Genomic DNA, 1,153,433 nt, shown 5'->3' with positions numbered 1-1,153,433 from the left:
CTCTGGATTTACAAATATGCATTATTTCCAAATAAACATAATTGTCTTTTTCTGTTGATTCTTTATTGGTACATTATAATTATATTTGTTGAACATAATGATTCTAACTAAAATTTCAGAATACGATAAAAGATTTTTCAAGGCAAAATAAGAGAAATTTCCAAATAGATTTCTATATCCTTAATAACTCAAGCTTTTTTTTAATCTAAATGTCCACATGTAGAGAACATTTTTATGTTTAATATGATCACTTTCCATAGGTATTTTTCCAATGGAGAATATTTTTAAAAGAAAGTAAATAACTGAAAAATTCACAATCTGTTTTACTAGCAGTCTCCTTCATTTTGAACTACTTTTATCATAAATTTTTAGAAAATTACTTTCAAAACTTACATTTTCCAAATATTGCCATGTATTTAAATTCTGATTTAAGTATATTTTCCATCTAAATCCATTTGTTTGGTTACCAATTGAAGCTTATAAAATGTATGCAAGACAGGCTTCATAAGCTCTCTAATAGCAAAATCTTAACAGTAGTGCAATTAATTCATGAAGAGCAATTCCATTTTGTCCTTTTAAAGTTCACATATTCCTTAAGAAATTAAAAGGGATTTATTTTAAGATGAAAATTCAAATCTTCATTATGCATAATATTTGCAAAATAATTGTGACTTCCCACATTAAGAAATTTGTCATATCAAAATTAGCACTTCCAAATTGAAAAAAGAATTATTCCTGTTTTGAATCAATTTATTCACTTACAAAACTAATTTCTTCCATTAGTGTATTTAATAAGTGATGTGTTAATTTATATACATTATTAACTACTTAGGAATAATATAAGCTTAAAAATGATAGGATAAATGACTTTCAGAACTGGGGAAAATTCCTAATGACTGATTTGTTTTACACAGTTTTGTTCAACTATTACTTTTCATAGACACAGAATATAAAATGATTTATGCCCATTTTTAGGTATGTTAAGTATTTCAGTGTAGTATTCATGAACTCTTTTTTAAAATTTTAAACTTCTAATAGACAATTACCTAGTGTCTTAATTTAGGACCCCTTAAAACAGCCAATGACAGACAACAAAGATTTGGGTGCCCTTATTGTATTTGAAGTGAGAAAATAAGGAAAGTGAGTTAAGAAAGGAGGAAAGAAAATGGGAAGAAGCGTTAGCAAGTTTTCTCAGGTGAATGCTGTCAGGAGTACCTGGGAAGCATGCAGAACACCTGTGTGAATTGTTCACCTGAAGGACAGGGGCCAATGGAAATTGGCTCCCTCTCCCATGTGAATGTTGTCATTAGGGATATAAATTCTTCCACATTCTAGACTGAGCTTGAGCCCAGGTTCAGTGGACAAAGCACTGGAGGAGACCCTGGGTGCAAAATGGAAAAAACAGCTGTGTGAACTTGATCAACAATGGAACAAGGTCAGCACAGACTGAGTCTGAGCTCCTCCACACCTGGGCCCGCAGCAGTGACCAAAGCAGAGACAAGTCTAGCTATTATGATGTACGAGGTCTGACAATTAAGTGTGCACATTTGTTGCAATGATGTTGCTAACCTTTTTTGATATCAGAGGGATGAATCATTATGAATTTGCACCAACTGGACAAACAGTTAACCAAGTTTACTATTGGGACGTGTTGAAAAGGCTGCACAAAAAAGTTAGAAGAAAATGACCTGAACTTTTTGCCAACAATTCATGGCTCTTACATCACTACAATACACCAGCTCACAGGGCACTGTCTGTGAGGGAGTTTTTAGTCAGTTTTTTGGTCAGTAAACAAATAACTGTATTGGAACACCCTACCTACTCACCTGATCTGGCCCTCAATGACTTCTTTCTGTACCCAAAGATAAAGGAAATATTGAAAGGAAGCCATTTTGATGACAGTCAAGATATGAAGGGTAATAGGACAGCTCTGATGGCTGTTAGGCCGTATATAGGCCAGGAGCAGAAAACTTCTTATCTTAAAAACCGTCTTGTCATGCATTGTACTTTGTACCTGCTGGCTTGTGTTTGTCTCCTAGGGGCTTCTGATCAGCAGGCCTGCGCAGCCCAGATGGTAGCGTGAGGGCCAGGATATGGAACCGGAGAGCTTAGTCATGTCCCGAAACCCTTAGGTGTGAGGGACAATGCAATGAAAACCCCCTGAAGCATGGAAGGGGGAACAACTTCCTTCACTCCCTCCTATAAAACTCCATACCCCTGTTTGCTCGGGGAGGTTATGGTGTTTTCTAGCCTGACCTCTTGCAGCTCAAACATGCCAAATAAATGCTAATAGACCAATTTTGGTCTCCTAGGACTCATTCCTCTGGCCGTGACTACCAATTTGGTCGCCTGTACGGGAGCCACCTTTGTCTACCCTTCGGCGTATGACTTAGGTAAGTCTTCCCTCTTTCACCCTCCGACTTGGTCAGATTTGCCGGCGGGATACAAGACTGAGTGCTAGGCTTGACTGTGTCCCGGGGCCAGGCCCCTGGATCAGCCATTGGCAAGGCTGCCCCGGTCTGCACCCTTCCCCTTCTCTGGACCTGTGGAAACCGACAGTGGGACGCCCTGCCATTTCCCCTTGTCCTCTGGGTGATTAAAAGGGTCTAGACTTTACCTCCGTTTGCCCCCAATTCCCTTCCTCCATTATGATGGGCTCCGGCTCCTCCTCTTACCCCAAGGTCTCCCCTTTGGGGATTATTTTGGGCCTCATTAAGAGAAGACTTTACCCCATTTTAAAGGCTAAACGTCTTATTTTATTTTCAACTGCGGCCCGGCCACAATATAAGCTTGATAACGGCGAATCCGGGCTGCCTACCGGAACTCTTGGTGCAATCCCCTACCTCCTGGTTTTCTTTGTGCTGAGACGGACTTGTCCCATTTCCCACCTAAGGGCAAATCACACCTCTTGGGTTTAGCTTCAGCCTCTTCTTCCCCCTCAGCTCCAGAGTCCTTACCCCCTAATCCTGATCCAGATCCTTTTGACCCCCCTGATTTTCCTTATCCTCCCCAACCTCCGCTAGTTTAAAATCCCCCACTATATCAACCCGCTGCCTCCTTGTCCACCACCCGATACTTCCACAATGCCCGATACTCCTGCTTCCTCCACTACTGCCCCGCCTGTTCCCGACCTTTCTTCCCCTCCTCATACCCTATCTGGACAGCCTTATGCACCCCAGCCACCCAGATGCCTCTCAGGGAAGTTGCAGGCACTGAAGGCCCTGTTAGGGTCCATGTCCCTTTCTCGATGACAGACCTGAGTCACATTGAATCTAAGCTAGGCTCCTTTTTTCCTGATCCCTTCTGCTTTACTAAAGAGTTTGAATATGTAACCCTTAGCTATGACTTTACTTGTGGGACGTCTATATTATTCTCTCCATGTGTACTAACTTTGATGAAAAGGATCGTATCATTCAAAAAGCTAGGGAAATAGCAGACTTCATGCATCGCCAAAATAATAATAATAATAACACCCACCCTCCTGGGGATACGGCTTTTGCTACCCAGGATCCTAACTGGAATTACCAAACTCACCCCCAGCCCAATCCTGACCACCTAAGGGGAGACCATATGATTAATTGTCTCCTTCAGGGCATGAAGGCAGCCATTCAGAAAGCTGTCAATTACAAAAAAAGTTAGGCAAATCTACCAAGACCACCATGAGAACCCAGCTGTTTTTCTCTCCCACCTTTCAGAGGCTCTAGAAACCTACTAACATTAATCCTGACTCTCCAGATGGCAGACCTAGCTGTCTTAGCCATGCATTTCATCTCCCAGTCGGCCCCTGATATTCACAGGAAGCTTCAGAAACTAGAGAGCGTCCTAACACCGCACAAGCAGATCTTTTAGAACTGGCCTTCAAGGTCTTCAACAATTAAAATGAGGAAACTAGACAGGCCCATACTCAGGCCTCACAGATGGTTGCTGCCACAGTTTCTCAGGCCGTTAGGCCGGGTCGGCCCCAAAGTAAAGAACCAGGACCTCAATCCTCTGCACAGCTTAATCAACCAGGCGCCTGCTTTAAATGTGGCCTCCCGGGACATTGGAGCTGCTCTTGCCCTAACCTAAGGCCTCCTACTAAGCCTTGCCCCCTATGCGGCTGTGGTGGCCACTGGAAATTAGATTGTCTTCGAGCAGCTCAAGTCTCAGGAACATCCACGCCCTGGCTCCACCAAACACCACGCCTGCCACGTCACTAGCAGATGGGAATAATCTTTCCCTCCTGGAGATCCTAGACACCGATGAAGATTGAAGGGGTCCAGTCCTGTCACAGGCTTCCACCTCCACCATGTGCATGACAGAACCACGGGTAACTCTCCTACTTGCCGGTAAGGCCATTTCTTTCCTTCTGGACACGGGGGCCACTTACTCGGCACTCCCCAAATTTTCAGGCAAGCTCTCTCCCTTTCTCTATTGTTGGCACTCACCACCCACCTCTTATCATCTCACTCAGAGATCCCATGTCGATGACCTCCTTTGTAGCCCTACACCTAATATCTCCACTTCTCATACCCGCCTGCTTCTTAATTATCTGGCTTCCCTAGGTTATCGTGTCTCCCACCATAATACCCAACTCTCCACCCCAACCATCACCTACCTAGGATTTCACCTTTCTCCAGGTCGCCAGGAAATCATTACACAGTACAAAACACTCATTTACTCTATCCCCTTCCCCTCCACTAACGAGGATCTTCTCTCTTTCCTTGGCTTGGTTGGATATTTTCGCATCTGGATCCCCAACTTTGGCCTCATTGCTAAACCCCTTTGCCAGGCCATGGCTGGCCCCCTCCAGGAACCTCTCCTATCTCTTTCAGAGAGCACCTCTGCTTTCTCTCAACTCAGATAGCTCTCATTTCCGCCCCCGCCTTGCTTTACCTGACCTGATCAAGCCTTTCTTCCTATACACCCATGAATCTTGGGGGCTCATTCTAGGCCTCTTGGGTCAGAAACTGGGCCCCAATCTCAAAGCCGTCACTTACCTATCCAAACAACTAGACCCCATTGCCTGTAGCTGGACCCCGCCTCTCTGCCCTTGCCACCTCTGCCCTCCTCACTTCAGAGGCTTCCAAACTTACTCTCAACCTATCAATATTTTCTTGCCCCATTTGGTAATTAATCTTCTTAATAATAAGGCCCGTTCCTTTCTTAGTTCTTCTTGCCTTACTCATTATCAACTTCTTCTGACCTCTTCCCACATTACTCTTCTTCAGTCCCCTGTCCTCAATCCCTCCACAATTATTCCTACTTCCCACTCTGTGTCTCTTTCTTGCATTGAGGAACTCAAATCTTCCCAACTTCTTCTCCCTGACTTTTCTGACAACCCCTTTCCTGATACCGACTACACCTGGTTTGTTGACAGGCCCAGTTACATTCGTAATGGAGAGCGCTATTTAGACTATGTTGTTACCTCTGACCATAAACTCATAGAATCTTCCCCTCTCCCTTCTAACACTTCTGCTCAGAAGGCTGAACTTATTGCCCTTACCCCCACCCTAAACCTAACCAAAGGATGCTCTGTCAAAATTTATACAGACTCCAAATATGCCTTTCATATTATCCATTCCTATGCTGCACTCTGGGCAGAATATGACTTCCCCTGTAGCCTATGGCCACTTAATCCTCAAACTTACTGAGGCTCTCCAACTCCCTGCTCATATTTCCATTATACACCGCAGGGGCCACCAAAGGGGCTCTGGCCTTGTAGCCATTGGTAACAATAAGGCCAATAGAAGGCATGCTGGGCTGCCCTCCTCAGCTCTCAAGAGCCTGTTACCCAACTCCTTGCCATCCCTAACCTTCAACCCACCAGATGAAATGACTTCCCTTACCAGTGAGGAAGCCATTTGGGAGGGCCCCTGGCTTACCTCCACCAGCAAACTAATCCTGCCTGATAGCCAGGCTTTAGACATCCTTACGGCTTTCCACAACTCTCTTCTCATTGGACATAGATCCCTACTCACTTTCTTACTTCCCTTTATTACTCACCCAAGTCTTTCTTCCCTTTCAGCCCACCTCACCAGGCTTGCTCTATTTGCCACCTTTCCAACCCCCAGAGGGCCATTCGGCCTCCCCCATCCTTCCTGACCCATCAGGCCTGCAGCCACATCCCTGGCCAAGATTGGCAAATTGATTTCACTCATATGCCACTCATCCACCAACACCGCTGTCTCCTCACCTTCCTGGATACTTTCTCTAGATGGCTTGAAGCCTTCCCCGCCACGTCTGGAAAATCCTCCGTGGTCTCATATGCCCTTCTCCACCACATTATCCCCTGTTTTGGCCTCCTGTCAACCATCCAGAGCGACAATGGTCCTAGTTTTATTTTCCAAATCACCCAAAAAGTCGCCACCTCTCTTGGTATTCAATGGTGACTGCACATCCCGTATCATCCCCAAACTTCTGGGTAGGTACAAAGGGCTCACTTTACCCTCAAAATTCAGTTAACCAAGCTGTCCTTAGAACTCCGTCAGGACTGGATTTCCCTCCTCCCTATGGCCCTTTCCCACCTCCACACTGCCCCCCATACTCCAACTTTCCTCAGCCCATTTGAATTCCTGTATGGTTGCCCTTTCCTCTTTGGCAACATACTCCCTTCCTCCTCACTTCTCCTTGGTGATTACCTGCCTACCCTTTCCCTCACCCAACACCCCCTACACTATGATGTTGATACCTTCCTCCCCAAACCTCAGGCTGGAAGTGAAATTCCAGCAACTCCTCTAGAATCGGGAGACTGGGTCCTCTTGAAGGCACTCCCAGACCAAGTCCACCTCCTCCATCCCAAATGGGAAGGACCCTATCAGGTCATCCTAACAACCCCCACAACAGCCAAACTGTTAGGAATATCTTCTTGGATTCACCTATCTAGGCTTAAAAGGGCTCTGGAGCCAGCAATCCCGGACATAGACCAACAAAAACAATAGAAGCTAGACCAGCCAGAGGGACCCCTGCCAGACATCCCACCAGACAATTATACCTGCACTCGGAGCTGGGACATGAAGGTGACAATACATAAGCAACAGACCACATGAGTAATAAGACCTCACAGGTACGTGCTGGACAAGTTTATGATATCATCTTAAAGGATTCTGACTCAAATGCCCCCGGATAGTTTAAGGGAATTAACAGACACCCAGGTAGAAAAAAACGATCTGGGAATTGGCTTTTGACAAACTGTTACAAGGGGATTTTATGGACTGTACACCAACTGAGCTTAAGGACTACTTGGAACTCTCACTATAATCCCCAAACCCTTTATTCCAGCCTGTCAAAATGCACCATCACCCTCCCTTGTCTTCCTGGGAAGACAATTTTTTAATTAACACCTCTTGTATTTTAGCTACAGGTGAAAATTTAACTAGATGCTGGATCTGCCATACCAACCCTGAGACACTTCTAGATACAATACCCATGTTAAGGCTTATCTAATTACTATTCGCTCTCTAATCTAAGCAAGGAACTTCTCCCTCCAGGATGAGAGGACCCCTTTTCCTTGAGGGTTCATTGGGAATGTAACTCACCCCTCTGCTTTCAACTAACTCCCTTACAACATAGGACTTTCAACTTCTCCAAAACCTCTCCCACCTGTATCGCATCCCTAGGCTGTACTCCCTGCTTTAATAACACCCATACATCCAACATTGACCTCTTTCAGGCCCTTAGTGCCTTAACTCAGGGCGGCTCCGCTGACTTAACAACTGGAGACATCCTAAAGTCTCTCAATTGGTCTCACCTCCTCTGCCAACCTATCTCCATTCAACCCTGCACCCCTAATGACATCCATTGTTGTCCTGAGGCTATTACAACCTTGGATCAAGCCAAATCAACTGGCTGCAGACCATGGAAACTGGGCAAATTCCTTCACTGGACCTTACCCAGGTTTAACCCACCTCCAGCTTCCCCCTACAAATCCAAGCTTGCCAACCTAGGTCCTTTCAAATCTTGTGTCTCCCCTTCATCCCATATACTCCCTAGCCAATATAACTCTACCAATAACACATCCCTTCCCCGCCAGGCCTGATGTGGCTTTGTGAGACCCCTAACAACTGGCTCACTACCCAACAGGAGCCCCTAGAGGCCATAGCCCACCCCCACCTTGATAATTTCCCACAGGGAAGAGACTGCACCCTGGGCACCTTGGCCCCACAGGGCCTTACCTTTGTAAACCTCACCCAGAGCCCACCTCCACGTAGACAGAAGAGGGATTTAGGACTCATGGTAGCAGGGGCAGCTGCAGTGATAGTGACAGTCCCTTGGGGAGGTTTTGCCTGTCATGAACACACGCTAAGGGAGCTCACTAAGCCCAGAGAAGACACTTCCCAAGATACAGCAGATGTCCTGGCAGAACTCTCCAGGTCATTAGATTCACTAGCCAATGTTGTCTTCGACAACTGCCTTCGCCTTGCTTCAGACTACTGCCTAGCAGACCAAGGGGATGTTTGTACGATCATTAACAAGACCTGCTCTAACTTTATTAATAATTCAGGACAAGTTAAAACCAGTATCAAAAAGATTTATGAACAGACTGAATGGCTGCACAAATACAACAGTCAAGGGGCGACTAGTTCCCTGACCTCCTGTCTTCCGAGCCTTTCTTGGTTACTCCCACTCACAGGCCCCTTAATCATCTTACTTCTCTTACTTTTTGGCCCCTTCTTGCTCTGCCTGCTCATTAACTTTATTCAGAAAACCATAGCTGAGGTTATTGGCAGGCAAATAGCTCTCACCAAGCCCTTACAAATGCACCGCTGCAGCCCCCTCAGCCAAAACTCTACTTAGGGATCCCGATCAATGCCCCCCTCAGCAAGAAGCAGTTACAGAAGACTGACAACTACCCCTTTTCCTAAGAGTAGTTACCAAACACAGAGGGGGAATTTGTTAGGCCATATTTAGGCCAGGAACAGGACCCTTCTTATCTTAAAAGCCATCTTGCCATGTATTGTACTTTGTACTGCTGGCTTGTGTTTGTCTCTTAGCGGCTTCTGATCAGCAGGCCCGGGCAGTCCACACAGCGGCCTAGGGCCAGGAGGTAGAACCGGAAGGCTTGGTCATGCCCTGAAACCCTTTGTTGCCAGAGACAATGCAATGAAAACCCCCTGAAGCATGGAAAGGGGAACATCCTCCTTTACTTCCTCATATAAAACTCCACACCCCTTTTTGCTCGGGGACGTTATGGTCTTTTCTAGCCTGACCTCCCACAACTCAAACAGGCACAAAATAAATTCTGATAGACCAATTTTGGTCTCCTACAACTCATTCCTCTAGCCGTGCCTAACAACGGCCATTCCAAAAAGTTCCAAAATTGCTTTGAAGGGTGGACTAGGCACTAGCATTTGTGCATAGCTTCCCAAGGGGAGTACTTAGAAGGTGACTGTAGTGATATTCAGCAATGAGGTATGTAGCACTTTTTCTAGGATGAGTTCGCAAACTTCATTGTCTGAACTCATAGGGCTCTGGTGCATCTTAAACTAGAGACATCAACTCAGAAATGGATTGAAAAAACATTTCTTCCTTCCTTGATTTACTCATCGTAAGCAACTGACTTAAGCAGACACTGTATTAAGTAATATTCACATATTTTCTCTCTCAGCTTTTTCTTATAAGGCTATATTTATGTTTTGTGGTCACCAAGATATATTTTAATATACTACTCTAGAAATGTAGAAAATATTCAATAAAATTACGGAGTTAATTAACTTTCCCAGGTGCCTTCAAATTTCTCAGCTGTGTGATTCACTATTTATTGAACTTCCAAGGACATGCATACATTTTTCTTATTATTCAAAAATAATAGTACTAATGGGGATTGTTCTCTCAGTGACTGAAAAGATGGATGTGTGACTAATGGTCCTTTCCATCCTACATAAATGCATACACTGTCCTTCAGCTATGACTTGCCGTGTCTGAGGCTATTTACAACTAAGTCTCTTATACTCACTCTCTTCCCAGCACCTTCACTGAAACAGAAACACCCCATTTCTAATTGCATTGTGTAGGTCTAAATTGATGTGCATTAAAAAGTAAAAAATTCTCTTTTAAAGAAAGCACTCTTCAGTTTCCATTTTAATGCCTAAAAACATTAATCTGTATTCACAAAGCAAAGCATACAAAAGGTGGGTGGGAGTTGCTTTTCTCATCAAATGTACAGAAAGAGACCTGTATTTTAAAATTGCAAATGCCTTATATGTTACTTATATTACTGTTTATTTTGGTCTGTGTTTTTCCAACAGTTATGTGCTCTTAGAATTTTTCTGTTGTTGTTAAAAAAAAGTTATTGGAGTAGAATTATTTTTTAAAAAGATGATAAGTCAGCTACCTCTAGAGTCAGCTCTCTCTACCCTGAATCCTCACCACAGGCACCAGTCCTCTCTTTTATATCTTATCACTTGCCAAATCCTTTGGGATTTTCTTTTATCACAAATCTCTGATTTCCATCCTGTGTTTTCCAGTCTTATTGCTACCACCTAGCTAGACTATCTTTCTGAATTTATTCAGTATATCCCATGGAGTAGGCATTGTACTAGGTATAACACTATCCTAATAATTGCAGATATCTATCAGTTAATACCTCTTGCTGCCTCATCTAGACATTTTTAGCTTGAAGTAACAGTAAATAACTCAAACTAGTTCCAAACTAATACAAAGATTAATTTCTAGAACAGAGCGTTGTCGCAGAGCACCCAAGGGCAGTAACAGCTATCTGTCTGTAGGAGAGACCAGAACCCGCAAACAGAAATTCATCATAAACTCAGGTAATTACAACCTTTTTTCTTCTGAATGTTTCTCATCTCTTCTTCTCTTTCTGCAACTACTGAATTCTTCTAACTTCTTTGTACACTAGTTGTCTCTGCCTCTTTAAGTGCTCATGTTTAAACATAGATAACCAACTTCTCCAAAATTTATGTGTTATAACTAAATGAATATCACAATAGATGATTAACACATAAAGGTGAACTCTCCACACTCACACTTACTCATTGAAACTTAGCAAACCTGTATCTTAGCCACCTTGTGTCTTTTAAAATGGTAATTAGTTAAGAATGTACATATTAGTATTGCCTATTGAAAAACTAAAATAAAGCTTCAGGATTTTCCTCCAGCCTCAGTTAATATGTGTGGACTGTAATAATGATATTCTGAATGCAAAAACTAGAAGTTGTCTAACTCAAAGAATTAATCAGGAACATCACATTAAATCAAAAGGAAAGATAGCATATATGGCTAAGGAAAAAAAAGTTCTTGGAAAGGGCAAGCCTCACAGTGCCCTGTAAAATCATGCTTTTTCAACATCAGCTCACATAAGTGCTAACGAACAAGAATTCAACAAAAGGACTCTTTTAACCACCCCCCCTCCCTCTCTCCCCCAGGAGGAGGGAGATGGCAAGACAGAATCTCATTGGCAAAAGCTTTCTACAGAATTCTCCATTATCTAGTGTGGTGTATTGACACCAAAAATTCATCCCCAGAGTATTTCAGGTGAACCTTCCTGCTGAAAGGGAGACAGAGGAGGTCACCTGAGCTTACCTAGTGTTAATAGACATGGGCCACACTGGGCACAAAGACAGGAAGAATGGTTATACACCTACTTTGTATCACATCTAAGGTGGTCTTATTCAAACGATTTTGCTCAAATAAAAAATTCTGAGAAGTGTCAAAGCATGCCCCTCCATCCCTTTCTCTCTCGTAATGACAATAGCTGAATCATCTCACTTCTTTGGGAAGGTGCATACCTGTGGTCTGTGATAGTACATTAAGAATCCCCGTGGATATAGAATTAATATCATTCTGGGAAGAGGTAGAGATTGGAAATAAAACTGCATAATATTTTGGCAAAAAGTCTCTCTCTTTGGGTCACTGCAGGTGAAAGTGATGCAGGACTGCAGCCACTTGGGATTTGGACCCAGTCAGCCATATTTTCCCCGACAGCATTCTTTTCAAATCTGACAGTAGGTAGGTATGTGCTGCTCCTAGAATGGGGAGGGTAGTGTATTTGTGCATGCATGGCTGTGTACCCTCTCAGCCTCTGATCTTCCTGGGAATCTCAGGGTAAGAACTTACTATGTGAACTGTGTTCTTTGAAGTATCAGGAGCACCAAAAATCTTTAGCTGGAAGGTCATACATTTAAGACAATCAGAAAACTCCACCCATACCCTGCACAGTGGGACCTGAAACAACTGTTGTATTTTTCTACTGAAACTATTGGCTCTAATGAAAAGAACACAGAGGCTATAGTCATTTAAAGAATAACTGTATATTTATATTACATTGCTCGTGACCTAAAGTCACCAATTTATGTAAAAGTTCCTAGTCATGGAAATAATTTGCTTAATTACATTTAACACTAAACTATAGCACTTAGGAATGTGGTAAAATAATTTCTTAGGAGAGTTTTCAAGCTGACATAGACTATTTGCATATTCCTTATTCCATAATGCAAGCCCTTCATTAATTGCCTTCTCTAAAGAGCATTTCAGCACCTTTTCTAAGCCTAGTGAGTCCTCATCTAAATAATATGAGCAAGCTTCACCGTTCTGCTCATGAAATGAGGTCACTTTTATCAATATCCTATATTGCAATGGTTAATTAACGAACAGAAATTCTGTCTTTTCAAAGAGTTGTCTTCTCTTGATAGCACCAAAGCTCCCCAGCGAGCATTTCTCATAGAATCTAATCTTTTCTCTACTGTAACTTGTCTCATGAGAACTCAGAGGCACCTCTCAAGGCCATACTCAGAACTCACTAGTTCCTTTGATTTGACCCACTCCTGCTCACCACGAAACCTCTTCCTTCTTGTTTCGACTGCATCAAAACACTGCATTGAACTATATCATTGGAGGAGTCAGGTTCAGCTGAAGCCCCTACCACCTAGAGAAACTGGAAACCAAATACCAATTCTGTTGCATCGACCACAATCTCTCCAACTCCTACTTGGTCCAAATGAGAAATATCCCACGAAGTTGAGAAAAAAATATTTCCTCTCTCTATGTTAATGCTTGGTCATGTGTATTCCACAGAAAAATAAATAAGCTGAGTCCCAAGTATTACAGATTTTAATTATCCAGCTTTTCTAAATTGATAAACCATCCCCCATTGCGTCCATGTTGAAGCTTCGCTGATTTCAGAGCAGAAATGAATGCCTACCAGTTGCACGTTTACACGTGTTGTGTGTAAAACACAGGGCCCTAGTGTTCTATCCAGCAATCAGGTCTCAGTCAAATCGACCCCACTCACAAGGTGCACATTGTTTCTGAAAAGAGAAAGTCCCAGTTCTAACCAGCAATCATGTCTCAGCCAGATACACTCCAGTCCATCAAACTCCTTATCATATCATTGCACTCACTGGAGAAGAGGGCGAGGGTGGGGAGAGAGAAGATAAATTTCTAGAGGCAAATAAGTATTTGGAGAGAAAGGGCACCACTACAAAACACGCAGCTTTAAACATCAAATACTGACAAATGTTTAGAGCAAGGAGTGACAGTAAGCCCTCCTAATAATATGTTGTGAACAATAAGCTACAAATCCAGACAAAATATCCTGATATACATGTTTTAACATGTAAATTTTTTCTAAATGTCTTTTACCCAAGTCTAGAACTAAAATTCTACAGATAGCATGGTATTCCCACAATAAAAAAGCTCCTACATGAGAAACTCATGAATTTATTTTTGTTACCTGCTTACCCAGGTAGATCATTATGTATCTATCTGAAGAATATATAGATTAACATAGTTTTATGTCTATTCTATTATGTCTGAACAAAACCTTTCATTTCTTCTAAATGCAATCGCAATTAAATGAGCTTCCTATTGTGCTGAATCTCTTTTATCCCGTATAATGCAGAATGCACCTAAAATGCTTGTATGCCCTTTCCTTGAATCCAGAGCGACTCATAATATTATTTCTTCATTTACCCTTCTGCTCTGCCCACTAAAGATTGGTGTATACTGTGTGAGATTACTGAATAGTTGAGAAGGAAAAGCGTAATTATTAGGTTGGTGCAAAAGTAAACGCGGTTTAAAAGTTTAAAAATAATTGCAAAAACCGCAATCACTTTTGCACCAACCTAATATTTCTGAAGCTCTGTGAGAGTCACATCTGCCCTTAGGTCAATTGTCCCTAAACCTGGATGATCAGCAGCATTTCCTGTGATTTATTTTGCAATTCAGTCATCTGGGCTCCATCGTGAGAAATTCTGATTTAGGGGACACAAGATTTTCTTTTGTCAAGTTAATTCTGATGTTCAAGATTGCTCTATCAGAGTGCAATCTCTCTCTGAACAGAGTGAAGGACCACCCAGGCCACCCCGGCTTCCTTATCTGAGTATCTGTTTCCCCCAAATGCTAACAATGCTGCTGGCAGAGGCCTGCATGCCTCCTGAAGGAACTGACTCAGCTAAAGTGAACTGTATCACCCAATGGAATGCCTGCTCAATCTTGAGCACCAAGGCCCAGCCCCTCATCCCAGCTGTGGGCAACTGTGAAGGGCCATCTCACCTTCAGCCCTCCTGGTAGGGCTGGCGAAAGCCTGCAGTGAATCTGCTTTACAGCTACAGTCTCCCTGAGCCTGGCTACTTCCAGGCGCTCATCCTGAGGACAGTCCCTAATAAAGCTGCATACTGTTCTCCCTTCTAAGTCAGCCTCCTGCCACCTCCAGACCTCCTCCCCACCCCCGCCCCATGCTGTGACAGGTATTTCATTAGTTAGTATGCCAAAAGGGAGCCCTCCCAAATAATCATACATATATTTCTCCTCAGGTGGAATATAAACCCAATTCCAAGAAGGAAACCATATTTTATTCCCATCCACCCACCCCACCAAAGAAACACAGCTGGCTTCGCTGCTTCCTTTTGTCAATTATTTACTCATAGCACCCCATCTATCACTATGCATTCTTCCCCACAATGAACTGCTCTCTCCTTTATTACTCTAATCCAAACCCCCATTGTCATTGCTACTCAAGATTACAGTCTTCCTTGAAGCTCTGCCTCTTAATTTTCTCAGTACTTATCTATACATGTATATACAAATCTCTAGTATAATTATCAATTTCCTTATATATTAGCTTGTAATCTAATAGGTAATATGTTCCTGGAGAGAAGGACCCAAGTCTTCTGTTTTGTTTAACGTTTGCTTTTGTTTTGCTTTGTTTTAACTAGTATGGCTCTTGAAAGAATTGAAAGCAATAAAGAATAATGATTCATGTTCTAATATAATGAATTATATTAGCCACCAATTTTACCAGGATTTCTAGCTACCAATTTTACCAGGATTTCTGAAAGGTCGAGGGAGGGAGGGAGGGAGGGAGGGAGGGAGGGAGGGAGGGAGGGAGGGAGGAAAGGAGGGAGGGAGGGAGGGGGGGAGAGAGAGAGAGAGAGAGAGAGAGACTTCCAACTGTCAGTTAATATTGAGTGTTTTAATTTTCTGTATGGTAAATTAATTTTAATTTCTGTAATGTTTTAAGTGTGATTAATCATTCTTTTCCTTAATATCTGGGTTACAATTGCAGTTGTGTTTTACCAATAATGTGCATTGTTGAGTTGTACTGTCCTTTGTTTGGAAGAATCAAGGAATGATTTTTTTTTTTTTTTTTTGCCTTAAAGAAAAAAGGCTGGACTTACATTGAAAGATTGAAAAGATTTGAATCTGCTCATTATTTACAATCTTTGGCACTTTAGATGGTTATTTGTTCTCTCTGTGTTTTCATTCACTTTACTGTAAAATGTGAATGAAAATAATGCTCGTCACTTAGGGCTGTTGCATACTTTGAATGCATGTTTGTAACAGAGCAACACACTCTGGGTTTGAAGCTTTTTCTTTTTCCATTTTTTTAAGTGTTTTTCTTTTTTTAATTCTAAATTAATCCTATTATTTATTGTAAGGGATTTAACTCATAAAGTACAGTTACACACGTATTACTTAAAACTGCCAAATGGAGCAAAAAAAAAGAATGGAGAGGTTCATGGATGTAAACTACCTGGTAACTGGTACATAGTCAGCTCATGATAAATTTAGCTCTTGTTGGCATTTAAAAATTATTTCCACTCAGCACCCTTCATCATGGTTAATATGATGTTTTAGTGTATTTTAGAGAAGGAACCCAATGATAGTACATTTACTCTTATCTCTCAGAAGTGGAAATAGCTGTGGTCAGAAAAGGAATATATCAAACATAACAGTTGGATACTATAGCCGATTTCCTCTTATCCATGCAAAAACTTATATACCTTGGTAGTTGAGTAGCTGAGTCAAGTCTATAAACTAGTAGTTTTAACCATGGTGGTTCATCAGAATAACTTTTGGAGATTTTTAAAATTACACTTTTCCATTGTACTATGAAATTCTAATTTCGTTTGGAATAGCATGAGTCCCAGGTATCTGTATTTTTACATTTTCTACAGGTGATTCCTATGTGTATCTATGGTTGAGAAACCATGGTAAAATTATCAGATTAAAAATGATTGGCATTATTAAGCATGTCATAGGGAAAACAAAAGTAAGGTGATTTGAAAGAGAATATCATCTTCTGAAAGTTAAACTACAAGTAGACACATAATATATTGGGGCCAAGAGCTGACTGTACCTTAATGAAACCATTATTGCCTCTAGAGAAAGCATATATCTACTAAAAAGAAAGTGCTAATAATTAATAGAAGAATAAAAAAGAAAGAGTAATAGATTAAAGGCATAGTATCCTTCCAACAATGATGCAGGAGAGACATCATGTTTACTAGGACCATCAAAAGCTGGAATTATATTGATAAGGTATATCTTTCAGATTTATAGGCTATGACATTTACCAAAAACCTCACCTCAATGTCTAATCTTAACTAGATATCATTGAAAATTCCAATTCTGTAACCTACATTGTTCTGATTCTATGATATCCCAGTACACTGATATTTGGTATGCTACAAGGAGAATGTTCTCATGTTGAACTGATGTGAGTAGTTTTTCCACTTGATAAAATTCTCAGTGTAAGTAAAGACACGGACATTCACAATGCACATAGTTGATCTCCCATGAACTTGGCAAATCTAAGAATTCCACCTTCTCATCAAAATTAGGAAACATACAAGATGAGTTCTTAGGCCTGAAAAGGTGAACTTTTCAGTTCACTACCAGAACTCAGATAGCAGTAAATCTCAAGTTCATGGTCTCAGCACAGAATGAGCTTCTCTGTTCACCAAGAGATAACTCTCTGCTTTATAACCACCAGACTTTGTTGTGAGAGATTTATCAGAATTGTCAAATAACTTCCTGAACAATAAGAAAGACTCACCTCAATGTCTAATCTTTTAGAGCAAGAAGTTTTATAAAATGATTACATATTTATAGTTTTCCCTCAATCTCTAAATTGGTCTAAAAAAATAGTTGAAAATACATTTTTGAAAACTTCAATAATATTGTGTTTGACAGTGATGTGAGCAAAATCACTAACCCTGTCGCCAGTGAGCAACAAAAGAAGCTGGTTTGATTGATTAGAAAAGCATGTGTTGGCTATATCCCAACATCTGAAAAGCTGACTATATCCCACTATCTGAAAAGTCAATCTGCAAAGTGTTATCAATAGAAGAAGTAAAGGAGTGCTGAGTGAGAGGAAAATAGCAGATTCAAAAGTACCATTTAGTAATTCCTTAGGTGACAAAGAACCACAGATATGCAAAGTGAGGAAAGTATATTGAGCTACTTCAGAAATATTTGGAGATATTGTTCTTAAGCACATCTCTTCTGATAGCTGTTTTGATAGTAATATAAATACAGGCAAAATCAAATAAAAACTTCACAATTAAAAATATAACTGAGTAAATAAAAATGGAGACATCTGAACTGAGGTTCAAAGAATGTAAATACAGAATAATATAGTTTCAAATGGAAAAAAAAAAAAATGAAACCATTGTAAGGCCAATAACAACTAAACTCTGAAACCAAATGACTGTTCATTTGGGTAGGAGAGGAGATAAAGCTATTTTAATACCTCATTCAGTCACTTACCTTTGTCATTTAAACATCTTCTATAGAAGAAAATGTGACAGGCAATTTAAAAAAAATTATGGTCTTTATTACCTTTTATAAGGAATGTATTCCTTTCTGTTTGCTCAAGTTGACAGAGCTGTCCAGAGTTCCTTCTACCTATGTTTCATCATATAAAAGCTAAGAGAAAAAAATAACTTGATGTTTGCTTTGCTTTGCTTTCCCATACAATGTGACCCAAGGAACAATATCATTTTATGGATAAACAGATGAATATGTATATAATTTTGTAGAAAATGAAAGACATAGAAAATAAAAATAATGGTTTGTTTTTTAGCCAGGTTTTGTTGTTGTTGTTGTTGTTATAATGAATATTTTAGTGAAATTACTTCCACACTTACACACACACATATACATATAAACAAATACATACCTTTTTATATATATAGATATGTGTGTATATACATATTTTTGTTCAATTCAATAGCTCTTCACAACCTACCACACCCCACTCCTTCTATCTTTCCTCCCAGTAGTTGTTAGTCAGCTTTCCACCTATATTTGACATTTTTAAAGATTGTTAATATTTTTGTATTGTAAATGATCTTTGTGAGGATAAATATTATCTTGTGCTCACTGAGTTTATATAAACTTCCTGGCAAGTTTTCCTAAATAGTATCACTCTATAAATAGAAGAAATTATTAGTTCTATATCCAAGATCAATAATAGCATGAACATTTAGCACATTGATAAAAATATAAAGTAGATTCTGCTTTCTAAAGTGGTTTTTGCTGTTATTAATGTGTTACTTCAGTTCAAATTGATGAGTTTGTAAATACCAATAACTGATTCTCTATTTGGACTCTTTCACTCTGATAAGGATAATTCATCATTTAAGACTTTTAAGGTTCTCTCTAAAAAAAAAATGTTTCACAATTGGAAGAAAATGTAACAAAATAAGTACATGCACAATTATATAACTATATTACATATTATGTTAGTATATATTTTAATATATTCGTATTTTATAATTTTTTCCCTTTTATAAGATAATCGTCATGAGTCTGAGGTTTGCCACACAGCTCCCCCACCTTCGTTCCCCCAACTACTGGGAGTATTGACAACTAATAGCTCTGAGCCCTTGTCTGAAGAGTCATTTTGTGTAAGTTTATGCCCCAGAGGAAACCAAACCCAATGAGTGATCAGCACAAAGGATAAAGGCCTGACCTCCTTGCATCAACTTGTGATAACTCGGCTGAGACAACCCAGCTCCAGAGCTGCCCACGGGCTTGGCTTGCTCACGTCTTTGTTGTGACCGTACCACAGTTTAACATCTCCCTCTGCCCAAGTCAGCTCCCTCCAGACCCCTTACAGCTGCCAATCCTAACAGAATTCCTCAATTACTTTATGGCTGCTGATCTCCCTCTCAGCATCCACTTCCTAAGTAACCTGACCTGGAGTAACTTTTATCAGACAGATTAGAGCACTCCAAAGTGGTTCCAACCTTTGTAGAACATGTTGTAATCTGATTACATAATTAGGAAGCGTAATCTTGGTGTTTAGGATTTTATCCTCTACTTGCTTTTACTGTAAACAGTAACATTAGTTTTCAGGGTAGCACAAAATCTGTGGTCACCGATGGATCATTTTTTCATCCCTATTTGATACAAACATAGAGCAAATACACTGTAAAAATAGCACATCAAAATAATTGTTTCTCAGAATTAATTTTCTGAAGATGGAATTTAAAAGCCCGTGTGACCCTCCTTTTGACACAAATAAAAGATACAAAATGCAATGCTATATAACCCCATTATGAATATACAGATAACCCTTATTACTTACTATAAACATCTAGTTAAAGGCAGCTGCCACAAGGAGAAAGCAATGCTGCTGGCCAATACAACACTATACTTTATACTCCCAGTGTTGATTCTTTGGTTACAAACTTTTATATGACCGACTGACATAATAAAAATGGCAGCATGAGGTGAGCCTCTGGAAATCTTCCCTGGAATTTACAACAAATTGAACAACTATAACTCCACAAAGGACTCCCTGCGCAGTAGACAGGAAAGACAAAGAGGATCACTACTGAAATCACCTAAAGGTGGGCAAATTGCATGAGCAGGGGAGGAGGGAAGGGAGAACAGTGGATACGGGACCTCGTGGGAGCAGGATGCAGACTTAACTCGGTGCTCCGAGCTCGCTGCATCCCGGAACTACCATAGCTGTGGGAGAGGGAAGAATTTGGACTGCTAGGACTCCATTTATGGCCCACAGAGCTGAGGGGACAGCATATAACACAGCTGAACCCAATGCTCACAGCAGAGACCTCGGAGAAAAGACTGAGGGAAGAAGTCTGAAAATGGTGGTTTAAGCCCTCACTCCTGAGCAGAGAATGGAAGCCTTAGGCACGGAGCCCAGCTGTCCTCTCCCTACCCTCCCAGAGCCCACCCCGCCCCCACCTGCCCAGTGCTAGAAGTGGAACAGTAGCAGTGTCAGATCAAAAGAAAAGAATGTTTACAGTTCTGATAACTGTGGTCCACAGATATGGACTCGCAGCCCAACTAGGACCAGAAAAGGGGAGGGAGCTGTGGAAGTAGGACTGGCTGTGGTGGTGGTCACTGCCATTGCTCTGGCCACCTCTCACAACACACCCCAGCCCTATCCCCACCTATCTGGGTGGATCCCTGCAGGAGTAAACAGAGTTGCTGAAACACACAGGCACTAAATCTGGGGCAGGAAGAGCTTTTGAACCTCAGAAGCTATCCACATCCCTCCATGGAGGTGGTGCCGTATGACCAATGCCAACTGTTCACAGAGGAGAAGCCCGCCTTCCAGGGAATCCCCCGATTATGTGAAAAGGCGGAGTACTGCAGAGAAAACATAACACTACGTGTGAGAGAGAATAGAAGGCTGCATTTGGAGAGAAAAATAAAACATTCTACCAACACCTACAGGAAAACAAAGGAAAGACCTCTTTCTGTAAACCTGTTGCAGAACCCACACCTGTAGATGTCTAGGAAGAGAAATAATAAATTATTAATGGTCATGAATAAACAAGGCAACAAGACAGCTCAGAAAGAAAATTAAAAGTCTCCAGAAAAAGAACTTAAAGATAAGGAAATACGTGACTTAAATAACAGAGAATTCAAGATTGCAGTTCTTAAAAAACTCAATGAGATGCAAGAAAACACAGACAGGCAGTTTAATGAACTCTGAAACACAATCAAGAAAAAAATGAGTATTTTACCAAAGAGAGTGAAATTTTAATAAAGAACCAAATAGAAGTTCTGGAGATTAAGAACTCAATAAAAGAAATAAAGAATGAAATAGCCCGTTTAGGTAGTAGAGTTGACCAAATGGAGGAAAGAATCACTGACATGAAAGATAGAAATCTGGAAATGACACGGATGGAAGAAGAAAGAGACTTGAGACTTAAAAGAAATGAAAGAACTTAATAAGAACTTTCTGACTCCAACAGAAAGAGCAATATAAGAATAATGGGCCTACCAGAAGGGGAAGAAAGAGAGAAGGGAACAGAGAGTATATTCAAACAAATAGTTGAGGAGAACTTCCCAAACTTGTGGAAAGAACTGGATCCTCAAATCCAAGAAGCAAATAGAACACCTAATTACCTCAGCCCCAACAGGCCTTCTCTAAGGCACCTTGTATTGAAGCTGTCAATAATCAACAAGAAAGAAAGAATCCTCAGGCAGACAGGAAAAGAAAACGATAACCTACAAAGGAAAGCCCATTAGAATATCATCAGATTTTTCGGCAGAAACTCTACAAGCCAGGAGGGAGTAGAACCAAATATTCAAACTATAGAAAGAGAGTAATTGTGAGTCAAGAATAACATATCCAGCAAAGATATCCTTTGGATATGAAGGAGGAATAAAGACCTTCACAGACATACAGAAGCTGAGGGAATTTTCTAACACATGACCTGCACTACAAGATATACAAAAGGAGGATATTCAACGGCCATCAACGGAGACAATTTGTGGCAACCAAAACATCGAAAGGGGGACAATAAAGGCCTGAACCTGAATACGGGAATGGAGAACGTAAGCATGCTGAAGAATATAGAATACTCTAAATATCAAACTTTCCTTTACATAAACTTAATGGTAACCACTCAACAACAACAACAACAAAAATCCAGAACCATAATAAAAGAAGAAACAGAGGGAAAAATTATAGAATATCACCACACAGAAATAATAGACAACAACAAAAAGGCAAAGAAACAATGGAGACACAGTCTCCCCAGTAAACTAAAGATAGAATGATAGGAAATCCTCACATATCAATAATCACCCTAAATGTAACCAGACTGAACTCACCAATGAAAAGGCCCAGAGTGACAGATTTGATCAAAATACTAAACCCAACCATATGCTGTCTCCAAGAGACACATATCAGCTACAAGGAAAAACATAGACTCAAAGAGAAAGGATGGAAATTGACACTCCAAGCAAATGGTATCCAGAGAAAATCAGGTGTATCCATACTGATAACAGATGAAATAGATCTCAAGGTAAAAAAGGTAACAAGAGACAAAGATGAACATTTTATAATGGTAAAGGGGACTATACAACAAGAAGACATAACAGTCATTAATATTTATGCCCCCGGTCAGGGAGCACCAAAATATACCAAGCAACTACTAACAGAACTAAAGGGAGAAACTGATGAAAACACAGTTATACTAGGGGACCTAAATATATCATTGACAGCAAGGGATAGATCATCCAAACAGAAAATAAATAAAGAAACAGCACCCTTAAATGACACATTAGATGAAATGGACATAATTGACATTCATAGAGCACTTCATCCTAAAATATCAGATTATATATTTTTTCTAGTGTACATGGAACATTCTCAAGGATAGACCATATGTTATAAGATAAAACTAACCTCAGCAAATTTAAGAAGACTGAAATCATACCAAGCATATTCTCTTATCACAAGGCTTTGAAATTGGATATTAACTGCGAAAAGAAAACAGGAAAAACCACAAATATGTGAGGATTAGACAACATACATTTAAAGAACGACCAATTCAAAGAAGAAATAAGTGGAGAGATCAAAAGATGCATAGAAACAAATGAGAATGAAAATACATCCAACCAAAATTTGGGGGATGAAGCAAAAGCAGCTTTAAGAGGGAAATTTATATCACTACAGGCCTGTTTCTAGAAACGAGTAAAAACCCAAATAAATAATCGCATGTTACACTTTTAAAGAACTAGAAAAAGAAGAACAAATGAAACCCAAGGTCAGCAGAAGAAAGGAAATAATAAAAAAACAGAGCAGAACTAAATGAAATAGAGAACAAAAAGACAATGGAAGAAATTAATGAGACAAAGAGCTGGTTCTTTGAAAACATTAACAAAATTGACAAACCCTTGGCTAGACTCACTAAGATAAAAAGAGAAAAGACACTAATAAACAAAATCAGAAGTGAAAGAGGGGAAGTTACCACGGATTCCACAGAAATACAAAGGATCTTCCAAGAATACTATGAAGGACTACATGCCAGCCACCAAATTCAATACCTAGAAGAAATGGATAAGTTCATAGAAACATATAGCCTTCCTAGGCTGAACCATGAAGAATTGGAAAATCTAAATAGACTGATCACCAGTAAGGAAATTGAGTCAGGCATCCAAAACCTTCCCAAAGGCAAAAGTCCAGGAACAGATGGCTTCACTAGTGAATTCTTCCAAACATTCAAGAGGATCTAATACCTGTCCTGCTCAAACTCTTCCAAAAAATTGAAGAAGAAACAGGACTCCCTAACTCATTTTATGAGGCCATTACCCTGATAACAAAACGTGGCAAGGATAACACAAAAAAAGAAAATTACACATCAGTATCTCTGATGAATACTGATGCAAAAATCCTAAGCAAAATTCTAGAAAATCGAATGCAACAATACATTAAAAAGATTATTCATCACGAACAAGTGGGGTTTATCCAAGGGGCACAAATATGGTTCAACATACACAAATCCATCAATGTGATACATCACATAAAAAAATAAAGTACAAAAATCATATAATTATATCAATTGATGCAGAAAAAGCATTTGACAAAACACAACTTCCATCTATGATTAAAACACTTAGTACAATAGGTATAGAAGGAAAATACCTTAACATAACAAAGACCATATATGATAAACTCTCAGCTAATCTCATTATTAACCCTGTAAAACTGAAGCCCTTTGCTCTACATTCAGGAACACGACAGGGCTATCCCCTATCACCTCTACTTTTCAACATGGTGTTGGAAGTCCTCGCTAGAGCAATCAGGCAAGACAAAAAAATAAAAGGCATCCAAATTGGAAATGAAGAAGTTAAATTGCCACGCTTTGCAGATGACATAATGCTATATATAGAAAACACTACAGACTCCACCAAAAAGCTATTAGAAACAATAAACGAATACAGTAAAATTGTTGGCAACAAAATAAACATACAAAAGTCCATTGCATTCCTACATACTAACATTGAAATCTCAGAAAAAGAAATTAAGAAAACAAAAAAAAATTCCTTTCGCAATTGCAACAAAAAGAATAAAATATGTAGGAATAAACTTAACCAAGGATGTGAAAGACCCATATGCTGAAAACTATAAGACATTTTTAAAAGAAATGGAAGAAGACACAAAGAAATGGAAAGATATTCCGTGCTCATGGATTGGAAGACTCAGCATAGTTAAAAAGACCGTATTACCCAAAGCAATATACAGATTTAATGCAATGCTCATCAAAATCCCAATGGCATTTTTTAAAAAAATAGAACAAAACATCATCAGATTTGTATGGAACCACAAAAGACCCTGAATAAGCAAAGCAATCCTAAGAAAAAAGAACAATGCTGGAGGTATCACACTCCCTGATTTAAATTGTACTGCAGGGCAACAATAATCAAAACAGCATGGTATTGGCAGAAAATCAGACACGTAGACCAATGGAATAGAACTGAGAACCCAGAAATAAAACAACATAAATATGGACAGATAAATTTTGACAAAGAAGCAAAAAACATACGATGGAGAAAAGATAGCCTCTTCAATAAATGGTGCTGGCAGAATTGGAATTGGAAAGCCACGTGCAGAAGAATGAAACTAGACATGCTATCTGTCACCATGTACCAAAATTAATACAAAATGGATAAAAGACTTAAGCATAAAACTTGATACTGCATAGAAGAATAAACTGCATAGAAGAAAACATAGGTACTGAACTTATGGACCTTTGGTTCAAAGAGCATTTTATGAATTTGACTCCAAAGGCAAGGGAAGTAAAAGGTAAAATAAATGCATGGGACTATATCGAACTTAAAAGCTTCTGCACAGCAAAAGAAACCATCAACCAAATAAAGAGGCAAACAACAGAATGAGAGATTTTTGCAAACAGTGCCTCTGATAAGGGACTAATATCCAAAATATACAAGGAATTCATACAACTCAACAACAAAAATCACACAACTCAATTGAAAAATGGGCAGAGGACCTCAAGAGACATTTCTACAAAGAGAACTTACAAATGGCAAATACACATATGAAAAAATGCTCAACATCACTAATCATCAGAGAAATGCAAATAAAAACCACAATGAGATACCACCTCACCCTGGTTAGAGTGGCTATCATCAACAAGACAAATAGTAACAAGTGTTGGAGAGGCTGTGGAGAAAAAGGAACCCTCATACACTGTTGGTGGGAATGCAGACTGGTGCAGCCACTATGGAAGGTAGTGTGGAGGTTCTTCAAAAAAATTACGAATAGAATTGCCATATGATCCAGCAATCCCTCTCCTGGGGATCTACCCAAAAAATACTGAAAACATTTATCCATAAAGACAAGTGTGCTCCAATGTTCATTGCAGCTTTATTTATGGTGCAAAGACTGGAAACAACCAAAATGTCCTTCTATAGATGAATGGATAAAGAAGTTGTGGTACATATACACAATGGAATACTATTTGGTGGTAAGAAAAGATGAAATAGGACCATTTGTGACAACATGGATGGATCTTGAGATTATAATGCTAAGCGAAATAAGTCAGACAGAAAAAGTAGAGAAGCATAGGATTTCACTGATATGTGGTATATAAACCAAAAATAACAAAAGAACAAGACAAGCAAATGAGAAACAAAAACTCATAGACACAAACAATAGTTTAGTGGTTACCAGAGGGTAAGGGAGGTGGTAAATGAGGGTAAAGGGGATCAAATGTATGGTAATGGAAGGAGAGCTGACTCTGGGTGGTGAACACACGATGTTATTTATAGATGATGTAATACAGAATTGTATACCTGAAATTTATGTAACTTTACTAATTGTCACCCCAGTAAACTTAAAAAAAAAAGAATGACACACCTTAAAAAAAAAGTTTTATTTATTTCAATTAAACATCAGATCTTATAGGTATGCTGTGGAGTTTTGCAGTTAGTTTAAGAAGTCACAGTAGGAAAATGAAAGTAAGGAAAACACTTTTGCCAATAAGAGTGAAAAGTAGAGAGGATCAATGAGATGGCTTCTTAATCTTCTAAATTCTTTTCTTATTAGAAAGTATAAATAAGTCATAATCATTACTATAAAGTATTTTGTGGCAAATGTTAAGCACTGGACAACATTCAATTTGATTTAAAAGCATTATTGAGTGTGTATTATTTACAAGGCATTATGTTATATTGTATAAGAAATGTAAAGGGTCTGACAAACACATTTGGGAACATAAAACAAATGCTTTATCAATCTAATGCCAGGTAGTGAAATACCTGGGGACTGTCCAAGGGCATTCAGTGGAAGCAGAGAATGTCATGGGGCAGGGGCTCACAGAATGCTCCATGTTGATAATGTCATTTAATAGAAGATCAGAGGAATGGATTATACTGAGAGTGGAGAGAGTGGTCATTTCAAACCAGCAGTATAAGTGAAAGGGCATGAAAGTAGGTGAGAATGAAAGACCTGTGCACGAAAGGCAGAAATAGACATTATTATTTTTTCACCTTCTACTTTCCGGGAAACTTTGATTAGTCACTCTTTTTCTTATATCACTTTAAACCCAATCTAAGAAGAAATTAAATAGTAATATAATAGCTAGTATAATTAACTCCACTAGTGGCAAGGTTTTCCAAAGCAAGATATGAAATCATTCCAATAAACATTTCTGGAAAGAGCAACAGTGAGGTTTAAAAACCCAAACCAGAATTACTTTGTTGGAAGTTGTAAGATACTGACAAAAAGGAATTTCTGTCTATAGCAAAAGGAATGAACCCTGATTATGCTAATGAAAAATCTGCAATTTCTGTTCCTACTGCTATTGTTGGATATTTCACTTTTTTGTTTTCAATTAAGATAGACATTTTTTGTTGTTTCAGCAGGGTGCAAAAACAAAATGAGGGTTTCTTTACACTCTTGTATGATAAAGGTTGTCTCGAAGGAAATTATTGCTGCTATTGTACATGGTTTACATCTTTTTAACTCTTAAAAATTACTTTGCAATCATTTTATTAGTCCTATAGTAAAATAAATTATATAAGGTACACTAGTATTATTTCCTCATTTAAAAATGAAAAATTGCTGCAATAGACTGAAGCAGCACTATTTATGGTATACTTTTAGGGTCTAGAGTAGTGGTTTATAGACAAAAGAAGTAAATTGTAACTTTAGATTAATAATTTTAAGTCACAACCTGCTGTAATACATTGTGGTATATTATTGATAAAATAACGATAAATTATTTTTACTGGGACATTGAAAGTGTTCAAACTGCAACTCCTGCTGTTCAACAAGGTTGGATGGCTTCCTGTGGCTAACCATCAGCCCATGGCTGCCTGCGTCCCTTTGATTCCCAGTTACTCTGTTAGAACACCTCTATTTAAACAGGCCTGAATCTGAGAGGAAGTTACAGTCCTCAGAAAGTTAGTCTATTAAAAAAAAAAATACATACATATATATATATATATATATATATATTGTTGTTTTTTCCTCTATCTACTACCAAATATCTAATTTTGGGTTTTTTGAGGATTGCTACAAAGTATGAAAAAGTCTAACCATAGCCTGTGTAGATTATTAAAGAACAAGATCAGACCTCTTATAATATAGAGAGTGACTTTATTGTCATCTACACTCCTGATGAGAGGCCCTTTAGATCCTGTCACCCACTCCTCCCTGTCCACAGAACAAACTCATACCTTATCATATGGATCCATGGATTCAGAAATATTTTATTAATGTTCAGAGTATTTGATATCTAATTTAATATTTAATTAAATATTCAGGAATATTTAATTAGCACCAAAGTGATGCCAGGTACCACTCTAGACATTTAGTGTTAAGATCCAGCACTTAGCAAGTACGTGATCTAAAAGAAGAGACAGGATTTAAACAAGTAAATTAGTAGACAACTATATGCATTAAAATGTTCATGAGTCCTCCCAAGGAAAAAGGAGAGAAGACATATTAGCATGGAGTCCCTACTTTAGATTATTTGTGGAAGACCTCGCCATATAATATGGGTTTAAGCTGAGGTCTGAAGGATGAGAAGGCTCCAGTCATTCCAAAGTAGACTGAAGACTGTTAAATTCAGAAGCAACAGTTGTGGATGCCATGAGGTAGGAGAAGCTTGACAGTCTGCAGGCTATGAAAAAAGGGTATTGTATGGGGAGAATGGAATATGAAAGGGAGATCTGAAAACCAGCAGAGCCAAATCCTGCAGCAGTACCATGCCAATCAATGTAAGGTGTTTATTCTGTTTCTGTGGGAAGTTATGCTAGGGTTCTAATCAAGGGGCTACACTATCTGTTTAAATTTTAAAACATTTATCCACTTAACAAAAACAAAAAGCAGTTTTTAAAATGGCAAAGGAATTTAATGACATTCCTCTAAAGAAGATACACAGATGGCCAATAAAACATATAAACATATGAAAAGGTGTTCAATATCACTAATTATTAGGAAAATACAAATCAAAATCATAATGATGACATACCACTTTATGTCTATTAAGATGGTTATCATCCAAAAAACAAAACAAAAGAAAGCAAATGTTGGCAAGGCTATGGAGATATTAGAACCCTTGTGCATTGCTGTTGAGAATTTAAAATGGTTCAGCCACTGTGGAAAACAGTATGGCAGTTTCTCAAAAATATCATAGAATTATATGACCTGGTTAATTCTACTTCTGGGTATATTCCCAAAAGACATGAAAGCAGGAACTCGAACAGATACTTGTATAATTGTATACCAGTTTCATAGCTGCATTATTCACAGTAGTCAAATGTCCACGAATTAAAAAAATGTGATATATACATACAATGGAATTTTTTTCACCTTTGAAAAAGAAGGAAATTCTGAAACATGGTACACCATGGATGAATCTTGAACACACTATGCTCAGTGAATTAAGCCAGACACAAAAAAACAAATATTGTACAACTCTACTTATACTAGGTACCTAGACTAGGCAAAATCATAGAGACAGAAAAGTGATTAGAGGCTCCTAGAAGATAATGGGAGGAGGAAATCATTGTTTAATATAGTTTCAGTTTGGGAAGATGAAAAAGTTCTGCAGATGGATGGTGGTGATTGGACAACAATAAGATTGTACTTAATGTTACTGAAGTGTGCACTTAAAATAGTTAAAATGGTATTTTTCACATTATGTATATTTTGCCACAATAAGAAAAGATAGTTTCTGAAGAAAGCTCCAGATTTTTTATGAGGTCAAGAATAGTAACTGTATCATTCAAATTGTAAGTTTATAGAATTTTTTTGATCAGTTGCTGTATTAAGTACTGTCTGCCAGTTTACTTACTATCTCTTTGTGCCATGTTAAAGATATATATGTGCATATATATATATATATATATATATATATATATATATATATTTAATTTGGAATATTTCTAACTTGTTGATTAATCAAGAGGTTTTTTTTATAACCTTTTTAGGAACTTAAACTATACTTATTTTAACTATTTACTTTTTTCATTGCACTAGGAATTTCTTCTCTCATTTACTGAGTTTGTGAGCTATGTTTCGTTCTTTTGTTAATTTTCTACCTCTTTTTTGAAATATTCATTTTGCAAATTTATTTTGAATGGGAAATCGGTTTTAGTTTATTTTGGAAATTTATTTTCCTTCCTCTTTGCCCCGCTTCACAACTGGATACCTTTGTGTTGCTTCAGTTTAAGATTTGAGGGACCCCAGTTTTGAATAACATTTTATTTTGCTGATTTTAATCTTTCCAACTCATAGAAAACTTCCTAGACAGTCCCAGAGTGGGCCTCTCTCTCTCTGTAGTGCCACTTTTTCTGCTTTCAAACTTCTCTCCAGGCAAAGAGCTCTTCAAAGACCACAACTCTGGGCAGTTTTCCCCCCTATTTTTAGCCTCTAGCCCTGCCCTAGACCTACTTCCATGCATTTATCTTCATAACAGATCCCTAACCCAAGTAGGCCCTCAACTTGGGTGATTTGAGCCCCTGGTTACTTCAGGAGTGAACTCTCAGAAAACCATTGGCCATTTCTGTCTCTGGATTCCACAGACTCAGTTCATCTCAGTGTGTTTTTATTTATTTTCTGTTACATGTAAACGTTTTTAAATGTGTTTTTGTTCTTGTTTTTCAAACATGTTGGGCAATTTGCATTTTTTAAAACCTTTATGTTCATCACATAGAAAAATCTGGAAGTATATACAGAAAACCATAATGTTAATAGTGCTTAGCTCTAGTTATAGCATCCAGATTCCTATGTCTTTCAGTGACCGATGTCCTTCCACTTTCAGAGACCTCTGGGAAAGGAAATAATAGAAAGATTGTAGGGCTATGTAGTTCCTGACTTTCACCATCCAGTCTGATAGGCATAAATTACAAGATTTTATAAACTTTGTCTTCAGGACATTCACACATGAGAACAACAGTGATGACTTCTCCAACTGTTTCAGGATTTTGTTAGGTAAATCAAGGACTTTTTAATTATCTGCCTCTTGTTGCTTTCTCCTCCCATTTTTGCCTTCTCTCATTCTCATTTTTTTGTTGTTATTTTCTTGCTTTGTTTTAGTTTTTATGTCAAAAATACAGGAAAAAATGTAAGTGAGTTTACCATGAGGTAGCCAGAGAAATAATTAAAGAAAATTCAACAAACAAGAATAGTGACCATACCGTCCAATAAGATCTTTCTTTCCTAGATCCGGGTTCCCATATTGGAGCTATAGACTGACTGAAGAGAGGGATTTCAGAGAAAAGAAAAATCCCTCTGTCCTGAGAGAAACCAAGATGGAGGGACCCTCTGTCAAAGCCAAAGCTATTGAATTAGCTTTACATAAAACATTCTAGTGGTATGGAATACACCAGGGGCAGCATAAAGAGACAGAAGCTGTTAAACCCAAGAGCTACCTAAAGTGTAGAAGCACTAGGAATGGGTGATGGATTGAATAGTGTAAGACAAGAAATCAGCAAGGGATAAAATGACCACTACATATTTGGCAATTATTTTGGAATGGAATGAAATTAATAGGAATGGATACAGGAAGATTTTATTTTTTTTAAGAGTGTACAAGTATGTGATATAGTTGAGAATTTCTCTCTGAGCCAGACTTGACTGGGACCTTCTTTAAGTGCTGTAGGGTGGAGATTCTATGATATATCAGGAAAAGTGTGTCCCTATTTATCATTGAAAGTGGTTTTTAAAATTGAAAGTAAGAGGGTCAGAGGACCTAAGTTCAAGAAAAAGCTCTACCATGTTAAAACTCCATATCTCACCTAAATTTTCTGAGCCTTGTTCTAAAAATACATAAATCAATAAAAGGCAATTATGTTACTTATTTTAAAGTTCTCACAATGTTTCTGTGAAAATTGAATGAGGTAAAAAACTTCATTCACAACTATGATCTTAGTTATCATTGGCACTGTTATAATTATGCTCTCCCCTATGCTTTTCCTACCTTCTTTTTCCCTTGCGTGATTAATACTGCCTATGTGTTCTGGGGGGGGGGGGGGGGGAGAGAGAGAGAGAGAGAGAGAGAGAGAGAGAGAACATCTGGGGAAAAGGTTATGGATATATGTATATTTCTTTATGAATGGTAAATTTAGCATAGTAAAGTACAGTTTGCCTAAGTAGGGAGAGAAAAGTTAGTGTTTTTGTTGTTGTTGTTGTTGTTGTTTATAAATGGCAAGAAATTAGGGAAATAATATATTACTCTGATTACATAATAAGAATTTTTTTAAAAAATCAACAGAGGATCAACTTGTAAAAATTCTTGACCACCAAAAATGTCTAACAAAAGGTTGATATACATTATATTTATCTCATTTCCTCTCTCATAACTGTCAAATATTTTAAAGAACAGTTCATGCATTAACTGTATCATTTTCTAACTTCTTGTTTTCAGGAAGAAAAAAAAATGATTGAAATTCATCCTGAGATAAGCAGCTAAAACTGGAAATGCCCAGTTCGTAGTTGTTTTCCTTCCAAGACAGAGATAGCAAATAAATTTAGAATGATTTCAGAATCTCTGATAAATATAAAACAGTCAGTTCTCCATGGTTTATCTGTCAGTTTTTTGCTTCAATGCCTCATGAAAACCACACAAAAACTCAGTGGCATTTTTCTCATGCATACGGTCTCCAGTTGCATAGCAATATAACTCATCTAGACAAGGTAGGTTTGCTAGCTCTGGTTCAGGCTGAAGGTCAGCTTGGTTTGGCTCCAGACTGCAGTTCAGTTCAACTTCATTTCACATGTGTTTGTCTGGGCTTCATGTAAAGTGGCAATGGCTCCTTTTCTCTTATCATGATAGATCACTGGAGCACAAGAAGAAACTATGCTAGACAAATTTGAAACTGATACTTGTGTCCCACTGCCAATCATCTCATTGGCCAAAGCAAGTCAGATGGCCAACCCCAACATCAATGGATTTGTGAAGACCACTCTACAGTGGTAAAAGTAGGGACTAAATATTTGCCAAATATAGTCCACACTGAATGTCTTGGTTGCAAAATTTTTGCTTTTATTGTGTGAAAACAATAATTCTTGTAACTTTATGTCAGTCTGTAAATCATAAAATGAAGCCTTGGTATAACATAAATATGGTGTCAATGTAAGATCTATTTTGAAAACTAAGGAAACCTGGTCCTAGCCCATAAGTAGTAAAATGGTGTTCCAATTAAAAGATGTTTCAGACATAGGTACTAAACTTATGGACCTTGGGTTCAAAGAGCATCTTATGAATTTGACTCCAAAGACAAGGGAAGTAAAAGTTAAAATAAATGAATGGGATTATATCAAATATAAAAGCTTCTGCAGAGCAAAAAAAACCAAAAACCATCGACAAAATAAAAAGGCCACCAAATGAATGGGAGAAGATTTTTGTAAACAGTGCCTCTGATAAGGGGTTAATATCAAAATATTACAAGGAACTCATACAACTCAACAACAAAAAAACAAATAACCCAATTGAAAAATGGGCAGAGGACCTGAAGAGACATTTCTCCAAAGAGGACATACAAATGGCAAATAGACATGAAAAAATGCTCAACATCACTAATCATCAGAGAAATGCAAATAAAAACAATAATGAGATATCACCTCGCCCTGGTTAGAATGGCCATCATCAACAAGACAAATAGTAACAAGTGTTGGAGAGGCTGTGGCGAAAAGGGAACCCTCATTCATACACTGTTGGTGGGAATGCAGACTGGTGCAGCTGCTATGGAAGAAAGTTGTGGAGGTTCCTCAAAATATTACAAATAGAATTACCATATGATCCAACAATCCCTCTACTGGGTATCTACCCAAAAAATCTGAAAGCTTTGTCCATAAAGACAAGTGTGCTCCAATGTTCATTGCAGCTTTGTTTACAGTGGCCAAGGCATGGAAACAACCAAAATGTCCCTCAATAGATGAATAGATAAAGAAGTTGTAGTATATATACACAATGGAAAACTATATGGTGGTAAGAAAAGATGAAATAGGACCATTTGTGACAATACAGATGGATATTGAGATTATAATGCTAAGCAAAATAAGTCAGACAGAAAAGGTAGATTATCATATGATTTCACTGATATGTGGTATACAAACCAAAAGAACAAGACAAGCAAATGAGAAAAAAACTCATAGATACAGACAATAGTTTAGTAGTTACCAGAGGGTAAGGGGGGAGGGGGTGGTAGATGATGGTAAAGGGTATCAAATATTTGGTGATGAAAGGAGAACTGACTCTGGGTGGTGAACACACAATGTGATTTATAGAGGATGTAGTACAGAATTGCATACCTCAAATTTATGTAACTTTACTAACAATTGTCACCCCAGTAAACTTTAATTAAAAAAAAAAAAAAAAGATGTTTTGGAAGATAATAATTTTGTTTTATATTTTTGTATTCCATCAAGAGTGTATATCAAGAAAATACCCAGATATTTTAACATTTTGAATTATGTGTATATTGCCCTCTAATGCATGTGAAATTAATATTACATTGATGTATAATAAATGAAAAAAATATTTCATTACATGGTCCACAGTTGGCCTGTGGGGTTAATTGTCACAGGAGGTCACTGAATCAAATACTGTGGCTAGAATTTTGAAAGCTGTTGGAAAATTTTATGATGACTAATGGCATTCATTATTATTCATGTCAAGTGCCAGGTAATGAGCTCTCTCACTTGAGGCTCTGACTGATCACCTCAGGGGGTCAATGGAACCATCCCCTCTGTGTAGCTAAACAACAGGCCATTCATGTGGGGACATCTATAAGCTTAAAACACAAATAAAACCCAGTTTAGAGACCTCCAAAAATCATATTGTGCCTCAACATTTCAATGTGGTAGAAATAATCCTATATCTTACTATCAAAACTGATTTTGTTATTATATATTTACCCCAATTGGTTTTGATCACTCTGAAAAGAAACAAAATTGAAATTGGAGCTATTTCTCAACTGTATAGAAACAGATAATTCATTTTCAATGCAAAATTCCAGGCAAAATTTTAAACTCCCAAAGAAAAACTAATGTCATTGTTTTTCCTTACATGTTCTTATTTTAAGACAGGTTCTGTACCCTAGAAGGCACAAAATGGGAAGGATTGAAGAGACTGATATCTCATTTTCTCCCATTTTTCCTTGCTCCCCAGTAAACTCTCCACTCCCCAAGGAAATGCAGAAAAACTGCAAATGCTAATATGAGTCTTCAGGTTAATAATATATCATTTCTCCATTTGCATTTTGCAGTGAAAAAAATAGAAATGAGTTAAGTGAGATAGAGATAACTTTCCAGTTTCTTCTAAATTGTTTTTTCAGTATTGTTTTTATTCTTTTTTTGTATTTTTAAAGATTGTATTTTAGCAGAACAACAGATATATTTGGTTTTTAATACAAATAGAAAATTTGCCCATAGCCAAAATACACATGTTGTGGGAAATTTTCTGTTACTTTGAATTATGTAAGCACTTATTATATACCTTAATCAAAGGCATACACATCTTTAAATCAGTTTTATTTTAATAAAAGTGTTTTCATAGGTGTGGCAATAATTCCATATATGTGTGTGTGTGTGTGTGTGTGTATATGTGTGTGTGTGTGTGTGTGTGTGTGTGTAATATTTCAAGTATTTTTAATCATTTGTCATCAACAATTTCATGAAAAGACAAAGGATAATAAATAGTTCAGATGATAAAGGTTTGCAGTAAATTATGAAGGAAACAAGACAAATAAAAGAAAGATTGAGGAGGTCTCTAGTCTTAGGTGAAATACAAAATACAAAGCAGAGATAAAGTCAGGTCACAAAAACTAAAGCTGACATATAGCTGGAAGTCTGTGAAGATTCACAAGTCTATTCTTAGGAATATTTAAATAATTTTGTGTGTGTGTGTGTGTGTGTGTGTGTGTGTGTGATTATTTGTTGTTTCTTGTTTTTCAGATGCAGTGCCAAAGAGTTTACATTTTAAAACCTTGGTAGAATTTTTTTCTAGTTATATATTCCAAGCTGTTAAGTTACTTCTTTCTGACAATATAGAAACCTATTAGGAATAGTAGTTAAATGTATTATATTAGTTTTTTTAAAGTAGAAGGAAACGTAGTACTCATAATTCAAATTTGTATTGGAATATAGTAGATGCTTGCCATTTAAACCTATCTATTTTATTATCCAAGTGATCACAAAACTCCATGGCTTAAAGGAGCTTGTAAGTTTTCTGAGACATAATTTTAATAAATGGGATGTAGTGCCACCAGTAAGTGAGATACCAAGCTGGTGGCTGTATATTTAGGTGACATTGCCTGGGAGTGCCAAATAAGTTGCAGGTTTAAGTCATAGCAGTTCTTTGCTGCAGAAGAGTGACTGACAGAACTGGAATATGAAAAAAGTACCTTCTCCCCTATTCACACCCTCAATATATAGCTTATTTCTTCCCATCCTCTCAATCAGAAGTCAGCTGAGAAGGAAGTTCAGGGAGAACACTTTGTAGAGACCCAGCTTCAGCATCACAGAAAGAGTGTAAAATGTGTATTTGGATATAATAGGTAAATAACATCCCCACAATTTTATTTGTTTCTGTGAAGAAAAAAAATCCATTACTAATATTACAGATATAGGAAGTGAATGCATGTAAAAAAGTAATGGTATTCATAAATGTATGGATTTAGTAATGTCTTCCTTAACAAAATTATACCACTGTTTCTGATCCATATTGTACTTAGACAGAGCATCCACAAACATTGTTACTTTTTCTTGAGATAAAAAATGACTCTTGGACTTAATTTTTGGCCACTTTTACTTTAATTGTTCTTAAAGTTTTTAAACTACTTGTCAGGCTCTGATTTGCCACCAAATGTACATGAAATAATCTTTTGACATTTGGAAGTGAATTATATCTTCCTTATCTACCTATTGCTTCAGAGCTTTATAATTAAAATAATTTTCAAAATATATATTTTGAAACACAATTGTTGAGTATGATTCATCTATGAGCAGCTAAAGTGTGCCTAAGACTTCAAGGATGGTTCAACATATGCAAATCCATCAATGTGATACATCACATAAACAAAATCAAGGACAAAAATCATATGATTCTATCAATTGATGCAGAAAAAGCATTTAACAAGATACAACATCCATTTATGATTAAAACACTTCATAAAATAGGTATAGAAGGAAAATACCTTAATATAATAAAGGCCATATATGACAAACCCTCAGTTAACATCATAATTAACAGGGAAAAACAGAAGCCCTTTGCTCTATGTTTAGGAACACAACAGGGCTGCCCCTATCCCTCTGCTTTTAGACATAGTTTGGAAGTCCTTGCCAGAGCAATCAGGCAAAACAGAAATAAAAGGCATCTCAACTGGGAATGAAGAAGCTAAATTGTCACTCTTTGCAGATGATATGATGCTACATATAGAAAACCCTAAAGACTCCACCAAAAAGCTATTAGAAACAATAAATGAATACAGTAAAGTTGCCAGCTACAAAATCAATGTACAAAAGTCCAATGCATTCCTATATACTAAAAATGAAATCTCAGAAACAGAAAAAAAAATAAATAAAATAAGTAATTGCTTTTGCAATTGCAACAAAAAGACTAAAATGCCTAGGAATAAACTTAACCAAGGATGTGAAAGACCTATATGCTGAAAACTATAAGACATTTTTTAAAGAAATTGAAAAAGACACAAAGAAACGGAAAGACATTCCGTGCTCATAGATTGGAAGAATCAACATAGTTAAAATGGCCGTATTACCCAAAGCAATATACAGATTTAATGCAATCCCCATCAAAATCCCAATGGCATTTTTTAAAGAAATGGAACCAAAAATTATCAGATTTGTTTGGAACCACAAAAGAACCCGAATACCAAAGCAATCCTAAGAAAAAAGAACAATGCTGGAGGTATCACACTCCCTGACTTTAGCTTGTACTGCAGGGCAACAATAATAAAAACAGCATGGTATTGGCAGAAAATCAGACACATAGACAATGGAATAAAATTGAGAACCCAGAAATAAAACCACATATTTATGGACAGGTAATTTTTTATAAAGAAGCCAAAAACATACAATGGAGAAAAGACAGCTTCTTCAATAAATGGTGCTGGCAGAATTGGAAAGCCACGTGCAAAATAATAAAACTGCACTGCTATCTGTCACCATGTACCAAAATTAATTCAAAATGGATCAAAGACTTAAGCATAAGACCTGAAACAATAAACTGCATAGAAGAAAACAAGGGTACTAAATTTTTGGACCTTGGGTTCAAAGAGCATTTTTTGAATTTGACTCCAAAGGCAAGGCAAGTAAAAGTTAAAATAAATGAGTGGGACTATATCAAACTTAAAAGCTTCTGCACAGCAAAAGAAACCATCGATAAAATAAAGAAGCCACCAACTGAATGGGAGAAGGTTTTTGCAAACAGTGCCTCCGATAAGGGGCTAATATCCAAAATATACAAGGAACTCATACAACTCAACAACAAAAAAACAAATAACCCAATTGAAAAATGGCCGGAGGACTTGAAGAGACATTTCTCCAAAGAGGACATACAAATGGCAAATAGACATATGAAAAAATGCTCAACATCACTAATCATCAGAGAAATGCAAATAAAAACAATGAGATATCACCTCACCCTGGTTAGACTGGCTATCATCAACAAGACAAGTAGTAACAAGTGTTGGAGAGGCTGTGGAGAAAAAGGAACCCTCATACACTGTTGGTTGGGATGCAGATTGGTGCAGCCGCTATGGAAGGCAGTGTGGAGGTTCCTCAAAAAATTATGAATAGAATTACCATATGACCCAGCAATCCCTCTCCTGGGTATCTACCCAAAAAATACTGAAAACATTTATCAATAAAGAAACGTGTGCTCCAATGTTCATTGCAGCTTTATTTATGGTGGCCAAGACATAGAAACAAAAATAAAGAAGTTGTGGTATACATACACAATGGAATACTATTTGGCGGTAAGAAAAGATGAAATAGGACCATTTGTGACAACATGGATCGATCTTGATATTATAATGCTAAGCAAAATAAGTCAGGCAGAAATAGTAGAGATTCATATGATTTCATTGATATGTGGTATATAAACCAAAAACAACAAACGAACAAGACAAGCAAATGAGAAACAAAAACTCATAGACACAGACAATAGTTTAGTGGTTACCAGAGGGTAAGGGTGGAGGGAGGTGGTAGATGAGGGTAAAGAAGATCAAATACATGGTGATGGAAGGAGAACTGACTCTGGGTGGTGAACAGACATTTTGATTCATAGATAATGTAATACAGAATTGTATACCTAAAATCTATATAACTTTACTAAAAATTGTCACCCCAGTAAACTTTAATTGAAAAAAAAAAAGAGATTTCACTAGATGTTATGAGAAAAACACACACCTATTAATACCAAATAAATAAATAAATAAAAATTGTTGCTTTCAAAATGTTTCTGTTCCAGTTAGTGAGGCAATGAGAGCCATTACAAAGGAGTCTTCAATAAAAATACTAAGCAATTATAATAGTTAATACTTATTGAGTGTTTACAATATGCTGATTATTAAGTTTTGCATAGATTATAATAAATCTTCACGTTTATCCTTTGAGATAAAGTTTGAAATTATGTAGATGATGAATCTGAAGCCTTAAAAAGCTTGAAGTACTTGCCTAAGTCATGCAGCTAACACCTAGGCCAGCTTGGTTAAGAGTGGAAGCTGTCTGAACTAGAATCTTCTTAAACATTGTGTTACATATTCCTCTGAGAACTTAGAAAAGAGTGTCACTTATATGATAATAGGTCATGACAGTTTTATGGAACTTTCAAGGATGATGTGGTATTTTGAGAGTGGAGGACATTCCAGACAGTCCCTCTAATGGGATAGTGGTGTGAAGAGGTCAGGACTTGGGAAAAACAATAATTAGATCAGTCAGACTAAAAGAGACAGTGAATAAAAGAGAACCATGAACTTGGACAGATTGGCAAAAATCGTGAATGCTGACCTAAAGACTTCTTTTTATTTTATTTTTTATCTTGAAAGCGATGAAAACAATAGAAGAGATGGAACAGTATGAAACAGAAACCACATACAACAACAGTCCTTCTAGATTTCTTTCAGCAGCGATGTTAAAAAAGGAAATTAAAGTATTTCAACCTAAGGAATTATCCAGGAAAAGAGACCCCAAGAAATGACAAGCAGCAATAATTAAGGCTGAGAAAAATATGACATACAAAAATGAGCTACTTTGGACGTAGTGAATACTTTTTTTTTAAAACCTACTGCAGCCCCAAGGCCAGCAGTCAGGAGGAACAAAGCCTTGGGTTCAAAAGTCCCCATGCAATTTCCATCTTCAAAATTCTGTCAAACTGAACTGAAACTATTTTTATCCAAATCCTCCTAAGATTTTAGGTAGCCTCCAGCTATGCTGAACCACTTTTCACACAGTTTCAAAACTCCCATTCCTTTTATGGCTGAAATATGGGTTTGCCTTATCTTAAAACACATGTGCATGCATGCATACTCATTCCACACAACAAAAGTCTATGGAAAAGAAAAGTTACAAAAATCTTCAAGAATATCAGAAAATATTTACTTCATATCCTGGTGTGAGGGCCTTATTCACATTTATATCACTAGTTTGTTCTTCCATAGAAATGACCTTAAAAACAGGAATATGTTATAAAGCTCTATGCTAAAACACATTTTAATTGACTATAAATTTAGAATGACTCCACTTTTAACCATTTTAGGATTTTTAAAAGTCTGATGTATTTTTCATCAGTTAGCACTTTACAGCTAGACAATCCATCCTGCCTTATTTAGTCACATGTGTGATGACTGGTAATAAAACTATTTATAATTACAATAACAGCAAAAGGTCCCCTACTTCTACTAAAAATTTTAGCTGCCTCAATCCATATTTCCATGTGAAAAAGGACATTTGCATGATTAAATCTGAGAACCACATTTTAGTCATTTTACAAATGTTCACCAAGAATAATTTAAACGTATGTGTTAAGTGCAAAATATTTTTAGAAGATGGTGTTGAAAATACAGTGAGTGACTGATGCCAGATAAAAAGTTTAACTTTATGAAAATTCAAATTTTCAATGTGTTTTATCTACTTTGAATTTATTTTCAGATAGTTGGTTGAGGCATTATAGAAAGCAAATAGAAGTTACGCTCTAAAAGCACTGTTACCCAATTGAACTTTGTAGTTAATAGAAATGTTTTATATCTGTGTTGACACATTTATTATAAGTATTGATCATTTGAAATGTGGCACGTGTGGCTGAGAAACTAAATTTTAAATTTTATTTAATTTTAAATAAGTTAAAGTTAAGTAACCTCATGAAGTCAGTAGCTAATGTATTGGACAGTACAATCTCAAATCTGCTAGTAGTTGAAATATATTATCAGTGTATCACCTTTCTGACAAATAGGTGTTATTACTTGTGTATGTTGTGCATTATCAATGATCGATAAATATAATACACAAAGGAAACAACATAATAACACGTTCATATATATGTGTATATATGTATTCATACATATATATTATATCTATCAATATCTATATACAAGCTTAAAACAAATAATATAATTAAAATTCCTTGCTGCTGAATAAGAAGAAAATCTTGTGACCAGATGGTCACATCTAACAGGTGAGCTCTGTTTCTCCAAAGACAGATCTCAACTAAATGTTTGATTTGGGGGGAATCTACACAAAAGGAATTTAATACTTAATAATATATCAACATATTTTCATACATTCCCTATCAGTTTGGAGCTTTAGAAATGAACCATTCACTTCTTTTCTGGCTAATGTCATTGAAAAGAGTGTCTCTCTCTCTCTCTCTCTCTCTCTCTCTCTCTCTCTCTCTCTCTCTCTCTCTCTCTCTCTCTATATATATATATATATATATATATATATATATGTATGTATGTATATACAGATAGATAGATATGTTATATATAGAGGTATATGTTTTATATAGATATATATAGAGAGAGATATACATATACATATTTATTTTAATTGGTTAAATATACATTCTTCAAACACCCTACCTCTGTGTGTCTTTTCAGTGTCTTAAAAATATCCTCAAGACCTATTTCTTTTACTAGCCCTACTTAATGTACAGTTATAGCTGTTACTGGTGGATGTGTGGCCTCACACAACATAATAAAGAAATTGTAGCTGTCACATAAAATTATTTACCCCCTATCTTTCCAAGAGACTTACTTTTATGGGGCTATCACTGCCTATACCCCTTTCTTGGTTTTCCCCCATTTCAACTGATTTTAGATGTTTTCTTATTTCTCCCTCTCTAATGTATCACCTACTTGTAGGTGGTATGTTTTTAAGTGAATCGATAATGAAGTAGTTGAGAGCACAATCCTCATCACCCTCTTCCTGCTATTAGTATTAGACTCCCAAGGGCCAACTGTGCAGTGAATCATGGTAATGAGGTTGATAGTTCATAAAGGAGCTGATGTGACAAATTGCCAACCTGCTGCAGGGACAGCCTCCCGAAACCCTCCAGAAGGGCCAATGTTACTCTAATTTTCATCCAGTTTTGCTCTCCTTCTAAATGTGCCAGTAGTAAAACAGTATTTCAATGGTAGAGTCCCCACCCTATACCCCTTGCAAAAGAGAGCACCGGTGTCATGTACATTTATAATCCCCTTTTCAAATTGACATGCTCTCAGGGTGAACTGAATCAGCATTTGTTATACATTTTAAAGTACAAATGGATGTTCCATTGTTCATGCCTTAGTTTGGAGACATTTGTGAAAACGAGTATGTTCATTTAATGCTGTTCTGGATCCATAAGAACTTTTCACATCTATTATTTTCTCTCTCGATAGTCACAGTAACTGACTTTGTTATATTCTCTCATATTTGAAGGAAACACCTTGCAGGCATCTTTTTATTCCTTTTCCCTGATTGAGTTTGTAATCTGGAAAAGAAGGTAAAACTCTCCGCTTATTGAAAGATAAGTGTTACTCAAGTACTATTGAAGCAGGTGAATGTCTTTTTAGATTTAAAAACAAACAGATTTTTTACTTTGATCTCTTCACCTTATCTTAAAGGTAGTTTTTTCTTCACAAAGTTGTTATTGTTCACAAGGGAACAATGAGAACGAGTCATTTCTCACTTTTAGGGAGAATTTTAGCCTGATTGCACTGTCTGTGAAGCTAGCCTTTTATTGGACATTTATAAGCATTTTAAATAAAGTTTACACTTAAGAGAATGGTTCCCAACCACCGCTGGCTTGTCCTGCAAAGAGGTGGCTGGACATCATAAGCTCAATTTACACAGTGAAATTAAAAGGTTTTTAGAGGCAGAGGTGCCAAAATAATTTTATTTAGTACCTGAGATGCTTCTAAAATTCCTGTTTTTGATTGGTACCCTCCCAAGGTTAATAGAAATTAATTGTACTTTATAAATTGGAACTCTACTTCTTCAGCCTCTAGTTTCCAGCTTCTGTGAATCATACAGAGTAGAGCTTTGTTTCCTAACCTTAAGGGACCCAATTTTCTAATCACCACATAAATCAGTCACCTCAGGCCCATACATTTTGAACCTATGTTGTTTTACCTTGCATTTCACCATGTAAAACACTGAAATTATTCTCCTGCCATTTCTTAGGCACATGTTTTGTCTTCTTATGTAAACTCCTTGGCACATGTTTTGTCTTCTTATGTAAACTCCTTGAGGCTAATGAAAATGTGATGCCTTTTGTCAGACCCTGGCTATAAAGTCAATGCTGATTAATCGTGACCTGTATGTTATCAGTTGCTCTTATTATTCACTCTGGAAATCTAATCATCTTGCAGGTTATTACTAGGATGAACCACTTTTTTACTTCACAGTGCTCAGAGGTTACAAATCAGCAGTCCCCTAACTAGATTTAACCGCTAGACTTGTTTTAATTGGTCAGTGAAGTGATATTACAACATTAAAGCGTAAATGCTTTTAGGAAGGGCATTTCCAGTTTTATTCAGCCCTTTTTGCTCTTTACTCTCTCACACTACAATAATCGACTCTTCAGCCAGAGACCCTCCTCGTATTTATTTTTTTGCTCCATGTGCTTCCTTCATTCATTAAACATCTATCTGTTGAGTTTCAACAGAAGCCAGGTACTGTTCCAAAAACAGGTAAACAGACACAAATCTCTCTATTCATGGAATTTATGTTCTGGGGAGCTGCACTGTGGGATCTGATAATTTCTCACTAAATATTTGGGGAAAAAATGAATATAAAGTAGTTGTATTAGTCCAGGTCCTCTGAGAAGCAGATACCAAGAGGAGATTAAACATGCACAAGAATTGTATTAAGAAAATGTCTATGTGGAAGGCTATAGGGCCTGTTCAAGTTATGTCTGGGCTTTTGTAATTAAATCCAATTCAAAATGGATAAGTTGGTGTGCTGTAGTCAAGAATTTCATCTCTACCAGGGTGGGGTAACAGAACTTTGTTCCTCAAAGGAAGTATAATCTTGTTTCCCTGAGGGTATGGTCTTGCTTCTGATTCCCAGGGGATGCTTCATGCTTTTCTCAACTGGACCTTGCCACAAACTCCATACTTCATCATGTCCTCCTAGTGACACCTCCAACACCATGGGTCCTACTAGATGAAAGATAAGGCCCAAGGAGTAGGGCTTATTGTACCCAGCCTGGATCTACAACACTACTCTTTCCTGCTCCAGGCCAGCCCTCCATATTACCTGGAATACAGGTGTATAGCTGTGGAAAGAGCCCAAAGTGGCCTGAACAATGTGCATTTTTCTTTGTGTCAAGGAATACAAGATGCATTTGTAACCTATTCCACTGGCCCCTGACCACTGGATCCCTAAAACTTTTGACAGGCCAAGCCTCTTTTGCTTCTCCTCCTACCTCACCCATATGGTAATCGTGAATCCTAGTTTCTAGTGTTTAAGCCATTTGGCTTCTATGACTTCTTCAAGGCCCTTCACCCTTCAGATGTGCATGAGCTCAACAATATGAATGTCTCGCCTACTCTCATGCCTGGACTTCAGAAAGAATACACCACTGACTTCTTAGTGACGTTGGTGCCCCTCTCATCACCACATTCCTGATGGACCCTCCCATGGATCATTTTCCTCTCCTGGATCTTCTGACCTCATCTAATATATCAGGTTGAATCTAATAGGTAAGCATAACCACTTACTTCTCTCAGTCCTCATATTCCTGTTTTTATGCTCTGTTAGGCAAACTCAGGTATTTGTATTTCACTGAAAGTTGGCCATTGTTTACTCCAGGTTTCTAAGAGCCACCCAGCAGTGAATTTAATCCATGCCCTAGTGTCCTTGCTAGGATGTTAAGACTCTTGTCAGAGAAAGTGTCCTCAAGTTCATAAATTTTGCTTTCCAGCCTAATAGTCCAGTCCCTTAATCAAACACTCTTAACATGTAGAGCTCAGAGTACTTCCCTGGTTCCTGCTGGTAAATGCCAGTTAGTAATTATAATCCTTTAGAGGTATAGTCTCTTTGCCAGTAGGTCACCAGGTTGGGTTATACTGGAATTTAATCCTATTTATCAGTATGGGAGCTGGGAGAAAAGGTGGAAGTTTCTGATGGGAGTCCTTGTTGCTTTGTGGGGGAGAGGCTTCTACAGAACTATTGTAATGCGGGGTCTCAGCTCCCGCTCCCCACACAAGAACGCAGGATGTGGTGAGGCCAAAAAGGAACACCCACAGAGCCATGGATAGGGGGTTCACACTACTATATTATCACTGGCACCTGGGTTAGAGATACAGGAAGCAGGATCCACACAATACACAATCCTCTGTCTGCTTCTCTGCCAACCAACCAACCCCACTTGCTAACTGCAATCTGCGCCTGCCAGCCTAGCCACGACAGTTATATTAGTGGCTAATGGCTAACCGGTTACAGCTGATGGCCAACTAATAACCGAGCCAGCACCTTTCCACATGAGGCTGAGAGCCTGGAAACTGCTCTCTGGGACTCTGTCCCCACAACTATCCATGCTACCTCTTATGAGGGAAAGGTGGGCCACCTCTGCAAGCCTGGTGACCAGAGGGCCTACAGAGTCAAAATCCTCAGGGGATCCTTCCAGATGTCTCCATTTCCGTCTTTAGGATTCCAGGTTTTCCTTGCCAGGGCCCTTATTTTGGCATAACAAACCTGCCTCGGTTGAGAGTTCAACTACCCGTGAACTCTGCCATTCTCACAATTAGATCTTCAGGCTGCCTTTGAATTATGTCTGCCCTTCTAGTACAGGTGATGACAGCCTCCTTATAAGCCCCCACTTGGGCTTTCTCCTTTTCCAACTTAGCAATTAAATGTTAGTAAACAACCCTCATTCTTTCATTATCCTTGCAGAGCATCAAACAACTTAATAGTTGCTGACCAGTCTACTGTCTACTATCTTGTTAGGCAGGGATCTCCCCTTATTTTCCCAAAACCGACCTAACTGCAGCAGGCACAGCATTCCCCTCCACCAGGATATTTTCAAAACACATTGTTTTCAGTTTGTACACTAATATGTGACCAAAAGTTAAAATTTTAGGTAAAAGGATATTTTAACTTATATAGACATTACTAGATTTCATTCCTGCTCTGTTTCTGTTGTGACCATTCATGTTTTCACCAGCAATCTACGAGACTACATAATACCCACTATACTCTTCAATATTGGATATAATTTTTTTTTCATACTTACCAGTCTGGTACATGGGAAAAAAATGTTCTTATTGCAGTTATAATTTGCATTTTCCCTACTGCCAATCAAGAAATATTTTTATTGCCCATCTGGCTTCCTTTTTTTCTGTTCATATATTTTGCCCACTATTCTATTTGCCTTTACTTATCAGTTTGTAGAATCTATTTGTATATAAGTGTTAGAAATAGTTCCTTTGAATTTTTTACTTTATGTATTTTTAATATGGAATACTATTTCTTTACAGCCTATGTGTTTTCAGTCTTGCAGCTCTCTATACCAGAAAACAATACCAATATTCTCAATTTTATTCTTCTAAATGTATATTTTTTAATTTCATAGGTATTTAACCTAAATTTCAAAACTTGAAATTTATGCTCATATGGGTTATAAACAAGGTGTCAATATTTGTTTTCTTTCATCAAGAAAGCCGCTGATACCAGGACATTTATTAAATAATCTTATCAACCATGTCCAAACTTGAGCATGCCTAATCTACTAAGGTTTTTCTTTTTTAAAAAAACTATATTTTTAATTTTCAGGAATTACAAAATACTATCTTTTCATATCTAACAATAGTGATTTCTTTTCTGGCTTTTTTGGTTGGTTGTCCATTGAATTCATAATGTTTTATTATTATTCTCTACAGATTGTATCCTGTCTTTCACTACCTAAGTACATATTTCAAAATCATTTTTATTCATTCATATACTTGAAAAGTTTATTTGACAAAGTTAGCTTAGCCATTTGCCTCCACCCACTCCCTTGGGACTTCCAAGCCACCAGTTTCTTCCTGTATTCAGATTGGAGAGACCACAGATCCAGTTATGTCTACTTGTGATGCCCTACATCGCACTAGGAGGTGTGTGGGGGGCCCCTAGCACCTCTAGAGTGCAGGGTCACACAAACTGTAGCTCTAACTTTTTTTGGCCTATGTTTCAGGTATGAATTTTAAGCAATGAGCCTAACTCCAATCCCTGTTCCACACTCTGTTCAGTAGAAGTTCCAACCATCCTTGCTAGCTTCTGACACAGAGTCCTGTAGTTTTATGCCTATTTCTACATTATTTTCTCTTCAATTTCTAATAGAGATATTTGTTAAGGTTTGAGCAAAACCATGTCTCCTTAGTTTTCCTGGGTTGTATTATAGGTATTCTTCCTTTGTCTTTCTTGTGGTCACAAAGGTTGACACTGTTGTAACCAGAAATCATTCACTTGCACCAAATTAAAATGATTTCTTAAGTTCCCATTGAAGTTTGGATCTACTAATGGAAGTTATTTTACTCTAATACTATTTTTAAAATAGTTGCTGCATAATAAGTTAAAGTGTTTTGTAAATCACTATCACTATACATTTTCAAATTATTCTTATTTATTTCATCAGCTTAGTTGCTTAGATATAAAATATACCATCAGGATACTGATTGGAATTGCATTAACTATATGTCAATTTTTAAAGGTTTCACAACTTTAAGACATTACCTTTCTACTGTGTTTCCCAAAAAATAAGACCGGTCATATTAAGTTTTGCTCCAAAAGACGCATTAGAAATGATTGTCCGGCTAGGTCTTATTTTCGGGGAAACACGTTGGCGTCTTGAGGAACAAACCAGTGCTATGGGTCTTTGCTAGTTTTTAAGAACATTAGCTTCAGTTGAGGATCCTGGAGAGGGTGATTCTCCAACTGAAACAAACGTGAAAATGAGTGAAAATCCTTCCTTAAGAATTAGACTTTATGAGTAGGTCTCATTCCTGACAACACACAGGAATCTCCTGGAGAGATTTTAAAAGCAGGGCTATCACAGACATCCCCCCCCCAGAGATTCTGATTTAATTAATTTGGGGTAGGACCTAGTCATCAGTATTTTGTAAACACTAGCCAAGTAATTCTAATGTGCAGCAACAGTTAAGAACTACTGTTTTATAGTCCTAAGCAAGCAATCTCAGCTCTGGAGGTACATTAGAATCCCAGAGAAAGCTTTTAAAATATATCCATCCCTGGACCCAAAGCCGGAAGGTGAGGTATTTTAGCACAGCTCCCCCAGTGATTCTAAATCACAGCCCGACTTGAGAAACAAGGGCTCAAGAAGCTACAAAAATCGTTGGCAGCAGTCCCTGATCACAGACTAAAAAATGCCTACTCACAAAACCTTTTGGAGATTCTTTCATGCTCATTTGAATATGGAGATGCCAGAAACACAGGGCTCAAATGTGATATGGAAATTCAAAGATTTTAAATATCCAAGAAAGATGTTTCAATTAGGACCTAGGTGACTGAGGGTGCCAAGATTGTAAAGTTCTAACCTGTGGAAAAATTCTGCAATATCCCAAAAGCCATTCTTAGAGAGAAGAGGCAGTATATATGAGTAGATTTCCACCTAAATAGAGTACATCTTTGATGACTAAGAAGCTATTGTAACTGATTTTTATTCACTTTTTGAGTGTTTATTGCTTGTATTAGAAAAATAACTAATTTTTGTACAATGACCTTGAATTCAGTAAACATGCTAAGTACATCTATTCATTTTAATGATTGATTCTATGTTCAAAATCTTATCTATGAAACATGTCACTATTTATTCTTTTTGTATCCATATATTTATTTTTCTCCCCTTATTGTACTGTCTGGAACTTCCATCAAACATGTTAATTAGAAGTGGTGATAATGGACATTTTTCTTTAGGTCCTAGTGTCAAAGTCAAAACTGTTTCATCTTTAATTTTGATGTAAGCAGTAGGGCTTTTAGTTTGCTTATTTGAAAGCAGAACAGTTTATCAGGTTAGGTGTATTTGTTTTCTATTGATGCATAACAAATTACCTCAAATTTAGTGGTTCAAACACCTCAGATTTATTAGCTTACTGTTCTGTAAGTCCCACTGGCTAGCTTCAGCTAGGTTCTCTGCCTAGGGTCTCACAAGGTCAAATTAAAGTTTTGGCCAAGTGGGCTCTTATCTGGAGACTCTAAGAAAGAATCAATCAGGTTGTTGCCAGAATGAAATTCACTGTGACTGAAGTACCCTTTCCTTGCTCAATGCCAGCCATAGCTCCTATCAAAGACATCTTTAATCCTTGCGGAATTCCATTTCTGTTACCAGCTAGAGGAAACTGTTTTCAAAGGCTTTTTGTAATTATATTAGGTTAGGCCCCACCCTTTCCCCATATAGTGTAGCATAATCACTGGAGTGACATATCATCAAATTCACAGTTTCCCCAACATGCAAAAGAAAGTGTATTATACAAGGGCCAGGGTCACTGATGGCCATTCTTAGAATTCTGCCTACGATACTGTGACAATTTCTGTATCTTTTTACTTTGTCTTCATTTTTATCATGAATATTTCCTATCAAATGCTTTTTCTGAACATGTGAAATAGCATACACATTTTTTTAATTTAATCTAGTCAATTACTGAGACAGGTTAGTATGACATCAGGCAGTTAAAGACTCCTTGGTAGACTGAGCAAAAACAGAACAAAAACAGAACACAGGGCAACTGTATCAGGACCACTGTCCCAGGACAAAAATATCATCAATCATACTCTGGGACAAATGGGTTTGTTTCAAAGGCCTCCCCCAAGCTAAGCAGTAGAGTGAGTCTGGGAAATAATGTATCCATAGACACCCACATCCCAACATCCCCCTCCCAGGCAGAAATAAAGGTATATAAACACCAGCTTTTTGCCTTAGCTAGTGGGCATCTCAATTTCAGATACCTCCTCCCTCTCGGGAGCTGTAACTCTTTGCTTGCTATAATGAACTATCTTCCTTGTGCAACTTTATGCCTCTCCCTGGTCTGTGTATCCATTCTTAAACTCCACGAGACTACGAACCCTGGCACTCACTAAGCAACATCCTACATCATTACTATGACTGATTTTTGAATTTTAAACTATGTTTGCATTCCTGAAATAAACATAATTTGGTCAGACATCATATGTGTTTGTACACATATTTACATATATGTAAATATAATAATGAATTTAATTTGTTGAATAGATATATGAGGATTCATACTTTTCATCTGGTCTTGTGTCACCTTTGTTCATTTATGTTTTTGAGGAATTTGTCCATTTTATTTAAATTTTCAAATTTTTTGACATTACTTTTTATTACCCTCTTAATAGTGTTTTAATAGCTGTAGGTACTGTAGTGATGTCCCCTTTTTTTATCTCTTATAGTATATTATCCCTTATGTAAGGCACTTATGCACTGGTGCTCTCTCTGTCTCTCGCTTTCTCTCTCTCTCTTTTCTTTCTGTCAATCTCTTTGTCTGGACAATATCACTAATTGCTTATTAGCTCCATTAGTAGTCTTTTATTTTTTCTACTTTTATTGTGTTTGTATTGCCATTTGTTTCCTTTTTTGAGATACATGATAATTGATTTTTGATCTTCATTCTTTTCAAAGATATGCATTTAATGCTATACATTTCTCTCTGTGCTTCAGTGAGGTTGTTTATATATTTGTAATACAGTCAGATTGTTTGCTCACAGTTTGTATTCCTTCCTGGGATTCCTCACCCCACCCCTGCCCCTAAATGACTGTGTGTTTTTTTTTTTAATTTTCACACATTAAGATCTAGGCTTTACGTAGATCTTAACTGTAACATTCCACAGATTTTGACAAGTGCATAATGTAATTATAAACCATTACAGTATTATACAGAATAGTTTCATTTCCCTAAAAAGTTCCCTGTGTTTCACCTATTCAAACCTCTCCCACTCTCCAAGAACATTTTCAGCCACAAATCTTTTTGTTTCTAAAGTTTTGCCTTTTCCAGAATATCATATAATTTGAGTCAAAGAGTATGTAGCTTTTCCGGATTGGCTTTTTTCCTACTAACAACATGCATTTAAGGTTTAGCTATGTCTTTTTGTGGCTTGATAACTCATTTTATTACAAAATAATATTAAATTGCAAGGATGTTCTATAGTTTGTTTATTCATTCACCTATTGAAAGACATCTTGGTGGCTTCCAATTTTGGGCTGTTATGATAAAGCCTCTATAACCATTTATGTGCAAGTTTTTGTGAGGACAAACATTTTCAAATTTGTTGAGTAAATACCTAGAAGCACAATTGCTGGATCTTATCTTAAGAATATATTTATCTTTGTGAAAAACTGCCAACTGGTCTTTCAAAGTGGCTGTACCTTTTTGCATTCACACCATCAATGAATGAATGTTATTTTTGCTCCACAACCTCACAAGTATTTGGTTTTGTCATTTTTTTTTTAATTTCATCTTTCTCAATAGGCTAAATAATACGGTGGTATTATTATTTAAATTTGCAATTCCCTAATAACAAATTATGTTGAATCTTGTCATAATTTTTTTTGCCATCTGTATATCTTCACATCGATGTGTCTTCACAAATCTTTTGACTATATTTTATTTCAGCTGTTTGTTTTATTATTGTTGAGTTTTGAGAGTGCTTTGTATGTTTTAGACATAAATCTTTATGTGATTTACAAATATTTTTTCAGTCTGTGGCTTGTATTTTCTTAATCAAAAAAGTATCTTTCACAGAGCAGATATTTTTAATATTAAAACTGTTAAACATCAGTTTTTTCCTTCATGGATTGTGCTTTTGTTATTGTATTTGAAAACTAGTGTCCAAACACAAATTTACCTAAATATTTTCTTGCATTCTATTCTAGAAGTTTAAGTTTATGATCCAACTTGAAGTAACTTTTGTGAAAGTTTTAAGTCTTGTGGTGTAGGCTCGCTTTTTGCATATCAAAGTCCAATTATCACAGCATCATTTATTAAAAAAATATTCTTTCTGCATTAAATTGCCTTTACTTCTTTGTCAAAGATCAGTTGACTATACTTGTAGGGGTCTATATCTAAGTTCTATATTCTGTTCCATTGATTTATGTATCTATAGTTTCCTCACTATCGTTTTGTCTAGATTACTATTGCTTTATAGTAAACAAAATAGAGTAGTGGTACTCCTCCGCTTTGTTTTCTTCTTTAGTATTTTCTATATTTTACCTTTTCACATAAATTTTAGCTCAGCTTATCTATATCTGCAAAAGAGTCACTGGGAATTTTACAGGGATTGTGTTGACTATAAATCAAAAGGAAAAAATTGACACTTTAATGCATTTATCCTTCCAATCCTTGAACATGAACTATCACTCCAATTAAGTTTCTTTTTTTCTTTAATATAGTTTTATAGTTTTCCACATATAGATACTATTTATGCTTTCCAATAGGTTTATATCTTGGTATTTCATTTTTCCAACTCTTTGGAAGATCCAAATCCAAAGAATTGGCCTATTACAGCTAAGTTATCACATTTGTTGGCATATCGTTGCTCATACTATAACTTTACTATCCTTTTAATGTCCACAGGATGATCCTTCTTTCATTTCTGATACTGGTAATTGGAGTCTTCTCTCTTTTTCACTTGGTTAAAGTGTCTAGAAGTTTGTCAATTTTATTAATCTTTTCAAAGAAAGAGCTTTTGGTTTTGTTGCTTTTCTCTATTATTTTCCTGATTTCAATTATACTGATTTGTGCTCTATTTTTAATTATTTATTTCTCCTGCTTGCTATATGTTTAAACTGCTCTATGTTCTCTATTTTCCAAAGATAGAAGCTCAGATTATTGATTTTAAATCTTCCTTCTCTTCTACCATATGGATTTAATGCTGTAAATGTCCCTCTAAGCATTGCTTGCTGCATTTTACAAATTTTACTAAATTGTATTTTCTTTTTTATGTAGTTCAAATTACTTTTTAATTTCTCTTGAGACTTCTTTGACCAAGGTGTTTTTATATGTGTTAAACTCAAAATTTTGAGGATTTTGCAGCTATCTTTCTACCCTGTTTTTAATATAATTCCATTGTGCTCTGAGAAAATATGTGTATGATTTCTATACTTCCAACTTACTATGATATTTTTTATGGACCAAAATATGTTCTGTCTTGTTTAATGCCCCATGTGATCTTGAGGAGAATGCATATTCTGCTCTTGTTGAATGGATTAGTCTATAAATGTTACTTAGATCAAGTTGATTGATAGTGTTGTTCAGGTAAACTATATCCTTACTGATTTTCTGCCTGCTTGACAGAATTTACTGATAGAGAAGTATTGAAGTCTCTAACTATAATATGGTTCATCTATTTCTCCTTGTAATTCTATAAGTTTTTGCCCCACATATTTCATCACTGTGTTGTTAGGTACATACACGTTAAGGATTTTGTGTCTTCTTAGGCAATTAACTGTTTAATAACTATCTAATGCCCCTTTTTAAACCTGATAACTCTCCTTTTTTGAAGTCTGATTTGTCTGAAATTGCTATAATTACTCTAGCTTTCTTTTGCTTAGTGTTAACATAGTAACAAGTATCTTTTAACTTAATTTATATTTAAAGTAGTTTCTTGTAGATAGCATACAGTTGGTTCTTCATTTTCCCCACTCTGACAATCTCTTTCTTTTAATTGGTATTTTTAGATCATTCACATACAAAGTAATTATTGATATGGTTGGAAGAATAACTACAGTGTCTGTGACTGTTTACTATTTGTTGCTCTTAATCTTTCTTTTTATTTTCTTCTTCTGCCTTCTCTGGTTTTAATTGAGCATCTTAACTATTTAATTACACTTTTTTGTTTTCTTTTTATTTTTTTTAATTCTTTTTAGATTTTATTGGGGAGGGGGAACAGGACTTTATTGCGGAACAGTGTGTACTTCCAGGACTTTGTTCCAAGTCAAGTTGTTGTCCTTTCAATCTTAGTTGTGGAGGGTGCCATTCAGCTTCAAGTTGTTGTCCTTTCAGTCTTAGTTGTGGAGGGCGCAGCTCAGCTCCAGGTCCAGTTGTTGTTGCTAGTTGCAGGGGGCGCAGCCCACCATTCCTTGCGGGAGTCGAACCGGCAACTTTTGTGGTTGAGAGGACACACTCCAATCAACTGAGCCATCCAGGAGCTCAGCGGCAGCTCAGCTCAAGGTGCCGTGTTCAATTTTTAGTTGCAGGGGGCGCTGCCCACCATCCCTTGTGGGACTCAAGGAATTGAACTGGCAACCTTGTGGTTGAGAGCCCACTGGCCCATGTGGGAATCAAACCGTCAGCCTTCAGAGTTAGGAGCACGGAGCTCTAACCACCTGAGCCACAGCGGCCTGTTCTAATTACACTTTTAATAAAATTTTGTAGTTGGCTTACAATTTGCAATTCATTTACAACTAATCTAGATCTCTTTTCAAATGGCACTATACCACTTCAAGTGTAATGCAGGTACTTTATAACCAAGTTTTATGTGTTGAATTGTGTCCTCCAAAAAAAGATTTGTCGAAGTTATAACCCTTTTCTCCTTTACATTTTTATTATATTCATTTTTTCTTTGCATTGCATTTTGGGATTTTTCCATTATGTTTCCAAGTTCTTTGACTCTTTTCTTGGCTGTGCCAAATCTATTGATGAACCCATAATAGGCATGCTTCATTTCTGTTACAGTTTTTTTGTATTTCTAGCATTCACTGTGATTTTCATTTAGAGTTTCCTTTTCTCTGCTTACATTGTCCATCTCTTGCATGTTGTCTGCAATCTCCTTAACATATATAACTTTAATTCATTAACCTTAACATAGAGCCAACATATTGATTAGAATTATTTTAAACTCCTTGTTTGATATTTCCAAAATCTGTGTTGTAAACCAAAATTAATTTTAGATTGTAATAAAGAATCAAAAGCATTCATTTGAGCAAAAAAGAGCTGCAGGGTTGGAGACACAGAATCAGGTAGCAACCTAAATTGTGCTCCACTGAAACAAAAGGGAGGCTAGCCTGTCTTTTATAGGGAACATTCCTGCCCAGGTTCTCAATTAAGCCCATTTTATGTAAATGAGGTTTCCAAACTGCAGATCTGATTGGTCAATATAGATGCAGACAGGGATGCAATTTGTGTAGTTCTGATTGAATGAGATAAGTCTCATTCAAATGGAAAAAAGCCAAAAACCAGGGTTTCCCTGCCATGGTTGATTCAGATGGGATAAAAAAGTGGGGCACAGTGCAGATAGCCGAGAGTTCAGTCTGAGGTTCTTCCCAGTATACAGAGTACATGAGGAGCCACTGTCATCAAATAGCCTTTAGGTTCCTATTATTTATAAAATTTGGGCCTTGGTTGACCATCAGGTAACCTTCTCAGCAGATAAATTTCTTAGGGTTTGCATCAAATAAATCTTTCTTCTTGGGATCCATAGTATAATATTTGAGTCTGGTTGAGATACTTGTCTGCCTCTACAGGCTGTTTTCTCTTACTTCTTAGAATGCCTTACAATTTTCTGTTAAAATCTTCATATGATAAGTCAGGTCATAGGAACTTAGGTAAAAGTTCTTTAGTATAAGATTTTATGTTAATCTGGCTAATTTGGGCTTGTTTAATATTTGCTCTAGCTGTAGGTGCCCAAGATTAATTTTTTTCTTATGTCCCAGCGTCCTGTTTTCTTCTCCCCTTTTGTCTTTGTGTTTTCTTATTCTTTAAATACAGCCCATACTTTACAACTGTTTTTTAACTGTACTTTCCTGCTATAATACTGGGACTTTGTTGATGTGGTGGTAAGGTTTGGGGGAGGAGAAGCATTTTCTAATCTTATTTTTATATCTCAGTATTTATATGACAGTATTATAAGAATATCATACTTATTCTTACAGAGGAAGAAGTAGAAAATTAGAATGTATATGTAATTTTTCCATGATTTCACAAGTATTAACGAATGGGTGGCTAAATTTAATACCAGATAGGTCTGGTAGTGAAGATAATACTTCTCAACATTACTTTCCACAAACTACCCAAGCATCTTGACTAAATGAAATTACTGGTATGAGTTTGTACATTATGGTTCATATTAGACTTTACGTGTTATCACACTCTTCCTAGAAGACTTTGGTTCTGATGAATGTCTGCCCATTATTTATTTACAGACATTTTTTCCCTAACAACATTTTATAGAGACCTATGTGCCAAGCACAGCCTAAAAACCTTAAAAGATTATTTTTCAACTCTTATAATGATTTGAGGTATTTCCTATCAGTATTTCAATTCTACTTGTGAGAAAACAGGTTAATAAAGATAAGTAATATTCCAATGATCACTAATTTGTGTGAAGGAGCCTGGATTTGAACCCCAGTCATTTTGTCTTGAAGTTCATTAAGTTAACCTCAGCATTATATCATTTTCTTTGATAAATAGTTCTGTTGACATTTTATTTTGATAGATTAATGGTAGTCATATTTTGTCCACTTATAAATCAAACCATTCAAGTTTTTTCCCTCAATGACTATCAATATGTAACAGATTCTAAGCTATTGTAATCATGACTAATCGATTTATCCATACAAATAAAAGTTAATAAAATTTATTTTGCTACATTGTATACTTAATGCACAAGACCAGCCAAGAAGTCCTATTTCTGTACCACCTCACATCCTCAGCTTTAATCATCATGTCCTTTTTCTGGAAAGACATCACTGCTATGTTAGTTCCATTTGACAGCTGTCAGCATATCCTGGAAAATCCTAAAATTTCCTTCAATTACACTACCTAAAATATGCAGTATTTCACATTTATATTATACTGCTTATAACTCTTTTCCAATCAGGGATAATCACTTCTTTCAGAAGGAAACATATGTCATGAGAGAAAACAGGTATCTGTGGGCTTTAAAAAAAAAAAAAAATCATAAAATGGAGTTATAATACTTTGGCAATTAAAATGTATGCTTATTGATTTTTAGGTACATCTAGAATAATTTTTAAACTGTTATCCATATATGGGCATAAAAATTTTTAAATGTGTATTAGAAAGCTTATATTTGTAAAATATCAATTTTACAATACAAACTTGTAACAGGTAGAGATATTGCCTTTGTGCAAGTTACTTAGTTATTTGTTTCCTTTTCATTTTTGATATCTTGTACAAATTTCTGAAATTCTAACTGAACACTCAGAAGAAATTAACTGAAAATTTTCAGAGGAAAATTCACTCTTGAAGGAAATTGATAATGACGTATGAAAATGTTTACCTCTAAATGAATTGTGTTCTGCACAATGTTGATTAGCATACATTGGACATATTATAAAGTCAGGTAGTCATGCTTAATAGTTGAGATCTGTCCAAACTAATTACTTACTACTGCAACTATTACTAGGGAAAAAAGTGTCATGGCATATATTCTTGAAATATTTCAACTCTTGAAAAAATAAACAGATGCACATGAATTAAATATTCTGTGTTCATGGACTGGAAGAATCACCATAGTTAAAATGGCCATATTACCTAAAACAATATACAGATTTAATGCAATCCCCATCAAAATCCCAATGGCATTTTTTAAAGAAATAGAACAAGAGCAAAAAGTCATCAGATTTGTTTGGAAACACAAAAGACCCCAAATGGCTAAAGCAATCCCAAGAAAAAACAACAAAACTGAAGGTATCACACTCTCTGACCTCAACTTATACTACAAAGTAACAATACTTAATACAGCATGGTATTGGCAGAAAAATAGGCACACAGACCAATAGAATAGAATTGAAAACCCAGAAATACCGAGTTTCCCCCAAAATAAGACGGAGTCTTATACCATATTTCCCCAAAAATAAGACCGGGTCTTATATTAATTTTTGCTCCAAAAAACACATCAGGGCATATTTTCAGGGGATGTCTTGTTTTTTCATGCACAACAATCTACGCTTATTCAAATACAGTCATGTCATCTTCTTCTGGAACATTGTCATAATATACTAAATGCGTCTGTGTGGCTGATGATCTTAACTGGGACTTATTTTGGGGGTAGGTCTTATTTTCAGGGAAACATGGTAAACCTACACACACAGAGAGTGCCAAAAAAAAAAGTATACACATTTTAAGAAAGGAAAACTGTATTAAAATTGTAATACTCAATATGTACCAATAACAAAAAATGAATACAAGTCACGTTTGACTTCTGCAATTACAAGAGGTGTTCAAAGTGGTTACCATCAGCATCCAGACACTTCTGATGACAGCAAACTACCACTTGAGCAACGTTGACCAAAGTGTCCACTTGTGTACATTTTTTGGCACCCCCAGTATATATGGGAAGATAAATTTTCAACAAAGGAGCCAAAAACATACAATGGAGAAAAGAAAACCTCTTCAAAAAATGGTGCTGGAAAATGGGAAAGCCACATGCAAAAGAATGAAACTAAACTGCTATCTGTCACCATTTACCAAAATTAACTCAAAACGGATCAAATACCTAAACATAAGACCTTAAACAAAAAACTACATAGAAGAAAACATAGGTACTAAACTTATGGACCTCGGATTCAAAGAAAATTTTATGTATTTGACCTCAAAGTCAAGGGAAGTAAAAACAAAAATAAATGAACGGGACTTTATCAAACCAAATAGCACAACAAAAGAAACCATCAACAAAACAAAGAAACAACCAACTGAATGGGAGAAGATTCTTGCAAATGATGCAAGAATCCTTATCAGAGGATAAGGAGCTAATATCCAAAATATATAAAGAACTGGTACAACTCAACAACAACAATACAAACAATCCAATTAAAAAATGGGCAGAGGACCTGAACAGACACTTCTCCCAAGAAGACACAAATGGCCAAAAGATGTATGAAAAAAGACTCCACTTCATTAGCTATTAGGGAAATGCAAATCAAAACCACAATGAGATATTACTGCACACCTGTTAGAATGGCTATCATGAACAGGAAAAGTAATAACAAGTGTTGGAGAGGCTGTGGAGAAAAAGGTACCCTCATACACTGTGGGTAGGAATGTAAATTGATACAGCTGCTATAGAAAACAGTATGAATGTTCCTCAAAAACAGAATGACCTTATGACCCAGCAATCCCTTTCCTGGGTATCTACCCAAAAAATCTGAAAACATTTATCCATAAAGATGTATGTACCCAGACATTCATTGCTGCATTATTTACAGCAGTTAAGACATGGAAACAACCAAAGTATGCTTCAATAGGTGATTGGATAAAGAAGATATGATATATATATATATATATATATATATATATATATATATATATATATATATGCAGTGGAATACTACTGTGCCATAAGAAAAGATGAAATAGTGACATTAGCGACAACATGAATGGATCTTGGGATTATTATGCTAAGGAAAATAAGTCAGGCAGAAAGTCAAGAACGATATGACTTTACTCATACGTGATATATACAAGTGAAAGCAACAAAGAAACAAGAGAAACCAACAAAAATTCATAGACACTGACAGCAGTTTAGTGGTTACCAGAGGGTAAAGGGGGAGAGGGATGGTAGAAGAGGGAAAAGGGAATCAAATATATAGTAATGGAAGGAGAGCTGACTCTGAGTGGTGAACACACAATGTGATATATAGATGATGTATTACAGAAATGTACACTTGAAACATATATAATTTTACTAACCATTTTAACCTCAATAAATTTAATAAAAAAAGAAAAAATAGTAGTAATTTTAGGAAGAAGTAACAGAGTAACAAATACACATGTATATATAGAGACACCTAGTCATATTATTCATACAATTCTAAATAAAATTAAGTCAAAAATTTAAATATATTGTAAAATATCGTGATCATTGAGAACAAATATTTATTAATTTAAAAAGGCGTGAAGAACCTATTTTTCAATGCAAATTTCTTTTAAATAGATGTTCATATATTATATTAAAGAAGGAAAATGGAATAACATTGCTCATCGTAAAATAAGGTAGGATATTACCAACACATTGAGGATAAACCTTGATCCCATAAAACTAGTTCTCAGAATTAAAAAGAAAATATACTTATCATATCTTCAATATAAAGAAAAGATCATATGGGGTGTAATAAAGTAATAAAGAAGGAAATTAACATTTATTGAACTAGATGCCCACTTTTGAGCTGCACACTTTAATGCATATAATTATGTGATAGCCTCAGAACAACATGAACTTGGAGGCAAGAACTGTATTTTTTAAAAATGTATACATCTACTGCCCTTAAGCATTGTTTCCCAATAAATGCTGGTTAAATCAATTATTACATAAAAAACGTGAACTAATGAATAAATGAATATGCAAATACAGTTATCTCTGAAAGGAAGAAGTCTTTGGAATATAGAAAACCAAGTACTTCTTTAGAACAGGAAAGTTTTATTTTATTATTTGTTGTAGTTTTTTTTTTTTTTTTAACTACTCTGCTACCATTTTTTCCATCTGTACCTTTTATTTTAAGATTATTGGATCTCATGTATATTCATGTCATTTATAACTTATTTCTCTTTCATATTTTCCACTGCAGTCTTGAAGAAACTCCTTATTTCTTCATTGAATTTTAATTGCCATGTATTCAACTCTAACCATGTTTTAAAATTCTGTTTCTCTCTTGAGATTTGTTCATTTCCCAAAATCATATTTTAAGGATTTATGGGTGTTTTTTTTTAATATTCAAGAACTATCTCCTTTACAGTTTTACATTTTTTTTATTATAGCATCTTTTTCATTAATGCTCAAATCTCATCGAAATTGCTAATGAGACCTTAGAAAATTCTCTTCTGGCATCTATTATGTTTCAAGGGGAGCCATTTCCTCCAAGTGTTGATTTTCCTGGAATAGTAGTCAGTTTCTCTTGTTTATATTTATAAATGAAGATGTATCATGGTGTTCTGCCACAGTTTATGCTGAGGACCCAGAGACTTTCACTCCCTCAAGTTCGTTTCCTCTGCTAATGGGCTCATCCCTTTGCTCTTTCTCTTCACTCCCAAGGCCTCTCAAAATAAAAATGCCTTCGACTGTTCTGAGTGATTCAGCTCTGCCTTCAGCTTGAACATATCTCTCAGTACCAAAAAAAAAAAAAAAAGATCTTGGAAGTTCAGCCAAACTTCCAAACCTACTCCTACGCCCCAATCCTTCATCTACCGCATCACACAGAGGGGGCTCTGAATAAGAACAAAAATGGTTCTGCGGCTAAAGCAAGTTTGACAAACATTCATCTAACACTTGACATCCTTCTGGAGAGAATGTCATGTGAATCCCATCCCTGCAGCTGGGGCCAGCACTGCACGGAGATGCAGGGGTTTTCCTTGGGTTCTGACTTGCTTGCACTCCACCTCGCTGACTCTGCTGTTCTACTGAGAAGCGCCTCTGGGTCAGACAGCAGGGGCCAAACCGACTGGTTAGCAGGATCAGTTCCTGCCTCCTTTCCCCAGCAGAGATCTTTTGTCCAGGGGGCAAAAAGCTAGGAATTGTACAATATAAATTCGAAGAAAACAAACCACACAACAAAACTCATTGAAACAAAGACGATGATAGGTAAGAGAAGACACTGACGGTGTGCCTTATGGAACCCTCCAGCTCTGCACTGTTCTGGAATTGGCCTCGCCGTACAACTGTTTCTGCCTGTGATGTTGGGGTCACAGCCTCCTCCTTCTGTGCCCTCCTTATGAAGAGAGCTGTAGCTGACAGTGGCCTTCCTACATCTTATGCCAAACACCCAGCTCCCCCACCCGAAAAATCCCACTGGCTGTAGCAGAGAATATTAAAACAAGCTTCTGTTTTAATCACCTTTTATATTGTTTAGTTCCGCGAAGACCACCTTCATATACCTCCCTCACGCCAAAAAACCTGTTAACATTGTCTTAAGGTAAAATAGCTGTAAAATCAGTATTTAACTAATTTCTCTATACTCCTCTTTTAAATCAATGAATCCATTGTGGATGGAAAAGGGGCCATATATTAAACCTAACAAGCTCAGGAGACTGAAAATAACCACATTAGATGGTGTGGGCATAAAACAGGGCATAACTAAGTGGGCAATGGCGGGAAGTCATATCTTTAGCTTCCTTCATAAAATTAATCTGTGCCTTTAAGTGAGCCTGTCTGTTGTGTTTTTGCACCTAAGAAAATATCTTTGGAATATCAGTAATCCTTTTTCTGTACCAGAGCTGGAAACTGCAAAATCCCTCATTATTATGCTTGTCTCCTGATTACCATCTCTATGTGCTGTAAAAAGCGAACTGTTAACTATCCTGCACCCACCTATGTAAAAGAAGTATGTGTCTTTCCAATTTACTTTTATCCAATCCCAGAGATTTTCACACTTTGCTTTCTCCCACCCCCTTAATCTATCACCAATGGATTTCATGTAACTTTCCTCCTTTGATTTTATGTATAAAATAAGCTGAAAACCGCCATTTCGCGGAGCATTTTGTCTATCTGTTGAGATTTTGCTTCCCGGCAATTGTCGGCAGTTTGTCTCAAATAAACTCTTATAAGCTGTCTCTTCGGCTGGGTGTTTTTCATCAACACAATCAGAAACTAAGGACACTCACATCATAAAGGTAAATGGTAAATTACTCAATAGGAACAGGTAATATAAACAGTAGTATTTTTTTTTTTTTGTCTTTAATTTTCAATCTATAAAGAATGGCAATTGCAGTATGAAAAGAGAAAAAAAAATTACTGACATTGTGATTTATGTACTGATGTGAGGGAGGCCTTTTAGCTAAAATAGATCAGAAAAGCTATGGGACATATCCAAAATTTTATTCTGGACAGGGGAAGGACAGTCTATTTAAAGTGAAATTGAAAGGACAATGGAAAAAAAAATAAAGCAGTGCACATCTTACTGTGTTCACATCATTAAAAAAAAAAAAAAAAAAAAAATACAGAAGTTGATTAATGTGAATAGGCTCTTAAAGACTTCCTGACTTGCTATGGTGGTTTCTTTCGGGTTTTTTTGTTTGTCTGTTTTTGTTTTTCTATACTGGGTAGCCTTACCTCTGATACAAAGATCCTCAAAAATCTGCCCTTGATAAAGCCTTCTTACTCAGCATGCTCTGTGCTCTAAGCTTATTGAGAGATAAACCAATACACTTTAATTAAAAAAAAAAAAAAAGAAAAGAAAAGAAAAAAACAACACATAGCCCACTGCACTGTGTGAAAGCTTTATAGCATCCCTTAAGAGAAGTCTTTCCTGTTCTTTCTCTCCAAGAGTCTCCCAAGATGTCTGGGGACCATCCTCCAAGTTACCTTGCTCTCTTAAAGTCCTTGCTTTTAAGCCAGTGGTTTTGATGTGACCCTGGGGCACAAGGTTACAAAGATTCTATTGATGATCTATGAACTGATCAAAAAGTACACATCAATTTGGGAGAGAAACCACCACAAAGTTCTAGAGATGTTAAATTTTACATCTGACTAAAGACTTTTTGCTATAATTATAGATGCACTGACATTAAGTTTCAGCCTGTTTTGTCTAAAACCTACTTAACTTTTCAAATTAGCTTAGGCCTTTTTCCAGCCAGTCATTTTCACTTTGTAATCATATGTATTGTTCATTATTTTTTCCATTAATTTTATAGTCTATTGAAAGGTTCTTCATGCTAGTACTGTATAATTCTTACTGCGTTTTCAAGTTATTTATTTTGTCCATGTTATGCTCATATATAGAATGATTTCTCCATTCAAGTTTTACCATTTTTTTCCTTTATGTAGAAAAAATAGTTCCTTTAGAATACTCATTTTGAAAGAAGACACCATCTTGAAGTTTGTATTATATTATAGTTTCCAATGGTTTTCACTTTCCTTTGGGCATAAACTTTGCAGGAAAGTATTTCTAAGTATTAATATGTTTGTTTTATATTCTTTTTCACGTCCATAATTTACATAATTCTTGCTACTGAATTCTATGAGCCTCTATATTACCACTATCTTCTGACTAATAAACATCAAATATCCATTGGGCAAACAGAATGAAATTTTGGGAACACTGAGATAGAAAAATCAAAGGCACACGGAAGAATGAGTTTCTCCAATTGCAGAAACTAGTGCCTACTAAAGGGCAGACTGAAAAAGAAAGAAAAAAAAACAACAAGAAAAACAAACAAACAACAAAAAACTGGAGCAGTAGAAAATGGCCTGGAGGAAAAAGAATAGAAACACGGTGTTCTGAAAAGTTTTTCACATCGGCATTAAGACGAAAGGCGTAGAAACCATAGTGCCAAATGAAGAGTAAAGAAGAGCCATGGACTTTATGCCCCGTCTGAGCACATGTTCAACAAATCCTTTTCTCATGAATGAGTGAATGATGTTCAGTATGAAGAGAAAATACACAGGACATGAGAACTGTTTTCAAAAACTTAGAAGCTTGTTTGGTGAAAGAAGAAGCAGACTTCTTTGAATGATTCAAAGGGTTACTCTTAGATTGAAAAGAAGAAAATTAATATGAAGAGCAACTTTTTTTTGTGGGGGGAGGTGCAGAATAGCTTTTTAAAAATAAGAGATCTCCAGTAATGGAAATCATTCATTCACCAAATTTGCCCTTAATAATATAGGTGATGGGTAAAGTCTGGGGTTTTAATGGTGGCCATTATTAATCTTGAACTTATAGAGATGGAGAGAGTAGGGAAGAAGGGAGACAGATACTGGACAATTAATTACACTATAATTTAATTCCAGTTCAAATAGTTATGATAAGACGAACTACATAATTCTCTGAGTATTTTAACCAGAGCACTTCACCTGGTCTCTGGAATTTAGGATTCCCTGAGGAAGTATCATCAGGGTTATGAGTTTAATGATGAAAAATTCTAAATTAAGGAAGGGTGGGGAAAGAGTGATGGGTCACCAGGTAGTGAAAAAGTGTAAAAAAGCTCCAGGTAAGAAAGAGAAAAGTCAGTTTGGGGAACAAAGAGGAGTGTGGCAAGAGAGGTGAGTGAAATACAGTGCATGGTGCCTGACATACTAGATTAGAGAAAATATGCTTAGTGATGAGTACCAGGGAGCTGGGTGGACACTGCCACAGTGACGTCACACCGAAAAAGCCATCTTGACGACCTCCAAGGAAGAATTTTCAGCCCATTAGCCTGACTGAGTGTGTGAGTTAGATTGAAATCTTCAGTGTCCCACAATCCTGTATAAACAGTCACTCTCAATACTTAACGCTTTTAGTGCGGACACTATTAAACCCTGCGGAATAGATAGTGCAAGACTCAGACCTCTTGAAGGATGATTCTGTTGTAAAGGAAAATCTTTGCAATTAAATCATCTGCACAAAATGAGGTTTTTCTTTTCTTATATTTTGTGTAATATTTCTTTTTCTTTTCTAGTTGCAATGTCTTGTAGTCCCAGTAGTTCTTGTATCCTGTTAAATAATTGTGTTGATAATGGACATTTTACATTTTCTTGACTTTCAGTGTTCCAGTGCTTCTTCATTAAATATTATGCTGCCCTTGTCTTAAAACACATTTTTCAATTGAATTAAAATTCATTTATTGAATTACAGCTTATTAAAAGTTGTATTTTAAAACAAAGGCGTGTTTCATTTTTAAAATGGTTTTCCCACGGTGCTACATAACTTCTCTGAATCAGGAGACACATTTTCAATTTCAAGAATAAAAAGTTGTCTGGTGGGGTAGAGGATGGTAAAAATAATGTGGTGTGCTGGATAGAAACAGAGAGGCTGTGATAACTTAACAAGAATCTGCACACATCTCTTTTTCAGTGTTATTATTATTTGTTAAAGAATGTTTAAAAATACTTGCCAAAATTACTCATACTTTTTTAGAAGTTCACGTAAATTTGACTCTAAGATTTCTCACTATGGTGAGAATAGTCTGGAGCACAAAATATAGATAACTGCCTAGCAGGTGCACTGCGTTTCCTAGAGGGAACCCCACAGATCCTGTTTAGTCCTTTCTACAAGTCAAATCACTCAAAGCTAATAGTTCTCATTTCTTCTCCTGTATTGTCTTCTGGCTCCTTTACTGCACCAAGATTCAAACTTGCCCCAAAGATAATGTTTTTAACCATGAAGAAAGACACCTTATTATCCAGTGTAAGTCGAGAAGGTAAGAAACACTCTCCACTTCATTCTTTTTTCCCTATTTGCCAGACCTAAAGACTGTGCTGAAAAATGGTGTATGATCAAAACCACAGACTTGGAGTTTTAGTTGAAAAATTCTGCTATAAGTCACATAGCTTCTCAAAGCAAAGCCAGTGTCACTTGTTATAGTGCCTTTTTCTATATCTTTGTCACAGAAATGCGATAAAGTTACCCAAGGCAGAGTTTCTCCTAGTATATAGCTTCCTTAGCTGGAAACTCTACCAATGTGGCATAAGTTGAAAGAAGAGCAGGCGAGTTATAAATTGTACACCATTGTAATTAAACGTGAAATTGTCACTCATTAGGTGGCCATACCATTCATAAAGTCCTTCCCAGCTCATTGCACTGGACTTCTTAATTTGGTTCTTGTAAGGTAGTTAATTTTCTCTGTAATTGAAAGAATATCCATTGTGAATGATTTCTAGGAGAAAGTGAACATGATGATTTGCTTAACCAGACAGTGGGTGTTGAACTATTTTCATTTATTAATTTACACTGATTTCTTTGTGTCCACTGAAATTCTAACTTTATGCCAAAAAAGGTCATGCATTGAAAACTGAGCCTTGTAGTTGACTATAATGAGTCATCTTGCAGTCAGCTTAAAGGGGAGTTGGGGGGGAAGGGCTGGCAGATCAGCTGGATGAAGAAGAAAATTAACCCAACATAACCTTAGTTCATGACACTGAAAAGCTAGTTAAGTGGGGTATGGGCTGTGCATTGTAGTAAAACACTTCTGAGAGTTTAAAGTAAAATAAAAGCCCTCTGTGGAAATGCTACAATAGTGCCTAAAGCAAACTATTTTATGTTTTCTCCTGTGGGAAAATGACTATGATTAGGTTTGTAAGACATTTAACTCTGCACAAGAAATATTGTTTGATGACACTTTCTGAGGCTATTGACAGCAGTGATGAATCTTTTAGAAATTGATATCAATAATTTCAAAATTTCAACAAATATTTCAATCATCTGAGTTAGAGTTAAGTTTCCTAGTCTTTCAAATAATTACCTGACTCTTAATATAATGACTTCTTATACTGTTACCTTAAATTTGCATAGCACCTCTCAAAGGAGCACAGAGCGATTTTCAGACCATATCTCATTAATTCTTTTAAAAGCATTGCCAGGGGAGAAGACCAAGAGAAATTAGAAAAGACTGTTTCTAGTTAAAAAAAAAAAAAAATCCACCATCCACACCGAGTCTCTGTATGTGTGACCACAGCTCCTATTGTTAAGCAGCCGGAGATTTCTTGGACGTTCTTTAAGTTTGCTTTGTATTTGTAACAACAATTTAAAAGATATTTCTTTCTGATGTATTCTTTGAAATAACAAGCAATGGAAAGAAAGTAGCCTTGCTTATCTTGAATAAATAAATTAAAGAACATGTATACCATCTTGAAGGGCTTATTCAAGCTGATCCACAAGAGGACAAATGCCAGCCAAAGAAGTTGATCAGGATTATTGTAAGTCTGGAACTGATGAAGTTCCAGGGGAGTTTTCATTGTTGCACACACACAAAAGAGGTTTCAGTTAGCTTATTAAGAGGTAGGTGGAGCACCTGCGTAGGTTCTGAAGCCATTGTTAGTGGACAAATGGAGTGGATGCTATCAAAGGCAATGTCTCCCAACATACTGAAAAGGAATCAAACGCAAGTAGGAGTTTTTGGCTTTTTAAATGTCAAGGACTTGTTTATGGGGGAGACATGGAGGCTTGAGGACAAACTTGGTAGTCTGCCATGCACTTCTCACCAGTTCAATAAAGAATGCAATAGAGGGTCATCTGAATCTATTTTGGAAACAACTACGAGAGCCATCAAAGTGGCAGCAATGCTGTGGGATATTCATTGGCCTCAATGCAAGTAGAGGAGGCACCCAGGCTGAGTCATCCAACACATTCTGGGTGTAATAACTGGTTCTCACCACAAGTACTTGGAATGATTCTGGACCTCCCTGAGGAACATCCCTGAGTTTGGGAGGATCAAGGGATGGAAATCAACAGAATAAAATAAATAAGAATAAGGTCAACAAGACCAACAGAACAAGAGCCTTTTGAAATTCTTTTGGTTATGATTAGACAGTATTCAGGCAGTGTTAATAAATGGCTAAAAAAAGTCAAAAACAGGCAGGTGGACGCAGCCGAAGCAAGTTCCTCTTATAGAAAGATCCTGTTGTTCTTCCTCCCAGCAGGACCAGAAGGTAAGAATTACTAAGACCTCAGTCACCCCGGCAGAGTAGAAGTGAATAGCAATGAAGTAAATAGCTCTTGTCTGGAGTTATTAGTCCAGAACTACCTGGAGTAGCTGCGGCACTAGACTTTGGCAGAGGCAGCCAGCATGGCAATGAGAAAGCGGGAAGACCAGCATCTGGAGAAGGGGTGTCCATAGCCATTCTTCATTGAGAAGCCATCTGGCAAACTCCATCCCCAAGAAAAGCACAGGTCTTCCTACACTGCGAGAGATGCCCAGCAGTATGGAGCTGGTACCCAACTCAGCAGCTTCACCAAAACCAGAGGGAAACCATGCAGAAAACAAATTTCCTCCCTCAGAAGCACCCATGGGCCAGCACACTCAAAGAAACACAAATTAGAACAATAACTCAAATGTCACAGATGTAAAAAGAGAACAGAATTGAAAATCAGAAGAACTTTCTAAAAAAAAGTGCAAACTTTTCATATGTATATTTTCTTTATCTTCAACATCCAATGAAAGGGATCAAAGGAGGTTTTACCACCACTTTAGATGAAAAGATCATCACAGAGAAATTAATTAAACTGCTAAAGTCATTCAACCCCCTATTAGAAATCCCATCTCTTGGTATATGAGTAGGAGGGAAATGTATACTTCTTTTTTCCCCCCACACAGGCCTTTTAGCTCATTTATTTAAAAGATCAAAAGATATCATGTTATAAGATTGTCTTCATGCTTACCCATTTTTTTCCCAAACATCCCTGTAAATAAGTTAGGTCCTAAACCTACTTCACTACAATTTGTAAATCACTGTAAAATTTTACATTCATTTTAGACTTGTAATTAATATGGCTGTGATTGAACTAATCTTAGCCTTATCCCTCTAAGTTTAAATACTTCCTAACTAGTCTCCACGCATCCACTATGGACCACGCTGTGGACCGGGCTCCAAAGAAGAATAAGAGCAAATCTTCCTCTTTAGGAATTCACTGTCTAGTAGGGGAGAAGAGACTAAAACCACAGTGGCGAAAAGTGCTAAAATCCACCTAGATGCAATGTGTTGTAGAGAAGTGAACAATTTAATCCTGAGTGTTTTAGAATGTTTACACATGCTTTATTATAGCCTATAAAGTATTTCTAAAAATCATACTTTACATTATATTCACAACTGTCAGAGAAGTTCCATATGAAAAGTGAAATGAAGCTCAGAAATGTTAAATGAATAACTAATATGAGGAGTAAGGAGCAGACCCAGGACACAGATTTCAGACTTCTGACTTCAGATCCTCTGCCCTTTCCACCATTAGGACATTTGAACTTAATGCCAAAGGAGGGATACGCAGGGTTAAAGGAATGGTAACAGAGAGAATATATGATTAAAACTTCTGTAAAATGCAGAAAGAAGAGAAAGGAATGGTCTTAACTTCCTCGTCTCCAGAGAGGCAAAAATATAGGTATCCTACCTGAGAGCCATTATGAAGATGTGGTGATGGGGCGGGGGCAGCACATGGGTCTCCGAAGGACCTCATACCTGGAGCTGTTACTATTGCTAGAGTAGATGATAGAAGGCTGGGGGTAACTGGAAAATTAGATTGTTAAAGACTGATCTCCTGATCAGTGTCATGACGTTACTCTAACATCAGATCATTGTTAATTCCCTGTGCCTGAAATGCCTCCCATTTTCACATGATTCTTCCTTTGAAATCCGTGGTACTTTATCGGTTCTTCTCTTAGTAAATCAATTCCACTGTTTTTTTTTAAAATAATTAAGTCCAATTTCTCACCTTACTCTAATGGTTAGGTTAGCAAGAGCACTTTAATAACCCTTATCTGTCTAAACAATGAACACAGTGTTTAACAAGTGGAACATGCTTAAACATGTTCATTTTTTTATATTGTTATATATGAAACATAAAATGTAAGACTTTCTTGGCCAATATTTATAGCTCTAGTGCTTATTTGCAGTACTCAATATATATTTAAATGAATGAATGCGTGATACCTATTTGGTGATGGATTAATGTGTTTGAAGTTGCAGAGAGCTACATTTGACAGGAAATACCTTATTTTGCATTCTGTTGTATGAGATATATTTGGAGGGTTTGGGCATATTTTAAAAGCAAAGCAATTTGTGTAAAGCATATTTGTAAGTGAATGACCCGACATACTAAATGTATGTATAAGTAGTTTTTGGAGTTGTCTGAACTCAGTAGGGTACAGTCTAGAAACAGTATTTTTTCTCTTTCTCTTACAAATGTCTTCAACATAATTTATTGCACCTCTTTTTTCTCACTGCAGATACACTTGGGCTGATTCTATAGACTTTTTCAGTCATTTTCACCTCTTAGAAGAGTATTTGAACAGTTTTATTTCCAGGGTATTCAGAAGTTCAGTCTGATCTAAACAAAAATTATAATCTCAAAATCAAATTAAAGACTGTTCGTACCCTACATATCTGAAATGAGTAGTGGCTAGCAACATAGAATAATGTATTTTGGTCTGTAAATCATTCTCCGTCTCTCCTGTCTTGCCTATTAGGGTCAGATAAAGGGGAGGAAAGGTTAGAGAGGAAAAGTTATAGGCTTGCTTACTTAGCTGGTGCATATTTCTTGAGTATAAAACATCCTCTGTCATGGAAGATGCTCTAACAGGCTCTTCACAACCTAGAGGATGGGAGAGGGGATCCTCACTGCACAGTTAGCTCCCTTTTGCACGGGATACAATCTGGTTACTTCCCAAGGCTTCCCTACAGTTGTTACCTCTAGTTGCTGAGTTGGTGAGAAACATTCTCACATATTCCTAGTAAAGAACTCTTCTTTCCCATAAACCCCTAACATCCTCTTTTACTCCTTTAACATATCTAGGACCCCACTTCAGAATATGCATGTTTATCCCCCATTTTCTCAACTTTGTGGCTTAACTCAGAAACAATGAAAGAAGCAATGAATGATGGACCAAGAAGTTGAAGTCATTAGTTACGATAGATAAATAGATAGATAGATAATTGATAGGTAATTAAAGACAGAAAGATTACTTATTTGCTCTATATCTTATTGTTAGTGATTTCGCTTGTGCACATGCACAAAGTGAAAGGGTTAATAATAGGTGAAAGGAACTGTCTTTTCACCTATTATTAAGAGACTATAGCCTTCTCTGGAATCGCATGAAATTTCATGCATTGTGAGGTTTTCCCTATGAGTATTCCAGTCTTCTCAGCATTTGGAGAATTGATGACAGTTGACTTGTTACCAGACTATAACTTCAGACTTGTTAACTTGGATATAAATAGACACATCCCAAGTATCATGAAGTGGAACTCCTTTGCTTGCTTCCTTCTAATATTTTAATTAAAGTTTATTGGGGTGACAATGGCTAGTAACGTTACATAGATTTCAGGTATACAATTCTGTAATACCTCATCGATATATCACATTGTGTGTTCACCACCCATAGTCAGTTCTCCTTCCATCACCATATATTTGATGTCCTTTACCCTCATCTGCCACTCCCATTCCCCTTTGCTAACCACTAAACTATTGTCTGTGTCTATGAGTTTTGTTTCTTTGTTGTCCCTCTAATATTTTTAAAACACTGCATTTGACATACTGTTATTTGGATAACATGGAATGAATAAATTATATTCCTAGGTGTACATTTCATTTCAAGTGAAACCACCTTTTTTTATTTTCCAATTGGAAAATAATGGATGATTAAAAAAACTTTCTAGCTATTAAACTGCCAAATTTCAAAGTTTACAAAATAAAAGTCAGTTCAAAATGATACTATTGTATATATTTTCTCTCAATAAAAGTGTCATGATTTTTTTCTCCACCCATGGCTATTCTTATAAAATAATATCTTTATAAAGTATAATTTCAATGACTTTTTATCTTTCCATAGTATGAATCTATTATAATTTAAGAAATCCTAAATTACTGGGTATCTACATTTTCTCTTAATTGCATATAATTATAAAAGCTGCTTTAATAAACATCTTTGTAACATTTTCACAAACTATAATCATTTTCTTAGCATCAATTTTGGAAATCAAATTTATGAATAAATATGTGTGCCTGTTATAAGGGTTTTAATACATGTCACCCAATTACACATTAGAAAGGGACCCACTTAAAACTCATTATAAATGTAGGAGAGTAGCATTTCCTCATACTCATTCCCTTTAATCCTTTTAAATCTCCAACTAATACATTAAAAATGGTATGGCATTTGTTTGATTCTTTTAAGGTAAAATATGATTTTCATATGCTTACCATTTGTATTTGAAATTAATATTATAGTATATTTTACCCATTGGAATATTTATGCTTTTACTTTATCTGTATTATATGAAATAGCATTATTTTATTTCTCATAGATGTTGTAGCTTTTGACATCTGATATTTGCTTTTGTTATATTTTGATATACCAATTTTTATGGAGCAAACTCTACCAACTTCTCATTTTCTGGTTTCTGCCTGTGCTAAGTATCGATAGTTTATGTGAGGGAGAGGTAAACAAGAACAATGCATTAGAAGAGATGGCAAAGAAAGAGCAGCATGTTAAATAAATGTATGTATAATTTTTAATAACAAAAATTCAAAGGATTAGATATCATCCCCCTCCTAAGAGCTTTCAAAATCTTCCTTATTGAAATCTCCTTTAGAAGAAGTCTCAGATGTTACAATGCTTTAAAAAAAAAAATAAATAAACAATATCCTAACTAGGGTTATGATTTCTCCTAAGATAGCCATAGCAAACAAATGACTTAATTATGTTTTGTTTTAGTATGGTAGTTAAAGTAGAGCTATTTCTTTGATTGTTTATCTTATACTGTTAACAGAGATCATCTTCAAGGGACAAGATGAGATATTTTATTTTCTTCTTTATAAATTCATAAATATTTTCTTTATTTTTAAATAGACGTGCATACTCTTATAATCAGAAATATAAGACGTTTTCATTTTGAATTAAAAAGATATAGGATTTTGCTTTTAAAATCTTTGATATATGCCAATAAATTTCATAGTCAAGAAAAAAATGACAATGTAGTGGGGGAGATTTCCTGTCAAATCGAAAGTGCACAGGAAACAACCTTGGAACTTGCAAAATACAGACACTTGTGAAATATATTTGCAGTGGCCCCTAAGACTCTTCATTTCTAACAAATTTCTGAGTGACGCTGATGCTGTGGAGTTGCAGACCGCAATCTGTATAGTAAGTGTACAGAGATCGTTATTAATTTCGGCAGCAGAGAGAATTAGACTTCTGTTGCAATGTATTTTGTGTGAGAGTTTTGCTTTGCCTTGTTTAGGTTTTTCATGTGCCAAACTCAGTGACAATTAAATGAGATATTGACTATAAAATCCTTTGCTGAAGGGCAGGCAGTAGCAAGAATTCTGCAGCCTGTGATGTTAAAATTACTTTGGACTGTCAAACAACAACAAACATTTATTCTTCATCTATAATTAGACAGATAAGCCAAATAAATGACTCATTAAAAAGAGATGTAACTATTCACTAATTTACCAAACATATTTTAAAGCAAATAAAGCCAATGAAAAATTCTACAACATGAATACTGATAATTTCACTTTTACCTTCCCCTTCTTTTAGGATCCACTGATTTGGTACTGAGAAGTTTTAAAAGTGGTAAGGTTCTTGATACTATAGTAAAATTTCATTCTATTTTAGAACCCTCAAGGGTAGCAGCAATAGCAAAATAATGCAGCAATAGAAAATTCTAAATACAGTATACAATCTCAATGACCCTTTTTTTCTTGAGATGGAGGAGAAATGCAAGAACAAGTGAGGGGCCTTAATGTGAGCCCCACTGATCTTGAGAGATTGTCAACAGTTTCTGTAACTATGAGGTGTGATTACAAAGCACGGTAGATGTTTAAATTTTAAAAAGTTATTACAGTAAATGACACATTGCCATAAATCTCCCTCAAAATACTCTCTCTCACTTCAAACACAATTTATCCTGTCGTTCTTGCCACTTTCTGAAGCAGTTCTGGAAGTTGTCTTTCGTGAGTGTCTTTAGTTGCGCTGTTGTGGCTGGTTGATGTCCTGAATTGGTTCAAAATGTTTACCTTTCGTGGTCATTTTGACTTTGGAGAAGAGCCAGAATTTGCATGGTGCCAGATCTGGTGAATAAGGTGGATGAGGACACACCATAATGTTTTTACTTGACAGAAATTGCCATACTAGAAGTGATGTGTAACATGGAGTGTTGTCACGATGGAGGATGAAGTAAAGACAAATGAGGACTTCCAGAACTGCTTCAGAAAGTGGTAAGAACAATGTGTTAAGAGTATTCAAAGCAAAAGGGGGGCTATTTTGAGGGGGATTCATGGCAATGTGTCTTTCACTGTAATAATTTTTTTTTAAACATTCACCGTATTTTTTTTAAATCACTGCTTTATATATTCCCTTGGGCTTGGCAAAGCTTCAATTGAACAGCTAAATGTTGAAGTGGATATCGGAACTGAACCTCTGAACTTTGGGAGGTTCACCTGTCATCCCTGAATGTATAATCAGATCATCTCTTTCCCTTTCTGCCTTCCCTCTGGCAAAATTTCCAGCATTAATTCCTGCCATTTTCTCATCTTTCAGCAGTTTTCTCTACTGTAGGCAAGGCAGCCACAGTCCAATCAAGAGCTCATTTACATAGCGAGTTCAGGGACACAGGGACAGATGACACCCTACTTTATACGCTTACAATCAAAATAGACTACCTATCACCCTCCCCCTAGAAATAAAACAATCCTGCTATTCTTTTTGTGGAAATTAACATTTCTGAAGGATTGAGTTTAGCAGGCAAAGCTTCTTGACCTAGTTCTTAACATATTATCTTCTCCCTGTAGAGTTGTCAGGCTTACTGTTATGATAGTCCAAAATTGACTCTATTCTATTAATGGCTCTCTGATTTTCCTTCCCTAATAAATGGGAAATAAAGTGAGGAACAAAGAGGTTTGTTTTTTGTTTATTGTTTTGGTAATTTGTTTTTTGCTTCCTTTTGTTTTTATCAGAATCTCAAATGATGTTAATTCAGCAATTCTATCTTTGGATAAATTGATAAAGTCACCATAAGTTCAAAACCTGCTGCTCTCCTTCTAGATATTGATCTTCATGGGCAGTTTCAGGAGAAAATGCACGTGAGATTCCTCCCTCCTGTTGTGGACACATTCTTCACTTGCATAAAGTGGGATAGTTTAATTTTTATCTGCAGACTTAGAAATCTTGAAGTTCAATTTCTGAACTAGTTGTATAGTGTGGAAAAGTGAAGCATAGGTGATGAATCTACTAGTAGCTTTTAATGTGGTTTCATAATCCAATAACCAAATTCATAAAGTTTTCTACAGCAAAAGAAAATGATGCATGGAACGCTCTGAATGCACTGTAGAAGTGGGGTATTGATACAGTGCCTAATATTTGCACAATTCGAAATGCAGATATTCAGGGGCCATGCTATTTTAACTGCCTTGCCACATGCTTTACAAACTTTTTGTGAGGTCTTTCAGCAGCAGGGCCTTTGCTCACCGATGTGTCCCAGTACTGGGCCTCGTACTTATATGATCCCCACCTCAAAATTCACTTTTTTCACAAAATAGTTACATTGGGGAGTTATGAAGCCTCAACATGGGTGCATAGCAACATAGAGAGGAGGGAGACAGCAATAGAAGCTGTTGCCTAAAATAGCTAAATCAGTGGTGTAAAACACCAGCTTCCTCATGGTATCATGTTTCCCCAAAAATAAGACCTAGCCAGACAATCAGCTCTAATTGGAGCAAAATAAATAAAAGACCCAGTATTATATTATATTATACCCAGTATTATATTTTATATTATATTATATTATATATTATATATATATATACACACATATATATTATATTATATTATATTATATTTTATATTATATAGACCCAGTCTTATATTATAGTAAAATAAGACCGAGTCTTATATTAAGTTTTGTTCCAAAAGACGATTAGAGCTGATTGTCCGGCTAGGTCTTATTTTTTGGGGAAACACGATAGCAGCAGTTCTAGCCACACATGCTCTCAAACTCAAGAGTACCATGAGAGAGCGCATTCCCCTTCGGTCACTTTAGCAGAAGACTTGTGATTCCAATGCCGGTTGGTCCTTATTGTCATGGCTCGAATCACATGTTTATCCCTGGCCAGGGAGAAAGTTAGGCTCTGATTTTAGTTGGGTTTTAAACATATGTTCTACCTTCAGGATGAAGCCCTCCCTGGATCACACAGGGGCAGAACAGAGAGGAATAGATTCTCTCCCCACAATTTTCTGAGTGTTATTACTGGTAGTGGGATAACTACATACAGAGAGTCTAGACGTACAAACAGGCGCACACATACACACACACACACACACACACGTAGACACACTAACACACACAAATGTCCAGAACAATTAGCTACTCAAGTCAAGCTGATGTTTAACCTCATGTTCTTTCCTCTCAAGTAAGAGGCTGTATCATGTGCTAACAAGAAGTCAGATCAGGAGAAAGAAAACCCCAGTGCTTATCAGCTTCTGTCTTGATTTTGGTTGCCAGATCTCTGATATAAGGAGAATGTCTTATCCGCCTAAAATCAGTGAGCTGTATTTGATTTTAAGAAGAATGTGATAGATCTCAGCTATAAAATACTATACATGTTTGTACTTAGAGTCCCTGTGGCAGCATTCTCCCAGTTACATTAAAAATAAATTAGTTTACTATTCCCAACCCTATGCTAATAATTTCACGTGAATAATCTTAATCCTTAGAGAAATGCTGTAAGAGATGTGTTTAATAGGATACTTTAGGTTCAATTTATTTCAAAAAATACTATCTCAAACAGGCATAAACAATAAAGTCATTTACTATCTGAAGGAGCCTAAATTCAGAACGTAGAGTGTCCTCAGGTGTGTGGTATGAACACGGCTCTGGGGATTTTCTTTCCTTTCTTTCTTTTTTTTTTAACAGACAGAGAAATACAAATACCATATAATCTCACTTGTATGTGGAATCTAAAGAAAAGAATAAATGAATGAACTAATCAGAAACAGTCTCAGAGACATAGAGGAAAAACTGAGGGTTGCTAGATGGGAGAGGGTAGTGAGGATAAGGGGGAAGGTGAGGGGATTAGAGAACACAGTCAGTAGCCACAAGATTGCCACAGGGATACGAAAGTCAATTTGGGGAATGTAATCAATAAAGTCAAAATGGCTATCATCAATAAATCAACAAACAAAAAGTGTTGGCGAGGATATGAAAGGGAACACTTGTGCACTGTTTGTGGGATTGCAGATTTGTGCAGCCAGTATGGAAAACAGTACGGAGGTGTCTCAAAAATCTGAAAATGGAACTACCTTATGACCCAGCAATTCCACTCCTAGGTATCTATACAGAGAAACCCAAAACTCTAATTCAAAAAAAAATTATGCACCCCTGTGTTTATTGCAGCACTATACACAATAGCCAAGACCATCAGTAGACGACAGGATTAAGAAACTGTGGTACATTTATACAATGGAGTATTATGCAGCCATAAAGAAGAAGGAAATCTTATTATTTGCAACAACATGGATGGACCTAGAGAACATTATGTTAAGTGGGGATTTTCTTAATTTGCCTATCTCAGGGTCAGCTTTGTCTTCCAGCAACCTGCCCTCATGGTTGCAAGATAACTGCCCTCATGCACTGAGAAAATATCCATCCCTGTTTATTTCCATAAGAGAGAGAAATCTTTCTCCCTTTGCCAACTGTGAAGTTTTTGTGGGTTTTTTTGTTTGTTTGTTTTGTTTTATTTTTCTCAACTTAGATTATACCCCCACCATTGGATTTAAAGTATCCCCTGGGGAATGGCATGTGTGTTTAGATAAATTAGAGCAGGAATCCCCAAACCCAGCACTGGATTAGATATATCAGGACCCACTCCTAGAGACGGAGGGAATCACTTTCCCTGACTCCTTTGAGCTACGTGGAAAGATGGCAGGATCTGAAAAAAATCAGTAAGAAGGACTTGAGAGCTGTAGCAAAATGTTATTTGTCACCAAAATTTGAACACTTTTGAGATTGACACATGTCAAACCAGACAGAATGACATTCTACTAGACATAAACAGAATTATCCCATGCAAACCAGGATATATTACATGATTGCCCTATTTTGTGTATTGAGTTAACAATAAACATTTTGTACTACAGGAAGTATTATCATAGCCATTTTAGTAATAAGACATAGAGGTTAGAGCAGTCAAGCATATGTTCAAAACTACTTAGTAAGTGGTGATGTGGGGTGAAAACAACTATTTCCTACTAGCTTTTAGATTACTTTGTAAACCACAGAGCAGTGTATTCAGCTTCTTGTCTCAGGACTGTAGATAAGTGGCACATTTCATGTGATAAGTTTCTCAAATAGATGCATTTATTTTCATTTACTGTCCTCTATGCTAATACTACTATGTTAAAAAAACAGTGATTTCTAATATCCAATAATTTAATCCACATAGCAATTCTTTCTAATCTAGAGAAGAAATACAGCTCAGTGGGAGATTAACAACAACAAACCAAGCTGTAGGTTGGTGGCCTCAAAAAGAGTATCATAAAAGATGCTGGGACACTGCACCATCCATCTTCCACTTTTGGCCACATGGGCACATTTGCCCTCCAAGAATGGATCAGGTAAAAACTAAAAAGTTCATATACCCTGAAATGACATGCATAACAAGTGCTAATAAAGTGTTAAACTTAGAAATCCAATTAGAAGTAAAATCACACTTTTTCCTTTACTATTATATTTGAAGGGAATGGTTCAGCCAAATCCTCTCTCCTATATAAGACATTATTTTAAGATTCACAGAGTAAATTGCTAGTTTAATAACCTGGCCTGCTTCCTTAGTGGATGTTAGCACACCAGATTTTAGAGTTTCCTTTAAAAAATTTACACCCAAATGTGTGCCTATAGAATAGCTATACCCTACCAGATACAAATAGAAAGATTCTTATAGTTGAGAGAGATTTCTAAACATTTCAGGGCATTTCCAGTTCTATCGTGAGACTGAAAACTGTTATTTGAAAACACTTTAGAGCGTAACAAGTATTTCTCCAAATATTGTGGATGTTTCTTGGGTCAGCTCTTTTTTACAAGCCATTGAACACACAACAAATGCAATACATGTGATGAATTATAAGTGATATATTGCAAAGACGGCACCTCCCACTTGAAACTCCAAGTATACCCTAAAGCAGTATAAGTAGGAGGAAATAAATATCTTTCTATTTTCAAACCAACTGTGGGCAGCAGTTAGTATTTTTGCCAATCAGTGTTACTTCTGTATCTCTGAGACCTTGTCTAGAATGTGAATTTTTAAGATATTGTTTATAGCCACCATGACACAGTTTATGTGCAAAAAATGAAAGAGAGGAAGAAAAGGAAGGAAGGAAGGAAAGGAGGGAGTGCAGGAGGGAGAGAAGGCAAAGAGGGAAGGAGGGAGGGAGGGAGGAAGGAAAGGAGGGAAGGTGGGAGGGAGGAGAGAGAGAGGTTGGAGAGAGTGTGAGAGTGGAAAGGAGAGAAAAAGGGAAGGAAACTAGGGAGGAAGGCAGGACACAGGAAAGAAAAAAAAAATCACAAAAAAACAGAGACAAATATGTTAACAAGCAGTTCTACTGCTCATTATACTGCTTGAATACACCATTAATTTCACTTGATCTACTCCATCAGCTTCTAACTGGTCTCTGGACCTCACTCTTGATTCTTTGCTAATCATCCTTCCCATGCTACCACTTCTTTGTTAAGCATTAACCAGATCACAAGTCTGACTTTCCAAAATTCCTTTAATGCTCTGCTACTATACCTCAATGTTTCAGTCACACGATTGACAAAGGCTTAACCTGCCTGTTTTTCTTGTTCCACCATCACCGACCCCAACCACACCTGGTGACACTTCCCCTTCACACACCATGCTCTCTATATTTTGTTGTTGTTGTTTTTTGTCTTTCAGTCACTACCATGTACATTCCCATCCCAGGTCTTTTGTATTTGCTGATTGCTTCCCGCCCCCCCCCTTTCTCTTTCCAATGCTATATCCCTAAATATTTATGATGATGCCACCCTCCTTCTCATCTCCAGGTTTCAACTTAAATATTAACCTTTCACATATACTATTGGCAGCCAAAACCTTCCAGGTTAGTCTCCAGAATACAACTTTACGTTATCTTCTTTGAAGCATTTCTCAGTTCCTGAAATTATCTTATTTATGCTTATACATTATTATCCCTGTCATGCAGGAACTCAGCTTCTGCTCCCTGCATAAGAACGCAGGATATGGTGAGGCCAAAATGGAACAACAATGATGCAATGGATAAGGGGTTCTTACCAGTGTATTCTCGCTGGCGGCTGGGTTGGAGATACAGGAAGCAGGCTCCACACGATGCGCAATCCGCCGACCACCTCTCTGCCAAAAACCAACTGCCTAAGTAGCCACGGCAGTTTTATTAGTGGCTAATGGCTAACCGGTAACAGCTGATGGCCAATCAGCCGCAGTGGATAGCCATCTACTACCTGAGCCAGCACCTTTCCACGTGAGGCCGAGAGCCTGGAAACTGCTCTCCTGGCTCTGTCCCTACAATCCCCCACCCACAAAAATGTAATCACTCTCATGGCAAGAACCTGTTCACTGTTACTCCCCAGTTGTAGAATATTACAAAATAAGTTTAATGAAATTCTTTTTGATTGACTATTGATTGACCACCACTTCTCAGCCCCATTTAGCAATTATAGTTAGTATTTCAGAAAATATCCCATCAGTTCTTTTTTCAGACATGTATATGCTTACAGATGGCTTTTGTGACTTTATATTCAATGATGTAGGACTACATCACTTTATTTAACTGATACATAATCTCGATACACTATAAACTATTAATCATTCTATTGATGAACATTTAGGTAGATTCTAATATTTTGACACTATAGAGATTTTATGGCATAAATAATATTGATAACCTACTTTGCTTTGGTTATTGTTGTAAGTATTGTTGTAAGTATTGGGAACAATCAGTAAACAAACAAAAACATCTACCTTCATGGCGTTTTTTCTTATGAAGAGAATTATATAATAGACATTAAATGTAATAAATATGTAAATTTTAGACTGACATAAGTGCTATAAAAAACAAAATGAAGTGAAGAGACAGTAAGTATTTGAGTCCCACAATTAAAAAGTTTTGTTTACTCATTTTTTACCTCTAGATTAAAATATGTATTTACAATAAAAATAATAATAAATGGAGGAGACGAGTTTTCCAAAATCTTCTTTGGAGAGATCATTGCAAAACTTAGAATTGGCTGCTTGCAAATCTATTATTTTTTTGTTTGGTTTCATATTTATTCTGGATGTTTTTAGGATTTTCTGCTTTTCCTTGGAGTTATAACATTTTATCAAGCTAGTCTAGATGTTTGTCTTTTTCACTGTTATTGCTTGGCTCTCAATATGAAAACTCTTTATTTTGTTTAAATTTTTTTGTTTCCCAGCTCAGAGTGTTGGTTTTTTGTATCACTATTTTATCCCTTATATTCTCTATATTTTGTCCAATTAGAGAACTAAAAATCTGTTGAAATTCTAAAATATACATTTTGAAATTCTTGGCTGTATTGTCCATCTCTCCATGCTTTTCATCACTTTGTCCTTTTAGTCCATGTTCTGGAAGAGATTCTGTTGTGCAGGAGACCCTGCTCGCTGCTCCATTTGTCATGCGGGGTGGCCTGCAGTGTCTCTGCTCCTGCTCCCCACATAAGAATGCAGGATGTGGCCAGGCCCAAAAGGAACACCCACGGAGCCATAGATGGGGGAGTCATACCACTATATTCTCGCTGGCGGCATCCGCCTCACTGCAATCCGCTCTTAGCTCAGCCACCATCTTCTTGGTAGCCCCCATTTTCTGCTGGCATAGCCACAGCAATTATATTAGTGGCCAATGGCTCACTGGTTACAGCTGACAGCCAACTAGCCACAGCTGATGGCCATGCAATCACAGTTGATGGCCATTTACTACCTGAGCCAGCACCTTTCTATGTGAGGCCGAGAGCCTGGAAACTGCACTCCTGGCTCTGTCCCCAAAGATTCTCAATTCAGTCTTTCAAGTCACTTATTTATTCTTCTTCCATGTATCCCCTGCTATTTCACCCATATATTGAGAGGTTATTCTTCACATAGTTGCTTTTAACTTTCAAAATGAGATTGTAGAGTCACTTACTTCCTGTGTGGCATTGAGAAATTTTTCCATCTATAAAATGGGAATAAGAATTACGAGGTGTGTGACAATTAAGTTTGCGAACTCATTCTAGAAAAAGTGCTACATACCTCATTGCTGAATATCACTACAGACATCTTTGAAGTACTCCCCTTGGGAAGCTATGCACCAACACCAATGCTTAGTCTATGCTTCAAATCAATTTTGGAACTGTTTTTCTGGAATGGCCATCAGAGCTTTCCTTGTATTATCCCTGATGTCTGAATATCATCAAAATGTCTTCTTTTCAATATTTCCTTTATCTGCGGGTAAAGAAGTCACTAGGGGGTAGATCAGGTGAGTAGGGAGGGTGCTCCAATACAGTTATTTGTTTACTGGCTAAAAACTCCCTCACAGACAGTGCTGTGTGAGCTGGTGTATTGTCGTGCTGCAAGAGCCATGAATTGTTGGCGAAAAGCTCAGGACGTCTAACTTTTTCATGTAATCTTTTCAGCACTTCCAAATAATAAACTTGGTTAACTGTTTGTCCAGTTGGTACAAATTCATAATGAATAATCCCTCTGATTATTCATTACAAAAAATGTTTAGCAACATCATTGCAATAAGTTTGAAAACTTACTTGTCAGAACTTCATATGATTATTTCATAAAGCTCTTATATAACAGTAACACTCAGCACTGAATAAATGTTACGTTTCTGTTAAAAAATAAAATTAAAAACCATTTGGCAGCTCGCCAAAAATATTAAATTCCCTCTTGATGTAAAAGAAATCAGGCTGAGTGAACAAAAGAGAGCACATTGGAGCAAAGTCTTTAAAATCTTTAAAGAAAATGTGATCCAATGCCTTTATTCCCAGCCATTCAACTATAAACATAAGACAAAATTGTTCTGGCCATATAGCAAGTCAGTTCCCATGAGTCTTCTTGAAGAGACTATTAAGGAATAAAGTTCAGCCAACTAAGAGGTTCATGGTAAAAATAACAAAAAGAGTGCAAAGCTCTAGGACTAAAAGAAATGTAAGCAGTATGGTTAGTACTATGCTTAACAATATTGGCAATGTAACACACCGATAACTAACAAAGTTTAAGAATTCAAAGGTAACAAGAAGTTTTGCAGTAACGTAGGTATGCCAACTCTTCTTTTATAAGCCAGATTTCAAAAGCTATTTAAGTCTGATAAATCAGGGCAGCTGGATGGCTCTACTCGTTAGAGCATGAGCTCTGAACAACAGGGTTGCCGGCTTGATTCCCACATGGACCAGTAAGCTGTGCCTTCCACAACTAGATTGAAGACAACGAGCTGAGCTGCCAGTGGGGCAGCCGGGTTGCTCAGTTGGTCAGAGCCAGAGCTCTCAACAAAGTTGCCAGTTCAATTCCCATATGGGATGGTGGGCTACGCCCCCTGCAGCTAAAGACTGAAAACAGCAACGGGACTTAGAGCTAAGCTGCGCCCTTCACAACTAGATTGAAGGACAACAACTTGGAGCTGATGAGCCCTGGAGAAGCACACTGTCCCCCAATATTCCCCAATAAAATTTATTTAAAAATAAATCTGATGAATCAAATGGTAAACAATATAATTATAATTATATATAAATAACAAATATATAAAGTAAAATACAAATATAATTAATGTAATCTAATAAAAATGGGAAGTGAAAGGAGGGAAAGAAAAGACAAAAAAAACATCAAAACGTACAGAGTCAGAATTTACTCATGGTGGGGAAACAAATTCTTTCTCAAGATAAAGAGATTTAAATGTGATATACATGATACACATGCCTCTGCCACAGTGGACAAGCCATACCTCACTGGTGCAGCTGAAGCCCTGTGTACCTTACTTGGCTACAGCATATTAGTTAAAGATCATTGCCTAGCAAATATACAAAACACAATGGTTTAAAAAGAACCATAATCATGTTTTTGTGAAGCAGGAATTCAAGAGCAGTTCAGCTGGGCAGCAGGGACTTGGGGGTTTCTCATTAAGTTGCAGTCAAATGTCACCTGCAGCTGCTGTCATCTTTAGGTTCACTGGGTCTGGAGGATCTGTTTTCAAGGTAGTTCAGCCACATGGGTGTCAAGCTGGTGCTGGTTTCTCTCCATGTTGAACTCTTCATGAGACTGCGTGAGTGTTCTCCTAACATAGCCGCTGGCTTACGCAAAGCACTATTCCAAGAGTCTAAGGCAGAAGCTCCAACATCCACCATGACCTGGCCTAGAAGGATAGATACTATCTCTTCTGCTGCATTCTGTTCAGCACACAGGCCAGCCCCATTTCAGTGTCAGAGGGACTACAGAAGGGCTTTTAAAAAAATGAGGTGAAGGTCACTGAAACAAAGAAGTACCAAGGCCTGTTGAGATCTGTTCAAAATCACATACAATTGATTCCATTGAATTGAGTTGGCCAAACCAGATCATGAGGCCAGCCCAGATTTAAGTTGTGGGTAAATAGACTCCATCGTAAAGGAAGGAGTGCCAAACTCACGTTACAAGGAATGCGGATGACAGGAAAGGCATAGTTACGACCATATTTACCAAATAAATCTATCAGAACGTTCTACATAATTTTTTTTAATTTAAATTAACACATGATAACTCAGCTGATAAAGATTTTGTAAAAAGCGAAGAGATGGAATATCCAGTGGTTAGTTTATACAACTGTCCTGGGTTTCTCTTCTGTGACTTAGGTTATGCTCTTTAATGCATTTTCATTTTTCAGTCCAACAGTTTTACAGCAAATTGATGCTTTAATTCTCTTCCTCACAATGCTGCAGTAAATCCCAATTTTCCTCTTTGTGAAACATAAGTTCTTGATGGTAGATATTAAGGTCTTTCACTAATTTGAAAATTGATAGTTCATCACTTCCCAGTGGCTACTTAATTGACATTTTAATTCTTTGAAAATGACACACACAAAAAATAAAACACATTTTTGAAGCATCAGTCCAATACGAATCCTCCTTTCTAATATATAATAAAACTCGATCCTTCACTATTAGTACACTCTATCAATTAATGTAAATGCATGTGTGCACTCATACATACACACACACATTTTTATATGTACCTATGTTTTGTTTTATATGAGTTTATGAATTTTTGTCACTCATATTTCCATTTTATGTTTTTTCTTCCATTTCTGATTGACGAGTATGGCTGTGATTTAAACTACTCAACATGGATGAAAATGGACTTTGAATAAAGGTCTCCCAATAAATGTAGACTGCTTTAAGGTTAGGCTATATCTCTTGTAATTAAAATGACAAGATTGAAGCATTGAAAAATGCACAAATTGCTAAAAGTGTGACTACCACTGGGTTTAGCAATATGTCTTCAACAGATTATCACTTGAGACAATCCCACTATTTAAATGGACTGGGTTGATTTTTGTCATTTGATTCATGGAGAAGAATTTCAGAATAGAACACTAAGTTATTTAAAATTTTTACCATCATGCTTGGTAGGCAAACTAAAAGTTTGTTTCCTACCAAAATCTTGAATAATAATTACAAATATCTGGAAAGGACCTTATCGGTTATCTAGTTCAGGATTGACAAACATTTTCTTAAAGGTACAGACTGTAAACATTTATGCTTGCTGGCTATACAATCTTTATCACAACTATTTGACTCTAATGATGCATTGTGAAGCAGTTGTAGACCTGGCATAAATGAATAAGTGTGAATGCGTTTCAACAAAGCCTTATTTACCAAAACAGGTAGCTGGCCCGAAGGCCTTAGTTAGCCAACCTGTGACCCAGTCCAACATTTATTTTCACTTTTTATGTGAGGAAAATGTTTCATAAAATAGTGAAATGAATTACCCAAGTTTACTTATAAAAGAATGAGGAAAAGAATATAGTTTTTTTGGACTCCTACCCAGGGCAATTGTCAAAATGAAATGCAAAAATTTGCAGATAAAATAAATGTACACAGTGTATGTATATATTTGTGCCAGTGAGCACGTGTGTGTGCACATGTGATGGAAGCAGCAGTAGCAGTAACAGTACTAGAAGTAGTAATAGAAGGTGACATGTAGCTAAAGCATCCCATAGGAGTAGAATATAAAACTAACATAACTATGCAAGCTTAAAAAACATTGTCCTTGAGCGGCAGCTCTTTTGGAGAGATATTGTAATTTATCTCTTGAGATTATTATAGATACTAATTTTTTTATGTTGGCTTAATTGGTATTATTTTGGGAAGTACTAATTTGTTCTGCACACTAAACTGAGTGAATGGCTCCTTAAGGGCTTCCATAGCTGCTAATTGACTAATCCCAAGCAGTTGGAAAAGTGAATTCAATTTTCTCAGAATAAATGCGTGGATTAAAATCCTTTTAGCTCTAGAAATCACAAAGGAAAGAAAAAAAAAAGACAAAATTTTCATAACAGAGTAAATACATCAGAGTCAATGATAAAAAATTTTGGATCAAAATTTGTTGGTCAAAATTTGTTGGATCAAAAGGCAGAGTGGCAATAATAATTTAAAATTTGTGAGTAATATATAATGTGATTGTTCCAGAATTGTATAATCTGATCAAATTTTGATAATGAGCAATTTATGTTTCAGTTATTAGGTGAATGTGTTTATGCACAGAAATATTTGATTAGTAATTCTCACTTTTCTCCTTAATATGCTAGTAGAAACCATGCCTTATAATGAAACTGATTTCCCATTAAAAATTTATAATTAGATATTGCCCTCCTAACCAATATCTTGGCATCAAATAAATCATATATACAAAGGTCTGACATTTAAGTTCACAAACTCATTCTAGAAAAAGTGTTACATACCTCATTGCTGAATATCACTATGGTCAACTTCAAAGTACTCCCCTTGGGAAGCTATGCACCAACGCCAGCACCTAGTCCACCCTTCAAAGCAATTTTGGAACTCTGGAATGGCCATCAGAACTGTCATAGTATTACCCTTGATGTCCTGAATGTCATCAAAATGTCTTCCTTTCAATATTTCCTTTATCTTTGGGTAAAGAAAGAAGTCATTGGAGGCCAGATCAGGCAAGTAGGGATGGTATTCCAATACAGTTATTTGTTTACTGGTTAAAAACTCCTTCACAGACAGTGCTGTGTGAGCTGGTGCATTGTCGTGATGCAAGAGCCATGAATTGTTGGCGAAAAGTTCAGGTCATCTTACTTTTTCATGCAGCGTTTTCAGCACTTCCAAAGAGTAAACTTGGTTAACTGTTTATCCAGTTGGTACAAATTCATAATAAATAATCCCTCTGATATCAAAAAAGGTTAGTAACATTGTTTTGACTCTTGATTTGGACTGACAGAAATTTTTGGTCGTGGAGAACTGGCTGACTTCCACTGTGCACTTTGACGCTTTGTTTCAGGGTCGTATTGGTACATCCATGTTCCATCACCAGTGATAACACAGCCCAAAACATCTCCTTGCCTCTCCAAAAGGTTTTGGCAACTTGAACTTTCCTTTGCTTTTGTTCATTGGTGAGCTCCTTCAGGATCAATTTTGTGCACATCTTTCTCATGACAAGATTTTCAATTAAGATTTTCCAAACTGTTTCTCTATTGATGTTTACTTGGTCTGCTATGCTTCTCCCAGTCAGCCAACAATTTTGATGGAGAATTCATTGAATTTTTGCAATGTTTTTGTCAGTTCTGCTCATTACTGGCCGCCCTGGCCTCTCTTCATCAGTGATGCATTCTCTCCCCTCAGAAAAACATTGAATCCATTTGTACACTGCTGTTTTCTTCATGGCATTATCCCTATAAATTTGGACTCACATGTCCCTGCTTTCACTTCCACACTTGCTAAGTTTACCAGAAATTTAATGTTTGTTCATTGCTCTAATTCAAGCTCTGGCATTCTCACGAGGGCACACAAAAACACACAACAACAATAATAAACACCCCTGAGCAAGACACCACCACACGTCGACATAAACACAGCTGTGAGTCACTGATATACCAAGCTTGTGAAACCTTACTGAGCTGTTTGTCCAGTGCTGCCAATGTGAGTGCATGGTGGCAAGTTTGCAAACGTAATTGTCAGACCTCGTAACTCTAACAAAGTTCAGTTTATAAATTAGGCACAGTAAGAGATTAACACCAATGATTAATAATAAAATAGAATAATTACAACAGCACACTCTAATAAAAGTTACATGAATGTGGCATTATTAAGTAAAATAAGGGTGACTTGAACTCAAGCACTGTGATTGATCCCAGGACAGTTGATCTGATAACCAAGATAGCTGCTCAGTGACTAACTGGTGAGTAGTGTTACAGCCTGGAGATGCTGGACAAAGGGATGGTTCATGTCCAGAGAGGGAAGGAGCAGGATAGCACAAGATTTCTGAATGGCCTGCAATTTAAAACTTAAGAATTGTTGATTTCTGGAATTTTCCATTTAATATTATTGGACTTCAGTTCCTGTAGGTAAATAAAACTGCAGAAAGCAAAACCACTGATAAGGGGGGATTACTGTATAATCTACTCTTCTAGGTACGAAGTGGCCCTGCTTGAAAAATAAATTATACAGAGGAAAAGAAAGAGATAAATTAATTTCTTAGAGATCAATAACAATTTACTGAAGGAATGGTGTCATTTGAGGATTCTATTAGTCAGAATTCTCCAGAGAAATAGAATCAATAGGATGTATATAGATATATGTAAAAGGAGACTTATTATACAAATTGGCTCATGTGAATGGAGGCCGATAAGTCCCACAGTTCACTGCCTGTGAGCTGGAGAACCAAGAAAGCTGGTGGTGTAACTCAGTCCAAGTCTAATGGCCCAAGAACCAGTTTGAGTCCAAAGGCCCAAAAAACCAGAAGCACAGATGTCCAAGGGCAGGAGAAAATGAATGTCCCACCTAAAGCAATGAGCCAATTTGCCTTTCTCTGCCTTTCTGTTCTATTTTGGCCTTCAGTGGAATGGGTGACGCTCACTTGCAGAGGTGAGGGGAATCTTCTTTACTGGGTCTACTGATTTAGTCTACTAGTCTCTTCTGGAGACACCCTCATAGACACACCCAGAAATAATGTTTTAACAGCCATCTGTGCATCTTTTAGCCCAGTCAAGTTGACACATGAAATTAACACTCACAAGGGGGAAATAATTATATAGTTTTTATTTTGTAAGTGCTCATTTGTTCCAGGTCTAAATGTAATTTTTCCCCCTCATGACCACTCAATAACAGTTACACTATTATTCCATTTCAGACATGAGAAGACTAAAGAACAGGTAATTTTTTCCCCTCATGACCACTCAATAACACTTACACTATTATTCCATTTCAGACATGAGAAGACTAAAGAACAGGTAATTGAGTAGTGAAACTTGGACATAAACTCAGCTTTGGTCAATCACAAGTCCCACAGTCTTAACATCCATGCTATAATCCACACCACTGTCCAATACACTCCTCACAATAGTAACTGAGGACAGCTAACAAATGTTGTGGAGCCAGCTAGGTTCCAAAAAAGATACTACTCTCTGACCAATACACTAACATCCCCCCAACTTAATTCTATTCTACACATAACACATACCAAAGAGTCAGACAGAGAGGAGGAAATGGAAGGAACTCTACCCTATTTTTCACTTCATTGTTAACCATAATAAACAAAATAATATTTTTTTCATGAAAGTAGACATGACAATTTTGCCACATTTTAGCAAAACAAAACAAAACAAAAAACAAACAATTCTGTCCATCCACAAAATTGTTGACCTTCTTGAGAGTTTGGCAATCACTCCACTGAGTACTTACGCCTACTATCAAAATTTACAATCAGATGAAATATAAGTGTATATGTATCTAAAATATGAAAAAATCCATTGCATAATGCAGTTTCATTTAACTTTTCTGGTGACTGCTTTATGACAGTGACCTACATGGTCTGAAAATGTAATGTGACAAAAATATATCTACTTTCCATCCCAAGGACATTTTTGAAAATGAGATGTAATATTTCAAGAGTTTTATCCTTCTGAGCAAAATGTTAATAAATAGATAAATCTTTAACACTTGCCAAGTCATGAGCTTGTATTCAGTATAACTAAAAGAAGAACATGATGTCTTAGGGAGCAAGACTAGAATATAAAATGTTCTAATGTTGTCACCACCATAGAGTTTAGTCCAATCTGGGAAGTTATTCTTGCTCATATGTTGAAGGATATCACAATTGGAGTGAGTTATTGGTATGGATGCATTAATAACCAAATAAACTACTCATACCAATAATGCAATGTGAAACCTACACCGAAATTCTCTCTAGAATGAACTGGAGGAACGAGGTGATTGGCTGTGAGCCATTCTTCTCCTTACATACTTCCTCACACTACAGGACAGAGTATAGCCATTAGGCTAATGAGAAAGTCTCAGAAAAGTGAAAAATGCTCATCTGTGTGCTTACTGACAGACTATTTGAGAAAACTAGTCAATAAATATGATATTATTAGTTTTAAAAAGAAGTTTGTCTAAAAAATTGATTTAGACTTTATATTAGTATGCATATGTGAGTTTTATATGTTTTTGTTATATTTGAATAGTATTTGCTTGGCAAAAATAACTATAAAAATAGTATATAATATTTATTTTGACCTTGCTACGTATACTAATTTTATCACATTGAATACTCTCCACAATGTATGAGTCAGGTACTATTATCATAACCATATGTAATATCTTTACCTACGTGAAATCTCCATAATAATCTAATGACGCAATCTTATTTTCATAGCCAGTGTTTCAAGGTAATCAAACTAGGTTAAGAATGATTAAATAGGTTGCAGTAAGACTCATGGTATATAGTGAAGTAAAACTCCATCCCAGGGTCACCTGACCTCAGAACTTTTGCTCTTAACCACAGTGCTTTCCATCACTTCATCCTCTATATTGTTAAAACAGTGACATTTCTCAGGAAACTATTGATAAGAAAAAGTCAGGGGCCATACTGCAGCCACTGCTTTATTCATACAAACCAATGCTTATGTGTTTCTCCTATACTGTTTGTAGGAACTCACACACACACACACACACACACACACACACACACACATCACATGTTCTCTCTTTCAGAGAAACTATCAACATATCATTTAGTAATTTTTTGGATGATAGTCATAAGTCAAACCATCTAAAGTAAAATTCTTGTTTACCATAGACACAATATTATATATTAAATTTGCAACACTGGAAACCCTTTTGAACCACTAAACATATTTAAACTGCCCCTCCAAAATAGATGAGAGTAAAATAACATACAAATACCTGCTTTTAAAAACATTTTAGAGTAAGCATTTAATATAATTGTTATGTCAAAATATGTCTGCATAGGTTGGATTGGTTCAGACTTAAAAAGGTAGTTCACTGAAGTTTGTTCTGATGACACAATCCTTCTGATAAATCTTACAGCAAGTTTACATGTCCATTGTTCCAACAACCAGCAAAACTTATTTAAAATCTTCATTACCAGTTTCAAATTTCTTTAGTTTCTGATTCAGTGGACGTCAATGTATTTCTCTGAGAGTCTTTGAATGGTGTTAGGATATGTTACTTCTGTGAAGACATGTTGAATTATCTCTGCAATGAAAGTTAGTTGATTATCCACTGACTTACACCAGCTTGTTACCTGCTTCACTATTCAATTATTTATTCTACAAGTATTTATTGAACATCTACCAGGTGCCAGGAATTATTCTTATGCTAGGAATATAAAAATAAAAGATCCATCCTTCTTATAAATGTTATATTGGTCATAATCAGGGATTTATAAATATGAGTTTGGGTAATTACTATGAGGACTTTTTAAGAGTTATAATTTCATGACTTTCTTTTTATTCCTTTTTGCCCTATACTAAGATTATTCTCACTCATTTATAGAAACATGCTTCTTTTTTTTAATTGTTACTTTTTAAATTAAATGTATTGGGGTGACAATGGATAGCAAAATTACATAGGTTTCAAGTGTACAATTCTACAATACATTATCTATGTATCACATTTTGTGCTCACCACTCAGAGACAGTTCTTAACAACTCCCGTGTTTAAGGTAGCCAAAAGCTTTGAACAGTGGTATATGAAACACAAAGAAACAAATTGGGAGATGGGGACAGGAATGGGGCAACCTTAATATCTAAAATAAATCACTGTATTGTATGCCTTTCTACAGTTCCAACAGCTTAATGAAAATCTAAGTTCAGAGACAATCTTACATATCAAATTATTTAACTCTGTTTCAGACAATCTGTAGTTTAGTAATCGCATATATCATCTTCATGTCATTGTCAAAGGGAAGAGAAGAAAGACATGTATATTCATCAGCAATAATTATTAGAGCAAAGATTAATTTTTACCAATAATAATTGCTTAAGTTGATAATTAATAACCATAGTGTGCCTATCATAATATTAAAAGGCAATTATGTTACTCATTGCTACATCTCATTTGTATTACCTAATAAATTACAATTGTAAATGATTATACATTTTGAGGACTTTATTGCTGCATTATTAATTGAAGAAGTATTTGTAAGCCATGACTGACCCAATGGTTTTATGAGAAGGACATAATCTAAATAAAGAATATAATGTAAATTTATTGCAGTAATTTGCTACAGTAAACTGAACCATCCTATCTCATGTTAGAAAATGTATATAAATGTACTTTTTAAAGTATAAAGACGTAGCTCTTATTCCATCTAGAATTTATAATTGCAAAGACTAGCAAGAAAATAATTGCATGAAATTCATTTTTTTCCCGAAAACCAAATATAGAACCAAGTAGCATTTAAAAGGCAAGAACACTGAGAAAAATGATACTAATAAAATATAAAAATAATAGAACTCACTTAAATAATAAAATCATAAAATGTGAAAGTCAACTATAAAGTAAAAAATTATGTAATGATACATCTCTTACACTTTCACAAAACATATTTTACTAGGGAGAGGGAGAGAAGAGTCTTAATAAATTTCAAAATGGAAGACCATGATAAATACAAATTTTATTTGAAAATGCAGGTATCAAGAAGATGCGTAGTGAATAGTAGAAGAGAAGCTAACAGAGATGAGATAGTAAACTAGATCAAAGTGGTCCTTTAAAAAAATGTAATGCAAATAGACTTCTGGAATAATGGAATGAGGACCTCTGTGAACTGTCTTTCCTGCTGAAATTATGAAAATATAGACTATTTTCAACCATTTCAGAATTCTGGAAATTAACCAAAGCCACAGAACAAACTGAACATCTATCCGGGAGAAGCTGCTAAGTGTCTATAAAACAGCATAGTCTGTGACATTTTTTAATTGGTGCTAGTCCCACCTCCCTTCCCTCCCAGAGCAGTGATGTGGTAGCCAAAAGTCTGCAGTTTTGCAGGCACCAGTGAGGGGTGAGGTTAGACCTCTTTTGGAGTGACTTTAAAAGCACAATCCCCAGAGCACAGTCAATATTTTGTCTGAAATTGCAGCTCACTGGAAAATCTTTATCCCCCGGGTGTTGTGGCCATTTGATTTGACTGGGAACTCAGATAAGTGGGTTAAGGGGGTGCCCCAGAGCATTCCTAAAACAATAGCAGTGTGCTGGCAACATAGCTGCCTAAAGCTGAGTTTCAGTTGGAGTAAACAGAAGCCTAGTAGGGCTGGGGGCTTAAAAAGAAATTTTGGAGAACCAGATAACCACAAAGAACTTTGAAATGTTCCAACATATTCATGGGAATCTCAAAGGCTGTGCCCAGGCCCAGGAAATACATGGGAAAGGAGAAGGTAGGAATTATTCACATCTGACTGACCTTAAAATGATGCAGAAGCAAGAACTGAAAACTAAGGATGTCTTGTGACTGCCTGAAGTCTGGATGTGCCTTCTCATACACATACAGATCCACTTGGCAAAGGTGGAACATATACAGGAATTGCATTTAAGGAAATTTTCTGATGGACCATTGCAGACCACTAAATTGTACTGATCTAGATGTGACCTCCTAGGAAGCCAAACTTTAAAATAAAAACAAAACATACATATATATATATATATATATATATATATATATATATATATATAATATATACATATATATTATATACATATATTCTTTATAATTTATATATATTCTTTATATTATATGTGTGTGTTCTTTATATATTATATACATATATTATTTACATATTATATATATATATACATATATAATATGTATATATATACATGTATATATACACATATCCTGAATGCTCAGTTTTGCACACTGCTAGATACAGAATCTACAGAATTAGTCCATGAAGGTCTCTAAACAGATAAGCTAAGCAGATGCAAGAAAAACAACAATAACAATAAAAATGTAAGCAACAACAAATTTTGAGTGTGGGGGGTCTGATACCAGAATGGCTACATATCTAAACCACTCAATGAAGGTAAACACAATGATCTCACACAAAATAGAAAACATCAAAAAAAATTATTTTTTAAAAAGGAAATCTTAGACTTGCAAGAACGAATAACTGAAATAAAAATTTCACGTGTCTCAATAAGAGATTCAAGATGACAAAATATAAAGTCAATCAACAAATTTTAAGAATGGAAAAAGAATAAATAAAATAAACAAAGCTTCAAAGAATTGTGGGACACCATCAAGTTTACTAAAACAAACATAACAGAAGTTCCACAGGAGTGAAAAGAAAGGGACAAATATAATCTGTGAAAAAAAATGGCTGAAATTTTATGAAAAATATTAATCTGCATGTCTAAGGATATCAATGAAACTCCTAGTAGAATAAACTCAGAGACCTACATTTAGACAGAGCATAGTCAAATTGATGAAAGTCAAAGACAAAAAAATCTCTTCAAAACAGCAGAAGATAAACAACTTTCTCAATTAGAAGAAACAGAAGACATTGCAGGTCAGAAGACATTGGGATGATATCTCCAAAACGTTGAAAGCTGACCAAGAATTTGATATCCATCTAAGCTCTTCTTCAAAAATGAATGGGAAATTAAGACATTCCCAGATTTTTTTTAAAAAATGTGGTGTGTTGGGGGATAATTTGTCCTAAAATTAAATTGGATTGATGGTTTCACAACTCTGAATATCCTAAAAATCAGTGAACTATACACTTTAAGTTGGTTAATTTTATAGTATATGAATTATATCTCGATAATGCTATTTTTTAAAAAAATCAACAATGAATCCCCTGAAACAAGGAAGCTCAACTGCTGGAAGAGCCTCAGGTGGTATAGGAGTTGGGTGGGGTGGGGTCTCAGGGGAATAATTTTAATATTGAATATGTTTTTAAAAACTGAATAAATAAGTAATGAATAGTGTGTCATAAACCATTTTTCATCATGAAAACATGTATGGTCATCCATTAGTTCAATTCATCAAATTTTGTCACTTAAAGTAGTTACAAGGACATTCAGAAATTCAGAAAGTATGCCACTAAGAGAGAGAAAATGACAGTAACAATTTGACTTAAGAAGAAAGTCCGTTTGGTGTTTGGTATTCAGTATTTTTAAGAGAAGCATTTAATGCACGAAAACTGATTGCTTTTGTGTATTGCACATTGGTAAAATGCTGAGTGGTAAAGTTTTCATACCCATGGGTCTTTCTTTTCAGAAATAAATAGGCCCAAATTCCCATTTCTATCATCCTTGTAATGGGAGGTAGCCCTCTGACAATTTGATTGAGATCAGGACCATAAAGAACAAAGGGAAGAAAATCTAAAAAATTAAAACCTTTTTAGCTCCTGAGAATCATTGTCTGTCTAAGTTCAGTATTGGGTCTCTAAGAAATTGTGATAAGCTGCCAGTGATCCATTCAGAATGGGCAGGCATTGGCCTTAATATGCACAGGTGATTTCTAGTTCAATTTAGTTTCCAGGCTGTATTAGAATACTTCATATCTAGCCTTATGATAAATGCCTTCAGCTTTTTTAGTTTCCAGAAGAGTTTTGAAAGAACAAAGAACAGCAAGGTCAAACTGAAAATAGCCTCACAATGCAGGACAAAAGGAGGGCATGTAGATATAATCTGAGTTTGAAATCAGCTGATTTGTATCCCCTGTTTGTGTCATTTACTCTCTCTCCTCACTCCTGAATCAACTTTGGAACTAGGTTCTATAAATTCTTCTTCATACAAAAGGTTAAAATAATAAATTCGTTCAATTTCCATTATCCTAAATGACCCTAAAACCTTTTTCCAACCTCCTACTGTCAATATACACCTGGGATTAATTCATCACGTTACTTAATACCTTATGAAAATAACTGGGTTATGGAAATCAATTCTATATGTAGATCATTTCTATGGTGGTAACAGAGGAAGATAAAACATGCTTCTAATCCATAATGCAACAATACACAAAAGAGAAATCTGTTAGTAGTCACCCAAAATGCCCTCACTTATAAAATGATAATAGCTAACATATATTGGGCATTTACTGCATGCCATGCCTTATCATAATCTTTATAAGTATGAGTTAATTCTATAATAACATTAGAAACGAAAGTGACACATAAATCGGGAACTGAGGCATACAGGGCTTCAATAAATTGTTGAGGTTACTCAGTATGTTACAAAGCCGGGATTCCAACTGGAGCAGTTGGACTTAAGAGCCTGAGTTCTTAACCACTATATCTAGTCTTGTATAATAACAGCAGATGGTGTGGATTGCAATAGAATGTTAACCTATTTTTTAAAAATATATCAGTTGCAAATAGCTAAAGGTCACTCTATGCCATTTGGGTTTTCATATAGTTACAGAATTACATATACATATATATATATATACATATACATATATATATATATATATGTATATGTATATGTGTATATGTATATGTATATATATGAAGTAGTTACAGAGTGACATATATTTAAAATTTATTGGGGTTGTTAAATCACTTAATGGAGAATAAAGAAATTTAAATTTTATCTGTGTCTCTCTAGACTTGTTTCCTCATTTACAATGAGATAGGTGGAAGATTTGAGTTCAAATACTCCTAAGAGTATTCTTCCTATGAGTTACTTCAATACCCTATTTGTTTCTATGATTTACTACAATATCTTACATTCAGATCCTCTGCCTATTTTTCTCAGAAGTTGTTTACTTCTTTTTTCTTATACATTTATAAGAGCACTTAATGTATTAAAAAGTATAATTAGTTATTTGTGGTATGTGTTAAATATATTTATTTCCCATTCTATTTTTCATGGTTTATTTTGCCATTTAGAAATGTAAATAATTTTATATAGTCATGTGTTTAATTTATTTTCTTTAACTCTCTGGTTTCTGATAGATGTTTCAAACATAAAATATAAAAATGAATTACTCAGTCTTTTCTTCTACTTTATAAGTTGAATTAAAAACATGATCTTTTATCCATTAAGGATTTTTGATACGAAATGTAAATTAATTACAGATTAACCTTTCTTTCAAATAGCTGGCCAGTTATCTCAATATCACTTATTAAAATTTCTACCTCTCTTTCAACTGATTACCTATTAAGGAAATTCAACCTTGAATGTAAATTACATTCTTAAGTGAATTTAGGTCACATTATAAACTCTTAATTCTGTCTCATAGAATTGTCCATCAGTACCTGCACGAGCATCATATTGACCAATAAAGATAAAGATCCTGACCATAATTAAAATAACAAAGTTTAAAAACAAAGAGAAAATCTTAAAAGCAGCAACAGAAAGACAGATAGTGACCTACAAGAAAGCTCCCATAAAACTGTCAGCTGATTTCTCTACAGAAACTTTGCAGGCCAGAAGGAATGGAGAGAAAACTTTCAAAATGATGAAAAGCAAGGAACTACAACCAACTACTTAACCCAACAAGGCTATCATTTAAAACTTAAGGAGAGATAAAGAGCTTCCCAGACAAGAAAAAGCTAAAGGAATTCATTACCCTCAAACCAGTATTACAAGAAATGTTACAGAAACTTCTCTAGGAAAAAGATGGGAAAAATATACTTGGATATGAACAGTAAAATGGCAATAACTACATATCTATCACTAATCACTTTAAATGTCAATGGATTAAATGTTCCAGTCAAGACATAGGGTAGCTAAATGGATGAGGAAACAAGATCCACACATATACTGTTGACTAGAGACCCATTTCAGATTGAAAGACACACATACTAAACGTAAAGGGATGGAAAAAGATATTTCATGTAAATGTAAATGAAAAAAAGCTAGGGTAACAATACTTATATCAGACAAAGTCAATTTTAAAACAAAGGCAAGAAGGACATTTTGAAACAAAAAAGACATTTCATAATGATAAAAGAATCAATCCAACACTGGATATAACCCTTGTATAAATGTATACACCCAACAAACAAGCACCTGAACACATAAAGCAAACATTAACCAACATAAAGGGAGAGGATGACAGTAATACAGTCATAGTAAGGGACTTTAACACCTCATTGACAATAAGGGATAGATTTTCCAGACAGAAAATCAACAAGGAAAGAGCAGCCTTAAATGACACATTAGATCAGAAGGATTTAGTTTATATTTTTAGAGCATATCACCCCAAAGCAGAAGAATATGCATTCTTTTCAAGTCCAAATGGAACATTTTCATAGACCACATGTTAGGCCACAAAACAAGTCTCAATAAATTTTTTAAAAATTGGAATCATACCAAGCATCTCCTCCCACCACAAATCAATTACAAGGAAAAAAAACACTGAAAAACACACAAACACATGGAGGCTAAATAACATGCTACTAAACAATGAATGGGTTAATAGTAGATCAAGGAAGAAACCAAAAGATACCTTGAGACAAATGAAAATGAAAACACAACAATCCAAAATCTGGAACACAGCGGCAGCAGTCCTAAGAGAGAAATTCATAGCAATACCAGTCTACCTTAAGAAATAAGAAAAATTTCAAACAAACAATTTAACCCTATACCTAAAGAACTAGAAAAATAAGAGCAAACAAAGCCAAAAATGAGTAGAAGGAAGGAAATAATAAAGATCAGAATGCAAATAAACAAAATAGAGTAATATATATATATATATATATATACACACATATACATATATATATATATATATATATATATATATATATATATATATATATATATATAAAAGATTATTGAAACCAAGAGCTGATTCTTTGAAAAGATAAACAAAATTGATGAACTAAATTCATCAAGAAAAAAAAGAGAGGACACAAATAAATAAAATCAGAAATAAAAGAGTAGAAGTGCCAACTGACACCACAGAAATACAAAGTGTTATAAGAAACTACAAACAACTATATGCCAACAACTTGGACAATCTGGAAAAAATGGATAAATTCCTAGAAATATACAATCTCCCCAGACTGAATCAAGAAGAAACAGAAAATCCAAACCAACCAACTACTACTAAAGAAATCGAATGAGTAATCAAAAAATTCCCCACAAACAAAAGCCCTGAACCAGATGGCTTCACAGGTGAGTTTTACCAAACAGTCAAACAAGAATTAACACCTACTCTTCTCAACTATTTCCAGAAATTTCAAGAGGATGGAAGGCTCTGAACCACTTTTTATGAGACTACAATTATCCTGATTCCAAAACCAGACAAGAAGATTACAAAAAAAAGAAAAGAAGGAAAATTATAGGCCAACCTTCCTGATGAACATAGATGCAAAATCTTCAACAAAATATTTGCAAACCAAATTCAGCAATACATTAAAATGATCATGATGGAGTGGGATTTATTCCTAGGATGTAAGGTTGGTTTATATCTGCAAACCAATGAACATGATCCTAAATGAACAGCATTTCCTTCCTTTCATTGTTTAATTACCAAAGACCCCATTACCTTCACTAGCAGGAAGGTCTTCAGCCTTACTTCCAAATTGCTGTAGTTCAGAGTGGTAGTGAGATTAAAGCTTGATCAATTTAGCCACCAGTTTCATTGTTTCTTCTTTCTTTGACACATCGATTCCTTCTTTAACATATAGCTTTTTATATTATCCCATAAGGATTTCAGTAATAAAAGTGTGTTTTAAAACACTGTAAAAATTAGTGGCAAATCACACTTGAAAATGTAAAACTCATATTCTACTTAGTAAAATGTAAGAAAGAATTACATTTATTTTTATTTAATGCAAATAGAGTTACTTGATTCCTGTTTAAAAATAAGATAAAAAATAATTTAGCATTGCTTTAAGGCTGACTTTAGGGATCTTTGGAACCCTCTGGGCTCTATCTTGTCTAACTTCCCTAAGTGATGTCTTTCAAGAAGATTGCTTTACAAAAAATCTACTTATGCATACAGTCCTTTCAGTAGATGGCAATTATACTTTAATTTAATTCATTGTATCCCTGCCCACTGCATTGATCTTTTTGTCTGTTTCTGTGCAAGTTAACTTATTTTGATATTTTATGTCATGAATCACTATAGGAATTTAATTAAATTGATATATTAACTGTGCTGTAATTGCCACTGAAGTATTACAGATGTCAGGCCACTCTACTTTCATCCCAGATCATGACTGGAAATAAGATGCTGCAACTCAGATTCTTTTCTTTAGGAAAAGGTGTATACAAAAATAAATAACCCACTGCTATGCATTTTTACCCAGGATCTGGAATTAGACTTTTATCTTTTAGAAAGAAATGATGAATACTTTTGCAGAATATTGGATTAATTGCCTGTAATTATTTGTTTCAATTTTTTCTAAATTTGCCATGTTTAATGCCCTTATACGTTCATGATCTGATCATTGATAAATTGCCTCTCAATATTAATGCTGCTGACTTTTTTAGACTCTAATTTATTCAGCTGTTTTTTTAATATGAAAGTTTTATTTCAATTTTCACTGAGTTTATTTTCAAAATCTCTCCTGATAATTTATTTTTAAAAATTGCATACTACTTCTTCTCAATATATAATTCTTATAAAAATAAAATACCCAGCTTAGCAAATTGATCATCAGAACACACAGCAGCTTCTGCACCTCGAGGTCCTTATCAGTGTGGGAGCCACGATACTATATAATGGAACTAACTGAGCCAGAGTATTTAAGATAATTAAACTTGCATTAATAAGAGAGAGCACTTCACACACTATTAATACGTACTTAGTCTAAAACAATAACATCATATCTTGAATAATAAATGTAAGTTTAAATATTTTGAATGTTTAATATTTTCACTTATTCAAAATTTATACTATTGCATGCAATCAGATACAAAAGTAAAATCAAATTAAGCAGTAAGTTATATTAGTTTGAATCAACTGCATATTATACCAAAGGTCATATTTACTTATCATTTTATCCAAAATTAACTTAATTCCTTTCCCAAGTAGATGGATTATAGACAAGAGATTTAGACATTGAAAAGTATTAATATATATAAAGCTTAAATTAACCTTTAATGTCTTAAAACCTTTTAGTATCCTAAAATTCTAGTTGGCTGGCATTTTCCTATTTACCCTTAAAACAAGCCATCAAATATAAATTTGATGATGTTTCCTCTACCTTAACACCCCAAACAATGTAATATATAGTGCCATAAATAAATATTTGGAGAATTAATTAAACATTGGGTTAATAAATAGGTACTAAAATATATTTTTGGATTTGAAGATCTATGAGAAAGTCCACTTCTTAAATGTAGAAAGTCATCTGTTTTTAAAAATTATTAAAATTTTAAAAATTAAAATATTTAATAATTTTTATTACACTTCAGAATTTTCAATAATCTTAGATTTACAAAAAAATGCTGACATAGTACAGAGTTCCCATATACTTCACACCTAATTTTCCCTATTGTTAAAATCTTCTGTTAGTATAGTACAGAATTCATGAATCAATAATAATGAAATAATAATAATGAAACATTATTATTAACTCATGTTAATACTTGATTCAGATTTTCTTAGTTTTTATTTAACGTCAGTTTTTTGTTCCAGAATCCCATCCAGGATACCATTATTATTAGTCATCCTGTCTCTGTAATCTTCTCTTGGCAATTTATCCGATATTCCTTTCTTGGATGATCTTGATAGGTTTGGGAAGTACTAATCGGATATTTGGTATAACATCCCTTAATATGTATTTGATGCTTTTCTCATGATTAAACTAGGATTACATGTCTAAGGAAGAAGACCATGGAGTTACGTGCCATTTCCATCACATCATTTCAATGGTACATACTATCAACATGATTTATCATCGTTGACATTGAACTCAGTCTCCTGGCTTAGGTAGTGTTTGTCAGGTTTCTCCACTATCAAATTACCATACGTGCCTATTTTCAATCTATATTCTTTGGAAGAAAGTCACTATGCACAGCCTACATTTAAGGAGCAGAGAACTGTCCTCCACCCACTTGAGGGTAGACTATGTACAGAAATTATTTGGAATTTTTTGACACGGGAGATTTATTATTTTTGTTTTCTTGTTTGTTTATTTATTTATTTATTTATTTATATAAGTATGAAGGAAACTCTAATTTAAATCAATAACATCTAGTACTAATGATAATTACTTAAATGAAGGGAAAGCAAAAAAATGATTATGTCTGAAAAGGGAATATGATGTTCGATATGATTTGTGAGTATATGGCTTGCCCAGTTGTCCCTGGTACTATTACATACTAATAATGGTCAAAATAAAATAGTCTTATGCACCATTCCCTTTGATTCTCTTTCATTTTTCAACAAAACATATCTTTATTGGTAAAGAAAAAAGAAAACTTATTCTCAGTTCCTCTTTGGAACTCTTTAGTAAAAGCCAGATGGAGAAATCTGGTTTTACTTAAGAGTAACTTCTCATCTTCTCTTTTTCTAACCTATGTATCCAGTTTTCTCCCTGTTTTAGTAAAACTATATATTTTCTTTATTTACTCCTTATTTATGGAACACTTACCATGTGTTCTGTCCTGAGGATAATGAACAAGTTTGCTATGTTTAGTTTTCACATAGCATTTATTATAATTAACTTTGGTTCATTCGTAGTTAAATTGAGGAAAGCAGAGATTAGATATAGTCAAACACGCTGCGTTTTTCTAACCATGTGTCACCTAGGAAGCACATCACTTTCCTCAGTTCTTTTTAAAATATGTAAGATACTCTGGTTCAAATACTACACAACTTCCAGAAAACCTTAGAAATGGTCAGTTCAACAGCCTAGAAGGACATGGAAACCATAACTGGCTAGTCACAGGTCAGAAATCAAGGAAATGTTCTTGGTAAGGCACAGATATCCCAATACCGCCCAATCATAATCGAGTGGTATTGACCTCAATTTCTGTATAATTTGCACACATAAAATACTGGCATAGGTATAAAATGGAAAGATAACGCAACATTGTGATTACCTTGCATCTTGTATGTATTTGCCACCTTCAAGAAAAATGGAAACCATAAAGGTGATTACATGTGTTTACCATCAGAGTCCCATATTTTAAAATAGCAATTCAAGTCAAATTCTCTATAGATTAAAAAACAATTTCGTTTTTTAAAAATGAATTAAGTGGCTTTGAAATCCTGGCCAAAAAAAACGGATCCTACCTTAGGAATTTATGTTCACTATTATTTAATGGTATCTGCAAAATCATGCTGTGACATATGATTGTTAATATCAACTTATATTTCCAAGAATTCTCATCCAAAATTGTTATAAAGATAAACAAATGCAGTGAATTTTGTCTGCACTTCACTGTTCAAAAATTAATCATCAAATGCTGGATGAACCAATCTACAGAGAGTGTAGCCCATTTTGAAAGAGCAGAGAAAAATTTAAATGTAGTAAATCTCCAGAAAGATGAGATCAGGCAAGTTCAGGGTGGTATGGGCATAGACACACTCGAGAAAAATATTTTTAAATCAAAATTTATGTTATTGAAGCCCAGTATTTGGCTTCCCAAAAGTCCTATTATAGATGAATATCCTGATCAGAAGTGTTTTGACCCAATTATGTTAAATCTATACAACACAATTATATTTGATGTCTGAGACTGTTAATTCAAACATGTGTCTCTTTTATTTGTAGTGTTGTGGCCTTGTGTATCACTTCCTTCTGAAAAATACCTTCTTAGTAGCTTAGGTAAAGAAAATGCTGAAACAATTAATGATACTAAAAACTGATATTTGCAGAATTAGGCTGAATTGCATAGAATATCAATTAGAGGAGAAAAAAAACTTTACCTAAATATCCATGTAATCACTGAGAGCTATTGTGAATGGATATAAAACCACAATTTCCAATTTTTATTACCAAGCTGTGGTAACTAAATAATACTGTACTTCTGTTTACAGTACAGTAGTGTGCTTTTAAAGAAGACATGTAAAAAATCAAATGACAATAACAGCTGTTTACATATCCTCAAGCTATCCTATGTTTAAATAAAGATTTACTAAATACACATACTCTTTTACAGGCATGCACAAAGATCAATTTATAAAAGAAGAGGCAGTCTTGAAGCAGGACATAATTAACTAAAAAATGTAATTATCTATCTGTCTGTCTGTCTGTCTATCTATCTGTCATCTCTCTAATGATCTATCATCTATCATCTATCCATCCATCTAGCTACCTACCTATCTGTCTATCTATCTATCTATCTAAATACTGATAATTGTTTCATCTTACAGTATAGTATATCCCTAATTATAACTGCAAAGAAAGAACAACTTACTCAGCAAACAAAGACTATCATTCTATGGGACAGAATAGGGCCAGCAGGTGGACATCTGTGAATTATGCAAATAGAGGGATAGAAAACAACTAGGTCCTAACAAACAACTTCTATTCAGATGGAAAAGAGGAGCAGAGAAAGACTCTTCTCAGATAATTATTAAAGTTGGGAGGGCATTTATTCCCAGGGTGCATCTCAGGGAGGACTATTTTGTTTTGGCTTGCCTCCTCAAGTGGAAATTTAAGTGTGAATTAAAAAATGGCATGCTGAGTTTGAGGAGTGGATTCTTCTCTCTTTGCCAAATAGCAGCATTGGATAGAGGGCAACATGTCATTGATTTCATGAATCTCCAATGTGCATTTTATACCCTTATGATGAATAGTAAGTAGTTTAATGCTGTTTATGATAAAAACTTTATGAATAATATTAATAGAGTGTTTGCACTACTGCTCATTTAACTTGACAGAATGTTGCCACCTGCTCCTTAATATTGATTAACACTAAAATAAAGTCCTTATTAAGGAATAAAAATAGCAAATTTATTTTCAAAGGAAACATTTACACACATGTAAAGCTTATTGTGCATATGACAAATTTCTTTCTAAATTAGCTAACATATGTTAGATTATAGCATTTTAGAGGTTTGAAAGTTTTCATACTAATAAAAATCTTTATGATAAGAGCTATACTTCATACAAAACTTTGACAAAATACAACGTGATGGGGTATTAGAAAATGGGGGCGCTCAAAATGAATAAGTAGTCTGGATAATACGGATAGGCAAGCCACACTCTTAGCAACTCATACCTACACTACATATGTAGTAAACTCAATTTATAGATCAGGTGACATTTAAATTTTCCACTGGTGATGTGTATAATGCAATAAGAGCAATGCCTAGTGAGTTTCAGGTATCACTGAATAAAAATCATGACTAAGGTTTTAGAATGATGGATTCAAAATCTAAATGACATTTGGGAAAGGTAAGAGACAAATGAGATATTCTTCTGTAAAAATATGTGACAAAAATTAAGCCTTAAACATAAGACAGGACATGAAGAAGAAGGGGAGTAGAAGGGAATATATAACTACTCTTTGGAGAATCTAGTATGTGACAAGCACTAAGGACTCTATGCATGTTATTTCCAATCTTCACAACAGCACTACAAGGTTAAGTGTGACATCCTCCTTTTTACAGAGTAGTAAACAGTGACTCAGAAAAGAAATTAACTCACCCAATATCACATAGCCAGAAAGGAAAGTTCTGGCTATGAGCTCTGTTGGGTCTGACCTAAGGTATAATTGAGTCTCGTTGCCTACGATCTAATAAGAAATCAGCTCTTTCCTGCAGCACAATTCAGTGAATAAATAAAATCCAGATAGTGAAACTGCGTTTCCAATATCTTTATGCCTGTTCAGAGCTTTATTTTTGGAGAGTTCTTGGTTTTAATCTCAACAATTCAGAAAAATTTAGGAAAACATAAAGGGTTAAGACTACCAAAGGCAATGAGAGAAATGACAAACGATTTTGGAAGATACGTTTAAATCACAAGAAATATGCCACCTTCACAAGAACTGAGTTCATAATATGCTTTCATAGTGGTTGTAAACTGTAGTGCTTTGGTTCCAAAATCTGTGATATTCCACATGACTTCTATACCCTTTTGTCTAAAGGAAGCTGTAGATCTCAGTGAAGGAAAAAGCTCTTCAATTCTTGGAACCTAGATGTACCCCAAGGAAGTGCTAAGCTGCTCACTCTGCAGCACTGCCATCCATACGGACTGTGATGGAGAGACTCTCTGGGCACTGTTGGCAAGTCACTCTGAGTCTCTAATGGAAGCCAATTACATCGGACTTTCTAAAGTGACAGTATCACTCTGGTAATGTGGAGATTAAGTGTTTCAGTGAAATCTAATAGCTCAAACTCGCCAGTAACATTATTAAAATAATTACTTCCTCCTACTTTTTTTCTACTTTTTTTTGGCAAAGTGCTACTTCATGTGGCAGCAGGTTTTATAAAGAAGGTAACATAAACTATAGCAGGACACAGAAACTATAAAGGCAGTGTTCTCCCTCTTTAATAATTCTGACGTATGACTGCTGAAATAATAGTGCGGCCTGAAAAGCTGCCTTCCAATAGAACATTTGTGGATAATTGAACTCCTGCTCATTGTTCAAAAGGTCATGAGGTTTGAGTGGGCTCTTTTTCTTTTGGTAAATTATTCAGCTTGAGTATTTATTGGCATGCCAAAAGGATAGTATTGTATGAACTGTCTTTGTTGCTCTTCAGTGTTTCCTAATTTAATTGTGTTGTTTTCTGTGCATAACCTCAGCAGAAAATTTCCATCTCTCTTTCTCAAATTCCAGTACAGAGATCTCTCATCTTTGCTCTTTGCTGTACAGACAAACCTCATGCATCAAAGAGACGTGAAGTAGCCAAAGAGAAAGAATTATAATACTGATTGAATGGAGAGTTTTGGTTGGATTTTGTTTCACGCTTGATGAGATCCCTGCTTTTATTAATATATGGGAACACTTCTTAAAAGAAATCTATAATATAATAGGAAGAGTGGGGCTAATTTTGAAGAAATTGCGAGATTTAGAATATCTACAGTGGAATGGCAAAATTTGTATTTCCCAGACCTGATTCTACCAAAGTAGTATCTATACAACATCTACATGCTTTACTATAGTTAAAAGATAAGTAGAGCTCAATTTTGAACAAAATTTGGGTGCAGATTGGGGAGTTACATTACTCCTATATTGTCTTACTGTCCAATCTTGTTGGGCCTTCATTACTATTTTTGGTATCTAATGCTAACTAAAGGAGAACTACTGAAGACAATAGTGAGAGGGTCATGAGAAAACAAAAAGTGGATGGATTTATGAAAACATATCCTATATGCAGCTCTCATTTTCTTCTGATCACAGCAATCTCTGCACTTACCATTCTTCCCCAAAAATAAGACCTAGCAGGACAGTCAGCTCTAATGTGCCTTTTATAGCAAAAATTAAAATAAGACCCGGTCTTATTGTACTATAAGGCTGTGTATAATATAATATAATATAATATAATATAATATAATACCGGGTCTTATATTAATTTTTGCTCCAAAAGATATTAGGGCTGATTGTCTGGCTAGATCTTGTTTTCGGAGAAACAGAGTAGCTACCTACATAAAACTGAAGGGTTTTTGTTTGTTTCATTTTTGTTTGCTTTTTTTTTATTGCTTTCAGATAAGGGAGAGTGGTCTTTTCAAATTTTAGTCGTTTTCTCAGTAAACAGCTCTCCTCCTATGGACCAGATCATCTTGGGTTTGTATGGAACTAAGCTAGATATTATTTACTTCATTAAAATTTTACAACAGTCATATGGAGCAACCTCATTACAGATGAAGAGGAGATACAGAAAATTAAGTCCCTTTCTTAAGGTACCATTTCTCATAGATGACGGGGCCATGATTTGAACCTAGATTTAAATGACACCAATTTATTTCTACGTCACATAATTACTGGATTGCTTTAAGACCAAGTGATACTAGACAGGAAGCATTAGGTTCTAAAGGGCCTGTTAATACATAAGATGCTACTGGTTCAATTCACCCAATAGGTATCGACGTCTATGATAACACAAAGGTCACCAAAATGCTAACCTACTACTTCTAGTTCCCTTGCCCTTATTTGTTACATATTTCCACCTCATTGTCCGGAACTCTGGTTTAGTCTTCTGTCTCTCTCCTGTCTGTACCCACCAGTTTGTCTCAGTTCTTGACTTCATTCCGGCTTTGCCTCTCTGGTTCTGTTAATCCTCAGTCCTTAGCTGCCATGATTCCTCTTCACTACTTGGGTAGACTGGTCCCGAATAGCTGTGAACTCCCAACGATTTGCTCACAAACTGCCTTGGCATTTCAAGTGCCATCTATGACTCAGCAAGGCCTTATAGTCACCGATCAACAGAAAGCTTCCACCGGGACTTTAGACAAGCCCCAATCAGTGAATTTGTACATAGAATCTGAGTGTGATTCTCGATCTATTGTTGACAACACTTTCCTACTATATCCTGAAAACCTAGTGTTTTAGGTACTTTAGTTCATCTGAAAAACAGGCTCAGGTGGTGGGAAAATATATGTTAAACAGTTGTAGTTTTGTTATTAGGTTTTCTTATTTTTATTGGAGACTTGTTTCCTCCTCTGGGTTTTCTGCTTTTGAGTTGTTTTAGTAGTCCTCACCTGTTCTCCTGACCTGTCTGGCTTGGAGTAAGCAATATAACTTTCATTTATGCTGAGTTTTACCTCCCTTTCTATTCTGGTTATCTGTTGCTACATTACAAAGTATCTCAATCAATAGAATCTTATAAGCAACCATTTTGTTTTTCTTGTGATTTATGCATTAAGAATCTGGGCAGTTTGACTGTGCCTTCACTTTTCCTCCAGTCATTGTGGTCACTTTTTGGCTGTCAGTGAGCAAATGAGCTATCTGGAGGGCCCAAGATGGCCTTCATTCACATATTTGTGTGTGTGTGTGTGTGTGTGTGTGTGTGTGTGTGTGTGTCTTTAGGTTTGGCTAAAAGACTAAGCTCGGCTGGGACTGGTGAGAAAAGTACCTTCCCATATACTCTCTAGCGAGGGTTCTTGATATATTTGAACTTAAATGGAGATCGTAACTCCCAGAGATAATATTCCAAGAGACGTGAAGCAAAGTCTGCCTGTTTCTTATGTCTTAGGCCCTGAAAATGCAGAGCATTATTTCTGCTACTTTCTATTGGTCAGAGGACAGATGGGCCCACCAGATTCAAGGGGAAGGAACATAGCTTCCACTTCTCAGTGAGAGGAGTTTCCCAGAATGATGTGTGGCTTTCTTTCATCCCCCTTACTTCCTGTACCCTAATGTCTGTTTCCCTCTCAATTTTAGTCTTTAGTTTATACTCTAAGCTGGAAAATCTGAACTCAGTTTATAGTAAAGCAATTGATAAAACCCCTTGGTTCTAGTTTAATTCCACTCATTCATTCATTAACATACCGTTTTTGTTTTTTTGTTTTTTTCACCTGTTATAAGGTTGAAGATTACATGAAGTAATGATTAGAAAGTAGTACAAAAAAGTAATTTTCAAAATATAGACTTTGTTCACCAGCTTTGAACTTTGCCTTCGTTATTTATAAATTGTGAAATCTTAAGCAACTTAATTAACTTGAGCCTCAGTTTCCTCTTTTGTAAAGTGAAGAATAAAATGCCCATGTTATGTGCATGTTTCAAATATTAAGTGTAGAAATGTATATTAAATACTAAGCATATTGTCTTGCACTCAAGCAGTCTAACAAAAAAGAACAGTAGCTATGATTAATAGCTATCACTACCACTCATTATGTGAGCTTGAATTAGTCATTTAATATTTCTAGGACTCCTAGATATATTTTTGTTCTGTGTAAGCAACTTGACTTGACTTTTTTTGGTTACGCTTATGGTTATAGTTTACGACAATAAAAGATATAGATCAAAATCAGCAGAAGGAAAAAAAAACAAACACGAGAAGTCTAGGAGAAACCAGGCACAAGATTCCAGGTATCTCTTCTCAATGGAGTAACATGGGGACATATTATTACGATAAACTTATCTGGACAAATTACTATAGCATGGCTCCAGGTCTCAGACATGCAGAAATATTCTTATCAGGAAAATATCCCCAGGGTTCAGAAATCATTTCCTAGGAGTGTGAAGACAGGCTGTTCTTTGGGATGTGCACGGATTGAGGCACCTAGGCCAGCTGGGATAATCCCCTCCTTCCCACATATTATTCTAAAGTGTTTGCAACCAAGGGAACTGGGGGCAACGCATAAGTGAATTCTGTTCCTTGTCCTCAATTTTTCTGTAAAACTAATAAAATTGTTCTAAAAATTAGTCTATTAAAAATCAATATCTAAATTGGAAGAATAGATCATATAAGCTGATAAATATTCAGGCTGAAAATGTTTTAACACTTTTTAACACTGTCTTCTAGTAATTTTATCTAATTGAGGTGATATTGTAAAAAAAATCTGTTGCATTGTTTTTGCCTTCTTTAAAGGTAGTGATTTCTGTTGCATTCTTTAAAGGTAGCAATTTCTGAATGTTTTCTCATCAATAATAGCTTTTATTATTCTTAGTTGCCAAAAAGCAGAAAAAAATCTAAATGTCCACCAACCGATAAATGGGTAAATAAAATGAAATGTTATTCATCCATAAAAAATAATATAGTCCTGACATATGCTACAGCAAAACTTGAAAACATTATGATAAGTGAAAAAAGACAGACACAAAAGAGCACATAGAGGTCGGATAATTAAGTTTGTGAACTCATCCTAGAAAAAGTCCTACATACCTCATTGCTGAATATCACTACGGTCACCTTTGAAGTACTCCCCCTGGGAACCTATGCACCGATGCCAGCACTAGTCCACCTTCAAAGCAATTTTGGAACTCTTTTTCTGGAATGGTCATCAGAGCTGTTGTCATATTACCCTTAATATCCTGAATGTCATCAAAATGTCTTCCTTTCAATATTTCCTTCATCTTGGGTAAAGAAAGAAGTCATTGGGGGGCATCAAGTGAGTATGGAGTGTGTTCCAATACAGTTATTTGTTTACCGGTTAAAAACTCCCTCACAGACATTGCCATGTGAGCTGGTGCATTGTCGTGATGCAAGAGCCATGAATTGTTGGCAAAAAGTTCAGGTCATCTAACTTTTTCACACAACCTTTTTAGCACTTCCAAATAGTAAACTTGGTTAACTGTTTGTCCAGTTGGTACAAATTCATAATGAATAATCCCTCTGATATCAACAAAATTTAGCAATATCATTGCAACAAGTTCACGAACTTAATTGTCAGACCTCATATGTAATTTATGTTAAATTTCCAGAATAGACAAATCCAGAGGTAGAAAGTAGATTAGTACTTTCCAGAAGATGAAGAGATGAGGAAATGAGAATTGACTGATAATGGGTATGTGTTTTCTCTTTTGGGTGATGAAAATGTACTGGAATTAGATAGTGAAAAAGACTGCACAACTTTGTGAACACTATCTACTGAATTGTACATGATAAAAAGATGAATTTTTATGGTATTTGACCTATATTTCAATTTTTAAAACTGGCTCTTTCTCACAAATAAATTTTCAGGTTAAATTTCATGAACGTGTGCTCTGTTTTTTGTACACTAGATTAGCAGACCTATCGATTTTTAAAAATAAGCACAATTCTAATATATCTAAGTATTACCTTTATAAAATTTTCTTAGCCTCCTTTCTTTTTCGTTTCATTACACAGATACACACACAATCCTTTACCTTTATAGAATATCATAAATGTTTAGATAATAGGAAATTTTACTTTACTCAGACATTCTAGCATTGTCGCAACAGTGATATTCTTATTATGATCATCATGGCTTATTAGGTCTACTAATATGTGGATAAAATAGACTGAGTAGTATAGACAAGAAGTAGAATCCAACTGTTATTAATTTATTGCTTGACCTAATTGAAAACAACAGGGGGTTTTGTCTTGGTTCTTATTTTTAATTTTATTTTGTTTTGCAAAAAATACAGAATTGTGCACAACCAGTGATATGATAGTTCCTGAATGTGCACATAAAGGCCTGGATATAAATGAATATAGAAAACATTGAAAACTCCCTGCTTTAATGGAATTTTAAAATGTATATTGTGACAAGTGTACTTTATTTCTCTAATATAGTAAGACTGGATTGTTTCCTGAAACGAAGTATCTGTGTATCTTGGTTTAGTGATGGTTTCATTTCTAATCAATTATTTATATCTTAAATTTTACTGATATTAAAAGAATCTATAATATAAACAAACTTTTAATATGATTTCTGCATATTGTATACACAAAATAGCTGTAATTGAGCAGCTTATCTTCCACTTGCAAGTTTATGAAAATATAAGTATGTCAAAGTAAATAAAAATGAAATACTTCTTTAGTTTTAATGAAAGGAATCCAATCAACTTACCTCTGAACTGAAGCTGCATAATCAAAACATATTAGCTAGGGATGTCACTGATTTATAAACAAACCAATGCTTTTCTCTGCATTCTGAATTTAGAATAGTAAGCTTATCTTACTTGTTTAAACTTGTTTGGTGAAAGGTATGAAGAATAAGCTAGTACATATGTGTACATATGTTCATGCACTCACAGACCTCTAAACTTGGTTTTCTGTTAAGAGTTCTTAGAAAGTATCTAGTTTTCATTTGTAGAAGTAGATGCTATACAATAAAGAAAAGCTTTTAACATTTTCTCTAGTAAAACGTAAATGGCAGATAATGGAATATTAGTTTCAGGTGGATATAATGATTTGATATATGTACATATTATGAAATGATAACCAAATAAGTTAGTGAATATTCATCACCATGCATAGTTACAATTATTTTTTTCTAGTTATGAGTTTTAACCTTTAACAACTGATTCTTCTGGTGTTTTCTACAAACTGCTTCTTAAATCACTAGCAAATTCTGATTTCTGATTTTAGTGAGTCTATCTCAGAGAAGTAAGACAGGCCAAACATCACTCAATAGTATTTTTAGGTCAATAGTCAAATATAACTAAGTAAAATTATTTTCACAGTCAGACTTGCTAAATGACATAATGAAGAACTGTGGGTCCAAGCCAGATTTTCAGTTGAAAAAAGTTATCTGTGAATGTTCAGTTCTCGCTAAGGCAGATTTTACTCTCAACTTTTTATTAATACCATCTCCTCTGCTTAAATTATTTGATGTTACCACATCTATTCATTCATTTTTCAGTCTGAAATTTACCCCGATAGTTCTTTATGTAAACATAAAGATACAAATGGTTTGTAAAATAAGAGTAGCTTTAACCTTAAAGTAAAATCTAGGGAAAAACTGCATTTTAAAGCAAATGCAGTTTTTTCCCTAGATTGTACTTTGTTTATATTTTCCTTTAAATTAGTATACTAAAAATATTGCAATAGAGTACAACATGATAAAAATCCCATGTCCTATCTTCCTATGCCCTGTTATATATCATGTTTCATTGGAAACATGGTCTGTGTTAATTGGTTTCAGCATCGATATAGAGTATATGCACACACTTGTATGTGTGTGCACACGCACACTGTTATAGCAGGCTGTGTTACTGGTTAATTTAAGTCAACTATTGTAAGTTGCACAGCTGTAGGGGTCCTGATACCTTGGTGTGGCTTGAAATTACCTCTCTACCTCAGGATGGAGACTTTACACAAAAAGCCCTGGCAGGATGGAGGAAGAATTAAAGAATTATTTTTCCTTTGAATGTTTACTAAAATAACATAAAGCTAAATGAAATTGAACTATTACAGCAAATAACATGGGGTGTTAAATGATCCTTTCCCTGTTTTTCCTGTTTTAGACTTGCATAAATGTAAAATAATCTTTAAGATATTCCTACTGTTTAAGTAATTAAACAAGGTGGCCCTCAGACTAGGGTGGCTCTAGTGCCTTGGTTGCCAACCAAAATTGTAAGCAAACCAAAACCTAAATCAGAGTCAATGCACTCAAATCTAAGAAAATGAAACTCAGGAATAACCAATCACAAATGGCCAACGAGGCTTTCCCAAATAAGGCAACCACTTAAGCTATAGGCAATCAAATAATCTTTGCTTCCCTTCTCGATAAAAATCTCTGCCCTAGTTCCTGTTGGTGATGGCTCCTAACTGCCTTTAGTTTGGCACTGCCTGATTCTAATCAATATATGTTCAAATAAAGTCTTGAAAATTTTAATGTTTCAGTTTATGTCTTAAGAATACTAAATGATTAGTATCATTTAAAATAACAATGTACAGTTGAATGTGATATCCCTTTTAATTGAGTGTACATATTTTACTGATCTCTTTTAGTCTCTTTTAATAGACTCTTAATGATCTCAACTTCTTTTAATAAAAGTTTACAAGACTTGTTTTGTGGGGTTTACTTATTCTTTAACAAAATTGGGCACACGTTTTCTTAAAGTTGACCATAAATATTCCTTTGAGGGACTGAAAATTAATCTACATAGAGTCTCCCTTTAACTGATGGACTTAAACTTGATCCACTGGTTTGCACCACGAACTTCAAAAGGTGGACTACTACTGTAGATGTGATGGCCTATTTCTTCCAAAGGTGGTTCAGGATCTGTTGTAGCAAACTGGGCCGCATCATCAATTTCTTTTCTCACTTCAACGTCAATTTCCTTTAATTCTTCAATACTGGCAAGCTTGTTGCTTACCATTCTATCTTTGAGAAGCTTAACAGGATCACTCATATTTCTCACATTATGAATTTCTTCTCGAGTACGATAACTGACTCCAGGATCACTCATGCTGTGTCCGTGATAACGGTAAGTCAGCAGCTCCATCACTATGGGCCCTTTTCCAGATCGGCAATAGTCAGCTGCAAACTTTGTTGCCTCTCGAACACACAGAATATCCATTCCATCTACCCTTAGTCCAGGGATAAAATTGCCTCTCTTGTAGTAATCAGTGCTGGCTGCTGCTCTCTCAACGGCTGTTCCCATTCCATAGAGGTTATTCTCACAGATGAAAATACAAGGTAATTTCCACAAAGCTGCCATATTGTAAGCTTCAGATATCTGACCCTGATTAGCAGCGCCATCCCCATAGACAGTCAAAGCGATCTCATCGTTTCCCTTGTATTTACAGGCCAGAGCAATACCAGCTCCCAGGGGTCCCTGAGCTCCCACAATGCCGTTGCCCCCGTAGAAGTTCTTGGAATACATATGCATCGATCCACCTTTTCCTTTAGCACAACCTCCTCTTCTTCCTGTAAGCTCTGCAAGAATTGACCGGACAGAGAGTCCACGAGTATAGCAGAAGCCATGAGCCCGATAGGATGTGATGACATGATCGGTGGGATTTATCCCAGCCTCAAGGCCCACGCAACAAGCTTCCTGACCATCACACAAGTGACAGAAACCACGAATAAATTTCTGTTTATACAACTGATCTGCCTTCAATTCCATTCGGCGGATAGTCTGCATTGTCTTATAGTATTTGAGCGCATCATCCCGGGTGAGCACTGTTGCGACAGGGGGACCTTCTGCCAACCGATAAAGATCACATTTCTTAATTTCAAATGTAGCATCTTTGGAATAGTTACAGGATGCCACCAGCACTCTGCTAGTGGGCTTCTGGGGGACACCCGACAGCACGCGGGACACGGCGGCAGCGAGCATCTTCCTCATGGAGGGCGGCTGCGGGCGGCAGTTGCGACTCCCAACTGCCCAGAGTCCGGGCTGCCCTTCTTGTCACTTTCTGAGCCTCCTTCCAAGCCCTAACGCACGTGGCGCCACAATGGCCACGCTGGTGACAGAGGCCACGTCATGCGCACTAGGTCCCTGGCCGCCAGCCTGGATTGATTGATTTTTACAGGGCCTTACAATTGTAAAATTAAGAATAAAGGTCGTTTCTAATATAGGAAGACTTGGCAGAACTACAATCCTAATTAACTCCATCATCGTTGCTAAATCATAATAATCTGAATCCTTTTTCCCTGCTAAACACTATAGCAATGCTTCTCAAATGTGTATCTATGAAAGAGAAGAACAAATGCAATCCTAAAGCATATAAGAATTCTGATAAGTTAAGCAAACGGTATTCTCACCAATATTTATTTAAAGTTTTTTTTAAACATAGTTATGACTATTTTATCCTACTCCATAATATACAAATTTATTTTAATGTAAAAATAAGATTACATTATTTGTAGTTTCAATACTTAATTTAAAAACAAACACTTTTTTTTTTTTTTTTTTTTAAAGTTGGTGCTCCAGAAGACACCACATTTATCTTTTTGGTTTCTGGTATCTGTGTCACCTGGGTGGAGGGCAGGTGGTAGTACACAAATTCCAGAGTGAGAATAACCATCTAAACCACCTGATGTCGGAAAAATTAGAGGCAGGGTTGAATGCAGATTGCCATAACAACTAACAAGTTTTTGATATGGTACCTTTCTTAAAATCCTGAATCCTATCCAAACAGTTTTATGCCTATTTTTCTGACCAATTTACTTCTTTTTTTTTTTTTTTTCCAATAATGTCTTCAATAGGTTTCCATAGAAAACATCAAGATTCAGGTGGCTTTGTTTTTTGGCTTTCAAATCAATCTAAACCAGTTTTATTCTGGGAAATTGAGAAGCGTGTTTTTATAATACCTCTTTATAAAGTAAACATTTGAAAGCATAACTTCTGGTAAAGTGACTCACTCAACAGTATACAGTTTGGTCTGAAAGAGAGCAATAGAGTTTATTTAAGCAACTCATAACAGTTCAGTCATAGGGCAAAATAATCTGAGGCCTATGGTTACAAAGACCACATATTATTTTCCTCTTTTATAGGTTTACTAGGAAGGTGATTTTTGTACCCCAATAAGCCAACCATAAGCAGGGATCCTGTTCTATTTAGACTATTAAGCAATTCACCTTAATACATGTTGTGTTTTATTTCCACTGCCGGTTTGTAAATAAACATGCAAATAAAATACAAAATCCCAGTTGGTAAATAAATTCTTACCCAAATTTCCCTAGGACATATTCAAAGCAGCTGCCTTCTCTGTATTTAGCTGCAAGTGTTATTTTGGACACTTCTTTTGATATTTAGGCAAGAAGGAAAAAAATAAAAAGTTATGCTATCTCTTAAAACTTGATTTTTCCCCACCTTCCCAACCAAGCCATTATAACAGGCCTAATTTCTTTACTCAATTTAAAATTCTGCTGTTGGAATTCATGGTCTTGCTGTGCTGTTTGCTCCTCCTTTGATAGTTAGCCTGTCTCTGCTGTTCTCTTTCATTCCTGCAGGTCTTGGAGATCTCCAGGGAGCATTATCTCCATGAGAATGAGAAAAATGACACTGCAGGATGGAACAGTAGTGTTAATGGGTCACTGAGTGACAGCTGAGCCTTCTCTCAGAGGTATCAGCCGGGTACCACTGCCAGGAACACAAGAGCTCTACAATAAAGTGTGCCAATTTAATCTTGTCACACATAGCCTCGGCTGCAAAGATAGAGCTCCCCTTAAAAGTCCAGTGTGACAAGGCTAAATCCGACTCATGCGAGAGGAGAACATGCAAAGATGCTAATTGGGAAATACCTGTGCTACAGGTACCCACAGAAGATGGCCATATTTTTTGCAACAGTCTCTGGTTAAGATAATAAACAATAAAATGTGAAACTTCCAGGAACCTTAGACATCAGGTACACTATACCTCCTAAATTTGATTTAAAGATACACAGATGAAATCATATTTGCAGAACATGATGACAAAGTATTTCCATTAAACTTATTAGTTCTGATAATTTTTGGAGTTTTTATTATGTTACCAAACCCATTCACATATTTTTTAAAAAGTGAAATGTTCAGATGTCAGCGGAAAAGTTTAAAACTCTCAAGGAGACCCTGAGCTATTGAACCTCTCCTCTTATCAGCCCCTAGTTAGAGAGGATTGAAGATTGCACATAGACAATAGAGTTGATGATGGTGTACTTTTCTTCAAATGATTTATTTTTGGTCTTGTCATTGTCCAGTAACAGGTTTATTACCAAACAGGACCAATAATCATCTACACACTCAGCACTCAAATGTTGTTTGCAATTAAAGTCCCCATAAATTCTAAATTTTTGATTAACACCAAATCTCACTTTTAATCTATCTGAAATTAAAGGAAAACAGATGAGTTCTTTTATAAGGCCAATGTAATTAATTAATTACGTTTAATTGATAATAAAAAAACTAATAAAAGAGGAGCCAGTAATTATAGTAGCAGTCATTCTTGTCAATGTGACAGAATTTCACATTTCATGTCTAATGATTGATTCTACAGGGACATTTCTGAATTTATCTTAAAAATATCACCCCCATTGCATCAACAGCATAGAAAAATTTTTTAAATAAGTGACAAAGAAATGTTACAGAAAAAAAAAGAACAGCATGTTTGAGGGGTATTTAAATTCCTTCAGTAATAATTGCACTTTTCACCAAATGTTAACTGAGAAAAGCTGTTAAAAAGTGAATATGTTCTAGATAAATAATATCAGATCTCATTATATGATTAGTGACAATGTATTTTTTTCATAGTTCTAAGATTTGGCAATTAAGAGTGATGAGTAAGAAAAAAATTGAGTTATATAAAACTCAGAAAAAAATTTTCCCCATTTGGTCGATTACTTTCCCTTGGAGAAAGGGAAAATGTCAGTACCATATATTCTGCAAAATAATGACAATCAAGCTAGGATCCTCTTTAATGTTATGATAAGTGAGGTTATTACAGAACAGTTCAGAGCCCTTGGCAAACAATTTTTTTTGTTTCTCCTCCTCAACCCCCATAATAATTCTGAAGATTCCTTAAATAAAAATTCAGGACAAATTACCATGAAGATAAGACTTGATTGAAAATGACAGGTAAAGTGAGAGTGCTTTTCATTTCACCCAGATATTGATGGTGTAAGGAAAGGAAAGACATTATGGGTTAATTTTCAGTAACAACTGGTGGAGCCATCATCTTTCTCCTACTGGGTGGCCTCAGTCATCTGAGTCATCATGTTCATAGTAATCAACCCTCTATAACTAGAGATTGGGACCAATATCTAGCAGATCATGATAAAAGGGATCATAACACAAAAGCATATTAAAAACAAAACCATAAAAACTTTCCAAACATTTCAATAAGCTCCCTATAATTAGGGCTGTAATTGAATCTAGCCAGATGAAATAAGAAATAAAAATGTATATATGATATAGTGTCAAGATTTGCTAATGCCTGTATTTCAACCAATACAGGACTAGTATAAGAATCAAGAGTTGTGCCCTGATATTTGTTCAGTTCTTTGAGTTGTTTTATAAAATCATAAACTCATTCAAAATAAAAATCATCAATACATGTCATTAACAGACCAAAGCAAAGTCAAGAAAGCTCAAGTCAGAATTAGGTCTATTTGCATTTCCTTTAAAAATTATTATTTACAATTCTTGGGAAAGTGTTTGTTCAGATTTTAATTTTCACATACTTGCAAGTTCACGTCTCAAATTTGTATTCTTTAAACAAACATATGTTTATCCCTAGTAACCTTAATTTTAATAGTAATACATTTGCCAGTAATAATGTATATATTTACTAGTAATAATGTATATATTAAGTGTGATAGTAAAAATAAGCTCTACATATTCAATAGTGAAATGAGGGTGTCTTGCCTTTGTAAAGTCTTTGGTAATACATTAGTTTCTCTTAACTGTACAATTTTATGATGTTTTCTTTATAAATGGCCTCCAAGCACCCTTCCTTCTAACAACTTTGGGTAGACTACTACCTTTTTCTAATATCAGTATGCAATAACATAATTAGCATATTTATTTCTTTTGATTTGCTTCTCTGAAGAAGACCCGAGTCACTGAACTAAGTTTAAAGGGAGACAAAGGAATGTTGGCAAATTCCAAAGCACTGCTGCTGCCTAGAAGGAAGTTTGAGCAGCACACTTGACCATCACAGAGAAATCTTGGGGAAAGGAGACTGAGGAAGAGGCAACTCTTGTTCCACACTTTAAAAGCATACTGTTGGCCACATCATCGGTTTTCATGGCTCTATTATGGATCTAAGCTTGGGCACAGTCTTGCCGAACACACCGTAAACTGAGATCCTAATAGATCACATGGCTCTCTCAGGAAACCTCTGCAAATATAGCAAATATGTGCAAACAAACAAGCGGAATATTCTTGACAAAATAATACATATATTTGTAAATAAGGGAGATGAAATTTCAAGCTATCATATGAGTTCATTTGAGATTTAAGAACATGTTATAAATATTTCCCAGGTATGTGATAACCTTGCATCTCTTTGCAGGAGATACAAAGTTTACTCATCTACTTCTCACAGACACAGGTAAAACTCTCTCTATCGTTCTCAATTTCTGCATGAAGAAACTGAGGCTGAGAGAGTTTAGATAAAAGGCAAAACTTATAGAACTGGTAAAAATTTTTAAAAACATAATATTTATTCTTCACTTATACTGCACGTATAATGAAGTGACTTCCTTTTATATGGCCCTTTTAGGATCTAAAGAGTAAAAACACAATGATGACATACAATTATATTTCCCTCCACTTAATCCAGTTCACATGGAGGTGTTATTTTGTGAGTTCTCCCAGATTTTCTGGCAGTGCATGTGGAAAAGGACACATCATTATTGAATGACAAAGGAAGCGACACATGAGCAGCTGTTACAGAGGCAATAAAACTAACTTATTGCATTCCAGGCAATGGTTACAATGACAGTGTGTCTTTATTAGGATCAATGATGAGCAAATTAAAAATAGAGTACCGCCAAACTGCAACATACGAAACAGACCATTTTAATTTTGTAAAGTTGTGGTGTCTCCTTTAATTTGATAATACAGCAGAGCTGGAAAGCCACACTGGGAAAAATGAAAATCAAGATCTCATAATTATGCAGTACATTATGAATATGAATGCATTTTCTCCGAGCAACCTAAGACAATGCTATAGAAGTTTTATGGAGCTTTTTGTGCGTGAGAATCTTTCTGTTCCCACAGACCCACTGTGCATCTAAGATTCTAAGATATTTCCATAGTACCCAACACTGTAAATCTACAGCCACCATGAAAAGCCTCAAAAAGATTTTGAAATAAGAGAACCAATAAACACCATCTTCACTGGTAAACAAAGATAGTGTACAAGAAGAGTTTTTGAGCTCAGACCTGTTAGGCACTCATCAATAGCATCATACTCAGGAAGCAAGATTGTTGGGCAATTGTCAGAGGAATTTAACATGCTCTTGTCAGCGCCATCAGCTGGTTAACCTGCTTCCTTCTCTTAGGTCGTGATCACTACATTGAAATTTATGATGAATTTCTCTGAAACCTCCTAACTTCTATTTGCCGTCACCCCACTTCATTTCACGATAAAATTCACCATCTACTTATAAGAATGCATTGCAACTTAAAGGGATTTTCTGAATTTAATGCATTTTCCCATATTATTTGGAAAATTATGTAGAATGTATCATATCCCCATTGATTTAAGGAAAAACAGACCTGGCGTGGTTAATAAGCCCCATAAACATTGAGCATGTCCTCAGGTCACACATCTAATTCATGGAGAGCCAGTCTCATCTTCTGCGCCAATGCTCCTTGCCTGCACATACTGCAATGTTCCTCCAACCCAGCTGCCTGTCTCCTGATGAATTTTTACATCTATCAGAACTTCCTTCCCCCTGATCTCAGCGGAAGAGTTCTCATCTTATCTGAAATCTAACCCCTCAGCCTTGCTGCAGAACCCTCTATTCCCTCATAATGAGACACTGCTCTCACTCATATACCCCCGCCCTCACCCCCCACCAGAGAATCATCAATTTTGTCTTCTCCTTTGGGTCTTTCCTGCTCATATTTCCTCAGCTCTGAAAGAAGACACCAGAGTCCCCGTTGCCTCTTTTAGATCTCATCCTATATTGTTCCTTTTATCTAGTCAAGCTTCACAAACATACAGACTGTACCCTTAGTCTCCATTTACTCTCCTTTAATTGCTTCCATATGCTTCTGCAATCTGTGTCGTCAACAACGAACTAAAATTTCTCACATCAAGGACTTGGCTAAATTTAATGACAACTTTAGCATTATCACTCTCTGGAACTCTTCCCCACATAGCCTAAGTGTTTCTCCATGGATATTCCCTTTCCCTAACTTCAAAAAAAATATCATGTTCTTATGCTGGTTATACCCCAAACTTCATTTCCTGATATATCAACCTTGACCCTAAAAATAAATGTGGGTCTAAAGTTTAATACTATGTGCTCTATTCTTGCCAGCTTCAATGATTACTCACAGAGTCTCGCGTGATTTATTGGTTTAATTCTCACCAGTAGGGAGCTGCCAACTACATTTTCAACATTAAGTTTCTTTCATGCTTTCTAATCTATAAGGGGGGGAAAAGTGTGTTAAAAGCCCTATAGTTATTTAAACCTGAAAATTTCTAAAAAGAAAGATTTTCTACCTTCTACCCATTTGATTAAAAATATCTTCTCTTCCCAATTTTCTTGTTATCATTAGAGACCTACATTTATAATCTTAACATACACCTCGACTATAGTGTCTTTTGAAAAATTTTATACTGTAAATGCAGAAAAGCAAAGACAAAAGAGTTAAATCATCCAATGATAACTGCTGTTAAATTTTTATTTCTTTTATTTTTAAAATTTCTGATATAATTAGGATTATGTTACGTATTTTTTTAAACTCAAGTTTTTTGCATCATAATTGTTTTCATAATAATCAAAACCTATTTAAAAGATGATTACAGTGGCTGCAAAAAAAGAATCTCCATTATATAGATGTGCCATAACTAACTAAAATATTCCCTTAAGACTGCACACTTGTATTATGACTGAGTGCACACTATGTTCCAGTAACTATGCATTGCGGAGACTACTGATTTTTTAAATTTAGATAATAGTGATTTTAACACAAGAAAATAATGTATTTAATGTATTAGTCTCTTTTGTCGTGCTTCTACTCCTTTTTTGCACACATAATTAGGATACGTGTGTTAACATATTCTAATTACTTATTTTTAGTTGTTTTATTCTTTTATATTTAGTCTTTGAGACATCTGAAAGTTACTGCATAACACAGATGTGACATTGCAACTTAATTTTGTACACTCAATTCTTCCACTATCAAGCCCTGAGTACTCTATATCTTTATTATTTTGGGATATTAACTTTATCTTTGTATCTATATATCTATGTGTATATCAACATCTCCATAAGCTAAAACTTTTGTTTCTAGGCTGTTTAGTTTTAGGATTAGGTTGGTACAACAGTAATTGCAGTTTTTGTAATTATTTTTAAACTATTAAACAGCTATTACTTTTGCACCAACTGCACCAATCTGTCCATTGATTCTTATGCAAACACTTCCAAGTTTTAATTATTAAAGCATTATACATAATTACATATTTGATAGACCAAGCCCTTTCTCATTACATTTTTCTCCCAAAAATGTTAAAGATTTTTTAGTCTATATACTATTTCATAAAATCAGAGTAATTTTATTAAATTAAAATATAATTTGGAATGTGGCCTAGAATTCCATTAGAGATATAAAATAAATTGGAGAGAATCCTGTCTTTACAATATTTGGTTTTGCCATCCAAGACTATGCATCTCTCACCTTATTCACAACTTTATACACTGACGTTGTATGGTTCTCCTTCTGAATATCCTATCAATTGTTTCTCAAATTTTTTCTCAGCTTGGGTGATGATTATTTTAATAGTCAATTATTTATCAACTTCTGCTATGTTCCAGGCACCTTGCTAAGTGCATTGCAAGCAACATTTTACTTAACTGTTATGACAATCCTGACATAGGTAAGATCTCCTCATCTATTTTTCACTGATAAGAAAACCAAAGCTTGAATAGTAAGTATTTCCTGGAACCAAAAGCCTGTAAGTGATAGATTTGTCTAACTCCAAAGTTTCTAATATTTCCTCGATAATTATGAAGTTAACTCTGAGATTGAAACACGTTTTATTAAGAAAATGTTTTCAATTTATTTTTTCTCTACATATTTAACAAATACCTTAAAATTTTTCAATATTTATTGAGGTAGTCATATCACATCTTTTTGACTTAATATATTGGCATTGAAGGCTAACTTTATGGTGTATGGGTCCCCAGGCAAATATATCTTTGCAGAACTCCAAAATGCAATACAAAATTCATGTATCCATGTAGGGTATAGATATTTATCAATGATAATTTGGAATAATGGGTAGAGAAGAGGTAATTACATATGTATTGTCCAATCAGAGTTTAAGAAGGTTCTTGATAATGTTCAAAAAGAGCAGTCTCTTGTTAGTGTCCAAACACCATCCGTTTCCATTCCTTATGGCCAAATGCACGATTTCTAGCTAATTTGAAATCTGCTTCCTCAAGAACAAGATAGAACCTGTTACTAATCACAAAGCAGTGGTTCTCCAGAATCTGTTTGTATTGAAACAACATAGATATTCTTGACTTTGTAGTTCCCTAAAACCATTTATTTAATTGTATTTATATCATTACTCGTGATGTTGCAACATACATCCTACCACCCATGAAGGCTACCTTCTTAAAGGTTGTTATTGTGCTTTATTGATGATGACCATATATACAAGTCTGATCCAGAGTATGCAGGTAAAAATAAATGATCATTCTATTTCTGGTCATGATCAATTTACCTTTAGGATAGTTATGGCATAAATGTGGAACAACACATCTTCCAACCATGTCTTTTCTTGAGCAGAGTAGGCTGAAATCACTGCATTTCTAGAATGTAATTTCTTTCCATGTGGATTGCATTCCTGTCTTCCACACAAGTACACCAGCAACAGAGGCCATGGAAGGGTTGAGATGAGCAGTCCTACCATGTAAGAAATGGTTCTCCTGTCTGTGGCACAGCATAAGACCAATCAAGAAGAGCATGATGTCACAACATCAATTAGATGCAAAAGAGGAAATCTGTAAGTAGGGCCTGTTGACATTGTGGAGTAACTGTATAAAAGTTCTAGGAACAGGTAGGCGTCAAGTGCCTATTACTGGTTAGGCTTGGTAACCACTCTTCTCCCAGCCTCCCACAGCTTTAGTTTACTTATTTTTTTTCTTATTTGTCAAGTAGTTTTTTTGTTTGTTTGTCTTAAAAAAACAAAACAAAAACAAAACAAACAAATTTAGGGTGTGGCGCCACCACAGGGAAGGGAGAAAGGGATGTAGCTCATCTCTGCTACATGCAGTATGGTGGACTGGCTAATCAGTAGAAGAGCAAATAGGCATCACTGGTGCACATATGGTTGGAGGACATGGGTGTGACACTGGAGTCATTGAAATTGTGCCATTTTCCTGTCATTGGACTCTGGCAGTAGGACGTATAATGGCTGCCCATGGAGGTCCCATAGTAACTGGACACAGTATAGGTTGTAAATAGCATTTTTGGTATTTTCTGAAGCAAATTCTCTCAAGTCCAGGTCTCTTAGTGGGAAATTCACAAATGTTGTGAGCATGCTAGCTCGTATTGTGTTTTCTGAGAACCACTTCAGATGGAGCACCAAGATCTTTGAGAACCTCTGGATGGAGAGATGCTTTATATACCATTTCCTGGCTTGGCAGCAACAGCATGTCAACTGTTCATGACCAAAAAGTACTTTCCCTTTGGTGAAGAGCCTTATGCAGTCCATTAAAGGTCACATCAGGAGGGCTCCCTGATCAGTGAAGAGGCGTTTGTAGAGTGGGGGAGTGATCTCTGTAGGTAGTACTTTGCATTAAATTCAGTGCCATACAAGCTCCACTCTTTTGTGATTCTGAGAGTTTACTACATATATTTGCTGTTGTTAAAATTTATTAAAACAGCACAAGTTAACACGTAGTCTGTTATAAATGAAGAAGAAATATACATGACAAAATTTTAAAGGGTATTATGTATACATTTGCTTTAGTAGTTCAATGTTATTAATTTATGGTTGAACCACAACACAATCTTAAATAATGAAAGATTTGAGGCCTAAAATATGCAAATATATATGGCTTCCTACCATCAACAATAAAATAAAACAACTGACAATGGATGCAACAATAAAAGAAAATGAAGATGATGCTAACCTAAGAGTAGTTTGTAAATAAAAGGGAAAAATATCAACTACTGAACCACATGTGAACTTCAGACAACATAAATATGCCAGATCAGAACCTTCAGTAATCTTTGTGCTAATTTGGGATTATGAATATAAAATTTTAGTAGTCACAAATATCTGAATTAGGAAGTTAGTAGTAAGTATCCCTTAGTTACATGTAAAAATGGGTCTCCAAAACTTTATTCATTATCTTGTAGAATAAAATAAAAGATTTGCACCTTTGGATCAAGTCTCAGTCCATTGAGAAAACCCTTGTGGCTTTTCAGTGGGCAATTAGATCATAATTTAAACATTCTGGCTGAGGAGCAGGGGCTTCAGAAAAGAAAAAAGGAACACTGCATTTGGGGGCTGTTTCACCATATACTCTACCTGGTTAGTGGGACTAGAATATAAAATTATTCATTAAGAAGGTCATTTCTTTTTCTCTCAAGCTAGTTTGGGAAGCAATTTCTTCAGAGGAAAAGAAAGAAAGAGAGAAAATTAGTCATAGATACAGAGAACATTTTGATAGTTGTCAGATGGACGAAGGGTCTTGGGGATAGGTGAAAAAGGGGAAGGGATTAAGATGTACAAATTGCCAGTTATAAAAAAGTCACAGGGATGTATAGTACAGCATAGGGAATGTAGTCTATAATATTGTAATAACTATGTATGGAATCAAATGGGTAATAGACTCACTGGGGTGATTACTTCATAAGTTATATAAATGTCTAATCATTATGTTGTACACCTGAAACTAATATAATACTGTATGTCAACTGTAATTGAATTTTTTTTTAATTTAAAAAAGAAGACAAAGTCAAAGGAAAATGAAAGAAAAAGAAAGAAAAGGGAAAAGAGAAGTGAAGTGAAGAGGAGGGGAGAGGAGAGGAAGGGAGGGGAGTGGAGAAAAGAGGACAGGAGAGGAGAGGACAGTAGAAGAGAGAAGAAGAGAAGAGAAGAGAAGAGAAGAGAGGAGAGGAGAGGAGAGGAGAGGAGAGGAGAGGAGAGGAGAGGAGAGGAGAGGAGAGGAGAGGAGAGGAGAGGAGAGGAGAGGAGAGGAGAGGAGAGGAGAGGAGAGGAGAGGAGAGGAGAGGAGAAGAGAAGAGAAGAGAAGAGAAGAGAGACGATATTAAGAGAAAAATAAGGAAAGAAAAATCTGTATTAGGAGACACTACAAAAGCTTCATGCAGGGGGAACTCCAATTATATACCTCCCAGTTCCTACTGTTTGCTAAAAGAAAGAATGTTTAATGAAACAGAGCATTAATATAAGCAGTTATCTGTGTTACTTAAGGCAAAGGAAGGGGTATGACTAGTGAAAACTATAAAGTGATCTATAAAATCACCATGACACCTCAACTCTATCAAATTAGTTTAGTGGTTCCCAGTCTGGGGTGATTTTCCGCCCAGGGAACATTTGACAATGTCTGGAGACATGTTTCATTGTTATAACTTACGGATGCTACTCACATCCAGTGCATCTGGCCCAAAATATCAGCAGTAGTAAGGTTAAGAAACCCTGACATAGGCCTCTGCACAGTTTCATTAAATGAACTCAATTCAGTAAGCTGCAAGTATATATAATGACTTCATTCACTTCTTTTTCCCATTGGACATAATCCTAGGACTACTTTTTCCCTGCTCATGGATAACTTGTCAGACTAGACTAGGATAACCAGTCTAATCTTTTATTTAAAAGACAGCCCCATTTCAAAAATTAAATGTCCAATTCATGGCAGTATCAAAACTCTTATCAAATTTAAGGCTTTGCTCCTTTGGAAAATGTATGCAGATAACTTCTATTTGTCCCTTCAGTTCCATACCACTCTTTTCTCCACTGTGCTGTGTTCACCCAGCTGTTGACATGCATGGTCTATTTTGATGGGTTCCCATGCCTTCTGCTTGGGTTTGGCTAATAAAAAGCATTGGCAGGAGAATGCAGGGTGGGAGAAGAGTGATGTGGGGGTATTTATTTCCCATTTCCTTCCCGCAGGGTGGCTATAAGCTGGCAGATTCTCTTGACCAAAAGTCATGGTTACTATCTTGCAGTTCTCTCCCCAAGACTGTCAATGGCAGGTTATAGTGACCAGTCCCCTCCCTTGCCGCTTCAGACTAGTGGTGGTAGCTCTGACCCTCTATGACTGTCCTCAAGGAACTGTGCCCTGCTTAGTGTCTTTCATTAATTTCTCCTCCTTCTACCCAAGTCAGCATGTTCTCCAGATTTCCGATACAGCAACTTGGAACTGTTTGGAGCCTGGGCCCTTGAGACAGAGGGCAGAGGAGCATGGTCAATTCTTTCCTGTTTATTCTGCCAGCTCTCTAAAAATTTGCTACTGGCTTCAATTTTCAACTCCTGAGTCTGTCTTTGCTACTGGAGAGATTCAAAATAGCAGCCTTCTTCCCTCCCTAAGTTCTGAACTAATGGAGAAAAAGAGGAAACAAAGTGGCAAATGAAGACAAAACAAAAATCACCTTTATTACTGACAAAGTCTAATTTGAACGTTGCAAAAGTCAAATGGATCAGCTAACTGAACCCCAAATAAGGCAAATTTTTAATCCAGTCACAGGAGGATCTGCCCAGGGAAACTTGCTTCTTGGAAGAAGCAGAAGAGTACTCCACCTTCCCACAGGCAGCACACTCCCAAGGAAAAGGAGAAGAAAGAAGCTCAGCTAAGCAAGCCCAAAGTCTACTCCATTTCTGAGGACAGAGTGAGTACACAGACAGAGGGAGGCTGGGAACACTAGGCTAGTTGAACACCAACTACCACATGGAAGGAAGTAGCAACAATGGGGAAGGAGCATTCTCTCTTAGGTTTTCTTTTGTTGTTGTTTTGTTTTGCTTTGTTTGGTTTCTTTCTTTTTTTTAAATACTTAACTCATTGGGTTTTACCATTAAATCTATCATCAACAAACCAACAGTGACTTTTTTCTTTGAAAAAAAGTCTATTAGGACAGACCTTATCCAAACTTTAGTAGAACATTGCCCCATATAAGTGGAACAAAATAAACAAACAAACAAAATGGAGACAGCCTCATAGATATAGAGGACAATCTGATAGTCCAGATAGGAGGGGATTTGGGGACTGGGTGAAAAAGGCGAAAGTATTAAGAATTACAAATTGGTCGTTACAAAATAGTCACGGGGATATAAAATACAGCATAGGGAATATAGTCAGTAACATTGCAATAAATATGTATGCCAGGTGGGTACTAGACTTATAGGAAGGATCATTTTGTAAATTATATAAGTACCTAATCATTATGCTGACATCTGAAATTAATATGAAATAATATTGAATGTCAGCTGTAATTGACAAAAAACAAAAACATCCAAGTTCTCTAGGCACTCTTCTTTTTTAGAATCTTTCTCAGATTTTTCCTCCGAATTTTCTGAAATGACCTAAAATGTATGAGTTAGAGGTAAGTTAGCTACACATTTTAGAAAATCCACATTGATGGTTGTTTGCTGTGATGATTAATTTTACCTGTCAGCTTGATGGGGCTAAAAAATGCCCACATAGCTGGTAAAACATTATTTTTGGGCATGTCTGTGGGGGCATCTCTGGAAGAGATCAGTATTTGAATCAGTAGAATAGAAAGACTGCTCTCACCAATGTGGGTGAGCATCATTCAATCCATTGAGGACATGAATAGGAAAAGGAAAGAAAGAAAGAAGGAAAGAAGGAAAGAAAGAATGAAGGAAAGAAGGAAAGAAGGAAAGAGAGAAGGAAAGAAAGGAGGGAAGGAAGGAAGGAAGGAAGGAAGGAAGGAAGGAAGGAAGGAAGGAAGGAAGGAAGGAAGGAAAGAAGGAAGGAAGGAAGAAATAGAAAGAAAAGAAGAAAAGAAGGGCAAATGCTGTCTTTCTGCTTGAGCTGCAACATCCATCCTCTTCTGCCTTGGACATCACTGTTCCTGGTTCTCAGACTCAGGCCAGTACTGAACACCATCAGTCCCTGGTTCTCAGGCCTTTGAACTCAGACTGAATCACAAGCTTGGTTCTCTAGCTTGCAGACAGCAGATTGGAACTTCTCAGCCTCTATAACTGCATAAGCTAATTCCTATAATAAATCTCTTTGTATCTAGATCTCTACATGTATGTGTGTGTATGCCAATGCCTATGCCTACACCTACGTCTATCTATATCTATATCTATATCTATCTATATGCATAGCTATATCATCTATATCTATACTTATACCTATATCTGCATTTATATCAATACCATCTATCCCATTGGTTCTATTTCTCTAGAGGCTAATACCCTTATATTAATATATAAAAACTTTCATTCTCTCAAGCAGCAGAAGTCGTCAGGAACCCAGTCTCCTTCCAGATCTCTGCTTCCCATCCCTGATATGCAGCCCTTACTTTCATACTTCAGTATGGCTGCTTGATCTCTAACCATCACATCTGCTTTAAAGGGAGCAATATGAAGAGGTAACAAGAAAAGACAAAAATAGGCGAAGGGTTCTGCCAGACATCTTCTAAGAAATTTTCCTTGAAATTATATATTTTTCGGCTTCCATTCCATCGGTCTTTAATTAGTGACAAAGCCACACTTAATGAATGGTAGAGAAACTGGAAATTATCATCTTTTTATTAGGCAAATACATAAAATAGGGGATTTGGTTATTAAAGAAGAAGAATACATTTTTATCAGTTACCTATTAGTTTGTCACAGAATAAATTAACACTAAAGGCTACTCTATTACCAGGGTTAACTATTTACTCATCCAAGTTATATTCTGCACCTTTCCAATATATCATATCACAGGTTTTGTAATGAGATTGAAAGAAGACAATGAGAAACTCTGAAAAAAACAAACAAACAAACAAACAAAACAACTGAAACAAATATGAGGACAAAATGAAAAACCTCTCCCTCAATTTGGGTCAAAAAATGCAGAAATACCTCATGAGCATCTGAGAAAAGGAGGTTAAGTAGAGAAAAGTATTTGAGTTCAGCCTCACCAGAATGATAGTAACTTTCCCAGAATTCTGTGCACTTAAACTAAATTTGGAGAAATGCCTAGGTAGAGATGAATTTTGGCACTGTACTTTTAACATAGCAGGAGAGCGGGCTGCTGGGAGTCTCCTGTGTCTGTCATATCCTCTCTCAGACAGTGGCTCTTGAGAAAGTTTTAAAGCACGGATGGACACAGTCACCTGGTCTTATTTTGCTTTTCTTTCCAACTCGGTATATTCCAAAGCCTTGTGACTTCCATTTCCTCTCAGCTTTAAGTCCCTAGCACTTGCTGTGGCATTTGGTGTGAGGTTTATCTAGGGGTATAGCTACCACATTTCTTGTCAATCAGTATTTTAGTCCCGTGGCCAGTGTTGCAGCCACTGACTCTCTGAACTGAAGCTGCTGCTGATGCTTCTTAGCAGAAGCCTCTGGGGTTGGGGAGGGACAATGCCACAGGCTCATACTTCTGTAGACTTTGCCATTTCCCCATTTACGACTTCCATGAAGTTCTTGGGAAGGTTCCATTAGAGCACAGATAAAACCTGCAGGCCTAGTTATAATGACAAAATTACCCTGAACCACACCCAGAAATCATTTAAGTAGTTTCCATTCTTGATCCAATGGGTAAGCTATGTGAAATTAAGAACTGTTTGTCATGCAGGGCAGCCTGCGGGGTCTCTGCTCCCGCTCCCCACATAAGAACGCAGGACATAGTGAGGCCAAAAAGGAACACCCACGGAGCCATAGACAGGGGAGTCATACCACTGTATTCTCGCTGGCAGCTGGGTTGGAGACACAGGAAGCAGGAGCCACACTATCCACAATCCACACTCAGCCGCTTACTAGCTCAGCCACCATCTTCTTGCTAGCCCCCCATTTGCTGCTAGCGTAGCCACAGCAGTTATATTAGTGGCCAATGGCTCACTGGTTACAGCTGATGGCCAACTAGCCACAGCTGATGGCCATCCAATCACAGTTGATGGCCATTTACTACCTGAGCCAGCACCTTTCTATGTGAGGCCGAGAGCCTGGAAACTGCTTTCTGGGGCTCTGTCCCCACACTCTTCCTCCAAAATTTCTTTCTTGGTTCTGAATTCAGAATGGAATTTGGGGCAGCCGACCCAGTGCTATTTATCTAGGCCTTTCTCCAATAACTTTAGTCTAGAGACTCCCTAAGTCTCTCCAGAACATAAGGAGCTCCACCATGTTTGAGATTAAAAATAGAAAGCATAGTTCCTTCCTCTGATGTTTAAAGGACTCATAACCAGAAAGACTCTCTTTCACACAGTTGGAGCTTTGCCTCAGCTGTGAATGCCTAGGAAAAACTCTGCCTGTAAAACACCTTGAAGCCTGAAACCCCTACATCGTGGAAAGACAGCAGTTTTGCAGAGGTTCATGCTCTGGCTGATTCTCTAACCCTTGCTTAGGCCTGTACCTTTGCTGAGGCCCATGTCCATATGGCTTGAGTTCTATTTGTTGGGCTACTTGCACCTGCCCATTGGCCAACACCCAAACATCCCTTTGCAAGATCATGTGGCTAGCTGAAAGCATCCTGTCTAGCTGTAAGTGAAATCTAACTGCCCAAATGGAAAATCCCAAATCAAACCACTTTGTTCATATCCAAAGGCATGGCACACCAGAAACCTATATTTTGTTTATATTTTGCTCCCTAAAATTTTGTTCCCTATAACTTATTTCTTTGTAGATGGTCTGGCCTAAAACTGAAATGATGGGTTTTCTTAGCATGGGACAACAAATTAAGAGTTTGAAAAGGTATCGGATAAAGGCTAAACATCATTTTTATTACTGGTAGCAGCTGTAGTTTAGCAAGAAAAGTAAATGGGTTTGGTCATTGTACTCCACAATTAGGCCGACTTGCCCACCAAGACACAAGCAGGACTGGGAAGTCTCCCATGGGAACAGGTAGTGAGTAGCTCATTCCCAAAGGAGCAAGTAAACTGAACTGGGTACCTGGGTTATATTTTCCAAATTTGCAAGTTAAATAAGCCCTTCCCCTCCAGTGAAATAGAATGAGTAAAGGAGTATTCTGGATGATGAATGAGAGGTCAGGATGATGAATGAGAGGTCTTTTCAATTCTACCTGGAAGAACACATCAGGAAGGAAGGTCCCTGCCCCTCATCCAGTTACTTTATTGGGTCTAATATTAAATTACCAATAAAATTATTTATTTAAAATTGTAATAATTGTAGAGATCAGAAACCTAATAGACATTTTAATACAAAATTTGATCTATTTTCTCCACCAGTATTTCTCAATGGGGACAGTATTTGCATTTTGAAAGAGACAATATTTCAATGTGAAAAATTAACTTCACATTATGGATCATTTAGCATCCTGGTCCCTGAGCACTAAACGGCCCCAGCACTCCTCCCATAAGTCACTATTACAATAAAAAGTGCTTCTACATGTTCTTAAATATTTTCTAAGTGATGGCATCTCCCCCATTTGTTAATTACTGCTTCAGGTGATCCAGAAGAATTCTCAGAGGAGAAGACTCCACTCTGAATTCTGAAATATGTGTAAAAATTGGATTAGCGGAAGAGGAAGAAACTGTGTTCCAAGAAGAAAGAATGTTAGATGGCCTTAAGGCCAGGAGGAACATAGCATATCAAAGAACTCAAAAAACACTTTTGAGCTTGGAGTCCAGACAGTGGGAGAAGTGCTGGCAGAGGCGGCGGCTGGCGATGTGTGCAGGGACCCACCCAGGCCTTATTAGTGTTAACCACTGGCGCGATTTAATAAGGGATTGGCATGTTGAGATTTTTGTTTTAATGTCAATCATTTTATTGCACGATTCTCACTTGCAATAAACTCCTTTTGAGTTAATATTCATTATTTGCACTAACTTGAGCACCTTTCTAATTCTTATGACTTTTCTGTTTTGTGTATACATTTTTTTGGGGGTCTTTATTTGCTTGTTTGTTGGTTTTGCGGAATTGTTTTTATTGTTTTTGTTTTCAAATAGAATAAAGGCATTTCATATAAAATGGAAATAAAGCATATTTTAATTACCCATGCCTTCGCTCCTCATTTATTTCCACACCGTTTTTGCATATAAAATGATAATAAATCCAATTGTTCTATACGACATACACTGCACAAAACCCTTGTCCTCACATTGCTTCGTCTTTAAAATTTCACGAAAGCAAGCTGATAGATCTGCTGATGAAGGTGTTCAATTAATTAACAAACAGTAAAGTAATAGACTGATTTTAATTGTGCATTTCCCACACTCCCACCCTGAGGACTGAACCTTTTTATAAAAGAACATAGGTGCTGACAAAAAGGAAAAAATAAATCATAAAAGATATAATTGCTCTAAATTGTGTAGAAATAGACTGGACATTACACATTCCTTCATTTAAACATTTAATGATGGCAAACCCATTTTATTTTTAAGACAAGAGATGGTGATTAACCAAGTAACAACATACACCTTTATACAATTTGTATAGAAAAGCCGGAGTTAATGCTGCTTATAGAATGAACTCATTATGTTCAATGGAGGGACTATAATTTCAGTACATCTGGTATACCATAGCAAGCTCAAGGTTAATTTTTTGCCCTCCATTTAACTGAATTCATTCTAATTGTTTGTAATATTTCTCTTGGAGTTTCAGAATTTATCTTCTTACTTTTAAGTGATTAGATGGAATAAAGAATTTCCCAAAATGTACAAACCTATTTTCAAATAAATACCTGACATAGCTTTCAGTATTCATTATATGAGTTTTGAGGAAACCAAACATATAATTTTGCAGCAAATTTAGGGTTTAAACTTAACTTAAAATATTTTAATGCTCACCATATGCTTTCTCCATAGTAATTACACAGGACATAGAAAATTTACAAAACATGTATTTTGGAATTGTTATTTTGAGATGTTTTTTTTTTTTTTTTCTATTGCAAAGGAAATACCTAAGACTGCATCATGCTAAATAGATGCCTGAAACCAGCAGCAAATGAGATCCATGGAGAATATAAGCAATTATTACTTTATCTGAGAAATACTTCAATGCAATTTCATGCATTGCCTTCTTGAGAATCCTGAAAATATAATATATTAAACAGTTAATACATTCAGTAATATTTATTGAGAGGATGCTATATGAAAAGAGATGTAATCAGAGAAGGAACAACAAGTTAAATCCTTATGGCATTATAAACTATAGAGAGTTTGGATTTTATTTTTAATAAGCTGGGGCCATGAGAAATTTGAGGAGAAATGTGGCAAATTGAAAGTTCATTTTACAAAGTGTATTTAAATTACTGATTATGTGGAGGCTTAAATGTAAAAGGTAAATTAATATCAATTGAAAAGAATGATAATGCTTACAGATTTGTGCTGAAAATATGCTAAGAGTAATTATCTGTAACTCTTTGAATTTAGAGAAAATAAAATAATTTCTTAAATCATTTTTTCTTCAAGAGTAACTAACATCACAGCCTTGATCTCTACCAACTACATTTTAAGTAGGACTAGATTTTCCTTCAAGTTCTTCCCACATTATTTAATAATTAGAGCGACCAATTTTAACACTTTCTACATGTCAAGAACTATTCTAAGAAGGATGCTGCAGTTTAGAAGGAGAGTTTTATTAAAAACAAAACAAAACAAAAACAACACTTTATTAAGTTGTAGTATGAAAATTGCTTTAAAAGAGGTGTTCACCTGAACATACGGGGGTTTAATAGACGACCTATCCAGACTTGAGTGGTTTTGTCATTTGAGAATCTTCTCCAAGACTTTGAACTGATTTTGAAGAAACAATTATATTTATCTAAGTAAGTGGTATATGTATGTGTATAATTAAGGAGGGGAAAAAGAATGTTAATCGAGGTCAGAAACAAAAAGTATACTAGACAGAGGGAGCATTGTACACAAAAACATGGAGGACAATTTACTCCTATATGGGACTGCAACATTGTGTTTATGGAAGTAGAGTTTGAAGGACTAGGTGGCAGGAAATTAACAAAGAGTTGCAAATTCAATGTGAGGAGACTTCTATTATACACAAAGTTATCTGGAAGTTATTCTAAAAGATTTGATTAGTCATACAGCATTGGGAAAAAAAAGAAATGACATGATCATATTTGCATTTTGTGAAGATCAATCATTCTGACATTATTATGTCCTCGATGGCACAGCTAAGAAAGTGGAAGACCAGTTAGGAGGACATTCAATCATCCACGTAAGAAATTGTGAAGACTTTAATTAAGGCTGCTTGATAAAGGGGGATGCAAAGTAATGGACATTACCAAGAGCCATCCGAAAGGAAAATCTGACAAGACATGATGCCTGAATAAATGTGGGTGGTGAGGGTAGGTGATGGCAAAGTAGACATCTAGATTTCTAGCATATTTCACTAAGTTGTGTGGTGGTGTCACTAATTGAGATTAAAAAAAAAATTAAAAAGGAGAGGGGAGTTTTAGGCTATAAAGTCAATAAAATTAAGGATTTGCTTTTAGAGATGTTAAGTTTGAAGTGTTATGCAACAGTTATATTGTCCAGTAGGCATTAGATCTCAGGAGAAAGATTTGAGTTGGAACTAGAAATCTGAGTTTTAATAGCATGGGGACAACAATGAATTGAGCTGGAAATACAGACAAGAGTTTAATAGCATGAGCATAAGACTGTTTATCCAGAGTGCGTACCACAAGAAAGAGAAGAAAATTGAGGCTAGAAACATGGGATAACCAATATTAAAAGTGCAGGAAAAGGAAAAGGAGTACTGAATAGAAGACTCTCACCCCCCGCCCTGGACTCCCCCCTGAAAAAAAAGAGGGAGGAAAGAGCAGGAGACTATGTTGCTTTACAAATGAAAGAAGAATGTACAATTATAAACAAGGAGCAAGAGGATGAACCCAATCACATGCCACAGAAGGACAGCCAGGATAGGGTCAATTTTTCTTAATGGAGAATCTTGTGTTTGCAATTAAAGTCTATCATTCTAGGGGCCAGATATCTTGTTTTTACAGTTTTGTTTTATGCTACAGAATGCATAATACATTATGTATGCATTTAAATGTTTATCATGATGATAAGTGGAATATAGCCTCCATCTTTTTAAGGCAAATATTTTTAAACACTTTCTTTAATTATACATATCTTTTGTATATATGGATCTTATGGCATGAATACTTTAAATTTTTTTCTTACAAATTAAAAACCTTAACCTTACAAATAAATATATATTATGTTTTATAATATATGCTATATAACATATATTATATTTTTCTGACACTTAAACCTGGAGATACATTATATATATATATATATATATATATATATATATATATATATATATATATATATGATAGGGCAAGCTAGTTACATTTATCTCAATAATAATAAGAAACTATTCACTATTCTTATTAGGATTATCCTCATTGATATACTGTGATTTGTCATATTTGCATCTTATATTCATATATACATGGATTCTTTATTTTATTATACATGTGTATATAGACTCTGAATGTATTATACTTACTTATTAAATAAACATTAACTCTAAATTGCTAATAGTTCGATCAGACTTCACAGCAGATAATTAAAAAGTTATGATTCATCAAACTCACTTTTAATAAAAACTTTATATCAAATGAACTGTCAGCTAATAAATCTAGCAAAAACATTCACTAGCATTTTAAACTAAGTATATTTGTGTCACCACTTATTTAATATTTAAACTTGCAGGACTTATTCCTGCAGGTAAGTATTATTAACAGGATTGAAAGTGACAATTTCCCATTTAGACTTATTTTATCCTTGATATTTCTGCTCTTGATTTGGGTGAAGAAGCTACAAAGAACATCTGATGATAGGATTGCAATTAGGGTCGGTAATCTTAAATACTCAAAGGGGCTTCTACAAGAGCAAAGCAGTCTGAGTGTAATACAATAAGCTGTGGATCAGACCGGCATACCGGGGAGCTTGTGTCCAGCTGAAGGAGATAGTCAGCGGTAGGCACATTTGTTTTCCCCATGCTATGTTTTAAAAATGATATATATGGAGTCACTAATGGTTACAAAAGTCACTAATGGTTACCAAAGAGAATAGGACTATTTATTTGCAGTATAATTCATGTTTATACATAATGTCAAGTATTAGATGCGTGGTTTGTCTTTAATATAACCTCTATCTTCTATACTTATGATAGGCTTGGTTTTCCTTGTGGATTTTGGCATTTGGTATTTTAATCAGATACCTTTTTTCATTCTGTTCTAACAAGAGAAAAGTTTGACTATGTAATTGCAGGGCTCCATTTTATTTTCATTGTTTAGATTACTACTTTATTTTAATTGTATATCTTGCAGAAAGAATTATAGGAATAAGTTTGAGATGGTTATAATTACAGTGGCATTTAGGTTAAATAGTGGAGAATATAATTTCCAATTTTAAAAGCACATTCAATTCTCCAAGGGTTGGAAATTTATAGTATTGGACTGCAACGGATATAGTGCTGTTTGATATGTTGTTGTTGTTGTATTTTTGCTCAAAAATTAAAAAAAAAAAAAGCTATATTACTGAGAAAAATATTGAAACCATAAGTTTAAAGCATTTTTAATACACAAAGCCAGAATCTGGAATATAGGTAGCCTCTAAGACACTCATTTCTGACTTTGAAATGCCTGGTACTCATCAAGAGCTCATTGCCAGTCCCTCAGTTCCGTGCTGAAGAATAAAGGAGAAAGTACTGGTTTATTTTAATCAGTCTGTTTCTGGGTCTCATTGCGAAGTCATGGGGAGATACTATGCTTTCTAGTTCCCAAGAGGGAATGTGGAATTGTCTACTGGGAATGTTAAATAATGCTACATAGGAGTCTTGCTCCTCCATGCCCTTTTTCTAGACTGGGATTAAGACTGAGAAGCTGTGCTTCACTAGAAAGGGTGCACTGATGCAATCTTCCCTCAGAGCATTTCAAAGTTTAATGTTTAAGGATTTGTTTTGGGATTTACGTGAACTGGGTTCTTTTCCCCAGTCCTCCCTGATAAAATATAGGAAACATATCCTTGGATCCTTCCCCCTCTCTTTTCCACTCCACCTTGGATAAACCCTGTATCTTCCTGCTTTTCCCAGATCTGCTCAACATTAGGTATTGGAAATTTTTCATTCACTCAGACTTTTTAAACATCAGCTTCCGTCCTTAATTTTCAGAGGTATCACACTTATGCTTGGGGCATTAGAGAGGGGATGGATTTGGCAGGTAATCTCACAAACCCAGACTACTCCAAACCTAGCAAGTTGCAGCCTTTTTATTACCCTCCCTCCTTTCTCTCATCCTCCTTGTCATTAGGACTTGGCCAGAGAAGTAGGTTTCTTCTCATTCACTGATTTGTATTTTAATTCTCCTTCCGGGACAAGACTTCTGATGAAGTTTAGGCTTTTTGGCTGTGGTTTGCACAACCTAACTACTGTCCCAGTTTTTCTATAGGGATTATTTATTGCACCCAGTCACTGGCTCTGGGACTGCTTTGAATAGGAGTCAAGTTCCTCAAATAAAAAAAGATGCTTGCTGCCTGACTCTTAAGTAGGAGATATTGTTGTTATCTCCTAGTCTGTCACAGAGTCTCACTTTACACTTCCCCAGATTGAATGCCATGGTGTAACATAAGGCTCGATGATTTCAAGTCCACTCAACCTTGATAGCCACCATTTAGATTGGTAGCACACTCACACTTATGTTAGTGCTGCAGGTGAGGTGGGCCTTCCATCACTGACCCACGTGCATTCCTAGCTAATTTCCTGCATGCCCTCTGTTGAAAGTATACCGGACTATTGGCCAAAGCTTCACTGGCTGTGCTCGTGTTAGCCACCAAGTTTTTGATAAGAGAAGAGCAACTAGCTGAAAGAGCACACTAACAGAACACATGAATATGGGTACTTCATCAATAGGCAGAAGGCATACCATCTGAAATATATGTAATTTAAGATTCCAGAACTCTTCAATTTAGCTTTAAAGTAAATGTATCTCCATCTTTCCTCCTTTCAGCCCCCAGAGGATTCCTCAGAGTCTCCTGTCATCACAAAATTGAAGCCTTTTCACTTTTCCACATGCCGAGGACACATATTATTGTTTTTCCCCTATCACAAATTTCTATTCCAAAACCATTGGGTATGATAAAGCCTAAAATATCCTTTAGAGAAGCTGCCTTTTAGAAAAAGATACGGCTTCAGAGAAACTGATTGGCTAACTTAGCTGATTGTTACCTAAGCTACTAACAAAATGACATTCATGTATGTTCACTCTGTACATGGCAGCATACTTACAAACTCAATGCTAAACAGAACTGAAGAGAACACTGCTTTACATAGTGGACAAAATACAAATAAAATAAATATTAACAAGTGTCTTAGGAATATCTATATGTATATCTCTATCCACACACACACACACACACACACACACACTCACACACACATATATAATTATGTATATTATATATACATATATAATATATATATATATATATATATATATATATATATATATATAATATCTATCCATCCTGAATCTAGATAGATTTATAGATAGAGATATATAATTTCAGAAACTTCTGGAAGAATATGTAGTTACTGCCCATGATCAGAAATAAGAGTCTTACCAGTCAATGATCACAGCCAAACTCAGAATCCAGAGGATGGTGCAAAATAATTAGTTACTGATCCCAATGAGTTGTTAGAATTTGGACTGAATCCAACTTGAATGGGTGCCTAGAAACAATTTCTCCCTCATTCTCCCTTCCCCTTTTTTGGCCAATCCTCTGCTCTAGCCTCTGTGTCATAATTCCATCAGACTACAAAACCCTGAAATTAAGGCTAGAGTGACAGATTTATGGTTCTATCCTAATATAAGGTAGTGAATTCCTACATTTTTCAGATTGGAACAAACACAAGAAAAGTAATAAGCTAAAACAACAACAACAACAAAAAAAAACAGAACAGAACAAAACCAACAAACAAAAGAAATCACCATTAAAAAAATCAAAGTTTCTCCTTTGTTCATATTAATCACCTGCCTTCTATAGAATCACATTAAATTGATAACTTATTGTTCTAAAAGGCTCTCTGAATGAATGGAGGGAAGCTGATGTGGGAAAAGAGAGTAAGAGAAGATTCTGTGTTGCTCAGTTACCTCTCTCTCTCTCTCTCTCTCTCTCTCTCTCTCTCTCATCACTCTATCTCCATATCTTTCTATCTCTGTGTTTACATGTAAATGTAAACCTTTTTTCCACCTTTTCTTCCACTGTGGTCTTCTTCCCTCCAGGAGGACCTATTAGGCAGGACAAACAATGTCCTCCCAGCACTTCTTTCTTCCTGTTGGCTCACTCTTGTGCCCCAGAAATACAAATGCATCTCTTCTCCAGACAAACTAGAACTTCAGACCAGCAGATCCCAATAAAGTAGTACCCTCCTTACTTAGCCATCAAAACATATAGTGTTTTTCTTGTCCTTTACGTTTCCTAGGCAAAAGTCAGATCCCAATTCACCATCCATTCCACTTTTCTTGGGTAGGGTTCAGGCTCCAAACCTGTGTGTCTGCCAGTTTTAAGAAATACATTTCAAAGCTCTCCAATTGTCTTTTCTTAAAGCTTTCTAGCTTTCTAGCTATAGTTAACACTAGAAGGTAGCTGTACTCCCACTCCCCAGCCCCACCCCCACCCAAAAAAAATGTGTGAGATGGAGTGGGAAAGCACAAAAATATAACTGCTGTCTCCAAGCAAACCTCGTCATTGATCACAAAATTGTTCTTCTAGAAAAATGAACTTTACATTCTCCAAGTGGATATAAGATCTCAAAGCATGAAACAAGCTCTGTCTAATGCTTTTGAAATTCTGTATGAGTCCCTTTGTGGCTTTTCAGTTGGTCTCTCAAATTGGTATTACTGTCAAAAAACGAGGCAGACAAAGTCCCAGTCTTAAATACTATTAAACACTCTTGGCATGTGTATCAGTCAGAGAGAGAGAAAAAATAACCCCCAAATCCCAGTGGCTTAAAGAAACAAAGATTTATACCTTGCTCTTGTTTCATGATCGTTGGCTAGGGCTCTACTCTGCATTGTCATCGACAGTTCAACTCTTATCTTGAAACACTGACAGGTTCAGTGGTGGAGGGAACAAGGAACGTGGTACAGTACAAGGTAAGTCTAATTTAGCTGGCCAAAGAAATGCACATGGACGCCCTTGAGTCCAACAGGTAGAGAAACATAATTTTCCTGCAGGGAGGAATCTAGATATTGGTAAATAGTTATAGTCTTTCACACCACATTAGCCACTCAAGTCTTAGAGGAAAACTAGAGAGGAGTTAAGTGTTCTAGTAACTGGTTACATGACAGAATGACAAATGATCAGATATGAATCAGGAAAGAAAAGTTTACTCACCCATAGTACTTGGGGCTTACATATTTGATAAACTGGATATTGAAGTTCCTTTTACAAAATGTTCCTTGCTTTTATATATTATAAATATGCTTATTTCAATGGTTATGCTGCCTGAGTACTTAATGAGATTAGGAGAGAACATATTGGCCAAAGGAAAAAAATAACATTTATTAAAGACCTACTATGTGCTAGGCATGGTCATAGTCATTTCACATGGTCAATATAGTTAAGTATTCTAAGGAATCTTGTGAAATAGTAATTATCATCCCTGTTTACATATAAGGAAACTGAGGTTCATAGACATTAGGTGATTGCTGAAGATCAGTTAATTGGTTAAAACAGAGGGATAATTCAAACCCAGCTCTTAATGCAAAGCCTTTAGTCCTTCTATTAGATCACCTCTGGTTGTTTTACTGGGACATGCTCTCTTTTGTAGTAGTCTAATATTGTTCCTAGAAGATTCTTTAAGTTGCACTTCCTAATCAGTATTTAGTAAATCAACTTAAATACAGGAGGTGGAAATAGTTGTTTTGTTTTTAAACATGGCCCAGCCTACTTTATGAACCAGCTGATGAACATTTTACTATTCAAAAAGCTACTTATGTCACTTTGGAATATGCAGAGCCATCATATAACATACTTTCAAAAAAACAAAGAATCATTAAATGGAATAGAAATTAGTAGGAGGCTGGAAAACAGAAGATTCCAGATGACTCAACCCTCTGTCCTTTACATATACTCTTTGAGAGACAAGCTGAAGAATAAAATCATGAAAGTTTAGAGTCAGATGTGAACTTGAGCTCATACAGTAAAATTTCCATATTTGACAGGTGAGAATAATGAAAGGTTAAATGTCCAAAGACACTTAGTGATCATGGTAGTCAGCAATCATCCGATATTTTTGTCCTCTCTAACTTGTCTCAGGTTTTGTTATGTTTAAACCACAAACTAACAACTGATGATAATTGAGGGTTGCAATTTAAATAGGACTTTTCAGTCTTCTTAGAAGCTATTGATACTCAGCAATGAAAGTTTAATATGTGAGAAATAATAGTTTGTGGCATGTAGTATATGCAACTTTCATTTTCTGGCCTATAATAGTTTAGGAACATTAACTTTCTAATTCTTCTAACACCTCCTCAATGTTAATCATATCTCTCATGAAATAACTTAGTTTAGGATATTTTTATTACGCTATTCCTCAAATAATATGAATTTTTAAAACTTAAGGTGACACAAAAATCTGTCAGAAATCAGTTTGTACATTTTGCTCAAGGTATAATTTTGCTAAGTGGTAGAAAGTGATTTTTTAATGATTATTTTTAATTTGGTGGGACAATGTGCTTTTGGAAATTTTCAGTTCTAATGTTTTGTTGGATATAAATGACCAATTCAGTAAACAAGGAAAACATCAGCTCTTTCTTCTCAAAGACTTATTAAATATATATACTTAATTGATATTTGAAATAATATGTTATGCATCTAAACTACAACATAATAGCAATAATTTGTAGGATGCAGCTTCTAGATTTGGAGGCTAAGTATTAGGCAAAAGTCACGATGACCATAAACATCTTAGTTTGTGTTTAACCCATATTTTGTATGTTTTTTATTTTGCTATTATGGAACTTTTTAAAAGACATTTTAAGGGAATTTTATATTTTCTGGATATTTTAAGATAGATATATACTCTAGTTGTAGACATTTATTGAACAAATACTCTCAAGTTACTATCAAGTGTGGCTTCAGAATTGTCATTAATTTTGTATAACATACAATGAAACCACTGCTCTTGAAATTTTCCCAGTGAGGTATAGTGACCAAAAAAAAAAACCCAAACTTTTTAGCTTTACCCTACAGCTAATTGTGATATTAAATAAATCTATACATTTTTATGTTGACAAATAGTGATTAAGTCACAGTGATGGTTAGCTGAGTGCAAGGCAAAATTAAAGTTAAATGATCAAAGAAACTCATGTTAACACTAATGTCTTCAGAAACTGAGATTCTACCTAAAGCAAGACTTTCATAAAGTAGAAGATACCTTAAGTTTATCTTAAAAGAAAGATTTTAAACTCTACTTACCAGAAATGTTCAGGTAAAATCCAAAATAGATTGTTCCTCTTTTTTTAAATAAATTTAATTGGGGAATATTGGGGAACAGTGTGTTTCTCCAGGGGCCATCAGCTCCAAGTCATTGTCCTTCAATCTAGTTGTGGAGGGCGCAGCTCACTGAACCATTGGGAATTGAACCAGCAACCCTGTCTTTCAGAGCTCGTGCTCTAACAAACTGAGCTACACGGCTGCCCCTGAGATTGTTTCTTTTTCCTTATTAAATGTCTAGGTAGATGTCTCAGATGTTGATTTGCATGCTAGGTAACATTTGATCAATTTATGGGAACAGATTTGCTCATCCCAAATATTTCAATATGTCATTTATTCCTTAGTGAGGTAGAAGCTGCCACCTCATATTACAAAAGGAGCAACTAAGATGAAATGAGTTGCCCAACGATACATACTTGGCTAGAAGCAGGGGCAAGAATCTGGCTTGAACTTCTGAACTCGGATCTAGAGCCCTTTACTCAGCCTCCCAATTGTTTCATGATGATCCAGGACTCTGATGTTGAGACTGTGCCCAGTAGGAAGTAACAGAAAAATGCAAAGCAGTAATGGCTTCAACAAGACAGAAGTGTCTTTATCTCTCTTCTGACAAGTGTTCTGCTTTAGAGAGTCCTTGGCTGGAAGGACCACTGCTTTCAGTTCCAGAAGCAGCAGCAAATTCCCCTTTATTGCTCTGCTTGTGCATGTGGAGAAGTCATCATTATTCTGCATAATTAGGTGCCAAGCTCAAAATATAGAAAGAAAAGCTGCCAGGGTAGGAAACCTGTAGTCTCTGACACAAAGAGATATGAATGGATAGAGATAGATGATGATGATGATAGATAGATAGATAGATAGATAGATAGATAGATAGATAGATAGATAGATACAAACAGACAGACAGATAGATAGATAGACGATAGAGGCAGAGAAATAAACCTTTTTCTTCTGTGCTGTAGACTTGTTATATCTATTATATGTTATATATATATATATATATACACATATACATATATATGTATATGTGTGTATATATATATATATATATATATATATATATATTCTGAGCCATATGTATCTTTATATAGCTATATATAGCTATATGGATAACTTGGAAGTTATCTACTTTCAAGGTTTAAAACTAGATATAGTTTTATGGTTTTAGTTGTAATGAAATAAGCTCTTGCATTATCCTTTACTAAGATTCAAAATAATTTTTCCTTGAGACAAACGAAAGTCCCCAACTTCTTTTTACAATCTTTTTTTTTCTTCTTTTTTTTTAATGTTGCTTCCATTTTATTTGCCTGTCTTGGTAGAATAAAGCAATAATGCTTCCAGGAAGATAAGCAGCCCACAAAGCCAAGGCCCACAGGGCAGCCTCTCCACTTCAGCGTTCATAGTCCATAGACAACACACAGAAGGCAGCCAATCCTCCCCAGTGGCTCAAGGAGTGGAAGCTGCTGCTCAGCTAGCCCAGGGGCCCAAGATGACCCCAGCCTCTTCTAAATGTTGTTTCTGTTTGGGAGCTGTGTATTGCAATGTGTTCCTTAGTCCTAAAAATGCAAAAAAAGGTTAATTCCAAATAGCAGGGTCCATTTTGTTAAAGCCCCATAGGAACATGCGGGGATGAGAATGAACAATCATCACACTTAAAAGACAATTATGTTTTTCCAAGTCCACAATACGTTTTTCTATCCCAGTGCCAGCTCTTTTTTCCTTCATTTATGCTGTAGGACTTACATGCTATACTGGTACAGTGAGAGCAACTTTTATGAGACAGGGATTGTGTTGCTTTATAGAAATGCTTAACTTTTTAGATTAAAAAAAAAAAAAGCGGGCCTTCCTTAACAATTACTGACTGGCAATGAAAAATGAATTAAACTAATCTAAAAGAAAGTAAGCAGCAATAATAGATTGTATCTGACACCAGGTTACAGTCTCTGCTGGGCATTCTAATCAAGAAATTCATTCCATGTAGTCATGAAAATAATGTGGTCAAGCAAATTTTGTGCTAACTTCCATGTGCCATGAGAAGGCTGCAATTAACCTGTCTTGTGAGTCACTGAGCCTTTATGAATTCCATTTATATTGCATAGTAGAATATGGCATTTACTTCTTCAGACCATTTTGACTTTTTTCAATTATTGCCATGACAAAAACATATTGAGCAAATGTCACTGCAAAAGAAGCCATAGCATAATAGTGGTCATTCCTCCAATTGGCTGGTATTGACTGCTAAAAAAAACAATATAAAGAAAAGGCCTGGAGTTCCCTAATATGACCTTTAACACCCAGAAACGGTATCCTGATCTTGTTAATTAAGTGAATGAGAAACACACCGCCAACACCAAGGAAAAAGCCAGGTTGGTCATTTATAAAAATCTCAGAATTAATTTTTATCTTTGAATTCTCTAGAGCAGCAGAGTTATTTTCAACCATTAAACACCAAATCTACATTTTCTTGATTTTGACTTTCATAGCATAAAAGATGTCCATCTTAAGCTTGATTTCTCATAGGTACAATAATATATGTCAGTGATCAGTCAACTTATTGTGTCAAAACCATCTGCACGGTTCCAATTCCCTCAGCACCTGATACAGAGGTTACTGTTTATACATCCAAAGCCTGACAATCTTTCAGTAATTAGGACAACTTTTCACTGCTTTGTGGATGTTGAGAAAAGGAAAATATTGTGAGTGTTTAATGAAATGCACCATGACTTTGCACTAATATAATCTTATTTTCTTATAAGATAAAAAGAAAAGGCACATAGATTTTAAAGAGGTAAGGTATGGGCAAATCTCCAAGCAATGAACAAAGTAAACATCAGGTGAAATACAAAGACAGGAATAATTGATTATGCCACTTGGTTGCTCTTCTGAGGAAGATAAAAGGATCAAGGACATGCTCTTTTACTGCATGCATGTAGAAGTTGGACTTGGAAACAATATACTGACATCTCTGCCATGCAGATAACTCCAACAAGTTAATGTGCTGAATCAACTATTATTATTTAGGAACTTTCTGGGTCTACTGATTGACAGCTACAGAGTATCTTAATGGTCTTCTCTTTGCAAGTCAATTTTAATGAAAAAGAAATAAAATTACATGGAAGAGAATGAGGATCAAAGGCTAAAAAGAAAATGGGACAAAAAAAGAGAAAGACGATAAAATGTCAAAATTGCTTTACCAAACGTGAAATAGTGAGGGGATTACTCTAGTACTAGTTCGATGATAAAAAGATTTAAAAAAAAAAAATGTGTGACCACTACCATGTGTTTAGACAATTCATCAGAATTGTGTAAACATATACTGACAAAGTATATGTAATTTAGATGTTTATCAGTGTTTTTTGACAGCTTCCATAAATAGATCACAGCCATCCTCATTGGCCTGATCTGAATACCATTTAATAAACTAGATAACCGCAAGCTCTCTGACATCTGACTAAATAATTAGTAATTCCAAGTATGCATATCAGAAGGGAGTTGGTTAGCGACTGTATTTGTATGTTACATCCACGGTTGCTACAATTCCAAACTCATAAGCTCTTCAGCTCCCATATAAAAACAAATACTCTTTCAAGCAAATTCTGCTCTGGATTCCAAAGCTATTTCATGCTTTAGGCCATAGCAAGCACTAATACATTTTAAAACCCTGTTCAAAGTTATCCATATTTATATATTTTAAGGAAAGTTCCAGGAGCATCAGAAGAGGAGAGAGGGTAATTGAATTTTCTGGAGATTTTTAACTTATTAATACTTCTTTCTTAGTAATTTTAAATATTAATTTTAATCACAGCATGAGGAGTTTCAGGGGTCTTGATGAAAATGGAATTGATGGATTTACTTTAATGATATTCTATTTTCTGTAACTAAAACAAATATAAGATGTAATACTGATAGTATTATTAATTTATAATTTATGTCTCACTTACTTCCATTAATAATTTTGGTACTTCAAAGAATAGAGTCAGTGTCAATATACACAAGAACAGAATATCCTATCAGAAGACAACAGAACCAGACTGAGATGTACATACTTGGGGAAGGCTAATAATTTGACATGCCTTGAAAGTGGTTTTCTTTAAATATTTATTAAACATTTACTAAGAAGAATGGCTGCATGCTTTGTGAGAAAAAAGTATTAGTTGAAGTGCTTATCTCTCCCTTATCATCCTTAATAATTAGATTGAGGCCCAAATTCACATGCCTCCTCCAAGCAAAGTAAAGATGAGCAGTTAACTGGACCCATGCATTATACAAGGCAGTTCACCATCTGTGAGATAATAGAAAATATACATAGGTCTCTGCCCCAGATTCCTGACATGGAGGTCTTAAAACCCTTGTAAATGCCTTTGTGACTAGGTATTTACCAAGTACTAAGAGTATGAGGAGCATAGTTTGTTTTAATGAGGCAACTTTCAGTGGGCTACTAGATGGCTCTTGGAGAGGGACTACCAACAGAAAGACCAAGCCATCATCAGAAGCTTGGAATTTTCAGCCCCTTCCCTGCCGCCAACTTTTCCAGAGAAGGCAGAGGGGCTGGACATGGAGTTAGTAATTATTGTGCCAAGCGAAGAAGCCTCCCTAAAAACCCCAATAGTATGGGGTTTGGAGAGTTTCCAGCTGGGTGAATGTATTCACACTAGGAAGGTGACACATCCCAGTTCCATGGGAAGAAGCTCCTGTACCTGGGACCATTCCAGACCTTGCCCTACGTATCTCTTCATCTGGATATTCACCTGCATCCTTAATCGTATTCTATAATAAACTTTTAAATGTAAGTAACTGTTTTCTTGAGTTTTATGAGTCACTTCAGCAAATTAATCAAACTTTAGGAGGGGATCATGGGAACCTCTGATTTATAGCTGATGGGTCAGAAGCCCAGGTAAGAACCTGGACTTGTGATTGGTATCTGAAGTGGGGTGAGGGCAGTCTTATGGAACTGACACTTTACCCTGTGATCTGATGCTATCTCTAGGTGGATATTGAGTTAAATTGAAGACACCCAGTTGGTATTGCAAAGAATTGTTTGGTAAAGGAAAAAGCTCTCCACACAGTTGGTGACCAAAATTGTCAGAACATTGTGAGTTTGGTACTCATGTGAGAGTAAAGGAGACACACCGAAGGAAGACGAAAGATGTTTTCTAATACACCATCTATTATTATTTGACTGTCTCCCTTGGGTGTCTACCTTCCTTCATACCCCAAATACCTTATTCCTTACAAATGTGTACTATATTCTACTCAACAGGCTCACCATACGTTCAATTATTGCTACCTTATGTTTGTACCCAAGTGATGCTTTGCCACCATTTAGATTATCTCCCTGGGCAATTGGTCTGTATCAACTTTATTAATATAGGTCTGAGTTCCAAACTACAGATCTGGCCACCCATCAGGAGAGCCCTGTTCCTCCAAAGGGATGCAGAGCTAAATCTTTACTAGCGATTTTACTTTTCAGTGAGTGCTTCACCCAATCTACCAATACTTCCCTATACTTTCCAGGTAAACTTTCTCATCCTGCCTAGTACTCCCATACACTTCTTTTTTTTTTACCTTGAACAAACATTAGCCAGATGCTAATACCTCTTATGGGTCCCATCCAGAAAAGTCTCCATGAAAGGGCAGGTCCTGAGGTGAGAAGAAATGTAACAGCTGAATTTATATGAGGACACCACCATGCCCCTCAAGACGAACACTCAGTAGAACATGAGCCTAATCAGATGTGTGAGAGAAAGATAGAAGCATTTCTTTCCCACAGCACATCAAGCTGGGCAGTAGGGAAGGCAGTTGGTCTGGAAAGGAAACACACATTAGAGAATGCGGATGTGAAACAAGGAAGGGAAAACAACAAGAGGAGAGCTGCATTACCTAGCCAGCCACCACTGCAGGTAACTGAAGCTTAATCCTTATAACGGCACTTCAGAGCCAATGTAAAACACCTAACCTTAATGTTAATCTCTCCAAGGAGAAAAGAAGGAGGGATAATTGTATATCAACTCTTCTCAGTTATTGGTTGAGGCCTGTTCCCAGGGCCGCTCATTCCTGTGCACTTGCAGCATGTCAAACAAGAGATAACATGGGCTCATAGATGAAAGAGAAAGCCCACAGCAAAGTAACACTGCCCAACCAAGTGATAAGGACACGGGAAATTCATGGGATACTAAAGGCATCTTCCACCGAGGCCTCATAGGACTGAAGCAAACATTAAACAGAGTCTATCGAATACTCTAATTATATTAACATGTTAAATGTTGGAATTTGTATGTATTAAATGTATTAAATGATGGAATTTGAAACTATGAAATGGAAATATTAATTAGCCACACTCCACCGAGACTATGTTCCTACTCTGTGCCACTGAAAACACATTCTTACTTTATAAAAATATATTTAATATTTAGTGGAATAAAACATATACGCCTCATCAGAAAACATATAATACATGTTTCAAGCCCTATGGTAAAAGAGATGAGGTCTTCAATAGATCAACGAGAAAGAGACCCCTCAACTCAATTTCTTTCATTACAATTAGGTAAACAAAATGCATCTAGGTAAATTAGCCATTTACTTCTCAGCCCTTGAGCATATAAACATGTGAAAACGAAATGGTGGGTGGCCTAACTTCAATTTCTGGGGGATCAAAAATCCTTAAGTGCTAAAATAAATGCCTATTCCTGTAACCCCAATGGAAAGCCAAGAGTGGGGTAATGCCCCAGAGCAGAACAGTCACACAGGATGTTCAGAGACAGGACGGTGTGGAGGAGAGTGTTTCACACTCCCAGAGTTACAGCTGCTCTCAGCCTAAAAACAGAACTGCACCTACCACTTCTGTCCATCTGGTACCTGCAACAGGACGGAATTTATTTCAAAATGAGACATGTACATTCGCATAATGGAAACAATTAGAAAACTAATTAGAGAAAAATAAATTTCTTCAATAGGATTTTGTATTTTGAAAGAGACTTTTGGAGGCTAATACATATAAATATATCAAACTAAAAGATCAAATGAAATGTTCAGTGAAATTATTGAACTTAAAGGAAAATCTTGTGTTGAAAATATGATGATAGCTGACGTGTTGCCAAAAACATTCACTATACTTCTTCATAATAATAACCTCAAAGTCATTTCAGGCTCAGTAACTTTTGCATGTATGCATTCCAAGCAATCTAAAGATTACTTTGTTTGATGTCTTTGTTTGCTTGTTGGAATGTTCAATAAGGACAACTTTCAAAAATATCCATTGTTTGAGTACTATCAGAACAGTTATCAGTATCATATTAAAATGAGCAGACAAATCAAAGTGTCCTTATTTAGCCTTCAGTGTCATGAAGCATCATTTCTGCTGCATTCTATTGGTTGAGGAATTTACACAGGCCTGTCTAGGTTCAAGGGGAAGAAACACATACTCCACCTCTCAGTAGAGGAGCATATAGGCTATTTAAAGAAGAAAATGTTGGATGCAGTCATTTTAGGAAAGTGCAATTTGTCACACAGCAACACATGATCCTACACCAAAAGGATGTTTCCCCTCATTACCAGACTGTGCCTAGCATCTATCTTTTAATGTTTGGTTATTCAGTTGAATGAATCGGAAAGCCTTTGAAGGATTTTCACTGGAATTGATCTCTTCCAAAAGTTTGAAGTCAAAAGAAAGCAAAGAAACAAAACAAGTAGAAAGTACTAATTTTAATTAAAGTATGCATTCTACCATATTTGCCTCTCCAGATTATTACATTTCTAATAACATCTCATCATACCTTTAAAATTACTCCAGAGCCGAAATAACTAAAAGTTACTGTGTTCCAGGTGTGCTTTGTTTAAACTATAAAGGAAATACCACAGCAAATCACAGCAGAAATCTTTGAGAAGCAATATTTTATTCTCTGAATTTCTAAAAACGAATAAATTCCTTCCCTTGAGGAATTGCTCAATCTACCCATACCCCTTCAGTATGATCTAGGGTCCATTACAAAAAAACAATTTTTTTTTTTTTTTTTTTTTTTTTTGCATGACTCTTCTTCCTCCACAAACAAGTTTTAAGGAATTTTATGGCTTGGACTCAAACCATGTTTTTGATTCTTGAGTGAATTGAATTGTATTGGAACATTTCTGATATAGGTCTAGAAAAGTCATAAATTAGAATTCAGTTTATGATTCTTATTGATTGTAGATGAATAAAATATGATTCCATGTTTCCTCAAAAATAAGACCTAACTGGACAATCAGCTCTAATGAATCTTTTGGAGCAAAAATTAATGTATGATGTGGTATTATATTGTATTATATTATATTAAACCCGGTCTTATAGTAAAATAAGACCTGATTATATTATATTATATTATGTCAGATTATATTACATAAAACCCGGGTCTTATATTATAGTAAAATGAGACCGGGTCTTATATTAATTTTTGCTCCAAAAGATGCATTAGAGCTGATTGTCCGGCTAGGTCTTATTTTCCGGGAAACATGGTTGTTTTGTTTTGCACATTTTCTTATTTTGCATTTCAAAATGGTAATAAATATCCCCCAAATAAAATCAATTTAAAGGTAGATAGTTGCATTTTGAAGACAATAGAACAATGAATGTTGAAGAGTGAGTTTCTTTAAAAATACGAGTTTTAAGCTATTGAAAATAGGACAATTGTTTCTGTCACCATGTACCAAAATTAATTCAAAATGAATCAAAGACCTAAGCATAAGACCTGAAACAATAAATTGCATAAAAGAAAACATAGGTACTAAACTTATGGACCTTGGGTTCAAAGAGCATTTTATGAATTTGACTCCAAAGGCAAGAGAAGTAAAAGCTAAAATAAATGAATGGGACTATATCAAACGTAAAAGCTTCTGCACAGCAAAAGAAACCATCGACAAAATACAGAGGCAATCAACTGAATGGGAGAAGATTTTTTGCAAACAACACCACTGATAAGGGGCCAATATCCAAAATATACAAAGACATACAACTCAACAACGAAAAAACATACAATCCAATTGAAAAATGGGCAGAGGACGTGAAGAGACATTTCTCCAAAGAGGACATACAAATGGCAAAGAGACATATGAAAAAATGCTCAACATCACTAATCATCAGAGAAATGCAAATGAAAACAACAATGAGATATCACCTCACCCCAGTTAGACTGGCTATCATCAACAAGACAAATAGTAACAAGTGTTGGAGAGGCTGTGGAGAAAAAGGAACCCTTATACACTGCTGGTGAGAACGCAGATTGGTGCAGCTGCTATGGAAGACAGTGTGGAGGTTCCTCAAAAAATTACGAATAGAATTACTATATGACCCAGCAATCCTTCTCCTGGGTATCTACCCCAAAAATCTGAAAACATTTATCCATAAAGACAAGTGTGCTCCAATGTTCATTGCAGCTTTATTTACGGTGGCCAAGACAAGAAAACAACCAAAATGTCCTTTGATAGATGAATGGATAAAGAAGTCGTGGTATATATACACAATGGAATACTAGTTGGCAGTAAGAAAAGATAAAATAGTATCATTTGTGACAACATGGATGGCTCTTGAGATTATAATGTTAAGTGAAATAAGTCAGACAGAAAAAATAGAGAATCATATGATTTCATGGACATGTGGTATATAAAACTAAAAACAACAAAAGAACAAGACAAACAACTGAAGAAACAAAAACTCATAGACATAGACAATAGTTCAGGGGTTGCCAGAGGGTAAGCGGGGAGGGGGTCTCTAGAAGAGAGTAAATTATGTCTAATATATGGTGATGGAAAGAGAACTGGCTCTGGGTGGTGAACACACAATGTGAGATACAGATAATGTATTACGGAATTGTACATCTGAAATCTATGTAACTTTACTAACATGTGTCACCCCAATAAACTTTAATTTAAAAAAAAAGAAACGAAGGCAGTTGTCAATGTTTATGTAAAAAGGAAATAGTTGACCAAATTATTAATAGGCAAGAAAATGAAGAACAATTGTTTGGCACTTGAATTTAAAAGTATGGTACTCAAATAAATTGTATTTGTGACAAACCCAGAAACAATGTAACAGACCCAGGGAAAAATGATCAGTACAGAAAATTTTCTGATTTTTCACACCTAATCCCATTTCTGAAACTGTATTTTGACTATTCCCAGTTAATTTTTAGTTTTGCTAGCCAGATTGTGCCCAGCCTTTTCATATTCTATGCTTCACCCTCATTCTTCGAATCAAACTTGTTCTGGATTTTCAACAATCCTCACTCACCCATCCAATACCTCCCTAAAGGTCATGGTTCTTGATAATTATGAATGTTTCCAAGCTTTGGTCCCTTTTCTCCTGGTATAAAATTATGAAAACATGCTCAAACCATTTTTGTAACCCCATAAAAGTGATTATTAAATGCTTACTGTTTCTATACCACTTGTTCTTACTTTCAGAATGAGTCTTAGAGCATGGGCCTCTGTGTTTGTCTGAATAGATATTAGGCTGATCTAAGAGACCCCAAAATAAAGTGTTCATAAGCCTGGTGGGTTGTCCAGTGCTGATTTGGCAACTTGATTGTGTCGATGGTCCAGTTATCTTTTGACTTATTACTCTGCATCCTAAACATGCAGATTTAATCTTGATGTCCAAGCAGGCTGTGATGGCTCCCTCCTTCATACCCATATTCCAGCCAATGACAAGGAAGGAAGCAGTAGAGAAGAGTACTCTCTCTTTATGGTCATGGCCCAGAATTTGTGTAGCATGTTCACTAAGTGGAACCCAGTCACATGGCCTCTCTTTATATAAAAAAAGAGAGCTGTTGTATAGTCACTCGTATGAAATTCCCATTAATATAGAGAAGGGGATGTCAGATGATAGGGAGCAATCAGCTGTCTCTTCCAAAACTTTAGAACCAGAGAGATGTGAGCTTTAATCCCGAATCCATTTATTGACTATTAGGTATCATGAATGTCTAAAAGCTTCGGTACCCTTGTCTGATCTGACTTATTTCAAAGAGGTATTAAGAAGGGTGCATCCAAAATGAATATAAAAGGTTTAACCTTGTGTTTGGAATATAATATGTGCCCAATAAATGAGAGCTAATGTAGACAGAAAAAGAGTACTAACACAGAAATATACTATTGAAGATTCTGAATGGGGTCGGATTTATACTCACTGAAATCCTGCAAATAGGAACTATGCTTAGGAGGCTAGGTTGGAGAGATAAAGACAGGTAAGAAAGATCTTGATTACCTGAAGCATAGGTGAATATGCCAAGAATATAAAGACTAAAAGTAAAGCAGATAAATGAAATATTGAGAGTTAACTCAGGGTTGAAATATATCCCTACTTTCTTCATTAATTTTGTTTTTTTCTAGTCATTTGTAACCAGTCGTCAGAGGTCAACATTTTCCCCACTTACACATATTGAACACAACACTGCATAAATCATGATTTTCTTACACCGATTGAACGTAGCAATTGCCAGCCAAGTTCAAAAGTTCAGAGAAGAGTTAAAACTCAAACTAATTATTCTCCTCCCACAACTGCTAACTCTTTTTGAAAACTGACTTATCTGAACCCTCACCAATAAGGATATTAAAGCATGATATTGAAACATCATACATCCAGGGTTGGTGGCAAATAGTTGTTTTCCTGCAAGTTCTTAGCAGGTAGCCCAGTGAAGATTCTAGGTAAAAGGGGAAAGCCATGTAATCAAGACTCTCTGTATGCCTTTCAATCGTACTTTAACATATCAGAGTCTCCCTTTGTTTTCTCAAGTTAAAGGCTTTAATCTCCTTTTAGAAAATAATATGATATTCCTAGGTATACCTAGGAATAAACTTAACCAAGGATGTGAAAGACCTATATGCTGAAAACTACAAGACATTTTTAAAAGAAATTGAAGAAGACATAAAGAAATGGAAAAACATTCCATGCTCATGGATGGGAAGAATCAACATAGTTAAAATGGCCATATTACCCAAAGCAATATACAGATTTAATGCAATCCCCATCCAAATCCCAATGGCATTTTTTAAAAGAAATAGAACAAAAAAAATCATCAGATTTGTTTGGAACCACAAAAGACCCCTAATAGCCAAAACAACCTTAAGAAAAAAGAACAATACTGGAGGTTCACACTTCCTGACTTTAGCTTGTACTACAGGTCTACAATACTCAAAACAGCATGGTATTGGCAGAAAATCAGACATGTAGACAAATGAAATAGAATTGAGAACCCAGAAATAAAACAACATAAATATGGACAGATAATTTTTGACAAAGAAGCGAAAAACATACAATGGAGAAAAGACAGCCTCTGCAACAAATGGTGCTGGGAGAATTGGAAAGCCACGTGCAAAAAAAATGAAACTGGACTGCTATCTGTCACCATGTACCAAAATGAATTCAAAATGGATCAAAGACTTAAGCATAAGACCTGAAACAATAAACTGCATAGAAGAAAACATAGGTACTAAACTTATGGACCATGGGTTCAAAGAGCATTTTATGAATTTGACTCCAAAGGCAAGGGAAGTAAAAGCTAAAATAAATGAATGGGACTATATCAAACGTAAAAGTTTCTGCACAGCAAAAGAAACCATTGACAAAATAAAGAGGCAACCAACTGAATGGGAGAAGATTTCTGCAAGCAGTGCCTCCAATAAGGAGTTAATATCCAAAATATACAAGGTACTCATGCAACTCAACAACAAAAAATCACACAACCCAATTGAAAAATGGGCAGAGGACGTGAAGAGACATTTCCCCAAAGAGGACAAAAGGCAAACAGACATGAAAAAAATGCTCAAAATCACTAATCATCAGAGAAATGCAAATCAAAACCACAATGAGATATCACCTCACCCCCATTAGAATGGCTATCATCAACAAGACAAATAGTAACAAGTGTTAGAGAGGCTGTGGAGAAAAAGGAACCCTCATACACTGTTGGTGGGAATGCAGACTGGTGCAGCCGCTATGGAAGACAGTGTGGAGGTTCCTCAAAAAATTAAAAATAGAATTACAGTATGACCCAGCAATCCCTCTCCTAGGTATCTACCCCCAAAATCTGAAAGCATTTATCCATAAAGACAAGTATGCTCCAATGTTCATTACAGCTTTATTTATTTACAGTGGCAAGACATGGAAACAACCAAAATAAAGAAGTTGTGGTATATATACACAATGGAATACTATTCGGCGGTAAGAAAAGATGAAATAGGACCATTTGTGACAACATGGATGGATCTTGAGAATGTAATGCTAAGCGAAATAAGTCAGACAGAAAAAGCAGAGAACCATATGATTTCACTGATATGTGGTGTATAAACCAAAAACAACAAAAGAACAAGACAAACAAATGAGAAACAAAAACTCATAGACACAGACAATAATTTAGTGGTTACCAGAGGGTAAAGGGGGAGGAAGGTGTTAAATGAGGGTAAAGGGGAGCAAATATATGGTGATGGAAGGAGAGCTGACCCTGGGTGGTGAACACAAAATGGGATTTAAGATGATGTAATACAGAATTGTACACCTGAAATCTATGTAACTTTACTAACAATTGTCACCCCAAAAAACTTTTATTAAAAATAAAAAATAAAAAGAAATGAAGAAAGAAAGAAAGAAAGAAAGAAAGAAAGAAAGAAAGAAAGAAAGAAAGAAAGAAAGAAAGAAAGAAAGAAAATAATATGAAACATTTTTTAACACAAGATTCAGGTTCTAAGTGTTAAACAGACTCATATCAATTATTTCTTATATCTTTAGTCATAAATATTAATTTGCATTAGCTACAAAAGATATTTTCCTCTACAAAAACTTTTTCATCTCCCACTAATTCGCTAATTTCTCCCCAATTATTCACTTCCTCCTTTGTTACACCTATTCTGCTTAACGCGATACCTTGTATATAAAAACCTCAGTACATTTTACTGAACAAATGAATTCAAGAATGAATAAATATTAACTTTCACCGACTAAATAAACCATTATCAGAGGAATCTCATTAAGGATCATGCCATCACTAAACTGATTTAGGACTCTTGAATGGAAAGAACTCTGGCCTTGAAGTCCAAAAAAGAAAAAAAAAATTTTTTGGTTAAATTTTTCACTTCTGAAACTCATGAGTTCTGCCACAACAAACAAATTCCTGGCAAAACTTTAAACAATGCTGAGGCTCACTGTCTTTTTCTGTAAAGTGGAATTATTGCCAATAAAAATATAAGTGAGCCAATATACATAAGAACACTTTGTAAGTTATAAATTGCAAAGAAAAATTAAGACACTGTTATTCAATATAAACTGGAGTAATTTTCTATTGTAGTTGCACAGATCTTATGCTGATGTAATGCAGTAAAATACGTTTTCCTTTACAAAAGACTGTGTGTGCTTGGTGCTAGGACAAGCGTGTGATAACATATCCACCTGAGATATATTTTTTTAAATGTCCACACAAATTCTTATTTGTGAGAAACTGATGTTCATGCAACTAGACACATGAGTAGTGAGACAATAAAACCAATTGAAGAATGGGAAGAATTATTTTACACTTGAGGTTATTGTTTCACATTTCTGTCTCTAAACATAAGATGTTTTTCCTCTCTGCCTTCCCCATTGTTCTTTTCCATAAAGAGATCCTTTTGGTATCAGCAAGGAGTATATAAAATACCTTAGGGGTTAAAGTTGGTCTTTTTTTATAGCATTTTTTTTTTATTTATTCAGTTCAATACTAAGCAAAAACTTTTAATGGTACAATAAAACCAATAGGGGTATAACAAAAAGTTCCACTGTTAACATTTTAATTATGTTTTGTTTATGGGATGTGGAGAAACACTTCAGTTCTTTCTCAACACATTGCTGCTGCGGCTTGTTTCTTGCCTTGCTTGTAATGAGAGTCCCTGTGGCTTTGAGGTCACACAGACATCTTGACTCTATCAAAAGCCAGTTTTATGATCTTGAGCACATTGCTTAAATTTCAGAACTTAAGTTTCATCATCTGTGAAATGATGGCAATCATCCCTATGCCATCATATCTTAGCAAAGATTAAGCAATTTTTTTAGTTTATAAAAGCCGATCAATATAAGTAGCAATTACAACGGTGCTCTGTAATGGTGGGAACAAGAGCCAAAGTAAAAGCTACATGGCAACAAAACTGTGGCATTGCAGTGAAAATTAGTATGTCCCCAAAACATGGTTTAATTTGAACAGCTTTATCAGAATGATTAAACCACTGAGTAAGAATTCCCAGCCCAGAAGGCAATCAGATTGAACATTTGTGATTCTAATATAAATGCTATTGCCCAGCATATAGTATTACTTTATACCCAGAGAAACTTTCTATTATGCATACAATGGGTATCATATATCATTATTCCACTTATTCATGACTTATTCTAGCTTAATCTGGGCAGAACCCTTATATTGAATTAAACTGATTAATTGAATTTCTTTTTTATCCAAAGATAATATTTACCCAATTATAAACATTTTATGATGGATGAAAATCATGAGACATAAGCACAGTAATTATAAATATTTTTAAGCACAAATACAGATGGATAAATATAACTAAAGTGTTTTAGATTAGCTTCCACTTTTGTAAACTCAGAAAAATTGAAAGCTATCACATAACTCTTCTTCTCCATCAACAAATAATTCAATATTCATTATAGGCTTTTGTCTATTAGCTCTATAGTGATGCCTATAGATGCCTCAAATTTTAGCAGTGTATTGCTGCTATCTTAATTTTACGTCCTGGTTTGTTCATTATTAATTAAAATTAGTTGTTTTTAAAATCACATGATCACACCTAGGAATGGCACGTCCGAAATGCTGGAAGAAGTCATTCTGGTTTTGTATGAAATCCTTTGTACCTCATAACAGCACTTTTATTTTTTCTCCCGAGATTCAGAACAATTTCTTCAACAACACACTTTAACTTTTTATAAGTTCATATCTACACTAGTCAAAAATCCTTTCTAGAATGGAGATATATATTTCCTTTAAAGGTAAAAAATGCTGTGCTGATGAAGATTTTATTCCTGATTACTAACTTCAAGTTTGGGCTAGACATATTTCTGTATGTTTCTTAGATAACAGTACAGTCTCAGCCTTAATCTCAGAATTTAGCTGACACATACACTATACTCGAATATGCCCCATTACAAACATATGAGTGAATTTGGATGGGTGAATCAATAATTTTGTATGTGAAATAGAAAACGAAGATCTGTTTATTTCCAATAAAGATACATAATAAATGTTCTTTCTTGGTATTAGGTTCTCTCTATTGTGGAGTGAGTGGGGTGAAATAAAATGAAGATATAAAATCAGATATACTCATATTTTTCCATGTAAAGGAAAACAGACTCTCTTTGAAGGATTTACTACCATCAGCAAATTTGGTAGCAACTTCTCAAATATTTAATATTAAATCAATGTTCAAAAACAATATAAGCAGAAGATACCTTGCTTTTAAAGACAAAACTAAATACAATCTCTACATTGGGAAAGAAATTATGTAGTTTGAAGATTTCATTTATTACAGAGCAGAGGATTTAGTTTGTTGATGAAATAATTATTTTTACCTATAATGACCGTTAAAGCCTCATTTTCTTTATGCCATGTTAAACTTACTTCTTTAGTGTAGGCCAAACATCAGGTCTTCGTTAAACACATGAGTTGAAAGATCGCTTGCAGGAGCGAGGAAGTAGAGATTATCAGGTAAGAATGGACACGAAGCATGTTAAAAATTGCTGAATTTGTCTCCATGCAGGAGAGTCACTTACAGCTGCTTTCACAATAGATATTAACTACCATATGTTTATTGATTTTTCAGCTGTAAGAAGAGAATAGTCATCTAACAATTCAGATCAGTTGCAAATTACTAATTTTTTATATGTTTATCCATTTTATGAGTGATAAGTTATCAAAGAAACATTACCAAAGCTTTGTTTTTTCATATAATAGCTACACTAAAAACAAAACTAAAACTAAAACAAATTAACATTGTCTACAAAGTCCTTTTGATTTGAAATACGGTTCTTGAGGAATTAGGTAATTCCTCTGCACCCACCCTCCCCACTACTGGGTAGTTTTGAATACAGAGAAAGGAATGTTTGTAAATTGTTCTGAACTTTATTCCCACCACAACGGTACAGCTTATTACTATATTTTACACAAAGAGTGCTCTGTGGTCTCAGAACACGATAGATACTATATTTTTGTTAGCTGCATAGATATCTAACTAAAGCCACATTGCACAAACCACTTTACTCAGTGAGAAGAGTGAAACCAACTAATGTCTTTTTTTTCCCCTCTCTTCTTCTACTGTGACCACAAAGTAATAGGTCTCTTTTACCTGTTCCTTCTGATTTCCTCTTTCACCTTCTCCAGAGTGGCTTTTTCTAGTCTAGGTTAGTATTGGGCCAATTTTCTCAGAAATTCAATGACAGAAGTCTTTCTTGTAAGACACTGAAACTGTTTTCTTTTTCTTGGGATCATTGGAGATCCTGGTGACTTGACACAGAGGAGTGAGAGAAAAGATAGAAATTGGTGAAATCTTTTAGGGGTTTGGTGACACAATTTTTCCTAAACCAACGTTCTCTTCAGATGGTTCATATCCATTCATCCATTTAACAGCTAGATATGGCCTTTAAGTCTTCATAGAATATGAAACAGATGCATTATATTCACATGATTACAAAAGTAACATAAACTCTCTGCTTTACTTAATATTATTAAATTTACATGGAGAACATACACAAACATAAGGAATTCATGTCAAATATTAAGTGAAAGTATTGATTTCACTTCACTCATAAAATGAGCTCCTTTTCTAGCACCATAATTTTAGCACCTTATGATTAATTATATGCTGAATCTTTTGACAGAAAAAGTTTCATATTTTTTAAAAGAATAAAATGTATATGAATTTTCTCTTCATTTCAGATGCTTAATGATAGAAGAATTAAGGGTGAACTATCCTGAAAGTTCTATAAGAATACTGAAAATATAAAACAAACAAATAAACAAAAAGACAAGTCAATATTGAGATAATATATAGGCATAATATTGATTAGAATGAAAAATTCTAATAATGGAATATTATCAGTCTTACAGGTAGCCTCCACTCTCATTTTTCAAACCGTGGACTAATATACAAATATGAAAAGTCATAAACATTTAATCATGGCTTTTAAGAAGAAATAAACCACATGCTACAGTAAAATGCGTATAATAAGATCATTATGCTCACAGTTTAGGATAATTTAGAAAGTGGTACATAGAACTAAGACTCTTGTGATTCTTAAGAAATGCTTTTAAATTCTTGTCTTCCTAGCAAGGTTAAAAGCCTTCAGGATGAGAGATTGAGTCCTGTGCTAATTCTAATCTCCCATTTCTCTTGCACTGTGCTCACCAAATCAAAGAATAGATATCAACATATATTTGTCAAACACTTATTATTGCTTCTGTTACATCATATGAGGGATAGAATAAAATTGTATTTTGTCTGCCAGAAATTTACAGTATCTCAGGGATGTTAGTTGTTTCTTTACTTTTTCTGAGCTGATCAATTTACAGAAAACCAGGGACAAACTGTCCAAAAAGAGATAAATTGAAGCAAGCTCAAGTTTTATGTTGCCATTACCTAGCCTGACTTAGGACATCCACACTGTGCTGCCTTCAACTCATCGATCAGAGAATACGCTTTTGTTTCACCAAATTGCAAAAATATATAATATACATTACATCATAAATATGACAGTTCTCATTTCCTAGGCTTTTAAGTGTAGAACTGTGTTCCTGATTTCTAAACCTTTACTATTTCTTTGATGCCACTGAAATTGAATGTTGGTGTCCTTCCTTAGATAGTAATGAAAATATGCCTCTGGTGAAATACTGCATAGCAAATTTCTATCCTTCCCTTTTCCAGCTCTGGCCCTTAGTTAAGATTCTAGACATACAGAAGAGTTATAGTTGTCTTAATCTGGAATCTTTCCCTTTTAAATTCTAATTTTAAATTCTAATTTTAAATAATTTCTAAGAATTAATCTTTACTGTGGCTATATCTAAGGCACAAGGTTCTAGAAATGCAGAGTCAAAACAGGATTTCTCACCTAAGTTAGGATATGCATGACTAGAGAACAAGTTACAAGACATTAAAGGATGAGTAATGAACCCGGAATCTAGGCCACATAACAAAAAATGCAAATGCAGAAGCCTGGATTTGGGCTCAGGAAGTCTGGCTACAGAGCCTGTGCTCATAGAAGCTCTGGCAACATCAAAATAAAAGATCTACAAAGAGAAAAGTTTGCTATCATAGTGAAATATTGACATTTTTAAATTTTCAAAGCTGAACGAAACTCAAAATATGACAATATATTAATCACAAAGATTAATATGGTACAAAGTAAATTTAATTACTTGGAACATTACATTGACTCATAAACGTCACCATCCAAATACACCCAACTTCCATATACCCAGAATGTAGACAGCACATGGGTCTGCTTCGGATATCTCTCTTCTGATACGCTCACTAGTCCTTCATGCCAGATTTGCTGATTGCGAGTCATCCTTTGCATTTTCTTCCTTATTTCTCCCAAATACCTCTCCCAAACCCCTGTTATGTGACCTCAATATACTTGGAGTCATTTCTGTGATCCTCTGAACCTCACTATCTAGTTTCTCAGGTTGGTTGGCTTAATTCTAGGTGACTCCCCCACAAACGTGTACTAATTTGTGTTCTTACCTATAATCTTCTGCTTCAGGTGGTCACCTTTGTCATATTTTATCCTAAATTTTAAAAAGTAATTTTCCTTACAGTTCCAAATCACATATAGGTATTATAGTCTATATTTGTTGAGAGGGAAAAAGAAAGAATTGATATAGAAATCATTTCCTTAGGCATGGCTAAGATTTGGAAAATAGAATGATATCTTTTCAACACTATCGTACCATACGAGTATATCAGCATACAATTGAGTCAATACTGAAATGCTGAAATGATCACAAAGATACAGTCATTTTTCTTGTGATTCATATACTTTGGAGAAACAAATAAACAAATAAAAGTAAATTATGGGGAATTATCTTGAGAAGGAAAGTTAAATATAATGAATAGTGGTCATAGTAGAGATCTTAATAACAGGGATATTCTCTAGAACACATGTAACATCTTAGAGCTGGCTAGACTACAGTTCTGGGATGTATAGACCTTAGAGGTTGGTCTTTGCTCAATGTCTCTTCAGTGATGAAAATTTTCCATCCGGTTTTCCCCCAGATCTTTATAGTTATCACTTCTAGGAATGTGTAAAGATCCTTCTGTGTTCTTCATTCTCTCTGTAGCTTCCATCTCAGTTCACCAGTATTAAATTCTCTGGGATTACAAAGTGTAAAGAATTTGTCCCAGTGGGGCTTCTGGAGAATCAGCTTTCCTAACCTGTGGGAAAGTGGCTACCTGAACATGAACCCAACACTAAAGAAATTATAACATAGAGATGGAAACAGAGGAGCCAAGTCATAACATACTGTTTAAGACTGAATTTAGTGCCAGATGAAGTCAGACATAATTCTGTACTTTTCAAGTAAGTTAACTGAGAAACTCCTTTATGTTATATATTATGAAGTAATATGAGCTGGATTTCTATCACTTGTAATTGAAAAAAATCTTGAATATATATAGCACCATACCATGCTCTTTAATTGTACTTACTATTTATGACAGTTTTAATATTGTACTTATACCTATGATAGTTTTTCTTCTTCCAGATGGTAAGCTGTAAGAAGGATCTTTTTATATTTGTTTTGTTCATCATTTCTATTTCTATAAGATTTTGCATTTTTTTCTCTCCAGCCTTCAGTAGCAGCACCTAGTTTAGTGAATGCCCCACTGTGCATAGGCTTATGGGAAGCAGAGCCCTATAGAAAGTAGATGGGGTTGAGGCAAATTCTCCTTCTTCCTGCTCTCGGAAAATCAGTGTGAAATGGGTGACTTAGATCGGGCCCATCAGATGTTTCTATTCTCATCTTTGAATCTTGACTTAGTGACACAGAGACAAAGGGTGAGTTAGAATCTATTTAATAGCATTAGCGACGATATTCCTTAGGAGTCATAACATCATCCTGACCAAAATTTTGTTGTGTCTTTGTAGCCTCTTGGGCAGCCTTGGTTACTAATTATTTTCCAGTCCCAATCCTACAATGTTAAGTTTGTTTACTCTGTGTTCTCTTGTACTTCTTGCAAGTTTCCTTTTTGTCTGAGATAGCCTAAGTTTGTTAACATTGCCTGCCTTGAAAAAATTCTGACTGGTAAACTAGTAAAACTTCTGTGAAGGAAAATCACAGATTTTTTTCCTTTCCATATAGGGAAAAACACAGGTCTTCCCTAGTGCCCCCCCAACCCCCCGTGAGTCTCCTTTACTATCACACAGAACACTTATTTCTGATGCTTCTGGTTAACATATTTTTTCCATCACCACCCGATACTCTGACACCAGCTGGGTGTCCTATAATTTAACTCAATTGTGACACTATCTACCTGGAGATAACATCCAATTCCACAGATTAAGGCCTCGGCCCCACGTTACTGCCCCCCCCCCCCATCATTGCTAATCACAAGTAGGAAGTTTCTAAGTTACCCACAACTTCTGTCAGACCTACCCTTGACCTCCTCCCCATTGGATGTGATTAATTTTCTAGGGCACCTCATAGAACTCAGGGTAATGCTTACTTATGTTTATTGGTTTATGATAGAAAGATAAGATAAAGCATACATATGAACATCCAGATGGAAGAGATGTGTAGGGTGAGGTATGTGGGAAGGAAGGGGTGCAGAGCTTCCATGCCCTCTCCAAGCATGCCACTCTCCTAGCATCTTCATGTGTTCACTCATCCAGAAGCTATCTGAACCCTGTATTTGGGGGAATTTATGGAAGCTTCATCATGTAGGTATGACCTCATGAGATTCGCAGGGGCGGCTGAATTCCAAGCTTCTAAGTATGGCTTGGTCTTTCCGGGGACTAGCCTCGTCCCGGAGCCATCTAGGAGCCCACGTAGAGTTGCCTCATTAGAAAACCTTTTCCTACTGATCTTATCACTTAGGAAATTGACAGTTTTAGGAGCTCTGTGCCAGGAACTGGGGGCAGAGATCAATATATATTTGTTCTATTATCTCACAACTTCCACGATTAGCACAGAATAGGCAGTCAACAAATAATTATTTAAAACATAAATTTTTGTAAAGATGAAGATTTGGGAAAGAAAATATTATTTTTCTATTTAGATGGATTTTTTTTCTTTGCATTGAATTCAGGTCTATAAATGTGTATGAAAAGGCACTGTAATGAGCTCTCTCATCTATACAGACATGGGTAAAACACAGGAATTTATTTCAAAAGGCTTATATTATAATTAAGGACTTCTAAGAGTAAAACACAAGAGATAAAAGATAAGGCAACTAATAGTTAAGTTCCCCCAGAATTCTATTTTTGCCAGAATTACTAATATCCAAACATGCTATACCTACAAATATTCATTCACTGAAAAAGAGTTACTGAGCATCCCCTAGGTACTAAGCACATGCCAAGCCCTGGAGCTACAACACAGTACAATGTAGTCAAAACTGTGCCCTAATAGAACTTCTATTTTGACAATTCATTTATTTACCAAAGAACAAATTTAAATACAAAAAATAGACTTATATTTAAAATTATTAAAACTATTTTAAATGGCAAATGACAAACTTGAGAAAACATTTGTAATAGTTTTTTTTTTAAACATCACTTTTTTTTTTTTTTTTAATTGGGGAATATTGGGTAACAGTGTGTTTCTCCAGGGCCCATCAGCTCCAAGTTGTTGTCCTTCAATCTAGTTGTGGAGGGCGCAGCTCAGCTCCAAGTCCAGTTGCCATTTTCAATCTTTAGTTGCAGGGGGCGCAGCCCACCATCCCATGTGGGAATTGAACCAGCAACCTTATGGTTAAGAGCTCTCACTCTAACCAGCTGAGCCATCTGGCTGCCCCACTTGTAATAGTTTCGAGTGATAAAAATTAACACCTTTAATATATAAAGAGAACTCAGAGATTCATAAAAACAAATGCTAATTCTCAAACTGAAAAATGGTCATGCTCATAAATAGATAATCCACAGAACTGCAAATTACAAATAAATATATGAAATCTTATTAGTAATCAAATAAACATAGCAAAAAAAGAAGAAGACATTTTATTTATCTAATTTGCAATAACTTTTAAGTAGTAATGCTAAATATTTATGACTATGTAGTCAGGCATTCTCAGCTACAATGTTGGTAAGAAGTTTAGCAACATTTTTCTAGGCCACATATAGATCATTGTTCTTAACGACAGAACAACAGCTCTAAAGTTTCCTTTAATACAATAATTCTATTTCTGGAAATCTGTTCTAAGGAAATATAAATTGGAACAAAGTTTATGTGCAAACATGTAATAAAAAAAAAAAAGCAAAAACATTAAGACAAACAAGCAAAATCTTCTCATCCAAATCTCCAAGCTAGCACCTTTTCACAGAGCTTTTCCAGATTTTTTTCTTTCTTCTCAGAGTCTCAGATTAAGTTCCCTTCTCTATTGTCATTTTATCTAACATCATGGGCCCATATTTTAGTATGGGTCAACAGGCTTTCCTACATTGAAAATGACTCGCATTCTAATTTATATTTATGCTAATTATCAAATCAAAGTCCTCCTTCTGATTTCTGATACATTAAAACTCTTTTCAAACAGGGCACACTTCTTTTGAGTGGATTTTCTAGTTTCTTGTCATTTGAATTCAAATTAAAGGGGACACACATTTTTTTTTCCCAAAAAGTACTGTAAAAACCAGTACCAACTCACTATCATGAAAATATCACCTTTCACTTATCATTGTTTTTCAAAAACTAAAGTGATCAATCCAGTTATATTCACATATTTCATGAGAGAACTGTTAACACTATGTAATCAAGAAAAGGTTAAAGGCCCTTTCCCTGTGAAGTGGCCTATTTTTGAGAAAGCCCAGTAATGAATCTAAGCTATAAAGATTTTTAATGCTAAAAATATCCTTATCTCTTCCTTTTCTTTATGGAAAATGGAATTTTGCTCTCTTTCTGTGAAAATAAAAATGTTAATAAGAAATAGTGCGCATAAGAATACAAAATGTGGAAACAACTTTTATCCATTATGTATAAAGGGGAAGACAGGAAATGGTAAGTCAAAGAGTAAAAAAGTAACACAGGAAATATAAGGTCAGCTGCATCAAGAGATATTTCTCAGAGCACAGGGCCTTTATTAAGAATTCTACATTATTCAACCGTGGTACAATGAAGATGTTTTTTGAAGTAAATAACATTCTTGTTCACTTTACAATTCAAAAATCACAAAATTACTAAGAGTTCTAACTGTGCCGTAAAACAACCTTTATTCCTTCCTCCTTCTTTTCATCATGTAATGGTTTCAGTACACCCTGGAAGTCTGTGTGCCCAGTGCTCAAAATGAAGAGTTCCGCATTGTGTGTACAAAGCAAAGCCTCGCCAGTTGAAGCCTGTCCTCCCATCAATGTTCTACTATTTTCTGGGCTCCGTCCTTTTTCCTTTTAGCTGTTATGCTCCAGACATTTAAAAAATATTATCTTATTTGATCACTCCATTTTACAGATGTATAATCTGAGGTTCAGGAAGCTCACGGACTATATTCAAAGTCATACATATAATACATAGGTTTCTCTGACTCAAAGCGTCTACTACTTCAGTGTGACCAGGAGGAAATGATTTTCATGATTGTTTCTTATTGTGATGGGTTCCATTGTCTTGGTGTTAGAATGAACATTTAATCGCGAGTAAACCAGTCTGGTGTAGTTTTCCTTAACATATGTTTTGTGGAAGTTGAAAACACAAACACACGTCACGAATCATAGGAATATTACAAGGACTGCAAATAATGGACAATGAGTAAAGCAAATCTGTTGTCAAGTTCATACTTGGGAAAATTAATCAAATCAAGACAGCTATCAGTAAGACTAAGTTTGATAGAGCTTGATTCTGATATGTGTTCAATATAATGTTTATTGAAAGGAAAACAACCTCAAACATAGAAGGATTCTGACAAACGTAAAACAAAGAAAAATGAGGCTTGACAGCATTGCTGTGCATCTAGAAACAGGTACTTGGCTTAGATGTTTGTCAAAATGAGTAAACTTTTAGAACCACAAGCCTTTTGTAATCAAACACACCCATTATTTAAAATGCTGAGTACAAGTTTTAGTTTACAAAACATCGTCTAACAATATTTTACTTTAAATGTATATTAACAAGGTACAATAGTTGAACGTCATATTGTTCCCCCGTTTTGCCCAGTAAGTTTTAAATTCAAGACTTCCTGGAAAGGCATGAACACCATGAATAAAATCTGTCAGCACATTGGTTATGAAGTGCTCTTTCTTGATTTATAAAGCAAAACCAAGTTCTCAGACTATAGAACATAGAAGAATTACCTATGAAACTTGCAAAAGCTGCAAATTCCTGGATTCCCCTTAAGGAGATTCTGATCCAGTAGAATTTCTTGGAGGCCAAGGGGTCGGCAGTTTAACAAATATCCCAGGTGATTCTGATGAAAGTGGTCCTGGAACATATTTTCTAGAACTCTGCTTTATAAAGCACGGACTGCTTCATGAAATATTAACCTAAGTGGCACTTTCTTCCACATTCTTGGCACCCTTGGCACGCTTTCAATGTCATACTAATCTTTGCAGTGAAAGTTTCATGTAGTCGCCAAATTTTCAATTAAACACAATTCTACCCAAATTTAAATCACACACACACACAATTTATCACAGCTGCTAAACCTGCTGGCTAAATAACTTTTATGTTCCAGTCCAGACGTGGCTCATTTCAGGGATAAATTAAGAGACCCCTATGAAGTAGTAGCCTATCTGCCTGTTGCTAGCTGTCATGAGTGTGTAAGGAGTACTGTATGATCCTCAGGTGCTGGTTTTGAAAGTGAGAGCAGAGACAGAGATATGAGGGGAAACCAACCGGCTGTCTAGGCAAACCAAGCGAAGCTGCATTCTACCTTAGGGTAATTGCTTGAAGTCTTATTCTCAGATTTTCAGATTAAAGAATTCAAATTTGTTAGAATGCCACAAATCAGGATGGAGATGGAAAGCGGTTCAATAACAACAAAATAATTATATCAACAACATGTCTCAAGAATTAGTGACTATTGTAAGGCATTTTACTATGCACAACCTATACATTTCATCGCTTATTTTAATTTTCAGCCAAATGTATAAGGTACGTAATGATATTACACATATTTGGCAAAAAAGAAAAGTAGGTTAACCAAAGGCACAAGAAACTGGTGAGTAAACCAAAATGCAAATCTACAAATACCATGAGAACTCTAACTAGCAATGTGACCCTAGAGTATTATCTCTCCGCTTAAAAATCTACATGGGAAATAAAATTAATCAGAGCAAGGAGAATAGGTTAGCTGAATGAACCTAACCGTTAATGACATCAAGCCATGATAGCCTGAGGCATCCATGGAGAGTGCTGGGGAAATGCTAACATATTATTTTTCTCAGAGTCCCGTTTCTTCATGGTTTGGCTAACTATGCTATCTTCAGGAATGTTAATGTCATTGATCCACCTGTTTTTCTTTCATATCAATTCCATTCCAGCTGTGCACTCCTGAGCCCACTCCCCACTCACCTTGATTAGGTGAACTTTTCTCAAATCTCCTCCAGTATAACTGAGAGACCATTTCACAGGGTGAATTGCTTTATCGGATGACTAACCTACTACATTATTTATTGATTCTTCCTAGTATGGTTTTCAGGGATCAGTATTTTCATATTTTAAAAAGCCTCTCACTTATACCCATCTACTTATTACATAGAAACCAGAACAAAGCAATAAGTACCTTCAGCCAAGATGAAAAATAATTTACAATCCTATTCAATCAATTGATAAATATTTATTGAGGGTTTCCTTTACACCAGGCAATGTGCTGAGAGCTGTTTCACTTACTCCATGCTATAAACATTCCTTTCTAATATTGGAATGTGCTGAACAACGAAAACTGGAAACTCAGAAAGAGTTTACTCAGTAATACATTAAAAAACAAAACAAAAACAAAAACAAAAAGAACCTCTTCTAGCTTACAAAAAATTTGGTTAGGACTACAAAAAACTCTAGTAATCTCCTTGATATTTTTTGGATATTTTTCATAAAGTTTCTCTTTTAGATAAGCTTCATCTTTACAGAAATATTTCAAAGTACAGAGAGCTCCCATATATCTCTCACTTGGTCACCCTTATTGTTAATATCTTATACTACCGTGCTTCCCCAAAAATAAGACCAGGTCTTATATTAATTTTTGCTCCAAAAGATGCATTAGGGCTTATGTTCAGGGGATGTCATCCTGAAAAATCATGCTAGGGCTTATTTTCCAGTTAGGTCTTATTTTCAGGAGAACATGATACTATGGAACATTTGCCTCAACTAAGGAGTTGAGTACATCCAAAATGGGGATGTACTTACTACCTAAACTCCACACTTTATTTGGAATTCACTAGTTTCCACTCATGTCCTCTGTCTGTTCCAGGACCCCATTCAGAATACCTCATTACATTTGGTCATCTTGTCTCCTCTGGTGTGTGACAGTCATATTCCCTTGCTTTTGATGACCTTCACAGTTTTGAGGAGTTTTTGGTCATATACTTTAAAGAATGTCCCTTCCTTTGGTTTGTATGATGTTTTTCTCACGTTTAAAAGGGTTATAGATTTTTGAGAGGAAGGCACAGAGGTGAAGTGCTGTTCTTATCATATCACCTCAAGGATGCATCACTTAACATTCATGACATTCACCCTGATCAACTGGTCAAGGTGGTGTTTGCCCACTTACTACTATAAAGCCATTTTTGTTTCCCAACTGTTTCCCACTGTCCCCTGGAAACAAGTTACTAAACAGAGTGCACACTGTAGCAGAAAGGGAAAGAATGGGGTGTCAATATCCATCTCTTGGAGAGATGTCATCAATCTACATAAATTAGTTGGAATTGTTCTATGTAATTTGTCTCTTCTTCCCCATTGATTTAGTTTATCATTTATTATAATATATTAGTATAGATTTATGCTTTATGGAAGTTTATTTTCTATTATGAGGTATAATACAATAGTATGTTTTTTTATTCTACTGTTAAAATTATTCCAGCATTGACTTTTTGGAATTTTTTTCACATTGTCTCCCATATCCCTTTGACGTGTGACCATCCTTTTGTTTTTATTTTTGTTTTTGTTTGAATACTTGCCTACTTTCTGCAATCCCTTTCATTTTGTTTCTGAATTGCTCCCTAACATTGAACAAATCAGTTTACTCCTATATGCATTGACATGAATCTGGTAAATTAAGTTATTTGTCATATTAATGGAAATCACAATGTAGTAAATCTTAAAAAAAAAAAAAAAAAGCTGAATTCATTTTAAACTTTAGTTCAGACGAAAAAGAAACCATACATGGAAATGGAGTTTCTTTCTTAAAAAATAAAGTGGCAAAATTATAGAAAATGAAAGAAGGAAAAGGTAGAAATTACATTTAAATGAATTAAAGCATCACTAATAATTGCTTATTAAGTGGGTCCTCTGATCAAACAGACTTGCTGATTGTCGGGAACTCAACTCAAAAGTGACTATTTTTGCAGCTTCTTAGATAGATGGCATTTATGCCTTTCACGACACAATTTAATCTGTCCCACCCCCAGCCCCATGGAAGTATGGATCATGATTTTCTGGGGGGAAAAATGAATGTCTTATTGTCAGTTTCCCTGTTTGACCCTCTTTGGTCAGATTTCAGAAGAAACTACAGGCTATGAGCCTGATTTCTACACTGTCATGTTGCTCCTTAGGAAATGAGATATCAGTCTGCTGATTGTATTCCATTTCTGCTCATGACCATTTATTTGTACCATGTGACGAGACAGCAACTATTAGACTCTGTATACCTAACAATGATTACTATAATAAAAATAAACATAACAGTCAATAGGATGGGTTAGGAAATATTTTTGAGGCATAATCTAGATTTCCCACATAAAACCAGTAAAATGTACCTTATTTCTTCATCAGATTCTTCATATCCAAATAGTGGGTTACCAACAATATCCCTAAGTTTAAAAACTCATATTGGCTCTTTCTCTATTTTGAGTGGTGCTGTTAAAAAATTCTAAAAGATGTTTAGAGAAATAGGTGTAATACACTTCTTTCAATAGGGAACAAATTCTTTTGTGAGACAAGTATACTAGTGAAGTGACTCCGCTGCTAGCTGTTTAATCTCACAGAATGATTAATTTGGGGACAATATGTCAACCCTTGTGAATCACCTACCTAGCAAGTTGGAGGCAACAAAAGGATTATGGGTTTTAGGAAATAATGCAATTAGAGTTTCTTGCATATGTGTTGAGAATGTCATGCAAGCAAAGAATGGAATTTTTGCTTATTTTTATTACATACCTCAAAATTTATAGCAAGAAAATGAATGGGATTTTGTTTATTATACATGGTGGTATATTATTAGAGATCTAGGTACAAATCCCTATGGCACTATTTACTGTTTGTTTCACCTCACCCAGGTAACATCTGTGATTCTCTGTATTCTTTTCTGTGAAACACTCTAGGGTTAATATTGTGTTTCCCCTGAAAATAAGACCTAACCTGAAAATAAACCCTAGCATGATTTTTCAGGATGACATCCCCTGAACATAATGCATCTTTTGGAGCAAAAATTAATATAAGACCCGGTCTTATTTTCAGGGAAACATGGTATGAGGACGAAAGTGAAATAAATATAAAATGCCTAGCATAGTTTCTGCTGGATAATTCAAGTTCAATAAATGGTGGTTGTTATAATAATTATCAGTCAACAAATATTCACTGACTACCTTACAAGTATCCACCTCAGTATTAGGCCTAGATGAGATAAAGATTTGTACATAAGCATTCTCTGGGCCTGAGTGTTGCAGGAAACAGATTTCTGCTCAGGTGGTTTAACTGAACAGAGTTCAGCGAAGCACTATTTAAAGAAATAGACTTAGGGGAATAAACAAAAAATGACCAAGCATCCAGGTAAAGCAATTCCTTAAAACAAATCTGTGTGTGTGTGTGTGTGTGTGTGTGTGTGTGTGTGTGTGTGAATGTGTGTGTGTGTGTCTGTGTGTGTGTGTCTGTGTGTGAATGTGTGTGTGTGTGTCTCTCTGTGTGTGTCTGTGTGTGTATGTGTATCCTATTGGTTCTATTGCACTGGAGACCCCTGAATTTTGCTCTGGATACCACCTCTGAATTTTCTTGAGTTTATTTTTTAACCCCTGCATGCAGGTGTTTTTCTAAGAGCTCTACGATACTTACTAGTTTCTGATCTCCAAGTTTCATTAGTGTCATTCTATTAACTTAAGGACTAGTGTGATGTTCTTTGGGTTATCAACATTAAGATACCTGCAGACTCTATACTGACAGATTTCAGAATATTGCTACCACTACAGGATGAAGGTAAACTACTTCCTGTTGTCTTTGTTAAATGGAATTGAGGAAGCATATGCCAATTAATGGTACATACCAGGTGTCAGGAACTGAGTTGATTTTCTCTGAAAAATAGATGCCCTATAGTTGACATTGTTATCGTCATCTGACTAAGTTTGTGATTATTTATAATTTTCTCAAAATCTCATCTAGCTTTCTCAGAGTTCAATCAGATACATTAAAGGTGATATAATAGGAATTATCACCTCTTTGTCTTCAAAGTTTTTACGGTGAAACTGATCTCTAAAATTCCCCTAAGAAAACAAGAATAATACTGGTTTATTAATTTGAAGAGTTTGTGGGTGGAGGCAGCTCCATATACTTACACCTGGCTCTTCTCCCATTATAATCATTACTTCATAGGTCAGGGATCTAAGGTAGAGGTCGTGTTGCTAAATTATTCCAAATATGCATAAGGAACTGGAAAAGCAATGACAGGCTATCTGTGGGTCCACTATACTCATCTTACAATGAACTTGAGTCAAGACTCCATTTACCACTATACTACCGTAATCCACTATGTCTGATGGTAGTATTTTGGAGCCCCAGAAATTAACATCACCTCAGAACTGTGTTTCTAATAACTGCTGGAAGATTTGGGTGTTTTCTTTCCTCCAATAAACTTTCGTCTAAATAAATGTCTTTTCTGGTGAAAGTCTAGAGGAAGATTTACAACATACATTTGGCCAAATTGCAAGATCTATCTGAAAAGAGGTTCAACCCCTTAAAATATCAAGCAATACTATGATTGTTAGTTTTGTGCTAATTTTTCTGAGGTGTAACACTCATTTAGTCAATCATGAATCTAGGTGTTGCTGTGAAGATATTCTGTATATATGATTAATATCTGCAACGTGGTTAATTATTTATAATCTTTTCTGTGAAGGCGGTTACCTTCACAGAAGAAGAAATTATGCCTTAAAACTGCAGTATCATCGCCTGCCTGAGTTGCCAGTCTGCTAACCTGCCATACAGATTTCAGATTTGCCATCCTACAATTGTATGAGCCAATTCCTTAAAACCTCTCTCTCTCTCTCTCATATATATACATACATATATCTGTCTACATATAGATAGATATATATGTATATACATATGTTTATACATACATATACATATACATATATGTATATATGTATATATGTATATATGTATATATACATATCATTGACAAAATTCCTAAACATAGGATGAGAGTGTCAGGCCCATCTTACCTGAGATACCCAAAGGAAAACCAAAAATGAAATAAAGTTCTGCTAGCAAAGGAAAAGGTGAGAACGCCTTTTCAACTAGCCATTTGTCTCCGATACAAGTACCATATAATACAAAGACACTATTAATAAACATAATGTAACAGATAGTCATTATGAAAAACTGCTAAATATTATTTCCAGTCTTTTAACAAACTATTTTTGCTTAATTAAAAATGTTTTAATGTAATGAGTTTTGGAAAAATCCAGTGTGTGTGTGTGGGGGGGGGGGGGGGAGGTGTTGGTCCTTTATATTAAAAATATAACTTAATAAAGGAGGCTGGTAAATAATACCCAAGAAACTTTCCTTTCTCAGGATCTATTTAATTTCAAACGTTTTATATATCTATATATATTATCTCATCAAAATTTGACCCCTTCATAATTGTTACTAAATACAATATATTCATTTTTATAAAAGCAATGATTTTTTTTTCCTTGTCTCTTTAAAGTACAAATTAAAGTTTTGGAAGTAAAAGTAAGAAAAGCAAGTGCTTTAAGGGGTTTATTTGTTAGGATTTTAGACTACTTGAAGAATGCTATAAATTTCCTGGGGGAAAAATATCTATGAATTAAGAACTTTCATTTTTCCCAAATATGTTTGGGAAAAAAGGTTTTAAGAAAGTATTATCTTTCTTTAAACACAAATTCACATTATTTTTTCCTGGAATAAATCTGACATCCCTTCATATATTGTTCTATCTAAAGTCAAACATGCAGATAGTTTTACAGTCTCACATGACTGAGAACTCAAGGCAAAATCATCCTTTTGTTGTGTAATAAGAAGCCTTTAATTGATGACCCTTGGAAGACCCTCAGAATTGGGCTTATCACCATCATTATCTTTTACATCTTTCAAATTAATTGTTTATCTACTATATTCAATGCTTGGCTCAGAGAAGCTTCTCAATAAATATTTAGGTATGGGGAGGAAAAAGAAGGGAAGGAGAAAAGATAAAATATTTCGCAACATTTCTAAGAATTCTAACCAGCCCACATGCTGGACAGGACTGAGCTGTCGTGCGCTCTCTCTTTTCATTTTTCCTCCCTCACAGGGGTCGGATTTAGAGAAGACATGTTTATGAACACCTACACACCCTTAAGTACATATTTCTCTCTCTCATGATTTAATCAGTGGCTGGAATTGTTTTAGTCCACTATTGGAAACATTCATTAATTCATAACTGATAGTTTCCAGAGAAATTATGACATTCTTCAAAAGGCAGAATTGAGCAATACTTAGAGATATTCATGTAAGATGTTTTTGTTCACAGACATGAAAATCTGGCAGCTATTATTGAACAACTTGGTAAAGCAGGGAGACACCGCTTAAATGTACCCATCAGCTCTCATAGGCCTTCTTGACCTTGTCTAATGGTTCCTTAATGACACTACTGATAAAATCGCAGTCTGGTTTTTCAAGTGTGCCAAAGCTCCTAATAGCCTCCTCAGCTTCAGAATGCATGATTCTCTAGTTTGTCTTCTTGATTCCCTTCTCTCTGACTTCTGTCCCCTCAAACAACCCTGCCTAACTAACCTTGAGAAATATAATTATGCCCTCACTATTGATTAGGAAGGCTCCATACTTAATTATGTGTAACATGTTCCACTATCAAACTTTCAGCTTGATTCACCAGTGTCTAGTGAGTCCTGTTGCCATATGCTGTATCAGTCGCCTTGGTTAATGAGCTTCCTTATAAGATGTTGAATTTTCCCAAGTCCCTGTATTTTACAGAAAACACTATCATATCTTAAGATTATAGTTGGACCCTTTCACGAAGCCTGCCTTAAGGAATGTTTCCTTAACGCCGAGGAAATCATTACTGAGCACATTGTGGATGTTTTTGCAGCAGCCCTGAGTGATTCATATGTGCCATTAGGTAAAATCCTGAGATCACACAGCGCTTAAAGTTCAACTACTTGTTGTAATCAGAACCAGTTGCAAAGTGACTTATTCTGCTAAATCATGAATACGGTCAGTTTATTCAAGAGAACTGCTTCCTGTACTACCTTTTATACAAACATAATATTACTGCCAGTGCTTTCAACCTTTGAATTGAAATTTCAGTTTTCTTTACCTCTAGAATTTTACTTCTAAATGTTATTAGTGTCTTTTGATGAAAGCTTTCAATGAAACTACCAATAATGGTTTACCTGTAATGAATACATAAATATGTTCAAATAACATAAGATGTCATACTTTTTGAGTTGTATAATATTAATGACATCATCAGCTCTATTCTTGCTAAATAATAATTTTCCACTGATGATAATTATTTTCAATGCAGTAGTCATTGAAAATGTCCAAAGTAACGGATGGGTGGGGTAATATACAGTAAATCAGAATGAGCAAATGAATTCATGTATGATATTTAAAATTCTGAGAGTAAATTTCAAATAAATCAGTCTATTAAGATTAGTTGTTGATAGGGCTAACGTAAACACAGAAAATGAATAAAAATTAATAAACAAAACTTTGATAAAAGTTCTGTGATTTAGCAGTGTAAGCCTTAAAAATGTATTACTCAGAAAAGTTCAATGTTAAACTCTTCTATCCTATGGTTGTATTAATCAAAGCTAATTATATGCTGTGATTCCTTAAAAACTACTTTACACTTAAATTATTGTTACTAGGTCCAGTTACACAATGGATTGTATTCAAGCTTATTTAACTTTTTCTGATAATTCTTTGTGAACCATTTGACTACGAGTTAACTGGAAAGATTAATTCACTTTAAAGATATGAGCCCTTCACTTCATGTTTCATTTCTATATAACATCAAGTATAAATATGACAATATTCCTAACAAGTTGATCAATTTAGGCAATTAAAATTTTATGTTGGAAGAACCATCTTATTGAACTTCTCACTCATCTAATCTGACAAACATTTGTCAAATAGGAATCGACTGCTATGAATAAAATGAAACTCAGTGTTCAAATTTTAGGAATCTCAGTTGTTAAAGCTATGAAGATACTGTTTAACGTCATCTTTCCCTATCAGTATGTTTAACAAAAGTGTAAAGCTTCATCAGCAGTTTCATAAAACTTTAAAGCTTCTCAAAAATTATCTTTTGATCTTTAGACATCTTACATTTTCTTCCCTAATTTTCCCCCAGGGTGTATCTATCTGTGCCTTTTATGGCTTCTGAGAGTTGCAACATGCACCTTCTTAACTGAAAATTATAGAAAGCGTAAAAAGCCTTTGAAAGCACCCAAGAGTGACACTGCCATGAGTAGTCCTGCATATTGTGGCCACAATGCACAGACACCACAGTCATGGACTCCTGGTTCTTCCATGACCACCACGGATTCTCTTTGTTGCTCAGGACTGAAAACCCCTGGTAGAAACACCCGATTGGGTAAGCAACATACCCTTGCCTTGGCTGCCAGGAAGCAAGGAGGGGTATTATTAATATTTGTCCCATTCCAGCCCCCACAGTTGAAGTTGAGATTCTGCTCAGACTGGTTGGGATTCCCCAAAGCTATCCGGTTCCGCATTGACGAAAAACAAACAAATATCCATTCCAGGTACCTCTCAGCAGGCACCTTAAAAACTCAGCAATGCCCCCCATCCCTTACTTAAAATTAATCCCTAAAAATATAGGTATGGTTTTCAAGACTACAAATAATCTGGGATATGATGATTTCTCCCCTGTTTCTTACCTTCCAATTTCTCTAATCTCCTATCCCATGTTTCAATCCTATGAACTATGTGCAGTTTTCCAAAATCTTCATGATTTTTTATGTCATTCCCTATGCCCAGAATGTTCGACTCATCTCTGCCCATTTTCTTCTCTCTCTCACCTGCTATTCCTCCCCAGGAACTTCCCTTTCACAAATCCTTCAGACCCAAAATTGTTGATGACATCTCGTTCTTTTGAACAGATTAAGCATTTTATCCCTCATATTGCAATTTTTTATAATAGAAATGCTGACATTATCGCATATTTTCTGGTTCATCCCCTTATCATATTATAGTATAATACAATGTTGGTTAAAATGACATTTAATTTCACAAAGCAGAAACATCCTTTTTCTCTTTTTTCACTACCTTTAATCACAATGCCATTGTTAAGGCTTCAATATTTTACATATAAAGGATTCACTCAGTTAACAACTATTCTTTGTCTGTGTCTATGTAATAGGTTGTTCTGGGCACAGGGGATTAAAAAAAAAAAGTAAACAAGATAAGTACTTACTCCGAGGGAGTTCATATTCCTATGTGGAAGAGAGACAATATATTAGGTTGGTGTAAAAGTAATTGCGGTTTTTGCAATTCTTTTTAACCTTTTAAACTGCAGTTACTTTTGCACCAACCTAATATAAGCTAGCAAATACCTCTATGATACAATGTTAGTGATAACGCTGTGAACAAAAGCATGGCAGGGTAATATAGTGTAAAATTGAGGACAGAGAATCATTTAAATAAGGTAGACATGAAAAGACATTCAAAGGAAGTTATACACCCACCGAGAGCAGAATAAAATGAGGAAAAGAGACATGATGATATCTGGGAGAAGACATCCCAGCTGGAGGAAACCATAAATGCAAATCTCTGAGGAAATGCAAACTCAGTGTGTTAAACAGCAAGAAGGCCATGGCGGTTGAAGCTGTAGAACTAAGGAATAAGTGTGGGATATATTGCCATGAGAGATAGAAGATCCTGGGAGCCCTGGTAAGACCTTTGGGTTTTATTTTAAGCATGATATCCCTTGGAAGATTTTGAGCATGACAGTGGCATTTTCTGATTTATGTTCTTACAGATCACTTAGGATCACCATGGGAAATTTACCACATAGGGCAAGAATAGAGGCAGGGAGTTCAGTTAGGAAACTATGGCTATTGTCTAGGCAATAGGCGATGCTGATGGCTTGAACTGGAATGGTAGCCATGGAGTTGGTGAGAAAATGTGAGATTCGGGATATAGTTTAAGGAAAGTTCCAGCGGACTTGATAATGGGTCAGACATGAAATGTGGAAAAAGAAAAAGAAAAAGGAGGATTATTACTAGGTATGTGGCCTGATAAAGTGAGGGTGCCATTACTCAAGATAGGTAAGACTAGAGGAAAACACATTTGGGTTAGGGGTTCCCTTTTAAAACAGAAGCATTTGAAATTCCCTTTAGACATGAAAGTAGAGATTTTTAGTAAATAGTTGAACATACATGTGTAAAGTAAAAGAAAACGAGAGCCGTAAGGAGATAGATAAGTGGAGGTCTAATTACATGGATGATTAACTACTATTTCAAAGAGTATAGAAGGAGGGAAAAGAAAAGAGGTCTATGTTTTGGAGAATTCAGTAAAGTAGGAGAAAGAGAGACCTACGAAGCAGAAGAAAATGAATACTGGGCGGTTTCTTAGGAGCAAGGGAAATTCAATGTTTTAAAGTGGGTGATCAATTTTTTCAAATGCCACTGAGATGTACTTTGAGAATTAGTGAGGTGGGAAGCTGAAGATCTGTGATAACCTTGACAAGACAGAGTTTAGGAACACAAGCCTGATGGAAGTAGACTGAAAGGGAAAGGGAGGTAAGGATTAGAGCATCAGTCTTGTAACAGGTCTTGTGTCTTCATTTTCAATCCTCTCTTATCTTCATAGCCATCAGCATATTCTTTGTAAATGTAAAACAGATTGTGAAAGTCTGTGCCTTGCAGCTAGATACTTCTGTCATGTATAGCAACAATTCTCAAATCTTAAGGTGTATAAAAACAGCCTAGTCGTAACTATTAAAAATGAAAATTCTTGTCCCCTGTTATTGCTGATTGTGATTGACTTGCTTTGGGACAAGGCACAGGAACCTCATTTTTAACAAACACCCCATGTGATTATTCTATACATAATCTGAGATCCTAATGTAATGATTGGACACTTTATTACTTCTCCACCCTTTTTGTCTGCTCTTTCCTCTTCCTAGAATTCTGATATACCTTCATATTTCTGAAAAGTTCCTATTTACCTTTCAAATCTCTGAGGTCACTCCCTCTTTCAAGCCACCTTCATATAGTCAATCATTGAGCTCAGTAAATATTTGATAAATAAATGGAATATCCACAACTAGCTTTCCTTTTATCAAAGCACTAGGTGGTTGGTAAGTTTCTGCCTGCCTCAGGCATTCACATCATTTGGTAAACTGAATTCTATTTATATTTATTATGTCAGTAAGTTTCCCCAAATGGGCGTGATTAACATTCTTTACATAGCCAGGAGAGAGTCACGGTTGTTAAATGAGGCTGTTTCTAAATAATTCCAAATATCTCTCTGTATTTCTGAAGGAAATGTCAAATGAGTTTGTCGTGAAGTACATTCATGATCACAGCATCTGAATCAGATTGGTGTCATGAGTAAATCAAGAAATCAAGGGACACCCTTCCTTTGATTCTGGCCTATTTTAAAAATGAAGCTTTCCTCTGTTCTCATATAAGAACCTAGTAGAAATCCTGTTGCTTAACTATACTCACGCCACCATCCTGAACTTGGCTTCTTTGGACTGTTTACAACAGAGGAAATTGCCCAACTTAAATTCAGTTTTCCTCTTGTTGAAGCAAGTTTTGTTTTGTTTTCTTCCCCAGTTTCTTTTTGTTGTTATTTTTTTTCACATAAAAATGTCAAAACAAAGAACTGATGGTTCAGCAATCATTTACTGGACCTGAATTTTCCTTGCCACTAGCTTTTCTATTCTGATGCCCTTTGATTTCTATTTTATTTGCATCTTTTATGGCTTTAGTTCAGGCATGTGGAGAAAATAATAGTGTAGTCTTTGCTCAAAAAAGTTTTATTCCATCCTATCCCCAAATCTCAGAAAATGAAATAATTTCTCCAAATCTGAAAATGCTTTTAGACAGAAGCTTCAGACACAAAAATTAATAAATCGATATTGTAATTCTAAATAATTGAACTTTCAGTAGCCAGGCTTCCGAATAGACAGGGATCAATTTGATCAGGGATATTTCAGACCAAACATCAATGGTAATGCATACTTCCTGTGTTTCATCATCTGATTTAGACAAACACTTGTTAAAACAATAACAAAGTTAACGCAGGCTGGGCAGAAGGCAACACAATATAATGACCAAGATCTTGGTGTTTGGTAATAGACCTGATCCTGTTTTTGCCACTTCTAGCTATAAGCCTAATAATAGTCTCTTTTTTTCCTTTTGTAAAATGGGAATAATAATATGGCTTATTTTGCGTGTTTTTATTGAGGTGATGTAAGATAATTTGTATGGCTCAGTACAGTCCCTAACTCATACTAATTTAACAAAGAGTAACCATCATTGTTATTATTAGTAGAGTAACCATCATTGTTACTTTTAGTAGTAGGCTTTTGCTGAAATTGTGTGTGACCTTGTTGCACTGCTGCATCTACAGGACAATGCAAAGCCCATAGCTGCTGCTGTAGCACTCAAGAATGTCCACTGGGCAGCAGTGAACCCCTAGACATGAGTCACAAAAGGAATGAGAAAAAGCTCTATGACATTTATACCTTTGCAAGAGCAGTAGATGACAACATACCCAGCCAGCACTATTATTCTCTAAATTGTGATTCACAGGGCGATGTTCTATGTTGTTACGTATATCTACGGTATATATGATAAACATTATTAGATCTATGAGCTACTGCTGTGAATTCTACTTGACAAATTCTGCTTGACTAGGTCTCTTTGAGCCCAAAACAAGCCCAGCAAGGAAGTGCAAGATGTCATCATCCTCATATTTCCCTTATGGCATCTTTTCCTCTATCTTATCCTCAGAACTAATAAAATAGAATTTATACAGAACTCAAGGATATGAGTCAGCTCCCAAGTTTATTCTTCATGCCCAACAGTTATTACTATTATTAATAGTGATACATAATAGTAATCAGTTTTAAAACCAAGAGTTTTGGTTTTCTTATAGAGTATATGATTCTAATGGAGAGAATTGTCATAAATTAGATGTGGATCTTAGCAGCTATTAACAAAGAATTTTAAGTCCAGAATACATGCAACTCCGTGTCATGAATACACTCTGCATATTTTACCAAAAATGGTGAAATAAAGGCACAATGGGGAGGGGCCACTGAAATTTGGGAAGAATTAAAAATGTAAATATCAACATGACCTCTGAGGTCAAGGTATAAGATAAAATGAATATAACATATGGTTAGAAAATAATTCAGGAAATCTAATTTCTACATCTTATGATCTTCTCTATCATTACTTCAAATGGCAGATTCTCTCAGATTACCAGTTATTGAGCCACAGCTACAAACAAAGCACTGTTGGCACTTTGATTTAAGTCTTTAATTCTCACATATATGGTGATCCTAATATAAATACATTATATATTTATCATATAAAGTTAGGAATTTATGGCTCTTGCCCAAGATCTAACAGCTTGATGGGCACAGCCTGAAAGTGAACCCATCTCTACTTACATTTAAGAATCCATGTTAGCAGTTTCAATATTCTGCATGTAATTCAAAGAAGCTGATTTACATCACTGGGTTGGCCTTTATTCAGTTGACAAAAAACCAGACTTTTGGTCTTTATGCCAAATTTTTTTGAGAATGTTATTCAGTTCTTTTTCACTTCAGGTCCCCGTCCCCTCCCCCGCAACAACTTGTCCAATAAAGAGGTTAGACTCAATTGAGTTAGACGTGCCTTTTAGTTTGAAATTGATGTCATCATTGATGAGTGACCTCTTTGACTGGAATAATTAGTATAAGAGCAGTAAGGGACTATCTGTTGGCTTATCTCATATAGTGTATTTAGGTTTGTCATGTTACGCTCATTTCACTTAATCTGTCGTTAATTATGTTAACCCATGTTCATGATAAATGAAAATATTTGCACAAAATATTTATGTTTTATTTTGAAATATTGAAGAGTAATTTTGTCCTTTCTAAATTTCAAATTTTGAAGAAAATTATGTTTTTAAAAATGTTTCTTTCAATCTCCCTATCCTCATAAATTTCATTCTCAGAAATACTTAGGGTAAACTTAGCCTACATCTTCCTGCTCCACTACAAATCATGTTTGCTTGTAGTTTTAGTGTAAAAGCCTGGAATATGTGAAGGTGAGATGTGCATTATATTTACTTTCAAAGATACTGATTTTAAAACCTCAGTTTAATTCAAAATTGACAGTGAATTTGGATATCACTTTGGCTAACTGAGCCAGAAATAATAGGTATTATACATTTTTATGAATTAAAATTACATCAGTAAACAGTTTTGTTCTCCCAGAACTGCTTGAGCAAAAACAAGCATAAAGGACAATATTATAATTCTGGTCCAGGTGTTTTAGTGTAATTTTAGTCATTTGAAAAAGTCACAGAAGAAAAAAATATATATATACATCTATTTATATGTAAAGATTTAGCTAAGAAAATAGAGTATTATAATGCAAAAAAAAAGCCATACATATACCTACAGGTTTAAAATTAATATACAATGGTGATATGGAATCCAGCTACCAAATTAATTTCAAAATAACCTAAATATTCATTCAATAGCTAAAATAACTAAAATTGCCATAAGTTAGCTGTTGTAGTCATATAAAATATATAGTTATAAAATGGAAATTACTGGGGGAAATTTCTATAGAAAATAATTAGGTTTTTGCAAATGATGAAAACATATAAGTATTAAAGTAAATTTTAAAAAACTAAAATATTCGCTACAATTATCTGTCCAGCTACTCAGATTTTGTTTATAATATATGCATTTGCTAGTCTTTTCCTTCACATGATTACAAATAAGTAGCATAATTCAAATAATGTTCATACTGTTGAGAATATTACCAAATATAAATGTTGAGTGTAAAATGTATTATAAAAATAATATGCACTAACAATATTATATATAAAATATAATACATGTCCATAGTAGTTTCAGGGCACACTTTTTCTATATACTATCTCAATGGTAAAAACAGTTTTTATCAGCTAGATGATGGTTACAAACGCTAGCATTTTTCATTTAAATATACTCAACTGCCAAGTTTTAAATTATAAAAAGAATCTCAAGTGTCAGGCTCAATGCAATGAAGAATAGTTTTCTCCTATAAAACAGCTTAATGGCACAGAGCTAGCATGAGTCATACATATCCAGACCTTGAACTCATTGGTGCATTCAGAAGAAGCCAAAGATTAATGCTTAATAAAGAACGGGTCAGCTCTGGCCATTTTAATTACAGGATGATGGTTTGTGATCATTTGGTGCCGTAAGCCATTGTGGAATTCTTGACTACTCCACAAAAGAAATCAATCTTGCTTTTCTAAACTATTCCAATAATCAAGGGTAGAGGACTAGATTTTTAACCAAATTAGAAATTATTGCTCAATAGGATATCATGTCATACCTTTGTAAATATTTTTTTCAAAACTCACACACTGGGCCATAAACCCCAGGAACAATCACTGTAACTTGGTTTGAATTTTATTTTCAAAGTGATTAAAAACAATACAGTACTGAAACCATATGGCTAATAATATTATAACAGCTAACGTTTATTGAGCATGTACTATGTACCAGTAACTGTTCTAGTGAGTTTAACATTTATTAATTTGTTTAATCTTCACAACATTTTTTAGGTAGATATCACTAATATTATCTTATTGATGAGAAGATTAAGCATAGGTTGGTTAAGTAATTTACCTGTCTAGTAAGACGGGGAATTAGGATTCAGTCTATGATGTGTGACTTTGGAGGCCATATTCCTCATGTAAACCATGCCTTAGATATGTGGCAATAAACAAATTACTTATCCTTGCTGAGTCCACTTTTGTTTTCTGTAAAATGAGGATAATGAAATCACATTTCTTTTTCCTTAATGATGCTAAGGCCACTTGTATTTGGGATTTTTTTGTTGTTGCAATGAACAGGAGCATACTTCAGGTAGGTAGTTGTGGTACAACCAAAAACAATTCTACGTGTTTAAATCAGATGGAAATAGAGACTTTACTGCCCATGGAATAGAAAAGAGCTGTGGAACAAACCAACATTAACATAGCAGAGCAGGTACCACAGCTAGGCTGGCAGGACTTAAGGGGCCGGCCACACTGCTGGAGCTCAGCCTGTGGGAAAGGCAGATAGGAGCTCAGGGAACAGAGGAGAAGCAGCTGCTGCTGAAGACACCACCCAACACAGACAGAGAGAGAGAGACATGTTTTCCCCTTCCTTTCAGCCTCCTCCAATCTCTCCCTGCAAGTCAGTTGACACAACCTTCAGAAGCAGAGGGCTCACTCTAATGCTAAAATATTGTCAAAACTGTACGATAGAGAGAGGGAGGAATTTGAAATCCTGGAGAATGACTGCAAGAAAAATAGTTGAGACTTAAAAGACTTTTTTGGGTCTTATTTGGGGAACAGAAACCCCTTAGCATGGCCTAGAACAAAAATGTTAAATGGAAATCGTATAGTGGAATTCTGTGTACTGCATTATAGTGTCCCTCCGCAACCTCACACATTTTTGGCTAAGACTATAAAAATCATGAAATACTTGGTAAAACAATATTTTGGAAAGATGTTGAGAGGCTTGGTCCTGAACTGCAGAAAATCTAAAGTAGTCATCGAAAGAGAATGAGAAGGGGGTAAGAGTGTATATTTATTATTTAGTGCCACCATGGTTGCTAGTAACGTAGTGCCATGTCAGTATCCACGAAGATCTTGTGAAGGATATTGCCTGGGATCTTGTAAGTTTTGGGGGCCCAAAAGCTGGAGTTTCACCCAGGGAGACAATAAAGTTGTAATGAAAATGTATTGCGATTATTATTAGTAATATCATTACCATTATTAATATTGTTATGGTCCTAGTAGTAATACAGTGCCTGTGTCAATATCCACCAAGAATTTGTAACTATGGCCAGAGAGATACCACAAGTTTTGAATATCCAGAAGCTGAAGAGATGCCCCAAAATGGGCAAGAAAATCATAGTATAAAAAATCTCTAACAACTTCAGCTAATTTAGCAGAATATAGTCAGTCAACAACAGAGATATTTTATAAAAATAGTATAACCTCATTCCATTTTACATGGGATTTAAGTATAATATTTAGTTCAACTAAATATCTAATCTCAACATAATTCAGCAGTTAAGAACTGAGAATGGAAAGGAAAAAAAATGAAAAAAAACTGAAAAGCCAACCCATATGACTGTACTGGGCCTGCATATTTCTGTTTCCCAGGAGGGTCTTTTTTAAATTTTGGTATGACCCACAATTTTATCCTTGGTCGCCCTTTATAACTGCACTGCTCAAGACTATCTCAAAACCTTTCAATGAGCATCGATGTAGGAAAAAAGAATGATGAAATAGTGAACATAAATAGAAATTATTAAGGCAATATCCAATACAGCAGGCAATGAAATAGTACCTGAAATGGGAGACAATCTAAATGAAATATAACAGAAGGGCCAGGTTTGCAGGAAGAAACAGTTTTGATCTTTAAAATTCTGACAGCAAATACTATATTTTCAACAGAACTTCAACTTGAGAGGACAAGGTTTTGATTTCATTCAATAACTGTCTCTCTAAGTACCTTGTTTACACACTTGCTACACACAATAAAGGATAAAGATCTGAATAACTTTCAGCTGCCACCTCCTAAGAACCCACAACCGTGGAACTTCGTGGAGGTTTCTGAATGTCAAGAGCTGAAAGATTTCCAAAATAAGGTTCACTCTTAAAAGGAAACAAGAACAAATTGTTTAACTTAATAATTGTTTGTAATAATGAGAATAATTTACACAAAACGTGACTAAAGGGCAAGCAAGGTGTTTTAAAATGAAACAATGTAAACAACTTGGTAGGTATAACAAGCAAAACAATGATCAACGAGGATGCTTATAGTCTCTCTTGAAAGATATGAAGGTAATGATCATCTTTAAAATGATTTCAAAGTAGTAGAAATAAGGCAGGACTAGAAACAGCCACATAAAATTTTGCAAAAGAAAATTTAGATTAAGAACCTTGGTATATTTCTGTACACTAATGTGTCAGCCTATGGGGACACTGCTTCAAGAGAAATCCTCAAAGTCCCTATGGCTGAGTGATTTAAGCATAAAGTGGGCAAAGGATCCAACAATATACTATAATGAATACCTTCTCTTTAGCAAGGGAATATATCGGATGACTTCATGACCGTCTCTGATGCCACAACTGCTACAATTTCAATGTGGTACCATAATGAAACACAAAGAAAATATAAGTTTCGTGCAAAAGTTATCGTGGTTTAAAAGGTTAAAAATAATTGCAAAAACCGCGATTACTTTTGCACTAACCTAATAGCAATGAAACCAGGGATGTATGAGAGTGTGTACTAGTGTGTATATACATCTATATGACATATGCTATGTTAATATACATATATGTATATTATATATGTGTATGCATATATCATAATTTTCTCTTTCTTAACTCACTTTATAATTTGAAAATTAATAGCCCAGGGAAGAAATATTTTGTTGAGATTAGTGTTTCCAGAGAAACACTTCAGGAATATATATATATATATATATATACTGCTGAATTTAAAAGGAAATTTTATCCCTTTTCTTGTCTATTTTTCTGAACCTCAAGAAAGTCTGTCTAGGATAGCTAATTTAAGTGACTGACTTAAAGAGTTTTGATGTTTTCTACTTGTTTCTCTTTAAACAATTACAAAAAGAAGCAAATGGTACTTTTTTTGTAATTTCTCTTTCAAAAGTCTCAACAGCTCTTGTGACAGTTCATCCTGAGGTGAAGAAAAGGGTGCCTAGGGGCCAGGAGTCAGCTAAAACCCCACTGCAGGTCTAGGCTAGAGAGCAGCCCAGGCAGAAGCTAATGGGGCCATTTCTCTGCTCGGTGCTAAGCACAACCTGGGTTTTTCTTTGGGACGCAGGTTGAATTGTTCTTTTTCTCCATTCTTAACATACTTCAAGCTGAAAGCTATATTCCTTTGGAAGAAATACAGTGCAAGAGGTGAAATCATTAACAGAGACGTATTGTCACTGGCTCTCCAAATCTGTGTCAGTGATGAATGTCAGCTGTTGGTACTCTTTCATTGCAGACCTAACAATGAGTTCTAACTTTATAAATTAAAAAAAAAATAAGATAAATCAAAGGTCCTCTTCATTTAATTTTATATTTCTTTAACAAATATGAATAATTAGAGGACAATTTTAGTACATTGTCTGCTAGTTCTAAAAAGAAAAAAGAAAGAGTGTGGGAGAGATCCTATATCATTTGTGTCATTGGATCTGCTGCACTAAATTGCAGTCAGATTGACTCCAAGTGTGTATATATATATATATATATATATATATATATATATATATATATAATCTTATCATTGATATAAAAATGCAAATAAATGACCTTGTTTGTACAGGAGATCAGAGTTGGAAAAATAATATAGTATTCCTATGTCAGAATTTAACCAGTGATATCACTAATGCTTAAATTTATTTACAATATTACCTTATTTTTCCCAGGGAAAATTCACCCAAATCAAAAATCAGTGAATATAGAACTGTGCTCTTACTAATTGTCTCTAGTGTGAATTTTACAAAAAATTTAACAGTCAAGGATGGCCGGATGGCTCAGTTGTTTAGAGCACGAGCTCTCAACAGCAAAGTTGCTGGTTCAATTGCCACATGGGATGGTGGGCTGCGCTCCCTGCAACTAAGATTGAAAATGGCAACTGAACTTGGAGTTGAGCTGTGCCTTCCACAACTAGAATGAAGGACAATGACTTGGAGCTGATGGGCTCTGGGGAAACACACTGCTCCCCAGTATTCCCCAATTAAAACAAAAAAAAATTAAGTCAAATGGAATTTGGTAAATTGAGAATCTAAGTTATTTGTTAGGTAGCTAAACTTTAAGCTTCGGAATTAGATGGACAAATGCTTCCAGTTGTAAGAGAATGTTTATAGTAGTTGGAGCACTGTCTTTTAGTCCTTGACATCATTATTAAATTCTAACAATATCTCATTCTCTGTTTGCATGATTCTGTACTGATCCTTTTAAAACAATCAAGACTAAGTCTAGCTTAAGAGCCTCTAGGTCCTAATTTGTTGACACCCTCTAAAATTCTTATTGTTCTTTGAGATTGGTGTTCCCATTTGCTTAAGTATAATGAATCGCCTAGTATTACATAATAGTCAGCAACTTTTATTTCATTTTTCTTTGTTACTGCTGAGAAAGAAGTCCATAAAAGTGTTGTCACCTCATATGTTTGTAAGTGACACTCCAGGAGAGGAGGTGGTTTTCTAGACACTGACAGGACTCCCTTTCCATTCGAGTTTTTGGTGTGGTATTACAACATTATTTTCAAGACGAGTCAAGCATTTGCTTCCTAGAGTTCACTGCTCTACTATTCCAAAAGGGCTAGAGAAGAACTGAGTTGGGAACAGAACCTGATTTTGCTATTTTCATTCTTAATCCCAAAAAGCAGGAGAATGGTGATGACAGGAAGGAAGGAGAACCTGGCAGTGCTGTATAGCATAAGAATCAGTGGAAGACGGTCCTGCCCCCATCTTTCCGATGCCCTATTTCTGTATAACTAAAGTTCTATGCATCCTGAATGCCATTGCACACAGGGAAAAACTGGATTTTGTCTAGGACAGGTTTGAAAAATGGTGGTAATTGATTTCCTTATTGGTCACTGTATTCTACCAACCTAGGAAATAATTCACGTAGCACAGATAGATAGATGCTCAATAATTACTTAATGAAAGAATGAATGATCTCAAAAATGAAATATGTTCCACTTAAATATAGTTATTTTAACTTCCTGGACAGCTAGAATATATGCTCTCTGAAAATATGGACAGTTTCTGTCTTCTTTATTGAAAAACCAACAGCTAATACAATATCCTGGCACATAGTAGTGAAATGAAAAAAAAAATTATCAGATGAAAGAATTAATACTGATATCAAACAAAAAGAAAATTATTTGTATGAAACAGCATTTCTTTTTCCTCAAATTAAAATGTGAGAAGTTTCCAGATAGAATGATGAAAATAAATATGCTATATAAAAGGACATATGTGTTCTTATTTTAAAACATGCATATCACATTTTGGGGGGAAAAACTAACAGGAAAATTACATGCCATTTTTCTTTTTCCAACTCAAATTTTTCGTCAAAAATTATGTCAAAGTGAGAATATAATCTCAATGTTTACCGTAACCATTAGAATATGGGATAAACAAAGGCACGGATTTATCACCATTTATCCTATGGATTTATTCTTACAGATGAGAGGTTACTAAATCTGGTATATATATATACCAGATTTAGTAACCTCTCATCTGTAAGAATAAATCCATATATATATATATATATATATATAGAGAGAGAGAGAGAGAGAGAGAACAAAATATAGAAATTACCCCCAAAAAAATAAAGATCATGATGATACAATAATATCACTTATACTAGGTATAAATAATTTACTTTCAAACTGTTGCATCTCTCATGAAGATGTGAACAGAGACCAAGCTGTGTGGAAGACAGTGCTGGGTAATAACCAGCACACTCTGAAGGCAGAGCCAGTGACCTAGGGAGGGATCTTAAATCAAAGAACAGTTTCAAAAATTGGGCCTTGTAACTGCAGTCCATTGGCAGTCCTTGTTGAAATAGCTCGTCTGACAGGAGGGAATGGGGTTGACTGTGGGAACTGTAGTAAAATAAGGAAAAGAAGCACATGGACTCAGTCTGGCCTCCAGAAAGAGTGTCACAAAAATGTAGTTGGAGAGCAGGCACCAGCTGGCTTTCAGGGATTCACAGGACAAAAAGCTAGGAAGCCCTTGTGAAAGCTAAGCTTCCCCCCCAAATTAAACAGAGGGACCAATCTCCTACAGAGTTATTTAGGGACTTGCATTTGATAATGTAGATGAAACACCATGTGGAAAATTAAATTTCAAACATTTCAGTCTAAACTGAGAACTGTTTTCTGGAAACTACTAACCAGTGGAATAGAAGGTTTCAAAATATATGTATATATCTATTTACAGAGAGTGCCAAAAAATGCATACATTTTAAGAAAGGAAAAACTGTACTAATATTGTAATACTCAATATATACCAATAACAAAAGATGAACACAAATCACGTTTGACTTCTGCAATTACAAGAGGTGCTCAAAGTGGTTACCATCAGTGTCCAGACACTCCTGATTATGGCAAACTACTGCTGGAGCATAGCTAACATCTGTTAAAATGAGTATACAGTTTTTTGGCATCCAGGTATATATAATATTAATACTATTACTACTAATAATAATAAGGTATAATATGATTGAACAGTAACCAGTGTCAGATTTTTGATAACCACTGTGCATAGATTACCTCATTTATTTCTCACAGCAACTTTATATGAAGAGGTATTGTGATTCCTGTTTGATACAAGAAAACAACTGAAATTTAGGGAGTTTGAAGAACTTGCAAATTTCCCAAGGAGTACAGCTGGCCTCCCAATTGAGGTCCACCTGACAATATGGGCCACCTTAATAACTGTTAGGCTTTATTTGAGGCTGGGTTTCAGAGCTATTCAAGAGAAAATGGGGCTACCAGAAGGTGGCAGAATGCTTGTCACACACAGTAGGACAAGCATAGAGTAGGAGTTAGGGAGAAGTAGATAGCAAAGCACATTGTGAACTTTCGGACTTGTCAGATTTGATTAATATTGTTCTCTTTCTCACAAATTAGTATTACTAATAATTAGTCCTCATTCCTAATTTATTTTTCCTGTTTGCTACTAAAAATACAATTTGTACTCCTTTAGTCCCCTATACCTTTCTTATTACAAGGCAATGAATGCATACACACTGAGAATACAGATTATCCGAAAAATGATGAGCCTGAAAATGCACTCTTAAAGACTCGTGAAACAACACCGAAGAGGAATTTATTTATAGGACTGATTCGACATGTCATATTCATCCACCTCCATACAGTTTCATTTGGACCATCTGTAATTCTATTTCTAGAATACTTAATTGCATTTTTCTATTTGTGCAAACTAATGGGGAATTATTCAGTTATGAAACATGAAATTGTAATAATTGCCTTAGTGTATGCTTAATTTATTTATATTATGTTATAATAATGTATATACAAATATTGTAGGTACCGTTCCTCCTAAAAGCATTAGTTAATGACTATTTCCTGTACTTGCATAATGCCAAACAGCTGGGGGGAAAAACTGAGAATTTCTGTTACTTTTAGAATGTTTTCTACTTGATGCCACAAGTGCTGATAGTTGATCATTTTCGACTGTGGTAGTGATGGCCAGATGTATACCAGGGTCCACTCTCCTCTTTTCCTAGGTGAATGTAGCTCAAGTGTATTTTCCAGTCTACTTTGCAACCGGGTCAGGTCAAGGAACTGAATTGTAGCCAATAGAAAGTGACTGGATCAAACATGTGCCATTTCAAGGCCTTGACCACAAAATCTCCCATATGTATTTCTCCATGTTTTTCTAACTTTGGTAGTGACCACAACCCTCACTCCAGGAGAAACCTGGAAGCCACATACTAAAGCTAGAATTACTGTTACTTGTGCTTCTCCTCGTCTGTGTAGAGCAGAGAAGAGAAATTCCTCCCCCTGGCCTCCCACTCTCAAGCTTACTATCACCAAACTGCCTGTGAGAAACAAAAGCTTCCATTGTATTAAGCCTTTACATGTCAGGGTTGATTTATTTTCACAGCCTAGTCTATCTCAACCTATATTCTAGATGATTGACATTTTTTTCTGTTCTTGTACAGATATTTGCATTTGGTTTTCTTTTCTTTCAAGGACTGAATTCTTCATCAGTTCTTCAGTTACTCCAGCAGCATCTGTGCGGGCCATGAGACGTTGCCTCACAGACCTCCTCCTTCAGGAAGCGGAATTAACCCAGGGCCCCAGACTGCCTTTGCAAATCTCTCACCTCTGAGCAGGGGACGTGCCTCCCACAGCTGCTCGCAGTCATTGAGTAATATGGCAGGGATACGAAGGCCCACCTGTTCCCAGAAACCCCAACACATCTCTGATAGCTGACTTTGACTTGAAGACACCTCAATGGCTTTGCCAAACTGAATCTTCATTAGATTACAGGACAATCTAGGAAATGTCCATCCATTATCCTCTCCATGTTCCTTTCACCCAATGTCAGACTTACATGTAAACTGATAGCTCTCCTAGCCTTACCCAGATGCCCCAGCTTTATCTGGCCCCCTCTCGCTGTTTTTCTCACAGGCATTTCTCCTACTAAGAAGCCAAATCCTTTTTTGGTATCTGTTTCTGAGGACCTGAACTAATGCAGACAGCCTCTATGAACAAATATGTGTCATTCATTCCTTGGGATACATTATTTTATTAGTTTCCAAAGGTTGCTGTAACAAAATGTCGCAAACTGTTTGGCTTAAACAACAGAAACTTATTGTCTCATAGTTATGGAGGCTAGAGGTCCAAGATCAAGGTGCTGGCAGGATTGGTTCCTTCTGAGGACGGTGAGGGAAATTCTGTTCCTTGCATCTCTCCTAGATTCTGCTGGTTTGGTAAAAATCTTTGGTGTTCCTTGACTTCCAGATGCATCATCCCAACCTCTGTCTTCATCTTCACATGGCATTCTCCTTATGCACATGTGTGTGTGCAAATTCCCTGTTTTTACGAGGACAATCAGGCTCATTTGTATATTGGACTAGGGCCCACCCTAAGAACCTCATATTGACTTGACTATTTCTGGAAAGACCCTATTCTAAATAAGGTCACATTCTGAGGTGCTGGGTGTTAGAATTCAATATATCTTTTTGAGGGTATCAGAGAGGGACACGATTCAACCTATAACATAGCTGTTAATCAGTTACAGACTAGGTTTCCCATATGCTTAGAAAATAGTAGATGACACGCTCATGGAACTGCCTTTTTATAGCAGATATCTCAACATGATAAAAAAAAAATCTGTAAGTTATCTTTCAAAGTACTTTAAATCCTATGGGAATATGGATAAATAGTTCATCACCCACTAAAATTCTTTCCATGATACAATTTTCACTACAACACAATCCAAATATCAATCTAAGAGTCAAACCCTCACAACTAGACCAACTTGCTGAAGAAGCACCTGGGGCTACCAATTTTAACTAGATTCAAATTTCTTATCAGAATTTTATTTGAATCAGTTAGGTAACTTGGAACTTTAGTGGAAATTTGAAATGTTAAAAGTGATTTATTGCTTAATTTTTAAAAATGAATACATGTTATTTAACAAGACAATCCTGCTTAGAGGAAGTTATAGGCAGCCTAGTATGTGTAAGATGCTGCTGACACTATACTTTGCCTTTAGGGTGTAATCATCAAAATAGACAAAGCAGAACAAATGGTTATGTGTGTACTGCCCTATTTTTTCATAACGAAGTAAAAGTTTGTGAGGATACCATAAATCATCACATTATTTCTGGCAAATAAGGAATTCTACTCATTCATTGAAAAACACCTTGGGATTATTTTATAAACCCGTCTCTGGGCCTGACAGTGAGGATAAAGAGACTAATGAAACATTTTCCCTCACTGAGCTCATAGTTCCAGTGGAGAAGAAAAACACTATATTATAACCTGGTAAATGTGATTTTATAGGATTGCACAAGGATCCATGTGGGACAATTAAACAAAAGGATGAAGATAATAGTATCAGTTTCTGCTAGTTTAAAATTGCATTTGTTTGTCATATCTCTACAATCTGTCCAAGTTTTCCAGTAAAATAACAAATAAAAATAAACACAAAAAGCTCACACGAATACTTAATACTAACACCAATGGTTAATTTTCCACAAGAAATGATGGAGAATTATGAACCTTAAAGTAGATGAAATTGGCCTATCAGAGTGTTGCAGTTATATAAAAACAAGCTCCATAAATATTTGTTGCTTTTATTTCAATAAAGTTTTCCAATTTGTGTATGTGTGTGTGTGTGCGTGTGCGTGTGTTTTCTTTCTAGAGGATTAAGAATTGTTAATTATGTAGTTATATTGATATTTCATTTTGTGATCTCCTCAACAGCTATTTAAACTTGTGATTCCTTTTAAGAGCTAACTTCATGTTTCTTCTCAGAGCAAAAATATATTAAAAAGTACCCTGCTTATTAAACGTACTGTGCCCCGACTATGCTTCAGGTATTGAGTTAGAACTAGAAATAACATTTGCAAAACATAATCCTAGCCCTAAAGTTCAAGTGCTTGAGACAAAGAAAGCAACAACAATAATATAGAGTCAAAAAGCCTTCAAAAATGATACATTCACAGAGGGGCACATTAATTTAGAAGAGTGTTCTATAACTTTGGGGATTGATATTAGTGCTTTGGAAATATCACATTAGGTGTGGGGAGTAAGATACTTTAGTGAAAAAGAAGTGGGAGAGCTACATGATAAGCACCCATTTAGGAATTAGGCACTTAAAGATTGAGAACAAGGGCCATTATTGGCAAAGAAGATATAATTTTCACAAGGGAAGAAGAACGGAGAGAGACAGAGAGAGGGAGAGAGAAGGGAGGAATGGGAAGATAAGAAAAGCAAACACAGTGAAACTAGTGAGTTGGAAATGATTTGTAGACCTGAGAATAATTGGGTGAAGAGTATAGAGGAACCTAAGATGAAACCGGAGAGACGTGTTGAAGCAAAATCCTGAACGTCCTTGCATATTATGCTAAGGAATTTCAGGTTATTCGTGAAGATACAGGGAGCCATGGACTGCTTTAAGGCCAGAAAATAACATTGTTCCTCTGGTAAATGATTCGTTTGGAGAAGTCTGGAAGCAGGGAGATCAGGAAAGGACAATTGTCATCATGAGTTAGGTGAGAGGCGGTGATGGCCAGAACCAAGACTGTGATGGTAGAGAAGGAAGGCGTATATTTTAGTATTAACACTATAGAGTTGACTGGCTGAATACATGTGGGGTTAGAGAAAGAACATGAGAATGACTCTGGAATTCTAACTTAAGCAATGGACAGATCACAGAAGCATTTAATGAGACAGGAAAGAAGAACAGACCTCTATGAGGAAATCATTTATTTTGTTGGTTATTATTCACCTGCAACATTAGTTTTTCTGAAAATGAAAATGTGTCTTCTATTTATTATTGAATTTGTCATAATGATTCTTTTTTATTTTCATTGTCACTAGGATAGGGAAGGATTAAATATGTTTGTACTGTTGTGTGTGCTTGTACCTAAGCAGGAAAGAGCCTTTTGTGTAAAGAAGAGCAAAATCTCCCTGAAAGACCTCAGAGATCTTTGTTATGTGTAAACAAATTCTCAGTTCTAGAGAATGCTTTCTCTAGAATATATTCCAATATACTTCGGACTACTTACTTTTCATAGCTAGAAGTAAAATTTCAGTAATTTGATAATTTATCATAAATATATTTTCTTTCTTAAAAAGTAAATACTTTTATGATAAAATGTTTTGAAGCAAAAAGCAACTTTTTAAAGCCAGAATTTCTATTAGCACATTCAAACTAGCTCATTTAATGTTCAACAAAGAGCAGAAGAACTTTCAAGGCTGTTAAAATAATAACAATAATAATAATAATAATAATAATATAAACAAACAGAATATAAGTCATAATAAAATGTTAAAATGCGTGCAATATATTATATGGTTAGGGTTTATTTTTCTATAATCTTTAAGCAGAAGGACTTAAAACACCTAATGTGTTAGTTACCTACAATACAAAAAGCTCAGAAAAAAAAAAAAAAGAGGTAATTATATAGGGATAGAAAATATTCTTGGAAAAAAAGACAAACCTCAAACTATTTCATGCAGAGACAGGGACTGAGTGCATTGCTCTCATTATTTTAAATTAATTTTGAATGAATGCACAGTGTATTTTTTTAAACACTAAGTATTCAGTTCAGATAAAATAGTATTTCTTTTTTTTTTATCCATATAGATCTTCTATAGCAGACAGAGTGCTGCTTATGGTAAGTTAGAGCTAAAATGGCATTTTTCAGCTGTTATCAATTGCACTTCTATGACTAAAATGTGTTCCTCAAAAAACTAGGTATAGTTAATAGAGTCTCTAATGTGTATATTTGAAAACTCCCAATACTGGAGAGAAACATTGCCTCAATTTATGTGAAAATTCTCCCATCATTGAAGCCTAACTTTCAAAAGACCAGTCAATAAACTTTATAAATAAATAAATAAACAAACAAATAAACCATGAAACAAAGGTTCATAAATAAAAGCTGCCCTATTGCTCTTAGCATCAGAGAACACCTGGAAGTCACTATGAGTCATGGTCTATACATAGTAAGAAAATCGGCCATTTAGTCAGTAATTATTGTCATCAGCAGCAGCAGCCAACTGACAGAGGTTAACCACTGGGTGTGATGTCAACAGAGGCAGACAGCTTAACAGAGAGATAAGGGAGAGACACTAAAAGAGAACCTTGCAGAAACCACTGGTATCCCAGAGAGATTAAACATATGCCCCAGACTGTGTCTTCTGAGGTACGACATCAGGGGCTGCACACTGCAGGGGAAACAGACTTTACCAAAACAGTTCACCCAAATCACTGAGCAAACAAAAAGAAAACAAACAACAAAAACAAGTTTCTGAAAGAGGAAAGTGCAATTATCCAGAGTTGCTACAATATATTCCCTAAAAGCCCAGTTTTCAACAACAACAACAACAACAACAAAATTATAAGATGTACAAAGAACAGGAAAATATGACTCCTACCAGGGGGGTGAGAAGCAAACTATAGAAATTACCTCTGAAAGGGTCCACTTTGTAGACTTAATAGGCAAAAACTTCAAAGCAGCTATTATACATATGTTTAAAAACTAAAGAAAACCATGTTTAAAATAAGTAATGGAAGGTCTGATGACAATGTATCATCAAACAGAGATTATCAATAAAAAGATACAAATTACTAAAAAATAAATGAATGAGGGGAGGCCGGATGGTTAGAGTGTGAACTCTTAACAAGGTTGCTGGTTCAATTCCCACATAGGATGGTGGTCTGTGCCCCCTGCAACTGAAAATTGAAAATGGCGACTGGATTTGGAGCTAAGCTGCACCCTCCATAACTAGATTGAAGGACAACAACTTGGAGCTGATGGGCCCTGGAAAACACACTGTTCCCCAATATTCCCCAATAAAAAAAAATAAATAAAAATAAATAAAAATTAAAAAATAAACAAATGGAAATTCTAGAGTTTAAACTCATAAGAACAGAAACAAAAACTTCACTATAGGGATGAAAAATAGACTTGAGTTGGCAGAAGAATCAATGATACAACAATAGAAATTATGCAAACTGAAGAACAGAGAATAAGGAATCAATGACAAATGAAAAGAGCTTCAGAAAATTGTGGGACACCATTAAACACAATCCCATATGCATATTGAGAGTACCAGGAGGAAAGGAAAGAGACAAAGTAGAAGAAAAATATTTAAATAAATAATTGCTGAAAATTTCCCCAAATGGGTGAAAAACAATCCACACATCCAAGAAGTTCAATGAATTTCAAGTAAGATAAACATAAATTGATTTACCCCCAGACTCTTCACAACAAAAATGTTAAAAGTCAAAGACAAAGAGAAAATCTTAAAAGCAGCAAGAGAAAAATGATTCATTACTTATAAAAGAAACTCAATAAGATCAATAGGTGACATAATCAGAAACAAGAGAGGCCACAAGGCAGTAGAATGATATATTCAAAGTTCTGAAAAAAAATAAAAAATAAAACAAAACACCTGTGAATCAGAAATCTTATATCTAGGTAACTACTTTTCAAAACGGAAGATAAAAAGAGACTTTCAGGTAAACAAAAATGGAAAAACAAATGTTGCTGGTAGACTTACCTTAAAACAAATACTGAAAATATACTGTGGGATGAAAGCAAGCAATTCCAGACAGTAATTCAACTCTGCCTGAAAAAATTAAAACTACTGGTAGGAGAAATGAAAGCATATGTCCTTGCAAAAGCTTGTATATGAATATTCAGCATTATCAATAGCAACCAAAAAGTTAAGCAATACAAACTCACATCAACTAAAGAATAGCGAAATAAAGTTGATATATTTATATAATGGAATATTATTTGGCAATAAGAGGGAATAAAGTACCAATAAACACCACAACATGTATGACCCTTGAAAACATATATATATATATATATATATATATATATATATATATATATATATATATGTATATGTATATGTATATGTATATATATATATATATATATATATATATATATATATATGATTCCATTTATATGAAACATCCACAATAGGCAAATATATAAAGACAAAAATTCTATTGGGGTGGAGGGATAGGAACATTGGTTGATGATAGCTAAATTGTACAGGGTTTTTTTTTTTCTTTTTTTCTTTTTTTTTAATTGGAGAAAGGGAACAGGACTTTATTGGGGAACAGTGTATATTTTCCAGGATTTTTTTCCAAGTTGTTGTCCTTTCAGTCTTAGTCGTGGAGGGCGTAGCTCAGCTCCAGGTCCAGTTGACGTTGCTAGTTGTAGGGGGCGCAGCCCACCATCCCTTGCGGGAGTCAAACCAGCAACTTTTTTGGTTGAGAGGACACACTCCAACCAACTGAGCCATCCGGGAGCTCAGTGGCAACTCAGCTCAAGGTGCGATGTTCAATCATTAGTTGCAGGGGGCTCTGCCCACCATCCCTTGCGTGAAATCAAACTGGCAACCTTGTGGTTGAGAGTCCACTGGCCCATATGGGAATCGAACCAACAGCCTTCGGAGTTAGGAGCACGGAGCTCCAACCGCCTGAGCCACCGGGCCAGCCCAGGGTTTCTTTTTGAAGTGATGAAAATATTCTAAAATTTGATCATGGAGATGGTCTCAAAATTCTGTGAATACACTAAAACCCTTTGACTTGTACACTCTATAATGATGAATTATGTCTCAATAAAGCTGGGAAAATAATACCCAAGACAGGAAAAATAAAATCAATCTGAGATTTCATGCTACTTGAAAGCTAAAAAATTAGCCTGCCGTGGTCTCAAGGATACTGACAAAATATACAGGCTTTCTGGGTCAAAGACAGAGTTACTTTACTCACAGTGCAGAAGTCAGCATGAACATCATCATATTTACCTCGATTCTTCCTGCCACTGAGTTTCATGGGGTGATTCAGAAGGACCTGATGGATACCTACCAATATAAATTACATGAGTGGAATCTTGAGCTCAGGAAGCCTGAATATTTTATAATTTTATACTAAACCTTCCCTCTTTGCTCTAAAGGAAGACATTATCACTATCACCCAAGGCTATAGGCAAACTTGCTGTTTGCTCTGGAGTGAGACACTAGCTACAGGTTCCAGGGCTATTTGCTGTACAAACATACATGAAAAGATAGTCCAAAACAAAGGGCAATCAGTATCTCATTCACAAGACATGCAGAAATATCAGAGACCCATGGAAAATTGTTCCCAAATAAATGGTAACTCAAGAATTGTCCATGTCAAGAGAGAAAGTTAAAAACTGAGTCTGGAGAGAAACCCAGAGCAAAAGCCCAAGAGAGTTTTATATTGACATTAAGCTGACACATGAGGCAGATGAATAGCTGAGTAGGTTAGTAAGAGGCAAGATGTAGCAAGGAATTGTGAAAGTTAAGAGAGGAGAATAAAGAGCGTACTATGCTGAAAGAGTGGTTCTGGATATCAAGTTGGTTGCTATTCTTTATAACACCTGTTGTATTATTTCTGAAGCTTAGGCTGTGACTCCCCAAAAGTACTGTACAGTGGAGAGATCCAAGATGGCAGAGTCGGTAAACATTGTGTATGCTTCCTTCCATGAACACATTAAAATTACAACTAAATTACAGAGCAATCAGTCTCGAGAACCATCTGAGGTCTGGCTGAACAGATGTTTTATAACTAAGGATATAAAGAAGCCATGTCGAGACTGATAGGCAGGGAGGAGATGTGAAACGGGATGATCTGAAACCTGTGTGGCGGTTGAGAATCAGGAGGGATATCTCAGCCGTGGAGGTTCCCCCTGGAGAAGAGAGGGGCCCCAGCCCCAGGATCCCCAGCCTGGAATACTGGTGCCAGGAAGAGGAGCCTCTATAACACCTAGCTGTGAAAAACAGTAAGGATTCTGAACATCGGGATGAGATAGAGGACTGAGGGAAACCTAGATGGCCTTTTAAATGGCCTGTGCACAAACTCTTTCATTTCCAGGCACTGTCCTGGGCTCTGGCAAAGGGACAGTGACTCGGGGAGGCATTCTGGGGCAGACTGTGGTGTGTGGCTTTGAGGCAAGAGTTGACGAGAGTCACCATTTTCCCTGTGTGGTGTCCTCAGCCTGTGTAGCTGACAGGAAGGCACCATCTTTCCTTGTTGAGCCCTTCCCCTCACAGCCAAATCTGAATCTGATTGGCCTGGTGAACTCCTTGGACCCCCTCCCCACCCAACTCCCACACACATTGCACTCTTTCTTGGAAAACTACCATAGTTGAGGCCCCCAGCAGGTGGTGACTCCTCAGTATGCTCTGAGACTATTGCTGAGCAGCTCCAAGCTCAGCACTGACATCAAACCAGAAACTACTTTACCCTGGTGACCACAACTCTTCCCACTCTAGTGACTTCTTGAGACCCTACCTAACCCAACTCATGTACCACTCAAGGCTTTATCAGTGGCTGAACCTTAAGAGACCTGGCAGGTGGCAGTAGGCCCAGGGATGTCCTGGCCTTTTGCAGAGCTACCCCAGACACGGTACTGGTGGCAGCCACTCTCAGTTCGCAGTGTGGCCTCTCCCACGTGCCTTCAACTTTAGCACAGGCCATAAAAAACTGTGGATTGCTTTGTAGCTCTTGCCAGCTGGTTCCTGACCAGTCACAAGCAATAGCTGACCTGGGCCTGCACCAGACCTCCTGGCAAGAGGCCTCAGAACCAACATACTTGAAGGTTGGCTTCAGACCACAATAGAGCACCGCACAATTAGCCCCACAGGGGGCACACACAAAGGGAAGTCTCAACAGGCACCAGAGCCCACTGGGGCGAATCCCGCTCAGTGGGGCAAGCCACCAACATAGGAGCCCCTAAGCTGTGGATATGGTCAAGCCCCACAGCCAATCAGCCTGAGGGTCAATCCCAAAAAAACTGTTACAACTTTATGATGAAGATATCTGTAGATCAGAGCCTTAAATAAGGAATCAAATTTAGCATATTCACTGATAATTCTTCTGGATATGATATAGTATGGAGTATATATATAATATCACTTAACCTAATATTTGAAGGTAATTCCTAACTATGTCTTATTTTCTATTTCACTATTCCCTGCATACTGGATAGCCCATTTCCCCTGAATATATATTAGAAATGGGAGTACAATAAACTCCTCATTATGAGAAATTATATTTCATCTAATGGGCAATCACCATGCATTCCAATTAACTTGTAATACACAGAGGCAGTAGAATTTAAAAGAACATTTCCCAGTCTCTCTTGCAGTTAGGAATCGATATAATTTATGTACTGCCAATTAGATCACATACATGAGACTTTAATTCAAATTAACAAGGGGACAGGGGCAAGATATAACATGCCTGTTTGTTGGCATGGATTATGATTTGAAGTTTGAGGTTTTTGAATCGGTTGTGGTTCTCTGATTCAACAAGGAGCTTCTATTTTCAGTAGCTCTGGCTGAAGGAATGGAGGAATGTAGCTAACAAGGCTCTGGAGCAGAAGGGCTGGTGGAAGTTTCTGCTTCTAGACTTACTGATCATGGCAAAAGAAATAGCAACTTTAGTGGTTTAGTTCTGTGATATGGTGTTGAAAACACCATGAAATTACTGTTTTACTCCTGGGTTTTTTCCTGATATTATGTAAAGTCATGGTTAGCCATGAGGCTAAGTGAGGTAAATAAAATCATTTTTTTTAAATCAACTATGATTACATAAATTTCATAATGTTCAGAAATTTCAGAATAATAAAATAAAGACACACTAATCATACACAGTGTCATCAAATAAAAACACCATTAGAAATTTAGAATATTTCCTCGTCTATTCTTTATTTCAATGTGTCTATCATACAGCTATGATTATATTGTAGAAACTATTTTATAAACCATCTTTTTCATAAAACTGTAAGAATTTATCTTGTCACTTAAACTCTTCAAAAATTATATTTAATTGCTGTGTAATATTTTATAAGAGGGAATGTCTCTTTACACTTAAACAGTATTTTATACAGTAAGTGGAACAGTTTTCTAAAACACTCATGTCATTTTGAAACACCCCTGACTTACTCTTCCCCAAGGAGAAGGAACAAATTACCTGCCTCATTCTCTCATTCACTCACATCTTCATTGCTTCAGTTAACAGACATGTTTTGAGGATCTGTACAGCATCTGTACAACGGTCTCAAGTGCTAAAGACAGAGTAATGAAGAAAACAGAAAAACAAACCAAAACAACACCCCCCCAAAAAAAAATAAAAACCTCCTAGCTTTATGTTGCTGGTATGCTTTATGTTGTTGGTATGCTTTGTGTTTGTAAGGCAAAAGACACACAAAATAAATAAGTAAACTATGGTAGGTTAGATCATGTCAAGTGCTAAGGTGAAAAATAAAGCAGGTCAAAGCGACAGTTTCAGATGTGCCAACTAGATTTGTTTCCCAGGGCCACCACATCAAAGTACCACAAACTGGATGGCTTAAGACTACATGAATTGATTGTGTCACAGTTCTGGAAACCAGAAGTCTGAAATCAAGGTGTCAGCAGGGTCATGTTACCTTGAAATCTGTAAGGGAGTCCTTCCTTGCCTCTTTCTAATTCTGGTAGTTTATCTGCAATCTTTGGTATTCCTTGGCTTACAGCAGCATAATTCTGGTCTCTGCCTTTGCCATCACATGGTGCTCTCTCTGGACTCACATGTTCCTTTTCTTATAAGGACACCTGTCATATAGGGGTAGAGGCCACTCTACTCCAGTATGACCTCATCTTAACTAATTACATCTACACTGTCCCTATTTCCAAATTAGGTTTCATTCTGAGATACTGGGTACAGGGTCTTCAACATTTTTTTTTTAGGGGGACACCATTAAACCTATAACAGCAGCCAAGGGAGATCTCATGAAGAAACTGATATTTGAATAATGGCCAGAAAAAAGGTAACAGGATGAGCCATAGGGATATTTTGGAGAAGAGTTTTCCAGGCAGAGAAATAGAAAATGCATAAGTCCTGAAGTAAAGGCATTTCTGGTATGTTCAAAAAGCAACAAGGTGGTCCAGAATGGGAAAAGATGGTCTGTCTTTCAGACCATGGGTAAGAACATTAGCTTTTACTGTGAAATAGATAAGAAGATGTTTGGGTGTTTTACATAGATGAGCAACATGATTTGTTTAGTTCTTAGAGAATCACTATGATGAGAATGGGTTGAAAAGTGCAAGAGGGATGGAAGGAACTCAGTTAGGACATAATAGCAACATGCCAGGTGAGAGATGATTGTGCATGGAACGGGAGGATACAGCAGAGGAGGAGGTAAGGGGTAGTCAGATTCTAAATATATGCTGATGCTAAAGATATAACAGAAAAGGGTGAATTGATGATGCTGGAGAAAGACACCCCAGGGTAGGTTAGAGGATAGTATTTAGCTCATAAGTAGAAGCATTAAGCTTTGCCAAGAGCATGCTTGGTGGGTGACTGCTCTTGGCTCACAACTTTCAAGTGGGTAAAGGTGATCTATCAAAGATCAAGAGAGCTGGTTTTGGTCCCTTTCTCCTTCTCCCCTGTATTAGCTGCTGAGGCTGCTATAACACCGTCCCATAGATGGGGTGGCTTAAACAGCAGAAATGTATTTCTCACAGTTCTGGAAACTGGAAAGTCTAAGAACAAGGTGTTGGCCAGATAGGTTTCATTCTGAAACCTCTCTTGGCTGGTAGGCAGCATAACCATGTCATGACTTCTTCATGAACAAGAATGAGTGTGGGGTGGAACACTGACTCTCTGGTCTCTGGCGTCTCTTCTTATAAGGACAATGATCCTTTCAGTGAGGGCCTCACCCTTAGGATCTTATTTAAGTTTAGTTACTGCCTTAGAGGACTTACATCCCAAAACAGCCACACTAGGAGCTGCAGCTTCAACATAGGAATTGGGAGGCTGGCGGGAGTGGGGGGGGTGGGGGTATTTACATACACTGACACTCAATGAGTTCAGAGTTCAGAAGGGAAGGTGGTTGTTGAAGCTCTCTAAGTCCCAATATATTCCATTGAGTGGATATGCCAAGTCAGTTAGCTATTTTCCTATTACTAGAAATTTTGGTATTTTCAAATCTTCATTCATTTATGAAAAAAAACTTTACAACTTTCCTCACATATATTGTACACAATTTCCTGTTAAATTTAATTCTCAGAGTTTTGTACGTTATGATGTTATTATAAATGATTTTTTAAAATGTTTTCTAACTAGATGATGCTTTTAAATAAGAAAACTATTGTTTATTATAATTCACTAAATGCTTTACTGAATTTTCCTTTTGTGTCTATTCTCTTCAATTGAATCACTTTTGTTTTATAAATATATATTAATATACCCTGTAAGTAATGATCTTTTTTCTCCTTATTTCATATATATATATACATACATATTTCCAAAATTATATATTTTTTTCAAAATTTTACATATATATGTATATATAATAGCTTTCATTTCTATTTCAAATCTAATTGTATCCTATAAAACCTACCTGCAAGAAATTGATAAAAATAATAGCATTATTTTCATTGATTAAATATCTCTGATTTTATTGGGGATGCCTTTAAAGTTGTACTATTAAGTATGTCAGTTTTTTATTTAAAGTAAATACTTTTTATGATGTTAGTTTACAATCTTATTCCTTGGTTTATTCTTTAATACAATGTATTTTTTTAAGAGAAATTGTTTGAATGTTATGAAATATCTTTTCAGGATCTCTTGAAAAGACTTTAAAGATTTTAATGTATTTGATCTACAGATTAAATATGTAATATTCTCTTGACAGTACACAACCTTTTCATTCCTTTGCAACAATAAGGGAAATCAAATTATTAAACATAATGAGTAAAATAAATCGTGTGAGCAAAAGAACTAAAAGATTGAATTCTTCATTTTCCAAGGTTGTCTAAATGCTTATATAAGAAAATATATGTGAGTCTCCTTAAGAATGAGGTTTGTTTTTCTTTCCTCATTCTCTAAAATGTGCAAAAGAAAATTTTAATGATATGAATTACAGAGATGCATTGATTAATTCCTTTGAAATTTTTCATCTTTATAATTTAAGAAAGCAAATTTTAATTTTTAGTTTACAAATCCTATGAAGACAATCACCTATATTACTATAATACCATTTTGCTACTAAGAAATGGAGTGCTGTCTGTTTTAAATTAAAATTTTGCCTTCTCCTATTTTGATTTGTTTTGTTTTATTATTTTTTATGACATTGTGGGGGTTTTGGCTTAACATCCAGGCCAATTGTTTGTAGAGTGCTCTATATTCTAGATTTTTCTACTTCTCATGATTAAATTCAGTTTTAGTATTTTGGCACAAATATTACATACGTGACATTACATACTCCTTACTGTACCATATCAAGAAGAATTATCAGTACATATGCTGTTTGATTGCTTATTTAAGTCTCTGATCTATAGACATCTTCATCATAAAATTGTAACATTTTCTTTGTATTTAATAAATTATCTGTTGGATAATACTTTGACTCCCTATGAATAGTCTATTCCCAAAAAATCTTTCACCCCATGATTTTAATATCCACTGGTCACCTATTCCTGAATCAATTATTATAGACAATGTCTATGTTCATAGAATTTAAGAAAACTGGTTTAACATCCAAGCATGCCTTATTTATAGCTGTCTTCTTTATAGCACCTCTTGGTACATTGTAATAATTAATCACATAGCAACCCAGGAATTTATCACATCAACACCATAAAACACACAACAGAAGTTTTGAAATATTTTGTTAGTTTTTTAAAATGCTTTTATGAATTTCTGTGAACAAAGTAAGCTTTATATAAAGGGTTATGACATGCTAATAATGGTTTTCTCTTAAACCATGGCAATGAAAAATAAACAACAGTTTACTCTTTCCCCACTTCAAAGTGCATGTCCTACCTTGGGGGAAAACATTTACCCTTCTTATTTCAGTGGCTTCATCTGGGACATCATTGTTTACATGGCTATTTAATCAAACCAATTATCACAAAGTGATCCCAATTTCTTCATTACAGTCCCTCCCTTTACTTTATAGTGCTCAGAATTTACATCCACTTGACAATTAAAGCTCGAAAACAGTTACTAAAGCCTTTTATATCTGGTTTTCATTAGTTCATATTAAACGATTCATTGGCTTGATTTTCACTTCAGTGGGCCCTCTCATAAAATCTGGTTAGACACAATGGTGATATGGCACGTGAAAGGAAATGAATTAATACATCAGCAAAAACACTGCCAAGCAGACTATTTTAACACATTTCATTATCTCATGTATGTATATACTTGCCACTCATATGAGAGATAGATCAAAATGAGAAGAGTGAGGACTCTAAGAAGTTTTAAGATTGAAGGGATGAAATGAAGCACAGGTCCTGCTTTCATTTACTGAAACAGATGCACAGTCAGCAAGTCTCTCTGGAGAGGCTTTATTCAGTGGACAGTTTCCTAGCATTATAGCGGTTCCCATTAACACCCCTGCAGTTATAGTTTTTATAGCATTTTACTATTGGAAGCCATAATTTCAGTTTGTACATGGTGTGTGTGTGTGTGTGTGTGTGTGTGTGTGTGTGTGTGTGTGTGTGTGTGTGTTATATAAATGCATGCCTTTTATATTTAAAATCATACATGTGAACAATTTAGAAATTCAGTAATTCTAAAGAATATATTTTCTTAAGTTTCATTAATTGGAACTTAGAGAATGTATCAAAACCTGTACTTCTTCAAAAGCATTTAAAGAGGGAAAACTAGAATGATTGGATGATCTTCTAAATCTAAATAAATACTTTCTTATAAAGAGAGTCAGTTATGAAGATGATTTAAATACTTTTGCTGATCCTTGATTTTATCCGACAATATTCCTGAGTAATATGGAAAGCAGTACGAATATAGAAACACAGGTCCAAGAAACAACATTCTATGAAATGTAGCAGCCATATCCATTATCCTCTAATTAAAAAAAAAAAAATCTTTAGGATGACTAGGTCTTCAAGTCATTAAAAACACACCTAGGCTAATTTCAAATATCCTAAGAGACAGATGTTTTGTTTTTGTAAACCCCCAAATGCAATTGTTACCATAGGCAGGAAGAATAGGGCCACAGGGAGAGAGGGGTTTGGAATGGAACGAGAAAGTAAGAGGCAGAGGAGGAAGGAAATGAGATCATCCTTAAAAGTACAGCTAGACCAGCCAGCACTAGATTTCAGTGGCTGAGAGCACATCCAGGATACCATCTTGCCTCTCAAAGTGAACTTTAGTTAATTATAATGGATTATAATATTATTAGCATGGCAGCCAAGAAAAATTTCCACTCCTTATGTTGCCAGGACAGTTCCAATAAGAGTTAAATAAAGACCAAAAAATCCCTCTTCTATGGGAAGGAGTGGTCAGAGAGGACTCACCTAAGGAACACCTATAATGCCTGCCCTAAATCTTGAATATTTCATGCCCTCATTTAAAGTGCAATAAATTCATAGGCTTCGTAGCTCTTCTGGGCCGCATTTCTCTGGGTCTATCCGCTTTCTCTATCTTGAGAGTGTACTATCCTTTTAATAAATCTACGGCTTGCTTGGCTTCTTCGGTATATCATTGAATTCTTTCCTGCAATGAATAAGAACCCTTTTTCCGGCAACACTATGAACATTTATAAGACTACATATACCAGGGGCTCCTGGTATGGATACATTAACTCCTTAAAGGTAAATTGCTTTCACATTTTCCAATCAAGAACACAACAGTGGTTTTTATGTACGTAAATTGAATTCAGCATAATGGTAAAAACAAGAGATGCAACTTCATTTTACAATGATGTGAAGGTATATCTTCCTCCCTGTGAATGACCAGATGTAAATATGTTGTCATCAGTAGTTGATAGTCAGACTGAGGTAGATGAAAAGCAAGCTGCAGAGGCAGGGCTGGCTGTGGGGGAAAAAAAAAAAAAATCTACCCTCTGAAACTTATCACCAGACCCCTAGGCCAGACCTCAATGTGGAATAGACAGTTGGTGGTCTAGGAGCTGGCTAAGACTGGCTATAACCACCTAAAACCAACATGGTGATGAATTGCACCTAACAGTGACCCCAGGACTTATTATATGCTCATTACAATGCATTAGCATGCTAAAAGACACACCCCAGGCCGCCACTGTCAGAAATGGAAAGACCATAAAAGGATACAAAATGGCCGACAGAGTCCTTCCAGAAATCTCCACCCTTCCCCAGAAAACCCCAGAATATTCCTCCTACAAATTTGAATGTACAGCCCATAATTAAAGGGACATGAATAATAGGCTTAAACCCTGGCAGGAGCGTGGTTGCTCTGTTTATGGAGTACCCTGCTTCTTGCCTCTCCTCTGCGTGAATAAACATACCCTTGCTTTATTTTCATTTTTGCTCATGCTTGAATTCTTTCCTGTGGGCTACCAAGAACCCACTAGTCCAAGCCCCTTCTTTGGGCCTACCAGGGCAAAGGCATCACCAGGCCTCCTGCAACAAAACTAGCCAGTTCATTAATGAGTGCTAAAAATCTAAAAGCTGTTTCTTTAACATCTCTAGAATATAAGATTCTTTGTGGAGGCCATTTTTGTCTACCTTTTTTACTCTTCATACCAGGCTGTTAAATAGCAGGTGTTCAAGAAATATTTGTTGAATGAGTATTTGTTGTTTTTTTCTCCTGTTATAAATCCTCCTATGGTTACTCCAGAATTGAACTAAAGTGTTCATTAGAATTTTCTGGCTGCTCTACTCTCTGTAACCACTCTTCGTTAATATTCCCATCAACTCACATAGCTTCCTCCAACTCCTCTTTAGATATGGGACCAAAAGATCCATCTCTAACCTTAACTTCTCCTATAAGTTCTAATTCCTCCATTAGCTGACTCACTTTACCTCTGTGTCTTTCATGGATTTACAACTTGGTATAGCCATAAAGAGCCCTGGAATTAGAATGAGATTTCGTGTTAAGTCATAGATTTGCTAGCTACAAATTCTGCACTGTAATTTAATCAATTACTTTCTGAGTCTGAAATTCAGTTTTCTTTTCTGTAAAATGGAGATAAAAAAAACAACTCTTTAAATTTATAACAAAATTAAATCTATATGAAAAGCTTTTTAAAACTACAGAGCATTGTACAAACGCAAAGTTGTTGTTGTTTTTATTTTTCTTTTTTGCCATCATTATTCTTATGCCAAGGCTGTGCCAATTTTTCCATTGGTTTACAAGATCAGGTTTCTTACTTTACTTCCTACTTGATTGGAAATAAGAGACTGTAACAGTCTCCTAATTCATACTCTGAACCTGTTATCTTTCTAATTCTGTCTTCTGCAGATTACTTTTCCTAAAACACAAGTGAGATTAGGTTACTCTTTTATGTAAAATCTTCTCATGCCTCCCCCTTATCTACTCCAAAGCCCACAATCCTTTGCATGGCATGGAAAACCACACCCTACTTATCTTATTCCTATTATTCCTCTTCCTATTCATTCTGCTCTTGTCAAATGTAATTCTGTACATGAGTCTTCAAGCTTTCCCTCTTTCAAGACACTCTGCACGTTATCTGTTACCTTGAATGCCATTCCTCCTCAAGTTGCTCAAATCCATTAGCATGCTAAAGCACACATTGTGTTAATTCTGCTCCTCTAAGAAACAAATTCCAAATGTGATTAGATATGCAAGAAATTTTTCTTTTCTTTTCTTGCTTGAATGACTATGAAAGCTAAAAACAAGGGAGAAGGCAATGACGTACAAATAGGAAACGTGTGAAGGAAAGGTAGAGGGAAGGAATATGAAGTAGGAAGAGAATCATACTACAGAAGAGTTCTGTGAAAGTTTCAATCACGCCACTGTGAAATCCTCAATTCAAAGTCTTTCATTTGAAGAGTTGCACATCTCAGACAAATGGGCCAAAATTAGTACCCCCATCATGCTCAGTCATTAGCTGGTTAGAGACAAAGGAAAGGGTGCCCTAGCTCCAACACAGCAGTGGACCCAGAGGGTGAGCTACTGGAAATCACAATCAACTATTCTCTTCTCAGAAGGAGATCTGTTGTCATGGTCACCTATGTTACAATTTTACTCACCCTCTACTCAACCATGGCCACCTATGTGACAATTTTACTCACCCTCTACTCAACCATCATAGCACTTTACCTCTGAAAGTCTCAAGAAACTTATCACATTCAGCCTCAAATTTAGTTACAAGTGTCCTACTAGATTATAAGCTCCTTTAGAGATAAACCATCTCTTTTTCATTTTTGTTTGTTATAAAGTATATATTGCATTTCAAAATACAGCTGTAGGCTAGGTAGTCTGGCTCAGATGCTCTAAGGAATTAAATCTTGCTGTGGGGTAAAAAAAAAAAAAAAAAAAGGAAAATACCATACCGTGTTTTGGTTATCTATTGATGTGTAATAAACTAATCTAAAACTTAATGTTTTAAAATAACAGAAATTTATTAGTAGTAATGATTATGTGGGTTGGTGGTTGACCATGAATTTCCTTTGTTTCATGTTGAAGAAGTTCAGGACATGTCATCCCAAAATATGCTACTTTGGCATATTGATTATTTTGAGCTGAAGACACTTGAGAAAGAGCAGCTGCAGGAAGGGATCTCTGACCAACACTTTCTACCTAAACAGGCCATAAAATTTCCCATGAGAAAGGTGCTCTTCCTATACTAGGAAGAGAGAACATCCTTATCACCAGAGACAGGGAGTTGCTGCTGAAATGGGTCTATAGAAATTTACTAAAATGACCCCTATCTTCCACTCCCCCAATATATCTCTTAGTCATTTTCCCACAATTTACTGTCCCTGTCTCAAACCCCTTTGTTTTGTTATTTCTTCACATGTTTATTGTTTCTTTTTCCAAAAGGTATAAAAATGTTCTGTTCTATTCACTTCTTCAGTAGAAGAGAATTTTTTCCTTTGCCTACAATGTGGTATCAATTAGGCCCTCAGGCAAAATAAGAGCTCTAATGGCTTCATTCACATGGTTGACAGCTGAGACTGTCAGCCAGAGGCACCAGTTCTCCTTCATATGGACCACTGCACGTGGCTATTTAGCATTTTTCATACATCATGGCATCTGAAATCCATGAAGAATGTTCCAAGAGGACAGATTAATGTCTCATGTTAATGTTGCATTCGTCAAAGATTGTCATATGGCCCTACCCAGAGTTGATATGGGAGGGAACTCACAAGGGCATGACAATCAAGGGGTATGTGTCACTGGAGGCTCCCAAATTTTAGCCTTCCACATGCCACTGAGACAATACATGGGAAAGTAGTCTAACAAAATTATAATCCTGAAGTAACTGGATCAATAGAATACAGAGATAGGTGAAATAGCAATAAAGATAGAAGACATTGAAATGTTTTTGAAAAAAAGAGGATAGGCTATATGATGTTGACGGCCACTATTTTTTTATTATATACAACATTTTTATACTAGATAACTGATTTTGCATGACAATGACATAAATCTCAGTCAAGAGGACTTAAATAAAGAACATGCTTATTTGGGAAATGTCCAGAGTAAAGATAGAGTTTTGTCAAATTTTGTCAATACCCTTAACACACACACACACACACACACACACACACACACACGACAGGTGCACGCACAGTTTTTCCCTTAAGTATCTCATCCTACATTAATATCATGCACACAATTCCTATGTAGAATGATTTTTTTAATTGTAAAGAATAAGAATAGCATTAACAATCGAGAATACCATGGAAAACAGGAAGAGAAAATATGACATATTAACATGAACAATTTTAGAGTTATAGTGCCTTTGTACAATTTCAATCCTAAGAGTGCTCAGCCAAATATAGCAACTATATAATTAAACAAATAGACTAGAAAATAAATCAAGATAATAAACTTCTGTCAAATGATCTTAGTTTTTAAAATCAGCAGAGTTTCAAGCTACAGGGAAATTGCCCCAAAGGGATTCTCTGCACCTTCAGGTGCCTGAACTTAGTAATGAAAGGCTGTTGGGCTATTTTCTAAATTTAGAAACGTACAACAGATACTAAAGGAAAAACAAAAAGCAAATCACCAAGATATTTTGCTTTTGCCTGGTGTTATATCGAGACAGAATAATAGCTTTAGTTTAAAATTAATGATCAGAAGCTGTTATAAATTTGTTTATGTCTTTGATTACTATGAAATTGGGAAATATTTTTAGCTATAGGAGGGGAACTGTGTCTATAGCACCTAAAATAGCTCTTGATTTATAGCTGGCAATCAACAGTATTTGTTTACAAACAAATGACTGCAAATTAATCTGGTAATTTGGTAGAGAAAACATCTTCAAACACAGGATTCATGATGGAAAAAATACAGATGAAGTCTGTTATTGAGAAGATAACAAGTTCTATATTATCCAGATACAGAAATATCCCACAAAATATCACTAGAGATGTGACTAAACATGAATCAAATTTAAAATTAACTAGCATTTCTCAACAGTTTTAAAGAGTGATATCCCTCATATACTCCCAAACCAATGACTTAATGTCTACCGGGAAAGACGCTAAATGTTATTTGGGGATTACTGAACAATGAATAACAGTAATTACTATACTAGACATGATTTTATGATTCATGTTTAATGTGCTGATGTTGTGGAAGTAGAGTAGAAGGCTGCCTATACTGCAACTGTGCATTAACTGTGGTCTGGGGTTAGTCTCTCTCCTACGTGACTATTACTAAGGTCATGGGATTGTACCACCTCCGCCTCTACACATAGCGACTGGATCATTAAAGGGTATTTTACATGTGAGAATATAAACGTATATTTCCTTTTCCTCTAGGAGACCAAATTACGGCAAAACATAATTCCTTATATTCTAAAATACCCATTTACAAGGCATTTACAATGCTTTTGAGGCAACATCTTATAATATCTTTGCAAGAGAGAGGTAACATACTAGTGTCCTTCTCATATAGCTTGAAGATATAGTAAGTCATTCATGTAAACGAGTTGAGAACATAGTTTGTTGGCCACAAATCTAAACCACCTCTTTTAGCACAACTGTCATAAACCCCAGATATTGAAAGCACTAAAAGGCATCATACCTGTAATTTTTATTACCCGTTTTACTAATATTACTCATTTTAACTTAACATATTAATTCATAATGTATGCATTTCAAGTATTACATCAGATACCAGTGATAAAACATAAAAATCAATAGCCAATAAATATTCTTAAGTAACAAAAATATGCTTTACTGAACACATAAATTCTAATTCTGAGATATCGACAATATACATAATACATATATTTTTCTCAATTAAATTGTGTAGGCAAACAAAATGTAACCAAAACATTTCATCAGATACCTAATATGTTTATAAAATATGTAATTGCTTATATGTATATTGATATTTATCCTATATTACATGAGAGGTTGGAACAGCTCTGTCAACAACATAACAGTACATATGTTAAACAATACTATACATTAAAAAGCTACAATTATGTACATTACCAGGAGACAACTGCTCATGTATAAAAGTCTGGATAATAATCTACTAGTCTAAGTCTTAAATATATGATGATATATTGCTCCTTTTATAACTTTATGTGCAATATTTAAATATAAAAAAAGCATTAAAACATGTAAGTGATTCAAGGACATATCCTTGAAACATCTTAAACATCTTAGCAAAAATCAGTGTGAAAATGTTTGCAGGCTCAGGCATAAACTCTTCTGATAAATAAGTCTGTTCATTCAACATGTAATATTAACTCTAGTAGAACATGATTAAACATAATTAGATCCTCTTAAGAGCATAAGCTGGGAATAATCCTTGTTATTTCTTTCAAATTGTTAAAGCATTTGAAATATTAAATTTTGTAATGGATTATTTTCAAGTTTTGATTCTTATATTTGGTATTAAGACTTTAAATATCATTGGGAAGGAAAGCTACCTAAATGAAAATCACTCCTTATCTGTGAAAAACAGTTACCAAATTGATAAACCAGAGTTCCACTTTAAAGGATAATTACTTTTATGTCAATTAGGATTCTCTAACTTTGTTAGCTGTGAGAGTACAGATTTTTTCAAATAAATATGTATACTGAAAGGAAATACAACATTTGTGAATATTAATACATTTGTGAATTGTTTAAAAATCAGTTACTAGAGGCATTGATAATATAATTGAAGGTAAATTTTGTTTGAGTAATAGGAGTCCCAGTTCCAGACAAAATGGAATACATTCCTTTGACAACTATTTCTTCTACTAAGTACAGGTAAAAACTCTGGACATAGTACAGCAAATTATATAAGAAGCATCTGAAAGGTAGAAAGAAGGCAGATCTTGGGATTTGAGGAATGGATTATCTTTTCGCTTCTCCCACATTCCAGACTGGGGGCTTGAGAAGCTGGCAATTTAGAAATGCCAATAGACACAGACCAAAAAAGGCCCAAGCAAAGACTCCTCTCTCTAGCCAATGAGTCAGAAAAAGAGTGACGTGGAAGAATAGAAAACTTCTTCAGCCAGCACCAGAAGAAAACACATGTTCTCACCACCTCACCATCATTCAACCCTCCTTTCTCTCCCACCTCTTCCCGATCTCCCCATCAGAAGCCAGGTGGACAGCCTGGATTAGCAAACCTGCACAGCTTTAGCAGGTGACACTACACTCCCCCAATCATGCTAGTGTAGGTAAAGACCAAGTGGAGGAGCCTCCTGCATTGGTAGGAGGAACGCCCTACCCTCCCAACTAGAGTTTTGAGGTAAGGAGCTAGTGAAAGGGATTCTTTAGACCTATATATTAAGTCTTAAGCTGACTCCTGAATAACCTAAATAAGAAACTGAACAGATTTAGTATGCAAAATATTGAAGAGCTAGACCACTATTAGGAAAGCCACTGACTAGACTCTGGGTACCACACAAACAAAGCAGAGCAGAAGACTGCTGCAAAGACTGGAAATTAAAGAGAACTTGTTGCTAAACCTAAACAAGATGACCGTCTGATAAGATTTAAATAGGATGTGGAGTCCAATAACATAACACCCAAAATGTGCAGGATATATTTGAAAATCTCTTCTCATACCAACTACCAGATATCTCACAAATAGATAAGAAAAGACTATTAATTGACATCAACTCCAAGGTCACTCAGCTCTCAAAACAACCTGACAAGGATTTCAATGTAGTCATCTAAAAATATTATAACAAGCAACTACAAAACTCTTGAAACAAGAGGAAAATTAGACAATTTCAACAAAAAAGTATAAGGCTAAAAAAGATAAGACCAAATGGAAATTATAGAATGGAAAAAACACAAAAAGCTCATTGGATGTTCTCTATAGTAGAATAAAGATGACAGAAGAAAGACTATCAGTTTGAAGATCAATCAATAAAAATTATCTAATCTGAACAACATAAAGAAAATAGATTAAAAATTAAAAATGAGCATAGCTTCATTTATATGTTAATTAAAAATGGACATATAGCCAATGAAAAGGATTTAAACTTATGTCATTAAAACCCACCAGAAGAAGAGAAAATGCGTTAGTTTCAAACAGTAATTGAAGTAATGGTTAAAAATTTTCCTAAATTGGCAAGAGGCATAAACCTTCATACCGTGTTTCCCCAAAAATAATACCTAGCTGGACCATCAGCTCTAATGTGTCTTTTGGAGCAAAAATTAATGTAAGACCCGGTATTATATTATATTATATTATATTATATTATATTAGACCCGGTCTTATATTTAGCAGGTGACACTACACTACCCCAAGCATGCTAGTGTAGTGTAGTATAAGACCAGGTCTTACATTAATTTTTGCTCCAAAAGACGCATTAGACCTGATGGTCTGGCTAGGTCTTATTTTCGGGGATACATGGTATTCAAGATAAATGAATTCCAAAGGACATAAATCCATAGAAACACATACCCAAATATACCATAATCAAATTTCTGAAAATTAAAGACAAAGAAAAAAATCTAGAACTAATACAATATGGCACATTACCTGTAATGAAGCAACAGTTCAAATCACAGTGGACTTCTCATTTGAAACCATGAAGGCCAGAAGGAATTGAGAAAACATTTTTCAAGTGTTGAAAGCAAAGGACTTTATCCCCAAACAAATTTCATTTTTTTTTAATTAAAGTTTATTGGGGTGACAATTGTTAGTCAAGTTACATAGATTTCAAGTGGAGGAGATGTACAATTCTGTATTACATCATCTATAAATCCCATTTTGTGTTCACCACCCAGAGTCAGTTCTCCTTCCATCACCATATATTTGTTCCCTTTTACCCTCATCTACCACCTCCCTCCCCCCTTACCAAACAAATTTCTATATATTTCTAGAGTTAAGAGGAAATGAAAATATTTTCAGATGAAGATAACTAAGATAATTTATTGTCATCAGACCAAACTGAATGATTAATGAAAGTTCTTCAATCAGAGAAAATGGTAACTTGGAACATCAGGGAGGGAGAAACAACAATAACATGGGTTAAAATAGGGGATTATGTAAGAGACTCTTCTCATCTTGAGATTTTAAAATTAAAGGCTTTTAAAGACTTAGAACTGCACTGTCCAATATAATAGTCTTATATGTTTATCAAGCACTTGAAATCTACTCTGAATGGAGATGTGCTATATGTGTAAAACACACACCTTGAATTTCAAATACGTAGTACAAAAATATAAATTATTCCACTAACATTTGTTGTTAATTATATGTTGAAATGATAACATTTTGGATAAATTAGATTTAAAAAATAGGTTATTAAAATTGAAATTAATTTGATTGTTCTTTTTTCTTTTCCTTTTCTTAGTGTGGCTACTAGATAATTTAAAATTACATAATTGCTCCCATTTGTGGTTTTCATTGTATTTCTATTGGGCAGTGCTAACCTAAAGGGCTTAACACTCACATTGGCGTAATATTTTATTTCATGAAAAACTACTAGAAGATGCCTTTCCTTAAGAAGAAAGTTGAAACTACTGGTATCCAGTAAAATGCAATCTTTTGTTAAAACATATTGGTATATGTAAATAACTCTTGATATAAAATTTTAGGAGAGTAGTTTTAGGAGAGTGTGATAGGAACTGCTCACTAGGCAGCATGTGAATTATTCTAAGTTAGATGTCTTATTCAGGAAAAAAACCTTGCTGATTAAATATAGGCCTTTTTTTTTTTTTTAAAGAAAACTTTTGGTAAAGAATTTGTATTAAAAATTTTAGGACAACCTCCAAAAGAACAATTATACAGCTTCAAGCCATTCAAGGAAAAAAGAAGGGGAAATACAGAAAGCTTCCTTAAATCCAAAGAAATGAAAGACAATAGACAAATAGAAAAGAAAGGAAAAGGATTACAAACAGGAATTTTTAAATGCTATGTTAAAAGTAAATATAAATAGAAAAGTGATGAAAAAATAAATCCACTTATTAAAAGGTGGAGCATATCATATAAGACAAATGACCAATAATCATGCAAAAACATTTCAATTTTACCTAATCAAATGAATGCAAATGAACAAATAAATGAAATACCATTTTTACCTATAAAACTGTAAAAATGTTTGGTCTTGTTTATCAAAAGTGGACTTACTTAAACAGTACTAGTTAGAATATAAATTATCTCTTTAGAAAGAAAAATTAACAAAAAGATGCTCATTACACTGTAATATATAATACCTAAAAATCAGATGTCATACAAATGCCTAATGATGGGAAATGGTTAAATAATTGACAGTACATTTATATTATTAACTATTAAACAGTCATTAAAATCATGTTTTCAAATAATATGTAGTAAGATGGGAAATGCTTAGAATTTAAAAATTAAATAAAAACATGATACATAATTTAATCACAAGATTGTTAAGAAAACTATATATTTCATTAACATAAACACTGTGTTCATTTTTAAAGCTAATATAAATACATTGTTTTTATATGTATTTAATAAAATAGAAATATTTTCCTTTAGTTTCTGTTAAGAACAAAGAAAACAGATGCTACTTTTCAAAATGAAGTGTGAGACCACCATGTAGAATTTATAAAAGGAGGCTGTGGAAAACCATTTGTTTTCAACCTCTCATTCACATCAAGAGGGGAAGTAGAAGATTAGAAGTTGGCTAGAGTGGTAGGTGTGCTGGTGTGCATGGAGTCTATTCACACTCCTCCCAAGGAAGGAGAATGAATGAATTTTTCTCTTCATCTCAACTAATGACAGAGGACAATGAGGAAGTACTCAAGGGTCTTAATATTTGTCACTTGCAGTTGGTGTACCTTGTGGACAGATGTCAGAATGAGTTTGAGAAATCTGAGGATGAGTGATTTTGTGACATGCTAATCTGCTGAGAGAAGTACTTCTGCATTGTTTTCTGCCTGTTTCCTCAAGATTGTCCTGACAAAGTATTTCCAGTGTAACAGATGTAGGCCTTATGTGTAAGCCTCTCTCATGAGGCCTACATCTGTTCTACTGGTGGGTTGGATTGATTTTGCCCAGGATTGCCACGTAGACGGCCAATAAGAATCTAAGAGGAAGAGAAAATTTATGTGGCAGTGGAGTACTGAGAATCAGGGAGAAAAAAAGCAAGAGGAAGTGGCCATTATCTATCTGGTGAAGGGAACTACAGGTGAAAACTCCCATGAGGCAGAGAGGTCATGCAGAGTAGTCTCCAACGAACCAAAAAAAGTGACCCATGGTGGAAAAGTTAGTTTTAAATATCTCCCCTCCCAAAGAGCACGTTCCAGCTCTGAACAGTATTAGTCAAATAAAAAAAGTGTCTGACTCCCTTCCTCCCCTCTCTCGTGCCCCTGCAGGGGTCAGACACTCTGACTGACAAGGTAAAGAAAGTGGGGCACAGACGTCAGTCAGGGAAAGAAAAGCGAGCACGCCTCTCTCCTACTGTCATTGCCCAGCCTACAAGCGGGCATAATCTGGGAAAGGAGGAATACCTAGTCGTTGAATGAGGTTAAAATGTTGAATATTACAATGTACTGAAAATATTAATTGCTGTTTGGATGATATTTCATTATCTGAACATGACTAGATAAGCTTGGGGATGTGCCCTAAATCCCATCCAGAAAAAGAACTAAGAGTAGGAGGAGAATTAGTCAACAAAATAAATGAAAAAAGGCAGGAAGAGGGAAATAAATATGCTTTGTGATTGTATCCCACAAGACGTGTTTGATCCCCATAGCAGCTACCTCAGGAAGAAAGAGGAAAGACTAGAAGGAAATCTACCCTTATTAGCAGTAGTATTTGGGATAGATAGTAATGGATTACTAGTGACTTTTCTTTTCTTTCTTTTTGATTTTTATAAAATCAATAAGATGTTTTTATCCTGTTACCAAATGGGTTTTATAGTGCATGGGCTCCTAGATCATAATGAAACGTGTCTTTCTAGTGAAATGCATACCTAAGTTACTTTCAGAAAGACCAGATATTTTCTCACTGAAGAGCTATTGCAGTCCTTCTAGAAAAATGTTAAGAACCATAACAAAACTAAACTTTATTTCTTTTCATATCTTTCTGTGCCAATTAGTCTACATTGTGCAATTTTTAATAAGTTAAACCAATATTATAAATAAAAGTAATGTGAATACACATTTTAATAAAGATGAAATATATTTAAAATTCAACTAATATTTACTTAGTTTTGTTATTTTCCAATCGATTGTGTACTTTAGTAACAGAACCAAAAGCCTCTCCTTATTGCTCAGGATAACCAGGAATATTGTCAGGTTCATGTTTTATTAAAAGCCTAGGTGTCTAAATGAAAAACCAAATAAAATATTAATTTGGATTCTTTCAGATAAAATATTTTGGGTAAAAACAATAGGAATAAAATACATGATTTCAGGGGTGGCTGGTTAGCTCAATTGGTTAGAGCATGCTGCTAATAACATCAAGGTTGCTGGGTTGATCCCCACATGGGCCACAGTGAACTGCACCCTCTTTAAAAAAATAAATAAATAAAATAAAATATATATATATATATATATATATATATATATATATATATATATCCTGCTTCCCCAAAAATAAGACCTAGCCAGACAATCAGCTCTAATGCATCTCTTGGAGCAAAAATTAATATAAGACCCGGTATTATATTATATTACTATATTATACTATATTATATTACATTATATTAAAGACCCAGTCTTATAGTATAGTAAAATAAGACTGGGTCTTATATTAATTGTTGCTCCAAAGGATGCATTAGAGCTGATTGTCCGGCTAGGTCTTATTTTTAGGGAAACACGGTATATATGTAATACATAAGTCAGTAATACATAAGTCAACTATACATAAGTCATTCTTTCTTAATTGTCACTAATGATATTTATTATTTTATAATACTATAAATACATTGTTTTCAGTGCCTGGTGGAAAATTCTTATTTATTCAATATTATTGAATACATATTTATGTTCTCTTAAAAAGCTTGGTCTGTCTGTCTCTTTCTGTTTGCTATTTTAACTATGCTCATAATATATCATGGACAAAACCTGCTCTAGTTCAAAGAATGTTCCATTATAAAAATGTCTAAAAATAAACAAGTAAATCCTTTAGTGAAAACAAATCATACAATAGGGTTTTTTTTGTGCTAAACAGGGAAAACTGTTACCTCAAGTCAAGGAATGCATACAATCAGCTCAACAAATACCTGTGGTCCGAGCCACAAGCAATCAAGAAACACCTATCAACCTTTGAGAACATCAGATTATACACTCCAAACTAGGTGGGGCAGGAAAAAAACTGTTATGTATTATGAGATTTACTATATTTAAAATATCCAAGTACTATCTTAGAGGAAGACAAATTTTTACACTAAGACTGACATGATCATTATAAACAATGCTCTAGTTTGCAATCTCTAGCAATCTCTAATGAATGTGGCATGGCTTTTTGTTTTCATATTCATTTGGTTGCTTTTTATTCTAATTCTGCATTATATCTTTTTCCTACATTAATGCAGTTTTGAAATTTGAAAATACTTAATGAGACTATATCAAAGGACCTTTAAATCTATAGTTTAGCTGGATTAAACAGCAGAGTAGAGTTATCGTTCTCAGAGTAATTATTGCTATAGCCCCTTCTGTGTTCAACAACCATTGGGTTTTGAGCAGTGTACTGAAGATGTTAAGACCAGTAAAAAAGTTTCCCTGCCGCTCCTCCCCCTGAGCGTGTATGAATTTATCGGGGCACTTAAGGGCAGTATTCTTTCAAGATTCTCCTGTGTCTAAATAGGTATGCAGTTCTGTAATATAAGATAGTTGGCCAATCCTAAGTCAGGTGATACATCCAACAGCTCCCAAGAAATTTACTTATCCAGAAATCCAGAGTATTACTATGGTCCTCTATAACTCCCAAACTTATACAATGGCATCCAACTACAGGCAAGTTCCAGGGGTTTAGAGTTCTCCAGAAACTCCTGGGATATAAAATAAAATAAAATCATATTTGATTACATCTGACTCACTATATTTCGACGAGTTTGAGTGTTTCCCCAAAGACAGTTTTCAATCTCACTTAAGTTAATATGAATTATACAGTGTCATAAGTTTATTATGTACATTAAATGAAAAGTAGGTATTAAAAAATGCCTAGCTCATGGCTACTGTACAGCAGGGATGTGGAGTAAATACTGTGAATTTAAACAAAAATGTACTACATATCTGATCATATATATCAAAAATATATATTGCTCTAACATACCTCCCAATTATGTGTGATTAGGTTAAAAATGTTTAGCCACACATTTCTAACACCATAAATTATCAACAATATACATAAAATATGATTAATGTTTGCTGTGCACTGAGACACATACAATAAAGCCCTAGTACCCAATGTGACTGTATTTGGAGACTGGGCCTAGAAGAATGTAATTAAGGTAAATGAGGTCATAAGGGTGGGGCCCTGATCCAATGGGATTAGTGTCCTTATAAGAAGAGACACCAGAGAGCTCTCTCTCTGTCTTTCTCTCTCTCCACATTCAGAGGAAAGGTCATGGGAGTACCCAGTGAGAAGGTAGCTGTCTGCAAGCCAGAACAGGGCTCTCACCAGAAACCAAACTCTGCTGGACCATGATCTAAGATATCCAGCCTCCAGAAATATAAGAAATAAATGTCTGTTGTTTTAGCCACCCAGTCAGTGGTATTTTGTTTGGCAGCTCAGGTCAACTCATATAGTGTTGCAATTCACTATTTGGTTCTTGAGAACTAAATATACTTGTATATGCCTATTTCAAATTTTGCCTCATTATAATTTTTCTTCATTGGTTAAGTCATTGTTTAATTCCACTTTGAACATCATTTTATATCATAACTCTATGGGCTCTTTCCTACTTTTTCTTGGGATTTCCCATTTTATGTAATAGCTTTATGGGTAATATAATACCACTGCTTTTTTTATTGACTCGACCCTAACTCATTTACCCAAAGCAGCCCTATAGTTTCTACCAACAATGTCAAATACTTTCAGAGAAAATTCTTACAAAATCCCTTTGACTCAGCCACAAACATCTTCGGGCTTCTCAGAAACTTTGTCAGATCAACAGACTATTACCTTGTGTTATTGCCTATGATTTCTCTAGTGCTTAATAGGCACAATGGATTGTATATGATGTTAGCTAAATCAATGAATGAACAAAGCAGTATGCTTCTTCACCCTTGTCTTGTTATCTAGGCACTGATAGGCTAGCCATCACTTAACCTCACCCATGAAGCTCATCCTGTTGAGGGCTCAAAACTTTGTGGCAAAGGTAGCCTCAACAGGAACGAGTTTTCAAAAGCAACAAAGTCAAGTTTCCTGCAGTAGCATCCAGTGTTGGTGATACAAGCCCTAGATGGGCAACAACATTCTGCAATGTGTTTGCTGCATTCTTCTGAACTACATTAATTCTCTGACCCACCCAAAGATTCTGTGAGCTACTTATAATCCTTTAGTAATCATGTTTCTGCTTGAGCCAAACAGTGTTGGTTTTGGCTGTTTTCAGTGAATATCCTTGATTGACATTGTGCTTTCACCTAGGTAGATAAGTCACCACTTTCAATAGTTGTCAAATAGGATCAGTGATCCAACAAAGGATAAAAGCTACAATTTAAAAGAAAACAACTCTCTTGAGAAAATTGTGGTTAAAATGTTCCTCCAATTAAACTGAGTTTTAAAATTTTGAATGTGAAACATTTAAGTAAGGAGCCTATAGAGACATAATGGCAGGCTATAGTAAAAAGATTAATACTGGGATATCTTCTTTATTTTTACCAAATGCCTTTATTCTTTTAATTATGAAACATTAAAATATAATAATTTTATTTTATATTCACATTTTTATTCATTGTAAAACTCCTGCCTATGTTGTATAATACACGCTTTGTCTTAGATTTGACCCTGAATATAGATCAGAGTACTATTAGGTTGGGGCAAAAGTAATTGCGGTTTTTGCAATTATTTTTAACCTTTGAAACCGCAATTACTTTTGCACCAGCCTAATATATATACATATATATATGTGTGTGTGTATATATATATGTATGTATATATATGTATATATACGTATATATATATACATATATATGCACATATATATACAAAATACCAATATACATGAAGTTTTATAATATAAATCAATAGAAGTCAAATAAATTATTGATCTTTACATCTTTAGTCATTTACAAGTGAGCTTGAGTCAAATGACAGGAGCTACAAGAACTTGACAGGCATTATCTCATTAAGGTTCTCACTAATCTTAGTGTAATATTACCATCCTCATTTTAATATTGGTGCAACTGAAGGAAGGCAAAATTAAGCATTAGCCCAAAGTCTCACACACACACACACACACACCCATACTGCCAAAAATAATGTCTACTGCTCTTAAATCAAAGCTTATAAAGAATAAAAGATAAATAAAAATGATGAATATTTTCTTCAACATCAGTTAGTACGAGTGTACATAATGGTAAGAATGAAAATTAACTGCTCTGAAAACTTGAATTTTATTCTGCTAAATTTTCAACTCACTAACTGAATTATGAGACTACTCAGAACATATCTATCTTGCAGTTAATTTAAGCTTCTTGTATTCTTGTTCCATAACCTCTCCTTCCATCCATCTATGGAGAACAGAAATCAGCAGATAGTCCAATAATACCCAGAGCTCTTGATGTGGTTCCCTGTCTTCTTGCTTATCATAATGGATAAGCTAGCTAGTCCACAAAGCTAAAAGTTTTCTTTAAGCATGTGTAAAAGTTCATGGCACAGTGATTGGTATGCAGTTAGGGTTTTTTGTGTGTGTGTGTTTTTTTTTCCCATAAATTCACAACTACATCCAAGCAGTTAGCTCCTCATTTTATTTTAACATGATCAACTCTAGCTAAAAAGATGAAGCCATCCCACCATACATTATATAAGAAAGCAAGACAGGAAAATATTGATTTGTTTTTTTTAAGACCCTGATACTTCATTTAATAGATAAAGCAAACACAGAAAATTCAGCAGGATATTTCAGGAGGGTCATGTGTGTGCTTCAAAGACTTGGATATCAGGAACAAAAGTGAAGAATAAGAGAGAAGGCAACAGGGTGATGGGAGGAGCAGTTTAAGGCTAACATCTCCTCCAACAGTTTTCGTCATGCTTAGAAGTCAAAAGGGAGTTCTAAGTAAGAAGGACAAGGTAATTCCAACAATTTTGGTTTGAACCTCAAGAAGTAGCAAAGAGAGCTGCCTTGTGTCTTGTGTTAGACAGGAGTCCCTCAGTGTCTACTAAATGTGACAGATGAGTAAACCCTGCAGAGGAGAGGGAAGCAGAAACAAAATATCAAGAACAAAACCCAGGCCTCAGGGTTTGATGATTATGGGCAGTAGTGTGGTGGCAGGGCGTGTAGAGAAGAGAGGGACATGACAGTAATTTACATACTCAACAAATTTCATAAGCAGACATCAACATTAGTCATCATGCCATTAACAGGATATTTTTGCAGTAAGTGAAGCTCATGGGTTTTTGCTTCCTCTTGTTAAAATTCTACAACATTTACACTACAACAAAACAAATATAGGTGTGAATTAATCTTTCACAATTTCACATTGTCAACTTTTGGAATATTAGTATTTATTTTCTCCTCCTTTGGAAATGGTCAATATGGGGGAATGGATTGAAGAGAGACTGAAAGAACAAAATTGTGATAAGCAGATGACCCCAGGACTTTAAGAAATTGCAGTGAATGTGATACTCTTAAAGAGATAAAGAAAAGTCATGTCAACTCAAGTACTTTAAAGACTCTTACCATACAGCTGTCTATCTCCTGCAGCAGTTACATTATCTAACCATCTCAATAGCCCCTGGGTTCCAATGAATAACAACAGAAGGATCTCATTTATCACTACCTAATCCTAAGGATAATTCATAAACAGTATTGTACACTCTTCTTAGACTCATCTTCTTGGACAAAGGACTTCTCCCCTTGAGACTATTAAATTTAGTGATTACTCACACATCATTTATGACTCTCCATAATCAATCATACTAAGAATGGAGAAGTCACTCATCACTAAATTCTTTATGTTTCTGTTCATGATTGCACAAGGAAGCTTTATGCCTGTTCTAACACTTAGCAAATCAACATCAATGACTTGTTTTTGGAAGCCCTGCAGCTATATTGATATAGCAGAATCTCGCAACCTTTGCCCATAGAATCAAATTTTAGTAATCAGAAAGGGGTTTAAGCATACTAGCCACTTAAACCTACAGAAATACATCTTGATGCAATGTCAGTTTTCTATTTTCTACCACATTTTTAATTCACCTTTTTTTTAACCATGTAGATGCTAGATTTCTCCATAAACACAATATGAATACAGTCAGCTCACCTCAAATGTTCTTCAATTTACTCCCATTACATATGGGAAATGTGTGGGCTCTTCATGTGCAGTTAGGTATAGCTTGAAAGTATGTTATACCTAATCCTGAATAGATACTGCAGAGCTACATAGAAAAAGAGAGCATATCGTTGGAGTCTTATAAACATTGCTTGAATCTTTGCCCCTATGATTTTGCACAAGATCTTCACCTCTATGAGCCTCGGTTTCTTTAACACAGAGATGATAACATCCAATTTTCAGAGCAGTGAGAATGCTGCGATACAATGTATATGAAGTACATATCCCATAATTTTTGTTTTAAAGTTTATTGCCATTTTTATTAATAATGCATATTTCAGATTCATTGTTTCCTTCTGTGATATTCTAAGAGATCAATTTTCTCAGAGCAAACAGTCTCATTAAAAGGATAGGAGTCATATAATAATGCAAATTATTTATATATGTATATATAAATACAATTTTATATACATAAAACTATAAGGAAAGGAAGTGTGGAGAAGAAAGGGACGTGACAACAGTACATGTATGGACAGTATGCACATGTAATACATGTAGACATTATATACTGGGGATGCCAAAAGTATTTATGCACATTTTAAGACATGGGCAACGTTGCTCAAGCAGTAGTTTGCCGTAATCTGAAGTCTCTGGACACTGATGGTAACCACTTTGAGCACCTCTTGTAATTGCAGAAGTCAAATATGACTTGTATTCATCTTTTGTTATCAGTATATATTATTACAATTTTAATAGTTTTTCCCTTTCTTAAAATATGTACACATTTTTGGCACCCTCTGTATGTGTGTTTGTGTGTGTGTGTATATAATGTATATCCATACATATGCATATAAATGTACATAATATGTATATATAAATGCATACAAAGTATATACATATGTAAATAAGTATATATGTATAAAATATGTATATATATAAAGATCTATGTATGTGAATATAAAATATATACATATGTAGGTATAAAATGCATATAATATGTATATATAAATGTACATAAATATAAATTATATTTTATATTTAAATATAAATTATATATATATATATATATATATATATATATATATATATATATATATATGCCAAATCTGGTTTAAATATTAGTAAACTCAGGTCTACAAAACTAGCCAGAACAATGAGGCAAGGAAAAAGTATTAAAAAACTTCCAGATTGGAAACGAAGGAATAAAACTATTTATATGTACAGATGACATGATCTCTATATAGAAAATCCTAAGGCATCCACTAAAAAAATACTACTAGAACTAATAAGTGATTCAGCAATGTCGCAGGATATATCAACACACAGAAACAATACAAAAATCTGAAAATGAAATTAAGAAATATATTTACAAAAACATCAAGTGTAATAAAGTACTTGGAATAAGTTTAACAAAATAAGTGCAAGACTTGTACACTTAAAACTGCAAACATGATTGAAAGAAATTAGAAAAAGAAAGAATATCTAAAGACATGGAAAGAAATCCCACATTCATGGATAAGAAAACTTAATATTGTTAATATGGTAATATATCCCAAATTTATCTAGAGATTGAACACAGTACTTACCAAAATTTCAGCTTTTTTGCAGAAACTGACAAACTAATCCTAAAATTTATATGAAAATGTAAGCAACCGATATTAGCCAAAACAATCTTTAACAAAAATAACCAAGTCGAAAAACTCACACATATCCTAGGTCTAATCTTACTACAATGTCAGAGAAAACAAGACAGACACAGAGACCATAAAGATAGACATGTTAATACAACAGAATTGAGAGTTCAGAAATAAATCCTTACATTTATGGTAAATTGATATTTTAAAAGGGTGTCAAGACAATTCAATGGGGAAAAGAACAGTCTTTTCAACAAATAATGCTGGAATCATTGGATATCTACATGCAAAAGAACAGAGTTGAACCCCCTATTTATACATACAGAAAAATTAACTCAGAAACGTATCATATATCTAAATGCACAAGCTTAAACTATAACACTCTTAGAATAAAACACGGGATCCAACAGTGGTGACCTTGGGTTAGATAAAACATTCTTAGATATGAACCCAAAATCACAAGTGATAAAGGAAAAATTAATAAATAAATTGAACTTCATCAAAATTAAAAATTTTGTGTTCCTAATGATACTACCAAGAGAGTGAAAAGACAGCCTAGGGAATAGAAGAAGATATCTGCAAATCATTTATCTATAAAGGACTTGTGTCCACAATATATTAAGAAAAACAAAAACAACTCATTTGAAAAATGAACAAAATATTTAAATAGATATTCCTCTAAACAAGATATACAAGTGGCCAATAAAATATAAAAATATGTTTAACATCATGAGCCTTTAGGGAAATGCAAATCAAAACCACATGAACTATCAGTTGACACTCATAATGTCTATAATCAAAAAGACAGATAATAGCAAGTGTTGCCAAGATGTGGAGAAATTGAAACCCTCATACACTGCTGGTGTGTACCTGAAATCATGCAGCCGCTTTAGAAAGACTGACTATCCCTTAAAATATTAAATGTGAAGATACTATATTACCCAGCAATTTCACTCCTCGGGAAATAAAATTATACATTCATACAAAAAACCTTATAGATTAATATTCATAAGAGTGTTATTCATAATAGTCTCAAAATGGAAATAACCTAAATGCCTACTAAAATGCGATATTTTCATACGTGGAATATTATTCGGCAAAAGAAAAGGAATGAAGTACTGACATATGCTATGATATGGATGAATGAACCTTGAAAACATTACGTTAAGTAAAAGAAGCCAATCTCAAAAAGAACACATATTGGATTATTCCATTTATATAAAATGTCTAGAATAGGTAAATCTATAATGTCAGTAAGCACACTATCAGTAGCTTAGGGCTAGGATCATGGATGGGGTTTGAAGGAAATGGGGAGTGACTGCTAATAGGTTTACTTGGGCGGTGATGAAAGTTGGGCGGTTCTAAAATTGATCAAGGTGTTGGTTGCAAAATTCTAAAAATATGCCAAAATCCACTAAACTATACACTCGGAATGGATAAATTGTATGGTATGTGAAATAAGGATATTAAAAGGAAAAACCCACATGCTACTTCCACTGTGAAATCAATGAGCGATCATCCCTAAGTAACAAAACACAAAGGCGGGGCCAAGGCGTCACTGCTGAAAGGTCTGCAGGCAGCAGCAACAATTTGGTAGGACACAGATGGAAGGCAAAGGGACTTGCAGTGGCCCAGAGAGTCAGAGACACCATGAAGTGAACTGTTAACAAGTACTTATTCCCAATAGAGAGATCTCTGATCGTCATGCAAAGTTCAGCAAGACAATTGAGAACATCAGCTGAGCCTGGAAGAGACTAGTTTACAGGTGAATAAAGGAGATACTGAAATATGTGGTCAGCAAATGGCACTCTGGGCCCTGTAAACTCTAGAAACCAACCACTATAACTGGTTTTCAGGACTCAGTCCATCCTGAAAATAAACCACTGGAAGAGAAACTTAATTGAGAAGGAAGGAGACACTGGGGCAAAAGAACAAGAAGTTCGAGATAAAAATGGGGAGAGGAGTAAATGACACAGATCTCAGAGGACACAGTCTATGCCATTGAACACCCAGTGTTAACATCAGAGGAGGGAACCCTAGAGACGTAAAACTGGAGAACATCCCCCCCCCCCCCACTCTGAGAACTGAAAAGCCAGTAACTGGTGTGCTGGTCACTTACCTATAAACCTTCAGTTTCAAATCTATCCTTCTATACTCTGTTCTATGGTACTGTATACTATTTGCCAGCTGGCATCCCATTAGGTTCTGCCAATAGTAGGACTTACTAAAGTAGGACTTGAAGGCAGAGGAAGGGAGAATTAATTCATTATTTTCCTATTTTCATACTGTTACTGATAGTAATGCCCCAGCCAGGACATTTCAGCACAGTGGCAGCAGTTGGTCCCAGCCTCTAACTGCCATGAGCATTCCCAAACTATTGTATTATTCCCTGCCCACCATTATCCTTGGCAGCTGGGCAGGCCTCCCATAGAAATTCTGAGATACAGATCTGTGACACCTTCCCTTAAACTTCTATGTATTAATAACCCCAACTTCTTCCCCACGTTACATCAGGTTTAAACGTGGTAACTTTTCCCACAGTTATCACCATGTTACCTAAGTATTCCCTGTTTACTCATTCAGACTTCCAACACTTGTTTAATCAACTCGTGTATTAAATTCCCTCTGTTGAAATACCTAGTTTGGTTGCTTTATTCCTCTATAGATCCTAACTGAGAAGATTCTTGGGTTGGTTGTCAATGTTTTTGAATGCAGGCTAGATTTCATGCCAATGTGAAATAGAACCCTAGCAACCCACAGCATTCAGAAGCACCATGGTCAATTAAATTATAAGCAGCTCTTTGTGACAAAGTGCCTGTTAAGTACCTTGACAGATGAAATGGTTGTTGCACTTCACTATTGTAAAGTGGTGGTAATGATAACTTTAAGAGCTGTGAGGATGAAGCGCAATTTCTCATTGCATTGGAGAGCTTTACAAAGAGAAGGTGGCAAGATTGGGCCTCTAAACTCTCCATTTAAGTCACAAAGAACCAGAGCTTATATGGCAGACTTAATGGAATCACTTATTCCTTATAGCCATAGAGACAAGCCTGCTAAAAGTGAGACCCAACATTTAATTGTTCAATTTGAAGAAGTACAACATGAGTTGAAATTACAGATTCATCAACTGGAAGAGCACTGATTAGGAAAGATTGAAACCCTGAGAAACACATGGGAAACTTGAATAACGCTGAACATCCTGAACCCCCTAGATTTTCTAAGTCTGCCAGCAAAAGCTTTCCCTCTCCATGTCTGAGGAAACTAGCTGTGCCTTGTTTAAACACCATATAATAAACTTACTGAGTTAGTGACAATGGTAAGGAAGTACTGTGTACATCAAGAGCCACCCAGACCACCCATTATTGCCTCTAATCTATATTTACTGTCGTATCTCAGAAGGCTTGAGAGAAATAAGAGTAAAGCCTAACCAAGAAAAAGATGGTTTATACTTCAAAATAATTGCAATGTTTTGTTCATTTATATCACCAGAAACTTTGGGAACTATATGTGGTAATGAATTATGAGTGTTAAGCCATAGAGAGCAGAATGTAACTTTTGATTATGCCCAAAGATTGATATGGATATACCTAGCACACACTCTGGATTTAATGTGGTGGCTCCAGCAGCTCTAGCAGTTTGCTTTAAACTAAAACATTGACTTCAGAGTAACCTGTATCAATAAAGTTGATTTTGTTCAGTATGATATAGAGGAAGAAATCTGATGCTTAAGAAGACACTGATTTGAAAGTAGACTTATGTGCAATTGCACACTTAACAGTCAATTCTTTGAGAGGGCCCAAAGGATGCACCACTTAATAAACTATAGAGGAATACATTAGACATGGTGGCTGGTTGCCCCACATGAGTGATTCAAAAGAAGAAGTCTAAAGCTACAATGTCTTTTATGACCTATCCTTAGAAATCACACATCATCACTTCCAAAGTATGTCATTGGTCATACTGATTAACCCGATTTGATGTGAAAGGAAACTGTGCAAGGGCATGAATATCAGGAAGCAAAGATCTTTGGGGACCACTTTGGAGACTGGCTACTACAATTTGTTTGTGAATTTGACTTTAAAATAATGAGATTATTCTAAATAATTATTATGGGAAATTAAAATGACATAGAAATATCTTGAAATATGAAGCTAAATTTTAAATATTTACATATTCTAATTATTTATTAGATTGTTAGCATAACCACAAAGAGAAACGATTTCAAGTGAGTGAACACAAAATTGAGCTATCTATTTCTAGTTAGGTATATCCTAAATACAAAAAGAATTGAAAAAAATAATAATTTCAAAGTTTTTTGTGTGATCATGTTGTTGGTGATAATGCTGACAATATTTTTCTGGTTGTGTTTTTCTGGTAGTACTGATAGTGTTATATGTGTATTATAGAATATAGTCAAAGAGTAATTATATTGGAGCCTTTAGGAACATGAATTTTCAGGACTGGTTGACAGGAGGTACACATACAAGATCAATGAGGTTATGTATACAATTCTAATTCAGTTGGTACTAAATCTGAATTCAAAGAGTGTAAATGAACTCATTTAGTGTTGTATATATATTTGTTAGTTCTCCCACTGAAAATGCCTAGAAACTATGATAAACCTAGTTGCATGAAGCCAGTAATACTCAAATTGTAGTCTGAAAATATAATTTCCCATAGAGAGGAATCAGGGGTTCCTTGAAGAAGTGTCTGATTCCAGTTCTGGGGAAGAAAATGTACAGGATAAGTCTGGAACATTTTGCCAACCAGAAGGAAAAGGAAATCATTAAAGACAACTGGGGTTTAATTAAAAGGACTCAGTAGCCAATGTGAAACATCTCCCATTGGCCAGTAAATTAAAATACATCAAATATGAGAAAATCCATGGGTCGTTAAGGTTCTTTTAAAAATAATTTTAAAAACAGAAAAAGGGAAAGAGAAGAAATAGAAAAAAACAGTCATTGTTCACCTTTGAAAGATGCAAGGTCACCAATTCATTATTTTGAAAACTGATTAATACAAAAAGAACTAAGCATTTATCTACATTTTCCTATACCAACTGTATCCCAGGGTAACCAAATATGTCTTGAGAAGTTTCTCTTTATAATTGTGTTCTAGCTAACAAGTGAAGGAAATATAAAACATCATCATCATTTTATAATCCTTAATGAATTAATGGAGTTAGATAATGATAATAGTTTTGGAAAGAGAAGCATCAGTGTTTCCTGATAAAAATAAACAAAACAACCTCTGAAGTATTTTTCCTGAAAATCTAACCTATATGACAAGGCCCATAGCTCTAACTTCTGTGTTTCAGGAAATACAAGAATCAGAAAAATACGAGTGCATTATATGATTCCACAACAAAATTCAAACTTTAATTAGGTCAAACAAATGACTCTTTTTCTTCAAAATATAAATTGCAAGTGAAAAAACAGAGAAGAAAAGATTTAATATTTTAAAAGTGAGAGCTTAAAGGTATATCTTCTAATTACAATGTGTGAAATTCATTTGGCTCTTCATTTGATCACTTTTATGAGACAATACAATATTTGAACATGGAATTCCCTAGTATTAAGAAGTAATTATTATTTTTAGTGTGGTAATGATATTAATTATAAAAACAACTTTATATGTTAGATATATGTACTGAATAATTACAGATAAAATAATATAGATAAAATTATAGATTTGCTTCAAATAAATTCTAGGAAGATGAGTGTGGATACAAATGAAAGAAAATTGGCATTGAGTTGATTATTGTTGAGTATGGGTTAACAGGCATATGGCATTAAATTATATTCTTGTATTTACTCTTATATTTGGAGTTTTTCCATAATAAAATAAATTAATTAAATATAAATCTAATGAGAAGAAATTCAAGATGGTGGAGTAGATAAACACTGTACCTGCCCTCTTCCGTGAGCACATTAAAACTACAGCGACATATATTATAGAACAACCAATCTGGAGAACCATCTGAAATCTAGGTGAACAAAAGTCCTATAACTAAAAATATAAAGAAGAAGCCACCCCAAGACTGGTAGGAGGGTCAGAGACACAGGGCAGGCCCCACACCTGCATATGGTAGTTGACAATCAGAAGGGATATCTCAGCTGCCTTGGTTACCCCCAGAGGAGCGAGGGACCTCAGCCCCCCCACAGTAGGCTCCCCATCCCAGAGTACTGGTGCCAAAAAGAGGAGCCCCCACAACATCTGGCTATTAAAAACAATGGGGGTTCTGAAGGTTCAAGAAACCCAGACGTCCTCTTAAACGGTCTATGCACAGACTCATTAGGTCACAAGCACTCACCTTGGGCTCCAGCAGATGAAAAGTGACTCGGGGGGGGGGGGGCTCAGAGACTTATGGGGGGGCAGACTGTGGTGTGTAGTTTTGGGGACAGAACTGGAGAATAGTCAGCATTTTCCGGGTGAGAGGTCCATCTTGCATGCAGCCAGCAGACAGGCGCCATCTTTCCTCTTGAACCCACCCCCTCCAGCCAATTCTAAATATGATAGGTCTGGGAAGCTCTGTTGCTCCACCCTGCTAACTAACTGGGATCCTGCCCCAACAAACTGATGTACCACTGGAGGCACTTTCTCCGAGAGCAGCCAGTCCCACCTACATTGCATCCCTTCTTGGAATGCTATCAGAGTTCCATAGGCCCAAGGTGCATGGCAACTGCCCTTGGTGTGCTCTGGGACTTTTGCTGAGTCTCTCTAGGCTCAGCACTGACAGAAAGTCAGAATTTACATTAATCTGGTGACCACAATTCTTCCCACTCTAGTGACCCCGAGATCCTACCTTACCCAACTCACGGACTGGGAAAGGCACTATCGGTGGCTGAACCTTGGGAGAGCTGGCAGGGGTTGGCAGGCCTCAGGTGTCCTGGCTATTTGCAGTGCTACCCTAGACCCAGTACTGGTGGCAATCATCACCAGTTCACAGTGTGGCCTTCCCCATGTGCCTCCAGGTCCAGCACAGACAGTTAACAACAGGGGTTCGCTTTGCAGGTCCTACCAGGTAGCCCCTGGCTGGACACAGGTAGTGGTTGACCTAGACCTGCACCAGAGCCACTCCCAAGAGGCCCCAGAACCAACACACTTGGAGGTTGGCTTCAGACCACAGCAGGGCACCACCCAATTATCCCTACAAGTGGCACACACACAGGACAGTCTCAAAAGGCACCAGAGCCAGCTGGAGCAAATTCAACTCAGTGGAGTAAGCCTCCCACACAGCAGGCCATAAACTATGGATGTGGCCAAAGCCCACAGCCAGTCAGCCTCAGGGTCAATCCTTCCCACCGATGAACCAAAAGCAATCTAGGCTCAACTATAACACAACGGCACATGCAACCCATTCAAGGGATACTCTTGTAGAACCCAGCTCAGATGACCAGGGAAATTGTGCCAGGGATGGACAGGGCTCCTATTACATAAGGCCACATGGCCAAGACTGGGAGACATAGAAGATCTACCTAACACGTAGAAACAAACTCAAAGAGGCAGCCAAACTGAGGAGACAAAGAAATACATCCCAAATGAAAGAACAGAAGAATAATCCAGAAAAAGAATGAAACAAAATGGAGTCAAGCAACCTACCAGATACAAAATTCAAAACAATGATTATAACAATGTTCAAGGAACTTAGTAAGAACTTCAATAAAGAAATAGCAAGCATAAAAAAAGGACATAGAAACCATAGAAAAGAACCAGTCAGAAGTAAAGAATACAGTAACTGAAATCAAGAATGCACTAGAAGGAATCACCAGCAGACTAGATGAAGCAGAGGATCAAATCAGTAATTTGGAACACAAGATAGTATAAAACACCCAATCAGAGCAGCTAAAAGAAAAAAGAAAGAGAAAGACTGACGCAATGTATTTCGCTTATATCTGGAATCTAAGAACAAAATTAACAAACAAAACAGAAACAAACTCATAGATACAGAAAACATTTATGGTTGCCAGATGGGAGGGGGTAGGGAGTGTGGGTTAAAAAAGGGGAAGGGATTAAGAAGTACAAATTGGTTGTTACAAAGTAGTTATGGGGATGTAGGGTATAGCATAAGGAATATAGTTAATAATATTGAAATAACTATGTATGCTGTCAGATGGGTATTAGATTTGTTGGGGTGATAAATGGGAGGGGGCTTGGGGGTGTAGGGTGAAAAAGCTGAAGCAATTAAGAAGTACAAGTTGATAGTTACAAAATAGTTATGAGAATGTAAAATAAAGCCTAGGGAATATAGTCAATAATATGGTAATAGCTATGTACCGTGTTTCCCCAAAAATAAGACCTAGTGGGACCATCAGTTCTAATGCGTCATTTGAAGCAAAAATTAATATAAGACCCGGTCTTATTTTAATATAATATAAGATCAGTCAGGTCTTTAATATAGTATAATATAATATAATATAATATAATATAATATAATATAATATAATATAATGTAATATAATATAATATAATACCAGGTCTTACATCAACTTTTGCTCCAAAAGATGCATTAGTGTTGGTGATCCGGCTAGGTCTTATTTTCAGAGAAACATGGTATAGTGCTAGGTGGGCACTAGACTAAACAGGGGTGGATCACTCCTTAAATTACATAAATGTATAACCCCTATGTTGTACACCTGAAATTAGTATAGAATAATATCGATGGTCAACTGTAATTGATATTTAAAAGGGTAGGGGGGAGAATGGGAATAAGTGGTCCAAAAATCCAGGTATAAAACAAATAAGTCATGGGGATGTAACGTGCAGCATAGGGAATATAGTCAATAATATTGTGATAGCAAAGTATGGTGTCAGATGGTTGCTGGACTTATCATAGTGAACACTTCTTTGGGTATATAAATGTTGAATAACTGTGGTGTACCCCTGAAACTAATATAATATTGTATGTTAGCTATATTTTTAATAAAAATCCTTTAAAAATGAACTAAACAAACAAATAAATAAATATAAATTTATATGTGTTACATTTTTTATAAGGCCAATGAAAGTATGACTTAATATTGATAGCTAGATATTATCATATCTTCTATAGACCCACATTACTATTTATTTTCTCTCTGGCAACGCTTATGATTAAAGTATCTACCCTTTGATCTGTTCTTTTTCCTAGCACTTCAGACACCAACAACCTTATAGATTAGCACATGACTTTAGTCCCAGGCTTTAAGACATGAGGCTAGAGCTAATGATTAAAGTAATAACTAAGCACTTTCTATTATTTACCTTCAGCTAGATGTTTAAAGGGCTTTAAATTCAACAATTAACCAAATTATACTTGGCGGTAGATAGTCACTTAATTTTTTTGACTTTGAAAGTCATAAAACACCATGGACTGTAGAGCGAATTGACATAGGTAAGGACGAAGTGACTGGATTAGGGCCTTATTACCCTTGTATCTCCAGTTCTTGCCATTTGCCTGGCACACAGCAAAGAATGAACCAATTTTGATTTACCATTGAAGGAAGAAAGAAAAAGACTGAGGGAAAGAATGATAGAGATGGGAGGGAAGGAGAATTAAAAGACACTGCACTATTTAACTATTGCTGCCCTAATACTTTATGAAAAGAACCACAAAACCTCAATGGTATACAACGATAGGCTTTCAATGCCCAAGTGCCTGGGCTGCTTTCTAGTTGGATCTGCTGAATTTTGCTGTGCCTGCTCTCCTGGCATTGGGCTTACCTGGACATAACTCAGATGGGACAACTGAAATTATCAACTTTACTTCATGTCTCTTATCCTCCAGCTGGCTTTGACCAGGAATGGTGATGGCAGCGATGCAAGAGAGAGGGCCTGTTTGTTCAAGCACATTTTCAGCTTGGTCTTGTTTGTTACATCCCACTGACCCAAAAAAGCCACATGGCCATCTTGGAATACTGCAAAGTCAGATAACAAAGACCATGGATGCATGAAGCAGGAAAGAATTGAGGCCATTTTTTACTATCCATCACAAAAGAAATAAGGATATTAAATACATAACAGGACAAATTGGAACTCTGAATATTGCTTGTTTTCTTCATCTTTTTCCAATCCCTAAACAAAGATGACTGGAATTGTGGCACCAATTAACTTTAACTTTGATGTATAGTAGAAGCTGTTATATAATTCTTTTATTAATTCAACAATATTTATTGAGATTAATCTCTTTGCAAACATCTGTATGAATCATTGTTCTTTTAGTACATGCCAACTACTCAAAAAATATTGATTAAAATATCAGATTTTGCTCACAAATTCCTTGTCTGCTTGGCACCATTCCTTATTTTGCACCATTATCCTATATACAAGAGTTTTTTTATGTGAAGCAAGGTTTATCCTGCTCCTCCACCCTTGATGCTCCCTTGAATGTCGAGAAGCCCCCATTATTTAGTATTCTTGCCCTCTCTATCCCCATCTCAGGTGGAGTGATTTTTCTAACTAGTAAGTATGAGGGGGAAAAACTGGGCACTTGTAATGTCATCCCTCTGCTTCGCTTTCTCATAGAAGAACAGACCCTGCTCCTCTCGGAAGACTCTTTCTCATTATGGCAAGTATCCCACCTAATTTGGGGTTGAATATTAAGCAGCCCACTTGCCTTCAGATACAAGCAAAGTCCTCCAAGATTCACTATATCAATAAAAGAGATATTTTGGTTTCTATCTGCTTGATTCTTATTCAGAACTTGTGTGTGGAAAATGCATGCTATTTCTGGCTCTCTGCCTCTAAAACACCTGCAACACTTCCTATTTCATTATTCTCTCGTGATATATTCTATTTGTGACTAGAGAGTTGGTAGTCATGTGGATTTGATGTAATCCAAAGGAAAACACGTTACCGACAGCACATAATCTGTGGCCTCATCAAAAGTTTTTCCAGAATGCCAATGCATATACAATGGCAAACATTTAATAGATAGTGAAAAATATAATTAATTATCTGATCTATGCAATGCTCAATATCTAGGACTAGAAAATATTAAACTGACTGCATTTCTTGTGTTTCTTACAATGTCAAATTTTGTCTGTAGAGTTTAATTCAAAGTCACTTTCAGGCTGAAAATTTAATAACCTCCATTTCTGATAACATGTTTCTTTTTATTTCCCAAATGTTCTACTAACTTTAGTGCTATATAATGTATTTTCACAAGTATTTTCCCAAACCATTTATATAATACCAAAAAATCAAAGATGGCTAGCTAATCTTGCAAATAAAGATGTTGCGTATAAAAATGTAAAGTGACATCAGCCCTGCCCTTTGTTTGAAAATAAAGAATAGTTAATTTCTGTGATTCAACATGATTTACACTTGTTTGCTAACAACATTTATTAAAGCTTATTTTTAATCATCAAAAAGGTATTTCCCAGTGTGTAATATAAGGGTTTGTCTTAGAGCAGTGAAGTTATAATTGAGCTCAAAGATTACTTATTTGGATCCACATAGTAATGTGTACTAATAAAGTGAATTAAGCATTGAGTTGTACTGTACTTTTTCATGACCTACCGCACTTTCCAATGGCAAGCAAGAAATAAGAAAGATAAGATCTATTATGTTATGCTTCACAAACCATCTCCATAGAAATACAGAGTTCATTTTCTCTCCTGGTCAAAAAGTGTTTGGATAGGGTTCAGTACTGATTTGAAATTTAAGTAAAATTTTACCCATAAATGGAAGGATTTTGTTAGTCATGCGTGTATTTTCTTTTGTTCTGATATGACCTCTGTTTTCAAATGAATGTGACTTGTTCTTTCAAAAGCTGATGTATTCTGTGAGGGGGAAAATATAAAATAGCTTTGAAAGACAACTATTTTCCTTAAGTGCTTATTTCAATATTTTTTGATGCAAAAGCTAAGCTGCATCAAAAACAATTTTCCTGGTTTTATTTGTATCAGGTTTACCATTTTGGAAATGTACTAAGTATAGGCATTTAATGGAAGGATTGTGGCTTTTCATGTAGTTCTAATTGCTCTTAATTTAAATATACTGAAAGATGTGAATGTGAGATAAAAAGTAACATCGTTTGCCTACATTATACTATCTAGTAGGTTTCTATAGTTGTACTACATGGCTGAATAGCAAAACAAATATATACAGTAGTTATATTACATATTACTTTTATAGTATGAAATGATTGTCTTTGATTCACCCAATTTCAGCATAAAAGGAGGCACAGCTTACTTGATCTAAAAATGGTTCTAAATGCCAACTCCAACCCAATGTGCAAATGCTGTTACCTAGGTACTAGAGATGCAAATTTCTTGTAGCACAAGGAAATAGACTCGTTCATTTCATGAAATAACACTCATGCTGCCTAGGGAGCCATGAGGTTAACAAAAAATAACTATGGATTTAACATTTATCATTTATTTTTGTTCATAGAAAGTTATATTTACAGAGCAAAGATTTACCATTTTAATCAGTGTTGTTCTTAGGAATATTTTGTTGTTGTTGATGTTTTCAATTCACAACTGCTATTATGTTCAGATTATTTTATAGCTCAGATAATGCAAAAGATAAGCATAAATTTAAAACGCTTAACCAAGGTTTATCATTTAAAAATTCTGTAAGTGTTTATGTACAGTGGGTAAAACTGTAAAACAAAAATCACTTCTTGAAAAATAATGTATTGTTCTTTTACTTAATTATTGAACAAATATTAAATGCCAACTCATTATATGCTGGCTACTGCCTTAAATCTATAAGAAACAAAAAAAAATATGTATGAGCACATTTAACCTTTTTTGTACTTATTTTAGGATACAGGATATAATCTCAATTATAATCTCAATTTTATAGATGTGCACACTGATGTTTAGCAATGTTATGTAATTTTTCCAGACTACACACTAGAAAGTGGCAGAAAATGAATCTGGACTCACATTTTTGTCACTATATCGAAGACACTTCTTTTTTTACTGTATGCTTTGTTCGTCTCCTCCACTTGACTCTAATCTCCTTCAATTTTGAGATTGTATACACATTTTTCTCCTCTTGCAAATGTCTAATGGCGGCACATTATCTAACACTCATTAAATGCAATATTCACCATAAATGCTTGAACAGTCTCAGTTAAAAGGTCATTTTATCAGTGGACTACTAAAAATCATACCTCCATACCACCCCACTTCACTTTTTCATAAACTTCAACCCTGCTTATTTTTCTCACTCTACTTATGACTATCCATTATATGTATATTTTACCGGTTTATTATTGTCTTTCTTCTTTTACTAGATTCTAAGGTCTATGAAATAAAGTGGTTTTGTCTGTTTTGTTTACTTTTGTACCTGTTGAAGCAAAATAGTGCCTGGATCATATTAGACATTCAATAAATATTTGTTGAATGAATGAACGATGTATTTTGAGAGTGTGAAACAGACATCACTGAAAAACCAGCTTGGAAGCCAATGCAAAAGTCCAGATGCTTGGCTTTACAAATAAAGTGGTGGCAGTGAAAGAAGGAGAGTAAATACTGAATCTAAGAAATATTTCATTAGATAAGGAAGCTCAGTCTTGCTTACCAAGTAAATATTAGACATCTCTCTTTTAAGTGTGCCAAGACTTATGTAACTTCAGGTCTCTTTATGGAATCTTAGAGTTGAGAAAGCTTTGATTCCAAAATATCTCATTTATCCCCTCAAAGTACAGAGGAAGAGATTGAGGGTCTGGTTGGTTAAGTAACATATGCAAGGTACCAGTCCCAGAACTCTCCCTATATGAGATGGTTCTCTGGTAGAGAGCAGCAAATAGATTTATAATATATCACTGTAATTTTATTAAAAGTTAAAATTCAATGGGAAGCTTTGGTTAGTTTTGGTGTATAGCAAAATCGGTTGTGAAATAATGACTCTTCCTAATTAAGTCTTATATGATACTATCCATTTAACAACTCCTCTCTAATCAAAACATCAAAATGTTGAATGTAGAACTACAGAATAGTAAAGTCTAACCTTGAACAACATTCTTATTGGTAATGAAAAAATAAAATTATAAGCTATAAAATGCAGGGGAATTCCATATCAAGAGTTTGATGATATTATGTTTTTGTACTTGCAATATGTTTATTATATGTTAAAAATTGATCTGTAGAGCCAACTAAGTATAATAGCTTTTTTTAATATTTAAAATGTTACCAGAGGAAAAGTCTCATTTTAGCAAGACTGTAAATGAAATAAAAAGATCATTTAAGAGTCCAGATTTACAACACTCACCACTCACTACTTACACATTTTTCCACACTCCTCACACTGCCACTATAAAGTGGTGACACCCCATGATCATTTCCCATAAAGAAAAAGACACTAAATTTGATTGACTTCCATGCATTGGGAGGGTTAGAGAATCAACAATTATTCCAGAGTCAGGGGGTGTCACTCTCTACTGAGGCCTTTCAAAATTAGCACAGGTGCTTTTTTCTGCTGTTAAAGGAAGAGCTCACATTGTCATGTAAGTGTTCACGTTTGCATAGCTCACTCTAGTTAATCATGCAGCATCACGTGAATCTGAAGCTTAATGGTGGTCTGACCACACGTGATAAGTATAACCCCGTTGGGTTTCTGTCTATCTATACCGCTGGCAGGATCATAGCCCCATAAACAGCTACAGTGATCTATCTCCTGATCTGGCCCCAGCTCCCAACCTGGTTTTTACCTAGTTCACACTCATTCCACAATCACTCTTCAAGTCTGCAATGTTTTCTCCCCAATCCTCCTTCTTGGTTGATGACCCTGGTTCCTATTTCACTAACAGAATAGGAGCAATATGAAGAATTTCCACCCACTCTTACCACTACATTTCATGTCTAGCTATATTTCTCCATTTGTCATGGATGCACTCTTCATGATCCTATCAAAGGCCAGTCCCTCCAATCTTTGAGTATCGTGCATTCGGAGGCACTATTCCAGCCAGTGGCCCTTTTCTTTTCTGCATTTTAAATAATTCCTTCACAGCTCATTCCCATCAGCATCCATATATACTAAAATACCTCCCTTTAAAAATGTTTCCCTTGAAGGTATATGCCTTCTAGTTGCTAGCCAATTTATTTTAGTTTCCATTACCATAAAAAAAATCCTTTAAAGAGAGATTTATTCAAGAGAGTAATTGGCTTCATACTATCGTCTCTCATTTTTTGATAAACCCACTCCATCTTACCCCTCTCTCCACCAAAGATTACTGATGGCCACAACATTGTCAAATCCAATGTTCATTTTATTCCACATTAGCAGAATTTGACAGATCGGTCATACCTTTCTTGACATATTATCTTCACTGTTTCTGACACCCATCTCTCCTATTCTCCCACCACTACTGGCTGCTTCTTCTCAGTCTCTCTTCCTGTTCGCCACATCTTCTACTACTACAACCCAGAGCTCAGTTCTCAGACATCTACTCTTCTTCTAAGCAAACTGACTCCCTGGGAGAATCTCATTCCATTTCATGTCTTTAACAAAATATAAAATGACAACCCCAAATATACATCAAAGCCCAGACCTCTCTCTGACTTACACATTTATCTGTGTTTTCCACATCCCCACTTAAATGTCTAACAGGTATCTCAAAATTAACAAGTCCCAAACCACGTCCCAAACAACAAACCCAATTTGCCCCACCAAACCTGCTTCTTCCACATTTTTCTCCATCTAAGGAAATGTTAATTTCATTATTCTATTTATCCTGGACAAAATCTTTGCAGTCATCTTTGACTCTTTCTTTCTCTCAGACCTCACATCCAATCCAGCAAAACATAAGCAACTGAGGAATGTTCTAGCCAACTTGCAATTAGTAGCAGACAAGTTAATAGAAATTATAAGTGCAAACTACAGTTAAATTATACGGAATGTTATTTCAAGTGGCCCAACAAGAGGCATTGGATGGAGATTTAACCAGGTGAAGTATGGTTATGGTATAAGATAGATGTTACATCGGGAAAATAAAGAAGATGTGAGAATCGGTATTAAAGACATGAATGTTATTTCTAACCTTTTGAGAAGAATGGTACACACAGATTTGCCTCCTAGAAAGAGCCCACATGAAGTAGTTTACCAGGTACGTATGTAGCTGCCATTTATTCAATGTTCCTATTTTACTGAAGACCTAGCACATGCTAGCTACTTTTCTAGGTACTGCAGGTGCAGGTATAGCAGTAAACAGAGTAGACAAGGTCCCTAGAATCACGAAGCTTCCATTCAAGTCAGGAAACAGAGACAGTAAACAAGACCAATAAGTAATCAAGATCATGTCAAATAAGGACTAGTTCATAGTATTAAGAAATCAAGTATGGAGGTGGTTGATTAGGACAAGTCAAACTGAAGGTAACAGTCAAGCCTGTATTCACTTACTGTAATAATTCAAGCAAGAGGCAAAAAGTACCAGCTCACCAACGTTTTATTTTTCCCATGCAGATGGGACAAGGTGAGGATCAGATGGATGAAACACAGATAGGGGAATCGTTCACTGAAGAGGAGTCCATACAAAAGGCCCCTTTCTCTGGCAGATCCAGGGTGGGGAGGAGGGACAGGAGGAAGGGCTAAGAGGAGGAAGTTGCTAAGTCAAAGGATATGTGCCTCAACTAAGGTCATAAGGAGTCTCCGAATGGAGGAGCTGGGGCTGAGAATGCAGATGTGTGTGTGTGAGAGTCTGAGAGTGGTTACCTGGTCATGGGAGGGAGGAGCTGCACCCTGAGGGCAGACCCCTCCGGAAAACCACATTGCACCAGCTGTGGTGTACAGAGGGCAGTTCCCCCCATGAGGCCTGTCCAAGAAAGTCTCGTAGTTGCCTATGGTTGGGCCTGAAAGATCACACAGAAGATCTGGGCCAGGAGTGACTCTTCACTTAGAAGGAAGCTGTTTACATATAAATATAACGGGGAAGGCCTCACCAAGTAGGTAGACTGTTAAGATGGCACCCAAATCACAAGAAAGAGGCCATCATAGGAAAAGCTGTGATACTAGCATTCCAGGAAAGACAAGATCAGTACCAAGTGATGCAGCAAGGAGCTTGAAAGTTTCAAGGAAAAGAGGGAAGGCCAGTGTGTCTGGAGCATTATGAGCCAGGAGAAGCCATTATGAGATGAGACATCTCATCTCCTGAGTTCCTGCCATCTTCTCCCAGGCATTTTTCTGGGAGCTGAAAGAAAATAGAGTCTTTGCTAACACCACAAACACTTTCAGAGTCAGGTACAGTTGTTGCAATTAAAAAGAGAAGGCAATAAAGCACAGACATTTACTGAGCTTCACTCTATCAGAGACTGTGCCAAAAGCATTAGGATACTAAGTCCTCAAAGCAACCTTGTGAACAGGGTTTAAAATACGTATTTTTATCTATAACGCAAATAAGTCTCAGAGAGGTTAAGAAAATTGTCAAGTATAACCACTTATTAACTGAAACTACAGCCCACGTCCTTGCTTCTCGACCACAAGTGACTGGAAGTTAGGAGAATGGTCATTAGGAACTAGGGCTCAAGGCCAGGGAAGGCCCAAGACTAGGATGACTCCGTTCCTAGGACTTTTTATCTACCTTTGTCTAAGGAGTGCTTTAGTTGAGTCTTAGATGACGCTGACTGTGGAGCTGTTGTCTAAGTGGCTGATGCCGCATGTGCTAGAAGCTACCTAGACAAGTTGGTAAGCAAATCACGATTCCAGTGGACCTCACAACACCCCCCAACAGCCCCAGCCATTGCCTAGTGTGTGAGGAATACATGCCTCACGTTGTGCCAAAACTAGACTTTATATCTGTAGGGTTTCAGAAACATCATTCTCACTAACATCTTACACTGGAACACAGTCCTTTCGTAAGAATTGATGGTTGCTTGAAACAAAGAAGTGGTAGGACATGACAAAATAAGCACAAGCCTGAGACTCAAAAGCTCTGTATTATTAGCTTGGCTCAGAAATCAATTTCTGCACCTTCCTTGGTGATGAATTTCATTTTCATTTCATATTTAATTTTGGTTCAGTTTTGCTAAGAATATTAATGTCAAGTTATAACAAAATAAATGTGTGTCTTAGTGTTTTTATCTTTGAAATGGGAACAACATGTACCCACAACGGAGAATCTCAGTGGGGCAATGGCAATGTGTATTGCATAAGTACAGAGGAGTCTGATTATATAATAATTAGAGTCTTTTTCTGGTCTGAATATTTTTCCCCATTGCTGAGAACATTTCCCAAGGCTCAAGTAGAATGTCCCTATTATCACCTGCATTTGTTATAATGTCTCATCATTTGCATGTCATCTTCCAGGTCTACAAAGAGAATGATTAATATTTGAAAGCAGCAGCACAGGGTATTGTTAGAGGCTGTCATTCTAGCCAGGGCTTTTTAATGCAATTGTGCCATGCTGCCGGAGTGGAGACCTCAGGTTAATGTCTACTGTCTTTCACTTTCAATTTAAACAGTAGATTAAAGATGATTTGCTCTTTTTGAACATGACAGAGACCTTTTGAGATGAAATGTCTTTAAGCCAATTTGGTTGCTGGAGTTGTTGGGCCCAAATCCCTGAGGGTAAACATTATGGTGACTGCTGAGAAATACCTCTCAAGTTCTTAGAAATGACTGCTTTTTAACCGCAACAATGACAGACAGGAATACCAAAACAAAACTCAGCACCATTTCCTTCTTTAACCAACTTATGTATTCTCCTCGAGAGAACATTTTCTTTAGCAAAGGAAATTAGAGTGTCTCTCCATTCACCCTGTCTTTTTTCCTTTTATCGATTGGTGCATCAGTGATTCCTTTTCCTTTCCTGCAAATATGCTACACATCCTTATCCATCATAGTTTTTAAAGGCTGCATCATCCAACCCTGAGTTTGTTCAATTCAGAGCTACCACAGGCTGTTAAGCATGTCTGATGCAAGTCTAGGCAATTAACCCCTCTTTTGTGTTGTGTTTTTCCCAATTCTTTCAGTGGGGTGAACCAATATAAACCCAAAAAAGAGAAACGTCAGATGCCAAGAAGTGGATACAGTCTGTGTTAGAAAACCATAGGAAAAAGATTCATTCTTCTAGCCATTCATATGCAGATGGATGTTTTCCTGCTCTTGCAGAGCTGTTCACATACTATGCTCAAAAATATTACTTTTTGCTTTATTTTGTTTGTTTTTGAGGACTATGAATGAATGATGCATTTCAATCAAAATTTCTCTCTGGAATAATTGTAATAAATCTAAGCATGCGTACTCGCTGGAAAGATCTATGAGGTTTTAGTTATTATCAGCATAATCAGCAGTGACTAAGTCACTTACCTTCATAATCTAAAAATCCATTAGAAGTCTCAAGTTTCAGGACAATATACAAAGCAGCCTTTAAGCAAAATATTGACAGTGCTTAGAACAGCAAATAGGAGAAAACAACTTTAGAGAAAGTACTCTAAAGAATTACAATGAACGGGGGAAAGTTAAATCTATGTGATATCTAAGACTAAGATACTCTCTTCTAATCTTTTCCAATTTGTTCTGTGAGAAATGAGAAATTTCAGCAGAACTTGAGTATTAAAGATTCAGTAAGGAAAAAAAAGTAAAATGTGTCATGTATCTGCATTCTATCTTAATCTCTTTCTTGTAGTACGTTTAATATGTTGTCTGTTGAATCATGAAAACACCAAAATAAATTTTACAATTGCTTTTATACTATTTTTAATTTTAAAGATAACTTATTTTAAGGAATCAAATGTTGATTAAGAGCCCATATTAGAGGAAACCTACACTAAGAAAAATAGGTAAAGATTTAAATAATGTTCTATTTGTTTTAAAGCAGTTGGTGACATTATTGCTCGTAATTCAGTCACACGTTCAGAGGTATATCCTTTGCTATTCCTGCTTCTAGTTCAAGAAGCATTAACTTCACATCACACGCAAGTCAGGGTGTTTTGTAGTGCAGCTCGCAGTTGGAGAGCATACATAGGCTTACTTCTTGACCACCTCTTCTGGGCATGCTCCTCCTACTGAGTTTTGACTCAGTGAAGTAAATGGCACTGTGACCTTTTTCATCCCAGTCCCTTGCGATCAGAAAATCAGCTAGTTCAGAGCAACACTTTGGAGCACAAAATCCCACACTTAATTTCAACTTCATCTTAAAGAGTTGTTTATTTGAAAAGAAGCTGACAATATCATTGTGACATTAGAGCACACAGTATTGAATAGCACAATACCTAAAGGTAGAAAAAACATTCTCTAAATTATCTATGCTGCGATTCTCTTTTCTACATTCATTCTCTCTCCTCCTCCCTCCTTCCTCCTCTCACTCCTCCAGAAATCCTAAAGGATGCTGAAGGCACACACAGCTGGGCCTAAGGAAGTTGTATGCATATATGGGCCGTGTGTTAAACTATTTACACTGGTGTGTAGGAGGAAGAGAGAGATTTTGTTGCCCGATAAAGATCAAGGATAACACAGGAATGGGAATTGAGAATAACAGACGTTAAGAGCCTCAACAGCTGACATTTAAAATGTTTACAAACCACAAAAATTTCCATTAACATAAGCAGTGTTATTATAAAGCAATAAGAGACAACATAAAGAGACACAGACAAAAATAATCTCTGTGCATTTCCTGCATCAGAACAAATGGTACCACATGACCTCTGAGATTCTTAAGGGATGACTCTAGTCTTAGTTCATGTGTAGTTCGGATATTGGTAGAGTTCAGAAAAAGCATAAAGAATGACATTTTCTTTTTAAATTGCAACTAATTTCTTTTACAAAACATTATGTGTCATTGTTCCCTAATGGCACAGTCAACCCCTACAAAGTAGTTATATTAAAAGATTAAGCTCTAGTAACGTGTTTAATTTTTTTTTTTAGTTCTCAACAAAGTACATTAGTTCAATGCAGACTCCTTGATATTTCTAATCATGTTTGCTAATCTGCAAAATTTAGTAATTTGCAATGGATCTCCCAGTCATTAGTGTCAATTAGGGAGACTCTTCCTTGTACCAGATGGTACTGAGGGAACAGAACAAGAGAATGGAAATAAAATGTGTTTTCTGAAACCCTCCTACATGCCACTTTAAACAAAAACTGTGATTTTTTAAAAATAAAAATATAGTAAGAATTGAGAACATAATGCCTTATACTTACGGAGCATCTTAAACCCACAAAAAAAGAACTCACTAATGACACCCTTATGAGCTGAGTGTAGAGTCCATATGGCAATGATTTCCCTTTGCATATGAAACAAAAATGGTACTCTGTGCAGGCAGGGTCCTGTCTTAGCTCTGCCCTGTGCTTATTTTTAAAACCTCCATCATTTGTAGATGAAGACTTAGCAAATCTTTGTTATTCCATCCTAGTCAAGGTTTTGTTTCTAGGACAGAAAAAAAAAAAAAAATTGAAATAGTCTCAGTCTTTTAAAGTCCTATGAGCTCCCCATGAATGGAAACCAAGTATTATTCATCGTTACTAAGTCTACCTTAGTTATGGACACATTGCAGGATCTCTCCAAGTAAATGTTGTATGAATGAGACACTGAACAAATCAATAGGGTCTACCCTTATCCATCAATTACTCTTTCTGATCATCCTAACCACAATGCTTCTGCACTTTTCATAACTTTGCATGTTAGCTTAGGTTGTCTCCAGGAAAAGAGCTGAAGATAATGATTTGAGTGAAATAGTTTATTTGGGAAGTAATCCCAAGAAGCCTAAGTTCTGAGGTGAGGGAATAAGATAGGAAAGAAAGTTTATACAGAGCATGTGCATAAGTGAATTATCAAGTATGAGGCACAGCTATAGCTCGGACCTGTCGAGGACTTCTGGAAGACTCCACGAAGTAAGCTGCACAGTCATCCCACCCAAGGGGTAAGGAAGGGGTTGTTTATCCATCAACTTGTTTCCACCGTTAGTTAAGGTCTACTCCTGGAATTGTTAATAATCAGGCACTTCCAGTTTGCCCCACAAAAAGCTGAGAAGTACAAGAGTCACAGGTGCTGATAGTCAGAATCCACTGAAGTGTACAAATGGTGAGCACTGACATATGAGCAAAGTATCCACAGTAACTGGTACACTCCCATACTTCACCAGACTTTGAAGCCTTTTCCACTATTCTATGACAAAAACAGCATAGACTTAAACTGTGGCAATCCAAACCAATTACAATGTCACTGCTATTTTGAGACAAATTACTTCGACAGGTATAAATATGCATGCAGGTAGATGCAGGATTCTTTACGCCTTAATAAGCAAACAACTTAAATTCATAGCTTCTTACTTTGTTTTCCACTAAGATCAACTGAATCAGGGCCCAAGGTGTTAAAATGGTAAAAAATAGAAGAGAAAGACCATTCACTTTGCCATCAGTCCTGTTAAAATCTGTGGAGACTATATGAAAAAATGGGCATCTCATCACAATTAGCGCGGAAAGATCACATTCACAGATTCAGCCAATATGGGTGACATTTCCTGAACCCTTATTAGTTCAAGACACTCAAGACACCCCCAACCAATTTTTAGAACCCATCACCCCAACACACTTCAACAAGATATTTAATTAGTATTCAAAAGTGAGAAATCAAATACACTTTGGTATACAACTGACTTCAGGATTGTCTGTCCCCATCCAAGTTGTTTACTAGAATTGCATGTGTAATAACTTAATTTTCTCCCACAATTATCCCACATATCTTCATACTTCACCATCCTACTGAGAAAGTTTAGAACTCTCAGCATGAAATAATTTATGTGCTATGGTTTGAAGGAGAAATATGCATCAAGTAGGAGTTTTTGGATGGAGAAGGTTTCTTAGCATGCTATTATACTTAAAGTCCACAGGCCCATATGGCCTCAACAATCTGTCTCTGCCCACATAGGAGCTCCTGATGTGCTTCAGAAGGTAATCAAATGTTCCCCCCAAAACATACATAATTAGGGCATTTGTTAAAGTCCAAACAGTAAGAACAACCACAGAAGGGCTTATTAGTGTAGTTACTGAAGGATATAACAGCTTTTCTCAGTTACAAAGCCTGCCGCTGAATCTTAAACCTGATCAAAATCCATGTTACTATTCTAAAACTCACTCCTTTTGCTAATTGCCATCAAGGTTATTGCTATGAACACTCCTTTGTAAGATAGTCTAGTCTCCACTAGTCAAGGTAAATTTTATGATTCTCTTTTTTCTGTTTCCTTTCTCTCTTACTCTATTCTAAATTGAAAAACACATTTTACCAATTAGGAAAGACTCAGGCTGAAAATGGTTAATCGTGTTTCCCCAGGACACACAGCTAGTTAGTGGCAGAGTCCGGATGCTCACACATGACTGACAGCCAGAACTTCAGCCATTGTCACCATGTAGTCTGGCTCCTGTGTTATATTTGCAGCAGCGACATGTCAGTACCCAACAGAGATGCAGGAGATTTATGGTAGAGGCAATAAGAAAGTAAAGGAGAGAGAACTCATGAACAACTGGGAAGAAAGGAAAAGATCACAGGAGAAAAATAATAGAGCAATAAGAAAATAGTCAGAGAGTTGTAATAATATTTTGCATGTAAATGGTAATAGCTTTTGCCTCGATCTTATCAAAGCATTTTGTACATGTAAATTATCCTACATTCATACCATATTTGTTAGTACTTACTATATTCCAGATACCATTCTAGGTACCACAGATACCAAAACAAAGCCCTAGGCTACGTAAATTTTCCGTTGTTTGGGGGCAAAGAAACAACAGGCAAAGAAACAAATAAGTAGCTTAAATAACATCAAGTAGTGAGTGGATTATGGTCAGAGAAGAAGAAACTATTGAATTATGCAAAACTATAGAATTAATTATGTAATTTATTTAACTATTGAATTAAAACTGCTGAATTGATGCCTCTAGTTCATTTTTCTAATTCCAGTTCTAGTTTAAGCATCTAGTTTCAAACTCTAGCTCATTATTGAATTAATAAACTTGACATTATTTCAGATAGGCAGGCTTCACTAAAAAAATGAACTTTAAATATCACTTTGTTGTTATTGTTATTACAAACACTGCTTCTGGGAGGCAGTAGGAAGAGATTATTCTCATTTTTCTAAGAGGAATTAAAGTCCTATATCAGTAAAGTGACTTGTCTAATCTGTCATTATAAAACTTGGAATGGAATAGAGAAGTTCAGAGATTGAATTCACTGTTAGTAATAGTTTTGTTTGTTTGTTATATTTGTTACTCATTTGCCCCTATTGGCTAGATGGGGCTTATACCATCATCGCATTTTTTAAAATAACTGACGAGCAAACTAAGGAAAATAATTATTAAGAAACTTACCCCAAAGTCAGAGAGGGAAGGGTCTGAGTCTTAGTAGAATTATATCTTCATATCTCTGTTCCTGTGTTCTCACCATACACTCCAGTACCTTTCAATGAAGCAACTGACTTTTAGTGAATATTGACTCAAACTTTCTCCCATAGTAATTTAAAATAGTGGATATATTTCAACAAGTTTCAACCTCTCACCCACTCAGGTTTGTTAAAAAGAGCAGTGTTATACTTCAAAGGAATGTATAAACATGTTTCTTAATAGTTTGTCATGTTCATCATTCATGAATATTTATTAATTTTTCTAGAGTCTTAGATGTTTAGAAATCACAGATCCTTGTAAGAATCTGATGAAGACTATGAACACTCCCTAAATAAATTTATAAAATTTCAGGATGCTCATAGGCTTTAAAGCATATTCTTGAAGCACTGGGATCAATGGACTTCCAAATGAGGAATTTTTGATAAGGTGTGGACCCACCCCTCCCATAAAAGCAAACCAGTTAGGTAGCTCTCCTTAATTATATCTTCTGGGCTTTTAAATGAATGTAATGCCCATCAAGACAAATGTCTATCAAGATTAAGGGGAAGGTGGGCTGAGATTCACATAATCTAGAGTCAGGTGACACAGGACCTGAATCACACAGATTTGGCTTGATTCTGAGAGCTTTATATTCGTGGATATGATGCTTAATACCTTTGAACTTAGTTTCATCATTCACAAATTGTTAAAATGCTGATGAATCATTTTAAATTAGATAATGTGTGTCAAGTACCAAGGTCACTGTCTACACTTCTGTAAATAATCCATAATTGATCATTATTTGGTTTATTGCTATTGCTGACAAGGTGTTATGACTGTGAGTGTGTATTACACCAACACATTACTGTACAGACAGTCCCCACTTACCGAGTTTCAACCTATTTTTCAATTTTACGGTGGTAGGAAAGCAATATGCATTCCGTAGAAATTGTACTTTGAATTTTGATCTTTTTCCGGGGGAGCAATGTACAGTACAATACTCTTATGATTCTGGTAAGCAGCAGCAAGCCACAACTCCCAGTCAGGCACATGCTCAATGAGGTAAATAATTGATACTCTACAATGACTATGTTGTCAATGTTTTTTGGATATTGTGTTATGAGCACATTTAAAGTAGGCAAGACTAAGCTATGATGTTTGGTAGGTTAGGTGAATTAAACATATTTTTGACTTAGGATATTTTCAACTTATGATGGATTTATCAGGATGTAACCCCATCATAAGTCGAGGAGCATCCATACTTCATTGTGACAGAATTTTGACAAAAGCTCCTCTTTGATATGAGAAGTTACTACTAAAACGAAAGTTCCAAATTTGGCCAAAAGGAAGAACAAGGGACATTATCAGAAGATGAACCTCTATACTTGTACAGATATTTTGTAAATAGAATGCTATTTAATTGAAATAAGGTATAATGAAACAAAAAATAGTAGCTAATGTTATAGTATTTCATCCTTTTTGATATTTTAAAGTTTTGTCCTGGGAGCAAAAAATATATATATGGATGAGATTTTAGTTGGACACATTTTTTCATTAGCAGGATTATAGCTCCAAATTTTGAAACATTATACAATGATAAAAAGATTTAGAGGAAAGGAAAGATCACCAGAAAAATGTTTCCACTGCATCAGGGGATATGCTAAACAACATCTGAACAAAGAGAGCTGACTTTTCTCTGCCCCCATTTATATGCTTGGATTTATATACAGGAAAGATGAAACAGTCGGTGTTTATATATTTGGATATGTTTGTCTTAAATATTTATATTGTGCAAACTACTTAAGCATTTTGAGGATGTTTTGTGAACTCCTTATAAAGTTTTAGTTCAAACGAAATTTGTTGGAAATGTCAGCATAAGTGAAACCATTTGTTGACCAGAATTAGCCTTATATTATCAGGGTGATGAGAAGTAAAGAAGAGTGTAGATACAGATATTAATTCTAACTGACCTCATTTTACTCACTCATAACATGCGATATAGTAGAGCTAAACTAATCATAACTGAGTACTTGGGACTTCGAAAAGTGGCTCATATTTGTTCTACTCCCTCTATTTTCATTGTAAGCACCATATGGCAGAGACCACCAACTGTCCAAACCCACACTCATTCTCATTCTCTCCTTTCTTGATAACAGAATCCTAATTGTAGTGGGGAATCCACACTCTTAACCCCTTCAGAAACTTGCTATGACCACTTAATATTTGACCAACAAGATAGAAAGAGAAATGTTTTGTGGGGCTTCTGGAAAATCTCCTTAAAGAAAGGGGATATGCCCTATGCTTCCCATTCCATTTCTCTATTCCCTGCGATGTGGACCTGTTGGTAGAATTTGTGTGTCCATCTTTGTTCAGATAGTGGTGTTCTTGGGAAAGCAGGGCAGTAAAATATATGGCACCTAGGAAACTGATGATTGTGGGACTGCTGTGCTAGTAGTCTAGGACCACCTGCCTCAGGGTACGAAAGTGATAAATTTCTATCTTTTGTTTTTCTATAATTGTCAACTGCACCAAATTCCAACTTCCATTATTTTTTATCAAGATTTTAAATAGTTTCTTTCCTCAAACTTAATACCTGGCTTTCATGTCATTGACTGGCATTCTCTTATTTACTTATTCAACAAATATTTAAGAAGAACCTACTGCATGTCTATCACTAGACTAGCAGCTGGTGATTGGTCAAAGAACAAAATAGATTTGACTATGGAGCTTACAGTTTAACAGAAGAGCCAAACATGAAACAAATAAGCAAATAAATAAATATATAATCACACACTGTGACGTAAAAAAAGGAAACGATGTGATGAAAGTTAAAACAAGGCCTTGAATTGGATTAAGATTCAAAGCGGAATTTTCTAGAAATTATATTAAATGGAACCAAAGGATGTGCAGCTGAAGGAGAAGAGCATTTTAAAATATCATCAGCCAGGAAAGAGTTAAAAATTGGGACAGGCATACAGCATGACTGATGGTTAAAGGGTAAATAAAGTAACAAAAGGCAAGAGCTGCCACTGGAAAGGCCCCTGAGGGGCTGATAACACAGAGTCTGCTGGTAATGTTGATTTGAGATTTTGTTCTAAAAGTGATGAGGAGTGATTGAAGGAATTTAAGAAGAGCATGAACTTACTTTTGTTTTGGAAATGTTATCCTTGCTGTAATGGAAAGAATGAATCGGAGGAGGCAAGCATGGAATGTGAGAAGAGTAGAATCAATTGCAGGGATCCAGGTGAGGGAACTTGGTGACTTGAACTAGAAGTGAGAGCAGGGGAGGTGAAGAGAAGCGTGCATCTTCAAAATCTGTTTTACTAGCAGTATTAACAAAATAGGGGGGGAAAGGATTAAATATAGAGGGTAGGTGGAACAAGGGCATTATGACATGAGCACTTACGGAAAAGGAAGTACTGTCTCCTGGAATAGAAGAGCCAGGAAGAGAAGATTTGGTAGGAAGTCGAGAAGTTACCTTTAAACTGATTTAGTTTTACCTGTTTGTGACACATCCAAATGGGAATATCCAACAAAAAGTTGGATAAACAAGCATGAAGTTTAGAAGAGTAACATAAAAATGCAAGCAATGTATATCTCTTCCCTGCCCAAACCCTTCAACAGCCTCTCATTGCCTACAGGTAAGAAAACATCCAATTCATAAGCGTGCTCTCCTTTTCCATTTACGATTAACCACTAATCTACTTTTCTTGTTATGTATTCTACTGTGCCCTCCAAAAGCCCTATGCCCTAGTCACATTGGTCCCTGAATACACCAGTAATCTTCACAGCTATGTGCCTTCTTTGTTCATATCGTCTGCAGCTGGCATGCACTTCCCACCATTGTCTCTTTCCCATCCTTTTAGCCTATTAATGCTACCCACATTTCAAGGCTCAACTCAGAACCCAATCCTCTGAGAAGTTTTCCGTAATTCCTCAACATAGTCTTCCTTCTTTACTATGATGCTGTTAGTTTACGTATTTGGATATATTTAAGAAATATTTAACTGTTTTCTAGTTTCTAAAGTGAACTTGGCTTCTATTTCAAGCCCCTCTTCTACCTGATGACAGAAAATTTTAGTGAGCTCCAGTTTTACTCAGTCAGTTTCTCACATATAATAGGTTTGACTCTATCACTGAAATGTTCTCAGTCAGTTCAAGATTGTTGCAGCTATCTCAAGATTCTATACTACTTCCTCTTTTTTTCTAGTGACATACTTAATTTCCTAGGGTACCTACAAAGCAATTGGGAGGTGGGTTATTTGCTTCACACAACCTCTTCTATATTGATTGATACTTCTTCACTTATTCTGGCATCTAGTATTACCACCCATCTTTCCTAGTCTGTCTAGTTGCCCTTTCCCTCTGCATTCTCCTTATCCCTAACCGAAGTCTACTCCAGAGTTCAAGTTCCTCTGACCTAATTTCCACACACTCTGTGACAGCACAGGAAGAATGCTGTGTGCTTCCATGTGGACAAAGGCTCAGAAAATTTGTTGAGTTTGTCTCAGAGCTTCCGGTTCTTCTGTGGAAGCATATTCACTCTAGATATCCACTTCATAGAATATTCCCATCCCATTAGGATCTTCTGAAATGCTGACAATTCCCAGGGCTCCAGGCAAAAAACTATGACCCACATTTGCACTACTCTGCAATTCTTTAGAAGAGTTAACTGGGGCTTCTATCACTTGTCCCCTATTCTAAGATTTTCAGACCCAGAAGAGTAGGTCATAGATCCCTATTCGGAAGCTCCAACTCTCTTGCTCGCTTTCCAAATCTCCTTCCCTGTCCAGGCTGCTTCATCTAATTTGTGAGTGAAGGGTAGATTTGCTCTCCATTGTCTGACCTTCTACGTCTATTTGTAAGAGAACATGAACTTTATTTCAATACTCCTAAGAGCTGAACCGTTTGAAATTAAAAACCTCTGACTCTTATATATCACAAATTTCCAGTTCAAAAGACTAATTACCTTGCTCTGAGTTTAGATATACAAAAGCCAAAAAACTGGCTCATTGTTCTTTGTATTCTATGTAATTATTGCCATGAAGCTATGAAACAATGTGTATCTCTTAGGAGTAAGAGAGTAGAGAGTGAGAAAATTACCAGGTTTAAAATTTTCAAAATTTAATTCTACCACAAATCTTCATTAAAGAATATTTTATTCTACTTATGTTGTAGTTCATTCTGCAAATCTGTCCATTCTTTGAGAGAGGTAATCTTGTGAGACAGTTAAGAAAGCCTCAGCTTTTTTTCAGATGGCCTGGGTTTAAATCTCTGCTCCACCACTTACCAACCAAGAGCCTTTGGGCATTTTAATTACCCTTTTAAGCATCAGTGTATTTATCTGTGATATTAATTGTACCGAAATTCAAAGGGTTGTTGTGAGGATTAAATTATATAATCCATATTAAGCACTTATAATAGTGCCTTGAAATGTAACTAGGAAGAGCTCGAAAAATGTTAGTTTCAATAATTATTGGCTAAAACAGTTCCTGGAGTTATGAGACCATATGGGTCATCTAAACAAGAATTTATGGATCATCTAATCCAACACTGTCAATCTGTAAAGGAGGAAAACAATTTTGCAAAGAACACAGCCTGAACCCACTCATTCTCCTAACTCTATTACTTTGTTATCTCTGCTTTATCTACTATACCATATTAACCACAGCACTTAGTTGAGTGATCATAAAGTGTAATTCTATTTGAATGATTATATTATATTTGTTAGTGGCAATCACGACTTAAAGATGTATAAAAGGGCATTTTATACTGAACATTGATAATGGAAATATATAAGAACATTTGGCTAGATCCTGAATATGCAAATCCATGAGCCATCCTCTTTCATTATATCCATGAGGAAGACACACTCAAAGGACTCAGGGCAAATAAATGTAGTTTTATTACTGACTCAAACTTCAGAGTAATTCCCCACCCTCTTTTTACATCAAAGTGTTCTCAAACTCCAATCCTAGATTCAGGAACCTAGGATTTCTCTGAATTTTAAATATATTTTTGTTTTGATGGTATTCTAAGGATTAATATAAACATGTTCTGTTTCAATCTGATAGTTACCTTATAACAGAGTATTTAGAATTTGTGTATATAGTGCATAGAAAAAGTTGGTGCCACGAGATTACGTTAAGTGACATGGTTAATGCATATGTGATGGTAATATGTTTAATATGAATATGTCCGACTGAAGTAAAAGTTGAACAATTAAAAAATGATAGCAATCATCCCTTTATTATTGTACTTCTTTGTTTTAGATGGAAAATATTATATTATGTTTGCATGCTAATGGGAATAATCCATTAACAGAAAAAAACTGATGATGTAGAAAAGAAGTGACGTATTTGCAGGGGCAAAAGTCCTTACGTAGAAGAAAATGAATACAAATACGTAAGTATAGTGCCCTCAATAAGAACAGGATTGTTGGATGCATTGTAGCAGCAGAAGGGAAGACAGAGTACACAGATACATACATATGCGTATGGTAAATTTGGTGGCAGAAAGATAAGTTTTCTGCTCATTGCTTGCATATTCTCAGTGAAATAGAAAGTAAAGTCATCAGCTGAGTCTCCTTAAGAGCATATGAGTGAATGGACTGGGAATTAAAGTAGATTTTGCCTGGAAGTGCTGAGAACACACTAAAGTTTGACCTAATCCACAGAAATGTTCCTATAATAAATAGAAGAATTCATTGGAATGAAAGAGAGAGTATGAATAAAAATGCAACCAGCCTGTTGGCACTAAAATATAAAATGTTGGAAAAAATTATTTCATGTAGGATGGATGCAGAACAGCAAAAACACCGATGTTGCTACTAGCCTTACAAAGGTTGTGTGTTGCAAGTTGATGATATACTTGAGGAAAATTAAAAGTAATTCACTAAATGGCTCAGACGACTGACAGGTACAGGAAGTAGCAGAAATGCCAAGCCAGGAAATGTAGACAAATGCTTCTAGCCATATACTAGAGGCATAAAAGCAAAATCGAAGTTTGAAATAGTTGGCAGTGAGTGAAGATCTTGAGGTAAATGATATCTGTGACAAGTTTACTCAGTTTCAGAAAAGAGAATACTTGTCCCCTCTGAAAATATTAAAAATGTATCAAAGGGTAAATAAAAAGATTAGCTCTGCATCCAAAGAACATTTTACAAAATAACAAAGTATAGCAAGGTGAATGTGAACATTTAGGCACCCTATACTGTTATTTACCATGTGAAATACAGTTTGTGAAAAAAGTATTCTCTAAGTAACTTTAAAGCTGGAATTATTAGGGCCATTTGGTCTTCGTGGTATCAAATTTATGCTCAAGAATGACAAGAAAATAGTAAAAAGTCTATAAATTTTTCTGGTTTTTATTGAAAATAATTTACAGAGCATTCCAATCTCAAATAATCTTTCAGCAGACAAGTAAGAAGTAAAGAAGAAATAGAAATACTGGTTGCTTTACAGTAGTCGATGAACTAAATATAAGGAAAGCCTAAAAACTGCATTGCAACTAAAATTTTGGCAATACTATAAGTATATATTGTATAAACCATGATTGATGTTTATGGCCTTGGTCATACAAGTACCAACTTTCAGAGAACCAGAGTCTTGCCGAGATGTGTTACAACTCGGAAAGTTTCCAGAAAAAGCAACAGATCACACTCAATTATATTAGCTTACCTCCATGGCAGGGAAGTGATTGATAGGCATAGTGCTGTTTTCAGAAATGCAATCTACCGAGATCAAGGCAACATTAGGTCTCACTGATCTACTAGAGTTTTTTGGGAAGGACAAATAAATGGCTAACTACAGAGGAACTTGCCATTAATCGTTTCTGACTGGAAAATTTTTCTAGACGTTATTAAGACTATAATAGAATAGATTATATAATGGAATCAAATTTTGTTGACAAGTCAAAAAGGACAGCGATTTTTAAAAAAATCTTTGTAAAATAGCCAGTTGAACCCAGATCCTAAAGACAATTATCAATATAGTACAAAAATAGGAATCAGCACTTGATAATATCACAAATATTCCAAAGGAAAAAAACATCAATGAGAAATAACTACTCTTTAAAGCACAGTTGGGTTCAAAAGATGTAATGATTCCTTTGCTTGTGAAAGAAATCAAGTAAACAAGATTTTTTTTTATCCCTATAATTTGAAAAGATAAGAGCTGGAGTTGAGACAAGGTACTAGTACAATTGAATGTACTCTTCTTGGCTCGTTCTCTCCAATGAAATTCCTCTGCAGTGTGCTGGACAGACAAGATCTACACAGCTTCACCAAGGAGAAAGATAGTAGGGTATTAAGTGGAAAGACAGTGGGCTTCCACCTGACATGAGAATACAAGAAACATCATAAAGGAGTCCAGATAGCATCATGCCACACATTTGTAAAAAAGGCCAGGCCAGAGAGAAAGAGTAGAGATATTTGATCTTTCAGAAAAAAATCCACTAAACAATATCTCTCAGCTAATAATATAAGCTTACATCAACCAGCCCTTAAAACAAGAAAAAATAATAATTAAAAAAAAAAAAACTTTAATAAACATGCATACTGTGGACCTCAAGCAGAAAGATTAAATTGGTGCTTACCACAAAAAGGAATTTATCTGCTCAGATGGACGCCCCATGGTCAACCAAGGGCCCAAATTTTATAAACAATGAGGGCCTACTGGCCATTTACTGACAGGGGCTCCTCACTTACTCTGTATGATGAGAAGAACCTCAGGCTGAACTCTCTTCTTCCCTTACTATGTCCTGCCTGTTTATATTGTCTGAGTCATCAACTGCAGGGAAACCTTGGTTTCATCTCTACCAAGACCCCATCCAATTAGAACTGCACAATTTGGAAATCTTATTTACATAAAACAGGCCTAATTGAGAACTTGGGCAGGAACTTTCCCTATAAAAGACAGCTTCCCCTTTGTCCCAGCAGAACACAATTTAAATTGCTACGTGAATCTGTGTCTCCTGGGTTGCCATTCCTTTTTCTCAAATAAATGCTTTTTATTCTTTATTACAGTATAGAATTAATTTTGGTTTACAATTTAAAAAAGGAAAAAAAAAAACCCAGAAACTATACAAATCACAATATGTAACCCATATCCACGATAGTATTTCTACATTCTGAGAAAGGGCAAAGTGTCAGCAACAGTAAAACAAAGTTTTTTGTTTGCTTATTTTTCACACTTATTTTTTTTTTATTATTTGTTTCAGGTGTACAAAACAACACAGCGATTAGACATTTACATACCGCACAAAGTGATAACCCTAACAAGTGTCTACTACCCCTCTGACACTGTACGTAGCTATTATAATATCATTGACTATATTCCCTATGCTCTACTTTACAACCAGTGACCATATATTTTTAAAATTATACTTGGCATCCCATATTATATTATATTATATTATATTATATTATATTATATTATATTATATTATATTATATTAGTTTCAGGTATATAGTGTAGTGAATATATATATATATATATATATATATATATATATATATATATATATAATTTATGAAGTTATCCCCATGAAAAATCTAGTACCCATCTGACACCACTTATACACAGTTTTTACAATATTATTTACTATATTCCCCATACTGTATTTCACATCCCCCTGACTATTTTGTAACTACCAATTTGTGCTTCGTAATCCCTTCACCTTTCTCACTCATCCCCAACCTCCCCACCATCTGGCAACCATCAGCTTGTTCCCTGAATCTGTGAGTCTGTTTCTGTTTTGTTTTTTTCATTATTTTCCTTTAGATTCCACATATAAGTAAGATCATATGGTATTTCTCTTTCTCAATCTGACTTATTTCACTTAGCATAATACCCTCTAGGTCCATCCATGTTTTTGCAAATGGAAAGATTTCATTCTTTTTTATGGCAGAGTAATACTCTATTGTATTATGCCTAGGAATTTTATTTTTTGATGCAATTATAAATGGTATTGTTTTCTAATTTCTATTTCTCATAATTTGTTGCTTATGTATACAAATGCAACCAACTTCTGAATATTAGTTTTGTATCCTGCTACTTTACTGGGTTCATTTATTAGTGCTAATAGTTTTTTGGTGGAATCTTTGAGGTTCTCTATATATAGTATGATGCCATCTGCAAATAATGACAGTTTTACTTCTTTCTTTCCAATTTGGATGTCTTTTATTTATTTTTCTTGTGTGATTGCTGTGGCTAGGACTTCCAGTACTGTGATGAATAAAGGTGATGAAAGTGGACATCCTTTTCTTGTGTCTGATCTTAAGGATAATGCTTTTAGCTTTTCCCCATTGAATATGATATTAGCTATGGGTTGGTCATATATGGCCTTTATTCTGTTGAGATATTTTCCCTCTATTCCCACTTTGCTGAGAGTTTTTACCATGAATAGATGCTGGATTTTGTCAAGAGTATTCTGCATCTATTGATATAACAATGCGATTTTTATTTTTCATTTTGTTTATATGATGTATCATGTTAATTGATTTGTGGGTATTGAACCAACCTTGCACACCAGGAATGAATCCCACTTGATTGCGGTGTGATCTTTGTAACGTAGTGTTGAATTTGGTTTGTTAATATTTTGCTGAAGATTTTTGCATCTATGTTCATTAAGGATATCAGCCTATAGTGTTCTGTTTTTTTAATGTCTTTGTTTGGTTTTGGAATAAGGGTAATGGCTGATAAAATGAGCTTGGGAGCCTTTCTTCTTCTTGAACATTTAGAATAGTTTGAGAAGGATGGGTGTTCTTTTTTGAATGTTTGGCAAAATTCACCTGTGAAGCCACCTGGGCCAGGACTTTTATTTGTTGGTAGCTTGTTGATTACTGATCTGATTTCATTAATTGGAATTGGTCGGTTCAGATTTCCTGTTTCTTCTTGATTCAGTTTTGGAAGATTTTATGCTTCTAGGAATTTATCCATTTCTTTCAGACTGTCTAATTTGTTGATGTATAGATGCTCATAGTTTTTCCTTTTTTTTTTTTTTGTATTCTTGGGTGTCTACTGTCACTTCTCTTTCATTTCTGATTTTATTTATTTGGATTCTCTCTCTTTTTTTCTTGATGAATCTGGTTAAAGTTTTGTCAATTTTGTTTATCTTTTCAAAAAACTGGCTCTTGGATTCATTAATCTTTTGTATTGTTTTATTTCATTTATTTCCACTCTGATATTATTTCCTTCTCTGCACTTACTTAGGGTTTAGTTTGCTGTTCTTTTTGCCAGTTCCCTTACATGTAAAGTTAGAGGGTTTATGTGAAATTTTTGTTGTTTCTTTAGGTAAGCCTGCATTGAGATGAATTTCCCTCTTAGGAATGCTATACTGCACCCCATAGATTTTCAGTCATTGTGTTTTCATTTTTGTTTTCCTCAAGGTGTTTTTTTTCATTTCTTCCTTAATCTCATTGTTAACCTATTCGTTATTTAGTAGCATGTTATTTAGCTTCCAAGTATTTCTGTGTTTTATACTTTTGTTCTTGTAATTGATCTCTAGATTCATACCATTGTGGTTAGAGAAGACATTTGTCATAATTTCAATCTTCTTACATTTATTGAGACTCATTTTTGTGACTTAACATGTGGTCTATCTTTGAAAATGTTCCATTAGCACTTGAAAATAATGTATGCTCTGCTGCTTTGGGGTAAAATGCTCTAAAAATATCAATTAAATCCATGTGGTCCAGTGTGTCATTTAAGGCTGCTGTTTCCTTGTTCAATTTTTGTCTGGAAGATCTATCCATTGGTGTTAGTAGGGTGTTGAAGTCCCCTACTATGACTGTATTACTGTCAATCTCTGCCTTTATGTCGGTTAATATTTGTTTTATATATTTCAAGTGTTCCTATATTGGGTGCATAAATGTTTATATGGTTATGTCCTCTTGCTAGAGTGATGCCTTTATCATTATGTATCATTCTTTGCCTATTAATATAGTTTCTGTTTTAAAGTCTATTTGATCTGATGTACGTATTGCTACACCAGTTTTTTTCTTGTTTCCATGTCTGTGAATTATCTTTTTTTTTTTTTTCCATGTCTTTACTTTCAGTCTATGTGTGTCTTTCAATCTGAAGTGGGTCTCTTGTAGGCAGCATACACATGGGTCTTGTTTTCTTATCCATTCAACTACCCTATGTCTTTTGCTTGGAGCCTTTAATTCATTTATATTTAAAGTGATTATAGATAGGTACATAGTTATTGCCATTTTATTATTCATATGTTTTATCTTCTTTTGTTTGTTTTCCCCCTTCTTCTTCTTAAAGAAGTCTTTTTAACATTTCTTGTAATGCTGGCTTTGTGATAGTGAATTCCTTTAGCTTTTTCTTGTTTGACAAGCTCTGTATCTCTCCTACAATTTTAAAAGACAGCCTTGTTGGATAAAGTAGTCTTTGTAGTAGGCCCTTGTTTTTCATCACTTTGAATATTTCCTGCCACTCCCTTCTGGCCTATAAAGTTTCTGTTGAGAAATCAGCTGATAGTCTTATGGGAGCTCCCTTGTAAGTAACAAGTTGTCTTTCTCTTGCTGTTTTTAGGATTCTCTCTTTGTCTTTATCCTTTGCCATTCTAATTTTTTTGCCATTCACATTATAGTGTCTAGGTGTGGGTTTGTTTGGGTTCTTCTTGTTTGGGACTTTCTATACCTCCTGGACTTATATGTATATTTCTTTCACCAGGTTAGGGAAGTTTAAAGTCATTATCTCTTTAAATAGGTTCTCAATCCCCTGCTCCCTGTCTTCTCCTTCTGGTACTCCTATGATGCAAATGTCCTTATGCTTAATGTTGTCCCAACTGTCCCTTAAACTATATATATTTCTTTTAATTCTTTTTTTTCTTTTTTTTGTTTTGTTCCAATTGGATATTTTCTGCTCTCTTGTCTTCTAAATTGGTGATTCAAACCTCTGCTTCATCTAATCTGTTGTTGATTCCTTCTACTATATTCTTTTTCAGTTATCATATTTTTTATTTCTGACCAGTTCCTTTTTATGGTTTTTATGTCCTTCTTTGTACTTTCTATCTCTTTGTTAAAGTTCTAAGTAACTTAAGCATTCTCATAACCAGTGTTTTAAACTCTGTCTCTGGTCGAATGGTTGCTTCCATTTCATTTATTTCTTTTTCTGGAGGTTTCTCCTGTTCTTTTATTTGGGATATGTTTCTTTGTTTCCTCATTCTTGCTGCCTCTTTGTGTTTTCTTCTATGTATTAGGTAGGTCTCCTGTGTCTCAGTCTTTGCCTGGTAGCCTTATGTAGTATTTGTCCTATATAATGCAGTGGCACAATCTCCCTGATCAGTTGTATGTATTCCAGGAGTGTCCCTTATGTGTGTTGTGTATATTCTCCTGTTGAGTTGAGATTTGATTGGATTTGGTGCATCACTTGGTTGAATTGAATCCCAGGCTGGCTGGATGTGAGGCTACACAGTCCCACAGTGTATGAGCTATTGTGTGAGGGCTGAGCCCTCAGAGGGGGATTTGCCTCAGTGGGCTATTGCTCCTGTTGAGACCACCCTTTGGGTGTGCCATTTGTGGGCTAACTGGGTATTACTATGATTTGGTTTGAAGCTGGCCTCTGGGTGTATGGGGTGGCCTCCTTGTGAACCAAGGCAGCTGCCACCATAATTGGACCTGGGGCAGCTTAGCAAAAGGCACAGTGCACCCCTAGGCTTTTTGCCACCTGCCAGCTGCCTGTAAGGTTCAGCTGTTGAAAAAGCCTTCTTAGATACACAAGCTAGGTTGGTTCATCCAGTGTTGAGAGTGTCCCTGGCAATGCAGTACTAGCTGGGTGGGGTCACAAGGGAGTCACGAGGCATGGCCAGTGGTTTTTACAAAGTTAATGCAAATTCAGTTCTTGTGACAGTGCTCATCCTGTGACCATGTCACAAAATGCCCTGAGAATACCACAGCCAGCCTGTGCTCACCTCAGTCCCTGAGAGCCACTCAAGAGAGGCAGTAGTGCAAGTCATGGCTCACTGCTTACCATCAAAAGATCCCCTTGTTATAACAGTTCTGTTTAGCCAGTATTCAGATGATTCTTGATGTTTAATGGCTTTCTGCTGCAGTAAAAGGCTTCCACAGCTTGCGGGGTAGGAACAGCCACCCAGGAGCTGAATGTGCCCCAGCAATGCAGCACGAGTTGGATGGGGCAGGGACCCAGGGTGCACATGCGGATTTTACCAGACCAATATGGTCTCAGATTTGGCCCTTTGGCAGAGTTAAACATAGAAAAAAATATGGCATCCTTATGTAGCCTACACATGAGGCAGTCTCCACAGAGGGACAATGGTAGCTGTCCCTCCAGCCCTTGCTCCAAGGCCACACACCTCACTCTTTCCCCATATGTCTCTGGTGCCTTTCAAATTGCTGCCTCTACACCAGAGCCAAGGTGAGTATTTGCAAATGAGTGAGTCTGTATGTTTCCCCTTTAAGATGACATTTAGGTTTCCAGTCACCTTTCTTTTCACGGGGATGGATGGACAGAGTCCATGCCGATTCTAACTGCCAAATGTTGCTATGACTCCTCTTCCAAGCACAGGACCCCTGGGCTGGGGAGCCCATTGTGGGGCTGGGAGCCCTCCCTTTTCAGGGGGAAACTCCCGCCACCAAGGTGCCCCTCCCAGTGTTCAACCACTACCTGTGGGTTTGGGGTCAGCCTGTTTCACCTCCCCACTCCTCCTATGTGGCCTCTTCTTTATATCCTTAGTTATACGGGTTCTGTTCAGCCAGTCTTCAGATGATTCTTGAGGTTTATTGTTCATAATGTAGTTGTAATTTTAATGTGATCTCAGGAGGTAGCAGGCATAGCATTCTCCTAATCCATCTTGGATCTTCTTCTCTACCTTTGTTTGTTTATTTTATTTTGTGTTTATGGATCATATATTATGCTGTTTGGGGGAAAAATAATTGGAGAAACAATTGTAGCTATAGTTCAATCATTTTGTTTTCTCTAATGATGGTAGAAACAGTAAAACTTATCCTAAGAGTTTAATTATCAATATTTCCATGCTAACATCAGCAGCCCATGCCTGCTTAAAGATACCCATACTGTTGAAATTTGAATTCCAAAAATATCATAGAAACAACTTCTATTTATATAATTTATTTATCACTAACATGTCAACTAGACTAATTATCACAACAATAATTTGAGAAAAACCTTAAGTCATACTGAGTGTCTAATGTTTATTGCAAAAACTTGATTTTCCTGAACTTTCTTTCTAGATTATGAAATAGACCTGTTAAAGAGAAGACCACAGGCCCAAAATGGCATCACTTGTGCTAAAGCCCATGATACCGTACCTAGACTTAATACCTGAACTAACTGAAGTTTTAACCTAACCAGATGTCATCTTAATCAACCAATCTGGAATTTTCTTGTCAACATAAATGAGATAATCTGTAACATGTGCCATTTCCACCCGCGACACCTGTATATATAGGAAGAAGATGCAGTCTGCATGATAAAACCCTTGCTGTTCCCTTTCCCCAAAAAAGAAAATGTCCTGGCCTAAAAATAATCCTTTATTTTCTTCAACTAATAGTTCCCTTGCAACATCCTGCTTCTTATATAAACCTTCCATCTTGTACAACCCTTGGAAGCACCCTTTTAGTTTGCTGAATGAGATGTTGCTTGATTCATGAATCACTTAATAAAGCCACTTAGATCTCAGATTTACTCTGCTGAATTTGTTTTTTTTCATGGATTGATGTGATCCACCTTTAAAATGCTTACATCTGCAATATATACCTCCATTCTTCACAATTTACCAAGATGTTTTAAAATTGCTATTTCCTAAGGGTGTCTATTTGATTCCTATCCACTCTTTAATGTTCCAGGTGATCATGTAAGCAGAATATAAAGGAAGTAGAGTATACAAGGTATGATAAAAAAATGTGATGAATGTTTAAGTTAAAAAAAAAAATTACATACAATAAAAGACATATTGCTGTTAATCTTCCTCAAAATACTCCACCTCACTTAAAACACACTTATCCTATTGTTCTGCCCCTTTCTGAAGCAATTCTGGAAGTCCTCTTTCATGAGTGTCTTTAGTTTTCCTGTCGTGGTTGCCTCAGTGTCCTGAATCGATTCAAAACATTCCCTTTCATGGTCATTTTGACTTTGGGAAAAAGCCAGAAGTCACATGGTGCCAGATCTGGTGAATAAGGTGAATGAGGACACCCCGTAATATTTTTATTTGACAGGAATTGCCCTACCAGAAGCGATGTGTAACACAGAGCATTGTTATGATGGAGGATGAAGTAAAGACACTCTTGAAAGAAGACCTCCAGAACTACTTCAGAAAGAGTCAAGAACAATGGGGTAAGTGTGTTCGAAGTGATAGGGAATATTTTTTTTGGGGGGGGTTAATGGCAATGTGTCTTTTACAGTAATACTTTTGTTTTTTAAATTTAAACATTCACAATATCTTTTGATCACACTTCATAGAACTATCCTTCCTTCTCTTATTCAAATGCTGCCCCATCCTTTCCTCTGTGAGCCAATAAATAAATAGGCTGGAGTCCTATGTTCTTTCATCAAATAATATCTTCACTTCACAGCAACCCCTAAAACTTTTGCACATTTCTCAATATTGAATTTGAAACTTGGTGTTTTCTCCAGAAAAGGTCTCTTTCTATATCTCTAGTTGGCATTTTAAAACCTCAAACTATGCTATGAACTGCAATTTAAAAGCTCTTTCCTACAAGATGTAAAATGCCAAAGTGATATTTACAGAACTGTAAATATCGTCCTCATTGAATTTAGAACTGTATATGTAAGGGCAAGAAGTCTGTCCTTAGTGCAGAGGAAAATTAGAACAAAGTCAAATAGGTAAATTCTCAATCACAGTTCAATGTCATCACTGCAAATGTCTCCATTATGAAAAGTCAAATAAGAAACAAGTGTGTCATGGCGAGACCTAAGGAATCATTCCTCTTTTAATACAAGGAAACTTGACATTAAGATTAAAATTTACCAGAATTTTCTCAAAATAGAATTCAAAACACCAATGGTTATTCAACCTTTCTTGGTCCCCCTATCTGTATAATGAAATTAAGGCTATCACAGGCAGCTGTTGAGATGATACTACACTTGCTCCATAGGAATCCTCATTAAATGTTAGTTCTTTCCTCCATCACAATGTAATAGATAAGACACGTTCACATGAAATGAATTAAGTGGACTGTACTACATTCCGTAAGTATATAAATTCCTATTAGAAGGAAGGTAATAACGTCAGATATTTATTTGGGTGAGGCAGGTAATGGAGAAGGGGGAGAGGGAGAAAGCAGAATTAGAAAACCATGCGACACATTTTTAAAAGAACAAGATATATTTAAGAAGTGGAAAGAATCTACTTGCCAGCTGAGTAGACTACTTTAAAAAAGAATGTGCGCAAGGCTAGTCTGGAAAGGTAGGTTTGCATTAAATAATGAATGATCTTGACAGTTGATAAGAGTCCTCTTAAAATGCTTATCTAAAGTTGGTGGGTGACAGGACCTTGTAGTTTCAGTGGGTTATTTTTGTGGTTTTGCTTCTTATCTGAATAATTAGAGACAGGCTTTATGGAAAAATCCATCTGGAAGTTATACATAAATTGGGTCAGAAGAAGAGAAGCTGGTATGTGAGGAAAATCATTCAAGAGCTGCTGAGGACAGCCCAGGTAATGACATTATGAGCCAGAATAGGTGCAGATCTAGAAAGTGGAGGGAAAATGGGAGAGACATACCAGTGGTGGCCATACAGTAATATTCACAACCAGCTAAGTATTAGACTGAAGGAAGAAAAAGTAAAAGACCTTTCTTATGCTTCAAATTCAAGCAATTAGGAAAATAGTGATATTTGAGCCAGAAGAAGGGGTAGTTTGGTAAGGAAATATGATAAGTTTAGGTTCTGACATGAGTTTGAAGTGTGAAAACATCGAACTGATTTTATTCAGTAGGTAGTTGAAAATAAGAATCTGAAATACAAGTGGACACTCAAGGCTGGAGATGTAAACTTAGAATCAATAAAGGTGAATGCTGAAGACCTAGATGTAGATGAGACCATAAAATAAAGAAAGGATTAAGGGCAGGGATTTTAGGAAATGCTTATAGTAGCAGATAAAACAAGAGCTATTTGAAGAGATATAATTAAAGAGTTCATGAGAGTAGGAAGAAAACCAGGATATAATACAGTACCATGAGATAGTATTACATAGCATTTAAGAAATTAGACAGACTAGGATTTCAGTCCTGGCTGTTTCCTCATCTGAATACTAATGGGGACAATAGTGGTACATACCCATAAATTTGTGTTAGATTAAATCCAATTACTCAAGACAAGCATTTAGTAATGTGCTCGCTACAGAGTTAATACTCAATAAAGTTTAGTAATAAAATAACAATGAAAGAGAATTTTTTTCCAAAAAAAAAAAAGTGAAACTAATCAATACCATTATAGTCCCCATTTTAAAGATGTGAAAAAGAAGCCAGCAATGCCATAACAGATGGCTCCAGGTACTAACCCAGATGTGTCTGACTGGGTTACTTTCTTACCTGGTAATAATTTATCTTTAGTGAAGCAATCTGGACTCAAATTCTTTGAAAAATGATTCTTAATTAAGTCTATTCAAGAGTGTGTATTACAGCTTGCTTTCTGAAACTTTTGTTTTTTGTTCCCACAAACTGAGTTTTGCTCAGAAGTCTAGAAACAGTAGCTTAAAATATAATTTATAGTCAAACATAGGTATTTGTGTTATTAATACATACACTTGGCCTCTAGCACCCACACATATTGCCTCCAAAAAGTTGCCTAGACAGCTTAAATTTGTTTCTTGCACGGTTTCAAGGATTACAGGAAAGCACTAGAAATGGTGCTGTTTACAGTTTGTGAAACATTTATATTCAGAACTTCCATTTTAAGATTAAATTGGGAAATGAATTAACTAAACTAATACTGTTAGCTCTCTCTTTTTTAGACACCTGCTTTGCTGAGATATAAAAATATTCTCAGCAAAAGCTAGTACATCAACCATCCAACAGAATTAAACATTTTTATTATGCTGCCTACTGCAACTTAAGCCAACATACACCAGGCTAGAAAACCAAATATAAATATATGTAAATCTATAGAGAGAGCTTTAATCAATTTATATATAAATTTTTATATATGTAAATACATAAATATATAAAAATTGATTACATCTCTACTCTTAAATTTTCTAAAAAGAAAAATATGCTTTTCAAAATCTGATAAATACTAATATGCTCTTTATAAGAGACACACCTAAGTAATAATGAAGGTATAGAAAAAGATATACAGGCAAACACTAGTCAAAAAAAAAACCAAAAACATGGTATATAGCTCTATTAATAGCAAATAAAATAGGCTTTAAGATGAAAAGTGCTTCAAAGGATTTGGTTACTACATGAAAATAAAAGCTTCAAACCACCAGGACTCTATCAGCCGCTGCAAGAGATATATTAAAATCTCCACCTATCATGGTCGGTTTTTCAATTTTGAAGCCATGTTATTGAATTATGTCATGAAAGGTGGAGTTTTAATACATCTCTTGCAGCGGCTGATAGATTAAGCAGAAAAAAATCAACAATGAAAATAAATTAATGTTACTTGCTTCAATATCGATAAATTTCAGAAGCATAATGATGAATAAAAGCCAATCACGTACTTGTAGATAGAACACAGATAGTGATTGCATAGGTCCAAGGTTCTGAAGAGGAATAGGGAATGATTTGCTAATGGGTATAAGGTTTCTTTGCAGAGTGATTAAATGTTCTAAAATTAAATTGTGTTGGTTTGCCTAAGTTTGTGACTATACTAAAAACCATTGAATTATACACATTAAGTAGGTGAATTTTATGGTATGTGAATAATATCTCAACAAAGCAGTTTTTTTTTAAAGTCACAGAATGTCCAGCCTGTGATATTATTTCTATGCATTTTAAAATATATTATTCGTAGTAATAAATATATGCACAAGATAATGATAAGCACAAAATGAAGATCACACTACCTCTTATCTGGCTGCAAGCCAAAGAAGTGTGACGGAGACAGGACACACATGGAACTGCCAACTGCCACAGTAATGTTCTAGTTTTCTGGTCGGGTGCTCCCATGTTACTACTACAATTTTAAATTTTGTATATGTAACATTATGTCTTGCAATGGTGCACACTATTTCATAATTTAAAAACACTGATAACATAATATCAATTAGAATCCATATCAATTCTAATTATTTTTCTACTTGAAACTAAAGTTGAATGGATGTTGATACTTTTCAATATAATTTCACACATTATCTGACTATTCTCACAATTAACTGAGATTAGGGCTCAAATATTGTCATCCTATTTTACAAATGAGAAAACAAACAAAAAATGTCCAGTTTAATTGATTTCTACAGAGTCACTGAATGAAGCTGTACATTCTTGTTGAAGTCAAAACAGAATAACTTATATTCTGATTTTAGGTCACTGAATTTTTCAGTACAACTGACATTCTGTTGTTGTTTATCTGTTTGTTTTCCTTAATTTTCCTCTCTAGAAAAACTCTGTAGCCACAATAAAAATAACTACAATAAAAATAATGACCATTCATTGAGTCGGTACTATGAGCAAGGGTCTCTACTCTCACTAACAATCCTGTGATGTTGGTACTGATCTCCTGAACTTACAAGTGAGGAAATTGAAAAATAAAGAATTCAATGTCAAAGTCTGCCCTGCAAGTTAAGAGGGTGAAAGGAAAGTTATATGATTTCTTTGAGAATATATTACATGCATATAAGTGGTAGTACATAACAATAATATAGGAACTGGTACTCAAGAATCTTAAAATTTTAGCTTCTCTTCTATTTACTTGTACTTCAATGGGTAATTTATGCCCTATACCATTCCGAATGGCCATCATCAATAAATCAACAAACAACAAGTGTTGGCAAGGATGTGGAGAAAAATGAAACCTATGCACTGTTAGTGGGATTGCAAATTGGTACAGCCACTGTGGAAAACAGCATGGAGATTTATCAAAAAATTAAAAATAAAACTACTTTATGACCCAGCAATTCCACTCCTGAGTATTTATCCAAAGAAATCCAAAACACTGATTTGAAAAGACATAGGTACCCTATGCTCATTGAAGCATTATTTACAATAGTCAAGGTATGGAAGCAACCTAAGTGTGTATCAATAGATGATTGGATAAAGAAAATGTGGTAAGTACATATATAGAATGGAATATTACTCGGCCATAAAAATGAATGAAATCTTACCATTTACAACAACACGGATGGACCTGGAAGGTATTACGCTAAGTGAAATAAGTCAGATAGAGAAGGACAAATTTACCATATGATCTCAATTATATGTGGAATCTAAAAGCAAACAAATAAATGAAACAGAAACAGACTTATAGATGCAGGTAACAAGCTGAGGTTTGCCAGATGGGTGGGGGTGGGGTGGCTCTTGGGATGAAAAAGATGAAAGAATTAAGAAGTACAAACTGATAGCTATGAAATAGTCATGGGGATATAAATTAAAGCAATAGCCAATAATATGGTAATAACTATGTATAGTGCCAGGTGAGTACTAGACTAGTCAGGGGGATCTTCGTAAGTTATACAAATGTCTAACCACTACACTGTATACCTACAATTAATATAAAATAATATTGAATGTCAACTGTAATTGATAAATTTAAAACAGGGGGAAGGGGGGCAGGGGAATAAGAGGTCCACATTTTCAGGTTTAAAACAAATAAGTCATTGGGATGTAATGCATAGCATGGGGAATATAGCCAATATTGTGAAAGTGTAGCACATTGTCAGATGGTTGCTGGACTTATCATTGTGATCACTTCTTTAGGTGTATAAATGTTGAATAATTATGGTGTACCCCTGAAACTAATATAATATTGTATGTTAGCTATATATTAATAAAAATTTAAAAAGTAATTTATGCCCTAAAGATAAAACTGCTCACATCCATTCCTTGATACAAATGAGTATAGTTGCAAAATGTTTAATTTTACATGTGCCTTTTTTAACATATAAACTTTCTAAAGTTAATTCATATCGATATAATTTTCAATGCCTGGCATAAATGAATGACTGAGTTTGGGGCTTAACTTAATTTATTTTAAGTTGTAGTTTGACTATTGTCCTCAAAGAAATGTCATGAATTAGAGAACAAGGTTGAGGAAGTCAGCAAAAGACAGGTAATCGACTTCCAAGATGAGATAAAGCCATTGGGTTCAGACCATAAATTTAAATCGAGGCTCTTCATAAGACACAGAATTTGTAGAATATCAATTTTTGAAAATGTGTTGGATTTTAAGCCATGCAATCATACTTTCTGATGTACAGATGATTGAGATAGAATGTTTGTCTTCTTAGGGTTTACTATCAAAGAGAAAATATGTTACCTGTTACTTTTTAAGAGTCACTATTACCCTTATCATATGTCTGACTATCAGGTTCAAATTCAGGCAAATTGTATTTGAATATTAGGTTTTAATAGCATTTCTAATCATTGCTTTTAAAAAAATGTGCAGTGCACCACCAGAACTGCAACAATATCAGTGACTTTCAACTGCATTTCGGGATTTTAGGGAAGGGAGAAATTATGTTTTCAAATAATACCTGCTCCATACTCCCTTAAATTCGCTCATACCTCTGAGGAACTTGACTGTGCTATCCACCTTGAGAATAAAACCATATATTGTGGTCTATTACATAAGTAATAGTGGTTTTTTCAACAAAAGATTGTGAATTATACTTTAAAATCCTTCTGTGAATATTTTAACACAGCTTCAGAATCATCATCAGGCTTATTTAATTATTCTGACATAGTCAAATGGAAAACAAAACATGACGATACAAAAGTTCACATATTTTTTTTTAATATTAAAACTCTTGGTTAATTCTATTTCAGTAGCCTATTACATCAGTAAGATGTTCAAATTTTCTCTGGATTATATTTATTAACTTCTACATTTATACAGTGAAAATAATTACTTTGGTAAAATGCCTGGAAAGTATTTATGTGTGTTTTCTCTAGTCTAACGTGCATGCTCAGTTTTATATTTTTGTTTCCTAATGTATTTAATCTATTATGGTCTTTATATTAACAAATGAATTTTAATTCTATTCGACTAGCCTAGAATATGAAATGTAGATGTATTAAAGGATTAATGGGTAATAGGTATTAATTTTAGAGTTCAGTTCATAGAATATAAAAGTTTGAAAACAGAAATTATATTAAACTCTTTAAAATATTTTTATCGGTTGTAAAATAAATGTATTTATGTAAAATAATTCTAGGAGTAGAAGAGTATAGGGGCCAGAGAGTTCTCACATAAAGTACAATTTTATGTTAAACTAGGGAATGCCTAAGACAGAAAGACAGGACCCCCTAGCATGATAAGATTCAGTAATCAGACCACACTTCCTGTCAGGACTTTTTGTCTGAGGGATGGAGAAGAGATTCAGTTACGCAGAAAAATTCAAGGACTATATTTTGGCCACTTTCTTGAATTGGAAATTTGAGAATCAGGGAATCCTGTTTGCTTCTTCTTGCAAAATGCCTCCATGATATGGGAATAAAGAGTAGAAGATGTCTACATTGACTTGCTTTATCTTCAGAGGCCACCTGGCACACCAAGCTTAACTGAGGTGGGTGAGTCTTTTGGGTGGTAAAGGTGAGGAATTATGATTGTGATAATAGCAATAAACCCAAGTTTTCATAGCTTTAGGAGTAGACTTTTAACTCTTTTGCACAATGCAAAAGACCTTGGGGGCCCCTAGTGAATCCTTAAAATTTTCTGCTCCATATAAGGCCAGCTGTCAAAGAGAACATAATTGTGCTGGAGGTTTTCAGTGGCTGTGACTCCTGGAGCAAATTGATCAACCGTACTGGAGGCCCTTGAGGAAGATCCAGATCCAGGTGAATACACAGTGAGTGTATTGCAAAGTGAGCTTTAGAATTACGAAAACAGCAAATAAGTCATATCCTTCTTTGAAAAATAAGTCAACGGAAGAGGAATAGAAGACCAGAAAAAAAGGGTACTGCAAAAGACATCTAGTATGGTTATGTCGTAGAAATGTGAAAAAATAAAATCCTCTTGGTGAGAAAGAGTAAAACTTAAAAAAACTTTTTTTTTGGAAAGAAAGATTGATGCTTGGGAAAGAGAGGAAAGAAATAAAATGAAGGCCAAGAAAAGGTTTTAAAAGATTTAAAAAGATTATAGGGCCTTAAAAATAAAACCTAGTAAACACTACAGTATTTCATTACACTGAAGGTGACCTGTAATGTCCTTAACCTCTGGCCAGAGGAGTTCTTGCTCTGGTCCTCATGGTATCACATACTCATATACACATCTACACACACACACACACACACACACACACACAGTTGTTTTAAACCACACATAGGCACTTCTGCTCAGCACTGACACAATATGACCATTGTGAAACCACAGAAAGTACTCCATGTCTCTTGCCATACAACCTCAAAACATGTCATTAATAATACAAATGCCATGAAGTCTTGGGAGTTGTGCTGCCGTAGATGTAAGAGAAGAACACAGTTCCTAAGAGGGAATGATTTGAGTAGTGACATTGTTCAATTAAAAAATAATGACAAATTAATTTTCTTGTCAAATCTTGCCTCTCAGCATGAAAACATAAATCCCCATGTAACAAAGACTCGGTCTCAGTAATGCTGAGCATTAATTGTATTGTTTTGCTTTGTGTTCCAAATAATGCCTCTGGAGGTGTTTTTGAATTTGGGTGGTATTTACAGCAGTTGCACAAGATGACTGAGAAACATTTTGCAACGTTAGACAATTCTTATTCTTAAATATGCAATGCCTAGGTCTAGACATAACTAGGTGGACACTGAATACTAGAATTGACAATTTTTATAAAAATATTTAATAAGAGTTTATTTTTAAATATAAAATCCTCAGATTTACTTAAACAATTTTGATTTTTACAATTTTATATTTAATTCTATTTTTTTTATTTTTTAACTTTAGTATATAATAGGAATAGTTTCAAAGAATATATATTTTTATGTATTCATATTTAATATTATGTTTGTTAGGGCCCTTCAGGAAACAGAATACACATTAGTTATTTTCACAGAAATAATTTCATATAAGAAATTTATTAACTAGATTTTAGAGGATTAAAATGGCTAAAATATAACAGAGTAACATAGAGCTGGTCACTGGTAAGAGAAGCCACTGCTACTAAGGCTGAGGGAACAAAGAGACAAGATGAGTTTTTAGAATCTAGAAGTTTATATGGAGGCTCACAGAGCTAGGACTCAAACCTCTAAACTGGTATCTCAGGAGCTTAGAAGAGTGCCCCCGTAGCACTGGAACTAAGATCTGAGGAACATACACTAGCTTTCTGGTGCTGGATTCCGAGGGAACACACTGAGGTTGGTTGTGGAATGTGAAACAAACAAAAAGAAACAAGAAACTGAAACCAACAGCTACTACCAGGATGTAGAATCATTGCCAGAGAGAGTCTGACAGGAACAGGAAGTAAAATTATAATGGGCCCTAATCCTTCTCTTTCCTCTTGCTTTCGTGTCTTCCTCTTGTGTCCCTATTGGAAGAACCTAACGGAACCAGCTGACAAGAAGAAATGTGGATTACCAAATCCTAGTCTCAGCACAATAATGAGAAGACTGGTTTTGAAACAGAGAAACAAAATTTAGTAATCTACACAGGTTATACCCCTTGACTACTCAAGATCTATCTTCGGCATATATCTGAAGTTCCATGCAACAATAACAACATCTTTTGCCCACCAAAATACATCTCTTCCTTAAACTCTCACTTTCTCCCATAAAAGGTGAGATATATATGTGAACAGTCATTGTTACTCTGTGGATGTACTGTGGTATACTCTGTGACAATCACAGTATTCCTAAGGGAATTATCAATAACTCCTTAAACATCAGTCAAATTTCCACCAGAATATTCTGTAACCTAAAGACTAACTGCAAAATTAAATAACACCAACCAGCCTATATAAAACAATAAGGTGATATGCATACACAAAAAGCAAGGGAAAATATGTTCATAGTATAAATTCCTCATTCCATAACTGGCCATGACACCATAGCTACCCTTCTTCATCTATCCATTTGATGTCACCTTTGCACTCAGCCAGAACTTTAGATGGTTGGGGTTCTTTACCTGGTGGGGTGATCTAAAACTTCATTCCTAAAGAATCTGAATCCTTGGTGTTTTGTTTGTTTGTTGTTTGTTTGTTTTGCCTTGGTGTAGTTCCCCATTAATTTTTACTATTTGATGTGGAAATACTAACAAGCAGCCAGGAGAATTCACTGGATCCCAGGCATAGTCTACCTCTACATACCCTTATTATATAGGAGGATCCCAATTACTTCCCAGTCATTTCTACCTCCATTAGAGTGATGCACACCCCCATTTTCTTTGCCTTTTGATTCAAAGTCATGAAAAGTCCAGAATGGCCACACAGTATTCCAATTCGTGGACCTCTTGCCATGCACCCTGGTAGAGGCACTCCTCCTTTGAAAACTAAGCACTCCAAAGCAACATAATTCCAAGTTTCAGGGGATGGAAGCAAACAGAAAATTCTCTGAGTGCACTGTTAAGGCATAATAAGGAGAAGAGCCCCTCCACATCTAACCTTGATTTCAAGACCAATTATTCTTATTACAGGAGTAAGTAGCATAATAAGTTGGTCACCAATTCAAGTATAAACTGTACCCGCTTGGGTAGAACTCCATTGTTTCAGGGTACTCTCTCCCAAATGCTGCAATCAAGTATTATCAAGAAAGTATTACCAACACATACATGAAATATAATCTTAACTGTTTGACATTTCATATTATGTTTATATTTTATATTACTTTTACTTTGATATACTTTACTTTACTTAAATATATTACTTTTACATTTTGATGAAAATATATTCAACTTTGATTTTTTAATGCAACTACATTTAATTTTTTAAACCTTTATATCACTGTGATTGATCACAAGTTGAGATCATGACAGAAATAGAAGATATGTAAATAGAGCTCAAAAAAACATGGTGAAAAGAAAAAATAATAGGAAGTCTTCAAAGTTGATCTGTTTAAATTTGTAACAATGCTAACAATAAAAGTGAATAGACTTCTGTCAAATATGACATGTTAAATCCACAAATGGCACATTACTAAATATTTAATGATTCCTTAGTTACTAATCAAAAGAACAAAAATAAGCATTATAAAATTATAAAAATGTATCACCTAATTTTCAACTTGAATAGGGAAAATGAAATCAGCCATATTATATTATTTACTGGATAAGGGAATTGATGATCAAAACATGAGAATAAAACAGAGAATTACTCATATCAGATTTATGATTCATAACACACAAATGCAACCCTGGATTGCACATTTTTTTTTATATTCTAAATTCAGAAACACAGTACTTTGTTTCTTCTATAAGATTTTTCACAACAATCTTTAATATCAACTTTGGGGCTTCATTTATGATTGAAAACATTTAAAGTGGAAAATACTATCAATAGTTTGTAAGGAACAAAAATCATACTGAATAACTAATTTTTATTATACCAACTATTGAACTACCAAATAAAATATATAGAAGTCAAAGTTAAAGAGATTTTCATGGGTTTTCTACATAATGTAAAAATGTTATATTTTGAATACAATGAAGAATTGAGCAAACAGCTTTCAGTTTTAGGCACTGATTTCAAAAATAATTGCATAATAGTTCAAATGAAAGCGTCTCCAAGCCAGAATTTGGGCTAAAACTCTAGGTACTGTTTGTGTGCCAAGCAAGGCCTGTGGTGTGAAATACTTGCAAAGAAACATGATCTCAATTGTGCCAATAGCAATAATGACATTTGGAACATTCAGGATTATATATTTTCTGGATCTGCCCAAGGTGTAACAACTTGATGAAACACACGAGTTGTACATCCTATTTGATCTTATGACTCTCAGACACATGAAGGAATGCTGACTAAATTTTGTTAATATCGTTAGAATTAATTTAGAGAAGATAAAATTATTTAGTAGAATTCAGGAAATATGTTGGTGCTCCTCAAATCAAGATCAAATTGTGTTGTTTTTTTTCGTAGAAATGAAATTAATTTTTAATTTGAGCTACATGCAGTTACTTGGTATGAACTATTACTAATATTAATCATTATACAAATACATTACAAAACTAATTTAAACTTGATTATTATACTTTAAATTTTTAAAATACTTTTTTTATTCAGGGCAATATTTTTCTAAATCGAAACAAATTTTACATGAGATATATGACATTCTAATAAAATATAAGGATAATAGATTACATTTAAATCTTGAAATAATTGCTACAGGGACTTTTGTAGATATTCCAGACTAAGATTTAATCTTGAGTTAAGATATATATGTTATTTAATTCTTCTACTATCATAGCACTGAAATATTTAAAATAAAAATATTTTAATAAACACTGTGTAGATTTATATACTGCTTTAACAGTAAAAATTGTAATGTGCAAGTAAACTGCAAGATAAAATTAAAATATTTTGTATTTTCTGTGATTATGATAATTTATATTTGATACCATTACAATGTATGAACATAGCATCAAGTTTATATATTTTATTTAAATATGGCTTTAAGAATTTTATTCCATTCACTACTGCCTCAGCCAAGAAAAAATTCTCTAAGAAATAAAGGTATGTGACAATCATAATGCTCCAAAAAATGTTTAATAGAAAATATGAATGTATTAATATAACCTAATTAGTGATTTTATTCAAATGAAGGCAAGAAAATAAAATTTTATGGAATAATAAAATATATGAATTTTACATGAATTTGTTACTATCCAGACTTCGCCAACCTATCAACAGACCACCCAATATTGAACAACAATAATTAAATTCAATTTGTTTGTGATTTCACTGACTTTCATTGATTAAAAATATAATCATAGCTCTACATTTGTCATCAATTTTGTCCTTATGAAGATATACTTGCCAAGATTGGTGGAACTAAGAAGCATCCCCAAGAGTCTTCAGGTAGCACCGGAAGGTATTTACAATGGTTTTACTAGAATCCAGACCTTCTCTATCTTACTCATCCCAGTCTTTCAGAACTCAGGGACAGGCAGGAGGTAGAGGCAGACAAAGCCAGTGGACCAAACACAAAGCATTACAGACCACTGAGTCCAATTTGGAGGCATGGAACATTCTCGCAGCTTTCAGATTACTGGAAGCGCTAAAGCCAGCAAAGACAAATGAAATAGCTGATGCTAGTCACTTTCTAGAACTCCATCAGAAAACAGCCTCATCGTAGCTCAGGAAAGGCCCAAGGCCATGGGTGGGGAGTACCCAGAACAATTTCCTAGAAGAATTCTCCAATAAGTAATTGATGGAGATAATTAAAAATTTAAAAAGAAATGTGAGAAAGAAAAATGAGAGAAATAACATTACATCATTAGAGGTCTGATTAATTAGATAAACTTTAGTCTGTGTAGCTCCAAGTTAGGAAAGTTTCCCAAATAACACTCACAGCTCAATAGAAAAGGGTGAAATGGGGCCCTAAAAAGAAGTCAGGACCATAGAACATGTCTTCTGAGGCCAGGAGTCATCTGAGGGATGGAAAGATCCCTGAGCTTCAGGGCATCCCTCCTATACTCTGGGTACCTACATCCTCGCCAAGTTTCAATTTTTATTTCTAAACCATGCTTTAGAAAACTGTGTTTTTAATCTCTTTTGTAAAAGCTAATACTTCAGGGTAAAGTAAACTCTCACTTAGTTTCTATGGTTTACTTAAAAATACTAATGTCTTTTTTAAGATCATTCAATATTCAGAAACTGCAGAGTTGAAAAATAAAAGTTTTCATTTGGAAACAAAGTTTCATTGTCAAATTTATGAAAGCCCTTATCCTATGAGCACGTGGTTTGTAACAATTATGTGGCCTGGCTGGTCCTCTGAGTACTCACCCATGTTTGTTCTACATTAACTCCTGCCAAGGACATAAATTCAACAATTAAATCTTCAAAATGCAAGTGAAAATCACACAACTTAAGGCTGCTTTTTGTTCAGATTTCTGGAGTAATAGCTGGTATACTTAAGCCAAAGTTAGTTAACTCATATGTTTTGTTATTATTGTCCTGTTTTAGGTGTAATCCTCCTATCTGGGAGAAGAACTTTTTTTTTTTTTTTTTTTTTTTAACATTTATGCATATGCTCCTTTTTGTGAGTAGTGGGAAAAGAGATCTCCCACTCTTTTCTCCCACTGAGATCTGTTAACATGTCAGAAAAAAAAATCCTTGTCTTATTTGGAGGATGGACATTATTTTTGCTTCTTGGGAGTAATTTCCATTTCCACTTCATAGAGGAAGGTTGCTAGCATCAAAAGTAGTGACCAAGTGAGATGGAGTCAACTACAGATGTAAAGGCAAATGCTAAAAAGGCCATATGCCTTCAATAAATTAGGTGAAAGATTTGTGACTTTGGATTTTTTCTCTGAAAACAGTGTTTCTAAAAGAAAACGGAAACAGAACATCAATTTTCCTCTTTTAGAGAACGCCAAATGTTAAGCAATTTTTAGAATTTATTATATTCTTAAAGGTTGAAAAAGTATCTGGCATAAAACACTGAGAAACATACCACTTGTTAGTTCTGAGTTTCTTTCTTTGTGATACCACCTGAGGTAAGCTTTTCTGACGTGAGGATGTGATTCAGTTCTTTGGTAGCATGCAACTAATACTGAATACAAAATCCCAGGTAGTTATGTTGGCTTTTATAATCCATGAAAAAGAAAAATCTGGATGTTTCACTAAAATATTCGATATTTGTCATACAATTCACTAAACATCTAGGAAGGTAAGAGGGAAGAAAAGAAAGCAGTAAGAAAGGAAGGGAGGGGTTAGGGAATTAGGGAGGGAGGAACGAGAGGAGGAGAGTTTGTTGAGTTGGAGTTCCTAGCAATGGGATTTTGATGTTGTAATATATACAGTGCAATTAAGACTTTGGCAATTTGATTTTTTTCTAGAGGTAGGTGAGATTTAAAAGCTTATATGGAAATTGTCTCATGAATTTTCTGGTGGAACACGTTTTATGTTCTAGCACTTGACACATTTTTTTCCCCATAAATTCTTAATATGACTTCAGATTTATCCTCTGAATGCCTCTAAGCAACTGAAGTTAGGTAAAAGTTTAATTGGGAAAACTTCAATAGCTCAGTTATCTTTGTCATTCCCCTGGATAAATTAACTTAATTTTGCATAAAACAAAGTTTGCTTAGGAACTGTTTTGCCTGGTTAGATTTGATGCTTTATTCATGGGTAGGAAAGCTTTTAATTTATTTTCTACTTTATATTCAAACTACAGACCTTTATACTATTAAGGACAAAAAAAGGGGGGGGAGGGGGCACAGACACAGCCATAAGAAACATTGAAAGGATGTTATCTGGGAAAGATTGGGAAGAGTAAAGCTTCATAGTAATGCTAAAAGATACAAGGTTTTCAAAATAGAGAAATGAGTACATTTAAAATTTCCTATGGAAAAAGAAGAAGGAAGAAGGACAACTGCAATACCATCAAAAGGTGCAGAAAGCAAGGGCTCTTTCGTCAGTCTGGAGCCTTACGTCCTTATGGTTGGGGAACTAGTTGGGGATTTCTCTTTTCAGATACTGGAATTGACCCTGGTGAGGCTGACTCGAAAGATCATGAGAGCCTGCTCTCATCTGGGCCACTTTCCAGATGCATAGCTGAAGGTCAGGAAGAAAGATAGAGGAATCCAATCAAGATGGCAGAGTAGGTAAATGCTGTGCTCACCTCCTCTCACAACCACATCCAAATTAAGCTAAATTACAGAACCACCATCACTGAGCATTGCCTGAAGTCTAGCTGAACCAGAGCCCAATACAGAAGAAGTCACGTCAAGACTGGTCAGAGGGACAGAGAGGTGGAACTTGCTGGTCCCTCAACCGCATGTGACCATTAAAAATTGGGAGGGATATCTTGGTTGCAGAGGTTCCTTCTGGAGGAGCCGGGTTCCCAGCCCCAACCAAGGCTCCCCAGGCCACAGTTTCAGTGCCAGGGATAGAAGGTCACACAACTTCTGGTAGTGAAAACCAGCAGAGATTGTGTCTGAGTGAGACAAAGCATTGCTGGAATCCCAGTGCTCCTCTTAAAGGGCCCACACATTGACTTACCCACTGATGGACTAACTCATTCTGAACTCCAGTACTGGGTCAGCAGCTCAAATGACACCAGGTGGAACTGAGTTATCTAGCTTCAGGGCTAGAGGGGCAGCTTTCTTCCAGATGGAAGAGCTGATGGAAGCCATTGCTTCTTTGTTGAGCTCTCCCTCCTCCCAGCATGCAGATACAGGTAGTGATCATATCTGAGTCTCCATCAACATGGTTAACACCGAACGTTCACCTTGCCCAACTTTCAGGCACACCCAAGCCACTTTCAGTGGGTTTTCAATATAAACAGCCTGTGAGCTCATGCTGTGGATTTTCCTAAAATCTCTCAAAGTTTTACAAAACCCAAACAAGCAGCATCTCTACTCAGCATATCCTATACCTCATGCTGAGTAGCCCCAAGCCCAGTACTAGAAGCAGTGAGCCATGGTTGACAACTTAGCCTCCCAAGGCACCTCCAAGCACAATGCAGGTCATGGCCATATGCAGATTGTTTTGTGGTTCATTCCAGGTGGCACTAGGCAGGGCACAGGCTGCAGGTGAACTTGGACTGTGGTGGGGTCCCTCTCAGGAGGATGGCATGCCCAATAACCAACTTAAGACTGAGCCAGAGCATCACCTGGCTGCCTCCAAGGATGACCCAAAGGGAAGAGTGGGCAGACACCAAAGCCCTACTAAAGGAAATCCTGTTCTGTACAGTCAGTTGCTGCACTGTAGCTCCTCCATTTTAGTCATAACCAGTCCTCACAACCAATCAGCTTGAGTCTCAATCCCTCTTATTGATGTGTAAACAGCAAGCAAGAATCAACTATAACAGAAGGGCACACACGATGCACACAAGGGACACAACTGGGACACCCATCTCTGGAGACTAAACAGACTATGCCACTAGGCCCTACAGGACACCTACTATATAAGGCCACTCTACCAAGACTGGAAGACAGAACAGCCCTATCTAACACGTAGAAACAAACTCAGGAAGGCAATCAATATGGAGAGACAAAGAACCATGTCCCAAATTGAAGAACAGAACAAAGTTCCAGAAAAAGAGCTAAACAAAATGGAGACAAGCAATCTACCAGATGAAGAGTTCAAAACAGTGGTTATAAGAGTGCTTAATTGAGAATTTCAACAAAGATAGGAAACCTAAAAATGGAGATAGAAAACAAAAAAGAACCAGTCAGAAATAAAGAATACAATAATTGAAATGAAGACTATATTAGAGGGAATCAACAGTAAGTTAGATGAAGCAGAGGACTGAATCAGTGATTTAGAAAATAAGGTAGTAGAAAACACCTTATCAAAACAGAACAGAAAAAAAAAATGAGGATGGTTTAAGGGACTTCTGGGACAACATCATGTGTACCAACATTCATGTCATAGGGGTACCACAAGGAGAAGATAGAGAGCAAGGAATTGAAAAACTATTTGAAAAAAAATGATGAAAAAATTCCCTAACCTGGTGAAGGAAATAGATATCCAAGCCCAGGAAGTACAGAGAGTCCCAAACAACATGAACCCAAAGAGGCCCACACCAAGACACACCATAATTAAAATGCCAAAGGTTAAAGACAAAGAGAGAATCTTAAAAGAAGCAAGAGAAAGGCAGTTAGTTACCTACATGGGAGTGTCCATAAGACAAGCAGCTGATTTTTCAACAGAAACTTTGTAGGCCAGAAGGGATTGGCATGAAATATTCAAAGTGATAAAAAGCAAAGATCTACAACCAAGATTACTCTACCCAGCAAAGCTATAATTTAGATTCCTAGACAAGAAAAAGTTGAAGGAGTTCATCACCACCAAACCAGTATTACAAGGAATGCTAGAGGACTTCTTTAAGACAGAAAAAATAAATAAATACATAAAACACATGACTAATAATGTCAATAACTACATATCTATCAACAATTACTTTAAATGTAAATGGATTAAATGTTCCAATCAAAAGATATAGGGTGGCTGAATGAATAAGAAAACAAGATCCTTACATATGCTACCTGCAAGAGACTCATCTCAGATCAAAAGACACACACAGACTAAAAATAATGGGATGGAAAAAGGTATTTCATGAAAATAGAAGAAAAAAAAAAAGCTGTGGTAGCAATACTTACACCAGACAAAATAGACTTTAAAACAAAGCCTTTTAATAAGAGACAAAGAAGGACCCAGTAATCCCACTTCTGGGTATTTATCCAAAGAAATCCAAAACACTACATCTAGGGGACATGTGCATCCATATATTCATTGCAGCATTATTTGCAATAGCCAAGATGTGGAGGCAACCTGAGTGTCCCTGACTGGATGCATTGATAAAGAAGAGGTGGTATATATATACAATGGATTATGACTCAGCAATTTAAAAACAATGAAATCTTGCCATCTGCAACAACATGATGAACCTAGAGCGTATTGTGCTGAGTGGAGTAAGTCAGAGAAAGACAAATGTCATATGATTTTACTTATAAGTGGAATCTAAAGAACAACAACGACACCAACAACAACAACAAAAATACAGCAACAATCTCATAGATGCAGAAAACATTTTGATGGTTGCCAGATGACAGGGGTGGTTAGGGTTGGGTAAAAAGGGGAAAGGGATTTAGAAGTACAAATTTGTTGTTACACAGTAGTCATGGGATATAGGGTATAGCATAAGGAATATAGTCAATAATACTGTAATAACAATGTATGGTGCCAGATGGATACTAGATTTATTGGGGTAGTACATGGGGGAGGGGCAGGGGGTTAAAAAGGTGACGGGATTAAGAAATGCAAAATGATAGTGACAAAACAGTCATGGAGATATAAAGTAAAGCATAGAGAAGATAGTCAATAATATGGTAATAACTATGTATAGTGTCAGGTGAGTACTAGACTAATCAGGGGGATCTTCCTAAATTATACATATGTCTAACCACTATGCTGGAATTAATAAAAAATAATATTGAATGTCAAAAAAAATTAAATTATGTATTTGAGCTCCTGAAAAAAATGAAAAAGGAAAAAAACAATAAAAAGCAGAAAAGTATTTTCATTGCACTACACCCGTAAAGACTGTTCTCATGAGTACAATTTGTAAATCATATTAATACTTGCAAAGCCAATAATAGAATGACTAATAAAGAAGAGATGGTCCTTTATGGTGTAAATGGATGATACCTAAAACTCTGGATAGCACTATAATTTAAATACATGGACTGGGAAACTGCTTGTAGCATTAAAATGTTATACTTAGCAGGACAATTTATATATGTATGAGGCGTTAATCAACCAGTAATATTGAAGGAATAGTGAAAAAAGAAAGTGCAGAGCTTTGTGTAGGTAATTTGTAAACAGCAACTCATTCATCACATTAAGGAATTTTATTTTCTTTCCTCTTTACCAACATAGCCAAACAGTTCGGTGTGGTCTCACCCCATCACCAGTATGTTATGTCTAAATAGGCCAGCTATGGCCAGATTTTGTGTCACCCTGACCTTCCTTCCCTGCACTCCATTGAAATCAGTCAGGTCTTCTAGGAGGATGTCTGAACCAGAACTGTAGGTAATAAAAGAGCAAGAAAACGCAGGACATTTTTGCTGTTTTCAGACATATGAAATAATTATAGAAAACCAAGAACCCAGGCTAGAGTAATTCCCCTGGCAAGGCAGTAGTATATTGGGGGTTAAAAATAATAATAGTAATTATAATTCTACAATAAATACACATTTTTATATAATCGTCATTGCATATGTTGAGTCTACCAATAGAGATACATGCACACACACACACACACACACACACACACACAGACGTATGTGTATGTGAATCGCATATATGGGTTTTCTGGTAGATACATAATTTTCAATGTTTTTATTCAAAAGTTGGTACTTGAATCAAAACAAACTATTCATTTATCTAAATAAATTTTATTGTTTTCCTCCTAAATGCTAGGCACTGCTCTACTGGCTAACAGTACACAAACAGGCATAAAATCCCTGCCCTTATCAAGCTAGAATACCATTGCAGGTTTTATTCTCTCATTTTGATCAATGTTCATATTCCAAATTATGATTCACAATAGAAATAGGAAGGAAGTATAATTAAGGAGTGCCTTTAAAAATCGTATAGCTGTAGTATAGTCTATTCATTTTAACTTGGGAGCATAAGAACATAAACATTAGGACACATGAGGATCATTTTATACTGAAACCACTTAACCTCAGTCTATGATAAAGTTCAGTATGGTTCCGAGCAGTAATAATTTGCAGATACTGGTGATATTGAAGTCTCTTAACTTAAGGGTTTGGGGCATACAGCCCCAAGTAAAGATGATCAGAAAGCTGAGTGCTTTTAAGAGTTGATTTTGACCTTTAACACCCTGGGCAGTTCTCTACTCACCTAACTACAACTGTCATCCTTCAAGATCAGTTCACTTAACTTTGTGTACATGAAAAGACAACCATCAAAAGAGAAAATCCAATTTTACAACCAAGATACAACGCGGATCTCCCTTTAGAGAACTAAATAATATCAACCACAATCAATTTGGGGTTATTGACCAGACAGAAAGGACCTGAGGGCCCCATTTAGCTGTCTGCCTGCCTTGGTTGCCACTGAAAACAAAGGTGGGACTTGCTGTTAACCATTTGGGAATTACATGACATGAGAGGAGGAGGAAATAAAACATAAACGTGATGACAAATTTTGATTCTCAAGTAGGGATAGGGCACTGATCACAAATATGACTCCAAAGACATGATTTCATGAGGCTTTCTGTACTTCAGAGTCTTGGTATCACTTGGTTGCCTCCTGCCATGAAAAGCCACCAGGCATGGAGATGGAGAGCCTGGGATTTCTCAAAGACCAAAGGCCTAGATAACTTGTTACACGAATTTAGTAATCCTCTAGGCTCTCGAAACTCAAGCCTTTTGGGGCAGTCATTTCATGCTTTGGTATGAGCTGGTGACAACAGCAAAGTCCGTGAAACCAGAGCTGCCAAATTTAACAAAGAACTATCTGACTGAAATGTGCTAAAATATTTCAGACAGATACAAATTCCATTTTCAGTGATATACATATAGGTAGGCTACTTTTCACAATATCCAGATCCAATTTTTAATACCTCCCTTACCTCCAATTTTTTCTTGTTCTGCTACTTTCATTGGAGATAATAAACTGATCACTGTATACCATATATACACTTGTGTAAGAAAATTCTTGTCACTCCTGAACCTTATTTTTTTCACATCAAATAAACACTGTCTCTTTCTCATACTATTTCAAACTTTTTTTTTTTTTTTTACTCATATTTTGTCGACAAATAATTCATTAAAATTTGTCTTTGGAAATGCTTGACACCAATGTAAAAGTTGTTCAGAGAGAAATGCGTTTCATAGATGAGTTAACATTTGCCCCAGCTCAGTGTTATGAAGAAGAAATCAGCTCCATTTCACCTTAATTTTTCCATCTTTTTAATTATGCCTCATATTGATAGTACTTCCATTTCATCGGCTACACAGACTGAAAACCAGGGTTTTCAAGATAGTGCTTCTTTATTCTCCCTTCTTTCCTTTCTATTTTTCCCAAACGTCCATCTGCATTTCATTATTAAATCTTAGGTGAAATCTTCTTCCTCCCTTCTAAATCCCTTCCCAGATGTCATCCTGACCCCAGTTACTTGGACTTTGGTTATGCGATTTACCTCTCTTGTTTATCCCCTCTTCTCTGCACTGTGATTATTTCTGAGGTGGGAGTTAGCCCTTTTATCCAACTTGCTTATCATTTTCTACAGCAAAATTCCTAGTCAATTCCCACGGGGTTTACATCTCAAACATAGGTATCTGATCCTCTGATTCGTAGGAATTAAGCAGGAAGCATTTGGGTTTAACCCTGAGTTGACATGACAAATGGCACCAGGCTCTGCTCCTTAATCCTCACCATGCTCCACATCACACCCCTCCTATGATCGCCCCTCCTAGTGTGAGCTAAGTGCCTCTCTGGAAGCTCTTTAGGTCCTGGAACCAGACTGCATCGGCTGGAAATCCTGGATTTGGAATTCTGGACCTGCTGCTCCCTAGATGTGTGACCATGGGCAAGGCAATCAGCATCTCTGTGCCTCAGTTTCCTTACCTGTAAAGCGGAAGCAAGAATAGTACCTCCCTCGTATAGTAGCTTCAAGGACTGGGTTAGCCCAAAGTTGTTAGAATAGTTATTGGCACTTAGAAAGCACTAAACAATGATTAACTATTATTCGATTTGAAGAATAGATGAACTAGAAACACTTCAAGTTTCCACTTCAGCTGAATCCTCCACTTCCTCTTTAGTACCCCCTCATGTGTCTCCTTTAAGTCTTATACCCTTAGTTTCAAGTACGACTTAGCCCTTTAACATATTACAATGCAGCTACTCCCAGAAATCTTCTGTAATACCCAATCTCCTTCTCATTACTTTGTTATTCTAAGTCCTCATGTAGGAATGTGTGTATATACATATATAATTTTCAACTTGCATAATAATTGTCCTAAAATCATTTTATATATTAGTCTTTTGTCTCCTCGATTATATTTTAAACTTTCTATCTACTCATCTCTCCTACTTGCTTTGTCCCTAACAATAGCATAATGAATAATAATCCATTTTAAAAACTTCCTCACTGGGTGCCAAGTACTATAATATTGGATATCACACTGAATCTTCACAATGACCCATGAGGTGAACATGACTACCCCACATTGATGACTAAACTGAAACACAGAGACTTTAAGTAACTTGTACAAGTGGGACTTAAACCTGAGATTTCCATGCTCTAGATCATTTCTTCTCCTACAGAGAAAAGAGTTCACCTAAGGTACATAGAAAGCACTTGTAGACTAAATGAGTGAGTAATATGAATGCTCTCATGAAGTAACATGATTTTCTGTTGGATGAAGTCGGGAGAATTAAATTGTAAAAGTTTGTGTACTGGAAGGAGTATAAATTTTAGAGTCTGACTGACTTTAGGTTAATTTCTGCCTCCAACAATTTCTGATGCATGAGTTTAGGCAAGTAATTTAATTTCACTAAATCTCAAGTTTCCTCATTTGTAAAACAGGACACTATCAATCTCAGAGTCTTTACTAGGGAATAAATGAATTAACATTTACAAAACACATTAGCATGGTGCTTCAAGAGGGCTCAGGCATGTGTGAAACAAAAGTCCATGGGAGACTTAAAGGTGGATTTATGTTTGAAATGAATACTAAAACAAAAATAAGAAGCAATTGGAAGGGCAGAGGGGTGGGGAATGAAAGGTAGGTTTGGGACTTGGGGTAAAGGATGTGGGAGAACTTAACAAAATTAAGTGTCTACCTCAAATTCCCAGTTTTGCTTCTATATTAAAAACATTTGCATAATTTAGCATTTGTTTAGATGTTCTCAAGGAAAGCTAATGATTCGTTATATAATTATGGTTGTGTCGAGTTGTCATATCAATGCTCTGTTTGATTTATCTTATTTATATATTCTTCCTCTACCCGTTTCACAACTCAGACCAATAGACCTCCTCACATTTCCTGTCAGTACAGGTTATTGAGCTTTGCTTTCAATATGATGGTGTCATACTGAAGAAAGTAGTATGACCAAAATAACAAATTAGAAACCACTGAGAAGCAAAGAAATTCTGAGCTCCTAAGCAAATATAAATTTATTTCTGGATATTCTCAAATGACATTTTTCTTACTGAATTCATTCTAAAGTTATGAATCACTACTGCAGTAAAATAATGGAAAAATTTCATAATTGTATAATCTCATAATCTCTCTTTGCCAGATTCACATTTAAATTCTTAGTTGTTTCTATATAAAATATACACCAGAGAAAGGATGACATGATTAAATAATCAAAAGATTGCATCACTCCAGTGGCTTCCAAGGCAATTAGGCAAGTGAACTTTCACATGTTTGCCATGAAAAGTACTTTATATATAAATGAAGATCACAATTGACTGATTGATATAGATAAGTTTTAACATGTTTTATTTCAGTCAAGAACCAGATTATTACCTAGATAGTTTGCACAATATGGAACTTAGACCTTACAGACTTGTGTCATCAGTTCTAGGCATCTTCACTTTTGCAAGAGTCATGATCATCTACAAATAGAAAAAGAAATTACTTTCTGTAATATGCTGCTCAGGAAAGCATACTGTTTGACAAAGTTGTTGGTCATCTAAAATTACATATTATATCTTGCTCTTATCAAAATATTAATACTGCTTCACCAAGCAAACATAGACTTATTACCCACAAAGGGAAATTTCTTTTTCATTTTTTTTAACCCACAGTAGCAACACTGCTATTCTTAAAGATCATATTCAATTTTGTAATATAATATTCTTATCTCCTTTCATTATATTGCAGCATATTTTTAATGTGGATAAGACTTATAGGAATATAATATCTCTCTCTTTGTTGTAATAGCCAGGAAAAGGGTATTTCGATAGATTTCAATACCTAAAAATCTAGTGAAAGTGTCAAATGTAATTAAAATAAATATGCACAGATAAAAGTTGTAGAAAATCAGGCTGAATATATATATTGGCTCCAGATTTTATATTAGAAAAATTATTTTTACTTTAAAATAAGGGTACTGAAAAACCTAATTTTCTGATATCTATTTATTTTCCATGATTTTCTCCTTAAGAATTCAACATAGATAACAAGCTGATCAATGGAGTATATTTTCATTGAATGCACATATATGTATACATATACACATACTTATATACATATGTATGTATATATGTGACAAAAGTGATATACATACTCCTCCTACGTTAGTGCAGTAACTGACTAAGAATAGCTTAATCATTTCAAATAATTGAATTTGGATCCTTGGGATTTGTGAAGAGTCATCAAATAATATTTTTATAAAATACAAATATCTGATTATACAGATAAATTGGGTCATAAAAAATGTCCTACAAATTTTACCTCGCTGATAGGACATATTTTTCAATATTATTTGAAATAGAAAATATTGGGGGGGGGAAGTTTATGCAACTCAACAACTCAAATACCTAGATAAACCTATAGAGTGAAGCCTAAATAATTCAATATAGGCTAGTGGATATATTATATAGAGCGTGATGTCATTTATGTTTTTTTCTTACCCTAGTATTTTTTTGCTTTTATATTTGCATTGCTTGTTAACCCTAGTTCATGCCTATTCTAGATAATCATTGGTTATCCAGAAAATTGACTGTTGTGAACATGTAGACTTTAACAGCTATTTTATTCTTTATCTAGGCATTTTGATATATTTAATCATTAATATAATGGTGAAGGCAAAAATATATGCATTTATCTAACATATGGTTTCTTCCCACAGATCAATGCTCTTTAGGCACTCACCTATCTTAACTCCTATAAGACGATATTGCTACTAGTAAGATTTCACAACTCCCACTACCTTTTTAACCCTCAAACACTCTTTACTAGCACATAACTGTCCTATGACCTGTTTCACAAAAGGCTAGAAATTGTCCGGGATGAATTACTTCAAATCAATATATCTCTTAGAACCATCTTTTGTAAGTCTGCTACTCTCGTCGTCCCTCTTTTTTTTTTTTCCTTTTTTTAAAAAACATTAACTAGGATATCCCACTTAATTGCTGTTTCTGTATGGTCAGTGACCATTCTAAAAATACTTCTATTATTTGGCACATATTTTGAAATTCTATTTGCATTTAAGTTATATTGTTATTGGTTCCACTCTTTTCACGAATTCATTGGAATAACTAGGAACAAAAATCAAATAATTTGATGTATTGGTTCACTGGAGATTTAATTTTCTGTGGGTCCTTGCTTTTACATTTGGTTAAGGTTTGAGAGCTCAAAGTATTATTCCTGACAACATGTTAAATGTGTGAGGTATGGATGTATAATGAAATACTGCAATAAATGTCTTGTGTCCGCATTGATTTTGTAGCTGAATCTGCTTTAAAAATTCTGGCACCCAGCAGCCCAATATCATTTAACTATGGTAACCTTTTTAGTTTTTTAAAATAGTGTGGCACCTTCATACTTAGGTGCCCAGCAGACTCTTAGTGACAGAAGAATTGACCCTCATCCTCTCATGCTATAAGGTTATTTCAAAGAATGAGGCTCACAATTGATGCACGTCCAGGAAATCTAGCCAGTGCTAAAAAATTGAGACACAATCTGATGTTTTCTACAATATCTGGTATTGTTTTCTAAAAGGAGTGTTCCTTAAGAATTAAAAAGTTATTGGGGCATGTGGCTCTGAGACATGTGTCAAACAGGAAGCTATAATTCATGCCTTAGAATTAGACTTATTAATATGAGAGTGTTAGTCATACTCTGATACCTTTTAGAGGTTTGCATAAACTTAATGAAACAATGAAGAGATTCTCTGTTCAGTAAAGGTAACTGAAAATGTGAAGGACCAAGAAAATGTGGAGAATCAAGGAAGGTATTTTTGTGCACACTAGATACTTCAGGATTAGTATAAAACTGTGATAGAAGAGTGTGAAAGGAATGAGCAAGTAAAGGAAGATGGGGGATTGTATCTATCAGGCTCTCCCTTATTTCCAAATCCCTGTACTTCCCTGGACCATATCCTTAGCATCCGTTAAAGCAAGTAGCTCCCCCAAAGTTCCTTAGTCCTGTTCAGATGTCAGAGTGGATGTTTGAATCTTTTTATACAGCTTCATTTGCCTAAGGTTGGACAGGAAGGAAGGAAAGGAGGAAAAGAAAGAAGTGGGAGAAAAAAATGGGAAGGGGAGAGGGAGGGAGGGAGGGAGGGAGGGAGGAAGGAGCAAAAGAATGAACAAACTGGTCCTTAGTGAGAAATTTTGTATTATTATTATTAAATTTATTGGGGTGAAAATAGATAGTAAAATTACATAGGTTTCAAGTATACACTTCTATAATACATCATCTGTATATCACATTGTGTGCTCACCATCCAGAGTGAGTTCTCTTTCCATCACCATATATTTGGCCCCCCTTACCCTCTAGTAACCACCAAACTGTTGTCTGTGTCTATGAGTTTTTGTTTGTTTGTCTTGCTCTTTTGTTGCCTTGTGTTTTATATCCCACATATGAGTGAAGCTGGGTTCTTGACTTTTTCTGTCTGACTTATTTCGCTTAGCATATTACCAACTACATTATGCTGTAGTTTTGCTGTGGATTCACCACCTTTTTATTTCTGGTCACTTTTCCAACCAAGGAGTAATTTTCCAAAACAAAAATAAAATATATCAAATAAACAATGATGTGCTCTTTAAGTTTTTCCCTTTAACTATTCCTATGATTGAGGCTACATATTTAATTTTAAATTCATCTTTAGAGCATATTTTATTGTTTCATTACTTGCTTTTTCCTACAGATGGAAGAAATTATCTGGGAGAATTACAACAGCGTCTATTCATGTTACATGATCAATTTGGCAAAACTCTGCTTTCATCATCCTGAACTTAATTTCACTAATAATCTATCCAGAATACTTCCATGTTCAGAGTTACATTTTGCTTTTTGGTGTTAATTTTCATGTTAGAGCCTTTATCTATATGTTCCACAAAAATGCCTTGAGGATCTAATAGTCTGTCTACTGCATGCTCACAATTGTCCAGGCCCTGGGACTACATCAATGATCCAGATGCCCCTGCTTTGGGATAGGCAAGAGACTGATCCAATGGCACAAAGTGACTCAAGTCTTAAATTTCCAATTTATGTGAAATCTTTTCAATAACTCACCTAAATCATTAGGCAGTTAATCATATATAATATGCTCTCTTTAAAGCGCCATAGGTAGTAAGCAATTCAGAAAAATGATCCTAAGTCATTTTGCTGAAATAGGAAAAAAACATGATTTTTATAAACTTTACTTCTAATACAAACAAATTTTTGTTAGTTTGCTTTTCATTTCTCAACTTGGTAAAATGTCTTTAATGTTAATTGGGCAATTTGTCAGTTGTCAGCATGTTAGTTTTTTTTCAAATTTAAATTCTGTTCTCAGCATTCATTTTTCATACTATTTAATATTACAAAGTGCACCCTTTTAAACTGTGTGCCCTACATACAAAACCATTTAGCATAAATAATACCTGAACCCTGGAGTAATGTTAAATTCTTTAAATGATGGGATTGAGCCCTATGAAATATGTAGGTCAATGGAAACAAGTTTGTTTTGGTCAATCCTGAACCAAATAAAGAAATATTTAGAGTATGAATATTATCTATATCATCCACAGTGGAAATTGATAACTGTTTTAATTAGCACGTCCCCTTGGCCTAAAGGCCTAAATTTTATTGGATTAAGTGGCACTTAACAAAACACACACACACACATACACATATTCTATATCTTTTTTATATACGTGTGTGTATGTGTGTATTTTGTCTATAGCCTTTTTAAGATTTCACAACTGCTAGCAGTTTTTAAATTATCAAGTCACCCAAAGAAAAAGCATTACAACTATGAAGGACTCAAAAGCAATTTGGTGAAATGTTATTTGAAGTCTTTGAGGCTGCTAAAGGCCAAATACATGGAAGTTTATTTTCTATTTTCACTGACTGTAGTTTCATCCAGACCAATGGTCCCTTCATTTCATGGTATTTCCTCAGTCCATTTCTCCAAGTTCTCACCTCTCACCACAATCAGGGTTGAGAGAAGGAAGCAGATCTACAATTACCACCAGGAGATCCTATCTGGCAGTTGTCTCGACTGACACAGCTACTTTCCAAGCTGCTATAAATGCGTTAGACTGCCTTTGACCTTTTTGCTCATCTCAGTGAACTACAAAGGAGAAACTGTCACTGAACTGTTATTTGTCTCCTAAGATCCAGAACTTGTAAAGCCGTCAAAATGAGAAACCCTGATCATAAGAGCATATAATCACAATCTAATGCGCCCAGAAGCTTCCTGGAGATTCCAGATTGCTGCTTCTACATTTTTTATTTTTTTTTTGAATAGTACAAAACACTAATTAGCAGTTATTGCTTACCAGAAATCACAGTCTAGCTAGTGAATTTTATCTGACGCAACATAAATTCATGGCTGTACTGATGTTATCTTGCTGAATAAAAAATGTATATTGAAAATAATTGGGGTGAGGAAAAGTTCCCTTGTTTTTTCTCTTTTATGTTCACTTTACTATACTTTTGTTGTACTTTGTGGATATTCTGCCTCATTTTTTTTCAAGGATTTTTATTAAAAATATAGCTAACATACAATATTATATTACTTACAGAGATACACCATAGCTATTCAACATTTATATACCTAATGAAGTGATCACCATGATAAATCCAGCAACCACCTGACACCATGTTATACGTTATATCCCCATGAGTTATTTGTTTTATACCTGGACATTTGGACTTCTTATTTCCCTCTGTTTTAAACTTATCAATTATAGTTCACATTCAATATTATTTTACATTAATTTCAGGTGTGCAGCAAAGTGGTTAGACATTTATATAATTTAAGAAGTGATCCCTCTGACTAGTACCCAACTGGCACTATACATAGCTATTACCATATCATTGATTATATTTCCTATACTTTACATCCCCATGACTATTTTGTAGCTACCAATTTGTACTTTTTCATCCCTTCATCTTCTTCACCCTGCCCCCAACCCCCTCCCATCTATCACCCCCACAAATTTAGTACCCATCTGACATCATACATGGTTGTTACAATATAATTGACTATATTTCTTATTCTACACCCTACATCCCCATTACTGTGTAACAACCAATTTTTACTTCTTAATCCCTTTCCCTTTTTCAACCCACACCTGCAATCCCTGACCCATCTGACAAACATCAAAATTTTTTTCTGTATCTAAGTGTTTGCTTCTCTTATGTTTGTTAATTTTGTTCTTAGATTCCACATAAATATGAAATCACATTGCATCTGCCTTATATACTCCACTCAGTGCAACACTCTCTAGGTCCATCCATGCAGCTGCAGATGGCAAGAACCCATTCCATTCCATGGAGCATTATCCCATTGTATATATGTACTACCTCCTCTTTATCCATTTTTCCATCGATGGACACTCAGGTTGCCTCCACATCTTGGCCATTGTAAACAGTGCTGCAATGAACCATGGATGCACACATCCCCTCAAAGTAGTATATTGGGTTTCTTAGGATAAATACCCTGAAGTGGGACTACTGAGTTCTTCACTATCTCTTTTATAGGATTTGTTTTTAACGTCTATTTTGATTGGTATAATATTGCTGCCCCAGCTTGTTTCGTTTTTCCATTTCCATTTTCATGAAATATCTTTTTCCATCCCTTTACTGTCTGTGTGTTTTTCAATCTGAAGTGAGTCTCTCGTAGGCAGCATGTGTAAGGGTTTTGTTTTCTTATTCATTCAGCCCTCCTATATCTTTTGATTGGAGCATTTAATCCATTTACATTCAAAGTAATTCTTGATAGATATGTAGCTATTGCCATTTTATTATTCGAAATTTTGATTTTTTTCCATCTTAAAGAAGCCCCTCTAATATGCCTTGTGATACTGGTTTGGTGGTGATAAACTCCATCAGCGTTTTCTTGTCTGGAAAGCTCTTTGTCTGTGCTTCAATTTTTAAATGATAGCCTTGCTGGGTAGAGTAGTCTTGGTTATAGATCCTGCTTTTCCATCACATTGAATATTACGTGTCAAACCAGTCTGATGGGAATTCTCTTATAAGTTACTAGTTGCCTTTCTCTTACTGTTTATAAGGTTCTCTCTTTGTCTTTAAACTTTACCACTTTAATTGTAATGTGTCTAGCTGTGGGCCTGTTTGGGTTCATCCTGTTTGGGACTCTCTGTACTTCTTGAACTTCTATGTCTATTTTCTTTACCAGTTAGGAAAGTTTTCAGTCATTAGTTCTTCAAAGAGGTTCTCAATCCCTTGCTTTCTCTCTTCTCCTTCTGGTACCGCTATAATGCAAATGTTGGTATGTTTGATGTTGTCCCAGAGGTCTCCTAAACTATCCTCATTTTTTTTGTATTCTTTTTGCTCTTTGCTGTTCTGATTGGGTATTTTCTACTACCTTGTGTTCCAAAATGCTGATTTGATCCTGTGTTTCATCTAGTCAGCTGGTGATTGCTTTTAACACATTCTTCATTTCAGTTATTGTATTCTTCACTTCTGATTGATTCTTTTTTTATGGTTTCTATGTCCTTTTTTATGCTTGCTGTCTCTTTGTTGAAGTTCTCACTAAGTTCCTTGAGCATCCTTATAACCATTGTTTCGAACTCTTTCTCTGGTAGGTTGCTTGACTCCATTTTGTTTCATTGTTTTTCTGGATTTTTCTCCTATTCTTTCATTTGGAACATATTTCTTTGTTTCCTCATTTTGGCTGCCCCTGTGTTTGTTTCTATGTATTAGATTGATCTGCTATGTCTCCCAGGCTTGGCTGGGTGGCCTCATGCAGTAGGTGTCTTGTGGGGCCCAGAGGCAGAGTCTTCCTGGTCACCTAAGCCAGGTGCTCCAATAGTGTTTTTTGTGAGGGTTCTGTGTGCTGTACTATTATAGTTGAGACTTGATTGTTAGTGGCACATCAAGGGGTGGGATTGACCCTCAGGCTGATTGGCTGTGGGGTTTGGCCACCTTCACAGCTTATGGGCTGCTGTTAGGGCAAATTACCACATGGAGCAGGATTCACCCTAGTGGCTCTCGTGCTGTTGAGACCACCCTTTGCATGTGCCACTTATGGGGCCGATTGGGTGGTGCTTTGCTGTGGTCTGAAGCCAATCTCCAAGTATGTTGGTTCTGGGGCCACTTGGGAGGGGCTACAGCGGAGGCCCAGGTTACTCACTCCCTTTGACCAGCTGGGGACTACCTGATTGGAGCTATAAAGTGACCCACAGTTGCTCGCTGCCTGTGTTAACTGTGTAGGCGTATGGGAGAAGCCTCGCTGTGAACCGAGGTTGGCTGATATTAGTACCAGACCTGGGGTAACTCTGCAAAATGCCAGGACACCTGGAGGCCTGCTGCTATCTGCCAGCTCCCTTAAGGTTGAGCCACAGATAAAGTCTTATATGGTATACAAATTGGAGGAGGCAGAGTCTCAGGGAGTCATTAGAGTGGCAAAAGTTGTGGTCAAAATGTTAATGTAGATTCTTGTTTGGTGCCAATGCTCAGGCTGGAGTGACTCAGCAAAAGTCTCAGAGCACATGGAGGGCAGTCACTGCCCACCTGGGTCTTGCTGGACTCCGGTGGTTTTCCAAGTAAGAGTGCAATGTGGGCGGGTCTAGCTGATCACAAGAAAGTGCCTCAGGGGTTGGGGGAGTCAGCATGGTGGAGCAGTGGAGCTCACCAGGCCAATCAGATTCAGGTAGCCTGTGGGGGGCAGGCTCAACACAGGCAAAATGGCCACCACTTGCTGGCTGCACAGGAGAAGGATCCCACACAGTAGCATGGCAACTGTCCTCCAGCCCTTGCTCCGCAGCCACATACCTCAGTCTACCCTCATATGCATCCAATGCCCCCCAAGTTACTATCCCTCTGTTGGAGCACAAGGTTAGTGCCTACAGTTGAGAGAGTCTGTGTGCAGTCTGTTTAAGAGGATGTCTGGATTTCCCACAGCATTCAGTTCCACTCAAATAGTTGGAATCTACACTGTTTTCCACATCCAGATGTGGGGGATCCTCTTCCCGGCACCACTACTCCAGGCTTGGGAGGCTCATCTGGGGGACTGGGGTCCCTTGCTCCTCCAGGGGAAACCCCCACAGCTAAGATATTGCTCCTGAGTCTCATCTGCCAATGGAAGGTTTGGGGTCCATTCTGCATCTCTGCCCCTCCTACCAGCCTCGATGTGGTTCTTCTTTATGTTTTTAGTTATAGGACTTCTGTTCAGTTAGACTTCAGATGGTTCTCCAGGTTGATTGTCCTATAACTTAGTTGTAATTTTAATGTGTTCACAGAAGGATGCAGGCATAGTGTTTATCTACTCCACCATCTTGGATCTCTCATATTGTTTCATTTATGTGGTCTCTCTAGGTGGATTATAAATTCCTCAGACCAGTGAAGAGGGCTCTTAATTTGTAAAAGCCTTCTTTCATGCTCAACACTGAATAAAATGTGATGAATAAAGGCTACTGAAATAACTAGTTAATTAATGGCCAAGTAAATTTTACAATCATTGTCTATAAAATCATAAATTTAATTTCCCAAATATTAAAACTAGCTTTGTAAATTCCTTAATACTTTCAGGTAAAATATTAATTTCCATTATTCTGTGGAAAATAGTATAGAATCTAGTTATGTTATCATGTATAACACACATATGCACTGTACATATTTATACATATACATAAAATAGGCATGTACAAATATATATGCTAGCATATGAGCACTAAGTTATGAAATCACAGGGCATGAAATGAGCCAAGTTCTGTATAAATTCTAAATGTAGAGTAGTGTGTGTTTTTGTCAAAATGCCATTTTTTATATAGTGTATCTAATCTTACATTTCTAGGTATTATTAGAAACCTTAACATTGGAAAATCTGTGAGAATACAGTTGTATATCCAATGAAATTAATGATTTGATCTAACCATCTAGATATTGGCTTAACTTTCTAGTTAGAGTAGGCATATAAATTAGCAAGAATCTTTGTTTATTCTCCCTCAAGGGTAAGTTTCTCTGTTTTGTTTGCTCCTGTAATTCAAACATCTAGAATAATGCTTGGTGCATAATAGGAGCTCAACAAATATTTGTTGAGTAAATAAGTGAATGACATGATTGTGTCCCAGAAGGCAACATGTAAGTTTGTATGTGATGGAGTTATCTACATAAAGAAGGAAGAGCTCAGCAGGGAGAGACAACAGCATGTGCAAAACCCCATTGCAGAAGATAATGAGTAATGGCCCAGTACTGAAAAACCTCAGATGGGTTGGAATACAGAAAACAGGGAAGTGATTTGTAGCCTTGGAGATACAAATGGACTATAGTATAAAGTCTTTTCAGCCCATGTTGATAATGATGTTCTTTATCTTTAGAACAACAGAAGCACTGCAGGATTTCAGTCAGGGGAGAGATGTGACCTGATTTGCCTGTTGAAGAAATTATACTTATGGAGTTGAGCAAGGTTTAGAGGACAGCATGAGTAGCAACAGGGAGCCCAGTTAGTAGGCTGTGTGGTACTCCAGGTAAGAAGTGATACAGGCTGCACTAGATGGTAATGGTGAAATGGAAAGAAGCTTATAGCTTTGATATAAGGTCGCGGTACTGTGCATTTTCTCCATTCCATTTAGGAGAGTTTGTAATTTCCCATTTGTTTATGTGACTATTGAGTAATGAATGACTACTCTACTAATCTCTGACCTCCATAAGGCTGACACTATGTGTGGTTTGACTCTTCACTCTACCCCAGTATTTAACATCACGCCAGCACATAACAAATGCTCCATAAATATTTGTTGATTGGGTGAATGAAAGTACATTCAACATTAAACCTGTCTTGTTACCATACATAAAAGAGAGGTTTTCTAATTAAACTATATGTGAAACACTGAATTTTAGAATTTTAAATGTTATAAATTTAAAGAAATTTCAAAATAGTATAAGAACTTTACATACATAGGAATGCTTGAGTTTAGTATGTTTTACAATGTTTCTAAAAGATGATTGGTTTAGGTAGTTCCACCATGAATAGCCCACGAGGGAATTTATTCCATTGCTAGAGAACTGAGCTTTAAAAGTAGTTCTATAGATAAAAATCTATATTTTTTTCACTTCCGTTATTAATCCTACTTCTGAATTCTGGAATAACATAGGAAAATTCTAATCCCTTTATTATTTTTCAAAGTTGTTTAAATATTTAAAGATGCTCTGCTAACTCTACTCTAGATAATCTCTATGGCTTCCATATAACATGCCTTCTAGATTTTTGCAATCTTGAATACCTTTTTCTGGAGGCATTCTAGTTTGCCAATGCTCCTAAAATGTATACTTATATTTGAGGAGCACCACTTTGTGTGTATATATATTATATATATACTATGAAACTTCACTTCATACATTTAAATATATATATATATGGTATATATATATATATATATATATATATATATATATATATATATATATCACGTTGTGTGTGTATATATATATAATATAAATATATGTATATATATTTAAATGTATGAGGTGAAGTTTCAACACAATGCTGCAATTGCAATTTGACAGCATGGTGTGCAACGGGTTTAGTGCTTCCCATGATCTGAGCCTCATTCTTTTGTGTTTTTTTTTTTACAACTCTCCTTCCACAAACCCTCTTTTAGCAACATGATCTCCAGTGTGAGAATTTCCTTTTCTCCCCTCAAGGCTGGGCTATTCTTTGTAACCAGGCTATCTGTATTTAAAAAGTTAGGGGACCATCCCTATCTACCCCTGCTGTCGCCACCCCCACTGTCTTTTATGAAAGATAGTTCTGCTCTTGCCATAACCGCTATGCCCTTAGTGAAGATCACACTGTTAAGCTTGGTATAGTTTGCTATTTCCTTTCCACCGGGGGTTTGCTAGCCTTTCTTCAACCCCAGTATGAAGGGGACTATGAATGAATGAATAATTTGTAGTACATTCTACTTTGGAAAGGGAGTTCTGCTTGTTGCTTTATAATTGGACAAAATGCAAGTATAATGTTTTAAATTGCACTTGATATCTTATTTCATATCCCCTAAAAGCACCCACCTAAAATGGAGCGATGAAATATAAGGCCATTCTGGAGCAGAGAAGGTATTTTTCTCCCTGATCATGAAATGATATGCTTTAACAAACATGTTCTTCCCTGGGTAACAGACCCAAGCAGGTTCTTTTATCACCACCATATTAAAACTGAGCACCAATCCTTTTGCAACAGATAAACAATGTAAAATCCTAACTGTTAGCTGACTAATTTTAAAGAAGACAATGCAATAGAATTTTAGTACCAGAAAAATTTGGAGCGATTCCACAGAGTTTGTTCCTATAGCATTTGAACATGATTCTCATTTGGGCAGGTTTTTATGTCGATGCATTAAACAGTTTATTTTCATACTATGTTCTACAGTACTCTGAGGTTCCAGCTGAGGAGGGGACCAAGCAGGAAGAGCTTATCCCTCTCTGCTCCCTGCTTTCCCTAAATCAATTCCATTCTTCTGCTTTATGTATTTTGTTTACTGCATTAGTCAACTGGGACTGCCACAGCAAAATATCATTGACTGGGTTGTTTAAACAAGAGCAGTTTATTTCTCATAGTTCTAGAGACTGGGAGGTCCCAAGATCAAAGTGTTGGGCAATTTGATTCCCCAGTGAGGGCACTTCCTGGCTTGCAGGTGGCCACCTTCTCACTGTGTCCTCATGTGGTTGGTGAGCCTCATCTTTAAACTATTTGAAGAACTAAAACTAACTGAGGATAAGTCATATGCTTAAGTTGGGATCTCCTCATTCACAGCTCATTCTGCTACCTATATCCTTATTTCTCACTACATGTGAACCGCAATAAAAGCATGATGATCAGAAACTTAAATGATCCTTGCCATATATATTTCCATTGATAAAAATCAATAACTATCAATATAGTTTTAATTTCCAGGCAGAATCTCAAAACAGTTCATTTAAGTGCAAATACTTTTTAATAAATTAGGCTAGTTTTCATCTAGAAGCTTAGATAACGTCATTGAAAGTGAAGTGCTCTTTATATAAAATATGGCTCATCCAAGGAATGCACATCTGTTTTCTGAAATACAATTCCAAATTGAGAACCTTGTCAATTTTAGTTAGGATAATAACACAAACCACACTAGTATAGCTATTTTCTCTCATCTAATAAATACTTTAGTAAAAAATTAAAATGTGTTTAAAACAAAATGATACCCAATTATTAAGGGAAGCTGCTATTGTCATTTGTTTACAGTTTTTCAACCTAGATATAATTTGTTTTAGCCATTATTTTTGATGTACTAAAGTCTAATTATAATAGGATAATTGAGTAGGTTGTTAATTGTGGAATCTAACTGAATCAGAATCCATTATGATAGCATTTAGTAATAATATCTATTACTAAATAATAATTACTGCTATAAATATTACCATTAGCAAAATAATATGAGAAAATATTAAGCAATTTCTAATTGTGAAATGTATTACTTTGTAACTTGCCTTATCAGATCTTCTAATAATAGATAAATAGGACTTGCATAATTTTCTAAAGAAACTGATATAGATAAACATAAAAAAAATCTGAACCAGTGTAGAAAAAAATGTATATCATTATATATTATAAAACTAACAATTATTTTACAATCAACAATTTTTACTGAGTACCTACTATTTGTAAGTAATCTATCATCTTAACAGGAAATTTAAGTTAACATGTATTGTATGTTTGTATAATTTAATGACTAACAACATTTAATAATATACAGACACTGTTTAATAATAGTATGTAATATATCACTCCTTATAAATATATTAATTATATCTATATCTATATATACATATATATTTCCATAGGTGCATATATGTTTTTAACTGGATTATATTTAGATAATTATATTTAGTCATTTTTGATAGGCTGAGCAGTTATTAGGTTTTCAATAGATAAATACTGAATTAACTAAATTTAGGTTTATCTTCATAGCAGGTTCTTTCAAAATAACGAGTCCATGTGGTAGAACAATTACTAGTTTGTACAATAAGTAAATCTCAGTTCATAAAATCAAGAAAAAACTACCATCTGGATAGTCACCTAAAGACTGAAGCAGATGATCATCTGAGGTTCCATCTTTATATTAATTATATCCATTATTTATATTAATCTCCATTCTGGGTTATAATAAGTAGGAAGAGTGTTTACTGGCTTAAAACTCCCTCACAGACAGTGCTGTGTGAGCTGGTGCATTATTGTGATGCAAGAGCCATGAATTGTTGGCAAAAAGTTCAGGTCGTTTTCATGCAGCCTTTTTCATGCAGCCTTTTCAGCATTTCCAAATAGTAAACTTGGTTACTGTTTGTCCAGTTGGTACAAATTCATGATGAATAATCCTTCTGATATCAAAAAATGTTAGCAACATTGTGGCAACAAGTTCGCAAACTTAATTATCTAACCTCGTATATAAAAACTCACAAATGATCTGACCTAGAATTTTTCCATGGACTGATACAAGCTTTCCAAAATTAAATATGTAAGATTTACCCTTTTCCTTTAGTGGAAACTACTGTAATATTTGCCAGTTTTCCAACCTTATGTCATCTCTACCACTTACATTGATTCACCAACTCTCATAAGAGTTTATATATCACTATATCACAAGAGTGTGTGTGTGTGTGTGTGTGTGTGTACACATGCATTCTTCTCTGACCTAGGATTTGTCTAGACACTGCTAATGTAAAGCATTTACGTGATTTATCATCTGTCTTGATTTTAGTTTTTTTTAAAAAATAAGTATTTTTTCTAATCTCTTCACTTGGAAAATATATTTTTGACAGGAAAGGAAGGAAAGTTACAATTTTATTAAATGAATTAGAATGTGCTGAATCTCTATACTAATAACTATCTTAAAACTTTTTGTTTTAATTAATTTGAACAATATATTTGAATATACCATTTTAAATATTGAGCATCATCCACCTAGGCAGACACTCAAATGTGGATGTTTAATGCATGGACTGTAACACCCCATTTACATACGCATTTAAGCCACTGATGTGTATTCTGCTAACTGTATTCCACTGAAACTGTTATTTTCCAAGTACGTTATTTTCCTTAGAATAGTTCTCAAGTTCTAATATTGTCCTTTTCATAACAATTGCAGTAGGATTTTTTTTTCTTCTGTTATCAATACTTCATCCTAAACTATTCTTCTCTGAATGAGATATTTTTTAATAGCACTCACAAAGTGAAGCTAGTGTTTAATAATTGTTTGTACTGAATAAATATCAAATTATTGTCAATGTCCTGATATTTAATAATTCTAAAATTTAATAATTCAGGATACAGTACCTAAGTGTGAACTGGGAATTTAAAGTTCCAGATCCTTAAAAAGTGACACTTGTTCATTTAGTTATTCAAGTAGTTACTGGATAGCTACTATGTGCCAGGCAGTGTGAGGGGCACTATGGAATCAGTGGAGAATAAGATAGAAAGATCCCTGCCTTCATGGTGTTTTCATTTAGTTGGAGAAGACGGAGAAGTCTGGTGGTGGGAAATGTGATGAAGCGTGGAGAGGGAGGTGGGCACCCTCTTTAGGAAGCTAATTATGGAAGACCTCTTAGAGACAGTGCGGGGGCAAGAAGTGGTAGTAGTGAAATGAAATATACATGCCAAGCCTGAAGCATCTTTGGTCTACCAGATTTCCATCCTTTTAATTGACTCGGTCTAATTTTACAAATGTCCCTGCTATTTTCAAAGGAAAAGCAAACTATTTCTTCTACATTTTCTTCTGTTTCCTTCAGTTAGTCCTCTGTATTCAATCAGATCCTCACTTTTATCCCGGAGTTATATGGGGAAATATAGCAGTCTTATAACTTGAGATTTATCAGGGGAGACTACAGAAATGGGAAGACTGGGAAAAGACAGACCCAGCTAGTATTGACTAATTTTATCCGATATAGAAAATCCACATTGGAAGGAAGGGGTTTCATACCAGATCTGTAGTTTTTACAAGGAAGGTGTATGAGAGTTGAAAGGCCAGAATTCACACCAGATCCAGGGGATCTGAAAAATCAGAACTAAACAAGTACTGGGTGAGTTAGAGCACATGATTTCTCTGTTTTATATGTGTCTACAATGGACAGATGTCAGGATTGATATATGTCAAGTGCTGTCATATGTTGGGGGACCCCACTCTGGCAGGGTCTGTCCTAGCATCTGGGGATATAAAACTCAAAACTATGGAAGCTTTCTCCAATGTCTTCACACTAAAGAAGTAGGCACAGATACGCAAATAAATAGTATGTTCAGGGAAGGGAGTGATTATGTCTTTCTTGGGAAGGGTAAGTGATTATTGCAGAGACAAGAACTAAGTTGATTTGGCTGATGAATAGCTATTTAACAGGAAACTCCATAACAAGTGGACATTAAGGAGTTGTCTTCATGTGAGGTAAAAAGTTAGTGTAAGAAGTAAACCAGGAAATTATGCGGGGTGGGGCTAACCAGATAATCTGAAGAAGGAGAATGAGATCACACATTGCTTTATCTCCCCCATCTGGCCATTGACTAGGGAAAGCATAGTTTTGGGACTGGAAGTTTATACACAGATGGTATAAAGAATTTGGGGCAAAGCCTTCTACATTTGACCTTGAATGGAAAGAGATGTCCAGGTAGAAAAGATGTCATCAGTGGGATCCATCAGAGACTCAGGGAGGGCATGCAGTTAAATGAGACGCTTACAAAGGCCAACAAGCACCATCCAGAAGGGTAGAAACCCATATAACCATTTATCTGCTGTGTGTTTTACATTTTAATGTAGCAAAGCTATTTTGAAAATGTCCTAGTGTCTCAACTCTTTTGAAGGAAATAGGCTGCTGTCTATGCCAAAGTCAAAATATTAAACCTAAGAGAGGGTATAGATGGCAACATGGGAAAAAAACAACAACTCCCAAATGAAGTGGACTTGAGCAATATGTGGGGGCAGGGAAAGGCAAGTGGAAGTTTCAGGAGTAAGTGTTCAGAAATGTCCCTGAAACATCACCCTGCCTTCTGCCCTTGAATTTGACAGTGTCATTACAGAGAACTGATTAAACCTTGGTATCTCGGCCCTTCAATGAGGTAAACAGAATCAGAAGGGGCTGGAGGGGCAACTGGTTCTAAGATGGTAAGCGAGCCTACTGTTCAAAATTTCTACACAGACAAGTGCAAAAGTGAGCCACCAGATGTAAGACACTGATTCCTGCACAGAAACACTTCATCTCTGCCCTGATTAGAGAGGGAAACAAAGACTTACATATTCATTCAGTCATTTCTTCCTTTATGTATTTCATAAATATTCATTGACTACCTCTCAAGTTCTGTGCTTTCTGCCAATGGCCAGAGAAAGGCAGAGCTGCTGTGATAGCACTATAGGCAAAAGTCAAGTCCTGTAGAGAGGTCAGAAACTCCCTATACTTGCAGGAGGGGGAGCCACTGCAGCTCCGGGCTATTTTAGCACTCATACATGCAGAAGTACTCGGCAAGGCCTGCCAGTGTATGACTTTCCATCTTCAGGATTTTATACAAACCAGGACAGATCCAAAACTAGTCTTTCACTCAAGATACCACTTGCAGATTTGGAAAAGATTTCTCCAGCTTCTGAGGTCTGAGTATAGATACTTGAATAAGAGAAAAGAAAGTGAAATAAGAAGAACAAGAAAACAGAGCAATTCTGCAGAAGAGAAAAGAGTGAAGTAAAAGGTAGATTTCAAGGTGATGTGACATAAAAGGAAAAGCATTGAACTTGGTAGGAAAATCAAATGTATTGTGCACTTACTATATCCCATTCATTGTATTAAGTCATATTATATCCATTCACATAATGATGCTTCAAAACAACTCTCTTTATTCAGGTTTATCACTACTATTTTAAAAACAAAATATACTTGGTTGGATTAAGTAACTTGCCCAAAATCATATAGCTAGTAAATATCAAAGGTGGAAATGACATCAGATATCCTATTTTACAATCTTTCCAATGTGACAAAAAATCAAAAGACATCATTGTAGTATTGATTCTGTCATTAAGTCACATTTATTTGAACAAGTCAATCTGACATTCTGGAGATCAGTTTCCTTATCTGGAAAATTATATTCCCTAGGGTCTAGTTTTAATCATCATAGTAAAAACAGTCATGCTTTGGCTCTTCATAGAAGATGGATGAAGGGGAAAAAAGGGAAATGTGGAAAGAGAAAGACTGAAGTAGCAGGTAAAAAATGGGTAGTAGAAGGGTAGTATACAGGATTGAAAATGTTAGAAGGGAATCGAGAGTCCCAGGTTGTAAGGAGGGTAAAATTGGGAGTATGTGTGTATATGCAAAATCTACTGAAGCATTACTTGTAAATACTGGAAAACCAATGACAGTAGTATTTGGCTTGAATCCCAGAAAAAAAAGCTGGTTAACATACACTCTACATAGGCATGCACATTCACACCTGACCAGGACCACCACACACCAATTACTAACCTTGAAAATCAGGGCAAGTTGCCTCACAAGGCAAACACAAAATGTAGAGACCATCGTTAGCCAAGTGGCATTTGGCCTAGTGGACAGACAAGCCCTCAGTGATAAGCTAGATTTTTCTATGCCGCAGCACTATCGTGGATTCTGGCATGGTTCTCATTTGCTTTAGTCTTTTTCTCTTTTTACATACACAATCCCCTCCAGGGAACAGGTGAGCTCAGAACTGGGCTATAGGGCTCTGTCATTCACTGACTTATCAAACCAGAACTTCAAACACAATTCTTTCCATAGCCTACTCATCCAATTCTGACCATTTTCTCTTTAGGTATTCCAAATTCTTCTGATTACAACAGTATCTAAACAAAGGAAATGGAGTTATCATCCCACCCTCCCAAAGATGGGAACCTCTGGGACTTCCAGGGGAGCACAGGTAACACCCTGCGGATGTAGCACAGATTTGTTACCCCCTGATAGAAACCAGGCTATGTTTCTAGCTCTGCTCCCTGGCGTCCCTCACATCTTTGGATTCAATAACCACCTGAGGGGGCTTGGTGGCTGCAGGTGTGGCCTGGCTGACAGCCTAGATGAGGGGCGAGCCGACCTGCCGCAGCTCAGGGACCCAGCATGTGCCGCTCGGTCTGGCTGGCACTGGCTGTGTCGCTCCTGCGTGTGTCTCTTCAAGAGGAGTTCCAAAGGAAGTTTTACAAGGAGCTGGCCCGAACTACAAGCCCTTGGAGAGGCCCATGGCCAACGACTCGCAGCTGTTTATCATCTTCGCCCTGAGCCTCCTGCAGATCATTGACGTAGTGAGTCCTGCGGCTCAGCCGCAAGCTCCCAGGTGTCATGGAAGCAGAGGGTGGCCAGGGGGTGTGACTTGACTCTGACACTCTAGCTGGCTCCTGGCCAGGCCGGCCTGCGCTCTGACCCCTACCTGGCCTTCCCTCTGCTGTGTGCCTCAGTCTCCCTCTTCGCCAAAGAGAAACCAGTGAAGCTTATTCTACCGCCCCGACACCTGTGCGTGGGCATTTCAGTCGGGCCTTTCTTAGAAATTCAGAACGAACACATCCCGAGCCAGGAATCAGCAAGAACTGGTTATATCACACGGTAGCTTCACATGGGTTATAAGTGTTGGTATGAAGTCTAACATTCGATGCCAATTTAGCCCTTTCTAGACTTCTCTGCTGCCCGTGGCACGTAGCTGCTTTGGGTCAGGGCCTGGCTCTGTGCTTTGCAGCTGGTTAATCTGTCCAGGAATATGTTTTTAGGCATAGGGCGCAGCTATGAGCAGTTCAGATCCCCCCCAATTCCAATAATGGGCCTTTTTGGTTTTTGCCTTCCGGGTGAGGGTAATGCTGGTACTACTGCTCTGAGGAAGCGCAAGGCTCCACGTTCCAGATACACCTGGCAGTTCCCTCAGGCTGCTGTCCGCGGCACCACAGGCGGCCTGCCTTGCAAACTTTCTGCACTCATTTCAGTTGGCGAATCTGTGTAGTCGCCATGTAAGTTTGTTCTTTTGCTCATCTGGATTGCTTTGAATATTGTTTCCATTGGCATAGCCTTCATACGATACAACTATTTTACCAAATGTTATAAATGGGTTGGAGTATCTAATCTGTACAAGGTGTTGGGTTCTGCTCCCAGCTGTTGCAGGACACAGAGATAATGGTGTTGAGGGGGAGAGAAGAATATGGGAGGAGAGAGGTGTGAGCATAGCCACAACTCCACGTACAAAGTACTAACACCCTCTAGAGGGCTTCAGAAGACAGGTGATATTTCATAATCCTACGAATAAAGAGTACCCAGAGGACCAAGATGGTAGAGGCCTAGGGATGTGGAACTTGCCCAGCCCATGAGCAAGATCAAATATGCACGTATACAGGTAGCAATTACTCCTGTGAGGTGGCCCAGCGTTGAATGGCCAGCCTCTGACAATACATAAGAGACCCAACAGAGAAGCCGGAGAGCCCTAGGAGCCCTCCGGGTGCTGTGGGAACTCTCCGGCCCGCGGAGCCACTGAGCACCATTGTTCATGGTCCTATCCGCCCAGATGGGGTGGTGGGAGCTCTGTTTCAGCCTTAGGCCTACCTGCAGGGTCACTGTGGTGCATTCACAGCGTCGCTGCCCGCAGCCTTGGCCTGGGAACACCTGGAGCAAGCAGGAACATCAGGACGGCAGCACAGGCACCTTGCCGCCCTGGAAAGAGCAGCTCCTCCCGGTAGGAGGTGCACCTGGCGTCCTGAGCGCATGCTCGCTCCATGCTTTTCCCACAACTACTGGGCACATAGAGCGGGCCCAGAGGCTGCTTCCATACGGACCACTTTCTCTGTAACAAACCAGAGAGAGACTGCATAGAGAAGACTGGGGAGCCCCGCAGCTCTCTGGGGACCTTGGGAATTGGGGGCGGGGGGGGGGGGACTGTGTCAGAGGGGCTCCGTGAGCGCCATTGTTTATGGTCCTTCCACCTCCGTAGGGTGGGAGGAGACTCTATATAGGAACGTTGGACTTCCTGCAACATTACTGCAGTGTAAATCCCAGCCACAGCAATCAAAAAAGGAAAGGCATTCAAATTGGAAATGAAGAAGTAAAACTCTCATTATTTGTAGATGACATGTTACTATATGTGTAGAGAACCCTAAAGAGTCTACCAAAAAACTATTAGAACTTATAAATGATTTCAGTCAAGTTGCAGGAAACAGAATCAATATACAGAAATCTGTTGCATGTCCATACACCAATAATGAACTATCAGAAGAAGAAATTTAGAAAACAATCCCACTCACAATTGCATCAAAAAGCATAAAATGCCTAGGAATAAACGTAATCAGAGATGAAAAACCTGTAGTGTGAAAACTATAAGACACTGAAGAAAGAAATTGAGCAAGATACAAATAAACGGAAGGATATACATTGCTCATGGATTGGAAAGATTAATATTGTTAAATTGTCTTATTACTAATACACAAAATCAATGAAATCCCTACTAAAATAACAATGGCATTCTCAGAATTAGGACATCGATTCTAAAATTTATATGGAACCACAAAAGACCCCAAACAGCAAAACAAATCTTGAAAAGAACAAAGTGGAGGTATCACACTCCCTAATATCAAACTATACTACAAAATTACAATAATCAAAACAGTATGATACTGGCATAAAAACAGATATATAGATCAATGGGATAGAATAGAGAGCCCCAAAGTAAATCCTTTTTTATATGTCAATTAATCTATGACAAAGGAGGCAAGGAAACACAATGGGGAAAAGACAGTGTCTTCAATAAGTGGTCTTGGCAAAACTGGACAGATACATGCAAAAAAATATAATTGGGTCACTTTTTTTACTTCATATACAAAATAAACTCAAAATGGATTAACAAGTTAAATGTTAGACTTGAATCTATAAAACTTCTAGAAGAAAACATAGGCAGTAAACTCTTTGACATTGCTCTTAGCAATATATATATATATATATATATATATATATATATATATATATATATGTATATATATATATATTTAATTTGTGAACAGTCATCAGATTTATAAAAAAGCTGCAACAAATTTTAAAATTATACAGAAATATCATTTTCAAAACAATATGAAAAAATGGGTGTCTTTGACCATACTCAGCTCATAACAGAGCAAATGGGTGAGTGGAATAATAATTCACCCTTTAGCATGTTTTGTAAACTGACAACAGAGAAAGTTGATTGAAGGAAAGCAGAGGAATTTTTTCCCATAAGAATTAGAACCGAGGGGCTCCATAATCATCTGCTCAATGTTGTACCTGTGTTTAAAAATGTACATGGATGGAAACTACCGGGATCTTCCTGATTCTTCATTTAAGGTCCTGGTCATCCGTGCTACAACGTAACACTTGTGCTGAGTTACTCTCTATACGAAGCACTCTCTGGTTCCTTTGTTTGTGTGTGGTAATAGTTCAAATTTTGGCTCCTTGGCAATCCTTAGAGCCACTCAATACTTTTGCCTCAATTTCTCAATTTCAGCCATTACACAGGCAGTCATACAAGGGATACACTTGGTGTATAGACAGTCCATCACTGACTACACTAAGTCTAGTTTGGCTTTAATGGAGAAGTTGATAAAGTTGGTGTCAACCAGGATGCAATAAGATGGGCCCAGCTATGTGTTATACTGGAAGAATAGCAGGGGATGGGGGTGTTGGGGTGGGGGGGTATTGGGGGACTTCTTTTTCCTTGAGTGCACTGGGATCTTTCTTTTTAGATTTAAATCTACCCTTTTCTTTAAACCTCTGATCTCTGAGACTAAGCATTTGCTTCATGGTCCCATAACTTCTTGTTTTCTTTAGCTTCCCCATATTCACACTGTACTCTTGTTTCTTCCAGAATCACAAACAAACCAGCAATATCTTTTAAAATATGTCTCCCCGGGGAAGGAAAACAAAAGAAAAATAAACAAATCAGACTACATCAAACTACAAAGTTTTTGCACAGCAAAGGAAACCATCAACAAAATGAAAAGACAACCTACTAAATGGAAGAAGATATTTGCTAATGATATATGCAATAAGGGGTTAATATTCAAAATTTATAAAGAACTCATACAACTCAATGCCAAAAAATCAACCCAATTAAAAAATGAGCGGAAGACCTGAATAGACATTTCTCCAAAGAGGACATACAAATGGCCAACAGATATATGAAAAGATGTTCAACATCACTAATCATGAGAGAAATGCAAATTAAAACCATAATGAGAAACCACCTCACACTTGTCAGAATGGCTATTATCAATAAATCAACAAACAAGTGTTAGTGAGGATGTAGGGAAAAGGAAACCCTCCTGCACTGTTGGTGGGATTGCAAATTGGTGCAGCTACTATGGAAAACAGTATGGATGTTCCTCAAAACATTGAAAATAGAACTACTTTATGACCCAGCAATTTAAAATAATAATAATAATAATAATAATAATAATAATAATAATAATAAACAACCAGTCATAATGGTTTGAATGTTCCAATACCTTCATATAGACTTCCCCCCCCCTTCCTTTAGATCTTAAATTTTAGCATGCATAAGTATTACTGGGCAAATTTGTACAAAACATATACTGTTCTTCATGATTGATTTAAAAGATTTTCCAAAGGTAATTTTGGCTATAATTATTTTAATTATTGTGAATCTCAAAATGTACTTCAAAGGCTCCACTAACAATACTGGTAGATGTGGTTGCTCACATTATAATACTACATATGTGTCACCCATTTTTATTGCGACCTATGTATATGGAAACCTACCTAAAATAAAAAATATCTTAGACCTGCTATTTAGCACCACCATATAAATGGAAATAGTGCAATACTTGACCTAATCAGAAATTTTTAAATAAGTCAATTTTAGGATATTTTTGGGAGGTTCAGACTTTGAAAATTATGACATAAAATGCAAAGAAATGCAATCAGACAAGTTTCTAACAGGAAAAGAGTTCATTTTTCACTCTGCAGCTCAAATCAGCTCTACATGACATTTATGTATCCTTAAGCTTCAAATCAGTGCTGCACAGTGGGGGCGAGGTGGGAGGCTATCAGAATCACCCAGGAAACCTCTTCAAACAACACCAGCCCCCCTCCCCCAGGAGTCCCTCCTCCCTCTGAGATTCTGCCTAAGATGTGTCTCTGAACTTGAGCAACACCATCTGTTCACTTACAAATAGGCATGTTTATCTCAAAAAGGGCAGGTTTCTGCACATGAGTCTCTTACATGTATGGGAAGGGGGTAGAGAGAGCTGAAACATACATCAATGACATAATTTTTCAATTGAATGCTGACGTGTTAAAAATTGGATATATCTATATTTTCTGAGTGATATATTCAGATAGTTAGCCCCTTGTACTAATGAGATAAATATTGTTCCTTTAAATATTCACATAGGTCAGTAAGCTTTATTCTGGGAGTTTTCTGTAAATTCAGGCTTCATTTTGTGAGATTTTCATAAATGCAGGCATTTGTGGAATTAAACAAGAGAGTGACAGATTCAGCTCAAATCAACTACTACTATTAAAAAGCATGGTGGGTGAATAACTTCAACTTTCTATCACAAGGAGCATTAAAAGCAATGTTTACTATACACACATTTCCCACCGCTTAAATTCTTATGATGACTGTGTCACAGTCCCTGAAGTATATTTTTCCCCCTTTAAAAAAACACTGTGGGGATTTGTAGATATTGTTCTATTCTCCACAAAACTGACCTTCAAGGTTTCCTTTGCTACAACTGTTATCTTGACTTTTTGAACATAAGATACAAACATAAATACACATACTGCTCACATCTTTATGTTGTAATCACATAATTGATTCATTTTATTCTAGCATGCTTTTGCCAAATTTTTGAAATGTAGAATATGTTGAGTTTTGTAAACTAAATATTCATCAATTACATTTTTTATTTTTGTAAGTAAAAGTACTAGTGTGAATACACATTAATGTATTTATGGAATTAAGATATTCATAATGTTACAAATATATTTGACATAACAAGTGATTTTACCTGTGACGTGACTGGAAGATGTCTGAAACCTCTTTGACAGATAGATGTTTATTTCCTGAAATACAACAATAATTTTTAAGATAGCTAACATTTATTAATGTTTACTCCATCCCATGTATGGTTAGTAGTGCTTTATGTCAATTAATTTGTTTCACTCTTACAACAGTGCTATAATGTTAAATACTATTAATACCTCAATTTATATATGAGTGCTGATGAAAAACTTATGATATTTCTCAGGTCACAAAGTTAGTGAGCGCAGAGCAGGAATTAGAATCTAGACACTTCCACTATAGTATGTGCTCCGAAACACTTGACAACTGTCGAAGTCCACCGGTGCTTTGTGACTCATCCGCCGAGTCCTGCTATTCTTGTACAGCACAATGATTCCTACCCACATCCATGGCCTCTCAGAGTGGACATAGTACAAATTACAGTTGTTTTAAAAGCAGTACTACCCTGTGTGTCTTTTCTCATTAAAGACATTCTGTGTGGCTCTCCAGCACAAAATTGCCTTCAGAATGAAGCATAGTTTCCCTTTTTAAGTTATTTTCCACTGAGGCACATCATGTTAATGTAAGGTGAGATCTTTCTGTCTCCTTTTCTTATCCCATAGGGTTTCTATACTTGCCTCCCTCATAAGTAGACCCTATAGAGAGCAATAGAAACAAGATCTGACTTCCTTGCTCTTCTATTCTCTTTCTGCTTTTTGCCACCATATCTAGAGATAGACATGGTGAGATTTGGACTTCTGGGTTTTTCACTTCCCCTTATTATATACTCTAAATCATGAAGTTTAATGGCCTCAATCTTAGTTACAAGTGGCATCTTCTCTACACTATACCAGCTAATTTTTAAACTCATTGTTTAGCTACATAGAAATTTCATCTTGGAGTTCAGAAGCTAAATATGAATTCTTCCCCTTCTACATTTCTGCTATAATCATTGGAAAAGGTGCCCATTTCCTGCACCTTTCCCTTTTTCCTCAGTAGATTAGTGTCTTTCAATGACTAAGAGAACTATTCTGTTCATGGAAAGGCAAAAGAGAAGAGCCCATTAACACATTTAAAAAATGTTATTAATTTACTATATGTCAATCAACAGGTTAGCGGCTGTTAAAAAGCCCAAGCCATCTGAGACCCAAACTTCAATGATACACACCATATAAATTAGTAGAAGGAAACTATACATTTATAGAGATATCAATACAAAGTGATATAAAAGCATGTGGACATCAGAGAAGGAATGAGAACTTCCAGTTCTAGGGCTCAGGGAAAGCTTTATACCTGGGTTAGCATCTGAATTGGATTTTGAAGAATGGTTGATCTACTTGTGAGGAAGGAGATTTCAGAGTAAGGGTCACAAGCTGATGTAAAAAGACTCGAAGGCATCAATTTCCCAGGTATATGGGCTGTGACCAGACTAAATACTTAATTACTAGGACAATGGAAGTTGGCCATGCCAAGGGCATGGAAGCAGAGGTAAGGTTCCAACACCAGTCTCCAGATGCCATTACCACACCTGAAATAACTTATTTGAAATATTCTTTGGAGATTTTTAGCCTTGTCGGGTACTCAAATAGATTCTCTTCAAGTTATTTGGGCCTGTCTCCTACAATCACGAATTTGCTCAGTAGACAACTCCTACCTCTAACCAGCACAATTTGTAGCCTTTGGTTAAAGAGAACAGTAAGATGAAAAGTAAACCATTGCATGTAAATGGTCTCATTGTATTTTTTAAAATCTGTATTATCAGCAGACACACACAAAAAAGTGGTCTTTGACCTCACCAGTGTCAGAAATGTGAAGTGAAATTTACCTTTGAGAATAACCGTCATCAAAATATTTCCTTAGTCCTAACAAGAAATAAAATAGCAAATGACAACAACAACAACAACAAAAATCACTGGTTAAATTAAAATGCACATAAATCTATTTATTCATTCATTCATTCATTCATTCATTCATTATGAAACAACTCTTAGGGTCTTCTAACAGTTAGGCATGGGGTAGGTAATGCTAATGATTGAAATGTTGCTATGGTAAATTAAATCCTTCTTGAGAAGCTCAAAGTCTAGAGAAATAACATATGTAAACAAGTAAGCCAAAAATTTCAAGAACTTTATTCTTATAAGTACCTGAATTGTAATAGTCTCCTAAATCTTATGCTAAGTTGCCCATTGAATCCTACTCTACAATACCAGGCTGTTTTTGGCCAGTGGGGCCATCTGGTGGACCATGTGGGTGATAATCGAAACCATTGTTGCTTCCTCAGTGTTTATTAACTTCATTTCGTTTTAACTTTTGTTTCACATGGTTCTGTTTAAAATAATTCTGGAAAATTCTCACTTGAATTGTTTTATTCCTTTCTTTCTTTGTATTTTTAATTTGTTTTGTTCAACTTTGTCAGAAAAAAAAAAATCCGTTTGTACCTTCTTTCCTCCTTTTAATTCAATATACTAACCAAAAAACAACTATGGTCAGAATAAAGTTAGTTAGCACGAGTACAACATCTCAGTTAAAGAAAATAAAATCCACTTATTTCTAATTGAAATTAGACATGAAATAGAAGGAATGGCTTCCTTGTTGAGCATTATTGGAAAAATCATGAAATGAACCTCGATGTAAAATGCAATATTTTACATCCTCTTCTATTTTGATTGATTGAATTATATATTCTATAACATCATTATTTTCTTTATAATCATACACGATTAACAGGATTTTGTGGGCTGAATTCTAGACCATAATTTATAGCCTGTTTCTGTAAAACAAATCACAACACATTGCTAACAGTGAACTTATAAATAAATTCAGGAAAAATTTAAAGTAAAAGATATTTAATATATAATAATGTATTTTGGTTATAGATTATAAATGTTTCTTATAAATTACTTGTTTACTTCTTAAAATGTTTATTGACTACCTTCTCTGTGCCAGGCACAGTGTTAGGGACTACGAAAAAAATAAATCTGGTTTTGTGACCAAAATGTTGATAAATCATTATAATATCTGTTGAACAAACCATTTCAAGTCCCAATTAATTCAGGTAGTTCCAATAAATTAATGTGTCTCTCTTACCTTTTAAATCATATTTCTAATTCTTTAATGCCTTTAATTAAGTTGAGGGTAGCTTACTGTTGCAAGTTGCTTTTCAGGATTGCATAGTTTATTCTTAATTGTATCATGAACATTTAATGATACAAAGTTTCCATCCTGTGTTCTGGAATTAGTAACCACCATCCCAACTGAACATCATGCCTATACCCTCTTCACTTGCTTTCTGTCTACTGTGCATTACATTCAGGCTCACACTATTTCTTATCTTGATTATTAGAATAGACTCCGTGATTTTTCTTCCAGCTTTACTCCACTTTGCACATTGATGCAAGACATGGTTATGATATCATTTCATTGCTCAAAGCCCTTTGATATCTTTCTAGTATATGTATAGTGTAGGATAGACCACGTAGCAAATCATGAAGAGCCTTTCAAAATTTAATTCTATCTTCCTGTCCAAATTCACTTTGTGGTATTCACCTGCATCCAGATAAACTTGAGTTCAGATCCCATTCTGACACTAATTTAGCTAAGCAAGTTATTTAACTCCTCTGAGCCTTGATTTCCTCACTTATGCGTAAAATGAAGATAATAACAATACCTACTTCATACATAGTATTGTGTATATTAAATGAATATATATGTATACATCTAACTAACATATTCAGAAATATTAACAGAAAATTTAAAAATTATAATTAATAGCATTAACTATAATACTTTCTGGGCTCTAAACTAAATCACTCAGTATTTGACATACATGTTCTGCTCTTCTTTCCTGCTTTTGCTCCAGTTGTTTCTTCTGCCTAGAATGTTGTCCTTTTCAACTCAGCAAACACAAACTCTATTTATCCTTCAAGGCCTAAGCCTAATGTAATCTCATGTAAGACTCTGCTGATTATTTCAAATTAAAGTAAATTTATTGACTTGAATACACAAATCATAGGCATGTATCCATACCTCTCCCACTGAACTTCTCAGAGCACTACAGGGAGATTATCATCTGATTTACCTTGAACTTAATCTGAGGACATGATTTGTCACACTGTGCATATCAGACACTTCTTGCTCTGATAACGCTACATAAAAAATCACCCCAGAACTCAATACTCAATACTGAATAATCTGAACACAACAAGCATATATATATATATATATATATATATATATATATATATATATATATATACATATATGTAAAATAACCTAGCATACTATATTTATGTATATATATATGTATGTGTATATATATATATATATATATATATATATATATATATACACATACATATATATATGTGGTTTTTTTTGTCTTGCTCATGGGTCATTAGACCTGCTGTAACTAAGTTAAGCTAGGCTGGACCCAGGCTCTGGGCTCCAGATAGCATGCACCAGGCATACACTGCACATCTCTCCATGTGTCTCTCATTTACCTTGGACTGGCAGCTATCTGGGGAATGTTCTCCTCATGACTACTGGCAGGAGCACAGGAAAACAAGTGGGAGTATGCAATGGAAGGAACTGGCACCCTGTAGCATTTGCCCACATTCATTGGCAAAAGCCAGTGTCACGGCTAAGCCACAATTAGTGAGGCAGGGAAATCCATCTCAGCTATTGTGGGTGGGACTGCAAAGACAAAATGCAATTCTATTAACAGGGATTGAATACAGAATCAGTTATAATGCAACCTAGCACACTATATTTACTTCAGAATTCATTTTTCAAGGACAGGAAATCCCTGTAATGGACTTTGGGAAAGGGAGCTTAAGACAAGGAGGAATCATTGAAGAGGATTTTAGGACAGTAAAATAACAGGATTTGCATGTTGGAAGGTCTATCTGGGGTGTCTGGAGAGCATGGATTGCAATGTGAAGGCAGACTGGCTACTACTGGAAGTAATTACGGTAGACTACACGGAACATGCAATATACGAAAGGACAGACAATTAAGTTCACGAAATTTCCACCATGCACTAAACATGTGTGGCTGGAGATAATGGGATAGGTCCAGGAGATCTTTAAATAGTAAAATTGGATGGATTTACTAATTGAATAGATGATGTGAACAAAAGTGAATGAGATACTGAGAACAGCACCTAGTTTACTCTCGGGTAGTGAAGTTCACATCGCTAATGTTAATTCTTTAGATGAGAATGTAAATTAAATAAAATGGGCAATATAAAACATACCGCATCATAATAATGTCCTAAGTATAGACACATTACAAAGCACTTTCAGACATATTTCAACTTCAGGGCAACTTTATGTGTTCATATTGTTCACTTCTTTTATAACAGAGAAATTAAAGTGCAAGGAAATACAGGAATATCTGAGCAAATAAACTGGATAAATGGAGGCATCACTCTTTGTTTACTGATTCAGAACCTTCTGACCAGTTTATAAAGTATCTTCTTTCTTCAATCTGCAACATGAGAAAAACGACTGTTGTCCAATTTGGCAGGTAAATTTAAAGTAAAATAAGGTATTTGAAAAGCTCTAATAAGCAATAATTATAATATCTATCCCCAGTAATCATCTAAATTACATATTCTATTAGTTTCCTTATAACTTTTATTGAGGCTTTCATTGTTTTCTCTCTCTTATAGCAGTTACATCATGCTACACAAATGCAGAATTCACACTGGACTTAATTTCTTTTTATTCCTTTGTTTCTTCTTTTTGTTCTTTTTCTTTTCCTTTTCCTTTCCTTCCTTCCTTTGTCCCTTGCACCCTTCCTCCTTTCCCTCTTTCTTTTCTTCCTTCCCAGTCTTTCATATAATCTTTTTTTCCTTTTATTTGTTTCTGTTTTTGCAAACACTGTCTCTACACCCCAACTGTAAACTTCTTGAGAAGACGTTATCTCAGTGCTACACACTTCCTAAAAATTTAATAAACATACCTTAGTGGACAGAAGAGTAGAGTCTGTTCTATCCTTTTATCCCAATGTGATAGAAAAACACTCCTCTCTTTGACTCAACTAAAGATAGAAGAATTACTTTCCATCAATTTGTAATTGTCTGAATATACCCTGTCATTTCCTGTCTTCATCTCTTTCTCTTTATCCCTTCCGCTTGTCCCTCCTCTCCAACAGAATTATGTCCAAAATAGGTGACCCAGCTAGCATTCACAATACCCTTTTCCTTATCCACGACATGTGACTGGTCTAGGATGGCCCTTTGACAAGCCACTGAGAAAATGGAAACTGCATTGGCTGAGAGCTTCCAGAAAAATGCTGTTGGAAGGTGACTAAGTTGGCTCCATCCCCTTCGGCCTGTTGCTCCTTCATCCTGCCTGGAAAGTGCAACAGATGCCTGGAGGTAGAAAAGCCATCAAGCAACTCTGAGAATGAAAGCCACACACATTATGGAACACAGAGCCAGGCCTAGAAAAGAGCAAAACTGAACTGCTCTTAGTCTATAATAGCCCTGGAATGCCTGCTTCCAGATTTCTTATTGTTAGAGATGAATGCTACCTTTGTGTGAAGCTTAGCATTACTAATACACAAATGCTGAAGTCTTACTTCTTCTAGGTGTTTTTCTTCTCATATACCCCTAGTTAAAATTTTCTCATATACTTCCACCACACTTTGGTCTTTATGTGGAATCCTTTGGTTTATTCATCCATATTGTCTGTTAGTCTACAAGCCCTTGGAGCACAAGGACTCTTATAAGTATTCTTCCCTGGGGATCCTGGAACATAACCTCAATATAACAGGGACTGACTCAAATTCAGTGAATTGAATTGAATTGAGTTGAATCAAATGGAATTGAATGGTGCTCAGGTGGAAAAAGGAATCTAAGCGGGGCTAATCTTCTTTTGCTACAGTGATGTGTTGTGTCACAAAACTCAAGCCTGGAGAAAAACTCATTCTGCCCCCTACACCAGAGAGTAGGCAGACTTAGTTTGTCAGTCCTACATCCATTCTCTAGGCATCTATTTTTTCTTTTTCACTGTATTGATTTTCCTTTTGGGGAAATTATTCTCCCCCCTCTCAATCCCAGTTTACAGTTGCCAGAAATTAACACACGATCTAGGCTTTGCCATTCAGGATATTCTAACCTTTTGGCCACGGTAATTAGCTCAAGGATAGGTTTGTAACGAAGATAAGCCAGGGACATAATTCTGGGATTTTGTGGGCTAGATGGGAATGAGAGTGTTCTTTGTGCTGAGACTGATAATGGTAAAGACCATATAAACTTGGAGGTTGGAGGTGCCAGGCATCCCAGTGTGGACATCACGAGTCTGTGAATGAAGCCAAAAGAGATGAGAGCAGAGTCAAAAGATTGGAGGGAGTTGGGGGAGCGACCAAGTCCCGTGAGTAGTGATATTTAAGTTCTTGAATTCTCGAACATGATCCCTGAAATCAGACTAGCATTAACAAATGTTAACCGTTTGTGACTTAGGCAAAATCACTTAACCACTGTTTCTTCATGTATAAAATGAGGATGATAATAGTACATTAATTTAGTCTTCATTTTGAGCTTTAAATGAGACAGCACATGTAAAAAACTTGTAACAGTGCCTGACACACAGTGCATGATTAATAAATATTAGCCATTATTAGTATATTTTAATACATGGCTTTTGAGTTATGTACATATAGCAATAAATTATCTTTTTTGCATTAGTTGTTTGAGTTAGATTTCTATCATTTTCAACCAAAAGGGTCAAGTCTAAATTAATATAAAGCATAAAGCTCCAGAGTGTAAGGTTTATGGCAGGACAAATTCCCTTCTCTAGGCTGAGGTAGAAAAGGGGAACTGAGTCAATTAACTCTGGACCATCTGGCTCTCCTTAGTTGAGGGCTATCAGTAATTTTTCTTGAGGTCTATAGACCCCAACTCCTACTTAGGAAAAGACTTTCCTCATCACCATCCCATTCATATTCACAAAAACCTTCCTTTTTCTATGTTGCCAATTAATAATATCTCTGCTATGATGATTAATTTTTAAACATAAAAATGCAGAAAATGGGAAATAAAATATATGACAGAGATAAAATGAAAGGAAATATTTCTATAATTAAAATACATTTTCTATTGCTTTTTATTTCTTAAGCCTTAAGCTGGAAACTTTTCATACCAGTTTAGAGTAAATAATATTGTAAATAAGCAGCCTACATGCTAAATAGCATACTTTTCTTGGTGTAGATTTCTGGAGGGATATGCAGGGGATTTGCATGCTTAATTCCCATTAGCACCTGTCACTGGGATTTATTATCCCAGAGTTAATTCTCCACTCACTGCAGCCAAGAAAAAGGAAGCCCTGGTACATGGATTTAAACGAAGCTTTTTATTTTTTCAAAATGGGATGAATTTCATGTCTATTCCTTAAATACCTGCAGTATTCCAACCCTGAAAAAAAATTATATTTAAATTCATTTTTGGTAAATATTTGCACAAACTTGATTTTATTCAACAACTAGAAAAGTATATTCATAATTTGAAAATTTGTCTTGTGGGAAAAAAAGTCTTAATCAAGAAGTTAGATTAGTTTTCAAATCCATTAGCTCTTACTGTTCCATTCAATGTTGAATACACGTTTATTGACCATCTATTACGTGCCAGGCAGTTTTCTAGGTTCTGGGTAGAGAGTGGTAAAAGTACTAGGAAAAAAATCCCTCACATTGAGAAGCATACAACCTACTGGAGAGTATATATATATATATATATATATATATATATATATATAGACACATATTTTTACACGTATGTCTATGTACACCTAACCACAGACATGTATACAGAGATACATGTGCATACAGAGGGTGTCAAAAAATGTATACACATTTTAAGAAAGGAAAAAAACTATTAAAATTGTAATACTCAATATATACTAAAAACAAAAGATGAATACAAGTCATGTTTGACTTCTGCTCAAAGTTGTTACCATCAGTGTAATTGTAATACAGATTTTTCCTTTCTTAAAATGTGTGTTCATTTTTTTGGCACCCTTTGTAGATGTGTTTATATAAAAGAAGTGCTATATGGAAAATCAAACCAGGTGACTGCAATTCAGGGTGATGAGGTGAGTGTTATCTTAGGTAGTTGGTCAGAGAAGGTTTCTCTAAACAGTGACATTTGAGCCCAGATCTAAGTGAAGTAAGTTAGCAATTCTATGCTCAGGAGCTTATGCAACACTGCATTACCTCTTTTGTGAAGAAAAAAACTAGTTGGGATGTTGATATACAGGGGAAGTTCCATCTGTAGCCATTGATCAGAGGAAACTCAACTGCTTGGTAAAATGGATCTATTTGCCTTTTTTTTTTTCCCCCTGTCCTTGTTCTTGTGCTGTCACTCTCCCCTCCCTGTTCCACCTTATTTCTACATACTATTACTCAAACCATTCTCCTGCCCTCTTTAGGCTGAATTTCAGTATTGTACTACTTTTGCCCTGCTTATCTTTTATTCTTTCTTTCAAAGAATTTCATGCAGTATTTGCCATTGAGCACCTCAATGCCCCAAACAGGATTATGTGACAATTTTATTTTATTTAATTAACTAGACTTTGAGGTTTCTTCCCTATTGACATTTTGGCAATCAATCAACCAATAGTAATTGAAGACCAACTATATATATTGGGCTCTGTGTTAGGAGCTGGGGATGAAATGATGAACAAGGCAAAGTTACTGCCTTAAAAAAAGAAATTCTAGTTAGAAATGACAGTCAATAAAATTAAAATAAATAAATAAATAACTTTTAGATGTTGTTGATATGATAGTGAGTACATGTGGGGGTTTCTTTCTTACTACTTAAGCTGCTGACCCTCTTGGAAAAATTGTAAAGACAAATATGAAATATAATCATAATGCTTTCTGGTGATGTCATCCTCAAAATAAATGACAGGTTATGAGTGGCCTAGATGCACTGTCCAACATGGTGGTTACTAGCTAAGTGGCTATTAAAGTTAATTACATAAAAATTAAAATTCCCAATTTACACTAGCCACATTGCAAGTGCTCAATAGCCACGTGTGTATAATGACCACCATTTTGGAGAACATACATATGAACATGTTCCTCATTGCAAAAAGTTCTGTCGGACAGCACTGGTCTAGATAGCATGAAGCTGATAGGAATGTTTTATCAATAGTAAGAATAGCAGCTAACAGTTTTCTGTGGCAGGCACTTCACATATATTTATCTCATTTATTTTTCACAAAACCCTATGATAGTTATTGCTACTAAACCCATTTTACAGATTAGGAAACTGAGATGCCCAGCTTTATTGTTCAATATTTGTCAGTTAGTAATGAGGAATGCTAAGCATTAACCCAGACAGTCTGGTGTGGGAACCTACGCTCTTACTAAAATCTCGTGATATTTTAGTGTGGGGGAGGTGAAGAGGGTAAAAACCGACATTTTGATACGGCAAGCAGCTCCTCCCTAGAAATAAGAAATGGTCAGATTTGTCAATGTTTTTGCCAAATATGATGTTTTCGGATCTATCAGATTCATCCAAGACACATTTTATTTGTCAGAGGGTTAGACGGAGCTTGACAGGCAGAATCGTGGAAGCTAGAATTGAAAAGAACTTTGAAACCATCCAATAAAATATTTTACAGATGAAGAAACTGAAACATGCGTTTACCTGACCTGTCCAGGATGACAGAGCGGGTTTTGACCTCAGCCAAGATTAGACAGCAAGCTTCCTGCCTGTGTGCATGTGTGTATGCACCCCTCCCCCCGCCCCTTGGCACCGAGAGCTTAAAATTTCCCTTATGTATTATTTATTACTAGCTTAGAAATGTACTGGTCTTGGGAAGTAGTTTTCTTTTTCCCAAAATGTTAGCTGTGCAAGTGTGTATTGACTTTTTCATCCATCCCTCTCCTTATCTCTAGCTTTTCTTATTTTCCACCCATTCCTACATTCCTCCTTCATCATTACAACAGGGATGCACAACCTAGCTACCCAGACAATTCTTTCCTGACCAAAAGAAAAAAGAAAAAAAAAAAGGTAAAAAACAACAATTGACAGCAGTTTGAGTCCATAGGCACACCGTCAAGAGTTTGGAAAACATGTCATAGGTTCCACCATCACTTTAAGTGAGTCTCTACAAATCTTGTGCATTATTTCTGGGAGTTTCTCCCGGGATTATCTCACCATGCTTTACATACTCAACCTTGCTAACCACCAAGATGCATGCAAGTAATGCTCTGTTGAAGAATTCGTTTTCCATGAGCTTTTAGTTTCTGTTCCACTACGGAGAGGTCACAGGCGCCCAGAGCACAAAGCAGTCTGAATGGCGCTGACAACCCCAAGATTGCAGCGGGTTGGGCACGGAAATGGCTTCACGTCTTCTTCCCCACCATGAAGAACTTCAGCTCCAGCCTGCACCCAGCTTTATCAGTCTCAAGTCCCGAAATCGTAGAGCGAGTCCAGTCCCGGGAGTCTGGCTCAGGCTTTGCTGGCGCCGTGGAGAAGCTGGCAGGCAGTCGGCTGAGCTCCACAGGACACAGCCAAGAGGCTCCGGGCGCGCCGCTGCGCTCTGGGAGTCCCGGTCTGGCGCACCGCGGGAGGCAGGCGCGCTCCCACTCTCCGCAGTCCTTCCTACCTTCAGGTGTCTCTCTCCCCCGGCTTCCGCAGGTAAACCAAAAGCCGGTCTCCACCTCCCGCGCTGGGCGCGCATCTCCCTCCCATCCTTGCTTACATAAGGCGGCCGGGCGCGCTCCCGCCGCCGCTTACCCCCCAGCGGAGTTGGGCTGCGCCCTCCACGCCTGGTAGGCGAGCGCCTCCGCGATCCCTGGCACCGCACACTGACTGGGAGGTACCCCTTCTTAGCTACCCAGCAGTGGCAGCCGGGACGTCTCCACGCCGCGTGAGAACACTGAGATTGGAGACGGGAGCGCCTCACAGTGCCCAACTCCCTCTCTCCGCTGTCTCCTCCTCCCACTTCGGCCTTCCTCCTCCCCCCACCCCCGCCCGCCCGCGCTTGTGTGTGTTCGGCACTGGCGAGGGGACCCGGAGAGCAGTCCAGGCTCGGCACGCGGCGGAGCTACGGCGCTCCAGCTGCTGGGGGGAGCGACGAGGTGGCCGCCTTGCGCCTCCCCGGACTTCCCAAGTGGGGGCAGCGCAGCCGCTCACGGAGCCGCCAGTTAGAAGGCACAGGGAAAGACCGACCTCCAAACTCCTCCTCAGCGTCTCATCTCCACCCCCTTTTGGCCCCTGCCCTTGGAGAAAGTGGAGTGGGGCGCTTGGTTATCATTATTTCTTCGGACTGCTTCGTGGTGCACGGATTCAGCTGCCGCCCAGTGGGGCTTTCCGCTGTTCACGCGTCTGTGTGTGGTTCCCCCCGGCACACCTCTGTCGACGATGAGGAAAGGTCTGCGGGCGACAGCGGCCCGCTGCGGACTCGGACTGGGATACGCGCTGCAAATGCTCGTGCTACCTGCCCTGGCCCTTCTCAGCGCCAGCGGCACCGGTTCGGCCGCTCAAGGTAAGGGGGTCCGCCAAGCTCCGCGGCCACCTCCCTTCGCTTCTTCCTTCCCTCCTTCTTCCTCTCCTCCCCAGTTCTCCTGGCTTCCTTAATCCGCTTCGTTGCACTCTACTGGAAATCACTTTAAATTCCACTTTCCCAACTAGTCAAGAAGCTTTGGTTATTATTATTTTTAAGCTGTCTTCCGAGATGGGCACGGATGGACCAGGGACGCACAGGGTATGGACACGCATCTGTTTCTGGGCATGTGGACGCCTTGGGTGTCTTTTGCACTTTCTGCTCCACTCGCTCACGTTGTTGCATATTATGCACACAGAGGTTTGGAGAGACTCTCCGTGTGAGTGTCTGTATGGCTTGCCCTAGATGCACTGATGCGCAGAGGCTCCCCGCGCTGTGCCACGTCTGGGTTGCGGGATCTTCGGTGAGTCTCTGAGCACGCCAGACGCCGAAGGGCGCTCAGCTAAGGAAAAATCCATTACAGCCGAGGACCGCCCCCCCAACCCCCCAAGCTCCGCTGCCCCTCGGCTGCTGCTCAGGGTGCTGTGGAGACACACAGCACACCCCGACCCGCACGACCCATCCTGCGGCAGACGCCGGGGGTGCGCACGCCTCCGCACTCACATCCTCTCGGTGTCTCCCTCCCATCAGGCGACGGAAAAACTTAAAACCTCAGAGCTCTGGGGACTGGTTGCTTAAACCAAATCCGAAACTCTCCGGGGTAACCGGCATGTTTATAACTCTGACATTTTAATTTAGCGCGCGTCCAGCTATAAAATGACTGTCTAGGTCCCTGGGCAAAACCTGGGTTGGGAGAAAAGCGGCCAGGAGTTGAGAGTGGGTAAGGAGGAGGGGAGGCACTGGGGCTGATCGCCTAGCTCCCTTCTTGTCCCCCGAGTTTGAATTGGTAGCGGCAGCTACCAGCCTTGGGAGCTCGGGAAGCTGAGGGAAGAGAGATGGAGTGGAAAGAGCCAACGCTGCCCTCTCCGGGGTCTCTCTCGGGTCTCCTGGGCCCCCAACCTCTTGGCCAAGGAAAGCTCCCACCTGGGTCTTTACGATCAGTACAGTGGTGGTCACTGGCTCTGGGGATGCAACTCAGCTTTTCCCTTACGATGGGGGTGGCGTTGGGAAGTGGGAATGGAGGAAGCTTCTGCAGCATGAGGAGGTAATTTCAGGCATCCCATCATCTCGGTTTACACTTCTGTACACATTGGGAGAGCAGAAGGGGTGCGGCGAGAGCCTCAACTGCCCCGGCGTAGATCAGATACTCGGGGGGTTCCGGACAGCATCCCCTCTGACCTGCGAAGGCGCTGGGGGCCGGGGCGTGGGAGGTGCAGGGGAGCTCTGAACGTAGGTGAGTGTGGTCTGGGTGGGGAGGAAAGTGATTAGCAAGGCTTTGTGAATTAGCCGTAGCTACTTCGGGAATAAATTTTCCTGCTGCCGCGCTAAGTGGCCACGCTCATAAATACTTCCTTTCCCTCTTGCCAGATGCCTCCCATCCCGAGGTTCTGCTCTGGTTTTCTTATGCATACTTCCAGAGCACATCTGTCCATTTTACAAAGGATTCTCCGTTAAGGATCCTGTGAACGTGTAAATTTCTTGAAATGTGTTAAGAAGTTATCAGGGCGCTATCCAAAGGTGATGGGGGTGGTGGTGTTTGGAAGTTTAAGTGGGCAACCTGATGAATAGTTGTGGACTCACTCGCGTGGCTCCCTGTGGAATTCGCCCGCTGTTATTGGGTGTACAGAGCCAGGGGGTAGGGTCTGGGAAGGGGAATGTGCAGTGAGAGAACTGTTTGGGAAAAGGACAAATTAAAGTCCCCAAAGATGCCTAAAAGGAGATATGAGATCCCTGCTGAGAGGCTACTACAGCCAAATTCAAAAGACTAGTAAAAAGGATCAATAAAAATGATCAAACTGGAGATTGTAAGTGGATTGATATTGAAAGAAGAAGGGAGAAGAAATGAAAAGAAAAGATGCTCAGCAAAGACTGAGCGTTTGCCACTTGGCTGTTTTTCTTCTTATAGACCAGGCAGGCCAGAGATTGAGGACTGAACCTGCTCTTCTCATCTTAAGTGGAAACATAAAATGTATTCCGTTGGGTGTATGCATTTCAGTGCTCTTCGTCGTTTAGTTTTAGTTCTTTCAGTTCCAGATCAATAAACTATTTATTTACATTTGAATCTTGGTCTTTGAAAGATACTATTCCACCACTTTTATCTTAGTTATCCTCCATGTTCCAGGATGCCAGCTGTTCCTGTGTTGTCTGTTAGGTATCAAAAATGTAGAAAGCACCAAACTCTACTATCAGCTACTATCACATTTAGTCTAATCCATTCCCCCAGCCCCTTTACTGTTGAACCACTATTCCACTTCATTCGTAGAATCACACTTGTATAATGGTCTCACGTGGTCAAATCTCCTTTCCCTTCAATTCCTGTCTCCTCTCTCTTTGGACTAGAACGCTAGAGAAATACAAGCTGCTGTTGCTCTCTCAAGGTATGATTCCCATGTGCTGAGGATTTAAAGACAGAATGAACTATTTTTATGAACGGCAGTACATATGCAATTACGATGAGAAAGTTAATTTTAGCACTTTACAATGTGGATGAGATTTTATTCTGTTGTTAGAGAAGCACTGGGGAAAAGTTAGAAATTTTAGGAAATATGTTTCTTCAGAGATAGCCCAAAAAACAGCAAATGTTTAAGATAAAAAAAACGAAACAAAACCATAATGAGTACTATTTGTGAGTGTACTGCATTTTGTAACTGAGGTTTAAAGAAAGACGGCAGTCATTTTAAACAGGTCCTTGGGAGATTCTCTAGGCTTTAGGCAACAACTTTCTCCTTTCAGGCTATGCCCTAATTGTTTCATTCAGGATTGCTGGGAACTCCTAGCTCCAGGGAATTTGTGGTGTTTCTGACTTCCAAGAATGAAAGATTTTACTAGGGAAGGAGGGGGTGAGGGTGGAAGAGAGAGAGAGAGAGAGAGAGAGAGAGAGAGAGAGAGAGAGAGAGAGAGAGAGAGAGATATTGAATATTATGCCTCTCAGAATTAGTGCCCTCCTGTTTTATAAATGCATTTGATTTCTGGAGTACACAGCATTGATGCTCTGCTTATCTAGCACCAACTAGTGTTATGAGTGTTAACACCACCAAACTCAGAACAGAAAAGTGCTGAAGACTCTAATCATACTGGGATAACTCTCTACTCTCATAAGTTAATTTATCATGCTTTTAAAAACAAATAATATACTTCTTCCTCTAAAAGATTAAAAATTTTCATGTGTTTATGAATATTGGTGTGTAGACATAGACAATTGGTATGAAAGATAAATGCATTTCATTACAATTACACTGTACATTTTTTTTCTAATTTAGGAACAAAGTAAATTTATAAATTCACATTTAGAATTTGCAGTAAGGAAAAGTAGGCTAGTTTACTTTTGTTTAGAAAAATGGTTTCATGCATTCTAGCTTAATGCTTAAAAGGCTTTAGAGAACAAACTTTTTAAGCAAGTATTTAAAAGAGTAAGAAACCGTTACATTGTTAACATTTATTGACTCCTTGGCCTGCTGTATTCTGGATACTGGGGATGCAAAGTTCAGCAGGACAGGGTCCTCCAGCATCACCTACTGTGGTCCTGACCAGAATTCATGGTGATCTTTTTTAAGCAAACCCCCTTAGGACATGAACATGAACAAGGCATGAGATCCACTGTGCAAACCCTCTTAGCTCATTTATAGTTGTTGTTGAGACTTTGAAATAACTGTTCTTCAATGTATGCTGGGTTCTCCAATTAGTGTGAACAGTGAGAATGCTCTGCTAGGCCTTGTCTGCATTTAGCACTTTTCTGATTTAGGTCATGGCTCTGGTGGAGCAGCAGAGGGAGTCACTCTCAGAAGAAACATTAAAATTACTGCAACCACTTCTGGAAGATAATGGGGAAAAGTGTGGGGGCATGCATTGAGATTTAGCCTACACCATTTTCAATCTGACTTTTATATATGTGGCAGATAAAAACAAACCTGTTCCTATCTCCTCATTATTTAAAAACTCCATAGCTTATTTGGCTAGTGGGTGGTATTAGAAGTTCTTAAATAATTGTAGTGCACTTATTATGTCCCAGGCTGTATGCTAATTGTTAGAGACACAGGTTTGAATGACACACTTTCAGCCTTCAAGATAATTATAATTCAGTTTCTGAAATATAATAATGGGCACAGGTATAGTGCTTTCTGGATTCAAGCATCCAAAGATAGTAAATGTAGATCAGGCTAGGGAGTAGTGTTGGGGGTCCCAAAATTTCTACACAGAGGAATTTGAGGGTGGCAGTTTGGTTGGAAGTGGGATGCTCTTAAAGCCAAGTTTGCATTGCAACTGTCTTATATTAAATCTTACTTAGATTTAATATAGATTCAGTCTGGTATTGGGGAGGCACAGCTAAAAGGCTGTTAGTGGTATGTGCCCATTCTGCCAATTACATAGTGGTTACTGCCATCTCAAGATCCTGCCTCCACCAACTCCTAGGTTGTGTGGATATAAATGAGTTATTTAGCATCTCTGTGCCTCAGTTTCCTCTGATATAAAATTAGGATAATATATACTATACATCATATTAGTGTTGAATGAATTAATACATGCCAAGTATTTAGAGCAGTATTTTTTTGTCTTCCAACCATGTAAATCACTGGCAAAAAAATCTAGAAGTTAATGAAAGTAAAGGCTAATAATTTTGAAGGCAGAATGGGGATTGCTGCAGACACTGCTTCCCCAAAGCAACAAATGGAGTGGTCTCAGGAAATGCTTCAAAGTGTAGCACTGCAGAGTCCTGGACAGTGGTTCTTTTAACAGCATGTAGAAGCTCTCTCCTTTCATAGCCCAATTTCTTCCTTTCTGCTGTGTGAGAAAATCCACCTAATACCTATTCTAAAAATGCCATGTTAAGTCACTGTCAGTAAGGTCCTGGCTATAAGCACTACCCTTGACTTTTCTATCTTTACAATGAATATTGAAAGGGGACTTTTCATAAATAAGTAAATACTTTATAAGAAGGACAAAAAAATAAATAAAATAAAAAAGAACATGTCAGGTCCCATGTTTTCAGATAAGGGTTTGAGGGAAATCAGCCCTTTATGCAAATGTCAGTGTTTTTTTTTGTGTTGTTTGTTTGTTTGTTTTTAAATAGATGCAAATGTATAGTCTGAAGAACATAATTGAACACATGATAAAAAAGACACAAAGAAACATATAGAAAATTAGGTTGACTTGAAGGCAAGCTAATTTACCAGGACTTTCATATATTTAAATTATATTTGCAATAAAAAGTTTTAATATCATAATTTAGAATAACATGGATAATCTAGAACACATAGCTTTTCAAAGTTTCACATTTAATTACTTCTAGTTGTTTAGTGGTTGTGCTATTTTTTTCATGTTTGACCAAATGATTTTTGGCAAACGTTTATAATAAAATTCAGAGATTTGTGGGGCTTTCTATGTTAAGACAGATCTTTCTCCTACAGTATTTTCATACTGCTTTAAATATTTGATTACCTGGTGTGCACTTATAGAGCCCCAACTTTCTCAACCCTTTTAACCTTAATTTCTTAAAGCTATATGTGGATTCTTCTTTGATTTCATATTTTATTTGGATTTATAATTGCTTATGTATTACTGGAGGAAGGCTACATGAACCTGTGGGTATTGCTCCAGTACCACTTAGTTCAAAGATGTATGAAATACATCCCAGAAACTCAGTGCTATATTTTATGTAACTTTTAGAAATAGAATAAATTTGTCTTAAGCAATGTTAAAATACCACTACCTACTTTATCTTAGTTCTTAAAAAGAAATCCAGTAATTGAATAATTTATAGTTTCTCTTATTTTATTTAAAATAAAAACATTTTGTAGTAATAATTTTATGAGCTATCAAGATCAGAGGTAGTTAACTTTTTTATCCTTGCTACTTGTTTAGAGCTTCCAGAATTTCTTCCTTTTCATGAATGCGCCAAATACACTATGTTACAAATATTTGAACTCTATAAACAAAATGTTAGAAAATGTTGTTCTGTATTTTAGAATTTAAAAAACAATTTTACATTAAAATTGTAATATGGTTTCTCATTTTGAGTATTCCTGCCCTCTACAAAGTTGTTCCCTTAAGATTATACAATGAGGTTTTGAAATACACAGAATAACATCTCCAGATTTTATAATTACTTAAAACATACCTCGCTTCTATGTGGAGTTCATAGTGTTAAAACTACTTTGACATGAATTAAATTGAAGTTATAATTTAGAAAGCGAGCTATGGCTTTGAAAGTGCCAAGTATGCAGATATTTGTCCTTATGTCAGTGTACCTCTTATTAGCTGTGAGCAGTGGTTCAAAAGTGCTTTGTGTGGCAAAAGTGAAGTCTAACATCTGATAATTTCAATGTTTGGGGAATACTCTCTTTTAATTAAATAACTTACCATATCTCATTGCCAATGTGGTCATGCAACGTGAGAGTGAAGGGGAGCCAGGTGAGACTTCATTATATAGGTGTGTCTGTTAGAGTTCTTATTTTAAATACGAAGGCTCATAATAATCATGTTAACAGATGATATTGATTCATCAAATTTAACTTCAGACTTACCAGTCTTATTTATTTTAAAATGTTGTGAGGATGGGGAGTGGGGGTGGGGTGGGGTGGTTAACCTTCATTAATCATTGTCATTTGGATCCTGTGGCTAGTTTCATTTCTCAGCAATTATGAGAGCCATAAAAATGCCTCATGTAGATGAACAGGTATTTTCTCCTCTTCTAACCAAGGATGTTAAACAAGAGAAACTCCTTCAGCATATTTAACAAGTTTATTGACAAATGCTAACATTTCTCAGTTTTAGTCAATGTCTTAATTGATTATTTAATCATGGACTGCCTGAACTCAACTGCATTTATTACCGTCTATCTTTTTTTTTTTCCTGTTCAGAAGAAAAACCTTATATGTGAAACATTTCTTTCCAATAAAAACAGATTAGTGTTTGCATAATGAAATGGCTCTGCAGCCCAGTTATAAGGGCAAATATGTCCATGGATAGAAATGCAGGTGTTTCTCAAAATTCAGGAAAATTGGTGTGTATAATAATATAGAATATAAAAAAGCAGTATAAAAGTAAAGTATACCATTTTTATAGAAAAGTAATCATTTTAAATTAATTCATAATGTACACTTTATTAGACAATGGAAGTTTAGTGCAATATGATAGGGTATGTGGTGTAATAATAGCCACTTATAGGCATAGTGCAATACATTCATGTATAAGATTAAAGTTAAAGGGAGCAATTTTGGGCCATTCTATTCTCTATGAATTCACAAATTTGTTACTTGTATTCAAATAAAATATTTTGTATAATTCTAATACATTTCTGGAATTTCAAGAAACTGAAAAAATCCTTTCAAGATCTAGATCAAAGAGTACTGTTTAACAAATGGTATTCTCTGCTCTTATAGGAACTAAAAATGATAGTTGGTGACAAAAGCACTGTTGTTTTATCACAAGTGATTTTCAGAGACCTGGTTATCTTATCTTTAATTCATACCAAACAAATAACCAAATTACTACCACAATAAAAACTTTATGATTGAGATGACATAGTCAGCAATGGTAATTTCATTTTGAGCATTCTGTCTGTGTGAAATAATGTCAACATTTGAATTTAGCCTTTGATAAAGGGAAAATGATACATTTTATATTCCATGGAATAAAGAGTTTGTCAGATATACACATTGTAGCCACCCAGTGGAAGTGCAGAAGTTTACCAAGTAGCAATCTTGCAGTCTTTCTAAATAAAACAGTAATTATGTTGCCTGCTGTTTTCTTTAGCAACTTTCCTTCTTTCTTCTGGAGCTCCATAAAATAATGAAAGATTGTAAGCTTTAAAGTGTGTTAGGGATCAAATCCAAGGAAGCAAAGAGCCTAAGACATTTCCCTCCTAGCCTACCACAGACATCACCAACAGATTATGCAGTTTGGTGGAAAACAGAAGCCCATTTCAGTAACTACTCTTAGAAGCTGAGGAAAAACAGGCATGTTCAAATGATTTATTTGTGCTATCTGGGATAGAGATCCGTATTTCATCATAATATTATTCAACAGGCTCTCTGACTTGAAACTTTTATCTAAATAGAGTCTTTATCTGTACCTATTTCAATTAACAGAGCAAAAGAATTTGGAAAGTATTTAAAAGGTACATATTTGAAAGAAGTTACGTTTGTATTTTACTTGGACCTATTTGGGCAGGATGTGGTGTTTGAGGAATCTAGACTTAAATCAGAAATATACTGATATATAGTATCTGATAGTATATTCCTCTGGAATATATAATTAATCATTTAGTGGTCTTTATAGAATGCATTGCCAATTCCTGAGCTACTCTGTTAAACATTATCGTTAATAACAATACTAACATTGTATCTTAATTCTCACCTGTACTTCAGAAAACAAATTGCATTCTTTCTGCAGGGAAAGAATTTGCTTAAGTGGAGCTTTATCTTTAATATATCATAGCACATTTTTAAAATGTTGCCAATATCTTTCTCTTACATACTGATCAAAATATTTATTTTCATTTATATTTATACACACGTACATGTATCTAGATAGTATTAAAAGGACCACAGTGGAGAAAGTTATGATTTGCGTATTTTAAGATGATGAAAATAAAAGGATGACTAAGAAAAGTTTTAACCATAGGTATGTTTCCAGATGGATGTGGCTAATCAGTTTATTGGATTTATTAGAAATGATGATCACATGAAAGATACACATGTCACTTTTTATTGAATTAAATAGCTGTGGAATTATTTTCTAGGAGGGTATTTCCAGGCAGACTCTTAATGAAATGAAGAGTTCTAAGGAGTAGACAAATATAGTTCAATAATTCCCTGTGAACATATACATATATACATATATATTTGCCCAAATGGTGTGTGTGTGTGTGTGTGTGTGTAACCTTTTTTGTTTGCTTTAGGAATTAGAGTTCATTTTCAAATAACCTTGGTAATATCCTTAAAAAACAAACAGAACCTTTCAACAAAGGAGAACTTTTTTACTTATAAAACAAATTCATAAAGGCAATCATTGAATAGGAAATCAGATTAAATCACTGGTTTGTGACCAAAAATCATATCCTACTTTTCTGCAAAAAGTGCCTTGTTCTCTGCAAGTTGCTAAGTCATTTACATAATGTACAGTAGAGATGCCTCTGCCTCATTCGTTCAGGGCCCTATCTGATAGAAACAAGATTTCTCCTGCCTTCTAAGTGGCAGACACTGGGGGATCTCCTCTTCCACTGGCTTATTTCAGACGCCTGGAGGAGAACTTCTGGTGCTTTCCCTCAGAGTGGACTAAACTTCTTGACCAAAGGACAACGTCAACTGTCATGCATGCACAGGTACAATTCTTCATCTGCTTGTGCGATTCCCTCTCAAGGTGCTCTCAGGAGAGGCATCATTTCTCTCCTAAGCAGCCTGCCTGAGGTGATGTCTTATGTAGGCTGATCAAAGGAGAGGCCAGTTGTGTTGTTCTTTCCTGAATTCTGTGATGGTTTGTTTCAACTTCTTAATCAAATGGAGGTATGTCCCCAAGCTGCAGAATATTTGATTTTCTTGGACTCCCTCAGATGCTAGACAGGTGGCTTTATTTCCAGGTTTCTCCATTACATCTATCAAAAGCTATGTTTAAATGAACAAAGATGAAGTTATTGAGGGAGAAAAAGTTTGTTACTAAAGAAAGAATACACAGAATTTTACTCATGATAAAGGATAGTATGCTTCCTTGTTTATATTCAATATTGTATCAAAATGCCATAATATATAAATATTTATATAACATATAAATATATATTAATTATTGCCATGTGTCCACATCATTTGGCATTTCTGAATTAGGATTTTAAAAGATGCAAATGAATTCTAGGATTCACAAAGTTGTTTTGTATATTCTCTACCATACCTGTCCTACATTCATGGATGATACGGGATTTTCAAAGCAAAATATGTTGTACTCTGCTAAGAAAAGCAAAGAAAATAATAATGCCTCATAAAGTTTTGTGATCGCAAGTCTAAATGCTAGTAAAGGAGGTTGCCTGTTTAATGCTGAATGCAAGGTTAAAAACAGGGTCTTAAAGATAACAGCAGATTCCAGAGTCTTGGAGTTTGTTTTGCATTCAGTGACAGTCACTAAATTAGGGAAAGGAATGTTCAAACAACACACTTGAGGAAAAGTGATTTTTATAGAAAGGAGCCATTTCTGCTAATAGCCAGTAACTGCACATAACCCCGCTGACATTAAAAGTCCATTAGCTAAGCCCAGTTTAAATAGCAGCTGATGCAGTGTCAGCTAAATGTACATTGGACATTTTTTATATAATTCAGTAATAGCAGTTCTATAATTTTTTTCTAAAACTACATACATTAAGTAAAACAAATGTCATCTGATAGTAGTGGCAGGGCTGCTACTAAACAGGCAGAGATTTGTGATGAAACAAAAGTAACAGTCTATATAACAAGAAGATAATAAATGGTAGTGAAGGTTTTAAAAGGGAGCCTTTGAGAAAAATCATATGGAGAAGCTTAAGCTGACATCCACAAAGAGAGTTGTTTTCGTAGAGGCACATATTAACATGCATTACTTTGAGATATTCATTTAAAGGGAAGTGAATTTTTTTTTTTTTTTTTTTTTACCATTTGCCTGTGTTTAGTTTTTAGTGTATTTTGAAATAACAGGAAGTCCCTTCCTTAGATACTATTATGTATGTAAATAGTGGAGGGTAGAGGGTGGGAGACACAAGGCATTTGAGAAAGAGAACAAGTAAAAACAGAGGTACAACTTAATAAGTGTTAATATTTTTAAGGCGATTACAATGGTAATGTTTTTGAAAGCAAAATGCTGTGTTGTGCTGCCTACAATGAGATCAAAGGTTGAAATCCCTATAATAACCATAAATGACCATAATAATACATACCCCATTTCCTCATCTTTTGAATGTTTTTAAATCTCCATTGTAATCATCTAAAAGACAAAACGTTTACTGCAAATTTATATTAGAATCCAAGAATCTTTAATAAGTCATCTTGAAGAATTCCCCACGATGGTGTTCTGTAACTATGAGACCATTGTAGAGACAAAGTGAGGGCTGCTCATCTAATGTGTGAGTGGAGAACAGGGCAGTAATTAATCAGTGGCTGCCATGCACTATAAAGTATTATGAGAACCTCCATGTCAACCCCTCCCCCCATTATCAGACCATTAGTGAAACCCTGAATAGGCAACAATGGGGAGTCCTGCTTAAGCTTATGACCCCAATCATTTGGGCATAAGTTTTGTGTACATTTTTACAATGGTCACTTGAATTCTCATCACACTTTCTAGTACTCAGAATTATTTATCATTTCTAACCTGAAAATTTATTTATAAGTCTAACCTGAGACATCACACCGTTTATTTGTTTGTTTGTTTGTTTATTAAAATTAAGTCATTTTTCTTTATTATGTTAAAAATACCTCACATAAGCATGCATTGCTTGAAAAGGACAAAAATAAAAACAAAAAAGAAGAAAAGGATTACTATTTAATCATAATGGGGTGGCAGAAATCTCCCTTTTATGTTCACAGATTTTTTATACAAGCATTTCTTAATAAAATCAAGAAGTGCCCTTTGGTGTTGTTAACTGTTTTAATTCAAGTCAGGCCACTGTAAAGGCTTGTTTTGAATGAATTGGAAGCTGACATGGGCAGAGTTTATGCAATTAAATCCCTAACCAAAATCCCGTTTACTAACATATTATATGAGGGACTTGATGAATAATCTCATCTTTAGTATGTAACTCAGACATTAATAACAGATGGAAATATGCCTCAGTTCAACTAGTGGGCTTTGAATTTTAATTCTAAACCTACTTTATTTTTTTCAAACTAAAACATCTGTTACAAGTGACTATTTCCCGTATGTTTTTCCTTTTCTATTGCATAAAACTTAATTCTATTGCAAGATGAAAAAAGAATGTCATTGTATTTAGCCACACAATAAATTTCTTCACATCTATGAACTAGTATTATGAAATTGAATTATGTTGAAAATAACAAGATGATGCTAGCTAGACTGATTGAAATAGAACAATTATTACAGGAGTTTAGAATAGCTTTTAGAGAAACTTACCCTGCAATACTCATATCCTGTTACTTTCTTGGATAGCTTTACAAATGTATCTTTTTTTGTATGAAGAATTACATTTTTTAAAAAGTTGAGTGAATACAATGTACAGTACGGTTTAGTAAAATTAAATTAATTTATTTATGCTTAGAAAACTCCTTAAAATAAGATTTAATAATATTCATTTCTTAGTGTGATTATCATGACCACATTTGGAATCGTGAATGGTTTTAGATGTCTCTCTTTTTTTCTTTTCTACAGCTTAACATTTCCCAATTTTTGACTGTTGCGGAATTAAACGCATATTAGATGTATACATGTATGTGGATCTGATAATTTCCTGACATAGGAAATTAGTCAGAATTCATTGAAAAATATATTCATGTCAACAACCACAAATCACCCTGTGACAACTGTGCTAGGGAAACACTAAATCCAGCCTTTATATAAGTGTCTTGGTAAAGGTGAATAACTGTGCTAAACTCTAAGCTCGCAAATTGCATACAAGTTTAAAATCCCTTAGTTCCATTCCACATTTGCAAGTAGAATATCAGAATAATGTTAGTATTTATAGCATAGAATTGTGAGGATTAACAGGATTATCAAAAGTGAAGAACTGAGAGCAGAGCCTGGCTCCACTAAACACTTAATGTACATTAGCAATCATCATTGCTGTTGCTATTGTATTTTCATTGTATAAATTTATGCTAGTATACAGTGCTTTTAATTTGGCACTACTATAATATATACTACAAGTCATATTAGGATTGAATGGATTAATGCATATGAAGTATTTAGAGCAGTATTTTTTGTCTTCCAACCATGTAAATCACTGGCAAAGAAATCTAGAAGTTAATGAAAGTAAAGGCTAATAATTTTGAAGGCAGAATGGGGATTGCTGCAGACACTGCTTTCCCAAAGCAACAAATGGAGCTGTCTGAGGAGATGCTTCAAAGTGTAGCACTGCAGACTCCTGGTCAGTGGTTCTTTGAACAGCATGTAGAAGCTCTCTCCTTGCATAGTCCAATTTCTTCCTTTCTGCTCTGTGAAAAAATTCATCTAATACCTGTAAAAATGCCATGTTAAGTCACTGTCAGTAAGGTCCTGGCTATAAGCTCTACCCTTGACTTTTCTTTCTTTACAATAAATATTGAAAGAGGACTTTTCATAAATAAGTAAATACTTTATGAAAAGAACAATAAAAAAGAACACGTCAGGTCCCATGTTTTCAGATAAGGGTTTGGGGACAATCAGCCCTTTTTGCAAATGTCAGTGGTTTTTCTTAAAAAAAAAAAAAATAGATGCAAATGTATAGTCTGAAGAACATAATTGAGTACATGTTAAAAATGACACAAAGAAACTGAAAATTAGGTTGACTTGAAGGCAAGCAAATTTACCATGTCTTTTATATACTTAAATTATATTTGCAATTAGTATACATTAGCAATCATCATTGCTGTTGCTATTGTATTTTTATTGTACAAGTTTATATTATACACTGCTTTTACTTTGGCACTATGAAAATAAATTTATCACAAGAATTAGAGGATGACACTAAATTGGGGGTATCATTAGGTCGAAAAATGCCATATGAACCGTCAAAAGCATATTGACAAATGTCAAATTCTTATAAGAAATTGATAGATTTTAAAATGACATTTTTCATATGCAGTCTAGTTATGAAATTTTACTTCTACATTAAAATTCTTTGGAAAGACAACACTTGTTTGTTTCAGTTTTTACCAACAAACAAATTTAGATGATTTTTTTCCTGTGTCAGATTCTGAATCTAGAATATATTCCGTTAAAAATAGTATCTAATAAATTTCATTGTAAAAATCAGTTTATACTTGTCTCTACTGTACATTGGCTATACTTGTAAGAATAATATAAGCTGAAGGGCACCTAGAAAATTCTTTACTTTTTGTTAGTATTTAAATTCTTTGTAGAGGAATACACTTCTTTACTTATATCAGAAATTTTAGCACATTCAAGCATTTATTGATCCCTAAGATAAAACCAAAATTTATTAAACTACAATTTCCAAGCAAGGCCAAAGTTCTTATATGTGCAAGAGGTATATTATAATATAGGCAAAAAGAGAAATCAGATACCAAACTGTGAAGTTTATGTATCGTGACTGACATGATGCATTTAATAAAGTATTTTCCTAATGGGTTGGTTTATGAACAAACTATAGCTGGATTCTATAGTTTTGCATAGGCATACATGTGTTATTTATTACATATAAGAAGAGAAAGGGAAAAAATTTTAAGATCATTGTTCTGCCTGAACAGTTTTCCAGCATGTATTTATTAAATGAAAGTGTGCCATTGCTTAAGTAACAACTTTACTTTGAAAAAAATATGTACATAGAAAATGCTTTCAGCTGAAAATAATATTCAGTATTACATATTTTAGTTCACTGTGACATTAAATAATTATTTTGTACTTTTGTTTTATATTATTTAAAATACTTCATTGTAAAATTAAAATAAGACAAAACATAACTTTTTTCCTTAAAATGTGTCAACTTGATAGGAAGAATATAACCTCAAACATTTGTAGCCCAAAATAATACAATTGTGGATCTTTAGCAAACAGAATGCAATAGACCCAGTAATTAAATAAATAAACAAGGCTAACTCATTCAGCACACCAAAATGATACCCACACCGAAGACACTTTTAATTGGTCCATTGAACATTCAATTGGTCCATTGAACTGACTCCTTTGTAATTTTCTTTGTCCGAAAAGCAAAGTTTAACACTCTTTTAGTTTTTAACTCCAACTCTCCTCCCCCAGAGCAATGCTGTAGGAAACATTCCACTCTTGAAAGGCAAAATTAATAAGAACTCTGGAATCAGCAGTTTGGCTTAGTCTCCACATAATTATAAAAACCTCTTATCTTTATAGGATCTTATTCTGCTCAAAGAACCCAACAGAAGCAACCTAGAATGCTTTTAATGATTGATTAAACTACTTACTTGGGGTTTTATGCTGTGTATAACATTTGGTTTGTAGTAGTTTTCTTTGAAGATTTCCAAAGGGAAAAAACCACAACCACTGAAAAGATCAGACTGTATTTATAACCCCTTCTTCTAGGATATACCTGTTTTTGTTGTTGATGTTGTTGCTGTTTTTAAATTTCTTGATTTTTGTTTTAATAAAGACAAGCTTCTTAAAATGTTTTTTTTTTTTCTGGACATTAAACTGTTTTAGGAAGTTCTGTTGTGTGATTACTGGGATTTTGTTTTGTTTTTTAATTGCTGTGAACAATATCTATTTTGTGCCAGAATGTATGTTTATTTGTTATTATTTTCTGACGGAGAAAGGGGGCAATTCAGAAAGCCACGTTGTTAAAACAAACAAAAAATTAAATTATTTCATAGTCTCATATATTTATGTGTTTGCAACATTAAGCATATTCAACCTTTTAATGATGGTATATTAGAAAAGATGACCTATATCACTCAATTATGTTTCAAATTATGTCCGTTTCTCCCAGCTGGATCACTGAAGAAGGTTCTTCGTGCTTCCTGTCTTTCATTCTCCTTTGTCCTCCACACAGTTGCCTGGCAAATCCACAGTTGCCTGGTCGCATCAGTAGATCCCTTTTGCTTAAAATCCTTTGATACCTCTTTATTGCATCTAGAATCAGATCAAAACTTCTTAACATGATTGACAGAGATATTCCTTCTTACTCCTCTAATTCCATTCCTGGAACTGCACTGTGGTTAGAGTCTCCTCAGACCGTGCTGCTCTCCCACACCTCATACAGGTTGTCCAGTGCAGCCCTGGGAGGGGACATCCTTCAGAGTTTTTTCAGCAAGCTGTTAGTGAGTGAACATGGTAGCTCACGTTCCATTGCTGTGAACAAGTGTTCATTCCTCATGTTCCATCCCTTCCTGCTGGCTGACTTCTTTTCCGTCTTTACGTCTTAGTTTTGATCTTCATTCCTTCATAAGGCTACCTTTCACACCCAATGGTAACACTCTTTTCTTTTTTCTGTGTCCCCTTCTTTTTTCTGTGTCCTCATGCATGTCAGCATGGGGAGAGTAGGAACCATGTTCATCGTGATTTCTCTGGTACAGTACGTGACAAGGTTCTTCACACACATAGTCAGCAGGTTATGTAGATTTTTTGAATCACGTAGGATGAATACATATTTTGTTCATATATAAACATATGTTAGAGGGACTTTTGGTGACTACTCATGATGGTGAAGTTAGTGAAAACTTTCCCGGTTCTCTTCATCACCCACTTTTGAGAGCTACTGGACAGAGTGAGCTGAATATGAAGTTGTAGGTGGAAGGTGAGGAAAGTCTCAGTAATGAAAGTTCATCATCTTGTAGATTCTGCCTAAAAGGCCAATCTCCTTACCCTTCCTTCAGGGAAATCCACTTCTATCTTCAAATTATCTACTCTGTAATTTGGGACTATTAAGTAATAAAGAACTTGGATTCTCTTGTAGTTGAAGGAAATAAACCTCAGACAGTTGATGGGTAAGCAGTATGAGCACAACTGGACTCTAACTGGTTTGGTCAAGATGCCTAAACACAGACTCAGGAGTTAAAGAGGTCTGCAAGTCAAATCAATACCCTGGACATGCCCCAAAGAACCTTTCCTGTTATTCAGTTTTAGCATTCTATCATGGAATCTTGCTGAAATAAATTCAGTTTCGACTGGATGATAAAATTATGTTTTACGTTGATTATTTTTATATCAAAAATTGCTCTACAGACTATTTCTTCTTGTTTTTCTCCACTCTAAAGTAAACAAGTCTTTTTCAGGATATGTGTCTTAGTCTGTTCCGTCTGTTAGAACAAAATACCACAGGCTAGGTAACACTCTATAAGTTATAGGTAACTTATAAACAACAGGAACTCACTTGTCATAGTTCTGGAGGCTGGGATTCAGAGAGCAAGGCACTAGCATGGTCATGTCAGTAAGGGCCCACTTCTTGGTTCATAAACACCCATCTTCCCTCTGTGTCCTCACTAGGTGGTCGGGGTGAGGGAGCTCTCTGGTGGCTCTTTTAAGAACACTAATCCCATTCATGAAGGCTCCACCTTCATGACCTATGTATCTCCCCAAAGCCCCACCTCCTAATACCTCATTTTTGGGGATAAGGATTTTAATATATGAATTTAGGGGACACAAACATTTGGACTTTGGCAGTATGATAGTATGAATATAAGATTGGGGGGAGGAGTTTGTTTTGCTGGGGGCAGAGAGACCCAGAGTCAAGAACAATAAATCTATTTTGGAACGAATATTAAACTCATTTGTTTCCCTATAATTGACCATTGTCTGAAAGTATTTATTTATTTATTTACTTTTTTTTTTTTTTTTTTTTTTGCTAGGACCACAGCCTATTATCTTTGTGCAGGATATTTTGACTTTTAGACTAAGAAATGGCATAGTGAAATGTATCATTATACAGTATTATTGAATGAGGTGTGCTTGTAGGCACTTTTAAGGTGACCAAAATATGTTATGGATTATGCTACGTTGCCAGCAAAGAGGAAATTATAACAAGTAACGGCATCTTTTTTGTTAAGACTTCTGTAAACACAGACCCAACTTGTCCTGAATAATTACTGCAGAAAGCTATGCAGTGGTTTTAACTGGTAGTTGTTTGTAATCAAGCAGCCTGAATCTTGCCTTGACATAAAGCAGAGGAAGTGGTTAGGAGACAGACCTGTAATTATCAGCAGCAGGTGGCCATAATGGAATGCCACAGAGATGTTTAAAGAGGCAAATATTACTTTAGGAAAGACTTCAAGACTGTCAATTTAGACCAAAAGACATCAAAATAAAAACTGGCTTCAGAGCAGTATTGAAAGAATATTTATTTGGAAACAACAGAAAATGTAATAAATTCATTTTATGCAAATTAATCATGTCCTCCACATACCTTATCAAGATACGAAGTCTGAAATAAAATGGGACTCCATTTTCAGAAAAGGGGTGATTTAACAACTTTAGATAATTTCCAGTTATTAAAATGTTTCTTCAGTGTGTAAACAAGAGCTTTGCTATTTATTTTAATGTTTCACATGAATAAATTGACTGAATGAAAAATTAGTTTCTTTTCTAAAATAAAATTTAATGGCTTCAAAGTACACCAAATCATTAATTTCATAATCAAATATGACCCAAAAATTTTATTTCAATTATATAACAATATTCTCCATTGTAACTTTTAAGTTGAAGAATAAAAACAAAACCAATTCCATATTTAATGAACCCAAAACATTCATATACATTTTAAACTTTACTAGATTACTATATATTATTAGTTGTCAGTTGCACAAAATTTCACCCTTCAGTGATAACATTTTTCAATTTTCACCTTTTTCTAAAAGAAATAAACATCATCCTTCTAAGCGGTATTGAGAAACAATAATGGTCCATACAAAAATGATATACAATAAAAACAGTAATCAGGTGATAAAAGAAATGTTAAGTGTGGATTTATAATACTAGCTCCCCTTTAAGAAATGCACTTAGCTAAGGTGTTTTGATAGTGCACTATTATTTCATTATTTTTTCTTTCATCTTCATCATATTTTTGTCAAGTCTATGGTTTATATTAACTTACAAGAAATTATATCATATGAGTCATAGAAAAGCTAAAGAAACTCAACAAAATATAATTGCCTGGCTAGTTTTTTGCATTTTTAAATGGGGAATTTTCTTTCTCTTTCTTTTGCAAGTAAGCATAAATTTTGGCCGTTTTTATGGGGGCGTGAATGAACCTCATGGAACTGAACACTTTTGAGTAGAGAGAGGAGTCATGATATATCTGTATGACCCCATTCATTCTCGGATGTGCTTAACATGTATTTTTGGGAATATTTGTTTTCCTGCCTAATGCTAATCATATATATATATAGATATACATACATACATATATATCACTATGTAAACAAGTGGAGAAATCAGTCATTCACTGCTCCTGCCAGAAATACCTTTAGCTCCCACAGTAGTTGTATGTCAAGATCCTGCCCTACTTAAAAAGGAAGACATAAGATTTATTCTGGAAATCTACCAGGGCAGACCAACCCTCAAAAATGCGAAGGAAAAGATCTCTGTGGCTAAATTAAAATAAACGTAAGTCACACTTGACGCATTATGCTTAAGATAACTCCATCTAAAAATATATATGTAAGTTATAGAGAGTCTCAGTCCTTGTTCAAACTGGACACCAAATATGAAAGAGAGAATCAGAAATTATCCAAAAACAGATGGATAAGGAGAGGACGAATGGTATCTTTATGATTTGTAAGTTATCAGCACATTTTGACTTATTTGGAGTTCTTTTTCTCCAGAGTGTCAAGTAATTTAAACCAAGCCTGACATAGGGCCCATAGTTTATATAGGTGAGCAAAGCACCCTCATAGTTGCTTGCTTTCTCACTAGTGAAATTTAAGATTTACATGGAGGAGAAAGATGTGACTAGAACTGGTAGATGTAAAAGTTAGAATATATTTCTAACTACTTTTTAACATGTAATATATTCTCTCAAATCACAGCTCAGTGTTTTTAATAGAAAAAAATTCGGTACAGATGAGGTCAATTCAATTCAAGAAGTATTAATTGCTATAGCCCATAGAAATAAATGAGATAGTACAGTATAGCATATGGTACCTGTCTTCAAAAAACTTAAAATCTTGTTAGGAAGATGAAATATTGCAGATAAAATACATAAAACTACAAGATGGCAAATTGACATAAGAATACCTAAAACTATTTTGAAAGGGATAAAAGAAGAGAAATGTGACTTAGTGCTAGAATTTCCGGCTGGGATAAACTTTTAGCCACTTATGAGAAAGGAATAAAATACTGTTCTCACTTAGCTTAAAGGCCACTTGGAAATGTTTTGTTATAGCAGCACAAGATTCTATTTTCTCTTCACCTCTTCCCATTTTCTTCCCTTTTCAGTCTTGAGAGCATTTCTTCCTTCTGGCTTTATCTTTTTAACAACTCTATTCTTTGCCTTGAAGAGAAGAGTTAGACAGACCCAGTCTCTAATTTCTTGAGTACTAGCGCTTTGCCTGTGCTCTCCCAGGGCTAGCTACACTGTAGAAGTGCAAAATGAGTCTCCAATCCAAATTTAGCTCTTTTATTACATACGCTGTAGCTAAGCTACTTTAGGCCAGACATTACCACATCTCTCAGCAACAGTTTGAGTTTGTCAAGTTGTACAGGTTTGTTGTCTTCTTTCAAATATAGTTTTACATGTTTTAAAACTTGTTTGGATTTTGAGTAATGGTCTCCTTGGTGCCCTGATGTTTATAAAATGATGTCAGTGCTTGAAGGTAGAGGATTGCTATGTTAGATATTTCCCCTTCTGTCGAAGGCTGTATGAAGGGGCGGGGGGCCTGTTGCATGAATCTCCCTGGGTGGGAAAGTGGATAGAGTTCAGCATAAGAAACAGGTGGAACCACTTCAAAGTCAATTGTAGAAACTTCTATGATTAACTGAAATTATTCAGGTAACTTTAAATTGAAAGGGCCAGAGGGATTTCTATGAATAATTCTGAAACTTAGATTTTTAAATTCAAAATATAAGTATGTCTTGCCCAACATATTTCATAAAGGTTTGAAGATAGAGAGATAATTGATAAATATTAATTTTAATCTTGATAGTATAATAATTTGTAGAGCTGTAATGTTCTTACTCTTTAGTCCTCCCTTTAGTAAAGGCTTTTTAATTTTTTCTTATGAAACTAAGATTATTGCTAGGGTAAACAGTATATGGGATGCCAATGAATATTTCTGGAGCTCTGGTATTTTCCAGTTTTAGAAGTGTGAGAGCAAAAATGTGGGAAAAATATGGGAAAAGAGTGTAAAGTGATTTTGCAGTATGGTGTAACAGCCATGCAGGTAGTAGGATCTTATTAAAAGTTTCTGAAGTGATTGGATTAAAACACATATATAAAGAAACTTTTTATTTTAGATTAATAATCTCACCCTACATTCTGTCAAATGGAGTTTCCAAAATTCTTAATAAATAATCTTTTTTCTCATTTGACCCACTAATCATAAATCTATGAAAACAGAAAATTCATTTTTCCTAAAGTATATGAATAATAATTATACAACCAAGTATGAATGCTTTACTGTGTTAAATGTATAGACACAAAAATATATATTGACATTAATATCTCTATAGAATACCAATTTGAGGACCGTGAGGATACAGAGGCTGAGAGCTACTCCAATATTTCAGAAATGCTACGGTTGCACAGCTTACCAAATAAGAACCTGAACTAAAGAATGTTTCTTTAATGTAACATTATTAACTCAGTTTGGTGACAGTAACCAGAGCCCTAATTTTCAGTCATATGTATTTTAGATTAAAACTGAGTTATCTATTATTTCTCAATGAATACATTTTATTAAGTAGTTAGTATAAAACAATGTCAAAGGTAGGGGAAAATATGAGAAGTCTTAAGTAGTGTGAAATATGGAAAACACTGATATATGTTGTTTATTAATGTAGGTGCATTTTATGGTAGTTATTAAAATATTTGAAATTAAAATTAATGACACTGTTTGAGTTTAGTCAATTTTTGTCATTTGATTTTATTCATTTGAGTTTATTTGTAGAGTTCGTATATTGATTTTTAATATTGTCACTTTATCCTAAAAAGGTATGATACTATGCCTAAATGAATGACATGTTTTGATTCTTATTATCGGTGTTTTCAGTCCTACATTTTCTTTAAAATTTGTTTTAAAATTCAACTCTCAGCTACTTTTATTCAGGAGGGAATCAATGTAAATAATTATTCTTATGCATTTTTATTGTTAGTTTATAATGATGGATCATTTCCAATCCAAGTGAGTAGTTCCAGAGACCCCAACACAGAGCAAAATTGACTTATTGTGAGAATATTACTTCAACTTTGGAAAATCAGAGGACCATTTAGGGCCTGTATTCAACTTTGTTTTTAACTTGAATTAATGTATTATACAGTGTTTAGAATAGTGTTCTTTGTGGCGATTACTTAAATGGTTTGGGCTTAATTTTAAGACAAATGTAAAACTTCGTAGATATTGAAAGTAATCTGTTTGTTCTAGTATTACTTACTAGTTTAGTTATTTTAACCTATTTCTGACCATTCTTCATTGAAAAAAAATTCATTACTTAACTAACCGAAATTTGTGTAGAAGTTTACTTATTTATATTTTTATGGTAAACCTTTCTTGAGCTTTTTAAAAATCAGGTATAATCTTGTCACTGAACCAATATTTCTGTCTATCTGCAGTGTGTTGAATAGGCAACTAGATGCATTATAGTGACCCAGAGGTAGGGAGACCATGTAATTGTTGCCTCAATTAGGTCGTTTTGTGAGTGAAAGAGAAAGCTATTAAGAATTATTCCTGGACAACAAGAATACACTGGGATTGTTCTGTGTAAATGGGGTAAATAATCATCCTACCAGGAGACCGACTGCAAGAGCCTGCAATACCTTCTAAATCACTAGGGAAAAAAAAAAGAAAAGAAAAAAAAAGTTAGCTTTTATTCAGAGTGGTTTTAGAATTAAACATCATTTATTCCATGTTTTTGAAAGTTACTTCCCTTTCATGAAGTTGAAGAGAATAATTGATTAAACCAGAACAACTTGTTTCTTGGCCATGTCAAGTAATTAGAGTGTGGGAATGTGCTTCATTTATGCACCTTCACCCTTCATGAAGCCTGTATGTATTTTTTATGAAATGTGTTGTGGGAAGTAAAACAAGTTTTCTTCCAGCAACAGATGAATTATTTTTTTAAAGTAATAGAAATTAAGATTTGTTTTAAAAAAAACTAGAATATATTTCCTCCCATTGCTGTTAGTTGTCGTTCTGCCACTGGGAATTGTCATCAAATGGCCATCCACTTTGAGAGGCTTTAGCCACACACGTTGATTTGGGGGCAGTTCCATAGCTACTCTACAACAGGACACAACAGACAGTAACCTTCTAGAAGTTGGTTTACTTGTCTTAGTTGATTTCTCTTTCAGAGCATATATAAATTCAACTGAAAGGACCAAAATAGATTTTTGGGCTGAAAAGAATAGTGTTTCCAAACAAGTATCTTGGACATAGGCAGGATATATTTGCTATGTATGTTTTTGTCTATAGCAATAGTCTTAGCTAATTAATATGAGAATTGCATAAGGCTATTTTGTAAAAAGTATTTATCTTGGATGAGAATTTTGGTGATACATTTTTGAGTTGCATGTGTTTCACATCTTTTATCTTGTGGAATTTACAAAAGTTATTTTATTAAAAATTTCTAGAATGAAAAACAGAGAAAGAATAAATAATGATTAAATACCCATAGTCCTCAAGTTTCAAAATGTAGTTCTGCAAAGTTATAAGAGGATAAGATTGGAATTTTGCCCAAGAAGAATTATAAAGCAGATCTAATTTACTTTAGTACTTGAGCATTCATTGGTATTTTAGGAAGAAGAATAAATGTGAGGAAACAATTAGTTATATTTACTCAGTTAGAACTAATGCACATGGCCAGCAAAACAGGGGAGAGCATTCGCAAAATTGCTACTATTATGTATATTATGCTTCCTCTTGGCATGCGAGCTTCCAAATGTATTCTATCAACTGTGTGTGCAATGTTTCTTTTTTTGACAGGGGCATGTGGAGGGAGGCTTTCTCTAATTCAGCTAGGCTTCAGTGACCCACTAATTTGGCATCGTTTTTAAGAAAGAACACATGAGAAGCTGAAACCCAGATGGGGAACTGACTTTTCTTGTATTCAGAAACTTGACTTACCCAGAACATATATTTTACAGATGAGGAAACAGACCCCCACAGAGTCCAGAGTTCACACTCTGGTATTAAATGTAAAACTGGGGACACCACCACCTGTCCCCTGGCTCCCGGTTCCAGATGCTTTCTACCACACAGCGCTGCATCTTCAATTGCCCCCATGCAAATTTAATATTTCATGCCTCTGAGTCTTATTCTTCCTTGGCAAACCCAGGGATCACAAGGTTCAGTGCCTACTGAGGTTCCACGAGTAAGCGGGCTGAGTGGAGGCTGACAGACTCCTGCTGGGAACTTACGGCTACTGGAGAGCACAGCCCTGCCTGACATGGAAGGCTCCAGGTCCTCACTGCAGGAGTATGGGCCCAGTATGGCGACAGCTTTCAGTCTGCCAAGAAAAGCCAGAAATCTCAGTTTGTATTTGAAATGCCTCAGGCAGTGCAGGCCATAGACAATGTGTATGCAGGTGGACATTTGCCAGCTTCCTGCCAAATTGTGACTTCCATGTAAGTGCATATTTCTCATCTCCCAAACAGCAGCAGCAATAATAGCAGGCCCTGCTACTTCAGACATGCAAGGTGCCATTTAGGCATCATCTCTACTAATCCCCTCAACAATCCTAAGGAAGTATTGCAGATGAGGTAACTGAGGCTTTTCCAGTTTGAAGAAATATGTCAAAGTCCAATAGCGAAATGCAGGGCTAGGATTAAAGCCCCGACCTGTCTGAGCTCCAGTTTTTAATCTCACCCTCGCACTCTTCAGTTTCCCTGATGGTTCAGTCAGCACTGGATTAAACGAAAGCTACTGGTGAATGTGTATAGTTTTTGAAAGTCGATTTCAATTCAGCTTTTCAAGCACACATTGAATTACTATTGTATAAAAAGCATTGTGTGGCCTGAAGATGAAGGGTAACGTGGCCTATGTGGCCTGAAACATGGTATTTGGCTCGGTGAACAAGTCAGGCATGTAACCTAATAATTATTTTAAGCATAGACTATGATAATTTCTAGAATGTAAATCACATTTCTGGTATAATACATTTTTAACTGCTTGTTTAGTTGGCTCTTATCTAGGTTGACATATATTTCTTATCATTTTATTTCCAGAAAAAAAAAATCAATAAACCATTTGTATACTTCTAATAGAGATGAAATTAAGGCTCTTAGAAACCTTATTTGGGGTTTGATACTTTTGACATTTATTCTTAAAGGTAACATTGTTTTAATTTGATTTATTGTGTCTTGGGCATTGGAACTCTAATTGACTAAGTTTACATTTGATCTTTTATTGCACATCATTTTAACTGCAATTATTAAAATTATTTTGTTATTAATTATCTTCTTTCAACTTTGAATACAGCATTAACATAAGTGCATCATTGTCAGCTTAGTGAAACTACTAGAATCATTTTTTTGAAAATTAATTTCTAATATTTTATCATTATCCCCTCCCTTCCTCCTCCCTTCTCTCTCTCTCTTTCTCCCCCCTCTCTCTTTCTCTCTCTCTCCAGTACAGCCATGCATTCTTTCACAAGATATACCCCAGTCAATTGCACAGACACATTTCATTCCGACAACAATCATAACTTTGCATCTGTCCTAATGTCAGTTTCTACTACATACAGAGATGATCGTTATATCATAAGAGAGGTGATGGGAGATCTCTAAGGAATAGGACTGCAGTGGATGCTGTCGGTTCCTTATTCTGATCTCCTTTACTGGCCCAGTGCACGCACCCCCAAGCTGCTGTGATGTTGGCGGCTAAAGGATCACAGCTGTCCCTTTCTTCGGAGAATTGCTTTTGGCTGAACCAGGAGATGCCTTTCCTGGTAGATTTCCTAAAGTTAGGAACAAGACTGTGGGGTACCCATTTTGCACCAGAGTACTTGTGTTGTTGAAATATGTTGTAATTTGCTAGAAAAAGTGCTTACAAGTCAGAGACCACAAAATGTCTTGTTCTTTGTTCTGGTCCTTGGTATACTAGAAGACTTTGGAATCTTTGAATAGAACAGTTCTGAGAACATGTGGCATGGCATACAGGCAGTTCTCCCCAGCAGTCTGTCAGGTAGATGCAAATTCACTATTAGCAGAAAAAAAAAGAGAAGGTTATGATTAATATACTGTAGTGATTTTAAGAATTCTGCTGGGGATTGCAATAGCCCTTGGTATGGAAGGTTTATAGTAATAACCAAATTCACTGTGTTTGGTGGTTGACTCTCAACTCTGAACTTGAAAAGACTAATTGAAAATGCAGGACACTATTTTTTCTCTATGGGCTTAACAAAATTAGTCTCTTTTGGTAAGTTGTTTTCATGTTAATAACTTCTTCATAAAGATTAAATTGTTAACATTTTAATAAAATCTTGCTTTTAGTGCCTCCCCTCTGTTTTTTCCCTCCTTTCTACACCCTCTGTCTCTCACCTTTCTTCCCTCCATCCCAGAGTTCCTTTCTCTTGTCTCACCTCTCTCATACACACATGGGGGTGCTGTAACGCTCTCTCATGCCTTCTTTCAGAATGGCTTTCATCCAGCCTTGCTTATTTTTATTTAAAAAATATTACATTTACACTTTAAAATTTGATTATTTAAAGCCCCTGGCCATTTGTAGGGTACCAATATATGAAAAAATGAGGGGTTTGTGTTGTGTTTTTTTTTTAATTCTTTTGTAGAAAGAGTATTTTCCAAACATTGTTTTACATATAATTTAATATCTGGAGATCAAATACATAAGCTATACCTTTATAAAATGCTCAAATATATTTTTTTTCTTCACATGCAGCTATTCAGTCAGGGACATATTTGTAGAGGATCTAGGAAAATTGAGTATGATTCAGTATATAATATTAAGTTAACCCAGAAGTAAATTACTGGGAGAAATTTGCTCATCGCTTTCCTTAGAAAAATACACATTTTTGACATTTATTTTCAGTTTTTGATTCATAGAGTTGAATTATACAATTTGTGATTGGCAGTTTTCTCTTCACCATGCCAAGATCAAATTGAATGATACAATTAAATAGAAAATTATGTTTACTTTTTCATAATTTAGTCATTTTGTTTTTCATTGTATTCTGTGATATATAAAAAATGGATAGGAACTTTTAAAAATATATGATTATTTCTTTCTATGGCCTACCTTTGTAAAATTTATGAAGATTTGAGTACCTTGCTCACATTTCTTCCATGCTTGTTTCTGCTAGGGGTTCCAAGACAGAGGAGAGAATCATTGCTTTATACGGCCACATACTGGTAGAAGAAGGTACCCAAATGATCAAAAAGGAGCATATACTTTATTTTTTTTCTGAAAAAATAATTTTTTAAATGCGGCTTCCTTGATCACTCAAGAAATTTGTTTCGTGTTATTCCATTTTTAGTCATTTATCCAAAGAGTTAATGAATATCTCTAGAGATCAAAGTATTTATGTCAAAGTTCATGTATAGACTTCTATCATGTTTTCACCGTTCTGGATTTTGGAGTTTGTTATAGTAAGTAATATAACCTGACCAAATACATCCATCCATCATAAAAAATGAAAAAGTCTTGACTTTTAGTTGTCTCAGGTTTAAATCTTACTTGAGTAACTCCCATCTTTTTGTCTTGAATTAACTAGAATAATTAGAACAATAACATGACAAAAACATCGAGATACCCACAAATGTATTTTATTTTATGTATGTGGAAGTGGTGTGATCTGTAAAGAGATGCAGAGATTTTGTTCTAGGTTGGGTATCTAGACACCTGAGAAGCTCTGTGACTTTGAGAAAGTCATTTTACCTTTTTGGAGCCTCAATTTCTTCATCCATTAGAATGTTTTGGGGGTTGATTGAGACCCCTGTATAACTGGGTTTATCTGAAAGGCTAAGAATCCATCTTGGCTTGCTCATAGTACAGGAGTCCCAGTGGTTCGGGCACTGATGATGTCTGGGTTACTGACTCCTGTGGGAGTAGAGCTTCTTCATTATGAAGTCAGCATGTTCCAAAACCTCATTATAAATCATTTCTATTAAAGATGCAGGCATTCGCAGCTCTGCAAGACAAAGATACCTTCAGCTATGTTTGCAATTTAGGTTTGAAGGTAAGTAGGGCAGACAGTGGAAGAAATGGGAACTTCATAACAAGGCTCCTCTTTCTGTCCCTTATGCATTCTGGACAATTAAAACATTTAATGAATGCTCCCTCAATTACTTCCATCACTTGTATTGACATCAGAAAGAGTTTTCTGGGAGGCAGTTACGCAGGGAGGTTGGTTGTACTTTACTCCAGTGAGTTCCAGTGAAAATGTTGCCTCAGTCAGCACTTGAAGGAGGAAAGGCTTAAAAAAGGAAGAAAAGTGTGTGTGTGTGTGTGTGTGTGTGTGTGATGTATTTATATTTGCTTTCCTGTGGAAGTTTTCTGAGCTAGTAAGTGAAGCAATGTTTTGGGTCAGTGGATGTAAGGTAATGGTGATGATAGTGATGATGAAATAATCTTAAATCTATTTTATGATCTATAAATTGGGGAAATCATTTAATCACTCTGCAATGATAGGGCGGTGTGATGGCCTAAAGGAAGATCTCTGGTTTCTCTTTCCAAATGGCTTCTTACTTCTCTGGGGGATTCAAATCCATGCTGGCCTGCTCTAAAGCCCTGCACCCGGTCCCACTTCTGAGTGGGTTCAGGTGTCAATGACCACTCTCCTAGAATTTCTTTCTTTTCTTAACCAATTCCTTGCAGCTTAACAATGTACCCAAGCACCATTATAAAATGATCCTTAACTCCATTTTCTCTGTGTCCTGAAGCAACATTTCTCAGATACTGATTAAACCTTGAAGCAGCATTTCCAAAAGAAGCATTTCCATAGAAAATAGGAAATGTTTCTCAAGTCATATTCTCTCTTTCTCAACTTCAAAATGAATTTCAAATAAGATACTCTTGGAAATAATACTGTAAACTAATGTCTTTAATTCTCTGGTATTAAGACACCCACGTCAATATATTCTGTGGGTGTTGCAAATATATTTTTAAATATTGAATTATATTTCTCACTGGAGCCTGATCTATGCCCCCTTTAAAAAATTACGTAAGTTTATTTATAAGGACTTATCCTAGGAAAGCAACCTCTTCATTAAAGAGATACTCATGTTTTACTTAATTATTCTTTGAACTCAGTCTCCAAACACAAAAGAGATAGTATTTGACTGCTTTCCTATAAATGAAATAAAAATACAATTCTTAAAGACTAATGGCAGAAAAGCACTTTTTAAAGTGAAATTATTGTTCTTCTGTATTGAAGAGGACAAATAAAGCTCTTCTAAGGTGAGCCTCTACAATTGTAGTTCATTTCCTGGGCCTTCCTCTATATTTGTATACCTGACATTGTATCTTTATATAGTTTTTTTTTTTCTATAACTATGTATATTAAAGTCAATATTTAAAAATATTTTACCTATATTTGGTAGCATAATTTCTAAATCAGGTTTTCCTATGTATGTTATAATTTGCAAAGTTTAAGTCATCATTGTATATGGAGTCTTGTCTATGGTGACCTCCTCTTTAGATTAGTGAATGAACAGATAAATGGAGTGTTGCTAGAAGAAAGGGGATAAGGATCATCTTCTTGCTCAATGTAAATATTGGGTGCTGGATAGCCTGTGATTTATTTGGAGTGAGAAAATGGGTTTTGTTTTTTCAGACACTGTCACCAGTGACACATAGGCCAAACATAAAGGAGATTGTGTAGCCTGAGTGCTGGTGCGGCAAGACCTTCTCTCTACTGCTTTATCAGTTCTTGGACAAGAACTTCAGGGTTATGTTGAGTAACACATTCACTATCTCAGTCTTTTCTCCTCATTAGAGAAAAAAATTCGTCGTCATGTGAACCATGATTAGCGTTAATGGAGTCTCTAACATGTCCCAGATGTTTTAACATCACTCATGTTACTTGCAGAGTTTATAAATGTGATTTGTCTACTGGTTTATTCTTTCTGGAGCAAACATTATCTTTCTGCTTGAGGAAAAAAAAAAAAAGCTAAATTGGAGACTCAATGAGTTACTTAACATAATTTACAGTATGTTTAGAAACAGTGCTAAAATGCAGAGTATGTAACCAATGACACATTCTCAAGGAGAATGGATTTGCTCTGTGTAGCAGAAATTTGATTGTGCCAAAATGACCAGATGTCTCTCTTAATATCTCTTTTTAAAATATTGTGCCTCAATTCCAACTTTTCCTGACCATAAAATATTTTCCTTTTCCAGTACAGTAATCCCAATCTGGAATTGTGTGTCTTTGTGCTATTGAGTTAGTGTAATTCTCAATGTCTCTATCATGTTATTTTTAGGAGCACTTTACTACGGTTATCCTTTTTTGTTGTTTCAAGGTTCTGCATTTAGTTTTTAGGGGTGTGTATGAGTGTGTGTGTGTGTGTGTGTGTGTGTGTGTGTGTGTATGACACAGCTGCAACACCCTCCTTATCCTTTGTATTGTGTGTGCTAAGCACCCTACCTCAGGCAGTCATATATTTATATGTAGTAAGTGTGACTCCACTATAAGGTCACTGGGACTTAGAAATCCCCTAATTCATAGATTAAAACATACATGAACAATGAAATAAAGAAGGTGCAACTTTCAAAGAAGTAAGAATTGTATTTGGAGGAAGCAAGAATTTTCTGAGTTAGATTTAAAGAATAAGATAATAGTATCTTGCATTTGATTAACACTTTAATTTTTTTTTATCATTATTGGTAGTTGTTTGTATCTAGCTTTACAATTTATAAAGGGATGTCTATATGTTATTACACTAAACCTTCATAGTCCTTGCGTAAGGAGAACTTGGTGTTATACCCCAATGTGCAGAAGAGAATACTGATCAGTGAGTGATTGAGCCATGAACACACTGTTTCCTTCTTACACGCTTTCATTACTTCATGCTTCAAGAACTTCTATCCTGGGGACTTCAGTTCACCTTTCATAGTGCTCTCCATGTGGAGGTACCGTGAGAAACACACTACCTGGCACCCACTGGAGGCCCTTTAGGGCATGCAGGAAGTGCCATTCCAAGAAGACATTTTAAAATGTGTGGTTGAAATGAAGCCTTCTGTTGCTTGGCTCTTCAAGATGATAAACAGCAGATGCAGACATTGATGTAATGACGGTTATTCAGGCTGATGAGCATGTTACTTCAATTACAAGAGCAGTGGACTTAGAGGCAGCATTTGGGAGGAAGCCTTTGGCAACAGTGGGGGATTTTGCAAATCCATCTCCCTCCACTCTGGAGGGTCATGTGCCCACTCTAAACAGGGAATCTCTCCACCATCAAGTGTTCACATACACACTCGTCCCCAAACTTGCATTGCCCACCACCTGAAAATCTCAGAAAAGAAGACATTTGATCTTCATAATCTGAAAAATTGGCCCAACTTCCAGAAGTTTCACTAAAACTGGGGGCCATGTGTGTTTTTACTCTTCAGTGTATACTCAATGCTTAGTACATTTTGCTTGAATGAATGAAGGATTTTCCAAACCATAGAATATTCTGCCCCAGTGAATACTGTCTTCATTTGTTTAACATTTAGAACTTCCAGTTCAGAATTCACATTCAAGCACTCTCTGTGAGGAGCTATATTCTGGGGTTAATTCAAGAAACCATATTTTAGACAAATATCAAATATGTCTAATTTTAATTACATTTACTTTAATTCAAATAAAATGATTAACTATAGCTTAATATTTTTAAGAATTATAGTTGAAAATATAGGTATAAATTACTATTATAGTATTGAGAAAAAAATAATGAAAAATTTTTTGCATGGGTGACCCAGACCAAAACATATACAATTATAGTACTTATTTTTTTACTTGAGTTGTCCTATGTAGGCACAGTTTACAAGTTGTAATATAAAATTTAATATGTGCATACGTACATGCACTTCTTGAATTAATATATGTATCATGCACAATTCCATATCATTTAGCTATGGTTAACGTTTATAAAAATTTTGCAACACCTATGTATACTCTTTAGACTGCCAAGTCTCACTTTGCTAAAGCCACCATACAGCCCTGAAATAGAAAAATGGGATGTCTAAAAGTAAGAACTGCTGAAATTGATTTTTTTTAACAAAAATTGACCTTTCTTTAAGATGCATTGTTTTTAAAAAATTGCTATTAAATGTAGTTTTATTTCCCCCTTAGATCTATGTTAAACATCTGTTGACTGACTGTTGTCTATGCGTAGCATAGTAGGCGATTACAGCTACTTAACTGCATCATTCATGCTTAACACTCTTTCTCTATCTTAAAGGAATAATTTAGATGCTTTCAATTATCCATTTATTCTGCTAACCAAAAGTTTGGCTCACTAAGGGAAAACCAAAGATACTAAGACAACTATCTTATTTTAAGGGGCAAGCTATGGAATACTCTTAGAATTCTATCATTGGGATTTCATTCAGAATAGAAAGTTGTGCAGATTCTATTCTGTTAATAACACCTACCAGCTGTCTAAATTTTGAGAGGATCCTTGACATTTTGAGTCTCAGTTTGTCCATTGGTAGAATAGCAACAATAATACCTTACCCTAAGACCCTTGTGATAATTTATTGAGAAGACTTATGTGAAAGCAGCATGTTTTATGTATGTACTACAATTAGAAATTTGAATACAATTAGTAAATTAATTGCATGTATACTACTAGAAGATATATTTCATAAGCAGTAAGGTATTTTGATGCTATTTTACATAGTGCAAATAATTTCCTAATTTTTCTATGCAAATTGAAGGAATGCCTCAAGAATTTGTTAGAGCTATACAGTTTATGTGTAAGAATTGCTTATTGCAGAAACAAGAAATTAAATACATTTAAGATAGGACATCATTAAATTGGGGAAATATCAAGTAATAAACCACAATTTATATATTTATTCATTCGATAAATGTTTATTCAGTCCTCACAGTTTGCCAGGTACCTTTCTTGTATCTAAAGACTGTGTGTCAAAAAAAATCAATGTGTGGGTCCTGCTTTCATGAAACACACAGGCTAGTGTAAGAGATAAACAGTGAAAAGTGATAGAGATAATGATCTAATTGCAATTATGATGTGTCTTAAAAGAAAGTTACAATAAATTATAGAAACATATGATAACTTGTAGAGATTGCCAAGAAAAGCTTCTCAGAGGAGGTTATTTGACCCCTAAAAGACTGAAGAATTAACCCAGCATAAGAGAATTCTAGTCCGCTGCAAAGGACAATAACCTTATAAAGTTTTATAAATTAGTCAAAGCATACTAAGGTCACACACATTTTTTTTTTAAGTGTCTGGATTTGTATTTAGTTTGTACTTAAATCAGAGCATAAAATGTTTCTGTTCTCTTATTTAGAAACACAAACTACATATAGGCATTTAGACATAAGCTCATATTTTGTTAGTTGAGTTACTCGTTAGCCAATGAAACATCGATAACAGATTTAATCTTGAGTTATTATATGCTATCTATCATTTTTGAGCCATTATCTTATATAAATATTTTCTGGTGAAAGAGGTCAGGGAAAAATGAGGAATGTGGTACTGAGATGGGTAAACTCATTATTGTCAGAAAGCTGCTTTTAGAAACAGAAAGAAAAGTTAAGAGGTTTGTCGTGATAAGTGGCAATACGTGAGCATCCAAGAAAAACACTAGGTTTGAATTCCCCAACTCCCAGAATACTCAAAAGGGTTTTTCCAAACTGTTCTAAAGCTGTTGCCTTAAGACCCTCCCCCATACATCCCCTGTTTTCCTCTTAAATTTGGTGTGATCTAATATATTCAGCTATAAAACTACTTTAATTGGAAGAGATGTACATTTTAATGTAGTTTGGTTCATGTGCCTTGATAATATATATTAAGCTTGAACTTTGGGAGGAAATTCATATGAATTACTATTAAAATTCAACATAATTTGTTTACTCATGAGAGAAAAGGAAAAGTAGTGCTGATACTTAATGCTGGCAGATCTTTAAATTCCTAAAAGATTTCAGTCTGTAGCCTGAGATGGTGTAACAGAAAGGGCAATTTATGAGATACAATTGCCCCCTGACTCAGTGGGGTCGTAATGTATTTGTTTCCCTAACCATTACCTTCTTATCACGTTATGAATGGCATCACTTAGCACACCGGGCCTGTGCAGGCCTGGCATTCTGAACCTTAATCTGACTAATGCCCCCATTTCGAAATGTAAATAGATTACAAAGGAAAATTCAATATTTTCACCCTTCTCCCACCAGGGCAGCCCACATTAGTTGTTTCCTGCCATATAATTGCATTACATGCTGGGATGTGATCCATGGTTAATGGCAGTCACAGTCAACTACTGTCACTTTGCTTTTAGCCTCAGTCATTCAGTATGATTTACATATTTAGCACCACGACAAGAACTAAGTTTGTCAAACCACTTGTGGAGGCGCTATGCTAACCTCTAGCAAGAAAACAGTGTTTTTTCCCCCAGTCAGACACCTTTGCCAGGGAGTAAAGAACATATACACAGGGCATCTATAAAGTACATTAATTTATCAAGGATTTTAATGTCCTTAAAAATATTGACTGTATTACTGGGTCAACACCTCTGAGAAATTATTTTTATTACCTGAAAAAATTGATTTTTGTTTTAATTTCTTACCAGTTAACCTAATTTTTAAAAACAACAATTACTTTTAAGTAGGCGGCCAATATCTGAGCATGTTTCCATGAACCTAGCATGAAAAAGTTGAAAATCTAATTTATCATAGTCAATAATGCAACAAACATAATATCAGGTAGAGAATCTTTGAGTCCTATGAAAATGTGAGAAATGGTAAATTTTAAAATATATTCTTGTTATTTGTAAGCAGATATCAATTTAAATGTACTTAAATCATTCAGTTATTTATATGAAAGTTTCTTCCCTGGGGTGGCTTGAATGCCCAAGGATGTTGAGCGTGAAAGGTGAGGTTGTCTCATTGCTTTATTTTATACCTGAACTCTTTTCAGAACCACACCGTTTCCCTCACTACATTGTTCCCAGGGAAGAGGATTAGACAATTGTCAGCTGTTAACGAGAAATTCCCCATGCTTGGTTGAAAACAGTTCATCCAATTTCTCTGTCAATATCCTGATCTATAAGCATAGAAAGAACTGCCTGACTCAAACCCATTTTTCATACCTTCATTAGGCTGATTTGTGTGTGTGTGCTCATGAAATGCAAAAGTAATGATTTTTTTCATATATTTTAATACATTTCTTCATGTGTTCCCTTATCAAGTTCAAGTTTCTCTCTGCTTAAAATCTTTAAATGGTCCCTTATCACCAACTAAATGATGTCACAATCCTATAGGCATGGGGACATGCTAGGTCCTTCACATTCTGGTCCTGCCTCCTGCCTCCTTTTCCAGCCTCATTTTTATTTCCATATTCCATTTGTATTGCCATGCTATTCAACCACTTGGTGCCAGCACCTGGCAATACTCTTTCCTCCTTGTCTAACAAATATTCTTCAGTCATCCTTCAAGTTTCTTCCAAAACAGGATGATCTTGACAAAACAATCTTCCCTCATATCTTCTTCCAGACAATGCCCAGGATGTTACCCACCATCCCCACCCACAGTTCCTCCAAAGGAAACTTCCACGTCTTTACTGCCACAGTCATTGGTATATAGTTCTATTTTTATCAATTTTCCCATTGCATGGTTCTGAATCCCTGTGTCTTTCTCCCACCTTTAAAGTTTGATCAGCCTTATATCTTGTGCATTAGGAGGGGCAATACAGTTTCTGTATCTAGAATGTAGACATGAAAGCAGATCTAGCTACTGCTGTATCCATAGAGCTCAATCCATGGAGCTCTGCAAATACCTTGTGAAAGACTGATCAGTGTAAATATTAAGCAATGAAATCACTAATTAAATAGTTGTACATTGTTGCCTGGTGGTAAAAAATTCTCTTTCAATGTCTTGAGCTCCCCCCCACCCCATGTAATTTGATTAAGTTGAACATATAACACAACACTAATTATGTGTGAATTATTTTTGGCACATGCTAGAGAAGCAGCTTCCATTTTAGTCATTAGGCAGAGCATGTCTGGAATATCTAGTGTGCCATAAACATGTGAAGGTTAGAAAATGCTTTGAACCTGAGATGAACAAGGATTAAACGCAATCTTTTCTTGGAGAATACATACACAATTAAACATATGTTTGTATGGCTAAACTCTGCTTTGTGGTTTTTGGTTTTGGCTTCTACCATGAAACTCTTAACTTCTGCTTATTTGATGAGTCAGCAGTGGCACTATCAGCCTTGTAATTATCAAAGGTTCTTCTCAGGTGACTCACAAAATCATGAACTTCTCTATCACTGAAAGAACTTCCCAGCTATTCTTTCTGTCTTTCTGAATCAATATCCCCAGGATATCAATGTCCTCTAATAGTCATCAGAAATTATGAAATCATTCCACCCCTTTCTCAGGGCACTGGCTAATGGGGACTTGAAGAAGACTTCAGTTGTCTCAGACAACAGTTCAATCTTTGTAGATCAATGCTGGACCACCCAATAAAAGAAGCGACAAACTAAGTTAGGGAAAGACTGAGGCAAAATTTGGACAGGAGTGTAGAACATTCTATGGACTCCAGATTTTATTTATTAATACACTTGATACCAAAAGCTGCTCTTTGGTTTTCAGTATTGGAGATGTCCACGTTCTCTACTACAGCTTGCCTGGTGAAGTCTCAATATCTGACTTTGCTATAGAATACGGTAATTATGATAAAAATTTAAAATAAGAAATTATGAAGAAATAAAAAAAACACTGAAGGAATATATTAAAACCATTTTTAAAATATATATGCATATCTGTATATTCAGAAAGAGAGGCCCAAGGATATAGAGAGCTATATTTGATTGCTTTAATTCTGAGTTCTCAGTGTCTGGCACACAGTAAGCACTGAAGGATAGTTTTTTAAATGAAAGAGTAAAGGAAGGAAAAAAGGAAACAATGAACACTAGGTATAACTAGTCATTTTAAAGACCCATATCCATTCACTTATAACTGAGATGAGAGTGTTGCTTGCCCTCTAGTGGTCTGTTTTAATGAAATAGGAAAATGAAATTAACCTGCCTTTTAAAAGATAAACATCTATTTGATAACACGAAGTATTTATAAGTGGATAGTAGGAGCATTTGTATTTTTAATAAATATATGTCTAATAAAGTTTTCTTTTGTCCATGTTAAAAATTTTGCAGTGAATTATGTCATGGCGAATTTGGGAAACCAAAAATTAAAGAACTTTTCCCTTTAGAAAGATGCAGGTATTTTTTGTGAGACTTTGGTATCTTAAACCTGATGTTATTATATTTTAGGTGTACTTTCAATTTTGTTGTGCTTTAAATAAAATGTAGCTATAGTTCAGATTGTGTCCTGTCTTGCAAGAATGAACTATTTCACAAGTAGAAAACAAAATCTGTCTAACAGAGTATTGTAATTATTGAAATTAAATGCAAACACACTCTTCTTTGTATTTTCTGATTATAGTTACTTAGAATACTACTGACAATTTACACACTAGTGTGGCTGATTAATATTACTGTTTCTTTCATGTTAGTTTAGTTGTTCATATTTGGTTACTATTATGCAAATAATCATTTAGGTAAAAATGACTTGATATTCTAACATCAAGATAGCAATCTAATGAGAATCAAATTAAATGAACATTCATAAAAACTTTAACTTTGAAGAATATGTTTTTCTCTTAACTCTCTAATTTCCTAATAATTGTCTTCAGTCTATATGACTGCAATTATTTTTTAATTGAATTAATAACAGGGTACATACATTTTTAGTAAGCAGCAGTGGTTAAATCAGTTATTTGAAAGATTGTCAATCTTCAAGTTTTTATTAAATCTCTTCCTCTAATTTGTTTCTGACATTTCAGCATCTGCTTTCTTTGCTTCAGCTTGCAGTTTATATAATAGAAATAAAGATGGAATTTTTCTAGCTATAATGTAGGGCTTGGAAATTAGGAGTCAAAGGCTGAAATATGTGCAAAAGAGCATAAAATTATAGACTAAGAATCTGTAAGAAATTAATCCATGGATAAGAAAGCTTAAAACAAAACTTTAATCAACATTGTATTATACTTCTTTAACTAACTGTCATTAGATGGAACATCATAATTACACTGAAAAATGTGGGTAGATATTTGTATGGTTACTAAAAAAAGCTTTTAAAAAATCTTTCTCTGGGCTTTCAAAATTTTTACTTGATATAGTGACATAAGTCAAGGGTAAACTTAGTTAGATAATATTAAACATTTTTTTTTTTGTTATTCCAGTGGTATCATGTTGAAACTTTTACTAGATTGAAAATTAAGTTTCCCACATTCTCAATTCTCCAGGATTTACTGAACTCACTTTTGAAATTTAGAATTATAGTGACATATGGTGAATATAACAGTTTAAAATTTAAAATTTTTCCGTTTAATACCTGACTTTGGAATATTCATGTCAAGATTTCTAACAGATTCTTGAAGAGGAAAAAAAAGTGTTTCCCTCTTCAAGTAAATGTGGGACACTGTGTTGAAAAAATATTGTTTACTCTAGGACTTTTCAGAGCCCATTAAATTTTAATGTGCATTATGAATCTCTAAGATGGGTTATAACATACAGCTCTGTCCAAGTTTGAGAAAACTTTTTTCTAGAAATTTGGGCCATAAGAAATGCTGAGCTGGTCCACCCTCTTCGGGAACAAACAAGACTGGAGTGAGACATTGAACAATGAATAGCACAGTAAAAGTAAAGAGAAAAGGAAACATGAAGTGAAGAGAGGAATACCATGAGGCACAGCAAGAATGAAAATATAATTTCAAAGTATGTTTTATGAGTTCACCCTGACTGGACTAGAGAATTCATGTTGGCAAATACTCCTTATTGAATCTTGGCCATTAACATGAGACCAGACTACAGAGCCTAACTGTCAGGTTAAGGGATTTGGACTGGACCACATAGTGTACAGGAATCTGTTAAAAGTTTTTAATGAGGAAGATGATAATGACAATAATAATAGTGGCCATCATTTTTTGAGCACTTGTCTTAGAACTTCTCTAAGTGCTTTACTTGTATAAACCCATTTATTTCTCTTCATAACCCTCTCTATTCTAGGTAGGAAAGGCAACAAAAGGCCAAGTACTTTCCCAAGATTAGTAACATAGTGAAAGTTGAAGAGGGCATGATTCCAGAACCTTTGCCCTTAAACTCTATTCTACGGTATAAAGACAGTTTTGTACAGGTTTATCTGGAATCACATGAAGGGGGATCCAAGTGGAAGTAGACTGGAAGAAAAATTGGTTGGTCAGGAGGTTCTTGCAGTAAAGCAAGTGTGAGATCCTAACATCTTTAACTAATGCTTTGGTAGTGGGAGTGGGAAAGAAGGGGTGAAGATTAGAGATTATAAGAAGGAAACAGTAATGCTAAATATTTTTACTCAATTACTGACTTCACATTGATCCAGGGAAGTGAAAGAGTTCCCTCTATCAGTTATAGCTGATTGTGGCATTTTTGAATATGATGATAGGAAAGATTATGATACTACTGAATTGAGAAATTCATACAGAAAAAAAAGCAAAAATCAGTCATAGAGGAAAATGATGAGTCTGAATTTTAAAAAATCATTAATTGAAAACGATGTCAGCATACTAGAATTCTGTGACTTTATTGGGAGAGAGACATGGCTATACATGGAGAATTGGAGTCATCAGCACCATCATTATGGTTGAGATCAGGAGAAGGTATGAATTCTGAAGGCCACATACAGGTAAGATTAGCTGGTAGAAAGGAGTCAAATATCTAGTGTCAGAAGGAGATTTGACTTTGGTTGGTGAACACACAATGCAATATATATTGCATTAATGTATTATAGAATTATACACTTGAAACCTATATAATTTTATTAACCAATGTCATCTCAATAAATGTAATATAATATAAAATAAAAATAATTGGAAGAAGATTAAAAAAAAAAAAAAAAAAGGATTGCTGAGGTTAGAGAAAGGGACCTTGGCATCTGCTCATTGTTACAAGTCTGTGAAAGAAGAAAAGTCAGAATTAGAAAACTAACAGTTTTTGGAAAATGGAAAATGTAGAGTTACAGAGGCTACAAAGAAAAATTATTGGTAGTAATGACACCCAACATTGTTAAAGAGTACAAAAAAGAAAAAGGAGAACTAGAATGAAGGAGGAAGGGTTAAGTAATTTTATTGCGTTGGTCTGTTTGGCTATCATTAGAAAGCACATAGTCATTCTAGAATTACCAGCTGTCATTTATCTTTCCTAATTATCAAACTCTGTGTCCTTAGCTCATTTTCTTTAGTCAGTTTAAATAGATAAGAACTTTCCTTTGTATCTGTCAATTAATTTGTTCAGTATGATATTATATTAGAGAAGAAATGAAAAGGATTATTCTCCAATCTTTTTTGGTATGTTTGATAGTCTCAAATTTATGAGAATAAAATGTGGAAAATGGAAAAATGCACCACATTTGTTAAGTACTCAAATACTTACTGAGTTCCTACCCTGTACCTCAAAATAAAATTATGATAATTTTCAGGTGGTTTAGAGTGCATCTTTAAAAAAAAAAAAAAAACTTTATTGAGATATAATTCACATACCATAAAATTCACCCATTCAAAGTGTACAATTCAGTGGAATTTAGTACAGTCACAGAGCAAACATCACCACAGACAATTATAGAACATTTTTATCACCTCAGTAATAAAGCCTGTATCTTTAGCTCCCCTCTAGCCCCCACTCCCACACACACACACTCCAGCCCTAACCACTAACATACTTTCTGTCTCTATACATTCCCCTATTGCAGATTTCCATATGAATGGAATCATATAATATGTGGTCTTTTGTGACGAGCTTCTTTCAGTTAGCCAAATGTTTTCAAGATTCATCCATGACCTACCCTGTATCAGTACTTCATTAAAAAAAAAAAATATCAAAATATAGTGAACATACAATATTATGTTAGTTTCAGGGGTACACCATAATTATTCAACATTTATACACGTAAAGAAGTGATCACCATGATAAGTCCAGCAACCATGTGACACCATACCACCCTATTACAATATTATTGACTATATTACCTATGCTGTATATTACACCCCCATGACTTACTTGTTTTACAACTGGAAATTTGGCCCTCTAATTCCCCTTCACCTCCCCCACCACTTTTAAAATTTTTCAATTGTGGTTGACATTCAATGTTATTTTATATTAATTTCAGGTGTACAGCATAGTGGTTAGACATTTATATAATTGAAGAAATGATCCGCCTGAGTAATCGCTTACTCATCTAGCAATATACATAGTTATTGCCATATTATTGACTATATTACCTGTGCTTTACTTACATCCCCATGACTATTTTGTAACTACCAATTTGTACTTCTTAATCCCTTCACCATTTTCACCCACACCTCCAACCCCCTTCCCATCTGTAAACCATCATTAAGTTCTCTGTATCTATGAGCTTGTTTCTGTTTTGTTTATTTTGTTCTTTAGATTCCACATATAAGTGAAATCACATTGCATCTGTTTTTCTGTGTCTCAAACTCCACTCAGCACAACACCCTCTAGGTCTAGACATGCCACTGCAGATGGCAAGAACCCATTCCCTTCCCTGGGGCCGAACAATATTTCCTTGTATATATGTATCACATCCTCTTTATCCATTCTTCCATTGACATTCAGGCTGCCTCCACATCTTGGCCATTGTAAACAATGCTGCAATGAACATATGGATGCATGATGGGGTGAGATCTCAGGGAGTTAGCAAGATGGTGCAGCAGAGTTCACCAGGCCAATCACATTCAGATTTGGCCTGTGGGGGTGGGCTTAACACAGGAAAGATAGCCCCCACCTGCCAGCTGCTCAGAAGGACCCCACACAGGGAAAATGGTGTCTGTCGTCCATCCTTGCTCCGAAGACACACACCTCAGTCTGCCCCCCATGTGCCGCTGATGCCTCCTGAGTTACTGTTCCTTTGCTGGAGCCTCAGGTGAGTGCCTAAGAGTGAAAGAGTCTGTGTGCCGGCTGTTTAAGAGGACGTCTGGGTTTCCTGCAGCATTCAGTCTCACCCAGGCAGTTAGAATCCCCACTGTTTTTCACAGCCAGATGTTGTGGGGGCTCCTCTTTCTGGCACCAGTACTCTGGGCTGGGGAGGCTGGTGTGGGGCTGGGGATCTCTCAGTCCTCTGTGGGGAACCTCCATCGCTGAGATATCGCTCTCAGTTCTCAACCGCCACACAGAGGTTTGAGGCCATCCTGTTTCTGTCTCTACCCCTCCGACCAGTCTCGACATAGCTTCTTTATATCCTTTGTTATAAAACTTCTGTTCGGCCAAACCTCAGATAGTTCTCCAGGTTGATTGCTCTATAATTTAGTTGTAATTTTAATGTGTTCATGGAAGGAAGCAGGCATAGTGTTTATTCCACCATCTTGGATCTCCTCTCCCAATCTAGAGTGCAATTTCTGACCATCTAGTGTACTTGTATATTTGTCATTTGTGTATACATGTATATACATATACCACTTATTGTTTATGTCACTTATATTATACTTTGCTTGTAATATATTTATTAATATATTTTCCCTCAAAATCAAAAAGTGAAGGCATTAGAGGACAATCATTATAGAAGAAAATCAGATGTATACTGGATATTATCACTGCTATATACATAAGCATTTTTTTTCCGTTTTGTCTTCTTATTTATACAGTACAGCTTAACAAAAACAAACAGACCTATTGATAATGTGGTTTCTGATTAATTTTTCTCAGATTTACCATCTCTATAGGCCAACTACATAGTAATTTTGCTGGGTCTTCTTTTCCAGTGTAGTAATTAGCCTTTCTCAACATGCTGGGATTTAAAAGAAAAAAATAAAGTAACACCTAATGTATTATTATATTGAAAACCATTCAAAACAGCAATTTTAAAATGTGTGAGTGACAGGATAAGTACTACTGACTATTCTGCTTAACATCACTATCACCTAGGGGCAAAACCCATCATGCAGTGCTGGTGACTTGGTGACATATTTTGACTGGAATGTGCTCTACTATTGGGTATCAGTCAAATGTAGTAATTTATGATAATTACTCATCTAAGGTAGATAAAAAAACACATCTTAAATACAAATATTCTCACAGCACTACTGCTCTGAACTTAATGCCCCAGAGTTGAATATCCTGCAACTACCTATTTTACTTCTAAGTTGTTTTTGATTATTTTTCATATAACACAATCGTGTCTACTTTATCTACATTTCCAGGAAAGATCTAAAAATAAATTATGCTACATCTTAGGAATAAAATGAATTAATAATGAAAATAAAAATTTGATGAATGAAGTAAACAAATGAAACATGTTTTCACTCTTTTCTTTTTGTGAGATATTAGGAGAAAGGATACAAGTCAGCACATATCCTAGTCTTTTGGTAGCGCTCCCAAGAAAAAATCATGTTAGAGTTACTCTCTACCCTTGAAATGAGTTCAGTCTTGTGTTCTTTGAATCTGCTCTTGGACTTCCTCAGCGGCAGAGATAAAATCAAAGTTGTAGCCTTAATGCTTCCTCTTTCCAGAAACATAGTTTCTCACTTCTTGTAGAAACTATGGTATTCCCTTTCAACAACTCCTGTATTTCAAATTGAGGGGCAGTAGATTCACTAAAAGATACAAAGTTATATAGATACATACTTTCACCCAGTAGCATAGTAAATGATAACTTCATTTGGAGATCATTAAGCTTTCTAGAACAGAAATGCAATGTACTCCCATAACCTAAATCTGACATATGCTCAGGAAGAACTTTTCATAATAATGATCAAACCAATTTGCTTTACTTGCTTAAAATATTATGTCACCCAATGACAGAACAAAAAAAGTGTTTATAAGGCATACTGCATAATTAGGAAGTAAATCCCTAAGATATATGGCTAATACGGCAGGGTTTGAATAGCACCGTTTCTACAGCTGAATCACGGTCTTTGATGAGAGTAGGCTATAACAATGCAGGCTTTGAGAGCCTTGCAAAATCTCAATTAAGTTGCTGAAATGTTTCCACAGTTTATTTTTCTAGGATCTTTTCCATGACTGCTTGCTCATAAAGACCTGGCTGTGGAAGGAAATTGGGCAGGAACTCTTGAATTGGCTTCTTGTTTGCTTAGTTCTATTGACCTGTACCAGGGTGGTAACACTTTGGAGGCCTTAAGCTGTTCATTCGCTACTGTTCTTTATCCATAAATTGTTCTCTGTTAATGAATAATTAAAATAAAATTTTGATAATGGGCTAATTGAAGCAGGAAGCAAAATTTTGAAATTAAGAAGTGAATATTTGTTGATTTTTTTTTTCCTTTGATTCCCTGCCGTATCTAGCATGGAGTAGTTCTGCTTTTTTTTTAAGAGAGTATCGGGAATATTTGGATACTAAGCCCCTGAGTTTTAGACTGGTTGAATTTAATTATGTCAAAAAATATAGATATTCTTTATTGAAAGTAATTCTAAACAATTCAAATTAAATACTACCATAAGAAAAGATTATAAAAATTATAAAACAGACCACCCCCAAATTTAAGCTGTAATTATGACATCATTAGGCAAAGATATTAGGCGGTGATTCACATATAAATGCAAGCATAATGTCTTTTCAAAAACCATTTTTTAAAGACTTGTTAATTTGGTTTTGGCACAAGAGTTAATTTTCACTCCCTATTCTAATGTGTCAGCATCTTTTTTGAAACCACAGCTCAATTTTGTTACTGTGTGTTAGGTTAGAAGTGATGTGTGTTTTTCTTCCATTTTTTAAAATTTTCTACTCACCTTTAAATAATAGATGAAATCAGTAATGAAATACTCTCAAACTTATTCAGTACCATGGTCATGATTATAATTTATGCTATTTTTTTTAATTATTTATTTTTTTCAATTACAGTTGACATTCAATATCATTTTATATTAGTTTCAGGTGTACAACATAGTAGTTAGACTTGCTATTTTTTAAGAATACTATTAAGAAAAATAAGATAACCTTTTCAAGGATCTGAGCACTAGGAAGTGCTATCTTCTATCACCATCCATTAAATGTTCATTATTTCATAGATAATGTCAGTGGGACTTCAAGAACAGAAGTCTTCTTTACTGTGTAATGTGAATGGATTTAAGATAATATCATACATTGTAAAAGCTGTAGGAAATAAATTTTCAGAATTCTTAGTAATATTAGGTAGTGGTGATTGATTAATGGCATTAATTTGAAGTTCTTCTGAGGTTGATATGAAGTGATAATTAGGTGAAAGAGAAGAAAATGCACAAGTCTCTGAAACTAAACTTGCCTTGTTACATTGAGAATACCAGTGCAAAATTTCTAGTGAGTACAAGCAAAATGAAATGGAAGAGAATAAAAGCAGTGTTAAATATCTGACAGCAATAAAAAATTTAAAGGAGTACAGAGAGGGGCCATGCTGTTTTGTCCTCTTTTAAATAGTCAGATGGTCTTGAGTATTCTCAGGTAAGAAGAGCAGAAATAAAATAATATACATAAATCATATAGCTGCTATATTCTATTATTTTAATGCTTCTTAATAAATTTGCTGGGTTATATTTCATTTGGCTTCTATTCTTCAATAACTTTCAGAAGGTCTGTCCTGATGGCCGCCAAACAATATTAGAAAAAAGAAAATGAATTTATTGCATTTGGAGACAAATTATGTCAAATGACTCTAATAGTCAATAAATTACAATAAAAATCAAAATGAATGTCAACCTATTAATGTTAAGAAAGAGAAAAGTTAGATATATTGTCCAATAATTACACATTTGAAGATAATGAAAGACATATGAATTAAACTTTTTTCCTCAGTAGGAAGTTAAGATATGGAGTGCATTTTGGGAATATTAATAAAAGTCAAAAGAATTTTTTTTATGAAGAAAGAGGGAGTTCAAAGCTGGTCAGAATCCAAGATAACATCATTTGAAAAATCTGGGATAGGAGATGTGTGGAAATGTTGGCAGGACAGAAAGTTTTTAAAAATCTGGTAATATTTTATATCACTATAATATTTAAAATAACCTGGACTCAAATTTATGCTTTACCCTAAAATGAAGTTATGGGGAGGCAATTTTTTAAAGCATTTTATACAATGGAAATGTCTATATCCATTATTCATAATGGTAAAAATGGTGGCTGGCATATACTGAGTGCTATCCATAGGTTGTCATGACAGGGTTGAACATCAGGCATTGTTACGTAACTGTCTGTAATTATGTATATATGAGAATTATTTTTGCTACATTTCTAACAAAGTTTCTCATCCAAAGTTTTTACAGGGTGATCAGGGCTGAATCAAATCCATTGTAATAAAACAACCAACCAAACTAGGAAAAGTAATATATTCATTAGTAAAAGATCAAGTGTAAGTGCTCATTAACTTTTGTCCAAACTAGTGGTAAAGTATTAATATACCACCAGATTAAGAAGTTGAAAATAAAAGTATTCTTCAAACTAATGAACCATATTTTTTTAATTAGACAAGGGAACTTCTTAGAAGCCTGATTTGTCAACATAAGTGTAGGATACGTTTGTAATATTTATTTGACATTTTTTTATAAATTGAGGGAAAATAAATCTCCTCTCTGTTTTTACAGTAGCATTTATCTGTGGCTGCATCACCACAGGCTTCCAATCAAGAAATAAACATTTCCAACATAAGAGGAAAGAAGCTTTGGTAAATATACATATATTTCAAAACTGTTTTACACGGAAGAGGTCATTCATCACTGTGAGAATATTTTCAAAGGTGGTATCAGATGTGAAATTCAAAACGGCCTCAAAGCTGAATCCTCAAAACAAATTATAATAGACAAAAGAATCCTTTATAAAGCTTTTTCACTTCAAAATTATTTTATTTCACCTATATATTAAAAAGATTCCAAAGATTTATTAATTTAACAAAGTGACTGAGATTTCTGCATTCTTTAGCACGTAATAATACTAATATTTGATATGCTGGAAATGATCTTTTGGCTATGAAAGGGTTTGTTAGTAGTAAAAATACATTACAAATGGGGATAGTTTAGTTTTAGTGGGAAGCAAACTCCTTTCAATTTTTCTTAATTAAATAGTAGAATTATATGTAAATACTGTATTTATAAAGTGATTGATACTAGTTGTTGACAATAAAGCTCTAAATATAATGTTCTGTTTCTTAGATTTCTCAGCCAGTGAAATATGCCTCTAGCTAGTTCTTATAAAGAACACAGCCCTATACAGAGCAGAGGACTAGCTGCTAGCTGGCTGCATATATATATGTAAAAAGTAAAAGCTAATTGTACTTTTATCTATTTCAACATGTCAAACACATTCTAAGAACTAAAACAAGTATATTAATTTGTGCCTCTGTGTCAAGACACAATTAGAATCACCTCTCTCTCTCTCTCTAAGTTTATTGGGGTGACAGTTGTTAGTAATAATCACATCTCTTTTAATGCCCATGAGTGCAGTGTTTTATCTCTAACCCCAATTACCTAAATTCTACAAATATTTTTTAACACATAGGAAATAGTGTCATTCTAGTTTATTTGCTAATGGTCATGTAGTACTATTTACAGGAGCTGTTAATGTTAGAAAACTGGACCTTGTATTTCTTATGTTATAGCACATGGCTTGCCCAAGGGAAAGAATATATCATACTTGTACATCAACCCAATCAAGGTGATATCAATGGGATTGAATTTTCCCTCCTTAAATAACCAGTAAATTAAAATTGCTCTCTAGTATTTCAAAGAAGAAAGTGCTAAAAACTATTAGCTAAAAGAGCTTTCTGCCTGACTGCATTAATTTCCTATTCACTTCATTAAAGGGAAAGTTTTGATAGGACTTATAAATTACAGCATGTTCCTAGCAGACTAATAGCTTGAGGAAAAACATATAATGGCTCTCCTTAATCAAAATAAAAGCAAGTTGTTTATCCAGCTGAGGAACCTTGGATCAAGGGTACTCATTTTATTATTTCTGTGCTAAATCAAAAGTAACCCATAGAAACATGACCGATAAAATAAGTATAGAAAGTTTAAGGAAAAACATATTAATGTGACTATGATAGGTATAGTTTCATGAGAATTCATCTATTCATTAACCGGCTTATTTATTTAGGACTTAATATGGGTCAGGTAAGCGATAGGCAGCAGGGCTATCATGGTGAGCTAAACACTTATGGTCCTTGTCCTCATGGAATTTATTTTACGGTAGGAAACTGAACGGGTAGGTAAGGCTTGCGGGAACTCTTAACTCCTTTCAAAATTGAGAGCCTCTCACTAATACTCTTTGTGGCATGACAAGGTGTTAAGAATGAAAGCAAAATGGAAATTAAACGTATTTTCTATTAAAAAGATGTCGTTTTTACAACATTGTCGACTACATTCCCCATACTGTATGTCACATCCCCGTGACTATTTTGTGACTACCAATTTGTACTTCCTATTCCCTTCACCTTTCTCACCCATCCCTTCAGCCCCCTCCCATTTGGCAACCATCAGTTTGTTCTCTGTATCTATGAGTCCATTTTGTTTTGTTTGTTCATTTATTCTGTTCTTTAGATTCCACGTACAAATGAGATCATATGGTATTTGTCTTTCTCAGGCTGACTTATTTCACTTAACATGATACCCTCTAGGTCCATCCATGTGTTTGCCATGGTAACATTTCATTCTTTTTTATGGCAGAGTAATGTGAGATGGGTATGAGACTTATTGGGGGGATTACTTCATAAATTATGTAAATGCCTAACCACTGTGCTGTACACCTGGAACTAATGTAATATTGAATGTCAACTATAATATATGTATGTGTGTGTGTATATATATATATATATACATATATATATATATGTATATATATATATATACACAATAGCTGTATTGTGTGTGTGTGTATATATATACATATATATATACCATATATATATATATATATACACACACACACACACACATAGACACACACATATATATATATATATATATATATATACCATGTGTGTATGTATATATATATATATATATATATATATATATATATGCCTTATTTCCCCAAAAATAAGACTGGGTCTTATATTAATTTTTGCTCCAAAAGATGCATTAGGGCTTATGTTCAGGGGATGTCATCCTGAAAAATCATTCTAGGGTTTATTTTATGGTTACGTCTTATTTTCAGGGAACACGGTAGTAGTCACGAATGCAAAGTACAGCATAGGGAATATAATGAATGGTACTGCAATAGCTATGTACGGTGTCAGATGAGTAGTAGACTTGGTGGTGTTATCACTTTGTGAGGGGTGTAAATGTCTAATCATTATGTTATTTTGCACACCTGAAACTATATAGATAGATATAATAAAATAATTTTTAAAAAGGAATATGTCAGAGCACTACTGGTGTTAAATGATTGGCTGCTCAAAAACGAAATGAACCTACAACGTTTACGTTATTTATATGAAGTCTCCATGTCAACTGGCTTTACAGACTACCTTTAGAGTGCTTCAGCTACTGAAGAGTCAGACACAAAAGGTGTATTGAGTAGTGGAAGGATGGAAGGATTCATCCTCATATACCTTCTGTTTTCTGAAAGCCAGGTCTGCAGTTAATGGCTTAGGGTGTAGCCAGTTACCTTTCTGAAACACAGCCCTGTCTTATCCTGTTATTAACAGGGAATGATTGTCCTTTCCCTCTTGTTTTTTCCTCCTCATTGCCTCCACTTTCCATATGTGCACACACATACCACCAACTTCTAAGTAGACCTCAGTGTAAACTTACCTTAATGGCTTTGGCAAATGCCTGTGACTGAGGGGAGGGAGCACACTGGAATGTGTGGAGTCCCTTTACAAGACTTGAAGGTGTTTAGGTTTCCTGTGATTGCCCACTCTGCTCCTCCCTTTATCTCCCCACAACTTCACTTCTCTGGCCCAGATCAATGTCAGTAGTTAAGTGAATCAATTATTTGAAAGCTGTCTGTTGACCTTTCCTTCATGATTGATGGCATGAAAAGTGCAGGGGAGTGAGGTTTCCAGGCAAGAGAACCCTCATGCTGCCTGCCCTTGCCACCCCTCCCTGAGATCACCAGGGTTTCCCACAAAGGCATAGGCTACTTATGCAGAAGCGAGACCTGAGAATGCTCTCAGGTAACCACAACGAAGCTGAAAGCCACATTCAGCCTTCCTCCATAGACTGTGGAAATTATTTATAAAGAGAAGACAGTAGTTGAGTAGTTTGGCCTTCAAAACATTTCTGAAGGGGACAGTAACCAGGTCCTCCATTGCCTAACGGTATCAAGCTGACTTTTCAACCTCCACCTATTCTAGCCTTCTCCCACCTTGAATTCGGATAATCATTAGGATCTGTGATTTTTAAGTTGGAAATAACATAATGAGTGAAATGTGACTGAAAAAAAGAAGTATATTTTAAAACTGTAAGCCTGAAAATATTTGTGTCACTTGACTGCACTTCACTGGGTCCTTGATAAACTTTCCTTTTCATCCATGTCCATGAGGGAAAGATGTTTCATTTAAAACAAAGCAAACAAACAAAAAAATACACTGCCAATAGAGAATGATGTAAACTTGCATTTTTTTCTTGTCTAAGCATAGAGAAGTGCATTTTTATTTGAATAGGACAATAGATTTACTACAGCAAATGTTAGCAAAGAATCAGCATTTGAAGCAGTAGTTCTCTGTGTCTTTCGGGTCTACCTGAAGTTTTACACGTAATTTCTCATAATTTAAATAAAAAATAAAACATTTAAAGGTAAAATCTAAACTCTGGATTATCCATGACCCCCAGAAAAAAATTACATTTCCTGATATGAAAGTACTTTGGAAGGAATAAAATGATATAACTGAAGGGATTTTCCACTTTTTTTCCAAACATGTAGAGATTGGCTCAAAGTCTAAGCCACAATCAATCAGTGAAGAAATGATCCTATAATTAGTTGATAATATTAGCTGACATTTGTGTACATTTAAGACGTCTTAGAGCACTTTGATAAACAGTATCTCATTTGATATTTTTTTTTATGCAAGATAGAATGTTCTTCTTCTTATGTAATACTTGTCAACTAGTCAGAGAGAAATGTTTCATTTTAAGTATAGCTACACTACTCTTGTTCTTCATTTATGGCTTCCTGAATGATCTTTCCTTTTGCTAAAATAATTACTATAATATATTTCTGATTTTAGATTACAAATAAGAAACTCAGGGATCATTATGAGTGGTAGGCAGAGTTATAGGTGGACTTGGATAAAGAAATAATTATTTGAAATATTTTACAACATTCAGGGAATAATAAGCATCAGCTGCCATTTCTTAGTTCTTTCCTTAGTTTCAGTGTCTATGATAGGTTCTTCATAAATTAATAATCTGATGTTTGAAAAGCCTGAAAGGCATATACTATCATTCCCGTTTTATAGATAAGAAAACAGAGTAGTGAAGTGTCAAAGCAATTATCTAAATCTAAATCCAAGTCTATCAGATTTGAAAGATTGTGTGGCCTTTGTATTATGCCATGATTATGATATATCTGCTCACTGGAGTATTATGTGGCTATATAAAGCTTACAAAATTATGTAGGTTATATGAAAATGCTTATGAGGCAGTAAAGCAAAATGTAGGTCACAATAAAATGCATATATTTTAAAAGACTGGGGAATACCAGGTAAGATGAAAATAGTTTTTGAGGTTTTTTCACTGCTATACTTTCTAAACTTTCTTTAATACCATTATAATTATATTGCTCATAAATACCAATTTTAAATAATGAGCCAAATGGTTGAGTGATAAATGAGTGTGTGGAAAATATTAATTATTATTTGTTTCGCCTGTGTGCCTTTTGTGCTATGAGTTTCCATTTATTACACTAGGTCTTACAATCTGTTTACACCTGTAGAAAACTGTTAGTGATTTCCACATGAGCATAACCTCCAAGATCCAGCATAGTGATTGGCCCATAGTGTTCATGAAATAAACCCCAGGTGAATGATTGTTGAATAAACCAGGATGTTTCTTAAAGCTCATTAATAATGCAGTTTGTGAAATAAGCATGGAATTAATGAATATAATCGCTTATAAATATCTTTCATGTATATATCAATATGGATTTATATTTTTAAATAAATACAAATATATATTTATTATTATACTTGATTTTAATGCTATTGTCATTTAGCACCCAATATTTATGTCACTTGATCAAATTAAGAGTTCTCCTAGATACAAATAATATCTCTATTTTAAACCCAGGAAGGGCTAAACATGATTCTTTTGTTAGTAGCATACTTTAAAATATTTTAATTTAAAGTTTACAAATTGAGGATAAGAAGGTCATAATTTCCTAATTAAAATAAGAACAACCTATAATTAGTTCTCCTTTTGTATTCTTCAGACACCTAACACAAGCTATTCAGGTGTGATACAATTTGAACTACAATCAATACTTTCAATTTTATTAGATAATAATATACCTCTTTTTGGCCAATCTGAGTCGTTCACTAGTTTGAAAGAAAAAAGAAGAAAGCTATTAGGCACTTTGAGTTAAACCCTAGTTTCTTAGTCTCAGTAAATGCCCTCTTTGACAATCAGGAAAGAGCTAAAATATGTTACTTGTATGCATACACTGTCAGAGAGGATGCCACTCTGCTGCTAAGTTGATAAGTAAGGATTTATGCAAGATGATTTAAGTCTAGAATGGCCAATACTGTTTTTCTTCAAAACAGTATAACCTCCCAGTCCTCGAATTTTCAGTTTTTCAACTGTAGTCATTTTCCATTAAAAAAAATTTTTAGCATGTCGTTTCTATGGTCAATAGAAATGAGACAATGTATATAAAATGCCTTGAAATGTACAAAGTCCTATACAAATGAAAAGTGTTACTATTAATATTAAATTGTGTCCCTGAATAATTTGTAATTTCTCCATGTGAATAGAGTGTTGCCTGGAATCCACATCCTTTGTCATACATGTGAACTTTGGCAAATCTTTCAATTACAGTTTCTCTTCCTATTTGGCCCTTTCTGTTGTTGCTACTTTGGTCGACAAAGAGAGACTTCCACTCAATTCATAATTTAAAAATGAGAATGACTGAGTTGGCCAGTAAAAGAATACGAGCTTTAGAGTCAGAACTTCAGATTTTAAATCCTAGATGTACCATATAATAGCTGTTTGAACTTGGGCAGCCATTTAATCTGTTGGAGCCTCATCTCCCTGTCCATAAAATATGGATTACAACCCATGTCCTTATTTACTCACTGAGATTGTTCTGAAGGTCCAGAGAGATAGTATATGTAAAGTTAATTTATCATATCGATTATTTAACATATCACTTATTGTCTTTTAGTTATAAATATGTGGATGATAAATCCATATAATGTGCACCTTTTTCCTCAGAGGGTCTATCAATGCCAAGGAAAGATCAGTGCGTAATTTGATCTTGAAATTGATGAACTCTTCCCTTCTGTTGGAAACAACTGTTTTTGTCAATTTCAGGGCAGCCTCTATGCACTAACAGACTTGACCTCTATACTGGTGCAATTTAAGAGTGTCTGTCTTAAAACTGACAAATGTTACAGGTGATAAAAAAGAATATCCTATCTTTAAGAACATATTCTATCTTTAAGAACATTAAGAGGGTAGTGGGAAATGTGTGATAGATGTCCTTTCAATTAGGCTTAGAAAATAAGGTATTATGTAGAAACAGAAAAGTAGAGAGGGATAATTTCCACTATGAAATAAGGAAAATGGAAATGGATATGGGACATTAGGGAAAGACAGAAAAACTCTTTCCAGCTTAATGACTAGCGGGTGTCCATAAAAAATAATTAGAAATACCTGTGTACATGATATTCACAAGTGTACATAACTAGGTCACTTTTATTACTTATGGAGAAACATCCTATATAAATCCAATTTCCAAATATCTCTTTATATGATGACCATATAAAAGTATAAAATATTTTAATTTATAATGAAATAACTTTTTCCCCAATTATTTTTTTCGATCAAATTTAAAGAAATGTAATAGTGAGTTACTTCTGGGTATTAACATTAATGAAGACATTCACAATAGGTATTGACTAAAAAATTTGTATCAGTTCTACACTTTGAGAATATATGAATGCATGATAGGAACATCTTTATTTAAAATTGGATTTTAAAACAAATTTTAATTTTAGCTAAGATGAGTTCAATAAATTTTAATTTTAGTATTGCTTCTTCTCAGAAGCAGAAGACAACCCACCTTCCTCCACTGAATTTGCTTTTTCACATCTAAATTTTACATCTCCAATTTTGAGAATTCCATTTAATGTGGAAAAGCGTTCTAAGCACGGGCACAACTTTGAGGGGCATTCCATGTACTTCCTATGATAAAAGCACCGAATTTGGTTAGCTATACTTAAGGGAGTGTGGAAGCAAGACCTGAAAAAGATTTCTAATGCCCTCAGCAAAGTATGCAACATCTTTGGTATAATTTTTAACAGCTGAAAAAAATCTCATCACTAGTAATTATTTCAATATTTCTGAAATCTCTTAATGAATCACAAGATGCATTATTATTATGCTAGTTGAATATCTGAACATACAGAACCCCCTCTCTTGCCAGTCATTAAATTGTAAATAGTTTGCTCTTTCATAAAATGTAAAAGGATTCAAAATATCATTGGATCTGCACTTTCACATTCACCCACTCCTAAGCCTTATCCAATGATTTAAGCTATATTCAGCCAGTCATCTTTGTATCTTTTTTTTTTTTTTTTTAACTGATCATGTGAGTGATTTTCCATTCTTGCTCTTTTCAATCTGGGAACATTTTTAAGAACCCAAGAGTGAGTCAAAATAACTGACTTCTGCCGTTTTAATACCTCCTTATTGAATTTTGATGTCACAGTTATGATTTAATCATAAAATACTTCATATATTTGGCATCTCTGGCAGATTCAATTTTTTAAAACTAAAGAAAAAATGCATTGTAATTGAAATAGAATATTAACTGGGAATAGAGGTGGGAATTTTCTATCTAACCTTTGCCTTGAGATTGTTTATTAATAACAGGATTGGCCTTCGGGTCAGGATATTGTTGATCAGCCAGCTGTCTTTAACTTTGAGTTGCAAATTAATGATTCTCAAAGCTCTCTGAAACAAACAGGAATATGCAGCAAGCTTTTGTCAACATTTTAAAATTCCTGACCCAGTTACTGGATGCCCTAAAAACCTAGACCACTTTTGTTCTGTAGTACGTAACTGAAAATGAATACCTAAGCACAATTTAAAAATTTAAAGGAAAGATTTATTGGAAAACATATAGTATGTTTATTTTTCACCTTTTGCTGTATTATTGATTTTTTTCACAGATTAAAAAATTTGTTACAGTTTACTAGAGCTTTTTCATCTATTGTTTTCTTCTGAGTAAAAAGCACAATGTTAGATAAAGACCTTTAGAAAACTCTTTTTTGAAAAAAGGCTACCCGATAAAAATTTTAGTTTGAAATTCAGTGTTTAATAGTCTGTTTGTAACATAATTACTGCCATCTTTCCAACCATGAATTCTGCATTGTAATTAGATTGTTTTACTCATAGTTTTCCAAAGAAGTCTTGTGAATTATTTTTGCAAAGCTACCGTGTTTCTGTGAAAATAAGACCTACCTGGACCATCAGCTCTAATGCATCTTTTGGAGCAAAAATATAAGACCCGGTATTATATTATATTATATTATATTATATTATATTATATTATATTATATTATATTACATTAAAGACCCAATCTTATATTATTTAAAATAAGACCAGGTATTATATTAATTTTTGCTCCGAAAGATGCTTTAGAGCTGATGGTCCAGCTAGGTCTTATTTTCGGGGAAACACAGTATCGCCTTATTCTTGGTTCTTATACTTTCTTTCCACTCTATTGTTATCTCAGATTCTGGTTCTAGGAACATCTCATTCCTAATAACTTCAGCCCATGGTCATTTCACCTGAGCTTATATTGTAATTATTATCTTTATTCTAATTTGGGATTAAACGTACATTACCTTATAATAATGTCGGTTACCTTAAAAGCTGCCCTCCAATATGGCATATGCAACTTTGCCCTCCAATATAGCATATGCAATTTTATACCCCAATGTATAATGGAATTTAATAAATATTTTTGAGCTGTTCTCTAATCGACAAGAGTAGTATGAATTGGTCAAAATCAGAATTACTTATTAATTTAAAAGAAATGTAATTATTCATTATTAAATATATTTCTAGCTCTCCAGATATTGCCAAATAGGAGTCCTTTAAAGACAGCTGCTTTAATACATGGATGAGAATGAGGTAAAATAAACCTAAATATCTTATCTAAATTAGTTAAAAAGTTTATCCTGTTAAGTTAAATATTTCATTTTTAAGAATTTACACTGTTGACCTTATTAGGTAATGCATTTATCTTAGAACAATAGTGAACTTCACCCTGTACAGGCCTCCACTAGTAACCTAATCTCTATTAGAGGTGAAGCTGAGTGTGTGTGTGTGTGAGATAAAATGGGTGAATGATTAAATTTTAGATTTTTTTTTTTGCATTGAATAAAATATACTTTTTAATCTTTGACAGGGTTAAAAGTATTTAATGCACAAGGAAACAAATAAACTCTTTTAGCTATGTGGTATATATTTTGAGAGAAATTGTCATGAAATAAAAAGATACATGATTCCGGTTTTGGATGCTGGAAGAGGACAGCTCAGTAACTATAGATGGTTTCTGCTAAGTTGATTACATGTTAATTTTAACAAGAAGCAGAAATAACTTTTTAAAATTATGTAACAAGGAACTGCAAACTGTTAGTCTAATTTTTTTAAATCATCAATAAATGGAAGCAGCATGATAGAAACAAACACACATGAAGTATTATGAACTAATCTTGGCTACTCAGATAGTACAAGAAAAAAAATACTTTATTAAAATTGTGTGACTAAGCAAAAAATAAAGGTATAAGTCATCTAAAAACCTATACATACCTATATACATAGCATAGGAAATATATCTGATTTTACATTAGAGATTTATTTCTGTCATCCATTTCCTTCTTTGTCTTTCTTAAAACTACACACTCCCTTTCACACAAACAGACACAAGCAACCTTTCCTATAAAATTCTGTACAATAAATAGTAATTAAATAACTAATATGCTAATTTCAAGATGTTGAGTGTATTTCCCCTATCTTACATGTTCATTGTCATTAAACCAAAAATTTCTAGCTAAGCTTGATGTTAGCTAAACAATGCCAATGACGAGGACATTTTAGTGTTTGGATAAAAACTGATATTATTCGAATGGCAATTTCTGTTTGAGAGTAGATCAAATCAGTCAATGTCTCAGGAATAGCTTGTTAAAGAAAATAGAACAAAACAAAATGCAGAAATGAAATCACTTTCTTTGGAACCCAGCACTAACACATTTCAATATTCATAATGCATCGAGAGCTTTCATATAAGTGATGTCACTTAGTTGATGTCTGGAACAATCTTATGTGGTAAATATTATCACTTCTAACCCTATAGCTTTGTAAACGTGTTCCCTAATGAGCAAATGAATCAGGGTTTGGGTGCATGTTCACTGCAATTGTCTACCGGCCTCTCTCTCTATCATAACTTCACAGTAAACAGAATGAATTATCCCAGAAATAGAATGACTATTTTGCTGATTTGTCCACTGATAGATAGGCAATGTTTCCACATGTAGGTCTTTCAAAAGGTTTATTAAAAAACTTATATTTGGCCTCTTTGCCTAACTCTGAATGGATCTTATCCTAAATTCTGCACATTATTTTCCTATCTGGATGGTTGAATATGATCACTTCTACAAAATATTGTCCTTTTTCCATCTTTAAAATGGCAATGCAGTACTGTACTGGGGAGATTTGCCATTTGTACCTGTGATTATTTTGTCAGTCTGCACTTGAATAATTTATTATGGTCACATTCCCTTCCTCGTTTCATGCAAATTTTGAATACAGAGAGAGAGAGAGAGAGAGAGAGAGAGAGAGAGAGAGAGAGAGAGAGAGAGAGAGAAATAGATCAATCTGTTTGTTGTTATTTTTGCCCATCATTGAAAAATGTTTTGCTTTTCAATATTACAAAGGAGGCAACTTTGTGTATTCTCTCCATCTTACTTTTGTTCTGCCACCTGCGTTCTCATTTGTTCGTTCACCAGGTATGCAGTAAGTTCCTACTCTATTCCATGAGGCAAGTTTTGGAGAATTAGGTTAATTCAGACCCTGCCATGAGGATCCTTTGATAGCAACCAGGAGAAACAGGAAATATATAAAATTAAAGAAATAAATTATATTATGTAATTGACCTATTACAGTGAAATGAGACCTGCCTGGGTGTATAATAATTCAAGAGTTGTTCAATTTAAAACATTTTTTTTTGTTACTTACAGAATAGTTTACCTATCAAAGTATTTTGTTATTTATTCTTCAGAACAAATTAAAAACTTCAGAAACTTACTGGACTATGTCTTAGATGTTCTTTTAATCAATATAACTAAATGGATAAATGTATTCAGGAATAAAATTTTCCCCTTAGTAGGAAGATTATTGAGAGATAACTAGTGAATGATAATTTTCATTTCCATTTATATTTGTGGTAATGCTGACATTTCAGTAAGGTTTTATTGAAGCAATAAGGTCACTTACTAAAATGCAGATGATGAATCTAATATGAGTGTTAATTATGCTTTATTTCATGGATATAGACATGCGGAATCTGAGTCATAGTCAAGATGCTAATTATTTTATAATGATTAGAATAAATTAATGTAGGGGCTCCTTTTATATATTAATTAAAAGTTCACAATGGAATCAGCAATTCAGATAAGCAATAAAATGTTGTCGAATGCTTATTTTACAATGAACTTTAGGAGGTTTATTGGTAGATATATCTTGAAAAGTTAAAAATATTTAGCATTGTCACATTTTTAATGACTGTTTTTCTTTTAGTTATTTATATAAGGAAATTTGGTAACTTACTATATATTATTTGAATTTGACCAACACAACCCCTTGCAGCTTCTCAAAGTACTTGTTTTGACTGCTGTGAAATCACATTCTCCTTCCATTCCCCTCCATCTCTCTACTTCTCAAATCTGTCCTTCTCAGTCTCCTTTTCTGACTCTCCTTTTTCTTCACAGCCCTTAAGAGTTGAGGCCTCAGGGCTCTATCTTGTGTCCCCCTTCTCCTCTCCACCTTATTAGGATTTCCACATATATTTATTTGAGTTATGTGCCATGCTCTGTTTACCTTTGCAGGTATTCTCATGTAGTTCCATAGATTGAAATTTCATCTATATGCTGATGACTCCTAAATTCAAAATTACAGACCTGACTACCCCTTTAATTTCAGAATTACATAGTCAACTACATACAGTAAGTCCTCACTTAATGTTTTCAATAGGTTCTTGGAAACTGCTACTGTAAATGAAACAACACATATTGACACCATTTTTACCATAAGCTAATTGATATAAACAAGAGTTAAATTCCTACAACATCTTTCTAAATCAAAAAACACCACTAAGCTTCTAAATAAAGACACAAAACCTTTCTAATATTAAACATTGAAACAAATGTGAGCTATACATACATTTGAGAAAGATGGATGAAAACAAGTAACATAGTTATTTTCCTACCCACTGATTCTAGTTCGGATAGTGCCAGAGGGTGTCTATTCCAGCAGCTCAGGGCGCCAGACAGGAACCCATCCTGGAGAGGACACCCTTTCATCACAGGGCTGTTCACACCCACACCAACACTCGCTCAGACTGGGACAGTTAGACAAACCAATTCACCTCAAGTCCATATCTTTGGGATGTGGGAAGAAACCGGAGTCCCCAGAGAAAACCCACGCAGACATGGGGCTAATGTGCAAACTCCACACAGACAGTGGCTCTGGCCAGGAATTGATTTTTGATCATGGTATAATGAAATGATGTTATCAGAGAGCCTGCTATATTTGACATCTCCACCTGGAAAGGGTTGTTTGTAACAGAATTTTTGATTTCTCCCTCTTTGTTCTTTGCCCTAAAACTCCTCTTCTGCATCCCATCCCCCTTCCTCATTTTCTCACTGTGTAGTTCACCATCTCTCACCGAGCTCCACTTGCCTTGATTCTGTTCCTTAAAAATGCCAATGTACTTTCCACTTTAGATCCTTTTATTTTTCTGCTTGCAGTGTCCTGTCTCCAGAAATCAAATGACCTAAGATTTCTTAACAGGTATCTCCGTTGCATTACTCTATCGTAAGTTCTTAGATCTTAAAAAGTATATTTTTATTCCCTCCCTCTTTCCCTCCCTCCCTCCCTCCCTCCTTTTCTTCCTTCCCTGAATTCTCTCATTTTTATTATATCATTACACCCTTATACCCTCTATGCATAATACAATTTAACATAGCAGAAAATAAATAAATATCTACTAAATTTCGTGGGTTAGATAATTTCTCATTTTTTCTACCTGCTCTTTTCTGAGGATACCTCTGAAACCTGGAAAGCATGCAGATCCATGTAAGAGAAGCTACTACTTTATCTAACATTATCGTTATCTAAAATTATCTAAGTATTTGAAATATTCTGTGCTAACAACTCTTGCCTCCTCTTGAGACGGTGAATAGAATTATTTCCAGATGGTCCTGAAGTTTCAGCATATTGCTACAGTTAACAAAAAGCTTTTGTAAATGTTATATTAACCACAAAGGGGCATGTGCTACCATTAATTTGTGTTATGAGTTCCTGCTGTTAATAGTAGAATTTGCCTGTACATGCATTTTTCTCCTTAAATCATATATAATAATTAGAGTAATGGCTGCAAAGAATCACAGATACCAAGGAACTGACATTACAATACTTAAGAAAACATGTTAGATGTGCCTTTTAACAAAGAACTAACTTCAGAAGCTATGGAAGTATTGTGCTGTTTGATCTTAAGAAAATTTCCTGTAAAAATCTGCTAAAACAAATCCAGGAAGATCTGGTTTATTATTTTCAGGGGGTGTCAAGTATAATTCATCCATCTTTTTCTTTTCTTGCATTTATATCAAGTAAATTAATGCAAAATTCTCTTTAGGACATTGTATTTCTGTTTAATTTTTACAATGAATAATAATAATATGAATAATAGTGGTAGTATATTGCATTTAGTAGTACATTGTTTTTCAAGGTTCTATGTTTACGGAAATTACATTAAAGAAATGTTTGACATTAACCTTCCTGCTATTGACTTAATTGTTATTTCTAAAACATTTCCAGAATAGAGGGTTTAAAAAGTCATTTGAGCTCACTGCCCTTTGAAAAAGGCTAAAGATTGCTTTATTGATTGGACCAGTGTATTAACCATAAAAAAAAGAAAAGTTGTCACCATTGTTAGTCCTAATACAAAACATCTGAAATGTGTTGAAGAAAATGGGATGGGATTTACTAAAGTTTTCTGCAACCTACTTGTAAACAGTTGACTTCAATGCAAAAGACAAACCTAAAACTGTAAGGCCATAGCCCAGTAGGAAGGAGTTAACTAATAACGAATTCAAGGTCATAAAGTATACTTCCTATTTCTTTACAAGAACCTAAGGCTATACTTTCTCTCGCTGCTTGCCAACTTATATATGGTTACCAGGGAAACTTCCTGTTCTAAATTATGCTGCAAGGAACTTATATGTATTCTCTTAATTTAGACCCCAGATTTAGATTCCATTTAAAATAGCTAGGATGTGGTAGGAGGAAGTTCTCTAATATATCACTTCACATTTGTAGTTTCTTTGTTAAAATGAAAAACTTTTCATTACATGCCAAATTTGGGGGGCATGTTAGCATTTATAATAGTGTAAATCGATACATTACACGTTTAACCTCTCATAAATATAACCAGTCTGGCTTCTTTGTCTAAATGGAATAAATTAGGCAAAAAGCAGTGTTTTATTTTGAGTGATTTTATGTTTGAATATTAAAAAGTGTACCACAAAATTTAGTGTTTATATAGCATTTTCTTTTTGTATCTCTTGTGGCAAAATATGTGCTAAAGATTTATGGGTATATTTTTAAATGGGAACAAATATTTATGGAGTTTTAGAGTATATGCTACCTCAGTCCTTTAATAAAACCTTGCATTCGGGTATTAGAGATGGCTATTTATTCACTCCTTTGTTTATTCAACAAGCACACACTATTAGGTTCAAGGCAATGTGCTAAACACAAAGGATCCCAAATCAAATCTTTCACTTACTTTCCAGGAGCCTAGAGGGAAAGATGGCAATATATCAATCATCACAATACATTGTGATGAACTCCATAAAAGAGAAATGAAATTCAGGGCCAGGTTCATGGTGGAGGGGCATCCAAATCAGAAGGTGGGCTCCCAGATGGTCAGGATTCTTCCAGGATTTGGAAGAAGAAGTACATTAAAGAATTTTTAAGGCAAGGAGTAACTCAAATTATCAGATTTGTGTTTGAGAATGATAAGGCTAATAGCACTGTGGAGGCTGGTGGGGCTGAGTCCAGCCTGGAGCTAAGGACACCTTACACTTGGGAGACCACTGTGTTATTCAAGGATAGGATGATGAGAGCCTGGATGAAGGCAGTGGCAGTAGGAATGTCAAGAAGGAATGCCAAAGAGTGTTGACATGCAATGATTTGGAGTCAAAGAATGTTAGGAAAGGGACTATGGATGGTGAATGCCTATGTTCTATCGGTAAGGAAATGGTAGCCTAGAAAATGATGCTTACGTGTGGTCTAAGACAGACAAAGAGGATGTTGCCAGTGGTGAGTATGCAGTATTTTCAGGAACATTTTGTACACTAAGGTTAAAATAATAATAATAAGAAGAAGAAGAAGAATGAAACTTCTATAATGGTTATAAATTCTGAAATAATACATTTTATTTGCTTTTATGTATATTTGACATTTTAAATCTGAACAAATCAGAAACTAAGACGGTAAGCCTGATTTTTTTTTAAATGAAAGCTGATTAACTCAGATAAAACTATTTCAGCAAAAGGTTACCCCTTAAGTAACTTGATATTTTTTAGAAAAATCTTTTTTAGTATTTATTTCCAGCATAAATTTATAGAATAGCTTAATGTCATCTAATATTTTCTTAGAACTATCAGAATATTCTTAATAGAAAAGGTATTGGAAAGTCGTATAATTAAATGCACGGTTGAACCTGTGGTTATTCTGTTACTAGTATTAGTCATAAAAGTGACCATCTGCGTAGAGTAGAAATGTATTTCACAGAACCCTACCTAATAGCCTTGACCCTTTTAAAACCATCGCTGATGTAAATGTCAAAGTCAGTTGTAGGAGAAAAATAACAAGCTTCGATCAGAAAAAACATCTTTTTTCCCCTTTCCCCTTTAAAAATGATAATTAAACATCAAGATATATTGCATATCTGGCCTGTATTAATTTAGAGTCACCTTATAATCATGAGTGTGATAATCGTTTAGTTTTCAAATACTTAGGCTGTGCAATGCATAGAGCAAATATGTGAATTTGTGAATAAGGAGGCTATATTGTGTAATATTATGACACTGTTAATTTACTTGGGAACCACACGAAGGTCATTATATAGCATGTTTTTAAAAACACTATAACATAGTTAACTTAGGGCTACAGTTATTGGTTTTAGAAAGGTCAGTATTTTTTTTTTATTTGATCATGACTCAAGTGACTAGCTCAGGTTCTCACACATCATTTCCTTACTGTATGTTGACTAAACAAATAGCTTGTGGTATTTAATGTTAGCCACATCCTTAACTTCAGGCAGACTTTTAAGCACAAGTCATTTGTATCACTACAAAAACAGATTATATATGTTTTCTTGGATGGACCATAGTCTGTTTTAGCATAAGATATCTAGTGATTCCCAATGCAGTTTACTGCCGTGCTTTTTTATTTTAATTGTATGTCTTTATATTGGAAATTGTTACCAGAACATGTAATTAATAACATACCAGATTCCATTAAATGGAAATTTATATATTTTTCAAAATATACAATCACGCTAAATCAAGGAAGGCAGAATATAAATGTCAGATATGCACCACTGCCTTTGTTTGGGACCGCTTATAGTAATATATCAGCCCAAAGAGATTATGTATGTTTTCTTGAATGGGTTATATTTGTCACTTGTCAAACATTTGAGAACCAAGGACACACATTTGGAAAGTGTTTTCACATTTAAAAATAATTTATTCTAAAGATAACAGGAATTTGTCAAATGGTTTGGTTTTACCTTCAAAATTCATTCAGAATCTCACCTCCACTCCTTTCACCTTGGTCCAAGCTACTGTCATCACTGGACTGAGTTATCGTAATAGTCTCCTAACTAATTGATTTTGTCAGAATAGACTAGGCTTCTGCAGCAAAACTTTCAACTCTCCAAACCTCAGTGGCTAACACCCCTAAAATTCATATTATCAGTTCACAAATGTCTGCTTTATGTTGACAAGATTAAGGGGCTGTGGGAACTTCTTATAGTTCCTCAGGGACAGAGGCTGTGCTAGTCACAATGTCACCAACTGAAGTAGTAAGGAGAGAGAAAGACTGGAAAATCATGACGCTTCAGCATAGAAGTGACACACCTCACTACTGATCACATGTCACTGTCCAACACCAGGCCTTTGTCCCCACCTAACTGCAAAAGGGCTGGGAAACGTACACTTTGGTATGTCCAGGCAGAAAAAGAGAACCGGAAACTGCTCAGCACTAATACTGTCTGTCACACTAATTTGGAAGATCCACACCCTTCCTTGCTACAAGGCAGTCTCTATAGAACAGCTGAAATGATCGTTTTTCATGTGTCAGATCATGGCACTCTTCTGCTCCAAATCACTGAATAGCTCCCTGATTGACTCAGAGGAAAACTGCAGTTACCGTGAACCACAAAGTTCAACATAGACCTGCTCACAGGGCTCACTCCCTCAACTTCCTTTAGTTCTCCTTATTAAAGAGGCCCTTCTTTATCACCCTGTTTTATGTTTCTCCATATCACCTATCACTCTCTGCTATACTAATAAGTATGCTTAGTGATTGGTTTTGCCTATTTATTGCTTGTCTCTTCCTACTAGAATATTAGCTACAAAATGGAAAGGACTCTTTAGTTCACCTTTTTAGTCCCAACACCTAGAATGGTGCCTGATGTGTTAGCATGTGGATAGATGGGTGGATAGATGGATGGATAGATGGATGGATGGATGGATGGGATCCTTAAGAACTGTATTAAGAATCACATTTCCTCTGTATGGGTAACTTGTTTGTCATGCACTATTCTTGAGAATAAAAGAAACCATGTTTTCTTTTATTGTTTTCCTTACTTTTCGCCCCTTGTTTCTAAGGGTATCACTAAAATTAGTCATACATGGCCTTGCTCCATGCTAAAAGGAATCCAGGTTGATAACAATAAAAATGAGATATCACAGCCAAACCTGGGTATAATTACTCTACAAGAGATTGTGTCAAAGAGAGGGAACCCTGAAGGTCAACAGAGGCCTGATTTGGGGTAATTGTTTAAAGTAGCTCCTGAGCCAAATTGAATTAATATTAGACCATCGAACCATAAATGAGTCTGTTTCTTAGCTTTATTGTATTCATTCTTAGAAGGAGACTGTATCTGATTGTTGAAGTGAGAAAAGCTAATCAAGCGAACAATTTTTTATACTAAGGTCATATTCTACCAACTTAAAATTTATAATTATGCTTAAGATTTTCAATGGTCAGTGAGTGGCCTTACTAACACAATGAGCAGAGAAAAATACACATTCTTACATGCATGCACATTTATATTGGTAGAGGTGGAGTGGGTATTTATAAAATAAAGAGTTAAAGATAATATGAAAAGTGCTGACTTGACTTTAATATCTGCAAAATGAAGAACGTGATTATCCTTTATAGTTCACTTGACAGGAGATGAACTGTCAAAGAAGGGAAGACGAAGGGAGTCTGGGTGAATTATTTGCTAGTGTGATACTGTTGATTTATTATGACTGAATTGAGCTTGAGTTCTTTGCCAGTGGACAGTCTAATAAACCAGAACCAAAATCCAGACATTTGCTATTAGCAGGGGGTCTTGAAAACAAGGTAGTGATGGGCTGGTGCTTATAAAGGGCTGGCTTGTGGAAACTACTAGAACTCTGCCGCTGTTCCAGTGAATTCCACTGTGGTCATCTTAACATTGCCCACCCCTCCCACTGGCTGCCCCCATCCCCTTTTTTCATTAGAAGCATAACAAGAAGACTGTGTGCAATGGCAGAAAAATGACAGGGGGTCGTCTTTGAGAAAATTCTCAGCCAGATTCCATCACATATGCATGCAAATGGTAACATTTATTGCTCCTTTCTAAGAATATGGCAACTAGTATTTTTGGCAACTGTTTCCTAAAGTAACAATTATTTCAGAAGTAAACTGAAGCCCCATTGTATGTCAGATTGTTTTAGAGAAACAGAACCAATACGTATAAAAATTTATTATAAGGAATTGGCTCATGTGATTATGGAGACTGAGTAGTCCTACAATCTACAGTCAGACCCACGAGAGCCGATAGGAAAGTTCCATTCTGAATCTGAAGGCTTGAGAAGCCTTCAGAGAGTCAAAGGTGTAAGTTCCAGTCCAAGTCTGTGTGTGAAGGCAGGAGAAGACCATTGGCCCAACTGGAAGACAAGCAGAGAGAGAATTTCCCCTTCCTCAGCCTCTTATTCATGCCTTCAAAGGATTTGGTAAGGCCTCCCCATACCCTTTTACTCTGAGTTGCTTTTTGCTTAGGAAGTGGCCTGTGCTGCCTGTATTGTCTGGTCTTGAGCAACTCCCTCCCTCCTTAGATTCCAATGTCTGTACCTTATCAAATAAATGCTCATTCCTCGGTCTCTCGCCTGCTGGTGTAGGGTATGTTGTTAAGTACTTCTAAGTTTCTCACTTCTAGCGTTGTTTCACAAAGTCTGTCCGTGGCTGACTCTTTCATAATCACTCTCCCTAGGCTATGATGGTTGGACAACTTAGGAAACCTCTAAATTTAACATCTCTGAGTTCAAATTGTGCTTAGATTCCATTCCCTTTTGAAAGATGATTAAAACTCTACTGTTGCATGACAATTTCAGGAAGCAGAGAACAGTTTCTTTAAGGAGTTTGCTCCAAGCCCGTGGAGTTGCACTGGAAAAACAAGCCTACGGAGTATCTCTGTAAAACCTTAATGTCTTCGCCTTGTTTATGCCTTATAGAGCTTAGCAGCCATTCATCTTAAGGGTGACTAACTTTCCCATATCTCAGAGTACAAAATATATCTTTTGCTTCTGGCATGATCTTTAATCACACACTGAAAGATACTCATATATCCAGTGGTCTAAAATTCCATATCGTATAAGCTCAAATGGGAAGAGCAATCACAGTTTTTTAACCAAAAATAGAGATACAAGACAAGAAAGAATGTACATATAAAGATAATTGGAGAGAATATTTAAAATCATGAATCACCTGGGAAATCAAAATTCATGTAAGTCTGCATACAAATAGACGTGAGAGTAAAGCAGTGTCTTAGTCTGTTCAAGCTGGTATAACAAAATACCACAGACTGTGTCTTATAAACAACAGAAATGTATTTCTCACAGCCCTGGAGGCTGGAAAGTACAAGATCAAGCAAAGACCAAGCATGATTGAGTTAGGGGCCTCTTCCTAGTTATAGCTGGCACCTTCTTATTGGGTTTTCACAGTGGAAGTGACTAGGGATCTCTCTGGAGCCTTTTATATAAGACACTAATCCTATTCATGAGGGTTCCATCCTCATGGCGTGAGCACCTCCCAAAGGCCTTACCTACTAATACCATCACTTTGGGTGTTAGAATTTCAACGTGTGAATTTAGAGGACACAATTATTCAGGCTATAGCAATCATATATGAGTATGTACACCACAGTTGCTAATTGTAGGTGTTCAAATCAAATATAACCCTAGATTCTGGACATAATAGACCATTGTGTCTATTTTGGACAGAATTAACTAATAAAATGATAGAATGCCGATCAAATAAAGAAATGCCACTTGTACCAGTTTAGGCTAACTGAACTGCTTATGGGGAAGCATACACATCAGTTAAATTTACAACAATGATGTGGAATAGAAACAACCACCCAGATATTGGAAAGGTCATCAGTGTCAACACTATTGTCCCTAAAAATGAAAGGAAGGATATATGGTGAATATGAAGAGTCCTGAACCATTGAAATAGATGGAAGAGTGTTATTAACTGATTATAGAAAATAAATGTCAGGTAGTGCAGATATTAAAAGAGGAGAGGTTGACGAGTGATCTTGGGAAAAACGATAGTGAGAAACAAGAAGAATGGCAGTCTTTTACCCTTGTCCCGTGAGTCAGGAAGGTTGGTGACAGATGCACTTAGAAGGCCCAGACTTCATTGGCGAGGGTTACTAGAGAAAAGAAGAAATGTCATACAGAGTGAATGAGGTGGTGGAAAGAGCAAAAACCAAAATGTGGAAGAGATCGTCAGTATAGAGAAGACGTGCTGTAAGGACTGAATAAAGGGTTAGGGTTGGGTATTGGGATTGGGGAGTGATAGAATTGAGCTAAAAAATCTAGTAATAATAACACTAGCATTAACAATAATAATCATAGTTAAAATGCATTGAGCACTCTGTGCCAGGCACTGGTCTCAGCACTTTGCACATATTAACTTGATAATTTGCATATAATGTTAACATAATAATTTTTAGTCTGTACATTAGGTACTATGATTGGTTGCAGAGAGAGGCTACCTAATTTGGTCAGGGTCACATGACTACTGAATAGAAGGACTGCTATTCCAACCCAGGTCACCCAGCTCCTCAGCCTGTGTTGTCAAGTGTCAGTACGTGTTTATTGTATTATACTTAAGTATGTGCTCTTAGGTATGAAAAGAACTGAAGACATTTGTGCCTAGGTGATGTTTTTTTCCACAAAAGTCCTGCTTTTTATAACGAAATACAATTCTAAGTTTAGCAAAGTTCAAATGTAACACTTTGAAAAGAAGGCAAGTGTGCTATCTACCAAGTGACCCTTTCGGACGGTTGCCTGGCAGATGTGGAGCAGGACAAGGGCACCCAGAGGCATTTTGGTTTAGAAGGTATGGAGCTCTGATGTCGTGGCATCTCCATCTCGTGTAGAAATACTTCTGTCTGGCAGAGCATGGCACCCTCTCCCCTGGGCAGTACTGAGCCTGGCCCCATAGCTTCAAGTCCTCAGGCTTTCCCTTTCTTCAGGCCACATTAATGCCCCCTTACACAGACATGTTCTTTTCTTGGTTTTGTTGCTATCATCACTGAAGTCTTTGGTCGGGGGCAATCAGGAGTCTCCTTAAGGTACGTTGCAGTTTTCTTCCTGTGATCTAGTTTGTATTGATTTTATAGTTGAACTATCACAGTGCAATCTTATTTTTAAATTTGTTGTCTGCCTATGTAGATAACATAAATAACAAAATTACTGGGCTAAAGGGGGATTCAGGAGGGTGTCTCCCTAATCTGTGCCACAGCCAATAAGCAGAATTGCTCTCCAATGTCTTAAAAAGATGGCTCCCTGCATCCTTACACGTCTATTGGCTCCTTCTCAAAATATATGAGCAGTCTAACTTAATCGTGCTCATGGTTAGCTTTAAACATCTTTCATTTAAGTTAATGTTAACATTCAATTTTGCTTGTTGTCTCTCTTTTATACTTCTGTCTATTGTGTGTGTACATGCACACACGTGCCCCTGGTCACAAACTGTAATAATTCAGATTCTGAACATGTTCAAATGAATGAATGTGGGGTCAGATTACTTTTCTCCGTACAAGGCTGTGGAAAAGAGCACAGGCTCTAGAGGCAGGAAGACCTGGATGAAAAGACCCTGGGTGACCCTAAGAGTTCCGTCATGTCTACCAACCTCGGTTTTCTTATTTGTAAACTAAGAATAAGAATAATGTATGCCTCAGAGGGTTAAGAAGATTTAATGAAAAGTATAGAAAAAAATCTTACTGCTATAACATACATTTAGTATTAAACAGCTATAATTTTATTAGTTCAATATTGAAGTAATTGTGTTTTTCTTCCCTTCAAAAGTACTGTTTTTTCAAAAAAAAAAAAAAAAAAAAATTCTGCCAGAACTGTACCAACCATGTATTTGATCACATTTGCTTGATCTGATCTGAACAAAATGCTATCCCAAACGAATATGTATTGGGGATTTCTTTCACACACACACACACACACACATACACACACACACATACACACAGGAGTTTTAAGTTCCCAATTTAGTAACAATTGATAGTTTACTTTCATTGGGTTCTTAAGCTATGTCATGAGACACAAGTTAATACACGTAAAGCAAAGGAAAAGTAAGCTGTTGCTAAATCTTCATGACAAATTGCAGTTCAAGTCTTATTGTTCTTATTTTATGAAGGAGGATGTTGGAAACTTGCTCAAATTTCCACAGCAAGGAAGGGCCATGAATTTGGAAGTTGGCCTCATTCTAAAGTGTAAGCCCTTTTCATTATATCAAATGCTTTCAGCATGTGCAATTTTTAGTTCATATAGGATTTTTTGCTTGCTCTTTTTTGTTTTTTTCTGGTTCATGTGAGGTGTGTGGTTCTTTGCAGCATATCAAAAAATTATGGGCCGGCCTGGTGGCTCAGAAGGTTAGAGCTCCATGCTCCTAACTCCAAAGGCTGCCGGTTCGATTCCCACATGGACCAGTGGGCTCTCAACCACAAGATTGCCGGTTCAACTCCTCAAGTCCCGCAAGGGATGGTGGGCAGTGCCCCCTGCAACTAAATATTGAACATGGCACCTTGAGCTGAGCTGCCTCCAGGATGGCTCAGTTGGTTGGAGCGGTGCTGGTCAACCACAAGGTTGCTGGTTCGACTCCTACAAGGGATGGTGGGCTGTGCCCCCTGCAACTAGCAATGGCAACTAGACCTGGAGCTGCTGCGCCCTCCACAACTAAGACTGAAAGGACGACAACTTGAAGCTAATGTCACCCTCCACAACTAAGATTGAAAGGACAACAACTTGACTTGGAAAAAAGTCCTGGAAGTACACACTGTTCCACAATAAAGTCCTGTTCCCCTTCCCCAATTAAAAAAAAAAAAAAAAAGAAAGAAATTACAACTTTTTAGGAACTATGTGAAAACATAAAGTTGTGTTTCAAAACTTAGAAAAGGTAATAGAGATAAAAGAAATGTTCTCTGACAAAATTAATGGACACCCCAGTTCAAAAAAGTTGTATTATTTTTCTCTTGATTATGTGAGATTTTATGTAATTTGTGTAATGTTTTACCTGTAATCTATGATCACCTTCTGGGACAAAGAAAATAGTTCACTGTCTGTCATCCCAAACTGTGCCATTCCTTTTACAACAACAAAGTACCCTGTAGAGATGCTAGATGCCAGGGCTTTTAAGACTTTACAACGACTGGAGACCAACTGCTTTCAAACAGAAATATTTACTAAGAAGCTAATCTGTGTATCAGAGATCTAAAGAAAGAAAGCATGACTAACAACTGAAAATAGGGCTCATTATTGGAGCAATCTGCAATGAGCCCAGAGGGAAGTTCTCTAATTCTAGAAAGGATGTGTTTAAAAGGAAAAGCCAAGAAATGAAGTTAGATCAAATGATATATTTGAAGTGAAAAGTTAGACAAACTGACGTAAGGTACTGAATATTAATCAATGTGAATAATTTGGGCCTCATTGGGTTATTACAATGCACCATATGGTCTTCATTCAGAAGTATTTGCTTATCTAAGTAGGGATGTTGTGCCTGGCATAATTACGTGAGCATTTACAAACATTTTATTCCTCTGAGAAAGGTCATGGGGACCTTCTCATTCCCATTAGTGATCTTGCTGCCTATTCAGGAAGTAAAGAAGCTGGTAATAGTCTCGACTCAGAGTCAAGCAAGAAAGAAATATTTTGAAAAACTTAATTTTGCTAACATATAGAAAAAGCTGATAAAAGATGGTTAACAGTAAGTTTTACAGACTCCCAGGTGGGTAGCTGTTTTTGTTTTGTTTTGTTTTGCTTTTCTAACATGGACAACTGAGTTTTAAAATCCTTTTGTGAGCTTAAAGAGACAATGAAGTTAACTGCTGTGATTATGCAAAATGTCTTATTTGGAGTACCTTCTAGTTTCACATAGTTTTAAAATATTTTGATATCGATCAAAATGAAAAGGCCAACAAAACAAATGAGACCTAGAGATAATTAAAACAATTAAAAAGACAACTTAATCATAAAAAATTAATACTGTCCATGGAGATTTCCTAGGAGCAAGATGTGCTGTATTTTTTTTTATTAGTATTTTTAATATTTTTAGTATTTTGAAGGTCACAGAACAGAAGTGACAAGAAAGGGCCGGACAAGTAAAGACTATCAACGCCTCTTATATTTTTAATACATACTATCATTTAGGTCTTTCAACAATCCTTCAAATTGGGTACCATTATTACTTCCTCTTTATAGATTGGGGTATTGAGACAAAGATGACATAATGACTGAGTCAAGGTCCAGAGTGGGTCTTCAGATCCCATGTTCTCATGTGTTCCCTTCAATCTTGGATTCTTCATTGGGTCCCTGGAGTTTCTTATCATCCTTAAGTCGGTTTTCAAAGCACAGAATATAAAGACAATTCTTAATTTAAATTAGATTATGCCTTCATCTTCAGGAAGGAAAAGACATTTGACCTAAGCGACAGGTGAGCAAAGGAGAAGGTAGAGCCCCAAGACGACTCTCATGTGAGCTGTTGGTTAAGAGCAGGCTGTGGTCAGGATATGAAGGTGGGAACGCTGTCATCACAAATGTAGCTGATGATATAGCTAAACCAATATTGATTAAACCTCAGCATTGTTACACAAACATAAAAAGTTCAAAAACAGGAAAACCTAATCTGTGGTGTTAGAAGTCAGAATAGCGGTTACTCTCGGGGCTGGTGAGTAGCAGCTGGAGGATAGCACAGGGGGACGTTGAGTTTCTGGTGAAGTTCTCTTCCATGACTTGGTGCTGGATGGACAAATGGGTTCAATCTGTGAAATGTAGTGAGCTCTACATTATAATCCATGTCTTTGTCTAACTGGTTTTTATTATCCATTATTTTTATTTTATATATTTTTTGTATATAATTATGTATTTCTGTTTCCACACTTTCTGGTCCTTAAGGTGTTGGTTTTTACACAGTTCCATGTCTTTTTTAAGCCACAATATATATATATATATAGATATAGATATAGATATAGATATAGATATAGATATAGATATAGATATAGATATAGATATAGATATAGATATAGATATAGATATATAGATCTATTTATCTGTCTGTCTGTCTATCTATCATCTATCTATTCCGATTTGACTGCATTTCAACTTTGTGGCAGAGGGCCAGTCACAGAAGGCACATCAACTCAGAGGCACGCAAGCACAGTTTTGTGCAATATAAACAAAGTGGGGAAAGTAATAACACAAAAGATTTCTGAATGAAAGGAAAATATCAAGTACTGAACTATTAAAGGAAGAATTTTTCATTGACAGCTTAGGTGATATAAGTAAGACTTTGATTGTATGAAATATCATTCTCTTCAACACAGAGAAATTGAAGGCTAAGGAAAAATGTGATTGTAGCCTACCAGGGTTGAAACACCCTGTGATCTATGTCAGGTAGTTGGATCTTGAAAAGAAACAGATTGTCAGGTGGGAACTATTATCCTAACAAACATTTTCCTTCCAGAATTCTGCCATTCTGAGACTCTGTGCTGACCTTGCTGTCTCATAATTAAGTCATGTGTGGCTACTGTCTCCCACATGTAGGAGTTTTCAATGCAAGTGATGTTAGGTTTGAAATGTGCCATAGACACCTGGAGATGTTAATGTTTCTTAATAATTTCAGCATAGGTCACGGCCTCTGAAAATCTGCCTGTATGTGGCTATCTCTAATAATAAGACTTCATCTTTTCATAGTTTTCTTGAAAATGAATACTGCAGAACAGATCAGCGCAATTTAACATAAAGTGAAATACCTGCATCGGGGGAACGTGAAAAAAAAAAAAAAATCAACCATTGTTAAAGATCGATGAATTCTAAATGGAATTTGCCCTTTTCATGAAATCTGAAGATACATACATGGAAATTTCCCAGCAAGAAGAGTAAAGGATACAACACATTGTTCCTAAAGCACAAAGAAGAAGCAAGCTTTCAAGAGAGAAAAGGGGATCTATTGCTCAGTGATATAGTGAGAACTTCAATATTCACAGATGAAATTCCCATTCATACATGTTGAAATAAAACAGGACCCCAGGTTACCACGTATGGAAAAAGGGCAGAAGTGCTAGGCAAGTGTTTATTAAAATCATGTTGCAGATAGTTGTGGACAACAGGTCCCTGATCATATTTTAAGGCAAATTAGGAGTAAAACGTAAAAACACAAAGAGGATTCGGCATTAATTACCACTGGCTGAGTCTATCATCACATTATAATTTGAAGAATATAAAAGGAATTAAATTCCAAATGCTCTGTTTTGTTGGCAGAAAAATATAAGATATGGTGTAACAGTTTTGTTGTAAACAAATTTATGATCTTTTGTGAAGCATAAGGGACATGATGAGAATTTGTTTCAAATAAAGGACAGCTTTGTTGAACAGGAGTCCATTTTTTTTTCTTCTAGATTTTACAACAATAAATGGGCCAGATATCCTTGTAAATTATATTAATGAGATAGATTGCTACTTTTAATGGAGGTTCTGTGCTCTACACTGTGCTTTATGCAGATTTGCCAGTTAATAAGCCTGAACAGTGTTTCTGTTCGTGGAAAATGAATCTGAAACGATTGTCAGATTATCTGTTTGGCATGCCTGGCTGGTGTCTGGAATGGCACTTTGCTAATGTGCCATTACTCAGTGTCATTAACCCACACAAATGATTGAAAGGTGAATTTACATGTGTACCATGGGGCTCAGCACTGGGAACAGACTGCAGTGAAATGATGCTGCAAAGGATAAAATGAACCATTCATTTTGGATTTCCATTCTTTAGTCTTCATGTCCTCACTTCAGAGACATATGCTATTTAAATATATGGAGAATAATGAGACAAAACTATTACCTAAAAAACACAACTTTATATTCCATTGATGGCTGAAAAGTTATATAGTTGAAAAGTGAGTCGTCATTTGTCCCTCATGATCCAATATCTGAGCGATTTTGGCAAAAAAAAAAGGCAGATAAATTAGATACTTTGGAACTTCTTTCATACAACAGTATTTTGGAAAACTTAAATAGGAAAGTAGAACTCGTGATGGATATGTGAAATGAAAAGCCTCGCACTCCTTCATCACAGGAATTTAATTTACACTTTGGTGGGGTAATTAAAATACTTTAGAATGGAAAATATTTTTCTTTAAATAACACATCCATGACAGACTTACAGCACAACTGTCAAGTGGAAGCTACAGAATATTTTCCATTTCAGTCTTTTAAATAAGTTTTAATAGTCCTTCAGCTGATAGTTCAATGCACACCTATGCTTTTCAATTCTAAGAGCTCTGGAAATTTTTAATAGATTTGTAAGTGACAGTTTGTGTCTGTAGTCAAGAAATAAACAGAAAATATGCAAATATGCAACATATGCTCTGATTCTGATTCCTATTTTCTTCAGAGCTGGATTTATATATATATATATATATATATATATATATATATATATATATTTAACAGAGACACGAGGTATTTATCTATCTACCTATTTATTTATTATTTGAAATGTAATGTATTATTTTTATTCATCCAATTTCAACCCAAAATCTATATTCCCAAGGAAAAATTTTTTTTTTCTGCTTTTAATTCCAGCTTTCTCACCACTGGCTTACTGTGTGTCCCTCCCTCCTCTTGGCCCTCAGAAACAAAGAGTTTTAAGTTTCAGGCAGTTTTTCGATATTTAAATTTAAGAAGTTGTATGAGGATATTTGTAAATTTTCTAATTTGTCTTCATTTTATTTGGATAATGGTTTCCATCTTTGTATCTTTTCTTTGATAAGGATAAAAAAATTTCTTAAGTGTTTTCTGACCTTCATGATAGATAGCTATAAAATTTTCAGCCCCATTAATCTATCTTGTTAAGATATTAAATTTTTCATACTTAAAAAAAAAAAGCAGGTTCTTGCAATTTAGAAAGAATAATTAGTAATTTCTGCTTATCTAAGCAAATAGACCATAAGGTTACTTTGGACTTGCTGGAAATGTGTTTTCTCTATCACCTTCCTAAAATATTTATCAAACCAAAATGTTGCTTATTTTCCTGCTCTAGATATAAATGTTTGTTAAGCAAAAAAATTGATAAATATCTGACCCATCTCAAAACCTATTATGAAATAGCTTTTGTTTTGAGTAGTCACTTTGTTCACTCTTATAATTTATTGCCATCACATATTTCTGCAATTTTTTTTTCCTGGTCCTTCTTTCTGCCCTTTGTTATCCAGCACCCTCCCTTCACCCACAACACTAGAGCTACTTAAGGGGGTCCACCCCTTCCAGGGTACTATCTCATCCTAAATTGCCATCCCCATCTCCTCGCCAGGTGTTGCAACATGCTTCCAGTGTGGTGCAGCCTGTGTTGACCAGGTAGTCCAAGTTAAACTGAGAAATGAATCCATGTTAATTTGCTCACTTATCCTTCCCTTTAAAATATTGACCCTTCCTTAGAGACCCTCCTGGAGACAACACATTATGCAGTGAATATTCAGATAACAGGGCCTCAATTACCTTTCACATAATTTTGTGGCTCTTCAAAAGTTATCTTTAGAATCTATGTAGCAATTTTGGCCCACTTTGGTATATGCTGCTACAGAATAATGATTGTTAATTAAAGGAAAATCTAAAAAGAGAATAAATGCATATTGCAGAGGTTCTACATTCTCTCTCTCTGTCTCTGCATCTTTATGATTGTTCTTTATGTGACACTCTTTACACATATATACGTATACACATGGATTGTATTTCCTGGAATTCTCTGCCTTCTCTACCTTCCCAAAATGTGTTTGCATTAGTTATCTATTGCTGTATATCAAGTTATCCCCAAATCTAGCAGCTTAAAACAAACAAACAAACAAAAAACATTACATTTACACAGGTTCTGAAGATCTGATACCCTGGAGGAGCTTATTTGGTGGGTCGTGACTCAGGATATCTCATGAGGTAGCAGTCAACCTATCAGCAGGAGCCGGAGTCATCTGAAAGATTGACTAGGGCTGGAGGATGTACATCCAAGTTGGCTCATTCACATGGCTTTGGGATGAGCGGGGGGTGCAGTTTGTTATCTTGGTTTGAGTGCCCTCACAGCTGGCTTCCACTGAGCAGGTGATATCACAGAGAGTAAGAGGGCAGCAGGAAGACACTGCCTTTTATGACCCACTCAAGTTGCATACCATCGCATCCACTTATACTATTCATTAGAAGGGAGTCACTAGATCCAGTCCACACCCAATTGGAATGCAGTTAGACTCTACCTCTTGAAGCGAGTAGCATCGAAGAAACTTGTGGACATATCTTAAATCCACCATGTTTATCAAGAAAGAAAATATCTCTAGTTGCTGCAATTAACACTATAATTAGATTTATTAATGGTTTTACAAAGTATAACAGTATGAGTTTCCTTTGAGAGTTAGGATTATATCTCTTTCACCTTTATATCCATAGTTCAACTCAAGCATAAACCTTGGTAGATAGTAGGTGTTGAATAACTATAGAATTAATTAATCAATGTCTCCAAAGGCTGGGTTGTGTTTCCTAAACATCTAAAGTTTTACGGCCAATATTTTGTTCTTCTTGCTCTATTTCCAATAATGTTACATAGGGGAAAATGGAATTAAATGAGTTTATTCCTTTTAATTTTAAAGATTAGTTGAAAAGTTATGTGTCCCAATTTATCTCCTACTTACTGTCCAACATATCTATTTTATATGTAATATATTATATAGTAGTATAACACTTGATTATCTGTTATTATGTATCTTGTTTATTGTCTGTTAACTTTACTAGATTTTAAGCTCCATAAAAACCAAGATTTTTACCTGTTTTGTTCAAGACAGTATCTCCAGCACTGGAATAGTGTCTGACATAACATAGGCTCTCTATGAGTATTTATTAAATTAATTAATTAAAATAGTCACTAAGCTCAGAATGTCAGAACTTGAACTTGTCATTTGCAGGGATTTAGTTTAGACATAGTTATGCTTATTTGGAGATCTTCAAAATATTTCTCTTTCTCTCTGTGCTGAAGTTTTCAGTGTTAATTAATTTATATGTAAATAGCTATTGTTGAAACACACACTTATAGCTGTTGTCCAGATATAGGCCCATGGGAATGATATAGTTTACTTGATTAGCGCATTGGCACCTTGGAAAGTATAGGGACAGTCAGGTTTTATTGTACAGGCAAAGTATGATAAAGGGAAACCTTGAACACTAGTGAAGGTACAATACATGTTCCAGGGCCTGCACAAGTGTGTAAAGAGAAGGAAGATCAAGGGGGAAATCGCTCATTTGTAGTTCTAGACGCAGAAATTAAAAAGGAAATAAATGTGCAAATCCAAACTATTGCTTTTTGTTTTGTTTTGTTTTGCTTTGTTTTTAGCTTGGATGCTTTGGATCCATTTATATATATTTGTCACTATTAGGTTTTTTAATTTCCAGAATATAAATTGCTGTAGATCCCAAAATAAACTATTGAATATTCTCTATTAATTTTTCCCCATCTCACATGTTACCCAAAATGATGATGCAAATCTACCTTAAAGAACCAAGCCTGTTTAGAAAGGATGGGTGTGAGAGAAAGACCATTTGACTTCCTTCTTACAGATAAGGAAAAACAATATGTATGGAGGAGCTAGAACTTTTTTGTGAACCCCACATGATATCATAGCGTACCATAAAAATTCACATACTTTAGAGTTCAAAGGGACCTAAGAGACCATGTATTCTAATCTCCTTTTATTACATTAGAGAATTTGGATAATTATGCTACTTCAAATTGTGTCAGTATGACAGTTTTTACAGTTAAACCTCTGCATCCCTTCATTTTTCGAAGATGGAAGTTAGAGCTTGCAACTGGGATTGAAATGCTAGCCCCTGATATGGATGGATGACATAGAGAGTCAATTCAAAATAGCTCATCCTCTTCCCTTCATGCATTCCTATGTCTTTGTGGCCAATTTGTTTTAAATGTCTTATTGTTTACTTAACATAGACTGCAGGTGCATACAGTTTTCACTTGGAGCTCTGTGCCAAGTAGTAGGATGTCAGGCAGTCACATTGTTCTCACCATCACTGGGGATACATGTTAAGCCTGGGTCATCTCTCTGTAAATGCTCCAAAAGAATTTATTTTTCATTATTTAATACCCCATTTCATCTGAATATTAGAACTCTTCACCTTCACCTATTTGCTCAAGGTTGAAACATAGCGTTTAACCCCAGTCAGAAAACTAGTAAATCTTTTAGTTGTGAAAATTATTATTTATTTTTAAAATTACTATTATTATTTTTAGTTTCACAACTTGCACAAAGGGTAGGTAGGAAGACACCCTCAATAGATTCATGTTGAAACAAAAGTATATTTAGAATTTTTTTCATGCTCATGATAAGAAAATAAAACATGAGTTATAAGAGAAATTCAAACAAGTAATTCATGGAAACCATTTCAATTACAAAATGATGTGAATTTATTTATAATTAAGAATTGTATCTCTGACATTTGGAAGTATTATTAGTGAAATGTTATCCTGTATTTAATTATGTTCTCTGTGGATAATGTATGAGCACGTGTGATTATGTTCATGAGTTAAAGAATTTAAAATAGCACTATTTTATATTCTTTTACTTTCTAGCTTACAAAAGCCTTTCACATACCATACAAGATACTGTCAAATAATAATTTCTAAGGCTTGGAAAGAAACTTCTCTAATCAGATTCTCCTTAATGATGCTATACTCGATACTTGTCTTTGACTGTCTTCGACTAATTCTCATGTCCTAAAGAAAGATGGAATGGCTCTCAGATGCTAAGATTAAAATGCCAGATGCAGCACATGAATCAATTGTAAATGACAAAAACGAACAGTAACAATTTCATTTCAGTAGGAACCAATTCATTATTAAGCAGCCTGCCAATGAGGCCCATTGTTCCAACTCCTTCTAGCAGGCTGACTGAACCTTCACCAAATATTTTTCCTTAAAAGTAAACCAATACAGAGCTTTTTAGATGAGCCTTATGGTAAAGTTCAGTATCAGTAGTTTCTAAATACATTTTATTGGGTCACAAAGATGAGATGTTTCTCTTCATTCACATATACAACCCTTTTTTGTGGTGTGATGAAAATGGTACCTTGTGAATACTAAGGTGTGTTAGGTTGGTGCAAAACTAATTGCAGTTTAAAAGGTTAAAAATAATTGCCAAAACCGCAATTACTTTTGTACCAACCTAATATTTTTTTTTATGTAAGCTCATATTTTTAGCTTGTGTAAAAGTACTTCTATTGATGTACTTCATCTTGCCCTTCCTGAGAAAGCTTGTGTACAGTAATGGTAGTAATTATTTTATTAAAATGCTCCTTTATTTAACTGAATATTAATAATTTAATAATATAGTTGTAGAATTTAAAAATACTTAGAACAAACTTCTGTTTTGTTCACATATGAGCACGTTGTCCCCTCCCTAGACTGTGCCCAGAAGGCAGGACATGCTTCTTCTTCATTTTTGTGTATGGAGTACCAACCCTGTGGTTTTAAAACAGAGTCAACCTAAGTCTCTTGGATAAATGAATGAATAGCTAAACGGATATAAATGTTTCTATAAAGCATATGCTGAGATTTACGTTTATAGTAATCAGAGAGTTACAATATCCCACATTTTCAAAACCCCCATTACTCTCTCTGTTTCACATGTCATATAAGTCATGCAGGTTCTTTGTAGTTTCTATGAAAATTTTTCAGTACTGAGGTCTGTCGTCCTCTGCTCCATCCTCCACTTTCCTGCGTTCCATTGAAATGGGTCTGTGCATCCTTCTGCCTTGTGGTTTGTCACCTGAGCTTCAGCCTCTGCTTGTGCCTTACTTTATGCTCACCACTCATTGCACAGTTGGGCTAAGTCTTGCTCTTTAAATCAGTAAAGTCTGGTGTCCCCCTAAACTGAGACTGCTTCTGCCTGTGCTTCCTCTAAGTCACCCTTCCTTTTAACAGCAGAAGTCTCTTGTTCTCACTTGTTACAAATGCTTCTACACAGGTAGCCACTCCACAACCCTTGTGACCACTTGTCCCTGTGCAAAGGTTGCAGTTAGATCCCGCAGCCTGGTTGCCACTCCAATCACTGACCTATTCATCTGCCCTTTCTTTAGCCCCCTATGTGACTGGAAGCCTGTTTTTCCTCCAACATAAAAGCCCACGGTTTAGTCGGTGAGGAAAGCACAGCATGTCTGAGAGTGGCAGCTGGAGGACTACCTGCCCCACCAGAAACAGATCAAATGATCATCTGAGATATTTGCAGGTTTCCTTGTTTAAAAGGCAGACAGATCAAAGACACTGCCACCCTCAAAGATTTGAAGACTAGCAGAGCAGCCTCAAGGGCTTCACCCCTTCATGACCCCTGACTGTTCACCAACTGTGTGTTTTTTCACGTTCAAGTGCCTGAGTATGGTGACTTCACAGTATGTGATTTAACTATCTACCTTAATCAAGTAATCTGGAGAATCAAAGGGTACACTTACATATACACTTAAAATTCTTGAATATACCTACCAACAAGAAGAGGACCATTCATTAGTTATTTGAATACATTGGGAAAAAATCATCTGCATAAGTTGTTTTTAAACTTCTCACATAAACCCAGGATATATGCTATTGATAATTTTAATTTTTTTGAAAGGTTTGAAACATTACAGATGTTAATTCATACTCATTTAATCCAGAAAGCTTTCTCTGACTTTCCCTTAAGACAAAATTACCTCCTGTGTATTTCGATACAAGAACTTACATTTGAACAAGGAATACTCTCCTGAGCATTTCATTTTTACACTCAAGATTAACTTATATTCTCCACTAAAATGCTTGAGGCTGATAAAGGACTTTATGGGCAGAGAATGGGTCTCGTTTATGATTTTACCCATAATGCCTAGTTTAGTACCTGTAACATATTTATCACTCAATAAATATTTCCTGAATTTATAAATAAATCCACAATGTACATTGTGCCATCCTGTGACTGGTTTGCATGTTCCATTTTTGTTTTCTAAATTTGTAATTATTTACTGTGTATCCTCTTAGGTATAATCTGTACACACATACATAAACCAAACAGAAGGCATTTATAGAGAGAGAAGGAAAGAAAGTGAGTGAGTGTCCAGGAAATATTTTGCCCATTCAGTAACATTTAAAAAGCAGCAATATCTATTTTTGAATGTGGTTATATTTTATGGTACTATGACATACCATTTTTTTCTCTATTCCTTCACCTAAAAAACCTGAATGCTCTATCAAGATGATTAAGGAAAGCGTTGTGGGAATCAGTAAACAAATAAAAAGTCAATAAATAGTTCCAACTGCCAATCATATAACCACAAGACAAGAATGAGAAAATCAAAAGAAGCAAAGAAGTGTTTCCTCTTTTTTGCCTGAATTTCTGCAATGTGAAAGGATATCTCAGGTTGGCTGGGAAAGCAGTCTGATTTTACCAGCAGCATTACAATCACCATCAGTATCATCACCCTGTATCAGCTCTGGTTGACTTCATCCTTTGTGGCAGGCACTGGTTCAGACAAGGGACCGGAAAACACCAGGTCTGAGCTGTGCATCAGCATGCTGAAGTAGGACTTGCCTAATTAAAGACCCAATTAATGTCATTTTTAAATAGAAAATAACTGAGGATAATGTGACAGAAAACAACTTAACTGACCAGAAAATATTAACACTATTGTTAATCCCATTTATCCCCTTGATATAATGTTTCTAAGGTAGAACTGAAATGGTATGTAGATAAAAGTGCCTAGTTGATTCTCTTTTGGATTTTAATTGTATTTTGAATGAGCCAACAATAATCTGTGATTTTACTAAGGATAATATTTGTATACCTGCACTTGATTATAATGTGTTCATAATATAATATTTTTTGAACAATATCATAAATACTATAAGTGTTCATACAGTATCAAAATGAGAATGGAAACTTTTTTCTCTGATTTCTCTCTTCTGACACCTTTCAACTCATCACAGCCTTCTGCTTCATACTGGAAAAAGGACTGCACGAGGTGTGATCAAACAATACAGTGAATGTTTAAATTAAAAAAACAATACAGTAAAAACATAGATTGCCATTAATCCCCCTCTAAATATCCCTCCTTGCCTCAAACACACTTATCCCGTCATTCTTGCCACTTTCTGAAGCAGTTCTGGAAGTCCTCTTTCATGAGCGTCTTTAGTTGCACTGTCATGGCTGCCTTGATGTCCTGAATTTATTTAAAACGTTTACCATTCATGGTCATTTTGACTTTGGGGAAGTGCCAGAAGTCACATGGTGCCAAATCTAGTGAATAAGGTGGATGAGGACACACTGTAATATTTTTATTTGACAGAAACTGCCATGTATCAGAGTGTGACACGGGGCATTGTCACTCACACCCTACTGACTGCACCAAACAAGTGGAAACTTGTCACACACTGTTACTGAGGTCCAACAAGCCACTTCCTATATTGAAGATCTCTGCCTTTCTGTTGGATGGCGCTCGGCAGAAGCATTCACTGTATTTTGTGATCACAACAGAAAGGCTCTGTGTCACACATCACTTTTGGAATGGCAATTTCTGTCAAATAAAAACACTACAGTGTGTCCTCATCCACCTTATTCGCTGGATCTGACACCGTGTGATTTTTGGCTCTTTCCCAAAGTCAGAATGACCATGAAAGGCAAACGTATTGAATCAATTCAGGACATCGAGGCAGCCATGATAGGACAACTAAAGACATTCAGGAAAGAGGACTTCCAGAACTGCTTCAGAAAGTGGCAAGAACAGTGGGATAAGTGTGTTTGAATAAGGGGGAGTATTTTCAGGGGAATTAATGGTAATGTGTCTTTCACTATAATATATATATATATATATATATATATATATATATATATATGTATATATATATTTTTTTTTTAATTTAAGCATTCACCATAGTTTTTTATCACACCTCATGTCTCATCTTAACTTTATGGGAAGAATCAGTCTAACGATACATGAGTTATAAATTTTGTGCCTTACTCTATCCTTGGAGGAAGAGATATTTTGCATTAAAAAGTCTTCCATTCAAGTCTTTCTGAAAGAATAAACAGAGGACCTGTTTATATCAGCAGAGTGCTTAGCTTTGTAGAATAATTGTAACTGTCAATACTTTAAAATTAAGATTTTTGAATATTTTATATAATAATAAAATGTGGCCTTTTAAAATTAATGTTCCAAAATATCTGAAATATTTTAAACCATCCATTTTGCCCATATAGACAATATTACACTATTTATAATTTTTTGTAAATAATAAGCATCTTTTGTCTACATGTGTGGTAGGCAGAATTCTAAGATGGCCCACAAGATTACTTCCCCCTGGTATACACACACCCTGTAGAACCCTATCCCATTGACTGTGGGTGGACTTATGAATATGATGTGGTATTAATTCTAACATTCTGTTACATTATTTGACAAAAGGGCTTTTGTAGCTATAATTAAGATCCATAAACAGTTGACATTGAGTTATCCAAAGAGAAACAAGCACATTGCTAACTTTAAGTTATTCTACATAAAAAAAATTATTGTAATTTTATTAAATATTAATATATAAAACATATGTATATGTTATATGTTCATAAATATGGGTTCATATATTATATAAATGTATAATTTAATATATATAGTAATTATTTTTAATTATTTATGCATTCATATGTGTAAATAGATAGAACTCTTCAAAAAGCAAGTTTATCACAAGGAAATATGAAAAACACTTTATACTTCATCATTAAAAAAAAAGCCAACAAAAACCCAGTCTCAATTCTGATATCATCAACACAGACAGTTTAAGAAGCAGGCTTATAAGATGTAATTACCCACAGACAGTCCTCGTAGGGGGCTCTCTGGTAACTTGTTACTCTTACCTCTTATTAAAAATTCAGTTTTCTTATATTTGATCCAAATAAAATTTCATTTTCACAAGAAACAAACGGAATCTGAATTTAGTACCTGCTCATATATTTTGATTCATTGGCTATTATGAAAAATAACTTCAGTTGCTCTTTAAAATAATTAGTAAGGTACTTAATGTTATATGAATTACAGTTCATATAAATTCCTAATTCATGAGTAAGTAATAAATATGTTACATTTGTAGAAAAGTATTGAAAATTACTTAGAAAGACATTTCTAAGCATGCCAATTGCATGCAAAGTTGAGAACAGTGTTCGTTCAAGGAATGGATGTGTTCACCAGTGTACGGCAATAAATACTATCACAATAAATAATTTCTATTCTACATCGAGGAGAGTTCTTTTAAGCCCTTCTGGGATCACATGGTCCCCCACCACTGCAAGGCAATATGAATTAATGTGACATGGAAGTCTCTCATTTACTTCTGAAGGAGGTGGAGCCCATATTAACTACCTTGCTTCCAATCCTATTTTCCTTGTTAAAACTGTGGAAAGTCATTTGTGAGGTCATTGGAACGTTTATAACTTATAAAGAAGTTTATCAAATCTATTGTATTGAACTGGGTTGTAATTACAGTCTATTTGTATACATTTATTGTATTTTGTCCATTTACAATGTGACTTATGGGTCTGATATATTCTCAGTCAATTACATGTTCATAATCATTATTGAACCAAAATAGACAATGGCATGTCTGGAGCCAGTGTAGTCTGATACTGTAATGGATCTTTAGGGACTTTTAATACACTGATTACTGGAATGATGCAGCGTCGATCTACTGAATGACTTTGTACATTTTGATTTTTTTCTTTTTAATCTTCTGATACAATCCAAGTTGTTACTTAAAGTAAAGGACTTAAAGTAGTAATTACAATGCCATCTGAAAGGACTTCACCTGAATTCCAGGTGTATTTTACTATACTAAATATAAGGACTAGGGATATGAAGGGAAATCCAAGAGTTGGAAGGGACAGGAGAAACACTGAACCTGTATAGTACTTTTGCCTCTAATCAAAGAAAATTTTCACATGGGATACAGGATTCCTTTTAACTTTATTTTAGCAAAGTTGATGTAGTGAAAAAATAACCCAGGCAAATTCCTATGCAGTTAGCTGGGGTATAAGTGAAAAGGTGCTAGGGATGTCCACATAGCTTTTCTGGAATTGCAAGGTAAGCGAAGTAGGAATCTTTCGAGCAAAGCAAAGGGAATTTTAAATTTATAATTCATTCACTCATCTATGTATTGGTGGACAAAAACTTGGGATAAATGTTAACTGATGGTTATAGATTCCTACCACACCATTTATATTTGGGGGACACTGAGGGTTTCAGTGTTCTACTAAATAATAGTAATACTAGCACTCTCATTGAATCAGTATGAGGATGAAAGCAGTTAATGCATAAAGCTATAGTAAGTACTCAATAAAACTTTTTCATTATTGTTCATTTATTCATTTAAACCAGAATTATCTAAGAATCAATTACCTATCTGACAGAGAAGACACATTTTTATAATCAATCTACTCTGAAAGAATGAGAGTTCTTATTTTGAAAGGCCTTAGAAGAGATCTCACTGAAGTCCTTTATTTTCTTCAGTTAGCTCTGCTAAGGCGCTATATGTTTTGAGGGTGAGAAGGAAGACATTAGAGACAAATTTTGTAATTTTTAGAAAAAGGAAGAAATAGCAAAGGCAAATTAAAACTATATGCTGGCTTCTGTGAAAAGATAAAACAGCTATGTAAGAGAAATAGAAAAGTCTATTGTCATGTTTAGTTTTCACCTGACTGAAAAATTATATTCAGCAAAAATGCTATTGGTAGAAAAATATGATATAGACATCCTCTAAACCATCTTTTTATCTCAGTGATCTCTATTTTCTGGCCAAAACAGAGGAAAAATGTAATATTTCATGCAATAAATATTATCATAATATTTAAATATTGTGACATTTAAAAATGTAATATGGGGCAGGCCTGTTCTTTCCTACCCTAAGTTTCATTTTTGTTAATTTGGAACTGCTAAACCCCTAAAAATCATTGACCCTGGATTAATAATGTCCAGTTTGGAGTCTAATTTCCTTGTAAACTATATTGAAACAAAGTAATAAAAAATTATAAGTGAGGGATACTATGTAGACATTCACATCCCACATGTTTAAGCAGAAACAGAAACATAAAGGGAATGTGGATGAAAACGTGAAGACACCTCCATAATAAGTAAATATTCTTAGATAACACATGCCATATCATAAATTATATACTATTTATTTTTTCTCCTGTCTTAGGGGAAGCAAAAAACTGATCTTAGACTAGAGATTTTGGACTGATTTCTATGGATACATTCTTCTAGGTTAGCAGCACACAGAAAGTTGTTCACATTTCTGTAGAACTCCAGGAATGGGTTAGTAGGCCTGTCGTCTCAGCCTCCTCAGGCTGAAATCAAGGTGTCAGCTTGTGTTGTAATTCTATCCAGGGCTCAAATCCTTATCCCAGGTCTTTGGTTTTTGGCATAATTTAGTTCCTGTAGGTGTAGGACTAATGTACCATTTTCTTGCTGCCTCTCAGTTTTTAAAAAGTGAATATCTCCTCTCATTCTCTCTCTCTCTCTCTCTCTCTCTCTCTCTCTCTCTCTCTCTCTCTCTCTCTCTCTCTCATTCTCTTTCACTCTCTCTTTCTCTCTCTCTCCCTCCCTCCCTCCCTCTCGTTCTCTCAATCTCAATCTCTATCTCAATCTCAATGTCAGTTTGATGCTTGTACCACATCTGATGAAATAGTAACAGCATTAAATACACAAATAGGAAATGTGAAGTGCAGAAGTGTTTGTTCCTTACAGTGTGTTATCTCTTGTGCCTTTTCCAGACAAATGAAAAAAGAGGTAAAAGTATTTGATACAGTCACCACAATTCTTAGACAGCAAAATCTGGCAGATGAATAAAGAGGACAAGGGATGGCTCTTGTTCATGTTTGCTTCTTTGTTTATTTCAAGAAACTTTTTTTTTTAAAGAATGTATCACAAATCTGTGCTCTCTATAGTTCCTTTCTCTACTTAAAAAAAAAAAAAACCACAAAAAACTGTTTGCAATCAGTGTACATAACAGGTATGAAAAAAGGAAACAACAGAAAATGATTGTGGTTCTTTTTACACTTTTTAATTTATTTTTACATTCGATATTATTTTATATTAATTTCAGGTGTACAGCATAGTGGTTAGACATTTATATAATTTATGAAGTGATACCCCTGACTAGTCTAGTACCCACCTGGCACTATGCATAGTTATTACCATATTATTGACTATATTCTCTATGCTTTATTTTACATCTCCATGACTATTTTGTAACTACCAATTTGTACTTCTTAATACCTGCACTTTTTTCACCCTGCCCCCGACCTCCCTCCCATCTATCACCCTGAGAAATCTAGTACCCATATGACACCATACATAGTTATTACAATATTATTGACTATATTTCTTATGCTATACCCTACATCTTTGTAACAACCAATTTGTATTTCTTAATCCCTTCCCTTTTTTCACTCACTCCCAATCCCCCTCCCATCTGGTAACCATCATTATGTTCTCTGTATCTATGAGTTTGTTTCTGTATGTTTGTTTTTTATTTATTATTTTTTATTTATTTATTTATTTATTTATTTATTTATTTATTCATTTTGTTCTTTAGAGTCTACATATAAGTGAAATCACATTACATCTGTCTTTCTTTGTCTGACATACTCCCCTCAGCACAATATCATGCAGGTCCATCCATGCCTCTGCAGAGGGCAAGATCCCCCTCCCATCCATGGCTAAACAATATTCCATTGTATATATGTACCACCTCCTCTTTATCTATTCATCTATTGGCAGACACCCGGGTTGCCTCTGCATCTTAGCCATTGTGAAAAATGCTGCGGTGGACATATGGATGTACATGTCCCCTGGAAGTAGCATTTTGGGTTTCTTTGGATAAATATCTGGAAGTGGGATTACTGGGTCCTTCTTTGTCTCACGTTATAGCCTTTATTTTAAAGTCTATTTTGTCTGGTATAAGTATTGCTACCCCAGATTTTTTGTTTTTTTCCATTTTCCTGGTTTTTTTTCCTCATCCCTTTACTTTCAGTCTGTGTGTGTCTTTCCATCTGAAGTGAGTTTTTTATAGGCAGTATATAAGGGTTTTGTTTTTTTATCCATTTAGCCACCTATCTTTTGATTGGATCATTTAATCCATTTACATTTAAAGAAAGTGTTGATAGATATGTAGTTAGTGCCATTTTATTCATATTTTTTTATCTTTTTATTTTTTCCATCTTAAAGTAGTCCTTCTAAGAGTCCTTGTAATACTGGCTGGTGGTGATGAACTCCTTTAGCTTTTGCTTGTCTGGGAAGCTTTTTATTTGTCCTTTGGTTCTAAATGACAACTTTGCTGGGTAATCTTGGTTGTAGGTCCTTGCTTTTCATCACTTTGAATATTTTGTGCCAATCCCTTCTAGCCTGCAAAGTCTGTCAAGAAATCAGTATGCAGTGTTATGGGAGCTCCCCTGTAGGTGACTAACTGTTTTTTTTGTTTTGTTTTTTTCCTGCTTTTAAGATTATTTCTTTGTCTTTAACCTTTGGCATTTTGATTATGATGTGTCTTGGTGTGAGCCTCTTTGGGTTCAACTTCTTTGGGACTCTGTGCACTTCCTGGGCTTATACGTCCATTTCCTTCACCAGGTAAGGGAAGTTTTCAATCATTATTTCTTTAAATAGATTTCCAATTCCTTACTCTCTCTCTTCTCCTTTTGGTACTCCTATGATGCAAATGTTGGTATGCTTGATGTTGTCCTAGAGGCCCCTTAAACTATCTTTATTTTTTTGGATTCTTTTTTTCTTTTTGCTATTCTGATTGGGTGTTTTCTGCTACCTTATCTTCTAAATCGCTGATTTGATTCTCTGCTTCATCTAATCTACTGTTTATTCCCTTAAATGTATTCTTCATTTCATTATTGTATTCTTTATTTCTGACTGTTTCTTTGTTATGCTTTTTTTTATCTCTCATTTTTATGTTTCTTACCTTTTTGTTTAAGTTCTCCCTGAGATCACCGAGCATTCTTATAACCAGTGTTTAGAACTCTGCACTTGGTAGATTGCTTGTCTCCATTTTATTTAGTTCTTTTTCTGGAGCTTTGTTCTGTTCTTTCATTTGGGACATGTTTCTTTGTCTCCCCATTTTGGCTGGTTCCCTAGTTTATTTCTATGTGTTAGGTAGGGCTGCTATGACTCAGGATCTTAGTAGAGTGGCCGTACATAGTAGGTGAACTGTGGGTGCCATTATTATAGTCTCCCTGGTCACCAGAGCCGGGTCCTCCAGGTGTGTCCTATGTGTGGGTTGTATGTGCGCTCCTGTTGTAGTTGAGCCTTGGTTGCTGTCATGCAGGGTGTCAGCTTCCACTCCCTACACCAGAACACAGGATATGGGGAGGCCAAAAAGGAACATCAACGGAACCATGAATAGGGGGTTCATATCACTATATTCTCACTGGTGGCAGGGTTGGAGCTACAGGAAGCAGGTTCCACACAATGCGCAATCCACCATCCACTTCTCTGACAACCAACCAACCCCCTAGTGTAGCCACAGCAGTTATATTAGTGGTTAATGGCTAACCGGTTACAGCTGATGGCCATCTAATAACTGAGTCAGCACTTTTCCACGTGAGGCCGAGAGCCTGGAAACTGCTCTCTGGGACTCAGTCCCCACAGTTACTATTTGCACATCAGTGGGAGAGATTAACCATTAGGCTGATTGGCTTTGAGGACTGGCTGTGAGTACAGTGGAGGACCTGTGGTGCAAAGGCTGACCCTACGGAGTAGGGTTTACTTTAGCACGGCTCTGGTGTCTGCTTAGTCTGCCCTGTGGATGTGTTGTGCTTGGAGGTGGCTAGGTGATGCTCCTGCTTGGTCCAAAGCTGGCCACCTGGTGTGCTAGCCCTGGGGCCTCCTGAGAGGGACCCCTCCACAGGCCAAGTTTAGCTACAGCTTGTGCCCTGCTGAGGGTCACCTGTATGAGCCACCAAGCAATCTGCAGATGGCTGCCACCTGCACTAGGCTTGGAGAGTCCTCAAGAGACCAGTCTGTGAACCAACACCAGCTGCCAATAGTGCTGAGCTTCAGGCTGCTCAGCCAGAGGCAGAACATGCTAAAGCCTGATGCTGCTTGTTTAGGTTTTGTGAACCTTTGAGAGATTTTATGAAAGTTCGAAGCATGAGCTAAGACAGGTTGTTTGTAAGGAAAAGCCACTAAGTGGCTTGTGTGTGCCCAAAAGTTGGGTGGGGCGGTGTCTCAGGGAATCACTAGGGCAGAGCAGATGAAAGGTGATCGCCTGTTTGATTGAAACTCAGATACAGCGTCTGCCTGCATCTGCAAGCAGGGAAGGGGAGGGCTCAACAAAGAAACAATGGCTTCCGCCAGCTTCTCTGTCAGGGAGAAAGCTGCCTCTCCAACCCTCATTGTGAAGTTAGACAATTCAGTTCCTCCCCATTGGTTCCTGGCACCTTCCAAGCTGCTGCCCCAGCACTGGAGCTCAGAGTGGGTGAGTCTGTGGACGAGTAAGTCCATGTGCAGTACTTTAAGATAATTGCCTGGGACTCCAGCAGCCCTCCTTCTCAGTCAGCCACAGCCTCTGCTTGTTTTCATAGCCAGTAGTTATGGGGACTTCTCTCCCTGACACTAGAACTCTGGGCTGGGGAGCCTGGTGTGGGGCTAGGACCCTTTTCTCCTCCAGGGGTGACCTCCACAGCAGAGATATCCCTCCCAATTTTTAATGGTCACATGCAGTGTGGGCCCATTTCGCATCTCTGCCCCTCCTACAAGGTGGTGTCTTCTGTATGTCCATATTGTAGGCTTTGGTTCAGCTACACTTCAGGTGATTCTCAATGCTGGTTGTTCTGCAGTTCAGTTGTGATTGATGTGGTATGATTGTACTCTTAATGTTATTGAATCTAAGTTGAGTGAACTCAAAAAAACAGTATTGAGATGTGTGGCTTAGATTATTTTTTTAAATGTGTGTTTAAACATGTAGGTGAAGGCATTTTTAAATTATGTCAATTGATAATTCATTCAAGAGTAATAAGTACTCATATATAAAATGCATAGTATTTTCTGGTAACATTGAAGTCAGAAATGAATATAATATTTTATTGCTTATGTTACTCATATTAACTTTTTTGGTTTTAAGTACTTATGGACTTAGGAAATGCTCTCATTTGGTTTTAATTTTCTAAATAAATAAGTCTCTTAATAGTATTTGTTAAATCTCCTGTCAATGAATGTGTTATACCCATTAGATATAACAGAATACATTAATAACTTTTAAAAGGAAATCTTCCTCTTTATATATCGTTAAATAACTTCACCTTCTTCAACTTACTTGAAGTTTCCATTATCCATTTTGGATAAGTCCTTGAATATTTGTAATTTCCTAAATATGTTTTGGCTCCGACTTTTTTTTTTTTTTTTTTTTAATCAGGCAATATCTATTCTCTGAGACCATTCACTTCATTTTCAGGATTTATACTGAACACCAGAACCAAATTAATTTTGCAACCCAAAATTAAGAAACTTTTACTGGCGCAGTCAATGACAATGTATAGACCTATGAAAGCTGAGTTTACCAAAGCAAATAGTCAGTTTCTACTATCACTATGGTTAATTTCCTTCAACTCAATGAGCTCTTTACCCCTACAACTGACTTTCCTGATATCTTTGTACACTTTTAAATGTAAAATCAACTTATCTTGTAATTGTGTTTTACTTGAGCAGATTTTTCTCTTCTTAATTTGGGACTATTTGTCTCTCTTATTCAGTGATTTGCTGCATTTGTTAATATTATATTCTGAATTAATGTTTCATTGTTTTATTATAATCATTATCATCATGCACTCAGCAATTAAAATTTGAGGGACAAGCAAAAGCTAAAGGAGTTCATCACCACCAGCCAGTATTACAGTGTAGTCTCAGCAAAATAGGGGGCTGTGTATTGTTTACTTCGGTCAAAACCCTCAACTGTCACCCTTGAGCCTCATGGGGCAGCAGTTATTCTCTTAACAAATAAACTGACATCTAGGGTCTGGCTCTTACACTTGTTGTTTTAGACACTAGTAGATTTAATCCTTTCTCATGGGTATACTGAAGTATCAACCCCAAAATTCCTATTTGAAATGAAACCCACAACAGTTACATGACGTGAAATACTCCCATGGACCATGGTGATACATTCTCTCCCCATAGTCTAGATACGTGGGAAATTACATCATATAGAATGCCAAGTTATTCATGTACAGTAAGAACTAATATCCCAAGGACAAGAATATCAAGGTCTACATGACAAAAGCATTTTCTCTCTGTAGGCAAATGTGCATGGCAAAGTAAGTAATAAAGATTTCTTGGAATCAAGGCAAGGAAAATTAGATAAATCATATGGCTTTGGGCTATTACACATGGATACCAAATGCAGTAGAGAAGGTTTTGCTAATGGTAAAGGAACAGCACAAACCCCTGCATCTATCTCCTGCTTAGACATGACTTTGCCAATGGGAAGAAATTCTTGAAGTTTATTGGCCCAAATTCATACTCTCCTGAACAATGTTTGAAAGATACTTTGGGTATTGACCTCTGTGACTTTCCTTTTCATATGACCTCACGGATGATTAATGGCCCTCTGCATCTCGAGGGATTGAGACACTATTTTTAATACATATATACATTTTACACGCCACTTTCTTATTCCATTATGTTTCCATTTTATAGTTTATCATTAAGAGGGCAATATAACTTCTTGTTAATTTCAAGTTTTTGAGGATTATCTCATTCTGGGCTGCAAATATTGACAAGTGTATATTTCTTAATGCCTTTCCTATAGCCTTAGTTGTGAAATTAGAAATCATCAGCAGATATTAGGATACTGATGTGTTCACATTATTAGAAGACGACTTTTACAGATGTAGACCCTTTAAAAATACACGTATGTGTTATTCACCACAAATGAAATCAGAAGGTGATTAATTCTAAGTCCCATTCTATGTTCAAGAACACCTAGATATTTTATTCCAGGTTAGAAAGTGAATCAATTATATCTGCAGCTAATTATATAGTACTTCTAATTCAAGTCTTCTTCAGTACCCCATTTCTCCTCCTCCACAAATCCCACTTGCTTGTTTTCTTGCAAAGCTGCCAAGAAACTGTGAGCAAATTTAATGTCTGAATAACTGCTTGCTCTCTCAGTGACCTTGAAAAATGACTTCTATCATTAAAAATTCATAGAAAAGAACATTTTTTGAGAAGACTGGCATATGTAATCGTAGTACCTTCTGTTATGCTACTGTACCATTACAATCTTATGAACTTTAAAAAGTATCTCAAAGGCACTGACTTTGCTCTAGATACCCAATTATAGCAACATTTTCTGATTTTCTTTCAAAGAGAATTACACAATTTTCTGCATATAGTGATTAAGAAAGAAATAAAGAGAGAAAAGACTGGTTGACCATGTGAATTATTGATACTTCACAACGACTATTTCAAAAAGTAATACAAAACTTCAAGTCATTTTTGTTTTAATTGAGGTGAAATTCACATAGCATACAATTAACCAGTTTAAACTGTACAATTCATTGGCATTTAGTGCATTCCCAATATGTCTCTTTAGTTTTAAAACTTTTTCAGCACCTGAGAAGAACACCTTGTACCCTTAAAGCAATCACTTTCCGTGCCTCTCTCCTCCCCTCCCCTGGCAACCACTGATAGGCTTCCTGTGTCTGTGGATTTTCCGATTCTGGATTTCAGTAGTTTGAATTGTAAATACGTATAAATTTAAAACGCTGTCTATGCTTTGATTTTATACCCCATTTTTCTTGAAGAAAGAGGTTTGGAGGAGAAGGGTGTAAAATTCTAATAGTAAGTCCTGAAAACTCTGGCAAAATGGTGAAGTGTCATCAGAAGAAGCCTCCTGTACCTCTCCCATAGCAAGTACCACACTGTATTGTAATGATCTGCTTACTCGTCTGCCTTCTCTTCAAGACTATCATCACTGGGGGCCTTTGTCCACTTTAGCTCTAGTGCTTAGCACTGTGCCTTCCTACATCTGCGGGTTTGCTGTTTGCAGCAGGAGTGGGGAGAGAATGCACACAGCTCATTGAAAGTGTTTTGACCTAAATTTATACACAGAGAAATGATTATACTATACTTCTTTTCTTTTTCTACTTTTCTTCTTTCTTCATTCCGTGTGTGTATTGTTTGTTTATTTTTGAGGTCTGGCTTTCTTGAAATTACTTGGAAGAATATAGAATTGACCCCAAATTGTATTTATAGAAATAAAATTGACCTTACTTTATTTTATCCAACTTTTAGCTTTATTAGTATATAAGCAGTGATTATGCATCATGTGTATTATTAGCTAATATACAAAAGAGTTCCACTTAATTATCTGGACCAATGCAATTTGATTTTGTTCTGTCTCTTTCCTCTGGACACACCCTTGTCTTCCAACCCCAGCCCCATCTACCCCCTGACCCAAAGCATCAGTAATCAGTTGCGTGGGTTCAATCAATGAACACTTACCAGGTACTGGAGTGAGACATACGAGTATAGTTAGAGTAGTCCTTATGGACAAGGGAGAAAAATTAGATCCAAATCAATTCCTCCTGTATTATTTTCAAAAAATGTGATTTTTATTCTGCATGGGATGGTGGGAAACATGGTTTTTAAAAACCCACTGTCAACGCCATTCAATTTCTTACAAGACAGTTTGCTTCCAACAGACAAATTGGCCACCACGGAGGCATGTGGGTGTCATTTCAGCAGTGGAGAAATTTACCTGACGCGTTACTTCACTTCATGTTTTAAGATAATTCTGTTAACGCTGGCAGATCTATTTGGTATGTCCAAAAAAAGTCAGTGGGAAATAAAAGCCTTTTCTGAAATAAATGTCAGTGTCCATGAGCCCTCCATCTGTGTTGGTTTAGACAGACAATTCCTTCACAGGTGAGGTGTTAAGAGTGCATTTTAATCTTCTGTTTCTAAGGTTCTGTGACGATAGTGCCACATATTTGATTTGTGGGCAAGAATAGGTCATCATTGATTTTACTGAATTCCTAAGGAAATTCTTTTCTGCTCATTTTGTCTTTCCTCTGGGTTAGATATCACATGATCTTGTACGGGGGTGTCTGCAGTGCCATTAACATACATCTGGGCCACACTTTGTGTGGAACTGTCCCCTGGTGAAATCCTCGGTGTCTGCAATGGAGAAAGACTGCAATTTACAGAGTCCATTATCACCTCTGGACGTGTAGAATGATAATGGAAGTGACAGAGGTGCAGCTGAAAATTGGCTCTTAATATTTTATGTGTTCAAGCAAAGGATTGGAAATCTCATGCTGCTCTTTAGGGAAAATGAAGTATGTGGGATTTTTTTTCTATTAGAAAGTTATACGCAAAAGGTTGACTACAGGCTTTCAAAGAAAGTGTTACAGCATATTCGTTTTGTGTTAACCAATACTTCTCATTGGAGGTTCAGAGGGGTAAAAATACCTCAGCATGAAAAATTAATATATGGAAGCAAAATATATCCAGCATCGAAACAGTTTCAGAAAGGACACTTCTAAAGTCATGCACCATATACATTACCACTTTGTTTTAACCGATGTGCTATGGCTAAAGAATCAGAAGCTTTTGCCTAAAATGATTCAAATTTTAGGGTTGTTTTTTTCTTATTTCCCTCCTGACATAATTTTTTCTGACTTACAACTTCAAATAATCTTTCAAGAGGTATCATCTTTACATTGATTTGGGGGAAAAACAAAATCTATGTTAGAATTTTTAAATGTTTAGGAAATATAAGGTGAAAAATAAATATAGCTTCTGAAATAGTTCTATTAATAATTTAACATTTATCTCAGTATATTACTATGTTTATAATAGTACTAAAGAGATGCTTGTTGAAAGAATCCTTTCTTGAAGAATGTAGTTATTTTCTGGCTTGACTAAGATGAGAAATGATTCAGTACCCTCTTTATAAGTATTTTATTACTTGTCATCCATCTTATTTCAGGCAAAAGTATAAGGTAATTTTTTTTCTTAATAATAGAGTAAATATTATTGAAATTTTGCAGATGTTAAGTCCTGTCTGTATTTCCTTGATGTATATTTATGATATAAATAATTTCTAATTTCTTTACCAATAGTATACATTAGTGACATAACTGTATCACTATTGCCTGATTATTAATATATCTACATTTTACATTTTTGAAGCATTTAGAGATGGTGTGATACACCTAGTGCTTTGTTTTTTCTTTCTTTTTTTTTTCCCAGTTGCTTTTCAGAAATGACAGCCTACTTTCTCTTATATGTTTCTGTTAACGTTTCTTTTCTGGAAATGAACATCACTTTACTCAACTGTGAGTAGGAAATGTTTCAAGTTGCTATGGTGGATTTCAAGCCTCATTTAAATCAGCAACGCCTGCCATTTTGAATAAGGTCTCTGTAGATCCGTTTATTTAGATGTGTCATTTGATTCAGTTGCCACTGACAGGATCAAAGTAACAAGACTTTCAGACTAAGACTTAAGGAGAATTCTAAATGTTACAAACACCCTTGTCAGTTTCTGCTTGGATTCTAAGTTTCTCATAATTTTATGACACACATATAGTCTTCATATTGTATGGAATCAATGTTAGTTAATATCATTAAGTTTCATCACTACAAATATATTGAATATTATGTGCTAAGCAACATTTTAGGCCTTTTTACATATAGTCTCTATCCAATCTTAGTCTTTTGGGGCTTCCAAGTTATTAAGGGAAACGGTGGTTGTCGTGGTCACTGTTAACCCCCACCTAATCCAGTTCCTGGAAATTAATAAGAACTGAATAAATATTTGTTAAATGAAAAAAAAGCATTACTTTATTTAACTCTAAGCATGATAACTAGGATAGCTGTGTAAACATTTTAAGGGATGGTTTCATAAAGGTCTGAAATTCGGTGTCAGTGACAGGGCAATTGTTCTTTCTTTGCTATATACCTAGAATATAAGTACATAGAACTCCATAGGTAAAAACCTCACCCATTTGGGTTCTTAATTAATTTGCATTGTGGAGGTGGGCCAAGTAACAGTGGTCCTTCCTTTTGTTACCAGATAGAGTCGCTCCCTCTGGGTCTTACCAGGTCTAGAACCAAGTGTCAATAGTTAAAGTGTCTATTTTTTTTCCTTTTGGAATAATGTAAATCATAAAGTGATAAAATGTTCATCTCAAAAGTGTATCTGTTACTGACAACTCTTCTGTGTAAAACTGTATTTCCTAGGTGTTATTACATTACCATAGTTCTGGGTTAAACATCTGTAGGCATTGTTGGTAGCTGTAATTTAATTTATAAAAGGAAAATCTGTAGAAAATTCCATTGCTTCCCACTTTTTCACACTACTGAACATTACGAACACTTGTAATTTGTCCACTCACACGGCCACCATTCTCTCTGAGCTCCACCTGAGTTAGAGATGCTCTTGGCCTCGTCCACCTGGTAAAGCCAGGCCAGGAAAACAAAGACATTTTTAATATTCTTTCCTTAAATTGTCCGATTATGTGCCATCATTAGAATTTGAAATTTATTGCATAGATATATGAAATTATATTTAATTTGATCCTCACAATAATCCCAGAGGTAGACAGGGCAGATAATACTGTTATTGAACTTCTTTTATATTTTCAGGAACTAAGGCCCATCTGGGTTGTGTGGTTTGCCCTGGTGAAGAGATTTCCAAGTTTTGCCTATGGGACTACAACACTATTTTAGTGTTTTTTTTAATGATATGATAAATATGTCTTTAATGATACACTATTATATAATACAGTGTCGACGAATCAGGCTTAGGTCTCTTTTTTGGGTTAGAGAAGATCCTGATCATAGCAGAAATAACACTCCTAACTGGCCATCAGCTAGAAAAGTGTCAACAGAGAAGTGATTGTTTTTTCTACTGGCAAAGTCTTTCTTCTCATCTTTGTTTGTCAAAGTTGTATCCATCTTATGGGGTCAGCTCCATGCACCTTCTTCCTGGAAGAAGAACCCTTTTCCTGCATACCCTTTTTCTTCTATTATAATATTCTTCACAATCTGCCTTGTTTTAGACTTTTCCATTTTCTACCATGTCTCAATTAATCTAGAATTAAGCAGACCTGAGTTTTATTTTTAGATGCGCCACTTTAGTTGTGTGTCATTGGAAAAGTTGCTAAATTTGGTAATACAGGTTTTTCCTATATTACCATAAATTTAGGTCACCTACCACATAGAAGAATTTTCAATCTTAAAACATGTAAATAGCTAGGCAAATTGTGACTTATAGTAAGTGTTCAATAAATAGTAGCTCTTGTTATTTTGGCCTTTGTATCTCACTAGAGTTTAATTCAGATCTTCATTATTTTTATGAATCTAGCACTGTGGTTGGATATAGAATGTTGTGACTATCTGTATCTGTCTATCTAATCTCCAACTATTCAGCTATAATTGGAAAAACTAGATTTAGATCTATGCAAATAATTCTAGATAAAATACTACATTTTCAACATGTTAGAGAGGAACTCTTCATTTTTATAAATTAAATTTGTTGGGTGACAATGGTTAGTAAAATTACATAGGTTTCAAGTTCAGAATTCTATAATACATCATCTGTATTTCACATTGTTGGGAGTTCACCACCCAGAGTCAGTTCTCCTTCCATCACCATATATTTGACCCCCTTTACCCTCTTCTACCATCCCCTCTCCTTACACTCTGGTAACTGCTGAATTGTTGTCTGTGTCTATGAGTTTTTGTTTCTTTATTTGTTTGCCTTGTTCCTTTGTTGCTTTCAGTTTTGTATCTCACATATGAGTGAAATCTTACGGTTCTCGACTTTTTCTGATTTATTTTGCTTAGCATAATAATCTCAAGGTCCAGCCATGTTGTCACAAATGGCAGTATTTCATTTTTCTTATGGCAGAATAGTATTTCATTGTGTATATATCTTCTTTATCCAATCATCTTCTTTATCCAATCATCTGTTGAAGGACTCTGGTTATTTCCATGTCTTGGTCACTGTAAATAATGCTGCAATGAACATTAATGGGAGTACATATATGTTTATGGATAAATGTTTTCAGATTTTTTGGATAGATACCTAGGAGAGGGATTGATGGGTCATATACTAATTCTATTCATAATTTTTTGAGGAACTTCCACATTGCCTTCCATAGTGGCTGCACCAGTCTGCATTCCCACCAATAGTATATGAGGGTTCCTTTTTCTCCACAGCCTCCCCAACACTTGTTATTGTTTGTCTTGTTGATGATAGCCAGTCTAAGATATGTGAGATGATATCTCATTGTGTTTTTGATTTGCATTTCCTTAATAGCTAGCGAAGCTGAGCATTTTTTCATATATCTATTTTTCATATATCTATATCTTCTTGGGAGAAGTTTCTGTTCATGTCCTCTGCCCATTTTTTATTATAATTGGAACTCTTTTATCACAATTGCATGGTTCAAGGTATTATGAATATATTTAATAAATATTTTTTGTATAGAGTTAATTCTTGATTGTGTCAAATAGAAAGTAATAAGCACAGATAATAATGGCAATGGTAAGCTTTTCCCAGTCTACTGAATTGTGCATAGGGAATGATGGAGAAATAAAATGAGAACCACCTAGTGAATTGATAGCCAAGATATAAGTGGTACCTTAGTCATAATCAATCAAAGGACATATTTAATGCCCCACCACATACAAAACAGACAATCACAGAAAATGAACTAATATTTTTAATTGTTGTGTAATTTACGTAGAGTCGAAGTCAACCCTCTTCGTTTGCAGTTCTAAGATATTTGACAAACACATTCAGTTATGTAACCACTACAGTTGTATAGCCAGCACAATTAAGATATAGAACAGTTGCCATTGTCAGTGAATCTGGAATTAGGCGGGCCTAAATTTAAATGCTGGACCTGCTGCTTTCAGGCGGAATATCATTGAACATCTCCATCACCACCAAAATATGCCTTATGTCAATCCCTCCTCTTACTCTCAATTCCAGTAAAAGTTAGCTGTCCCTACAGTTTTTTCCTGTCCTTATAATTTTGTCTTTTCCAGACTATCATATCAATATAATCGTGTAGTATGTAGTTTCTTTCTGTTTTCTTTCATTTAATATAGTTATTTGAGATTCAGCCAAGTTTTGGGTGTGTCAGTAGTTCATTCCTTTCATTTCTAAGTATCATTTCATTGTATGGATGTACCAGGGTTTGCTGATGCATTCACCAGTTGAAATTTGCCTCCGTTTCTGATAATCAGAAATAAAATCACTACGAGTATTTGTGTACAAGTTTTTGTATGAACGTAACTTTTTATTTCTCTTGCGTAAATACCTAGGAATGGATAGTTAGGTCTTATGCAAAGTGTTTTGAACTATTTCTTAGAAAGATTTTCAAAAAATATAACTAAAGACATATACTGATTTTTAATTGAATAATTCTAGATATACTCTGTCTTATAATATTAAGTATCATGTAAGATTTTCTTAAATAGCCATCATTTTGAGCATAGCTCATTGACTATTGAGTAATCACTGTATGTAAGAATTTGTATTATTATACTAAGTAGTCCCTTAGAGTTTATCATTATATAGGGGGCTAATTTTCCTTGAATGGATTTAGACAACTGTTTTTGGATTCTTCTATTTTGTACATTGTTTTCCTTCTTTCTTTATAACGTGCTTTTTTCAGTTTTCCCTCTTGCTGCACTCTCCCCTTCTTATTTACTGCCATTTATCTATTGTATTATTATACATCAGACTAAACAACTTGTTAAATTGTTGGTTACTTTAAGTACTGAAGTTGATGTTCTGACTCTATTACAGGGTACTATTTACAAAAAAAAAAAAAAAACGTTCTGAATGAGGGTCTCTCTCTTTTAGGCGCTCTTTTGAGAAGAAATGTATCTTTCCTTCCTTCATTCTTTATACTTTCTAAAATCTATGTTTGTTTAAAAAAAAAAATCACTTTTTTTTGTCAGTTCTTTACTATCTTCCAAAAACTTGATATTCTTGATAAATAACTTCTGGTGGTACTATCTTATTGATAACATGGATTCACATCCTCGTCGTGCCCTCTGCACTTCAGCAGTAAACACCAGTCCTATACTGGGGACTAAAAAGCTCAAGACTTACTTCCCCCTTTACAAATGTATCTAAATGACTCCATTGATCTTGATTTCTCTAACTCAGATTGCTCAGAAAACCCATTTATTGCTTTATTATATACTCTTTGCACATAATAATTTTAAGCTTATTTTAGCAACAAAATTATCAAAAACTTGTACCATCTTCCCTGAAGTGCTTCCCTTCATATTAGATGTATTATGGCCAAACAAATAAATATTTACAGATTGATTACTGGATTAGATTGTATAAAGCAATATTGCTAAGAGCATCATATTACTGAATTTGCATATAGCAGGTCCTTGGATAATGTCTGTATTTAATGTTCTTATAATGTTGATCAGAAAAAAGAAAAAGAAAAACACAAATAAATTTCTGGCTGGGGCCACTGTGTGGAGTTTGCAAGTTCTCCCCATGTCTATGAGGGTATTCTCACGTGGGTTGTCCCAATCTGAGTGTGGGTGTGGGTATGAATGTGCCCTGCAATGGAATGGCATCCTGTCTATCCTGGATTGGCTCTGGCCACCCATGACCCTGGACTGAAATAAGTGGATTGGAAAATCATTATTTGATTTGTTTTTATTAATCTTTCTTAAATGTATGTCTAGCTCACATTTATTTCAATGTTTAATATTAGAAGTGTTTGGGGTCTTTATTTAGATATTTGTTGTTGTGTTTGTGATCAGAAATATGCTTTAGGAACTTTTGCTTATATCGATTAGCCTATGGGAAAATTTGGTTTTGTTATACATCATTTCATTTAAAGTTGAAGTTTCCAAGAGTCTATCAAGGACATTAAGTGAAGATTTATTATACTTGATGTTGTAGGTTTGTTATAGAGTACTATAAAAACAAACAAACGAACAAATAAAACCCTTCATTCTGGCTGTGACTATCAGAGGGTGATACAGAAAAGCCCTAGCTGATTCCAGATGGAGTGAAACATAAACCTAAACTGCATTGAGCTGCACCCTCTCTCTTTTTCACTGTTACTCATCTAAAAGAAAAAAGAAAGATTCATCCCTATAATCAATGTATCTAAGAAATGAAGGGAGGGAGACTAGATGAAATTAAGCAGAAAAAAATATGAATTAAAAATGATATATACTTACAAGAAAGGAGCAAAAAATAAACCTTGATAATTTGGTTTGCAAAGCATCCCCTGAAATTATATATTATATATATGAATTTCTCTAAAGTCCCTCCTTTGCAAAAAATAGAGAATCAAAAGACAACTAATAATGAAAATAAGTCAAGTGAGGTGACAGCTTTGTCATTTTTAAATTGGGTTTGCTCTCTCCTTCCCTTCCAGAATGAGGCACCCAAAGCTCTGCCACCATAGCTGTCAGTTTAGTTTCCTCTAATGTTATTAAATCCTGCACTGAAGGCTCCATTAAAATAAATCTACCAAGAGTGGCTATTTATATGCTTCTCAGTACATTTCTAAATATAATTGAAGACTCTTCCAGTATAATATTTCAGTTATTTTTTCAGTGGAAGCAAAATCTTGGATTTCCAATGTAGTGACAATCCCCTTAAAAGACATGACTATCAGAGCTAGATCAAAGGCTCGGAGTTCCAGCAGTCGATGGAGGAAAGAATTATTAATCCATTGCTCCAGTTCTAAGGATTAATCTCCTTCAATTGTGGTACATTTACTGTCTGTCCCCTTAGCTGATTGTACAGGTTCCTGCAGGACTTATAAGACAGTCTGTCCCGGCTACCTATTGCCATACAAGCAAGTGTCCCCATTTTATAAATGGGATTGGGGAGGCCCACAGTGAATTTACAAGATCTTATATTGAATAAAGGAAGACGAGGTTAAGGAGAAGCAGGTCTCCATCTAACCGTTGCTATTTTCACTGCGGAACCTCATGTTAACAAAGGTAATCTAATTTTCTTGCTCATCTGTCCATTTTCAATACAATATAAGAAGAATGATTTTTTGCTCTCAAACTTTCAGTAGACTATCAGTATACAGTAGTCCCCCCTTAGCTTTTTAAAGTTTCAGTTACCCATGGTCAACCGCGGTCCAAAAACATTAAATGGGAGACTGTAGAAATAAACAATTCATGAGTTTTAAATTGCAAGCCATTCTGAGTAGCGTGATGAAATCTAGCACCATCCTGCTCCGTCCCTCCCAGGATGTGAATCATTCCTTTGTCCAGCAGATCCACCCTGTACACACTCCCTGTCTCTTAGTAGCCATCTGTGTTATCAGATCAAATTGACTGTGGCAGTATCACAGCACTTGTGTTCAAGTAACCCTTGTTTTATTCAATAATGGTGCCAAAGCACAACAGTAGTGATGCTGGCAATTCAACTCAGATATGCCAAAGAGAAGCCAAAAGTGCTTATTTTAAGTGAAAAGGTAAAAATTCTCAACATAACAAGGAAATTAAAAAATCGTAAGCTGAGATTGCTACGTAAGATTTACGGTATGAACAAATCTATCCATGAAATTATGGAGAAGAAAAAGAAAATTCATACTAGTTTTGAGGTTGCATTTCTAACTGAAAAAGTTGTCACCACAGTATGTGGTAAGTACTTCGTTAAAATAGAAAAGGCATTCAATTTGTGGGTTGAAGACACAAACAGAAATGTGTTCCAATTGACAGTAATTGGTTGTGCCTGAAAGCTTTGAGCCTATATGAAGACTTTAGAAATGAATGACACCAAGACATTTACTGCAGGTAAGGGATGCTTACACAGATTCAGGAATGGGTTTGGACTGAAAACTGCAAAAATTACTGGTGACAGAAAAAGACCACATTCACAAAACTTTTCTTACAATATATTTTTGTAATTGTCCTATTTTATTATTAGTTGTGTTAATCTTTTACTGTGCATAATTTATAATTAAACTTTGTATAGGTATGTATGTATGGGAAAAAAAACATAGTATGCGAGAGGGTTCCATGCTATCCAGTTCCAAGAATCCACTGGGGTCTTGGAATGTATCTCCCACAGATAAGGGGAGGACCACTCTATATGGAGGTGAACTATTTTGATAACCATCTCCATGATAGAAAACAAAGGGATTCATTCTGTCAGTGTTTTAAAAGGGTGATGGAGTATTAACAGATTAATATATGGCTATATAAAATAAAACCATCATGATTTAATTAATTTTTTTTTGCAAATTTTGCTTGGTTTCACCTGTAGTGAAAAATAAAGAATTTGTATCATACAGGAACAAGTTAAATCCTATCAACACTTAGACTTAAAATTTCATAATCCCATAGAAACCCAATAAAGAAAAACATTAAAAAGAGACAACAAATAGCTCAAAAAACTTCACTATTCCCCTTAAAATCGATAAAATTCTATTCAGAAACATCAATTTTCGTGTTATATCTCTAAAAAAGTATAAACTGAAAGTAAAACAGTCAAATAACAAATGGAATATATTGTTAAGTGTCATATTTTCAGGGAGTTCCAAAAGGAGGAATTAGTTATTAAATTCTCAATGTTCTAGATTCCCCTGAGGCCTGTTGGGGGAAAGGTGACTGGCCAATTGCTTTGATTGTTCATATAATACTGAGGTACGTTTAGGTTAGCAGATAGAATTAGGTCATCCAAAGGAATCTCTTGAAAGTTAAGTCTCAAACCAGAATTCAGTCTTAATCTCTTGAAAGTTAAGAAGGAAATTGTACTTAAAATACTAGTTCATACTGTGAGTAGTAAAAATGGTTAGCTTATCGCCCTCCAGTGGCGTCCAATTACACTTGAAAAATAACAGCAATAAAAACAAAAGGCCTCTGAGGCCCTCCTGATCTCTCAGTGGCCCGTGCGGGCTCCTGTCCCCTCTGGTCAGTCATGTACCATTCTTCTGTTGCTTGTGTCTCACTGGCCTCCTTGCTGTCTCTTGGCTTATCCAAGCTGAATCCCAGCTCAAGCATCTTGCATTAGCTATTTCCTCTCCTTGAAATGTTCTCCTTGTTCATTGCTTCCTTATTCTTATCATCTAGTCCTTTTATGTGAAGTCTCACTAGTATATCACCATGTCCCTACTGACTATCTCCAATTAGCTTATTTTTTACATGTTCCCTCTACTGAAATGTAAGCTCTTTGAGGGCAAGAACTGTCCTGTTCGTCATTATGTCCCCTAAACCTAGGAAACACCTGCCTAAGTTACTAGCATGATAAATAGAGCAGGAAGAAGCTCTGCATAGTATATGTGTGTGTGTGCATATGTGTGTGTGTGTGTGTGTGTGTGTGTATGTGTGTGTGCACACTCATGGATGGGACTTCTAACAGAAAAATAAAAGAAACATCTGCATATATCATTAATGGTTTAGCCTACTACTTAGAATACATTGCTAATTATTCTTTGCAAGATAGCTATTATTTCACCTCACCAAAATTTTTCCAACTGCAAATGATATTGCAGAAGAGAATATACAAGGACAGACAATTAAGTTCACGAACTTGCCACCGTGTGCTTATATTGGCAGCACTGTACAAACAGCCTAGTAAGGTTTCATAACATTAGTATATCAGTGTCTCACAGCTGTGTTCATCTCGATGTGTGGTGGTGTCTTGTTGAGTGGCGTTCATTATTGTTGCATGTTGTACCATTGCAAGAATATCCAAGCTTGAATTAGAGCAACGGACAAACATTGAATTTCTTGTTAAACCTGGCAAAAGTGAAAGTGAAATCAGAGACATGTTAGTCCAAGTTTATGGGGATAATGCCTTAAAGAAAATGGCCATGTACAAATGAATTAAACATTTTTCTGAGGGGAGAAAATGCATCACTGATGAAGAGAGGTCAGGGCGGTCAATAATGAACAAAACTGATGAAAACATTGCAAAAATTTGTCGAATTGTACATCAAAATCATCGGCTGACTGTTCACACATTGTTAAAAATCTTAGGGACCTTCAAGACTTTGTAATTCAGTCTTTTTCTCTCCATCTCTGTTGTACAGTTAAGGTAAATGGGACCCCAAAAGGTTATACACTGCACAGGGTCACATGTCTGAAGGACTATAGGAGGTCTGACAATTAAGTTCGCAAACTTGTTGCAACAATGTTGTTAACTTTTTTTGATATAAGAGGGATTATTCATTATGAACTGTACCAACTGGACAAACAGTTAACCAAGTATACTATTTGGAAGTGCTGAAAAGGCTGCGTGAAGAAGTTAGATGACCTGAACTTTTTGCCAACAATTCTTGGCTCTTGCATCATGACAATGCACCAGCTCACACAGCACTGTCTGTGAGGGGGTTTTTAGCCAGGAAACAGATAACTGTTTTGGAACACCCTCCCTACTCACCTGATCTGCCCCCGAATGATTTCTTTCTTTACCTGAAGATAAAGGAAATATTGAAAGGAGGACATGTTGATGACATTCAGGACATTAAGAGTCATACGAGGACAGTTCTGATGGCCATTCCAGAAAGAGTTACAAAATTGCTTTGAAGGGTGGACTAGGCACTGGCATCGGTGCATAGCTTCCCAAGGGGAGAACTTCGAAGGTGACCATGGTGATATTCAGCCGTGAGGTCTGTAGCACTTTTTCTAGGATGAGTTTGCGAACTTAATTGTCCAACCTTGTACAAGCCATTTTCCATACTGGGATTCTGAATGGAAGTCGAACATCCTTTCTACTCATCCAGGTTGCCTTTCTTTCCTCTGTGCTTGATTATCCATCGATCTACCTGCTTGGCATCTGCTGGTCTCGGTGGTTTCCTATACTATTTGACTTCATATAAGTGACTTACTCTGAAACAGTGCTTAAGAACCCAGGCTCCTGAAACAGACTGTCTGGTTTGAATCTTGGCTGTACCATTTACTACATATATCATCCTATTTAGGAAAGTGATGTGACTGTTAATTCATTCATAAAATGGTAATAGCAATACATATTTATTTCTGTGAAAATTAAATAAAATTATATATATATATATATATAGTACCTATTTTTTATAAGATCTTTAAAACATTGGTTTCTAGAGTTATTCAGGATAAACAAAAACTGAGTACTAACATATTAAAGAGATAATACCTGGCTAAAATAATTTAGAAATTTCTTGTTAGTTAAATATCAATTTAAGAAAAAACAAACAAACAAAAAAAAAACACTGGACAGATTTTTCACTACTAACCAAGGAGTTCTCCATCACTATTAATTAAATGTAAAACAATTTCAGTATTATCTTTGCAACATACAATTTAAAAAATTAAATTTACTGCAAAGAGAGTAATAAATTCATTTGAAGTCTATTATGAGTGATTTTTATATTATGGCTTGCATTAGCAGTGTCATTGCTTCCTTTCATTAAATTGCATAATGAGTGGATAGCCATATTTGACTGTTCAGGAAGTAGATAGAATTGAGACACAAAAAATGGAAGTCTGGTGGCTTTAAATTGAAATTAGCCCTTTTGTATAAATTCTTGAGCCCGTTTCTCATACACGTGTGTGTTTAAGCAACCTCCACAAAGGAATACTTCTGTGTGGTCAAATTTGGATATCAGGAATTCTAAATTCTAACATTATATCAAGTCTTTTTCCAGTGGCTTGACCAGTGTTTTCTTAGTGCTTTTGTCTCTTATCCTTTATAAAATCAGTTGAATATGGTTTAATTTTAATATTTGTGAAGTGCTTTCAGATTCTTAAAATGAGTAACTATAAAAATGCAAAATATCATTATTAATTCTCAGGCATGTTGTAAAAAAATATTTAATGTTTATAAAGTACCTTGAAGATTAAATTATGATGTAAGTATTAAGTGTAAATTTTATTTATTAAAGAAAACAATGTTAGAGCTATATTTGCTGATGAGTACTTTTAAAATTTCATTTCACTGTATTCCTTTCAAAAGTTCACTGTGGCATGGTGAAATGTTGTTCAAGCTCTCCAGGAATCTTTCCTACATTTTCTTTGCTTTTGCTTTATTTAGTGTCAGGTCTTCGGAATTGTAATTTTCTCTTTTTAACCATCATCATCACTACCATCTAAAAACCTACATATAACAACTTAAACTTGTATGTAAATGAAATTAGTAATATATGCCCTATTTATTGTCTTTTTACTATAAAGAAATAAGTACTTCCACTTATACGTTATTTACTAATTAAAAAATTATTTAGTAATAAAAACGCATACCAAATATTGAAAGAATTATGAGAGTACTGAATAAATGGACAGAATTTAGCATCCTCCCTTGATGGTAAATTATGTGAATTATCACTACTAACTTAATATTAATGAAGGTTACGAAACCGTGGTCTGTTCTGTCCGAATTTCTCACAATTAGAGAGAAAAATACTTTTTTTAGATGTGACTAAATGCTTCTGGGCTATGCTTTTTCATTTTCATTTCCTTCTCTAACACTAGTGCATAGGAGGCAAAAAAAAACCCAACAAACATAGATAAGTCACCTCCCACTGAAAATAATCTGGTGTCTCCCTTTATCCCATTACATATTTTTCTGGCATCTCTGTCCATGTAGAACAACTGTGAGCCTTTCTGTGATTTTGAAATGTCCATACAGTAACACCAACAAAAGTACCTGAGGGTAGCTGCCTTGCCAGACAGAGACCAGAAGTGACAATACCGCCAATAGAAAGCAGAAGCAGCAATAGTTGGACAAATCTGTGGCCACAAAGAGCTGAAAGTCAGGAAAGAAATGTGAATAAGAGGAAATAATCAGTATTATGAGTGTGTAAGTTTGTGGCTTAATCCTGTCTTGTGAAGGAGCAGTGCCATGAGATGACAAGTGAATCATTGACATTCCATTTTTTGTGCTTGTGGGATCTCTACACACTCTTGACATATGGGTTTATGTTTCCATCCAATTAGCCAAAATGGGAATGTTCAGTGTTTTAAGAAAATCCAAGTTGACATTAGCGTCTCCTAAATTCATTTGACCTCAGAACATGTTTGTTTTTTGTGGTGTTTTTTTCCTTAAACAGCATCAACATTCCTCTTCTAGAACTACTGTTCTAGAATGCATTTTGGGGAATGATGCTTTAAATAATCTAACAAGGCTTAATTTCATTTTCAACGTATCATGTTAACAAGGAAGTATGTGATATGTTTTGGGAAACTTTCCTTCAAAAAGAGTTCAACTAACAATTGCTTTGTTTCAGAAAGTGGTTTTCTTTCATCTGTCAGAAGCACATCTATGACCCTAACCATATCAGATAACTAAGGGGATGCATATGTGTTGTATTAAAAGATTTAGGCTTAAAACACAAAAAGGAAAAGAAAAAAGAAAGAAAACAAAAATTCACTTAACACTCTTCTTTTTGCTAAATGATTCCAATTTTTCCTCTTGAGTTTATGGTTCAAATGGCCTCTAAACTCTTCTACACATCATCCATGCCAGTGTTGCTTATAAATCTTTTACATTCTAGAAGCTTAGGGTGTTTCATTATTTATCTGTATTTGTTGGGGACAGCCTTGATGAAATAGGACTGCTTATTGCAAGGGCCTGTAAAAGAAAAATAAACTGAACTTGGCCTGTGAACTTGGGTATAGACCAGAGGTATAATTTTTCTTGCCCCATGACAGGACAGAAGACTGAAATGAGTGATAGAGTTTTTGATGATGTAGGGATCAAGAACAAAGCTACCTTGTATCATCTTCACTTGGGGGAAACAAAGACACTAAGCATTTAGGCATGACCTCCTACTACATAATGGCCCTGTTCATTGCTGAGTTTCCTTACTGTTTATGGAGAACACGGAAAGGAGAAGGTTATCTGTAGCTCATTTCAGGAAAACTAAATACCTTCAGAAACCAGAGCTACTATTTGCAAATTTTACAAATAATCAATAAAAGCAGCTGTTTAGGATACTATACACACGATAAACATTTTCTATTCTAGCACATCTCAGGTAATGACTGCTTAGATTTCTCACATGCAAAATCCAAGTAATAAGAACATACCTCTCTCTTAAGGATGTTTGCATGGTAACTGTATTTTTGCTCAGATTATTTATCAGTGAAAAGTTAAAAGCATTTCTCACAAATTCTATTTTTGTTTTGAGTAATAAATTTTTGCTTCATGCTATATATTTTAATATGTATTTTATGGTCATTTCGTATATAAATATTTTCAAAAAGAGACTTTTTACATGGTTGAACTATTAAATGAGAAGGTATTTATTTTCAGACAATCATTTTGACTCCAAAGCCACTGGATTCATTCTTCTAATCTGCATTGCTGTTGGTGTTTTGTGGTTATATGGTAGCTTTAATAGCAGAATAAGAGAGAAGGTTTTTGATTTTTACTTGTATTACTTTGAGTTGGTCATGGAATCTCCAAGTTCAGGTCTAGGACAATGTTTACGAAAAATAAAGCAATCCCTAGCAGAACCAATTTAATTTTTTGGTTATGTTGATAAGCTTCCCCCAAACGCCAATCTAATAGAACAGTGCCAGTGTCTGTACATGCAGTTCCTTTATGGCCAAGTTTCTTTTACCATGGGTTTTGTTACAGTGATAGCAAAGGAAATACATGTGGGCTATTAATGAACTTAGAAGCACGAATGTGCAAAATTTACCAGCAGCTCTGCCTTTATCTCTACACTCAAAGAAGCCACAACTAGATGGTAGAATTAATCACATTGAAGTTCTGGGCTCTGAGAAGGGTCCTGCCATTCTCTTTTATTTCTTTTGACGCTGCAAAACAATTTAGCAAAGTTGTCTTAGTTGGACTTTTGCTTTTATTACAGAAGCATATGGCATCACATTAGACCTTATTGGTGAAGCTGTATCACTCCAGTGATCAGATGCAGCTTACTCAACTTTTTTTTGCTAAATTGCAGTGTTGCAGAAAAGCTAATTATAGTTCTATATGGGACTGGTCTTTATTGTTTACTCTCCTCACTACAAAATATGGTGATCTACGCTAATCAAAAATTTTCAGTAGTTCATTTTTGAAGTTTCTTGTTGTATATATCTGCATGTGAGAGAAAGATACAAACTTTATTATAAATTATTTAGTACTTAACAAAACTCTAGATTTTTTTTCCCTAGTACTACAGGTTGTTAATATAAAATGCTACAGAATAAAGACAGGCTTTTATTTTTTCATTTACATAGTGCTATGATTTGTGAATTGTCAATGAATAAAAATATTATCCTTAATATTTTAATATTTTTTGTATTTTTTGAATCTTTGAGAATTTTAAATTATGCAAAAAGAACTATGGTCATATAACACCACCAGTTCAAGTATTCTGGGCCATCTAAATATGAATTTTTAATACTATTTTTAATAAAATATAATGAACATATTAGAATTGACATGATACACTTATGTAAATTTCACAATTAGAGCTGCATACTTTATTCACATAAATATAGACCTACATTTGATTTTCAGCTATGCTTTTATTCACTTTAAAATGGTTTCTGTTCTGCTTAATTGGTTTGGATTTGCTCTGTCAGGTTTTTTTTCCTTTATTTCCTTAGTGAGAAAGTTGCAGACCTGCTGTTTTATATTAAGTCCCTATTTTTTTTATAAAAGAAAAAGCCAAGCAAAAAACTAAGTCTGATTAAAAGTCGTTTATTCAGAGTTTATAAGCACTTCAGAAACTGTTTCCTGCCTACATTGAAGCATTATGAAAATCCCATGATAAATCTTTCATAGAAAATAGACACGAGAAAATACAAAAAGGACAAACTACGTTAAAGTTCATTGTTTCTAAGATCATAATATTGACTATTTTCTAGAAAAATAGAGCATATTGTCATGGGGACACCACCCCACACCCTTCCTTAATTTTTTGAGATTGAGAGTTTGCTAATTTTGTCTATATTCCTATTGGTTATAGACCAATGGGTACTATTTTATTATATTTTGGTAAATATTGTTATCCTAGTAGCTTGAAAGTGTTCATTTAATTCTGAGTTATTCCAAGAGTTAACTAACAGAAAGAACCCAGGAGCTTTTGTCATGAGTGACCTGACCAGTCTTCACATTTTTATCAAGATGAATGCCTCAGAAATGCCCATAAAAGAACTAGGCCATTTATCCATAGCACTTTCTATAGTTATTTGTATACGTTTGCACTATTCAGTGTAATATTTGAACAACCACTGTGGTTACAGTTTGTCTTTAATTTCATAATTGTATCTTTTTCTAGTCTCTCATACTAAGGCATATTTTCTAGTTTCAAAAATGATTGAGTCTACACCCAGGAGAATCATTCGTGGTGTCTTTGGAGATACTATTATGTGACAGAGGAGCATTTTTTCTCAATTTCAGAGAAATAGACTGTGAGTTATTATTTTTAATCCACCAGTTAATGATTGTGCCATTTAGTTTTCTCTTTGGATTTTGCATGAAAGAAATTACAATTTCTTGTGTTCCTAGTTATTACCAATCCTGCAAATGGATAATCACAGGAAATTATTAAAATAAAATTATTTGAGTTAAATTTATATTTAATATCATGAGGCACTTTTAAATTGTGGAGAGGGGCTTCATAAAAATCACACAAGTAACAATGGGAAATTGTACAACATATATGTTCCTAAAATTTACTTCAATATCAAAAATCATGAAATAAAAATTACAAGCACTCTTGGGAAAAAATCGTGCTGGGGCATAACATTCAAAATTTGAGCTAGAGTTTGATTCCCACATGGGCCAGTGGGCTCTCAACCACAAGCTTACCAGTTCAATTCCTCGAGTCCCACGAGGGATGGTGGGCAGCGACCCCTGCAACTAACAATGGCAACTGGACCTGGAGCTGAGCTGCGCCCTCCACAACTAAGATTGAAAGGACAACAACTTGACTTGGAAAAAAGTCCTGGAAGTACACACTGTTCCCCAATAAAGTCCTGTTCCCTTCCCCAACAAAATCTTAAAAAAAAAAAAAAAATTGATCTAGACACACACATATACAAATACAATTAAAATGATAGCATAGTTTTACACATGTAAATGTTTATGAAATATGTAAATGTTACAATAAATATGGACATTACCTTGAAAGAGATCTGAAGTTTGCTTATGGAAGAGCTGCAGCTTTAGCATTATTGTAAAGAGTTGAAAGGAGAGTTATCTGAAATCGGAGGGGAAGCTGTAACACAAGATGTGAATAATTGTGGTTCCTAAAACATGTGGTAAACTGAAGTAGCTGGTAGATGTTTGAGGTGTGTGTGTGTGTGTGTGTGTGTGTGTGTGTGTGTGTGTGTTTGCATTTTGTGTATTTTTATGTGGTTCTGTTCAGTTGGGTACAGTTTTCTGCATTCATCGGTCTTCTCTTACATGCAAAATAATGCATAATCAAATAGAAAATTTTGTGTCATGCTCAAATTATTCCTTGTTGAGCATCTGCATTTTGAAAACGAGTTATAGTGGAACTGACTGTACATTTGAAAGATGGGCACACTAACTTTTCTAATTAAAGATGATGAGCCTCACAGTAAGAGGATATGACTGTTCAATATTGTCATTAACACCAGTACAATTAGTACGTAATGTTTTGACTTTTCCATCTACGGTTATGTAGAACTGAGCTTCACCCTCTCGGTCCAACTTGATTCATTCATTTGACTTTGTTTTCAGTTGAGAAATAACATCTTACCTGGAAAGGATATCAGATTCAGGAAGACTACTGAGTATTCACTTAGCATTTAAAAACCTTCCATTTGTCTGCTTTTGTGTACTCTTATCTAAAGAATTTGTTCTTACCAAACCAGTCAGTACAAGCAAACATAGGATTCTTTAATTAATAAATGATTGAATTTAAAGGAGTCAGTGAAAATGTAGGACATGCAAAGTTTATTCAACCTATACCATTTCCTGTTATATGTTTTTCTGCAAGAGCAAAAATCTCCTGTGATGTGTTACTATACTCTGAGAGACATTAACAAATATTGAAGGGAACAGGCTTTGACAGACTTTAGTGCTTCTGTGGCCTTTGCAATAAGCTCTTATATTCTGGAGCTAGACTTCAGTTCACAGAGTAGAAAAATAATAAGTTCTTTGAGCTGAAACTTCATAGTCACTGTGGGATATTCAAGGAGACCAATAGGGAGAAAGATAATATAGTCATAACTTTGAATTTGTCCTGGATTTTACTTGCTAGAAACCAAGTGAAAGGCACTCTGACACCTTATTATTACTAGCTCTTTCTCCAAGTAGGGAAAAGTGCTCCACAGTCCATATTGATAAAAGTAAAAGTGAGTTCACACATGAGAGAGAAGGTGGTCTTGGATTTAGTGTCTAAAAGAAGTATAGTAAAGCTAAGATCTACTCCAAGACTCAGCTTGGAGGCTACTTTCAATGGCAAGTCTTTCCTACCCTTCTGATTCAATCAGTTATCCTTTCTTGCATTCCAAAAAGCACTTTTCAGGCCATATCATATTTCTCTGCTTCCTGTTTCCAGTTATGGGATGAGGACAGAAACAATTCTGTCTCATTCCCTATTAAATGCCCAAATGTTTAGTTAATTGGAGCAGAGTAGATAATTAATAAGCATGTATGAATGGATGATAAGCATTGGAACGCAAAAGCTTACTGTCTACAGGAAGACACAAGATTAACATACAAATTAGCTAAGAAATAATATGTTGCATTATTGTAGACTGAACAAGTAGTGTCCAAGAAAAAAACAATCAGAGACTATAACTTAGTCAACAGTTATCTGCTTTATGCCCACTATGTTTCGTTATGTTAGATGACATCGTGAATTAGAAATATATAGTCTCTGCAATCATGGAGTTCTAGTCTAATGAAATGCACAGATATTATATAAAGGAAACAAACAAGTGTATAAATCAATTTTCATGAAAATGATTACAGAGCCTAACTGGGAAGACATTCTGTACATGGGCAGGCAGTAAGGGCATTTTTAAGTAGATGGTCTTCAAAGGTGAGAATTGAAGAATGAGAAGGGGCAAAAAGAAGAAGGCTTACCCTGTGCACAGGCTGTGAAGACAACAGGAGCTCATGTTGTGTGAGAAAAGGAAAGAAGGTCGGTGTGATGGGGGATGACCTAGGATAGGCGTGCTGGACTGGCGTTGTGGTTAGAGGAACAGGCTGCAGCCAGGTCATGTGTGGTAAAGGGTTTGGATTTTAATCAGGATGAAGTTGCCTCCACTTGTCAAAACTTAGTGAAGTTGGACTTAGTATTTGTGAACTCCATTTTGTGTAAATATTACATAAAAAAACTAAACAAATACTGAACTCTTGTTAATGATGTGCATCCTTAACTATTTTAAGAAAAGTGTACTGGGGTCTGTAATTTATTTGAAATGCATTCAAAAAATAAGATTGCTTGATGTAGGAGTGGGTAGATACATAGAAATACAATAAAACAAAGTTACTGGTAAAATCTAGGTGCTAGTGATATCGGTATTCAATGTAAAATTCCTTCAACTTTGATGTATGTTTGTATTAATATTCATAGTAAAAATGTTGAAAAAATAAGTAAATGCTCAAATGATAATAAGGAAAGATAATAATCACGCAAGACCCCACAACCCAAAGGAAGGATTATTCTAGCATATTACCATTTGATTCTTTTTCTATGAATTTTTATTTATACAGAATTGGTACCGGCTTTTGTGATAATAAGCATATCCCGTAGCTTTAAAAATCATTTCAAATGTGTTGTGTGGTTTTACATCACTTACACTATCAAATCTTTTGACGAGGTATGTTTTTCAGTGAGTATAAAGATAACTCTGTTAGACTAGAATTCATCAGTCCTGCACTGGCCGCCAGCACCTATTGATGTAGCAGAAAGGAAATGAACGCATTGGAGTCTATTAGTGTGATCACTTATCTGCAGAAGGTTCTATCTTAAATTTTTATTTTCAGGTTTGTGATTGAATTCAATGACAAAAGAAAGAACTGTTATTTCTTTGAAAATTAGCAAAGGGTGCCCAAGAGTCTCAGTGTACTCAGTAGTTTTGCTTCTAGCCTCTCTGTGAAAATTTAACTAGCGTAGTCTGAAGGCTGTGGAACAGAGATTGCTCTCTTCCTTGATGAGTTGTTACCCACCACGAACATTTCACTGATAAATTAGTACATAACAGAATCACATTAGGAACCTCATGCTTGATCTCCCTATGTTTTCAATGAAAACATTTCCCTTTTATTGATGTTTGTTCTCATTGACCCTTTCAGGTCAGAAGACAGAGTTTCTTTATTAAATCGGTAAATCAGAGGTATTTAATTGGCACTAGAAACTTGTGAGTGGTCTTGGCCTATCCCAGCCCCAAACAGGGATTTGACCAACCACTGTGAATTCTGCTTTTCCAAGAAGGTAGGGGGTGAGAGATTATAACAAGCTCTGTGTAAGTAGTCAGTCGCTCATTGCCTTCAAAGCACTGATTTTCTTGGTGTAGGCAAAATGCCAAAATCAATGTTTTTGACAGACTTAAAAAAACAGGTTAGCATTTAGAAAACTATATGGTTACTTCCATTTTTCTGAAAAGCTATCAGATACTTTAAAAATAAAATATTGTACGTTTTTAAAGAGGAACTTATTTTTTTCTCCATATTACACAGAAAATAATTAGATGCTTGTTGGCATTAGCAACTGTGCTAAGATCAATGATATTGCGAGAACCATGAAAGCTGACTTTTATAATGAGAGCAAGTGGCCTGGAGTCCACGAGAAATTGCTGAGAATCCTTTTAGGGTGCCACAAGTGCTAATTAAAACTTGAGAAACAACACCAAAATTGTTCAGGAATCATGAACACTCATTGCAGAACCAACCTTGAGGGTCATTCTGATTTCTAAACTATCTTCATTGGAATTTGAGTTTTAAAAAAATGTCTCCAGAGCTGCATCACCTCATTTAGATTCATTTCCTTTTACATCTTTTTCATTTGGTTCCCTCGTTTTTCTGTTCTTGTGCTTGACTTCATTACTACTTAATATGGGACATTGAGAAATGAGGGAAGAGAGTTGTTCAGAAATCATGCTTGTGACAACTATTTTTAGAATGGAGAATGTAGCCTCATTTGTCATCATCATTATCACTAAAAAGCTACAGGTCAGGAATGTCTTAAGTCCCCTGTGTTTCAGCATTGTCTACTAAATTGGGGTTAATTAAAATGTCTCTTTTAAAAGTACTTCTTTAGAATACGCACACACACACACACACACACACACACACACATGCTTTTCTCCAGTCTTCTTTAAAAGAGTCATTATTCTATGTCTTGCAGGGTGGAATGGAATTGACATGTATAGGGCATGATTTCATTTTCATTTTTCTAGGAAGAAAATCATCTAGAGAATTGTGACTTTCAGACATGTAGATAGTCCTACCTTTCATGTAAAGGCTATAATCCATCTTTAAAATATTATTATGGCTTTGAATTTTTATCCTGATTCTCTTGATATGTTAAAAAAGCAAAAGTATTTTCAATCTGTGCTTTCACGCCTCTAAAGAATATATTTCCCCTTCCTGTGGTTCTGAAACTGGGGTAGATAGGTATTACCCGGAAAGCTTAAAGAACAGATTTCTCAGCTCCATTCCCAGAAATTTTGATTCAGTAAGACAATGGGGGGACCCAGAAATGCTGTACTTTAATGAGCCTCTGAGGAGATTCTGATGCATGCCACCTTTGGACACATTTTGAAACCCTGTGCCTTATACCATCACCACTGTAGAGTGTTATGGGGACAAGTAAGAGGGTGCTATGAAGCTACACAGAAGGGGAACCTAAATTGACGTGACAGAAGCACTGTGATTCAAGCTGAGTACTGAAGATTGAGTGAGAGTTACCTAGAAAGTCAGTTGGGATTAACGGGAATGAGAAGGTGAAGACATTTTAGGTGGAAGTATTCAAGTGCAAAGACTTAGGGGTTAAAGAGAAAATGGTGCTTTCTAGAGTCCACAGATAAATCTATCTGGATAAAGAATGGCATGAGTGATTGAGGAACTGTGATATAAAGATGAGGTTGGAGAAGTGAGTTGAGACCAGATTACAGAATTCTTATAGACAAGTCAGGGAGTTAGGGTAATATCCTACCAGACTCCACCAGAATTCCTGTAAACTGTGTACTCTTTCCTGTGCCTTTCCTATGGCTTTTCATGTTCTTACGCTCCATATAATCTTGGCTCTATCATCATTCTAAGAAGACAGCTGCTTTCAATGTAGCTATTCCATTGCAACTACCAAGGGTGGAAACCCTACAGATTAACAGGTCATGATGTAACATGTGAGAGGAATAGCTTTTTCAATATATTTTACTTGAAGACAACTGCTACCTGTTAATTCAAATGGCTCTCCTCATTGACTTTGTCTCATAAATATTAGGAAGAGAACAAAATAGCAATGTGTTAAAACAATGTCATGTGACAAAGAGGAAAAAAAAACACCTCGTCTAAAATTCTGCCATTTGGGAAGTGTGACTATATTTTTACGTGTATTTCTTTTTTACTCCGTAACTGAAGATAAACCAGACAGTTTTTTATCATTTATTTTTAATACATTATATTATGAAATTTAAATGAATATATAAATATCATTATCCTGCTCCACAAATTAATGTTAAGATGCATATTAACCTTCGAACTGAAGAAATTCTATGTTAATTTTTTTTTTGGTCATTAGTTTCTCAGTAAGTTATCCATACCTGTTTTTTTTTTGTTTTGTTTTGTTTTTTTTCTTCCTGGTTCAGGACATGTGTGTTTAAACGTATGTTTATGTGTCAAGAATTGTCAGTCAAGAAGTGGCAAGAAAACATGCACTGAAATGTAAGAAAACAGTTAACTTGCACTTAAACTTAATGTGTTGATTCCCCTGCTGTGAACATGACTTCTTTGGCCCCACTCTCATTGCATTAGTGTACAAACCTTTAAATGGAAAGCTTAGAAGCCTGCCAGAAGCAACTTTTTTTTCCCTTTCCTTTTCTCCGTTTAACTTTGAAAGTGGGAGGATTTGATTTTTTGATCAACCAAGTAGCTGTCAACTCAGAACAACTACATTTTATTTCATCGTGTTTGATTTCTTGATCTGCATTAAGACTTGAACAAGAAAACAACTACCGATCAAAACAGGTATTGGGACAAGAAAAAGCATTTACTCCGTGAGGCCTTGAGAAACTGCAGACACAGCTAGTAGTCTGAATGATTAGACAGTAAACTCCAGGTATTTTTGTTTTTGTTTTTGAAATAATTACTTTTATTTAAAGGAAGATGCTAAGTGCTCCTTTGAGTAGAAACCAAATTCTTAAGACAATGTTTAGAGGCAGTTTCAGACATGTTATCTAACTGCTACTTTTAAAGTGCCACCTAATGAACTAGAAGAGGCCTTCATTAGCAAATTCACTTGTATTTGCTCTACTAAGTAGTGAAAGGCTTGTTTAGGGTGGGTTTTGCTTTCTCAAATTGCCCTCCTTAAACAAACAGAGCGAGGGAAAAAAGCTTTTAGATGTATAACATGAAGCCATTACAAGAAGCTGAAAGTCAACCCATGAAAGAAAGGAGCTGTTTAGTGGGTTTCCAGTTAAGGATCTGGGTGGTTCTGGAAACAGAATGGGAGATAATAGACTCTTAGTGACGCAGCTGTCAGGAGACAGAAAACTGTAGCAGCTTTGTGGTAAAATAGAATTGTTGGGTTTGCCCACTTGACCTTTACTCTGAATAGATGAGCTTAAGAAGATCACAAAGGAGTTTGCAAAAAAGTGGTCTGCTCAGTTCTTTTGGTGCCTGAAACTCCTCTTTTGTTCTAGGGAGTTTTAAGTTTGTTACCAAGTATTATTAAGGGGATTCCTTGAAATCTCTATGATCATACCATAGGTGTGTGTTTTAAATGAATTGCTCATGCTGTGGCCTTCGTGTTTCCTGTACAGCAGTGTGTTTATGAAGGAAAATTACTGAACAGAGACCCCAGCATCTGTACACGCCACATTACCACTCCTATCACCGCCATTCATTGAGTCCCCTTCTAGGTTTCTGGGTAATTGCATACTATTATTTAAATCAAAAACACAATCATCATTTGAAAGCACAAAGTATAATAAATGCATATATACTGCCTCGTAGATGAAAGGCTTGCAGATTCATTGGCAGCATTTTCTGAAAATAGAGCTTGACAGTAGAGGTTCATGTGAAAAAGTTCTGGGAGATTTCAGTTAAGTACCAGTTGAATACGTGCCAAGGTTATGATGTGGTAGCCAACAACCGTGTTTAATCTTAGTTGTATTTATGGAATTATAACTTCCTGCCCTAAAAGGCATGGACACTGCACATTTTAAAAATTGTGTCCAGTTGTGAATTTCACATTTCCTAATAAAGTTGGCAAATTTGAGAACATACAGAAGAGACTGCTTTCAAACCCCTTTGAAAAACAGAATCAGTCATATTTAACACAGAGAACACTTGTCATTAGATGGAAGAGAAATGATAAGCATGATCAAAGATTTAAAATATCTGAAGTCCTATTATATAGAAGAATATCATTTGTGAGGTGTCATAAAGTTTATAGTTTCTTAACCATATAAATATATGACAGAATAAATGGTAGATTAAAGAGATAATGTGGGAAATATTAAGAAACCATAAAATTTATACAGGGAAATAGAAGCAAATGTTTAACTTCTGTGGAGTTGAAATAGAGGATTTCAAACGAAGAAATGATAGAGGAAATGTTGATAGTTATGAGTAGGAGTATCTGAATTAATCAAAAATGCTTAAAAGTTGTATTAAAAAATTAAAAATATAAAGAAGCTAAAGAACTTATAAAAATCATATTCACCATATCCATACTTACTGGCATGGATAAATGTTCACATTATAATGTTCAGTGAAAGATTGCTAAATCAAAGTTTATTTATATATATATATATATATATATATATATATATATATATATATATTAAACTAACTACTAAGAAATCCTTTTTAATGGATTTCTTTGAGTGGTTGAATTGTAGGTTTTTATTTACATGTAATATTCCTGTATTTTTCAAAATTTTACATAATCTGTTTTCTTTCTGTTTGTAGAAAATTATATAAAAAGCAAAGGATATAAAAACAAAATAATTTAGTCAATATTTAGACCTTATGGGTAGATATAAAGCTAATAAAACGAAGGTATTTCTAACAAACTTTTAACAATATCTCAAGACCTGTGGGCTGTTCCCTTCACTGGAAGAATTCACACAGAAAAATCATTGTAAATCAGAAAGAGTACAGATTTCCTTAATGGAGGGAGGGAGCTGGGATTTGGTGATTTCAAATATCCATTCATCACTAAACTTTTTGGTGTGAGGGAGGCAATTTACAATTTGAAAGATTATGAAGATTGAAGCTGAAAAGTGACATAGAAATCCACAACTTCAAGTTATTTAGAAGTGCAGTTTACAATTTGAAAGATTGTGCAGATTAGAGCTGGAAAATGGCCTAGAAATCCACTGCTTCAAATAATTTAAATGTTTTTGAAATGAGAAAATGGAGGTCCAGAGTCATTATTGTGGGCAGGAATGAAGCTGATTCGAATTTCCTGAGCCCTATTTCAGTTCTTTCCCCTCCTACAGAGACAGAGTATTTCACCCATTGTGGGCTTCCATCCCACTCCAGTCACTTCTAGTTCCTGTGCTTCTCTGTGCCTCAGCTTCCTCATCTGTAAAAGTGAATCTGTTACCATACGAGGTTGCTAAGAGGATAAAGCAGTAAGCAGAGTTCCTGACATACATGAGAAATCATTATTACCTACTTTTTATGTATTAAAATATATGTATATATGATAGTTTTGTTATTTCAATTTTGGTTTCTATGGCTAGGCATGCATACTTGGAGTATGTGGGGGAGGAGGGATGCCAGGGGCTATTCCAATATATTTATTTATTTTTATGATATCTCAGTACCTTCAGAAATTACTCACCAATTTTGTCATCCCTCAATATGATTTACTAAGAATTTCATGAACCAGAAAGAGAAAAAATAGAGCCCTTTATCATTTTTCCCTTATGTAAAAGACAACATACACGGCTGGTGGGAGTATAAATTGGTACAGCCACTATGGAAAACAGTATGGAAGTTCCTCAAAAAATTAAGAATAGAATTACCATATGATCCAGCAATCCCTCTTGTAGGTATCTACCAAAAAAAAAAAATCTGAAAACATGTATCAGTAAAGATATATGTACCCCTATGTTCATTGCAACGTTATTCACGGTGGCCAAGACATGGAAACAACTGAAGTGTCCTTCGATAGATGATTAGATACAGAAGATGTGGTACATATGTACAATAGAATATTACTCAGCCATAAGAAAAGATGAAATACTGCCATTTGCAACAACATGGATGGATCTTGAGATTATCATGCTAAGCGAAATAACTCAGACAGAATAAGGTGAAAACCATATGACTTCATTCATATGTGGGGTATGAAACTTAAAGCAACAACAAAAAAAGACAAACATACAAAGAAACAAGAACCCATAGACACAGACAACAGTTTAGTGGTTTCCAGAAGGTAAGGAAGGAGGGGGAAAGAGAATGAGGTAAAAGGGGTCACATATATGGTGATGGGAGGAAAACTGACTCTGGATGGTGAACACACAATATAACATATAGATGATGTATTATAGAAATGTACACTTTGAACCTATATAATTTTACTAACCAATATCGCCCCAGTACATTTAATAAAAAAAGAAAAAGCCAACAGCTTTTTACCTGTGAATGAATACTGACTTTTTAAGTTAGTATTTAATGTTTGTGGAAACTGATTGATTTTCTTGTATAGTTATTCATCTTGAGACCTCTAGCTTAGACCATGAGCATATTTCTGTTCATTCCAGAAACAATAATAGCTATACTGAAATGCTTGTCTTAGTGTAGTTTGTGTCTCTAAGTTTAAAAGATTTTAGAGGTGTTAGAAAATATTTACTTTAAAGTTGCTGGAGCTTGGCTCTTACACCAATACAAATGCTGACATGGACAAGTACCTCTCCCTCAAGCATACAGACATGGGCACAGAGTCTGTGGCTATTTAAAACAAAGACTGAGATTACTTATATCTTTGAATATCTACTATCTATTTTAAAGGACATTTCTCCCTAAATGCTTTGTAAAATAACTTTTGTGACTTATCTTTCCCAATTTCCAAATTTAATACTGACAGCTAAGAGAAAAAAAACAAAACTCAAAGTTTATTTGTTTGAATGGAAAATGACAATATAAAAATGTTCTTTTCTGTCTTGAGAATGTATTATATTATGAAAGATATTTTTCGGATTTTGTAGTGGTCCATAGATAGAATCCCTTACATGCAATTTCATGATTTCATCATTCCATGGTACAACTTATAGCTATTTAAAAATTTTAAATGAAACTACATTGGGAAAGATGAGCCGAGAACAGGCACCTTGCTTCCTCGTGCTATTTACAAGCACCCACTGGATAAGCTGCCAGTGAATACAAATGGGGTGGTTCCCATGTATTCTGGGAAGCATGGCTAAGTCACTGTCACCTTAAAAGTGTCACAGAGGTTCAAAATGCAATTTTGTTTCCTCCAACTCCCAGAGAGATATTCTTATAGGGATAGTCACTTGATTTGTGTCTCAGGAAACTCTCTCTAGCAGAACATATAATACTTTCATATAAAAAGTGTCTTCTTTGCAATGGGGGCTTGTCAAAGGATTTGTCTGCATTAATAAAGGTATTCCCAAAAGGTAGGAGAAAAAAGCCTCATTGTTGAGTAGAGACCACCACCATTTTGTGTATATTTAATAATGATGTTCCTGAGGTTTAAAAATCAACAAATTTTTAATTCATACAAGTACATTCCTACAAGTACAGGGAAATTATCCACTGGCAGTCATTATCTGTAAAACTAATTAAAGACAATAGCATATTAACATGTATACCGTGAAGCAAACTCCATTCTCTCATTGAAATACAAGGACTTTATCTTTGGCACAGAGGGTCTGAACTAATTGAGATGTCCTTTAAAAAAAAAAAAAAAAAAAGAAGTCAGTTAAGAAGGTTAAGAGAGAGTGATGTTGTTGCAAAATTGTCTATTTTTAAGAAGACATTCTTCCGTAAACCATACAGCCCCCAGTTGCAGATCTAATCATTATCAGAAACGGGAGTGAGGCAGGGCGGGCGGGGGGGGGGGGGGGGAATATACAGAGAAAAAGAATGTCTCAAAGAGGAAAAAGAGCAAGACCCTAATTGAAATGGGAAGCACTCTCATTTTAGGAAATGTTTTCTTAACAGATTGCTCTAGCCCTCTGCCTCAAGGTTTTTGATTAAATTAATGATGGTTGTGATAAGCTCCATTAATGTTGCTGTTTCCAGAGGGACATTTTCTACAGCCGTCTCTTTTCCTCCTTCCCTAAATCTCTGATATGACAATAGAATTTCTAATTGAAGCCAGAACAAGACAAGAAGATGAAGTTATTATTACCATGCAAATGAAAACAATCTAGGCAATGAATCTTTCATGTGTGCCCACCTAAACAAGTAATATTTCCATTATGGGCTTTGTGTCACTCAGCTGGGAAGCTGTGGCTGCAGCTTGTCTTCAGTGAGGTCTCAAACTTCTCTTTTTTGTTGCATGTTGCCTGCTGTCTTGGGACCAGTTAACACATCTGACATGTTGTGCTCGGTTGGCCCTTGTTGCTACAGATCTACTAGTGCAAATAGATGAACTTGTTATGATCCATAGGGCATTACCAACTTGAGTTCCTGTCTTGATAATACAGTGTCAGAGAAAGAAAGCAGCCGAGTCCTAGATAATGAAGAAAGGAAGAAGTACTTCAGTAAAATCACCCATGAAATACATAATGGGAGATATCGCAGGGACTCTTCCATGCAGCATAATTAGCTTACTGAGAGCTTGGAAAACACAATAAAAAGAGTGTTATTTGGGGGCCCTGAAACAGTTACATTAAATTATTCATAAACGTTTATTTGCTAAACACTATTATATTTCACATCCTGATTAAAACTAGTGTGTTGACAATTAACATTGTGCGTGTGTGTGTGTATGAGACAGAGAGAGACTGAGAGAGAGAGAGAGAGAAGTAGAAGTAGAACTGAATGCGAAGTAATTTTGGTTTTAACTTTCTGATTTTTGTTTTGGATCAAATATCAATAACAGACATGCTACTTAACAGGAGAAACCAAAAGAACATCTTGTTTTTTAATCTACCATAATACCAGAAATAATACTAAGTATTCAAATAGATGTCCAATAAATATGTTGAATTTAATTTATTTTTACTTTCCTAACTTTGTTTTAAAAAAATAGGTAAATTCCAGAAGTAGATAATGGAGATGAGGAACAGAGAAAGGTGAACTTGTTGAGGTCTCCGCTATTCTATTTCATTCTGTCTGTCTGCAAAGCCATTGATTCAGATATTACCCTTCATAGTTTATTAGATCTTTCTTTACCTTTCTGAAGAATATACTACAGTTATAAGGTGATATTCAATAGCAAAGAGACATTTAGTGTAACTGGAGTCAGGGAAAGCTGTTACAAGTAGAGCACGTGGAAGTTTTGAGCATGCAGAGTAATTTGTTTAAACACAAATGAGTGGGAAGTGGGGAATATATATTTAATAATTGAAAGAGGGAAAAGCATTACTGTATTTATATTGCTTATATTAGATGGAGTGAAAACCCTGAGCTAGAACATTATAGAGATTAAAGATAGGTCTTTCAGAGAACTGGCCCCAAATCTCAAAATCTAATAGGTGGTTGACCTGGAATTAAATCCCAGGATGGACTTGGTTTACAAATCTCAAGTGCTAATTGTATGATTTTACAGAAATTGATCAAAGTAGCTTTTGTTCTTCTTTACTAGAAAATTTTCTTTACTTATGCTCTTTGAAAAATGTAATCTGAAAACACTAATTTAAAATATATATATATATATATATATTTTAAATTATATATATATATATCTGTATGTTCACTGCATCAGTATTTACAATAGCCAAGACATGGAAGCAACGTAAGTGCCCATCAATAGATGATTGGATAAAGAAGATGTGGTCCATATATATAATGGAATATTACTCAGCCATAAAAAAGAACAAAATCTTCCCTTTTGTAACAACATGGATGAACCTAGAGGGTAGTAGTATGTTAAGTGAAATAAGTCAGACTGAGAAAGACAAATAGCATATGATCTCATTTATATGTGGAATCTAAAGAGCAAAACAAACAGATTAACAAAACAGAAACTAACTCATAGGTACAGAGAACGAACTGATGGTTGCCAGAGAGGGGGGGTTAGGGGGTGCTGAGTAATAAAGGTGAAGATATTTAGAAATATAAATTGTTAGTTACAAAATAGTCATGGGGATGTAAAACGTAGCATAGAGAATATGGTCAATAAAGTTGCAACAACTATATACAGTGCCAGGTGGGTACTAGACTAATCGGGCATCACTGCATAAATTGTATAAATGTCTAACCACTATGCTGTACACCTGAAACTAATATAAAACAACATTGAATGTCAACTAAAGGAAAAAAAAAATACTTTAAAAAAAAGTAACCTGGATTACGTACATTTTCCTTTTCTGCTCCTTTGAGTCTCATATATCTTCTCCAGGCTACTCACACTGACAGTGTACAGATGTCTCCATGAGAGAAAAGAGTGTGTTTTCTACTATGTATACAGAACCTTTGTGTTGCAGCCAGTGTTTTATTGAATTTTTTTATTACAGCTCATTGTAATAAAATCTAAAAAAGACTCCTATTTAAAAGAAAACAAAAATGAATAATGAGTTTAAATCAGTTTATGCATCAATAAAACTGAGTTGCATAAAATTTTATTAGAGCATATTTGCTCGTTCTTTTTAAAAAGAAAAGTGGGGATGTGCTAATAGTGAACAATTAAATTTGTTGAATCTCTAGACTTACAAAAATATTGATTTTTTTTTTTTGTTATGTGTCCCCTTTGACACAGCTATATCTGACATTCTCAATGAAATTTCTTATAAAATAGATTAAATCTGCCTGGATTTTATATCAGACATTCCCAATGAATGTAACAACAAAGAATAACTGGAATTGAAACATAAAGATATTGTCTTGGTACTTGTTCAGTGAGTTTTCATCATATTTTAGAGGGTATAGATTCATAATACTTTTCAAATAAGACGCATTATTTAACCTGGTCCATCTTTTGTTCGACACGCAGTAAGTGCAGATTAAATTAGCAAATTCTAAGTGCTTATTAATGCTTTGTTTTCTCATGTGATTATTTGTATTTATTCTCAGGATCTCTCAAGTTCAGATGTTGAAAACGCCATTTCTTCATAAAAATACCAATGATTATGGAAATATTATGTTGCATATCATGTTCCTTTTATCTGTTAAGTTCTTCAGAGTCAGATTCATGCTACCCAGTTCTTTAAGAACTATGGAGCAATTCTGAGCTTATATTTTTAGAAGTTAAGTTCCAGGAGGCAAGAATCCTTTGTTTTGTGTCTTTGATGTTATCCAGTTTATCCTTTATAGATAGCATCAAGACTAGTTAGTATTTTATAAATGTTCAGCATGTACCAGGAAAGCACTAGAGGAATGAATTCTTTGGGTGGGGAGCTCTGAAAGAAGTTTGAGGGGCTGTAGGGAAGCTAGGTGGGGACTGCATTACCACATTACCGCGACACTCTGTCTTATGCACAGTGGCACTCAATAAATATCCATTTACTTTAATTGAGTGGGCATAAATAGCATTTACCAGAAATCCTTTGCTGGCTGCCAGCTGCACTAGGCTGCTGAGAACCATAGCATGTTCTCCCTGGTATCAGAGGGAACACAACCTCTTTTTAGTATCCACTTATCCTCAAAGGGGAGACTCAAGCTGTAAAATCAGTTATGATTTTATTCTGGTCACTAGTATAATGGTTTAATAGGAAACGATTTTTGTATTATCATGAGTCTACGAACAAAGAGGCAAATGGGGTAAAATAGTAGGTTTTCAGAAAGTTGTTTGACCTCTTTGTGGTTTTCATCATCTTTAGAAAGTAAGACTTTCTCTAGATATGTTTACATAATAACAAGGTTACTTTGTCATTTGAATTTCCCTGATATAAAACTAGGTGAGTGACAGGGACTATTTACAAACCAACCCCAAAACCACCTGGATATAGTTTACTTCATCTCCATCAATCATTTATCACAAATTTGATAACTTAATATTTCAGCTGTCGGAATATTGACTTTCACCTAAGGAAGTCTGTATTTTTGTTTGTATTACCTCAATTCCAAATATCTCTCTATGAGAAAAAAAAATTAAGGGATGTCAAAAGTATTGAAGGTTATTGTGTCTCACCTAATGAAGTGGATCTCCCAAAACAAACCAAAGGCAGTGATACAGACAGTGAGCAGCAGAAAAACATTCTGAGGTCACGGGCGGTGAGAAAGACTTCGGGTGGGCAGCAATTTAGGGAGGAAGGGAGTTCATCTGGGACATTTGGCTGGTGTTGGCCTCTGATTTGGGTGGAGAACAGGGACTGTCTTGTAATCGTTTTTCATCTTTGTAAAGAAAGATTTTCTCTTGTTAGCACTGAAAGCTTTGCTTTCTCTCCATCATGGCTGGCTGGCAGTGTTTGATACCACCTTTTCTCTTTATAAGTGCTCTGGAGTCAGAGCCATGGCAGCTGGTGCTTTTTCATGTTGCAGTAGAGGTCAGGCTCAGGTGGATACACATACTTCCCATCCACCTGCCTGGTCTCACTATTCAGAGGGACATTTTAGATCCCAGCATGATTCCTTGTAATGCATTTTCTTTTCATCATTTCTTTCTTAATTTTCTTTTATTTTTTAAAATTCCTAACCAAATTTGTTCCAACAATGTCTTAAAAGAAAACATGAAACTACCCATGTCCAGAAACTATCACCAAATCAAAGTGAAAATCCCTTGTGGCATTTCAAATTAAACTTGCATAGTTTTAGAATTGAGTTCTGAAAGAGAACAATAACCACACACTGATGTGTCAGAGCACATAGTTGCATTTTGAAATATGTAAATCATTCACTATAGTAAGACTAAGGCTATAAAACCATCAGAGTCTACAATCATGATTCAGAGAGTTGGGTCCTTACCACTCTTTAAGTGGCAGAAGTGGCCATAAAATGAGTTTGAAAGATAAGCCTCCTTCAGAAGACAGTTCCCCACTGACTTTGTGCTCATCCGTAAGCTGCCCTTTCTCCAAACTACAGAAGGAGTAAAAATAAAGTTTCGAGTCACTTCATGTGATCATTAAACATATTAATTTATCAGTAATTCATTTTCTTTGGGAGAAGCAGCATCCAGGTGCTTGGAGGGAGAGGCAGCCTATAAGGAAGAAGAAAGGTGCAGAAAAGGAAGCACAGGAATACAACTTTCAGCTGCTTTAATTTCTCCAAGAACTGACCCCATAGGAAGCAAGTCCATTTTGTGAAATTCTAGAACTTTGAACCATTCTAGTTCAAAGTTTGGAGGAGATGCATTTAAGTCAAATAAAGTGAAATACTAGGTTCAACAGAAGATTATGATTGTTTTGAGGAGATAAAGCTAAAAATGTAAGTAGACTTATAAACCATTTAGCTAAATTTATGGATAAATCGTAATTATTTATTTGAGGAATGTTTGGGTGTATGTCCCTAATCTTTGGCAATTGCTGTTATGGGAGAGAAAACAAGCACTGCTTACCCCAAAATGCCCATTGTATTAACATATAGAGTTCTTTGCATAAAATTTATAGAGCGTGCTTAGATTTTTAAGGACTCTTTCTCTTTCTCTCTCATGTGCTTTCTATTTCCTGTGTTCATATATAGTTGTTTAATTTTACTTGATAACAGGTCAGAGGAGAGGAAATAACTGGTATTTCTATGACAAAACAACAGCTAACCACATTTTTATTTGAAGTTGGCATAGTGCCAGAAGCATACACTCAATCGAATGTATACACATTCACCTACCCATTCCCCTTGTGCCTGCCGCATTTCCTTCCTGCCTTAGCTCTACCTCATGAATAATCACTGTATGAATGATGAAATATAACTATGAAATGTTATGTCAATTACAGAGACGTTCTATGATGCTAATTAGCTCAGGAACTGAAGATGCTTGCCTCCTATTTTCTCTAAATTAGTTTTAATCAATCTGAACAACATCCCAAGGAAACATTTTGAAGGAGAATTGCAAAATGGTCATCCAAAGGATGATTTTTCCTGCTCACTAAATGTGAAAATCACTATGCAACAAGTGCATGAATGTCAAACATTGGGAGTTTATTAATAATGAAAGTAACAGAACGTAGGTCAAAGAGTTGGGTGTGCGGGGAGACACATTTAAAACAAATGATTAAACATAATGCACGTTCAGGACTTACAATGCTAATTTATGTAAAAAGATGTATTAAATCTCCACCTCACAAAATCATTTCCATATACAATTCATTTTTCTGTGTGCCATTAGCGCTATAGGTTCTTCATGTACAGAGGTCCTGAGGAGGCTCACACTGAAATGCATAAAGAAAAATTTGCTAGAGCAAGAGGAATGGACGGAAATCACTCAGCCCAGACTATGGGTAAATGTGTGGTGTGGGGCATTGAACAGACTTGGGTTTAATTCTTGTTTCTAGCACTTATGTTGGGCAAGTTCCTTGGCCTCAGTTTCTCACCAGTAAGAGCAGTGTCGTCGAACCTACCTTATAGGGCTCTTTAAAGAAAGAAATGAAACACTAGATTTAACACTTTTTAAATTACTGGAACAGAAGTTAAAGCTATCACAGCATTCATCTAGTTCTAATGTATGCATTCCATACATCTTTATGGAATGTTTACCTTGTGGCAGGCCAGGCACTCTGCTAGGTGCTGGGTCCGTTCAAACAGCTTTACACTACACATACTGTTAAGTGCATACTTGTTTCTCAAAGACGCACAAGCTATTGAATTATGCCAGATATTTTGCTCTGTTCCTCTGTACCTTGGACATGGCTTGGGAACATTGGATAATGACGTCGAAGAAGTTTTGAAAGTGAAAGCATATTTCTGCAATGCTGATAAAAGCATATTTAAGCGAACTGGTACTAACTGTTCCAATTGCCAGAAAAATCTCATTTATCTTGAATCAAATTATGTCTCTTTTCAATTCTCATACATTCATTTGCTTTCTGTCTCCTAGAGTCAGGGAATCAAGGTAGTAATTACACACAACAGCAGAGAATTTGCATCATCATAGTCACACGCCTCTCCCTGCCCCCTCATTTTTTTGTTGTTGTTTGTTTAAATTATTGTCCTCAAACTAGTCTAGTTATTTGGAGTTCCACTTGATTCTTAAAGGCAAAATAGTTCAAGAATGGACTGAGGGTGAAGTTTCCTTAAATTAAATGTTCTAATTCTTTAAGGAATCTGCAGTGCACACCACTCTTTCAGGCACTTCCTCACTCTGAAGACTCACGTCCGAGTATAGCCTGTAATCTTTCAAAACCCTTAGTCTGAGCGCCCACAGAAACACTGACAGATGGTTCCCTTGCCTCTGCTGACAAGCCAGTCCATTCCATAAAATAAGTGTTTAAATTTAAAAGTTCTTCCTTACAATGACTTAAATCTTTCTAACTTCCACACACCAGTTTTATTTCTGCTCTCCAGACGTTCATAATTAAATTTATTCCAAAGACCTTTTTCTCTCACTTACTTTCTCCTATTTTAATCTTAGCATGTCCACTTCCTTCAATGTTGATGCATAACCTGACAAATTTTGAAGTTTGAGATAGGCGAGAAAGGGACATTATTATCTTTCAGTTATTACCAGTGTAAAGAAGCAATTTTAAATGAAAAAAAAATTTTAAACATTGTTTTCAGAGCTTTTGCAAGTGGTCTCAAAGTAAGTGTGTCTTTTCAGAATGATAAGGTCACACTGAAGGTTTACCTTTGGCACCTATACTTCCCGTGTGTGCAATTAAGTCCAGCCAATTTAGCCCATACTTTCTAATTACTCATCATGGAAACCCGTCAAGGTGGTTAATCATCAAGGTTGTTTGGGAAGTAAGTTCCAATACATGTGATAACCCTTATTTTTAAAAATCAGCTATGCCTTAATAAAAATGAGGCATTGAACTTATTAAAACCGGACAATGGACCTTATGAACAGTATATAAATAGTGCCCAGGGACTAGAAATGTGGCAAACACATGAGAGATCAGCAATACATATTAACCCAAGCAAGGAATAGTCAGTTTATCATATTCATTCTGATTTTCATTGACTTGCTTTTCTGTTTGTTTGTTTTTTCTTAGAAATATATGTTTTGGGGGCAACTTAAAGTGTTTGCTATGAATAGTCTGTGCTCTAGTCCCATCTGAGATTTGGTTTCAGAAAGTCAAGTTAGGGCTAGGAAGCTAGGTTTAACAATTTCAGTGGTTCCTTTTGCCACGTAATTTGAGGATCATTGTGCTAACGAATTTGGGAACTTTGAAATATAAAGTTGTGACTAAAAGAAAGAAGTAAGGTGTAAGTAGTGATAGACTAAGCAGAAACAAATATTAGTGGCTAATGAAAGCTTTGCATGCTTGGTATTTTAAACATCATTGACTTGGTACTTTTGCATTCATGTTTCTGGCATTCTCTTCAGGAATTAAAGGGGTCTGTGACAGCAGCTCAGGCTAAAGTATCAACAAGATAAGAGAAGAAAGAAATCCTTAGCTGTGATAGCCAGGGCTCAGATGGATTTATAATCAAGGGAGAGGCTTAAGGTTATATGAATTTAATATGATGAGTAAATATTATTGTACTGAAGATTTGGACTTCATTTTATTTCCCACTTGTCAAAGAAAGGTCACAATAATCTCTAAAATTATTTTCTTGATATTTTCAGCATAATTATCCAGATCATTTTTTTTCTCCTTCACTACACTATATAACATTCTTGAGAAAATGTGTTTAAATTCTAAGGCATTTTACTGAAATTTAAATTATTAGTTTGTGAGTTTCTGCCTGCCCATTTACATCATGTGGATAAGGTTATAGGCGTTCATGTTTTCATACAGAGAAGTGTTTACCTTCCATTATCTTTTACATTTTCATGTATATTTCATTAGAATAGATTGTGGACTAAAGGTTAGAAAAAATAGACATCACAAAAGTGGTCGTGGTCACGTGGTCATGTGGTAGTAAGCTCTACATTCATGTTAAATACAAAAACGGTTGGGTCTAAGAACCTTAGTTGCTAGATATCTTCTTTATAGTCTGCCTTGTGCCACCATATGGTAGTTAATTCAGGTAGGACCTCCCATTGAGAAACAGAATTCAAATTATAGCTGACAGTCTTCACAGCAAAGCCAATTGAGTTCCATGCTCAGATAGTGTTTCAGAAACCCGTGAGTAATCATGGTGGTGTTGGGAACACAGAGTCAACTTTGCAGGCAGAGTGGCCCTTGGGATTCTTCCCTAATTTCTTTATTAGAATGATCCTCTACCTTTTCATCTTATATGTGTGTGTGCGTGTGCATGCGTGTGTGTGAGTGTGTGTGTGTGTGTGTGTGTGTGTGTGCTTTTTCCTCTCCACAAAAACCTATGTTCTGGAAGAAAAGAAGCAGGTACTAAAACATGAGAAATGTTAGGGGATTCTAAAAAACTGATAAAAGAATCTTTAATTTCAGAATGTTTACCAACCATATGAATTGTTTAGTAAATTAATGTAGTGTGCTACTCGAGGTGATGCCTAGATCTGATGAAAAGAAATTGGTATTTGTCTGATGTGCCTTCACTATTTAATAAGGCACAGAGAAATTTGACAGTGCATTTGTGTCTGAGTGCAAACTAGGAATCAGGTTTTCTCTGAAGGTGAGGACTCATACTTCCTATTTCTAGGCTGTGTCTCTGCAGTTAATTGGATATCTGTATATTTGCAGAGTGTGTGGTGGGGAGCTGTGTAGCCTAATGACTCAGGAACAGGAAATTTATAATCTGCCTCTTTGGCTGTTGCATAGACTCAAAAATAGGCTATGAAGAAAAATTTTCAACTTTTTGGAAGAAACATTTTTTTTTTTAATTAAAGTTTATTGAGGTGACAATTGTTAGTAAAGTTACATAGGTTTCAGGTGTACAATTCTGTAATGCATCATCTATATCTCACATTGTGTGTTCACCACCCAAAGTCAGTTCTCCTTCCATCACCATATATTTAACCCCGTTTATCCTCTTCTTCAACCTTCCTCCCCCCTTACCCTCTGGTAACCACTAAACCATTGTTTATGAGTTTTTGAAAGAAACATATTTTTAATGCAAAAATTATTATTGTTATAAGAACAAAAACAAGGTGTGTTACAATGCTAGGAAACCCTTTTCCCAATAGGTGTAGCTTTAAAACCTTCATTCTCATCACTGGGAAAATGAATTCAGTTGATTATTCTGAAGCATGTTGTCTTCAATAAAGTGGAAAAGTAATAAGACCCTCCACACGAATGAGGTATAATCAGAGTGATTAGATGTTAGATCAGACCTGAATTTGATGAGGCTGATGAATGGCAATTCTTGAAAAGAGTGTAGCTGTCTGTGGGAAAATGTTGGAGGCCAGCCTCCACCCTGGGTGGCCTTTGAGAAAGCAGGGCTGAGGACGTAGGCAGGAAATATAGGTCAATGGTCTAGTTAGCATCTCCAGAGAGCACACAAAAAAGTCCACTAGGGTTGCATTAATGGTGTTAGGAGAGATACTGGAGCAGAGGAGATATCATGCAAAAACTGAATAGGATATGCCTCAAGTATATTAAAGTAAGTGATAACTCCAAAAATATCAAGAAGTGTAAGACCAAGAGGCTGGAGAGTGGCAAGGGCATTGTGATCTGAGTTTGGGGAATTGACTTTAGTGAAGAGGAAAGGTGGGTTTCTCCAACAGTCACATGAGATTGATTCATTCTTCAATGGCCAAGGTACTTTTGTACCTGTGAAAGAGAAGTTGCCCTGTTCACTTTTGTTCAGTTCCCATAAGTGAAAGAAAAGGGAAAATCCTGGCTGAGTGAATGGAAAGCAAGAGATGGTGCCAGGAAAAATTATGAAGCTGATAAATATACTTTTATTCTTCTCCTTAGCTCCCTTTACAGCCTGGCCTCACCTTTTTGCTATCTGCCCTTTCTCTTACCACCTATAGCATCGAGTCTCATGCTCTCAGTTCTCTCTGTGGACAGTGGGAACCTAAAACCTATTCAAGATCAGGAGTTGGTGATTCATTGTGCTAACTCTCACAAGAGTATTTACATTTTAATAGCCTTCCAGGAATAAGGCAATAAATCATTTACAAAACAAATCATGAGTGGTAGGTAGATTTTCAGGCCTGGGTACCATTTTTTTCTTTTTTTTTTTTTTCCAGATATTTGTCTCCCCATTGCCTGTCATATTATACCCAATACAGTGACTTTCAACTCAATGTACTCTTAATTATTCATTCATCCAACACACATTTGTCGAGTGTTTACCAATATATGCCGGGCACAACTCTTGGTACTTGAAAAACAACTATAAGATATAAAGGTCAGTTCCTTCAAGGAACTTACAGTCCAAAAATGGAGGGGGGGGGGGGGGAAGCTAATATAAAGTTATAATAAAGTGTGAGAAAAGAAAAGCAGATCCAGTGGGAATTCCTGGATGGGACAGCTGTACCACCCAGATGTGTTCAGAGAAGCAGTCATGGAAAAGATAACTGAGTTGAATTTTGTGTAGAGTGATGTTAACTTGGTGAAGAGAATAGAGAAAGGGGAAATTCTGAGAAGGGGGAGACATGTATATGAACATATAGAGGCTTAAAGTAGCACACTGTATTTGAAGAATTGCAAATCCTCTGTCCTGACTCAAACATGAGATGTCGGAGGAGAGACGGGTAAGGACGAGCAGTGAGACTGACGAAGCTCATGCAGGACCCTGTGCCAACCTAGTTGGTATCTGCATCCTAATGGCAATAAAAAAAACATAGATACGGCATGATTAGCATTGTGTTTTAGAAAAAAACCTTTCCACAGGACTGTGGGGAACTGATGAGAAGGAGTCTGGACAAGAGGCCAGGGGAGGCCAGTCAGGAGGCTTATGCAGGTGCTAAGCAGGACATTTCCGTAGGGTACTTAACGATGGCAGTAGCAGTGAATACAGGCAGGAGGGACCAGTGGGGGTTGGGGGGGAATAATGCCTAGTCTGGGATCCATGATTGCTTCTGCTGAAAGCCATCAGAAAAGTTCCAATTTAGTAACCAGTGTGTTCTCCTAGACATCACTTAGCCAACTAGGAGGACTGAAAATTTACAAATAAAGGGAGGAAACTGAGATCCAATTTAATTGTGACTTTTTCATTTGCCTAATTTCCTTTGGTGTAATACAGGTTCACACTGTGATATGTGAATGACAGTAACATACACATGCTTTTCCTCAAGTATGAAGACTTATGAGTGGATACCAGGAAGCCTGATATTAAACATATGTGTATATTCATTTTTGAAAATCAGGAAACTAAATGCTGTTTAGTGTAAGAATTTCTAACTGAAACAAAAAAAAAGTAATATAATGTGCCAGAAAGTTCAAGGCAATGTATAAAAATAAATTGCAAGGAAGAGAAACCTGGCCACCTAAAGGAAGTTAACTTCCTCATTAAAATTCTGGCCTATGCGCACCTAATCAGATAGGCTGAGGGACTGACACAGGACCCTTTATCCAAGTTTCTTCTGCCCCCAGACCAAAAACATAAATCTTGATTCTCTAATAAAGACATTTACGGGAGAAAGTTATCATAGTATCCTCAATATCTTAAAGTTAGAAGTGTCAAGACGCTGGAAGACATCCATCTTCCTTGTTCTGGTGACTCTTTGGTTTGTCTCGAGGGGCTGTGGCATGTGTTTTCCTTGAAATTTTCAATAAAAGATAAGAAAATAATTTCTTTTGGATTATCAGCTTTCCCAGCTGAACTCCTGCAAGGTTGACTTGTAGAGACAATTAAACTAAGCATTTGCTCGGTTTCCGCGGACATTGTTATTGCAGCATTTGTCCCTTTCCTGACAAATTGCATTATGCCTCTGCCCTCTGCACCATTAGAAAGTCCAGAGAGAACCAGGTGGTGATGAGGAGGGGCCGATCTCACATTTGTCAACCCTGAGGCAGAGCCAGGCTGAGCTGCGAACTCCCTTTGATTCTTTACACTGGGTAAAGGGGGTGGGGGCTGAATTCGGGTGGGACGCACATTTGAATGCTGTCGTTTGCCTCTGAGCAGAAGGCTATCATCTCTTTAGTGTTCAGAATGAATGTGATGCCCCCAGATTTGTTCAATAATTGCCCTGATTTGTGCCTGAGGCTTGACTTTCTTCTAGCTAAACGTTGTCTCCCCTAACACTCGCCCCTTTTTCTAACAAAGTGGCTCTTTCATTTGCTCTGGGCGGTAGCAGCCCAGTCAGCTTGCGCTTCAGCCTAAGCCTGATTCAGCATCACAGACTGCCCTTTGTGAACATTCCTCTCTCCTCTCTTTTCTCTCCCCTCCTCCAGGGGTTGAAAAAATAATGGGGGTTTTAGTTAATGCTGAAACATCTGTTGAATTCTAGAGAAGGAGTAGAGTTTGTAATAAATGCACAAAATAAGAGAGGTAGCCCCTTTTATGGAATCTGCTGGTCTCTTTTTCATAAAAATGGCTGTGACAGTATGAGGTGCCAGGCATTTAGGGTAGTATTGGGGACAGTATAACACAGTGGATTAAGACAGTTTTTAGGAACATGCAGAGGTCTGTAAAAGGTGCATCAACACCTCTTCCTAGTGTGGCCTAGGGTATGGTGTCTAATTCTCTGAGAATCAGTGTTGTCCTCAAAGCGGAGGCAATAATATCCACCTTGCAAATGCGAAACCAAATACAATACGTATGTAAGGTACTAACATGATGTGCTAAACACCCTCAAAACCACTAACAGTCACCATTTTCATTGGCATAGTCTTTTTTTTTTTTTCTACTTAGACTATGATCAACTGCTCTCTAAGAGGGTAGAGCCCACTAGGAGAATGTGTGTGGCAATGCTCCTTCCATAAGTCCTCAAACTGGATGAAGCCTCTCCTTTGTGCCAGACAAATCTTAGGTGCACGGTACAGTGAATAAGGTTAACCCTGCCTCTGCCCTCATGGACCACACCCTCTTGTAATGTTGAGGGATGGGGCTGAGTGGACTCCAGGACAAGTCAAAGATAAATGGAATGTTTGTAAGTGTGATGAGTGCTATGAAGAGAAAAAGGGGCTGAGACAGAAAACAGTGGGTGGATTGGGTGCTTCATTGACCTTGGCTGGTCAAGAAGAGACTCTCTGAGAGTATGGTGTCAAGTCCCCAACTTTATTCTCCTTTTCAACATCAAAGAAATTTTACCACCTCTGTAGACTAAGTAGTTGTACTTTTAATTTTTATTGATTTGAAAATACACAAAGATAAAAGGCTGTCGTGAATTCAATAAAAAGCTTTACCACAAATGCATATCTTATTCATCAGAGCGACATGGACAAACATTTGAAAAGTCGAAATATATTCGTATGTCTGTGTAGGATATATTATTGATTCTTCTAAACATAATGCTGGGTTTGCATTTGGACCTGAGGGTTTGGACACTTTAAAATTAGTCTGAATCCCTTGAGTTGTTTGAGGCCAGAAGGTTCAGAAATCACTGACAGTGAAAAAAGGATTACATGGGCAAGAAAGAAGACCTGAGCCCTATTTCTTCCTTTTTCAAAAACTAAACAAAGAACAAAGAAGCCACTTAACTTTCTTGAATCTGTTTCCTCATTATTGGAATGAAGATAATAACATCAGTCACTTAACCTTCTAGTGACTGTGTGACATTGAACTCATCTGACACATAGGAAAGGTCTTGCAAAGTACTTTGACCTATGTAAAGATACAAATATCAGCAATGGCTTGAAAAATGGAATTCTAATAATCTAGAATACAATCAATCATTAAAAAAAAAAAAAGACTAATTTGTCAATCTACCCACTTCACCTGCCTCTTCCTGGATTAGGGTCCTGAGCAACTCTGCTGGCATCAGCTGCTTAGCCTGTGTCCACTTCTGTAAATGACGTGAATGTGGGTTAAATAATGGCCTTTAAAGGGAGAAGGGATTATTATTCTCAACCCTCTAATGTTTGGGGAGGTTATATCATCTAGGCTACTTAAATGCTATAGATCATCTTTCCTCATATGTGAAGCAGCTAGGAATGTCTCTCAGTTTTTCATATATATATATATGGTATATATATATATGGTGTATATATATATATATATATATATATATATATATATATATATTGTATATATATATATATATATATATATATATATATATATATATGGAAAAAATATATATATGGAAAAAATATGTCCCCTGCTCCTTATAATAATAAATGCTTTGCTATTGAAAGAGGCAAGATTTCCTTTGGAAATCTTACAGAAGATCAGCAACTCAAAAAGGATTCTATAGTTCATCATATTCTCCATATTTTAAGTTGAGAGTGAGTCATTCCAAAGGCAAAAGCATTAATGAAAACAGACTGAACACATTTACGTGATCAAGAACACAGAAGAGAGATTGCAGGTAAAAAAAATCCCTATTATCTTGTACACAGAATTTTAGCCAGACAACAAGAGGCATTTTTATTCTTCAGAAGTCTAAAAACACCTTAAGTCATTTGAAACACAGATTAGAACACTATACATATTTAAAAATATGAACAATTGTGACAATGAAATATTCCTGCAAATTTTTGCATTCAGTGGTATGAAATGCCTGCTATGACATATTTACAGACATTATTTAACAATTCACTTAGCAATAATGTATTTAACAATGTAGAGGCATTTACTATAATTTGCATTAATGTGTATGTAATACTTTTATTATAACAGTAAAATACATGAGCTTTTCAAAATTTAGTTCTTTACCCAATCATATGGAACCCATGAGCCAACTATTTTTGACTCTTGTTTCTTCTGCTTTTTACATATTTATTCCTAAATAAACTGTTTATTTTATGGTTTCATAACATTTATAGCTATCTATGATTGACTTTCAACTGTTGCAAATTTCAGTTTTTCTCTATTATAACCACTTTCCCACCATACAGGCTCCCATCTCGTATCTCCCTAATATAATAATATTTTGATTAAATTAGTATTGTTTACAGATTCGTGATTGTATAAATATCATCATGCAAATTTATTTTCTTGTACTTTTGTACAACATTTTATTTTACTTTATTGACATTCAATATTATTTTATATTAATTTCAAGTGTACAGCATAGTGGTTAGAGATCTATATAAATTATGGAATGATCCCACTGACTAGTAGCCCCCTGGCACTATAAATAGTTATTACCATACTATTATTATTTTTTGGAGCTAGTTGACACTTTTATTTATTTATTTCAGTTTTTTATTTTTATATTAGTTTCAGATGTACAAAACAATGTAATGATTAGACATTTACACCCCGCATAAAGTGATAACACCTGGCAAGTCTATTACCTCTCTGACATTGTATATAGCTATTATAATACCGTTGCCTATGCTGTACTTCATGTCTGTGAATATATATTTTATATATATATATATGTATGTATATGTATATATATGTATGTATATGTATATATATTTAATTATAGTGTACATTCAATATTATTCTACTTCAGCTTCAGGTGTACAACGCAGTGGTCAGGCATCTACACAATCTATGAAGTGATCCCCCTAATAAGTCCACTACCCATCTGGCACTCTACATGATCTTTACAACATTATTGATTATATTCCCCATACTATAGTTCACATCCCCATGACTATTTTGTGACTACCAATTTATATTTTTTAATCCCTTCACCTTTTTCACCCTGCTCCCAAACCCCCTCCCAAATATCACTTCAATAGATCTAGTCCCCATCTTCCTCCACACATAGTTATTACAATATTATTAACTAAATTCCTTATGCTTTAACCTACATTTCCATGAGTACTGTGTAAGAACCAATTTATATTTCTTAATCCCTTCCCCTTTTCACCCACCCCAAGCACCCCCATCTGACAACCATCGAAATTTTCTGTGTATCTATGAGTTTGTTTATTTGTTTATTTTGTTCTTTAGATTCCACTTATATGATATCCACTTATAGGAAATCATGTGACATTTGTCTTTCCCTGTCCGATATACTACACTCAGCACAATACCATCTGGTCCATCCATGTTGTCACAAATGGCAATATTTCATTATTTTTTACAGCTGAATAATATTCCATTGTGTTTATGTACCACCTCTTCTTTATCCATTCATCCATGATAGACACCCAGGTTGCCTTCATATTTTGGCTATTGTAAATAATGCCGCACTGAACATAGGGATGAGCACATGCACTAGAAGTATTATTTGGGTTTCTTCAGATAAATACCCAAGTCCTTCTTTGTCTCTTGTTATAGTCTTTGTTTTAAAATCTGTTTTGCCTGTTATAAGTATTGCTACCCAGCTTTTTGTTTGCTTGTTTGTTTCCATTTTCATGAAATATCTTTTTCCATCCCTTTACTTCCAGTCTATGTGGTTCTTTCGATCTGAAGTCTCTTATAGGCAGCATATATAAGGGTTTTGTTTTCTTATTCGTTCAGCCACCCAGTCTTTTGATTGGAGCATTTAATCCATTTGCATTGAAAGTAATTGTTGATAGGTATGTAGTTATTGCCATGTTATTATCCGTATTTTTTATTTTATTTTTTGTCTTAAAGAAGTGCCTCTAAGATTTCTTATAATACTGGTTTGGCGGGGATGAACTCTTTTAGCTTTATCTTGTTTGGGAAGTTCTTTATCTGTCCTTTGATTTTAGATGATAGTTTTGTTGGGTAGAGTAATTTTGGTTATAGATCCTTGCTTTTCATTACATTGAATATTTCATGCCAATCCCTTCTAGCCTGCAAAATTTCTATTGAGAAATAAACTGATAGTCTTATGGGAGCTCCCCTGTAGATAACTAACTGCTTTTCTCTTGCTACTATTAAGATTCTCTCTTTGTCTTTAACCTTTGGTATTTTAATTATGATGTTTCTTGCTGTTGGCCTCTTTGGGTTCATCTTATTTGGGACTCTGTACTTCCCAGGCTTGTATCTCTATTTCCTTCACCAGGTTAGGGAAGTTTTCCATCATTATTTCTTCAAATAGGTTTTCAATTCCTTGCTCTCTCTCGTCTCCTTCTGGTACCCCTATAATGTGAATATTGGTATGCTTGATGTTGTCCCAGAGGCCCCTTAAACTATCTTCGTGTTTTTGTTTGTTTGATTTTTTTTTTCTCTTTTAGCTGTTCTGATTGCATGTTTTCTGCTACTTTATCTTCTAAATCCCTGATTCAGTCCTCTGCTTCATCTAATCTACCGTTGATTCCCTTGAATGTATTCTTCATTTCCATTATTGTATTCGTTATTTCTGGCTGTTTCTTTTTTATGTTTTCTATCTCCATTTTTAGGTTTCTTATCTCTTTGTTGAAGTTCTCCCTGAGATCATTAAGCATCCTTATAACCAGTGTTTGGAATGCTGCTTCTGGTACATTGCTTGTCTCCATTTTGTTTAGTTCTGTTTCTGGAGCTTTGTTCTTTTCTTTTATTTGGGACATGTTTCTTTGTCTCCCCATTTTGGCTGACTCCCTGTGTTTGTTTCTGTGTATTAGATAGGGTTGCTATGTCTCCTGGTCTTAGTAGAGTGGCTTTATATAATAGGTGTGCTGTGGGGCTTAGTGGCTCAGTGTTCCTGGTCACCTGAGTCATGCACTTGAAGTGTACGCCTTGTGTGGGTTGTGTGTGCCCTCCTGTTGTAGTTGAGCCTTGGATACTACTTGTATGTCAATGGGAGGGACTGACCCATTGGCTCATTGATTGTGAAGATTGGTCATGACTACAGTGGTGGAGTTGTAATACAGGGGCTCACCCAACAGAACAGGATTTGCCTTAGCAGGTCTCTAGTGGGCACCCAATCCCCTCCTTGGTTGTGTGATCCTTGGAGATGGCTGGGTGATGGTACAGCTAGTTTCAAATCTGGGCATACCAGCCGCAGGGCCACCTGGCAGGGGCCCACTGCAGGTCAAGTTCAGCTGCAACCCATTCCCCACCTGGGGCCTCCTGGCAGGAGCCACAAAGCAACCCACAGATGGCCACTGCTCCAGCCATGCTTGGAAGTGCCTCAAGAGGTCAAGCCATGAACCAAGGCCAGCTGCCACTTGTGCCAGGCTTAGGGCTGCTCAGCCAGAGGCACAGGTCACATTGAAGCCAGATGCTGCTTGTCTACATTTCTCAAACCTTTGAGAGATCCTAGAAAAGACTGCAGCATGAGCCCAGGCAGGTGGTTGGCATGAAAAAGCCTCTGGAAGCAGCTGTGTGAACCCAAAGTAGAGTGAGGTGGGGTTTCAGAATCACCAGGGTTTGGCCAATGAATGGTGTTAGCCAGGTTGATGGAGACTCAGATAAAGCAGCTGCCTGCATCTGCATGCAGGGAGCAGGAGGGCTCAACAAAGAAACAATGGTTCCCGCTATCCTGTCCATCTGAGAGAAATCTGCCACTCCAGCCTTTGTCCTGAAGCCAGACAACTCAGTTCCTCCCCTGCATGCCCTATATGTCCTTGTCACCTCTCCAGCTGCTGCCCCAGTATTGGAGCTCAGAGTCAGTGATTCTGTTGTTAAGTCCATGTGCAGTCCTTTTAAGAGGAGCCCCTAGGACTCCAGACACCCTCTATCTCACTCAGCCACACTCTCTGGTGGTTTTCACAACCAGAAATTGTGGGGACTTCTCTTCCTGGCACTGGAACCCTGGGGCTGGGAGCCTCGTGTGGTGCTGGGACCACTTGTGTGTTTTTTGTTTTTTTGTGGGGGGGGGACAGGGGGGTTATTCCGTAGCTGAGATATCCCTCCCAATTTTTAATGATCAGATGTGGGTGTGTGACCAGCCAGTTTCGCGTTTCTGCCCCTCCTACCAGTGTTGAAGTGGTTTCTTCTGCATGTTTTCAGTTGTAGGGCTTTGGTTCAGCAATATTTCAGGTGATTCTCAATGATAGCTGTTCTGTAGTTTAGTTGTAATTTTCATGTGACTGAGAGAAGGTAAGCCCAGCATTTACTTGTTCTGCCATCTGGACAGAACTCTGCCTGTTGTACAACTTTTTGGTTTTACTGAAGTTAACAGTTGCCTATCTGCATCGTTTTCTCTCTTTGTCCCCCTCCTTTCCTTCTTTTTCTTCTCCTTCTCCTTCTGCTCCTCTTCCTTCTTATTCTCTCTCTCTCTCTCTCTCTCTCTCTCTCTCTCTCTCTCTCTCTCTCTCTCTCTCTCCTTCTTCCTCTCCCTTTCTCTCCTCCCTTCCTCCCTCTTTTCCTCTCCATTTGTTTCTCCCACACCTCTCTCCTTCTTCTCTCCCTGTCTTTATTCCCCTCTCACCTTAGATTTCTAAACATGGTACTAACATTAGTGTATCTCCAGATAATGCCACCAAATTTCAAAACTCCTCCCGGTAAAGCCAAACACATCATATAATCTCTGTATTGTCCCTTGGATCCAATCCTTGTGGAGCCCTCTACCCTGTGTCCCAGCTCCATATTTCTTGGAGTCCCTCCAGGTTTGTTACACAAATGTCTACCAAACATTTTCCCTTGCCTGTTACCCTCTTATTGGACACTCTGCTTCTTGGAATACCTCACATCTTCTCTTATATGGTTTACTAAAGAGTGTTGGTGAAACACACTCGTTAGTTTCTTTGTAAGGACAGATTAGGTGTGATATATAAAATTTTAGTGTCCTTTGTATATCTGAAAACACATTTATTCTTCATAAATAGTCAATTGATACTGTGCTGCATATTGAATTCTAGATTAGGACTTTATTATCAAAAACCTTAGCTCATAATTATTCATTATCTTATTTCCGTAGTTCACTTTTTAACAATCTTAATCTGATATTGTCAGCTCTCCCATTCTCTTTGCTCTAGTATGTTTGTAGTTTTTCTGTTTCTTCATTGAAATTAAGTGTTTCAGGAGTGAGGTGCAATTATTCATATATAACCAATAAGTTATAGCTCATTCATGAACGCTCTAAATTATGCCTATTAAACATATTTGTCAAGTTTGCCATCTATATCTGTTGAATTGTTTTTCTATTTTAAAATTATTTTGATTTTAAAAGCAAATGTTTTTATTTCTGAAGGGCATTTTTAAAATAACATTATCTGCTGAAAATATAGTTTAGAGTAAACCAGCTTTTGAACAACGTGTAAGTTGTTTTTAATTAACATTTTTAAGCGTAAAGATTTGGATTTTACTTTCATTCTCCAGAACCCTATCACTTTATTTGTCAGTGTCTGAGTTGCTTTGTAAATTACACTCAGATTGATAGGTAGAGAGAGGTATACTCATTTTAAGAAAGGAAAAAACTGTATTAAAATTGTAATACTTTATATATACTGATAACAAAAGATTAATACAAGTCACGTTTTATACATATATATCATATGTGTGTATATATATATATATATATATATATATATATATATATATATATGCCACATTCTAATAAGTTTGGACTATGAGTCAAGTCTACCTCCTTACATCACATATAAGCTATACCTAAACTAGAATTGTCATATTTCATTTTAGAGAAACGAGATCAGCCATGGTCCTAATGGAATCAAACAATAACTTTTCATATGATTTCAAGGTCTTTGCACAGCCTGCACAGTACCTGTGGGTCATAGCATTGCTAGTATGGCTGACATCTCTTAACATTTGCTAATCTCCATTTCTAACTAAGAGCTTCTGCCATAAGCTCCAAGCCAACGGCAAGCAAAAGTATCTAACTAAATGATGAAACATTGTTTTGCATTCATTTTATATATTATGGTAACTTCTATAGATGGCAGTTGATGCTTGTTTCCATTTATTGTGATGATATAGATTCCTCATAATAAATATACTTAAGTAAAAACATGAATTGATTTCAATTTTTTAAAAAACACAAATAATAGTTCAAGTAGTGAGCAACTATATCAGAAATTGTAAACATGGAGCACACGCAACTGAGGTTTGGGAAACACTGGCACAGGGCAAGAAGACAGGAGGTATGGACTTTGGTTGTATCCACAGCAAGTATAAGACACAGGTCATCTAACTTCAACTTTTTTTTATTTGTCTAAAATGAGGAGTTGAATCAAATGTCTTAATAAACCCTTCATGTGATTTTTTCTGGCATTTGACATACTATAGGTTGTTTTTGGTTTGATGAAACTGGGGAGGACAGAAAAATTCTGAAGAAGCTGATGATAACCATTCACAGTAAGGAACAGAGGAATAATAGAAGAACAAACTAACTTTGTTTCGTAGAATTTTAGAGCTAGTTAGCACCCTTAATGAACATAAAGAATAACTCTGCCTCCTAATACTCATTTAATAAAACAAAATTTAAGGGAACCAAAGCGTCCAAGAAAGCTTATGTGGCTCATTATCATACAGCTGAGTAGTTAGAGTCAAAGAACTACTTGGGTCCTTGGACCTTGGCCTAGAACTTTGTGTCCACTTTGGTCCTCTTCACATATTATTATAGTCTTGTGATATTATTTTCTCAACTTTAATGAGCTTGTAAGAAGTGAGGCCCATGCTTGAAAATGCTGAATTTTTTTACATCCAATACAGTTAAAAATGAACCAAAGCTCAGCCAAGTGGACACTTGACTGTCTCATAACTAGTTTCATCAATACTAGCAGCTCATGAAAATAACTCAAGACTACTAACTTTTTTTCTGACATACTTTGGGTAGTTTTGTCCAAAAATATGCTAATTTCCTTTAATGGTTATATCTAACTGAAACACAGCATAATCAAACCCCTTCTCCCTACAGGAGAACATTGTAAAGATTAGCGGACATTGTAAATTACTTCAGAATTGTGAACAATTGCATTATTAATTTGTTGTTCTAGTTAATGATATAAAAGTTATGCTTAAGGAAAAATGGAGGAGGGGAATGTTTATGTGCTTTTTATTTTTACCTTCTAGCCCTTTAGAGTCTATTGACTCTTCATCAATTTAATTATTGTGTTATATATGTCTAATGTACTTGCCACACAGGAGGCTAAGTACTTTCCTTCCCCCAAGGTACCTTTCTATTGCTGGAAAGTGATCCATCTATGAGCCATGCTGGCTTCTTTGGAAATATCCTCCTATTGATTACTCTGTAAGAAAGAACTTTAAATGATGACTCAAGAAACACTAGTAAGGAAGCATACCAGTGTTTCCTTCTTTAATTATGGCCTGAAGCAAATTGTTGAAACAAGCGATTGAAAACGTTCCATGGAACAGTGAAGAGCAGTACAGTGACATGGACATTGAGGAAGATGGAAGGAGATGGGCTTAGGACAGAAGAAATGAACTTGTGAAATAGTGATCAATCTGCAGCTAATTATGAATATTGATTGAGCACTACTGACTTCCCTGCATGGAAGCTTTCAGTGACTTCCCACCCTCTGTCGAAGTAAATGCCTTCTCTTCCCCTCCACACCAAGCTTGTTCCCCAGTGTGAGTCCCAGGCCCTGCACTGGGGCTGGGTTTCAGTTAAGCTAACTTTTCAAAAACATACTCTTGGTTGCTCTAGCAACATGTTTTCATTCAGGGTATTTTCCCAAATGGTCTATTCCCAGCCAACCCCCAGGCTTTAGAAATGTTATTAATACTGCCAGTCTTATTTCTAGGCCTTACTCCCAGAAGCCTAATCTGATTCTCCCAACCAGATGCAATCTTTTGTTCCTCTTTCCTTTGTAATACTTACTGCTCTTACTCCTGTGTTCCACTTAGTAATTACTGGCTCACTTGTTTAAAACTCTCTTTCTGCCTCCAATACTATAAAGTTCTTGATGTCCTCTTAAACTCTTATACTCATCAAACTGAAAAGATATCTTAATACCTTACAATGTCTTTTAAGGAATTGGTATCTAATGCATGAAAACGTAAATAATCTATAATTTCAATTACTGTTAGTACCCCAAAAGAAATGTTTCAAAGAGACTTTAGATTAGTTTCTAACTTCAGAAAAAAAGGAGCAATCTCTTTATACTAAGAGACTCTAGAGAAATTGCTGCCAAGGAGCCAGGATTTCAAATAAGTTTAGAAAGATATAGCTCTGTGGAGATGATAATGTAAAGAAGTGCCATGAACTAAAGTGGAGAGGAGGAAAGTATAGGGTAGGATCATGAAATATGTAATAAATATTTGTTTGTTATAGTATATTTATATAGTGATAGAGGGTTATTACAGCTTGCAAATTATTTGTGTGTATATTTGTCTTCAATCCCTACCCCACTCCCCCTCCCGCCCCGTAACACTTAGGAACTATAACCGTTTAAGGCCTTCTGGGCATTATCTGTTTATTTCTCTCCTCTAATGTCTTATGTGATTAGAAACAGGAGGAATCATTTGTGTGCACTTTTATTCCCCTCAAGGCTAAGCAGTTCTTCAAGAAATAAACAAATGGAGAATGATTATGCCTATTACACAAAATAAGTCCCTGAGAGAAGTGTGCTTGATCACAGAGCCCAAACTTAAACATAGGACTTCTTTGTCCAGGTCCAGAGCACTTTCTTCCATGTCAAAGCCACCAGTGTGCCAGGACAGCAGGCCCAAGCAGGGCGAACCTAGAAATGCACATCTGATGGATGGTATACCAGAGGAAGGAGCCATTTACAAATTATAACCAAAGTAAAACATAGATGATATCTTTAACTTGCATAATAGCATTGATTAGAAAGCATTCGGGAAAAAAATTACAAGTAGGTAGAAGTGGAATTAAATGAAAATGTTGCATTAGTAGGATTACATTTCACAAAATGAATAAAACCACAAATGATACATTTTAGAAACAGCTTTTAGGGAAATATCTAGATTAATTGGTACCTGAAATTGCAAAAAGACAAGAGAAAAGCTTTTTTTCCGTTCTCTCTAATAAATACACTGTCCACATCTTCAAGAACCAATGTAAGATGGTTCAAGAAGCTATCCTTGACATGCCCCAATCATACTCCGATATCTCCCGGGCTTTCAATTAAAAGTGAATATTTCTTGAATGTTAGCTATTCATCTAGTGAATACACAGCTGAATAAAATAATGTTCTTGGCTTCATAGGAGAAGGGAGTAATCAAATAACTGTGTTCTCAGATCCAATCAGCCTCACCTCTCTCAGGCCCTTGGCCACTTGTTCTGTCCCCAAACAGCAAATGGGGCTCCAACCCAGTGGCTCAGGGACTAGAACAAAAATATAAGGAGGCACTAAGTGTATATCCTGAGTTCTTTGTATTACTATTCAGTTGTATTGTTATTGGACCCTATGTTTTGTCCAATAGCTTCAATGCACCCCCACCAGAAAGGTGCATCTTTTATATCTTGTAGTGCACATGAGAGGCACTCAGTTATAAGCCCCTTAAAACTCTCAAATCAGAAAATATAGAGAAAATTTTTTTCAAAATTTAGATTATATCTCAAGGTAAAAAACAAAAAACAAATAAAACATTTCTTTTAGTAAGAAAATTATCTCTTAAAAAAAAAAAAAAAAAAAAAAAAAAAAAAAAAAAAAAAACAGAAAAAACACCCTGTCATCCAAAATTAGCAGCTTAAGATAGACTCATTTATTTTCTCACAGTTTCTGCAGGGAGGGAGTCCAGACACAGCTTATCTAGGTTCTCTGCTCAGGGTCTCAACAAGCTGCAGTGCAGTTGGCCAGGGGTGCATTCACATCAGTCTTGGTTTGTGGGGGATCCACTTCTAGGCTCCCTCAGGTTGTTGGAATAATTAATTTCATTATGGCTGGGCCACGGTTTCTTGTAGGCTATTGGTGAGGGCTACTCTCAGCTCCTACAGTCTTCCGACAAGCCCTTGCTACATGCCCCTTTCAGAGTTCAACAGCCTATTTCATCAAAGCCAACCTGGGGAGTCTCTCTATCTGCCAAGATAGAGTCTTACATAGTGTAATATAATCATGGGAGAGACTGCCCATCACCTGTACTATATTCTGTTAGTCAGAAGGAAGTCACAGTTTCCTCCTGCACTCAAGGAAAGGGGATTATACAAGGATGTAGCTCATTGGGATCTAGGATATGTCCACTACAACAGTTTTGTCCACTACAGTCTATATATATATATATATATATATATATATATGTAAAAGATTGGTTACTTCTAGTATCTGTAACAGGCCTAGGAATCAAGACCAATGATTGAAAAGTTAACCATATATATATATAGTTGATGCAAAAGTAATTGTGGTTTTTGCAATTATTCTTAACCTTTTAAACTGCAATTACTCTTGCACCAACCTAATATACATATATTAGGTGTGAATATATGCAGACATTGTACTAGCTTAGGGATAAACAAACAATGGAGACACAGTTCCTATAGTTGAGAACATATACTCTAATGGGGAAGATTAATATTAAAGACAAATGAAAATTCTACTCCAATACATAATTAATTTCTCCTAAGTACTGCCAGGGTAAGACCAGGGTTCTAAGAACAAAGATTAATGAGGGAAGTCCACTTGGGTGTTAGGATAACAAGAAAAAAGTACTCTGGATTTGGTGGTCATGGCATACCTGCCTAAAGAAATGCCATTTGACCACCTAAAGAATGCCTAGAAGCTATTTTAAAAGGAAGGGAAGGGAAATTTAGGTAGGGAGATTAGAAGTGCAAAGACCCTGAGGCAGGAAAGGCTAAGTCCATTTGAGAGACTGACAGGAGGAGATGCAGTCTGGATACATGAAGATGGAGAAGTAGGAAGGAGCTATAGGCCACGGTGATGATTTTCCATTTATCCTAAGTGTGGTGGGAATCCATGAAAGGTTTTTAGCAGGATGTGATGTGATACAATTTGAAAACACTAATGGAGAAAACATATTTTGCATGTTTTTTATTTTTTATTTATGTCCTTAATAACTTAAAAAGTTTCTTACATCTTGTATGCAGTTTGATGCTTTTTTGTGTGAAATTGTTGACAAGGTTTCTCTGGTAGTCTCTAGGGAAGGCCCTGCTTAAATTAATTGGAGTTTAATCATGTTGTAGTTAACATTTTTAGAATACTGTTTCTGGCTGTAATGATACTTCCTGTTATGTGTCCCCCCCTTATTTTACAGTGATTGCATTTTTATTTTAAGGACATAGCATTACAGATGACACACTTCTATTTATATTTGTTTTCCTACTTTTATCTAAGATATTAGAAAGACCTGTGATATAAATAGCATGTTTAAAATAAATTGATCTTATTTTTGAAGATTTCAGTGGAGAAATAAAATATAAGTAGAAAATCTAAGTTCTGTGTTTTTCCTGTATTATTCAGGAAGTTCATGGAGTAAAATGTTTTCACTTTCCTTTCAAGTAATAAACAATATTTTCCCTGTGATTTTTATCTAATTAGTTCGAAAGCTGCATTTCTATCTGAAAGCCTTCTGCAGCAACCTCATTTCCACATAGAATTCACTGTTGGCAGAAAAAGGACACGCTGCTGAAGTTTTTTGCTACCAATTAAATAGCAAAAACCATCCCACTGAGAAAGCACAGACTAAACTTTATCTCATTAAGACAAAGTCCAGATGCCTTGTTTACTTGTAGTTGAAAATCAATGCCCTATTGTCTTCTAGAAACACATAATTTGCAACAGACATAAGAAACAGGAGGTATGTATTCACTACTCTGTCTAAACTAGTAATTAAAATCCAAGTTTTATTTTTCAGATGGACAGTTTTAGCAAGTCAACAATGGTTTACACTGATGCGGACACTCAATAGGGAGCATTCTGTTCTGTGGTAGAACTTTACTCCTTGCCTTGTGCTTAGCTGACACTCAAATAATTGTTGAATGAATGAATAATGAGGGATGGAATGAAGTTAGACTTCTGAATTGCAGCTATTATTCTACCAATTTTGTACATGGTTTGCACAATCTGGCCACCAGAATCTGGCAGGACTGGTGTCACAACCAGGAATGATGGTTTTTCCCTTGCAACTTTGGCAAAATGTGGAATGGATTCAATTACTCAGCAGTAGAGGATACCTTTCATTAAAATTCTGGGGAGATAATTTCTTATGAATACCTAAGTCATTTTGATGACTAGATAAATGGTTTTTATTATAAGCATGGATTCCCTTGTTTCTGTTTGCATATGGTTAGTAATATAAATTTTCCTCCTGCCCTTTGAGAGCCAGGGTGTATGTTATCCACTGTAGCATTTTACATCGGAAGCAAAAAAAAAAAAGGCTGCATTTGGCTAGTTCTTATCGGGAAATTGTGTCCCACGGGTGCAGTAAAGATGCCAATTTTCTGAAACAGATGTGGAACTGGACACATTGAATTATGAAGATGGAGCAGAATGCAGACAATTAATAATACCACTGCTCTAAAATATAGATGAGAATTTTAAAGAAATGTTTTTGATAGTTGTCTTGATGTTGTACATTGAGATGATCTCTACTCTGCTTTGCACAGCTTATTTAAAGTGTTTTGTTCCCTGAAGTCTATGTCTAAAAATTCAAAGGGCAGTAAAAACTCATACATTATTTCTTTCATATAAGGACATTTGTCCAAAGAACTGAATTTTAAGGATGCTACTGGCCACATTGTATACATTCATGTCCTGGGCATCTAATGACACAGACAAAATACTTAAGTTCGTACTTGTAGTGTATCCTGTCTAATGTACTTTTTTTCTATTTTGGAAGAAGATATTTGCTGTTTATTTGAAAAATAATTGTTTGTGTAATATATAATGAAAAATTAGGAGACATATAAAGAAAACCAGTTCTTTGTCTAGGGCATAATTAACTAACTCCTTTAGGTGCCTAAGTGTTTTCTTACTAACTTTTCTCTAATGTTACTACTTAAAAATAATTGGTGGAAGGAGAGTAACAGAAAAACACATGAGAGTTCTCATATCCATACTTGTTTCGTTGAAAATATAATGAATTGTCAAAGATTTAAATATATCAATTTATTAACCTTGGAGTTTGTTAGATTTTCTCACTTTGTGTAAAGCACTTGTATTCCTCAGAACCATGAGTGAAACCTATTTTATTTTCTTTAAGAAAAATTTTCTTACTTTTCACTTGTCAAACCACTTTTCCTTCTGTATTCTATTCCTCCTCAGGACACCCAGAGAACATACACAAAACTTTGTACTTTTCCTCTTTTTCCTGCCCCTTCTCTAGCACTCTGCCTCCTGGCTTCCATGAGCGTCAATGCACTGAACCCCTGGGCTCTGTCGTAGATTCCAGCACACAGTAGGAGCCTAGTTAATGTCAGTATTCTTCAGCTCTTTGGGCCTCAATTCCCTTACCTAAAGTTAGGCATAGTAATAGTACCTCCCTCGTAAAGTATTTATGAGGATTAGATGAACTAAATGTAAATTGACTTAGTTAAATGTTACATGTAAAGCACTTAACCAGAGCTTGGCACATAGTACCATCACCACCACCACTGTCATCATTATCATCATCATCCTTCCATGAAATTAAATTCCCATTAAAAAGAGATGTTTCCCTATTTGAGAAAAGATAATCCAGGTCATCCCTCTTTCTTTATTGTCTCATAGACTGAGTTAATATTCCAGGGACCCTTGGAATCATATTCAACACCTTCATAAGTGAGAAAAAGGAGATTCAGAGAGCTGGACTCTCTTACACCAGATCGCATAGCTTCAATGAGCACCATATTCTGTACCCAAGTGTTCTGATATCTATGAGGTCAGCACATGTTTTCTCCGCAGAGGAATCCCTCCCTTTTCTCACGGCTTCCCAGAGTCCTAAAGGCACACACCCTCAGAGTAATACCCTGTGGGTTTATCCTAAGCTTCCAGTGACTTTCCTTGCCCTAGTATCAGTTATCTGTTTGTAATAGTCTGCAGGTTGTTTCCTAGGGCTCTTACCACAAAGGCTAGTGGAAAGAAATATAGACGTTGCTTCTTGATGGAGTCAGAGAATCTGTGCTGCTATGAAAGCTGCCTGCACACTCATTCCAGCTCAGTGAGAGGCAGACAGGCCCAGCTCCATGGGTGTGCGACTGGAAGGGTGTGTGTCCTTAGAAGAGCCCCACATTTAGGTTAAGGCTCCGCTGTTGCTATCTTGAAATTCTTAATATTTTTTAATAATTCTTAATATTTTTTAACAAATCCCATATTTTCACAATTTCACTGCCTCATAAATTATTTGGCCAGTCCTGGATAGACATAGTGGGTCTTTGTGGTAAATCCTTGGGCACCCAGGAGACTTTCGATCTGCTTTGCATGGGAGGAACTGAGATGCTTTTAATAGCAAAAGTTGGGACTGTAAACTCCTCAATTAGTACGAAAGATGAGAACTGTATTTTTATTAGAGCAGCATGCTGCATTTTATTTAAGAAGAGGGCTCTTTAGCTTTGAAATGCCAGTGAAAGAGAAAAGACCTGCTCTGTGACAGCTGTACAATTATGTCACAGAGGATGCTAAGACTTAGCAATCTATACGACTACTTCCTCTCAAGCTGTTTAAAGGAAATTTGTCTGACTTTTAAAAAAATAAAGAATATGGTTTTATATATAAGAATAAAGTTAATCATGCTTTACTAGAACTTGTGCAAAACAAAATGGTGGTTATTACTGTGATTGAAGATCGACATTGTAACCATCCAACTGAATTAATGGCTCTATTGGCAAGTAATGTAGTAAGGTAAAAAAAAAATCACAGAAGTGCTTTGCGAAAAGACAGGTAACTTTGGATCCAATTAGTAGTCTGTTGGCATTTCAATGCAATGACTCCCAGAGCCCAAACTAATGGTCTACAGGACATGGGGCCACTTTTACACTGATGTAAAAAGAGGCTTGGCCAAATGATCTGACCACCTTGGAGGGCTCCTCCGAACCATTTACCTCCTTGTCAGAGAGGAGGGCTGAAGAAGCAGACTGGTGGGAAATAGGAGGCTCACTGTGAATATTTGCCCTTTGAATTAATTCTAGTTGACCTACTTGAGCAATGATTGAGGAATTTTTGATTCAGTTTGCCCGGATCTATCCCCTGGTGAGCATGGGCTTGTTATTTTTTAATGAAACCATTTTCACAGGCTGTTGTTTAAGGTGTCAGCAATAGAAGAGAGTGAGGTTATTTATTTATTTATTTTTTTTTGCTTCTTATTCCTTTTTTTTTCAATTCTTCTAGGGCTATTTGTGCTGCTGAATTGCTTTAAAACAGCATCTTGTTGCAGAGTATACTTTCTAGCAAACAAGAGGGTTAACACTAACAGGATAAAAACAATCCCAGATAATGACAGATGAGAAAAATACATATATAAATATATCATATATATATATATATATATATATATATATATATATATATATATATATAATACTTTTTCAGAATTGTGACTGTGTATCTTTGCCATCCCTACTGATTTATGTAAAGAAATCTGTTTGGAGTTACTTGTCCCAGTATTGAGCTTTTCCAGCCTAACTCATCACATACTTTTGGAAATCAATGAAAAAAATATTACTTTATATTTTCAGCTGTTAAAGTGAACTCTGTTTATTTACTCCAGTTTTCATCCTTTGGCAGTTAGGGTAGGTGAAGGTCAATCCTTGTTCTACCAAGAGGAGTTTTCCAATTAGAGACATTTATTCTTAGGGAAAGGAAGGACTCACTGCACAGCTAGCGCTCCCCAGTTTGTGAGGTTTCATTATTTCAGAGGGGGGGAGTGGGTAATTAGACCACAGAAATAATAACCTCATTTACTAATTAGAAGCAACAAAAAATAAAATATTTGGAAATGTTAATGGTACTAGTGGGACTTCCTAATCAAGTCCAATTGCCAATTAGAATAACTCTAATCTAGAAAATACTCCAGAAGGACCTTAAGATATAGTAAGTGGGTTATCACTCCAGACCACATAGTGTGTGTATTATAAACATTTTATACAAAGAGTCTTTTACCTCCTTTCTTAATACCTCCACCCCGTTGGTTCCTCCAACAGCCCTCTCCAGTCCGCTAGTATGATCAGCTCACAAAAGTTCCATTTTGGAAAATTGAAATTACTTACATTCATGCAATATTTATGTTTTATCCTATGATTTTTTAAAAAATAATGACTCCTAGCATGAGTAGGGGGAAGTGACAGTGCAGTTAACAGGAATGGCTTTTAGATTCCTTCTGACCATCCAACTCCTCCATCTGTCCTACTCCCACCTTGCATTTTATCATGCAGTGACACATAAGAGAAGAGCAGTACAATAAATCTAAGCCCATGCCTTACTATGTTTCCCCAAGGGTAGAAATCCCTTCTGTTTCTTTTCTCGTTTGTTTCCAGGTTAAAGAGTGCATTTGTAGACATCTAATACCTTTCATGCTGATCTGCAGGAATTTCCCTGAGGGATGTGAGATGCATATTTCTTCTTTATAGTCTCCTGGGAGATTTTTACTTTTAGATAGTCACAGTTAAGTCATCATGGCTTCAGTCCTTCCAAACCGGTAGTATATATGTTTAGCTGATTTGGTTTATAAAACATCTGATTAATTAAAACTCTCTTACTTTCTATCTTGTGATACATTTAATCACTTTGCAGTGATAAGATTTGTATAGTTGAATAGTCTATTAGAAAGTGTTCAGATAATCCTAACTCTCTTACAGATTGCTATGCCAATTGTTTAAATTATGCCAAAAATGTGTACCATTTTTAGATGCATTAATGACTACTTATTTTAACTGAAATGCTTTCTCTTAGCCTAAAAATGTTTCAGTTACATAATAATTTTCTACTGACTCAGAAAAATTAGTAATAACTATATAATTACTCAACAATGAATGGGGTGTCTGGGGGGAAGGGGTCCTTTGTTGAAAATTTTGTACATTTTTAAGCTATCTAGTTCTCCTAGGTCTCAAAGATACATTTCTGTAAAACAAATGTTTATTTTTCAACCTAAAAATATTTTCTTCCCATGAAAAGTACTTTTTTTCCCATGAAAAGAACATGGTTCTGTATAGTTTGTACAACATGGTAGTTAAAAACAGTTAAGAGATGCGTCGTCATTAAAAGAGTTAGGACAGTGTCTACTAAATAGTTTTTATCCATATTTAATTGAAAATTGAAATTACTTACCTCCCTGAGTTCTGAGTTTACATATGAAATAAATGGTGACAGTGAAAGAAAAGGGTGCATGTTATATCAGAAAGAAATACTTATCTGACTGTTTAGCCCATTATTTGTAAATGATTTCATATATGAAAATTGTTCAGCCTAATTTCTGCCATTCTCAGAAAATGGCAATCAGTATAATATACTAGAAAACAATTTAGATTACTTAGTTGTAGCCCCTGGCTCCCCATTTTCTAAAAATGTGTCAATTTGGAAGAAATTTAGCCACTTTGTCTCAGATTTCTTCTCAGTACAAGGGTACGTTACGAAGCCTGCCACCAGGTTGTTGTGAATTAAATTACGAAAAGCGCTATGAAAAATGGAAAGCATTCAATAAGTCTTAGCTTCTTAGAATCAACAACTTTTAGAGCTGGAAGACGTCTTTGAGATAATGAACCCCCCCTTCTCCATCTGGGAAATAAGGGGAGAAGCCCAGAGAGGTAGTGCAGTGACCTTTGCTCCCTAGGAACTGCCACTAGAAACTGGGCTTCAATTCAGACCACTTGACGCACGGAGCCATCACATTTGTTTACTTGTGTGTTTATTTGTTTTGTTTACATCCTTTGGAGCATATACCAAAGGATAAATGCCAAATGGAATTATGAAGAAGTTTAGGGTTGTAACTCTCTCTTGGAAAGGTAAAAGAGGCCAAGAATGAGAATGCTATAGAGCTTTCTTTAGTTTCAAACTCTCCTGTTAGAAGTTCTAGGGAATGTGCCTGCTTTTGAACATGTTAGAAATTTTCCTTACATAACATGTCTGGCTAGTTTCCAGCTAAGCATTTTGCCAAATCCTGACTTCAACCTATCAGTGGTGACTGGAGCAATGGAATGAGTTAGACACCACGTAGTCTCCCAATTTTCCTTTTATCTGACGTGATTTATCTTTTGCTGATTCTACTTAATAAAGAATCAAAATGACACTCCTAATTGTCCAACAACTGGAATGGAGATTATGATTGAGAAATAATGTCATTTTCATAAGTTTGGCTGCACACTTTTATACTATTTTCAAGATAAGCAATAATTTTGAACATTACCTTCTCAAACAGAGCTATCCAACAGACCTATAATATGTACTGCATATGTAATTTTAAATTTTCTTAAGGTCATATTAAAAAGTAAAAAGAAGCAAGTGAAATTAATCTTAAACATTACTTTTAACCGAAGATATCTAAAATATAATTTCAACATGTAATCAATATTTAAAAACTATTAATGAGACATTTTACATTCTGTTTTTAATATTTCTTTGGAATTCAATGTGTATTTTATACTTACAGTACATCTCAATTCCGATGCTAAATTTTCATTGTAAATACATAATCTATATTTGATTTCATACAATTTGCATTTGAAAAAGTCAATTTATATACCTGAGTTATACCAAAGATAACTAAAAACTTTCTAGTAACTGAAGTGAGTATCAATCAATTTAAAATTTAAATAAATTAATATAAATAAAAATGTTAAATTCAGTTTATCCGTTGTGTTAGCCAGATTTCAAGTACTCAATACCACATGTAGTTAGTGGTTACTATATAATATTGCACAGTTCTACAAGACTGTGCAATGCTCTTGTTTTAAGATATCCCTATTTATGTGGGAGAAACAAAAGACAAAAATCCATCTATTTTATCTTATTTTGTTGACCAATGCTTTATTTTATTGTGAAAACATCTTTCACATACTTTCTGTAGTAAATATTTAGATTTTCCTTTTCATACTAAATAGTACAACATTTATTATAAAAACTGATGGGAAGATAAATGTTGGGAAATTGCCTTAATTGTGATTGTTAGTACTTGAATTGACCAGATTTCCTTTCAAATAGCTTTAAATGCTTTATGGGTTTGTATAACCATGAGCCCTGCTTTCTAAATACTTCCAGTGTAACCTGCTTTGTTTCACTTGATTGCTCTAGTATGGTTAGGGACAAGTGTTTTTGAATAATAACAGGCCTATCAAATTGCCATCTGGGAGAATCCTGGAATATACTTAGGATTTTTTTTGCAGCATTTCCTGTACCTGGCAAAAAATTTGGGAAAAAATAATGTTCAATTGCACAGTGGATTTTTACCTGGCAGATTCAAAAAAACGACTTGTTTATATAATACATAGGCTTATTAATTACCATTACTCTAAAAAAAAAAAAAAAAATCAGTGTTCTGGGACCATGTAGAGAGATGGTATAGCAAAGGAATTGAGAACCTGGCTCCGACGTTAGACTGGCTGGTGTAATCATGATACCATTACACCAGTTATAAATTATGTGAATTTGTGCAAAGTTACTTCACCTGTCCAAGCCTTAGTTTCTTCATGCTACAATAGAAATCAGAATAAGATCTACTTAGTAGGGTTGTTAGAGAATTTAATGAGTATATATCCTCAGCCCTCTGCCTGGCACAGAGTAGATGCTCAGAATATGGATTATTATTATGGGCACTGCTGGAACTCTGGACATCGGCACACTGTAAGCCTATGTCCAGAAATTGAGAGGAAAAGGAATTGCTGTATGTGGCCCTGATGAAGTCAGTGTATAAATCCTGAAGAGTAGAGAGTCAAAGTGGAGAGTCTCAGTTTCATTCTGTGGTTGTTGTTGTTTAATTAAGTGCAAGTGTTGCACTCAAGAAGCAAAAAGAATTATTTTCACTGTGAGAATTTTGCTTTTCCTACCTGTTCCAAGATGACTGGTTTGCATCTGTTTTAAAACAAGGTTTTGTAAACAAACTCTCTAAGATGATTCTATGAATAATAGATCAGACTTTTAATCAAGGTATGGCTTTATGTTCTGAAAATTATAGTGAAGATAAATATCATGAAGTACATTTGCTAGTTTTATGTAGTGCCAGATTGGCAAATTACTGTTCTTTTTGCTATCCTCTCACGATTGTTGTTGGTTGTTTTTAAATTTACATCAACCTTCACGTTCCTGGGCTCCTCTTTCTCAAAATCTTTTCTATATTATTATTATTAATGTGGCATGTGTAATGTTTATCGCGTTTGCATAAAAATAGATCATCACTGGTGGGTAGTTTTCAATGTTAAAGCAAATGTGCTTACTCATTGAACATGAAAAATGTCCCTCTGGAACAAATGTAGAACCATCCATCTCTTGAACAGAATTCTTATGGGCTTTGCTTATCTACCTAACTGCTTTGAAAACATAGCTTGGAAATCATTCCCATACTTTTGGGGAACAGTCCATCATTTAGGCAGTTTCCATTGAACAGCAAACTCATTGAGATAATCAGGTTATTACAAGTAAAAATATTTTAGGAAGAGGGTTTCTGTCAGCTCAAGCGAAAACCTCCGCTCAACTATGTTTAAGATGCATTATTACAAGCACCAAAAAAAAATTGCTTTTGACAAGGTTGGTTACAAAAGTTCATAGTCAGGTCAGCAATGGCAGAAACACAGGACTTTACAAAGTATTGAGCGTTATTTTTAAAACCATTAATATTGAATCGTTAGCATTGCATTTGGGTGGAATTTCAGAGAACTTTTTTTTTTTTACATTTTAAAAGTAGGACTAAGTCAGAAAGTGGCACAAAATTAGAAATGTCAGGATATTTAATTTGAGATATGGTTGTTCATTCTTGAAAATATTGAATTTAAGAAATAGAGCACCATGTCACATAAAACATGAATGCGTTTTTAAAATATTATTTTTATGACTTAGAGACTGTACGTTTTTCTTCCAGATTTTAGTTACTGTTTTTTAAACCTCACATTTTACTTATGTGAGGAATGAAAGAAAAGTGTTTCTAAAAGACCAGAGTTTAGATTAAACATTGCCATAAATGTCCAAGCCTTGATAATTAATATAGCTTGAATTTTGTTGACGTTTTGTATAAATTTCAAATCTTGGATTATAACCCATATGAATGTCCATTACGAGTCACAAGAAGGTCCTCATGGAGAAAAAAAAAAATACTACATTAAGTTAAACATAAGAGAAACATAAGACAAAGCCCCTTCTGTTGAGAGGTGATAACAGCTCCAGCATGCAATTTTCCCAGCAAGTTGAGGACATGGCATGGTGTCTCCTGCTATCAACATTCTTGTCCCCAAGAGCAACTAGCAAGTCACAGCCCTGAAGAAGTTTGTATTTGTTAGGGAAACCATCACCCTCATGGAGACTGAGATATCTGCATCTCAAAGATAAGCAGGCATTAGATAGAGAACAAAGGGCTTCAGATAGACAGTGGATTGATCAAAGGCATTCATGTTCAAACTATGCAACTGTGCTAAGTGTGCTCAGAAGAATGAAATACTTGAGTAAATCCAAAGATCAGTGTTTTAGTAAAGAAAGAGATAAAACAAAAAATGTGGAGACATGAATGCTCAGCCAACGCGATGCACAGAAAGTGTCTGTGGGCATAACAGTAGTGTCAAAGAGACCAGTTAGAAATGGGTTGTAATAATATAATAGTGAGGTAGGGGGAAGTGAAGAAATGGATGGGGAAAACATGGGAAAAATTACAGGGAGAAACATTGGAAATTACGGTAGATGATTAGAAATGAATCAAGACAAGTTTCAGAATGGGTACCAGCAGTAACGGTGGTACCATTAACAGACTCCTTATGTAGAGAGAACATTCGACGTCCTTTGGCGAGTATTGAGGGCTTTTGATTTTTCTACTTTGTATAAACTTGGTTCAACCCCTGCACAACCTTTAAGTTTTGGTTTATGCAATAACTCTCTTCCTAATATGGCCTGATTTTCCTTAGGTCATTACTAAAATATGGCCAAAGAAAATAATTGTGGGCATAGCAGAACTCAAAAATGTATTAAATAAAAACAAGACTGGGGAGGTGCATTTCTTAAACGTGCAATTTGAGATCCCAGGAAGATGTCCAGGTGGGTTGTCTACTGGAAGTTGTCATCATGAGACTGGATTTTCAGCCAGGAATAAAGTAAAGCACTGGAGATAAAATTTAGGTAGCCATTAACAAACATAATAATTTTGCTGCAAGAGTATAAATATTTGAATGGTAGGAAGTACTTTTTTGTCAGTGGAAACTTCTGACACTTCTAATGGCAATGCCTTAGAATAATAAACTGCTATTAAAATTCTTTTCTACATTCTATAGTTCTATGAAGTATCATTCAAAGTTATTTGGCTTTAGTTCTTACTTGTTTAATGGTGATAAAAGTGAATGTTAATGAAAATATAAATGTTTTACAAGAACACAATGATACTGAGCAGTATAACATTAAATGTTCTTCTATCATTCTGCAAATTGCCATCTACAATTTTTATAGGTATGAGCAATCCAACATATGTACACAAGAGGGAAAAAATCATGAACAGCACAGTTGTGTTTTCAGAGCGTGTCTGAAACAAAATGAAATCTTTATGAGCATGGAAGTTTTCCTTTCTTTAATTGAGAGTCTGCAAAGCACTGAGTGAACAGATGATATACAGGGAACCCATAATTGCTCCAGTGTTTGAAAACATTTCACTTCACTCTGGGAGATCTCCCACTACCACTTCCAAATGGGCTCCAAACCTAACCTCTGGGCACAAATGCAATGTGAGGGAGCTCATCTTTCTCCTCATTTTTAATACTCTGTCCTTTCCTTACATTCTCTGTCTAATTTATTGGTAGCATCAGTCAGTCAAGCCAGACACATCATCTCTTTCCTCCAGTACCCATATCCAATCGAAGATCTAATCTTCTCAGTTCAGCCTTTAAGGATCTTTTAAATTTTCTTCCTCATCTCCAAAGCCACTGTTTTGGTACAGGCTTTAACAATCTCCCACCAAATTTGCAGTATCCTTCTGCCTACTTATCCCTTTTTAGGTCTTCTACCCCTTCCAATCCCTCTTCAACACAGCCACCAGACTAATTATTTTTTAATGGAAATCTGGACCTGTCCTCTCCTCTGAAAAATTATTTAATGGCCTTTTGCCAGGATGTCATTCGTTTTCTTGATTCAACCTACCAGGCCCTTATCTACCCTGTAGCTTTTATACACACTTGTGCACCTGCAGCCTGTGCTCCAGCTCTACCACACTTCCTGTGCTTCTTCACAACTGCTCTGCTTGGGCTTCCTTCTGCAATGTGGAAAGTGTATAGAGGGCCCTTTACCCACATGCCCACCCAACCAGGTCATCTTTCAACATTCTGCTAAAACATAATCTCCTCTGACTTTTCCCTTGCAGGCACAATTTGTTACCCTTGCTTTATAATTCTGTTATTTCTATTATTCCAGTATTTGTAATTATTTTTCAATCTCTCTCTCCATTATACTGTGAACGCTTTAAGAACAAAGACCATCCATGAGCACGCTATATTTGAAGCACAGACCCTAGTACATAATCATTACTCAATAAATGTTTCCCACATTAAGTTAATTTAAGTAAGCATAGATGGGCTTAATGTTGGGACAATACTCTGTTCTTTACCATGATATCGACAAGCTTTTATATAAAGCCTGTTATATATATATATATATATATATATATATATATATATATATATGTATGTGTGTTATATGTTATATATAAATACATACATATATATTTGTGTATGTGTATGTATATATATATATATATATGTACACACACACAGTTAATCCTTGAACAATGCAGAGGTTTGAGGCACCAACTCCTCACACAGTAGAAAATCACCATATAACTTCTGACTCTCCCATAACTACTAATAGTTACTGTTGGCCAGAAGCCTTACCAATAATACAAACAGTTGATTAGCATATATTTTGTATGTTATATGTTTTATATACTGTATTCTTACAATAAAGTAAGTTAGAAAAGAGAAAATATTATTAAGTAAATCACAGGAAAGAGAAAATATACTTACAGTATTTATTGAAAAACATCTGCGTATCAGTGGACTTGCACAGCTCAATCTCAAGTTGTTCAAGTGTCTACTGTATATACCTCCACATAGACATATATGCAGATATATGTTACATATATTTGGGATATATATGATTAGTTATAGTTATATATAATAAAATATTTGGGTTTGAAATATACTATTCTGGTTATTATTTTCTTTTAGAGTAAATAATTTTTCAACACTAAACCACTAATTTAATAAATGACACTTTATTAAGCAAATTTATTAATGCTGTGTACAGAATGTTTAGTGGACTAAAGTAAAATAATATTTTGAAAGAACCTAGTTCTCTTTTTTTAAATGTAAGATGAAAGAGACAAATTTGAGTATCCTTATATGAAGAAGAAACCAGTGGTTCTTATTGAAAATTAAGTTGAAAAGGTTACATGAATAATTATTTGCCAGTGTAATGAGAATGTCCATGGCTCAGCTTATTAAAAATTGGGAAGTTTATATTCAACCTAGTTGTCGTGCTTCAATTAAGTTAGCAAATATGGATGTCAATATTATCACAAATGCAATATTAGAGCTGATGTTTGGTCCTGTCTTGAATGCAATGATTAAATTAAGTCTAGTGCTCCACTCCCTTATATTGAATAAGGGGTAAGCAGCCTGGCATTTTCCTTCTCACAGAAATCTCCTTGGTAGTCTGTTGTTCAGTATTTATATAAATAAACAGTTTGAAAAAGGTAAACAGACTCATCACCAAGTTGTATTGAATCATCAAGGTAGTTATTGAGTCTTCACATACCAAAACAGAAAATTTCAGGATGACTATTATGGGAATAGCTTTTAAAAAGGAGAAAGAAAACATTACATCACCAAAAGAGATTTGCTCATAGCATCGCACTATTTTTATGCATTTAACAACAAAAATAAAGAAAATTCAGGTACATGCATTTTGGAGTGCTTATCCTGTTATATCTGTTTATCAGTTTGGAAAATGTCTGGCTAAAAGTAAATATAGATCCGGTAATGTATGTGTTCTTTGTTAGAATAAGAAAAATATAAGAAAGTGTTGATGATTTAGCTTGTTTTCTTCATCCTCTTCTCTTTTTTATTTGTTTTTTTTCAAGTTTATCTTTAGTTTTGACATTGCATCAGGCTTTGGCAGCATTGTTTACTGTTTATTCTATAAAGGAAGAGCCTCTGTTATCATATCCTGTTAACAATATAGTAAATGGAAATTTGGGAAATGCAACAGTAGTAACTGCTATGTAGCTGCAGTAAGTTAATCAGATTTTGATACCCCAAAACTAACACAGCCCAAAAGACGGATAGCCCAGTGCTGTAGTAAATTGTTTCTTAGGAGGAAATCTACAGTAGCCGTGTAATTTGGACAATGGAGCATTTGACAGCTAACCCATCAAAGCAATGCACCCTGAGGAAGTCACTCACTTCTAGCTTTACAATCAGCCAAGCATTGATAAAACCGTGGCTAAGTAGGAGAATCAATTTAGAATCAAATGATGGCAAGGCTATTTATCCCATTGCCAAAAGGGGACACAGGCAGATAGTAGATTTCTCCGCCTGGGGAATCTATATTATGTACTTACCCAAATTAGAGGATGGGTCATCTATGCCTTATGAATTCCTTTTGAGTGCCAGTTTGCTCATATATTAATAAGCGTGATTAAAAGCTAAGCTATTATCCGTTCCCAAAAGATTAATTTATGCAAAATGACACAGGCTAGTCTAAATTATCTCTCATGCAGGGTACTAGAAGTAATCAAATATGTAAGATGATGATCGTGACTTCAAACAAAAAAAGATCTTTGGAGAACGTGTACATCATGCTTTAGTATAGAAGTGTATCTTACATAGTGGACCAGAAAGTGTTAAGAGATTTAAAGGGAATAAAGATGCTTCCAACTCTCTTTGGAAAAACATTTTTTGAATGTGATTTTTTAATGTTTTTCTCATATTAAGCAAAGTACACAGAGTTATTTCCCATCACCCACAGTTATTGCCTACTCTTTTCTGCTTAAAACAACAACATTTCAGGTTTCAGATCCCTATTCCATATCCCAACTTGCTTTAAGGAAAGGCCAGAAATGCCAATGACGGGAGTCAGGAGAAATAGCAAATCTCTGATAGGGAGAAGCCAGTGGTGGCTGTGAAACCAAGCTAATTGTCCTATCTTCTGGCCAGTGTAAATGAGTGATTCCCTGTAGTATGTGTACTAATCAGACCAGTGCCACATGCCATCAAAAGTCAAACCAAGCATCTATGCTTAGGAATAAGAAGCTAAAGGGAAGCAGCTTTGAAAAACGTTTCAAAGATCAGCATGACAGTGGACTGCAAGCTTGAAATTATAGGAGCTATTATTAACCTGGGGAAATAAGACAAGGCAGATTAATACACACTAAGTGCAAAACATTTGTTACATGGAAAGGTCATCAAAGAGTGGGCAACAAACCAAATGCAAGAAAAAAAGGTATTATAGAAGTGTGACAAGCAGTTAGTTAAGAAAGAAAATGTTACTTTTCTCAATTTTGTGATATTTGTCATTTTCCCAATTTTTATGTGCTATGACTTCCTTTATCATTCTAAATAAAATATTTAATTTGTATTGAAATTTATATACATGATTTTGGATTCTTTTCCAAATGAGACTTCTCAAATTCTTTAAGCTAAGGTCCCACAAAACCTGGATATATTCCTGCAGGTCAGAGATGGTGATGCTAATAAAAAGGACTTTACAATTGCCAAGTGCTGACACTGGGCTTTGTGACAGACCACTCTTGATCTGAACTCACTCATCAGCATAAATTGCAGATTGGCTGGGAAACCTGGAAACCAGGTTTTCACTCAGCTTCGACTGGGGCTCCTGAGTTTGCAGATGGATGCTTTAGTAATCATAGAGTTTCGGTTTTGCTCTTTCCTTTTAATAACTCTCTGTTACAGAGCAGCTGGCCCTCCCATACACATACACACTTACCTACATCCCAGGTGTGTTTTTATCAACAGCCATTAACTATTAAACTGATACCACACCAACATGAGAAGCCTCCATTGTCAGAATATCTTAATAGCCTTGTAAACTATAGTTTTCATTTAATGGTTTAGCAACTTTTTAAATATCTAGGTATTTAGGTTGCTGTGTAGGTAATTGGTAAGTGTACAGTAGTCCTTGTCCATTGGGGATACGTTCCAAGACCCCCAGTGGATGCTTCGTACCTCATAGACCAAACCCTTTGTGTACGGTGCTTTTTCTTATACATACAGACTTATGATAAAGTTTATTTTATAAATTAGACACAGTAAGAGATAAACAACAACAATAATAAAATAGAACAATTATAACAATATACTATAATAAAAATTGTGTGAATGCAGCCTCTCTCTCTCTCTCTTCTCTATCTCAGCAAACTGGTATGGATTTTCTTACCTTATGCACAATTTCACAGATAAAAAATTAGTTCTTAGCAACCTCAGCATACATATTCTTTTTCTTTTATGATTAAGTCAAGAACTTCCACTTTTTCACTCCAAGGAAGCACTTTATGGCTTCTCTTTGGCATATCCAAATTGAATAATTGAATTGCCAGCATCATCATTCTTGTGTTTTGAGGCCATTATTAAATAAAATACAGGTTACTTGGACACAGGCACTTTGATATGGGGGCCGTGGCTTTGATAACCAAGTTGGCTACTAAGTGACTGAGGGGTAGGGAGAGTCTATAGGGTGGATGCTCTAGACAAAGAGATGACTAATGTCCTGACAGCGCAGATCAGAAATTCATGAGATTTCATGACACTACTGGAATGATGCACAATTTAAAACTTATTAATTGTTTATTTCTGGAATTTTCTATTTAATATGTTTGATCCGTAGTTGAGCACAGGTAACATCACAGAAAGTGAAAAAAAAAAAAAAAGTGAATTCATACATTAGAGGGGTTTACTGTATATGCAATAGTTTCTGCCGTATTTCCGAATCTCCATTATTGACAATAAAATTATTAAAATGTAGACATATCAAATAATTAAGATGTACAATGTCATTTGATATTCTAATAGCTTTAGACATATTCTTCAATATTTAATTATTTTTTGTTCATGTTAATTCTTCAAGGTGAAGTATCAGAGACAGGGATATATGCTGGTGGTGTGTTTTTTCCTTTTTGGCAAACCTATAAAAGGCATGTTTATTTGCAAAGATAAAATAAGATATAAGAAGAGGCATAGTTGCTTGTTCCATTTCCATTTTCTTCTGGCATTATGGTACCCACACACATACACATATTTTCCTCTCACATCAGATCTGCTGTGAACTTCAAGTCATTCAGTACCTTCATGAATAATTTCACAGAAATAGACAATCAACACCAGCTCCATGATGTAGCTCTTCAAAGTGACTTTCTTAGAAGCACTATGATGTTCAATAATGATGCGTGTTCATACTCAGAAGCAAAGCATACATCTCATTCTGTGCCTATAAGGAATTTAAGTTGTTGCTTGCTGTTTGATGATAGTGCAGTAAATTTTTTTTAAAAACCTTGAAATTCTAGAATAAAAAGCTCATTAAGAATATACACAGTATATATAAACAGTAATAATATTAGTTATAAGAACTTTAAAACTATTTAAATCCTAGGGATCTTGTTTCCTTCTCCTGTGTACTGAGTAAAATCCTCTCCAGTATAAAGTACACATACAAGAAATATTTATTATAATGAAGGTTTTAAATTGGTATGGTAAAATTGAACAAAATATGAATTAACATTTCACTGGTCACATGGTCCCGGGAGAAAGATCCTTTCATTAATGAGGTTAAGTTAATTAAAATGGGCTCAGTGCTATTAGCTACATGCAAAATCTGAATCTAAATGCCTAATCATAGAAATTAGAGATGATCATTTAATGAATAAATAGTGTGGTTTTACTTCAGGATATTCACAAAAAGTTGTTTGTCACACATGGAAAGAAAGGTGAGAAAAACTACATTACAGAAAACCTGGGGATTCCGTTTGCAGGGTTTGTTTGCTTGTTTTTATTTTTATTTTCTTTGTAAATGACTTATTTTGAGAAGTTATGTTAAAGATGGTCATATAAAGAATATAAAGCTCTGGGGTGGCCGGTTAGCTCAGTTGGTTCGAGCGAGGTGCTGGTAGCACCAAGGTTTGATCCCCACATGGGCCACCGTGAGCTGCCCGCTCCTTAAAAAAATAACAATAATAGTAATAAAAATTAAAGTTCTTATACATAAGGAAAATAGTAATTTGTAATAATTATACTGGTAAATTAAGTGTTCTTTGTAATATATTATTTATACTCCATCCAAATTTGATCATGTTAATGAGACATAAATACAAATTGATAACCTTGATTTTATTTTTAAATAAATATAAAAGTTCATATTATCTTAAACATTAAAATAAAAATAATTTTTAAGATACATTTAAAGTACATGGACGGTAACTAGATATGAGTATATAGCTAAGACAAAAATTGGCGCATGAGACAATTGGAGCGTGAGACAAAACATAATTGCTTTCCATCAAAAAGAGTTAAGTCAACACCGAGGGCATGAAAATAAAGTAAGGAGCATAGAGAATTTTCAAAACAGAAACTTTACAGAGGGTATTTCAGGAAGCTTTCTAATAGCAAATACATAATAGCAAAAAGTAGTATAGCAAAGTGGTAAATGCAACAAATGCTCCAATAATACATATCATTTTTATGTCATCAAATCACAAGTCTTTCAGTGACTTTTTGTGACTCTAATGCATCTCCTGGCCCAATCTAACAACCCTTCTCTAGTAGTTGACAGAACTAACAAAGCCATGAGGCAACACTGCCATCTTGTCACCACCTCCTCTTAGGCCTGTTCTCTCCCAGATTCCTTATCTTGCCTCAGAAGTGCCAAGTCCTTGTTATTCTGATGGCTACTGAGCACTGATCTACTACCATGTGAAACTAAATCATGTGAAACTAAATCCAAAATTCCACAAGGAATGGGGTCAACCTATCAGTGAAAATAATAGCCCATTTGAGCGCTTCTTCTTTCTCTGACCGGAAGGCAAGCTCTCCAGAGTCCGCTGGGGATATTTCCTAAAAACACTTTGAAAGCTCACACATGTGTGCTGTGATTTTTAGAAAGCAGGATACTCCGCTTGGGGAATAAGAAGGATTCTGCAATAATGAAAAATGGTAGAAACGGGAAAGATCCATGAGCATGGTCAGAGAGGAGTTTGCATAATGTAATGCTGTTTATGTTTTCTGAAGCTTAGATAATTGCTTGTTAAAGACTTCAGCAAGTTTATAGAAATAATGCTTGCTATAGCGTAGTCACTGTGTGGTATAAACCTATTTTAGCAAATGTTCCAATAGTGCACAGCATGCATCTGTGACTGAGACAAAAATCAATGCTTATGGATTTAGCAGTGTAATCCTATCACTTGTTCTGTGAGATATGATTTGAAATGTAAAGTACGTTAAGACTTAAGTGAACTTGGAGGCATGTAGTCTCTGGGGTGTTTCTTAGTATCCTATTTATTATTGATCAGACTGTTTCTTTATTGTCTCTCTGCTCCTTGTCCCAGTTATCCTTTTTCCCCTGTTCACCAATAGTTTTTAAATTATGTGAATCAGAACCAATCAACTATCCTCAGTACAAACATTTAGTTCCTAAAGAAGTAATAATTTTAAGGCTTTCAAACCAAGACCATTATCATGTGGCCAATTGGGTTAAGTCTTAAAACAAACTATTAGTAAACTACTAGGTGAAGTTTCTAAGTTTTACCAGGAAAATTTACTATGTTCTCTAGAATCATAACACAAAGTCAGTAAGTCAACTACTTTTAAGTAACTTTAAATAACCCTAAATTATTGTGTTTTGTGTTCACAGGAAGTCGCTAATGTAAAATTTTAGGAGCTGTGGTTTTAATCTAATTAAGATTTTAAAATCACATGCTTACCTTCAAATTTATTATGAAAGAACAATTAAATGCAGTTTGAAATAATCATAGCTACCAGGAGTCATTCATTCATCCATTAATTAATTCATTCATTCATTTGTTCACTCATTCATTCATTCATTCATATCTGTGGAAGATCTGATGTGCCAGGCACTGTCAGGTGCTTGGACAAAGTCCCCAACTCTACAATGCTTATATTCTGATCATCCCTAATATGTTTTCTACAGGCAGCTATTATTAAATGGCGTTTAGATAATTGCTATTTGTTTGTACATGCACAAAACTAGACTTTTTTTTTAGCTCCTGAAATGATCATCAGCCATAATAGCCTTAGGATATCAAAAATTGTCACAGTTACATGGACTTTTTTCAGTACTTTTAACCTAGCCTAATTTGAGACAAAATTCTGCCCAGTTTAGTAAATGTTCCTCCCATTAATAGATTATATTTCTGAGAATCTGGTTTTTAGTCTCTATTCTGAAAGTGGGTTATGCTTTCCATTTATACCATATACTTTTTATCTGGACAATTCAGTTGCAAACTAATATGAATTCTAAAAACTATAATTTTCATTCTCATTAGAGGTTTATTAGTTTGGGGAAGAACATGACCTGACAATGAAATTTAGGCTACTCTGTACATACACGTACCCTACTAAATCTTGAGTGTCTATTAACTGGGTGGCTTTTAGACAGGCAAAAGTAGTGAAACAAAGGATTATAGGTGTCTGTGTAATAGGTAAGACATAAGAGAAAATTATTCAAAACACTACTGTGTGTGAAAATAATTATGGGGAGAAAACCATGTCCCATGGTGTGAGCCCTTCTTGCTTGGATAAATGTGTGTGTGTGTGTGTGTGTGTGTGTGTGTGTGTGTGTGTGTGTGTGTGTGTGTTTAAACCCAGTCACTTATGGAGAAGGAATCCTAAATACTAGTATGAACACTGTGGATAGTATCTGCTTGCACATGCAGTCTGAATCTTTTAAAGTTAGTTTGCCTTTAAAAGAGCAAATCCACAGAATGACCTTCAGCTACTATTAATCCATCTAAATGTAGGGCGTGAATGCAGAACACATCTGCCATCTGTCAGCTGAGAATCCCCCTGCCATCTCCCCGACCCCCACTCCCCACCAAGTTCTCATGGGGCCAAGATAACTTAGGGAGAGGTCTTTCTTTGCTGGCAAGGAAGGAGTGCATTTAGACTAATCATTAAAACCCATTACCTAACAAAGTGCATGTTCTGAAGGAACACAGTGATACTTGCCAATGAATTAATCAGCAAAAGAGACTATGAGAAGGTGAGATTAGCAGTCTCGGGAAAAATCAGAATCCATGAGATGCCACAGCACTTTCTAGTTGCCATAAATCTTAGCCCAATTAGAGGGATTTTCTCTTAACAATTTTGAATTCTATCAAGATTTTGTCTCTGCTGTTCCACGCTATGTTATATCTGGAGCTGGAACAAATAGCCAAGACATTCTTAGAGCTTGATAAAGAGAATCATTTATTTGAATAATTGATCATTCAATTAGTAGAGCAAATGTTGAACAGTTGGACAGCTCTTTTTATCAGTGTTGATGGGAAGTAATTGGCTGTAGTTCATTATAAATCAGAAAATTGAAAAATGTGATTTTAAAATACGAATATTAAATACAACCTTCCCCCCACAATAAAGCCTTCTTAAGTGCTCTTTTTGTCATAGCTGTTTGATGTCCTTTTCCTTCAGTGCTATTACATTCCAAAATATAATCAAGCAACTGGTTATGTTCCCTGAATATTACTGAATAATGGTTTGCTTATACAAACTGTGTCTAATGTTAAATAATTAAGGCTGACCAATAGAAAATGATATTAGCATGGCATTAGGCTTAGCCAGAAACACTAGATAACAACAGGCAGGCAACCAAAACTATTGTCTAAAAACACTGGTGATACGTTTGGGTTATGCTGACTCTCCCCTCGATTTGTAAGAAGAAACTCTATTTAAGAAAAATATTTATATCTTAAATGATCAAATTTAAGTTTTTAACAATAAAATAATAGTATGGGTGAATTATAAACAGTAACCTTACATTATCTTAAAAGAAACTTGAATTTTCTTAATCAAGGAAAACCCTATGTAATTGCAGCCTATGCTTATTTCATGTTAAGTTTATTTCATGTTAAAGACTGCACTTTGGCTCCGGATGATATAATTATCATAAAAATATAAAAACCTTATTTTGTTTTTTAAATAAAGGAAACTTCTAACGATATAAATTGATTGATGATTCTTAAGCTGACCCTGTTCAAAATCAACATAAATATTGATACACCCGTATATCTACTTTTCCATGAAGAACATGAGAGCAATTTTAATATTTAAAAACAACCTATTTCCTTTTAGTCCTTAGTATCCGATATCTCGATTTTTAGAGTAGAATCCATGAATCATCTTATACCTCAACAATGCAAAATGCAGAGCAAACGTATTTCACAGAAAAAGTATGTGTGTGTGTACAAGTACATGTGTGTGTGCAAATATATATGAGATGTATCTATATCTCAAGGGCAAAATTTTTAAAAATGTAGATATATAAAACTCAAGGGCATAACTAAAAATGAATTATGAAGGAAATATCATGTTTATTCCCTTTATTTTAAAAACATTTTATAAGAAATATTAAATAATATATATTATAAATAATATTATATAAAATGATATTACATAGTGAGCACTCTTATTTCATTCCTGGTTTTAAAGGGACTTTCTTAAGAATTTTGCCATTGAGAGCATTGCTTTTCATTTTAAAATTGATACTTTGCTATTAGAAAACTGTTCGTCTAGTCTTATTTTCAATCGTTTGATATATAGATGATGTATTACAGAATTGTACACCTGAAATTTATGTTAACTTTACCAACAAATGTCACTCCAATAAACTTTAATTTAAAAAACAAACAAAAAAGAACATTACCAAATATCTTTTTGACTCAAATTAATTATATGATGTTTTGATTGTTCAGATCAGTGTGTTGTATTTACATATTTTCTTCATAACAATCATCTTTGAATTTTTACTGGTCTGTTTTTGTTTTTTTTTTAATCGCAGAAAGACTATCTCCACATTTCTTGGTAATGGTTTCTTTAAACATAATCCATTATTTTTTCACCCTGTTTGAGAGTGTGGAAAATTTATTTTTCTACAGAATTAAAGAATCTTAAGAGAAGCATTTTTTAATGGTTGCTTCTTGCTAATTTTAACTGTTTTAAAATAGTTTCTTCAATTATGCCCATAATAATTGATTCTGATTCATTTTTATGTTGATTTAGAACACTGATTATATGTTTTTCATCTTCTTTCACCTTTTTCTTAATTTAACTTTATTTGTTCATCAACTTCTTACCCAAACATTTAAGACTCAACTATGTGACAAGCCACTAGGCAAGGTGGATGAAGGAAAGACAAATATGATAAAATGTTCACTTCTCAGTCTCTGTTAAGTATAATCAGAATGTGTTATTCCAATCTATGTTGTTTTCCATGTCAGTTCTGCTATTTAATGCTTGAAGTGCTGATTTGAATATTCAGTATTACAATTCAACCTATATTATATTATTGTAATTTGACTCCATGACATTTTTAACTTCCTGAGAATAATGTGATTTTTGTTTTCTAAACACTGTATTTACTTTATATGACCAATGTTCTGTTTGGTTTCCATAGGTTTTGGCTTCCTTCTTTCATTATTATATAGAAAGATTCTGACTAGCACTGAACCATATCTCCCTTAGGCCTGGGTGAAGAGACCTGCTGTCCTGGGTCTTGCACTCTAGAGGGTCCCCATTCTGGCCCTTTTCCAGCTATTCCCCTCCTCACCCACCTCTTATGTTCTGAGCATCTAGGGCTCCAGAATTCTCTGCTCAAATGGCTCTGGCTTGATTCCAAGACCTGCACTTACCAGTTCCTTAGGTTTATCATCTGGAGGGCAAACCTGCTGTCAGTGTATAAATCCTTAGGTCCAAGGAGTAACCAAAGAGCAACTGTTTGTAAGGGGTATGGACAGAGCTTCTGCAGGAAGATGGGATGCCCATGTAGGTGCCTGTAAGGCCACTCATGGCAACTAAGGGATCTGGGGGTGGAAAGAATGCTTCAACTCTTCCCAGGCCCCATGGAACACAGAGCACTCAAAGAATGATAATTTAGAACTGAGCTATATAATAAATCCCTGGAAGGTATATTTGTCAAGATCAGAGGATAACAGATATTTTATTTAATAGTTGGTTAGCTTGATTTATAACCTTGAACTATTTACACATATGGCTTTCAGGCCTCCCTCCATTTGCACTCTTGTCCTGAGCCCTGCAAATGTTGGGGCAGGTCTTCGTTTTTTTGTTTGGGTTACTTTCCTAATTCATTGACATCAGTACTTGAGGGATGTTTTGTTGACATCCCTTCCTTTTTTCTTAATGTCAGAGGGCACACTCCCTGAGTTTGTGTTGGGATGTAGACATGCTTATAATGTGACTGAAGGGCTAATACAGACCCATTCCTTAGATTTACTGAAAGAGGACAGTTGGAGTCCAACTAGACAGCAGGCCTCATCTATGGTGGTGATTTGATTAGAGATTGTCATCAAAACCAGTCCTTTTTATTTAGAATTGCTTCCCAAACCAAGATGAAGCAATGTGTTTACTCTTGCCTTCTTATTTTGAAGCCTAACATAGTTTAATGGCTAAAAGGAAGTTAATGGAAGTGTTCCACCTTCTTCCCATATTTGTAAAAAGAGTCAGTTTCTTTCATTCTCTATCCTATAGTCTAAGAGCAAAGTCATTTATTTCCTATGAAATGAAGGTCTACTCCTTCAGCAGTCATTTGTTGAGTACCTAATATGTGCCAGTCACTGTGCTTGTGCTGAAGATATAGCAGTAAAACAAACACTTTGAGGATATCTGAGAGGAGAATTAGATAAAAACCAATTAACAAATCAACATATGCCCTATATTCGGTGAAGATTAAAGCCAGAGGAAGAATGAAGTAGTAAGTAAAGAGATAGAGAATAGTCAGGGAAGCTTCTCTGGGATGTGATGATAGCAGGGGGTTCTGGATGAGTTGAGAGAGTAGAGCGGGAAGAATGTCCCAGCTGACAGAACTATAGACAAGTCTAAATCAGGAGATTGTTTGCCTAGTGGTTTGTCACGTAGTTAGAGGAACACCAAAAAAACCTAAGTGGCTGGAAGAGTTGAGGAGGGACAGAGTAGAAGGAAGTACGGATGGGAAGCTAGTGTTACATTGTGTACATATAGGGCATTTGAGGCCATGGTAAAAGGAAACTATCAGGAGGGTTTAAGTAGCGTTGTGTCATGTCTTCATTTATGTTTTAAGAAGATCACTGTGGTGTTGGGAGATAGTCACGTTGTAGGAGTTTACAGTCAAACTAGGAAGCATTACAAGTAGGCAATTATGATAGTACAAGACAAAACATCATGGCTACACTGTGTGGGTAGCAGAGGGCACTATGGGTAATGGTTAAATTTGGGGTATATCTAGTTTTGCAGAAATAAGCTTAGAGTACTGGTAGAATCCTGCTACTTCTTTTTTATTTTTTTCTTGGTTCTCTCCTCTCATGTTAGTATGGCTTCCTGAGGGCTTAGAGTCTGGTGCCATCTCTTACACTCAACTGTAAAGTGATCTAGAATGCATTCTTTTGTTATATTTGTATCCTTTGAGCACTATAGAATGATTTTGGGGTAGTTTGCTTAGAAGCAGAGCAAGAAAGTCTCCGTGTGTTCACAAACCACCAACCACACATTAGTTCAACTTTATTGTAAGTGCTGTGTCTTACATTTGTTTTCATTGTAAGATATCTTGGATCTATTTTTGAATGTTGAATGAATAAAAATGTACTAATACCCAAACAAGGCAGAAGAAATTGAAAATCAGGATGTTTAATCTCAGAAAGTGTTTTGGACTATTTCTCAATTTTAAAGACTAAGAAAGAGAGGGAAGGATTTAAGAAATTTGTTTGGAACCAATGGTGCCTGATAGAGCAAAAATTTCCTGTTTGAAAATTGCTTTTGTGTACGTGATTGGGGAAGGAGGACTAGATACAACATCTGAAATATCATGGAGACCGTTATGCTTGCACTTGTGTCCATGGGTTCACGTAATTTTGGCCTTAAAAACATGGAGGCCGAACACCTAGAAACCAGCTGTTCTTCTAAATGTATTAAGCAATTTGCTTTAGCTAATGTAGCCTATAAAATTTTAATTTTGGATTAAATAAGCCATATCCTTCAGCATGCCTATTGCACCTTGATATTCAAAAGATGAAATATGGGCATATTTAGTGAATTTCTTCTCAGGATGCCCCACTGAAGAAGGGTCAATAGTTTCCTAATGAAAGAAGTCAATAGCAATTCCTCTTAGGAAGCTCAAGGAAATTAGCTTTAAACAACAATCATGGGTGTCTTGGGTTTTACACAATTATGTGATAGGATTGTTACATGTTTTAGGAAGTGGTTTCAGGAGACTTCGCATTGAAGAGGTAATTGATAGGAAATAGTGTAATTGTCTGGGCTCTGGTGCTGTTAGTTGCATTATAATCTAGAAACAAGAAAGACAGGAACCTTGAAAACCAAAATACTGATAAATGCAGAACATGGTCTTTATAAATAAATTACCAAGGGTTAGTAAGGGTCATTGCATTTTAATGGTTATTTGGAAGAAAACAGATGTTATTCTGAATGAAAATTTGAATTAAATACCCATTTGATTTATTGCTTCTCAAGTATCTGTATGCTGTGAGGTTTTGAGCCTTCTGTGAAAAGCTATTTATTTTACAAACACTTATGTAGCCCCTGTTTTCCCTGTGCTTTGTACATATTAATTTATTTAATCTATCTAATAGTGCTTTGAAGTTGGTAATAAAATTATCACTATTTCTCAAATAAAAAAAACAGAGGAACAGAGAGGTTAAGTAACTCGATCAAATTCACACAGACATTAATTAACTGGTAAACTCAGGGAATGTAGATGTAGAGACATGCCTGTTAACTGACAGATTATGCTGCATCTTCCTATCCTTTATTTTATCTATCTGTCTATCTATCTCTAAGAAATTTTATTTCATCTCCTTACAAAAATTCCCACTTGACGTAGAAAAATTGGGAAATACAAAAAGGAATAAAGAACACATGCATCTGTTGTTACTTAATTAGGATCTTATTGTCTCGTTCCCATTTTTTATAAAACACATGAGAATTCTCTTGTCATCATTTATTCTCAATGACATGACTTTAATGATGGCTCTTATTATCTTTATCCTTCAGAGTAACAAAACAGATTTTTTCCAATTCTAATCTCAATTCCATTTGCTTTCACAAAAAGAAAGAAAAAAATAACTTGTGTTTTTATTACTTTTTTATCATAACTATAGGTTCAGCAAATGTTGAAGCACAATGACAAGTCTGCTTTATGCAAAGTGTGTTTGCATTATTTTTAGGAGTCTGGATTTTCTCATCTTTTACACTTCTTAGTTCTTTTATGACACCATTTTCTGTCAAGTTGTAACCTATGGGAAAAAAATATACCCAATGGCATTATAGTGAGGAGCCTATTATAGCTGGGAAAAGCTGCCTAACTGAGGCATTACTGAAAACAGGCTTTCGATTCACCTTTGATGGCATTCGCTTTTCTCAGTTCAAAGAAGGAAATTGGTCATAAATATTGAGCCAAGAAAGTTTATCTGTTTCCTCTATAGCATTTTAATAAATAAAAAGTGAAAAGAAAATCAATGCCTCCCTATTTTCTAATGCCAACTCTGGTTTATTTCTTTGTCTAATTAACATTTGACATACCATGTAGTGTCTTAGAGCACACAGAATTCACTAGTGGCCTGAAGCAAATTCCACTGCTGTGATTTCGTTAGATCTCTTAAGCCACGCTGTGATAGACAAAGGGAGTTACAGAAACACTAAGGACTATTTTAATGCTCTGGAAGTCTTATTTTCATAGATGGTATTTGTCCTTTTAACTATATCCAAAATTAATATCAGCTGTTCGAAAAGTATGAGATGATAATGAGTCTCCAGAGCTCCTGTTATTGACTTAATATAGGTTAGTCAGTCTTTCCTAGTTCTTTCTACTTGAGGAGTCAATACAGGCTTGGGAAATTACACCTTGTCTCCCTTTGTCCTTGCTGTTTCTCAGCTAAAATAGCAGCCTTAGTATGATTCTGTTTGATAAACCCATGTCTTATTTTTCTCAGTTTATGTCCCAATTGAAGTGCTGCTTAAACAATCAATTTACTGAACATGTATTAAGCTCCTGCAAGGCTGGACAGATGACAAGATACATTGCTCTCAGTTTGATAATGGCGACAGCAAATCATAACCCAAGTTAGACTGGGTTAAGAGGTCTGGAGGCATGGAATGAGTATTGATTAATTACACCTAAGGAATCAAGAAAATCCTTAAAAAGAAGGCAATGTTAGATCTACGAGTTTAGGGATAGGTGAGATTTTTGCCAGCTAGAGGATAGATAATTAGGCAAGGGATGAGCATGCCTTGGAAACAGAGGATACAAGGAACAATTTCATTCAGGGAATTTATTCACTCATTCAACAAATATTAGAAACTGTTCTTGTCATTTGCAATGATAAATACATAGCTAAACCAAAAAGACAAAAATCCCTATTCTGATGTGGCCCAAATTATAGCAAGATAAAAATCAATAGTAAATAATAGAGATATAAGGAAATTGTTTGTAGGTTGGAAGGTGACAGATGTTGTGCAGAGAAAAGTGTGGAACAGAGCAAGAATTGGGAATGCTGGTTTGGGAAGGGAAACTTGCAATCATAATAAGCTAAGTGAAGATTAAAAATAAGGTTAAAAATGAATTAAGGCCAAAGATAAAAGTCCTATACGATCAGAGTAGGGTGGGAGATGTTAGATGAGGCTATAAAAGTAGACCAGAGACATTACAAATATGATTTTGGATACAAATATAAGATGACTAACTTTAATGCCAGAGATAAAAAGAAATATGAAAAGATTTTGGAGAAAGTTGGTAATGTGGTTAGGCTGCACTTTAGGAACAAACAAACGAAAACCATGGGCAGTGCGGTGTTTTAATGATCCAGGCAAGAACAGATAGGTAGGTAGTTCTGGTAGTAATTCTGGTGAGGTTGGTGAGGATCCAACTAAAAGCTGGTGGGAAAGGAAAACAGGGTGGGATTTAGACACATGACTTGAACATGGAGTGGTTGTGAGGAGTAAAGAGGAGGAGGAATTAAACTTGATTCCTATATTTCTAACTTTGTTAACTAAAGAGAAAATTATATTTAATTCACAATAGCTGGGCTAAGGAACACAGAAAAGAGAGTAGGACTGGTGGTCATCATATAGAACTTATGTAAATATAAATGACCTTGCTCATGGTAGGTACCTAAATGTATCAGCTTTCTTTTACACCCTTGCTGCTCTCTACCTTGGACAGCTTGAATGTGGAGATGTGAGTTGCATGTTTACATGAAGGTGTCCAACAAGATGGCAACTTGCACTTGAGTCATACAAGTCTAAAGACAGATTGACGAGTTATGGAACTAATGTTGGGGAGTGAATAAGAGGAAGCAGGGTAAGAAAGGGGAAAGAAGTCAACTTGCAGAAACCAAACTCTCTTCAGTCACATACTCACAAGAACTGAAATGTTAACTCAAATTTCAAATCTTCGATTTCAATAAAGAAACTTTCCTTCCAACTTTTCCATAACTTCCCTTGATAGCTCTATGACATACAGTCTACACTATGCCATCAAAAATATATAAAATCATAAATTACCCACCTACGTAGCATTCCTCTCACAGTTGTGAGCATTTAACATTCTTTCATTATGAAACTTTTTTTTTAACTTATTTTTTTTCAGCTCATCCATGATTGGTTCAAATAACAGTTGAAGCAGAGAGAAAAAACACAAAAGTTCACTCAAAAGTTTACTCTTTAGCTTACTTTAACTTATAAATCTTAAACAGAACTGGCTTATTTTCCTTTAATGCCCTCTCATGTTACCTGAAGAGTGTAATAGAGAAACGTACGTATGTATACATATATTCATATATATGTGTGTGTGTGTGTGTATATATATAATGAGTGTGTGTGTATGTATGTGTGTGTATATATACATATATATATAATATATATGTGTATATATATATACGAGTTTGGTTTCTTAAAGTTGACTTCTTTCCCCTTTCTTTCCCTGTTTACTCTCCTTCACTCTCCCAATATTAGTTCCATATATATATATATATATATATATATATATATATATAGAGAGAGAGAGAGAGAGAGAGAGAGAGAGAGAGAGAGAAAAGCATATACATATAGAATTATGAATTACTAGGAAAGTTATAACATTTCCTTTAGATGGCCATAAACTTGGAAAAATCCACATTTAGACAGAAGGTAATTAATTCACTGAACAATCTTTCAATTTATTATCAGACAAAAAATAGAATGAATCACAAGGTTGTCAGCCATGTGCCATTTCTCGTCTGACTGATTAAAAGATTGTTCTGTTGCATAATTAGGATAACCTATTTGTGATTGCTTAAAATTAGTGTTAACAGTTGGAGGGTGAGTTATGAGTAAAAATGTATATCTTTATTAAATGTCACTAAAATATAGACCCATTGTGCTCTAAATGTCCCACAACATGTGGTAGTTTCTTTGTAGGTTCATTTCTTATTTATGTATTTAGAACATTATTTAAGCAAAAGGTAATACCAAAGACTTAGAGATTAGAGACTTACAGTTTTTTATCGGTGAACAATTACTGTAAATGTTATTGACTCCAAAAATTTTAGTTCAATAAAATCAGTCCTATGCTTAATCAACATGTTATTTCAAGCAATTAAAACAAAAATCATCTCACCAAGCTTGAAAAACCAACCTCAATAATCACTTTTGAATAATTGCTGTAGTAGTATTAGTTGGTAATAGTCACCCAACTTTATCGCAAGTGTATTTTTTTTTCAACATGAAGCCAGCCCATTAGCTCAGAAGAAATGAGTGACAGAAATTAGTAACTTTAATAGAAGTAAGGACATTAAAAGCTTAGATCAGTCTTGACATCACATTTGTGATTCTTCATCTTATAGATTCTGGAAAAGAAGATTGAGAAACATACCTTTGTCTATCACCAGAGAGGTTTGAGATTATTTCCTACTATGAGTAAACAATTGCCTGAGTGCTTATGCAGCCATAATTCCTAGATTTATACTCCATGCACTGGTAACAATAAGTAACGCATCTCTAACATTTCATATTTATCATTGCATAACTTCTTTCGTAGTAGCAGTGTAGCTTAATGGAAAGCCCCTCTACACTCAGACACAACAGCATTCTGTTTTCTGTACATACAAGGTACATGGCCTTGGGGAAGCTGCTCTCCCTTACCCTTGGTTTCTTCATCTACACTTGAAGCTCTTAATAAAGCTGATTGTTGTAAGGATTAAGAAAGCCATGTATTTAAGTGCCAGGCACTGTGTCTGCGCACAGTAGACTTTCAACAAATGTAATATTATTTAATTCAAAGATTTGGAAATTCTCTCTGAGAAAGGAGTGCTAATTAAATGAATGAAAGATGTATTGACCATAACAATAAAGATTATCAAATTATTTAATCATGTCACCTCTATATTATTGAAGCCACAAATTAATGAACAAATGTTAGGCATAGTCCCCTGAGTGTATTCCTTCTTTTCCTGTCTATCTCTACCAACCCTTGTTAAATTTTTATTGGAAAAACAAGTGTATTAACATCCCTTGCCTTTGATGTTCTATTCCCAAGGACATGCCTTTTCTATTTATAATTGAGTTTCAGGTAAATAACTTTGAGAGAAAAGGGCACATATTTTGTAATTACTATCCTGGCTTGACTCTTCTGAAAAGTCACTGGAATTAGAAATTAGAAAAACAATTATTTCTTAAAACTAGAAAGTATGTTGTATATACATTTGAAATGCACATGGATACCACATGGGGTGCTAAAGTCAGCGTTTACATAAACTGCCATTCAACTTCTTGTCTCCCAGCAAGATTAACCTTTAAAAAGGTGAATTACATTAGCTATTTTCCATTTCAGTCATACAGGCAACCTTATCAACCCTTTAAAAGGAAGTGCTGAAGTTGATGGTCCTCTAGTAGGCAATCATTCTGTATAACTCTGTTTTCTGTTTCCTGTTGAAAGTCTGAGGTTGCAAATGATGTTATTAAATGGTGTATTTTTAATGAGGTTTGACTATTTCGTATTCTAAGGGCTTCCTTCATGGGATCCTTAGAGGCATATTAGCACAGTGTTATAGGGAGGGTAGAAATCTGCTTCTTGTTATCTAGGCCATGCAACAGTGTGTTGTATTAGAGCCTCAGGGCTACGGGCAAAATTCCTTTCAAGGGCCAAACACAGAGTTTGTGCTGTGGAACCAAACTTTGTACATCCATGATAGGTACCAGGAAACTTCATGCAGGACAGTTGGCATCAGATGTGGTGTTGGCATCTCAGCAAAATGAGCAAGCACCCTCTGTGTCACTTTGCACTGAGGAACTGGCAGCAGTGCGGTGTGCTAAGATAGAGTGCAGAGCTCAGATATGGTTGAGTCACTTATGCAAAGAAGGCCTCAAAAAAACGGATATGATAATGCCACTTTATAGGTTCTCCAAACTGAAGTTTCCAGATGCCACTTCACTCTGTGTACATACAACCTAAGCAACCAGATCCAAGTAATCACTTAGTATCTCTTGGTGTAACACCATGGAAGCTATTCTTCCCTCCTCCTTGCCCGGTGAGAGCGTAGCAGAGCAGGAAGCACAAGTTCCGCAGGCTTTCAACTTTCCTGCCAAGCCCAGGACCAGGCAGCAGATATGGTAACCAGACAGTGAAAAGACTGAGGCCTAAATGAAACTATAGCTTTCCTTCTGCAGACTGCCTGACTATTAAGAAAATGAATGACCACTTTGGGCTGCATTTTCTTTTGAATTATACACACCTTTGATTAGTTTATTCCTATAACCATTCTTGTAGCGCTTTTCTTAGGGTGCCTCGGTTCTACCTTGAGAAAAATGTAAAACTGCGCACACTAGTTGCATGGAGTTGCCCACAATGGGCAGTGCAGTTTGCTACTTTTGCAACTCCTGAAGAATGAAGAGCAAAAATCAAGCTGCCGAACATATGTGAGCAAAGAAGTTAACAGAACAAAACAAGAATTAGCTGAAAACGAGTACAGTCATGTACCACATAATGACATTTTGTCCAACAATGGACCACATATACAAGTGGTCCCACAAGATTATAACGAAACTGAAAACTTCCTATTGGCTAGTGACATCACAGCCATGGAAACGTTATAGTGCAGTGCATTGCTCACATGTGTGCTGATGCTGGTGTAAATAAACCTGGTGTACTGGCAGTCTTAGTACCATACATCATACTTGATAATGATAATAAACGACTGTTACCAGCTTGTGTATTTATTATATTACACTTTTATTATTCTTCTAGAGTATATTCTCTCTACTTATAAAAAAAAAATATTTTCTCTGAAACAGTATGCCCTGTTACTCCAGCGGCAGTCTCATACGTCTTGTGCCGCCCCCCACCCCATCTCTTGATTGCATCGCTTTCTCTTGGGCTTGATTTAATCTCATGTTGTTTTATAAATTTAGTGTAGCCTACATGTACAGTGTTTATAATGTGTACCGTAGTGTACAGCAATGTCCTGGGCCTTCACATTCACTCAGCACTCACTCACTGACTCACCCAGACCAACTTCCAGTCCTACAAGCTCCTCTAAGTGCCCTGTACAGGTTTTATCTTTTATACCATATATTTACTGTACCTTTTTTATGTTTAGATACACAAATACTTTCCATTGTGTTACAATTGCCTATAATATTCAGTACAGTAACATGCTGTACAGACTTATAGCCTAGGAGCAACAGGCTATATACCCGTTAGCCTAGGTGTGCAGTAGTCTGTACCATCTGGGTTTGTGTAAGTGCACTCTGATAGTCGCACAGTGGCAAAGTCTCCCAATGATGCTTTTCTCAGAACGTATCCTTGTTGTTAAGCAGCTCATGACTGTACAGATAAATCCTCCTTTTCATTTCGGTCCTGGAGTCTACCCTAACTTTGCTCGCAAAACCCAGCCATAGGAAATGGGGTCATCGGACCCACTATGCCCAGAATATGTAGCCTTTTATTGGCAGCATATTGGTGAAGAGAAGTTCTATGAACAACAGAAATCACACGCCCAGAGTAAACCGAAAAACCAAGCAATGTAACCTCAGGGGTCAACTCTTGGATACAAGCTAATTCATGCTCTCTCTCGACAGTGCTGTCCAATAAAAATATAATACAACCACGTATGAAATTTTAAATTTCTAGTAGCTACATTAAAAATAAAACAAGTAAAAGTAACTGAAATTATATCATCTAATATATTAAAATATAATCATTTTAACATGTATTCAATCTTAAAATATTATTAATGAGACATTTCTCCTCTGTTTTGTGTGCTGTCTTTGAAATGTGGACTTTATACTTACACCACTTTTCCACCTGTGTCTGGCGGCCAATGTCCTGGGCAGTTCAACTCCAGACTAAACTTTTCTTACTGATAAAAAGATTTGAAATGGATGCTCATTAGCTCCATCCTATCCTTAAAACTCTGTCCTGTATTCTCTTGTGGACAGAAACTTAACAGATGGCACAATTATTCTGGAAACCACGAAAATAATAATCTTGGAGACAATTTTTTTTTAATTACGCATACAAAAGGTAGTCTTACCCATAGTTACCATTTCTACTTGTTTTCTTCCTCTAGAATGCCATTCTTCTTACTTTCTCGTATTTTACAGTCAACAAACGTTTTATTTTTTTATTACAAAAGATGAAGTTCAAAAAAATACTGCTCCAATTGAAACTTGTTTTGTTTAATTTCTTTAGATTTGTGTTCTCTAATATATAACCCTAGCTGAACACTGAATAACTGAGGACTTAAAATATTGCTAATGTGACTGAGGAATTAAATTTTTCATTGTATTTAATTTTCATTAATTTTAACTTAAAACTGATTCTGGATTCAGTTATTAAAATAAGTTTAAATATGCTTGGAACATTTTGGGTGTGTGAACCTACTATAGTTTTTGAACTATGCGTTTTATAAAAACCAAATTCAAATCAAGTAATTCCAGTAAAAATTTAGCTCTTAAATTGAAATTGCTAAAATTATAAATAAAATACACATTGGATTTCATTGGCCTAGCACAAAAAAAAGAATATAAAATACCAATTAATTTTTATGTTGAATATATGTTACAGTCGTAATATTTTTTATTAGGTTAAATAAAATAGGTTATTAAAATTAAATTCATTTGTTTCTTTTTTTATTTTTGGTAATGTGACGACCGGAAATTTTTAAATTGCCTGTGCGTTTTGCATTATATTTGTATTATGTAGCTCTAGCTTAGGTCCTTATATTTACTTAGGGTTTCGGAATGTCTCAAACACTTGTTTTGGAGAGTAATAGCCGAAAGTAGAACACATTCCTTAAATCTATAAATCACAACTGGTTTACAGGTGGCCCCTTGAAAAAGTTGAAGGGTTTAATGAGGTGCATCGTAAATACACATTAGCAGTCATCAGAGCTAGCCTACCTTTCAACATATTGCTCTGTGACATTTTTTTGCCTTTTTTTTTCTGGGTTTTGTTTTTCTCATGTATTTATAATTTTAAATCAATTAATAATTCTTACCAATGCCATAAGCTGACCTGAAATGTAATAGTCTATAATTTGTAAAGTGTTTTTAAATTTACAGTTAAAAGGAAAAGATACAATAAAAGCACAAGTTGTTTTACTTCAATTCTGTGGATAGAGGGGGGGAAAATATAGATTTATTATCTTATTGAATTTGCGTTTCCAAATACCTCAGTGTTCAATTGAACTACTCAGTTATGATATAATTTCATACATCACCGATAACTAGATTTAATGTTATTTTAGACGTCAAAATGTTTTTAAATCATGAAAGGAGTATTCATACACTATGCTGTACAGGCTGTCAGCACACCAGAGGCTAATTTAGACTGTCTGGGTTATTTTCATGGGATCTAATGCTTCTGTGAAAGCATCTATTCACTGCACTGTATCTGTCTTTCATCAGAATGAATTTGTCAGGCATTTCTAGGGAAGATAATGTAAAATAATTTTATGACTATATTATTTGTATTCCATTTCAAACACAATCTTCAAACTTCTCTTTAGGTAGAAGCTGGTCAATTCAAAAAGATTTTCTTAAACTATCATTATGGGCTAAGTATAATAGGCCATGTAATTCATTTCCTTGAAACAAATAAAATCTATATGAATCATCCAAATTAACTGATGTGAAAAATTTAAACATTAGAACAAAAAAAGTAATATTAAATTAGTACAATAAATAACATGCAAAATCTGGTTGTTATCAGGAAAACATAAGTAATGTTAATATATTCCAGTTTTCTAGGAGTAACCAATAAGTTTTGAGAGGAGAGGGGATCAAAATTTTAAAGGATAAGTATAAATATTTAATATGTAGACTGTTTAGAATATCTAGCGTCTAACTTCAAATAAAGTGGTATAAGGCATAGTGTTAGAAAGAACTGCAGAAGTGAGAAAGCCCAGAATCTAGTTCTGACCTAACATTGACCAGAGGTATACTTTGGGGGATATATTATTAAGCTTTCTGGCCTCAGTACTATTATATGTAAAATGGGATTAATAAACTCTTCCCTGCCTGATCAACAGGAAAGTGAAGATCAAATGAGATAGGTTTGTGAAAGGTTTTTCTCAACTTTTAATACCTAGTCAAATGCAAGACATTATGATGAACTTAACTTCCCAAATTCCTTTGAAGGCTGATAATGTTCCTCTGCTTTCTTCAGCTGCTTTTAGACCTGTTATCATGGCAAATTACTCGTGGACACAAAGAGAAATGTTTTGGTATAAACTGTCTCACAACAAATAGTTATTTTAAGGTAAAATCAATGCTGAGCTCTTCTCTTTAATGTGACAAAAATACGTTTAACAATTAAAAATACAAAGTTAGGTTTGACTTTGACTATATTTAATCAGAAGATCACAGAGGGTTTTAAAATGGAACTACTTTGCAAATTATTTTATAATTAGGTTTCCAGATAGCATTTTATGTTAACAAAGGTCCTACTAGTAATAACTTATTATTAGATTTTAGAATGAATTGTATGGCTACTTTTAATATTTGATGTTTTTCTTTAAATGGGTGATTTTAGACTATGAAGCAATTTCTCAAGACTTAGAAGAATTCAGGAAAAAGAATGGGATTTTCATAACGTTATTTGTGCTATTGTTGGACACTCTAGGCTGTTTAGATTCCTTAAGAAATTTAGGAGACATGTAGTGACTCATGTCTTACAACAAATTTTGGGTGAAATACAGTTTGAAAGTTGATTACTGTTTTCAATATCACATACATTTTATTAATATAAAATAATGCTTACCTTGACTTGTCATTTTTTTAATTTTTCAATTATAGTTGACATTTAATATTATTTTATATTAGTTTCAGGTGTACAGTATAGTGGTTGGACATTTATATAATTTATGAAGTGATCTCCCTTGCTTTGTTCTTCTTTCTCAAGATTGCCATGACTATTCGAAGCCTTTTGGCTTCCATATAAATTTTAGGATTATTTGTTCTAGTTCTGTGAAAAGTGCCATTGGTATTTTGATAGAGGTTACCTTAAATCCATAGATTGCTTTGAGTAGTATGGACATTTTAAGGATATGAATTCTTTTTATCCATGAGCACAGTATATGTTTCCATTTATTTGTATCTTCTTCAATGTCTCATAATTTTCCGATTTCAGGTCTTTCTCCCTCTTGGTTAAATATATTCCTAGGGTTCTTTTTGTTTGTTTGTTTGTTTTTGTTTTTTTGTTTTGTTTTGTTTTGTTTTTTGATGCAAAATAGAATTGATTGTAAACAGAATAGTTTTCTTAATTTTTCTTTTTTATAGTTCATTATTGGTGTATAGGAATGCAACCAACTTCTGAATATTAATCTTGCATCCTGCTACTTTACTAAATTCATTTGTCAGTTCTAATAGTGTTTTGGTGGAGTTTTTGGGGGGTTCTCTATATACAGTATTATGTCATCTTCAAATACTGACAGTTTTATTTTTTCCTTTCCAATTTGGATGGCTTTTATTTCTTTTTCTTGTCTGATTGCTGTATCTTGGACTTCCAATAATATGTTGAATAAAAGTGATGCAAGTGGACATCCTTGTCTTGATCCTGATCTTAAGGAAAATTATTTTAGCTTTTCCCCATTGAGTAGGATATTAGTGGTAAGTTTGTCATATATGGACTTTATTATATTGAGATATGCTTCCTGTATTCCCATTTTGCTGAGAGTTTTTATCATAAATAGATGCTGGATTTCATCAAGTGCTTTTTCTGCACCTATTGGTATGATCATATGATTTTTATATTTCATTTTATTTACATGGTGATTATATTAACTGATTTGTGGATATTGAACCAACCTTTCATCCCAGGAATAAATCCCACTTGGTCATGATGTATGATCTTTTTAATGTATTGCTGAATTCAGTTTGCTAATATTTTGTTGAGGATTTTTCCATCTTTGTTCATCATGTTCATCAGAGATATCGGCCTATAGGTCTTTATTTTATTTGTTTTTTAATGTCTTTCATTTTGAAATCATGGTAATGGTGGCCTCATAGAATGAGCTTGGGAGACTACCCTCCTCTTGAATTACTTAGAATAGTTAAGGAAGAACAGGTCTTCATTCTCCATTGAATATTTGATAAAATTCACCTGTGGAGCCACCTGATCCAGGACTTTTGTTGGTTGGGAGTTTTTTGATTACTGATTTGATTTTGTTAATAGTAACTGGTAGTTCAGATTTTCTATTTCTGGTTGACTCAGTTATGGAAGATTGTATGTTTCTAGGAATTGAATTATTTCTCCCAGACTGTCCAATTTTTTGGCATATAATTGCTCATAGCATTTTCTTATAATACTTTGTATTTCTGTGGTGTTGGTTGCCACTCCTCTTTTATTTCTGATTTTATTTATTTGGGTCCTCTCTCTTTTTTTCTTATTGAGTTGGGTTAAAAGTTCATCAATTTTGTTTATCTTTTCAAAGAACCAGCTCTTGGTTTCATTATTTTTTTTTTTTATTCTGATTTTTTTTTTTTTTCTGCTCTGATCTTTATTATTTCCTTCCTTCTACTCACTTTGTGTTTTGTTTGCTTTTTTATTCCCAGTTCCCTTGGGTATAAAGTTAGATTATTTATTTGAGACTTTTCTGCATTCTTATGAATTTCCTTCTTAGGACTGCTTTTGCTGTGTCCCATAAATTTTGGGTCGCTGTGTTTTTGTTTTCATTTTTCTCAAGGTATGTTTTGATTTCTTCCTGATCTTATTGTTAACCCATTTATTGTTAGTAGTATGTTATTTAACCTCCATTTGATTGTGTTTTTCAGTTTTTTTTCTTATAATTGGTTTCTAGTTTCATACCATTATGATTAGAGAAGATGCTTGATCTTTTTTAAATTTATTGAGACTTTTTTTGTGACCTAACATGTGGTCTATCTTGGAAAATGTTCCCTGTGCAGTTGAAAAGTATGTATATTCTGCTACTTTGGGATGGAATGCTCTAAAGATATCAATTAAATCCATCTGGTCTAGTGTCTCATTTAAGTCCGCTCTTTCCTTGTTGATGTTCTGTCTGAAAGATCTGTTCATTGGTGATAATGGGGTGTTACAGTCTCATACTATGACTGTACTACTTCAAATATCTCCTTTTATGTTGGTCAATATTTGCTTTATATATTTATGTCCTCCTATGTTGGGTGCATAGATGTTTATGAGTGTTATAACCTCTTGTTGGATTGATTTTCCTTTATCATTATGTAATATCTTTTTTTATTTCTTATTATAGTCTTTATTTTTAAGTCTATTTTGTTTGATATAAGTATTGCTATTCCAGCTTTGTTTTTCATTTCCATTTGCATGAAATACCTTTTTCTATACCTTTACTTTCATCTATTTGTATCTTTTGAGCTAAGGTGGGTCTCCTGTAGACAGCATATTTATAGGTCTTTTCTTATCCATTCAGCTACCCTAGGGCTTTTGACTGGAACATTTAATCCATTTACATTTAAAGTGATTATTCATAGCCACATTGTTTTTGTCATTTTATTGTACTCCTTCTTCCCCCACCCCCCTCCTTCTTAGAGAAGTCCCTTTAACATTTCTTGTAATACTGGCTTGGTGGTGATGAATTCCTTTTCTTATCTTGGAAGCTCTTTATCTCAATTTTAGTCATTTTAGTCAAATGATAGTCTTACTGGGAAGAGTAATCTTGGTTATAGGTCCTTGCTTTTTATCACTTAGAATATATTTTGACACTCCCTTCTAGCCTGCAAAGTTTCTGTTGAGAAACCAACTGATAATCTTACAGGAGCTCCCTTGTAAGTAACTAGTTGTCTTTCTCTTGCTGTTTTTTGGATTCTCTCTTTGTCTTTAAATTTTGGCATGTATTGATGATGTGTCTTGTGGGCCTGTTTAGGTTCATCTTGCTTGGGAGTCTCTGAGCTTCCTGGACTTGTTTTTCTGTTTTCTTTGCCAGGTTAGGGAAGTTTTCAGTCATTAGTTTTTCAAACATTTTCTTGATCCTTTGCTCTCTCTCTTTTCCTTCTGGTACTCCTATGATGTGAATGTTGTTACACTTGCTATTGTCCCAGAATTCCCTTACACTATCTTCATTTTTTTTTTTTAATTCTTTTTTTTTTTTTATTGTTTCAATTGGATGTTTTCTGCTATCTGTGTAAATCAATGATTCAGTCCTCTGCTTCATCTAACCTGCTGTTGATTCCTTCTAGTGTATTCTTCATTTCTGTTATTGCATTCTTTATTTCTAACTGGTTCTTTTTATGGTTTCCATGTACTTTTTTATGCTCACTACTTCTTTGTTGAAGTTCTTGCTAAATTCCTTGAGCATCCTTGTAACCAGTGTTTTTAATTCTGTCTCTGGTAGGTTGGTTGCCTCCACTTAATTTAGTTCTTTTTCTGGAGTTTTCTCCTGTTCTTTCATTTGGAATATGTTTCTTTGTGTCCTCGTTTTCACTGCTTCTCTGTGTTCACTTCTATGTACTAGGTACATAGTACATAGAAGTACATCCTATGTTCTCCATCTTCACTGGGTGGCATTGTGTAGTAGGTGTCTTGTATGGCCCAGTGGCACAATTTCCCTGATCACCTGTGCCATGCACTTCAGGAGTATCCCTTGTATAAGCTGTATGTACTCTTCTATTGTAGTTGAGCCTTGATTGCATTTGGCACATCAGTGAGTGGGACTCTCAGGCTGACTGGCTGTGAAAATTGGCCACCCCCACAGCATATGAGCTGTTGTGTGAAGGCTGACCCCACAGAGAGGGTTCTTCCAGGGAGTTCCTGTGCCTATTGAGACCACCTTTTGGGTGTGTCGTTCATGTGAATAATTGGGTAGTGCTCTGCTGCGCTCTAAAGCTGGCTTCCAGATGTGTTGTTTCTTGGGCCTCTTGGAAGAGGCTTTGGTACAGGCCAAGGTCAGCTGTTGCCTGTGACTGGCCCAGCTATACCTTGTAGGAGCTACAAACTATCTGCAATTGGTTGCTGCCTGTGCTGGACCTGGAGGTGCGTGGGGGAGGCTACATTGTAGACTGAGGCTGGCTGCCACCAGTACCAGGCCTGGGGCAGTTTAGCAAAAAATCCAGGGAAGCTTCAGGCCTGATGCCACCTGCTGGCTGCCCATAAGGCTCAGCTGCTGACAGAGCCTCAGTCAGTACAGGGGTTGGGTGAGGTAGTTCCCAGTAGTCCCCTGGGTGGGGCAAATGTTCACCAGTTTAATGCAAATTCAAGTTTGACAGCAGTGCTGTGCTTGGGACCCCTTACAAAAGTCCCAGAGCCCACCACAGCCAGCCACTGACTGCCTTGGGCCTACAGACCCCTAACAGTTGTCCAAGAAAGATTTCAGAATGGGTTGGGGTTAGTTGTATACCACTTAAAGTGCCTCTGGTGGTATGTGAGCCTGGGCCTGCTGTTTATTGCTGAAAGAGCCACATATTGTGTGTAGGGTGTGGTTGGTTGCCTTGGTTTGCAAATTGGGCAGAGAAGTGTCCCAGGGTATCACAAGGGTGGGGCAAGTAGTGTTCTCAAGGTTATTGCAGATTCAGTTCTGGCACAAGTGCTGACCCTGGGGCCATACCGCAAAATGCCCAGAGGTCACCGAGGCCAGCTGCAGTTTTCCTGGGACCCATAAACCCTGAGTGTTGTCTAAGAAATTCTGCAGTGCAGATTGGGGCTGGTTGTCCACCACCAAATGTGCCTCAGGCAGCACATATGCTGTGGCAGGTTATTTGCTACTGAAAGAACTTACTGCATTGTGAGGGGCAGGACGGATTGCCCTCATGCACAAGTTGGATGGGGCAGGGTTGGGCAAGCAGAGTTCACCAGGCCAATGCAGTTTCAGCTTTGGCCATGTTGGGAGGGCTCAACAGAGGAAAGATGGTGCCTGTTTGTAGGCTACAGAGGAGAAGGACTCCACACAGGGACAATGGTTGCTGTCCCTCTAGCCCTTGCCCTGAGCTACACAACTCAGTCTTTCCCTATATGTCTCTAGTACCTCTTGAGTTGCCACCCCTCCACCAGAGCCCAGTGTGAGTGCCTGTGAGCAACTGAGTCTATGTGTGGCCCCTTTAAAAGAACATCTAGGTTTCCAGTAGCCTTCTGTCTCACTTGGACAGGCAGAATCCTCACTAATTTTCACAGCCAGATGTTGTAGGGACTCCTCTGCCCGACACTGGAACCCTGGGCTAGGGAGCCCAGTAGCAGGTTGGACCTCTCTCTCATCAAGGGATACCTCCGCTACCGAGATATCTCTCCCGATGCTCAACCACTTCACTTGGGTGTGGGGTCAGCCCGTTTCATGTCTCCACCTCCTACCAGTCTCCACATGGCCACTTTGTATCCTTAGTTATAGGACTTCTGTTCAACCAATCTCCAAATGATTCTTGAGGTTGATTTTTCTATAATTTAGTTATAATTTTAATGTGATTGCAGGAGGTGGCAAGCACAGAGTTTACTTGCCCTGCCATCTTGCCTGGAACCTCCTCAAGTTTTTTACTTCATTTCTTAAAACTTGTAAACTTGTACCTTTCTCTTTTCAAAAGTAGGTAATTCTAGTTCCCTTTTGTGACAGGACCAGATACTAGGTTTGCAGTACCTTTGCTGCATGATATTCCACAGAACCAAAATTAATTTCTCTTCAAATGGAAGAAGAAAGCATATTTATCTCTTATAACTTGGATATGAAAAAAAACTGCTTCTCAGGAAATTTCTTAGTGTGGAGAAATATTGCAGGAAAAAGTTATTTGGCACATGACAGGTAAATCCTGGATAACAAGGAAGATATTGCCCTGTAATCGAGTGCCAGAGCTCAGATCTCTGGAAATGACGAGTCATCCCAGACAACCCGAGTGTCCTTATTGCACTTACCTTTTGTGTTATTTGTTCTCAATGATTTTTTATATGCATTGGTATTTAGAGCATGCACAATTTTATTTCTATGTACATATTTGAGTGTTGAGAAGAACACTTTTAAATATGGTATGAGCCATTAGAAGTAGCATTATGAAATGAAATTTTCAATGAGGATGTGCTTGTAAAAGCGACGTGTGGTACTATTTCTGTTAGAAAATTAAAAGAATAAATTATGTATATTGTTTTGTTTTATTTTGTTTTGTTTATACTGTACTGTGCTCCATAAAGAATTTGTCAATGCTTAGAAAAATACATAAACCACAATGAATAAGATAAATCATTGAGGAAGTTGGTAGAACAGGAAAATCACCAAGGCAATTTATGATAATTTATGATAATGATGATATGTTTACTAGGTGTGTTCTCAATGCCAGGCACTGTTGTAAAGACTTTTCATGTAGAAACTCATTTAATCCTCAAAGTAACTTTAGGTAGTAGGACCCTCTTGTAGATGAAGAAAAAATATTAAGCTACATGTCCCGAGGTAAAGAGGCTGAACTATGTTCAAAACCTGTTGCCTGGCCTCCAAGCCTGGGCTCTGGGTCACGGAGCTCTGCTGCCTTCTCTGTAAAATAAGCCAGTGGGATTACAGTAGTATTTACAGGGTACCACACATTTGGTTCTAAGACATTTAGCAGCTAAACCAAAGCTTCAAACACAGTCATAGTGTCAGTAGGATAAAAATATCAATCATCCTGGGGAATTAAAAATTGAATACTTTATAGACCTATTTGAAACTACCTCACTGCACCATGTATCAAATCATACAGAAAGTCAAATGCTTCCCCCCAATTAATAATGTGCTATAGCTCTTGAAAGTATCCATACAGTTGAACATCAGCATATGAACCAGGTAGACACAGGTGTATTTTGCCAGCTCAGCTTAGAACCAAACATTTCAGCTCCCAGACATTTAGTATTTTGCAGCATGCAGCCAGAGGGGGCTGCATCATGGGTAAGGGCAGCAGCAGAGGGCCAGCTAGGGATGATGGAGTTGGGTAATTATGAACATGCAGCCAAGCTAGCGGCAAATACAGATATGAATGTATATGGATATGTCAGCCCAATACTTTATCCAAAGAGTTTGTCCAGCTTGGTTCAAATGCTGGATTATAATTGCTTCCTCCAGAAGAGTGAGCTTCAACATACAAGGGAAAATAAAGCTATTAACTCAAGTCAGGGGCAAAGCTGTTTTGCCTGAAAAGGAAAGGTGGCCTAGTCCTAGTGTGACTCCGAGAGGGAGGTATCAAGTGAGGTCACAACGGTGGCAAGAGGAGCTGTGGCTATTATTCCACCAGAAAAGAAAAGCAGCATCTCCCTGAAGGTCTCAGAGTATTTTTCTTTAACTAAACAATGAACTATCTTGGCATTGCTTCAGAAGGGGCATTATATCAAATAACTTTTTTTTCTCTCTCTTTTGTGACTGAGAACAAGAGAAAAGCAAAGCCTCGTTTACATAGTACGTATTAATCACTATAAAAATATACAGCTGTTGGATTAATTGAGATACTAATTTACTTATTGTTTGATTTTGCCACTTAAAATGAAGTATTATTGCTGAGGCAACAGTGTGAAAGTATGTTGTTGCAAATGACCTTTGAGTCATAAAAGCTCCACTTGTTTTGCCAAATAATTAATCTGATGCTCAATGAATCTCCTACTGCCCAAAGACCTCTGTAATCCTGAGATGCAATATTTTATGTTTGCACAAGCTTGATTTAGCAGTGCCTCTGCCAATTGATTGCTCACGAATAATAGCATTGCCAAGCAAGACCTGAGAGATTTGCGTCTGGTGTATGTAATGGTGAACCTGCGGTGCCAGCTGTCTGCCAGAGATTTCCTTAAAAACTCAAATATAGTGAGTAATAATCAGTTCACTAAAAAATGCAACAGCTAACCACTGTTAGGGAGATTGGAAATATTTTCTGGTACCGTGGCTGGCCCAGTCTGTCAGCTGACAGAGGTGTAGTTGAGCTAAGGTTTCTGTGTACGACTCCAGGGGATGGCATTTACCTAAGCTATGGTGTGAATGGCACCCTCTAGAGTTGTGTAATGTGGTAGCCCTGCACTTTCTATAGGCCACAGTTTTTACCTTTTTTACAGTATCCTGTTATTATTGAACACATGTTTCTGTCCCTACTTGCCTATAAACTCCTACAGAACTAGTTTTCTTTTTCTTCATATTACCAAGCTCTGATAGAATGCCTATGATATAGGAAACTTTTTTTAAGTTTATTTACTTAATTGAATAAAAGTGCAAATATATTTTGTAAAGCTAAGGATTTTAGCATTTGTATTTCAACAAATAAGAACTTTCAAAAAATATTATTCACACTTATATGTCAGCTCAGTCTCCACAGTGTAATAGTTAGGAATCTTCAGGATGCAAGTGAAAGAAGACCAAATCAAACAAGTTTAAGTCAAAAGAAAGTAATATGAATTTAGTGGTTCACGTAACAGAAATCCCAGTAGATTCACCTGAGTTCAGTCGCAGCCAGATCTATTGACCTGAATGTGTGATGACCTCCACACATTCCACATCTCTCAGCTCTGCCTTTCTCTATGTTGGCTTCATTCATGCTTGCTCTTTCCATCCCACATCAGATGGCCACTAACAGCGCCATACTAATAGCCAGCCTTTTCAGTAATCATTTGCTTTCCTTTACAACAAGATCCCAGGTTTTATTTTGATGATACTGCCTTGAATCATGTGTTCACCTTGAACCAGTAATTGTGGTCACAAGATTAAAATGCTCTAATGGACTGGAGGGGACATAAATGGGGAAACTGAACCACATGGCCCCAGAATATAGGGGACATTTCTGTCACAAGACAAGAGGAAATGGATGATGGGCAGAGAAAACATGTTTCTACTATATCATCCTCCACCTAACAGGTGATGAAACCAAGGCTCAGGAAGGATATATGTCTTGACAATGAAGGTCTGACACTGAATCCTGTATGTTTTGCATGTTCTCGCTCATTAATTCAGTTATTCCTATGAAGTATCAGATTTGCAGATAATTAACAGTCAGGCTTTTTGAGACCCGTAGCATGGTTCTCTAAGAATACTGAAGAACCAGAAGCAGGATAAATCGATAATGAGTCAAAAGAATATTTCTTAAGTCTTTGATTCAGTAGGGTTCAACTTGATTTCCTAATTTATGACAAAAGGCAACTTGATTTTCATGACAAATCCTATAAGTAGAAGCTTTCACTGAAGTACTGGCAGTGATTTCAACAGTAACAAATTCAAATAGCATCCTTGTTTCTCTGCTCTCCTGACTATTGAAAGGATTTTGTTTACTTTGATTTGATTGTGGTTCTGGTTTGGGTGAGAGTAAAGTGACACTTTGGCCTAAGGGACTTGTGTGTATTTTAGTCACAGGCATTCGATCTGCCTGCAGCCCACACTGCGTAGGAGACATTTTCATAAATACTGCATGATTCTGCATCCACATGTGCACAGAACAGCATATCCTTGATAACCACATTTTATTTTATTTTAGTTTGGTTTACTTTTTGATTCACTTTTTGTAGCAGTCAGTCTGGAAGATATGAAAAGGATAATGATTTCCCAAGAACTTGAGTTGAACCCACACAGAGAAAGAGGGAGTTGGGGGGTCTGCCCTGAAATCAACCTGCTTATTTAAGGAGATTTGAAGAAAAACAGAGCATGAAAACAACAAATCAGCCTGACTTCTCTAAGAGGAGTGGATAAAATAGTCCCTGCAGGAGGAAATGTGTAACCCAATCCAGTAGTTTATCACATCTTCATGAAACCTTGAAATAGCTCTATGAATTTATATTGTTTCCGAAAGCCATATGAGCTGTTATGTCTTGCCCTGCCCTACTGTGAACCCTGAAATCAATCCATTGCTCTCTCAAAGTTCGGAAAATGATATGTTGCTAATGTCAATGAACTAGCTGTAGTCACAAAATGGTTTTTCACTCCCCGAGTTTACTGAAGTGGAAGACAGAAAAGGTAGGCCTTCCTGAAAATAACCAGATGGGCTCAAGACCTAGATTTTCTAGGCCTGAGCGCACTGCTGATAAAGCACCTCAGTGTGAGGAAACCTTGTTATTCTTCTTTTCCACAAATCGTTTGCCTCCTTTATATTTGTAAAGATTGTCAACTCCTATTTTTTCGTTGGAGGTTTGATAAGACAGAGACCTTGGTGAAAGGAAAATGGATACTATTCAAAGAAATCAACCTCCTGTGACAAAAGAGGCCAGAGTTCTACTCTCAGTGCCCCTGCCTTCTGCCCCACTTTATATTAGTTCATAATCATTATTTATATTATTGAGATTCTGAAGAAACACTTTCTAGGTGAATAAAATGCAAGTTAAGATTTTTGACTCAAGAATAATAGTTAAAAATCTGATAAATTTTGCAGTTAAGTTGAACTACGTAGCTTAGAATATTTTCCTTACATATTCTTTTTGCAAATTGTCTTAGCTTTTTATTACTTATTTGACAATAATTTTAACAATGCTAATACATTATTCTGTGACCCAGTTAACTGTGAAGCAGTTAACAATTTTCAAAATGCTTACACATATTCTATGCCACTAATGTTTTATTTTTCCTCTCCATTTTGTGGGCAATGATTTGCTGTCTTTTTATTATTATTATTATTATTATTATTATTATTTTTACCTAGACACTAGCTTTTATAGGTAATTTAAAACAGTTATAATAATAATATGTTGGTTGAGTAAATTAGAGACTAAACCAAATAAAAGAGTAAAAAGAACATATCATTGTGATCTCTGAAGAGACTCGCAGATACAGTATATGTAACATTATATATTGAAAAGCAGCATCTGTATATTTCTCATTTTGACCTGAAACTGATAGATATTGAGAAATTCTACAAAGGTGATTGTTCGTTAGGTGGTTCTCCAAGTCTGTGTGTTGCGGTTAGTCAAGGGAAATTTCTGCTCCTTATTAGCTTTGTGGACCATAGGCAAGTTAATTGGCTTCTCCATTCCGCTGTTTTTTTTCATCTTTACAACAGAGATAGCAATATTACCCAGGGTGCTGTTTTGGGGATTAAATGAAGGAATAAGTTCTAAAGTACTGGCATTTTGTAAGATCTTTATACGTACTTGTTGTTTTTTTGTAGTTGTTGACATGTTGCTAACAGTACTGTAAGAAAATTTTCTTCACAAATAAGTTTCCATGCTGTGGGAGGAGCTTCATTTATAGAACAGTCAGGCTCACAAAGCCAAAAGAACCAGGATTCCTTTCCTAGCTCTTCCAGTTTGGGGAAATACACTCAAACTTTGGTAGTTAAAAAGACAGCAGTCTAGTATCATTAAACAATGTAGAAAAAATTGCTTTCATAAAGAAAACTTCTTTTACCTCTTCTTAGAAGCAGTACAGGTAACAATTACTAAACTGAGAACACTTCTGGCTTTAAGCTAATGATGGGTAGAGCCTATCATTAAAGTTCATTCAATGTTTAGCCCTGGAGCTGAGAATCCTTGATCAACAACCAAAGGTATATGCCTAATCTTTACATGCTTAAGCAAAGTAAAAGTAATTTTTTCTGTTTATTTGTAAAATATGATAGAAGGTTTAAAGTAATTGGCAAATTGGTGAGTTTTAATTTCATCTCAGACAACAAACTACTCAAGCCGTGCCATATTCTCAGATTTAATATTTTATTTCCTTTGACCTTCATTTTGTCTTCTTCTAAATTGATAACAATATTAAAAGTGCTGCTTACTTCTGAGGTTCAATATTATTTCCAAAAGAAACGTATTCAGCTATACTCGTTAGTTAATCCTTTTCTGTTTTTGTTGTAGAATTTAATTATAGACCCCAAGTAAAACTAATTACAAATATACATTTTAAAAAGTGTAACTGTCTTTAGTGAGACCAGAGTCTTTAGAACTTTCTGTTTACTTGTAAACTTCTAAAATACTGAAGCATTTGTCATATTTCAAAATATAGTCTTTATCTAAAACATCAAAGTTAAATTTAGGTCTTGAAAGATTTTTTTATCTTATAAAAATAGTTCACCTCTTTCAACTTCATGTAAAGATGGCAGGCTAGGCTAAAGTGACAAAGACTGCCTGAAGGGGAACTCTGAATGAATAACTTTGAAGGAAAACTGTTTTCACCAAAGACTTGTCCAGATTTAATTAGTTGCAGGGGTTAAAGGCAGGGAGAAAAGGCCAGGAGCCTAAAGGGGTTTCAGGAGGAAAGTGTCAAGGAGAAGTGAAGCCTCACATGGAGAAGTAAGGGTGCCGCTTTCAGGTTTAATAATTTTGTGACCCAGTGTCAAGTGCTGTAATTATCAGTGACAGGGGAGGTGAAAAAGCGAAACATTAACTAACATTAACCAACCGTGTACCTTGCTGGAGATGACTTATTCCCTTAGCATCATTTTTAGGACACTGGGTATATTATCCTTCAAAACAGTATATTTGGGATGAATGTCATTTTCTTCATCAAAAAGGATAAAAGTGGGGCTATCAGTTCATAATCAATACCTTCACTCAACAAGCAGAATTAGTCCTTTTCTGGTAAAGTCATGAAATATGGATTTATATCATATGCCACATGGAAACCATGATTTAAAAAAAAGACACACATGGATCTAGAACATAAAAATAATAATGGCATTAATAAAGGTTGTGATGCTTGTTTGTTTTTTGTTATAAAAACATCTGCAGAAATTTTTGTGTCATGCAAACATTACCAAAGCCATAAATGTATAGTGTTTTTGTTTTGTTTTGTTTTGTTTTGTTTTCTTAACATTGGATGTTAACTTATATAAAACATTGGAAGATAGTGGTTGCACATAATAGCCATACGATTGCATCAACTTTGGCAACTGATGGATCAAGTAAGGAAAAGGATTTACTATAAAAAATAGTAGTCAACAGAAAACATGTACAGCATGATCCCATTTGTATTTTTTAATGCTATACATATATTCATATGCATTTACACACAACTGCATAAGTAACTGCATAGAAAAAGGTCTGGAACAAAACACTAGTGTCAACAGTAAGTAGGTTTGGGGAGTGACATGCACCTTGAGGAGTGACTTTCCATATTTGTTATTTGTTTATTGTAGAATTTTAGCAACTAAAACATATTAGTATTGTAATTATTTAATAAAGAAAAAAATAACATGTAAAAAGTAATAATCCATGGGGTAGCTCAAACATAAGAACACAAAATAAACATCAGATGAATTAGAAGGATCTATTGAGGCAGTGCCACACAGCTTACATAATCAGAAAGTAATCACAGCCATCAAATTTAAATATTGGCCTGGGAGTTCTGTTGCTGCCACTTAATGTCCATGCAGTCTTATACAAGTCACTCAGACTATCTGGGCCTCAGTTCCCTCTTCTATAAAATGAGACAGTTGTACAAACTCAAAAATTCTATGTAGATATTTAATTAGACAACAAATTACTCAGTTATGTTTTCCCCACCCCACAGTTCTGAGGCAGCCATCCAGCCAGTGAGATAGGACACAAAGAGATGAGTCGATTCTCTGAGTATCTTTTCCCATCTTTGTAACCCTGGCCTTCCCCTTGCTGTCCTGATCCACAGTTGTGATGGAAGCACAGACTTCTAAATGAGAGGACTTCTAGAGTACTCTCACATTCTCGAAACTCTGTTGTTTGCAGTATGGTGTATTCACAACGTGGCTATTCGTTCACTCTATACAAATCTACCTATCGACCTACATACCTAACTCCACTTTACAAAAAGGAATAAATCATTGAGAAAGTGACAAGGACTCATACCAGTTTCCCAGCTAACATTCATTGTTCCTTTTACCACTTCCTGCTGGCTACTCCAAAGCAGCCTAATATGTTACCTAAAAATAAACATATTTTGGGAAATGATATGGTAACTGGTGTTTGTATATATGGAGATTATTAATGAGAAAGCAAGTTCTGAAATTGTACTTATAAATTATGTCCAAATTTGAAAAGAGAGAAAACTAAGGTGACACAAAACTATTTCATATACCCACAAGAAAGAATGAGGACCCGTAAGAAGATACTAAGAAAAAAACCTAAAGTGAGGTTTTTTTTGGTTACAAACTAGAAAAAGGAAGAGTATTGACTTTGACATTGAAAAAAAATTTTGGAAACTTACAGGTTTAGGAATTTCTGTACTTCTTTATCAATTCATTCAACAAACATCATCTTTTATTTATCTTGTAGCCCTGCTATGTACCAAACATGGCTGGTAATACAGATTCATAAGTAAAATACACATACGCTTGTTCAAATAAGATCTCTGTATAATGGAAGCACAGAAAAGCACAATATGACATATTACTGTGTGATAAGTGCAACGATAAAGCAGTAGTATGCAGTATTAGCAGAGAGAGAGGGCAACAAACCCATTCTGGAAGAGTCTAGAATGACTTCCTGGAGGAGATAAAGATTAAGGTGAACTTGGGAAAAAGAGTAGGAGTTTACTAGGCACAATAGAGAAAGGACATTTCAGGAAGGTGAATTAAAGACATAGTGCTCAAGAGTGTTTAGGAAAATGAGAGAAGCTTAGTATCCACAATAACAACACAACAAGAAAATAATACAAATAGTTATCGTATATGAAGGTCTTATCTATGGTCAGCTCTGTGCTAAATCATTCCTATACCTATTTCATGTAACTCGCACACTTTCACCACATTGCTATTCCTACCCATTTTACAGCCATGGAAACTGAGATTAGGTGAAATGCTGAAAGTCCCATACATAGGAAACAGCAGTGCTAAGATTCAAACCCAAGTTTGTGAGATTCCAAAGCCAATTATTGTAGCAATTACACAATTCACAGTTTATGAGAACCCAAGGTCTGTGTGTTCTTCTCTAGATATGGAAAGCCCTGCAACCATTTATTCAAAAATTATATATTCGTATATTCTGTATAATACATAAAATTGTATGTAACAGACTATAATAAGCACCAAGTATACAAAGATGAATAAGAACCAGTTAATTAGCTACAAAGTTAATTGTAAAATGCAGCATTAAAAATATATATATGTGGCTGTAACAAAGTTGAAGGTAGGGGGAGGGAAGAGCGAGATGCTAAGCTAGCAGAAGTGGAAAGTCAGAGAAAACTTCTCAGAAAAAATGATACCTGCGCTGAGGCTTAGAGGATGAGTAGGAGCAAGTAAAAAAGAAGAGGAAGGTCCTAATTATTTAAAATAGAAGAGTAAGGTCTTAATTATCAACTTATGGACTACAGTTGAACGATCCTTCAACAAGGTGGGGTTAGGCACACTGAACCCCCACACAGTTGAAAGCCCATATATTAATTTTGACTCCCCAAAAAATAACTGCCAAAAGCCTACTACTAACTGGAACAGTCAATAAATACACATTGTGTGTGTTATATATAATAGGTAGTGTATTCTTACAGCATACAATTATAAAGCAAGCTAGAGAAAACAAAATGTTATTAAGAAAATCATAAGGAAAATACATTTATAGTAGTACATGTATTTATTGAAAAAAAATCCACACATAAGTGGGCCCTTGGAGTTCAAACCCATGTTGTTCAAGGGTCAACTGTACTGTGTTTTTTTCATGTCTTATTAATAAATTATTTCATTAAATTTAAGGGATAATTTCTTCACTCCAAAGTCACTAAACAGAGTTTCTAATTTGTATGGTAAATCTCAGACTAGAATTTTTTAACGATTATGTCTTGTAAAATATACTTTGAACCATGTGGTCTCGATATTAATCATTGTTAGTTTTAGATCTTAATTTTGTGGAAGAACACTGAGCCCTTAAACCAAGTGTTCTTATCTTTAATACATTGCCATTGGTCTTATTTTTGTTGTTTCCAATATTATAAATTTCATTATTATTCTTAATTTGGTGATATTTGTCTTTTTTACTATCTCAGCCTAGTTCTCTAATATGTTCACTGTCCCTTACTTATGAATTCTGAATGCTTAAAAAATTTTTTATATGTGAAATAAAATTAGAACACTTCAAAATTCCTTGAAACTGGGTTATGGGTAATTGAGATTCTTTGTTCTATCATTTTCCACATACTTGAAAATATCCATCATAGTTAAAAATATATACAGATTTTCTATAGATAGATAGATAGACAGATAGATAAATAGATTGTATTCAGATAATTTGAATTACCAAAATACATTATCTATGGAGATGACATTAATTTCTTTCATAGTTCCTGAAACAAGTAATCAATTTTAGATATGTTCATTTAAATTGAGAAAAAGTTTTAGAGCCTACTAGATGTATGGTTGAGCTGGTTGCAATAAGGAATACAAAAATGACTGGGGCTCTCAAATTGCATTAAATGATGTTTACAATTGAACACCAAGGAATGGTTTTTCCCTGGGGATTAGTATAGATTTTTTAGTAGTATTGAGATAACCATTGAAGAGTCAGTGGGGAATGAGACATTAGGTGAGGGGTAAATATACAAAATTTGGGGGGTAGGGGGGTTAAGCTGTTCATGGAATACAGAATGACCAAATTTGGCTTTGGTGGAGGGGTGGTAAATAAGTTAAAAATTAAATAAATTCTGGCCTATGTTCTGTTGAATACTGACAGTCAACAGCAGAAGCCATTATGAGTCCGCTTTCTATTTAAAAATGTTGATATAGTGATGTGCTATAGAAGGAATTAAGGAAGGAAAGTCAGGATCAAAGCAATCAGTAGCAAGGCTCTTGTAATAATCCAAATGAAAATGGAAAGGACCTCAACTTGAGTTCTGATGATAAAAAGGAGAATGGGGTTGATGGGGAGGGAGACAATGTAGAGCTGATACGCACTATTGATGTAGATGGATTCGACCTGATGGGGAGACAGGGCTTCAATCTTTTGACTGTGAAAAATATATATTGTCAGAAATAAGGAGTTGAGTGCAAAGGAGAAGCTAATTTTAGAGTGAAGATACATTCATCTGATGTTGATGGATAGTGTTGAACAAAATAGACAAAATGCCTGACCTCATTAAGCTTAGAGTTCTGTGGGAGCGGAAAAGAACATAAGCAACTAACTTACTGAATTTAAGATAGTGATAGGTGATAAGAAGAAATCAAACAGAATGACATGTGTTTTGGAGAGACACAAGAGATTTGAGATTGACTGGTCAAGAATCTCTTGGTCTTGACCAAGGATCTTTCCTAGAGAAATGAAAAGCAAGTGCCAATGCCTTAGGGTAGGACTGAGTTTGTTGTGTGCAAAGATACAAATACCAGTCTTTTTGCTTAAGAATGATGAGGAAATATCAGGAACGTAGAAAATGAGACATAGAGGCCATCAGCAATCAGATTGGGTGGGTCTTTGTTGGTCTTGGTAAAGAGCCTGATTTCATTCTCAGTCATTGCAAAGACACAGAGGGGAGTGGAGTGGAAGGTTGTGCATGTGACATGATCTGATCATTGAACCCGTGTTGTGGATGAGATGCCCAAGGGAGAGACTAAAGGAGAGAACCTTGGTAAGTATCTGACGGTACTCAAGCAGCAAAAAAGAAAGAGAAAGGTCGCAAAGGTGGGATGGGAAGCAATCTAGTGCTAATGCACAGTCCCCAAGAGAGGAGGCAGTTTCAAAAAGGAGGGAGTGGAAAAATGAAGTCAAGTGCCAAATGAGGCCAAGAGGTTGAAGAGGCACTGTAATCATAGGTATCGTGTTATTTCCCACTCATGACATGTTTTAAATTCAACTTTGATTATTTACTGAGGGAATGTATTTATTTCAAGTCTTGGTTCACTTTATGATATGTGTCATGAGCACTTGCATAGAAGATAGCTATAAATTGTTTTAATGAGGGAACTGGATCTATATTTGTAAACACTAAAGGACCACCTATTAAATATGTATATTTCTGTTGTATTTTGTGCAAAGATTTTTTTTCATGATTTCTTTTGATGGAGTAATTCCTATATGTTTTTATCCTATGCTACAGAACTTCTTTAGGAACAACAATTCAAATGGAAACGGGAAAAAACAAAAACAACCCTGAAATCCATGCCAGACTGGACTAGACATCAGTTATGCAAAAATGAATAAGATAAACACTGTCTCTAATGCTCTGAACTTGCCTTTTAGTGGAAAAAAAATGTAAACAAGAGTAGAGAGCAATGAAAGATGATAGCAGGGGCTTATGTCCAGGACTTGGAAGAGGGGGCCCTTTAGAGGAGGGGGTTTTTGATATCTGAAGCCTGAGCAAGAGTTATGAAACAGGGTGAAGATGAAGTTGTGGAAAGTGTAACAGCCATTGTTATGTGTCAGCCTGGCTATGCCACGGTCCCTGGTAATTCAATCAAACACTGATCTAGGTGTTGCTCAGGAATCCTCAACTTTCTTTATAAGGCCTTTCAACTGATGGAAACAGGCACACCTAGATTATCTAGCATAACCTCTCTTACATAAGGTCGGTAATTATGGACTTACTCACATCTACAACACACCTTCACAGCAACACCTAGATGAGTGTTTAAATAACTGGGGAATGTATTCCTGGCCAAGTTGACACATATAACTGACCATCACAGAGAGTTTTCTAGGACAGAGATCAGCATGTGTCATTTGCATATATTATAAAGTTGAATTTGCAAATCTTTATTAGATTCCTTTGAACTGTCTTTCATTCTTTTGGTGAAATAAAGTTAGCCCTAAGTTTATGTTCTGTTATTTATCAATTGATAATTGTTTAATTTTTATAATTTTCTTCTGAATGACCTTGTTTTATTCTTCAGATTCCTGAAGTTCATAACTATAGTACAGAATTTGTAGCTCTAACCGTTAATAGAGAGTAAGAAAATGATAGAACTTTTCCTTGGTTCACTGTGTAAGACTCTACACATGTTAACAAACATTCCTGACACCCTAAAATGAAGCACTTTAAAGTGGAAGCCAAGTACTAATGAATTATAAACGTGTTCCAGACTAATAGACCAATTTTTATTATAAATTTAGATTATCATAAGTTTAATATCTTTTATTTCATTATTTCTTTTTATACGTAAAAAGAGTTCATTGAGAGATCAAGTGCAGCTTCAACTACAACCATGAGGACAGTCCTAGCATATAGAAGGCGATCAATAAATATTTATTTTTGAACAACATGTGAGAAAGATAGTAAACTATTTTAGTTCAAAATCAGCGGTCACAGCGATAAGAAAATTAGGGCCATGGAAAATGAGATGAAACTAGGCAGAATGAAATAAATGCTGTAGAGCTACAGTAACATGGTCTGTAAACACAAGTTTTAATGGAGACATCATGTAAGGCTTTATGGAGTCAGTATAATTGATTTGGAAGGTTTGATTTAGTGAAAAACCTGTGGCAGTCATTCCAGACTGAAGCAGTAGTTTGCACAGAGAATTATCTAATTCTCTGAATTTTAATAAAAATTCAAAAAACACATTAAAAATAGAAATAATGCATAATCTCGCATGAAAGACCTACTCCAAATAGAAGGTAAAAGTTCCCTCTACAGTCCTCTGATTCTCCCCCCTAGAAGTAATTACTGTTAATATTTTTGTGCGCTGGCTTCTAGGCATTACCTTACACTTCTTGTGATTTATTGATGCAGTTTACACACACACACACACACACACACTTCTCTCTTTTCTTAACAAACAGTGTTATCGTTTTATACAGATTGGCTAAAAACTTGCTTTCTTTGCTTAAAGACTAACGATGCCCTTCTAGTATTACACATACAAATCTGCTTCCTTGTTTTTATTGGTGAAACTGTATTCTCTTGGAAGGATGTGTCATAAATAATTAACCATTCCTCAGTTGATTTTTAGTTGTTCTTAGTCTCATTTAAATCTTTAATTCCAGCTGCCTTTTGTCATTTACTTTTAAATGAACAATGCTATAGTGAACATCTTTGTGCATGTGTGTGTGCGCACACACATGTGTTTGTGTGTTTGCGTGCATGCACACGTGTGCACTATGATATTTGTAAGACGGATTCCAAGATGGGGGATAACCTATTTGAGGTATGCAGAGATTTAATTTTGATTTATATTGTCAAATTTCCTCTACTATGATACCAATTTACACCATGGCCAATATATGCAAATGTACATTTCCTCAACCCTTTATCAATCATTCAATATTTTTTAGCTAATCTGATAAGCAAAGAAAAACCATCGTTCTTTACGTTGTATTTATTAAATTATTTGAAGAAGGGAGTAAATGTATTTTTGAAAAATGTTTTCTAAGAACATGATAGAAACTACATGTCAGAGGTAGAGACTATAGGCAGGAAAAGACATAGGAGGATTTTATATTAGTAAAAGTCAGAGATCATAAAGGCTTAAACTGGACAGAAGGAGGTGCTTCTGTTTCGTAGGTAATCGCACATCAAATAGCATGCTGACTTCATGTCACTATTACTGTATGGGCCTGATTTGGAAAGCACATCTTTAGAAGCAGAAAAGTTTTTTTGTTTTGTTTTGGAGTTAGAAATCATTCAGTACCTCCAAATTGCACAATACATTTAAGGAATTATATATTCAGCCACTTAAATTTAAAGGATGAATCCATTAATATGTTGTTTGACATATAGACCATAGTCTTTGTCTTCCAAAGAATATTTTAATCAAAGTATTAAAAATAAGCTGGAGTCTCATTCAAATAGTTCATTCCAGCTGCCTTTTGTTGTAATATATCATGAATTATCTCTCTGATGGATGGGCAGCCAAATGCAGATAAAATTAGCTTTGCAGTCATTCATTTTAAATTGCTCTTGAATCATTTGGAAGTAAATTCCATTTCAGAAGAATACGCTTCAGGTCTCAGACGAAGAGATAATAATCCTATATTTTATGATATAAGCAATAATAGTTTAAGTCTTATGATTCAGAAATATAGAAACTTATGTATTAAGTTGATGAAAATTAAGGCTTGATATATAACCATAAAAACCAGCAACCTAAAACTTCCTAGATTGATGTTCATAGCATAATATTTTCCTGTCAAGGATTAGGTGGAATGAAAGTCTATGAAAATAATACATGGTACAAAGCTTTCTCTTCTTGTATACAAATGAAAAAACAAAGGCTATAAGATAACAGAAAAGGAAATAGAGATTTATCTGATATCTAGATTTAAAAATGTCAATTTCATTACTGAGGAATACTAGAAAGTATAAAATTTATTCAAGTAGTAGAGGAGGGTAAAATGAATAGTAATGTTATATCTAAATCAAAAAGGCAGTTATGCTTAAAGGTAATACTGAATTCAATGAACAAAACAAAACCAACTCTGGGAACTTGACTTTGTTAATCTGAAGGAACTTCACGTATAAAACTTGTTTAGCAATGTAATTAATCAAACATTTTGCCCATAGAGCATAATGCAGTCAATATCAACATCTGGGTGTGCCTTTATACAACATATAATAATGTGGAATAACTGTGGCATGTTACCCGAAATAAGCTCACAGACTGAAGTTGCTATTCACACACTGAGTTCTATTATCACCCTGAAGACTTCAGGAGACTTCAGATTTTTTTATTATGGAATAAAGTACTGAGAGGATGTACTCCCTGCTGTAAAGTTAAATTGTTCTTTTATAGCTTCAGGTTTTGGCACGTGACTTTAATAGTAACAGAAAGTTGGTTTATTTGTATAGTAAAATGAATCACATGCTAGGAACTGCTCTCAGTAAACAGTCTACCAGCTCAAGGTAGAATCTCCAACTTTATCATCTTTTGTATTAAACTGGCCCCTAGTGCTCTGAAAGAGTTAACCTCAGTGTGACAGGGATTTGCTTGTTTTGGATTAGGCTCTTGGGGAGACCCTGGCATATAACCAAAGGGAAAGCCATGAAAAGATAAAATCACACATTTTCACTTGCAAACACACTTGCTTAGAGAACTGATTGGAGCCTCAGTTTCATTGTTTGAAAACCCATGTCTTCTTCTAGAAAACATCTAATCTGTGTAAGAAGCCAGGAAATGCCAAATAAGTTTCAAAACGAGTATCTACTAATAAAGATGTAATTTCAGTTCTCAGATTTTGTGGAACGCTCAAGTGAGTGACATTTGTAGACAGGACCAGCTTCATGGGTATGTGGTTCATCCTGTCTGTCACACAGGACCTGCACTTGGTTTAATGCTCTGCTGTCACCATCCCAGAATTCTTAATACATTTTTAAGAAAGATCCCTGGATTTTCATTCTGCACTGGACCACAAAAATTTTGTAGCCAATCAAGTTTGTAAATCTTACTATGGTTTTAACATCTTATATTTGTAAATTAATTTGAGGCACTGTAAACTCTAAAATATCTTGTGAATCTTTTAGGAATGATCAAAGTTACTATTAATGTTAATATTTTTGCTTCTGTAAGATTCTTATTGACCTCCTGCATGGCACTATGCTAGACTTATGGAAAATAAAAATGAAAACGATGTAGTCCCTTCCTTCAAAGAGCTTTCATTCCTAGTTATTAAACATTTGTTATATATTTCTGGTTTTTGAAAATTGGGAGTAGGTGCATAAAACTGGTTGCAAAAACTGAAAAGTAGATTCCTCCACATGTATGCAAGGCAAATGCATGTTGCAAAGGAACTAAATATTCATTAAGACATGTTTGTACATGATCCTTTTTTCCTTGAGAAATACACATGGTATTTGAAGATGATCATTTTTCTCCTTGTTAAATACATATAGATGCTGGATATTTAAATACTCAGAAGTTTCCTTTATACTTTTGGTTGAAGAGGATTGGTAGCTTTTTTGATTCAAAAATTACTCTAGAATAGAAATCAAGAGGAAATTTCATTAAAAGACAATTTCTGATAGACCACTATATTTGAAAATGATTGCTGATACCATTTTTGTCTAGAGCAATGAAAGTGTTGTCTTAGCATGCTTAACCTGATAATGGGGGAGCTGTTATCTGGGCTGATATCCATAGCTGGGCATGGTACCCAGGCCAACTGTTGCGAATGGAGAAGGGGAGAATTTCAAAGCAGCCCATGAGCCTGTTGATAATCAGCTGATTGCATGTTGTCACATCTGTCCCACAATACATATCTTACTGACACAGGGTCTTGAAAATTATCTTCATAAATATCATTCTCAATACCTGAATTGAGAACTAGAAGTGCCATATTTCCTACTGTGAATTCACCTAGGGCAGTAAATATACTGTACATACATTACAAGAGATGTTAATAAACTAATATGCTGTGGTTAGTTAAGGCATCTCTCTAGAGAAAATTTAAGAGATGGGGTTCATACAAAAACTAGAAAGACATGTAAAAGAAACACTGGATTTACCACATGATGAAAGCATTTCAAATGATAGAAATAATTCCCTAAAAACTTGCATATTAAGTGTTATTTAATAAACGCCTTGAAAAATCAACACTTTATGAACCCTCAAACCTAGATATTAATTATGTTTCTTTCCTTGTAGTGACCTGCTTGTCTTAAAACCCCAAATTAAGGAAATACAAAATGAGATTTCTATACATTTTTACATTATTAAATAATTTTTTTTCCAGCATTTAACACAGCCCCTTTTGACGTGAAAACATATGTTGACTTTCTCAACTTCCATTAGTCCTCCCAGTAGTTTATCATAGAATATCAGAAGAAAGAGATACATGCTTTGGCAAGGCAGGGTAATCACTTTTTAGTGCCTCTCTATCTTTCTGTCAGATGTGAATGTATAAGTCCTTTGGCTACATTCTTGAATAAGGTAAGATACTATACAATCATCTGATGTCTTGCAATCATCATTCGTTTTAAAGGAACAAATCTCACCTTCTAAATCAATGACTGACTGACTGATTTTTATATTTTACATACCTAAATAAATATATTGTTAGGAAAGACATACAAAAGTTATTGTGTGTACGAATATACACCAATAGTAAAAATAATAATAATAGTCTAACTGACCCACTGCCTTCATGAGCAATAATAATTAAAAACTATAAATAACATTTTACAGAATTTGAGTCCGATATGTTGTGGAGCTTTATTGATTATCAGCACTGCCATTACATATAACAACAAGTGCTTTGGAAGGAAAAACTGAATAATGCCTTCAAGACATCAGCTTTGTGCTGATGGATCTGCCCCGCACTCCAGTCCCCATACCTTTGCCTTTCTAAACTATTTTTACTTAAGATGTCTTGAGTGTTCTTGCATATTGACTGAAGAAGCTGGAATTGATGGAAACAAGGTTATCCTTTAGTAACCTGACAGTCTGGGTCCTTGATTTTCAACAATAGAAAAACCAGAAATGATGCCCTGGCTGAAGAACACAAATGAAGGAAATAAAGTAAAAAAGAATGCTAGCTACTGGAAACATCGTTCACATGTCAGTGTCAGGAATTTATACTTATGGATCAGCTTTGAAAGCTAGTTTTGCCTGTGATGCAAGTGAAGCCAATTTTTATTGCAAACCAAGTCAGAAAAGCCCAGATGCCTTTACTATTTGACAGCTATCCCATGACCTACAGGAAAAAAGTCCAAGGCCATGTTACTAAGTAGACAAATATCCACATACCCATAATAGGGCAGCAGCCGAATGAGTGATGCAATGAGTTTTGAGGTAATATCTGAGCAACCAGTCTTTAACTACCAATAACATATCCTATGAATACTATATATATATATATATATATATATATATATATATATATATATATGTACTAATATACATAACTACTGAATAATATATATACTTTTAAAGGACTTGTAAAAACTTTTAATTTTAGCATCACAGTTTTAACTTTACATATTAGCCTAGGATGCTCAATCAACCTAGGGAATTAATAATAGTTTTAGTCCCTCTGTTTCTCATGGAAGAGAATTATCAGGCTTAACTCTATAGTGTATTGGAAGACTCTTTTTACCTTGATTTTTTTTTTAAGTTAAAGTTTACTGGGGTGACAATGGTTAGTAAAGTTACATAGGTTTCAGGTGTACAATTCTGTAGATGAGGGTAAAAGGGATCAAATATATGGTGATGGAAGGGGAACTGACTCTGGGTGGTGAACACACAATGTGATATATAGATGATGTATTACCTTGACTTTTGTAAAATATGATAATAGGATTTTTAAAAGGCACTTTTGTTATTTTCTTTTTTTTTTAAATTTGGAATCCTGCAGAACCCAAGTTAAAGAAAAACATACTGCAAAGTGTGCAAACATCTCAAGTGGTTTTAGGTTTTGTTTATTCATTGGTGTTGAAACATCAGGGTAGGAACAATATATTTGATAATTTTCAGTGATGTAAAAAACAAGGCTATTGTCCTTTATGATAATATTCAGTAATATTCTAATGAGGATACTTTTGACTATTCACATAACACATATGACATTTGAGGTATAATTTCAAAATGAGACCAAATAACATTGCTAGATTCTCAGCTGTACTTTACCTCTACTGTTGGCTGACTTGATATTATCATCTATATTTCCAGTACTTAGCATAATTTTAAGTTCAATAAATATTTTTTGTTAAATCAATCAATATTTCATGCAGTGGCATTTTTTTAAAATTATAAATCTGATCCTTAATCCATGTTTCTCGTATTCCTTCTCGCTCCTTGCCAAGGATTTAAGATTTACCTATGAGCCTTATACTTTTCAAACAAATTTTTCTAATGAAATTGCTTTTGCTTTTGTCAGCTGTCAAGGGTAACACTGTGTAATGAGAGGTATAGTACTCTATCGGGATCATCACAGTGTTTGAGGGACACAAACCTAGGTTCTGATCACAGTGCTGCTATTTACTACCTGTGTGTTCAGGGCAGGTTATTTCTCCTCCCTGGTGTTGAGTTTTGCCATGCACAGAAATGAGAATGATAATTTAAATCCTTAATTGAGCAGTCAATAGACCTAACACACTGCCTGGTGCATCACACCAGGCACTCAAGTGCTTAATTAGATCATTTATGAGGCATTATTTTTAAATGAGTAGCAAGTGAAGGCAATTGGCTACCAGGTTTTGAATGTTTTCCGCTTTCTTCTTGTTTTACCAGACGATGACTTTTTTCATGAACTGCCAGAAACCTTTCCATCTGATCCACCTGAGCCTCTGCCACATTTTCTTATTGAGCCCGAAGAAGCTTATATTGTGAAGAATAAGCCTGTGAACCTGTACTGTAAAGCCAGCCCCGCCACCCAGATCTACTTCAAGTGTAATAGTGAATGGGTTCATCAGAAGGACCACATAGTAGATGAGAGAGTAGATGAAACCTCTGGTGAGTTGACCATTGCATTTGAACTTCTGTTTAGGATTCACTTACTCACTACTTCAGCATGTTGTCATACTATTCATTCAATTACTGAAATTGAAAATGAAGTTATTATTCTTTGCTAAAATGTTTTGAATCAGTTTGGTGAAGATTTGGTGGTATCATTCCATGCATTGCAAAGTAAAATGTGATGAATACATCTTGATTTCATTCCTGTTGGACTATATGGAATTAAAGCATTCATGCTTAAGAAGATAAATAATGAGAATGAATGGACTGAATTAATGCTAACTGTCCTAGTAAATGATGTCCTTGGATTTCATTTGTGTGTCAAATCTGGTGTCAGGTCAGGTCTAAATATCCTGGGGTTGGGGAACATATTTAACTAAGGATAAATCATGCTTGTTTACATGACCCTCCAATGGTAATTTACATGCATAATTACCCCTTATATTTTTTAAACCATTTGTAAGTGCTGTAGATTCAAAGGATAATGTATCCTTAACTTATATCTAAAAATGAATCCTAATTACCTACCTTATTTAAAGTTAATTTGAGGGTGATTGAGATAGAGATAGTGTGTGATCCAGGAAGAGAAATGGTGAGTGTCGCCACTATCTGAGTGGATCTTGATTTTGGTATGGTTACAGCTCCTGACTTTATTGCTCTGTAAATATAATCCTTAATGGTAATATAAAGGCATAGAAGGAATGAAGTGGATTTTAATAACCTGAGGAATTAAGATTGAGTACGAAAGAAACTTTCTTGATAGCAATTATTTACTCTATGGTGGGTAACTTAAGATAGTTGTGGAATCTCCTAGAGTTTTTAATTTGGAAAGACATACAGTGGGTTAGGTGTTTTTGCTCTCCAGGGGGGAGAAGAGCAATTCGAACTTTCAGATCCCTTCCAGATCGATGATTTTAAAATATATAGCACATATATTTTAAATATTAAGATTTCACTAGTCAGTAATTTCCAAGCAAAATAGTGACATACGTGACAAAAGTGGAAACATTTAAATATCTTCATTTCCCTTCATGAATATCTTTACATACCCAAATGGATACATGTTTTCAAAATCCAAATCATTATTAATTCATATTTGTATCCAAATTGGGATTAACCAAGGGTGAGCAAAGACCAACCCTTGCAGGAGATCTGTACTCAATGTCTCTAACATGAGTATATTGAGGTGATGGGACATAAAGAAATAGAACAGACTGTGAGAGGTCTGAGAAGAGGCATGTGAAGCATACATTTATATAATACAAATGGTCTGAGTCAATCAGGTGGGAGCTCTACCTAATAGTTTGTCAATTTGTAAATCAATATGTTCTCTGCATGCGAGCTGATGACAGAAATAACTGGGTATCCAACTGTGCGGTAGCTGACCTCAGGGAATTGGCCCATCTCTTGGTCTAATTACTCAGAAAAATAACTTCACCACATGTCTTCGCAATCTTGAGTGAAATGAGTTTTATTTGTTTTAGCTCATTTATCTGTAAAGATTTCAAACATAGAAGTTTTAATGGTAAGAGGAAAAACAAAGAAATCATAAAAGCTAAAATGAGAGTCACAAACATATTTAGGCTTGTCTTTACTAAATTAAAGAAAATGCTTATATGGGAAGATTAGAAATAAAACCAAAACTGTTCTGATATTGAGCATCTCTCACAGTTTCATGCTATGTTGGTTTCATTTTATACACACACACACACACACACACACACACACATACAAAAGTGGACACTTTGGTCAACGTTGCTCAAATAGTAGTTCACTATAATCAAAAGTGTCTGGACACTGATGGTAACCACTTTGAGCACTTCTTGCAATTGCAGAAGTCAAACATGACTTGTATTCATCTTTTGTTATTGGTATATATTGAGTATTACAATTTTAATAGTTTTTTTTCCTTTCTTAAAATTTGTATACTTTTTTGTCACCCTCTGTGTGTGTGTGTGTACGTATACATATATGTGCACTCACTTTATTTCTGTAAAGCATAGTTTTATTATTTTCACATAAAATTAATTAATATTGCACATACCAATATTTAAAAATACCATTCAAAACAACTACAAATGAAATATATGGCATGTTTTCATTCAAATTCAGGATGGGATAGATGAGAGCTAAGGGAAGATTTGGTAGCTCCAATACTTGAATCTCCTAAGATTCATGGATGGAGTGGAATATAATATGCCTTTTTGTTGTCTTTCGTTTTCATCCAAAACTTTACAAGAAAGTCAGCATCCAAATGATGTATTAGTTCTAAGTTAGGAAAAAGGCATATACCCTCAGATACCAGTATTATTTGGTATTGTTCTTAACATACTATTCAGTGCAATTATCCAAAACAAATAATTAAAAGATATAAAAATTGTAAAGAAAGTGGAAAATGATCATTTTTGACAGTTAGCATGATTTTGGCAGATCTGAAAAAAATGCATTTCTAAAGTAAAGAATTGGAAAAAGATCAAGAGAATCCAGAAAAATGGCTGATAAAAGATATTTACATAACCCATCTACTTCTCTAAGTACAGATAGCCAATTCAGATTATAATGGAACAAACTATATCACTTAAAAAGAAAATATGTGGTTATTAAGTTAACAAGAAATTTGCAGAATTTAGAAAGAAAAAGTTTAAATTTTACTCAGAGACCAAAAACTGCAATGATTTGAATAAGAGGAAAGACACATCTTGTTCTTAGATAGAAAAACAATATATTTTTTAAATGTTTGCTGTTTATAAATGAATCCATAAGGTCACCAGTATTATATGAAAAATAATAGCTGAGAGAATTCTGAAATAGGAGTATAATGAGGGAAACTCGGTTCTTTATAAACATATTATAAAGCTAAAGAAGTTAAAAGAGTTTGATCTTAGCAGAGAGACCAGGAAACACTCAAATACCTAAGGCTTTCTACAATGTGTTAAAGATGATTTTTCAACCCACAAGATAGGCATTTGGGAAAGTATAAAATAAATAAATAAAGCTTGAGTTCTATCTCATTCTTTAAAATAAAATAAATTCTAGATGTTAGGCATAATGTCATCATCATTATCATCATCATCACTAGGAGAAAATTTTGTTGGTTGGTTGGTTGGTTTCAGTGAGGGGCAAAGCCTTTTTAATTAAGATAAAATTGAGAAGTCTTATAAGAAAGTATTATTAAATTTGAATATTTAAAGCAAGAAAACCACAAAGCCAACGTACAGATCCTCCCTCCCCAGAAAAAAACTCCAAAAAAAAACAAACAAAAAAGAAACTAACCCTAATTATATCTGTGGACAGATGTTAATCAAAGGGCTAATTTAATTAATATGTAATTATCTCTTAAAACATATTTAAGCAAAAGATCAGCAACCCAATAGAAAATTGAGCAGAATCTGAACACAGAGATACAGGAAAAAAAGTGCAAATGGTAAAGAAGCATCTAAGGTGATGTTGTCCCGATGAAAACAGGTGTTTAGCATACAGTACTGATGAAGGAGTGGGATAGAGAATGTCTCGTAGTTTGTTGACAAAGTTGCAAACTGATACAATCTTTTTGAAGGACAATTTGAAAATACCTATTAATATTTAAATGTATACATTCTTTGTTCAATAACTACAAATTTAGGAACGATCTATAAATAAAATTCCAAATGAGCACAAAGACTGCATGCAAGGTTGTCCCTGGTACCCTGTTGCAGTAGCATGTCAAGGCAAGAACTGTTTTTCCCTAGGTTGGAATAATGTGATGCTTCTTAAAGCACTGAAATTTCTCCACATATTGTAGCTGCAGAAAAATCTGTCAGGTAGAATTTTAAGTGAAAACGAAAGTACAGAACACTACATGCAACATAGCCTCATTATGTAAAGAAAGAGGATGCACATATATTTGCCTATGCATTGGGATTTCCTGGAGAAATATGCAACAAGTAGTTGACAGCTCAGAATCTGGAGAATCCTTTTATTCTTTGTGTTTTTTTTGTTTTTGTTTTTTGTTGTTTTTTTTTTCCAATCTTGTGAATGTGTTATTTTCATTAGAAATAATGAAACCTGAAAATAAAAGCCCAAAACACTTTCTTGCATCTTTTTGCTTGCTATCATAAATCTCCAATCTGTACAGTATTGGGGGGAAATGTATAGCTCTCTAGTATTAGAGCTCTTTGCTTTCCTGTGAAATCAGAAACATTGTTAATGGAATTGAAATTGAACTGCTTGCTCTTTTTTCCCCCTTTGAAGCTTCATTCACCTGCAATTTTGGTCCTCAACTCTCCACTTAAAATAGTCTGATTATAGTCATGTTGGGGTCTTAATGGTTCCTAATCACAAGAAATGTTAGAATGCATTGTCTTGAAATATATTACAAGTCAGAGAAATTTTCTTGACATTTAAAAAATCAAATTGGTTCTCAGATGATAGGACAGAGAGAAGTCATTGCAAACAAGTTCACTTTTTATACATACCTTCACCTTAGAATAATGATATTGGAAGCATGTTTAGTGGCAATCAGATACATTGCCTTGCAACTAAGAAAAATCAACTGCATTCAATAAAATCTCCCTCAAACATACCTTCATATCAAAACCCCCCAAAAAATAAAACTGAAGAAAAGAACGAATGTTTTTCCCCCAGGGCACAAAATTCTTCCTTTTAAATTAGGAAGGCATTAAATAGACTCTCTTGGTCTGATGTATGAAACAAATGATTATTTGTACTTACTGAGCAAAGCTATACCATTGATCATAAAATGTACTGATTAAAGATCATTCATTACTGGTATTATTTGCCTTTCCATCATTGAAACCACATTTGCATTTCTTGCAAGTATGTAATATAAAAAACAGAAAAGTGGAAAGCAGTATATATTAGATGGTTTAGAAATTTTCAATAATCAGAAGCTTTTGATTTTGGTAATATAGTAATAAGTACCTGTGTTCTTTCAGAATCCTATTAAAATCTTGATCTGTTCAAAATTTTATGGTTACATTTTTAAGAAAAACTCAGGCTTGACTGCTTGCTTTCTATTTACTTGAAGTCTTTCCAACCCTTGTTTCCATGGTACCTAAGATTCACCATCAAAAAGCAAATATTCCCCTGTATGAAGAAGCAAGGGAGTTTAGAAAAAGTTGGTTGCTTTGAAATTTCAATAATCCCTGAGATTTTCTCACATTAGCAGAATAATGGCAATAGGACCAACATAACAACAACAAAAATAGAATTACAAGCTTTATACTGAATAGCTTACATGTATTAGACCATTGAGTCATAAAAACAATCTTATGAGATAATTTTGGGCTTCTTCTTTTGTAAATGAGAATACTGAGGCTCAACAGGATAAAGAAACTAACTGTCTCCAATTCACATACCTAAGAGGTGACAGAGCGAGGATATGAACCCAGGGCTCTGATTCCAAAGCCTTTGCTCTTGGCCGTTGTACCCAGTGTCTTCCTAAATTCTGCCAAATCTACTAAACACAGAACAGACTTTAAAAAAAGCTATGTAATATCATTACCCCTTTTCTCAGGAAAAGAAAATCGGGTTCAGTAGGTCAGCTAAACTTTTATCTTTCATGCTTTCATCTGCCTTCCTTGACTTGTGTCAGATTTTCCATATGTGGCCTTTTGTGATTCATTAAAGTACGAAGTTAAAGTAGTGCTTAGGATTTGATTATTTTTATTCTTGAGGGTATTAAACATTCGACCAAATAGCAAAAGGTGAACCTTACTTAAAAAAAAAAAAAAAAAGGAATTGATGAAGAGGAGCTATAAAAATATGCTGTGCTCACTCTGGTCCCCATTTGTTGCAAGAGTGGCACAAAGAGATTCTCTTCTTATATTCCTATTTCATATAACTCTTCTCGCCATCCCATCACCAAAAATAGAAATCTCAGCTTTATCCCTTATTCCAAAGTGATCATCAGATACTCCCAGTTCCTTCTCAGGATTTTCCCACAAGACATCTTTCTATTTTCAATTCTTGCGGCTACTCTCCCAGTTGTGGCCTTTATCATATACCTCTTAGATTATTCATGTAGCCTCCTATCCCTTCTTGGTTTTGTCCTTTCTTTTCAGCAATCCATTCTTCAGGTAGTTGCAAGCCTAAAGCACAGATCTAAGTGATTTTATCATTCTATTTCTTAAAATACAGAGGGTGTCAAAAAATGAATACACATTTTAAGAAAGGAAAAACCTGTATTAAAATTATGCTGATGGTAACCACTGTGAGATCTCTTGTAATTGCAGAAGTCAAATGTGACTTGTATTCAACTTTTGTTATCGATATATATTGAGTATTACATTTTAATGCAATTTTTTCCTGTCTTAAAATGTGTATACATTCTTTTGGCACCCTTGAATCCCCTTTGTTCATGGAATAAAACACATCCTCCTTGGTCATATATTCAAAAGCTTCAGTACAATCTGTTCCTGATCAAACTTTCTAGCCTTGTTCTAATAGGTTCTCCCCCAACATATGCCCTATGTATGAGGGTTTTCCCCCTTAAACTTCATTAAGTGAACCACCAGGGTCTTATAAGTGCTATTTGGGGAACAAAACAAAATAAAAAACAAATAAACAAAAAGCTTTGTGGTCAACTACTTTAAAAAACTACAATAATTATAATACCCTTTTGGACAAAAGAATACATTAAATTTGTGTGTAAAAGTCCCAGGAAAGTTCTGCAATGAAAAAAACTTTTTTTTAACCTCATATTATTTGGCAACTGAACTCTTCTTCACAGAACCTCTATTTAAATATCATGAGACCTTAATGTCACAGTAGGACATTATATAGAAAATGTTGCTCATACAGATTCAAAAGGAAATAGGTGAGATGTTTAATTTTTATTACATGAATGCAAACACTCTTTACACTTTTGTGTCTTAGAATCACAGACATTTTAAGTTATGACTACAACATTCATTGAAATTCAATGAATTACTGGCATGCTGTTCATTAAATCGAGTGTAAATAATTTTTCATTATCTTAACTTAGTAGCCTTATGGCATATGGAACTTTAGGAAAATAGGTCTGGTCACCTCCTGGCCTTTAATCTTAGAAAGGATATTTGAGAAAGATAATTTATCAAGTCTCTTTTCTCAAGTTATCTCTCTTCTTCAGTCTAAACATTAGGTGCTAAAGAGTACAACTCCATGAAATCAGGGATTATGTCTGTCTTTTTCTCTATTCTAGTTCAATGCTTAACTTTGTGTTGAGTACTTAGTAGGTGCTCAATAAATATTCGTTCTATGAATTAATGATTCCTTTATACCATGCTTCCCCCTAACCCACCGCTATTAAAATCCTCATCATTCTTAAAGCAGTGTCTCAAATGCAATGACATGAGTGAGTCTTTCTATAATACCCCAAGTCATACATACACGTGTTTGCCTTTCTCGTTTGTACTTCCATTGTCATTATACTCATACATGTGAGTCGTAGATGTGTATTAGGTTAAACCATAGGAAATTATCAAGTCAACCACTTTTGAAGTACAAAAATGACCGTTTCTTGTAACTCAATCTCATTAAAAGAGTTATATTCATATATATTATATAAAATCTCTGGCTCTTCAACTAGATTGGAATGGTATGTAAGGTTTTGTGAAGCTTTGTCTTTTCTGAAGTTTATAACACGGGGCACTAAGCACAGGAGATGATCAGTAACAGTTTGTTCTGTGGAATTATAGCCACTCATCCTATGACATGTGGATAATGGAAATTTAGTGAGACATACTAATGACGTTTTTATTTGGAATATTTCATGAACAGGTAATTTGAGGAATACATAAAGATAGCATAATACTCTATAAGAGTTGTTTTACACATTTAGTATACACATCAGACCAAGGTATTCTCCATGTAAAATGATTACTTTAATTATCAGTTCTCATCAACAGAGTGAACATTGTCAAAAGGAAGTAAGATGAACTTTGCTTAAATTTTAGTAAATGAGACATAAAATTTGGAAACTCTATTTGAACTTTATTCCGTAATTTGGAATCATTTTTTAAATCAATGGGAATATTGCCTTTGCAAGAATAGAACCTTATATCTGTAATATATTTGTCTGCCAATGAAGATAAATGATTCTGAAATATAAATCAATTATTTTATTGATTTCCTTCTCAGAGGTACTTATTTCAATGGCAGAAACTTTAACAATTTTTCTTTTGCATATGAGTCTGGCCCCAACATAAAAATAGAAAATTGGCAAGGATCCATTTAGTACATGAAGGCTTTTCCACTGAGTAAATCTGATAATTTAGCAAGAAAGTAGTTAGTGATAACAGAATATCAATTACCCTGAAATATCCTCTTTCATATTCCTCATTTGTTACTGCTCACAATTGATCCATCCTTATTTCCCATTGACTTTTAAGTAGTCAAACATCTAGGTTAATGTGGCCAATACAATCTCAGCTGCACTTATAAAAACATGGTTGGATCAGAGTTCTAGAACTCAGATTTTTGTTGTTGCTTTCATTCCATTCTAACATGAAGATAGTCTCGACTAATTGAGTGGTTTTGGCTCTCTCACTGTGTATAAACCTGTTGTTTGTTCAAATTCCTTTTCTAACTTACAAACAGAAGTAAGTATTTGAAAATTTTTAGGCTGCACATTTGGATTCCTTTTGTTTTTAATCTATCGTGAATTTTTTGTTGTTGTGTGTTCATTTTGGGCAAATATCGATATTATAGACCCTGCACATATTCCAAAACACCCTGACTAAACCATATTTGAAGAACTATGTAATGTAATTTAACTATGTCCCATGGGGAAGATTTTTAATGTTTGAATTGCATACTGTATAGAAAATTTTAATAGTATGTATTTATTGAACAGATCCAGTCCAGGACATGATTGTAAAGTAGAGGCAAGAAAACACTACATCTTTCAATGCAGTTTTGGCAAGCTGTGTTTCATTAGAGGAAAACAGAAATTTTCTAAAATTATATACAGCGAGAGTTAATGTAATGAACACAAAGGAATTCTCCCCTGCCAATTAAGACTTAGGGCAGGGTTACTTGTAATATATTACTCCTTTTGCTTCTCACAGCTAAGATAAAAGCACTGATTCCTACAATTTAATTAAGACTATGTATGTGTATAAGCAGATATGTAAATACACACATACATTGGTATTTGTGTGTGTGTTTGTGTGTGTATTTTCCCAAATTTAGAAAAGAGAAAATCAAATGCTACCCACCCCCAGGCCCACACAAAGGCTACAAGAAAAAGCAAGCGTCCAAGGACTATTCTTCATCTAGATTACTTGCTATCCAAATAGGGCATTTCAGGAGCAAAACTAGTGATTGTGTTGCTATAGCAATTTTGCCCTGTGCCCAGCAACCATACGTATGCTGTGGCTTAGAGTTTTAATATGCCCACTTCAAAGTGAGAATAGCACAAGTGTTAAAAGCCATAATGTATTTTTAATCTAACCTTTGGCTAAAATATGTGAGGGTTTTAATGAGAGTCTCTGGTTTATTTTCATAAGAAGGTACATATCTAATAGAGTTCTGGATTGTAATATGAAATAAATTAATCACTTTGTTTAAGGAATTTTAAGAAAATTTTCAGTTTAAAGAGAGAGGATTAGCTTTCGAAAGAACATGGCTTTCTCTCAAAATTTAAATGTTCTTTCCTGGTTGATAATTATTAAATAATGACTCAGGTTGTTCTTTTGATTCTGTGATGTCATAAATTGTTATCTTTTCTGTTTGAGTCTCTGTATTGCTAAATCTTACTATCTAATATTCTCTCAATAACTGGCTCAAAAAGTCTAGTGCTTTTTTCTCTCCTCACTCCCACATTTTGGGGGGGTGGCATTTTGAAGACACAATAGAATTTTTTAGTTAAAGATGCCACAATGAATGAGTAATCTAATGCTAGAACTCAAGGGGAGAGGGCTTAACTTGCACTGGACCCCTTTAGTCTTCTTTCCCAATACCATCAATCCCTCAGCTAGGAATTCTCTGGTGCTTGTGGGAATAACTATTGAAATATCCACTCTTGCCAGTTCTTTTGAAAAGCACTATTTAGAGATACAAGACCAGCGTGCAAAACATGACAGCTACAATGAGCTCTAACCAAAAATTAAGGACAGCTTGTAGGAAGTACAGTATCTAGCAATGAAAAATAATTCATATTAGGGAAGTCTTGGACTCACTTATGGTTTCATCTAGGGTTTAACCTGATCTCAGTTTTGGAAGAAATCTCCAGGAACACGAAGGCAAGAGCAGCAAGGAACTATTAGGGCATTAACTGTCACCCTGACGGGGTTTGATAATCGTGGGGAGGGGAGGATTTTGACAACACCTATGGCCTGGTCCCACCCCAGAGAGAATGATTTAATTGGGAACAGGGCATAGCTCTTTCTTTGTCTGTTTTTGTTTTAAGCTCTCGAATAATGCTAAATTGCCAGGCTTGAAAACCAGGGCAAGAGGAGACAGTGTTGTGAAACGCAGCAGAGAGGAAGTACATAGACGTGCTATTCAAAAACCATGACCCAGATATTTTACACGGTGCTGTAAGGAAAGACACAACTAAGACGTAATGCTCTTAAGATCTCAGTTTAGGGGAGGCAAAAAAGAGAAAGGCAAGAGAGAGGGAGAGGGAGAGGGAAAGGGAAGGGAGAGAGAATGCTTCACCATTTGCTCGTGTTCTCCTCTGATTATGAGAATAAATTCATGAAACCCCTTGATAGTTCCGTGGTATAGAGTTACATGGCAGAGAGCCCTTGCTTTCTTCAATATCCTTCCGCCTGTCTCTGCATATTAAACTTCTCAGGCTGAGGTATAGCAGTCTCCTGAGGGAAGAGAGGGGAACTCTAGGGCTTGAGTGAATTAAAATTTACCTGAAAAAACCCAGGGGAATGTTTTGTACAAGGCAATTCCAGGAATGGCAAGGAGTGAATAACACGCATCTTTTTATAGCTACTGCCTTTATGATGCTAGACAGCGATGCCCTCTGTATGAAATGACGTTAGAGCCCGAATGGCTACCTCCCCCCACCCAATGCTTAGTGCATTTGTGGGCACAGAAAAACACTGCATGGCAGACAGCTTTTTCTCACCATTATGTCAGATTTTTTGAGTCCACCCTTTGAAAGTAGAGACAGAGTAAATGCCCTTAGTCATATTCAAACTGTATTAGTTTCCTTATGCTGCCATAATAATTTACCATGAAATCCATGGCTGAATGCAACAGAAATGTGTTCTCTCTGTTCTGGAGGCTGTAAGTCTGAAATCCAGCAGTGCCACACACCCTCTGGAGACTCTAGAGGAAAATCTGTTCCTTGTCTCTTCCAGCTTCTGGTGGCTTCCCTGGATTCCTGGGAATCCCTCCAATCTCTGCCTTTGTCTTCCTATCATCTTCTTCTCTGTGTCTGTCTTCTCTGTGTGTCTCTTATAAGGACACTTATCACTAGATTGAGGGCCCACCTGCATAATCCAGGATCTCAAGATCCTTAATTTAATGGCATCTGCAAAGACCCTTTTGGCAAATAAGGTAGCATTCACATTGTGAGGAGGCCTACTTGGGCATGTCTTTTTAGGAACCACCATTGATTCCACTACACTCACCAAACATCTGTCAAGGAAAAGTTACCTAATACGGCAGTTCAAAAGAGGAATGAACCTTAATAGACACCTCACCAAGAAGATACACAGATGGCAAGTAAGCATATGAAAAGATGTTCCATATCGTATTTCATCAGCGAAATGCAAATTGAAACAACTTTGAGATACCACTACACACCTATTAGAATGGTCAAAATCCAGAACACTGACAACACCAAATCCTGGCAAGGATGTGAAACAACAAGAACTCTCATTCATTGCTGGTGAGAATGCAAAATTGTACAACCACTTGAAGCACAGTTTGGAGGTTTTTTACAATATTAAGCATATTCTTACCATATAATACAGTCATTGAACTTCTTTGTATTTACCCAAAGGAGTTGCAAACTTATGTCCACACAAAACCACAGATGTTTATAGCAGCTTTATTCATAATTGCCAAAAGCAGGAAGCAATCAAGATGTCATTCAGTAGGTGAAAGCATAAATAAACTGTGGTACATCCAGTCAATGGAATAGTATGCCGCACAAAAAAGAAAGGAGCTGTCAAGTCAGGAAAATATATGGAGGAAACTTGCACACATATTATTAAGTGATATTAAGTGAAAGAAAGCAGCATGAAAGGGCTATATACTGTTTGATTCCAACTATATGACATTCTGGAAAAGACAAAACAATGGAGACAGTAAAAAGATCAGTGGTTGCCAATCTAAAAACAGAGGGAAAGGAGACGTAAGTGGAGCACAGAGGATTTTTTAGGGCAATGAAACTACGCCATATGCTACTATAATGATGGATACATAGCATGCTTTTTTCTAAATCTATAGAGTGAATGTTAATGTAAACTATGGACTTTGGGTGACAATGATGTGTCTATACAGGCTCATCAATTGTAACAACTCTACCCTGTAGTGGGGATGTTGATCATAGAGGACGCCGTGCATATGTAGGAGTAGGAGGCATATGGGAAATCTCTGTACCTTCCTCTCAGTTTTTCTGGAAAACATCACTGCTCTAAAAAGTAGCCTATTAAATACCATGAAATAAAAAGGCCATGATGGTGGAGGCGGTGAGTAGGGGTGGTGCGAACCGAAAGTGAAGCCATATACCTGGCTAATTACCCTCGTGTGGTCAATTTTTCTAAATTAATTACAAATGTAACAGGCAATGTAAGCATTTCCTAGTATTCTTTACCAGCTTTCTGAAGCCTCTCCCAATCTGTTGCATTGTACTGTGGGCCAGATACAGGAAAAGAACTGCTCAGTCAGGCTCCTGCGTATCGCTCATTTTCTTCATGTCCATGGCATCCTTGCCAACCTCTGCAAGCTGGCAGTTGTCCTGTTTCATGGAGACCTGAAAATTCTCATAACCATGTTGCTCCTGAAAATTGTTTTCCTACGTAGTTGCCAATACCAAACTAAAATAGCCAATATAATCAAAAGAATATCACTTGGTAATTTCCTACACACACACACACACACACACCACACCACACACCACATTTCCCTCCACACACTACACACCACACACACACCACACACCACTACCACCACCACCACCACCACCACCCCCACACACACACCTCCTTGGCCTAGCAACACAATGGGAATGTAAACACGTTGTTAATGCAAGTCGCTCTCAGTTGGCTTCCCAGATGGCTTAAATTCAATAGATTTTTCCCCCTGATTTCCTCAGCTTCTCCTAGCAAGTGCTAAACAGCCATTATGCCTTTTCCTGCACATTGAGATTCATCTGCAGCTACTAAACTGCCTCCAAAGTGCTTCAATTTTGCATGAGCACTAAGCTGGGGACTGGGAGACATTACCCAGTGCTGAAGGCCGGGGATCATTAGAAAGAGCATGTAAATCCTCTGAACCAGAAATAAAAAGTGCAGAGATTTCCTTTGTGAAGTCCCCACTGCAGCTTTATGTAAAACACAAACCTTTGGCAAGATTTTATGTGGTTTCTTTTACCTTCTAAATTTTATTATCCCCTTTTTAAACTTTGGCATATGTGTTCTAATTTTTCTTTTAAAATACTGAGATTTATTTCATAGTCAGAAAGATATGAAATAATAGCCATGCGCTTTCATTATTTCTCTTCTGAGGACACCAGATCCCGCTTCACTTTTAATGGGCATGGAACTTCAAAATATTGCTAAGAAATCATCCGCAGGATAGAGGTTTAAAACAATCTCTAAAACTGCTGAGTAGGCAGAAGCTTGGGGCAGGGGGAAGCATTGGCATATCTCATATTTATGTAGGGGACATAAATCTGCATTATTTAAGTAAGTACAGATGTAGGAAGTATACAGATATTGCACTATGGAGAGAGGTTGGCGTAGAATGTAAAGAGGATTGTGAAAATTATCAATGAGCAAAAAGTGATTGTATTCTCATTTTTCAAGAGACACAACCCTGTCCATTATAGATACATTATTACCTACAAGTTTTTTTTGCATTTTTCAAGGTGAACATACTTTTACTTGTACCTGATCGGTATTTCCATCTCTACTGTCCTCCCAGTCTGTCAGATCAGCTTGCTCAAATGTAAAGCATGTCTGTGGTCAGCTGGAGCAGTACCTCCAAGAGGATGGGTGCAGTATTTCTGAGTGTCCTGCCATCCTGCCTGCTGTGGGGCTGGGCCAGGGCCCCAAGCCCATGGAGTTGTCACAAAAAGCACTTATGATGGAATGATTGACTCTCCATCCTCATTTAGTATTTCCTTTGAAGTAGAATTTTTTGAACAGCTAGTATAACATTTTTAATTTTTTTTTTTAATTTTTTGGCTATAGTATATCCATTCAAGAGTAATAAACCAGGCTCCTTTTACATGATTGCTCTATAATTATTTCTCTTTTTCTGTATATGTATGTAATAAGTCAGGCTATCTTTTTTTTAGTATTCTGAGAGTATAAAATGTACATTTATGATCAGACACCGTAGCTCGTTAGTTATCTCTAAATGTATTTCCAAGCACATTTATTAACCGTTGATTTATTCAACACTGCATATGCAAGTGGGATCTGACAGAAATGTGACTAAATGGGTTTATAATAGAGTATGAAGGAAATGCATTCCAACTTGTAGGTAAAAATAAAATTCTGGATGAATGATATACATATAAATATACACAGTAATGTTAGGTACATATGTATACTGTCTCTGTAACGTATCCATTTTATACTGAAACCCAGTTCTTTTTGTCAGCATGTTGTATGTATCCTTCAAACTGAATAGTCCTATTCATTAATTTCCCTTTACTAAAAACATGGCTAATCATGAAAATGTCATCATCTTTATTAGCATTAGTATCATCACAAAATATTATTTACTGTGACTCCACACCTCCTGACACTGAACCACACATATTAAATAGCTAGCTTTCCTGTTCTCCCATGGAGATTGTTTATCCACTAGGGTGGATACATTTATAAAAGAAAAGAAGGAGAACAAAACTTTGCCTGGAGATATGAACAGACACATGATTGAAGCTGTTTGTTCAGTTGGCAGTATTATACACTTACATAAATATCTCAGGGAATTGGAGCTCATGGTGGGAAACAATCATTTTTTTCTTCTTCTTTGTGCTGCTAGTGCAGAACGAACATGAAGACAAGTGACACACAGCAGTCAGAATCTTCTGAAAAGAGAAAAATGTTGCAAGCATAACATTTTGAAAGTCATATTTTATTACATAATAAGAAAATTCCCCTGTTTTTGCAGCATTTTGAGCATAATATTACAATCACATATTCAGATATTTGAAAATTCAGAATTAATAACAGTTTTTCTCTGGGTACCTAACAAGACATTGCCAAAATAATAATAATAGCAATAATTATTTGGAACTAAGCTCTTGATTGTGGTTAAAAAAGAACCAAAGTATTAGGAGATTTATAGCTATTTTTTTCATCTACTTATCCAATAGTCGTTTATGAAGACTCATTGTGTGTCAAGCATATTATAATATATCATTTAAGTCTGTATTATGCTGAGCTGTAGGGTGGCTGGTTAGGTCAGTTGGTTAGAACATGGTGCTAATAACACCAAGGTTGCCGGTTCAGTCCCTGCACGGGCCGCTGCGAGCTGCACCCTCCTTAAAAAAAAAAAAAAAAAGAAAAGAAAAAAAGTTATGCTGAGCTGCAGTAACAATTAGAACACCCCCCCAACCCCCCCCCCGCCCGCCGCCAAAGATACAATGGCTAAACCACAATAGAATGGTACATCTGCTTGCACAACAGTTCCAGGAAGGTGTCCTTGTTGTTCCTTTGGGTTAGGCCTGGACGCAGACCCCTTCCATTTGTGGCTCCACCATCTTCTTAGGCCTCATCTTCTTCGGCATCCGGCCCGCAGAAAAGAAAACACAGAGCAAGGAGGACACTTACCAGCTTCTTCCAGCAGTGTGGCTGAGAAAAGGTGCATGTTCCTTGCACTCATGTTCTATTGACTAGAATTGTTTCTGTGGCCACTTCTAAAACAACGGAAGCTGGAAAATGCAGTCAAGATGTGTTCCCTGGAAGATCTAAGAGCTCACAGTCTTTGTCTATACAAGGACTTTCTCTTCAAGATGTCTTTTGATCCCGTAACAATCCTGAGAAGTACACTGGGGAAGGACTATCTAATTTATTGATATAAAGTTTAAGAAAATGAGAAATTTAATGCCCTGCCCAAAGTTACTCATGATGATAGCCAAGCCAGGACCAAAAATCTGGTTTTCTTCCTTTTGGTCTAATGTTCTATTTTCTTCTACATTTAGCTCTTTCTGTCAATAAAGACTTTCATACTATAGAAAACAATAGTCGAAATTTCATTTGCCTTGATAACTATGAGTATTTCAATGTCATTGGGATTTCTTAAAAATTAAATTTCTTGGTTTTCCTATTGACACTTCCACTCCACTGGAGTAGGACTTCTAATACTCAGAGCCAGTTCTCCTCTCCTTCCTGGGCACACAGGAATACTACAAGTCCTGGCATCCTTGTGGTTTAGCTGGGCCAAACAATTATTTCTATCCAGCAGGCTAGGAGCAAAAGTTATGTCGCCACTGCTGAGCCAGGTCATTCAAAAACAGGTGTAAGCAATCTGTGCTCTCCTCTCCTTGTTCAGAGACCCTGATAGCCATGGTTGAGAGGCTGTAGATTCAAGATAGACACAGACTGGATTACTAACAAAGCTCGTGTAGGACAGCTTCCTTGAAGACTTTCGTGATAGGAAGATAGACTTTTATTTTGTAAAGCCTCTGAAAAGAGAGGTGTTATTTAGTACACAGCATAGCATAAACTCTTCTAGCTGCTGAAATCATATGAGTATTACATGTATCACTTCATTTAATCCTTAAAACAATCTATTGAGTTAGGAATTTTGATTCCCATTTTCCTGTTGAGGAAAGTGATATTTAGGGAGGTAAGGGAATTTTCCCAAAGTCATACATTTAGTCATTGGATGAATCAGAATTTGAACCAGATCTTTCTGTAAAGATCATACTCTCAATTAACTTAATTGCCAAGGATTAATTAAAACTAAGGTTTTACTGGCATATGTAGCAATATTATCTTCTGAAGTTCTACCTAAAGCCTTATGTTTACCAAAAACTAAGTATATGCAACTTAGAATCAGCAGAAGAACAGAAACATTTTCTGTATTAAGAAAGTGGGGGCTGGTGATTAAGGGCTTTATACTAGGTTGCATTGTTTTTATTAAATTATCTCTCCTTTTGAAAAGATAAAAGAATGATTTGAGGCAAGGATCTCAGAACACATAGGAATATTTGGGAATGATCAGAACACAGTTATTACTTAGTCCCTATATAAAGTTAAAATTGAAAATTTGTGTTTCAGCAGGAGATCAAAATACCCCTGGCTTGAAAATATGAAATGTTAATGTTTTTCATCTCGGTTTGGAATTTTACAAGTTAAAATTTTCCTTCTTGTTGTGGATTAGTCATTTTTTGCATACTGGAGTTCTTTTAAAAATATAAAAAGAATAAAGAATCTTTTCATTGGCACTTGATCTATGTTTACTCAGCTATTATAAACAATTTTGGAGGCATTATGATAACTCTACTTTTTTCCCTCATTCTTAGTGTGAATGCCCAGCATGTTCGAAGTTTCAGTCAAAGTTGTTTTGAAAATGTCTTTCTGGCCACCATAGGAGGTACAACTGCCATCATAACTGAAAGTTCCTTTCCTCTAAGAGATAATCAGATGCAATCACATATCTTTTAAATAAATGTATAATAAGGTACTGGGGAAATATTCTTTCATTAATTCAACTGAAGTTTATTGTATGCGTACAGTAAGTGCCAGGTATTATTCTAGCCCACAGCAACTGTGTGCAACACACAAAAACCTCTGCCCTGATGAAACTCACATTCTGGTTGGAAAGTGAGGATTCCAGACGACATCCCTGTGCTCATCAATTTTAAATCTTCATTTTAAATATGGAAGTTTGCTCATTCTACCCCAAATTAGTCAGAACTCACTTCCTTAGTAATTTCTATTCAGCTGCTTAATGTCCCTGCCTCACCTGTATTGTGGAGTAAGGATTTAATGGTTTCCTGATAGATGAGCTGTGCAAGCATTTCAGTTGCCAAAATAAGTAGACTTCTACTCCTCATGTCAGCGTAGTGCCACTCTACCTGCATTTCAATATAGTGAGGAATCCGTGGGGTCAGTAGGATCCTGAACGACTTGGCTGAAAGACAAGAAACTTTAAGGCAATTCCCTAGAACTCATTCCCTCTGTTAAAACATCATTTCTAAATATGGTAGCCAGATTTTCATTGCCCTGGACAATTCATGTCCCCAGCCAGACCTAACTCTCCTAACTTGGTTGAAAATTTCAAAACCAATTATGTCTTCCTCAGCTGGGTAGGCACCTATAATTTCTTATCGGGGTGCTTTTCCCCGCTCCTAGGTCTGTGTAGTAGCTCCAATGGTAATTTTGTCTAGAATACAGTTTTATTCTTTAAAAAATTTTGACTTTCCAAAAGTGAGATAGTGAATATGGAGCTGGAATTTATTTTCTTATCTAAATAAATCACTAAGTTGCTGTGTGGTAAATGAGTATTTGTCTAGTCACCCAGTTATAATAATTGTTCAGGATGAGTTGAACTTCTTTAAAAAAATGACACTTCATAGTTTAGTTTAAAAGTTTCCTTAAGAATATGAAATATATTGCTTATAAGATAAACAAATAGCTTTCCACACACAATGTACTGTGTGTGAAGTATTATAAGTGGCAGTCACCCCAGAGGTGATTGCTCTTAATACTTGTTTCTAAATCATTTGGGATAAGTACAAAATGAAAGCCCAACAGTATGAGTAATCATTCTTCTCAATAAATGTGCCTGGTTTACATTGTCAGACAGTGTTTGCAGAGGGTCAAGAATATTGCTAACACTTACGATTAATGACTTGATGCAAGATCATAGATATGAAAACAAATTTGTAATAATAATTAAAATTAGCATTATTAAAATAAATTAGATTAGTCTTATTTACTAGTAGAGACAAATTAATCTTCCTAAAGCATATGTCATTCTTTAAAATGTAATTTCACCAATTTACAACTTTCACAGGCTCCCCGCTCCACACAACAAACTTCACTACCTGCCATTCAAGCCTCTCTAGGAATTTCTCTTCCATCTAGTTCTATGGTTTTATGTACATTGTTCTCCCCTGATGTGCTCCATGCTTTTTCATCTCTTCCCTTTGGCTTCATGCTATTCCCTCCTCCTGAAGTGTCACTGATTCCTCTCTAAATTTTGAACCCAAGCCATGTTACAGCATCAAACTCAAATATCTCATTCTCCATGTTTCACTTGATCTCTCCCTCCAATGCTATTTCACTACACCTTTCTTCACGGGGTTTTTAGAATTTTCCAAACAATCCACTTTTATTCAATAAATCAACATATGGAGAATGAAAACAAAACAACTTTGAAAGCCGTGCTGAGATGGAGTTCTGTGTTTATGTTGACTGTGGAGTTTTTTAATAAAATTAGGGGAAATGGTGGTGATCCGAGTTAAACAGAATTCTTTATGCAGAACTTCTGACCAATGCCTTCAATAAACTGATGAGCATGCTGAGTTTCTAAGAGGAGGATATAGTAAACAGAAATCCCCAAACTTATTTAACCAAAGAACATTCTTTGAGACACAGTTTGAGGAATATTGGTGTAGTGAAAGGAATAGAAACATTGGATTGAGACAAATACTAAATCCTGGTTTCAGTAATTATTGGCTATGTGAACAATTGTTTAAATTCTGACTTCTGCTCCTGACCCATATTATAGGTATAGCAATACTAATCCTCAAGATTTGTCATGCAGATTGACTGAGACACATGGTAGAACCTCAATAAACACTAATTATCTCTTCTGAGTTAGAATTAAATTTGCTTGTATCTGGGATTTAACACCACTTTGTATTATAGCTGTATGTGTACAAATCATTCATTCATTTAACATACATTACATGGCCAAATATTTGTGCCAATCACTGTACTGATGGATGTACAATGCACATGGCAGTGTCCCTTTACTCAGTCAACTCCTATTTTTCTTTTCTTTTTATCTCTAGTGTTAGGGAGTAACTTCTGAAAAAAGGATCCATAAGCAATTCATCTCAATGGCTATCTTAGAAATTACTGTGCACAAAATAAATGCACACAAACTCTCTCCACAGAGGAATGTAACACATAGAATGACAGAAACCTTATCTGCCTTGTTTACCACTCTCTTTCCAGCACATAGAAGAATGCATGGCACATAGTAGAATCTCAACAAATACTTATTGAATGAATAACCGAACAAAGTAATAGTAAGGTCTATAATTCACAAGCCCACAGTTAACCAGATCTGCAAGAATATATTATTATTCCACACCCTTACTGACAGGAATATATTTTTTTTAATTTTCGTTAAAATTGCTTCTATTAATGTTACTAATGAATTGGCATGAAATGAAGACAGAAAGGAATGCATGTTGTTAGATTTAGATAAGTATTAAGAATTATACTTTCAAAGAAAAGTGTTGGAATATACACTCAAATATGTGCGGTAAATTACATGTTTTAGGAATAATATTTAAAAACAGTAATGCATTTACAATCTCAATGGAATATGCTTTGTGCTCTTCCAAATTAAACAAATTGCCATCATGTTTTTTACAAAATTGCTCTTTTCGTTTTAAAGAACATTGACACACAAGGCAGAGGTAAGTTACAGAAAGTATTTCATTCCCATTTTGATCTCGGAAAGACTTGGAACAGAAATTGGACAGGGTTTTCATCACCAAAATTAAGAACAGGAATTACAGAATTGTACACCTGAAATCTATGTAAGTTTACTAACAATTGTTACCCCAATACATTAAAAAAAAAAAAAAAAAGTTGCAACTTTAAAAAAAAAAAAAAAAAAAAAAAAAGAGCAGGAATTAAATGATGGGCCAAAGCTGGTAGGATTAATTTCCATCACTTCATTACAATTTTATATGTAGGAGAATATTTTGCATACCCACCACTCCGAATACCCTTCGTACTTACAACTCTAAGTTTGATGGTGGTTAGAACGGAATGGGAAAAACAGTGTTAACATTGTCACTGTATTTTAATCATTTGTCCCTCTATTTTAATATAATCTTACAATTAAAATTTCAAGTTTCAAGGCAGAAAACTGTATTTATATATAGTTGTCATGTACCTTTTCAGAAGCACTGAAAGTCTCCCCACTCCATATATACAATTAATGAATATCTCCTTCTCAGTTCTAGACAAACAAAAATATAACAAAACAAAACACCCACATTGGACACAGGATGCCAAACAGAACCAAGTGCCTACAAATTATCACATAAAAAGGAATCAAGTCAATGACCTAGGTATGAAATACATCCAGGCTAATCCCTTGAATCACTCAGTCCCAGCCATGTTATTCTTTAACTTTTGGGTAAATTCATCTTGATCACAAATACATTAAATGTAACTATAACAAAATTATACTTATAATAAGTCTAATATACCAGTAAGTTCTAATTCCCAATTACACAAAGTACTTTTAGTTAATTAGATTGACTGTTTACATATTAAATATTACATTTAAATTATTGTTAAAAATTCAATATTACATTAAAAATTAGATAGCCTGTTTATATGTTAATTATTATATTTGAAATATTTAATATATTAAAATTACATATTAAATATTATATTAAAAATAGCAAACATTTCAGAGAAATATTTGTAAATTATGTGTTTACAATGTGTCCTTTTCCTGACATAGTTTAAAGGTGGTCAAATGACTTCATGTAATATGAAACAATGTCTTCATTGTAAAGTTCTGCCTTTCAAGTTATTGAGTTTTGATTATTTTAGTGAGTTATAAATTGTTAAAATAATTATCAGTTTTTATAGTATGACATCCTTTTAAATGATGGTATTTTGTGTGATTTAATTTATATTAAGACATCTAGAACTGATATGCTCCATATTTTAGATCATATTAGTAAAAACTAATAGGACTAAGCTCTAGAAGAAAACACGAAAAAGAGACCACACTAATTTAATAAAATGTTGTGATATATATTCCAGAGCATCCCTACCTGTGGCATTGTACATTTCCCACCGATGCATGTCCTCACTGTGAATGTACTATAATGAGATTTGCTCAAGTGACCTCTGCAGCTCTTCTCCCAATAGGGAAAGTGCTGGAAGAAGTCTGCACGACATGATATCTCAAAACTTCACTTTGCCATATGAAAAATAAAGTATTTGGGAGGAATGAGAAATATAGCTCAGGCACACATAACATCTAAGTTTAACGTGGGGTTAGGATGCTTTTTAGTGAAATATACATGGGGTATCAGAAGGTACAGATTCGATGACCATGTTTTTAAAAATCTTTTAAGATGATGCATATTGTTTTTTTTTTTTTTTAGTATCACCTAATAAACAAGATAAATGTACTGTAGGTGAACTAAGGCTGTAGGTGATGTTTGATCCATCTTTACATTGCTGGAACTTAACATAATTTTTGACATTAGTGGACTTTTCATATTTGTTGGCAGCATTACATATTACATTTCTGGGGGAATATGGATCTCGTTTTAAATTATTGTGCAACAGGCTTCATCATGTATTTGTGATGGCTTTATAATAATCTCTAGAAAAACACTATTTGTGGTGCCTGACCGTAACGGTGTTTCCCCGAAAATAAGACCTAGCCAGACCATCAGCTCTAATGAGTCTTTTGGAGCAAAAATTAATATAAGACCCGGTATAAGACCGGGTCTTATATTAATTTTTGCTATTAATTTTTGCTCCAAAAGATGCAGTAGAGCTGATTGTCCAGCTAGGTCTTATTTTCGGGGAAACACAGTATTATGAAATTAAAATTATGCTAAAGATAATGTACAAATTTCAAGTACCAGATTTTATTGCCATAATCATGGATAGCCTCATAGAGACCCAATCAGCGAGTGGCACTTGCATCTAGATTTCTAAAATCATTTGAAACTCCCTGTTAACAAGTGCTTGTTTTTACTCATTAGAAGACTTCGTGGTATAGCATGCTAATTAATTTCCTGCACTCTGGCTCCCAAACTACAATGAATTCTATTATAAAAGCAAAATCACTGCAAACTTCAAACAGCATGCATCCTTGAGATGCCACTATTAAAGGAAGAGCAGTGATGGGAAATCTTTGATGTTATCAGATGTGATGGAAAATACACATTTGTATTTGAGTAAATCCTGTAGGCTGAAGCTTTTCCCCCCACCTTTAGATAACCTGAAACCAATTTCAAGTTCCCAAATGCTCTTCAAAGAAGCCCGCCTTGGAAGCAATGCTCATGGCATTTCAAATTTCAAGGTAGATTGTTCTTTCCTTCTCAAGACTTCAAGCAGATTTGAAATTTTACTTTCAAAGAGAAAGGAAATTACTTACTTTTACCCACACCACTAGCCTCTGGTTTGATGAGCAAATTGTCACAGGGAATGAATTTACCTATGGTAATGAAAAGATGGTATGTAACCAAGTAGCACAGAGTCTGAATAATGCAGCTGATTCTATGGAATTCTAAGCTGTCAAGTGTTTAGATACTTCATGCTTCAGTTCTTTCTTGTTCTTGTGTTGTTGACCAATAGCTGGAATGTAAACTTTGGGCATGTGGCAGGACAACTGTACACACTGTGAATAACCCACTCTCTCCTGAATGGGGCAACTGTGAAGCTGAAAACAGAAATTGGTGTGTGCTTGCTCCAGCGCCCACAGGGAGCCTGGGCCACACAATTCAGAACATTCATACTAACAACTGTGAGTAATTCCTGTAGCAGGAGAGTCAGTCTGTGGCTTCTTAAGAGGCTTCAGATCTGTGGTCAGTAGAAACATCCACGAGCCTATTTGGGCTAAAGGATACAGGGCACTAGTGATGTTCCCCTAGCATTTAATTAGGTTTCCTGTAATTGCTTTAAGTAAAAGGACTGGTGGGGGATGAAACCTGAATATCATCTTGGGAAACAAAATATTTGTATGTGGTTTTAATATCCTGAGCCCATTTGTTGCTGCTCTGCATTTTGGAAAGAGCCATTACTGTTCTAAGGAAATACACACTGCAGGTTTATCAGCCCTTTGGTTACTGTAAATTACTGCAACGACTTTACAGGAAGAGTTTTGTTTCCAGTAAGTGAATTTCTGCATGAAGAGAGAAGGTATCAAGAAGTAAAACAGGCAAAAGTATTAAGTATCAGAGAGTGGAATGAAAAGAAAGGTGGAGTGGAAGGGTTGGAAAGCTGTGCTCTGTCTTTGCATGGATTTCTACATACTAGAAAAATAATTATAATAAGATAGGAAAATGAGAGGCTCGTGCAGGGATCAGGAAGTAATGTTATTTGTTAGTAAGTTGGGATTTTTGCTGTGGTGATTATTTCACTAGTTTTGGACACTGGCTAAACTAATATGTTCATCTTTTCAGAGAGGGATGAAGGGTTAGGATATTCCGGTTACTTGAAAATTCTTTTTGAGCTGGTCACTATATAAACATAAAAGTATTACTAATTTTCAAAACTTTAAAATAATTTTAAATATACTCAATACACTTTTGACAATAAAGTTTTCCCTGCAGGGTCTTTGCCCTGCCTGGGATTCTAAAACCCACTTTCCTGGGCTTCATTTCAGTTTAAGGACTCTTGAGTGGACCTAATGGCTTTTCGACGACTCAAGACTCATCACCTCTGGATAGGAAACATGATTTGTTCCCCAGTACGACAGACCCTACTTCTATTGAGTGGTTGTTAATTTTCCTGAGTGATTTTACCCATTTGAGCATGTCCTAGGTTTTAGGTTAAGTTCTGGAATACTCTTTTATAGGATCTCTAGATGACAACTCTTTCATGTCACCTATAACAAGAAGTCATGATCAAACATTTTAAGAAATCATAACTTGTCATAACTAATAAAACTCTGAAGAACTAAACTCTGTATCTTGTACAGATCACATACATGTATTTTTAAACATTTTTATCTGATTATATCATCTACTTGCTTAAAACACTTTAATGATATCCATGGCTCTAAGGAAGAAATCCCAAATCCTAAACATGGTATACAACAGTGGTTCTCAAACTGTAACACGCATCAGAATTCTTGGAGGGTTTGTTAAAACACAGACTGCTGGCCTAATTTTCACACTTCTATTCAGTGAATCTGCTGTGGGACCCAAGAATTCACATTTCTGACAAATTCCAAGTGAGGCTGATGAAGCTGTCCTGGGGCCCAATAGTGAGAACCACTAGTCTACCAGACTCTATAAACTGGTCCCTTTCTTAGCTCTCATTTCATCGCAGGCCATTATAATCTGTCTGCTGCTTAATTTTTTCTCCCAGGTCCCTAATCTTCTCATTATCTTTCCTGTTTCTTCCCATATGTCCTGTCCCTCTCCTCATATAATTTAACCAACCTAACTCATGGTGGATCTTTCATAAATTGCGTCCCCTTGTTATTCGATCTCATTGTCCCTACACATCTCCTTTGTAGCACTGAACACAATTATAATTAAATAATAAATTGTATAATCTGTTGTTAATATGTACCCTCCTTGTGACGGGCCAGCCGCCACGAGTCGATCAGTACCTGAATGGGGGAGTAGGAATGAATAAAAGACACACACAAATGTTAATGCGGCCGGTCTTCAGTCATGCTGAAGCCCTGAGTTTATTATCTCTAACCAGTATATACAGTTTGAGTACGTGTAGTTAAACGAAGAAAATATGCATTATCTCAGCGAAAGTAAATCTTTTACTTTGACATAGAAGATACAAGGTCACTGAAACTCACAAAAGTAAATATCTCAAGGAGACAGAACCTACCAATTGTCCAGAAAGCCCTTAGTCTTCTGTGTCCGGGAACTGGCCGTTTCCACCACATTCCTCAGCAGCCGTTAGGTGCCTCTCAGATAAGGCAGAGACAATGTTATGGGGGCAGAAACCGAGCCAGTCTGCAAGGTTCAGGGTTGCAAGAAACCATGGCTCCCCACACCTCCTCCCAAAAATATTAGTTTTTTGAGGACAATGACTATCTTACTCATCATTTCCCAAGTATCTAATACAGTGTCTTTTACGTAATTGATACTTAATGAATATGTGTTCAATGAATAAATGAATGAATAAATGAATAAACAGTACAAAGCAATACATTTAATGTTTCTTCCTGTGCTTATACTTGACTCAGAGCAAATTCTTCTACTCCCTAAGGGTGCTTGTTAGTTCTCTCAGTACACACTCCATTCTGGAAGTGTGTATGTTCTGTCTCCAGGAGAACTGGCAGTTACCTGCATGCATTGTTTAGATCATTATTCTCACTCAGTGCAAAGGGGCACACTGCAGAACGGATCTCTGAAATAGGCTTTGATACCTCAAGGTAGATAGTACTCCTAAAATGGTAATCCCAGATTCTTAGTTCAATTTTTGTTATTTAAAATTACATAACTCTGTGAAACAAATTCCAATTATTCAATCATTTTAGCTGGAGGCCACTTTATCTTTAACAGGATTTTGGTTAGATTTTACAATTATAGAGAAACATTTGGGATTGCAAAATATTATGCATGAAAACCTTGAAGTCACACATTCTTTAGATAGAACAGCACAGGTTGTTAACTAAGACTGCTCTATCTTTCAAAAAAAAAAATGTGTCTTAATAACTCAAACACAACTGTTAAAGTAATTTAATTGTTAAATAATCACCACATATTTATAAATTACTAGATGATGTAATAAAACCTGACGTATGTGACTATATTTATAATGTGTGACTTATGATTATAGTTTTAGGTGAGTCTCTCTATTTCATGTGAACTGAATATTTCTAGGAGAATTTAGATGTGTAATTTTTTTGTGCAGCATGTGGATATCTTACAACCTATATAATTGAGATAGAATCTTTAGAAGATATGAAATTCAAGTAAACATTTAAATATACAGAGGGAGATAACTTGGTGGAGGATGAATATTAGTCAGGCCATTTGAGGAAAGGTGTAATTTTGTGGAATGCTAGATTTTCACTTTCATCTTCTGATGAATCCAGAAGATTTGAAATAACAAATAAAAGAATGAAACGCATTGTGAATCAGAAACTAGAATCAGAGGAAAATTAGAGGAGATGAGAGGCAATATCTGGGATGCTGATCAATGGCATTAAGATGGATCATTGGGGAAAAAAATATGGTATGATGTTTTGTATTTCTTTGGTACAAATCTTCTCCTGACTTAAATCTTCTGTTCTCTGGTTAGGTCTCATTGTCCGGGAAGTAAGCATTGAGATTTCGCGCCAGCAAGTGGAAGAACTCTTTGGGCCTGAAGATTACTGGTGCCAGTGTGTGGCCTGGAGCTCAGCGGGTACCACAAAGAGCCGGAAGGCCTACGTGCGCATTGCATGTGAGTTATTATGCATGGACCTAACTCATTGTGGATTTAGGAAGCTGATGGAATATGGGAAAATGTAGACTGTGATTGCCCTACTGTCAAAGAAACCTGGTCAGAAATGGCTCCCAGATTTCTGCATTGAGCTACGCTTTCTCCTTAAGTCATCAGAATAGTATCTTCTGTTTCAAGGCATGGAGTAGGTTTCCTTTAGGGACCTGAAAGCATTAGTACTATTTTCAAAAGATTCTGATATATTTTTTTTTAATCTGTAATGATTAAGTTATAGGAAAACCAACTATATTCCTTTAATGAGCTTATTCTGATAATTTGTTAAGACAATGTTGACTAGTTTTGCTATTGGAAATAGAGATTACCCAGAGAAAGCTTCTCTATTTATTTTGGAAATGTTCCAGTGCATCAAAATTACCGCTGTTTTCTACACTGTGTTAATATCTAGAATATTCATGTTCAGGGAGAGGTCAAACGGTTCCTCACAAAAACGATTCTGTAATCAAGTAAATGTTGTAAATACGTGGTTTTTTTTGGCCAAATTTAAAGAGATTTCTTCATTGCAGAACTTTTTAAATTCTTTAATAAGCTAATGTTTAGTATGCTAATTGAATATGCTAATATTATCCCCAATAAGGAGATACAGCCAGCAGCTCTTTCTACAGAACCTTTTTTCAATGAGTACTATTCACATCTTGAGCAGCAATAATGTTTCTATAATTTGTTTTAAGGTTCCATATTGAGAAATTTTCTCAAGTACGAGACCAATGAAATCCATGTAAGTTTTATTATCTGAACTGTTTTGCAGGTCTGTGTTTTACTAACTTCCCTTTTGTGGCAGATGTCAATATCACTTATCTCTAAAGTATCATTAAGTCCCAACAATCCTAGTTCTAATGCTTTCCCGATTCTATACTTGTCTTTTCCTTCCCTTCACCTCAATTGCAAACCATTGCAAACATTTCCCAGTTAGTGTTGATGGCTAAGGTCTTTTCTCTTTTCCAATCCTTCTTCCATATTATTACAAATGCAATCTTCCTAAAACTCAGGTCTCATCTCACCTCTACCTGCTTAAAAATTTTACAGTAGCTTGTGTGATAAAGTCAAATTTTGTTCCAATGGCATACATCATTATATTAGTTTGTCAGGGCTACCATAACGAAATACTGCAGAGTGGGTAGACAACAGAAATTTATTTTTCTCACAGTTCTGGAAGCTAGAAGTCTGAGATCAAGGTGCCAGCAGTACTGATTTTTTCTGAAGCCTCTGACCTTGACTTGTAAATGGTCATCTTCTCTGTGTCTTCACATGGTCTTCCCTCTGAAACTGTCCAGGTCCAAATTTCTCTTCTTACTAAAATTATCAATCATATTGGATTAGGACCACCCTAAAGGCCTCATTTTAAATTAATTACCTCTTTAAAAGCCTTATCTCCAAATAAAGTCACATTCTGAGGTTCTGGGGGTTAGGAGTTCAACATGTGAATTTTGGGGGGACATAATTCAATCAGTCTATAACAACCATATTTCATGGTTTACATAGTCAACCTATGTCTCCATCTTTGACCACAGAGAATTTCTACATTCTTGTCATGTTATATTACAAGTACTTTGACTTCTATGCTTTCCAGCTATTGTTCATAATAAAGGGTCTCACCCTTCTCTTACCCTTCTTCATTATTTGTAAAAATTAATTTATTCAACCAATATTTTGTAAACATTTTCTCTGTTTTTGGAACAATTGTATGTATTGGGTCTGGAGCCAGAAACAAAACATGTGGTGATCCCTGCCCGTCCTTTTAGAGCTTACGTTCTGGTGAGGAAGAGCAAACTCTAAATAAAATAAATAATAATCAGTGCAGAGCACGTGGTAAGTTATGTAAACAAACCAAACAGGAAAGGGGACTATGTAGTGCTAAGGGAGGGTGGTCAAGGAAGTTATCAGGAAGAAGTCTACAGTTAAAGAAACCTCATGGAGGGAAGGAAGGGAGTCAGGCAGAAAAGATAGCAAGTAGCACAAGTTCAGATACCCTGAGGCGGGATTACACTGGACAGTTTCAAGAAGACCAAATTGGCCAGAGTGGCCGGAGGAGAGTGAATGGGAGGAGACTCCTAGAAGAGCTAAGAAAGATAAGGCATGGAAGTAAGTACAGGATGGCAGTGTGGAGATGGCCTAGACCCTGTAGGTATAGTATCTTTAATTCGTAGTATGAGATGACAGATTTGGAAAGTTTCCAGCAGAGGAATTCATGACCCAACTTCCATTTTAATAGAATCATCTGACTGCGGTGTTGAGAATAGACCATGAGGGGCAAGGGTGGAAACGGAAAGACCAGTTATGAGGCTGCGACTGTGAAAGATGGTAGGCGAGCATGGATTAGAAGCAGTGGATGTGGTACAGACTGCTACAGTCTGGATTCTAGATATATGTAAAAGCAGAAGTAATAGCTTTTGTTGAGAAGTCGGATTTGAGAGAAAGAGAGGAAAGAAAGATTTAGAAATTTTGAGTTTTTAAGGATTTCTTTCAAACGTCTTTAGTGAAGTCTGAGTCTCCAGAGTGATAGGCATTCCTTTCTCAATACTTTCAGAGCAGCTTGTCCATATTCTTAATATAGGGCCTGTGTTATTTGAATCATATTCACTTGTAACATCTGTATTTCATGCCAGTGATTTCCTTGAGATCAATTTTACTTAATTCAATTTTGCTTAACTTTATATCTTTAGTGCTTAGCACAATGCCTAGAACATCATAGATGTTCAATAAATTATGTTGAATTAAAGCCATTATAAAGAATTCCTAAACTTTATTAAAATGCTCTATATGAATCATTCTTCCTGAGCATGTCTAAAGAGATTTTTTATGTGGATTCTCCAAGAAATAGTTTGAAATGGAGGCATGCATGTGGGCCAGAGTATTCAAGAGTGCTCTTAGAAACAATATCTATGGAGGAATGAAGGCAGTAGGATGGGCAGAGGGAGAAATTGAGCTGTAATACAGGTGCAACAAAGGATGACACCACAAGGAGCTCTGGTATCATACGGCCCTTCAGAGTTGTCCTACCTTGAGACAAAGGAAGTGAACAGGCCTTTACCCCCCACATAGACAAGTCAATGGATGTGGGCTCCTCCTTTACCCTCCACATCCACCAGCTGTATGACCTGGGTCATGTCTGTTCTCCCCAACTGAAGGCAATTCCAGGGGAAAGAGGCTGACAACCTTCACTACCAACACTCCCAACAGGTGGGATCAGTCCTGAAAAAGAATCTTGGTAGTATACCGCAACTTCCACTACAGTTGTCTACAACAAATCTTGAAGAATTTATTTTATTAATTATGAAGAAAAAAAAGATGCTTTTGTACGTTTTGAAAAGAAACAAAATTAATTATTTGGATTAAACATTTAAATGAATTCAAAATTAGATTCTGATTTTAATCAAAAAGAGGCACAATAATATAAAACTGTATCTTTCATTGCTGTGTTATTTAATATCAAGTATAATAAATATTTTAAATTACCAATCTATACTTCATACTAAATTGGCTTGCCAAAAAGTCCAATTTTAAGTGCTTCAAAATCCCAAATGATGAATCTTGTGCCAATTTTATATATATAATATTCTATGTGTCCCTAATTATATAAAATTTAAATACATTTAAGAACCCCATGTTTCTTTGCAACATAATACATAATCTTTGCTATTGACAGCTTTTAAATGTAGTTTGACATTTTCACATAATAAGAAAACAAACTCTTCTTCTAGTAAGAGATTAATTCGCTCATAGCATCTTTTCATCTTTATGTGATAAAAGCAGTTTGCTTGTGCTTCCATAATTAACTGAACTGATATATGTGTGGCCTAGGAACAACACCCAACAAATAAAGATTTACTCCTATAGACTTACTTCATGATGAAAGAAACAGGTTAAATACCAAATTCTCTCTGTCAAGTCTGATCGCTACCAAAGAGTCCTGGCTAATAGTGAAGGAAGTTTGCAGATTGTCTAGTTAGTTCTGTTTTGAGTGAGCTGTGGTGCTTTGCCCAGTAATATTTGACAGATAGCCACCACATAAACTGCAGTTAAAGTTTAAATTTGTCTCAGGTAAAGATAGCCATGATGCTAAGTGCAATTACCTCTCACCTAACCAGATTTATACTCCTTTTGTATATTTTGGAGGGGACCATATTTCTTTCATGAAAAAAAGAACTCTATTTTCGGAAGTTTATAAAGCAGAAATGAATATTGGCTATTCATTTATTTAAGTTTGCTTATAATATTTCGCACATTCAAACTATTTTAAAATATAAAAATAAGTTTGTGACACAATCAGGGCAGAAAGAAGAAAGGAAACATGAAAGTTAGAATTCAGCCAAGCATGAGCTAAAAACATAATATGCCTGCTCTAAAATCATGTACATTTGCGAGAGGGCAGTGCCAAATGTCCTAGGTGGGAGCTGTAGCTTCCACAGCGGAGAGAGAAGTCTCTGGTGAAAGAAATCTCTTGTGAGGAGTCAAGCAGACACTATAATGACTGTCCAAAGTAAAACCCTTGTGGTAATACACCTACCAGTTTATGGAATTGTTTTTTCCAGTGTCCCTTGTTCTAGACCAATGGGAAAATTCCGATTGTTAAGGTAGGAAAATGTGATTCAGGCAAAATGGCAGCAAACACCATCTTTCTACAGGAAATATCTTGGTTTTGATATGGCTGCTGTTGTTGATGTTGTGATTGTTGATGTGGTCATTGTGGTCAGGAGATGGTGTTTATAATGTGAAAAGAGTAGTGGAGTGGAGTGGTTAGAGCACAGGCTTTGGTGCCAGGTTGACTCTTATTCAAAGTCTAGTTGCATCACTTACTCATGTGACCTTGGTCAAGTGACTTAATCCTTCTGAGCCTTAGTTTCATGAACCGCGAAATGAAAATGATAAGATTATTGTTACGATTAAGCAAGATAAACATGTAAAGCATATGGCAGAGTGCCAGACCCAAAGCAAATACTTATTGAATTATAATAATTATTCATAACAACAGATAAAATAATTTAAACAACTTTGTACATTCTGAAACTTATCAATACTAAGTTAACTTTAAAAACTTAAAAGCTTCTTCTTTTACCACTTCGTGTGCCAAGCCTGGGCTGTCAATCCTAGAGAATGAAACTCTCTGCAGATTTACATATAATTAAAAGGTAATATTTCCCTATGCCTAAGGATGGAGGAGCATTACAGATGGTCATCCTTCTACTGCAATTCAAGTGTTGTAGTGGATTTATGTGCAAAGAGAATCTATCTTCCTGGGAATGGCAGGATAGTTCCTAAGGATTTTCTGTTTATCATGTGTACAATCAATAAATCACAGCCACCGTCACAAAGGCCACTGGCTACAGAGAGGAATGAGATAGCTCCTAAAAAGAATGAAGAAAGATCATAGCCACTATCTTAAAAAGCAAAAAAAAAAAAAAAAAAAAAAAAAGCAAAATTAATTTTATTAATATATTTTATTTAGTCCAATATATCTAAACTGTCATTTCAACAAAATAACCAATATAAGCAAGTAATAATTAAATACTTTACATTCTTTTTTTATACTAGTGTTTGAGATCTGTTGTGCATACACTTACACTAGTGCTCAGTTAAAATTAGCCACACGTCAACTGCTTGAGAGCCACGTGTTTAGTATTGGCAGATGGGTTCTAGAATAATAATAATTGAAGTGCTTTTCCAATTACTTTATTCTTTCACCTCACATAGTTACCTTTTTCTTTTGTAGTGAGAACACTTAAGAGCGATTCTCTTAGCAAATTTTAAGTATACAATACAGTATTTACTAATTGTAGTCACCATGCTATACATTACATTCCTAGAATTTAATCATTTTATTTGCTATAAGATAATTACAAATGTTTGACCAACATTTTCATGGATTATCACATTCAGTCCGTGTATGATGGTGTTATTATCCTCATTTTACAGGTGAGGAAATAAAGAACAAAGGGAGATTAAAAATAATCCTGTCTGAGTTCACATAGGTGGTATATGGAGAAGCGAATCAGTCCAGCAGCAGTGTCCTGAATCAGCACACTGGATACAAATAAGAGAGGAGTTGACAATGGTTTTTATGTCAGGTGGCAGGTCACAAAAATATCTTGTTTTCCAGATGCATAATGTTGTAGGCTTACTATTATTTATAATGCATAAATGTAAGAAGGCCTTGGGTTCCTGCCTCTCTCCTCATTGCTTGGTCTGCTCCAACCACACCAGCTTCCTCATTGGACTACGATACACTCATTCCAGGTACGAGCTATTTGCAGTAACTGTTCCAACACAGTTGGAACGTTTTCCCCAACTCTGTGTGTCTCACTTCTTTCTCTCATTCAGATTTCCGCTGAGGCGTCACCTCTACCAAGGGGTCAACCTTCACCAATTTACCTAAAACCTACTGTCCCCAACACTGTCACTACTAATCACAAGCCTGCTTTATTTTTCTTGAGATCATTTCTCACCTTATATTGACTATGTGCATCACGGAAATATAAGCCTCACAAAGACAGGCACTTTATTTTCCTCACCATTGCATCTATGTGAAAATTAATAAACAGAAACCTCATTTCAAACGGAGTTTGAAGGCTGGAGGAGAACTCTCGGACATGTGCCAGTAAACACACACCACCGACCCCAACAGGAAGAGATGTACCTTGTGTCTTGAACAGGAAATGATACTGCATTACTACCTCAGCAGGAGGAAGAAAAGATTCCTCCTTGTCCAGTAACAGCTCCACCAATGGGAGACTGCTGTAGCTCAGCCAATGCAAAGTCACCATATTTCAAACTTTCAGTTTTCTCCAATAAATTATTTGTTTATAACAGTCCTTCCACTCACCCAAGTTCAGAAAAGAGCGTCCCCTCCTTTGTTTCTCTGGACTTGTATGTGGCTTGCCATTACATCACATATCCTGAATTGCAATTCTTTGTTGTTCTTGAGAAAACCATTTTGCTGCAGAAATAAATGCTGTCATTTTATTAAAAATCAACAGCTCCAATACCTAAAAATAGTTCCTTGCATGGGTGGGGCTGGTGCTAAGTAAATGAAGAAGTAAAAAAATGAAATTAAACTGAAAGCATATAATGGGGCAAAGTGATGATGCTATTCAATGCTAATCATTTATTCATTGAGTAAAAATGTTTTATCGCCCAAGGAATTCAAGGATATCAGATAACGTGAAATGACTAATGAGTACGTCTGTGCTCCCCCTACTTCAAATCACCCTTACACTTCTGTGCTTATTTATTTTCTCCACAGCACTTATCAACTTCTAAACTACTATATATTTACTTATGTATTATGTTCATGGTTTATGGTCTAGCCCTCCCACCCCCTTAGAGAGTAAGACCCTTACGTGCAAACATTTTTGTTTGGTTTGTTCACTAATATTCAAAATGCCTATAAATGATGCTGGGCACAGTGTGGGAACTCAAATATCTTAAAGGAATGAATGAATTAATATTTCTACAGTAGGGGTAATAGTATCTCCAGTGAAATATATATGTAATCTTATGAATTATTCTGTTGGTTTACATATACAGAAGTCATTACCCATGGCCTTATATGTCATTTTTCCATTTCCTATCTTCCTGGCATAAAACAAACTTAATTATGAAATTTAACCAAATAATGCATTTATTGAACCAGGTGTTCTGAAAGATTTACATTATACCATGACAGTATCTAGATGCTACTGCCAAATGCCTTGGTAGAGCTTAGCAGGCTTACCAGCACACCAGAATAAATGGTCTGTTTACTAAGGTGGGGTTTGATCTTTGTACAACTATTTAAGCCCTGAATAAGTCTGTTATAAATTACAGAGACCAGAATTTGAATTAGATGAGATTAATTGTAGAGTTTAGACCTTTTTAGATAATAAGAAATAAATTTTTAACAATAAATTTCTTTGTTTCATATAAATCTCAACCATTGTATTAAATAGTATTAAATAATGTTGCTCCTATTTCAAGATTAAAAACTATAATATATACCTGATTATATCAGTCTTTATTTTTCCAAACATATTTGCTTTTGTATATGACAGAAGTTCCCAAGATTTATGAAGACCCACACACTTCTATAGACATTCATATCCCATATTTATTCTGAAGGTAGATATATAATTGACAGAACACTGTCTCATAAGTTATATTTTGGGGGAAATCATTTATTATGTGTTATTGGCAAGGCTGGTGACCCATTGGACTACAATGTTTCTTTTAAAGTAATGTTTTATGCTGTATGGAAAGGGAAGTTTAAGGCTAACATGCTTATTTGCAAAAAAAAGCTTGTCTGCAATCATTGCATTCTTTTTTTGCACTCTGAGAAAAGAGCCTTAACTTTTTTATGTCAGGTACCTCATCTATAAAGCTGGCATGTTTCTTAAGACATGCTTTTAAAAATATTGTGATGACATATAATCTTTTTTTTTTTCTGAAACTGAAGATGCAGTGTGACTATAAAAGAGTGGCTTATGTGTTTTTTGTTTGTTTGTTTTTATCTTCCTCTTCTCTGTAATGGATGCCATTTGGAGTTCTAGCTCTAAAATATTTATTAAAAAAAAAAAAAAAAAAACCTTTAGCAAAACTATTTGAATATAACTATGTCCTATAAATGCCCCCAAAGCCAAGAAATAAAGAATGGCTGAAATCGTACTTTCTTTCTGCAGGGACTTTGTTCGCTCAAGATTTCTCTGTTTAAAAGACCTCAGTGCAGTAAGGAGTAGTCATCCCTGAGCACCACTTAACACGTTACCAAGATGGTCTTCTGCTGATTTGCTTAAAGATCATTCTAACCTCTGTCCCTGGATATGAACTATGATATTAGGAAAGGTTTTTGTGGTAAATTCCTAACAGTCATCAAAACTAGCCTTTAAAAAGCAAAATGAGGTTATGAAATTATAACAAGAACAAAAATCAGAATCTTTCATCCTCATTAGACTTTTAAAAAGTCTGTGTCCTGGTAGCCAATATTTATGGCGTCCTTACTGTGTGCCTAACTCTGTCAGAAAGCCCCCAGTGCATGTTAACCAGTGTGATGTCCCCAACAATCCTAGGAGACAGGCCCCATTACCCTTAGTCTGAAAATAATGAAACAGGAGGAAGGAAACCTGAGCTAACTTGTCCCAGTCACTTGTTTAGGAAATGGTAAGTCTGAGTTTTTAAACAAACTTTTTACTTTGCAGTCCAATTTATTGTACAGATTTGCAGAAACACGTGGCAATTCTTGACTTTTCAATCTAACCAGAGGGGAACTTCATGTAGTTTATTTTTGTTGGTTGTTTGGTTGGTTTTTGTTTGTTTTATATATTACAATATTCAAGAAGGAAAAGCAAGTGAAAAAAGAAAATTCCATCCATTTTTTATATACTGTGTCCCTTACATCACAATAAGAGTCACTGAATATAAAAATTTTCATGATTTTTTTTTAATTCAAGCAAAGATAAGATACTCTATTCCTGAAAAAACAAGACCATGGATAACTTTTTAGGGTTCTATGGCCTTAAGTCAGGCATTTTTCACTTTTCATAAGTGCCCAAAGCTCGGAAGACTAATCCAGTTCTCCCAAAATATGCTATACGGGTCTATTCATAGCAGTAATTTCTCGTTAACAGTGAGATTTGGTGATGTAAGCATAAGCTCTACGCTATGAGAACATAATTAGCTCCTTTAACCATTATTGGAAGAACAGATTATAACACAAATATTATTACTATATGAGACCAGAGACTTGTTTTATTTGCTAGAGGAGCCCTTTGAAAGTACATTAAAACAAATGTTTAAAAAGTTGAAAAATGTATTCCGTTCCTCTATTCATTGAGCATGCAAAAGAATTAACTGAAAAGTAACTTGAAAGTAGGAAAATGTGAATCATGGTAAAGTAGCTGTATTCGCTTAATGCAAAGTCAGGCCTGTATCAGAAACTATAGAAGAAGCCCAAGAGCAGATAACTTCATGTGAAGCTCGTCCCTAGAATGGAGCCATTTTGTCATGACCAGCTCAGTTTGCGAGGCAAAAAGCTTAATTCTGATGCTTTGAGTGGTAGAAATAAATAACTAAATAAAATAATTTATTTAATTAAATATCAGTACAGCCATGAACTCTGTGAAACTTTGGTAGCTATACTGATTGAGAACTGAATGGAATGGGTATCTAAATGAGGACATATAGAGAGGGCTTTTATGTAACAGCCTGTCCTAAGTGTTTTTATGTGTATTCTCTTATTTAAGCTTCACAGTAACTGTATGAGGTAAGTATTGTAATTATCCTTATTTTAGGGATGCAGAAACAAAAGCACATAAACCTCATTAGGTTCAGAGCAAGGGTGAAATTCAGGCAGGTGGGTCCTGACTCCATGCTTATAATTCCAGTGATAGGCTGGATAATGGCCCCCAAGGTATCAAGTCCCAATCCCTGGAGCCTATAAACCTCACCTTACATGGAAAAAAGGATCTTTGCAAATGTGCTTAAATTAAGGATTTCGATATGGGAAGATTATTTGTGATTATTCAGGTGGGCTCTATATGCCATCACAAGTGTCCTTATATGAAAAAAAACAAAGGGAGACTTGACAGAGATTGAAGAGGAGGAGGCAATTCACATTGCCAGAGGCAGAGATTGTAGGGATGCACCACAAGCCAAGGAATGCCGGCAGCTACCAGAATCTGGAAGAGGCAAGTTATAGATTCTCCTTGACAAGGGAACACAACCTTTCCAACATCTTAGTTATGGCCCAGTGAAGCTGGTTTCAGATTGTTGGCCTCCATCCAGATTGTGAGAAAATAAGTTTATCCTGCTTTAAATCAGCAAGCAAAAATTTCTGGAGAAAACAAATGTAACCACTATGCAACATTCCTCCTTCAACAGACCCTCATCATGAGGTAGCTTGCTTCTCAATAGCTGGTAAACTTGAACAAGTGAGTTTACCTTTCAAAGTCCTTGTTGCATTATATGTAAAGTAAGGGGATTGGATGTGTGAATTCTAAGGTCTTTGATAGTTTTCCACCGTAAGAGAAATTGTTTCAAGACCTTCATTAAAGGGGATGGCCATATTATTTGAATTCAATTCAGCGTTTATTAAGAATCTACTATGCATTGAGCACCAAGCATCAAGATGTATTTGACCTCATAGAATTTTTAAAATATATAAATTCAGTAATTTGCTGGGAAGTGAAATTTAGCAGTGATATAATATCTGATGGAAAGATGACCACAGCTGTGTAGGCATATCCCATATCAGGAAGTTCTGTGCAGTGAACTCTACGTTGGGAAGGTAAATGCATCACATTATAAATGCTAACTCGGATTTAGATGTGGCTTCCAGGGTCCTATGCTAGGGAAATCCCAACTCCACGAAAAAGAATATCATGATCAATTACTTACAGACACATGTGTTGAATGGGAAGGTCCCGGCACCAAATATTTGCCATTTCTACTCTAAAAACAAGAGTTGAGCACAGATCATAACCATTCTTGACAGTTTACTTCTGTCCGTGGAAGAGCTTCAGGTTTTTGTACATAGCAGCTATAACAATGAAGGCATTGCTTCAGAAAAGGATGTGGGGACACGTTTATCCTGTGTAGTCATCAGCAGTTATAGGAATGATGACAAAGTGTCTTTTCAGTCATCAAGAAACTTTTGGTTCACCTGACTGAGGTAATAGTTTCCATTTATTTAAAATGTCACTTCATCTTCTGAAGCCCTGAAATTTATTAGCTAACATTCTTTCTGAAAGTAGGTCAGGGAACATAAACTAATAATTATAAAATATTAATTCAGAGTATGTTATATATATCATCCTACTAACAGAAACAGTTTTGCCCACCAAGATCTCTTGGTCAGCTTTCTTGATTAGGTGTCTGAAAATCAGAAGGGGCAGGAGAGATGTCTAAAGGATTGTCTCTGAGGTGGGAGAGGCCACAGAAATATTAAGATAACTTTGACACTCTCAAGACTGAACTCTAGAACGCCTCAAAATGGCAGTCTGCAGGCCCAGTATATAACCCACCAACTTTTTTGTTTGGCCCTTAAAATGTTGGCCCACAGAGGTATTTTGTTAAAGTTCTCAGCAGTTGACAACATATACTATTAGAAAAAAATTTACGTAATAATCCACAGTACTAACTTCTGTTAGCAATAAAATATGCGGCTGTGGTCCAGTAAGCCTGCATTCCTAAATGGCAATGTGTAGCTAGAGCTGAGTAGCAAGAGTAAAAAGTTAAGTGAATTGGCTTTGCACCCATATCTCTATTAAAATTTAGAAAACAATAGACAGCCCACGTGGGTGCCATGTTGCAAGAAAAAAAAAATTCTTGTCCCTAATTTTCTCCCAATTATATTATCTGCATGGCCCCTAGACACATGTGAAATTTCAAGTTCTATGCTAGAAAGTGTACAAAAATGAATTCCACTGTAGAAACACTAATAGGGACTTATTTTAAACCCAGTTGTAAGAGCCCCAGTAGAGAAGCAGGTCGGCTTGGCTCCCACAGGTTTCCAAGCCCCCTCCCTCCACTGCCTGTAGGGTCTACACAGTGCTGTGCATATCATGGGTGTGACATACATAATCAGTCAATCAGCCTGTAGTTCTCAGTTTCGTGCTATTCACACTCGTGGGACCAGTTAAGGCTGTAGATTCCCAGGGCCCAACCAAAGTATGAAATGTGCGTCTCTTTTTTAAGCACAGCGAGTAGTCCCTGTGTTTCTCTTTGCGACACATCACTTCCAGTCCTCTCACACTCATAATTGTTTTGTCTCACTTGGTTATGTTTGTTGTGACTAAGGGAGATAATGCTTGATGTTTCTATAGCATAATACAATTCACTAATACTATGGGAAAAGATGGGGTGGGGATTACTTTCTTTGGAGCACAGACTATATTCAAGGCATGATGCTAGAATTTTATAGGTGCCTCTTCCTTTGTAACCCTGTTAGATAATATAATTTCCAGTATTACACTCATTTTTTAGCTGAATAATCTAAGGCAAGAAGAAGTTAAGAATATGTGCTCAAGCTCACACACCTAGTCAAGTGGTGGAATTAGGACCTGAACCCAGGTTTGTCCATGTTGAAGACCCAGCTCTTGGCCACAATGTTATCTTGTATTCCAGTTGCTTTTAGATCATTTTTACAGTGATCTACATAAAAAAAAAAAAAAAAAAGTGTGTGTGTGTGTGTGTGTGTGTGTATTTAATGATCCACTAAATACATACCCATCTCATCTCACATACAATACAGATATGTGTGTGTAAATGGATGTGTGTACATATACACATATATAATAATACTACGTATGATACATTATCTTGACATTATATACTATGTATGATACATTATCTTGACATTACCTATTTATACAATTTCATATTTTTTAATGCTGGTTTTTAATTCACTAAATTGATATAGGACTTTCTAAGGGGTTATGAAACAAAGTTTGAAAAACACAATAATAAACCTTAAATCCCATAAGAACACTAAGTAATATTAGATACAATGGTTTACAGACTATATGGCCAAATTATGAAATAGAATGACATGTTGAAAATTTACTCATATGACTTATCATCTTTCATTCCTCTCTAAGGAATAATAATAGAAATGTTTGTAATGATTTATTACATGTGTTTTGTCCTTTATAATCTCCCAAAACCTTTCAGATTCAGTTTCTCTTTTAATATTCACAAAACCCTATGAGGCTTAAAAACAAACACACACACACAAATATTAATAATGTTATATTTCAATTATCTTATTATTCTGTGGCATTTAAGAATTTTAATTTACACTAGAAAAGCCTATTGAAATAAATCCATTAGAGAATTCTTGAGTTCATAGAATTAGTCTATCACATTGCCAAAATTTTGACTTTTAAAAAATATTTTATTCTAAAAAATCTTTTAACATGATGAAGTAGCATTGCTGACACTGTTAATAATGCAAATAGTTTTTAAAAACTTGGAGTAAGGATATGTGTATTATTTTTTTCAAAGATGACAGTATCCGCAACCTGCCTGCATCATAGGGAGATCTTTTTGCTGATATTTTTCCCGGGTTCCTTCCAAAATCAGCAAGGCTCACAGGTGCTTAGGTGGTAGTGTGACTCATTATACTCAAACTTTTCCTTTCCTATTGCAGGTCACACTCACCGTTTCCTATGGTGTCAGGCAAAGCTTCTGGAGGGGTGTCACTGGGAGGGATAGGGGCAGACATAATTTTCTGCCCCTTTTGTAACGCATATTGACATGATGGGCTTTCTTGCATACTGTTTTGGATAGGCATTTCCCTCCCCGTCTCTCCATGGAGACAGAAAATTAGTTTTCTAAAAGTAATTTCCAATGCATTTACAATCACCCAAGCTTTAATTTTCATCTGCTTTAGTGATTGCTTCCTTGGATTTATAGGAAGAATTTTCTGATATTTTTAACACTGAATCTTATGAAACCTACCTTTCTCCTGTTTTCTAACTCTTACCCATACCTGTCTGTCCAAGTGTTCAAAAGTTCCATGAAAATTGTCCTGAGGGGAAAATCGGAAGCTGGTCTCTTCAAAGATGTATCAACTCCCAGGTTATTGTAAAATAATTTCTTCTGCTATTTCTTTTGGACACTGATAATTGGTATATCTTCTCAAAGTTTTATCACAACCAAGAAGTATCTTATTTGATAAAGGATAAGCTTTTTTTTGGCTAAAATGCATATTTAAAATGTTAGTCTATTCAGTCACGGGCCCTTACAACAGAAGAGACACTCAAAAGCATCCGGTCATTTACTTTTACTTTACAAATGAGGACGGTGAAGGCCACAAAGTCTTTGAAGTCCATTAGCCTTCTTTCCTTTTTACCACATTGTCAAAAAGGTAAGTTCATGTTTGTCGAATGCCAGGAATTAGGGTACGGCACATCATAAATAATTTGTAACTGTAGGATTATTATTGTGGACAAAAATCATTGAAAGAATCAAAATTCTCTAATAAAAGCTGTGATGTTGTTTGCACCCACACATGCTTGTGTTCTAAAAGCCTTTCTTTGATTACTGTGTGAATGGTAAACAGAAATCCATATAATTTCAGGTCTGATTCTACCTCTGCTAATTGGATTTCTTTTTATGGATTTAGTAAGCCAATATTCATATTCTTAAGTAAACATCTCTCTGAATGCATGCATATAATGAAGCTGATTTTCCTTTTTATTGGTGGAATCAATGACTAAAGCAGAGGTAGGCCAAGTTGACTTTGCAAAAGTAATCTATGTTGTATTGAAAAGACTTTAATACTTATTTTAGTAGCAGCCTTAGAACTAATGGAAAGGAAACAGATATTGAGAATCCTAAAGGTCTTCCAAGGGCAGAAATTCATCTTTTTTCCTGACAGGAATTGCCCACATTATTCTGAACTATTCTGTTTTACATCTAATTCCTAGCTGACAAGTGTCCGTTTTTCATACTTATTCATTTGTCACCCATGTGTCCTCTCTGCCTGCAAGGCATCCAGCCTGCCTTCTATCACATCTCTCCAAATGATGGAGGATATGCTTAAACCCTTACCCACTTTCTGCCTGCAGAGTAATGCAGAGGCATACTGAAAGGAGCAGCTGCTATGCTGGACGACCACAATATATTCTATGCTTGTTACACTACCTGGAAGCTAGAAAAGGAGTTTTATGGCAGGAATTAAAAGAAATTTTCAGGAAGAAGTATTGCTTTCTGGAAGGTTAAACATAAGATCACTTTAGAAATTAGATAAAATTTACAGAGTTTAAGGCCAAACCATTAAAACAAAATAATGATATGGTATTCCATGAGGTTCAGTTAAACCTGTCTCTTGAAGTACATGCCTCTCATGTGTGGACACCATTCTCAATTAAGAAGCAAGGATCCTCATAAGAGAATGTGGCAGGAATGTGAAAACTGTGCCCCAACCTATATCATATCCTAAGAATCATAATACACCTCATTCAAGCCCATCACCCCTTAGTGGTGCTGCTGACTTTTGTTACCATTAAATTTTGCAAAAGAATAGCAGCTTCCCATGGTGGTTATTTTCCCAATTCCTGTGCAACCTCAACACAGCTTGGCCTCTACTCTCCCTTCACTCCTATATTTTCCAAACCACTGACCTCCCCTTTGCTTCCTTCACTGAATTTGTCCTGTTGACTTCCCAACTTCTTAAAACCTTGTTCCCTTGTCTCCTCCAACGACTTGTTTCTGGTTTTTCACTTACTTCATTGTTCACGCCGTGTCATTTTTGCTGGCAGTTTTCCCTCATGAATATTGGTGTAGTCCTTTTTTTATGCTGCAATCTTTCCCTTGGTGACACCATCTAGTTCCAGTGCTTCGGCTGTCTCCTAGAAGACAAAGCACACATTTTCTACCTGGATCTCTTTTCTAAACTCTAGACCCGGTGATTCTCAAGTTGGGGTGATTTTTCCTCTCAGGAGACATTTGACATTGTCTGGAGGCATTTCTTTGCTCATGGCTGGAAAGGGTACTACTGGTTCCTAGAAAGTAGACTCAAGGGATACTGCTAAGCATCTTACAATGTGCAGGACAACCCCACAACAGAGAATTATCCAGTTCCACATGTCAGTAGTGCTGAGGTTGAGAAATCATGATCTAGACCTACTGGACTTTTCCATTTGAATATCCTGCAGGCATACCAAAGTGAATATATAGTGAAATAAATTACTATCTTTCTCCTCACTTTTCTGCCCAGTTTGGTACTAGTATTTCATTTAATTATGGTACCAATTTAACAATTGCAGTAGCTAAGAATATATAGTATTAACCTGCCTCCTGGCGCTTTCCAAATACATAGGTCTTCCCAAATATGTGATCTATTTATTTCTAGAATTTGCTTTCTCCTCTTTCTCTCCACTATCACTAACAGAGTTCAGGGCCCAATCATCCCTCCTGGTCTATTCAAATGATTCCCAAACTAGTTTCTTTTTATTCACCACTACATCAATCCATCTGTCACACTGAGGGTATTATGACATTTGATATCACTCCTTTGCTGAAAAACTTTTGAGTGTTTTCCATTCCTTAGCATGGCAGAAAGACTTTTCATAATCAGATCTCAATTTACCTTTCTCGTCTTGAATCTCTATCTTCCACATTTTCATTCTAAGTACCTCGTAAAGTGCCTACCATAAGAAGGTAATTAACAAATGTTAAAAGAATTTGTTTTGAGTATTTTGATACATATGTCCCTCACTTTTTCTTATTCTCAGTCTTTATTTTGTGATATGCTGATGAATTTAACTGGGAATGAGTCAATATATTATTCAATTTGAGAACTAATTCCAATCATTATGTCTTCACTTTTACCTCACATCAGATGGGTGTTTTTCAGAAAGTAGATATTTTTCACAAAGTATATGTACTTTGTTGAGAACATCTCATTCCATAAAATTTATTCATTGCCACTCTTCTTTATTAGTATTTAGTGTTTTACCAAAAATTTTTATCTTAATGCAGATCAAGAGCAGAGAAACCACCATATCAGAAGAGAAAGAGTAGAAATTTTTTAATGTTTCTGTTGGAAGGACACAGATTAACCAAAAGCGATGTTAAAGAGATGTGTGGAGAAGTAAAATATGTATCAAATCAAGAGTCAAATCAAGTCAAGAGTCAGGTTCTAATGCAGCATCCATTATTTTGCTGTGAGGCTTTAAGTAATTTGGTAAACATGTTCCTTATATAAAAATTAAGGATTTGGTTTAGATAACTTTCAAGTTTAATAACTGTACATTTTAAAAGTTCATTTCTACGATATATTCAATTTCTCAACAATTAAATGAGAAGAGCCCTTCTGACAGGAATTCTGTCACCATTTGGAGAATCTCTTGTCTTACCTCAGACCCACATAGCTCCATAATTTTCTCACAATCCCTAAGCTCTTGAAGGCTTTCTTTTGCCAAGAAATTCAACAAAATGATACATATATAACAATGAATATTTTTTCTCAGTGCATTTTTCCAGGTGCTGCTTTCTAATAGCTCTTTGAAAGACATTAGGGGTATATCTGCAGAGCTTTTGGGTTTCTACTCATTAGTTCAATAGGATAAAATAGTGCTTTTAAGTTAAATTTTCATCAGGGAAATGAGATGAAAGGATGGAGGCGTTAATTTTTTATTAAAATTAACGGGATAAAATTCCAATACTTTATACCAGTATGAAATAATGAAATAAATTTTGGTGTGCTTTTTTTAAAATGCTGGTTCAAAGCTCTGTGGCTGAATCATTTATTTTTTTAAGTTTGGTGTTTAAAATAACAAGTTGGTTTCTAACATTTTTGTGTCCATCTATAATAATTTTTTTAAAAGTCTGCATACTGCTATGGCAACTATATATATAAATATGTAATTAGGTACTTGGTATATTTGGGCAGAAATGACCATTTAATCTTCTAATTGAAGAATAGCCACATAATTACATAGGGAGAGATTTCTGGGCTCATTCCAATAGTTACTCTTTCCCCTGCCTTGCATAACCTCAATAGGTTGTATTCATTCTTTAGGACTCCCGCATTCTGTTTTACATTCTGAATTGGAAACTTGCTTTTCAGTTATTGATCAAAAGATCTCAGTGATTGCAAGTTTAATTGTAGCTATTGTAAAGAGAGAAGAACCTTTATGTACATAAGAAACTCTGCGTTTATCAGAATCATGCCGTTGGGGTTCTTTTGATGAAAAAAGTGGTCATCATAGTTGATTATCAAGAAGTACTAAGGAAATAAAAGGAATGAATTTCACTAATTGTTAATATGAGGCTCTTCAAAGCATTTCAGTGAAGATTAAAATACAAATAGCTAATAGACTCCGAATTTTATAATTTCCACCACATAGAATATAATCACCCCGATTGTGGTACAGTACTAACATGTGGTTTAAAAAAATACAAAAAAAACACATAAAATACTAAACCAGAAAACTTTTATTGCACTTCCTATAAAAAATAAATGTTAATTATTTTCTCATGTATTTTATTACCTATGCTTTCCAGATCTACGGAAGACATTTGAGCAGGAACCCCTGGGAAAGGAAGTGTCCTTGGAACAGGAAGTCTTGCTCCAGTGCCGACCACCTGAGGGGATCCCAGTGGCCGAGGTAAGTAACAAAATTTTTTTTGCATTTAGCAACTGGCTCTTAGTTATTCTAACAGAGTTCTAATCCATGGCTAATGGTGCAGTGAATTAGGGGATGGCATGATGAATGGTTGGTAATGGAGTCCTAACTGCCTGCTGCTGGCAAAATAGATTGATTGGGAACTGATTAATGACTTTGGAGTCAATTAGAATGCCCCACTGGACAAAACTACAGTCAGCTTTGTTTGATTTTGTCATTCTCTTTCAAGAAATCAGAAATTCTGCTTTATTTTATCTGGAACTTACCATACAGAGAGATGGTATGACTTAATAATGCACCATCAACTTTATTATTCTTGATAATATGCAAAAAATGTAAGAAGAGATAATGTTTGCGTATGTGTGTGTGTGTGTGTGTGTGTGTGTGTGTGTGCGTATCATTGAGCCTGTGAACTCCACATACGTGTTTCTTGTTCCATGATGTCATCATGGATATACCTAAAAACCACATTTGCACACCATGAATAAAAACATGTTTGAGGCATAACAAGTGTCAATTAGTTTTATCCTGTAAGCTTTCCATCAAGCTCTTCATTTTCATTTTCTGTTTTTGCTAAAACAAATCCTATTGATTGCTAATGAATTACTTTGAATCAGATTCATATGAAGATTTTTCATTAACACCATACAATACAGTGCTCTTTGAAAATGTCTGTCTGTGGAGGATAGGTGTACAGGACCACGAGAGAGTGCCATGCTCTCCTTGAGATACTCCCATCATTTTAGAGCGTATCAGTGAGGAAAATCATCTAATACTGTGTCTTTCATTGGTTAAAAAATAACTTCAAACTCTGAAAACTATTACCCTTTTATGATTATTAGGAGAAATTCTGATATGCATCAAACACTAGTGATCTAGCTAATGCAGTATCGTACAAGCCCAGAAAAATTTTAATTTGACAAATGACATACCTGCCAATTTGTTGGTAGATCTTGTTAACCTCCAAACTACATTGAGTACTTAGGAATTTTTATTTTTTATTTCATATACAGAAAGAGGCACTTTTTTAAATCATTGCAATTTTGGAGTGTATATAGATCAGCAGATATTTTGTAAAAATAAGTCCTGAATCATCCCTATCTAAGAAATCACAAAGTAATATTACATAGACTTAACAACTTGTCCAAAAAATGTTTAAAAGCTAACAATGCACTTACTATTGGATTTCCATAGTTTTTCAATCTTTGGAAGGTTCGAGCAAAGGTGGGAGTCAGCTCAGTTAGCTGGTCCCATGACAACAAAATTAAACTTCTGATTGCTCTTTCCAAATTAATAATAATAAATTAGTTAGAAATGTAGGTAGCACCCTTACAAAATAACTCCATTTTTCTGTGACAGCCATTTATATCTCCATGTGTCAATGAAAAGATGCAAAATGACACTGTTAATGAAATTTCTTTTTTACTTTAAAAAAAGAGAGATATTTTTGCCTTGTAACTGGCATTCCATGGCACTTTCTAGCATTGTGTCAGAGATTTTTGCATGATTATAGCTGTTTTTTCCAACCACACCAAAACCTTCTCTTCCAACACTGACATACATGATTATTGTGATTAGAAAGGAGGCAACTCTTCTCTATTCAATATTTCATTTCACTTATTACAGCAGTGCATCTGTCTCCTTAATTGTATTTCTAAAATTCTAATGCAAACTCTTTCATTAAATTATGTTAAAGACCAAAACATATCCTGAGTAACATGGGTGTCCACAGCCTCATTTTTACTTGATATATTTTTTTCATTAAAATTTATTGGGGTGACAATGGTCAACAAAACTACATAGGTTTCAAGTGTACAATTCTATAATACATTATCTATATATTGCATTATATGTTCTTCATCCAGAGTCAGTTCTCCTTCCATCACCATATATTTGACCCCCTTTGCCCTCCTCTACAACCTCCCTCCCCGCTTACCCTCTGATAACCACTAAACTATTGTCTGTGTCTGTGGGTTTTTGTTTCTTCATTTGCTTGTCTTGTTCCTTTGTTGCTTTCAGTTTTATATCCCACATGACTTTATATGGTTCTCAACTTTTTCTGTCTGACTTATTTAGCTTAGCATAATAATCTCAAGATCCATCCATGTTGTCGCAAATGGAACTATTTCAATTTTTTCTTATAGCAGAGTAGTATTGCATTGTGTATATATACCGCATCTTCTTTATCCAATCATCTATCAAAGGACTCTGGTTGTTTCTATGTCTTGGTCACCATAAAAAATGCTGCAATGAACATTGGAGTACATATATTTTTACAGATAAATGCTTTCAGATTTTTTGGGTAGATGCCCAAGAGAGAGATTTATGGGTCATATGGTAATTACATTCTTAAATTATTGAGGAACCTACATACTGTTTTTCATAGAAGCTGTACCAATTTACATTCCCACCAACAGTGTATGAGGGTTCCTTTTTCTCCACAGCCTCTCCAACACTTATTATTACTTCTCTTGTTGATGATAGCCATTCTAACAGGTGTGAGGTGATATCTCACTGGTTTTGATTTGCATGTCCCTAATCACTAGTGAAATTCAACATTTTTTCATATATCTGTTGGCTATTTGTATGTCTTGTTGGGAGAAGTTTTTGTTCATGTCCTCTATCAATTTTTTAATTGGATTGTTAGTTTTTGTTGTTGTTGAGTTGTATATTTTGGATATTAGACCCTTATCAGAAGCATTCTTTACAAATATCTTCTTCCATTCGGTTGGGTGGGTGTCTCTGTTTTATTGATGGTTTCTTTTGCTGTGCAGAAGCTTTTTAGTTTGATATAGTCCCATTCATTTATTTTTGCTTTTACATACCTTGCTTTTGATGTCAAATTCATAAAATCCTCTTTGAACCCAAGGCACATAAGTTTAGTACCTATGCTTTCTTCTATATAGTTTATTGTTTCAGGTCATATGTTTAGGTTTTTGATCCATTTTAAGTTAATTTTGGTACATGGTGACAGATATCAGTCTAGTTGCATTCTTTTGCATGTGGCTTTCCAATTTTCCCAGCCCATTTATTGAAGAAGCTTTCTTTTCTCCATTGTATGTTTTTAGCTCCTTTGTCAAAAATTATCTGTCCATATTTACATGGGTTTATTTCTGGATTTTCAGTTCTATTCCATTGGTCTGTGTGTCTGTTTTTCTGCCAATACCATGCTGTTTTGATTATTGTTGCTCTGTAGTACAAGCTTAAATCAGGGAGTGTGATACCTTCAACATTATTCTTTTTTCTTAGGATTGTTGTAGCTATTCTGTGTCTTTTGTGATTCCATACAAATCTGATGATTTTTGTTTTATTTCTTTTAAAAATTCCATTGGGATTTTGATAGGGATTGCATTTAACCTACAAAGCTAATCCCTGCAAAGGTTTTCAGTGAAAGAGCCTAGTGATTTCTTCATTTTTTCGGTCTCCTCAACAAAGTGGTACACTTTGTCAAGGAATAAAGAGTCATGACTGTAAACTAATTGGCTGTGAATTTTATTTGTATCATCACTAGAGAAAAGTCCAATTAACACTTGACAAGCTCAAAAAATCATATATCCATTTACATTCAAAGAACTATATTTAATGCGTTTTCTTTTCTTTCGTTCTCTCTTTCTTTTTTTTAAATCAGAAGAGAGATCAAACCCACACGCTGGAAAGCAGGATAATGAACTCCTATGTGTGTTCTTTTCAATACCCTTAAAATCCCCAAGATTGGAAAGCTAATGAATGCCTTAACGCGATGCATTATAACTGTCTTTTGCTCAAGAGGGGCAGATAAATTAAAAAAGGGAATGAAATATAATTTGTGAGTTAAAGGATCATAGGCTTATTTTAATTTAATGATAAAAGCATTAATTATTGAATACTCTATTTGTTTGAAGAATCTAAAAGCATTAAAATAGCATAGAATGAAATAGTGATCTTAAAGGGAAACCAGCAGGTAAAACTTTTATGTTTTACTATAAATAAAATCAGTCCTTAAGATATCAGGCCACAGTGTCAAGGATTTCTGCTTCTTTTCTATCCAAGGCAAATGATTCTGAAGAACTCGGATAGTCAATGCTCAATGAACATATGGCCGATTAAGTCAATTGATCTTTGTTTTATAAGTACATGTCTAACTCCATTGAAGAAGTAGTCAGGTACATTCTTTGTAGACTATCAGGAGGCAAAAAATTTTTTTTTCTGTCCATGTAAGTCAGTAACTTTCTAAAGACCTCTACTAATTTTAAGTCAAATGATGTTTCATTTGGTGCAAATAATGTCATAGGCATTTCTGAGGTAATAAAAAACATTTAATTTTCTCCCCTCTTTTGGCTTTAGTTTCCACTATAGAATGTTAAACTAATTTCCTTGCAGAACTCTTTATTTAAACCCAAGCATCACCATTTTAATCTCTGACTTTGGGTAAGGTATTCAGTTCTCTGGACCTACGGTTCCTCAATTACAAAGTGAAAATAATGACATTACCCATCCAGAACATAGTTATGAAGTTTAATTGAGAAGCTATATGCAAATCACTTGGAACATGTAGAAAACACTCAAGAAACATCAGCCATTATTAGTACTATAATTATTAGTACTATTGATTCACAGAGGACTGAATTCAACCTCTTCAATGCAAAACAGTCACTGAACACATTACAGTTCTGCTAGGCTGTACTGTAGTGTATGCATACTGTAGTGTATGCAGCGATGAAGTGTCTGTCCTTCAAAGAATCACTAAGATGCCCTCCTGTATTCTCTAGCCAATTGCTTTGGCTGGAGTCCATAAAAGCTATAAATGAAGATAATGTGAGCTTTAAAATAAACAAATACCCTTATTTATATAAACATCTACTTTACAAATGATTTGTTAATGTAATATCTACAGTAAGTCATGATGTGCTGCTGTCCTTTCTCTAATTTCTAAAGTTACTCTTCTCCATTTCATTATCATGGTCCCAAGACATTGGACCAACCCTCATATTTTCTCCCAAAGAGCAATCTGGGCTGAAGCTACCGTAGGTAGTTCACCTTTTCAGAGCCCAAGGAAAGAGAGGAACAAAGAAAGCTTCAGAGGAGGAAAGAAGCCAATCCAGGATTGCTTATACTCCATCTCTCCAGGTGGTGACAAGTTTGACTAAGAACTCCTCTCAATATTCATTGGTTAAAAAACAAACTATGTTGTGGGCACCCTGGTAAGAGGCACAATGGTTTCAGAGCTCTAGGCTCCACCACCTCCTCCTCTCATCTCCTTGTCAAGCCCTTTTTTTGTATCTATTTCCTTTATTTAAAATATTTAACAACCACACAGCTTCCTCAGCACAGAGGCAGAGTCTGAGGACCTTGTGCTGTAACAGGTATAAACTCTGCCTGCTGAATGATAGGGTGGCCCAGGGATCCCAGGGGGCCAGCCGACATATGGGAGTAACAGGCACTCAGTTATTTAGTAGCAGATACAGAACTGTTCAGTATGCAACACCTGGTCTGGAGGAACCAGTGTGACTGGCTGAATGTCAGCTTCTATGTAACAAGACTTTGTATAGCTCTGACTATTACTTGTGTTCAAATGAATCTGTTTACTCCTCTGCCTCTCTCACTAGATTCATAAAATAGGAGCCAAAAGGGTTTTGTGTGTGTGTGTTTATCTCTAACACCAGCAGGCTGTAGTTTCCTTAGTAGATTCCCTAAGTATATTTAACTAAATTAAATAAAAACAGTCCCTGTTGGATGTGACACAGAGGCTGTACCTCAAGAAATCTTATTTTCCAGAGAAAAGTATATTTGTCACCTCTGAAGATGCAACCCTCCTGAAAGCACTCAGTGTGGGGTGAGGAACCTATCAGTCATCAGGGTTCAAACCCACTAGGACCTGGAATAAAAGGCCATTGAGGGTTATTTTAGTTGGAAGACTATAGGACGGGTTCATAATAATCATCAAAATTAAAAGACTAGATGAAAAAAAGAAAAAGAATCCCAAGAAATACTCTAAAATAGTATTGCTCAGTATTTTAATAACTCTTTTGCTAGGATCAAGTCAAAAATATAATTATTTTCTTCCATTTCTGGCAAGGCACTTGCATCCCCTTCAACAAAAATCTCCCCATCTCCCTAAAGAAGCCTAAAAATTAATACACCCATGAATGGTGCTGGGCTGCTCCACTGGCATAATAGCAGCACTCTATGAAATGAATCCCTCTTTGCTCATTTTAGTTTATGCCTAGAAACTGTTGCTGTCACATGTTGAGCCAGAAATATACTCAGAGATGCTTTATTTCATTAGATTATCTCTTTCGGAGAGTACTGGGATCAAAACATCAATGGAGAAAATATCTGTTGGCAGGGCAAAAGGAACCAAACTGAATTTTTCACTAAAACCCGTGATTTATTTCACCTTTAACAAGGGGATAATTGCTCCTCTAATTATAAATGAGCTATTTCTCATAGGAGTTTAATTGGAGAAACAGGGCACAGTGTTCAACTTATTGACCTAGTTGCGCTTCAAAACTGTCATCTTATTTATTAACATTTGCATCTTTCATTAGCGAATGGGAAAATATGGGATGTCATGCAAAAGAATAGATTCTTTTGCTGAGTTTAGTCTTGATAAACAGGGAACAGATTGTTTTAAGCTCATCCTGCCAGAGCCAAAAGCTGCTGGCCGCTGGAGGCTCAGCCAAATGAGCAGCATCAGGTGGCTCTCCATCTAATTGATTATTAATATGGCCACTGAACACTTTGTTTCGTGAGATGCATGCAAGTTTCGCTGCCATTCCCTTCTCACTGGAACTTCATGTCGATGGATTTCCGTGCAGGTGCATTGTCTCCCAAGCTGTCTTTATATTCTTTGCAGACAAAAGAGGTTTGAGAGAAAAGAAGGGTTTGAAGACTAATTTGGAGGGAGCCATTGCTTTCAGTGCCAAGTAATGTCTGTGGAAATTTTCTTCTAGCATGTGTCTAGCAACAAGAGTTATGATCATGAGATGATTATCAGCCTGGCAAACAGCTTTGCACAAGTATTAGGTTCCCTGACTAGTAGTAAACTTGCAAGGTTTGTATTTATTCAACTGATATTTGCAATGTCACCTCTTTATGATGGTAACCCCATGTGTTTTTCTGCCATTATCTGCCCTTCATAGATAAAATACCCAGAGATCACCACAAGCTCAGATAACCGAGTAAGTCAAATTAAAAATAATAATAAAATTAAACAATATCAACATCAAATTTAAAAAGCAATAAAAAATAATAAACCTTATCTGACTTATAATAGATTTGTGTCTTAACTTCTGCACATACATAGTGGTTTCTAAGAGCCTATAGTACAAAATGCAGGTTTTAATCATTAATTCATTTAGTCAAGAAATATTTATTGTCCACTCACTGTGTGCCAGATGCTCTTTTAGTTGCAGGAGATGCATCAGTCAAAGTCCCTAGAGTATAATAAAACAAAGCTAACACTAAATAAGAACAGAAGTAAATGAGCAAGATATTGTCAAATCACTACACGTTAAAGGAAATAAGACCAGGTAATATCTGAGAGGTTGATGGTTGCTAGGGATTGGGAGTCACTTTAAAGTTCAAGGAAAATCTCTCTGAGGAGGTAATATTTGAGCTGCGATCTGAATGACAGGAAAGAGCCAGACTTGAAAAGATCTAGGTCAGGAAATTCCAGGCAGGGGGAGCAGAATACCCTCAGAAGGAGCTGACCTGGTTACTAACTGAAAGGGGGGCTAGTGTCTCTGAGACATAGTGAGCCGTGGAGGGCAGGAATACCTTCAGTCAGAGTCGGGAGGATGACCTTGGGGACTTCTAGACATAGTAATGTGTTTGGAGCTGTTTCTGAGTGCTTGAAAAGTCATTGGAGTTTTTAAGTAAGAATGCCATGGCTTTTGAAGATCATTCTTGATGCTATATGAAAAATGTATTTTTGAAATGTAGGAGTGGAAACAGGGATATCAGAGATGGTGGAGAAAGGTGGAGGAATACAGGACATGTTTTAATTCTGTGGAAGAAAAAATTCTGAACGTGGTTTTTAAATTTGATTTTATTAAATAAATAACATACAGAAAATATTTGGTCATTCCAAAAGAAGGTGAAATCTTCCTTGCAAATGTCCACTAGAGTTAAGTTTTTCTTAGATGACCTTCAATAAGTAGTTAGTAGATCTCACCTGTTTTCACATGCAATCTCTCTCTCTCTTTCTCTCTCTCTCTCTCTCTCTCTCTCTCTCTCTCTCTCTCTCTCTCCCTCCCTCCCTCCCTCCCTCCCTCCCTCCCTCCCTCCCTCCCTCCCTCCCTCTCTCTCTCTCTCTCTCTCTCTCTCTCTCTCTCTCTCTCTCTCTGTTGGATGCTTCAGCAACAGGCAATTACCTAGCCTGGTCCATCATCTCAGGGAGGAGGGTCTTTTATTTGCGCAGCCCTTAGTTCTTGAAAAAAAGTGTATCTGTTTCTTCCATAAGTTGTCTTGCTTTGGAATTTCTTTCAATGATTCTCCAGGGCCTATAGTCACTATTTACTGTAAACTCTTTGTAGATGAAAAATAGCAGTCGCAGAGAGCAAAAAGCCAGTGTTTTCTAAAGGTGGTCAGACTTAATAAGAGTCCACAACACACTTAATTGGGAAATAAGAAGAAATATGCTGATAGTTACTTCTCCTGAAAGGCAAGTTTATTGTAAAGACTGGTCAGGAACTTATCCATGGACTAGACAATTCATAGTCCTTTTGACCTGGAAAATTGAACATTTTAAGGACATTTCAGTGCCATTTTGCTCCCATGGAAGGTATTAGATATAGTCATTCTATTTGTAGCTTTTTTGGGAGTAGTTAACACTATTAGTTCATTTGTCTACATGGTTTTATCTCCTCATAGTCAAACTTTTTAAGCTTTAGAAATGGAAGTTTTCAGATTTCAAGACAAGTTCACCTCTCCAATATGGTCTGCATATACTCAGTTGGCTCAAAAGCAATGAGCCAAACATATGTGCAATTAAAGGAGTGTTTCACAGCAGGAAAACAAATTCCATTTCTTAGCAAATTCCTTTCCTTTGCAGTAGTTGCAACAACTGAGCAAAATGTCACTATAGTTTCCACTTGCTTTTTTGGTCCTTTGGCTTTTTTTTTTTTTCTTCAATTATTTAAAGATATGATTTTAACTTCTTTAAAGATCAACCATTTTTAAAGCATAAAAATACACATGCTTTCACAAACCTACTGAAAAGTGAAAAGTATATTGGAGGGTAGTCAACACCGAAGTGAATGAGTGCCTTATTTTATTGCAAATCTGAGAAGGGAATAGCTACAGAAACAAAGTAGCTTTGATTCTTGACAAGAGAGAACATGGTGGCCTTGGTTGGGGCAGGGTTCTTTGCATACTTTTTAAAAATGGCCTTCTGCTTCTTATATTTTAAGACATTTTTTTATCCACAGCCTTCACAGTTAACGGACATTCATTTGTATTCTATAATGAAGACTTTCTTGGTCATCGGAAGTACCTATGAGGGGTGATAAAAGACCTGTTTGCATTGTGAGAATTCAGAAGGAAATAATTCTGGGATTTTGAACTCTGGAGCAATTGGCTCTAAACCCTATCTGCTGAAAGTCTACAGAAGGCTTATTACAGTGTTTCCCTGAAAATAAGACCTAGCCGGACCATTAGCTCTAATGAGTCTTTTGGAGCAAAAATTAATATAAGACCTGGTATTATATTGTATTGTATTATATTATATTATATTATATTATATTATATTATATTATATTATATTATATTATATTATATTATATTATTATATTATATTATATTATATTATATTATACCCGGTCTTATATTATAGTAAAATAAGACTGGGTCATATATTAATTTTTGCTCCAAAAGATGCATTAGAGCTGATGGTCTGGCTGGATCTTATTTTCGGGGAAACACGGTAGCTACAGATGTCAGAATTGTCAAGGCCTTTCTGTTCAAAGTGTGATGCATAGGTTATCTATATTGACATGATCTGGGACATTCTTAAATAGGCAGAATCTGAAGTCCCACCCCAGGCCACTTGATCAGAATCTGCGTTTTAGCAAGATCGTCAGAACCAGTCTGCATTACTGATTCTCACACTAGGATGCACATTGGGATCACTTGGGAATCATTAGAAACTACTAATGCTTATAGCCCACCTTAAAAGTACTGATTTAATAGGTATGATGAGCAGCCTGGCTATCAACATTTTTAATAGGTCCCCAGGTGATTCTAAAATGCCACAAGACTTGAGAGAACCACTGATCTAAAGGGCAAAGTTAAAACAAATACAGGAAAAGCTTCAAACTTGTCGCTTCTAAACCAGTCAGTAGAACTTGGCAGACTCCCAATTTCTAGCTAATTCTTTTCTAGAAGCTTGACTTGGCTGAGTATGCATTTGATAATTGCCCATAATTGCTTTTCCCATTTGTTTGATTAATGTACCTGCATACAATGATTCTAGTCTGAATCTCCATTCTCTTAGATGTGCACACTCTTCTCAACCTTGTCATGTCAGTTGCAACCTCAGTGTTCTGACTTGAAGGGCCTCAGTTTGAGTTTAACAAAGTAACCTTTCTTGATAGATGTGGATTTTTTTAGGTAAGGGTTGCTGGACTCACTTTTCATGTTGGGTGGCATGTGGCAGTTTCCCTCTGTTAATTAGAACAAATGTGCCAATTATGTTAATGTTTCTCCCGATACCAATCAGAGAATAATTAGACACAACACATCTGTCTTTCACAGGGGAGTAGAATAGGAAAGAAAACTGCAAGGTGCTTTGCTGTTTATTATTGACATACATGATTAGATGATTCCTTAACCAATCATATGGTTAACAAGTTCATGTATCAGAAGGGCAAAGGTTGCCAATAGCTACTTGGGGGCTGAACATCTCTCATTACTAGCAGTTTCCTGACCAACATCCAACTATCTCTAAAGAACTTCCACAAAGAATTTAAGTGGGCTTTCATTCCATTTAAGTAAATAAATTACACAGTCCTATTGGTAAAATGAAGGTAATCTTATTTACCCTGAACTACGGAAAGAAGTTTTTAAGCAGAAGTATTTAAAACTCTCAAAAAGAATTCAGTTTTATTGATATGAAAGATCACACTGAAAGAAATCACAGAATGTGGCCTTTAGGATTATATTGCATGTATTGTAAACATATGTAACTCACCATCAGATTTATAATTTGTTACAATTTCTGCTTATATGTTCCCTTGTATCTTAACTTTGGAGCTTTCTGATTAATGGAAAATTTGATATCGCTTCTATTGTTGTTTCATTGGCACTTGAGGTCCACACTTGGCAGGGTTTTAGACAAACGGCGATGTAGCCAAATTATTTCATAATATAGTAATGCCTCTACTCTTGTGTTGATCTGACAGTATGGAGAAGAGATTTATGAACTCAATGTATTAGTCTTCTTGAACATAGTCAAAGCATATCCTAGGCACTTTTTAGGTAAAGCTTTTTGTTTAGTTCAGAATTTGATATACTATACAGTGTCTAGTTATATACACTGTAGTAAATACGGCTCATTTTCCTGACGCTTAATGATACTCAGCTATGTACTTCCATCATTTAAAGGTAAAATATCATCATTGTTATAATGGCTATATTATTGTGGCTCCAAATATATTGTCACTCTTCTTTAAAAACTGTTGATCAGAAAATAAGACAGGAATTTCAGATTATAAATTCATTTTCTTACTGTGACATGGATTTGCTAAAACAAAACAAGGAACAACTCAGAGCAGACATGTAATATATTTGGAAATAGTTATCATGCTAATACTAGTGCCAGGTATTCCTAGAAAGCCCCAATACAAGAATCATCCTTTTGCCCAGGGGTTAGGAAGGATGAGGCCATAAGAAAGAGATGGTTGTTGATTTATTATTAAATCATTCTGCCCCAAATATTTGTATTTTATTTTTTAATACTAAACCATGAACATAGTTATGTTTTAGACAGTTTTAGTAGTAAACCATAAAAAGATATTACTGGAGATAAATAATGTTTGAAAAATAATGATCGTGTGTAAATGGGTCTCCCACTGTATATACTCTTAACATTATAACTTTTGAAATCTGTTTTAGGTAGTCCAGCTTTTTATGACACTTTATTGGAAAGAGCAGAGTGGAGAAGGTAAAGGTGAGGAAATGAGTATAGGAAATCAAGATTAAATTGAGGATTATAATTTATCCTATATTTAATTATGGGCTATAAGTGGATAATCCATTGGGAATGTTAATCCACTTTTCTCTCTTTGCTGATGATATGAATCAAAAATTAAATTCAAACTGCCCAATAAAGTTTTTAGGGAGTGGTAATAGAGAATTTTTGAAACTTGAGGGTTGTTGAATGCTGGAGAAGCTGCTCAAATGAGGTTATGGAAGCCTAAGCCATTGAAAAATGATCTCCCTGTTTTGCTGCAAAATGTCTCTTTCCCTGACAGCACATATATAGCCAATAGTTCTGAATTTTATAAAATATCAGTAACAGTAAAACTATAAAACCATGCATCTAGGAGCCATAAAAAAAATGGATCCTTAAATCACACGACACACAGGAAGGGATGGCAGTTTTATATACCTTTGCTGGGAGCACACAATATGGGGCCAATATGCTCCAGTCCTAAAACATAATCAAATTGGGAATCACTCGTCTTCATTAATAAAATCATGTTAGTGTTTTGAGAACTCTGTGCCAGACTGGAGTGCCAATACAACTGAAAAACTTAACTGTTGGACGGATTTCTAAACATTTTACCTTCCTACTACAAGAGCTGGGAACCACTCCTCATATAGGAAGGCTAGAAATCTCGACTGCACCTGTGAGGGCTGGGACACAGAGCCAAATGTGACCAACTCCAAAGCCCATGTATTTTTTGTTGTTGTTGTTTTTTTCCTATAACCAAAAAACGTTTAATTGACTGTACATTTTTGAAATTTAGTGCATTAAAATGATACAAATTGCGTGTAGGCTTATTTGATTAATTTTCATGAACTAGTTAGATAATATCCAGACAAAGATACATTTTAGAAAAGGTCATTTATTTTAAAAGTGTTACATCACCTCATCAATTTTCTAAAAATAAGCACATTTATTTGTGTTGCGTGTTGTTATTCTCTACACTTCATGAAATGTGAAAATTTTAGAATTTTACAATGGAAATTAAACTCAATTACAGTGCCTTTTTTTAAAAGAATATTTCAATGATTTTTAACCATTTTATTTGGTGATGTCTAAGAACTTTTTACTAAATATTTTTCTAAAATAAAACTAATTGTTATGTTCTGTATGTCCCCAAATCACATATTTTTGGTTTACCAAAGTACTGCTCTTCGTTCTGTGAGAAATAATGTTTCAGCTTCTAGAAATCAAAATATATACATTGCTAAGAATCAACAGAATCCAACATTGTGGTTGTCTGAAACTTTTAAAAAGTCATAATTATTAAATATTTTATCTAATTCCTAGCACCTACAAATAATCCTTGGTACATAGTAGCTGTTCAATAGATAGTTAATGGGTGAACTAATTTTGAGTAGATCCCACTGACTTTTATTTTCCTTTGCAATCATGTCTTTCCTTCTTCTCTTTGAATATATCTACAGATCTCAATTAATGGCATGCTTCTTTATAAAATCTTGTTCCTTATGGTAGTAGTTTTTATATTCTGTATGGTTAAAGTTACTCATTCATGCCTCTGTTCATACATTCATTCATTTATTCATTATTTCACCACACTTTAGCCCTGAAGGCTTTATTTCTGCTTCTCAAACAACAACGTTTGCAATTGCTCTTCCCTGTACCTGCAACACTCTGCTCAGCATACTTGTTTCTTTCCAGGTATTCATGTCTTAGTGTGTAGTCACTTGTTCAGAGAGGCCTTCCCTGTCATCTAAAACAAGAATCAGCAAACTATAGCCTATAGGCCAAATATAGCCAACCACCTGATTTTTTCAGAAAGTTTTATTGGAACACATCCATGCTCATTTATTTACTCATTGTTTATGGCTGCTGTTTAGAGGCTATATGGCCCACAAAACCTAAAATATTTACTAAATGACTCTTCATAGAAAAATATTTTCTGACTCCTGATCTAAAGCACTATATAATTCTGATTTATATTTTTCCTAGCCCTTAGGAGCACTGAAGTTATCCACTATGTTTATTTGTTTATATATTATCTTTCTTCTCTGTTGAGAGTTACTTGGAGAATAGACATTGTCCGTTTGGCTTATTGATGCAGTCCAGGTACCAGGAATAGTGAGGCCACATAGTATATACTCAACAAATATTCTTTGGATGGACAATCAGTACATTTTGAATATCTATGCTAGGGCTCTGTGCTAGAGACTGTGAACAGATATATATTCAGATATTATATGTACATATTCAGAGATATTCAAAAGGTATCGTATTGAATGTATCATATACATATGTGTAATCATGCTCTCAAGAGCTCCCAGAGTAGGAGTCTGCAAACTTTACACAAATTATTACAGTACAATATGATAAGTGGTTTGAAGAGTGCTGGAGCTGCACAGAAAAGAAAACACTAACTCTGCTTAGCAGGAACAAAAAGGGCTTCGGAAAAGAAGTGTCTCCTGAGGTGAATATTGAAGAATGAGTGCAATTCTCTCTACAGAAAGGGAGAAAGGCATTCTGGGTAGAGTGCATAGAAAATATGAGTTATGAGTGGCCAAGTTAATGATGGTCACAGGCTGAGGAAACTTCCAGAAGTTCAGTATGTCTAAAGAGTAGGATTAAGTTTTCAAAGTGAAGCTAGTGTAATAATCGGGGATAGCTTGTAAACGGTTTTATATGGCACATTATGAAGTTTGAATTTTAACTTAGAAACGACACAATGGAGAACTTTTTTGTTGCAGTTATTGTTTATAAGATTTCTTTTTTGATGAGAGCAAAGGGGAAGGAAACCTGTCATAAAGCAGGTCAATGTAGAAGCTTCTTTTGTATCCCAAGTGTGGTTTCTTTAAAGGACCAAGCTGCAATGCGGTATTGACTTACAGAGCCTCTATTTCAATGATATTTGTCTCAAAATGGCTCCAAATGATTTCTGTATTGCAAAATAAAGCCAAATTCTGGAGCCAAAAAGCAAACAAAATATTGTTAATGAGAATTGTTGGAATTAACATAGCATCAAAATACTTAAGAGTATGGCTAGAGAAGAGGGGCCAGATTTGAAAAACATTTTAGGTACCATTCATTACTTACTGGAATGATTTTTAAGAGAGGTGTGAGGATTTTACTATAAGCTTTGAGTGTAGGAATGGGAGAAAAATGACTCCATTAATTAAAAGAAGACCCAGAGGAACAAATTTAGAGAGAGAGGACTGATGTGAGGAGATGTTGAGATCAATTCAGCAACTGCTATGCTTTGCATATTTGTTGAGCATTCAGGTGGAATTATCTAGAAAATAATTGAAAATATGGGACTGAAATTCATCATATTTGAGTTAACAGCCATGAGAGTGAATGAGATCACCGAGCTAACGCATGTGTGCCAGTTGTTGGAAAACCTGGCTGCACAGTAGCATCACCCGAGGAGCTTTAAAAACATAGATGCCTGGGCCCTTTGTCAGCTTGATTAAATCAGATCCTATGCAGGTAGGGCCTAAAGCGCAGGAAGGTCTTAAAAGCTCCCCAGGTAAGTACGATGCACAAATTTGAGAAACACTTCTACAAAATAAAAGGGAGAGAAAGTGAAAGAGATTCCTGACAGAACTATATGAAAATAATGGATGAAATAAAGGGACCAGAGGAGGTTTAAGAAAGAACAGATAACCAGGTGGCAATAAAACCGCAGAGGGAGGGAAAATGCCCTTGGACTGGGCAACTAGGGAGGCCGCTGGTCATCTCTGAAAGATAATTTTGAGTAGAGTGGTGAGTGTGAAACCAGACAGCAGTAAATAAAAGAGTGCGATGGCTGGTGAATAGATAGACGCTGTGAACATTCTGTTCTTTCAAGCAGTTTAGCCACAAGCGAAAGAGCATGTGGAAGCATAGCTGAGAAGGACAAGTGTGTCAAGGGGTGATTTCGTTGTTGGTTTGTTTTTAGGATAGAGGAGACATGTGCATGTTTGTGGGTGACTTGACACTCAGAAGAAAGGAAGAACTTTGAGAGGAGTTTACATATCTTTTGGTGTATTTGGTCTGTTAGGAAAATAAAAGACATGACATCTACTGATATTAAGGAAGATCAGAAAAATATTTAGTAATTTCTTGATGACCTAGAGCCTTTCAAAGAGCCTAGAGGTGGAAGAAGTGACCAGTGCATGCAATTTCTGAGTGCAAGATTCAGCAAGATGGAGTTGGGAATGATCTTGGGTGTGGTGCATACACCCTCAAGTTTGTGTCTTCTATATAAACTTTCTTTTTTTCCTATTAGCTAACACTTTGCAGCTAGAGTAGGATGACCTTTTTTTAGTCTTTCATCGATTGAATGTTGAACAAGGTATCACAATGTGAAGACTGTTGTTCAGCTTCCTTGCCAGGGAGCGTGTTGCCTAAGAAAATGAAAAAAACACAGGATTTTTAGTTAGATTTAACACAGATGAATCATAGCATCTGGATATATGCAAATAGAAGGTGTCTTTAGGAGAGAATTTGATGGAATGCTGTTAGGTAAAGCATGTGCCCGTTAAAAATATTTTTAAATATCTTTAATTTTGCCCTAGGTATTATTCTTTCCTGTTTATTAAACTTAAGTCTTACTTTATAAAAGTCACTTAAACTAGTAAAGATACTTAATGTCCTGGAATACAATATTTACCATGTGGAAAAATAAGCATAACATAATACCAGCTTAAAGTTGTGTAACAATTATCAAAAATTGTTTTGTATATATTACATCTTGCCTGTCTTACAGGAGCCTCATGAAGGAGTTAGGACAGATATTAGTATTCTTATTCTAAAGATAAAAATATAAGGTTTAATGATATTACATGACTTGCCTAAAATCACAAAATCAATGAATGGGACAACTGTGTCTTAACTCTAGACCTTTATATGAGATGCAAGTGTCTTTTGGCAAGCTCTCACTGGCCTTAGGTAAAAGTGAAGTGAAATACATAACTGCAGAAGCACCCAGGAGAAATATGTGGAGGGTTCCATTCATCGGTCTGCAACTCCAACTCTTAGTATCCTGTCCTTTGGTCTTCCTCATTCTCAGCCTCCATCATCCTCCCCTGCTAGAGTTCCCTTCTTGATGACGGAATCACCATCCTCCTATGCCTTAGTGCACTGATCTTCAAATTTTTGTTAGCATAGCCCTAAAAGACCTTTTATATACGTATGTATTTTATTATATATACATATATCATATATAATATGTAACATATTTTAAGTTAGTATCTAAAATTTTTATCACAAAATTAAATAGTGGGAAAATACATTATGTCTGGGTATAATATAAATATTTGGTAACTTTAAGTAAAACAGATGACTTAAAGTGATCCAATGCAATGCAAACACTGTAATAACTTCTTACCCAACATTATCCATTGACAAAATATGAGAACAAGTCCTTCTTTAATAATAGGGAATATTTACAGTGTTCCTTTTTTTCCTATTTTAGCTTGTATTTCTACACCATTTCCTCCATAGATTTTTTACTCAAACACAATGCAGTGTGTGCATAAAAGTTTTTATTGATCATTCCATACTTCTCTTTAATAAAAATATGCAAATAATTTTTATTTCTTATGACCATAGAGATTTAAGTGTTAAATTTGTTTTAGATGAAATTGTCTGTACGTTCATTATGATTAGTACATGATTTGTTTAAAGAACCCAAATATATTGCAAATTTGATAATTATTTACTATAAAGACTGAATTTTTATTGGAAATACATTGTTTAATAGGTGACATGGGGTTGTCCTTCCCCTTGGTTAACTCATTTAGCATACTTGAATGTTACTGGTGATATAAGACAGGATAAAATCAATTTTATTTCTGTCACTAATAATAGATTCAAATAGAAATGAGATTCTTCTAATCCATAAAGAAGTAGATAGGAATACATGGAGTTATATTGTAGCAGTGTCCCTCAACTCTTTGCACAACTTCCAAACTGTATGCCAAAAATCACAGTGTTCTATCATCAAAATTTATGTTTAGTGACCCATCAGCTGGCATATTAGGTCCTCCTTCAATTTTGGTGAAAGCAAAGAATTGTAAACCACCCGATTTGAACAAAGATTTGTTACCCTGTCATTACAGTCCCTTATTCTCTCTACCTGCGAATATTCCCAATTACTCAATTGTTTGGCATACTGGAGGTCTTTATACCCTATGCAATATATAATACCATGGTAAGATTGGGATGCAAGACGTGCCTTTATTTTGAAAAGTAGAAGGCAAGTTCTCAAGGCTATTAGTTTTAGGGATGAAATGCATATGGAATTTAAGATATAAATACTGATTCCCTTAAAAATGTTTTTGCTTGGGTAGCTCTTAGAAAATTTTGCATACTGCTAGTTTGAATCCCAGTTTGAAATCCTAATGCCTTCAAACTCCTTTTCATCTGAACATGTCCCTTAGTCATTTATATGCCATGTTTTACAATACTTCATATGCTGTAGTTTGAGATTTTATTTCTCCAATAATTTGCTTGTGAAGACAACCTTCTAATGGTAGAATTGAAAACTGGTCCCTCTTAAAGATATTTCAAGTCACTGCTAAAAATTTGAGAAGCAATTTTGGAGAGCAAGAAGGCTTTCTTGATGCCTCTGAAATCAAAGTGCACTCAGTGCCAGTGTAAGCTCTGAAAGCAAACCTGTGTTGGTTCCGTAAGAGTAAGCAGGGTACTGCTGATAATAGAGGGTGCGTCCCATGTCTCTCCTGTGGATGGCACCGGTTTCCTGGGGAGTGCCAGCCAGAGGCTAGCCCAAGCCCGTATTTGGAGTGGCTATGGTGTGTCTTAGTGTCCCAGCTTCTTCCAGCAAGCACCACATGATCCCAAGCTTACCCTCTCAATGCTCAAGTCTGTGCTATTATAGGTGCCTCCTCCCAATTCTGTACTTTATAGAGAAGGAAAAGCCCAGAACTCAGACAGTCCTGACTTCAGATTTATGCTCCTTCACAAGCTGTGTGAGTCGGTGCTAGTTCTTCCCTATAAACATCATTCTCGTTTGGAAAATGACAATATAAATACCTCTCTCACAGCAAGGCTGTGAGGTATAGATTGTGTCTATAAGTTACACTTATAGGTACCTGGAATGCTCCATATAAGCTCACTGTTTTCCTCCTTGTTCATTCTTTACTATCATGCTCTATCCTTCTCACCCCCTTTTCTGTCCTCCCAATTTTCAGCTTAGGAAAAATATTCTGATTTGAACTCCCTTAAACCAGGTCAGGATTTGCATTAGGGACCGTGTAGTGCCCTCTTTCCCTCCATGTTGCATCCCTAATTCTCCCACCCTAAAGGATGGTAATTGTTCCATAACCATAAGGTGTGTCCCATAATTTTCCCTCTTCTTTCCCATGAGAGCAGTCCATCTGCCCCAGAATCATTTCTATGTGGGGAGAAAGAGAAACAGAAAAGAGAGCTCAGGACATTCACTCATGAACTTGGGGGTGACGGGGAGAGCTGAGGTGCTAGAAAGAAGTTCCATCTCTTGGGACTTGGATAATGGTGTTAAAACTAATGATGTGTATGCCGTTATATGGGGGTGGGGCTGGGTAGAGACTGATGTCATTAAAAGAACAAGTGATGAGGACTAGCTTGAAGTAGCAGGAGAAAAGAAGTGGAGAACTCACAGAGGTAAAATAGAAATCATATGAATGTGGATGGTCTAGGTCTAGGTAAAAGTAATGGTAATGGTTTCTTTTGCTGTGCAGAAACTTTTTAGTTTGATATAGTCCCATTCATTTATTTTAGCTTTTATTTCCCTTACCTTTGGAGTCAAATTCATAAAATGCTCTTTGAACCCAAGATCATAAGTTTATTACCTATGTTTTCGTCTATGAAGTTTATTGTTTCAGGTCTTGTGTTTAGGTCTTTGATCCACTTTGAATTAATTTTGGTGCAGTCCAGTCTCATTCTTTTGCACGTGGCTTTCCAATTCTCCCAGCACCAGTTATTGAAGAGGCTGCTTTTTCTCCATTGTATGTTTTTGGCTTCTTTGTCAAAAATTATCTGTCCATATTTATGTGGGTTTATTTCTGGGTACTCTGTTCTATTCCACTGGTCTGTGTGTCTGTTTTTCTGTCAATACCATGCTGCTTTGATTATTATTGTCCTATATTACAAGCTAAAGTCAGGGAATGTGATACCTCCAGCATTGTTCTTTTTTCTTAGAATTGCTTAGGCTATTCGGGTTTTTTTTGTGGTTCCATACAAATCTGATGATTTTTTGGTTCTATTTCTTTAAAAAAAAAATGCCATTGGAATTTTTATGGGGATTGCATTAAATCTATATATTGCTTTGGGTAATATGGCCATTTTAACTATGTTGATTCTTCCAACCCATGAACACGGAATGTCTTTCCATTTCTTTGCGTCTTCTTCAATTTCTCTTAAAAATGTCTTATAGTTTTCAGCATATAGGTCTTTCACATCCTTGGTTAAGTTTATTCCTAGGTATTTTATTCTTTTAGTTGCAATTGCAGACGGAATTGGTTTTTTTTGTTTGTTTGTTTGTTTTTTTATTTCTTTTTCTGAGATTTCATTGTTAATAATAGGAATGCAATGGACTTTCATACACTGATTTTGTAGCCGGCAACTTTACTGTATTCATTTATTGTTTCTATTAGCTTTTTGGTGGAATCTTTAGGGTTTTCTATTTATAGCATCATGTCATCTGCAGAAAGTGACAATTTAACTTCTTTATTCCCTATGTGGATGTCTTTTATTCCTTTCTCTTGCCTGATTGCTCTGGGTAGAATTTCCAATACTATTTTGAAAAGAAGAGGTGATAGGGGACAGCCCTGTCGTGTTCCTGAACGTAGAGCAAAGGTCTTCAGTTTTTCACCGTTAATTATGAGATTAGCTGAGGGTTTGTCATATAAGGCCTTCATTATGTTCAGGTATTTTCCTTCTGCTACCCATTTCATTAATTGTTTTAATCATAAATGGATGTTGTATCTTGTCAAATGAAGAGAACTGACTCTGGGTGGTGAAGACACAATGTGATATATAGATGATATATTACAGAATTGTACACCTGGAATCTATGTAACTTTGTTAATAATTGTCACCCCAATATACTTTAATTAAAGAAAAAAGTAATGTAATATATAAATTATCTATCATTTATACTTTATTACCAAGTACCATAATTAATATTTCTCAAATTAATATTATAGAATTTCTTTTATTAAAAAGCTTTTCTACTTAAGGCTTTAGAAATTAATGTAGTCTGATGGTTTGCATATAACCTAAAATAATTAGAAAATAATATTTATACAGACTGATTAAAATGTCATGTTCCGAAGCTCATGCATGCTGATTACATCTCTAGAATCATGAACTCATAGAGTATAAGTGGAAATATATATTTAAGTTTGGCATACAAATTAGATTGGTCAATTTAATACTTAATCACTTATATATTCCTAGTCTTAAAGAGTTGTACTCTAGTGGTAAGTTGACTTTGTCCCAATAGAAATGTCACTGAAGGCAGAAGGAATTCAGCTATTAAGATATTTTACTTTTTTTTTTTAGATTAACACCATTTCTCTGGTATTTTTTAGAGTGGTTTGGGTTTTGTCCCATCTCCTTTAGTATACCTTGATTGTCTAATATTAATAATAATTGAAGAATATTTGCTGTATGCCAGATACTGTGTATTAACTCATGTGACCCTTAAAAACCTTATGAAATGGGTTCAAGAATTATCCTTATTTTATAAATGAGGATCCCGAGGCACGTGGAAGATAAGAAGCTTACCCAGGAGAGGCACAGAAATGACAGAGATCAGTTTTGAACCCAGGTGATCTAGCCCAAGAATAGCCCTTTTAGCTGCCATGGTAGGAACTCATTCTTAAAGTAAGATTCTCAATTTCATACAGTGGGATTAATCAACACCAAACATAACAACGTAATATGCAAATAGGACATCCTAAACTCGTGATGTAACTACTTTTATTAGCTGTTAATAGCATCCATGTCTTTATAAACACTTGAGTCAATTACTTCAAATATGCTTATTGAAGTATTGAACTTCAACTTATTGAAAAGACTGCAGTTACTGGGCCACAAGGACAGAAATGGCACTTTACGTCACTTCAGCCCTGACAACGAGTTATGGTTTATGGGCAAAGTCTTTTATTGTTTTCTGAACTTCAAACTATTTTCCTCTCTTCTTGAATGTTTTATACATAGCTAAAAATAACGTCTAACTCAGAAAGACCTCCCATGTATAAATCAGATGATTTGCTAAATGGGAGAAATTGGAGGAAGCAAAGTCTCAGGGTTAAATCAACGAGAAGCATTGAAATGACCAAAACGTAAACAGAATTTAAGGCCAGACCAGAATTCTGACCCCTGATTAACCAAGATTAGCTTACAAAGAAATAGCATTGAAACAATAGTTACTTACTATTAAATGCCATAAAATTCTAGCACAACAAAAGATATTGTATTATTTCTTGGGATTTTACATAGACTTTACATAAGGAGACTTACTGTGAAATTTCTTCCAGTGGCAGTGTGACTTTATCTGGTGGTGTTGGGTTCTAGATCCACTGTTTGAAAATGATATATTTTTTAATAAAATGATATATTTATTAGGCTCTCATATGGATTCCTTTTGCTGATTCAAAAAGTCCTTTACATGATAAACAGAATTATTCTCACGTATTGTTTTCCCTTCCACACATCCACTCCCAAATTTTCAATTAACTTTATCATTTTTCTCTAAGCCAAATGGGAATATTTTCTTTCTTTCTTTCTTTTCTTTTTTTTTTTTTTTTTTTTTTAGCAATATCCATGTTCAGTTCTTAGTGCTAAGCTAGAGTTGACCTAAGAGAAGCAGAAGTATCAGGATTTTGCTGTCATTGTTTTACTATTTCAAAACTTTTAAGGAAAAATATCAGTGTTCATGAAAAACAATGGGATTTTTTTAACAATTCAGTTGTCAAAATCATGCTGTGCAGCCTCGATTTCTTGAAAGATCAGCCAGATGTGGATTGATCCTTATCCTTTCCGCCCTCAGATCTTTTCTGCCTCCTGCATCACTAATCCACATGCAGATGCCCAAGCCAGAACTTGGAGATAGGCTCCTCTTGCACCCTCCTTTCCCCATGCAATCAACTCCTCTGCCCTATCCCTTGTCCCTTCAACTCACTTTCTGAATCTATTCTTTTCTCCCCACTCTCATTGCCACGTCCTTAATTCTCTCTTCATCGTCTCACCAGGACTATGGCAAGAGCCTCTAACTGGTTTCCAGCTTCCTCTGTGCCTCCCTCTAGTCCACACTGCCCTTTATAACAATCTTAAAGCAAAGTGTCACTTTACGCTTCCTCAATTTAAACCTTTCCCTGGATTGCAGCAACTAGAGGTAAAAGCCAGATGTGTTAGAACTTTGGAGTCCCTGGACGATCTCCTGAAAGCAGCTTCTGCATCGTTCCTCCACTCCCATTCCCACACAGTGCAATTCATGCCCATCTGTCCTGGGCTCTGACTCCCCGAGCAGCATCAAGCCTGTGCGGGAGAACCTACTGTTTCCTCTTCCTCAAATGTCCTTCTCATCCTCCTCTTTCCTTCTTTGCCTTCCCACCTTTCAGAAACTAGTTCAGACATTTCCTCCTCACATGTCCTCTCCCCACACTATGGGGATTTCACTTTACCTTCATCCTGCACATATGTCTATGGTTTCTCTGTCACACTATAATTGATTGTTTATAGGTTTCTCTTCTTATCCAGAGAGCTCCACAAGCCAGCACTTATCTGATTTGTCTCTTTGTCCCCCAGCACTTGACACAATGCCTGGCACATGATAGGTTTTCAGTATTTGTGGAATCTAATTAAAATCACAAGATGCTTAACCTTTTGTTGAAAATTAAAAATCTTAGGAAGCTCTAGTGTAGGCTCTGGTTTACTATGACCACTTAGATAGATACTGTGCTTATGAGTACTAGATGAAAGTCTGTAATAATTATTCAAACACTTTTAAAAAAATTTCCAGCAAACATGTACGGTAGGTAGTCAACTAAAGGGATGCGATACTTTCAAAGATGCCTTAACTAAAACATACTGGCGACAGGATACTTTAGACCCATAAATGGCAGTGAGACATTGGGGTCTCACAACATAATTCTAGAGGCCCTCTTGTATCTCATGATATCTCCAAGTAGTCCACTTGGAATCCAGGCGAGCTCCATAGGATTTTTCCTTAGGCAGTGAAGATTTGTGTGCTTTTTTTTTTTTTTTAAGATTTTTATTAAAAATATAGCTAACACACAATATTATATTAGTTTCAAGTGTACACCATAGTTATTTAACATTTATATACCTAAAAAAGTGATCACCATAAGTCTAGCAACCATCTGACACTGTACCATGCTATCACAATATATTGATTATATTCCCTATGCTTTACTTTACATCCCCATAACTATTTTGTAACTACCAATTTGTACTTCTTAATGCCTTCACCTTTTTCACCCTGCTCCCCAACCCCCTTCCATCTATCACACGAATAAATCTAGTACCCATCTGACACCATACGTAGTTATTACAATATTATTGACTATATTCCTTATGCTATACCCTACATCCCCATGACTACTAGGAAATAACCAATTTGTACTTCTTAATCCCTTCCCTTTTTTTACTCACCCCCAACCCCACTCCCATCTGACAGCCATCAAAATGTTCTCTGTATCTATGAGCATATGTCTGGTTTGTTTGTTTGTCTTGTTAAGATTCCACATATAAGCAAAATCACATTGCATCTGTGTTTCTCTGTCTGACATACTCCACTCAGCTCATTACCCTCCAAGTCAATCCATGCCACTGCAGATGGAAAGAACTCATTCTATTCCCTGGCTGAGCAACATTCCATTTTGTATATGTACCACCTCCTCTTTATCCATTCTTCTATTGATGGAGACCCAGGCTGCCTCCACGTCTTGGCCATTGTAAACAATGCTGCAACGAACATATGGATGTACACATCCCCTCGAAATAGTTTTTGGGTTTCTTCAGATAAATGCCCAGAAGTGGGATCACTGGGACTTTCTTTGTTTCTTGTTATAGCCTTTGCATTAAAGTCTATTTTGTCTGATATAAGTATTGTTACCCCAGCTTTTTTTTCCCCATTTTCATGAAATCCCCCCCCCCATCCTCTTACTTTCATTCTTTATGTGTTTTTGAATCTGAAGTGAGTCTTTTGTAGGCAGCATATGTAAGGGTCTTGTTTTCTTATCCATACAGCCACCCTATCTTTTGATTGGAGCATTTAATCCATTGAAAGTAATTGTTGATAGATATATAGTTAGTGCCATTTTATTATTCAAAATTTTTATCTTTTCTTTTTATTTTTTCATCTTAAAGAAATCCCTCTAATATTCCTTATAATACTGATTTGGCGATGATGAAATACTTTAGCTTTTTCTTGTCTGGGAAACTCTTTATCTGTCCTTTGATTCTAAACAATAGTTTTGCTGGGTAGAGTAATCTTGGTTGTAGGTCCTTGCTTTTTATCACTTTGAATATTTTGTGCTAATCCCTTCTGGCCTGCAAAGTTTCTGTTGAGAAATCAGTTGACAGTCTTATGGGAGCTCCCTTGTAGGTAACTACTTTTCTCTTGATTCTTTTAAGATTCTCTCTTTGTCTTTAATTTGGCATTTTAATTGTGATGTGTCTTGGTGTTGGCCTCTTTGGGTTCATCTTGTTTGAGGTGTTCTGTGCTTCCTGTGCTTGTATATTTCTTTCCTCCACCAGATTAGAAAGTTTTTCATCATTATGTCTTCAAATAGGTTTTTAATTCTTGCTCCCTCTCTTCTCCTTCTGGAAACCATATGATGTGAATGTTGATATGCTTGATGTTGTCCCAGAGGACACTTAGCTATCCTAATTTTTTTTTTTTTTTTTTTTTTCTTCTTGCTGTTCTGATTGGGTGTTTTCTGCTACCTTATCTTCTAAATCACTGATTCGATCCTCTGCTTCATCTAATCTACTGTTGATTCCCTCTAATGTATTCTTCATTTCAGTTATTGTATTCTTTATTTCTGACTGGTTCTTTTTTTTTAAAAAAAAAAAAAAAAAAAAGTTTGTTTTTTTGTTTTGTTTTTTTTCTTTTTTATTGGGGAAGGGAAACAGGACTTTATTGGGGAACAGTGTGTACTTCCAGGCCTTTTTTTCCAAGTCAAGTTGTTGTGCTTTCAATCTTACTTGTGGAGGGTGCCGTTCAGCTTCAAGTTGTCCTTTCAGTCTTAGTTGTGGAGGGCACAGCTTAGCTCCAGGTCCAGTTGCTGTTTTTCTAGGTGCAGGGGGCACAGCCCGCCATCCCTTGTGGGAGTCGAACTGGCAACCCTGTGGTTGAGAGGATGCATTCCAACCAACTGAGCCATCCGGGAACTCAGTGGCAGCTCAGCTCAAGGTGCTGTGTTCAATTTTAATTGCAGGGGGTGCTGCCCACCATCCCTTGTGGGAGTTGAGGAGTCGAACTGGCAACCTTGTGGTTGAGAGCCCACTGGCCCATGTGGGAATCGAACCGGCAACCTTCGGAGTTAAGAGTATGGAGCTCTAACCTCCTGAGCCACCGGGCCAGCCCCTGACTGGTTCTTTTTTGTTTTCTATCTCCATTTTTATATTTCTTATCTCTTTGTTGAAGTTCTTCCTGAGATCATTGAGCATCCTAATAACCAGTGTTTTTAACTTTGCATTTGGTAGATTGCTGTCTGCATTTTGTTTGGTTCTTTTTCTGGAGCTTTGTTTGTATCTGTGTCTCTTTCCCCCCACCCCCATTTTTGCTGCCTTGCTGTGTTTGTTTCTATGTATTAGGTAGGGCTTCTATCACTTCCAGTCTTAGTAGAGTGGCTTGTGCAATAGATGTGCTATGAGGCTCAGTGGTGCAGTCTTACGGGTCACCTGAGCTGGGTATTCAAGATGTATCCCTTGTGTGGGCTGTGTGTGCCCTCCTGTTGTAGATGAGACTTGGTTGCTGTTTACACATCAGTGGGAGGAATTGATTTTCAGGCTGGTTGGTTATGAGAACTGGCAATGACTATAGCGGCAGAGCTGTTTTGCAGGGGCTCACTCTACAGAGCAGGATTCACATTAGCAGGGCTCTGGTGCCTACCCTGTGTGCTTTTTGGGTGTGTCATACATGGAGTTGGCTGGCGGATGCTCCAGTTTGGTCTGAATCTTACCACCAGACCCAAGGCCTCCTGGGAGGGGAGCCACTGGAGGCCAAGTTCAGTGGCAACCTGTGCTCTGCCCAGGGCCACCTGGCATGAGCCACAGAGCAATACACAGATGGCCACCACCCACACTGGGCTTGGAGTTGCCTTGAGAGGCCAAGCTGCAAATTGAGATCGGCTGTTAATTGTGCCAGGCCCGGGTCTGCTCAGCGAGAGGTACAGGATGTGCCAAAGCTAGATGCTGCTTGTTTGTGTTTTGTGAACCTTTGAGACATTTTAGGAAATTCTGCAGCATGAGCCAAGGCAAGCTCTTTATACAGTAAAGCAACTGAAAGCAGTTGGGTATAACCAACCGTTGAGTGAGGCAGTGTCTCAGAGAATCAGGGCAAATGAATCATGTTGGGCAGGTTGATGGAGCCTCAAATATGATGGCCACTGGTGTCTGTATGCTGAGATGGAGGAGGCTCAACAAAGAAATAATGGCTTCTACCAGCTCCTCTGTCCAGGAGAAAGTTACCCCTCTAGCCCTTGCCCTGAAGGCAGACAATTCAGTGCCTCTCCATATGTCTCTGGCGTCTGTAAAGCTGCTGCCCAATCGCTGAAGTTCAAAGCAAGTGAGTCCATCAACGAGTAAGTCCATGTGTGTGCCCTTTAAGAAGATCCCCTGGGACTCCAGCAGCCTTCTGTCTCACTCAACCACAATCTCCACTGGTTTTACAGGCAGAAGTTGTGCAGACTTCTTTCCCTAGCACTGAAACCCTGGGCTAGGGAGCCTGGTGTGGGACTGGGACCCTTTGTTCCTCTGGGAAGGGACCTCTGCAGCTGATACATCCCTCCCAGTTTTTATTGGTGATATGGAAGTGTGGGATCAGCCCGATTTTACATCTCCACCCACTCCTACCAGTCTCAAAGTGGTTTCTTCTATATGTCCCTGGCTGAAGGGCTTGTGGGTCCTTGTAAAGACTTTGGTTTTGACACTGATTGAACTAGGGAGCCACTGGAAGGCTGGAGATGAGGTATAGCATGGTATGACTTAGGGATAAATATTACTCTAACTACTTTGTTGAGATAACCTGTTGAGGGGCAAGGGGAAAAGCAAGATGTGAAGTTGTTGCAATAATCCAAGAGAGAAATGATGGTGACTTGAACCAGGAAGTCAGTGGTAGTAAGGGGATGAGATTTCAATGTGTTGCTCTGATATTAAATGGACAAAGGAAGTAGAAGAGAGGAGTCAAGGCCAAGTCTGAGGTTTTTGTCTAAGAAACTGGAAGGATGGAGTTGGCATTAACTGAGATGGGTAAGGCTATGGCAGGAGCAGGCCTGGAAGGGCAGTTCAGGAGGTTGTTATTAGACAACCGAGTGGAGTTGTAAGAAGGCAGTTGAATATATGAGTCTGGAGTTCAGGGGTGGGCTCTGAACTGGAGATAAATTTAGGAAGTCATCTGCATGAGACTGGATGAGCTAATCAAGGAAGTGAATATGGATGGAAAATAGAAAAACGAAGGGTTCCAAGGATGGAGCCAACACCGGGGAACAGACTTCAGCTCACGGAAGTCATGGGGAATGAGTGAGGTAGGACAAAAAGCAGGAAAGTGCCATGTCCAGAAAAACCAAGTGAGGAGCGGAGAGGGATGAACTGCGTCAAACAGTGCTGCTGAGTCAAGTAAGAGAGCACTGAGCCCTCACCAGCACATCTCACACAGTGAAAGTAATTGTGACTTTGAAAAGAGCAGTCTGATGAAATGGTAGAGGTGGAGGCAGACTGGAATAGATTCAGTAAAGATGAAGAAGAGAGGAATTGGAAAGAGTAAATATAAACAACTATTCCAAGGGGTTTTGTAAGGTGAGCAGAGGAATGTGGGGGTGACTAGACATAGAAATGAGTGGGGAGGGATTTTATTTTAATTTGTGAAAAATAATTGCATGTCTGATGGAAATGATTCAGTGGAGAGAGAAAATGAATGATTCAAGAGAGAGAGAAGAGAATTGCTGGGGCACACACTTGAATAAGAGAGAGGGAATGGGATTCAAAGTACAAATGAGAGGTGACAGGTCGGAGCACAGAGAGCTTACCTAGAAACAAGAGAGGGTGCAGAGCAGAGAGGGGGAGCTTTGGAAATTGTCTCATGATTGTCAGTTTTCTCAGTGACATAGAAATCTTGGTCATCAGCTGAAAGTGAGGATAGAAGGGGAGGTAGTGTTTAACAAAAGAGGAGAATTTGTGAAATAGCTGTCTAGGAGTGTGGGGCAGTGAATAGACCATGAAAATAGAGTATGACTTTCAGGGATGATTAAAGGCCCACTTGCGTTCTGTTATCATGAATTTAAGATGAGCCCATTGATTGTGTCTGTTCAGAGCCATGGTTCACTGCAAGGATACAAAGGTAGTGTAGGGGAAGTGTGACCAAGTGAGCACCTTGAAATGAGAGAGGGATGCAAGGGTTGAGGATATAATGTGAAGGGTTATTGATAAAGTCAGACACTGGAATTTACACCTGGTCAAAAGAAAGAGGGAACACAGAGGGGTGAGGATAAAGTTGGTAAACTCAATGGATTGTAGGTCCTGGTGCAGGTTTGTTGAAATAGGGGTCCTAGAAATAATAACTAGGAAAGACAGAAAATGGTGAAAAGAGAGGATGATTGAAACTGAGTGTATGGATGGGTTGCAATTATTGGTTAAAGACAGGAGTTAGGCCAGTGCTGCTCAAACTTTAATGTGCATGCAAATCCCCTGAAGTTCTCATTATGATGTACATTTTTGATTCAGTAAGTCTAGGTGGGTAGAGCCTGTGATTTTGCATTTCTATGAAGCTCCCAGGTGACATAGATGCTATTGGTTCAAGGATCTCATTTGAAAGGCAATGGTCTAGAGTGGTATGTCAGGATCCCAGCAGCAAACCACTGCCCCTTGCAGCGTTTAAAAAATACTGATGCTAGACCAGTCTTAACCAACAAATCAGAGTTTCTCTTGGTTGGATTTAGAATTGATATGTTATAAATGTTCTCCAAGTTATGTTGCAGTGAAGCCAGGATTGAGAACCTCTGGCCTAGAATATATAACTATGAGGGTGAGTGACTTAGAGGCCAAGATCATTGCAAAAAGGAAGGTTATGGAACTGAGGGGCCAAGACATTAAAAGTGTAATCTTTTGGTTAAAACACCAGAAATTACGACAGAAGTTGTACTCGATAAAATGACTATGAGTCCAGAGGTCTGTAGATGACTACAAAAAATATGGCAATTGGGTGACATAATCGGATGGCATGAGATTGAAAGCAAATTTATTTGGAGAGAGAGGTTTGGAATAGACAATGCAGAACAAGGACACTTACTGGACCGCCATGTTATTTTGTTAGACTTGTTAGATTTGGGAAGTCAAATACCCTCCATTTGAGAGGATTCCAAAAGAAGCAGTAGTACAATGAAGAACTAGGTTTTAGTTAGAGAAAAATGAAGAAAACAATCTTAAAAGAGATTGACATTTTGGAAGATTTTACTGCTGTATTCCAAGGCAGTAAAGATTTTGAGACTTTTGGAGGGCAGGTGATGGAGATGCATAGAGCAGAGTGAGGATTCTAGTACAGGAGGGAGTGATGACCTGCAGTCTGGACCCGAGCCTCTCGTGGAGGTGATGGTCTCAAAGCAGGGGATTGTGGCACAACTGGGAGTACTAGAGCATAGGGAATGGTGGGGAGGGGTTTTGCCAGAAGCCAGAGAAGTCCTTGGCTCCCTTCTCCATTTCTATAGCTGTTTTCTAGCAGTAGAATGCTTGGTTTCTTCAAACAAAGGTATACAAATGAACACCATGTGGAAAACAGATCAAGGAAGAGCTTCTCTGGTTAAAGCCAGAGTTCGGATAGGACAGTTTCCCCCTCGCAGGGCCCCAGGGGCCTCCTCAGCACTTCTGAGGCTCTTCAGGGGTCCTTGAAGCTCCAGGGTTGGTGAGAGACACCCAAGGAAAGTGCAAAGTCATGTATAAGAAAGGAAAGACCATATACCCAACAATCTTGTAAGTCTTTTTAAGTCTCTTGTCAACTGTTCGGATTGCTAACTTTTTAACATGTAACAAACTCTTCAAATAAACAAGTGGTTTCCAATATCCCTTGAGATCTCTTTATGTCCCTTATGATCAGGAATAACAATACTGCTGTGAACTGATATTATATAAATAGGAAAACCCTAATTTTGAAGAGTCATGACTTAGGGCATGTTCTCCAGAAGCAAACCATGAGGCAAAGATTTGAATGCAAGTGCTTTTTACAGATATGCTCCCAGGAGAGCCTCAGAGGTGGATGGAGCCAGCAGGAGAGAAAAATAGAAACCCAGAAAGAGTGTAAATTCAGTCGAAGTCTTAAGGAGGTAGCTTCAGCCTAATTTCTGCAGGAGAATGCTGGAGAGTAACCACTCAGGTTCTGACCCCCACTCCCCACCATTGTCCACAAGACTTATTTCCACACCCTGTGAGCCAACGCGAAGGGGAAAGATAGGGGAGTGGGCTGTGAACTGCTGCACTTCCAGGAAGAGTCCTGGAGCCTAAGTGCTGTCCTTCAAAAAAGAGTAGCAGTATGGGTCCTTGAAAGAAAAGCACACAGAGCGCATGCACACACACACACACACACACACACACACGTGCACAAGTGGAAGATATCCAAGACCAGCTCAGTGGAACCCAACAGTGACTTCTTTAAGTGGAAAGCTTTCTTTAGAATAGTATAGATAACCTAGAAAGATTAGATTATATGTGTGTGTGTGTGTGTGTGTGTGTGTGTACATACACATTTTTAATGTGTTTCATTAATTCATGTTTTATTAATTTGTTCTTTCATAGGTTTTGTTTTTCCATTTCTTTTTATTAGTTTCAGGTGTACAAAGTAACATAATAGTTACCATGTTTCCCTGAAAATAAGACCTAGCCAGACAATCAGCTCTAATGCGTCTTTTGGACCAAAATTAATATAAGACCCGATCTTATTTCATTATAATATAAGACCGGGTCTTTATAATATAATGTAATATAATATAATATAATACCGGGTCTTATATTAATTTTTCTCCAAAAGATGTATTAGAGCTGATTGTCCAGCTAGGTTTTATTTTCGGGCAACATGGTAGACATTTACATCCCTCACAAGATTCAACAAATATTAATGTCAGCTTTCAATTACTGTCAAGTAGATTTCTGACAGTATGAATTTTTCTACCTTACCCCTTGCAGTTCTAGCAGGATCACATTACCATACACATAGGGCCATATTTTGAGAAAATCCAGGTCGAGTGAGTATGAATATCTGATTAAATATATCCAAGCATGGCCCTGACTGAATGTGCTGTCTGTATTTGAAAACAACATGTGTGCTTTAAAGTTCCACTGTTTTAGATGGATTCTATTCTCTTTCTCAGTTCCATTAGTGTAAATACCAAGAATGGTTATCTATTTCAAAACGTACATAATTCCAAATAGTTGCTCTTATCTACTTCCTCATACATTTATTTCAGGATTGTTGTTTGTTTCTGTTTTTCTCTATAAATGGTGGCCTCTCTTCTATGGATTAGAGGAGCACTGTTGTAGAGTCCCTGCATTAGATTTAATTGAGAGCTGTGCAATGTCAAGCCCACTGACAGATTTAGAGATTAACTTCCAGACTTCTTGTGGTGCCAGAGAAGTTCCTTAAGATTTTGAAAATGGCAACACTATTGACTCCCTACCACTAAAGGTTACGTGTATCCACATCCACACTAACGTAAAAGGAAACTTTAAGTGTGGTAAATATCAATATCGTTTTGCTTTGTGGAAAAACCTGTGCACAGGAAAAAGAAAGAGACACAGGACGAGAAATATTTTATCCTTCCTAAGGGCAGTTTATACAAATATATTTTGCTTCCTTTCATTCTGTAGGAATGTTGCTATTGCTAAATTGATATTATTTACATAGAAAAAATGTAGTTTAATAGTTTTGGACAGTCATGTCTGAGGTCACGTTCCCCAGAAGCAAACCATGAGCCAAAGATTTGATACTACTTATAGACAAAAGGAGAGATTTGAGTATGATTTATATGCTATTTGGATTATATTGAGAGTTGGTAGAAAATCTTTCCCCTGGCCCCCAAGTATTTTGGCTTAGATGCATCTCCAAATATGTGTTTACTACATTTAAAAGTAAGTGCATTTTTCAGGGAAATTTAATCCAAATGTTCCAGCAAAGCTACACATACATCATCCAAATGTTGTTTTATTAGAGCTACATGATATGTAAGATGCCTTTTGAGCTTTTAAATTGTTCTTATAGTCTTTACTGAAAAGCAGCAGGTAAGTTGCCAAGAGTCAACAAATCAAATAGCAGAAGGTTCGAGTTCAGTTTGAAATGCGTAGCCTATTATTTTTGATTGGGTTCTGAACTTGGCAGTGCCAGTTCTCTCTTCCTGCCTGCAGGGCAAAGTGGAAACAATTTGAACACTGTATTTCCCAGTGGGTTCCGTGGCATTTGAGAATAGCACAGTACACACAGAATCAGCATGTTTGGCAGGTGAGCGATCCCTCACATGACCTCAGAAAGTTACTTCCTCCCAGTTTGCAGAAGTTCATAGCACGGAGCAATATGCTACATATTGCAAAACCCACATTAGACTGGCAGCCATCAAGGGATCCATATTTGGGAATTAACTATTTCTCTTGTGCATCTGTAGGTGGAATGGTTGAAAAATGAAGACATAATTGATCCCGTCGAAGATCGGAACTTTTATATTACTATTGATCACAACCTCATCATCAAGCAAGCCCGCCTCTCAGACACGGCAAACTATACTTGTGTCGCCAAAAACATTGTTGCCAAGAGGAAAAGCACTACGGCAACTGTCATCGTCTATGGTGAGTGAGCTGTTGGGTTCGCACTCTAGTTTATGTCAAACTGTAGTTTCCCATTTTAATTTAAAATATCAAACAAGAGGCCCATTTTCAATCGCCATTGCTGCCCTCTTCCAGCTTCTCACGTGGACAGTGAGAAGTTTAACTGCTTCTCTGATACTCATAGAAAGACTAGATTTGGAAATGCCTAGTCCTTTGTCAATCAGTTTGTAGGAAAGTGAAAGAAAGTGCCAGTAGATATTCCTGCTTCCCTAAGTTGTCCCCTCTCCATACCCTGGACCACTGAGATCTAGAGTGAGGTCAGAGATGTAGCTGCTTAGAGCAGTCTGCTGCTGCTTCTGTGGTTCTTGGCTCAGTCCAATGGCTGCAAAACATCAGGCAAACTGGAGCTGACATGTTCCCCAAACACCTCAGAGCAACTTCCACTTCCTAGAACTTTCTTTACACACTCCATTAGGGGCATTCTGTGTGAAGACAAGCACGGCCATTGCCAAGAGGCCCTAATCCTACCATGTGACAAGGTTCAATATCATGACTTCAGGAACCTTCCCTCCCACTCTCTGGCCCTTTCTAACCGGTCTCATCTCTAAGCCTATCATTTCTCCAAAAGTAGTAAACAATTTCCTATCCAATTTTGCTGTGGTGTATGATGCTTTATCTCCCTGTATGGTTTAGAACTCAGTGGTTTTCTAGTCATTCCATGAGTAGTTCCAGCGCCCCAGCTAATCTTTAAGTGCCTTTATGGACTAAATGACAATTCTGTATATTCACATATTTCTCACAGTTTGGACACATAGTAAGTTTTCATATTCTTGATGAGTTATTGTCTCTGAGGAAACTGAACAACATTGGGAAAGATTTTGAGGTTATGCCACCTCCTGAATTATATGACTATTATTTAGAATGCAAAGAAGATTTTCATGGCTGCTTCAGTGTTAAATAAACTCTAGGGGCCTTAGTGTCTGGATGAGTGACAGAGTGATAGTCACTATCAAGAATCTGTCTCCTGGTACTTACTTAGAGCAGATAGTACCATAAGGATAGATGTATTCTCATGTGGTAAGGAGTTAAGAGAATAGAAACGATTCTGATGCCCCAAAGGCCGAATATAGTGATGCTTTAAAACCGTCATTTTCATCACAGAGATGCAAAGTATTTTCTTTTAATCCTCTGAATACTCTAAGGTTTAATTTCCTAGTCAAGATAATGGCTATGTTGAATTATAAGAAATTGCATTTCTTTAGTCACAATGATGTATTTCCTACTTTTTGTCTTTTTCTAAACTGAATGAGTTAACAGCATTGAAAATGCAAAAGAGGAATGAGGCACATGACAGCACATACCAATTATAAATAATTAATGAAGGCAGGCTCTGTATAGAGGTGTTATATAGATGTTTAATACACATGCAAATCTCTTTTCCTAGGTAGACCGCATTTTCCATACCCAATAATTACAATCAATAGTCACAAGTAATCAATAATTACAAACCACACATTGTCTTCAGGAAGACTCAAATATAAGTAATAAGCATTTTGAGTTCAGAAAATAGCATCAGACTAGCTAGCGGTCAGGAGTCTTGTGTTCTAGAACTAGTTCTACCACTAACTGGCCTTCAGTTGGTCTCTTAGCCAGGATGCTTTGAGCCCTTGTCACCTTCTTCATAAAGTGAGGGACTAGGCCTAGGATCTTCAAAGACTTTTATTTTCTCTAAAAGTTTATGATTATTCATTTCTCATTAAAATCCTAGCAAAGAATACATGTGTACGATAACCGCAAATATCATCTTGCCAGTATGCGAATAAGCAATTTATACTGACAACATTTGAAGTTTTGTCAGGTGGAGCAGGTTAAGTTGCTTTTTGGAACATTAACTGAGACTCTACCTATCAACCATCTCCGTGTGCTTTTCACAGCCTCAGAAAATAAGTTGTCCAAGGCTCACAGGTTGGGTTCACCAGAAGTCCACAGGAAAACATATGCATCTAACCAGTATTTCAGTTTCGAGTCAGTTGTATATATTCATTTTATTTTAATTAGTGCTGTTTTTAGATTGCAAATATGTATCCATTACAGAAAATTTGGGAAGCATAGAAATGGTTAAAGAAGAAAATACCTATAATCTTGTCATTTTGAAATGACAAGAAATTCCGGAAATAGCTTTAAAAATATACTACTGATATTTTCTACACATCAGTAGGACTTTAAAACATGAGATATAAATATAAGCGTTATTTAAAACATAATATTGACATATTCATCTATTATTAAATACACTTCTACAGCATCATTTTTAATGGCTGCCTAGGAGTAAATCACATGAATATATGTGGTTTACTGTTTTCCTATTGTTGAACATTGCAGTTGTTTTCGATTATTTATCTTTACATAAAAGAATAACCCTGCTGTGAAAAGTACACTTGTCTGAGTCTGTGTACACGACACATTCATGATTATTCCCTATTATGTAGGTTTCTAGAAAAGGAGATGTTGGGCATTTTATGTGCACATATAATGTTTATGTTTCTCAAATGGCTAATACTCTTTTTTACTACCAGGAGGCATATGCATATATTAGTTTTGTCATATCTTAACTATCAGCAAATAATTTTTGTTAGAAATTGCTTAATTACAATAATTTTATAGACTCACATTATTGAAGTACTAAAATATATAAGAATATTTTCTAGAGTGAGACTTCCAGAGGTAAATAATGAACAGAGTGTTACAGTGTAGGTTTTATAATCTCACCTATACTAACATCTCCATCAAATACCATAATTAGCCTTTATACATAAAATAGGTGTCCATTTCAATTACATCAACTAATCGCCAATTCAATCAAATAGCTATTCAATTGTTTAAAATCTAGCAATGTAACACTTTATTTCTTAACAAGTTTCAATGGTTAGTTAATAAAACTGGCTAAAAATCCTTGAAAGGTTGTAAAGTTTACATATGCTAAGGAAAAATAATCAATCATCTGTTGAGAAAAGGCTAAATGATTTTATTCAGTTCCCATGTTTCTGATCCACTTACTGCCTTGACATAAGGATGTAAACATTTTAATTTGAGATAAGCTGTCAAAAGTAATTTTTGGAGCTTGATTAGGTAAGGGGATGTATGTAAAAAATAAAAGAAAGAGAACACAGTCCTATTTACTTTTCTGAGTCGGTGAGTAAATATTGGTAATTAATTTTATTTATCTCTACCCTTAGATTCTTCATTTCCACAACAAAACTTTGAATGAAATGCTGTGCAATATCTCTCATGGCTTTGAAGTTTTAGATGTTTTATGGTCATTTGGGAGATAACTTTTCATTTATGTGGTTTGTGTGTCTTTGTGTGCATGCACATATGTTTAATCTACATTTTATTATTTACCTCCTTCCAGTAAATGGTGGCTGGTCCACCTGGACAGAGTGGTCTGTGTGTAATAGCCGCTGTGGACGAGGGTATCAGAAACGCACGAGGACCTGTACCAACCCAGCGCCACTTAATGGTGGTGCCTTCTGTGAAGGGCAGAGCGTGCAGAAAATAGCCTGTACCACATTATGCCCAGGTAAATAAACCAGTGTTTTCATTCCAAATGTCTCCTACCATTCTAGAAATAAGTTTTAAGGGCTATACACAAAGCCTTATTCTTGACCTCAATGTGTGATAAACATTATTTAACTCCATCATATCAATCAATGCTTATATTGCTTAGAAGTGAAGTATTTTCTGCCAAAAGAGTACTTACCTTTATTACCTAAACATGCAAAATAGTATAAAACAAGACATTAAACACTTATAAACACAATCCCTCTCTATTACCAAATAAAATTGCAGGAGCCAAGGTTGCAGTCTCTATAACTCAAGGGATTTGAACAGAATTGAAAGCCACACATTTTAGGAATAACAACCCTTGATCTTCAGAAAGCCATAGAAATTCATTGGAACTGAAATTTAAAAATGTTTTAGACTGAAATATTTGATATTTGGTGTCAGTTTCTGGGCAAGGGCAAATAAAACATTTGGAATCAGTTAAAAGGAAGTCTAAGCTTTGTGACACATGAGCTACTAGATTTTGAAAATACAATGCAGTCAGTTCTTTATTACCTGGTTCATGTTGGTCACCTATTTTGTGAGTTATTTGCAGTGGTATCTATGCCAAGATTGTAGTCCTCTGCCTCTGAGCATCTTTCTGTGTTTTTTCATGTTATCACCAGGTATTATTTGAAGTTATATAATATCGGACCAAATCAAAACCAAAACTCACCAAAATACCTAATTACACAATAAATTGAAAAGTTCATCTAAAATTATTTGGAAATAATCCATATATTTAGTGCATTCCATAAAGGTAGTTATTATATTGTCAATTTCATTATTAAGATTAATAGTCTTCTTACTCCCTTTATTTTGCCTAATGTTTGTCTGGTTTATACTTTAATAGAACCTTTCTTAGAGATGGATTGAAGAAATGAACCGAAGAGAAAAACATAATCTATATTATTTATGCCTATGTTGATTTCCAAATATCAAAACAGTATCCCACATTGAACCCTTTGAGAACTTTTATTTATGGAACAAATTTTGACACTTGGCTAGGCTTAGAATTTCATTATTTTATCTTGTACTCTCCTATGTAGAGAGCTAAGTACTCTCCTATGTAGATGTTGATTTCCACAATAAAAAATTCACTTAGCATTCTGAATTAAAATGGAAGTGTGTGTGTGTGTGTGTGTGTGTGTGTGTGTGTGTGTGTACTTTGGGATGGTCTGGGTCAATGCAAATGCATTTTCCCCAGATAGTTAGGAGCTGCTTACACAGCCAGCTCTGTATGATTGAAATATTAATGCAGTCATCATTTTTTTCACGTGTGCATATTTATGTCTTGATACATAGTAAGCATACTATATTTATACAATAATTTGAATATGAAATCATATAGTAGAGTATTAAAATTGATATAATTTCTATCAATATGCCGTTATAAGATGCTATGTAATGTATATTAGATATTCAATAAATGATCTTTAACATTGTTTTACATTTAATTCTATTTAATCATAATTATTTATGTATTTCAGGGAAAATTTTTAAAACTCTGATCAATATTTTTATCCTATTAATGTAAGAATCTTTAAAGACTGCATTTGAAAATATGACCTTAGTGAAATTTACTATATATTTCTTTTCAAATTAGGATTGAAGTCATGGTGGGGTTTTTTTGTTTGTTTGTTTGTTTGTTTTTAAATAGACATATCTCAGCTCATTATCATTGAAATTACTGATAAACCAGCCACCAAAATTAGGAAGAAGTGAGTCAACTCTAAGTGACTGAATCACAGCAAAATATTTGGAATGTGACTCAGTGTATTTTTAAAATAAAAACAAAAATGTGTACATCATAAAATAATGGAGTGGAATCATCAAATAATAAATGGAAAATAATATTATTTTTTCAAGAAGTCACTGAAGAAAATCTCAGCAGAATCAACTAGCCTGGATGAAAAATCAAATCAAAAGAGTATATAGATCACAGACAGATGACAGATCGATGATAGATAGATAGATAGATAGATAGATAGATAGATAGATAGATAGATAGATAATGTAGATTTCTTCCCCTTCTACCAACCTCTTGTCCTTATCTCCACATAGGTTTACTTGCACTGCCCGTATGACATGAAGAAATCTTAGGTCTAAAAAGAATCCCCCAATTTTCAACACAAAATCCAGAAATTTCCTATTTAATGAAAAAGGCAGCACCATGATTTATTTTTACGTAGCTCCTAGTGACAACTTTGGTTTCTGTCCCATTAAGCTTCCCTTGCTTTGTCTGTGAGGAAGGAGTCACACCGTTCGTGTGGAGAGTTCATGGAAACTAGCGGATGTATGCAGAGCACACTACTTCCAGTGGTTGAAATGAATGTACTCCTTAGTGGGGCATTGACTTCAGTTTTTGTTTGTTTGTTTGTTTTGTTTTTATACATGAGCTCTGCCCTCAATCAACTCCTCCTCCCTTTGACCTGATGCTGAGTTTTTCTCTATGGCAGTGGATGGCAGGTGGACCTCCTGGAGCAAGTGGTCTACTTGTGGGACAGAGTGCACACACTGGCGCAGGAGGGAGTGCACGGCGCCAGCCCCTAAGAATGGAGGCAAGGACTGCGATGGTCTCGTCTTGCAATCCAAGAACTGTACTGATGGGCTTTGCATGCAGAGTAAGTGTATTTGAGCGAACGGCAGACACTGGGGAAGTCTGAGATTTTTACCAGTTAGATTTCTTTGAAGAATATACTAGAAATTAAAAATTATTTGACAACAACAAAAATGTAGTACTATACCAATATCTTAGCTCTCTCCCAAAATTGAAAATGGTAAACTTTCAGAAACCAGAAGGAATAATAACTGTGTCCAGTTAACAAATAATATGCACAATATTGCTTTCCTAAGAGCAAAGAATGATTTAGTCATTTGCATAGAGGGGCTGTCATCCTTTCCAGGACAAGGAACCACTACTCAGTTTTATTAGAGTGCACAAAAGGGAGCCCTAAACTTTTCAAAGGGTCACATGACTTCCAAAACGTAAGCTATTTGTTCCTAATTCACGGCCATTACCAAACTATCCATAAGGTATATAATATATATAAGGACAGGAAACATTTCTGCAGGTAGATTTACCAATTTACAAGTGTTTAGTGGAATTGTCTTCACAACTCCTTGAAAATGCTGGGATTTGTTAGAAATCATAATGTTTGTTTAAAGGAAATAATGTTAATAAAACATAAATTTTAAAAATGGGTGTACAAGATTGGCTCAGCAATATAATAGGTGCTTTCAGCTAAATAGTCCCTATTTTTCATGGCTTTGTTCCTTAGGTTTTCTTAATGAGATGGCTGTTTGATTTTCATACTGTGAACTCTTACCCCTTTATTGAAGAACCCTTAGATCAGGGGTGTCCAAACTTTTTCCAACTGTTTTCACCAAGGGCCATATGCGGTAAAATACACAAACAGCGGGCAACTAACTCGAGGTGAAGTACGTATTGCCTCACCTGGTTTATTTAAGTAAACTAAATATATTTTTGGAATTTGCTGTGGGCCAATTAAAAATGGATTGTGGGCTGCAGTTGGCCCGCGGGCCACAGTTTGGACACCCCTGCCTTAAATGTACAAAATCTACCATCTCTTTCATGACCATGAATTAAGGTCCTAAGAATTTTTCTGAAATCACACCTACACCAATGAATGGATCAAACAATGTCCTGTCTTTGGATCGTACCTAATGTCAGCCAAATGTTGACATTTCTTATAATACATTACAAATTGTTTGTGGAATACAAGCAACCAAATGTATTTGTGTAGAAGCATTTAACAGTAAAATATTTTATTTTCACCATATTTATGAAATTCTGTTCCAGAGTTTATATACACAAGGACCTTTAAAGACAAACCTTACTTAAAATACAAATAAGTAATTATGTTGCTGACACAGAATAAAAAATGCCATAGGCCTTTTGTTTTTCTATTCCTGGTAGGATGCATTCTTGAGAATGGGCTGCTGCTGAGTGTAAAAAGCACAGCTTCTGGTTAGGATTTTGGGACTGCTACTGTGCATCTCCCTAAGTTTGTACCTTAAGTGCAAGAATGAAAAGAATACAGCCGTTTTACTAACCATTGATACAGAGATACAGGGTTTGTTCCTTTAGGCGTGAGTTTGAGTACGGATTAAAATAAAAACATACCACATGCAAGTTATTCTTTTAACATTTTTATAATTTAGTACTCTTCCTTTAGTGTTTGACAAATTGATTCATGTGATCTAAAAGTAGCAATATTTGAAGTTCCTCTCTTCCACCTCCCCCTTCCCCCCCCAGTCCTAACTCTCTCATTCCCTTCTGGCCTCCCTCTCCCTCTCTCAGTGTTATATTTCAACTTTGGGTGATTTAGTGCTTACTGCTTCTATTGTGCATATTTAAAAATTCCCAAAGTAACCTATTTAACAAAGAACACAATGCTGCAAGATGGAACACTGGGCCTTTTATTAGTTACACAAATGACACATTCTAAATTATGACATTTATCAAATACAAATATAAAATACTCAAGGTAAGACTTTCATGACAGCATTCCCTTAGCATCTAGCTTATTTCTTACAGCATTAATAGAATTCTTTCTTATGGTTGCATATTTACCAGTAATAATAGCATGAAGTGTGTGTGCACATAAAGAAAGGGAATGACAAGAGGGTTTTTTTGTTGTTTGTTTTTATTTGTTTATTTTTTATTAAGTCTCTTGTTAGGCTGAAACATTTGGGTGTTTGGATTAAAATCAGTCAGTTAAAAAGCTATTCTCTTTTACAATTCTGATTTGCTATAGTAACAGCCCCTACTATGTCAATAAACTCTTTCATTTGCCCTCCTAAATCTACTCTAGTGCAACAGAGAATTGTAGTCTGTACTACTATTGATTTCCTGGATGATAAAAAACCACAGAGACATTGCTGCACTGTGTAACTGTAGTATTTTATAGTGAAAGCCATAGTTACCGTTTCCCAGTAAACTGGGTGTTTCTGGCGTACCATTGTTGCCAAAGTTTTGCAAAGAAATAATATTGTTCTTGACCTTTATTTTGGAAAACAAAAGACTTTCTAATAGTGAAATTACCAAGCTTGCAAGAGGAACAAGTCTGTTTTCAGAAAAAGAATTCGAGTAGAAAACGACAGCCAGAAAGTTGCAATTGATGGTTAAGAATTATCATTTAATATGCATTTACTTTAGGAGAGTTGTGTCTTCAATGCATTAATAAATAGTTCTTCGTCAATATTATCTCAAAATAAAGCTAGCCTACATATGCTTACATTACAGGTATGCAACACAACCTTGGCATCCACTTGAAATTATCTACAAATGATTCTGATATAAATATAGATATGCTGCTAGGTAGGAGAAATTCAGAATTCATAATTATGTCAGTAGAATTCAGTTACCTGGTAATGTAGTGTAGTATATTTTAAAAGCCAAATTGGTACTTAAAAGCAATACAATGTGAAATATATAGAAAATATTACTATCAATGCTTATTCATTAACTTGTTCAAGACAATCATATTCAGACACATTTCTACCTTAATCACCATCCTCATTACAAAATAACAAACACATTTGACTCAAGATATGCAGAAATATTGAATAAAATATTTAAACATAAAAAACAGACACACATGTAGAGTGTGTGTGTGTATGTGTGTGTGTGTGTGTGTGAGAGAGAGAGAGAGAGAGAGAGAGAGAGAGAGAGAGAGAGAGAGAGAGAGAGAGAGAGAAAATGAATCAAAAGGATCAAGTTCAAGAGAAAGAGGGCAATCCTCAAATACCAGAAATGAGGTAGGAACTAAAAGCTAGAGCAATAACTGTCTGAGTGGACACCAGAATAACCAAGAAGGGCATTGGACATGGCTGTAGGATGTAAGATATAAGATATATTCTCACTGGACATGGATTTAGGGTTGGGAGTTAAGAGTTTCGGTTTTGGCACAGAGGCAGAAGCCCTGGATTTGCAATAGCCTGAGGCTGAGAGTTGAAAGCAAGAACCCTGAGTAAAGCTGGGTCTCATAAATGGCTGCCCCACCATGAAAAATAACTAGAAAAATTTTACTAACCAAGCTAGGGAAGCCACAGGAAAATTCATGGTAGAGGAAAGAAAAATGAAGTCTTCACTTAAATAAAACCTATAATAAAACCACAATCCTAAACCCAGCTCTGGTATGGAGTCTAAGATACAGTACAGAGAACAAAAAGAAAATAAAAGAACGTGTAATTTACATAATTGGTAAACCCTCTGGGGTACCACCAGAAGCAAACAGCAAGCCATTCTCTAGAGTTCTTTCCACAACCCAAGTGTATTGGTCTATGATAAAAATAGCCTACTCCTGAAAATGAACTTCTAATACAAAGTTTCCTATCACCCAAGGGAGCACAGTCTGCAGTAAGGGAGAGTCAGCAACATAGTAATAGGTGAGTTAGCACTCTCATAACATAGACTCATAGAGCAATCTGAATGAGACTATAAAATAAATAAAAATAAAAAGACAAACTGCATTTTTAAAAGGAATATAAGCATAAATGAAAGAATAGAATGCTGTAAAAAAAAGGGCAGACAGATTTCGGGAAAAATCAAATGAAATGTCTAGAATTGTAAATATGATGAGTGAAAGTTAAAACTTGGTGGAAGATTAAAAATTAGATCAGATCAGAGAGAGCTTTAGAAAAAGTTAAAGAGAAAATTAGTAAAGTAGAATGAAGAACTCATGAAACTTCTCAGAATACAGGGAAAACAGATAAAGTGACTGATTATATAAAACGGAGGTTAAAACAGATGGAAGATAAAATAAGAAAATCCAAAATTTATTACTAAAAGAGCGAAATTAAAAATGTTCAAACAATCAAGAAAAGAGGGCTTACTACTTGTTAACTCTCACTAGTAAACTACTAAAACTATAAAAATTGATTCTTTTAAAAAAGAGAAACCATTTAAGAGGCAGTTGAAAAAAATAGATGAAATTAAATCATAGATTACAGTAACAGAATATGGGAAGGTGTGATCGAAGTTAAATTTTTCTAATTTCCATATATTGTTCAGGAAAAGAACAGTAATACTATTTGCATTAGAGTTTACTGATTCAAGTGTTCCAATTAAAATGTTACAACTGACTACACATAAAAGTTGAATGGATAAATTCAAAATAAGATTTTTAAGGTCAGAACAGGAACGGTAAAGAAAGAAAAAAAATATAGTAAATTAAAATAACAAATAAGCTGGTATACATCAGGGATCATCATATATCAAGGATAATAATGTAAATGAACTAAATTTACCTGTTAAAGGAAATTCAAAATTACAGATGGGGAAAAACCACAGTTTTATACTGCTTATGAGAGGCATACTTAAATCATAATTATAAAGGAAGATTGAAAGTTAAGAAGTGGAACTTACAATTTAGTTCAATTTTTATTTTAAAATGTTCAGTTAATGGCTTTGACTATCTGATTGGGCCATTCTTAATTCAATTCCATTTCCCATTATGCCTGAGTAACACATATTAGAGATTATTAGAGATTGTGTTTGCTCATAGTTTTAAATTAGATTTTTGCTTTCCTTAGACTTTATAGTTTTTAGAATGTCTAATTTTTCATTGGCTGTTGAATGAAAAGTTTTCTAAATTGTTTATTAGCCTATTAGTTTTTTGTGTAAGATGTCTTAGGTATTTCCTGAATGCCATTTGAAATTTTAAAAGGCTTTGAGGGCTACTTACAAAATTATTTACTACCTAAAAGATATAATGCTACATATTAGCAAATGTGCAGTAAAGTAGAATCTCTTATATTTTGCCTTAATAGGGATACAAATTTTTACAACTATTTGGGGAGGTGATTTGACAATATGATTTAAGAGCTTTAAAAGTGTTCATACCCTTTAACCTCATAATCCTACTTCAATAAATAAATTTTAAGTAGTTAATATGAAGATCTGAAAAGATATATGCCATATATGTCATATTATTTGCTGGGTGTTTTTTGGAAAAAAATGTAAAATCCAAAGTTCAATATTAGAGAAATAGTTAAATATTACATGCTTCTTCCATAAGATGAGACATCATATAGCCACTAAAATATTTATTATGATTTATGATTTTAACATGAAAATCAGAATATAAAAAAGTAAGCTTTAGAAAAAGATGAATGAAATTTATGCATGTACGTTTGTGAGATTGCAATTCGTTTTTGTTTTTTTCTTTTACAATATGCATTCCATTCTCCATATTCTTTATATTTAATAGTCCATTATGGTTATAATTGTAAATGACTTTTTGGAAAAGAGATGCTGAAGATTGTCTGGAACAACTGTATATCTTGTTCGCTGGAGTCTAGGGATTTGAAATGTAGCAAAATCACTAACACATCCTGGGGATTTGGTCACATTGATTCAAATTAGATTAGATTTAAATTAGATTACCAAAAAAGTATTTGCACAAATACTTGCATAAAAGCCCTACTTGTATAAAACCCTAGGTGACAAGAGTTACTTATAGCCAGTAAATCAATTGTGTATATGAAAGGATTATGAAGACGTGGGGATTTGGAACTGAATTACAGTTTTGCATTATTTCCCAGTTGCCTATTATATACACTTTGCAAACATACTTATTCTTAAACTCTTTGATAAATTGGATTCATTATGTGATGCTGTGTAATTTCATTTGTGAAACAAGGTTGTGGTCTTTAAGCAATTTCATTACCTCTACTAAATTTTTTAGGCCATTCATACATATTAGTTGATATTGAAGTGTAATGTATGTCATATATTTATTACACTGGATATATCAACATTGGCCTGAAAAAGTATTTCCTACATTGGAGACACCACCTTCAAATTAAGAACTTCTAGAAATTGGTGTTTTTTCACTAGAATGCAGTATTAATGATTAGTTAAAAACCATCAGTCACTTAATGTCCCAGAAAGAAGTTGGGCATTTTTGGTTAAGCACATTGTTAACTTTAAAAACAATTTAAAAACTGGAGTCCTTTGGTATGCTAAGTGGTGTGGATTGCATTGAACAAGAAAGGGTATAGATTGACTAGGAATGTTTTTTACTATTGACAATAACTAAACACACTTGTCTGATATGTCGGATATGAGAAACTTAACATTAATAACAGGTTAGACTGTTTTACTTACTAATACTACAGAATAATATATTTTATTCAAAAAGCAGTAATGGAAGGTTCATTGTGCTGTGTATCCATTTAACTTTCTTTATATCATTCCTAAACTTATATGAAAGTAGCCCCTATATGGGTTTGCCATGTGGTTTTGAAATAGGATTTACATAAAATGGTTCAGGCAATAAAGGGGGGAGGGAGAGAGAAAAAACCCTAGACACAGTTAGAAAAAGAGCACTTAGGACAATCTCCAAAAACGCTAAGCAAATAAGTATATTTACTTTTTATGTTGAAAAACAATGGTATTACCAAGACCTGACAACTTTTAACTTTTATAATCTCTATAATGAATTTGTAATAAGATGTACTTTGTCATGGTTGGCATACAATGTTTTAATCCATGCCTACTTTTTCTTTTTGTAAATTGCAATCTGAGTATATATATATATATATATATATATATATATATATATATATATATATATATATATGGCTTAGTCCAGAAATGGTGCTTTATATATATTTATGAATATATGCAACTAGATTATTACATTACTGCCTCTATTCCTATGACTTTCGTTTTTAATCCAATTTGAAGATTGGCGTCCCATACAGCGATATGTAACATTTCAAATCTGAATTTAAAATCACTCCTTCTTGCTGAAGTGGGTTTACATCACAGTAGACAAATTAAAAATTGCAATTTACAAACAAGAACTTGTGTCTGCATCAGTGAACTTCCTGACTTTGGGAAATTAAAATGTTATGCAGTCTGCAAATTTAGCACTTTCTACTCATTAAAAAATTTACATGTCACACAGCTCTTCCATTAATTCTCACATCCAGAGGAAGTGGCAGAACTTGGTGTGTAAATTGTGGTGTGGACTCACTGCATACCAGGTTTCCGGAATCCCAGGTGCCTTTAATGTGAGGAAATAATTTACCTTACAAATACCCTTTTCTTGACTTGCAAATGATGTGTTTCTAACCACTGTCGCAGGCATTTGAGAAGGTGCTAGTCAGTTTCCAGTGAAATTCTTGTCAACACAGCAGTTTGATAGGGAATTCATAAGTGTGAGTGTCAGACAGTGAATGCTTTTATCTCTAGTTTGGAAGAAGTTGATGTCATAGCTGTGTTTGTATAGGCGTCCTGTCCCAGCTGGCAAATAAATATTCTGTACGTGGACTGGCCGCCCAACACAGTTCTCTGCTGTCTCCGGTATAATAACTGCGGTGTGCTTTTGCTTTTTTCCTTTCTGGTAAAACATTTTCCTGCTTTTGAAAGCAGGGATGTGGTTAGAAACTGTAACCCACAGAGACTCGCTGAACACCTAAGGAGCCCCCACACGGATTAGTGTAAGAGGACAAATGCAAGGTCTTCAGCTTCTATAATGGAAAGGAAACTCCTAGGGGTTCAAAAAACGTGCCACTTTTCACAACCACAGTAGGGTGTGAATTCCTTCCAGATCACATAGGAGCAGGGCCAGAGCTTTCAATTAGGTTTCCTTTTTGCCTAAAAATCCAGCAGATATGGTGATATACGCTGGAAATCAGGCTTGTCATTTTTCTATCAGGTGTCTTTACTACCATAGATTTAGAATGTCATTGCCTTCGGGTTTGATAGTTCATTGTTCTTCTGAAGGAACATTGATAGGGATCCAGCCTAGTGCATTAGAAACACTTGGGCAGCGGCTCTGTGGGTTTGCGTTTACTCACCTGTTGAGCTAAATTTCGGACATTTATTCTTCATCTCCTGTGAGTCACGAGATAAGACTTTTATATCCTGAGAGGCAAATTCCCTACTATTTGATTTCAGAGGGTTGTGGTTGTTACTTCCGGGAACAGAGCTGTGGATCCCCTTAGTGAGAATGGCTGCCTGTCCTGTGAAGTCTGGAGCTCCAATTACCACAACCATTTTGAGAACTGACATCAGTGAAAGCAAATGTCATTTTCAATTCTTGTTGTCAGGTGCTAGAATTTATGTGTGCATATAGTCGGGGTTCTTAAGCCCCTGTCAATAAATAAACCCTCAGAAGAGTGGTAAATTCTAATAAATGACCTGAGTGTCTTTGACAGGCCTGACCTTTGACATCATTAGCGCTGTCCTGATGGGATTACTAGATAAGAACTGACTAAAAAGGCAAAACACCAAAACCTGGACATGTTTATTTTGAATGGCCCTTGAGGTTTTTAACAGGAACACATGCATCAGAAGAAATGTAATTGGGGTGAAAAAAATCACATATTTTGGCTTAGGGTAAAGTCACTGGCAAAAAGAAAGACCAAGCAGCCAGATTGAGGAGAAGGGGAGATCTATCAAGAATGGAGAGTCTTCAAAAACTCATAGACACAGACAATAGTTTAGTGGTTACCAGAGGGTAAGGGAGGAAGAGAGTGGTACAAGAAGGTAAATTGGGTCAAATATGTGGTGATGGAAGGAGAACTGACTCTGGGTGGTGAACACACAATGTGATATATAGATGATGTATTACAGATTGTACACCTGAAATCTATGTAACTTTCCTAACAATTGTCACCCCAATAAACTTTAATTTTTAAAAAAAATGGATTCTTCTAAGGCTAGGAAAGTAAAAATGAGGACAGATCTTTTGAAGTTGTCTAGCATAGTTCAGATAAATAAATATGACTAAAAATAAACCAAAACCTGATGATGTGCAGACATGTACTTTTATGGAATACACTTAATGCTTTTAAAAACTATAATTGAGTTATATCATAGTCATAATTTACATTTTAACCCCCATCTAAGATTTGAATTACCTTCTATTTTACTGAATTTTCACAATACCATAAAACCTATTTACATGTATTAAGGTCATAGAAGTAACTCCATATTGAAATATAATGAATAAACCTTGAAGGCAAGCAAGAACACTTTATAAAACTCTACCCATCTCCCTTTTGGCTTGGAATTTGATAGCTAATCTAAATACAGAAAGTTTTCATTCCCAGACAGAAAGTTTTTCCTTTTAGGTGTTCCTTAAATCTAGCTCAGTGGTTCTCAAACTTTAGTAGACATAAAAATCACATATATTTTATTTTAAAGGAATCACAGATGTCATTTTATTTTCATTCACTTTCTGCCTAATGAACTGACCTAGGCCATGGCATAAGTTGCTACTGACTCCCATCTGAAGCAAAATTGACCTGAGTTCAATATAACAAAACTCTGAAAGTACAAAAAAATAACCTTACACACAGAACTTTTGATAATCCCCTAATAATAACTCTGTCTTACAAAAGAAGAAATTGAGTCATAAAACTGAAACAGCCCACCCAATCCCCGTGACAAATTAGTGCAAAACCAACGTATGAAACTAAATCTGTCTCATTTTGAAATACTCCTTTTTTTTTCACGTGGGCTTTTGGATGGTGAAAGCAACAGGTTATCAGTCTTTATTGCTTTAAAATGTGATTTTCTTCTGATGGGTAGTGTCCTTATGATTATTGATGTTTATTCCTTCTTTCCTGTTAGTATCATTTGAGGAAAAGAATTGTTTTTATTTTAAATATTTATTTATTGTAGGGTTTTATGGCAAATACAATGTGATAATCATACATTAACAACTACATTATTCTAGCATGGCTCTTGAGTTACATTAGAGTAGAAATCCCCATGTTTGGTGCACCTCTTCACTTGCCCAATATGTAAAAGAAAAGATACTGTTTGGAAGTTGTTTGATTGAAGTTCTTTCAAAACTGTCTCTGTTATTTTAGCTTTCTCATGAATATCAATGGTAATGTTTTAAATGGAGAGGTATTTAATAGTCTAAATAATTCCATCACTGAATTGCAAAGTAAGCTATGAACAACATATCAAGCCCTTTTCTATTATTGCCTTGTCTCTCCTCATTTAAATCTACTGATTAACGCCCAGTCAATAATTACAGAGACTGTTGGGGCTTGAGCTCAGGAGCTGGGATGTGACCCTGTCTTTGCTGTGGCACCAGCTTTGCCATGTTAGACAAGTCCCTTTACCTCTCCATGCTCCTGCTCTTTATTTGCAGATACAAAAAGGTTAGACTAGCAAATTCTAATCACTGATCTATTTCAGCTCCACCATTCTGGGGGTTGCAAGTTAGGAGGGCATAAACTGGTTTTTTAGGAATTTAAACCTGGCCAGTGATGTTCAGAAATTCTGACATTTCTCATATCAGCAGATTTGCTTGATATTTTTTTTTCTATTAGAATATTATCTATGGTATAGAAGCAGCTTGTCTTATCTTTTTAAAACATTTATTCGTGAAAGCGTGATCATTTTTGGCTATGATCTATCATCCATAGGGCAGGAATTTTTTTTTTTTTTTTTTTTTTTAAAGACTGGAAAAATCAAAGCAGTTGCTGTTTATTCAGGGAAATGAAGATTTACACTTGGTTTCTGGCATTGTTCCTGAGATTTCCCAAATATAAACCCACCAAGAAGACCTATTACTGCGCACTTATGAGCCACATACTTAAGGATGATGTGTTGTTACTTATTTCAGTATAAAACCAAGGAAAGTCTCTTTCCTTTTTGAGATACTTGGCCATGGGATTCATTTTTTTTTAACAGTTGGACATTAGCTGGAAAACATGGGCAATGCCACCGCTAGTCTAAAAGATGACCTTGTGAAAATCAGAAAAAGTCATTCTTTCCCAAGTCACTTTACCACCATCAGCCAGAAAATTGTTATATTTACAGTCCAGATCTAAGTCCAAAGTGAATGGGGCAACCCAGAGTTGGACAATGCAAAACTCTTATAGTGTCAGCATTACGGACAGGAGATATAGAAACAAAATTTTAATCTCAACATTTTCGGTAACTTTAAAATAACACTTCTCACCTTTGGGACTTAGTTTCCGCATCTGGAAAAAGGTTGGACTAGATAACCTGTTAGAATGATGTTTTAAGCAATCGTGAGATGGCTTTGTAGCAAAAGGAGTCTTTCACTAATTATTTAAGACAGCCTACTCTTGCTCTGATTTTCAAACTGTTCACACATTCACTTAAAGTTTCTGTCCAGAAAGTTCCTCCAATCCCTATTTTCCCAGGTCAGGAAAATCTCTCCATTGAAAAATACATGTTCTATAACATTACCATAAAAAAGAAAGAAAGAAAGGAAGGAAGGAAGGAAGGAAGGAAGGAAGGAAGGAAGGAAGGAAGGAAGGAAGAAAGAAAGGATGAATGAAAAAAGTCAGAGTGTGAGGCATTTCCTAAAAAGAAGCACTGCTCTGGGTTGGCTTCCCTTAATTGCAGATGTTGAGGCATGTTCTGCAGCATTCCTGGAACCCGGTGCCCAATGTTCCTTCTATCAGTCAGTCCAAGAGAAGTAATTTTGAAAGTTATCCATGGAGCTGCATTTGTTCCAGACAGTTCTTTCATGGCAAGACTCTTCTTCCCATTGCAGCACATTCAGTAACCTTGGCCTGCACTCACTAAATGCCACAAATAACCCCCTAATTGTTATGACAACCATAGAACACCTCCCCTACCCCATTTGAAGTGATACGAGCTCTGGTTGAGAAACCATTTTAGCATCAAGTTGCACTCTGGTCCTGGAAATTTGCTTCTGAAACATACCACTATACCTTTGCTAGAAGCCACAAAGGTCAGGAATAAACCTCTTAAAAAGGAGAGGGTAAAATAATATATAGTAATTAGAAGAGTGCATTTCTCATGGTGTCTAAGAAAAACTGGGCTCCTTGTCTCTATAATAGCTAGGGAACCTGAATTTCAAACAAATTTCCTAAGGTCACTCATTAAGTAATAGGCTGCATCAACTCTACAAATAAAATCCCTTAAGAACGCAGTGTCTTAGTGTAGCTGTAATGTGCATCACAATGATATTGATAGAGATGTCATTTATTGATTGCTTGCAATGTACCAGCAGCTTACAAATCTCGTTTATCCTTTCCACAACCCTACGGATGTGATTATTCCTATCCCCTTACATAGAAAACTGGTTCTTAGAGAAGTGTAATAGTTTGACGAAGCTTTCATGGTTAAGGAAGGGGCAGAGCTAGGATTCAAACTGAAGTCCACAAGACTGAAAAACTCAATTTCACTGCCTTGGCCGATAGCTGTGGTGCTTTTTCAGTCAGCTTTATTTTCAAGTAGTAGGAAAGTTCACTGAAATCCCTAACTTATGTACCAGGCTATTGATAGTGACACAAAACAGTTATTTTGCACCGTGTTCTGCTAGAGATGTTATTTTTCATTATAGCTAGGACAACTCTCAGCAGGGTCACCTTATTAGCTGAGGAAGATGTCCCACGTTGTTCTGTGAGAGAGGGATCAGATGGAGAAGTGTAAAAACAAACTCTAGAAAGTGATTCTACGTTCCTTTCATTTAGGGGATGGAACAGTAATCCCCTTCTTTTCTGATTCCCAGCATCCTCAGTGATCTTTTTAGTTCTGTAGTTCCAGAAATGTTTTGAAAAGGATGGAAAAAGTTTTACAGCGTTACCTTCCCAAACTCATTATCAGTGTTCCTGTAACGGAGTAAATTAGGATGTCGAACCGCTGGTGAGGATATTGAATACTGGTCTGTTTTAAATTTTCCCATGTAGCAAAATAACAGTTTGGCTAGGAGGAATAACTATTAGTGAGACTTATTTTATTTTATTTTATATTTTATTTTACTTTATCTTCAAACAACCTCAAATGCAAACACTTCCTGATGGACAGCTCCTAAGCCATGTGTTGTAGAAACCATCCATAAAATGCTGTCACTTTACCCTCCATTACCTATAGAGAAACCAAAGTGATCTTTTCAAAATTACATTTGATCACAGGATTTGCATTTCATTTAGAAGAACATCCAAACGCCCCATCATGGGCCACCAGGTCTGCGCGATCAGCCTTCTGCCCACCCCTCAGTGCGTGAGTTCCTGCTCACTCACTGCCCTCTAACCACGCTGTTTTTATGTCAGGACTCTTAGCTTTACTATCCCTCCTCATGAAACATTGTCCACTCCTGATGTTTCCTCATTTGTTCAAACTTCAGCTCAGATTTTATTTCAACCGAACATTGCTCCCTGATTCCCTTAGTTAATCACCCCTTCATTTCCAATCATATTACATTTTTCAGTTTTATTTTTTGAAAGGACTTTTTCAGCATTTGAAATGACCTTATTGGTTATTTTGTTTACTTGTTTATGTTCTGTTAAACTAGAAATAAAACAGGGACTTTCTCCTTCTCATTTGTCATTTCACCCCTATGACTAGTATAGAATCCAGCATATAATAGGGTTCAAGAGCGTTTGTTAAATAATGAATAAATGAATGAATGGGTGGATTCCAATTCTGTGTGTGAAATGAAATGTAAGGAACGAAAATATTTATTGAGTGGGCTAGATCTACATAAATATGGGAAGTTGAGATTGAAACCAAATTACAAAATTATCTTTTTATTATTTCTTGGTCTGCATGTCAAGAACAGGTAGTCTGTTGGAAGTAGGGATAAAAATCAGGGAAACCCCAGAGCTGCTTCCCAGGGAGAATTTCAGACCATGTTCTATCTCTCAGGAGATAGGCTTCTCTCTTTATTGTTTTTCCCATTTATTTTTTATTTATTTATTTTTTTATTTAAGTGTGTTTTTCCAGGACCTGTCAGCTCAAAGTCAAGTCGTTGTTTCAATCTAGCTGTGAAGGGCACAGCTTACAGTGGCCCATGTGAGGACCGAACCGGCAACCTTGTTAAGAGCACCACTCTCTACCCAACTGAACTATCCGGCCACCTGGCTTCTCCCTTTATAAGTCACAGCTCTTCTGTTTACTCCAGCAGGTCCTTGTTGATTCTTATCAAAATTTTCATGGTGAACATCAGACTCTCTCCAAATATCCTATTTTACACTAACTTCTGGGCCCTCTCACTTGCAAAAAATAAATCTTTTGGCATCCCTCTACTTAACATCATCCCTACGAAAATGACAATATCAGTGATCTGGTCTCCTCTCCTAGCAGTGAACTTGTGTTGTCTTCAGTCTTTGGGTTTCAAAAATAAATAACCTTTTCTCTAGTGCCCGTGTATGTCCCAGATGTCTTTTTATTGAGTTCATGGAATACAAATGGAAAAAGGTTATTACCAGAGAGAAGTGTTTAAAAATGAAAATCAAACCTAATAATGGATTCAGACAACTGGAATAAGGAATATAATATTTATAAAACTGAGTTGGAGGTTGCAATCATTGCTCTAAAATAAAGCATTAAAGATTAATTCAGAGCAAACCTGTCTGTGCTGCAGCAAACCTCTTTTTCATTAAGGTAGGACTGCATGTTTCTGCAGAATTAGTTCCCCCAAATAGGTAAATAGCTTGTCAGAACTGAGTGTTCCGCAAACTACAAAAAAACTACCTGAGGCACGATTTAGAGTTGCCTTTAATATGAAAGCATTACACACCTTTAATTTGAAACCAATTAATTATAATTCTTGCAGGTTCTCTACATTTTTGCCCTTGAGTATTGCTAAGAAAGTTTAATTCACATGCTACTTATTCATCTTCATTTGATTAATCCAAATGGTGCTGGATCATTTGATTAACTCATATGTTGAAGCATATTAAATATTAGGAAACAGCAGGTGCCAGTTCTAAGTTATGCTTCTAAAACGCCCATAGATTTTTTTTTTTATTTCAAAAAGTTGCTCTTCCCATTTTTTAAATGTTTTCTCCCAATTATTTCTATTGTTATTTTCAGTTTCCTACCTTGGAATAAACTAAAAAGAAAGAAAAATCGCTAGTGTTATTTCTGCATTTATTGTTGAGATAAGGTTTTTATTTTGCCCAATTTGCACCATTCCTATGAAGCCCTAAAATAAATAACCTTATAACCTCTAGGCCCTATTGATTTGTGAGTGATTTGAAATAAAAAGCATCCAGTTTCCATTGTATTGACAAACTGCTCAGTCCGTGGGCAAAACCTATTGGATTCCTATTAAATGGAGAGGGCAGGAAACAACAAAAAATCCAAAAAGTGGATTTGAGATGGAGAGGGGAGAGGTGGTCTTGGCTCAGCTCAGTAAATGATTATTTAACCTTTGACCAATGACGACAGGTCTTCTTCAGTTCTATTAGGCCAAGAGCAAGCTGTTATGATTAAATAAAAAAGAAAAAGAAAAAAACCTGTTTAGAGCCTTACTGAATATGTCCTGGGAATTAAAGCATATGGCAGGGATAAGGAAAAAAGATTTTCCTTATGCTAATGACCCTTGATGTCTAAAATAAATTAGATCCATTAGAGTTTATGCTCAATAAAAGGAAGACTTTAAGCACTCCAAAGTTAGTGACTCGAGACCAGTTTTTGCTCTGAAATTCAATCTGCCTGCTTATTAATTCTTCCTGAGACTCCAGAGCAGACAGGAGATGCAAAATCATAATTCTGTACTGAACCAGAATTTTAAAGGACCGCAGAATTCTATTCCTTTTCTTTTAATTAACCATTTTTCATACTTCTCATTTTGTTTCTCTCATTAATTTGATTTTGTTCCTATTTTTGTTTCATTTTTTGTTTCTTTTCAAGGTTTCATTTATCCTATTTCAACTGAACAGAGAACCCAGAATGAATATGGATTTTCTTGTAAGTTTGATGTTTGGTTTTTATGTTGCTGAATAATCATTTAACGTTATTGCCCCCAGTTCAAGTTTACCTTTCTTTAGCTCACAGATGTGCACATAGGAAATAGGCGCCTAATATATTCTAACATGAAAAACAAATTAGATTTTCACCGCTGAAGAGAAGAAAGGGTCATTTCAAGTCTCTGCCAGCTTTAAAATCTATCAGCCTACTATCCAAAGCTTGAGTCCCAGTAGCTAACAAAACATACCATGAAATATGCTGATATAAATAAAGGGCAGGGTTCAAACGCTAAAAAGTAAAGCGTTGAGAAAATGCAGACCTATTGAGTTAGAAATCATGCATGTAATTACAGCCTGGTAAAGTAAAACATGAAGGGTTTCAGTATAAAATTCTGACCAGAGTTTCGAACGCAGCCGTTGGGCCTCAACTACAACCCAACAGCAAAGTCAAGTCAGCACTTTGAAAGCAGGTCTAACACAATCAAGGCTGTTTGGGATGTCACTGGTTTTCTGCAATGATCTGTCAGTGTTGACTTGGCTGATAGAAAAGCAGATATTCTGGAAACTGGGGGAAAGACAGTAGTTTAAAAAGAAAAAAAAAAAGGCTTTCACATACTGTACATTTAAGCACAAAATGCTAAAAGGGATGGAGCGATTTCCAATAGAGACTTTCTTTACTGTCAGTGTATCAGAGATTTCATGGCGTAAGAATGTGAATGACCCTGTGAGCCATGGGCAATCTAAATGATGAGTCATTTCACCACATGAACCTTGCTGCTGTGAGTCTTAGGAGACAGTCATGGTTCCTCTACACTTAGGAGGTCATGGGACCTACAAATCAGAATTGTCTCCCCCAGAATGCACATGTATATAAAATTGAGCGTAAAAGCGCTGTGGTTGACCACTGGAAGTACCTGTTTAATCACCTTTTACTGTGCAAGCACCTTCAGTTCACTTCACTAAAAACAGAAACTTAAAGATGTCTATGGGATTCAGTAAAGGTTTCTTTTTATTTGTTTTGTTTTGATTATCAGCTTCTATCACCTTTTGCAGTTGGCTCCACGCATGTGCTATGCCACCAAGGCAACAAGCAACATTTGTAGGAATTTTCTTCTTGCTTTACCCAAGAACAGACTCCCCCCCAACTGACCACACACTGTGTGGTCAAATGCTCGATTGCCTTCAGGGGTAGTCTGACCTTTCTGATTACTGAACCAGGCCTTTATCTTACTCCACACACCGTAGAGCTGTATTTTATTCCAGTAATGAGTAGCTCAGATGTGACTATCTGACAAGAGACCGTGAGAAGCTCAGGGTTCTCACAGGTAATACTGAGTCTGTATCAAAAGCCTGGAGTTGCCGGCTTTAACCTCTGCTCCTCAGATCTGGGTCTTCTGAAAGCACACCCTTCAGGTTCAACATGTTTGTTCCTAATATTTGTTTTGCTTAGTTACACCATTCCCGCCCACCCCTTCATTGATTTAGGGGAAAATGAGAAAGATTGCTCCCTTTCATTATGGAAAGTAATTTTATGACTTGGAATGATACTTGGGAAAATATTCTGGCTCGATAAACATACAGATTCAGAACAAGCCAGGTATTTCTAACACAGTGTTTATGTTTTAAAGAACTTTCAGTGAATTCAAAGCCACCTTCCCAACTTTCCCCCTGAAATTAGTAATAAACTTTTGAGTCTTGTGGGTCAAGGATGGTTTTAGCTCCAGTTTCTTTTTATGCCATGTAATAAATGGTCTGTTACACTGCCCAATTTAAGATAGATGAGTGGGTGGATAGATGCAGAGTGAGAAAGGAAAAGAAATCAGAGATAATTTTCCACTGAAAGACCAAAGTTGTTTTCTATAGCTTTTGAAATAGATTTGGAATTAACCTATAAAAGAGGCAATAAATGTCTGAAAAAAATTATAGCAATATGTATGTGTACTGTGGGAAATGTCTCTAACCAGTCAGTCAGTCCAATGTTTCCTTCTGCCCACCCCCTGTCCAGCTGCTCCTGACTCAGATGACGTCGCTCTGTATGTTGGCGTTGTGATAGCCGTGATCGTTTGCCTGGCCATCTCTGTAGTGGTGGCCCTATTTGTATATCGGAAGAATCATCGTGACTTTGAGTCTGATATTATTGACTCTTCAGCACTCAATGGAGGCTTTCAGCCTGTGAACATCAAGGCAGCAAGGCAAGGTCAGTTGACATTGCACTTCACACCTGCGACTTACACATGTAAGCAGCCTCCCCGTGTGGCTTCAAAATCAGTGAAATAAATCATCCAGTTCAGCTAGAATGTAGTCTCCATGAGGAAAGGAACATTGGTCTATTTTATTGATTACTGTAGTACCTTCATTCACATAACAAATGAGAATTGACAAGGCGCGTGAATTTTTTTTTCTTTTTCTAACAGGTTTCTGTTATACTTTTTAACTTTTATTTGAAAAGAGTACATGGATTGGTTGCGTGATTTCTTGAGTCTCCTTTTTTTCCCTTTTGACAAGACATCTTGTATTGCTATAAATTCAGTATTCTCCAGATAAGTCCAAATCCAGTATAGAGAAGGGAAATTTTTACCTATAGTTACTTAGTGGGATCACTGTCTATGAATCTAATCTGTTTAAATTGATAAATACACTAGAAGCTGTGAGTAGACTTCAAGGAAAATATACAATGAACTTGTCTATTTATTTGTAGCCAATAATAACATGGATCCTAGTTATCTAATTGCCCTGATGTAACCTTGGAGTATACGTCTCTAATGTTCGCTGAGTTGCTTTCCTTTTGCTCAGGAAGCTTCAGGGGGAGTCTGACTGATGTAAGTTGCCTGAGTGGAGAATGCTAGTGGACTTTCCTTCTCTTTCTGACTTAGATCTCCTGGCAGTCCCCCCAGACCTCACATCAGCTGCAGCCATGTACAGAGGACCTGTCTATGCGTTGCATGATGTATCGGACAAAATCCCAATGACCAACTCTCCAATTCTGGATCCACTGCCTAACCTGAAAATCAAAGTGTACAACACCTCAGGTGCTGTCACCCCCCAAGATGACCTCTCTGAATTTGCATCAAAGCTATCCCCTCAGATGACCCAGTCCTTGTTGGAGAATGAGGCCCTCAACCTGAAGAATCAGAGTCTAGCAAGGCAGACTGATCCATCCTGTACAGCATTTGGCACCTTCAACTCTCTCGGGGGTCACCTTATTGTTCCTAATTCAGGTAATTCCTAAAGGTTTAAACTGCAACAATAGAGTTGGAAAAAATATTTTTGTACCCAAATCTTTTTTTTATTTGTTTGTTTTCATTAGGCCTGAAAAGTTAAATGTAGCCTATTTAACCCAAATCTACTTTCAATGTAAACCAACATCACTTCAGACAAAGTCAGCAAAGCCATTTGTCTTCCTCCAACCAACTCTGGAAACACTTCCCCTATGAATAGTATACTTACAACTTTCTGCCAAGGTGTAATTTAGAACTGTCATTAACCTTCTTTTTAACAGAGCTTCAGAAGGCAACATCAAGCCAGAAGCTCTCACTGTTTATCATCTCACTTTAAAAGGACAAATTAATTAGAAAACATATCAGTCGGTTCAGTTCCAATTCACTATAGGAACCAATACTTCAGAATACTAATTTTCAGATGATCAGAGGACATCATAATAGACATCAAATCTTCATTTATTAACGCTTATTACACAGTCTTAAGGTACACACTCCCACTTCCGATATATCTCTCTAGAATCACAGCTTCATCATGTGTCCTTTTGTAGTCTTATTTTGTTTTCAGTCTATTATTTAGTTATCTGATTATATATAATAAGCCTCATAAAGGTATTAAGTGGTGAATTTAAGTTAATGACTGATAGTGTTTGATTAAAATTTGGTAGTCGTTAATCAAGAGTAGTAATGGGTTTGGAACTATGGGTGATAAGAGGGTTAATGGATTCCTCTATGAATCGACCTTAGCTCTTTTGGACAAGACTCAGTATTTTGTAAAAACAGCAATAAGAACAATTTAATTGACCTAAAGCCTTCACATAGCATAAGAAAAGAATATAATAAATTCTTTTGTAAACAGCCATACAGCCAATTAATCTACTACTAATATTTCTTGAGTCTGAATATGAACTTGTCTTTGATTCTTCCTCTTATTCAGTCCCCCATTTGAGTGCCTTGACAATTTTTGCCCCATACCTTTAAAAGCCTATTTTAATAAATTGAAATACTTAATGGAATATTATTTTTTCTTGTTCGACATATTTTACATAGTTGAGATTATATATTATATAAAACACATTTTACCTTTTTCTCGTTAATTTTCATGCTATTGTGTACTCTTTAAAATCATTATTTTAAATATATTTTAATAGTCTATCAAATGAATAGATCAAAATATACTCTATTGATACTTCCATTATATTATTCTTAAGACAGTGTTGTTTTTTTAAAGGATATTCACTAGATTCTACCTTTCCTTCCCATTTCTACACCTGTCACTTTTTCATATATGAATTATTATAAAGGCTTATCAAGTGAAAAGGAGGGAGCCAACGTGTGTTAAATACTTTCTATGTACTAAGCAATGGTGATTTACATACACTATTTTATTTAATAGAGTAACAGTTATTGCCTAATATGTATCAGGCTTTATATGTACTACTTTACATCTATAATTTCACTTCATCCTCATAACAAACATAAAAGTACATTTTATTGTTCCCATTGGAAAAAAGAAAAATACCGAGACTTCGTAGACTCATGTGTGGTCTCCCTGCTCCCACTCTGTGCCTCCACAAACCATTCTCTGCACTGGTGTGATGTCCCACTTCTCACAGTACCACAGCTCTGACATTGCTTTCCTTCTCAAGAAGGCCATGACTCAACATTGTCAGTTATACAAAAGCGTTTGAGTAACTAGTCCTCCTTAACGCTCCATTCTTTCTTCTCAAGACTTTCCAGTGTGGTCGGGCAAGTTTCCTTACTGCCCTCCACTCGTTTGGCATATTCCATATCCTTGCAAATTAAATTATAAGCTAATCAAAGACAACAACACTATCTTTTACTTCTTGGCATTCACAACAGTGCCACACACTGTACTCCCAAGGACGCTCCATAAATTTTTATTGAGTTGAAATAAACCGCATTTATTAAAGAATAAAAACATGGAGCCCAGTATCTTCAGGTTGCTGCCCACCCTGAATTACTCTTTAAGATGACAGTGGTTCTTACAGGGTGGTCCGTGGACCACCATCATCGGCATCACCTGGCAACTTGTTAGAGCTACAAAAATTTACAGTTTTGTTAGAACTATAAAATCAGAAACTCGGGGGGGGGGGGTAGGATCCAGTAATCTGTGTTTTAGCAAGTCCTCCCGATGATTCTGATGCAAGCTCCAGGCACACCACTGTAATAGTCTCTGTTAACTTAGAACAGACGTCAATCCAATAGTCAAAATGGCACTAATTCTCAAGTCAGTAAAAACCTGTTTGCCCTGCTGTGACTGAAACTAGCAGTTACTGTTGACTTTCTGGAGTTATGTATGATAAAAGAACTTCTTCACCAATTATTGTTCTGTTACGGAGAAACACTGATTCTAATCAGCTATTTCAGAAATAAATGTGTTTTGATATTGTTGAGGTTAGTATTTCTCTGACTTTGACTCTTGTGGGGATTTCTTTTTTTCTTTCCTTTTCTTTTTTAATTACAAACAATTCATCATTACAGCTGTTGGAAATTTTAAGAACAGTTGTTCGTTTGCCCCTTCTTTTACAAGGAAAACAACAGTGGAACCATCTGTCTATTCCTTAAATAAAACAAAAGTTTAAAAATTTACATGATTCCTTTAAATAATTTCATAACAGGTCAGAGGAAGCTGTGGTAACAAGGCCAGTAAGGATGTGAGGCAGGGCAGCCATGAACATTTACATGCCTTTAAAGAGAAAGCAGGCGTATGGCTGCATAGCCACAAAATCTCCTTGATTCCCTTTCACTTGCTTCAAAGGCATTCTGTGATGTTTCCGTTTGATGCATAGGTCTTATATGACTGCTTTTCTCTTTTGCTATTCAGGAGTAAGCTTGCTGATTCCCGCTGGGGCCATTCCCCAAGGGAGAGTCTACGAAATGTATGTGACTGTACACAGGAAAGAAAATATGAGGTAAATATGCTTTTTCTGGTGCACTTGACTTTATCAATGTCTGACTTGGAGGAGAATTGTACAATAGAAAGAATAAAACCAGCGTATTTTTGTCTTGAGTGCCCTGCTTCTGGCATACTCTTGTTTTTCTAGACTAGTGAAAGGTCAGCTTTTACTTCTCTGCATCTTTGAGGCTCCAGACACTTTTGAAGATCTTGAGTATGGGTGGAAGGCCAGAGATCTCTTCCCAAGTGGACATGTGGCCATATCAGCTGAAAAATGGCCATAAACTTATCCATAGATTGTCCAGAGAGATATGTGGGTAGATATAGAGACATCAGCTTAATATGGCCTGGCTCAGGATTCCAGCCTGTTCCCATTACAGGGTTAAAGGTTACAAAGAATTAGACAACCTCTAGCTCCTGACCTACCACCCTCACCTCAGCCTAGCACTTTATTCTCACCTGCAGATTCTTCTTTTTGTGGCTCTCTCTAACTAAAATGTTATCGACTTCCTTCTTATGTTTATCACCTATGAATTCCATACTGTGCCTTTCTAAATGGATCTAGGATTGATTAATGCTAGATTGACTCAAAAGGCTCTGTTTTGAAAGTGTCATAATCATAAAGATGAAGTTATTTTAAGTGAAAATAGTAAGAGGAGTTTAGAAGTCCTAATTCAATTTGCAGTCTGGCCTCTAACAAATTATACATGATTATTTCTTGCTTAGTTCCCATATAAAGTGCTTGTGTTAAATAGTGCTTTAGAGGCCTGACTGATTAATGCTTCTGAAGTACACAGTGATTTTAAAATAAAAGATGTTGTTGAAATGAAGATCCTTACATGTAATTTTCATTGTTTTTCCCGAGGGGAAACGCATCAGCTCCTCAGCCCTGTAATTTGTAATTTGTAATTCTACAAATGTAGAACTACATTATCATTATAACGCATTATACCTTTACTCTTCCCCTCTCTCAGCCTCAGAAAAACATCCATTTTTAGTCTTGTTCTTCAGTAGCTGAAAACTCTTTTATCATGCTCTCAGGTGGAGATACTGATATTTATAATCTGTAGGACCCAGAACATTTTTTTTCCTCTGGTGGTGTACTTTCACCTACATAAACACAAGCCTGTCTAACAAAATAATAAAATTCCTTGAGCATCACTCATGCCCTTATATTTGAGCAACGGAAAAATCACTAAAGGCTTATATTTACTCACATCAAATATTCATTTTTTCATTCTCAATGCAAAGTAACATTCATGGGCCCTCAGAGCCTTTTTTTTTTTTTTTTTTTTGTAGTAGCAACAGAAATGAAAATTGGCAAGCTCTAAGATCTCTTTGGAATTTATTTTTTCTTTCTCTTGTCCAGTGTCAAGGTTAGCAACTAGTACATCCATTCCTCAAGGTCTTTGCCAACATGGACATTTTTGTTTAAACAGAAATGAGTACTAGCTGGTGCTTTATACTGAAAAACAATGAGGTGTTCATGGTCTCTTATTTCCCATCTAATCACCATTATCTTTGTCTGAAGATCACATCAGAAGGGGCTGCTTCAGGGGCCTGCTGAAGCTAAAAAGATGTGTGTACTCACCTGCCTCCCATCGTTTGCCTTCCCGTCCTTTAGTCAGCACCCTCACCAGTATAATTGCACATTTTAGATGAAAGAAAGAGAACACAGAAAATTGATTAAAGCTAGACACTTCTGCTTTTAGGTTCTTCTGCCTTTGACTCTAAAGAAAAGGAAACTAAATCCCTCCTTGCTACGCCTTCCACCTGAAGTTAGGTGCAGAGGGAATTATTCTATTGAATTTGGTGTGCATCAGAGAAGGTCTGTTTATAAAATAAAGCTCGAGAAGCCTCCAGATCTCAAAAGAAAATAGGCACAAGGGGACACAAGAAGATAACTATCTCAAATAAATGAGAAAGTCCTCTCTTCCCTAATTTTCTGTTGTGAACTGGATGCGTTTTTTTTCTTGTAAAAATACAATGACAAGAATGTGTTTCATGGTATAGTGATAATTCAAAGCATACCTACCATTTATTCAGCATCCTTTTGGTTTCATTTATTCCTCCCTACTTCTCTGCAAGTTATGCTGAGCTCTAACTAAGCTCGGGGAAACTAAGTGGCATAGCCAAGTTTTCACAGTTAACGATTTAGGGAAGGCGGAATTCACACCCAGGTTATCTCAACCGCAAAGCTCTTCTGCTCACTCTCTCACATGCCATCCATCCTCCATCGCACGAGTACATGACTCAAGCCTCTGCCTTCTTATTACAGTGCATTCTGGAACACAGCTTCTTTCTATTACTCACTAAAGACCTTTTCTATCCTCACATGATGTAAGAAAGAACTTCTTTCAGAGAAGACACTGTAAGGACGTTAGGAGATACGAATGTTACTTCAAGGCATTTAGGAAAATTCTGATTATTTTTCTCCATTTTCCTTCTCTATGATTCCCTTTATTGCATCCCAAACTGGGTGTTTTTCCAGCTGGATGGTATCCAGCTGGTCATGTGCTGATGTGAACTGTCCAAAGGGAGGCGTGAACTTAATTACATGTGGCATAGTGAATGTGAAAAGAGGGGCCTTGTCATTACCAAATGCGCTCTAAGAGAAAGCACTGAATGGCAGATAAGCAGCCTAAATGAGCTGCAGAGATGGGACAAGCTGTCTCGGACCAAAAGGGAGCAGAGCTGCAAGGCTGTGCTCGTGATTTCTCCCCTGCTTTACAGATCTCTGCAAAGCCCCTGGAGAGACTGCAAAGCCCCTGTTTCCCTCTGTGGATACAATTGCCACGATTGATGGCACCAATATGGGCTCTTTTGCCTTGTTTCCAGTAAAAGTTTTTTTTATAAAATGAGCCTAACTAAAGACTGTTTGCCCATTGTCATTGTTTATTGAAAAACAATTTGCATTAAAGATATGAGCATTACATTTTCCTTTCTTTGTATCCTGTACTTGCCTAGCAGTTTTCTCAAAAGGCCAAGAAATGAATTTAGACATTCCAAAGATAAAGGTAAATAGAACATTTTTTTGTAAACTGTAGGGGGCCATGGAAGGTTTCTGAGCAGCCAAGTGATACAAGAATAGCAGTGCTTTTTAAAGATTGATCTGGTGACGGTGTGTGGGATGAATCGTAGAGGGAACCGAAAAACTTCCCTAAAGGATGGATGGCTGGTTGAGCTGTGGCAATAATCTAAGTGTGCAGAGAAGGGATAGAGCCAGGCCTGAGCCTGGAGAATGGAAAGTGAAATATATTTCTGAATCAACTGTTAGGAGTGATGCAACACACACACAAAATATATACTTAGGAATCAAACCTTGGTCACTGGGAGAATTGTGAGAGCATTGAAAGAGGTCAGAAGCATCAACTGGTTCGAGGGGGAAAAGGATAGATTCTGAGTTAGATGTGCACGATGTGTGCAAGTGGAGATAAGGGATTTGTGCTACATGTGCAGATGGGAAGTCACTGGTGAGCGGATCCTTCCAGGGTAAAAGTGCAGAGGCAGAAAGAAGAAAACTGGGAGAAATAATTTGGGAAATATTCCTAGTATTTATGGTTTGGGTGTGATGAGTGAAACTAAATAGAACATGCAAGGATAAGGCAGGTAAAGAATTTGCATCACACGTGGTGCCACATAGCGGCTCCTCAAATGACTATTTTAAATGAAAGCATGAATGATGGTACGTGTAATAGGAAAAGATCAAAGGTAAAGATGGTTTCAAGATGGAGGAAGTGGTTGACAGAGGTATTATTAAAATTAAATTGTAAAGAAAGAATAACAATTTGAATAATTATTAGATGTGTTAACGGCAGGACATTGATAGTCTTTAGGTATTATTTTTTTTAAGGATGACATACAGTAGGAATAGTTTAAAGTATGAATTAGTGGTGAGGTAGTTAAAACTATCACATATGTTTACTGAATATAAATAATAAAGTAACGTGTTAGGATAGCGGGCCAAAAATCTCTTATGTAGGTAATCAACTAGCGAAAAGTTTTCATTTATTTTAACATGTTACTTACAACTTTGTAAATGGTTGACATTATTATTTCTCAGTGAAACTCAAGGTATTCTCCTTTTAAATAGAGTCCTAAATTCCTCCTTTGAAGGAACAGCTATAAAAAGATTAAAGATATAAGTGGGAGGGAGACAAGTCCAGGTATAATTAAATCTTATTCTCTCACTGTTCTCCACAGTGTTTATTTATTGAAATCCTACTTACAAAGAAATGATTCAAGAATTATGAAAACACAATCTTTTCACTGGAAGAAGAAAATGTAAATAAGTGGACAAAAAATGGGAAAAATAAAATTAGAAAAGATAAGATAAAGTCAGGCTAGCAGTTAGAATATAAAATGTTTGGTGTAATTCCCAGCATATTTCCTGGAATAGATCATGAATTTACTACTTCAAAGTTCTCAAGAGAAAAACATGGTGAGTTACAAGATCCCTGTGTCCATGAGGAAAAAAATATGCCCGGAAGAAGCTAAATGATTTCTCCTGTGGTTCCTCATGAAGAAAACATTTTGTTAATACAATGAACAACATCCTTAAAATAAAAACAGCAATGAGTTTCATAGGGCTGCTTCTTTTAGTGTTCCTCAACATAAGTAGATGGTATAAGGTGCTAGTATAAATTCAGTAAAATAATTTCACAAGGATTTAGTAATAAGTCCAGGTCACAATACCTAGGATAGATTTTGGCCTGGCCTTTCTAAGCAGCTTCCATAATTTTTGTTTGTTTGTTTGTTTGTTTGTTGCTCAATTAAGCTTTTTTTTTTTTTTAATTTTTATTGGAAAAGTAGAATTTAAAAAGCTCAGGGCAGGTAGTGCAATTTTTGTTTGTTTTGTCTGTTTGTTTTTTTAATAAATTTTATTGGGGAATATTGGGAGATAGTGTGTTTTTGCAGGACCCATCAGCTCCAAGTCAAGTCATTGTTTTCAATCTAGTTGTGGAAGGCGCAGCTCACAGTGGCCTATGTGGGAATCGAACTGGCAACCTTGGTGTTATGACCACTGCGCTCTAACCAACTGGCTGCCCTCAATTAAGCTTTTGATAGCCAGTGAGTTAGATATTCCCTGTCAGATACGTAAAGTGCAAATATTATATAATGAGCCTCCTGAGGGGCATGACAAAAGACATGCCTGTCATTAGAAGGCATCTCATCTCCACATAGAGGTGGATGGAGATAGCTTCTTTTCAAGAAGCAGTTTTGAACCTGCTATAGCAAACAGACAAAATTTTTCAAGGCCCCAAACCCCCAAATAAACAACCCAAAATATACCATTATGTGCGATAAACTAAAAGATCGTGTTTGAACTCTAGCTTTGCCTGTGACTAGCTGTACAACTTCAGACAAATGTGTTAATATCTCCAGATTCCAGTTTCCTCTTCTGGAAAAAAAGGTAACAGAAATACTGACCCAAACTACCTAAAGGAGTGCTGTGGGCAGCCAATGCAATTGCTTTTGTGAAAGTTTTGTAAATTACGTACTTTTGTATAGAAGTTCTCATTGATAATAGCAAGCAAAGGATGAGAAAAATATCTCTGACAGGAAATAAAAACTCCTCTCTGAGAACTGTTCCAGAGGCCTCAGAACCCATCCAGCATTTACAGTAATATTATTTTTGCTGGACTTTGAAAATTTACAATTTTAATCGTTATGCATTACTGAATTTCTACTTAATTGCTGCTTCTGCAGGTAATTTTTGCTTTGTGTTCATTTCCATATCATCTGCAATTAATATTTATATAGTGTTAGCTTAAATAGCTTAGACAACACATGACTCATAAAGTAGTCAAACCCTTCTTTGTAAAAACATGAATCAGACTTATTTATATTTATTTTCTACTATTTTTGTTTCACATATTTTAATATCCTCCCTTTGTGCAAATAATGAAAATGTGAATTTAAACACTCTGACCTTTGGTTTCACATAGTTAAATCTTAACCATCCCAAAGTCACTCCTTCCATAAACGCTTGGAAATATTTTCAGTTTCAACACTACTTCTTTCAATCTCTAAAACACAAAAAGATTCTTATCATTATTTCTTCTTTGTTTTTCATTCCATTATGAATTCCACTTCACTACTTCCCTATTTATTATGTTCTTGCACCTCACTGGTTTAATAAATTATTTTGACACCTACCGCTCCTTCTTTCTCTTGCTGTCCCTCCTCCAAGAATGGCACCCATCAATATTGCATGCCAGGGGTGTGTGTGGAGAGCACAGGTCTGACAGCTCCCCGTCCCAGCAGGGAGTCTTCTTCCTTCTGTTCCAACTCAGTGATGAGAAGAACCCCTCCTCTTTCTGCCTCAAGCACAGACTGCTAAAAGCAGACTGAGAGACAGATGTTTCCAATCCCCAACTGTATTGCAAGGACCACTTGAAATGGATTCCACTTTAGTCTCCTTCCTTAAAAGTTTAATGCTTACTTCTCAAGGTATATTTGTAACTAAAAGGTAAGAACAGTGCTCAGGAAAACACAATCATTGCTTTTTTTTTTTTGGCCCAGGTAGGAAAAGTAGAGTTTAAAAAGCTCAGAGCAGGTAGTGCAGTACTTTTTTAAAAATAAATTTTATTGGGGAATATTGGAGGGTAGTGTGTTTCTCCAGGGCCCGTCAGCTCCAAGTCATTGTCCTTCAATCTAGTTGTGGAGGGCACAGCTCACTGGCCCATGTGGTAATCGAACTAGCGACCCTTTTGCTAAGAGCTCACGCTCCAACCAACTGAGCCATCTGGCCACCCAGGTAGTGTAGTATTAGCTATGACACAATGAAAGCAAAACTTCACTCATGTTCTAAGAGAATGAATTTCAGACTGGAAGGAAGGAAGGAGGAAAAACTGGGTTAAGAGGAAATGAAAATGAGGGGCAAAGGGGACGGTAATGATTTCTCAAGCTGCCAATAACCTTAAGATTTCATATAGAAGTACATTTCCAAGTACTCCAATAACTTTTGATTTAATAAAACTATGTTGTTATTAAGTAGAATCGAGACAGTATTAACAGACTAAAAAGAGACAAAAAAGTTGTTTTGATTTTCTAAATAGAAGGAAAGAAAAGCCATATGTTGCTGAGATCCTAGTAAAATTTTAGAATAAGGAAATTTTAGAATTTTAGAAGAGGAAGCAATGATAGCCAAGTTTTATTAGGGGAAAATGTGCCAAATTTTAGTTGAGTCCTCAGAACTGATGATGATATTTGTCAAGAACTGAAGAATCTCTAAGATTTACTTGTGAGCTACCACAGATTCGTGAATGCTGTTACATGACACAGACTCCTGGTCAGAGACAAAGGACAGTTTATTACTCATAGCAATCGTAGCATCCAGAGTATCATCATTTTTGTGCCAGTTTCCTGAACCCCAGTTCCAAAAGAGTGATGCAAACGGGGTCAGTGACATCTACACACTCAGTGGTTGCACTCCAGAAAGGACCCCTGAGCTTAGGTAACCTGGGCCTTTTATAATGGGAAGTAGATATGCCTGCCATTTACTCCAGAGGTAAGCACTATCTTCATCTTCCAAGGCAATTGCTATGTAATCACCTTGAAAAGATAGTCAGGAACATGCAAAAGCATGAGACATCCATAGAGAATTGTCTTTCAACAATATTAAAAAAAAAAAAAAAAAATTAGTGACAACCTCCATCACTCATTGAGTATTAAATGAGGCCATAGATATAAGCTAACTTCTAAATTATGTAGTATTTAATACATAAAATGTAGATTGACCACACAAAAATCCATTTCAATTGTCTGTTGAAGTTATAAAGGAATTTGATATATCCCTTGTAATATCCATGTGAATAAAATGGAAAGATGTGAACTGGACAATGTATATTTTAATGGATTTATATTAGGCTGAATTAAATAACTCCAAGTATTGATGTCAGAGTGGAGAGAGGTTTCAAGTGATGTCCTTGAAAAAGTCTCTGTCTTTATCCTGTTCTTGTATTACAATGTTATCAGTGATTGGAATGAGAACATAAATGGCAGGCATATCAGATTTATGGAGGATAAAAGACTGGAAAAGGTGGCCAATAATTGGGGGAAAGACTAAGCATTAAGAAATAGATGACCTGAAATTTCCCTGAAACTATTAAGGTGTAATTAAATAGCTAAATATAAATTTCTGTACGTAGGTTCAAAAGCTATCATTGCAACCATAGAATTATAGAGACTTAGCCTAAGACATTTTGTTTTAGGAATACACAGAGTTGTTAGCTTTAAGAAATTGCTCGACCTTCTTGGGGCTTCATTACCTCATTTTATAAAGGCAATGCTTAACCATATTATCTCTGTCTTTCCATCTAACTGAAGCCTGCTAGATAATATTTATAAATAATTACTTGATTGAGAATAATCTAAAGCAACAATTTTGAGGGTATTGATCAAACTCCATATACCAAATCAAAGCAATAGTCTAGACTCTATAATGTCTATTTAAGTGTTACATTCATTTCAAGATGCCCCATTTTAGTTGACATTGAAACAGACAAACATCTATATGTGAAGATTATATAATCTATATAATGAAGATTAAAAATATAGGGAGAGAGACGGAAACTATGCTTTTCCAGCTAAAGTCTAAAAAAAGATTGGAGAATTGAGAGGATATTTGATCTGAAATACAGAAAACTTTTTAGACACCATAAAAATCTCTAAATATTTGAAAGGCTTTCATGCCAAAGTGGAAAGAAAGCAGAGCAAGGATATGTGAAGAGAAGTGTCAGGAAAGCAGATTGTGTTCTTTCTAAGTAAGAATATGTTGTAAATTAGAGTTGGTAACAGATGAGAGACCCTCAGTAATGGTGGACCACAATTTTGCGTGTGTCTAAAACACCCACCGCATGTCAGCATATTGTAGAGAGATTTCTGCTTTGGATGGAAGGTGGTACTTGTTGACCCTGAGGGCCCTTCGTCCTCTAAAGTTCTATGCCTCTCTGGTTTCTTAAGCCACTCTACCTGACAGAGTAGTTTTGAGTACTGTTGTTAAGAAAGCACTGGTTTTAGTCCTAGCCCTAGCACTGGTAGTTGTGGGACTGTGGGCAATCCACTCAACACCTTGAGACTACTTCCTCACATACCAACTGATAGCTCAGGTTCATTTATCCATTTGCTTGTTGATTACAGTCTTATTAGGGAAAGAGTTTAAGGGAATTAAAATAAAACCTATGAGATAAAGATTTTGAATCTTTAAGGTTTTTACTCCCCTACTCTCAGAGTATGAAGTATACAAGTAGAGATATTTCATTTTAAAATGCTGTAGAAAGAGTTATATATTCTGTCTGGTAATATTTGAATGAATGAATGTGCCATACTAGCCTGAATTATTCCTGGAAAAAAAAGCATTTGGATGAAGTTTAGCTCTATGGTGTCCGTATTCTGAAGTGATGTTTTAAAAAGTATTTTTCAAGTTAGGTCCTAAAATAACCACAAAAGTATTTAAAACCCTATGAGACCAATGACAAGTGTTATCAGAAAACATGGTTCTGTTGCCTCTTAAGGACTCTGTACCTTCTCATTACACCCTGAAAATATCCGTCCATGGATTCAGAGGACATCACCAAAGGCAGACCTGTGTCTGAGGGAAGCAGATCAAAGAGATGCAGGCATATCCACTGTTATCATAAAGACCTTCAGTCCTGCAAGACCAAAGTCTTGGTATAAAGCGCTTGCCTTTCCATGTAGTTCTGTGTCACTATCACCCCCAAAAATAAACTCCAAGAAGAAACTATTTGTTCAATTTTAGATTTAAATTCTCAAAGAGTACATAGCACAGAAATAGGATGGAAATGTCACTGATACTGTTCTCTGCTCTCGTCCTAGGCCACCCACGGAAGACACGCAGACACTCTTGACCCCTGTGGTAAGCTGTGGGCCTCTAGGAGCCCTACTGACCCGGCCCGTCGTCCTCACTATGCATCACTGCGCAGATCCCAACACTGAGGACTGGAAGATACAGCTCAAACACCAGGCAGCTCAGGGGCAGTGGGAGGTGAGCTCTTGTTGGATAAAGATGCAACATAAGAGCAATCCATGCAGATAAACAGGAGCAATCGTGAGAAGCAAAAACATTTTTAAAATGAAACATGGATAGAATTCTAGCTTACACTCAAAATGAAAAAGAGAGAGAGAGAAAAGGACAAAGAGAGGGGAGAAAGAATGAGGGAGGCAGGAAGGGGAAGAGACAGACAGACTGTTTATTGAATGCTTTGTCTACTGACTGATAGACATAAAGAAAATGGTCAAGCATGAGCTAGCTCATAGGGAAAGTGCACTTTGGAATCTTACAAAAGTCTCTTTTGGAAAAGACATACTGTATCTTGGGAAGGGAAATAAATATATATATTTATATTTATTATATTTATTATTAAACATATATTTATGCATATATATATGCATATATATGTGTGTGTGTGTATATATATATATATATATATATATATATATATATATATATATAACTTGCAACTAGAGAAACATTGCACCTGGGTCAGAAAACGTTAGGCACTTACTTGTAGACAAGTACTGGGAATCTAGTTCTTCTGAACTTAACCTAGGAAAACAGAAAGGGTATATCTTCTACACTCCACTGGAATGAAGAACACCTATGGCATCCTGGCTCTCAGTGGCCATTGCCATCATAGCTTCCTAAGGACAGTACCTTAAACAGATCCAGTTTTTGACATCAGAACCCTTCAGTTAGCACCTAAAGTTAAGTGCAAAAGGGTTTGTTACATTTACCACAAAGATTTTATACCTAATGTCTTTTTAAAGCTTGCCTGTGTTTATTATTATCCCTTGAGTAAATAGTATCTATTGTTTTAATGGAAAATACCAAGTAAAAAATTACATTTTAGACTATTCTCACAAAAGCATGTTTCAGGAATATGTTTATCAAAAAATATCAAATAGTTGTAAAAGCTACCTCTCCCTGTATTTTGTGTCGTTACAAAGAGAAGTATATGTTATGCATTGTGTGATTACTTACGGTGTTTTTCTTTTAGGCAAGAAATTTTTGGAAAAAATATACATAAAAATTCAAGCCCCTAGTATTTTAGGAAAAAATAGCATTAGAGTTAGAAAAGCAGCAGGGCATCTCTGGGGTTGATTCTTTTTCTATGGGCATGTGTTGTTTCCTTTCTATGGACATGTTCTCCTCTTCGTCATGTGAGGGGATCACTCCTTCACAGAGAACTTAAAGTTTATGATTGAAGTCTAGGGATGTATATACTTTATGTTCGGTTAAGGCAAGACTTAACCAAGTCTAACTTCAGTTCCATTAATCTTTAATGATATATCTCAAAACATTCCAAAGTCTTAGTCTCAAGGGACTTTATTGCCCTGTCTATGTCTGAGTAATTTGAATAACACTTTGAGTAATAAAAACATCAGTAATAATACGAAAAGAAAGAGATGAGAGGAGCAGAGAGAAAGGGAACAATGCTTCTGAAATCACTCTTATTTATACTTGTGACAAGCACATGGGACATCTTTATTCTTGACTGTATCTTCTAGGAGACTTGCTGTAACATGTCTTCATTGCATGATGCCTAGCTTATGCTCGTTCTGTTAGAGAAAATAGCTTTTTCCAAGTGTCCTTTTGGGGCTGGAATAAACCTGGAGGTACTGCACTTCCATTTCTTTTTTCTGGTTCAGTTTGAGCTTCATCTTTGGGTACCAGTATAGTTGAAGATACAAAGCTATGAGAATACAGCTCTTACTAGGGCTCAGATGATGTTGCCAGTCCTAACTAATAAACAACCACCTGAGGGGACTGCTTCTCTCCTATCTTTGTCCATCCCCAGGGACTCAATTTATGATGAAACAGTCATTCCTATTTTGGACAAATAACCATTTGCTCACCATGAACCAGGTCCACTGAGATACCGTGGGAAGCAAAGTACACACAGTTCCTGTTCTGTGGAGATTAAGTAGCCTAATGCATGGGCCAAGTCATGCCCACACATTTTATCTCTCCCATGTGAAATTGTATTAATTACATTAATTAAATTGAATTAATTAAAAGTTGGAAGAGTTCACATAAATATCTGAACTTCCAGCTTCTTTTGAAAAATGAAAGGTTGTACGCTCAAGGGTACAATTCCTGTGTAGCCTGAATTCCTGTGTAGCCTCCATGGGCTGAAACAAGTGGAGACTGAGCTCTTCAGCCAGCTTTGTGCTCTGCTTCACCGCGGTCTGCCCCACTTGTATTGCTGTCTGCCCTTCCTGCTTCACACCTTTCTATTGCCTGGCTGCCCTGGGACGTATGTGGAATTGTGATGCTTGGTTTATGGATTCTACGCTTGGTCTTTCTTCTGTAGCCTGAGTCATCTGGATAAATCAAAACCTGGTTGAGTTAGTAACTGTTTTTATAGAATTCATCACTTCACTTCCACTTATTTTTATGTTTTTCTAATTTTTCCCCAAAATTTAAAAAGATGAATTGTTTAAAGGCTGACATGAAAAATAACAGAGAATAGTGTCTTAAAAGTATGGACTTGGCCATATTGTGCTTTCTGTAGAGTCCAGCAGCCCAGATTATTGAGGAAAAGAAGGGTATGGCTTTGGAAAGTAATTGGAGGGTGAGTTTGGAAGAACACAGTGGAGTCGTATTGTATAATTCCTTAATTCATCTAATTCTTTCAAACTCCTAGATTTTAAGGGGGGAACATTACTACTCTGCTGTAATGACATTGATATAAAATAGTACTTTTGGATTACATAAGAAATTGAGAAATTAAAACATTAAATTCTCAGAAACAGATAATAAACTCAGGTGAACTGAAGTTAGAAGGATAATTCATCAATTTCCTGGGGAATTTTATGTAGATTTCAGTATTGCAGATTCTCAGATCAAAACATGCTAAGTAAAGAGCATCTAAATAAAGAATATTAAAGTATAAAGACAAGGGAAGTACAGGAGATTCTGATAAAGAATGGAAATAGAAATACAATAAAGCCTGAGAAAGAAAAAAGAGCAGGACAAAGAATTATAACATTTAGGAGAAGACATCCTGCTCCATCCACCACCACTGGCCACAGTGACAGTGGTCAGCTGGACCCTCAGGGGCTCAGCCACAGTTCCTTCCCTCTTGTCCCCCAGGACGTGGTGGTGGTGGGAGAGGAAAACTTCACGACCCCCTGCTACATTCAGCTGGACGCAGAGGCCTGCCACCTCCTCACAGAGAACCTCAGCACTTACGCTCTGGTCGGGCAGTCCACCACCAAAGCGGCCGCAAAGCGCCTGAAGCTGGCCATCTTTGGGCCACTCTGCTGCTCATCTCTGGAGTACAGCATCCGTGTCTACTGTCTGGATGACACCCACGATGCCCTGAAGGTAAGCGCTCCTGCCTGAGCCGCCCTTTCCACCTTCACACAGAAGCCACGGTTTGGCGTGACTGTGCGTGTGTGTGCGTGTGTGCGCGCGCGCGCGCGCGTGTGTGTGTGTGTGTGTGTGTGTGTGTGTGTGTGCATGTGCCTGAGTGGATGCACACAAATGTTTAGCCCCAAAAGATGCAGTTAAAAAAAAAATTAGACGGTTCTCTGAGGTCAGGATGATAAATGAGCTGTTTCCATTATGCTGATTCCTCCCAAGAGCTACTTTTGTTTACCTTCCTTGATTTCCTTTAATGAAAAATTTAGAAATGGGAGAATTTGGCAACGGGACCCATGGATGGTAAATAATCTGCTTCCATGTTCATCTCAGCTGTGTTCTTCCTATAAAAGGAATTGGTGTAATCGTTCACCCTGTATGTTTCTCTTGTGTGCTACTGTATTTATACACTTCCCCATTCTTTATATGAGGATTGCGAGGAAAAGCATTAGCATTTGACAACAGGCGGCTGCTTTGCAGAATAAATGAGCTGAATTCCTGATGGTATTATTGCCATTCATTTTATCTCATTTGAAGCTTTAAAGGATATAGTCAGTGCCTTTGAAGAAGTTATAATCTAACAGGAGGAATAAAAGAAGCATGCCACGGCCTAGGAGACGAGTCAGAGTGTGATAAACGCTATAGATGAATGCAATGTTCTATGGACATTCAGGACAGGCATCACATTATTTTAAGGAAATATGACAAGAAGTCAACATTTGATATTGGCCCTAATGGAAGATATGGTTTAACCAGCAATAATGGGAAAAAAATACAAGATTTCTATGTGAAGGGAACAGCGTGGAAAAAACACAGAGAGAACAGTAAATACAGACTCTATACAGGTATATTATTTCCAGTAAGCTTAGAATGATAGATAGGTGTTTTATGGACTTTGACTGCCAGAGAGAAGAGCTGAGATTCAGCTTCTTGAGGTAACGGAGAGCCACTGGAGACATTTAAACAGAAGAAAGACATGGTTGGAAATATATGTTAGAAATAGTTTGATGTCAGTGGGAATATAAAGTCAAGTTACAAAGAAAAACATGTTAGCGTTGGGGTGATGACAGAGGCGTGAGAAGAAGAGAATAGATGTGCAAGGTTCTACTTAAGTAGTTCTTGCAGGACTTGGGGACTAACATCGAATGGACTAAGCAAAAGATCAAGTCTGCCTCTGAGTACCAGTGGCAAATGCAAGAGGCAGGTAGCTTTGGGGTGTGGATCTGGTGCTTTTGCTTTGGGAATATTAAGTTAGAGATATGAACAGACATCAGGACAAAGGTGCCCAAGGCACAATTAGAAACATGGGTGTGGCTCTCTGAACAGATTGCATATCCTGAGATAGAAACTCAGCAACCAGTTCTATAACATTCATATTTGTCATCTGTGGTGATCAGAGAGAATATCAAGGGAAAGTAGAGGACAAAAATAATAATAAAAAGTCATAAACATTACTGAGAACTTGCTATGTGCCAGGCAAGATTGTAAATATTTTTTTATTAACACATGTAATCTTCACAGCTAACCTGTAAGATACCATTATTTCCATTTTACTGATGTGCAGTCCAAGGCCCAGAAAGGCTACGTAGGTTGCTCTAGGTCACATAGCTATCGAGTGGAAAGTGCAAGTTCGTGCCCAGGCATCTGGCTGCAGTCTGGATTCTCCAGTCTTAAAAAGTGGGTTTCTTGAAGAGCCACCTCCAGAACATAGGGACCAAGGCAGGGAGGGGAGAAGGGGGGACCCTGCCATTGCAAGGGAGCAGGGAGGGCACCCAACAAAGGAGCTTCAGAAGGATGAGCACCCCAAGAAGGGAGAAGTGCAAGAAAAATGTGTCAAGGAAGCCAAAGGAAGCAATATTTCTGAAAATCAGGGTATTTCTTTCTAGAGTTTCCATCCAGAGAATATTTCTGGGTCACGAAAACTTGAGTGTTACAGATGGTTCCATGGAAGGGATAAGACAGAATCAGTCGCTGGATACATTTTTGATTGTTGAGCCTGCAGGAGTTTCTGATGTTGAATAAATGATGTGAACACACAGCTCTAGTGTAAAGCCTAAGGTTATTTCTTTTATATTCTTTGCAAATGTGATACTTCTAAGGCACTGTCAGGAAAGAAATCATCCCTGGCTTAAATTCTTCTTAGGGAAAACTGTATTTGTAGAGGGGTCTGATTAAGGCAAATCTTTTTTTAACAATTCCAAGAAAAGTTCATTGCAAAAAGCATACCATAGTAGCTCTACATCGTATTTGAAATGTCTGATACACATATTTTATACTAACACAAATCGTTCTTCTCAGGTACCCTTGCCCTTTCTTCCCAACAGACACACACAAATCCATGCCAAAAAAAAAAAAAAAAGTAATGTTCCTAACATAATTTTGATTATTTTAATTAGCGATCAACACCAAGAAAGACTGATATACAGGTTTAAGCAGTGAAAACAATCCAAGAGAAGTTTGTATTGTGGTCAGGACTTTCCGACTAGACATTTACAAATTCTCAATATCTGGGGATCCCAACTTAGCCTGAAATAAATATGAATAATGGATAAGACTTTCTTGCACCTCATGGCCTTTTAATAATGCAGGAATACCAAAATCCTAGTTAAAGGTGGGCGAGCTATCCACCTTACCAAATAGACAGTTAGTGCAGTGTGGTCAACACTGCCTCACACCCATGAATAAATTGGATCCTTGGGGCCCATAAACTCAGAAAGGCCCTTTGTTACCTCAGTTTTGCACCCTGCACACTTTTTGGCACCTTGCCTGTTAATGATCGCTGCCAGTCTCTCTCTCATGCCCTACTTCTCTAATCTCTGTTATCCATAAATACTACCTTTTGTAGCACCCCGTCCAGATACCCCTCCTTCTTCAGGCCCACCCTACTTCATGTTCTTCCCAAATCAGTAGTTCTCTGTCCCACACACATAGGAATCCGCTCCGGAGCTTTAAAAAGACTTGCTCCAGGACCCCAACCCAAAGGCTCTAATCTAATTGGTCTGGATATTGGTGTTTGTTTGGTTGGTTGGTTTTTAGCACGTTGTGGGTAATTCTATTGTGCAGCCAAGGTTCAGAACGATTATCCAAACCACACAGATCTTTTTGGAACTTTAATCCTGTTAAGGACAAAGTTTCCTACATCTTCAAATCGTGCTCTCCCCAACTCTGTCACTTGTTCACATGATCTGCAACTGGTTCTTCCAAGTAAGATGGCATATCTCACAATTCCTGCAGTGGAGACAACACCCTTTAACAACAAGGCCAGGAGGAAAAATGCCAATAGTTCTCATACCCCATGACCACTTCTGGGCATTACTCTACTTCACTGGCTGGTTCTCTGTTCTGTTATTCTTTATTCTGTTACTGTTATTCATTACTCATTTCAGTTCCTTAGTGCAGAATCCCCTTAGTATATATCCCCACCCTAGCAGTACCTGCCTCATGGTCTTTCTACTCATTTTATTCCCAGCATCCTCTCAAATTCAAAGTCACCACTAACTCACAAGTCCTTTGTCCCAATTCAGTCTAATAGCCTTCACATCATCCCACATTATCTATTCTCCAGTGTAGACACGTTCTAGATTTCATCCTTATTAGCAACTGCACCAGGATCTCCACCTGCTAAGATCTTTACCTGTGCAACACCCCCTTTCTGACCACAACCATCTGACCTTCCATCCCTCACACACAAAGCACATGCAAGCTGCCCTTTGTTCTTAAGTCAGAACTGTCTCAACCTTTTGTGACCTCCTATTCCACAAACCTCATCTGCTCTTACCCATAGCTACAGGGAACTCACTGTCACTCTGAAATCTCCCGTCTGAGGCTGCTGCAGTTTCCTAATTTCCATAGCTAAAGATGATCTCCACTGAACAAGCCCTCTACTTCTACTTCCAGGCTGTTGAGTTGCTCTAAAAAGTCACACATTTCTAATGGAGTCTATTATGCTCTCAAGATATCTCCCCTAAGCTATGCTTCCCCTAGTTCTTCAAAATCCTTTCACTTCTCTTCTTGACTCATTAGATTTCACAGAGCACTTCTTCTAAGTCTCTCCTGCTCTCCTGAAGCCCCTGATTGTGTCATAGCCCCTTCATGTGTTGCAGTGACCTAACTCCTATTGTACCATCCAAGGGATGATCCCTCAGATGCTGTCCTTTATCTTTGAAACTTTCATTTCAGCCTCTTCTCACCTTACCTGGGCAATGATAAAAAGGAGCTCCGCTTCCTTCTGTGTGCTTTAATCCAACTCCTATACCACCTTCATCTCCAGCATAGCAAATGATGCACGGAAGTGGGTCTCCCTGGACGTGATCTTTTCTCATAACCACTGCTGTGTACTGAGGATTCTTTCTGAATTGCAGCAAACCTCACTGCTGCACTAGGGCAGAGAGGGAAGCCCAGTGGAGGGCTCATTCTCAGGGTTTAGAACCACTCAGTCTGGAGAGCTATTAGAAAAAGACAATGTCTAGAGCTGAACTTAGCAAGAATATTAATTCCCACTTATTATCATATGTGCTTATTTTTTCCATGTGGATGGGGGTGGGGGGAAGGATACCACCACGTCAGTCTCAAGTAATCCTGATCATTCTTTCCTCTCTCACCCACCTCTTTGGGTTCGGCAGCTTTCTAACAATGTCTCTGAGATTTGTTAAGCCTGGGGGCAAAAATCATCACCTAAACCTTAAAAGGTGCTTCAGCTATTGGGAAGCATTGATGTAGAATTAGAATACAGGGCAGTGACTGCTGGAGTAAAAAGTCAACGCTGCTGGGAGACAAAGGATTATTTTTTTATTATTATTATTAGTTTCAGATGTACAAAACAGTGTAATAGACATTTATTATTTATATCCCTCACACAGTGATAACCTCCCTCCCCCCATCTACTACTCCTCTGACATTGCAAATCTTACCATTTGCAACAATATAGATGGACCTAGAGAACATTATGCTAAGTGAAATAAGTCAGAGAAAGACAAATACCGTATTATCTCACTTATATGTGGAATCTAAAGAACAGAATAAATGAATGAGCTAATCAGGAATTCTTTTATACACCTTTCAGGTGGGTTTTTTCCTGTGCATATGCTGAAAGGAGCAGTGGGAGCCATTATTATGTGCAAGTTGAGTTCACATAAAGAGAGAAAGATGCTAAGAATTCTGCAGTAATTTAGAATCAACCCCATGCTCGAAAAGAGGTCACATCTATTGTAAAGATTGTGCTGGGTGTTATCACAGCTTTTCTCTTTCCCTCCTCTTCAGGTGATTAAATTAAAAATATTGGTGTTTTCCTTCCATTATTTGCAAGACTTAAATCCTAATGGAAATAGACTAGAAATTAATAGAGAACAAGATTATAGTTGGGTAAATTTTGAAACACTCCAGGAAAAACATACATATATATAGAAACAAGTAATTTCTGCCCCACTATCCAAATGGTACAATTTGTGAGAATTTCCTTTCACAATAAAGGGCTTCATTCTGAACTCTGAGGAGTTATTTGCATACAATCTAGGCAGTATATGATGTTTATTGAATTTTTGACAAATGTATATGCGATACAAACCAAGTAATGTGTATTAACACAAGCTGGCTTTCCTCATGTAGTCGTTTGGCAATGAGAAGAGTCTTCTTTTCATTTCTTCAGTTTTCACATACCCTAATCCAGGCTACAGTATGGTATAGTAAGTCTGTGAAATATCATATTTTGTGGGGGGGAAAATAGTAGAAAATAAAAGAAACACTGAAAATTCAAGGCACTATGAAATCTAGTTAAGAACTTTGTGATACTCATTTGGGGGGTGGGCTGCATTTGTAGTCAGGTAACCTAAAAAAGTTTTTTTGTGTTTTTTTTATCCTGCCACTTGGTGCCTTCCTCACCAGTGTCCTTCTGACGCTCCCTCCATGACAAATTGTGACTCTATTGAACCCAGAACACCTGAGGCCTGCCTCTTCTCGGCCTACTAACATGGACCCTCAATTGAATAGGCCCCATTAACCTATCTTTTCTTTCAGTTCCTTCAAACAACCTCAAAACTAGCCTGACCTGTGTTTCACATTTTCAGAATCCTTGTCTCCCTAATTACCCTTGGCCCTTAACATGGGGGTTAGGGGCACTGACTCCTGCACAGTCAAAAATCCATGTATAACTTTTGACTCCCTGAAATCTTCAGATGTCCCTTGGTACCTATGGAGGATTGGTTCCAGGATACCAGCGGATACCAAAATTCTCAGATGCTCAAGTCCCATGTATAAAATGGTATAGATTGATGCATGTCAGTTTTCTACATCTGTGGATTCCTAAATGCAGATCGAAAATTCTGTTTTCAATCCATAATTAGTTGAATTCATGAATGTGAAATAACAGGGATACAGAGGACAGACTGTATATTTATTGAAAAAAATTCATATATAAGTGGACCCACATAATTCAAATCCATGTTGTTCAAGGATCAACTGTAAATATTCATACATGTAACACATGTATTAGATAACACCTACAAAAACTGTGTTAAAAGTTACAAATTTGTTTTCCCTGTGAGAGCATGGACGGATGTGGCATGATGGGAAAGCTTGCCTCAGGCTGGCTAACTCGATTGGTTCTGCCACTCATCAGCTCCGTGGCCCTGGTCATTGAATTTGACCTCTTTTGACAATCATTTGGTCTGCATAAGGGACCCTCAGAAGATTCAAGGAGATCAAAGTTATTAAATTTCATGGTACAAAATAGACACTCAATAATGTTAATTATCTTTAGGCTCAATGAAGATAATGGCTCAATGAAAATATTAACTCTACTTGCGATCTAATTGGGGGTGAGTTTCAGGTTTAGTGGTAGGCTAGCTGGTCAGCCATGTAGGGGCAGGGATTATAGAGGTGTATCTAAATGTATTCCGTCTTTATCGTCTTCTCATGAGACATGGCCCTGGCCTTGGCTCTATCACATATTTGAGAAATGACCTGCCATGTTGAATTTATTTTTTTAAGAGAGAGAGAAAAGAGGGAAGAGGAAATAGACATTGTGGAAGGCAGAATAACACCCTCCACACACACACACAAAGATATCTACACAGAATGTTCAGAACCTGTAGCTGTGTTAGCTTACATAGCAAAGGGGCTTTACAGAGTTCTCCCCTAGAGCCTCCAGGAAAGGAGCAGCCCTACCAACATCTTGATTTTAGCTCAGTGGGACTTGTGTCAGACTTGTGACCTACAGCACCATAAGGTGGTAAGTTTGTTGTTTTTAAAGTCTCTAAGTATATGATAAATCCTGACTACAGAAATAGAAAACTAATACAGAAGTTAGAAAATAACATGTTAAGGGTGAAAAGAAATACAAGAGGATTTCAGAAGTTCTAGAACAACCTAGAAAGTCCTATTCCTAATACATAGTTGTGGGAGATTATCTTTTCCTTAGAAGTATGCCCAGAGGTGGACACGTGACACAGTCACTTCCCTGAGTACTACCCTTTGGCATTTTGCTTCAGACGTGTCACAAACCACCCTGACTAGGCAGACTGGAAGTGGCAGCTCAAACCAAGCATCCGTGGTGGCAGCAGCTGTGGGAGCAGCAGGCAGAGCCCTAGAAACTGAGTGACTTGACTGGAAACGTTTGTACATGGTCACTGGCGTCCAGCCTTGTTGTTATTAGGGATGAAATATGGCAGACAAACTCAGGGGGAGAGCAAAGCTCCCCAGCGTGAGCATGAGAAGAGAAAGTAGCACAGCCAGGCCAGATGCCAGCAGTGATGACCAGAGCCAGGTGGAGAGGCTGCTGGCAGTCAGATGTTCCCCACAGCCAGCTCTGCAGCCTGAGGCCTGAGGCCAGAGGAGGAGTCAGCACGGGGGGAGCCGAGAGCAACGTGGCTGAAAAGCTGGCAGGGAACCAGCAAGAAGGATGGTGCTCTGTCTGGCCTCTGCTTTGGAAGAGGACAGGCTCACAGCTGTGATAGCCACAGTGACAACAGCCTCAGGAGCAAAGAGAGAAATTTCTCATCCTCAGTGACAAGGGCAGGTTTCAGCACAGGATGAAAGAATGAATAGGAGCAAAGCAGGTTCCATAAAATCTGATGGGAGATGTGATTTTTCAAAGAACACTAATTAGCACAATCCTTGAAGGTTGTTGGTCTTTGGAGGTTGAGCACACGTGTCATGTTGAACATTTGCCAGTTTGTTCTTTGTGACCCCAGAGCCCTGCATCCATATGGCAGAAGCATGGAGAAGGTGGGCACAGGTCTTGAACTGCACAACTCGGCCTTTGGTGCCTGGTCCAGCACTCTGGACAGAGCATGGAGTGCATGTGGGTCCCTTTCCATGGGGCGGTCTAGCCAGGCCAAACGAAAACCCCCTGGAGTGCAAGGCTGGCCGCTGCTTCACTGCCCTTCGCACTCTCACCCCTGGGTGGGAATCTTAGTGATTTCCCCACGATAGCTGCCTCCACCTGCTCAGGGTCCTGGCGCTGTCCCCAGGCTCCTCAGCAGCACTAAATACCATCAATTCAGCGTTCTGTTTCCACCAAAAATAAAGAGTATGCAGACAAATCACATCCCAGAAAATACCAAGAAAGAAGCAAGACAAAGTGAAGCAAAGCCTTGATTTAACCTCCTCTAACCTTCTCTGCCACAAGAGATTTTAATGAGTTATATGAGATTTAGGTTTAATCATTTGTGTTTTCCATTCTCTAGTTGATAAGATTTCTAATAAGTAAAGGAAAGGACTGATTGACAGGAGAGATGTCGGAGGGAAAACAAGACAGAGTCAGAGACACAGAGAAGGAAGTGAAAGGCTAGATAACCCACAGGTAGGACATCCCCTCTTGAGAAACTGGAAGCCAAGACAAGTGCCTCCGAGGACGAGGAAGAAGGCACAGTTCAGAGCAGTGGTGTGAGGCAGGAAGCAGGTTCTCGAGCAGGACGAGGGTGACCAAAGGACAAGTTTGAGCACCGAGTGTGGAGAAAAGAGCCAGGGCCCCAGCACCTCCCACAGTTCCCTACACAAAGTCACTGCTTCACACTTGGGAAGACAATGGTCACATTTTTTAACACAAGCTTCAAGCATCTCAGTGTACGCAGCTGTCACCAGGGGGTTCTCTTGTGCATTCTTTGTGAGACTGACCCTTCAGGGAAATTTGGCCAGGCTGGAAAGGACCGGGAGGAAGAGGAAGAACCAGAGCAGCAATGCAGGAATGCAGAGTGAAAATTCTGGGGTGAGGAAACCAGAGTGGAGGAGTTATCCAGCTCATCCCAGGTGCCTTGTTCTGTCAGTCCTTAATGAGGGGAAAAACCTATCATCTCAGAGCCTGGGAGAGCTCTGGGTGCAGGCCAGAGGGGCTCCCGTTGTACGCAGAGGCCTTTAAAACAGCTTGGGTGTATTGTGGCTCTTAAGTGGCCCAGGCTAATGGCTTGGCATGGATCATGTCTTGGTTTAATTGGTTATTGTGTAAGCTGCTGGGTTGTGGAATCCCTTGTCTCTGCCTTTCGAGCAATCCCTCACAGGTTCCCTGAATCAATAGAATCCTCACTCAGGGCCACCGAGAAGCTTGGGATGGGGAAGTAGCCATCTCACAGGTTTGCTCAGATCCCCATGGGGCACCAGGCTCTGTGGGGGGCTTGCTGCTGGGGACATTACGACTGGGGTTCTTGTGTGTATTTCAGATGGGCTAGAGATACCTCTGTTGATAACCGGCCCCTGAGAGAATCTTTTCAAGGTTAACTCAGAGGGGTGGAAATGGAACTGATAAAGGAAGACAGAAAGTGACCCCTTCTGTAGAAGCAGAACAAGCTCCTCAGAGCACCAGGTAGAATCACCTGGGGCCAAACAAGGCGCTGAGGTGGGGGTGCTGCCAGAAGGGAGGACAACCTTTGCAAAGGAAGGTGACATTTATATTTCTGACAACAAAGAGCCTAGATGATCCTCATTCCTATGATGCCATTTTTTTCCCCAGGTCATGATATTTTTCTTAAGTCTTCCTAAATCTTTTGACCTTAAATATATTTTGTTGCTATTCTCTTGTAAGGTGTGTGAAATAGCCTAACAGTTGGGATCCAAAAGCAGACTGTCAGGAAGCTGTCTTAGAGCAGAGCACACACTGCTGGGGTTGCGTGTTTATATGTTGGTCTCCCTGCCGTTCTTCATGAGTGACTGGAAGCAAGGACGGAACTTGCCTGTGTGCCCCAGAGCCTGACGTGGTTCCTGGCAGAGCACATGTGCGTCATTGATGCTGAATGGGTGCTCCCAGGAAGACTGAGAGAAAAGCATTTAACTGTGACTATATCTTATTGATACACACATCTGTTATTTTTTTGTTGTTCCCACACTTATCTGTGTCATATGTATAAGAACCAAAATGATCACATGCAGAAAGAATTTCAAAATTCAAGCTTTTTAAAATATAAGCTACAGTATTTTTAAGTGGGATTGGCTATAAAACATCTGAAATCATAATACTTAAACCGTAACAATACGGAATAAAAGCCTGATTCGCCTCTCAAGTGGGCTTGTTTCTTCTGTCTTCTGACACAAAACTGATACATGGGATTTGCTGAATGTGGCAAGTCATCTTCAACGCGTGTGGTTTTATATGATGTTAGTTGTCAAGGAGTTGTTTTATTTATTGCTTGTAATATCTTTAATTTTCACTCTCATATTTTTAATTTGTGCTTTAGTTATTGTCTTCACCTTTATTTTGTTTCCTTTAAGTTGAATATTCGGTCCTGAGTGTGATGATACCAGTTGCTACTTTTCAGGAAAAAAAATGTTAAATTTAAGCTTGGTTAGGATCATTCTTACTGAGTCATTTACTCCTGGGTTGATATCTCCCAAAGGTTCTCATGAAAGGACAGCTGCCCAAGTCAGCAGTTTCCAAAATGGAGTTCACACATCTCCGGCCCAATGAATCTATGGGGCAAAAAAAGACAACATTGATTCTTCTGTGTTTGTCTTAGCTCATATTTTTAACTTTATATTTTATAATGTAATATTTTATTATACTTATGTGTTAATATAGGTATATAATTTATAAAGAAACGTTTGAAATGCATGCTTAATTTTTGACTGATGGGCATATGCAATCACATATGTTTAGAGACCTCTGCTCCAAGCCGGATGCATCCTGATGGGCAGTTTATCTTTCACCAGAGTTCAGGTCCAATCGAAAGGGAGGAAAAATGTCAGGTTTCTCCCAGCTCTGTGCATTCGGACAACTTCGTGTCATTCTGGTTAGTGAAGAGAGGGAAAGCTTAGGCGTGTGGAGAGTGTGTATTCTCTGGCCCAACTGTCTAAAGTGGCACTTTTCTTGGGACAGCTCTCAAAAAAAGGCTCAAGCCAGTCCAGTTTCTTTCCCCACTAGGAAGAACTCTTTACCATGACTTAAAGTCAATGACAAAGTCAAGGACTGAGCCTTATTCTTGGGTTAACTCCAAACCCAGACTTTGCACTCAACACATGGCATTAGATTTCTTGACTTCAGGGTCATGGCCAATAGGCAATTTAGGCTTTTTTCAATGATCCTCCCTGCCCAGAAAACTGACAATGCTCTCTATATCCTCTGGCAATCTATGTTGATTGTAGGAATGGGGTGTGGATTATACATTGTTGGGTACAATTACCTCCCGGAATGCAATGCATCTTCTTTCAGACATCCCAGGCAGATAATTGGGACATAATGAAGATCTATAGTAATCAGATAATTACTATCGATTGCTCTTTAGACGTCTTGATGAGGTAATTAGGGTATACTGGAAAGAAGCTAGAACTGATTGATTGGCATGACTGTAATCTCAAAGATTTCTAATTGTGTTTCTTTTCTTCTAATGGCTTATAAACAAACATCATTTTAGCTTTAGAATTTCTCAGGTGCCAGGTTCACAGGGAACATCAGCTTTCTCTATTATGCTAACTAGACACTGAACATGAACATGATCAACATAAGCTCATTATGCCTTCCTGTTGAAGCAGAAGGAACTGTAATTAACCCTCACTTTTCTTACTCGTCTTCATTTCCACATGGCCAGGTTCTTGTCCAGGAACGGAGTGTGAAGTGCTGTGGGAGGGCGTTCCATGAGGAGCACGTGTGACTCTGGGTTGAGTGGATCTGTACAGCCGTCTGGGCACCCTCAGAGCCTGCTGAGCCGTAGGCACAGCAGAGCCAGGACACAATGACACAGCCTATGTGTCCAGGTGGCCAACTGACTGACTGGGGAGTGGCTGACTGTTCAGGCTCCTGTCACAAGTAATAGCTACTCATCAGCCAGCAGCAATGTTGAATACTCTCAATGTCAATATTCTCAAGCAGCTGGACCATGCCCGTGTCTCCATCAGTGTGCTATTGCCTCATCTCTTCCATTAGACACTAATTAGAGGAGTGTCTGTCTGAGACCACATTCCATATTATCCTAATATTTTCTACACCTTATAGGACCTTTCAGCAGATTGCATTGTTCAGAATAGTGGCCTGAGTCAGAGATGACAGATGCTGACAACCACTAAAGAAGCAGCTTAAAATGAGCTGTTTACATCTAATCAATGATATCGGTGAGCTCTGCAATTACTGAACTACAATCTGGTTCCCATACTCACAATTCTCCACTGTGACCCATCCATACTTGGTACCGTGGTAGGTGCCCAATATATGTGTATGGAATGACCAGAATGATCGCCTGTGTTATTGAACCCCGTGTTTTCAACTGAAATATCACCAAAAAATAAAATTTTATTTTTCTTTTATATTTTTATTGAACCCTTGAACCCTTATTATTTTCTTGAACCCCTATTGAAGAAAAGAAAGGTCACAAACTGCCAACATATTTGTATCACTAAAACTTTTAAAGCATGAGAGGAGCCATGTGTGTGCAGGGATGGTTCAAACAGCAAAGGAGATCCAGGATATTTTGTTCATTGATAATTTGTGGTTAGATGCTGTTTGGATAATTGCAGCTGTAGCTGGAAATGCTTCATTAACTCCCATTAACCAGCTTGAGGAATGAAAGTATATATAGAATCTGTCTTCCTTTTACATCTTTATAGTATAAGTAAAGTTACATAGCTTTTTTTTTGCATCAGCCACAGATCTTGAGAAATGAGATGTTGTTTTTTTAAAATTTAATCTGAGTAACTGTTTAGTTCAATATTTGGTGCTGAAAAACCTTCCTAATCTGTATCAGAATATTTTCCTCTAATAGGACATACAATGAATATATTTTAATTTTTTTGATCACTTGGAATCGTGCAATGGATAATTTTAAGCAAAATTTTATTATTTTATTTCTATAAGAAACTAAAAAAGATTGAAAAAACGCCCCAAACACATTTCAAATTTTTATTCATTAGCTTGTTTCACCAAGTCTAAGACACGGATTTGTTTTCTAGTTCTTTAGCCATTTACCTAAAAGTTCGTTGGAAATCTACTTATTTATCTATTTATATATATTTCTACACACACACACACACACACACACACACACACACACACACACACACATATATATTTTAAACTGGGCTTTTTCCCATTTGGTGTTCTGACTGTTGTTTTCCTGTATTTGACTAAATATGCCTGTGGGGACAGAGCCCCAGAAAGCAGTTTCCAGGCTCTCGGCCTCACATAGACAGGTGCTGGCTCAGGTAGTAAATGGCCATCAACTGTGGTTGGATGGCCATCAGCTGTGGCTAGTTGGCCGTCAGCTGTAACCATTGAGCCATTGGCCACTAATATAACTGCTGCGGCTATGGAGCAGAGTTGAGGAGAGTAGAGGAGCAGAGTCGAGGAGAGTGGAGGAGAGTCGTAGGTCGGTTGGCAGAAAAGCGGACAGCAGGTCACATGTCCGGTGAACCCAGCCTCCAGTGAGACCATAGTGGTATGACTCCCCTACCTATGGCTCCATGGGTGTTCCTTTTTGGCCTCACCATATCCTGCGTTCTTATGTGGGGAGTGGGACCAGAGACCCCGCAGGCCGCCCAGCATGACAAATGGCGCAGAGAGCAGGGTCTCCCGCATGACAATGCCACTTATCTTTTGGTAAGTGCAGGCTGTACTGAATTTGCCTCACAACAGTGTGATATAGATTGCTGAAGCACACGTGATGGTCAGTAGGATCCAGTCAGATAGAAAGCGACAGGGGCTTCAGTTGGAGGATATCGAGGCTGCAGAAGAAGAAGTCACATGTTGCACAAGTTAGCAGGATGGGGGTAGGCACAGTGAGGAAACATTTTATAAGACAGCCAATGGACATGATATGATTCGGTAATTTGCTTTTGGTTTTGGGTGTGTCATTGTAGGAAGTTCTGCAGCTTGAGAGACAGATGGGAGGACAGCTCCTAGAAGAACCTAAGGCTCTTCATTTCAAAGGCAGCACCCATAACCTGCGCCTGTCGATTCATGACATCGCCCATTCCCTCTGGAAGAGCAAATTACTAGCAAAATATCAGGTAAGGTTCCCGAGCTGAACTGAAGGCTTGGAGACAGCTCCACAAAAGAGGACTAAACTATTTAGATATAAAATATTCCCTTCCTTGAAGTTAATCTTACATGAGCACTCGTTTCTCCAAAATAGCTTGGGATTATTTAGGATTTTTGAAAAATACTCTAGATATATTTAAAGGAATATGTTTTTTTCTTAATTTTTTTCAAATAATTGTATTGTCATTGTTTTGTTTTTAACAAATAAGATTTCTGAGTTCATCATTTCAGTTCATTTTCAGAGTAAATGTTTATATCAAATTGATTTTTAAAAGCCTGAAAATGCATTCATAGGAAATACAGAGGAACATTGTTATCCACGTGACACAAATTAGGCTTCGACCTTCTAGAAGAGTATCTTTCTGTTGAAAACTTAGAAGGAACCCCAGTTTTGAAAGTGAAATGGCATGTAAAAATAAAACCTGGTCAGAATTTTATTAAATACCAGTATGAAAATTCTGGCCCCAAGTCTCATCGTATGTACTTGTGGGAAAAGCATACGACTCCCCAGGGGCTTCCGCCTCCTTCTTCATCAGTCAGCCTGAGCTCTCAGGAGACTGTGTATGGGATCCCTCGCCTCATACCCAGTCCTAGGAAATGTACACACACTTAGATAAACTGTGAAGCCTTGTCTATGTGCATGCAAATCCAATTCCACGCCCCAGCACTGTAGCTGGACTGGTTTTGATTTCCTGATGTAAGTCAAGCAATGTACTAGAAGGGGGGAGGGGAAGATTTTCCAGCTCCATTCTTACTCTCATAGGTCCAGTACTCACAAAGAAATTGTGGGAAACAACCCTACTAATTTGCTAACAGTCTCCAGCTTCCACGAGGGTTGTGTGCCAGACTCTTCTGAATCGCTCTGCACTTGATTGAGAGATCTGGCTTTTAACTTTCTCACAAAATGTCTTCCTTTGCTTTTTTCTTATCCCTATTTTGCAGCTGCCATATAAGTCCACACATCTCCCCCCACCCTTTTATGAACAATTTGCTTTGTGCAATCAAAATGGAAAATGCTATTTATATAATAATGATAATTCGATATTAGTACGAGCTAAGCCTGGCTGCATTCTTATTATAATACAATCCACCAGACACTCATGCACTTTGGCTTATCTCATCTAACCCCAGGCCATCGAGGTACTCTTTTACTTATTCTGTCACAGATGAGGAAGCTGAGGCATGGAAAGGTTAAGTAACTTGCGCAAATCACCAAGTAGACAAGGGGAGAGTGTTCTCATTTGTGTTGAATTCTCTGCTCTTAACCACCGTGTCCGCCCATTTTTTTTTAATGTATCAACTGTTTTCTTTCTTTCCTTTATTGATAAAATATTCTAGGATGGGCTCTGTAAGGTGGTCTAGACTTTTTGAAAATGTATATCTGTTCGAGGCTTGGTATGTTTTTTTAGGCCAAGGACATTTCTGCAGCATCTACCCAAGTCTGCAATTTCCAAGTATAGTGCATGTTGCCTGCCCCCTGTCCTGTGCAGAGGGAGGATATAGGCATGAAAGGGAACTGGATCAGCAAATTATCCTTTAGAGCTTCTTTGCTTTTCTCCAGAATACCACGGCAGGGATTCCTTTTAATGAGCAATGACTGGAATGTGTGGGTTTTATTTTGGGGATTTTCTAAACTTAAAAAAAATCATTTACAATGGCTTCTCTCTCTCTCTCTCTCTCTCTCTCTCTCTCTCTCGCTCTCGCTCTCGCTCTCGCTCTGGCTCTCTCGCTCTCTCGCTCTCTCGCTCTCTCGCTCTCTCTTTCTCTCGCTTGTAAATGAGACAAATAGATTCTGAAGGCTGACTCCTTGGGTTCAATTCTCAACTCTGCCACTCACTACACGTAGGACTTTGGCTGAGCTATTTAACATCTCTGGGTGTCAGCTTTTTCATCTGAAAGAGGGGGATATAAGTACATTTGTTGTGATGACTAAATGGGGTAATATGTGGTATACTGAGAAAAGTACTTGGCAACCAGTGTCTGATAGTTACTTTTAGTATGTGTGGTTAACACTTTTATATCCTTTAGGAAATTCCTTTTTACCACATCTGGAGCGGGTCTCAGAGAAACCTCCACTGCACATTCACTCTGGAAAGATTTAGCCTGAACACGGTGGAGCTGGTTTGCAAACTCTGTGTGCGACAGGTAGAAGGAGAAGGGCAGATCTTCCAGCTAAACTGCACCGTGTCAGAGGTAAGAAGCTCTTGTCTGTCTCAGAAATCAGGGGAGAGAAGGACCATGGGGAGGAGAGAACATGTGGAGTATAAAGGTATCTCGATATAGGCCAAATAAGCAGGAGTCCTACAAAGGTTTCTATAGGTCCTATTTATTAAAAGAATTGCATTTTTAATGAACATAGGGAGCTAGATGCATAAAATAATATAATGAGGAATTCTTTTTGAAAAACGAGTCTTTTATTTTTTATGACATGAATTTAAGGATCATGTTCCTGCTTTTTACAACAGATCTGAATTCCAAATATGAGGTTTAGTGTAAGTAATGTGCACAAGGAATCACTTTTCCCCAGGCATCCCTTGATGTGCCACCTTCCCGCCTCCTCTACATCTCCCTGGTCCCTTCTTTCCTCAGGGAACCTGCCTGACACTGGTGGGGGGAGGAAGAGAGACCAGCTCTGACCCCACACCTCCTTTTTTTCTTCTTTTCCTTTTTCTCCTTGCTGAAAGGAGAAATCTCTTGGTCTCCTTTCTATCTTACACATCATTCGCCAAATATAAAAAGATTGGCAGAGGCAGAGGGGATAGGTGTGGACAAAATGGGTGAAAGGTACAAACTTCCGGTTATAAAAAATAATAAGTCCTGGGGATATAAGGTACAGCACAGTGACTATAGTTAATCCTACTGTATTGCATATTTGAAAGTTGTTAAGAGTAGATCTGAAAAGTCCTCATCACAAGGAAAAAAAATTATAACTATATATGAGGACAGATGTTACCTAGACTTACTGTGGGGATCGTCACAATCATTATGTTGTACACGTGAAACTAATATAACGTTGTGTGTCAATTATACCTCAATACAAATAATAATTAAAAAATAAAATTGAAAAGAAAATATGCCCTTTTCCCGAGGGTGGGAAAAATGTTCCAGAAATAGAAGTAAAATCTACGAATTTTTCCCCTAGTGGCCATCACTTTGCCTTTCTCGGCTATGATCGTCACTCAATTCAGTCAGGCATTTTCATATGTCCGTATTAAAGAAATAGCAATGGGCCCTGCTAATTAAAACCCCTCTATATGGAAAGAGCGGGTGTGCGTGAACTTATGGGTTACCTTGGACCCCAAGGCTGTAGTTTGAACAGTGGAAACCCTTCACGCCGGAGGAACAAAGGAAATACAACAAGTCAAATGGTTAGAAGGCAGCATCTCCTCCCGGGGCCTGGAGATAGCTCAGCTCTGTGCTGTTTGCTACGCCACAGAGCACAGGATTGTCGTATTTTAAAACTACAGCGGGACAGCACATGATTTAAAAGATTTCTTCTCTCTCTCGCTGTCTCATGCAAAATGACAAATGAAATGTCAGGATGTTCAGCATGTCTCCCTCCACATGTTGTATTTAAAGACTGCCTTCCTTAGCAAACCGAGGTAGGAAGAATGGCAGCCTCCACGATGCTCCATCCTTCTTTCCCACAGCCTGCGGAGGTTCGGTCATCATTTCCTCCTGTAGTTTCATGAGACTTTTGACTCATAAAACAACTTTAGTCACAGACCCCAGTGACATTCATAAGGAATGATCTCGGTGTCAGGGTGCCATGGCAACCGCCAGGCCTTCCTGAGGCGCAGGCCCTATCTCCCAGGCACACAGCACCACCCCTGCTGGCTCTGGAGGGTGTTTTCACTTTCTAGGCCCAGCAGGTCTGCAAAGTTCAATAACCACCCAGCTCCAGTGACAACAAAGGCTGCGGAATTTTGGAGGGGGCGAGGAGATCTGCTCCTTTGATGCTTGCTTTCTGTTCAGCGGGAATGTTTGCCGTGTGATGAAAAGGTGGATCAGATGCAGCCAAGAATGAAAAGATCTGTAGAGGGCTATTCCCTGCTAGGTCCTAGGTCCACCACCCCCTCATCCAGAAGAGACAGTTTTGCATAGTGTGATCCCAATTTAAGGACTTTCTTTCTTGTGCCATCATAGAGGAAAGATGATTTCTCTTGCAACTTGGCAGCAGTCAGCTCAGAGAGGCCAGCCTTTCAGTCCTGTTGGAGGCCTTTGCCCATGTGTGACAGACAAGCACATTTAACAGAGGGAGGGGCAGAAATGACTGGAGTCAGATGACTTTGGGGATTAAGGGGCACTCTGCTGCTTTTACTTCTGGGTCACTGAGTCCCACTGTCGTTGTTAGCATTTGAATGTGGTGCCTGCAGCCCCCAGAGGGGGCAAGTGTGGGGCTGGGTTTAGAGATAGGGAACGAGGCTCAGCTCTGAACACTTGGCTCTAGAGAGCCCTGAAACCCAGGTCCTCATCAAAAGCTCTGAGAAGGGGTTCACTGTGACTGATAAACCATAACCAAACAGAAAAGGCTGCATTGGTGATGTCTATTTTCTGCACAGGGCTCCTCTGTACGGGCACCTGGCAAGCTGGCGGGTGGGCTGGGGTTACAGTTCCAATGTCTTCTCCCCTGAGAATGAGCTGACTTGCCAGGAATGTGCAGCTCCCCCTCCCTGCAGCCACCCACCTCTCAGGGCACTCTCTGGCAGTCATTTATAAAGCGACATGGCCCTTGGCCTCTCTAGTCAGGAGGAGGACCTGTTGCCCCCCTCAAGGGAGACCAGGCTATGCTTGACATAGACCATGGTGATGTCAAGAGCCGGCCGATTGTTCCTCTCTGGATGCTTTGGCCGGAGATTCCTTAACTAGAAACAAAGCCTTTAGTCTCACAGAGATGCAGTTTAAGAATGAAAATGTCTGAAAATTATGGGCATGAATGCATCTCAAAATGTAAATGATAATAATACATTTTTTATTTTTATTTTTTAGAGGGATGGGGGGAGCTACCCACCACCACCAAGAGAAAAAATGGTGTAGAGAGAGAAACTTCTCTCTTCAGCCCTTCTATTTAGTTTTAGCTATGGGCAGAGCACTTATAACCCCTATTAACTATTGACACACAACACTTTGGTGTACACAGAGGCTAATATTAAAAATGTATAAAGTAGCGTCGCTCTGCTATAGCCAGCCCGTCTATTGACCTCTTCATTTTATTATAATCTGTTCAAAACAACCATTGGGAAAATCTAGTTTTTCTGACTTTAGGAAGAGTTGGAATATAGGGGTGAGGAGTTGATTCTACTGTGGAGTGAGGGATGAAAATGTGTGCCATCACCGTAGCAGCTGTTCGGTTAATGGTGAAAAATCATATGTTTAACTAAGGGACTCATAACATCAAAGACAGATGGTACCAGTATCATAAATGATTATTGTCATAAGCAGTCTGTGAGAGTAAACTCTACTTTTACCTGGAAATAAAGGAAAAACTAATAGCCACTGAAATTATTAGATGAAATCGAAATGTAAATGCAGAGGTATGTTCTTCTTTGACCTCCAAGGCTGTTGTCAGCCATCCGATATGCTCTTCTGTGCTTGCTTCATCCACACAGAAGTTAGCAGGCTTAGAAGCCAGGGCTGGAGACCCAGGTGAAGTGGTGGTGGTTCTGTATTCATTAGGAAAAGGATGACTACCTGGATATGTGAGCAGACCTCCCTGACAGCCAGGCCTACCTTTACCTGGCCTTTGTCTTCAGGATTTGATAGTGAGAAGAGCCATATATTCGCTTAGCCACATTGAGCTGGAGGGAAGCTCAACATACCACTCTGTGGGGTGGGTTTCTGTCAGAAACTGGTTTCTGCCCCTTTGTGTACTAAGAGGCAAATTTTCTCTCATTTTAGAAAATGTGAATTGAGTAGCTTCCATGTACAGGTCGCTGTGCTGAGTATCATAAGGGTTCTGAGGAAGACAAAAATACTCTCATCTCCAAGAAATTTGAGAAATCAAAGGAAGAAACACATAAATTATGACCAACATGAATAGGGCAGAAAGAGGACTGCAGAAGAACTGTGAAAAGTGCTGTAGGAGGTGTTCAAGTTGACGGCTTTGGATGCATTTGCTCAGGGGAGACTCGGAATATGCTTTTGATCTAGACTTTGAGGGGTTTGCTTGACAGAAATTAAGGGAAAGGGCAGAAAACTGCCAGAAGTAGAGCCTAAAAGCCAGGTGATAGAAATAGTGAGTGGTCCTGTCTGAGGCGAGTTTGAGTCATGTCAAGTCAACCAGAGAAAGACTAGGGTCTGATTGTCCAGTGGTGGGGGCATGTGGGTATGGGGCCCCTACTCCATGTCAGGCCTGGCTCTGAACTTTACAGACATCACCTCTGGGGTTTCATATCAGCTGACGAGGCAGATGGTACAGATATCCCCCAATGCCTGATTAAAAGTTAGGGTTCCCTTTGGTAGGAGGAACATGTAGTGTTTTTTAATAAGAGAGGGTGGAGGGAGAGGGAGGGGAGAGAAACATCAGCTTGGCGCTTTGGGAAGATCAGCGTGGTTGTGGGACGGATCACAGATATGCAGGAGTGAGTTCCTGTGTCCAAAACAAGGAAATCTGGGGACAGTGCTACACAAAGCACACCCCTCCCTGTTGGAACTTAACCTCCACTGCTAGCAAGGGCCAATCAGGGTGGGGTTGTATTAGGGGGACATGGTGGGTTTCCTTCTGAACCCTATTGTTATTGTCCAGACAAGAAACGAGCAGGACCTCAGCGTGGGTGATGGCACTAAGTTGTGGAAATACCATGTGATTTCTCTTCACCTCCACCTCCCCAACCCATATATAGATCGTTTTATGCCTAATGCAAGTGTTGGGCACTTGGGTTCAGACACCGCCAACATAAATCCATTGATAAACACCGACAGGTCCTCTCTGTAACTCTTCTGCTGCCCCTTGTTGAAGCCCTATGCCCTTGAGGTCAGGAGCTCTCTCCTCACGTGGAAGGAACTCTGTGCCTCTTGCAAGGAAAGATCTGCTGGTCGTGTCCTCATTCAGGGATGCCAACTCCCACTGTTGCTTCTGTGTTTCAGTCTTTTACATCCTGGCATGTGCTGCTGGAGTTAACACAAAGGAGCAAAATGGAATCCTGAAAGTCTCAGTTTGGATTTTGGGGCTAAATACTGTGATGGCAGCCAACACCACTGTGTATATTACGGCAAAAAATTTGTTTAGTTCTCATGTGCCCTGCAAGCCCCCAGAGGGACCCCGTGCAGTGGGATTACACAAGCCTAGCTGTGCACATTAGCTGTTTTGATCCTGTAATGCAGAACCCACTGTCAGTCAGCACTGGGACCAGACAGCAGCGACCCCTGCAGTGCAGGAGCAGCAAGTTTTGGGGGCTCTGGGCAGTGGTGGCACTGACCCCCTCTTCTGAGCACTCTTCGAGACACAGAGACTCCTTGGTGGCTGAAACTGTGTGTGGCTAGTTTATCCTCTAGCGACCAATTATGTACACCAAGGAGTTACCTGCTGAGAGAGAGAGAGAGAGAGAGAGAGAGAGAGAGAGAGAGAGAGAGAGAGAGAGAACGAACATTGAAAGTAGATTTCCTATTATTGCTTTAAAACTTCCCAGGCAACATTTGCTTTTGCTTTTCCAACCAGCAGAAGATCAAAAAATGATTAGGGTTTCTCCTGCAGATGAAATTCAGATTTTGCATTTGTGCTGTTTTATGAGCTGAAACTATTCTAAGAGCCAATTTATGGTTTTCTCTACTAAAATTAGATTTGAAAAAAATACGGTGTACAGCAATTGGAGGATGCCATTAGCAGCTTGCCCTAAGGCAATATACTGTGTTCACCATTTTCTTTAAGAAATTAGTCTTAATTTGATATCATTTAGAGGAGAGCTGTGTTCCATTTCATTCAACAAAAGCAGAACCGAGCCATCTTCTGCAGAGGTTAGAGCAAGAATTTACTTGGGCATTTACCTAGGGCATTTTCCTCAGGGTCGGACAGCTTCTAGAAGTTCTGAACTTTCAACCTTCTAATCTCAGATCTGTTCACCCATAAATCCAAAGCTATGCAAAGTGAGCTCAAAATGTACCTCTTGCTCTCAGCCAGGTTACAGATAGCTAATCACAACTTTCAGCCAGGAAGAAGCCATTCTTACTAGGAAGAATAATAGCACCCATTCTCTTCTTATCGCTCAAAGCAAGGCATTATGGTGATTGCTTCGATAGGGATTGCTTTTGTCTTCAGAAATAATGCTGTGTTGTTCCTGTGCCTGAACCACAGGAACCTACTGGCATTGATTTGCCTCTGCTGGATCCAGCAAGCACCATCACCACCATGACAGGACCCAGTGCTTTCAGTATCCCTCCCCCTATCCGGCAGAAGCTCTGTAGCAGCCTGGACGCCCCACAGACTAGAGGTCATGACTGGAGGATGTTGGCCCATAAGCTAAACTTGGACAGGTAAGTATGGCCAGGCTCCAGCATTAGTTTCTGTTAAACATAGGGCTCTAAGCTGATAACTTGTAGACATAGGGCAGCATCCCTTTTTTTTTTCCATCCATACATCTATTTACTTTTCATTCTGCAAACATGTATTAAGCTTCTTCTTTGTTTCTTGTACTGTGGGCTTGCAAATGCATTGTTGAGAGACATTCTGGGCTTATCTGTAGTTTATAAGCATCAAGTTTTGTGATCCACTTTACAAAGCTGATGGGCTAAACCCCCCTAAGTAATATATGCACTTGCTGAAGTAATTATTGCTCCCCATCTCCTGTTGAGCCAGATCTAATGCTGGATAAATCACTGATATGCAAAACACAGCATTGATATTCAGTTATAAAGAGATGTCAGGAGCTTCTTCTTTGTAAAATGTTGCCATCACTACCAAGCAAAAGACATGTCATGACCTGCCAAAGATGATCAGAGCCTGGGCTGGAAAGAAAACATGTCTTTTGATTTCCTGTTTAGGATATGACCCATACACATCTTGTCTCTTAAATTATCTTACTCAGAGTTGAGGTTAACAAAGTTAAACATCACGTCTCCGGTCTAGGGCTGATCTAATTAAGTATGGGCTAGTTCTTCAGGATGGCTCATTGTAAACCACAGTTTCTCAAGTGGGACCTGGATATGTTAAAGGCAAACAGAAAGGGTTAGCAAGAACTAAAGAGAAAAACAGATCTGTAAACCACGCCATTCAGCACATTTTCCCATTCCCAATTACAGGTACTTGAATTACTTTGCTACCAAATCAAGCCCAACTGGCGTAATCCTGGATCTTTGGGAAGCACAGAACTTCCCGGATGGAAACCTGAGCATGCTGGCAGCTGTCTTGGAAGAAATGGGAAGACATGAAACAGTAGTGTCTTTAGCAGCAGAAGGACAGTATTGACCCATGCAGGGACTGACAATAAGGCCAAGAATGCACCGGGAGTCTGTGGCCATCCCGGGGATCCCAGCTGAGAAGGAAATCTAGACTAGACCAATGAGCTTCACAGGCAAGATGGCAGCGGGAGAGAGAAGCAAAACAGATGCAACTGATATACACGCCCACTTTACTCGGACATCATCACAAACGTTAAGAACAACTGTATACATTTGTACTTTGAATTTAGAAACCAACCTAATTTTCTTCTTTGTTGGGCTGTATGCTGTGTGGTACAGGATCTTACAGTTTCCTAGGAAACGCTTTTTATCGCTATCCAGATATATGGATAAACTTTCTTAACAAACCCAATTTCTACAAATGTTGTTTACATCACATTGGACAGGGATGCAGACACTGTCCATGGCTCGTTCTATTTTTGTTTAAATCATTTGAAGTTGAAGCTGGGGACGGTTTGTTGTGTCTAATTCAGATTAGTAATTTACCGAGAAATCAGACTTTTGCTACAAATCATGTGCATCAAGTGTCTCAGATAATCCTCCCATCAGTGTTCTGTTTCTAGAACTTGTAGAACCAGTGTTACTGTTTGTATCAGGGAAGTGGAGAGGAGTAATTAACTGAGGCTCCTTATTGCTTGAGGACACCCATCCAATACCCTCTGGGAAAAAGCTGCAGCATTGCAGGAAAGACAGTGATTCATGTTCAACCACACAAACAAGCATTTCTTCACAACGTATGTTTGTAATATGCAATTTGAAGTGTTTTCTTTTTTAAAGTATCATTATTATCATTATTATTATTGATGAGTATTTACAAGTATTCTAGTAAAAGGAGTTTCTTTTAATTTCTGTTTTTGTTAGCAGTACTGCTAGTATTTAGGTATTGACTAGACCTGCCTGATCTTCTCACATAACAAGGTGGGCGTGGTCACCAGTTTAATTAAACAGGCATTGCTTCCTTGACCTTTCATCTTTTCCCCATCATTCTGCCCCAGAAAGGTAGTAAATGCACACTGGCTTTGTCAGTCTGTTTCTGCTTGCTCAGGCATGGTCTTTCTCCTCTCAGTCTTGTCATGAGATGCATTCTCTATTCAAATTCACATAATATTGGGGTCACAGGGCCCCACACTGAATCCCCTCAGTACTCTAACTACCTTAGAGGCAGTGTGGTTGGCAGAACAGCCTCTGAACTGGTAATCAGGAAACCAGTTCTCATTCTGGGTTTGTCGTTACCTAGCTGTGCTATCTTGGGAAAGTCATTTAACCTTACTAGACTTCAGTGTCCTCACCTGTAAAACGAAGGGGTGGGACTACATAATCTCAAGGTTTCAAATGCTGGACATCCACTCCAGTCTCATTCATCACTGTGAAGACCAAAATGGACTCAGAGCTGGATAATTTAAAGACCCATAAAAGCTAGTCACTTGCCCACACTGCGTTATGCCTTCCAAATAGTTCTGACTTGGAAGATAATTATTCTAACCTGTACCATATTTGTTATGCTTTCAAGTCTTGTCTTTGCGTCATCGCATTATGTTGTTCACCAAGAGACGGCATCCCTTTATTATCACTTTCTTTCCTCTCTTGGGACCACTTGCCTCCCTGCTTAGTTGCAAATTATGTTCTATTATTGTCTTCATAAAAATATTTTAAATTAAAAAAACAATTTAACTGAAAAATAGTTAATCCACAGACTACTTTGTCTAAACTATGACATTTCCTTAGGACTATCACAGGCTCCTCGATTTAACACATGGACTCAAATCACTCAGCAGGTGGGGAACAGAGAGTCAACAGCCCAGCAGCCAAACCAAGATTGAAAAACAAGGACCCATGTGTATGAAGCAAAACCTTCAAAACATGGTTATGGTTTACTTTGGGGCTAGAGGTATCCAGGTTGCTGCGTGGATTTTAATTAGAAACAATTTCATACATTTTCTTTACTTCCACATGTATTTCCTCCCCTATTTTGGTGACTTCTAGATATTTCCATGTTCCTCCATCCTCATCGTTGAGAAAATATTGATGCCTTAGTATGGAGCCTTTTCTTCCAGACCTTCATTTTCTGTTTTAGGCATTTATTCTAAATCTGTCTCTTTCTCGCCCCCACCCCCACCCCACCTCCCACACTATATATAAAAATATGCTACAGTTATCATGAAAGGGAAAGATTGCACTAGTAAACAAATTCAGTGGGTAATGTTTGTACCAATGCATATTTGACCAAAAGATAGTAAAAGTGTATCCTACAGAAAAAAGAAAATAAATAAATAGATTATTTGTTTTTAAAGGAGGAGAAAAGAGAGCTATTGTCCACTGCAGCATCTTGAAATAACTTCTGAAGATTGCTCACCATTACTGGTTGTCATCTGTGGAAATCAAGAATTAGAAATCTGAAGGACGCGCAAAGGAATGTCCATGCCTAGTGAAAAGTAGAAGCAAGAAAATATGTGGCTATCCAAATAAATCAATTCAGAACTTGAGCTAGAAAAAAAGTCACTAAAAAGTCATCAACACAGAAATATTGAACATAGCAAGAACTATATTATCAAAGCCACTGAGGGCCTTTGGGGTTCATTTCAAACACTTCGTATTTTTTGTTCAACCTCCCAGCACCAGAAACAGCAAGAGTGGTTGATTACCTTATAAGCAAGGTACTTAACTGTCATAGAACGCTGTTATGTTCCCTATCAAGAGAATGGCAACCTCATGCATACAACACACCATGTCAAATAATTTTCACTGTGAATTCTGATTTCCTTCTTCTTTGGAGTAGAGTAATAGCTGTTAGATGGCTCTCAGACGTGTAAGGTCCATACCCAACAGTTCATTTCATAGGGAGCCACTTCATCAACCATTCCATGTTACACATCCTGCCTTTCATGGCTAGGGCTTCTGTAGAGCTTGTGAGGAAAGACTGGCTTCATTTGGAAGGGAAAACCTATCACTTGTGTGTGGTGCCATCTAGTGGTGTGTAACGCAATCTACCCTGAGTTGAATATAAAAACTAAAAGTTTGGCAAAGGGAATGCATACCTGCAGAGTGAATAGGACGTTTATGACAAATCATTGTGGGGAAATTTTCACTTCAAATAAGTTTTCTTATTCCCACATGTTGTTCACTTAAGTTACCCATATCGAAAATTACATGTCATTATGAGCCTCGTACGTCATCAACTCATTCGTACACGACATGTCTCAACTTGGTTTTTAGTAATAGAAATACACAAAAATCTATACGAAACGTTTTTCATTGGGCTTTATATGTTTTAAATCTCCTTATTTCTGGTTCTCTAATACTTATTTTTGGAAATGTAAGAAGCATCCACTTGGAAAGAAATAAGTTTTATATATGCAAATGAGAAGGCTATGTCTAAGGAAGTAAAAAAATATGGTTTGTAATCAAGGAAAAGAAAGAGGCTTCCTCTCTTCTGAATTTGGGGATCTCAAGGCAGCGGTTTCATCCAGTTTCATTTTCTTTTTTCCACATTCATTCAGATTTCCTTAAAGTGCTCTGGAAGGAACAGAAGTTGGATTCTGAATTGATAACTGGGCATAAAGTGATGCCCAACACGTAACACCAAGGTCCTCACAGCTGACAGCCTTTGCACACACAGCATAAATACCACGTGGACCCCTACCTTACACAGAAAAACCCATTCTCATGTGAGTAGTTTACTGACATGTTCTTCCAAGGCAGGACAATATTCTGCGTGAGGTGCCCAATATTAAACTGCATAATCATTAGCCATTTTCATACATACTATCATTTTGTAGATTTTAATCTCGCAAGTCTCAAATAGGAGAGCCATTCTTTAGGAAGATATCACGGAGACTGAGTTCAGGATACTCTGGAAACCACACATTCAAATAATATTTTTGAAAGGTATTTCTCCTATAAGATATCTAAAGGTAAGCATTCAGACAGTAGAATCAAAACTTTTTACTTTTTTTGGAGAGGAGCAAACCGGCTCTTATCCTATATATCCTTACCTGTGTCTGTGTCAGGGACACAGCAGCTGTGCTCTCTGTCCACTTGCTCTCTGTCATCAATGTATGAGGAAGGGAGCCAGTAAGGTGATCACTGTCTCCCCAGAATTCACAAGCCTTTGCCTCTATGAGGTCTGCCCCCATGGGGTCAAGGAAATGAAAACCATTTAAAGACCTGTAAGAGAGTGTACAGAAGGTGGAAAAGTTTACTTGTGGAATTACCAGCCTTCAGATTGAAAGTGAGCTTTAGCTTTTGCTCTTTGCACTAGTTATCAGTTTCACTTAGAAGATCTCAGTGCAAACCCAATGCTGATGAGAGAAAATACAACCATGAGAACAGCTGAAATGAAATTGGGTTTTGTCCATCTTCTTTGGAAAGAGGAGATTTTGTGAATAAGAATGTCTTCGCTTAAAGCCGATTATTTACAAAGATGATAATGGTCAATGAGCATTAGAATTTATAGATCCAATAAAGGAAATATTTTTATTATTATCTCAAGGTAATAATTTTTTTTTTTTAAACCTTTCGAGTGCCTCATAGGACCAACTATTACACTTTGGGTTGCTTTTTTGTATGTATTTTTTTTAACTTTACTGAGCTAATGTTGACTGAAATTCTTAGAACTTTGCCTCTGTGCAATGAAGTGCTGTTTCTCTACCCTAAGAAATCTATTTGTATAATCTCTGGCTGTACTTAACACTTTGAAAGATTTCCCTTGTATCTCTCAAAAATTTTTTTAATGGAGTAAGTCATAAGGGGAATAAAAATATTGTAGCCAATGTTAGCTTAAACTTGTGTCCATACAGGTCAGGTAACCAAATGGAGTCAAAAATATTTCCAGAATTCATGACTGAAAACCTGCTACTTTTGAAAAGTAGGGAGATGGCCTTGTATATCACTGGGTGGGTTTTCTCTACAGACTAAGTCTAACCATGAATTTCCTGATCCTTTACTTTTATCAGCCTTATGGTTACCCCCATTTTCAGAAATTCTATCTTAAAAATTTGTCTTCAGAAAAGTTCATGGCTCCCAGATTTTCCAGTGGGCTTATCACCTCCTTGTATTGATCTGTGGTGGGATATTAATGGGTTCATTCAACCAAATGCAATATACGTCCCAGACCTACTTTAGCATGGTTAAGGAAGGTATCACCAGGACAACAGACAGGGATTCCACGAATGGACTAGCACAGAAAGCCAAGCCAGTATAAGAGGCTATTTCCCATCCTGTTGTCCACTAGACTCTTGAGTACTGATGAGATCTGTCCAGAGATCTTCTGGAATCCCAAGTCAGGATTCCCTGCTGAATGTCTTGAGAGTCGTAGCCCATCAGTTGTAGAGTAGAAAACAAGGAAGCTGCCTTGAGATACCATCAGCTGCCCACCAGCCAAAGCATTCACTACTATATACCAGCCTCTCCGTGTGCCATTTCAGATTTGTGCCTCAGCAAAATTAACTCTCAAGGCCATGACACCACACAGTCTCTCTCTGATATGCCTAAATCCTATGTGTCATCATCCTTCAATTCCAAAGGCCCACCACAATTGGCACTGTTAGACCTGCTGTTGAACTTGATGGCACTTAGCCGGGGAAATGACCCTGGAGTTCAGAATTGTAGGTAGGTTTTGCTGATGAGCAACCTAAGGGAGACGATCCCTTGGCCTCTGAACCTCAGCATAGCAGTGAGGCAACACCCCACAATCATGACCTGAACTATGTTCTCCACGTTTAAATAAACCTGTTGTGGAATGGCATAAAAGAGCAAGAAATCTACAGCCAGTGGAAAATGCCTTTGCCCTTTTATATTCGTAAGGTCTCTGACGACACCTGCTCATGTAAGGTTAAAACGCAAATGGATATTCCTCCAGGCCTTGGGGGAGAGAGAGGACAGCAATCAGGACGAGGTGGACACGTGTTTTGCGATTAGCGTTCTCCTTTCATTTGTTCCCAGACCTTGTATTGGTAGAGAAGCCCTCACCCTCGGGACAGGGAGCATGTCGCCCAGCTGCAGGGAGTGTGCTCACCCCATGTGTGCCGGATGCCACAGGGCTGTGTGTGTTCACTAGGTTTAATGTTGTGCTGTGATACGTTGGTGACTTTCCTCTTTGCTCTTTCTAAAGAAGACAACCTATGTTTGTCCGAGGAAAAGTCCCAGCAGTCTGTGCTGAAGAGCCTGTGTCATCCACCCCGCTGTTCACTTTGGAACTGTTCAACTGTAGAAATGTCAGATGGAGGTTTTGTGCTTTGTCCCTTTCCTTTTTTTAAAACCCAACAATACAACATTGGCTTTTCAGCTATGGAACACCTGTTGTTGTGGAATTCCCTCTTGCTATATCTTCTATGCAATTCCTTTTCTAGAAAAACCCTGGTGGAGGAGGAGAGCTCCCTGGGCAGCCTGCCCGCCACGTCGCTGTGTGGCAGAGGTGAGGGGGTACCAGCTCTGGGTGTGCCTCTGCTCTCTCCCTGGCTGCCGCTCCCCATTTTCCTGCAGTCCCCTTGGTTTGTAAATTGCCTGCATTTATTCTGCCAGCCAACATGTACAAAATGTAAGAAAGAATTTTTAAACAGGTAATAAATTATATTTATAAGCAATGGAGAATGCTGCCTCCCTCATTTCTTCCTAGCAAGGCCTCCTCCATGTGAAGGGCCACATGTTTCTTCAGTAGAACACACAGCTCTTGGATTCTGCATCGATGGCAATCACCACCTCCCCCAGGCACAGGATGAGGTTCTAGAACGGTGCTTCTCAAGCCTTTCTGTATATTGCAATCACTTGAGGAGCTTTAAAAAATACTAGTGCCTGGGTCCCACGCCCAGAGATTCTGATTTCATGGTTCTGGGGTGTAGTCTGGGCCGTGAGGGTTTTTAAAGCTCCCAGGTGATACTAATAAACAATTTAGGGGGAAAACCAGAGTCTTAGAACTGCTGCATTAGATGCCCCAGGCAGCTTGTGACTAAAGAAAGTATGAGGTCCCACCCTCAGAGATCTGATTTTAAATGAAGCTTGCAAACCACTGCACTAATAGGTGGGATATGAAAGGGGAACCCAGTAACACAGGATGCTCAGGGCTCCAGCAAATGCCACACAAACATGTTCACCTTGGTGCAGGACACCCGGCCCTCCCTGGGGGTGAGCAGGAGAAAGGCTCCAGGTGTGCAGCGGGAAGCAGCTAAGAAAGTGAGGTGGGGGAGCAAAGGCAGCCCTTCCTTAGTGAGAGAAGACAGTGGACCCTTGAACAAGATGGGTTTGAACTGTACATCCACTTCTATGTGGATTTTTTAAGAGTAAATACTGTAAACATATCTTTTCTTCTTATGATTTTCTTAGTAACATTTTCTTTTACCTAAATTACTTGATTATGAGACAGTATATAATACATACAACATACAAAGCATGTCAATTGACAGCTTATGCTACCGGTAAGGCTTCTGGTCAACAGTAGGCTATGAGTAGTTAAGTTCTGGGGAAGTCGTGGATTTTTTATTGTGCACTCACTGCTCCTAACCTTCACATTGTTCAAGGTTCAACTATACTTGGAGAACGTGCTCAGATGGGCTGCAACCAGCCCCCACTCCTAATCAGCCAGAATATTTGTGAACAATTGGACCAACACTAAGAAACTGCCCCCTCTTGGGGGCTGGGAGACAGTGACATAAGACTGATTCAAATCTGAGGTCACAAACTCAAATGTTTGTCAGGGCTAAGGAAGCAGTGACCATATGTAAACAAAAGGGAGAAGTGGCTGAACTAGAGAACTCAACTCCATCTGAAAGAACGGAAATTCAGTTAACACGTTGCGTACGGCGGGGTTTAAATCCCTCATACCCCTCTGTTATGGCAGGTTTTTAAAAGAACCTACTTTAAAATGCACTCTTCTCTTTAAAGCGTAAATGCTTCTATGTCATTTATTATTTTTCTATGGAATTTTTTAGGATTTACTCACCTATGATGTTAGTAATCCCTCCTGGTGTGATACTGCAGAAAGCAGCTTCCTTTGTTATTAACAAAACACAAATAATTCAATAAAATGTGCAAAGTAAAAAGAGTCAACAGTAAAAATGAGAATTCCCGTTATCCGTACACAACGTGTTAAAGAACAACAATACTTCAGAAAGAAAACACATGGTAGCACAGACTCAGTCCAATACCACCCAGTGACCTCTAATTTGGAGCTTTGGTAGCTGGGATTCCTGTTGGGAAAGCTGAACCTAGGAGAGCATGGAAACATTTTCAAAGTCAAGTCAGTGAGGGCTCCAACTGAAACCCGGTCCGAGTTGAGGTCATTGGCAAGTTCTGAGACTTGGCCACCCTCTGTGTCTCTCCATCTGTGCCAGTACGTGGACACCGTGCAAAGAACCTTCATTGATCCCAGAGGCCTCTGCAGCCTAATTAGTATCAGAATATAGGGTAGGAATATTTTGCAGAAATAACAGTCCTTCTGAGAGTGGGGTCATCTGTACCTCGTTGCTGTGACCGAAAGGAATTACCAAGCTTGCAACGTATACAATGGCCAGTGCCAAGAGAAGAACCTGTTCTTAGCTTGAATTACTACGTATCTGCCTTTAACTACCATGAAAGCCCACATAGTAGACAAGTTGGGTAAAAAGAGGGTGGGAGAGGTATACCCACAGCAACTCTGGCTTGTTTTAAATATTGCTCGTTTTATGTCCTATAAAACTAACGTCAGTAAGGAAAAGCAATATTTATGAGGACTTGCTGTGTGCCTGGCATGGGGCCTTCAATACTTCACATACTCACCTCCTTTGTTCCTAGTAAGAGCCCTACAAGGTGGGTATTTTTATCCCAATTTACAGGGGGTGGGGGAGATTGGAGCTCAGATTATGTAGGTACCTCCACAGAAATGAGAAAGTGAAAACCATGGGATGTGAGCCAGGTCAATCAGAATCCCAATGCTGGGATGACTTCTCTTGGCATAAGTGCAGCTGCCTGAACACAGCCAATCACACAAAAACTTTGGTGTCTAAGATGCAAGACTTCCTTTACTCTCCACGCCCAAACAATTCTAGATTTCCTCTCTCCTGATCCAGTCTCCAATGGATCCCCTCAAAACCAAACTTTCCACTCTGCCTGGCCTCCAGGATTCACAATCCATGGAAAAATAACCCTTTCCCTCTCCCTCTCCAGAGGGTTTTCTCCTCCCTCGGGACACTGTTTCAGGGGCAACAGCTATAGCCTCCATTCTTTCATATCCCAGGTACCTCACAGTTGGGATGAAGCATGGAATCTTTCTCATACTGTTCTGCTGCTTCCAAATCATTGCCCACTCCTTTGCACCTCTGTCCATCAGGCCCTACCAGCCTCTGTCTCTATTCTTCACCCCACACTGACTGCCCACCCATTCTCCTGTGGTTCTAGAGAATTTTGCCTCGCAATCTTCTCCTTAGACTGCCACCATCCTGCGGGGCTTCAAAACCCACAAAGACCAATCCAAGGCCTGCCTTCTGGGTTCCTTTTTCATCACCAGTTAATCTTGTTCACTAACTAAACACCACTCCGGTGATCACACCCTTAGTCTGTGCTTAGTCTCACTGCTTTCTCTTTGAATCTTCATTCTGACCACAGGAACTGCACCACCTCAACACCACCGGGGATCCCTGTTCTTTGACCCATATAGAGCTGCCTCCTCTAAAATCCCTTCTGTACTCGGGACCACGTCAGCCATCCCCTTGAGGGTGATATCTTTATTTTCCATGACCCTTGCTCCATATGCCTGATAAACCCCAACCCTGAATGAATCCAATTGTTGCAGTCTCCATGCCTACATTTGGGTTGCTGATAGCAAAATAAAATCATAAAACTACATAGAAAAGTGTCATTGTGAATTGATAATAACAGCTAATGTTTAGGAAGGGTTGAGTGCCTACCTCATGCATGGTACACAGATATTGCATTTCATCTTCAGAACACTCCATACAGCAAGTATCAGTATTACCCTCATCTTTAAGAAGAAGAACCTGAGTCTTCGAGAGGTCAAAACATGCTTATTGTCACTCACCTGAAGGAATGAGTGAGCCTGGAGTCACACACAGGCTGTCTGGTAGTCCAGAGGCCACACTCTCGGCCACTAAGCCACACATTATTATTCATCTCAATTGGGCCCTCGGTGTGGCCCATAACCATCTGGCTGTAATTTCCCATAGTAGAATTTTTAAACTTTCTCACCTCTCTTAAACCACTGACTTCCCTACCTTTCTCTCATTCTCAACAGATGACTGTACCTCCCAATTACAGAGAAAATAGAAGCCATCGGACCATTTTTCTTGCTCTCCTGTCACCAAATGTACAAGCTTACCTGCATCACTTTTCATGGCTGACTTCCCACCTGTTACAGTGCGATATTTTCAAAGACAGAAAAAAGGCACAACTATAAGATAACAGACATATTCTTTCCAAGGGCAGAATGAAACCGTTTTATTTGGGGGAATGTTCAAACAAAGCCATATACAATTTGTAACAAATACAATACAACTGTTTGTTCCCTAGTCCTGAATAATTACAGTATATACAAATTCAATAAGGCACTGGTTCCCCAAAAGAGCACAAATGAGTCTTCTTTTGAAAAAGACAACAAAACCCTTTATATACTGCCAACTCTTCTCCAAAAAAATATGGCATTCTTTTTTTTTAGTTTTTGTTTTATAACAGGAATCATAATTGCTAAATTAAATCACTTCTGATGCTATTTCTTTGATTTCCACTGCTATATGACTCAGTTTTCTAAGGAGATATAACTACAGAACGATTCAAGTTTAAAAATTGTACTTCTTTCAGTCTCTGTCCACCTACAAAGAAGAACCAGAACAGACCAACAACATAAAACACTGTAACTTCTAATGAATATGCATGACTCTAGGAACATAAAATTCAGTTGTTATTCAGTTCTTGCCATATCTGACTACACAACTGAAACAAAGAATTCCCTATAAATAAAGTCTTAGCATGTTTTCTAAGAAGCTTAATGTTTTGAGAATAGAAAGAATGGTCACTAGTGACTTTTGAGCGGGGCTTTCCAGGAAATCAAAGGCCTGTCACCTCACACACAATGTTCATAGCACTGTCACTTGTGATTTAACAATCTACACACTTTCATAAATAAATATTATGTTTCATTTAGTACTTTATCATCCATAATATTTTACTCTCTAATCCACAAAATGGAGTTGTGCCAGACTCCAAACTGAACATAATATTTATATATACATATATTTATATAATATATACACACATACATAAACTATAAACCTGAACATCTTAGCATACAAAACTTATATTAGCTAGCAACTAATATTTTACGATTCCTTTAGAGGGGAGCAACTAGCAGAAAATCTTAGTCTTTGAAATATTCCTGATAGTCAGAAATCAAGTACACTTTAATTTCCAGGTTCCCACTTACTCTATTGAAAGACAAAAAAATAATAATAATAAAATAAAGTTCACTTCTGAGCTACAAGAAATTCAAAAATCAAAACGGATTATTTGGAAGTGAGTAGGTAGTCTCTTTAAGGACAATTTAGTATTCTCTAAGTAAGCTGTATTTTGGTAAGACACAGAGAAAAATCTATTCATAAATAAATTCTAGTTTCACTGAAAGACTATAATAATTAAAAGTCTTCTGAAGTAGCTCAGGAATAATTTTTAAATGTTTGTAGTGAGTAAATCAAGTTGAGGATTAGAAAGTAAGCTATCGATTGTTCCAAAGCAACTAAACAAAATGATGTAGAAGAAATTTCCTTCCATTCTTCATTGGAACCAACATCTCCCTAGAAATCTAGTTTACTTTCAAATCATCACCTGGCCACAAAATATTCTGATTTGAAGTTATCCATGTATAAAACTTACCAAAAAAGAACATACATTTTTATCTAAGAGATAAGTCCAACCTCACTTAAATTTAGAGAAAGTCAAGAAACAAAAACATGTGCCCACTTAACCAGCATAAATGTTTACTTATTTGTTTGTAGATGATCTGATTAGAGACACTGAAGTTTCTCTCCACAGCTCAGAGGATCAGCACACTTAGTTCCAGCCACATATTCTTTCTGAGCTATCACAAAGAACACAACTTCACACAAGAGAAAAGGAACCTTTACACTGCTATTTTGGTTATTTAAATATCACCAAAAGCAGTATTCTGATTACAGTCATATTTGGAACCAACTGTTTTTAATCTTTGAAAAAAACAGAAATTGTATTCGTATTTAGGAATTAAGAAAATCTTCTATCTTTGTTGCAAACAAAATGTGGCTATGAAGCATTGGGAAGTGAATGCTGAATAGAGAACACTATTTCTTCTTATGATTTCCCCAAATGTAAGCACAGCTCACAACCACTCTCTGCTCTAGGATGTTTTCTGAATGAATAAGTCACCAGCTGCAAGCCTATTTCAGAAGTGAGGAAAACATTTTCTCATTTTTCATGCAGCTGTCAAATTTTCAAAAAACTTCCCTCCTTCAGTTACAAAGTGGTGAAAATGTGTTATAAAACACTGCCCCCTGGAGTGTTGTGGAAGGAACGCCTTTTTTAAAAAGGCCAAAGGGAAGTACTTCTGAATTCGTTATTGAACACTACAGAATTTCTAAGAAGCAAAAGAAAAACCGTAGTAAGGAAATGTAAATGAATAAAGGTGAGAGGGATGTGTACAATTTTAAATTATATGTTCCTGTTGCTAAGGCATATTGGCTCTGTTAACGATTTGACATATGTTGTTCAAAAGTTAAAACCCCATAGAAATGAGTAGGTGAAGAGATGTTTTGCACAAGTGCCTCAAAATATATAAAAATAATAAATTAAAAAGTGAATTGAACATCATGAGAATAAAATAAAATAAATTGAGCTAGCATTCCTAAGATGTGAAATTATCACTTAAGATGTCCATACTCGAGTCATATCTACTCTAGAATAATAAATCACAGCAGCCATACGTAATATTTTGTGGCCTCCACTGACTCTCCTCTGTTATCCCATTTGGAGTTTATATTTATCTATTTTTAAATTAAAATTTAGTTAGATTAACCTCACATATGCTTCCTTCCATTAATTCAGACACAAAAGAGACAATAACAAATGAAACCAGCTTTATCTATACAAAGTAAACTGCATACTTTTCCCCTTGTGCTTCTGAGATTGGCTCTTCTGAATATATAAGAAACAAGCCACCCACCTTCATCCTCTTCTTTACGGACACGGTCTTCTTACAACACGTGAGCAAATTATCTCTATTTTAAAATGTCTTGTCTTCAACATAACTGATGGCAATTTTATTTAATGTTGACCCTTTCATTTAAGAGATCAAAAGCATGTATGGGTCAGTTCTCTGCACTTAAAAAAAGAGCTTTGTTTGTGTTTAATGAAAAAGAAGGGATTTTACCATGAAAGATATGCCTAACAGAATCAGAAACACAAAGTAGTTCCGAAGAATAACATGGACACTTACTTCTAACAGAGTCACATAAAATCTTCATTTGTTCCATATCATCTGAAGCTGCAAAAGGTCTCCTGCAGGAACCCCAAAATGTGGTCCCAGACAGGTGGTGTTTGTATCCAGGTGCATTCACATTGCTGTGGTAACCAGCCCCCAGTGCAGGGCTGGCCAAAGTGGTCTGAGGAGGCAGGGGCAGGGCTTTTTCAGATTAGTTCCATTCTGTGTTATCCAACTTCACAGACTGTCTTTTGGTTTGTAGAGTGCAACAGGATTTTACCAATGAAAACACACATATCTTAATTTATCTTCCAGCAGAATTTCTGGGAAGAATTTTCTTTGTTATTATTTAAACTATAATAGTATAAACCTTAAAAACATCTAAATTATTTTTTTTTTTTTTTGGCAAAATTAAAGCATCTTTTGAAAAGAAAAAAAAAAATAGGCAATCCCAAAATACAGGGCTTTCTTAGAAAGCAACATGCATCATATCTTGAACAAGTTACCCGAGCGGTTTCTCCCTCCTACAAACAGACACGATGACTCTGTGTTTCTGGGAACTTCTCTGTCTTTGTCCAGGCTGCTGCCTGAGAGGTGAGGCTGAACCCACTGGGAAGCAGGACTACGTTCAAGGATTGTACCGTGGATGCTTCTGGAACATCTTTAGTTCTGCCCACAAACAGGGTATCTATTGGCTTTCTCCAGTGGTGCTTATTTTTCCCCCTCAAATCACAGTTTAATATCCTGGGACTCTGACATTTTGGCAAGTGTTTTCTTAACACGCAGGGCTGTCAGTCTCGATGCAGGATTGTGAGCCCAGCATTCCGTCATGAGCTTCCCCATCTGCCTCAGACACTGCAGGAAAGGAAGGGGAAATCGAGGGTAACATTAGAGAATTGTGTTTGTTATCGGCAAGGCTGGCACTTGATATCTGGCTTTTCGTTTGCGGTTTCTGAGGTTTGAATATATTTTTTAAAGATACGTTTTAAACCATGTAGATAAAATTTCATAAATTTTCTTTGTCATGCAAATTTTCAATGACCAAAACAGATTGTCTCAGCTTCCTTCTGATGGGACCAGGGAGGTGGTTTTGCTGATTGTAGAAGAGTCAGTATTAAAGTCAGTATCTTTGAAGTCAGTATTAAATAAACACAAAAATACCTAGGGAGTCTGTATTCCACTCCACACTCCCAGATTGTTTCTAACACTTGATAAGCTTATATTTTTTTAAATCTAATTTCATACTATTCAAACACACATAGTTATTCCTAAATCACAGGTATCTGCTACAATAACAGCATCACACGGCCACATTTAACAAGATTAATGACCTGTGCAGAGCCTTGTTGAAACTTTCTCCTGTGTTCTCCCGTGGTACATCAATTATTGGTCTTTATGTTGAAAAGCATAATTTCACTTCACTAGAAATCCTCAGTGAAGGAACGTGGGGTAATACCAGTGCCCATAACCACCTTCAAAATAATATAACTCCAGCATCAGATAAAGTTTTCTGCACAGCTCATTGGAAAACATGCATTATTTAGAACGAACCAAAGGTTCTTTTTAAATGTATTTAACACTGAAGAATTAGTTTATAAACAGTTTTCTGTCCATTTGTTTGCAGTGGCTTTGGTCCATGTTTGATGAGTCTTCTCCCCTCCCCCTGGAATGCTTCAAACTCATCTCTGAATGTTCCAGCCTGTCAGAGCACTCCCGGATTTGGGTGAGTTTACAAGCTTCTGGGATGGATGGACAGAATGTGGAGCAGACGAATCAGGAAAGGCAAGGCCTGCCCCACTCATTTCCTCCATCTGAACAGCTGCTTTGCAGACGTAGTTAGGTTTTACAATCATATCATGACAACCTAGCTGCATGTGGATTCGTGCTAATGGTATCTCACCATCTTATTAACAAAGATGCACAGCCCACTCAGGCATCTCAACCAGTATCACTTCTGTGCATAGACAACTGGATTTTTCAGAAGCCTATATTTTCTTTCATTAAAATGAGAGAATGTTGTGTGTGCATTTGTCGTGAAGAAAATTCATGATGCTTTAGAAACACATACACAGAAAAATAATAGCCTTTATGAAAATGTCAGGACATCACAAATAAATGCAACAATGTTATCTGCTATGCAGGCTAAATGTTAAGCCACTTCAATATATTTCGGAAGTGGCCAAATCAAATTAGAAAAAAGGAACAAGTCATTTATCATACTACACTTAGCTCCATATAAATCACTGGAGTGAGGCACCAGGACCATCCCCATCCAAACAAAGAAGAAGAATTCCTATAATGAGTGTTTGGAGATTGGGCAAAAAGAGAAAAATCTATTTTGAGGTTGGTTACCACATAGTTAGTTCAGGCCTTACCTCATCGCTACTCCACCGGTTGGGGAATGATGGACGTAACTTCTTGATGCACACAATCTCTCTCATGTCCTCATAGGAGGGGTCACTGGGCACGAGATCATGGTAGGGGAGCTGGTATTCTTCCACTATACCTGAAAATAGGGTGCCAGTATTACTTTTTTCCATGAAGTAGAAAGAAAAAATCTAGCATACAAACTGTGCTCAAAGAAAAGTTCTGTCAGTACTAAAGACAAATTCAGGATGAAAAATAGCAAACTAAATCTTGAAAAACTGTGCCCCAATGATAATTTAATTTTTAAAATGACTAGAAAGCCTAATGAAGCATCTTATTGTAGGTCTTCAAGCCTTTTTTCTAATTTCCAAAAGCTAAGTAAGACAAGCATCTCCACGTGATTGCCAATTTTATAAAAGCTCTTGCGTGCTAAATTAAAAACAAATCTATATTAAATCTCAACACAAATTTGGCAGACACAGCCCCAACTCATACTGCATAATATGTGATTGTTTCTATTACTGCAGTATGAGATTGTGAATTTCATAATAAATTTGGCAGTGTGTTGTACTTGAACAAAATGTCAGATTTACATTTTTTTCTGCTTAATCATTAAGAATGTGTTTTTGCACATTTCAAATTTGGAAAATTACACACACCTAAAAATATTAACCATGATTTTTGAGGCATGAAGACTGTCTAATTTTTATTTTCTTCTTTAAATTTTGTGTACTTATCCGAACTTTCTATAAGGAGTACATTAATCTTAGAAAAAATATATATATATTTATTGTTAAATGAAGGCTTACGAAACACAAATCGATGTCATTTTTAGGGAAATGGCACTTATCACGCTAAATTTTATCTCATTTTTCCTGTATCTAATTTCTACCCTTTTCCTATTGTTAAAACACAGGCTACTTGTGTCTTTGATCTTCAGAGGATGCTGCTCTGAATAGTGTCACTGGAGTACCCTTACTCCCTGTCCTAAATCACCTTTTATAGAAATGTCACTGCTTTTTACCTGAACAAGATGACACCATCAGGTTGGCAGATTATCCAAGTATCACTGGGGATAAATTCCTTGGGGATCTACTCTGACAAAATCTGGCATCTCTAGTATGCCCTTCAAAAAGTAAACTCAAACACATGTATGATCATAAAGGACCAGAAGGTTCAACAGTTTTCTTAGACCACTCCAACTCACCATGTAGTCTGTCCCCTGCTGAGACCGTACAGCATAAATTATATGTATTATCTACATTAACATTTCCTTCCATTGTGTTTCCTCTCTATATGAGGTAATAGAAGCACAGGGTCTAACACACGGGAGATGCTCACTTCATTTCAGATCTTCCTCCCTTTCTGATTCTCAGGACAATGGTTATGCACACATCTTGAGAGCAAGGACTGTGTCTATCTTGCTCACCTCATATTTTCTCAGTGCCTAATGTTGGTGCCACTGCTGAGCTGGATTGATGAATGCACACTGGGATAGGTGTGTATACTACAAAAGACACAGAGCCAATTACATAAAACTATGACTTAATCAAAGTCTGTGTTCAAACTATAGGCCTTATTCCTTTCTCCTTATCATGCAACTGCGATATCAGAATGTCCATATTAGCTGCCATTTAATTGTTTCTGAAACCTCAAAATGTTCTCTCTTTTCCTTCCCAAATCTGAAAGGCCTACCTGGATGTGTCCAATTCACCCCCAAGTACCAGGACTAGAAAGACTAGCCTCAAACTTCCAAAATCTTCATAAAGGAAAATGTTGGAGAATAGAATTTTGTGTGCTTTGCCACTTTGGGAAAAACAAACAAAAACAAAACAAACAAACAAACAAAACTCATTTGTTGAGAGTCTACTCTACACTAGGCATGGAGGTAGGTATGCTATATATCCTTTTTTTCATTATTATTATTAAAGCATAGTTGACATACAATATTACATTAGTTTCAGGTATACATAGTGATTTGACATTTATATACCGTATTAAATTCTTACAAGCACATTTATGAGACAGCATTACAGATGAGGAAACTTGGTTTTGAGGGATTAAGGAACTAGCCCAAGGCCATACAGTTTGTATGGGTAGAGCTGGGAATTTCACATCTCTGACAAATGTATGACAATCTCATAGAGATAAGGTAATAGTTTAGTGTCTCTCAAGTCTCCAGAGGCAAAGATAGCCCTAGTAATACCTCAGCTTGGTTTTAAGCTGAGAATCATTTCTCCTATATTCTGGCTCACAGATTTTCAAATATAGGCTTCTTGTGGTCCTATTTGCTTTAGATATCAAGAAAAAAATAATTACAAAAGAAATATTGTACTCTACTGCTCCTATAAACCTATCTTAAATAAGTATAAACATACTATTCAAAGAAAGGTCATCTACTCTTTATAAAACATGAAATAAAGGCATAGGCAATTAATTTATACCATGGTTACTTCTTTTCTTTTTCATAATCATGATGGGAGATATATTCAATATCTGGCTATGAAAAATTTCCTACATTAACTTTCCTCTTGGACAAAAAGAGTTGTCTCACTTTAGAGAGAATATGTTCTATTTTAAATGAAATTTATGAGAGGCTCAAAATTCCCAGAGTGTTTAGAATGCACATTGTATCACTGAAGATGATCTTCCTACAAAGTGTGAATGCCTATTGATTAGGTGTTTCTCCTTATGTTTAAATAAGTTAAGGCTCTACCAACCAAAATGAAAATTTAGAATAACAGCTAATATGTAATAAGTGCTACTTATGGTCAGGCAGTTTTAATTCTCTTTACAGTCATTGAAACCTCACAACTGTCTTAGGTTGATATAATTTACCTCCTTCTTAAGGATGAGAAAACTGCACAAAGAAAAGTTTAATAACTTGTGACAGGTTCACAGAAAATAAACGGCAGGTCCAAAAACAAATGCCAGCCCTAGCTAAGTTTCCAGGAAAGTGAGTTTAACTGGCCACCATGAGGAGGAGCAGCAGCATCAGGGTTTCTTAACAAGCACAACCATCAGTAGAATCATACACAGGGTACTTGATACTAAAGAGCCTAGAGTCTACTCAAAGACAGATTACATAGCAATAAGCAAATACTACAAGCAATACCACCTCTGAATACAGAGGGTGCCGAACAAAGTATAAACATTTTAAGGAAGGAAAAAACTGTACTAAAATTGTAATACTTAATATATACCGATAACCCAAGATAAATAAAAGTCACGTTTGACTTCTGCAATTACAAGGAGTGCTCAAAGTGGTTACCATCAGCGTCCAGACACTTCTGATTATGGCGAATTACTGCTTGAGCAACGTTGACCAAAGTGTCCACTTGTATACACAATTTTTTGGCACTCCCTGGTATTTAAGGATGTCTTCTTATTTAGTTAGTCTTATTAGGGAATCCTTATGTTTGTATAAAAATTATCATGACCAATAATAATATTCTTATGCTTAATTTCCTTTTGATATAAACTGATGTTTCCAAACTGTTTTATGAGGAAGTTTTAAAGAAAGTCAAAGAAGTAGGTGAATTAAAAAAATGGGTGTCCCAGCCCACATGTACATCTCTGACTTTACCTGCACAGAGAAGATGCAGGAAATAGGGGACTGAAGTTGGGGATGGGGCCCAGAAGGTTGCTAATAAGAAGCTGGAAGGGGTGGGAAAGGGGGTTGACCTGATGGAGCAACTGCTGGAGAAAGAGATCAAGGGAGAAATGAAAGAGTACATACAGTAGAAGGGGGTGAGCTTTGAAAAGGCAAAAGAAGTTGACAATGTGTCTAAAAGAGATTCCTCAGTAGAAGGCGGAGGGAAGGAGGCTATTAAAGACCATTCTAAAATGTGAAATATCATTTCCTGGGAGGATTGTGGCTGTATCAATAAAAAATAAAGGGAAAAAGAAAAGAAAATCTGCTTGTTGTGGACAATATGATAACTCGGACTTCTGACCAGAACGAAGGATTGGTATCCGCTTTAGCAGAATCACTGTTACTTACCTCCTGATACACATCTCCTAGCCACCTCCCAAAGGATGAGTCCAAAGCTGTACATGTCAGCCATGATGTAAGACTGGAAGTGATTTCTATTCAAGCTCTCATCCAACACTTCTGGAGGCATATAGCGTTTGGTGCCAACTCGAGTGTTGGGTGGTATGTCAACTTCATTTGTATCACTAAGAAAAAAGTAAAACAGCACTATCAGCATTAAAGAGGACCAAAAAATGACAAGTCAATGGAATTGATTCCTGAACCAAGGCTTTAGTGAAAGGTAGAGAAGGATATATCCCTTCAGGGAATAACATTCCCTTGAAAAGATGTCTTGCTAGAAGTTATACTAAATATTCACAAGTAAAAACCCAATGAAGATGACATGAAATCAGAATGAAGCTGCAACATATAAGACTGCATGACCACTAGATTAAATGTAAAGTCAAAATAATTGCTAAATATCTATTAAACGTGCATATACCACTTTAGATTGTTAGAGACAATATTTTTTAAGCCAAGTGTTGTGAGGCCTTAAGATCTACAAACACATAAAAAGGGTGGTGGGGGGGAGGACCAACAGATTTGCAAACGTTTTACTTTGATAAGCAGGGACCTATAAATAAAGCTTTCTACTATCACTATTATTTTGTAAATCAACAAATATTTTTAATAAAAGAAGGAAAGGAATGATTGAATACAGTATCTTTAGCTTTATGGAAATTCCACAACAGGATCCATTTGTTATTACTTCCCATAGACTGGGAGGAAATTCATGATGGATGGACACCGATCTGCAGACTGGCACTTGAGAACCACTGCCTCAGTGCCGTGAGCGGGAGCTGGAGTTCCGAAGCCATGTCTCAAAGAGGGTGAACTACCATCGCTTGCTAGGTTGACAATTAAAGATGAGATGTGTAAAATCGCTGCCAGCACAGAACTAAGCACAGTGGAAGGTGAATGAGGACTACCGCATTAGAAACTAGTAGAACTAAGAAGAAGAGCAATAAACCTCACTTTTGATGGATGAAGAAACTATGAAACAGAAAAGCTACAAAAACTCTATTATTAAACTGAAGTTTGTGGAAAATCTTGCATAAACCTTCCTATCTCCTGATTCCTAAGAACGTGTCTGTCGGTTTTTCTTTTCTTCACACTCATTGACTCTCAAGCATTTACAAGCTTTTTCCTCCTCAACATTGAAAAGAGTCAGGCAGATAGACAATCACCTTTTATCATGCTGAGTCATAGACAAATACTGAATTTACCAAAACACTGGTGGCTTGTGGGGAGGGGGGGAACAACCCGCTGGGTTTGATCTTATTGCCTCAATCTCTGTCTTTTAAAACATAAAATATGTAGCATCATTTAGGAAAACTTAAAGGGTAGCAAATGTCCCTCTATATCTCAAAACTGTTTACATTTACTAAAACTTAACAAATGTAAAGCATCTTTCTTAGAACCTTTTAAAATTCATTTCTGGTTAAAATCCTTAATCTAACCTAAAGCTATTGTAGCAGACGAGTCACCAGTGTACTCATCAGTCCCCTTGTGATTTCTAGGAGCTATGACTTTGAAGGAGCCTATTTTCTTAAAATAAAAGTTAACATGTAAAATTTTTTTAAATGAAAAACACTAAACAGCTGGTATTCCTGACCACCTGCAAATGTAAGTCTTAGTATTCTGGGCTCTTTTCTGACTAGGAAAAGAGGTTAAAACATGACTTCTTAATATTTATCCACATGGTATAATAGAAAAATGTCATCTGTGTACCTAAATCGCAAATGGTAAGAAAGGAAAAGGAGCTATGAAGAGGCTTAATGATAAACTGGAAAATATCAGGTTTAAAAGATGCTACAAAAGCTCCACCTTCAAATATAAAGTAAGTTCTCTCCTCCTCTTCTACCAACTGAGGACACCTCTCCTGTGAACACACAGTGGCTATTTCATTAATGTGTTGCACGCATGTTAGAATTTATAATTTTGAGTCATTAGAGAAAGACAGTGGTGTCCCCAGGTAGGGGGTCTGCAGGTGGCAAGAAGCTGGTAAAGAGCCTAAATTATATTTCAGAACATGTAGTGGGGAAGGAAATCAAGAACAGTCTCAGCATGGGTCTTACAGGAGCGCATTTAGATCAAAGAGATATCAACTGATCACAGTTGATAAAAGATTTTAGGCAATTCCTTTCCATTCATACGCTTAGCTCCTTAATGTTTTGTTTGGACCTGGGAGGTCAGACAGAGCTAACGGAATATGTAATATCGAAACATCCATCAGAAAACTGAAAGGTAACTGTTACCTAATGATAGAATTATGATTTGTGATGGCCAAACTATATATATATCGCAATACTATACTCTCATTTTCTCAAACACTGAAAAACACACATTCAAGGATTTTTATTTCGTCCATCAAACTCCCCCAAAACAGCTCCTTACACAAGCCAAGAATACTCAGCACTGCTATCCCTGTCCATCTTGTTTTCTGCCCGCTAGGTGTTTTACCTCACAATACCTGAATAAATATCCTCATCTTGTAGTATTTGAATAAATATCTGTCTTCCTGCCTAAGGCTGTAACTTCTTCTCAGCCCTGAATATCTGTCATGACCATGTGGTATGTCCCTGAAGAGTACAGCCCCAGTCTGTCTCCACTAATAGTGCTTTGCACATGGTAGGTAAACAATACACTTTAAATGAAAAAAAGGAAAATAATCTGTTTACAGTAAACTTCACTTTGGATAATTTAAATAGAAATGTAAAAATCTCTATTATGTATAGCTCATAAAATGAGACATTACTGATATTGAGGAGAATAAATAGAATTTTGTTAGGCAAATTAATTTTGCAAAAGATGACTATTAACCTAATAGCAAACACTTTAGCACTACATTTAAACAGCAAACATGCTAATTATAAGTAATTTATGTCTGATATTATAAAGTGTCAGATCCTCCAACACACAGAGCTCTGCCCCTTCTTCCCTTGGGAGTGTTTCTCTACTTGAAAGTAATTAAACTACATTTCTCTCTCAGCTTTTCAGAAACATCATCTTACCTGTCCCAAATATGGGCAGAGAAAAATTGAGGTCGGTAGTCTTCAAGGCCACAAACAGAAATTAAAGTGAATGAACGCCAGGGCACCACAAATAAAGGAAGAAAAAGAGACAGGAACTAGAGTCTGACGGCACAGACGTGTAAGAATAGGGTATGGAGTAAGGCAGAACATCGCCAAGGAGAAATAAGGAAGCAGAAAAGGTCAGCGCGCTTTCAGCTTTCTCTGGCTTTCTTTTCCACGGAGGGGCAAGGTGGAGTGAGAAATAAGGCTGGCAAAAAAGATGGATACACACAAAGGGCAGAGTCGGAAAAAAGAACTCCAAACCCACAACATAGCCACTGCATTGGCTACTATATAGATATAGATATAGATATAGATATAGATATAGATATAGATATAGATATATGAATATATGTAGTCAAATTATAAAATCATATACAGGAAAGATAAATACCAACTTCAGGGTACTGGTTACTTCTGGAGGGATACAGGGGGATGAAAAAAAGGAGAAGAATTCGACATTGTATTTCTTTTAAAAAGAAAGACCAGATAAAATAAGGCAAATTGGTAACATTTGTTATTATGTTAAAGTATCACGAGTGGCTCAATATTTTTATACTTTTCTGTATGTTTAAAATATAATTAAATACATTAAAAATAAAAAGAACTCAGCAGGATAAGTAACAAGGACAATGTACATTTCAACGATGAACGCATAAGGTATGAAAATTAAAAATCGTCTAAATAAACTAGACAAAATTACAAACGTGAGTGTCCACCAGGGAGAACTGAAAATATTCCATCAAAACTGTGGGTGCTGCATTCACTACAGATGAAATGTGATCTCTCTTCTCCTTTCTCATGGAAAAGTATTGGAAATATTTGCACACAGGGGTCCTGATTGAAGAAATGAGTAGAGAATTACAGGGGTATTTGTATCCATTTGTGTTTTTATAATTAGTGCTTCCACTTGTCCCTGTTAATATGAGTACCACAGACTTAAGTAGAACTGGAAGAAAATAAACATACAATTTGAACAAAATAAAATCAATTGACGGATGTCAAGTAAATTCCTCCTCTCCAGGGAAAATAAAAAAATTCTTTTGTTTTAGAATCACACTTTAATGGGTAATTTTCTTTGAGAATTTTAGCGACCGACAGTAGAGCGGGAACAAATAAAACAAAAATGTCTAGAATTTTCTGAGTAAAAAAGGAAGAGCAACTTGGGAGGTTGAGGGTTAAGGGCCAAGTCAACTAGGGAAAAAGGGGGGAGGGTCTCCTGTCTGGCCTAGAGTCATGACAAGATGTTAACCCTCTGCAGAGAAAAAAATAAAAAATCAGAAAACACATTCTGGTAGCACAAAGCCTATAACTAAATTTTATGCAATAACCTGTAACACATCCTAGTAAAGATGTCTTCGACCTTGAGCTGATGGTGTTTTTGGGCGAAAAGGGCCAGCAGCTACATCATGTGGAAAAGGTATAAGAAATACCGGAGGCATGAGGCTGATAAGGCAGAGAGGAAAACAAGTTCTTTAGGATGCACAGATTCGCTGAATGATGCTGAGCTCCCTACTGTATTAGGCAGGAGTGAGGATGACAACATCTAATTTATTTGGATTTTAAAATGCAAGGTGCCCTCAGCTAGGATTGCATAAAGAGGCATGAATACAAAGTTCATATTTCAGACCAAAGCCCCCTGGAAGACAGCAGTATGATACAGGAACGCCAGGTGGTGCAGTAAGAGGTCTGCACTGGCGACCCAAAGGCCTCCAAGGTGTGTGCACACTTTGAGAGGCGCTTCTCACCCAGGACGACACACAGGTGAGAGCTCTCCAGGCAGCTGCTTCAAGCAGGGGGAAGGGAACAAAGACTTGGGCCCTATGAAACAAAGAGAGGCACAGGGGAGGAAAAGATACAAAACGAAGATATTCCTCTTCTCTTCTGCAGGTGCCAGGGAGGGGCTGACAACAGAGGGGATGGAGAAGGCAATGCACCCACTGGGAGATGTATGTTCGCACTGACATTGTTTAGAACTTGGGCATACGGTGCTCAGTGCAGTCGAGTTTCATGTCCACAGACAGTGCACCATGTAACTGCCTGCGAGGTCCCCTTCCATCCGGTACTGGGGCCTGGAGAGGTGGGTGCACCATTGGTTTCACAGGCATGGAGGGAGGGAATCAGAGAACTCCTGTTGGTGCAGAGAGGCTGCAAGTGAAGCCTCCAGCTAGGATCCTGAATATGCTGGCCTCAGGGGAGCAGGGTATGCCTTACACCCTCAGCACCATGCACTGGATGATGGGCAGGCAAAAGATTTTTATACTGGTGGCAGAGAATTAAACGGGGTTTTAAAAACACAGTATCTGTTTTAACCTTGTTTTATATTCAATATTTTCCATATTAATTAAGCTTCTTAATTATATATCCATAGCAGGAATTCTTACAAGTGTTATGTAAAGGAAAAAGCCACTGAGTGGTTCAGCACAGTGGACATTCCCACTGTACCATCAACTGTAGGGAGAGGAAACTTTCTGAAAGTCACATGCAGAGCCCGCTGTGGCCATGACAGCCAGCATGCAGATGGCACTGCCAGCCCCAACAAGGTGGCTCTACCTCACTGAGCCCTTGGGCACATGCGGGGGTCTTCTGCTGGATGCCTAAACCAGAGAGGAATGGGGAGAGAGGGAGAAAGGGGATAAAAAGGTAACAGAAAAAGAGGAGAAGCAAACATTTTACACCCTTAATCATCTAAAAGCTTTTTAAAACGTAGGAACTGAACTTTTAAGAACAGTGAAAGAAGGAGGGGGGCAAAAGATATGTGAGGGAGGCCATTGGTTTGCTAGAGGTTTACAACTGGTGTTTGAAATCAACCACACATGACATAGGCTGGAGAATATTAAATCAGTTCCTAGAAAGACTACCAAAGCAAACAATTCCCAAGAGTCTTTAGAAGAAGAGGCTATGCAGGTTTCTTTGTGTTTCCTGGAGCATCTTATAAGTAGCTATGGAAGTGATTTGCTTGCACTGAATTCTGCCCAGTCAGATGTTAACCAAAGAAGAGAGTTTCCTGCTGCACTTTTCAACAGGATTCATTGTTTTTATGATTAAATCCTGACATATCTCAGGCTTTCTCAGACACAGAACTTCAGAACTGAAAACTCTTCAACAGAAGGTGGATGTGGCTGCAGAAACTTTGACAGGGAGGGCTGACTCAGTCATTAATTAGCTTAGTTCTGTGACTTTGGCAAGTCATTTAGCCATGTCACTTTTCTCAAAAAAAAAAAAAAAAAAACAAAAAAACCCACTAAGTATACAAATCAGACATGGTGCTAAAAATAGCAACATCTGAGGAAATTTAGTGCCCTCTGGGCTAGGCCACTCTGTCTCCTTTGCACTCAGGCAATTTTGCACTTGACAATCACCAATTGGGAGATCTGGGTTATAGCCCACTCTTCATTGTAAGATTTCTATTTAAAATGTAATACCTGAGAGGCCTAAGACAGGATTTATTTTCCCCCTAAGAAAACAGGGAACATTTATTATTCTGACACTGAAGTACCAGAGGGGTTGCTTGATCTTCTAGAGTAAAAAGTGAAAAGCTTTGTTAAGTTCCTTCAAGGGATTTCACGTGTTATTGTTTTCTCCTCCCAAAGAGAGATTTGGGGTAATGGTAATGTGTGCCAGGCATCACCTGGATTAAATCTCTGTTGGACAGGAAATGCATCAGCACTTACACCATTTCCCAGAGAGTGTGTGAAGAAACCAATACAGGATTAAACAACAACAAAAAAAAGCGTGTGAGCAGGAAATCTCTAAAGCATAGTCTGCTATCTCCGTGCCACTCAACTTCCCTGGGAACCTCCCACAGATGACTTAAGAGCCTGAGAGAACACTTACCATGTAGAAACCATGGTAAAGATTAAGTTCTCACAGGAAGGTCACATAAGAAGTCTGAGAACTCAAGACTGGGTTAGCTGTGACCCCATTTGTAATGAAAGGCTCTAACTATTTGCATGTGTATACATGTACAGACACACCGCCACAAAATATGAAAGTCAGGAAGAGAGTAGAAGCCAAAGAAACAGAAAGCAAGGTTTTAAAGTAAGGCTCAAAAATTGAGAAGAACCAAGTTCGTTTGAAACATAGAAAATAAAAATATGAAAAAGACATCTGAAATTAACAAACACAACCTCCGTTTAATGGAAGAGAAAACTGAGGCCCAGAACAGTAAACGGTTCCAGAATTACTCTTTAGCCATATGAAATCTGTGCATCCTATAGCCATCAGTTGTACATCTGAGCCAGTATCCTCAGATCTTTACTCTTTTAATGAACTGGTCTTTTTTGCCAAATAAATCTCTGCATTATCCCTTAAAGTACTCCCCTCCATTTCCTAGAATCAGGGTTTGCATGAAATTTAAGAGGTCCTTCAGTTCATTCCCCTTATATTAAGCAGACTAAGCTTCAGAAATGTTATAGATACTCACTTTCCTTGTTTGTTTTAAGGTCTATAAAGAAAATGAGTTCTCAATTACTTTTATATAGCCAACATTTATTGATTCAAAACAATGTTAGACTACCTATAATGGGTAAGTCAGGATGGCATGTCAAATGGTAAATACATTAATTAATTTGGCATGGATCCTGCTCTGAAGCTGCCCAATGACTAGTAAAAACGATGAGGCATGTACTAAAATAAATATAATATCATCAGACAAGGGCCAGGAAATTACTACAGGAGTAGAAAACATGATGTCATTATTCCTAGCTGGGGGATGAGTAAAGTGACTTAAAGGCAACTTTGAGATTGGATTTATGTACATGGAGAAACAAGGGGCTTCTAATTAGAGACTGTGTAATCAACAGCAAGGCAGTAAAAACATGTCTATGGAGAAAAAACACAAGTTGCTCAGTTTTCTTTCTTGCAAAAGAAAGCATACAAGTTGGAGAGTCTGCAGGATATAAAACTGGAAAGGTAGATTTAATCCAGAGTGTGTAGGCTCTCTGGAGCTAAGAATAGGTACATTTTTTCCTTCACTATGCAGTCTGCATGGAACTATTCCTTTATCCATTATACAAAGTTTTGCAGCAATACCTAAGTAATGGGCACCAAGGAAAGGGACTAGAGATGCACATTTGAGTGAAACATGGTCTCTATCTTCATAGAGTTTAGTCTTCAATGCAAATGATGGATGAGTAGTCAATGATTTCTGTGCAACACTGGGAGAAATGCCATGAGAGCATTCACAGGGTCACATGGGAGGATGCAAGAAGACTAACTTAAAGTCAGACTTGTAAGGGAATAATAGGATCCCCGAAGGAAGAAATTGTGCAGATTAGTAGCAGTTATCTAAATAGAAGAGGGGATGTTGGGTATTCAGATAAAGATAAAAGAGTGTTAAAAACACTTGAAGGTATGACAAAGTATACATTACTCAGAATAGAAACTACATTTTAACCCAAAGTTATAGGAAACTATTAAATTATGATGTCTACAAGTATGCTTCAAGAAAATAAAGTTGGCAGCATATAGAAAAAATTAGAAATAGGCAAGACAAAGAGGAAGTAACTACAAAATGCTTTACTCCAGAATCTAGAAAAATGGTAGAGAGGAGCCACACTGGCCCAGTTCAAGTGGGAATTTCATGGAGACAGAATTCACTCAAATGAGCTAACCAAAAACTTAAAGAACAAAGGAAATGTCGGACACCTCACATTTTAGAATGGATCAACCAAAACTGGGAACTAGGAAGTGAAAGCAGATGTGGCAGAAAATCTAGCAGTGGGAAAATATTTAAAAAGTAGACAGAGAGCAGAATCTCCAGAAAGAAAGAAGGTGAACCTGGGATACAAAGGCACATCACACAAACAGAAGGAAGGGAGGCTTAGGTGCTGTGGAAAGTGGAATGACAATGAGAAAGCCTTATGGCGACCAAGATCAATGGTGTCCCTTCAGGTGAGAAAGGAACAGGAACCAAATTACAAGATATTATGAATTTCTGGATTGTGAAAGCAGATTACTTTTTAGAACCCTGGAGAAATTAAAAAGGGGAGGAAAGGAGAGAGGGTGGTAACTTGAGAAGCTAAATGGGAATGTTTTTGTGTAAAGGAGACTTGAAAACAGTTGTAAGTCAAAAAAATAAAAGGAATTCAGAAGAGAGAGAGGATTTAATCATCTTTACGGGAAGGGGGTTCACATTTCTAACTTAAGTCTACAGTCCAAATCATTTCCTTCTGCTTTGTTTTTAAAGATCATGAACTTCAATTTGCCATCCTCGAAATGATGAAGACCTTCCTATATTTGGGAACTATTTTTAAATCACACCTCAGTCTTCACTTCTAGGTGAAAATATGACTCCAGTAGACCTTTCTCGTAAATTTCATTTTCCAAACTTTTAATCATCTCCATGGCTTTCCCTTGGTACCCTTTTCCTACCCTTTCAAAAAAATTCCACAAGAGGGTCCAATAATTTAATAAAGGCTAAGCCTAAATTGAGTTTTGGAAAAGGTAGTTATATTATGTTCCCTCCCTGTCTGTGGTTTGCAAACTCACTTTGTTTTATTTTCAAAGCAGAGGAACCATTTTCCCTAATCAAATCACCTGCAAGATAAAAGGTGCTGCTCTGATGAGAGTGAGTGTAAGCAAAAGAGAGTCCCAACTGTCCAGCATTCTATCTCCCCATTCTGTGGAAGCTACTGATGTCACTCCAAGGAGCCCCCAGGGGTCTGAAAAGCACTATTTTACAACATGTACTGATTTATGGGTCCAGGTGTTATAGTCACCTTTCACGTTACAATATAATAGTGTTGAATACTGGCTGTGTTTGGTTTATTAGTTTCTAACATTTCTCATAGAACACCTGTGCAAATTATCTTTCTTTTATCATATAAAAACATTGCCTTTATCACTACATAATCTATAGATCATTCCTAAAAGCTTTTCCTACTTTCAAGTGTTATTCAGAATTCTGACCACATAATCCAAGACACTAGCTATCTCTTTCCTCAATACCGTAGCTTCACGGCAGCGATGAGCGTGATAATCTAACAGTGAAGCCAGGACAACCATGAGTGCAGAAACAATAGGATCCACGGAAACACTATGCATTGCAAATAAAATAGTCTCTTCCCCTCCCAAGAAAAGTCAAAATTAAAATTCCTCCTCTACTAAATACCCTAGAAGCACTGAACTACAAAATGTATAATCTATAAAAAGTGATAAAAAAAGAATCATTAAAAGCATACTTGTTCACCTTGATACTAACCTAATAAATTTAACAGCCAGGCCCAGGTCGGCTATACAGCAAGTTCCATTTTTCTTCACCAGGATGTTCTTACTTTTCAGATCTCGATGGGCAATTGCTGGTTTGCCTTGAGTACTAAAGATTTCAGTGTGTAAATGACACAGGCCACTGACAGAAGAATAGGCTAACTTCAACATTGATTTGGTGTCTAGGGTGGTGGACTTCAGATAATCATAGAGGGAACCATTTTCATGATAATCTGTGATGAGGTACAACTGGGTCCAGGACCCTGTCCCTTTGATATCTGCTGCAATGAACCCTAAAAGAAAAAAAGACAAAAAAGTTTGGAGCTAAGTGTTTTCTGAATATTATCAGGAATAATTCTTATTCTCAACTATTATTCTTTGTCAGAGGTATCTTTTGTTTCGCATTTCATTCGGTTTTCTGATTCTGCCTATGACAATATGAAATTACCAATTACCAATTACCGAATTACCAATCGGAGGCAATCAAAACAGTAGAGAAACATTAAGTTTGTAGGGGAAATGGGAAATTTCAGTGGTTAATATTCAAATTAAGTTTGAGTTAACAGTAAATAGCTTATGGCATTATAGTTACACTTAAGACAATGTTTACAAAGCATACACTTCTGATTAGCTTACACTTTTTCCACCTCATGATCTAGCTAGATCATTTCTAATTTGGGAAAATAAAAAGGAAACCAATTATCCATATAAACTCTGGATATAAATAAACCCTACAGATAAATTCGTGTAAATTTTCCCATTTAAAGAAAAATGTGCTCCTTCAAATCCCTAAGAAACCCTAAGAAATGTTGGTATGACACATTTCCCGTTCCTCAAGAAAAAAAAAATTGGAGCGTATTCCATTTCCAGCCCTCCATTCATTCATAGAAGTGTCTTCATCATTCCTCCTGTGATGTTTCCCATTTAGAAGTTTATGATGTTCTTGGACTCACACCAAGAAGAAAATGTCTATGTATTTCATAATGGGGCCAAACAGATGAGTAAATACGCAGATGTTAACAGAAAAATAGCGGAAAGCTAGGAAACCCTGAACATTGCTATACAGACTCACCCAAAATGTTTTCATGCCTCATCAACACTGTCTGATATATTTCTGTCTCTCGGAACCAGCTGGCTTCCTCTGTGGTGAAGAAGACTTTCACAGCTACCTTTTCGCCACGCCACTTTCCCATCCAGACTTCCCCATAGCGACCTTTTCCAATCTGTTTCACCATCTGAATCTGCTTAGCTATAGTCCTTTGAACCTGTGAAATCCCAAAACACACTGTTAGTGTATTCACAGCACTACAGATGTGTTTAATCTTTTTTACTCCAGAGATGAAATAATTACAGCATGTAAAACATAATTAGCCGGTAGTTTTCCTTTATACAGAGAAGTTATTTGTATTTACTTATGAATTTATGTGTCCTCTTTTAAGATTTGAGATTTGAAATTGAGTGTGGATTCTGAATGTTTGAAATATTGCTTCCAAATTATTATTGACTATTTCATCCTACCTATTATTCTCATAGAGAAAAAAAACCTAAATGGGTTCACAGTGTTTGGTAGATCCAAGTACTTTTCACTTCTACCACTATAGTGGGATACTAGATACTCTGAAGGGACTCATGCCACACTTGGATAAAATACAAGACAAAATTGTAATGCATTCATAGACGCAGACAATAGCTTAGTGGTTACCAGAGGGTGAGGGTAAGGGGGGTGTGGGTTGGGGGTTGGGAGATGAAGGTAAGGGGGATCAAATATATGGTGATGGAAGGAGAACTGACTCTGGGTGATGAACACACAATGGGATTTATAGATGATGTAATACAGAATTGTACACCTGAAATCTATGTAATTTTACTAACAATTGTCACCCCAATAAATTTAATTTTAAAAAAATCAAAATTGTAATGCATTGTTGGGCACATAAAAAAAATAATAAAGGAAATCTTCAAGCAGGGAGGGATGAAGGAAGGAGAGAGGGAGGAAAGAAAAGAGGGAGGAAAAGAGGAAGGAAAGAGTTGAGACCACAGCAGGGAACGATAACCATTAAGCACATACAAAAGCTAGGTTGCTGTCTGGGCTAAGAATGATACCAACACTGGGATCCAGATTCTAAATGTTAATCCCTTTAAAAGTAAAGAAACTGAACCTACGGCTTCAGCATTAAGCTGGGACCACTGAATGGTGCTAAATTCGTCCTAGTTGGTAGCACCCCATGGCTTCCAGCAAAATCAAATACAAATCCTCTCTTGAGGAAATCATTTCCATAATACTTCACGTCCCACCACTGCAGTAACTTACTAGGTACTTTGAAGGAATTCTTGCTACCATATTAAGCTGATCACGGGTAAAATATATGAAATAAAAAACTATAATGTATTGTTGGGCTCACAAGTATGTTAAAAAAAAGGGGTTCTAAGGAAATAACCTCACAGAGTGATCTGATCATAAATTCCTAACAGAGCAGGTGATGGTGGGCAGCCATGCCACAGGCATACAACTTCTTTAGTAAAAGGTTTATCTTTGCCTTAAGCAAGCCCTGTCTATTGTTTCAGTGCATCTGGGTTAACACACCTTTGAAATGCCTCTTTTCAGGCCCCTCAGAATCTAAACCTCCAGCAACGGAGCACATAATCTTATTAACTATCCTGTAATCCAATCTCGCCTTGTTTTCTCCCACCTTTCTGTACTTTCCCTCCTTAATTTCAAATGCATAAAAGAAGCTGCAAACTTCCAATCTGAGAAGCATTTTTCTCAGTCTGTTGAGAGCTTGCTTCCAGGTGTATCCTCTGTTTGGCTCAACTACATTTTTATAAAAATTCTTTACAGGTTTGGATGTTCTTATGTCAATACCAGTAAATAAAGGAAATCCCCAAGGGGGGGGGGGGCAGAGAGGAGAAGAGGGAGGGAGAGAAGGAAGGGAAAAAAGAGAAGATTCCACAGAATAAATTCCTCAAAACAAAAGGAAATAGCCACTATAAATGAGTCAAGAGAAACAATCCCGATATATTTAACCCTTCCAGAGTACAGATATTGGAATTTTCAGATATGCTGAGGAATAGAATGCTGAGTAATGCTACATGAATATATAAAGAAAGAAGTTGGAATGAAAAGTAAGCAAGCAATAAGAAACTAATGAAAATTATACTTTGAAATGGACAGTTAATTGTCCCAATCAAAACTGTAAAATGGACAGGTAAAACAACAGATTAGAGCTGGAGAAAGCTCTGAAAAATTAGAGTGTAGTAGAGACAAAGAAAAAGAAAATAGGAGAGCTAAGTGGCATAGAGGTTAAATGTTACTTTATATATAATCTTTATCCCATCTGTGTTTACCAGAAAATATTTTAAGAACACTATAACTGAAGGGGCCAAGTATAGGTGACAATTTATATAATTGGGGACTCATATAGAAAGAAGCTAGCACAGAACTCTTATAAGATTTGATCAGAAAACTGGAATGAACTGTATGCAGAGATATGCTTTGCATCAAAAACACTTAAAACGTATTTTTTTCACATTTAAGGACCATGTAATTACATTGCGTCTACCCAGATAATCCAGAATAATGTCATCTCAAATCCCCTTGGCCAGGTACAATAACAGAGTCTACAGATTCGGACATGGACATGTGGGGGGCCATCATTTTGTTTCCCACTGATGACTACCAACTAGGATTAGTTCTGTTTTTTGCATATGGAAGATTCAAGAGATAATGCTATCCATTGCCATAACTATTAACAGTAATAATATTATCAGATTAAAAGCTTTTGGGGGAAAAGTGGTCTTTTTTAAATTTTCTAAAAGCAGGATTGAAAAATAAAAGCATTGCTGACATGCCATTAAGTCCCTCAGCCTGAAGGAAATAAGGAACGGAGTATGTGCTGAGCAGCTTTCCTCCCTTAGGAACCAAACATGCTATGGGAGGATGTATTTCCAGTACACTTCCATTACCACGTGAGGGAACAGAAGCATCAAGAGCACTAAGCAGCTGAGAGCCCAAAACACAAGTACATAGTTAAATTATTGACTTGAGAGGAAACTTCACACATTTATTAAAGGAATATTATACTTAATTTACAGATGTTACAAAGCATTGCTATGTAAATCTATGGATATTTCCTAAGGAACAGTTTTGCATCCTTTTCTTTTCTAATGCTAATATATCTTATAATTTCATGAAAGTACTGATGGAATTGGCAATGCTCGAAAGAATAGGAACAACTTATCTCAAAGACAAAAAGTATCAATAAGTTATATTGAAAAATTAAAAATATACTTGTATTTTGAGGTTTATTATAATATCTGAGGACCTGAAAAGGAACTTGAAAAATGTAAAAACTATGTGATTTATTTTTTAATTTAATTTAGTAAATGTTTCTGCTCTTTCTCTACCTAAACTATTAATCTATATTACATTCTTAGATATCTATTTTGAAAGCTTATTGTTCACATAAAATATCTGTAAGATAAAATCACTTATAATTGTGATTCCAAAAAGAACTATTTCCTGTAAAATAGGTACAAGTAGGTATATAAATATCACATATATATGTATGTATACATATGTATACATATATATATGTATGTATATATATGTATGTATACATATATATATGAGACACACACACAGTATCTTAATTCTTACAACCACCCTATGATATTCCTTCCTTAAAGGAAGAGAGAAAGACAGAGACAGAGACAATTGGCAAATACAAATGTATACATTTTTTTTGGCACCCCCAGTACACATAAGGCATGGATTTTCCCCTTATGTTAATTAAATAAATAACAAATTGGTATTTAAGGTATGATACTCACATAATAATATAATGTATACTTTGCATTATCTTACAATAATAGGATCTTAAATCTGTAATATTGATATTTTTTTCTTCACTGAACTGGGTTTTATGGGATCCCCCTTCCCACCTGCCCCTATCAAATGCATCTCTTTGTTTTATTTAACCAGTATTTGGTTCACATCTCACAAACGTTAAGATCACAGATTCTAGAGGCAGATCATCTGGATTTGAATCCTGGCTTCTCCACATAAATGCTAGATGACCTATCTGGGCTGTATTTCTAGAACTACCTCACACGGTTGATATGAGGATTAAATGAGATCATATTTGTAAAGGCCGGTCCATCCAGGATTGGTATCCTGGCAGTCTGGCTACTCTTAACCATTTTTTGATAGAAGCCAAATTCTATTTTTCTGGTATTTAGATTATAGAAATAGCATAGTATTTTCACAGATATTAAAAATTGGAGTTGAAAGCTTTTAAAACAAATTATTTAATAGCCCATTTAACCAATCAGAGGGATACAAAAGTGAACAAAATGTAATCTCCACCCCTAAGAACGAGAGTCCACTTAAAGATACAGAAACACTAATATCCATTATAACCGTTATTTTAAACCGCTGTATTGATACTACAAGCAAAATGTTATGATAGAAGACTATAAATAGACTGGTTCAGACTGGAGTAAGCTGTCTCAGAGATAATACATGAGGTAGGCCATGAGCCATAAGTTTGAGGAACTCTCCGTGAAGACATTACATTTACAAAGAGACATGGACTTTAAAAAGATATTTTGTACAGCAGGTCCTCAAAAAACGTTGTTTTGTGCAATGTCAATTCGTTATAAGCCTGACAAGATGTCATAGGAACCTAATTCCTGTTTATGTCAATTAGCTTAGGGTAAAATTGGTTTTGTTAGAAGTTGTTTCACTTAAAGTCAGAGAACCAATCAACAATGTTAGGTGAGGACTTAACTGTATTTAAGAAACCATTAGGTTTCTCAAGGCTGACAGAGTGCGGGAAGTAGGTGGAGGTGAGGTGGGAGAAGAGGTATGCCATACAGACCAAGCTAAGAAAGAAGACCCAGAAAGGCTACTGGATAGTAAAATGTTTTATCCAGGGAAGTAACATAGTAAGGCCAAAGATTTTGGAGAGATACCTCCACAGTAATAAGAAAGATGGGTTAGAAGGAGAAAGCAAATTGTTTTCAATTCCAAGAGCATGAGTATCTGATTCATAAATATCATAGGGGATTTTAATATTTGTACTTTTTAAATAGTATAAGATTTTTAAATATAAAATTTGTATTGCTATATATTAATTAAATTCTAAGAATTAAAAAATCAAGCAATTTGATAAGAAAAATGTGTATCCTAAGTAGCATCAGTTTGGTCACCATGACTCCTCCTTGGCAAGTGGTTTTCTGCTGCTTTCTTACCTTCAGGGGAGGTATTAGTCAAAGAGTACAGAGTTTCAATTATGCAATATGAGTAAAACCTAGAGATTTATAGTGTCTACAGTTATAAACGGTGTAGTGTATTCAAAAATTTGCTACAAGAGTAAATCCCGTGTTGTTATCATAAAATAATAATAATGATAAAGAGGGCAGGAGAAAACTTTTGGAGGTGATAAATATGTATGTATAAGGCACAGATTGTGGTGATGGTTTCTCACATGTATACTCATCTCCAAATTCTTCAAGTTCTACACTTTAAATATATACATTTTTTTGGATGTCCAAAAAAATGTTATAAAATAAATTCTTGGCTTGAGACTTTTTTAAAAAGTTATTTTTAGTACTAAATTAAAGGTCACTAAAGGAATAAAGTAAACAAGATATCCAAGTCAGAACGAGACAATAAAGATTAGGAAAATTATTCTTAGGAGTTATAAAAGAAAATATTTCTCATTAAAATTGGTATTTCCATCCTGAGTCCCAACGATCTTTTTGAATAGTCCATAAAGGAACCAACTGTTTTTCTCATTAGAGCAAGTGCCTTGGATTCAGTATATATTTTCTTCAAGGTTGGCAGTGTTGACCATCAGAAAATTAAACCTCTCCTGAATGGAAAAGCCAGGACTTTACTCTGAAACATAAACCCTCCAGCTGAAATGCAGCCTTCTTCCTTTGTAAAAGCACTCAGATCCCAGTTGGTTGTAATACTTTTTCCTTCAAAAGCCAGGCCAAAGTGCAGTAACGCAATCCTTACTGAAAACAGAGGGAAGATGGCACCAGTTTAATGTTTTCTAATCTGCTCTTGATCAGAATGTCTGAGGGTTTGGATTGTAACCATACACTGACATTAAAAAACAATCACCTCACCCCCAATATGTCACAATGTTACCATGAAGCCCTGCATCTGAGATCTGATATCTCACTGATTGCACAGAACGTTCTCTGTGTCTTGCCGTATCTGTTTCAGGAAAATGAAACCCTGTATTTATTGACATTTCCTCTCAGAAGACATTTCCTTTAAATACAAGGTATGTTCTTCTCATACCAGTAGAGGGAGGCCTGATCCACTTCCTGAGCTTTGAGACTGCTCAATTAAGTCTCTCAGGGATTCTCCAGGAGGAATGTAAGTTTCATCCTGTTCTAACCCAATGCTGTACCGAGGTCTGGTTTCTTGTCTTTTATACCTAAAGATACATAAAGGAAGAACATTTTAGACACTCGATTGCAATATAGGCAAAACACTACAGATAAAACATTAACCCTGGCAGGTTTTATTTTAGCACATAAATGTAAGATTAAATGCACAGTATTTATTACCATCAGTTATGATTTCTAAAATACAAATCATAATTATTTTCCTAATCTATTTTTTAAAGTAAACTATATGTTTTTACTTAGTGTCAACCATCTACAATTTTTCTTCTCTATTCCCATCCATTGACTATTTCCCAGAAGGTTATATTCTGTTAATGTTTATATATAGCTCCAATATTCATTTTCTAAAATCTTTCCCTTTAAGTTCCTAATTAATTATAGATGACTGCAAACTTTTGGTTTCCAAAAGACATTATAGCTAACTCTCATCTAAGGTAATACATAGAACAATATTACAGATAAATGAAATACATTTAAACTTTAAAAACTTTTTGTCAGTAATTATATCTCCAATTAGAAATCAATTTATTTGAATGAACTCCCATTTATAGACTAGTATTATAAATGAGTATTACAAAAGGGAAGTGACATGAATTTAAAGGTTCTTGTATTTCACGAACTACAAAATAAGCTCTTAGTGACTAAAAATAATTTGTAACCACCATACTTAACTTTAATACAGTAACTGAACCTGTTTTAATAATTAATCTCTAAATTATCTTTAAAATCTTTCAATACTAAGGGGAAATTGTTAACTCAGGAAAGAGGGAATTACTAGAGCGATTCTAAGTTCAACATGCTAATTTCTCGTAGAATCAAACTCAACAGTAACTAGTTCCTTAATTTCCTAACTACTCTAATTTTGCTAGGGGTGAAATTTGTCTGGTTAGTTTTGATGTCCAAAGCAGAAATGAGATAGGTATCTATTAATAGCTTCATTAGGACAAATATCCATCTTATCAATAGTAACTGATATTATCAGTGAAATCTAAGATCTAGTTAGGTCAAAGAAAGCTGTGTGAAAAAAGAAAACATCAGCAGGTAGTATAGTAGTATGAGAAAGATATTATAAACTCAAAATTCTACATCTACATGTTGGAAACTTACCTGAAGTAACAGAATAAAATGATAAGGACCAAGAGCAAACTACAGACAGTCACAGATATAAGTAAGGCTTTGTGGTGTATAGGTCCGTCAACAAAATCTGAAATTAAAAAGAAAGTAAAGAGAACCATAAAACAGAGAACATTTTCACTTAAAAATTAAGAAGCAACTCTTTCCTAAAAGTGCTTGCTAAGCTCCATATGCAAAATGTGACAGATCCTTTTAACCTGCATTTTGATAAGAAAATAATATATAAGTACACACTCCAAATTAAATCATTTTGACTAGCATGAATCATTGTTCATATAGGCACTCAATTCAAGAGCATGCATTTCTTCCCATCTGTAAGGAAAAGGCTTGACACTGGATAGATAAAAGCACAGAAAATGAACAAATGTAGTAAATGGGTCAGTGCCCCTAAAATACAAGTAGGCAGTTCATTTCTAGTTCAGATCCATCTCATGGGTTTACAGGCTTCTCTCATGCAGTTTCTAGAGCGCTTTATATCATGAATTTGGATTAAAAAACTAACCTATATTTATTGTACATAACACACAAAGTTATCTTATGATAGATGCAAAGGGACAGGATTCCTTGAGTATTGCCAAACATGTATAAAATATAGGGATAGGCATCACTTTAAACAAAAATGCCCTTCTAAAATACACACATTTTTCATTAATTGCATTTATATTTTTTAAATGGGTATGTTCTACTCAAAGAATATATAGTGTGATCCTTTTATAGAACAAATTATTAAATATTATTCATGTTGTTCTAACTCCAATTAACACATCAGATTTACATACAACATGATTTCTCCAACTTCATATAAATAAGAATGACTTGGAGAACTTCATACAAGTGCATGTTTACTGACTTCAACTCCAGAGATTTTTATTCAAAGTACTTTATTATTATTTTTTTTTATGATCATCTGGGCTGATTTATATGCAGGTCGTCTCTGGAACATATTTTGAGAAAACTGACTAAAACCAGGTGCACTTATAATAGTAATAATATTAGCACCATTCTTATTAAGGGGACCATATGTCTTTGAGAGTGGGATTACTGCTATTGAATTTTAAATAGTATTACTGTCACTTATAACTATGGTTACTATGAAGAAGAGGTTTTCCAACTGTGTTGTGTACATTTAACTGGAAAACTACCTAAACACTTGTGCTGCAGAACTTTTCCCACCCAATGTACCTTTTTTATCAACCCCAAAATATTATATGTTCCATGAAAAGCACCAACTAACTTAAAATAAAGAGAATTGCCACTACTTAGGAAAATTACTACCAACATTTTATAGTATGCCTTTGCAGTATCATTTCAATGAACAAAAAAGTTCATGAGCAAAATACTTCCTAAAAAGGCATTGTATACAACCATATCCACAGCAGCATCATTCATAACAGCAAAAACATGGACGAAATCCAAGTGTCCATTGACAGATGAATAGATAAACAAAATGTGGTGTATACACACATGGAATACTATTCGGCCCTAAAAAGGAAGGAAATCATGACATATGCTACGACATGGATGAATCTTGAGGACATTATGCTAGTGAAATAAGCCAATCCCAAAAAGACAGATACTGCATGACTCCACTCATATGAGGTACTTAGAGTAGTCAAAATCCTAAAGACAAAAAAGTAGAATGGTGGTTGACAGGGGCTGAAGAGAGCAGGAAATGGGGAAGTTATTGCTCAGTGGGTACAGAATTTCAGTTTTACAAGATGAAAAGAACTCTGGAAATGGATGGTAGTGATGGTTGTACAACATTATGAACATATTTACTACATTGAACTGAATGGTAAAATGGTAAATTTTATGTTATGTGTATTTTACCAACACAAAAAAATGGAAAAAGAAATCATTGTAATTGCTCTGTAACTAGATTGTTTTCATTTTTAATATTCTGGATGTTTCCAAAACAATCAACTCTTTTCCTGCAGCATGAGTTCTAAAGACTACAGAGTACATATACAGACACATCCAGAAAGTCAATCCTCTGATGATATATATTTAGGAGACTACAAAGATTTTGCAATAGCACATCTTTGTAATACATAAAATTCTGTGATGAACACATTATACATAAATCATTATACACATCAATGATTATTTCCTTAATCTGACTCTTAGAAGTAGAATTATTAGTTTAAAAGTATAGAATTTAAGGCTTTTTATACATACTATCAAAATATCCTTTTAAAAAAAGATTACACAGTTTCTATTTCACCATCAATGTGAACATATGCTTTAATTATTTTGAAATAATGTAAGCCTTATGAAAACCTGTAAGGATAAAGAACTCCAATATGCCCTTTACAGTGATTTCCCATTTTAAAAATGTTGCCATATTTGCTTCATAATTCTCTTCTTCTCTCAGTATCTCTCCCTCTCTCTCTCTCTCGCTATATATATATGCATATATATATACTTGTATACACACACACACATATGTGTACATACAGTCATGCACTGCACTATGCTGTTTCAGTCCATGATGACTGCATACACGGCGGTGGTCACGTATATGATCACTGTCAATTATAATGAAGCTGAAAAGTTCCTATTGCCTAGTGTTGTTGTAGCCATCCTAAACGGGCATAAGCAATGCATGATAATTACATACAGTATTCAGTACAGCAATATGCTGTACAGGCTTATAACCCAGGGGCAACAGGCTGTACCCTTGAGCCCAGGTGTGCTGTAGGCTAGATCACCTAGGTTTGTGTAAGTGCACTCTACGATGCTCACACAAGGAAATCGCCTAATGACGCATTTCTCAGAATGTATCCCGATTATTAAGTGATGCACGACTGGATATATCTGTATTCATATTTCTGTTTATTTTTTATTTGTATGTATGCATAATTTGTGGATCGTCTGATGTTACAGATATAATATCCCTACCCATAAACACTTCTGAGTGTGCTTCCTAAGAACTGGACATTGTCTTATCAAATGGTAATATAATTATCAAAATCAGGAAATTAACATGAACATATAAATTGAAAATCAATCTTCCTTTGAAATATTTCAGAGAAAATTTATTTATAATAAACTAAAATCCACAGCTCTTTATACTAATTTCTTGTCTGAATATTGTGATAGTTAATGTTATGATTTACTCATCAGTCTACAATATATGTTTAACAATTATTTATGATCAACACTACTACCCAAATATTATTGGAAACAGTCTGTATTTAAAAAGATTAAATGAAGGACCATTAAATATAAGCAATTTTATAGTAACAATTTCAGAAACATTGCCAACGGTTCATAAAAAAAGGAGTTCAGGAATTTGACCCACTATAGTACAAATCCAAAAAGCCACCGAGGCTTTAACACCGACGGAAGTCATATATAATTAGCACATGCATTGTCTGAAAAGTGTTGCTTAGAAAGTCTTGAAAATAAAGCTCTTAAAATTAAGTAGGCTAAGACTTTACACAATGAATCGTCTCAGTCAATTTTCCCTCTATGCCTTCTTTCCTTAATTGTAGGCAAAATTAACAATAAACCGGAAGTCAGCACAATTCACAATGTTTACATATGAGTATGCAGGTGTACAAATACCATGGGACATAGATGTGGAAATACTATCTCTGGAAACTTAGCTTAAAATGTATTTCAATAACAAAAGCAAAAAGCCTGAATTTGCTGAAAACCAAAGAGCACACTGGATGTTCAACACTAGGGAACTCACTACATAAGCACAACGTGTCAGTATCTGAATACAGAATACTTTCATTCAAGTGATAACAATTTTACTAAGACTCTCAGGCCCACTGCGCTTTACTTTTGCAGGTAAATGCAAAATGCCCTCTGAACTGTAAGCACACTTTATTACTCATCTTATTATATATCTGATTTATGAGAGGAATGAGACCAGCAAGGATCTAAGGGATTCTTTCCTTACCATCAAGCACTTTTTTTAAGTCTAGTATTACCTTCCCATTTTCCTTTTCTTTGTCCCCAAAACTCTATCCCCTGCAGCCTCATCTCTGCCTCCTTGTCTTCTGTCATGAATAAGTGATCCTCATCAATAAACCTTTTGTTTCTGTTGGTTGTGCTGGTCATGTTTTAATCCGCCATTACCTGTGCTCAGAGCATGAACAATGTAAACATTCAAGTCCCTGCCAGAGTCTTGGAAAGCCAACCCTTCCAGATACCTATCAGGAAAAGAACGAGGCCCGGAGTTCTCTCTCGCTAGGGTAGCAGATTTCTCCCTGCCCTGTCACTCCAAAGGCTCAGGGAAGTAGAAAGGAGAACTCTTCAGGGAAATCTGGTTCACCCTGAGAGGCAAGTAAGAACCACCAGTGGTTTCCTAACAAAATAGCATTCTCTGGCTACTTGTCTCCTCTTTGATAATTAGGTGGTTTGTAAGGGCCCAAAATGATAGGACTGTTTTCATAAGGTTAGACAATGGTTTACAATTGCAACAGGAAATTTAATAAGCAATTTCCTGGAAACAAAGGAGGTTAAGACAAAATTTTTATATCCAGATTATTACATTCAAGGAGAAATAAAAAGACTATTTCTAAATTCCTTCCTTTGGTCCCAAATACAAAATTAAATCCAAAATATTGCTGAACATTTCAAGAAATGGTAGAACTACTCCCTGGCAAAGAATTTAGCTCAAATTCACGTATTGGTTTATGTTGCCATTGTGTAATATAAGTATGAGAGGCAAATTATGGCATGTACTGTTGCATTCTGCACACTATCACATATTTGATCTGTGTTGTGGAGAATGAGGGAGATGTTTCAATGTTACCTATATAGTTTCATTTGTAATCGGCAATATCTAACCTAAGCAATAGCATTTTAAAACAAATCTAAACTGCTCAGAATATAGTTTTGATTGAGTATGAAAAATAAGATAAATTTTAACTTTGGAAATCCTGTACTACAATTTGCCTTAAATGACACTGAAATTACCATATTTCAAGGCAGAATATTATTTTTGATACATTTTCTATGAAGTATATGTGTAATACATATGAGTAATTCCCACAATTAAACACAAACTTATGCCTATTTCAAAAAATTATATACACTTTTATTCTGTAAAAGCCAAATTAAAGGATCCCATTAAATAAAGCAAGGGCTTCTGTTCATTTCATCTTAACACCAGTCCTTCACTTCAAGTGTTCTTTTTTAAAAAAAAATTAAATAAAAATAAGTGATTAAAATAAGTAATTTGAGGGAAGGGGAAAAAAAAAATCTTATCAAATTCTCCAGCCTACAAGGACATTTTACTCACAGTATCTTGGTCAAACCATCTGATGCTGAGAGTCTGGGCATACATCATCCCTCCTAGCATCCCGCTGCCCCTTCATCACTAATTCTGAAGGCAGAGACCAGGCACCAGGCACCACGAATTCTTCCTTTCAGCCTCTCCATCAAAATAGACATCTCTTCCTACTCTTAGCACCAGCTGCAGTGTCAGTGAGCTTCCCAGATCATATTTTATTGCTTATGATGAAGGTGCTGCATCTGATCTAATTATTTTTTCATATTTCCTCCTCAAAAGAGAGAGACTATTATCCTAGGGTATTCTGTTTTGCTGATGCTGAAATGGAATAAGCAAAGAAAAGAAAAACGAGTATTTATAAAATAAGTTAAGCTGCATTCTGGCCTCCCTTTATGTTCTTTTTTTTTTTTGAAACAGAAGATGACAAATAAAATTTCAAGGACATTGATAAAATATTCATTGAATGCGATTGTGCATCTCTAATTTCCTGCTAACTGCCCCTAAGTTTTTTTTTAAAAAGGAGTTTAAGGAAACTCTAGATCAGTAGAAAATGTTTTCTGATTTATTTGTTTTTAGTAGGACAATTTATTGGTAGCGATTTACCTCTACACTTGGTACTTCTCTGATCTCTAATAATAGAATAGCACCAAAGCCTATTATTATTTAGCACCTAGTAACAGATATTTTGCCATAAGATTAATCATTTAAATTTTGGGGGACAGCAATTATTAAAGAACAAGAATGACACCGAAAGTTGGTAAGCTGGACTTTTCTTCCCCCTATTCTTTTAACACAATTGTCTCTATTTTATAGTAATTTGATATATAGATTTACAATAAATCGATAATAATCTATAATAATACCTATAACAGTCTATAATAATATGTAATAATCGACTAGGTGATGCCTAGTACAGGTTCTCAAGGTTTGATCACTGGGTTAACAGCATCAGCATCATCTGGGAGCTCCTTAAAATGAAAATTATTGGGGCCCACTCAGATCTACTAAATTGGAAAATAGGTGGGAGCCAGTTATCCGTGATCTAACAAGGCCTCCAAGCAATTCTGATACACCTAAAGCTTGAAAGCCACTGGCCTAATACTCAACTGGGACTTAATAAATGTTAAATTGGAAGAAGAGGAGGGAGGAAGACACAGAGAGAGCGCACACACACTTGCAAGGAGCAGAGCAAGCAACCCTCTAACACCATTTTCTAAAAATAGTAACTAATGTGTACCTGAGAATGGTCTAAGTGGGCAAGGCGAATAGAATAAATAGAATACTTTGAAAATAATCTATTAATTGTTTATCAATTGTTATGTTAAATGGCTAACAACTATTGAGAGTTTTCTGACTCATATAGGTTAAAGCATTTGTTTTTTTGTGTGTTTTTTTTTTTTGAGAATGTCATTCAGAGGTTCTATAAAAGATTTAGTGAGATGACATCATTGGCCCGTTTCTTATCTCCACTACTTACTCTAGCTATGTACACTTTGCACAGTATTTAATCTCCAGATTCCTCAGCTTTCATGTCTGTGAAATGGGGATAATATATTGCCTTCTTCCTTGGGTTGTTATGAGGATTAAATGTTAAAGAAAAGAGCCACAGTAAGTAAGCACTCCATTCACATAAGCAAATATCACAATTAATATGATGATTTCCATTGTTCTTAGTCTAGAAAATTGGCCTGGCTCTGAGCTTCAGAGGGTCCTGGTCTGGCTCCCTCCAACCATGACCCATCCCACTGAGCAATTGATCTGCAGGAACCAGGAGAATGTGTTCACCCAGAAGCTGTCCCCTCCCATTTTCCATTGCCCAGAATTCTGGAATTCCTTGCCTACACATCCCATGTCTGTGTTCAGGAACAGTGAGGGCCTCCTTCTGTACCCCTGTCCTCCTGGGGGTGGACCAAGGAGCTGGTGCGGGTACCTGAAGGCCTGAGGGGTGGCCACAGGTGGCATAGCATGTGAGTGGAGTACAAACCAGAGAGCTGGGGTGTTCTAGTGTAAGTATCTGATATTAAGCTTTTCGATCATAACATAAGTGCCTTACATTAAGCTTCTGATTGCTGAGGCATCATTCAAAGACATCCATCTCAAATAACCATAACTAGATAAGAAACCAGGCCGTCCTACACGTAAAGTTTCCTTTTAGAAAGCCCTGGGTAATCTAGATAACTGGCTACTTGAGTAACTCTACTTTTCCCTAACTATACCCTAATTCCTGCTCTTATGTTTTAAATACTTCAATAAAGAGTGAACTCACAAAACACAAGGTACCCTACCCTCAACCCCAATAAAGGCAGAGCCCCACACCCAAGCTCAATTTTGCTCTCTCCCTCTCTCTACCCATGAACTTGCTGTGTTGCCCTCGTGCATACCCTGTACCCTCAGAACCTGTGAATAAGAAATCTGGTTTTTCCAAGTTCCCTGAGGGTTGTTGCTGAGGTAAGTCTTAAAATCATAATAAAAACCATAAGGGACGATCCAGCCACAAAATTGGTCCAGTCTGGGAAATTTCTATAGGGGTTGCCACAGGTAGTAGGGACCTAGGTGAGTGATTCAGGCATTTCTAGCCACAGTATCACTCTCCACAGTCTGAGACCAACAGACTGTGGATATAAGAGGCCACTCATGGTGTCGGATAAAAACGAGAACAAAGCTGTTCCCATCAGTCACACTCCCATGTTGGAGAGAATGTCTCAGTAGTTCAAGCATTCTAAATGCCAAGCTGGTGTTGCCCATCATTATGAAAATGTATTTGTTAAGTTAATAGAATATATTTTATTTACCAGTATTCTATATTGGGTTTTGAGTGTTGAATACATAGGTAAATGGTATGTAGACCTCTATTTATATTACTGTCCCAACCCCACAAAGTTTAGGGTTAGGCCTGAGTGTGTGTGTGTGTGTGTGTGTGTGGCAATTAAAATTTAAAATATCAAAAGAAGATGATTCCATGTCTCTTTAACACAATCCTTATTCTTTGAGTTTATACTGAAACACACGCACACATATCTCCAGTAGGAATTGTAAATAACAATATAAACAGAGCCACTTCAAAATGGAGTTGGAACTGCCAAAACAGAGAGGAATGATCTTGCAAGTCTTACTCCTCCTCTCAAACCTTTAGAAAGTTAAAACTGGGCAAAATAACTTTTGGACTAGGCCTAAAACAGCACTGTATTCCAAACAATTCTTTGCAAAGAAAATAAGAAATCAGATATTATGAAAATTAAAGGCATTTTTTAGAATTAGCATAACTATGTTAGCTTAGCTCCACCCATAGAAATTCCATCCTTCTATTCACGTAATTGTTCCCCTTCCCTTTCTAATAAATACCCCTTGCCTTCACCTCCTACTGGAAACACAAATTGGGTTTCTGCCTGAATGAGAGCTTCCTGAAGAGCTATTCTTTTGGATTTCAAATGAAGACTTGTTGCCTTTCACACTGGCCTTTTATTTTTAGGTTAACATTATCATAAATAGATATACATCAAATATGGCTACAACGCTCATGTTTCTGACCAAGGCATTGCTGATATACAATAAAGATATATAGTACACTTCCAAAAAAAAAAAAAAAGTGCTGTATATGCTGGAGGGAAAAAGCAAACAAACAAAAAACCCTGCAGCTCTGTGGGATAGCTATGTAAAAAACACCAGTTCTCTCAGACCACAGTGCAGTGACTTTTACTGCACCCCAAAATGAATGATCCAGAGGGTGAGGTAGAATTTGTAGAGATCTTGTCTAGATACTCCCTGGGATCCTCAGAGTTCAAAGCAGTAAACCCTAATGCCACTAAACTCCACCCAAGCCTATCACCTTGTATAATCTTCAGTATTATCCACTTGCATCCTTCTTCTTAATGCCCTGAACCACGGACTTGTCTTCTCATTGCTGCTGCCCTTCTTTTCAAAGCATTTTCACTACATTCTCTAGAGACTCATTCCCCTGTTTTTCAGAGTCCCTACATGCTCAGCCTCAGAGAATACTCCCTCACCCGCCTGGTCCTACCTAGAATCTGGCTCCATCTACAGGATAATGCATGCATTGCAGACCTTTCAGCATGTGATAGAAAGTCTAGATTTTTCTTAAACCCTCTTGTTACTTGTAGGACACATGCCGTCTTCTTGCATGTGAAAAACCTTTTCTTTTTCATGGAAGAGATTCTAAAATCTAGCACTTCTGTCTTCATTTCCAGCCACTCCTCACCCTCCCTCACGCTCCTAGCACAGAAGTCCCTATACCAGTGCTATACAAAATGTTGTCCATAGATCACCTACTTTTTGAAACTGGTTCACAAGAAAATAACTACACATATTGAAAGTAAACCTTCAGAACTTTACAGCAAATTGACATAAGTGGTTTTTCTCTGCAAACAAAGAGTTGTCGGACTCACACAGTGAGACACAGTGGCTCTGGCTATATCCACATATGGATGGGTCTTGTCTTTTTCTATCAAAAGCTTTGCCTAAACTCTAAAGTGCATATAAATTAAGTTGGGGGAATCTTGTTCAAAATTCAGGTTTAGGGATGTGGCCTGAGGTTCTGTGTTTCTGATGAGCTCCAAGTGATAATGATGCTATTGGTCCATAGGCCCATTGTGAATAGTGAGGCTTCAAACAATTTAATGAGGAGATTTTCTCCAACCAGCCACGCTATTTCATATGCCTATATTTTGCAAATGTGTCTCAAATACCACAAACCAAACCTCTGCACGTACTATTGCCTGTTTGAGTCACGGCTACTGTGGATGATAAAGGGCCACTTACTAAACCTGAGAAAGTCAGGGGAGGCCCTCATGGCAGGGACAACTCAGAGACCAAAATTAACCACATAGGATGGTCTGAACATAAAAATCCCTAACTGAAAGTAGGTCATGGCAGATAATCACATCCTGGGCCTATAGCTTTCTTGACAAAGGAAGTAAGTCTGCCTATGGTCTTTTGCATCTAAGATAACATATCCTTGGAAGGTCAGAGTAATCCCCTTTTTCCAGACCCCTTAGGGCACAACCCACTGCACCAGAGCACTAGACCACAGAATCCCTCATTGTTATCTTGTTCCTCGAAAACCATCGCTATGTGCTGTAAATGTTAATTATTAACTATCATGTACTCACCAATGCAGAAGAAGTATGAGTCTCTCCATTTTACTTTTTATCCAATCCCAGAGATTTCCCCCTTTAGCTTTCTCCTGCCTCCTTAATCTACCACCAATGGATTTCATGTAACCCTCCTTAGGTCTCCTCCATAGATTCTAATGTATAAAATAAGCTGCAAAACGGCCGTTCTCCAGAGCATTTTCTTAATCTGTTGAGATTTTGTTTCCTGGCAATTGTCATCAGCTTGGATCAAATAAACTCATTAAAATTCTCTACAGGTTTGGATGCTTCTTACATCAACACAACTCACACGCTGTGCAACCTTGAAAAAGTTAATTAACCTCACTGTGCTGCAATTTAAATGGGGACTAATAATCCTAGGTACCTCAGAGGATTGTTGTGAGGCTCAAGCAGGTTAATTAACATAATACTTAGCACAATGTTTAGTTATGTTAGTTAGCCATTTTATTTTATTATTTTTATTTTTATTCCTGCCTTCTCCACTTGGCAAACTCCTGCTCATCCTTAAAGTCTTGTTCAAGTATCATTTCTTTCAAGCTATTTTGACATTCTCCCACCCCAGGTAGAGTATGCACTCACTCTTCTGTGTCCATAACTACACTTTATAATCTAACTCTACTACAGGGATATTTCTGACAGAATATAATTATTTATATATTTCTCTTTCATATCCTACTGTGCACATCTTGAGTGCAAAAATTTCCTTTATCCATTTCTGTATCCTTAACACACAGCATGTTGACTGACAAAATTAAAAAAAAACAAAAAACTGACTGAATTTTTGATGTGAATTATCTTACAGAGCTTTCGAGGCTATAGTAGTAACAAGTGTTGTAAAATGTTATCATGCAAACCATGAAATGTCATATTTTGTTGGAAAGATTTTCCCTTCTCAAGAAATACAATTAATCAGTAAAAATCATTTTAAACCACTAATGTAAGACTTAGGACTTGGGACTCTATGACAATTACAATCACTGATTTTTGTGGTGAGAGCAAGTAGGGGAAAGGAAAAGTGGAAGCTGTTTTTAACAAGAAGTCTCTGGGGGTGATAATTTGGCTTTTTAAATGTGCAACATTTAAATATATACGTCTTCCCATTAAATTTTGTAGATATTTTCTCCATTCTATCAATATATATAATTTGACTAAAAAGTAATTACTCTAGCATAGATAAAAAGAAATGACATCCAGCAAGTAATCTAAGTAAGTCCTTTGTAAGGTCCTTATTTTTAAATTGAATGCAGATAAAAAATAAACAGTTTTGGGGTTATGTATACCTTCTGAATAATATTTAGGGGTAAGCATAAAACACTGTTTTCCTCCTCTACCCTCCTGAAACACACTACACGCTCTAGAAACTGTAGTTTTCTGAGGGGAAATGAAGTGAGGTTAAAGAAATAAGATAAACTGGAGTGAAGCCATGTAAGATTATTTTCCCAAGAACTACTTGTATGTGTCTTTAAATGACAGTTTCATTATATCATCTTGCCTTGTCCTCTGTCCCAGCAATGGAAATGGTACAGGTAGATTCATTTAGAAAAGAGAATTAATGCAAGTTTTTATTTTCTTTACGCCTAAAGCTTTTCCAGCCTGGAAGCCCTTCCTCTACTTACCTTTGTTTTTCAGTGGAGGCAGTGTAGGGTGTAGATCTTTATTACATTCATTCCGTTCTGTGCAGCATTCAATTGATCTTCTCTGATGTGGAATGGGGGTGTCCTGAAATCGAACCCAAAGGGCTTTTAGTGGGTTTCCCCTAAATTCTATAGTCACATAATCTAAAATGTAAGAAATTGACACCATTTAAAGAATTCACTGAAAATTCTTACTCAAACATGTTGAAAATATTGTTTTCTATTAGGTAATTTCTTTCAAATTACCATGTATTATCCTACTGCAATGTCTCCATTTCAATGCAATCACTATTACACTTGTAATAACAAGTGTGCACCGTATAAACTGAGGAAGAAGGCCTGACTCAATGCAATTAACTAAACTGGAATTTGAGCAAGATCTAATGGGTCACTAAGCCAAAAGTTAACAGCAAAAATAAAAATAATGTTTAATTTCAAAATGGAGATGGAATTGGCCCAATGAGAATATTCAAATTATTTTTCAAATTACAAAAAACAGGCTAGTAAAACAAACAAACAAACAAACAAAAACAATTATTTTATCTTGTTTGAAACTTGACCATTTGAAATCTAGCCAAGGAAAGGTTACAAGGTGGAATCAAGTTGTCTTCCTTACCCGACACTGAAAATCTGAGCCTTCCAGTCCTAGACATCCAGAAGTGACCACAGGCATCCCAGAATCATCTTCTTCTATCATTGTGAAACAATATCCATCTGTGCTAAAGACCAAACAGGCAAAGTAAGAGTGAATGAGTGTGTGTGTGTGTGTGTGTGTGTGTGTGTGTAGGGGAAAAGGAAATTAAGATGTTTATCATTTGTTTCATTAGAAACAAGGAGAAGGTCAATGATCATGACAGGTTACAATCTGTTAAGAGAATCTCACAAATTCCTGTTATAAAAGTTGATTTAATTATCATAAAATATTTGGTAGTATCTCCTCTGTCCAGAAACTTGTGAGAAAGAAGGATCCAGACTTTCCATATAGTGTATACCATTAATAACCATATATACTAATTACTAAGCACTTACTTTGGTCCTTTGCAGGGATCACTTTCACAAATCCAGAAAAACAACTCTGTGAGGAAGACGGTAGTATTCTTACCTTCTATATATGAGGAAACTGAGGCTCAAAGAACTTGAGTAATTTCCAAAGGCCATATAGCTAGTGAGAGGCATAACAGGGGTTTGAACCCTTGCAGGTGGACGTGGTTCTACTTGCTCTGACATAGTGAAATAAACTTATCTCTTACTGAGGCATGCAAACTAAAGAGGGGCAGGAATCAGCACACCATAAGTGAGGTAACTAAGATTCTGCCTTTTGGTACCTTTGTTTCTGGGCTGGCCTGTCATATGAAAACATCAAGCTTTGTTGCAAGTAGTCTGGACTGAAATTGAGTGTGGGGTAAAGACAGACAACGGAAAGAAGAGGTTTTAACGAGACCACAGAAGGTAAAGTAACAGTATTTTAAATGTCGGTATGGGTTTTTAGATTACAAAGAACTTTCCCTTATTCTAACACATTTAATCCTCTCAAGAATGATGGAAAGTAATATTATTTATATTTTACATATAAGAAATTAAAGTTATGAGAGTATAATAAACTTGTACAAGATCACAAAACAAACAGTTACAGAATCAGGCCTTGAATCAAGGACCTCTTGCTTCTTTCCCACACATTTTCCACTATCTTCTCCTGGAACTAAAAATAAAAAACAAGAACTATTATATATAGAACTATTTGTAAACAGACTTTACTGTCTTCACAAGTTTGGGTGAGGAATGCCAGCAGACTCCCAATATAATCATAAACCCCTACTGTATGTACTAAGAAAATAAAGTACTAAACTACGTCTCCATCTTTTCCATATATACTCAGCATCCAAGACAGATATAACAGTGCCGTCCTAAAAAGTCAGGGAAGAAAGCTGTGAGTGGTATTAGCTATGATTTGTGGTTGGTCTGTTCTGTATTAGGGGAAACAGCATTCTGCCATACATTAGCCCTTCAGTTATCATCAACACCCTTAGAATTGTTTACTTGGTTTATAAGCCTCAAGTGATCCAAAATACCTCCGTTTATAAGAACTAGCACCACAAAGTTCAAACATACTAATGAATGGCTGGCTGGGAAGGGCCAGTGATAAATCTCTTTGTTAGACTAAGGTCAAATGCATGAACATTGTTGTAGAAGAAAGAATGCTTCTCAACAGGCCATGCTCTGAATTCTTTGGGGCTTTTTAGCCAATATCCTGAAATTGCTATGAAAATCTAAAGCATGTAAACAACTGAAGGCAATAAATAAAAAAGCTGTCCCTTAGAAATTTACTTCAAATAATATAAGCAAACAATATCCATGTGGGTTTTTTTTATTCCTTCCCTACACATTTAGACTATATGTGTAACTTATATTTCTCATCAAAAATAAAATTCAGGAAATATCAGAAATAAAGTCATCTTTATTTTCTGACATTAGGAATTCATAGAGGCTAGAAAAGTTGATACAATATATTAAATCCCAAAAGATTAATTTCTCCTTAATCATGAGTTCCTCTTGCTCAAAATCTGAGTATGTGAAAATATCATTTTAGGCAACTTACAAGAATCAAAAATGGGAATACAAAAAGATGGTAAAGCTGTTGGCAAGTTACCGTTCCAATGTCCTAGGAAATGTAAAGAAACATCAGGGAGAGTAAATTCAAGTTTTAAAATTCATTCCCTTGTCTGCAAAGAGGATGGAGATAAAATTATAAAGAGGGGATGGAGAGGGAGAGAGACATGGAAGAAAAGAGTTGGTATCCCAGAAGTCATACATTCAGATAGGAATCAAATATTTATATGGAGGACAAGCAAGAGGGTGAGAAAATCATTTCAAGAGCACTTAATCTGCAAGAAAGCAAAAATACTTTATACGTTCCTCATTGAAATTGCTATTTGTAAGGGACAGTAACTGGAAAGTAGCAGTACTATTACAGAGGCTTAAGAATTATTTGAGAACTTTCAACAACTCTCAAGCAAGCACAAATGTAAACAAAGCTAGTCTCCAGAGTTAGAGCTGAAAACTCCACCCACCACCATGAGATGGCGGCTCAATGCCACAAAAGGCAATTAACTCTTACCATAGGCTTATCTGGGGCATTCTGCTGCCTGGTTGCCATGTTCAGCTTAATTTTGAAATGTTTTATATAGATTATTGCCCTATCATTCCCAGAGTGTTGAAAGTGATAAGAAGAGATGAAGAATAATGAAGAAAACAAAAGTAGAAATCACTGTAGACAAAATTGAAAGTAGTGATATGTATAGGAAATGTAGGATCAATCATGTGATTCCAGTAATGATTATGAATTTAAAAAAGACAATTGTGAACACACAATGCAATACACATATGATGTATTACAGAATTGTACACTTGAAACCTACATAATTTTACTAACCAATGTCACCCCATTGAATTTAATAAAAATTAAAGAAAGATACAACAGTAACATTTCAAAAACGCTACCCTTATGTTATAGGCAAAGAAAAGTAAGTGACAAAATAGAACAACAGCTGTGTACCAAGATGATCAGTCGTAACACTGAAATGCGTCTTAACATAATGTTAATTCATGAAAAAGCAAAGCACTTGAGAATTTATAAGTCACATAAGGTCAAAGTAGTGATAATAAAACTTTTGTTACAACCCTTGGATGATGCTACAGCTTCAAGGCTTCTTGAATCTGCTCAAAATTCCACAAGCAAATTGAGTGTCTGGAACATCTAAAAAAGATCATCAGGGAATTAACTGCCTCAAGAGATTTTCGGCACACCTAAGTGAACATTTTCTAGCAAGTAAAGAAAGGGGTACACCTGGCTTAAAGCTTTGAGGGACCAAGTGATATTCTTTTAAGGTAGATGTGCATCCACAGCCTGCAAGGTTTGACTGTTCTCTTTTGTGGTCAAATGCATTTATAAACAACCTTTTTGATCCCAATCTCTGCATTAGTTCTTACAAGGATGTTTGGAAACCAATTTCATAATATGTCTAAAATTGTACTGACAGCATACTCATTTAAGATGCTCTACTTGTTGTTTTATTTTAGTGAGTACAGTGTTTATAAGGTTTACTCAAATCTTGGTCCCTTTAACTCTATTCTTCCACGAAGAGCTCATGTTTCTCTGTTGCAAACTCCAGGATTATTCAAAAACATCACCACCACAGTTGAGTAGGGATTGCAGAACTTTTCTTCTAACAAGTTTAGATCTTTAAAAAGATTAGTTTAATTATAAAATATAATTTTAAAAATATGAGTTAAAAAGATTTATCTGCTGTGCTTAATCAGGATGATAAGAAATTTTAAAGCATTAATCAAAATTAAAAATTACTAAATCACTTAAAAAGTATTATTTAATTATAAATCATTTAAAATTTTGCTCTTGAGAAAAATTAATTATAGAAATGAATATCTTCTCAAGTTCATGTGCCCATCAGTACTAAAAGCTTTCTTGACTGATCAATGTATATTCCATTTTTTATTTTTTTTTAATATGTGAGATATTAGAAGTCTTAAACGTCTTTCCAATCTCTTTTAAGTTTCAGTCAGAATAGATTTGCAAAGTCTGCTTGGTTTTTAGGTCATTTGTAAATAGGTCCTTGGAAACAATCTGTATTCTTTTTTTGTTGTTTTTAATTAAAGTTTATTGGGGAGACAATGGTTAGTAAAGTTACACAGGTGTCAAGTGTACAATTCTGTAATACATCATCTACATTCTGTCTTCTAAAATATCCATTTCACTTTCAAGGGAATAAAGACAGTTTTCAAAGTTTTCTGTCCTAAGTAAACTCAAATACCACTTTCAGAGATGCTATTTAAATCATGTAGATGTTAGTCAGTTAATTGAAAGAGCTGAAAGCTTCTTAGAGAGCTCTGTTAACAGTAGTTCATTTTCCAAACATTTATTGCGCATACAATGATTCAGGCAGTTAGATGCTGAGGACGCAAGGGTGAGGGGACGCAGCCTTTGCTTTGGTGGAGCTGCTCATCTATCAACAAACACCACTGATCCTAGGAGAGACAAAGTCACTCATCTTCCAGGGGCAAGGATAGAAATCCTAAGCTAGTCAAGTATTTTATATAGGGAAGAAAAGCAAAGAAGAATGATGGGCAGCAGTAATTACCAAAGTAATAGAATCCTAAGGTTTATGGTGTTTTTTTGTTTGTTTGTTTTCTCCTTATCATCTTAGATGGGTGAATTCCAGAGTGGTGGAGGAAAAGAGGGTGAAATGTACATGGCTACTACTACTGTTCCCCTTCTCCGGCTTTTCCTCTGAGTGGTCATAGAACTGGGGAAAGGTGACGTTATAATATTAAAGTACCAATGTGAGAAATGCATTTTTATTACTTTATCCTTGAGAAAGTATAATTATCATACATCCTCCTCTGGCAGCCGTGCTAAGTGATTTAGCGTTTTGTTCATTTTTTTCAATAAGATACACAATTTTTTTAAATTTGTCTCAATTTTTACATGCAGCAAGCTTTTACATATTCACACCGTTCCCCGGCCCCCGGTGGAGGTACCCTCACTACCTCTTACCCAGACCGCTCTGAGAGCCTTTTAGCCGACTTCCCCTCTCCTCTCTCTAGGTTCTACCTATACTGTACAGCACTGCCTGATACGTCTTACACTTTCCTTCTCTGCTCATCAATCTCCAATGGTTCTTCTCTATGTACACTTTTAAAGAGACCTATAGTGCTCACTTTCTATATGAAGTCCAGCAACAAATGGGCCCATTTAACATTCTCATTTATGACTAATGAGAAGAAAAAGGGACAGTCACTCCTTGTAAAAGACTTCATAAGTGAATTTGAAATCAAAGCCTCTTCCAACTAAATGACAAGTTCTAATGCGGGACCCGCCATTGTCGTAAGTGCAACATCTTCTGAAAACAAAGATCTTAACGCTCAGTGTTCAGATGGTCTGGGAAACAGCGGAATAAACTGGATGCAATGGAAGATGAATAACAAATGAAAACAACATGTACTTTAAACACTCTGAGGCCTTGGGTCAGGAGCTCCGGTTTGAAACTCATACCACCACATTCAACAAAAGGTTTCAACACCCTAGGTTAATACAAACTGTAAAAAGGCTCACAGCCCTTAAGCTTTTCCTTCTACCCTCTGTGACTCTTCAAAGCACTGTTGGAGGCTTATCTAATTCCTCATGTAGGCAGCCTGGTGTCATTTGCAAATCCTTTGTGCAAACATCCCTTGCAATTTATTATACCTGCAAACCCTAAACACTGCCCAGGCAGGAGAATTCTTGGTCAGAACCTAATAAGTTAAATGAGGATGTACTTAAAATTATCTCTGAAAAAGAGTAAAGAAAAGAAAAGAAATTTTAGAAATGGATAGATTTGTGTAAGGGAGTGGAAGAACCTGAGAGAGGTGGTGAGACAGGGACAAAAATGACTATCACAGATAAAGTCAAGTACAACACGTAGGGATAAAGCAGGACGAGATCCTATGGAGAAAAAAATAAACAAACAAGGCTGAGATTCCACTTGGTAGGTCGGGGAAATAAGACAGAACAGTGGCATGATGAAAGTCATGCAAAAAGAGTGGTTCAAAGAAACTGCAGTGTTCCAGGCATGAAGTCTGAGGTCCCAGGAATAGAAGAATCTGGAAATGGAATGGGAAGGATTAACAATGCAAACAACACCTGGAAAGATATTTAGAAGACAGATATTATCTTCAGGGAGAAAGACAAGGGTTTCACTCCTTACGTTGAATCACGGGTATTAAAAAGGCTCTTATACTGTATTCAGCATGACATATTTACACTGCATCCTCTAACACACATGCCAGTAGGCTATGGAAACGGCATGGATTTTGGAAGCAGATACATCTATCCGCACCTGATAGGAAACAAGGCCAAGAGTCACTTTGGCCTTGGTGTTGGCGGGTAAAGTGACTGCAGATACTCAGGAAGAGTTTTAACTCTCTACACTTTGCACATGTTCTCTGAAGTATCATGTGAGATTTCAGAATCTCTTAAGTATGACGCACTCTTCATTTGGGCCACTTTTTGGATTATTTTCTCCAGGAAAGTGGGAGTGGTAATGAGCATGAGCTCTAGGTAGGACACCTAGTTTGACTAAGATCTGCCTGGTACAAGGCCTCAGGCCAGACAGCTTAGACCAGCCCGTTTCTAAGTCTCAAGCAAACATACCAGTCTTTACAACTGTTTTACCCAGGAGTGTAAGACTAGTGCAGCACTGCTCAAAATGTGTTCCCTTGTATCAGCAAACTGCTTGTTACTGGTCTACAAGGAGATTAATACAGAAGTTGAAATTTGTATAGCAATAAATTTAGCTCTGTTGAATCTAAATAATAGAAATGAGAAAAAGGGAGCATGTAATTTGTAAGTATTTTTAAATGTATTTTTCTATCAACCTGTAATTCATTTTTATCGTACTTCAATGCACAACTTATCAAAGAGGAAAACTATCTTTCAGCAGAGATAGCTTGAGAAGTACTGATTTGGAGGTCAAAGAGTAGAGTGTGGACTCACAGGAATGAAGGCAGAAAGATCTGATTTAGTCTCGGTCTTAAGGCACAGGAACAGAAGTCTCCCCTGTGACTCATCCATGATGGATCTCAGAGCTCGGGAGACTCAACTGGAGTCAATACCTCATTAGCAAAATGGATGTGAATTTTACTCAAGAGTGAATATTTGTTCCTTTGAGAGCCAGTGTCAAGGGTTGGCTGCTGGTCAGGAATTCAGGACTTTGGAATCTTGGCCACAATTTTTTTCATATCGGCGTGAACAGTGATTTACTGAAAATTACTTAACCTCTTAGAGCCTCAGATTTCTCACCTGAAAAATGTAGATAATGTTGCATTCTTTATAGGAGTGTCATGATGATTAAAGATAGGTGAAAGTAAACATGGCAGTATTTATAAGAAGTTCAATAAATATTAGTTTTCTGTTGACTTCTACAACTTAACTCATTCATGTTGACTGTGATGGCACACCCATTGTTTTTGATGGGTTCCAATGTTGATGTTGTCTTTGTTGCATTTTTGTTTGCTTTTTCTTTGCCAGCATAAATCAAAGGTTAGAAACCTTATAATTCACAACCCATTCCTATCTGGCTTCTATCTCTACTATCACATTAAGTATTTCTCAACTACAGTTATTAAGGTCAATACATCTGAGTGCCGTATTTCAGTTCTTACCCTATTTGACCTTGAACAACATCCAGAACAATGACCTCACTTCTTCCCTCTGGAAATTTGGCTTCAATGACACCATACCCACTGCTTTATTGCTAATTCTGAGTCCCTGGGGGGAGCCTCTACTACCCAAGCATTAACTATCTCAAGGCTCAGTCCTCCTCTGATGGACTGGATTGCTCTATTTTCATTCTCAATCCTTCATACCCCACCCTAGCCACAGTTTCTCCTTGACTTCGAACTTGACTATGACACTTGATTTGGTAAATGGAATATTAAAGGACATGACACAAATGGAAGCTCTAAGAAGTTGTTCCCTCATACTTATGTACAAGAGAATATGCCCTGGCTAGAGCTGCTGGTCAAGAAGAATGAAGACACACATGGAGCAGAGCTAAATTCAGGAGGCAGCCTGAAGCCAAGCCCAAATCATCAAAGCCCAATTCAGCAGCAGCCCATTTGTAGATCCAGAAATGAAAATAATAAATGTCTTTAGTTGTAAGCCACAGTGATTTTGAGTTTGTCTGTTTCACAGCAAAAACTGACTAATGATTTACTCACTCTATAGTCTCTCCCCAACCTCTTATCTGAGCCCCCAATCTATATTCGATTGCCTACTCTTCGGTATCTCTACCTGCATGTGTCCAAAGCCTTAAGCTTAGCACATCCAAATTGGAACTTGGTTATTTTCCTCTGTCCTCCTTTATTAAAAAGCTACACTATACATCTAAATGTATATTCAGAAACTTGTGAAACCCCTCTTGGCACCCTCTCATATCCAATTCATCAACATAAAACTTCCCTTTTAACTATTTCTCCCATACATCCAGCTCTCTCCTGCACTAGCAACAGCCTAGTCCAAGCCCATTTTCTCTCATAGGAATCTACTTTTCAATTTCTCTTACCTACCTGTTGTTGTTTTTCAATTCACTTTTGACTCCCCCTGTAATATATTCAATACTCTGCAACAATTTTTCAAAACAGCAAATCAAATCACATTCATCTCTACTGCTACTCCTGCTTAAACATCCCCTTCAATGGCTTCCTAGTGCTCTTAGAAATAAGAGCAACGTTGTAATATAGACAGAGGTCAGCTTTCGTCTGTCTTCAGATGCAGCTCCTTCCACATCTCCTCCTACCCTCTGCACCCTAGGAAAACCAGTCTTATTTGAACTTGCCAAGCTTCTCCTTTCTACTACAGAAAATTTGCATTGCAGTTAACCCTGCCAAAACACTTTCTTCAAAATCAATTGAGGACACTTCAATGGCCTGTAAGGAAAACAGGACAAAATATTTGAAATTGGGATAATTTTGTAAAGTCTGAACATAGGATCACCAGAACTATGGTTGAAATGACACACACAGATTTATTCTTACTTAGTATAGACTCAGAAAAAATATGCCCCTAATATGCTTCTCTTCCTGTTAGCTTTCTTCAGGAACTTTGTAAAATGCCTCATACTTTTTTTTTTCTTTTTTTTTTCTGTTTACTACAAAGAGGCAGTGTTTCTCAGGAACCGCTATCTGAGCTTTGGAATCATTTTGCTTTCAAGACTCTGTGATCTCAACCTTGTTCTATCCTACAAGAGCCAAATTCCCAGCTCTCTCTGGGGCCTGAATCCCTTACGTCTGATAGTAAGAAATAAGCATTCCCTACCATGCTGAGCTGTTTTGCTGAGTAAGTGAGATATGTATTTATGAATACACACAACTTTCCTCCCCATGTCATTTAGTGAATATATATTTCTTGGGTTACATATTGCATTATAGACTGGTAGGCTTGTATCAGATCACACTTCATAGGAAACATAATAAAATAAAATAAAAAGGTTTCAGGAAGAAAAAAACCATTCAACTCAGCTTCATCCTCCTTCCTGGATAATGAGGCCCCAAATGGCTGCCAGGATATTATGCCTGGACTTCAAACCTGGCAACCCATCTCCTCATTTGGGTCCATTAGCCTTCTTGAAGCAGATTCTGCTTCTCTGATATTTTAACTTCTGAGATCTGTATTTGTTTGGTTAACTCAGCCATTTCTCCCTGGGCACACTTTGGCCTCAGGCTATGCCACTATTGTCCTCGCCCTGGGAGTAAATGCAGCTTTAGACCAACAAAATGGATGATGCTGCATGAAAATGTATAAGGAAGAAAGAGGCCAGTAGTCCAGTTTCAAATACTAGAAAGCACACAAACATGATTATCCACTAAGAAGCTTACTCTCTAGTACTCTGAGGATATCTTTCCTACCATCAGGTGGACTCACACCAGCTCTGTCATTAGACTGCTTCCCACAGTCAGTTCATGAATATTCCTAGCAGCTAAGGGGCTCTTTCCAAAATAATAACACTATCAGCATGATAAATGGTTAAAAAAAAATTCTGATACTCTCTATTGAATCTATTGTGGAGACCAGGTCTTTTCAAAGAAAATAATTGGTTTTTGCTCCAGGAGCCTGGGACCTGTGCTCTGTGTTTATGTATGTATGTGACGTTTGCAAGACGGAAGAAGAATCTCAGAAAACCACTTCAGGGCAAAACACATATCATACAGGTACAGCTCTGAGTGTTAGTGGCGTTAGGCACTATTCCCCCAAACATGCTCTCGGAAACACTAGCCTACAGTTGTATAGTTAAAAAAGTATGAGTTTCTGTTAAAACTAGTTTTAAATAATTATATGACCAACCTGCAAATATTGTTGACCGAGTCTTCTGGACAGTGATGGTGGCATTTACAACGCAAGATCTTTGGACGAGGGGTGGGGGCTGTACTCTCACCATCCTCTTTCTTAGTGCCCACATTTAATTTTCCTGAACTTCGCAAAAGCATGTTACCAAGGAAGTTTGCTGAAAAGAAGAAAGAGGAAGAGTTTATTTGCCCAAAGTCTTTTTTCTGAAAAACAATGTGACATCAAATAAAATATTAAGTAATGATAATTAAAGATTTAAACAAAATAGGTTCACATTTTCTTACCCATAAAACGGAGCACCTATCTCACGTCCAGAGCTTAGAATGTGTATGTTACACAGTAATACTTGATAAATGTTAGCTACTATTATTACAACATATTTTTTTTTACACTTTACATAGTAAGACAATGTTTCATTAACATAGGGTGACACAGCACTAAGATAGTTTTCATATTTTCCTTCTTTACTACTACTTTTAGAAAATAATGATGCCTGAGAAGGGGGCATGCATTGATACCTATTGTATTTCTGGCATTGGGGTAAAAGCTCTCATAACTGTCACCGCACAAGTTGTCACCCTGAGCACAATGTTTGATTTAAAGCCTTTCTCACAACATCGAGATTGCCTATAATTAAATAAAATTTCAACAAAATTATTATCGAAAAAATTGTGGGGCTAAAAAATTCTTGGTCACAGTGCAATAGACACGATAGATGTGTACCGTGTGCATGTGTTACTTTATATGCAAATAGATGTCTCCAGGCACTGGTTACATCAATCAGTGATACTTTAGGAAAAAGATCTGTGATGATTTTTTGTGATTTTTTTCTCTATGTGAAGCTCATCAGTTGAATTCTGGTTCTCAATATTACTAACCTTATGACCTGAATTACCTCAATGTAACACAAAGTGATGAAAACAAGGTATTTAAAACTTACATCCTGCTTCCTTCCATACCACACCCTTTCTCTTTAAAGTTTTAAATAATAAAAATTGATTTATTATGCATATGTCTACTTAGCAAATATGTATTGGGTGCCTACTGTGTTCCAGGCACAGCCTGTGAGTAGGATAAATTAAACATATATAGAATTTACCATTTGATGGGAAAAGTTATTAATTGAAATGTTTGCACAGAATGGTCTACACGAGAAAGGAAACATCCTCATACTATTGGAAATACGATGCCATTTTTAGGAAATCTTTTAAAGGAGCCATGATTTTTTCACATTTTAAATTTATTTCAATTACAAAATATAAAATTCAGCTGTAAGAATGTTCTTTGCAATATTGCTTATAACAACCCATGTTTAAAACAATAGGAGATAAGTTAGATCTCTAAAGTGAGATTCCTATGTAGCCATTAAAATACTGATGTAGAAATATATTTATTGACAGGCAAGAATACTGAAATATAATTTTTGTTGAAAAGGGTACATTTACATGGTATCTTAATTATGAAATCCCACTCAATAACAGGAAAGGGGGCTAAAAAATGAACCTACAATATAAAAGCGATCAAGAGAAGACCCTAGCAATAAAAACCTGGAAACAGAAGGACATTAAGAAAGTGAAGAAACAAAGCCAAGAATGCTGATCCTAAGCCAAAGGTGGAGAGAAGCCAAGAAGCAAATCATTTTGCCACTCAAACCCAAAAGGCTCCAGAGTGGTACCACAAGTTACTTTCAAAAGTAAGAGTGAAGGGAGTATTGAAAACAGAAGGAGGCTTAAATCTATTTTAGAAGACATGAGAACTTCAGCTACCCTTTCACAGTCCCTACAGGCTGGTAAACCTCCCTTCCCCACCCTGCATAAGACTGGAAGGATAAATCTGATACATACATTACAGAGATGTTTTCCTTGTTTACCATTTTTACCATCATTTTGAAGGACTACAGGAAACGAAGCATAGAGGTGGGTAGGGGTACCACCTTCCTACAAACACTCAGTGAATATTTACACTGGATGTTGACTCCTTCCATTCACCCCTGTCCCCTGCAGGGCTTCCAGAACTCAATGCAGACTGGTTTATGCTTTCTTTACTCAGGAATCTGACAAGGTCATGAAAACTAAAATATTTAAAGGTAGGGATATTGAGAATTTGTCAGTGAAACAGCCCTGCAATATTATCCTACCATGAGGCCCACTGGTGAAAAGTTCTACCCATGTGCACAGAGCTTCCAATCAGCTTCCATAGTGCTTCATTCTCTTATACACAAGCCACTAATTCAGGGTCAATAGATATATGAAGAAAGCCTCAGACATCAACGACCAAGAACAAAACACATACACAGACAAAAGCCCCTTGAAAGAAACTATATGAAAGTAAATAAACCTTAGAAACTATTACTAATACTCTCAGCTTTATAAAAATGTATTGCATCAATGAAACAAGAATGTGTTGCTATAAAGAAGGTAATGACCAATAAGGAACTCTAAAAATATGATTGCGTAAATGAAAATCTCAGCAGGTAAGCTGAAAGATAAAGATTAGGTAATCTCTCATAATGTAGGGAGAAACAGACATGAAAAAGTTAAATAAATTAAAGCGTCAATCCAGGAAATTTAATATCTGAAAAACAACAGTTCTAGAAAGAGAGACTTGATGAAACAGAATGGAGAAAAATCATCAATAAATCATGCAAGCTTCCCCTAACCAAAAATTATGATTTTCTAGTTTAAAAGAACCCATAGAGTATAAGAATAGACCCATACCAAGGTATGTTATGCAAAATGTTATAAGGGGATAAAGGAGACCCTAAGTTTTTATATATAGAGAGATCAAGAGTGAGAGAGAAAGCAATCTCTGGGCAAATTATAAATCAAATATGAGGATAGGAAAAACGCATTTTAAGATTTTCAAGTTATCAAAAAATTACCTCCCATGTACCTTTCTCAGAAAGTTATTGGGGGAAATGCTCCACCCAAAGGAAAGTATGAATAAAAAAATAAAATACATTCCTGCTAATAGGAGACCCAACCCAAGAGAAAGGTGACACATACTCTCAAGATAATGGTACAGGTGGATTAATAAGGTGAGAACTATGCATTGGACCTAAGGAACAACCAGGCCTGGTTGAAGGCAAGTCAAAAGACTTTAGGAGAGAGAGCTCCGACAAGTTGAAATGAATAGAATAACTCATATATACTTTACATTTAAACTAACTGAAAGCTCAGAAACGAATTAGTGATGGGAACATAGAAAACCAAGTAAACAAGTAACATTTAAATGCCTAATATATAAAGGATGGAGGATAGAAATATTAATATATGTGTATGTAGTAGGGTGAAGGCCGTAAAAGAAAGCTAAATCCTCATCTTCAATAGTGGAAGGTCAAAAGTAATGCATAACACTGAATCATCAAGAGGTTGCAGTACAATTATTTATTTAGAGATATGGAGGAAAATACCAAAAGAAAGAATGCAAGAGGCATTAGTATAGTTGCTATTGGAGAGAGATAAGTTGGGAGAACACATTTTTATTTTATTTTAAATAAGCCTCTTTAAACTATGTTAAAACAAAAAATAGCAAGTTATAAAATAATGTCTCATGATGATACCACTGTAGCTTGTGTGTGCATTGTGTGTGTGTGTGTGTGTGTGTGTGTTAAACATCTAGAAGAATTCACATCTATAAGGATATTGATGAAATATATAAAAACAATACTTCTTGTAGAAAAATATAATTATCTCTGTCAGGGAATATTAAATTTTGCATCATGAAATGTTCACTTTGCATTCATAAGGGCCATAATTCCTTCTACATCAGCAGGAATCTATGGAGTAACAACAGACAGATCATAGCTGGAGGTATTTAAAAACATCTGCAAATTGCTTCTCAGTTTAAAATAGGGAAGTAATTACTCTCATATCCTGATGTGGAATGAAGAATGTTAATGAATAAAGAACTAGGGGGGAATAAATCAACCAAGGAAAAGGAACTTTCCTACCCAATCTTCATTGTGGGATTCATCACAGGACCAATAAACAGGGCTTGGTATTAACACTAAATCCATATTTGGTTTACCACATTGTATGTGTTTCATGCATGTGTACTTTAGAGTGTGGTAAATCTACACACCTCATTCTGTATTGCAAGTTATCAACAATCCATTTCCTGGTATTTTGTAGAATTAATTACTTCAGTTATTATTAAGGAAAGATACCTGAATCTGGTAGCTCCAAGCAACCTTTACAGACAAATCCTGGCTCTCAAACACTAGACAAGTCAAGTAAGAGCCATTCTTTCTATAAAGATTGTGAATGTGAAATATTGCTGCATAATCTTTCTAAAATTATTTAACATTTTAACATGTAGTCAAAATATATATTATTTTACCAGACACATATAGAAGAACAAAAAGATAAGAAAAGCATTGCTAGCTCATAATAGAGAAAGGATTTCTATAAGCTGAGTTAGATGACATCGTCAATGAGCACGTAAAGTTGCCTTCAGACAATGTGACCTGAACAAGTAAAAGTAATCAGATGAGAAAATGATTGCTTTTAATTTGTGTTATCAAGTAAGTGGATGATTAAATGCAAATCTGAGACACTGTGGAGAGTTCTTTACTTGCTTTTGTCAAAATAATCAAATCAAGGGAATAACTTATGTAAAATTGTGCAATTGTACTTAAGAGTCAATTAATCTATGTATGTTTAATTCCCTGTGAAATGAAAATCATTATCGCATAGTTCACAATATTTCCAATCACCAGATAAAATTAGAGTAATTGAGTGATAATTTGGAGATTAACAGACAAAGGGGAAGAGAAGCAGCAGCAGCAGAATGAAACGATCTGATCAGACTCACCTTAAAAATTGAGAACATTGTTAAAAATAAAGATTATAAGATCTTATTAAGGGCTAGTCCACATTTGAAAAAAGGGGACTGGACTGTCTTTATCTATTATTATAATAATGAAAAGGGATTTATAAGATGATCACTTTAATATAAAGTCATACTGCACGTGAGGGATTCTGGATCAAAAACAAGACAGAATACATCAGCGAAGGCATGAAGAAAGCCAATTTACATGCATACAAGTATACAAAGAATAATCATTTTATAAAAACATGAATTTAGCCAGATAATAATGATGCTGAAATAAGAACAAGAAGGAAAGACAAAGATAAATATTTATGACAAATGTGACCATGCAGCGCAGCAATAAGGAAGATATAGCCTCAATATCAGCTGTCTGATTAAAATAATTATTAAAATGCATTTTTCACATTTTATTATATTTTTAGTATCCTTCCATTTGAAATAGGAGAAAGGCATACTTTAAGAGATAATAAAGTCTGATTTAGTCAGCCATTCAAATAATGTAACATCTTTATTTTTATTAATTAGATCCTCATGTTATTTGATTTTGTGTTAAATTTTATATGAAAGAAACTAATCATGGAAAACAATTGGAAGATGACTAACCATTAAAGAAACATTAAGTATAATTTAGTATATTGTATTTTCTAAATCAGTAAGTTAAATCTTAAAAAAAATGTTTATACCAAGGAAAGCTAAATAGTGACTGGTTTCTACTTAATTAAGTTGAATTTCAACAAAATTGATTATTTTTCCCAATAGGATTTTAGGCAATTTTGTTTTTTAAAAAATATTTAATGATAGAATTATAAATAAACCTGACAGAAAAAATGTAGGGGAAATCAACCGAGAAAAATCACTGTCTAGAAATTTCTTAGGAATAAATACTATACTGGATAAATCACTCTTTAGGGGCTCATTCCATATTTCAGTTTCCTTCCTCTCTCCTACTCGCCCTTCTCTCTCTATCTCTCTGCCTTTCTCTGTCTCTCTATCTCATGACCAATCTTGAGCTTAATAGTATGAATCCCGACACTTCAAATGCTGCCTGGTTAGCTTAGCTGGTTACATTAGTTAAGCCAGATAGTTTACTATCCAAATTACCAAGGAAAAAAAGCATATAGCATGTGGAAGCTAATTTAAAACTGGTTCTCATTTTTTCAGAGGACAACCATGTATTTAGGGAACAAATGAACCACAAAATTATTTCCAGACATGTGTATGTATGTGTATGGGCCCTTAATGAATTATGACTAAATTATATTCCTTATGATTTTCATATATATGAGATAGATTTATAGATTTCCAGGCAAATTAATCAAATTTCATGAAATAACCTAATGATCAGCATGCAATAATGTAACTTCCATTCAACTACAAAGGTTAAATAAAAAGTTAATTTTCTTGAAAATCCTGAATATTTTTTCTTGGATTTATATCACAATTTTATACATGTTTTCAGCTATTTTGTATATATTTATATATAGTTATATATAAGTTTTCTAAGGCATGTGTTCTTGTATAAGTTAGGAAATAAGGCAGAGTTTCTTTAAACTGCTTATTTGGAACTAGTGGACAATTACTAGCTGGAAGCCTGGTATAAACACCATAAATTTTATACGGAAGAAATTTTATATGTGCTAAATTTTATATGAAAGAACTGGAAATAACTCATTTTTGATGTATATACTTAATAAATGAGTTTATTTTTAAAACATTTCTATATTTTTATATTAATATGGACTCTCCCATATGATTTTTACAGAACAATCAGAAAACAGGGAAGAACAAAAGTAAAATGTAAAAAAAAAAAAATTACAATATGACTACAACTCTGCAACAAATGAATTTTAACTTCCATATTCATCCTATGTTTCAGCTATATTTAATTTTAATTACTTTTTCTCAGTAACATCCTAATCACTTCAAAATACCATAAATAAAACATTTAAACTTTTTGGTATAAAACATTGTTTTATATGTCATAGTGAAGAGAATATCAGAATCCACTGCCACATTAAACCACACAGAGAACAATATGAACAGAGGTAATTTAAGGAAAATTAAATAGCAATACACAATGTGCTTAGAAATGAACGAATGTTCAAAATTCATTGAAAGAAGACAATTATTTTGTACCACAGGATCTACTAGTTATCTATTTTCCTTTTCTGCTTTTTTTAGCTTTCTGAATATCTCAAAAGTTAACAAAATTTTGAGTATTTTCACTATTCTACCCCTCTACACCAGAGGGCAGGCAAGCAGCAAGAAGAGAAATTGAAATTTTTATCACACTAGTTTGCACTTAAGTATTTTGGGTAGAAAGATTAGTGGAAGCAAATTTGGAAGTACTGAACTGGCCAGCAATGCATTGGGAGTGATCCATTCTATACTTATCCATATTGTCATGATTAATAAACAATGTGAATCAATGCCCATTTCCTTTCTCAACCAAAACTGGTTTAAATGCATTGGTTAAAAACAAGTCTATAATACACAGGAATAAAACTTGAATCAGAGCTTAAAAACAATATTAATTTAAAAAATAACTTTCAGTGACTTTAAATAGTGGGCTTAAATAATTTTTATTTTCATCACTTAAACCTGAATCATTCAACTCAGTATAATGATTTAATTTACTGTCTATTGAGTTTACTCAGTTTTCATTACCTAACCCTCTTTCATTTCACTAAGACATTTTGAAATAAATTTTCTATGTTGTTTCCAACAAAACTTATACACACACACGCACACACACACACACACACACACTTATATATGAACAACATAAAACCAAATGATTAACAAAAAGTTGGGATACGTGCCTAAATTCTTTTGAACTGCAAGAAAATATAAATATAATATTGATTCAAAAATACCAAAGCAAAAATCACATGTATTAAAAGGGAGGAGGAGACTTTACATTATTAACTCTGATGTTACCTGCACAGAAATCTTTCTCCTTCGAGAATTTCAGGAGTCAGAGGACAGAGGGCAAGGAAGGGTGCTGGTGGTAAGTTTCTGGGCATGGAGGGTGAGGAACCAAGATCAGGTATGGTCACCGAGCAGTGGACCCAGACATGACCAAAACATAGGGTAAAACAGAAAAAAACAGTTCAAACCCTAGCTCAGCTACTTCCCTTCTCTGTGGCCTTAGCAAGTCACTTAAACTTCCTTACAGAGGATGTGGAGAGTGGCAGCACTCATTGGTTTGCTTTGAGAACTGATGAAATATTCCAAGGAAAGCACTAACCACACAGTTCCTTGCACACAGTAAGAGTGAATGACAGTAAATTGTTGTTTTCTGGTCTGCTGAAGTTTACTATTCTTTTTTTTTTCATTCTTTAGGTTTTTCTTTTCCTACCGCAATTTTTTTGTTGTTCCTTTAGTCCCTTCTTCTTCATCTCCTATACATTTCTACTTCTTTTCCTTTTCTCCTTTCCCTGTACTCTTTCTCTCTTCATCTTCAATTCCCTTTTCTATTGCTTCATTTTACTTTTACTTTCCCTTTTCTTTCTATTAGGTTGGTGCAAAAGTAATTGCAACTTTTGCAATTTTTTTTCAACCTTTTAAATCACAACTAATTTTGCACCAATCTAATAGATTCATCACTGTGAACAAAAAGTCTATGAAAATATAGAGCCTTTTGGTTTCAAAAAACACTGAAAGTTTGTTCAAGGCCAACTAATATACTTAGTTTTCTTTTTCCTCATAGTACATTCATTTATTTAGCCAATAATCATTAAATCCATTCCATCTACGTAACACAATGGCCTAGAGCACTTGACGTACCCTCAATAAAATAACAATCTTGCTGGTGAGACAAATCATCTACATGTGGAACATGGTGAGACAAATCAACTACATATGGAAAACCAAAAATTGTACATGAAAACAATAAAATAGATGTCACAATGCCACATATAATTGTCAAATATAAGCAAGTCCTAGGTGGGAGTGCATGGGAGGAAAGATTACTATGGGTGGCAGTAATCAACCACAATTTTTTATGGAAAACATAAGCACCCAAACCAGGGAGACAGACTGTTTTTCATTTCAGTGGCTCATTGTTGACACTATTGAGTAGCTTAAGAAAAACACATTTAGTTTTAAAATGTTGGAGATGTGCTGGCTCTCTACAGAAAGGAGGGCTTTTATCATAGCCTATTCCTACATGTTTCCATTTACTGACAATTGTTTCTCTTTTCACCATACTCACACATCCACATTACCACATCACTCAGGTTCGGCAGGATAATCATGTTTTCAACATTTTACATCATAAAAGCCCTGCCAAGAGACCCCAAAACACCTGGATAAAAAGTGGAAGCAGTAATCATTCAAGTGTTTTATTGTATGAGATAGTAGAACATGACTTGAGCAAACCACGAAAAGATTATATATCACATAAATATGAACAGACAACCTATACATTTATATTTATTTATTTTGTAGCTAATACAGAATTATGAGCCTGAGTAAGCATAATAATTGATTATGATAGCAAATATAGTTCTTTGGACATCACATTTATACTCTTTAAAGGTATACCAAACAGCAGTGAGCCTTTCCCTCAGGTTTTAAAATGCTTTTGAATTTGGAGAAACGCAACCAAAATGTTCCAATAAATTTAAAATCTTTGAAAATACTCTAAACACAGCATCAATATAAGAGATAAGAAATTTGACAAGCAAGTAGCCACGATGTTAAAGATAATTTAACATCAAACTGAATCTATATTCATAAAATAGCATAATCACTGCTGATAGAATGATTAACAATTAAAAATTTCTCAGTATGTTAAAATACTTAATGTGTCTGCTTAAATCCACATTGTTGGAAAAGAAACTGAACTATGGTCTCTGACAATCATGTCAGAGAATCAACGAGGACTTGGCAGACGGCCAAGCCAGGAGCTGTGGTTTTACTCAGTGACGTTTCTATCAAGGCTTTGCTTCACAGAGTTCTGAAGCTAATCAAAGTCGATGTTCAACTTGCCCCCGCACCAAAACTTACTCGAGGGTTTTGCAAAGCACTCCCATGACAGCTTGATGTGTAAATCTACTTTGAACACTCATATATGTAAAGAAGAGAAGTGACAATGAAGCCAGACAGATCAGAAACCAAATCATCACATCCATGTTATTCTTTTTCCCTAAAGAAAAAACCTGAAAAGCATTTAGGATCTCTCTGTTTCTAAACCTTTCTGTATCCTCTAATTGGATAATCGTTAAAGGATATCTTAGTAAAGTGTGTATTGACCTAAAAATACAAATACTGGGGGTGCCAAAAAAATGTATACACATGACTTGTATTCATCTTTTGTTATCAGTATATATTGAGCATTACAATTTTAATACAGATTTTTCCTTTCTTAAACTGTGTATATATATTTTTGGCTCTCTTTGTATATTGCTATTTCAAATGTTTGAGGCATAAAATACATAGAATATACACATATTTTTAAAACAACTTAGAATATACTATTATCAACTACTATCATCACCAATGAACTTAAAGGTCTATCTCTGATTAAACAATTTGGAATAATGAGAACCAGCAACAAAATGAATTAAAACAAAATCTAATATTTGAAAGCCATTATAGAGTTTTAAGAAAAAAAACAAACTAAATAAACAACTGTTCAAAACCTGCAGTGTTATCTACATGGCTTTGTTTACATTTATGTGTTATATTTCATAAAAAAGTTTTCTAAGACAGATAACCAAAAATGACTTACTAAATTTTTTGATTATTTACTGAATTTTTAAAATACATTTGCCTTCGTTTCTGAGTGTAGACTTTACCTTGCTAAAACAATTTATAACCTTCTTGATCAAAAGTGAATGAGTTAGTAAGTCTATTTTCAAAACATTCATTTGTTCTAATATTTAAATCATTAATTTATATTTTTAAGTATTTTGTAGTTTTCACAACATTTGCAAGAAAGCAACCTTGACTTTTCTAATCTGTGAATTTAGAGTTATATGTCATAGATAGCAGAAGAATTCAAAAAATCAAAACTACAAATGATTAAATTATACCACAAGGACTTTACACAGCCACAGCACTTGATTTTAATTTAACCATGACAGTGCTGGGAAGTGTGCAGAGGCAAGCACACATACCTACCTACCTCAACACATCTAAACTCAAAAGATAAAACCATGTATGTAAAAATTTTAGCAGTCTAAAAGTAACTTTATACACTGCTGGGACAGCGAGGCTAAACTACACTTTCTTGCCATGTGATGGTTGAGCCTAAAATGTTTGATTCCTCTTGAATTGTTCTATTTCACCCTCTATGCCCAGAAAGACTAAGTTCTATCATTTGTGTGTGTGTGTGCCAGAATTGGCTTAACTGATCTGCTTACATTTTCTAGACAGAGGTAAAACAGCCTCTGTAAGATAGAAAGCTTCTCCCACTGCTCACTTTTGATTTCTGTACGCTTGATAGATCGTTGCCAGGTTCCCTGGGATGAGACATGAGGAGGAGGCACAGAATTGCTAGGGGTTTCCACTAAAAAGACCAGCACCATAGGCAGCACTAATCCTGCACCTGTGATGTGTTATTCAGCAGTTAAGAAATGCAGTCCAGACTGCGGTTGCCTAATACAGCTCAGCTGTTTTTCTCAGTACTCCCTTTGATTATAAACTGGCAAGAAAGATTATTCTGGTCAGGCATTGAGCTATGTTCAGGATACATGGCATATGACAGTGGAAAGGTAAAAGAGAAAGGAAACTTTAGAATCAAAAAAATAAATAAAAAGAAAGAACAGAAAAAAAGTCACTGACCACAGTGTATTATGTAACATTTCCAGATGGTTAAAAGCTGCTTCTGATTATATGCAAGGCAGACAAATATATGACATTTAAATATCTAGAAACCTATTTTTTTATATTATCCTTTGACATTCAGAATGGCATTTCAACATGCAATTTTTAAGTTCATTTCAAAATAAGCACAATTTCACAAAGTGATCAGCTACATAAACATTTAAAAATATTTCTTTAAAGAGGTTTACCTATACTAAATGTCAAATTCCTTTTATAATGCGGAACCTTTCAAAATGTTGGGAAAACTGAAAACGAAATGATTACCATTCATTTTATCTTTTTATTATATCCACCATATCACTTGACTCATTAAATTTTTTATGTGAAGTTTATATTTCAAACCCAACTATCCTATTAACCATGTATGGTTAAATCAGCATAAACTATTTATTTTAACCTAGCGTAAAATTGCTAGCAAGTCCAAAATGATTTAAGAAATATTTATCATACACAAGGCTGTGTCTACAAGGCACTGTGGTTTCACAGAGATGAAGAAGAAATGACCATTACATTCACAAAGCTTAAGATCGAACTGGGGAGAGTGGAATAGAAGTTACCTTCTCATTGTTCTTTTCTCATAAAAGGGCCGACCATTCCCTCACACCAAAACTTTCCCTCTCTTTCCGTTAACACTCTCTATAAACATAAAACCATCTGTCTCCCAGGCTAGTATCCATGCCATTTCAAATAAATAATCTAAAACATTATCTAAAAAAAAAGATACCCTTTCCTAACAGCAGATGGTTAAAAAACAACAAAAATTTCATTTATATAAACAAAAAGAGCTGAAATGAAGAAAATATATCAATTTCAAAGTATAAATATAATTTAAATGTATAAAGGAAATGTTTACTATTTTAAGCTATTTTTTTGTTTGTTTTCATTAATTAGATACTAACTATTGGTTAAGCTGAGTAGTCTATTAAAAATGTTAGAAAAATTCCATATGACATATATTAGGAGCAATAGGGTCAAAAGAAATTACTATATCCATAAAAACATTCTCTCTCATCAGAATTTCACAAGTCTTATAGCTTTCCCATATATTCAGGCATCCTTATGGACATTAGTATTAGCGATAATACCGTACTCAAAGTTTCAAATAACACTCTGAGGCCAAATGAAAGAGGACAAAGATTTAGGAAGTATGCCACAAAATGTTACGTTACTATTCTATTTCCATAATCTCGTTTGTGCATCCAAAGTAAAACAGAATGATTGAATTAGGTCCTGGGTATGTATGTGATTCGCAATATTAATACACTCTTGATAATTTAAGACAAAAAATTATTTTTCTGAAATTATACTTAATTGGCCATTAAAATAGTGCTGAGACTCAGAACCACCATCCACTTTGCTTTGATTTATAGGAATAAGGTTGCCAAAGGACAGTCTTGCTGACTTTTGGGCAGAAACACTGAAGAAAGGTCTGAATTGAGACTATGTTATTATAATGATTGTGTTATCTGAAATCTGTGTCTGGCACACTTTAGAACATTCTGGTCCGCTGTTCAAGCTGTCCCTTTTTGATAAACAAATGGCTTCATTTTTAAAACGTTCTCTAAAGCAATCTTATTTTTTATTTTTAATTGTATAAAGCCTAGTAGACTCAGTGACCCAGGCTCTGAACAGCCTTATTGATTTTACCTTTAAATTTTCCTTCTTTATTTACCTTACCCAATTCATATCTCCTCATTTATGCCAATAATGTACCCACCCATATTCTTAGGTCAAAATGTTTCCTTCCTCCTCTTTTTAATAAATATGGGCCTCACAATAAACATCAAAAAAAGAACAAAAAACCTGAATCAACGACTCTACATGAAAAATAATTACCTCTCATAAACCCTTTCCTCACATGTTTCTGTGTTTTGAGCCATATCAACAAAATGCAGATGTATCTGGGTGTGTTATATTTTTTCGCCCCGAAATGTTTTGATAAGTTGGGTATATGATCTTGAATTTCAATATCAGAGCAAGAAGTTAAATACATACTTAAATCATGTTCCATTTAAATAACCAAAGTGCTCCCAAACAATAATAATACTAATATGGGATAAAGGACAATGCTATCTTAAGTGGCCATTTCAGTTAGAAAGTCTTCCACGCTCATCAAGAACATAGGACATCAAACAAAATATTTTGCCAAAATGCTAGAGTTGGTACTTGAGCTATAAAGAAACCATTCTCTACGTTTACCTTCAAAATGCCCTATTCTCTACCTAAAATACCAGAAAATAATTTGGTATGGGAGGCAAGAACTCTTATTATTTCATGAATTACAGATTGTCCGCTTTAACTATTAGGGTCACTAGGCCCGTTGATCCTCATTACGAACAAAGTCTCCTAGTTGTTTTTTGTTTTGTTTGTTTTGTTTTCCTTAAGGAAAGAGCATGATGATCTTTCAGAATGAATAAGCCCAATGTATGACAAATGATTAGTTAACAAAATTATTTTCTCTCCATCTTTCCTGGCAGAGTAAAAATATATGCTTCCATCATTAAAACCATAGTTCCTGTTTGGTAGTAGTATGAAAATTTCCTAGTGGCTCCCTGTCTCCATCAAAGAGCTTGACCGGAGAAGTATTACATTTGTGCTGATTATTAATTAGACAGATAATCTGGAATCAAACAAATACCTCTAACAGCTATTTCTAAAACCTTTTCACCCAGCCCTTAGAATACAGCACTTTGTGACAGCTTCTGTGCACGCTAAAATCGTGGTGAAGCACATACTTCTCTTCCCATTTCATACCAATAAGGGAAAAAAAGCCAATAGGCGCCATCCTGAACACCACCTCCCAACTGTGCCAGGCTTCTTGCCTTTGTAGAATTCAGTGTCTCCTCACTAGAAAGAAAGTATAAGCAGAGGGATCATTAGTTATGACACGTGGACGCTAGCAGATAATGTTGACTCACTTTAGGAACTATTAAACTATAAACAGTGTGCTGAAAGCCATTTATCTACATTTTAGGATAAACAGCAGAAGCTACTCAATTAAACAGATTGCAAAGAATAAGTTTCTGATGCCAAACCAAGTGAAACTTAATTTTGAAAAGAAAAATCTGTGAATTTAATAAAAATCGATCTAGGATCCCAAGGATGCTGAACTATGAAAACATTAAACATTTTATTTTATATTAATATAACTATAATATATACATATATATTATAACCTATATTTTAAAAGGCCAACAAGTTATCAAAGTTATTGGCAGAGTAGTGTGAATTCAAAGGAAATTTACCCATACTTGATTTTTTCTCTTACATGACAACATTTACAGTAATACTGATGCTGAGCAAATGTATGTTTATCAAGGAAAGCTTTATTATCTATCACTATGTAAAAGGAAAAGTTAAATTAGGTCAGTTTTCTTTATCAGCACTGTTGCTGCTCACGAACAATTTAACTATTTTGAGCATTTCTAAAATGACTCCTCCCAAGAAAAAGAAACACGAGTACTATTTTACATGTAAATATATATACATATTTCTATCTGTAGCATGTTAAAATGTTTTAAGAAAAACACTAATCTATCATAGAACCCTGGAGGTTTTATTACACAGTTGATTGGAAGGATATAAGATAAATCAAGGCTCTTACTTCAAGTACCATACATAGGCAAAACACACAATTTAGAACTTATTTTTCCTCCTTGTCAGAAAACAAATCAAAACCTGCTCTTTTTTCACACTTCCAGATGTCAGAAGCTTTTCAAAACAATTCTGAGGTCAGAGAAGAGAAGACACAGGTGTGTGTTATGTCAACTACTGAAAGCCACTGAAGGTTAGCCTGGAATCTGATCCCTCTACCAACACATTCTTGTGGGCATTACAAACGCTCCCTGATACAATAATGCTGACTACTTTGAAAAAACATCACAAATCTCATTAGATCTATTTTTTTTTTAGCAGTATTGTTCAAAAGCATCTCTGCTAGTAACATCAACCTCACTGCTACCTCTGAGCAAACCTTTAATATTTTCTCCAGTATCACCTCTCCTGTTCTGTTCCACTGATAATATATCAGGTTGAACAACAATAAAATATTCAATATCAACATACATAAGTTTGTGTCACATCATGAAGACTATGACAACCCACAAAGAAATTAAATGTCAGGATAGCAGTCACAATTGCTTAAGAGTAACTGGTTCACAGTAATGTCCACTTGGTCATGAGAAAACCATTATATAGATGGCAGTAGTACATCAAATCTGAAATTACCAGTGCTTACCCTAAAAAAACGGTGTAGTCATTCAAAATCCCTATTAAACATAAACAACAACTGAAAAGTGGCATGTTCTTAACTTATAAAAACAATAATGACTGGAAGGAAAGTCTTGCCATTAAATAACTGGGTTTCCAAACAAGACTAGAAAAATTTTGCCTACCAGCAAAATGACCTAATATTGATAGATTTCTTATGTTTATTAATGATCCAGAAAAATCACATTAACAATGTGATTCAGTACTTATATAATCCTTTCTTTTTACACATATACACACCCCACAATTATGACCACAGTGAGGATCCACAAGGAACAAATTATTCCCAGAAACCCTGTCTCTTCTCACCAAATGTTCCTGGTATTTTCCAAACCTAAAAAATGTCTCACTACTGAATAACCCGCCAGCTAACAATAAAAACAACTGAAACTTTAAAAACATTTTTCCTTTCTCTTCTTCTCAGTCCATCTCATGCCTGGAACAGCAAGCTACTTCTCAGAGCAGGACATACTGCGGCACTCTGAGTGCAGTACTGGTAGCGGCTGATAAATTTGCTTGCAGATTTTCTATCTACACATGTCATGTTTCTCAGCTTTACTTTTGTCGTCAGTAAGCAGCAAACAAAGAGACCTTTACCACCAATGTTCCACAATGCACGGCAGGCTTTTTCTCTACTGCAGTGCATGAGCAGAAGATGCTTTTTGGATCTGAGATCCTTCTCTGCCTTCCTTCTTCATTTGCTTTCCAGCCCCCAACAGCTTCTCAAAAACCTCAATATTCCTGAATACCCAGATGTCTCCTTTCTTTCTCCCCACTCCCACTGAGAAGACAGGAAACAACAGGTGTGGCATGTCCCTGTTTGTCCCCCTCCACTCAACACACACCTCCTAACTGTGAGCGTTTATCCTTGCTTGTCATCTTAGCGGTGCTCCCCTGCCATTTGTCTGCTGGCTCCCATCTCTTCTCACACACCCAGGACCACAGTCTCTCTCACAGAGAATGGTTTGCCTTCATGGGTTATGAACAGAGAGTAGTTTTCCCAGCCTAGATAAGCCCATCTGAAGAAGGTTTTAGGACAAACAGAAAATGAGTGTACTGGGAAGAAAGGGAAAAGGAACCTTGAAAGGAAAACCTGGGATGTTTACACTTGTGCCTTTTTATCACAATGTAGTAACTTGAAAAAAATGTAGTAACATATACAAAACACATAACCAAGTACCAATTCTTACAACAGGCCATGTCACATGTGTAACAGGATAACTAGACTCCAAACACATGTAGGAATTATGATTTCTAGCCTTCGCTATGCTACTGACTTGGAAATCTCCAGAATGTTTTGTTTGGAAAACCAGCATACTGCTGATTTACCAAATAAGGCTTAGGCAGTAAACATAGGTTCTCAGGATATGTTTGTGGAAGGAATACCGATGAATCAATTAGCTCACTAGAAAAGACTCAGCCAAACATACCTGTCCAGATTAGAAATGGAGTGTGAAGGAAATGACCCTGAGTCAACACCATGATCTCGTAGTGCCACACAGTGATGATTTTCCCATGACCACATTCCCTAGATGGGTAACAAAGAGAGTGATAATGGGCGTTTCTAAAGAAAGGATTCGTGTGCAGAAAGTAGTGGCTGCTCTGGTAACCAAAACATTTCAAAACTCTGTAACATGTGAGACCTCTAACGACTTCCAGCTACTTCCCTGACCTAATAAAGAATTTGGGAAAAGAACATCTAACCTCGTATTTCCCAAGATCATACATAATCATTCATGGACAGGAGGAATAAAAATAAATGCAAGCCTGCCTGGCTACAAACACAGGAAATCATTCACAGCTAAGTATGTATGTCTTTATATATTAGATGTGGATGTCCCTGTCAGGATGGGTATCCCTGACTTTACCCACCTAATTTCAAGCAGATTATAAGCCTGACATCTACATTTACATATTTAGGGAATATTGCACACATAGAATCATTTATGCTTGTGAGTTGCATTAATGAGTTTACTGGGAAAGAGATTTGACTAGACCATATTAAATTAGAGAAAGGAAAATAATAGAGAAAAGGAAAAAATTAACAGGACACAAAGCCAAAAATGAACAGCAGCTGTGAATTTCCAAAATTAAACTAACATAATCAAGTAGTCTGCAAATAACTTTCATTTCCCTTGAGCTTAGTATTTACACAAACTATAGTTAAATAAATATTGAATTTTACTCTGATACAGCATATTAACTCAATCGATTAAGGTTTTTTTTAATTCTTCTTAGTAATAGTAAAATGGGAACAAATTATGAAGAAACACAAAAAGAATAAGCATCATAGAGTGGTGGTACCAAAACCGTAATTCCATCCTCCATAAGGTATCTTAGGATTGTGGGTGAAGAGAGGTAGCATCAGCATGCATAAGAGTACTATGCCCTCCTCTCTAGAAACCACCAAAAAATAGTTATCCTGGAATCTGATTAGAGAAGATGGGTTGTCTGATCCAGATTATCCCATGAATTTTCCTGTTTCAAACACTTCCAGTTCCTTTTGCTTTTTTTCTTACAGTATTAAGTGTCCCCCGACACCCCCTTTTTAAATCACTTCACCTAAATTTCAGACAAGTACTGCGTTCCTAAGGCCTGAAAAAAAAGTCTTTTAAAAATTTTGTTCCTAACAGAGGTAATGAAAATCAGTCAGTAATCATAGAAGGTTATGGCTATTTACCATAAACTTTCATTCTTCTTCTCATTTGCTTTTTGTGTTTTTGTTTTCATTGGCATCTGTGTGGGTTAAGTATTGTTCTTGCCAAAGATACTTGAGTTCTCTTAGCCTGGCGAAGCAAAGAAGAATCGAAGGAGGCCAAGAAAGGATAAGAACAATTATGTGAAGAATGATGCCAGGTTCAAAGCAATTTAGGGGTCACAATAGTATATTTGTGTATCTTAAATTACCATATCAGTAAAAATGAGATGGTAGGAAGATATGCTCTCTAACCTCTCTTTGACTTCAAACACATGATGGTTCTACAGAACTTCTACTTTTTTTGATACATTATTTCTTCATATCTATAGCATGAAAGGAGGGTACTGAACATTATACTTATAAACTATGAGAATCCCAATTCCGCCATTTATTAGTCGCATTACCTTGGGCAAGTTCTTAAATTTCTTTGGTCTAAAACATTTCATAGTAATCGTACTCACACTTCAAGCAGTTTTTCAGAGGATTAAATAAGATGTAATCATTGACCTATCCCCTATTTTGTGTTTATAAATTTCATATAATACAATCCTCAAAATACTCATTTTATAGATGAAGGGATTAGGGCTGGGAGAGGTTATTTAACCTGATGACAACAAGTGAGCAACAGGCAAAGGTGGGATGCAAGCTCTGGTGTCTGTGACGTTTAGAGAAATGACTCCTCTAGACAGCAGTTCTCAAAAATATTTTGTTCACAGGACCCTTTTGAAAAAATTAAAAATTATTGAGGACACCTAATATTTTGTTTGTATTTATTACAGTTATCAATATTTACCATGTAAGAAATTAAAACTAAACTCTTTTCAAATATGTATAATTTGTTAGAAAATAATAGTGAACCAGAAAAGTGGCACTGTTTTACATTTTTGCAAATCTATTTAATGTCTGACTTAATAAAAGAAATTAGATATCTGCTTCTGCATTAAATCTATTGCAACATGTTGCTGTGGTTGACATGTATGAAGAATATATGGCCACATGTATGTAGCTGGAAAACAGGAATATTTTAATAACCTTTTCATATAATAGTGATAATTTTTGATACTACATAAGAACTAAACAAGTAGGAGTGTCTTAAAGGTTCAATACAATGTAGAATCTGAAATCCTATCAATGAAATTTTCATTTTCTGATACATTAAAATCTACTGTCTATCACATACTTTGAATGGATTTTTTACATACAAATGCTTATGAAACGATGGGCAACGATCATCTGGAGAAAAAAATATTGGTTCACTCAGTTATGCAGATCAGTTCTGTGATGACAAGCTTTCCAAAATCCTAATTTTTTTTTTAAAGTTTGAGTTTTACCACTCGCAATAAATACTGTCAGCTATCTTCCTTCAAGTGACAGACCCACTTCATTCATTTTTGAGACTATGTCTGCTAATACCCATATATGAATAAATATAGTTTGTCAGTCATTCCCTCTAGTAAAAATTGTATTTCATGAAAAAATTCTCAAGGTAACCATTAATCTTCAGTATGCTGAAGAATTTCATTATGTACATTTCACATTTTGTCACACAGAATATTAAAAAGACATTTACTCAGAGGTTAGTATTTAATAAAATTAATAATTTTTACCATTTCATTCACAATGTTATTAAATAAAGCTAGCTTTTTTTGTTTGGTGTTTTGTTGGTCATTTTTTACTGTGAGTACATGGCAGTGAAGAATATGGATACAGTTTGGTGTTCTGTCTTGATTTGTACTAAGGTTCCACCAGCAGTTCTATCCACTATTTCTTTTGTACCATCAGTGCAAATGCTAATAATATATCATTAGTATTAAGCTTACAAATCATAGTTTGAGAACTGTCACACTAGGTGAACGACTACTGGTCATTAGAATTAGAGAATACAATTTATATATTCTTTTAAAATAAGTTCAGAAATTTTGCAATGATGGAAGAAAAGAGAATAAGAGGTGATATTTAGAAGAAAAAAATGAAGAAGAAAATATATGTAATTATTGAAACCTTCTGAGATTTAAAGAGAGATTTTCACTTAGAAACACTAGATTGCTCATAAAAGTAGGTGTGACAAATACATGAGAATGCAATTAGTAATGTAAATTTATGCTTTAATACTTTTAATCGGACTTTAAATGGCACAACTAAAGTACAGAACCATAATTAAGCTAGTACCACTTAGATGCTGCCAGCTATGAAATGTTGACAAACACTTGAGAAAAAAAAGAAATAAGCCATTAACATGAGGGTAAAACAAACAGATAATAAAAGTTCACATTCTCACAAAAGTAATTAAAAAGAGAAAAATCGTCTGTCAAATATGGCACTAATCAATCCTGGTTGACTTCCTGTTTGTTTCTTTGATTTTTGGTAGTAAGCTATCATAGGCAATATTTTTTGTTTCTTTTGTGTGTTTTCTTTCCTTTTCCATATCTGAACACTGAAACGTTGACCATAGTGACAAGCTTTTCTCTAACTCTATGCAAAAACGCAGCTCAATTTTTCTGACACCCCTTTTGCCCCCCAGCCATATAGTTTTCTACTTTAAGAAAGACTTTGACATAAAACTGAAAACAACAAAGGAACAAGACAAACAAATGAAGAAACAAAAACTCATAGACACAGATAATAGTTTAGTGGTTACCAGAGGGGAGTGGGGGAAAAGGGTGGTGATGAGGGTAAAGGGGGTCAAATATACGGTGATGGAAAGAGAACTGACTCTGGATGGTGAACACACAATGTGATATATAGATGATGTATTACAGAATTGTACACCTAAACTATGTAACTTTACTAACAATTGTCACCCCAATAAACTTTAAAGAAAGGAGGGGATAGAAAAGGTAAAATTATCTTTTACTTAAAAAAAGAAAGAAAGAAAGAAAGAAAGAAAGAAAGAAAGAAAGAAAGAAAGAAAGAAAGAAAGAAAGAAAGAAAGAAAGAAAGAAAGAAAGAAAGATTTTGACAGAGCCAATTCAATTAAATTATATTTTCTGTTAATATGGAGTGGAACGTTGGGACATGGAGTGAGAGGAAGGTCCTAAACATTGTCTTTAACACCAATGTAACCTGGATAGCATTTACAAAAGAGATCACAGAGCTGGAGGTCATGCCCAGCTCCACTAATTAGCTGTATGCCTTTGGGCAAATTCATTAGTTTCTCTAGATCGCCATTCCTCCATTTTGAAAACAGGAATAATAATGTCTACTTCTGACATGGTTGTTCTTAGGATTAAAAGAAGTCCAAAAAAAGCACTTAGCACAGGGCCCAGTGACTGAGATAGAATAAAGGTCCGATAAATATTAGTCCCCTTCATTTTTCAGAACTCCACGTCTTAAAACTTGACAGTAAAGATTGTGAGGTTTATAACACAGAAAAGGATACACCTTTCACTCCAACTACATAAGGTTTTATAAAGTCACTACCAGAATCCAGAATCAATTTAAAGACATACCCAGTTAAAAACAAAACAAAACAAAACAAAGCAAAACAAAACAAAAAAACATACATACACAGGTTTATTTTCAACAGCACGATAAATGACCTACTGGTATTTATAGTGGTAATACCTGTTGGTAAAAATTCATATTTCCAATTTTCAGTCAATTTTAGCCACTTTCTAATTTGTTTTATAAAATGATTTCACTATTAGGAAGAAAAGACATGTAGACATTCCATTATCATGGTTCTTGCCAGTGCTGATAAATAAATGTGGCACTGTTCAAAGAAATAACAGTACAGAAGATTATGCATCACCAATATTATTTACTCATATTAGAGCTGTTTAGTATGTCATATCAACTTTGCTTCAGAGCATTTTACATGAGTGTATCTTAAAAATAGTATGGCATGTATGCCATATTCAATTCACTTTACAAGTTATAACCAACTGCTAGGTAATATTAGCTACTATTTTTTAACAATATTGTATATCTTTACGGCATCTTACATTTTGCAAGATACTTACATAAGCATGTACACGTTTAACAAATTCAAAAATTATAACATTGCATTCTATCACATCTACATAAAGTGTTAACGAAGATTCATAATTAGCCTACATTTAATCATTTACCTCAGATATATAATCATGTAAAGTTAGTTATAATATTTACCGTGTTTCCCCGAAAATAAGACCAAGCCAGACAATCAGCTCTAATGCACCTTTCAGAGCAAAAATTAATATAAGACCCAGTATTATATTATATTATATTATATTATATTACATTACATTATATATTATACCCGGTCTTATAGTAAAATAAGACCAGGTCTTATATTAATTTTTGCTCCAAAAGACGCATTAGAGCTTATGGTCTGGCTAGGTCTTATTTTTGGGGAAACACGTAATTTCACTGAACTCTAACGTCCTATTTTTAATAGGAAAAGCATATACAGGTAATAGGGACACTCACTTTAAAATGTAAGAAGACAATCTCCAAGTTGTATGCAGAAAGTGGTTTGTTGTCAATTAACCTTTTACCGTATACGAAGGCTATCACAGTGTGCTGCTGTACATGCTTCAGGCAAGTAAGTAACAACTGCTGAAATGATCCACAAATAAAAGAAAGAAAACTACTATTTACTGAGTACTTACCACAGGTAAAAAAGTTCTAAGAGCTTTCACATATTTTCATAAAATTTTTACCAGCAAGACGAGTACAATTTTTCCCATTTTTATAAATGACTGAGGCTCAAATAAATGGTCATAGGCTGTGCTGAGATTTTTCGCTATATAACTGCTTTAACCAAATCACCTACTGGTGATGATGATGATGATGATGATGATGATGATGATGATGTGTCACCATTAGCAGGTGTGTGTTAGCTTTGATTTCTTCTCCCCCAGTAGCTAGAATAGGTTTTTCAAATCTGCCGTGTTCCCTCATGGCAAAATACAAGGGAATGGCTGGAGCCCCTCCTGTCTATCCTCTTTATCCCTGCCCGTAACCAGTACTACTGTTCTGCTTTCTGATCCCTCCCCACTTCTATAATCCATTTTTGCCCTGCTGTCTTCTAAAAATAACAGCACACATGCAAACCTGCAAAAGCAAAATAAACAAAAGGCTCTAATGGTTCTAAAGTTCTTAGGAAGGCATTCAGGGTTCTTCATGAATTGATCCAACATCTTTCCAACTTCATCTCCTACCATGGTTCTCCCTGTCCATACCTCATTCCTATTATACACACCACGTTTTTTCTATCCCCATGCCTTTGCTCATAATATTCTTTTAGCCCATAATAGCCTCCCTCTCCTTCATCATCTATGTTCCATTTCACAATCAGAAATATACGCATCTTTGTTAGTGTCTGTGGAACTTTACCATGTTATAGCTGCTATCCTACCTTGAACAATAGTTAGTTGCACACATATATTCTAGCCTATCAACTATCACCTTCGTATTGCAAGTAGCATAGTTTATTTACATGGGGTCACCCAACTGATTATTAGAATAATTAGCTGTGTGACCTCAGAGTAATTACTAACCACCATGAACCTCTAGTTCCTCATCTGTAAAATGAGGATAATGGCAGTATTTATTCATTCATACATGTAAAATGACTAGAACAGTACCTTAAACAGAGTTTGTCCCCATATAAATGTGAACAATTTGTATATTATTATTAGCTGAAATTTGTGACCAAAGAATATTAACTGGCTTACATATGCATTCAACTCTGATTTTAGGCTTTGCAAATTTTTGAAGGAAAGAAGTTTAAGTTTTGAGTATAAAAATCAATGTTTTAAAAGCTAGATTATAACTTTTCTAGTAGTTTTATATGAACAAATATATTCATTATTATAATGGACTAAAAGGTAAGCCAACTACAGTGCAAGACGTTTCTAGAGTGTTCCACTAATACTAAGGGAGTCAGAATGGATTCCTGCAGAACACAAAATAAACTTATACCTAAAGCAAAGCATCAGTTCATCCTGAAATTTTACTACACGTGTGGTGAAATGAAGGCTGCAAATCGAGTCCTGAACATTTTCACTGAACATTTCCATTTCTGCACACAACTTAGAAACTCTTTTTTATGCCTTCTGAACATTCTGCCATTCACACACACAAAAATTAAGCCTGTTTTATAATTGCAGGACATCCGTAGTTTAACATCTGATCTCCTTCTCTTCCTTCTCTCTTTGCATTAGACAACAACTTTGATCCTTTAGCTCTTGGCACCTACAACTAGAAAGGAAATGGACTGCAGGTTGAGATAGTGGCTGGATGGGAGAAAGAAACTGTGGACCACACTGAGCTGGGAGACAGAGCCTGACTACAGCATACACCAAGAAGCAGATCAGTACTAATGCACTGAGTGTCTACTTAAAATGTAGAAATAATTAGTTAGACTGCCTGAACTAAAGAGTCTCCATTCCAAAATGAGGACTACATGGCTAAGAATTACAAAGGCAGATTTAACAACAATCAAAAAACTAGGAGTAAACATTCAACTACACAACAACCATTCAGTGGTAAAAGGATCATGTTCTAACATCAGGGTCATTACTAATCTATACTGTATCGTGTGCGTATAATAAGTGAAAATAAAGTCTCCCTGTGATGCATCTTAAAAAACTAAAGAATAAATCACAGCAGATTCACTACCGTCTTCTCAAAAAACATAAATGTAGTAATCACTTTTCCAATAGAAAACTATCATTAGATGTGCAAGTTTACTCAGTTACTGTGAAATATATCCAACACCTTGCATATAGACTGCGGAGAACAGATGTTGAAAGCAGTAAAAATTCCAGTGGAAACTATGACTAATTATTATTAAATTTATGAGGCTTGTCTTAAAGATAAGGTTTGAGTGCAATAACAGCAACTCAGCACTTTACAAAGACAAATTTAATCTTATGACCTACAGTGTGTAAAGTAGGATGGTAAATTACTTAAGAATACATGGAATGTTCTTTAGAGAAACACATTTATCAACAGAACTACAAATTTTTTGTTTCCAGGTCAGTGCTTACTTCTGCAAACGTTAAGCCACATAGAAAGAGAAATATGTAGATTGATGTTTTATTACTTCTCTGCTCATCCCAATATTTACTTCTCTTTCATATTTAAAATAATATTGAGCAGGCAAATAACTTTCTAGGCCATTATCTAATTTCACGTCCAGGTATTTCTTTATTTCCATTACCAAATAATAATGATTTACATGTAACAGCAAAAATAGTATAACTGCTCTAGCTGCAAAATACCTTGCTGAACTTTAGCAATTCCTCCTTCATAAAAGACCACGCTTTAAAAAGTAAATGAATATATGTGCAGGCATTCGGTCTAGTCTGTGTGTCATAGTTGGACCAAGAGAACAGCTGTGGTCCAAAGTAACTGGAAGTGGCAGGGCACAGAGCCTTAGGATCTTGGGAAGAAGGAAAGAAGAAAAACTGAAATGAAAAAGGAAGCTAAAATGCTACCCATCAGGAGTGAGAATTCATTAACTACTCCTTTGTATCACCTTAGCCAAGGGAAAATGAAGACTTTCCTAAGGGCCCTAACAAGCACCAAAGAAGTATAAATTGAAAATAAAGATACTCAAAACAGAGGAAATCAGTGCTCCAGGAACCATTCTAAATGTTTTTCATGTATTTACTCAGTTGCTTCTTCCAACAAGCTTCTGAGTCATGTAGTATTATTCCCCCACATAACAATACAAAAGCAGTGAGAACTTGCTCAAGATTATAGGCTAGAAAAAGTTGAAACTGAGACTTAAACATCAAAATTTTGACTCAAAAGCCTGATTTCCTACCCATTGTGATATACCATACATATAAAAGTATCATTTCCTAGTAGCTACAAAAAAGACACTCATCAAAGACAATAGTTAATGCAAAGTTAGAAAGTCCCACATAATAATTAAATGTGTCTATTACATTCTAACTACTACCTAGGCTCATTGTAAAAAGAATTTTAGTTCATTTGCAGTTTCTGACTTGACAGTTCACAACAACAAAAAAAGAGATGTGAATTTCTACTTGCCACCACATTCTGCTTTGGTCTTAAAAGTGTTTCTATCTCTTCTCTTTTGAAGTGAATTTTAATGAGCCCTTAATTGTCAAAGGACTTCATAAACATTAATTAAACATTAAGAGAAGTTGTGTTTCTTTTCCCTGAAATATAAAAACAAAAAACAAAACAATCAAGCCTCCAGTGTGGAGTAGGCATGGAGAGACTAAGTAGAATTGTAAACATTTAGTTTTGTATTAGATGTTTATCCGAATGGTTCATGTCATTAAAACATAAGACAATTCTTATTGTGTAGCTCCTTTTATTTTTTGCCTTGATAAGTTCTTCATAGTATCACCTCTGTTGGAGATATTTTCATTTTTATCACTCATTTAATTCTGAATGATGCAAAACATTTCACTAACTCTTTATGTCTTCTGCACCACTGAACACTAAAAATAGTTATGATGTTGGGAGGAAATGATTTTGATCTAAATCAATAAAGCAGGCCCAGCTATTATGAAAATACCACAAACTTTTTTCATTAAAAAAAAGAAGAAAAAAAAAAGGTTTTCACACTGGATTTGACTCTTCAAAGAAAACATTCACCAGTGTGGCATTTTGCACCAATCTCACACTGAAGTTAGGGACTATTATCACAGAGATAGGCTTCTCCTGATGAAGCCATAGCCTTAGATATTTCCTAGTTGCCCAAAAGAAGAAGATGCCCACAAAATATCATGGCAAAGCTGGTGTTCCCAAGGTCAGCCTAGGAAATGCAAACGGCCTGGCAAGTCAAATATTAACTCACTGAGAACAAATCTCTCCAAAACGCACCACATCTGATTCATGGAATCAAGCTGAGAAAGGTGAAAGACGGAAACATACATTTGTATTTCCAGGTGTACAGTAATGATTTTCCCCCCCTTTTCTCTTACAATTTTTGTTTCCTCAATCAAGAGAGATAAACATATAGTTTATAAAAGGACCTTTATAAAGTCTCTGTATTGTGGAAGTAGCTATCTTGTCATCATCGTGTAACCAGAAATAAGAGATATATCAAATTTGGAGAAATTAAGACATAAATATTAAGAAAATGAGTATACTTATTTAATGGAGTTCCTAGTTCTGTCATTTCCAATATGAGCCAAATTCAGAATTCTTAAGTCATATAAATGTTTTTAAATGTTTTAATTAAAAATAAATAGTTTTGGTTTTGTATTTGACTCTAAAATGTCTAAATAACTCAAACACAGTTATCAAATTCTTAAAATTGTTTCCTCAATTGCCTTGTATTTTTCCTAAAGATTGGATGGGACTGGATACAGGTGTGATGGTGAGAGGGGGAACATCTGTAATGAATATTTAATATGTTATCAGATGAGCACTAGATTTATCGGGGAGATCACTTTGTAGGTTATATAAATGTCTAATCACTATACTGTACACATGAAACTAATATAATATTGTACACCAACTGTAATTAAAAAATAAATAATAAGTTACACTTTGTGGCTAAATAATTATATTATGTTTATAAGAACGCACATGCTTTTTCAAATAAAATCAAAACTTTGTTTATCCAACATGTCCAGTAAACAAAGATACATTTTACATTGTGTGAATTCAGAAACAGTTGGCATAAAAAATGGGCCACAAATATGAAACAAAAATAGAGTAAGGCAACTCAGGGGCCAAAAATGCTGAAGAAAATTTATTTTGGTGATGTCCTTTAGATATAGTAATGATTTTTTTAACAGACTAAGCTTGTATTAGTTCATTACTTTGTGATTATGCTGCCACCTTCCTGATTAATATATGATATAAACAAATAAAATAAGAATAAAAAGACAAAACAACTGTATATTTTTTTTAATGTCTGTTCAATAGCTTAAAATTTAGAATGAAAAACTCAATTTTAATCCCATTTTGATCCCAATCTTCAATATACATGAAAAATGTCTTGGTAAAGAATGCAAACCCAAAAGAACCTGTATTTTTTTTTCTTGATTTTGTATTAGTCTATTTTGTTCTATTAAGGGTTACCTGATGTGGTCTTCTATTCCTTTACATACTCAAAATGTCTTACTTTCTCCTAAATCCACAGAACTATGCCTAAAATGCTTATTGATTAAATGAATTTGAACAGATTAAAAATAGTTATTGTGAGGGTTAATTTTACGTGCCAACTTGACTGGGTTACAGGGTGCTCAGATATTTGGTCAAACAATATTCTTGTGTTTCTGTGAGTGTGTTTCTTGATGAGTTTAACATTTACTTTGATAGATTGTGTAAAGCACATTATACTCCCTAATTTGAATGTAACTCATCTAATCGGTTGAAGGCTTGAATAGGACAAAATGGCTGACTGTTTCCCAAATAGAGGGAATTCTTACTGGCTGACTGTCTTAAAGTTGGGATATAGGGGTGTTTTCTTCCCTTTGAACTCAACTGAAACATCAGCTCTTCCTGGGTTTCCGGAGTGCTTGCTATAGGACCGGAACTACACCGTTGGCTTTCCTGGGTCTCCAGCTTGCCAACTTTGGACTTGTCAGCCTCCAGAATCATGTTTAAGTTTTAATATATATTAAATTACAATATAATTTTTAATATGTATGTCTCCTATTGGTTCTGTTTTATGGAGAACCCTAATACAGTTATTCTTAGTTTCTTTATACATTCAGGCTTCCTTTAAGTAAATATAAAAGGTTCTTGTAATTAAATCTGAATTACCTTGGGCCCTTGAGTTGTGGTTCTCAGAATTTCTTCCATCCAATAAAGAACTGTAATTTCACTGTCAGCAATCTAGTTTAGATCTCATGTATGTATTCAGAATCCATGCTTTATTGATAGCAATCCAGGCGGTGGCGCCCCTAATGCCTCTGTGCCCTAGTGAGTATCCAATGCAAGCTATGACTATGAGATCATCAACACCTATTGGAATAATGCAATGTGTCAACATGAGAATAAACAGCAAGGATTAAATTCAAATAACTAGTCAAAGATTTCACCTTGAGCGAAGGTACACTCACCAACTACAAGATAATCAAAGATCAGACAGAATGATTTTGTTTTTGTTTCTATAAATTTCCTTGGGAAGTATCTTTCCCATCTCTATCCTCTATTGGCCCAGAAATCTATATATAGTAATCTTTTCCAACAGTGTTTCCCCCTTGAGAAATCAAATTGTTTAATAAATTTCTAGGGCGAAGGCCAGTTCAAGATGTTCAACTCTCCTCTACTAAATACGGTAATAAAAATCACCAGAGCTATGAAAGCTATTGGCAAAAATCTAAGCTTAAAAATACATGAAAAACATGTTCATGAAGAACATAACAAACTTAAAATTTATATTACTAAGCAGACACATTTTTACCAGAAATCTTACTTGAAACATTTAGAAATTTTTCATTACATGCATTCTGGATGTTTTACTTAAGGACTTACTCGTTTCCGGTGACTAAAGGGGAAAGAAAAAAATACTTCAACATGTTTTCAATAAAAGAAGATGGCTGTGGAAGTAAAATACAGAGTTTGAGACTAGCCAGGACAAGCTAAAGGTAAATTCTTTGCACTCTAAAGGTACTCAGACACTTCGTCCTAAGATAAATGCCCTTTCATTCTGTCAAAATGTACCAGCAAAAACGAATCAAGATTTTTTTTTCTTTTCTCTTTTTAAGGTTTTCTCTTTCTAACTTAAAAAAAAAAAAAAAAAAGTCTAGAAAAGAAAGAGTAACAACCATCCATAATTCCCATGCTTGTATAGGAATACAGAGTAATATAGGGTTTTTCCTTGTTTGATTGTTGTAAGATCACTAGCCTACATCAAGGCCCAGTGCCCTTACCAGGCACTAGTTCATATCCAAGTACCTTTTTCTGAGCTCTAGTTCTACACATTCAACTGACTACTGGGTCTCTATCCTTTTAGGCTAAGAGGTCTCACTGATCCACCAAACTCAACATCTTTAAATCTGAAGTTCTCCTTCCTCCTCCTTGAATCTTCTCCACCTATCCCCTTCAGTATCTCTGAACATAATCACCATCCACCCAAATGCCAAAGCCAGAAACCTGAGAATCTTCCTAGACATTGCCCCCTCTCATATCCAAAATACCCAATCCATCAACAACCCAATTATCTTAATCTTCTCAATTTTTCTGTAATCCTTCCTCAACTCTCCACTAACGCTCTTAAAAGATGCTAAATGTGGCCTTCATCATTTCTTACTGGGTTGCTGGTAATAGGCTCCTGATCTCTGCTGTCTGGCTCTATCTTCCTTTAAACCATTGTTACAGTACAACTAGAATTACATTTTCTCTTTTGTTTTTAATTAATGTTTATTGGGGTGAAATTATGAGTAAAATTACAAAGATGTCAGGTATACAATTTTGTAATACATCATCTATTTATCACATTGTTTGTTCACCACCCAGAGTCAGTTCTCTTTCCATCACCATATAGTTGATGTTTAATCCCCTTTGCCCTCATCTACCACCCCCAGAATTTCATTTTCTAAAATACGTATTCATTCACTTGCTTAACTCGACAATCATTTATTGGGCACCTTTTAGGTACCAGGCTCTGTTCTAGGCCCAAGGATGTAACAATAGGAAAAAAAAAAAAGGCATAATTTCCTGTCCTGACAACTGACAAAGCTTACAGTTGCTGGAGGAAAAGAGATAGTAAGCAAACAAATATGAAAGTATATTAATTATGGTAAGTGCTATAAAGAGAAACAAAGCAGGGAAGGGCAATAGAACATGTTAAAAATGGTTGGTACTTAAAAGATGACAGAATTTCTTCATTGTACAAGTCATTTTTGAGAATGGTGAAAGGTAAGCTATGAAATGGAAGAGTGTTCTAGAAAGAAACAGCAAGTATGAGCCCCGAGAGAGAAGTGCATCTGCTGTCCTTGAGGGGAAAAAAGGTGTCATTTGTTCAGCAAGAGGAATAGTTGTAGGTAAGAAGTGAGATCCTAGTGGCCCTTGTTGGAACTTCTACTCTGGTTGCTCTGCCAAGAATAGACTATAGAGGGCAAAAATAAAAGCTGGGAGCCAGTTAGGAAGGAGACGATTGCAGCAGGTAAGGCAAGTATTGATTGTAGTTTGGATGTGGGTGGTACTGGTGGAGGTGATGAGAAGTAGTCAGATTCAAGATATATTTTGAAGGTACTGCCATAACCTTAGTTTCCCAGGAAAGTAGAACCTATGACAACTATTTGAATAAAGGTAGTTTATTTGAGAATGTCATCTCAGGAAGCAGGGGTACATGACTAGGGCAGTGAAACAGGAAAGAAAACAACAACAACAACAACAACAACAAGAAACGGCAAAATGAGGATGAGTTTTCTAGTTTATCCCCACTGCGTATTATGACATGAGTCTCAGTATGTCCATCCTGGGGGAAAAAAGAGAAGTGATTATCCATCAGCTCCTATACTTATCTGCCCCTTCCTTGCAAGTTGTGTAGGAGTAGAGAACAGTTCCTGCCAGAGTCCCACGTACTACATCAAAGAAGCTCTAGGGCAGGAGGCCAAGAGGTAAAGCGGGATCCAATTCTGCTTTCACAAAGCAGGGCAAGCCTTCATGAAACCGGCTGCTGCGGCTGTGAGAGCAGTGAGGGTAAGTTCAACGAAGATTCTGAAGTGGTGCACATGGGTGCCCAGTACAGATATGTTGATATATTTTTTAATAGACTATATGTACTATGTGAGAGAGAAAGAAGAGCTACGGATAATGCCAAGAGTTTTATCCTAATCAACTACAAGGATGGAATTGCCACGCACTGAAAGGGAAGGTGGTGGAAAATACAATTATGTTACTTCCTCCTTAAAAGTCAGTCATGGATCTATGCAACTCTTTGGAAAAAGTATGTGCCTTCTTCCACCTTCATCTCCCGCCCCCTCTTACAATCTGAAATTAACAACTCACTACCTCGCACCTTCCACTCTGCAGTTACACTAAACTCGGCAGTCCTCTGGTGGTACCACGCTCTCTCAGGTCTCTCTGGGATTTTGCTTATGTTGGTCCCCCTGTCTGGAACTTGTTTACCTCCTCCCTTTGTCCAGATAACTCCTTATCAACCTTTAGTCGCCAACTCAGTTGACTGCTGAGGTATTTAGTTGATACCTCCTTTTAAATCAGATACATAACTATCTGTTCCTAAAATATTCCTTGTATTAATATTTGTCTGCCTCCCCTCCAGAATGGGATGAGGGAATATTGTCCTTGGCATATTACAACATTAGAAGATAGTAGGTGTGTAATGAAAGTATAGTAAATGAAAGATAAATGAATGGCTTCTCCAAGTCATTTTATATTTATTTTAAAATACAATATCCATGCCCAAAACCAACTTTCAACATGGACTATTTCAATATTTTAACATACTCGTATCATTTCATCCTCTGAGACATTAAAGGTTATGTTCAAACTCACATAAGTATTTAGTAGCAGGGCAACAATTAAATTCAATTCTTCTGATTCCCATCAGAAAAGCTGCTGCCGTTCCCCAAAATTTAGTTAACTCTTGGATAAAATCTAAGTCTAGTAGGCTCTAAGATATTTTATAGGATTGGGTCGTTAAAGACTAAAAATGCCATTTCATTTTTAATACCAGCTTTCCATTTAAATGTAAAAATAAGACCATTTGAGAGTAAAATAAAATCATTCTAGTGAAGCTTAACTCTTACACGTGTGACTCTCAAGGACAGGAATAATACAATTAGATTTTGTGCAGTCAGGCCCATCTCACACTTACAGGTAAAAGATCTTTTTCAACATGTTGTCTGCTATCTACAGAACTAAATGACATATTTAGTTAATGCGGTTCTTGTAGGGCAGAGACCAGCAAACTTCTCCCAGTGCCTTCTTGGCTTCATTCCATTTTAATTCTGATGGAAAATGTGAGCACGCCAGTTTTGACCCAATATAGGTTTCTGTCGGGTAAACTTCTTGGCTGACTAGATTTTCTGAACCTAGTCCTTTTCACTTGGAACAAATGTGTTATTCCAGAATATGCCAACACATCATGTGTTACTGATATATAACAAGATTAAGAGGAAAAATGAAAGCATTTAAAATGCAAAACATACTTGGGAAAAAAATTACACAGTGAAGTGACCTGGGGAATACCCTCAGCCATTTTCTTAAAGTATTTGGACAATTATCTTGAGGATTTAAAAGTATACCTAGGTCCTATTAAATCTAGCAAATGATTTAAGTTTATGGACTAAAATGGCATACATAAGAGTCATTCTATACTTTATAGTGAATAAAAATCATCTAAGTTTGAAATTTACAAAGTTCTACTAAGTTATCAAAAACTCTCACATTTAAATAAAAGAAACTACAAACTAATAGACTCTCACATTTAATTATAAGAAACTACAAACCAATATATTCTTCTGAAATGTATAGATTAAATCAGATCACTAGATATTGTGGCATTTTTATACTTTCCTAAACTAAAATTCCTTTACTAGAAAAATAAAGCAGAAGTTTCCACTATCTAATTAAAACAGTAATCATCCCATAACTGTGCTCACAGATACCCCATGAATTTCCACTACCCCTGGGATAAAGTTCAAGCTTACTCACCTGATATTGAAAAAAGCAAAATAATTTAGTCCAGTGGTTCTCAAACTTTAGTTACACAGCAGTACCATCTGGATGTCTTGTTAAAACACAGATTTCTGGAGTTATCCCCTGAGAATTTTGATTCAGTAGATCTGGGTTGGGACGCAAGAATTTATATGTCCAACACGTTCCCAAGTAATACTGATGCAGGGACCACAATTTGAAAACCACTATCGAGTTTTTGTGCACCAATTTCTACTCCCCCAGCCCCACCCTGCCCCAAACTTCTAGCTCAGCACATTTTCTCATCCTTTGATTTTGTTTAAACTATTCCAGTCACTGCTATGTTTATAGACTCTTGAATTAAAAGAGAGAACTTTTACTTAACCTGTAGTCTCCAGGGCAACTGTATTTCAACTGCATTTGAATGCTGCCACAACTGTAGTCCAGCTTGCCTTGACTCAGCTTTAGTATCACTCGTTATTACTACTCTGATGTACAAACCTCAAGGGCCTGAGGTCCTTTTCCTGCCCTAATGATGGCCAAGGCCCTGAGTGGGAGAAGCATGAGACAATATTCTGGGGAAAGAAAATGTTTTTGTTATGACTATGAATTCCTCCTATCTGAAAAGGGCTTGTCAGCGTGGGCACTTTCCCAGCCACTCTACCCCACGACAGGAAAGGCGTTTCTGCTACATTAACAAGTAGATAAGTAATGGGCACCTCTGGTTCAGGAATGAGCCTTCCTGGACTACAGGCATGGCCTCTACTCCCAAGACAATCTTAATCTACATAGGGAGAGTTCATGATAAAGGTTCCTAAGCAAATTAATAAGTTCCCATAAAGCCCAGACTCAGAATTATGAATAGCAGCTGTCTCCAAAACGATATCTTTTCTTTGAGTAAGCAGGATTGCAGGTGGGCTACTCTGCTAAATTTTTAACAAAGGAAAAATAATCTCATTTTAACCAGAACAAATGTTAACTCTTAATCACAAAGAAATTTTCTCATAAAACAACTCATAAAATAATAAAATGGCAAATAAAACTGCCTCACTAAAATTCTGATTTCAGAGATAAGTATTATTAAATTGATATCAGAAAAAGCAAACAACAGTCAATGAAGGAGCCTTAATTCAGTATTCTGTTTGTAGAGGCTATTTTCTAGAATAGCCTGGTTATCTCTTTTATTGTATAACATTCTACAATTATGTAAAAAGAAGTTAGAACTGGGTTCTCACAACTCATTTTTTATAAAATCTTTATTTTTCTACCACTAAGAAATAAAATATTATAGAATAAAGCCAAATGAGTACCAACCTCTTCTCTTCACTTATTCCTCACTATCCTAAATTTGCTACTTATCACTACTATGAATATTTTAGGAGCTTTATAAAAATATAATTCACATGCCATAAAATCCATCAATTTAACATGTTCAATCCTGGACTTTTCACATAAATGGAATAATACAATATGTGGTCCTTGCATCTGGCTTCTTTCACTTAATAACATTTTCCAAGTTGATTCATGTTATAGCATGTATCAGTACTTCATTCCTTTTTATTGTTGAACAATATTCTATTACATACATATACATTATCCATTCATTTGGACCTTTGGCTCATTTTTACATTTTGGCTATTATGAATGATGCAGCTATGAACATTTGTGTACAAGTTTTTTTGGACTTACAGTTCTTATTTCTCTTGGGTATATACCTAGGAATGAAATTTCTGGGTCATATGGTAACTGAATGTTTACCATTTTTGGAATTGTCAGACTGTTTTCCAAAGTGGCTGCACCGTTTTACATTCCCAGAAGTAGTGTATGAGAGCTCCATTTTCTCCACATTCTAACCAACATTTGGTATCTTTTTTATTACAGCCATCCTAGTAGGTGAAGCAGTATCTCATTGCAGTTTTGCTTTTCCCTGATAGTTGATCATGTTGAGCATCTTTTCATGTGATTATTGACCATTTGCATATATTCTTAGGTGAAACGTCTGTTCAGATCCTTGCCCTTTTTAAAATGGGGTTACTTATATTTTTATTATTGATTTTTTTAAGAGTTCTATAATCTAGATTCAAATCCATTATCAAATATATGATTTGGGAATGTATTCTCCCATTCTGTGGGGGTCTTTTTCTCACTTTTTTGATAAAGGGCAAAAGTTGTTTTGTGGTGTGTTTTTTTTAATTGATGAAATCCATTTTATTATTTTTTTTATTGCTGCTGTGCTTTTGGTGCCTTGATCTGGTTACTACCTAGATCTATACATGATATGTCACTCTTCAATATGGTTGAAACAATTTATATTCCAACTAACACTGGTTAAGCCTTCCCATTTCTCCACATCCTTGGCAAACCTTGCTAATCTCAGACTGTCATTTATTTTGCCAATCTGTTGATTAACACTCTGTAGATCATATTATTTTAACTTGCATTCCTCTATTTAGCTTCCCCCGTTTCTATCTTCTTCTTTGTGAATAGCCTGTTCATGTCTTCCGCCACCTTTTTTTTTGTATTTTTCTCATTTTTGAAACATTCTCTACATACAATTAATAATAAATATTTCTCAGTTACATGTGCTGCAACATGTTTCCCAAGTGTGTGGGCTAGCTTTTTGTTCATTTGTGATTTACTCTGTTGAACTATTATTCATTTTACTGTTAAGAAAATAAAAAATACATTTTTTGTTTTGTGTTTTGGGGTGCTTTTTTTTGCATTTTTAAACTTTAAGTTATATAAATATTCTCCTCTAACAGATGTTGTATTATATAGTTGCTAATGGAACTGACACCAGAACTAAGCTGTCTTCATTTGCATCTAGACTCTACCATGTGTTAACTTTGTGATCTGAAACCAATTATGTAACGTCTCTGAACCTGTTTCCTCATTTAAAGAATGGGGATAATAAGAGCACATATCTCATGTTGTGTGAAACTCACATGAGTTAATCTTTGTGAAGTGATTAGAACAATACTTGGAACATCAGCTATTATTTTCTTCTTCACATTTTCAATTTTTGGATTTTACATTTAGCTTTCTGATATACTTGGAGCTGATTTTTATACATTAGATGATATGAGGTTTTCATATAGTCCACCTGTTCCCACTGATCTCCAATGTCCCCTGTGACACAAATTGTTTTCTTATATGTATGACTCTTTACTGTATTCCATCAGTCTATGTCTACCTTAGGTCATAACCACACCATTGTAATTACTATTTATAGTTATAAAACTGTAAAATAATGATTTTCTATCTAGAAGAGCAAAATGCCCTATATTGCTCTGCACTTAACATCAACAAATGCAAACATCTGCAAATGAAAAGATAAGAATGCTATATTTGTATCCTTGGATTTGTGAGTTATAAAATTGCAAATGAAACATGCCAGTTATTGTCTATCAGATAATTAATGATTAGTGACTATAAGAACTATATTTAACTATAAGAACGGCACTTTCTTTTTTTACCCCTAGACTTTTACGATTATTTTGCAGATACTATAAAGTAATGATTCACTGAAAGCCATAGGAATAATAAACAAAGAATCTAGACTAAGAAGTAAAACATTATAGAAATCTTGGGGGGAGGGTAATTTTGCTCAAGTATCTTGTAGGTACACAGAGATGAGAGGAAATCCTCAGCAGATCTTTAAAACCCCTTAAGTAGCGAATACAAGAATGGAAGCAAAGCCGCAGAACAAAAGACCAAGTATTCTTATTAAGTTTGCAAAACCACAGCCTGGATTCACAGTTACTGAAGAAATAGTCAAAGAAGAGATAGAAAATGTGAAGAGAAATAGTACAGAAAATTTACCTGGTAAACACAGTTCATCAATTATTCTAAAACATTCTACAGCAACTGCCCGAAAGTATAAAATCCCATGTGTAAATCCAAAGGATTCCAGTACAAGTGATATCCTACAATGGAAAGGAACAATAACCTTGTAATTTTAGCATTAAGAAATAAATCTGCAGAGATGTTAGCACTCACTCTCAAGGTATAAAGCTGTAGATCACATTTCTTGTTTGCAGTCATAGCTACTCAGGATATTTTGCAAGTAGTCTCTTAAGCTTAACATTTTCAGGAAGTCTTAGGAAGAGGAAAAAAGGAGGGATGCTCCATTTTTCAATGCAGGATACAAAATTTTCTCCTAGAAAATTACTCATATGTGTTCCTAACTTCTGTCTTTTCCTCACCTCAGATGGTGAGGTAATGTGGCTCAGAAAAAAAACTGTGAAAGTTGCATTCCCATGCGCACTAAATTACGACAGACTAAATGTGGCTGAATATAGAGTACTTTTTACAAACTAGTATGTATTAGAATAAAGAGAAAAATCAAAGCAGAAATTCTCAGCTCTGAGCTTTATTCATACACTGGAATATTTATTTGCGGTGGTGATGGTGTGTGATTTTGTAATCTGTCTCTTAAATAAAATGTTCATGTGGCAAAGACTTGGTTTTGGCTTTCTAAACATCCAGCCTAAATAACAATCCTAAAGTCAAATTTAAACGTCATTCGTAAAAGAATAGCAACTAACACTCTGGAACACTGAGTTCTGGTTTCAGTTGTACAAGTAATAGTGAGACTTTAGGGAAGTCACCTAACAACCGCATGCCTCATTTTCCTCACTTGTAAAAAGGAGAAAACAGAAGTAGATCATTAAAGTTAACTAGGTATTTTTCAAATAGAAGTGTAGGTGCCTGTAGCATGTATTTCCACTGGGTTTACATTAGGTTGTGTAGATGTTTGTTTATATAATGGCACTTTATTTTCTGTTAAAGGAAACCTCCAGCCCCATCATTCCCCACACAAACTACTTCCGTTCTTACTTGAAAGGAAATTCCTTTTCAAGGTTCACAGTACATTAGAGACAGCTGCATTGCTGAGCTTCCTCCAGAAACTTTAAAAAGCTACAGATGTAGCCCGTGCATGACATGGATCATGGAACAAGACAATCCCATGCATTTAGACTGCTGCTTCTTTTGCCCTCTTTTAATGTTATATTTTCCGAGGTGTTGCCTGACTACACTAAGTGGTGTGTGTGTGTGTGTGTGTATGTGAGAGAGAGAGTGTATGTGTGTGTGTGTGTGTGTGTGTGTATTTTAAATCAAGCCTCTGAGGGAACACAGGGGCTCTAACGTGACTATTTTGACTTCTAATTTCCAAAGAAAGATAAGGTAAAATGTACATGTCCAATTAATGACATTTTAACAACACTACCTATTAACTTCCAAAGAGACAGTCTTCACATTAACTACACATTCCCTGACTATACATGTTTTCATACTGCACCAGAACTCACGGTGTTTGGAAAACTCAATTCTGGACTCAGAACCAGCAACACAAGAATACTGAACTAGCACGGAAGTAAGAAGTCTGGCATAGAACTTTTCCAGCAGTAGCATAACTTGGTCTATTTCCAGAATAGTCCCCAAACCTGCATATATAGCCACAAAGACAAACTACTGTCATTGGGAATAACATGTTGGATATAACTGGACGTGGGTACAGGGCTGAAGAGCATGCAAATAGCAATATGGTGCTTTCCAAGGGGAGTTCACGGAGCCAACCTCGAAAAGATTTCCAGGAGCCTGTCAGGTGTGCAATGACTACTTGGAGTACAGAAATTACTTAATACATCTGAGAAAGAGATAGGAAAATCGGGATTCTCATTTCTATTTGACTCTCCCATAAATCCTTCAAGTTTATACTTGGATTGTTCCAAGTAAATTAAGACTTACTATCTCTTCTTCATCAATAGGAGAGATATTTTTATAGTGCTACGACAACTTTTTTTTATTAAAAATAGATCGTACTAATGTAACATTTTATGAAAGAACATCAAAACTGGATAGGGGGGTAAGTTACTCTTGAAACAAATTCCTGACAATTCCTTTTAAATACAAGTTAATAAAATAGGTTCTCCCCTTGGTGAGAAAAGGGGGGAGGCAGAGGTTCTGTCTGTAGGTAAAGAATGAACTGAAATGTATTAACTCTAATGCATTGTGCACCAAATGCCTTGGGGGCAGCTTAATCCATTGTGGCTTTCTGGGCTCAGCTCCCGAGTATCTGGTTTAGCAGATTTGGGATGGGGTACGGGGAATTGCATCTTAAAAATGACCTACAGTGATTTTGATATAGGAAATACATGAAACCATGCCGTGAGGAAAGCTGCAGATTCCTTGTTTCTCAAATGGATGGATGCAGATCCCACACTGCTCACAGGTTGCTTCCTTTTCAACAGCCATAATGCAAGCCCTCGGCCAGTGCTCACTGCAACATGTGCAGAAAACCCAAGTCCCACCAGTGAAGCCAAAAAGAGGCAGAAAATTACCTGATCCTGAATTCAGGTCTCTTCTGCCACATTGCACCAAGCTGCCACAAAGAAAACACACTGGCCAACTGCTATATTATTGTTGGCAAGCACCGAAATTTGCTCAAAACCTTTACAAATGAAACCCAGCTGCTTAAGCTCAATACCAGATGTCTTCTACAATGTGTGGCTTTGATAGATTAAATTGAGCATAAGAAAGAGATGAAATGTATGAAAATCTAATTTGCAAGATGTTTGTCATTAAGTCTGTTTAACAAAAAAAGACAAAAAGTTTTATTTTTCAGTATAAGAGGTTAAGTAGGATAGATTAATAATATTCATAGCAGCTACTAAAATGCATGTTATGAATAAACTGTTTAGTGTATATTCATAAAATCCAAAGGCCAAAACATAAAGACAAAAACAAATCTCCAGAAATGCCCACTGAAAGAACGTCATATGTCTGTGAAATCACATGATTTAGCATGAGGGTCCTATTCCTTTAGACCCATTCCCCAATTTGAACAAGCTTTCAGTCAGGGCATAGGAAATTAAGTAGGAAATATTTAGTGATATTCCCTGATTTCAATAAACTGTAATAATCCTATGAAAACATACATATAAGAAACATATGTGTGTGGATATGCAGAATATATGTAAGAAAGTGTGGAAATAAAAAGGCAATTTGTTTAACAACCTCAATTAAGTGGCATCTACCCTTCTGTTACCATGACATGATGGAACCTTTTTTGTTGTTGTTTTCCAGGTCACGGTACAGTTCTCAACAGCTTCAGCTGATTTCAGAGCCTAAGTTAAACTCAGAGAGGCACTCTGATATTCCTCCAATGAGCTGCTGGCCATTCCCTCACTCAAATGAGTTCATGGATAAATACAACACATTACTCTCACAACATTAACCTTAAAAAAAGGAACATAAAAAGACTTTTCAATGGAATTTGAAAACAATACTCAATTGAGCATATTAACTTTAACCAAGACAAACATTCAGTTGAGATTTAGTCCATAAAAAGGTGCATAATCATTAAAATTATATACAATTACAATTGGCAGGTCATTATTTTTTTAAGATTTGAAAAAAATATATATTGCCATAGTTTTCTTTTAGAAAGAAACCCCAAAAAAGCTAAACACTTTAGCAAAGACATAGTGTGATCACACATATTTCTACAAACATAATAACTGAAAGACAATTTCATACAGTTTGCAAAACAAAACTGGCCTCAGATTTCCTGAAACTGCATGCTATTGGTTTTGACATAGCTTATATTTATTTGAAGGACAAAAGAAATGTCCAGAAAAAAAAATTTTAAGATGCCTTGTTATATCAAATTATCTCACACTTAGCTGATATCTCATCAATGCAGTTCCCACATCACAGAAATTCCATAATTGAGGCAAAAGTAATGCAAGTCGCTATTTCCTTACATGTAAAACTCCATTAAAAATCGTGAAGATACCAGGATGAATCTGGGAATATGATGTACCACAGGATACTATCAGGCAGTAAAAATACTACGAACCAAAGCCAGTTTTCTGTATGTCCTCATAATGTTTTTAAAAAGTGAATTAGATATGTACATTAATTTTACTCAGGACTTCAGAAGGGGTCTAAAGTCTAGTTTCAGATACTAAGTCCCTAGAATTGATCAAATGAAAGATGTACACTGTTAGCCTCAAACTTGTGGCCTGTTTGGGATTTCTAATGCAAAATTTAGAAGATATTCTTTGTGAGACAGTGCAACTACTGTATTAACAAAGGAGTGAAAAGCATATGAAGCAATCTGACAGAACTAAAATCTGTCAAATAATTGCACTATTTGTTTCATATGTTATTTTTGCCACCACCTTGATATCTTGAATTTCTATAGCATCTTTTTTTGAAATAGCAAAAAATAATTTCATACTTCTTCATTTACTATTACAATAGTTCTGTAGAAACTACAGAAATACATTACTGTTATTTTTGGTACTGACATTTCTCTAAACATATAGCTAATAAATATGTCGCTTAGTAGCCAATAGGAATCATTATAAACAAAGGAATAGTGGAAATATTCATCATGCTATTATAAATGATAGTAGCAGCTGTATTAGATGTTTCCGATTATCAGCCTAATCCAGAACTTCTTCCAGAAAAACATCCCCTGCCCACAAGGTCTATTGTTGCCATCTTGGTACTGAGTAACTACACATCCCAGCTGGATTACATCTGATGACTACAAGGGTCAGCAGCCAATCATATTCTATCTCCAAAAAATTCAATGTAAGAGACAGTGAAACATCTATCAGTTAACTCTAAAGAGCTAAGCCCAAAACCGTCTTGGAATACCAGGGAATGGAGTCACTATTTTGGGTCATGTGCAAAATAATGGGTACAGCCATGTTAAACCCCTCCATATGCCAAGCATTGTGCTATGCACTGGGGATGCAGCAATAAACACAATGGACACAGTGTTATCTTCTAAGAAGCTGAGCTTCCAGTAGGAGAGTGACATGTACAATGATAAATCATGATATGTACTGTAAAGGAAAAACAAAAGTTATAATGAGGGATTCTATAAGGGGATCTCATTTAATTTAAACTGCTAGGGAAACCTTTTATCTGACATTTAAATGGATAAGCAGAGTGGATATGCAAAGAACTTTCTAGACTGTGGAAATGACATATGTAAAACACCTGAGGGAAAAAAGGTTGGCTCAGCTCAGGCAGTAAAAGGCCTATGTGGCTGATGATCAATGAGTAGTGAGGTGAGCTGCAAAGGGCGTCAGGGACCAGCTGGTACCAAACCTTGAAGTCATATAAAGATCTGGATTTTATCCTAAATGCAAGGAGTGTCCATTAAAGTATTTTAAACAGAAAGAAGGGAAGAGACACACAGGAAAGAAGAGGGGAATGTCCATGAGGCCCTGCGGACACACAGATGAAGGGAAGCTCAGGTCCTCAGGTCCTGGGTTCCACAAGTCCTGTGTTTCCTTTACCTTTTCTTTATATCTCCACTCAGTTTCTTTCTCTACTTAAGTTTCTGTTCTTTATGACCAAAATATCAATATTAATAATGTGATTTTTACAGGGATAGTTAATTAATTATCAAAGGAATTTCACAGAGATGATACCAAGCAGAGAAATTAGTTAACCCCAAAGCCACAGCTTCTCCAAGCGCTAAAAGAAAAATGGTGGGGCCTCAAAATAAGAGTTAGGTTATTCTGAGCACACAGTCACAAAATCATCCTTAGATATTTCAATATTTAAATTTCACAAAAAATGCATAAGATGACAAAGTAACTGTTATACTTATGGAAAAAAGTCTAATAACCAAGACCAAAAGAGTCCATCCGGACCTAAAATGTAGCGTAAGAAAGTTTGATAGACAATTTAGCTGATTAAGATATTTTCCTACTCATATAATTAACTGTCAGTACTTTGTCTTATTTAAATATGTGACCAATGTCCCAAATGAATTCTAAAGTAAATATACATTTGAAAATTGAGGGGAAAGCATTTCATAAATTTGTTCCTGGCAGTGCTAAGTAAATAAAAGATTTTAAATGTTATTTATTTCAGATTCAATTGGTTTACAAATGAAAAAAAACAAAACAAAGAAAACCCAAAAACCCAAAACCTTAATTTGAATTACTCTTATCTTTCTAATACTATTTTTCTTCCAGAAGCCTTCACATACTTGTAATTTAAAGAATAAAAATTGTGTGCATAATTATACATGCATATGTATATATCTATAGATATAAACTCATACACATACACACACACATATATATACACACACACACATACATGACTTACATATATGGCTTCTGCCACTATTTAAAGAACATAACTAATTTATTACAAAAAGGTAAAACTAAATAATTTGAGTTTATACTGAATAGTTATGTGAATGTCTATTAACAAATCTACTTTGCAGAATTTAAGTTGAGAACTATAGTCACTTTCCTCCCAGGTAACTTACCACAGAGATCAGATTTCTTACATCTGTGATGCTCACCACAACTTGCAGTTATTGCCGATTAATAGGCTGAGATTAATTGTTGGAAGTGCCACATAATAGCTGTAGTAGAAAACATTTTAAAGACAGAACCGCATTTATGCATTTAACAGCTGCGTCGGTCTAACAGTTCAGGTTTTCACTACATTTTGCCATATGGTAACAAGGATCATTTTTCACTTAAAATATTACAAAAAATTGATGCCCTATAGCAATATTAACATTCTAATTTTGAAAGTACACATTCACAGCCATGTTGGTTATCCTCCTCTTATCGCATTACCTATTTGCCTTCATTCTACTTAAAATATTTAATAACATCAATTTTTTTAATTTTAAATTAGTCTCAACCAGATCAAACACAAATATGGCAATAGGAAACCTATGGAATATGACCTGGCGATGAACAGGCAGGATGTAAAATCTGGGTTGTATAAAACCGTAGGAGCCATAGAGATTAGGACCTATTTTGTTCATTGGGTTTGGGGGTTTTCCTGTATTCAAAAAGAGCTAATTCCTACTTCCTATCTCAGCTTTCCCTCCCTGTAACTCTTTATGATGTAGAATTATTCCTAAACACAAAAAGTTGACTGCCAATTGTGATTCTCATCTGATTGCTATAATAATTTTTTAGCATGCTTTTAAAGGGGGAAAAACACTGTGGAAAACTTCACATATACATTTAACAGGAAACTAAATAAAAATCTCACCTTTTTAAATTGCCAGAACCTGAGGCCCATCCATGCCAGGAAAGGCGGATTGTTGCCATCAATGTGTGAGAGCAACAGAGTCCTTTAGTTTTCAGCTGTGGCTCTATCACCTTTATAACTTCCCTAAATCCCTTCAGCAGAATTTAAGAAGAATACAGTGACCAAAATGATGCTTTAATGCTGTTTGCACTATATTCATTAGGATTGTGTGATTCTCTACTGTGTTTTCAAAGTAAGAAGCAGGGTGGTATAAATGCCTTAAAATAATACATTTCAAGTAGAAATGAACATTACAGATTTTCAATATTACAGGTCGTATTTTCACTATTAGAAAAAGGAAATCCTACGTTTCATGATCCCTACCTTTAAAAAAATTCATTTCTAAAGCAATCACAATGTTTCAATTAAAAAAAAAACACGAGGTTCAAAACTTCTACCAAGATGTACCCTTGCTTTCCTTTTTCTAAGCCTGTGTCCCCTCATGTGAAACATTTAAGGTAAGATTTAAGCAATGATAAGATGTAGGCTGATGAATCACCCTACACACACTCCCCTAGCTCCTCCATTCCAAATAGGAAGAGTTCTCCTTTCCACTTATTGCGACTTTGCAGAGCTTTGTACCATTTAAGGTAGAATTGCAATATCACACATATTCCTTCCATACAAAACTTGCAGGTTCCCATATATTTAATTAACAAAATATTTTTATTAGCCTGAAGCTCATACAGACGCTCTAAATGTCTCAAGTTGTCATTTTGGAAACACATTTCCTTTAAGTAAGGATTTAAAGTCTCTCAGATCGTTAATCACGGCTTTGTCATTCACTTAAGAGCCATGGCTACTTCATTTGTCTGTTTACTTATTTTTGGGACCATCATTCTCACTGAAGCACATGCAGAATTAAGGATCTAAACATTACAAGATGTCAATGAATATTTAACTTTGATAGTTAAAGTTGTTTAGTCTTGGTTAAATGCAGTCTCTGTCTACAGCACATTCTTTCTTCATCAAGGCAAAATCATAAAAACCATGAAGCTTACTTTTTATAGAAAGTTACAGATAGAGAAATTCCTCAAAAAAAAAGTTAAGATCACTGATAACAAATCTGGGAATGTAAATTGGAATTCAGTATGTTAATCACACTACAATGAGATAGGGGATTTTTTTTTTTTTTAATTTGTCTCAATTTCCAGCTTGGTTGTCTCCTATTCCCGCATAAATTAATGTTATTAATAATCGTACTAATAATAGCAAAACCACAGATAATACCATGTACCAGACACTATTCTAAGTGTTTGATGTGTATTTACTCATTTAGCAATCAAATCAACACTATAGTAAGTATTAGTATTATCCCTGTTTTACAGTTGACAAAATTGAGGCACTAATAAGATACCTCAGTTGCAATCACACATCTAATAAGTGTGGAGCTAAGATTCAAACCCAGGCATCCTGGGTCCAGAGTTCATATTCTTAACCACTATGCTATGGAATAAATTAGTAGAAACACACACACACACACACACACACACACACACACACACACACACACGCACACTTGTGAAAGAGCCCTGGAGAGGGATTTCAAAAGGCTATGTTACCTAGAGGAAGGCAAGGAATGTCTCTGGGCTTCAACATCCTCATTGGAAAAGTAAGACAACCATACATTATTTTAAGGTATATTCTAAGCCTAACATTTGTGATGCAAAGATAACAGTCTGTAGCATATGACCTCTTTGCTTTTTACTGACATAATTCAATAACGAATTCAGGTATTCATATGTTTCAAGGAAAATGGTAAAAAAAAAAAGAAAAATAACTCTCAGGCAATCAAGAAATAGTAGTTGCATGAATACAGTATAAGAATTTCACCTCACATATATCATGTTTTGAGCTTCCTGAAACACTGTTAAGAAAGTTTTCCTGTGGGCCTTCCATTCTCTTCTCGAAGGTACCAGATTATAACAATTTTTGAAAAATTAGCAAATCAGGTAATTGAACTACCTATTGTTACTTCATATCAATACACAAACCTCCCTTGAGTTACACTCATCTATACCAGAAACTAAAAGTATTTTTCCATGTAGCCAAGCTATAAAATACAGTATTTTAATAGCATCATGGAACATTTCGAGATTATGAAAACATTAATCTTGTAAGTGCTAAGCAAAGGTAGATGCCAATTGATAACACATACTTCTCAAACAAATAGTATTGCCAAATTGGTTCTATAAAATGCATTCTCAAGTATATGAGGTTGAATTAGAAATTCATTTTGATCTCATACATATTCCCTTTGTCCCCTGACTTAATTTTATAAAGCCGCTTTCTCCTTATTTCCAACCTTACACTCTCTCATTGAAAATCACTATTACAGACAGCTATTTCAATTTCATTGTTATCTTTCTTCTAACTTGAAAATAGTTCACTTACTTTTATAATCCCTCGTTTTATTTAAATTTTTAAAATAATTTTCAATAACGGCTATACTTTAGTCAACCTTACTTAAACTAGAATAACTCTTCTGAACAAAATGATTACGAAGCAAACTTCTATTCTTAAATGTGGATACCCTTTTGACATATTCGCAAATTACAATTATGGCCATTATAAAACTAGAGATTTATTCATTGCATCCATATAAAAATTCAAATGACCTACAAAGTTAATTAGCTAACCTATAAACATCTAACAGTACTAAAATGATCAAAACGAAGTTTATTAGAATTGTTATTTTCTTAAATTCTTTACAGATAAACTGTCACAGTATGTTGACAATCCACTTTATACTCAAAGTTCCAAACTGGGTTGCATTTAATTCTTAATTGCTAGAGAAAACAGAAACTCTGAATCCTTTTAAAATTATTCTAATATACGATCTAGAAAGCTTTGCCCTAATAGAGAAAGTAGTAAAATTACAGAGCAGTTGGAGGATAGGGTTTGCAAATGTTTAGCCATTGAACTTCTGCCCTGAACTTTCCTTTCTGTGATAAAAGCCACAAAACCAGATCTTCACGGAGCCCCCTGTCAGCAGCACTGTACTGTGGGGCGCTGAGCTTACCCCTCGTGTGCACAGACAGAAGAATGAGCAACGAAATGTAAAGCTGCCAGTTGAGTTCGTCCAGCCAACCCATTGCAGCAGGAGAGCAGTAAAAGTGACCTGCCTGTGGGCGCCTCCTGTTTCTTGCCTTTCCTTCTTTAACTGAGACTCCTCTGCTGCCACTCCTGTCAGAGCTTCAGGCAAACCTGCCAGCAAGCCTGAGACGGGACCGTGAAAGACAAGCCTGTTACAAACTGGTTCTGTCACCAGAGAGACTTCAACTGATCACCTCGTGGTGAGGATAACAAAGGACGGTGAGGACCCCGAGCAGAATTGTTTTCTTAAGACAGCAGCCTGACCCGGCTGCCCACACAGGGTCCGGCACGGGTGCTGCTTTGCTCTGCACTGGCCAGCCCCAAGTCCCCCCCATGTCTCAGGCAGCTATGCAGGAACTGCAAAGCAATACGCACCTATACTTTGCTGTTATAAAATAGACTATTTATTCAGTCAAGGGTTTTTTGTTTTGTTTTGTTTTGTTTTTCTCTGCGAAAATTTTAACTGCTTGGGAATTGTAGAAAGACAAGGAGAAATAAAATATGTGATTTGATAAACTGCTAGAAATATTGCAACACGTCAGGTGTCCCGTTATGAGAGTTTTCTCACACTCTATCTACCTTTAAATAATGAAGCAAATGCTTTTGAATCAAGTGCACAGATATGAAAAAGGGTCACACGTAAAAGACATCCTTAATGAATATTTCAAGTTAAAATATTTCAGTTAAGCTATCACTTGTTAATTTTAGATGACTATGGTTTGAGGTTTTCCCATATAGAAAATAACTATGAACCTCAATAATCTTATGCAATTAAAACCACTGAGTTATTCATTTTTTAGATTTTAACTGTAATTGTGCTCAGTGTAAACTATGAACATTTTGTAAAAGACGCTTTTCCACGATATTCTGAGTGACCTTTTTCTACACTAAAAAACTTTTTAAAAGGCGATTTGTTTTCTTTACTCTGAGAACTGACAATAACAAAAACAGCCAGAAATATAAATGAATTGTCAGTACATGTAGAAACTGCAGTGTCACCATAGACAGATGCAAACAGAAGCTGTTACTAAAGATTCATGAGTATGAGACCACAGACATTTTTCAATGGTTATACAGAATATATCATCAGAAGTGTTTACTTGATATTTTAAGACTTAATTTCTTGGGAAAAAAAATATCTGCCATCTTCTCATTTTTAAGAGATACCCCCACTCCGCCACCACACACTAGCACCTCCCAGCACTGCCTTACTAGATGCCATTCCAATCTATTCTCTAGCTTACAGTAGCCCAACAATTGCTTTTCATAATTTTAGAAACACTACTATCAATCTAGCAGACACAACTCACACTTTCATGAGATGAAATTTAGCAGAAATACGCTGTTTTTAACCATGAAGGAAATCCTGGAATATCCTAAACTTAAGAAACTACACATTTTGTATTTCACAGAAGCCATACAACTTACTTGTCAGAAAAAAATGGAATTTGGGGGTGGTGAATGAGGTAATCTTTCAGTATCATTTATCCACATCCTTTTAACCTAAGAAGGGAGATTGAGGCATACTAATATGAATAAGAGTGAGTAGGAACAGAGGGATAACATGTGGGAAAATCAGAAAAAATTCAAGCAATAGAGTCTCTTGTTCAAACATTCTACATTGGGCTCAGAGCCACATCACAACGTGGTTCCACTGCCAATTTGGAACCCAGCCTTCAGCTTTGGGATGAGGAGTGAATGGCTGAAATGTGGGACAGCTCCCACTGCTCGCATTTCCCCAGTATGGGCATCCATAAATGGTTCAAAGCATAAAGAGAGAATCGTTGTTCTCTCCCTAGAATCCTAATTCTGTTAAAAACTAAGTGAAAAATGTAAGATATTTTAAGACCAAGTGTCCTCAAATGGAATAAAGATGGAACTTCAGACTAAGGGGTGAATTAGACTGGGCCACAAGACTTGAAGGGAGAGCTGGATGCTGAAATATGAATTGAACTTATATGTACAGCATTGGAGGAGATGGAAAGGGAAGAACAAGGATTAGAGGTAGGATGAAATAGTTCATTTGTGTAATAGCATGAGAAGAAAAATCTTACTGGAGGAGATAGCTACTAGTAAATGATTGGAGAGAAAGCTAGACAGCGCGGAACCAGACTGCACAGGAGACTCTGAATGTGTGTTACAAAGTTTGGACTATATGTTATATAATAACTAAAGGTTTTTGAGCAACTGGCTTGATGAATAAACAAAATGGTTTGGGATTTCAGCACATAGGATGAGTCTCTGAAGAGAAGCAAAAATTAAAGTGTGAGAAGAGGTTTCCACTTAGTCACAACAGTTACCATGTTTCGGTGATACAGATTTCTTTCTTTCCTTTATAATACTAAGAAATTCAAGATGTATATCTATTAATTCCCTCCATTTTACCTTTATTGTTTTACATATGCTAGGTGCCAACAGTGAAGGAGATGTTCTATAAAATGTGTAATTAGTTTCCAGACAACTAGGCTTGAAAGGTGCATTGAAACTCTTATACTCATAGGTTAGGTTGGAAACCTGGCTTAGCAAAACAATCACAATTTGCATATGATTTAGTCCACTCATCATAAAGTACACACCAAATGAGGCTTCAAAGAAAGCTCTGAGAGTATATTAAAATAAAGGTCTCAATTTGAAAATATACACATGAGAGAGGGCCAGGAAAGAGAAAAGGACTACAAATAGTACCACCAATATGAGTAGGATACGGCATTGCTATGTATCATTTGTAGAATTCTTACACAGACCCACTGATTAAAGATTTATGGAGTCTGTGCTGTGCAGTAGAAAGCCTATTTGTGTTATCTGTGTAACCTGGGGCGAATTATTTAAACTCTCTGTTCTATAGTTTGCTCATTATCTAAATTTTAAGATTGTTACATGAATTAGACAAGTAAATTAGTATAAACTACTGAATACTGTCCCCAGAACACAGAAGGGCATCAAAAAAATGGTCAGCAATTTCCTGACAACTCTCACCAATCACTCCTCTACCTCCTGACCAAAAAAAAATAAACAAACAAAACAAAAACCCTTGTTAAAAATAATGTTCTTTAATGCAACATTTGCCAAATTGTTTCTGTCATAAATAATGTGATCACTAGAACAAGGATACAAAATATGTCTTACGTTAAATCATTTTAAAAATTCTAAGGCAAAAATTCTGCAAAGGCAAATATTTATTTAATCAAGTTAGTTTTACTCAATCCATGAAACAGTCATGTAATTGAAGCAGAAGTCCACAAAAGTAGTTTTAAATTATGCTACTACCTTTGTAGCAATTTTGATTTGTGACTTCTTTTCACTTAGAAACCCCCCAAATCTCCTTTATTTATGTATCTATACAGTTTTTAAACTGTATTTGAGAGATTGTGCCTAGTGAATGGGATATGAGAATGTTAAAAAGTACATGCCTTCAGGACAAACTTACCCTGGAAAGGGTGAAGACAAACATACAATCAAATAATGACAGTGCAATAGAGTAACTGCCTGCCATACTGAAGAACATGGGAAGTACAGTGGATAAAGATTAATTCAGAGTAAAGATGGGGACTGGACTTGTGGGGCAGAGGCAGATGAATAGGTCTTCAAAGATAAGTAGGAATTCAGCAGGTAATGGTAGGGCAAAGGAATCCTAAGCAAAGAGAACAGACAGTACAGACATTTATGAGTAAGAAAAAAAGCAGTGTTTGCAGAGAACATGAGAGACTGAGAGAGTGGATATGCCTAGAGAGCAGCGAAATTAGGCTGGAAAGTAGACGGGGAGAAATTAGGCAGAGCCTTAAGTCTCATAATTTGGTTTGATCGGATTTTATCCTACAGTCATGGGAGTCAATGCCTTCATTTCTAGGGGAGGTATGTGTACAGTTTATTTTCTATTGTGTGAACTGACTGTAACTACTTCTTGCAGCTGATTATATTTCCAAAGAAACTAGTAAAGTTTTTGAGATAAGATGAAAAATATTTTCCTTTTTTCCTAAGAATATGTAACAATATCCTTATTATCCTTAATGAGAACAATGAGGTGAGTGTTATTGTCTTCCTTTCTTGAACATCCCTGCTAATATTATTTGGAACAACATCTAGTTTTTAATTAAACTTCTGTTCAAACACACAGGCACATAAAAACAACAGCTATTTCCTTCTTCTTATTAGAAGCTACAGCATTTTAGGTCCCTACCATCCCACAGAGCTTTGCACTAAAATATTTTTCAAACTTTCATACTGGTTGTGACAAAAATATGAAAGTGCACTCAGAATTGCACTAATTGATTTTGTTATTCTGATTTTCAGCTATACACTTGCATAATGATATAAAAATGCACTCCACCATAGGGGTGGGATGTACAATAGAACTCAAGTGAACAGAAATGTTTTTCCTAACTTCAGAGTTTATAAAAGTCCACAACTTCGGCCCGCTTTCAGGCTGCCTCTTGCCTCCCCACCCATTCTAATTTGCAGCATTCCACATCACTAGTCATTAACAACCCAAAGCTCCCTTCAGCTGCACAGTGAAAGACCATCACTTCATTACAAATAAACAATCCCTTCTTCCCTCCAACGAGTGACACATTATTCTGAGCACGTCTTCTCTCTGCTTTCATTGCTCTGCCAAGGTCCCCATGAGTGGGAAGGGGTAAAAAGAGAGAGAAAATATCCCACAACTTGTCTAAAGCATGGAGAGGATGATTTGTGTTCTTTCTGACGGGATATGACTGTCACTGTTGATCTGCTTTCAGGCCTAGATTACATGTGATAAGGGCTGACCTTCTTTAAGCATTCACACATTATGCACTCATGGAGAGCAGGCAGGACACAAAAGTCCTTCAGATGTTCTGGGCATCAATCAAGGACACAGCATGGAGCCTGCCAAACTTTTCTTCCATTTACTCAGGGAGAGGAAGAAGGGATTCCAAGACAGACTTAATCAAGTTTAAAGCTATGCCCTAGTATATTTGGGGAGACCATTGTTATTAAAAGAGTGCTGTTTGAAAAAGAAATTCTCTATTGTTAACATTAGTGACCAAAAAAAGTTCACACACAAATATAGAGACAACCAGATTTCACTCCAGCTTTAAGTTTTCAAAACTTTTAATAGAAATCAGGTCTCAATGGCTTTAGAAGATTTTTTTCTGAAACGATAGTTCATTAGGTATATATTTCAAAATCTAAAAATGTAATTTTTTTATACCAACCATACAGCAAAGGTATCTTTTTTGAGGAATTTATAAAAGTAGTGGAGGATGTACATTTGTTATTCAATACTCTGCACATATTATAATATAAATTAAACACCAATCAACAATATAAGCCATTTTTCACCTAATACAAATATTATCATTATTAACAGTTTAGAGCCCCAAAATTATGGAATAGACAGGACAATGTCTTCTGATATACTCAGAGGCTTTCAATGCTGGTCTTTTATCTTTGCTATTCTCGCAACTTATTAAAGGGATTTGATATGGCTTTTGAAACAGAACAAATAAGCCCCAAACTATATTCTTCTAAAACACTGTAACACTGTGTACTTGGAGGGCATAATCTGATCATCAGCACAACCAAACTCCTAAGAGCAAGATGCTTCATGGAATTTTATAATAGAATGTCTTAAATCTACGACGATGTCACTTATCTAGAGATTGCAGAGTTCTTTTTAAAAGCTCATGTAAGATCATAAATATAACAAGGATATGCACAGCCTGAACACAAGATAAGCAGACTAGACTCAAAAAGCAATTAACATTAAAGAGTAGGAAGAAAATTAAAGGCAACTTACATGATTAAACTACCAATGAAAATTAACTCAGTGAATCTGCTAAAATAAGCTCTATAGATAAAACAAAGACAAAGACAAAACAAAACAAACCAAATTGCCCCAGGACCCCTAAAAACTGTACGAGTATATTCTGTTTAGTTTATTACCTGCTTTCAATGTTACTCAACTAATGGCTAATAAGGTCAAACTTGTACCCTAGTAATAGGGAATCAAGTGATACATAAAATGTGAGATAATTTTTTAAATTAATCAATGTACAGTAATTCATCACCTGGTCAATATGATTATCTCAGACCAGAAACTAAGACTGAAAGAGAGGTAGATGTCCTAACAGGAGTTGGGAAGCAAGGAATCCAGGGAAGGCAAATTATTTTTAGACAGAATATAGGATGATGATGACGATGATGATGATACATACCACTTGGTGAGCTTTTGCTATGTGCTAGGCACTATGCTTTGTACCTAACACATATTACCTCCTTTAATCCTGCCTCCCTGTACACTGGGTAATATCCTCCCCACTTACAGATGAGAACACCGAGTGTGCCTGCACCAAACGAGGCCTGGAACTGGTTGAGGTTGAGTACCTGACTAGTAGGGACCCACATTTTGCTCTGCAAGAAATACCCAGGGCAGAAACAGTCCATTCAGTAGGTGAAGGGCTCAGAGACTTTGGGGGCTGGTGAAGTTCATTCAGGGAACATGACTGCCAGAAATTCTGAGGGCTGAACCAAAAGAGGGGTCAGATACCCCAATTCCCAAACCTGCTGATTCAGAGCAAGGGGACACCAGACACCCTGGAAACCCCAGCAAAGCATTTATTAGAGGTCAGTGGTTTCAGACCCAATGGAAGACGGAAGTCTCCTCCTGAGCATGTATATTATTTGTTTATAAAAAATGATAATCAAAACAGATACATATCATTAATTTAAAGCAGTCCCCACAGCCCTTCAATGCAGGTATTATCAACCACATTTTACAAGTGAAGCAACTAAGATGAGCGAGGTACCTTGGAATTGAGGAAAGAGGTTTTTTACCCCCTTGAGTAGGCTTGTGCTTTAGGAAGTATAGTGAGGCGACTCTGCAGGCTTAGGAAAAAGAATAAGTGGGCGAATGAAGTCATCAAAACTGTGTAATACAGTCCTCCCCTCAGCAGATGAGTCTGAGTTTGTGTTAACAAAGAGGCTGCTGTCTTCACACCGTGAGAAGGCGGTTCTAGACCTACTGTGCCCCACTTACAAGGCTCTATGTAAGTAAGAAGTAGTTTTTGTTGTTTGTCTATGTAACAACAGACATATCCTAGTACCATAATTTTTAACACTTTGGCCCTGGACTCCTCAGAATTAGTTATACACTATGAAAATCATGAACCACTGAAGCTACTAACTTGATGTACCTGAAGCTGTATTCCAGAGGTATTCAAAGGATATTAACTTTTTATTACATTCGTGCTAAAGCATCCCTGAGCAGAAAATCAAAACTTCTAGTACCAGTTCGCATCCCATGCTAGCCATTATAAAAATGTGAACATAGTTTCATTCATAAATCAATTCCATAAAGATTACTATCACTTTCATCCTAAAGTCAATTGTGCATTAAATCCATGCAAATCCACTTGAAATTCATGCAAATCCAACTTGAATATTAAATAAGTAAACTAAAAATAAAAATTTAAATAGAAATGATAATATCAATATCATTTTATTTTATTTTGCATGTTTCCTCATATCTCTGTCTGAATATATGTTAGAAATAATGAAGGTGCACATTAGTGTACATATAAATGAAATATAAAATGAGTTAAGTATAGCTCTTATTTAAACTTGAAGAGTCTATGCTTAAGTTCACACACCATATAAAGACAGCTCCTAGAAAATCTATTTTCCACTCTTTGGAAAATACCTAATGTGTACATAAGGAATTACATGATAAAAAGTTTCTTAAAGTAAAAGAAAAGATTCCTATCAAAGAAAAGTTTTGTTTTTATTTAGCATATACGAGCCTTTCCATAGAAAGTGTCAACAATAGTGCTACCAGTGTATGATACACACATTTCTTTGTAGTCGTTTAAAAATTGATGCTAGAAGAAATACAAAGATTACAAAGTTAATATTTTTTTTTATTTAAAGTGACATTTAAAATCTATGTGCATGTAAAAAAGTATTTTCAAAGAAAATAAAAGAAATAATAATGCCATGATTTTCAGTTCAGATTCATGGCATGCTAAACCTTTTCATCTCTCTACAAGCTAGAAGTCAACTGTGTGTATTCAAATATTTTCCTAATGACAGATGGTTGATACCAAAAGGATGCCTGAAACATACTGTATCCCAAATATATATAAATAAAATTCCCTTATCTTCCTTCACCTGTCCCCAGATATAAAGCACAGCTGCTTAGTGTTTTGAATTTTTTTAATGAGAAGTAACAGTTTTTGATAATCTCATTAAAGCCTTTCTAGCAGGCTCCATACAATGAGAATTTTCACAAGACTGAGGGTTGGTTTGAATGTTGAACCTAGTTTGTAAAACATAAAGAAATGAAATGAAACCCCCATGTATATTATTCAATCAGAGAATGTCACAAACAGTGAAATCAGACTTTAGTCTTAGAGAAACCTTGTCTTTCTGTGCTCTACCAAGAGCATTATGACAAAATCAGAGAATACTAAATGTATTTCAAATGACAGAAGTAAGATGCTTAAATTATGGAAGTAAAGAAGATGAGCTTTAGAGGATGATCACATCAGATAAAATCAGCAACATAGACACAAAAATAAGTCTCTACTATTAGAGAATTATTTGACTGATGCAAACAAATAAAAGTGTAATACGATTCTTGTTTACTACAGAAGCCTTAGTTACAGAGGCATTCCTTTTTCTGACCACCTTGGTCTACATTTCTTATTTTGGTTACTCAGCAATTGCTGTGGTTGTGTCTGCTACTACCAACTACCCCACTGAAAAGTGAAAAATGTTGTCCAACAATGAGTTATCTTAAGGATTATGCCAAATGAAACACTCGAATTCAACCTTAACCAAAATGAGTAAAACTTATATTTATCCACATGATTTAAGGCCCATTAAGATGACCAATCTGATTCAAACAGTCACCATACTTGACACTCAGGTCTCCCAAAAGTTTACAGTGGAAGCACTTCAACATCCTCAAGATATCTCATTAGCACCTCCACTAAAATATATGTAAAGAAAAAACAGAAAAAGAAAGTTCAGAAGAAGTAGCTGCTCTTTTAGAAACACTTGTTTAAAAATGATTTTCAATATTTTACAACAGTGCTACAGTGTATGATACACACATTTCTTTGTAGTCTTTTAAAAATTGATGCTAGAAGAAATACAAAGATTACAAAGTTAATAATTTTTTTTAAATTTAAAGTGACATTTAAAATCCATGTGCATGTAAAAAAAGTATTTTCAAAGAAAATAAAAGAAATAATAATGCCATGATTTTCAGTTCTGATTCATAGCATGCTAAACCTTTTCATCTCTCTACAAGCCAGAAGTCAACTGTATCTAAAATGATATATGTATAATCAGAAACTGACAACTGAATGACAAAATGTTTACTTCACTCTATGGATTCAGGCAAAAGAACTAGAAATAATTCACCATAGTTTACTTTCTGCCTCTTTTATAAAGAATCTTGCCTCACTTTGCATCAATTACATAACATTATCTTTTTATGTTGGTTTTTACAGTATCTCTTTTCGGAAATTGTTACAAATAGAAACAGCCTATAGAAAATAAACTTGAAGTTTTTCTGCATCGTATAAAAAGCGATAGATTAACTTCATGTTGGGCTCCAGAAAATACCAAAGAGCTGGCAATCCTAGAGTAGAAGCTTATGATGTCCGTATGAAGTCCTTATGATGGCTTACAAGGTCCTAGAAGAGCTGGCCTTCAATTATCTTGTTGGGCTCTTCTACTATTCTCCCTCTCCCTTGTCCTGTTCCTCAAACACACCATGCATGCTCCAGCTCAGAGCTTTCGATCTGCTGCTACTCTGCCTAAAACAGTCTTTCTTCCCTTAGACACCTACTTAGATTCCTCCATCATCTCCTTCAAGTTTTGGCTCAAATCTCACCTGGGGGAAGCCTCCCACACTGCTTATTTACCAATTTACCTACCCCAGCCCTAAATCCCTACTTGACTCTACTGGATCTCTATTCCCACCATCCTAATGAATTTCTTCTCTCAAAGGTGAACAAATGCAATCAATTGTTCTTAGTCTTCATCCTTTTATGCTTAAGCAAAACTGGACACCACAAGCACTTCCCTTCTTAAGAGCCTCACTCATTTAAAACTAAGCTGAATAAATTCAATTTCCTAGGCACTTGCTAGAAGCTCTTCCTTTGTTTTTCATGATGAAGACCTATCCATTCAAGCTTCTTCCTCTTGTGTTCATATAAACACAGGTAATCATGATTCTCTCCCAATGATCTCTTTTCTCAAATGTGTTCCCTTGTAATGTCAGGGCTCCAACTAATATCACTTTGATGACCAGGCTAAATCTTTTTCTGAACTGCCATCCCACATTTTCAACTACCATCGCAATTCTAAATATTACTATTAATACGTCTCCTACAGCATTTCAAATTCTACCTCTTTCAGCTACACTTTGCAGCCACTTAGAATTAAGCCCTTCTCACTTCCTATATATTGTGCATTTTCCATGTATCTGAAGCAGAACTCCACCAAAACAGAACCTAAAAAAGTCAGATATTCACTTTCTTTTCCTCTCCTGTAGCTAGAACACGAGTACATGACTGAAACCCTGAAAAATCAAATGCACGTGCCCTGACATTACAAGAAGCTAAGAAAGAACCTCAGGGCATTGATTCTGGACAATGGCAGTGGGAACAGTGGCAGCTACATTCATTTTACAAAGGCAGAAGCAGCACCAGTTCTGGTGGCAGTATCCAGATCTAGCCTGGAGGATGTGAGCAGCAGAAGTTGGAGTGTCTTCACTAAGCTGTGCTGCAATGGTGTCCTGACCAACCACAGGAGAAATTGCGGGGTGGGATTTTAAGTATTGTTCTAGGCTGATCTGTTCCAAACCTGGTTCGTATATTCTCTTGGAGAGTCTATGAACTAGCAAATATCCTCTTAATAACTTTGTTTTCTGTGTAAAAATATCTTTAAACCTTTATTTATTTGTGTTTTTCCAGGATCCATCAGCTCCTAGTGAAGTAGTTGTTTCAATCTAGTTGTGGAGGGTACAGCTCACAGTGGCCCATATGGGGATCGAACCGACAACCTTGTTGTTAAGAGCACCGCCCTCTAACCAACTGAGCTATCTGGCTACCGCCAATGTTTTCTGTGTAAATTAATGATTGCTTTTTTTTTTTCTTTTTTGCTTTCAATGAAGGAATTTTGATGGACATATCCACGAAAACCCAACTGGTCCTCTCAGCAGAATTCTACACTTCCCTGCACTTTATCAGTATCATTTCTATGACATTTACTTTATTATCTTACCCGATATTATAATTATTTATGCATGTTGCCTTCCCCATTACAGTTTATATTCTATTAGGGTAAGGCGCCTGTCATTCACCTCTGTCCATGCTTTTAACATGTCCTCTTGTCTATTTCAGCTTTCCTTCTAAAACAGACAAAACACTGTACGTATATTCTTTCTAGCTGCTCTAAGTCCCTCCTTCTTTATTCTTGATCTGACAAAGTTTCATCATTCCATTCTTGGAATTACAATCATGAGTAACTTATCTAGAAAGTCTCTAGTGTCTCTTAGATCATTCCCTCATTTCCATGCAATAAAGGCCTGTGTTTTTCCTTTACTCCACCAGCATATGCGTATACAGAGCACTAGCAAGGGTACCAAGACCATTCAATGGGCAAAGGACAGTCTTTTCACCAGTGTTTCTAGAAAACTGGATGGAAAACATACAAAAAAAGAAAATTAGACCCTTATCTTACACCATAGGCAAAAACAACTCAACATGGATTAAATACCTAAATCTATAAAACTCTTAGAAGAAAACACAGATGAAAAGCTTCATGTCATTGCATTTGGCAATGATTTCTTGAATATGACACCAAAGGCACAGGCAAAAATAGTAATAATAGTAGATAAATTGGACCACATCAAAATTTAAAACTTCTGTGCATCAAAGGATATAGTCAACAACTTGAATGGGTAACACACAAATAAGATATGCAAATCATATCTGATAAAGGGTTATTATCCAATATATAAAGGATGTCTACAATTCAACAACAACAGAAACAAACAACCCAATTTTTTAAATGGGCGAAGGACTTGCCAAACAAAGATATATAAATGGCCAACAAGTACATGAAAAGATGCTCAATATCACTAATCATTAGGGAATTACAGATCAAAACCACAATGAGATATTACCTCATACCCAATAAAATGGCTTCTATCAAAATAAGAAATAAACAAAATAACAAGCATTGGAAAAAAATGTGGAGAAATTGGAATCCTTGAGCACTGTTGGTAGGAATATAAAACGGTGAAGCTGCTATAGAAAACAGTGTATTGACTCCTTGAAAATTTAAATAGAATTACCAAACAATCCAGCAATTCTACTTCCGGGTATATACCCAATGGAAGTAAAAGCAGGGTTTTGAAAAGATATCTATATACCCCTGTCCATAGCAACATTATTCACAACAGCCAAAAGTTGGGAAGCAACTCAAGTGTCCTTCAATAGATGAATGGATAAACAAATTGTGGCATATACATATAATGAAATGTTATTTTAAGGAAATTCTGAAACATGCTAAATTGATGAACCTTAAAGACATTATGCTAAGTGAAACAGGCCACTTACAAAAAGATTACTATGGTTATAATAATCATATGTTGAAGCCATAAGCCCCCATGTGGTGGTATTGTGAGATAAGGCCTTTGGGATGTAATTAGGTTTAGATGAGATTATGAAGATGGGGCCTCCATGATGGGATTAGTGTCCTTAGAGGAAGAGGAAAAATGACCTGAGTTAGCTCCCCTGTTAACTTGCTCTCTCTATGCCATGTAAAAACACAGCAAGAAGACAGCAGTCAACAAGGAAGAGGGCCCTCACCAGGAACCAAATCTTCTGGCAACTTGATCCAGTGTCCAAAACTGAAAAATAAATGTCCATTGTTTAAGTCACACAATCTATTTTACTATGTTAGAACTGCCTGAGCAGACTAAAACAGAGTTTCAACTTTGCAAAGATGAAAAGAGTTCTAGAGATTGGCTGCTCAACAATGTGCAAGGACTTAGCACTAGTGAACTGTAACATGTAAAAATAATTAAGTAGTAAATTTTATGATGTGTATTTTACCATAATTTTAAAAATAGGGTTTTGTTTTTGTTTTTCTTAAAAATAATAATAACAACCCTTTTTTCAACCCAGACTTCCAGGATACCATACCCCAGACTGGATGAATCAGAGAGTCGGTTTCTTACTCCCACCCCATTCCCATTCTCCAAATTGCTGTCAGAGTAATTAGCTACTTAAAATGCTGCAGTGGCTCCATAATATTCTCTGTATATGACCCAAGCACCTGAGAACAGCAGCAATTTCCTTGACTAATTCTCTAATTTCATCTCTCATCACCAATCTCCATGCTCTCCCTGTTCCAGTAGTAACTTTCTATTTCTAATTGCAATCCTCTCTAATATACCATATTCTTTCTCACCTCTCTTTCATTCAGTTCAACAAAATTCCATTGAACATGCACTATGCATTGAGCTCTGTGAGCTAGGATATATAAATCATTTAAAAAATGCTTCAAAATTGAATCACAAGTCATCAAAATGGCGGTGTGAGGTGAGCCTCTGTAAATCTCCCTTGCAATTTACAACAAATTGAACAACTGTCATGAGGGGTGTCAGGCTGGGTCAAAGCTCCCACTCCCCACATAAAAACGCAGGATATGGCTAGGCCAAAAAGGAACACCCACGGAGCCATAGGTAGGGGAGTCATACCACTATAGTCTCACTGGAGGCTGGATTTGCACAACGTGCAACCTGCTGTCCGCTTTTCTGCCAACCCACGAACACGACTCTCCTCCCCAGCGCAGCTGCAGCAGTTATATTAGTGGCCAATGGCTCAAGGGTTACAGCTGAGGGCCAACTAGCCGCAGCTGATGGCCATCTACTACCCGAGCCAGCCCCTTTCCACGTGAGGTCTAGAGCCTGGAAATTGCTCTCTGGGGCGCTGTCCCCACAACAACTATAACTCCACAAAGGACTCCCTGCACAGCAGACAGGCAAGACGAAGAGACCCACTACTGAATTCACCTAAAGGTGGGTGAATCGCACAAGCGGTGGAGGGGGGAAGGGAGAAGTGCGGAGACAGAGCCGCAGGTGCAGGACTCAGACCTAGCTCAGTGCTCCAAGCTCGCTGCATCCCAGAACTACCGCAGCTGCGGGAGAGGGAAGAACTCGGACTGCTAGGGCTCCGTTTATGGCCCACAGAGCTGAGGGGGCAGCATATAACACAGTTGAACCCAGTGCTCACAGCAGAGACCTTGGAGAAAAGACTGAGGGAAGAAGGCTGAAAATGGTGATTTAAGCCCTCACTGCTGAGCAGAGAATGGAAGCCTTAGGCACTGAGACTAGCCGCCCCTTCCCTACCCTCCCAGAGCTTGCCCCGCCCCCACCTGCCCGTTGCTAGAAGCGGAACAGTAGCAGTGTCCAATCAAAAGAACAGAATATTTGCTGTTCTGAGAACTGTGGACCACAGACAGATTTGCAGCCCAACTAGTTCCGGCAAAGGGAAGGGAGCTGTGGAAGCAGGCCTGGCTGTGGTGGTGGTCACCCCCATTGCTCTGGGCCACCTCTCAGAACTCACCCTGCCCCTGGCCCCACCTATCTGGGCGGATCCCTGCAGGAGTAAACAGAACTGCTGAAACACATGGGCTCTGAATCTGGTGCAGGAAGAGCTTTAGAATTTCAAAAGCTCTCTGCACACCCACACGGACACTGTGCCCTGTGACCCAGGAGAAATGTTAAAAGAGGAGAAGCCCGTCTCCCAGGGAATCCCCCATTGTGTGAGAACCTGGAATAGTGCAGAGAAAAGATAGCACTACAGTGTGTGAGAGAAAAAAAGGCTGCAGTTGGAGAGAAAATAAAACATTCTATCAACAAGTACTGGAAAACAAAAGAAAGACCTCTTCCTATCAACCTGTTGCAGAAGCCACTCCTGCAGATGTCTAGAAAGAGAAATGATAAATCAGTAATTCACATGAATAACCAAGGCAACAAGATAGCTCAGAAAGAAAGTGAAAAGTCTCCAGCAAAGGAACTTAAAGATATGGAAATATGTGACTTAAATGACAGAGAATTCAAGATTGCAGTTCTGAAAAAACTCAACGAAATGCAAGAAAAAAACAGAAAGGCAGTTTAATGAACTCAGAAACACAAAGAACAACATGAGCATTTTACAAAAGAGATTGAAATTTTAAAAAAGAACTAAATAGAATTTCTGGAGATTAACAACTCAATAGAAGAAATTAAGAATGAAATAGCCTGCTTAAGTAGTAGAGTTGACCAGATGGAGGAAAAGAATCAGTGACATTGAAGATAGAAACCTGGAAATTACACAGATGGAAGAAGAAAGAGACTTGAGACTTAAAATAAATGAAAGAACTCCACAAGAACTTTCTGACTCCATCAGAAAGAGCAATATAAGAATAAAGGGCATTCCAGAAGGAGAAGAAAGAGAGAAGGAAACAGAGAATATATTCAAACAAATCGTCGAAGAGAACTTCCCAAACTTGTGGAAAGAACTGGATCCTCGAATCCAAGAAGCAAATAGAACACCTAATTACCTCAATCCCAACAGGCCTTTTCCAAGTCACATTGTATTGAGGCTGTCTAAAATCAACGACAAAGAAAGAATCCTCAAGGTTGCCAGGGAAAATAAGACGGTAACCTACAAAGGAAAGCCTATTAGATTATCATCAGATTTCTCAGCAGAAACTCTACAAGCCAGGAGGGAGTGGAACCAAATATTCAAACTATTGAAAGAGAGAAATTATGAGCCAAGAATAATATATCCAGCAAAGATATCCTTTAGATATGAAGGACGAATAAAGACCTTTCCAGACATACAGAAGCTGAGGGAATTTTCTAATACATGACCTGCACTACAAGAAATACTAAAGGAGGCTATTCGACCACCATCAACAGGGACAATGTGTGGCAACCAAAACATAAACAGGGGGAGAGTAAAGGCCTGAACCGGAATATGGGAACGGAGAAAGTAAGCGTGCTGAAGAAAATGGAAAACTCTAAATATCAAACTTTCTTTTACATAAACTTAAGGGTAACCACTCAAAAAAAATCCAGAACTGAAATATATACTGTAATAAAAGAAGAAATGGAGGGAAACATCATAGTATACCACCACACAGAAATAATAAACAACAACAAAAAGGCAAAGAAACAATGGAGACACAGCCTTACCAGAAAACTAAAAATAGAATGACAGGAAATCCTCACAAATCAATAATCACCCTAAATGTAAATGGACTGAACTCAACAATAAAAAGGCACAGAGTAGCAAATTGGATCAAACTAAACCCAACCATATGCTGTCTCCAAGAGACACATCTCAGCTACAAGGACAAGCATAGACTCAAAGTGAAAGGGTGGAAATTGACACTCCAAGCAAATGGTACCCAGAGAAAATCAGGTGTAGCCATAATGATATCAGATGAAACAGACTTCAGTGTGAAAAAGGTAATGAGACAAAGATGGACATTGCATAATGTTAAAGGGGACCATACAACAAGAAGACATAAGTCATCAATATTTATGCCCCCAATCAGGGAGCACCGAAATATACCAAGCAACTACCAGCAGAACTAAAGAGAGAAATTGACCAAAACACAATTATACTAGGGGACTTAAATACATCATTGACAGCTATGGATAGATCATCCAAACAGAAAATAAATAACGAAATAGCAGCCCTAAATGACACATTAGATGAAATGGACATAATTGACATATATAGAGCACTTCATCCTAAAACATCAGACTATACATTTTTTTCTAATGTACATGGAACATGCTCAAGGATAGACCATATATTGGGACATAAAATCAGCCTCAGCAAATTTAAGAAGATTGAAATCATACCAGTCATATTCTCTGATCACAAGGCTTTGAAACTGGATATCAACTGCAAAAAGAAGGCAGGAAAAAACACAAATACATACTTTTAAAGAACGACTGGGTCAAAGAAGATATTAGAGGAGAGATCAAAAGATACATAGAAACAAATGACAATGAAAATACATCCTACCAAAATTTTTGGGATGCAGCAAAAGCAGTTTTAAGAGGGAAATTTATATCATTACATGCCTGTCTCAAGAAACAAGAAAAATCCCAAATAAATAACCTGACGTTACACCTTAAAGAACTAGAAAAAGAAGAACAAATGAAACCCAAGGTCAGCAGAAGAAAGGAAATAACAAAAATCAGAACAGAACTAAATGAAATAGAGAACAAATGACAATAGAAAAAATTAATTTGACAAAGAGCCGATTCTTTGAAAAAATTAACAAAATTCACAAATCCTTGGCTAGACTCACTAAGATAAAAAGAGAGAAGACACTAATTAACAAAATTAGAAATGAAAAAGGGGAAGTTATCACTGACACGACAGAAATACAAAGAATCATTCAAGAATACTATGAAGGACTATATGCTACCAAATTTAGTAACCTAGAAGAAATGGACAAGTTCTTAGAAACATATAGCCTTTCTAGGCTGAACCATGAAGAACTGGAAAATCTAAACAGACCGATTACCAGTAACGAAATTGAATCAATCATCTAAAACCTTCCCAAAAGCAAAAGTCCTGGCTTCACTAGTGAATTCTACCAAACTTTCAAAGAGGGTCTAATACCAATCCTGCTCAAACTCTTCCAAAAAATTGAAGAAGAGACAGTACTCCCTAACTCATTTTATGAGGCCAACATTACCCTGATACCAAAACCTGGTAAGGATAACACAAAAAAAGAAAACTATAGACCAATATCTCTGATGAATACAGATGCAAAAATCCTAAACAAAATTCTAGCAAATCTAATACAACACTGCATTAAAAAGATTATTCATCACGACCAAGTGGGGTTCATCCCCGGGGCACAAGGATGGTTCAACATTTGCAAATCCATCAATGTGATACATCACATAAACAAAATAAAGGACAAAAATGCTTCCATTCTCAAGAACTGAATAGTATAGAGGAGGGACACTCATAAAGAGATTATTCTAATTATTGTGATATATACTTTAGCATTGATACATAATTACAAGTTAATAAATATGTACATGCATACTTCTTCAATTTTGCTTTAAAAATTTTTTCCATATTTTCAAGTTTTCAAATTGATGTGCAATGCTTAGATCATATTTTTAAATTTCACATTACCATTTCCAATTTATATTGGGTCTATAAATGGAATTCCTACATTGGACATAATGGATTTCTAATATCCTTTTATATGTAAACACAACATTTTGGAAGCACACCTTTACCACCATACAATGGATATTTTAAAAAATGTAAAGTTGAGAATTATAAAGAGATTCTTTAAGAGTACAGATAACATTATAGTAGAGGGGGAAAAACTGCAGGTACATTTTTTAGTAGTCCACTTACCATTTTAAACCTAGGTGACTCTGCCTTTTTTCTGGTTTCACAATTAGAATTTCTCCTGCCATTTAGAGAAAACACAATTCCAGCCATAGGAGACAAGAATGACCGGTTCAAGTTCAAGGGTTCACTGCACATGAATATCCACAAATGCTCCTTGACAGTCTTGGTAGTATAATGAACCTTGCAATTACTCAGCAGGCCATCACCACAATACGTGAACATAATGCTTCCAACGTCAAACAACAAAACATTTTACAAATAATACCAACCAACTGTTACAGTTCACATAGGACCTTTGGAAACTAATTAAAATGCAACGGTTCCTCTTAAACGTTTATAAATTTGCAGGGAGTTCTGCTTTACTGAGCTATGCTTATGGGAAATAATTAATAGAAAAGGTGTTGGCATTATATACAATTGAGAGATGCCAATTAGCAAAACCCTCCTTCAAAATGACACCAGTTAATTCCAGCATGAGTCCTCAGAGTGAAATAGCTTTTCTCTTAAGCAAATACTAGTGCCTCATTGTCTTTAGGAATGTCTCCAATCATCCTATATAAAACCTCCTGGGGAAAATGTTTCTGGTTCTGCTTCCCTGTTGCTTCTGCACTGGAGAAATGATCTTCATTAAGTTAATTCATTTGAATAATAGTGTGCTCTAGTGGCTCTTTTACTGTGGACAGTTTACCTCTGCAAGACAATCTTTGACATAACACAAAGTACTGTGAACTTAAAAATAACACCCCGACAAAAGACAATTAGTTGTTAGCATTCCTAATAAAAGAGTATAGAACATATCAGACAATGTATATATGTGCATAAAAGCAGGCATCTCATCTACCAATTTACTTATCTGGGTGGTTTGGGGATTAAAGTACAAGGCTGAAGGTGAAAATATTTATATTCTATTTAAGATAATCTATTTTAACTCAGATTTTCACACTCAATAAGCCGAAGACTGCTGATATGCAAAGCCCATTGGAATATAGATAATACGTAAGTTTTCCATTTTTAACTTGGTAAAGAACAGCTACCTTGTGCTATTTTCATCACAAAGGGTTTACTGTTACTCTGGACATCTTCAGAACAGCCTTGACATGATGGCTCAGCATTTATTATCCAGTTCAAAAGAAAAGATGAATAATAAATCAAGCTGGATTTCCCCTCAGAATCACCTACTGAGGAAAAAGCGTGTAAGATTCGGTCGTGAGAAATGGAGAAATTTTGGTTTTCTCTCATCCACAATTTTTAATCAGATAAGTGGTTTAGCATTTCAGACTCTAAGAAATTAATCTATGAATCAATTATTATTTCCACTTCTAATTTCATATTTAATTTTTTTAATAAAGTAAAACATATAAGAAAAAATAAGTCAATGGGAAAGAGGTTCTTCTGGGTTTAGAAACAAGTATTTCTTTACATCATGTTTTACAAAAAATCTAGTTGCTCTTCAGATGCTAAAAGAACACCACGCCATTTTTAATTGACCATAGAGAAAGAAGCAATAACCTAGATGATGGATAATTTCAGTATTTCGTTAAGAAAATTCTGCCCTTCATTTTTAAAAAGCACAGGCTTTTTAAAATACATATATAATTAGCACAGTTCACCACATTTTACAAAAATAAGATTCAGAATAATTCTGATAATTTTCATTTTTATCTAAAATAATAAAGACATGATGGGAAAAACTTTTAATGTTATCTAAAAATATGAACATTAAAGAAATATATTCAGAGAAATGAAAAATACTAGCAACAATACTGAGAACAAAAGATGTAAAGTACCTGCAGTAAGAAATGGTGAGAAATCATGCTTAAAGTGGATAGAGTCCTTATGAACAGAAAGTTATTTGTAACTTTACAGAGGTACAGCTTTACAACTGTGTTCTCAAGTCTACACCTTTCTGTAATATTAGGATTGTTCCCAATGTTATAATTTGCAGTTTAATTCCTAAGAGTACAGAATCAAGTAGATCCTATATATACTATGATGAAAATTTGATAAACTAAAAGATTCAAATATCAACTCCCCTATAATTATAGCATACAGTTATGTTCTATAAAATGAGCAAAGATATACTGTACAGATTGATTATACAAGGGGCCCTGATGTATTGTCAAGTGTACTTGTGACACATAAAAATGCAATCATAAATCTATGCTAGCTACAACAAAACCTAAGCAATTATATTTACTATCTTAAGGTTAAGACTGAATTGTCTTTCAAATTCGTAATACAAATATTTGGGCAAGGTTCACGTTCTCTTGATAACTCTGGTAAACAGAAATATTAACAAAAACATTCTGGTGAACTGAGACTTTGGTCACAATTACACAACAGATATTCAAAAAATGATTTCTAACAAAGATGATATTTCTGAAAATCACTATGAAATTTAAAACCTGAAGCCGAAATCCATCCCATTCACGTTCGCTCCTTTTCACTAAGTGTATTAGAACCTACTGAAGCAGCAACTTCTTGGAAACAATTCATGGGCAAAATGCTGATTCTATCAAGATACTTCACACTTCCACAAAAATGAATAAATGAATGAGGAACAGCCAGTCAAGTCATTAGCATTTTTACTCCCTACGAGAGATACGATATATTCTGTTTACAAATCATTAGGTGTTTAATGCCTCTCTTTCTCTCAGTTCTCATATTCAATCCATTATATCAAGACCTGGTAGTACTATATCCAAAATATACTGAACCCAAATTGAACCACTTCTCACCATTTCCACTGCAGAAACTTTAGACCAAGGTACTACTACAAATCTTGCAGAACCTTGTATTAAGAGTCTCCTTTACAGTCTATGGATTCCACCGTGTCCTATCACAGACTGAGTTTTCCCCTCAGCAACCAAAGTTACATGCACAAAGTGTAAATCACATCTTACTTCACTGTGTAAAACCTCCAATTACAAACGAAACCCCTCTCACTACTGTGGACTACATGATTTGGCCTCTGCCTGCTTTTCTGACCTCATTTCCTATCTCTTTCCCCTTTGTCCAAAATGTTCCACGAACGCTGATTGCCTATGCCTCAAGCACACCACACTAATTTCCTTTCATGGTCCTTATTCTTGTTCCTCTCTCCTAGTCTAATTATTTAGATTTCAGTTTCATGACCATCCTAAGAAACGTAGCCACCAACTTTTCTAATTCATTTTATTTTCTTCAGATCATTTGTCTCGCTTGATGATCTGTGTTTATGTATTTATTCTCTGTCACTACAAACGATATTGTTTGTTCACTACCAAGACCAAGCCATCTATAACTGTACCTGGCACACTACTGACATTTATAGAATGAATGAAGTTGGGTTATCTGTGTTCATATCGTATTTACAGATACAATGAACCCTTGTTGATTATATTGTGGAAGGGCTTGGACCACAGATTGAGTAACCAGGCTGGCAACTCGCACAGCAGTAGATGCATTGGGTTACAGAGGAAGGTACCAAGACCACACATCCCTCCCTCACTATCATGAGGCTGCTGAAAGCTTTCCCTAACACTGATTTGGGAAGGATGAACCAGTCAGTAGAATCTTAGAGAGAGGAGGAAACACCGAACGACTGAGACACTCACCTGGCAGATAAAATTTTAATCTGAAATTGTCAAGATCAATCATCTCTCATCATCAGAGAGAAAACAAGGGAGTTTTCTAAGAGCAAGACCAGATTAATGCTACTTCCGTATTTCCCGAAAATAAGACCTAGCCGGACCGTTAGCTCTAATGCGTCTTTTGGAGCAAAAATTAATATAAGACCCGGATCTTATGTAATGTAAGAACGGGTCTTATTTTAATATAATGTAAGACCGGGTCTTATCTAATAGAATAGAGTAGAATCGAATAGAATATAAGAACGGGTCTTAATATAAGGCCGGGTCTTATATTAATTTTTGCTCCAAAAGACGCATTAGAGCTGATGGTCTGTCTAGGTTTATTTTCGGGGAAACACGGTTCTTCCATTAATACACAAAGAATATGCAGTGTACAGATATAGATTCTAATATATTAGCTCCTCAAATCATCATTATTCAAGTAGGTAAGAATGTTGTCCTCATGGGCTAAATTACAGACAGATTCAGCAATTCTGAATTCAGCAGCACTGTTAATAAGCAGTGTCATCTTGCTAGATTTTAAAACAGAATTTTAAGTGTGGTCTAATGGAAAGTGTCTTGGAGTAAGGGTCACAGATCCCAGCTCTACTGCCATTAATCCCACAGCATCAGTTCTTGGTAGAAAACAGAAATCCCCTTATGCCTCACCATATTGTCACACTGAAAAAAAAAAAATGACATATCATATGTGAAAGCTTGTAACCTGTAAGATATTGCACAAAATTAAACAAAATTAAAGTCTTCACATTAGAACTTGTAATATATACTTTCTCATTCATGTGTATAAACATGCATGTAGTAAAATACATTTTGTGTGAGAGGTCTGTTTCATTTGTGGCCTATGCTTCAAAACGAGGGAACCCAAAAATGTATTACACAAACGCATATAAACACATTTTAAAAGAAGTGAGTGTTGAAGGCTTGCCATCATTGCTTCTAGATCTGAAGTAAGTTCAAGGGGCTCTGACATAAGAGTTGGAAAGAACATATAAATTTAAAACATTTTACCATACTAGAAGTTTTGTTGGCAGGCATGTGCAGTATAGCAGGCAGAGGTCTCTGAGGAGAGAGAAGAAAGGTATGGAGAAACTTTTTTTTTTTTTTTTTTTTTTTTTGGGGGGGGGGGATTGTTTAAACTGGAAACATGTTAGGTTTCATTTATTCTGAGTCCTATGGGCTTTGCACTGGAAATGGGAAATACCCTCACGTGAAGGAGAATAAAGTTAGTGGCAACTTACTATAAATAAGATACACTGTGCTTATAGAGGTAAAGACAGCATTTGAAGTTTTCCTTAACTCTAACTTTAGAATATGATCCTTCTAATAGTTTTATTTACCATATCTAACCTGAGCTCCAAGGTATTACTGGCAATCTATAACACAGTCCTTCCTACATAAATCGGGTTGTTCTTTTCTCCTCTGTCAGAAAGAAAATAGACTTTATATTAAATCTTTTTAATTCATTTAAACTCTCCGCCATAGTTTTATGGCATATATTATTTTAATACCATTTTAATAAAGTCACACAGAATTAAATGCCCATAGTCTTTTTTTAAACTTGAATTTCAGAAACTGCATTAATGCCACAGAAATGGACTGTAGGTACATGCGCTCATAAACATCACAGAGATAAAAATATTTTCCTGACATAGAACACAACGTTAAAACTCTGGACTAAGCAGATCCCATGCCTTTCCAGAGAAGAAACAGCAAAGGTCACCTAGACTTTCAATACAATTTCCTTCCATTTCATATTTTATTTCAAATATTGAACATTTGCCAAAATTCACAGAAAAACCTTGTGCCAAACAATTATGTATGATTTCTATTATCATTCAAAAAAAAGAAGCACACCCTCACAGAAGTTGAGAAATGCTGATGAAGGCAGTTACTTAGTCAATGCAGTTAGAAAACAGTTCTGTTTTGGAATGCTTACCTAGTAACTACACAAAAAGGTATTTTCTAACAGCCTCAACTAAGACTTGCTTCCAAACGGGGAGTTTTCATATTTTCTTTCCAATAAAACAAAGTGGCCCTTTAACAACCATATGGCCCTGTGCTCTAAAAGCAGTTTCATTCAGCATCTATTTTTAGACACAGATTTCCTTATAAAATATACTGCAGTTACTGAGCTGAATGAGCCTTCGTGTTCTGTGGACAAAGTGTCCTGCCATCTAACAAGTCCTCTACGGCACTGCTGGCCCCGGTGCCGTCCTCTTCCTTCTCTCCCAGGGAATAAGACATAAAAAATTACTGGATTGTTTTTCAAACAAGTTACGTTTCATTTATTTACAAAGCTATTTTTGGGGAATACATATGCTAATGGAAATCTTTCCCACTTCTCACATACTTAGTACATATTAACTTTCTGCTGAGCTCTTTAAATATAACATGCTTTGCCAATAATACCTGTGAATAGAGCTGTTCAAAAAGCAAACATCTGTATTTCAGCCAATATTCAAATAGATTAACAATGTTAAAGTTCTTAGATACAGTGATAGGTTCAGAAATATCTTTATGCTCCACCACTTACATATGCCATATATATAAATATATACACATAGTATGCATAAAACATTACATAAAAATTTATATAGTATGTCTACCTTTTATACAAAGACGTCAATAAGAACTGATTCAGTGGTTTTTGGTAAACCAACAATGAATACTAGAATGCCAAAAAAGGGCATTTAATATATACTACTCAGCATATCATGAAAGAAAAATAATGAACAGATGAAATTTAAATTGTTTAATTTGGAATCAAGCCATTGTTTTCATAGTGAATAAACACCTAGCTTAAAATTTATCTATGATGATAGGTTAACAAAGAACAATCACGTATAAATAAAAGAGGACAATTTTTTCAAATCTGATGACCTGAGGCTTGAATTTAGCAATATGCCATATAGCACCTGTACTGGTCACCCTACATTTTTCTCTAGGCCAAGTAAGTACTGTGCTTTCTTCCATTTTGAATATACATACAGTAAAAACTGAAAGAAAAACCTATAAAGAATTTGTAACTGCTATTTCCTATGATATCTCAGACAATTTCCTGAGTCAACATTTTCCCCAGTTTTATTGAGATATAATTGATATGTAACATTTTGTTAGTTTAAGGTGGACAACATAATTACATACAATATATATGCATACATATATATTGAAATGATTATCAAATTAGATAATCATCTACCATTATTTTAGTTAGCATCTATCATCTCACAGAATGCGTCACTTCTATTCCTGCAGTACAAGAACTCATCATTTCAATGGAAGAACAAAAATGAAAATTAGGACTGTGTTATTAGTTATTCCCTTACAAACCAATTCTTGCACACCCATATATGACTGTTTCTTTAAATGTATAGCATTTTTTCAGGTATTTTCCAGCATCTTCACAATCCATTGATTGATTATAAGCAGTGTTTCATCAGTAAAAGGCCACATTTAAGTAGGGCAGATTTCTCAATCCCACCAATACCATTTAGGGCCAGCAAATTTTTTTATGCGCGGGGGGGACTATCCTGTGCATTTTAGGATGTTTAACAACCACCATTTCTACTCACTAGATGCCTTCCTTCCAGAGGTAAAAATGAAAAATGTCTCCAGACATTACCAAATGTCCCCTGTGGAGGAGGGGGAAAAACCATCCTGTGTTGTTGTAGTTCTCACCACACATTTAGGTGACAACCACAGATTTACATCTTTATTTTAATTGTATATATAAATTAGTCAAGAGTCTCTGATTGGGCACACAATTATTATAAAATTTCATTATTATGTATTGAAACTATCAGTATATAATTAACATCCAAGTTTATATAAATTTATACGGTATCCTAAATAATGCATTAAATTTTATCAAGGTATCAATATCAGAAGCAACTATTTCTGATTTTCCAAAAATACCACCCAATTAAAATGTTTCCTTTCACCATTTGAGGAAGATTTATTTTGGTTTTGGTCTGGCCCAAAATGACTAGAAGTAAGTACAGGAAGTTTTATCTGAAAAATGAACATGGACCAAGTCTTATAAATTGGCGCTAGTGCTATTTCCTATCATAGCTCCTGTTTGTTTACATTGGAGTTCTTATAAATTGGGTGTTATTTCCTTTCCACTAAGTTTCAAGGTATTAACAGCCAAGGAGGTGTTTTTTGACTTCTTCCTCCCTCCTTTTCTCCTGCTTCCCCCAAATAAATAACGCATTGCTTGGAACACAATTTTAACACTGGTTCCCAAACTTCAAAACTATTACGAATTTATTTTGCCTAAACCCACCTTTACACTTGAAAACTCTTTAAAAATGGAAATGAGCAAAATATGCATCTTCTAGTAGGTACCTCCTGTCCAACCAGAATCATTTATCTAGTCATTTCACAGCTACAACTTGCAAATTCTTAAGTAAATCAGTTCCATTTATTTTGACTTCCTGCCTAGGCTCTTCCTTCCAGAAAAAACATTGCTTTAATATTTTCATCCATTAAGTACTAGAAAAGTTCAATGTCCCTATTTAAACAAAATTTCTTACCCTCACTTCAAAAAAAAAAGATACAATTAAAGGAAGCATAAATTTATTTCATTTCTCTGGATAGAATTATACTTGTCTAGTTTTAAGGAAGCACCTAGTACCTCCATTAGCGACTTTCATTTGTGTGAATTCATAACTAAAGTGGTAAAACCTTTGTATGCAATGTGTAGCAGTGTCTGACAGTTGCAAAACTGACCTTGACCAGTGAAATTCCAGTGAAAAAAGCTGTTGAAAGTTCATACACCCCAAATTCACATTCATTATAATTAAACAAGAAGATTACACGGACATTGCTGACAAGGATTATCAAAATAAAACGGTGCCACCTGCCCCTTGCTCTTCCATTAATTAGTACGGAGTTTGAGGTGCCAATTAACAAGAAACTGAAAAGGATCAGAAAACACAGCTCAAGCTGAACTTGAAGATTAACTCTTCCACTCCAGGTCCCATTTCTTAACCATACTATGATTTGTCTATGCAAGCTAAAGCTGAATCCTAGTCTACCTTTTTTTAAAAGAACCAACCAAACAAACAAACAGAAACCCACTATCATTAGGAAGACACTTCAGTATCATTAGGAAGACACTTCAGTTGTTTGAAATAGTTTCCAAAATAACTCTCCAGAAATTTCAGATAATTCCATGAACAAGTGGCCATTCAGTATTTCACAGAGATGCAAAATAGTAAATAATTCAGGTAATTCCAGTGACTAAAATACTTTCACATTATAAATTACAAATCTGTGGTAGTTAATATTAACTCTAGAAAACAACTAGAGTACTGTATGGTTAGTAGTAACTAGCACCACCACCATTCCTCCCCACATCCCCTGGCTACTAAAGAACACTTTATGGACTTGCGACCACAATTTTTTAAAAAGTGAGTAGAGTAAATGGCTTCATTATTGGTTTTATAAAGCTATTATTAGTTACTTTTAAATCTGACCATTCACTCTTAAAAAAAACTAAAAAAAACTTTCCAAACAAAATATATGTATTTCCATACAATTCCCAACTTGATCCATAACTTCTCTATAGATATTATTATTATTCTGGAAATCTAAAATTATTTCTCAAAAAAAAGCACTGTAAATGCAAATTATCAACAATATTATCAATAAAATGTAAATTTTATTACATTGTTACATGTCCATAAGTGACTAATATGCATTAATAACTATATTTCATCAATAAATATTCCAGTTTAACTTATTGCTTTACTTAATGTGACTTGATTTTATTAAAAACATAGTATTTTCCTCAAAATTTAGAGGTTTTCCTCCACCGAAGCCTTCTATGTTTGTTTACCCCTTTCATAATAGTATTTTTTTGATGCAGATAGTATATCTAATCACTAGTCACCATAACTGCAGAGAATATGTTCTATAAGAACAGTATTTGCAAATCCTGTTGAATAAAATGTAGAACCCTACCATCAGAGAAAGCTATACCGAGACAATTTCAATACCCATATTCCTCAATGACATTACAGCATACATTCAGATACATGGGAATAATAATGTTGATGAGTTGCTAAAAGAATTAAGTTAGATTACACGTTCAAGAAGACTTTTGAAAGGCCACAGTGAAATACTGATGCTAAGTGCAAACTCATTGATCTGCTTGGGAAATACCTCAAACATTAGCTTTGACAGGCAACACTCCTACCACCTACCTTGGCTCACATTGCTCTATTCATTAAGTCTAGAATGGAGACTAAGAACTTGCATTTTTAAGAAGTACACCTAGTGATGCTAATACACATATGGCCCACACCGGTATTGCCGTTAGATGTGTAAAAATGGGGTCTCTATCTTGAGGTCAGTACTTTGGAGGTACCAGCTCCAATCCTTTGTTAGCTGCATGCCCCACCAGCTATGAGGAATCCATGGTATCAATGGATATGCCTATCTGGACCCTACAATCCCTCCTTTAGGATCACACCCTCCCTGCATACCTGGGACCATGGAATTCTCTTCTCAAGGCACCAGAATATATAGTCGTAGGCCCAAAGGATGGCCAAGAGCAACAAGTTACTGACCATGTGACAGAATTTGGACCAGAGGGCTGGGAAGTCCACATATATGTAAGTCCCTGGTGGTGTAGTAAGAAGGTGGAGGGGGGGCAGGAAACAAGGGTGGTGGACCATGGGCCAGGGTCAGATTATCTCTCCCAAAAGTAGCAGTAGTCCAGCACAGAATTCAGATAAATCTGGGAACTCTATACTGGAACAACTTGGCCTTCCAACATCCATTCCATTTGAGGAACTCAAAAGGAGAATGTTGCCATGGAGGGGAGATGTCTGCATGGCTTGTTGAAGATTGAAGAGAAAGCTGGCAGACTCGTCACCTTGGACATCACCTGTGATGTCTTGGACAGTGGGTAAAGGGAATAGCCCAAGGAGGATGAACAGCTGAATCTTGGGTGGGGAAGAACGAACCTCCTCTCACACAAAGAAAGATAAAGTGGGTATTTTCTCTGTGGATTTGTTAAATGTGTGGAAGAAGAGGCTGGAATAGCAAAAAATGAGGATAAATTATCTTCCTTACCCTTTTCTTTTGTCTGGTCAATGCTACTGGATCTGCCTAGAATAAATATTGTCCTTGGTAGGAACATAATCATTTTGAATGTGTGCTATCCACAGTTATTTGGGATAAACGGTTGCTTTATGGATATTTTTCTAATTGTGGGTAAAATGGTATATTTGTCAGGGCAAGAAGACAAAAATACTTTATTCAACAGTGTGTTAGCTTAATTTATAACTTTTAAATAGTTTGACATACGGAATATAATTCTCCATTTGTACTCTTGCCCCAGGCCCTGCAAAAATTACAGGTAGAGCTGGAAAACACTTTACAAATACTTTGTTAAAGCCTTCAATCTCTCTCTCTCTCTCTCCCTCCCATACCCTTCATGTCTCTTATCCCTACAATTCATATATGATTACATAATACAACATGCTGCAAAGGTATCTACCTCTTCCATATTTTCAAACATACCACAAAGAGAGTGAAACAATAATACTCGTACTTCTTCAAGTATTAGCTAATCTCTGTCATAGTAAGAAACGGCAAAAAACATGAAAATACCAAGCTACATCTCCATATTCATAAAGATGAAGAAAATGGGAAAACTGAAAATAAATACACAACAACTTTACCATAGTTGGGATAAACAAAAACAATTATAACACATGGATATGTCTTTAGAGGAGCTTAAAGAAAAGCAGTGGACACAATCTTTACTTGAAATAACTCCCATCACCTAACAAGGTATCTGGAGGAGAGAAGGTATATAGTATTATTTGTTGAATGTACCAATAAATGAAAAAAAAAAAAAAAAGAAGAAATAACAATTGCACTGAGACAAAACTAGTATGTTAAGCAGTGTCATTCTAGACCTAGGCACAAAGGCTCTAATCTAGAGTCTAGAGAAATGTCACATGTTTTGACCTTCGATTCCTTTTGCTTATTTTTGTCTGTTTTGTTTATGATTTATTTGTTTCCCATATTACAAATTAAAGCTGAGGCATTTAAAAAATATTCAATTCATTTTAAATAGTAATAAATCTATATTATATGTTATTAGGTTGGTGAAAAAGTAACTGCAGTTTTTGAAATTATTTTTAAACCTTTAAACCACAATTACTTTTGTACCAACCTAATATCATAAATATTTTCATAAAAAATAACCATGTGCCCTCAAATAAAAATAATTTGGTGAAAGTGTCTGGTTTGACAGAAGATAAATTCTCAACTGTTTCTCTATTCAGTATACTGTAATTGAGCTACTTTCGTTGAAATATATAAAGACAAACCCATTTGCTGCAGAGAAAAAGAATTGGAAAAGGGGGAAATATTTTAATAGCCTTCAGATATTGTGGATATTTTTCTTTAATACTACACCAAAACTCAACATGTAGTAGTTTCTTAGGTTCCAATGAGGAAATAGCTGTATTCTGTTACATTAATATCCATTCTACCACCTTGCACTTTGAATAGATCTTTTGGCCATATAATTTTATAACATCATGCACTGATGATTTAGAAAATACCAGTTCATTGATGTTGCCACGCAGCAGCCTACCCGACGGTCCCCTCGTATCTGCCCCTAAAGAAAGGAGAGTCTACGAGATGGATCCTTTCAGGGACTTTGCTTCACCTTTGTGCTTGCACCTTATGTCTCCCTGTTTGGCCCAAGAAAGATGGCTGGTCAGCCAATGACGGGTAAGATTCCCCATGGGAGGGACAACTCAAGCCAGGTGCAATCAAGTGGGGGACCACCAGGAGAACCCATGGGGTTCATAGAGGTGGGCATGGCCCCCCACCTTCCCCCGGCTCAGGAGAGCCTCTGCCTCTGTGGCTGCATTCCTTCCCACAACCCGCAAGGAAGAGATTCAATGATGTGCTCTCCATCTATTCATATGCATAAAGGTTTTATCCCTTGGGGAAGTTCATACATCCCAAGATACGGTTCAGCTGCCTGCAGGCAAGGGTGATTGGCTTGAATCAGTTTCCTATTATGATGTATGGGATTCACAGATCTTGAGATTGATGAGCTTTATCTCCTTTACTTCCCCACCTAAGAAAAGCTAATGCATAGGCCCAATTTGGGGCGTCCAGTCCTTGAGCCTGCAGGTCCCTTGGCCCCGCTTCACTCTATTCATGGCTACTGTCTTTTCTTAACCCTGTGCCACCCTCCTAGCTCCCCACAACCCTGGTCGCACGGGACGCAATACATTGACTCATGCAGAACTTGGATAAGTTAACACATTTCCTTACACAATAACAACAACAACAAAAATCATATCTGTTAATATCAGAACCAGTATCATCAAAAAAGATTTTAAATATTTGTATACTCTCAAGCTCATGGCGGCAATGAGAATTCCAAAATCTGGGTTATCTGCATTTTGACTTGCAAGCTCAAATTTTATCAGCGGCACAGATATTGTCATTTTTTCCTTAACAGGCTCAGTTCATTCATTTTTAAGAATATGTTCACGAAATATCCAAGTTTAAATGGTCATCATATTTTCAATGTAAAATTATGATCAATTAAAAAGGAACTAGTTCAGCAACAATTCCTTGAGTAAAACCATTGTTTTCCTTTCAGTATACAGTACTTTCAGTATGCAGTGGAAGGACAAGGCATACTTCCATTTCATCACACACAATATAAAACAGGCAAGGACTTAAGGGTTGAGATTTAATTCACAATTTTTATTACATTGTCAAGGACATTTTTAAGTTAAATGTTCATTTTTCTTTCTTTCTTCAAGAAGAACACAATGGTGAATAGTACACCTATTGCAACTACCTTGGTTGATGCTGAGGTACCAGCCCTTTTCCCTACCATTGCTTTTGAATCATTGGAGCAAATGTTGGCACAGTATAAAAAGGCAAATGCCATCTTAGTATTATTATTAAAATAATAATACTCTAATTCACAAATGCCCTGAAAGTTTATTGGAGACTAGTTTCAGCGTTCCATGGACCATACTTTGAGGGCCACTATTCTGGCTGCCCCTTTCCTTATGTATCAAAGAGCCCATTGGCACAAATGAACACCCTCCCAGCACCACCCCATAACCCTTGTTGATGACACTCCGTGCAGTACAGAACTATATTGTTCTTAGCAGTGTATCTTCTTTAACTAATATGTAGGAGGACATCATTGGGAAATACTGATATTTCAAAAAGGCATCAGTATTAAAATTAGGAGATTTGAATACTAATTAATCCTTGTAGTATAAATCTACAATTCTAATCACTTTATTTCCAGGAATCCATCTTACCTGTAAAAGACTGAGATTAAAGATGTACAAAAGACCCTTTTGGAATGTTGATGTTATAACGATAAAAACAGATAAATAAGCCAGTATGATCTTACACTACATAACTCAATCATCCCCAAACCTTATTCCATAGCCAGGTTAATGAATTTTCACTCTATATAAGCTACAACATAAATTGAAAAGGAATGTCACTCAATTAACTAACTGAATATTAGTGGGAAGTTAGCATAATATTAAAATTTTAATCAATTCATCAAGTTAATATAGGTGAGGTCTTTTTCAGTTTCTTAAATCGTGATAGTCGAACCCAAGAAAAGATTGTCTTTATTAACTTAATTATTCTTAATAGCCTTGAATCTAAATTTCTTGGGTGGCTTCTATCAATTTTAAGATAATCCAGCTTCTGAATTTGAATGCTGATATAACAGTTGCTGAATGAACAAATATTTCAGTGAATATAGAATTTAGAATTAGAAGGGACTTTAAAGTTACTTTAGTAACAGAATGCAAATATGTTGCCATTCTTACTTGCTATCTCAGCTACTGCAGAATCATTTATTAATTATTTAACAAACATTTAGTACTTATAATCTCTCAGGCACCAATCTAAACTCCAGATACATAACAATATATAAAACAGAGTCCCTAGCCTAATTTATCACTACATTCTTTCTACTGGAACAGACATAGCCTCAGAATCTTCAAAACACTGCTGGAAGGAACCACTACTAATCAAATTCTCTACCCAGATCCAGTTAAGTGTCTTTATTTTAGGTTTATAAAGTGTCTGAGATGATGCTAGATGCTATAGGAGATCCCAAAGAAATAAAAGATATTAACTGTTTCCACGGGAAAACTAGAATCTAATTAAGGAAGATAATCCATCCATCCATAAAGCAAACATATAATATAAACAGTACGCTAAAAATACTAACTTTATAATATAAAATAACAAGTACAAGAGATATCTAGTTTCAATGTAGATTGATGACTTCAAACAACATCTTTTTCAAATGCATCCCCTTTGCCCTTACTATCTTCTTCTATTCCCAGGAATCAGTAGTACTATTGCAGAAGTTTACATTTCCTGATTTTCTTTAATCATCCATAGAACACTGTTTGCTCCCCTACATATAGAAAAACTATATATGAAATCCTGAGATGCAGGGCAGTCTCAGTACCTGTTTTCTCAGGCAAGTCAGCCTGTTTCAGAGAACAAACAGCCTGGGAGGCATCTCTGCATGGGGTGGGCTGTCTCATACGAGAAGCTTATTCATGTGGGTCCTTTAGAACTCACCCATACCTGTAAGTCAGCCAAGGAAGCAAATGTCCATGTTTTCTCAAAGGAAAATCAGATAAAAATCATTTTATCTAAAATAAAATCAGTTGGAAGAAATACATGAAGAACTAGACTAGCAGGGCTCAAACTCAAAAATTAACTATAAAAGTAAAATACTACGACTTTTACAAAATCGAATTGGACCAATATAGAGCCATGGTTTGATGGGAAAAATAGCTTTTGAAAGTTATATTTACTAAATCTGCCTCTCTATTTTATGTCTTCTTATTTACCCTAAATGCCACACAATGTTTTTTCAGTTGAAGAACTAATTATTTAATGAACAAAGTTGCATAATATTTTTAACACAAAACAAAGACACTTAAAAACAAAAGCAAATAACAATATAAATCTCCCCTTTTAAAAAGAACCGATTCCAACATTTTCAATATTAGAAAGCATAGTCTTCCAGGAGCTCTCCTGAAAATGCTTTCTTACTAATTTCAGCTAGGTCTCTATACGTTTTTATGGGAGGCAGCATTACTGACATAAACAGTATTAAAAAACTCGTCCCAGAAATTTTGTTCCTTCCTCTAAGTACTACTGTGCTACAGTGTCTTTGTGTACGTGTACATACTTATAATTTGGCCTGTGTTACAAAAGTAAATGAAGGACAGATGTTGAAAACTTTGGGTCCACAATGAAATTATAAAGCCTGCTAGCAGAGTAAATCTGTGATTAAATTTAGTCTATTTATGCAATTAGGGTATTTACATTGCTGGAAATGCACCAAAAATAACTCTCCTATGCTAATATTAATTCAAAATCAGTATTAATTAGAACCAGCATAGGTGTAGTTATATTAAATATCTAAAGACTAAGTTAAGTGTTTATGTTTAAGACTTCAAATGACTCAAATGTATCAAAAATCAATTTCTCTCCAATTAATAAACACTGTAAATTAGTGAAATAGTTCACAACTTATTTGCTGTGACCTTTGACAATTACTGCCTCACTTTCTTCTGCCTAAAACACATAGCTTTTCTCTGACAAACCTAACTTTCTGGACATATTTGTACATCAAGATATAGACTTCTTTAGTTGACCCCTTATTTCCTCCTCTGATCTACTCATGAGAATAATTATTCAAATCTCTTTGTGGAACCATGCATTTTAACTCAATGTGTTAAGAAGAACAAAAGAGCAGGGATTTTTCTTTTCAATTTCAAATGGTTAACGAACTTTAAAATTTTCCATCAGAGACATTTCAGAATGGGGTACCTGCACATAACATTTATGACTACAGAGCAATGTCCATTTTTCTACTTATCTATGAAATACGTCCATCAATTTCTTAAGTAGAATATATGAGGCAAAGAAGGCTAGTCATCACCCATTTTCCATTTTGCCCTCTTCCTTAGCTGCAAAACCTGGTTTTTCAGGGCAGCAATACACCCAGCTAAAAGACTATGGTGCTACCACTTGATTAAAAGCTGACCATGAAATGTAACCAGAGGTAGGACATCTTGAATTGCTGCTTACGAGAAGGTACCTAACTAGGAGGTTGGTCCATACGATCTGTCCCTCACCTCCACCTCTTTCTTGCTGCCCAGAAATTGGACATGACAGCTAGAGCTGTAACAGCCACCAAGGACCATAATGTGTGTTTGAAGATGGAAGCTACGTGCTTGGTTGGTGGAGTAGAAAATAAAAAGTGACCAGATCCATGATGTCTATGGAATTGCTACATCTTCCCTGGATTACCTACCTTTGGATTTTTTTATATGAAAGAGAAATATGAACTTCTATTTTTCTACCATTATTTCCAGTTTCTGTTATTTGCATCCAAATGCAATTCCTAAATGATAAAAAGTGTATATCTAGAATATGAGAAGTTAAATACATATAGTATGCCCTGATGCCTCACAAAAATGACCCTAGCACTTCCAACACATAAGAAGTTATAAGCCTAACATATCTTTGATCTAAGTGGACACCAAAACTCACCCTGAAAAAAAATCTGCCTTAGCTCTTACTGAATGTTTAAGTGGTTTTCTTATTATAAAACATAAAGTAAAGATACACCAGTGCTCTGGATTGAAGAGTTACAGAACTCTTGGTTGCATAGCAAAGATTATTTCAATTCCCTGGAGTTTAAAGAACTGTTCTAAGTGGGGAGCTAAACGAATATCCATATGGACCAAGCAACTTCTGAGAGGCAGAGACTCTCAACTCCATTCTCTTTGAAATTCAACAGTATTGGAGTGTTTTGTGGTTTTTTTTGTGTTTTTTTTTTTTGGTTGTTTTGTTTTTATTTTTGTTTTTTTAATGAACTGGGATGATTCTGAGAGCAAAGAATACCAAGATACTAAAAAGAAAGGGAAAGAGCATCAGAGTCAGGTCCTACATGATGGAGTTGTTAGAGAAAACTGGTTCTAATATAGTGGATGACTTAGGATGGAGGTTTCTCCAAAATAGAAAGAGTACTGCTTCAGGAAAAGCAAGGACCTATTCTAGCAGAGTAGAAAACACACCAATTAACAACCATCCCCTGGAAGGCATATACCCAGTTTTCAGGAGTGACACAGAGTGGCAGGTACAGAATTATAGCAGTAGGAAAGATGATGAGAATAATTTTCTAAGTCTGAGATGACTATACTTATACATGGAAATGTAAAGCGCCCATCCTTCCTTTAAAATAGGCCCTGCCTATATTTCCTATCTTGATAAACCATACTAGCATCCATCCAATAGGCCAGGTTAGATAATATGTAATTATCTGTCACTATTCCTTCTCTCTACCCCTCAAATCTGTTTGGTTTGTGCTTTTTAAAAAGTCTTTAAAGTCTCCCCTATCTTCCAGCCCTCTGCCTCTGTCGTAAGTCCATGTCTTCAGTAGGTTGTAGTATACCTATCTTTTGACTAGATTCTCACCTGCAGTCACCCAGACTCCACACCAACAGAGGGACTCTTTTCAAGTGAAAAATCCCACTTTACAAATGAGGAAGTTGAAGCTCCAGAAGGTAAACTAATTGGTTCAAGTTCACAGAGTTACCTACTTGATGGTAGAGACGGCTCAGTGCTCAGGCTCTCTAACTTCAGAGCCGATCCTTTCAACCTCTTATCAAACCATTAAGCCACTCTCAGATAAATTTTCAAAGTAGAGAATGAGATGATCTTGAAAATCAATGCTTGAACCTACCACATACTCGAAAAATGTTTGTTAAATATTATATTTCCTCAATTCTATGAAGTCAACTTCAATTTACTATGATCTCTCCTCTCAAAAGAAGAAACTGTACCTCATTAAACATACATACATGCATTATGAGATAAATAGCAACATGTGTAAGAGTATTCACCTAAGAATAACAGAAAATGCAGTTGCTGACAACAGTATGCAACACTGCAGGTACAACAACGTGTCTTCACACAAAAGCTGGACTGTTTGGGAGTATTCAAATGTATCTTTTGAATCAGGTCACAGAGGAAAAATCTTACACACAACTACATGCATACTGTGTTTCCCCGAAGATAAGACCTAGCTGGACCATCAGCTCTAATGCGTCTTTTGGAGTAGAAATTAATATAAGATCTGGTCTTACTTGACTATAATATAAGACCAGGTCTTATATAAGATCGGGTCTTTATAATACAATATAATATAATATAATATAATATAATATAATATAATATAATATAATATAATATAATATAATATAATATAATACCAGGTCTTATATTAATTTTTGCTCCAAAAGACGCATTAGAGTAATGGTCCGACTAGGTCTTATTCTCGGGGAAACAACGGTATTTCAGTAAAACAGCAGCCTAGACAGCTTTCAGTCAAATAGTACACTAGCTGACAAACAGAAACAATTTTTAACAAACCCAACCTAATTTAATAAAGAATAGCAAAATGAGCCTGGTTTCACTGTGACAGAAAGGTTTATCACAAATTCAAGTGTTAGGGGTCTGTAGCCATTGTTCAAGCAAAAGTCCGGGAGAATATTATTTATTCTTTCTTAATTTATATTCATACAGATATGTAATATTAACGGAGTTCATATATTGGAATCTTGAAATGAATACATGCATATTTATAATATACATATAAAAACAGGAGAATTTATCCTTCCCAAAAAGCTAATACTAAATTGAAGTTGGCTTCATGGAACTGAGGAAATGCGATATTTAAGAAGCCATTTGTGGCATATGCAGCAATATAATGGAGTGTAATGGAAAGAAAAAGGAAAGATGTGGTCCACATTTTTCTCTTCCTCCTTATTTTACAGATAATCACTGTGCTGATTTTGCTGTTTATCATTGCCAGGCATATTTTAATGTATATGTGTGTGTGTACATGTGTGTTATACACACATGTATATGTGTATACATGCATGCATGTATGTGTATACATATATACATATACATACATATATACATGTGTATGTATATGTATATATATGTGTGTGTGTGTGTGTGTATATACACACACACACACACACACACACATATTAGGTTGGTGTAAAAGTAATTGCAGTTTTTGCAATTATTTTTAACCTTTTAAACTGCAATAACTTTTGCAGCAACCTAATATATCTCCATAAACCATATATACTATTTTGTGGAATTTTAAAACATTTTCTATAAATGATATTATAAGTTTATGTGCCCTTCTGTAGCTTATTTACTTTGTTTAATATTATGTTTAATGATTAATCCATGTTGATAAACATAGCTCAAGTTTATTCACTTAACTGCAGTCATTTAATTGCATAGCTATACAGTTATTTATGCATATAGTTATTTGTCTATTCTACCATGGATGAACATTTAGGCAATTTCATTTTTTTCTATTACAATATGACAATAAAGATTCATGTTTCTTCTCATAGGATTTTGATCACTCTCATTGTCCCCTGAACCATTCTACAAGATAACCCAAGCTCAAAAAATGAAGGTACTTATTATCCAGAGGTATATACCACTTATAATTCAGCAGGGAGAGGTTATTGAAAAATTAAACTTAATTGCAATATATCATGGAAACTTAGCCCACTGCTTAATAACAAAGTAATCAAATGTTAACTAAAGAGGCTTTCTGGTCAGGGAAATACTGTAGCATCTGAGGATTCCAGTTTAGCAGATAGGATATCCAATTTTTGCAGGATGAATTCTCAAGTATAGAGCACTATCAGATTCAAAAGAGTATCATCAAACCGAAGCCTCATAAAAATAAATTGCACCACTGAGCCATTATTTTCCCATCCGAGCTTCCAAAGATCAGACGAATTCGGGTGCATGCAGGGTGGTATGGCCATAGACCTGAGCCATTGTTTTCAAACAAATTATTATATTATTATAGAAAAATTCATAATTCAGAATAAGAAGGTACTAACTGAAATCACATTTTAAAGAATGTACTGAAATTAATATATGTTAAGAAAAATTGTATCTAATTTAGTGACTTTCAAAAAGAGCACAGGCTTTCAAAAGTAGGTAGCTCTTTTTTTGTAGCAGATCTCCACTTTTTAGCATCTATCCACATTTGGTTATTTATATAATCTGAGGTAGGATGATAAAATTTACCTCATAGATTTTAATGAAATTTAAATGAAATCATGTATAAAATATATTTACCCTTGCTGCTGCTTTCTGTTGCTATTATTATTACGGGATACAGGATGGGTTCAGAGTTTAGATGCTGATACGTGTGGCTACACACATACGTTAGGGCCACCAATTCTCTGCAGCTACATCGTGCACCATCAGATTTACGTGGGGCCTGAGGAACCACCTGAGAAATAATTCAAACTCAATCCATAATAAGAGTTCTGATCTACGTAGGAATGTCTGAATGGAGAGGAAAAGATTGAGACTGATTAATTGATTGACCAATCCATCTCAGGGCTGAAGCCATCACAGAACTGCAAGATTTCTAAAGGGAAATTTTCAAGGTGGAACCAGGACCTCTGAGGGAGAATTTATCCATAAGGAATGAGTGAAGTGGCAAGTTAGACTTGGAGAGAAGACCAGAGATTCAGAGGAGGGTAACACCTCTGGTTATAACTTGATAAATTTGAATGTAACCTTTACTGATCCATCTACTTGGTGGCATGGGCGCACCACAATAATCAAGGTAAAACTGGAACACCTGACTCCAAAAAAACCTGTAACACTTTAGGGCCTAAGCTAACATGCTGCAGGTCCTCAAAACAGGTGAAATTAACAGCAGGAAGAGAGCTCTTCCTTTTCTCAATTTGCAACAGAGTATACACTGTCAGGGTCCCAGAGGATTGATGGATTGATGGGCACTAGACAAGATCCCACACCCCAGAACAAGCAATCAGTTCTGGAAAGACAGTGGTCAGGTACGGATCACCATTATCAACAGTGGCAGCAAAAATATTATAGCATAGTGATAAACAGCAATGATATACAGTAACGACCCCTCCCAAGTCCATAGGCCTGGCTCAGCTGGGAGGAGGAGGGACCAGAAGATGGCGGCAGTGCTGTCGAATGGCAGCCTGCAGTTAGGAAAGGCCACAGTGGAGAAAGCCAGAAGGCTGGCTCACAGAGGCAACCTGGTCTATGTGTGAACAAGTGTGGAAAACCCTGAGGACCCCTAGAAATACTAGAGGAAGAAAGAAACCTGAAAGGGAGGTCAAAGTCCTGTCATTGAGCACAGGGGAATTAATGAACTTAAGAAATATGAATGTACAGATGACCAAAGCTAGTGAGTCACCAGCACAATTAGACAACACTATTACAAGAAGAAAATCATGACAGGATGAAAAATCAATACAAATGATACTTCCCGGACATTGGAGACAGCAGGCAAAGGGGTCGAATGAGGCATAAACTATGAGAAAATAAATTCACCTATATATAAAAGACAAGTAGCATACCCTGATAAAATCAGCTTAAAACTTAAAAGGTCTTTTGAGGAAGAAAGCAGGGAGAATCTTTTTCCTCTAATTATTTTTACTGTACTATGAAATATGTCATACATGTACATGTTACACAATTGTATTTTAATACTATAATTATTAATGATACTCAGAAAATAAATCCATTGTTTATAATAATATATCAGTAATACTACACATAATTGTTAATAATTATACTTCTAAATAATGTTTTTAACAATCACCCGCTTATGTATCACCCAAGCTCTCTGGGCTCCTCGCTGAACCCAACTCCTTTCCTTCTACTAGAGGCACTCGATATCCACAATTTTATTTGAATCTTTCCCTTGATTTTCTCTATAGTTTGATTCAACATAAAGATTCCACAAAAATACATTACTCGGTTTTGCCTCTGATGGAGGCTTGTATAACTGGATTCATGTATTTTAGGGATCCATACAGGTTCATTCGTATAGCTGAGGTTCATTATTTTGCTAATTCCACTGTATACAAATATTCCCCAACTGATCCATTCTGCTCTCTGTTAGGTAGTTTCTAGATTTGTTTTTATTTGTTTGTTATTATATACAAGACTACAATAATAAGAATTAAAAAAAAAAAAAAACTTGTATCTATTTCCTAAGGCATACAAACAAGAATTTCTATGAGATATACTCCTAGGTGGGAACTGCTGAGCAAAAGAGTATACTTACGGTCAATTTCAATTTACCAATTCAGTTGTACCAATTTACATTCCCATTAACAGTGTATAAGAGCTCCTGTTGCTTCACATTCACACCAATATTTTGTATATTTCAGACTTTTATATTTTTAACAACATGGTGGGTAAGAAATAGCATATTGCACTAGTTTTAATTTACATTTCTTTAATTATTGAGGCTCAACAAGTTTTCATGTTTATTGATTATTTGGATTTTCTCCTTTTAAGATTCCTGTTCATTTTTTACATTTACTTTTCTTATTGATTCTTAGGATCTTTAATATATGCTATACACTAATTCAGTTTTCACCCTTTCTTATTCTTTTATAATGTCCTTTGATTAACACACGGTGGGGTGTTTTTGTTTTTTTTTTTCGTTTTAATGTCGTTGAATTTATTACTCTTTTTATTTATGGTTTTCTCTGTATGTCTAGTTCAAGAAATTAATATCTTCCCCTAAAATAATACATATATCTTTTTCGAAACATGTTAAAGTATTGTTTTGCATAGTTAAGTCTTTCTTTCACATGGAATCTGCTTCTGTTTATGGAATGAGCTGAGTAGGGACCACTCCACATGGATAACTAACCACTGATTGTAGTGGCACTTTGGATTTAAGCCTTACCAGGACTCAAAAGAAGAGAATACCGATGGTGATGTCTGCCATGGATGGATGCATTAAAAAGTTGAAGCTCACAACATCTCATTACAAATGATAAGAGAGAGAAGAAATAAAGTAAAAAGAGTTGAGGGAAAAGAAAATCAATTTGATCAATTCATTCCATTCAAATTTATATGATTTTTTACATAGTTTATGTAACTCTTCATAGACACGATCATTTCAACCCATGCAGTGTGAAACGACATTCAATAGTTTACTTAAACCGGCCTGTATTCCTTATAAACTCTTTATCGACATACCAACACAGCTTATGAAAATCTTTAGGAAAATATTACTATTACCCTATGTACTGATTAAGAATTTTTATGTGACAATTCAGTGGTTCTGAAACTAGACCCCCACATAATTCCACAAGCTCAATACAGGTGTTCTGCCACCATAATCATATTAAATTCTTTTCTCAGTTTCAGAAACAACTAAATTAAATTCATAAAATTTTCTCAATATTAACACTCTCATAATTTTTTTCTTAAATGACTTGCACCTGCTACTCATTATTTCTACTAGTGTCTGGTATGGGTTAACATATTTATTTCTTTACATTTTCATATATTATAATTAAGCAAATCAATTTTAATAACTATTCTGGTAAGGTCAAAACACTTGGCTTTTCAGTCTGGGATCCACCCCACCCTCACTTCATGTTAATTTTTCCATTCATAAAATACATATACTTGCTTCAAAGCATTTCATGAGTAAAAAGGTCAAAAGAAACAGTGGGTGTGAAAATGCTTTTAAAATGTAAAACATTTTACAAACAGGAGTTATAATTTATAATAACCTTAAATTATATCTTACAAATATAGGGCTAGAACAGTCATGGAAAAATCAACAATTCCTAAAGGTCAGTTTTATTTACAGTTTTAATTTCTTCCATATTGTCTTTAAAAAAAAAGTTTCTTCACTAGACTAAAAATAAAATTTATTTGTTTAAATGTTATTTCCTGCCCCACATCATTTCTAAAGAAGTTCCTAAAAAGCAGAGCCAGTCAAAAGGAAAAAGGTAGTCTACAAGCAATGTAACTCATCTCCAAAAAAATCTGAAATTATCTACTTTTATAATGGTATGATCTAAATTGCATGCCATCCCAGTGTGATTTATAACTAGAGAGAAAGGCTATTGAGTCTAACTGAAATCAAAGAGTACTAGATTACAGATGAAGATTTAACCTGCCTCAAAAACATTTTAGAGCATAGCATAGATTTATTTGGAATAACATACCTTCCTAAATATTTGTTTTGTTAGTGAGAAAAATATGGAATGAAATGAGAATAATATAGTATTAAGATTTATTTTTTTCTGTTTGTAAGTATCAATACAGCACTACCTTTCTTGTACGGCATAAAGTTGCTGCTCTGGTTTGGACCTCTATGTATCACATTGGGAAGCAGCCTGCACTGCTGTGAGACATGTCAAACTGTTAGAAGTCTGTAGGAGTAGGAAAGTGAAATGACTTATTTTAAAAGAAAGCCATACGAGGTGTGATCAAAAGATACAGTGAATGTTTAAATTTAAAATAAAATTAATACAGTTAAAGACATATGGCCATTAAACCCCTTAAAATACTCTCCTTCACTTCGAACACATTTATCCCATCATTCTTGCCACTTTCTGAAGCAGTTCTGAAGTCCTCTTTCTTGAGTGTCTTTACTTCATCCTCCATCGCGACAATGCTCTGTGTCACACATGGCTTATGGTACATTAATTTCTGTCAAATAAAAACATTATGGTGTGTCCTCATTCACTTTATTCACCAGATCTGGCACCGTGCGACTTGTGGCTCTTCCCCGAAGTAAAAAAATCGATTCAGGACATCGAAGCAGCCATGACAGCACAACTAAAGACACTCATGAAAGAGGACTTCCTGAACTGCTTCAGAAAGTGGCAAGAACGATGGGATAAGTGTGTTCCAAGTGAGGGGGGTTAATGGCAATGTGTCTTTTACTGTAACAAATTTGTTTTATTTAAACATTCACCATATATTTTGTTCACACCTCATACATTATACAGCAGAGTTTTTAGAGTCAGAAAGAACTGGGTTCCAATCCTAAATGTCCTACATTCCAAGCTGTGTGATCTTAGGCATGATTATTTAACCTCCCTGAATTCCCATTTTCTCATCTTTAAAATCAGGATAACAAAAACCGCCTCACAGGATCACTGTAAGGATTAAATGAGATTGTTGTCATATATACAAATACCCATGGCGTGATGTTGACTAAGTTACTATTCATTATAAAATGAGAGAATAAGTGACTTTAGGGAAGTTGTGAAAGATACTAATTGGACTTTAACATTTTATGATACAGGTTTCTCTTACTTCCAGGCATTCATTATTTCTGTTAAAATTGGGAAAATTTTCTTTAAATTATACCAAAAAAATAGTTTTCTGATATAATTGGGCAACAGATGGAAGACAGAAGATAAAGAAACTGTTGAAGTTAAAAATGTCAATAACAACTTGTATGATATATAACTGGCTGTGATGTAACACACATTTATGAACAAGATAAAAAGAAAGTAACCAGGAAACAAGGGAGGGAGATGAGAAAGAAGAGAGAGCAGGTAAAGGAAGATGGTACAGGTTTGAGGGCTGGGGAAGTAAAAGGTAAATAGAGACTTGATAGCCTGCACGGATCCTGAATGGATAGGTGATTCTCTGGAGGCCACCGGGTGACCCCAGGTCAACCTGTTTGTTGAACTGCCCAACATGTGGAAATGAACAGCCTTACAGTAAGTGTGAGATAGAAGCATAAAGGACAATTGGCCCATCTTTGTGTTTTACATGCTGTATGATGTTTGTAAACCAGTGTTTGAAGTATGCTTTAAGTCTCCAAAAGCATCAATTAATACCACTGACAATATACAGTTAAAAAACAGAAACATATATATGTATATATAACAGAAAATATTTTATTAAAATCTAACCAAAATTTAAAAAAAAAATGATTCTCAACCTCTGAGCAAGCTACATTCAGTGTGGATTATTAAGAAATTGAAATCATGTTAGCAAAATATCACATTTCTTTTCCATTAAAGGGAACATGCAGTATAAGAACAGCTTCAAATTGACCACAAAACCAACTCCCCTAGTTAAGAACACATGGTTTCAGTAGACGTACTTTAAGCTCACAATGTGCTTTGGAAGCTGTACCCATCTACTTTAGACTGGAAAAGTACAAGAAAAAAAATTCATTCTAAATAACTATCTATTTCTACCAACAATAATTGGAAAGGATTACAAGTGGAATATTAATGAGTAACTCAAAAGACTATACTCATTGTATGTTGGCTAATTTAAAACAAATAACCCCCCAAAAATTACACATTCAAAGAACTATGAGTTGCTTCAGTAGAACAGTGTGTGCTAGGTCACCATGCTTTCCTTCTCTATTATTGTGAAGTTCAATTTTCCAACAAGTCTCTGACAATAAACACAGAAATAAATTTCAAGGTTAGTAAGCTAAACTACAACTGTAATGATATATTCACTTGGTGATGAAGTTAAAACTGGTATAAAGAGAAATGAAAAAGAGAAGGATTCTTAAGTGAAGTAAATTTTACATATAGAAAAAAAACAAACATTTGCCTGGGGAATTAATGTATGAAATATATGGAATTATGTTACAACTATGCACTCTGCAGTTCTAATCATCTATATAGTAAAGTAGGAACTAGAAAAATGATTGAAAAAAGGAGGAATAATGTGAATAATCTATTTAGAATTCTTAAGACTGTTAATTAGCACAGATACTGACTAATGTATACTTTTCCAAATAATAATGTAAGAAAAATCTGTTTATTAAATAAAATATATAGTTTGCTTTCAAATGTTCCAAGGCAGGACTATAAAACAAAACCCCAGTGAACTATAGGATAAATCTTACCACAGATATACCAATGTATCAACAAAGGGCAGAGTGACCCAAGAATACAAAAATCCTGTATTATCTTTAAGCAAAATTGTTTGCTTTGAGTCAAAGAGAAAACACAATAAATTACTTCATGGTGCCCAAATATACAATAATCACGATTGCAAATGATATCCTTGTATAAACTTTTATGTATATATGTGTTCCCCCCACACACACATACAAACAAAAACTGTATTGATGAGACATGTCCACTCATAGCAGATTAAGCTCTCCTCTTTCACATCATTCCAGGTAACTATTAGTGTATAAGTACTGAGTTCTAATGATATCAGCATATCTAGAATTTTCTTTCCTCCTTTAAATACCAAACAACTGTGAATCTCTCAACTGAGGAGCTTAAATTAGAAATGATAGCGAAGGATGCCAGTTAGGTAGACTCATTTTTCCCCTGAATGAAACTTGTAGTTACAGAAACAGGGACCCAAATGGGAACACTCACTCCCTGCTGACCTGGCAGCTCCTTGCCGATTTTCCTGCTGAAGTCATGAGCAGGTATGTGACGGAGAGAGTAGTGCTGTGTGTTAAGCACATGCGGGAGAACCAAAGTGTAAGTACGCTTGGAATGGAAGAAAATGATAAAACTAACAGAGGTGCTAAAAATTGAAGCAGTTAAAAGATTTTTTTTTAGCTGCTTCCAAACTGATTTAAAGTATAGGATTATTTCTGTCCATCTTCAGATTCTGATCTCTTCAGTGCAAACCCCAAATAATAAAAGACTCCCCATATCACTGACTTCACTGACTGCCCTCTATACTTTGGAAGTTATTGTTCCTGAGCTCATTTTTTTCACAGATGGACCTAAGTTGGGAAGGTTCTTGCCATCTGACCTGTACGGAGTTGTAACTATTATCACTTATGGCAAAAAGTTAATGTCCCTGTTTGGCAATGCTTCCTTGAAAGATGGACTTTGGCCAGATATGAGTTTAATTCATGACCTTATCACTTATTAGCTATGTGAGGTTGATGAAGCTACTTTACATTTTGGGGTCTCAGTTTCTTTCTCCTGAAAAGGGAAATCAGAATAAGTCATTCAGAGGTCTGTACAAGGATTAAATGAAATCATATAAAGTCTTGGTAGAATGCCAGCTATATATCTAGAAACGTTTGATAAATGTGGCTATTATTAATGCATAATTTCTTACACACACGGAATCATATTCTTATTAGGTCTGCTTTAACATAAGTAATATATGCAGCCTCCTGTCTACAGTAATTTCAAGGGGCATGCCAAGTTAAATCCAACAACACTCTAACATGTTCCAAAGCTTACATTTCATTTAACAAGGAACATGAACTTTTATTTCGTAGGGATAAAATTTTAAATGCAATACAACTTGAGAGGTAACACAGAGATTTAAACTTGTACCATAGAAATACAAGATAAAGGTAACTACACAATAAAAGGGGGGGATGGGGAATAATGATTCAGGAAAAGTACTGAAGTACTTGTCTAATAAATTCTTTGTGAATCATAGCATTGACAGTTAAATAAATTAAACCATAAAAATGTGGAAAAATATTTTCTGTATTTCTGGATAGAAAATAGTTTTCTAAGTTTCAAAGGAGATGGACAAAGTATTGATTAGATTTACTAAAGATAGCTCAAAACATACTTATGTTTCAAAACATATAAAACTTAAAAAGTTATCAAGTTTATACACCTGAAACTAATAAAAAACTAAAAAAAAAGACATCAAGGAAAGAAGAGAGAAGTCAAAACTCGAGACAGAAAAAAGTGAACAGAGCTTTCATTCTAATTACTTTCCATCTAGGATGAGTTATGCATTAAAAACATATGCAGGGTAAACTAATAAACAAATACAAGTCAAAAGAAAAAGTAATTAAGTTTGTGAAAACAGTTGCAAATAATAAAACTTTAAAAAATTAAGATCCTTTGATTTTAAAAAAAACCTCTTCTAAACCAATAAGAGAAATACAACTCTGAAAAACGAATAAGTATATAAAAAGATCAATGATAAAGAATAAAATATTAATAACTAATAATCCCCTCAGATTCAAGTTCACTAGTAATTAAAAATATAAATTAAATACAGTATCTCTTTATTATATTAGGAAAGATTTAAATATAAAACTCAGCAGGGAAGAGTTTGAAAAGATACATGATATATACAAGTATGTGAAGGGTAAAATAACAATCCAATGGAAAATGTTTACTACTGGGCAATCAGATTTTTTTCATTGATTGGGGAGATGAGTAGAGATGGTCACTTTGATTCCGATATAAGGAAGGAGAAAACAGGAACATATAGAAATCATAGGCTGAGAATAACTTTCAGCTATTTGCTCAAAAACTCTTTCATCGTTAGGTATACAAGTGATTTTTAATATTAATAAGAATGGAAGGAATCAAGAGCTCCAATTATGGGGGGAGAGGTGGGGACAGAAATAAAGGAATCAAGTCTTACTAGAAGATGACATGTACAAAAGAAGCTTGTTTTAACTATTTACGTTTTTAAAGAATCCTAGATGAAAGTCAATGTAATCTGGAAAAGCACAGTTGGTTCCTTGATTTTCGTTTTAATCACGTTTTCCAACCATTAATTAGAACAAGGAATCTTTTTAAAAACAAAATTGTAAAATAAAATATAATCATATATTTATTCTCTATTAGAATCCCTTAGATATAATTAAAGTACAAAATGTGTTTTTGCAGTTTTTATCACTTGCTTCAGTATTATCTGTCATAATCTATTGAAAAGGAGAATAGTTATGGGACATAAATCTGACTATACTGCTACAGAGAATGGGGGAAATCAGGAAAGTCAGAAAGAATATCTGTCATTTAAAAAAAATATGTAAATAAGTGTGTGTGTGTTTGTGTGTGTGTGTGTGTGTGTGTGTGTGTGTGTGTTAACTATAGTTATGAGTAGAAAAATACTTCATCCCAGTTTGGGGCAATTATTATTAGCTTTAACTTTCAGGAGTCATGAAATAATGCAAAGGAATCAAATACAATACAAACACAGAGATATGACAAATCAAGCTTTACATGCAATATGCAGAATAAAAATAGAGCAATTACAAACAGATAGGAAAAGCCACAGTGATAAAATATAACTATAAGTATTTCTTTTTTTAATCAAAATCTTATTAAATTAAATTTGTGGCATACACAATGGTATACACAATGTGGTATATACAATGGAATACTATTTTGCCCTAAGAAACGATGAAATACTGCCCTTTGCAACAACATGGATGGATCTTGAGATGATTATGCTAAGTGAAATAAGTCAGACAGAAAAAGTCGAAAACCATATGATTTCACTCATGTGGGATATAAAAGTGAAAACAACAAAGGAGCAAGACAAACAAATAAAGAAACAAAACTCAAAATCTTAGCTAGCTACTTTAAAAGCTGGCATTTAGCGAGTTACATTACCTCTTTATACCACATTTGCCCACATCTATAAGATGAGACAGCTGAATGAAAAGAGCTTTAAGGTTCCACTTAATCACGGAAGTGGAACCTTAAAGCTCTTTTTCCTCTAATGTTCTATGAATTCCATGCCATGCAGTTACAGAAAAACTTGGACTGGAAATCTAAGCTGCTAATAATAGTAAAAATAAGACTTTCTTTTTCTGTCAAAGGCCTTTATGCCTCATCCTAAAACCATTTAGCTCTTCGACCTCTTCTTGGTGGTGGTGTTGATGGTAGTGCTTTTTTTTTGTTTTTTTTTTTTGTTTGTTTTTACAATAATCTTTTAATACTGAGACAACTTTGGGTTTCTCTCACCCCGGTTGATGGGAACTAGGTACATTTCTATGTCCATGACCAAAGGCAATCCGCCTCTTCCAGTTTTATAATATTTACATTATTTGATATGACAGTGAGATATATAAAATGTATGTTTATAATTCTTTGGTAAGGTACCATCTCTATACCTCTTTAACTACCAGATAGTGACGTAGGCGATATAGATCTGAAGAGAAATTCTAAATTAAATTATGATCCATTCCAAGCAAATTAAAAGGCTACCAAATTTTCCTATGAAAATACCCATCTTGTTTTCATTCCTAAAACAGATTACAATTCAAGGTTAAACAAACAAGTCCTAGTCAATGTCTGGAAGAGGTTTATAAGGCTTCAACAGAGTGGAAACTTCTGGTAGCATACACTAAGAAGCAAAAATAATCCAAGAAAATTTGTGAATTACTCTACATTGTGCATGAAGCTTTACATATCTTCCTGGTTTACAAAATATTTCATATTCAAAGTATTTTATGTATGTTGGGGAAATAAAACACAATTAAGGAAAAAATAAATTTTATTTTTATTGAATATCATAACTAAAAAACAGCTGCTATTTCTCAAATACTTTTTAAAAAAATTAACATCCTTTTCTTTCAGCATTCTATTTTGAGGAGCAAATTCTTCTGACTGCAATGGAATAGCTCCTTTCAGGATTGAGAATTTTTAAGACATGGCTTTCTATTAATTTCTATAAAATCCCTATCTCTACAATAGTAAATAAAATGCGGTTGCTTACCTTTATCAGTAACAGTGGCAGCCATTCCACTCTGGAATTCTGTGAGATAAATGAGGATAGACCTAATCTTTCCTGAAATTCTTTCTGGGCCTTTTGGAAGGTGTTAACACTGTTCTGCAATTTGCTAGGGCATCATTTAACTCATCACAACAGTCCATGTGGGAGCAGTAACTAGCAGATTATTTGATAGATTTCATCAAATTAATTAAGAAATATTTTAGAGCTGTATAATATGAATTTGTATATATATGCTAACCAATATAATTATGAATGTTTGTTATTCAAACAATTTTATGAGTTCAACAAATGTCTATCTTGGATAAACACACATGGATAAACACACATACGCACAGATTACCATGACTGGTGGTAAAAAGAGAAACAAAATCATTTTTTTTAAGAAAAAAGCACTGCTATTGTCTCAAACGCATTTATCATCTACTAGAGGGGCTTTCCTTCAATTAATGAAAGTTTTAAAACATAGTAAATAAAAAGTATGTAAAGAAAAGTGGGTTTAAGTTAAATATGATAATTTTTTTCTTTAGTCCAAGTTCTTGAGTATCTGTTATATGATAGGTCTTGGAGGAACAAAAAAAAAAAAAATTTAAACCTGGCTACAAGTAGCTTACAGTTTCAGGTGGCAAAAGAAGCACAAAACATATCTTCAGATTTGCAAAGTGCTGAGACAGAAGTCTATACAGAGGCCACCACAGAAGCTGACAGAGGACCAGCAGAGATCCAGGGAAGGGGTACCTTCACTGAGGCTGAGAGGCAAAGACCAGAAAGAGGGTTTTCAAGCTTGAGGGAGCAACATGAACAATTCCAGAAAGTAGAGCAATATGGATTGTTTTGAGAAATACAAGATGTTCAGTATTGCTGGAGCATAAAACAGGGAAAAGAGGAATCTTTCATGGGTGAGCAAGAGAGATGTGGAATAACAGCCCAGAAGGAATAGCAGAAGATGAATATAGAAAAAAAAGTAGCAGCTAGATCAAGAAGAGACTCATTGTACCAACAAGCCTGACCTTTATCCGAGCAACAGAGAGCCAGGGATGGAAGGGTTTTTGACAGGAAAGCGAAGTGTTCATGGAGGTGGGGGCTGATCCCTCTAAGGGTAGTACCGTATAACAGATGGATGGACTGGCAGTAGAGCAAAAGGACTAGGAGCAGTGAGATCCATTCAGAGGTTAGTATTAATATTTCAAACCAAATTCCCTAATCTTTCTTTAATAGATCGTTAACACATGATACAAAAGGTCCCATATACATTTATGATATGTTATTTACAAATATGATAAATAGCCAATGTCAGATCAGCATTAAAGCCAAAAATAGTATTGAGAAGGCATGTCAAGTTTTAAAATGCTCAACCAGCTTGCAACCAAAATATATCCCATTTTAGACATTGTCAACCAATATCACAGTTTTCTATTTCTTCTCTTGCTTAAAGGGACAACTTTCTTTAGTTTCTTTGTACTGTAATGGTTTTATTCAGTCTGTTTTCTGCGCCAAATTTTCACAGGGTACAACAGAAACCAGATACCAGAAGGAACAAAAATAAAACAAATAAAAAGGCATAAGAGAGCAATATCATGTATTTATGCAACATATAATGTGAATAAATAAAAGATAATGAATAAAGAACTGAAATTACAATCATGACCATGAGCTATTACCCAGAGGTAGTAGCAAAGAAAAGTTTAATAGAGAAATGGCCACTCTAGATCAACTGGTGGCATTTTCAAACTAAACACATTGTTGTCAAAAATCTAAATCAAATCCATAAATAAACTGGTAGGCAGAGCTTGAACAAATACAAAGACAAGGCTTGATTCAGAGGCTAAAACTAGCATTAAATTAATGTAAAAATACAGTTTAAATTTAGATACCAGATTAGCCTTAAAGCATTTGTGAATAAAATAGATTTTAAAACATTTTGCATTATTTTAAAAATTATACATGATTTTAAGAAGTGATACTCTACAGTTATTGGTGTAATTTTAATATATTTACTTTACATTTAGACCTGTTCCACCTGCTGTTTTGGAAGTGGTTTATCCCATTGAGAATGAGTTGGTTCCTGCATATCAGTCCTAACACTGTGCCAGAGTATTAGCTTCTCCTTATATCTCTGTTGGCCAACAGTTTAAACTCTACAGCTACTTTAAGATTACTTTTGTTTTTAACTTAAATATGTAGTACAGAAAACCTCTGGAACTATAATCCACTATAATCTGTAACCTAACCTAACAATGTTTAGATATCATGCTAATGTTTCTCTTGCACAATTAAAAAACCAACAACAATTGGGAAACTTTCACTGTGTCAGTGGGTTAAGTCTTGAAAAACACCATACTTCCAGTGAGGCAACATATTTACTTTCCAAGCTACGTATAATACATATAAGACATATACGTTTATACATTTCATGGGTTTTCTGAATCAGAAAATACATAGAAAACAATTTTTCTGTCCCCTTCAACACCTCTTTTATTGTTAATCTGGGATACGCAAAGCAATGATGATAAATGAACACATTACAGCACTATGACCATACCGAGAAACACGTAAAGGTGCCACATGTGACAAAAGGAAAAAAAACAACCTAAGAATGTGTAGCCAGAGATGTTAATTTAATGTTTTTAGTAGAGAATCACATTTTGTAAGGAACCAATCTCACAAGTCACTTGGACAAACTGAGAAACTCCCCTAAATGCTGAGTCTCTTGCACCTTGGATTAAGAAAACTGTTCCTACTTTTCATCCCTCTCAGTTCTCTCCATTCCCCAAAACAGTCATTAGTTCACTTCAGTGCACTGCCAAATGGACACTGGCTTTCTTTTACAAAGACCCCATGTTGCTTGCACATTGTGACGAGCTCTATTACATCTTCACATGTTCATCTGAAGTTCCCCCCATTCCATTTCTAGACCACAGACTACTGCAAACTTATACAACTTCACGTTTTAGCACTGATACAAAAGCAACCAGGAATTTACCAATAGGAAGCCTTCCAGTGTGACAGAATGAAGAAACAGAAATTTGCTGATAGGACACAACATGAAATTAGTGCCGACAGCCATTCCCACTGCCCACGCTGTTTAAGCATACTATGAAAGTACACAGCATTCTTCACCACAGTACACAAAACTACACTGCCACCAAGAACATTCTTAAACAGCAGGACGCCCTCCCTTATTAGCTCTAACATGCCACACAGCCCAGTGCTTACTGATGCAGGGCAGCCAACAGGGAGATGGAGTTTACGAGTAAAAGCGAGACTGAACTGGCTAATGACTTACCTTCTCACTTATGGCAGGCTTGCTCGTCTAACTTTTTGTTTCCTCTCTTGTCATAGCTCAGCGGCAAATGGTTATGATTCAGCAGGAGTTTGAACCTGACAGTTAAAAAGAATTTTTTTTAAGGAAAAAAAAAAAGGAAATTCAAGTTCCCCTCCACAGCAGTCTTTCTTTCCTTGCCCTCTGTGTGCGTGTTTCTCTCTCGTTTTCTCTCTCTGCAAGGCAAGCTACGTAGTGGTCTATAAATATTGACCCTGACACTTGCTCAGGGCTTTACTTGCTCATGGCACAGGTCTGTGTTACTGAACACCGTGGTAATACTCCGGCAAAGTTCTCAGCTGCTCAGACAAAGCTGTGGATTGGCTCACTACCCAGCAACCCTGTGCCTGCCTGGAAATACCATTTTGCTGCCAGCTTTACAGATGCTATGGGCCTTTCCTGAGGCCCAAATCAGGCACAGAAGGGCAATTATGAGGTTTGTCTGAAAAAATACAGTTTTCCTCAAGCAGGTGGAAAGAAGGGGGGCTGGGTAAAGTGGAAGACAAGAAAGGAAATACTGCCTTTGTTTGGCCAAACAACATAATCTCAAACCTTTTATAAAAGTCATACCTCAATATTCAGTCAAGCTTTATAAAACTGAATTACGACATTATGAATGACCAAAAGGCGCAGGAAAGCATTTTTGTAATTGTTTTCAATACTGCTTCCCATTGAATAAGGCTGTAGTGACTGAGTAATTAACTGGCCACAAAGAAATGTTTTGACAAAAATAAGTTAATTTCCAGAACGATAGAAAGACACTAGAAAGTATGTTAATCAGATTGAATTATGAATCTAATGAAAAAGAGCTAAAATGTAATCTTAAAATTATACGAATCAATGTATTATATTAACAACTACTAGATTTTCGGTCATGACAATATGAATTATTTTATTTTACTTTTTTTTTTTAGATTAAGGATAAAATCTACGCCATGATGCTAGACGGTTTGCGATGATAGGAACAAGGTCACCCTGACATACATACACCACCTACAATGCCCACAGTATGAATGATCTGAAGATAAATCAAGTCTTCTTGCCAAGAATAACCATATGTTCGATTTATTGAAATTTTCTCCCTTAATCAAATCAATGGTAAAGGAAACTATAAATAATCTGGTCACAAACTCATTTCACAGATGAGAAAATGAACCCCCAGGCTGGTTAACTTACCCATGGTCACATGGCAAGTTTGCAGCAGAGCCAAAACGAGAGTCCTTGCCTCACTGCTCACAGAGCTGTGCTCCTTCTATTACAAGAGTGGTTCTCAAATTCTTTTTAGGTTCGAAAACTTATCTTCATGTGAAATCTTACTGAAAACCTTACCAGTAAACCAGAAAAATAACTAGCATAAAACAAAAATAGCCTTTTGCAGTTTGACTCCCCCAAAAATCGTATGCACAAGAATTAACTTTCTGAGAACCGAAATCCACCTTGCCTTGTTTCATTCAATAATTAATATTTGCCCAATAAATTAACATATTACTAGGAGAGGTATCTACTAGATGCCGAGGAGACAAAGATAAAACATAGTTCCTACTCTCAGAGATCTTACAGTCCAATTTCAGAGGGAAAAAAAAGCTAATTACAAAATAATGTGTTAGTGTGATGATGAAGACTATACCGGGGGTAGCGAGGGAGCAAAGGAAAAATGACATCTGAGCCAATATGAAGGGAAGGTATGATAGGTAATTCCTCAGTCAAGACTTCTGCATCTTAAAGAATGAGTAGAAGGCACTGAGGCAAGGCAAGGAAAGACAATAAAGACAAAGAGGCAGGAAAAAGCATGATATAGGACTTCAAACAGCTCTGGCTGGAGCAAAGAATGTGAAGCAGGAAATAGTTTAAAAAATTTTTTTTTTAAAGAACGTGCTTCACTTACTCATACTCCCCCACCCAAACCCTGGCAATCACTGACCTTTTTACTCTCTCTCTAGTTTTACCTTGTTCAGAACGTCATACAGTTAGAATCATACATTACGTAGCCTTTTCAGACTGGTTTCTTCAGTTAACAATTGAATGGATAGTTTTCATAGAGTAAAAGGTCCAAAATCTCTGCTACATAAACTCTTTATTAATAGCGATCTGGCTAAGAGAAATTCTTTATTCACAATAACCTTTACTTTACTTCACAAAAGAAAGGCACATTCCCATCTATCCTAAATCTTACTATGGTATATTGCCCCGGGGTCATAGAAAATGTAACAATTTTAAAATTTCAATTAATGTCTTAAATTTTTGTTGCAGAGAGGTATGATAGGGTGAACAGTTAAAGACTTTTAACTATAAATAATACTGCATCAAAATTCTATGAGGAAGTGAAATGGAAATAAAGGTCAAGAAAATAAAATAGTAATGCAAAATTTTCAGCTTTTAATAAAAGTCTACTCATTATTATTTAAGTGGATAACAGTTTTATCAAGTTACTGTGGATTCCAATTCCATTGAGTATTCTTAAAATAGTTGATATAAGTTTTGTTTTAAGACGTCAATATTGCCAATGATATGGAAATTAAATTCTTTGCAAACTCATATTTTACCACACGTGAAAACCTGTAGATGTTAACTTGGTAATGTGTGAGTGGTTACATAATTTTCCAAAATTCTTCTAAGGGTCTGTAAATAAAAACAGCTGAAGACTGCTAGGCTACTATATAAAACCCTAGTTTTTAACCTGGTATATAAAACTTTTCATCACCTTTCTCCTTCAAAGGAGATTTTAAGGTGGTGAAACTGTCCTATGTGATACTTTAATGGTAGACACATGACATTATGCATTTAGCAAAACCCTAGCACTGTACAACACAAAGAGAGGCCCTAACGAAGACTACAGACTTTAGATAAATCTCTTTCCTTGTCTTCCTGGAACATGTGTGCTAGAGAGAGTATTATTATTTATTGAGCAATTACCATCTAACAGTGGCTTTAGAAATATTATCTCTAACACTAAAAAACAACACTGACAGATGGGTATGCTTTTGCCTTTTTTAAGAAAAAGAAAATGAGGATAAATGTTATGAAGTGGCTTGTCCAAAATCATATAACTAATACACAGTGGATTTGAAATTCAGGCCAAATCTGACAGAACTGTAGTACCACCCACTGCCTTTATGTTATTTAAATAACATGTAGAGGCTGCCCAGGCCAGGCAAGGAGGTGGACGCAGCAGTGCCCTCAGAAAGTCAGAAAGGAATGAAAGAGTTTTATCCTGCATTTCTTCGTGGAACTGTTGAGAATTTTAATACTGAGGTATTAAAAGGTAGCAAAAAGAAAAGACTAACAAATTAATCAGCGGAAACCGGTGGACAAAATTAAAATAACTGACGTGCCCTATTCAGAAGACCTTAAAGGGTTTTATCTTCACTGTGAAGGGAAAGGAACACATGAAGAGTCAAAGGTGTGAAGACTAAATATTGTCATTGTTAGTTCTTCCCAACTTTATCTATAGCTTCAGTGCAATCCCCCCCCCAAAATCTCAGGAAGTTATTTTTGTGTATATGGACAAACCTATACTAAAGTTTATCTAAAGAAGCAAAAAATCCCAGAATAGCCAACACAATATTGAAGGAGAAGAATAAAATTGGGGGCATCACACCACCCAATATCAAGACTCAGTATAAAGCTACAGTCATCAAGATAGTGTGGTACTGGAAAAACAAGAGACAGACGAACGGAAGAGACTAGAGAGCCCAGAAATAGACTTACATAAATGTAGTCAACTGGTCTTTGACAAAGGAGCGAAGCCAATATAATGAAGCAAAGATAACCTTTTCAACAAATGGTGCTGGAAGAACTGGATATCTGTATGCAAAATAATGAGTCAAGAAAAATATCTGATGTCTTTTACAAAAATTAACTCAAAATGGATCGCAGACCTAAATGTAAAGTGCAAAACTATAAGACTGCTAGAAGGTAACACAGGAGAAAACCTAGATGACTTTGGGCATGGCAGTGACCTTTTAGATACAACACCAAAGGCACATCCATGAAATAAATAATTAATAAGAACTTCTGCTCTGCAGAAGACAATGTCAAGATAATGAGAGGACAAGCCACAGGCTAGGAGAAAATATTTGCAAAAGATACATCTGATAAAGGACTGTTATCCAAAATTTGCAAAGAACTCCTAAATCTCAACAATAAGAAAACAAACAAACTAGGGCAGCTGGTTGGCTCAATGGTTAAAGTACAGTGCTTGTAACACCAGGGTCACTGGTTCGATTCCCACATGGGCCAGTGAGCTGCGCTCTCCACAACTAGACTGAAAACAATGACTTAACATGGTTTTAAAAGAAAAAGAAAACAAAAAAACCAATTTTTAAAATGTGCCAAGACATTAACAGACACCAGAGAAGATATTCAGATGGCAAACACGCATATGAAAAGATGCTGCACATCATATGTCATCAGGGAAATGCAAATGAAAGCAACAATGAGATCCCAGTACACACTCATTGGAATGGCCAAAATCTGGAACACTGACAACACCAAATGATGGTGAGGATGCAGAAAAATAGAAACGTTCATTCACTGCTAGTGGGAATACAAAATGGTACAGCCACTTTGGAAGACAGCTTAGCAGTTTCTTACACAATTAAACATACCCTTACCATGTGAGCCTACAATCACATATCTTCCCAAAGGAGTTGAAAACTTCTGTCCATGCAAGAACCTACACATGGATGTTTATAGATGCTTTACTCATAATTGCCAAAACCTGGAAGCAACCAACATGCCCTTCAGTAGGTGAGAATAAACTGTGGTTTATTCAAATAATGAAACATTATTCAGTGATAAGAAGTAGTGAACTATCAAGCCCTGAAAACATGGAGGAAACTTAAATGCATATTACCAAGTGAAAGAAGCCAATCTGAAAAGGCTAGATACTACATTAATTCCACCTATTTGACATTCTGGAAAAGGCAAAACTATGGAAATGGTAAAAAGATTAGCATTTGAAGGGGGAGGGATAAATAGGCAGAGCACAGAGGGTTTTCAAGGCAGTGAAAATACTCTACATGACACTATAATAATAGATACATATCATTACACGTGTCCAAATCCATAGAACGTATATTACCAAGCGTGAACCCTAAACGATGAACTTTGGGTAATAATGATATGTAAATATAGTTTCATCAATTGTAAGAATGTACCACTCTGGTGGGGAACAGTGATAATGAAGAAGGTTACACATGTATGACCGCAGAGAATGTATGGGAAATGTCTCTACTTTTCTCTCAAGTTTGCTATTAAACTGCTCTAAAAAAAAAAATTTAAGTCTTTAAGAATTCAATGGTGGTTCCTCCTTCTGGTAGTTGGGTCTTTACCAACACAGAGGTTATAGAAAGAGGGAACAACTTTGCAACAGGAACAGGAAGAGAAAACGGATTTAGTGTTCAAACATGATGAACTTCAGCTAGCTGTGTTATATCCAAGGGAATATGTTCATTAAGCATTTAAATATACTGATCCATGATACAACAGAGATGAAGACTGTATCAACTCAGTAGCCTTCTATTCTTGTTTTGGGGCTAGAAACCTTTTCACCATTTGGTCTAGTCTCAACACAGAAACAAAAGTAGTCACTTAAAAAAACATGACTCACATAATATTCACCTCCTATTCAAAACCCTGCCGGTGTCCCCATTTTTCTCAGAGTAAAAGCTCAACTTCTTATAATAATCCATAAAAGCCCTACATGATCTGCCCTCTTATTATGCCTCTGACAGCATCAACTACATCCCCCCACATTTTCTCAGGTCCAGCCCACTTGTCCTGCTCTTAGTCTTAAAATGTGCCTGACAGGTGTGCCCTTATGCCCTTGAATTTGCTGGTCCCACACTGGTACACTCTCTTGCAAAAAGCTTCCTGGCTCACTCCTCCACTTCCTTCAAATCTGCGTTCAAATGGAACTTCTCCGTGAAGCCGACCGCTACAATACCATTTAAAATCACAATTTCCTTCTTTATCATTTGATTGATACTGCTTGTCTCTCCCAATGGAAGTTCAAGGAGAGCATAGATTTCATGTGCCCAACCTGATCATTGCATATAATAAATATACCATAATATATGCTATGTATAAAGAGAGATCTGTGAGCCATGTACCAGCATAGGTGGTTCCTGAAGTCATGAGGTCTCTCAGCGATAGCATAGTGAGAAGTAACCCACACCCAAAATTGAAAAGGTGGGTCAAGGAAGAGAAGCCCACAACGACTGTAGACCAACCATAAATGTTACTAGGAGAAGGATGACAAAAGGAGTGAATGAGGATGGAGTCTTCAGGAGGGAGCGGTCAGCATGCCAAATGCCACAGAAGGATCAACTCCGACAGGGATTGAAAAGAGCTCATTATACAACATTCAGAAAGTACTGTCAAACTAAGTATCTCTGAATTGTACATTTTAAAAGGGTGAGTCTATGGTATGTGAATTATATTTCAGCAAAGAAAGAGATCATTGGTGGCTGAGTTGTTTCCACTGGAGGTGAGTGGTAAGCAAGTGAAGTGAGACATGGAATAAAATCTCCCTTTCAAAGTTTGGCCATGAAGAAAAGAAAAAGACAGAGGTAACAATTTAAAACAACAAGCAAACAAAACAGCAACTCATATAGAGTAAACTGCGTGTGCTGAAGCCAAACTGCCGTGAGTTTTCATCTGTCTCAAGTTACCTAAGTTATATAACCTTAGTTTCCTTATCAATAAAATGGTTTAATATTAGTACCTATATCACTGGGTAGCAGTACTCCATTTCTTTTTACTGTTGAATATTATTTTATTGTATATAGATATACCACATTTTACTTATCTATTCATCAGCTCATAGACATCTGGGTCGTTTCCACTTTTGAACTATTATGAATAATGCTACTATGAACTTTCATGTACAGATTTTTGCATGAACATGTGCTCATTACCCTTAGATAAATAACTAGAAGTGAAAGTGCTAAATAATATGCTAATTTTATGTGTAACATTTTATGTTTAACATTTTAAAGAACTGTGAAACTGTTTTCCAAGGTACTATTTTATATCCCCACCAGCAATGAGAGTTCCAATTTCTCCACAGGCTTCAAACACCTGCAATTATCTTTTTCATAACAGCAATACCTGTGAATATAAAGTAGAATTTCAGTATGGTTTTAATTTGCATTTCCTTAATGACTAATAATGTTGAGCTTTTCATGTGCTTATTGACCATTTGGTGACTTACTCTTCACTTCTACTAAATATAATTTCAGAAAACCCTAGAACCAAATAAAGCTTAAAACATATTTTCAAGGGCTTGGCTTGTTGTACCTGGCATAGACATAGCCACTCACTTGTTAGCTGAATGAATAAACTAACAAACAAATGAAAGATTAGAAATTAGAAATACTTGACTTATTTGTATCTTGTTTCAGTTTTTAAACTAACAATTTGAATTCTTACACAGTTTCAATAAAAAAGCAAAACTTTTCAAAGGAAAAGAAACTTTTAAAAAATGCAATTACAAAGAAAGTGTGCTAATCTTATGTTCAACATTACTATAAATACCTACATTAATATTTTTAGTTTGGTAATACTGAAGTACTCTATTGGATCAATGTTAGGAAACTGGAATTGTAATCCAGTTACACTAATGCTTTAATTTAATGTTTCCCTGATGTTAGAGGTGAAAAAAGCAAAAGTAAAAAAAAAAAAAAAAAAAAGACTAAGTAGTGAATGATTTTAAAATATGTTGTTGACAAACTTAATCAGATATGAATACTACACATTTATCCAACAGTATAAATAATGAGACACTCCTCAGGGGCAAATGGGTACAAGGAAAATATTAGTAATTCAAGCTTGTCATCATTTTTCCAAAAGACCTGAGGGAGTATGTGACTTTCAGTGTAAATGACTGAGGAGAAAGAAAATTGACTCTACAATGTGCCTAGTTAGAAGCAAACTATGGACTGTTTCTCCTTGCTTTTCCTCTATAGGCCTACTACTAGTCATATCATATACAGTCACTTACCTTTAACTATGAGGTTCTTTGTTTTCAAGTAATAAATACTTTGGGCTCCCGGGACCCCACAGGAAAATCATACATAAGTCTACTACTAACCTTTACTGCTGCCAGTTTATTGTAAGCACTTACCCATGATTAGTTTGAGAAGTATTGACTGCACAATTAATAAATAGATCATTTGTTCTTTTCAACTATAACAATGTTGTATATAAATTGAAAAGAAGAAAAACACTAAACAAGAAAACCATAGAAAGAGTGTGTGTCCTTTTTAACTTCCATTTGACATGACACCAACTAACCCCAAACTAAACTAAAATATTTTATCATTTATAAATAAAAATTGTCCTGAAATTCACAGTGTATAGAACACATATAACTACAATCAATAATAAATCTAAATTATGTTTAATAAAAGAAGGCAATAATAAAGAGTGGAAAGCATCAGAAATATCAAGTTATTTTGTCCTTCTGAAGGCAGCAGGGGTCCTGAAATCACCCACACCAGAGGGACTTACGTCAGCTGAAAGGAGAGCAGGAAAGATTGGGAGATTCCCCCAAACAAGCTACAGCCTTCATTCCTTAGGATGGAAAAAGAGAAATCCCAGCCAGGAAGGATGCAGCAAAACCAACTGGATGGAGGAGTTGGTCTACCACATTTTAGTTGACCTTTCTTACTATTCATTAATCATAAGTAGTAGCTCATAAAAATATCACTGAATGATTAAATTTAACAGACAGTAAAAATAGGAATGTGCATTAAGTCTGATCATTCATAAAATAAAACAACACTAGTTTATTTTACTGTTCTGTGATGAATCTGTTCTCATGTGGAAGATTTAACTTGTAAAGCTGAAGAATATAGTTATTCACTTTAATGACACTCCAATCAAAACATATTTCAAAAAAAAGAAGAAGAAATCGGAAGAAAACAATAGAGCAAACTAATTTTAACGAGAAATAAATGAGCCATCCAGTACTCTTTTTTTGGTTCACACATAAAATGTTTCTACTTGCTGTCCTGCCTGACAAGCCCTAAAATTTTCTTGAAATGTGGTATCAAGAATAGCTAAGGAGTAATGCAGAACAAAAGACATTTCTGTATTTTGGTGGATCTCAATATTGTCGTGTATAATACATTTACAGAAGTGAATTAAATCATACTTTGAGGTGGACTGGAACAATCTTTCTAATTTTGTAAGCTGTAGTTCCATTAGATTACTTTGTATTTGAAAAGGGCATCAGAGTGCACTTTCAGGCCTTTCCCCTCTCCTCCAATTTGTTTCATTCTGGTATCTGGTCTACATTGACCAAGAACAGAGTTGAAAGTGGGCCTGAGGATAGGTGGGTGGTAAAAGTAGAAAAGGTAAGAATAAAGAATATCCTTACAGTTTTTTTCACGATCCCATAAAAAGATGAAATAATGTTAACAAATAGCATCCAATTTAGTAATCAACTTGCTTGGATTTTTGTTTTGCTTTATTTTGAAGACAATTTGGATTGAACCATTGAATCAAAATAAGTGTTTTGTACAAATATTTGTGTTTTTAAAGTATATACAAACTGGTCCTCTTACTTAATGCTTAAATCACACCAGTAGAGAATATGAAAGAATACTTTAGAAGCACAGGAACCTCAACACATGGCCTCAGGGTCAAGCAATCCCTGTTGATTAGGTAAAACCATTCATTGTCCAACTCTTAATGGTCTGTACAAATCTAACAACTCACATCTATATAGCACTTTATATTTTTAAGAAGTGTTCTTTCATGTGTTATCTCATTTGATGATCAGGACAAGCCAATGAGAAAGTAACCCTACTTTACATATGAGAAAACTAAAGTTCAAAACAGGTACGGGACCAGCCCAATGTGTCAAAGTTTAAAAGAAATATAGACAGAAACTGAATTCAGGTCTTTTCACATTAAATCCTTGACCCTTACTATTATACTTTTCAATAATACCAAGGGGATTATATCCCAGTAGAAATTTTTTTTTCCTGTAGAAAATAATAATAATTCCTAGGTGACGGACTGAAGTCTTCCAATTTGGAGCATATATATTTTTGTTGATAATGGCAACACACACACACACACACACACACACACACACACACACACACTTATTATTACTTGGGTAATGACAGTATCATTACTTAGTCATCCAAGCTAAAAATTTCAGTGTTTTACTTCTGTTCTCTCCTATTACCTGTTAGTTACTAGGTACTCAAAAGGGTCTATCTTTGAAATACCTCTCGAGTTAGTCCCCTCTTTTCCCTTCCCTCTGTTCCTACCAAAATTCAGGTTTAGCTTTTAGAAAACATTGAATACTGAAATAATCACAAGTTAGTCTCCTGTCACCACTCTCCTTTCTCCTCCACCAATCTTCTACATTGCTACTACACTTAAATTTTTTTTCAACACCTCCTCCTGTAGACAACAGAGGGTTCAAACTTCTCAGCACAAAATACAGGCCTTTCTGCAATGCTGACCTGGCCCCTTCCCTTTTGGGTTCATTTTCCCTTTGTCCACAACACATATCCCACATTACACTCTTCTACAATACTAAACCACATGTTCACTGGAAATGCCATATGTAGTAGCAACTCCACACTTCTGAGTCTCTTCTTAAAATGACTTTCTCTAAACCTTTATTTCTATGGCATAACGTTTCAACTGGTACAAAACTAGCTCCAACTATGAGGGAATGCAGGTTCAAATTAAAAAAGGGAAAATTTCTTTGGGTGCTGTGACTGGTATTAAAACTCCTTGCTATTTTTGCTTGTCGTTTCCTTCTTAAAAATGTAAAAAATTGCTCTATTTGTGCTGAGAGTGTTTCCTCCTAAAAACAGAAGGGAAAAGCATACCCCAGGTCCCCGGCTGCTAGCAGTAAAGTGGGGCTAACACTGTAAATTTCAGGAGGATTTGGGGGGATCTGACCAGCATTCTGTCCTGAGTATCCACTCTTCTTTCTCTTTTTTATAATCTTTGTGACAGAAAATGAGGCAATAAATAATTCCACAATGTTAACAAAAATATGTTCAACTGTACGATTGTCCTTTTGAAAGACTTACTAACCTAGCTTTCAGATATAATTGTGTATGGTAGTACTGTGAAGATTTTGAAGCAGGATATAATCTGAAAGAGCGGTCCTAAGTAGTATTTAAGTGCTAAAATTATTACAATAGTACCCATGGAAGGGCTTCTACAGAGAGAATTTTAAATATTTATATGCCCAAAGATTGCTGCATTTTCTTTGGGGCAGTACAACCAAGTTCAAAGTACACTGATGAAAGTAATCATTGGATTTACTGGCAATCAATACCAATTAAAGGATACTTTTAAAATGTCTATCAGGTGTTACTGGAAAATGTATCCATCTGAATAGCAGCTATTGAAAGGAACTTTATCAAAAAGGGTAAATAATGTACAAAAAGTCCCGAGTGAGTGATGAAAACCTCGTTCAAATGACAAGCAGCATATCAGTCGGAAACTAGTGCTCAGACTCACCGGCACCAACAATGTTTTCCTAATTTTCTAAGTAAGTGTCCATAACATCACACCCCCAGTTGCTTATTTATTGCTGTATCCTACTAAAAACTACTTCAACTTACTTATATTCCTGAAAAATCCATTTTATAATTTTAAGTAGCAGTTGTAATGCTTCTTGTGGAATATTTTGTATTTATTTATGCTTTCATTCAAGCAAACATTTGCTGGGTCCCTGGTATGGGTTTGGCACTATAGACACAATTCTTCTTCTTGGGGAGGCTACAGGCCGGTGCAGGAGACAGAAGACTAGTAAATAGGTCACTGTAGTACAGTATGGCTACGGCCATGATACAAACAAGCAGAGTTCATAAAACCTCACTTTTCCTGGAGACTGAGCTAAAGGAAGGCTTTTTGGAGAAGGAGGTGCTATCTGACTGCTTAAAATAGAAGTGAACCAGAAAGTATATGAAGATTTCAAATGTGTGGCACTTAGGGGTGACATTAAGACCCAAAGTATGGCTATAGAATGAAAGCCTCAGTGGGTGGTAACTAGTTCAGGCTTCGTATCACCACCCTTACAGTTTCAGTACTGGACGGTGCCACATGTCTAGGGTTACTTCTTCTTTGATGATTGATATTTTCACTCATTTCGTCCTGGGTTTTATTCTAATTTTAAAATGTGATGTTTTGTTTTAGGTCATTTTATTGTGTGGGGGGGGATATAATAATGTGTATTCCCACAAAATTTGTCTATCAACATTATTATTCGTTTGCTAAAAAAAACATTTATTGAGCAACTGCTATATGCCAGGCTTGGTTTTAAGTGCTAGAAATATGATGGTGAACCAAATTTTCCAGACATGCCCACATGGACTTTATATTCTAGTGGGGGGTGAGGGGTGGGGAATAACTCATGAATATGATAATATCTCATGGCAAAAAGAAAATCAGTAATAAAAGTAAAACAGAATGTGATAACGCTGGGGGAAAGAAAGCTTAGACAGGGGAACTAAGAAAAGCCTTGCCTGAAGAGAGCCCTTGAAGTTGAGGCCTGAATGATGAGAAGGACACAGCCATGTAAAGATGTGTACAAAGAGCATTCTGGGAAGAAGGAATTGCTAATGGTGAGATCCTTGAATAAGAAAAAAGGATGCTGGGGGGAGGAAGAGTTGATACACAATGAAGTCAAATAATTAGACAGTGACAGAATGATTTGGGCGTTTGGGGCCAGTGGTTCTTACTGTGTGCTGCACTAGAATCACCTATGATGCTTTTAAAAATCCCGATGCCTAGGCCATATCCCAGACCAATTAAATCAGAATCACTGGAGTATGAGCCACAGGCCAGTATTCTTTAAAGCATTCCAGGTAATTTCGACTTGCAGCACAGGTTGAGAAGAACTGATGTAAGCCATGGTAAGGGACTTACATTTTAGTCTTAATTACATACATAGCCATTAGAAGATTAAGATTTCTTGTCTAATTTCTGTCAGGCCCCTAATTTCTATCTTCATATCTAGTAAAAAGGAGCAATACACCTTAGGAATATGCTAGTTTCTAAAAGAAATTCTCCTTAAGAGCAACAAAAACGAAAGCAATTATTGGAACACTTACCTCTAAAAATTCAAATAATGTTTGCAAAAATTAGTTTTTTTGAAAATGCCCAATGCAATTTTATCCATTCCTGATTCATTGTTTTTATGTATTCTCCCTGTAAATTCTAGAATACATTTGCTTGTAATTTATGAATAACATTGTATCTCTTAAGAGGGAAAAGGATACACAAACCTTTTGGATATTATCTGAAATTTGCCTGCATTATTCTTTTTATTTATAACATTGACCATGAGATTCCTCACATGAGTACTTGATCTCATCTGTAAATGGCACGTCATTTTGTGGCATGTAATTCTGATAAGCGTTCACCCACTAAAACTACACTGGAAAATAATCTGTGAGGAGAAATGTGGTTGATTTACTAGGGCTGCTGGAACCTGAGAATCATCGTGGATTAAAATATTTGGATACATTTATCAGGTACAAATGACATGTCTATTATTCAAATAAACACAGTAGCATACCTTTCCTTGGAATGCATTTAGTAGAGAATGAAGTCTCCTAAGGGTAGTTTACTACATTTTCCAACTCTTAGTATCAATTTAGCTTTTTTTTTTTTTTTTTTAACAGCTAATAACCATGCATTAACTAAGGAACTTAAATTAAATTGTAAGAAAAGCAAAGGCAATCGAGGCCTGGTCACATTCCAGGAAAGTAAACCAATCAGTAAAAAATTAATTTCACTATCGTGTGGGGCTATAGTCCTAAGAGTTCTGCTGATACAGCCTCTCCTCCAGCTTCTAACAGTATATGAAAATACACTAACTACCTGAAGAAATTTTATTTAAAATTAAACCACTCCATAAAAGATAAACTTATGGTACCCGTTTATTCACACATCCAAAACAATGTTTTATCAAAACTGCATATATATATATTTTCCTTTAAAGGAATTTCAAAGCAGTAGACAAATTTTCTGCACAGTCCATTTGTCGTGGAATTCACAGCATGTGAATAAAAATGAATGACAGAGTCTACTGAAACCTTTCTTCTTAAAGCTGTATCTGATAAAGCCAGCCAAGGTAATCTCTCTATCTCAAAACAGCCTTTGAATTCTTTCTGTACCTTTAGAAAACCCACAGCATTCCCAACTGGTATTATACCTGGCTTCTCTTTTCTAGTAGAAAACACCTTAATTGAAGTCAGGAGCTATGTTTTATGCATTTTTCCATATCTACAGTAGTTTTCTTTGTGGTGTTAAACACCTAACTAATGAATGTATCATGAAGACTTAACCTTCCACTGTTAAAGATAAGATACATTAAAGCAGGATATGAGCTCTGCAAATATACATTTCTACTTGCAAGCCCTCACTACCATTCTCTTCCTTCTTGGTAAAATAAAGAGAATTGAGAAATACTTGAAAATATGAAATGAGAAGTACTGCTATGCTCCAAACAAGAAGGCTAGATCAAGGAGAAAGAGGACTCAATGATTAAAGACTGAAGACTCAAATGAAAACTACACTAAGGCCATAAATCATTCAATCACTCTGTAAGCAATTTTGAATATCTAATATACACCAAGCACCTGTAACATACACAAGTAAATAAGACATAACTCCTGCCTCCAGGTAGCACAGGCAAAAACTATAACACCTAGTAATAAAGGCAATGCAAGAGCTATCCATAAGTGATAAGATACAAGGACCTAATTCATTGGGGAGGAAAAGTAGTCATTGGACCAAGTTGAACAGTGATTACTCTAGAAGAGGCAGATGGGAATCAATTCCAGAAGGAGACAGAACAAAGGCACAGCTTGAAAAATAGGATAGTTTGTGCAAGAAATGACAAGCAAGTCTCTGTGGATGTAGCGCAGCTCCACAGGGAGAGGTAGGAGATAAGGCAAGCAAGGGAAGAAGGGGCCTAATCATGGAGGACCTGGTCTGTCAGGAAAAAGTACCGTAACATTAGCCTCCTGGCAATGAGAAGCCACTGAGCAGTTTTAAGAAACAGAGTGGCATGATAAGATTTGTAGAGCTCTGTGAAACATGGTTGGGATGAGAGGAGGGGACAGAAACCAAAAATATAAAGGCCTAAAAAGTTTGTTGTAAAATTATTAATAAATTTTGGTTATCTGAGCCTACATAATGCTGAACACATATACTTAACACAATTACTACTATGATAATCAATGATTTACTGACCTCCTTAGAAATAAATGTTTTATATTTGGGGTAGAAAACTAATAAACAGAACATTTTAACACCTACTTAAAATGAGTAAGTTCAATTTTCCTGACTATGGTAAATAAGTAACACACTAAATAAACTAAATCGTTAGCAACTTTCATAGTACAGTTAAGACATTAAATTAAGTCAAACTGAATGATCTGCAAGCATTTTTATCAAAATTTGATACTTCATTTCTCTACTCACCTCATGTTACTTCTGTTATTTTATGAACCAATTATCAGTGTTTTCATATTTTTTTGTCATCTGTTGCTTTTGTAGGTTTACTATTTACCTAATGATCTAACTTCTTTTGTTTGAAAGACAATTGAATAGTTTTAAAAATCAGGTTATAATTAAATGAACAAACTTACTGCCAATTGCACTAGTCTGCTTGCTGGAGTTCATATCATATCACAGAGAAACTTACTTGAGGGTGAACTGTTGAGACAAAATTATCACTATGATTGAAATAAGCAATCCTACGTTGGGATTTATTATAGTACAACCACACTTTGCATATATTTTAAAAAGATCAAACTAGAGTTAATAATTCACTAAGTAACACTGCCTTCAATTTTGTGATGACTAAAATGTCACTGTCAGTAGGTCAGGTCGATGGCTAAAAAGTGGTGTGCTTTCCTATGTACAATGATTGAAATGAACTGTGATGATTCATTCCGGTATTTTCCATTCATGTCACATCACCTTTGACCTGGTTAAGAGGACCACATGGCAGCTGGTCCCTTGACAGTGAAGATACAGTCATGATTCACACAGGTAGCACCTTTTGGTCCTTTACTTTCCCAAGCTGCTGCACTGCCTGGCTCGCCCACACAAATTAGCTGGATAGCATTGTTACTGTGAGCAGAGGGGAAACTGAAGAAATAAGATGCAGTGAACAGGGTCCAGCCTATGCAGACTAAACATCCTAAACAGTCAAAAATTTTCCAAAGCACACGTGGCTCATTTATGCAGTGATAGAAGACAAACTAAGCTGGTGTGGCCAAGAAGAAAGAAGATGCTAGCAGCTGCACATTCATCATCTTTAATGGGGTTTTCACTGTTCGTGTTCATGAAGTTCAACCGAATGATTCTTGATATTTTAAAAAGATTAATTTTTAGAATCAGTGGGAAAATTCATCAGTACTTAATGCAGAGCCAGGTTTTAGGAAGAGATATAATTTCTTTTCATTTTTAGGGAACATTTTTCCTCTTTTCTTACAAAAACACAGGTTTTGATAGTTGGACAGTTAAAACTAAACCATTCACAAATTCTTCATGTCTGAGAACTTGATATAACTTAAAACATGCACCACCCACAATCATAATTTTAGCTTAGCCAAGAGAAAAACATCACAGTTAGATTCCCATTAAATGCTACAAGTAGGAATTCACTGAATGTTTAAACAGTAAAATTTGATGACGAAAGCAAGGATGATTTTTTTTTTTTTTTTTTAACACAAAAGGCTCTATCGACATCTGTATCTTTATTCTATAACTTTGGAGTTAACTTGCGAAGATTAGATACAAAGAAGTATGGAAGATTTTATTTCCCAAAGATGGCCACAACTGTATCTCCCACGCTAACTGCTCTTCTTACATCCCATTGAGAGGTGGGGTCTAAATTCTTTCTCCTTGAATCTGGATGAGCTTCTGACTGTGGTGAAGTGACAATGACTATGGTGAAGTGACACTATATGCCTCAAGGCCAGGTGATAAAATGTGACTCAACTCCCACCTTATTCAACAGAACCTGTGTTCTTTAGTTGCCTTTAGTTGCCACATAAGCAGTCTGACTATGTAGAGGACACGATGTTGTAAAACCAAATGTGGAGAACTCAGAGGGACTTTGAGACTACATGAATAGAGAGATGCCTCACTGCTTCAGCACCTGTGGATCCAGTGCGAGGCAGCATCGGACTACAAAAGCATGAGAGACCCTGAGCCAGAACCACCTAGTTAAGTTCTGCCCCAAATCCTGACCCACAGAAATCATGAGCGGTGATAACTTTGTTTGGGCTATTTTAAGCCACTGCATTTTACAGTTGCTTTTTAAAAAGCAACAGATAACTGGAGCATATTTTCAAACCCGAAGTGAAGTAATATAAAATAAAATAAAAAAGTAAACCCAAGACATACGTTATTGGCCTTAGGACCAGACGGCAGACGGAAGCCTGAAGGAATTGTTAGTGGCAGCCTGATGGGCCTCAAGGAGTTTGACTGTGAGGGCTCCAGAGAAATAACGGTGGTATCTTTGAGAGGTACCGAAAAGGAGATTCTTGTTACATAGTGGCAGAATATTTAGCAATCCAACTGCCCACAGTGATGTGGAAAGTAGGAAATGTACCTCATCAACTCCAAGCATTAGGCTAAGGAGGCTTCCAAGCAGACCACTGAAAGGGTCACCCACCTTCCTGTAGCTGCTATGGTAAGAGACGGGTAGGGATAGAGGAGTGAAAAAAGAAGCTGTTTGGTTTTCAGCAAAATTTGGAGAATTTAAAAAAAAAGGGACAGAACTTGCTGGGTTGGAAAATAAAATTATTTCTCATTCCCTATCACTTCAGAGAGCAAGAGAGTCTCAAAATAAAAGCAAGCCTTGGCAAAAAGATAAAATGCCAGGAGTAGTCAGAAAAACCCGGTCTACAAACAAAGGTATGCATATTACTATAAATACGCTTTATGAACACCTCAGAAATATTCAGGCGATGCCTCAAAGATCATTTAAGACAGAGAAAAGGCTTTCTCAGGATCTGAAAGGCACACGTCACCTACTGTCTCTGCTAAACAACTGAACTACTGAGAACCTGAGGATGTTATCCCATTGCAGCCTCACAGGGAATGGCTGGTAAAGGAGTGATGGCCTCAGTTTTTTTCTTGGTATAGCTTTTGTTAATAGAGTGGATTATAAATTGATAAAAAAAACCTTTAGGGTTTCTTATGTAAGAATTACACCAGCTGGAACTAAAAGGAAAAAAGGAAGTATAAAATAAAAATGGGCCTTCGGATCCCCAAACTTCCATGCATAGGAAGAAGGTTGAGAAAACTTGTCAGCTATGTTTTTTTGTTTTGGAAAAAGAATGATGATTCAGAGGATGGTAATAAGAACATGGTGGGAGGAGCCCAGAGTCGCAGAGAACAACTCTGAGGGAATAGATGGAGCCCTAATTAGGCAAATGGCAGCAGGGACATCTGCATTTCAGATTTGCTAGGAAGAATAACAGCCTCTCATTTCTCCCTTCTTGAACAGGAGGGACTGCAGAATTTTCCTATGCTTGTCACCACTGAATGTTGAAGTATAAAAAGGGCAGATAACTTATCTAGTTACTTACTTCACAGCTTTCTGGAAGAAGCTCTAGTTCAAGTGTTTTCCTATTCAAGGAGCCTCATCTGTACCTGGACTTGACTGAGAAGACAAGATCCTGGATTTCAAGCTAATGCCAAAACAGAATGCGACTTAGTGGCTTTGAAGGCAAGAACAAGCATATTTTACATGTAGAAGGGCTATAAATGATTGCGGTCAGAAGATGGACAAGTGGCAGACTATATTTCCTAAAGATAAAAACAATACTCTCTCCCATACCACCATGTTCTTCATTTAATATAACTTCAGCACTCCCACCATCAAGCACTGGAGTTGATATTCCTTCACCTTGAATTTTGGACTACAGCATAAGTGAAGCTATGTGATTTCGAGACTAGATCACAAAAGGACAATACAGCTCTAAGCTTGTTCACTATCACACTCACGCTTGAAGCATTCAGCTACCATGTTAGTGGTGTGACTGCCTTGAGGCTGCCATGTTATAAAGAAGCCCAAATTAGCCCCTGTGGACTGACCCCCTGAGATTACATGAAAAGAGAGAGAGATGCCTGACTAGCCCCTAAGTGCTTCAGCTGCCCACTGTCACAACTACAGTCACTGTCTGACTGCAAACGCGTAAGAGACCCTGAGCCAAAAGCAAACAGCCAAACCCTACACAAATTCCTGACCCATAAAAACTTGAGAGATAATAGTTGCTGTGGTTTTAAGTCACTATGGACTGGAATGATTTATTATACAGCTAGAGATAACGGAAATGAAAAGCACAAATTATCACACCTCATTTTGGCTACATATGGGAAATGTCATAAAAAGTACTCAAAATAGGAATTGATATTCTGATCAAACTTTACAAAGTAAAACAAAAATTTTTAAAGACATTATCTACAAATCTTTAGATGAAATCATTAAACAAAACCAAAAAGTAGTCAGATATTATAATCTCAAGGCATTAAAGAAAGGCATTTTAAAAGATGTTCACATTCGATCCCGAAACTACTCAACTCTCCAAACGAGGTCCTGAATCTCTGAGAACGCTTGAGGATGTTTTCTGGACAGAGTTAGTTGTTCTGCACTTTTTCCACAGCCAAGCGATATTCTGAGTCCTATCTGTAATACTGGCAGAGGGCGCATACCACGCATACTCACCTGGCCACCTGCAAAGTCTACATTCTGTGGAGACCTTGGAGCCTGCAGTGACCCCAACACCTTTTATGACACTTTAAAAACAACCTGGAAGTTTCTTCCCTGGGCAGTCTGCTGGCTCTTCAGAGTCAGTGAGGTGGTCTGGCTATTGTTTGATGGTATATGGGATTGTTATGAATCAGAGAAAACAAAATGCACTGAACTCCAAAATATTTGTTCCAAACCCATTACAGATCATTTATCTTACCTGCTCTATCACTAGGTAAAAATCAGTAATACATGGGGAAGTGGAGGTGGAGGACAGAGGCAATTATCTGCATGCAGTTATATAAATTAACAAGTGCTCACTGAGGGCTCAGTATGTTCCCTACCTGTGAGAGAAGATTTGGGGACATACAAAAGTATAAACCATGAATCCTATTCTGAAGCAAGTTTTAATGCAGCTGGGGAGACTGATCTAATTAGCAAAAAAATTATAAAATAAAATAACCAAATACTAAACTGTGGTATATTAGATATTTGAGCCTTGCTTGGGCTTCACAGGAAATAATGCAAAGGAATAATTAAAGAGCACAGCAAGGGTAGCGTGAGAGGAACATAAATGGCGTAGGTCTATCTGATTGCATCAGTGATTCAGGGACAGAACTGGGAAAGGGATGAGGGATACATGAGAAGACCAGAAAAAAAGACCTGGAAACTAAGCTAAGAAAGGCTAGAGAGAGTCAGAAAAGGCTGCTGGAAAAAAGAGTCATCATGGAAAAAGAGATAATTTAAATAATTTTTCTATAGAAATGCATGTTAAAATTTTTAATCAACGAGATGAATAATAAATTCTAGGCTATGAATATATTTTTAGAAATACGACAAAATTTTTAATAGCCTTAATAGAATAAAGGACATATACAAATTGGTAAGAAAAATACTAAATAATAGGCAAAATCATAGAGAGATAACTCACAGAAGAGCACCATAATCATGAAAATAATTTAACTTCATTGATGATGAAGCAATAATGAAAGATTCCAGCTAAGTAAGTCAGTAAGTTTTGATAATATTGAATACTGGCAAGGTTATGGAGGAAAAAAGCACACTTAAACACTGATGATTTAAGTAAGAATAGATACAAACATTCTGGAAAGCAATTTTGATGTATGACTGGAATTTTTAAAATATCAATGCCTTAAATATTTTTTTATTAGTAATCCAATTTTTAGAATTTTTTCAAAAGCAAGAGTTATAAATTCAAAGACTAAATTTTGAATTCAGTAAATGAATTCTGATTTTGAATTCAGTAAATGAAGTCATTACTCATCAAAGAGTAATGATTTCAATTATTATTATGACAGTACTGTTTAGCAGCTATTATGAATAGGATTCTACGAAAATGCTCTTTGTACGTTATCCGTGCTTTTCTGAGGTGATGGAACTGGGTATATACATCTATGCATATTTCATAATAAATATATTATGTAAGGAAACTTGAATTTTGTTGGATTAACCAATCTGAAATATCCTGTTACACTAAATAGTAAACACAATATATCTATCAATAAATAAGCAATAAGAGAAAAATAGTAATTAAATCTGATCTTTCTGGTGCCAGGCTCACTATGATCAGGAAATGAAATGTATGTAGAGCTCTTGCCTGCAGTTGAGGCACCTTGTGATTCAATTAGAATTGTACATGCTTATCCATCATGTGTTAACTGTCATGTGAAACTAAACACTTCAGTTAATTGACATAGGTGACAGAGGAGAGGACTAAATTGTTTCTCCTAAAAGTGACAAGTAGAATAATAAACTACCTTAGTAAGCTTTAGTTTTTAGTATTACGTTCAAACACCAGTGGAATCACTCTATTCCAACCAATTGATGCTCAAATATTTTTTTTTTTTACTTAAATCAAACTTATCCTTTCTAAAATACATCCATTCCCAGAGGAAAAACAGTTTTTTTATTACTCATATTCCATGGTTCAGTTCTCTCATGTCACAAGTACAGAAACTGAGGCTGAGAGTTTGGGTGACTTTCTACAAAGTCAATGAACGAGAGGTGTCAAAGAGTTTCTCTGAAACCTGACAACTACATAGTTTCTCTGACAACTCTTAAGCGTTCCTTGCTTCCCTACCTGGGGATATATTCTAGATTCTCACAAACACTTGTTTAACATATGATTCTAATATGCTATCAAAAACTGAATAGGCCTCCAGAGGGCACCTACAGAGCAGGTCACACATTAGGAAACATCTGAGTTGGTGTTCAAATCTATCTACACTCTCGGCATGAGGGCCCCTTTATCCAAAAGCCCTAAAAGAACAAACATGTTCAGCAACCGGCCTTCTTGAGATCTAAAACTCTGAATCTCTGCAGTTGAGTTGGTTTCATTTGTCAAATTGCCAGCTGACAGGTTTCCATTACATGCAACGTCAGAAGGAGTACCTTGAAATCACTGTTAGGTGATCAATCACTCCCTGTAGCTCAACACTTAGTAATAGCAACCCCCGTCCAAAATATCACTTTGTTAGATGAATTTAGGTATATGAAGTATATGAAAGAAGACTATCAAGTATTTTTGTGATAGTTTCTCAGTAGCTTTGTCATTCAAATAGGAACAAATTATTCTAGATATTAAATTTTAATGATTCTTAAAAACTATCCAAAACTTCAAAATGTAACTGAGGTATTTCATCAAATATAAAATATCATTATTTATATTATGCAGCAACCACCATTTTATGATACAACACTGAGGGAAAAAATGCTATGATTGGCATATGATGACATTAAGATATATCCCAAAGTCAGCAACTGTAAAAGGTGTCAAGACTGTGTGTCTTAGGATCAATTAATAAGATACAGTTGATGTTAATTGGTTTATAAACTACAAAAAAAAAAATTAAAGGCCGTTAAAAAAAAAAAAGATATATGACAAAAACATAATCCTGACTTGTAACTAAAAAGTTAATCTATAATTATAAATCTTAAGTATAGTAAATATTGAAATATTTAAAGTATAGTAAACATTTAAAAATTCATGAAAGTATCACATTCTTTTTATATAAAAGGAACCACAAAGCAATCAGAACACAGTGATCATTAACTCCTAAGCAGATTTTTAAGCTTAAGGACATAATTATTTGACAAAGTTAGAATTTCAGTCTACAAATACTTGTATTTATTAAGCATATAGTGCATGCCAAGCACTGTTATCAGAACTAAAGATACAGAAGGGAACAAAGCAGACAAAACCCCTTCCCCAAATCGAGCTTACATTCTTGTGAGGAAGACTAATAAACAAGATTTAAAAGAGAAATATATGTCAGCAATAAATGCTAAGGAGAAAACTAAAGCAGAAAAGGAAGATTTCAATTCTTCTGATTCTGTTATTCCAGCTCCCAATCCTAAAATGCAAATAAGATGTTCTAAAAATAATCAGGACTTTGTCAGGCTAAACTAAAAAGAAAAAAGGAAAGAAAGAAAGAAAGGGCTTTGTGATGGGCTATGTGTTTCCTGAGAATATCACCCATGTTAAAATAAAGGCCTTCAGCTTTTGAACAGAATGAGCAGCTTGGTCTGCTAGCCTGGTAATCACAGGCTTCTAAACAAGTGTGTCTCAGTGTCAGAGTGTAGTCACAGGGATGGGTGGAATGCAGCCGTACAAGGAGACCTGGAACATACAGGGGAACTATGACTGCCCAGGAAAACTGCTGGAAAATCACGTAAGCAAGGAAAAGGTGAAGCTGAGGCCAACAGGTAGAACATGGGGGAATTCCAGCAGCAGAAACCAGGGCAGAGGGTGGGGGTAGATGACATGGAATAGAGCAAAGACCAAATTACTTGGGAACACAGAACAAGGGTACAAGAAGATGATGGTGCTAATGGTACAACTCACTTATCTGGAAAGATCTTACATTCTCCTTGACCGAACACAGGATGGAGCCTAGAGCTGTCTCAAAAAACAGAGGCCCAAAGGCTGTGTGCCCACCGCCTGCTCAATGCCATGAGCTGCCTTCCAGTTTGAGCATGAGGATCGAAGCTAAACTAACCCAGGGAGCGGAGAATGACTTTGAGGTTGTGGCTTCTCACATAGTCCCCCATGCTCCCATTTCAGGGGCTACGAAGCTGTGCCAATTTTTGAACTGACATTCTTCTATCCAATAACAGTAGGATATCTACTTTTTAAAGAAACATATTTCAATACAGCATTTTCATATTTTCATTTTAATGTGCCGCCCATAAAAAAACAGCTTTCTAAAACTTGTCCTTATTTATTTTATTTTATTTTTTTTTTAAGTGACTTACTCACCAGGTGCCAGAGCTTAGCCTTCTAATGTTCCTCCCAGTGGAGGCTCAGTGAGATCTCATGAAGAGTAAGGTGAACAGACATTGGGCAGGGTGGAGTCACTGTTACTAGCAAGCTGTAATCACTTTGCTCTCTAGCTTCCTCTTCCTTTCTGAGCAAATAAAGCATAATAACACCTACAAATATTATTAAATAATGACATCTAGAGAGATTCCAGGAAGGTCCAAAGATGACAAAAAGGAAAAGAAATAAAATCTCCCGGAATGTAAAGTTACAAGTGCACTTGATACTTATACAGCTAATGGGAAAATGAATCAAACTACTAAAATGTTATGATCGCTACCTTTATGGAGCTATCTCTCAAGTGAGATAAAGAATACAGTCCTTCTTCCATCATGTGTGATGTCTCATCTTCTCTAACAAATTTCTGGATATGATTAATTTTGAGCTCTTACAGTAGTACCACCAAAATTTTGTATGTTCTTACTATTTTATTAAATAGTTAAAGGAAAACTAATCTCTTTCATATGGACAAAAACACTTGCAAATGAAAGTTATCTGTTCTTTAATAGAAAATGGAATGCGATTTTAGAAAATTACAGTAAATGTGGCTGATGTACTCATCTATAACAGTAAGGTTGCATTTGTAAGAGTCCCGACTTTCTGAATGGCTCTGGTTCTAGGCAGCCTTCTCAATTCTAATACCGTTAATCATTATACCCAAGAAAGATGTGAAAGGTTATATATCTACCTAACAGAGTTGAACAGTACACAACAGGTCTAAAAAGGCTTGGTCATTATAAAAACATAAGAGAAAACTACCCCTTGATTCTATGGTTTTATTTTTCTGTAAATTTACAGAACTCGAATATAACACAACTTTGAGATATTTTGTTGTGGTTTCCTAGCTCCTTGCTGCATGTCCTTATTATATAAAAATATCTCACACACTTTTTCTGCCTCCTCTTTTCACCACCTAAGATAAAATAATTGTTTCATTACAGACTGACTAATATTTCTCCAAGGGTCTTCATTCTCTTTATGGAACTTCCAGAATCTTCTGCTTAACTTCTCTACACCACTTAGGATACAGCTGGCTGGGTTCATTAAAATCTTCCAGTGTAAATCTATCATATAAAATATATTTCAATGATTGCATATAATCTAATTTAGTTATTGAACTTTTGGTTTTCAACTTTTACTGTGTTTCCCCGAAAATAAGACCTATCCAGACAATCAGCTATAATGAGTCTTTTGGGGTTTGTATTAAGTTTTGCTCCAAAAGACACATTAGAGCTGATTGTTCAGCTTGGTCTTATTTTCAGGAAGCAGGGTATGTGTACTTTAAAGCTAATGAAATGCAAAAATTTATTGGGCATCACAATTAAATCATAAACACTTTTGAGAACATTTATGCCATATGTATGTAAGCAAAGTGAAGGTTATGAAATTACCCAGTTACTGGGAGATCTTCTATATAGAGCTCAGTATGAAGAGTTCCTGACTCAAAGAATATCCACAGTATAATGGATTACTCATTAAAAAACAACATTGTAACCAATTCAAAAGTCTGCTTTTTTTTTTTTTTTACAGTATATTCCTTACCCTTTGAATAAACCAGACATATGCCTGTTTTTCTTATAGCAAAAAGTTTACACTATGTTTGTTCATGGGTACTTAAGTATTCTATTTTCTTCTAAAATTGAGCTACCATTCATTGTAATTACTCCTGATGTTATTTTTGTTTCTATGCTTATATTTTTTATTCTTTTGGTAATTTCTCTGAGAAAGGTTATTAAATTTATAGCTTTAAACACCATTTAAAATCTAAATATTTATAAGTTTGTTATTTGAGAATTCTCACTTTTACTTACGGAGGTTTGAAGCTAATTTTAACTTCAACATGTGTTCTCATGCAATGTATTCCCAGAACAAGAAAAATTACCAGGGCTGTAAATCAGAAACAACACAGTACTAGTTATCCAACAAGATTGCATTACTGCCACTTAACATGTGGTAAGAAAGATATTGCAACATGGCATATATCAACTTTCATCTCATTTCAAAAGTCAATATTTAAACTAAGGGAGTCCAAAGCCAAGATTTTGTGTTGAGAGATTCAAATTTTTTTTTTTTACAACTGTGTGGTCGCATGTCCATTCTAAGTGCTTTGCTGGCTAATGCTTTCCCTATGTGCCATTGAACTTGCTTTCCAGTGCTTCTTTGTCTTTTCCAATCCCACAAATCTTCCATTGTTGGAGCACGGGGCTGTTATTTTAAATACTGTTCAGAGCTGTTGAGTGCCTAAAGATGTGTTTATCATATCGATACTCCTGTGCATAGATGTAAACATGAGAACACACACACACACAATTTACTCTTTCAGTCTAAATCAAAATATACTTTCTTTGAAACATAGTCTCCAGGAAGAACACTTCTTGTGTGTACCACCAAATTCAGAGGAAAAAAATAATCGATGCCATAAAATGTGAAACACTTTAATCAAAGTTACTAATTCCCCATATTTTCTCCAATTTATTTCAGTGTTTTTAAAAACGGAGAAAATTCACCTGAAGGAAAAAAAAAAGCTTATAACTTCAGTTTGAAATATCTTACATAACCCAGGCCAGAAAAATAAATGGGTTTGCATGAACTCTCTCAAATACCTAGATCTTTTTCTTTGGTCATAGAGAGCTCACCTCAATGTCTCCAGTGATAAGAAATAGCATTAATGAGTTAACCTGGGTGAAGTGCCTACTATGTAACAGTCTTTTGACATATGCTAGCTCAACTAATCCTCACAATAGCCTTGAGAAAGGAGGCATTACCCCATTTGAAAAGAAGGAATCTAAAGTCAGAGAGGTTTTAATTTGACTAAAGGCATGCCGAGCTCTGATTCAAATCCAATCTGTCTGACTGCAAAGCACGTCTCTCTTCGGCTCTTCTCTATTATCTAATTTTAAAAAATGGACAGAGAAAGGTTTAATGGATTGTTTCCCTCGTATAAGTAAAATACAATCTCACTTGAATTGCAGTCTTACCAAATACTGTCCAAAGCACACTTTCTTCTATTTCTCCTAATTTGAGCAATTAAACAGGTGTTTAGTTTTCAAGATCAATCAATAAGTAAACAATAAATGATAGATGGGTACCTGGAAATATAAGATGAGGGCTCTACAATTAAGCAGATAAAGCTAAGGGAGGTGACTGACCAATAAAAGACATTCTACACAGTGTTCTCATAAAATGTATTATATAATAAGTTCAGAAGGTAAATAACATACACATAGAAAGAATGCACCTCATATTCTGAAATGTCATTAGGTTGTTTAAGGTAAGCAAAATGGGTATCTGACCAATGTACTTGTTAAAACATGTTCTTGTGTGGAAACTGCACTGGGAAAACTGCATGTTAAGTTCTAGTTTATGTGCTGTGGATAATGAATATGATTGATGCAATAAGCAAAGGAGTAGCTGGAGAAGACTTCTTAGAGGAGTTCGAAGTTAGCATGTGCTTGATAGAAATTTAGCATTAGGGTACGGCAGAGGCAAGGGTACTCCAGTAAGAGATTACATCTAAGTGAGGACTAAGGGTTGGGATAAACCTGAAACTCTTAAATATACTTACATAGCTGGAAAGAAATGCCAAGAACATTAGGATGAAACTCTCAGTTCAAAGATAAGAAACCAAGTCCCAGTAGTTAAATGGTCTGCCCAGTCACATACCGTGTTTCCCCGAAAATAAGACCTAGCCAGACAATCAGCTCTAATGCGTCTTTTGGAGCAAAAATTACTCTAAGACCCGGTCTTATTTTACTGTACTATTTTACTATAAGACCGGGTCTTAGAGTAATTTTTGCTCCACAAGACGCATTAGAGCTGATTGTCTGGCTAGGTCTTATTTTCGGGGAAACACAGTAGCTAGAGCCAGAGCTTGATGAAAAACACTGCTCACCTGCCTTTACAGCCAATGCAATTTCCACTCTTAACAGCAGTTTCCACCTGTGAAGTTACCGCAGGAGCCCAGTGGGGAGCCAGAGGGAGGGGTTTTCAAACATGGCAATTCTCTTTTTATTTTTTATATATTGGACTTCTGATCATATTTAAAAAACAAAAATGAGCCTCTGTGTTACAAAAAAGCATTCTTCAAGCCTTCATTAGTGATTAATTAACAAAATTGTTGAGTTCTATGTATGCTATGTGACACACAAGTATTAAAGGGAAAAAAAAAAGCCTTCGCCCTCAACTAATTAATTTACTCCTTCAATAATCATGTATTGAGTGTATGTTGTGTGCCAGGTACTTAGCTATATATTGGGAAATGTAACGGTGAGCAAAAAGCTGCAGTTATGGCCCGGGGTCAGGTAAACCAAAGGACATTAGTCAAATAACGCCACAAAGAAATATCAAACACAACTATTATATCTGGCATGAGGGAAAGTTGAAAAATGCAAGGAGACTGTATGACCAAAAACTTCAGTCTAAGGAGTCATTCATTGTCTTAGCAGAAGTGAAGTGACTGTGTAAACCAACAACTATTACAAATGCAATTGTTCAATAAGAAGTATGCACAAGGCTCTATGGGAACACAAGCTAGGAAGTGATGAGCTCAGCTAGAGGGGAACGAAGGTGACATGCATGCTTCATCTAGGAAGGGTTCATAAGGACACCTTCTCATAGGAAAAGGGGGAAAAGAAAGATACCTCAGACAGAGGCATTGTATATGCAAAAGAAAAGAAATTGAGCAGAACTTCAAAACATGGCAAGCCGTCTGTCGTGCTGGGAGGCCTGCAGGGTCTCTTCTCCCGCTCCCCATACAAGAACGCAGGACATGGTGAGGCCAAAAAGGAACACCCACGGAGCCATAGGTAGGGGAGTCATACCACTTTATTCTCTCTGGCGGCACTATACTCTCACTGGAGGCTGGATACACACTGTCCGCAAACCGCCATCCACACTTGCCAGCCCAGCCGCCATCTTCTTGCTAGCCCCATTCTTTTTTCTCCTTCTCTTCCTTCCACAGCCACAGCAGTTATATTGTGGCCAATGGCTCACTGGTTACAGCTGACGGCCAACTAGCCACAGCTGATGGCCATGCAATCACAGTTGGCCATTTACTACCTGAGCCAGGCACCTGTCTATGTGAGGCCGAGAGCCTGGAAACTACTTTCTGGGGCTCCGCCCCCACACTCCACCCCTACAGGCTCTCGCCTCACAATCTACGCGACAAGCGTCTTCCGCGAGGGGACCTGTGCGAGGAGCCTGGGGGTGAATGCAATATCCTGGACACAGCCAGGCTCTCTGGGCACAGCCAGGGTTTCTCAGGGCACCACCAGTGCTTCTGGGCACGGCTAGACTTCCTGGACTTCTTAGGGTACCACCTGTCTTCCCGGACACAGCCAGGGTTTCTCAGGGCACCACCAGTACTCCTGGGCACAGCCAGACTTCCTGGACTTCTTAGGGTACCACCTGTCTTCCCGGACACAGCCAGGGTTTCTCAGGGCACCACCAGTACTCCTGGGCACAGCCAGACTTCCTGGACTTCTTAGGGTACCACCTGTCTTCCCGGACACAGCCAGGGTTTCTCAGGGCACCACCAGTACTCCTGGGCACTGCCAGACTTCCTGGACTTCTTAGGGTACCACCTGTCTTCCCGGACACAGCCAGGGTTTCTCAGGGCACCACCAGTACTCCTGGGCACTGCCAGACTTCCTGGACTTCTTAGGGTACCACCTGTCTTCCCGGACACAGCCAGGGTTTCTCAGGGCACCACCAGTACTCCTGGGCACGGCCAGACTTCCTGGACTTCTTAGGGTACCACCTGTTTCCCCGGGCACAGCTAGGATTTCTCAGGGCACTGCCACTTTCTCTGGGAACAGCCACACTTCCTGGACACAGCCAGGGCTTTCAGGGCACTGCCACTCTCTGTGGGCACAGCCACACTTCCTGGACACAGCCAGGGCTCTCAGGGCACTGCCACAGCCACACTTCCTGGACACAGCCAGGGCTCTCAGGGCACTGCCACTCTCTCTGTGCCTCTCAGGGTACCCTGCTGGAACAACAGCGACTCACAATCAAGGTGCTTACATATTCTCAATGGCGGCCAGTCAAGAAACAAAAGCAAATATCCCCCAGTTCCACTAACAACAATTCCCAAACAAACAGTCAAGCGGTCCATTAAATTAGGGATGGAAGGCAATTCCCCATAGTCCATAGTCATTCACCAGGGCTGTCCTGGGGGTGAGGGATGACCTTGACCTCACCCTCATCTCCCACGGAGGACTCAGCAAGTGTTACCTCCTGGGACTATAAGTCCTGCATCCGGGCTGCCTGAGCAGGAACTTCCCCGGCCCACAGGGCTGCAACGACCTTCGCTTTCTCCGGCCTGTGCTGGTTGGGGAACCGTCCACATCTTTCCACCTCTCCACGGGGCTCCATCTCTGCAGCAGCTGCATGGCTTTTCCTGTGCTAGTGGGAGAACCGTCCACATCCTCCCACCCCTCCACGGGGGTCCAGCTCTCCGGCAGCTGCTCCTCCTGGTCTTCCTCAGACTGGGTGTTCATACACACAAACTGCTCCACCGTCCTTTGGAGAGCTTTGGCTGGCACCATATCCTGCCGACTACGCCATGTGTCGTGCGGGAGACCCTGCTCGCTGCGCCATTTGTCGTGCTGGGAGGCCTGCAGGGTCTCTTCTCCCGCTCCCCATACAAGAACGCAGGACATGGTGAGGCCAAAAAGGAACACCCACGGAGCCATAGGTAGGGGAGTCATACCACTTTATTCTCTCTGGCGGCACTATACTCTCACTGGAGGCTGGATACACACTGTCCGCAAACCGCCATCCACACTTGCCAGCCCAGCCGCCATCTTCTTGCTAGCCCCATTCTTTTTTCTCCTTCTCTTCCTTCCACAGCCACAGCAGTTATATTGTGGCCAATGGCTCACTGGTTACAGCTGACGGCCAACTAGCCACAGCTGATGGCCATGCAATCACAGTTGGCCATTTACTACCTGAGCCAGGCACCTGTCTATGTGAGGCCGAGAGCCTGGAAACTACTTTCTGGGGCTCCGCCCCCACACCGTCCTCAAGAATAGAGTAAAACATTGGTGTCTCAAAAAAGAAATGGAGTTACAAACATGTACAAGGGCCAAATCAGACAAGGCCTTGTACACGATGCTATAAATTGAGATTTAACCTGTATAGCCTGCCATGGAGGTGATGTGGGGTTCCTGAAGGCTGTAATCAGGAATGTGACGTGATCAGAACTGCATTCCAGACTACTCACCCAGAAAGGAGTGTGGAAGATAGACCAGAATTGGGAGGACTAGTGGCAAAGAGACCAATCAGAAGCTGCTACTATGTTATAAGCAAAAGGTAACTAGAGCTGTGGATTTCTTAGCTTTCCCAGCACATGTTGGCATTCAGAAAGTGTGTTAAGTGAATTAATTAATAAATGGATAGGAAATAAAGTTAGCATGCTAGAGTAGGGCAAGAATATAAAGAATCATAGAAGACAAGCAAAAAATGTTATGACCTGATGCTGTAGGAAATAGGAAGTGATTGAAAGCTTTGGATCAGAGAAGAGACATAATGTGCACTACATTTAAAAAAAAACTTACCATGTTATATATAGTATATCTGATAAAATTAATAAAGGATAAAATTATAAATGATTTAAGGAAGCTTACAAAACATCTAAAGTAGTTCAGATATGAGGTGAAAATGTTTAGCCTGACAAGGGACCCATATAAATACAGAAAAAAAAAAAGAAAAAAAAAAGATAAAAGAGACATTTTCAAAGAAAAAGAAATGAGGTCAATCAAAAGACTAGATCAGAGATCAGCCAATTTGTCTATAAAAGGTCAGATCATAAATGTTTTAGGCTTTGTGGCCACATAGTCTCTGAGTAGCAACTCAACTCTGCAACTGTAGCAGAAGAGGCCCCATTGCCTGCTACAGACAATAGGAAGCACATGGGTGGGACTGTATTCCAATAAAACTTTATTTACATAACAGGCAGTGGGCTGGATTTGGCCTGCAGGCCATAGTTGACTGACTCCAGGACTAGATACAGCTGAGGAGGGTGTTTCAGTCTTGCTTGTGTTGAGCCATGAGTGATAGAAAACCAAGAGTAACAGTGGTTCAATAAGACAGGAACTTATTTCTCTCTCATACACAAAATCCCCAGGTAACAGGTTTGCTATGGCAACTTCACAATTCTAAAAGACCCAGTCTCCTTCTATACCAATTTTTCACCATCCTCGACACGGAACTCCGAGCTCTCGGTTCAAGATATCCAAGCGCCAGTCATCAAATTAGCATTCTAGCAAGCAGAAGAGAAGGGTGAAAAAGGGCAAACCTCTTCACTTTAAGGACAATTCTAACTAACAAAACCTTTCTACCTGACTAGCTATCTGCTGGCATATAAAAGCCAAAACAGATGACACTTGTTTCAAAGTGAATGGCTAAGTATCTTGAGCCTTTATCATTCATTCTCCCTAAACCAGAAAGTATTTTTTTGTTCACCTCTTGTTTGTTGGCCTGTAGAAAATTTCTTATTGGCTGACAGTTACTCAATAAACTGTTTTCCTTCTGTCTGAAGTAATAAAACTATACAACACTATAAACATTTTCCATGTTTAACTCCAAGATATTTGGTTTTTCTGGCTAGAAACAGTAGAGCTTTTGTTTTTAAAATTAAAGCAGGCCCTTATACCTAATTTGCCACAGAATGCCAAATAGTTTTCTCTTGTTATGTTCTAACATTACTATCACCTATTCCAAAAACACACATGGATATATAAGAAACTGTCCCCACTTACTCTGGTTATCCCTGAAAATAGTTCATGGACATAAAGTGTCCATTGTTGGAAAACCAACGATGTTCAAAGATAAAGATCTCTTAAAGATTCTAGCATACAGGAGATTTATGATGTGAAATTAAGTTTAAAGTAAGCACAAACCATAATACCACAGCCATATTGAAGATAAGATATTTCACTTAGAACTGGTAACACAGATACAATTTTCCTTTTATTGAGACATAATTTGACTTTCCTTAAAAGATGATTTATGACTATAATTGCAATCATAAAACAAAAAGATTCACTAAGTTTCTGGCTCTTCATATTAGCAAAAAGATCAAATTCAAGCACCCCACACAATTCTAACAAGTTAAGAGGGGGTCTGGTCTTTAGAAGTATGCAATAATTTAATACATGTTGACATTTTGAATTTAAACAAGAATTCAAGAGCTATTTAGCTTTTACTTTGACAATGAAAATATGTAGACAATTAAACTAACATTTAAATCTTTGAAAACTAATTTTTAAATTATCTCTCCCATTGACCTTTTTATTTTTCACTTTTAAAAGGATTTCAAAACTAATAAATAATGCACAAAACTTTCCAACTTGCAACTAACGTCGTACTCTCTACCCTAGATTTTATTTCAGATAGATCCTAACTCACATAATATTTTTATTACCTGACATTTTAATCAAAGATCAAAAACTTCACTAGCCAAAGCATTTCCAAAGTTCTGTGAAGTAAATTAACTTTATGAAATGGAACTCAACTACATATTTTGTAATGAAATTTTATATTACATTTCAAGAAAGAATGCTGTCCTTATAAAGATAGCCAATGTGGCTCAGACAGTAATAATGGTAAAAATATTTAAAAGAAATGTGAGAAGTAAGAAATATTTTAATAATCCAAAGCAATAGTCAACTTTCAAGAGTCTTTATAAAATGCTTACTGACTCTATCAAAGATTACCCAGGAGGCCAACCTGACTGGTCCGGGAAGGTTTCTTAGACCTTATAATGTTCTCAAAGAGAAGGGGAAGAGGAGAGAACTTGAACATATTGTTACAGGGTGTTCTACGTGCCTTATAAGACTGCTAACTGCCTAAACATGATCATGGATTGCTAACAAGAACATTTCAAATGCTTAGAAAACGGACTTATTTTAATGACATGAGTACTATGTGAATATATGTTTACTTTTCATATTAAAAATATACAGAAATTTGTAAAGTAAAAAATGTTTATGACCCTCCTAAATTTTTTTCCTGTCACTCTCCAGCTCAGTACTCTTTCGTGTGAGTTTAAAAAACCTAACCTGGCTTTCAAGTAACTCTAAAATCTGGTCTCCCCTTATCTTATAGGCACTTAACCTCTCATGACTTAAAATGTGAAGCTCTTTTTCTGCCAAATCAGCATTCTCACATTTTTTCCAACCATATCATGCTCATTCGAAACTCAAGATTTTAGACATTATTTACCACTCCTGACCTTTTCCCTAAACTCACACTATCATTCTCACTACCCAGTTAAAAAAAAAGACCCTAACGTTCTCATGTGACCTATCCTGAATATGGCAGCCTGAGCCAAGGCTCCTGATGTCATTACACTCACACTACTTATTTTGCACCAGACACCACTTGAGAATTCTTATATAAACAACAAACATTTTTTTAATAACAACTAATACTTTTTGGACCTGCTGTTATGTTCTGAATTGCACTCCCCCCAAATTTGTATGTTGAAGCCCTAAGTACCCCCAAAATGTGACTGTTTTTGGACATAGGGATTTTAAAGAGGTAATTAAGTTAAAACAACGCTGTCGTAATCCAATATGACTGCTGTCTTTATGAGAGAGAGAGAGAGAGAGAGAGAGAGAGAGAGAGAGAGAGAGAGAGAGAGAGATTGACCAAGAATGCATGCCCACAGAGAACAACCATGTGAAAAGGCATCCATCGGCAAGGCCAGAAGAGAAGCCTCAGGTTACCCTGACTCTGCCAGCACCTTGATCTTGGACTTCCAGCCTCCAGCATTGTGAGAAAAATCAATTTTGGTAGTTAAGCCACATAGCCGTGGTATGTTAGTATGGCAGCCCTAGAAGCATAAAACACCTGTCACATGCCCAGACACTGGATAAAGACCCTAATACAAAGTAAAGCATAGGTCTACTCTCCTCTGAAGCTTAGGGTATTAAACACCATGTTTTAATTAATATATGTAAACGATCCAAAGATAACATTACTACTACTAGTACTGCTTTTTAGGTAGAATGTGGATGGATTGGGAAGTAGAAAGCCTCTTTTTTTCCTTGTCATACACACACACAGAGGGTGCCAAAAAATGTATACACATTTTAAGAAAGGAAAAACTATATTGTGTTAATGGAACCACTTTGAGCACCTCTTATAATTGCAGAAGTCAAACATGACTTGTATTCATCTTTTGTTATCGGTATATATTGAATATTACAATTTTAATACAGTTTTTTCCTTTCTTAAAATGTGTATACTTTTGGCACCCTCATAAAAGTATATATATCTGTGTGTGTGTGTGTGTGTGTGTGTGTGTGTGTGTGTGTGTGTGTGTTTAAGAATGCATACAGCAGTCAGGTTCCACAATTAAGAATTGCCTGTTTCGGTAAGAAAAGATGATATAGGAACATTTGTGACAACATGGATGGATCTTGAGAGTGTAATGCTGAGCGAAATAAGTCAGACAGAAAAAGCAGAGAACCATGTGATTTCACTGATATGTGGTATATAAACCAAAAGCAACAAAAGAACAAGACAAACAAATGAGAAACAGAAACTCATAGACACAGACAATAGTTTAGTGGTTACCAGAGGGTAAGGGGGGTGGGGGTTGGTGGGTGGGGGGTGGGGGGTGGGGGGTGGGGGGTGGGAGATGAAGGTAAGGGGGATCAAATATATGGTGATGGAAGGAGAACTGACTCTGGGTGATGAACACACAATGGGATTTATAGATGATGTAATATAGAATTGTACACCTGAAATCGATGTAATTTTACTAATAATTGTCACCCCAATAAATTTAATAAAATAAAATTTAAAAAAAAATTGCCTGTTTAAATAGTTGTTTTCAGAAATGCTCACAGAATGGAATCTGGCACACATGTTTATGTTGGTTCCATCTATGTTATGCTTGTTCATCTCAATCATTGCGGTAACCGATAGCCAGTATAGTTCACTGATGTGAAAACCTGCATTTTTAAAAAAATACCTTAATATCCTTGAAAAAAATACATCTTATATCGGTAACATTTTACTATCATGATAGCCATGTTTTCACATTATTACAGCACTGAAATCGAAACATGTATCTTAAAGTTGATAGCATATTTTAATTCACTAATTGATGTTACCTGTTATCTCCTAGACTCGAGCAAAAAAATGAATGATCACAAAGTCATCTATGAAGCCTCCCTGTAATGTGCTAAAGGAATACAGGAAAGGTAGGCCAGCTGAAGGAAAATGTTTCTCATCCAAAGTTACCATGCAGAGGATGGGAGGGGAGGGGGAATAAAAGAAACAATGAAGTAGCAAGTTTAGCAGGGTAAGTACTAGAGCTTATTGCAAACATCCTGAAGTCTGGTAAGACAAAAGACAAAAAGGAAGAGCCACAAAGAATTCTTACACACATTCTCTCCCACACACACTGCAAAATGAAAAAAGCCATCCAACAGAGGCAGACTCCATGGGCACAGTATGTCTATCAAGTGGAAACCAGTCTCACACTTTATAATCACACCTCATATACCGCCATGGAAGGCAGGCCTCCTAGGTGAGGCATCGAGTTTCACAGCCATGCTCAAATACAGGATTGTTAACACTAATCCACACCAAGATCTGTGAATGAGAAGAAAGAAAGATAGGTAAATACCCAGGTAAAATATGGCCCCAATTAGAGGACTCAGCAATACTTGCACTATTGATTATCTGTTGTTTTGGCAAATGAATAAACCAATAACAATCACTGAAGGCTCGATGCGTCAACAGAGTAATCGACAATTTAAAGAACATTTTATCACAGTCAAGTCTGTTCTTCTTTAGCCATCTCTTAAATAATTTCTATGTCTGTTAGAAACTAAACAATTTTCTTTGATCTCGCAAGGAAAGCAGCCTAAATCTCATTAGAAAAAAGATATATTTACAAACAAATCAAATCGAAACTCAGTTTCTTTGATGAGCGAAAAAAAAATGATAGGATTAATCTCAATTATTTTTTTTCCCTTTAAACAATAAAAATCAAAGTCTATTTGCACCAAAAGGCTTCCAAAATAACTGATGGGATATGTCAGTGATCCATGGTTTGTATTATAAAGTTTAACGAGAGAACACTAAGTTTATCAAAGTTGTTAAAAAGCAAATTCTAGTCTGTTACTGGCACCCAAATAACCAGAAATTAAATCTAGAATTCTACCACCATAAATATTTTCCAAACTCAACGTTCTGTTCTTTTTCTCACTGGAGATGAACATTTACCAGTTGTTTTAAATTAGGCAAATCAGGAAGCATTATAATCTGATGTGCTGATCTAAATTATAAATGAAGTTATAAAATTACAAAATAAGCTACCCCACATTCCAAAACATGAAAGCCTTATATCTTTCTGTGTTGTTGTTGGTAATTATATTATGTCTTTATGTGAACGGGGCTATCATCAAAAAGAACTTTGATTTAAAAAGATAGATGACAAGGCACAGTTAAAGAAAATATGGTGCAACATGATTTCAAAATGTTGGTTCTCGAGGAATTATAAAGCCTTTGATTTTATTGTGAACTTGTGAAATCCAGTAAAACTTATGATCACGATCACAACTAAATAAAAATCTATTGGCAACATCAAATTCCTTAGTTTTAAAATGGGGATCCTAGTTCCTGCCTCATATGTGTATTGTAAGAATTAAATGTGTTCATATGTATGAAGCACTAAGAACAATGCCTAGCATAGCATCTTGTGTTAGTGTGTCTTCATAGGATTAATATTAGGTTTAGCTATTAGTATAAATAGAAGCACTGACATTATCAGTATTGTGGGAAGGCTCAGTCCAGCTTTCTCTATTCACATACAACTGCACTTAAGTTTCGCCCCAGAGGAATACTCTTCTCGCTAACCCAGCTCGTACAGACATGGCTCTCTTCTACACTCCTACTGATGTCTGTTAGTCCCGCTATATATCCTACAATTTAATTACATTTTCAACTGTTCACTGTTGTGTATGTTACTCTTACATAATCAAAGGGATTATAAAATCCTTAAAAGGAGAGACACTGAGTATACCATTCTGTTTTTTGGGTTTTTTTTTTCTGGCTCTCAAGCCTCAGGTTCCAAGGAGAGCAACTGCCTTCAGAGCAGAGGGCAGACACTGAGCAATCTTCAGCTAATACTCATCATAGATAAGGCAGACCACTTTAAAGGTCCAAATCATCTTAAAGGCACAGATCAGCGTCCTGACCTTCAGGTATCTTCTACTTTAACTACAGAGAGAAATATGCATATTATAAAGTAGCGTCAGTTCCAAGCTAAATCACACTCCAACTATAATCCTTGCTGTATGGAATTCTAAAAGAACAGTAACTGAAGTATAAGAGGGTTGGGAAAGACCTAATGGAGAAGGGCCATGAATGTGAAGAGTAAATCCTACATAATGATAATAGTAAGAACTACCAGTCAAAGCACAGCAACAGCACAGTAAATGACTTTCATACAATAAGAACGATAGCTAACTTATATTGGGTGTTCAGTGTATGCCAGGAACTATTCTATGTGCTTTATAAATTTTAACACACTTGGTCTTCAAAATATCCCTAGGGGGGTGGGCACTGTTCTTTCCATTTTAAAGATAAGGGAAATGAGGCACAGTACATGATTTGTCAAAGATCATACAGAGTAAGTAGAAGGCCTAGTTCATACTCTTTATCATTATGCTAAACTACTTTCTTTATGAGCTCATGTAATTCTCATAACAACCCTGCAAAGGAGGCCGTGCATTCCACATATAAAATCCATGTGAATAGAGTTCCTGGGGTTGTGCAGTGCACAATCTGAGCAGCCATAGGTGGCAGAAGTCGTGATCTGCACTGTATTAGGTGGGAAGTTTAATAATTTAGCCAAAGTGGCATAGTTTATCGCGTCAAAATCTGAAAAACAGTCAGTCTCACTCTTTTCACTTAGTCATGGAATCAGCAAGGCGAAGATATGGTAATGAGCAATATTTGCTCTGGCATCCAAGGAGTAACCCACTTTGGTTTGATCAGAGAAAGAATAAAGATAAAGGATAAAGGCACTTAGTTCATCTTACTTCATCTCCCACCTGATCTCCATGCTCTGGATGGGAGAAAAATCCACTGGATGTTCCTGAAAACCAGAGTGCATATAACACTATTTCAAAGAGCTGACCCTACCAATGGTATATTACAAAGACAAAATGTAGGACATTCCCTCATTTTGAGGACAGAAAAATTAAAGCAGCAGAAAAGAGAACAACAGCTGAAAGGTCAACATCTGGGAGATGGCAGGAATGGATGGAGTCTAAACCACATGCAAAAGTGCTTAAAGCAGAGTTGTCATACGAGTTGTCACAGGATGGAATACAGTTGTCATAGAATGGAATTAATTGATGGATGTAAAAATATTCTGGAACTAGAAGGACTCTTAACAAATACAAAATGGTATGGCCTATAATAATGGGGAAGTAAGGAATATTGAATAAGGGTGGGATGAGAATGCAATCAAGTTTTCTAGATTATACGGAGTCTATTTTTTACAAAGTCATTTCATTTTTGCATTTGCATTTTGCATTTGCAATATTGTAAATTCCCTGAATAACATTCAGAAAAATGTAACAGCAATGATTTTAAATTAAAATATAATTGACTATATTTATTACACTTACATTTGTACTACTTAAATCCCTCTCAAATGACTAGGAAAACAGAATAAAATAAGAATATAAAACATTATACAAGCAATCAAGATGTCCTTCAGAACTGAATAAATAAAACTGTGGCATATTCAGACAATGGGATATTATTCATCAATAAAAAGAAATCAGCTCTCAAGTCATAAAAAGATATGAAGGAAACTTAAACGAATACTACATAAAAGAAGCCAATTTGAAAAAGCTACATAACTGTATAATTCCAATTACATGATTTCCTGGAAAATGCAAAACTATGGAAAAGAGTGGTTGCCAGGCATTTGAGGGGGTGAAGGGGAGGGGATACATAGGCAGAGCATAGGGGATTTTTAGGACAGTGACAATACTCTGTGTGATACCACAATGATGGGTACATGTTATACATTTGTCCAAACCCATAGAATGCACAACACCAAGAGTAAACAGTAATGTTAACTATGGATTCTTAGTGATAATAATGTGTCTATCAAGGTAGGTTGACCAACTATAACAAGTGCACCACTCTGGTGGGAGTGCCAATAGTGGGGAAGGCCATAGTGCTTACATGTGGGGGCATGGGTACCTGGGAAATCTCTGTACTTTCCCTTCAATCTTGCCATGAACCTAAAACTGCTCCTAAAGAATAAAATCTTAATAAAAACCAATCAAACATACCAGAACTTCTTGGTTTCATGACATGCACTTGTGATATACTTATTCATGCTCCTATATAGAGACTGGAACACTTTCTTTGAGGAAAATAACATTTATAAAGACTAGTATTAAGTCTGATTCTTATTTTTCAGAAGTCATTTCATCCTCAATAACTCCATTACATAGGAATTAATACAGACATTTTGCAGATGAGAAAACTGAGTCTCGGTTAAGACATTTCCTTAAGGAACTTGTGAAAGTGAAGGTCTGGCAATTTGTAAGCCTCCTACAGACATGATTACAAATCCTGCACTGCTTCACTTTCCACAAAACCATCCTGTCTGAACCTCTAAGTATCAATCAATTCAGTAAAAATTTCATAAATCTTAATGAGTAGGTTTACCCTTGCGATCTCTGGCTCTTAAAAAAGGAAATTCACCTAAAGACCACAACAGGTACTCTTTTCTATTGCCTGCTAGCACAAGCTGAACTACGTTCAGATGGATGCGTCCAGCTTGCTGCAAAAATATGTTACATAAAGAGAATCCCAACCAATACTTTAATAGCAACGATGAAAGGAATTTGATGGCAAATACTAAAACCAAAGTCTAAATGAGACTTGTTTGCTCCCCATAATAAGATTTCTGGAAAAGAAATTCAACCTGTTCCAAATACACCAGCAGGAATTGGAGACTAGACCCAAAAAACCTGCAGAAGTGATTTTATGCAGTCTGTGGCACATTCTTGTGCACATGGTAATGAAACCAAACGTTTTTCTCTTAAAAGGTAAATATAATTGTGATTTTAAAAAAAACAACTAGTTGACTTTAAATGTTAATATATAAGAGGAATATATTAATGAGAGGCAGAGAAAATTAGTGCATTTCTTTCCTATCAATTAAGAGGTCCAAAGATAGCTAGACTCCTTCGCCTGATTCAAAATACCCTATTCCAATTATTCCACATGTGGGCAGCAGTTCAGTACGATTAAATGATTTCCTGAGGAAATAACAGAATTTGTGTCAGGCACACAATCAACATTCCTGAATGAATAAAAAGAATGAATGAATTTTCATTTGCAAACAAATCAGAAATATAAATCCATCCATGAAAAGTAAGGCAAGTCTCTTAACTGACCATTTTTTATTCTTTTCAGAATATAATTTATTGACAAATACATTTCATATAAGTTATACATTTCAGAAAATAAAGACATGCTTAATTACCTGTTTGATAGCAAAAATTTTGTCTACCTTCATTCAGTTTTTTCAGAGAACACCAATAAACTGCTTAAAAACGTTCACTGCCTCCCTACAAATCAACACCCACACTCCTTAGCAAGGTATCCTTCCTACTTTCCCACTCCATTCTCATCTCCCTACCCCGACACTAGCCCAGGCTGAGGCTGTGATTTAGAAAATCTAGTCTGAAACCTAGACACCCATGGTGAAGAAGGAGGAGGAGGGAGGGGGGAGGAGGAGGTGGAGGAAAGAGGAAGCAGGAAAGAGGAAGGAGGAGGAGGAGGAGGAGGAGGAGGAGGAGGAGGAGGAGGAGGAGGAGGAGGAGGAGAAGAAGAAGAAGAAGAAGAAGAAGAAGAAGAAGAAGAAGAAGAAGAAGAAGAAGAAGAAGAAGAAGAAGAAGAAAGTAAAAGGTAAAAGTGGGGTGAAAAACCCAGGAGATTCTGCTGTACAGCCTGGATTTTCAAATTATAATCTCCAATTTACAAATAATGAAATTTAAGCTCAGAGAGTTATAGAAGTTGCCCTAGGTCACGCGGCTGGTTAAGAAGGTCCTCCTTCTGGACGTTTGAACATCCGGTTGTATGGACCCTTTAATAAAGGACCTGAGCTCCTCAGGGAGAGGAACTGCAAAGCCACATCTCTCTATACTCCTTTTTCTTTCCATTTGTTTTTAGCATCTATCTGATGAGAAGGATTAGATACCTCAAAAGCCCTACTGACACACTTAGTTTTAGGGAGAAATATTGGTTTTGTGCTTAAACACAATATCTGACTTGGAAACCTGAGAACTTCCGGTCAGAGACTGAGGGACTGTGAATGTTTACCTTGCTCTGTCTCTAGCACTACCTCTGGCCTTTCTTCCATATTCCTCCTTTTGCTTCTCAACATGCTTGTTCTTCTAGGACCTTTCAGAGTGATTCTGGTGGTATTACTGTAGAAAATACCACCTGATATGGCCAAGGTACTTTAGAAGGGTTTGAACAGTTTAGAGAAGTTTGATGTGGGAAACAGACTATGACCAGGAAGAGGCTAAGGGCAGAGGTTTGGAGTCAGAAAGTCCTGGGTGAACCCTATCTAGTGTGTGTCCCTGGACATGTTACTTCTTATTCCTGCGTGAAAAATGTTTGTCCCGCTGGATTGAGAGAATTAATGAATCTGTATACATAAAGTACTTAACCCATAATATCAGATCATAAGTTGCAGCTAGTATAGTAGTCACAGTGCACTGAGACCTCAATGTAATGGATAGGTTCTTGGAAACTGTGGTAAGTGAAATGACACAAAAATGAAAGGAATTTTACCATTGGCTAACTGATATAAACAAGAGTTAAGTTCCTACCACATATTTCTGGTCATGAAAACATCACCAAATGTCCAGATAAAGACGCCAAACGCTTCTAATAATAAACACTGAAATAAACGTGAACTATACATCCTTTTAAGAAAGATTAACAAGAAAAAGTAAGGTAGTTATTTTCCAACCCACTTATTCCAGTTCAGGGTCTAAGATGGCAAGAGCCTGTCGCAGCAGCTCAGGGTGCAAGGTGGGTCCCACCCTAGATGGGATGACCTCTCCTGCAAGATGCATCACACCCACACCCCCACTCGCTCACAATGGAACAATGTAGACCCACAAATTCACCTCATGCACAGAACTCTGGGATGTGGGAGGAAACCAGGGTACCTGGAGAGAACCCACACAGACATGGGGAGAACCTGCAAACTCCACATAGACAGTGGTCCCAGCCAGGAATCCTTTTTTTTTTTTTCCTAATCAACATTATATCAAAGCTACGTTGAATGAAACTGCATTGTTCAAGGACCTGCTGTAGTATAATCTGAATTTGTGAGTACTGGAACAAGAATACTGTTAGGGTAAGTGTGGATCAGGACGGAGAACATGGATAGCCAGAGAGGGTGCAGGTTGGAGGAAGCCTCTTTTCCAGGAACAGAATGAAATTGTAAAAAGAACTGGTGCTGGAGGAGCCAAGACAGGCCAGAAAATTAAATCTCACTACGACTCCAGCCTTGGCTACTTGTCCAGCTGGTCCTATCACAAAGGTATGTGACCTGACTCCAAATTCCTGGTTGGCTAACATGCACATTACTTCAGTTAACACATCTGTATTGAATCTACTCTGCTCCCAATCACAGTTGGGATACAAGGAAAGAAATGTTCTGGCCTTCAAGAACCTTGCAGTCGAATAGGAAAAAGATTAATACACATGAAAGACAGTCACTAACGAGCTCAAAGATGCAGGCATCTAGGAACAATTGTGCCTCTTTCTTAAGATGGGCTTATTCAATACCAATACTCATAAGCAATCTTGCACTAGCATACCTCACTTTATCCAGTTTAAATATAGCAGTAAAGCTACCTTCACTATAGGTAAGCATATAAGTAGTCATTATAGCTAGAATTTTTCTTAACTAAAAAATATCACTTGTTAAAGGAGTTCACAAAAGGGCTGTGTTTAGAATTTCTTTCCAAATTTATTCAATATATATACCATTAAACCTCTCAACTCTGAGTGTTAATAACCAATCTAAATTTAATCATAAAGATACAAAGATTATGACCTCACATCTTTTCTGCCAAACTCAGGCCCTTCCTTTGAATTTGCCCTTTTAACTATCATGACATAAACTGAGTTCTAGTCTCAAAATACAGCATTTGAAACAGAACATTATATTGATTTGATGTTGATTTTATTGCTTAACTGGATGAAGTAATTTAGTGATTGGAGCTAAAAACTGTAAATTCATAATTTATAATTCATAATTCTAGGCTACTCTAAACAATACATACTATAGGTTCAATTCTTACTACTAAAAAATTAATTTTATGTAGCTTATTTCAAATTTGCTCCAATGCCTTCTGTAAGAAAATATAAGAGCCAGTTTTTCCTCTGTGTATTAGATGCCTCACCCAAAAACCCTCACATCAAACTGATATATGAAAACAATGGTAAAACTGATAGAAGTTTAGAATTACAATTCCCTGATGAATTCAAGATTTGATATTTTTAAAAGCCCCAAACAATTTTTGTTTCATTTTCACTAGGAATCTGAAAAAGAAAAAGAAACAGTTTTTGTTCTTACATTGCTAAACGGAAGCAACTAATCCCCATTCAAAAAAAGTAGTGATGACAATAATGATCTAAAAAATTAGTTTGTTGCTAAGAGATTCATAGGAGACAAATACATTCACTAATATTCCATGGAATACTCACTACTTTTAGCAAGGATTGTACATAAATATTTGTGACATCACTGTTTTCTAAAAGTCTGTATTTATAATGAAATAGGGAATTATAAAAGATAGTCTTATGAAAATTTTCCCATCTCAGGAATTTTGATATCTCTTGTTTAAAATACTCTGCAGAACTTTAAACATTCCAGGAAAAGGCATTATTTCAAATATATTAGTCTGTTGCTTTTTTTTTTTTTAACTAGAGAAAACAAACATATGGAAAGCACATAGTTTGTCACTGCAAATCACAATAATGAATTAGTATTCAAGAAGGAAATGTCCGATGAGGCACAATGTGTAAAGAACTATTCAGGTAGGCCTATAACAGTTAAATAAATTTCTCTGCAAAAATGATTTATTGTTGCTTGACTATTATGCAGATTAGAAACAGAAATATCTATTTTCCTATACATAAATAATCTGAATACTTATCAAGAGAATTTTTTTCCCCAACATCATATTATATTCTTACTTTTATATTAAGAGTAAGCATTTTTATTTTTGATCTTCATGGAACAAGAATTCTTGTTTTTCTATATAAAGGCTGGAAAATGGAACACTCATATGCTGGAATTTTAAAATAAAATTCAACTGAAGATATGCTCCAGCTATTGACACATATTGCAATTCTACATTGATTCGCTGAAGTTATACTGAGGAAGAGGTAAAGAAAAACATTTTAGTCAATGTGCTAAATGACAGTCGTCCCCGTTTTCCCCCGTTATGTTATGAAATGTTCCATACATGGGGCCCATGTCATTACTAGATCTGTTAACAGTTTCACAGCTCAGAGTTTGGCTTCATTTGTTAAGCATCAAGCTGCCCTATCACTTGTATAGACCTGGAAAGGTTGTTATGGTTCATAATGTAAAACTCACAAAAGTGCGCAGCTGCTGTTCATACTCTCAAAGAAGTCTGTTATAATAATGATGTCACGGAAAAAGGCTGGAATGGATTACATGTTCCAGACAGCCAAGCCATTCAATCTCTCCAGTCAATGCAGGTATACAAGTTGCAGCATAAACATTATGGTAGCATTACAATAAGGCAAAAAGTTCATTTAAAAGAAAAAAAATCACTGAGGGCATGTAATCAGGGCCTCTTTAGGAGTTCTGCCTTCAGGAAGCCTCACTTACCACTGGAACTACCCAAAAAGTACCAATATCACCATCTCACTGTCTGATACCCTATTGTGAACCACAAAGCTTTCCAAAAATTACAATATAAATCATAAGGCCCTTGAAGAAAACTATACAAGGTTATCTAGACAAATAAAACTCCTTTCCTTTAGTTATTATATATATTTACTTAGGAAGTACAGTGAATTCAATCCTGGTCTTCAGAGAAAGGCAAAGCAATAATACGTTATTAATTCTAAGAGTTTAACTTACGTATTAAAACCTGCCATCATTTGTAATGGCAAAGAATGTTAAGTAGTTTCAGACTCTGGCAGAGACTGAAGAGATGGAGAAGAGGAGGCTGGTGTCCTTATTTTAGCATTCTTTTAGAACAAAACATACAAATCATTTTCCAATTGAGATTTTTTAAAGTGATTTTAGAAATTGATGAATATTGAAAAGTTTCCACTCTATACCTTTGCACTATTTTAACTATTTTAGTGAAATTCTGTATTAGAGCAAAGAGAAATTTTGATCAAATATGTAAATTATAACTATAAAAATTATTTGAATGCTCTTGAGATAAAAACAGAACAGATGCAGAACACTGAAAAAGGCCAAAATTCTAGTCCCAAATCTACCACTAAGATTATTTAATCATCAACAAATCATTTAATGGCATTCAATTTCAGTTTCCTTAACTTTAAAATGAAGGCCATGAGAAATGATGACGTATGAAGTTTCACTTTCCTACAACAGTATTTCTCAACCTGTAGTTAGGTATCGGAGGACCAAGCATTGGAATGATGACAGCTAAGCCATACTTGCTTGGTGCAGGGCACTGTCCAAAGCATATTAATTCATTTACCTTTCAAACAAACCTGTGTAATAAGTATGATTATTATCCTCATTTAGAGGTGAAGACACAAAGGAACGGACAAGTAGAGTATGGAATTGCGAGAATTCACACCCAAGCTAACTCCACACCCAACTCTTCCCATCCCCATGCTAGCTTACCTATACTGGCATATTCTTTGGAATGGAGAGGTCTGGTTGTTTTCTAATGAATAGGAAAAGTCAAATTTTAATAGTGGAAGGTTTGATGACTGAGGATATCACAGTGCCTTAGATCATAGCAGTTCTACACTACAGTACCATATATAAGTGGAGAAAGTATTAGATATTTTCCCAGCTCCTGGTCACTTTTATTCGGTCCATAACATGGAAACACATTATCAAGGTTGCAAATAAGACCATTTAATCTGCACGGACATACTGTTTCTTATGCCTGCAACTCTAAGGCAACATTTCTTAACACCTGCTTATATTTGAAGTTGCACTCTGAGGCTAGAATTCAATAGTTAAATTTGATATCAGCTATAAGATGACATTCAAACTTGGTATCTGTTACATGTTACTACAGATTGAAAATGAGATATTTCAATCATGATTATTTATAGCTGAAGGCAAAACCTACTTATTGGCATGGGAAACGGCTTTGTTTAATTTACTGCCTATTGAGACTGGTTTATTTGGTTGATTAACAATAAGTAAACAAAGAATGTTTTTTTCAGTAGCATGAAACATAAATATTCCAAAGTTCTAAAGTCTAATATCTTGAGAAAAGTGCGATATATTCATAAAATTTCCTACATGTTCCCAACTGTATGATCGATCACTAACCAGGTAATTTTACAAATAGAAAAGACCTTACACATGTTTTACTTCTTTATCAAAGAGGCAAAATAGAAGAGCTCTTTTCCTCTATTTTAATAGGCCACATTGCTTGAAAATTTCTGAGAATTCAAACTCTTACATTGTATCTTCAAGCAGCTGTGAAAATAAAATTATTCTGACTCCATTTAAATTCTTTCTTGCCACAACATAAATATGCATGCCAAAATATACAAGATTAAAAGAAGAATCCATTTATTAGCACCAGCACTATACGCGAAACAATCCTAGTCCTCCCGCGTCTCCCTTCATCGGAAGCAATAACAACACTCAGGAACACCTCCCATTAGACTCACTTTTCTGTCTCCTGGTCTTTCGCTGTGCCAAAAAAGAATGTAATTAGAGAACGACTTTTACAGTAAATAGCCACAATACAAGGTAAGTGTGGAAATAGATTCTAAATCATTCGAAACGTTTGGGGCACAGCTGGCAGAACACCTGTTGGAAATGGATGAGTGATATTTGAAACATAAAACAATAGAAGTAAAGGACTGTTCACACAACTTTCACTGCAGTTTTCAGCATCAACAATTTTAAGTTCATTGAAAGACTGATGAAAAAGCAACCAACTAGAATAAGCTTAGCATTTTATTTTTCTTCTTGAAAACACAGGACAACCCATTTAGAATAAGCTCCCCAAAATGAATTGTTACCAATTCAGCAATCTCACAGATATGTGATTAAGTCCTATAAAAATGCTCATTTTTCTTTCTTTTATTTGTTTATGTTGCCCTTACCACCTACTAACTTTCATAATCATTTTTATCCTTTCAATTGTCTAAATATGTTTTACAACTAAAAATAGAAAATATCGCTAAAGAAAATTATTTTTACCTTTGTTATTTTTAACTACTAAATGTTTACTCACTCAAAGTAAGTAACCAGCATTTTTTTTTATCAACTATACGACAGCAAGGGTTCAATTTTTACAACTAAAATGTAGAAGGTATGTGAAGAAAGAACCTAGCTGAAATTCACAGGATTTATCACCACACAGGAAAAAAAAAAAAAAAAAAAAAAAAGGAAAGAAACATGGCTTCATCATTAAAAGTCCCAACATTCAAGTGAAGTATCTGACTTTCTACTTCTGAAAACTCATTTCTAACTAATCAGTAAGCATTTACCGCATCCTTATAATGTATCTACATCATGTGCCTCAAAATTCAGAGCAACTTTATGCAAGGGGTTGGAAAAAACAGAAACAGAGAAATCAGTTAAAAGTCCATGTCAAACACCCGTCATTCAGAATGAAAGCCTTGAAGAGGATTATAAAAGTGAGAATGAACTTTAGCAGTGAGTTCTGGATACCAACAGAGCATGAAGTAACAGAGCTTGGTAATATATTCAATTCAGCATAAAGGAGAACAAATTAATGCAGTTACAGTAGCCTTAGTGTATAGCTGACAATAACAAAAAAAAATGCTGAACTGAATAATAATCTAAGTTAACTAGCAATCTAGCAGCCTCATACTAAGGCAGACAATATATATGTGTATATATCTATATCTATATATATATCTATATATATATCTATATCTATATATCTATCTATATATATAGATAGATATATATCTATCTATATATATATAGTTGCATGGTGTAAGTGCAAGGTGGAAAGTTCGAGAACTTAACTGTCCAACCTCGTGTGTGTGTGTGTACATACATATGTATGTATATATACACATGTATATGTACATATACATGTGCATATATACATACACACACACATATATATAATAGGTTGGTACAAAATAAATTGCAGGTTAAAAATAATTTCAAAAACTGCAATTACTTTTGCATCAACCATATATACATACATATATATATACATATATATATATATATATATATATATATATATATATATATATGGCAACTAGGCAAACACTAGTCCTTCACATGTTCAACAATTGTGATAAAAAACAAAAAGAATCTTTAAGAACTTAAAGCTCTAGTAAGACTATAAAACTTTTTATCCAGAAACAAAAACTCATAGACACAGACAACAGTTTAGTGGGTACCAGACGCTAAGGGGATAAGGGGGGATAAAAGAAGGTAAAGGGGGTCAAATATATGGTGATGGAAGGAGAACTGACTCTGGGTGGTGAACACATAATGTGATATATAGATGACGTATTACAGAATTGTACACTTGAACCTATGTAATTTTACTAACCACTGTCACCCCAATAAATTTTAATAAAAAAAATTTATCCACAGGGACTATGACATGTTGAAAATTTCATAAGCAATATTGGAAAAGCTTGAATTTATAAGAAGTCAGATGGAAAAATTAACCAGATCCAGTGTCTAATTGTATCTTGAACAATTCTCATTCTTTCATAAATGTTTGATTTTTACATCATCATCATAACCCCCAAATGCATTAGTATTGTTGACCCAGTTCCTAGACAAAAAAAAAACACAAAAAAAAACGGGGGGGGGGTGTCAGATTAATTTGTAACAGCATCTGACTCAAAACAAACAATTTATGCTAAAGTATTGACCACACTAACTAAAATACTGTTGAAATTCGCCAGGTACTTTCATGAGTGTTGGCTTCCTTCAATTGTGGCAAAGGAATCCTAAAATGAATTTTTTTTTTTAATGTCTCAAACCAAAACAAGACATTTTCTTAGGTAATATCTGGAAAAATTACATCAACATATGAAAATCAGAAAATATAACCACTAACCCTAAACACTGTAAAACAACAACTGAGATTTTTTTTTGCTACATATTACAAAATTGTGTTAGTAATATGCCACCTCTACGTAATTGCTTCTGTCAAGGACTTGTGAGAAAATGAGAAAGGTACGGCTAGACATCAAATGTTAGTTATCAGTTTCCTTTGGACCTGTCTTTAAGTAACAAAGTTTATGAATTTTACAAACTTGACAAAATCAAGCATAAACTCATACTGCATTTGTCCAGGAAAATTTCCAAATATGCAAGTACAATGGTCACTCAAGCCCACTTTCAAATTGTAATTTTTAAGTTTTCATAGCAAACTAATAATATCGCAGACCACCATATTGTCAAGAACTATTAATTTTATGTTGAAGAGTTTAGTTATTACCCTAGCTTTAACTCATAGTATTGGGTTACTCCTTAATTACAAAAGCTATACAATTAATTCTAGAGCAAAGGAGAAAAATGTGGGAAAAACTTAAATTTGCAGTTGTAGTTCTTTTTGGCTCCCATACAGAACTCTCTTAGGCCTCTGGTTCCATCATCAATTTCCTTAATCATTTGCTGAAAGTTGGTGACTCCCAATTTAGAATGTCAGAGTCATAAAAGTTTTTTTACTTGTCAAATGGTAGAGGGGACATAGTGATTAAGAGTTCAGAATATGGAATCAGATTGTCTGGGGTCTTGGGCAAAGCTCAAAAACCTCTCTTTGCCCTAGTTTCCCTTCCAAAGAGGGTTGTCATAGAAATAGGGTATTGTGGAAATTATAATGTGCTTCTAAAGAGGGTTTGGTATATGGTAAATATAGCTATTATTATAGTTATTTTCTGTAGTTCTCAGAATCCACCGCATCTTAAAATCACTATCTCCCTATGTTTGAAAAGCTATCAACTCAACATGCTTCAATCCTATATTCTAAGGACCAAAAATAGACTTTTAAAAATCTAAGTGATTCTGGACTGAAATGGAGTACAAGTACTTCTTCCTATTTCTCCCACTAGTGCAGCTGAAAACTCTGGATGTCATATCCAAAACACACCTAAAAATATTATACAAAGTGCAAAGGAAATGACCAGCTAGGGACCTCGGGTCTTGAGGGGGAACAGGATTGCAGGTTCCCAAAATTTTCTTCCTGCCTCACATATCCTAGACTGAGTCAGCATTATCTTCTATATACTCAGGGAACTAATATGCAAATGAGGAATGTATAGCTGAATATTGTGGCTATAGATTGAAGTCTTTGTAGACTTAATTACTTGCTCAGTTTGGAAACTCCTGCACACTCCAACCGGTTTTCTCTTTTTTGACTCCTCAGGAAAACGGTTTCTTTTCCATCAGGCAGTCATACCCAACTCAATTTAAACCCTTTTTCACTGTTCACCTGCAAACTAATGAATCTGTCTTTTTGGTTTTTTCATTTCTGGTTTTGTTTTTGTTTTCCCGGAGAGGGTGAATGGTGTTCTAGCCATAACATCTTGCATCCCAATAAATACCATTTACAACTATTGTTTAGAACCCAGTCACTGCCACTATAAAATTCCCTAATTGTCAATCATTCCATTTAATTATTGCATTTAGGACTTAATTATTCAGTGCAGATTTCACTTCATATGAATATTAATCTCTTTCCAACACATACCCACTATCCACCTCTACTTTCATTCACTGTTCTAATTTCCACTATTTGATTTTTGGCCCTTTACAAATGAAAATGATCAATATCTGCCTTTACATTAAATCTATATAAGATTTACTAAGATTTACTCCCTCACTATCCCATTAAACACTTACCTAGTTCATGAAACCCATCTCGTACTTAAATTTGATCTTTGCCCTTCCTCCACCCACCATATATAGGTATGTTTGTACCTGTATGAGTGTATGTGTATGTATAGCTATTAAACTTTTAAAATACAAATACTTCATTTGTATGCTATGCTTTATCTTGTGTCCCCTAATTATTTCATGTGTTTAACTCCTGTCCACCAAATAAAATCACAGCCTTATACAGAAGAGGAACTAAATCATATTCTTATAATTTTTCTTCCACTATAAATATCATGGTGCTAAACACAAAGCAGATATCATTTACTCATTGAACACATAACAATTGAATCCCTACTAGTTAATGTCCTGATGGATGGGGATAAAGAGGAAAAAAGAAGGCAGTATCTACAATAAAGGGTTTACAGAGCACTGTAAGAGAGCCACGGAAATAGTTAATGGTATATATTAAGAATCAAATCAGAGGTGCATTCAAGGCACTGCAGGAGGACAGAAAGGAAGTACCTACCTCTGCCAGGAAAAGTATCACAGAGAAAAAAAAAATTTCTTTAAATAGAAACATGGAGGATAAACACAAATTTCCCAAGTAAACAAGAGGTAGGAATGGCACTCAAGAAACAAGGAACAGCAAGTGCAAAGGAACAGAACCATGAATGAACGAGCAAGCAGATGAACTGAAGAAGCATAGAAAATGCACAGACTATGAATATAGGTATTTAAAGGGTACTGACAATTGACAAGGTTAGAAAGGAAGGCAAGAATTTGATGAAGATGATGGCCCTGTATGCCACAGAATGCAATCTTGGAGGCTTTGCAGGTCATTGAAAGGAGAGAGAGAGGATGAGATATCCCTTCTGCTGATGAAATGGTAGGCAGTTTCAAAAGGGGAAAAGTGGACAGGATGTTAGGAAGCTATTTTACAGTACAACGGAGAAATGATGAGCATCTGAGCTAAGGGATGCTGGGAATGGAATCATTCTAATTGAAAGCATAGATGTGGATGAACACAATTAAATTGAATGAGTAGAGAGAAGAGCCAAAGAAAGAACTCTGAGCAAAATCAACATTTAGCATGAATCTTTACTGAAAGCCAAATTCATTCTTAGTTCAGGAATTAATTAAATATTTTTTCTATCTTTGAAACCGCAGTTCCCAATGTATAAACAAGAAGAAACAGGTCAAGGATAATATTTTAAAGCCTAAACTGGAAACTATGTTTATCTAGCTACTGATCTTGGACTGTCTTTCAAACACTAAGTGTTCAGAGATAACAGAATTCCATCTCCCCTGCCCACCCCCAACCTGTCAAAGTGAAGGGGCTGCAAACATACCTGTTCATCAGGTTTTCTTTTGAAAATGGGTACAAATAAAATTCACTTGAAGGCAATAAATAAAGTCTACAATCACTCTTTCTGTTTGGCCTCTATGCCATTTGACTTCTTGCGTTCACTAGTACCTCCCCCCTCCACCCCCACCCCAGGAATTCAAATTACTGCTTTAACACCTTAACTAACTTTTTATGTGACCTGGTTAGACATACGGTGAATTGGCTCAATGTAAGTTAACACACAAAATCATTTTATGGTTTTTCCCTTAATATCAATCATTTAATGTCTATGAGGTGTACTATCAATCATTTAATTTCTATCATGCCAAATCTGACTTGATTCAGAATACCAACCAGATAAATATACTGCTGGTATTTGTAGCGTACGATGCTCTTGATGATTCATACAAGGTACACCCACTTCAGATACATGCACTCTCTTGACCACGCTGAAACCTATAAAATAAAAGAAATAATAAATAACTAAAAGAGAAAAATTCAATGTGAGGCTCACATTACATTTTAATAAGAACAAAAAAATGCATATAAAACCTCAAACTTTCATTCACTCCACTATTGGAGGCAACATAACTTTAGAAAGATAAAGTAATTTCCCCTTAAATCATATGCCAATATCTACCAGGGGTGCCAAAAAAAAATGTATACACATGACTTGTATTCATCTTTTGTTATTGCTATATATTGAGTATTACAATTTTAATACAGTTTTTTCCTTTCTTAAAATGCATATACATTTTTTCGGCACCCTCAGTATTTATTTTGTTCATCCTGCTAATATCCTTTCAGTATCCACTATGTCCATGCATTATGCCTATACTGAGAGAAATATGATATCTTGCATATTTCTTCACATGAAGTGACTGCCATTAACTGAATGAGAATAGCACCTACCCAAAGGCTACCATCTCATCATTTAGTTCTCAGCTCTAATACATCCTCCCTGAAAGTTACTCCCTAAATATTGTGGCTAATACAACATCTCACACACATGCCAGTCACTATCCTTTTCCCATTTAGTTGCGTAAAAAACAAGCAGCCTTGTCTTGAGTTATAATTACTCTTTGTTTTTATAGTATCCCCCTTACCCACGGGGGATATGTTCTAAGACCCTCCCCCCAGTGAATGCCTGAACACTCTCTCTATATAAGATGTGTGTGTATATGTGTACACACACACACACACACACACACACACACATTATGTTTTTTCCTATACAAACACACGATAAATTTCAATTTATAAATTAGGCACAGTCAGAGATTAACAACAATTACTAACAATATCATACAACAATTATAACAATACACCAGAATAAAAGGTACATGAATGTGGTCTCTCTCTCCTTGATAACTGAAATGGCTCCTAGGTGACTACAGGGTGGGCAGCGTAGACAGTGTGGATACTCTGGAGAAAGGGATGACTCACATCACACTACTCAGAATGGCACACAATTTAAAACTTATGAATTATTTATTTCTGGAATTTTCCATTTAATATTTTTGGACTGTGGTTGCCTGCGAATAATGGGAACCAGGGAAAGTGGCACCTTGGAGAAGGGGGGACTGCATTTCGTGTATGACTTCTGCTGCTGGACTACAAGCCTCAGCAGAGCTGGAACCACCAGTCTTGGCCACTGCTTTATCAGCAGTGCTTAGAAGAGCACCTGCCATATGCTCAACAGACATTTAGTGGTCTAATAAACACTTCCAAATCCACAAACTACCAAAATATTAAAACTGTTCTAAATAAAATCCTAACAGGAAAGCATTCATTTGGTACCACTGCCAGTTCACAAGATCCAGAGAAATGCATAACCCCATATATTGACAAACTAATATGAATAGATTTATTCAATTCGGTTTCTGTCCACTGCCATGAATTCAGTGGCAGTCAAATGTTAAATGCCCTTGAAGTACATTTAAACTGTCTCCAAAATGAAGGAGAAGTGAGGAAAAGAATATAGGAGGAAATAAAACTAATCTTCTTACTGAAAGAAACATGAATACCACAGCCAGGAATTCATAATGCAAACATTTTTTAAAATGTCATTCAAGATTCAGGTTCCTATTTTTTCCTAAGAGTCACTGTGGTTATGAGAACACCAGAATAGCTAATACAGAAACTCTGGTATTCTACATAATTGAGCTTCTCTGAGGTCAGCAGCACATTTGGATCAAATAATGTGAGGGTTCTGTTTAGTGCTGCTATAAAATGTACAAGAAGAAAACTGAAACAAAAAAGGCACACAGAATCTTGCAGCATCGTACTTTCAAAACATGTGATGGAATAAAGTTCCATTTTCAAAACCTATTTTCTTAAAGAACCTAGTATTAATTGCATGTTGATGTCTACAGCACACAAAGTTGCATTTCTCCACTTTGAATACCAGACTCCCAGTTCCTTAAGTATAGCCCATTGTACGGAATTCCCAGGTCAGGGGTGCAGTAGACAAATTAATTAGTCTATTAAGTCTCAGTCGTATCCTGGCACTGATGTTTAGGTTAGCACCTTCAGCAACAAGTTTCTAATGCTTAACTATACTGCCATTTGTTCCTGAGAGAAATTAGGACTGAAGGGGAAAAAAGAAAACACTGCTGGGAAAAGTTCCCACTGACCTAAAGGCAGAAACATGCACGTGAGTCAGGGGTAGATTGGTGTATTCATAAAAAGGAGAAAAACTCCAGTTGATTAGTTCTTGCTATTTTAAGTGATTAGGAGAAAAATAAATGGCTTCATATCTCAGGGAAATTTAAATAGCATTTAACACTCTACAAAATCGACCTAAAAAATGATGATAATTTGCTATGACTTAGCACTAAAGAGAAACCAATGATTTCGTATGACGAATCTCTGAAGCGTTTCATGGGAAGATTAAACATTTTGACCAAATATTTGTGGATGTTACAAATGATTGAAATGAACCAAATCGCATATTTGAAAAAACAGACATGTGAGAATGTGTGCACATATACACACATGCACGCACATGCCCACATACGGACCCACACAGAGAGAGGGGAAAAGAAAGAGGAGAGAAGGGGAAAGAACTATTGGTTATCTTTCACCTTATAGACATTAGCTACTGCAGACTGTTTCTAAAAGAATCACATACCATACATAGTTCGAAATTCAATAACAGCAAAATTTGTTGATTATCATACAGCAGAACAGAATACGTATGCACAGTGTAGGAATTTTCTTTTTCTCTTTTTTCCTTTTCTTTTGTTCAGTGGGGTCATGGTACAGTGAAATGTTTTTACAGCATCAATGACCCAGAAGAGTGTGAGAGATTAGGCTCTAAAAGCTGTTTTATGCATAAGAATTGGGTGTTGAGATTATCTCAAGAACAGTAATGAGAAATGAATAACTCAGTGCACAATGGCACCATCTGTCATAACAAATATCTGTTACATATTAGGCAATCGCACTATATTACAAACTTGATACACCCACACTAAAGTGTTGTTAAAGTCTAGGCCATTTAAACTCCATCCATCCCAAAGGCTGGATTATTGAAAAGGCAATCACAGTAACCGTGTCTTAAAATTTCTCCTAAATATCCTAATGTTTGTACTCTATAAAAGCTTAAGTTCATCTAGTTTTCTCCAAACACAGTGCCATTAAATGGAAGATTATTAAAATATAATTACATTTACTGGACTTTTTCTTCAGGAAGTAATCAGACATATTGAAATAGGAAAGACTTAGACAGGTAAAAAAAAAAAGTAATGATTTAATATTATTTATAATAGCAGAAAACTGAAACAATGTAAATGTCTAACAATAAGGACATAGTTACATAAATTATGCTATAATAGAAATTGAGAAGTCATTAAAGGTCATGCTTTCAAGGAACATTTAATGGAATAGAAAATCCCTAGGTTATGGCAGGCACACAATGAAGAATTGTTAAATGAATGAAATAAAAAGCAGTTTACAAAAACCATATGCATAGTTTGATTCCAATTTTGATACACATATTCACATTATATAAAAATGTATTATATATACGTGTTTTGTATGTAATATGGAACCAAAGTGTGCATAGAGATTTTTTTTTTTTTGGTAGTAGAACTGAACTCAATTCTAATTATGAATGCATATGGCTTTCACAATTAGAAATGAAGCTACTGTAGTAGCTACTACAGTAGTTTGAGGTTGTCATTACTGAAGATGATGCGCCTTATATAATCATCAGGGGAATAAAGGATGAGTCAGAACCTTTTGAGTGACGTTCTCAACCACTTGCTAAGACCCCCAACCCTAACCACGTCCAACAAATTTGATAACCTCCAATACCATCTTTGCTTCAGGTATGATTAATCTCTATTCTTAAACTGTTTCTTACTAATACGAGTATGTGTATTAATAAAATGTCTACTTATCTGGGAGTGTTTTGTACAAATGCAAAATAGTCCTTTATATGTAGTCCTGGAATTTCTCTTCTGAAGCCAAAATAGGATATGTGTGTGTGTGTGTGCGCGTGTATTTGACAAACTCACCTGTTTATGATAAACTGCCTGAAACCTTCTTCTCATATGGCAATGGATGTTTTACAAGATCTACTGCAAATAATCCATCCTTTAAATTCACAATAATAGTTTCCCCAAAAAATATAATTTTGAAACTGAGTTTTTAAATAGCGTTTTGAATCAACATTGCCAAGCTTTTTATGTGTTTAAAACAACACAGTTACTCCCTGGGGTCCGTTTCTAAGATACAAATTATTTTATGGGCAAAGTCCATTCCAACCTATCTCTTATAGACAGTGTTTTTGTACCATCCTATAGGTCACCTATAAGCACCTTTATGTGTAGTTTTCTTTCCATCACTATGGAATTAAAACAAATAGTACTTCTTGGTGCTCTATTTGTGTAGTTACTATGGTAGTGATCTGGATTTTGCACCTAGGATAACCCTATTTGGGGCAGGGGAGAGAAGTATGGGACCAAACGAATGAAATAAGTTAGGGCAATGGTCAGCACCTTTAAACATTTACTTTTCCCTTGGAACAGCCTTTGGCCAAAATCTATAAAACTCTGACCTGACGGTTCCGCTTACTGGCATGAAAATACTTAGCATTACGATGTGAACACCATGACACTGGCAAGGTCAGCAACCCATTCCCTTGTTCTTAAGAAGCATTAAAATTCTCTTTCTCGCCATTCCCCAAATTTCCACCTCCCGCTGCCCCCAAATCTAGTCAGGCCCTGATCCACATGTTGTAATGACCAGACAATGGAAATACCAGGTGGTAAATGAAAGTCTCTGATAGAACACGAAGGAGACAGGACATTTTGCTTGCCTCGCACTTTTAAACGTATAGCTCTCCCCAATGTCTTTGAGGATGTCACTATGGGTGACTCATGGAAAGAGCAGTTAGTGAAAGAAATGTACATTTTCCACTTTCATAAGTTTCCTCAATTGTCAGCAAAAGTGATTTCCTTAAATACATGCATCAAGTGAACCAATGGTTTCCAAAGTATTTTAGAAAATTTTTTTTTTCCTTCCCCTCTTAAAGACTATCCAAAACAAACAAACAAAAACCCTCCAGCAGATAACAGGAGTTAATCTGATGAAGAGAGGAGGATGAAGGAAGGGCAGCAGCGCTGTACCAACAGCCTGCCTACCTAGTCCTCAGCTTCCCCCACACGGTTCCTTAAATACTCCTCAGAATTCTAGGGCTCTGAGAGACAGGATTTGAAAACCAATTAAAGAGATCCTGCCCTTGGAATCAAAGAGTTAATATTCACAGTGTTGACTATTCTAAGCAAGACACACAGTCATTTATAACTTTCAGCATCAGAAGGGGTGGCTGTTTTCAACAATAATTTGCTCCATTATTAAATGAAGAAAATTATGGCACGATGGCATTTTTAAATCTGAGAGTTTATAAAAGTAATAGGCCAAGTTCTTAAAAATGTATTATGTCCTCAAATTATTTTAGACAGAGGAAAAAAAACACTGTTATTGTAATTAGTGAATTAATTATAAAACACAGAGTCAGAGGCCAGAATCATGTGAAATCTTATTAGATAATAGAAATTGTCAGAGTAGTTTCAGAAAGGAAAAGAAAAATAAGCAATGATCCTCATGCCTCCTAGCTGGCCGAATAAATGTCCAGAAATTTAATAAATCCTGCTTCACTTTTGTTGAGTTCTCATAAAAAAATGACAAAACAAAAGACAGGTAAAGTTTTAAAGAGTCAATAAAAATGTTTTATAAAGTACTCTGAATACCATGAATGTTACAATAAGGTCTCATTTCAAAGAAATACAGTTGAATGCCATGAAACTTTCTGTGTGATTTTATTATTATATATCCTCAAGAGACAATCCCTTGAGGTATCAGCATTTAATCACTTCCTACTTGAAAACATGAGTTTTAATAGCTTATACCACACTCTGTTGTAATTGTTTGTTGACGACTTGAAAATTATTTGTACTTATAAATCACTAGGGAGTGAGCTACTTGACAGCAGAATGTAGGTTTTATTGATCTTAATTTGGTTACCCATTAATTCATTCAACATCCCTATTGTATACCTACTAGTCTTGTGCTAAACACAAGTAATAAGTATATATGGAAATCATCATAGTCCCTGTCCATAAATACTGAAAATGTAATAAACAAATCACTGCAATACATTGCCTCAGAGTTCAACACAGTGTGCCACAGGAGCAAAAAGAAGGGAGAGAACAGATCTGAGCTACAGTGGAAACTTCAGCCAGGTTCTTTTGTTTTTATTTTATTAAATTTATTGGGGTGACATTGGTTAAAAAAAATTATATAGGTTTCAAGTGTACAATTCTAGAATATATCATCTGGATATTGCGTTGTGTGTTCACCACCCAAAATCAAGTCTCCTTCTGTCACCATATATTTGACCCCTTTTACCCATTTCTACCTCCCTCCTACTCTCCTTTCCCTCTGGTTAACCACCACACTGTTGTCTGTATCTATGAGTTTTTATTTATTTGTCTTGTTTGTTCGTTGCGTTCAGTTTTATATCCCCCATATGAGTGAAATCATATGGTTCTTGATTTTTTCCACCTGACTTATTTCATTTCACATGGAATGCGAAAGATCCATCCATATTGTTGCAGTGGCAGTATTTCATCTCTTAGGGCTGAGTAATATTCCCTTGTATATAAGTACCACATCTTTATTTAGTCATCTATCGAAGGTTACTTTCACTGTTTCCATGCTTTGGCCACCATGAATAATGATGCAGTCAACACAGAGGTACATCTATCTTCACAAATAAATGTTTTCAAATATATTGGGTAGATAACCAAAAGAGCAACTGCTGGGTCATAAGGCAACTCTATTCTTAATTTTTTTGAGGAACCGCCATAATGTTTTCCCACAGTGGCATTACCAATTTACATTCCCACCAGCAGTGTGTTAGGGTTCCCTTTTCTCCACAGCTTATCCAACACTTGTTAATTCTTGTCTTATTATAGCTATTCTAGGTAATATCTCATTGTGGTTTTGATTTGGATTTCCCTAATACCCTGTGTCCCTGAAAATAAGACCTAGCTGGACAATCAGCTGTAATGCACCTTTTGGAGCAAAAATTAACATAAGACCCAGTATTGTATTGTACTATATTATATTATATTATATTATAACTGGTCTTATATTATAGTAAAACAAGACCAGGTCTTATATTAATTTTTGCTCCAAATGATGCATTAGAGCTGATTGTCCAGTTAGGTCTTATTTTTGGGGAAACACGGTAGCTGGAGAAGTTGAGCATCTTTTCAGATATCTGTTGGCTGTTTGTATGTCTTCTTGGGAGAAGTGTCTGTTCAGGTCCTCTGCCCATTTTTTAATTGGACTGTTTATTTTGTTGTTGTTGAGTTGTATGAATTATTTATATATTTTGGATACTAGCCCCTTATCAGAGGTGTTTTTTGCAAATATCTTCTTCCATTCACTTGGCTGCCTCTTTGTTTTGTTGATGGTTTCTTTTGTTGTGCAGAAGCTTTTTAGTTTGATAGAGGCTCATTCATTTATTTTTATTTTTACTTCCCTTGCCTTTAAGGTCAAATTCATAGAATTACCTCTAAGACCAAGGTCATTAGTTTTGTACCTATGTTTTCTTGTAAGTATTTTGTTTCAAGTCTTATATTTAGGTCTTTGATCCACTTTGAGTTTATTTTTGTGTATGGTGACAAATAGCAGTCTTGTTTCATTTATTTCTACATGGCTTTCCAATTTTCCCAGCACCATTTATTGAAGAGGCTTTCTTTCATTTTTGGCTGCTTTGTCAAAATTTCTTGCCCATATACATGTGAGTTTATTTCTGGGATCTCAATTCTTTTTTTTATTTTATTTTTTATTTTTTATTAGTTTCAGGTGTTAAAACAACATAATGATTAGATATTTACACACCTCACCAAGTGATAACACCAACAAGTCTACTACCCATCTGGTATCATACACAGCTATTACAATACCATTCGATATACACCCTATGCTGTACTTTACATCCCGTAACTGTGCGTGCGCGCACACACACACACACACACACACACAAACACACACACACACAGTCGATTTCTGCCTTTATGTCGGTCAACATTTTTTTTACATATTAGGTGTTTCTATGCTGAGTGCATAAATGTTTACTAGGGTTATGTTCTCTTGTTGGATTGATCCTTTATTATTCTGTAATGCCCTTCTTTGTCTCTTACTATAGTCTTCATTTTAACATCTATTTTGTCTGATATAAGTACTGCTACTCCAGATTTTTTCTTGTTTCCATTTGCATGAAATATCTTTTTCCATCCCTTTACTTTCAGTCTGTGTGTGTCTTTCAATCTGAGGTGGGTCTCCTGTAGACAGCATATGTTTGGGTCTTGTTTTTTCAATCCATTCAGCTACCCTTTGTCTTTTGATTGGAGCATTTAATCCATTTGTATTTAAAGTGATTGTTGATAAGTACATAGTCATTGCCATTTTATTATTCGTAATTTTTTATCTTCGCTCTCTTGTTTTCTCCTTTCTTCTGCTTAAAGGAGTTCTTTTACCATTTCTTGTAATACTGGTCTTGTAGTAATGAATTCCTTTAGCTCTTTATCACTCCTTCAATTTTAAATGACAGCCTTGCTGGGTAGAGTAGTCTTGGTTGTAGGCCCTTGTTTTTCATCACTTTGAATATTTCCTGACACTCCTTTCTGGTCTGCAAAGTTTCTGTTGAAAAATCAGCTCATAGTCTTATGGGAGCTCCCTTGTAAGTAACTAGTTGTGTCTTTCCCTTGCTGCTTTTAGGATTCTCTTTGTCTTTAATCTTTGCCATTTTAATTACAATGTGTCTTGGTGTGGGCCTGTTTAGGTTTGTCTCGTTTGGGACTCTGTGCTTTTCAGGTTTGTATGTCTATTTCCTTTGCCAGGTTAGGAAAGGTTTCAGTCACTATTTCTTCAAATAGGTTCTCAATCCCTCTCTTCTCCTTCTGGTACTCCTATGATGCAAATGTTGTTATACTTGATGTTGTCCCATAGGTCCCTTAAACTATCTATTTTTTTTTTTTCTTTTTTCTTCTTGCTGGTCTGATTGGATGGTTTCTGCTACCCTGTCTTCTAAATCACTGATTCAGTCCTCTGCTTCATCTATATGTTGCTGATTACTTCTAGTGTATTCTTCATTTCTGTTATTGTATTCTTTATTTCTGACTGGCTCTTTTTTATGGTTTCTATATCCTTTTATATGCTTACTCTTTGCTGAAATTCTCACTAAGTTCTTTAAGCATTCTTATAACCAGTGCTTTAAACACTGTCTCTGGTAGGCTGTTTGCCTCCATTCATTTAGTTCTATTTCTGCAGGTTTCTCCTGTTCTTTTATTTGGGATCTGTTTCTTTGTTTCCTGAATTCTGGCTGCCTCTCTATGTTTGCTTCTAGTATTAGGTAGATCTCCTATATGTCTCAGTCTTTTCTAGGTGGCCTTCTGTAGTATTTGTCCTGTGTGGTCCAATGGCACAGTCTCCCTGATCTCCTGTTCATGCATTCCAGGAATGCCGTGTGTGTGTGTGTGTGTGTGTGTGTGTGTGTGTGTGTGTGTGTATTCTCCTGTTATAGTTGAGCCTAGATTGCTTTTGGCTTGTCAGTGCATGGGACTGACTCCCAGGTTGACTGACTGTGAGGACTGGCTACGTGCACAGTGTATGAGCTGCTGTGTGGGGGCTGGCCCCTCTGAGTGGAGCTCACCCCTGTGGGCTCTTGTACCTGTTGAGTCCACCCTTTGGGTGTGCCACTTGTGGGCTAACCAGGTAGTGCTACGGGGTGGTCTGAAGCCAGCCTCTGTATATGTTGTCTCTGGTGTCTGTTGGGAGGGGCTCTCATGCAGGCCTATTTTATTCAGCCTTGCCTGTGACTGGCCTGGAACTGCCCAGTTGGAGCTATGCAGCTATATGTGGTTGGTTGCTGCCTGTGTTGGACCTGAAGGCATGTGGGAGTGGCCTTGCTGAGAACCGAGGCCAGCTGCCAGCAGCATTTGGCCTGGGGCAGCTTAGCAAAATGGCCCCCTGTGCCTATTGCCAGTTGACACATGTTGGTTCCCCGTAAGGCTCAGCCATGGAAAGAGCCTCCTTAGGTGTGTGCGCATGGTTGGTTGACCTGGTGTTCAGAGTGCCCCTGGCAATGCAGCCCTAGGTGGGTGGGCTCCAGGGAGTCACGGGGTGTGGACAGTGGTTTTTACAAGATTAACACAGTTTTAGTTCTTGCACCAGTGCTGGACCTGTGACCACTTCACAAAAACACCCTGAGAACACTACGGCCAGCCACTGCTCGCCTCAGGCCTGCAGGTCTCTGAGAGCCTCTGGGCTCTCAATTCTGTTTTATTGATTTGTGTGTCTGTTTTTCTGTCAGTACCATGCTGTTTTGATTATTGTCACTTTGCAGTATAATTTGAAGTCAGGAAGTGTGATACCTCTGGCTTTGTTCTTATTTTCTCAGAATTGCTTTGTTTAGCAAGGTTCTTAAGTCCATTGGGAGGTAATCTCAGAACATGTGGTGAAATGTAAGATCCAAAGATTTAAGCAGTATCATCTATTCAACAGTCTCATATACCACACTGAGGATTTTGCATTTTATTCTGAGGAACCATTCAAGAACGAGTTTTAACAAAGTCACTTTGACTATAAGACATATAACAGAATGGAGGGAGCAACACTGGCTGCAGGGAGACCAGTTAAGAAATATTTATGATGAGAGAGGATGGAATCCTAAACTAAGGCTGTAGTAATAAAAATAAAGAAGGGTCGCCATACTTGAAAAGCATTAAGAAGCTAAAACAGGAAGGATTTTAAAACTTGAGCTGAGGAGATAGGAGTCATGATATTGTGGACAATTCCTAGGTTTGTGTTTTTGGCAACAGTGAGAATAATGATGCAGTTTAATAACATCGAGGACACAGGTAGAGAAGCGAGCCTGGTAGAGGAAGGGAAGATGACTTTAGTTCGGGACATGGAACATGACAAACTTGAAGTTGCTATGTACATTCCAAGTGGAGATGTGCAGAAATCTTACAAGAGAGTTTGTTCTGTTGAGGAGAGACCTGTTCTGGGGACACAAGTTATGAGAGCCATCAGCATTTAGTACTGACAAATGAAGTCACAAAAGGGATGAAATGAGCCAGGAGAGGGCCAGGAAAGGAAGCCTCAAACTAAACCCCTGAGGGCACCAACAGGAGGCAGAGGAAGGGAAGAAACCTGCAAAAGAAACTGAGAAGCAGCAGCACAGGGTTAGGAGAGTTCAGAGAAGAGTTCTAAGAAGGGAACACCTATTCATCAAATGATCCTGAGATACAGCAAAAGGACTAAAAGGAGGCAATGGATTTTGCAACGAAAGAAGTAATTCATGACCTTTGCAAACACAGTTTTAGCAAACAGTGTTAGCAGTGCGATATTAACAGAAGTGATACCAACATTATTGAGGCGCAAATATGATGTAAAAAAAATAGTTCTAGCATAGCTCCTGGCACATATTACCCTTTGCCATGATGGTTGGATATATCTGAATGAATGTTTCCATCTGGTGACTGGGGATGGAAAGTTCCAGAGAGGAAGTTTAGAAAAGCAGATGTACATTTTTCTATGTTTTTGTGTTTTTCAAGAATGAATAACAATAGGAAATTTTTATATATAAAAATAATGTCATTTATATACAAAGCAGCTCAAATTGTTATTATTAAATGCATAAAATAGTCAAAATATCAACTTTTTGTTTTTTGTGGATTTCTGACACTTTGGGGGGGGGGAAAACCTTGAAATCAATTAATGCAGTGAAAGAGTTAAATTTCCGACTATTTCTAATTCATGTTTCTCCACTTTGTGTCACCCTGCCCAAGCTTTTAAAATATGCCATAATCCCCCAAAGTAATACCAAATGTATGCTTAATTATAACTTTAACTACAATTGGAACCTTAATAAGAAGCATGAGAAGTGCTTTGGGACACTCATCACATTAAAGTATTTAGGATCCTTTAAAACGTTATCTTATCCAAGTTTCAAGTTCCTCAGTCTAAGGAAGGTGGAATTGTTAGGAGGCATTGGCTTTGGTTGGTTTTCAGAGTATGTGTTATTCACAAATCATTTTTTAATGAATCTTAAGGGAATCAATAAAATGACTTTAGGCCTATCTAAAACATTTGAAAAACAGGTCACATGTATAACTTATAAATGCAAATATAACATCAAATTAAATTATGCCATAGATTTCTGTGTGACTTAGTAAAGTCAGCCCAATTCATTGTTCAATTGATTATTAAATATTAATTGCACTACAGAAGGTATTTAGTATGAATTCACCTGTCTCCTTATATCACCCATTAAACATTTCAATGAAGTCTAGGAGCTTATAAGAATTGAAGAGCTGCATGTTATCATTTGTAAAGAACACCGGTATATGAAAGTACTTAAAAAGACAAAATATCTTCATGTAAAATATCTGGTATAAAGAAAAGACCAAATAGCAAAAGTAAGGACCCTGTTTTACAACTTCGTCCTAAACATGTTTTAATATCAATGACAAAAAGGCAGACGTCCCAGCCAGCTGTTTATTTCCACAGCATCTGGCCAAATAATATTCTCCCCTTTTCTTTCTGTAGGACTTCTAGAAAAAAAAGCAAGTCTTTCCCTTCATTTGTATAAAAACACAGCAAGAGGTGGACCCATCCCGTGTTGTCTCAGAAGAATCAATCAGAACTTAGGTTGAGATCTCAACTTTGAACTTTTTTCAGTTTACGAACATTAAAATGTAATGGTCTGCCATCATGACAATAATTCACGCTTTTACATGTAACTCCAAATCTAAGAAATTTATGAAAGAATTTCACATATCAATTAGAGTGACTTGCAGATACTATATAAAAAACAAAACAAAGTACATTTAATCATCAGATGAGACGTTTTCCTTCTAGGACGACGGGGGGAAAAGTACATGTGAAGTCCATTTTTCCTAATTCCTATATTTTCTCTCCACAAATATCTCCTTCTTCAGACTCCCCAATTTCTGTTAAGAAAATAACCATAACCAACATTCCAGAGACACACAGCCTCAAAACTTTGACGTTTTCCTTAATGCCTGTCTCCCTCATCCTCTATACCTAAATAGTTGCCAAATGCAATGGAGCCCACATACTCAATGTGCCAGGAATTTATCTCTTTCTTTCCGTTACTTCTTCCACGATGCAGTTAGGCCTTTTACTATTTGAACAACTTCCGAATGCATTCCAGTTCTCCCTAAGCACTTTCAACTGCTCTCCATAAAACCCAGCCCCAAGTTAGTGCTGTTCAGCCTTGGGTGGTTCCCTCTGCCTAGCAAAGTATGTGCAGACTCCTTGGCCTGGCATTAGAGAGCCAATTACAAGGCAATTTCATCATGCACAATCTACTTAAGGCTAAAAATTCTAGAACTTCATTTCTCCACCATGTCCTAGCTTCTTACCTCCCCGTCTTTACTCATGTAATTTCTGCTAACTGAATGCCCTTTCCTCCCAGCTCCTCACCAAAAAAGGCTGCTTCATGCTTCAGTAATAATCTCAAAGTCCATTCCTTAATGATGATTTTATTTCTCCCCATCTACCTGTGACACTGCCCTCCTGTGAGCCTTCACAGAATGCCTGCGTCTTGTATAGTTCTTATATATGTCTCCAGCATTGTTTATATTTGCTTTTGCCTTATGCCATTAGTAATCCATTGACTCCATGAGGGCAGAAATTTCTCATCTCAAGGCACCTAATGATCTGATCATAGTAACACTGTCAGTACTTGCTGAATTTAGTAGAAAATGTTAATGCATTAATGCAGGTTTGGAGGTAAATAAACTCATCAGTAACCCAAAAGAAGTGAATGAACTGGTCTGTCCATTACAGCTTTTGCTGCCCCCTTCTTGTAAACCAAGCCTGTGATTTGTGCTAGCTCTGTCCAGTTCATCTGAGTTGACCAGTTATTGTCAGTGAAACTTAAGAAGTATTATATACAAATAACTTTCAAGCAAATACCGTAAATATTAAGTCAATTTTGACACAGGGAATACTTTTTTAAAGTAACTCGTATTATTCTACCACAGGAAAAAAGTATCCTTTGAAAAATTTTCAAAATAAAATGACATGCTTTAAATTAAACATGTTTTTTCAAAAACCAATACATAATTTGAGGTCATCTGTTTTCTAAATTTTATCTACTAGATATTTACCTTATGAACACCATTGAAAGGCACTATTTTAAATATTTTTTGAAATTGCAAAAAGCAAATGTAGTTTTTTCTCTCTCTCTCTCTCTCTCTCTCTCACACACACACACACACACACACACACACACACACACACACAAACTATAAATCAATATAACACTATAAGATTCAATGAAAATAATGACCGCTTTAAAAAATGCAACCCAGTGTATAGCCAAATAACTCATGAAACTCAGCATGCATTGCTGACTTTGGACATGATCACCAAATTTAACAAGGTGTTCTTGAGAGAAACAAAATAAGACAGGTCCCCGGAGCATCCATTCAAAATGGCAGATGCATCTGAACTCCAGGGCAAACTCCTCTGGGCTAATATTATGGTTGGCCTTAAATTAAAATTGTAAAGTTTAAACATTTTTAATTTAAGTAATACTTCAGAACACAGGAAAGCTCTTTGTTAAAGTCTGGCTAGCAAGCATAACAGAAAAATTAGAACAACATAAGCTCTAAATATGATCATAAGATTCTTCTTTATTAATAAGACCAAGAAGAGTTTGGTACAAAATGTGAAAAATCTGTAAAACATATGTTCAGAAAAAACAACAGCAGCAAATAAATAAATAAATAAATAAATAAATAAATAAATAAATAAAAATTACCCAACATTAAATGTCTTGCAGTTGCAATCTGAAGGAGCACATATTTTTTTATATAAATAGTATTTCACAAAGTCATTCATCACGGAGTCACACATATCAAAACTGTCATTTTCAAAAAGAAAACAAAGAAAAAGAAATTTGTGCCTTGCAGGTAATCTTTGCTACATGAAATTGGATTGATGCAGATTACCACTCACTGAATTCTTATAAAGCCCTGATTGCTGCCTGTCAACATCTGGCACAATCCAATAACAGTTATTTCCCACCAACACCCTGTGTCCACCACCATCACCACTCATTCAGCTTTAAAAATCTACTTGGTTTCTTTACATTATCTTTTTCAATAGATGGCTAAAGTCTTTATGAATTTCCACACTTTCATGAAAATTCCCACAGTACGATGCCCAAGTTTCAAAGCATTTCTGTTCTTTACATGTGAATTTGACATGGACTTAGAATACCTTTAAAACATCTACTCTGAGTTGTTTTTCTAACACTAGTTGAAAGATTTGGGCTAATCTGTGAAACTATTCTCAAATAATTATTTTAACTATGGACATTTAGTATATAGCTAGCTAAGGTTAGGAAGCCGGTATGTTATCTATAAGAAAATAGCAAAATTGATATATATTGGGATAAACTGCTTAATTTCAGCATCATTAATCTTAGCTTCCCTATATTTCCAAAGTAAAATAAGGAGAGAGGTGATCATAGATTGTAAAATTGACTAAAAGTGTATGATATTATTACTGTTCTATATATGGCATGGGAGAAATCCACATTCCTAGAGTCTTTCTAAATAGGAAGAGGGAGGTTGACAAATTTCTGACCTGACAGACATGAATTCCACTTATTGGAAGCAGAGAGAAAAAGTAATCCAACATATATTTTGTACAGTGCAATACAAACTCTTCATTTAATAGGTGGGGAAACTAAGGTCTAAGCAGAGAGGAGATTTTACTTCTAGAAAAGTAAACTAAATTAGGAAGGTCCCTGCAAAAGAGCCAAAGGCTTTGATGTATCAGGCAAAATCCATTCAATGGCAATGATTTATTCAAACTAACTTACACATAAATATATTTATTGGCTATCATAAATGCAAAATTAAGAAGTAGTATGAGCTTCAGGTAAGGCTTGATTCAACAGTTCAATGACATGACCAAGGACCCAGTTCCATTTCATTTTTCCACTATACCATTTTAACTCATTATTCTAACACAGGGGCCAGCAATTCCTAAGGCTAAATAGTCCTTTTGCTCAAGTTCACCAAGAAAGAAAGCATTGTTGTTCTAAAACGCTCAACCACAGCTCTGTGATTCACTTCATGGAATTGACAGGTCATCTATCCATGCTGCATACGCTGATTGTTTTGATCTAAATTGTAGGAGGTGAAGTCAACTTCCCTGGAAATCCACAGATACTCAGAAGAGAAGTTGGTAAATAAATGTTGGGGAGATAACCAAATAGTCCACCCCACCAGTCAAGGCTGGGACACATTCTAATCCTATATTGAGATTTTTTGCCTCTGTCCTTTTTTATACTCCCTGTTTTGAGAGATTTTGTAATGTTGATAAAGCAAAAAAATATTGTTCTCCAACTTATGAGTATAGTAATTTTTACCTAGAAATTTAAGAGCAAGAAGTCACTATACAAGGGAATAGTTAAGCTGATAGGATGATTCAGTAATTCTAAAACTCCAACTTTACCTTGCTTGTCCCATCAAAAGTGAAGACAACCACAGTGGCCAAATAGGATAGAGTAATACAGATGTCAAATAAATGTTTTAAATGCCTAAGGGCAGAGAAGGAAAGGAACAGTATTCTCAAAAGCAAAAGGAATTTCTTCCCAAAATGAAAGAGAACACCACAGTCCCCAAAATATGCCAGTCAAGACATAACATCCTTAAATTGAATCCCATAATAATTGGAAACAACCGAGTGCTGCAGGCAACCCCCCACACCCTCCGGAGTAGTTTACTCATAATGTTATTTAGCTCCATCCATACTGTAGATTTTCCTAACAGCCAGTCCAAGTGTGAGCCAAACTTCTCAGAAGATCATGATCAAGGAGATCTAGAACCCAAATTATCTTTGAGCTGAAAGATCATCTAATTTAGTACATTTTAAACTGCCTAGGGGAAGGGACAAACAGAGCAAAGGAGGTTTTCAAACACTCCGTCCTCCCACTATTACATCTCCAAGAAGAACATGTCTGATTTTATCTATTAGACAAAAACAGCTTCTGGAAAAGACTTCATTTGAACAAAGAGCTTTGTATTTGAAAGAACAGTTAATCTAAAGTTGTTATTTTTATTTTTTCACATTCTTTTCTTTTAATGTTATAATATTGTGGTAAGAACACTTAATGTATCGACCCTCTTAACACATTCTAAGCGTACAACACATTCTAAGTGTAGCTGACAACACATTCTAAGTGTAGCACAATGGTGTATAGCAGATCTCTAGAGCTTAATTCATCTGGCTTCACTAAAACTTCATGCCTGTTTAGTTACTCCCACTCCATCGAAACCACCATTCCCCTCTTTGATCCTATGAATCTAACAATTTTAGATACCCCATGTAATAGTAAGATAAGTCATGCAGCATTTATCTTTCTCTGACTGGCTTATTTCATTTAGCATACTGTCATCAAGTTTGATCCATGTTGTCACACAGTGCAGAATTTCCCTCTTTTCTTAAGGCAGAATGGCATTCCATTGCACGTACATATCACATTTTCTTTATCCATTCATCTGTCGATGAACATTTAGGTATTCCACATCTCAGCTATTATGAACAGTATTGCAATAAACATGGGTATGTTAATATCTTTTCAAGATATTGATTTTGATTCTTTGGGTAAATACCCAGAAGTGGTATTTATGGTAGTAGTTCTATTTTTAATCATATGGTAGTAGTTCTATTTTTAATCTTTCTAGCAGCCTCCGTAATTTTCCATAGCAATTGCACCATTTTCAATTTCCACTAACAGTGTACAAAACTTCCAATTTCTCCACATCCTTGATACACTTGTCTTTTTACATATATATATATATATATATATATATATATATATACATATATATACATATATATATATATAATGGCCATCCTGAGAGATATGAGGTGCTATTGTCACTGTGGTTTTGATTTGCTTTTCCCCAACACAGTGATACTATACATATTTATAGATATATATGTGTGTGTGTGTATATATATATATTTATATATATATATATATGTGTGTGTGTATATATATATATATATAGTGTGCATATATATATATACATATAGTGTGCGTGTGTGTATATATAGTCACACATGCACATACACACACACCTGTTGGCCATTAGTATGTCTTCTTTGGAGAAATATCTATTCAAATTCTTAACTCATTTTTTAATCAGGTTTTTAGTTATTTTGCTAGTGCGTTGTAGGAGTTTCTTATATATTCTGGATATTAACTCCTATCAGATATGTAGTTTACAAATATTTTCTCCCATTCTGTAGGTTGCCTTTTTAATCTGTTTCGTTTGCTGTGCAGTAGCTTTTCAGTTTGATGCAGACCCACTTGGTTATTTTTGTTTCTGCTGTCTGTGCCTTTTTTGTCATATCTATGAAATCATTGCCAAGATTAATGTCATGAAGCTTTTCCCTTACATTTTTTTTAGGAGTTATACAGTTACAGTTTAAGTTTTTAATACATTTTGAGCGGATTTTCATTAATTTTTGATATGATATAATTTCATTCGTTTGCATGTGATATCCCATTTTCCAACACCTAAATTCATTATTTTTTGATCTGAGAAACTAATGGCAGCACAGTAGTGGCGAGCACTCTATGCATTTTCGTCCTTCAGAACTCAAAATAAAGGGAAATTTCTAGTACAATGTGGAGAAGAAATGTTATCAATGGTTAAAAGACTGCCATTTGGGTTGAATAACAAATAACAGGTTTAAGCTCATAGAAGAACTTGTAAATGTAGATTAACGTTTATCTTCAATAAACAATGTAGATTAACGTTTATCTTTAATAAACGGTCATAAGGTTGGTTTTATGAATCGTATTATTACATCCTTATTTAAAATAAAGACATAGCAAGGAGCCATCCAGAGATAAAATCTGGCTTAAAAGAGTAATTTTTCACACAATCAGTAATAGCAGACTAGCATTATTTTATACATAAAGGTAATTATAATATATAATTGAGATAAAAATATCATGGAGTTACAGTTATAAGGAAATTACCATTCAAGTTTCCTCTCTGCTTTAGATTTTGCAACCTTATGACCAACTTTCAAAGAACAAAATAACAGTTGTATTAATAAAATGTTATTAACAAACTATTGATATTACTTTTTGTAGTGTGTAGACCCACACTAATTTTGCACTTAATATACATAATGCTTTACTTGGGATTTGTGCTATATATTACACATTGCTATTGTATTAATAGTATAATCAAAGCATATTAAATATCACACAAAAAGAAATACGTATGTTACATATACATATAAGAAACATGCTAAGAAAAGGAGAATTATATATCATTTTTTTCACGAAAAATTGCTACTCCAGAATTATTTATTTGAAATACATAAATCCTTTTTCTCAAGAAGAGCACATTTCGGTTACAAAACAGCACTCTACTTAATTTTCTCATCAACTTCCAAAAAGGTATTTCAAATTTCACACAAAGCTCAGTACGTCATTTAGTGTTATCAACCTGCAAGGAGACAGGTTCTTCTTATCTTCCTACAAAATACAGTATTTCTACTCTAGGCCTATTGAAGTATGGCTCTAGTAATTCTGTTCATTAACCAAATCAAAAGCAGTCGCTAAAGTTACACAACACCTCAAAAAACCGTTTTTCGGTCTCTAGAGGAAAGACAGGTTCAGAATGCCAAGCAGATTCTCGAGAATGAGAAGAAAACACCATGCCTGGTGAAGGAGCAGGAGTTTGAATTCCGCCATTACAATTCTTTAAAGTTTAGGAGGTAACATTTTTTAGTGCAGATACACGCGGCTTAATGGTTCATAGGGAGTAAAAACATGCTTCTTTCACTTTTTCAGAAGAAACAAAAACGATGAGGCACACTACTTTGAACACATTATTCCAAGACTAAATGTTCACAGATAACCGTGATGAGTTATCTCCCCTTGAAAGAACACATAAAAATATCTAGTTAGTTGTATTGTTTTTATCACTTGGAAAATCATAGTTTACCAGTGCCAAACTTTGAAATGAGTGCCCGAATTCATTACGGAGTTATTTGTGATGTGATTTTTCGCCCCAAAAATGTAATGAAATGAGTATTCTCTGAAACAGGAGTCAATGTTTAAAATCCGTCAGCATTTGGCATGTTTTGTGTTCTGCTTATGCTCCTTGGCAACAACAGTACAGCTACCCAGGATTTTTTAGTGCTCTTTCTGGGGATGTTTGACAACTCCTCACTCCCACAGTCCTTTAACATGGGCTTCCCCAGTCAGGGATGCAGATCCCACACTGAGCCCATAAAACAATTAGTGGGAGGCCTTGGCACTGCATTCAAAGACCTTTATAAAAAGCCAGTGTAGCCGGCTGTGTGAAATTTGACGTGTGGGGAGCCCCCATAAAACTCTTTAATGGAAACTAGGGGCTTCTTCTGGAAAAGGTTGAGAAGCTGGGCCCTTGTTGTATAATTAATGTAGTTATTTAACAAGAGACAATAAGCATTTCAATAAAAATAATCAAAAAGCAATAAAAAACTTAAGAATTCTGGGCAATATTTTGCATATGTAAAATAACCTGAAATAACTGCTCTTTAGAAAGAGGAACCCGTGTCCTGGTGTATGGCAAGGCGATTTGCTTCTTGTTACATTTAGAAGAATTTGTCAGAATGTGTTAATATAGAAAACACAATTAACATCCCTTTTCCTCTTTTTTTCAATGTACCCACCACATCTGGTTTTGTTTTGTTTGTCTAACACCATTTGTAATTGAGATATAACGGACATACAACATGGTAATAGTTTTAGGTATACAACGTAATTATTTGGTATGTCTATATTACAAAATGACTACCACAGTTTAGTTAACATCCATCACCACACATAGTTACAAACTTTCTTTTATCTTACAATGAGAACTTTTCAGATCTACTCTCTTATCAATGTTCAAATACACAATACACAATATTGAAAACTATAGCCATCATGCTGTACATTACATCCCCAACTTACAAAGCTAACCTCATAGATACAGAGAACAGATTGGTGGTTGCCAGAGGAGGGGGGTGGAGGGTGGACAAAATGGGTGAAAATGGTCAAAAAGGTAAAATCTTCCAGTTATATGATAAATAAGTCCACCATATCTGTTTTTAAACCTCATATAAAATTGTGTTTGAAGAAACCCCTAGAAATCCTGAACCCATAGACAGTGAAAACTTGAAAGAACATATTTTTCCACTAGGGGCATTATAAACCAATACAGAGTTTAAATAATTATTAATATTCATAAATAACTGAAAGATAAACACTTTTAAATAACAAAAAATATGATAGCAAAATAACATCACTGTCCCCAATTTTATTCACCAGCTTTATCCAGAATAGAAAAAATGAGTCAAAGTACCTCCTGATATAAATAAGCACGATCTTAGTCACCATCGTGGGGTGACATTTTTAGAAAATTAAAGTAACCTATTTTTATTGATAATCTCATTCCCATATCAAGGATGACTGGCTCATAGAGTTTACGCATAATACAGAAAGGGTTCAGCCTGTGATAAAAGGGAAGCCGCCAATATACAGAAGGAAGAAGGTCTGCCCCTTTTGGCCATGGGAAAGTACAGGAAGCAAAGACAGATGGAGAACCAGGAGAGCAAATTTAAGTGACCTACAAAACTAGATTGACCTCAACTTTTTATGGGGGTAGGATGAGGGGATGAGTAAAGACTTGTCTCTGCCAAAACATCCTGTTATGTATAAGGCACCCAAAGACCATCTGACTTAGGCTCACATCTCAGGCATTAACTGGGGAAGGCTGCAAGCCTCTAAAATCATGTTTATTTCACTTCCAGTGATGACTTATTAGTACATCACAAATCAATTTACCAGGTCACAAGCAGAATTTTCAAACATCTACTGGAATAATATAGAAAATATCGAAGTTGTATCTTAAGTAGGAAAGATAAATACTGGTTTGTAAAAACCTTTGTTTCCATGCTAGATTGACAGTATGAGAGTAATTGCCATAGGAGAAGACTATCAACTTAACTCCATATCCTAAATGATAAGGGAATATTAATGTGGCTTGGAAGAGGATGGTATACCTCAGGAAGCGTTTCTGGGTATCCATGGGTTGGGCATGGCTTACAGGATTCAGAACGTCCCACAGTTCTTACTGAGTATACCCAGGCTGAGAGGGTTGGTGGGCTGGCAGAGGCCTAGGATAGGAGTGAAGGATGGTATTATTTGAGGTCTTCAAAGCTGAAGGTAAATAGCTGGGATCATGTGCTTCAGTAATACATACCTACATGTTGACATAAAAAGCCTAAAAGGACCAGTTACCCTTCGACAGACACATGTCTAGGTTCATATCAAACCAGGTTTCCAGTAGCAGAAAGCTCACAATGATGGAGAGAACGCTGAATGGATTCACTTTCACAGGAGAAATTCCCTGTGATAGGTACAGATGCCATCTTACAGAATAATATGGGAAGGATTAACAGAAAATAAAAGACAAGTATTTACACCAAACAGAATCAGTCAACCAGAAGTGGCTAAAATACTACTAACTAGAAAAGTTTCATTTTTAAATCAGGTACTCAGCAAAAAGTGAGCTCATTAGTAAATTTAAATCCATTAAAGATAGAAGTTGTATTTCTTTTCGAATGAATAAAACTACCCTCTTGCTACATCTACCATTCAAAATAGGCTAAATGTGAGAATAAAGAATTTGATTTCTTATTAATGTTCTATGATATATGTATATTTGTACAATTTTAAGAGAATTGCCTCAACATTTAAGTCTAAGTAAAATTAGAGAACAGTATATTTCATTCTAGAATAATCTAATTTAAAAAAACATTTGCTGCTGTTATTTGTGGAACTTGGGTAAGATCAAGTGTAATTGTGCATATATACAGACAAGTGGCAACTATTAAGTAATACAAATAATCAAATAAATCACAACTGAAAATTGGTATTTTCATTTATACTATAATTATATAATTTTATACTAATATTTTCATTATATTAATTAAATGTCTTGATTTTTAAAATATTCATTTAAAGAGAAGCAAGAAAAGACGTAATATTTGTCAAACAGGACAACTATATTTAAATTATTTTTATTTCAGAATTATATTTCACAACTTAACCCTAAATAGAAAGATCAACTTAAGTATGATTTTGCAAGCATGGGGGATAGGGAGAATCGGTTCAGAGAGAGTGATTCACTATGGTTTTGATAACTATTTCCCTGTAGGTATTAAAACTTCAATGGCTTTTTTCAAAATGAAATTCAAATAACTCATATTCTTTCCAGCTTGTGGTTTTAGTTCATTATAAAAGGAAGAAAAAATGTAAAGGGCATCTAAAACCAGGCAATGCCAATGAAAAACGGATGAACAAATACTCAGTTTTAAAGATTTCAACGCATGGACAGGAGATTTAATCTACCATACCTTCAAAGCTAAAAATGTAAAATTCAAGGCTTTTTTTCATTGGTATCTCCCAAGGTCAAAGAGGTCACATACATTTTTTAAATAATGGGGTGAATCATCTTTAATCATTCTGAAATGACCTTCTACAACAAATCTTCAAGTTTTGAATAATCAAAAAACTCCCTCAAAGATACTCTATGATCATTAGCTTTATTATGTAACATCCCAAATGAATTTCATATAATGTATGTATGTACTACTACTTAAATATATGCACATTATAAAATACATTTTAACACCTCATAATTCTAACAAGAGAGTTTTAGACTTTCAATCAAAATGGGATTAAATATGTTTTCACTTTAATTAATTTGTATGGTCTCTTTTTCCATTAATCTCCATGACCACCTTCTCTACTTGATTTTGGTCATTAATTTCCATAGGCGATACTGAATATTATCATAAGCCCCATATATTCCACCTCAAAATTCATTTATTCAAATATCTTAAACGAACCATCACCTTCTGTCCTCCAAACCTACTCAATCAACTGTATCCATGAAAACCATTCTTTGACTTCACTGGCACCTCAAGTTCATGGACTCTTCAATTCTCCCAGAATCCATTACCCTTCTCCTTCCTTTATATGCTCACCCACCATTAAGCACTAGAGTTTCTCACTCAGTCCTGGGCCCTCTCATTGTGTCAATTAACGCTCTCCTTCTAAATGAGCACATTCTGTTTCATATTTTTGTGGGAAAATATACGTTAAATCATGATTTTGTTAATTTTATAACATAGGTTGAATTTTGGAGTGGGGTTTTCATAAGTAATGGAGGATAAAATGGGTGGAATAAAATGACACTCAGCATCTGAAGAAAGACAGAGGCAGTGGCCTATGGAATGCAAGAACTGCCACAGGAAAGCCTGTGCTGGGCATCAATGTCAGATCCCATGGAAAAATGCTCATCTTTGAGACAAGGAGGCTACACCAAACCATAGACTGTACTACTCTGTCACATGGGTTATCCGATATCATGTGTTATAATCAAAATGTTACTGAAATAAAGAAAATAACCCGCTAAACTCTCAAAAAATATTGAAGCTCATAGCTTCAGTTATCAAATGTCTATTTCCATCTCAAACCCCTACTCTATTTCAGGTCTACATATTCCAACTCAATATTACAACACCAAGCTCATCCGCTTCACCCACAACCTGGGTCCTTTTTCAAAGCTCTATCTCTTAGTGAATAGGCCTCATCTCTTTAGTTGCACAAACAAAAAATCTAGAAGTCATTTTGAACCCACCTACTTTCACCCCATTTTTTTTTAAATTAAATTTGTCAGGGTGACAATGGTTAGTAAAATTACATGGGTTTCAAATTTTAAAACCACCACCAGATCCTGTTGATTTACACCCCATTTATACTTCAAATTTGTCCACTTCTCTCCATCTCTATCACCCAAACTTAAGCTTTTAATGCCCTGCCTGTATAAGTCAAATAAACCTTTATATATACTCAAAGCATCATATATGTCTCCTTCACACCACTTATCACTCTTGCAATTTTACATTTTGTGATGTGATTATCTGAATAATGTCTAATTTCCCCTAAAGTGGCACTGTCCAATAAGATAGCCACAGCCAGCACAACTAGGTACTTAAATATAAATTAGTTAAAATTAAATAAAAGTAAGAACTCAGTTCCCTGGTTACACTAGTCATATTTCAAGTACTCAATAGCAACATGTGGTGAGTGGCTACCATATTGAATGATACAGATATACAACATTTCCATCATCACAGAAAGTTCTACTGAACATTACTGCACTAAAAAGTAAGCTCCGTGAGGGCACTTTGTACCCATCATCCACCATGGGGCACTCACTAGTCACAGAGCCTGAAAAATAGTAGGCTACACACACACACACACACACACACACACACACACACACACTGAACTAATTAGTGAGAATGAACAAAAGACAATGCAACAGTGATCAGAGATCATCTTCTACACACCATCTATTGTTTGGCACATGTCTTTATCATTCTATAAAAGAAACTCTTGAAAAAGCAAAGCAAAGTTTACATACTTAAATTGAATAACTCTAGAGGACTAGAAATTTGTGGTCCTATCTATCACATTACAAATCTCATTTACTGCTCTAGTTCCAATCCTTACAACGGCTAATAAAAGAAAGTGACTTTTTCAAAATTGACAAATTATCAGGAGTGGCAACAATTCTGCATCTCATTCCAAGAGTTTGTTGTTCCTGTTGTAGTTAATATGAGGACTCATTACTACCTCTTAGATAAGTAAGTTGGTAAATTAATAATCTCACAGCATCTGTTGTTGAACTGGAGATGAAAAGCAGAAAGCACACTCAATTTCTGCTTATGAGCTAAACAATACTCATACATATATGTTGTCTACCTATTTCCAAATTGAATCTTCACTAACCGTAACTAAAATTATGTTCAATTAAAAATTAATTCCTCATGAATCCAAGGATTTTCACCTCTCAAAGAAGCAATATAATTTTTGAATGTATTTAAAAGTGATTTTTCCAACAGTTTTAAGAAGTCTAATTTTAAGGAAAATGGACTTTGAAAATTGGCTGAAAAAGCATAATAATATTAATAATAATACTATGACTGGTAGAAAAATCAAACAAAATAAGAATGATGCACATAAAATACTAAATCAAAATTCAACATTTAACTCTGTCCAAGACTTACCCTCCCTGAATTTCAGAATCTGTATCTGCATAGGAAGACATCTGGCTAGTTTTAATACTCGAGTAAGTTAAAAAGAGAAAAACACACTGAAAGGACATACTGGAATCACCTGCAAGCCTTTCTCAAACTACATATTATTCCTAAACACTCTTACTCTCCCTAGAAATCCTAATACATGCTGGCTGCAGGAGCAGCTCATTGTCCATCAAAGATCTGTGGTCATCTTCCTTAATGTTAGTCATCATTGAGAAGCAGTAGTCCAGCGGGAGACCTCATTGCCCATCCTCCTTTGCATTTAGGTGGGAGCCTGTGGCTGATTCTCAACAAGGGAATAAGAGCAGAGGTTACATATGTCACTTCTGGGCTTAGGAGATTAAAAAACTGACTGGGCTTCTCCACATTCTCTCTTCTCCCATATGGCACTTATCTGGGGACATTAAGGCAACTTTGGAAGATATGTATTGAAGAGAGTGGGACACCTATCAGCCTAGATACGTAAGCAACAATATGGAGCTAAGCCCACGCCCTCGCACCAATCCTCCACCCACCTCGTACCCTGTTACTAGTTAAAATTGTCAACTCTGTACTTTGCATAGGTGAGAAATGAACATCTACTGTATTAATCTATTCATATTTGGAGATTTATCTGTTACTAGAATTAGACTGACCTTAGCAAATATACTACTTGGTCTAGGCATAACCCCATATCATTGCCCAAGATTGAGAGCTATTGCCCTGGGGAGCCACCATTACTAATGGCAGTGCATTACACAGAGTACTGGAGCAGAAGAATGACTGAAAATGGTAGGACTGTCTTATTATCTAATACTTTTCAAATCTCTAATTTTATGATATCAGTTATTAGGACTTAATCTACCTTCACTTGTGAAAATATTTATTAATCTGATATAATCTCTTCAAATGATTGGGCAAGTATCATGAGGTCAATAAAATTTCCTAAATTCCCGCAAACTACACCAAAGACCACAGCTACCAGACAAGTCCTAGAAACAGAATAACCATGCACTGCAAATTCTTAAATACCACGCACTGTAGTTCTTAAATACACCATGATATTTTATGACACCTGGCAGCTGAGAAGAACTTGCTGACTTTCTTTTTCTCTGTTCCTATCGGCCAACAAGCTTCCCTTACATTTCAAAACACAGCTCAGGTGTCACCTACTCTTGGCAAACTTCTCCCCACCCTCATTCCTAGAGAGAGTTAATCATTGCCATCTCTTGCCCTTTTCACACTATATTGTTATTTAATGGTTTACACATCAATTCTCTGTTCCAGTCATTGAGCAAAAAGGTTGAGTATCATTCATCTATGTATCTTTAGAGTTTAACACCAAGTCAGTGCAATTTACACTCTAAACATTGATGAATGAATAATTACTCAGCTCACCCACTGTACAAAGACAAAAAAGTAGACTAGTCTGTTTTTAATACATTAATATCTACCAATATCCAAAAAACAAGTCAATGAGGTAAAAGCACGGCATAGTTATGTGGATGAGTCAATTTCATTTAATAAGTTCTCTTTTTCAACAATAACAATTTAAAAAAAAAAATAACTTTTATTTTAAGTGTGTTTTTCCAGGACCCATCAGCTCCACGTCAAGTAGGTGTTTCAATTTAGTTTTGGAGGTCACAGCTCACACTAGCCCATGTGGGGATCGAACCAGCAACCCCGGTGCTATGAGCATCGTGCTCCAAACAACTGAGCTCACCGGCCGCCCCAACCATAACAATTTTTAAAATGAGTTATCTAAAACATTTAATACTGTAGTTTCATTTCAAAGTATAGTAGAAATAAGCAATTATATCTAAAAAACACATATTTACAAATTATACTAAATACCCAAATTTGCATACATAAATTACTTGGCTTGACTGATTCTCATTTTTTGCCATTAGTCTCTATTGGCAAAAAAGAATTCAAAAGACTTTTATTTACTTCTATGAATACATCTGGAATCCAAAAGTAAGCTCAGAGCACTACTACCACCTGAAACACTTGGTGTATTTTTTCCTTTGATTTTGGGGAAAAAAAAATACTGCAGAGAATAATATAAAATGAGGCATGTGCCTTGAAGTGAAATAACTTCTAATGATGCCAGAAGGTTCTCAGAGGAACAATGAGAGGACCTTTCCTTATCGCTGGGTCACTTAGTTGCCATAAATCTCCCTAGCTTTGGAAGGCACACAGTCTAAAGTAATCCCAGAATCTTTAGTGTGAATATGTCACCCAAAGCTCCAGTGCTAGACCTGGGAGCAGATTTTAAACTAGCTTTGCAAACCTAGAGTACCTTTTAAAGGTCTTAAAAAAGGATAAGAAAGCTTCAAGTACAGTTTCCTATGAGAATGTCAGTGAATAAGGCTGCCACTTTGGGGCTCAGCTCAGAAACTCTTTGTTCCAGCTACAGAAGTAACTTAAAGGGAAATATGAAAATTAATCAACATTCCAGGGATCCCATGCAACCACAGGCATCTGGAGGCACAATAGGCCCCACAATCTCCAGCCAGTCAGCCGTGCAGAGTCTTCCGAGTGGGTCCATCCAGGACTGACCTTGAAGGTGTGTAACGGCCGTCTGCTCTACTGTAGTATACGTTTTGCAACACCTCACAAGTAATTACAGTGAGACGGAGAAACAACTAGATAATGTGTAAGATCAGGAAGAGGGAGAAGGAGGAATAAAATTGGGAGAAAGTTTTCAGAAAAACATCTTAATAGGCCTATTAAGCAAGAAGACTGTGACCATAGTTATCACTAAAATTTGCTTACGTACTAAATATTGTTCTAGGTACCTTATTACATTAAATATTTTAATCTTTACAACACTTTCATGAGATGGACATTATTTTTATCTCCACTTTATACACGAAGAAGCTAAAGCAGAGCACAAAGAAGTACCTTGCCCAAGGCCACGCCCCCATAAGTAGCAGTCTGGCAGTGATTTTCTAGATTTTGTCCTCTACCTCTACATGACAGCTGCCTCTCATGTTGGATATTTAACATGTATAAACCCAGAATACAATGGATAGTGTCCTCCAAACATTCATGTCCACCCAGAACACTGGAAATATGGTCTTTTGCAGAAATAACAAAGATGAGGTCATATTGGATTAGGGTGGGCCCTAAATCCTTATTCCTATCCTTCTAGGAGGAGGAGAGGACACGCAGAGCTGGACACAGAGAAGAAGACCATCTGTAGATGGAGGCAGAGGCTGGAATTCAGTGGCTACAAACCAAAGGCAAGAAAGGATTCTTTTCCAGAACCTTCAGAGGAAGCATGGCCCTGCTGACACCATGATTTCAGACTTCTGGCATCCTAAACTATGAGAAAAATAATTTTTGTTGTTTAAGCTACCAAGCTTGTGGTAATTTCTTATAGCAGCCCTAGAAAATTACTATGGAGAATAAGATTATGAGTAGATAAGAACAATAAACATGGAGGAATTAATAAAGCAATGAATATGGGTTTTTTCAGTTTTTCAAAGAGATAAGATATCTGACATTAATGCATTAATGAGGCACCACTGGAGTTAATGAAAGGTCCTGTCTTCAGCTGCACATATCCATCAGTCCACCCTTTACTCATGACTGAGCTTTTGAATGAACTATTACCTATAATAAGAGGATTGAAGATGAAGACAAAATTGGAAGATCACCGACATACAGATGGTAGGAAGAACCTTGAGAAAGGGTGATAACATTACAAATAATAGTGCAGAAAAATAAGGGAAGTTAATCTGAACAAAAAAGAGCTCTTAACGAGCTCTACTATTTAGAGGTTTAGGATGAGAAGCAAGCAGGAGAGACTGAGGAGCTGAGATTAGAAAGATAACCAGGAGAGAAGAGCATCACAGAGGATAGGAGATAATAATGCTTTTAGAAGAAGATTCAAATAATGCTTATTGAATGAATTTAACAAGTGCCCAAAAGGCAAATTCAAATGTAGTGTGTAAAATATTCAGACACATACACTAGGTAATAGGTTAAATTTCCCCTTACAAAATTCTGAAATCCCAACATGCTGTCAAATCTAATTCAGGCTAGAAAGCGTAATTCTTGTGAAAAATATCTTCTTGTCTCCTATTCAAGGTTAACAGGTAAAATTTCCCATTTCTTTGAAATGGATCCTCCCTACTGACCTTTCACCTTTTAACTTACAAAGACTTCAGCCATGTACATTCCCATTAATTCTGCTACTAGATAGAACAAGTAGTAAGTCACTGAGCAACCACTAACAGGCCACCTGCTATGTTTGGCACTCAGGACACAAAGGTTTAGCAGGCTACTAGTTGCTGTCCCTTCCCTGAATGAATCCACAGGCTAATGGGAGACAAACACAAGTAAGCCATAACAAATAATGGGAATATTTTTACACAGTATGATACAAAGATGACAGCAGCAGGCAACGGATTCTAGAAAGCTATAAAGGTGGCCGCTAATTCTACCTAGAGGCTTTGCTAAGAGCTTCATGGAAAAAAAAAGATGGTATTGCCTGATGTATGTCTTAATAGGCGAGTTAGTTAGGTAAAGAAGGAATGGGGAAGAAATGAGTTTTGGAGAGAAAAAACTGAGCATTATGTTTGTGGCCTGCATATTGAATCCTTAATGCTTTTAGCACATAATAGGCACCCAAATAAACATTACCTGAGTGAGTGACTTAATTCCGAATGACTAATTTTGTTTCTTGTTAATACAGCCGGGTTCCCTTTCACTTGTCATGGGCAATGCCATTCTGGGTTAGAAACCACAGAAGATGCCTTCATCTCATTAAAACAGGAGCATTGCCAATAACATATTTTCAGAGTTTATGGTATAGTCATGTGGTAATCAGTTTCTTCACCACGGGAGTGTGTCACAATATAACGAGCTTCTCCAAAACGCACATGCCTTGCAAGATACCACCTCCAAAATTCTAAAGCAGCAGGTCTAGAACAGGGCAAGCCATGTGCACTGAAAAACCTTTGCACGAGACTGATTGTGTATTACAAACCTAGAGTTCCTGATCTGAGCTGAGGGCTGTAGAGTAAACATACTGGGAGGTACTCAGCACACCAAATACTCTGAGATATTTACCTGGATATGGGTGGGATAATCCTGGCGGGGATTGTAATATAAAAATTGCTCTGCAAAATCCATAAATTGACTAAATTATAATACAAAAGACCTTATTTGTATGGAGGAGTCAAAATGTGAGCTCGGTCCTAAAAATTGAAAATAAAACATATATGATTACCCTCAAGTGCTTAATTCAGCACTAACAGATCAAGCCAGAGATGCTAAATGAAAGGATGTGCCTGTCTTGGATGAGCAATTGGGAAGACTACTAATGAGTCATGAAATGCGTTTGCTTTTGGCTGTTGTCCCTCAAGTATGACTATTTTACATGCTTTTTGTCCATATAAAACTCAAATAAATGTCTGGTCTGAAATGCACTGGTATGTGAACTGGGCTTTTTGACATAACAAAAATACCAAATATCAACCAAAATAACAACAACAAAAAAGGTTTTAGTTTTAATTTGGTCTCCAGAGTTATTTTCAAGGCATTTACCCATTTGGGTTCCCAACTCAGCTAGACTTGACTCAAAACAGATTGATTTATCAAAATATCTACAGAAACAAAATATCAATCTGAAGGGTTATTTAACTTTAGCAGCCAGGAAAAAGTGGAGTCACTGGAGATAATGTGAATTACAGCCAAATACTTTTTAGAAGAGAAAAATCTTGGCTGAGCAGAAACTAAGAGTTTCCTTGACCAGAACAAATCTTAGCTGTGAAATGCTTCTTGAAAATCACCAAAATTACTTTGTTAATTTTATTACCCTTTAAATATTCCTTTGTAGTTTAATTCCCAAAACAAATAAATTTCTGCTATCAGTGAGAAAATAGAATGAACAGTAAAAAATAAATAAATACATAAATGCATATTATATATATATATATACATATATATATATATATATATGTATATATATATATATAAACACTCTACTATTTAAACTGTAAAATACATTATTGCCCTCTTAGTAAATGTAAAAATTCCAAATTTTCCATCAAAACGGAAAAGTAAATGCAAAGAAAATCAGGAAGAGAGATGTACTTCCCTGCCCTCCACATGGCCGGCTGTGATGAATTCTACCTTTAGGTAAACTGTGGCAGCCAGAGGTAGGTAGGCATTGTATGTAAGGAGATCTCAGCACCAAAGCTTCCAGCAATGCAAAGGATGCAGAACTGGCAACATGATCACACCAACTACCTTTCGGGCACATGTATAATGGAGTTTATTAAAGGGGGAAATTGAAGGAAGGCTATGTAAATGTAAGCTCTTATTAATCAAAAGAAGCCTGATCTTCATATAATCCAAATCAATGGAAAATCTAGTACCATGTTTCCTTAAAAATAAGATCTAGCTGGACAATCAGATCTAATGCGTCTTTCGGAGCAAAAATTAATATAAGACCCGATATTATATTATATTTACTATATTTAATATATATATGTTATGTTATGTTATGTTATGTTATATTATGTTATATTATATATTATAGTATATAGACCTGGTCCTATATTATATTGAAATAAGACTGGGTCTTACATTAATTTTTGCTCCAAAAGATGCATTAGTGCTGATTGTCTGGATAGGTCTTAATTTCGGGGAAACATGGTAGATTAACTTTCACTGATTAATCTGTATAAATAATATGTAGTTGTAAGAGTTATTTTTAGGCTATAAATTGATTATAAAATCTACTGTTTTTAAACTATTAACTACTCTGTGTTAGTAATCAGTTATCTTTGCTACAGAAGCAATAGAAAATGGTAATAAAATCTGTATGTTCTAAATATGATTCAAATTGGGAAATTTGCTATGTCAGTTTAAAGTAGTCCAATGAAAATGAAACAATTTACTATTTAATGAATAAAAATAAGAAAATTCATCTAAATTAACTCATGCTGTTAGGTGTGGTGAGAAATTCACGACACTCTTATAATCACTACCACCTTAAACTAAAGGAAAAATATCCCCATCTTTGGACACTGCTTATAAAACAATTCACAAATAGTACATGAGTTAAGTGAAGAAATTTATTTTTAAAAACATTTCCAAAACAATTCTCATGATGTCTGCCAATAACAGGGATCATTTAAAGATTCCAAGACTTTTAAAGCTCAGCATTATTAAAAATAGAATACTCAAAATTGAGAGCAGACTATTTCATATAAAATACTGCTTTTATTTTCTTGTATTAGTTGAAATAAACACATAGAATTTTGAGGGAAGATGAACATGAACAAATAATAGAGGAATGCAATAATCCAAGCTTGCTTTTTCTGATATTTGCCACATTGTAGAATAAAACCAACAAATGCTAAGAAGTAAGTAGGTTCAAAACCAAACTTTTCATATTTAAGTTTCACAATCTGTCTTGAAACCTCAGAGAACTTACCTCCATGCTTGCTACTAGAAAAAACAATGTTTTACATTATTATTACATCTTTCACTTTAGAAGCAAAAGAAAATGTTTCACCATTGATCACAATTTTATAATCTTTGATTTCTCTTACTAGTAATTCACAAATCACTTCGGGTGGCTGAACCGAAACCTGCACGGCTAGTTACTGCAAAGCCAATGCAGTAAATAATATTTAGCATACCTAATGTAAGGAATGAGCAATTTGAGCCAACCCGACATTCTAATTCCTTGCTTGCTACCATATTAATATACATTGTTTACCACTTTTTAGAATAATAGTACAAAATTAACATTAAATCTGAGGAGGCAAAGTGCCTGAAAGTACTAGTACTTCAAGTCACTCTTACAACCACGAATTATTATTACAGAGCTGTAATATATAATGAAATGTTGCCATTACCTGGAATGTATCTTAATGTAAGTCACTGGTGTCGGATTTCTAGCCAATGAAATGATGTATGGCATTGTATTCAAAGTCTACAAAACCATATAAACATAAGGTATTATTGTATAGAACACACGGCTAACATCTTTTAATTTCCTTAATATATTCCATATTTCAGTAGCATATAAATGGCCAGTTTTTAAAAGTTCATTTACAAAATAAAAGATAAATATGGATATATTTATTCACTTTAGCAAGTGTATTAAGTTTTCTAGTTTCCTGCTCTAACCAATACTACATACTGGGTGGCTTGAAAATAGAAAGTTATTTTCCCACAATTCTAGAGGCTAGAAGCTCAAAGTGTTGGCAGAGTGGGTTTCTTGTGAGGCCTCTCTCCTCAGCTTCCAGATGCCCACTTTCTCCTCTGTGTATTGTCACATGGTCTTCCTCTGTAATTTGTGTCCTAATCTCCTGTTCTTATGAGGGTATCAGTCATAATGGATTAAGGCCCATCTCAAGGACCTCATTTTAACTTCACTACCCCTTTAAAGACCCTATCTCGAAGTACAGTCATATTCTGAAGTACCGAGGGTTAGACTTGAACACATAAATTTTGGGGGACACAACTCAGCTCATAAGACTAAGCATTTGCTTTATGAAATTCACTATTGAATTCTGCTAAAAATACTGGACCCCAATTACATTTTAAATGATTGAATTTTCAAAAAAAGTAAGCAATATACAACCGTGCAGGAATATACTTTTTTATGGAAATAATATGTCATCTTAATTTTTAAAAAAACCATTTCTGAGACAGTTTACATTGTTAAGACTATATGAAACATGATAATAAAAGAGCCACAAGAACAAAAGCAAACAGAAATTAGAAACCATAAGACTCCGTAGAGATACCGGTATACACAAACTCATTCTAAGATGTCCAGTTGGACATCAGAATATTCTCTCCATTCAGCCTTTTTATTTTAATACATACAAACTCCTAGACATAATGGATACTATTTATTGTATTTTGTGGGTTGAAGTTTTACATAAATAGCATTAAACTATATGAATTCTTCATACTTTTGTTTTTCTATACTCCCATTGGTACAGGTAGATGTAACTGATTTGCTCCAAGTGCTATAGATTATTTACAGAATAAATAAGCCTCACTTTATTATTTGTTCCTCAACAGGAGGATGGTCAGTTTTTTTTCTTTACACACACACAGTCACACGCAGTTTGCAGAGTGAATTGAGAATAAACAAGAAAAAAAAAATCAAAGCATTTTGGGTACATTCTTAACCATTCCAGTTTTGAAATAAAGCAGAGTATAGCCAAGATCAGATATCTCTGTCTATATCATGTATAGTCATACGTAAGTCTAAATCTTGATGTATCGTGTATGAATGGTGCAATGAATACTATAGCACAAGTGTTTGTGTGCACATGCAAGAGAGTTCCTTCCTCCAGGGCAGACACACAGCCATGGAAGTGCTGGGTCAGAGGATACACAGACACGTCTTCCACTTCACCAATATTTGTGAAATTGCTTTCCAATGATGGGAAATTATTCCTCTTTTCCCACATTTAGGCCAATGTTGGGGATATCAGATGTTGGGGGGTTGTTTGTTTTGTCCAATTTGATGGGTATCATTGCTGTTTTAGATTCTATTTCCTGGAGTACAGACAACTTTTAGAGTTAACTGTGTCCACAATTTCAGGGTCGTGAATCAAGAATAGAGGGGGGGGGGGAATCTCCCAGTCATGTTACATACAGTTTATCACTGCGGCTCATTCTGCATCTGCTCCCACCCCATTTACCACCAATACCAAACTGCCAGAGAATGTCTCTACCCCTCCCAAGATCTAACACAAAGGTCCAGGAGTGTTCAGCACTTGGGAGCACTCCCAAAATATGCTCCTGGTCCTACTAATGAGAGTGATCTCAAAATAGGTTAATAGAGGATTTGTACATTACGTTACATAATATAAACAAAAAATTCGCAAAACCATGCTTATCCTTACATGTGAAACACTCTGATATTTTCTTACTTTAATCTATTTAACTGTTATTTGAAACTCATTTGATTCATAACCCCATCAGTGGGTCACAACACTCAATATGAAAAACACTGGACCTTTTCTATGCCCTGTGTATCCAAGAGGAAGAGAATACTCTTGTGAGTTTCAGGGGAGGCTCCCTACCCAGTCCATACAGGTGCCGACAACCAAGTATCCTAACCGGCCTCTGTCCAAGGGGTTCCAGGCTCTCAGCCCATGAATGTTACAAGATCTCCTTCTACTTTTCATTTGGATGTGCACAGGACAGGATCATGGAGGTTTGACACTCTTCAGACAACTTTTTAAGGATTATTTTAATTATTCTGGGGTTGTGTTGTTTTATTTTGTTTTGCTTTGTTTTTTGGCAAATTGTCTTTCAGATTCCAGAGATGTGGACCAGGAGCATATTTTGAATAAATCTAGAAGCATACTCTATTTTTTAAGCTATTTGAGTTCCAACATTTGCCATAACAATATAGCAAAATTGTTTCCATGCCTTTAGGAAGCAATCAAATAACTTATTACTTGATATTCTTGATATTCTTGATATTCCATGCAAATACATACAGACAGCTTCTTTACTGTCCCATCTACGGCCTCAAATGATACTATAGCCATTTGCATTCTTGAACAAAATACGTTTAGGCTATGGGCTTCTTTCATTGTTTAATTTGTTTATTTTTCTTTTTCTCAGAACTCTGCCGTTTTCAACATACTTCCTTTGTATTTAGCTGATCCTAAGCACTGAAAGTATCTACATATTTATGTCTACACATGAAAACTTAAATACCTTTAATATTTTGAATTATAAATACAGAACCTAACATTCTGATTAACATGTAAAATGTTCCTAAAAGTTACTACTGCTATGCTAACTATATTTTGCTGGCTATTTGTCTTTCCATTTTACTGGATGCAATATAAAAATATACCATCTAGCCAATTGATGTCTGAAGTTCAAGTTATACACAAAGCCAGTACTGAAGCAGATTTGGGGACCTACTAGTGCATTACAATGTGGTGTCTTTCTGAAAGTGTACATGCACTCAGTATGGAATGTTATGATTGGATAAGTTACAGGTTTCCAAACTTAAAAAAAAAAAAAAAAAAAAAGCGACACTGTTTTCATTCCAATCTTGTTTATGCAAAGGTTCTGAAGATTAGAACTGGCAGGTTATTTCTAACCCTTGCCTTTTCTCCCACTTTCCCTGAGCTCCTCTGTCATATTTGGGGTGTAGAAATGACAACTTGCTATTTTTCTGGAACTGTACAGTAGCAATTTGAATAGCAACCTCTGAGCCTGGGAGAGATTGTCAGAAATATATACCTGAAACTATAACTGCACGTGTGTGGATGAATAAGGAAACTTAGTTGACATCAAAGCAATTTATGCCCAATTTAACTCCAGTAGAAACATTCCCATTTCAAAAACAAATTTTAATATTTTGCTTAACTTTGTCAGTGACAATTATTAATTTTCTCAGTAATTTTTTCATTAACTTGAATTAGGAAATTTCACGTTTCTAATGAAAAGTTTGTTGAATACCAATTATAAAATATCAACCCTTCTTTTGTTACATCTCAATAAATATAAATATACCACCTTTAATAGCAGGTCATACAATACTAGTAAGAGAATACTACTTAGTTAGAGATAACACATCTTTATACTCATATTCACACTTCATATTCAACTGTATAATGTCCCAGTAGTATCAATTATTTTTCTCTAAATAATACATAAGATGTAAAGAAAAATCCAACTTATTATTCAAAGTATCTTACTAATATTAGTAATAAATTATTGTACAGAGTTGAATGGTGGCACCCAAAGACATCAGGTCCTATTACCTGGAACCTGTGAATGTTACCTTAAATGATCAGAACTTTGTACATGTGATTGAGGATCTTGCGATAGGGACATTATCCTAGATTATCCAGGTGGACGCTAAACACCATCACAAGTGTCTGTTTAAGAGAGGAGATGAGGGAGATTTCACACACAGAGAAAAGGAGGAAGTAATGTGACCATGGAGGCAGAGATTGGAGCAATGTGGCTACAAGTCATGGGACGTCATCAGCCTCCAGAAGCTGGAAGAGACAAGGAATGGATTTTCCCCCAGAGCCTCCAGAGGGAGCATGGGCCTGCTGACACCTTGATTTAGCCTTAGTGAAACTGTTTTCAGATTTCTGGCCTCAAGAATTATAAAAGAATCAATTTCTGTTGTTTTAAGCCACTAACATGTGCTCCTTTACTGCAGCAGCTTCAGGAAACGAATACAACTGTAATTGCTATTATCTTAGGATAATATATTAAATTTTCAAATTAAATTAATAAATTTGGGGGAGAGGAGTCCATATTCACTTGGGAAAAATGAGAGGTCCTTGCTAAATGTATTGGGAGAAGTCCGGGAACGTTTTTTGAAAGAACAAGACCTTGGAAAATGAGTGTTTAAAGAATGAAAAGCCAATGCCTACCTAGCCCAGGGGCAAACTTAAACTACATTTAAAATCTTCCAGAAAATAATTTCTTAGTAATTATTAAGAGCATTGAAGTACTCTTACCCCTTAATTCAGTAATTCCAAGGTTAAGAACCAATATTAACATTATGTGCCAAAATCAGAACAGATTATACAGATTAAGAGGTTTCTTACAGCAGTTATCTATAACATCAAGAACTAGAACAATCAAAACATCTAAGTATAGAAGAGTTAAGTAAACCACAGTATGTTTCCTTGGCTGAACGTATTATATATCCATCAAAAATAACGTTTAAAAAAATTTTGAAAAAAATACACTTATGATGTTACATGTAAAAAGTAACATGCAAAAGAATTTATACATTATTGCTTTTAATTCTTATTTAAAATGTATAGACAAAAGACTGGAAAGAAATATACAAGTTTATAGATGACTTTTACCTTCTTTCAATTTTTTTTTGTTTTACTAAAATACAACAAACACATTGAGGGTGGAGGATGCCGAAAAAGGTAGTTGGCAGGTACAAATGCTATAGTTTTCTGGGTGATTAAAAGACATAAGAATAATGCCTTACCAGCCAAAACTCCCAAATGCCTTGAAACATATCACATCATCTACAATGACTCTGAATCTCCATGAGTCATGCAGGAATAAACATTACTATCACTTATTTGCATTGGGTGCACATGAAGTTTTGGAGTCCACTCAAGGTCCTCCTACATAAGCAGGAAGAGCTGGGGCAAAAGCCGTATCACGTCGTTTCAGATGGGAGGCTAAATCCCACTCTCCATAAGCAGCTCTTATCAGAAAGCTTTAGGAAAATAAGGTTGAGGCCTCAAACCCATTCTGAGTGGCTGATACTTAAGCAGGGAAATCCTATCAGGTAAAATATCTCAGGTTTCCCTACAACCCTTTCAAATTGATGAGCAAGCCAAGGCATCAATAAATCACACTTTCATAAATATCGCCTACTATATAAAACCATAAATATGTAAGGGATACCCAATCTTTCAAATCAGTACCATCTCTTCATTTCACTTATTTTGATTCAGGATATAGTTTACGTTAATTCATTGGTCCAATACTCTCCATACAATAGGGTCTTAGTTTTGACACTTGATCATTTTGTAACGTATTCTAATATTCTAAGAGCCAACCATTTTTGGCAAGCATTTGCTTATAGCTATAATTTTACTTACTGGGACAAATGAATAAAATAAGACCAGCAAAACTCTAGAAACTTAATTAATGTAACCTAAAATATGCAAAAAAAAAAATGTATTATAACTACATAGTTAGCTTTTTCAAAATGTTTACATTCTCATTTAAATTGCAGAATCAGTTCATGGGTATATTATATTTGCAAATACACCTGAGAGAGCTGTATAATTTTTTTTTAATTTTGAGCTTAAGTTCCTAAATATTATAGAAATGATATTCATAATAAATTGACGGGAAAAAAGATCATGCTCAAATTAGAGCTAATTTAGTACTTTCATATTTAGATAAAGCAAGCTCCGAGTATCAGAAGAGCAATCAAATAAAACTGACTACCAAATGTCAATTTAAAAACCTTATTCCCAATCTTTTCTGTTTATGTACTGGAACAGATGTTTTGACTATCAAGCCTAGATTTAACTGTCAAAAATATAGTACTCATGGGCTATTCATACAAGCACAGCCATATATATCACTAATTTTAAACTGAAAACATCAACAAACCAAGAGGATATTTTTTTCAACTCTCTAAAGATATTATCCATTTTTCTCATTTGAGTTAGTATTACTTGAAGATATATATATGAATCTCCAAAGAGCTTTTTATCAACACTAAATCATTAAATAAAAAATAAATGTCTACAGAGGTTCCGGTCAAGATGGCAAAGTAAACGCTGTACTTACCTTCTCTCACAACCACATCAAAATTACAACTAAACTACAAAACAACCATCAGTGAGAATCACCTGAAATCTTGCTGAACCAAAGCCTTATAACTAAGGACATACAGAAGAAGCCACCTCGAGACTGGTAGGAGGGGAAGAAATGTGGAATGGGTTGGTCTCACACCTGCGTGTGACCATTAATAATCAGAAGGTATATCTCAGCTGTAGAGGTCCCCATGAAGAAGCAAGGGGTCCCAGTGCCACACTAGGCTCCCCAGCCTAGGGTCTGAGTGACACGAAGAGAAGTCCCCACAATTTCTGGCTATGAAAACCAGCGGAGATTGTGCCTGAGTGAGAAGGAAGACAGTTGGAGTCCCAGGCGCTCCTCTTAAAAGGACGGCACATGGACTTACCCAATGACAGACTCACTCACTTTGAACTCCAGCACTGGGGCAGCAGCTGGAGAGGTGACAGGGACATATGGTAGCAGGGGCAACTGAGTTGTCTGGTTGAGGGCTGGAGGGGCAGCTTTCTCCCAGACAGAGGAGCTGGCTAAAGCCATCGTTTTTTTCTTGAGCCCTCCCCCTCCCTGCATGCAGACACAGGTAGCCAGCCACCATATCTGAGTATCAAGCTGACTAACACCATTCGTTCACCATGCCCTGGTGATTCTGAGACCCTGCCCCACCCAACTTTTAGGCACACCCAAGGTGCTTTCAGTAGCTTTTTCATACAAACCACTGCTTTAGCTCATACTGCAGACATTCCTAGGGACTGTCTCAAAGGTTCATGGAACCCAGACAAGCAGCATCTGGCTTGAGCATGTCCCATACATCTGGCTGAGTAGCCCTAAGCCCAGAACTAGTATCAGCCAGCCTTGGTTTGTGGGTTGGCCTCAGGAGGCAATTCCAAGCATGGCACCAGTGGCAGCCATCTTCAGATTGCTTTGTGGCACTTCTTGGGTGGCCCCAGGTGGGGCATGGGCTGTGGCTAAACTTGACCTGCAGCGGGTCCCCTGTCAGGTGGCCCTGAGTGGCGCACCCAGTGGCCAACTTCAAAGCGAGATAGAACATCACCCATTGGCCTCCAAGCATGACACATCCCAGGGGAGGATTGGGCAGGCACCAGAGCCCTGCTGAGGTGGTTCCTGCTCTGTAGGGCCAGCCCCTGTACTACAATTCCTCCACTGTAGTCACAGCCAGTCCTTACAAGCATTGACCCGAGGGTCAATCCCTCCTATTGACGTGCAAACAGCAACCAAGGCTCAACAATAACAGGAGGGCACATACAACCCACACAAGGGACACACCTGCAGTGTATGCTCAGGTGACCAGGACGACTGTACCACTGAGCCCCATAACACACCTACTACATAAGGCCACTCTGCTAAGACCAGGAGACATGGCAGCCCTACCTAATACATAGAAACAAGCACAGGGAGGCAACCAAACTGTGGAGACAAAGAAATAAATCCCAAATAAAAAAATATAACAAAGCTAAATAAAATGCAGACAAGCAATTTACCAGATGCAGAATTCCAAACATTGGTTATAAGGATGCTCATTGACCTCAGGGAGAACTTCAACCAAGAAATAGGAAGCATAAAAATCGAGATAGAAAACATAAAAAAGAACCAGTCAGAAATAAATAATACAATAACTGAAATAAAGACTATATTACAGGGAAACAGTAGATTAGATGAAGCAGAGAATCAAATCAGTGGTTTAGAAGATATGCATAAGGTAACAGAAAACAACCAATCAGAATACCCAAAAGAAAAAAGAAATTCAATAACACAAGGAAAGTTTAAGGGACTTCTGGGACAATACCAAACATACCAAAATTTGCTTTATAGGAGTACCAAAAGGAGAACCGAGTGCATAAGGAACTGAAAACCTATTTGAAGAAATAAAGATAGAAACTTCTTTAACCCAGCAAAGGAAATAGACATATAAGCCCAGGAATGCAGAAAGTCCCAAACAAGCTGAACCCAAAGAGACCAATACCAAGACACATCATAATTAAAATACCAAATGTTAAAAAACTAACAGAATCTTAAAAGCAGCGAAAGAAAAGCAGTTACTTCCCTACAAGGGAGCTCCCATAAGATACCAGCTGATTTCTCAACAGAAACTTTGCTGGCCAGAAGGGATTGGCACGAAATATTCAATGTAATGAAAAGCAAGACCCTACAACCAAGATTACTCTACTCAGCAACTCTATCACTGAGTCAGACAGAGAAAGACAAATGTCATATGATTTCACTTATAAGTGGAATATAAAGAACAAAATAAACAAACAAAAAACAAACTTATAAATAGAGAACATTTTGATGGTTGCCAGATGGACGGGAGGTTGGGGGTGGGTGAAAAAGAAGAAGGGATTAAGAAGTTCAAACTGGTTGTTACATAAATTGGTTAGTCATGGGGATGTAAGGTGTAGCATAAGGAATATAGTCAATAATATTGTAATAACATGCATGATGTCAGATGGGTACTGATTTTTTGGGGTACTAGATGGGAGTGGGGGTTGGAGGACAAAGTGAAAAAGTGAAGGGATTAAGAAATAGGAATTCATAGTTACAAAACAATCATGGGGATGTAAAGTAAAGCATAGGGAATGTGGTAAGTGATATTGTATAAACTATATATAGTGCCAGGTGGATACTAGTGAGGCAGATCACTTTGTAAATTTATGTCTAACCACTATGCTGTACACCTGAAATTAATATAATACTGAATGCCAAAAAAATAAAAATAAGTAAATAAATAAATGTGTACACGTAGAAAGTCTTTACGACTATCCTTGTTAAAAGATCGCTAGTTACACCTAGAAAGAAATACTCGTGACAGTGGTCACAAAAAACATGTGAAAATATATGTATGTCATCAATAGAATTCAACTCAAATGCCAACAAGCAGCTCTCTTGAGGAACCCCACAAACAGACACAGGTTAACTTCCTTTCCTTTTATGATTAACATGTTTGTGTCACATTTTAGCATTAAATAAAGCATACAGTGAAATCATATTTGCCTTTCTTAGAGTGCTCATATGATGATTTCCAGTAACTGAACACAAAAGAAACAGCAGTTTAGGAAAAATTCTGATTGTTTTATTTAAAAATTAAGTGCCATATACAGCACAGTTTTTGATACACTTCAAAAAAGACAAATATCACACACACTTTATTAACACCAGCATGTATTTTCATGATGACTCTTAAGTGCAATAGACTCAAATTTTACCAATGGATTATAGCATATACCTGCAAGCTGTCTCTAACAGCAAATCAAGATAATTTTTCTTGATCCAACTGCCTGGTGGAACAACTCATGAAAGGACCTGAATATATAATTTAACGTCAATGATGAAATACTGCTGACTAAGCCTTATTCAGGAATTGCTGTCTGGAATTAACAGATTTTTTTTCTCTATAATCTCCCTATTTTTGTTGAAAGAAGAAAAATAAAGACAACACATTTCAATTTTTCATAGATAATAAATCAAAGAAAAATTGAAGGCAGCTCTATAAACAGTCCACTGGCTGCATCTGTTGTATATGATACAATGATCTCTAATGTAGAGCATTTAGCCTATTCTCCTCTTAGCTGCCACCTTTGAATAAACATGTCTTAAAGCACCATTAATCTAAGCAATGAGGGATATTTTTCTTTCAAGAACAAAAACATTTTCAACTTTGGACCAGCTATACAACTGTAAAACCAAGAGGAAAAAAAAGAATTTTGTGATACTTGTTTACATTAAAAGTTGGACCTGAAACTACCAAGTCTCTCCAATGAGAAGTTACACTAAAGAACTTAAGACGTTGATATTAACTATTTTCTTTTCTACTATTATTCTTCTGTATCATGGTACTTCCAGAATAACTGTTCTGCCTAATCCTCAGTGAACCAAGAGGGAGACATTAGTAGTTTCATCATGGATTTAATATAATTTTTAAAATCCAATCATGATCAAAGGACTCTATATAGCATTTAAAGAATTATGCTAAAATGTGAAAGAACAAAAAAGAACTAGCAGCCTCTCTCATTATTCAGTGCCTAAGACTATCAAGTTTAAAGAAATACAAGTTTACTTCCTTCAAATAATTCCAAAATAACCAAATGTCAATAATCAATAAATTTTCCCTATTAGAAAAATGATCAAAAGATATGTGAAGGAAAAATATGTGTCCTGTTTTACAAATATAGTTTAAACTTCTATTGGGGCAATAAGCAATATAAACTATTCTCTAAAAGAAATCCTTAAAGAACCATTCATTCCTTTAAAATACAAAAAGGGACAAATGTGAATTAAGATCAGGTATCACAACCCAGCTCTGAGCCTGTATGGAAATTTCTTCATAGACAGTAATAAGGGCTCCTTTCTTTCTCTTTTTCTCTCTCTATTCTTCTTCCTCTTCTTGCTCTCTCCCACTCTCTCTATACATCTCTTATCTCTTTCTTTTATAAAGGCTGTAATGGCTATGTTTAGTGAGGAAAAATAGGTGGGAGAAAGAGGTATAAATGCTGACTGTTTTAAGAAAAGCTGATCTGTGCCAATACATTGGAGAAAGTGTTCAAGAACAGTGATCCATGTGAAAATGTAACCCCTGAAATGTTGCCAAGGTCACAGAGACCCAGGGTGATCTCTGACACACAATGAGTACCATTTGGGCATTTATAAAGAGAACTTGGTAGTTTGGGTTATTTTTACATTATGAATCTCACTGCAAGTAAGGTGGGAAAAGAAAATGCAGGTCGGTTGTGCTTTTACAGTATTTCGTTTCACTATCCTTCTTGTGGGGTTACTAAAATATTAGCTGTGCCCTGCTTATGAGATATATGTGATCCCTTTCAAGGTGGGAGTTAGCACTGTTTTTAAGTGAAATATGAGAGCAACATTACAATTTCCAAATTCAATTTCAATAACTACATTAACACGACAAGGTTCTCAAGAACTGCCAAAGGCAACAACAAAGGGCTGTTTACCTTGAGTAGCAGATTTCACTGTGGGACTCAAATTTTGTATGTCTGCCCACTTTCTGTTGTTATCCATTTCTGACTGTGCCACACAGCAGTCAGTTCTCTCCACCATTCTCTCCTTTCTTCATTTTAATACCTTCCATTTCCATCTTGCCTTCAACTGGGGGCTCTCAGATGGTCATTTTATAGGAACGGAAAGGCACTAAGACATCTTGCCTGAAGTCCTGTGAGGCTCCAGCTACAGAACAGGGAGTGAACCCAGGGGCTGAGCACTGTATAAAGAACATTTCTTTTCTGCCAATTAGAGAAAGCCAAATTCAATTCGTTTTGTGAGAAAGGCTCATCTGCTCTTTGTTAGTTTGGTACTTAAATATGTTTTCCAAATTTAAAAAAAAGAAAAAAAGGAGAAGAAGGAGAAGAAGAAGAGAAAGAGAAGTCGTATTTTCTCTAAGGACAAGTGCGTGTATTTCTTCTTGGGAAGCCCACACACAACATGGTGAAGAGTCCACTTCACAGAAATTTACTATTCAAATATTTATAAGGCATTGGGGCGAAGCCTCATTAAGAAGGGCTGAAATGGCCCATTAGTATAGACAGAGAGGGCCTGTCCCGGGATTGACTATAAAAACTAAAGGGCAGAATCTGGAGCCAAAGGAGAATCTTAAGTTTGCAAATTTCACCTTTGAAAAGGTGGAAACATCTTTTACAATTTTGGGATACTGTGATTCATTATTTCTCATTTTTAATCTTTTCATGACTTAGATTACAAAGGAAGATTTTTTATTATTTATTATTATAGAGGAGTATTTTTACTTTAAACAAGTGTCACATTGTTGTATTTTCCTTTTTCTAATATAAATTAGTAACATTATGTAAAGAAAAAAACTGTTCTTATAATCATTAATAATAGTTACAATTTACTGGACTCCATAGTGCTAAATTCTTTGCACCATAGTGCTAAATTCTTTGCACCTGTAATCTTCATTAAAACCTTGTAGAACTGATACTCCCACTTTACAGATGAAGAAACTGAGGCTCAGAATGTAAAATTACTCGCACTGGACTCCAATGCTCATTATATCACATTTCCTTAAGAAGCAGTATACTTATCCCATTGACAGACTACATCAAATATACAAAGTTTGATTTAGGAGCTTACCTAATTTTTAAGACTTTCAACAACCTATCTCTAGTAATTCACTTATTCAAAAGTTCATAGATAAATGAAATCTGAGAAAAGAATCTGGGATACATCTCCCTCTCATCCTGAACAAATCCTTACAAATCTTTAAAGGTCCAGTTCAGGTATCATTTTTCTGAAGTTTCCTTACCATTCATACTGATATCATTACTTCTTTACTAGGTTATAAGATTTATAAACTACTAACCATAGCTAAAAATTATTCTCCTTTTTTTGTCCTCAGCTCCAGTACAATACTTAGTACACATTCAATAAATCTTTGTACTCAATAAATTCTTGTTAAAAGAATACATGTGCAGATAAAACAGCTCAGTGATGAGATCAGATAAAATTTCAGGTCATATAATTATGAATACAAGTTAAACCTTGTATTAAAGCTTCCTAAATTTCAACACCTACGTATATGAATCATGTAAAACTCTTATTAAAATGTAGACTCAGATTCATTAGGTCTGTGATTCTGCATTTCCAATAAACTCTCTCAAGTGATGACATTGCTTCTGATTCTCGGACCGCCCTTTAGGTAGCAAGGACTTAAACTACTGGGATAATACATGCCAGACTTAGTGAATGTTCTGGAAAGCCATATGTTCCTCTTGAATGTTAACCTCTATTTAGACCTGGCACCAAACCTCAAGTGATTAAAGTCAATAACTAAAGGCAATTATGTGTTTATGTGTATTTCCCTTGATGAGACAAAGCTTTTTTGAAAAAGACCATTCTTTTTCTTTTGTTTTTAATTAAAATATATTGGGGTGACAATGAGTAGTAAAATTTCATAGGTTTCAAGTGTATAATTCTGTAATATGTCATCATTCTTAATGATGTTTGTGTTTTCCGTCACAAGACACAGAAAAGTACTGTATACTATGCAGGAGGGACTCTACGGGATATTACTTAAGTAAATATAGAATTATAGAATTAAGTACCCCAGTTAAATTCACTGATTTGTCTATCTATCAGTCACAGTGCTTGATGTGGTGCCTCAAACACCGGAATACCTCAGTAAATCAATGTTGAATGACTGAATGAACAAGCAAACAAACCATTCCTTCTCTGTAAATCATCAGGTTTTGAAATCACCCTGATCAATGCCAATCCAGCACTTGATAAAAACTCAAACTGATGTGATAAGCCCTAAGATATTAATGAATTTACAATTTATAGAGATTATAGAAATGTAGAGATTATAGATATGATCTCTTTGCAGTTCTGTTTTTGAGTGTTTTTTTTTTTTTTTTTTAATGCCACAAAAACTTTCATTCCAACATTTCCTTTCTGCTGTGCCAGGATTGAAATCTGTGGCCACTACTGTTTTGTTTTAAACTCAGGATTATTGCCACTTCAAAAACCACTAATACCAAAAAATTAGTGTTAACTATGTGAGAGAAGCCACTGCAACCATTCTCTTCCCATTTTCATTTTATGATTTAGGATGGCAGCTTTACATGCACACAAACATTACTAATCTGGGAAGATATAAATAAAGCTTTACATTTAGTACCTAAATGTACCTTGTTAACCAGCTTTTGTTACTTATTTTTGTTATGCAGAAAAATGTTTCTCGTAATAGTCGAGAGAGGATGCTACTGTTCCATTAAACCAAGTTTTACTGGTTTATCTCTGTATATTTCAGTGAATTAAGGTGTATGAGATATGTACTGTGAGAAAGTGCTAAAAGTGTTTAAGTTTTTAATGTACCAAACAAGTATTAAGCACCAATTATATGCAATGCATACATCAGGGTGTTATGTGAAATACAAAGATAAATATCCCAATAAAGTTTGGAGAAAATTCTTTTAAATATTCAATTTTTACTGTTTAATTACTACTTTTAAACTAATTTTTTTTAAATGAATAAAGTGTTAAGGACATACACTGGGCTTAAAAAGATATGTTATTTGTCTTTCCCTTTAAATACTTCTGCTATGGACTGAATTGTGCACTCCCATCCCCCCACCAAGATAACATATTCATGTGTTGAGGCCCTAACCCTCAGTGTGATGTTTTGGAGATAGAGATTTTGGGAAGTAATAAAGTTTAGATGAGATCACAAGGAAGGCCCCTATGATGGGATTAGTGCTGTTAGAAGAGACCCCAGAGAACCTTCTCTCTCCCTCTCCCTCTTCTTCTCTGTCCCCTGCTGCCCTCCACACCCCCACCTGCACCATACCCCATGCTCCTTCCCCAAGTGAGGATACAGTGAAAACTCAGCCACGTGCAAACCAGCAAGAGAATTTTTGCCAGACCCACCATGGTGGCACCCTGATCTCAGATTTCCAGCCTCCAGAATTATGAGAAAATAAACGTGTGTTGTTTAAGCCATCAACTCTATGGTATTTTGTTATGGCAGCCTGAGCTAATACAATTTCTCATGTTGCCTTTTAAACCTTTACATAAGAATTATTCTAGGTCATAATTCTGTAATTTAAACTGCCATGCATGTGTTTTTTATGACATAGTAAGAGTTTTAGAAGTGAAGTTGGAGTTAATAAATATTTGTTCTTCAATTGCCAATTGTTTGTAAATATGAGTGAGAGAAAGAGAGAAAGACAGAGAACGAGAACTAACTCTGCATTTACTTTAACAAGTAACCCAGAAATATACTTTGGGTGAAGGGTTACCTCATTAGCAATAAGCGCAGACATGCAGACATTCCCCTACACAAAACCTCTTTCAGCAGCATCAGAAAGAGAATGCTTTTTGCATGTGTCACTTTTCAGGTCCAAGCCTCTAGCACGCTTCTTGTTATATGCAATTAGCTCCATGCCAAGATTTAGTACATTTCATAATAAATCCCTTGACCGCATTAACTGTAGGCTTGGCAAAGTTGGAAAGGCTCTATTCACGAAGGCAGAAAACAAGCCACAGGACTTACCCCACAGCAAAATTCACTTGCTGGATGCCAAAACACTACAAATTTCAACAGCCTGCCATGCCCTCCCTTCATCCTTCCCCCCTCTATTTGAGGTGGAGGAGGAGGCAGAAAAATACAACCTGCCATGTGACTGTGATTAAAGAGTATAAAAGAGTGAAAAAGCTACAGACAAATTTGGTTTGTTTACTTCTTTCTCCTCCTCCTCCTCCTAAATCTAGCGACTAGCTTGTTCCCTTGACTAACCCTCCAAACCCACCCACCCCACAAAACCCTAAAATCACTTCACAGATGAGATCCAGAGTTTACCCTCATTTAAACAGTAACCATCTGTTGCTTACAGGAAGACTGGCTCCTTCTCAGGTTTCCCGTTTGGGAACGTGAAGGCTGTAGGACATTATGGTTATTCTGTATAGGAAAGCTCTCTGCAGGACAGCAGCGTCAATGAAAAAAACTGGGGGAGGCTCAGGACTAATAAGCACTTCCTCTGTTCCTATCAGAACCAAGAGCAAAACCTTCCGGGTGTTTTTTTTGTTTTTGTTTTTCTTTTTTTCCAATGGCCCCTTTTTGTATTGAAAGAACCAGAATTCTAGCACTGCTGACCAGAATATGAACGAGCTTTGTTTTGGAACTGCGCAAACCTAAATTTCAATTTTAACTTGTTTTCGTTTTACTAATTTAAACCTCAGTGTCTTCATCTGGGAAATGGAGGTAATACAGTTGTCATGGTGCTCAGACATGCTTGGCTTGGAAAATGCCCATCACATGTAAGATATTTGATAAATCTAGTGTATTATGGCACACTGTTACTGAAAAAAAAATTTAACCACAGACAAATTAAGATAAAAAATATAGGAAGGCAAGGCATGAACTATCTTTAGTAAAATGCCACTAAGTTCCTTTGGGATAATACATTTGGAACATCAGCATTGTACAATACAATAAAAACTCATTTAGATGGAGGTCTCTCTTAGATCCCACATGAGACTTCCGTTACTGACATACTCAAAGAACTTCATTATGCATTTCCTTCTCATTCTTTGAGTCTCCAGTATACACTAAAAATAAGAAAAACAAGGCTCCTAAAGCCTATAATTTGTTTTTCTAAAAGAACTCCTATTTCAATTTAGTACTGTGTACCACAAAATTTAACAGGTTGTAATACTGGTGAAATGTCAGGTTTTCAGAGTGAGAAAACTGGAGTCTGTGGTTTCCTTAGAAATCTATCATTAATAGCTTTTCTAACAATAAAATCCAACAAAACAATTCAATCCCCTGTAAATAAACTTTTAACAAAATTTGAAATTAGGGCTAGCCTAGAAATTTGGGGTCGTTTGGACGAAGTGATTACTTAATCCCTCTATGCTTTATTTTCCTTATCTGTAACATGATTAATAACAGCACCTACCTCATACAGTTTTGAACAATTAATGTTTAGCATGCTGTAATAAGCTTAGAACAGTGCCTGGTCCATAGGAAGCACTCAGTCTCACTATCATTATTGTTCTTATTCGTGCCATTATGTGATGAACAATAATATCGTCACAATTACTCGCATTTGCCAAACACAACCTACATTCTCCTATCCCTGTTCCTTTAGTAAGAGAACTTTGACTACCATGCTTGACTTCCCCATTTTTGCCTGTCAAAAATCCTTCCCTATTCTCTGAGACCCAGACCAAAAGTCACTATCTCCAAGGCCTTCTGTCATTTATCATTGTCCCTGGTACCATCATCACACTGGGTATAAAAGAACAGTGGATACATATAATAGTTTTAATTACATACATACAGAGGGTGCAAATGAAAGAGAAGAAAGAAAGGAGCGAAGGAGGGATGGGGAGCTGGGAGGGAGAGAAAGAACAAGAATATAAACCAAAATACGAAAAGGGCTCACCTGGGTGACAGAATTTATGGAAATGTTTATTTTCTCCCTTTCGTATTTTGTACTTTCTAATCAGTCTGAGATAAACAAGTCTAACTCATGTAACTAAAAAAGTAGAGGTTACTTGTTACAAATAAAAACAAGACTTAATTGGCCATCTCACTGCTATCCCAAAATGAGTAAAAGAAAGGATCCCTAGGCAGAAAGCAAGCTAGCTCAGAAAAGATCCCGTCGGATGAAGGTCCTCATTTACCAAGTGGGGTTACAATCTCTTATTTAAAAGATTGTTATAAAAGTATAAATAATAAAATGACATGAAAATACTTATAAACTGCAAAAGCATGATAAATAGAAATCATTAGTTGAGTTGTAATTGTACTGAATGCCAACTCCATGCAGTCTGTGAAAGGATTTGCACTATCCAGGCCACAAGGTACAGAAGAAAAACAGCACAGGGTTTAGAGAGCTTCCACCTGATATGAAGACCCAGCTCCTCCACAAGCAACAAAACTGTAATAATATTAAATTAGACACTGAGTATTTTCCCGAAGTACTTGGTCAATTCCGCAGCTGTAATAATGACTATAATATTCACCCATGTCTACTGGGAGTTTCTCCAAGGCAGAGAAGAGTTGCTTTTTCATCTCCGACCACCCAGTATTTGGCACACAGTAGGAAAAATACGAAGTTTGCTGAATTGAGCATTACAACTGGTAAATTTTTTTATTCAATTCTAATATGACAGTTTTTTGGGTGTTTTTTTAACCCAACAACACTGTCATCTTGACAGCAATGAAGATTCATTCCCCTACTGCTCTGCAAACTTAGTGCATCTGCTCCTGGTCTCTTTAAACATATTTATATTTCCTCCAAAGCTCCTACTATGTTTTGTTTTTGTTAGGAAATTCTGCTATTAATGCATAGTTATCAGAGAATGCTATTTGCCATATTTCCATTTTATGAAAGCAACTGATGTTTTCTCTGTGACTGATACGCGATCGATATTTGTGAATGTGTAATCTCTACTGTCAGGATACAGAGTTTACATATGCACCGTAAGATCTACCCTATTGATTATGTCGTCCACTTGCTCTGTCCTGTGCCAAGTGTCATGTATTGAAGTCAACTATTATTCGTAGGTTCCTGTGTTCTTGCTTCTCCTGTAGGTTTTATTTCATAAAGGGTGTTGCTGGGTTATATGGAACATACATACTCACAAGTATTACAGCTTCATTGTGGATTGTGTCCTGCTTTGTTATACTTAATGTTTTGAGGCTCGAATTCCACTTTGTCTGACATCAGGACCCTTGCCCTCTTTCTGTGTCCTTTTGCTTGATATAATTTTGTCCATCTCTTTATTTTTGAATCTCTTTATTTTTAGATGTGTCTGTAATAAAGTAGTATATGGCTGGGTTTTGTTTTGGGTGTCAAAATGAAAATCTTTTTAATGAGGTGAGTTAACCACATTCACATTTATTGTTATGACTGATACATTGAATATGAACTGCATCATAATCTTGTGTAATTGTGTATATTTTATTACATTTGCTGTTTGCTATTTGAAAGATTTGGGTAATATTTAGGCAGGATTAAATTTTTCTTTCTTTCTCTGAGTTTAATAATAATAGTAATAATAATAGACTGTTCCATTGTTGCCTTGCTTCCTTTGTATGTTGGTGTTAAAAAAAACCTGATACTAGTCTACTTATTTTTCCTATTTAGATTATTTGTTCTTTTTGTCTATAAGCCTTGAGGATTTTAATCATTATCTTTGAAACAGGCAAAATCTCAGAGTTGACTTTTTGGTGTTAATTGTCCCTTGTAAGTATTTTCAGTGTGGAAAGATTCAGGTTTTTCTCTATTTCTGAAAATTGTCTTGCATTTTAGTTTTAAATATTACATTATTCCATACATTATTTTGTCTCTTTCAGAGTCAAATAATGCATATATGATTCCTTCATTACCTGTCTCCATTTCTACTACTTTCTCTCTGATCTGTTTTGCTGCATTATGACATTTGTATTCTTTTGGTGGTTTTCCTGTCTTTCTTTGATACTTTTTATTAATTTTTACTTGAGTCTACTTTCCCTTGGGTGCCTTTTAATTTATCCTTGTTTTTAAGATATTTTTGCCTTTTCTTCCATTTATTTCCTGAGTTCAATACTTAGTACTATTTTTCATTTTTCCATCATTTCTAATTTTCAGTTTTTCAAAAATTGATTAACAGTAGGTTATCATATACTTAAATGTTTGTTGAATATATATTAAATTTTTGTTATGGAGGCAGTTTTTTCTACTTCTTGGTTGTCTTTCAGGGCAGGGGAGGTATTTTCCTCCAACTGATTGTGTTGTTGATTTATGTGAAATTCATTTCCTGATTTTCTTCAATAGATCTGTACAGATTTTGTTTTCCTTTTGTGATATTAAAATATTTGGGGGGCTCTCTTCTGTCAGTCTGACGAAGTCCAGGTACTTTTAGCTGGTTTGTTTGGTTCACTCGCCTGTTTATTTGAAAAATGGTTGTGAGTCTTCCAAGATTGTGGTTTTCTTCTGTTTTGTAGATTCCAAAATTTAGCCCCTTTCCTTCTTTTCTACTTCATTATTCAATTGCCAAAGAACACTTGTTCCTTCCTTTTTACCTTTGTTCCCCTCTCTGAAAAGCTATGCCTTTGTAAAACTATCCCACTAAATTGTTGATCTGGCCCTTTAAATAACAGGTACCTTAAAATCCTTTTGCCTGAAGTCTTGCTCTGATTTGCCCAGTTTCTTATTTAGTGTGTTTAAATTTGGGTTGTAGTTAATCTTTATGGAGGTCTGTCCAACTCCTCCCCAGGATCCTTTGCCAGCATCCCTCTTCTTCCCAGCAGTTTTCCTCAGTCTGTGTTTGTCCACAGCAAAGCTCTGCGCCACGAGGACCAGGAGCGTGGGGGACTGCAGGTTCTGCAATTATTTTGCAATCTCCGTATCCTCTATCAGGTAATGCAGAAGGTGTACTTTTGCATAGAAATGTAGTAGCTGTGAGTTTATTTCATGTCATTTGGAGAGGAGAATTGGGGAGGCTACTTACTACTACACTACCCTCCAATGTCTTCAGCTACCTGGAAAGTCTACGGTCATTATGTAAAATGTTCTCCATGACTTTGAAAAGAACGTGTGTTCAACAATTTTGCAGTGCAGTATCGAACAGAGACATTACACTAAATGTAGGACTTACGTATGTGGCTCCACACTCCTGAATACTTACCTGCTCGGTCAATTAAAAACAAAGAGCATTACATTCAAATATCCTGCTGAAAAAGTCCATTTGTCAACGCCTACCTGTAATCAGGTAATTTTAGCTTTATAAAAATAAAGTTAAGCCATACTTTTAGATACACACAAGAATGTTGTATCTTTCAGGATATTTGAATCTCTTCCCAAAATGTAGTGACATTGTTAAATTTGTAGTACTGCTTTTTCATCTTAAAGTGTCATTTCTTACGTTTTGTCCAACCAAGCTTATTTTTATTATTATTTGGCTAATATACATTTTTCACTTTTTATTTTCAACCATGTTAAACTTATATTTTAGGCATGGTACTTATAAATACCAGCATTTAGTTGGTTTTTTTGTTTGTTTTTTTCAATGTCTTGAGACAGTCTTTATCTTTAAACGAAAAGGTACAGTACATTTACACTTATTGTGATTAATGATATATTTGGACTTATTACTATTGTCTTATTTTTCCCACTTTTAATAAGCTTCCTTTCCAAAGGAAATTTTTGGTCCAAATACATCCTTTCACTGAGAATGCCATATTTCCATGGTTGGGTGACCAGTGCTGTCAAATCCAGAGCTCTCTTATTTTGCTGGACTCATGTTTTCTTATTTTTGGCCTCTGAAGATTTCCCTTAGTATCTTGCCAGCTCAGCAATGCATTTAAAAATTATATTTAATGTTAGATTGCACTTTTTATATTCTATGTTTTTTAAGTACTGAAAGATTTTTCAAAATATTTATTCTGCCATCATGTCAGAAATGGAAGTCAAGTGTTCTTTTTCTATATAAATTTAACATTTCCTTCAAAAAGCATAGGACAGTCAGACTTTTGGCAAAATGTCTTTTGTATAAGTTTCTTCTCTGGTAGTAAATGTGTTAGCTCCAATGGCTCCAGCAAAAAAACAAAAACAAAAACAAACAAAAAAACAAAGATACTTTGTGTTCCCTTATGATTTTTAAAACAAATCAGAATAGGAAAATGTTCACATTCCACCATTCTATGCAAATTCTTAAGAAAAGGCAGACGCATTTGTCAGATCTTTCTAAACATCAATAATAATTTCTTTAAAAAAGGTGTAACATTTTCAATTAGCTTTTTACTGATTCAGTTAGCTCCTTCTTTTCAGTGAATAAATGGAAAAGAACTAATATCTGTGTATCCATTAGCTTTCACTACAAAAATAAGCTACCCTAAATCCCGGTGGCTCCGAACATTAATTACTGTTCATGAGTCTATGGGTCAGCTGGAAGGTTCTTCAGGTCTCAAGTGGGCACACTCAAGCATGTGTGGTGAGGTGAATGTTGGGTAGATGGCTGTGCTCATCTCACTTGGGATCTCTTACACATTTCAGGATCAGCTGGCTGGTGGCTGGCTAGTCTAGAATGTCTACCCTTGAATATAACAGTTTGGCTGTGGTCCACTTGGCTGATCATCTTCTACCAGGCTAGCTAGGCTTTCTTTGTTCTCATGGCAGTGGCAGGTTCCGAAAGAGAACAGAAGCAAGGGCTCTTATGGCTGAGGATGGGAACTGGCACACCTTTACTTCTGCTCATTATATTGGCTAAAGCAAATCACAGGGCCAGCCAGATTCAAGAGGTGGGGACATAAACTCCACTTCCTAAGAGAAAGAACTGTGAAGTCACATTGCAGAGGATATTGATGCAAGTAGAAGGGAAGAACTGGAGCCATTTTTGCAATCAATAAGCTACAATCAGCATATAAGAAATTAAGTTTGTAATTGATATTTCATGAGATGTTATCTTATTAGTGTCTAAAAATTCTATACCTAAATAAGGTTATGTAAATATTCTGAAATCTCCCTGGAGTGCTAACTCTCATTTGATTTGAGGATATCCTCCATTTGGCTGACTTGAGGTCAGTTTTTTATATGAGGCTAGAAGAGTAGGCAGCTAGTTAAGATTCTAGGGCACTGGAAATTTATTAAAGGCTTTTAAATGAGGGAGTGATATCATTAGTTTTAAATCCCTGGAGGATCACTTTAGCTTCAGTGTGGAAAGCAGATCAACATGGACCAGACTAGAGTCAGGAAAAAACCTTTTAGTAGGTTATAAGTTATAGCAGTGGTTTAGGCAAAAGACAGTGCCCTAGGATCAGGGTATTGACAGTAGGCAGATTTTGGAGATAATTAGGGGGGTAAAACTGATTATACTGCTAAATGTGTTTTCAATACACCTACTATGCGCCAAATACTCTGGTAAATTCTGGGGATTCAATAATCCATCTACTCATGGAATTTTCAGCTTAATGAAGAACAGAGACATGAATCAAAAAAGTCACATGTTCCTCAAAATATGATGGAAAAATCATTTGCTTTATCCTGGGTAATAGTTTAACTGCAAATATTCCTACAAAGGGAGTAAAGCAGGGGTCACAGACAACTGCTCTTGCCCTGTTTGTTAAGCTATCAGTGGTTTTCGTACAGTGTGAATGTAAATGTTTTAGTAGTACAATTACTTCCTATTTTGTTATAGTTCCTAGTACTACACCTTATTGTCTTGCCCCCAACACACTCTTATTTCCATCAACCCCCAAGGCATTCAAGTTTCAACCTCTAAACCAGTCTAACTAAAATATACAAAAATCATAACAATGAAGTAAAAATAATTCACAAAAAGAAAAAGTCAGGCAAAATAGACATCCTATACTATGTGCCTTAAAATTTATAAATTTTATGTATATTGACCAGACCGCAATAAAGAATTCTCCATCAAGAAACCATCTTTTAAGTAAGTATATAAGATGAAATACTTATGAAATAGATTAAGGAATATATTATACAATGTAATGTAATATATTATATTATAAAATGTATTGCCCTTGTTTAAAAATCAAATTATTAATGAGTTTTTTTGATGTTTTACATGAGCAATCTCAAACACTTTGTGAAAATAGAAGAAGGATATAAACAACAAATAAATGAGCATGCTTATTAGTAATGAATAAAAAAGCCTTGGGGAATGAGCTATCACAGTAATATTTGATTAGTAGCAGAGATAGAAAGTATAAGATAAGACCATCTAGAATGTCAACATGATGGAATGCAAAAACTTTCTGTTCTATCTTGCTTTTTGAACACAGACTCCTGGGAGACTCTGATTAAGTTATGGACGAAAAAGTGTACATACAGATAAATGTGGCAGGTAGTATCAGAGTTCACTGATACTCTGTCCCAAAAAGCTCCCTTGGATTCACAATCACCTTATAAAAGAAAGAGCTTTGGACTGGAATCCAGCTAACACAGTTGCCTCATCGGTGGGAGAAAAAAGGTAAACAAATACTTTATTACTTTTCCAGGTCTAGTTTTCAATGTTTCTGTGGGACACTTCTAGGAAGCAAAATCAGTAGAAAGAAACTGCACTGAGAATTGAGAACACATATAGCCCTGCCTTATCTTGGAAACAAGAAACTATTTTCTCCTCATCAGAGTTTAGCTTGGGGGTGGCAAACAAGAGTGGAGTTACATAAAGATTTAGCTAGAGATTTGCCATTTTGCCTTTTCCCTTTATTATTGTTGTTGCTTGCTAAAATGGCCTTCTATTTGTCAGGTACTGTGCTAATGAAAACATTTGTCTGGTGATGGAATAGTTCTTGTTTCCTGGAATAGAAAAGACACAAAAGACTACAGTACTTCCCTCTGCATGCTATTAAGAAAATCTTCCTCTAGGTAAAGGAAGACAGAAATTTTAAAAATTAAATAATCCACAGAAAGATGTCCCCCTCTCCAGTCTTTCTATGGAGAAAGAGTAGTAAAAGATAGCAACATATGAGCCATTTTCACATTAGTAATTCCAAACTTGGCTATCCATTAGGTTCACAAGACAGTTTTTTTTGTTTGTTTTTTTTTTGTTTTTTGTTTTTTGTTTTTTTTTTTTCAAATGCACTGTCCTGAGTCCGGAAGCCAGAATTTGGAATCATAATCTTTTAGAGATGGAAATAAGCCTCTATTTTTCAAAGCCTCACAAATTTGGTCAGGTGAACAGCCAGGATTGGGACACTGTCTTCCCCTTAAGAGTGTTTCATTTCACTATAAACTACTCCAGGATGTTTAAGCCTATTTTACAAAGATTATTTTTAGAGCTTGAAAGCATCATAACCATCCACTGAGGTGAAACCTATGGCCTTATTTTACTGCTGAAGAAGGCCTACACAGATTAAAATATTTGCCTAAGCCTAGAACTTGGACCCACCTTCCATTGCCAAGTTCTTGTGCTGCATCTTTATCACCCACAGGTCTTTGAAAGAAAAAAAGGTGGTTTTTCTTTACTCTTTAAAAGCTGATGAAAATATCATTTTAATTCCTTGCATTGAGGGTAAATTAACTGTTCTGCCTTGAATTTATTGACAACTATGATTTAGAAAGCACTCCCTGAAATTCTTCCAGTTCTTGAATGGAAACCACTCAAAGATTTGCAGTGTTCAGCTGCTTTAAATATGGGTTTTCCTACTAGGAAAATTCTGTTTTTTAGTAAATGACAAACATGTGCATACTTGAACAGTATCGTACATGTTTTTTAAAAAAATTAAAAAATGCTAATAAATTGAAGGGATTTTTGTATTCTTGTTTTGCCATTTTATATGATAGGGTGTCCCCCTAAAAAAAATTATTCTGTTGGTGTGATAATCGTTTCCCTTAGACACTGGATGAAAGCCACAAATAAGAAATCTGCAATTATTAAAATTTCATCTAGGAAATCTGAATAACTCATATGGTTATAACCGCAGCATTTTCAATGTACAAAGTTTTTCTAAATGTATGAAACTTTGTATTCAAAACTAATTGCTCATTGTATAGTTAAGTCTTGTCATACAAAAACTGGATGACACTGACAAGCTATGGTTAGAAAAACTATGTTCCTAAGATAATGCTCTAATTCTATAACAATGGAAATTTTTTTTTAAATCTTCCGGAATAATCAAGAGAAAAAGAAATCACTGAATATTAGAAAAATGAAAATCAAATTCAAATATTAAATAAATCAAATGTCATCCATGATGCTTTCCACTAATACTTTAATTATTTTCAGAGTACCTTTGTCTGTTCTTCTGTTCTGTTCTACCACAATATATGGAGTAGTGAGGAACAGCATGGGATCTGGAGTCATATGACCAGTTCAAATGCCAGTTTTACCATTTGCTGATTATCTCAGACAAGTAACTCAATCTCTCTGTCTTAGTATTGCCATATGCAAAACAAGCTACTACCCTGTTTCCGCAAAAATAAGACCTAGCCAGATAATCAGCTCTAATGTGTCTTTTGGAGCAAAAATTAATATAAGAACCAGTCTTACATTATATTATGTAAGACCCGGTGTTGTGTTGTGTTGTGTTGTGTTGTGTTGTGTTATATATTATTACATTATACTAGATCCAGTCTTATATTATAGTAAAATAAGACTAGGTCTTATATTAATTTTTGCTCCAAAAGACACATTAGAGCTGATTATCTGGCTAGGTCTTATTTTTGGGGAAACACAGTATTAGCAGTTACTTCTTAAGATTGTTATGAAGAATAGGTCGTATATGATAGACTAGGACCTGAAACACAGTACATGTCCTATCTATTAAATATTATTAAAATCAAAATGGCAAATTTCTTTTGACTTTCTAAATCTGGAAACTAGAAGAAATTATAAGGAAAAACTCATTAGACCTGAATATACACTGTGAAATCTCTATAGTTCAATAAATTCATTAAAATTGAAGGTAAGCAACAAATTGTAAAAATATTTGACATGCTAGCCAAAGAATCAATAATCGTAATTAAATTACATAAGGATCTCACACAAATTAGTAATAAGCTAAAACTGCAATAGATAAATTGGCAAACACATAAACAGGAAACTCACAAAAATTGAAGTACAAACGTCTATCAGAATAAGTATATCAGAAGTTAAAAAAAAGTAGGTCCTCAGAAAGGAGCAAAGAATTGTATATTAGAACAATGGAACACAAATCTCCCTCATATAATTATCAAACATTTTAATAATGATAATACCCAGTGAATGCAGTCCCCTTATGTACTCTTGAAATATAAATCATAAAGAACCCTGGAAAGAAATTTTGAAATATGTTTCAAGACCCTTAAAAATGTTCCCATTTCTTCATCTACTTACTGTCAGGAATATATTGTAAAGATATAATATGAAACAATACAATGGAAGATTATACGGCCATTAAAATTGTGTTTTAGAAGACCATTCAACAATAAAGGCAGTATGATTCCAATTTAAACACAGAAAGAGATTGAGAGAGCAAGAGAGAGGTGAAAGGAGACTATGAAAATGCTAACATTGAGGTGGTAGAATTCCTTTTACCTCTGCTCTCTCTACAATAATGAACATGGATTGTTTTCACTAATAAAATATTTTTAAATGTCTGATTAAATATTATGTTTCTAGACAATACATATATGAAATGAAATTCAATACATTTGACAGTTGACATCTCTGGAAATATATATATGCATTTCAGTTTCTACTAGCTTCCTTGCAATCACTGTTTTATAAATATAGTTAAAATTTTAACTTATAGGCTGAACAACTCCCATTGTTCTGGCCTATCTTCACAGTGCCAGACACTGTTAGAAACCATACATAGTGGGGGATGGTGTCAAGATTAATACTGTAGTCTAGATCAACCTTAAATCTTATTCCTAGGGAAAGGACTCTGCAGGCACCCACTCTCCGAGCAGAATTATGAGGGCCTACTTCATAGGCTGAGGTTCACCCTGCTTTTCTAATTTATTCTGCTTCACTGACCAGCAGGAAACCCCAACACTGAAGCCAAACCGTCTGACTAGTTCTCTGACCCCATCCCAAGTCGTGGTAAAGGACCCCTTTCCTTTTTGCGGTTGGACTCTGATCCATCAGCTTTGAGCATGACTCAGAAGTGGATGTGACCTTTTCCAAACTCTTCACCCTGGTACTTCAGCTCTGGCCCTGCCCTCAGATGCTATCCTTTGGAAAGAGACAGCAGCCAGATCAAGACCTATTGTTTTGGGTCTGCTCTCCCACCATCTTTATCCATGAAGAGAATTCATGATTTTGATACCCAAGTCAGTGCTGGGTTTTCCGTACAATGACATAAGCTTCGGACTTTACCACGTTGGAAATTTAACCTCAAAACACTTAACCCTTGGGGGAAAAATTAAGTTGTATTGATAGCCCAAAAAGCAGTAATAATAGTACTTCTAAATTAATTATTTATTTATTTGTAGTTAGAATTATGTTGTCATCTTTTCAAATGGTCGTTTTTAAAGCAAGCAATGGAATCTTTTGTAAATACGAAGTAACTTTTTGAAAACTTTACCAAGTATATTCAGTAATGATTTAAAATATAAAAAAATTTTTTTGAGTTCACTGTAGTAAATTAAAGTCAAACACACATTAAGAAGTATAACTTTTATTCTTCCTACTGCTCATATGTTATTAGAAAAGATGTTAAGAAAAATAAAGCCCATCTTCTCATCATTCTTATGAACCAGCTCACCCTACGATGTTCACACACAAGTGTCAATAGACTATTTCATGATCTCATCTTTCCCTATTCTTTTTTTAAGGAAAATGAACTAGTTCAATGTCACTGAAGCAAGTGGTGAAAAATTCTTACTCTCTGTTCAAGTTGCATTAAGATTTCACTTATTCACCAATGACCACGAGCAAATTAGGCACCTCTCGGAATTTACTTATAAATTCTCTAACATTCAGAACCTCAAGAGCTATTACGTAATTCATATTAATTGTTCTTTTTCTTCATCTAACACTTTCCGTATCATATTGAAGAGGTGTTTGTTCACCTTAGGTGTAGCTGGTTGTCAATCAAGAGATTTAGGTTTAAAAGCCTTTAGAGCAGGGGTGTCCAAACTGCGGCCCGCAGGCCAACTGCGGCCCGCAATCCATTTTTAATTGGCCCGCAGCAAATTCCAAAAATATATTTAGTTTACTTAAATAAACCAGGTGAGGCAATACGTACTTCACCTCGAGTCAGTGGCCCGGCTATTTGTGTATTTTACCGCATATGGCCCTTGGTAAAAAACGTTGAAAAAAGTTTGGACACCCATGCTTTAGAGCCTTCTTATTTTCTCCCTGTACTAAGTCTCTAATTCAGGTAGCTGCCACCAGGTAGATGCCACTCCCTTTAATTACAGAAAGAGCAGGAAAAACGGCACATGGTTTCAACAGGTTGTGCTTTTTGTTTCGTTTTGTTTAGAAAACTACTATAAAACTAGAACAATTAATTACTGGCCTCCATGAGCCTTCAAATAGAAACATAATGTAGAACATGTTTGAAAATGACACACCCCTTATACACAGGTTTTCAGATCCCCTTGGTCTCCTACACTCTCTACTCAAGATTTTCTGACCAACGTTTCCTGTGTTTATAACCAGTCATGTTGTGAAAGTGAACTAACTTCTTCACTCCAACAAGTATTTACTTCATGTTCCTAAATATTTCATTTTCAGAGAAATATGCAGTGCTTTCCTCACATAGAATTTGTCATCAATCTTGTAATACTGAGCAAATTTTCCAGGAAACATGAAATAATGAAGCAAAGATTTTCCAGAACAATTTTTAAAAGAGAACTAGAAAATATGATGAACCAGTAATCAAAAGGTAAAAACCGTGTTCCCTTTTATTGAACATTATTCTCACCTTTCATTACAACAATTTAAATCTTTAAAAACATGGACAGAACTGTAGAGATTAAAGTCATGATATCGGTATTCCCGCAGAAATGATTTTTATATATTTGTTTTTGACCAGAAACAAATGAGGTGATCAAAAATTAAGAGGCATTTGTGAAATACATAATTTTACACAAAAGTAGGATTTGGCCAAAAATGTAAGTTTGTTGTTGACATTGTCAGTGATGTGTGATAACCAAGGGCCTGCTACAGTATAATGTTCAAATAGTGTTATGGGTTTTCAGTATAATATTAGTAGTAAAGATCATGAGGTTGTGATTTAATACCAGCTCTACTACTTATTAGCCAGATATTCTAAGATACCTTGGGCAGGTTTCTTAACTTTCCAAAGCTCAGTTTTATCATCTATAAAATGGCAATATTAACAGACTAGTTCCCATAGAGATGTTGTAAAGAATAACTTGAATATATATGAAGTATTTGTAACAACACCTAAACATTATAGCATACTATAAAAAGTACTAGATCTCCAAGAGAACAGTCACCAAGTTCCATGGCAACCTCTTCAGGGGTGGGGCCTCTGAAGTCCACTCTACCTGTTTCACATTCGCCCTTTCAAATGAGTGCAGCCAACTAGAACTATTGGCCCAAAAGTATAATATAATGGATTAGATTTGCCTGGAAACAGCATAATTTTGTAATCTAGTTTGTATTAACCTGAAAAAATGTTATTACTATATCAGCAAATTTGGGAAAAGTTTATTACCAAGTGTGTAACCATTTGTTTGATGAACAGACTAAGTGTGTAAGCCAACATTTCAAGTGAAAGGCACAGGTTACTTCCTCATTATATAACATATCCACATCCACTTTGTCATGCTGATTTACACCAGTTTCCTTATCTTATGTGTTTTTACTGATAATTAATGGAACAATTGTACATTCCATTCATTGTATAAAATACATTATCTTTCTGTTGACTTCAGCATACCACAAAGTCAAAATGTCAAAAAGCAAAAATGATACCTAACAAACAGCCTTAACTATTTAATAATTACTATGACCTTACTTTTATCTACAAAGTATAAAATGACCTCCCATTCCTTTTATATCTAAAAAAGAGTAAGCTGAATTCTGCCCTATCAATAAAGGGGGAAAAACTGAGTTGCTATTAGTTTTAATCTATTGGCTTGGGAAAAGTATGGGTGATATTTTACCAACTCAAATGAAGATGCAATAAATATTTTTTTAAAAAATAGTATATTTGTACTATAGCATCTCAAAGCTCTAACTTTTGAACTCCTAACTTGTAAACATGAAAACATATAGTATATTATAACAGTATATGTAGTTTGTCTGATATCTTTCCAAAAGAAGCAAATATTAAGTCTAAGTAGGCCTATAATTTGAGGATGTCATTTAAAGCAAAGATTTTACTTAAAAGGATAGAAACAAATTTTAAGAGTAAATATATAAAATAGATTTTCATCTATAACATTTTTCTAACCAAATTTATTTAGCAAAAAAAGCAAGAAAAATGATCAAACTTTGATAGTCCTTTGTTAGTATTCACATCACCAATAACTCATTCTAATAAAATTTGTATAAACCACAATCAGATCTTAATTAGGTATGAATTATGTTTTTCCAGTTAAAACACATAAACAAGAAAAACACAGAATAAGGAAGAAGACTAAAAGCAAAATGCCCGTGTGATCAGATAAGGTTGAAAATAAAGACTATAACAACACTGTTCATTTTAACAGTATCAGATGAAATAGGCAAACAAATTAGTATCTGAATTAAATTGACAAAGCGACTTGACTTCCAGATTTAGTGTAATAAAATTCCCAGAATCACAAAGCAAAATAAGATCCACTTCATATGTAGTTCAAAGTTACCATAGAATTTTGTTAGAGATGTATTTAACCCCAAATCAAGACACACCTTGATTTGGATTCACAAAATAGAACATTTTCATAGTTTGAAAAACAAATTTATATGAGATTATGATGCCAAATATGAAATTAGTTGATTTACTTTTTATTAACCCTCTGTGTTAAAGTCATACCAAGTTTAAGAGCTTTCAATCAGCACACAAAAAGCATTAATAAACGGCAATCAACACAAATCACATCACTCTACAAAGAACATAACATTGAAATGCCTACATAGAGTAAGCGGTCTTGCCTGAAATACCTAATGAGATCAATTCCTTAGAAACATCGTCTTGGTATGTCGATACTTGATAACTTTGTAGTAGATATTTAATAACTAGGAATTAATCAATTGATAAATATGTCTCATCCTGACCTTAAATGAGTTACCTGAACTTCCTCTGAGCTTCAATCCCCTCATCTGTAAAAAGTCATGGTGTTCTGAAAATGCCTAAACTCAATAAATGTTAGCTTCAGTATGATTAATGGAGTGGATTAGATAACTTTCGATATCTAGTTTACATTAAAACTGTATTTGTTCACTGAACAAATAAATATGGAGAGCCTACTATATGACAGGAATTTAGATTCTGAGTGGATAACTCGATATTCCAGTTTTCAAAAAGCAAAATATTTCCTTTTTTTCCCATCTTTCCATAATAATCTCCTTTTCTAAAGGACAGCCCACTCGTGACTATCAAAGAACACAAACAGTATATAATAATCTGTGAAAGCTTTAAATGAAGCACAAATATCTAAGTCACATGATGGTTTTTGGTCCCTCCCCCAAAATCAGAATCCAGAAAAAAACAAAAGAATTTTGGTTGTGGGAAACTAGCAACCTTCTCTGAAATTGAGAGGAGTAGCAGAACATGGCTTAGATCAGGGCCCCCAATCTCTTCCAGACATTTTCCTATTAATATAAACTCATGAAAACTTAGAGGTGAAATTTTGGTTTCTATCAGTAAAATCAAAAGGAGAGCAGTGCTGATAAAATGACAGTGCTGGCTGAGGACTGCTTGCTTGATCCTAGGAATCTTTGTACAGTGGACAATTTGCTGGGGTAACAGCTCTCACTGAAAGCATTGAGTCTCCAGAGAAACTCCATGCCTTACTCCCAAATGATAATTTGCCTTGACTATTTGGGTGCAGAATGCTCAAGGCCACTGACGGGCACTAGGACAAAAAGGAAGTGTCCGGAGAATTTCTATAGAAATTTCTATAACCGTATCATAAGAGAATATATCTAACAGAAAGCAGTGTTGATGCCATTTCAGGAATTTTAAACCACTTTATACCACTGATAATCTCGGTTTCATATTAACCAATGATGATGAGCACTGTTGGTACCCAATTTGAAGGAAAGTAAACACTAGCTGTTCATTCATTAGCTTACCTCTTCGTGCTGAAATATTTTTAAGTATGAAACATTTTCCTTACTTAGGGGACTGAATTCATAGGTAGCAAAAAGCAATGAAATGTTCCTATTTCCTTTAATTCACCAGGGCTTTAATAAATGTTGAAAACACATCCTTTAGGGAGGAAGCCTTTTGAATGTGCTATTTTCTTACTTTTTAAGAATCTAGAGCTGCACTGAATTTTTACAAAAATTCAACAATGAAAAGCTTGTTTGAAATAGGTTAATGATCTTAACTCGTACCATACCAGAATACTTTTTATCCTCTTACTTCAAGGAGTCTTGGTTTATATTATTAGAGAGAATCTCTGAGAATTATATATTTTCTTATTATGACAAGTATATTTTGTACTGAAAATTCATTTTTGTTACTCAGCTGCACTTCTTACGCCCAACACAAATAGAATACGGACTGTGTATGATTCATCTATCTTGGAAGATCAGCCAGCTTAACACCTTGACACTGGGTACTTGGCTCTTCATCAAAGACTCCAACTCACATAAATTCAATGCAACAAGTATTCAATGCAACAAGTAATTAAACAAGTATTTTCTAAGTAACTATTGTGTGCCAGGCATTGCAACAAGTTTAGGAGACACAAACATGAATAAGCTACACATGATACTAGCTTTTAAAAGGCAATACCCTGAATAGCCAAAACAATACTGAAAAAGAACAAAAAGTTAGCAGTCTCATACTTCCTGATCTCAAAACAAATTATAAAGCTACAATAATCAAAAAAAAAAAGTGTGGTATAGGCATCAAGACTAATGGAACATAATAGAGAGCTTAGAAATAAACTCTGACATATATGGTCAAATGATTGTTGACAAAGGTTTCAAGACCACTTGATGGGGAAAGGACAGTCTCTTCAGCAAATGGTGCTGGGAAAACTGGATATCCACATGTGAATAAAGTTAGATAAAGTTGGACCCTTTCTTACACAAAAATTAATGCAAAATGGATTAAAAACCTAAATGTAAGACTTAAACTAAAATTACTAGAAGAAAACATAATATTGGATTTGGCAATGAGTTCTTGGATATGATACCAAAAGCACAGGCAAGAAAAGCAAACATAGACAAATGGGACTATACCAAACTTAACTTCTGCACGCTAAAGGATACAATCAACAGAGTAGAAAGGCAAACTATGGAATGGGAGAAATACCTGCAGATTATATAGCTGTTAAGGGTTTAATATCCAGAATATATAAAGAACTCCTACATATCAACAACAACAAAACAGATGACTCAATTAAAAGATGGGCAAAGGACCTAAATAGACATTTCTCCAAAGATGATATACAAATGCCCACTAAGCACATGAAGAGATGCTCAACATCACTGATCATTAGGGAAATGCAAATCAAACCGCAAAGGAGATATCACCTCATACCCATGAGGATAGCTACTATTAAAAAACGAACAAACAACAACAACAACAACAACAACAAAAAACAAGTGTTGAAGAGTATATGAAGAAATTGGAACCCTTGTACACTGTTGGTGGGAATATAAAATGGTACAGCCACTATAGAAAACAGTATGACAGTTCTTCAAAAATTAAAAATAGAACTGCCATATAATGAAGCAATCCCTCCTTTGGGTAGATATACGAAAGAATTGAAAGTAGGATCTCAAAGAAATATTTACACACATGTTTTTCAAAACAGCATTATGCACGATAGCCAAAAGGTGAAAGCAACCCACATGGCTACGGCCCGATGAATAGATAAACAAAATGCAGTATATACATAACAATAGAATATTATTATTCAGCCTTTAAAAAGTAGGAAATACTGTCACATGCTAAAACATGGGTGAAACTTGAGGACATTATACAAAGTGATATAGGGCAGTCACAAAAAAAAAAGAAATCCTGTATGATTACATTTTCTATATGAGGTATCTAAACTGGTAAAACTCACAGAAACAGAAAGTACAATGATGGCTGCCAGAGGCTGGGGGTATGTAGAAATGGGGAGTTGTTTAGTGAGCACAGAGTTGTAGTTTTGCAAAATGAAAAGTTGTGATAATCAGTTACACGGTAAATATACTTAACACTACTGAACTGTATACTTAAAAATGGTTATTAAGATGGTTAAATTGTATGGTATGTGTTTTCTATCACAATTTTTTTAAAAACAACTTAATGCCCAGGTAATAAGTAACATGCATGAGGTTACAAAATCTGAATTCATAGCCTTAAAGTATAGATCAGATGTAGAAAGGCAGAAGGAGGAGTGGAAAAACCAGGTAGACGATCCAACCTACACAAAGGTATAGGAAGGAGAAAAGCAAAAATTCAGGCAAACAGGCAAATAAGAGAGAGTGGCCCACATAAAACTAGAAAAGTAGGCAGAAGATCATTTGGTAAGAAGTCAGTACTCAAGGGAGAGTCTCTGAGGTGACAGAACAAATAAAGCTCTGGCCAGACAGACCAGACAGGTGAGAGAATGTCATCAGGAACACCTGTTACAAGATTACTTGATGCTGACCCAGGAAAGCTGGCTTAAGGCGAGTAAAATACAGATAGAATATTTCTAGATATCGTCTAGGCATACGTGAGGTGGGCCTGGGGGGACCATGGGCAAACTAATTAGTTCGGTTTCCCATGAATGAAGACATATCCTGCAACATCTTTTAAAGGCAGTAAGGATTTACATTACTTTTGGGTTGCACCACATTGAAATTTCTTCACTCCAAATTTCTTGAGAGCAGAGATTATCTCTTAAATTCTTCATCCAAACTTCAGTTGTATTCTCACAGAAAGTATTTGTAAGTAATTGTCTGGACAACCAATGATCATCTTTTAGTGTTGAATGTTTACATGGGGCTATGCTAAACACTTTATATTGTCAATCAAATATTCATCTTAAATATAACAAAAATCAGTAAATTCATCAATTCGTACTCTGTAAGAAAGATGAGTAAGAAATTTCTATATTCCCCATCTAAAAAGATTAATAATTTCATAGACTTCTACTTTAATCAAAACATAGAATTTCAAAATTTTTATTTCAAATAACTTGTAACCATTACTAAATATGTAATACCGATAGAGATATTTTTATACCAAATTGCCCCTGGGTTTAAAAACTAATTTTGAAAAAATAATTATACTTGTAGGGGGTATTTAAACTACAATTTAGAGTTGAAGGCTTTGTCTACAAATAATACCATTGAATTTTACTTAAATTATTATTTTTGAATTCCCAAACCATATTCTAGAACTTTGCCTTCAAAACTACTAGAGGTTAACAGATTTTTTAAAACACTGTTGTGAGGTCACAAAGGCTGCCAAGAGGCCAGTAAGAGAAAGCAGACCTCACTGCCTGGATGTCAATTATCCGGCCCCTAGGCACTAGCTCACAGAGTGTCACAGCTTAAAATCATTATAAAGATAGCATTAAGACAATTAAACAAATTACTTGGAATCAAAAGTACTTAAAATCTATTCCCAACTTGGAAAAAAAAGAAAGGTACCAGAGGACAACCTCAGAAATTGAGGGAAATTACAGAAAAGTGTTACAACATGAGTAAGCATTCATTTGTTTGCCTCTTGCAATTTAAAATTTTCCATGCATTCTAGAATCAAACCTTAGAGTAGCTCAACAATGCATACTAACTAAATCCGCTCTTAAAGTATTTCAATAATATATGACACTCAAAATAGCACGTGTACACAGGTAGGTAGTAAAACTCCGTTGTTCAAATTTTTTGACTATTCATTATCCTTAATGAAACAATTAATCATTTTTATATGTATTTATCTTGTATTAGTTTTTAAATGATGAAATGTTAAAGATCTTATTCTCTAGCATAAAATTATAAGTGAATACTATAACAAATTATTAAATTCTGAAATCCAGAAAATCCTAAAGATGAGTCTAAGGTAAAACTATTGATTTTTTTTTTTCCCCAGAACAAAAATCCATGGAATTCGGTGAGGGGGGAGGGGCGGGGGAGAGGAGTCAAATTTCCTTCCCTCTTAGTAAGGGTTTTAAAAATAACACATGACTATTTCATAAATCAAGAAACATGACATTGACAAAATATTAACAATCCTGAAGGGGCAAAATCTTTACATATAAAATTACAAAGTAAATGTAAAGCCTTAAAATAGCAGAAGGGATTAACATTTCCAAGTTCCAAATATGTCCATATTTTACTATACCAAGACTAACAGCTTACTTTATAAAGGATGCACATATTAGCTCATTTAATCTTCACAATAAGCCCATGGTACTTCACAAGAGGCAGAATACAGAGCTGTGGATAGCCAGGTCTTAGAGTCAGACAGTTCCTGGGAATTCCATCTCTGTATTTACTGGCTGTGTGACTCACCTTGGGCAAGGTGCTCAACGTCCCTAAGTCTTGGTTTCATCATTTGTAAAATGGGGATAAGAATGTCTAGTTCACATTTACAATAAGAATTAAATAAAATAATGCACAAGCAGCATTTAACATAATACCTCTCACCCCACCATAAAAAAAAATCATTTACAGATGAATGTCTGAAACTCATAGTAAACAGGAGTCTACTTGAGAACTCAGATTATTCAGCTGTTCGTCTAAGGTTATTTCCACTGCTCCACCATTGCTCTTCCAGAGTGTACCATAAGACACCTTCCAGCCCTGACATGGGAAATCTCAAACCCTAAGTCATGTTAACCTTCTTTGCATCATCGCAGTTTTAGAGAAAAAGTTTCAAGAGTAAGGTCAGAATCCAGTGCAAGGCTTTCAATAGTGTTGGAGCAATTATGAGTCATTGTGTTAACAGACAGTAATTTTTGCAGGAAGACAATCAAATCCACAGATAACGCAAAAGCGTTGTTGTGACAATTTTTTTTTTTAATTTACTCTCATATACTCAAGAGAAGTTGAATTAAATGATGAAACATTAAATCATTTCTTTTTGTTCTTCTCAACTCTCCATTCTCTAAAGTATAATGAAACAAGCACAACTGAGAAGAAATCAAAGCTAAGGATGCCATCACTCTAAAACATGCACTGATAACTTAAGGTTGACAGTGTCTATTAGAGCAGTAATTCCATAATCATCACACAGCAAATAGCATAACCAAGTAAAGATGTTCTCTATCACAAGTGGTAAAACTGTATTCTTTTTTCTTTCTTTTTGTGGCTGAAACATTTCAAAAAACCTTGACTGTAAATACAGAGAAGGGGAAGTAAATACACTGAGAGCTCCATCAGTAAGACACTCCACAGACACAGTAATTAAGAACTAGTGTGTGACTATGATGGCCAAAAACCGATGCTTCAACACTGCGTTCCAAGTTTAGTGGAAGAAAAATCACAAAACAAGCCCAAATACGGCATTAAGTTCACGCTGAAGGAACCCATGTAACATGAAATTTTATCCAAAGGTTTAAAAGCAAAATTTAGTTCAGACTGTCAGAATTTATAAAAATAGAATTTGAAAGGGCGGTTTAGGACAAGATAAATTTCTTTTCCTTAAAATCTAAATTTCTCTACAACTTCTTCCATAAGTAATGTAACTTTTCAAATATATAGTCTACACTTATTTTCAACTCTGTTAACCACAAGTCTTGCTAAATATCACCTTGAAACTACGAATAATTTATTCAATCTGAAAGATATGTGTTGTGCTTTACACAAATATTGACCAGGCCTCAATCAAAGGGAAAAGCGATACCATTGTTCTTTATAATCATTCATCTTCACCCCTCTAGAAAAAAAAAAAAAAAAATGGGCAGGCCAAGCACATATAAAACATGAACCTATTTATAAAAACTAAATTTTTAGAAGAAATGTTTATATGATGTCAAAGAAAATAACAAGTTAATATGTTACTAATTAGGGAAAGTGTACATACTTAAAATAACAGTCACATTTTATTTTATTGAATATTTATGAGTAACAGTATTTCAAAATCAAGCAGGTGTTTTGAACCCATGTAATATAGATGGAATAGATCTCTAATTTCAGTCAAATCTAAAAGAAGAAAAATAAGTACTACCGGGTTTAAGTATAGCCCATCTATAAAGCTGAATACTAAAGATATATGCTATCTGAACAGTATAAACTTAGACAAAGTAGCTCAGATTAAGTGCTGGCCATATATACTTAAAAGTCTACATTTGATCATTTAAGGGCCTCAAAGGGAAGGGGACTTCAGCATGTGATCTGGAAGAAATTTTAGCATCACAGGAAAAATTTGACTTTCTTCTGCTTAGTAATATAAAGGAAAGGTTTGAAGGAAAAAAGTGTAAAATTGTTTTCATACAATATATGAATAGACTTTAAAAGAAAAGCTTATGGAGGTTTTATCTTTTACATGATGAAAAGAGTAAAATGAAATTCATAAGTTATCTAGCAAGCAGCAATACAAATTATCATTCCTACTTTATACGCATATATGTGTAAGATAGTAAGAAGTCAGACAAATTAGTTTTTTATTAAAAAAATAAGTTTTAGAGAAATTTAAGATACAATCTTTGATTTTTAGCCCTGTCCTCAGATTGCTCTAACATTTTTAAAATAATGACTCCATGAAGATTCGTACTACTACGTAAATAAGCAGTGCTAACATGAAACTGGGAGTTAAGGAAGAAATTAAAGTGCAACATTCAATCCATCACGTCTAGTCAACCAACTTGGAAATACCTGAGATGCAATGTTTGTCTAAATAAATTAAAGTGACTAGTCGAACATAAACACTCATTTAATATTTTTGATTAATAAGTCATAGGTATTTGCATAAATTCAAATATTTATTTTCATGTTTCAAGAATATTTTCACCCTGCTTCTTTTCAAGGCATTAAGCATTGGTGTTTGTTTTCTCTTTGCCTAAAATGGCCTTTCCCTCAGATACAACTGTTAAAGTCATGCTTAACCTTCAACTCGAGAAACAAAGGGCACTTCTTGTCCCCTCCCAAGGAAATGTAATCCCATTAGTCTCCCCATGCCCAAAGCCAATGACAGTGGGGAGACTTCTTTTCTACTACATAAAGAAGTAACTCATCTTAATATGCAGCTAAAACTAATCTTCAAAAATACAATAGTTATATTTAAACCATAAACATTGAGCAATGTGTCAAATCGCTTTTTGAAGGTTCTGAAAAATTCTGTATTCTCAAGGGTTCAAAAACGAGTATTTTCAATTTACTCAAGGAAAAAAAAAATTCATGTATCCCCGTGAAACCCTAAGAAGTTATCTTTACATTAAAAAAAAAAAAATTAAGTAACAAAACACAGACAACCAAATCTAGAGAGGCAGACTCTAGCTTCTTTAGGAAGATTAAAGTAAGGCCATTCCAGGTGACAATTGATATGGCATTGAACCAAGGCTCTAAAACAGAGGAATAAAGAGAAGAGGAAGACTCAGAATTAAGACACTAGCGGCAGCAAGAATTAGAGGGCTGTTCCTAGATTTCTAGTTTCAGCGTTTGTGTATCTGGTGATGTTACTTACAGGGATGGCACTTATACAAATAAATAACATAAAAGAACTACACTTGATGGGATTGATCATGAGTTCAAAATTGGACATACTGAGTTTGAGGTATCTATGGCACACACAAAAGAATACAAGCCTTTTACTGAGGATCAAGACTTGAAGTGAGAGACCTGTTATCTATTTGGAGGCATGCTTATGAATGTGCTGTTTATCCAGAGAAAAAGTGAATCATGCTAGAGTGAGAGACAAAGTGGTATCTCAGAACCTAGAAAGCACAGATATGTAAGAGCCTGTACAAGAGCCTAGAAAGGGGAAGTCACATAAATAAGATGAAGAGTAGTAAGATAATCTAAGTGGAAAATGTCATTCATTTAACTACTATTCATTGTGTGCTCAATATGCAGACCACGGGATACAAGAGAGACGCTAAGACCTGAAACAAGTGTCTGGGATTTGGCAAATCAGTGGGCATTAGTGACACGATGAAAGCAATTCTAGCTACAATGAAATCAATAACAAATGGGTGGTCAAGAACACAGAAAACTTCTTTTCAAAGGGAGAGCCAGAACAGCAGTTAGAGAGTGACATTGAGTCAGGGAAGGGTTTTGCTAAGGGGAGAAAGTTTGTGAGGAAGACATCAGCAGAGAAGAAAAAGAGAGAGAGTGAGAGGAGATAGAGAGTAAATGATTGAATAAGAATAGTGTGTCAGAGGAAAGAGAATCCTTATAGTTAGAAGGCAGTATGAGTATGAAGGAATATAGGTGGATGCTGGTACAAGGAACAAAGCTGGTCCTCTCTCATGACCTGTGTTTTCTCCATTAGAAAAGAAATGGTCAGTCTCTGAAAAGCTACAGTGATGTGTTGACGTAGAGAGCTCAAGAGGAGGGATGATGACATTATCCCTGTTACGAATGGGAGAAGGAGCAGACTGGGGACAAACAGGAGCTTTGTAAATGAAGAACTGAAAAAGACGAGGCTGCCATGACAGAGATGTTGGACTTCATCTTGAAGGCAATGGGAACTGTTGAAAGATTTTAAGTAGCAAACAGTATGAACAGATTTGCGTTTTGAACTATGTACTATATTCTTATGTTAAATTTAACAGAAAAAAACAATTAAATCTAATTTATTTTCTGAATTAATCTAGACGACATCCATAAACCTGAAAATTCTTAAAATTCTATAAATTATTATATTGAAGTATATCATTTGAAAAATATAAAACAAACCTCCATATGCCACTAAGCTATTAGAAATATTCGTATGTGTAATCTTTAAACAAAAAACTGAAAGTTAAAGATTTCCTGAATATTGGCATTATTTATAATTTTAGATATAACTTAAACTTGATTAAAAGGCAATCAAGAAAGTTTTTTGTTGACTTTTAACATCTAGTCCTAGTATTTCCAAAACATAAAAAAGTACCTGGAGCTTGTACCCCTGTGCAATGAACTAATATAACTAAATCTGTAATCCGCAGTCAAGAAATGCTAAGATACTAACAACAAACACAATTTAAGTGTTTTAATAAGTCTCTGATCTTATCAAATCATCCATTAATAAAAGAAATACAAAACAAAACTATATGGCTCAGAAACAGCAGCTAACAAACATTTCCTTCCTATGATATTCAGGTCACCCTAATACCCAAAATGATTTCCAAATCCTCTCTACTGCTGCTTCTCCCCCCAAAATTTTATAAACATATCTTGTTTTGATTTTTCAATAACTGAATCTTATTTTAATCCTGATTTTTATCCTGACATCCTCCCTCCTGCCACCATTACTTCTCACCTACCATGAGGAGATGCAAAATGGGAGAGAGGTTGAGGTCCCTTCTGGGGGTGTGGGGTGTGCCCCAGACAGAGGGTCTTCTAGAAACTGGATTGCAGTAATTACAATGATGGGCATTCGGGCCACAGACCACTATTTCTTTATAACATTACTGATACAACACATATTCCTTGAGTTTTGCCCAGTCAAAGCGTTAGTACCTGAGAATGTAACCTGACCTACCATCGCTTTTACTTTTCTTATTTACAAATACCAATGTGATATCACTAAAATCTACAAAAATTCAAGAAACAATTTAAATATACAACTCTTCGTGTATATTTGAATCTGTCTTCCATTACGTTTAACCCTTATTACCATATACTACCACCCATGTACTGAATCTCATTCTGTCTGACAGCCACACATTATTGTGTAGTCATTTAAAAACTATAATTTTCAATAGGCAAGTATAAAATATCTGCCAACGTTAGAAGACGTTGTATGATTATTTAGATATGGCTTCAGGAATGCACTACAGAGCAGCTCTGAAACGTGTAGATGAATCAAAAAGATATCTGCCTCTTTCATTTGTATAATTAACACTATTTCTGAAATAAGTTTGAGTCTGGTTCTCATCACAAATGATTCAAGTAAATAAAACACAGCCACATTGTCGCCTAGAACTTGAGAAAAATCATATCATAAAATGTTTATCCACAAGAAAAGTCCATTTTAAAATATATTATGTCAAAATGAAACAGTAAAGGAAAATACACAACCCAAATTAGAAACCAAATAGCTATTGCAAAATAAATACAGAGTGCTACTGATTTCTTCACTTTCCATTTGAATAGCATGAAGATCTTGGAGAGATTTTTAGTGGGAAAGAAAATCCTAGTACTGCTATTCACCACTCCATGTCGCTCCACGGTCCCACTTTACTTCCTGTGGTGACCACCACCAAGCAATATCCCCCAGAGCCACATACAACCTGATGAGCTATCTAGAAGTTACATTTCTATTACATACAAAACTCTCTAAAGTCTTTCATTTAAAACAAATTTCTTCCAAAATTTATAATGAAACTTCGATTATCCCAAGTCATGTTGTCTTTTTTTCTTAAGGCTTTTTTGTCAAGATTGAGTGTTGGTAAATGGGTACCATATGGCACATAGAAAGTACTAATACAAAGTTAGCTACACCTATTTCCACTGAAACGTATTGTTTCCTCACAATTAATATTCAAAAGAAGTAAATACAAGGTATTCACTCACCTGGATGAAATTCAGTCTTTGTGTAAGCCTATTTACTCAAACAACAGGGAACACGTGATATGAGACGACCTCTGATTATTCCCCGTCTATTAGTAAATGCATAACTGAAATTGTAAACAGCATAAGTCTGTTCTGACCTATGTCATTATATATCACTTTTGCATTTCTCTTTTGGAAAACAGATTAGCAACAAGCACATTTTACAATCAGCATGTGTTTAGACGGTAACCTTTTTGCTCAGTGCTCTAACAAAGAATGTTAGGGATGCCAAAAGCATAATTTCTGAGTCTACACTCAAAAAGTTTGCAACCTACTTTGGTAATGTGTGTTTTGTGAGTTCCTGGACCACGTCGTTACTTTGATAGTAAGAAAAGGGTAGGCTAAAAGGTTTGACATGGACCCTCCCAGATAGTTAGAATTCAGATAACTGGTGCAGTATGGAGACTGTTCCAGGAACTCGCAGGCATGGATGGGACACACCAAAGGAAGAGTTCAAACTTGGTCGAAGTAAAATATAAACATCAAATTGGGTCAGAAAATACTCTGGGATGAAACAGGTAATATCTAGTTCTAATCATCCCTCAAAGATAGACAAAGGAATTTAGAAATGCACTACTCATTGTTCTAAACACTTGACATGTATTATCACATTTAACTTGACAATAGCCCTGAGAGGTAGGTGATACTGTTATCCCAATTTTACAGATGAGGAAACTGAGGCAGAGAGGAATAAAAATAAAAATTTACCTTAGATCATCCAGCCAATAAGTAGCAGAATCGAAATTTGAATTCAGTTTAGCCAGTGTCTTTTCCCTTAATCAAACACTATAACTCTCAACAGTGAAAAATATATACACCTACATGAAGGAATAAAAAATGGAATGAGGTGGAATAAAATGGAATGAGAATCTGTGAAAGAGACAGACACACAGACATGAAAGTGAACCTTTAGATGGACCTACTCCAAGAACTTCTAGTAAGATGGGTTAGCAGCAGACATGCCTAGAATCAAGATGACCCAGGTCTACCAAACTCCAAGCTGGTGTGACTATTGTAAAACAGAACTTACTATACTGTAATCTCAATGTTTATTCATAGAAGGAAGAGAAAACTCCTACAAAAATTAAAAAAATTAAAAAATGAGTATAAATAGCACACACATCTTTAAAAAAAAAAGGAATATGTCTTGCTACAGAGATCAAGGATAGCAAAAAGTTTACTAAGGTAAAAGAAACAACTGAGTTCATAAATTGAATCCTTATGCCTCAGTCGTTTTGTTTTGTTTTGTTTTGTTTATTATTACCTTGATGGATACTTAACACAAACCTATTGTGTGAAAACTGCTATTCAAACCTAAGAATTAAAAAATAAATGAATAAGAATTGGCCCCTGTCTTTAAGAGCTGCCTTTTATGAGATCATGTATATATCACATTCTGTAATTTCTGATGTCTATTTTAGAAACAGTATTTGCTCAGCTTCTTAATGACAGTTCTGGATCTCCAAATGCTCCTGAATATACAATTTTTGCTCTTCAAGTCTGTAGCATATGTCACCTAATTTTTAGACCTTACTTTATTTCCTCCCTACCCAAAGGAGATCAAATTTTCCCTTTAATGAAAAAATCTGTATATAGAATAAAGTAACGGCCTTGTTAATTCTTTCAACCCTCAATTTCTCCCTTCATCAGCAGTACTTCACTCAGTTTAGGAAGTGTTAGGGAACCACTGGTGAAGGGAGAATGGGGGCACAAAAATGTGCTTCTCTTATTCCAGTTAGGAAGTTTCACCAAGGAGGTGGAATTGCAGATCAAAAAAACAAGTTCTAATTAGTTAGAGAAGAAGACCCCCAACACCACACTGAACACAACGCAAATCATTAACTGAACTCCTGGAGACCCAGGAAGAGGAAGAGTTTTCAATGGATGAAGTGGAAATGATTTACTTTTGAAATCCTAACCACACTACCCTTTCGTCATTTATATGCAATTAAGTAATTTGCTCACATTCTGGGCCAAAATAACTAAAAAATGTTTCATTTGTTATTTTCACAGATTTCTCAGTTATCATTACTGCATATTAACTCTTAAAAAAAAAAAAACAGCCTTGTCCCTAAACCGGTTGTTTTAAGATTCATCATCTTTATGCCACCTGGTTTGGGATTTAGCTGCAAAACTGCCACACTACATTGATCAAAGTGTTCTCCAAATCAAGAATGCAGGAGTTGACCATATGAGGATTCCAGTACTTTCTATCTTTGAATGTTCAAAAATAAATGTGCACAAGGTCTTCTGAAATTATGTCTTACCTAGTAAATTAATGTGGGAGAAGAAATGCTATTTTACCCTATATACACTACAGTACATAAAACCGGTTTATTCACACTTCAGCATTAAAGCACCCCTCATGAGAAGGGTATTATTCATGTGCGTGCTATAGTCTTCAGTTTAAATCACAAAAAATTAACTAGAATAATTGAAAAGATGAAAAGCTGGGCTGCTGTGTTTTTTTATTTATTATTAATTAGAACATACATTTCTTTCAAATTCACTTTACAACTTAGAATGAATACCATCCATTGTAACAAAGTGTAACATCTTGAACTTTAATTCTTTCACCTCCCAATTTAACTTGCTCTAGACAGTCTGATGGGACCACAATTCAAATTCTTCAAAAAGGCAAGGATCTAAATCACTTCCAGATTTGCCGCTTGGTCTAAAATTCTTGCATTAATAAAATAATATGACATGGCAATAGTAAACCATATTGACATGCTTATCTATTAACATAGCTGCAAAAAGAAAGGTAACCATCTCTAAAAGAAAAAGAAAAGAGGAATAGAACAATAACATGAACCAAAATTATTCTAGGCTTAATCTCACCTGTGAATAATTAGAAGAATTTAAGTTGATTTGGAAAGGGTGGAAAAAGACTGAACAGATAGGATTACAGTGTCTTTGATGTATTAAAAAGTGAACAAAATGAGGAAGAAGTTAGAAAACTTAAACACACACAGGTCGTGCATATGGGAGCTGGAGCTCCCAAACACGGACACCCTCCACCATTAACAGCTAATCTCCCTGACCCATTTTTCATGGTTGGGGTTAGTAACAAAAGTTGTCTTCAGTTCTTTGATTAGAACAAAATAAACATCAAACAACAATGTTCACTCTACTTTGACTAAGGATAACTCTTTCAATTTTTTGGTCTATTGTAACTCATCATTCACAATTAAGAGGAACGAACTCTTGTGTGTCATTAAAGATTTTGTCAAAATCTCTCTCCCCATATTTTTTAAAAAACATCTAATCCAAAATTCTGTAATAGCAAATAATCACGATGTGAATTCTATCAGAATGATAATTTTATTTCCTCTAATGACTGTTAAGTTTTATAGCTGGAGTTCCCCAAACTTATTTCTTTCAAACACATTTGCTATATTTTGTTATTTTTTTTAAAAAAGGAATGCATTCTTATTGAATAAATTATTAGTGAAGGAAATTTAAGAGTTACATATATGTACAAAACAATTCCACTATTCAGAAATAATTTTAAGTTATTTGGTGTATTTACTGCCATTTCGTTTTTTAAAATATATTTAACATATTGTTTTGTAAACTGGTATTTAAAGAATTTTTTTCTGTGAGATGATAATATTATATTAATATATATACCACTAAAACAGTGTTATTTGGTATAAAATGGTATGAAACAGTTTAAGCAAAGTTAGCAAATGCCTTTATTAGAGGATATTTCAAAGCCTATAATGTGCTAACATTTATGTATGACCTTTCAAATCATAATAAATGTCTTAAGAAGCAAGTCATCACAAATTTTGGTAGTAAGCAGCTTCCCAAATTTATTTCCCACTTAATATGTTTTCCTCATTCATCTGTGAGCATCCAGCTTGGGAAACACTGAAACTACATTATATGGGAAGGACATTGCTACATCATGAAATATTTTCAAAACCATGATTTTATGACTACAAATTATTACTACAGTTAAGTATCAAAGTTTACTAAATTTTTCCAATTTCTGTTATCTTTATATATCTTATTACATATGCATTATTCCTTTAAACAAAGTGCTAACCTTTTTAAGAAAACGTTACCAAACTACCTAAATGAGTGTACATTTCAAACAGCACCTTTTCACTGAACTTGTCAAAAGTGGGTCACTTGATTAGTATTTGTTAATTTGACTGGCACAAAGTGAGAACTCATTTATATTTTCATTTACATCTATGTGCACAACAATAAGGCTGGATTTTTTTTCATATTTTTATCAGTCATTTTAATTTATCTTTCTTAGATTGAATTTCAGTTCTCTCCCCATATTTGTCACCTTTTATTTGTTTTCATTTCTCATTCTTCTCTGAAGTCTAAGAAAGATTATCAGGTTTGTTCTTCACATCATTGATTTAGTTTTTCAAAACATTATTTCTTCTTCCTTGCCTTATCTGCAAACTTACATCCCATGCTCACACTTTTAGCATTCCTTGCAATCTTTCCTTATCTTTATTAAAACATGAGTTTGTTCTCTTTAGTTTTCTGCTGCAGTTTTATAGATACCGTATACTCTATCTTCTGTTATGCTAAACTGTTTTCTAAATGTTCTTCTAAGTATTTACAAAACTGTGCTTTTCTGTTGCATCTTCAGGACGGGAGGCCTTTATCCTGAAGTATAGTATATGTTGGTAGGTTCCACATTGTTGAGCTGTTCTATTTCCTTTTTCTGAGATGGAGATGGTGTCCACCATCAAACAGAGGACTTGGCTTGGATCACTGTGCTCTTGGATGATTCCAGAAATCCCTTTTCAGTGCTGTACCAGGAATGTAGATAAACATGAAGAGTAACAAGCCCAATTCTCAGTGACTGTCAGGCATTAATTTAAAGCTGGTCTTCTGGACTGCAGAGGGACCCTTTCCTTACATGTCGTTAGCCTGAAAAGGATCACCTAAAGACAAAATGCCTACCCTTCAGTTCTCCATTCCCACCTTGAGCCTGTGACCTCAGGTGACCTGATCCTTTCAGGATACAGCAGTCAGCAGCTCCAAATCTCCCAGTTCTTAATGTTCTTGCTGCTTTATGTGTTCTTACAGCTGTTGGATGGATGTAGAAAGGCGAAAAATAATGAAAGTATAATAAGTATGCTAATACAACAGGCATCCTGAGAAAAACAGCACTCCTGCAGGAGATGGAGGGCTGCCCCATTTTGTCACTGCTTAAAAATCATGACTTTAGAATGGCTGGGTTATCTGTTTCCTGAGACAATGCTGTATTTTTCCCAGTCAAGTTCCTTCTAGGTAGAGGAAATGCAGCAAAATTTCTAGCGATTGAGTGTCAGTCTCTCCCCCACCCACCCATTACTGTGTGTTTGCTTGTTTCTAGGTCTTCATTAGTCTTTCAGCAGAAAATTGGAAGAGGCTGTGTCAGCAACTGCAACCAAATGTTATTTTTAATGGGAAGCCTCTCTAAATTTTAAATGTAAGTTAAAATCTGATTATTTCCCTTGTCAAGCACAAGAAGAATTAATTTGACCCATTCATATAACTTCGTTTATTTTAAATCAATTTATTAATGCTGAAAAGAACAACACACAGGCGACTAGAAGGCACTGTTTATCCAGAAGTCACAAATATCACCAGTGGCGGCGATGCAAACTCCTTTTGTTTACCGGTAACTGGCACCAGAAAAATGAAAAGGGAAAAAAGAAAAAAAAAAAAAAATACAGCCTTTCCCATTAGTTGAAGTTGAAGGTGGTTAACAGAAAATAAGTATTATCCTCTGCCTTCGGGGTTGGGTTGTTCATATAGTTTTTGTTAAGTACATGGCTGTGTTGTCGTATTTTCTCCCATTCTTGACCACACAGGCGGACAGGCTCACTTGTTTATCACTGAGCATCATGGTGGTGATAAGTGTGAGGTACTCGGCCCTATCCACTTCTCATGACCATTCTGACACTTAAATAACATCAAGTAGGATTTCTGTTCATAGCTCACTTGTATATCTCATACCTCTAGCTGACTCAAAAGTAAGGGGAAATAAGAGGAATCACAGAAAAAGATATTAGAAAAGAAATTAGGAGAGCTTCTCTGAAGAGCTGTGCTAGACACATTTTAACAGTGATGACAAACTTCTGCAAAGATTCATCTGAACACCACTGCAACTTAACAGCAATTGCTGTAAAGTCAGAGGAGCCTGAGTTTAAATCCTGGCTCTACTATTTAATAGTTGTGTGACCTTGAGCAAGGTAATTATCCTTTCTATGGCTCTGATTTCTCGTGTGTAAAATGAAGATATTAATAATGCTTGCTTCATCAGATGGTTAGCAGACTTAAAAACAAGAGATAAGGTAAACAACATAATAACTGTTAGATAAGTGTTCTATAAATGTCTGGTGTTATTATCATCATCCCCTATGTATTTTAAAATAAAACGCTGAATCTTTACATGAAGTGGAATTCCACTCAAAGAAGATGAAAGGATTTATTTCGCTTAGCATAATAATCTCAAGATCCATCCATGTTGTTGCAAATGGCAGTATTTCATCTTTTCTTATGGCAGAATAGTATTCCATTGTGTACATATACCATATCTTCTTTATCCAATCATCTGTCGAAGGACACTTTGGTTGTTTCCGTGTCTTAGCCACTATAAATAAAGCTGCAATGAACATCGGAGCACACATATCTTTACAGATAAATATTTTCAGATTTTCTGGGTAAATACCCAGGAGAGAGATTGCTGGGTCATATGGCAATTATATTCTTAATTTTTTGAGGAACTTCCACACTGTCTTCCATAACAGCTGCACTGATCTACATTCCCACCAACAGTGTACGAGGGCTCCTTTTTCTCTATAGCCTCTCCAACACTTGTTATTATTTATAAGTAAGACAGAAAAAGCAGAGAAGCATATGATTTCACTGACATATGATTTCACTGATATGTGGTATATAAAGCTGAAAACAACAAAGGAACAAGACAAACAAATGAAGAAACAAAAACTCATAGACACAGACAATAGTTTAGCAGTTACCAGCGAGTAAGGGGAGGAGGGTGGTAGATGAGGGTAAAGGGGATCAAATATATGGTAATGGAAGGAGAACTGACTCTGGGTGGTGAACACACAATATGATATATAGATGATGTATTACAGAATTGTACACCTGAAACCTACGTAACTTATGTAACTGTACTAACAATTGTCACCCCAATAAACTTTAATAAAAAAAAAAAAAAAGATCTCTTAGGTAATCACCCAGAATGGTTTGCTTGCAACAGTAATTTGTTTAAAAATGTATTTTTACACCTAGATTATTATAGCTTGCACCATTCAATATATATTAAGCTTATTTTGAGATAAGCAAATGTGAATATCTTATTGATCCTATTAAAAAGTGTGAGACAGGAAAAAGTGGATAGCCTACAGGAGGGGGGAAAAACCCGATGCTTTAGAAAATAGACCCTAAGTTTTAAATCTTAGCCTAGAGCAACAGTTCTCAAGAGAATCGGCTAGGGCTGGCCTTTCTAAAAATAAGATATCTCATTTTTGGCTTGCAAAATGACCAGGCAATATTATTTGCCTTTCATGGGCTGAAAAGAGGATTGCTATGCTTGCTGCAATACAAAAGATAATCCAGAAGAATATTCTTGGGTCCCTCAAGATTGAATGAATGGGTAGAGACTCTTGAGTAAAAAATATTGTTTATAATTATCTGAGTCTAGAACTTTATTCTACTTTACAGAAACACATAGGATTTATGAAAGATTCTTAATACACACTAAATTTTTCAAGAACACGATTATGTTAAATCAAGGGATTTGTTTTGTTCAGAGCCTTGTCAAAATGATTCCCCCTATCAAAAACTTGCACCCACAATCTCAACACCACTTGTTGTTTTTGAGTCATTGATATAACAGAAATGTTTTAGCCTGTATTTGTAGCTGTGGTCTTTGTAGTGATGCAACACATATATACAAGAATCTAAATACTTCATTATTCCTGGTATGGTCATGCCCAAGCATTTCCATATGGAAATTCATCTTGTTTTTGAAAATGTATTTGTTAAAATTTTATATAAAAAATAAATCATTTTCATATAAATTATATTAAATTATAATTTATATCACAAGAGGATTATGGTAGAGTATCATGTCAACTTTTTATGATTTCAGGATATGAAAGGATTGTTATAAAATAGAGGAAGCAGCATAGGGTTTGAAGGAACGGAGAGCGAGCAAGAACAGATTGCTTCATAGTAGTCCTCAAGCATATGAGAGTCCAGAGAAAATGCAAATAACTCAGTCACTTTTCCTTCAATTACAAATTAAACAGGAAAGAGTAAGTTTAACTTGGAGTAAGGAGAATTTAGGTTAGGTGTTTTAAAAACACCATTCTGAAGAAAAGGACTATAAATCACAAGAATGAGAAATTTCTTATCAGCATATTTAAGCCATTTAAGAATGTGATAAGCTAAGCTTCTTTAAAAATTAAATTGGACTATAAACTGGGGCAATTCTATAATTATTCATTTAATGTTTGTTTTAAAATTTCAAAATGTTTCAAAATGAATTCATACAAAATTCAGTCTTCTGTAAGTATAGCTTTAGCGTCTCTAAAATGATTTGGAGAAAATGGGGGTGGAGTGTGATGTATGTTCAGAGTTTTTGAAGCTTGATGGTGGCATGTTGATGGTGGCATGTGCTGCTAATCTAACCATGTCCTCCTTCCATCTTCTCAGGGATAAAGAAAAGTAAGAGAAACAAAGGAAGAAAAACTAAAACTGGCCCTGAAAATAACAAAGCTTATTTTGGATAACTTTTAATTTAAGTACCTTAAAAGTTACTTTAAGAAATATGAATTCAGTATCACACATTCATTGCATTTAGTACAATACATAAAAGATGTATCAGCCTCCACATATATTTTCATCACAGAAACAATAAAAACCTCTTGCATTTTTCATCAAAAATTTTAATGCAGGATAAAAAGTAGTTCAAACTTTGATATTCACTATGAAGTAAAATTCAGAAATGGGTGAAGGTGGGCAAAAGGTACAACCTCCCAGTTACAAAATATGTAAGTCCTGGAGACATAACGTACAGCATGGTGACTATAGTTAATAACACTGCATTGTATACTTGAAAGTTGTGAAGAGAATAAATCTTAAAAGCTCTCATCACCAGAAAAAATAATTATAGCTATGTGTGGTTGACGGATATTATCTAGACTTAGTGTGATCATTTTGCAATGCATACAAATATCAAATGATTATGTTGTACACTAATATGAAACTAATATGTTGATGTAAATTATATCTCATTTTTTAAAAACATTGAAGTTCAGTTAAATAGTTTGTGTTCTTAGCTTTACAAATGAATATATTAATTTGATCAATAAAAATCTTTAGAGGTAACATCTCACATATGACAATTGCATAGGTCATACTTCAAATTGGCACGACTCTTTCTCAAGGGAACTTTTTATGTTTATTCCATGAACTAACTCCATGTCATGAAAAATTTAGTAAACTAAACAAACTGCTCATTTTAAGTAATAAGGATTTGTTCATTTTTAATAAATCAAGGATATACTACTTCACATCGGTACATTTGACAAGGATAATAGGACCAGTGGTACCAATCTGTGTTTGCAGGTCCCTAGGTTTCTGAGAACTCCTGACTGAGGACATGAGTCCACAATATATTAGGTTCTAAAAACATAATATGGTTATTAAGAGTAAACCAATTTTTCACAAACGGACTTTCAATTTTAAACCACCCAATATTTCTTTGTCTAAATCCCAGAGTTTTTCCTGTAGCTGAAATTCCACACATGGTCTCCATATCCCTAAAGAAATACCCTTTCCAGATGAGTTCCTAAGAACAGAACTATGTTTCTTCGAAGTCAGCAAGCTATTTATAAAAACTACAGTAGCCCCCAAGGGAAGATCAATTGGCAAGTATAAAATTACTTTATATACACTGCAGTAGTTGCTCTGCCTTTTTCTTTTTTAAGGGGGAGAAATAAGACAATGATGATCAAAAAATAAGGTACATAGAATGTGATCATTTGAATGTAGGTGCTTGATATTACAATTAGAAAATACTACTGATTAATCTTCATAACCCTGTAAAATATTTGATTCCCCTAATGAACTGGCAAGTACATAAATGTAATAAAACCAATTATGTAGGATCATTACCATGACTGCCATTTGTAATTAGAAAAAGCAACATGTTCAATATTAAAATAGCTTATTTTTAGTAATATTAAAATATAACTAAAAATAAATAAATAAATAAATAAATAATAAAAATAAAATAAAATATAACTTACTATTATTCATAGGTTCTTTAATATATAAATGGTTTATATTGAATATATGCTAAAATTTCTATCACTGCTTGAAATCAGACATATAGTAATGTTCATATACATGTGTGCATATACATATTTTTTCCTCTATATACAACTTAACTGAATACATTTTCTTCCAAATATTCTCTTAAGCCCACAGATGACATTCAAAATGTTGCCCAGCTGATGTGGCCTATACGTAGCCAATGAGAATGGAGACTAGTCATAAAGAACCAATACAACCATGCCAGTGGCTGAGTACCATACCTCCCCTACACCTCATCCCCCTGCAATAACCATACTCATTTTGTATTGGTGAGAAATACTAATTGCACTGAATACAAACAGGTAAGAGGGGGAAATGTGTTCACCTTTAGCATGAGTTACCGGAAAAAATTTCTACGTTGTCTATGTCTGTTCCCACCCTGCATGGCCACTTCTCCTTAGGGGCTTCTATTCACACAATAAATATTTATTGATAACCAACTATGGGCCAGACACTGTGCCACGTGTGTCTGGGAGAAGGAGATATACAAGACAAACAGAGAGGAGATTACAAGACAACAAGGCCTCATGTTCACAGAATTCACAAGAAAGTTTATAATCTCGTTGGAGAAAATAATGTTTGTGTATATGTTTGTATTTCCTTATTTTATTGCATAATACTTATTATATGCCAAGCACTGATCTAACAGCTTTAAAATTACCTCTACTGACTCATTTATATTGACATAAACATATACATATAAAAATTCAACTAACCATCCAATAATTAACAATAGAAAATAACAATAGAATATTACAAAGTAAAATATAATTAATAGCTATATAAATTAGAGGTATGTATTCAAAGACTATCAGTTCCTGGATTATGAGAAAATTAAATTAATTCAGAACATTGATGGAATAAATGTGATTTCATATTAAGGACAAAAAACATGTTCGACTAATACTAATAGTGAATAACTTCTCCAAAACTAAATTCTATTGCTATTGAATTCTATCCTTTTGTCTAAGATAAATCAGGTCTACATGAATCTACTGCAAAATTTAAATCAGAACTATATTTTTAAACATGTGACTTCAAGAAATTAAGGTCAACCATATTTTTTTATTCTAAAGTCCAGCAAGTTATAAATCTTTCAACATTATCTTCTTTATCAGACATAAATGGAAACCAATGAACTGGTTTGACAAAGTCGATCTCAACTTTCCTTATCAAAATTACTTAAATTTGGAAGTCTAGCATATACCTTTGTGAGGATACTAACTTTCGTGGGCTGACTGATTAACTTACATACTCTACTGAGTGTACCGATGGGGCTTGCATGATGCTCACTGATCCAATGAGAAAGGACTCCCCTACACCATCAGGAAGACAGTTGTAATATTCGCTAATTGACACAAAGGTTTGTGAAGTTCCATTGGAAATAGAAGCATCTATTTATTTAATAAACATTTAATGAGCACCTTGCACAAGCAGTAAGCATTTAAAGAGCACATGCTGGACACATCCAGGCAAGTAAGGCTATTTACTGCCCTTATGGGAAACAGAAGACAGAAGAAATGCAAGTATAGTCCAAAAAGGAAAAACAAAAGTGCATAGAAAAAGAGATTCAAGATATCAAAGCAATCTGGGATATGTGTTTGGAGTATGTCTCAGAGAAAACGGGGGTAGGCGGCTAGAGCACTGTGATTAATCTGAAGTCCCAGACCTCCCCAAAAAAAGTTTATGCACAGAATACAGGATAGAACGTTGATGGGTAAAAAGACGTCCTCTCTGTTTTTATGAACCTTTAGCTGAAATTTAGCATTTCCTTTAATTATGAAAGTACGAAACAAATCACAGTACCAATACTTGTGACCTTGTCACCAGTGGAAATCAAACATTTTCGTATCATATTTCAGTTGTTACAGATATCTCAGAATACTGTTTGTACTGTTTGCTAATTAACTACTTTGAAATCAAGGCAGCTGTGCGACCTGGCACTAGGGCTTGTTTAATGCACAATAAAGACTCGTGTTTTTTTTCTTTTGGTATTTTGAAAACTGCATCTCATTAGTTGCTTGCCTTTGCAATACTATGAATTATTTTCGTTTAAAAATTATCTTAAGAAGGGGGTCCATAGGCTTCCCTTGTCTGCCAAAGAGATCCATGGCATCAAAAAAGAACGAACAACAGTTCTGAAGCATGAGGGAAAGGATTTAAAAAGAAAAAGCATAAAAGCAGGAAGGACAATGTTGTAATCTAATCTCCTATTGTCCCTTTAGTCAAAGTCTGCTGCACACAGAGCCCCGGTGTCCATGGTGCAGTGGGGGCTGACGGAACAGCACCAACAAGAACTAAGAGGAAGGGAAAGAAGCCAGGGGACTCAGGCTGTAAGTTTTGACTGAAGGTTGGAATAAAAGGAGACAGACTACAATATAGCCCATAGCAGGAAAGAGCTGTTATAAATCCACTGACCACTTGCCTCTCACTTGGATTCTAGCACTGCTTTCTCTCCCTAGCCCTTCCTTATTTCTCAGTTCCACACCCTTCAATCCTCTCTCTAGGACAGCCCACAGAAAACTAAAAATCAAATTAAATAAATAAGCATACACACACACAAAAACCCCTCTTAGTTTATCACGGCCCACCACGCCTTTACCAACTGCCCTCCGTACCCATATACTCTGTCTTTCCTCCTAACTGACCATATAGACTCTGTACCTATGCTAACCACTCTCCCCACACAGCCCCTTTTCTGCACAAGCAGGTCCCATGTCCTCTGACTAACTCAAGGACAGCACTACAGCACTCGTCATCCCATTAGCCCCTGTATCTCTCAACTGAATCATTCCCATGCTGGATTTACTTTCATTTGTTTAAAAACAAAAACTTACCTTGCCTCATTTCCTACTCCCAATACTCAGCTCCTTTTTTCCTCAAGACAATTGTTGTCTACATTTGCGGCCTGAAATTCCTTCCTCCACTCTTGCCCTCTCTTGAAACCAACCCCATCAGGCTTTCCCTCAGCACACCCACCAGCTTTTGTCAAGGTCACCAGCTGACCCTCCCCATTGCTGAACTTGAAACAGGATTTAACTGAGGTTACTAATTCCATGTCCTTAAAATACTTTCCCCACAGGGCTGCCTGGATACACAAGTGTCCCGATTGCCTTCTACCTCATCCTCTTGTCCTCCTTTGCTGGGTCCTCCTCATCTCCCCAACTTCCAAACCTCTGAATGCTCTATGATCAGTCCTCAAATTTCTTTCTGTCTACACTCACTCTCTAAATGGTCTCATCCAGTCTCGTGGTTTAGGCAAAACCTATATGCTAATGAAACTCAAATCTGTATCTCCTGCCAGGCTCCTCCCTGAGCTCCAGCCACACGTATCCCTTTCAGTGAACATCTCAATGTGTCCAGAAATGAACTCCTGATTGGCCCCATACATGGGAACGTCATCCTTTAATCTGGAAAAATCTTTGCACTTGCTCTTAATGCCTTCCTATTATCTATCTCCGAAATCCAATTCAAGTCTTTTCAGTTCTTCCCTTAAAATATATTCTGAATTTTACTTTTTCTCATCAATTCCACCTCTGCCATGCGGGCTCACAGGGGATTGCTGCAGTAGACTCCAGCAGGTCTCTGGATTCCCATCCTTTGTCCTAACATTACTCTCCACGCAGCAGCCAGAATGATCTTTTTAAAGCCAATGACAGTGCAGGTTACTCATTTGATTAAAGCATTCCAATGCCTTTCCGTATCACTAAAAATACAAGCTAAAGTCCTTAAGACTGCCTACAAGTCCGAACATGATCTAGTTGCATGTTACCTCTCTAAATGCCCTCTTAGTACTCTGCCCTTGGATCATTCCACTCCAGGCTGGCTGGCTGGCCTCCTTGCTGGTCTCCAGGCACATCAGTCACTTTACTACCTTGGGTTATCTGCACTAGTTCTTCCCTCTGTCAGGACCACCTTCCCCCAATATAAAATGAATTGTACCTCACTCCTAATATATGAAAATTATTACAGTGATTAATTCTTTAAAATAATTACTCCCCCTTTTTATACTTCTCCGAATGAAAAAAATATCCCCATTGGGCACACTGGGGGATTTGTTATAAAGAACTGTTATATATAGTAGTCCAATGAATTCTAATTTCCCTCTTCAAACGGTTTGCATAGACAAAATGAAATCTTAACTGAAATATAGCTTCACCTTTCTTTAAATTCCTAATTGAATCCTAAAATTGACAGATAGTCTAGAACTTATTATTTACCAGTGCTTCAACTATATTAAGCTGGATATTTTTATGCTTAACTCCACTGCAATTTGCAAGACACCTTTTAATATACTTGATAAGTTAACAATGATTAAATACAGATTCCTGGGGGAAAGTAATTATTCTAGTGTTTTCCCCTATATCTGGATCCTCTATCAAGTCAAAACAATAACACTCACTGACTTCGTATTTCTTCTTTGGATTACATGTAAATGCACTAGGTCCCAAAATGTTTGCTTATGTCTAGACAGCATTTTAATTAAAAATTGGTTTTATAAAGTTTAAATAAAGTATATAAACATGAGGTAGAAATTTTAGATTGTGACTGAAACAAATGGGAGTCTCCCTAAGTTTTACAAAGAGTCTTTCTTAAAATAAGAATTTCCTGGTTATTGTCAGTCTCACCTTTTCTAACCTATTTTGAACTGTCTTAAAATTCAAAACTTTTTGATACTGAATTAAAATCATTAAGAAACATAAATTCAGCCTTGAAAAAATATTCTCTCTTGTAACTTTTTACCCAGTGATTTACTCTTCAAATTATGTGGTTAAATCCCTTATGAAATATGTCATCTATGATATATTATTTTATAAAATTCTAATTATCAACATTCTGTGATTTTCTTTTTCTCATCCTTTAGTGTTAACATTCTATTTTGCTCTCTTCTTAGTTGGTGACAGCAGAGAGGTCTTGCAAGGAGCTAAATCAGAAGAACCAGTAAAATTTCTAATCTAATTTTTCCTCCCCCTTCTTCTCTGGATTTACCCTGAACAAGAGCACAGGTGGAAATATATGGTTTCTAGATTCTGGCCTACTATTATACTTTCAGCCACATTCATTAATCTTATCAATTTGCACTCCTGATTAGTGAAAAACATGGCTCACTGAGAATTACCCATCGATCCATATGAAATTAATTTGGTATTCAGAGCCATTACTTCTTTCTTCAGCATGTCTTTCTTCCCTAGAGCAAAATCCTACATCAAATTAGACTGCCTAGGTCTGGGAGTGTGCGTGGAATCCAGAGACAGAGACAAAGAGGGGCAGAGAGAGTGAGACCTGGCCTGCATCCCATTTCCTGCAGCAGCTCCACTACATGGCACACCCATCCCTCTGGCTCAGGGAAGGGGTTGAGTCGGGATCTGACTTGGGTCCTCCCACACTTTCTCCCAGATACTGTACTCCTGAGCAGAAAAGGTGACCAGAGATAAGTCATCCACACTTGAAGATGTCTAGACACAGGCAGCTGGCTGCAATCCTAAAGCCTCATGGTTCATCTCTTCCTTTGAGTCACCCTGAATCCTCCCAATAAATCTATTTTCCTTAAGACTGGTGTCTATTTCCTGTAACTATACTAGAGGAGGCTGGAGTGGGGAGGGGGCAAGACAAAGCAAGCCACAATGGAAAAAGAATCAAAGTAAACAATCCACAATGAAATTATTCAAATAATGCAAGTAATATGATTATTCAAATCATACTGATGATTCAAACTAGAAAGGAAGGTATATTTACATATTAAATATCTCTTCAAATATTTCTTAGGGTTGTAGCCACAGCTCATCCTTTACTCTTCCAACGAGACTGAAAGGCACTAAGGGACTGACAGGAGCATGAGGTGAAGGTGAGCTGCGTCTCAATGAGGCTCAGACAGGAAATAATTCTTAAAGCTCTTCACCCAGTCCTTGCTTCCCAAAACAAAAATGAAATTCATTCACCGCGCTTCTTTTCAACAGAGTAGTTGGTGTTTCCAAAAATGTTCTTCTAAAGTTTCTAATTTGATTTGTCACTGAATGAACTAAACACATAAAATAACCACCAAAAACTAAATCTTAAAACTCAGTATGCTGATTAGTTAAAATGAACTTCTCTAAAAAATCCAGCATCTTATGACCAACATAACCAGGATAAAAGAATCCAAGTTCTATTATGTTATTGGTGAAGAATGGCACCATTACCATTCATTTGAAGTTAGACACCTGAAAGGAACCTGGTCAGAAGAAACACATCAAAGACCCAGCGAAGCATGACTTCAAAAGGTACAGCACAGATGTGAGCTCCTGGGAAACAGCCTGCTCTGCTGCCAGAGCTGAAATAAGAGTTGGCCGTTCAACTTTCAGAAAAACTATAGAGAAGTTTATGAACAGTATTACCACAAATTGTTTTCACAATAAACTTCCATAGATTTACTTGGCAAAGGCTTACTCTTTATTAACAGAGTAACTAAGAATAAAACAGTGTGCTGTTGAGACCTGGGACCCCAGAGTCTGACTGCCTAGATTCTCCAACTTGACTATTTACTAGCTATGTAAATAACTTTGGGCAAGGTATGCTGGGACTTGACTTTTTCCGGGTAGATATACATATTAAATGTGATTATATTTTAAACATTAAAACAGTGTTTGGCATCTAGTAAATCCTATTGTGGCTTGAAAACAATTAAGCGTTTCCTTTACTATCCATGTTCCAACCGAGATCTGGGTATCAGAGTAAATGAATAACTCTATTTCCTAAAAACAGACAGACAGACATAAATGTGTGTTTGTGTATGTGTAAAATAAAAACTATCATTAAACTTAAAAGGTACTGAACAGTACTTTTAGTGGGGCATTTATATTAATGAAGATAGATTTTCTTTCTCTTAGTTATTTTTCATACTGTAATTATCTCATAGGAAACCTGGGGTTAAGAGTTCAATTCCAGTTTTTAAAATGTCCCACAGCACAATGACAGCTACTGAACACATTCATTCATAGACAAGTGTAATGATCTAGAGTACAAAGCATGTTCAAAAATAAAGTATCCTCAGATATTAATATTTTACCATGATTATTAATATTCAAAAAGTGGTTAATTCCAAAGACTACATGTAGTTGTAAATAGAAGTGAATAGTGGATAACTTGCCCTTAAAATGGACAATAATTTATAAAAACCATGGCTTCAAAACATAGCTAGGATATAATGTTTAATAAATATCTTTCAGTGTTCTCTTTATTTTACACATCAATCATGTGTTTTAAAGAGTCCATCTGATTAAGATTACGTAAGACTTGTTTACAGATACCTACTGGTACCAAGGGATGTTTGAAGTCACAGGCTAAACAACAGCCGTGGATCATTCTTTTTACTCACAGAATTAAACAGAATTTTTTATTTCTACTGAAGTGCATTATGGCAAACAATGTAAAATTGTAATTCATATTAAATATAAAACAGGAAACATTAAAAAAAAGTGTGTGCCCTTCAGGCTACTTGTCCAAGGTCCCTAGGGTGTGTGTTCATTCTCCCTTCCCACTGATACTATGGGAACTCTTGGTTGTATCATCAGCGTCTGTTTTCCCACTCCCCAGTAAGCCCTAGTTTCTACTTGGGATACACATAATCCCAGGAACCCTAACTCAGGGGTGGATTTTGCAATCTAGCTGCAGTCTAATTAGAATAAGTCTCAGACTCTCTCTAAAATTTCTGGGGCGAATGCACTTGGCTCTCACTCTGCACAACACAGATGAAGATGTAAGGCAAGGAGAGCACTCAGCCGGGGACAGCACAAACTTGTGGAGCAGGGCAGAGTGCAAAGTGTCTCAGAAAACAGAACTGGATCCCAATGCCGTCCTAAGCCTCCGGATCAAACCTTGCCTGAAGCTTGGGTTCCTGGAAATTTTTGATTTTGTGAGCCAGTACATTTCTTTCATTGTTTAAGAATGTTGGGGATGCATTTTCTATAACACGTAACAGATATTTTTGTTTAAAACGTTGAAAACACACTGACTTAAAGCAAGAGAGTAAAGATTTTAGTATCCATTCATCTTTCCTATTGTTCAAGTCAGTGCCTCTTTCTCTCCCCACATACTCGTCTCCTCCACTATTCCTATGTGCCAGAATTCCCATCAGTCTACCTCCACCTCTTCCGTTATGAATTAGCCTAAAACTTCTAAGACCCCATCTGTGGCACATCAGCCCCTGAATCACCCTACCAAAATGTGAAACGAAGGCTGCGTTTGTTTCTTTCATGATCTGTCTCATCATCTATATTCTGTGGCCTCAGAATCGTAAGCCATTTCTTCAGTGTGAAGAATGAATGTTACTATAAGCAGTGTCTTTTTTTTTTTTAAATAAGTTTTTTCCATTTAGGACAGAAAATCAACTACTGTATTCACAAAAGTTCTTGCTCAACTATCCAGGAAAGAGTAATAGAGACCTCTGGCCTTTTGCCTACCTTTCTGAACTGGGAATCCCATAAAAACTTGACTCCACATTTAAGTGTTGCTTGCCTTAGGGTTCTGCGATGACAAGAAAATTCCCAGTAGTCTAACATTTACATCTCACCTAAAACCCAATCATAGCAAGTAGGTGTTATTTTCTTCAGGCGAAAAAAAAGATAAATCAAAATGCACTATTAATGAACATCATCTTTCAGATATAAGTTTCTTCCACGCCTAAAATTTCTTGCATCAAATATAAAAATCTGAGTATAAAAATGCTTCTTTAACCACAAGAACAAATAATTGTCAATTTTACTTTGAAGTGAGTAGTAAATCAGTCCCTGTATTTTGATTTGGAAAAACATATATAATTAAAATGTATACCTGCTTATTATCAGTTGCCAATAACAGGAAGAAGAAAAAATACTGTGAATTAGAATATTTTTTTAAAAAATTCAGAACATTACCTTTCTAGTGTTTAAGAAAACCAGATTTCAGCAGTACAATACACAGTAGTTAGGAGGGTGGGCCTCACAGTCTGACAACCTGAGTTCAATGTAACTGTGAGATTTTGGGCAACTTACTCATACCTCATGGTTATTTTCGTTTTTTTGAGGATTAAATAAGTTTACGAGGACAAATTAACGAAGGGTTTTAAAGGGTGTTTGACACAAAATAAATAACAACAACAACAAAAAAAAATGTTACCTGTGCTTCTAAGTAAAAAAAAAAAAAAAAAAATCATGAATCAAATCAAAACACAAATAGAGTAACTATTTCCAGCACAATTGGCACAAAGGACTATTTAGTCCCTAATATATAAGAAGTGCCTAAAAGGTAAATGAGAACAAAGTTCAACAATTCATGAAAAATAATCAGTATGAAGAAAGATTTTACACACACACACAAAAAAAATCTAACGTAAGTGATTTTTAAATACATGAAAAGATGCTAGAGCTCTCTCATAATAAGAAAAATCCAAATTAAAATACCAGAGATAATTTTTGTTTGTTTGTTTATCAGCTTTGCCAAAATTGAAGAGTTTGATAACATTCACTGGTAGCATATAGGGAAGCAGGCACTCTCACATCCTGTGGGCGGGCAGGGAAAGCTCTGTAGTGTACCACTACCTGTGCTGCAGGAAATGTTCCTGCAGTTCTGTGCACACATGTATATAAAGGGCAAATGACTGGGAAACCAAATATATAATATTATATCCATACATTGAGTTTAAAAGAATCGTATGCAGTATTTATAGGAATGATGCAGCTTTATGTGTATTAATATGGAATGACTGACAACATCTATTGTTGAGTGAAAGCAAGATACATAACAGTATGTGTATGTGTGTGTGTGTGTGTGTGTGTGTGTGTGTGTGTATGTGTATTCTAATTTATATTTAAAAGCAAGGCATACACATGCCTAGCATATATGTTATATACATTACCCTATATCATGTGTATATGTGTACAAATACAGACAGACACACACACACACACACACACACACACAATCTCTGGAATGATAACAAGAACCTGGTAACAGCAACTGTCTCTGGGGGGGGGGACATCTGAGTGTCTCTGGGGGGGACATCTGAGTGGATGGGAGACAGAAGCAGGAGAAAAGTTACTTTTGTAGCTTTGAAGTGCCTAAAAAAACCTACTCACCTAGTAAACTAAATTATTCATTTTTTAAAAATCAAGTTTCTAAGCCCTCTTTATTGCGTTGTACTAAGCCTTAAAGCATGTATCCATGCTGAAGGACCATATTTAGGTGAGTTATTATTAAAATAATGTCCTTCCATTTCTCCAGCAGTCATTTAAGTGGCTCTCTAGGAAAGACGTCCCATAAAGTAAGATTAGAATGTATAATAAGAAACATTACTGGAAACCACTTAATGTAGAGTTATTTTTAATCATTACCTGATTGTTATCAATAAGAAATATGATGGTTTTTAAGTGGCTAGTAATCTCACTTTTTAATAAAAATCATCATGGTTTTAGGAGATAAAATCTTTAAATATTAGTGTTTAACAAACCTTATATTTAATAAATATTTTCAACATAAGTTGGCATCTGAAAATATATTATTGCATCTTTCTGGTCATATTTGCATATCACCAAAGACATTGTTACTGTGACAATGTAAAATGTTTTGCCAATTGATATAATTTATTACAATTCTGAAAACTTGTTTACGTTACTAGAGGGTCATTCCATTTTTTAAAGGCATTTCTTTTTTAAAAAAATTTCAGACAGTGTTAGCACGCATAGGGAATGATTGTAGTTGAAGATCTGTGTGCACTCTGCTGCCAAAAAAGAAAGTGTCGACAGATCATGTCTTACATTTTAAAAATTGCTGTAAAGATAACCCTGGTGTTCTACAGATTATTAAAACATCTTACATAAAAAATATTTACGACTGTCTACATAACCAAAGATGATGACTCAGACACAACCAATAAAACCTATATGTCTTCCAAAATGGGCCTAGAAACTACAAAAGTAAATGTTTGTCAAATGGATAACGCCTCATCAAGGTGAGGAGGAAAGACCATTCCTTATCTTTAAAGGATATTTTCAAAGAAAAAAAAACTGCACAGTATTCAGATTCCTCTGAGATTTTAATTACAGTCTCATTCTTAAGAATGTTGAGTTCAATAAGTACGGAAAAAAAGTAGTCCCCTTTATTATCAAAATATCTAAAGTAGGCACTGCTATTTCCCTTCCAGAGTAAGATATAGAGGAGCTGCTTACTGTCCTGTGATGGTGATGCTGAACTTTCTGTACTGGATAATCAGTGATCCAGAAAGGATAAAACACTCCCTTTCTGGTGAACCATTTTATTGGTTCTGGTTCATAAGGTTCTAAACTATAGAATTTAATTTCCTATGCCAAACTAATCTTGAGTGAAACAGGAGTTTAAAGTCTTTGAACACGTTTAATTTTGACCAGTTTTCACTGCCTGTATCAAAGTTGTAAAAGGCCTCAGAGAGTCACACCAAAAAATCTTAGAATTTCAAAGGGGAAAAAAAATGCATCTCTCAGCTTTTCAAAACAAAGAGGAAGTAAGGGGGTGGGGGGAGAAAAGTTTTCAAGTGTGCAAAGCTGGAGAAAGAAGGGAAAAAGAAGAAGCATACTAAGAGTAGGGAAGATAGTAGGACAAGTTGAAAGAAAAAAGGGGGACAGGAGAAAATAAGGAAGTTAACACATGAATACAACCTAATGGAAGTGACCTGTCCCCCAAACAAATCTATACTTGTAAGGCTCATGCAGTAGCCTTGGCATCCAGCGTGTCCTTCCCAGTGACTTCCTGCAGGCAATTGCCTCAGGGTGATCACCTGTAGAAGACACACCTAGGGACACAACTGTGCCTCCTGCAGCCCCACAGCAGCCTGGGAAAGCAGTTCAAGTTGGCGATGCTTAAATCCCCGAGTATAATGGGAAACAACTGGCAACGTTCATACTATGATTAGCATATTTCAAGCACAATAATATTCTTTTTCTGTTTTGCACAGTTTGCAAATATCAATTTTTTTTTCATTTAGTCAACAAAACCAAACATTACACTCTGTGTGAGTTGTTCTCAAACACACCTGCATACAGTGAAGCATTTACCTTCTCAAGTTTCAAGAACAAAAAATGTCTAATCTCATGTATCAGGATTATCTGGTACCTGTGTTTATAATACCCAAATATACATAATACCCAAGTGTACACAGGGCAATTCATTTATTCATAATTCACTCATTTCCTTACACACACACTCACCAAATATTTATTCTGTGCCCACTCTGTGCTAAGAACAGCTGTGAGTCCATAATATGTTATAGTGTGGAAAGTCAACAAATAACCCAATTGTACCATTATTAACTGTTAAAATTCTGTATGGAACACAGCCAATAACAGAGAGAAGCATCTAGTTCAGATGTGGAGAGCTGCTGGGAACACCTGAAATAGTTAGGCTAAGGATGCGCCCTTTGAGCTCAAATCTGAAGTGTGAGAAAACAATCAGCCGGTTAAGGGGGGACAAGGAAGAGAGTGTATCGGGAGAGAAGGACAAGCAGGTATAAAATCCCCCAAAGAAGGAAAGGAATGGGAAGGGGGTGGGGAGGAAGGGAAGTGTGGAGAACAAATAGTGGCCAGACAATGGGGTTTGTTAAGGGTATTTTCTTTACCCTGTTAATAATGAAATGTTATTAAAGGTTAAACACAGCACAATAATTTCTAATACTTATTGTCACCGACTACATGCCAGGGACTACTCTAAGCACTTCACACTACTTAACCTTTTTAATACTCATAACAACTCTATAAAGCACATACAATTTATGCTGATGCTTTAAGGATGAGGAAACTGATTCACAGAAAATTTAAATGATATGCTCAACGTAAGGGCAGAGAAGAAATTTGACTTTCGTACTTCTCTTTCTACATGAGACCAACCAGCTGCTCCATGGAGCAAACACACCATCCTCTACCGAGCCTTAAGGATTCTAGTTAACTGGAGAAATAATAGTGTCTGAAGTAGACAAACATTTACCTCTAGCAGTAAACCACAAAAATAAATGTATAATATAAATAGCAATACATACTTTTATTAATATCCACCTCTACTATTTCAGAATGGCAGTATCTAGAGATAAATTTCCTAAAAGGAAACTCCAGTAATAACAGTACCTGAGTTTTGAAAAAGGGGAGGGAGAAGGAATGTAAAATTAAAACTAAACAGAATCAAACCCTATCTGTGATGTTGATAATTAACAGGTAATTAATAAAAATTAGTGACTCAAAAATATTTTAAATATTTTAAAGTTGAGACTAGAATTATTCACACTGAACAGTTCATCCATCTAGAGACAATTATATTCACAAATAATAAAATACACTGAAGCACATAAATGTAAACACACCTATGGGTAGAATTCTATAATCACAAATCATGTTTATACATTAACATTCCTCAGAAAGGTTTTAATTCATAAATAGTTCTAATATTTTTCCTAATTTTGGAGTTCCCTTTGGAAGATGTCAAATAAATAACTTAAATTTCTAGGGAAATTCATAACCAAAATATAAACAAGAGTTCTTTAATATAAATGTTCTTTTTGTGATAGCCTAAACACATTACTTATCAGAACATGCCTGAAAAATTCAACCATCACATACTTATTTTATTAAATTTCTGTTCCAAAATTTTTTAAATTCAGGATAATTATGGTCTTTGTTTTCTCTACAACTCAGCCAGCAGAACACAGATGCACTGAATTTTACTGTACATGATGACCTGCCCACTGCTCACAGACAGGCTCCCAAACTAAGTACTGTTTTTCCTCTGAAATTTACAGATGTGTTAGACTATCCCTGCACTATTTTTCAAGGTAATCACTATGCGATATAAATAACTGCATATATCACATCACAATATTTTATTCTACATTTCTTCCGAAGAACCTTCCATCATGCCCTAAGTCTAAACTGTGTGTCCCTCCTTTTTGCCTGTCACCTTGGACTTCCTTATTGGACCACAAGACTCCTCAGGCAGTGCTGGAGCCCTTGCCTCTACTTTCCCATACACTACAAGCTCAGTGATGGTCTGCAATGTATTCACCAACATATGTGCAGCTCTTAGCACAGTACCCACCAAGCCCCCAGGGAGCAGCCAATAGTAACTGTCGAAAGGATTTCCTAAAAGCAACAACATAAGGAAGTTGTGACTTGCTGGAATAAATTGACAGAATCAGGAAGCTTTAAGGAAAGGATAAAGACAAAGCTCCTCATGAAAATCAAAATCCCGAGGAATACTATTGTCTAATCCACGATGTGCAAGTATGCACTTCAATTTATGAAAGCATAAATCTGAAATAAGGTGTGGTGTATGTTAGATATATATTCTAAAGCTAATCCAACTCCACTTTTACTACAACCTGAATCATCAACTTTCAACACCTTTTTCATTCTACCACACCTATTCTACTTGGCAAGAATGCATTTACTTTTTTTTCTTTGATGATTTCACACATACAAACAAACACACACCTGCATGAAAACTTGAGACCTAAACATCACTACCCAGAATAGAATGGTGGCCTTTTTTTAAAAGCATACACATTTTAAGTCCATTAGACCTTTATTGTCCAAACTCTGTTCCAGGAACCCAGTGTAGTGAGTGGTTCTCCATGCAGCAGAATCACCTGGAGGGCTTGTTAAAACACAGGCAACCCAGCCCCACCTTCAGAGACTTTGATTCAGTAGGTGTGGGGTGGGGCCCAGGTAATGGCAGTGCCACTGGTCCTGGGACCACACTTGGAGGACAAATGACCTCGTGCGCCATTAACGTATATTCTGTGAGGGGAAAACATCCATTCTCAAATACTGTTAGAGAATGCTACATATTCTGCATGCCCTCTCAAAATTTCCCTATAACATTAGCATAGTAAAATCTTTGAAAAGTTCTGCAGTAAATTAACAGTTTTACACTGTTTATCAAACGAAATGGTTTAACCCTGGAATCCTTTCATCAAAGAGCCATTATTAACATCTTACCATGCTCTGTGGAATACACTTCGGAAAAATCTACATTTGACTCTTAAGAACTGTTTTCTTAAAATGTATTTCAGCAGAAAATAATTCTTTCCTTGGAAATAATCCAACTTCTTACCATGTATGAATCCTGTCCAAATAAAGTAATAGCATCTCAACTTCAGATCAGGCACAGTTCATCCAATAGTATGCTATACCCTTTCTTGCAGTGCTAACTTTTGTAGCTCTTGGTGTGAAGTAAATATCAAGATCCCCTACCCAATGCGTCAATCATCAATCCAATTAAATAGAAGTGATGCATAATTTAATGTCATTTTGAATTTGAAATACTGACAGCCACAAAATGATCTTATTTGTTCACTTTCACTACTAAAACACTTACAGCAATGGGAAAAAAGACCTTAAGTACGTTTGGGTCAAAATATTTTCTGACACATGATCTTATCTGCTATTTACAAATACCCTGTGTGAAGCTGTATGACAGGCATCTCTCTGTGTGTTACTGTGAGTTAGTTCTCTAGACAAGGAGCAGCAAACTGAGTCATCAGTTCGTGGAACTAAGTGATGATATGTCTTTTGACTCACGCCGCAGTCATCTCTCCATTACACTGCACTGCCTCAGTAGTAACTTTTATACTCATCCTGTTCATGTTATCTAGCAACTTTTCTTTTCTCCTGCCTTTTAACCACAAGACCTGCATGTGAAAATACATACATGTTTAAAATCTTTCACATTATAGTACAGACAGATACACTTGAATAGTTCTGTATTAGAAGCCAAGCACTGCTGGCTGCCATGAGAACAGCCAGAATGAATTACTAGGGGAATAAAGAGAAAGAAAAGAGTTGATTCTTAATGAAGGCATTGTGAATATTTAATAGGATTTAAAGAATGTTATCTCAGTGAGGAAAAAGATTTTTGTCTGTTCTAGGGCTTAATCCAGGGCTTGGTACACTAGGTACTCCACGTATATTTGTTGAATCTGTGAATAAAAGACTGAGAGGAAGTAATTTGAAAACAGCACAGAAGCATAATGACTGTGCTTGAGTTTAGTCCTTTACTTAACTCTATTTTCAAGGATTATTTGGATTTCCAAAGGTCACATACAAACCTTATATAACATAATCATACCAATGTCAAGAGAGGAACTACCACTTAAAACTCTTATCCTACCAAAGGAGTTGGTTTTGCTGTTCAAGTGTCAACCAACACAACCACAGAAACACCGTGGGGGACTAGAAAAGGGGAAATACCATCAATATATTGGGATAGCATGGTACAGTGTCAGGTGGTTGTTGGACTTACCACGGTGGTCACTTCTTTAGGTATATAAATGTAGAATAACTATGGTGTGCACCTCAAACTAATATAATGTTAGCTATATTTTAATAAAAATCTTAGAAAAAAAGAAATGGAGTAATGATAAAGCCTAATACATAGAATGTAATTTTAGGAAGAATATTCATTTATTGAGCCAAATTAGATTTTATCAGGAACATTACCTCCTAAAAACACATATTTTTTGTAATTCAGTATTTTTCACTTATTTTTATAATTATATCATTTTGAAAGTAGTAATATGCTGCATTTTTAATCATGTCAATTATTTTAGTTAAAGAATTTACATCTGTTTGGCAAGTCATATCAAAGTTACTATATTTTAATTCCTATATTTTATTGGCAAAATTGTTACTCTTGGAAATGTAAAATTATTCACTGAAATCTCTAAGACTAACATAAAAGTACTGAGTTCAGTTTCAACAACTTAATATTATGAGTATATATTTACCATTCTTTGTAGGTAGACAGAATAAAAATTTTTCCTAATTTACTAAAAACAGAATTCTGACAGGAGGCAGGGCAGCGATTATGCATCTGTTTCCATTTTTATTATTGTACAGAACTTTCCAGATGTTCCTCCTTCATTGGTATTCCCCAAAGATTATGTTTACTAGGTTCCCTTTATAATCACCTTACTAATAGTAATGGTTATTGAACAGAAAAACTTTTAAGAGGAATCTCAATAATTCCCTATTTTGTATTTTACAAGAAAATCTAAACTCCACAAGAATAACATCCCTATGAAAATGGCTTAAACAAATGAGAGTGAGGACACAGAAAAGCACAGTGGAAAAAAGAAAAGAGTGAACAGGAAGTAAATCTGGAAGCAGTCTGGCCCCCAGTGAGCTTTTTATGCATGCTGAAAGAAGACCCCAATGTTGCAGGTGTGCAAATGACTGCACTTGACAGAAGAATAACATCTGCAATATCCCTTCAACCTTTATTTAACCTTAACATTCTTCACAAGCTATAAACTCTCCCACCAATAGACTGCAGTCAAAAGCCTCATATAAGATTTAGGTACACATTTTAGTAACTGTTTCATTTATGCCTCACGAAGTATCATCAAAAATCTAAGTTCCACACTCAGTACCATTCTATTAATTCATTTACCTCCTGACTGGCTAGTATCAAGGAAAATAAGAAATAAAATATGAGTTCATATTCTTTTCACACAATTTTTTTAAAAACTTTTTTTTATACAAACGTACGTTTAGGTCCTGTCCTTGTAACTAATGGCATGGGGGGAAAGTAATATCCTTAATGCCAAAACATGAAATAAAAAAGAAATGTTATAATGTTCCTGGCTCCAAAGTTCAGAAAAAAATATTTTCCTTTGTTGTAGTATTTTTTTTTTATTTCTCTACAAGTGTAACGTATATTTATAAGATTTGTTTTTTGTTTTCTCATAAAACTATTTTCATTCATGTGTAATTAAATACGTTTTGTTTCCATACTCAGTAAAGCACTTTGACATTTGCACACAGGCAGTAGGGATTTATCTATCACAGTAGCCACTCTGATTTACTCCCCAACATCCATTTCAACACAAACGATAAGTGTAAGGCAATCATTGTCATCCATTTCACTTGTCATTGCTGATTTAAAAATGGTCAAGGGACCCGATTCTTGACAATGATAGGGCAGGACAAGAGTGCTGTGGGGCTTCTGGGAAAGAAATCTTCCATGCTAATGAAGAGGCATAAAGAAAGATGGTACCTGTTCTTCCTCAGGAAATGTTCTCATATCTGAGGGTGATGTGTGGTGCAAACAGCCACAGGATGAGGCCAACACAGAATGTCGGAGACTAGAGATGACCAATCATCAAAAATTCCAAGTCTGAACAACATGATTGAGTCTTTGTACCCATCAGCTCTGACACTACCCTACCCAGACATCCACTTAAGAGAGATTATAAACTCCTTTCTTGTTCAAGTCAGTTTGAGTTAGAACTTCATATATAAAATTATTCTGATACATCAATGAAATATAATGTCGATTTAAATTGGTGAAACTGCCTCAAGGACTCCAATCATATCTACGACATTCAATAAAATTTTGTAGAAAGCAGAAATGACAGTAATTTGAATATTACATATAACCATGAAATTCACAGAACCAAAATAAAAATATACCTAATATAAAAATGTTTTTACTCAAAAATCTCTATCATCAGAGTTCCCCCAATGACTTCCCCATTTAACGTGCAAGTTTTTTTGTGAATCAAACATTTGGAATAAGGTTCATATTTGTCTTCTTTCACAATTAAATGTTTTCACTGTCTCAAACAAAATTAAGTCTTTAATCACCATGTAGACAGTAAAAAAGAGTGATAATTTTATAATTTGTTGGATCTAGTGAGACTTTCAGTAAATAGCTAGGATGTTGAAAAATGGATCAGTTCATATATCACATGGATACACTACTGGTGCACTTGGGGCCAAACCATGAAGTGGTTACAGTGTGGATGCTTCACAAGTAAGATAGTTGCTCTGTTCCCACGCTCAGGACACATTAAAGAAATCAGACATAGAACAGATAATCACTATACAATAAGTGCTACCACAGAGCTGTGTACCAGCCCAAAGAAGGGAGTACCTCCTTAACTGGGGAGTTCACAAGAAAAAGGTTATGATGAGGAAGGTTTCCTCAGCTTCCGGACGAACAGATACATGGGGAAGTGCTGGCAGTGATCAGGCTGATTAGAATTATGTGGTAAGTTAAACATCCAAACGAAAATGTTTGAAAGTGCAAATCAATTAAACTAGTAGCCCAATTATATTATACATTTGATTTTATTTCACTACAATTTTGAAAGAAATGTAAACAAATCATACTTTAAAAACTAAAAGGACACTAAGATAAATATACTTCCATCTGCAGGGTGCTCAGATAGGCACATCGAACCTTTTCTCTTTTTCATATCTCAGGCAGAAATCAGCCCTGGGAAATAAGCATAGGGTTATCCTAGCTATTTACTGACCATTTACTTGACCACACCAGAGAGGCTGGGCTCTGTGTGCAGTGAAGGGATCTCAGCACATAACCTCAGGTCTTTTTATTTTTTCTTCATAGCTCTGACCACTATTTCCTTCTCCTCTGCCAGTTATCTCTCAGAATCACTTTCCAGCCACTGGTTGCCCCAAGTCGGGGCAGAGCTCTGCAAAGCACAGATCTAAAAAACAGCTCTGCCCCCCAACGTTTTCCCACAGCTCACACACCTGTACCCACGGAACCTGGCAGTCCATCAGGAGAGAAGCACGGAAGTAAAGGGAACCAGAGCTGATTTTCCAGTAAGTCAGTTCTCCCACCAACCCCTCAACAGAGAAAGACCCCTTCTCTTTGCCCACTCCATTCTCATTTTAACCCAAATTTTGAAAAGTAGTTTTCTCTCAGCATTCTTTAAAGCCTTATGCTACTCTCCAGAAAGGCAAATTAAGGATGTGAGCTGAGAATGGGCACCACATCAGGAACAAATAATTTTAAAATATCTGAACTAAGCATTTCAAAGAGTTTCTGGTTAACTGGAAAGCTAATCGTATAGCAGAAACAGTGGCTGCCTGTGGAAATGTTTGCCAAATGTTAATACCAAAAATTAACTTGAAAACATTTTATTTTGTTGACATGAATGATTTTTGGCTAAGGTAAAAATATAATTCTACTAACGTACACATCTTGGGCATATCATTTCCCATTCAAATGCAATAATCATTCAGAGCTTAGCTGACAGGGAAGGCACCACAGAACTGTGGAAAGAACAGTGGACTGAAGAGTATTGCATTAAAAAAGCCTCGGTGTCTCCTTCACACTGGCTCAGCAGCTGATTAGGTAATGCTGCTGTTTAGGAAACAAAGTAGGGAGCAAACAGGTACCCCACTTCCTGTCTTGGAGTGCAGCCTGAAATGCACCCAAACTAGTCATCTAGGTATCAAGCTTATGGTAGTGACTTCAATTCAATAAGACTTGGAGACTCACCTCAGCCCAAAGCCAGATGTAAAGCTGCTACCATCAGGCCCTCCCCACCCCCAGGGGCAAAAGTTCACAGCTAGGGTAATCTGAAGAGGACAGGGAAGAGGGGTGGTAAATCATCTCCTATTCTCTTTTATATTTCTTCCTTTCTTTTCTACACTGTCCATCTTCCTCCATAGTTTTTCTTCTCTCTTTTCCAGTCTCCCCCTTTCTTTCCAACTCATTAAGTTACCCATCTATTCAACCACCATTAAATATGCTGAATTTGCCAGGAAGCTCTGGACTGTAAACATAAGAGTGGTTTCCGCTTTCCAGGTGCTCACAGCCCAGTAAAAAATCTGATAGATAAATAATCACCACACAATAAAATCAGTGCTACCACAGAGCTTTGTACCAGCACATAAAATGGAATGCGTCAACATGGAATGGGGAAGAAGAGGAGTTGGGGAATTCACTTACCTGCCACCTGAGTAGATGTGCATGACATGAATTTACCAAAAGCAACCCAATCTTTTTAAATTAGCTACTGATATAAGGTTCCACCCAAGCCACAAGCAGAAAACATTTATGAACCTTGCCTTATAATTAAATCCAAACAATTCAACACTTGTATCTGGTGCATTCCTATATCCATATTGCCCAGCACAATGCCTTGCAAATAATAGGTACTCAAATGTTTTATAGAATTACTTCAATAACTTCTGTGTACTGCTGCTGTTTACTAAACTCTTATTCATTTCAATTGTTTTAAGATCCTCACAGGCAGGAACCATTTCCAATATTATCTGAAGCCAAACGTTAACACGTTTGCGTGACTTTTGTTTGGGATTAGAGTTTAGAGTTTTTATTTTTTTAATTGTATGGTATAAATACTCTAGCTAAAATTGCTTTTTTGAGAAATTGTTGCTAGTAATATTTTTAAATCTTCATTTTTGTTAGGATTAAACCAAAAAAAATGCTAAATAAAACTTACCTCTTAAGTGCTTACTAACGCATACTAGTTACAGAATACATGTTTTCAATTAGTAGGTTGCAACACCTTTTGGCTTTATTTTCGCCACGATTTTCTGTGGCAATAAATTTAATTTCAAAAGAAAGTAGCTATAGATTATGGAACCCGGTATAGCTGTGTAACACATAAATAAGTCTCAGCCAGCTTTAAAGCATATTAAAGAGAGTTGTGAAATATATGTGTAAACATGAAATTCTGAAGTGTTAATCCAGTGACACTTAAGTATTGGTTGCAGTTTATAAACAGATTCTTTTAAAGCTTCTAGGCAAAATCTGAGGAATAGCAATGGCATGCCCTGTCACAGCTGGTAAGAGTTAAGGCACATTGAGAGCTCTAATGATCTCTCTTAGAATCCATTATTCTAATTACTGTGAATACCATATTTTTGAAAACTCCAATTTTAGCAACATATGTCACTGGGTCCAAGTTAGTGCCAAAAGTAAAATGAATCAGCTTCTTTTTTCTAACCAGTTTAAATTTACCTCTTTTAATTCATGAAGTTTGTAAGTATAAATTAGATTAGGTGTCTATGTGATTTCGTTAACACCTGTAAGAACTGAAAACATATTTACATTTCTGACTTTGTTAGTGATACTTTACAACCTGAGTTAAGAATCTTGGGTACAACTGCTCTTTGAGAATCAGTACCCTTCTTAAAAGTTCTGATCTCTTTAAAGTACTGCAGAGAAAAGTCTTCTGTTGTTGATGCAAACTGGTACTGTAACTTTATGAGAAAAATATGTTTTAGTCACAAAGCATTAAGTAATTTAAAACACTTTTTCATGGAACACTCTGCATAGTCCTGGGAATAAACAAAGAACAAAGCACTCTCCCTGCCCTGGAGGAGTTTACAGTCCCACTGGAAAGGCAGACCAGCAAATCAGTTTACATCTATTGGTAGATTGCTCAGCAATCATGAGCTCTCTTAAGCTCTCCAAGAAAGCAAAGGTTTATTGCGGATGGCATATATTCAATGCTTTTTAAATTTATTTGTAATTCATTTTTTGGTGAAGTTAAACCATAAACTTTGGAATCAGACCACCTCAATCAAAGTCCTGCTCCACACCCTCAAGGTCTAGCACCCTAGGAAAATGCTTCTGGCTTCCCCTACCTCTTTGCAAAGGTATAAGGAGGGTCTCAATGGGCCTCCCAGGGGGGAGGTCCTGGAATCATACTCTGAACAAGATGTGATTCCCAGGCTTCAAGGATCTTATAGTTTTGTGGGAAATGCTGATAATAAATCCAGGCAATTTCAGTTTGTTTACCTACTCAGTAATCATGAGACAAAATGGATGGAATCAAGGAGAATGAGCAGGAGAAAGTAAAAGCTCAGAATGACAGTTTGTTTCACGAATTGTTCCTTTTGGCAGGAAAGTGCTCCTCTGTCTACAACTGAGTAAAATGTGTTCAAGCCAATCTTTTAAAATCCAAAATGTCACTAGGTAAATTCTGTTCCACTATTAAGGTACTATGAACCATCTCTAAATGGACATACTGGGTGCACACCCTGTTAAAAGATTTCTCACCATGAAGCACATACGTACGTATTCCCATAAAATCTCTGTCAGCATACACTTGAAAATCTCAAGAGCGTCCAGATTATAGAGTGAAAAAGGTCACCACCAATGCTGTATTTGTGAAGGACTGAATAAGGGTCTCAAATCTAGATCCTGGGGAGGAGGGAGAAGAACTTGTTTACATACACAGAGTAAGCAGCTGTTTAAGTGGTGTGACTGGAGGGGGTGATGAAAGGGCCCCTGGGCTAAAAATACCTGAGTTGGCTATGCCACAGTGCCTGAAATTCCCACACGGTTCCTTCATTGGAGCTCACACGGAAACTCCTGCTAAGATGCAGCTGGTATCAGAATGGGTATTATCTGCCAATATTTTAGCTCAAATTAGTTCAGTTCATTAGTCCCTTACATAATTTCACAGGGCGCGGAGAGAATGAGATGTCACAAAGAGAAGTTGCAAAGGTGAATGAGGATTAATCCAGGTCTGGATACTTGACTTTTTCCAGTCAGAGAAAAAAGGAGGAGAAAATATATTAGGGCCCTTCTCTGTGAGAGGACTGAGCAAGTTCTAACTATAAAATAGTCCCTGCCAGCCCAAGTCTAACAGACTTGAGAAAGTCTAGAGAATGAGTTTGTGGGATTTTTTTCTATAAACATCCACTTATTCTTCTCCACCCGCCCCCCCCCCCCCAAAAAAAAAAATCAGTCTACACTAATAAAACATTTCTGGAAGGATACTATATATTTTCAATTATACACAATTATAAGTGATTATATGGGATGAGGGGAGAGTTTAGGCAGAGAGCATTTGCTGAGACACAAGATCTTGACTAAACATCAGGAACACCTGTAGAATTTCCACTAGACCGGATGTTCCACCAAGAGTAGGATTTCCTCGGTTCTGTTCACTGCTTTAATCTCGCACCCAGAACAGTCTCTGGTACATAGCAGATGCTCAATTAGATACAGAAACAGTAGAACATGGAAACGAAAAGCTTAGTCTCTACCATGTTTCCCAGAAAACAAGACCTGTTCTTATACTAATTTTTGCTCAAAAACAAAAATTAGTATATACAATATATATATATATAGTATAAACAATAGGGCTTATGCTCAAGGGATGTCATCCTGAAAAATCATGCTAGGGTTTATTTTCCGGTTAGGTCTTATTTTCAGGGAAACACAGTAGCAACGAGGTCCAGCTCTGCCCATTACTAGCTGTGTAACCCTGAGCAAAGCATTTGGCCTCTTTGTGCCCCAGTTTCCTCATGTGTAAAATGGGGGTGATAATAGTACCTATCCTATGTATTCATCATGGAAAGTAAGAGTTAAATATATAGAGTATTTAGAGCAGTGCCTAGCACAAAATTAACAGTATGTAAATACTGGATATTATTATTTGTTGAATAAATGAGGACACCTAGAAGGCTAAAATAGCAAAGTTACAAATAAAAGCATAACGCAAAGGCACTGTAAGGAACTGACCACAGGGATATCGAGAAAGGAGTCATGATAAAGTAATAAGAAAGAGAATACAAAGAGTAGTATGCTTTTATTACAGAAGAAAATTCCAGAGTATTTGTCCTCAAACCCAGGTTAACAACAGAATCATCAGCACAGCTTTTTAAGACAAACAATCCAATTAAAAAATGGGCAGAGGACCTGAACAGACACTTCTCCCAAGAAGACATACCAACAGCCAACAGATAAATGAAAAAATGCTCAACTTCACTAGCTATTAGGGAAATGCACATCAAAACTACAATGAGATACCACCTCACACCTGTTAGAATGGCTGTCATCAACAAGATAAGAGATAACAAGTTAGAAAAGCTGTGGAGTAAAAGGAACCCTCATACACTGCTGGTGAGAATGTAAATTGGTACAGACACAAAAGAAATGCCTCAAAAAATTAAAACTAGAATTACCGTACAACCCAGTAATCCCTCTTCTTGGTATCTATCCAAAAAATCTGAAAACATTTATCCGTAAAGATATATGTACCCCTATGTTCACTGCATGTTATTCACGGCGGCTAAGACATGGAAGCAACCAAAGTGTCCTTGGATAAATGACTGAATAAAGAAGATGTGGTACATATATGCAATGGATTACTCGACCATAAGAAAGGATGAAACACGGCCATTTTTGACAAATGAATGGATAGATCTTGAGATTATCATGCTACGCAAAATAAGTCAGACAGAAGAATTCAAGAACCATATGACTTCCCTTATTATGTGGCATATAAAACTGAAAGCAATGAATTAACAAGACAAACAAACAAAAAATTCATAGACACAGACAACAGTTTAGTGGTTACCAGAGGGTAAGCAGGGAGGGGAGTGATGGAGGGGGGTAAAGAAGGTCAAATATATGGTGATGGAAGGAGAACTGACTTCTGGGTGATGAGCACACAGTGCAATATACATTTGATGTATTATAGAAATGTACACTTGAAACCTATATAATTTTACTAACCAATGTCACCCCAATAAATTTAATAAAGATTTTTTTTTTTTAAAAGCTAATGCTTGGGCCCCACTTCAGGGTTTCTGACTTAATTTTTAAAGTTTCCCAGGTGATCCTACAGTGAGGCAAGTTAACCACCCAGATAGAATTACGGTTTTCCAGTCTTTTCCACCTCAATGCATTTGAGGCACATTCCACCATCAGTATAAGAAACTCGCCATGAAAGTGACTAGAAGAGGAGAAGCATGGAGCCATCAGAAAAGGTTTTCTATGTAATCGTAATGCCTTCTCTTGAGGAGTACCTATTCTCCCATCATCACCCACACACACACCCGATCCTGAGCACAGAGCATACACTATCTCTCTGCCATCCTCATAGTAACCCTAGAAGCAGGAGACATTTAAAAATATGTAGCAACCAATTAGACACAGGAACTGATCAATCAGAATTATACCAGCTGGTGGCTAATTATTTAATCCTGCCTACATGGGAGATATTCGGACTCCCATTTTGCAGACCAGGAAGAGAAACTAAGGCCTTGAAGCTAATATGCCAAAGACCACAAACCTAAGAAACAGTAGAACCAGAATCTGAACTAATCAAAAAATGCAAAAGGGGAAATTTCTGGAACTATGAAAGGAAAATAACACATAGCATTTGAAAAGTTCAGTGCCTGACAACAAATTTTCTAGGGATTTTGTGTTTTCATTCTTCTCAGAATTAAACTGTTGCTGTCTGTACCGGCCAAGATTCTCAAAACACTTTACAGGTATGAAATCACTCTTCAGACAGACAGACACGTGGGAAAACTAAATGACTTGCACCTTTCTTTTCTAACTAAAGACTTAGAAATGGGATGAGCCTGGACCACTTTCTTTTCTTTGATAGTAGTACCTTCTAAGTTTCATAACTGTAACTTCTGAAAAATTAACTTTTTAGAAAACAAACTGCAGCAAACAATGCTAGATTTTTATTAAGAAGCATTTTATAGTATCTTTTTTATTTTTGTAGAAAAATAACTTGAGCTATTGAAAAACAATGACAGAGTGAGGAATAATGGTCAACAAATTTAGGACTATAATTTAGATCCATTATTTCACGTTGTACAGCAAATTCCAAACAGAATGAAGAATTACATCAAAATAGTTCAAACTATATAAATACTGGCATAAACCAAAACTATTTATTAGATATATGAGAAGGTGTTGTAATGACACATGTGGTTTTTAAATAAAATATAAGGAAAATAAAGGAAAACCAACAGACCAAAGAAATTATAAAATGCTAAAATAACAGATAAAATGTCAACATACATAACGCATCCTGTGAAAAATGTACTAATTGTTTAGAATAAAATAGAACCGGGCCTCTGAAAAGACAAGCCACAGGAAAAAAAAAGAAAAACGTAAACAAACATCAAAACTGTTCAACAATCACTGATCATGCTGCCAGCCAAAAGTACAGATGGAAAATTACTGGATATTATAATAATAACCATATAAACTGTCAGACACTATACTCTTTCTAGACATATCACTAACTTATTTCTTATAATAATAACCACATTAGGCAGGGTATGGTAGTATTCACACTTCACAGTAAAGCAATTCTTAGAATAAGTAACTTTCCCAAGATCACACATGCAATCAGGAATAATTCTGGGATTCGAACGCAGACAGCCTAATTCCAGCACCCACATTCTTTAGTACAAGCCACCTCCTCACATTACCAAAATAAAAAAATAATATTACCAATACCAATCTGCCATCATTACTATTAACCACCAAATTAGCAAAATAAAGAATATTAGCAATATTGACTACACATCATTAATAGGAGGATATGTTGCACAGGTTTCAAAGAAATTTAGCAAAATGTTTCCAGAGCAAGAAAGCATATATTCCTTTTCCTAATTAATTCCACTTTTAGGAATATAACCTCAGGAAACAAGTGAAATAAAAAGAAAATTATTTGCTGGAAAATATGCATAATTCATAATATCATATAACAGCACTAATTATAGTAGTCCAAATACCCATCGACAGAGTGTATAACCAAGAAATGTTTGTTACATTAAAATGTATAATCACGACTATATTACATGGGAAAATGACAAAAAGATACATTAAATATGCAAGTAAAAAGGTCTGAGAAGGACTAAGAAAGAAACGAAAACACCTCATTAATGTGAGGTGGTAGAGGTCACATGATTTTTTTGACATTTAGTTTCCGATTAATGCTGTTATTGTGTGCAGTAAATGGAGTCTCTGAAGAAATATAGTTTAAAATTGTACAGTACAATACCATATGCAAAGTGCTCAACATAAATGTTGAAAGAGTAACCTTTAATCAATAGCAGATAATAAAACCTTTGATCAATAGACGTTTCTGCACTTATTATATGCCCTGCACTGTTCTAAGGACTTTATATGCATTGACAACTGTAATATAACCCTCACGACAATCCTATACTTATTTTATTTTTAGTTTACTAATAAGGAAAACGAGGCAGAGGGATAGTAAGCAATTTGCCTAAGTTCAGTCAGGTAATAAACTGCAGCGCCAGGATGTGTTCCAGAGCCGACACTCTTAACAACCAAGCATTTCTGCTCTTTGGCACTCACTGTGTGACCCTGTCACAAACTCTTATTACTGGAAAGCAGAATAAGGATGTAGGTAAACAATTAGTAAGCATCATGTTTATGTATGGCAGGAACATGCTGTGGATTTAGGAAAGCTTATTTTCTGAAACCAAGTTATATATAAACCATCTTATCTCTTGTACCAAATTCCGGATTTATAAAAATGAGAATCTGTTAAAAAATAATTTTAAGATAATATTACTAAAACAGAAAAGGGTCACTCAGAAATACATTTGAAAACGATTTATTTTTCTTGTCATTATGACATAATCTTACTCACTTTTAAACATTACAATCTTTTCAAATTTTTACAAATCGATAATATTTGAGTTATTTGCAACCAGTTTTAAATTAACTGTACTTTTCCCCCGAATATAATCACAACACACTCAAACTTCTACCCTGACCTTCAGACTTTCAAGGTAGTCTACTTGACAATTGCCTACTTGATATTTCCACCTGCGTGTCTTATAGCCATGGGAACTTAAAGATGTCCAAAACTAAACTCCTGCTATTGTCACCCCCTATTTTTGCTTTCCCCATCTTGACATTGCTAACTCCATTCTTCTAGGTGTACCAGGCCAAAAACCTTGGTGTCATCCTTGACCCCTCTCTTTCATACCACAGATGAAATCTGTCAGCATATATGGTCTGGATTTGTCCACTTTTCCCCACCTCTATCACTATCCCTTGAGTCTAAGCCACCATTTTCGCTCTTACCTGGATTGTCTAGGTAGCCTCCTCACTGCCTCCCACATTGGCCCACTAGTCTGCTCTCAACACAGAGACCACTGCTATCGTTTCAAAACTTCGGTGATCTCTACTCAAAACTGTCAGTCCTGTTTAATTCAGAGAAAGGCCAAACTCCTGAGGCTCCAGTGATCTGGCCTCCATCTCACCCTCACACCCGATCTCCTTTCCCCTGTAGACCTTTCCAGCCACATGCCATTCCTGGTGTTTCTTACATGTAGGCCCAGCAGGTTTCTACCTCAGTCTCGGTCCTGACTGTTCACTCTACATGGAAATCCTTCCGCTAGGAATCCTGATAGCTTGTTTCCTCAAGAACTTCAGGTCTCTCCTTGAATGTTACATTCCCTGGGTGGCTCTCCTTGGTCACTCTGTAAACAGCAGACCCTTCAACTGTTGCTGTGTCCCTTCCCCTGCTTTGCTTTTCTCCATAACTGTTAAGACCACCTGCCACTGAACAGATTTTCTTGTTTATGTGATATATTATGTCCTCCTTAATATTAAACACCATGCAGGCAGGAGTTACATAATTTGCTGTCACAACCTAGATCATCTCTGAGTACATGCAGATTCTCTGTATTTGTGTAATTAACAAGTCAGTGAATAAAGTTAGAACAATGGTTAAAATCCCCACGTGAGATGAAGTGAGAAAACAAGGCTCACAGTAAAACATCAAATATTGTCACAATAAGAAATAAAGGTTGTCTTAATCTTCTATATTTTTAACTTTTATTTGTTTTCCTGTATTTGATACATGATGCAGTCTATAAACTGTATTTAAAATAAATTTATTAAGGTTTGGGTTAAATACGAGTATACTACTCAATTTTACTTATCATTATCTTTTCAATTTCTCATGACAAACTGAAAAAACACGTTCAGGAATTAACTGATGACAAACTTTTCTCAATTCTACCTGTGGACTATCTCTCCTAGCCATTTTGGGCTCTGTACTCCCAGCGACTGCCCTCTCATCCTCTCTCACTGCCTCTGATCTTTTCAACAATAACACAACATTTGCAGAGCAAACAGGGTTCTATTTCTAAAACACAGTTCTAATTATATCACTACCCAAATTACAAACTCACATACCTACCCAGTGCCTGCAAGAAAAAGCAAAAAGCCTCGGTACAATCTGTAAAATCAGTCCAAACTATTGGGTAAAGTTCATATCCCACAATTCCTCCCCAAATTGCCAAAATTCCAGCCTTTCAGAACTAATTCCAGGATCCCAATCAGGCCATGAATTTTCAAAATTTTCATCACTTTGCCATCCTGTTCTTCACCTTGAATACTCTAACCCCTTTCTATTACAGGCAAATACCAAGTGATTATCCAACACCAAGATGGTATGGCATCTTCTCTATGAAAACTTCACAGAAAAACCCTCAAAAACAATAGTCTCTTCCTCTTTAACTGTTTCCACTATAACAGGATGGACACTGTGTTAGAGTTCATAGATTAAGAGCTTCTCCCCCATAAAGGACTTTACATTCTGGAGGACTGAGGATTAAGTGTGGGCCCACAGTGCAGCACACAGCTGGTGCCAAATAAATGTTTGTTTAATGAATGAGAACAGAAAACAATATCTTCTGGCCAGCAGACCATCCATATAAACTAGAAGAAGAAGGAGTTAAATGTCCTCTAGATATTGTTTCTATCATCTCTACAAGATAAATCTTTGAACTATAAAAGTTAAATATTTTCAAGCTGTCAAACTGCACAAGGACTTTATGAGGACCCCTTACATCTCAAAGCCTATAAATTCTATGAAAAAATAAATTTCCACATCTCTGAATATGGTAAAATTGTGTTTATATGGAAACACTGGCACCATATTTCAGTAGAAAACTTTTTTTGGCACTCATTCACAGGGAGCAATAAATCATTTCCTTCTGCAAATGAATGTTATTGTGGGTGGGCCTTTTATACAGAGAAAATATTTGGATTCAAATGTTCCCTCCCTGGCACTGGCAAAAGTTGTCATGACCAAGGTATCGAAGCTTAGCAGTTCTTAAAATTAGGAATTTTGAACTCAAACATTCAGTATAAGCTTGATTTTGAAGAGAGCCAGTAAATCTCTTAATAATCAGCCAACTGGAGTATAATAATCATAATGGACTCATTTTGTTCACAAATGAAAAGTAACTGATTTAAGAAGAATGAGTGGCAGCTGATTATCTGTGGTCTACTGTGCTTCCCCGAAAATAGGACCTAGCTGGACCATCAGCTCTAATGCGTCTTTTGGAGCAAAAATTAATATAAGACCCGTTCTTATTTTAGTATAAGATCCGGTCTTATCTGACAGAATATAAGACTGGGTCTTACATTAATTTTTGCTCCAAAAGATGCATTAGAGCTGATGGTCCAGCTAGGTCCTATTTTCGGGGAAGCATGGTAGCACATCACTAGACTATATTCCTAGTCCCTTGTAGTAAGGTGAGGACCTATGCATGAGTTTTAGCCAATGGGATGTGAGCCAAAGTATGTGCAACACCTCCAGGTCTGGCCCATGAGAACCTCCAATGTGCTTTTTCCCTTCAGCTGGCTTGATGCACAGAAGCACCATGGAAGCCATCCATGGAAAAGGACGAAGATATAAAAGGAGATTAGCCTGGGTCCTTGAATCACTAATCAGAGAACCATCCATTGGTCAGAAAACCTGTTTTGAATTTGAGTAAGAAGCAAACTTCTATCACTTCTAATGGTTAAGCACTACACATTTTGAGATATCCTCATGGTGAAACAGCATTATTATAATTAAATATACTCAATGAGTCTGCAAATTAATAGTCTGAGAAGTTTAATAGGTATCAATCAATTTTATTATGTTACCTTTTTCTCATTTCATAGGGAATCATATAAACATCTGATTTTTCCTTGGAACCAGTAAATTTCCTACCCAATCTTCCTAACACTATATTAGGCACTATAAAAGAATGTTATATATACGTTTTATATGTATAAATTATATATTACATATAACTAAAAGAAGATATTTGATTCCTGCTTTATATATAAATATAAAAAGCATATGAAATATATAAAGCTCCATCTATGTTGTCTCGAATGGTATATAGATGATGTAATACAAAATTGTACACCTGAAACCTGCATAACTTTATAAACAATTGTCACCCCCCAATAAACTTTAATTTTAAAAAAATATATAGAGAAAGCATATAAAATACATATTACATATATAATTATATAATTTATACAATGTAAAATACATAAAGATTTTGGTCCCTGCTTTAAAGAATCATGCCCAACTAATCCAATTACCATCAATTAACAACCCTATTATGTGCCTGACACTGAGGTAGCCCTCAACACACCAGGGTGAAAATGACACATGCACACCCATAGGACTGAATACTTGGCATATTTCTTCTTTGGCTTTACTTGTAACCAACCCCTTCAAGAAACACAGTTTAGGTTTTATCTTTATAGTAGAAGAGATTTAGGTATGAAGTATATTTTACATATTTTAAGAACAGGCTTTTTTAATTTGGCTCTACATAACATACAAAATACAAAATCAAATTGCATTTGCCTCTGTGATGATGTAGGCTTGCATCCCAATCTCCCAGTATTCCTGACCTTGGGACAATAACACAACACAATTTACTGCTAGTTCCCATTCGCATACCAAATTCCAACCTTCTTCCCTTGCACCGACTTTCTAATCCTAGAAAATGACTAGACACTACTCCAAGAGATAGGAACAAAATAATTTATTCAATTATTGGCAGTATTTGGTTATATACCTCTTTATAGTGTTGTGAGTTACACGTTTTTCAAATTTCCACATATTCCTTAGCATTCTGAGTACAATTAAGTTAATATGGTACTCATTAAAGACAGTATATGCCCAAACGTGTTGAACAAATTGTAGTAGGCCTTTGACCCAAAACCGTACAAATACTTTGACTGGCTTGGAAGGAAATAAATGCCAACATGTACCATGGCAAGGGAATGTGACTCAAAAATCTGTGTTTCTTGAGAATCGGTAGATAGCAACAATTTGCATAATACTCTCTCCTTATTCCTGGAGAGTTTCACTTTAAAGCTCAGACGATAAAAAAGAACACTGTGCCATTTGGATCTTAGTCCATGCCAACCTGTTTTAGGGTCAAAATCGCAATAAATTCACCTGCTTCTCTGCGGTTTTAGACAATTGCAAAACAACTGAGAGGTGGCACTGACACACATACTTCTTTTCAGAATTCAGGGTCTAGAGTACAATAACAACTGCTACCTGAGTCCCTCCCTCTCCTCAGGAGTGAACACTTGGCTGTACTTCTGCATCAAATCTTGGATACTCTCAGAGACCAGATGGATATTTAACTTTATGCAAAAATTCTTTTTTCCTACAGCAGAAAGCTGACTGGTATTTTTGAGTCCTACAGATTCTTGGCCACTCTTTCTGAAGAGCAAAACAAATGTGTTTTAGAAAAAGAAGGATCAAAATTATTCACGCAAATACTGTTTCTCTTTTCTGCAAGTTGGCATTGAGGGTCTGCACAGTGTACACAAAAAGGAGAGAAAATACCCGAATGGAAAAAAGTACTTAACAAGACTATTATTATTAATAGAGAAGAAAACAGTTGTATTAGATATTTGCTGTTTGTTCTCTCTGACTTAGAGTCAGCATGATCCTCAGAGACTTGAAAGTGGCATCATCTGAAGCTTATACATTATGAAAGAACTGATAGGCTGTACATTGCATATAGTAACAATAACCTCATGTCAAGTGAACTTTGGGAATTTTTAAAATTATAATGGTGTAAACGAGGTAAAACTAGCAAAGTGTTCAATGAGGACAATTTTATATAATGTTCTACCTACATACGATACTCAAGCAACAAGTATCTATGAAGCTTCTCTCACAAGCCTACAGCACATAGCTACTCTAAAATTCTATCAGAATATCATAAAGAGTAAAATGAACAAAAAGGTCAGTGGTCAAACACACTTATAAAGGTTCAACCACAGTAATAAACACAGAAATGTAAAAAAAAATTACTTTTATTTAATTATCAAATTAGCAAAAACTTATGAAAATATAAGGAAGATCAACACTGAAATGGTGGAATAAAACCAGGAACTTTGACACACTGCCAATGTTGACAAAAATAAGCACAATCCTTTCAGATGATAATTCTGAAAGGCTATATCTAGAACCCTATACATTTCTTTGAACCTTTGTAAACTAGCCTAAAACAAAATCTTGACCATATAAATAAACCATATGCTAAAACTGCTCATTCTCAACATTACTTCTAATAAAAAATTGCAACCATTCTAAAGGTCTAACAGTATTGAACTAGCTGAGTAAATTACTGTACACCAGCAAATGTAACATTAAGTAGCCATTAAAATTATGAAATGTTTCTATATTATAAAATAATAATACAATAATTATGTCCAATCTAAAATATGTATAGAGATAAAGGTGAAGACTAAAATACCAAAAAAAATATTATACTAGTATCTTTCTTTGGGTAATGGAGCCATGAGTTATTTTTCTGTCTAATTTTCTGTAAATTCCAGTTTTTCTTATATTGGATACATAATGCTTATATAGAAAAGAAAATGCAAAAACCTTCAAAACAGCATTAAAAACAAATGTGTTTATTTAATTTTAGAGATGCTATAAAGTAATAATTAAAAATAATTAAAAAATAGAAAATCACAAATATTACAAATACAATGTTCCAGTGCAAAAAATTTCTAAAGCTTTTAATTAAAAAAAAATTATAAAAATTTCTATTTACCAAAAAATAATTTCTAAAGAAAATGATTTCTACCTGGAGTTTGGCTCAAACTATTTCACTACTTTAAATGCTTAAGCAATACAAAACAAAGTTCCAGGAAACATAATGCAAGATCCAGATAGAATTTACTTTGTATTCTTCACAGATTACAAAATATCATATGTTACTCTCCAGTCACAATGTCCCAGGCAGGTATGAACTGAGACGTTCATCTGGTTTGCTGTTATCACATTTAACTCCTTGAAGTTAAATTAAATTGTTTTTAATTACCTCAGTGTGATTTATTTCATTAATTGATTTATGGGCAACTGTACATTCACAATTTCTCTCTACTGGATATCCTCTCTCTCATTCACTCGCCCACTCTTTCTTTTTCTCAGTGATTTCTTAATTCTAGAAATAAGACACAGGCATTTATAATAAAAGCCATAACAAATTTTCAATATCAAATCTGATTATTTTAATATATATGCCTTTCATTATATAATATTGTAATGCATGAAAAGCTAGGAACATCTAATATTACCATGTTTCCCCCAAAATAAGACCTAGCCAGACAATCAGCTCTAATGCATTTTTTGGAGCAAAAATTAATATAAAACCGGGTATTATATTATGTTATATTATTTTATATTATATTATACCCGGTCTTATATTATATTATATAAGACCCAGTCTTATTTTACTATAAGACTGGTCTTGTAGTAAAATAAGACTGGGTTTTATATTAATTTTTGTTCCAAAAGACGCATTAGAACTGATTGTCCGGCTAGGTCTTATTTTGCGGGAAACACAGTATATTTATTATTCATTATGAACTTATTTAATAGTAACATCTTTTTTTGGCTTAAAATGAAGGTTACTTTATTGAGTTGCAGCTCCTAAAGTATGTGACATATATAAAGAATAAACACAGGGTATGTGAATAGCTTTTACGTTCTTGACCTTCCATTGTTGAAAGAACAGATTCAGAGTCATAACCAGCCTTAAAGGCTCTTTGACTGGTGTGTATCATTCCTGCAGGCCACTGAGAAAGCAGCCAGAGCTCCATCCCATTTCCTTCTTCTCCAAGGTAGTAGAGCTTGGTGGAGACACAAAATTTCAGAAATTCAAACCACCTCCACCCAAAAGACAGCTATTCTATAATTTTGTTGAACCAACTTCTGGGCTCTCTACTCTTCATTCTTTCCTACATTGTTTTTGTTTTGTTTTTGTTTTCTTTTTCTTCTCTCCTTGACAGCAGATCCACAAAAAGTGAAAACTCCAAAAAGCGTCACCTTGGGAGACAGAGAAAACGAAGACAGATCTGACCACAGGATGTGTCTCGGCCTTGACCTACACAAGAGCAGTTGAGATTGCAGTGAGCGGAGGCGGCCCCAGCTGCTGCTACTGCACAACATCGTGTGTAGACGGTTAACACTTGCTAAAAGAATGGTGCTGAATCCCGTTTGTATACTCGGCTGTGCAGTTCATGGTGTCGGAGGTAGCTTCAGAGACGGACAGGCCCTCTCGCTGTCAAAGCTGGCAGCTCGGCCCTCCTGGCTTCTTGTAAGCATTCTTGAATTTTGTCCTAACTCCGGGGGGCAATCTCCCGGCTTATAGCATCCACGTGATTGCAATCACACCTAAGAGTTTCCCTTCACCAAGGAATGCCAGTGTGTGATGTGCTTCCGCAGGTATGCAAGCATCCCGTTCCCGTGGTCTCACATGCATTGATCCCCACGTGACAGACTCCCGTGATCTCACTGTGGTCCCCTGGGTCATAATCCACCACCAAGAAGAGGAGGCTGACTTGATGCATGTTCTCCAGAGGAATGTCAAAGATGATGGATGCTTCATTGTAGCCAGGACTAAGCGTGTTCTTCATGGTGGTTTTCTTCTTTTTCAGGTTCCGCCCATCACAAAGCATAACGTATGGATCCGAGGAGCCTGCGATGTCCACTGCGTTGAGGGTCTCACATTTGATCACTGTGAGAGTGAGCCTGCCTGCTGTGCGCAGACAGCAGAGGGAGAAGAACACGAGCGCTCCCAAATCCTTGATTTCCTCCTTGGAGCTTCTAGGTCTAGGCTTCAAAATCACTTCTCCACAGACTCAATTGGCATTCAGGTTTCTTCAGGATTTGGCCCTTGCCTTTCTCAGCTGTTCTGCTCCAGATGCCCTGATTAAGAAGGTGGTGAAAAGGCTAGTAATATCTTTAATGTAATAAGAAAAAAAACAGTATCAGTTGCTAATAATGTAAAATTCAGCATGGAGTAATAAAGTTGCCAGACTTAGCAAGTAAAAATACAAGATACTCAGTTAAATTCGAATTTCAGATAAACAGGAATAATTTTGTAGTATAAGTACGCCCCATGCAATATTTGGAACAAACACATACTAAAAATTTATTCCTTATTTACCTTAGATTCAAGTTTAACTGGGTGTCCTGTATTTTATCTGGCAGCCCTAGAAGTAATGAAAGGAATATTAAAACACTGGAAACATAACTAACTCAGTTATTTACATTTTGACCTGCAAAATAGTAACATAATACAGAGGAAGAAAGGTGAAGAAGGAATTACTACTTACCGGTGCAATAACCTCCCTCTGAACTGTGCTAGGCAGGTGACATATCAAATGATCCATTTCATCCTCACCAAAGCCCTGTGAGATAGGTATTACTCTCATTTTACTTGAGGAAGCAGAATCTCTGTGAGCTTAAGTAACTAGTATAAAGTCCAGCAGCTAATAGTCTGCTACAAACAATGGAGTCAAAGAGAATGACTTAGCCAACTCATTAATTCTGTTCAAACTCCCAGTTAGGATGAAGAAGAAGGTTTACTCTGGGCCTGACATGTAGAATCTCACAGTCGACACTGACTAAATTCACTGAATATTGTTAAAAGTTCCTTGACTCAGCCCGAGTTTAAGTTTTATGTACACCACCTTAAGATCAACTTGACACAGTACGGAGAATGTCCCCTTTTGACAACAAAAGATTGGTTTCCTTGAATAAAGCTAAACTGAACTATACCTCCACGTCATCTCTGAAATGTGTTGCTTGGACAAATATTTCTTGTCTTGCATTGGATTCCAATATATATGGTTTACTGCTATATCCAGGCAAAGAAAATATCAGATAAATTTATTATAAGGGAATTGAAAATGCCTTAATTATATGGGAAATCTTCTGTTCCATTATTATTGGCTACTATTTCCTAGATCTATATGTATTCATTCATTTTATTTATTCACTCTATATATAACTTTTCAGCTGTTACTATGTGTTAGGATGTGGAGATTTCATCATAAAGAATAAAAGCTGAAGGACAAAATACAATATATTTATTCATTTCCAGAGGATTTTAGGTTACAAGCCAGGCTTTTGCCAGAATCTCTATCTACGTCCACTCTGCTTTCCTACTTTTCATACTATTTCCCATATTAAATATCTAACCCCCATCAGAACAATATACTTATCCTGTGACTTTTCTATTTAAAACCCATTGCAACTGTTGGGAACAAAAGTATAAGTGAGATTTATAACTGCATTATGAACTTGTTCAATTTTGGTTCATGTATACAAAACAGTCCAAGTGGGGGGACAAAAGCCTTCTGCAACTAAGTTGAAGCTTTCATTTAACATCAATCACCAGAATATATTTTTTCTTTTTCAAAATAAAAGTTGAAACTGTTTATTCACATATTTAATAGTTTTGCAAATATACTTCCTTTCAGTGAATAAAATATATAGACACAATGGGGGATTTAACATCCATAATGAGCATTTGGTTTAAGATGTTAAAACAGATAAGATTCCTTGAGTTTCAGTGCAATGTTTTATCTAAAAACAAAGTTACCTAAATGTTAAATCATGATTCAGCTTACCAACAACAATAAAATTATATTTTAGTGCTCACTACATAATCTTAAAATTGTTATTTAACTTCTTTGAGACTCATTTCTCTGCTTCGATATATGGTAGATAGAGGCACTGAGTTCCTCCCAGGTCCAAAATTCTGTGTGTCTTTAATTCTATAATTTTAAGTCTTAAACTCTCCTTTTAACAGGCACAACATATTTATTTCTCATTTTGCAGATCATAGAAGAATTCTCAAAAGTACTATTAGTTGGGACATTATTTCAGACAAGTGTACGTCCTGGCTATTTCTGTCTATAATGACTTCCAGAATCATACAAACATAACTATTATTAATATTATACTCTTCGTCTGCAGAAAGCTGACACAGAAGAGGTCCCACATGAATTTGTTTGCCTGTAGCCAAGTGAAACAACATTTCAGAGTCTCCCATTTAATCTGAAGAGAAAACTCTAATTGGATCTAACAACGGCTCACTGCTTAGGCATATATGTTACAAAACAGTTTCCACATCACCTGAACTACTTTACCAGAAAATAGTTCCCAAAGAAAATGATTTCTACCTGGAGTTCAGTTCAAAGTAAATACTAGGTGAACAGGTTTGAACTATACATTCACTTTGAAAAATATCTTCCCAAGAACCTCAGTAATGGTATTTGGCACACACACACACACACACACACACACACACACACACACACACAAAGCATTACAAAGCAAGTTGTATAAACAGCCATACAAATCTCTGATTTACCTTTGGTTTTAGGCTCTAGCTGGCATGGCAATGACCCTGGCCTGAATTTAGGTCACCTATGGTTAAAAACTGTTTTTCACTAAGAATCAGTAGGTATTTAACAATTTTTTTAAAGCCTCACGGTCAAAATTTAACAGATACTTTTTTTTTATGCAACACTTTTCAGAACCTTTAACAAGGCTAATATTTGTTATGACTCTCCAAGAGACAGATATCCCATTTGGCCATACATCCCTTTTGGCAGGAATCATTTTAAACATACTACTAACCAACTGAACAAAACACAGTGTAGAAAGTCTAGTTCAAAGACGTTGAGTCAAATTTCTGAGTCACTTTTTACCACTTGTAACAAACATAATCTGCAATGTTAACGTACTTTTTACCCTTTGACTTGTTGAGCACATGACCTTTTCCCAAATCTGCCCAATGTTTCCATCTTGGAGAGGTTAAGATTTATCATAGAATAGTTGCAAATACAAAGACCAAGACTGGAGAAATATTTCACATGTCATATTCAGAAAATAAGATTTTACAGCAAAACAATAGCTTTGGAAATCAACTTATTGTCTTGAGAGAAGATTGCACAAAGCCCCTTTATCCTTCCTTTACCATCTCTGCTGGGCTGCACTCCAGAATCCTACATATGGAAGACCTGAGAAGAGGAAGGAGGAATCCTGCCTATTTTGGACATTGGAAGCATTGTGGGAAAAGGGATGAGGGGCAGGAAACTGAGATGAAGAGACACAAATTAACTCTCCTTTATATCTCATAGTCCCACTCTGCTCACAAGCTCCTCTTCCATTGGAGAGTCTTTGAATACTAAAGAACTAGGATGGAGCCATATCAATGTAAACCACAGTTACCTGGCAAGTAGGGGAGTCACTGAGGTTTAGCTTTCCTGAACCGTGCTGGATTACTGTGTGGGGTAGACCAGACCCAGACATAGTTTAGAATCTGGCCAAGAAGCTTTTCAGGGGGAGATCACTGCCATAAATTGAGGTAGTGCTGGAACAAGGTCTGCAGGGTGGACTGCTCAAGACATGACCAAGTAGGTGTCACAGCCAGAACTCCAAGGGTCCCATGGTCCAGCAAGAGGCAAGGGAAAGTCTGGAGTTAGCTAGGCAATACTCAGTGAGAGAAATATTAATAAAAAAGAATGGATCAGGAGTTCATCAGTTGCAAGCATCAGCACTGGAGGTCAACAGGGCATTTAGCAACCAGGGAAATAAGAGACACGGCCCCCAGAGGCAAGGGCACTGGACAACAAGCAGAAGGTCAGTCACTTCCCCTATCCCATATCCCATACAACTCGCCGTCTTGGAGAAGTGCTAGGAAGAAGGGTGAGATATCTGAGCCACGAGCGATGTTTCGGACACCAAAGTATTATTACCCAAGTAGATTATTTAAATTATAAATTCAAAATACTTTTAATCTAGATTGGCTCAATAGATTTTTTTGTTTGTTTGTTTGTTTTACCTCTTAAGCAATTAGTAAATGAGCCTTACTAGAAAGTTCAGATCAATTATACACAAAATAAAGTACATATTTCTCTGTCTAACCGAGTTATAATAAGAGTGAATTTTATGGCCCCATGAAACATTTTCCTCTAATCCTATCAAAATTTCCCTTAAGCCTCTTAATATGGTGTCAGTTCTAGGTCTATGCTCATGTCCTCCGTGCAACACGTCTCAGTCAGTCCTACCATCCCTCAAAGTTCACCTCAAACTTCACAATTACCCCAAAGTCTCCGAATTTTACCTCACTGACCTTCTTGGACAAAGACAACTTTTGGCTAGATAACTGAACTCCTGGCACGACCAAGTACCCTTAAAATAAAAAAATAAATAAATAAATAAAAAACACTGTAGAGTGGCTGTCTTCCAGAGTGGCACAGCTTACCTAGCTCCTGGGGCCTGCTACTAAGGGGAACAATCCTCTGTCACAGTCCTAGGACACACCAATCTCAACATAAATGCTTGGGGTATATGAGGACCAATAATGTGGAAAAAGCAGGAAGTCAAACATCCAGTGAGTATGACGCCTAGCCACCTATCTTTCATAATTACAGTAGGCGACTGCTACACCTATAACCACATACAACATATTCCTTGCCCCCAGGGAAAGTTTTCCTCCCAGCAAAAAATAAACAAAATCACTTTTAAACAACAAATTTGCCTTGGTATATATTCAATTCATTTGTGAAATACGAAATTAAATAATAGAATCTTATAACCAGAATAAAGAAGTCTTTGGATTTATATCGTATAAAGTCTCACCAGTGAAGAAAAAATACATTTTTGAAAACCAGAGTCAGTTGCAATTAACTCTTAATTATCTCCACATATTCCATATCCCTTATTTATTTAATCGTAAAGTTCATTTTATCTATTGCTCAACAAAACTCTAGAAGGGAAATTTCCCGTCTATTTTTGTCTCTTTTTTCCCCTTCTCATATTTGTATGCAAATCCTTCTGAAAACTGAATACTTAAAAATTATCTTTCAATTCTCTATCATTGGGAAGAACAGGTACATAGCAGGTTTGGTTCAAATCCCAGTGTTTATTGTTAGCTGGAGGACCTTGGACAAATTTAAATTTCCAAAGTCTGAGGGATTTAGTATTATTTATAAAATAGGAGCAATAATAGTACTACCTAATTTATGAAGCTATTACAATGACGAAATGAAATGACACATTTAAACCATGTGGCACCACATCTAACAATAGCTAATGCTAAGTGCCATCAGTAATGGAGTCCTCTAGAAGATCCTTCTGTAGGAAGGCAGAGGAGGGCAGGTTTAATTGTGCTGCCAGGGAGTCATCATCAGTCAGGAGATACATGACACTGGATTGGAAGGAGAAGAGGTGAAAAATAATTACATGCAAAGAAGTAAGCTAAGTCCCAGGTACCATGGGATCTGCTACGGAGGACCTTGGATGATATATAGAGGCAGAAAATACTCAATTCCATGGCACTTAGGTGATATCAGGTAGATCAGCTTACCCACCCTCCTTCTTACCACCATGATCCACACTTAAACCTTCAACTCCAATCCTACCCTCTCCTACAAGCCTCCTCTGACTAATCCACCTACATCCACTTCTCCATTTCCTGATCTCCTATGAAACATAAATATAGCTGAAAAAGAGTTGCATTTTGTTGTATCTTATTTTATCTGCTCTTTAAATATTTGTTTTACATGAACCCTGCTCACACAAACAAATTTTAAGTTCCTCAAGGATAGTGACTATATATAAAAAAAAAAAGAGTACTAATACCACCAATTAATTTTTAGATAATCGTTTTATAGTTGAAAAAGACATCGCTTCCCTTGATCCTCCAAACAACCAAATAGGAAGGCAAATAGTGTCTACAATATGATAGTTCCATTTTACAGCTTGAAGACACCAAAGTCCAAAGATGGGAAAGGACTGGTCTGAAGTCACACAGACAGTAAGTGGCCAGGACAAGACCAACAATCCAGGCAGGCAGATGTCACTCTTTCACAGCTGCCCGTATATAGTCTACAAGAGTGCTGTGCTCACATTAGGTGTTTAATAGTCCTTGTCTTGTGCACTGAAAGGCCATTTGGTGACCAAAGAAAACAGTAAAACAACTAAAAGTCCTTAAAATAGCTTTGCTTCCCACAAGTAAATGTCTAAGTAATCCTTAAAGTAAACTTTTATAATTTCCCAATCCTTGATATGGCTTAAAATAAATCTCCTACACAAGTCTTCAAATACAAACTTTAAACTACTATAAAATCTGGATCCAAATGTTCTTCCTACACAAATGATATCTCTAATTGCAAATGTGTAAAACTTGCTAAAAGAGAAATTCCTGACTTAACATAGCCAACGAGGTACCAACAACGGTCTGGAATTTCTGCAGACACAGCAATGACAGAATGTCTTTGGCTAAAGAGGGCATGGAGGCACGTGACGAGAGAAATCTGGGATAATCCTGTAGTTCTACCCAAATAGAGAACGTTATTCTAATCGCAAATACTACACTATTCTGATTGACTTCCACTTAGAAAAAGTGACACCCACTGAATCAAATGCACTAAAAACAAGAGAGGAAAAAAGCCATGAATTAAAAAACATATAGTAATTTTAAATCACACAAGAGTGAAATTGTCTCTCTTTTTTAAATTTGGCTTTCACTTCCCCTTTGTCTAAAAAATCTGAAGGAATTTCACAAAGTCATTTTAAATCACACAAGAGTGAAATTCTCTCTCTCTCTCTCTCTCTCTCTCTCTTATTTGGCTTTCATTCCCCCTTTGTCTAAAAAGTCTGAAGGAATTTCCCAATGTCTTCTCTCCCTAGAGATGAAAGGTTGGGTCAGTGTCACCATCTAACGCAGTCACTGAATTGTATTCACCAGGCATCTCAGATGTAATCTGTTCAGCCACCAAGAGAACAACAGAGAAAAAGAAACCAAGTTTTCACCCAGTATGAATGCGGTGAAGGCTGCATTAAAAAGTTACATTCTAGAAGTATATCATGAGTGCTAGCCATTGTTTTTCTTTTGCTTCAAACTTGATGGAGAAAAAGGCTTTAAGGGGATAGTATGAGAAACTACACTAAAACATGCCTGGGACGCATGATTACTGCAAGTTTTAGATGCAAACCACAGCGACTCAAATAAGCCAAATATCTTGCTGAGACTACTCCTGTCATCTGTCTTCCTCGCTGGATGCTACTTTCTGGAAGAGCAACAATGAGAGAACAGTTCTCAATACTAAGATTAATTAATCTGTTTTAAAACATGGTGGGTGGGGTAGGGTAGAAAAGAAACTTTCAGTATTTATAATCCTGAGGACTCAAAGGGTACATCACACTCTGCCACTCTGGACCTCCTCCACAGTAAACACCTCAGGCTGTCAGTGCCTTGATTAAACACTCCACTCCGCAGCTCTGACTGACAGGCAGATGTCACCATAAAAGTCATCACTTAGGACTGAGACAGCTAAATCTGCCAATGGTCTGTCAGTAAGTAAAAACACATGTGAAGGATGGGCCTGCCTGGCTTCAAGGAAGTGTGTGTGTGTGTGTGTGTGTGTGTGTGTGTGTGTGTGTATGTGTGTGTGGCTTGATATGATGGGATTTTTTTCAGGGGTGGGGGTGACATGGTGGTTTTACATGCAACTCTCAGCCGATGTTTGGAGACTTGTAACTAAGAATAAGGGCTACGCTAGGACCATTTCAAGCGATGTGCATCTCTCTTTATACTAAAGCATTCTCTATGACCTGTGGGATACATTTCATTGGGAATAGCAACAGTCCCTTCACAAAACTCCCAACAGTGACTCTTACTAAAATCACTTTCTTATTTCAGGGATGCTGAGGTTGAGGGTGCTGGAATTGTAAACTCTTATCAAAGGAAGGGGGAATCAAAGCATATAATATACCTATACTTTGGTTAAGAATGCTAACTGAGGAAACAAACTGCCTGGATTTAAATCTTACCGACTCACTAAATTTGATCCTAGTTAAGTCACAACTCTCAGAGTCTTGGTTTCCTCATCTCGGCAATGACATTAAAATTAGATGAGATACATAAATAATAATCACAAATGCTTTATTTGGTAAACACAACGTCTGGCACATCCGGAACACAAAATAAACACTAGCTATTGCGATGAAGAAACAATGCAATTATATGTGACTGGAACTATTTCCTAGCATTAGTATTATAAATGCATCTGCTAACATGGCAAATAGTACTCATCAAAAGCAAAAGTACTACTCTTTGTTTGGCAGCTACAATCAATAGATACTATTTGTCGGTCTAACTCTTCAACCCATTCAAGTGTTTGCTAAACATACTTAATAAGAAGAATCAGACATCTAAACTGGTAGGAGAGGCCGAGATGCGAAATGGACTAGCCCTAAAACCTGTGTGTGGTGGTTGAGAATCAGGAGGGATATCTCAGGCATGGAGGTTCCCCATGGAGGAGTGAGGTAACCCCAGCCCAACACCAGGCTTCCCATTCGAAAGTACTGGCGCCAGGAAGAGAAGTCTCCACATCCGGCTTTGAAACACAGTGGGGACTCCGATGGAGGGCTGAGGGAAACACAGGCATCCTTTTCATCAGCCCGCACACAGACTCTATCACTCCCAGGCACTTATCCTGGGCTCCGATGGAGGGATGGTGACTTGGGGGAATCAAAGTCATACAGGGGACAGACTGAGGTATGTGACTTGGGGGCATAGGATGGAGGCCAGTCACCATTTTCCCTGTGTGGGTTCCTTCTACCGTGCAGTTGGCAGGCAGGTGCCATCTTTCCTGTGTTGAGCCCACCCCACAGGCCAAATCTGAACCTGATTGGCCTCGTGAGCTCCTCTGGAACCACACCCCAACCAACGCCCCCAATGCCAGAGGCACTTTCAACTGAAAAGCCAGCCGCACCGGCATTGCACTCTTTCTTGGAAACTATCAGAGTCTGTGGGCCCCAGGCAGGTGGTAACTGGCCTCACTATGCTCAGAAAATTTTGCAGAGTAGCTCCAGGCTCAGCACTGGCACCAAATGAGAGTCTGTATTAACTTGGTTACCACAACTCTTCACACTCTAGTGACTATCTGAGACCCTGCCTCACCCAACTCATGTACTGCACAAGCTTTATCAGTGGCTGAACCTTAAGGGAGCAGGCAGGTGGCAGCAGGCCTCAGGGTGTCCTGACTTTTGTGGAGCCCCAGGCCCAGTACTGATGGCAGCCATCCTCAGTTCACAGCATGGCCTTTCCTACATGCCTCCAACTTCAGCAAAGGTAGCAAACAAATGCGGATCACTCTGTAGCATCTACCAAGCAGTCCCCAGCCAGTCACAAGCAGTGGGTGACCGGGGCCTGCACTAGAGCTCCTCACAAGAGGCTCCAGAACCAACATACTTGGAAGTTGGCTTCAAACCACAGCAGAGCACCACCCAATTAGCCCCACAAGTGGCACACACAAAGGGTAGTCTCAATAGGCACCAGAGCCCACTGAGGTGAATCCCACTCATTAGGGTAAGGCCATAAGCTGTAGCCAAACACCACCACCAATCAGCCTGAGGGCCAATACCACCACTGACGTGATAATAGCTATCAAGGCTCAACTATAATAGAAGGGTACACACAACCCACACAAGGGACACTCCTGGAACACCCGGAGCAGGGGACCAGGGAGACTGTGGCACTGTGCCCCACAGGGCACCTACTACATAAGGCCACATGGCCAAGACTGGGAGACATCGCAGATCTACCTAACGCATAGAAACAAACACAGATGGGCAGTCAAAATGAATAAACAAAGAAATATATCGCAAATGAAGGAACAGCAGAAAACTCCAGAAAAAAGAACTAAAGAAAATGGAGGCAACTAAACCTACCAGAGACAGAGTTCAAAACAATAGTTATAAGGATGCTCAAGGAACTTAGTGAAAACTTCAACAAAGAGATAGCAAACATAAAAAAAGACATAGAAACCATAAAAAAGAACCAGTCAGAAGTGAAGAATACAATAACTGAAATGAAGAATGCACTAGAAGGAAACACCAGCAGATTAGATGCAGAGGATTAAATAAGTGATTTGGAAGACAAGGTAACAGAAAACACCCAATCAGAACAGCAAAAAGAAAAAAAGAATCTAAAAAAAATGAGAATGGTTTAGGAAACAGCTGGAATAACATCAAGCATAACTGCATTCACATCACAGAGGTACCAGAAGGACGAGAGAGAGAACAAGGTATTGAGAACCTATCAGAAGAAATAATGACAGAAAATTTCCCTAACCTGGTGAAGGAAATAGATATACAAGCCCTGGAAGTGCAGAGAGTCCCAAACAGGATGAACCTAAAGAGGCCAATACCAAGACACAATGTAATTGAAATGCCAAAGTTTAAAGACAAAGAGAGAATCTTAAAAGCAGCAAAAGAAAAACAGTTAGTTACCTTCAAGGGAACCCCCATAAGACTATCAGCTGATTTCTCAACAGAAACTTTGCAGGCCAGAAGGGAGTGGCACAAAATACTCAATATGATGAAAAGCAAGGACCTACAACCAAGATGACTCTACTTAGCAAAGCGGTCATTTAGAATTGAAGGACAGATAATGAGCTTCCCAGACAAGAAAAAGCTAAAGGAGCTCACCACAACCAAACCACTGTTACAAGGAATCTTAATGGAACTTAAGAAAAAAAGAAAAAAAAAGAATAAAATGGCAATAACTATATACTTGTCAACAATTACTTTCAATGTAAATGGATTAAATACTCCCCAGTGAAAAGCTGGGGAGCTGAATGGATAAGAAAACAAGACCCTTACATCTGCTTCTTACAGGAGACTCATTTCAGATCAAAAGAGACACTCAGACTGAAAGTAAGGGATAGAAAAACATATTTCATGAAAATGGAAACAAACAAACAAGACCTGGGTTAGCAATATTTATACCAGACAAAATAGACTTTAAAACAAAGACGATAGCAAGAGACAAAGAAGGACCTAGTAACCCCACTTCTGAGTATTTATCCGAAGAAACCCAAAGTGCTACTTCGAGGGTACGTGCTCATCCATGTTTTCATTGCAGTATTATTTAATATGCCGAGATATGAAGGCAACCTGGGTATCCCTGAATGGATGAATGGATAAAGAAGAGGTGGTACATATATAAGTGGAATATTGCTCGGCCATAAGAAGGAATGAGGTGTTGCCATCTGAGACAACCTGGATAGACCTAGAGGGTACTGTGCTGAGTGTAGCAAGTCAGACAGCGAAAGACAAATATCATATGATTTCACTTACAAATGGAATCTAAAGAACAAAATAAACAATCAAACAAAACAGAAACGAACTCATAGACAGAGAGAACATTTTGATGGTTGCCAGATGGGAGGGGGGTTGGAGGTAGATGAAAAGGGGATGGGATTACGAAGTACAAATTGGTTGCTACACAGTAATCATGGAGATGAAGGGTATACTATAAGGATTTAGCCAACAATATTGTAATAACTATGTATGGTATCAGATGGGTACTAGATCTACCATTGTGGAAGATAGGAGGGGGGTTGGAGGCAGGGTGACAAAGGTGAAGAGATTAAGAAGTACAAATTGGTAGTTACAAAATAGTCATGGGCATGTAAAGTATAGGGAATATAATGAATAATATGGTAACAACTACGTATAGTGGCAGGTGGGTAATAGTCAGGGGGATCACTTCCTAAATTATACAAATGTCTAACCACAATCTTGTACACCTGAAACTAATACAAAATAATACTGAATGTCAACTCTAATTGAAAAATTTAAAAAGGGGAAAAAGATAAAGAGAATAAGAGATTCAAAGTTCCAGATATAAAACAAATAAGTCTTGAGGATGTAATACACAACATAGGAAATATAGTCAATAATATTGTGATAGCGTATACAATGTCACATGGTTGCTGGACTTATCATGGTGATCACTTCTTTAGCATAGAGAATATAGTGAGGTGGGCACAGTTGAATAACTATGATATACACCTGGAATAATATAATATTGTATGTTAGGTATATTTTAATAAAAATCTTTTAAAAATAAAAATAAAAAGTAGTTAAAGGGATACAGGGTACAGCATAAGGAATATAGTCAATAATATTGTAATAACTATGGATGGTGTCAGATGGGTAATAGATTTGTTGAGGTGATAGATGAGGGGTTAGGGGGAAAGGTAAAAAAGGTGAGGGTATTAAGAAGCACAAATTGGTAGTTACAAAATAGTTATGGGGATGTAAAGTAAAGCATAGGGAATACAGTCAATGATACGGCAATAATTATGTATAGGGCCAGGTGGGTACTAGACTAGTCAGGGGGATCACTTCGTAAATCATTTAAATGTCTAACCATTGTGGTGCACACCTGAAATTAATATAAAATAATATTGAATGTCAACTGTAATTGAAAAATTAAGAAGTGGGAAAAGGTGAAGGAGAATAAGTGACCCAAATTTTCAGGTATAAAACTAGTAAGTCATGGGGATGTAATATACAGCATGGAGAATATAGCCAATGACATTATGATAGCATGGTACAGTGTCAAATGGTTGCTGACCATGGTGATCACTTCTTGAGGTATGTAAATGTTGAATAACTATGGTGTACCCCTGAAACTAATAAAATAGTGTACATTAGCTATATTTTTGATAAAAATCTTTAAAAAGGAAATAAGAATCATAGCGTACTTGTTAAAAATACAAACTCATGGGCCCCATCCCAATTTTCCTCAATCAGAATCTCTTCAAAACGGCCCCAAAAATGTGTCTTTATGCGCACACACACACACACACACACACACACACACACAACCTCCACCACCCAGGAAAGCAAATTTTGGAAATAATATATAGTCCACCCCAGGTCAATGTGAATTCAACTTCACTATTAATCACTAGGCCTAAAGTTGGCCATAGGTTTTACCTCAATAATACCCAACAACTTTTGAATTAATATTTAATATTTAGTTGTATCATTTCTTCTGTACCACATGTGCAATTGTATCACTTCAGCTTACAGAATATATCCTTCTGGAATATATGTATTTCTGAAAATTTTCCCTTAGCACTTTAAAAATAAATATTCTAGAAATAGAGAAATAATGGTTCTAACTAAATTAGGTTAATTTTTACATATATATCTCTTGAACTGTGAGTACTTCAACAGAAGTCAAACTATACTTTATATACTTCTGTATTATATTTAATATTTATGTAAATAAACAAATAAACCTTATTGAACCTGCCCAAAACCACAGATTAAAGATAAATGAAAAATATGCAAAAATACTTTGGAGGTTATTTTTGTTGTTGTTGCCTCCTTACAGCACACAACAACTTCCAGAAACACCAGAAAATAATTATTGGAACTACATAATCAATAGAAACTTTAGGACGCCCAACAAAGGCATATGGGCAACATATAAGAACTGAAAGCACAGAAAGAATACCCTCTTCTGGGAAAATCTGTTACCTTCAAGTCTGTCTGTAATGAGATTAAAGAGCAATCAAGACATGTGCTTAAATTACGTCCCTTAATTCCATTAATTCAGTCCTGATCCTTAACCTAATACTTAAAAAAAACACTTTTTAAAACCTCTTCTCCAAAGGTTGAATTATTTCCCATTTGTATATAATCTAAGAAAGACTTACAATATGCTTTTGTTCAATATATATGATACTAGCTGTCCAGACTATTCAGAAAAACGTTGATGCCACAAACATATGTCATAAGTCTGCAATTTTACCCAACTTTGTGTTCAACAGAAGAGTCAGACCTACTATTACAAACACGACTTCACCAACATACTACGAACTACATGGCACATCTGTAGAACAAGACAGCATTTTTAAAAAGCTCATGTAAACCTGGCCTGACAATTTATTAACCATGTCCAAATATGTGAAATAATAGCACCCCTTTTACAAATGCAAAATGAACCTACCAAACATTACTTCAAACAGCAAAATCCGAGGCTAAACATTTGGTATTCTGCTTATTGTCTAACTCCCCAATTGTTTTAGTGTAGTCAAATGTGGTATGATTTTTTTTACTCTTTTAAATATTAATCCAGGCCCAAATTATTTTTTAAATGTTTCAATCAGAGGTTTTCTGTATATCCCTCCATAGGAAATTAGTTATACCATATTTTCCCTTTTCTGTGACTATCTGAACAGTGTCACTGCTTTGAGACAGTAATTTTCTAAAAGGAAAAAACAGCATACGCATAGGTTGCTTTGGATATTTTTCAGGTAAGTTTCGTGTATATATGGTATTTAGTGAACATTATATAAAGAAGACCGTTGTATTTTCTTGGATATGCTTCTATAATTGATTCTGTTTCAAAATTCATATGTAACTAAAAGTTATATTTTTACAGTAACATCTCAATTAACCTAAAGTCAAGTTTAATTAGGAAATTCAACTCTCTAGCACAGCCAAGACGAAAAAACAAATGAAACAAGGCTACTGACCAGTTAACAAACAGAGATGCCAAAAGATAAATACAATGAGATTTAGATACTTTACTCATAATAGAATCTCTTGGCTTCAGATTAAAGCCTTTTTTAGTCCCATTTTGGACATAATTCTGGTTTTTCAAGCACTCAAAGCACTAGAAACAGCAAAAGCGGTGTGTGTGTGTGTGTGTATGTGTGTGTGTGTGTGTGTGTGTGTGGTGTGTGTGTACACATAGTGTTATGAAAAAAGAGGGTGATGAGAAGGGAATGGAAGGAGGAAAGGGGGGGAATTGGCATGGACCCACTAGATACATAAATACCACAGCTATCTAATAACTGACAAAAATCAGAGGCCAAAACAGACAAAAGAATTCAGTCCTAAGAACACTTGGAGTAGGGACAAACAGTTGATTTTTATCAGCAGTCTTTATGAAAGCGGAGTTTTAAAAAGTACATCCATAATAATCACTAAGTAACCAAAACAGATTAAATTATGTTCAATATAACCTATTTTTATGTGGCAAGAAAGCATACATTTTTAAAGTTGCCTATCCATGATAATTACAATTAAAATACTTTAATGATCAGAAATGTGAAACTTAGTTATCTGAAAAATTCTCTTAATTTGAATAACCCAGTATTCAAATATGCCAGATAAAACATTTGTACCTCTTTTCAAAATATATGATAAACCAAAGAATGCTAAATAATGAAAAACTTAGGCCACTGATCAAAGAAGAAAGAATAGTTTAAAAACAAGCAGTAAAGATAAAGTTAGGAAGTAAGAAAGCACTATCCATTTCAGAAAATGGATGGGGGGAAGGGCATGGAAGGGAGAGGGAGACCTCTTCCTGGCTGATTTTGGGTAGCTTTTCCTAAAGCATTTGCTTTGGGATAAACTTCATTTAGACTATAAAACTGGTGGCCAATAGGAAAAGAAGGTGCAGAACTAATCAAATCATTTATTTGATTGTGTGTATCATTCCATATTTTAAGTCAAATAAATAAAAAAAATTTAGGTACCAAGTGTTTTTTCAAGTGATGAGAAGACTCAAAAATTTCATGAAAACATTTTAAAATTTAACAAGAGCATAACGGAAACAAATTTTTTCCTTAGGCATTTAAATAGTTTGTACATATTTTTCAGCTTTTTCTGGACAGTTAAAACACTATTGAAAGAATATGTAGCAATAACCATTTCTAAACTTCATGGAGACAAAAGTCTTAGCTCTACTCCAAATAGTATCATCATGGTAATACTAAATAATAAAAAGACTTACTTAGTAAAGGAGATTTCAAAATTATACTTGATAACTTAATAAAACAAAGTAGTTATTAACGGCAGTGAAAGAATGTAAATCCTACATAGAATTTCTACAAAGCTGATGCCACAACCTACCAAGGAGCCATTAACTGTGATGAAGCATGAGATACTATAAAGATAACAAAAGGTAAGAAACTAAAAGGTATCCTTCTTTTTTGTTCAAAATTTACCTCGATTAAACCTCAAACTGCTCTGAAAAATAAAGTCTATTAATTTTTTTTTTAAAGTTACCAAGATGCAAGAGAAATTTCTTCTACCTCAACAAACTGTAGGAAGATACAGTGACAGCTCTGGACTAAACAAAGTGTACAGCCAAAATGTGAACAACGGAAAACCATAGGATGTTACCCAGGGTGCCAGGCTCCTACTTTATGAGCAACCACAGAAAGTTAGAAAGATCCAGGGCTGAGAGCACAGAGGAAGAGGGAGAGTGCATCCTCAACATTTGGAAGTCATAAACCTCCTAATTGGTTTTCTGCCTCCAGAACCCCAATACCCCACCCCGCGACCTATCCCCGACCCTCTAATAGAGTTATCTTTCTAAGGGATATCTGATGATGTTCGTCGACTCCATTACAAAAGTAACAGCTCACACTGGTTCTCTTTAGCGTCTATCAAATATTTCATGTTATGTACATACACACATATGCACATGTGATTTATCAGACTAAGATATTTATACACATAAAATAGAAATTTATAAAGGATGAGACTGAAAATAACTATTAATGGAAGTTTATTATTGTCTTCCTAATGAATACACTCACCATTTTGGAGATCACTATTAAACTCGGGAATAACGTTTAAACTTTTAAGATCAGGCCTTTATCTGTAACTCAAATCTCTTTTTTTTTTTCAGTTCCCTCTGATCTCAACTTACCAACCTATTTCAAGTACTCAATCACAAGAGGCCTTTTCCAATCTTAATAACGCTACAGAGGCTGTTGTTCTCTCTTTGGAACAACTCTCTCCCCTCCCACCTCAGGTTACCTGCTAAGTAAGTGCGTATTAATCCTTCACAACACAGAAAGAATGATAGGGGCCACTGCACCTTAGAATGAGCTACTAAAGGAAAGAAAGATGAGCAATCATTTATCTCCTTCCCATCTCCCATCTCTTAGTAGGCAGTTGGCCACCCCAGGGTGTTATCTCCCCATACTTTCAGGTTGTGCTTCCTGGCTATCTCTGGGCAGCTGCCTAGGAAGCCATAGCCTCTCCATTCAGGTGGCATCTCAGCACCAGAGCTACTGACAGGCTGTCTCAGTGGGAGTGATGAAGTGGTCAGCAGTCAGTCAGGCCCTCATCTCCTCAGAAGAGGCTGGGACAGAAGTGATTATGGTAGGGTCGTGGCAGAGACAGGCCACCACAGTTAAGACAGGAGATATCTCGGGGCTGCTCTGTAGACAAAGCCCTGAGACGTGGGAAGATGGGACCCAGAATACCCAGAAGGCACATAAATTGAATTTAGGGCAATTCTGCCCTTGTGCCACTCAGGCGATTTGTACTCTCTTAAGATATGCAGATCTCCTTGTGAGAAGAAGGCTGTCCTCGTCTCTTCTCCAAGAGAGGTTGTGCAGAGTCAATTCTTCATGGTAGTGACCCGCAATCACCAAATAAAGAGAGTTAGTAAACCAAGTTAGTGTGTGCCATTTGCAGCTGATTCAGTACCTTTACATTTGCCGTCCCCTCCTCCACCTCCCATTTTAGATTCCCTACCCTCGACCTGTGCTCTGGGTAGTCTGGGTTTTTGCCTTATGGGGTGACTCAGTCATTTATTCCCGAGGGGCTTGGACCTATATTTGCCTTGCCTCTGTCAGGCTGTGGTTGTTTATACCGTCCACTCCCAGTTACCACACGCAGGGCAGCACCAGAAGGCAGCCCAGTGAATTCCCTAGGCCAGAGAGGTTGCTCCCTGTACTGTCAGTGTGGTGGTAACCTTAACCCTTCCTGCTCTAGCCAATACTTCTATTATGCTTGCTGGTGCACTGTCATAAGCCCAAAGTGAACAGGTGGTAGTCACAGCTTCCAGACAATGGGATTCTCACTGTATCCCACCCTCCAAGAATCAGGACCTCTTTCCCAGCAGAGCCCAAAACTGTAAAGATAGAAAACACCAAGTCTGCAAGTGGGTCACTACAACTGATGGTCAAAGGCAAACCCAGCTCCCATGCCTTCATTTTCAGATTCTTTTCATCTGTACCAACTCAGCGTTATCCATCGGCTATTGCATCAGCACCATGTGTAGTCCCGAAACCCCAGATTCATCTATAAGCTGCTGCCTTCACTGAACCTTTCCTCTGTTCCACAGGCCACTCCTCCCTCTATCCAGATGTTTCTGAGTGAAACACAATAAGATGCATGAATCTTGTGACCATGGGCTCAAGTATAAAGTAGGTCCCTTAGTCTGAGGAAATGTTACGTGGTGTACCATGTTGACATACTAGGCACTCAGTTAGTGGATTAACCACTCAGATGGTGTTATCGGCAGGTTCCTGCAGGCAAGCAAATAAAAAATCTGTATCTGGCATACATATCAACTTTGGTATGACAATTTGCTACTTCTTCCAACGTCAAAGGGGTCCAAGGGAACCCATGTGCCACCAGCGGCTGGGTGGACTGTGCTATATCAGGGCTCGGTGTCTATCTCTATAGCAGGTTGGGCATTCAGCAGACGGTGTAGCAATGCATCCCTTGGTGCCTTGGTAAAGGGAATGTGGTAGGAAATATAAGTGGTGGATTCTCAAGTCTTACAAAGCAAGTCTTTCCCAATATTCCTGTCCACTAAGACGTATGACCCTTCCTTCAATAGCATGCTAAGGAAATTCTGATATTTCCACATGTTCTAGCCAGAACATTACTCCCAAGTCACAGTTAGGTATCCACATGATAACGAACTGTCACCCAATAGCATCTTATATCCCATGTCCTACAATCTTTTAATAGTCTCATGATCTACTCCCACAAATGTTCACACAATTGCTGTTCACACCATTATTTTGACATACATTATATTTCATCTTGGAGTACAGATCCCCCAGTTAGCTGTGCTGAGACCCTGCTCAGGCCAGTCAACCTGAAAGTGATGAGGGATAATGGCACAGGTCTTGAGGAGTGTAAGCACAAACTTATAAAGCACTCACTTCAGGTAAGGTCACAGCATAGACTCCAACACAGGGGGGACTGTTTTCCCCAGCCCAGACATACTGGGAAATTTGAGTCTTCAGTACCGTCAAGCACATCCACTCAATGTCTCCACTCCCAGTCTCAAAGTCCTAACTGCTCTTTACCAAAGTCCTAAGATTGACATAGGTGACCTGTCAAAACTATACATGTCATCTACTGTGCAGGCCTGCCACCCTTATGATTAGACCCTGGGCCTCGTTTCCAGTACAGTACTCAGTGCGGATACAGAAATGAGTCCCTCTTAAATCAATTGCAGAGGCTCTCTGGTCCACACAGGGTGCCTCAGATTGGCTTTCAGGTGCCCTAGCCTATCCTTTTCTTTGTCAAGGGCTCTAATGCTGCCAAAACATCAAAATCCTTCCCATTACCCATACCCCTATATCAGTTAAGTACAGAGCCCCATATTTTGCCTTTCACACACAACTCACACCAAACAATCACAGTTGAAAGCTACAGTCATTATAATGCCACAGTGTGCGTGGGGTCATGGTCGGCTCCCTTACAACCAGCAGTCTCCGTGGCCTTCAAAAAGGTAAGCAATCTAACTATAAAACCCTATCCACGTATCTACTTCTATTTCTGTTCCTTAGAAATCAAGAGTTTGAGACAAAGCTTACATGCCAATGACAAGTAAAGGGAAAGTACAGGACAATGGCAAGTACAGGAAAGGAGAAATGAGGCTGGACAGAAGGGAAAACAATGATAAGGTAACACATTAACAAACTGACCAAATAAGAAATCACAGTGGCTGTAAGGAACATCTCCACAGAGGCCAAATAAAAGTACTTTACCTCCCATCTTCTCCCTGTCTCTCATCACTCACTGGTCAGTGTCTGTGACACAGCATGTAACTCCCCGGTGTGTCCAGGCTATGTTATCTGGCCCGTCTAGGCAGCTGCTGGGGAAACCTGAGTCTCTGTGCATCTACATGGTTAGACTTTGCCTTGGACTTGCGACGGCTCCCACCCCAAAGGTCATATGAAGTCTGCCCCCAAAGCACAGGAGAGGAGGCTAAGATGACTTGTGGTGACAAAGATGAGGTTATGATGAAAACAGCCAGGGCTTTAAACCCATGAGAATGGCAGGAGCTGCTACTTGTAGCCACCTGTAAGGAAAATAGGGCAAGCAGCTGAGATCGGATGGGTTGGTGGAGCCAAGTGAATATGAGGAAAGACAAAAACTGGAAGCCAGCACAAACTTTAGGCCAACATATAATAAAATTCAGACGAAGAAAATGATATTTTTGAAGCTCCAAAATATACTGCTTAGGAATACACATGCATGTGGTAACATTATTTTTAAAAACTAAGTGAATAATACAGATAAAATTCTGGTTAATGTTTGCTCAGATGGGAAGGAAAGAAGATGAGACTGAGGAAGGAGTACACGGGCAGCTTAAAAGGTACTGGCTGTACATTGTTTCATAAGCTGACTAGTAGATGTAAGATTATTCATTCTATTATTCCTTAAAATGTACATATGTTACATACCCTCTAATATGAGAAAACGGTGTCTCGTTTAAAGCCTATACTTTTTTATAGCAAGAACAGAGCAGAAATCAGAAAAGTTAGTTTCTGTAGCTCCACTACAATACAAGGGAATTTTCACAAAGCACAAATCATCTTAAATCGTATTTATATAGCAAATAAGAATTTGGATTAGATTTTTTCCTAATGTCAGTTCTGCTTTTGTCTTCAAGCATTTTGTGTAAATTAATAGCTTTATCCTAAATCATTCCCACTGTTACAAATTAAAACTTAGAACCATGTAACAGAAAAATGATTGGCATTAATTTGCATTTCTTTTATAAATTTTATGAAATTATATATCAAAGGTGATGATCAGTATTTAATAAGCAGTAAAAACTCCTATTTTTCTTTTTTTAATAAAAATAACGTGGAGCACATTCCCATTTACTCAAAACTACTTTATTGTTTGGGTCTTTCACATTTTGTTTTGTCTTTTCTGAGCCCCATGGAGACTTCATGGATATAACCAAAATATTTATTAATACACCTAAAATTATGAGTAAAATTAAATAGATACCCTGTTGGAAGGATTATAAATTAGAATGACTTCACTGGTAAGCAATTTGTTGTTATATATAAAAGCCTTCATATAAATATTTAAAGATCTATTCATAAAAATATCCACTGTAGCATTATTTATGATGAAAAATGTATACAAATGAATATTTTCCAGTTATAAATTAAAACGCTTTGAAGCATATTTAATGACATAACATTCAAAATTTCAAGCAAAACTCAAACAAAACGCAAAATTAAGGTGGTATTTTCCCAACTTTTTAAAATCTAAAAATAATATATGAGAAAAAGTAAGGAAAATATACCAAAATGGTTACAAATAATAAACTCCAAGTAGTGCAATTTGCTTTTTGACCTCCTCCTATGTTTTACAGTTTCCATCAAACTCGTAGTCATTTGATTAAATATAACCAGTTCTTGCAGAACCAAGATAGTAATATAGTAAATGAATGAATTCTGAACTTCGGCATATCACAAACTTTGTTTTCTACTATTTTAATGAGCATGGTTTAATAGAAAATCGGAATTCTGATGTTTTTACATCAGCTAGCTTTAAATACTCTGAGTGAAATATGATCTCAAGATTCCTTTCTAGAACTAAGAGGAAAACACATACACAATTAGCTAAAGAAATGCATTTGCTAAAGAATTTTCTAATGTCATTGAGGCAAAGAAACAAAATGAGAAAATTAGGGCACTTTACGCTTACTGTTAAAGTGAGCAAAATGACACCAAAATTTACTTAGAATTAGCCTTCATTTCATAAAGAAAAAAACAAGAGAGGGAAGGAGAGGAAAAAAGGGAGAGAAGGGAAAAGGGAGGAGGTACAATGGTCCCCAACCAAGAAAAGTGTCTTAACTGCTTGTGATGCATCACTATAGACATCTGCTTTTAACATAAAACAAAGGAGTCTTGTTCTATGGTTCTTCTATAAAATATTTCCAAATACTTCCCAGCATTTATTTTGTATAGATTATAAATGTGATATTTAAAATAACCTTAACATCTCAAAAATATTTTAATACAGAGGGAATAGTGAGGATACAGAAACAAAAGTTGCAAAAGGGAAACTTTCAGACTTTCAGAGAAAATAAGCTATTAATTTCTAACTGTAGTAATAATATTTGAAACAGATGTCTATCTACTTTCAAATCCAAACTGGATCATGGTTTACACAGTTTAATAAAACTTTAATTAAGGTTCTGCAATAGTGTAAACTGATCATGTCATGCAACTAAACACTTGCTTAATATTAATATCTCTTCAGGCTCCACTAATGCTAAACTTAACCAGACTTTTCATAATGCATCCAAGGAAAAAAAGTCATTCAAATTAATAAAAACATAATTTATCCTCTTATTTCATTATATAAACTTTTTTTTTTTAGAAGCAGGCATTTGAACTAGAAATGGAAGGATCCCAAATTGAATAAAAAGGGAAGGAAATAACTTTGTTTCTAAGAGCTTCTTGTTTCTAACTAGGCACTTAACATTTTAATATGAATATCTGTGACCTAAAACTTTTGTATTTGGAAACATGCTATAAGAAAATTATTTCTCATTAAAATTGATCAATTAGCCTCTATATTTTCTTCATTCTATTTTAGGAGAACAATCCATATAGATACCTAATAAAGTAGGCTGAGTCCCAACACTACTTAAAGAAACCTAAAGTAAAGGACAAGAGTGAGCATTTGCTGAACAATTATTGTATGAGGCAGAGTTTTAGATACTTCATTTAATTCCCACAACATCCTTACTATACGGTCCTCTTATTATCCCCATTTTACAGATGAGAACACGGAGTGGCAGAGCCAAGATACAAACCCAGACATCTGCCTCCAAATTCCAGTGTAGAACATCTACACTGGCTTTACTCAAAATACAGAAGAGAAACTTTTTCCTATTTTATGTTCTCAGAATGTATTTTTAAAATAAATGCAACAAATGACATTTGTTTTAAATCCTACGGCTCCTCACATATTCTCAAAGTGAAAATGTCCACAATAAGGATGAAATAAAGGTTCCAACCACACAAAATAGGGAAGTCAATCCACACTGACCAAGTATCTTTTTAGTGTTATGTCCATATACTCTGAAATATGTGGAAAAACAATGAAACAGAAGACAGTTTTTGCCATTCAATAACAATTAAAATGGTGAGGATGCTAATTACACTAACAATTCAGGAAACTAGTAATTACAAATTGATACAGTGCAGAGTACATAAGAATGGAAGAGGGTGCAGGCGGACAAAAGGAAGCCGAGTCCAGTGAAAGGGGATTAATAGAATATTTTCTGAAAGGGAACTCTGAATCAGATCTCAAAAGAAGGCAAGAGCATGAGTAAAAAGAACAGTCTCCATGAGAAATTAATAAATAAAGTGATAACACGTTGGGTTTAAAGGTAATCAGATTTTTTTTTTCATTTTTAATCCAACTTCCAAAAACAGAGTCCATATGAAGGGGCGACTTGCCTTACTGTTTCACATTCTTCCTCATTTTTTATTATTCCAGAATTTTAGTATTATGAACACTAATCCACTCACTATGGTCAAGAACATTTTCAGCATTTCTTAAGAACTTCAATTTTGTCCTCATCTTGTTTCCCTTATCCCATAATAGTAAACAATTCATGTAAAACAAGCAACTCTATAGTTTTCAGTGGAGGCTTCCTGCTTTATAGTAACAGCAAATGATCCAGGATGAATTTTTAGGGGCACTGATGATTTGTTTCCTCAATTCTATTTTACTTATCTTGACAGGTACAATTTTCCTGTTAGCCTAGATTCTTTCAACACATACTGACATACTCTAGGGAAAGGTTGCATCGAAGCATGCTGGTATTAAAAATTTGTTATGGATCATGTAGAAAATACCACTGAAATCTTCACACATACAAAAATAGTAGAGTTGACTGCTGTATGAAAATACTGTTCTTAAAAGGAGATTACTAATCAACTTGAAAATAATATTTCAAGTGTCCTGGACGTTTTGAAGGGATATGAACATTAAACCAATACTAGAACAATATGAAAAAAGAGTATTTTAGCTAAACATACAACAGGCATTAATTTCTCATACTGAGAACCAGTTTAACTGTACATTTCAAGTTAGTAATTCAGTCTGTGCTTTTATATTTAAAAGGGTTTTAAAAGAGAATAGTTAGAATGGGGAGTCACAGAAACAAAAGTAACCAATAAGGCACACAAAAACTCATTCTTATTGATTAGTGAAAAGTTACAATCACAAAAACTACGTTATATTGCTAGCATGCTCTGCAGATTTATCTATAGTAAAATTAGCCATTATAACCCAATACAATCGAACATGAAACTATCTGACTTCTGAACAAAAACTTTTTCAACAACTGCCTTAAAGTTCTTAGAAAATAATTCCACACACGTACAGTTAGTAGAATTATTTCCTACTAACCAAAATTATTTGCAATCCCCAAGTAAAAGGTTTATTTATAAAAGTACATAAAAATACACAATATAATTATATGAGTTGTAAGCATCTTTCATGTAAAGAATTATAAAAATCTCAGAAGTTTCTGAATTTACATTCTCCTTTGTCTCCGAAATTCTAAAAACCACAAGAAAAAAAAAAATACAAACATGAAACAGTTATGATGCCTTGCTCTCAAGAATCTAGAGACATACTACAATTCTTAACTATGATAAGATTTGCGAATTTGGGTTACAGAATCATAGCATTTCAGAGCCAGAAAGACCTCAGAGAGCTTGGCTAATCTTTTATTTAAGTGATCAGCCTGAGGTTCCCAAACTAATTATAGCTTTTCCTGCCTTCCAATTCTGTGCTCTCTTCAATATTCTACTTGCCTCCCTCCCTGAAAGAGAGAACAGATGTAAAATGCTAAAATAAGAACAACAAATGTATTGAAACATATTACTCTATCCCATTCATTACTGTGATGAGAAATTGCAAAACAAGAATTATTTGACCTGAGAAATGAGAACACAAAGAAGATCTGAATTATATAAGATTATGAAAGTTAAAGTAAAAAATAATCAACTAGTCCTTCCTTATTATATGGTTTCATAATAAAATTATGAAGGGTCATCCAATGATTCAAATGGCAGGTAGAATTAGAACAAATAAAAGGAAATACCCTTGACATGCATAACAAGCCTCCAGTATAGGTTGCAGAACAGAGGTCGCATCGTTAAATCCAGTAACATGATTTTAAAATAATCTGGATCATTAGTGAAACAAATACCTGATTATTTATGTTCAACATAAATACAATTTTCCATAATGGAAAAATTGTATTTTGGAATATACGAAGTCACTAAGGAAGCTTTCCATTTGTTGCAAATTATACTATAGCTTAGTATGCTTTTGTGATATTTATACTCATTTGGAAAAATCAAATGGTGATTGCTGGACCAGAAAAAAATGTGTTGATTTAACCTATATGTACTATTTTACCATTAAGTGTTTTGAATTTACCATTTCACTTTTAATGCCTAAATCTCTTTTAAACTTCGCTTTTCCTAAAGCACTTTGGCTCCAGGTAAAATACATGTTTAATCTGGTTATTTTGGAAACTAAAGATTTCTTTTTTAATTTAATAACTCTGCCTCAGCTAAACTCCATAGCCACAGCCAAGAGACCCCATTACATTTTGCTCTGCAACAACAACAAAAAGTATTATGCTTAAAACAAAAAAGAGGTTTTATGGTTCTTTCTAGAAAAGACACGTGAAAAGATATGAAGCAAACTATCTGATGGGAAAATAATGTCAGTTTGAGCAGGTTGCAAACCAGCACAAAGAACCCCTGCAGTAATTTCATTTCACTCCAGCACATTCTAACAAATCAAATAGAAATTTAGGTAATATATCTATTACAGATAATGATCTAGAATCCATTTATATATTAGAAAAAAATGATTTACAAGAATTTCAAGATCAAACTCTCCTTGAAGATTTTTACTGTGTTTTTAGTACATATCTTCTGGTCCCTGCCAACAACTGAACTTTTGCCAAGCCCTACAATCCTATGTTTACTGTTAGGTACACATTATGGTGCTTCCTTCAAAATAATTGTTCACATTTAAAAATACCATTTCAGATAAATTGATCAATTTTAAAAGATCTTTTTTCATCATTTGCATCTCTCGTCTTAGCAAATTACCTGATATATTTGATTTCCCAAATTCACTAAAATGTCACTACAGTTAACCCATGTTAAATGCCCTTCAAATCAATCTCTCTCTCTCTCTCTCTCTCTCTCTCTCTCTCTCTCTCTCTCACACACACACACACACACACACACACAATGTGTGGATCAAACAGAAGTCAATTTTAGTAAAGATGTGGAAACTTTGCTCTAAAAGACAGTGCAAATACTCTTTTTATAGAAATGATCCATAACTAAACGGGGGAGAAAGGGAGATTACACTATTTAAGGTTCAAAATATATTTTTCTGAAGTTTTTAAACATTTTCTCTCTTTATCCATCTCTCCTCTCAACATATGCTCAATAGCCCAAGTCTCTATCTTGGACACTCTTGAATGATCAAACTGTCTCTATGCACTCACAGCATCTTCCCCATGCAATTACCATCTCCTACAATTGTTATCCCTGGGTCTCTTCCTTCCCTCAGGAGTCTTTCCAAGCTCTTGGACCATCAGGGCTGAGGGCTAGTCATCTTTGTATCATCAGTAACTAACACAGTGTCTGATTCTAACAGGCCTTCAACATGTACGCATGGATTTAGAATCAGGGGGTCCTATGTTAGAATCCTGGACGACTATCTGCTGAACCTCACTGTGCCTTAAGTTCCTTTATATGTAAAGTGGGATGACAATCGCTACTATCTTAAACGAGATGAGTTTATTTAGCACGTTGCCTGAAACATAAGACTTAAACACAGTAACCCCTTTTACTGTATGCTTATATAGTTCAACCATCCACGTTAATGCCAAATTTCAGCTCTTTTATTCACAGCCTTTCAAATGTCCCCAATTTAGTGTTATACTTATTTCTTGGCAATTTGGCAGATTTGTACGGTCTATATAAGCTAAAGCATAAAGTCACTGAAGAATTTAGTAAATAGTGTATTGGGGGGGGACTAGCTTTGATTTTTTTTTCAGGGGTAATTCTGTGTTGGCAAATTAAAAGCTGACTGGAACCTCAAGGGAGAAACCAGTGGATATAATCCACTCCATTTCTTTTTTAAAAAAAAGCTCTTCACAAGGTAGTACCACAAAAGTTATTAAAAAGAACTGAGTCACCATAGGATTAGGTGAACTTCTACTGGAGCAACAAAGACGACAGTGAAAAAAGGCATTACTTTGGCAGGAAAACGATAAATAGGGAAGGTGCTAGAAGTGGTCTTATTTAACATCTTTATAAATGATGTAGAAGAGGAAATGTAGATTAAATTTTCCAGGTCTGCAAAAGATACTAAGTTTTTCCAGCATGTGAAACGCCAAGTCAGTGGGATAACCTAAAAGATTTCTAAAATTTTATGAATTACTAGGGGGAAAGCATCAAATAAGATTCAAAGCAGAAAACTATAGGGTTTTGCATGTAGGAGAGGAAATACACAGACTGCACTTCTCAGGATAATGGGCCTTAGTTATAACAGACAGGAGCTTAAGTCATCGCATTAATGTGTTCCCCGTGGCCACCAAAGCTCACAATGGCACCGACATCACCTAAAAACACAAATACATGATTCTCATCTCATTTAAACCCACAGTTCATCCTTATTTGAAATACGCCATGCAGTTCTAGTCTAACACAGCCTGGCACTCCAAAAATATCTACAGCTGCATTAAAAAATTATAACTCTAATCCAAAAAAAAGAAAGGAAAACAAGATTCATAAACTGAGAAAAATCCAAGCAAATAAAAATCAATGATCAAGTGGATCACAGGACAGCCCTATGAAGAAAAACAAGAAAAATCAGCATTCTTTAAGTCTAGAAAGGTGAAAGCAACAAGGAAACATTACAGAAGTCAAGACTCATAGACACTACACAATGATGGAAAGGATGGACAAGAAAAATAAAAAGCTAACGAAATGCTGCTATACTTCAACTAGAATACACATTTTCATTGAGGAATGAAATATAAAGCCAAGAAGTTAAACAAACTAAGAAATTCTAATCAGTTCCAAAAAGAGAGCAGTGGTTTATATTGAGGAAAACAAAGTTCTTTGGAGAATAGCATACTAAATTTTAAAAGTGAAATCATGGAACCAACCCGAGCTTTCCCTAACATATCCCCTGATGGCACTGCCTAAAGACAGAATAATGGGCTGAATCAATGTGGCACTTCATAAATGTTCTCATTGTCTTATTTCGTCCTTCCCATATTCAGTCTATTCATGCTCTGCATTTATTTTTTGATAGTGTGTTATCTGTGATTTTAAACATCTTTCCCCTTAGTGCAAGACATACCTATTTCTTTGACACATATGGCATCAGCTTCATTCATACTGCATAAATATTTAATAATTCAATTTGTAATAAAGACATTATTCACAAACTAAAGATGTAAAATATTATTGTTAATCTGCATTATACTTTCCAGGTTTAGGGGAGATGAGCCAAAAAAGAAATTTATAGTCTCATGGTAAGTCAGGCTACATGCTAGTAAGTTAGAAGGAAAATGCTGACAAAGGCATAAGAACAGATTTCAAACCACAATTATAAATACATGAAATTTCAAATAAAATAAGGGCTAGAGAGTATTTGGTGAAAACCCTATATAATTATAGATTTTTGCATATCAAAGAGATTGTATAAAGGAATGAAAATTGTCCAGACCCAAGTAACAGCTACAGTATATTTGATACATGTCAATGTCATTTTTAGCTTTTTATCAGCTGTAAGCATGTTAAAAGGGACGTTTCATGAAAATATTTTGAGTGAAATTATAAAATTAAATAAGTGATTTCATAACAAAATAGAAATACATCTTACTGTTATATTATCAGTCAATATTATTGCAGTATTTTAGGACCATGTCCACAGAATACCAATCATTAGTCTAATTACACTAACTTAGTCAAAACTCCAATCCTTTAGAGGATGGTAAACCAGTAAGGACTCTGGAAATACTCTAGAGGTTCAGGATCATAGAAATGAGCATGGTTTAACCCCCTCTGACTCAGAAAAAGTAGTCAGAGGTAATAGTGTTTGCAAATCAAGTGAAAAAGTGAGAGAGAAGAGAAGGGGGAGGAAAAAGTGCGAAGGTGAAGAGAAAAAGAGAATGCAAATGAGTATTCATGTATTCACAGGATTAAGGAGAAAAGTAGTGCAATTCTAATATTCAGATTGTGCCAGATACCACAAAGTTTTTTTTAAAAAGCTAAATATGTTTTAAATATCTTTAAACTGCTAAATATGAAGCATTCAAGAAATAAAGGCATTATGTTACAGCCCTTTACCAAGGATATAAAATATATCCTTATGCTGTTGATCACAAAGGATAAATTTTACAGCTGAAAAAACTTGAAAATTTAGTTTTTGTAAGCAATTTTCAATTTCTTCATGGCTTTGTGAAAAACAGATTACAGCTTCAGAGTGAATGCAGAAAACGTAGTGTGCAAAATCTTTGATGTGCCTGAAACACAGATTGCTCCCAGGCAATAGATTTATAAGAAGTTTTGGATTATCTATCGTCTTTACCAACAGCAGCACCTACTTTTATTAGTAAAAGTGTCAAAACTTAAATTCTACAAAACATTTTTTGGAAGAAGTTAATTTACATATGATTATTTTATCTCAGCCTTAACATATTCAACAGAATGCTAACTTGATAAAATTTAGACAATTTTAAATCACAGAATTAAGAATTTCTTACACCATCTCCATACAAGGAGGAAGCATACATTATTCCATAAAGATGCATAATTATGGGGTAGGAAATGCCTAATTTGCCTACAAAAATTGCAAGGGTTTGATGACTAAAGCAAGGAGTGAATCAGGCCCACTGAGAATTACTAAGAAAAACATAATCAAACATAAATGACACAGAATACAAAGATCATTTTCCAAATTGGTTCCAGAAACAGCTCCTAGGTAAATTTCCATGAAAAGCTAATTTAATTCAATTAAACAGTGTAGCATGGTTTTCCTCTTCAGAAAGAGTTTAAATATTTTCATTTGCTACAGATGTTAAAGATAAGTGTTTTAAAGAGTGATTAATTTAATCTCAAGTGAGATGAAGATTCAAAACTGCTGAAGGACTTTTGAATGAAAAGGACTTACTGAATGGATATATTTTAATCACTACAGCATCTATCATTTATTAAGTACACAGAGTAAAACTGGGAACAATTAGTATTTTTGAAGTCCTTACTTGTATATTGCCATATAAATGCAATATTATTTCTATTCAAAATTATAGGACAAGGTAAAACACTTAGAAACAATGTTTGCCCTCCATATTGGTATATTTACTAGAATCCTACCTCCAATACACAATGGAGGGTACAGATTTATCATTTAAACATTACATAGTTATATTTATTTTGGAGTAATTCAGGTTTCCCTGGATAACTTTTCCTAGTTAATCTCAACATTATATAAATTCACAGTCACTCAGGATGAGTAAGTAATGCCTACAAACCAGCCTGGTCATGGATTCTTGTGCGTCCCATCTGGCTGCTGGCTAGAACACTGGAATGACTCATAAAAATGAAGCAACCTGAGGTCACCTACTCCAGGTCTTTTAAACAGAATTGCCAACTGCTTACCAGGTGGTTCCAATTTCCGAGAATACTTAAAATAATAGAGAAACTCATTCTAGATACACCATTTTATTTTCATATTGTCTCTGGCCACAGACTTTGGTAAGTAAGGAAGGAAGCTCTTTTGAAATGTAGATTACCAATCATCTGAAGGCCAGAAATCACTGCAGGTCTTGGATTGAAAATATTATATAAATAAAGTCAAGGGAAAAAGAAACGCAAGACACAAATCCATATTATATTAAGCTCCCAATTTTGTAAAGAAAAAAAGACCCAAAATGTTAATACTGGCTATGTTTGTGTGGTAGAAAAGTGTCTGATTTTTATTTTATTTCTTACAATTCCCTATACTTTCCAAGATCACTTCAATAAATATATACTCTGTATTAGAAAAAAATAATAAGTAGCTTTTCAGAAAATAGTATATACCATTAACCGTGGGCTCAGTGATCCCCAGAGGATACTCACATCTGTACTAGCAGGAATTCTTTCTCTGGATAACCATGAGAAACATTCATTATACCTCTAAGAAGGAAAAGGAGGGGGGAAATAAACAAACAAACAAATAAATAAATAAATAAATAAAACTGGGTTCTTACTCTATGGTAGGTGTGACAGGTAGAGGAAAAGTCATGGCAATAAGAATGGTCCCTTCCTTTCAGGAGACAATAGGCTGGTGAAACGTTTAGTCAATTACTTGTATCCATCTTTTCTTCAAAGTGTGTTCTGAGGACCATTAGTCCAGTGATGCCTCCGAGAAAACTAGCAGTCCGATGGTCAAATACCCCTTTGGAGGACTGTCACAATGCATATTGCCATAATAAAGGCTCAGAGAAGGCTTGCAGTTTTAAGAGATATATATATGAGCAATTGCCAGATTTCTTTGATCATTTATTTACTTATCTAATGCTTCTGGTATCTTTCTACATGCTGTGAATTGTTCTAAACATTTTACAAATATTCAGTATTCTAATCCTCAAACAACCCTATGAAGTAATCACTATTATTGTCATCCCCATTTTACAGATGATGAAACTGAGACACAGAAGGTTCAGCAACTTGAACCAGGTCACAGAACTAGCAAGTGATGGCTAAACAAAAGACGTTTAGTGAAATTGTTTTCCCTTCCTGTTCTCATTTAATTAATTTTGTAAGACATTGCAATCCAAAGGAGTTTTGATGAAATAAAAACCTGTATGACTTAGGCCACTTCTATACTCTGAAATTCCAAGTGTCTCATAATTTTCAAAGGTTATTTATGTGGTGGATTGTTGATGATTTTCTTTTTCATGCCTACCTAACTTTTAAAAAATCCTAATAACTATAACCCAGCAGGGAGATGTGGAAGCTTGTGATTTTACATTAGTATACCTTAAATATTATGTTTCAAAATGAATAGATTGATATAGAATGGTGTTCTCAAGGTATAATTAAGAGAAAATGCAAGTAACAAAATTATATACATAACCTTATTTTGGTTTAAAAATATAAAAATGCACAAGAAAATTCTTAAAGGGTATATACATGTGTATACCAAAATATTAATTTTAGGTAATGGTATAAGGCCATTTATTTTCTATAGGTTTACCTGCAATTTCTAATTCTCCTACCAAGAAGATTTACTAGTTACATTATTGGGAAAAGCTTTTAAAATTCACTTAAGAGTCTGTGTAACACATGCAGGTCAACAAAAGCCACTTAAAAACGCCCCTGCCTTTCAGTTGCTTGTGATGTCAAGCAAATAGTAGTCATTTCTATTACTCTCTACCACTGCACATTGTTTATTTCCTTCACAGCCCTAATCACAAACTGGATTTGTAAATACTGTATTTATGGGTTTTTTTTTATTTCCTACGTCCCCCTCAATCCTCATCCCAAACAAGGGCAAACATCTGCCTGTTTGCACCCACAGAACCTAAGCAGTGCCTGGACCTAGCGACCCTATAACTATACACTGCTTAATGAATGATTAAAAGAGTGAATGAGACAACCAAATTACATAAGTAGAAGGTATACAGGCTATCAAGCAATAAGTTTAAAGCAATAAACTGGCTGACGGAAAAGTGTTTACAGCACAACTTAGGCTTTCCACGGCATTGTTGGATGGATAGAAAAAAGCACATAATTTGGCGTGGAAAGCAGATACCCAACAGAGGTAAGGGGGTCAACTGTTCTTATCAATCAAAGAAAGTTCTCAAAAAAAGGGAGGCTTTCAGAAGCTGACTCAACAGAAAATGGGACTTTGTTACCAAGACTGATAAGCAGATTTATTTACAAACAGTAAGTTTAGGCAGAAGGCAGGAATATAAAATAACCTGACCGGTAGTAGAGTAAAAGAGGGTAGTGAAAACAGAGCAGCTGTTTCAGGGACTACTGGAATCTGAAAGGACAGAGTCATGGCAGAGAAGGCTACCTAAAGAGAGCAGTGACATTCAGTGCAAGTACACAGGTAGCCCAAGTTGATCTAGTAGGGAAAGAACCAAGAGAATAAATACCCTCTCTCTACCCACCCTCTAATCTCCTGCTGGGGTTCCTCCATGCCCTAAGCCATCTGGATCTCAGAGCTGTCCACCCAGGTACCCTCGTGGGCACAGGGCGTAAGTGAGAAATGGATCTGGAAAGGCAAACAGAGGATATGTGACATAGAAGCCAACAGGAATAATGCATGAGGTTTCAGCAAAATCCAGTTAGACAGGAAGAGAAGATGTTTGGATACAGAAGGGACTCTTGACTAACTGAAAAGGATCTAAAGCAACAGTGAGAGATAATTGCTAGATACATGAAAATGTGATGCCAAGTTGTTTGCAACCTATTTATGCAGAGTGCTACCTTCTGCAATAAGAGGTACGATGTGTACTATTACAGCCAAATGTTTATTGGACAACAGCAGAAGAGCAGCTTGTTTGCAGAAAAAAGAACTGATGATAATGTGGTACCTTTTATAGACAGTTGTAAAGTGTATTAGTCAGATAAAACTCACTGATTTCTATCAAGAGATTAATTTAGACAAAGACACAATCATTACAGACTTCCTTGGAATCATTGTAGATTCATAAATCAACAAATTAACTAGTGACAGATGTGTCTGTACTTGTTTAAGTCCATATCTATCTAACTGCTATAAAAATGACTAAAATGTTTATCTGAAGACAGCCAGGCAAGAGATGTTATAAAGAGATATATTGGATTGTATCTTTTTTCCTTTAGCCAGTAAGTAAATACAACATTCAGAAAAATCATTTCTAAACTTGCTACTTAATATCTTCTAAAGGTAAAGGCACATGGGGCCAATACACGTGCTGATAAGCAGGAAAACTGAAATCAACTGAATCAAACTATGGGTCTCTCTCTAATCGACTGCATCCAGCAGCATTCCACAAATATTTACTGAATGCCTACCATATACTAGCTCTTTGCAAAGGGTTGGGATATAACGATGGGTGAGTTCCAGATGTAAGGACGCACACTTGACAGTGAAGTCTTTCAAGAAGCTTGCAAAGTTTTCAAAACTGAGGGTTAGAGAAAAATGACACTCAAACCTGATTAGAAAATTCTGACTTGCTTCCTTTGCCTTGTAACCAGAACACAAACTTTATGTGACATCTGGGAACTGTGAGGTGCTGAGGTCTGCAATTTAAAAGTAAAAGCAACTGTTGAACCAGTGGATTTCTGTAATGTAGATCAAGGAGAAAAAAACAGAAAGGGAAAAAAAAAAAAAAAAAAAAGCCTGATTCAACTCAGTGACTCTTCCCAGTGATAAGAACACTATCTGATCAATCTCTCCAGTTCCATCCTTGGCCAAATCAACTAGATCCTTTTCTAAGCCTCCCACACTACAGACAGACGGCATGCTAAGTCAGATTTGTTCACTTCTCTGTTTAAAATCCTTCAGGGTAGTTCAATAAAATGTACTTTGAATAAAATGTATATTTCGTAACACAAGCCTGGCTGGCTCTCTGACCTCATTTTTACCATTTCTCCTAACTGCCGGAGTCTAACCACACTGGCCAGTATGCACCCAGCTTGGTGTTGCTTTGCAGACAGCCTTAATGTTCCCTCTGCCAGGAAGTTCTCCCCGATCTTCACTGGACTGCTCTTTCTTTTGTTCAGGGATGTCCTTGGAGAGGCCTTCCTTGAACACCGCATATTAAGTAGCCCCAGTCACTCACTGTCATATCACCCTGTCCTATTTTACTAATGACAGCTTTACTATTGGAAATGATCTTACTCATGTGCTTGTGTATCGTTCATTGTGCTACCACTCTCTAGAGTGCAAGTTCAATGATAGCAAGGACCTTAGGTCTCTGATGGCTGCAGTGTCCTCCAAGTATATATAATAATGCCAGGCAGAGAGTAGGCACTCAAACATTTAAGTGAAAATGAATGTAATTACGATAAGTGGCATGTAAGTGGATGCTCTGAAAATCATGAAAGCAGATTATTGTCTGATGTAAATTATGCATTATACTTTTTTATCTTAATACTATAGATGAACTTTTAAAATATTCAGAGGAATCATAAAATGTCCATCTTGTCCATCCCTCAATCTTCGTTTATTTCTCTCTCCAGACTTAATTCCTAAAGTTATACTTTTCCTCACGTTTATCATTAATCCCATTTGAATGACTGTTAAACCCCTATTTCTAGCTCTGGCCACTCCCTTCCCTGAATTCTGGCCTGCCTCTAGATAGATGATAACACTTCTACCTCAATTTCTGCCACCGTGTCAAATTTGGCACATGGAAACCTGAAATGAGTATCTCTCAGGCAAAATCTCCTTCTACACTTAATACTTTTATCAACCATCCTCCAGATAACCAGATTTAGAAGCTAGAAATTAGCTTATGAAATTCATGAACAAGAAGATAGAAAAACATCACGTGAAGAGGTCTTCAAGCCTTTTTTAAACTATGTTAGCCCTTTTTCAAACAAAAGCTCACAGGGCAGTCTGATATGTGAAACAGATGAATCTGCAGTTGTTCTGGGAGTGAAACTGGTGGTCTCTGAAGAAAAACTTCAAAAAGAGCCCTTAATCTGGTCCAAACTTCCTCTTCTCCCCACCCCCCTCCAACGCATGCACAGAAAGTTCTAGAGGAGAAAATTTAAGTCGCCAGAGCTTAAATCTTTTTTGCAGGTAGAAATAATCAGTCTGCGAAAGATGACTCAAAACAACACTGGGCATATAAAAGCACTTAGACGTCAATGTTCTAAAAGAGAAATATTACCTCCACGCATATGAGTACCACATGATTATCAGTTATTGCAAATCGGTAAGTTTCATATATGCCTGCTATTAGTTGGCATGAGAAGAAATCTTCTGAGTTTAGATATTAATTGTTAGCTTCTAATAACAGATGTATCCATTCCTAGTGAAAGAAGGCAAGTATGAGTCCAGTGAAAAGAACTGTGGCCCAGTGAAAAGAGCACAAGGTCTCAGTTCCATAGCCCATGTGGCTTCATTATTTCTGAGCATGGTTTTCAAACTCTTTGGGCCTGATCCACTTCATCTTTAATATCAATGTGTGTGATGAGATGCTACCTGACTCTTTCATCCCTCGGTCTATGATCTGTGATTATACCATGCTAATATATTTCCTTTAAGCTACTGCAACTACAAAGAATTAGTATCACAAGTTAGGGACAAATTGGAAGAGAACAAATCATCCTTCAAGGATTGTTTGAGTATCTCTCCTGTGCCAGGTACACTGCTGGGAATCTGAAATTCAGAGAAGGAAAGAAAAGGAACACTATCTCAGCTCAGTGAGAAAATAGCCAAGTGAGAAAAAGCCAAGCAAGTAATTATACAGCAGAGAAGGGAACGTGATACCCAGAGAGGTGCGCTCGGAAGCCCCCCAAGAGGCAGCAATGAGGGAGCTTATGAAAATTAGGAAAGGCTTTGTTACATTGGAGTAGGAGACAAGTGACTTATATTAAGATGATAAATATGAGCTGCATGCTGAGGAAGAGTGGAGGGTGCCACACGTACCACAAGATATCACATTTTAGACTGCCTTATAAACAAATAATAAAATCAGCATTTACTGTAATAAAAATAATTTATCCGGCCATCTTACACGGTTTTCAAACTTTATGAGGAAAATATTAAGTCAATTTCCTTTTAATAAATATTATTTAACGACTGGAACATTTTGAGGGACATATATGAACACACCCTGAGTAGAGGCAGCACGTCACTCAGGGACAATAATCTAACAGGGAATTTCAGACAACCTTGCCTGGGCTAAACGCTGTGCAACACCTGGCAGACAAGATGGCAAAGCCCCTATAAATAGTGATGATTCACTAACATGACATAAATCAAGATTTTAACTCACCAAAAACTAACATTTTGATTTAAAATCACAAATCAGTGCCATTAAAATTCATCCGCAGACCCTAGCACATGAGTAATGAGATCATATCAACTTATATCTTGTGACCAAAAGGAAAAGGTCGTTTTCTAAATGGTAATTCAGATTGGACAAATAACGCACTGTATCAAGTTTTGTAGCCTTAGGCCATATTTGGCTAAAAACAAAGGTACATTATGCATGACTAAAGAAAACAGTGAAAATCTGAGCAATTAATTTCCCAGCTATGTTTCCCATAAAAAACCATCACTACTATGATTTGCTTACAGCACACAACCTTTTTTTGCATCGCACAATGATCTAAGTGTGTAATAACGTGCATATTTCACTAAGATGTAATATCCTTCAAAACATCCTTATAGTGAAAGTTTTCCAAAGAAATTATTGATCTCTGGAATGTCTTATGTTTTAAAATTACTGACAAATCCTTTCCTATTTTTCTTGCATTTAGAAATAATTCTTCTTGATCACTAGAGTGTAAAGAGGTATAACAGTACAAAGACTAAATATTTCGTTAAAGACCAATGTCCCAGTTGACACAAGACATTTCCCATAATTTTCGCAAACCAATAATTAGGAGAGCTGTCACAAGGATCCTAAAAATATACGTAAGAAAACAAGTATTACTTGGCATCACTTCAGTATAGCAAGAAATTTCCATAAGTGCTTTTTCAAATTATTTTCAAATACTTTCTGGCTGAGTCCTCTCATTATTGGTGGACCCTTTTGTGTTTCTTTCCAGAATTCAAGAACGGCTCAGGTGGTTGTGCTTCACTGCAGATATGTTTGGTACATTCTCTTTCTATATTGGAGGCAATTAAGGAGCTCTCTTCTGTTTTCTTTCACTGGCACCTTTGTGGCTGCTCAGTCACTGACCTCACCTTGGTGGAAAGGTGACTAAGAAAAGAGCAATTCCTATAATTCAAGGAAACCACACTGCTCCTAATCAATAGAAAACAAGTACGAAGGACCCTGAATCCAGCTGGAGTGGAGCGGCTCAAAAAGAATAAGACACTGCACCGGACAACTTCCGCAGGATCTTCTTTTAATGTCTGAAATCTTAACACCGCAAGGGACAGACAGAAATACGGAGCCCTGACAGAAACAGGGACGAATAGACATCGGCGCAGAGATCGAGAGAAAGTGAGTAAGAGAAGGGCAGTGAAACAAGGAGCAAGCAAGTCAGCCTCTAAATGAGAGAGAAGGAAGGAGTGTGGGAGACAAGGGACAAAGATAAAGAGACAGAGAGGGAGGGACACACAGAGACAGAAAGACAAGAGAAGGGGGTGGGGAGAGGGAGACATTGAGACACACAGACCCTGGGAGAGCTAGATAGAGGACGTGGGGAGGGGGAGAAAGATAGAGAGTAGATGAAGAAGACAGACAGAAACACTGAGAATGTGACACAGACAGAGCAATAGACAGAGGGAAAGAGACAGGCAGTGGCAGCAAAGACACAGAGACAAGTCCGGGGCGCGGGGACCAGCCCGGGGCGCACTTTCTCCCGCTACAAGGCTGGGTCCGCAGAGGCGTCCGAGGCAGGTGGCTCTGCAGGAGCTGGACGTCTACGGGTGGGTCTCGGCGGGCTCCGCGCCTCCCCGCCCGCAGGCTCCCTCCCATTTCCCCGATTCCCGGGCAGCGCTTCGCTCACCCGCCCGCCCCATCCCTGGGCCGTCAGGTCCCGACTCCCAGACTCCAGAGCACGTGTCCCGCCCGCAGACGCCTCTACCACCGATTCCTTGCCTGCTCAGGCACGAGGTCTGGGGTCCCGACAGAGCCACCCGCGCACAAAGCCCAGGCGGCCGCCGCCGCCCCAATGCCGTGCAGCTCGCTCTCGTCCTCACCCCTGCAGGCTCGCTCCTATCCCGAGCGGAGCGATGCCGCCGAGCCCCGCGCCCGCCTGCTACCCGCCCCGCGCCGCCCCTCTACCCGCTCAGCTTCCACCCGTTCCGCAGCCTCCCGCACGCGGGACCAGCCCCGCCGCGCCCGCCCGCCTCGTACCCGCGCGCTCCTTACCCGCCGCTGCGCTCCGGCACTGGCGTCCTCCCCGCAGTCCCTAAACCGTCCCGGCGCCCTCGCAGGCCCCGCACCAACTCCGCGACCCGCGCCCACCGCACCGTCAACTTCTGGCCGCCGTGGCCGCTCTGCCGCCGCCACCGCCGCCGCCGGACTTTTTTTTCCTCTCGCTACTCGGCCGCCTCTGGAATTTTTTTTTTTTTTTTTTCACTTGCCCTCTCCAGCTCCCACTAGTGATTGGAGACTGAGAGCCAAGTACTTAGCGGAGGGATTACACTTCTCGACGCGCTTGGAGCTGCCCCAGCGGTGCTGCCTGTGTGCAAACTTGGGGAGCCTCGGGGCATCGCACCCTTCCCCAGCCCTGGATGGAGGGTGAACTTCCAAAGCTTAGCCTGCTTCTCAAAGCATCACTTCCATCTCAGTCATAGATGCTTTCTTGCCCATGTGTAAGAAGGCGTTTAAAAAAAAAAACAACAACCACCTAGGTTTGAAGAACAAAGATTCATGGAATTACTGCACATTGAGAGCTGGAATAGGGTCCCAAAGATGATTAGTGCAGTGGATTTAAACTTTTCAGGGCCATTGACACTTGAGAAGTTGATAAAATGTTGACACACCTCATAAAAGAAAATACATATACACATCAAATTATGCCTGCAATTCTAGGCTGGAGTTTTGGAACCCTGAAACATACAGTTGGGCTTCCTAGGAAAATATTTCTTCAAATATTTGAAACAGCTAAAAACAAACAAAAATTAACAGAAAAGAAAATTTCTTCCATTTGTATTTGATGAAATTTCACAATTAAGTTTATTTTAGAAAACTATATAACGTCTTTACTTTGTGGTCTCCTTGCTAAATCTTTAAGTATTGAAACATTTTCTAAGAAAGTAAATATAAATTAAGCTGTCCACAGTCTTTCAGGAGACTTTGGGGAAATAGTTAACTTCTTTAAATCAGCCATTTTGCCAACTCTATCTCCCAGGGAGATATCTAATGACTTCCAAATATTTTTTTTCTCACTCCCAATGTCTTTCAGCTGCCTAAGCTCCAGAATTAATTTCCTCATTTTGTAAATATTTTCCATCTTCCAAATGTATTGATGAATCAACATCAAGCATGGGATTTAAATAATACAATTTCACTCTGACATAGCTTTTTTTCCAATTTTCTTCACATCTATTTCATTTGTCTAATTCTTAGCCTACCATTTTCTTTCAACTCTTCCCTTTTCTTAAATTATTCCTATTAAATCTTTTTCCATTAGACATTAAATATAACCCTTTGACTATATCAATAAGAAAATAATTTCAATTGTATACAAATTTATTTTTTGCAGGTCCCACTTAGGAGCAGGTGGTGCTCCAGGCATTTATGAAGAGTCTATGAAATGTGGGCACACTTTCACCATCAAAGAAATCTTAGGGTCCCCACAAAAGTCTATTTGCCCCATAATGTATCTGAACCATATTATGATCAGGACTAACCTGCATTCTAGTTCCTGGTGTTGGACTGGAAGAAGAAAGTTCTATTTAACATAACACTACAAAATTTTCAAAAGAGATAGCATTTGTCATTGGCATGGTCTCACCTCCCTTACTCAACTGCCGTTCTATTCCCTAGAACCAGAACTTATTGTTCCAAGAATCCACGGTAGAATCTACCCCTGTTACCCTTACCCCAAGTCCTCTCTGCAACTAGATTACCTTCCTCCTCGGCCTCAGTCAAATTTTCTCTGATCTCCATCTTCTGACATTAACTAGCTTTAAAGAGGAAAGACGTGATTGAATGGATCCCCCTCCTACTGTGTGAATCACTGATAACTTTTACTTACTGATAACAAATACCGGGAGTGCCAAAAAATGTATGCATGTGGACACTTTGGTCAAGATTGCTCAAGCAGTAGTTCACCGTAATCAGAAGTGTCTAGATGCTGATGGTAACCACTTTGAGCACCTCTTGTAATTGCAGAAGTCAAACATGACTTGTATTCGTCTTTTGTTATCGGTATATATTGAGTATCACAATGCTGATACAGTTTTACTTTCTAAAAATGTGTATACATTTTTTTTTTGGCACCCTCTGTATATTTTCCCTTTAGAATTTCAGTCCTCACAAACTGTAGTGAAATAAATCAGACATTCTGGGAAAAGTTTTGGAGCAGAGTATTTGGGTTGCCCATATATTTTCAGAAACTATACTAAGGATTGACTTTCCCGGGCTTAAATATATTCAGCAAATATCCTTCTAAGCATCTGTTGGACATAAAACACTGATCCTAGGAATACAGACATCTCTGGGTAGGGAAGACACAGATTCCATTTCAATTAACTTACGAGAAAAATATGTACTTTTTTAAAATTATAAGATATGTATTAAAAAAATCCAAATCAGAGGAATAAAGAAATTTCTACAGGTTTTCATTTTTTTTAATAATAATAATTTTTAAAAAGCCCTCTGGGTGAAAAAGAATCAGAGAGAGCATCTTTAGGGAAATTGTATTTGAGTTGGGCCTTAGAAAGTAGCATTTCAGTAGGTAGGGATGGGGAATATGGGATATAAGCCATTGAACAATCAACACTTATTGAGTATGTACTGCTGTTTGAGATTTAAACCCTGTCCATTCCTTCTTGAAACTCATAGAAGAGACAAGATATTAAAAAAAAAAAAAAGAACATTCTGTGAGAAGTACAGTAATCAATATATGAACACACAACTAACTATTGGAGCAAAGAAAAAAAAACACTATTCTGCCTGAGAATATCAGGAAAAACTGCACAGAATGGTCATATTTTATCAGGGTCCTGCAGGGTCTTTAGAGACCAAAGGGCAGCTAGAAAGAGAACAAGTATTCTAAGCAGAGGGAACAGTATGAAAAAGCATAGTGCATTTAGGAAGAGCTGGTAGCTCACTGCTGCTACCCAATTTATGAGGAACAAGTACAGCAGATGAATCTGTAAGCAGGGTTCAGGAATGACCTTGCCAGATATGCTAATGAAATAGATTTTTCCTTGCTAGGCAATGGGGAAGCATTAGAGATTTTTAAACCAAGAAGTAAAATGATGGATTGGGATTTTCAGAAGATCATTTAGAAGTTGAGAGGGAGAAATAGAAGCACACATCTGATTAGGAGTCTGTCATAGAGAGTAAGATCTAAACCAAGACAGTGACAAGGGTACGAAGATCACTAGCAGACTTGAAATATACTTCGGACAGAGTTGTGGAAACTTCTCCCCTGCTTTGCAGCTGGGATGGTGGTGATTTTAAAGGCAATAGGGATCACTGGGGGTGGAGCTATTGAGAACAAGAGGAGAGAGAGGCTCAGTTTGGTAGAATCACAAATTTGGGCAAATGCACAATTTCTTTTTTCATCCAATTGTAAAAGTAAACCATCTCGAAGTTCCAAGTATCCCAGGAGACGACACCAGGGCAGCCAGAGAAAGGGTTCTCAAAGAATTCACAGGCTTATTTCCCATGAAGGAAGACATTTGTCCAAGTCTGCTGGATTCAAACCATTTTGGGAATTTAGACGAAGCTAAATAAGACAGACCTGAGCTGTGATCAGTGTTCAGCTGCCCCCTTTCTCCAACTGTTTCCTCTTTGTTGATACCCTGACTCCCACATCTTTCCCTTTTCCATCTCCCCCTCTCTCAAAACTATACAGGCTCTGACAACCATTAATATTTTATTATAAATCAAGGTATACTACCTTATGCTTTTAAATTATTTCTCTCTAAATGTGGAATAAAAGATTGTCTCTTTTATGAGATATTTTAGGAATGCAGTGAAAGAAATATTTCAGTGGAAGGAAGAAATCTTTTGCTTTCCCCATGACTCATGTTGCTGTGGTTGCCTTAAAACCCACTGCTAATGCATTGACTCTACATACAGAAAATAAGAGATTAAACCTCTCAGTAACTGGAGTATTTAAATCCTTGACATAAGGATATATAAGTATTGGTGAAATGTGTAGCTTCTCAAATAAAACCCAAATTTATTCATTTATTACCATGTGCTAAGCACACTACTAAGTGCTTCACACATATCAACACATTGAGGTCTCATAATAAGGTAGATAGTATTTGATTCCCATTTTACAGATGAGGAAATTGAGGTGCAGAGATGTTAGATGACAGGGTCAATGCCATGCTACCAAGTGGAAGAGGCAGGATATGAACCCAGGTAGTGTGACTATGGCACCTGAGCCTTAGTCAGTGCACTAAACTACTCTATAGTGTCAGAACATTTTTAAGTATCTAATGAACAGACACTAGACAAAAGTCCATAAAGATCGTGAATCTAAGGTAATACGTAAGCTTGATCCTAGAAAGTATGAAAAGTCAAAGCATTTGAGTCCTTCAAGTTTTGTTAAAGTTTCCTGTGCTTCTTGGAAAGCTAGCAGCTGGGGGCGGGGGGGGGGGGGGGGGGGGGAAGGGGAGTTGGTGATGCCAGAACAGGGGAAATGATATGGTTTGTGGCTTTTAAAATTTCCCTCTCTGGATCAGCATTTAATGTCTTTGGCTAGGCCCTCTGCCAAGTTGTGAACTTCCTGAGGATCCCTCCCCTGTCTCACTACTCTCCCCAAACTTTTTTTTTTTTTTAACACAACCACTTTTGGTAGCTAGAAATGGGTGAGTTCAATTCAAAATCAGATTTTTCCATGCTATATAGCACATAGCATCATAAGGTAGTGAGATTCCCACCACAAACATTCAAGAAAAGATAGAGATGGGGATATTATAGAAGGAATTCCTAGTAGGTGGGAGGGCAGATCAAAAATCTTTAAGACCAATTTCTACTTTCTGAACTTATATTTAACATAGTTAATAGGAATAATTTAAAATATTAATACAAACATTAAAATAAATATAATTTTATATAATTCATATAAGTATGTGTTAATATTCATATGAATATTAAATAACTTTACTATTACTATGAATGACTATATTGCTGATAATTCACTCTGGTCCATAATAACTCAATGAACTCTCACAATTGAAATACACATCAAATTACTCCCATACTTATATCTAATACTTCCAACTCTACTTTCTCCTATTCCCTTCATTTGATTTTTATGTAAAACAACTGTGATTGCATATAGGAAAAAATAACACAGAGAGTCTAGTTCTATAACAAGTTAATTTTGTCCAATATGCAAGGTCAAGAAAAAAATAGAATTCCTCAGTTGAAACAGAACAACCCATGAAAAAATAAAAAATCTGAAGTGGAAATGCTAACATGATTTCACTTTCTTTTTGCTCTCAGCATTATTCTTATTTTTCTTAATAAAAGCAAACATAATATCCACCTATTTATATGCTGCCAAATTATTCTGGGCCTCATATAAATTAATCCCTTTGAACTTGAATTTGAATACAACGGCATTTCAATTGTTAAAAATTTTTCTAAATTTCTAAAGCCTGAGCAACTTTTTTCTGAACCGCCCTGATCCATACACCTACATAATTCCTAAAACTGGAAAATCAGGAAAATTTTCTGCAACAAAAGTTATAAAAAGTAATTCTTACATCTGTTTCTGTGGAATCTCATGTTCCTGATGACTTTTTCCTTCTAAAATAATTTGCCAGCCCTGGAACTTCTCAGTGTTTTCCTGACTCACAGTATATTTACAGTGTGTCCCTCAGGAAAAAATCTATAGCAACTATTTCCTACTGTACTAGAAAAAAACTAAAAAGTTAGAGAACAAAATCACATGAAGAGTAAATCTCCAATTAAACTACATGAAAAGAATGTTCTTTGACTCTTATTAACTAAAAGCCTATTCTTTCCATCATATATTCTTAAATGAGAGAATTGTTTTAAGCCAGTGGAAAAAAAATTAATCTCTGTTCCATGAATTCAGAGATTGTGCTTTATATAAATTCAGAAAGATTTAACACGGTGTTAAGGTCAGAAATAATATTGCAAATAACCACATTAACAAAATGATGACATTTTGTTATTGCAAATAACCACATTAACAAAATGATGACATTTTATGAATTCCTTGTTGACATTTCTAATTATAAGAATATCATATGCATTGGTGGTACTAGACTTATCAGGGAGAGCATCTCATAAGTTATATAAATGTCTAACCACTGTGTTGTACACCTGAAATTAATATAAAATAACATTGCATGTCAACTGTAATCGAAAACTAAAAAAAAAGTTTAAGTAAAAATAAAAGACTGATACATGTGTGTTATACATAAAATTAGTATAGAGGTAGGAAAGGTATTAAGCAAAATATTGCTTTTTTGGCTGCTGTTGTTTTAATGACCTCCGCTCTCCAGGATGACTTCTCCTTGGGAGTATAATAGCATAGTGTGCATGCATGATGCTCAGAGGGAGGTGGAAAGGTTAGAAACCAGTTGCCAGCGAGCCTTGCTATCTATTCTACCCAAAAGACATCAACCTCAGAATTTCTTGCCATTCTTTTTATTACTGTACTTCCCAATAAATAAATATCAGTTTGAAGGCATTACTTCAGTATACCTATCAGAAAACAGGCTTCTGATGTGACGATTCCTAAGTTTTACTTAGGAATTAAAAAGCAGCGTTCATGATGATTATTTGTAACGAGACTTACAGTGGTGATCATTATGTAGTGACACAAATAACAAATTATAAAGTTGTACACCTGAAATATATTTTATCTTTTTTTAAGTTAGCAATGAGTTTATAAATTTGTGAAATATATATAATCTTGTACATCAATTTTACAAGAAAAAAAGCAGCATTTATTTCTACATAACCACAGTCAGGCTGACTTCCTTATATATAATATTCGTTTTGATACAGTGGAAGATGGAAAACCATATACCAACATTTCCATTTCTTTAAAACTACTTCCCAGGAAATTATTTAAGTTCTGGGTCTTACCAATTTATACAATTTAGACCGAGAATATGTCAATAGAAATCTAACAAATTTGGAAATGAAGAACGATTCAGACGGTTGAATTCCCCATAGCCTAGCTATGTAGTTTTATAAGTATAGAAAATTCACTAAACAGCAATTCACAGTATTTTTTCTTAATGTCTTATCTGGTTTTGTTTTTGTTTTCTTGTAAAGCAATGTCTTATCAAATCCTTTAGTCATGGTCTATTTTGTTTCAGTCATATGGGTGTTACTGTGAAGGTGAAAAACTAATGACTGCAGCAGGAAAAAGAATTGATGTGTCATGAATTATGGCCCTGTTTACACTTCTACTTTAACCATAATCGTTTGTTTAAACAAAAAGTCTGCATTTGAATTTCCACAATTGTGCGCCTATTATAAACATCTCATCTTTCACCCAGGCTCAGCCAACACTTGCGTTTGTTGACATCAAGGAATAAAATTTTATACTAACAAATAATTATCCTTCATAAGAAAATACAAACAGAACTCTGATGCATAGACTTGCTAATTAACACTGCTATTAACTAACATTTTTGTTAAAATAAGTAAAACTTTATGATATGCTAATCATTTGTTTAAACCATTTCCTTTATCTTACGAAAGCTTATCTTCTAATGTTTGGCTGAGGTGGCTGATACTATTGATTTTACCCTTAAAAAATCTTCATCTCCCTCACCCTTGGCATACCAATATAGCCATGAAGTATAAGACACTACATATCTTTTCCTAGATCATAACCAGTTCATGTGATTTCCTCCCCCATGTTTTCTTCTTTTCTCAGAGAGGGATTTATAAGATTTAGGATTCACTACAATGTGCAACACATTCTTTCACTTTGGTTTTCCTATTGGAACCAGTGTATTTTCATAGAAAACACATTAGTAACTCTACCTTTCTATGTTCTACATCTGGATTGCAGCCTCCTTGCAAATGAGCACCATAATTACTTCATTCCCTGGACTTTATCAGAATTCATGAGCAAGCAGAACTGTTAAACGCAGCCCTCCCAGTAATCAAGCCTAACTAGATAATCAGCAAGAACTTTCAAAGGAAGTCAGTGAGTTTTTCTCATTCTGTAATAACCATAATTTACTCACATCTACTCACATCCTTATTGGCTACCTCTAAATCTTCTATGAGGCAGTTTTACTGTGGTGCTACTAAAACCAGGAAGACAATAACCTAAAATGTCATGGTATAAATTTTCTTAATAACTGCGCCTCAAAAGATGAACAGAAAAGAGTGATTAATGAGTCTAATGATCTAAGCTGAAGAAGATTCGATTCCAAGTCAATTCTTACAAGGTCTTTGTCTACCTTATTTACCAGGTAGAGAACATATTCAATTGATTATCCAAATTCTAAGCTTTTCCCACTTATATTTGGCCTCGTTAATTCAACATATATTAGGTTGGTGCAAAAGTAATTGCAGTTTTTGCAATTATTTTTAACCTTTTGAACCACAATTACTTTTACACCAACCTAATACAAATAGACATTATGCTGGACGCTGAGGATGTGTTAGGCAACACATAAATCTCTGTCTTAGTTGAGTTTATGATTCAGAGAGGGAGTTAAATAAATAGCAAATTACTAAACAGTGTGCTTATTTATCATGATTTATTAGTTACAGTGCTAGGTATTAGGTATACAACAGAGAGCAAGACGACAGGCCTCTGCCCTGGTAGAGGGTGCATGCTAAGTCCTAAGATAGTATCAAGCGTTAGATCCTATCACACAGGGGCTGCTCAGACTAGCCTTTAGAGGATAAGGAAGTCGTTCTGGAGGCAGTGCTAGCTTAATGGATTCCCAAAAGGAAAATAACACACGGCCAGACAAAGAGCAAGGAAAGGCAGAGTGTCCTGACGCATGTGCCCAAAAGACAGAGAGATCATACCATAGTCAGGACACTAGCGGTAGTTCAGCATGACCAAAACAGACAATGTGCAACAGGAATCTGGGAATGCAGAGGTAAGCAACGTAATCAGGAACCAGATCCCGAAGGCTATAGTAAGATGAACCATTATAGAATCTGAGGCAGACTGTTGGTGTTCAAGTCCTGGTTCTAGCAGTTACAAATTGTGTCTTGACTTTGAGTGTGCTGAGCCATTGTATTATCAACTTGGTTTCTTTGAGAATTATATACCATATTCTCTTTCCTTGGGTCATTCTCTGTTATCATTGACCAGATAAGGAAGTTGTACAAGATTTAGGAGATGGAATTGAAGCAGTAGCCAATACCCTCTGAAGTTCATTGTGTTGGATATCTTGATGGACAGACCCAGAGGTACCTGGAGGGTTCCAGCTTTTCCTCACTCTCCTCTGTTACACTTCAGGCTCTTCTTCTCAATACTGGCTCCTCTGACCATGAACAGTCAAGGCCCATCACCAGATGCTTAACTGCAGAGCACGGAGACAACAGCTCCCATACACTTATCCACCCTCACAGTCCCACTTGAGTGGCTAAATGGGCTTGACTTTTCTTATTGACAAGCTGGTGACCCATCTGATCTCCCAGCTTCTCCTTTAAGACCTTTCTTTCTAACATCTCATAATACTATACTTAAACTATAATAAATCCCTTATCCCATAACTCCCAGTGGATCTGTTTGCCTGACTGATACATTGGACATGTTACAAAACTTCTCTATGCCTCAGTTTATCTTAAAAAAGGATTATAATAGTTATAATAGTATCTGCTTTATGGAGTTGTCTTGAGGAAATAATGTATGTTCATTAAGTGATAGTTATCTTAAGGAGTTTATACTCTAGTTTAAAGTGAGTCAGATGTCAATAAAAGATTTTTAGTGAAAAGGTACGTGGCCAGACTTGTTTCAGAACAATCAGTCTGAGTGAGATGTGGAATACAAATGTGAGAGAAGCAAAGACACGCTTGGAAGTCTGTCACAGTAATCAGAATTTGAGATATTGGTAGTTTTAAGGAAGTGACACTATGATTAAAGATGTGGACAGATTTGATAGCCATTAAGAAACTAGAAATGTCTTTCTCTGACTTATCTCATTAGCATAACATTCTCAAGGCCCATCCATGTTGTCACAAATGGTAAGATTTCCACTGTATGATATCACGATGTGAAATAAAAAAGCTGAATTTGTAAAAACAGAGTGAAATGGTGCTTACCAAGGGTGGAAGGTGGTGGCGGGGATAGGAAAAATGTTGTTTAAGGGTACAAACTTGCAACTAGTAGATAAATAAGTTCTGGAGATCTAATGCACAGTATAGTGATCATAGACAACAATATTGTTTCATAAACATCAAACACGCTAAGAAACTAGGTATTAATTATCCGCACCACAAAAAAAGAAAGAAAGAATATTTATGTCATTTGATAGAGGGCTAGCTAATGCTACAAGGGCAATCATATTGCCGTATATAAATGTATCCAATCAACATGCTGTACACAAATATATTTCAATTAAAAAAGATGAAAATACAAATTATGAACACTACCCCAAAAAAAGATACTAGAAAGGACAGAACTTGGTAAATTATTAAATGTGGAAGTGGAGGAACGAGTGGTATAAAGGATTACTCTCAGGCTTGTAGTTTAAGACATTGGGAGGATCATGAGGCCATATTTCTGAAACAGTAAAAGTGGAAGAAGAGAAGAACTTGTTTGGTGAGGAAGTGATAAAATTTAGCTTTGACATGATGAGCCTGAGGCACCCATGAGACATCTAATTGGAGGTTTTAAGGAGGAGATTCCTTACGTTGGACAGTGGAGTGTGGAGATCAGGCATGAATGGTGACCCCTTGTTCTTCCATTATACTTACAAGGTAAATACAATTTCAATAAAGGCAAGGAACAGAGAAGATAAAATACTGAATTTTTTTTTTTTGCCTACCTCAGCTTTTCTAAAACTTATTGGTCTTAGAAAAACTTTATACTTTCAAGGAACGTTGAGGACCCAGAAAAATTCTGTTCATATGAGAAATTTAAACTTAGAAATTAAATTTAAATATATATATATATAAATTTATTTCAAAATAATAAGCCATTACATGTTAATATAAATATCGTATTCTTATGAAAAATAACTATTTTTTCTAAAACAAAAATATTAGAGATAAAAGTAACAATGTTTTACTTCATGAATCTCTTCAACATCTCGCTTACTAGGAAATAGCTGGAGTCTTATCTGTTTCTACATTCAATCTGTTGCAATATCACATACCATGTAAACTCTGGGAAGCTCTACAGTACACTTGTGAGAGATTACAGAGAAAAGGGAAAATAACATCTTAGAATTATTATAAAAATTGTTTTGACTTCATGGACCCCCTGTAAAGTTCTCAGAGAACCCTAGTATCCCAGAACCCCACTTTGAAAACCATTGTTCTTTGTGAACACTGAGTCAAAAGGGATGATGATCATAGTGGGCGTGAAGAGGAAGCACCAGAAACTCAAATCTTTGTTAAGGGCAGTGATTGGGAAACTAGCAGCGGGCAGTGACAGAGAAGAAGTACGATGTAGCTGAATAGTACATGGCTCAAGGGGACAAGGGGTCTAAAAAGAAAAGGGAGAGTTAACGCGTGGTCTTGAAGTAGTTTGGGGAAATGAGAGCAATTTCTGTCACAACTCCACTCCCTCAGTGGGTGGTATTTTGGGAAAGAAAGCAGCATTTATATGAGAGGATTGTTGGGGAAGCAGTGTTTTCTAGAAGAGCCACGTGGCAGCTAGAAAGTAACAGAAACATAAATTTTATGTTAATGGGGCGAGGCACTTTCTGTACTACATATTGCAAGTACAATTGGTTACCTACAAAAATATATTCTCCCTTTCGTCCCTGAAAACAAAACTTCAGTTCCTAACCGGGTTTACTGCCACCCGGAATCAATCCTATATTGTCCAGCCTCACACACAGCTAGGTCACATTGTTATGTGACTAATTCCTGGCCAATGAGATATAAATAAAAGTGTTGTGTGGGCTTCTAAAAAGACTTTTTAAAAGCAGCTAAATTTGGAGAAGCCCTCTTTTTTTCTTTCCTCCTCACTGCTGCCTGGAACGAGTATGTGACAGCTTGAAAGCATGATCTAATAAATATAAATATAAATATAAATATAAATATAAATATAAATATAAATATAAATATAAATATAAATATAAATATAAATATAAATATAAATATAAATATAAATATAAATATAAATATAAATAAATATAAATATAAATATAAATATATATATATAATACATATATATATATATCCATACACACATACACACACACACACACACACACACACACGGAACTTTGGACCCAACAAATCTAATGTACGCATCATTTTCAAGTACACAGAAAAGATTACGACTTAATGCAAATATTAATGCATTTCAAAGGATTGGTACCACACAGATCACTAATGGGTTTGAACACAGTCTCTCAAATACAGCATTTTCTTGGTAAAAAGGGGAAGGGATAAGTTTTCAGGCCTTTGACTGTGCTTCTGAAGGAAATCCTTGCCCTTTGAGCAGGAAAAGAACAGCTTTCACTTAATTTCCAGGGCTTTCAGCATGTGTTAGAGACAGCAGAGGAACATCCATGGACGCAGGAGGACATTAAGATTAAACTTTTGAAAGGATCCTGGATCAGGTAATTCAGCAGGCATCACTTTCCCATGCTGATGTGCATTCAAATCACCTGGGTCTTATTAAAATGCAGATTCAATAGTTCTGGGGTGGGGCTTGGGATTCTGTATTTCTATCTAACAAGCTCCAGGATGATGACACTGCTGGCCCAGGGACATCATTTTGAGTATCACTAATAAAGACAATGGCTGTGGAATAAATCTATGTATGGCCTTAATGTAGGTATGATACTTGAAGTCTCATTATCAGCCTCAAAATGACTTATTGCAGACGTTAATGTATCTATTTAATGAATACTTCTTAGAGGCTTATTATGTGCTGGATATATGCGAGCCTCTGGAGAAATCCATGATGAACAGAACAGAATCCCCACCCCTCATGCTATTTATGGTTTGTTAGGGAAGCTAACCATTAAAAAAGTACAGATTATTTACTTGAAAACACATGTGCCTAGAACAGCATCTGGCACACAGTAATTCCTCAATAAAGATGTCAGTAAACTCTGAAGGACAGATTTCCATGGCTGCATATAATATGGAGACTAGTGGAAATTTTTCTGATGAAGTAATGGTTAAGCAGATACCTACCTCTGTGATACATAAAAGTTCTAAATAAAGAATGATAGGTAGGGATATAAGAAGCAAGGAAGCAGAGTAACTCTTAAAAAGAAGAAAAAGCGATAGAAAAAAATCCCAGAAGTAGGAAAGGACAGGATAATCCAAGGAGCATATGAATGTTTAAGAAATATATTAAATAAAGACATATTTTAGCCAAATGAATTTCACTAAAAGAAAGACTAAATTTTAAGTTATAATGTCTCTTTTCTAAATTTGGAAAAAGTTAAAGGTTATGTCTGATTGGACTTACCATGTTCTCCTTAGACAGGGACCACCAAATTAATATAATTCTAAATCAATCAGATGGTAGTCAGTTAAGTGAGCTCACATAATCATAGCCTAAAGTTTAGATATTTATGTGAAAACTAAATTTTTTTATATTAAAATTTGGTCACATTCTCATAATAGGTCTAAGCCAGTATAAGGCAAAAAAATAAAAAATAAAAAATAATAAGTGGATAAAAATTAGAAAGAAAGGAATATGTGATTATTCAAAGATGCGATGACTGCCTACATAGAAAATGGAAAATTTCTAGATTAATTATCAGAAGTCATAGATTAGAAGGTCTGGTGGCTACAAGATAAATACATAACATTAAATTATATTTCTATATGCCAGGAAGAAATAGAAATGTAATTTTTAAGAAATGCTATTTATAATAAATCAAAAAATATATAAAATACCTAGAAATAAATCTTTAAAAGGTCTTTACAAAGAACACTACTATTGGGTTTTCTAATATGATATTAAAGAAGATGGAGAAAATTACCATGATCCTGGATTGCATCAACATCATAAAGATGTTAATTTCTCCCAAACTAACCTATCGATTAAATACAAATCTAATAAAGATCTCAGAACACTATGAGGGTATATGGAACTTAACATGCCAATTCTAAGTTTATATGGAGGAGAAAAAGGCCGAGTCACTACAAAGAACAAAGACCAAGGGGAGGATTGGGGGGGAGGGTTCGGTCTACCAGATAATTAGTATTAATATAGAGTTACAGTTATTAATATCGAGTGGTATTTGTACAAAGATAGACAAACTGACCTACAACTTGATTTTTAATAGAACATGAATTGAAAACAGTGTGGGGGAAAGATGGACTTTATAGTAAATACTGGTAAAATCATACATTCGCCCTATGAAAAGAAAGGAGGAAAGAGAGAAAGAGAAAACAAAGAGGAAAGGAGCGAGGTAGATGAAAGAAAGAAACAAGGAAGAAACTGGCTCAACCACAAAAATCCAGATATATTAAAACTTAAATGTGCAGCAAAGACATAGGGAATATCTTCATGACCCCAGGATAGGTAATAATATCTTTCTTTAAGAAAATATAGAAAGTGCAAATCATACAAACAATCTTGAAAATTACTATGCCTTTTTAGCACAGCAGTTAGATTTCTATTAATATTATATATAGTATATATTATATTATTAATTTCTAGTAATCATAAAAATTAGAAATACCCAAATATTTACATGCAATGATCATGATTTATCACATATGTACCATTATCTAGGGCACTGGAGGTGAAAAGAGGAGGACCTTGCTAATGAAGACTGGTTGAAGGTCTATTTAAGAAGCAGTCTGACTCCCAAGTTCCATCACTTATACCACTTACCTAGGCGACTATTCTTTCTTCACACCTTGCCAAAAAAATAAAACAGAAATGGAAATTTGCTCTGTAGAAAGAGCAAAAATACAGGGTCTCTGGATTGAGGTCATAATAGGTGGAGGCTTAAGTGAATGTTCCTCAGGGGAATGTTTGCACCCTGCAGGCCGAGACCCCCAACCCTCTTCTCCGCTCAGGTTCCTAGTGCTAGCCTTGAGTACCTCTGGGCAGGACACAGAAAGAGCTGAGTGCCCTTGGCAACTCATGCTTAGGAAGCTTCCCTCACTCACCTTTAAAACGGGGATAATGTTAACTACTCAGTTTTGGTGAGGACTAAATGAGATAATATGAATATTAGCATAATGCCTGCAATGCGAAGTAGCTAACTGCTTAACAAAATAGTTTGCTGTAATAATTAATTTTGATAATAAAGCAAAATTTAGTATTTATTCTATTCACATATTCACAGCTATTCAACTCCAAGTTTCACGAGACTAGGGTATCTGTACCGTTCACACTTCTATGCCAATGTTTAGGATAGTATACCTGGCATATAGTAAAAGTACAATACATATTGGTTTCTTATTAAATAAGCAAATATCTGATGATTTCAAAAATCCATAGGGTCAATACAGGTATTTGAGAAAGAAATGAACTAGAAAGCAAGAGTTCTAAATTCTAGATCTGGTTCTGCTAGATAACCTTGAACAAATCACCACAAATTCCCTGGACTTCAGTTTCATTTTCTATTAACTGTACTTAGTGTACTGAGATTTCAAATGCCTCTTCGCGCAATCTCCATTGGGAAGAACTGCCCATGTGGTCTTCATGGTGCCTACCAGCTATCCATGAAATAACACCTGACAACCTATTTTGTTCACATTCAGTCAGTGAGCAGGCATTAATTGATTGCTAGCACTATGGTAACACAGGGAAAGCAAAGATGAAAAATATATAACTTCGTTATTTAAAAACAAACAAATGAAAGCATGGAAGATACCAACAAACCAGAAATTCAGTACAACAGGATACACAATTTTTTGCCCCCTGTAATTTTAACAAAGTTCTATCTATAATCCTATTACTATAAACTTTTTGAAAGACCCAATATAGCATTTTATATCCGTATTAGCATAACATCATATACGAGGGAATTAATACTCTAGAAAAGTAAATTAAGTTGCTCTTACACAATAAAAACTTTCAATATTGATTCTCATAGGTGACTATTTTAACCAAATATCTTTTTGTATTTCCTAACCGTATGACATGATTTTAAGTGATATTATTCATAGCCATAACATGAAATTAATTTTTAGGGTTTGACAACTTAAGAAAATAAACATACAAATTTACTTATTGAAACCACTCCACCCCCCCACTCCTCAGATAATAAAAGATAATAGCATTTAAAGTCTTCTTACTCCAGACTTCATATCATTAATGTGGAATTTTTCCCATGTTAACATGCCTGATTGAGATTATTATATGTGACTATTTGGGACTGTAAAACAATATGCTATTTCCTGTTCATTGAATGTTATGGATATAGCCAATATGACAATGCTATGAGGTTCAATTTCCTAGAAAATTTAGTAAGTTATGTTCAAAATTAAAATTAAAATTTTCTCAAAGTATTCTCAGAATAACAGAAGCAGCAGAGAGTAAACAGTAAATCAATTAAAGAAACATTGAGTCCAAGTTGTTATATTATCTTGGTGGAACCAGAAACTTAATCTTCCTGCAATGGATGACCTAATTGTATTACTAGATTCCCTTTCTAGTGATAGAAAACTCTTCTCAGCATCCCATAGTGATTAAATGTATTACAGGGAGCTTCTTTTTCATTTTTCTAAGAGTTGAAACTATTTTTAATGAGCTTTATTGAGGAATAATTCACATACAATAAAATCTACCCATTTAAGTATTTAATTCAGTAAAGTTTGACAGTGGATGCGGTAGTGTAACTATGACCACAATCATGTTATAGAATAATTCTAAAAACTATCTTTTTAAAATACCCATTGTCATTTATTCTTTCACTTATTTAAAAAATGTTTTTGAGCATCTATTTTTCAACAACATGCAGTATATGAATACATTGCATGAATAAAACATATAAGCTCTGGTCTCAAGTTCTCATTGTAATATGAGGCCTCAGAACAGGCCAGAAGACCAAGCTAAAATGGACAATTCCAGAAATCCATCCAAGAGAAAACTGGAAGGAAATTAACATTTACTGAGTGCCTACTTTGGGAAAGGCATTCTACATCCATACGTTCTCTTAATAAAATGTTTTACTTAAAAAAAGCAATGCAATGCAGAATTATAGTTAAAGGCCAGGGCTGTGAAGATGACTGTGTGGGTTCAAACCGCCAACTCTGTCACTTTCTGGTTTTGAAAATCTTTGTGCTTCAGTTTCCACATCTGTGAAATGACTCATGTTAATCCCTCCCTGACAGGGTTAGTCCACATCAACGAACTGGTGCATGTAAAGCCCTGAGAAAAGCGCCTAGTATTGGGTAAGCACTCATAAATGTTAACTATTCACTAATCGTTGCGCTAGCCCCACGTAAACATATTTCTAGCCTCCTTTTACAGGTGACAAAGCTGAAGTATATGTTTCAGTACCGTGCCTAGAGTCACACAGCTAGCAAGGTTCAGACTGTAATTTGCAAACAGGTCTGTCTGACTCCGAAGCTTATGCTCTTTCCTCTACATCTTGGTTGAATTAGAAAGTGGAAATAAAAAGGGGAGACAGGGAGGGATATGAATCTATTCATCTTTCTCTCCTCCTTGAAATCCTCTTGTCACTTTCCCCTCACAGTGATTCCTAACTCTGAAATAGTGATTCCTAATCCTAGTGAAGCTGTAGTGTGCCACCCAATCACCCACAGGATCAAGGCACCTATGCCTGACCTCCGCCCCCTAATTCTGGAATTAATAATTTAATAATTTGGCTGTTTATGGCTCATAACTGCATCCTTCTCTGGGAATTACTTTTGGCCAAAACAGCCTCTCCCAAGTCATGTCTCCTTCTCAGGGATTGCTTACATATAATCCCTGGTTAATGTGGTATTTTAAAGTGCCTGGGCCCCCTTACTTACATTTGGGGCAACTCTGAAGAAAAATTGCACTTGCAGAGCTTCCTGTGGCATCAGTTGAGGCCTCTGTTACAACTGATTTCTCTTCCCCGTCATGCTTTCCTCATAGGCGCTACTCCAGGAACACACCCCAATAAACCTGCTACATGCAAACCTCCATTTCAGTCTGTTTCCAGGAAATCCAACGTAGGACATGGAACTGGAAGTGGTCCCAGGAACAGTTCTATAATTGGGTTTTGGAGGGCAATCCAAGCCCCTGGCATACTGTAGCAATGCAATTATTCACCAGCAGTGAAGGAGGAGAGGATGCTGGTGGAAGAAATGCCCTGAGAGATACTAATATCTCAGTCATTTGAGAAGTATGGGGGAATAGTGGTGATAAGGACCAGGGAATCAGATGGCTGTTGCCAGGGATTATTGATGCATTAGAAAGAGACAATAAAGACAATGATGACTAATCACCAATTTAAAAGTACCAGTAGGAGACCTTCCTTGGCAAAGAGGTCCATCTCCTGCAGAAGGAGGACAGTGAAAGCTGAGGGTCGGGCTTTGAATGTAATTAAAAAGAGGGTGAAGCCCAGAGCTTGCATTCTCCAATCAAACATGTCAACTTGGTTACAGCACCCCTATTGGGAAGGATCTGAGACTTGGGATAGAAACATCCCCGTTAGTGCACTCAAGAACTTTGAAATCTCAGATTCTGCTGAAACCTTTGGTGCTGTAGAAGGAACCCACCTTCTGTGTTGAGGGCCTGCATGCCTAACCTTCCTGAAAGATAATACAGAAGCCTCTGTCTTGCAAGATGCATGCACTCCAGAAGATGGGAGATAATCTCTGTGAAGGTTCAGGAGCCTGCAGCATCACTGACAATGTTTTCTTTTTAATTTTTTTTAATTGGGCAATATTGGGGAACAGTGTGTTTCTCCAGGGCCCATCAGCTCCAAATCCTTGTCCTTCAATCTAGTTGTGGAGGGCACAGCTCAGCTCCAAGTCCAGTCGCTGTTTTCAATCTTTAGTTGCAGGGGGCACAGCCCACCATCCCATGTGGGAATTGAACTAGCAATCTTGCTGTTGAGAGCTCACACTCTAACCAACTAAGCCATCTGGCCACCCCACCACTGACATTTTTAAGGGCATGCAAGGAAATGCCCTCAAAAATGAAGGACTGTTGTTCCACCTCTTATCTGCCACCACTGAGAACTTAAGAAGCATAGTATTTTGCAGGGAAGATAACTTATCAATGCTCTCAGAATCAATGCCCCTTCTTTATAATATACATCACGTGGTGTCCCATTTTAGATCCTGAAATTCATAGATAACGTTATCTTCGTAACACATGTGTTTAAAAATATTCAGTAAAATATTCTAATATAAATGGAAAGAGAGTAATTTATAATAAATTAGTACATATTTTAATACGTAAATACTTTGAGTCAACTATACTAAAAGCCATGATTAAGTGTTCAGATTCTTCAACCTGTATCTTTAATTGCCAATGGTGACAATTACAATATAGACTGATATAGTCATGTAACTCCAATATCATGAGTGATTTTGTTGTCATCTGTACGATTTTCTAAAATGGTCAGCAACTCTTGGAAAAATTCCAAACATAGAAAAGTACAGTTACTTATGAAGCAGTTACATTTCTGGAAAATAATCAGTGTATATTGAAACCATGAAAACAATGCCCTCTGTTTATATATAAAATGGAGCCTGTTCTATTCTCAGAACAAGTTTTTACCTGCATCAGTGTCCAGCAGGATATTCAAAAGTCATGTGCAATGCAAGATAATTCTTCATTGTGTAGAACTGTCCTTTCATTGTAGGACCCTACATGCCAGTAGCGCTTTCAATCATTGTGATGACCAAAAATGTCCCCCTTTGAGGTAGTATTGAGACAGCCAAAGGACTTAGGCTCATGGCCGAAGGAATACCGCCACCTCATCACTCCCTACCCCAAAATGCAGAAGTAGCTGTTTTTATCTCCCTTCTAATCATTTACTTCCTTACAGATGTGGAACCCACTGTTCCACATGCACAGTTGATCAACATTTGTCTGCTATACCACCTTCCTGAGGTGACGATAATGAGCAGTCCTCCATCTTGCCCCCAAAATGCAAGTGAACATGGTTCCCAGGCAATGTAACCTGTAAAGAAAGCCTGCCACTTTCAAAACACCCCGTTTTCAAAAAGCCCACTGTTTTAAAAAAGTCTACCCTTTCCACAAGCCTGCTTTGTCCCCAACTTATAGAAGCAGCCATCAGAGCCAACCCCACGCCGTTTGGAGGACCTTCCTTTCCTCTGTGGTGCCTCCCTTGTGCTCAGGCATAAGCTTAATAAAATGTGTCTGGAAATTTTTCTGGGATTTCCTCTCAATTTCTATCTGGAGGAACCCAAGAACCCCACAACAGGTAACAGCATCTCTCTTCTCCCGATGAGAACCATGACTCTGTGTCTGAATTTCTCCCGTCTCCTTTGCTACTATTTACATGCTGGCCCCTCAAGAGCCAGCTGAATGCTGATAAGTATAAATCCATGTCTCCAGTGCAGCACTCTCTTAAGCTCAGAATTCTATCTGCAACTTTCTGCAGGAAAGAGCCTGGGTATCCTGCCTATACGTCAAACTTAACATGTCCAAAGCATTCTATTAATTTTTATCTAAATGTACTGCTATTTCTGTGGACTTCACCTGTGGCACTATCGTATACCTAACCACACACGCTAGCACCTGGGTGTCATCTTTGACTCTTCCCTCACTCCCAATTCAACCTAATATTTAAGGCCTTCTGATTTTATCTGCTCTTCATTCTATGACACAAAGTCAGGCCCTCAGGATGTAAAAAAGTAGCCATCTTGCAACCAGAGTGAAATTGGGGGATTGTGAATGTGATCATGTTACTCTCTTGATTTAGACTTTTCAGGCTGGCCAAATATTCTGTGTTCATAAAAAATGCCTTGTGTGTGCTTCAATCATGGCCCGTACTGCATTGTATTTTAATCACTTGTTTATATTTCTGTCCCAGTAAGCTATAAGCTCCCTGGTGTTAGGGATTGTGTTTTATTCATCTCTGTATCCCCAGTGCTTAGTACAGTGCCAGACACAGCATGGACTGTCAGTAAATATTTACTGAATGAATGAAATATTCATAAGCAACCACAATACTGATGATTAACTTCATGTAAGTGAAGGAAGAAATAACTTGATTATATCAGATGTAGATTTTGGCGATCTTAAACATTATCAATGAAACGATTGACTATCATCCTTTGGAATTATTTTAGGACAAAATAAATACTTAAATTTAATACCTTCTTGACTTTAAATGAACAATAACAAAAAAAAAGCTTGGCCTGATAACTGAATGAGTTTATTTTCCCTTTTGAACAAAGGTGCTGTTAAAAAAATCCTCTTCTAATCATAAGGGGAAAGTGAGTTTCCTGTTGTCCTTTTTTCATTGATTTATAAATGAATTTTAAAAACAATAGTCATCAAATGGTTGACATGTGCCTAAAAGTATGCCAGAAAATGAGAAAAGGTAGAAGGCAGGGAAAGATAACCATGGTGATGAAGATACAGTCTTTTCCTTGGGGTGTTTAAAGTATAAACGGTCATGTCAACAAAAATCAGTGTTCACTGTGGCAACTGTGATGGTGAAGTTATGTACAAAGAATTGTGAAAGCACTGGGAGTGTTGGGATCAATGTGCCTTTGTGGGAAGGGTGTGGAGCAGACTTCTTAGATTAACTATCAGATACCCAACTCAAGTATTTGAATTGAGTTCAGTTATTGTATCAGTCAGAGTAGGCGAAGTTCAGCCATAGTAACAAACGCCATCAAAATTTCTGTTGATTTAACACAGACACAAAAGTTTATCTCTCACTCTCATTACATATTCAGTTCTGGTTAGCAGGGAACTGCTGCTCAACAAAGACTCCATCTCAACACATGCCTTCTTGATAGCTGCAGCAGGGAGAGGGAACACAGTAAACCTCATTCCTCTCAAAATTTCTGCCTGAAAAATTTCTGCCTGATACATAGCACATCTATTCACAACATATTGGAAAAAGCAAGCCACGTGACCACATCTAAATTAAAATAGGATAGGGGCAGAGTAAGCCTACCAATTGCCTGAAAGCAGGAGAAACTGATCATCTCTAAACAGCCCTAATGATTGCCAGCTATTGAGGATGAATGAGACGCTGTTACGAGGAGAAGGCAGATGATTCTAGATGGAAGCAACGGCTAGCACAATGTCACAGAAATGTGCAGTACGACATATATGGGCAATAACGTTGTTTATATGTTTGCAGGCTGGAGCGTAGTCTATACAGCCAGAGATTTTAGAAAACATTGAGAAAGGTAGCTTGGGGACCACATTATTAAGGGCCTTGTTAGCAGGTTGAGAAGTTTAGACTTTTATCTATCAGTAACAGAAAGTACTTTTCAAAAGCTTTGAATCAATACAATCACTGTATCCCTAGTAAATTGGGAGACATTAAAGAAGTAGTAGAGACTGGTTAGAACGGCTATGCTTGAAAAAGAAACTACATAAGAGAGCAGAATACCTTTGTATCCTCAATAACCTGCATCCATAGACTAAACTGCATCCATAGACTTTCTGGATGCAGAACTTTGGGCTGGATAGGTGTGTGAATACTGATCACTGCATTCTGGCTAGAGTCTCTGACACTTCCCGTCAGGGAGTTATAGCTCCTGGAAACAACAGGGTGCTTGGGACTGTTTATTCACCCTGGAATAGAAAACCACAATTCTCCCTGTGGTTTAAAACCTTGTAACCAAGGTTTTGCTTTAAAATTAAGAGTAAATTACTTATGTTGAAGATGCCCTAGGGGCCATTAGGTATCCATCACTTAAAGCAAAGCAAGCAAAGCCCTGAAATCATTAGAATTCCTCCAGAGAATATGTTGGGCTGTCTCCTAGTGTCCATTTAATGGCCTGTTTATTAGGGAGTTTTGTGAGGATTCTTTATCAAACTCAAAGCTTTTTCCATTCAGTCATACTGGGGAGGTGGGGTTCTAAATAAACAGAAAACATTGGAATAATTAACATACTGACATTGATGAGAGATCTCATGTTTCAACTCCACTATGGTGACTAATTGCACAAGTAAGCTTTATTTTTGTCCATCACAAACCAAGTTTAATACAGACATAGATATATACAGATATAGGCATAGATGTAGCCCTAGGTGCCAAAATCCAGTCATTCATTCATTTATTCATTTACTCAAAATCTAGCAAGGGTCCAAGTTTGATCCCAAACAGGAAATCAAACATGCCAAACATGCCTAATAAATAGATGTGTTAGGGACTCTAATAGTCGAGTGCAAGTTTTTCATGGGCATGTGGAGCCAGGATTGGGAGAAGGGGTCAGCCATCTACCCTTCTTGAATCCTGGTCCCACTGCACTTGACTTGGCCTTGTGTATAGAGAGGCTGTATCCAGAAGTTGAAGCTGCTGTTTTCAGAAGAAATGGGATGCAAGCAGTGCTACTTCAGTGCTCAGGTGTCCAAGTGTATCATAGCCCAGCAAGAAGAGCACTTTCCCCATTTCTGTATTAATACATGCTATGGGCATATCATGGACTCAAGAGAATACAGTGTCACTTTTTGATACCCAGAGGATGGCCGAGCAAAGCCACCTTGAAGCACAATCCAGAGAGTGTCATTCACATTGAAGTGCATGAAAATGGCTCTCCCTGAGGTTGTGCAAGGCATAATCTTTATGGTCCTGTTTAGAAGATCAGAAGGCTACGGCTTAGGAATGATACTAGCATGGTCATGTTGACCCCTCAAGCAGTTTTTAATCAGCAGAAATCAAGAAGGGAACTGGAGTAGAGGACATGACAGACCTGCTTTTCAACTCAAATAAGACATTCCTTTCAAAGTCCCAGAAATCACTGGGAGAGAGATATGAAGTGGACCTGATGGTCCTGTAGCTAGCCTACAAAGAGTGAGAGATTGCTGGTAGTGTAACAGTTGGGGGCAGGGGCCTAGAGGGACCTGGGTTACAATTTAGTAAAAAATATTTACTGAGTACCTAACGTGCCAAGTCCTGTGCTATATATTTTTCAAAGAGCATTTTCAAGAAATAAAAAATTAAAAGTCAATGCATTTCACCCTAGAAGTTTTGTCTATAATCATAGATTGCCCTCTATGCAGCATCCCATCCTATGCTTCCCTTATTCAGACTAACAGCCACTTTTGAGGGGGTGGAGGAATATACAAACATGCACGCAAATATACATACACATATCCATTCAGGTTTTTCTTGCTCTGTTTATATTTTCATTTACACAGAAATAAATACTAAAATCCCCACAAGTGCTTTTTTTTAATGACTACAACCAGCATAAGTGATAAAACAGAAAAGATTTTCTCTTTTTCCTTCCAAATTCCAAGTGGTATTAAAAAAGAAAGTTCCAATAAACATTGGTGGTGTGGCCAGGTCTGGTGGAGGCATAATCTTTCCTTTTGTGTTCCAGTTTATTGGCTACCTCTAATTTGGTCTACCCTCAGAATGTCACTGCCAAAAAGTGATATCAAGAACGGAGGGACTAATTTAGATACACTGTGCCCTCAAAACAACTTTACCCTAAGTATTAAGAGCATTTAATCCAGGTGGCATCTCACCCTAAATTTTCCTTGTTTTACCCCTGGCTTTTGATCGCTTGCATAAATATAACTAAATGTGTGAAAATGCTTCACAGAAATGATTTACTCTCCACATATGTAAAATCTGCACACTTTACTTTGAAGTCCAGTTTCAGTGCTACAAACCAATGCAACAGAAAAACAAGAAGACAAAAAAGTCAGAAAGCCCTGCCAGCAAAGTCAACTTTCCCCCACAAGATCCAAATATTTCAGGTTCACAGTACACATAAAACCTTTTCTACTGTTGCATTGGAAAGGTTATTTCCAGTGATCCACCCATCTATTTTTTTTAACCTTTAAATATCTTAATTGCCCAGATCATTCTTTTCACTGTAGTTCTCACCCTGCACATGAAACTGTTAAGTTTCAAGTGACAAATTTTTATTTTAAAAAAAGAAGCTCACTACTTAACAAAATAAATTCATTTCCTCATATAGATTAACATTTGAAGACTGCCCCCTTCCTCCCCAAGATTCAGTCTCTAGACTAAGCTAATGTTTAAGCAGCAGTTTACCTGATACTCTGACAAAAGTTACATCAGAACCTTTGTTAAATGTCCTTTCATAGGTGATAAATGAGAAAGCACTTTAACAGAAATTGATTTAAGCAAAACCCTTGGCCCACTTAGTGCTTTTTCTCACACTGTTTTCTCAACTGGTGTCAAGTCCAGGTTGACAACTAAGAAAGCACAGTAACACTTGAGAGGTAAAAATATTTCTTACATTAAAGATGATATTGAAAATTGAGATGTCTATTAAAATTGCTCTAATGATCAAATGGGACTATTTCAGAATGGATTATAAGGCATTAGTAGGATTTCTGTTTTAATCATATTAGAATTTGTACACCTTCATGAAAATTATTTAACTCATCTATTTAGAGGTAACCATTCGTATATATTTTTATGAGTGAGATTGTATGCTTTTGGGATAGTGGGAACACATTTCTGTTTGATATAAAGAATATATCTTGATAAGTGTTAGTGATGCTGCAACTTTTGTATAATTCAATGCTTATTTGACACCTGGAAAAATGATCCCTCGGTTTTAAATTTTCTGATGGAAAAGCAATTACATTTCAAGTAGTGTTTCAACTATACTTCCCATGAGTCTTGTGGGAGTAAATCTGAGCTCTTGTTGCTTCTTAACACCTACTGTGAAGCATAGATTTAATGAAGAACTGAATATGATAATATCATACCCAAATATTGAAGGTGAAAAGTAGCAATGGTGCTTCTGGCTTTAATTATGCTAACCACATAAACAGTTTTACTGTTTATGATTAAACTGGTCAATTTAACAAAAAATAAAAATAAATTTTAAAAAAACACCACTGTGGTCAGATCAATTAAAATAATCAAATTATTTAACAACATCGTCCACATTTATATTAGTCAAGGTCCCCAAAACTTTAGTTATAAAGTCTCTTTTTTACCAGTTAATAAAGAAATTTTCTAATCTTAGAAGTACGTGAAATGAGTGATAATTGAAAGTAACAGTAAAAAACTACTGATAAAGAACGCTTGATGATGTACAAGAATGGAGAGGATTACATTACAATGGATGGTAAATATAGCATGGTTTAGGCAGCATAAAAATCATAATTTACATATTTTTTCTGATAGAAAACATGTGAATAGGCTGTTGTATTCCTATGTCAACTGGCATAAATATGCTTGTCTATTTTATGAAAGATAATGCCAGGATCCAAATAGCAAATTGTAGAAAGTGTAGGATTCACGGCCAGTTTTGTGGTTTATCACGTCCCCTTACAGGAAATGAAAGAGGAAAAAAAAAGAAGAAGAAAAGCCAGAAGCTGTGAATATGGTCAAGGGCAATTGATGCTTACAAGTACATAATTAACTTTCCTGGCCAGCATTTTACAATCTTGCCTGTATCATAACAAACTGAGAAATCGCTTCTACAGACAGTGTTGTCATATGTAGTGACACAGTCGTAGCTTATTTAAGAGGGTCGCTAGAGACAGGGCAAGCAGGGATAAATAATAATAGGTATAAATCTCAGGTATAAATAATAATAAATTTATAGTACAAATTAGACAGGGACATTCTTTTTATTCTTTTTTTTTTTAAATGTGTTTTTCCAGGACCCATCAGCTCCAAGTCAAATAGTTGTTTCAATCTAGTTGTGGAGGGCACAGCTCACAGTGGCCCAGGTGGGGATCGAACCCGCAACTTTGTTTTTAAGAGCACTGTGCTCTAACCAACTGAGGTAACTGGCACACCCTAGACAGGGTCATTCTTAAATGATTAAGATGAGAAGAAAAATCATCTGCTTTAATGAGTAGAAAAAGATAAATCTGTAGTTTAGGTTAGTTCAGAAAAAAATGTTTTAAAAACTTTCAACAGGACCACTGAGTCTGACTGAGCGGGTTGTGGCTTGCACAAAGGTGCCCAGCCTAGAAGGCCGGGGGGAGCTCAAAACCAGCTGGCTGTCCTCTTGCCAAGCCATATACACTGTTGGGGGCATATGTCTGCTCAGAGAAGGAGCACCTTTTTCTTATTCTAACAAAGGCACTCTTTGGATAAGCAGAGGTCCTGCTTTGAAGAGAATGCTCAGTGTTTTCTATGGCTCAGGAAAATAGAAACTCGCATATACTGCTATCAGAGTAAAATTAGTACAAATTGTTTGAAGGGCCATACAAATGTATAACCCATAACATGTTCCACATCCTTTGATCCTTCACGTCCCATCTTTAGGAATTTATTTTAAGTTAGTTGTGATTTCAAAATGTGCCCACAAATTTTTTAACACTCCTCCCTTCAAAAGATGGAGCCTAATTCCTCTCCTTTGAATGTGGACCAGATTTAGTGAGGGCTCACTTCTAACAGATATAACATGACGGATGTGCTGTTACATGAATTCTAAAACTAAATCATAAAAAGAACAGCTTCTGTCTGGCTTTCTCTCTCTCTCTCTCTCAGATCAATTGCTCTGGAGTGGGAAGCTAGCTGTCATGTTGTAAGAACACTCAAGCAGCCTGTGGAGGGGCCCAGATGGGAGGAACTAAGGCTTCCCATCAAAACCCAATCCTGACTTGCCGGCCATGAGAGTGAGCCAGGAAAGCACCTTATGATCTTGCCCCTTATGTTCAACTCCTCGAATGAGATGAAAAGTAGTTCCCCAAAATGATGCAGCTCATCGTTAAGCAGTTTTGATTAAGAGAAAGTGATTCTTTATATGATCTAAAATTAGTTTTTCTAAAACTTCCAAAGTTTCTGAGAGGCAATGCACCTCAGAAATATAATTTGTGGATAATTAAAGAAAATTTTCATCTCTCTTATTTTTCATATAAGCTTTTATCAGTGAAGCATAAGATCTTATCAACTTTTGGTCACCTCTTTATAGCACCCATAAATTCAGATTTACTGTCAAATACAAACTATATATTCTCTTTTTCCTATTTAGCCACAAGCATGACCTCCAACCTCAACTTCATAAAAATAATTGACATTTTTACAGAAGCAAAATTTCAAATACTTTGGACACAAGTAAAGAATTTTATTTTAGTCATTTAAAAGTATTTAATATTCAGTAAATGGGTCCTGAGAATTTATACTTTTAATAACACTCATTTCAGACGATTCTGAATCTCAAATTACACTTTGAAAAACACTGTTGTTGAGGTTTTTGTAAAAGTTACAAACCCTTGACTCAGAAAAAACACTCACAAACTTTGCAGACAATTTGAAGGGTTTTGTGGACCTTCTTAAATCCATCATATATTTTCTAGGCTAATGGTGACTGGGTCCTTTGGGGGACTCCTACTTTCCAGCATAACTTACCTTTTGACTGCACAGATTCATTCTTTTTAACCTATTCCATATCATGGCACACATAAAAAATGATCATTGTAGTGCTAAGCAGAAAAGGTCAAAGGACCGTGAGTCCCAGCTTTCCAGACTCGGCCCATCTGCCTAGGACACCTATAGGCCCCACTATTGGGGAATCATTTGCAGAGATCAGATCTTTGGAAATACAGAGCCACAATAAATCCTTTTACATATACCATGTTAACTTACATAACAATAGAAGATGATATCAAGGTGACCAATTAAATTGGTTCTTTTCAGGATGTACAATACATTTAAAAAAAACGGCGTGGACTCTCAGATGACTCTTAGAGGGGCATAAAAAGCCAAGTGTGAAGCAGTTCTTAGATATCTTTAATCAGTAAACATTGATTGAAACCTACCATACACCAGATATTGTTAAGGAGTTAATAAACTCCTAAAAGTCATAGATTTTCTCACGGTTAACATTTGACAGAATTTTTTTGAAAAAAAGGAAAGATGAAGAAGGAGGAAAATGGGCATGTTTATATGGTTTGAGTTGGTAAATAGGAAGTTTGGACCAAAGGATACACTCTCTGAGGAACCTCATTGTGTGATTTAGTTAGACTACGTCTGTATCATAGATTAAAAAACGTAGGGAATGTTGACCTAAAGACTAGAATAAGAGACGTCTGGTTTAAAGTGATAGATTGAAAATAATTTTCCACTCAATACTTAAAGTTAGCCATAATAAAAATAAAAAGATCATGTAGCATTCATTAAGTGCTTACTATATGTCAGAGACTGTTCTAAAAGCTTCACATGTATTAACTGACTTAATCTTAATAACAAATCTTTGAGAAATCTTTGACAGACTGGGTAACCAACACCATGGAAACTAAATATCTGACGCCTAGTCTTAGAGTGAACAAGTGGCAGAGACCTAAAGCCAGGTAGTGTGGCTCTAGAGTTCATGCCTTTATCCACTCTACTAAAGCTGCCTTCTATAGTTTAAAAAAAATGTAAAAACCAACAAAAGAAAAATTTATCAAACCACCAAATAAGGAAAGAGGCATAACCCATTGCAATAAGAAACAGCTGATTTTGGAATGAAGTGATGATGAAAGACACAGCTTGGGCAGAATCCAGCCCTCAACTTTCCAGAAACCATAATGGTGGGTTCACAAAAATCCGAGAATTCCCACAAAAACGTCCAAATATGGAGGAAAGGAAATTGAGTTCGTTTTATTATTCAATTCCTCTTCTGACTGAGGAATAGTGGTAAAGGGCTGAAGGGGAAAAGGGGTGAAACAGAAAGCCATCCAATGCCCAAGAGACCGCCTCAGTATGAATGGGATTGAGTCCTCATTAGCTGGAGTGAACTCTTAGACAGGAGATGTAATAAAATGTCAGGGGGGAAAAAAAGTCCAGGACTCCAGGTCATCTAACATAGCCTGCACACGACTCCTGATCCCCACTATTCCTTTAGGATATGGAAAAAGGGGTAAGAGCAAATAGAATCTCAAGCTGTAAGTGGGAAGTGAAAAAAACAAACCCTCGGATATTGTGGAACGAGTTCAGAAATCACTCACACATTATCAGAGCAAATAGAGTGGAGAGAGTCACCCCAGCATGAACAATACCAAAAGAAGCAGCATAGCAACTCCACAATGTGCAAACATTAAAATGACAAGAGACAAGAACATACCAACAAAAGGAGGCAAAGGATAGGAACAAACCATCCAAAGGACAAAATAAAACCAACCAAACAAAAACTCCAGCCAGAAAAACATAAAATTCAAACCACAGAAGGAAATTCCTCCTGAGTGCTTTGCATTGTTCACTTTAATAAGAATATCAATAATAATTTAAAGAGAGCTTTAAGATGTGACTCTGTGTTATATAACTAAGCGAGATGAGAAAAATATGGCAGCTGAAATAAGGATAACTGAGATCTGTGAAGCAAAGAGCCCATGAATAAAAAGATATATTCAAAGATAACAGAATAACATTTCTCTAAAATGAAGGAAAAAATTACATTTTCAGGATACGAACTGTATTTTAGAAAAATTTGATACACAACCCTTAAGCTACACACACACACACACACACACACACACACACACACACAATTAAGTTATTTTCAATAACTTAAAGAAACAAAGAAAAAAGAAAAAAAAATTCTACTCAATCTATTTTAGAACGACATTCAACTCTAGAAGTCAACAAAACAATATTTGCCACGCTCTGAGGAAAAGAAAAGCATGACCCATAATTTATATAGCCAGCCAAGATGTTCAATATAAATGCAACAGGCAGAAATCTCAGATAAAGAAAGGCAAAACAGAATACAACCCTAGGAGCCCTTCTGAAAAAAGTTACTTGACAATGAAATCCAGGCTTTAATAGTTGAATCACAAAACAGAATATAGAAATAAGAAAGTTGTGATAAGAGATGATGATAGCAGTAAGTAAATTAAAACATAGAATGAATAAGAACAAGCATACATTCTACAGAATGCTAATATTGTAGACCTGGGCAACATGAAAATAATATGAATAAAAATCAGGATGTGAAGGAAGAAAAAGAGAGGGGCATTAAAAAGGCTCTCGTGTTCTAGCATTTATAACCAAGAACCAATTCCTACTGTTCAAAAATAGTTTGTGTTTTTTTTTTAAATCATTACAATACTAACTGTAAAAGTTATTCATAATTACTTTTTAGCCTTAGCATAGTTTGAGGGAAAATAATAATATCTCCTAAGGTGTGTGTGTATGTATACCACGTGTGTGTATGTGTATGTGCATGTATATATTAAAATATTCTGTTCCATTTCAGCTTTTCCTTTATCTTAACAGTCAAGTAAAATTAACTTTAATACTTTTATATTAAAAGCAGCATCTGTAGTATGTGTCCAGTTTTATAAAATAATTTCTATATATCTACATGCATAGAAAAATATTGCAACTGATATTTACTTAATGTTAATGATGTAATGATGGTTATTTCTGGGTGTGGGATTTGAGTTTTTCTTCTTTCATTTTTGTATTTTCTGTATTGTTTCAATTGTTTATAATCAATATATATATCATTTTTTTTAAAGAACAAAAGAGTAATTAAGTTGAAGGAAAGCAAATAGGAATGAAAGAAGGAAGTGTATTAAAATTGGTTAATCCTGAGTGGTAGAAATATGAAGCAGTATGCTCTTCTTTGTGTGCATTTATCTTTCTTAAATGTCCAATGAAAAGGGGAAAAAAGGTATAACTGTAGGTAGGACAGAGATTTCATAAAATCACAGGATTGTGTGCAACATTTACTTGGTTAATTAACTGATTATCTTTAGAGTCAGTGACTAAAGACCTAATTCAATCCCTGTATTCTATGTTTTGTGCATTGTTAGTAACCAGTCCCACATGACTGCCAGCTTCTCCTATCACCTCTCACCCTCCCCCCCACCTCGTGGCATCCACAGCCCCAGAAAGTACTGAAACTTTGACCCTGCGGAATCCTTCCCTTCAATGTACTCGGAATGGAACCAGATAATGAAACCCTCAATTCCTTTATGGTCTGCTCTGAGTTAACAGACCAGTGCAAACTAGCAAGACGATGTTTCATCTATTATATAAAATCAAACACGTAAAGAAACTCAAACAAACAAACAAACAAAAACCCACAAGACTCATCAGCATTCCCCTTCCTCAGCTTGGCTTGGGTTGAGAGTCACAAATGTTCTTGAGAAGACCACATTTTTTTATCCATTTTTCCTTCCTGGAGATTTGTAAGAAGCACCCCAGTGCCCCCTCATGTAAGCTGTTAGGAAAATGATCGTTTTTGTATCTTTTAGAAAATTCTTGAAAACACTCAGCAGGCAGAACAATCACCCTAAAGCTAATGTCAATCCATAGAACAGACTCACAGGGTCAGGACAGAGATTGCATGAAATGCTTCTGGCTTCCTAACATTTATTTTTTCGTGACTATTCATCATGTGTTTGATATTCCTATAGTAGCTGTGGAAGTTGTCACTCGGTGCTATGCTAATTACTCTAAGAGACTACACCAGAGACAGGATAACGAGCCACAACAGGATTTACTTAGTTAAAAAAAAAAAAAAAAAGCTTTCAGTAATAAGGTTAGACTTTGATTTGCTTGTGAAGATAATTTATTTTCAGGTGAAAATATTTTTGCTTACTAAAACTTGATAACCCTGTGGTAAGGAGTTGATACTACATAGTTGACAATTATAGATGCACAATTGACATCGTCACGATCAAAAGGTTGAACTTGGACAAAAACACAATTTATTTCCTAATAAATGCATCTTCTTCTTCATATAACTGCCCTCCTCTGTTTAGTGGAAGTTACTCGGCTGCCTGAGAATACTCTAGTCCTAGATTTTTACAAATTCTGGTTCTTAATGAGGCCTTTCCTGATCGCTATCTAACTACAACAATTCTGTCTTCAACTGTGGTTGCAGTTAAAGCCATCTACTGAGTTTTCGTAATTTCAGTTAGAGATAGCATAGTTTGGTTTATCTCACTGTAAAATCTGCTAAGACTTTTTTAAAAAATGGTTTTACATTTCCTGCAGGTATTTCTAAGTTTGTGTTTTCTTTCCTTAACTATGATTTGCTTTATACATAAATTTATACTTATATTTACAGTAAAATCTGTCTCATTGTAGCAAACCAACATTTGAAATTTATTTCGGTCTTGTTAGTTGCCTGTTATTTCTGCTGGTTCTTGCCCAGTGTACCTATCTCCTTGTGTAGTTATCTTTGACAGTGAACTACTCTGTTTTCTTGAAAAATTCTATGTGGGAAATTTTTGAGGGCTAGGAGGGTAGGTGGGTTTCTCCACAGGGGATTTGTGTTTACTTCTGCCAGGTATATGGGGATGCTATCTGTCCTGAAACACTTTAGGTTAAATTCAAGGCTTGCACTTTTGGGGGTCCCCCCCAGAAGATGTGAATTTTGCCAATAAATTTTTTTTTTTAAGACAGACTTATGATTGCAGCTTCTCAGGGATTGCTTAATTCTTTTTTCCCCATACCCTGCTTTGCCCCATAACTTACCTTGCAATTCTCACAAGCCCTTGAATTTGGGTGTGAAAAGAGCAGAGAGAGTTTATTGTTACTTCACTGTCACATCCTTACACATGTGGCATAACTCTTTGAGGCCCCAGTTATATTAGGAATTTACTTGTTAGACTGCCCAGCTTTACATCAGAAAGACTGTCTTCTGCCCTTCACACTCCCCAAAGCCTTGATAAAGTAAGCTAGGTTCAGCATAACAGCTCTGCTTACCTTTGTGGTTACTGCGCCTTATATGGGTTTTGTCCTGATATTTCTTAACTACATTTTTCAGGATTTTGATGCTTAAAGAAAATACACACATGCACAGAATTTGTAGTTCTTTTCAGGGATAAGGTTAATATAAATACTTTGATAGCCATATTACCGATACGGAACTCATAGAGGCTGCCATAGTTCCAAAATGTGTAAGAAATCCCTTCCATCCTCTCTATTCCTATGACTCCTGCCCTCGTATAAGTCACTGTTTCTTACCTGAATTGTCGAAATAGTCTTTTAAACTGCTTTTTCATCCTCCAGGCATTCCCCATGAATGTCATTTTCTACCCTGCTGACAAATACTTTGTAAAATTCTATCTATCACATGACTCTTCTACTTAAACGTATTCAATAGCTCCCCATTGCCTATAAAAGTCAAATTCTAGTCTTGTCCCAAGTTAACCCGAGGCATGTTCAACCAATTTCTTGCCCACACACCAAAGTATAATACTCATCCCTAACTACCAGGCACTTCCATATTTCTATGTCTTTGATCAAACTCTTCTACCTAAGTGTGCACTGTTTTCCACTGGGTAAAATTCTTCCAATTCTTCACAGACCAGGTCTCATATCTGCACTTCTTTGAGGCCAGCCCTCACTCATGCAAGGACAACTACCCCCTTTTCCCACTACTCTACCATAATACATAGTAGTAGTTTGTTTGCATGGTCATCTGTCAGAATAGAATGTGAGGCTGAAGTAAGTCTAGGAATGAGTGCTATTTATTTAGTTTAAAAATTTCTGGACTTTAGCATAGTGCCTGCCACATATCCAGTGTTTAACAAATAAACAAAGGCAGGTGGGTCAGCCTTTCTACAAGTCCAACGTGCAGTTTTTTGTTTTCAATTCCCCACCTATGGCAGTGTAGTCATAGCATTTCAGAGCTAAAAGGGCACTTCAGAAGTCATTAGTATGATTGCTTTTATGAGTTCCAAATACTAAGGCCCAAAATTGTTAAGTGTAAAACTACACGAAAACTCAATGGATGTTGGTTGTAAAAATGAATACTATTTATTCACTGTTTATGTAATACCAGCTATCGCTAAGTATGTTTTATTTCATTTTCCCCTTGACCCTATAAATTAGGAATATTTACTTCATTTTATGCAAAATGTTTATCAGTTATACTAACTAAATTTTGTGATCTGAAATAATGCCACAGGTTCAAGTTATTGGACCTTTTCATGGCCCCTGGCACCTTCTCCTTCAGCCAGTTCCTGGCTGCCATGTAGAGGAAAAGGTTTTATTGCCTCCTTAACACCTTCTGGTTACTCTAGACTCTTAATTTTTCTCCCCCAGGGCTGTTCCTGACTTTAGAGGCTAGAGCTTGGAGCCTCTGTGCAGTTTCTGCTTTTATCAAAATGGTGGCAAATTATTTCATAAAAGTCTCCCCACACTTACTGAGAGCCGGTTCTTTTTACAACAATTCCTACATTTGAGACTCTGGTTTCTTAAAATATATATCCTTTTTATATCTATTAATTTTAAAATAATTCCTCCCACACCATGTCAACCAAATCTGAACAATTAACTGATTTAAACAAACATCATGTGGTTCAATCAGGATTCCTTTAGCCATAAGTTTTCTAATTCTGTGGTTTTCATCTCATTATACCAAATAATCCGAACTATACGTCTTTTAATTGTCACAAAGCAGTTATCTAATTTTCCTAGATTCTCTATGATTTTTTTTAAATGGAATCTAATCAGGCTGAAATAGTTGGAGGCATTCAGTAAATTGGTAGATAAAGCACTAATTGGGAGCGATTAACTCTAAGAAGCCTCAGTAAATCAACCTGGATTTCAATAAGCCAAATTTTGTTGTAAAAATATTGTTTTCCTGAATATGGGTATCATTATCACACATGGATCAAATATTAAGAAATCACAGAATTCTTAATAAATGATGAAAAGAAGTAGGAAAAATAGAAAATCACCATTAGGCAAGCATTGTTTGAAGTCCAGAACCATCAATGGATGTCAAATTTAGTGAACAAAAGTAGAGTGAAAAAGAGCATAGTTGCATCCTCTGAAAGTATCTCCTCACAAGGTATTTTTTAATAACAAAGAGAATATAGTAACTTTATAGTAGACAAGCCTGGTAGACACCACAGTAATCAAATGAGCAAAGTTAAGAGCACAAGTAAGAAGACAATCTGACATCACTGATGCGATGCTCCTAGAAAGGCACAACATCACTTCTGCATAACCTCAAGCTAATACTCGAAAATGTCAGACAAACCCAAATGGGGAAACATTCTATAAAATAACTGACCAGTAGTCTTCAAAAGTCTCAAGGTCATGAACAAGGAAGGGTTGAGGAAACTTCACAGACTGGAGGAAGCTAAGGAGATGACAATGCAATGTGGAATCCTGGATTAGATTTTGATCAAGTGAAACACAACCTGAGAAAACTGGTGAAACCCAAATAAGGTCTATCATTGACTTAATAGTATTGTATCAATGTCAGCTTCCTGGTTTTGATCTTCGCACTATGATGCTAACTATACAAGAGGTTAACATCAGGGGGAGCTGGGTGAAGGGTATACCGGAACTCGGTGCTACTTGCACAACTTTAAGTCTAAATTACTTCAACATAAAATGTTCAAAGAAATTATGAAATTCCAACATGAGATCTCTGTTTCTTCCAGGAGAGAGGAAATAAAAGGCAGGGCTGGGTCAGTGTTCTGCACGTCAGCTGCCACTACTGGGGCCCTGAAAAGACTCTCTAGTCATTCCTGCAATCAGATCTGATCCTTCTATTTTTCTTTCGATCTTTGGGAACTGTTCAATATCTTTCTGATAAGTGATTTTTTTCTTCTCTTTGTCTTATGATTGCCAGAGGTATATTTCTTTTCACTTTGTAGCGTCTAAGACTTTATTTAAATATTTAATAATCATTATTGCACCGGGTTAAGTACTTGTCTGTACAAGGTGAAGTAGAGAGATAAAAATGGCTCCTGTGTTAGGAGTGTATAACGGGCTTGCTGCCCCCACATCACTTATAAATTCTCTCCTCTTGCTCCTGTATTGACACTCTGAGCCCCTCGCTTTTGTCTGCTTTCTTGACCCCAGTACAGTCACCCAGAGTTTGTTTTTGTTGTTTGTAACCAACCTGTCTGTAAACAGTGTTAGAGCTCAGCTCACATTTCTGACTTCTTGTCCATTTTCCCCTTTAGTGTCCTCTTACTTTTATTTTATTTTGGTCTTACTTCTCTTATAGTTCTTCTTTCTTAACTAATACCTATCTTGTGCTCATAATCTCTCTAATTCTCTCTCAAACTTCTAAGCACATACTATTATCAACTGGCAGTTCACAGTGCAAATTTAAATACCCACCTTCACACCTTAGGTTTCTGCTTTTAAAAGTACATGTGTATCTATTCTTTTATTTGACCCTGTGGAGTAGTTGGGTCTGTTATCTATCCTATGTTCAAATAAGGAAATTGAGTCCCAGAGATGCTAACTGACTGGTCCATGGAGCAAAACAAAATTGGGAGCCCATGAGCACTCAGTCACTGCAGCTTTGTGACCCAGAGGGCTCCAACAGCACTGGGGGGGGGGGGGTGCGACCCAGGGGGTCAGAGCACCAGAAGGGGTCAGAGTACCCAGTGAGGTGGCCAACCTGGGGAGCACTGAGTAGGAGACATGAGACACCCCTCCCTGGGTCTTCCTAGAAACACTCCCAGCCGTGAGGACCCTCCGGGAGACTCTGCTACAGAATCAGGGACCTGTGCCTTCTTTGGCTTCCCTGATGAAAAAGTACAGCTTCAGAGCCCTCCACATAATTTCTTTCTAACAGAAAATTCTCACAACTGTCATAGTACCTATTTTTCAAAATGTAAAAATAAAAGAAAAAAGTTTTGTTATTCCAGTGCGTTTGCTCTCAAAATATACAGTGATTAGAGCAAGCTATGTCATTTGGCAGTGAACGCAGGACCACCCTTTGGTTTTGTCTGTTTCATTCTGGAAGGCCATGGGAATTCTTGGTGCTCAGCTTTCTGTTTTCACAGCTTTGCCCCAGCACCTGTTCCAAAAGCAATTGGAAGGGCTTGACTGGATCCTGCTTCTTAATTTTCTGTTCACAAGCAAGAATGTTTAAGATTTAAGGTAAAATACCCCACAGTGTAAGAACTGAAGCTTTTATGTGGAATGATACCATAAAACACTTCACAATTTAGAGAAAACACTACATTTAAAAGGGGTTTTGTCATTACTGCAAGAAGACAAATAAACATATATGATAAACATGTAAGGAAGTGTTAAAAAACAAAATTCAAGCAAGTAAATCCGAAGACCTAACTGGCTTTAATTAAGCGATTCATGAATTGGGCAGATCCCACCTAGCGACTAGAAGGGCTCTCTGAGGAGTTGTACAAAATGGAAGGTTTTTATAGGCAGAAAGAGGATGGGACTCAAAATAGTTTAAAAAGTGGATTAGGGTGGGAACAAGAAGTTAAAAGAAATATATGGTGATGGAAGGAGAACTGACTCTGGGTGGTGAACACCCAATGGGATTTATAGATGATGTAATACAGAATTGTATACCTGAAATCTATGTAATTTTACTAACAATTGTCACCCCGATAAACTTTAAAAAAAACAAAAAAGAAGTTAAAAGAGTGAGTTATTTCAGGCAATACCTTTCCTAGGGGAAGGCAGAAGATCTTATCAGGCAGATTACCTCACTAGTGTTGATCAGGAAATTCCAGAATGATTAAGATTACGTTTCTGGGAGAGGTTGAAACTGCAATGAGATCAGGTATCAAATCTAGGTTTGGTATGATGGGCTTGCAGCACGACTGACACCATGTTGGGCCTGTGGTTTACTCTTGAACCATTCTACCCTTTGGCCATACTCTCAGTCTAACTGAGAGATGTGATCAAAAATTAAGGCCTTAGTGTCACTTGCAGCTACCTCTCTGCAGCTCTGCTGAACTCTGGTGTGGCATCACCTTTTTGCTTAATCTTTGTGACATTCACAGGTCATGGTTCCAGGTTCCAGGTTCATAATCTGTACATCAATCATTCTCTTTGTGATCTCTGACACTCCGTCTTAGGGAGAGCATTTGCTTGGCAATTAGCAGCCGTGAGCATGCATTCAAAGCTTTTGAGAGACTGTAACGTGCCAGGGAGACTTTTATGGTAACTATGAGAAGGATAAACTTCGGAGTCGTAGTCCTCAAGACTTAAACCAATCAAAGTAAGGCCCCATTGTAAGAAGACACCCTTTTAAGCTTGCTCAATGATCTTATGTAAGTGAGTTCCAACTTCCCCAGAAGTGTTGATCCAGGTACAGCAGGTGTTGGCCATAGCACAGACACCGCCTTGCTCAGCAGAGAGTCTAAGGATCTTTGCTGGGCAGCTAATGCCTTAGCAAAGGAATCTGCGATGTTTCCTGCAATTAAGGAGAGGTTTCTGATCATAATCGCATTGGTATCAATTCCTAACCAGGAAAATAGGGCTCTGCCAGAGTTAGCAAACCCTGAATCATGGAAAACCTGCTGGTCTGTCCTTTCTAGAACATGTAGGGGCACAGTTAATCTATGAGACATTGCCTAGCTATGCGCCAGCAATCTAGGCATACATGGGCTCAAAGAGAATGATAATCATTACAGACAAGGATGAATCCTGTCAGGGCACAATTGCCTAATCAAGGCAGGGGTCAGTTAGGCTTTCTCCTAACCTGAAATAGAAAGCTGTTCTAAATTCCAGTGGTTACCCCACACACACATTTAGAAATGGACTGGGAGATATGGGAGAGAGAGAGAGAGAGGGAGGCAGGGAGGGAGGGAGGGAGAAAGGAAGAAAGTGTTTCATGTTTAGCTAAGGTAGGAAGTCTTGATCTGGCATTTTGGGCAGAAATGTTCTACACTGATGTCAGCTACTTCTCTTCCTAGTCAGTTTATCTGGAGGGCTCCAGTTGGTGTGAAGAATCAGAAGGTGGAGCCAACTTCAGCTGTGAGATGCGCACCCAAGTTTCCGTGCCTTCTAGTTTTGCAACAGTATCAGTGGTCAGGAGTACCTGGTCTCTTTCAATTGTGCTTGTAGGCTATGCTTCTCTGACAAAGCTTCCAGAATACCAGGCTCTAGACTATAACCAAGAGTCCCTTGAATTGGGATCTGGGATATCTGCCTTAACCTGTTAATATAGGCTTCAGCATAAAATGTTAAAGACTAACAGTATCTGGTCATACTAACATAAGATAACAAAGGTTATATACCAATACACATTGGTCTAGTGGTGACTATCTTATGTGGAGTGAAAGCACATTTTCTAACAGCTTTTAAGCCACTGTGAGGGTATCAGCCTTACAGCACGGGAAGGCTTCAACCCAGCATAAGACACACATACAACAACAAAAACATATTGATAATCCATAAGTTGGACAGTTCAATGAAGCCCAACTTTAATGCACTAAAGTAAATAAAGGAAAGCAAAACGAAAAAAACTAGAGTAGGCCAGGGAGCTTGGAGGAATCAATCTGCTGTCTTGGGTTTCTCATAGCCCTATTTGTTTAATTTACAGCCATTGTTTATGCATCTTAATTTCTCTGATTCAGGAGCAGACTGTTGCCATGTTTACAAGGACATCAGGGTGGCAAAAATCTGGCAATTAGGGGTCACTTTTGCAGGAGCAGAATGTATTTCATTCACGCGTGCTACAAGCTGATAGTCAGGTTCAGTCCTTCTAGTGCCTCAACTGTGATGACAGATATCTTATGTTAGGACATCTCAGACTTCCAGGAACTTCACATAATTTTTGGAATGCTTATATACTTATATGAATACAACATAAAGAAGGCTCAGTGTTACTTACTTGACAATGCTTCCCTTGTAATTTAACATATCAAACACATCTAATTAGTTGAACATATCCCTTTTTATAAGGAGAGACTCAAGTTCTTTGAGATTTTCTAGGGGGCCTCTGGGAATTCTCAAAGTTGTTATGGTGTTTTAAAAAAAGACCTTTTAGAATCTCATTTTGGGAAATCATTTTGTCAAAAATATTGAAAGGTTTGGACACTTGATTAAATAAGGATCACAGGTTATTATGAAAGAATACTTAATTATCTATTTAACCAAAGTGACAATAAAGGATTTCAGAGACCAATACAAGTTAGCATTTACTATGAGAAGATTCAGTGTTCTTAAGTAAAAGACCCAATTAAAACAACATAAAACACAAAACTATTTTGATGAAACACAGAATCTTTGCTTTCTTGGCAGATTAGTTAAAAAGAAAATCCTTTTATAATGTCTTATCAGGAGCAGACCTACAATTCAAGAAAACTTTCTTCTTTTAGAAGAAAGAAAATTAAAAGTTTTGGTTTTACGTAAGTGCATGATTGAAATTTTTTTAAACTCTTATGATAATTCAATTTTGGCTAGCTTCATTACACAAGGTAAAATTATCTGTTCCCATGCTAAAACAACTACAACAAAACTACTTTCATTTCCCTTAATGAAAATGCATCTTCATTTCTTACCATTTCTTAGTCCAAAATATATCCTACTCTCCTTGCACAGTCATCCCTTTTATTATTTCCAGTATCCTCAATAACATATAATTTTTAACCTTTAAAAATCTTAATTTCTAGTAAAACTAAGAAATAAACAATTATGAGCTGTCCTTTATATTAGCATTCTGTGGCTTGGCAAATTTATAATTTTTTTTTATAATTTCTAAAAGCATTTGCTTTTTTATTAAAAAAAAAAAAAGTCTCAGAGTAGCATGGAACATGTTTACTGACAGACCAAATTTATCTTTAGTTTTAGTTTTTGTTTTGGGGGGTTTTTAGGATATAACAAAAGGGTCACCAGGTGGCCACATCTTCTCCTTGTCTGTTTTACCCTCCACTCCTCAAATTCTCTCTACCCTCATAAATTTGAGCACAGTCAAGATTGGTTGTAAAAAGTTGTCAAAAGCAGCCCTTGGGAAGCATTATCCTTCAAATTTGTGGATTATAATTCAAAAAGAGATACAAAACTCAGCACCTCTTTCATTTAAAAAAATTAAAGTAGAAAAAATTTTAGGTGAAAAAAAAACAAACAAAACCAAAACTCTAAATTATTCTCATAACTGCCTTGGGAGTAGATCTTAATCCTTTCACATAGACAGATGCCTTCATGTACCCAGGAGGCCATTAGGACTAAAACCAAACTGAATCCATAATTCATTCCCTCTCCAGCTCTTCCTGTGGCTTTTCTTAGATCTTTCAGGAGACTTCAAGTGGCTCCTGTGTCGGTGCTATGGTAAGGATCTGGGGACTTGGAGCAGGACCTGTGTTCTCTATTTCAGGACCTGCTGTGGTGACATCTTGGACTCTTGCTCGGATGCCTTTCTCTGTGAGAAGAGCTCCTGCTTTGGGGAGGCTGCCTGCCTTCTGGGAGACCCGCTCTTACTCCTCCAATAGTGTAGTGTGGGCGAGTGCCAGGGATTATCCAAGTCGCAGTAGCTTCTCCAGCGGTGATCAGGTGATCGTACAATCTCCAACTTCTCACCCTCCCCTTCCTCCTCTTTGCTGAACTGCACATCATGCGTGTCCTCTTCTAGAGCATCAACCCAAGGCTCCATTGCTCAGCTTCCTCTACCACATACTGTTTCTGTAGCCGGGGCAGAATGATATCACAGACACACTGTGCAGTAGTGCAGCAATAAACTCATCTACTTGCCTCAGTGCATACTCCCCATTTCAGTTCTGGCTCCTGATCTTTCAATAGTCGTTGTGCAGAGGCTCCAAGCACTTGTAGCAATCAATTGCACTGCCTGAGCCTCATGTATAGTGCTCCCAACATGCAGACATACTTGAAATCTTCATTTCTGATGAATGCCACAATGATATCCTTCTTGGGTTGAATTTAAAGCATCTTCAAGATCAGACACAGAAAGGAGGTTGGCTTTACATTCCCCCATAGACTCTACTCACACACCTTGGCTCCATGGCTTTACCAACTACAGGTTCAGCCATAAGTCCAAAACACCCCTCTTTTGAGTGATTGGACTCATAGATTTGTGTCTGAATGATCTTCTCCTCCAGGTACTGAGGGCTGGTACTGTGGATGCTGTGCACATCTTTCACATATGGTTTGCCATTTTAGAATGCCTTCAGTTCTATTTCAGGTCCTTTAGTGTGTCCCACTCAGGTTAAAGAAAGCAGTGAGGAAGGGAGAAAGATGGAAAAAGCCTTATTTAAATAGCTTGAAACTGAAAATGCTCCAGCGTTAGGAACTTCCTTCCATGAATAGCATCTTTGATCCCATCAGTGAGGGCCTCTGCACCTTGGTGATGTTCAACATGCATCTCCTGCCTAAGAAGGGTTCAAATTGCTTCTGGAGCCACACTTCTGGTCTTGTAAAAATTGCATTTGTAAAACAAGGACAGCTGTTTTTAATACCTCAAAGAATTGGGTTGCTACCCAAATGACTTTGTAGTGATACAGGCCAAACGAAAGGGCTTCTCGCTACAGAAACTCTAAGTTTTCTTTCATTAGTGTTTTAACTCCATTAGTTTCTTAATCATAAATAATATTGTTTTTAACCTGAATCATAGAACTCTCCTACCTCAGCTTTAGATAATTACCCTAAAACTTGTGATTCATACTTGTTGATTGTAATCATTGAAGTCTAATGTTCTCTCCTATCCATTCCGGGCCTAATTCCTCAACAATTAACAACACCTGAATGACAGATTGAATGGCCACAGGCTCTATAGAGCCAATGGATTTATTAATTAAAATCTGTTTTTCCTCATTCAATGGCCTTGGGGATGCGGAGGATGACCCAGCAAGGTTACCAGTCGCAACCAAAGAAGCACATGTGGTCTTCCAGGCGGATCTTGAGACCCCTTCCTCTCATCTGAGATCAGACAGGGCGAGAGTTCCATGAATCCCCCAATAGGTAGGGACAGTTCTATGCCCCTGTCCAGCAGGAAGCAGATGCAGAAGAAAAGACCTTCTATCCCTCAACTTCCCATACAGATTTTATGGGGATCACATCTCTCAAGGGGAAAACAAGGCAAGCAGTTAGAGATAGGCATCAGGTCTCTTCATAATCCACAGAATGCAACCGCCCAAAAGACTTCCCCTCTCTGCCCAAAACTTCCCCTTTTCATTGTAATTCATTTTCCATAGGATTTTCTTTTTAACTCTATGCTAAAACAAAACTCTCAGTCTCAGCTTCCAATTTGGCCAAATTTCTGATCAAAAGTTATTAAATTCTTTCAACTATCTTGTCAGGTTTTAGCCAGGACAAAGAGTAAATATTTCTGGCAATATTAAACAACCTGATATACCCTAGATGGCACAAAGATTACTACCTTCCCAAGATCCAGAGTCACTCTTAAAGATTGCCAGAAGAAAGAACTGATAGATTAAAACTAGAAGGCAATAGCTATCCTGGGAGAGAAAAGATCAATAACCAATTGGTTTGGAGTTGGCTAGGAAGGGATAATGTAAAATGTTAGTTTTCCCCCCTTTGCCCCAGGAGATAATCCATTTACAAAAATTTTTGAGACTCCTCCCTGGGTTTAAGTAATTCTAATTATGGTACTTAAGTCAGCCTTTGACTTAGGAGTGAAAGATAGCAGCGAAGGAGTGCCTGTAGCCTCAAATTGTTTTATTTTTTAAATGTAGCTGTTTTTCAAAGAATGGAAAGGAAGATAGAAGTTAGAGGGAACCAGTTGGAGTTACATCAGTGATCAAGTCCGTCTTGTTGTCTTTTGTCTTAGGTACCTCTTATCTCTTTAATTTTTCATTAGCCTTTTGCAATTTTTCATTGAAGCTACTTTGAAATTTTGAAACATTTTTGGAAGCTTCTGCATGCCAGTTCTCCTTCTGTTTGCTCAATTGGGGAATCCTTTACATTTAAGTGCATTCTTTAAATTATTTTATCTAACTAGAAAGTGCCTCACAATGGCCAAGCAACTCTAGGCTGTCTCCAGCAAGATTTACCTCCTTTGCAAATACCGGGGGTGGCAAAAAAATGTATACAAGTGGACAATTTGGTTAGCGTTGCTCAAGCAATAGTTTGCCATAATCAGAAGTGGCTGGATGCTGACGGTAACCACTTTGAGCACCTCTTGTAATTGCAGAAGTCAAACATGACTTGTATTCATCTTTTGTCATTGATACATATTGAGTATTACCATTTTAATGCAGTTTTTTCCATTCTTAAAATGTGTATACATTTTTTTGACACCCTGTGTTTTTGCAGCTTCTGGGACTATAGATAGTAAACATAAAATAATAAGCAGGTATGCCAGAAGGTGGTACACTCAATTATTTGGACATAAATGATCCTGTTTTTTAATATTCATATGAGACCTCCTGTTGGGTCCAGTCCAATGCTGGACCCAGTCCAACTATGGCCAGTCACCAAAAATTCCCATGGAACCTTGGATTGGGGAAAGGATTGAATGCATCGCAAGGAATGGGATGATCAACTGATTCCAATCAAAATGGAGAACTGCAGCTGCCACCCACAGTTCTCAACGTGGAATCTAGGGGGCTAATTCCAAACAAATGGGAACAGCAGACTAAATTCAGCAGTTACCAACGTGGAATCCAGGGACAAAGATAAGGGTGTGGGTCCATCTGGGGAATTGTCTGAATGGCTAGGGGCTTGGCTCTGGGTAGACATCTACCAGCTGGCTCTGGGAAGACTTCTCTATAAGGAATTGACTCCATGTCCACCCCTATACCCACTCAGTTGTCTTAGGTAGACTTCTCTAGCACCTCAAGCGGGTCTGCCTTATAAAGGAAAGCCAATGAGATCAGGAGCCCGAACACAAAGAAAGAGGAGCTCAAACAGAGAGGAACTTACCAAACGCCTTCAGAAATAGCAAGAAAGACAGTGAACTCAAAATGGGATTTGAGGGCACCACGCCTGTGTTTCTCATTGTCCCCAAATGCCATTAGAAGTTCGCGTCTGTTTTGATATTGGCACCAATCTGTTAAAATACAAAATTTCAAACAAGTAAATGTGAAGCTCTGATTGGCTTTAAGCACTGCACGAGTCAGGAGAGCCCTTCTAATCGCTAGATGGGATGCTGCCCAATTCATGAATTGCTTAGTTAAAGCCAGACAGAGCTTCAAATTTACTCCATTGAATTTTGTTTTTTAATAGATGTGAAAAAAATATATTTGTATGAACTTTTATTATTCTGACCTGTTCATTAGATTGTAAACTTTTCCCTTATGGAATCCTGTAGAACATAAATGCCTTATAAATGTTGTTTCATCAAACAATGAAAGAATAAATTACTAGAGAAATAATAGTTACTCTAGTATTTTCCGATGTTTGTCCACCTACATAAACTGAAGATTCTTTCAATCCTACAATTGTGTATGAATTATTCATTAAGGCATCAAGACTAAAAATACTAAATTAAATAACGAATAATTCCGTGTACACATAAAGTAGAATGTTACCTGAGTACTGGTTAAGTTCATCCAAAGAGGACTTGTGTCACATGGTCACGGAAATGCAAGCTTTCAAAAGATCTTTGCTGATTTGGAGACCAGCAGGGGGAAAAAAAAGAAAATACTTTTGTGGGCGTCCTGTCCTTTGGACTAAAAGAAGACTTCCAGCCTAAACCACTGTGACTTTAAAACATAAATTCATCTTTCATTTAGAATTCACTCAACTTAAAAAGCAACAACATAATTACAAGTGGTGGTGATTTAATGGACACTACACTTCAGGAAACTCTGTTTCTCAATAGGGAAGGGCCAGCAGGGTGAGCCGAGGCTGCCAGGGCCAGGTCAATAGTAATACAGGGGTTGGAAGGCCTGGGTAAGGCGAGGCTGGGCTAAGGCTTGGGCTGTGGACTACCACGCAAAAAAGCAGGAGCACGAATGGATCTGAAACGAGTGGGAAAGAGTAAGTCACTGCAAACTTCAAGTTTTGCCAGGAAATTGAGAACAGGAAAGGGAATAAAGAGTTTTTTGAGGCACAGCCTGGGTAGACTGCCCAGGTAACCTACATGGGTAGAGGGAGCTATTCCCAGAGTGAGGGCAGCTGATGAAAAGGCCTCCTGCTGGGAAAGGCTGTAGGGCACAGATGAAGTTTGGGGTTAGGTCACCGAAAGGCAAGTGCCAAAAGACATCAGTGGATGCTGGTCCAAACTAGACTTCAGGGTGTGTGAACAGAAAATTAAAGTGGACATTCACACTCAGCTTTTCTGTACCACAACAGAACGTCATTCTGTCTCTTAACAGTGAGTTCTGAATTATGTGTGACATAGTCTGTCTGAAATCAACTGAGGTATGCCATCAGGTTGCTTCAGAGCTTTTTCCAATGGACAGAGGAAGAAATTCTAATGAATTTTCTGATATATGAAACTTATGTTGCTCACTTTGTATTATACAAAGTCTAAATACCAGATTAAAAGCTCTTGCAGTATCATTTAGGATTATTCACATTTAAAGTATGTACTTTTGAAAACTGCCTCTTTAAGCTTTATTTTTACTAAATTGTTAATATAAATATCAATAGAAATGACAGCGGTACACAGACTGATAGAAAGTTTTTATAAATTGATCTGCAAAAATTGTTAATAAAGTTGCCTTCTAAGCTTATAATTTCTGTGCTTCTAAGTTATATAGCCACCAAGAGCAAAAATCATAATTTCAAACAGCAGAAAAATCTCTATCCAGTCTCTTGTAAGGATTTACTTGTTCCATCAAGGAAAACTATTCAGGAATTATAAAGTAACATAATAAGAAAAACGCATTTTACTCTTTTTCAGATGGTGTGTTCTGATTTTCATATTGTAAGATTCTGTTTTAAATTTCTTAAGTGAGCCTTAAGAAATTTTGAAATCTCTGACCTAGTCCAAACTGAGCCTCAGGATCACAGAACATCTAAATGAACAGCAGTGTTATGACTAGAATCTGAATTTCCTGAATTTCCACCACAGTCCATTTCAATCAGAACATACTTAGGCAAATAAAACAAAATTGATCAAACTGATGTTGGATTTTTAAAAAAATGATAATAAAATGTAGTTCCAGATTTTGCCAGTATTTATAACAAATGATACTCAAAATAAAAGGCAAGTACAATCTTATCAGTTTAGTAAAGAACAAGTTTTCAATTTGTAATAGTGATCCAAATATAAAACTTTATGAATCAAAGCCATATTGCGCTGTTAAGTTCATGTTTTAGCCCCTAGAAATCAGAGTATAATGGAAGCATATATTATAACTGTAGAGGAGGAATTGTGCCAATGTCATAAAATTCAATACCATAAGTTTTCAATTTTACACCCAAAATGTAAAAAAGTAAACAAATAAGAACACATTGAGAAATTATGCAGAAAACCTATTAAATGTTTAAGGGGCAATAAAACTGCCACCAACCCATTAAATATTCTCTTGTAACCATTAGATCAAGAGCCAATAGTATACCAAAGTTTCCACAATTCAAAAAAAGAAAAGAGAGAGAGAGAATATCGTAAAGAACAGTCTTACTGAAAAATTACAAAAATCGCTTAGTCATGGATGAGAAAATAAATGTACTGAATATTCTCAACATTATACCTACTTGCAGTATTGTGCAACATAAGCAAAGTAATCATTGCAAGAAGATGAGGGTTGAGGATAGGTATTACTGTAGGATAATATTAAGAACTGGAAAAATCTTCAAATTCCTTAACAGAAACTTTGGAACATATTAATCTAAGAATATGATGCACAGTTTATTTGTTTTAAACAAAATTGGAAAGGGGACACATATTGTGTTTTTAATGGGGCAAAGAAAATGAAATAATTTCCAAATATAGCACACATATCTTGTACAGGATACGAATATGCTTTGTGAATCAAAAAAACACTATTGATTAAAGTGATACATTTGTGTAATGTTAAAGAGAACACATCATCATTTTGTTCAAATATTTATTGACAATATGAAAGATATCTCTAACAATATGTTTGAATTATTTTAGTCAGACTTATTGAATTTCAAAGACGAGAACTCAATCAAAGAGGCTTTTATTGTTAGGACAGATGTGGAATCTTGGTTTTCTAACAGGTGTTTTTAGAAGAGCACATGGTAGATAGAACTATAGCCAGGTTCTACCATCAAGAGGGGAGGCACTTATTTTGATCAACTTTTTATTGTATCCACCTGACTTATTTAAGATCTGGAGTCAGGCTGTCTGAATTTGAATCCTGAGCTCACCACATGCTAGTCATGTAATAACATTTTTATTAAAAAATATTTTGCAGCTATAATTAGAAAAACACAGCACTTAAGTATATTCACTGATTTTGTCTGCTATTCTTCTAACTATTTTCAAATACAATTCACAATTTAAATAGCAAAGAATAAAATCCACTTCAGCATCTATGTAGATTTAATAATATGGCTGATGTCTCTTCCTTTAAGAATTTCACATCTGCAAATGTATCCTAATGGTCTTGCCAGACAAATGGAACAGAAATCAGAGAGCTGGACCCATGTAGGGTAAGGGATCATATATAGGAAATCTTCCCCACCACAAGTTGAGGTGCCAATGGGTCACACCTTCAGGATAAAGTTGAGAATCATAGGTAAGCCAGCCCTTGCCTGAATGTGCTGTCCAAGTTCACACCACCTGGGTTGTATAGAGAAATTAAGGAGTTTCTATATTAGCAGTGTCCCCAGGATGATGTAACTATATACACATTAAAGCCAAAAAAAAAAAAAAAAAAATTTACTAGAAGTTAAGAGTTATTTGATAAAGACAAAATATTTAATTCACCAAGAAAATATAACAATTTAAAATTTCTATGCACCTCAGAATATAGCCTCAAAAGGCATAAAGTGAGGGAATGTACCTCAACATAATAAATGCCATATATGACAAGCCCAAGCTAACATCATATCCAATGGTGAAAAGATGAAAGTTTTTCCTGTAAGATCAAGAATAAGAAAAGAATGACCACTGTTACCACTTTTATTCAACATAGTATTGGAAGTCTTCACCAGAGCAATTAGACAAGAAAAAAGATAAAAGTCATCCAAATCAGAAAAAAAAAGGTAAAACTCAATATTTGCTGATGACATGATATCATATATAGAAAACCCAAGGACTCCACCAAAAAACTTTTAGAACTAATAAATAAATTAAAGTTGGAGGATAAAAAATCAATATGAAAAATTTGTTGTGCTTCTATACATTAATAAGGAACTATCAGAAAAAGAATTTAAGAAAAAAATCAAATTCACAACTGCATCAAAAAGAATAAAATACCTAGAAATAAATTTAACCAAGGAGATCAAAGACTAAAAACTATAAAATATTGATGAAAGAAATTGACATGGCACAAATAAATGCAAAAATATTCCATACTCATGGATTGGAAGAATATTGTTAAAATGCCCATACTACCCAAAGCAGTCTAGAAATCCAAAGCAATCTCTATCAATTCCAATGGCATTTTTCACAGAAATAAAATAATCCTAAAATTTGTACAGAACCACAAAAAAAATACAAATAACCAAAGAAATCTTGAGAAAGAAAAACATAGCTGGACACATCATGGTCCCTAATTTCAAGCTATATTACAAAGCTATAGTAACCAAAACAGTATGGAATTGGCATAAAGACACATAGGAGGCAAGAATATATATTGGGGAAAGCACAGTCTCTTCAATAAATGATATTGAGGTAAATAGACAGCCACATGCAAAAAAATAAAACTGAACGACTCTCTTACACCATACACAAAAACTAACTCAAAAAGGATTAAAGACTTGAGCATAAGACCTGAAACCATAAAACTCCTAGAAGAAAATATAGATGGTAAACTCCTTGACATGAGTCTTGGCAATGAGTTTTTGGATTTGATATCAAAAGCAAAAGAAACAAAAGGAAAATAAGTGGGACTACATCAAACTAAAGCAAATCATCAACAAAACAAAAAAATCTACTGGATCGGAGAAAATATTTGCAAATAATATATCTGATAAAGTGTTAATATCCAAAATATATAAAGAATTCGTATAACGCAATAGCAACAAAACAAATAATTTAATTTAAAATGGCAGAAGAATGGAATAGACAGGAAGAAATACAGATGGCCAACAAGTACATGAAAAGGTGCTCAACATCACTAATCATCAGGGAAATGCACATCAGAACCACAATGAGGTATCACCTCACCTACTAGAATGGTTATTATGAAAAAGACAAGAAATAATTATTGGCAAAGATGTAGAGAAAGGGAACCCTTGTGCAGTTGGTAGGAATGTAAATTGGTGCAGGCACTATAGAAAACAGTATGGAGGTTTCTCAAAAAAATTAAAAATAGAACTACCACCTGATCCAGCAATTCCCCTTCTGGGTATTTATTCAGAGAATAAAACACTAACTTGAAAAGATATGTGTACCCCATGTTCATTGCAGGATTATTTACAATAATCAAGACATGGAAATAACCTAAGTGTGAACTGATGGATGAACGGATAAAGAAATTTAGATATATGCATGAAATATTATGCACCTATAAAAAGAGGGAAATCTTGCCATTTGCAATAACAAAGATAGAACTTGAGGGCATTATGCTAAGTGAAATAAGTCAGATAGAGAAAGACAAATACTGTATGATCTCACTTATAAGTGGAATCTAAAAACAAAACAACAAAAAGCTGAACACATAGACACAGAGAACAGATTGATGGTTGCCAGAGGCAGGGGCTAAGTAAAAAGGGTTAATGTGATCAAAAGCTCCAAACTTTCAGTGATAAGTCCTGCAGATGAAATGTATAGCATGACAACTATAGTTAATACTGTATTGTATATTTGAAAGTTGCTAAGTGTAAATCTTAAGTTTTCATCACAATGTGGTGATCATTTTGCAATATATACATATATTGAATCATTATGTTGTACAGGTTAAATTAACATAAGTCAATTATATTTCAATAAAAATGCATAAAGTAAAATGACAGAATTAAAAGGAAGAATCGGAAGTCAAAATGGGAGTTCTATGAGTAACTTGATAGTACAAATAAACAAGAATGCAGTAAGATTAAAAGAGATCAAATTACTGATTAACAAATTTGACCTAATGGACATATATATAACCTCTAGGCCCAGAGGACTTCACTAGAGACATCTACCAAATATTTAAATAAGGAAATCATCCTGCCATACACAAGCCATTTCAAAAACAGAAAAAGAAGAAACTCTCCACGTCAGTTTGTCATTTTTCACCAGTAAAAACAGCAAGACAATGTAATTCTGAAGACATAAAATAGTGATAAAAATATTAAGTCCTAGAACTAAACATAACACAAACTATACAGGGACTTTATATAGAAATCTAGAAAACTTTATTGACAGACTTTTAAATAGAGAGCTATACTAGGTTCATAGATTGGGTTGTATTGACCAAACACAGTAACATTATTAGTATGGGACGATAAGGGATGAGAAATATACTTCAGTATAGGTGGTTGGCCTCTACATATATACCACTTGAGACTCAATAAATGCAGGAGAGAAGCTCAAGCAGAATACTTTGCCAAAGGCCACAGGACTTTTTCTGTGACTGAAAACTAGGAATGTTAAGAGGCTCCCACATCCATCCTTCGGTGATTCGCTTCTGGGAATCAGTGCAGGAGGAGGGATGGGTCCACACAATGACTACCAGAAACATATTCAGCCAGGTTTCTAGCTGACCAACCAAGTTGAGAATATCAACTATTCTTGGAGGCCAGTGCTGGTAGTCTATCTGTAAAGCCTATGCTTTTTTGAGCTGCTAAATCGGTTTAGTTCTGGCTTTTTTGACAGGAAAAAGTCATCTTACGTCATAAATAACAACTAAAATCCACTTATTGATATTTTAAAAATTACATTCTTCACACTTCATACTTCAAGAAATTTTGACATAATTTTTTTTAAAGTATTCACCTTTTTCTAATAAACAATTTCTCTATGAGAAGTGTATTTGTCAGGAATCTCCAGAGAAACAAAACCAACAGAATATATTGATGAGAGAAAAAGAGAGAGAGATTTATTTTAAGGAATTGGTTCACATGACTGTAGGGGCTGACAAGTCTGAAATCTGAGGGCAGGCCAGTAGGCTGGAAATTCTGGGGCAAGTTGATGTCGCAGTTTTGAGCGAGAAGGCAGAGTAGAGGCTGAATTCCTTGCTCTGCAAGGGACCTCAGTCGTTTCTCTTATGGCCTTCAACTGTTTGGATGAAGTTCATCCACATCATGGAGTATACCGATTTAAATGTCAATCACATCTAAAAAAATACCTTCACAGCAATAGCTAGACTATTACTTGGCCAAACAACAGGGTATCAGAGTATAGCTAGTTGACACAAATTTAAGTATCACAGTAAGGGAACATTTTCATTCACGTGAGACTGAGACCATCAGAGCCTTTTAGAGTTTTCACCCAGCAGTTTCACTCCCAACAGAGGGTTCTTGTCATCCTAGAAAACTGCCTCTTCTTCTATTAGAGCTTATTCATTTCTGATGAATTGTGAGATATCTCACTTAAAAGAAAATAATTACACTCTGAGAGATGAGGATAGGAGATTAAGGAATTTCCCAAAGAACATGTTCTACGATCATCTCCTCTAACCAGGAGTATGAGAGAACTACTGTCTAGTTTTTGGTATAGCACAGAGATAAACCTTTGTATACATCAGTAAATTGTGTCTCTCTCTGCAAAGTAAGTCAGCTCAACCAATAATAAAGATCCTGCTTCGGAGTGGGTCAGGAAGAAATAAGGCAATAAAGAGAGAGCCCCACTTATGCTTTAGTTGAATGGAGATGGATTAGTGGGGAATGAGAAACCTTAATGACGAAGGAAGTCTTGGTGGCCCCAGAACCCTTTTTGGGACTGATAACTGGAAATTTTAAGAGGTTCCAATATCTTTAGGTGATTTGCTTCTGGGAGCCAGTGCAGGAGAGAGGGATGCATCCACACAATGGCTTTGCAGAAGCAATATATGAGGGCTGAGTTGTGCACATCTTGTTTATTCAGATAGTTATTAATTCCTAATTCAAACCCATGGTTTTCTTTTTTGAACGAATCACCAAAGGTAGGGGATTCACCATCAAGAATGGGAGGAGCAGGGGTACTAACGACCATATTTAACAACTCATGGCACCAACTGATCAAAGTGAATGTTGATGGTAGCTCAAGATAAGGATCCAGAATGCTCCAGCTATGCCAGCACTTAACCCTTAGGTTGCTGGACAGTGGGGAGTTTTGGGTAGCCCGTGGGGGCAGGGTCATGCTATTGGGTAGCAGAGAGCACTGGAGTGGGATGGAATGGAGGAATGGACCTCAAGGTAGTGATCATTTTCGAACCAATATAAACTGGTCAATTTAGCCAACAGGTGCCACTACCGTGTTTCCACGAAAATAAGACCTAGCCGGACTATCAGCTCTAATGTGCCTTTTGGAGCAAAAATTAACATAAGACTAGGTCTTATATTATATTATATAAGACCCGGTCTTATAGTATAGTAAAATAAGACCGGGTCTTATATTAATTTTTGCTCCAAAAGGCGCATTAGAGCTGATAGTCCGGCTAGGTCTTATTTTCGGGGAAACACGGTACCTGGGGTTTATGAGATGAAGCCAGGGGACAATACATGGGGGATAGAAGCACATGACACTACCTTCATTCTTCTTTATGTAATGCACCTCATTGAATGGGGCTCTTTTCTTTTTTGAAATGCCCAGTGTTAGAAGAGCTCAATTTGATTGTCTACCTGAAGAAGTCAGGGAGGAGTAGGATAAGCCATTATCCTTTCGCCTAATTTCTGTAGTCAGCTCGTAAGTAATCTGAAACATGAACTTTTACACAAAGTCCATCTTTTAGTTATTTGAACTTAGAAAACATTATTTTTATAACTTGGTTTCACTTAATATTTTTTAAAATCAGAAATTTCAATGTTTCTTAAGGCCCATCAGCAGTGACGCAAAGAGAGTAAGTCACATTGAGCAAACAAATGTATTGAGAAGGCAACATTATTTAATTGTTGTACTTAGTTCCTTCACTTAATGATGTCACAGAGAAGTGCAATGATGGCAGTTTTTATATTTCCTAGACCAAAAGTCATTGAAAAAATAACAATTACTAGATGTTTAATTGTAAACAACTTACATAGTCTCTGTTTTAGTTCTCATCTGTAAAGTGGGATGTTAAAAATAGTACTTATCTCACAGGTTTGTAAAAAATAAAAGGGATAATCCATAGGAAGTTCTTAGCACAATGCCAAGCACACAGGAAGTGATTTAAAATAGTTGTTATAATTATTAATGATAAAATTGTGGTTTTTGAGAACCCTAAGTCAGTTTGGTTCAACCATGTGCCCAGAAATCAACAGGAAGGAAAGGATAAGGAAGCCTTGTGTCAATAGGAATAATTTGAACTTACATGGATAAAACAAGGAAGAGGTGGTAGCAACTATTAATTTGTGATTTTCTAAGTAACAAATTTGAATTAAATCTCAGTATTATAAAAGGCTTCTCATAACTACAATTCAAAGATATTCATGTTTCATGTGCAATGGAAAATAGCAATAAAATTTAATTTTTACTTAATTCATATGTAATAAATTCATAGAAAATATTTATGACCTTCTTTAAAAATATTTTAGCCACTAAAATTATATTTTTATAGTACCACATACATGTTTCTTTTCTATTACATACCTACTATGTATAAAATAATTTGATTTGTTGATTTATGTTTTGCAAATATTTTTTCACACATTGTGTCTTTTCACTTTTTAAAAATGGTCTTTGATGAACCTAGGTTTCTTTTATTTTAATGAAGAATTCATCGAGATTTTCTTTGTGTATATATGAGAGAGATATTTTAAAGACTTTATGCAACTTCCAGGTAATAAAAAAAAAATGTTCCTACATTTTATTCAGCACTTTTGAAGGTTTATTTTTCACATTTCCATTTTTATCCACTTCACTTGAAATAAGTCTTTTTATATAATGTCAAGAATAAATCTAATTTTCCCCATATATGGAAAACCAATAATAGCTGCACCATTTATTGAAAAGATGACTTTCTATGGCTGATCTGCCAAGCCACCTCTAATATAGATCAAGTTTTCATGTTTTCATGGATTTGAATCTCAACCATCTGTTTCCATTGATCTGTTTGCCTTTCCTTGTGTCAATACTACTCCAATTACTATTACAGAACATATTGGTTATACAAAAAGATTTACTGCAAGGAGACTTAAAATGATTAAATCCTTTAGGGCATTAGTAATAACTTAATTGTACAAAAATCTAACTCACATATTTCAGGAACTATATAGTCTGTAAAAACAATAAGCTACATTTCCTTTGTGGCCATAGGGTTCAACATTTACTTATCTTGGGTAAAAACTCTGGTCACTTAACAATATCGATCGAACTTAATGCCCATACATGCAATGAATGAATGGATGATCGACAATCATCAGATGTAGAATTTCTGCCATGTTGTTAGAAACCTACTTCATTATTCAATAATCATCTTTTAGTTTTGTAATTCTTATGACAAAGGTGTGTAAGCCAAAAATTGTCCCTGTCCAAAGCTCAGAGCTTCTAGGGGTGGCCTCAACAAAGGCATTATTTCTTTTGTCCTGGCAAGATTTTCAAAATATATACACAGACCTAAGTGTTTGTGTTGAGACACCCAGTGCCAGTTGTCAGCAGAAAACAGAGCTCTTACTGCAGCAGGCGAAACTGCTCTCCAATAAGGAGAAAGGAAATGAAGGCTATAATAGATCTTTGCCTTAAGGCAAGTCCAGGCAGCTGTTGAGGATCTTTTTAAAAGTTTTATGGCAAATTGGCATCTCATTTTGAAGTTATACAAAATTGATTATCCAAAAGTCAGTTGGAAAAGCAGCAGCAGGAAATGAGTTTTATTCTATGGGAATTTCACTTTCAAGAAGAGAGTAGGGTGTTCACAGTAGAAGCACTAAATATATCAGGATGATTTTTAGTAAGAGTCCGGAAACAATTTCTGGCACGTCTCAGAGAGAGAGGAAAGTAGGCTCCATGAAGACCACAAGCATCCAAGGCTGAGGGGTTTCTTGAACTCACGGAATTGGAGCAATGTACTTTCAAAATACGTCTGAAGGCACACTTAGCTCCTAAATTAAATAAAACTCTTTCTGGAATTAAAAGCTGTTTTTGAAAACTCGTATTGCTCTAAGTGACTATTTCTGAACTTACTTTTATTGAGTATTTTATAACTTCCTTTTATGAAAACTATAAAATTTTAAGTTAACCAAAATCTGTTAAGAAAATAGTGAAACACCATGGAAAACTTCTGAAAATCTCTCCAATTCAAAGAGAGTGATATGCTTATCAGGAATGTCTGCTCAACGAAAAGTTATTATAATACCTAAGATTTTAAAGTGTTTTAAAGTGTTTACTAGATGCAGGCAGTACTATTGCTTATAAACTTTATACCTTTATAAGGTAAGGTAATATTTTTTTCCCATTTGACAGATGAGAAAACTGAGGCTTAGACAAATTAAGTAACTTTTCTAAGGTTGCACTTCTAGGAAGCAGTGGAAATGAACTGGAATTAGGTCTAATTTAAGTCTAAAACCCCCATCATTTTTTCTAAACCAATTGGGTATAAGCACCACATGGCAGCCGCGGTTGGCAGATAATGGCACCAACGAAGTCCACATCCTAGTCCTCAGAACCTGGCAACATGTTATCTCCATGGCAAAGGAACTTGGAAGATGTGATTAAATTAAGGATCTGTAGATGGAGAGATTACTGTGAAGGTGTGCCAATGTAATCACAAGGGTCCTTACACATGAAAGAGGGAGAGTCAGAGAAGGAAATGTGATGATGGAAGGACAGGTCACAGTGATGCAACTATTGGAAGGGGCTGAGAGTCAAGAAATACAGTCAGATGCCAGAAGGGGGAAAAGACAAGAAATAAATTTGTCCCTAGAGCCTCCAGAAGTGCAACACAGCCCTGCCAAACCCTTGTTTTTAGCCCTCCAATTTCCATTTTGGACCTCTACACACATTTGGACCTCTACACACAAAAGTACACACTGGTACCAATTCCAAACTTCATTTTTTTTCCACACCACCGAGTAATTCTCCAATGCCAGCTGGGTATCCTACAATTTAAGTGAATCCTGACACTATCTACCTGGAGATAGTGCCAGATCCCACAGGTTATGGGTTCAGTCCCACAAGACTCCCCCTCCCCCCCCTTCAGGTGTCAATCACAAGTCCAGGTTATCACCTGTGCTTCTGACCAACTGGCTATGATTTGGAGGTTGCAACAACTCCTTGCTTAGATTCAATTAATTTGCTAGAGTGGCTCACAGAACTCAGATAAACTGTTTACTTAATTTGTAAATTAAAAAAAAAACCTGAATTTATTGTAAAAGGGTATAAATCAGGACAGCCAGATGGAAGGGATATGTAACGTAAAGTATGGGGAAAGAACTTGGAGGTTCCATGTCATTTCCAGGCAATCTACTCTCCCAGCACCTCTACAAGTTCACCAAGCCAGAAGCTCTCTGAACCCCATCTTTTTTAGTTTTTATGGAGGCTTCATTACATAGGCATGATTGATTAATGCATTGGCCATTGGTGATCAAACACAATCTCCAGGCCCCCTCCTCTCCCTGAAGGTCAGGGGGTTGGAACTGAAAGTTCCAACCCTCCAATCACAAGGTTGGTTCCCTGACAATGAGCCCCCCTCCTTAGGTGTTTTCCAAATGTGACATAACAGAAGACACCTTTATTGTTCTCATCATTTAGGAAATTCCAAGGTTTTAGGAGCTCTGTACCAGGAATGGGGACAAAGACCAAATATATATTTCTTACTATAAATAACAATATATAACTTCTGACCTCTAGAACTATAAGATAGTAAAATTCTGCTGTTTTCAACCACTAAATTTTTGATAATTTGTTATAGCAGAAATAGGAAACTAATAACAGCAGCTAAATATTAATTCAAATTATTTAATACCCCTGATTAATTCAGAACTGGATTCAATGACTAGAAATACAAGTACTTAGTAAATGTTTGTTGAATTGAATTGACAGGGTCTAACGTGGAAGTCGATTTGAAATCCCAAACATGAGATGTAAGTAGATGTTAATATACTATGGGTTTGTGAAGATTTCTCAGATCTATGGTGTTCCCCAACTTAGGGTGATGTTGGGCATCCCTCTGCTGAAACAGCCCCCAAAGCTCTGGTTTTCAGTGGCTGGCGAGTATCTCCAATCATTTCTACTTTATTCATAATGAGGGCATGAATGGACATAGACTCCCTAAGAGAAAATACAATGACAATGTAATGTCAACATCAGGGAAGGCTGCATGAAACACAGTTTGAACCGTGTACAACTTGAGAGCCTGTTCTAAACTCTCATTCAGAGGCAGGGATCTAACTTGCGATCTAACTCATGTCCCAGGTGCCAGATCCCAAGGACTGTCTGTTGGGAGCTGCTAGATATCACTTGCTGGAGGACATTTATTCATTTGTTTAACAAATACCTATTGAATATTTACTATTACATGAACAAGACAGACCAAGTTCCTGTACTATAGAGCTTATATTCAGACTGGGGAAGCAGTAAATAGACAAAGCATTGCAGAAACAGGTATGTCAATGGAATCATGCTAAATTCTGTGATGGAGAAGGACAGTCGGGGCCGAGTCACTTAACCTTTGGGGGAAGATTAGAAAATGTTTTTGAAAATGGTATGAAATTATTTAAAAAAAAAAAAAAAGGATAAGATCTTCTTATATAATGTGACTATAAAGTAAAGGCAAAGTTCTAAAGTCATGAAAAACATGACTCGTGAGCATACAGGATTTTCATTTTAGACGACATACATTTCTGAAAGGCAAACCTGAGAGCCATGTTTCTGTTAAAAACTATTCAGTGGTTTCCCTCAGCCCCAGAATTATGTTCAAACTCCTGGACGTGGCCCTTGTGGTCTGTGGTCTGCTTCCCTCCATAGCCCTCCTCTTGTGCCCTCACCCTTCCCTTGATGAGCTCCGGCTCTTCCTTCTGCAGTGACCAGCTTTGCCAAGGCTGCCCCTGGAAGTCCCCTCTGATGCCTACTCTGGGTCAGGTGCCCCTCCCTGTGTGCTGTGGCTCTTTGTATGCTCCCCCCACTAGCACTCACCACCATGGGTGTCAACGGCTTATGTTAAGTGCTTATGTTCTAGAGACATTATAATTCCATGAGTCCTGTGAAGGCAGGGTCCATGCTGTCTCATTCATTGGGGATGGAAATGCATAAAGGCCTGGGGAAACGGAATGGTGGCAGGAAGGAGAAGAATGGAAGAAACGGTGCTGTGGTCCTCTGCGTGCGTGATAGACACACCTGTATTAAAGACGAGTAAGGGAGGTTATAGAGAATCATGCCTAAGCATGTGCCTCCAGGGTCACACTGCCTGGGTTTGGCCGCCAGACCCTCTCCTTGCCATGTGGCAGGCCTCGGGCTGTTGATGTAATACATTAAAGCTGCAGGGAGTTTGGCAAGATTGGAGTTTAAACTCATCCTACTGCTCACCAAGGCTTCTTCCCTGGTGCAAGGCTATATCTGCTCTGAGAAAGGGGCACTTCTTCCTTGGGTATAGATGATATCTATACCCAAGACATCTTCACTGTATCTCCCTCCCTTGGAGGGCTATATGGACATAGAGCGGCAGGCACCTTTTTATAACAACTTTATCCAGTGGGGCAAATTTCTGTAATTTGTCTATGCTTAGATAGTGACTTTTTAAAAGTTTGGTGCAAGAGCCAGATACAGACTAGCCTACAGGTTGGTATCTTGGGCAAGGTACCAATCTTTCAGCAACCTTCAGCTTTCATCACTACCTACGTGTCATGGGGCCCTTCCAAAGTTTATGTTAGATGATCTATGTAAGACCCTTAGCACATAGTAAGTGTTCAAAATGGCAGCAATTTTAAGTGTTTAAAACATTCACGATCCCATGCCACCATTTTGTCTTAAAAAAGAAAAAAGAAAAAGCCTTAGAAACTGTGCCCTTTCCCAGATGCCTTATAGGAGGCGCCAGAAGTTTCAAAGATTCCTTCTTATCTGCCTGTTCTGCTTACATTTCTTGTTAAATCTTTCTTTGTTCATTATGCCCTTCTAGGCTCACTTGTAAAACTGCAGGATGCTGATTTCCTTACACATAATATAATTCTCACAATGGATATTTAAAATTTATGACCAAATCTCCCACATGAAGGTGGTCTGGCAGCCATAATTTTTTCCTTCTGTGCATAAATGACTATTAAACTTGTTGGCGTTTTGCAGACAGGTTTTGATGAACTATGATATTTTGCTTAAAATCATTCCAAGAATAATGTCAGACTTCGTAATTGCCTTACCCATGACCACCAGCAAGCAAAATTCACCTCCAACTGCACAGCTTATATTAAAAGGAATCAAACTACAACCGCAGACAGAACTGCGAATTCGAGGACACAGGGCAGACAGGTCCTTTTCTGCAAGGTTTTGGGAATGTACTCAGAAGTGGCACAGAGCTCAGATGATAAATATCTGTAAGTTGATTTCTACAAGCATAGAAATATGCTGTGAGAATGGCTTTTATAATTAAAAATTGAAAAAAAAACTTGGCAGATGTTTAACATGAAATTAAAAAAACTTGGCAGACATTTAACATGAAAACAAAGCAATAATCAAAATTCAGTCACAGTGGCAATAAAAATATTTCAGTTTGTAGTTGGGTGCTGTTAAGAACAAATGTTCCCAAATACCACATTATGTTAAAACATTCACTCATGCAGATCAAGATCAGACAAATTTATATCTGTAAAAACAAATACATATATATATATATATATATATATATATATGTATGTCAGGGCTAGATTGCCAACAATATTTATAGAGGAACAATTGTCAATTATTCTGAGATTATAGCCATTCAACTTCTTTGATATTAAAATGTTCTTTCTTTATGTAATGATTTCCATAGTCAATGATAGTTGTTAATCTATGGAAAATTTAAAAATTGACAGCCTCTGAGTTTTTTTTTCTTTTTCTTTTTTGTTTTTTGTGTGTTTTTTTTGGAAATGCTACATAAAATCCAAAAGCCTCAGAACGAAAAACTGACTATATTTTCTATTTGCTAGGCCACTGGTTTGTTCTCGTATATACTAGACTCTCTTATCCTCTCTCATGGGGGGAGGGGTAGAGGGTAGGGTACCTCCTCCTTCAACATATTCTTAGATCCAATCTCAGGACAAACAGGTTTGCACAGAGAGCCACAGCCCACCACGTCCACACACAGTAATCTATTGAGGAGGGTTATAACATTATTTTCTGTTCACAAAACATGAAGCAAGAAAAAATTTAAAAATCAGGCTCTGGATAGATGTAGAGGGTATTATGCTATGTGAAATAAATCAGACTGAGAAAGACGAATACCATATGATCTCACTTACATGTGGAATCTAAAAAACGAAATAAATGAACAAGCAAAACAGAAACAGACTCATAGATGCAGAGAACACACTGATGGTTGCCAGAGGGGAGAGGGGTTGGTGGGCTGGATGAAAAGGTGAAGGGATTAAGAAGTACAAATTAGTAGTTACAAAACAGTCACAGGATATAAAGTAAAGCATTAGGAACATAGTCAATAATGTTGCAACAACTATGTACAGTGCCAGGTGGGTACTGGACTAATTGGGGGGACTGATGTCTAACTACTTTGCTGTACACCTGAAACTAATATAAACTAATACCGAACATCAATTGTAACTGAAAAAATAATTTAAAAAATAAAAATAAAATCAGGCTCATTATATAGTTAGGTAGTGCATAGTTTCTTTAGGACCTTCACTCAAAACCTGATGCTTTGCATCATTTTATAACATTAGGATACACTTTTTCCCACACACATTCAACAGAGAACAGCTCTTATGCCAGGCAACCTTGGGCAAAGTCGCTTTTCCTAGATGAGCCTTTCTGTCCTCAACTGTAAAACAAGGGTTGGAATCAATGGCTAAAGCACCTCCCAACCATAGCATTGCACACTTATTGGCTCCTTCAGCTTACAAATAATACTTCCTAGAAAAAATGCTTAGTGGGAAGATTTGACGGGAGGTTAGTGGATCGTAATGATTGCTAGCAAGTGCATAAAAAGCCGTACGCAGCAAAGTTAAACATCTATTTTCATGTATCACTTTGTCCTCTTTCTTGTTTCTTAAAACTTTTCTTTAATCGTGTTACTCTCCTACTGAAAGACTGAAAGCCCTCTGTAACTCTTCAATATTAAATCAGGGGCCTCGCCCTCAAATTTGCCAGGCAAAGCAGGTGATGAAGATGAGGGAAGCGCGTGTCGAGACACAGGAACACATGGATAAGCCCGCGCCTGTGAAAAGGGACAGCAGCCACTCAGCTCCAGCGCTTAAGGCCAACCAGGACCACCAAAAGCTGCCAAATCTCTCTCTTTTTCTTTTTTTTTTTTTTTGAGACAAGATAGAAATCTGATTTTGGGGCTATATGATCTTTAGAATTTTTATAGTGAGCAACTACGTTTAAACTTTTGTAAACCTGATGGCCACATAAAGGTCACAATGGCAGGTGAAAAGTTGTTTGTTTCCAATTTCTGAGACAAAGGAGAAAAATTCTGATCATAAAGACTGTCATGTAGCCCTGACTTAACTTTAGGGCCCCGACACACATTCTTTTCTTTTCATTATGTTCTTGAAATCAGCAATGAAGTCCAACACTCCTGATTTATAGCTGAGGGCATGGAATATAGGCTTTAAAGAAAGACAGAGCTTGATGCGATTTCTAATTCTGCCATTTGCCACCTTGTAAAATCCTCCATAAGCATTTGCTTCTGCCATCACCAAAAATCTTTCTTGTTTTCTGTCATTCCTTTGTCTCATTCTAGATTTCAGAGAATGCAGTGAAAATGGTCAACTTACATCATCAAATTCTAACCTCAGAAAGAGTGAAATTATTTGAAAAGAAAACACTCAGAAATTGTATAGTTTTCAGATTTTGATCCGTCCTAAACATCATCCCACACATAAAACCATACGATCCCCTTGCAATTATATAAAACTTCCATAAAGGGTAATTTAGAGAATAGGAAAAGGTGTCTTTTTGATGGTTCCTTTTTTAATACCAACAAGGACCAATTTCAATAGCCAGAACCAGGGACCGTTCTGTCCTCCTGGTTAAATACCAACAACAGTATCAATAATAAGAATAACTAGAATGTATTGTCACAGCTGCTTCCTCTTGTACCCCAAAACATGGCTGTAGTTCTGAGCTGCTAATAAGATCCTGCTCTAATTTTGCCCTGGGCTATGTCCAGACTTGATGGTGAAATGCTTTGGATACACCGCGGTACGTGGGAGCCCAGGAGTGGTTTTCGTCAAAGCCTAGCTTCAGTGATAAACCTGCTCTGCAAGGAGATAAGCAATGCCCTCCTGCAGCAATCCATTTCAATATCTGTCCAGGGTAGGTTTCTCTGGAGATTTATTTGCACTAAGTTCCCATGATGTCACACAGAGGTGGTGATCTGGAAGTCGAATTAGAGACGTGTTTAGGGGAATTATTCTGATAAATGATTGGCCAAGGTGGGTGGTAATGGAGCACACAACACCATTGAGCCCTTCTTACTTGGGATAAATGATCAACTGTCAACTGTTCATAACCTGTGAAGCGCATAAAAACTAGACCTACAAATTGGCAAATGCTCAAATACACTTGGAGTCCAGGAGAAACAAATATGTCGTGAGTATAAAACATTCTTACGTATACTTAGAGGGAACTGTCTGTGAAACTTTGACAGCTTTGTTACATGGTCAGAAAGCAGTTTGAAGAACAAGGTGAGTGTTGTGTGGCTGGACAGCAACTCAAGAAGGTGAGCAAAGGGCAGGAGGGAGGAGGGTGGCCAAAGAAGCCATTTTATTGATGGTGCTAAACAGTGTCTGAGAGGTGTCGCCACACCACCAGTTCATATCTACCTCCACTAAACAAGACGCCAACACTAAGACAAAATCTTTAAATAGTCATATACTCTCTTAACATGCACACATTCACGTGTATTGATTGGGCACTTCCTTTTACCCCCAAACTTCTCCTGATAGTTATCTTTCCTAGATAAAAGTGTTTGAGTGAGGATTATAATGTGATTCCCCCTAAGCTTTGCAGGTCTCTAGAACAGTGGTTAGAATCACTTTAAGACAATTAAGCCATGAAACAAACAAAATACAAGTCTCATTTTTAATTTCAACTGAAGTTCCACAACACCCCTTTCAGGGACTCATGGGAAGAAGGCAGAGGTTATTCCCGCCACCTGTGGATACAAGTACCTCTGCTTAACCTCCTGGGCCTCCAGCAGCTTACTTAACATCTGGTCATTTCACCTACTTCCCACTCATCCTGAAACATTCTGTGGGAAGCCCCTGGCCAGGGCCTAAGAGCTGATTTGAGCAAGGGGTTCTCAAAGGCTCATCTCATAGCATGGCAGCCCTGTGAGAATGAGCTTTCTCCAGGTCCAGAAACAGCAAGAAACAAGAAAAGGAAAATTGGACACTCCTAAATTTTGTATTACGGAAATTAGAGAGAGTCCAGACTTGTGAAATTTCATCAAGATGAGAACTACATAATTTCTCTTACAAGCCAAAAATAGAGTGTTCAGGAAGCCCTGCCCTGTGAGCAAATCACAGTAAAAGTCAAAGGTGGTTAGTAATACTACAGACACACTCAGGCCTTCATTCATTCAGACATTGGAATGTGGTCCACCAGTTGCCAAAGACCTGCCTCACAAGGGGGAGAGGGAGAGAGAGAGAGAGAGAGACAGAGAGACAGAGAGACAGAGAGACAGAGAGAGAATGAATAACATATACCAACCTAAAGGACTTGTTAACTATCATTAAAATAAAAGCCAAAGTCCTTAAAATGGCCTCCGAGGAGCCCTGGGGCTTTCCCAACTCCCTCCTCTCTCCCTCCCCGATCTCCTCTCTTTCTTTCTTTCCCACTCACTCCAGCCACATGGGCTCTTTACTGTTCCTTGAACAAACCAAGATTTTTCCTTTGCCTGGAACAGCCTTCTTTCAAATCTCCACGTGGCTCCCTGCGTCTCCCCCTCCCTTCCTTCCTGTCTGGCTCACCCACACGTACACTCCCTTCCGTTGCCCTTCTTTATTCTGCTCATTTACCATCTGATAGTCTGTGTGTTCAGTCTCTACCTTGTTTATTGTGTCTCTCCTGACTGGAATACAAGCTTTTAGAGGGAAAAGACTTGTGATAAATCTACCCCCGTGACTAAAATGGTGCACTCCAATACATATTAGTTCAATAAATGAACGTGACAGTGGATGAGGCACCAACATATGTGGACCATATTCTCTTGACTCCATGTTTCCTGAGATGAGATGTAATATTGTACTCTTCGAAAGAGCTGCTATAAAACATGATTTTATATAAATGATGGTCCTTCTTACCCATTCAGGGTTTGAAACCATGGGCTACTTTGTTACCCAAGGTCTCTCACACAAGGAGCAACACAATAAATTCCTTCAAGAATCCAGGGCCAGGAGGTTTTCCCAGGCTGACACTTATTTGCATCCTTTAAATCTGACCGTGCAGACCACCTTTCTCTTAGCTTCCAGGAAAACAACTTAATACCACTCTCACCAACATGTGGAAAGTGTGTGTCGCATGCATGTGTGAGAGGCTGTTCTAGTTAAAATTGTCTGCATATTTTTGTCTGTTTTATAAGTTTTCCCTTGCTGGTTATACTTTATATGGATACAAGAATGTATATGTGCTTTCTAGCTCCTTATGTTGCATGGAATTAGAAGTAATGTTATTTTATCGTTTTTTAGGAGACCTCCTGGTCCTTGAAATTGCTCTGAGTCCTCTGAGATGGAGGAAACTCAAAAATTGAGCTATCATCGTACACAAATAAAGCAAAAGGAGAGTCATCTCCCAGAGTGTGGGGATGAAGGGGTGGGGAGAGAGGGAAAATTCACAGGACGGATGACTCTGAGACCCTGAGGGAAGAAGGGGAATCCTGGGCTCTGTTGCCTGCAAACTTACCTAAAGGTATCCTGGATTCTCCATTACCCTGTTGAATGCAGCATTCACGTTGGCCTCTGTCCAAGCAGGTTTAGTGGGAAAAGAATTAACGCCTGCACGGTGGTCCCCCGGCAAGGTCCCGATGGACAGAGGTTGCAGTATAGCTGGGGGAAAGCCGGGGAATAGGCCGGTTCCAGACCATGGTGTCTGCTGCTAAGTGACAAGGCTCTATATCATATAACAGACTGCAGCTTTAGAATGTGAACAGTAGAGGAATGACTGAAAACCGGATGTCCCCCAGGTGGACGTAAAATGAGTGAGCAGCGCTGTCCTCGTAGAACATAATCTACATACCAGAACAGGCATGGGTTTGTTTAAGTCTAAGCCATGGCAACAAATTGTAGCTTTGCAGCTCTCGGAACAGCTGTACTGAGGGGCCTTGGGCAACCCCGGCTGGCCATGGCGTTCCTGGACTCCCTACCCTGGGCTCTGTTGTATTATACCTTCAAAGGCACCTAAGTGTTAAACCTTCAGTTCATTTGCACAGCACAGCTAAGAAAACAAAGCAACTCCCAGACCTTCCTGTGTGGCTGCAGACAACCTTTCTTCTTACATCCCCCTCCAAGACTGAAGTATTTTCAATAGTTTGAAAAGCAAAAACAAAAGAAAACATACCTGCTTGTTAGTTTTAGGGGGAAGAGCATCGAAGAAACGGATTATGATTAAAAACAGAAACAGAAAAAACAAACTGTTCCCTAGGAGAAGCCACAGTCGAGGCAGGGAAGGTGAATGCGTGTGTATCAATCAGTGCAGACCCACAATCCCCACAGGCATAATATTCGACTGGAAGAAATTTAGGCAGCCGTCCAGTTCAGCGAAGTATAAACCTTGCTCCTAAGAACCTGAGAAATTCAGAGGTTCTTTCGTGTTTTTGCAAATTACAAGTATCTTCTGCTAAAAAAAAAAATTAAGAAATGAAAGTGCCAACTGCTTATCTCTTGCCTCTTATATGTTAGGTACTGAAGATATTTCCAAAGAGAGTTACGCAGACAATCAACCAAAGTGGAGAAACCACTGATGTCGTTAATTTTTATAGAGAAGGAAGGTCTGGTCAGGACTGGGAGAGTGCCACTGCCAGGGTCAGAGAAAGAAGCAGCGATCCACTGGGCCAAACACTCAAATCCATTACTCTTGGCGCCTCTGTAACTTACTGCCCACCTCCCACCCCCACCCCTGGCAGTGAAGTTCATCTTGAAAGGTTAGGAAAATTAACATTGTTAATCGGGAATGATGAGAGGAACAAAGAGGGAGCCTTGCACCATCTGCAAGGTCGCACATCCTCTGCTGGCATCTAATGCTCCCGTTCAGCTCGGGCCACAGCCAAGTCTGTGTGAGATCTGTTATCTGCTCTGCTTTCCACGAGTGTCACAGACATCTTGGAAAGAAAGAAGTGTGGAAGGAACTTGCAAAACATGCACAGTAGATCATACTTTTCTATGTACATGATTTTCAGAACTCGGAGTCTCTAGTTTGAGACACAAGAGGAGAGAAAATGTTGGTTCCTACCTGTAGTCTCTGAGGGCTCCTCACCGTTTTGTTTCTGGATGTCTCAGCAAGACAAGCCCTCCTCTGAGTGTGGCCTGTGGACCAGTAGCAGCATCACTGGGAACTCCTCAGAAATCCCAGGGACGGGGCCCCTCCCACTCCTACACAATCAGTCTCTAAGTGTGGCCCCGCAAGGCCTCTTAACAAGATTCTCAGGTTATTTGCATATTAAGGTGAGAAGCATTGGTCTAGATGTAGAACAGGTGCTTTCCAGAGGGGTCTCCAGACCAGCAGGATCAGCCTCACCTGGGAACTTGGTAGAAATGCAGATTTTCATCCTGCTGCACATCTATGAAATCAGAAGTTCTGGGGGTGGGGCTCAACAATCTAGTTTTAACAAGCGTTCCAGAAGACTCTGATGCACAACAAAGTTTGAGAACTACTGGTTTAAAATGTGAAGACAGACCTAACTCAGGACATTTACCCTAAAAAAAAGGGTAAAGCTAAGCCAGTACTTTCCAAACTGTATTTTATATATAATAAGGTATTCATAGGCGTTTCTTAAATAAAGGGATTTGTGGTCAAATATATTTGGAAAATACATAGTTAAAACTGTTCTTTTTTTTTCATGCCAAGACCTACTCAGCTTAAATGTGCATTGTGGATCTCCGAGTTAGTTGATGGCAATGCCCAAATTTATTTGGGCGCACTTAAGTTAAACTACAACAGTTCATTCACATATTACATGATATGTCTCATTTTACGAACATAGGATTAACAACTTGAATTTGTTTCTTGAGTGGTATCTCTTAGTATCTCTTCAAAACAGGCTGGGTGAGTGGTTTGTAGTACTAGTATGTTCACACACACCATCTCTTTTAAGAGTCACAACAGCTCTCCAAGACTTTAGAGAATTAGGCTTCAAGATGGTGAGGAGAAACACTAGTGGAAAACAAAACAAAACAAGTGCTCAACCAAGTTCTGTAGATCTTTCCAGGTCAGCAGGCTCCTAAGTGAGGGAACGCCAGTTAAAGAAGTTGGTCTCCTGGTCCATGGCCCAGGATGCCAATCCACGAAAAGCTCTAAACCATCACTGGAAACTTTGAGATGTAGAAAATTATAATTTACTAGGGGGATTCTTGGGGCGAGAACTCCATGTGGTTGGATGGGAGACTTTGGAGCAACACCTGCTAACTCCTGACTGAGGGCTGATTTGCTGGGTGAGGTGGACAAGTGTGGGGCAGAGCTAAGTGGAGCAGAGCTTTTTAGATTGATCTCTGCTTGCAGGGACTCCCCACCTCTCCCTCTCTCTCAACAAAGTGCTCTATCTTCCCTCTACATATGTGTTGAATAAAAAACAAAAAAAGGCAACACCATTGATTTGGAGGTGATCCAAATGATTAGCCTGCCGATGGCAGTCCTATAGATAAGTTCAACCTAGATGGAATGTAACCAAGATTCACACTCAGATGACTCTACCAAATGTCAGTGCCTGTGTTGCTCTAAACAAAGTCTTCTCTCTTTAAGCACTTGACTTGTGTATTTACATATCATTACTATATTCAGTAAGCGGTAATACTCTCCTTTCCCAACAGCTTAAGTTGGTCTTGAGATAAACTGAACTGTGTTCTGGAACATATTCCAATGGCTCCCCATCATATTAGTGTGAGAATGCAATTTGTGAGTGTGAGAGTGAACAATTACAACCCTTTCAGGAGATTCTGTAGTGATCCCCCCCCGCCCCCTCCCCCCCACGCACACACACACTCCTTTTTTATTTTCAGAACATTTCATTACAACCTGGAACTCAAGCAAGCCCTGTAACTAAGTCCTGGCTCTCAAAGAAGCTGAGAATAAAGTCAAGTTGCACAGGTTTCTGATGTATAATAAGCATAATAGTTAGAAGTCAAATGCACAATATTTTTTATCATTATTGTAGTTTAAACCAGTTTAAGAGCCTAAACACTTAAGACTTAAACTATAGTACTTCATTCACATATTTCATAACATTTCTCATTTTCTGACAAAGGATTAATAACTTGAATGTAAGAAGCAGGTGTGAGCACTCTTGATAGGTCAAAACCTTACCACCACCCAGACAAGTCCATAATTTCTGGGCATAGTACATGGCATGCGTGAATTTTGTTTCAATATGTTTTCCATAGTGATAGCTTAGTCACATAGCTACATCCTACCCAGGCTGCCATTCCTAGTGGCAGAAGTATTTGCTGATGATTGAAAGGTCATACAAAACAGATGTGATGGCAGCTGGATTTTCCAGCTCTGCTTCAGCAGACTTAGTAGTGGTGCCTGCCATTACCAAATAGCAAAGAGATTTTATTTCAATTGAGTGAAAAAAGAATCTTAGGCAACATTGTTGGTATAACTGGACATATATGCAGTTTCCCACTGAGGTCTCACCTTTCCCATCTTCAGCTCTTCAGATTCACAGCCTGGAACTAACTTTATCACACGGCAAAGTAACAGTGAACGGAGTGTCAACTATCCTGCACTGTTTTCCAGCATTTTAGAAATAAGTATCATTGACCTCTGTGTGCAGAAGTAATTTTAATTGCATTTCCTACAGGCTTCTCATTTGTTTGGTTTCACATTTTTTGGTACCTACACTTCAAACCAACTTACTTGTATTGTTCCTATGCTTCTTTTGAAATTTAGCAAAAGCACAAACAGCAGCCAACGGTGCATTGCAAAGAGGCCTACCACATCGTACATACCCTTGAGGAACAGATGGTCCAACTGCAAAGTTCCCAAATATTGACATCTGTGGGGCAAGCAACTGCATAAGTCTGATAGACACAGCTTTTAAGTTTTACATATTCTACCCAAATTAAGTAATTCCTAAACCTTTACTAACTGAAAATAAGACAATTGTCCCTTATTAATAAGAGGGACTCCAAGAGAATGTGGATGAAATAGTAAATTTTCTTCCTGATCTATTACAAAGTTTGTCTCAGACTTGCCAGTTAATAACTGTACGGTTTTAGAGAATCATTTCTCTGGGTTTTCCTTTTCTCATCTCTAGTACGTTGGTTAAAAGTACTTGATTCTCAGAATTTCTTCAGTAATAACAACCTTACTGTGTACTAGCATATCCTAGTGCAACAGATAATATACCACATGAACGACAAAGACTATACAACAAATACGTTATTATTATGGACCCACTGGGCTTGATCCTTCATGGTTCAGTTTATTGTGAAGGGAAAATTGTTAATCTCTTTGCTGTCTATTACTGAGTATGAAAATAATCCATTTTTACATGATAACAGTTTAGGTCTATACAGAAAATCTTGTATTAACTGAAATACCAATTAACTAACACAAGTCTTCAATTAAGTATGTTTTACTCATTTTAACTACCATGTTTCCCCGAAAATAAGCCCTAGCCAGACCTACAGCTCTAATGTGTCTTTTGGAGCAAAAATTAATATAAGACCCGGTCTTATATTACATGAGACCCGGTCTTATAGTAAAATAAGACCGGGTCTTATGTTAATTTTTGCTCCAAAAGACTGGGTCTTATATTAATTTTTGCTCCAAAAGACGCATTAGAGCTGATGATCCGGCTAGGGCTTATTTTCGAGGAAACACGGTATAGGGAAAGCATTACAGTATAAAAAAACTAAACGCATTAAAAGCCCATCTGGTTATATCTTAGTACAGATCCAACTAAATTTCTTAAATATTCAGAATTGTTCAATTACACTGGATGTTTAGAGATAGACCTTGAAAACCACAATCAATACAATATTATTTTGCATATTGAAGGTATATCAATTATCAGAGGATTTTTGACAATTAAAAACATGTTAGACCTTATTGACTTTCCAGTTACCCAGGAAGACGCATTGATGTTCTAGATAATGGAGGTTTCTCAATATAGTTGAAAACCTAGTTTTTATTTTGTACCCAGATGTGCCAATTATCAATTTATTGATTTTAAGTTTACCCTTCCCTACCTGCTCTGTGATAATGAACTGGGTTCTTTAAGCATTTCTCCTTCAGAGCAAACAGTGTTAAGTTGCGTCAGCCATCAGTTGAGAGAGCTAAATATTTCAGACTGGGCTTCTCTTTCTGGTTCCAGATATCGTGTTGTATTTTGCTTTTGCTTTTTCCAGTTGCATGGTCCATCCATGGTGCATGTATGGGGTCACATCTGGTGGCACTCTGCCCCAGCTTTGCGTCCAGAATGCACTGTCTCTTGGTGACCTCACATCCCTGGCCTGGACCCGGTGGCCACATCACTGCAGTCCTTTGTTTCCTGTATTACAGGCTTCATCCCACAGCAGCACCCCAACTCCCACCCACCGACGTTGGCTTACCTGTATTCTGGAGGGTTGCTTTTTTCATTCCCGGCAGCTGAGGACCAGCTCTAGCCTCAGCAACCAGAAAACTTTGTCATTCAGTGGACCACAACCACACTTTCTCCCACCAGGTCTGCCCTCCAGCCATCAGGAGGGGTGCTTCTTCTAGGGGTCTCCTTCCTTGGGTTCGCCCTCTCAGCTCTAGGTTACCCTTTAGAATTCTCTATATTTTCATAATCTCTTAATATTTCTTTACATTAAACTTTTCCTGTTAAATCACTGTGTGATTTCTGTCTCCTGATTGGACCCCGTCTGATCCACCAGAGGTAATCAAACACATTTTTCTCCCTAAGCTCTGATTCACTCTCAGCATCTACACCATGGTGATATGGGTAAAGATCACCTAGAGCATCCTGGATATTCAGGCAGAAGCAAACTAGATTCAATCATTGATTTGTATCTTTTCTTGGGGCAAACGTACTGGGTTCACTATGGAGCTTGGTAAATTCACACTTTATTTGAAGCATTGATAATGGTACTAAAAAATTAAGCAGTAGCATAATAATTTAACAGAGCAAAATGACTAGGTTTCACTTGATATGCCAGAATTAATCTAACTTATATTTCAAAGTTTATACTTGAAAAGTTCCACGGCTTCTCCTGCTTCCAATTCATTCCACTACGGAGGCTTGAGATCATCAGGATTCTCAAGCAAAAGGGACAGAGAAAGCGTCTGGGGTCAGATGACATCAAGACAGAGTCACCTAAGCAAAGACTATTTATGCAAAAACCAATATTGATATGACAAGTGCGCTGGAATTCAATTTACTTTCCTATTTACAAAGGGTACAGTTTGGCATATCAGTGACAACACTAGGGAAAAAAACCATCAAGACACCTCTGAATACTTTAAACAAACAATGGTATTTTTTGAGTAAGTGCTTAGAATAGCACCAGCTGTGTGTGCTTTACAAGGAAAAGGAAAAAAAAGAAGAAACAAACCTAAGTATATTTGAACTAGAGAGCAAATGTGACAATTTAGTACACGATGATAAGAAACTAATTTCGAACCCAATTATTAAACAGAAACTTTGTCCTTTGAAACATGGATGCATTAGAGACCAGGTCAATCAATTGATGGAGCTGGCACAGGAGTTCTTTTCCATGGGAACTATATTTGCCTGAAGAGAAATTGAAAAATTATACTGAGTTCTGAATTGTTTTATTTTTCTCCCTGAGGTCAGTGACCAGTGGTTTTCTGACATGGAAATGTTTTCTTCTTCTACGCTAAGCAACGGCTCCAATCTTTATTGTATGTGATTACACTCAGTGCAAACACAGGGGAAAAACTGCCTTCTTGGCAAACTTTCATTTGTTAGGGCTTCCCCAGTGCTCTGCCCTTAGTGCCAATCACTAAACACACCTTGCTTTCTTCCAACTCTGTGTTCAAGGTGTGGAAGCCACACCTTTCTTTTTAATCACTGATGCAATCTTGCCACCTACCCAGAGAGCTTCTAAATCATGGAATAAAAAGTTCAGAAACGCAATTCCACAGACAAATGGTTTGTTCTCAATTCTCTTCACAAAATGAACTGTTGAGCAAATCAGACACTTGCCACATTCAAAATATTATGCATCTCCTGAGTATGATAAATATGCAGCCTACTTCTGACTGGGGGGAAAGGGGTTCTTTCACAAACTTTTGGGCTTGGTGCTTCCTGAGTTAAATGCTCTCATTCATGAGTACAACACAAAACTGTATCAGTCTGAGATTCCTGTTGGGTAGCCATGTGTCCTAGCCCCTTTCCTCTTTTAAAATTTAAATACTGCAAAGGAACCATTTTCCCTGTGAGGCTCCGACACTTGGGATGAAATCTTCTCTGCGGAATTTTGGCACCCTATTAATTAGTGGTTATGAGTGGGAGCTGCTCTCTCTCAGCAACTCCTATTCTGCCATCAGTCAAGTGTGATTCTGTAATAAATTCCCACGAAGCAAACTATTTCTGGTAATTCTCCCTAATTAACACCAGGCCCGCTAATAATACATCAGTACCTATGTGTTTCTGATATAACCAAGATCTTGTCTGAGACTACTCCAAACGGGAAACTGCCAACCTAAATTAAGCTTTTGTGGGCAAAAAGGATTTTATATGTAGTTCTGTAAGAAAACCTTTGATAATCTTATATTGGGGACATTTTGACCAGAGAACATTGAACGACAGGGAGGCTTGTTCTGGTTTGAGCACTGAATGGGGATTTATTGTGAACACACACTGTTGAGTCTTAAGCCTATAAATCTTGTACTGGATTACTGTTTCTTAACGAAGGAATGACAGATCTCTTATTTTGTCGGTGCATTTTAATGTGCAATGACGTGATTGATAGAAACCAAACAGCAGCTATTAAAATGTCAGATGCAGACTTGATGCCCTTATAAGTTTGGCTTCTGGAGTTTAATATACTGTGAGCAAATAGACTTGAATTTGTCTTTTATTCCCAATATACAGCCTGCAACAGAAACATTCCCTTTAACTTTATACAGTTGGAAAAAAAAATCTTACTTAAATCAATAAACAAACAAGGACTAGGTGAGCCTACCTGGTCATAGAAAAGTTAGCTAATGAGGTTGGGATGAGTTAAGCATGAAGAACAGACTCAGGTAAACGAAAAATGTGAAAATTTAGATGATGACTTCTGCCGTTGGAATAGGATCTATAATACAGTATAATG

At 36.1% G+C, this 1,153,433-nt stretch overlaps 3 protein-coding genes and 3 pseudogenes across 12 annotated transcripts; 2 read left to right on the top strand and 4 right to left on the bottom strand.

Annotated features, from left to right (window-relative positions):
• Window positions 1-8,016: 8,016 nt before the first annotated feature.
• LOC148759302 (endogenous retrovirus group V member 2 Env polyprotein pseudogene) lies at window positions 8,017-8,775 on the top strand (annotated as a pseudogene).
• A 106,957-nt stretch (window positions 8,776-115,732) lies between these two features.
• Window positions 115,733-116,908, bottom strand: PDHA2 (pyruvate dehydrogenase E1 subunit alpha 2). Of its 2 annotated transcripts, XM_019741084.3 has the most exons (2): window positions 116,380-116,908; window positions 115,733-116,286 (listed from the first exon to the last, which is right to left on the bottom strand). In XM_019741084.3, the coding sequence occupies exons 1-2, from the start codon at window positions 116,906-116,908 to the stop codon at window positions 115,733-115,735; spliced, it is 1,083 nt and encodes a 360-aa protein (XP_019596643.2). The 2 variants fall into 2 exon arrangements, with proteins under 2 accessions (XP_019596643.2, XP_019596642.2); XM_019741083.3 differs by having other exon boundaries at window positions 115,733-116,908.
• A 201,707-nt stretch (window positions 116,909-318,615) lies between these two features.
• Window positions 318,616-325,703, bottom strand: LOC148759301 (rRNA-processing protein FCF1 homolog pseudogene; annotated as a pseudogene).
• Window positions 325,704-332,996: 7,293 nt separating this feature from the next.
• UNC5C (unc-5 netrin receptor C) lies at window positions 332,997-703,463 on the top strand. 2 transcript variants are annotated; one of them, XM_019741124.3, is made up of 17 exons: window positions 332,997-334,030; window positions 550,139-550,360; window positions 577,723-577,866; window positions 596,905-597,008; window positions 631,047-631,227; window positions 634,619-634,786; window positions 637,269-637,433; window positions 653,450-653,506; window positions 655,511-655,702; window positions 656,379-656,723; window positions 659,572-659,659; window positions 669,484-669,652; window positions 672,764-672,997; window positions 687,302-687,451; window positions 689,511-689,675; window positions 695,773-695,951; window positions 696,717-703,463. In XM_019741124.3, exons 1-17 carry the CDS (start codon window positions 333,907-333,909, stop codon window positions 696,880-696,882), a joined length of 2,853 nt encoding a protein of 950 aa, XP_019596683.1. In that variant the 5' UTR covers window positions 332,997-333,906; the 3' UTR covers window positions 696,883-703,463. The 2 variants fall into 2 exon arrangements, with proteins under 2 accessions (XP_019596683.1, XP_019596684.1); XM_019741125.3 differs by lacking the exon at window positions 653,450-653,506.
• Window positions 703,464-707,269: 3,806 nt separating this feature from the next.
• On the bottom strand, window positions 707,270-1,078,291 carry BMPR1B (bone morphogenetic protein receptor type 1B). Of its 8 annotated transcripts, none has more exons than XM_074323317.2 (13): window positions 1,078,099-1,078,290; window positions 914,537-914,638; window positions 860,572-860,666; window positions 758,455-758,614; window positions 748,177-748,279; window positions 747,543-747,645; window positions 735,520-735,616; window positions 734,303-734,441; window positions 728,060-728,252; window positions 726,983-727,280; window positions 716,675-716,850; window positions 712,680-712,810; window positions 707,270-711,159 (listed from the first exon to the last, which is right to left on the bottom strand). In XM_074323317.2, the coding sequence occupies exons 4-13, from the start codon at window positions 758,595-758,597 to the stop codon at window positions 711,034-711,036; spliced, it is 1,509 nt and encodes a 502-aa protein (XP_074179418.1). In that variant the 5' UTR covers window positions 758,598-758,614; window positions 860,572-860,666; window positions 914,537-914,638; window positions 1,078,099-1,078,290; the 3' UTR covers window positions 707,270-711,033. The 8 variants fall into 8 exon arrangements, with proteins under 8 accessions (XP_074179418.1, XP_074179420.1, XP_019596707.1 ...); XM_074323319.2 differs by lacking the exon at window positions 1,078,099-1,078,290 and adding an exon at window positions 897,229-897,326 and having other exon boundaries at window positions 914,537-914,623; XM_019741148.3 differs by lacking the exon at window positions 860,572-860,666 and having other exon boundaries at window positions 1,078,099-1,078,291.
• A 41,618-nt stretch (window positions 1,078,292-1,119,909) lies between these two features.
• Window positions 1,119,910-1,120,879, bottom strand: LOC109452256 (pre-mRNA-splicing factor 38A pseudogene; annotated as a pseudogene).
• Window positions 1,120,880-1,153,433: the final 32,554 nt, after the last annotated feature.

Source organism: Rhinolophus sinicus, chromosome 1, assembly GCF_057876585.1.
Source record: "Rhinolophus sinicus isolate RSI-liver-muscle chromosome 1, RSI-T2T, whole genome shotgun sequence".
NCBI lineage: Eukaryota > Metazoa > Chordata > Mammalia > Chiroptera > Rhinolophidae > Rhinolophus > Rhinolophus sinicus.
Note: the sequence above shows the minus strand (reverse complement) of the source record. Positions and strands in the feature narration are given on the sequence as shown.

Bases quoted from the DNA above. Each gene is read 5' to 3' on its own strand.
- PDHA2 (XM_019741083.3), bottom strand. From the start codon at position 116,908: ATGAGGAAGATGCTCGCTGCCGCCGTGTCCCGCGTGCTGTCGGGTGTC.
- UNC5C (XM_019741124.3), top strand. From the start codon at position 333,907: ATGAGGAAAGGTCTGCGGGCGACAGCGGCCCGCTGCGGACTCGGACTG. The intron at 631,228-634,618 runs GTGAGTGAGCTG...ACCTCCTTCCAG, and splicing joins GGCAACTGTCATCGTCTATG to TAAATGGTGGCTGGTCCACC. The intron at 687,452-689,510 runs GTAAGGTTCCCG...TATATCCTTTAG, and splicing joins AATTACTAGCAAAATATCAG to GAAATTCCTTTTTACCACAT.
- BMPR1B (XM_019741147.3), bottom strand. From the start codon at position 806,817: ATGGGTTGGCTGGACGAACTCAACTGGCAGCTTTACATTTCGTTGCTC. The intron at 758,615-806,744 runs GTAAGCTCAGCG...TCTTCTTTTCAG, and splicing joins TCTGTCTGTGCACACGAGGG to CAAACTTCCTTGGTAACATG. The intron at 716,851-726,982 runs GTTAGTATCAAG...CTTTTTTCTTAG, and splicing joins CTGGCTGTTAAATTTATTAG to TGATACAAATGAAGTTGACA.